Source organism: Grus americana, chromosome 1 (assembly GCF_028858705.1).
Source record: "Grus americana isolate bGruAme1 chromosome 1, bGruAme1.mat, whole genome shotgun sequence".
In the NCBI taxonomy this organism is placed as follows: Eukaryota; Metazoa; Chordata; class Aves; order Gruiformes; family Gruidae; genus Grus; species Grus americana.
Genome location: NC_072852.1, coordinates 107718101 through 108871533, shown reverse-complemented (window position 1 = coordinate 108871533; position 1153433 = coordinate 107718101). Strand labels below are relative to the sequence as shown.

The 1153433-nt window shown below is 38.4% G+C and overlaps 1 protein-coding gene across 17 annotated transcripts; it reads left to right on the top strand.

Moving 5' to 3' along the window:
- The first annotated feature begins 655459 nt into the window (after positions 1–655459).
- ROBO2 (roundabout guidance receptor 2) lies at positions 655460–1140911 on the top strand. Of its 17 annotated transcripts, none has more exons than XM_054847308.1 (31): positions 655461–656427; positions 706306–706632; positions 980137–980294; positions 981935–982055; positions 995318–995456; positions 1012843–1012970; positions 1016303–1016314; positions 1030768–1030892; positions 1035402–1035573; positions 1041958–1042163; positions 1046232–1046313; positions 1047019–1047184; positions 1048877–1049043; positions 1053266–1053387; positions 1060764–1060995; positions 1066675–1066799; positions 1069297–1069468; positions 1075492–1075674; positions 1077824–1077850; positions 1085036–1085078; positions 1086651–1086778; positions 1091075–1091356; positions 1091735–1091860; positions 1096335–1096491; positions 1102446–1102706; positions 1105932–1106146; positions 1115808–1115990; positions 1120634–1120804; positions 1128083–1128343; positions 1132841–1132942; positions 1134077–1140911. In XM_054847308.1, exons 1-31 carry the CDS (start codon positions 656373–656375, stop codon positions 1134079–1134081), a joined length of 4653 nt encoding a protein of 1550 aa, XP_054703283.1. In that variant the 5' UTR covers positions 655461–656372; the 3' UTR covers positions 1134082–1140911. The 17 variants fall into 17 exon arrangements, with proteins under 17 accessions (XP_054703331.1, XP_054703283.1, XP_054703265.1 ...); XM_054847290.1 differs by having other exon boundaries at positions 1132841–1133041; XM_054847356.1 differs by lacking the exon at positions 1128083–1128343 and having other exon boundaries at positions 655460–656427; positions 1132841–1133041.
- The last annotated feature ends 12522 nt before the right edge of the window (positions 1140912–1153433 follow it).

Here is a 1153433-nt window from a genome sequence, read left to right as displayed (position 1 = left end):
AGAGCCTAGAATCAGTGATATAAAATATTGGATGAACAATGGATTTAAGGTGACATGTTCTCAGGAAGCTTGGTCAGAATAAAGACCTGTTCGGCTCACAGACAGCAAGTGTCTGCCCTCAAAATTAGATGTTTCTAGCCCTGGTGGATCAGGTCTTTTAAATCACTAGATACAACATTGTTATGCATAGGAAAGTTATTCCAAGAATTTCTTGAGGATTTTAAAATTTACTAGCTATCATGCTTTTTATCCTATAGAAGCCCAGACAGCTAAACTCTGGAGAGATCCTTTAAGAGAGATGTAAGTGTAATTCTAATAAATATTAAAACCTGCTATACTACTCTCAAAACACTTTTTGGTAAATTATGCACTCTCTGAATATATGAAGGAATGATTACTGGCACGGGTGGAGCATTAACTATTTCATTCCCCTGGGGCTTATGGCTACTTGGATGTTACATACTCAACGTAACAAGAAAAAACCTAACCAACTGTTGCTATCTCTGTTGGTACTCTCACTCCACTTTTCCCATTCTTCAGAGTTATTCTGCCCTAGAATCTTTTTTTCAAGCCCATCAAGATTATTTTAGGTTAGGCAGGGGGGATTTACAAGAATCACTATGCCAGTATTCCTTGATAGTGGTAATAATGTAAAAAAAAAGTAGTATATAAACAACATTGTAATAATTTATTAAATCATGAACAGATCTCTTAACTATATACTATGTGATGCCTCACTGGAATGTATTCAGTAGGTCAACTTCCAGCTAATTCAGTTCTTCTAAACAGTCCTGTACAATATAATAATGTCCATTTGTAACTGAACAAAAAAGGAAAAGCAAATGCCGGTAGGGACTAAACTTGCTCTCAGGCACGTTTGGAAATCCTATGCATATCAAATAGCACAACTAGGATGTATTTATTCATATGCTGGCAGTTAGGAAAGGTGTAAGTTTTTGATGAACCTACTCAGACTTTACCGTCCTGCTTGTACGCACCTGAGCTGCTCCACAAATCAGACTGCCATCTCCCATCCCTTAGCTGCTCCCTATTCAGACTTGCGAGTCTGCTGACCGCTGCGAGAGACTGAGTAATTGATTTCTGCAGCCATGCTCCCGTGTTGGGAACGGTGCAGCACGGTTCTGCTTCCACGTTCCCGGGGGTGCACGGGGCTGCACGGGTTCCTCAGCAAGTTCTAGTGGCGATTGACCATTCCCATTTGTGTGTGACACATCCAGATATTTCAGAGTGGTTTCCAGTCATTAAATACACATTATGACACTCATGCAGATAGTTATTATGCCCGCTGTTATGATAGGAGTAGGGATTTTGTTTCCTTACTTTTATTGTTGAGTCAGAGCAAAGGGCACACTTTCCCCTAGTAAATTCCACCTCTGAAGAGAAGAAGTGAGGGTTAGAGCTTGTTAGCTGGGCCATAGTAACTGCCTTCACCCTCCTAGGCTGCAGGCTAAAATGTGTCAGCGTAAGCACGCTTGCACTGAAACGTCTTTCCATTGCTTTGGTCACCTGGAGGGTCTTGGAAGCCCCGCTTCCAGTCTCAGCAGACCAAAAGGCACCGGTGGAGGGTCTCTATGCTAACTTTGCTTCCTCTCTCCACCAAAAGAATTGAACAGATGCTTTACCCCAATGTTTAAGGACCCAGGGGGAAACAAATACGTTACATCAACCTCTGTATGCTTCTGACTGGTATTAGAGACAAACCAGACCACAGCAGCATGTCCAGGACGTGAGAGGCGGGCAGGTGATACACATCACTTTTTATTCCTTCCTTTTACAGAAATTTAATTATCTTATCTAGTGTAGTACCCCCCTTTCTCCTTCAAAGTGTAACAAAAGAAAATGCATCTTAAACCTCGCCACTTTCTAATGTAAATGTAGAGTAGGGAAAAGAAATCAGAATAATGGCTGTTTCAGAAAGGCACTTAGGTTTAAGCAGCGTGTTTTGTCCCTGCTCCTTTTTCTCTGCTCTTTGTTTGTTGTGGACCCTCACCTTAGATGTGAGTATTTCTCACAGTGCTTTTGTTCCAGCCTTTCCCTGCGTGTCTGAGATCAAAGTTGTTATCATCTGAATTTAATTTAGTACACCTTTCTCTGTGTGATGGGCTGCTATTTCAGAGGGTACAATGCCACTATTAATCATCATAAAGAAAATGCATGAAAACAGTCCAAAATACGTGTCAAGCGCTTCAGTGTGATGGATGCACAATAGATGGCACCATTATTATCACTCAGCAACTTGAAAACTTTTGGTCCTCACATTTTCTCCCTTGCAAACATCATTAACTTGTTCATGGGATCCAATACTTTGTGAAAAATATATTACTCTTCTACTCACTTTTTCCTCATCCTTCACACTGTATTGACAGAGCCAGTTATCTGAAATTTCTTAATGCATTGTAAGTTTACTTCTTAGTGTATGAGATAGCAAAGAAAAGCAAAACAAATGGTTTTATGGAACGAAAGTCAATTATATTGATTTTGATCTGTTAATGCACAAGCAGATTGTATGAATGATTGTAATTAGGTAACTTATGTTTATTGGTCACAGTTTTATTTACTCCTTGGTTTTGTTCTCTTTTATGAACCAGAAAAACTTAAAGACTAAAATATCGCAGTGTCAACTGAACATGGATAACCTTCTTCTTCTTTTAGGATTGTTACAAAAGTGATGCACTGTCCAGGTTCAGCAAAGCTTACGACGCTTGGAATAAACTGTATCCGATTTTGTGTGGTGGGGAGCATGTTGCCACTGATGAGAAATATTCTTATAGCCGCAAAACTAGATATGCTCGGGTGTGAACTTACAGCATTTCAAGTACCTGCTGGTAAATGGTGTTACCTGATGCTGTTGTCTCGTAATAGGTAATGATATGTGGGGGGTGGGGGGGATGCAGGGCTGGATGCGGTCTGGTGCAGAACGGGGAGGGCTGTGTGACTTTGGAGTCCTTCTCTCGTGTGCTGGGCAATACAAACCGTACCAGATGCCGATGATGGTGGAAGGAGGACCTGCTCTTTTTGTAAACAGTCTGGTATATTTAGCTCTAGGGTAAGTTGCATGAAGTTGCATGTATGTGGAAGGACAACGTAAGCAGGAGGCTTACCTTATGTGCTGGTAGCACAGCCACACTTGCTTTCTGCCCCTCTGGAAAGCCAGGCACCAGAGTCTTGCTGGAAGACCTATGAGCTGCCTGTTGCCTGTGTTGCAGCCCTAGAAAGACGCAGTGTTTCACTGCTACGACCGCGATACCACAGCTCCTTCCCAGCTCTGCAACCCGGTCTGCACAGGAACAGCAACTGTCTATCCCTGGTACGCCAATCTAGTGAGACAGACCACTGCAGACCGCAGATTTTTCCCCGTTCGCATGGTGTCTTCCAACCATAACCTGCAGGAGACTGTACATAGGGATGTGTTTTGAATGTGGAAATTGAGGATTGTAAATGAATAGGGTTGTGCGCAAGACTTCCGCAAGTTTGGTGTAGTTGGCTATTTCAAACTTATCCAAAGCCTGTTGGTATTGTGTAACTTGTTATGTACATAGGTTTGAAAGGATTTTTTTGTTATTGTTGTTCGTTTGTTTGGGAAAAAATAAAGGGAACTAAGTCAGATGTTCACGTTTCACCATGCTGCATTTCATTTTCTTGCGAGAAAGAACATACCTGATTTAAGAGGTTTCTTTTTGTTTCTTTATGAGATCTTTGATATTTTGTATTTTTTTTTCTAAAGTGTTGGTCTAAGGATAAATGCCTTGCCTAAGACCCTTGGTTTCTCAGATTGAATTTTGCTGCTGTTTTGTGAAAGGATTGAAACTGTGAACTCTGAAGTCAACAACATCACAAGACAAAGAAAAAATTGATTTTTATTTGGTCATTTGTGAAGTAAAACAATATTTTTGAGTGGTGGGTGGCAATAGAACTGCTTTCAACCACTTGTTATAGTTTCCAGAACTATCTTCTGCTCTCTGTAGTGATAGGGCCAATTCCTGTATCAGATACTATCATCTGAACAACTGTAAGAAAAATCTTAAAAGCTAAGTCATCCAATGATTAAACTTCCTGTTGCAAAGGAATTTTTTACATTTTTGACAAAAAACAAACCAAAACAAAACCCCTTTTCAGTCTTAATGAAATTGCCATGAAGGTCCATAGGGTTTCATAAAATTGAAATTGATAAGTTTCGACACACACAAAAGAACTGAAGAAACTATCTTTCTAAAGGCTAAATACCTAGGTTAAATCATATTGGCCTTCATTCAGGTACCATTAATTCACAGTTACAGTATGCCTGTAGGTAATTTTTATGTCTATTAGTACTACACATGTGTTGTTTTCTTTAGAGCATTAATTTGATATTAAAAAAAATAATTTTAAAAATAGTACAACTCTTACATTTTTCACTTTAAATTTTAATCAGAGAGTATGGAAGAATCAATAGTTACTTAAATTTTGAAAGGTTCTGAAAGCAAACCTGATTCTAAGTTAGTGAATTAATGATTTAGTACCTTACTGAATAATCAATAATTGCTAACTGATGCTCTGAATCACTCTTACTAAATATGTTTTGGAAAGTTTGTAATTACGCCACATAAGTTTCTGGCAGGCGTGCTTAACTGAAGAAATCATCCTGACATCCAGAGGCACGTGTCCCGATATCACCAGAAGCTACGGATGAAGGAACGTTCTCCAGTGGAGATACCTGTATGAGCATGACTACGCACCTTAGCCTGTTTTGTACTTCACCGGGAGGCAAGCTCTCTGACCTCCTCCAGTAGCCAGTGGAGGACACACGGTCGACTCTGTGGTGAATCCCAGCTGGAGTCTGATTTTGGTGCTCTACAGTGCCCTCCCAGGGGTCCTTTTTCTCTTCACCAGCTATCAAGGAGGCACAGGAAGACTTGTGTCCTAAATTAGGAGCCTAGCGTTGGTGGGAATATTTGCTCCAGCCTTCCGAGCCCCTTCAAAACGAAGTGTTCCCTCCTCTTCATGAATCTCTCGTAGCGTTAGGAAGGTGGAGAAAGCTTTTGCATGCCCTGCTATCTCACGTACTCCAAGTCCACTTTTGCAGAAAAGGAGGAAGGTGGCTTTCCCTCATGCCATAGCACAGTGCAGAAGGTGTGCCTGCAAGGTAGGTGGCTCGTGAACCCTTCTTGGTATCTAACTTGAGCCACAGCTGTCTCCAAATTGATGGGTATATCGGCTTATCTGTTCTGTTTTCCTTTACCTGGGCTCTTGGAGACCTCAGGTGGGAGTTCATGACTTCTCACCTTCTACACACAAAGGCACTGGCTGCCAGCTAGAAGTGAGGACCAGGCGTGCTCTGGCCCACCGGTAGCCGGAGTGAAAACCTCTGGCGTGGTATGGATCTTGTTATGCTGCTCTTGTATTGCTTCTGAGTTTAAATAGGAAAAATCTTATCATTACTGTTCATTACACTGCGTAAACAATCCTGATACTGCAGAGAGGTCCTCATCGGATAGTATCTGGTTCCACAGATGGCCCTCTGAGGGATCTTGCATTTATAATGTCTTTGGTAATGCACTAACAGAAATGAGGTTAAAAAATACAGTCTTTGTTACAGGCAAACTAAGACATCAGTGATAAATTCAATTATTTTAAATGCATCAGACCAGGTTCTGATTTCAGTTACGTGGATACAAACAGGCCTGCTGGTACCATAGGTTTTTGTGCATGTAAGGAAGATCAGAATCTGGCTTCAGGCACGTAGATTATAATTCAGTAAAATGCATCCAGTTTAGACTTTGCAGTCTGTATTGGCAAAAGGTTTAGTCTGCCCTTGGCATTTCCTTAGGCGTCAGTGATTCCCCATGACTATAACGTTCAAAATACTTTAAAGGATGTTTTGTGGTTTTGGGGTTTTGTTTGGTTTAGCTTTGTTGTGGGGTTTTTTCCTTTTATTTTTTGCCTGGCTATATAACTCCGACATTTCACATACCTGCTAAAACTCTTGTATCAGATTGCCATTTCAGAGAGATCCAGCTGATGGAACACGTGACCTAGCAATGATTTAATGACCTCCCCTGACAAAATACTAAATGGTGGGGTGTTTTGCTTTGTTTTTTTGTTTTGTTTTTTTTTTTTGTTTGTTTGTTTTGTTCTGTTCTTCCATCTATCTCAAATCTATTTAATAAAAGTTTAATATGATACATTCAACAACATCCTGAGTACCACATAAGCTTTTTTTTTTTGTTTTAGGTACATATTTACTATTACTGTCTTCCTTTTATTACCCACAGTTACAAATTTCAAATGTACAAGAGTTCTTGAAGGAGAGGTAGGAGTGGGATTACCTTCTAAACTAAAGCGCAAGAAATTCCAGTACGGCAAAATATAGGTTTCAACATCAAGCATATATGCGAGTCTTCAACTTTCGGACTGTGGTCTGAGCTAGGAATTACTATCCTACACGGTGTAGCAATTTGCTTCACTTTATCTGACATAACATTTTTCTGAAGACGACTGTTCAAAGAATGTATTTATAGCCGTACAAGCTATAGGCTGTAGTGTTAGCCACAGAGCGGTAGCAACAAGATGCAATGATTATTTCAGTATCTTTTAATAAATAAATAGATATCTTTTTTATGCATGAGTGAAAGGTATATACAGGGACGCTGGCTGTATTAACAATGGCCTGAGAAGCCATTTATCCCTTTCCACTATCTATACCAGGTATTTCATTGGTGCTGTCTGGAGAGGAAAACCGTACTTTAAATGTAGAGTTAAGTGACTAAATTCTACGTCATCTGCAACAGTCACTTTCACTTTTATGAGGCAATAGTGACATTCCCATGATCTACCAGAAAGCTGGCATATTTTTGCTTGTCATTTATTGAACATTTACCAAGTCTATACTTGCATAGACTAAATATTGTTTTTTAAAAATGTAACTTTGTAAAGAAATGTATAAATTAATTATACTAAAAAGGGTTCTTACGTCTACATAGTTGATATACTCAGTAATTCAGACAAGACAAAAGCATATAAAATAATCCAAGCAGTAACAGAAAGAAAGCAAAATAGATGGAAGTTACTGCCACCCCTAGATGAAATTCTGCAAAGCCCATGGATTTTAATGGATCATGCCACTGAGAGAGCAACAAATCTCTGGTAACGCAACTGAAAGCCTCCTAGCTTCCCATGCCAACACTACTGCAGCAAAAGTCTCATCTAAAACAAACTTCAAACTTTGTTACAGTCCTTTATATGACAGATTTATCCGTGTTAGCTGATTTCCTGCCAACTGACTGCTGCACCTGGTTCATTCTAAATTAGTTACAGCTAATTGTCAACAAATGGGGAGAAGGTCCCCTTGCCATTTTCTCTTGGCTGTGAAGCTGGCAAGTGTAGTTCTTGTAGCTGTTTTTCAGGTAGAGTATTGGTTTATGCATAAGTTTAGAGGAGGAAGAAAAAGAAAGAAAGAAAAAAAAAAGAGTAAATAGTGGTGTGGATTGATCTTTTCTCTGTAGTTTCTGGTGCAGGAACCGTGTGAGCACAGCTGCATTAGGTTGGCTTGAGGGGCTCGTTAATGCAGCTGAGCCCTGGCTGGGGACACTATATACAGGGTGTGGGGCGAGCAGTGGTTTTTTGTCCACCTGTGAAGGGAGGGTGTTTGATTTAGAAGAAGAAGCAGCAGCAGCAAGAGGGATGCTCTGGAGGTAAGATTTTATATCTCTGTTTGTCTGGAGTTTTTTTTCCCCTCTGATACTTTTCTTCTTCTAGCAGGTTTTGGGGGTGGGGGATAAAAACAGATTTTCCCTGGAGAGTTGGATAGAGTAATTAATGATGTTTTAGTCCCCTGGAGGATGTGGTTTGTATATCTTTTGGCTTTCTTTCAATAAGTCTTGCAACAACAAAAATTTAAGTATGCTTTTAAAATCTCTTTGGTTTTTTAATGTAGCCTCTTGTTACTTCATGAGATAACTAAAGGAAAAAGGGGGGGGGAAGCCTTTCTCTTCCCTTCTGCTTTTCCTGACCTGTTGCACCTGTTGTTCCTATTAATTCAGCATACTTATCACTTGATTCTGTCCTTGGTCATTTTATTCCTGTGTTAGAATGGCTGAAGCAGCACTGGTGTAAACCCAAATGATATAAAGATTGTCATAGACTTGGCAGTTAAGCTGTTTTACAGCAGTGTAGCCTCTCTTAGAACAATTGTTCTTTAATTAAGAAATGTGTTCACTTGAGATAAACCTGTTTCCCTGCACCTATTGTGTGGAAAGTGAGGCTCAGGATTCAGAGGAGGCTTATGTTTTGGGGTTTGAGTTGGCTTTCTGCTTCTATGATGACAGCCTCCTGTTGAGTTTTCCTTGACAAATGCAAGCTCTGGTTTGAACTTTCAGTTACATATGTGGCAAAGGCTTTTCTTTGCGGCTTTTCCTTTACAAATTGTCTCATAGAAGACAAGACATATGACAGAAATGGTTTCTTTCAGGCTTAGGTTCCCTCCCTCTCTTTGCAGTCCTGTGTCATTGCAAAGCATGCAGTTTCATCCCATCCCCTGCACCTCCTCCTGCTTTGTCTTTTTTTCCATGGATGGTTGCTGCAGTGTGAAGAAAGTGTCTCTTGGATCCAAAATAAAAAAATCACAATTTTTGTTTCTTCTGTTCTTGTTTCAACTGCTATGAACGATGACCTGTAGACTTCCTCCCAGTAAAGTGGTCATCATCTTCCTCTGTTCACTAGAAAGAAGGTGTTTTTGCTTGAAGGTTCATAACAAGTTAGATGCTTCCTTGTGGAGTTCAGATAAGGCATCTTAATGCTTTCTTAGTTGTGATATTTATATTACAGCTAGCAGGGTTGTAGATACAAATGCCAGATTTTTATGGAAGTCTAGTCTTCTGTAGATGCAGTGAAAACAAAAATTCTTAGTGATGTTAATTAATAGTAGTAAAGTAGGTAAATAACTAATTGAATACCATCTGTTTGCTTACACTGAGAATCAAAAATGTGTCTGTTAGTTTGGGGAAAGAATAGTCACGAAACAGACTATCTCTTTTCCAAGATACTGTTTTTACAAAACTATTTCTTTGACCTTGCAGTGGTAACATGTATATATTTTTAGGATGTTTATTCATATTCTATTGTTCTACACTTTTGCTTTGGGACTACAATTTTCAGTCATTTGCTTCTCCTCTCCTCTCGGGGTTAAACAGCCCGAAAAAGGCAAGGCAAAACAAACAGAGCCCTGTATCATCCCTTCCTCTCTTCCCTCCATATGCCTGTGTGAGAGGGGACGGGGAGGAACTGCTGAACGCTGGCTGGGGAGGATGCTGTTTTGCTGAAATAACAGCTGTTCTAGTGGAGCCTGAAACAACCTCTGAAGGAAAAAAATCAAGGTGTTTGCAATGCTGGGAGTTTTTCTGTGCTAGCTGTTCCAATTTGAGAATTGAGGACTGAGGTTTACTGAGTATAATTTCAGTTGAACCTTTGTTATGGATGGCTTCTGCATCCATAGGTTTGTAAAATACTTTTGGAGGTTTACTTTTTCAATGAAACTTACTACAATAGCACTATTAAAAGTATGCTTAATCAGCCAATGCATAAATATTCCCTTCTGTTAGCATTTTCCCTGTTTTTGTTTTTCTTAATTTTTTAAATTCCCACAACACTGTTCACAAGAATTTTATAGCAGTTTACAATGGAAAAACACAAGAGGTTTTTAGAATACCATCTCTTTAAAAACTACTTGAGCATATGTTGCAAGATATTCTACATACTGGATAAATTACTGAACTGTTCATGTACCAATTTCTGTGATATTTGCCTGTGCTTTAGGCTAGAGATTACAACTTAATTTTTTTAGCCAGAGTCCAGCCAGGCCTGTGTGATTAGTACAGTTCTGACAAACCATTATTTGATTAACCAGATCTTCTGAAGAAGCAGACCTGAGTCAGAGTGCTAAAAAAGGGGGGGTGGGAGGGAATAATAAATACATAACTGTTGCATATGTCAGTGATGTGGAAACTAACTGCTGGAAGATGTAGTTGGTCCGGGAAAACCCACAATTAAATGCAACTCAATGGTGTCAAAATCCTGACTCTCTTAGAAATTCAAGTTAAACACTGATTGAGGGACTTAGTGCAGAAAGTCTTCTGAGGCAATACAGCAAAACTTTTAAGTGGGTCAGAGGAGTGCTGCTTGTTCAGGACTCTTAAACCTGGCAGGATTGGAACCTGTCTTTTTGTAAAGTTCAGGACCTCTGCATGAAAGGTGAACTCAAGCATTTTCAAAGCAACTTACTTCCATGAGGCAGATCCTGAGTAAACAGTCAGGGAGGTTCTGAATGAAAAAGCATTTTTACCGGTGAGCATTTATTAAAATAGAGCAATAGATGTCTACTGAGGAAATTTGTGGGGATTTTGTTTGTTTTCCTCCACCCAAAGGTATATTTTCTGAGTTGTAACCAAAACATTCAATAATATTTCTTTGTATAGCATCCAATAATGCAATGGCTGAAAGACAAGGAAGTGGTGCGGTAACTGGATGGACACACTGGATATTAGCAGTAATTCTGGTGCTGTGGAGTCACCAGATTTGTGGACAAGGACAAGGTAAGTGCAGATCTTTTACTATGGTTTTCCATTTGCTCAATATTGCATAGCATTGGTTGGAGAAATGAGGGTGCATGATGAAGTGCTGAACCAATGTGAACTGCTGACAAGAAATAAGAATGAAGTACTTCAGTTGAGAAGCCAAATGCTGTTTGGAAAATGATGTCTCAATGCCTTGTGGGATTTTCCAGGTGCTTGAATCTGTGTTCTAGTGCTCTGTGATTGGAGTGCGTCTTGAAATAAATCTCCTGTTGTTGGCTCTCTAGGTGTGGAGAAGTAGTTGGTTAAGAGATTATAGGCATGGACACTTTGTATAATTTAGCTGTGATGTCTACAATGAACATGCGATATTCAGAAAAGCTTTTGTTGCAGTGCTATAAATATTTGCCATGTTGTGTTCCCATTTCATTGGTGGTGGTGCATAATAACAGCTGCAAGAATGCAGACAGGCAAAAAATAAGTCTAGCTTCTTGAGTTTTTAACTTTGAAAAATGAAGCGTTATTGCCTGGTTCTGATCTGGAGACTGTAACTAAGGGCTGGTAACAAGCGTGGTAATAACAGGCTATTGTATTTTTTTTAAATATATATTTAGTGTAAAAGATGCTTGCATGTTGTGCCAAACTGGGGGAAGCGGGAAACCTGTAAGTGATAATTGTGAGGCCTTGAAATTAAAGGGAAGTGGATAGACACTCCTTTTTGAGGTATATCAGGGTAACTTTAGGAATTATATGTTACAGGTGAGCTGAGATTTCCATGTCCTTCATTTACTCTGGCAAGTGGGGAAATGCTGTACTCTTTCCAACTACAGGCCACCTGCTCTATATTACTCCAGTTAATGACTACGAGCATGATGCTGGCTAGTGTATGTACCCTGTGCTAGGTCTGTTCCACTCTGCAGTTGGGGCAGAAGTAGTAGTTCTTGGCTGTTGGAATGATAATGGTGTTTACTCTTGCTTGGTGTGGTTGTAGGCGTAGAAATTGGATGTAACCTGTGTGCTACAATAAGTTCTGCAGAACTTAATGTTGCCTCGGCAGATACTAAAAGCCAGCCTCGGAGCCCATAGAGTGCTTCTGTCGGGTAAGGGTCATGAACACTTTGCAGCTAATCACCAGACATGCAGAAGAGTTTTTCTGTGATATAAACTGACTTTGTACAAAAAGGTGAGTTTTCTAAAGTATTCATTGTTTTTAAAGCTTCAATTCTGATATTGTAGTCTTTGACTTGAAAAACCAGATAATTTTGTAGTATTGTGCTAAAATGTATGCCTTCAAATATAACAGGTATGGTAAATTTCTGTGTTTGAGGAAATACTGGTGAATGTTGTTGGAAAGCATAGGATATTGGAAAGAAACACAGAGATAGTAGTTTGAAAGAGTTTGTTTTCAAAGTGGACAACGTGAGGGCACTTGTGCTGTGTGCTTTCCATAGTTCTAAACCTACTTTGAGTTTCTGGCTGATGAGAGGTATGGAAGATTGCAGTCTTCATCTGTGAGCTGATCTTTCAGTCATGTTGCTCTATATGTTTCTGTTTTCTAATAATTACCACAGTGTAACTTAGAAAAAGGAAACCTTAACAGTGTGACAAAATATGTTCTCTTTGAATGTAAAATGTCTTCCTAAAACTGGCAATAACTCTTATCGGAAAAGGGCTGTGAACTTTTTTCATCCTATTTTGTTTAATTTTAAATAATTATGCTAGGTTGCTATGCAGCTTGTGAATATTAAGAAATACATTTAAGCAGGCCCGGTGTAATAAAGCTGACTGTGTGTCAGTCTTGGTAGACTTTGTACTCTGCTGTGATGAAAGTTTAGTGTGGACTTTTGAGCATACTTACTGCAGTTGCTGCTGACTGCTTACACCTTCATTTGAGAAATGTGGTTTTTCAATTTTCTGACAATGAAGTAGTAAATTAAAAGCAAGGAACAAAAATTTTCTTAGTATAACTACATACACAGGGTATTTGGAAAATATGAAATCTCTTTTAAGTTGCCAGATCTATCCCTAATTTTATTGTGGATTTCTAGTAATGTTTTCCAAAGTAAAAAGCAAAGCCCTTTGGGCTTGACTTGCAGGAACCTGGAAATGTAAAGGAGAACTTGTGTAAAATTATAAAGTTTGAGTATTCATAGTCTATCAGGACAATAAAATGAAGACGTAGTTATTCTGTGTCTGGGCATTGAACCAAAAGGGGTTTAAAAGCCATATGGCTGCATTTAAAGAAAACAGCTTCTGAGTCACATAACTTCAGTGTGAGTGGGTTGCTATGGAAGTTAGAAAGAAACCAACAGTTGTTCCACTTCCATTTCTAATCTGAATAGTAAACTCAAATTAAAACACCTTTGTTTTTCAACAGCTATTCCTGTCTGTCTCTTTTTGCACATTAACCCAAGCCGTTCTCTGTCTTTGAGGTCCGTGGAGCTGCATCTTGCTCTATTTATGTATTGCTTACCATTAGTTGCTTCAGTCTACCCAGTGTGAGTATCAAGTGGAGACTGGAATACGGAAGAAACTGTCTCATTTAATTCTGAGCTCTTGCACATCTGTCAAATGTGTAATTTTTAGTTTTGCACCCATTCTGCTTTTCTAACTTACCTGAATATTACAGGTTTGCTCCTCTGTCTCCAAAACAACCCTGGCCTATATTTTATACTCATAAGTAACTTTAGAAAAATATTTTATATCTCTTAACATTGAACCATGAGTAATCTGAAGCATGTTTTGAAACAGTTACACTTGATTCTTTTTCTTGCAGACTTTGAGAAATCATAGTTGGAAGTCCTAAGTTACTTGAACAGTGAGCAGACAACTACTGTTCTGTGATATTCTCAGTGTTGATATTAATATTTAGTTTTAAGACAGAAGAATAATTAAGGAGTCCTGGAATCTAATAATTTTCAGACTTACAAAAGTGAATATTTCATAATATCTGGAACTTTATTGCTGTATAGAGTAAGCAGGTGCTCTCTTTGAAGCTCTGGAGATGCCGGATAAAACAGTACCTGCTCTCTGAAGAATGCAGCAGCAATGCTGGTGTTCTTGGATGCATGCTTCCTGCAAGAGAAGATCCTCTCAAATCTATTTTTTTCAGAGCTGTCAGTGCACAGTGTTGACAGGTTGCTTGCTTTAATGATCAAGCATAAAGGCTGTGCCATGTGCTACAGCCAAGAGGCTTCAGAGCTCAAACTGAATGTGCTAAAAAGCTGTGGGTGTTGCTGGCTGAGCTCTGACCCCCTGCCTGCAGAAACTTTCCCCCCCCCAACGCAGGCCTATTTGGAGAAAATAGTCTTAACTTTTGAATTGAAACAATGTTGTAGGGGATATTTTTGTTTTAGTTTTGCATTTGGTAACTTTAACCAATGATAAAGCAGGTTATGCTCAGCCAGCATTACAACTAACTTGGAATGTATATCAATATACCTTCAGAAACAGTAAAAGGGAGTTTTTGCTGGACTTGAGAGTCACAAGGTTGATGCTTAGAGCTGAAAACAAGCATTGAAATTACCTCACTTCCACCTTTTTTGTGCATGTGTTGCTGAGGAAAACCAAATGTGCTCCAAAACCAATGACTAACAAGTCTCTTCTCAGTCCTGAAACCCTTAGATTACCGTGGCTTGTTATTGATGGGAAAGAAGGCAGATTGAGGATACCTGAGATTTCTTCACAAACCTAACCTTCGTAACTAGTTTGAGTATGGATAGGATGCTGAAATATTGTGACAATTCTAACTACTTAGAAATTGAAAGACTAAGCTTTGGTATCTGTTTCTACCCACTGCATGTTGCTGTGGGCTAAAGCAGCTGTGTGTGCAAGTAGCTTCCTCTTGCTCAGCTGTTTGTTTGTCTGACAAGGTAAGGAAAGAAATGTTTTACGTATATGGAGTTGGGTATGTGTATACATATGTAGCTGTATAGCACTAAATTTATAAATGACTAGTGATTTTTTTTTAAAAAAACAAACCCAAAACACCAGAGAAATCAGATTTCCATAGAACTAGTTCCAGGGTCACACCTCAGCTAATCCTGATGCCGTACATTGGCACGGCGGTACCATGGCTTACCTCCAGCATGGCCGAATCTACCAAGTGCACATGTGTAACCTGGCTCGTGAGCCCCCATGTGAAGGTAAGCAGCTCCATGGTACACATGGAGTAGGACCCAGGTAGCATCGCTGGCTGGGGGAGAGATGCTGCCCAGACCAGCCTTGAGCACAGGGAGCTCAGCTAGCTACTGGGTCACCCAGCCCCCTGCCCCCAAAGCCTGTGCTGTAACCTGCCAGTATGTGATAGTTTTGCATGCTCAGAGGAAGAAACTTGATTTCTGTTCTGGGTGTCTGATGTGAGATGACTTGCAGGCTTTTGCTTATGTTAACTTCCACTATCTGAAAATCAGTCCTCTTGCATCAGTCTTTCAAGCTAGCCTTTTAAAAAAAAAATGTGTAAAGCCACAGGTAATCTATAAATGCTTTTTAAGGTGTATAATGTACATGTAATGCAGCTATCCAGATAAGGTCATGGATGTCTTGGTGGGCAGAGTCAGTAGCATGCCCTGGAGGTAATGAAAATGAACCACATCCTGTGTGGCTATAGCAGGCAGGCTGAGGGTAACGGCTGTGCTCCCATATTGGGCACTCGTGGGGCTGCATCTGGGATGCTGCGTTGAGTTTTGGGCCCCTCAGGATAAAAGTATATGTTGGCAAAGTGTGGTGAGTGCAGCTGTGGGCCACCTAGATCATTGGGGGCTGGAAAACAGATGTGTGGGAAGATGGAGCAAGGCTTTCCTCAAAGATGGAGAAGAGCAATGCTTGTGAGGTGCAGCAAGGAAAATCACAATCAGAGACAAGGAGAGGATTATTCACTCTGGTCAAGCACTGACTCGGGTTACCCAGAGAGGTTTAGGAATCATCCTTGGAGATATTTAGGACTTGATAGGACAAGGCCCTGGGCAACCTGATTGGAATTGGTCTAAAGTTGGCCCAGCTTTGAGCAGGAGGTTGGATTTGTATGCCTTCAGAGGTTCCTGCCAATCTGATCTTTTTCCATGACTATGACAATAGTTTATCTACAGAATAATTGCTCTTTTAAAAATAAGACAAATTACATGTTTCCTAACAAATCAGTAATATAATGCAACTCCCAGCAGCTACAAAGGTACTGATTTCAGTAAAATCTTAGCCCAGTAACTGTCTGGAAGAAGTGGTGGTCTGCTGATCTCCTTGGTAGTGCAGTGAGAAGGCAATGCCCTACTGTGGGCAAGATAAGGGGAAAGAAAGCTGTCTTGTGATTCTTTGTGAATCTCTGGATAGCCTCACTTCCTCTCATTAGAAGCAGCAAATACAACATAAACACCTTCACATTAAAAAAAAAAAGGGCAAAAAAAAAAAAGACTGAATAGGCTTGCAGGCTTCCTGGACTGGGTCAAGTTGAATTGCTGCTGTTCCTAGTTTGAGTCTCTGTATGCTTATGCTCTGAAATATAAAACTTCTCCTTTTGTCTGGCAATGTAAATGGGGGAAGCTGCAATTGTTCCTTAAATTATACATGCACTTGCAAACATATTATAACATGTCTTTTATGTATATGTAATATGTATTAGAAATTTATTGCATTTTGGAGAATACATGTGATTAATCTGGTATTAACGGGACTATCACAAGAAGAGAAAACTTGTGAGGCAAGTCAGTGCCCACAAAAGCCTCAACAAAGTGGGAGTCCTAACACTGTGTTCTGTGTTACTCATGCTGGAAACTTCTGTTCTGGAAAGCAAATACTTGGGATAGGAGAACTGGGGACAGAAGTATTGCCTAAAGGAACTCCCATAGCCATTTCTGAATCACTCTGTAGTACTAGCTTGCACCCCAAACTCTATTTCCTTTGAAGTTTTACAGTTTAAGTAATCACCTACAATTTGTATCTCACTTTTAGGTAAGTAGGTACTAATGATATACATATGTACTTTTAATGTCTCTAAAGATTATCAGAATGTATTGTAGAATAAATTAAATTGTTTTAAGGTGATTGGTTCATATCCTTTGAATGAAACTGAAACTCATTCCAGCAAAATAAAACTAATCTGTACTGCTCTCCTGTGATGCATCCTATTAGAGCTGGTCAGCATTCACTTGGGATTCTGCACTCTTTCATAGACCTGCTCTTTCATCCAAATTTAGATTAAACCCAGATGACAACCTTTAGTAATCTTTGCTTGTGCACTACCACCTGTTACATATTCAGATGATGTAGTAAGAATAGTTGGAGTTGTAACACAACATGCCCGGAGAGCTGTGGTTGTCCTATCGCAGCAGTTCCTTCTTTCCTACTGCTTCCTCGCTGTGGAGTTCTAGTAGATGTTTGAGTTAAGTTGTGATGATGGGGCTAGACCTGTCTTCTGTATCTTCATCGTGGGTGTGGAAAGGAGACATTAGGGTGGCTTTTGTAGAAATGATAAACCCAAAGCCTTTGTTCTTGAGACCAAGATGTACTGTGCTGGAAAGAATAGGTAGATGTGTGAATGATAAATCTAAATCTCACATTCTCAGTACTGCCTATGCTAATTCGATGTTACTTTTATAGGTGGAAGACAAAGGTGGTTTGTTTATATCTATGTATAAAAGAAAATTCTTGAACTGCAAAGATCAATCTTATCTCTGGTTCAGCAGTCTATACTGAAGGGGCGGGGGGAACTTAGCTTTAATGAAAGAAGCTTCAGTTTTCATACAAAGTGACTGCTGCATGTCTCATCATAAAGTTCTCAAAATACATTCGAAAACACGCTATCAGCATGTACCTTTACCCTGTCAAAGTACCAGTAGTTTTTTTAAAGCAATTGAACATGATTTAGTACTTAACCTTTATCTCTTGTGTATTATGCAGCTTTGTTAATGGATGACAACTCTATTCTGAAGGGAGGATTTGTTTTGTTTTATTTTTAATGGAATGGTTGATCTTAGCCACTTTAAAATTGGCAAGTAGCCTTTTTTTAAAAAAAATCCTGTTAACCAATAATATGTTACATTTTTGAAGTGAGGTCTGGTTGTTTTCATTTGTCTAGGCAACACCCTTTGCAGAAACTCTTGATGGAAGAAAAAACCACCAGAGTGTTTCTTTAAGGTATTATCTCCTTGTGTGTATTTCTGCCACAGGTATTGGCTAACTAAAAAGGGAAATGTTTGCTGCCTGCTTCAATTTAGCCACAATACTTTTTTAAAAAAAAGGCAATTGCACGTAATATCTTAGAATGCAGCTGAACTCCTATGAGCTGTGGAATTTAAATTTGATCAGAAAGCATCCTTTTCTTTCAATTATATTTCCATTTGTCATAAATCTTCCTCACAGGCAAAGACACTGCACGAAGTTAATGCAATCTACAAATATTGTATTTTTTCTTTAGAATTAATACTTTTTGTGGAAGTCAGTGAAGATATTAAGCATGCAGACATTCTACTTTGTGGCCAATAATCAGAAAATATTTAATGTCATGCCTATTTCAGATTCAAGATAAGTAAAAAAAAAAGGCAATTAAACATAACAAATATAATCAGATTCCACTACGTAATTTTCAGAAATCATACAACAGAATGTAAGAATGCTTTTAGCATTAAGTACAGGAGGAGATAACTTGAGCAGACTGCCTATTATTAATGAGGAAGCAGAAAATCGGTGGTAGCAGTTCATGAAACTAACAGGTGCTAAGTAGCTGAGGACAAAAGCATTCTTATTACCGAAGTGACAAAAACATGATGGTTTTGGTATGAGGTAATAAAAGGCCTCAAATTCTCATGAAAACTGGACTACCTAAGTGTAAATTTGCCTAAGTTTATTTGCAGGATGTGTTTTACAACTGGAAGAGTATCTATCTGCCTTTTCTGTGGACCGTGCTGTCTGTAGCTGTTTCCCTCAGGATTGCTAGTCTGCATCTCCGAGGGGTGAAAAACCTGCTTTCTGTGAAAGGGTTTTATGGGCAACAAGAAATGAATTGTTCCCTATTGGGCAGCAATATGTAGGAAATTAGACCTGCTGTAGGAAAGGAGACCTTTTATTTTTCAGGTATTGTGCCCATGTTCCATACACAGAGTGTGGGTATTTGATCTTTCATTTGCTAGACTAGGTGAACTGAAGACCAGCCAATGTAAGATGCCAGAGGTAAAGGCAGGCAGGTTTATTACATGAAAAATTAAGAGAAACTGAGACAATAACACTGCTAAACTCTTGAATTAATGGTCTACTACAATTAAGATCTAGGAATTCTTTTAATGTGAAGGATACTAAAAGGTTAGTTATGGGCTGTAAGTAGCTGTATAGGAAAAATGCTTCTGATAGCAGGTGTGCGGCTTGTGTGGGGTGGTTGGTTGGTTTCTTTTATAGAGAAGGTCATGTTCACAATCTGCAACAGGTTAAAGCCTCAAGAATTGATTTCTAAGAAGCTTTGGTTTTGAATAATGACAACTTTTTAATGAATGTATATGTAATTGAGAACCTCAGATGTTATCTCCTGGAAACAAGCTTTGATGCAGATAACTGTTGGTGCTGCTGTGGGACCCACTGCTCTAGGTGGACCAGAATATCCTACCACCACCTCACCATGCAGGAATGAAAAATGAACCTATGATCCTAGCACCAAATACAAAACAAGTTTTTGTTTTCCTTTACAAAAGGTAAATTTACTTATTAGAAAAAATATGAATAAAACCACAACTTGATTGCAACTTCTAAAAAGTTTCACTTGACAGCATTTAAATTAAATCTTTCATTTTTGAAAATATGGTGTTCTTGATGTTTTAACAGAATGTATGAGGTTTCAAAAATGTTCTTGGCAGTCACTGTGGTAGTAAGCATCATAAAAAATAATAAAAATTGGCAGTAAAGAGAATGATACAATGCATGTAGTATAAAACACTTAATCCTGGAACCTGTACAAGTACTAAGTGTCCTAATGTATATTTATTGAGATACAGCTTGGAGTTTTATTTATGTTGCATTTTAAATTAAAGTGTTCGGGGATTCAGTTGTCTTTGTCCCTTATATATACTTTATTTTAAAAAGTTGTCACACCCATAAACTTTCAGGTCTTAGTAATTTGAAATGAACATCTAAAAGGATATTCTGGCAAGAAGCTCATAATTCAAACAAGCTTGTTTAGTATGTTGGATAGCTGAAATAGACTTCTTTTTAAGCAAGATTTCTTTTACTTTTCAGCTGTTTTTTGGAGTTCACTTCTTCCAACATAAAAAAAAATAAACCCCCCAAACACACACAACAGCAAAGTAATTTTAGCCTCTTTAAAAACAGAACTCTGCATAAACAAATGCTATGAAAGCTTTATTAGAGTGAAAACGCCAAGCCCGGGTTCCAGCATTAATAGCGACTTCGCTACAAGTTCAACATTTGCCCATCTTAGCACTATCAGCTCCTGTGCTGACAGGGTGACGCTTGTGAAACAGATATTAATTCTCCCTTCTGCCACTTGCCATTCTAGGCGTAGTTCCTCACTCCTCCAGGAGGAACAGAGCCCAGCAAGGGCTTTGGAATGGCAATCCTCAACTGAAAAAAGCCAACGAAAATACCAATAGTCAAGACAACTCTTGAGATAACTGGAACACCAAATCTCAACTTCCAAAAGAAAAAAAATCTGGCGAATACTGTTAAAATGAATCTGCATAAATAATGGTCGATAACTAATGAATTGTGTGAAGATACAGAAGGGGCAGGGGGAGGGAGGAGAACTGGGAAGTGACATCCTTGGGATGAAAGGTGAAACAAGGTTAAAAGGTCATTGGGAGCCCTTCTAGCTCCACTTTGAGAGAAGGACCAAAGACTATTTAGCTGCAGGCATGTAGTAATATAAAGGCAGAGTGTCCCATGTGGTGTCTTGCATGTAAATCAGTTAATTGAAATTTGTGCTGAGTCCCACTTAGGCTATTTCTAGTGCTCGCTCTGGAGGTGAACTATTTCTTGAAGGCTTTGAATCTTTCTGTATCTCAACACTAGATATGGAATCCATCCAGTGATGGCCATCTAAGAAAGATTTTATTTTTTTAAAAGGAAAATTATATTGTTTGGTTATACTTATTAGGTGACATTTTATTGAAGTGAGGAGCTTCTCATTAACGCCCTGTTTAGGGAAAGTGGTCTTCAAAGGATTATCTCAAATGTATTAGATGAAAGTGTTCAATGATTTGCAATTTCACTACAGTCTTTCATTCACAGTTTAAAAATTGCCAGCAAATGCACAATTAATTACATAACAATTTAACTTTGACAGCTCATTTCTGGATCAGATAAAATAAGTCACAGCTTTCTCATCTGTTAAATTGATGTTTCAGTGCTTTGTGACTATGCTTCATAGTTGTAGGGTCATATCATTAAAAATACATGGGTAAGAATGTTGTTTCCATTATCCTAACATGTAGTAGAAAATGCAGATTATTCCTTGTCTGTTTAAATCTATTACTGTGAAAGTGAATGTTTTCAATTTTCTCAGTCTGCATTAAAGGTAGGGAATAAATAACATTACTAGACTTTTTGTTCATTGCTAAAGTTCAGGCAAATAGTTTCAGACATATGTCTTTCAACTATATAAGTTTCCAAAGAAAAGCTTATTGAGAAGAATTGAAGTTTTATTTTGCTGCTAAGAAATACTGCATTGTACCATTAAAGGCCAAAGCATGCTATCCTCCCTATGTTCTATGTGCAAGCCATGTTCCTTTCAAAAACTCTGGCATTGATCATCACCAGTAATAAATCCTATGAATTTTCTCTGTAATAGAGAAGTAGCCCAGGGGAATTTTTATTATGTATATTGTAATACTGCAGATACATATGTAGGTGTATGTGCCAAGCATTTCCCCTTACTGCCTGCTGGTTTGATTTGCTACAACATTTTATTATTTATTAATTTGAAATGAATGAATAATCCCATTTACATGAGATGTCTGTTCCTGAAGTGCACATTGGAAATTTGTCTTCAATAGTAACAGAGTCATAAATCACCTGGTATGAAATGCTTAGTCTTTTTGCTTTAGACTAGCATAAAATTCCCAAGGGAACTTCAAGAAATGTGAGGCTTCAAGTTTCACAATGTTTGTGTAGCACTGTCCACCTGAATTTAAAGGTTCAAGAGCATTGTGTGAAAGGTATTTTGCATTTTTTCCTTAATCTTAGTTGAAGCAGCAAAATGTGTAAGATGCGTAGTTGTGTATAGAAAGCAGTCAGGTGTTCTGACAATGGCTGAGGCTGGAAGGGACCTCTCAAGGTCATCTGTCCCAACCTCCCCACTCAACACGTGTTCAGCTAGCGCAGGCTGCCCAGGACTGTGCGCAGACACCTGTGCTATGCAAATATTTTGGACGTGTGGAATTATTATTGCTCTCTAGACTATCTTAAAAAGATGAGGGGGAGGGCATTTGCAATTCTAGATGTAATTTTGCATATTAATTTATGCATGTGTGTGACAGGCAAATTCAGTCTGTGGTGATTGTTTCACTGGGCTGTCCATCAACTGGAGAGTAAGTTTAGCAAATATGTTCACTCTTGTACGAATCAGAAAGCAGATGCTGTGCCTGAAGTGCCACTGTACGCAGCGTGAGCTTATACATGCCTGTTAAGAAAAACAAAAGTATGACAGGCTTTCATGTGAAACTGCTAATTTCATCTAGCAGGTCATGTTGTCATTATCTCCAACTTGAAATGCAATGGCAGCATTGTTATCCCCTCACTGCTCCAGATATTTCTCTTATAAACACTACGCGTTGGAGTAGAGTGCTTGTTGTTAGGAGTCCTTTGTTTTACCTTCCAACGTACTTAAACATGCTGACTTCATAGCACGTAGGGCCTGCCCCTCTTCAGCAAAGCAGGACGGTTAGTTGCTCAAGCTCTATTCAAATCTATGAAGGCTAATGCTTCTGCAATGCAGCGTTAGAATATTGGCACCTTATCTGATGGAGGTTTAGCTTGGTCAACAAAAGCTCTATAACCACAAACCAAAAAATCTAAATCGTATGCAAAAGGTCTTGTGTCTATTGCATGTGGCTTTTTAAGGGTTACTATATTTTGTGGCATAAGTATTAAATCCAGCTTCAATAGCCATTACCATTGGTGTGCAGTTGACACACCTATTTGTTCTATGGAAAATAACTTTATCGTTTTGGTTACTGGATTTGTCTTGTTATCTTTTTACATGAGAAATTCTGCTTTCCTTCATCCAAACCCTTTTAATTTCATGATTTTGTGGTTTTGAGTTGAGAATGAATGACAGGCAGGGTAAATGTGAGGGGGGGCATCGTGCACACAGGCCATGTGTAACTGAACGCCTGCAAGCTTTAGCTTTATGTGAGCTCTCAAGGTGGCCAGCCTCACTTGTATTAACAAAGCAAGCAAATAAATTCTAAACATTAAAAACTGGCTGCATGTCTGATAATATAATCCAACAGAAACATTTGACCACTTTTGACCCTTCTGTTACGTGCATGGTCTTTCTTCACGTCAGCTCTGAGTGAAAGTAGTGTTGTGATTTATGCTCTCTACCACAGCCAGCTCGTAAATCTTGCTGTTGTTGAATACTAATAGATTCTTTGGTCCTTTAGAAGGCCTGTGACTTTCTGATGACAGATTATATATATTTGAAATATTTTTTCTCCAAAAAAAGAAGAAACGCTGCACGTTCCTCAGTATTTTCTAGACCTGATATGTAGAGCACTGCCAGAATTAACATAAATTAGTAGTATTTAGCACATGTCTTCAGGAATGTCTATATTTTAAAGTGTATGTAACTTGGGATGTAGGGTTTTTCTGGCTAACCTGGATACAAATCATCTAAATACATTAATACTGTGAAAATGTTACTACACAGTTGTTAGAAGAGGCGGTTCTTGCTGAGGTGGTGCTGGGAAGTAATGCATTCTAATTAAATTCCACAGAAAAATCCAGAAAGCATTTCTGTGAGGATGCTTTACAAGCTTGCTGAAGACAGCAGTCTCCTCTCCCCACAAAAGCATGAAAACAAATGGTTCTAATTCTTCTTGTTTTCACAGTAATAACTGTCATAGGTTAAAATAGATATTTCCATTAAAGCACTTGGATTAGGTTAGCTTAGCTTATTGAGAGGTAATAATGACTTTCCTCCAAGGATGAAGAGGCGAAAAAAACCCCAAACCACAAATTGATATCAAAGAAAGCTGCAAGTACTTCAAGTAAACAGACAGAAGTTAGTCAAGTTTGTAGTAGAAACATGTATGTTAAGGATGGTGATTTTTTAAAAAACTTTCAACTTAACACCTTGAAACGTTCTTGTGGAAGAAGTACACAAGTTTCACATCCATAAATTCCTGTGTAGCTTAGATTATAAAGTTCATATAGATCATATAAAATGTATTAAAGTTAAAACCCTTTCCACTAATCTCTTGGAATTAATCTACATTTCTTTCTGATCTCCAGTGGGTACTTGCCCCTGGAGTTGAAAAGCACTGACCTAGATCATCTGACAGTGTCTTTGATTTTTCAGAGCTGATGATACTTTAATGTCTAGTATTTTCCTCTTTCAAGGCAGCAGTGAGAAGGCCTTGGGAGGGAGTGGGGCATGATATGGATTTATAAGCCTTCCATCAATAAGATACAACTCCAACCTTCCTCACTGGCTTGATGCCAACATACCCTAGGCTTTTTTTGTTCTGGACTGCTATATTGACTTTTCATTAAATCTACTATGATACCTACTAACCTATTTATGTGTAGGTGTGAGCAGATGGACACAACCACTGAGTTGTGCAAGCAGCTACCATCATTCCTACGTGCTGTGTAAGAAACTGCTTGGGGGTTTTCCTCCCATAGAGGGGAAAAGGAGTGTTCTGTAGCTATGGTAACACAAAGTTTAACACTATTTTCTTTGACTTCGGAGTAATGTTTGGATTATAAACTGAAATTTAGTGGCATATGCTGTTTGGAGACTGGCTGCTGTTCCCTTCTTCAGAGAAACTTTTCTTTGTATCATGCTGAGAAATCCCACATATAATAAAATGCTGTTCATTGTATTGCATTGCACACATGGTATAAATGGTATTGATAGGTCCAGGCAACAGGAAAAAATAATTATTTAAATAATCTTTATGGGAATTCTTAGTTTACTTATCTGTTTTCTTCTGTCAATGTGCAGGAATACAGTGGGGAGAATTTACTTGCTCTTCTAATGAAATGACATGCAAGTATATGTTGCTTTTATTCAGCAAGTTAGGGTAATAACAAAGAGTACTAGTAAGGATCTTGCTCGTGTTTCTGGGAAGACACTAAAAGCTGTGTCCCATCGTCCAAATGCAGAATAGAGACTAGAGAAATGCCATTGCCTAAGCAAGGCGGCAGCGCCTGGTGTAACAACTTGCCCAAGTTGTGAATAAGGCACAGCTTTTGTGTCCCCCAGGCTTTCAAACCAAATCAGTCTGGAAGCAGTGGCTCCTGGCCTTGGGTGCCGAGAACCATCTCCTTAAGCAGAAGCATCTTGCTTGTTGCCCTTCTGTGGTACCCAAGGCTGGGATGTCACCATTGCTCCCTGTGGCTGGCATCTCCAGCTGTTACGTGTGCCCCCCCTGCTTACCTGTCTGTGTGGGCTGCTTGTTCTTTTTGAGGGAATAGAGAGGTGCAAAGCTATTGAGGACTTTTTGCTCAACTACAGCAGCATCCCTCTGGCAGCAGCCTGGAGCTGCTGCCTTTCCCTGAGGAGACTAAAGCTGCATGGCTGGCTTAGCTCCAGCTGTAGCTGCCAGTGCATCCATCTTCCTGACAGGACGTCCGCATGTGCGTGGGTTTTCCCTGGGATAGCGCGGGGCTACCGGCACTGTGGGGTTGATGTGATGCTGTGCATCCGGCACCACCCCTGTGTCTCCACCCTGGAGCTTCCTAACCTCTCTCTTGCCCATACATGTCTTGAAAGTGTGTCTCGATGTTTAATTCATAACATGAAGCTTGTGATTAGGGGAAAGTAGCTGCATCGGATTTGGAGCTGGAGGATCTGCTATATCAATTTATATACTTAAGTTAGGCAGGGACTCACCATCAAGCGTTTTGGCAGGAGACCAGCTAAGCATTACTGTCGCATTTGATTCTTTATTAGGCACTGTAAATGGATACTGGAGTTCAGAGAAAATAAGATCTAGCATAAATACTGGCTTAATTTGTGTATGTTGAATGGGTTTACACCAAGCTTTGGCTTGTTTACTTTCAATTAGATACAGTATGGAAAAAGATTTATGTGATAATCCATACCAAAGGGCCAGTTACTAATGAAGACATTGGTAATTCTATGACTAATTAAATTTCATCTGAGCTAATTACTGAGGTATTCTAATTCTGAAGCCTCTAGCCACAGATATTGAAAATCCATTTATTTAACTCAGCTTTTACTTAGTTTGTCACAGTAGTTGATAATACATATTCAATTCTAAAGCATTTCCCTCGGGTCTCCTTTTCCCTTTCTTGCAGTGGGTGGGTGTCCACAGATAATTCCTTTCTATTTGAAGTACGGTAGAAAATGGTCTTCTAGATATCCAAGTCCACAATAAACAAAGCCAGAATCCAGTGGGTTTTTTGTCTTTGACTAGAATAAAAACTGTTTTTGAAGAGAACTGAATCTATATGTTGCAGATCTTGTGTTATTTTCCTAGTCATTCTTTCTACATGCACTATCTCCTGATGTGTCAAAGTAAATTTTGTTCTAGTAGCTATAACATGGTCTTATGTGACTAGAGCTGATAGCAGAACCTAATGGAAGAGGAATCTTGACTTATTTGTAATCAACTCAGAATTTGGTTAGAGTGAACTTAATGAAAAATTTTAGGCAGCTAAGGACCTGATTCTGCTTGCATTTTAGCAAAGCTTATAGAGATTTTATTATACTTCATGATGACATCATTAACATAACTTTTTTTCCCTGTATGCCTTTTGCAAAATAAGGCTTTACGTAGTCTTGGGAGCAAAATGGGCAATATAGCTTGTGTTGCTAACTTTTGTTCCCAGATAGAGCCTTACTTGAAATTCTTTCATAAGCTCTTTGTAAAGGGTTTTATTTACACAGGAGTACCTGCAACTGTTTTTCTGATCATTTCTTATTAGAATAGAGATTAAACTTTACGTTCTGACTGATTAAAAATTGGTTGCTATGTGTTTTATAAATGGCAGCGTCTTCTTACATGCAGTTCTGAGTTCTTTATCAGCATTGCCAAGGATACTTTATAGAGAATAGCTGTTCCCAGTTTAAAAAAAACCCAAAACTTTTACAGTGATTTCTCAATTGCCTGATACAATGTTTAAAAAGTAATATTTTTTAACCTTGGCAAAGTTGTTGTTTTAGTGTTCATCATTATTACTTTATCAAACTACTTCATAGACATTCTCTGATCAAATTTTGCCTTGAAAAAATCTACAGTTGACTCTTGACAAAACCAAAAGGGATTTTTGTAATCCACTTGCAAAGTAATATTGGCCTGAGCACATCCTCTTTTAACTATGCTCTCCCTTTTTCAGTTTATCAGGTAATTTATCTACTCTTTTGTCTTGCTACTATTTTCTTTATTTCTGCCTTCTCTGTATGGGGTAGTGTGTGCATATATATTTTTTTAGTACTGTATATATGATGAGCATCTATGCTGTCATGTTTCTGTCATTCCCGTAGCATTTTGTAGTCTGCAACAGTATTTCAGGTTTCACAATTTCATTACCTAAATATCAACAAATTTTAGTGAATTCCACTTCTGATAATCACTTATTTCCTAATTAATTTAGGCTCTATCTTTCTCTGCTGTCACCACACTATTGTTTTACTTACTATAGAACACTTATTTTTCTATATTTTTTTGGGCACTGTCTTTTTGCATTCAGAGGAGTATTTTTAGGGAGAGATTGCCTACTTTATTCTGGTACCTGTCTCATCAATTAGGTGATTTTTTTTTTAGATTGCTTTTATATCCTTGACAAGTATCTTAAGGACCTGACCATTAAATCAAAGGCAGCATGTTATTTTCCCTTTTATGAATTGTGACTAAATCTAGTTATTTTTCCCTGTGCTAAACAATCAAACTCAAAATTAAACACTTGTTTAAAACAAAATTAAATAAATCATACCAGTTTTAACTATCGACGTTCTTCATTTTTGGCTTTTCTTTCATTGGTTTTGCTACCACATTGTGAAACTGGCTATTTGGTCAGCCTGGCGGAGCGAGGACAGACCCTTTGGCAGCATGACTACGGGATGTATTGCTGCTGAGGAAGCAGAACGTACATGAAAATGTTTGACTATGTTTTGCTGGTATTGGATGATCTCTTATTTTGAAAAGCTATAAAAAGCTGCCAGGTCATTTTAGAAGTATGCCAAAGCTCAGAAGCTGGAGCTGAAGCATTGTTAAACGGAGTAAACAAAATGAGTACTAAACCAGTGAATAAAAACTTAAGTATTGAAACAAACCTTTTCTTTAATAAAGCACAGTGTTACACAGGATGTTGTTTTAAGCAAAGCCTGCGTTTTCTTCAAACTACTAATGGTATTTTCAGGTACTATGTTGCTTGAAAATGTTTTCCTATAAAGGTGATGCATAAGAAATATTACTACCTTGTCATGTGTCTAGTCCCAGTTAGAAGGAAATCAGTGTTTTCAGAAACTAGAAATTCTCAAGATCTGGTTTTTGAAACAGGTTGAAATCATTCTTAGCGTTACTGGTCCATGATTTCCATCAGCAGTGCAATTGGAGGCCCTGAAATCTCTGCTAGAAGCTCCTGCACCTAATGTAAACCCCCAAGGATCTCCAGGGCATCCATCTTCCCCAGTGGCCTGATACCTTTGGGGACCGACTCCTTTCGCAGCTGTGCAGCGAGGCATGTTCTTGTCTTGGTTGTAATGTGGGGGACCTCTGTCCCTGTCGGGGAACCGTACCCAACTCTAATGCCAAATGAAAGGATATCATTTTGTGATACGTATGGTATTTTGGCGATAGAGCTGTGGGAAGTCTGTGTGAGAAGTTGCTCTGATGGAAAAGTAGGCTTGAATTGTGAAAATTGCTGACAATGTTGATTTAGCAAGTTAAAAAGAAATGCTACTCAACTTTGTTTGCTATGCTACTTTTCATAAATAATTCAGAAATTGGAATTTCAATTTTCAGACTTCTCTAGCACATTTACCCATTTTTTCACCTTTCATCCCCTTTAAAAATCCAATCAGGCTAAGAGCATTTTAATGCACTTGTAATATGTGCATCACCCAGAATTTTAGATTAAAGTAGAAAATGGGTCCTTGTGACTGTAAGTGATGTTCAAGGGTTACTTTAGGAATGATAAAATTCATTCCATTTAGTGTGTGTTGTGATTGAAATACTTTCCAATTTAAAAACACATCCTCCAAAGATCACCTTCGGTGCTAGAAAGTTTATATACCATATGCTTTGACCTGCTCTGGAGACAGCAAGCCAAACCAAGCAGTTTTTCTGCTAGTAATCATGAGGACCACCCCTTGGTACCTTTGAACAGAAGGCTGGCTCATAATTCGTGCAGTGAATAGGGCCGTGTGGTCCCTGCAGTGCTCAGTAGTTGATGATTTACAGGTGGCAGGCGCTCAGATGCGGAAGTGCTGGGAAGACATTTAAGTTTGAATTAGTCCTTCTGTTTCAAACATACCTCTCTCCTCCTGACACTTGCTAATTGAGGGATGAAAATGGAAATGATCTGTAGCAGAGTGCTCAATGTTACGATGCACTGGTTGCCCCTGAAGTTGAATGAAGGTGGGGTTTCTTGCTCCTTTTGCAGCAGGAGGGAAAGCGTCAAAGATTCAGTGTTGACTGCCCAACTGCTAGTCTAGGTAATTTGGAAAGCAAGAAGTGATTGCAAGCATGAAAGGTTATCTGATGTGTTTGGATATTGAATTAGATTTGAACTTTAAACTGAAACTCTACAACTCTGGTTTCACTTTAAACTTTAATAAGGAGGGAGGGAAAAGGCTCCAATAACTGGCATGTAATATTATAGATTATTAGTTAAATATATTTCTCTTGAAGCTGACTCTTTGTGTATCCTGTAACTGGTGGCTGGAAAAGGCAATACCAGAACACATCTTTGTTTTACCTCATTTTTTTTTTGTCATAAGTATTACATGTGTGCAAGTGATTGGGAAGTACAAAAAATGTTATGCAAATGATCTATAACAAACTGGAAAAGTGGAGATCAACTTAACCAGCCATGTTTTCATGCTAAAATCTTTGTCTAAGTTTATTTTTTTAATTTTAACTTGATCATTTTTCATTTAGAGTATAGGCATAAAACTAATGGAGTGATTGATTGGATCATCTTCATTTTAAAGACCTGTTTGCTAAGGGGAAAAATAAGAGACAACCACTTTAAGATCCTAATGCTTCTGTCAGGCATGGAAACAGCCCATAACATTAAGGGGAAATTAAGAAAAAGCCCATGAAACTGGGGGGTGGGGGGGGTGTTGACTTCACTGGTACCTACTCTGTTAATATTAACTCTTACAGTTACTGTAAAATAAATATGGGGTTACCTTGGTTTGAAAAGCTTTTGCTAGGCTGTCACAATGGCTTCCCTTGCATTTAATGTATGTGATTTAGCATATGAAGACTTAGGATTTATCAGCATAAAATGAATTCAAGTCACGGGCTTATAAATGAAATAAAGCAAGTATAGCTTTCTGGTCAACCCAAGTCAGTGCTACTAAAACACATGCCCCTTAGTAGCATCAGCATTCCTTAGGTGTTGTGTCTTTTTACAGGGAAATTATATATTTTGTGGAATTAAAACCCACTTATTGGATGTCTCTTTCATACAGGAAAACATTATGTGAAGTATTTATATTTGACCTTCATACTTTTTGACCTGAGATACTACTTTAGGAATAAGAGGAATATTATAGTGCATTGGTCTTTGTGGAGATGTAGAGCTCTATTGCAGTACCTACTCCAGTTTAAGGTAGAAAGCAAGCTGCCATTTGCTAGCTGTAGAGAAAAGACTGTTCTTCAGTGCTTTTAAGCTTGTCTCCTACGTGTTTTTAATGTCTTCACAGCAGCTGGTGATTGTCAGATTTTTTCTTTCCCCTCCTAATGCAGAGCACTTCTGAAGAAATTTCAGCTTTTATTCAAGGAAGTTACAGTTGGGCTTGATACAGCTCTGTAGTGTCAGGTTGCATTCTGGTGATGTTCTCATGCTACTAGTTATTTTCCTAAAATGTTTGTAGCATTTCACAAAAGCCAGAGGGTGAGATAAGGCCCTTTTTCTACTTCATTAGTGAGTGTCTTGCTCTGCTTTTCTCTATGGGATGGGCAAAGTTGACAGTAGTATTAGAACAGACTCAATCATGGAAAATACTGCTACCACAGTCATTGCTACAACTGAAATATAGCAAAATTGTACTTCTGAACAGTAACATTAGTTATGTTGTCTGATATATTTAGTGTTATCCCTAAGATAGGTCTGTGCCTTCCAGGTAGGTAATTCAAATATGTAAATAATTGTATTGAACAGGAATACAGTAATATCCCTTTGGCTGCAATGCTTTTCATACACAAGGGTGACAAACGGTGAGCTACTAGAAGTATTTGAGTAGAACTGTCTTGTTATCAGAAATACCCGTTTTAGAGTCCAATTTTATTTGAAAATTTAGGTATTTCTATTTTGGTTCTTTAAAATGTACAGAGAATGGAAAATTTCATTGAAAGCAAAGCCTTTTGCCTGAATTAGTATCCATGAAAACTAGCAGATAGCTAATAAATATCAGATGAGTTGTAACAAGCTTTTTGGACAAAACTGAAAAGAAAATGCACCAGCATTGATTTAATTTTTTCCATCTGTCTCCATCTTATTCTATTGAACACATAGTTTGCAACTTCTAGTTTTTATTAAAATAGGTTTGAGATTTCAAGGTACATATTTTGTTTGCATATGTTGGTGTCATGGTTTAACCCAGCAGGCAGCTAAAAGCCACATAGCTCTTTGCCCACACACCCCTAATCCCCAGTGGGATGGGGGGAGGATTGAAAAGAAAAGGGTAAAACTCGTGGGCTGAGATATAGACAGTTTAATAGGACAGAAAAGGAAGAGAATAATAATGATAAAAATATACAAAACAAGGGATGCGCAATGCAATCGCTCACCACTTGGAAACAATGCTTGGCTAGTTCCTGAGCTGTGCTGCCTCCTGGCCAACTCCCCCACTTATATACTGAGCATGACATCACATGACATGGCATATCCTTTTGCCAGTTTGGGTCAGCTGTCCTGGCTGTGTCCCCTCCCAGCTTCGTGGATGCCCCCCCACCTTCTCGTTGGCAGGCTAGTATGAAAAGCTGAAAAGTCCTTGACTAGTTAGCAGCAACTAAAATATTAATGTGTTACAACACTTCTCATCCTAAATCCAAAACACAGCACTGTACCAGCTGCTAGTAAGAAAATTAACTCTGTCCCAGCTGAAACCAGGACACCTGAAGAAAATTAATTTTAACCTGTTGAATAAATATTTAATGTACACTTTTATTTCTCTGAGATAAGACTTCAGCTTCAGTCCACTTTGGTAAGGCAATTGGTAAGGTATTTCAATAGCATTTTATTTAAAGACTTTTTCAGATCAGATCTTTCTCCACTTCCACAAGCCAGTACTGTCTGGAGACTTCACATAGTGTGGTATTTACTTACTGTGAAAATAAACATGCCTAGCTATTAATACAGAAATCAGAATGTCCCCTACTATTTATGTATCTGGAGGATATTTGCAGATTGGTAAGGGTTGGAAGGGACCTCTGGAGATCATCTACTCCAACCCCCCTGCTAGAGCAGGTTGCACAGGATCACCTCCAGGTAGGTTTTGAAGATCTCCAGAGAAGGAGACTCCACAACCTCCCTGGGCAGCCTGTTCCTGTGCTCGGTCACCCTCACAGTGAAGAAGTTTTTCCTCATATTGAGATGGAACTTCCTGTGTTACAGTTTGTCCCTGTTGCCCCTTGTCACTGGGCACCATTGAGAAGAGTCTGTCCCCATCCTCTTGATACCTGCCCTTTAGATATTTATAAGTATTGATCAGATCCCCTCTCAGTCTTCTCTTCTCCAGGCTAAACAGACCCAGCTCTCTCAGCCTTTCCTTATAAGCGAGATGCTCCAGTCCCCTCATCATCCCTGTTGCCCTCCGCTGGACTCTCTCCAGTAGTTCCCTGTCTGTCTTGGATTGGGGAGCCCAGAACTGGACACAGAACTCTAGGTGTGGCCTCACCAGGGCAGAGCAGAGGGGGAGGATAACCTCCCTTGACCTGCTGGCCATGCTCTTCTTACAGCCCAGGATGCCATTGGCTGTCTTGGCCACGAGGGCACACTGCCGGTTCATGGAGAGCTTGTTGTCCACCAGGACTCCCAGGTCCTTCTCTGCAGAGCTGCTTCCCAGTAGGTCAACCCCTAACCTGTACTGGTGCTTGGGGTTATTCCTCCCTAGGTGCAGGACCTGACACTTGCCCTTGTTGAATTTCATTTGGTTCCTCTCTGCCCAACTCTCCAGCCTGTCCAGGTCTTGCTGAATGGTAGTGCAGCCTTCTGGTGTGTTGGACACTCCCCCTGGCTTAGTGTCATCAGCAAATTTGCTGAGGGTACACTCAGCTACTATTAGTTTTGCTGCTATTTAGTAGCAAAAAATCTACAAAATGAGTCCATCTTGACATGATAGAAAATATGCTCCTAAAATCAATGCTTTAGTGATCTTGGAACAAATTTGAGTCTCATGGTCCTTCTGCTGGGATGGCTGTGGGCAGTAAAGGCCTCTCATTGCCTCCCTCAACCCTCATGATTTAAAACATAACACTTAAACTGAAACTGCTTTGGTTCACCTTGAATGCTTGAGGTATGCAAGCAAATGTGAAAATGTAAGGGCTATTTTGAGCCATTTGTCCATTTGCTCAGCAAAGAGGGGGACAGCTGGGAGAATTCACCCCATCAATCATATCAACCACGTTGTCCCTGTTGGCAAGTGAGAGTCTTTGCTTTCCTTATATATTTAGTTTGTACAAATGTACAAGTCGCCACCATTCACAGCTCAAAAGAGGCCAAATAGTTAAGGATTCAGCTGCAATTAACCTTTGAGAACTGTCTAATTCCTGTTTATGTCTTTTTTAAAAGTCTCTATACAGCTCATTAATTTGGTTTAGTTGCTTCTATTAAAAATGATAAAAATGTATCTGAATACATGCCTCAAAATCTGTTGGACAGTTCTGTTTGCATGTGTTTTACAACCAGCCTACAATTTTCTATAAAAGTCACATAAATAAAATGAGAGCCTTATGAACACACAAGTCAATGTGCTCTGCTTGGATGGTGGGAGGATAATCATGTTGGTGAAGGCACTCATAAAATCTTTGCTTTTTTGTTCTGCTCTTCAAGATTTTTGTTTGACTTTCATCACTAATTCACAAAGATTAGTTGCAACAGGGATAAAGCTGCGAAAACAAAATACTTCCTCTGATATATTGCATTTATACAAAAATGTTTGGGTATTTACATTGCATGTATTACTAGAATAGCAGAATCTGTCACAGATCTCTAAGGTGTTTGTTTCACAAGACCCCAAGAAGATAACGAAGTGCAGTACGAACTGTTTTACAGAGGGGGGACTGCGAAACATAACTTATGTTTTTGAGTGTGTCTTTTTAGACAATGATGTGCTTCCATTTGACTCAAGGACTTTAAAGCAAGTTGTTGAAACCTGTTATGATTGTGCCATAGGTCTTAACTTGTTTTGCCTTTGAGGAGGTGTCTTGAGACTTTTAGAGACTTTCCCTTAGGCAATGCATTTGGAGATTTCCAAATACTGTTGGCACTACTAAGCCCAAAACTGAGCCCACTGACAAGCTCCTTTAGATACACTTTGGTCTTCTTGAGCCCCAAAGCCCCTTCTGTCATTATGTTAAGAAAGTCATCTTAGGAATGATGGGACTGTTTCAAAGTTGGATTCTGCTTTTTAATATTTAATTGCAAAAAAATCTTCCTACTGTAGAACCTGTTGCTTTATGCTACTAATTTGTTTGGTCTTCAAGTATAGAACCTGTGGTCTTTGAAAATTCTGTTTATGCATAATTTATGTACAGCTCATTTGCCTCAGTTTGACCCCAACTTACACAGGACAAGGGAGAACTGTGTTATTGCACAAATGTTTAGGAATATACTGAGAAGACCTTCAAAGAAATTACAGGGTTTTCCCTACATAAGGAGCTGCTTAGTTTGTTTGCAAAATTTCCTTTGTACTTCTAACGTCGTTTCCTGCCTTCAGATGTTCTGCAAGATCCTTTACTTACCAACTTAGACTGAAGCTGAGGTCTAAAGGTCTCACATGTAGTCCCAAGACAGAAAGCATGTGAGGATTTTTTAAATGTTTTTTTAAATAAATACTTGTGTGAAATAGACTCTCAATTGTAGTCAGTGAAGTCAGATGTTGACCTTTGGATTTGTTATGCTGCCAATAATCTGATTCTGTTTCTTTCTCCCCTTCCACTTGTGTGCCATCAATAGCACAAATGTGTCTTAAGTATACAATTTTGCTTCCATGCTAGGTATAATGTTGGGAGAAATATATAAGGATTTTTCCAGCCATGGTCCATATGAAAAATACACTATAGCTATTCATGTATTTTGTGCTAGGGACGCATTCAAACTTGTATAAAGGGAAGTGCAGCTTTCTATGCCAACACTTTGGAAGAAATAGATTTTTTTTTTATGAAATATCTTAACATTCCTTCTTTAAGGAACAGACACAAGCAATTTGAGATAGCTTTGCACTTGTCTGTAGAAAATACACAAGATTTATTTAAAAGAAAAAACCTGAAGAATTTATTTTGCACTAAAGTTTATTTATACATTACGTTACATGAAATGGACTTCAAATGGGAGAAATCAGATAAAATTCTGTAATCTGCTTTTTGTACTACACCATTTCAAATTATGTGTACATAATTGCTACTTTTTTGTATAAATTTCAATGGGTTTACAAAGCATCTACAATGAATCATTCCCTCTTGAATTTCAGATGGCATCCAAGCTTGGTAACAGAAGGTACAAGGGATTAATATTTCGCTGCAAAACAACAGTTTGAGCAGGTGGTACTTGATGCTATTACACATATAGGTCACTTGGGAGAGTGCTTAATCACTGAACTGAATATTAATTAGGACAGCTTTCTCAGCCAATTTTTTTAAAAAGGAATACTTCTTAAGGAGGAGGGGGAAAACCCACCAAACCTACGAAGTCTGGAGTCTTGAAAATTAAGTTTATTATTGTAAAAACTTGCTATACAACTTGGGATGCATTTTTTCAGATTGACTAATTTTGTGGTAAATAGGAGCCACTGTTAACTTCAAGTGTAATCTGGGGGTGAACCCAGCATTTCTTCTTAATTGCTCTTTCTGAACTTTTCTGTAGTTATCTGCCTGGATTATCAGACTGTCCTGTTGAAATGCCTGACCCAAAATGCTTGGTGACTTGCAGCTGTAGGTTTGCATTTGCATAGGTACAAAACAATACTTTAGAAACTTTTTGGCTTGAAATTCTGAAAAGAAATATGGGATTAACGTATCTGAGTCAAAAACCTAAACTGTTGGTGAAAGCAGAAGAGAGAAACAGCCGACTTCATTGTGTGAGTTGCAGAATGCAAAATCCACTTTCTCTGACTTGGTTTACTGTACCGAGTCATGCTTTAAATAACTTATTCTGGATCTTGTTTTAAAAGGTGTAAAGTAAGCTTGCAAGATGCTTATATGCTCTGAAACATAATATTAATCCCTTTTGGCCATGCCTGATGTTACTATGGATTAAGTCCCCTGAAATTCAGAGCTCCACCAGAAGAGCTGATGGAGTTTCCTGAAGGTGACACTTAGCTATTGCCTCCGCAGTGCCCCCAGTACAGCAGCTGGCACTGGTGCGCTGTATCAACGTGCTGTGCCTCTGCTGCGCTGTCTGAAGCTCCTTTAGGAGCTTTGGTTTTTCCCAGGGCCCTGTTTGGGAGCTGCTGGCTGTCACAGCTGCGTGACAGTGATGAGCAGCAGCATTTTCCCTGTGCCCCAGGCGTGGGCATGGGGACCACACAGCTGTCTCCTGGAGCAGGCACTTTGGAGGCTTTTCCACTTGTCAGGGGACAAGGCATTTCACTCAGAAAATGGGCTTAGAAATCGAGGGAGGAAGGCAGGAGCCCCTGGTGTGGGGCTGGGACCTCCTGGGAGGCAGCTGCCCTGCTCTGCTTCCCTGTGCCTCCCAGCGTACTGAAGAAAAATGTCCTTTCGGGAGAGACAACTTAACCTTCCTGCCCACTGCCTTCTGACTTCAGAACCCTATTTCTGTTCCCCCCTGCCCCTAGCTTTTAGCATTGGCCTTTCTATCCTTTAACAAGAGGTCCTGGCACAGTGTCTTGCACCTGTGTTTTCAGGCTGGTTCCTGTGCTCAGGCACTGCATGTGTGGGGCTGGATGTGCACATTAACTGCCTTGAAATGCTTTTCAGAAGGTCGGATGTTCAGTGAGAGTCATGCATGCCTGATGAGATACTGCATTTTATTTTTCTTTAATAGCATCTTCCTTCTGAGGCCTGGTTTAACTTCATGAAGTGAAGAAGTACTGTGAATACTGCTGCTCTGACATATTTCCAACTGCATTTGGAATGAAGTATAATGGCACTTTATGGTTACTACCATGCAAATGGGTGCTCATCTTTCCTGTATAGCAGGCCATTCCCTGAGTCTCAGCATTTGCTCATTGAAAGCTATCAGTGAAATTCAGGTTTTATGTGTATTGGTAATATAGTCCTGTGAATATGAACATATTTCCATTTTGAAAGCTTGTTGTCTTAAGTTTATTTTATATTCCTAAATATGTTTAGGAGGGGGGAACTTCCTTGTTTTTCAGTTCAAAGATGAAGTTAAATATTTTATTAAATATTGAAGATAAAAATTGGTTAACAGTTGACTTCAGTACTTAGCTGGAAGAGGTTTTTCTTTATTGTCTGCTGCTGTAAACACCTAGCAACCTTTGAGAGATCCTAAGCTGAATGCAGAGGAAACACAGATCTAGGGGAAGGAGAAGAAAAGCTGGGGTAGAAATGAGTTTGAAACTGACTCTGAATTGGACTCTACTTATACACAAAGAATGGCAGCCAGATGGGACCCTGTCAGAGATACCTGAGATAATAAGGTAATGCAGTGTCATAGGACTTGGGGAAAAGGGGAAATGAGTCTTAAGAGACTTCAGGGTAGGTCTGGATAAATGGGAACACTTGGGAGACTGAGGCTAGGAGCTTTGATTCTCAGAGGAAGCACCATAGTTAGCTGGTGCCTAGGAAAAAAGGATAGGTATTGCTGGAGATTAAGACAGTGGACTAGGTGGCTGGCCTGAGGAATGCAGCATAGAAGAAAGATGTGATGTAGGTCAAAAGAGTGGGACTGAGGTTAGATAGTCTAGAAGGGGATCCTGAGTTTTTAACACGAAGCAGAGAATTGGAAAATTGAGATTTGGGAAAGGGGGAGGAAAAAAGCAATATATGACTAATATAGATTTGAGTTATGGAGTAGAAGACAAAGTTTATGGGAGGGTGGGTTGAATGGTTTGGAAAGTCTGTTGCCAAAAAAGCATGTCTCCTTCCAGCACCCACAATGACACTACATGTTCTTGACTCTTGTATGCCAATGTGTGAAAACTTTCTGGCCGATTCTATCGCCCCAAACCCCCAGTGTAACAACTGCTACCACGTACTCCCCCAGCTCAAGGGGAAGAGGTCTGTTTGCTGTACATGAGTTTCAAACATTATTAACGGACAAAAAAGTAGTCACAAAAGATATGAGATTTGGTTTTAATTCTGAAGAAGCAAACAAGGAGGTTGTATGCAATTAAAAAAAATAAAAGAAAAAAAGAATTTAATTAAGTATGGTTAATGACTTTTGCAACAGAAGTTTGCCTCCAGTTGTGTGCTATACAGTTGTCCTTAATTATGTTATCCCATGCTATTTTTTCCAAAGCATTCTTGCCTTATTTGGTTTGTGAGATGGACAGGGTTTGTTTAATGAACAGATGTTCACTCTTTTGTACAATGTGTGGCCTCAGGCCTTATTTCCTGCATTTTATTCAGACCCTTACTCTGAAGTCAAAATGATTCTTTTCCTCAGGGACTTCATGATACTCATCACTGTAATATCTGAATAGCTTCTCCCAAAATTAATTTACCTTCATAACACCCTTGAGTTGTGCAAGTGTTATCTGTCTTTTACAAGCAAGCAATAAAGGCAGAATGAGATCGAGATCATTTCCTTTATTTTCAGACTGCTGAATCAGAGATACCCAAGATGCTGTCAAGACAGGCACTCTTTGTCACTTTCTTTTTGGGCACAAAACATTAAACTCTGGGCCTTTATTTCCAAATTTTAGTGCTTGTCAATTCATATCATGGGACATTAAATTGAGGAACCTGAAAAAGAGAAAATCAGATTTTTCTCATTGTCTCTCAACATGTGGTTTGCATGACTCCCTTAGCATCCTAAAGCAGCCTCTGCCAGGATTAGAATCTGGGCCTTAAAGCAGCAGTTACCCTGACGCAACTTGCTGCTGCTTCCTTTCTTTCATACTGTTAAATGTGTGCAAGAAGTTGGACAAGAGTCCCACAAACAAGTGTTCATCCTCAGTTTGCTCTCTGAGGTGGATTTGGATGGGTGCACCGAAGGAAGCATCTTCTAGGGAAGGAATCGTAAAGAACTACATCACTTATCTGCCCGCTTAAACAGCGTGAGGAGGCTGAACTCAGGGTAAGGTTATAGTCTTTGGTCCACTGTTGTTTAGGTTTATTAGCACTAGTCTTTGAAGCTTCAATGCTTTCCCTTGTATTGCAGAGTTTTTTGCAGTATATTTTCTTCCTTACAAAGATGGCAATCTAGAAAATGGACAACTATAAGGGAATAAAATTGAGTGCTCCCCTATACCTTAAGTAGATTACGAATGTGTAGATATTTATATTACAATGTATTTTAATACAGTATATTGTCAGTTTCTAATAATTTGTAGGCTGTTCACCCAAGTTTTGATATAAAACAAAAAAATCAGTGGAACCTGTAATTTCTCTTCAAAGCAGTTAAATTAAACAATTAAGGAATGCTTGCAAATATCAGTATGAACAAAAATTGACTTTCAGTGTGTGGTGGGTTGACCCTGGCTGGAGGCCAGGTGCCCACCAGAGCTGCTCTATCACTCCCCTCCTTCACTAGACAGGGGAGAAAAGGCATAACGAAATGCTTATAGGTCGAGATAAGGACAGGGAGAGATCATTCACTAATTATCGTCACGAGCAAAACAGACTGAACTGAGAGAGGGAATTCATCTAATTTATTACTAGGCAAAATAGAGTAGAGGAATGAGAAAATAAAATCAACTCTTAAAACACCTCCCCCCACCCCTCCCATCTTCCAGGGCTCAACTTCACTCCCGGCTTCCCCCCCTCAGCGGCACAGGGGGACGGGGAATGGGGGTTACGGTCAGTTCATCTCACGGTGTTTCTGCTGCTTCTTCATCCTCAGGGGGAGGACTCCTCTCATCCTTCCCCTGCTCCAGCATGGAGTCCCTCTCACAGGGTGCAGACCTTCAGGAGCAAACTGCTCCAGCGTGGGGTCCCCCACGGGGTCACAAGTCCTGCCAGCAAACCTGCCCTGGCGTGGGCTCCCCTCTGCATGGGTCCACAGGTCTGGCCAGGAACTTGCTCCAGTGTGGGCTTCCCACGGGCCGCAGCCTCCTTCAGGTGCCTCCACCTGCTCTGGTGTGGGGTCCTCCATGGGCTGCAGGTGGAATCTCTACACCCCCTCATCCTTCCTCCATGGGCTGCAGGGGGACAGCCTGCTTCACCATGGCCTTCACCACGGGCTGCAGGGGGATCTCTGCTCCAGCACCTGGAGCTCCTCCTCCCCCTCCTTCTGCACTGACCTTGGTGTCTGCAGAGTTTCTTACATCTTCTCACTCCTCTCTCCGGCTGCAAAAGCTCTAAGTGTTTTTCTTCTTCTTAAATATGTTATCACAGAGGCGCTGATTGGCTTGGCCTTGGCCAGCGGCGGGCCCGTCTTGGAGCCGGCTGGCATTGGCTCTGTCAGACACAGGGGGAGCTTCTAGCAGCTTCTCACAGAAGCCACCCCTGTAGCCCCCCCTGCTACCAAAACCTTGCCATGCAAACCCAACACACAGTGTCATAGAGTAACTGTCTAGAAGAAGGCCTGACTAGAGAAGAAGCATTTGTTACAAAAATGCTTTTCCTGATGCTGACAGGAGGATTTTGTTTTAATCTAAGGAAATGGAGAAATTAAATTTTGATGCTTTTTACTGAAAGGTTAACTACTCCAATCGCTGTATTCCAAGAGCATCTTAGAATACCTGCTCTGTTTTTGATAGGATAGTACCTTCCTGCACTATGTGAAGCTCATAGCCTGATAAATATGAGCTATCTTTTTGCCTCACAGTGCCAATTCATTACTAACCCATCAATCCAAGACATATTTGGAGGCTTTTGGGAAATAATCCCTTTATGCATCTATCAAAACACATGAAGTTACATTTAAAATGAAAATGTCAACATTTATATACAACATAAGTGGTTAAATTTCAGGCTTGGTTGACAGAAGGCTTATTGATTGTCTCCAGTCAACAGGAGCCCAGAGTTCACTTTGCCAATTTGTGTGCACCAAAAATAATACCTCTCATGGGATGTTGCTCCTGGAAGGCTCTAAGTACCCCATGTGTAGACCTCAAAGCTATTCTACTTCATAAAAAGGAGTTAAAAATATTCATTAGGCTGTGAGATTGAGTAAAGAGAATAAGCTGTGTGGCTTGCTGCTCTCTTTTGTTAGGAAATCTTGAGTTTCAGTCTGTTTTTCTAGGACTGTTTTGTTCACTTTTACTGTATTTTGTCCAGTGCCGGTAGTATTAGTTAACTTCCCTCTTACTCCTCACCTGGCTTATTTAAACACTTGACTTTTTTTAGCTTTTGAAGTAAGTGTTTATGTGCTTGATTTCAGAGAAAGGCCCATGGTTATGGTAAAGCTTCACTCCTGTAGGTCAGAGCTGCAGAAACAGGTGTGGTACTTAAGCAGGTTTTGACCTCTCCTTATGTTATCTTTTACTATAGATTCCTGTTAGGTATATGTGGTAGCATCCAGCTCAGGGTAGTGGTTGCTGAATCTATTGCTTTTTGACTGTCTCGTTTCAGGGCTGTGTATAGGCTGCGAGGTGCTCAAATACCAAGACTTGCCAATGCCAAGCATTTTAATGAATGTGCCTTTTGTAGATTTAGCTTTAACATCTGTGCCTAATACTCCACTTGGTAGCAATATTTCTGTTGTGTGTAGCTGTGAGATGGTAAGATGCCCAGATGCTAGCCTGGGGATGTGGCACGGAGAGATAAGAAATGCAAAGAGCGCTTGGGGAGTGAATGTGGTTCCTGCCATTTGCAGGGAAACCAGATCCCATATCCCAGAGCTGTGGCTGCCCCGGGGTGAACTGGAGAACAGGTTTGTGTTGTAGCAGCTCCTCCTACAGGGTTGCGCTGCTGGCAGGATAATCTAGGTCCCGAGGTGATCCTTCTTCAGGTCTGAAATTCAAGACAGTTTGTTTTTATTTTCCCCTCTGTTGTTAATAGGGCTTTGGATGCCTGGGGGCAGGGATAGCTTTTGTTTTTCTTCAAATCCTAGTCAAGCTGCTCACCCTGGAGAAGACAGTAATTAGTCATTTTTTTAAATGGTTTTTGTGGTACTATTTTGTTTCTTCAGCAGTTCAGCCTGCTCTCTCCATCTCCCTGCTGCACAAGCCTGCACTGATATGCTCCTCCCAGTGGCTGAACTTGGCAAATCTCTCAAATCAAAAAGTTGCACTGAACTTTAAGCAACCTTGATGGGTTTTTTTTCCGTACTTCGATCTGTTGTACTTCCTAGAGTAAAATATAGAATAGCAGCTAGCCTCTGGGACATAGTTTGCAGCTAGTGGCAGACTGTGATGTTCATTTGATGGTTATCTTCCGAAAGAAATAGTTGCAAATTTCTTATAAGCTGAGCAGAAGCTGTTGCTGCTCAGACAGTTGAACTGCTGGTATAAAAGCATCAGCGGTAGCACCGTTACATTCTTTGGGGAAACTTTGCTTGCTGATCTTTGAATAGGGAAGTGGCTTGTAAGGTTAGTGGCAGGGTTTATAGGGAGAAATGAGTGTGAAGAAAGCTTTATTCATAATTAACTCTGTGCTTGGATCTTATGGATTGCAACTCGAAATGGCACAAGAAAAGGGGAGGAGAGGCAGAAAAGATGAATGGCACCATATGGGTTGCCGGAATAGAGAAGAGCAGTCGTGGGTGGGAAGCATTATGCCTATTTAATAACAAAGACACTGTGTCTGTGCCAGTACATAGGGAACATGAAAATAGCAGTTCACATTCTGCTTTTTCCCTAACTGAAGCTCTTTTGAATGACAGGATTTGACAAGGTCATGATCCGTGTCTTGTGAATTTGACTGATCTTAATGACCTGAAACAGGGCAAGCAGAAACTGTCACTGTCAGAGGAAGGTTATCCAGAACACCAGAAAGAGTTAACTGCATCTAATATTTATGAATGCAGAGGCAAAAGTTGCTGACATGACATAAAAATGTGCAGCATGCTACCTGAGTCTGTAGAAGGTGGCACGGCTGCCATGCCTTGTCATCTGCTCCTGCTCTGCATTTCTAATTTGTGGGCAATTTGGTAAAATCCATTGGTTCTTTCTGTGACCACTGTCTGTGTATGTGTGTACATATAGGAAATACCCTTTCATTTAAGGTGCCCACTAGACTGCATTGATATATTGCTTTTTTCCAAATGCTGAGGGAACAGTGGGTCAGAGTGATGACTGAAAATGGGTATATATTTTTTCCCCAGTTGTATCTGTGCTACAGAAGTTGCTGTTAGTCATCTGTGACCAATACATCTGGAGTTGACACTGTCAGCTGAAACGTTTGGGGGACATAAGCAATGCTGGATGCGCCTAGAAGAGAGTCTCTTTGTCTGCTTTTGTATTTTTTAGCATAGTGAGCACTATATTGGATCCTCTGGATGCTGCATGTTAAAAAAAAAGGAAAGAGAAGACAGGTGTTTGAGAGTTATTTACAATATCACACTATGGAAGTATTAATTTGTGTACTAATTAGGACATTAAAATTTTTATTTTGTGTTATGATTTCAAAAGGCTAGTAACAGGTAGATGCGTTTTTCAATTATATTGTACAAAATAGAACGATATTTTATAATTGTGATCTGATCATACTAATATATTATTAAGCACTTACTGTGTGATTTCAGCAAGTTGCTTCTACTCTTTCCCATGCTGTTAGGTCATTTTTACAGTTAGTTCAGTGCAAAAATTTCGTTGTTTTACTTTCTGATCTTAGGTGTGCAATGCTGGAGATGACCACTGGATGGAACCATTACATTTTACTTCATACGGTGTTGCAAAACCTTGCTGTATGTGACTGAAATAAATGTTCCTTAGGAAAAAGCTTTTAATAATTGTTACCATTAATGTTTGATTTTTTTTATAAAAATGTAAAGAAAGGATATCTCTAGTACAACTATGAATTTGGAGTGATCAAGAGAGGATATTTTCTCTTTTGCAGAGTTCAGTTACTTATTTGGAATAATCAGAGTTGAAAAACAAACAACTTAAATTACACTTTTTTGAAGTCATGAGGGCTTATAAGAAAGATACTGTGTACACTATACAGTAGTATAAGCCAGCAGATTAGGCAGGCAGAAGTTTTTCAAGATTTAACGTTGTTTGGCAGATAGCAAAAATCTTCCACTGTGGGAGATGGTAGGCAAGAGGCTTTTAAGAAGTCATGCATCAATTATTCTGGTTAATTAAAAAGAAAGTCAGTCTGTAATTAAGGGAGTAGTCATTCCTTTTTTTTTTTTAAATGAAGTTCAAAGTTAATTTAGAGCTAAGATTATGGGGTTTATTCTCTCTTGCCTTTCACTCTGAGTGGATGAACATGATGGCTGCTGTCATAACACTGTGTGCTATATGTGGGACCTCCAGAGATGAACATTTGAGTTGATCAGCAGTTTGAATTTAAAGAACTAGCCCCTATATTTGGAAACTTTAACAGATTCATGTCACTTCAGATCCATACCAAGATATTCTTTGCATGATGATAAATATAATGGCACAAAAGCATTATAGTAGAAAGTGGTGTATGTGGTGGTAAAACAGACCCTTTCTTGCCCCCCTGGAAGATGAAAATATGGTAATAGCAACTCTCTGTGCCCTGAGCTCTATATACTCACATGAGAGGCCCAAAATCTTCATTTGTCTTGCATGAGTGTCAGGAGGTGTTATGGAGGGAGGCTGCATTCACAGCTGGTTAACAACATGCAGAGACTCTTTTTCTTCCTTTTCTGACCTATGTTGTAGTGGTGAGATTAGAAAAAAGGAACATAGCCTCTGAATGTCTGTAGTACTTTGTAAATCATGTGATATTTAGCTCTTTATTTAAGGAGGGAAACAGACACAAATATACCATATGAATATTTTACCTTTTTTTGAGTGTGTTTATACCTGCTCAATGAGGCTAAACAGCACTGGCAAAACTGACTGAAAATGCAAGAGTGCCCATACCCTTCCCAGCAGTGCAGTAAGAGGATTTAAAGAGCACAAAAAAGTTCAGATAAGTGCAGTCCTATTTAGTCTGAAAATCCTTTGCAGGTGGTGCTGGGGTTTGTTAGTACAGTGTCTCTAAGGACCTGCACGTGAACTACTGAAATTCTGATTGTGTTAAAGTTTGTAAAATGATACTGAAGGCAGGCTAAATATTTAAACCCATTATTACTTTTGAAAGAGGAAAAAGAGAGGCAGCCTTCATTTGTTAAGAATCTGGAGGAAATCTAGTCTTTATGGGGAAAATAAGACGTGTCTGAACTGCAGCATGAAGCAAAGCAATGATTAGTTAGAGAAAGCTACTTGCTTCAGTGTTTTTCCACCTTACTTTTCAGATTGTTAAAACCCAACAGAGAACTGTTTCCCAAGCTAGGGTAACTAAGCCTGCTGCTTTGTCTCCTTTGCTATGACTTGAGTGTGAAGTGGTGGTGGAGCTTTTTTCCTCCACTCACCCTAGTAGTTATCTTTAAAAAGAGAATAATTTCACAAGACTTCACAAACCAAAAATCACCTTGTATTTTGAATATTTGACAAATATGACTATTCAAGTCCTAAGTAAAACCAAAATTATCTTATTTTTCTAATAATTAGCCTTTTCATAATGTTTGTCACTTGAATTCATTTAGCCTTACTCTGACTTCTGCTGTAGAAACACATCCCACCTTAAACATGTCACTCTAGATACTTGTCATTTTGTGATATCTTCAGCTAGATAATTCTACCTACTTCTATTTCTGGTTGTGAAGAATTTTCTTACATGGCTGTTGCCTTAGATTGCTTGTTCTTTAGGTGGCTGTTGGCTTAATAAACATGACAAAACACAGAATAGAGCTGGGAGGGCTAACTCTGGGTGGAGCTTTCCTTTAAGGAAAAGGAAAATTAATTCTGTTGTATTGTTATCAGTCATAATGTTGGCATCTGCCCGTTGTTTCACAGCACCTCCCAGATGCTGATGTTTCTAATCTGCCCTGCTTCATAGCTCCTTACCTGCCTTGCTCCTTGCAACTAGACTACCACAGTGTAATTGAGAATTTCAGGCTGCACGAGCATCAGATGATGATGAGATTTTTTTGGTTTAAGCCTAATTAACTGTTAACTTATTAATTGGTGAAAATTCCTACATCAGAGATCAGAAGTTTGTGCTAATTATCATGATCTGGTATGTGAAATGGTGCTGGCAGTATTGGCAGACTGGAATAATTAGAAGTAGAGAGAAGCAAAAACAGAGTACTTGTAATCTAAATGACTTAATGGGATATTCAATTTTTCATTGTTCCCCCTGCCTCAACAATAATGAGAATAGTGTATGACCTGCTACATATATTGGAAGCTTGATTAGTATGAGTATATAATCAAGCTCTGTAACCAAATAGGCAATGTATGAATTAGTGTAAAAGACTCTCTTTTATATGAGAGTATATGTGAGTTTGCACAACATTTAAAAGGGGAGCCAGAGACTATTGGTTTTGAGTTTTGGCTGCTGGAGAGTTGCATGTCATGGTTGGGTCAGCATAGGAGTGTGGTGCTGCTTGTGTGGTGAGTGACAGCTGTGGTGGTGGCCCAGGCTGGTGCCTAGAGAGGCTGGAGCACCTTCCTGGTCAGAGGCAAGTCTCTTGGGGAGTGCCAGTAGTGTACAGTAAGAGAGCAAAATGTGTAACATAGAATAATGTTTAAAGACCCAGAGTTGTCATTAGCATGAGGTACTGCAGTAGCTTGGGTGGACATGTATTTGGTGTTATTGTGACCAAATTTTAAAATAGATAATCCAAAATGTTTTAGAACTATTCATTTCTACAAAAAAGTTTCTACTTTGCTTTTTGATACAGAGTTGAGGTAGTGATGTTTATTTTTCTTTAATATGAGGGGTTTTGTTTGGTTTTGCTTTAAGGTAGAAACGTCCTACTTGTAGGATAATATTGCTGAGCCTGATACCTCTCTCTATTTGTTGCCTTTCCATTTTGTTCTTTGTATTCACTATGGGTTTTTTCTTCTCTTTGTTTTCTTATGCTTTTTTTACTTGCTAATGTTGTGTATCTCCTTTGTGTTGCAAGTGATGGTGGGGAGAAATCTGCTCCTGCGGTCAGTTGCCTGCCCACGCAGTCCGGCACGGTGTGGCTGGGCACTTAGTGAGCGCAGTGGAAATGTCACACCAATGCTTTGCAGGACAGGGGTGTGTTGGCACCTCTGTGGTAGCCATGGTCTGTTTGGTCTTCTGTTAAGGAATATATAGAATTAGAGCTGAAGCTCAACAGACAAAGAAATGTTGGCTGGGTGTGCGCAGCGGTGGGTGAAATAAAAAGGGATGAAATAATATAAAGGAGGAACACAGAAAGGAAATGGAAGGTGTTGAAAGATGAGTTAACAGCAGCCCACAGGTGATGTGCGGCATAGAGCAATAAATACAGTATGAGTAGAAGGAGCAGGGGAAAAAAGGCCAAGGTGGATGAACAAGAAAGTACAAAATGCAATTGTAGATAAGAGGGAAAAAATTGAGTGGTATAGATCTAAGAAAAGGCTGGGAGGAATATAGAAAGAAGTCGAGGGAGTATAAAAATTGATGAGAACAGTAAAGGTGGGATATAAAAAGACGACTGTCCTTATTTTTAAAAGAAGAGTTTGAGATAAAATTACTTTTATCAAGGTAGAAAAGGTGCTCCTTTCACCAGAGAAATCCTGAAGTACTGGGAGAGAGAGAGGATGATGGTAGCAGATCTGCTTCAAATTGGTTCAGGAGGAGCTTAAAAACGAAGTGGTAGCTCCCCGTGCCAGCACTGCGGTGCCCTGCTGTGCCATGGGGGTGCCCGGCTGGCCAGGGCAGGACCAGGCCTTGTCAGCAGCAGGGCTGAGCTGGGCAGCCCCAGCCCCATTGCTGGGCTGAGGTGTGGGGTGCCTGAATGCGAGGCCGCAGCCAGGCTGAAGCGGGGCTGGGGTGTCTGGTGAGGCTGGCCCTGCCTGCCAGGGGAGGAAGCAGCCATGTCTGGCAGGGGTAGGAGCAGTGGGCCCCATCTCCCAGGTTCAGCTTCACCTCTCTGCTCTTCCCACTACTGCTACTGGGAAAACTTCTCTCCTCACTCTAGTTATCTGCCCCACCTTGCACTTAGCAGTATCTCACCATGGCTTGCTTTTTTCTTCAGTGAGCTGGAGTTGCTGCTTTGTCAGGAGTGTTGCCAGGCAGGCAGTATTTAGCCTCCTAGGAAAATGCAGTTGCTACTCTTCAAATGTTAGCCTCTGCTTAAAGAGGATTTTCTGCTTCCTTGGTAGAAAACAGCATGGTTTTTCTCCTTTCTTCTCTGGTGCTAAGCGTCCTCATAATTGTAAGTACTGGAGTTCTTCAGATTTGAAAACAGATGAAGTGTAGACCTGAGCTGAGTCTTTTGCCTCTCCTCAAGTCTCTGCAATGCCTGTGGGGTAAAACCCCAACAAAACCAGATCCTCCTAGCTCCTCCTGAGCCCATCCTTGCTTTAACATTCGAAAAATTTCCTGCAAATCCAAGAACCTAGTTCAAACACATGTACACCATCACCGCCTCATTCCCCCCAACCAGCTGAGTATTTAAAATTTGATAGAAAATACAGGGTTTTAGTAAGGAAAATTATTTTGGTATGAATGAAGGTGGTTTTTCTTTTTTTTTTTTTTTAAAAAAGACTATTTCCTCATCAGAATAAGTTAGTTTTTTCACAGAAAACATTTTTTGGGGAGAAGTACCTTACAACAGCCAATAGCTTGACCACTGTAGCACTGTGCCTCATGGCAGTGAGGTTGAAGTCCCTGCTTTGAACTGAAGTGTGTAGTTGTCTGGTGTGTGTGTTTGTTCTGCTTTCATGATGCTTTTAAAAAAAAAAAAAAAAAACACTACAAAGTTTTGGCTGACCCTAGGTCAGCTACACAGTTCTTGTTATAACACAAAGTATCATATCAAGGATCTACTTTGTATGAATTCTATTTTTAGCTGTTCCCTTTCAAAAATCTTTAGGACTTTATCTGTAAATACTTGAAAACTGCACACTGATGAAACAAAAAAAGCACCTAAACTATATGGAACATGAACCAGCCTGTCAGTCATCTGTCACTTGTTCAGAGTTTTTTCTCTTGGAGGCAGGGGAGGAGGTTATTTTTCAGTATGCACATTGGTAGCTTTGGCTGCATGCTTTATATTGCATGGATCTTAGTGCCCATGTGTTGTAGTAATGTGACCTGTAATTCTCAGACTTTAGGTCCCCAGGTAAATGACTGCCATGGATTGATGAACAAGGACATTTCAGTAACATCTTCCAAAGTTAAACTGACAGGTTAGAGTCATTCTGTGCGTTTACTGTCACGTAGCACCCAGAGAGCATGCAGGAGGGTCAAGCAATAGCTGAAGATGAACTAATCACAATGAAAGTCTGTACAAGCTTTACCTCATTTTTTTTGAGGAAGAGGCATGTTATTAGATTCTCACTTTCTATGTGGTTTTTTAATGGCCATAGTCCTGTGCTGCTAGAATTAGTTTGTTACACTGTTAAGTGGGGGGAGGGGCAGATTTGCTCTCTGCCTCCCCAGTTTGATTATAGCCTTGAATATATGTAGGTGACTATGCCAACGGTATCTCAGAAGAAATATGGTTTGGTTTTTTTAAGAGATCTAGGAAAGGAAAGTGCAGGAATCAGTGGGATTTCTACCAGCATATTACTATTAAGGTGTTGTTAGTATTAAGGTGTAAAACAAAATGTTGTAGTGGGCAATTCCAGAATAGCCTGCCTTAATTTCTTAAAATTATGAAAAGGTGGTTAATATTCTGGAATATAAACACGTGTCCTACAGTTTGATCTTAGTGAGTTTGCTGAGGAATCACTACTGTGGTGATGCTGGCTTAATCTGTTGCAACTTGTTTAGCCTCTATGTTCCTGCATGGGTCCAGTTCCTACAGAAAAGGGTCGCTGGTGCGTGATGTCAGAGATTGTGAGAAACCAAAGCAAAAAGCCCAAAACGTGACCATGAATGCTGCTTTCAGCTTCTCTTGAAGCTTAATATGTTCGTACCTTTAGCTGAAGGTGAGTTCTGATGGTGGCGTTGTTTAATCCATCAGATGCACTGACCATGTGACAGAGTACATAAAGCATAGCTACTTGATGTTTTAGTACAGAAATGAAATTTTAAAAGCTTCTTGAAAAATCACAGGTAGTATTTCTATAGTAACACAATGAAATTGCAAGCTAAAATTTGTGGAATTACCTAACACTTTAACCCACTTCATTGTGTGTGTGCAATAGAACAAATGAAGCAAACTTTCAATGTTTTCAAAGTATATTTTAAGTACTTTATAGCAAAGGTGAGAGACTAACACCGCATGTATTTTTTGAGTATTTCTATATATTTTGTCTGAAAACAGTAAAAGTATTTCTAATAAATAGAAGTCATAAAACAGCGTACTATAAAAGTGCAATTTATTTTACACTTGGTAATGCAGAATGCAGTATAGAAACACTAAATAAAATCTAATGCAGTGAATTTGGCAGGGTACTAACTGTACATTTAGATGATTGTGCTATTAACATCTTCCATATACCCCCCTTAGTCTGTGGGCTACCTTTATTACAGTAATAAGTGATAAGGACTACTATTAGCATTGAGACGAGTAGTGCACCCCTAATTCAATTTTCTTATCCAAACTGTTATGACAATGACACTCTCTATGATAAAATTAATTTTGGTTCAGAGGGCCAATATATAGCTTACGATTCCCTTAAGTCCTACTTAAGTGTTACTTTGTTGTATTTAGTATATCTTGTATAATGCTTAAGCTCAGACCAGAATACTGTATTATAGTTTTGCCCTGTTTGTTTTCTGAAGTCTCTTAGAGAAAGTTGTTCAAAGAACATTATATTTATATAGTTTGGTGGTCACAAGCCAGATGCAGCTGAAGGTGCCCATTGCATAGTCCTCAACTGTGCTCCTTCAGATATGTATATCAAGATCTAATCTTGAATTAGATAGTAATGCATTCTGTAATAAAACATTCTTGCTGTCTAAATAAACTTTTGTAGCATATGGCACAGAATGCATTTTAGCTTGTCAGTTTCATTAATAAAACTTCTTTTTAAACTTTATTGTTAGTTTTAGTCAGTCTGAATAGTGGTAGAATACTCAAAGCAAAACTTCAGATCTTGTGGAAAAAGTATTTTGTAAAAGAGAATCAAGCTTCACAAGGGTAAAACTTCAGCTTATGCTCACTTGTTACTAAAACCCACAGAATTTGCCAATAAAGATTTTATGAATGTACCAAACCCCAGGGAAGCTTTTAATTAGAGTTTGTACCTTATATAAGAAAGAATCTATTCCTCTGTGAAGGGTTCTCCTTGCTTTGATTTTCCAATAACTACTATGGGATGAGTTGATGCTAAAGAGTAAATAGATGTTAATGATTATGGAGACAAAGTGAATGTAACATGAACCATTTTATGAATCCATTGAAAGCTAGGCAGTGTTCACCTATAAGCTAATGCGTCTCCATGTGAGCACAAACTGTGGAAGTCTCTAATCCCATACTTACTTTCAGTAAACTTTTTCCTCCTTTCATATACCTGTGCCTTCATTTTCATGCATGAATAGCCTCTTTATCTTGGTTAGGTCAAGTTTAGATGTCTAATGAATTTTGATCACTTAAACACCTTTGGAAAAAATTGTGTCTGTTTCTGTGTTATTAGAGCTATAGGGGTCCAGCTTTTTTTGTATCTCTTCATGTTCAGTTCTGTGGACAGTGGAGCTAACGAAGTGTACTTTTCTCTGCAGTCTGTAAAGGAATAGGTACCTGCGAAAAGATAAAAATCCAAAAGGCAGCCATGTAAACTGAAAAAAGTCTGTGCTTTTGAAGGCAAGGATACTGGATAATGGTGTAGATCAAAATCCAAATTCCAAATGCATAACTTAGTCTTAGAAATTCATTTTAGGAAAATGTGGCACAGACTAATCCTAAATTCAGTCACAGGTCGCATGAGACTGTTCTGACATTTAGAATGGTCCTCAGCACGGCAAGCTTTCAGGGTGACATTTAGATGGAACTTTTTAGAAATATATCACGTTCTCAGGGAAGTGCTGTGGAGTAGAGCAGATTTATAGAGCGGGAAGCCTATTATGCAGAACTGTAGATCACTGCTGTCTACCAATAAGGCTAGCTTTTTTGCTAATATTCACCAAGTGTCCTTTGCCCTTCTCCTCTCCTTGTTGAAGTAACAATTCAATTTGATAGTGTTCTCTTAAAATATTTTTGCTGGGAACACTAAACTTCTATCTCTTGTCTAATCATCTGCTCAGTCCACGAGCTGCTTTTTCTTTAATGGTTTCTTCCATTTTGCTTTAAGCTGACTGTTTACTGCAGAGTAAGATCAACACATTGTACATACAATATAGCTGGATTCTTGATAGCTCATCCACCGTATTCTGTATGTATCATATGTACTGTATATATACAGTTACATTGGTAATAGATCAACAAAAAGTTATTTCTAGAATGCAGTGTTACTATGGAGTAGACTGTTACCCTGAGACAAATGTATTGTTCAGAGATGGGAAAAAGATTATTTAAAAAAAAAAAGGGAGATGGGGCAGAGGGACATAATTTGCCACCAGGTAACTGCAGTAATTTTTTGTGAAATGACTGTTATGGCACACTTTGAGTTCTGTAAATTACGTGACACTTTCTGCAACATAGATAAAAATGTTGCCTAGAAATCTCTGACCATAATGTTTCAAGAATGTCTATTACATGTCAATGGGGAGGACTGATGAAATAGGTAGAAATAACGAATGCAATGCACTAAATGAACTCTGAGGTCACATCTGAGTTTGAGTATCAGAATGCTGTTTACCAATGACATTAAAATTTCCATTGCTTATTTCTGTAGAGATGTGGTATTATAACAATGAGAGAAGGGTGGTTTTGTGTGGTTTTTATACTAATTCATAGTTAAAATCCTTTTTACAAGTCTACTGTCACATCTTTTTCTATGTCCTCATTTATATTGCTTCTATATTCTACTGCTATGGAAGTATATTCTAATTAACTAGTGTAATTGAAGTTACAGCTTGGTAAAGCTGAGGGTCAGTGCACCTTCATGATGACTGGGGGATTAGGAAGATATTTAAAAACTTACAGTTGATAAAAATGCATGAGAGGAGAGACAGTTATTAACCTGATTTCAGCTAAAAAGAAATCTGCTATTGCTTTCACGATGTTAAGAGTCCTTCCAATTTGTGAAAAGCTCCCTGCATTCTTCTTTCTATGCAAATTTCCTAAAATGATGTGAACTCTTGATGTTGAAAGATGGAGGGTGCTCAACAGGTCTAGCTATGCAGATGGAATTAGATATTTTTGTGTTAATGAAGAAAGGGAAGTATCTGACGTTCATTATTTCATTTAATAATCTACATCCTCAAAGAGATTTACAAATGAAATACCAAAGTGTATCATTCACTTCACTCTGTAGAACTTGTGGAGATAGAACTAGTGGAGACTATTAATGGAGAGCTTCTTTCAGGCTGTAATAATAATTCATTCTTCAGTTCAGCAGGTACACAGAAAACTTTAAAAATGATCAGGTCAAGCCAAGTGAAAATAAATGTGTTTGTGTACAGTATGTGAGTATCAGCTATCCTTTCCACATCCCTGAAAAGCATAGTCCTCAATTAGTGGTATTTGTTAATGAAAAGTTTCACATAAAAAGGAAACTAAGGCATAGATGAAAACGGCTTTTTTCCGTTTTGCTTGGCAAGGGAATAAAGTGTTTAGAGCACTCATGCAGGGATATGCATTGCAGGCTCAGTGGTCTCCTTGTCTGAATGTCCTCCCACCCTGTAGGGGTGAATGTCCTAATCCTTGGTCTGAAAGGTATTTTAGGCTTGCTTCTGCTTTTTGGGGGGAAACACAATCTTCCTATGCTTAGCAGGAGTGTACTGGCTATCAGGGTGCTCATTTTCTAAATGACCATGCTTTAAGAATGCTCCAAACCTACAAAAGAGCAAAATAAAATTATTGAAATCAGCTTTCTGCATTAGACTTTTTATAGAGATCAGGAAGGTAGATAGGATATTGCTGGTTTTATTTACTTCTGGTACCTACACACCTGTTGGAGCAAAATTTAGATGTCAGTTTTTGTGGTGTTTTTTTAACCTCCTTCCTGTTGTAATCAAGAATCTCAACAGTTGGAAACAAGTTTCTCAACAGTAAAACTTGCAAAATTAAGATAATCTGTAGTAATAGTAAATAGCTTTAGGGGAACTAATATAAAGATAAATGTTAATTGAGTAGGGGGTTTTGTGCCTAACAAAATAATGACTAGCTATAGCTCTTAAATGAAAACTTCTCCCTCATTTGTTTTTTACAAATATTGTATCATTTGACTGAGTTAGGAGTTGAGAGTTGTTTCATTTTGATGTATTTTTTTTAATTACTGAAAAAGGGAAAGAAGCATGATCATAGAGAATTCATGGCCAAAAGCATGCAGTATGGAATTTTACAGTTTGAAAGAGTGGAAGAAATTATAGATCAAGGTAGTTTCCTTTTTCTTAGGAGATGGCAGAAGTAGAATATGAAATTATTCATTTATACCTGTAAGGACAGTTGATGGCAAAACTGACACAAGATGATGAACTTCATGCTGGAGATAGTGTTCTTGTGAATTACTTATTGTGCTGTAGGTTCAGAGTGTTGCTGCAACTAAGATTAAGAAACAGAAGACTTGACTGAAGTCAACGCACAAGATTCCTACAGAACTATGGAAAATTAAATAGCTGTTCTGAAATTGTGGAACTGCCCACATAACTTTAGGTAAAGCTTTGTCTTCCAGACTTTTAAACTATAAAGAGTTGCTCTTTGAATTTGCAGCATATTTTCCCTAATATTTTTTGTGGAGAACAGTTTTGTCTTTGCCATGAATGACCACAGGGTGGCAACATTAAAAAAAGAAACCAGAAAGCATGAGCTGTTGTTAAATAGATGTATGGGTAAGGTGAGGGTTGGGTCTCATGCAGATTTCAGGCTGTGCCATGAGAGGGCAAGTACAAGTAGGTGTAAGCATGTCTCTGAGGATATGGCCCAACCTTAGGTTTTTGTATGAAGTTCAATAGCTTAAGAGCTCATGGTTACAACTACTAGCTTTGCTTAGGGATGTGGGAAGACAAACTTGATTCAGAATGAAACATTTTCAGTCTTTACTCTGGTCCAAAAAAATTTATGCAACAGAAGGTAATGTTTTATTCCAATAACCTGAAGTGAAGAATGACTGATCTGTTGAAAGCATTGAGGACAGGGCTGGCTAGCAGTTGGTGTGATGCACAAAAATATGCTGCGTTGTTACCATCATAAAGGAATAGGACAAAAGAGCCAACCTGCTGCTAATAATACTCATCTGAAATTTTAGAGTTAGTAAAATAATACATGCAGCAAATAAATTTATTTTAGAATTCTTGGTTGCATATTAAAATGCATATATTGTTTTGTCTTCTCTTTCTAGTTGTGGTTTAACCCTAGCCAGCAACTAAGCACTAGTGATGAACAGAGCTCGGTAGGCATGGGCCAGGCCCCAGCACATTGCAGCGATTTGTGTCTGTAATTACCGGGGTGACAGCATACTTTTTCCAAGTATTCTACTAGTTTTTCAGGATTCTGTACTTGTTCAGGAGTAAAGTTCCAAAACATTGGAGGTGCCCACTATCCTAGGTACTTGTCCGTACTGTCCCATGCACCCTGCCACTCATACTATCCAGCCTCAGGGCAGATCTCTGGGTCATATTCTTAAATAGTTGTTAAACCCTGAGCAAGACCTGAAACACATTCAGGAGACCTAGCAATGGAAATGTGCTGTTTGAATATCCCAAGGATATTTGAAATTCTGAAGAGCTATTGTAGCTGGCCTAGAGAAGGGGAAGGTGAAAGAGCTAGGGAAAGTGTCCCCCCCCCTTTGTCTTCCCCATAGATTGACAGTGTAAGGAGTGTAACAATTGTTTCTGTGAGATAGCTCTTGAAGCATGGAGATGATTGCAATGCTGAGTACAATACTAGATTAGTCTCAGCCACTTACATGATAATTTTATCATGTTGTAAGCCAGTGTTACACAGTACAACAAAATGGTAACCTTGATCCATCTTTTGGAGGTGCCAAACAGCACTGCAGGGAATATATACCGTGCAAGTGAGGTATTGCGTAACACAACCCTGAGAACAAATAACACAATGTTGTGACCAGCTACTATTAAACTTAGATAACAAATGCTTATAACAAATTTGTTTTAACATGCTCTGGTTAGATCTGTTGCTGGCTCAACCCTTAGTGCCCCATGTTGGGTGCCAAAAAAGACTGTTGTGGTTTAACCCTAGCCAGCAACTAAGCATCACACAGCCACTTGCTCGCTACTTCTTCTCTGCCCCCCTGCTGGATGGAGAAGAGAATCAGAAAAAGTAAAATTTGTGGGTTGAGATAAAGACTGTTTAATAGGACAGCAAAGGAAGAGAAAATAATAATAATGATAAATATACAAACCAAGCGATGCACGATGCAATTGCTCACCACTTGCCGACCGGTGCCCAGCCAATCCCCAAGCAGTGATTGCTGCCACCCAGTCAACTCCCTCCTTCCCTCCCCCCTGCCATTTATATGCTGAGGATGACATTGTATGGTATGGAATATCCCTCTAGCCAGTTTGGGTCAGCTGTCCTGCCTGTGTCCTCTCCCAGCTTCTTCTGCGCTTCCAGCCTTCTCACTGCCATGGCATGATGAGAAGCTGAAAAGTCCTTGATTTAGTGTAAGCACTGTTTAAGACACTGATGTTTTAGTTGTTATCAACATTATGCTCATCATAAATCCAAAATACAGCACTATACCAGTTACTAGGAAGAAAATTAATTCTATCCCAGCTGAAACCAGGACACTAGTATGATAGATTTATTTAAAATATTTTTTTAAAGGCATAATTTGCCTTGGTGCCGTTTCACAACTGGTTCATGGTTTTTCTGAATGCTTATTTTTTAAAAAATAGTCCTTGAGACTTCAAAGAGCTTATATCTTGAGGTATGTACAGTTAATACCTGTTTGTGTACTGCAATGTGCTTACAAATACATGTACTACATTTCATTCTAGAAATGGGTTTACAGAAGGCATAATAGTTTTCTGTTATAGTCTAATGACATAAAATGTGATGAGGTGAATTTAAGCCTTGTTGGTTAATTTACGAATGGATTGTAATCTGTTCAAAAAGAGTTTGGTTGGGGGGGATTGGGTCTCTAATCCACATGGTTTGCTTTCAGCTCCTTTATTGGGTTACATGACTTCTAATAAGCAGGAAGAGAAGTCTGAATCACTGAAACTTTGAACTTCTCTAGGAGACAACTAGGAGAATGTTTAACACTAAAAGAGTTAGTACTCAGGCTGAGTAATGGTAAGACCTACTAAATCTTCTCTTCCTTTTATAGAAAGTATTTCCGTAAACGTGAGGTGCAGTCTACCTTAGTTGCTCATAGAAAACTGAGAGGGGAAAAAATTACCAGCTGCATGTTAGACTTGATATCAACTTGTTAAGCATGTCTGCAGCAAGTAATTGTGTATTTACTTGTGTACACATCTACAAAAAGAGTAGCTAGCCCCATAAGCAGTTCCTACAACTGTCATCTAATAGTATACATATCAATAAAATTTATTTTCCAGACTTGTAAGTAAATGGTGTGGCATCGTTTTCTACACACTTTCCATGTTTTTTTTTCCTAGTCAAATTTTTCTTTTTTTACTTGTATGACAACAGGAAAACAGTGATTAGCTTTTTCCATAGGCTGTATTAGCTCTATCTGGCAGAAGAAAATTAAGGAAGCAATAGTACTACAAAATATTTTCCTCAAAAAATGGGTAAATTAGTAATTTGAAGCCTGTTAAGCTAAGAAGGAAATGCACCAAATAAATCTGTAAATATAGGTCTACCTTATACTGTTGAGTTTTCATATGTTTGATTTTCATGTTAAATGGCATCTGGGCAGGACTGGTTTGCATTACTAGAGGAAAGACTAGTGTGTAGCTAGACATATATGTTTAATATTTTCTCTTGCGCTTTTTCTGTCTAGTAGCTCCAAGTTGATATTTAGACTTTTGCTTTGTGCTAAGAGAATGTGCAGACTTTTCCTTTTAAGGTGGTGACAGCCACTGCAGATGTCACAATTTATCACTTGGCTTTAACGCAAATGTGACATGATCTCATTAAATTTCTGCCATGAGATTTTATTGCTTTAATAATTTGTTGCAATATTTATAGAATACTATGATGAATTGTATTGAATTTATCATATTATCCAATAAATAACATGACAGAACAATAAATCAATCACATTTCAAAAAGTGTTAAAATTGCATCATCTAAAATTCTAGATCCAAGCATAATGAGGGCTCCTCTGAAAATGAGAGAGGTTTATTAACTTGAAATCTTCCATAGTAAATTGATTAGTTTTGGTCTTGATCAAAAATGCCTTAAGCTATTGCCTGGTAGTTGGCAACTTAAATTTTTTAAATAGAGTACTTTGGCAATGAGTATTGTCTTCTGGAATAGGGACATAGACTGAATGCGGGAGCGGAGAATAAATGATCACTTGAGGCCTTCAGATGAAATGGTTCACGTCTTATCCTGACTTGTCTTTTAATTTCATTGAATAATAGTGATGCCATCAGTAGAACTGAAGGAGCAGGAAGGGAGAGTACATGAACAGAATTTGTAACAACTCTTTCTTTTTGTCTTAACCACCTTTTGACGGAATTAGAGTTGCTAATTCAAGATATCTATGATGCCCTAAGGAGAGCTGGGCTGTGTGAAATACAGCTATTCCTGGGTACCTGTAATTATACACCAATAGCTGTTAAGTAGTAAGAGTTAATGCCATATGCAGTAAAGGAAGGTGAAATAAAAAGCTTAAATGAATGACAAAAGCAGTCACAGGTTACTATTTCATCCTCCAGGTTACTGAGTTTTTTACTTAAAGTATGGTCTGTATATGTCCAGCCTTCCCCACTCCTATACATTATGATTCATTGTAAATTGACACTATGGTTATTTCTAAAATTGCAGTTATTACTTGTATGAACTCCTGCAATCCAAAGAATCCAAAACAGGGAGCAGGACACCGATGTGGTGAGAATTACATAGCTACATGCAGAAATGCTTCAACCACCACTGATGCAGGTCCTTGGCCTATGTTGTCTGCTAAGTATACAGTGAGAATAGGGAAGGATGCAGACAGATGAGGAAGTACAGAGAAATAATTAAACAACAATATCTATTTGACTCAGTCCATCAGCAGCCTTATCAAATTAAGGTTTTGTACAGACATAGAAGTAGATTTTTTTAAGGATCAGAAGAATTAAGATTGATTTTGTGAGTGCATATGGTATGTTATCTAAGCATGATACATAGTATTGTGCTTGTTTTCTAATACAAAAAAATACATAGACCCAGATCAAAATTGGAGTCTGTCTTAAAAAGGGGAGAAATTTGAGGCCAAACTATTAATTGGTTTTCTGTGGCAGCCTGGGTTTGAAAATCAAAGTATTATATTGAATTATGAAAGAAAAATACGTCTGCCTATTAACATAAACATTTTTCAATATTTTCAAATGAATCAAACTGTTTGCATTGTCCAAATGAAACGTTTCATCTTTTGCGTATGGAACTGAAAGGGAACCATGTTATTGTGATTTCGTTCTACTTTAAAATATCTCTACCTGTGGTATGAGTGCTGCTTTTTTCCTTTGCACTTTTGTTCTTGCATGTGTAGTATGTATGCTGTTATCAGTATGTGTGGGCATGTGACTTCCATAAAGTGCTGCTTTATGTATTTTGAACAGACATCATGGGAAATATAGCTAAACCTAGAAGCACAGCCTCAGCAGAATAGAGATGGGAAGTCTAACTGCCCCCTTCTAAAAACTAATGAAATACACAACGTGAAGTCAAAGTGATAGGGAGTTTCCAGAAAAACTACAAGACTTTTCATTTAGTGTGCTAATAGATTTTTTTCAACTTAGTTTTGTCCATCTTGAAAGGAAGTATCTTATTTTCCATTTCCTATGGTAAAAGTAAAATAACTCTGCCTTTTTTTTTTTTTACTCTGTCATTACTTTGTCACTTCGGGTAATACTTGAAAGTTTGGTGGAAAGCAAATTGGCAGTGTTAGGTCAAATAAGAGCTTTACATCAAAACATCCCAAGGGGTGTTACTGGGGTGATGTGGTGGGTTGAGCCTGGCTGGGGGCCAGGTGCCCACCAGAGCTGCTCTCTCACTCCCCTCATTCACTAAACAGGGGAGAAAAGGCATAACGAAATGCTTATAGGTCGAGATAAGGACAGGGAGAGATCACTCACTAATTATCGTCACAAGCAAAACAGACTGAACTGAGAGAGGGAATTCATCTAATTTATTACTAGGCAAAACAGAGTAGAGGAATGAGAAATAAAACCAAATGTTAAAACACCTCCCCCCACCCCTCCCATCTTCCTGGGCTCAACTTCACTCCCGGCTTCAACCTTCCCCCCCCCAGCGGCACAGGGGGACGGGGAATGGGGGTTACGGTCAGTTCAGCACACATTGTCTGCTGCTGCTTCATCCTCAGGGGGAGGACTCCTCTCATCCTTCCCCTGCTCCAGTATGGAGTCCGTCTCATGGGAGAGTCCTTCATGAACTTCTCCAATGTGAGTCTCTCCCATGGGGTGCAGACCTTCAGGAACAGACTGCTCCAGTGTGGGTCCCCCACGGGGTCACAAGTCCTGCCAGCAAACCTGCCCTGGCGTGGGCTCCCCTCTCCATGAGTCCACAGGTCCTGCCGGGAGCTTGCTCCAGTGTGGGCTTCCCATGGAGTCACAGCCTCCTTCAGGTGCCTCCACCTGCTCTGGTGTGGGGTCCTCCATGGGCTGCAGGTGGAATCTCTACACCCCCTCATCCTTCCTCCATGGGCTGCAGGGGGACAGCCTGCTTCACCATGGTCTTCACCATGGGCTGCAGGGGGATCTCTGCTCTGGTGCCTGGAGCTCTTCCTCCCCCTCCATCTGCACTGACCTTGGTGTCCGCAGAGTTTCTTACATCTTCTCATTCCTCTCTCTGGCTGCAAAAGCTCTCTGTTTTTTTCCCCTTCTTAAATATGTTATCACAGAGGTGCTGATTGGCTTGGCCTTGGCCAGTGTTGGGTCTGTCTTGGAGCCGGCTGGCATTGGCTCTGTCAGACACAGGGGGAGCTTCTGGCAGCTTCTCACAGAAGCCACCCCTGTAGCCCCCCTGCTACCACAACCTTGCCACGCAAACCCAACACAGGTGATTATCTGAACAATTGGAAGTTTTAGTTCCTGATCTGAATCCAGAGGAATGACTATGATGTTCGGTACCCCACATCATGGTATGGTACAGCTGAGTTGGTCTCTCTGGTGCAGTATTGGTATATTTCTGATGACTGCTTTTAAGTCTCCAGGATGTGTAATGAGCTTACAAACCATCCCCTGCCCCCAACAAACCCACAAATTATTCCAGACATCAGCAACTACGCTTTCTGGCATCATTGTATATGTCAGTCTTTATAAACTTACCTTGCCTCAAAAATCAAATAATGTCTTGATAGCTAGTTACTATTGCTTTAGAAATGGCCTTACTGAATTTGTACTCTTAGTTATATCAGGATATTAAATATTCTTACTGTGGAACTTGTCATAGTTCTTTACCTTTTTTCACTATTTTTAATATACTTTTTTAATAGTGTAACAACTTGGGGAAGCATCAGTTGTGAGATTTCTTTCCCAAGGTGCTGCATATTCCACTTTGGTCTGACTTTTAATTGCCCAGATTAAAAAAAAAGTTCAGGCATTTCTAAGGACAAAAGAAAGGAATATTAAGTGCTTAAGAGGGCATATTTAGTAGGACTTCAGGTGTGTGAGTTCCCCTATTTGCTTTCAGCTGCTGCTTTCCCTGGGCTGGTGTGGCTGGCTGCTGGCCCCAGGGGCACAGCTCTGGAGCTGAGCTTTCCTCTGCTGCCGTTCTCAGTCTTGGGAAGCAGGGGGGAAGAGTTGGCGTGACTGGAGTATGGAGGGCTGCTTCAAATGTACGTGATGGAGAATCAGCAGAGAAAACAAGCTGTCAACTTAGTTGATGGTCGAAAGATTTGGATGATTTTTCCTTAACAGTTTAGTGTTGTGTTTTGAAATACCTTGTTGTTTTTGAAAATCAATGAAATAGGACAGTGACAATTTGTGGTACTTTCATGGAAATATCTGGCAAAATAATGACTGATCAATCATTTAGAAAGAGCAGCAGAGCTAAAAGTTTGTTTGGACTTTGGATGTTTATGCTATGTAGCTACTATTATGAAACTGTATCATGCTCCTCCAAACTATGGATAAATTTTCTTCTTTAGGATGTACCTGGTTTCTTTTATCTTGGGCAAAGAAGGTTAGTAAGTTTGGTGCCTGTTGTTGCTGGTTTTTTCTTAAACTGTTATACATTCAGTCTTAAAGGTAAGGTTGCTTACAGTTAGTAATAATGTGTTTTATTTCCCTTACCATAGTTTTGGTTCTTTTGCTCCATTTTGAAGAGGAAATAGATAATAACTTGGTGGCTTCCTTCTAATGCAGTCAGCAATTGTGATTTCCACCCATTTTCTTAATGAGGATAAATGAGATGTGGTAGCACTAATTTAGAGGTATAGGAACTCCTGAGTTCTAAGATTTACCATCAGATAGTATTCTTTCTTTCTCTCTCCCCTCACATCCCCCTTCCCCAAGGCCTACATTCAGTGCTGCATGAGATAAACATGTTTTATGTATGGTTTTATATTTTGAGGAAATGATTCCACTGGAAACAATGACATTTGAATGAATAATATTGATGTGGTTCAAAGTGTCTTGGGTTTTTGTGATCATTTTTTCAGGTATGACTAAATTTCAGTTTCAGTAAGGATTTTTGATATTTCAAGTATTATATTTACAAAGGATGAAGGCAGTAGATCCCAAATGTGTCTGGTCTGCCTATGGAGCCAGTAGGTGGAATAGCGGTGCCAGTTTCATACCGTACCATTGCAAGCACTAAACCTGGAATTTGTATGTGCACATTTTGGTAATTGTCTGCTCATACCTTTCAAGGAAGACTTAGTGGTGTTACCAAGAACTGTAATAAGGAAGTAAGTTCTCTTGCATTAAACTAGGATCTACCTGGAAAGCCATTGGACATGCTTGAATATTTTGATTTTTTTTAAGAACAGTAAGTTTTACAAATACATTACTTAAGCAGTACTGATTTTTTGGTGTGATGAGATTTTTTAGTTTTCATAGTGGTCATTTTATAGACCAATGATTCCATAAGACCTTGAAAGAAAAAGGTTGCGTAATGCAGAATGTGCATCTGTACAATTTATACTCCAATTAATATCCTGAATCATGGCAGAAAACTGAGTTAAAAATCACTATAGTTTCATGCCAAAATCCATAACATAACATTCATTTTGCTCTGCATAATATAATTTTATTTGGAGAACATATTTGACTAGATGAAGACATCGGAGTGTCTTGGATGAGAGTCTGGCAGTAATCCCATATATTTGCCCTCATTATATTATACAGTTGTCACTGTATCTAGGATTGAAAAAAAAATCCTTTCCTTTTGGAAATCTTCCTTCACCTTCCTGTGGCTTTCCTGGGGAGAATTTAATAGTTCTGGAAGGATATAAATACAGTTACTTTTTTTCTTTTAAAAAAAACCCTATATACAAGTTTGGGAACTGTTCAGGCAGTTTCCTTAAGGATTTGATTTCTTTCAGACCGAGAAACCTTGGGGCTTCAAACAATTGGAGCTGGGTACAATGGACATAGCTTATGTAGGGAAGTGATGTGACTCTTGCAAACCTTTATCTTAAATTGTTGCTGAACAGTACAGCAATAATCAAGGCTTTTAATTTAACACATTGACTCTTCCCTTTTCAGATTATAAGAATGTTTTCCTGTAGCCTTAAAGTGTATACGTAATATGAAACATGGGAAGAAAAATTAATCATAAAAATGAGCAGTTTACATGATATTAAAAAGTAGCCATTTGAATTCCCTCTACATGTTGGTTTAAACAAGAGTTATGCCCTCAAATTATCAAAGGATTTCTGAAAATCTAATCCCAACTGCATAAGCTAACAGTATTTTATAAATCTTTCAACCTCTTAAAAAGGTGCCCAGTCTGATCAGTAGCTAATGCCTTTACCCTTGGGAATCTAGAGTATTGCTTTAAGTGATTAAGTAATGGGAAAAGAGCTTAATCTCTTACAGCTTGTCTACAAGTAAGAAAGATCAAAGACAGAGTGATCAGGTTTGCCAGTTTTGCTGCTCTTTTGAGACTAGGAAATTAAAACAGTTCCTCGTAAACTTAGATTTGTAGTCCTGTCCTGAACAAATACATTCATAAATATATGAGAACTTGAAGAGAATAATTTGTCATATCTTGAGAGAAAACTATTACCTTCTTTAAGAACTAACATATCAATTTACAAAAGGTCTGTCAGCTTGGTGAGATCAGCTCCAGGATAGCACCAGCTGGAATTTCTCACTGGGAGTAGTTCTGCTTGAGCGTTCGTAGCTGCTGAAGAGGCGGTGTGCAGACAGACTGTGCCACATGCTTCTGTGGCTCCGAGCCCACCTTGTAGCTTTGGGCAGTACGTTTGGAAATATCCCTCCTAGATGTGTGGTGGCTACCCAAGGAAACTGATACTCTTGTCGTGTTCAGTGGTGATGAAAGCGGATCTTTTCATGGGGTTTGCAGTTTCCCCAACTTTCTTCAGTGGTAGTTGATCTGACACCTGAAACAAATTTCCTTAGAAGTGAAATGTGAAATCAGGTTGGTGGGATCCTCACTCAAGGAGCCACGTAGCCATTTTTATGCTTGCTAATATATGTTTTACACTTTGCTTTTTCTTTTGTCTGCAATGCTTTTGCATCCACATTTGCTATTTATAGTGCATTTTCATGCATGTTAGATACTTGGGCTTGGTTTTCTTTGTTACCCTGGAAAACCAGTTCTGCCTAGCAAAAGTAAAACAAATTAGCTTTAGCGAGCTGATCAGTAGAGGAATTGCTATCTAAATTGAGTGGGGAAAAAAGCTCTATGCAAAAGAAGGCAAATTTAAATGCAGCAAACCTCAGGCAGGAGCCCTTGGGAGCACTGGGCGAAGCCTGTTACTAGCAGTGGTAATACTCAGTGTCAGAGTTGATGGTACTGGACAATTACAGAGTTTGTGTTACACAGTCTAAAGCATTTCATGTTTTTTGCACTATTTATTGTACAGATGTGAAATCCTACCTGGAGAAGTGCTAAAAGCAGTTGAACCTTGCAATGAGCTTAAACTGAAATTTGCCACAATAATTGTGAATGCTGATGCTGTTATGTTGATACCTGAAAATCCTGTTATGTGTTTTGTGCAGGGAGCTGACTAAATACACAAGTCCAGCCTATGCTGGTTTTGGAGAATACGGTGCTAGGTCAGGTATTGCAGTAGCGCACCTTGCTGTGCAGTGTACACATAGCTTAAAGGTAGGGAGAATACGCTGGTAGAGAAGAGCAGCCCAGGAATAAATCCCCCTTTTCTCAGGGGCAGGGGTGGTGACCGTGCCTGGGAGCAGAGCATCCTGGTCCTGACCCCCAGGCTCTGACCCAGTGCACCATGCAGAGCATCAGGAGAAAAACTGAATGCTAGCACAGTGTGGATGTTCACTAATAATCTGATCCAACCAAATCATTATGTGCTTCGCTGTAGCTATCACCGGGTGGTGCTGGTGTACGTAGCCGTTACGTTTTAATCTGAGTCATTTCTGATTCTTGGGGAGGCTTGCTATAATGGTGTTATCTTCAGGTGCTATGTTATTTTTGGTGTAATAAAAGGCAGGAGGTGTTGCTATGTGAAATGCAGGGCAGTTTCCTTCAGAGCCTGGAGCTGCTGGCCTCTATTTAAAATAGAGCCTCGAGGCAGACATGCTTCTTGAAAAGTACACACTGGGCAAAGGTTCTTGGAAATCTTGCAGATCTCTGGAGGGTATAATTTCCACAGGAATATATGTGAAACCAAGAAAAGTTGCATTTTAGTTAGGTTCATATTCATTTTATTGTCTTCCACTGGGAAGCTGACTTGCAAAATCTTGAAATGTTTTTGCTTGGAAAAGAGGTGGCAATGGCTTCAGAAAAAAAAGGGTGATGTGAGGTGATGTAGGAATTTTCAGTTAGTCCAAGGCCTCCCCGTTTTTGCTCATGGACATCTGTGTGCTCATATATGAATATTATTAACAGGAGAGTGAGTGTAATTAATCTGTTAATGTAGAGGTTGGTTGTGAACCTCTATCTTGCATACTTCAGAAATAGTTTCAAATGTTGCTGTTTTTGGAAACACTTGATGTTTATCATAATGGTTTAATGATATTAGCTATTTTAGTCACTAGCAAAAATAAATGCATTTGAAAAAGGAGAAGAAATTACAGAATTCTTGTGAGTCTAAAGGTGGATTTTTTCCTTAAACAGGAGAAAAGAGCGAGTATAATTTTACTATGGGCAAGAGAGAAATTCGTATACTTAGTCAAAAATCAAAATTTGCATTTCTAAGCGTAATTGAACAGCTTTAGCAAAAATGTATGGGGATTCAAACTATGTTTAATTTAAAAAAGAACTTTCTGTAGAGAAAGCTTGCAGATTATTAAAAATGCCCGAAATGCATTTTTCACTGTAAATCTTGCACCTGTGAAATTTAATTTGATGGATAAATTATTCTGGGCAAGGGACCAAAAGGAAGTAGCCAAATGACAGCAATTTGATAAGGGAATGAGAATGTATTGTAGCCAAAAGGATGTGGGTGCAGTTTTTTAAATCCTCTGAAAGAGTAACAATCTTGTTAGACTTATTAAATAGGATATTTATAAGCAATTTTTGAAACACCTGTTGAGTTTAAGCAATTTAATGAAATTAGATAGTACTGGTATTTTTCAAATGGCTAATAATATCTCTGCTGGCTGCTGCTACAGAGTTTTATTTCATTAGTTTGTAACTTGGTTATTTAGTTAGAATTTCAGAGCCAGTACCACAAACTTGTACATTTGACTTCAGCTGGCTTCTCTCAATTGTTTAAATCAAAGGAAGAAGAGCTCCAAAAAATGACTCTAATGTATTAAAAAAAAATTTGAAATAAAATACCTATTCCTAATACAAATTCACATTAGATATGTCAAAAGTAGTCAAGAATTTGAGACACTGTGAGGAAAATTTGCTACTTTTACATGACAGTTAAGTAATTATTTTCTAGTTCTAAGATAGTATGAATAGTTAAAGTGAGGAAAAGAAAAAAGGGGCTAACTGATTAAAAAATGCAGAAAGGGAATAAACCTAATAAACTTTTGCTCATTTGATGGTTGTTTGGGATATTTGTTGGGTATATTTTCTAGAACTAGATTTTTTCAGATAACTTTTATCCATTTGAGTAGGTCTTAGAGGACTCTTACTTATGTTCCACACTGTATTCTACTACCAGTGGATGTAAACACAGTATATATATATGAACATATGTATACAGACTTGTTTCTGTTCTCCCTCTTCCTCTCTCACATCTGCACTACAGGCTGAGCAGGATTTGGAGATCAGATGCCCAAATATCTTCACATTGGACAGGCCTCTTCTCTAACTAGTTTTTAAGGTTACTGTGCTTTCCCTTGTGCTATTTTCTCACATTCCCTGTACGGTGACAATGATTTTCTTTAAGTAGTGCCAAGTTAGCAACTTTTAATGTGATTTGACTGTGCTTGACATGAAAACCCGGAATCGCGTTACTGGCAATCATGCAAAGATGTTAGATCATTCATTCAGCTGCAACAAAATACACCTCCTGGATGCTGTAAAAGAAAAATGGGCTTTTTTAATGGCTGAAGTACACTTAGAAAGTACAATGAGGAACACTATAGAAGATGCTTATATCAACTTTTTCTGTCATGGAATATTATAAATTCACTTAGTTAATCTAACAATTTATTAAGTCTGAGGCTGTAAAAGGCAAGTATTTCCAAAGCTTCTCTTAATGAAAACAATTCTTTTCTCTATGTAGGAAGATATTTTTTGTTGACACAATCCAGTTCAGTTAAAATGAAGAGAACATAAAATGTCACATTTAATCTTACTTTGAAATATGGAACCACATTTAAGTTAGTATAGGAATATTGTTTTCATAAATCAATTGATTGAATAATATATATTGAGTTGTAGGCATAAAATGAAAAATATCCCAGAAAAAGTATATGTGTTGAATTAACCCATAAATCCATGGTTCAAGTCCCAGTGCCTATCATTATATTGTTCAATAGAATCTGACTTAGAGGTAAATTAATACTTGGTTATTATTTTGGAGGTTCAGGACCTGAATTAAAAAATAAAATCATTTAATCCTGGTTGAAACAAACTTTTCTGAAGGGAGAACCTTGGGGGGCGGGGGGGGGAGTATTTTAGCTTGTACAAACTAATGTTGTAAAGACTTTAAAAAGGGACTATGCACCATTTATTAAACTTAATTGTTGCAAGTCCTCTTAACAGCCATCCAAGGCATAGAGGACCCAGGGTTACATCTGCTTTTGAATGGAATGGAGAATTTATTAGTGTTGTATCACATTTCAGAAGAACTTTATAATTAGTGGAATAAAGTCATGCTAATGTTGTTGTTCATGTGAGCTGTGCCACTTCATGCTAAGTATACAAATATTACTGAAAAAATATGAGCGTTTTTAACAGCTGAAGGTTGCTACAGTAATCTGAGAGGTGATCTCTGAGCTACAACTTCTGCTACAGTGACAATTTGATATTATATCAAATAATATTTATATGAAACAGAACAGTATTTACAAATGCCAAAACATTTTCTACTTTATAATGTTATATACCAGGGTGCTCACACAGATTGTGGTGTCTCCATGCTTAAATATCCCAAACCCAACTGGACGTCGCCCTGAGCAACCAGGTCCACCCTCAAGCCCAGTTTCCACAGTCTGCGTAGCCTGGCAGCTGTCTGTCTTCTGCCTCCTTCACCTCAGCCTTCCTCGAGAGACTTTTATGTAGACTTTAGTACTGATGACCGCTTACTGTAGTAGTGTAACATATAGAAGGCATGCCGTAAAGAACTGTGAAGGCATTTCACAGTGTATGCATTCTTTTTATAGGGGAATACTCCACTTAAACATTCAGTTGAACAAAATTTAGGTAGTAATTAAAAGTGTTTAACCCACATAAAAAATTTTATGTGGGCTATACAATTAATTTTATTACAGAAATTGCATTTAACTTAAGAACTGATGACCTTATCTTAATGCACTAATGTATTTTTCATTAAAATGAAACATCCTGTTAGCCAGGCAATAACCAGCGAGAAAGGAAGAGATGGAAAAGGTCCACAATATACCATGTACAACATCTGTCTTAAAGAAAAAAATAGCCAGTAATGCAGCATTTTTCAATTTATTACTGTGTCAGATTGGAAAGTTTAAACTGTAATTAAATGGATGGGAACTACTAATACACTGTCATTTTACAACTTGGATGGCTTCTGCTGCTGAGCTGTCCTACCTCCTAGAGTAAATTACAGCTGTTGCTTGGTCTTTTATGCAGGCTTTTACATGTGGGATATATTAATCATCAAGGAAGATTATTGAATGCATTTCCAGACATGAGAACAGCCAATATTTCTTCTGTCAAATTCAGCTTCCACCTGTTTGCTACAATGCTATGTGTGTGTTTTTAGGAGTTTCTTGTATTTATGTTGTACACTGATAACAATGTGTCTTGCAGATGGTTATTTAAATGACTTAAGATAACTCTGGGGAATAGTGAATATGTGAATAACGCTGGTTTTGCTGTCATGAGATGGTGTCTGAAGTACAGCAAATCTAAGTATTATGATGTAAATGTTTCTTTTTAGGAACAAACAATGTTTTTAGCAGTGTTATACTATGACTAGTAGAGGAATTTTTTTATATGTAACAAGTCAGTAATGTTCATGGCTTGCATATAGAACCTTAATCAAGGCCATGTACTAGTAGGTCGTGTACATGCTCAGGCTAATGGGGTTAAGACTACATTTCTTTTTATCTCAGAGAAATCAGGTTGTTAAACTGGCTTTTATGGGAAGTGAAAGTATGTAACTTTTTTATCTGGTTTTTTTATCATGCTTTTAGATGTCAGGTTCTTGTAAACAGGTCAGGTTGGCTATAGCATGCTGCTTAAAAAAAATTCCTAAAGCTTGTTCATTCCTTCTTACTGTAAAGAAATACTGTTTTGGATCAGTGTGTAATGCTTATTAATATTAACATGTTGGTGGATCTGATTCCCACCCCCAAAAAAACCCCAAACAATCAGTCAAAAAAAACCCCAAGCAAAAAAATCAAAAACCAAGAATGAAGAAAAAAAACCCCACCAAGCAAACCTGAGAACATTAAGAATAGAGGTTCAAACCACGAACAGCTTTTTCTCTGGTTTTGAGTGACAAGACCACTTATTCCCTTTGGAGAAAGAAAAATTCTCCTTTGGCTAATTTTAGTTATTGTATCTGTTATAGAGGTGGCCTCAATAGATGAAGTTTCCAAGGATAGCGATGTACAGCAAGAATAGTCATCTTTATAGATGACTTGGTAGGCTTTATAGTTTCTTATGCTTAGCTGCTGGTAGTGTTCATACTTTAAGTGGGAAGAGAGAGTTCTTCTGTAAATGGATTTTCTTTTTGAGTTGGATCAAATACTATGATTGTAGAAAACTGAAAAAACATTTGCTGCTTCTGTTCAGAAGTTGTGAATATACTCTGTGCTTCTTATAGCTTTTCCAAAGTAAGAACCACTATTCTGTGTGAGTGACTGCTGGGGTAATCATGTTGGTGCAATTAGTTACATGAACTTTTTTGTTCAAAGAATTTATCTTTCAGATAAGATTTGAGAAATCTGAATGGAGTTTACCTTCATTTTAGCTAGAAGTTTGGATTTTTTGGTGTGGTGGTGTGTGTGCATGTACATTTGTTTTACTGTAGTTGATGAGTGTTGTCAGGATGGTAGAAAGAGGTAAACTGAGATAACCATTCTATGTGAGTTTGATTTTTGAGGCAGGAAGGCACCTATGGAGATCATCTAGTCTAACCCTCTGCTCAGAGAAAGCTGCTCAGGGCTGTGTCCAGTTGGGTTTTGAGCATCTCTAGGAATGGAGACTCGTCAGCCTCTCTGGGCAATGTGTTCCAGTCTCTGAGCACCTTCACAGTAGAAAAGCACTTATCTTTAGGTGGAATTTCCTGTATTTCAGTTGGTGCCCATCATCTCTTGTCCTGTTACTGGTCACCACTAGCAAGAGCCTGGCTCCTTTTTCTTTATTCCCCCCCCCATCAAGTATTTATACATATGGATTAGATTCCCAGAACCCTTTCTTCTCCAGGCTGGACAGTCCCAGCCTCTCCTCATGACAGATGCTCTGCTCCCTTAATTGTCTTTCTGGCCTTTCCCTGAATTCTCTCCGCTATGTCCCTGTCTCTCTTGTACTGGGGAGTCCAGCATGCCCAGGTATCTCTCACCAGTGCTGACCAGAGGGGAAGGATCACACACCCCACACCCCCCCCCCCCCCCCAGTGTGCTGGCTACCCTCAGCTTAATGCTGCTCAGGAGGCTGTTTGTCATTCTTTGCTCCAAGAGTGTGTTTCTTGAGCTGGTGTCTAACTTGGTGTCTACTAGGACCCCCAGGGCCTTTTCCACATATCTACTTTCCAGCTGGTCAGCCCCCAGCTTGTACAGGTGCATGGGGTTTTATTCCTCCCCAGGTGCAGGACTTTGCATTTTTCATTGTTGAAATTCATACAGCTCCTGTCAACCCATTTCTCTAGCCTTTTGAGGTCCTTCTGACTGGCAGCACAACCCTCTGGTGCATCAGCCACTCCCCTCAGTTTTGCGTCATCTGCAAAAATCTCATGCTTTGTGGGTAAAGATTAAACTTTTGTCTCCGTTGCAGAAATAATGAATACAGACAACCTTGAGGCTGAGACTGCTCAGCTCTTAGTTTTTAGAATGGCTGGATGCCAATTAAGTCTCTTTTTCACTAGACACTTAGCCATAAAAATGGCTAAGGTCTTGTGGTCAGGTACCCTGAGTTTCTTTGGTGTTTATTTGTTGATGTCCTATGGATGATGGTAATATAGTTAAACTGATTGTATTAGCTAAGTGTTTGGCATAGATGATGGTCCATTGTCCACATTAATGCTTCTAAATCAGATGTTTTCACTTTGATATTTATTATCATTAGTGTTACTGTATATAGGTTTTTATTTCAAAATTACTTAAGATAATTACAACATATTTGCATAGCAAATGGGATATACTTCCGATTTCTGCAAGAAATTCAGATACTGCAGTAGTTGAAATCCTACTGTTAAGGAATTGATGGATTCCCTTCAAGGAGCTTGATTTCTTGGGCTGGGGAGGGGGATTGGAACATAGATGAACTTATGGCTTTTGTTAATTTTTATGCCATCCAATAAAGTCAACCAGGCTGCAGGGAGCTAGGTACTCCCAGTAAATACAAGATAGATATTATTAAAGTTTGAAGCATTGTTATTTTTACCTCATTGTGAGTGAGCAAATGAAATTGCAATTGTAAACTACTTTCTGTTCAGTCTTCCCTTTAACAATACTGTTGAGGATCTAAAACTTTTTTAGTAGGTGCTCCTCTCTGTGCATGTGATGTGCTTGTCAGTGGTATTCCTGTAGTGCAGAAAGATCACTTGAGGGTTAATCAAGGCATGCAAAATGTCTTAGCAGTGTGTACCTCAGGCAGGACCACAAACTCAAGCAGAGCCCTAAGTTCTTGTCTCTTGCAGATATGATGTTGAAGATGGTTCAACTGTAAAAGACTTATCGAGTGGGAAGGAGTCTGTTTAGATACCTACTGTGAGACTGTGTGTGAAAGGGATTTACTGGCTGAGATGGCAGGTGACAAAGAAGAGTAATGGGTAAAAGCCTTGATGATAAAGTAAGGTTTTTGCACAGTAGGGCTTTGCAAGGCTCTGAGGTGTCAGAAGGATGCTTTATTTCTGGATGGAGCCCCAGAGGTATGTTGTTAGCTTGGTGGGCCATGACTTGGGGTTTAAAAGCCTCGGTATCCAACATATGGCAGATGCCTTAGCAAGGGGTAGTTGGTACTTGGGACAGGGCTGAGATTATATTGGTAGGGACTCTGTGTAGGTCTCCAACACATCGCTCCTGGTGCCAGCTGGGAAGGAAAGAGGAACTGAAGCAATCTACATTTCACCTCTCTGGTGCATCTCCAGTTTATTTTTTGGCTTCTCACTGAGATCCAGTAATCTGGTGTATGAGTACTTTTGAGCCCCTCCAGGGCAAAGCTAAGGAAGTTATTCTAAAGGCCTGATCTCTTTGTCGTTGCCCTGGGATCAACTAAAAGCATTCTCACCAGAGTGCATGCTATTGCTCACAGGAATCAGGAGCTGTTTCTTAAACACCTTTTTAGCTGTCTCTAACTGAGCATGTACTTTCAGTCCATCTCGGAGCAAAGGCCAACAACTGCGCTAAAGCCTGTCAGAAGGGGTCTAACCTGGTGTAAGTGACTTTGCTTTAAAGTGGAATTGGAAGCACTCACGCTGTAAAGGGCAGATGAGATGTGGATAAGGAAATGTTTTCTTCACTGTTTCTTGCAGTCTTCTGTCCCTCTGCACGTTCCTCACTGTGAGTGTAGCTGGTGTGACCACATGTGAATCTATTGCTTTTACTTACACACCTGGCATGGTAGTGAGATGAACTTGAAGTGCAGAGGTCAGGAACTTAAATGTGGATGGGAAACTCATCCCTCCAGAACAGCTAGGCTAAGGCAGGTTATTCTGCAGTCTGTTAAATTTCAGGCTGAGCTTTAGAAACATGGCTGCTCTTACTAGTCAGCCTGGCAGCAGAGCAAACACCTGGTTTAGACTGGCCAGATATTGTTTTTGGGGATCCTGGCCTGCAACAGACTTGGAGACTAGTGGGGTGGCAGGTATCTGCATAGAGAAGATAAAATTATGATGGGAGATACAAATAGCCTGTTATCTGCTTTGTGGAAACACAAATGCAAAAAATAAACTAGTGGGAAGAGAAAAAAAGGTATCTACTGCTTGTTAATTAAGACTGATGACATTAACAGAACATTAATGATAATAGGATGAAAGAAGAGTTCATCTGAAATGGTAATATGATCAAAGTTACTAAATATAAGTTCTGTATTTGATTAATGACTTTTTGTTGTATATTTTTGGATTATTTTTAGCTCAGAAAAAGGAATTGCGATTGGGCATCAGTAAGTAGTAATACTAACTGGAAGGCAGGTGATGCAACAGAGATTATGCAGGAATGGCTGCTCTTGGTTTTTTGTTTTACCATAAAGAAAGAAGAATTTAAAGCTGTTGTAATCAGACCAGGCAATGTTGGTTGCTAGATTGTAACTATAGAGGGAGCCTGTACTCCATCTAGGGAAATGTGCCCTGTTGTGCACTGAATTGAGAAGAAATATGTGTACTTCTACTGGCATGACAACCTGAACCCCCTGGGTGACATCCAAACTTATGTAATTGCAAGCCCTAGATGACATTAATCATTCAACCACAAATTGAGTTTCAAGCTAAAGAAGTATTCGTCTTTCAGCAAATACACTATTCCTGAATACATAATAATTTCAAATGTTTGGGCTTTGGGAGAAAAGGTGAGCACAAAGTAGAAGAATATACTGAGGGGAAAAAACCCACACCTGCCCAGTTCAATGTGTTCATTTTTAGTGAATAACAAATTTTTTCTGATTTAAAATTTTTTTTCCTTTGAGACTGCTCAACTTTAATGCTTTTCATGCTAACACACTTAGAAATCCCACAATAGATCTTTATTTAGCGAAGAGACCCTAATTTTTAACATTTTGCTTGAATTTAAGCATTAAAGACTATAGCACAAAAAGCTGTACGCAGTATGAAAGTAGAACTTCACCTGTGTGCTGTTCGAATTACATGTCTGTCTTCAAAAATGAGCAATGACCTTCTTGTACAACTGCCTGCCTGTCTGGAGTCATGTAACTGGAAGTATGAGAAACAGATGCCTATGATGAAGAGGATGTAAAAACTTTAAATACATGCTTATCTTGGAGGATTCAGCATTCTGTTAGAGGTACTGAGAAAGGGTGCTTTGATTGTGAATATTTCCTTAATAACATTGTGATGGGGTGGTACCTGGCATGAAAACTGTTCTGATAGTGGTGCAAGGTTACCTGTTTCCCCTGCAAGACAGCAAGCTCTTCCAGCTGAGATGGCTTTTTTTTATCCTACAGGTTGTGTGCCAATGCTCATTATATTTTTTTTTCTCAGTTCTGCAGATGAATTTAGAAATTTTGAAAGTAAAGCTTCCACTACTGTCAGAATAATTAAGAAAAATTTTGGGAGGGGAAACTTTAGGCTTAAGGTTTTAAGCAGCCTATAACTACTGACACCGTTTCCTGAAGTATCAAGGTACTACCTATTTTCATAATTTCTCTATAATCTCTGTTTGTTGGATAGGAATTATGATGTTCCTATTTGCTTCAAAGATGCCAAGATTCATGAGTAACAAACTAATAAAGTAGGGACCTGAATGTCGGTGGTGCCTGTACAGTAGCAGTTCTGAGCTTGTGCAGGGCTCTGTGGACTTTATTGTGAAACTGTTCAAATTGCAGTAATGTGCAGTAACTATGAGATTATATCTCTCCAACTGGCAACACTGATTAAATTTCTGAACTTTCATTTTTCCTTTAAGTGGTATATTTCATTATGTATACCAGATTGATTTTTGGATGGGCATTGGTATAATTTGATTCTAGGAACTTATCAGAGACCAAAACAAAGCACCTCATTTTATTATCTTTCCAGCCAACTGCCTGTCATGATGGCTATTCTTTATTTTCGGCTTCCTGAAATGGTAGTGGTTATGGAAAATACAACAGCCTGCTTTTGTTTTGGAGCTTGTTCTGATTATTTTTTTACATCATATAGGCTTACATATATTGCAGTCCTGTTCAAGATTGCCATGATCTTCTGTCTTTATTTAAAAACTGTTTTCCAATTTGAATTCCACAATTTTGCATAAATCTCTGGCAAACAGAAGTTTAGTGAGTGTGAAGTCTGTTAGTTTTGCATACAGATCTGGACTCCTGGTGAAGCTTTGTGAAACATCACAGGATTCTGCAGAACTTGTGAGTAAACATTTTTTGCAGGGTTAATAGAAAGTTTATGTACCAAAGTTGCTTGAATAATAAGTCTCGGAGAGAGTTATTGGCAGATACAGCTAAAGAGCAAGCTGTTTACTTAGATGGAAAGTATAGTAACAAATGTAATGTTTTAGTCCCTTGATAAAACAGTTAGCCCTTTGCTAGCCCTTAATTAAAATCTTACTTGGTAGGTGTAGAGATCGCAGAAGGGTATAGAAAAAGCTGCATCACCATTGTAAGAGGAATGCTCCGTGGGAGAGGTATTTTGAGTATAGACATTTGGAAGACAGTAGAGGACGTACTCTGAAACACATTAATTTAAATGTACTGCTTCTGCTGAAAAGACGATTGGGATTGAAATCAGCATGCCTATTCAACATACAAAAAAAATAAATTACAGGTGGTGTTATGTGCTGATTCAGGTCCATGTGTTAAAATAATTTGGGGGAGGAACTGACTCTCAGTGTTCTTTTCAAAAGGGATCCCAACTTCTTGACACTGCTATAGCTCAAATAGTAATTAAAAGAAGTCTTGAAGCAGGAAAGAGATGAAACGTGCAGTGCATTTTTGTTCTCTTGCTGGCATGCTTGTAAATCTCACTTCTCCAAGTTACTAGTAAAATCTCTCACTAGTAAGGCAGAGAACAAATGCACTATCTTGCAACTTCTTGTCAGACCATAGTGGTCTTACAAAAGATTTATTAGCTAAAACATTAAAATCTGCATGTGCTATGATGTTGTATGACCTCATTTAGTGAGAATCAAGCATAACAGTTTTTGATATAAAACGGAATAAAAAGCGTCAGTTATGTAGGTCTGCATCACTTAGCCACACAAGTTCTTAACAGGATTCTTGCTGGAGAGGAACAGGTTTTCCCTGCCTATTTTTCTGTCAAAAATACATCTAATCTCATAATGGATTAAATGCTAGTCAATTAGAGGGATCTGCTTAGGCCTGTTGATATCTTCGTACTGTCATTCACTTTGTGGGCTGCCATTCTAAGTATGAAAAGAGAAATCCTCTGTTGAAGGCTATTTTTTTACAGTTTGCTCTAGTGGGGGTGAGGAGCATGGCAAATTAAGAGCTAAAATGTCCCTGGAAGGTGAAATTACTAAAATATCAATGCATTAGTCAACTCTTGTGTGAAATTTTGAAGTCTAAGGAGTAGAAAGGTCTTTCTAGAGAGAAAGCAATGAAATAGATACTTTGTGTGCCACTTCACTGGCTCTTTGTTTAGCTGGAATAAATCTGTATGAAATGACATCATTTAAAGGACTACATAATCTGTGGGAGTCGAAGATGAATTTTTAATTTGAGAAAGACTGGCTTTTTACAAAATAAGCCTCATGATCTAAGATGTAATGACTACAAATTGCTGTTTCAAATGCCAAGGCTGTGGCTTCATTATTTTTTGCACATTAAATAATGATTTTAATAAAAGTCTAGAGTTCATGTTCTCTTCTGAAAGCTATTACCTCTCAGCTACTGGCATATACCTCTTTGTCTAGAGGGCAAAGTGAACAACATCTCATATTTTTCTTAGGCGCTATATGAAAGCATTAATTTCCTTCTGATGCTTTGATGGAACTCCAGTGCTGTGGGGCAAGTTAATGCAAAATGATCACATTTTAGCTCATGATCAATATAGCTGTATGACAGTGGGCATCTATTTTTCATTTCAGCATTCAGTAAAGCTGAATGATGTGTGGATTTTCTGCAAAAGGATCCTTTTGAAAAGCAGGGGTGGAAATAGTGTTTTTAGCAGGAGGCTGAGTCACTTGGTTATCACTGCAGTTGCCTCCCAGCAAAGAAAGATCTCGATGTGTTTCACATACCTTTTCCTGTATCGCTTACCTGTTGCATTTGAATAAATCAGATACTTGCCATTTTACTTAAATCAATAACTAGTTGTTTTGGTTTATTCTTGTTGAGGTTTTAGTGGAATTATTTTTCCATTTCAGCTGCTTTGATCTTTGTCATCTTACACTACGGTGATAGGAGCAAAAGCTACTGAAGACCCACGCAGGCCTTGTTTGTTATTGAGAGGAGAATGATGGAAGGAAAGAAATATGCGTTTTTAAGACAGAAATTTAAGTGAAAGCATCTGTTTGTGTGATTCTAAACTTTGTAAATGACCAGACATAGAAGTTTGAACAACTGCATGTTAATATAGAAAGTAGTTTATATATTAGAGAGCAAACTCATACTAGAAATGTGATATAATTTCTGCTGGTCCAGAGACAAAAAAATACATATTTAATTACTTGCATTATCAAGTGCTGTACTTCAGATGAAAACAAACTAAATTTAGCTTACTGTTAGTTTGAATACTACTCCACAGGTTTGCAGGGGGACTAAAAAAAAAAACCCAAACCCACACTTCAACCAGTAGTGTTCTCATGTGAGGTATTTTTAAACAACCTCCAGGCACAGGATGCTAGAGATAAAAACTATTTTGAAAAATAATTTAGTATTATGTTTGAAAAATATGAACAGACTAAAAAAAAAATCTCAATTTCCTGTGCCTTGGCCCCAATTACTAATATTTACTGATAATGTAGAAGATTGTTCTTAACAAGTGGTCAAGATTCAGAATGTGTTAACATGAAGGATGTCCCTGTCCATGGCAGGGATGTTGGAACTAGATGATCTTTGAGGTCCTGTCCAACCCAACCCATTCTGTGATTCTGTGATATTTTAATCCCTCAGGAGAACAAATAGAGGAAATATCTCTTCAAGGATAGAAAATATTAGCTCTTTGAGGGGATAGAGTAAGTTAAATTGAAGATGCTTAAAACTTCTTTCATAGACTTAAAATTAGAGGCAGTCAGTTGTAAAACTTCTGTTCCTATTTTGATTGGAAAATCTTCCTACAGATAACTTAATATGAATGGGAAGCTGAACTCCTGAAGTTCTGCTATCAAATATGTAATAGCAGGCATGTGAACAGAAAAATCCAAGTTTAAAAAATGAAAAAGGTGTTTGAGTTGTAAAAACTGTTACTATTTTTCCAATGGTTGTCAAGGATGTAGAACTTTAGCCTTAGCCTTAATTGGACTGCACTGATATGACAACCGGCCACCAAGAACAACAGTGAACTGATTGTGGTTTTTACCTCTTTTTGGCAGCAGTGATACTCACTAAAAGCCTCTTTTAGGTCTGTCAGAGTAGTCACTTTTTTAGAGTAGTACAATGATAGGCTGTCAAATTATTTTAGTAGAAGATAATTTTGTTTATTTCAGTAAAGAGTTATAAATGGAAAATATTGACCTAAATCTAGGAAGTCAAATAACAGCAGGTGTCAGAAATCATGTAATTATAATCCTCTGAGAACATTGTGAAATACATTATAGAAGATTAGCTTTGCTTTAAAAGTTCTTTTTCTGGCAAGAAACTGACAGTGCAAAATTCTCTGAATTCTTGTTTCTTCACAGCATTGGTGTATAAAATAATTCTAAATTACAGTATTATGCAAAGGTATCTGGGGGTGGGTAGCTGAGTGAAAAGGAAGACAACTTTGTTCAACTTTGGCTTTCTGGGAAAACTAGCCCACCGCTAGCTCATGTATAAAAGCGGGTATCAAGAAGCCCCTTTCTGTCTTGCTCTCTGTAATTGGGACCTTGAACTTTCCTTGAAGTGGATTGATACCTATCTGTGAGGTGGTTTCTCCTTCCACTACCTGGAGTTCTGAGCAGGTTTTATGGATTGTCCCAAATATGCTGCAGCTCGTTAGTCTCGAAACAATGTGTGTGATAATTTTGCCTTGTAAATGTGCTGTAGGATTTTAGTTACATGAATTTGTGTTGTCAGGAAGGGACCAAACTGAGATGGATCTGACAGGCACAGAGACGTACATTGCTTTACCAATGGACTGGCAGATGCTTTCACATGAAGTGGTGTTTGTAAATTCTGCCCCTTCTTCAGAATGCTTCCACCTGCCAAAACAGCATGACTCTCCTGTTATGTGGACTGTGTGTCAGCCAGCTGTCTCCTCTTCTGGCCTCTCTTTCTGCCGGAATAATGAAGCAGCTCCTTTTGAGACCAGAAAAAAAGGTCTTAAAAACTTGTTCTTGTCAGAATATTGATAGTTTTCTAGCCTATGTTATAATGTGCTGTTCATCTGTTTGCTTGTTTAACTAGTAGTGATGTGACAAGCTTTCAGTCTCATGAGATATGACAGATTAGGCACCCTCACATTTAAAAATAAATAAATAGATTTAAAAAATCTTGACAGCAAGATGTGTAATTGTTTTTTATTCTGCAGTATCTAGAGGTCTAGCACTCTTATCAAATGCAGATGACCGCTGATTTGTCATCTTGAAGGCATAATTATTCTTTGGGTGCCATCTGCAAGTATGGCTAAACCTTTCAATGTCTGTCAGACACATCGAACTCTTGTTAACTACATTTTGAAGAATATGAGATAACTTAGTTGTTAAAGGTTGCTTTCCATGTTCTAAATTATATTCCTTTTATTACTAGTTTCCTAAATTAAGGAGCCTGAAAGGAAGAAGCTGAAATACCATGCACTGGATTTTCTGGGAATTTCACCTTTTTCCTGTAACAGAGAAACCCTCCAGTCCAGTGTTCTCCCGAATCCAGCATGTAACAAAGAAAGCTTCTCTTTTTTTTTTTCCTAGAACCTATAAGTTGGGTGTTTTGAAATAGCAAAGGAAGTATCACAAGCTACTGTCACCAAGGAAGGACTGATTGTGAAAATCATGGAAGGAAATCTGGGTTGGTGAGAGGCTGATATCAAAAGCATGTTTTGAGCAATCATATACAGAATGAGTGGAGTCCAGGTGCTAAGGTACACACAAGCAATGTTATCTATGGAAAATCACTAGAAAATAGTCCTTATTCTGTGAGCTGGGCGCTGCCTTTGGGTTTTGAAGATCTGCACCATTGTTGAAAGCTATATTTTTCTTGCTGGATGGCTTTATCTTTGTTCCACAGAACTTTCAACCTTCTAATGGCCAGCGTTATCTGCCTGGGGTTAGGAGAGGGAAAAGGCCTTTGGTCAGTTGATACTGTTACTGCTCCTCCAAACACGCTTTCCAGCACAAGTGAACAGATGTGTTAAATACCGCCAGCGTTTGGTTTGTATTCCTACTGTGAAGAAGCTGCAGTTGTACTTCTGGTCCAACTGGGACTGTGCTGCTAGTCTTCATACATAAGTGGAAAATAAAATCACATTTGAGTCTGCTGGCTGATGTCTGGAATAATTAGATGTAGATGAATGAAGATATAGAGTGTAGATGAATTTTGCACGTCCTTCCACTTCAGTATGTGTGGTGTCTCTGTATGTGCTCCTGTTCTGTGTGCCCAGGATGGGCAGCCTCCTCAAGCTGGACAGAGGGTGGAATAGTAAGAGCCTTAGGCTCATGGCACAGGGCTTTTTGGTATTGCTATTAATCAATGGCTTAAGATACTGCTAATCGTACCTGCACTAACTTGAAGAGCTGAATTTTCAGTACCACTGTGATTCCTTGTATTATGTGTCTGTGCTATTGTCCTTGGTCTGTTGTGGTCAGCAATATTCCGCCTTATAGATGAGTAAATTTGGCAACTGTCTGTGGTAGCAGACTGCTGAGGATAGGGAAAAAATGCCTTGTCAGGAAAGAGCCTGGCCTGTGTTAGGGCCTGGTGTCAGATATATCTCCTGTTTGGTTGTTGAAGAACCAGAGCAATGAGCCAAGCTCTCCAGTGCTTTGTGAGCTCCTCTGCCAGCAGAGTTATTTTGGTCTCTGCTCTAGGTGATGCGTGGTTTAACTTTAACAATACTGATGAGTTTGCCCTGTGTTGCTTACAGTGGTGATGACTAATTCTGCAAGGTATGCTTTGCCTATTGTGAAGAAGGTAAATTTAACTTTTAATTTTCCTCTGGAAAAATGGTTGTCTTTACTCTGTGGCCTCTGTTGGGGCCACATGTTATATTGGTGGGTACCTATCTAGCTGCTCTGAGTGGAAACTGGGAAAGTAATTTCCTTACAACAGTAGTTTAACCCCTTTTCCACTAGATATCAATGTGCTTTGGTAGAAAAGATACAGGAGCTAGTTAGGGCCTCATTCTGGTTCTGCTCTGAAACACCAAGAAACTTTGAGGCACTCTGAGGTGAAGTTTCTTTAACTGTTAAATGAGGATAATATCAGTTGGAACTGATTCAAATTTATTAACGTGAATGTTGTTACTGTAAGAGAACTCTCGCATTACTGAATATATAGTAGCTGACAGGATTGCATTGGTGCGATGAAGCCTGTGAAAGCAGATGAAACTAACATTGTTAACATGTAGAAAAGCCTTAAGCATGCTCTTGATTCTGATACTGTTGTCCCCTACAGCTGCATTCATTAATGAACTTCACCTTAAAATCTATTGTGCTCTTCTCACTTCCTAATTTTTTTTATTCACACACATTTGCACACTGGTCATGATTTGAAACAGCTTTTTGGCATTTACTTGAGCTTTTGTCTTTTGGAGAGCTTAGAGGTCCTCCTTTGTTCTCTTTTTCAGTCTCCCTCTTTCTCTCTCCAGATCTCGCCTCCTTATTTCCAGTAATGAAGCCCCTCACCCTGCTTCCAGTTCTTTTGGACTAGTAACACTTTCATACCTGGGACTTGTATCCTATCTGTATCCTTCCTTACAGCCGTAAATCACGCTTTGAAAGTTTTATCCACCACTACCCACAGATCACTCTGTTCTGCAGTGTATTATTACTGAATCTGTAAATAAGGGAATAAATCATTGGTTTCTGACTGGCGAAGAATATGCCATGGCATATGAAAATATATCAATTTTTAATTCATTTCTGAAGGTGACCCAGAAGCAAATGATCACGATGCAAGTAAAATAGAAATACGCATATAATACAGTCCCTGATGAAGAATTATATTTTAGGAGCATCTGCAGGATTTATGATTTCATATTTATAATTTGCATATGTTCCATATTTGTTTTGAATTTAATATGCTATAATTTCATAGTCATGTAAATTCAGTGGGTATTGCTGCCATCTCCTGGTCAATATCTAAATTAAACACTGATATCAAAAATTAAATCTGATGTTTAAATGAGATTTTAAAGCTGAACTTAAAATTACCAGACACTTCAGCTTTCAGTACTGGGGGGGGGGGGGGGAGCAAATCTTGCCTAGATATTGGACAGACTGGTGTTTGTGGTCAGATTCACTTGAATTTAATAGGAAAGACTGGCACTACTTAATTATTTTTTAATGTCACATACTTTAGTAGAAATATTAAGTACATTACCTGTAAATATATGCAGTTATAGAATTTGGTTTGTTATTGTCCTTTATAATTGTGAAAATGAAGGCCATCTGGTGCCTGGTGGGACCCTTCCCAAGTGAGTTTGATCCCCATAGTACTTTTTCTTCTTTTTCATTCTTTTCCAACCAATGGCTTATTCCCTTTATTTCCTCCTACCAACATTTGTGCCTGAAAAAGGTGGTGAGGTAAGATCTATTTAATCACTGAGGTACAGGTTGAGGATGAGCTGGTTGATCTTCCTTGTTAATCTTTCCATCTTTACTGTTTGTGATAGTGACTTTACAGCCTTGTAGTGAATTCCACCACTCTAAAAAAGCCCACAGAAAGCTATTTCTTAGCTGTGGGCTTTCAAGTGTGCTTAAAACATGTTAAATCTCAGAAAACTAGTATCAAACAGGTGTGTGGTGTTTTTTCTCAAAGCCTATACTACAACATTGTGCAAAACTAAGACAATCTCCCCTTTTTCTTCTCCTTGTGTTTTTAGTAGGTTTACTTCAATTTGAATACAGAATGTGAAAACACCTCATAAAATAATTAAGTTACAGTTCTTATGCTAATTTCACTTACACATAGCCTGGCTTAAGCTGTGCTTCAAGCTGGTGGATGCGTGCAGTGTCTCAGAACTAGCACTGCTATCAATCTTTAATTTCTTGTTCCTGTGAACTTTAACAAGTTCATTTTTAACACTTATTGTTGCAGTGGTATTTACATCTTCCTTTACAACATAGTTAGGCTGACTAATTTTTAGTGTTAAGTGGTTTATTGACTCATGCATGAGATGAGAGGAAAAACTTTGAAACTTTGCCTTTGTAGTATCGCTTTCAAATTCAGGGGAGTCACTGTGCTATGTTTTGCTGGCAAGTTTATGTACAACGTTAAATTCTGTCTGGTCACTCTCTGAAATGCCTAAAAGACTTTGTGCACAGGGAGGAGTGACCTAGGGAAATACAAACTCCCTGGGTTGCTTTTCTAGGTGCTAGAGCAAAAGCACACAATGCAACCAATTTTTATGATTATATCTCATACAAAAGCTGAACACTATTTTAGCTTTTTAAGTTTAGTGGTATCACTAGGAAATTAACTGATATTATAAATAATAGGAAAAAAGTTAACTTCTCTGAAGGGAGGAGAAAAAGGAAAGACCAAACTGGTAAAAATCTATTAATGTGAATTTGATTAAATGCAGAACTGAACTTAATCTCATTGGCTTCTGTGCTTTGGCTTCAATATAGCAACAGTGATGCGACAGACCACAGCCTACATCATTGTTTTAAAACTCATCCAATTTTGAGTAGTAGGAACAACATGAAAGGTTAAAAGATAGTTACATAAATGTAGATGGAAAACACAGCTTTCTTCTCCATTTGCAAGATTCTGGAAGTGCTGTGGAGATTTTATTCATGGTCTCCATTTCTCCCTTTTTTGTGATGCCAGGCATATGAAAAAAACTTCCCACAGAGATTCACCCTCTTCAGAATAACTGAAGTGGTGTGCAGAATGGCAGGTATGCAGTCCCCCTCTGAGCAGCCCTTCAGAGTCAGGATTGTCTCACTACAGATTGAGAGAATTTTTATATATCTCTTCAGACACAAAAATAACAATGTGTGTGAATATTTTCTGACTCTCTGAACAAGCTGGATTTCTTGTTTAGTAGAGTCATCTGGAATGTTTTAGGTGGATCCAATAAGCTGCTGTCAACAGACTCTTTCTATTAGTTTTCAAAGAAATGAATTCATTTAGATATTGAAATCCTGGTAGCAAAGATTATCTTTTTTTGGTGAGATGGTGCACTGCTGGCTGTGATGTTTTGGATATTGCCAAACTCTGGTGTTCACCTGAAATTTGTGGAAAAAGTTCAGTTTTAGCTGAGGGAATGCAGGGTGTAGTGGCTAGCCATTGACCAGTTACAAATTATTTGCAGCATGACTCTTCCTTGTTTTTAATTGCTTTGAAGTTTGGCTTTAATTGCTTATTTTGACAGCCTGGAAGCCTCCTCTTTGGAGGTGAGATGCTGCCAAACCAGTTCCTTGAGTGAACCAGGAAGAAAAAAATGTTTGTAACTAAACTCATCAGACCCAATATAAATCCTTATTGAAAATTAGCATTTATTTGTGAAAGCTCATGAAGCATCGTCCTGAAACTACTACTTAAATAAGAAATAGAGGTGGATAGATAATTTTGAAAACAATGTGGGAAGACTGATTTAAGAACAGAAGTTGAGCATTGAAGCTCTGAAGTCAAAAGATGTACTGATGGGGAGGGGGTGGTGATTTGCAGTCATACTTCCTGAAGTGGTGGGGTGAGATGCAAGGAACACAAATTGGGCTGCCCCAGTATGCGCTCCTGCGTGCAGAGGTCCCATCTGGAAAATGGCCCTTTGCCTGTGATTGCGTTTGAGCATCATGACATACAACTTAAAATCTTCAATGAAGGAGAATGTTTTAAGGTGGGGGGGGGAGTAAAAAGTGGAGTCTAGAGAATGAGTTAGGGCAGAGGGGCCTTGTGATGTTTTGACCTTAATGCCAGTAAATAACTGTGGATGATTTCAGTGAGAACAGGAGAGAATTTGAGGAATAACTGAAGGGAGATTTTATAATAGGAGTTTTCCACAAACAGAGCTGTATTTCTCCAGACAAATTAAGACACACCAGTGTGGTGCCTAATGGATGGATAATGATTTATATTATGAAAGTATTGATGTAAACAGTTAAATGAAAAATGGAGAATGAGTATTGTCTCATTAGAGTTTAGACTTTCTGAACTAGTATCAACCTATGTCAGCTTAGTCATGTGAGTTTGTGTGTGGATGCAGCATCTTTCCCATGGAGCTGATGTTTTGATCACTTAGACACAAAAGATTTCACTGTTTTGTGAGGATGAAGACAATGGCATCAAGGCCAAATATGAAAAAGAGTCTAAATTCTGTAGTCTTATTTAGTTTCTAATCATACTTCACTTTCTTCCATCATCTCTCTTTGTGGTGCTGCTGTTCTGCCAAATGCAGCTTTTGGTTATGTTTTTTTTCTTCAGAGATTGATTGTATTTCCTTGCTTGTTGAGGTAGTTTATTCTTGCATGTAATGTGCTTCATGAAGCTCTCTACGTCCTTCCTGTTCACATGCTTTTAGGAGAGCGTGTCTGCTGGACTGTACTTGGGTAGGTGGTGTGCAAAGTACAGGTGTTGCCTTCTGAGAAGAGGTGTTATGGCAGGACACCTGCAACGGGGCATCCTGCCCAGGCCAGCACATAAGGAACAGGATGCAGAAATAAATAATTTGGCTGTGACAAAATTAGCTTCAGAAGCAGTATATCTGTATCAGTGTGAGGCTGTGCCAGAGCCAAGTGGCCTCGGATTTGGGCCCTGAGGGTAGTATTGCTTTGCCATGCTGCTACTGTCCTGCATAGCCATACCAACCTGCTCAGAATTGGACGAGCTATCCCTGCACTGCAGTTCTTTGGATCATATCAGCGTGCCCTTGAAATCCCCTCCTTGCCTTTTGGTGTTGATGTAATTGGTCAATTGGGGTCAGTAATTCATTTTACATAGTGGAATACAGCACTTCTAGTTAGTATAGCTATGCTGTGGAAAAGAAAAGTATCTTTACTTGCGTGCATAATGATTCTGAAATTTCATGTTGTAGTAACAAAACTCCTTTTAATTATTTCCTTTATCTAAAGATTTTAATTATACACCTCTAAACATGAGTTCTTAACTCTACTGGGTATCTTAATCTCTTTTCTGAAAGAAAACCCACTTTTCTCCAAAGAACTAGTATTGCACTGAAATGTTCAGCAGCTGAAGGAATAATTATTTAATCAAATGTACAGCTAAGGCTTCTATTGCCCAAACCCCCCAAACAATCTGTAGTTGAGGAGCTAATTGTGTTTACATTCTACAAACAGATCAGATCTGTAAGAAATGAAATTATTAAAAAGCTTAGAGGTAAGTGGGTAAATTTTTATTTCATTCCACTGGAGGACAATCCTATAATCTTAAGGGAATTTCATATATTTGTGACAAGCATGACTTTAACCCGTGGTTTTTTACTGCTCTTTACAGTAACACTTGAAGACATCTTGTATGATTGGAGTCTTGCATTTGCACGCCCTGTAGTGGTATGCATAATTGACTAATGATGTCTGTAATTTGCCTGTGTGATTAATTCATTTGAAGCTATAAATATTCTGTATTAAATTATGCAGAAAGTCAGCAAGTTTTTAACTGATTTATTGAAATAAAAAATAATTTCTGTTTCTCTTTTTTGTTCACTTAGCAAATGAAAAATTAAAAGAAATCAAATGGTATTTTCATGGGAAAAAAACCTATAGCAATAGTAAATCATAGAATCATTTTGGTTGGAAAAGACCTTTAAGATCATCAAGTCCAACCATTAACTTAGCGCTGCCAAATACAACCACTAAACCATGTCTCTAAGCACCACATCTATGCACCTTTTAAATATCTCCAGGGATGGTGACTCAATATAGGCACACAGTTTTCCTGTAATGTGAATAGAAGAAGGAAGTTTGCTTTTATTGCTGATTATTTTTAAAAGCTGATTCTATTAATATTTTTACAAAACCATCCCATTACTTATGTTGAAAACTGTAAACCCAGCAGAGAATGAGATTCTTGAGGAATGTATTTTGGGTGTTTTCCTGAGTTCTGTATGAAACAAGCAAGATAGGCTTTGTCTTTTCTTTTACTCTTACATAAAATTAAATATTTCTTTCTCAGAATGAAAAAATCTGAAAAATATTAATGAAATCCTCTGAATATTATTTCACAAAACAAATTTTTTCATTGTTTTAGTGGACTGATGCATTTTATTTTTGTCGGGTTTGATTTGAGCTTACTGAAGCGAACTACTACCAGGTAGAGGCTAAAGTTTAGTTGAATGACTTTTTTTTACGTTATATATATATATATATATATATATAGTGATTATAGGACACCTTGATGCCTAATCTAGCAAAATCAATGAATATTCCACACAAATTGGAGGGGGACGGGTGAAGGGGAGAAGGGAAGATTAAAATAATGGTTTATACATCTCTCTTTGTTAAATAAGTTAACAGTTGAGAAGACAAATCCTGTTGTGACAGCTTTGAAGAGATGCACAGATTAATGAACTAACATCAGGAAGAAAAAGGTGGCCTGCTTAAATCATAAGAAATATGTTCCTGTCTTTCCTCACTGTGTGCTCAGTCACACAGTGTATCATCCTTGAAGTGCACTAAGACAAGGGTCATTGATATTTGTGCTGACTTTCCTCCAGGAAATTTGAGGCTCTCTTGCTACTACAGCCCAAAGGGGACAATTCCTTAGTAATCTGTAATGTGAGCATCATTTCTGTACACTGGTACATGCAGATCATGGTCAGGACTCAAGAGCATGCTCTCATGTGTTTCAGTTCCTCTTAAATAACTTGAAGACCTCATGGTGTTGCAGGAATGAGTTTTCAGTAAGAATGAATGGCCTTTACCTTTTGTTAGCTAGACTCATGTTTTAATATTTGATATCTATTGGTCTGAATCTCCCAAAGGACAAAGAGGTGTGAAAGCAGTACTAAAGTTGAGAATGCAGATGTTTAGAGTGGCAATTCCCAGGTACTATGTGTGTCTGTGTGATGAAAAATCGTTGCCTTGCCCATGACCTTGGAGATGTTGCAGTGACCCAACCACAGAGATACTGGTGCTGACTGCCAGCAGGCTGTACAGCTGGAGGACCGATGACTTCAGACTAATAGCTGGAGGGCTAAGAAAAACAGTCTTCAGATGAGGCTGGCAACAAAATCGGGATTAAGCAGATATTTCTGATATCTGAAATATGAAGAAGTCAACAGCAACAATACAGATGTGAGTTCCCCCTTCCACCTGCTTGTGGTTTTGAGGTTTCAAACACACCAAAAAGTGGTGTTGAAGACATCTCTGCACTAACTGAAACTGTTCTGAGGTAGGCAGTGGGGAGGAGAGGAAATGAGTGTTGCTAGAATTGCTACAGAACTGCGTGGGAATTGCCTGTATTATGGCTGGATGTTGAAGGATAATTCAGCTGTGGAAGACTTCTGCCTGTATACTTAAGAGGCTATATTTGAACATGCAATTTATAAAAGGATTAGCTAATCTTCAAAAATACAAACTGGAAAAATTATACTCTGAACTATTTCAAAGCTCATGATGTTTGCCATAAAGCTTTCAGGTTAAGCCCATGTCCTACCTAACATGTTAAATGAATGGTGCTATTACAGTCTGCAACAGTATGATATTAGAAAAATTAGTGCTAATTGGCACTGCTTTTACAGACCTTAATATTGCTACTTTAACTTCTCATTGTTCGCTTAACAGTTACATTACAAATCTCCTGATGAATAGCTTTTTGTACAGGATTGTCAGATTCAGCTTTGACAATTCATTTAATTTAATGGGTGTGTAATTCAGGTTAACTCCAGAATGAAAGGGTCATCCTGAGAGTCTCTGCAACAGAAAACAAAGTAATTCCTTGCATCTTTTGACAAAATGGTTCAGAAGACTGTTCATATCTGTGGATGCTTCATCAAGAAAAACAGATGCAAACAGTAGGCTCTAGATCATACATATTGTTTGTTCAATAGAGAAATAACTTAAGATAGAAGTAGCCATGGTTACACAGTAAATTAAAAAGTAAATTGAAAGTAGATTAAAGTACGTAGTCTTAAAGAGTGCATTTCCAAAAAAATGGAAATTCTAGTTTAAATCTTGTTTTAATAGAGCAGATATTTGATTAACTAGTGCATAATTCATGTTGTATTCCTAATACTATATAACTTAATAAATGATGATGAAACTAAATCAGTAAATTAATCTGTGTGTTGAATGATAATATAGAGAGTGATCCCATCATAAACTAAAGCAAGAAAAATACTTTGAATGTCAAATCAACCTACTATGGAAAATCTATTTTTTCTTAATGACAGAGTAGCAATTTGTAAACTAACTACAGTAACCTCATTCTCTTTCCTAAAATGTAGCATTTAACAAATGTCTAACATAAAATATGGATATGATACTGCGGTGTATTGGAAAATGACTGGGAAGAGTTTGATGCTTTGAGGTGACAACAGGATGCTGGGTTAGCCCCCCCCAGGGTGCTCCCATGTGCTTGCAGGGGAAAGCATCCCCTCTTGCCATGTTCATGGTCCTCCTGACTGCAGAAATGGGTTTAGCCCCTGTGATATTGTCAGAACAGGTTTGGTTTATTGTCCTTGCTTAATCTGCAGTGATGGAGTACAGGGCTGCCACATGTAGTGCTAGACAACCCTGATTACAGGGACATTTATGCACCTTATCCTATTTCTTCACTCTCCTTTTATCACCCTTGTATTTCCCTGTCTGCCCCAGTCTTCTCCCAGATAACCTATCCATAATTATTTTTCCCCTATTGCTCCTGGTTTTACTAAATCCATACCCAAATTTGATATTTCTGACACACTTACCTAGGTAATCTTGGCCTTATGGTGTCACTGAAATGGTGACCTAGGTACTGTGGGCCGTGGATGACAACCTCCTAATACTCTCCAGCGCTCCCCTCTTTGGCTGTGCAGTTTGACTGTTTCTCATGTAAGAACCCCAGAACCAGCTGTAAAGGCCAGCAACCCCTTCTGTTGCTGTCTGCAGCTTTTGTCAGCGTCTCATGTTGTGAGCTGTCACATCCATTAATTTCTTATGCCATGTCCAGCAATTTCTCACACCCTGTCGGTTAGGCAAGGTCCCATCAGCAGCCTGGTCATCTCCATGCAGCCCTAATGTGATGTCTTGGCCAGCGTGACAATGCCATAAGACTTATGTAACCATAAGACCAGACCCGTGTATTCTGCATCTCAGAAACAATGAACTGATGGTTTTGCTGTCACTTAAGTGTGTGCATGCATAGGAATAGGTACTGGATTTTTAGGTTACAGGAGGTTTCGGATACATTTGAGTTTAATGGAATTTAAATTTTAGTTGATGATCTGCAATTTCTACACTGTCTTCGAGAGATCTCTTATGAAGTCTGAAAGGGAACATTGTTTCTGAGAAGTGCTGTCAGTTCAGAGTTCAGTGGGATTACAGAATCAGGTCATCACTAAAACTTACTATATATCATAAGAACAGGTTTTTGGTAACAATGCATCTTCAGAGGTACCAAAAGGTTCAGTGAATTCATCTTGCTTTTCTTCATTTAAGAAGGGAAAACTTGAAAGATGTTTTATTTTTTAATTGTGGTCCCTTTTGTCATGATTTGACTTTATACATATATGAATATACATACATGTAATGTTAAGTATGTCTGCTAGAAATATTAATAATGAAAATTAACAAGAAAATATGCAATAATGTCAGTATGTGGTCAAAACATAGAAAAGAGTTTTCTAAGACTAAGCAGATTAGAAAATGCTACTTCATTTTTTTTAAAGTGTAAAGAAGTTTCCTCAAGTTAGTGCAGCAAGGTTTATGGTATTGTAATTTTTGCTATTACCTCCTTACGCACTTGCATCAAGATAATTTTACTAAATAGTTCAAAAAAGTTGGTATATCAACACAATTTTTAAAGAATATTTTCCTGGTCATTTGTCATTAAGAAACAAAAATAACCAACAACAATAAACTGCCCACACAACCCCACTTTGGGGGGGGGGGGTAGGAATGCAGATTCTGTAGATAAAGATTAGGTGTTAGAAGTACTGTCAATAAAGATGATGGAAAGAGAAAGGGTTTTCATTCCCTGGAGACATTTCTGTCTATGCTAAAACCTAGAAATTCTGAGGGACTTAATTTTTTTTAAGGATGCTGTCTGTGTTGCTGTTAAAAGCATGGCATCCACCATGACAGCTTACCGGTTAAAACATCTGTATGAAACAAGGATACTGAAACCTAAATCTGAATGCCGTAAGAATTTCTCTGCATAAAGTCTGGTCAAACAGAAACAAGTACCTACTTCATGATGGTCACTTACATTCTGTTTTTTTAAAGCTTTGGTAACAAAAAGATGGGCGAGTTCTTGATTCCACTAATTGAGCCACTAAGGCTAATGGCATTTATTTATGGAAAAAATAAAAGTAACAGACATGTTTTAGAACTTTGGAGCCAAATTCTTATTTTTTTGATGTGGTACAGTGCACTACTGTATATATGAATATACTTAGTTTCTTAAGAATATAATTCAGATTTTAAGTGGTGCCTATTGGGAGAATTTATTTTCTGTTTGATTGTCTCTCTTAGAAAAAATAAACATGGATTTAAAGAAGTAAAACAAAAAAATACATGGAATTTCATGCAGGAGAGGGACATCTTTAGTTAATCTGAGAAAAAGGTGCCAACAGAGTTAAGGACAAGAGAGAAAAGTAGCAGTTTAAGTAATTTTAATGGTGTAAGTCCTTCTAAAGTCTTGTATATTAAAGTCAGAGAATTGAGAATTAATCCAAACTAAATGTGGCAAAACATGGAAATATAGGAATTTAACTGTACCCTTTACTAATGCTGTATGGTAACGCTACAGCTTGGTGTCTCTGATCTTAGACTGATTTAAGAAAAACACAACCAACTTTTTAAGATATCCCTCATGATCTGTCTTTTTACCTCATGTATTTTCTTATTGAAATAGCCTTCTAGACATTGAAGAAGTGCAAATAATACTAGCATTACTAAAATATGAGGCATAGAAAAGTCTGTCAAACAGTTAATTTTGTGCAAACTATAATTACAAGATTTTAACACTGATTGTAATTACTTGAACATATGGCAAGAAATAGGTAATAAAACTGTGTTTTAATTGTGGTATAATGAGTTTCTGGAAGATCTATACTATTTCCACTGGGACACCAAAATCTAAGAAGTGAGAATGAGAGAAAGAAAAGGGATACAAAAAACTTCTCTAGCTTGGAGATATTTATACCATTGAAATGAAAGAAAATAGAATTTAAGAATACTTTGTCATTTTTTTTTTAAAAAAATTTCAGATCGTCTTTAGGGCAATTCTTGTTGTATAGGTTGGGTATGTTTAGCCATTTGTTCATTTTTTCCTTAATATTTTGCAAGAAAGGTTATGTAAGATAGCAGTTCTTCTGTTTTGAATATATGTAAATATAGAGAGACTTTCTTGTGTTTGGCTCTGCTGATGAATTGTGCTATAGTTAAACCTCAGCTGAACTCATCATACTTCATACTTACGCAGTTTAAGCGTTGTCTAAGCCCATAACTATCCCAGTGAATAATTTCTAAAACCTTGTTACAGTCTTTCATGCTCTACAAAGACCTGTCTACTCCTGAAGTCAGTAACAATTACCCAACATTGTTACTGAATGGCTGTGATTGTATGGGCTCACAGCTGGTAGTTCTTTACAAAGGTTCAACATGTAGGAGAGAAATAGATCTTCTGCCTCAGCATAGCTCTTACATTTTTCTCTTATTTGTTTTGGAAGAATTAAGATCAGTTTTTCAGGTTTTTTGCCAAAATACGAAGGGACATAAAGGATACATAGATGTATGCTTCTTCCCAAACTCTCAAATTTCCTGGTGGCACTTATCTGAACTCTGGGATAGAAATCATCTTTGCTTTGCCTCTTCTGTATGAAATATGGAATGAAGAGAGTGACTGTGGTGGCCTGTGATGCTCTTCAGTTCCTTGCTCTGAACCTATATTGGCTTCTGTATCCAGCCAGTGCCTGGACCCTGAGGTGTAGAAGCTGAAATTCTGGTCAAGGGAATATTTTTCATTGTAGAGTTAGCAAACCATCACCTGCTCAACTCAACCTGTAATGTTCAAACAAATGGATTTTCTTTAAAATGATGTTTTGCACTTCCCTCCCTCCCCACCATGAAATCAGTATACTCACTAAGAAAAACCATTTAGTTCTAGACACATTTTTCTGAGACTCCACAAACCTATTCCATCATTTTGTTTATCATCTTTCCTAAAGATGGATTTTTTTCATCAACCTAACTAGGAATAATATTTCTTTAAAAATAAATATGTATTTTTAAAATAGAAAACTAAATTACTTTTTCTTTTACTGCATGTCCATAACCAGCTCTTTACGTTTCTAAATGGTTTGTCAACATATCACTGCCATGCTTGTCACAGCCTCTCTAAAGCTGTTAGAGTGAGTCAGAGAGATTTTTCTGCCAGAGGAGCCTGGCAGTGATTACAAGCCTAGTGATACTTCTGCTGTACAGAAAATTATTATTGATGATGGTAAGGATAAGCCTGATGAGGGAAAAGATGTTGGGTTGAGCAATGACAGAGGAAGTGGGGGTTTTGAGTTATCACTGAGCTGACTGTGGTCATGTCCAGTAAAATATACCTTTTTATAGGACACCTGGTACTAGAATCTACAGTCTTAATCCTGTCCTAATTTTTCCCCTACTATTTTCAATTATTATTCTGAACAGCCTATTCTAATTCTATTAGAGTATGTTAAGATGGTATCAGAGAGAAATGTCAAACTTGTATAGGGACAGGGTGTTTCCCAAAGACCATGAATGAGAGCCTTAATATAATGGGATAGTAAATACTTAAGATTAAAAATTCCTAATATTTTTCCATATGCATGTAGTCGACCAATGGTTTTCTTTTGTACTGAATGTAGTATTATGATTGTTTTTTAATTCCCTTTCAATGACAAAGAGCAGTAGAGGAGAAACCAAGAGTTATCTGTAGTGTGACCAGCTTCTCAAGTGCTAGCTTAATATTCATCTCTGTTTTCAGCAAAGTAGGCTCTAAAATTTCCATATATTCGATCTGTTATATGGGAGTATGGGTATGTCTAGTAGAAAATTAAAACCAACAGTTATTGTGAGGCTCAAATGTGTTGCTTCAAAGGATGTACTTGAAAGCAGCCATTGGTATGCTCTTAAATGTTGGTAGCAGCATTTGCTCAGTGGATTCCCGTAGCAGGGGAGTTGGAACTAGATGATCTTTAGGGTCCCTTCCAACCCAAACCATTCTATGAACTTGGTTCCTGAAATTATTGCTGAGTACTGTAGAAGCTTACAGTGTGTGGGTGAGTCCTCAGTGGTTTTCACTCCTGTGTAATACAAAAGCCTTGATCATGCTGCATATAAAAGCACCAGGTTCAGTCCCATTGTTTTCCCTTGATTTTGTACCAGCTCTCTGAACTATTTGGAATGAATTAAGTAAAACATGGAGGGAATTTAACTGGGTACTATTTAGCTGGGATATATGTAGCTCTTAATGTCAGGTCTTGAAGACAGCTGAAATGTGGAAAAAATTCTTAGATTTTTTTTAAAAGAGGAGGAGCAGGAAGGAAAAATAAAAGTGGTTTGTAGGGTGTTTTTAAAGTTTACCAAAATGAGATTTGCTGTTATGCAGGCACCAAGACTGTGTCTTCATTAGCAAACTAAGCAAGGTTAAAGTATAGTCTGAGCACTGGCATGTGATTTGCTCATTTTGTTAAATCGTTAGGATGATCCATGGGTATGACTTTGGTCCTAGCCTAGTTATGGTTTTCCAGAGACCACCCTGAGCATCCACTGGGGGATAGCAGAGCCTGGGGCTGCTCCCAGGGGCAGCGTGGCTGATGGTCCCATGCCTGCAGGCCATGGGGAGAGGAACAGGTCAGGGAGCTTTGCACAGTGGCCATGAGCCGTGCTGTGCGGGACCAGTTGACCTCGGGGCTGGGGAGCAGACCCCAAGCCTCTTGTATATGTTAGCTTGGGTGTAACCCAAATGCATTTAGTTTTGATCTTTTAGTGAAGTGTTGCCCTTCCGGATGCTGTGCAGTAACCCTGAGTGTCTGGAGACCTTCAGATGAAGTCATGGAACAAGTCAGAAGGAGCTCACATTTTTTTTAGGTTTTCAAAATAATTTTTCATGCTATCAAAATAATATTTCATGCTTACCTATGCTATCTGAATATCTGTTGAGGTGTGTCACTAGCATCAGATTAGGAGGTCATATCCTGATGTAAGGTTAGCTGCTCTGTTACAGCACCACATGAGAGGTGTTTGTGATTGCCCAGTTCCAACATTGTTATTAATCTCTAGTTCCATTAATCCTAAAAGTGTTCCTTAAAGTTACGCTAAATTTGGTAAATCTAGTATTGCCAAAGCAGCTGAAGTTTTTGCACATGGAAATTCTTCCCTTTTTGTTTAATAACAAGAAACCTCAAGCAAAAGCATAGCTAAGGAATAGCAGTGTTGGGGTGCATGATGTCAATCTGCTGTGTGATGGGCTCTTCCCATCCCATTTCACCTGCAGCTGTCTGTGTTAGTTCAGGGTGTGACCCGTCACCCCACAAAAGGCAGAAACAAGAATAAATGCTGACCTGTAATGCAACCTGTGCTCCTTTCACTCTGTCATGTCTTTTGACCTAGAATAAACTATTTCAGTTTGCCAAATGGGCAGAAAGCTAACCTAAACTAATGCTTTTCTGTTAGCCATTTGGCTTGGCAAATTGAAAGAGCTCATCACAGATGATAAGTGCTGGGAAGGGACAGAAAGGCAGGACTGCAGCGGTGGCTGTGAGCATGCCTGCGGCTGTCAAGGAGTCACAGCCTGGAAAGAGGCAGCAATGCCTTCCTTTCCCTGTCTATTAGCAAATCTGGTTCTTCACACTGTGTGTTACAATTTTATTTTTTTTAGTTATTCGTGGTATGTTTCTCAGTCCCATCTGCAGTGTATGTACACTGGAAAAATTTCTCCCACACACCTTAAGTGCATAAAAATGAGAATTTCAGTGACCCGGCTTCTAATCTTGCAGAGCATTTGGCAGCCAGTTATAAACTTGCTAGGTAAGAACAATATGTATTTAGTTGATATATAGGTATATACGTGCTCACTAGGCTGTGCTTTCTTGAAAGCATAGTGTGTAGATGAGAGACTGAGATTTTTTTAAATAAGATTCTTCTGCATCTCTCTCAGACAGTAAGTGATATAAACCATGTGAGTGATGTGAAACAAAGTGCTATTTAGGATTGCATCCATTGGAGATAATAGATAAATCTTTGCTCTCAGCCCCATGACATTATTTCAATTCTACAGTAAACATATTTTCAATTTCAGAATGAACTTAAGGGGAATATCTAGCAGATACAGTCTCTTAGCTGCTTGAAGGATCCAATCAACTAGATAGTGTCATGAAAAGCTGATTTGCAAACTTAGTCCTCCAGGAAGAGAGGGAGAACACTTATAAAGATATGAAAAACAACTATTTATGAAAAGTCTTTTTTATACCCTTTTAATGTCTCTGTGCCATCATTGCATTTTCAAATAGTTAAGCACCATAAATAAGCAGCCACCTAGCTCAGTGGCATAGCCATTGCTCTTCTGTTGATACCATGGCGGGGGGGAGGGAGTACTATAGGTCCTCTAGGAGGAAAATTACTGAAAAACCCACTTGCAAAATTTCTGGAGTGACTTAATCTGTTCATTAACAGTCACTAATCAAGCGTATACTGCAGTGTTTCTTTCATATCACATACAAGATACCTTGTGATCCAGTGTTCATGGATGTTTTTTGTGATAAATATGATCTTAGAAATTTAACTGTATGTTTCATGTAGAAGTTGACCTTGCTCCAGGTTTAGCAAAATCTAGTTGTGCAGGAAAAGTGACAGAGGTCTTTAAGTAGTTCTCACTTTTCCTCATTGGTCCTGATAGGAGGAAACTTGCCAAGAAAGTTCAAATATATTTGCAGACGTGTTTCTTTTTATCAGGTACAGAAAGTCATAGTAGAGTATACTATGTCATAGTTATGCTATAATATAGTATAGTATAACAGAGGAAGAATACTGGATTTGTGAGGATAACAGAAATGAAACTCAGATCTGATTAGCTTTGATTTCATTAGGCTTAATCTGATACTAAGGAAATACTCATATATATGCTAATGTATATTAAAAAGTCGTTGGTTTTATAATTTCTCTATCTTGCCTTGTCAAAACGACCTGTTACAAAAATAAATGTTTATCTGAGGAATGTTCACAGAAAAAGAAATTTCTCAGTTACTGTTTCATGAAAAAGGTCTGCAGGTGGAAGACATCTTAAAACTTGCCTTCCTCTGCCCTTACAAATTTTCAGTAGGAAGCTGGTCCATAGGATGGAGACAGCTATACCAGCTATACAGCTCAGCACCCCGGCTCTGGTTGTACCCCCCGCCAGCCTGTTAGTGGAGCTGACTGTGTGCCTGCTGCACTGCAGATTTCGGACTTGTAAGTTGCTCATGCAAGGGAATTAGGGCTAACTCTGGGTTTTGCACCCATGTAAGCAAGGCGTGCAATGTGCTCTCTTCCACTGGCTTATGCTGTGGGGGCAGCAACCTCTTGCAGAAAGGGGCGGGGGAATTACAGCTGAAGGTGATAATGTCTTTCGCTAGCACAGCTAAATTTGCAAGTTGTTGTTGTTCAGCACCCTGATTGCCAAGGTACGCCATGCATTTCATCACTCTGCCATGAAACAGCAGATCCCTTTTTGTACGAATAACAGGCTCCACAGACGCAGTCCAACAGCAAATATGGTCTTGGGGGACATTTGTGCTCATAATTTCGTACTTCTAATAGGAAGGAATAGCCTTGTTTCTGCTCTGTGAAATATTATCTAGAGTGTATTTCTCAGTTGTGGGAAATCAATTCTAACTTGAGTTGAAGAGTATTTTGCTTATTTTTGCTATAGTTTTCACATTACAAGAGGAAAAAATAAGTTGTGCAGAAGATGAAATCTGATTTTGATGGCTTTTAGATTGCATTGTTTCAGGAAGAACAATTGCTTCTTTGTATTTAAGTGCTTGTGGCTGAAGGTGCTGAGTGACGCGGACATCCAAAAAGGTGGTATTCTGGGGAAATTTTAAGAGTAACTTTGAAAAATCAATATTTATTAAAAAAACCATAACAACCTATGTAGTCTGAAATTATATTACAGGCCTTACTCAAATCTAAATTGAAATTAAGTTGAAATCTTTTGGCGTAAAGGATCTTTGTGTTTCAGTCTTTCTAAATAGAACAATGTGTTTGAAGGTAATCCTTTCAAACTTGACAGATGGAGGCAGAGTGGTGCATGCTGCTCCATCAGAGAGTGTTGCTTCAGCCTCAGTGAAGGAAAAATCAGTTGTTATTTGAAGTATAAGGTGACTTCCTCCTGACTCACCCTCAGGATGGTTTGGTGGAAGATTCTTTCCTGTTGAAAAGCTGGTTGTGAAAGATAGAAAATTTTTTTGACCTTTAAGGAATTTTAGGGATTTCAGTAGGGTGAAGGCAAACTCAATTTTAAACTTGGAAATTTTAAATTGCATTGTTTGTAACCTGGGTAGCCTTTAGAAATGGTCCAAGTAAATAAAAGGATTATTCCTAATGCTTCTAAATGTTTTTAGCTTGATTTTAACCTTTTCTGTTTAGTGTTTGCCATACATCTTAGATTATACTTCCAAATATAGTCTTATAAAATGAATAATCCTTTCAAATAACATATATTCAGTGATGGTTTTGTCTTTAGGGATTCACAACCTCTTTTGTTTTCTAGGATAAATATTTTCATTTCTAAATTTCATTCTTTATTCTGTGTAGGCTCAAAATTTAAAATAGAGCCAGGTGAAGATACCATACTTTTTTTGTTGTCTGCTACTTAACTTGGTTTTTACTTGAAATCAAATGGGCAATAACTCTTTAGGCAACTATGCCACAGAAACAGGTCTTGGGTTGTTATGGTTCCAAAAACTATGCAACAGAAACAACACTTTTTTGGTGGTTGTCTAGAGAGGTGGATCGCATCTGTGGCAGGCAACTGCTTTGCTTTTCTGGATTTGGTGAGGCCTCAGGTGAAATAACACATCTTGTTTTGAAAAAACAATGACAACAGAAAAATCAGCCCCCCACTGCCACCAAATAGGGTTATGAATGATTTGATGCAGGGAATGGTTGTATGTGCAACTCTGAGCACTTCTCCATCCTAGGTCCTCAAGCTAAAAAAGGAAAAAGCTTTTCTAGAAAAGCACAGCACAATTGATTCAACCCAGACACTAGCTTGTTGAAAGAAATTTTGGAGACTTAGGCTGAAAACATTGTTTAACAAACACTTTAACAGTAAGAATAATATAAAAATGCAAGACTACTGGGAGAAACCTTGCTGTTAAATGAAGAACCTCATTTGATGATTGAAGAGGTCATAAAACTCCTCAAAGAACACTTTATAGCTCTGATTAATATAATTCATTTTTAATTAAAAAATATAATAGTAAAGGCTATGGAAAAATACCTTGAAAAATAAACTGGTGCTGAAGAGTTCTCCAAAATGTTAGCAGGAAACATATTAAAGAACCCAGAGGTCTATAGGCTGGCAAATGAGTGTTACCAGGAGGTCTGTTCAGACTGCAGAAAAAGCTGAAAATAACAGGAAGTATCCTAATGCTGTGCCTGTTTTTCAGAAAGAGAAAAACTCATCCACAGTGAGGCCAGAATACCAGCCACAGCTATTTCTGAGACAACTGCTTCTAAAGGTTTCCTTCATTGCTGTTGGAGCTTTATTTTGTTCTGGTAGGTGTGTGAGGATGGATTTGGCGATCTAGTGTCCAATTCAGATCAGGAGGAAAACAAACCCCCCAAAACCCCAAACACAAAACCAAACACCACCACCACCCCGACCCCAACATATGTTTTGGTTTAATTTATTTTTAGTAAACCAAGTTTGAATAGGAAAAAATGTGATTCAAACTGTAGTACATGTAAAATGGTTGGGGTTTTAATTAAAGGAATTTTTCTTGGCACAGTAGCAGTTTCAGCTTGGTATACAAGAAGAGCAATTCACGAGCCTGCTGTGTCATTTCCCTTTCATGCAGTGGTCTGGAAATGAGCATGCTCACTGAGAACAGGAAAAAGCAAATTCCATCATCTCTGCTGCTGGGATCCTACATCCTTCTCTCTCTTAAAGAGGATACTGAAATGATCAGGCTATTTGTTATTCTGAATGCTTGTAGTTTTCCTTCGCATAGTAAGTTGAATATTCCAGCAATGGCTGGAATCCATTTTTCAGGTGACTATCCTGAAAATGCACTCTGAATAAACTAAATATTAGGGATTAGGAAATTCTTCTTGAATGTGTGATACCCAAGTTTTAAATGCACTTTGCCTCCATTAAAAGCAGGACTGTGAACAGACTTTTAAAACACTGTGAACAGCACCCTGACATGCGATATATTTCAACACATTGGTTTAGGCTTATTCTTGAGGAAAGGGAGCTTAGTTTTTGGATCTAAGTGTTAGACAAGCCCGTGACACCAGCTGAAGTTGAATTCACTAACCTGAATTTTATTTTCAGAGTATAGCAAATTATTTGCCCCATTCCTCCTTCACAGAGCAAAATAATTACTTAGCTCACCTCTTAATATCACTTGTGTGGGGAGTATAAAAGACATCTAACTATTATTTTTCTGCAACTTATGTTCTTATTAAAGTATGCTGGCAAAAATTCCCCGGCTAATGCTGGTTGTGGATGTTTCTTTTTCCAAAGACCCCAATGTTGCTAGCTCCCATATGTGCCTGTGTAACTTAATGGTGCAACTGAATCTTTAAATGTATTGGCATAAAAATCAGTAAATAAATAGAATATAATATAGAATCTAGACTGGAAAAATTCTTGTATCTAGACTAGAAACTGAAGATCCCTCTTTGTCACTATGAGTACAGGTACAGCCAAGGCAGGTTTATAGCACTTTGTCTGTTGGGTAGAAACTGGTTTATAAGATGTATTGGCTAAAGATGCACTAAAAATAATGAATTACTTCCTGGTGTCATAGTTGTAGAATTTCTTTTCAGCAGGCATGAGAATCTGAAAAATGGAGTTCCATTCTTACCTATGCTGCCTCTTGGTATAATGTAGGAGTTGGCACATGTCCATGGATCAGGAGGCTTGTATTATTTTCAAGTTTAGTACATATATCGTTTGATTGTACTCTGGAGCTCTGTGTTCAGTCCATTTACACTGCTAGTCCTTCTGCCTGCTAGCCTCCATTTAGAAATTTTTAAAAAAGAAAAGTTCCTTTGTAATTAATACTTATGAAACTTGGCGCTTTATAGAAAGAGGTTTGACTTTTAAATCCTTGACTGTAAAGATAACAGTATTTCCAATTTTATCCACATCAAAGGCCTAAATAGTGCCTTAGAACTTCATAATCTAGGGTTTTGGTGCAAAGTTCCACCTGTTCAGAAAAAATGATAGAAGTACAGAAAAAAAGAAAGGTGTTCCTAAGGGAATCCTTTAATTGATAAATAGCACTTTTCTTGTTATGCCTGGGTAAACAGATTTACTCATTCAGCTGGAATTATCATCACACATGAACCATGGGACAATGTTTTGGCAAGAAATGAGGCTTGTCATCTGATTTCCAATAAAGATTTGAGATGAAACATTGTATGATCGCTTAATCTTGTTAAACGTAGCACAAAACACTAAGTGTATTAGAGCGTGTATTTAAATGATAACAAATCCTGCTGTTAGACCAAATAGAAAACAGTCCTGTCTCCACTCGGCTGCTGCTCTTGGAAGGGATTCCTTTCCACTTTGGAGCTATTTACTCCGCCGTTTTGTTGTTGACTAGTGTCTTGATACATACTTTTAATAAATGCTTGCATTTATTTATCAGTGTATTTTTAAAATATAAATATTTATTAATTAGAAATATATATTACATTATTACACTATATAATATATAAAATGTGTATCATTACATAAAATGCATGTAGTAATATAAAATATACAATGCATATAGTTTTGTATTGTGTTTTATGATGTTCATAATCGATGCATACAACTCAGAGGTAATGTCACGAATAAAGTGTTTGAAATACCATGTTCATTATAGGGACAGTCTGCATCCCTTTTACTATTTTCAAGGGTAGTTTGGTTTTTTAAAATGTTTTACAAAGTAAAACATATGTGGTTATGAACTTCAATGAAAAGGGGTGATGAGCAAGGCCTAAAAAAAAAAAAGCACTGCAGTTATTCAGTAATCACAGCTAGCTCCTTGAATAGGTATTAATCTGTTTAAAAAGCAGTGCAATTTTCAGTTCTGTTTAAAACCTATTACAATAGCTTAGAATGAACTGCAGGGCCAATACAACACCTGTTATCTAATGACTGGTTTTTTTTCAGCCTTTCTTATAGTATGTCAGATCACTCTGTCACACATGCTCCAGCCCTGCAGTGGGCACACCCGTTGTGCCCCCAGCTGGCCTCTCTTACAGATGTTGGAGCTTGGTGTGATGTGCCAGAGCAGAACCACAAAAGTTATCCGTGCTTATAATCGTACTCAGTTTTTGTGCTCACTTGCTCTGCCTGGTTATTGGTACCTGGCACGAAGAAAAAGTGATGGTTATCCAGGTTGTGGTCTGAGCCAGGTCTGCACCACCAGCAGCTTGCTGTGCGTTAGCGCCAGGGTGCTTTCCTCACCTTGCTTATCTATGCTGTTTCCCAGTATTTGAGTGGGAAATGCAGCAAATGTAAAACACTTTCCTTGACACAGAAAGAGGTGACATTTCTTCAAGATGTACAGGAGATGTGTCTTTCTTCAGGACTAGAGACTAAGGAAAGCTTGTGCACTGAAACTCTGTGTATTTGTCATGGTTTCAGTAGATGGGTATAACTTCTACCCGCTGCTTAAAAATTACTACTTGGATTTGACAGAAGAGGTATCACTGAGGTATGAATTAAAGTTGGTATCTTCTAACCTGTGCTCTAGAATTAAATACTCAAATACAGATGTAAGGGACTGAAATAAAATTAACCTTTTATAACTCTGAATATCACACTGAAATTTGATACTGAAAAATTAATATAAAAATTTGGTTTTGTGCTCAGGTTTGAGTATTTTGGTTAAAGGTTTCACAGACTGAAACTTTTAGTGTTTACTTTTAAGCTGTAACTAAAATACACACATTTTATATCAGTGGACATTTCTGCAGCAAATTCTTGTAGTGAAGGCACATAAAATACAGAATTACAAAACTATGCACATCCCAGCTGCTGCATATTCTCTGGATACTATCGGTTGTCCTTGTTCATGTCAAGTAGCTCTGCGTGCACGCATCATCCCTGTAGTTTTCATCACATTAATGTGATTTGTTAGCTGTTTAGGAGGAAGAGACGTGTCAGATGTTGTAGGGTAAAAGTAGATTAACTTGAGGTTTTATTGAAAATGGAGAATTAGTGTTCTGCAAACTCCCCATGAAGGCGTTGCCTAGTGTGCGTATACAAAGTAAACACAAGTGATGGTGACTGATGGCAGAAGTGCCATAGCTGTGCACACACTTATCTTTCTCCAATACAAAATAAAATGTCTGGCAAATTATTTAAGTATCTGTAACTCCATCATATTTGCTGGTGTGATTGTAGCCTACGAGTCAAAGCACAGGACAGTGCTGTGCAGGGCAAATTCACATCCTGTTGTGCCCCTGGTCTGCGGATGCAAACCCAGAAGTGCAGGGAATGAGCTGCTGTATATATTGACATGTTTTACCTGCCTACATGCCATCTAGTCAGGCCAACTTCTTCCTAATGTGATTCTGAATGAAACTGCTTGAAGTAGTTTATGTCCATAAGGATAGTTGAGTGTCAAAAATGTGATAGCTATGAGTAAGGAAAAATCCCTGTAAAGGAAGGACTCACACTGGCAACCCAGTCTGTGTGGTGGTGGGAGGGGGGAAAAGAAAGAAAATAGGTTACAGTGTTTAATAATGTAATTACAAAAGGTGATTTGAATTTGATTGTCTCTGAGAAATGCTGATAAGGGTAAATCTCTGTGCACTTGGAGATCTGAATGCTGAGGACAGATCAAGTCTCTGCAGACTTGCATGGAAAAGCACAGCTATTTCATGACCTCCTTCTCTCTCCCACTAGGCTCACGCCTTGTAAAAGCAGGACAGATTTTGGATTGCATTTTATAAATGCAAAAATGACCAAGTACTTGTCCAGTATGACTGAAAAAAGTTAATTTACTTTTGTTCATTCTTTGTGAGAAGAGATTAAAAAAGAATAAAAACCTAGAGACTGCATCTAATGAAAGCAAATACAGTGAAGGTAAATACATGTGCCCCATTTAATTTTTGTTCTCATATAAACAACACAACAAGATCCTGTTTTGCTTCAATAGCAGGAAGAAGAAAAGTAAGTCTTTAAAAGCAAGAGAATAAGCTGTTGTCTGTAAAAAAAAAAAAAAAAACTTAATTTCTTAGACAGTCCAAAAGAAGCTGTAAACTCTGATCTTAATTCTTTAATATATACTTTATTATATTTTGTCTGTGAGAGCAGTTTGTGATTAATTTTGTGGCTTGTGAAGAGGCTTTTTTGTGTGTGGTTTTTTTCTATCTGCAGTAACATTTCTGATATGCCAGCAACAACCTTAAGTTGTATAAAACCAAATCACTTCGAGGTCTTCCATATAATCACAGTGCATTGGGCCTGACTCTCATGCTTTGTGGAATGGCATTGCTAACATGTGCTACCTTTTCAGCCTATGTTTATTTCAGCTTTTTGTAGGGGTTATTGCCTGATCTCAATTATAAGGCAAGTGCCTAGCAAACTGACTAACGGATGGTTTGCTCTCCTCTTCACCCCCCTCCTCCTTTATCTTCCCTACCTGTCCTTGGCACCTGTAATTCCAGTTTATCTTAATGATAGAAATACCTGGCCTCATGGCTAAATCTTCTCTAAACTCACATATTCATATGCCTTTGGAAAAGGAAGAGAACAGGTTATCTTATTTTATAAGAAGGTTTTTGTGACTTTCCATGCTCTAAAGGGACAACTGGAATAAAAAGCTCAGGGGTTTGGGTTTTTTGGTCACAGAGTGTGTGTGTGTGTGTGTACATATATATATACACACAAGATAGGTGAGGGATAGTAGTAGGAGATACTGGAGAATACATGGAATAATTTCTGGATTAGCAGTTTATATCTGCTCCTGCTAAAAGGCCAGGCTGATTCCTGCTCAGCACGCAGACCTACATAGAAAGAAGATATCCTATGCTGTACACACATTTCTGATGAATCCGATACAAAAACTTCTTGTAGCTCTTGCAGTGATCTCTCCACTCAGTAAGCAGAGAAAGGGGATGCTAGTGGCTGACTTGGAACAGTTTGTAATTCAAGTCCAAATTTATTCATAGCCACACACTGACTTCATTAAATTGCCTCCATGGAAGATACAGTGCAACCTCACCCATTTGCAACCATGTAAGTTACTAAGCTTAACTGTTGAGACCACTCTATCATCCTTCCATTGTTCCTTTTGGTATTTTCTTGAAGACGGTATATCTTTGATTTTAACCATTTCAGTTCTATATCTCTTGCTTTCCCTTGGTTTCCCTTTGTAAGAATTACTTCCTATTTGGATTATAGTGTATCTTTGGGCTGTTTCTGATTGGCTGCATGACATTTCTGTATCTTCTGGGACTCTTGGATATGCTTTTTAAAAACAAACAAACAATAAAAAAGTCAATTCTTCTAGTTGGAGTAGTTACTGTGTGTAGGAGTTAGGCTTTCTGGTGAAATACTGCTGTTCCCTGCTTGCTTCAGGTACTATGGCTTGCTTGTTGGTAAAGGCCTAGACCTGAAAGCTTTTCATCTACTTTGCTAATTGTGTAAAGCTGCTTTGTATTAACTTGTAAACACTGCTAGGTATATCCTGTAGTAAAACTCAGTGTTTACTGCAAATAATATCACATGAGAATACAACTTTAAAGCACACAGTTACTCAGTCTTGATATTAGAGAGAGCTTCTTAAGGCTTACTCAGCAGCATGACCTGTACTGCGGGGTTTTTTATTCCTGGCATTGACAACAACCATGATCAATCCTTATAAGGAAGTAATTTTCGAGTTGATTTTTTTCCAGAAAAAGTAGTTTGAGGATTGAACAATGTGGAAAACTTGCTGCCACATAGCAAAACATGAGGAATCTTACAGGATAGAAAAATACAACCAATACTAATAACAGCACTTAAGGAAACATCAGTAGATATGAGATGGAATATGTTTAAAAAGCTAAAAAAAAAAAAAAGCATGCTGTTCAAACCTTTCTTGTATACAGGATACTGAGTAAAATATACATTTTAATAAAAAGTATCTCCCACAAGTACATTCTATATGGCACAGAAGAAGTTTTTATCAAATATTAAAACTTGTCTTGGTAATAGGTTGGTAATAGTGAAATCAGAAATATAGGGAGACATGAAAAATGAAGTGGCTACTTTAGGAGCAATTTTTTTATTGGACTGTGTAAAACTTGTATCAGTTACACTAATAGGTTGAGCATCACAAAAATAGCTCTTTCGGAAAAAAATAATTGTGCTTTTGACATAGTTGCTGAAAGTGAGGTTAAAATAAAATCTCTAATAGATTTAACTTTCATTTGATTGCTAGTACATGTCAAAGCAAAAATATGAAAAGTGACGGATGTTCTTATTTTTATAGTGCCAGCCCTATGTGACATACACATCATTTAACTTTGCCTGCTTCTCTCATTAATTGTAATCTTGATTTTTTTATTTTTTTACTCTTTAACCAAATCCTTAATGAGCTGCACTTTATATTTCTTTTTACCTGTAAACCTATTATGCCTTGAACCATATGCAAATCCTAAATATTCAAGTGGGAGGAAAGCTTAGCTGTGTACTCCATGCAGACATCTTAATGGTGTGGACTACACTGGTCACTGAAATAGTGTGGCCAGTTTAAATTGGGTTATTCAGTCAGTAAGAGGATTGGTAGGAAGGCTGTATTCTGTCTAGATTTTTTTTGTTGTTGTTTTTGTTGGGAGTTTTCTGGTGATCTTTCAATTTGGCCCTTCTGTTATGTTCTGTAGGGCAAGGTTTCATAGCTCAAATACACCCAGCACGTGTAGTCTGGCTCTGTTTTGATTTCCAATGGTCCAGTTTTCCTTCCAGGAATAGGCTAAATAAAGTAACAATTAATGTGTTCAGAAATCAAATGGCTTATGTTTACTCAAAAGTAGCTATAGCTGGAACAAAGTGCAGGAGATATAGGCATATAACTTGCCATTCTGTGTCTACTGCGTATAGACAAACTTGAAGTTGCAAGGCTGTCGAGAGTGCTGCTCATGAGTAACAATTTAGATAAAATTAAATTAGAAATGGTTGTGCTGTTAGAAATCATTTGTGTTTCTTCTAAAACTTGTAGTATGATTGTTTTCAGAAGAGTATGCCTTAGTTGAAGATCTCTCCTTAGGTGTGTCTCCTATGTTATGATGGGTTATTTTTCAGATTCATAGGCTAATGCAACAGGGTAACCCTGCAGTGAAATGCTCTGTACTTCTTATGTTCTGCAGGTAATTAGCTATTGCACTTTAGTTCATTACTTCATAGGTGATAAATTACTTTGGGGAAAAATGCTTTTAAAGAGTTTGACAAGTTTAATTAATCTATTAAAACTTTGACTCTTGGATGAATTTACAAGAAACATCCTCCTGCTTCAAGGGCAGCTCAGCTACCACCATGTCAAAATGGCACTGAGTAAGGAGCACAAACAAGACTAGTGAGATAAAGGAAAAAGGTAGTCCTGTACTTGGACACCCAGAGTATAGGCAATTATGCTTTTGACTGAACGTACAGCAGAAGAAAATGCTGTCTTTGTACTGTCTGTGAAAAGTGGTGACAGATAATTAGTACCCAAAGCAAAAGAAATTCAGGTAGTCCGATTCCATGCCTTTTCTACTGGGAATGCTTTTATTAAATCACAAAATCAAGGAAAATAATATTAATATTATACTCAGAATGCAAATTTGAATACTCAAAAGGCAAAGAAAGACTTAAGACTTCCTTAAGTGTTTGCATTCTAATACATTTTAAAATATGTGTATTTTTTCTCTTTTACCTCATTTAAAGTACAAAATAGCTTTAAGAAGCAAATATTTGGCATTCTTGGGTTTTCTTTCTGGTTCCTTATGTTCATTTTTATTTCTAATCTGCTGTTCAAATCCTGCTCTGAAGGTGGAATTCCAAATTTCTTCAGCATTCTTTCTTTGATACTCTATCTGGTGCTTTAATATATGAACAGTTCAAAGAAATTAATTTATTTTTTACAGCAACTTTATAAATCAAAGTAATATGATTATTTGGTTTTTCGTGTCAGATATGTGAGACAAAAAGAGAGCGGTTACATAATTATGAGCACTGATTTTGAATCACTGAAAATGTGACCACATATCAGTGTACTTTGCATTGTGAAACACCCAGTATGTCAATCGGAAATCAGCTGGCATTAACACAACTTTCTGGTGAGAATGTTCAGCAGCCGGGCATCAAGGTTTTGTTTGGCCCCAAAGCAAATGAAGAAATAGTGGCCATTTTTTCTGCAGTTTTTCAGTGGCTTTCTTAACTTTACACAGAGGTGTCTAAGACAGAATAGAATCCAGTTCTTGAAAGCATTCTTCACTTGTTTTAACCGTAGTCATATTTTTCTTCCTTCTCTTCAATTTTACAAGTTCTTTTTGCTCGTAACCGTTATTTGCGACAGGAATAGCTATCGTTCTTAATAGGAAAGAAGGTAGTTGGTGTATGTCTTTATTGCTACGCAGTCCTGATTTATTCCAAGACAATTTTATTCCTATTGGAAAATGAGTCAGCCATTTAGAAAAAAAATTCTGTAATTGTATAATTAGACTGTAGCATCACAAGCACAGACAAGACACGGAACTGCAGAAAAAACCCTCTTTTACATACATGACAGCTGACAAACTTTCATTTCACAATCGAAGTGCGTTACTAACAGTAGATATGAAAATAGCCAAAACTGCAGTGGAATGTGTCCATTAATTTAATGTATATGCTTTATCAAATAGTTTTGTCTGTTTACAGGTTAAATAAGCTCAGCCAAGAGCTAAATTCCCATCTATTTTCACCTTCTTCCCCCTTGCATGGAGTTGGTGTGTACAGGTCAAGGTGAAATGTCTCTATCCATTGAACCTTATGCACCAACCTATGTATTGACAAGAGCGTTGAGGCTACCATCTAAATGGATTAACACATATAGGACACGTCTCGCTATTGATTGAAACTGGATACAAAATGGATAATGAACCACTTGGCAGTTAAGGGGTTCCTAATTGGTGACTGACTTCTAAAACCTTTTTGTATCAGGACAAATAATATTGACCTAGTCCTATAGTGTTATATGTGTGGACACAAATGCGTGCGCACATGGTGGGGCCTCAGCATGTAGTTTGCTAATTTGTTAGGAAGCATTTCCATCATATGGTACCATACTGCCACGAGCGCAGGTCGTCAGCAGTGTCAGGAGATCTCCGTCCGCTCCATGGACGTTTGTGGTTGTCACTCATGAAAGAGGTAGAACAGAAGAGAGCCTGTGAGGATTTCTTCTGTTTGCAATTCATAAAAGGCCATTTGCTCCAGTTTGAGGAATAAAGGATCTTTAGTAGTGACGTTGGTACTTGCATGCACCTCAAGGCAAAATGTTTTCTTAGACCTGTGTGTTCACTTTTAATTCTGACTATTAAAAATATGTAGCACTTCTTTTATAATGTGCTTCTGGATTAATTGTATGTTCTTGCAGAAAGGGTAACCCAGGCAACCTGACAGGCTAGCCCTTAGGCAGCCTACAGGCAGTCAGCCTTTACAGAATAATAATAATAATAAAAAGACCCCTCACAGTGCTAGCAGCAAATTCAACAGCATTTTTGAAAGGTGAAGGTCTGTACCCCTAAGGTAAAGCAGAGGGGAAAATGGGCAACATGACTAACTGCTAGCTCCGTTAGGCTCATGACAGTGCCCTCAAACATTAAAATATTCTAAACTATTATTAAGAAACAGACTGAACCGTGTAAGAACACTGTCCTGGGATATGAAGGGCCAGAGTGGGAACTGCAGGAGAAAGAAAATTCCGCGTGCTCTGTAGCAGCAGGGTGAGTTATTTATGCCTTGCTCTCTGCAGCAGCAGGCTGAAGGCAGCAGCCCTTTCCCGCTGTATGGCCTTAGTGGTGGGAGAGGCTGACTTGGTTGTGCAGCACCATCTATTTGCAGTCTTCAGCTTTTTCTTGCATCCCATGGAAAAGATGACTGCCTGGAGCAGCAGGCTGTGAACTAGATGGACAGCCCTTGACAGGCTCAGGCAGAGAATCCCTCCTCAGTAGGAGGACACTACTAATTTTGGTATCAATTTTTCCTGGACAAATTCAGATTCAGAGACTGAAAGGTTTCAACATTGTATGATGGATGGCATCTATTTTATCTGCTTAAGTTTCTGTTGCTACTTTAAGAAATGATTTGGCTGAATCACTGGAGAGTGATTTCCCAGGAGGAAGATGACTGTTCCTTGCCTTGGACAGTAGCCGAGCTAGCTCCAGGGAAAGAGGGACCATGGGGTGTAAGAGGCCAGGGGAGCAGGAGCCTAATGTGAAGGGCCAGATAAAGTGTGGAAAGGAGTGAGGAGCAGCCCCTCAGGCCACAGAGGAGATGGCAAGAGATTTGTATGGACCAGAGGGGTCTATGCCGAGTTTGTTAAAACTCAGAAAAGACGTGTTTAGAAACAAGGGTCTGCCCTGGTTCTGTGAGTTTTCCCGTGTTAAAATGGTAATGATTCTAATTAACAGTCCACTAAACCCTTGTTTGTTGTTTTATTTTTATTTTAAAAGCATTCAGATCTACTTTGGTTAGTTGAGTCTAGGAGAGACTCTAGAGATATTAAAGCTTTGGCCAGCTAGGGGTCCAGTCTTACCAGGCAGCTGCACGATGTACAGGACCTGGAATTGCAGAAGTGTTAAGAAAGTAATGGTTATGTCTTCATTTTGGCTGGATATACTTCTTCTAGGCTTACTGTATATTGTACATGGACGACTTGCAAATTGGAGTCAGGACCCTGTGATTGCAGGAGCACCTCTGTAGAAATGTTTTATTTTTGAGACATGAAACTTTACACAGTCTTGATATGTATAATCTACTGACTTTGAGTTAGAGTGATTTTGTTAGGAGCTTTGTAATTTGTATTCACGGCTTGTGATTCCTGTGTTGGGGAGTGTCCGTTCACTTCTTCCCTTAAGTTTTCTGATGCCATTCATTATATACAGCAAGTCAGTAGAGGAGCAATATAAATTATTCTTGGCTGTTGGGTTTTTAAAATTTATTTTGACTGTATTCAAGTTTTTGTCAAGACTTTCAGTTATTTCTTTTGTTATGGTAGACAGGATAGATGCTTGCTGTGAGATCAAAATGGATGAATGTGTGTGTTAGATACCTAAATAGAAGTAATGAGTTGCAACTATCCCACACCCCAAAGAGAAAAAAAATTAAAAAGCTTTATAAAAATTAATGTTAGGTGAATGGGGCAGATTACATTATTGGAGATATGCTGCTACACCATAATGCAATAACTTGTTCTAGGTTATCATTGCAACATGGGATCGATTTCACTCATCTGTTGGGGCAGAGGCCTTATGGAGATGGACTTAAATTGGCTTCTCTTTATTCAGGCTTCTATAGTTGCATTTTTAGTCTTGTTTTTCTCTTTATTGACAAACCTTACATCCAAGTTACAACAATATGTGCATATTCTTTATTTAGAATATCAGATTTTCATATATTGGGGGAGTGAGGTGAGTATAGTGAAACCAAACTGAAATCCCTGATCTGCACTACATGCAGACACATGTTATTTGCTTTTTATAATTTTTGTCCCTTACAATACGAAAGACATAGTCATTTGTGTGTCCACATCATCTGTAGTTTGTTACTCTTCCTACTTCTGGGGTGTTAAAATAAGTTTACATAACCTTGTCTTCAAGCTACTGATAAGAATGTTCAAAATCTAGAGATGTCAGCATGAGTGTTTATATGGGCATGGGCATGCACATGTGCATTGTATGCATGGGAAAGGGAAAAGATGGCATGTCTTAAGACATAAAATGAAATTTTAAGTTTGCAAGGTATATTCTTTTTGAAGTGTATGCATAGGTAATTTTTTTTTAAAAGGACGCTGTAGCGCGCATGCGTGCACAGGACTCAGTGGGAGCATTTCTTAGGGAACCTTGTAAAACAAAGAGCTCTTCGGACCCCTTAGTGGGACCATCAACTGTCTGTCCTAATCACTTAGTCTTTTATTATAATTGAAGTATGTAATAGCTCAAAGTTAATGAACTGTATCAGGCACGTTGTATTTTTTTTTTATGGTACATGTTTTTCTCTGCAAGAGATTTAACTACTTCAGCTAAATGTATAGCAAGTGTAAAACTATTTAGCTGTAATTCAGTACCCTAACTTACATTGGATGATTATTCTCCCTGTGATTTTTACCGGATAAACTAAATAGATGAAACTTGTATGAATGGTTGAAATGTGTGTTTATGAACTGGTATGTTATGTTTTTGGGTAGCTGAGATTTTCGAAATAAGTTAAGATTCATGACTCAAAGAGAAGATCAAATAAAGTGTTAAAATAGCTATGAAATCTGACTGAGAATGGTTGAGTGACATGGATTTCATCCCATCCCCTCCCTACTTTAAATTGATCTACATGACGAACAAATGTAAATTATTAAAAAAAAATCTGTGTAAAAAAAAAAAAAACCACCCCAAACTGCAATATCAACTGCAAATTGCAGGAGATGAAAATAACAAATCTGCATAGAAACAGGGTAGGATTTTTTCACTTAGAAAATACAGCTATTATCTATTCTTCCTGTCCAAAAAGCTGTTTGGAAAATGTGATTTCTTAAATAGTTATCTTAACACGTTGTGATATAGAGCTGTATTTAAGCAAAAGACAGAGGACATGTTGATTTTACTAGGAAAGCTGGACTAGACTCTTGCCTCCACTAGCTTGTTAGTAGTTCAAGACTCTACATTTCATATCCGACAATCTTTTCTGGCAGTATCTTGCAATTTGTTCTAGCCAAATAAGTCCTTTAGGATCACTTTTTCCAAAGGTGAACCTAATAGAACTGTATCAAGTATTTCCAGAAGTGAAGATCATCTAGTTCAGAGCAAAGTAGCCAAGTTCATGTGATAGAAACACATAAATGTAGGTAATAGTGTTCAGGAGCTCTATAAAGTGAAAATCGTAAGACACTAACAGGACTGTGAAATGTGGGAGTCTAAAATTATACGAAGCAAGGAGTTGAAAATGTCATTTATCTAAAGAGTGTGCTACCCTGGCAGCAGAAGAGACAGTTTAATACTAGTCTTAATAAAAATACTTTGGATGACTTTGTCTTGTCTCTTAGTTGAACTGCTGTTCCAATTAAGCACTGGAATGAGGGAAACTAATCAGTCTCCTCTAGAATGGCAGTAATATGTCCTATACTTTCCTTATGTATGCCACTGAATGGTTAAACTGAGTGTATGTGTTTAAGAATACTGCTCTTAGTAAATCAATTTGAATAATTTACAAATGAAAAAAAAACAAAACCCTGGAACCTGAATATTAAATTACTTGATTCCAAATTATTGACCCTTGTTCCTGAGCTTCTCACAAAACAAGAAAATCTGAGATCTTGCTTCTCTTGTCTTTTTCAAGTAAACTGAGGGACCAGAATTCAAGGCAGGTGTTCCTGGGGTCTGATGGTTACAAATCTGGATTTTTTTTTCGTAGTGTATACCAATTGACAGTTTTGTTATATCTTCAGACTTTTTATATGAAATAGTATGGTAGAACATAGCAATGTACTTCAAGCAGCATTCGAACTGCTTATCTGTGAGCACTCCTTTCCTTGTCACTGTGTGTGTGTGTGGGGGGTGGGTGTATTTTCAATTTGATTAGCTACTCACTTTTGCTGTGCAGTCACCTAAGTAGGAACCATCACAGCACAGCAAGGAGGTGGATAAAACTTCTTCCCAGAGCTGATGACATTTTGTGGATAACAAGCCTGTGGCTGAAAGCGCCTTTCTTTTATTTTGGATGCTTTCTACTCCTCTGTCAAACACAGAGAGGCAGAAGTTACCAAGCGCTTATTGCATTCCCATCTGGCCTCCACATCTCTAAGAACAAATATTTATCAGATTTCTTTATTTGAGATTAACACTGTTTGGAATAATGACATATGCAGACTTGCCATAAACTTCTATAACATACATTATAAATAATCTGAAATAAATTATTCATTATTAGCAACTTATTTAAATCTGATGGTTTAGCAGTCTAACATATCCTTGTAGAAAAATCAAGAAATAATACCTTATAAAATTTATTGTGGAAGTAAACACATATGCCTTGATACCACTGCTACAATTAACTGCACTGTCCCCTGCATGAAGAAACTGTGGTACAAAACCAACCATACCTTTGCGTGTGTGCCAGCATGTAAGGATAGGCCTATGTTTCTGTCAAATGCATCAATGCCAAGAGATGCTGAAAAAGAGGCAAATGGTTTTGAGGGAGTGATACTTAATCATCTTGAGAAGTAATGGCAGCCTCAGGTACACCCGATAACACCAAACTGTCTTTTGATGTTTCTATTGGTTAGGCATAGCCAGAAGTTTGCAGCATTGTATTGGTTGTAGGTTGCGCTGATTTTACGCTCACTGAGAATTCGTCTGTTCTTGATACAAAGGTGGCCTCTGGTGCAGAGCAGGACAAGGGAGGGCATCTGAAGCAGATCTGTATAAACAGCTGCCAAATTAGCTCTTGCGGTTAGAAAAGGCAGAGGTGAGAGATTAATAGTATATTGTCCAATCTAAAATTGCTGTCAGTGTGTTTTCAGCCAGTGCCTAGACGAAAAGCTAGGTATGCGAGCCTTCCCCTAAGATAATTCACTGCAAAATGTGCATAGTTGTACACAAATTGTTGAATATGGACTGAAAGAAAAATAGTTTAAGTATACAAACAGTCAAAACTTTTAGTGAGGTTACACAGAAGACTTAAATTCAGTCTTGTGGATATATCAGAAATCTTCTTTTACTGATGCTAAATGTGATGATTTAAAATTATGAAAGTTCAGGCCTGATACGTAGCAATGTGCTCAGATGATCTTGAAAAAGCTGTCAGTGAAGACCCTCAGAGATAAGTTCTTAATGAATAAATGAAAGACTAATTACAATTTGAGCTTGGCAGGACACTTGTGATGCTTCAGAATTCAAACAACAGTACAGTAACTACACAAGCCTTAGAAACAAGGGGTTATAAATTTAAAAGTTCACTGGTAAAGCTTAGATGTAGTAAGAATGCACAGGATAAAATAGCTGAGTAAATGCTGTAAATCAATATTAGATGCATTGTGAAAATTTTCAGGTTGCCACACTAATTGTAACTGTCCTTTTTCAATTCTCCCATCTTCTTGCCTGTCCCCCCCTTAATTTTTTCAGTAATAGAGACTAATTGTCCTAATGAGAGTTAGAAAGGCTATATAACTTAGATTCCCATAGACAGCTTCCAAGTGTCTTGTAGGCATGAGGTAGGAGTCATGAGGTGAAATGACAGATTTGAACTGTAGCGTGTTTAGGTTTTTGCCTCCTTTGCACTGAGTGCTATTGACCACTTTTGTCCTCTGGGGATATAGTTAGGTTTTCATGGTACATGGAAATCTTCTGGGTGATAACATAAAAACGTGTACGACTTTTTGGTGTGGACATTAAGGATCCAGAAGTGTTTACTCTTAAAAACAATACTCTATCTTAAACTACTTGTCCAGACAAACTTCCTGTGTATGTTGAGTGGGTTACCGGCCTGTCCAAACCTCCATTTTCGTTGTGTTTTAGCTGTCCTTTTGAGTTTCTGGACTTCTCCATGCTGCTCTTTCCTCACTTTCCCCTTGCACAAAAAGAGACTGATGGCTCTATTTGTCATCCAGCAAGAAGCACTGTTGTCACTGACAGGGAGCTTGTGCTGCTGGCCTCCAGACTGGCTGCTGCCTTTTGTGGAAGGAAATCACGGGGATCTTTGTCAGTAGAAATTTAAACCAAGAAATCCTGACAAATGTGCCTATTGTTGAGGAAGGTAATGTCTGCGGTTTTCTAACCAAGCTGCTCTAGCAAACAGTAAACTTACAATGAGCCAAATTTTACCTAAGGGCAAAGCTTAAGACATTTGCCCCTGTTTTGTAGATAAGTGTGAAAAAACAAAGAAATAAAACTTATGAATGCTCTTCAGGGCATGGATAATGTATTGGCTTTGCAGTGATGATATTTGAGAAGATACTGCCAACTATTCACCATGGATTCTTGTGCATACCTTTCAGTTTTCCACAAATATTAGATCCTGAAATTATCAGTATGAAAAGATAACTTTTTTGATGGAGATGATATAGGAAAGTAGACACATTTTTAATTTGGACTGTGCAGCGATCTGAGGATCAGTAGCTCCATGGACCATCAAACTGCCACAGTCAATGGAGCAGTGAACTGCAGCACGAGGATGTGCAGGGCAGGGGCTTGAACAGCAGCCTGCCCTACGAATGGATATGTGCTCTTCTCTGGCATCAGTACTGCTCCTGTGAGCCGTCAGCTCACACGGAACAATTCAGGCACTTCTGAGAGCTTGTCCTTTAAACAGCTTCTCTACTTTTGGATTTAAAGGGATAAATGCTGATCTAGAGCAAAAATCTCTGATGTTTCTATCGGCTGTAAATGCATTCTTAAGGCCTTCTTGTGAACTTCCAGCCCAAGTTCTTATAAAAGTATCACTTTATTTCTACCTGAGAGCTGAACTGTCTGAGACAGTTCGGTTGCTGCTGAGTTAGGATGCCCTTGGCCCCACGTGAGAGGTTTACTGTTTTGCTTGACTGTAAGCAAATGTGTTCATGCAACATAGACAAGTCAATAATAGAGGATTGTATCACCTCTGCTGTTACATACATGAAACTTGTGACACATAATGCTTGAACAGTTTGTCCTACAAACATGTTAGTGAGAATAAAGGATTTACCACTAACCATGGAAAGAAATCTGTAGGAAAATCAGTGGCTCAATTAGGTAACACTTTCCTCCTCCTAGAACTTGGTCAGTTCAGGACACGAAGTCTTAGAAGTCCTTTGTATTTCTTCTTTCTGAAAGACACAAAATAGTATAATGTGAATATTAACACAGAAATAGGCAGATACAATGGTTTGTCTGTTTTCTGTGGAAAATGTCAAAATATTCTGATTTTTGTAGAGCTGTCAGATTCTGTGGTGTAAATTACATTATTTCAATAATCTGATCTTCAAAAGAAATGGGCTAAAACTCTTATACACAGGGCAAAGGTTTGGTTTGGGTTTTTTTGCAAAGCCAGAATGTCACAAAAGTTAAAAGCAAGCCAGTATGAAAAAGAATCCTAATATAAGATTAAAATATCCTTCTTTAACCTTTTCTAAATATATCTGTCTGATCTGAAGTAATTTCTGAAAGAATTTATTGAAATTGTGTTATTTGGAGATGGAGAGTGTCTGAAAGTAATTAAGAAAACCCATAAATTTTCAAAAAAGTCGGTTATGACAGGTACTTAGATACAGGAAAATTCTGGATTACCAGTCACAAAATCTAGATATTGGAATTATTTTCACATTTACCATGTAAGGATAATGTGTCTAAATTACTCTGAAGAACTGTATTTCAACAGACTTCACAATTGTGTTAGATCATTCATATAGTTAGCTGAGTGCCTGTTACAGCAATAATTACTCTTTCTTTTTTCCTGTGCATCTTTCTGTATCTGTGTTCTCTTATCTTTTATATTGGTTCTTTCTTCCTTGTTCTACACTTGTATAACACCTAAAATTTTAGTCTTAATCTCTAATTGGGAATCTTAGGCCCAGTGGAAATATGCAAATAGCAGTCTATCTTGTTATCAATTTAGTTATGTGTTTGTGACACTTGCTGAAATCTTTGAAATGGTAGAAGATTCTTGACAAGCATTGTCTCACCAAAAAATTGTTCCCAGAAAAATAGACTAATATAAAACTGTTACAACAGATTGATATAAAACTGTTTCCAGAGAATAGTTATCAACAATTCAATTTTAAATTGAAGGAATTACAAGTTAGATTCATCTTGGTTATTTCTTGGATCTGGTGTTATTTGAGTAGCTTTGCTAACAGCTTGGGTAGTTGAATGGGATATATGGTTATTAAGTAAACAAATGGAATATGTAAAGATAGGCTGCATGCACTGTAAAAGAAAAGACTGGGATTTAAAATAATCTTGATAAAAATAATTTTTAAAAAATCTGTAAAATAAAGTAAGATTCAGCTAACGAGGATGCACAGTGTGCTGTACTCATGCTTCCTTTATGCTTCCTCTCGATCCAACTGCTTTGTTTCAAGAGTCTCTTTGCAGCTCTTTGGTTGCTGTTGTGGTGGGTTGACCCTGCCTGGGGGCCAGGTGCCCACCAGAGCTGCTCTCTCACTCCCCTCCTTCACCAGACAGGGGAGAAAAGGCATAACAAAAAGCTCATGGGTCGAGATAAGGACAGGGAGAGATCACTCACTAATTATCGTCACGAGCAAAACAGACCGAACTTAGAGAGGGAATTCATCTAATTTATTACTAGGCAAAACAGAGTAGAGGAATGAGAAATAAAACCAAATCTTAAAACACCTCCCCCCACCCCTCCCATCTTCCCGGGCTCAACTTCACTCCCAGCTTCAACCTCCCCCCCGCCCAGCGGCACAGGGGGACAGGGAATGGGGGTTACGGTCAGTTCAGCACACATTGTCTGCTGCTGCTTCATCCTCAGGGGGAGGACTCCTCTCATCCTTCCCCTGCTCCAGCATGGAGTCCCTCTCACGGGAGACAGTCCTTCACAAACTTCTCCAATGTGAGTCTCTCCCATGGGCTACAGTCCTTCACGAACTGCTCCAGCATGGGTCTCTCCCATGGGGCGCAGACCTTCAGGAGCAAACTGCTCCAGCATGGGTCCCCCATGGGGTCACAAGTCCTGCCAGCAAACCTGCCCTGGCATGGGCTCCCCTCTGCACGGGTCCACAGGTCCTGCCAGGAGCTTGCTCCAGCATGGGCTTCCCATGGAGTCATAGCCTCCTTCAGGTGCCTCCACCTGCTCTGGTGTGGGGTCCTCCACAGGCTGCAGGTGGAATCTCTACACCCCCTCATCCTTCCTCCATGGACTGCAGGGGGACAGCCTGCTTCACCATGGTCTTCACCACGGGCTGCAGGGGGATCTCTGCTCCGGCGCCTGGAGCACCTCCTCCCCCTCCATCTGCACTGACCTTGGTGTCTGCAGAGTTTCTTACATCTTCTCACTCCTCTCTCTGGCTGCAAAAGCTCTCTCTAAGTGTTTTTCTTCTTTTTAAATATGTTATCACAGGGGCACTGATTGGCTTGGCCTTGGCCAGTGGCGGGCCCGTCTTGGAGCTAGCTGGCATTGGCTCTGTCAGACACAGGGGAAGCTTCTGGCAGCTTCTTACAGAAGCCACCCCTGTAGCCCCCCACACTACCAAAAATCTTGCCACGCAAACCCAACACAGCTGCTTAACCTGGTTTGATGGTCAGCTTCCTCCTTAGTGTTGGCTTAGGGCATGCCACAGTTTGGGTATTTGATTTGTCCTTAGTATTTTTGTTCACTTTCCTGTCTTAATTGCTGTTACCCATGACATTTTGGCAATGGTGGGCTGTGGGAGCACCCTCACAAGCAATGCCACATGTGCAAAAATGTCACATCACTGTATAGAGGAACATGACTCGCATCTCACAAGAAGTAATTTCTTTACTCTGTTCAGTACTACTAAGCTGAAACAGTCTTGTGCCAGTTTTATATTCCTGTACCTGTGTAGACCATGGAGAGGTTTATGAAGAAATTCCAGTTTAGAAAACTGACTATAGGAAATACTGTAGCAAAAGAGCTTATTTTGATCTAGAGGGGTGATCGATGTGGAGTTATAACACTTGAAACATTTCCACTCCAATGGTTACAAAAGTGGAGGGAAGGAATTGTTCGTGGTTTTTTTTTTTATACTGAGCAAGGGGTAAGAAGTAATAAGTTTACAGCGAAGCAAAAAATATCCATATTAAACATCAGGAAATTATTTTTTACCACAAGGGCAGTAAAAAATTTGAGGAGATTGAAGAGTCTCCAGTATAGGGAGAATTTTAAGAAAAAGTTATGGTAGCAACTTTCAGGAATAGGTTAGGTGGAATTGCCTATTTCTTAAAGCAGAGAGATTGACCAGATAATTCAACAAGTTTTCTCCTCCTATTTTTTCCCCCCTTTGCTTAGGGGCTAATGTTCTGTTTTAAATTCAGAGCTTTAAAGTGGTAGCTCAATTGTAGTCTTTCATACAGTGTAGTTAAAGCACTTAATATCACCATTCAGTCTCCATTATGATTGGTGAGTTTTTCCTTTGGAAACATATACGTATATTTTATATGTGTGAATGTACATATATGAAATTGTCCATCTATATTTCCATTATGAAAGACCCCAAGAAGTAGTATAAAAGGGGTGGAACAACAATTCCTCCTTCTGCATTCAGTAATGTAGGAGAAAGCGACGTTTGTACCTAATGTTATGCTAAAAACCTTGAACTAGTTTTATAAAAAATTTTAAAGCTGAGGTTTTCTGGTGTGGGAAAAAAAAATCCTTCAAGAAATGAAGCAGTGTAACAATGAACTGCTTAAGAGGAAGTTTTAATTTGAAAGTATTGAAATGTATGATTTGGCAGTCCTAAAAGAAGGTGCTTTAAGAATGCTATAAATGGAAAGCAAAAGTCCATGCATGCTTGTTTTGGCTTTTGATACAAAAGATTGAACTTCCTGTTCAAAGCCAGTGATTTTGAAGAGCAGTTAGTTCAACTATGATCCAAATTGTCTGTTGCCAACAGAAGTATGTTTAACTGACATATCATAATTTTTGGTGGGGGGTTAGCTCCTTTGGCTTAGTTCTGCCAGAAATGACACTGCTTGAACACCTAATTTCCTAGTATGACTCTTAATCAAAAGGAATGGTTTGTGCGTACTTTATGTGCATAGTTTGACAGGATTATGCTGGAAGGTATATCGGTCCTATTAGCAAATAAAATAGCAGCTGGTTCTTTAACTGGATGTTAACATACTCTTTTAGCCAGCAGATCTCCTTCTGAAGTCTCAATGTATGGCAAAATCATTGTCCAATTTATCTGGCTACTTTCATCTGGGCAAGTAATTTCCATATTCCTTGGGTCCAACACTGTATTTTTATTGAGGTAGATTAATTTGATCAGTGCTAGGTTTTTTATGTCTTTGGCATGTGTTGCCTGTGATAGCTTTTTTTGATTCTTGTCATTCAGCCAGTTGCTTTTATTCAGTTGATTGGTTTCTAATTTTCTGCTCTCTGTTACCGTCTGTCGTGGATATTATTCCCTTTTCCCAAACTCTTGGGTGGCTACAGTGTACACCAGTGCATATGCCAGAGTTTGGATTCTGGAATGTTGGTGTGTAACTGGGGATCCCAGTCAAGCCAGAGAAGTGCTAAGGAAAGGCATATATTTGGTTAAAAATATATATATATGTATGTATATAAAAAGCTACATAAATTTTATCTATTTTATAGTATAAATGTCAAGTCACTATAATCAAAAGAACTGCCATATAAGTGTTAAAACTAATGATGAAAGAATATCAGCCTTGTGGCACAAAATCAGCCCCTGACGGACACAGGGTTGTGTGACAGGTGAACCCTTAGACTGACCAGATATGGCTTGTTTTGTGATTATATAACTACTTAGTTCCTTGCTAAGTATCAGCAAGAAACCTTATCACGTGTCTTTTGCAAATGGGAGTAGAATATATAATTTACTTTGTCCCTTTACTCATTGACTCCTCCAGAGAAATGGATTTGGAAAGCATGACTTTGCTTTGCAGAAGATACTTAGGCTCTTCCTTAATCTCAATCTACATTAGTTTATTTAGGGCATTCCTCATTCCTGGATCTTCCCTGAAGCCATTAAAAATTGCTAGATATTTGCCATCAAGGCAATTTAAGCAATAGGTTACTGATGGAATTAGTAGTTCAGATTTTATCCCTGAGTTTTTAGAACTTAGGTAAATAATGGTGATTAGTCACTGTCCAACCTGTCAGTTTGTTCTGCAAGTATTTGTACTGATGTTTTAATTTCAAACAGTTCATCCAACTAATTAATTGGTTTTTTTAAAAAAATAATTAGCATATAAGCAGTCTGCTTGAAAAATCCAGATATGAAAAAATCCTTTAGCATTTTTGCTGTGTTCTATCTTCACTGACTGTTCTTCTTTTTAATTTCATCATCTGATTGCCTTCTCTAGCAAGGTTGTGTTCCTGAGAAAAATGGTTGTTTACTCTTCATTTTTTTTGTCTTCAAGTTGCTTCTCAATCCCTTCGGACCAGCCTAGCGTTTACATTTAAGACGTCAACATTTATAGTCCTCCCTACTACTTGATTTGGGCATAACTACTTCTACAAAATAGCCTCCTTACTTGTAAAAGCTTTCTTCCCTGGCTTTGTAGAGAGAGTATCTTTTATTGTCTTTGTAGACCTTTGTGGACAGGTAAAATGCATTTCCATTGGGCCTACAGTACAGTGTCTATAAATAGACTCTGTGTCTGAATATTTTCATCTTTTAGATGGCATTTTATCTTTTGAAGAGAGCTCTTATTTTTGGTACTTTTTTTTTTTAGCACCGCTACGGTTTATTTTCTGGCTTGCTGCTCTTGTAAGCTGCAGACTCCAGGTGCATTATTGTTGCGGGTACTGAGTGGCTCTTCAGATGTGTGTTGAGTCAGGTCCAGAGGTGCTTCTCCTCTTGTGGTGTCCCAGACTGTGTCCTTTATGTAGTTCTCATCAACAGCAGCTAGAAATTCAGTCTCAGCATCACAACTGAATGTGATAATTGCACAGCCTGGACAAGGGGTAACTGAGGTTTCCCATTGCTGTTGTTTCCCCTGTTTTGTTAGAGCCCTTGATCTCTCACAGCATGCTGCAGTCGCTGCCACTTTCCTGTCTGGGCTGTTAGTAAGGCTCCTCTGCTACAGAAGGACTTACCTAACTTGAATATATACACATACTGGTATGTACGCATGTACATATGTACTTTGTGTATGTATAAATAGAACTATACGTACACACAATATCAGGCACAGAAATGAATCAATCAGAATTGTACTAGAGTTTGCTTCATATACTACAATTTCCTTTCATTTCTGAGAGCAAAACTGTATATCAGGTTATTGCTGAGAATTATCAGCAGGTCTAAAATTACTATTGCTATCAAATTCCTGTTCCTGGATTCCTGACTTTGTGAACAGCAGTGTCCTTGCTGTAATTTTAAAGAAGTGACCTTTCATGCTTTCAAGAAGAAAGAAGACAATACCTCAGAAAGAAACTGTATTTTATCTTCCTTGGATCTTTGATGGTTTGCTTCACATTTATCTTAGTATGCAAAAGAAGTATTTGTTTCTTGTATCGCTTTCCTGACAAATTTCCTATGCTCTGTTCTTTAAGATAGGAATCTTAGCTTTGTTAGAGAGAGATTTTGTTTGTTGGGTTTTTTGTTTGATTTGTTTTCATTTGTATAATACACTTTTAATTCCTTTAAAAACAATTGCGTGTCTGTCTGAGTTAATATTACTTTAAATGAGTGCCTCATCAGCTAACGATTTCCATGTGTTCAGCTGTTCCTACTATCATTCTAGTTTTGCTAGTGTTTGGAAAGATCTTGCACAACAGGGAATGATCAAAACCCAAAGTCGCTCCGTAAGAAATAGCACAACAAAGTAGAAATGTGCCAAATTACCCAGAAACAATTTGGATGGCTGGCAAACAGGGTAGCCTGCTGGTTTGTGAACAGTGTAGGTAATTTGCCACTCAACTCTCCTCTATTTGCTTCAATAAATTGTAGGGTACTTAGTACCCTACTATCTGTTATCTATCTGTCTATGTTTCTCTGCACTGTCAGTGTCTGACAGTAGTTCTGCTTCTTTTTATCTGTGTCTGTCTTTCACTCTCAGCTTGATGGAAGACCTTTAAAGGAGAGGTGTGTGGTGTTTGGGAGGCTGGGATCTGACAGTTTATACATCACAGTGCATCTATGTAGCCTAATCTAAACCCCGTAGTTGAAAAGGAATAAAAAAAAGATTGATCCACCTAAAATATAGCTCAGCAACACTATATGAAAATAAATCAACAATAAGTTCTCATAATGCAACTAGGAAGAGTGATCAAAGTAATGTAATTTTCAATCACCAGTTTTATAAACAAGACTTTATAAAATGTGAACCACATCTGTACAATACAAAGATTGTTTAAAAGTGCTGGTCAATCATTCTCTTTACACCAGAACTATAGAAGGGCAATAGTTGTTTGAGTTGTTTTTTTGCTGTTTGTGGAAAGGAGAATAGAAATCAATGATATGGTGGGTAAGTTGGAGGAAAAAAGGAAAGATAAATCCTTAGCTTTTTTAAAATGCATGTATATGGTCGTCCTTGTGTGATAACTTCATGTTGCTTTCCTTCTGTATTGGCGTTGTCAGAGTTCAGCATGGACCCCCCAGCAAAAAAGACTGACACTGCTGCTTACGCAGGCTCCTGAAAGGGAATGACATTTCTAGCAGAACAGATTATTGTGGTCAAGAATTTAAGTTAGAGCATTAGTGAAGAGTGAAATAAATCTGTTCTTATGATATTTGAATGTATTGATTTAAAGTCTGGACAGAATTTTCAGTATTGTGTTCTTAGAGAGTATTAACTATTAGTTACTTATTTTTTGTTGTCTGTTAGATAGCTGAGATGTACATTTATGACTTTTGTTTCTGTGGCATTCAAAAAGTAGTATGTAACTGAGGAATATTATGGCATAAATACATTAAACCCATATGTTTTTAATAGATATTTTATTGATTACTCGTTTAAAGTAAACTGAGTTAATGTGACTGCATATTTTACAGTACATTGAGGTTGTTGGGAATAATTCTTTGAGATATCTATAGACTTTGAATGAAAGGGGGTGTTACTTTTTTCCTTATCCACTTACACCCCGCCCCCCGTAAATGATGCTGTTAGATAAAAGAAATTATTTGTGTGAGAAACTAGAAAAATACTTTAACTGCTTGACTAAGAATTAGTTGTGTCAAGTGCAGCCAAGATGCTAAAAGTCTTCAGACAGGACATATCTAGTACAGTAACAGTAGAAAACCCTAGAAAAAACTATTATCTGCTTTCTTTCTAGAAAATGAATATATATAGCATTGTTTTATTCCAGTAAAAAATAGATGGTAAATACATGTGTGTTGGAAATGCACCAAAAAATGGCATTATATCAGGAAAACAACTTGTGTGATGTAAACTGTTTTTCTATGAAAGCTAGCTTAGGCTGTGACAAAATCGATAGGAGATGGAAAACAGCACATCTTAAAATAAGGAGCTCTGTAGTAAAGGGGAAAGGTTGCAGGAATCTGAAAGGGAACCTAAGTGTTACCCTAGTAGTACTTTTAGAAACTTTCATTGATATGGTTTGGTTATAAAAACAGTTGTTGTGACTACCTGATGTCATGACTGTGTCTCAGACAAGCAGTCAAAAATGGAAAAATTAAGTATCCCTTATCCAGGTTTATTTCACTAAGGTGATTAGAGCACAGGGCCCTGTTGGGGGTTGCAGTCTGTAGTTCAGAAATAGGGATTTTCTGTTCCGATTTATCGTCTCTGAGTGCAGTGCTGTAGACTCGGGAGGTAGTGTCTGGAAGTAGCCGCAGGTGTTGGCTTCCCCCGGCTGCGTGTCAGCTGCTGGTGGCTGTACGGCTGTGGGGAACACACAGTGTTTGCCAGGCAGGGCACCGGGCTGAGGGAGAGCTGAGGCGTGTATTTCTGCCCAGCAGCATGCCGGGCTGCTCTGATATTCCCTGATGTCAGGTCCACTGCAGGGCTTGGGTGTGTTTCTCGTGTTTATTCCAGCATCTGAACAGGGATGCCTTTCAGACAGCCGTACGCAAACAGCAGTGCTTCCTTTTCTCATCTTCTGCCTATGTCCTGTATTTAAATAAAAACACTGCCAGAACAAGAGATGTCTGACAGAAAGGCTCACAAACACCTGTGGTGTGCAGGAGAAGGCCTGTGCCGCTGGAGCCCTGCCTGCAGGGAGGACCAGGCCTCCTGGGGAGCTCCTACCCTGGGGCAGCAGACCCAGGCCCGACAGCTGGGGCAGGGCAGGCCTTTGTGTCCCTGCCCAGCTCAGAGCATGCAGGGGGGCCCTTGCGGGAGCCAGGGCCTCTGCTGAAGGTGATGTCCCCTGTGGGTAAGGCCCTGCAGGATACATATGCTACCCTGTACCCCAGTTACCCAGCCTGTCAGAGACTATGGCTCAGCCAGTCCAGCTCCTGAGGGAGGACTGGGCTGTGCAGGTTTCAGATGGCAGGGGCAGGAGGAGACATATCCATGTCTACAGGAGCTGGGCACAGGCAGGGGTCTGCATCCCTGTGGGGAGGGCAGCAGCCTGCACAGCACCAGGGTGGCATGGGGGAAGAGGGTGGGATCTCACTGCAAGACCGCTTTTGATGGTTTCTGAAAGGCTGTTGTGTTTGGGAGAGGTTTCTGAGGACTGGAAGATGGACTCCAAATTGACCATGAGCTAGCAATGTGGCCTTGTGGCAAAGTTCAACAGCCTCCTGAGCTGTATTAGGAGGACTGTTGACAGCAGGTCAAGGGAGGTGATGCTTCTGCTCTCCTCAGCCCTGGTGAAACACCTGGAGTGCTGGGTCCGGTGCTAAGCTCCCCAGTACGAGACAGGGACATAATGGAGAGAGTCCAGGGAAGGGCCACAAAGGTGATTAAGGAACTGAAGCGTTTGTCTTATGAGGAGAGGCTGAGACACCTGAGACTGTTCAGGCTGCAGCAGAGAAGGTTCAGGGGATCTGATCCGTGTGTACGAATACCTGAAGGTGGAGTAAAGAAGAGGAAGCCAGGCTCTTGTCAGTGGTGCCCAGTAACAGGATGAGAGGTGATGGGCACTGACTGAAATACAGGAAATTCCACCTAAATATAAGAGCATTTTTCTACTGTGAAGGTGGTTAGACACTGGTAGAGGCTGCCCAGAGAGGCTGTGGAGCCTCCATCCTTGGAGATAGTCAAAACCCAACTGGATACAGCCCTGTGCAACCTGCTGTGGTTGACCGTGGTCTGACCAGGTCGTCTCCTGTCTGAAAAATATATTTCATGTGGCTACATGAGTACTTGTTGCCTGTGAGTTATGAATAATAGTGGCTGTGAGATTTTTCCGCCTGATTTGTTCTAGCTGACATGGTCAACACCTAGGCAAAGTTACCTAGGTAAAGTTAGAAGGGGCGTGTCTTGAAGCTATTATTAGGTACATCAGTAGCTCATAAGTCATGGTCAGAAGAACAAAGATAAAGCAGATATGGAAAAGCTACATTGCAGTTTCAGTCTTTCTGGGACCTGGAAAGGCTTTAGGTCTTCAAACAACCTGTAGAAAATCTGATTTCCTTAAGATTGTATTGGGAAGCCTAAATTAGCACTGCTGACATTAAGCTAAAAATGTCATTGCAACAGTAGGCATGTGAAACTGTATGTCTGCACACTGACACTAGGATATTCTCTAATCACAGAAGGATAGGGATTGGAAGGGACGTCTGGAAGATCATCTAGTCCAACCTCCTTGCTAGAGCAGGTTCACCTAGAGCAGGTTGCACAGGATCACGTCCAGGCGGGTTTTGAAGATCTCCAGAGAAGGAGACTCCACAGCCTCTCTGGGCAGCCTGTTCCAGTGCTCGGTCACCCTCACACTGAAGAAGTTTTTCCTCGTATTGAGATGGAACTTCCTGTGTTCAGTTTGTCCCTGTAGCCCCTTGTCCTGTCACTGGGCACCACTGAGAAGAGTCTGGCCCCATCCTCTTGATACCTGCCCTTTAGATATTTATAAGTATTGATCAGATCCCCTCTCAGTCTTCTCCAGGCTAAACAGACCCAGCTCTCTCAGCCTTTCCTTATAAGCAAGATGCTCCAGTCCCCTCATCATCCCTGTTGCCCTCCACTGGACTCTCTCCAGTAGTTCCCTGTCTGTCTTGGATTGGGGAGCCCAGAACTGGACACAGAACTCTAGGTGTGGCCTCACCAGAGCAGAGGGGGAGGATAACCTCCCTTGACCTGCTGGCCATGCTCTCCTTACAGCCAAGGATGCCATTGGCCGTCTTGGCCATGAGGGCACGTTCCTGGCTCATGGACTCCCAGGTCCTTCTCTGCAGAGCTGCTTCCCAGTAGGTCAGCCCCTAACCTGGACTGGTGCCTGGGGTTATTCCTCCCTAGGTGCAGGACCTGACACTTGCCCTTGTTGAGTTTCATTTGGTTCCTCTCTGCCCAACTCTCTAGCCTGTCCAGGTCTTGCTGAATGGCAGCGCGGCCTAGTGGTGTCAGCCGCTCCTCCCAGTTTAGTGTCATCAGCAAACTTGCTGAGGGTACACTCTGTCCCTTCATGTAGGTATTAATATGTTGAATAAGACTGGACCCAGTACTGACCTGTGGGGCACACCACTAGCTACAGGCCTCCAACTAGACTCTCTGCCACTTATCACAACCCTCTGAACTCTGCCACTCAGCCAGTTCTCAATCCACCTCACTGTCTACTCATCTAATGCTCTATACAGCTGTCAGACCAAAAATACTGTGTAACTTTATGCTCAGTCATATTGCTTGCAAGAGTGACTGTGGACTTTGAATTTGTAGCCGGCACTTTGTGTGCGGTCAAATACACTCGCATGGACACCAGCAATTGCAAAAACTGCAGGACCAACACTTCTCCAGAGGGACATACTGCATGTGTGCAGATTGACCCTGTGTTGCATATGCTGTGGCTCAAACGCATCTGTGACAGGGTGAGTTCAGTCTGTGGACGCAGAAATATTTGCGAGCCTACAATGGCTAGATTTCTGGACACCCAGCAGCCAGGGTTTACGAAGGATACAGAAACTTTGCAGAAGTTGTTCCATGCGGGAAGGTGGTAGCGTCTAGCTAGAAGTGGTATGCTCTTACCAGGTTGAGTGGACAGGTCTGCAGATGTGATCTCAAAGAAAGATCTTTATGCACACAAAGACTATTGGGTGATTCTCACTGTTCGTGGGAAGGAGAATTTAACTTCATCAGTTAAGTCAGTTGTTTAACGCTGTGTAATGTTCTTTTAAACCCTGTGAACCCTGCATGTGTCAACAGACTAGTTGCTGCTTTGCTAAATACTGATGTTACTAGGAAATCCATATGACAAAAAAAAAAATTGTATGCCTTATGCTTTTCTCTATTTTTAATGATATATAAAACTCAAGAAGATGCTGTTGTCATGTTGTTAGGTGGGATTTTTGTATTTGCTTTTGGATAACGGACAGCAAATCATTAGTGAAAAGGACTGTCACAGGATAATTAGAAATAATTTTCTCTTTCAAATGGTGCTTCTGCTTCCCTTCAGTATTTCTGTGAGTAAGAGACCATTATTTCATCGCAGCATCCCATCTCATTGCTGGGTTCTCCTAATGAAACTGGAATTTCTGCAGGAATCCAGGGTATGACTAACAAGAGATTCACTGTGCAATAAGGCTTCCAATTTCTGAGTTCTGGACAGCTCTTCAAGGACTCTCTTGACAACTGTAAAATTTTTTAAAATAAATATTGACATACCAGTTTGAAAAGTAATGAAGTCTCTCTTCTTCCTGTAATATGGAGCAGTAAAAAAGATGTGTGGATTTTTTCAGTTACTTTAATGGCTGGAATTGAAGCTAAAACAGTAGGTAGTTTGATTATACAAGAATTTTAAAATGCATTACTCAGTTATTATTGGCAACTTGGAATCTAGGTTTGCAATTATCTAGAGCTGTAAATTATTTAAAATCAATATGTCGATACTTTGAGTGATATGTGTTTAACATGGGGCTAGACATTTATTTATGATGATACCTCCTTTTTATTAGTCTTCTAAATGTAGCTATTTAGAAGATATTTACAGATGATCATAACTTTAATAGCATATGTATATTACTGCAAGTTGTAGATGGCAGCAGCCCAGCATTCCATCTATTTCTTAAATCTTCTACACGTGTATATGCTGCAAAAGACTTGAACAGATTCTACTGTTGAATCATTTGTAGGCTCCCTTTGGTATGCAAAAGTGGTTTGGGTTTTTTTGGCTTTTTTTTTTTTTTTTTTTTTTTAGAAATTGATTATAAGAATGCACTTATTTGTGCCATGCCATTTATTTACAAATGTTGGTTTATTGTTCTCAAAATAGAAGGAACCTCAAAACATTTTTAAAATTTTCTCTTTAAAAGATTGTAACTTTGACAATTTTGAGTGTATCATCTGAAATACAGATGTCCAGATGTTTTGAACAGATTTTTAGTTTAATTGAAAACTCAGTTTTGCGCTGCAAAAATAAAACTGATGAGAAATTCCAGGGAAATCTTTTTCTTACTGTTTCCTACTACAGCTTTTTCTAGTATGTTGCTACAATTAGAGTACTGGACTCACATTTGAGTTTGTAGTTATAAAGGCTGTGCTCTTGCTTTATAAGGGGAGGAAATACTAGATGATAATGTGATCTTTTTCTATGTTGTTTTTTAGTAATAGAGGGATGCAGTTGACAGTGTTAGAATTTAGGTATATGAATACCACTCAGTGTGTATGACAAATATCTTTCTTTACAGCAGTTGCACAATTTCTGACTTTGCATCTATTATTTGAATTGCATCAGAGTGGAGGAGAGTGCTCTCCTACAAGTCTGGCAGTCGTATGCTCTCCTGACAGAGAACGCCTTCTCATTATTTTTTCAGATGGTAGCTTTTGCTTTTAGTGAAGCTTCTCAAATCTATTTTTGTTCTTCCTCAAGTAGAATAAACTTGAAATAAATGAAACTTCTTATCCTATTGCCTTCCTCTGGTTTGATCTTTCTTGCCCTAGTCCAGACACTTGTTTATTTAAAGTGATGGAGACATACAGATCTGGAAATAATAAATAAGCAATAGGAGTAGTTTACATTAAGTGTTTGTCCAATAAATTTGAGAACCACCTTACTGGTTCTTATTTTTGCTGGAATCTTTGTCTTAAATGAGTCCTTCAGCATTTTATTGTAGAGTGAGTTCAGTACCTCCATCCTTAAAACCTGAATGCTCTATCTATTGTAGAAAATAAAATCATGGCCAGGGATATATGGGTGAGGAAAGTAGAAATCTTTCTCTCTTTTTATATAGTAATTGAGAAATTACTTGAATACTTTATATGTGGAAATGTTTCTTTTTCTGTTTTTCATTTTTGATAGTGCATATGTTCTTAAGTTGGCAAAGGTATGCCAGGAGGTAGGGGTGGCTTTTCTTTTTTCAAGTGAAAGTAATTTTGGAAAGTAAGTATGTTGGTATATTTGTTGGTATAGGAATTTTACATATATAATCAACATTCCTATGTTTTTTCCTGTCTTTAAAAAAGGGAAGTTTCCTAAACTCTGTATTTTATCAAGGGATGTGCTTGCAATGGTTAATTCTGCTGTGATTCTATCTGATTTCTATATAAGGATTAGAAAATTGACAGGAATTGCACAAATGTGAGCACTGAATGCTTAAACTTCTAAATACTGTATTACTGTAAGTGTAATCATAGGTACGTACACATACTTGAAGTTATTAATCTCTCTGAAACTGTAAGAGGGCATTTGCCTTAAAAATTGGTGCTGTGATCTTAAATCCCCGCTTGTAGTCTAGTCATTTAAGAGTGTGATTCTACAGAATCATGTTAATTTTGGGAGCCAATATTGGCTTTTAGAGGGAATGACACAATGTGCAGAGGAGAGGGCCAGGTGTGAGGGTAACTGGGTTGGAAGATCTGTGTCTCAAGAGACTCTCAGTGCTTCTTTCAATCTTACAGGCATATACTGCATCTTTTCTATCCTACTGCAACAAGACTGCTTGATGGCAAAAGTGAGAAGTGCCGTGGCAGCAGTAATTTCCCCTAAAGACCGTGAAAGATGAGGAGAAAGTTTATTTCCTAGAAAAAGTCGGGGAAAAAACCTAAAACAGAGCTTTAATGGAGGACTGTTAATTCCCATGTACTAGTCAAAACTCTTGGAGAACTGGAGCAAATGTCCAGCTGTGTAGTATGGAAAAAAGAAGTATTTTCTGTTCATGTGGTAGCTCTGCTCTTCCTTTCAGTAGTTTTGCTGTTGAAGCACTAGTGCAGCTACTCATCATCATGATAGAGGGTTAGTGTTGGACTCAAGCAGTGGGCACTGACCCACCTGGAGACCACACCACCATTCTACCCAACAGTAAGTGCAACAACGTACTGATGTTTATGGACTTTCAAATAATGGAAAAAAATAAATATGCAAGGTTAGGTGTATTTCTGGTTCAAACTATTAACTTCCTGAAACGTTACAGGAATTGAGGGTGTGCTCAACTCCTAACAGATCATTGAAAAGCAGATGGGTAGTTTTATTGTTGCCTTGAAACTGGGCTCCTGCTCTGAACAGTCACCCCAAATCTGCCTTGTAATTTTTTTGAAGTTTCAAAACGGGACCACATTAATATTCAGTTCATAACTCTCCTAAGTATATAGCTTTTTTCATTAAATTGAATTTTTCTATTGAGGTACAATACAGTCCATTTCACTTTCGCTTTTCTCCAAGTAGAGCATACAGAATATAGCATGGGATGGTTTTATGAGTGGCACATTGAGAGCAATTAACGCTGGAATTGAATCTACATCAAGATAACAACAGGCGATTATACTATTTAACAACTGTTAAATGGTGTTAATGGCTAAGTGTAGACCACAAGCCCAACAGATTAGGACACAGTGAAATTTAGCAGGCATGTAAATTAACAAAAATGAAATGGATAATTTAGAAATATATTTGCCACTGAAAAGCTGCAAATTATTTTACAATGCACTAATTACCTAAATTTTTTGTAAGTGAAAACATTGGTAGGGTAAGGAAGGTCATTTTGCTGGAGGTTTTTTAAATTGAAAAAAAAAATCAATTTCATTAAAGTGTATTTGAGAGTGGTGTTTAGATGCATCATGTTCCTATTCTTTTTTTTTTTTTTTTTATGTCCCGGATTTCTGGGTTGATAACTGCTATTCTGATGTGTTACACAGAACTTAGAGGCTTAGCAGGACAAAGGAACCTACATGACGACAACAGGCAGTCAAGTACCCAAATGACAAATTTAGTGCCTGGAGTAGACACAGTTTGAGGTTCATAGTATTTTGGAAATAAAATACTTTCAGTTCAACAAATGAGAAAATGTGTTTAAGTTGACCTAGTTTAATAGAGGAAGTTGTATTTCCATTTTCCTGACAGAAAAGAATTTAAAATATATCTAAAAATTTGAAATTTTCTATGTAGAATGTTTGACTGCTGTAACAACCACTGTGAGCAAAATTTTAGGATAGTATTCAGGTTTGCCTTAATTTCAACCTATTCTATCAGCTGCTCCAATTTATTTACCATTTACATAGGCATCCAGAAAAGGCAAATCGATACTTCCCCAAATTCCTTTCTAAAAGCATCTTTTCTGAAAGTATTCTAATTCACTCTGTGGGAACAGGAAAAACTGACCTGGTCGTTTGGACTTCAGCTGTATGATGCAAGGACACGGTCCCAGTCTACACTGTCATACTATGGAAGAGATCCCACGTGGGTCTGGTGGGACTGGCCATATATATGCTTCTTGCCTCTGAGCTATACTGTCCTGTCACATCAGTCTTGGGCTTCTTGTGTGCTCCTGTCCTAATAATTAAAACTCTTCTAGCATTGAGGACTTTGTGCCATGGAAGCAGTGATAGATTCAGAAGAAAACACTGGAGCCTTTTGCAGCTTTTATTACAATGAAGATGTCTGCCTGTAGTTATTCTTATGATGCTGACAGGTTTGAAGATATTTGTTTCAGAAGTACAGTTGCAACATACTGACATATTAGGCTATTTAACAATATTTTTTCTTTGATATCCCCTCCCCATTTTGAGCTCCTGCTAAAATCTTTGTAGTAATGAGTTTTAGAATTTGACCACAGGGAATTAGATGGAATTGCCTACTTCAGGCAGCATTCTCGATAGTTAAGTATCCATTTAGTATGGGCCAAATCCTAAAAGATCTTCAATTGCCTTTGAAGGGCAAGTCCCATAAGGAGCAAATGAATGCTGGTGGGTTATCGGTCCAGATATATGGGAAACAGAATCATGGAGAATGTGAATGATTCATTAAAAATATCACTTTTTATGTTAACTCAATGCATGCAGTAACCTCCTCTGTCTAGGCCTCACTTTCCATCTGTTAATTCCATGTTATTAAGGTTTTGATTTCTTGAGAAAACAGATGGCTATCAATTTAAACAGGTGTTCAAATTGCACTTTTTAAAGTTTAAATGCTGAACAGGTATAACTTGAAGTTTGCTTTGGTACAAAGGGAATTAGTGCTTTGAAAGATGTGTGAGTAGAGAATAATTTTGGGGGAGGTGGGTCAAGTAATTTACTGGAAATACACCTACATAGATTTACCTATGGACCTTTGCTATTACAGAATGCAAGGAGAGATAACAGCAGGGAGATTTAAAGGAGCACAGTTTCTTCTGAACCCATGTCCTGTATCTCTTGTTGAGAACATACACCACAAAAATGTGACCTAAACGCACTGTAGTAAGTGAAAGAGGAGGAGGATGTAGGGAAGCATTTGCTGTTCAAGGATTCTTCCAGATGTTTTGTGTGGCTCAGCACCTCATTAGAATACAAACATACAAGACTAGACTGCCTCTGGATGAAATGAAATCTCGTTCAGATTTTGTAATTTGTTGCTCCAGTAAGCAATTGTAAAAATTCTCTAATTCTGGAAAAAAAAAGTTTGCTAAAATAAGATGGATGATGTCTAATAATTTGATTATAAAATAGCATAGTGTTTCCTGTGACAGTGAAGGCCTGGACTGTTTTCCAGTATAGCTTCTGTATAACCTCATTGTTCAGCCAGATTTGCATTGATAGTAATATAAAAAAGTATCAGTAAATAATGCAGCATGGTTGGGCTGTTCTCACGCATACAATTTTCTTCTACAGTTCTCATCAAAGATTCAGGAAGCCCCTGCTGTAGTGAGATCTCATTGTGAAGACCCTATTATTTTTATGAAATATATTTCAGCATATATATTAGTATTCAGTGAACAGGTAAATAATTTAAATTAACATAAACTGAACAAATGAACAAGATGGATTTGTATGAGGCAAAATCTTTGCTTGTTTTTTAATTTACTAATTAGCAGAAGCATCTATAGGCAAGTTCCAAAATATAAGCTGTAATAGCCAACCCTGATTTTCTGTCCTTTGTGGTCTCTGCCACCTTGTGGCAATCAGGAAGGGAAGAGGATCAGTAGGTTACAAAATCTTGGCCCCCCTCTTTCTTTTCATGTTGATGTGCTCTGAATGATTGAGAGGAGGGAGTAATTGAACAAAACCTTGACTTTCCTTTTAGAAGCACTTCTATAGTACAGGGTGACATTGCTTTGTACCTTTCGTGACCATCTGTATGTTCCCTTAAGAGCAGAGAGTGAAGCAGAATTGCTGACAAGGACATTATTTATCCATAAATACATGAGGCAGAGCCAAAGAGTGAGGTACTAAGGGTTGCTTCTTTCTAAGTTTGCGGTCTGTAAGGATGGGATGCTATTGAGCTTTTTGAGATGTCTCAACTGTGATCGGCATTGCAACTCTCACTGATGGTAGCCTGAATGTGCTCACCTTTATCAACCTACTGTGCGAAGAATAACACCTGGTTAGCTAAGCTACTAGTAAACGTGAAACAGTGAAAAGTTATTTTCAGTGTACTACTTCACATACAAAATCTTTTTTACCTTTTGAATGTGCATAGCTAAGAGTAAAGAAATATTGATATCTTAATATTAAGATCCAATAAGCTATTGAACATTTGTAGGATTGATCTACTATTAACACTTCTAGGCTTTTTAGCATCATAAAATATTAGATTTTAATCTATTCACTGGTGCACGAAGAGCCTGTCTGCATTGGCAGTTTGGCTTGCTGAAGAGTGCAGATTTGCTTTGCATCTGACCCTGGAGCCTTGCAGCCCTCAGCTGAGCACACTCTGAGTGCACTTGGAAGCATGTTTCCTTCAGGTGGAAAAAGGGTGAAAGTGCATGAATGCAGGGTCCTCCAGCAGCTAGTGCTCTGTGTGTGCTGATGGTTTGCAGCTGGTGCAGGCTTAATTTCCAGTAAAGACAAAGTGGGCCTGTGGTCTTGGAAGCGGGGCGTGTTGGAGGAAACTGAAGCTCTTTCCTTCCCCCTTTATACCAAAACATAGAAGTACAGTAGATGTGCTGACACACTCGCTCTGTGGACTTGGCCCAGTTCTGAGGACAGGGTTCCAAAATTATGTGTAGGAAAGAAATATTATATAGTATGTTTATGTTAAAGCCAAAAAACTTCTTCCCATGTGAAAAACTCCTTTAGTCTGTTGAAGAGGCTATAGAGAAATGTATTGCAGCCAAGGAACTAGAAGACTGCCAAGGATGTCCTTAGAAAATTCTGTGTGTAATTGCATGGATTCCACAGTTTGCATCTGGATTTCATTACAGTAGATATAATTTTTTGGGATTTGCTTGCTTGTTTTCTTTTGCTTTAAAAAGCAGGCTAAAAATGAATTAATATTGTAGATATTGCCATGTAGTGAAAAGATAGAGCTAAAGGAAAACAAAGGGGTTTGGAATTATTATGCTCTATTTATTTTCCAAATGAGTTGTTTTCTTGTGAGCTACCATAACAGTTAGATACTAGGGAAAGGAAACATAAGAAATCTATTACCCCTCTAGTCAACTGAACAATAGGATTATGTACACAGGAGCAAATGCCTTTCAGTTGTTGAGTGATGCAGTTGATGCTTCCTATTAAGAACAGAGAAGACTTAGTCTAAGAGGCCAGTTCACTGTTTTTATAGGTCAAAGGAAATTTCCCATAACAGAATCAAAGCAAAACCTATTTTAAAAGCACTTATGGTGTCATACAAAGAAAAGTATTCGTTGATGTGAACCAAGAATTATTGCCTTAGCTGACCAGTGACAGGGAGCGGGCTGGCTAATTCTGTATATGCTGAGTCAAATCCCCAGCTGGTGTAAATCAGGGCATCTCTACTGACATAACATTTCCCTTCTGACCTTCAGTGCTTGAGGATGTGGCCTACTGTGCTAGAAAGGCCCTCCTCCCTTCTGCTGCCAGGTGTCTGCTGTGTTAACATAGCTTCAAATGAATTTCCGATATGCTTTTAATCTGCCAGGGTGCTGAAGGATGTGAAAGATGATGTTTTGTTTTTTTTACTGTGTAAATTTTAGTGATAGAGCCAAATGTGCATATATACAGAACACTTTGATACAGTACTTTTTATTGTTGCACTAATGAGCAACACAGGGTGGATGTTAGTAAGATACTAACAGATGTTTCAGGGTCTGATTGTTTCTTGAATATAAGATTATATTTAGCTCTTACGTTGTCCCACAAGCATCATGCTTATGATGGCTACCATTACACATAATGCTGGGCACAGAGCTACCTAAAACAGATGAGTATTTGCAATGTTTGCCACCTGCCATGCTTGCTGCCCGCCCTCTCTGGATCTGAAGTGAGGGGGAGGAAGAACAGCCCAAGTGGGACACGGGGCTGGTTGAATGGATTGCACTTGTGGGCAGCTGGATCTCAGTGTCCTTTGGCACAGCAGGTGTGTGCAGCACCACCTCTGCAGCTGCTGACCTTGCCATGCTCTGCTTGTTTTCTCTCTTTTCAGAAATTTTAGGTATTTATTTGCATTCCATTTTGTGGTGATTTTTTTAAAAAATATTTTTTGTGCATTGCTTCAGCACTTGCTGAGAATTGCATAACAAGTGAACCAGAAATAAGTATTGATTTGCTTTTTAGATATTTGGGGGATTTATTAGGAGCAGTTGTGAAGCTAACCCTAGCTAAAAATTTGAAGGAATGGGGCTAAATCCAATCCTTGGCATAATGTTACCACTCTGCATGCAAACTGAAGTGCGTTTTGGCTGACTCAAGGCCAGAGTTCTGCGCTATGGTGATAGGAAACCGAAGAGAGAGAGGAAGTTAGAGAAGAAAGAGAGCAATCCTAAAAGACAGTTCAGTGCCCTAAACAACCACTGTACTTCACTCATGCTCAACAAATATAGTTAAACTTCACACCATATCCCAGTTTTATTATAATCTGAAATAATTTTTACAGTTTAGGTCTGTGATTACCCTTTATATACACTTTTTGCTCAGTAACATTATAAGTATGTATGAGAAATCTCTGCTCTCAAAATTAGAGATGGTCTGTAATTAACGTAATTTGTTTGACAGCTTCACAGTATGCCTGTCTTAAAATATATTGATGATTTTTATTTTTTTGCTGTTTAATTTTCACTCTGTTCCACTTAAGATACATGCTAAATCGACAGAAATGAAAATGCCTTTACATTAGACATTTTCATACTTGTCATGTATTGGTATAAAACCCTTGCACCATCAATCCAAAATTCGTTCAGGCATTGTAGGGGAAGGGGGCCACTTATCTTTTCCCCTTTTTCTCAGAAGCAAAGATTAAAATTAGGTGGCATACACAGAGAAAATTGCACATAGGAATGTGGAATCAAAGCAGTGTAAACACTAAAATGTTCCTGTTAATTATGTGAGTGGTTTCACTGAAACAAATGGAATTCACTGGCTTTTAAACATTTGTAGCATCAGGACTAAACTTTGTTGGAATAGTGCCATATATATTATCAAATGTATTGTTTCTGCAGTGAAGTGCTCTTACAAGTCCTTGACTAATGTTTTGCTTTTTTTTTTTTTTTTAATAAAATAAAACAGGGATTTAGTTTAGATGGTAAAGATAATGAATTGCCTTAAATAAATTGCCTTCATGCTAGGGGAAGTAGTGGGTTGGGGCTCCAACTATAAAAATGTAATATAGGTCAATTAATATGAGATTTTTTCCCCTACTGGACTTATTCATTCTTAAAGTAGAGTTTAGGAAGAAAAGAGTGTAATTTTTATTTCATATGTTCTGCTTCCAGTTAGTGTAACAAGCCAGTTCAGTTTTTTCTCCCTCTTTAGAAAACCAAATAATGATTTACATTCCCACTTCCTTATATTTTAATTAACTTGATACAACATTCTGTGATAGCAGCATAATAAAATACTTAGAACTATGTATTGATTTATTTTGTATCATTTCAAGTTTTAGTACCTCTCTAGATTACAGTAAAAAGAAGGAAATGGAAATAATACCCAAGGTTCATATAATGAGTCAAAGACTAAGGATAATAGGAAAATGATAAAAGTCTTGCTCTTGGAGATGTAACATCTTCAGTGTATATTGGAAGATTAGCGAGGATAAGAGAGCTGTCAATTTTAAGAAAGGTTTTTAAATACAATTTTATGTAGTAACTTTTTTCTATATCTTATACAGCATTTAAAGATTGGTGATTTAAAATACATGTATATTTCTAAGCTTTCACAGTACAGTTAAGAAGGCTAGACAAATTCAAAGGTGACCCAAATCTAAATGTGTAGGTAAATTTTACCAGCTCTGTATTTGAATGTGGAATTGATTCTGAAATGCAGTGCTTGACAAGAGAATCACATTTTTAGGAAGGCAGTTTGAAGATAACCCTTATAAATACTAAAGATGAGCATTCTTAAAAGGTAGAAGGAGGTGGTACCCTCCAATTTTTACAAGTAATGGGAACTAGCAAATCTTGGATTCTCCAGACAGATCTATACCATAAGCATATAGGAAGTCACAAGTTGCTTGTTAGCAACTCTGATTATCTCAGGAGCTAGGAGAAGGTAGGATGGGATAACACAAGCTTTTGCAGATATGCACAGATATTTAAATTTCAGACTTTGTGACTAGCTCTCTGAAAGCCACTGAGACTAGACTATGCTTAAATGTAAGCAATGATGTAAGTATATAGATATTACAAGACCTAGCATTGCAAGGTAAATAATATAAGTAATTTCCAAATATAAGTGTAGGATTCATCAGTTTTTGACACTTCTCTTTAAATAATGCTTGAGTTCTGGGTGAAACTAATACATTTTTTAAGTTTTATTTTTAAACAAAAATGTTAGTGTCAGATTTTGTCTACAAGTCTATCAAGATGTGATGTGGGATGCCTGATCATTTCTTAATTTATTCTTTAGTGGAAAGTAATGCAAAATGAGAGTGATGCCTTAAATCAGGCAGTTGATGGATATTCTTATTTTGCAAGCACTGCATATTTATACATTTATGAATAAAATAAAATTGTGTTTTGTTACTCGTTACGTGTAAGAAAGGCAAATATTATGACATAACTGCTAAAGCAAAATTTGAGACTTTTTCTGAAAGTACCCATTTCAGAAATACCTGCAATGAAGTTGGAAAAGGTTATGTCAAATTCCATGATCTGTTAAAAAACACCGACCGCTAGATCAAAAATGATATTCACTCTGTTAGAAATACAAGTTAATTGAATAATTACATTTTCTCTATATCAAGTTTATGTATATAAAATCAGTCTCCTTGATAACAAAACTGCTTTTTCAAAAGAACTTCAAGTTGTAGACCCTGATTTTTGGCTCAGTGTCCTGGTTTCAGCTGAGAGGGTTAATTTTCTTCCTAGTAGCTAGCATGGGGCTATGTTTTGGATTGGTGCTGGAAGCAGTGTTGACAATACAGAGATGTTTTTGTTCTATGGACCTGTTCCTGCTGAGCAGCGCTCACACAGAGCCAAGGCCTTTGCTGCTCCTCACACCGCCCTGCCAGCGGGATGCCTGGGGGTGCACAAGGGGCTGGGAGGGGGGACAGCCAGGACAGGTGACCCCAACTGACCAAAGGGACATTCCATAGCATTTGACATCGTGCTCAGTTTATAAGAGGCTTGGGGAAGAGGAGGGATTGGGGGGCGGTGGCGTTCAGAGTGATGGCGTTTGTCTTCCCCAGTAACCGTTACACGCGTGATGGAGCCCTGCGTTCCTGGGGATGGCTGAACCCCTGCCTGCCCATGGGAAGTGGGGAATGAATCCCTTGTTCTGCTTTGCTTGTGTGTGCAGCTTTTGCTTTGCCTGCTAAATTGTCTTTAACTCAGCCCATGAGTTTCTGCACTTTTGCCCTTCCAATTCTCTCCCCCATCCCGATGGGGGGCAGTGTGCGAGCGGCTGTGTGGGGCTCAGCTGCAGGCTGGGGCTAAACAATGACACTCGGGCTCAAGGCATTTAGATAGTGACGCTACAGAGTTGCATTAGTGTTGTCTTATATTAAAGCGATGCTGTAAGCCAGGAAACCTGTCAGTAAAGCTTATGTGACGTGCTAAACTGTCGTTTGCTGAGATGCCGTCGCAGACTTGACTCCAAAAGGTAATGATTTGGAATATTTTGTTGGGGATAAAAATGGAGAAAGAAAAGAACTAGCTACAACGCAAGAAAAACAGTAAAACTATACCACTAGTAAATAACTGGGAGCTTTGTAGTATAAGCAGTAAATATTTAAAGATGTTTAGGTTATGGTGTGTTTAAAAAACACCCAAAACCTCCCTAACTCTTTGTGTTTACACAAATGATCCCTGGATTTAGTCCTAATTAGTTAATAAAACAACAAAAATTAAATAAACACCTAAATTAGCAAAACAAGAAGTCAGTCATGCTTCTGCCTGATTTCCTGAGAGAATAAAATTACTAGCTTAGTCTTCTGCTTTACTAAATGCATATTTTCTGAAGATAGAATCACAGAATGGTTTGGGTTGGAAGGAACCTCAAAGACCATCTAGTTCCAACCCCCCTGCCATGGGCAGGGACACCCTCCACCAGACCAGGTTGCCCAAAGCCCCATCCAACCTGGCCTTGAACACTGCTAGGGAGGGGGCAGCCACAGCCTCTCTGGGCAAGATAAAACAAAGATATTCCCTATCTAAACTGTAATACTTTAGTAGAATAAGTGACAAAAACACAGCAACACAAGAACTGATACCCATCCATCGTAATTTCTCTACAGCAAAGTGGCAACAAATGCAAGAAATTATGATGATGTATGTATATTATTTATTCTTTAGACATCATAGTAAATATAAGACAAACCTCTATTGAAATCTTTCATGTTGAGACACTTAATGTACCTGCAAGAGCACTCTTATGAATGTCTATTTTGACCAGCTGTGTAACACTAGTGTCATGTAACTTTAATCACTGGATAATGTGGTACCCTTTTTGGTGAGATAGATTTTTTTTTTTTTTAACTTGTAGAAATTGCTCCCTGAGGAGCAATTGAAGTAACATACATTTTCTGAAGATCAGTGCTGAACAAATAAGTCTACAACAAGCAATAAATATGCAATTATTGTCCTGTCCCACGCCGCTGCCGCCCCCCCCCCCCCCCCCCCCCCCCAAAAAAAATCCTCTGAAGCTTTTTGGTAGAGTAGGTGAAAAAGCTTAGTTTCATATAATGAAGCTTACAGGTGAACTCTCTTTGGAGTTCCATATTGGAAAAAATAAAGTAGAATTATTTATCTCATTTTATGCTTTAGCTATGCTTTTCTAGCAGTTATAATCTAAAGCATTTATATTTCCAAAGTAGTGATTGTACTCTTAAGCAAATCCTTCACTATTTCCATTTTACTTCACCTTTATTCAAAATAAAGTGAGTTACCTGTATTATATTGAAGTTTAGAATTATAGTTATCTATTAAAGATAAAATGTATTTGTAATTTAATTATAATAATGAACTGCTGAGCATCTTTTCCGTCATTTTTCTTTCCTTATAAAAATGGCAAGAAAAAACAATGAACCGATGGGGAAGGAACTCTAATTCGTTGCCCTGGCTTCATGAACCTTTTATGCTACACTGATTGGAAGGAAGTAACTGTTTGTTCTATTATGTCATGCTTAACTCTACAGTTTAACAATCTACATTTGAATTTCCACTTTAATTAGCCCAGAGTATGAATGTCAGGAACATTGTATACTTACAAAAAAAAAAAAATCATAATTTTGCCCATTTTTAATACACATAAGACAGAAAATCAGAATAGAAATTGTGTAGATATAATAATGAATTACCCACCATTAGAAGAGTTTACCACTTAGATAAGCAATATTAATAATCAAATAATTTCACTCTACCTTATGCATGGAACTCATTTAAGTATATTGGTTTTTTAAATATGAATACAATCAATGGTTGCCTTTATAAATATAATAGTTACTTGTGGATTAACTGGAAATTAATTAGGGAGGAATTCTCAAAATCATGATAAAATTGCATGGGGTTTTATTTTTAATCTGCCCCACTAATAACAATGGAAACTAGCAAAAGCTAGGTCTTGCAGATGAATGCAAGGTCTTATCACTGAATTAGCTAACCAACTCTATCCTTTTTTGAATCATACACTTGGAATACTCAGTTATTTGACTTAGTCTTAAGAATTCCTATGGTATCTGTGTTTATTAGCCTAGCAATAGTATAAAAAAAAAATCAGGAAAGCTAGGGAGTTTGACTTTGAAGATGACTAGAATAATTGTTAAATATTGTTAATTGGTTGATGGGGGCAGGGGGGGAATCCCTCAGCATGCACCAAGAGAGTGAAATGTTTTTATTTTTCCAACATGGCGACTTTGCGTCTGCATAAGAGGCAGTGAAAAATATTGGCACTTATACTAGTATAACTTTTTTGCAGCAATATCCCTTGCAGCCTGCAGCCTTTCTTGCGGCCCTTCTGTCAGAAACAGCGTCTTATGGTGTTTTACAGCTGTCCCAAAGGCCCCGTGGGACTCTTGGCAGTGAGGTGACCTAAGTTTCCAGTATCCGTTGGGAATATAGTTTGATGCACAACAAACTCAAACAACGTGTTTAAGACCCATATGCATCCTATTAAGCTACACAAAGAGTTGGAAAGCAAAAATTGCCCTAAGGCTCTCAAAAATGAATCAAATACCACTATATTTTTTAAGTGGAAATGTGGTCGAGAGGCCTAACAAAATATGGTAAGAAGACATGCTTCCCAAAAGATTGCCAAACATTTAGAAAATATTGTACGTGAACAATTGGATGTTATTTTGTAATTTAAAGGTCTAGTCATTATTTACTTTCAGAACAACATACTTCTCTATGTAGAACTAAATCACAGAAACTAATGTATAATAAATGGGAATACTTAAAAAAATCCCTAGTCCCTTAACTGCTGATATAAAAGGGTTAACTTAAATATTGTGCTGCTTTAATATCTTCTCAAAGGAACTGTATTTATCCTGTTAATTGTGTAGCCTCATTAATATAGTTAATGAATTGATCTTACTGTTAAGATCCTCAATGCAACCTACAAATAACATTGTGAATATTTAATCAACCATTGATCTCAGTCAGCAGATCCAGACATCACTCAGATCAATCACCACAGTTTCTTTGCATGCTCTCAGTTACTTGTTGAATTAAAGATATATTGCTATTTCAAGAAATCAGACAGAGGGTCCTCTTCTGTAGGAGGAAGAGCTCCCAGCTCCACTCTTTGATACCACTGACATCCACATCTGCCTGTTCCTTTCAATCTACTTTTTCCCCCCTGAAGAGGAAGGAGCTGGGACCTCAGTTTTATAGATTTCCAGATTTCTCTGGCACGATGTTACTAGTCCTGCTGCTCCTGTAGTACAGGATCTATTAGAGGTTTGACTTGAGAATTACTCCTTCCAGTAGTTCAACAGTTCTGCCTGTGGTGAAATAAATTAATTCTGACACTTTCTCTGTCAGTCTACTGCATGTTTTTTTATCTTCCAGTCCAGAACACGTTATACTCCACAAGAGATGAGGTTTTTCATAGAATATGTTATCTGCTTGCTGCCTGATGGTAATGTTAATGACTCTGCTGATTCTTTGAATTTGGAGAACTGGAAAGCCAGGATCCCTTCAGATTCAGGTATTTCAACACAGCTGTTCTGTTCTTTCAAGGACCTGTCTTATGTCCCACAATTACACTTATTTGAAAAAGGAAAAAAACTGTTTCATACCAGATTCTCCAAATATGTAGTAGTAAGGTAACAGAAAAACAGTATCTCACCCCATTCATGAATAAGAGATCACAGAAAGCCAGACTTTCTATTTGAGTGAGATAGTCTTGCCCTATTCTGAAAAGTAAGATAATGTCATGAAACTTTTAACAGAACAACAGAAAACAAAATTCTGTGCATGACAATATTACTTGGAGACTTCTTTATAATATTGAAAGGAGCGGTGCTTGCTGAGGTGCATTCTTCAGCTCCTGGTGATTATGACTTACTAATTGGACAGATGGAGAGAAAGACATGTTTAGTCTAGTGGTTAAACTCACTGAATATGAAGTCTGATACGAAGATTTTTCATAAAACACAACAGGAGTAGTACTTGGGAACTTGTCATTGCACTGTAGTGTTATATGACTGAACAACACAGATGATGGTACCTCTACACTCACCTGAGAGACACAATTTTGTTTTAAGCTGTTACTCTAAGTAGGCAAAACCAGAATTTGATTCACTGCCCATATATTTTTAGTGAGTACCAAACCACAGTGTTACAGGGCCTTGGTGGCCTTTTTGTGAGTAGCCTTCCAGAGCCCTTGTGCCTGTCAAGGTAATTCATCCTAGAAATTCTTGAACATTGTTCATATTTTTTTTTCTGTTCATCTGAATCACTTAGTGAGTTGAACTGCACTTTTTCAGGAAATCAAATGGTCTTAAGGGTATGGCGAGAAATTGGTGAAAGGTGTTTTCTCACTATGAAAGTATTGTTGACTTCCAGCTTAGCCGTGTCCTGTTAAGCCCAGAAGTTTAATTTTGACCTTTAAATGAAGTTACTTTACCATTGTGTTCACCACCACTCAAATGCTATCGTACAAAAATGTCACAAGTCATGAACATTAAAAACAGCCGATGAAATTTAAAAGGGTAGTATCCAAGATTTTGACAGAAGCGATTTTGCTGACTAATGCTCAATAGTGCTAAGCTAATAAACATATAAATACTATCATATTTTTAACTCCCTTTACTGCTTAATGTTTTTTGCAGTATAGATCTAGTAGAGATACCGTTTTCTTACACTATAAATCTAAGAATACACTCTGCTCTAAAAATAGAGTGCAGAAACTTTGTTTGTCTAATAAAGATGTTTCTTTCATGGTAATTCTTTTTGCCTTTGTTTCGCTATCTCCCTGGAATTGAATAGGATAGACCCAAAAAAGTGGGGGACTTTTCCACTGAGGGCATGTATATGCCTTTCTCTCAGAAGGTCAGTAAACATCATCAAACCACTAGATTTCTGAAAGCTTGATCCACTGCAAATAGGTAATGAAACTACGTTAGTAACAATACTCTCTGCAAGGTGACTGAGGAGTTTGGCTCTAAACGATGACAGAGATTTGCCCTGTAGTATTTTCAGTGTGTTTCATGGAATTAGTTGGAGTTACACAATTGACCTTTCCAGCCATGAAAAGCTATACTTTTCTAGGAAAGTATCCATGCTTATATTCATGGATAAATCTACAACTGGAGTTTATTATTTTTTGGTTAAATGGAAATGGCTGGATTCTGTTTAAAATTTTAAACCAAGCTGGCTTAAAAATACTTTAGGGAAACAGATGTCTCTTCCTTCACGTTGTTCACATACTAATGTAACAAGTAGGTATCCAGCTCATTTTCTTTACCAGTTGACAGTTCTGATCAAACCACTAAAAACTGGTAAAAACAAAAAAATAGAAATCTGTTATTTATTCTCTTTAATGACATACAGATTGAGCATAAAATCAACCTAAATATTTTATATAGTCACAAATATCAAAACAAGTAATTTAATAATTAGTTTGTTTTGAATAATATTGAACTAGCCTTAAAAATTAAAGTAGGAAAAGATTTGCTTGTCTATAAAGTAACTGGGGTTATTTTAATTTTATTAGTCTTTAATTAGAGAGTATTTAAAATGTAATACTTTTCCTCAAAATATGTTTCATCGTGGTGAAATACACATAGTTTTGAGATTTGGGACTTTTTTGGGGGGGCTTTGTGTTATTGCTGTTTACCTTGAATGCAGCTTTTGCATCTAGCTTCTCTCTTTTCAGACCAAAATTAGTGCTAAATAAGCAGAATGGACATTGGACGATCATATACTTTTAAGAAAATGGCACTATTTTTCAAGCTATTTCAATGTAATGATAGAATAAATATTTTCATATGCCTCCTTTTTTGTAGTTCTAAATATTTTGAAGTATATTTCTGAGTGTTTTCTTCAGGAAGGGTGTAGAATTATACTTTTCTTGCAAAATACAAGACTGCAATTTGTCTGACCTTTCTGTTTTCCATCTGCATACATTAAATGAATGACTCTCTATTTTGCAGCTGAGGGAAGCACAACTTTGAATGAAAAATGTTGCCATTAAAAAAGAGGGAACAAATTGCATAAATTATAAATGACCTCCAGAAGCTGAAATGTACTGCCATGTTACCCTGATTATACATGCATGGGTTTTTTGTTGTTAATCCAACAAAATAGCATGGCAACCTAAGGAACTCATGGAGATACAGATCTTTTGGTAAAGAAACAGAACTCCAAATAGATTTAAATTTATAGCATTGCGTTATGCTTTATAAGGAGAGGAAGAAAAAGAAAAAAGGCTGACTCAATTCCTGAGTTTTTACTGTTAATTTTACACTTCCATATGGTTGGTTTTTGCTTTATACTTTCTAAAAGTTTGTATTTCAATGAAATATATAAAAAAGAATCAGTAATCAATGGTTCTGTTGATCTCTAAGCCAGCACTTCAGATTGCACTAGGTTATAAAGATTCCCATAGAAAAAAATGTTTACTGCAGCCTCGCTGTGTCAAAGAATTTGGTTAATCTTAGATTTATGAGTTTTTCAATGGTTCCTTGCATGCCTAGGCATTTCAGGATTTCAGATCACCGAATATTGATGCAACAATAAATCTCATGAATAGATTAACTCATAGTTATTATTAAGTACGCTTCATTTGTGAGTACTGTTAGGATTATTATTATAAGAACACAGACAATACTAGGTCAGGCCACAGATTTATCTGGCACAATTGTCCTGTTTCTAGTATTCTCTGGTAAGAGCAAGTATAAAAATTTCTTTCCAGAATTTTCTCACTATTTCTATCAATTTACAGCTCAGGAATTTAAATACCTATCTTTTGATGTATTCTTCTTCCAAGAATGTCTTCAGTTACTTTTTAAAATTATGTGAAATGCAGTAATACTGGTTAGCTACCGAAGGCATAGCTGAACTCTCCAGCGTACAAAGAATTCTACCTTTGGGTTTGAACTTGTTTTTTGCTATTTTTGTGTAATGCCCCCGATTCTTGTATTTGAAGGAAGGACTCAGTGAACAGTTGTTCTCCTCCTTGCCATTGGTGACTTAAGTTGACTACTGTCAACTCTATATCTTGTAATCTATTTTCCAGGCTAAAGATTCCCAGGGGATTTTGTCATTTTTCATACTCTAGTTGCTCAATCCATGAGGATTGGCTTTTGTCATCCACGTTGCCTTTTCTGTATGTTTTTTGTACATGCATCCTCTTAAGACGGAGAGAAAAGAAACAGGCCATGTATCTGAGATGTGGCTGCGTTCTGACTCAGGTAGGCTGGCACAACAGCAGCTCCTCTTTTGTCCTCTGTGCTTTCCTAACAAATCCTGACGTCGAAATGCTTGCTTTCCTCAAAGACTGCTTAAATGAACAAACCCAGGCTCCTCCACTGCTGAATGTTTTTCCCAAATGCCTAACTAAAGTTGGGCATTAATCTATGGCGATTATTATCTGCTACATTAATGCTGAGTCATCTGGGAACTTGGGAACTTTCTGTTGTGATTCACAGATAGCCCTTGACTGTACTGACTCTAAATATAATTAAGTAGCCATAGGTAACTTTGTAATCTCACTTTTATCCGTCTTCCAGGTAACTTTTTAATTTTTTCAACAGCATGTCAGCAGGCTTGTATGTACAAATCAGAGAATGTTATTGAACAGTTTTTTCATACAAAAGAACTTTTTTTGTCTTTTCACACTATATTTTAATAGATGAAGCATCTCACATTCTGTAAGTGATAGGCACTTTATGTTGTTTCAGGTCTATTTCTCAATAATAAATTAGTTAATCAGGGTGCTTGTAACCAGAAGCATTTTTGACTTGCTTCTGAATGCATTTCTTCTGGGAATGTCTCTATGAACATTTGAAAGTTGGAAAAAAAAAAATCTTTGCCTTTTAAAGTGATATTGCTGAGACCATTAAACTACGATATATTTCACACACCTCCAAATTCTTTGTCAGACCAGGATTTAAGAGTGCCTGAAAATGATGTTTGTTCACACATGTTCTTGAAATGTTAGGGCTCTCACTTTTCTAAAGAATAGCCTACTAGAGCTACTAGTCTAGTAGACTACTAGAACTTCTCTATTTTTAGTGATTCCTCTACTGTTCTCAAGCTTCAGGACAAAGGCATTTCTATTTCACATTAACAGAGCAGTAGCTCTGCAGCTCAAGTGTAACTGGAAGACATCAGGATTTTTCATAGTAGTTAGGTGGACAAAATTATTGTTTATAGGCCTGAAAAAGGCTTACAGTTTAAAACCTTAACCTTCTGTTATAACTTGAACTGCTTACGTTTACAGTACATTTTCAGTACCACCAGAGCTATGTGCTACTCTGATGTGTCAGTAGATTGGCATATGGTGACCTCGTGGTGGGTGGTATAAAGCTACCCTTGGATTTTTAATATTCTTAAATAACAGGTATCTCCATGTGCTTTTTTTTTTTAGTCCTTTTGTCGTATTAGAAGAAAATGAAGGTATTTAGGAAAGAGGCAAATTATGCAGCATGAAATCTGAGTTACTAATGAAAATGAAAAGGATGCAAAATATACTCCTGTGTTTGTGAACAATTTGAACACGTTCATGAAAAGTGAAGTGAAATTCGTCCAAGTGAACATGCTTAATTTTTACTTGGTATGTGAATGCAAGAGAGTTTTATTCCCCTGATGCCCTTTCCTGTATATGAAGAACCACCTTTGGAAGAAAAAAACCCAACAGAATCCACCCAAACTTGTGACTGGTAAATAGTGCCTGCTTTTAATTAGTGGTATGAATCTTAGATGCACTGAGTCCAGGTATCTCTTGGGAAATATGAGGAGAGCTAAAATCCTGTGTTCGTCACATAAAAAAAATCCTGAAATTACTTCTCTGTCATTTTAAACTTAGTACTGTGTCATTTTTCTTAAACTTTATTAAGGTAACATTTATAAAATAACATTATAACATTTTAAACTTCAAACATTTTCAAAGATAATGGTGGATTTTAATGAATTTTCTTAATTAAAGGAATGGTTAGTTGTGCCTGTTTTCAGTAAATTAATTAAACTTTTAGTCATTAAGCAAAAAGTTAATTCATTATTGAAGGATATAGGAAGTGTAAAAAAATCTGGCATTTGAGATGGTTACCGTACCCTAATCTATCACTGATATTATGGAATTACGTGCTTAAAAATGTTCTTGGTAGTGTAAAATATTATAGAAAGTGCCTGGTGACTAACTAGGGGTATTTAAAGTATTTTAGTTTGAATCATTACCTCTGATACAAGAATCTTATAACTAGCATTAAAAAAATGAATTATTTTCTGTATGAAATGTTAGTGGACGTCTTAAGAAGCTAGTGAAAATCACGATCTCATTTAACATTCACTGGTTCAGGATGACAAGATTATTTTCCTATGCAGAAGAAAACATCAGAGTATTAGCACTATACATATGCCAGGTTTTTTTGAACTGTACAAATGAGTAACTTGATTTCTTTTTTTTCTCTGCTGGATTTTCTCTGCCTAAGATCCTGTTTTGTCATAAAGTTGCTCTGTTTCTCTTAGCGTAACTCAGTATAAAATACCTTTGTCCAGACGTCTAAAAACGTAGCGCAGGGTGGCTCTGCAGAGGAATTCTTTACCCAATGTCCTACTCTATTAGAGAGGGAAGTGAATCTCCCATACTCTGTATTTTAATCTTAATAATCAGTAGAGCAGCTCTTAATTGATGTTCCCATTGCACCGAAGTTCTTAGTGTGGTATAAAAAACTAGGATTATTAGTGATACCGCAGTGTGATCATTTGCATGCTGTGCCTTATTTTCCTGCGTTAGAGAGAAACATATATAGATGCGAGCAGTGCCTAAATAAGTGGTTTTGACACGTAGGGTGAAACTTTTCCTTATTACACGGAGTATTACAGTGCCTTGGCCGGGTGTTACTGCCCGCGGCTGGCACCCTTGCACCTGCTCCTGGTCCTTGTGTTTGACTGCGAGAAGGAGGCACGAGGAGAGCGGGCTTCGCTCCTCTGCTGATGGCCGGCTGTGCGGCCGGAGTGCCTCAGCTTGGTCGTGGCAGTTTGAGAGCGTGTGTCAGGAGGGGAAATTCAGCTAACAGCTTGGAGACTGACATTAAGAATACCGTTATTTGGGTTTTTTTTTCTGATGGATGATTTGTCTTAGAAAACTGATGCAAATCAGCTTCTACTTACTGCATTGCATGGAATGAAAATCCCCTTTTTTCCCTCTGGAAATGTAAAGTCTCTACCCTTTCTTGAACTTGCCTAACACAAGGAGAAAATGTGTTTTCTCCTTAGCTGCAGGAAAGTGGAAAGTGCAGTGTGACAGTACAAACCCTGCATTGCTATCAGTGTTGTAACATCAGCAAATACTAATATGAAAGAATGCATATGCAGATATGAATGTGCACGTGCACAGTTATCTCCGTTAACGTAACCTTTTTCCCATTTGCTATTAATTATGTTCATGTAATGCTCCGTATTGGCTTTGATCAGGATATGAAAGTCGTTATCAAAACCTGGTAATCCAATTTATTGGTGTATTTTGCTTAAAGTGGCTGCATTGGTCAAAATACCACTTTTAAGGGGAGAAGGTTAGGTTTGAAATAAAAATAGAGACTTCTGTGGCCATTTTTTTGTGTACGTTTTGCAATTAAGATAAATACTGTGGCATGCTCATCAAAGAGGAACTTAACAAAGTGGTTTCTAGCATAAAATGCAGTGCACTGAATGGACCAAATTCTAAAGTTACCTGCTAATGTGTTTTCTGTGAGAGCAGATTCTCATAAGGTTGGACGTTTACATGATCAGCTACAATTTTAACCTCTGCGTTTTTGTTAACTGCATGATTCTACATGATGTGGCTGCTTTCTGTTCAATGCCAGATAGCTATATGAGTTAAAAATAATGATTAAATATCTCAGAGGAAAAAAATGATTGCCGGAATACCCATCTTATAAAATTTAATGGTTTTTCCTTTTACAATATTATATTATTGGCTGTAGTAGATTAGGACAACTTTGATAGGAGAATTGCACATAATTAAATTTTCATGTATGATTCAAAGTGCAAAAAGATTAGAAGGCTATTTAAGAGGTGCTGGAACTGTCACACCATATCACTAAAGTCTGTGAGATAGAAAGCACAAAAGTACTGATTTAGTGCAGCATGTCACATTATTACAGCAATAACTACGAGGAAGATTCCATGGATGGGTCGATGTCTATGCCTGTGAATACTTGTAAAGATATTGTAGAATTCATTTTTTTATCTTAAAATGGATAGGGAAAATGGATCCAGAAGGTGCATTCAAAAGTTGTGATTTAATCATCTGTTTATTTAAATAGGATACCAAGAAGCTTTTACATTACTTTTCTTTTTTCTAAGCATATTAAGACTTCTGTGTCATGGACGTTTATAAAATACTGATGCACTTTGGGAAATTTTACGTATTGGCGAGCTCTGACATGTTGGTTTGGGGCTGTATTTGCCAATTCAGTGATGAAGGGCAGGAGTCTGTGCAACTCCAGAAGCGCAGCATCGTTCCTCTTGGTTCCAGCCTAGGATTGACCGATAGTGGTTCAACTCACGGGAGCAAAGGCAGGCCCGTATTATGGCAGCTGTTTTTCTAGCACATATGGCTTATATTTCTTGTGCAGAGATCGGCTGATATTTAAAGATGGAACATTGATATGAACCTATTGAAAATTGCTTTATATTTTATTTTTGGGGTAGAAAGTCTTGTGATTCAGCTAAAGTGTGTTGTCTCTTCAAATATGATTTAACAGGACTGTTCTGTAGAAACAGAATTCTGATGTAGATCCTGTGCAGTATTTTCAGGAATGTATATAGTATGGGGAATAATCCAACTTGGTATCTAAGAGAATCAGTACCAAAAAAAAACAACCCCAAAAATTGATCCTTGAAAATAGTTACCAACTGTTTTCTTTTTGTGAAAGATTGGATTGCATCCAAGTGATGGGAAGGCAGACCATCAAAATATATTTTAGTAATAGCCCGCATATGTTGGAATAATCTGCGGCCAATCATAATGGGCAGATAGGCTTTTTCCAAAAGGTAGCATTGAGATTTGGCTGTCTGTCTCATGTTTGAGATCAGAGGCACACCTTCTAACAGCTGTGAAACAGCAAATGAAATATTGACCATGTTATTGTGTCATTTAATTTGTAATGATCTTGAATACTTTTGAAACATGGGACAAAACATGTGACAAAATCCAACTTTGTCATTCCTTGTAATCTTAGGAAATAAGACAAATTACAATATAATGAGAATATAAAAGGTTAATGTAGTTTTCCAAAACTAATGAACAAGCACATATTGTGCCACAAGACTCTTGTGTCTCATAGCCTAGTATTTTTTTGTGTGTAGCTGGAACTGATACGTATGTCCAGCATTAAATGATTTATGAGACTTTTATTACATTTTGCCTTTGTAGGATGGGTTAAACTTCATTTCAGAAACACATATCAAGTTATAAAAGTTATTAAAAACATCCAAAACAACTTGCCAGTAGGTTTGGACCCAGGTGTTTCTCCAACATGTAAACAATGTGGGTTCAAGGTCATGCTTTGGAATTTCATTTCCTTGGTCACAAATTCAAGTAGAAAGAGTAATCTTGTTGCACCGTTCAGCTCCCACCAAAACCAGTGGGAATTTTGCTATGTGACTTCAAGGGAATGGAAACAGGACTTTGCACAATAGCTGAATCAGAGAAGGATAAGGAAGAGAGGGAGTCACTCATCCATGTACCTAGCCCTGCTTGGGGGAAGGTTTTGCATTTTGTACGAAACAAAGTATTTGCCTGTGTTTCACTTCTTTAAATGCAGAGCAGAAACAACCACCAAAAAAAAAAAAAAAAAAAAAAAACCAAGAGAGGGTGGGAGAAATACCTTTTATTGCTTCCTCACCTCAAAGAACAGAGACATCCTGCTAGCATAGCCAGTTGTTTGGGGGTTTTTCTTCTTTGTTTCTTCTTTTTGGCATTTATATTAGGAAAACAGCAAAAGGCAATTCTGACTCAGAAACTATAGTATCAGGAGTAGAACCAGAATATGGAACAGTAAGAAACATGGAACTTAAAGTTGCAGGTTTGGGATTTAAGAGATTTTTTTGAAGTTTCTTGCCTGTGTCCTAGAAATCAAAGCTTGTTATGATTTCACATATTGCCTGGAAATGACCCTGAAGTAATTCCTGAAAAGAGAAAAGCAATACGGCCGTATAATATTAGTAATAACTTAGATGTCCATTTAAATATATTGTTTGGAAATGTTTTTTGATACAGGTTTTCTTACCAATAAATACAAAACTTTGAGGAAAATCTCATTAACGTAGAGTTAGATGATCATTTAGAATAGATTGGTGCGAAAGTTTTTAAATGACATTAGAGTATAAGCAGAGAGTCATCATATTTGAGTTTGATTTCTACCTCAACTGTAGACTGCCTGCCTATTGCATAGGAAAGACAACTGAACAGCTCATACTTAGGTTTTGCCCTGCATTTCTCACATGCAGCTTCTGAGAAGATGCCCACTATTGATTTGTAGTGTAGCAATATCCAGAAGCAGTCTAATTAATGCTGGGCCTTATCCTTTTATGTGCTGTATCAGCAGATAAGGTGGTGTAAGCATTAATGAATTAGGTCAGTAATGAAGCTTGCAATCCTGAGGCAGATTTTCTCATGGAGCACTTGCTCTGTAGAGACAGTTTACCTTATTTCACAGGGTTGAAGAGTCCCTGGCAGTAGTGTTCATCCCACTCAACTGTGGATGTCTATGGTGTGGATATCTGCATTTGAATCAGTCCGTGGGAAGAAATAAGTCCATGTGCACCAGTTGGGAGGGAGTTTTTCTTACTGGATGTTGATGTTCCTGTAGTTCCAGGCTCAGTTACGTTATCCTGAACTCCTCTTCCCTTCCTGTTAGGGAGAGTTTATTATTTTATGTGACTACTGTATATGAAGTCACCTTCGTGAACGCTCATGCACAGTCACTCTTGTTGCCACAGACAAGAGCACCTGACCCTCTCTAAGCATCTTCAGTGTTTCTAGTTTGTCACACCTAGTGGAAGCAATGGAAAGTTACTATTTCTCTTGGTGCATAATCTGGCAATTTAGGTTACAAGGTTGTAGTTTATATCATTTAAGTTCTCTTTGCTATTTGAAAATATAGCCTGTACATTTGTGTATCAATACTTAAGATGCTTCTATCCATACTTTCAGACACACCTGTAATAAATTGCAAAAGCAAGTAAAGCTTGGCAGCACACCAGAAGTTAAACCAAAGCTCGTTCCAGATTTCTTTTTCTTGAACCCAACCCAAAAAGTAAATGTAGGTTTTACCAGGTTGAAAGCCTACAAAAGGAGCGCTTACCTCCATTCTTCTCATTCATCTGTTTTCCCTGAGATAAAAGGCTTCACTGCCTGCTCTTCTTTCCCCTGAAAGGAAAAGCTTTTAAGAGATCTTTTCATGGGGCAGATGCCTGTTTGCTGTACCTTAACCTCCTGCTCTGGTTATCAAGTGGGGGACAGTGTGTGGAACCAGGACTTATCTGCTCCCTTGCTCACTGCAGAGAACATTTTTCGGACCCACAACCCCACTGAAAGCAGGAATTGCAGTTACCTTTCTGCCACTTGAACGGTGGCTTGTAGGGCGGTCGCGGCTTTCCTTCCCTCTCTCACCAATATAGTTTAATTAAAATTTTTTAGTCAAGGAGACTGGTATTTGAGTGTTTGTCATAAATGTAGTCCTTTTCTTCACTTTGAACTATACTGCTTGTCAAGGAACACATTGAACAGGCATCCTTTTTCTCTTACGGATATTATAAACTTTCCATAGGGACAGCAAAAGTGAACCACTCTCAGTACTAAAAACTGCTGCAAGTCAGTGCAATATTTCACTTTTCTACTATCTTTTCAAATACTTTACGTTGCTTGATGCAGTAACTGGTGGTGCATCCAGACCAGCCATTGGTTCTGATGACTTTTGGGTAATGAGGCCCCCTTACTCCAATGTTAGATTTGGCCCAAGGCTGACATTTAGGGTGTTTTTTTGTTGTCTGTTAGTTTTTTAAATAGTGAGACAGTTTCTTAATTTTCTGCAGTTTGAACCTTTGATACAAGAATGTGGTGAGACTGATGCAGCAGAACGTTCCCTTGATCCTTGGCAGTATGTCCCTGGAACATTGCATTTCCACAGGGAAAAGCTGCCAGGTGTTTTTATAGCTTTATGCAATGACGGGGTACTATGGCAACTAGTCTACCAATGATCCCCCCAATATCCATTACATTGTAGGCATGTTTCTTGGTCAATTTGGGACACTTATGTGATATAACAGAAATCTTTAACCTCATTCATTCACATTCATCAAGGAATTACATTTAGCTCAGATCCTGTTGTTTGGATTATAAAGTGTATGCCCGTGGTGAACAGCTCCATTGTATTGGTATAAATCTAAAATAAGTCTGAGATTTGCATTCTTTTTCCATCCTAGAGCACTTTGGATGGCTTCTAACATGGATTCATTCAGCACATTATTGTTGTTGTTACTGCTGCTGTTATATTAGCTCCCAGGCTATTTTTTGTATCCCTGCAGGCAGGCAGCCCTCTACTTCTCTGGGGCCAGATCTGTAACCTGTGTGAGGGAAGGAGCATCTAATCAGCAAGGAGAGCATGTGGCCAGCAGCAGTCAACTAGCAGAGAGGTCCATAGTTCCTGAGTAGAGAAAAATAAGGGTAATTTTCTGAGACCACAGCTAGCATGCTTGGTGGAGGAAAGCAGCCATGAGAGAACAAGGCAGTAGGCCAAAAGCAGCAGGTTGAAAGCAGGCTGCAGAGGGGTGATTGATTAGGAGCAAGCTGCCAAAAGGTGGTTACGTGCACCTCATCGCTGATGCTGCTACAACAACAGTAGCTGTAATATGAAGCATGTGTAAAGCAATGACCAGTGGTCGACACCATTACCTGTCAGGGGCAGAGCTGGGGCTCTGCTGGGTGAATGGGCGCTCTGCCTTGGCTAATACCAAGTGGTAGCAAATTGACATGGCTCGCTTAGGAGAAGCGCATGTACGTGGATGTGTGTGGAGTTACAAGGACGTAGCAAGGGCAGGGACCACACACTGCCTCTAGCATCAGCTGTGCTCTCTCCTAAACTTGTGTGACAGGGTGCGTAACCAGACGGCTAAGAACTGGCAGCAGACGTGCCGTAACAGGCGTTACTTCTAATCTCCTCTAACCTGGTCCAGCTTCTCTGACTCAAACAGCTGAAGTTTTAGGTTTCAGAAATTGAGCGCTGATCTTTTTCCAAAAAGTTAATTTTGAAATTGAGGATGCAATATGTATGCTGCTGACCTGAACATATGTTACAACCTGATAATAACAGAATCATCACTCAGCATCACTTCACAAATAAGTGTACTGCTTAATCTTTCTGTGCCAAACCATGGCTTCTTTAGGACTGCCTTATCACTCTGAGGCATTGCTTCTTCCTCTGTTACCGTTAACTGTCCTGGACGATTACATTCCCAGAAAAACAGCTACAGATTCACCTAGGTGAGAAGCTGAAGCTGGATGTGCGGGGGATTTGAATGGCTATGTGTATTGACACTTTTCCAGAGTAATTTTTAAGTAAATTTGCCATACTCCTCTCCAAGAGTCCTTCATGCAATGGCATAGCGGTAAGAAAGTAAAAGAATAATATAAAATCAAGCATAATTGTTTCTCCTGTGGGTGGGAGTGAAAGAGAGAGGGAGATTATTAGTATCATTTCTACTGCAAATGCTCATCAGGCACCTGGATATCAGTCACTCACACAAGAGTACAAGTAAATGTAATTTGGGTGATTTCAACTGCAGGAACAGAGAGCCATCCCATTCTGGTTTTGTGACTTTCTTTATGATATATTAATGATATTTATAAAAAAAATGATAGCTGAACTTTTAAATTGGTTTCCGATGCAAAGGCTTTCTATTTTAAGGGAAAATAACATTGCTCCAGTACAAATCACAGTCAGCAAAATCTGCACAGCCGTGTACGCAGGCACAGTGCTTCGTTAGCAGGACAGGAAAATTCCTAGTCTTAGGAATTGTGGGGATAGACCACCAGCTATAGAGGTACAAGCCCTTCCTAGCTGCTACCTCAACATGTCTACTGGGACAAGGACTAAGAGCCTAATCTAAAGCTCATCTCATTTAGCTGGACCCTTTCCCTTGTGCAGAAGCACCAAGTTGCTTGCACAGAAATATTTGGCAGTAGGGTTTAATTCATGTAGGTCTAATGGAATCTGTCCTGGTTGTTTTTTCAGCAAAGCTCCACTGCCAATATATTGGGGGGGCACTAACGTAGCTTGTTGCAGAGTCTGTCTTCAGTTGCAGTCATGGCAGTGACGGCAGCATATTTTAGAGATATCCAAAGCTAGCTTTAAATTTGCTAGCTCAGGTATAAATAGTAGTCTGTGGCAACAGTGCTCAGGACAGAAAAATCTCCCTACTTCTTGGGAAACAAATGCATTTTTCTAAAATGGTGATTAGCATCATACTGAATATGGTTTTTACCCCTAACAAGGATGGGAGTTACTTGTTCATTTCCCATGAACTTGCATGCAGCTTTGTACTCTGGCTAAGTAGCAACCATTTTCCTGGTTGATTCATAATTTATAATGTTGGATACTCCTCCAAGTTTAAATTTAGATGTATTTTTGAGGCTTTGATTTAAAATATACTAATTTACAAGTGTGGATTTTTATGAGGAAAAAATCCTGGATGTCGACTGGTGATGACTTAAATCTGTCAAACCACTAAGCCCCACATAATCTTAAGAGCAATAGCTCTGCATTCAGTTTGCTACTTCACAAGTCAGCATCTTCTCTGAGTATTTGAGAAGGAATTATTTTAATGTCAGCTAACATGGAATTGCTGTATGTGTAATCCCCAATCAGTAAAACCCACGCATCTACACATACATGCACAGCATACATTCGTTAGTGACAGATCTGAAGTTCACAAGATTTTTCAGCAGTATTCTAACAGGTTGTTATCGTCTTTGGATCATCCCGTTCTCACAATATCTATTAGATTGCCTAGTGCTCACCTTGTGATGCTCTATTAGTCAAAACATCTCTTTGCCTACGTATTCAAATGAACTGTAGAGGTTATTAACTTGCCCTTGGCAAAAAGATTTAGTTTTCTAGGGCAAATACTTTTATAAATTCTGTGTGTGACAGTTTTATTACATATTGTAAATAGAATACCCGCCAGATTTTTATGACAGCCATCACTAAGTCATTCAGACCTTATTACTTTTCAACCCTTCACATACCTTGAATTTTTTTTTTTTTTTTTGATCTTTAACAGGCCTTGCTTTGGTCAGGACACTTTTCTTACTTCTATAGCTAATGTTATTTACTAACATGACAATTTAAAATATTTTGTGTTAAGCCAAACATTTTATCTTGCAGAAAATTAAGGCTGTATTTTAATTTGGCTCAGACACATTAATTTGCGCATTCTGCATTTATAGTGATAGACTCATTTAAGCTTGCAGAGTCTCTGCTAGCAGTTAATGTAATAGGTCCTGTGCTCAGCTGCATTCCTATCCTGGGTTCCACTACCTCTAACTGAAGGAGTATTCTGCCAAAGGACTGCTGTTATTGACTTAATTTTACATTTTGTATTTCCAAACAATGTATGTCTTGTGAAAAGAAAAAGCACGTGAGCCATGCTGGTGTTAGGACCTACTCAGACATATCTAGTTATTTCATATTTTATCAACTCACTTCTGTGATCCTAAGGATGCTTTCAAAGAATGCAAAAGAGTCGTTGAAGAGATTTTATTTAGATATGTAGTTTATTAGCAATGGAAATCTCACATGTGCTAGGCTTTGTGAACACAGGCGATAAAAACAGCAGTTCCTATTTTAGTTTTGTTTCCCATTGAGATGACAAACGCAACGGGAGGAGGCATGAGACTGCCTTCGGTAAAGATATGGTAAGACAGTCATGATTTTCAAAAGTATGTAAGGAACATAAAAGACTAATTTCCTAAAAATTATAATCCCTTTGATACTCTGACATTTTTTTAAATGTTACCTTCTATAGTAATTCCAAATACAGCAAAGCTCAGTCACCAGTGAGTCCGCCGGCAAGGGGCCGAGCCGCCTGGTGAGGGGCGTTTTGCTGCCGGGGAGCGCAGCTGAGCTAGCAGCGCCGAGGCTGAGGAGCGCCGGAGCCCTTCGCCTCCCTCCCCGCTGCCCTCCGGCCATAGACCTTGGGAGAAAGCCTCTTCTCTCGTGCCCTCGTAAACCAAGCCTTAACCCTCCCTGAGGATTGGAGGCGTGGCTCATACAGTCATTAATTAGGTAAAAAATGATCGCGTTGATGGACCTTCCACTTCCTGAAGGCGGTAGGAAGGTGGTGTGGCGGGTTGTGAAAGTGAGAAGGATTCAAGTCCCTTCTGGTTTTCTGCTGCTGCCAGATAGGGCACGTCATCTGACAACCTGCAGTTCTGATGAATCAGAAAATAATTTCTTTTAATAGAGAATTTTGAATTGGCTATAACGAGGCCTCGTTTGGAAATTCACTGTGTGTCGCTCCTTTCTCATTATATTTCTGCAAGTATCTGAACTCAGATTCTTGTAAAGGAAAGAATCAGGTGATTTGCAGTTTTAAAGTTGTATGTTTTGCTGTCTAGGCAACTTACAGTAGTTAGGTCACGTTATGATAATTAGCCTATTTATAAGTTAGCTAATGGAGTTCTTTGTTTTAAGCACTATAAATTCTAAAATTAGTGAATAAAGCTAGAAGCCCATTTCCAGAACCATTTAGATGAAAGGTGCTATATAATTTTAAAGCTATTATAAATGATTGAAAGATGTTTTCACAACTGCTGCTAGATTGCATGGGAATGTGGAATAGCATTTCAAAAGATTTTCAAAATTAATGTGGCTGTGGGTGTGCTCTGGAGAACTGCTGAACCTTCACTACAGCTTCTTTTCTGCCTGCTGCTGACTGTGGCAGTGTTTCAGTAATCAGGTGCTCATTTTCATGCTAACTTGCTTCACTTTTGGTCCTGAATCTCCCAACCCCTCTATAAAGGCACTGAATATACAGGTTTTGTATGTATGGGGTTTGGTTGTGGTTTTTTTTTTTTCCCATTTGATAAAAATAGATTCTGGGTCATCTTTATGGCTAGGGATGGGAATCCAGGTGGATCTTTAAATGCAAGGCCCTCAAAATAATAGGGTTATAAAACTGCTGGCTTTTTTTCTTAAAAAAAAAAACCCCAAACAAACAACAAAACCTCAGCCAAAAAACCCAAAACCAGACTCGACCTCTCTATTGTTACATGTTGGGATATGATAGTTATATTGTCATGGTAAAGATTACATTGTCCTTCACATTAAAAACAGTGATTCAGGCTCTTTATTTATGCATGAACTATACAACATGTTCTTCTGATAATGGTGATATTTGATTTTTAAAAAAATGCTAAGGATGCATTTGCTAGTGAATCTCTTAATTATATTGACCTAACATTTACTTTTAAATAAGCGCTTTAAGAGTTTTTGCCATCTGTCAGACTTTTTTTAGTTGTTTTTGAAATGTTCTCACTCGTGGAGAGATGTAGGTTCTTTAATGTCTCCTCACAGTTAAAGCTAATGGAAATCTTGTATTTGTGCTTAATGCAAAGTACTGGCTTTAAATAATTAACTCTCTTTGGACATTGTGAAGGTGATAGATATCAGTTGCTTCTGCTTAGAAAGCTGCTTCAAAGCTGCTATAAAAGGAAAAGAGAGAGAAACTTTTGAAAGATACTCAAAGAGTAGGGAACAGATTTCAGCAAGAATTCTCCCTATAACAACCCAGGAGTCTCATTTATCAAAGAAATCTTATTCTTTAAAAAGGACACTCAAAACCAGTTATTAGCAGGGAAGTCTTCGATTTTCAAAATGTGTCTTGCACTCAGTCCTCCAGTTCTCATCAGCTTGTCTTTGTGGTGTGCCTGTCCTTCTCTTGGGCCTCTCTGCATCATTCTTATACCAAGGAAAGAATGGAGGAATGAGATCAAAGAATAACCACCAAGAAACAAAATTGTTACCTACACTTTGAAAGCTGGTTAACAGAAAGTTGCTTTTTTCTTTGAGTTTTATTTCACTGACTCTTCTGCTGAGTATATTTTTCTTTCCTTTACATGTTTCTAGCATTGTGATACCTCAGGGTGAACTCAATAGAATTGTTACATTGTTTAATATAATAGGATGTGACATGATGCGACTTGATATAGTGCATGAAAATAATAAGGTAAAGCATGTTGCAGAAGGCATTTGAAAATTCTGAGCACTGCAGGTAGAAAATAGCCAATTTGAAATCCGGTATGTGCATATCTTCATTTTTACTCTCTAATTATGCTATAAACAAACTTAATTCACTATAGCACTTTGAAGTCGTTGGCAATTATTCTTTTCAGACGAAAGCATTACCTTAGGCAACAAGAACTTCACTTCTTCATACATCAACATGTTATTGTGTTAATGTGCTTATTATGGTACCATTTTGATTGACAATGCTAATTATGATTGTTCTTGAACTTAATGTGATTTTCTGGCTGACAGTGACCATTTAATAAATGGGAACAACCTCACTACAAGAGCTATATAAGAATTTAAATGTGAACTACACTTTTTTAAAAAATCCAAACATTATTTCTCTGGAACAAAGTTGTGCTTCACAGTATCTTTAATGCCATTCTGGAGGGTGTGGTTATCCTCAAATAATCACACTGGTGGAGAATTAAAGGCAATCTGGCCAAAAAAATATTGAAGAAAATGGGAAAGTTTGTAAATAACAAGTCATTGGATACAGTTAAAACTCTTTCTTTGGAATCTGTCAATTTGAATGTTGTAGTTTAATTGCAGTAAGCATTGTGATTGAAAGTTGGGATAATTCATCCATAACTGAATCTTTTTATTCTGCTGAATTAAAAGTATTCACCATTTCAAATAAAAGGAGCAATTGATAATCTAACCTACCTGGAAACAAAACCAATGAGCATCTGTGTAAAATCAGTGTAGATAAGTAATATTTCTGCAAGAGAAGCATTGAGCTGTGTGAACAGATTTGCTGTTGCTATTTATAAAGTTGAATTTGTGCTTAGCCCATTGTTGAGAAAGTCGTCATTAATGTTTGTATTAATTATTTTACTATGGCAGATTAAATTATGGCATTTGACCTTTGCGAGGGTAGGAAGGGTCCTCTGGAGTTACGTTGTGCTGTTTGGAATAGGAGAGATACTGCCCTAATTAAACTCGCAGGAAGTCTCTTTCCAATCTCATTTAGCATTATTATTTCAGCGTCCCCTTTAACCCATAGGATAATTAATTAGCATTAGGAGCCATATGCTCGCATTGTTTCTTCAGCCCTCCCAACAATGCCTGTGCTTTTCTTGTAGGGCTTAGCAGCGTTTTATCATATCCTGGTGTCCAGAGAAACCGTGCTGGCCTCCTGCAGAGGGCCATGCCACCCCTCCAAAAGCCTGCGGCTCCACAGGGGGACATGGTGGGGGATGCCTGCAGAGGGGTGCAGCTTTCTGCTGGGGTAAATTGGTCTGGGGTAAATAATTGCAATGAGAAATACAGTTATTACCCCTTGTAGGTAAGAAAAGAAGAGGTAGGGAGGTAGAGGACGGAGAAACAGGGAAAATAACAACTTCAAGCTTTCATGGGTCTGGCGTTGGGGAGAGGGTGGCGAGCAAGGAGTTTTTGTCAGCAAACAGGGCTGAAAGGGTGGTGGGAGTTTGGGGACAAAAGGGAATGGTACGAATGGAGAGAAGGCAAAAAGCACGTGGTCCTGCAAAAAAAAAGCTTGGGAGCAGCGGCTGCCTCGTGATCACGGAGGCAAAGCAGAGAGCAGCTCGGCCTACTGGAGATCTGAGTGGTGCCCGAGTGGGGGTCCTCTCACCTTTCATTAGAAAAGGAAATTTGGGCTCTAGGGTCCTAATTTAGACCTCTCATGCAAATGATCAAAACTGCCAGGGTTTTGGGGTGGAGCCTTGCTCTTTTGGTTTTGCTGCTGCTTTGCACAATGTAGTACCAGTCTGGATTGCTACTGCTGTAAATGTAAATAATAATAATAATGATTTCTGCTGTTATTTAAAATATGTTGCAAACAAACTAAGGGTTCCAAGTTCTTCCTGGCAGGAAAATATGTGTGTTAAAGTAATCCCCTGCATAGGAATAGAAAACCAAACATATTTTTAAAAAAATAAATTAATCTATGTTTAAAATAAACCGTACTGTACCTTAGCAAGTTCTTGCTAACTTGCAGAAGCAAGATATCTGGACACTTGTGGGATATTTTTCATTTTCTTTTATTACAACTTTTCAGTTTAGTAATGGGTATCAGCACTAAATAAATGCAGTACCATTAGGTCTTGGTTATACTCATTATTAGCTGCATTTATTGCTACCGTCTTTTTCAGATTTGATTGTGAGTGGGTACCTCCTGGGACAGCTTGGTTATCAGCTAGCGCTGACTCCAGAGGAATTAAGGATTTCTAAGTCTAACCTGGTGAAAGCCTTTGCTTCGGCTTGCTTAAATTCCCTGCTCGTATTTTTGCCTGGGATTCTTGTCACGAGCGAGTGCTTAGATCAGTGGCCAGATCTCGCCCTCAGCACCTTCTCTGGTGGCCCCCGTGCTGTCACATCTGGTTGTGTGCTCTGCTTCTGCTGCCCAGGAGCGCAGCCCTGGTAGGGTCAACCGGGAGCACATCCAAGCCCGGTACGGCTCATTGCCCTCCGCACTGCTCGGCGGGAAGGGATGGAGGGGGACAGCTGTTAGCTTCCTTGTGTCACAGTATTCCCCTGAACTATCAAAGCCATAAAAAACACTTTTTCTTGCCTTTTAGCACACAAGATTAGCATCAAATTAGGCAATTAAAGGCCCGGTGTTCTTGTGGGCTTTTAAGGAATATTCACTTAGGTATGCATTAATTTTCAGACTTATAGTGAAGTCATTTTGCTATTATGTTTGAAAACGTAAATTTAACCTTTGATAAGTGAGAAAATTTTTAATATCTCAAAAATTTGCTAATTACCTAAGAAGACAACATGATTTTATGTATAATAAATGTATGAAGTAATACCTGATAGTTTTAATTAAAATATAGAAATATCTTTTGAAATTCCTCTACTTTAAATATGAATAAAAAACCCCCTTGACTGGATAGAACAGTTGGCACATGACAACAATTTATCTGACCTATCATATCTGTCTACTCCAAACTACGCCTTATATTTCAGCCTTGGACTACTATTTAAAGATCTACAGGGAGGTGATTGTGTCCATGCACTCTGTTGCAATTTCTTTCTGTGTTTTTTCTAGAGGCCCATCAACAATCATGTTCTCCTCCACACCGCTGTTTTGGGGAAGGTGATGGAAAACATTGATTTGCTTGGGAGGGGAGAGGTAGGGAAACACACGGGTGCGTGCAGTGATGCATGCCGCAGCTGGCTCAGTGATGGGATTACTCTGCCATCCTCTTAATTTCCTTCTGACTGTAAATTGCTATCATATGCAGTTTCAGACAATAAAATGGCACTGCATATGTGACCAGCTAGTGCTAAAGTTAAGCTCCGGGATAAAGCACAGAAGCAGTACCTGTAGCATGGCTTTCTACAGTCGTACTCTGCTACGCACCAGTGGATGTGGATGTGGCTGTATTAGTCGCAGTATGCACTCTCCCGTGTGTCCTGTCATATCCAAAGCCAAAACAAAAAGAGAACCGGCCTTAATAAACTTTCATGTTGCAATTTTCCCGTTCTAGGTGCTTTACTCTGAGATGCCAGCTTTGCCAGCCCAGTCGAATGCTTTTTAATCTAAAGATTTTTGCAGTGCTCTTTGAGATGGATCTAGACCAAGGGGAACTCAGATCTTTGTCTGACGGCAGCTGTGAAAATAGAACAATTCGGAAACTGATAAATGCAAGAAAGCATTTAAGTGATACTAAGCTTAGTCAAGAAGGCCTGTGACATTTTAAATGTTTACTTTTTAATTTACACTGGAGTGTTTCCTTGCTTAGATATTCTAGTAAGGAGCATGAGACTATAATTCTTATGAAACATAATAGGAAGTAAGAGAGCACTATTTTACAAATGGAGATCTTAGAAACAGCTTAGATTACTTTGTGTTCTACGAGAGAAGTTTAATTCGTAGTTGGAGGGATGGGAGGTTCGGTCTAGCGTGAAAGGACTAGTGTGCTGACACATACCCCCCAGCTAAATCTTAACCTGCTGTTTATGTAGAGGAGGGCTTCCTGAAGTTTCTAAAAAGCAGGGCCTTTCTGCTTTCTGGGTTGTGACGAGCCATAAGGTATTAAATTCAAAGGTGACCATTTGAGCGGGGCAGGGGGAGCGTGGCTCCGCGCCCCTGGGAAGAGGAGCTGCCCCCTCCCTGCAGCAGCCTGGCTGCTCGCACCCCCTCGCTGCCTCCTGCAGCCCTTTCTGGCAGGTCTTGGGGGGGGTTTCTGGAGACAGCCCCGATGCTGCACAGCTAACTGCAATAGCTGCCTTATGAGGGTTCCTGTGAAAGGAGGATAGAGAGGCAGAAAATGAGGCTTTACTTGCTTTAAGCTCCTAGTATAGCTGTAACTATGGGAGATTTTTTTCTGGTAAACCTAACTCCTTCTGTGTTATCTTAAATTTTTGAATTTACACAAAAGCAAATTCTAAAATGGAAAAATATATGAACTACAACTAAACCTCAGTATTTATACATTATTTTCTAGGAAACAGTTGAATCAAGTACCAGTTATGACCTTTCTCATGTGGCTGGTATTTCAAGCAAGAGGATCTACTCACAAATAACCACAACTGCTATCAGGGATGATTCTAAAAGTCCCTCTTGCTTTCAAATCTCTTCATTGGAATAATCAGCATATGGGCCCTTATAAGTCTGTAGGATTGCTGCAGCAATTTGCATATTTAAAAAATGTTGATAATGCGTACTGTAGTACAAAGATACCAAAGGCTTGGATTAACCATTTTAAAAGGTTTTGTATTGTTCAAACGCTGCAAGATTCTCTAAGTATTCCTGAAATTAGGGCGTACTGCTGTGTAGGATAAGGCGGCAACATCATTATATCTCGGGTTCTGGGCTGAGCTAAAGCGTGTATCCTAAAACAGGTCACCTCCAACAGTGAATATAAACGAACTCTTGAATTGTTCATTACAGACCTGACAGTCTGACTTGCGTTTATCATGTAGTTGTTAATCTGTGTTCTGAAATGAAAGCCGTCTATTGCTTTCAGTAAAATGTATTGCAGCTAATGAGGGGGATTGATTTCTAAAAATTGTCCTCTAAATCACGAGTTCAGCTACAAACTGCCCAAGTCTTAAGCTCAGTTTACGTCTCAGCTGCTTGTTTGTAAACTGCCCATTTTTCTTTCGCGTGTTGTGAGTACAAAGCCTTAAGGGATTAGAAATTGTGCAGGTACTTCGGTGATAAAAGCTATATAAGTATGTAGATAGATTAACATATGGAGTAAAACGACATCTGCTATGACAGCGATACGAGTTAAGAGCCAAAATCTGACAAGGTTTTTTTACTTATTGAAGTATTTCTATCATTATCTTAATGGAAGCCTACAGGAAACATCTGCTTACAGTTTGTTTTATTCAGTCTACATCATTCTTTGGTTTCTGAAGCAGCCACATGGTAGTTATTTTATTTACATATAGGTTATCCAGACTTTGTGTCTGGAAGTCTAATAGGTACAGCATAAGAGTTTGTTCATAATTATTTCAGACGGGTATGCAGTCTGCTCTACAATATGATGTGTGGGTTTGTTGTTTTGGGTTTTTTCCATGGAAAGTGGAATCATCATTTAAAAACTCGGTCATGTCATTTTATAGTGCTGTCCATACTGTGATGTATAGTAATAATCTCTTGTAAAGGATTATTGCTAATGCTGACAAGTTAGCAGAATGCCACACTGTCGCTATAAATCCTGGTTGGCACGAATATTGATCAAGGTTTCTGCTAATTTCACTCATGCTTGCTTTGAAAGGAGAAGTCAGGGGACTTGCCTAGAATTGCCTACTTGTTGTCTCATACTTGATCAGTAAAATCCTCTTTCTCACAGAAAATAGAAGTTTTAAGGGTTTTTATGCGTCATGAGGTGCACTGGAATGGAGATTGAAAATCTCATCTACAGCACGTAGGTCTTGGTTCAAGTAGATACTTCACAGGTCCCACCCATAGACATGTCTGAAACTGTGCCAAGCCACGGGTCTGACTGTTGGTGCAAGGGAACGTGTTTCTTTCTCCTCAGTCTAAGACTGACACCTGAATTCACTCCCACGTACGCGCCTGAGTTAGAAGTCCTTCCCTGCTCAGCAAACAGGTACTGTAGCAGTAGGAGCTCTCACCACATCTGGACTTCAGATTCTGCGAGGGCCCATTGATGAAGAAGCTTAAGATGATGTTAAAAACATTGCATCAAGAAATCCTGCGGAGCTGTGATCCGCTCATGAATAGTCCGCAGACCGGATAAATTCCAGTTATCCATTGCAATTCATGTTCTGAACTCTATTAATCATAAACTTAATTTCGGTTTATAATTTAATGATCTGATTTGCTCTAGATTATTAGGGTTTGAAGGTCAAGCCAGATGTCATTTGAAAGTAGTTTTCCCTTGATTTGCAGTCGGATTTTTAAATTGACCTGCACCCTTACTGACATATAATGTTAATGAACTACACATGGCTTGCATATAGAGAGATGCAAATATAGAGGTTTTTAGAATTTTGCTGGAATCAGTATTTTATCTTTAAGTCTTTTTGACATTTAACTTCAATGAGTCTTACACACGTGTACCTGTGGGTAAAATTAGATCTCTTCATTTATAAATATCTGTAATCATGGAACATCTCTCATTTGAGAAACTGACAAAATAGCAGAGGGATAAGTAAGCAACTGAACCAATGTAGGCCTGAGAAATGTTACCTGTATTTTCTTAGTCCTCTGCCAGCTGCTTGAGGTAGATAGCACTGCGTCTCTGTCATTTGACGTTGTTATAGTGAAGAAAGGTATTTTAGTGAGGAAATCCAGTGCAAGATTAGAAATGTTTAAGTACTCCGCCTACTTGTAGAAATACATTTAATAAATAGTTGCTTTAAAAAAAAAGTGTTACTGATGGATATCACAGGATCAGTTATGACATCATATAATCATTCAGGGAGCTGTAAAAGGAACCAAGGTTATCAAGGAACGCTATTATAATTCAGATGTAATCACAATGCATATGTGAATTCTCCAAGTCTATAAGTATATAAAGAATTATTGGCAAAGCTAATAATTGTTTCCTATAGTTCTTAAACTCTATTTTTCTACTTTTTAAAATTACTTAAAGTTGCAGAAGATGTGTTTAAAAAAAAAAAACACCCCACCCTCTGCCAGCTGCACAAAGAGGTCAGAAATAGTATATAATTATTGCTGAGTTAATTGGTGGGTGCTAACATACATACAGACATACAGTATTCAACTCAGACATTATCACAATAGTGGACAATTAGGGCAAATTCAGTGACAGATAAAATGCAAATAGAATTTTTAAGCATAGTACTCTACTGGCTTTTTAATTTTTTTAATAATCTTAGAAGAATTGTCACTTCTATCTTTAGCCTTACAGATGTATTCTAAAAGGGTGGCTAAGTCAGAATAACAGTTGCAAATTCCTTTTGAAAGACTATGCTTAAACTTGAAACTATTTATTTTAAAACTAGAGATTGTGTTTTCCTTCCAGTATTTCTGAAGGTATAAAATGAAGAGTAGGTCCCCAACAAATACACATTACAGACACAAAAATAACCCATGTAGCTGTAGCATATTTCTTGATATCAGCCTGGTTTAGTCCCCGCTGAATTTTATTGAATTAATCCACTTGCACTTTTTCATAAGTGTTTTTAGGCAAAGACAGTTTATTTTTCTTCTAATGTTTGGGGTTTTTTTGTGAAACATAAAGATGAGCTTAGAAATTAGAAGTTTGCTTTGGAGAATGTGTTCTGCTGTTTAGTTCCTGACTTCAAACTATGTTTCTGAAATACCAATTTTGCTAAAATATGGGACCCTTTAATAAAAATTACATCTCTTTATATTTTGGGGAAAGAAGATTAATTTCAGAATTATTTTTTCATGTTCAAATATCTTAAAAGACATAGGAGGATATATGAGAAGATAACATAAGTAGAAGAAATTTATAGCAACAGTCTGTGTACTTCACGAAGCTTAAGGATATGATGTCTCCTCTCAAACTTTAAAATTTTAATCGTAGCAACACAGCAATGGTATGAAATGTCGATAGCCTGACTGTACTTTTTATTTGTGACAGGTGTTAAAGAAATGTCAGGATGATGGAAAATCATTCTATGTGTATTTAGATACGGGTTTCTCATGGTCTCGTGTTCCAAAGGAACAAGAACTTGGAGTCAGAGCTTCAGGGTTTTTATGCAGGAGGAGCAACTGGCCAGTTCTACCTAAGTTTAAAAGAAATTACTGTTCTATAGGTACATTCTGTTTTGGGGATTAATCAAGCATATTGGAGTTTACTTAGAGCTTTAACTGCTTGCGAGTTTTTTGACTTTTAAAGTCATCCCAGCACTATCACTGTAGTGTGTGTGTGAGTGAGTATATTAAGGAGTAAGAAATCCTTTTCCTTCGTAGAGAGAAAAGAGAAAAGTCAGAAAAATAAAAGTTGAGGTCATATTTAAAAGTCAAAGATAGGTAAGGACAGACTTTGCTTCCTCAGGATGCATCTGCATGTGCATTTAAGCACAAGAACCTTACTGGGACCTATTTAAGGAGCCCTTTGATTGCATTAGCAGGCGCCACCCAACCCTTTACGAATGAGAGACAATACTTCTTAAAAGTCTTTTACAAACTTCTGATTGTTTTTCAAAGTTTATGATTTATTTTTCACTCAATACTGTGGATGTGATTTATTGCCTGTTTCACAGAGGGAATGAGACTTAAATTGCTAAAGGCAGATGTGGGGAAAGCTGGGAGCGAGCGTATGACGATTGATTTCAGGGGTATAGGGAAACTTTATGGGGGCCATATCTGATAAGCCTAACTCTACTTGGATGAGAAAAACTGCTGCTTTTTTTATCTCAATATGAGCTCAGATGGATGGACTTTGAATTGTTCAATTAGTAGTGAAAATGACACTGAGTTTTAAGCTGAAAGTTGTGGGATTGATCTCAATTTCATGGAAGTCAGCGAGTGTATGCCACTTATTTTCATAGATTTCATGTGGTTTTGAGGCTGTCAGCCAGGACAATGATTTGGGGCTCCCAGCAGGGGGGAAGGAAAGCCTAAAGAAACAAAATAAATAGGTGTAATTTGCCCAGCCTCTTAAAGGAAGAGCAAGGCCTCCTCCTCCTTAAATCTGACATCAGATCACCTGTACGGCTCTTGCCATTAAATGCTTATGTCTGTATGACCTGATGATTTTGACTGACGAGAACCTTTGAAGAGTTTCAGCTCAGCATTTCTGACTCTGTACGGCTGTTCGTAATACAACTAAAAAGGGAGAGGTGTGCCGGCATGCTACTGTAGGGTCCAGTACCAAATTAGAGCATCTTTTGCACCCTGTTGCAGGCCTGCACAAAGGAGAGTTCATACGGATGTCAGCTCGCAGCATAAAATCGCTCCAATTTACCTCCACGCGTGTGCGATGAAAGGTCTGATCGTGTGAGCGTCCGTGTGTGGGGGTGGCTGTCAGGACTGGCATGTACTGCAGGAGGCACAGGCTTTCGGTCATAACCTTGGTATTGTAACTTTTAGAGACCTCTGGTACTCAGGGACGGGCCTGTAGCAAAAGCTCGCGTCACAGATACTAGAAGACTGCTGGTCATGTGCACCGTACGTGTTAGGGCGCTGCATCTCTTACTTTTAAGGCTGGTTCTTCCCTTTAGGTATATCTGCAGCGTGTTGTTCGAGGCCAGAGCAACCATGTCAGCATAGGGCAGAATTTTCCATGCTGAGGGAAAGAGCAAAATTATTAGCTGGTAAACATATAGGTGATGACCGTATTAAAATCAGCGTACCGGGAAAAGGTACTGAAATGCATTGCATTTATTCACATAATTTAGGTGCCTTAAAACATTTACGTGTACGCAAAGTCCCAGTGGTTTCGTTCAACCTCTGATCAAGGTGTGTTCAGCATAGATTTGACACGCTCTGAGGTACGTGTGCAAATGTACGCACACTTGTTTGAACACCTGGGCCTTGGAGACCAACTGGTTCTGCTTCCTCGAGTGGTGGTCTGCTACAGTGCTGGCTTGTTTTACGAAGTTGCTATGCGTTACAGTGCCATGATAAATTATAGCCCTGGCTGATTATCCACTGTCATCTGGCCCCTGGTCACCGGAGTGAAACCAATGAATGATCACATTTCTTCCTGCTGTGATGCTATAATGCAAACTTATAACACTGTAGGCAAAAACCTTATTATAAATTATTTTATTCAGCCATGCTTATAATGCTACCTCTACTGAGCCTGCAGCACAGGACATCCAGGTAGAGAGGAATAACCCAACTTTAATTTTGTTCCATGTATTTGACCCTCTAACAGCAACAACTGTGTTTTGCCTCCCGGTTTGATTTTTTTTTAACGTGTGCTGGTTTTGTCCAACTCATCTGAAAGCCGCTTTCAGTCAAAGGTTTACGTAGTTGTTTAGTGATGCTAATTGTTTAAAGGGAAAATCGTTCTTATGTGCTGAATGAGAGTGGAAAACAGTTAACTATAATGACAAAAGACATCATAAGAAGAGATTATGTTTTTGTTCCAAAATCATGCTTGAAGTGTGGCCTCCGGTCCAAAGTGGGATACTCTGACAATGGTGTGAAAGGGTGGGGTTGGGGATAAGCTTATCTCAGAAGGACTTACATATAAATTTTTCTCAATTCATGAATAATAAGTAATATTTTCTAACATCAGGTGGAACAGACTGAGGCTAGGATTATAACCTTGCTAAGTTCTTCTGCCTTGTGAATCGGCATCATTAATAAAGATTTCTGTAGGGCAGATGATGCCCCCATTTACGCCTATGCAACATCATTGCGTGCACTCTCTGGCCTTGGTTGTAGTCCAGTGGGGTTGGCCCTGACATTGGAATGTCATTATCAAACAGCGCCTGGTGTGTCAGCTACATTCAAATGCACTCTGGTTTGTTTTGCTAGTGTTGGCTCAGCAGTGCTAATAAAAGTAAAAAAAAAAAAAAATTATAAAGTAATTGTATGAATGAGTTCAGGATTGCCACTGATGGCTGTGGCTATGTTTCACCTGTAAGCATATGATCCAGTTCTGCTGCCCGGTGCAGAAGGTCCCTACCTGACAGGCTGTCTCCCAACAAAAGCAAGACCGGACCCAACATGCATAGGTACCGGTGGATAGTCAGACAGTTTGGGCTTGTCTCCTATTGTAACACAGCTGGGCACGTGTAGCCTATGAATACTGAAGTGTAAACCTTTTACAACACCAGAACGCTATAAAAAAAGCTTTTTGGCCTTGTTTTACAGAACAGATGTATTTCTCAATATCTGTATCTGTAATAAAAATGGAAAAAGAAAGAATGAATGCAGAACTTGAAGGTATCCTTAATCAGCGATTGGTTTTGCACTATTGTAAACAAAAATAGTTTGAAAACATAAATTGCAATTAAACTGAAATGCATTTTAAATGCAACGGCAGATATTTGCTTAACAGGAGTCTGTATAGCATTTGTCTCAGTATTTCAGACAAATGCTGATTATACAACACTTGCTGTCTCTGAAAGACACTCATAGTTGGACACATCCTCTGGTTTGCCTTTATGTTCAGAAAATTTAACGAAGGATGAAAGCAGGTGTGTTACAGTTGCCATTTTCTTTTCTGTTAAATAGACGTTTGTTCAGAACTTGAACGTGGCAGAGCAAATAACCCAACCACGTCAGCCAAACCTCCTTCAGCCTTTTGCAAATGAATTGCAAATCTGGGGCTCTGCAGAAAAATTGCTCCAGTATTTAAAGCTGCAGGTGTACGAGCAGTGTGGCGTTTTGGCACGGCTCTCGTACTGACGCATTACACGCTTATCTGGTAATTGTTGGTACTTTTGATTTGTATCTGGAATCCCAGCTGACAAATGAGATTCTTCATGCGAGCGCTTCAGAAGTCGAAGGAAGAAGTGCAGAGTCACCGCTACATCTTTTGTCTTGAATGTGTCCTCAGGGAAACTTCAATACTGCATAAGAGGAAAAACAAGCTAATATCTTTAATAACTGCAATTAGTCAAGATTTCATTGTTGCAAGTCACCTGAAAGGTGACACCTTCAGCAACACTGGAGGCGTCCCAAACATAAAACCTGCTGGATCAATATTTGTTCAGGGACAGCAGATGTATCTCTTGTCACCAGCAGTGTTTCCTGAATGATCTCTGCTACATCTTGGTCCTCCTTTCTTTCTGATCTGAAATTTCAGATCCTATCTAATTCCATTTTCCAGATGCTGCCTTCTCCCAGCATCTTTATTATACGGAGATGCCAAATAGTCTATGATTTAGCTTGTCTTTTCCATGTTTAATTTCTGTAGATTACCTCCGGAGATACTTGACTGACTGATGTTAGTTGATTCTTCCTAATGGGGCTACTGGGCATTGCAGTGCCAAAGCGCTTCAAAAATTGATTGCAAGCAGGAGGAGAGGAACAGCTCAGTACTTGTGGCTTCAAAGTTGTGCATAGTAAAATTTAAAGTGAATAAATCTAAAATAATCCCAAAGAAGGTAAAAAACTGGGAAACGCACAAAATGCTTTGAGGCTCTCGGATTTGAAGATCTACTTTAAAACGAAATGTGAGCCTGACATTTTTTCCTGTGAGTGATAACCAAAATTTGTTTATTGACAAATCAAACCCTTTAAGTCATGGTAGGCAGGTTATGATTCCCATATGAATGAACTGGTACTTGTCAGCTTTGCTCTCTCATCTTCATAGCAGTTAGAAATAGACCTGGGGGGGTGGGTGGTGGTGGGGGAAGTTGTTTTGGTATCCTAGTCCAAGTATTTTCAAAGTATAACTATTGCTCCACTTACACTTTGTGCAAACGTATCCTGGTGTCTTCTCTACCTGCAAGTTGCTTTGCCCTCAATTATTCTATTTTCTTTTCCCCTCTCTTGTTGGATGGATAGTGTGTGCCAATTTTTCCAGATAATTTGGTAGTTGTGTTTCGGATAAATGTTCTGTTTCTGGATAGAAAATAGAACAAAATGGGATACAGTACAATAGCAATACATTAGGATTTTTCCATACTAGAAAAAAGGTAAATAAGGCCAGAATTGTTTGCTTTTTTCTTTCTCCCTTGTCAAAAACACAGAAATGTATTTTAACTGTGCAATACAGAACACAGTGAAATGTTTCATTAATGTTGTGTCCCCTTCTATTGTGATTTACGACTTCATACAGTATTTTTCTTACCAAAGCTGCTTCTTGATAAACAATGTGTATGTTGTTTAACAATTTATGTTATTGTTAAATATGTAATATTTATTGCATATTGTGACATATAATTCTATATATTTTAATGTATTTTTCTTTAACTGTATAGTTTGTTACATATGGATAGCAATAAAAATTAGATGCAGTTTAGAACTTGAATTTCAAAGTACTAGCATAGCACATTATCAGTGCTGAAAGAATTTAGGCTCTTTGTGTGTAATGTAGCGGATAAGGTTATTCAAGTTACTTATTAAAAATTTTGAAAAAATGAAAAGTTGGTTTTCTCACATTGTGTACCAAATATTTAAGCAGTTCATGGTTGCGTACAAACTCCATCAAGCAAATGTATATTTTTTTTGAACTCAAACAATGTATGATTAAAGGCTGGAATTATTGGTAAATTCAAAATGGAGTATTATAATTCTTATTATACTTAAATATAATTCTCAAGATAAATCCAAATTGATGAGTACAAAATAATATGAAATAACTTTTTTGTGCACTTCTTCATTCTACATAATATAATCTGCAGAATATCAGAAATACCTTAGAGCTCTAAGCATAAACAAGAAAAAAAAACCCCTTGCTGTAGAAAATTGAGTCGTGGACTTATTGTCCTTGCTACTGTACTAAAACTGGCATATTGCAAGCTTTCATGTTGTCTTATACACATAACAGAGCTACTCATTAGTTATGATGAAAAGAGAGACCCTCTTGTGGGTCTCTATTACCACTGAAAGCCAAAATGAACATAATACTTGGGGACTGGCGTGCAATGATTGTCAGGACTTCATCTTATTTGGTTATATTCATGGAGGGGAAATATAAATGGTTTTTCAGAATACCTGCAGTGGAAGTGCAGCTTGCCCTCTGGGCAAGCATTGGTTTCTTAATCCTTGGGAATCGCATGAACTGGAAGGAATTTCAAATAGATTTTTGATTTAAGAAGGCTATGTATTTGTTTGGCAATGTATTGTATTACAAGTATCCAAAAATGTTGTTCCCATTGGTGTCTGTGGCCAACAGAAATGCCTAGGAGGTTTCCACAGATATTTAGGATGCCTTAAGCTTAAAGTATTTTAAATCAAAACAATTTTCATGCCTAAAAATAACTGAACTAATTATGGTTTACAGCAACTTGGGCCTCTGTATATGCTGAGGTAGACAGTGGAAGAATATTCTTCATGCCTACAATGCAAGATGCAGTATTTCCATCTTGTAGTGTTTAGTGTTGATTATATTCCTTTTGCGAAGTTCACTTAGTCATGGGCATTTTCATGCTGCCAAATGCTGGCTTGTATGGGATCTTTGGGACAATAGAAGAGGAGAGGGGTAGGGTAAAATAAAATATTTGTAACTTCTTGGGGTAAGGGGATGGGCATTTCAGCTTGTTACTGTTCCTTCTCATCTTAATCGTGACTCTCTAAACAATCATATTTATCTTCTGCAATTTTTTGATTGTCCAGTTTTCTGAAATGGGAAGAGCGAAGGCTATGATTCTTCCTGAGCTTCTCCAAACGTTAAGACAATGCTCCAACTAAAAAGTGCTAGGAAATACAAGCATGAAAAATGCCCGCGCTGCTGAATGCTGGGTTTGATCCAAGTGTTACTTCTTGCAGTTACTGAAGGATCTTGTGAGAGTCTGTAACCTCCACCATAGCGAAATGGGATCCGGATGGCAAGTACAAAGGGCCAGAGAGCGTGTCAGCAAGTGAGCGGTGGAGGCTTCTGTCTATCCCTCCTGCGGTCTGCGAGCAGCAGGCTGCTCCAAGATGCCGCCCTTAAAAGAGCACGTTGCTTAGGGGCTCTGATATTTAAGCTTCCGTGAAGATATTGTTGCTATTTATTCAAGCTTGAGGTTTTTAACCAAGTACTTATACCAGTAGTCCTTTGTGCCAGATAGTGATTATTAAAAAGAAGGAAAATATGGAAAGGAAGGGTGACCGAATAACTGGATACAACAACTGGAGATTAAACTAATTTGGACATATTTTCTTCTGAGCATCTCACTGGTGGTTTGTTATTTAGGTTGCTAATGTATACTTCTACTGAGTAAACATCTTAAAATTCTGTTAATTAAAAAGAACCTCTGTATCCATTAATGTTGTAGGCATTTATAAACATAACTCCAGCTTAATGGTAGCTGCTGCCCTTTGGCTTCATGAGCAGAATGAGGGAGAGAATATGCAACTGATAATTCATCTTGAATACTGTAGGTTTTTCTTTTGACTTCATCTCATAAACACTAAATTAGAACTGGACATACTTAAGATGAAGGCAGAAAGGACATCTGTGAGTATGGAATGTCTTTGTTCTGAGAAAAGACTAGGGTAGAACTTTTCTTACTGCAATAAGTTGTATGATGGGGAGGGTACGTTGGAAAATCATGATATGAGGAAAAGTGAAGGGGAATATTTTTCTCCATGATTGAAGACCAAAATTATCTCAATAAAATTATCAAGTACATTTTTCAAAGAAACAAGTGGAAGTATGTTTTTCAGGCTGCAAGTAATTAAATCTGTAGAACTCATTGCTAGGAACTATGGGGGTGGAGAAAAGCATAAACGAATCAAAAAAGGAACAAGACAAAGTCAAGAAGTATAGGTCCATCGCTTTCTAATCAAACTCGGTAGCTGTGATAGAGTCTCTAGTTAAGAAGTCTCAAAGCCTTTCACAAGCAGCTGGGCAAATGGTAGGCTCTGCTAGTGCTTCTTGTACTTTTCCTATGAGCATCTGAGGTTGACCACTTCTGAAGATGTGATGCTAGACGAGACAGGCATTTGGTCTGTCTTATATATGAGTTCTTCTGTGCTTAGAAAGTTTTAAATAGTCTCATACTCATGGCTGGTGTGAGCTGTCGTGAAGGACCTTGGAGGGTGTGAGAGATCCTGGCAAGGACTGGTTGGGTGTCAGGGATATTTAGCTGTAATGGAATCGGTTTGCCTCTTGTAGCTCTCATAGGAGTTTTTCTTGTAACAGTAACAGGCATAAAGGTAGAAGACAGTGCTTACTTTTCTCACCGTTTCCACTATTACACATTCAAAGCATGAAATAGAATTACAAATCAGTTCTTTTACATCTCTAAAACATGATGTTGACTTCAAAATCATGGTACTTGAAGAAAAAATAAATGTTGGGTTTCTTTTATTTGTCTTTCTGATGCTTCAACCTATAACGTTTGTATAATCTTTCTTGAAACTATATCTTTTCTCTGGAGGCATTTCAACTCTGGAAAATTGAAATTCTTATGAACCTAGAAATGAGGACATTAAAAGCCCCACTAAGTTTCATAAGAAGTGACAATGCTTTTTCTGTGTTTCCCTCAAGGTCTGCCCGCTCATTCTTAATATATACAAAGTGGATTTAATAACTTACCTTTTGCAAAATAACACAGAAAACCATCAGCAGAATGGGGAAGTCTGGGCTCTTTAGGCATTAAACTGAACCAAACGTGCCCATGACCAAACAGCCATGATGGTTTCCCTTTTGCTCTTGTATTGGGTGGTCCTTCCCTTCTGCCACATCGCTTGAGCCGCTGCTCGAGCGGTACCTGCTCTGGCTGAGGCTGCTGGAGGCCCATGTCAGAGCTGGCAGAAAGCTGACAGAAACTCTTAAGACCTTCCCATAGCTGCTGCTTTCATTAATGCTGAAAATACAAGGTGTCCAGGCTGAAGAAGTTGAATTCTTCTGCAGTATGGGAACCAAGGAGGTATTTTTAAGGATGCCTGCCACCACTGGAAACAGGTTTCCCCACATCAGCTAGCTTCCACACGGTTAGGGTTGGAAACATGGTGGCAAGATTTTTTTGAAAGCAAGACAGACTGAAGAAAGGATGCGGGATGCAGAAGTGACATAAGGCTGCGGAGAGGGCCAAGAGAATGATCCTGTCGGGATTTCTGAAGCATGACTGATATTGTCACATGTGTTTGGACATTGGAGGTGTTTGCTTTCTGATTCAAAGCTCTTTAAGCTAGTGAATTTGCATAGTGGTACCTGAGGGTTGTGATGGTGGTGGTTGTTTTAGTTTAATGTCTTTTTATTATCTGGACATAAAAAGTTTGAAACCTAGCAATGTGAACTCATAATTTTTTTTGATGCTTCCACGTATTGGTATGGTGCTAGTTTCACAGGAGTTTTTCAGAGGCAATCAAAATGAATGCAAGTGTCTGCCTCGTTTTAGTAACAGTTGGGAGAGAAATAGAAGAAATGGTGTTTTAATTATTAGCAATGAGACTGGTGATTAAGAATGGCTTGATGGAGAAATTTAACATAAGAAGCTGCAGCTTAGCGACTGTAAGTGATAGATACTGACCTAATTTTTGGCAACTAAGAGCCATAAACATCAGCCTTGATATATCAGACCCAGCATCTGGTAAAATGTCTTATAACTTTTAAAAATTAATGCACAGAGGGATGAAAAACTACTGTACATCAGCATGCATTTGTTTTCTGTCTAAATGCAAATGTTACATCCTCTAACCAGCCCATAAATATATTTCAGAATTTAAAAAGAAGATAAAAGGTCTTTCAGAGTTGATGTGGTGGTGGAGTCCCAATATTTCCTTGTTTATGATGTTACATGCTGTTTGTTTAAAAAATCCCCGTACGTATATTAGATGTACGTGATTGTCTCCACCAGTCAAAATATCATTCTTTATTCAGATGAATAAGCAAAGCTTCAGATTTATTAATATCATCATCTTAATGTTGCACTGAAAAGGGCATCATGTCCCTGGTTGAAAATGTGATAACTTCAGGGAATTTGTGACCATTGTTGCTTTGTCATTCTAAGGACATTGATTTTTTTTTTTTTTTTTTTATTTATACAAATCTACAGCACAAGGTTTGTGGCTCATTGATTTGAGTACTGAATGATTATATGGAAACAACTAAATGCCAAACTATAAATGAATTTAAGGTACTGGGCATACTTAAGTAAGCTGTTTGAGCAGTCTGAATGTCATGAATCTCTCTCTGAGCACCCTTTGTGAAAATCCAAAATGTTGCACAGAAAGTCTTGTGTTTACTCATCCAGCTTCAGCATTCTTAAATTCATCCAGAGATGTATTAGCTATATTATTTCTGTGGCAGTAACTACTACTAAATGAAAAATTGTGACTGCAATCTATTATTTTGAAAATATCTGTACTTCTGAACGTCCCCTTTCTCTTTCCCTTCCTCTCCACCCTCTACCCCCGCCCCTCAGATTACAGGAGATCCTAAGGATAGACCGTGTGAAAAATATAAAAAGCATAGCTGCTCTGTGTAGTGAAAAGATTACTGCTGCTGCTAAGGATTTGTTCTTCCTGTTTGCTACTTTAAAAAAAAAAAAAAAAAGCGAAAGCATGCAGAATTTTTTCCCATACAATAATTACTTCAGAAATGCTATAAGTATTAGTGTGGTGAAGCTTGCATTTTAAAGTATGAACTAAAGCCTTAATAAAATGCAGTCAAAAGTCCTGAGCAGTTGCACACTGTAAAGCAGGAAATCTCCTCCACACAATAGAGATTAAATGCTCCCTGTGCATACTGTATTCTGCTCAGCCCTCTGCGTGCGGAGCTGGGACCGTGGCAGTCGTTATCTCTAGCAGGTTCCTTGGTGATTTTCAAGCCCTGCACTACCTACCCAAGTGGCAGTGACACCAGCTTTCACTGAAGCCTTATTACTCTTAAAAGAGCAATTTGGTTGGTTGCACGGCTATTAGGATCAGACAGTCAGGCTTAAAGCTGTCAGTACAACTGCTTCTCATCTTTTTTCACAATCCTGACATCTTTTCTCTTTTCTGCTGGACACAAGCATTACTGTTTTTATCATTTTCAATCAAGCTCACACTGCAAGCTGAGGAATATATTCCCACAGAAACCAAAGTGAGGAGCAGAAATTATTTTATAGCTACTGTAGTAGCAGCGGTGCTGGCTGCATGTTGTGTGGGAGAAACCGGATCAGTGAGAAATGTGGCTTTCCTCAGGGCTACATCATTGAGATATTACTTCAACATCTAAGGAGAGCAAAGCTACTCCTTGCTCTGATTTTTCAATCATTAATCACTCCTCCTTAAGCAAACAGAAAGGGGGGGGGGGGAAGATGTAAGATTTTTTTTTTTTTTTAATAACTTGTGGAAATGTTATCATCAGTGAAACGGGGGAAAATCACTATGCTTGAACTTCTTCTCATTTTGATGTTGCTCTTCTCTGGACCAACCCTCAGCAAGCTTAGCAGGACCAAAGGCAAACACTGGAAGGGGGGTAAGTGGAAAGAAAAAGTTTTGTAATGGATGTGTTTGGGTAAGATTCTAAAAAGCTGTGTTAAGGGTGATCTAAGGAGAGTACCTATGCTGTTCAGAGTGACTCAGATTTCAGGTTGCCATGTGGGCTTGCAATAGGATGCTGAAAAGAGAGCATAGAGTTTAATTTGTTTTCTTGTTAGTTTGCTTGACTGATGCTGTTAAGACACACATTCCTTGCAGGAATTCTACTTTGCATTGTATTATGAGCAGAATAATATTTAAGGCCTTTATAGAAATAAATGTATGCCATTTAGAAACCGGCGTTATTTTGGATTGTGAGAATTCAGATTGTTCTTTTCATTATGGAGACACTGGGACAGATGCTTGTGGCTTTATTGCAAGAGATGTTGCCCCTGTCATAGGGGGTTATAGTGTTGGAAAACAGGAGGAAGGAAGAAGAGAGAAAGCAAGCAAGCAGCCTATTTTGAGTGCAGAATTGTTAGTGTATGTGGTAAAAATGACTAGACAGACTTTTTTTTATACTACATGAATGCTGTGAAATGCACTGCCAGCAGCACTAATTGGCTGACTGGCTATGTCAGTGTTGATGTGTTAATAAAGATAAATTGCATTAACTTTATCGAAAAAAAAGCTGTGCTGAGAAAACACTTATGATTTTTGAAGGCAGCAATCCATTTTCCTCTTCTGTTAAAACCTGCTGAGAAGATTTACCCTATATGTGCTGTGAACAGTTCACTAAATGTGCCTTTTCATAAAGTTCACTTTGTTTTGCTTCCTTGCATGACATTTGTTTATGGAAAACATGGGTTATCGAGGTCTCATAATCAAATAGCTCAGTGAGCATAAATGGTATCTCATAAATATTTGGACTGAGGGACTGTGGATTGTAGATAGCTTGATATTTTCTCCCTGGTTGTTTCTGGATGTTACTGATTGGAGGCACCCCAGGATTTTTTTCTTTTTTTTTTTTTTTTTTTCTTACAAGTGTTGCCACAGCATGGTGTGTTTATCACAGCTTTAATAGCACTTTCAGTTTTCCTCTGCTGTCAGTATTGTGATCTGAGGTTAAGGAGTAGCATCAACATTAGAAAGAAGTTTTAATAATTTATCACAACATCTCAGCAGGAGACTCCTCCCTCCCTCCTCTATATTTCCTTTTGTTGCATTTAAACATATCACAAATCTTCCACCTACTGTACCTTCAAGGGAAAAGTTGCAGCCCACACTTTACCTGGACTGTTAATGCAGCACAGTATATCTGAAAATTTTTTCCCGGTCCTGTAAATCACATTATCGCATGTACCTCGTAGTGCTGCTGCTGGGTATCCTTGTTGCAAATTGCAAGCTGTTATTTACTCTGGGCAGCACGACCTCTTCTCAGAGGCACGTGAGTTAGGAATATATGTCATTGTGAAGTTCCTGGGATTTAAAAAATGCTGTTAACTTTTTTCCCTTTCTCCCATTTTCAGTTAAATCTGGTAAATGAGGGGTGTATTGCTTTAGTCTCTTACCTACTCTCTGACAGAGGCAGAGAACTCTACTGAAGATTTTTTTATCATGGGTAGAAAATAAACCCTGAATCTTACTGCTGGAAATAATACCTTAATATGGGGTTTTGCTTTTCTTAGAAGTGTTTTTTGCAGCCGAAACAAAATGTAAAGAAGGTACGTGTTTCAAGGAGACCAAGAAGCAATTTGTCTTGTTTATTCACAGCTATTCAATTAGCTAAAAACTAGGTATACCTGCTGTAGAGTAGTTTTTTTGTACATAGACATTATTGTGAGAGTTGTGTGACCTGAAGATCTATGCTTTCCACTGAAAGTTTCAAGTTCAGGATCTGTCAGAATCTATGTTGTGGCGTCACACAGTCTGAGTGTTTCTGACCTCCAAAACATACTATATGCACATCCCTCTCCATTAAACATTAAGGATCAGCTTTTGCTTATGTATCAATGATGGGATTTCTCTTTGTTGGTGTGCATGTGGAATTCGTGGTGTCGCTGGGTGAAATTTCGGCATGCGACCTTCTCAACTGGAGTAAACCGGAAAACCCATCCCAAAATGGAAACGGAGAACTTTTTTAAATTTTTTTTTTTTTTTTTAAGACGTTCAGGACAGCCAGGCACCTGCATACCAACTTCCAGCTACGTTGTTCAGACAGGAAAAGGACAGAAGCACACATCTGGAAATGCAGTGTATGAATCACAGTATAGCTGTACTGAAGTTAGTTTCTGTGGTTGACAGCAATAGCTGATTTAGACCATCCTCTAAAGCTTTTCTGTACCACATTTTGTTTCAAGATTGCTGCGAAGTATAAACACCTTTGAAAATGCTGCTGTTCGTGATCGGGGCCTATACAGACACAGATCAGTCCAATTGATTATTCTTCTGGTATAATTTAAAAAAAAAAAAAAAAAGCAACACAACAAAAAAACCCCAACTTTTTCGATGAAGTTATAAGCTCTGATAAATCATTTTCTGTGGTCTTGCTGTGTAGTTCTCTATATTATTCATAAGAAAAACAACTCTATTAACCTCTATTTTTCTCCTTGGAATTTACTCTAAAAAAAAATGGCCACCCACATACAACTAAAATAAATGGCATTATGGGTAGAAATCACCTCCTGATTTAGTTGCAATGTCAGGTGTCAGGGAGTGAAATGAGTCCCATACGTGGGCCTGGAGAAATGTAAAGATACCATTTTCTTTTGTAGCTGTTTTTAAGTCTGCACTCCAGAAAACCTTTCAAAATAATTCATTGGAATGCAGGCTTAATGTGCCTTAAACCAGGATTTATAAACTAATGATCAAGATAAACTGGAGTCTAAAAGCAGAACCTGAAAGTACAAATCAACTGGATTTTCTTTTTCCCTTTGAGCCAAAATAACACACCATGGTTCAAGTTTTTAAGAAGGATTTATAATATGGAGAACAAAAAACTGGGAAAAGAAGATTAAGTACTCTTTTGAGTTTACCTTAAATCGGAAAGCAGATTTCAAGCGTTGCTAATGCCTATCCCCTCCTGAATTTGTTTCTACAGTGTTTTTACTCCATCACGTATTACGGGGGCGGAGAGGAAATAAGTTTTGAGTGTATCCATCCGTATGCACGTGGATGTGCTTTGTGTCCGTTTAGCAGATGATGCAGAGACTGGGAAGAGAACTGTCCATTTGTGTCGTGCTTGGGAACCTTCCCAACACTTCGCTCACGCTGATAATGTGGTAGTAGTAATTCCTGACCAAGGAAAATTGTGGTGTGAGACTGGGGAACATGGTCGTCTGGGCTGTTGCTGAAGGACCCCTTGCTGCAGGACCTCAGGCTTGTTGAGGAGCTGGCAAGGGCAAGCTGGCACCCGAACACAGAAACCCCCATCTGTAGCGGCTGGGTGTTCCTTCAGCCAGCAAACAGAAAAACGCGTGGGCAGAAGAAAATCATGCACGGTCCTTGCCTTCTGGTAGATATCTGTGTATTTTATGACTCTGTGTGATGTGAGGAGAGGAGCGAGAGCATTAGGACAATTGCTGCGCTTGGCGGACGTTAACCCTTTACTCATCTTGGAAACAGCTCACGCCTTGGGTCTGGGGGAGAGCTGTGCTACTCCCAGGCCATCAGGAACTTTTGAAGAGCCTGACCCCTTACATGGTGGTCTCCATAACAGGACCAGGCCCATCTGATGGGCCAGCACCCAGCCTGGCCAAAAGGCTGCAGGCTGAGCCGCTGTGGGATGTTCCTCAGGGGTCAGAAGAACCTGGGTGAGGGAGCGCAGAGGGACTTTGTGTGTGTCCCAGGGCGTCTCAGCGTAACAGCAATACGCTAATAGTGCCGGCACCGTCTTGCAAGGGAAGAAAAGGCCTCCAGGGTTGGGGAGAGGAGTCAAAGGTGAAAAGACTTCAGATAGAAGGGACCAGACCTGGAGTTGGGAAATGCAAATTAAATATGCCTTTTCCCCAAAGGGGTGTTTGTTCAAGTCTCTCTTGTGCTTCACCAGAAGAATCTCCGTTTTCAGAACTAAAAGTGTGATTGGATTTACTTATGATCAAATTGGAGAAATAAAAATAAAATGCAACCACAGTGCAACGCCCTGCCAAACTAGATGAAGATGGTGCCTGTCCTTTCTGGCTACATGGAAGTGAAGCAATAATCTCTTTAATGGCTAAATCAAAGTTTATTATGCAAGTGATCCAGCCTTATATTTCAGTTCCAATTTCAGCTCTATGGCAGTTTAATCATTTTTATGGCAAAAGATACCAGTGTGAGAAATCTTAAGTGTCACTGGCTAGGTATTACTGGTACCGGTGATACAAAGGGGTGTGCTTGAGATTCAGCCTCCCTGCAGATTGATCAGCACGCATATTATTTAGGATGCATGTAATATATCAACACTAGTTTAGATGTTTTTAAAAGCATAATTCAAAGATTAGCTCTGAAAATGTCTATAAACTTCCTTCCATACAGAAAACAGCCACTCCTCAGACCTTCGAAATTTTGAGGTAAAGAATTAGATTATTATAGTAATGGCTAGAGTATTAGAGTTGGAGGTGTGTTACTGGGCTGCTGCTAGGTGCCTGGTAGCTCTGGATACCCAGACGTCTTGGGTACATGGACATTTGCTTGCAGAACAACAACTTTGCGGTGCGTACACACCGAATTTTGTGAAAATAGGGCCTTGAGATTTTTTGCATTTATAATGAAGAATCTCTGCACGGTCATGAAGTCCCACACATCAAGAGCTCTGTGAATTGTTATAGACATTTAGATGTTGTCTTGGCAGTTGCTCGACCATGCTATGCACTTCCCCCTTGAGGAAAGTCACAAAACTTTTTTCACCAGTAGGAACTTGTTTTTGTTGGCTTCATGGCTGCGGGGTGGTGAGGATAAAGGGATGGGGGCTGAGACCTTTGAAGAAGGGAAGGTGGAGAGGAGGCATTTACGTGGACCTGGGTAGCCTTGGCTGCAGCGCGAGTTATCATGAGGCATGAGGGGTTCACTTGGATGTGATGAGGTGGAGCCTTTGATGTGATGGTTGAGTTGCAACACTTGGAAAGCACAGTCAGTTGTGCTGATACGATTCACGGTGTAGTTCATGTGATTTTGGGAGTGACACTTTATATAGTTCGCCATTTATCTGAGGTAAGTAATTTATTTTATGGAATTTCAAGGATAAACTGCATGAATTCTTTTTGAATAAATTATCATATTGTATGATTAATGGTATTTCTTAAATCTTGAGACATTAAATATGCTGCTATGCAGTCATATGTTGGAAAAGCTTATGAAATGCTGACCAAAAGTTTCAAACTCAGGGTCGTAAAATTATTTCCCTACACTTCATAGAAGCAACCTGATTCTGAGTAGCAGTGAAAAGTCACAATTTTTTGTAACTTTAGAGGAAGCTCAATATATATGAGGAGGTGGCTTGTGCACAGATAAGGATCTAAAAACCTAATTTTAGAAACTGAGGACTGTAAGTGTGGATCTGCAGTTTTAGTCTGACTGCAAGTATAGAAAGTGTGTGACTACACACAGTATGTGACTTCATGTACTGAAGATGTTCTAATAGTTTTGCTTTGAATATACTTAAAAGGGAAAAGAATATTTATTTGGATACTGAGTGACTGTGAAATTAACTGGTTTTTATTCAGTCTTCTGTTTTCTTTAAAGTCTAGATGATAACTAGCAAATTTTTGCACCTTGTTTTACACCACCTTACTCAGAGTGAAATGTGAATTCAAAAGGATTCTGCTGATGTGCGAAGCTTCCCACAAATATTTTCTTGGAGCGTACGGCCTTCGCTTGTCTGTTGTTCATCTCTCTGAAGACATATCAAATACTGTATAGAAGTCTGGTAACCTGTGTTCAAACTCATACAGGCAGAGACAATAAAGATGAAGGCAATGGAAAACCATCTACTGGCACCCGCTCAGGGAGCTGATCCAGCTAGCAATTAGCTATATAAAAGAGAGGATAGCATTCATCTAGCTGATGGGATCCCTTAATTTGCACACTCTCAGGTCACAGGGGAACCTACTACACAAGGCTATGGCCACGAGGGAAGAAAAGAGGTCGCGATCATGGCTCGATTTAGGCTAGTTCAAGCTGATACATAACTTCAGCCTGCAGCTCTAGATTATCCAGAAGAAAAAGAAAAAATAAAAAAAAAAGAAAAAAAGAAAGATTTAATAAGGTGGCACCTTCCTTTGAATCCTATGTCCACATCCTGTACTTGGAGCCTTGCTTGAAATGTTTGCTATCATATTAAAAAGTACGTTGATCAAATAGTTATAAAACAGGAGGAATATTTAAAAACTCCTCACCCACACACACGCAAACACATCCCTCTCCTTTGGTTATTTGCATTTTTATTTTTTTTTTCTTAAAACAGATTTGGGAACCACCATAAAGCATCATTGACATTAGAAAGCTAGCAAGCACAAGCAAACCCTCTTACTTAGGTCCACAAATAAAATAAACTCATGTAATTGCCTGTTAGGTGTTGAAAGAGCACAGATCAGATGTGCACTTTCAAAATGATGAACAGGCTTAAATGCATATCAAAGTGTCTGAGAAAAAGTTGTTTTGGCTTTCCCTTTCTAGCAGTTTTGAAAGACAATGATGTTCATCAGTTGAATACTATTGATTATTTGCTTCAAAGCATGATCTAAAGAGTACTTAGAGTACATTACTTCTTTCAAGAACCATTACTATATACCTTCATGAAAACTTCTTTAGTACATTCAGAATTGGGGGGGGAGATATATGATGTTTTGGTAAATGATACTCAAGTTGCCAACAATGGAAAGCTTTTGGTGTTTAAGAGCTGCTGGTCGATAATGACAGCACCTCCAATAGAAATGACTCTTTTGGTCATTTATATCTGAATCATAAAATCTTGTTATCGGCTAAACCGTGTCATGTTAGCTCTCATCCTAGCACTGTTTCATCCTACTGGTTTTGAAACTTCTTCCTCTTATGCTAGCTGAATAATAAAACAAATTCATGGCTGCATATGTTTATTGTACAGAGAAGTGAACCACAGTAATTCAGAAACATCAAAAAGTTTTTCTTTTCTAAGGTTTTCCCTCAAAACCTGTGTTTTTCATTACTGGGTTTCCTTGCATAAAGGAAACTTAAATGAAGTAATAGAAAAAACCAAGAGAGGGGCAAAATCCAGTTTTGTTTCCAGAGGTGCTGATCACTCAGCTGAAGCTGCCAGAGATAAGGATTCTCATCCTTCACAAAAATCAAGGTTTTTATCTGAGTAAGTGTGTATCTCCTCTTTCCTCTTATGTCCTCTGAATACCAACTGCCTCCGCAGCCTCCCCGTTTCCTTTCAGGCATGGGCACGTGTGCCGTTCCTGTGCTTGCGTAATTTGCGATGAGACTTCACGGGTGCAATTCCTGCTGCCATTCCAAGTATGAGCATGGCTACCGTGGCGCAGAGAGGCGGCAAACCTTTTCTTCGCTGTCTTTCCCCACGCAGGTTGCTGGATAAGGACAGACGACAGCACTTGCTTTAACACCGCATGTCGCTTTTAGTTAACGATTAACTTTCCACCAGCTGGATTCTGTGTGTTTCTTCATAAGTGGATTCGGTCATTTTTGAAAGTTTAGAGAGAGAAAATCACAGGTTTACCCTGCTGCTCAAGATTGCTGCCTCTGGCTCAGTAATTTAACCTAGCTATAGGTCTATTTTGTACTGACAGTGGAAAAGCAGACAAAAAGGGTTCCTTAGCTCTGTAAATAGGAGTAAAGGAGCAAATGGTTTGCTCCCTGCATACTGCATTGTTGAGAGAGGAAATGGAAGAGTGTGTAATATTTGATGTAGAAAAATTGGAGGAAATGAAAAAAGCCACAAAACTATTCTGAAAACGGGAGAAAATGGTTTTGAGAGAGATTGATGGAGTTTAGTCTGCTCAATTACAGAAAATTTGAGACACAACTTTCATGCAATTTAAGCGTGTCACTGAATTTCTTCTCCTGTGAAGGTAAGGCCCTTAAAATTATTAGAGAAAGGTACTACAGGAATGAATGAGTGAAAAGCTCATGCCAGACACATCCCAATAAAGGTAATAAACAAGTTTAGGTTGAGTATTTCAAAAAGTATGCTTCAGTTACATTTTTAAATCTTACTGATAATGTTGGAAATTTGCGTTCCATTGTCATACCTAGTGTAATTAATGCTTACTTTGAGAAACCACAGATACTGTTCTATGTACCCTGAAAAGATGCTGGGAGAGTCTTTTCTTCAGTCATTACGTTCAGCATTCCTTCTGGAAAGCCGTTGGTATACCAAATCTGCCACTTCTGGTTTAAAAATTAGCATGCTACACAGAAGCCCTTGGGGAATGCCCCTGGTTAACAATCTTCTGCAAATGTAAGGCTGTGTCTTATTTCTTGTACTTGCTTGAGAAGAACTGCTGCATGGTGCTATGTATTGGGGTGCACCTGGTAGTAACTGGAATGTACTCAGCATCTTTCTTGTGTTTGTTATAGACAGGAGTAATTCCACTGAAATTTCTGAAATTATGCCTTTTCAAATGAGAGGAGAATCTACTTTTGAGTCTTAGCTGTAATATCATCTATTTGATGATCAATCACGGCAGTTCTCATCAGGTAATGCTTGTCTAATAACAGATCTAGGCAGCTGGGGAAAGACTGATCTGAAAATGAGAACATGGGAAAGTCCTGAGGCTGATGAAGACAGAGGAAAAATTGTGACGCAGAGTAGCTCTCACTAGTTAAGGCGGTTTCATACTGCTGGTGATTCTGGTAAAGCTTGAGAATTTGTCTACAGTCCTTATTTGCTATCCATCATTCTGCAATGGGTCTGAATGAGCGATTGTTATCTGTCTATTTGATTATCCATGGATTTGATATGGGTTCATACACTAGGCCAGAACATGTTTTAATGAATTACTGTCTGCTCCAGTGTCAAGAATCACTTAATTCAATAGTTTTCAATTTATGTGTAAAGTAATTTCAAAGATATCATAAAACTTAGATTAGTAATACATGTTTAATAAAAAAAGAACGAATACATACTTAAAATAATTTAAGGTTACAGAGCATGGTGAAGGGTAAAGAGTTCATTAAAAGTCTGGACAAGAGTCAGTTTTCATGTTTTCAATTTCTGGTTTTTTCCACTGCTGGACTCTTTGGTTTTTGCTTTTAAAAAAGTGACAGTCTTGAAATGTGAGTAATGTTCTTGCTGTTAGTAGTCACTGTGGAAAAAAATGAAGAATGACTCTGTGCTTTGCAGAAATTTTATTTCCTTTTTTTTTTTTTAAAGTCGGAAACTTCCTCAGCTTTGGTATGTTGAAGAGTAGCAGAAGGGAAATAGGAGGAGAAATAATGAAATCAACCTCACTTGATTAATTCCTTGATGCTGTTGAATTGTGTGTTTTGAAGGAAAAATAGCTTTAAAAGAGGGTTGTGGGAGTCGAAGAATGGAGTTGCAGTAGAGTTGCAAAAGGTAACTTGTCTAAAGTGCTGGTGGAGCCTCCTGGCGCAGTGTGTGAAGACAGAGGTGCTCCACAGTGTATCAGGGCACAGATGCAATTTTTTGTACTCTGAGAAAAAAGCCTCGTGGTTAATATTTACATAGAACTGAACTTCAACCTCTTTGTTTTAGGAGGAACATCTACTGTCTCTACTTGCATTTTTTTTTTTTAAATTAATTTGTTAATACATAGGTTTTATCATTGTGATCAGGAGAAATTATCTGTTTAACATGGTCTCACTTTTTCTACAACAGTCTGGCATAGGTTAAATTTCAAACTCCAGATTAATGGAATTTCACTCCTTGAGCTGTCTTGAGCCTGTTCTGCATTACGGCTCCTAGGCACCAGTGACCGGCATTTTTATATCTGCATGTTGGTTATGCTGTGTCTCATCTTCTTTGATCTTCATGTTCAGTGTACGGTTTCTTCTGCGTTATCTTCTCATTTTTAAAAGACCTTTTACAAATAGTCACCTACAGAGGTTATTTATCAGAGTTCTTAGTTTATTTCAATCAGCTTTAATAGCTTATTACTATTAACAAATGTTACCTTGAATTAGTCCTATAGAGATAGATACAGCATCACAGACCATGAGGAACATGTAGGCACGTTTTTGTTCCTGGCAACATGCTTTGCTTAATTTATATTCTTTGGGAAATATGGCTCCACATCTTGACTAATTCCCTTTCTGGTGCCCTTTGATGGTATAGTATTGCCCTTTAATTTGAACGGAATACAGTAATTGTTAAGAGTTTTTGTACCCTTCAAATTACAAAAGATGCATTGTCTTTTATGTATTCTCTGGTGTTTGTAGCTATGTCATAAACTTGCTTAAAGCCCAGTTTAAACAAAAGCAATGTTACAAAAGCTTGCACTTGCCCTAAAAAAGTACAGCTCATATAGAGAAAGTGAGATGTGTTAAGAACGCAGTATAATATAATGTATTATGCATGCATATTTACTTGATCTGTATTGGTCTTTTCAATTCCCTTTCCAAACAATGAACACGGTAATTTCATTTTACAGATAATGTAGTTTGAGGCCCTAAATCAGTTTAGCAGCACACATTTTTGATTCATGACAAGGGCAGTTGCTAGCTCTAAATGTATCTGTTCATAATCTCTTCAGCAGAAATACATCAATGACTGATATGTTTCATGCACTTACATTGTCTTTGTGTATTGGGAAAGATCACAAGATGATCTATATGATTAATTGATCATGAGAAAAGTTGTAGACAGTCACCACAGGCTGAAATTTTGCTATGCCTTTAGAAAGAAAAATAATTTGAAGAATCCTTTACTGGCATTCTGTGACCACAGTCTTCCATAGGTGTGATTTGGGGTTATGTTATTTTATCTTTATATTATTTTTTATGTGGGTATGTACACATGTATATGTTGGGTTCCAATTTTGCATTATGGTATAAACAATGGCTGGAAGAAAAAAGCTTCCTATGAACATTCTTGACTTATTCCTGTATTCCCCTGCACATGTAAGTTGCACGTAGACTGATGACCACCTTGAAGATTGGTCCTTTTTGCTGCTTGGTCTGCAGGGTGAATTTGCACCGATCTACACAACTGCTAATGAGCAGCTTGTCATCCTTTAGTAAATGATCCTTTCAGTTTTCAAAAACCCTGTAGATACAGACTTTTATAACAGCGTTAAAGGTGCAGCAAGAACTGTCAGTTAACTTGCTCAAAATGCAAAAGAGATGCCATTTGTATTGACTGCTATAGATTTTTGTCTTGTCTAATGGGATTTATGTTTTTTCTATGAACTTGTATTGAAAAAAGTGAAAACAAATAATGGTCAGAGCCAAGATGTTCTAAGTTCAAAAATCTCTTAAAACTTTAAATTTCTCATGCATGCCATTGCATCCCTGGTTTCTAAGGCATCCAATCATGTCTGTCTTTTTGCCAAGACGACGACACTAAAACGGACTGAAAACGGCATCCTTTCACTCTGCATTAAAGCACATGGACCAGCACTCAGCTTTGTGCATTTTGAACTCACTGCAATAAAAGTTTTAAGAGATAAGAAGCTTTTTCTATTTCAGGGTTGCCATTAGCCTGAATAATGCATAAACATGGGAAAAGGTCTGAAGTCCTTTTGAGGATCACAGTATAGCTTCAATTAAATTATACATCATTATCACAGCTGCCAAGCCTGGTGTGGGATTTTAGCCCCCTATCTCACTAAATGTTCTATGTAGCTGTCTTGTCCAATTCTTTCTTTTTTTTTTTTTTTTTTTCCTAAGCAACAATAGCACTCTTTGAAAAACCTAGTTTAAGAGGAATAAAGTGGAGGATGAGGTTTGGTTAATCAAGAAAGAACATTGAGATGTCAACAGTCAAGTACCGAGGGAGGAAGGAGGTCAACTCTCTAGCCTTAAAAAACACTAGGGAGAAATCAAACACTATTAAGTCATGACATATTATGTTCCTTTTGAACCAGGGCTGTGTGCGCTCCCTCTGTCTGCTGAGTGGTTTGCAGTGCAGCTCCAAGTTGATCATGAAACCCAGTGTTAAAGCAGAACTGCAATGCTTTCAGTAAATGTCCACGTAGCTGGCAATGACTTTGAAATGCAATCTGGACAGACAGATTCTTTGTCTGTTTGTCCGTCTATGGTTCTTTCAGGTTTTACAACCCAAAATTTTCACGATGGCTTGTCATATGGCACATGAGTGGGTTTTTTTGGATCTCAATATGATACAGAATTATTCAGTCATCATAATAGATGTCAGCTAGTTATTACTTCTGTGGTGGCTTTGGCATAAATCTAGGATATACAGAACTATTACCACATACTTAGGAAAATCATAATGGCTTGTCTTTTTTATTTATTCTTATTATATCCTCTAAAAGTGTTAGAAGTGTTTTGATTAATTAATTACACTATTCACACTCCTAATGCCACTGCACTTGCCATTAATTTTATCAGTTTGCTTGTCTTTGTACTAGTGTTATATTAATAAATATTCTGTCTTGAGTGGCCACATATGAAAGGCTGAAATCAAGGTGGCATTGCAGAGTTTTGTGTGTAGAATACTTATTTAGGATTATACCCTACCATTGATTTTTATGCTGAACATGCCATCGATTTCAACGCACGCTTAACATGCGGATCAATGACACATTATAGTGCTTAAATGATAACATTTGATATTTAAAACTGAATGGGCTGGGTATCACTGAGTTTCAAACAGGACTGAAAATATCTGATAAAAAATCCAAATTTCCTGAAAATTTCAGACAGTTACAAGACTTGGTTCCTGAGAAACAGCTGGCAAGGAACGCGTGAAGAATTGCATTTAAAATGCAAAATTAGAATTCATAGGAAGATGTCTGAGTTAAAAGTTGTTTGTAACATATATTTGTTGCACAATAGCACCCACACCGACTTAGCAAGCCTTTGCGTGTTGACTCGTAGCCTGCTGCAGCCTGTGCCGTTGCCTTGCCTGCAGCACAGCTACCTGCTGGCACGCATCTCTTACCGCTGTGTTGGCTTTGACGCGGTCTGTGGTGGTCTGCTTTCCTGGTACTGTAGCAGTTTGCAGAGTGGCAAAGGAGTATTTAGTGTATACTGGGGAGAAATCAGACCATGTAACTCGTTATCCTGGCATTCTGAATTTATGGAATGCAGTTGGAAATGCCTTAAGACTGTTTACATTAAACTTTATATGAACCATATACTTTCCAGTCCTGTTTGAGGGACAAGGAGAGATGTTTGACTAGGAAATGTATTATGGATTTTTACAAGTCCATTAAACAGCAAGACTCTAATGTATTAATCCCCTGCTCGGCCCAGTTTTGTTCTGACGCAGGTTTCTTAACAACTGGTTGAAATCCATGTAGATTCTCAACTTGATTGTATTTGCAGCTTTCAGACATTTTTCTTCAGCCCGATTTGTGATTTCTGCATCATTTGTACTGCTAGAAGGGCATCAAGTTGGAGGATGAAGCATTCATTTTTGGTGGTTTGCACTGTATTTGATTAATCCTCAGACTAGAAAATAAACTTTCTTCGGATATCAGATGTACTATGCTTTAGTACAGACCTTAAAGAGAAATGCAGAAGCTTTAAGCCTGTGCAGGCTGTCAGACCAAATACATAAAGAGTTAATTTTTTGCTGTTCTGTCGCAGAACTATTTTATAAGCATTTCTGCTGATATTGAAAGAGAAGTAGAAGCACCTTCCTCAATCACTTCTTCAAAATGACTTGAAAAAATCTGTTCTCCAGCATGTAACATATGCCCTTTAAAACTGCTACTGTGCTGCTGCCTTCTCTTATCAGTATGGGCCATAAATTTTGCATGGGTGTAGAGGGAACTGCAGCTTGAGTACTTGAAATAGTTAGCAAGATGCTGCTAAAGTATACAGACAAAGTACATTGGCAAATGGGATTTTGCAGACAGGTATCATTACCAGGATCCATGTGTGCCGGGTTGTGTAAGCCTGAGGAGCAGTAAAGGCCAGCGCTCGCAGGAACCTAATTTTGGGTGAATAGAGTCCTTAGATTCATTGTGATACCGCACGTAAATGAAAATACCAAATGTCATTGGCTTGTCAGTGAAAAAGTAGCCTAGGCTTTGTAACAAATGGATCAGCAATGTATATTTGGAAGCTCCGTGACATATTAAAGTAGTTTATGAGGCACAATTTGTTTTGGTGGTCTGCTCTGATTGATGGTGTGCTATCTGCCACCGCTTCAGATGTTGTGGTATATTTGTAATAAATGTTCGTTGTGAGACAGTGCTAAATGTGTTCCATCTAAATCATTCGTTACTTATAATAAGTTTCAGTGTATATGAATCAAAGGTTGTTTATACTTGCCTTTGAAAGAATTTATCATGTTGAAGCCGCTCTATCACCTCCGATGGGGCAACTGCATGCCTAAGCGCTCAGACCCTTTCAGCAGTGCCTACTGGAAACAATAGAGAAAGTTAAGCAGCAAGAACCGTTATGTTAAATACTACTTTTAAAAGTATGTCGTCTTTTCCAATCTAGCACTCCTGTTTGATTTTCTTTTTTCCTTTTTTTTGGTTTTGCAAAGGGAATATCAGAAATATCAGAAATAAGCACTGACGGGCCAGGAGTCAACCTTGGTGCGACAGCTGCGACATGTCAGAGGAAGCACATCAGTGGGTGGGATTTTTGCTGATGTTTTATGCCAGTGCATCACTAGTTCATCGGAAAACTATAAAAAATGTATGTGCTACCCTCAGGAGATTTTCTCTTGAAAGTGCAGAATGCACTGTCCTTAAGCAAACGGCATACTTTGTTTCCTCTTGATTGGTAGGAGATGGGACACTTTTTCCCCATGGGCCTTGTCTGTGTCCTTCCTCCAAAATTCAAGTGAAAGAGGAGAAAACCTAAGGACTAGCATTTCAGAGTGATCAGTGTAGAAATACTACTTCACTTTTTATTGTATAAACACTGATTTTCATTTCTATGTGGCATCTGAAAGGAAGAGAGCTTATTTTTTTTTCTTTCAATAGCCACTAGGAAGTAAGGTGCATAGAAAGATGTAGCCAAAGTAACACAGAGGTGTTCAAAATAACCTTGAATTCTTAACAGAACAAAAATTTGAGTACTTTGAGTACCTATTAATTTAAAATTTCCGTACTGTTGGATTTTGACTATTCTTTAAAGGCAATATTTTTTGTGTAAAATACCAACGTACGTTAAAATGTAGATGGAGAAAATAAGATACGACTTTTTAAATTACTTAAGCTATTAGCAGTTACCTTTGAATCATAACAAATATGCAAATCTTGAGATGATATGATTTCTACACTGTCTTTGGTCCCTTATAACATTGAAAGAAGCAGACTTCGGTACCAAACAGTTTGTAAAATAGAGAAACAAGTTTGACAAAGAATGGAAAGGCAAAACAGTAAAATGACTTACCCAAGCAGTCCAGTTTTGATGCAAGGAAAATATCTCTAACTTCCGCTAGTCAATTGGTTGTTTGGTTGGTTGGGTTTTTTTCATTTTGTGTGTAATACAGCAGAAAACACGCAAATGGCATTTGGAAAGAAGCATGTGGGTGTTTTTGTCGTAATTTTCAGAAAGAAAGAGAAAAGCACAGCATTGCAGATTTAAAGTGGCTGTAATGATGGGTTGAGGCTTTTCAGCTGCAGCAGCTTCAAACAGTGGAAGGCAACGGCATGGCATAAGGTAGTCTCTTCATTCCCCCAGCAGTCTGTATCCATGCCTGTATTAAGTTCATTGTAATTTTTTTAACATATAACCTTTTTAGCTGTGGATTGATCCTGTTTCTTTGTTTCTGTTAATGCTCTCTTTCCAGAGGTTCTTAGCATGTTAATAGCATCCTGTAAGCAGCACGTTCAGGAGTGTTTATCAAAACCTGGAAGTTTTATAACTAGCCCCTGAGGGAAAAAAAAGAGATCAATTACGGAAAAAAAACCCAGAAATTTGTAGCATCGGCAATTCATACGACAAATCAGTTCAACATTCACTGCTTCCTAAAGTTAATGAACAAATATTATGTGGCAACAGATGGAAATTAAATCTTCACTTTGTTTAAGATCTGTCTTATCTACCTCTAACCACTTTCCTGCCTTTTTAATTGCAAATCTTTGCCTCTGCATATTCACATTTCTTTCTCCTCTGTGGATATTATTTTCTTTATCACTTCATAAGCAAACGGTTGTTGAATTCTATAAAGTCTCTTATATAGGCTTGGTGGAAGATGTGGCCGCCTTGGTTATATTTCCTTTTAAAGCTTGATTATCCATCAGTTCAGAGAAACTATACCCATCCGTGGGTAAAACATGGCTTTTACAGATTGCCTACTTGTTTCTTACTTTGGTATGTGGAAAAATAACGTATGCTTATGTATGACATATATATGGCGTATATATGTCATGCATATGATATATATACAAGATCTGAGGTTCTAAATGTTTTTATATGTATGTCTTCTAACTCAAAAAATGACACATGCTCACCTTGGGGGGAAAAGCAACGGGGGAGGCGTTTGCACCATCTGATCAAATCATTGCTCAGACTTTAGCAATGTTAGCTGCTGCGCCTGCCTCCAGATGCCAGCAGCTGTGAAATCTGGTGGCGAGAGGCTTCCGTCTCTGTTTTCTTGCTTTCAGAAAGTAGCAAAGGTCTAAGAGGAAGGCAAGGTGCGGACCCCAAGTTGTCGTGGTGATTTTTGGTTTGCACCTTACCTTGTGCTTAGAATGAGGAGAGAGGAAAAAAAAGGAGGGAAAAGGAGGCGGGAGAATCGCCATGCTGTGGCTGTGAGCGCGCAGCCACTCAGCGTCAGGAGCGAGCGTGGCGCTCTCAAGACCCCTGCCTTGCACTGCTGCATGCGTGTGAGGCCTTAGTTACTGCGCCTTGTCATCCTGCTTCTTCCGTACCCACTATTTCCACTATTTCTCAGTTACAGAAAGTGTTGCAAAGTACAGCTGCTACCCCCGTTGGCAAGCCTGCTTGATTTTCAAGATTGCTGGCAATAGCTGGTGTTGCTGCATAACCAGCCATCTTTCTTTTATATTGTAACTTTCCACACAAGTTTTGCACTCAAGGATTTCATGAGTGGTACGGACACAGGGGATTTATGCTACCGAGACAAGGTCTTTTATTCAGGCTTTCTGACAATGATGCATAATACTCACCATGTCTGGGAGGAAGCAACACATTTGTCTTTTTATCCAGTTCAATAACCTCTACTGCCTGTGCTTACTACTACAGAGGAAAGACTAGGCTGAGGAGCAGGGCTTTAAATTTTAACTCCCACTTGCTGGTGAAATCTGTTCGACCATGCCTTTTATAAATTTAGCTTTGTCGAAAGGCAGCAAAACCCCACTGATCTGCAAACTTTTCTACCAGCTTTGATGGAACCTACTGTCTAGGCTCATCTGTGATATTTGTCACTTGTCCTACTAACCAGGGGGGTCTGCCCTTCCCAGCAGCGGTTGGTACAATCTTTTTCTTTCCCCCTCCTCTGCAAAAGTAAATTTAACCTCACAGGCCTCTTGCCAGGGGGGAGTTTTATCTAGTAACCACGTAGAGATCTGAGAAATACAGATATTAGATGATTTGCCAAATTTACTGCCTTCGTCTCTTACAGCACAATAATAAAAAGATCTCTCCTATAATGGCTCTTCATTGCCAATTCCCTAGCTGTTCTTCACCAAAGTACAATTAATTACTAAAGGGGCTTCCCATACATAAAATTGTTGATGGAGCATCTGAAAAAAAAGCAGTAGAGCATAAATCCCTGGAAACACGCTGCGGGGGGAGGGGGATGTATTTCCCACCCCAGGCTCTGCCTTTTGTTTCTCTCATTTGCGTTCTGTGGTTTTAGGGGTTCCCCCCGCCTCCAAACACACACACACTTCTTAATCTGTCTCTGTCTTGATACTTTGACTACTGACATTATCTGTTCTTCCTTTATGAAATTAAAAATGACGAAGGAGTTGCCTGCACATTCTGCTCTGTGGGTCTGCAGCGTTAGCTCCAGGCTCCCACTGCCCGCTTTGAAAATGACAGGTCTCCCTCCTCAGCTTACTCCAAAGGGCTGAATTTGCTTGCCAGTATAGATTTTTATTATTATTATGGTGCTTGAATTCAGAGATTAAGGATAAAATAAAGCGCTGAGCTTCTGAATGCTTAGGGATTGCTGAAAATAGGACTGAACTGCTGCTGTCCCTAATGGTTTATTAGGGAAAAGACGCAGTTTGCCAATATTTTCTTTAAATATATGTGAACTCAATCTTGCAGAAGTTGTAAAAATCAATTTCAATAGTAATTAGAATTATAGAATTTTCTGCCAGTAAATATGCTAAATATAAGGAGGCATTGGACTCCACAAGGTCAATATGTTTTTCTTCAAGAATATATCCTAATATCTGTTAATGTAATCCACCAATTAAAAAGTCTATAAATAAGTATTTACTCAATAGATTATAATGTCTCCAAAGGGAGCAATTAGGCTTTTAAGGAGAACTCTTAAACATTCCCATGAAAGTTTTAACATTTTCTTTAGCACTTTGTCTTGCACAAATGCATGTTTCAGAAATCATGTTTGAAAAACTAGTAACTTATGGTAAACTTGTACTTTGCGGCCTGATGATAAATGGTCCTAAAATGAGTGTTGATAATGTATGTATAATAAAATTTATTTTGGTATGTAAATGATAAAAATAAGTAAGCAGGTTTTCTTTCCTGCTGTAGTGTTGTATACCTTGCTACATACTGCAACCTTTGGTGTTATTAGCAATCAGGTAAGAACGTTTTTTGACCCACAAAGCCCTTTTAATATATTTCATGTACTGAAGATAAAGGGATTTAAAATACTGAGCCAGACTCTCGAATTGATGTAAATATCAGTGAGCTAGGCTGATTTAAATTAGCTGAGCATCTGGCCCATTCTCTTTGAAAACAGATAATCGGCTTCAGTAATTGACTGAGATTTGTGAGTTTCATTTCTTTCATTTTATATTTAATTGTATAAAATAGTGGCATGCAAATGTAGCAGAGATTATTAAAATTATTGATTACCGATGCTATCCAATCAGCTACAGTTATAAGCCATTAGTTTTAGGTTATATTAGAAATTCATCCAATTAGAAAAAATAATAATAATTAAAAGGATCAGGGATGTGTGTCAAAATATAATTGCACATTCCAGAGCTGGAAAATTATAATAGTAGGACTAGCAGTCATTCTTTATAAGAGAGGGCAAGGGCAAATGCTGAAAAATTCAAATATGAATGAAATGCCAGTAAATGTCATACTAATAACAGTATACATTACAACCTGCTGTGATTTTTCTCTCCCATGGGTCATATCTTTTTCCTTTTTTCTTTCAAGGTACTATGACCATGGAAGCAAGCTCTTTCTCAAATCTCTGGCCCCTTTTCTCAGTGCTTTTTTTTTTTCTTCACTTAATTGATCAAATTAATAGCTTCTATAATTAATCTACAACCTTCTGTAATATAAGAACTATGAATCATACACACAAAAATAAAATCCACTTAGTTTGAATTCACATTGTTTATGTTTTACAGAATTGCCTATAGAAAATATGGTTTACCCATAGCAGAACAAGATTCACCATGTTTTCCTCGCAAACCTTGAAAATAAAACTATACATGTTGTACAGTTAACAGTATAGTACGCTGTAAATTATATTGAGATACAGTAAGCAATGGCAAAAACGACAAGCAGTGGCTCACCTCAGTGAACATTACGAATATAAACCTGAGCTGATTAACAGAGAGATTTCAGTGTCTGAAAGAAAGGCAGTATCATCTGTGAGATGCCACTGAAAATGGCAACTTCTAGCAGTCACAGCTTGTTTTTTCTATCAGGGATCTTCTCATTTCCACAAGAGAATTTGTTTTCTTGTCCTTGGGAAATGTCAGCATTTTGCGTATTTTAGAGAACGCCTCAGATTCTCAATGGGATACTGAGTCTGGTATTTGCACAACTCTACTGAGTTTGTGCAATGCTTCACGCTCACCCACCACAAAGGCGATCTCTGCCTAAAAAGAAATTTCAGTGTTGACACACTGAGAAGTCCCTAAGTAATTTAAGATTGGTGGAAAATAAGCTACTACATTAAAGTTATTAAATAAATAAGAATAATGATTTTTTTTTTTTGGTGGCTGTTTTAAACATACAAGTAAAAACGGGTTGGAAAATTACTTTCCTAAGGTAACTGAGCTGCAGCTTCTCTAGTAGTTCTCTGGACAGGGACCACATGCACAACCAAAACCATTAGCAGAGCGTTTGGAAGAATTATAACAGCCAAAGAATGCCTTTTAATGCTGAGTACTCTCAATGACTGATATTACTGGAAAGTGTCCATTTCCCTTAAGTTATTTAAGTGCCCAAAGTGGCAAATGGGTGCAATTTTCAAAAGTATATAGATGAATAATTCTCATTGATCTGAATCCCAGAGAAATTACCAGGTTCACCTATGAAATCCCACTTCTCACACATCTACGTCTTTAGGTGTCTGCATATTGCAAATATTTCTTTTAGGCACCAAATCAAGAAACCATCTTTGTTTATTTAAACTCCTGCTTAACTGTGAGTATGTGCTTAAAATTGAGCATATGCTTGTGTGCTTTTCTCCATAAACATAAGCATGTGAGGGTCCTCCTGATCCAAAGTACGTGGCAGGGGTAGGCGTCATTGCTAGCTAGCGGTTGCATTGCTTCCTCCTAACTTCCACAGTTTTAAAACTTTGACGTTGTGAATTGAGATGTAGTATCTTTTTGTCCTGAACCCAAAGAGAATTTGAAATCTAATCTGCTCATGTGGAATAGAAAATAGATGGGGTAGAGGCTGAGGGTGCTCACTGGAAGAAGAAAATGAAGACTTAAAAAATAATCCTCATTTAAATCCCTTAGGCAGCATTTTGAAAATCTCTGCCTCGAGTATCAACTGTGCTAGGGATTGATACCAAACAATAGGGGAAAGAAAAAGTACTTTGCATAGTCGGAAAGTATTTGATTCTCAAATACATAAAAAGGGCCATAGACTGTTGCTTTAGTAGCTGTGCGTAGTTCTTTATTTTTAAGAAGACATATTCATTGAATAACAAAGATAAAAGATGCCAGACCCTCAAAAGGTTTTCAATGACAATGTACATTACTGAAGTCTTAATTCATGTAATTAAAGAAGAATAAGAAAGATATAATTTATAGCTTCTTCAAAAGAATTCAAGAAAAATGAGTGGACTGAGGATTTTCCCCAGTCTATCATTTATAAGAAGGCTCTTCAGCCTTAGTTAAGAAAAATTGACACTGCTGATCTATAAAATATACAAGCACATAAGAGGGCAGAATTAGTTATTAAATGAAATGCTTATTTGAGAGACATGTTTTTCTTCTATGGGAGAAGGGGAGAAAATGCTATTTTTGCACTATCCCATTTGGTTTGGAATTATAAATTTCCTAGTGTGTTTTGGCCACAAGAGAAACAGAAAGTCAAGTTGGAGGCTGTGGGAGAAAGCAGGAGTGGCCTCCAGGCGCTGTCTTGCTTCATTTCTGCTCCTCTTTCCCCAGCTGGGAAACATCAAGCTGGATCTCAAAAGGTGCTGCCCGCTGGGCTGGTGGATTTGCTGTTAGGTCGTCTTGGATGGTCCAAATCGGGAGTATTTGAGCAAAATGTTTGTGAAGGCAGGAAGGTAGTACAGACCCGGGGTTTCAGCCTGACTGGATTTTGGAGGAGGGGAAGGGGAGCAGGAGGCTGAGGGAGAGGGGGAGACAGGTAAGAGAACAGAGCTGCTCTTGGGCAGGTTTTGTTGGACAAATTAGGGAGGAGCTGTGATTTCTCATCAACAGTTCTACTGAGCTGGTCCAATCGGCCTCTAACGTCACCCTGGACGACCTGGGGGGTTTTCTATCTTTCTAGAAGTCTTGCCCATACGAGAGAGAAGAAAGAGTAGAAATAAGCTCTGGTGAGGAGGCGGAGGAGGACGGAGACACAAGCTCCTTGCAGGCTGAGGTGCCCTCTGGTCGTCTTTTCCGTGGCAGGAGCATCAGTTCTATTCAGAAATGAGCCCTGCAGTTAGTCCAAACACTATTTAATTTGAAATATTCATTGTGAACTGAGAGGCCGCTATCCTGTAAGTGGGTCTGGTTGGGTGTCTGCTAACTGGACAAACTTAGACCCACTGTGGGTTTTAAATCCTTCTCTGCATCTTCCCTTGGCCTATGTGTCCTAACCCCCAGCCTTTTGCTTTTTTACTGGTAATTATTGTACGACATTTTAAACTATCTTTGGCATAGCATCAAAACTGCAAGAGTCCAAAGACTCATATTTTGGCATGGTTCCTGAAGAGATAATAGGTCTTAATACGCTTTTACACTGCAAAGGAATGTTTATACACAGCAGTTACCTCTTACAGCAGGCAAAGGAAACGTAATTATTGGAAACTCAAGCTGAAGGATAAACTGAACATATTTCTAATGAAAGAAGAAATAGGATTGTACTTTTATGATAGAGTGGATGACCTTATGCTGAAGTACAATGCTTCCATGTTCACTTACTTAAGCAGAAGATTTCCTGCCTGAAAGCCAGCTATAATATCAGTTCTGCATTTCTTTGTTACTTGAGGCAAAAACTAAGTGGTATAAAATCACACCCACCATTTCAGCATATTTTTGTAAATATTTACCACTGCTTACAAATTACATATAATTATTTTGTGAAATGCCAGGTACTTCAGTCTATGTTTACAGATAAGATAAAATTTAGCAATCAAATTCTTAAATATCTTTATTTACTTATGCTACTAGATTCATTTATCTGTGGATATTTCCTGTAGGTTAGTAGGCTTGTGTCATTTCATAACTTTCAAAAGTGCAACTATACTACTCAATAGGAGAGTAAAAAATTAAATAAATTCAATGTATTATTTGGAATTGGTCCAACTTACCTAACTTCTCATGCTAAGGCTTATCGATCTAAATTAGCTAGCCATGTAGCAGTTTCTGCAAAGCATATGTTAGATTTGTTGCATGTACACCATCTATACTAAAGAACTTGATCCTAATAGCCTCATATTTTGAAACTTTTTTCAGGCTACTTTAACACAGCAGTCAGTGAGTCTAGTAATGATGCTTATTATAAACTGAAGCCTGAATAATGTAAGAATGCTCAATATAAATAAAATAACATTGTGTACGTGTGTTATACTTTAAACAATAATAAAAATCTTCCTTGTCCTCTATTTAGTCCTCTAAACAGAGGTGGCAGCCTGACTGCTTTTTACTGTGCTACCTATACATCACTGAAGTAGAGAAGTTATGTCAACTTAAGCATGAGGTTTCAGAGCAAGAAACCAGCCTTTAGTTAATCAGTCTGAAAAAACTGGAGTACAATTCATTTCCTCTAAGTAGCATAGCTTGCTTTGACATTGTTTTCCTATGGGATAACGTATTTCTTCATTAAATGTCTTATGTATATATTATATACCTTACTTGGTTCCACCACACACATGCTACAGTCAAGGACGTTATCCAGATCTGGAACAAGCCCGAAAGGATTTTCATCCCTTAAATAACAAGACTTTGTCAGTCTGCTCCATGTATAATCTTGCGTCCTTAAATTAAGAAGTATTCAACAGGAAACTTTCCAGATTTCTACATCGTTCTGAGCTTTAAAGAGCACATATCGGTCCAAGTAAGTATGGAAATTTGAGATATATTTTCATATTAATAGTCTAGTGTACAATTGGCAACCTGCCTGATTATTTTCAATCTATATATTATTATATACAGTGTATTTGTTTTCACAGTTGATGTTTGTGTTTCAGTAATAGAAAAGCAATCTGTCTGAGCATTTTTGTTAAACGTCCTCTCACTAAATAAATGGCAAGTCTAATATAAATACTATCATTTTAAACTAGGTTGTAAATTTATATCTCTGGGTCTCTCTGTGTAAGTTTTTCCTGCAGGGGGATTGACTTAGTTGGTAGCAGCAGAGTTTTTTTCCTAGTAAATCGATGCGGTTATTCTACAGCTCTGCAAATGGATGTTGCCTACTGTGTTCTGTCTTGCTGCTGCAAGATTAGAAGGCTGGCATCAAAGACGATGAAGTGAAAGATTTATTTATTGGTTTTAGCTTCAGTTTTGAAAGGCACGGTAGTAATGGGAAGTAGAAGATGTTCATGAAAAACTAATATGAAATTCAATTGGAATAAAAGGAAAATATTAATCTCAGAAAAAATAGAGTAGGAAAAGGTTACAGTTCTCTCTGTTATCAGTCCTTTTCAAGTCTATATTTCTGAGGTAAGAGCATTAGATGACAAATTTGTAAAATCTCAGTGGTATTGTGTATAAACATTGCCTCCTCTGAAGCTCCAGGAAGAGGCTGGAATTAGAGCCGCTGACTGTGCGGTGGGACGCAGCCTTCCTTTGCTCATGAGAGCAGCGGGTAAATAGTGTCGATGCTGGTGCTTGCGATTCTGTCTGCCTTTTGGTATGCATGTGTATGGGGCAGAGGTGGCACTTCCTCCTGACAGAATGCAGAAGTTGTGCAGGTTGGAAAGAGAATGTTTTTTTTTTTTCCTTTCTGCACGTTGTAATGGGTTTTAAATAACGTGTATCAGAAATATGCATGGTTTGAGATGGAGGATCCTCAGGTGAAAGGTTAAAATATCAACATTCTTAGAACCTTTGAGATCTGTGCCTCCTACTTGTAACTTAATAATAAAGAAGTCTGTAGCAGTCCTACCTCCAAAACGCTGAGTAACAGCAAAAGCAGATACACTTTCCAAAAAGCTCACTGGGAACTGCTCCTGAGTCTTTCGTTCCCGATTTCGGTGTGGCGTTGCCCCAGGACCGTTGCTTGAGCACCTTCTCTTATCCTGTGTTTCCCACTCATCAGAGTCCTTCAGTTTCCCAAAAAGGATGGGTTGATTATTGTATTTTCACAGTTAGAAGGTAGATATGTATTGTTGACAGTCAGGGTCTCTGTCCTGTGGATTAAACTCACAGGGAGAACGAGAGACTCTGTCACCTCCACAGAGCAGAAAAGATGAAACGTTGGCACGCTCGCCGCGGTCAGGTCATGTTCTGTGTTCTTTTGGTTGTATGAAAAAGTCCATGTAATATGGAAACCAATTTCTTCTGAATAACATGAAATAATAAAACAAGCTGTTGCCTGTTTAGTCTCACTCGTGTATACAGAAATGATTTAGTAGATCTAGTGCTGCATGATTGATGATGATGATGTGTTTAAAATTTCTGGTTCCGTTATTAAGTTTGTGGCTTGTGTACAATAAGATTAACTCCTTCAACATACGGTATCAATACTAAGTTAAAGAACAAAGTGGATTTTTTCTGTCTATGGCATCTTGAAAAATTCAGCTGCATACAGTTTAAATCTTTTAAAAATACACTTTTTTAGAGGAATAACACTTTATTACTTTTTATAAAGCATAGTTTAAATGGAAATAAAGTATTATAGAGAAATAGATAGCAATTATTTACTACATAAAGGGAGTTTATATTTTGGCTTTTGTTGATTTATTTTTAGAAAATTACCGTATGTTCAAGCCTGAATAGATTTATCTACACGCAAGCCTTAAATTTCCCATAGAAAGATTTGCATTTCAGGTAGGTTGATAGTGAGATAATAATGAATACTGGTGGAAAATACTTATGTATTTTTTTACAAATAATTGTAATTTGCTACCTACACAGTAGTGTTTCGAGTTTCTTGTGCTAGTATTCGTATAGGTAAAAACAAGTTTAAAAAGCTGAAAAAGTTAATCTTCCAGTATCTTTCTGCAGATTTCAGAAAATTGTTCACGTGATCTTGGTGTGGCAGAGTGATTGATATATCTGAGGTGGTTTCTGTAGAGCTAGCCTGGTTTTTCAAGCGGATGAGCAATGCGCTCCTGCATTCCTGCTGCTTTTTTTCCTCAGCTGGCTCATGTAGAGTCCAATTGCACGTTGCTGCAGAGCAAACTGCAAAAATAGCACGTAGATAAAGCTATGACAGCGCAGAAAAATTGAAAGGAGGGATTATCTGGTGTAATTATCTGTGTAAAACTCCAAGCTTCCTACTGGCAGACTGATCGTGGTGTTCTGTAATGGTGTTCGGCCCGTGCAAACACCCACTGAACCGAGCGCGGGGATTTGAGCGTTGGCTCAGCCTCTGGCCATCTGCAGCCAGGGCGATGGTCAGCCCTGCAGGTCGTGCTGCTGAGCCACGTCCCATTGACCGTGTTCAGTTTGGAAATCAGCGGCTCAGTTCTAACTTAAAAGATGGCAATAGCAGAGTTTGATCTAGAGTCAAGGAAACGTTTAGGTCTCAGAGCTTGCTATCTTGCATCGATTAATCTTTCAATGAAAAATACTTTAGCTGTGGTATCTTGTTACCTTTATGTTTCCTACAGAGCTTATTAATGTTAAGATATAAGATAAAATTATAGTTCTTAAGTTCTGGTAAAATGAATTAGGTGCATTCTTCTTCTTTTTATAAAGAATGTAATTTTGTTATACCTTAGACAGGCACACGTGATCTGAATGGTTAGATATTTCTATGCTGTCATTTAGGGTCCAGGTCTCTTAATACCATATTAGTCACTGGATCAGATTCTGATTCCCTTCTTCGCATTAAACATAGCTGTGAAGCCTGCTGGGCACGACAGGAGAGTTTCCTTTGTTAAGGTGCTACTCAGTGTAAAAGGAGGTAATGGAATCTCGTCCTTCATGAGTTAAGATGTCCCAGCTTGACGTTGCAAGAACAACGTTTTCTTTTAGCATTGCACTGAGGTGTGCTCTGCAGTCTTTACAGTCTAATTTACAAAGCTCTGTAGTATAATTTTGGTAATCGGTACTATTTACGTTTGATCAAGACTGGCCAGAAGGAAGGCTTCCGTATCGGAAAAAGCATGAAACAACTTGTACGGTTTCACTGTAAATAAAAAACCCTTATGTTTATGCAATTTAGAATCTGTAAAAGGCTTTTCTGTGAATAACAATGTCAGTTATTCTCATGTGAAAAATAGAACAAAGTTAAATGCATTTCTTTTAAATTTTTTGTAATCTCTTCTCTTACCATTGTATTTCTTTCCTACTTTTTTAACTTTTTCTATCTTCTAAGGTTCTTTAGACTTCATTCTTTGCAAACAGCTGTACTTTTTTATCTATATCCCTTTCAGCAATTTTTTTTGCTTTACTTTTTTCTGTTGTATCTTTTTAGATTTTCTCTCACTACGCTTTTTCCCGCTTTATTAATATTAGGAATGTATTTATAAACATAATTTATGGTGACCTTTCCTCTTCAGTGTAATCCACACTATTGTTTAGTATTGTTTTCAATTCTAGTGCAGATTGTTAAAATATCTTGCAGTAGAGATGGTATAGCAGAGACTGAGAAAACAAGTTGAAGAAAATCAGTGTTATTCAGAAAGAAATGACACACCAAGACTTAGGGAATCTTTTCACTTGCATAGCTGTTTGTGAATTTTTGTGCTTGCTCCTACATTTCATGATAGCGGTTCAGAACGTGGAATTCTGATTCTTCTTAACCACCCCGCGTCACCCTGCCCTTCCCCAAAAGAAAAACTCCATTTAAAATAATAAAAAAAAATAAAGTGTTGCCTGGGAGAAATTGAAGTCAGTAGTATCTCATAAACCATATACTGGCAAATTTTGAAGAATTTTCATGTTAATAGGGTGTTCTTTTATAGGAGATTTCAAAAGTGGCTAGGCAGGTCACTGGTCTAATTCTTTTCCAGCTTTCCATACTTTGCAGCACAAGAACCTATAGGTTTAGGCTGTGCCTGACAGGTCAGTTTGTTCTGAGCAGGAGGCTTCATTTTTCAGGTATAAAGGCATCCAGTTTGCAGGCAGTTTTATAACTTGCTGTAAGTTGCAAGTAGTTTGCTTTTATGAGTGTTGTATAAGAGCAACTCCAGAGACAGGAGCCTTCAAGTTTATGGGTCAAATTTTAATTCCCTAATTCCAATGAGGAGACAGGTTGTTTATTAAGGATAAACTTAAGACAATAACTCTATGACTTGTATTTCTACAGTGCGCTTCTGCAAGAAACACATAGAGGTACAAACAAGGCCATTTCAAAAGACATTGCAAGATGAATCTCTGTGTAAGGGCATTTGCCAAACATTACACTTTCCAGTATGGTCTATGATTATCTCCTAAATTTCTGCTATTACGTTCTAGATTGAGAACTGTTACTGTTCTTATTCTAAAGCATGTGTAGACAGTGATTGTATAGAAGTCCTTAAAATTTTAGTATTTGTCTGAAGGGTTTTCACAATGCTGTTACATAAGCGTATCTATTACTTGACTGGGCCAGCCACTTTAAGATGCTGCACAGTCTGAAAGATTTTTAAAAGCTTTAAGAATTGTTTCCTGCCAGGTCTCATAATTTTATCGTGTGCCATATTAATTCATTGAGAAAAATCCTCATTCTGTGGCCAAATATATTGGTTATTTCCATCTGCATGGATTTTTCAGCTGAATTGTTTTCTGATATATGTAGTGCCGAATATCTTAGGTGCAAATATTGGTGAAATAAAAGAGTGGGTTTGAGTTCATGTTTATTCAGAAGATTACAATTGCTGAATGTAATCTAGAAATGTTAATAAGAAGCATTGTCTCTTCATTCTTATCTAATCGACCACAATGCTATAGCTGTTACTAAAAGGCACATTGCTTTACCTGTTTCATACTGCAATCCTTCCTCTTTATTCTGTTTGTAAATACAAATTCAAACACCTAACTTTAGATATGTGGGATAGGATTTATCTTTTCTGCCTTTAGTATCTACACCAGAGGTGCCTACATCTGAACTCATAACCCTGGATTCCTTTTTGAGTCAAGGGGAAGCACTAGGTATTTTTACCACATTTGACAAAACAGATGGATGATTTGCACCTTTGAAATGCCTGTTCCCCTCTGACTGTAGTCTAAAGCTAAGTGAGATAAATTTCTACTGCAATTTTTAAAATCCTTAATATTCTCACAAGTATGGGCAGATATTTCAATTACTTGACATCTACCCAAATACTCAGGTTGAGCGTGAGACTCAGGATGAGAATTTGCAGGTTTGGACATTAGACTTTAGGAACTTCAGGAACAATGTGATGACATTCTTATAAAGTAGAAGGCAGAATAAATATCTTTTCAGGTTTTGTTTCCACAGTATTTTGTGGCTGTTTGTTCCTTCACATCTTGGGCCTGGGGTCACTTTGCAGAGCTCAAAATGTAATAAGGGCTACTAACATGTTATTGTTACCCTTCCCATATTCCCAAGACCTTTTATTTTAAGTGAAAACGTTTCCATTTTTTTTCCTGGTGGTTCTGCTTACATAGACGTTTGGGATATGGAAAATAACAAATGAAAAGATAAATTGGCATAGTATCTTGTAATTCTTTATTGCACTCGCTCATACTTCCTAATCGGCTGTCATCTCAACCTTTTGCATGAAGATTATTCTAGCACTGATAACGAAGGCTTTCTCTTAAAGTTGACCGAGCCTCGTACGTAAGCAGAGGCCCATACCCCAGGCCTCCCTTTGTCTGAGTGGCATTTCATCTGACCCTAGAATGGGTGAACTTTACTGACCCTGGTTGTGTTTTGCACTAACCAGACTGACGGTCTTCCGTGGCTGCTAGCTAACTGTGCCTGCCACTTTCTGCAGGGTGCAGGTGACAGGAGAAAAAAAAAGGCAAAACAAGGCAGCATGAGGTGATGTGCTTTAGGTCCTCCTGCTGTTCTGGGGAGTGGGCAGGGACCCCCTGTAAGCAAAACAGCCAGCCAATGCCCACCCATCCCTCTGGCTCCTTTGCAAGCACAGGCATTGAGGAAGAGAGGGGATGGTCCAAAGGTGGGGATATCACTGGTCCACTTTGCCGGTGCCCTATCATCACCCGGCCTAAATCTGAGCATCCATTTCCTTCTTTCTGAGCAATATTTAAAGGGATTGTGGTTTGTGGGTCATGGACCTAGATCTCCTCCCTGCTTCCTGGGGTTGTGGCTTATGCCCTCGTCTGGGAAACTACTTAAGCTTTGGTGTTTTTCAGAAAGGTACTACTTTATCCTGACACGAAATGACACTTTTAATGGATGTCTGGGCTGGGACAGAAACCACCAGTATAGAACAGGCTTCATTAATAAATTACATGTGCATTGACAAAGCTATGCACGTGTCTGAAAAACAGTATCGGTGCAGTACCTGTACACCACTTGGCCTATGCAGCAGACATTGTTATTACCAGAGGGCCTTACAATTATTTCCATCTTTGAAATGCATGTACTGTACAAAGTACCACTAAGCAATATGAAAATTACCTTTTTTTTTTTCTCCCCTTTCTTTCTCTTTTGGTATGCAATCTTCTCTTTACGGAGGTTTGAAAAGGAAATCCTGAATCTGTTCTTTAACATATAATTTTGGTATCTAAAAACAGCACTTGGGATTAGCAGGCTTGTCAGAAAAACAAGAATTTAGATGTTCAAAAAAACTCAACAATCCACCCCCAGCTTTTCAACTGTGTCAGGCATTATTTGGCTGTACACAGCTGCTGTAAGATGAAGAGAGAGGAAATGCAATGAAAAGAAAAGGTGTTATTTTAAGGACATGATCTGAAAATAATGGAATTACCCTAACCACTCCATATAAAGTGGTTTACATGCTCTGCAAAGAGATGAAAATACATGCTGATCTCACATTTGGGCAAGTGTTAATTATAGAGTCACTGACAACAAGATCAAGTCTCTTAGAATGTGTTTCTTTCTTTTGGCTTTCTCTAAAAAAACCAAAGAAACTATGAATCGTATTCATCTTCCTCTTCTCTCTGCATACAGATACTAGTCTGCTTTGTAAATCAGGAATGAAATGAGATACAGCCAGTTGACACTAATAAATGATTTTATGGAGGCACGGAGACTGCTATCATTATTCCTGACAATAGATAAAAAGTTGTCTTCTCTTGGACGCCATTCTTCCAAGCATTTCCGACTGCCCATATTTACTGGTCGTGTCAGAGGTAGCTCTTGGGTCAGACTATTTTGCTGTTTTCCTGCTCTGTTTCCTGTTCAATGTCTGGCAACGTATTGCTTGTACGAAGCTACAAAAGAAAGACTAGGTTTTTATAATCTGAAATGTTTTCTCATCATAGATTTACTTTAAGTACTTTGGTTGTGAGTGTCTCATAATGCCCTTTAATAATGCTGGCAGTTTTTCAAATACTCGCTTGTCATGAAGGCTTCATTTTAAAATATCTTAAGAAAAATAGCATACATAATAACAAAATGCAAAATTGACCTCTGGGTTTTGACAAAGTTTGAAGTATTACTTTAGTTTTCCAAACAAAATTTGCTCTTTGTTTTGCTTCTCCTCCTAGTTGTCTACTTGCTCTTTTAGTGTCACCAGTAGATTTTCCTTGTCTTTCATCGAGCTTTCATTGCAGGTTCCACAGGAGACCATTACTGCTTTTCTTCAGCCACAGTTTTCTTGGATACCCTCATCCTCCAGCCCAGGTTCACCCACAAACCCCGTAGGGTATCTCCCTACTCCAGGGCAGCTCCTGGAATCTCCTCAATGACAGGCGATCTTCATGTACGAGTAGCCATCAGCCCAGGCTCTAGAAGATAAATGATTCTTTTATACCTCCTAAACTCACTTCTTGTTTCTTCTGTGGGAACCACTTTTCTAACTTCCCTACCCTATCTGTTATTCTGATGTGTACAATACTACAAGACTGTTGTTCCCTTTCTTTCTTCATTTCTAGATGTACAGCTAAACTAGATATGAATGCACATAAATACAGACATTAACTGGAGTGATGTGGAGGATTATGGGAACAGAAACAAAAAGAATATTAGCCTCTGAAGTATATTTAAGTTTCAAAAAATGAACACTCAGGAGCTGAGTTGAAATTCAGTGCTTGTATATGTATCATCATTAAAAACCGTATTTTCCTACACTGCACCTGGGTTTGATTGTGTTTTCAGTATGAGACGTGGTTGGGAATTCAAAACAAGGATCATCCTTTCTTCTTCCCTTCTCTCCTCCACAAAGAAATAATATTATAAACATGGTAAGAAAACAAGTTAATCTTTCTATGATCACTCCACTCAAAACTTTCTACCACTTCATATATAAAAGCAAAATATTTTGTTAGGAGAGTGTCAGGGCTTCAAGTATACATGCTTTGCAAGCACCTGAAAGAGCTTGCCAGAGAATCTGGCACTCCCTCTTGTAAATGTGCTACAATACAACCTGCAGCTGACCCATCACTATATTCTTAATGAGAGGCCGCCATATTCAGTGAACGGTTCAGTTAATGATAGATGGCGTGAAGCGTAAATAATATTGTCTTAGGACGATATGTTAGGATTCCCTAACATGAGCAAATTAAGTCTCTACAGACCACACTACTTCTATCATCTCCTCGGTTTCTCTGGAACCCCCGCTATCTTTCTGTTGCTGTGTGTATCAGGTGGGAATTCACAAGGACATCTCATGCCCATGTAAGATACCACACCATGCAGTAGGAAAGCAGCAGTGACTCTCATATCTCTTTGCTAGCGTACTCTGCAAGAAAGTAGAAAAAAAAAATATGGGAAAATATAGCTTACCGAGAAGGAGTTTATAGTCCTTCAGGGAAAAAATTCCTTTTGTGAAACGTGCTCCTTGTGCCGTGGTGGCAACTGGGAGGAGGCAGGAGCCTCCCAAGCCCAGTACCACGCGCTTCAGCCCACTAGGCAGTCCCCAACGGTGTCGCTGTGGAGTACATTTTTAATCTTTATTTTGTCATGTTGAAAAAGATAATCTAATCTTTAAATGGCTGAAGTGAAAAGGGTTGCTAATACCTTCACATCTTTTTCTTGTTCTGAATAGAGCCAGTAGTCTAGGCATAATACTCAAATATTTATACAGAATCTCTGCATGTGATATAATAATGTTGTACGAATAAAACAATTCCAGTACATATACAGTAGCAAAATGTAATATTTGAATCTCAAAATTTCAAATTTGTCACTGAAACAATTGGTTAAAATTTGAAAGAAAGGCTGACACTTATTACTTAGTTTTTTACTATTCCAAAACGATGTTGTATATAAATAAATTATATAAATATCATTTTCATGACAGCAATCCTTTTCCTCAGATACTTTGCTGCTTGTATTTCTGTGAGTCTCATGCACTGTAACCACTCTGACACTGAAAATGTTCAGTAAGATACCAGAATTATTTTCTTCTACAAGAAAAGTGGTGTATTGGTATTTAAAAAAAAAATATAATTCACTCCAAAATTGAAAATTCTATCCACTCCCTTTCCAAATAAACACAAACAAATGGATGTTTGCAGTGTTTTGTTTATGAAAATGAGAAATATGCAAAATATGGAAGCAACAAAATGAAATCATGTGGTTTGGTATATTTGCATTTCCGTTTTCTGTGTGAAAATGCAAAATGCCTACATCATCTGCCTTAACTGCTTATAGATGCTTTTTTTTATCTGTTGCAAAAGTTGTCAAATACAAAAGAGAAGTACCCAAGTTTCTGGTGATGTTCACATTTTGATTAGTTCTTGACCTTTTGGAATTCGTGTGCGTCTGCTCTTCCTAGAGTGTTGTATTGGTGTCAAATACTACCTGAAACGTTACATATTTCAGAACTGCATTTATGTAGGGAGTAATAGCTGGTAAATTGCAGGCCTTCTTTCCCCTTGCAAACATCATGGGTTTTGCTCCCTGAATTTTAAAGCCTTTCCTTGCATCTGCAACATTGTTGAGCTAAGCATGTGCCGTAAGGACACCGCATGTTAGATTGCTGAGGTGTATTTATATAATCTGTGATGTTACAGATACGCATATAAATTGCAGCAACGCAGATGCCCGTACGCATCTACAAAATATGGAGGGAGACAGAAGCGTCATAAAATTTATAGTTTAAAAAACGTGAGTTGGTATTGTATCTTTGGAGACTGTCAGATGCTATTCCTTAATTCTGGAAGGGGAAGAATTAAAACATCCAACTACAAACTTTGTATTTTGACTTTAAAGTTTGGGATTAAATTTGTGAGGGGAACTAAGCAAAGGCATAGAGTAACATGAAAAAATGCAATATGGACTTACAAAAGTCAGGTAAAGGAAGTTTTTAAAAAAGAGAAGGACTTAGAAAATAAGTCATGATAAAGGAGTTGTGGGTTGTTTTTTTTAAGAAGGAGGCTTATGGGCTTGGATATTGAAAGATTCTATATATTCTTATTTCTCTTTCTTATCAGAGAAATTGTGCACTTTATTATGCTTTAACATGTTGGGTATGATGGGTATATTGTATCTGTGGTCTGACAGGTTTGTTCATCATCGTTCATTTCGCAGTTTGAGTGCGCCATTTGTTTTTCTCTCTATCCTTAGATGAAGCCGCTGACATACAGCGCAGGTATTATTTCAAGACAATGGCAGATGAAGCCATCCCAAGCATTATCTATTGCTAAAAACTATTGCTAAAGCAGGTTTGTGACCTGCTTGCTTTTTATGTGGTTTTACTTTATTTGAAAGCTGCTGGTGTGGGCTGGCTCAGAGAAAGCATAAGTATCCAGGACACATATGAAATTGCGGTGGTGTTACTGGGTGGTGTTACTGGTTGTGCAGGCAAGGCAGCAGCAGGGGAGCATGCGGGCTGGGGCTGTCCTCCCTCGGCTATGGACTAACCCTCCCCAGGGGAGCATGCAGTAGGGAGATCTCATTCCCAGCCATAACTCTTATTATTTTACGTTGTAGGCCCTACAGGAGCTCAGCGGTATGAAAAAGGCTGTGTGCAACTCTAGGCAAGGGCTTGTTCTAACTCTGGCAATGTTTGTTACAGCTTGGAAATGTATTGTCTTGCAATTGTTCTGAAAATTTTTGTAGTGTAAGCTATTCCAAATCCTATTGGATTGGAAAGCAACGGGTATATTTGTTCCTTCTGGTTTTATCATTTATTTTTCTTTGCAGTATTTCAGTCTACCATCTACAATGTGTGCAGCAATAAGAGAAGTGATTGGTTATCTCTCTGAATATATAAATCCCAAATGCAGGCAAGACTGCAACAGAAGATGGGAAATGCAGGTGATAAAATTTAAATAATCTCAAGAAGAATGTGTTCATATTTGGGTGATTGGAGATAACGTACTGCCTGGCAAAAAAAAAAAAAAGGGAATATGTAACAGTTGTTTGTGAAGTTATTTAATTTAGGTTCAACTGTACCTCTCCTGCCCTCAGAACAGTTGTATTTCCTAAAATGCAGTATCTCTTATGGATATTTGTGGGTGTAGCATTGCAGATAAAGGAATCTGCTCTTGAATAAAAAGTATTATAGTGATATTTGGAGCGTGTACATGCTTTCAAATTGGGCGTTACTGTGGACAGTCTTTGTGAGCTCTAGAGCGATTTCCAGAGATACACTTTTACTGTAGTAAGCATGACGTGGTGTGGCATAAAACAGGTAACTCAAGGAAGGGGCACAGCGATTTCTAATGGCGTTTTGGACGTTAGGTAAACCGTGCAGTTGTGAATACCAAGTTGCTGTCTTTCCAGTTCTTGCAAGACAGCAGGCAAATGCTTGTCACTGTTCAAAAGCTCCTCTGTAGAAGAGAAAAATCTTTAAGGCATGTTCCCGTGCATTTCTTTACTTGAGCAAACATTCCTTGAAATGGATAAGAAACGTACACAAGGGAATCTGTTCACGGCAATCCTCGGTAACTTCCTGTTGTTCATCAAACAGCTGCACGAGTGGTTTCAAGCGCAAAAGTTTCCTTGCTTGAAGCATTTTTTCATTTTACTCTTAATATTGGTGCTGTGACAATTGCTGGGGTTTTTTCCAGATGAATATCGTTTTCAGAGCTGGAGTGCTGCGGACATAGGGAGAGCGTAAAGCATCAAATGTATCAAATGACTATTGAACGCTATCTTGGGAAATTTAGCGCAATCTGAGAGGGATAATGAACTGAAGGGATATTAACGCTAGTTATTTTTGTTCGTAATCCCCTCTCTTCTCATCCTGTTGCTTCCCTAGCTTTTTTTGAAGTTCCTTTTATTTTATTTTTACACTAAAGTTTGTTCTTCTGGACCATAGCAGGGAAGAGATGAGCTAAGTCAAACATTTCTGTTGATTTTAATGGGATTTGGGTCAGGATCTATGTTTATTGTTATTAAAGAATCCCACCAGGATGCACAAATATATATCAAAGCTTAAACGATGAAACTCAGCGTGTCTGTAATTTACTAATATATCAACTTTGAGGGTGGTTGTGCATGTGCGCTCAGTTCTGAAGATGCTGAAATGTACTAATACACCACTGGTTACTGTTAGCTGCACGTGGTTTAGGATCCGCCAGCTGATGGGTTTCTGCAAGCCTCCGCGCCTGAATTGAGTAGCTGTTAATTCAAAGCTGCTTTTGATTTTATTTATGTTACAGCTAGAAAGATGGCAGAGTTGGAACAATAAGCCTGGCACAAATGACACCCAAGAAATGAGAGGGGAACTAGTACCACTCATGGAAGATGAAAGGAACGTGAAGTACAGAGATACATGTAAACTAAATTCCCCATGTGGATAGCTTAATATGTCTACTTCTTATTATAATTAATTCAGACTCACAACTATAAAAAAAAAAGTTGTATTACCACATTAAGAAATCTTTTCTTTTTCATGCAAACTTGCACAGAAGCTTAATTTAAAGACAGTTGAGTCCCCACGCTTAGGCATAGTATATAGCTGATCGCGGGAGCCACGCAGCCACCACTGTATGGCACTTTGAGCACTGGGTTGCAGTATGGTTTCTATAGTATGGTCCGTAGTGTAGTTTAGGATGTGTGTCTTTTAGGGTTACATTTTGCAAATGAGTCATATATTAAAAATTGATGGACTGTCAAATGGCTTTCTAATGCAATCTTGTGAAAATTGCAAACAGAAAATATCTATTTGATTAAAGAAAATAGGTGAAATGTTAGATGTAGGACTACACATTAGGCACATGTAATTCACAACAGTCTTCCAAGCAAAAGAAAAAACGTTGGACTAATATTGATATCTGCAGCAGAAAACTGAGCACATAAATGAAACTATCTTGTAATTACTATGTTTTAATTTTTAGAGGGTTTTTTTTAATGCTTCATGATTTTGAAAAATGGGAAAATTTTGGGTTAATATTTCACTTCAGATTTGAAGGATTTTTTCAATTATGCCAATAACTCAGAAAAAACCCCCTGATTTTTCACTGAACAAATCTCATCATTACTTTCAAAACCAGTGCTGCATGTCAATGACAGACATATCTTTTTTTTCTTAACTGTGATTGTAGAAGACACAAATATAACTATTTATAAATCTGTAGTGTATGATGCACCATACTAAAATTTCCCAAGCTAAATTATTCTACCTTAGTTCGTCTTTGTGGTTTTTACAGTAGCACAGATTATTGGTTACTGGTCCTTAAAAGACTGATTGTTTCATGCTGGGAACAGTTCTTGAGGAGGCTTGGTCATTTGTGACTCTCTGAAGAATCATGTGCAAAAAGCTCTGTTTATATAAGTTTACTGATGTTTATTTTGGCATTTTCCATTAAAGATGAATAAGTATTCTTGTATATCTCTAGTAATCCGATGCTAATAGCCCATGGGGAGTTGAATAACATTTCTGCCTGTATTTGATTCGTGCTAATTCTTGAAGGCTTATCAGTATAGTACAGCATCATATAACTTCAAATCTCAATATATTTTCTTTTTAGCTTTTAAACTATAAGATATTATATATAGATATATTTTATCTCATTTCAACCTAGTGTTCCCTGTAGAAAAGTCTACTGCTGATTGTAATTTTATAAACTTATCAGCTTGCTGAGTGCCTTCTACCAATTATTCAGTTGTTCTGTACCCAGTAAAGTTAGAGCAAAGCATCGGTGCAGAACGGTTCATAGGGTGAGACCTTAAAACACCTGTGCTCAACCAATATTTCAGTTTGGAGCTCTGCTTTGATGAGTAAATGAGTCTCCTAGGTGAGATGTGAGTGCTTTCTATATACATATGTCCTCATCTTTACCTATGTTTTTTTTGTTTTACTTCCTTTCAAGTTTTAGGTGAACATTTTAAATTTTGGGGTGTTTGAAGTTAGCACTTAAATCCTTCTTAAGGCATATATGAATGGATTTTTTTTCTGAGCACTTGAGCAATTGCAACTGCTGTTGACTGTGGCTGAAAGGGATTTTTCAGTCTGAAAGTCAGTTCACTTGTATTTTTGACGGCTATAAATACATATAACTACCTAACTTCAGGTAGTTGAGTTTGCACATATAGATTTTTGAGAACAATCTTTTTATGATGTATGTAAAGCCCCCAAACTTCTGTAATTTTTATACATCTTATGCACATAAATGACAATGATTATTTAACCTTGTGATAAAGGCTGTGCATGTTGTTCCTTGCTGAACCAACCTGAGTTCCCAGGATCTGGTCCTGCACCTTCACAATTCAATAGGCAAATCTTCCCTCCTGACTGCGGCAGCAGTTCATATCACCAACCTCTCAAGAGAGCGGTTTGGTCATTTGTTACGAGAAACTTGTACAGCACCAGAAACAAGTCTAGCAGTGAGTAAGAGCAATAACGTGAAGCGTTTAGTGTCAAGATTCCCTGTGTTGAAGGACCTTGGTTCAACAGCTTTTCATATTGAGGCCTATATAGGGGAGGATGTGTTTGTGTATATATATACACACACTTTTTCATTTTTTTTTTAAGTGTATGTGTACTTCCTCATCAGGACAAAGATCTTAGGATGGCTCTGTGCTACTATTTTACTTGAAACTAGGAATATGTTCTTACCACCCTCAGGTACAAGGTCCTTTGGCTGCTAGCACTCCACACACGTATGCTGCACACCTCAGCTCAGCTGTCAGTGCACACTTCACCGCTGTTTGAGGTGTGATGCGGACGTATTGTCCCAGCACCAAAGCACCATGTAGTAAAATTGAACCCCAGGCCAATAGTGTAAATTCACCTGAACTGGATTCCTTTTTGACGAAACTAAACTAAAATACCTATTACAGGAGCACAGGTCATCTTCTCTAGTCTTCTACTAGACTAGAGCTACTCTGGGTAAAACCCCCCAAACAAATATGATGTGGACATGGGAGCCTTAACATGAATTATCTGGATCTGCAGGTCAACTCCTACTAAAGTCTGCAATTTACTGATATAGATATAGTCTAAGTACTGTTTTACAGATGAGGATTTGGGGGATAGAGGGCTGAAGGTGCAATTTTGATAGGTCTCTGTTCCCCTAGCAAGCAAAAAATTAATTTCGATAATTTTCTCCTAAGTGATTTGGTCAAAGCTGCATGGGAATTCTCTGTGCACTTTCCCAAATCCATGCTGGACCCATTTTTTTTCTCTCAATACTGTAATAAATCAGAACTGCCCCCTCCTCACCACCCATCAACCCCTGAAAGCATAGGTTCAACTCTGATTAACCACCACAACATAATTCCTTTGGGTCTAACCCCTCCTTCTGTGTGTACATCCAGAGGATAAAATGCCCCACAACTTCAAAGCCCATTACTTTTAGTAACGAAGTTATTTTTATTGACCCGACCAGAGATGGTACACGCAGCCTCAGCCACCCTCCCGCACTGGGGAAGCGGCCGATGCCTGTACTGAAGGGCTGGTCCCAGCCGCCCGTGTTGAGCCCCAGAGAGAGAGAGGCGGCCAGCGGAGGAGGCGCGTTTCAGTAACCTCACGCTATGGGCAAGTTCACGGGCTCTCGTGGACCCGTTGTTGGAGCCACGCAACGGGATCTGTTGCTGTCGCATCTTTCCTCCTGGGAGAGAAATACAGTCCAAATACGTCAAATGCAGCAGATTGTTAAATCCTGCAGCAAATCTGTGTGGTTTTCTACCTATGATGGTCTTATTCCAACTTCATAACCCGTTCTCATTTTTTTTTTTTAAAATTGCTTTTCCTTTATAAGAACACTGAAAAGGTAAATGCTTTGCTTTTGAAGTGAATTAGGCTGCAATGCCTAATGTAAGAGATATCAAAAAGAGAATTTTGAGGACCAGTTTTCTACAAGGCCTTTTCATCTCTGTCATCCTCATTTAATTTTAAACACACCGAGTAATTACGTATTACTGATGTTTTGTTAATTGCTGATGTTTTGTGAGTCATAGCTTAAATTTCTGATACTCAGTTTAGTAGCCAAGCATCATGCCTTTCTTCAGTTTTGGCAAAGAAAATCTTTTTTTAGCGATGGAAAAGTTGCTCTGTAAACCCTCCTTCCTCTGTGTTGTGGTTCACAGCCCCTCATGCTCTGCAACTTATCATGGTTAAGACATCGCTTCTGCGGAGGTGATATATGAAAACACTGCTAGCATATGGCTTTTCTGATTTTGTACGTCTCAAACCACCTAAAGTATATAACTTAAAATAAAATCACTATGCGTACAGTTTTTTTGCATACTCGCTAATTGGATTTAAATTTAACGATGACATCACAAAATTAGTTTTGTAGTTTTGCTTTTAGTTTTGTGTTTGTCTGTGAGTCCAGGCATTTGCTGAGTGAATGATATTTAGGTCATTTGCCAGTATGTTCACTCCGGAAAAGCATAGTTATTCAAATCTGAGTTGGTGGAGGAAATGAAGAGTAGGACTTAACTGAGTACATTTGTTATAACCTGAATTAGCTGTGTTTACTGAAATCATGATTCATGACAGACATCACCAAGAAAGCAAGTTATTCTGCTTATAGAAATATTGCTAAAATAAAAGAGAGACTTATGCCGTAAATGAGAATAATTTATCCCCAAACTATGCTTTGTGTACTCTCTGTATACATTTTTACTGGAGAATATAAGTTTTCAGAACATGAAGGATTTTTTCTCTGGGCTATTCCCAGAAAAGACGGATTTAAACTTAAGCTTCATGTTGGTATTGACCATAGCAGACCTGGCAGATCCAAACACTTGATGAGCCAGGCCAGGCAGAACAGCAGGTAAGCATCAGTTTTAAGACACAGAACGATACTGATTTGTCTATAAACTTGTTAGAAATGGATCTTTCATGAATCTAATCCATGCACATACTTTCTCTATTTAGTGCATGCTGCCTTACATTCAGCTGCATTCAAGAAGAATGCATTCAAAGTCAAAAATTATTTCAGTTTTACTGATCAAGATTGTTAAAAGTCTGGTGAAATACAGTACAGTGTTTTTAAAAAAAAAAAAAAAAGGCCATAATAAACGCCCCCTCAGTTCAGCAGATATCTCTTTATTTTACTTTCTGGAAAACTACCTGATCTGTGCACAGTGCTTGCTTTGCTACTCAGGAAAATTGTATCTGCTCACTGGTTTACAAGGAGCATGTGAGACTCTGCTCAGCCCAGGGAAACCACATGCGCAAATCCTCGGGGAGCATCATGATGGCAGAACATACTTCCAGACTGAAAGGACTGAAAAGGCAAGCAAATATGAAATGTATGATAGATAATTGATGAAGACGAAATCTCTAAATGTAACGGGTTTCGTTCAATCATAATAAAGTAGTCGAGGGTGTGCAGGCATTGGAATTAAAGATACATGCACTCCATTCAGCAGACCAATATTTATTCTTCAGTCTAAGGCAGTAAGCATAAATTTGTATTTTTGCCTAAAATCAAGAGATTGATTTAAATCTCACAAATATTTAACAAAAAAAGCCAAAACCAGACCAGATTTCTGGCTCGGGTATCTTTCTTCACCTTTGTAAAAGAAGCAAGCTTCTAAAAGATTAGGAACAATTGTTCCAATTTTAAATAGATTACATCAATCACTTGGAAAATATTAAAAGGAAGGAAGGTTGCAAGATGCAGAACAGAGAAGGATGTTAGCTGCAGAACATATGCAAAGCTCGTAAACCTTAGCAATGCAAAGAAAGCTAATTGGTTTTCCCTGAGGTATTCTGGAATTTGTTGGGAGAAGGTTGTGATGAAAACTGCACTGTACCATCATCCCTTTTGAATTCATAGTGTCCAGAGGAGTTATGGATTTGCAAACTTTCCTGTGGGACCAAAGCCGACAGGTCGGAGAGCGCACACTTTTACTGAGAATGGTGCTGCCATGCACGGGTGTGGATTGAACCAAGGCTGCAACGTGCGAGATGTCTGACTGGCTCTGGATGCCTGTGCTTAGCCAACTAAATCCCACCTTGGATTTGTAGCTTGTTCTAGTACAGAGAGGTGTGGGTCTTTTTGAATTTCATCTGTGCATAACAGACTTTCAAGTGCCTGACGGTGCTTTGGCAGCCCAGCAGTGCACCTCTGCAGCATCCCTGGGTTTCTGTGGCTCGGCTTGGTGGGGAGGGGAAGAGGAGGGGAACCATCAAGAGAGTTGGAAAAGAGAACAGTCAAGTTTTGTATTTCTTACTCTGGTACGGTCTGCTGAAGTTTAGGAGATTGTTGGAAGGCTGGAAAGTTTCTTGTAAAGTGTGATGTTTCCAGAGAGACAGCGTTCATTTAGTGACTTTCTGCACAGGTTTCATTATGTGTGTGATGTGACCATCAGTGGCATATGGCCAGCGAAAACCTCCTTTTTATATTGTGCTGCGGGTGTTTGTGACATTGAGGTCATTCTGCCCAAGATGAAACTATTTCTTCAGTGAATGTCCTCACTAGATAAAAGTCTTTGGACTTTCTGGTGAAGAAAGTGCTTAACGCTCCTTCTAAAGGTAGAAGCACTAGTATCTGAGGCTGTTTTGTAATACAAACTCCTCCTATATTTGGAGTAGGTTGCTGGACATAAATGTGTCGCATAATGGTACTCAGTAATGTGCAACTTTTGCGATGAACATGTGGATTGTGTTAGCTGATATTAATGCAGTGCTTTTCCAAGGACAATGTAGTGAAGGGCGGCGGTTATTAAGTTTTGGGGGAAAACAGTGAGGAATTCCAAGTTTTGAACCTGGAAAGGAAGCGTGTGATATCTGTGTGTTTCAGCACTGTGTGGATCTGCAGTGGAGTTTCTTACTATTTCTTCTCTATTCTACCTCATGATATTGCTGGCATATTGCAGGGCGAACCTGCTACTTACACCTGTGCCCATGATATGGCAAAAGCAGTGGTTAGCTGAAGCGCTAAGCATGCTTCTCTGTCAAATTGAGTAACAAAACAATTATTGCCAATCAGTATTTAGCTTCAAGTTTGCTACATCTGTTTGTCATCAGAGGAAGGTCTGTGTAAACCAAAAAGCATCTGTGTTTTTTCCCATTTTAACATGAAATACGTTATTCCATCACATATAATATGATATTTTATATACTAGAGCATATTAGTTCTTTCTATAAACTGCTTAACTTTTATTTTTAACCATCAAATGAAAAAGGCCTTTGCTTCTGCAAAAACACCAAAGTGGGCAGGATGAAGTCAGTTAACGCAACTTGAGTATGACTATGGATAATAACTACACGTGTGGCCACAATGACTTTGTTCATTACATGTTGCAGGGTAATACTGTGAGCAATAGCTGAGGCTGGAATTTCCAAGTTAGGGATCAGAGTCATTTGGGACTTTGATTAATCAAAGTTGGTGAGAAGGAAATTTTGCTGTCTTCTGTAGAAAGTAGCAGCAGTGAGACCTGATATAGGCTCTATAATGAAGTATGTAAATGCTTACTACTTTTGAGGTAATGGTGTTTGTTCTGATGGGGAGCAAAAGTTTGGGGTTTTTTTAAGCATGGTATTTCCAGCATCTTTTTCCAAGTTTTGTTCAGCTAGCAAACACAATGATTAACTGGGCACGTATCAAATGGTGTAGCTTTCCAATGACATTTTCTTCCAACAGTGATAAAATGCGATATTTTTTTGTGCTTAGAAGTGGATATTAATATAACTGCAGAAAGATTGTATCACAGGCAATACTTACTCATTTATTAAGGTGTTGGTTTTTTTACCGTGATGTTTCTTACTATCTGTGCCATACATCCAATGTAGTTGCTTTTGCTTCTTCATTTTTTGTTACTGTAGATAAAATATAAGCCAATATCACTTTACTTTTCTTTGTATTCATCTTATTTACCAAAGTAATAAATTATTTTTTAAGTCAGGGGCATTTTCTGTTTTGAAGGCTCTGAAGACATGTACAAATAGAAATGTTAAAGCATTCTTTCAGAGAGAAGCCTGGTCGTTAATCTCTTTTTCCTTTCATCTCTGTCACTATATATTTGTATTAAAATAGATGTACTTAGACTGTATCAGGAGAATAAGAAACTGCATGCAAGATCTACTTTCATTTTGCATGGGTTTAAAGGTTAAAGGAAAATGTCCCCTATGCTTTAAAATGTTCTTTGTCTAAAGGATGCCTGGTGACGCTTGAGTTTTTGTGGTAGTTCTCTTAGTTCGTAGAAAATATTTCATTGCACAAATGGCTGTTTCCTGGAAATGCCACCAGCTTACTTTGGATCCTTCCACCGCTGGGGAGACCTCGCCTCTCTGGAGGAAGGACCGGTCAGGAGCCCTGGCCATAGTGTGCCGGACCGTTCTGCAAAATAGTCATACTCTGCCCCTCCCTGTGGCCGAAGGTATCTTGGATGTTATTCTGTATTGTGACACAATTTTAGGAAGGGTGGGCAGTGACTTTTCAGTGCTGCCCGGAGTGCTGGAGGTAGAGCAGTGTCTTACCAGGCTGGAGATGTGGCTTTGAGCCTGCTGAGAAGGGAGGAGAATGAGAGCCCAACTCTCTCACCCTCTGCTCTAGCCTCTAACGATGAGCGTGAAGGGCTAAGTGTTGTGACTGTCTGGATACCTACTTCAATCGTGTTGTGCTTCAGTCTAGCAAGTGGCTAAAATGGGCCACCACGTTCTGTTTGATTACTTAAGAAACAAACTAATTACCCATACACATCTGTGCGTACACAGATGTTGTGTACCTTTGTATGTACGTGGCTGTGTAATTTGGCTTGTGAATCTTCTCTCAAGCTCAGTAACCAGTTAAACTGGGTCTTTAGACAGGCAAAAAACTCTGAAGATTTCTATGTTCTTTAAGTAGGCTTTCCAGGGGGTTTATTCTATCAATTGAATTGAAAAAGTCGCACAAATTTTAAAATCCCATGTATGCTGAAATAGTTACCCACTCAGTAACTCAGTGAGTTCTTTGCTCATTTTTTTTCCTTACTCTGTTTTGGGGGATGGACCAAATGAGATGCTTTCTTAAAATTCTGCTCATTTAGGCTGCTTTCGTTTAACCTTCCAGTGGACAACTGCTTCCTGCATGTGTGCCTGTGCACATCCTTTGAAAAAGTTAATGAGGCATAATAAATCTCGGGGGGGGGGAGGAAGGGAAGGGGGAACTACGATTTCAAAGCATGTAAAGCTTTCCTTTTACCAAAAAACAAGGTTAAAGTTTCTTACATTTCAGCCCCTTTCAGTACCACCGAAATGGTGGTGCACTGGTAGATTTAAAATCTTGGGGTTTAACTCCGCAATTTGGTGTTTAGCTTAAGTAGGTCAAAGTGGGTAAATGCTAGAATGTCTGAGCCAAAGGTGGGTAAACTCTATTTGTTTGCATTCAGCATCAACTGAGAATGACATGAACCATGGTGAAGCAGATATGTTCCAGAAGAAATTGCAACACACTTTGTTTTTTAATGGACTAAGTTTTACTTCATTTGAAAGATACATTGTATTGAGCATAAGGTGGAAATTAAGCTCCCCAGTTCTACATAAGCCTGCAGCTGCATTCAGAAATCTGGTCAGTTTATAAATACTAACGATTAAAATTTACTGAGGCAGTCAGCTCAGCATTGCTTTTATCTATGGTTTTATTAGAAAGACTTAAAAATGACACCATTGTCATTAAACATTGTTGGGGGTTTTTAAAATCTGCATATATTTAGACATAATTTGCAAGAATATCCATTGCATTAATAATGCAAATCTTAATTACTTGTTAGAAAATTGATGTTACCCCTCCAAGCTACATTATTGCACAGGCTTTCTCCAGAGTAAGATTATTTGGATAACAGTCTCCTGAGGATCTCAGGTTTTGTCTTGTGTCAAATATTTTTGCAGCTATGTGGCTTACAAACTCATTTTTTTTGCACAGCAAGGGTGAATAATAATCTTGACTGGTTTATTAGTAATCCTGTTTAGACACCTGTACAAATCTTATTGTTTGGAAGAGTGATTGGGCTTATGTGTATTAATGAGGCTGGAAATACATTTCTTAACTATTATACATTGATGAACATTTCAGTTTCCCTTTCCTTTTCTCATTAAAAGTATAAGAAACGTGTCTGAGTATAAATTAACTGAGCATAAAAACTGTGAAAACCTTGCTGGTATTTTTAGAATTTTTTACTCTGAATTTTCTTGTGGCATTCTCAATTCAAAAGTATAAAACCTGTGAGAAATATTAGAAATAAACTATATTCTGATATTAATGGCTATTTTTAAGGTGTCTAACACAGTAGTATCTTGGAGCTTCTGTTATTAGTCTAAAAATACTTTATAGTGAAAGTACAAGGATAAAACTTCTTGAAAATAAAGCTTACACATGTTCTTGAGTTACTAGACCTGCCAACCTTCAATCTTTTTATTTTTAAAAGTTGATGTATTCTCCAACTTTCTTTATTCCTAAGTGAATATCAATAACACTATAAAGTGATATTAGATGTCTGAAACCAACAGTAATATTATTTCTGTTTGGAACATCATTACAATCGATGCCCATTAGCAGAATTTTGCCCAATTCTTGGTTGGTAAAGTGGCATTTAGTGATGGCATGAGCATACCATTGGGAATATTACGCTGCAGATTGGAAATGGGCCTCCTTGGGTTGTGAATGTATGTCAGCTCATTGAAAAATTTCTGATTAACTTTGAAAAATGCTTTCTGTCGGGAAGTGCTCCATAGTATCCCCAAAGACTGGAATGAAAGCAAACCTGAATTGGTTGAATTTCCTGCAGAACACACAGACCACATTTCTACCAGCTCCATGGACTTACTCTTGAACAGTTGATTACATAGTTCACTTCGTGTTCACTGCAGTCTTTTGTTTGCAAAAAAACCAAACCCAGCTTATCATTTATTTCACTCTTGATTCAAAATGCCATGTCAAAAATAATTTTAAATAAAACCCATTGTAGTATATTTCAGCAACCCAATTATTCATGATTTTGAGATTTACGTTTCAGAATATCATTAATTTCTGATGGCATGTAGGATATTCATTATGTCCTGATTATATGTAAATAATTCTAAGAATGTTGGTTTTTCCATGGAAACAGATTTTTTGAAGTTTACAGTTCATTTTCTTTTAATACGTACAAATTTGTGTCGTGTTAATTTTCATGTGAACACTCTCACTAAATACATTTTCTGATAATCATTGCTCAGTTTTTATTTCACAACTACCTCCAAAGGAATAGACAGATGTTATCTGTTTATGAGAATCCAGAAGAATACAGTAATTTGCTATACTTTTAGAAGGGGTGTGCAGTGTGGTGTTCAAGAATGTTTATCTTATTTATCTTCTTTATGCATATGCAGAGGAACCGCAGCTAGCTTTATCTAAATTTATTGTGCCTCATACGTTCTCACTATATGCCCACTTGCAGCCCAGAAAGCCAACCGTGTCCTGGGCTGCATCAAAAGAGGTGTGACCAGCAGGTCGAGGGAGGTGATCCTGCCCCTCTACTCCACTCTTGTGAGACCCCACCTGGAGTACTGCGTCCAGCTCTGGGGGCCTCAGTACAGGAGAGACATGGAGCTGTTGGAGCGAGTCCAGAGGAGGGCCATGAAGCTGATTGCAGGGCTGGAGCACCTCTCCTATGAGGACAGGCTGAGAGAGTTGGGGGTGTTCAGCCTGGAGAAGAGAAGGTTCTGGGGAGATCTCATTGCAGCCTTCCAGTACCTGAAGGGGCCTACAGGAAAGCTGGAGAGGGACTGTTTATCAGGGAGTGTAGTGACAGGACGAGGGGTAATGGGTTTAAGCTGAAAGAGGATCATTTTAGATTAGATGTTAGAAAGAAATTCTTTACTGTGAGAGTGGTGAGGCACTGGGACAGGTTGCCCAGAGAGGCTGTGGATGCCCCATCCCTGGAAGTGTTTAAGACCAGGCTGGATGAGGCTTTGGGCAACCTGGTCTAGTGGAGGGTGTCCCTGCCCATGGCAGGGGGGTTGGAACTAGATGATCTTCAAGGTCCCTTCCAACCCAAACTGTTCAATGATTCTATGTTTATGCTCACAACTCTTCCAAGTTGTCAGCAGTTGTAATGTTTTAATGCACTGGGATGGGGAGGCAGAATGATTGGCCTGGGGCCATATTGGAAGGATACCCACTTCAGCTTTCCACCTCCTTAGCTGCCATTCCCACCACGGCAACTGCTCTTGGGATTAACATGGCAGGAACTTGCTTGGAGGAAAGCAAGAGTCTTGGTAGCTACACTTTCCTGTGCATGGAAATGTTGGAGCTCAAAGACAAGATGCTTTCCAGTACACTGCCCTGTATCTGTAATAGCAACAACAAGGGATAGACGATGAGCTTTACGTGACAGAGTGAGCTTTTGCTAATAATTTAAACGAGGCTTTTGAAAAAAGATCTCTGTGTTGGCCTTCAAAGTACACTTCACTGGTAACACAATTAGTACAGTACTGAGCTAGGTCAAAAATTCAATGTAAATGCAAAAAATGTGGTGATGTTGTACTAATAAAGGAAAAGAAAGTAGAAACAAATAATCTGTGTTTGAGAAATTCCATTTTAAAGAAGCCATAAATGTCTTCAGTTTATTTCTGGTGTGGTGGAAACTTTTCTCCTGTTTGTCTGTCTCATCTTTAAAAGCCCCAGACACATTATATCATTGCACTGAGGTAATATGAGATAATCGTGATTTTCCTACTAGTGATGTAATAAAACTTTCGCTGGCAAAATGTCAAATCTCCATTTAACATGAACTACTGAAATATGTAAAGCTTAGAAATTTAAAACTACAAAAAATTCTTATTAGGAGAATATTGATTTAACCTAATTCAGTTTAATTCCTTTGTAATATTTTAAAACTTAGAAGTGATGAGTTTAGAAGATTGCAAAGTATTGTTCAGCAGTAAAAATACCAATTTTTTTTAAGGTAGACCTACTAATGTCACTCACTATTCATGACCTTAAGCTTCTGCTTCACTGTACTGTGTTTTTAGGGCTTTTATTTTTTCCTTTAATGCTATAGATTTTTTGAATCACAAGAGTATATTTGACAGACTTTATTTTCATCAAGGCAATAAAAGAAAATTATGTGGTAAAAAGCTGTTTAATGCTGTTACAGTCAGGGAACTAATAGCAAGAGAAATGATGTGACTGGATGACTAAACTGTTCTAAATAAAATTATGCTCCAACTTCTCTGCAGACAGCGTGGAAAGATACAGCTTTTGAAGGCTTGAATTTGGACTTGTACAAGCGTGGTCTGTTTCAGTGTCCTTGACTGAGTCTTTCTGAGTTTTAGTGAGATCACAATCAGCCCTCAGATGTAAAGGCCAGCAATTAATACATTAATAAATACTGGAAAATATGCATAATTCCTTCAATAGCTGATTAGAAAGAGGGGGGATAAAGTCAGATGTACGTTTTGTTTGCAGATCTTAAACTTTGTTGCATTTGTTTTATTAATCGGGGCGATGCACATTTAGATAAGCAGAGGGGGTAGCACTGGGTAGGCAAAAGTATCCTCACAGAGCAATGGGAAACAGTATTTTTTGGAGTATCTGTTCTGTTTACCGATCAAACCTGTATCGTTCAGATTTAAAGATTTTTAAATTTTTCAGTTTGCTACTTTAGAAAATGAACAATTTGGATTAGTTTAAAAGATTTGATGGTAAAGTGAAAATCACTACACAACTGGGGATATCCCATAGTTTTAGATCTTGGAATCTTGCATTTTTGGTATATTAGGTATATTGCATAGATTAGGTATATTGCATAGATTGATGAGATTTTGTCATTCAAGGCCCAATTATGGAAATTTGCATCCGGCTCTCTTAGATGGCTTTGGAAAATGTTGACTATCAAATGGAAAGAGTATGACATGAAACGCGGCTTTACAGAAGTGTTAAGTACTTTGGTAAAATTCTTTCCATTTCTGTTTGAGCAGAGCCCCAAAGCTGGCTCTACCGAGGACGCCAGATGTGTAGCAAACCTGTTCATCTCAGCCCCCAGCTTTGGTTCCCCTCTGCAAATGAGCAGACTCTCCTTTTTATTCCCTGCAGGAACCGCAGAAGGAACAGCCAGCCTCTCCCAAGCACGGTACCCGAATAAACTCAGCAACCTGCGGTGCTGAGCTAGATTCGAAAATGTGCTTGATCAAATTCTATGGAGATTTTTGGCTTTGTGGAGAGATCTCTGTAACAGATGTGTCAGGGCCTCAGCAGCTCAGAACTGCCATTTGCAGTTTGACACACTGCGTTTTTAGCTGAGGTTTTCTTGAGGGAGGACTTTGGTTTTAAATTGGTGCCTTTAGATCATCTGGAAGAAAATGGCAATTTTCTACTTTTTTTTTTTTTTCCTCCTCCTCCTTTTAGGAAAATAGATTTCATCCAAACACTATAATTCAACTTTTACACAGATGAATCTCCCTCTCTGGAGAAGTCCTGAAGGCAGAGAATTACCTACAGAAATCACTTTGAGGTCAAAGTCCTGGAACTACGGTTACCTTTTCCATAATAAGTGAAAATATATAACATCCCCCTGGGCATCCTCATAGCCTGAGGAGATATAGATAAATTAATTGCTCAATAGCGATATGCACAGAGCTTCGCTCCTTGCATTATGCCTCTGGTAGTCATGTGCACCTACGTTTGCAATTTGGGAGAACTGGGAAGAGCCAGAGTTTGAATTTTTTCACTGCCTGCCAGATGGCCGTATTAGCAATGGCTTTTTTCACATTACGTAGGCCAATAGCTACCTACCTCAACAGCTACCCTTGCGACACAGCTCCGCATCATACCTTGTTCTTTTACTTAGGTATGGATAGATGAAATAGCGTGTGATAGTTCTTCAAGAGCTGCTTCTCCTTTGTAGGCTAATTTCTGCTAAACCAGAAGAATAGCTTGGCCAGTAGTTTGGGGTTAGAGAGAAGAAGGATTATGAAACAATACCTGTACATCGAATCTTCCGCAGTCTCTGCCCACCTAAAACTGCGTCAGTCCATTCACTCTGTGTGTTGAAGGATCACATTGTTTTATATATAAAGCTTTGTCAGTGTGAGTGCAAGTTAGTAGATAAAAATGCATTAAAAATGGACTCACTCTGAAAAGTATTACAGTTTTTTACTTACAGTTGCATCCATGAAATGTATTCCAACTAAAAACTGAAGACTCTTTCTAAAAATTCTCCCGATCTGAGCTTATTGCATCAGGTTAAACCTTAAACATCAAAACAATTAAAATGTTGTCTGCAAGTAAAATGTACTGTGGCCAATAAAATTTTCTATATATAGCCCTCACTTGGAAGTGGTGAGCTCTTTCTAATAAATTAAGAATCCTGTGGTAATGTATTACCACATATTTTCTTCTCCACAAGTTTAAAATATGGGTAGCCCAGTGATTTCAATTAGGTTTGTACTTACTTCTTGCAAAGCTAAATATGGCCAGAGTCTGGCTTGCCATTTATTTTTCTTTCATCTTACAGTAAACTACTTTGTTCAAAGATTGAAAAAGTAATTATACTTCATTTTATCGTTGCTACAGGGAAGGAGTGAGGAAGTTGACAGAAATTGTAGAGCTGTTGTGATAGAGGGCTTCCAGGTTGCTGGACTCTGTTTTGAATGCTGTCGAGTAGGAGAGACCAGAAAGCAAGTGTTGCAATGTCTTGGAGGAAACCAACCCAAACTCCTCTCTGACTCGGCTTAGCGCATCTCAGGTGATTGTCTTGAGCTGCTGAGTCACTCGTGGATGCTGTGCTCCACAGGGTGCTGCCTCATCTGCCCAATGTAAACATTTTGCTCTGCATTCAGCTGCAGTCTTTTATTTGGGAGATGCTTGATGGGATCCTCTTCCTTATCCCCAGTGATTATCTTCCAAAATGCACGAGGGGTTTTTTCTTCTCTGCCACAGATATTTTTAAGCTGGTTCCATTGCAGAGGATATCTTTCTCTCCTTAAATCCTTCATGCAAAAACTCTGTCAGCTTGAGAGAGAAGTTTAGTTTGATAAACAATGTTCAGCCTTCCTGAACAATGATTTTAGCGGTTCACAGCCTATCAAGGGATGGCTGCGCAGAAGATACTCTGTTTCCCTCCTCCTCCATTTTGAGGAGACCTGCATCACACTCCTATTTTGTTGTAAGGTAATAAGGTAGTTTGTTTTCCTCTATACAGGAAAACAAAACACAGTGATGGGAAGATGGGAGGAAATGCCATAATACACATTTATGTATGAAATAGTAGCATCATCTCCTCTCCCAGTTTGATTTCAAATACAACCACCTGCTGATAGCTCAGATTGTGTCCTAAATAACTTGGCGTTTGGTACATAAAAGTGGTAAGAATTACTATATTCATTCTTGTGTGTTCTTAAAAAGTTTTATTAGTGAGAATAGTGAGTTTCTCAGAATTTGAAAAAGATTTTCTTATAATCCTCATAAGTCTAATCTAAGTCAGCTGAGTTTCAAGACTAGAGGATGGTTGATACCAGCTACGATTAACAATGTGATATTGCTTTTTTTTTTTTAATTTTGAAATGTGCTAGTGAGATTATTTCCGAAGACATTTCATCACTTTCTGAGAATCCTGTACAGCTGAAAGCCTGGGATTCAGTGTGCTGCTTTTATTTTTTTTTTTTTTAATTGAAGAATAAAAAATATAGCTCTATGCTCTATACACAGTTGACAATGATAGATGGTGGTGTCTCACATAGGAAGAATATCTTGTTGGGAGCTTTTATGAGTCACTCTGGTATCTCTGGTGAGTGCCTGGCACCAGGTAGATCCCCCAGGAGAGGAGAGGGCTGGGGTACTTTCAGTATTCACCTTTTGTTGAACAGTTTGCAGCTCGTAATATAGCCACTGCTAATGGAAACTTTGTGGGCTGTATTAGATCTGGGGATTAATATTTGGGTTTGTTTCCTGTTACATTAAGCATCAATTAAAAGTGCAACAGGCACTATTCAGTGAGGTGTATGACATATATGTGTTATGTGATATGTGTAAATTTGCCTTCTTGGGTGGTGGAGAGGAAGGGTGATCTTTTTAAAAAATAAATTCCCCACTTTGACATTTGCCTGCTAAAAGTGGAAATGTAGAAAACAATACTGCAAGTAATACTGCTACTCAGAATTTAGGAGGAAAGTAACAACTTCTATACCTGGCACAAAGTTTCTTTGTAGAAAAACAAAACTCTTATTTGGAAAATCTGATGCAAATGTTGGAGTACTGAGATTGCAGTAGGCAAATCTCGCATGGCACGTGCTATGAAATACATTTAACATCAGACCCCCATCAGCTAATGTACTTCTCTTCATTCTCTCCATCCCTCTTAGCTATTATAAATTTTTCTATGGGTCACGTCTTTTATTCCTCCCCCCCCACCCTTGGCTGAAGATGGGAGTATGTATTGAGAAATTATTTGGGGCTCATAAGAGACAGAGTATGGTGGCTGTGATGGTGGAGGTGAAGCAGTGCAATCGTCCCTTCCTTCCTTCCTTCCCGAGAGCATTAGGTGCTCTTGTGTGAGCCATCCCTGCATTGCCCTGGCAGAGCCACAGAGGGCTGCAGCAAGGAGAGCGTGTTCTGGGGGGGGCGGTGGGTGTATCATTATGGCCGGGTCTTTTTTTGTGGGCATTTATCACAGGCTGCTTTCCCAAAAGAAGACCCAGGACTACGGGTCTTTGTCTTGAGCCACTAGAGCTTATTTTTATATTCTATTTTATTATATTCTATTTTTATGCTAGAGTTTAGGAGCAATTCTTGATGGAGAGGAGATAAAAAGGGCTGAATCCTTTGCTGAGATGGTGTAACTTTGGAAATGTAGGCATTTCTGTGGTTTTAGATAAAGGATTATTAACACATTGCAACTCTCGCTGCTCGTGGTTCCTGGGTAAGGAGCAAGAACGACAAGCCCTGGCTCAATTCTGCATTCATGTTAGCTAAATAGCCTAAGGACGTAGAAAGCTGCCCTGCCCCTGGAAGGAGCTGTCCTGTCTCTCGTGACCAGGGTAGACTATGAAGAGGGCTGCTGGCCTCGGAGATCGGACGCTCTACCTTAGACGTGCTACACCAAAGGAAGAGGAGGCAAGAGACAGCAGAAGGGGTGGAGGGTCTGCTCGAGAATTACTTCTCAGAGTGATGCTTTGTTGCTGTCCTGCTCTGTGAGAGCTGCTGAACCGCAGTGTTTTAGACAGTGAGAGATAAGGTAGAGCGTCCTTGCTAAGTGGTGAAAGTTCAAGAGAGGCTTCTTTCGGCCTGGAGGATTCCACCAAGGACTGGCCAGTTTTGTCTTTGAAAGGGAAGTGTTTAACAGAATAGCAAAAATTTCTGTTTCAGGTAGTGCCTTCAACTCTGGCAGTATTTTTTTTTTTTTTTTGTCTTGTAATGCCAGAATCCCCATTAAATTGTGGCTATGCTATGGCATTGCTGAAAATAAATCCTATCCTGTTGTGTTAGCCTGCTTTTCGGACATTCGAACCTTGCAAGGTCATCTATGGGTAGTCATGAACAGCAAGCATTCCCCAGTGTGCGTGTTTGCTAGCGAATGAAATACAGAAATAAATTAGAAATTATACTTATTTCACAACATAGTGAAGTAAGGTTATAAATTGGATACAATGATATCATCTAACTGTTTCTTGGCAATTATCAGGGGATAATTTGTCTTCTCACAATTAAATTCAGGGATATCTTTTTTGGAGAAAAGGATGTTTTATTTCTCTGAAAAAGTATATATCTGTGTTCATGCTGTTAGCGTGTACTGTGTTAGGAATTACAGAAGCATAATTGAAATGCTTCAGTGGTTTTTTGCATAATTTGGCAATGTATAAGTTACAGGAACCCTGGGCAGCAGAGGCTCGATATGCATCATTATACATCGTTATTTTTCTTGGTAGAAAGTGAAGTTGTTTTATCAGGGATTTTGTAGTATTTTAATAATAGGTAACTTTTGATTACTGTTATAAGAAGAAATTTTTTAATCAAATTATCTATATTGTGTTGTATGGTTGCATTGTTACCAAACAATGACAGCATAAGAAGAGACGAGAAGTAGATTCTTCCAGTAGATATGAATATTGTGACTTGGAGCAACACCAGTGTCAATTATATCTAATCTAGGGAAGTGGTGTATCTTTGCAAAGAACTCTAGCATATGTCACGTAATACTTTTTCAGAGATGCGTTTGTATACCTAAGGTGCTTGTGAAAATAGTTTGACACTGAGCTCACTGGATTTTTACACAATGCAGGATTTTATTTTACACTTATGTTTAAGTAGCTTATTGCTACCAAAGGTGAACAAGCATGAACACAAAGATTCAAAACAGGCAATGGGATTAACTTAAGTCTGCCTCACACAGAGCCGCCCTTCAACCAGTTTCCTTTCATGAGGGGATACAGTGCTATGAATGTACACATCATGGAAAGCGTATTTGCTTCGTATTTTATTTTATAACCACGAGCCTTTGATGCTTTGTTGTAAGGCTGATGCCTGCTATTTTCATTAAAGCACTAGGCTGGTGGGTCTTGTCTCTGTGTAAGCACGTGAGAACGATGACCGTCCCTCATGGAGTCCGAGGTCCCACACTGTGTCTGGGAACAGGGACAAACCTGGGGAGCGTCCCCTGGGAATAAGCAGGGTGCGCTGATATTTTGCTTTAGAAGTCACTTAGCCTACTCCTGTTTTCCTGTCTATAACACATATTTTATATCCATATGTTCTTCTTTTTAATACAAGCAGCTAGTGAAAGCTTGGGCTCTGCAAAGTTATTTCTGTTAGGAGGGAAGATGTGACAAGCCGCGTGTACGTTTGATGCCAGCGTGTTTATTTTTAAGAAGGTACAAATTCGTGAGGAATCTGTCTTTCAATGGAGGAGGGACTGCCTCGAGGGGCAGCTTTCTGGCTCGTAGCCCTCTTGGTTTTGAAACAAAACTTCCTCAAAGTACTTTTCCCCTCCCTGATCGCTTACCAGTGCTTTTAGCCTGGACCGAAGCCCCCCCCAGCCACCTGGCTGTGGTGCCAGCCGCGGCGGCAGGGCTTCTCGCCGGCACGGGCACAGCCTCTGCCCCCAGCCTGTCGGCGTTTCTCGGTAGCCTTGCAGACGCTTCTGTTTGAAATTCATTACTAATTTCATTCATGCGGTTATTTTGGTTGACTGTCAGCTTTTTGATGAAATTTCTCCCAGCCTATTTGTATAAATATTTTAACACTGTGCATTTTTAATCTTGCCTGAGTTACTTCCAGGGGCGGAGGAATGTGTTTTACCATTTGTCTACAAATTACATGGATTAGTTTTGGGTTTCTGTTGTCTTGAATATCCAACATTAAAATTTCCTATAGAAGGAAAAAACATTTTCTAAGTGCTGCAATTTCAGACCAGCAATCCATGTTCTTTCTTCACCGTTTATTATTTAATGCCTTTTCATTGTGCCTCTCCACTTTAAAGGAAACTCCTTTCTAAGCAAAGCTAGCCCAGCTTTGTCATTTATTCCTTGTCAGAGAGCTCATGCATGCCCTGGGCTATTCGTGTTGCCTTCTCTCAGCCATTCTGCATCTGAGTGAGGCATGGAAGGGACCACGCTTTGCTCCAGTGAGACTCCCCTGGCTGATAGCACCTTGCAGTATTACCTCTGGTATTCACCACACGGACTTTTATACAAGTTTTTGCAACTTCATATTTAGCAGACCTTATCCTGATGTTCACCGGTGTGGAGATACTTCGCTCTCCTTCCCAGCTCAGTTAAACTCTTTTGAGGTGAACAAGGGTTTTCAGGCTTCTGCCTCCAAATACAGACTACTTTCCCTGTATGACCTTTTTTACATTAGAGGTTTACCTGATGTTCCTAGTAATCGGTCATCCTGATAAAGCTGCACAGCTCTGTAGTCTCTATAAATATTTCCACTGCTCATCAACAGTTCTTGATTTTTAGCTTAGATTTTAATGATTTATATTTGTGGCTAGGTGATATAATTACCATGTCTGCCATAGTAAGTGGAGACTTCAGTAACCAGCAACTTTTCACAACATATCGAGGAAGAGGTCTGACTCACAAGTTTCCCTATCACTCAAATCTCCCTTTTCAATTTGCATTAGAGAGAAAAGTCCATGAAGCCATAGTGAATGAAGACATTCTTTTAATCCTAGATAAATAAATTGTAAATTATAATAGTCATTGTTTTTTTCCAAACTGATTTTTTGGTTGTTATTTTATAGTGAAACATTAGTAAATATTAACTAAAAGACTAGCTGAAACTTTGTGAAATACAATAATATGTTTACCTTTATGTAGTAAAAATATATCTTTATATAGTAAAAATAAAAATATCCTTAAATAGTAAAAATAAAAAAAATATTTACTGTAAATAGTAAAATATCTTTAAATAGTAGGGGTTTTTTTTAAATGCAGTGTTTTCCTTTCTGACCGCTAAGCAGCTTTCGATTTCAGATAATTTGCTCTGTTCTCCAACTACTTAAATTTTCAGTGATCTTCTATGTGACACTTTGTCAAAAGGATTTGGAAGTCCAAATAAATTATGTCAACTGGTTCTCTTTTATCCATTTTATCCATTACCATGTGTGTGCAGTATGACCCACTTTGAGAAGTGTATCAGATGAGAAAGAGTTACATAAAGTGCTATAATACAGACCAAACCGCTGTCTAAATGTATCTTCAAGCACCATAACTGAAAGTGGGACTTTTTAGATCACTGTAAATTAAATTGATTAATAATACATCATGTTAAAATGAATTTTTCATGGTTTGGGAGCTAATGTTGTCAATTATTCAGCAATGCAAAATGTAGGAAACTTGCATATAAACAGCATGCAAGAGTTGATCCGTGAAATCTTTATTTAAAAAACAAAATAATTTTTTTTTAATATGCTAGAACATTTTTTACTTTTGGTGGCAAAAATGAAGTCTGAAATTAAATTGGCCATATACATACAGCATAAGTATCCTGTCTGTTACAGCAACAGCACACACTTTAAATTAATCATTGTATATTCACATTTGTCCCATATTTTACTTCTTCAATGTTATGAAATAAAACTCTTGTTCCATAGCTAATGTCATAGTTTCTGGAAGGCATTTGCAATGCTGAAATAGGAAGTTCTATTGTCTTTTCAAAAGCTTAGAAATTTTTGGGGCATTCAGAAATTGTAAATCTTTAAACATATGTCCAAAAAGGATATTTTTGTGTTTAGGAGGGTTGGTCAGTTGGTTGTTTTTAGCACATAACTTCAATTAGGATTAAAGTTTTTTCACAGATGTTCTAAATGTGATCAATTATACTGGAAAGCAATTGATATCAGTCCAGGTACTAATCTCAGTAATAACTGCATAATTTTGGAGTATCCCACCATGAAGTAGTAGCAGTAGAGTCCTCTGCATTGTGCTTTTGAGCATAATTTATTTTCACTCTTCATAGATGAGCACGTCTAGGAAAGGGCACTAATAATGCCGAGCACCCGTAATGTCCAAGTGCTCCAAGGCATTCGGTATTTCTCAGGATTTGGCCTGCTGAATTGAGAGATGGGAAACACTTGTGAGATTGTCTAAATCATCTCTATATCACTCATGGGCAGTTCCCTGGGGTGTATTTTTTTAAGAACAGATCACCTCCTGCGTGGAATAGCCTTTAACCTTGGCGGGGGGGAGTTAAAATGTAGAGTGATTGCAAGATTCAACCTGTGCTGTATCGAGTGTCATGTTAAGTGACCCAAGACAAGGGCCTCCGCCTACAGTAGTGATGGTGGCTAATGTTTCTAAATGGTTCTCTGTTCATACCTTGTGTGAAGTACGGGTCTTAATTCTCCTTTTCCACATTGCTAGATAAATTATGTAGCTGAGGTTGCGGGTATAGTGAGCTAGCACTCATTATCCTTAACTCTAAAAGCATGTTCTCCGTGGTGACATCTTTGCACCAGCAGAGTGTTCAGTTAAAGTCTGTGAAGCTACTCCTGGACAGCACCATGAGAGGTGCACTCATATGCATTATGTTATAAAAGGCGAAAGCAATGAATTGAAGGCATTGAAACAAAGGTGCTGTCTACACGAGTACTTCTCAACATAAACAAAATTCAGATAATTCTTCATTTTTTCCTTCTCCCTTGAAATTGCTGCTCTTGATTTCATTAAGATATTTGCTGTGCACTGGTGAGTTGTTTTGTCAACCAGGAACTATGATGTTCCTAGACACACATCACTATAATTGTCTAGAGTTTTTTTCCTTTGTTCAGTTGTTTTTTCCCCTCTGCGAATCATAGAATTGTTTACAGCAACTGGAGAAAAATCTACTTGAATTCTCGGAATCCTGCTTATGCTTTTCAGCATGCAAATGTAGAGATAGATGATATGGATTTGAGAAAAAAGTGTCTTTCTCTGAGAATAGACAGATAGGGAACTTATCCCGCATGACCCCCATTCAGCATCAAAGGTTGATGGAGAAATTATTGTTAATGGCATCATCTCTACTTTAGCAAATTAATGAATTTGCATCAGAAGAGCTCTATTGCATGTAACTAACCATCACCATGTGCCTGAGCACAGGATCATTACAGGCTGCATTCCTGGGTTTGCCATATGCTTCCTGCATGGCTGGAACGAATCACAGTAACTTTCTGTGTTTGTTTTCATCTTTACAAAAATGATCACCAACGTCTGGGGAAAAAAAAAAAGTCAGATTTCCCATGAGCATGAGTGATTTGTTTCCTGGAGAACCAAAGGTACGTACGTCCATTTCTTTAATGGTAGTTTCCTGTGTGCCAGGCTCTGAGGGGGAGACCTGGTACCTCTCCTGGCTCAGCCTGTTGGGATCTTTTTTAATGGACGCTCCGAATTACAAAATATTTTTAGTGCATAATGAGATATCAAACAATATAACTTTGACATGTGTTTATCCATCCCTCCAATCTATTCATGATGAAATAAAACTATTTCCCTATTTTGATGTACCTATTTGACAAACTAATTGCGGATGCATAGATAGATGGATGCCCAGATGTCTGGGCTGCAGTAGCCTGCCCCGTTCCACACAGGAGAATCTGTTCAGAAACAGCATTTCACCCACAACACTTAGGACTCAAATCCAGATACTGGATTGTTCTCAACCTTGCTATCATCAATCCTTCTATCAACGCTTCACTGTCAAATCCCTCTTCCCTCAGTATATTCCATTGCTATACTGTTACTAGAGCTGATTCTCCAGCGCAGATTTAAAATTGAGATTGCATGAGTGAGAACTAGCCACAGTATCCACTGATACCTATTTATCTTGGGCAAGATCTGCTAGCTCTGCAACATTTGTCAAAGCTGTGTTGGCAATGTAATCTAGAGCAATCGTTTCTCTTCTGTCACTACAAATTCTGCCTGGGAAACTGTAAACCTAAAGCAGACTTCTTGGAGAGCGATGCAGAGCGAAAACTGAAAGACTGGGAACTGCTGAACGTCAGCAAAGGTTATGCAGTCATTTCTCATGTCACTTTGACAGGCTTGCCACTCGCACGAGAGCCAGGAGCAAGGGAGAAGTGCAGAACGGGGATCCAAGGGTGTGTGGGGAGAGCAGGGAAATGCACCATTAATCAAGGGCGTGTGGGCAGCACATGGGAAAGCTCCGTGTTTCAAAGTGGGGTGACCTTTAGGAAATATCTAGTTAAGCAATGTGATTAATGTTCTATGTTCATTGCTTAATCAGTTGCATTATTTTTTGCAAAAGCGGGTACAAATAAATAAAAAAGTTAAAAGGAACGGCTTTTTAAAGGCAGCAGTGGAGTGGTTCTGTTCAGTTGCTAGTTCTGTTTGTCAGATTTAGGACAATTAATATCTACCTCACAGATCTTCAGAGCACGCTTTGTGATGGTGCTGATAGGCACTGTGTAGACAGCAAGATTATATTAAATTGCTCAAAAAGACAGTGATACATGTTATTGCCCTATTGAGTCACGAGATGTTTTATAGTATAAACTGTAAAATCACTGAACCTCAGGTTAAATATTCAGTGTGATTTGGGGTGCTTTAGTCATAGAAATCCTATTAGGAGAGAAAGGGATCATACAGCTAAACCGCTCTAAACGGCACTGAACAGTTACCTCTAGCGTCCTGTAATGATCTTAATAATGGAGAAGTTATTTGATATTCATTGTCGAGCCATTGATCATAATGGATTCATTCATTATTAATGTGGCTATAGCACAGTGTTGAAAGACCTGTTGCAAAGTGAGCAGGAAGATTACTTTTGCAGAGGAAATCTTGAGGTAGCTTGAGATCAATAGTCTTACCTGCTGTGCTGGCAGTATTGCTAGAGGGGAAGTTAAAGGATATCAGTGGTTGACTCTTCATTAAGTTCAGAGAGAAAAAAACTTGAAATTGCTAGGAGAAGATATTGAAGCTGTATCAGGAGCCTAAATTCTCTAGGCTCAAACGTTACCATCGTAAATTGACACAGTTTGGTACCTGTCATCGTTACTGGTTTGAAGAGCAAACACCAGCTTTAGTTCAACGAAAGCCCGCCAGCTGGAGGCAGCTAGACGAGAAGATACAAAAGAGTCTTTGGGGACAGAAAGTGATCCTTGCACCAGTTCTGCACATGCGGTTGTCAACCACTGTGATGCAAAAACTTTCCTTTTAACCTAAAGTGCCATTGCTCATTGAAAGCTCTACCTATGTATTCCAGATGATTTTCCTGTATCCCAATTACTAATTAAATCTGTTTTTCAAGTTTCTTCACTCTACTTAGCTTTATAATTATTCTTACCATTCTGTATCACCTTCAATATGCACAAAGAAATACTCAACCGTGCTACCTTCTGGAGTAACTATTTAACTTAAAGTACTTCCAAAAGAGTTGCAGGACGCAGTAAGTCAATGCTCCCTTTCTAGGCATCTCCCCTTGTGCTTCCCGCTTGTGTGATTGCTCCTTGCTTTGCCAGGGGGCAGAAAGGCGGATTTGGCTATTCAGGTGAGTGGCTAACAGGTTTTATCCCTCATGTTTTTCCCTGATGTAGCAAGAGCTCTGAAAAGGCTTTAAACAACAAATTCCATTGTGTCAGTTAACTAACTAAAAACGTCATTTTCTTATCAGTAGCTCATCTCCACTTTTTTTGTCTTTTCAGATGATTATTTATTTATTAACGCTATTGGGAGCAATCAGAGCTTGTTAAAAATAGCGATGGAAGATTATTTTCCAGCGCTTCAAAAGTCAAGTGGGAAGTTCCTCTTTGATGCACTTTGCTTAGTGTTCCTTTTAGGCATAGAGTTACTTTTGCCTTAGTGAGTCATTGCGGTGAGTTGTTAGAATGTTATTAAAGATTTCTGTGCCACATCTTTGACTGCTGTGAGCTAGCTAAAAGCTGAGCACCTGACTCTTATTTTCCTATTTCACTGAAGCCATACACACCAGGCGTTGCACTGACATTTTGTCTTTGTTTCCTCCATAAATGCCTTTTTTTCCCCCATATCCATTTTTACTCCTCAAGCAGGTGGATACTAATTAGTCAGGACTTATTGGTCACCTCCAGTTTTTGAGACAACTGAACTCCATTTTCTCAGCACTGAGGTCCAACCTTTGTATTTCTACCCGTGCTGTTGTAGGACCGCGTTGCCTTCACGTTCATCCTGTTCATCCTAGCGCTAAGGCCCATCTTCAGCTTTTGTAATGCCTGCAGCTTAGAAACGCAGAATATTGTTTAAGTTAAAGCATTAACGTCAGTCTTTGTGTGCAGTGGATGTAGATCTTTAGTAAGTTACGCAGAGTTCCCAAGAAATGGCGCCTGTTCGGCTGAAGTCAAACAAAACATCTCACCCCACGGCTGAGATGCTGTAAGGGCTCTTCAGAAGAATGTGCACAGGCATCTTCATAACTGTCTTCTCTGAATATACTTCTGACTTTTCAGCACTCAGATCTTATGTTACAGCAAGCATTATTCCTTTTAGCAACAACTTCTTTTCTGACCAAAGATATTGAGTAATTAAACCAGTCTTGATATGGTAAAAATACATGTTCTCAGGTCATTTCAGAGAAATAAGTGTTTTTATTTTCCCCTCCTTTGAGCAGAGATACTTTTATATCAGAGCAAATAAAGCATCTGTCTGTCTAGCAGGATTTTAAGGTTGTAGAACAGCAAAACAGTGGGCTGGAGAAGATTGCCAAAGGCAATTCATACCTTAAATATTAAAACAAATTATAACTTTCTTCATCCTGTGATAAAGAGTGGCTATCTTAATGCAGGTGTGCTGGGTGGGAGACAGTAAAGTCCTCTCTTGATTTGTCCCCTTACGTGTTTCAGGAATATACAGCAACATTTTATAGCACAGCACAAACAGAAAAAATATGATGTTTTTTAAGTAATGCTCAGCTCTGAAATGCTGTAAAAATCAGTGCAAATTCATTGATTCTCATGTAATACAGGTAGAAACCTAATGAATGGTATTTAAACATAAATGCTTTAAAATAATAAATGACAAATATAATAATAAAATAACAAAGTACAACTTCTCTTTCATTCAAATAAATATAAGTCTGTGAAATCTTTAAGTGGCTATCAAAATAACTAAAAATAAAAATGCCTTTCAAGAAATAAAATCCATACCCATTTAAGCAAGCTTGAAGTTAGGCTGGTAATGACATAGTTCTGTAAATGTAGGAGTTGAACTAATTCTCCAAAAGCTGCTGTTTCAACATTCCTGGACAGAAAACATGCCCATGCATCAATTCATAAACTTGTTCTCTTGCATGCCTGCACTTCTGCCATCTGTTAGAGTAGCATTTTGCCCACTCTAGGAACTATTGCTTTTTATTTTCTGCTATGTAAAAATACCAACTTGCTTTCTAGAGAAATCCTGAAAAAATACAGCTATTCTTTCTGTTGGTTTTGCTTTGTTTTGTTTTTGTTTTTTTTTTTTTTCTTCCCACACATTTCCTCTTTTCAAGCACTATGGCTGTATGCTTTCATTGGAAGCATCACGGGGTAGTACAGGTTTGATGGTATTGGCTGTTCAGGTGGTGTTTTCAGAGTTCAAACATAAAGCTTGGCTTATCTTTTACCTGGCCACAACAGGATGAGACACCACCACTGTCCCTGTGCTCCCTGAAAGTCAGCTGATGACCTGTCCATGCCAAAGTGCCCATCAACCTATCTGAAACAAAACGGTGTAGAAGCTCCTAGACAGATTCTTTATCTCAGGGATTACAATGATGAATATTCATGCTATTTTGCTGACCCCCTAACCTCCTAATTCAAATTCCTGATGTTGTAATGCCTGTGAAAGCTGAACGACCTGTTTTGTTCTCAACTCAGAACGTGTTCCTGCATTCTCCAAGTCACTGGCTCGCATTTGGTAGTAAATTGCGTGATTTCACGCGAAATGATTTCCAAAGCTCTCGTATCAAATTAAAAAAGGTGACAGCTAAACAGGTAACGTGCATATGGCTCACGTGAGGTCTCTCCATCACAGTGCTGAGCTTACACATGAATAAAGAAATGCCGAGAGGGACAGTAATGCCCCCTATAGAAAAATAAGACATGCAGGAATAATTGCCGGATGCGCGTCGTGCATGCCAAATGTGGGCAGTGGAACGGAGGTGTCACAAGTGCCTGAGAAGATCTGTGAGTGCAAGGGGAGCTGAGCGGCCCAGGCAGGAATGGGCTCACAGGGAAACGTCCGTCAGCCAAAGAGCAGCTTTTGTCGTGAATTTAAGTCTCAGTGGCATAATTTGCTTGTTTATTCCTGAGGATCAAATTTGACTGATGACTTATGGAGGTTTCCTTGAGATCACTGACAGGTATCTCTAATTAGAAGCAAAGATGCTGTGGAAGCTGAGCGAGGAGCCGCGAGTCCCTCTGCATCGGTGGGATTCCTCTCTTTATACCAGCTGCGTTGCACAAAGGGACTGTGGGAGGAATTGCGTTGGGGCAAGCTCCTGGCTGCACTGGAAGTTGCAGCCTCTTAGTTTTCGTGTCCGTTCCCAGGTAAATGTTACCAAGAATAGCGTCAAATAACAGGGACTTGAAAGAGTGGACTTAATTTTAAAATATTTTATGGGAACGGCTGTGGACCGAGGAGTTGGTTGCACATGGCAGACTAGTAAGAAGATGGGTCTGGTTTGGGGACTGGCTAGAGTAAAAGTTTACGCCTGAGAAAAGAAGGCTGCTAACTGGAGAAGCTAAGAGAGCGTCCTGGGACCGTGACCTCCTTGCAGGGTCTTCTCTCTCCTGCAGATCCTAGTGCTTCTTTCCCATGTTAAAGCTGCACGTCCGCTCCACCTGCCATCAGTCATCCTGCTACTCATGCTTGCTCTTGGTTTTTCCAGCTCCAGGCTCATTCTTTCCGTCATTCTCATACCAATTTGCCAGAGGTATAGCATGTGCACACAGGGAGATTCTCATTTGCAGTTATTAATACAAAAATGTAAAAAGAGAAGTTGGTTCAATAATATATGTAACAGAAGGGCCCTTTAAAATTGGCTGGTCGCTGTAGCTATTTACTTTGCACTACCTGTGGTAAACTCAATATGTAATTTATACCTGGTAAGAAGTTGGGCAAACAAGTGCAGATACTATATATTTATTATAGGTGTGACTGATAAATGTTTAGCAGCATCACAGTATCGTGTATATTTACATTTTAAGTTACATTGTATATATTTATATATGCATATATACTCTGTATGTAAACACACACATAAAAATGGCTTTGTGTTTCCTAAAGATACATAAACAATCTACAGAGAGTGTAAATCAGTTGATCCTGTACTGTGACCTTTTAAAATAACTGTAGCTGCACTTGGAGCAGCTTTTGGAAATGCATTTCACATAGAACACAATCTAAATATTTTTTGTTCCTTAAACAGAGCTATTTGGTATGTACTCATGTGTTTATGCATATACATGTGCATGCGTGTATGTATATATTTATAAGTGCATCATTAATTACGTCTGCCCTTCAAAAGAGGCTTCCCAGAACTAGGGTCCAAAACCCCTGTTAGTTTCCTTTTGCCATTCGGCAGGAGCACGCATTCATCCAAGACCGTTGTATATATGAAGGCAGTAAATAATGCTTATGACAATGGGAAGAAATAATTCTCCTTCAGAGTGCAAGGACAGACTCTTTCTTTTAGGAAACAGGTACTGTAGGTAAATTTTCAAAGGTCGTTTTTCTGGAGGTGACTCAAAGCAGCCATTCCAAACTGCCAGCCCCTCAATTTCACTTAGTGCACAGCTGCAATGGGAACTTGGCCGAGCAACGAGCAGGTCTTTCAAATACATCTGGTGGCCCAAACACACAGTTGCAGGCATCAAGTAATATCAGCTATTTGTTCCTCCCCTTCCAACTACACTTCCTTTAGATGAAAAAAAATCCTGCAAAAGAATACTGAGATTAGAGAAAATAGGTTCTTGAGATTGACTCTCTTCTCTTGTTTTGGTTTATATTCTGTCCACTGGGATTGTCAGTATTTAAAATGAAATCCTTACTTACCTGTCAATAAAACGTCACACTAGTGACTGTTATGCAAGTAAGAATAATGGTAATAAAGTGATAAAGTTCATGGACTGAGAAGACCATGAATTGAAAAATGACAGCTTGAGATGGAACGACGAGATAAAAGAGAAACGTGAGATGGACTGTGATGGGACTATCAGTCTACCATTAGTGTACCTAATGAAGAAGAATGATCAGATTTAGGAAGCAGGTAGAAGGCTACAGATGTAGGCAAATGAGTACTTTGAGTAGCTGCTGTGTGGAAAAAAAGGAATTTCCTAAATGGGCTGTAGTAGAGCTAGAAAATAATTTTCAGTTTGGATGACAATAACTCTCAGTACAGTTTATTTTAATGTGTCAGGGTGGCCACAATATAGAATTTTTTTCAGATAAGTTTTTATTATTTTGAGGTACAGAGCAAATAGAAAGCTGTCTTCATCCAAGTGAGTTGGAATCTATATATACCCATTTTGCTGTCTTGGCAACAGCGAAAGTTACTAACCCGTGTGCCAGTTGAGAGCTGTGGGTTTATTTCTGCTGCAAAAAGTTTTCATACAACTATGCAAGATAGAAAGTAAATTAATAATATTAATAATAAATTATTTTCATAAATGTGTCCTAAGAATGCTGGCTTTTTCTGGCATATGCAAAACAATAATTTAACAATTGCTATAGAAAATTATAATTATATCATATAAGCTATTAGAAAATGATTTCACATTGAATTTTCCTGTTAAACCACATGGCCCTCCGCATTCTGCTTTCAGCTGCAATGGTGCTATTATATTAATATAACTCTGAAAACCAAGAGAAAATTAGCAATATTTAACAAGGTATTATTGAGTAACAACTTTGAGTAGTTTTTCTGACAAAATTTAAAAAAAAATTCAAATCTTGTTAAAGTACATGGCTTTAAGAAATAGTTTGTCATATTACAATGGTATATTTTCAATCTTTGGATAGTATATGGAGATATGAAAATCAGTGGATTGACATGTATTTACATAGGATTTCTTTTGGAAGGGGACTTGTATCGCTCTTACTTGCTAAATGCGGTTTTGCAAAATCAAGATATCATTACTGAATATCTTTCAGCGTGGTCCCTTTGAAGTAAATACATGGTGATATTACATCATTTAAATATGTGGCCTTTATAATGTCCAAAGGAATAATAAACAAGAGTGTGTTACTGGCGTGCATTGTACACTGGTACAATGGCTTTAGAGAGCGAGCACAAAACTTTTCATATTGGAATAGTCAAGCATGCTGCCCAATGTGCTCATTAAAATACCTAAATTAGATCATTTTTCTAAAAAACAGTGTATATTCCAGCACAGAGTCTTTCCCTCTTTCATTAACCTAACAGTAATGATTTCATGATGTCCAGAATGTTGAAATATGTCACAGAAGACAATTAACAGAAAAATACATTCGCTAAAGAATTATTTGGAAAGAAAATCCCAAGATACGTCCAAAGAGGGGTTGTTATCTATTGCGAGAAAAATAATTGGTTATATGGTATGGAATCTCATTACAGCTAAAAATATTATGGTCTCTATTTCAGTGATTAAAAAATAATACATTTCATTTCATACAGCCAAAATACGTTAGGAAGTATGCATCTTGTAAGAATTTGCCTGATTTTTATGTAGAGAGGGATAGCTCTGAAGCCAGTGTAAAGGGTCTTCAGGTTGATTCCAAGAAAACACGGGACCAGTGAGAAGCTCTCTTCCACTTGGCCAGCAGATGTGGTTAGGCGTCCTTCCCATCAGCAGCCTTGCCTCTTGAAGGGGGAGCTGCCTTCGCTTCCAGGACTGGGGGGGAAGATGCGATGGGAAAGGTGTATCTAAATAGCTCGTGGTCCTCCTTAAATCTAGATTGCATTTAGACAATATAAACTGACTGTGTTTCTAAATATATTTGTTTATGCATTGATCAATATGTCTTTAAACCCAAGTATTTTCAGGGTTGATATTGACAGTGACCTTCTGGAGTTCAGGGTGCATAAGTAGCACTTTTAAAAAAAATCTGAAGCTGTATGTGCTAAGCTAATATATATTTAAAATAACCGTTTTAAAATTATACTCCCCTATTTTGGTAAACCAGATTTAACCTCAGAGGATTTATCTATAAAATGCTGCTAAATCTTTTTAGTTGGAGGAGTAGGACCATAAGAATACAACAAAACAAAAGAAGATTGGCAGGCTTTCAGCAGCAGCAATTTATTTCTCTTGTATAAACAGGAAATATTTTCCAAGTCCCACCGTTCCAGGTTTCAGGGTCATCAAGTAACATAGAGAGGTTTAACTCTGACCTCGAATGTTGCAAATCTTTTGCCGTTAGGATTTCATGGGCTCAAGCCTAGATGTCAACGGGTATTAGAGGAGTTTGTCAAGGTTTAGATAAGTATCTGAACGTCTGAAAGGTTACTGTATCCATACAGAATTCCAATGCATTTTTTCCCCTGGACAATATTAACAGCACATTATTACACAAGAAGCTTCATATAGAGTACTTTTTCAAACCATGCGTGGCATATCTAACATTGCAAACATTTTTGCGGTTTTCACTCAAGCCTTACTCCACAGAACTGCATTGGAGTTAATCTGTGAGTAAAAGCGTAGATGAAGACGGCAAGCGTTTTGACTTTAATGTACTCTTTTATCACCAATGTAATGGAATAAAACAAAGTCTCACGCTGTTGTACGCTAATTGCTAGAAAATGACTGAGCCCTTGTAACATTATAAAATTGCTTTTGTTTATATTTTTACTGCAGGGTTTTCGGTATCATTTTGTAAGGAAATGTGTATGTTAAACTGGCAGTATCTACGTAGCAAGAGTTTGCATGCCTTGACGTGCTTTAAGACATGAGCGTGAGTGTTCCCTGGGGCTTGAGGGGGGGACGACCCAGGATTATTCTTTCACTTGATACTTGTTGACTTTATTTTTAGAAGTAATGCACAATCTTTTTTGTTCATTTTTCGTTTTGTTTTCAATCTGATCTGATTTCAAGATGCCAGATGTCAGTACACCCAGTGGCAGTTAACTAGAAAAACAAGTTCCTCTGTTTAAGCTCTCTTGTACCTGAACTGGATGACCCAGAAAAAACGTTGGGTATAGATTGAATTATATTGACATTTATTTCAGTCAGAATTCTGAAATCACTATTTTCCCAGTAAATCAGTATTGATTAAATTTATACGATTGTAAATTTAATTATATTAAGAATTTATATAATTAAAAATCATAGTCAAGCTAATAACCTGTAATTATTTTCTCAATAATGGCATGCTGGGAATTTACATAATTCTGACATTGAATAACTGTCATCTTATGAAGTTCATATATGTTAGATTTTAAGCTCTCATTGTGTAGCATAAATTGAGTATTTTAATTATTTGTATGTACTGAGAGAGTCACTGTAGGTTTTTTCCCCCCGTCACCTTTATTTCCCTAATGACATGTTACTTTTGTTGTTCCAGTGGAAATTTTGTGATTTAATGCCATTGTACATAACTATAAATAAATCAGTACCCTTGCAAAGGAAAGCAGGAGTACTTTGAGGAGGAGCAATGTTCTTTGTAGAATAAAAAGACAGACTAAAAGCGGTATAAAGGGCATGGCTGGTAGAAGTCAGCACACTGCAAGCAAGGGCTGGGGCTCTGTAGAACACGGATCGTGACAGCCAGGTTGGACCCAAACACTGCAAAACTCATACCCTGTATCTGACTCTCAAAGCTCTCGGTCAAGGCAATGTTTTAACTAATTTTAATATTAGCTATAAAGTACAAATATCCTGGCACTGTCCTACAAACATCCACAAAAGATAAACTTGAAATAAACTAGCTTCTAAATATGCTTTGGTTGTAGATCTATTTGTAGTGCTTAGTGATGCTACTGAGACTTAATAGTCCAGGTGCTGTAATGACACAATGGGTTTTTTTTCATTTTCCCCCAAAACATCCACAATGAGTTAGTTAAGAGACTGCCCTGCTCTGAAAGATAATGACATATATCCATGTGCACACTTTCATTACAGAAATCAGCTGAACTATAACCGTGTCCAGCTGCATAGAAAACTTATCATTAAAACTTGGGAAAATTGTACACTTCAAACGAGCACAGAATATTGTAGCATATTATTTCAGCACCATGAGAACTTCAGACCCAGATTCTCCTACACAGACTTCACACTGAATATCAAATCAGGGCAGGGTACTCAATGCACTGGGTCCATGTTAAACGTCTTCTGAAGCTCCAGGGTAAACATCAACCCAAATTTCTGTGGTGCCAGACGGTGTCCATGGTAAGAATGAAATAATGTGGGCACAGAGTCTGTATTCTTTAGTGTGGCAGATAAACTGCAAATATGCAAGCTGCCCACGTCTGACAGAAATGTAAGCTCCTATGAAAACAAAATATTTTCTTCTATCTGGAGAAAGTAAAAAAAAATGACAGCTGTTAAAAATTGGTGTTTACAAGTGTTGTTTTAATTGCCCTCATAAGGTTTTTGGGTACTGTGGAAGGAACATAAAGACATCTATCCAAACCAGTTAGCAATTCCCCGTAATTTCTGAGGCACTTCAGGCAAATGAGTCATAAGTAGTGGTTTCTGTAGCGCACACAAATGGAAGCATACCTAAGAACTCTAGTTTTCCTTTAGTTGTCTTAGTTACGCTTTGTAGCCGTAGATCTTGGGAAGCATTTCTAAGGAGCGAGCATTTCAACGCATTGTTAATTTTATCACTGATATGTTAATGACGTATCATATAAACCAAAGCAGTGCTCAGTTTCTGCTATGATTAAGACGGGGTTTCCAGATAGCGTAGAAGATGCACAAAGCAAAAAGAAGCTTTCTGAATATTAACACTGGTTCATGCTGCACCATAAATAAGAATTTACAGTTATGAGTCAGAGAAATTAGACCATCAGATGGATTGGAAATGGGAGCAGAAATCCAATAAAGTACCATATCTTCCCCACTGTTTGATAAATTAGAAGTTAACGTTTCCACACATGAATGTAATCTGCCAAGTAAAATTACTTTAACTGCTGTCAGATATTTCTCTTATCTGTAAATACTGAGTTTTTCCATATATAACCTGTTAAATCTGGATTCTCTCAAGCTATTGAATATGTTTATTTTAGGCAGGTGCTTGCTGTGGAAACACATAATCTGGCTCAACTCAAACCTTGTCTACTACTTTCTGAACAAACTGTAAATTAAACCATGATATAGTAGCTCGTATTGATTGTAAACAACTCTAAAATGTACTTAAACGTTTTTTCTTAAGAAAGTAATTTTGCCTAGAGCAAAGTTTTCCAATATATTTTCAGCTTGTGGACTTTTAAACGTTGGTTCCTTGGTAGCTTGTTTGTTCCCATAGCAATAGGCATGTTTTTCTTAATTATTTCTGCAGATCCCTAAACCCAAAGACCCCAAGGAATGAAAAATACAGAGGAGAGCCCCATTAAGCTACCTACCTATTACTAATTTGTTGGGGTTTCTAATCGCCTGCCTTCAGAGGTCAGAGTGTTAGATGAGATGACTACCGGAGGTTTGGATGTGCACATTAATCCTTGTTCAGACTGGCAGATTTCCCTCCTCTCGCCTGAGGACCGAGAGACCAGGTGCATTGCGAGTGAGCTCCTCCTTACGGATTTGATCAGCACAAAAATGTCTGGTTCAGGGAACAACATTTTTTAGGATAGGTAATATCCGAATTACTTGTACGTGAGGCTTTGTCTCTGTTGTGGATCTTGTTTCTTCTTTTGTTTTTCAAAAGGACGCTACTTAGCTTCCCTGGTCGCTGTTTTCTGGCTTACTGTTTTATATAGCCCGAGCATATATCCCAAGCTCGGGGTGCACCAGAGTAGTATCCCGTATTCGAATAAGCCAAAAGAGGGACGCCTCCTTGAGCTTTACTTAGAAATGCCTTTCTCAGGGCACGTTTTAAAAATATTCTGTAGTGAACACGTTGTGTTTCATGTAGTGTGCGCATGGGGTTGGGTGTGCACGTAAAGTCAACTTGCATTTTCATGTCAGTAGCAGTGTCCTTAACTGTAGGATCGTAACTTCTAGGGATTTGCTAAATGCATAACAAATAGCATACACGAGATACACTTTTACAAAGCTACTTTTACCGATAGCTGCTCTTATCCACGTAGGTTTTTGAAGCTGAATAAGTAGTATCTATCACTTCTATTTATTTAGCAGTTTAGGTGGTAGCTCCAAATTATGCATGCAGCATTTCAGTCTCTGTATTCATATTAAAATGTATACAATTGGGATCTATTCGCTCTAGATCAAACTTTTTTAAAAAATAAATATTTTAGATCAAATATTTTAAAGTTTATTTTTTAATAAAAACTGAAATATGTCTCAGTCAAAAACTTCTGGACAGCTACAGCATTTGACTAATCCTGAATAGTAACACACACATGCTCTTTTATTAAGAACTTTTACATTTTGGTGTCAACGTGCAAATGATTATATGCAATCTCCCGTGACGTGCAGGTTTTGAATGTTATTGAGTTCAGTTGGCACTCATATGAAATAACTGGCGAGGCCACAGATTGCAACTGTGCCATTTCCCCTTTGGGCAGGTCCGGTTTCCTTTCTTTTCTTTTCATATTTTCCTCCAGCAAAACATACTTTTTTTAGCTTGTAAAAACCTTTGGAGCACGGCGTGAAACCACTTACTCATGGGGTGAAAGGTTTTTTTAATGGCCAGCAAAAGCTCACGGTGTGAGCATGGTGCTGGTCTGCCTCTTGAGTCATAAAAACAATGCAAACGATGCATAACTTTTTAATGAGTAAACCCAAAGAACAAACTTCTAATATTTGATGAGAAAGGCCAAATCTCGCTTATGCTTTCTATTTTATAGCAGTTATTTTCAGGATAGCAATTAAAGATGTTTCAAAATTGCAAAATGCGATTATGAGTTTAATTGTGTACGTAGACCACTCTAATGGTGTGCAAAATAAAACCTCGAACATCTCCCCTAAAAGGTTTTGTGTGTGTAAAGGATGTTTTTTGGAACAGTATTTCCAGTGAGATGTAACAGAACAAGCTAGCAAGCCTGAAATGAAGCCACAGGCCTCAGTCAAGTGATTTTCCCTATGTAATGCTCTATGCAATGTATGCTTTTAAGGCTTAAACGGAGCCAATTCCACCAAAGAAAATTGGAGAGCTTTAAGTCAGATGCTACATCTAAGAAGGATATGTTTTGAGTTTATAAAAAATATTTTTCTCATCTAAAAAGTTAGCGTCTTCCAGACCATTTTTAATACAGAAGAGAAATACTATAATCACAACTTTGAGAAATCATATTTCTGTTATCTATACTATTTTTCAGCAATAATTATTGAAAATGTGATTTTTTTTTTTAAAGAAGCCCATGTGTGAACACTTACACGCTACCCAAGATGATATATCCACATACATTTAGGTAAAGGCCATAGTACTAGGATATGTAAAGTAGCTTTTGTGTTTCAAAAAAAGTTCAGGGAAAAGTAAGAACACGTAATGAATGTAAAACCGTTTTGTATACCTGCCACACTATCTTGAAAGGGTATCATACCATGCAACATTTGAAAAGTTCTAACAAAAACGACAAAAGTAATGTTTTTAATTTGTTAACATTCAACTTGATGTGCTCAATATTAAGCTCTCAGAAAGCCAATGAGTAATGACTTTTTCTCTGGCTTATTGATGAGTTCACCTGGAATATTGCTAGGAAGGAGAGACCCAACTTGAAACACAAGATGGTGAGAGCATGTCTTGGACTTGAGAATATGGGTTAATGGATGGCTGCTACAGAGAAGGTGTAGTGGAGCTGTGGATTGTATCAGTAGTAATAGGTATTCCATTTGGAAATAAAGTCACAGTGTTCATCACTGTTTTGCAGATTCTCTTCTTGATTTAATCATAATCAAGTATTCAAGCGACTGAAGTCAAAAGCTGCTTTTCCAGCAATGTGCTGTGAAATACTCCTTGAGGTGTACTGTGCTTTATGCCAGATGACTTTTGCAGCTCGTGCATCACCCTTTGCAAAGGAAACATATCTGTATCAATTAACCAAGTGGACCCCTCAGTGCATCATTAATTCCTTGTGTTTGGGGGAGAGCAAGGAATTGTGAAAGGGTTTGCACCAAGTTTCTGAAATAATGCATATGCTTTCTATTTTACTGCATGTATAGAGTAGAGCTACGTTTCTGGCAGGTTAAGTTGTATCCTCTTTTAAATAAAATAAATTGTTCGGATGAATAATTACCATTTATGGAGAATTACGGAGAAATATGAAGAAAGGTTGCTAATAATTAACAAATAATTTCTTCAGATGAAACACCTCTTATGTAATTAAAAAACCCAGAAATTTAACTGGTTAGAATAAAAACATTTGAATGTATTGACAGATTCCAAAATGTTATGGCTACTTTAAGTGGGAATTTGTTAAATGTGATTTTTAAATAATGATTTAGAAACCATTGATTTTTAAATAATTATCCCAACTGTTTTTTAATTAATTATCTTAAGTGGTGCTAGCAATCCAAGGAAGATTTATGATGTGTGTAGCAGATGGCATCTGTTTTGCTTTCTTTATGTGCAGGGTACGGTGGTTGCATTTCATTAAGGGTGGCTGGCTGGCTGCAGAGCCGGGAGGAAAGCAGGTTACTTCCCTGGTCCTGGCTGGTTGGTGCTACATCAGGTGGATCATATGCAGGGAAAGGGATTTTTTTTCCCCTGTCCAGGGAGCCCCAAGGCACAGGAGAGAGCGCTCCAGAGCACAAGGCACTGGGGGGATGAGGGTGTGGGAACTCTCCAAGCAGTGCCCAGACCCGTACTCCTCAGAGGCAACAGGGCAAAGGAATCCAGATGAGCAGTTGCAAAGTAGGCATTTGTGACTTGCTGGACTAAGATGAAGCCCAGTTGAAATAATCTGTCCTGCACGACTGTGATAGGTAGGGAACATATGTATTTAGAAAACCTGTTATTTTTGTTCTTATTCTGAATTTTCTCTATTTTAGAAAGTTCTCTGTTGCAGTTTATATTCAAGTAAATCCTTGCATATGTTCTTAAAGCCTTTGAGTGTGTTTGGTTGAAAAACAGACACCTCTCAAAGCCCTGGTCAACTTGTGTCCCATCCTAGGTAGGCTTTCAAAGAACCTGCTCTCTTCACTCCTCAAATGGGAGATGAGGCTCTTGGGAGGCTGAGGGGCAACAAGGAGACAAATTTCAAAAAGCACGTAAGAAATATCTGTCATAGTTACTGCTTAAGTAACGCATATTTTACTATCGTGTTAATTCTTTTCCAAACAGCTGTGCTTAAGATGTCTGTTGGAGAAACAAACAGTTTCCAAATGAATTGAACAGGTAACTACAGACCGAGAGCAATTCAGAACCATTTGCTGTGGGACTGAGAAGCTGATGTATCACAGAAACCAATCGCTCACATGCACTGGGACATGCCATTTGGGACATACGGGCAGGTCCCCCCCCACTGATTAGTGATTAGCACAAGTTTACGCAACCCCGCTGTACGCTGATATTCAGATCTGCTTCTTTCCAAACTAACCCTTACACCTGATTGGAACAAAAAGTTACTGTACCTTAGAATTCTCTAGCCTGGTCTTGGCTTTCCAGCCTCACAAGTCCTGGACTTCGTTATTTTTCTTAAAGATTTGTTACCTCTGTGGAAGAAATAAGTCAAAGTGAAAAAGTTGTTTCTGTTGCAAAACTGAAATCATAATTACAAATTAAAAAAAATAAAAACCCAAAACCAAGTAGTAACTAACAAAGAATGGTGTTTCATACATGACTGGTATATACTGCTAAGCTTGAAGGATTTCAGGATTTCAGTGTTGCTCCGTTATGTAGCTAGGTTGTTAAGTTTGCCTTATTAAAATATTAAATAAAAAAAAAGCTGGACCATTCCAGCAATGCTTTTAATGAAGTTAAAAGTGCAAGAATATGCAGCATTGCGTTAACATTTGCTTTTATGTGCTGCAGTTTGACTCAAAAAAGAAACCTTAGACTAGGTCCCCTTTTTGGAAAAAACTTCCAAGTGGCTCTGAAATATTGGCTCTTTCTTACGCAAAGGCTTCCTAATCCCTGAAGTGTCTTGTTCTCATTAATCCGTTGCTTAAATAAATATCACAGCAGCTTTCTCCTCTAATGAATGATGTTAGCTGTTTGGACTGTAGGAAGCAATCCTGCTGCATCCTGCAGGCTTTTTCCTGTATCGAAAGGGTTTCTGCTGCATCCAAGTTCAAATGTCTTATTCCTAAAGCTTGTTATCAAAAAGATATTGACAAACTGAAAGATCACAGCAGTGTGACTGATGACAGAGCTGATGGGATTCCTTTTAAAGACAAAGGTTCAAAGAGCCTAAAGACACATTTTGGCCAAGATGTGACAAGGCTTGATAACAGCATACACCCGCCTGAAGAGTGCAAACACTAGAAAAGAGAGGAAATTTCAGGTTAGAGCGACTAGTTAATAGTAATAATGACATGAGATTAAGAAATTAAAACTCCCACCTGAATCTTAATAAGTACCTTTAGATAATTAGATTTAGCGACTTGTGGAGGTCCCTCTGAAGGGGAGTGCGGCCGGTGCTGCAAGGCTGACATTTGAAATCCGGCGGTGCCGGAGGCCGGCGGTTGTCGGAAGCCCTTTGCTGGCGGGGAGGTGGACAGGACAACCCACGTTCAGCTCTCCAACTCCAGCGCCGGGGAGCCTGTGCTTCTGTGGCGTTCGTGGCGGATACACAAGGGACAACTTCAGCCTATGTAATTTATTAAATAAATGCGTTTAAAAAGCCATGGGTGTTATATATGAGGAGGACAAAACGGGAGACAGTTTCAAAGTTCAGCTGTGCGCCTTCGTAAATCCATTGAGATGTATTTGTGTTTCTGTGTATTTAATATAGCAGATATGTGAGGTACATTGCATGCTATGCCAGCAGTTATGTGGGCTGACGGATGACTGACATTATTATTCGTTATGCACGTTATGGATGAGGTTGCTAGACAGAGTTTATTAATACAAGAAATTTTACAAAGCCTTTCTTGGAATGATCACTGTACAAGTTTTGTAAATCTGTTTATGGTACAAGGCCCTAGTCTTGTACCTATAGATAGCTGCAACTACAAAACCCCAAATTACTGGTTTCTGACATTCTCCCATTAGATTTCACAGGTTTTTGTGAAGGTGTGATATAGTGTTATCTTACTGAATTGCATAGTTGCAAAGTGATTGCCCCCATGTCTGTTAGGTTTTTCAAGGTTGGTGGTGAAGGTGGGGTTCACTAGATCGGTTGAACAGCCCTACCCATACAGCATATATAGGTTTTACTGGCAAATGTTGTACCCCAGTGGATTTCTGAATGAAAGTGGCTGACAGGAGGAGTTGCAGCAGGCTCTGGTCAGCTATTTAGTGTTATAGTGTATTATTATTTACTTAGCTTCAAGCAAAATCAGACCCTCACATAAGTAACTCTCACAAGCCCAGAACAGCCGTTAGCTCCTCCGTGCGCCAGGGTGTTGTCCCTGGGGAGAGCAGAGACGACGGAAAGGGGAGCAGAGACGGGATAGAGGTTCACGGGCTTGAAGCTCTGCGGCAGTCGGGATTAGGGTACATGTGGACCCACGGCATTCTTATTCCATTCAGAGGTTCAAATGTCTTATCTTTTCTGGTTTCACCAGCAGCTACTGTTGATGATGATGTTGATGCTGCCCAGCTGTGGATTTTGGGGGAGTTTGGGGCTTTTTTGTGGAAGCTTTTGTGACTGCATTTAATCTTTTACATCAGCAGTGAAGTGTACATCTCTGAGACTGAAATGAGAAAATAACAACAGAGAACAAAATTTAATTTGACTCTCAAATGTTAAAGGCAGCAGTTAAATTTTGCAATTACAGGTTGGATTGTGAGTCATCTTTCTAATTAAGAGATCTTAAGTACCCACATATTAAAGTGTCCTTCCATAGACTAGAAACCTTCACTGAGCAGACTGATTTTCCCTGAGCAAAACCATGTTCTCGAGTGTTTTTTGTCCACAAAGAGGAAAAATCCCTCTCACTATGTATCTTGTGCCAATTGTAAATTACTTGGGAACAGACACATAAACTTCCTGAGGTAAACATTTCTCAAAAATTGAGTGTAAAGTAGCTATTAATTTCTGCTCAAAATAGGAAAGCTGAATGTTTCTTGTCAGAGGTACAGTTTATTCTAATAAATGAATCAGTTTACCAAAAATAAAATACTGTAGCAGAGGATGCACAATTAACCACATTCTTTGGTTGATCAAAGATCGGGTCAAAGATAAGTAATTGAAATAAATAGAAGCAATATGGAGAACTTCCATAAAGCTATGAATAGTGACACGTGGCTTAATATTTTGGTAGAAGTACACAGTATTAGATAACCTGGAGATTTCAAATAGGGTATGTGCTTCAGACCTCCAAGACATCTTGTTTCTGCAGGATCTCAAGTACAGTGTTACTTCTACTACAGTGTCAGCGTAAGAGCAAAATTAGATCTGAATGAGTTACTTGACCTTGAGTGTGACAGTACCAGTGGGGAGCTACAGATCCCTTAGCGGGCTTAAAGGCACACTAAACCACAAACGCGACTTCTTGTCAGTTCAAATGTATCCTCGGTGACTGCCGGAATTCTTTTTTTTTTTTTTTAATTTTTTTTTTTTTTTTTTTTTTATTATTCTGCCATGGTGAAGATGGGTAGGAGTGCATTCCGGGTGGCAATAGTCAGTAATAAACTGAGCATGCATGATAATCACTGCTGCTTCTCCATGATCACTATATAGTTGATGAACAGCAATCTGCTGCTCCGTCAGGCAGCTGTTCACAGCTCTTGGCCCTTCTCCGTAGCTCACTGCAAAAGACCTCAACCGAGTGGAGAACATGGTGTTGAGGAGGTGTGCTGAATGGTGTAAGAGCTGAGAGCGAGCTTAGTCGTGTGTTATATAGAAGTAGGTTTGGTGGAAGAACCATGAGGTTTAAGAAGAGATGAGGAAAGCGGTTGTCAAGCAACTGAAGAGTAAGGTATGTGGCCTTACACAGAGCATCTTTGGTTATTGGTGTGTAGTCCGTACAGACCCCACATTTTTCCTGTTCAAACTGCTTTTTGCCCCAGTGTCTGTTGTTCTAAATTTCAGCAGCACAAAATTAAGTTAAATAGTAGTTTCTGGCAAGTAAAAATATTTCATGGCATTCAAACGCAAAATAGGTTAGCTTGTCTCTGGTATAGATATGCAATCTATTGCAGAGATTGTATTAAACACAATTACATAAAACTAAGTTTCAAAATAGAAGCATTTGCTTCTATTGATGCAACTCAACAACTGCCTTTCCAATGAAAATATTTGAATTTTAAGGTCTTTGAGTAGTACTAACTGAACCCCAGTGACAGCAGTGAAGTCAGAAGTGAGTCAAAACTGAAGGATTTCCGATATTGTGCTATTACTCGCATACAGTGTTTTGTTTACCGTTCCAATTAATACAAGGGCATGTCAAATGATGGGAAAGGATAAGAGAAGGCAAAGACAACTAGTGCTGATGCCTTTCAAGCAGTGCAGAAAAATCCAGGACCCAGTTTAATGATGCCATAAAGGTGGCATAAACTCAATGCATTCAATAATCACAGAAGTAAGTGTAGTGCATTATGATTTGGGCTTTCTTTTAATGGCAAATTTCTGTATAAGAGAATCAAGTTGGTCAAGAATATATGTCTTCCAACAAGTCTCTAATACTTGGCTTGCTGTAATATTATCCCCTCTTACAAATTGACTTGACTTTCTTTATCTAATCTGTATTAGGACTGCTGCTAGTTGTGGTTTGTAAGTGCGTGCTTTGCTAGATGTTGGAAGCTATAACGATGTAACGATGTTACTTTGTCTCTCTGGTCAAAGGAAAGCTAATGTTTCCTCAGATCAGAGGAAAGCTAATGTGCTTGAAACTTTGTCTAATTACACCAGATAAGGAGTTCTCAGAGGTCAGCCATTTATCTAGTTTATCAATCCAACTTGATCTACCATTTCATTGGTAATCTCAGCTGCTGGATCCCATGAATTAGCTTGCCTCTTTACAAGTATTGCATAGTAAATAAAACAAATTTGACTCTCCTAAGGTTTTAATTTACTCTGTAACCTGTTTGCATTTGGTGTGAGACTTCTATGGGAATATTACAAGTTGTTGGGGTTTTTTAAAGTGCTTTTTCTGTGGCAGACTTGTGGGCTAGTATAACTGTTGAAACTTTGTGATGCACTAAATGGAGCATGGTAAGAAATTGGTCTAGTTTGTCACTTCACCTCATTTTGAGAGCTGGAAATGAATTATTTAAGCAATGAGATAGGACAGACTTTGCAGCAATGCTGATTAACACCCATTCTGGATGTTTGCCTTGTTTTTCCATCATGTGTGAATGGTGCATTAATCAGTACTAATGCACAAGCTAATGTTTCTTATTAAGATTTCACATTGTTCTTTCTCTTGATAAAAATAGAATTTAAGGGTTTCTTCCACTAATAGTTCTTGGTGAGGGAAATGTTACATTCTAATTTCCAAGATATGCAATGGTAAAAATGCATTCAAACTCAAATGTTATTCAGTTGGGGTTTTTTAGGAATTTCCTTCCTTATCTTACTAATTACAGATCTAAAGCACTTTCATGGAATTAATGTTTGCAGTTCGAATTGTCTTTTTGCATTGACAGATTCATACAGCCTTGCATTGAGGCATAGCTAATGTGAATTTGTTTCTGGGACATCAGCTCCTGCTGCAGCACAGCAGAAATTCCTGCTTAGAAGAGTTCTAGATTGCATTCATCGGTGCAGCTACATTAGCATCTCAGTTTGGATCAGGAGTTTGCTTTTGAGTTAGGTTTTTTCCAGTATCTGACTTCCCTGTTTTTGATATGCATTGCACAGTTGTCTTTAGGGCAGGTTAACTAGATTCCTTTTGGAGGAAAACGAACTGGGCGATGCACTCCTGGAGCACACCTGGTTGTGCTCCAGTGACTAGGGGGCACTCAGATTGTGTGACCAGGCTAGAGCTAGTCTTACCGTGCCCAACTCTCAGCACCGCCCTGCAAACCTGCTCCCATTGCATTGCATCGCTTGCTGGTGTTGACATAGCCTGTGCTGCTCTGACAAGGCTGTAAGGTGTATCCACTTGTACATTTTTTCTAACAGAAGCATTTCAAAAACATTAAAAGAGCCTTTAAATTCTATGTTAAGATTTTACTTAATCACAAAATAAACCTGTGAATTTTTCACAGAGAAATCCAGATCTGGGTGAAACAGAATAAATGAAAATCAAAGCTTTTAGCAAACAAATTGCTTCCTGCTTGCTGTTTCCTTTCAGGGAAAATCCTTTCCTTCAGCTTTACTTGCAGTCCTGTAACCTCTAGTAGCTTTTTGGGTTCAAAAAGCCTCTTTGGTCTCCTCTGAATCCCTCAAAAAAGTCTTCCTTTTCATTGCCTCTGCAACATGTCTTTGTGTCTGCTTTTCCATTCCCCTAGATACGTATGGTCAGTAACTCCTAGGTAGGAGGAATTTTCCTAGGCAGCATGTAAAGGCAATTACATGGTTTAATATGCTAGAGCAGAAGAGAAATATGGTCAGTTGTCTGTCTCTCCGTAAGATAATGCATGTGCAATAAAACGTGGATATACAGATTGGTAAGTTATGCAAACTATCATAGTTGGGGAAAAAAAGGAATTTGTTAAATGTATTTAATTTCATGCATTAAAAAAAAGAAATGAAAAAGAAAAAAATATATGCTACAGTCTCTAGCAGCTCAGAAATGGCTTTGCTTTTACTGCTTCTCAATGTACTCCCGGTGGTGGTCAGAGAGGAAGAAAGGAAAGCATCATCTGAACTGGTTTAGAGCTGAAGGCACAGCACACACTTGTTCTGTATCACTCCTCTCGCGCTGTGTTTTGCAGTATAAAACCTTGTTATTTGTAAACACCCCAAGTACATTCAGTAGTTTAGGAACATCAGATCTTTTATGCAGTGGCCTTTGGGCTTACTTAATGGAGTGCTTTAAAAAGGCCTTATGTTATCACCATTAAATGAGGGCTAAACCACAATAAAAGTTTGGATTTACTTGAGGTGAGCAAAGGAAACAAAGCGTGACGTGCATCAGTCTAGGATCCCTGCAATCTGCGGGTGGTCCAGCCCTTGGGTATCAATACTCAACAGATCAGTTCCCTTTCACTTTCTCTTCCTTCTGGTCTTTGAAAATTAGCTATGGGTACTTCATGGCTCTTTTTTATACTGAAAGATACACAATTTTTGTTTAAGTAAAAATTGGTCCTTTCTGAGTGCGAAATCAATAATGAAGTAAAGCTAAGCAGTCTTATGACTGTTGTTCACTAGTAGCTTCAGCTAAAAAATTAGGTTTTTCTGCTTGCTTTGGCACAAACTCCCGTGAGTTTCCTCTCTTTTGTCCACAAGTGCTCTTATTCTTTTATATCTTTGCTGCTGAAATCTCAGCGTTTTTCACAGTAGATTATTTCATCTTCGGTACTTCAAACATTCTCCCTTCCTACACATCCAAAATGCTGACGTCATTATCAACTGCATTGATCTGATCACAGTTCCCTCCTTCCTAAATTATTGAGCAGGTTTTCCTCTTTCACATACGGTTCAAGTTTCTTCTTATGCTTTATATATTTATTCTAAACTGCTCTCTTGCTAATCCTCTCCACACTGCTCCCTTCTCTCCCCTCCTCCTTTCCCCCCTAGTGCTTGGAATATGTTGGTCTCTGTTAACCGTGCTAAGCACATCCACCCTCCTCTTTGGAAGCACTTTTAATAATCTATATATTTGGCAAAGCCCGCAAGTATAGGCACCCCTCGGAGAACCCATTTACAACATAAGATGGAGGTTTTACTCTGTTTCCCTTCAGCACCTGATGACAAAAGCACTTCTGTCATCTCTCAATGGTAGGTGCCTTCAGGGGAATGGAGCTGATGGGACTGTGAGCTCTGGGCCATGTGTTCGTATTCCTTTGAACTTTTAATGTCACAGTCTGCCTCAATTTCAGCTGATGGCCCAGGAAAAAAAAAAAGGGGGGGGGGCGGGGGGAAGCTGCTTCTACCTAGCTGTTAATACTACTTTTATTATGTTAATAAATATAATGTTTTATGATGTTAATACCACATATAGGCTACCTTCTTTTGAGAAATACTATGTAAAGTTTCTAAGTTCCTAGGTTTGTGTTACAGCTTTGAAGGTGGGTTTTTTTGATTGCATTTAATTTTAAAATTCATCTGAATGTTTCCTCAGTTGATTTCTTAGTCAACATTAGGACTGAACTGTCCTTTGGGCCACTTCCAGATAACAAATAATGTGAATGTCCTAGGCAATGTGGAGCTTGTCCGTTTGGAACTTACTCCTGCTATTGTGTCCAGCAGCAGCAATGTTTCTCTTTCTAACTTCCCACAAATATCCATGCTTAAAAGTGTTTCCTTCTGCAGTGGAATATTTTAGAGAGCTATTTTGAATAACAGGGGTTTCTTTTCTCCTAAGACCACCAGCTAATGCACTTCCTTGAAAATAACAATGATCATTTGTCTTGGCATTTAGTTGATTGCCAAAAACTTGATATTTTAGTAAAAGATTTTTAACTCCTGTTTGATCTATACATTCAAGTTTGGACCTTCACCTCAATTTCCATAATATGAGGAGCAGAGTCCTTAGGGATTTAATATAAGAATTTATCAGACAACTGGTGGAATGATGTTTTAATGTAGAAATTAGATAAAATGTTACCCTGAGTAAGCCTCTGCATTTAGAGAGAATAATTTCATTTTGATATATTTGGGAAGATGCAATTACATATTCAGGAGGAGGACAAAGTCGATTCTGTGTCATGTCTCAGTTACATATACGGAGAGCTCTAATGAGAGTGAAGATGCATTGGACAAACAAAATCCCAAGTAAAGTTTTCTCTCAGCAGCGCAACACCAAGGTTCCTTGAAGCACCTCAAAAATACTTGGGCTTTTTTGATAGTAGAAAAAGTTATCCTTAGGGAAGCAAAATAAACTTCTTATACTTGCTAATAGATCTTAAAATATTTCTGATTCCATTAAGTACAGAAAAACTGTGCAGAGGTTGGGATCTCAATTAAGACTATCTTGCAGCAACATTTTGTCCTTTAAGTATTAGAAGCTACATTTGGTAATAGCATTTATATTAAGAATGACAATCTTGCAAGGCAACTTACTGGACATAGGCTTTTTTGTTTACAGGCTGTGCTTGAACAACTGCAGCACTCCTGATGCAAGAATTCAAATTTTTCTTATTATGGGTTCTTATCTAAGCAGATCCTATAAATAAGCTATAGCAAACTTGGAAATAGAACAATATACACGTGAGCGTGTGTGCAGAGTTGTATAGCAGTTATCAAGACAATGTATAGACAGATGTTTCTAATATTAATGGTGCCTTTGAGCAAGTAACATTTCCACTGTTCATCAGTGAAGGGCCATCATTTTCATATAGTCTTCTGTACGCTATCACATTCTTTCCAATCCATTTCACAGGGAAATTGTCCATTGTTAGAAAGATATTGTTTGCATGGTTTGGTACATCACTGTCACACTATTAACCTTCAAATACTATGCACACAATTGACATACACTAAAAGAAGCAAATCAAGATGTTTTCACTTATTTTTGCTGTCTAGAGGACCCGCGTTAAAGAACGTGCTCTCAATTTGACTGACAACAGACCACGAACATGATACTTGTATATTACAGAAATAAACTGTACTGAGAATTTTAAAGATGTCATTGTTAGAAGTGTGGGGTTTTTCCCCTTTAAGTACCGTAACGAATGCCCACACTTGAGCACTGACCTGTATGCCAGCCAGCCTTCCACGGGGAGGAAAAGTATGTTCAGGTCTGCTGGCTGTGGTAGTAATCCACATCCAAGATCATCATTGTTTGCCTTTACAAACTCTACAGGCTAGGCTTTCTTATTTCCCTCTCATACTTTTATAATATAAATTAAATAAAAATTGAAGCACGAAATACATATTCAGCACTGGAAATATATTCAATATATTGAAAATAGTAGCTATTGTTATTGAGCTCACCAAACCTTTAAAGCGTATGTAGGTATCCTTTGTCTTAAAATAGAAGCCATATAAATCCCAGTCTACTGAAAGAATTGAGTCAATTGTTGTTTTGTATGAATTGAGATCTCTGAAGTCATTAGGGAAGAAATTCTGCATTGTTGAAACTAAAACATGCGTAAAACTCAAATACTTTCTTCCTGGGTGATTTACAAGAATTTAATCTCATCCTGAAGTGGAGGATGACTTTTTCTCTTCGTTTTCCAGTTATTTCAGAGGTTGCCTACATCTTAGAGGGCTAAATCTGCCACACAGTCTTCATGGTCCCATAGGAGACTTATTCCTTATTGTCCTGTGAGAATACGTGAACATGGTTATTCTCTTTTAAACTATTTTTCTGTCTTTCCACCCCCAGCAAAATGCTCTTCCTACAAATACCTGTCTCCCATGGACTTCCGCAAGTACTCTGAGGTCTGGTCTCACAGCAGGAAGGGGTTCTTCTACTCTTCCAAATTTGTGCAGGGAAAAAACCCAAAACAACCTTCTCTTTCTCTGCCCCTTTCTTATTGCCAGTGAACAGTGTTGGCTCCCTGCTTTAAGGCAGGTGGTTGTTTTGTGCTGTGCCCCACTTTGAATGTAGCTCAGGGGGCAAGGAAGTAGGAGATGGGAAGAAACCAGATCCGAAATGAAGCAGTCTCACCAGAAGCAGGTCCAGAGTGTTTATTCTACCCATATACCTCCACTCCATAAATCACCTTTTCAAGCCATTCTCAACAGAGTGCTTTTCCAAGGACTACCAAACATTTAGTATTTATTTTCCAAATAGTTGAAGAAAACTGTGCTGGTTTTCTTTTCACAAAGTGAGCATAATTTCTAACTGGAAAGTCACATCACATATTAGACAAAGCAGTTTCCTAGGCATATCTAAGTGATACTGAATGCCAACGTATTGTTTGGCAAGAAAAATACCTGCATGTGTTTTGTGCTCGTATAGTTTCACAGCAAGTCCTAGAGCGATTGGTTTCCTTTAAAATGTTTGTAGTTTTATGTGCACTGCTGGTCAGAGGGTGGAGGGCTAAGAAGGCTGAAAATGTTTTTACAGCAAAGCATTTTTAATGATATTCATTATTTAAATAAAATGTAAGGATACGCTCTAAATTAGGTGTCTGTTGTGCTGAAGTACTTTTACCATAACCTGAGATCACTGCCTCTGGGCTAATGGCACCACCTTATTCCAGTGAGTTGGTACCTGGTAGAGAAAATGACTGGGTTTGCTTTGCGGATTTTGTTTTAAAGACTAGCAGCCAGGAAAGTCTTTTATTTCAGAAATCCGTAACAGCTGTTTGTCAATATTTTGAAATAGGAACAGAGAAAGACATGAAATATTAAAAGTGTGCCAAATCCCATCCTTTCTGCAAGCATGCCTTTGATTTCAGTAGTTCTGTTTAGTCCGGGTTATTTATACCTTTCCAACGAGAAATAATTTAAACATTCATATTCCTAGATCTCAGTTAAATATTTATCTAAGTTTATAAAGCTGCTTCTGCTGATTAGTGAGCTACCTGTTATGGGAGAACAAAGAACCTCAAAAGGCAGCAAATTAAGGTCACAGGTCAGTGTTCAGGCAAAATAGAGCTGGGCTACCAAATGATTTCCCGTTATTAAGCCAATAAATCAGGCAGATGTTGATAGATGCAAGCACTGGGGCAGTGTGTCAGCCTCATGAAAAAATTGTTTAACAGATTCAGGTGATCAATGCTGTCAGAATCTTGCATGTGAAAAATAAGATGACAAATTAAGCTGTAAGGCTGTGACACCAGAGATTATTATGTGCCCCTTCCCCTACCCACCCCCCACCACTGCCACCATCGTTTTACATCTAGCCTAAAAGCAAAAGCACAACAAATAAATAAATAAAATTACGTGTCTATCCATTTGTGTCTCTTGGAAAGCCCACAAGTGAGGCGGAAGGCTAATGGATTTTCAAAGCGAATGCAACCTGCTGCATAAGCCCTGATTGAAGAGCTCTGAAGGGGAAGAAAATAGATAAAGGGGTTATTGAATTATTAATGGGCTCTATGATAGTGGTCTAATTAGAGCTAAAGAGGTATCACTTTTTGCTAATGGTATGATGAAAACAAAAATAACCCATCAGAAGTCATCATGGTAGAAATTATGTTAAAGTTGAATACCTTTTCATGGCAAAAAGCACTATATTGTATTTACTTTTAGGAGTTTCTGGGTTTTGCATATTACAAAATGTGTAGCAGAAAAATCTGCCATTCATTTTTCCTGAATGACACTAGCAGAGTAATCCAGTAATTGCTGTGGAAGGCTTGGGCCTTCTTGTTTCCTCAATTTGAAGACACTTAAAACTGACAAAAAAATTAGTCCCTATTAAAAAGAACATCTTTCCAGTCAATGTGTCTGCTATCATGAGCCACAGAGAGCTGAGTGCTGTGGTTTTTTCAGGGGTTTTCTTTTAAAGATAAAGGTATTTAATTAGATGTGCTTTTTGGAAACTTGAAAACTAGGGTCCAAGAGACCCTTAACGTGATTTTTCTGCGAAACTCGCTGCTGGGAAGCAGTGCCCCTCGCCTGGCCACAACAAGCTCTGGGCTCGCCAGCCCCCTCCGCTCCGCTGCCTGCCCTCCCTGCTGAAGCACCAGAGATCAAAGCTGTTGGCCGTGGCGAGGTGTGAGGGACTTGGCCCAGGAGGAAAATCTAAGCACGAGCTCTTTCCCCTTTCCCCGATGTGATGTGTGAGATAGGCTATTGCCTTTACAACAAGTGCCAAAAAAGCACATGTGCAACATGAAATACAAATTTTCGAGCATTAAGCTAATTTGTAAGCTGTTAAATATCATAAGGCTGCAAGAGCGATGACTTCATAGGGAAAGTTAGCGGAGGGAGACAACAAAAAGCATTCGTGCCTACCTTAGGAGATACCTGAAAGCTGACATGAACTGTCATCAGGTCATTTAAGATTTTTTTCAATAGTTACTCTGTCAGAGATATCAGATTACTGCTGTTACCTGTCTCATAGATGGACAGGAAAGTGCTGTGCATGTAAGTTTTTTGCTGACAAGCTCACCCAGAGAAAAAGAAATTGTTCTTTGAATGACACCAATTGCCTGTTTGTTTATCTGTCTCTGATTGCATTTTTTTTTCTTTTTTTAATGGTGTGTCCTATGCCCTGGCCTCAGCACACTCACATGGTGACTGGAGTCTCCTGGAGACAACCGTCTTTCTCAAAGTGAAATGAGGTTTTTGGATGGAAAATATATATATGCCAAAAGATATTTTTTCATAAATTCTCCCTCAGGTCTTTGGTTGAGTTCATAACGACAAGGTCGTGGTAAATGATAACTGGTAACGATTTGAAGGATGCTGATTTTCAGCATCAGGCCTTAGCGGTGCAGATAATCAGATGGAGGAGTTGCTGTGGGCGGTGTTGCCACCCTGGGCAAATAACCTCCCTGAGCCGGCGGGATCTGCGGGAAGGCTGTGTTCATCGAGAAGAGGCTGTGGGTGCGTGCCGCTCTGGGGGCACCTGTGATGGCTGCTGGGGCGGTCCCTCGCTACCAAACTCATCTTGCCCTCCTGGCTCAGGGGTTTAAGTGCTGACTCGTTAGTTCAGTTTATTCAAAGCTAACAGAACTACTGGTGTTCAGAAGTTTTAACTATTTATAATAGGCGAGCCAGCCTGGATTGTTTTAACTGACCCGGGTTAGAAGGAAACTACACAAGTCGGCGTCCTGCTGCTGTGAAGGGTCACCACCTCTGTTTCGGGGCTAGTGGGAAGGAGATTTTGTCATGTTCAGTTGCAGTAAGATCAGAACGGGCAAATGCAGCCCAGTTGTGGCAGATATACATGAAACTGCTGAACCTTACTGAAGGGTGCTTTTCTTTCTCTTCCGTATTTAGCACAGGCCCAACCAGCCACGCTTTTTAAGACTCTAAGCAATCACGGCTGAATGTGGATTGGCAGTGCATACCTTACTGAATGGTGTCAGGGATGAGGAAAAAAAAGAGAGCATTGGCAAACAGAAACACAAATGCTTGCCTCTGCTCATCACCCACGTGCACAATCACGCAGAACATTTTGCTGTCACTAAAACAGCGCTGCCATACGCAAGTGTCTGGATGATACAGCTGGCTTGCGGAGCAGTATTTGCCACAGCTTATTACAAATGTGCTGTCCCCAAACACCACCTTTTTATTCCTTGCATAGGCCACAGACGAAGATCTGCAAGCATTATTCACGCAAGTACCGTTGCAGAGGTGCTGGCACTGTCAGCAGCACACTTCTGGCCCCGTGATGTACAAGCTGCTCCATCACACAGCTGTCACACAACTGTCTCTTGTATCTCCTGGATGATGCTTTTGGGCTATTTCAGGCAGTTCTATTTCTTCTTGTTTTGTATAGAAAAAAAGCAATAAGAAGGGATAGAAAGCAACAATTTATTAATATCATACAGACTTGTAAAATATTGCTTCCTCTGCGATCCTGCAATAATGTATGAGCAACATAGATCAGTTTGTGAAGTTAATTTCTTTCAAGAAATTCTGTGTATTGCAGGAAACCGCATAAATACTCCATAACAGTGCCATTTGCTACACTGAAGCAATAACCATTTATTTTTGTGAGTTCCAGAGTTATAGTGTGAGGGTCTTTTATTATTAACCCCAGTGGTCTCTGCATAGGTTGCTTTCATCTTTGTGGAAATGTGCAAACCTTCTTTTATCAACTTTTAATTTTCATACATCGAGGGAATTGAAATGAGCCCGCTGGGTACCCTAGGGACCAAGACATCACATGTGATGTATATCGTCATTTTAACGGAGACACGTTAACAGCTTCTCAATACATAGTGTACTTACAGTGGGCCATTAAAAATTGCCTTGAAATTTGGGTTAAAAAAGAAAGATGTAAGTCCTTGGTTTATCATGTGCGTAACAAACTGTTAGAAGACTACATGTGGTTATATAATTAAAGGCCGCTGTTCTTCATGACAATGCTGTTAATGAGTCAACTCTATCGAGGGTCTCTTCTCAGATATAACTTAGGGTGCTATACACTATCATTTTAAAACAGCATGAGTACAATGGCAATTTATTAAAATACTGCTAACTCTCTCAATACGACCATGAGGCTAATTAAATATAACAAGTTTGCTTCTGGGATTGGCTCTGCCAGTCTGCAGGCTGTTCTTTCTCCAGATCCTTCGGGGTTTCCCATCTGTGTGGGAGACCAAGAGCAGCCCCATGCGACACGGTTTTCTGCACTTGGAGAGATTTGTAATTCCCTGTCAGAGAGGTGAAAATTACTTTTAGGTCTTGATTGCCTCCAAGATTTAGGGGCAAAAATTTTTGATCTAAAAATCTGCCTTAATGCTGTGAAAGTTTTTCTCTCTTAATAGCGAGGCTATGTTTGTACGGGTAAGTTAAACATGTCTGCAAACATGATGGCCCAGTTCCTGAGGCCAACTGATGAAAAACAGCCTGTATTCCTCCCTGGTTTAATCTTCTTTAGCTTCCACAAGAGGCTGACTGCGTACAAACTAACTATCGAGCTGTACCTGTCCCCTGTTAACTCCTGACTTGTACACAAGAGCAGTTGGGAGACTACTAGCTGGCCTGGGCCAAAATCACACCGGGGTGCTCTAATAATGAAGGGATGAAAACAGTCGTGTCCCAGATCCTGAGAGTTTCCCAAGGTACTGTTTAATTTCCTGGTAACCTGTGAGTGCTATCACAGGGAAAAATTGCTCAGTTAACGTACTTTTAATCAGAAGCAGTTTATTGTCTTATTAATGACGCATAATTAACCAGCAATCAGGAAACTGTAAGTATCAATATCACCAATGCAACCAGTGAACCACAAAGACATTCACACAATGTTAATTAACACCTACAAACTTCTAGGCATCCCTTCTATAGTTAGTCCCCAAAATCTCTCATCACGCTCACACCAAGTTAGGTGCTCCCCTCACTGGACATGCTTGTAGGAACTGTGAGTGCTCCAGATTTGTGCGTGTTTGTGCTGCTTCCGGCAACCCAGTGATGCACAGGACGGTGAGGAAGCATCCCCAAGGTGTGGGCACATGCACAGCCAAGGTGTGGGTCCTGCTGGTGTCCCCCGGATGGTCAGTCCTCCAGCTGGAGCACAGAGGCTGCTCCTTGCATTCAGAGTCTGATGGGGAGCCTGTGAAGCCTGGCCAAGGCAGAGGTCCCCAAGGTTGTGGATGGAGAAGGTCAGGGAGTGACTTCTGGCAGTATCAAACCCAGGCTTGACTCTGCTGTCTCCACTCCCAGGTCTCTTCCCAATAATTTTCCATGCCTCCTTTGTGCTTGTTTTCAAGCTGACTCCTCTGTTTCAAGAATCTCTTTGTAAAACCCCCAGTTACTGCTTATTCCAGCTGATTGTTGGCTTTCTCTTTAGCATTATCTGCAGATCCCCTTTTAGGCGGTTCTGGGTATTCAGATCAGTTATGCTGCTTACACTGTCATGCCTTTCTTAGCAGCTGCTGTCCAAGCCATTTTGCCAAGGGTCAGCAGTGGAAGCCATAGTAACTTCCGTCTTCTGTAGGCAGATGTATGTGTGTGCAATTGGACTACACAGCATGAAATGTACACAGACCTAACCTTTCTTTAAAAAACCCCTAGTAGTAATAATAACTCCAATATGATGGACTTGCATTTTAAATGTTTTTATTGCTAAGTAACAATAAACCCCCTCACTTTAAAAGGCTCTTGTTAGCCTTTCCTTCAACTTTGTTGTCTAAGAATTGAAGTACATCATCAAAAGGAGTGAATACATGCTACATTAACTTACGGGATTTGATTTGCACAAATGAGACTGTGGTCAGATAAAACCATATTGTTTTTATTTGCATATGTATTTTCTGTCTACTCCACTGACTGCTTAGAATTAGAACATTGTTTCCAGCAAAGCCATTGGAGTTTCAGCTTTTTTTTTGCCTTTTTTTAAATCCAGCTCCTTATCTCATATTTTCAAAGGCTGGAAATAATTGCTTTTCCTACAATCTGTTTTGTTAACATAAGAGACATTTCTAAATAATATAGCCTAAACCTTCAAGGTGGGCTTGACTGATGCTCCTTTTTTTATGACTCGTATTCCAGTGTCCGTCTAGATATTTTCCTGTAGGCTAAATCTGTGTGCAGCCTTCTAGCGATTATTCTTCTGTGATCTTTCTGCTTCAGACCTGAAATGTCTGTCTGCCTATCTGTAATGTGAGCTCTGGAAGCCCTGGTGAACCTTCCAGTTACATACCAACTACCAACCCGCAGCTTGATTTCTGCAGTATGTTCTGCCTTGTTTTCTTGTGCAAATCAAGATGGCGGACCATATTACAAAGCACACGCATCCACACTCTAGAGATAGTGGTAGGGTGTACTTCCCGAACTTGAAAGTTTTAGAAGGCCAGCTGTAAGCCAGCAATTTTTTTTATACGTGTTGTCAGGAGCACTTTTACCATAGAGGTGGCGTACTTAATCTAACACTATTATAGATAAAAAGATTGGGGTCTGAGAATTCTGGAAGAACTGTTATCTCTTGGACTATTTTTCTCTATCTCTGTTTCTAAATAGTAATAAAGGTGTGCCACACTTTTACGAATATTTTAAGCTTTGATCAAGGCATATGTATAATAAATAGCCAGTAAGTAGAGGGCACTAGCATAAATTGTGTGACTTCCCTTCAGATTACCCCATAATCTCTAGGCAGTGTTTCTTACTTTGAGTACTAATTATCCTGCAACTTAATTGAGCCGTGAATTACCCGTAATTATCTATTTTCCATGGTAAAACAAAACCATGTAATTATGCTCCCTTGAACGCCTTGAATTTACACATGGTATGAACAGAATTTAGGCCAATATGTACAGGGCTAACAGCGAAGAGTGGGCTTTATTCTTTTAGCCCTGAACTACTTCATAGCAATAAAATTTGATTTCAAGAGAGCCAGAGATGTCCTCCAGAGAAGAGACAATCTACTTTGGTAGAATGGTGAATGGTGAAGGTGTAGTCTAAAGCGTGTCTTTAATCATCCCGATCACTGCCACTTAAACTAGGATCAGGTTACGGTGTGTGGAGATGCATGGTCATAGCGCACTACAGCACTGCTATTCCCCACGTACTGCACCTTACAGAGATGTGAAATGCTTTTGCACTGCATTTGTTTACAGCAGGCAGACAGGGCCTTGAACAGCTCCAAGATGAAGTGACCTTTGAAGGTGCTTAAAGTTATCCATCTCTGTCTGAAGCATAGTAATTGAGACTCAAGTCCAGCTTTGCCTGAATTAAATCATTAGGTAACTAAAAACAAACCTAAGAGATTATTCCCTAGAGTGGAACAGATACAGATCTTTAGGATAATGCAGTCCTAAACCTTATATCCTGAGATTCGGCATCTCATTTTACAAAGGCCAGTAGATGACATGCTCTAAAACAAATATAATGCAGGAAAGTCAAAAACCAGATAAAAGGTTTTGAATCATGTCTTTCTCTGGTATGTATCTCTGTTATGTGTCCCATGATGGAGCACCTGCACCAAGGCTTTCTAGAAATGACATATCACAAAAAGGTCAGATATCATGCAATTCCTCTGCTGAAGCATCTGTCAAGTCATGTTTGCCGTCAAAACAAGGTAATGTCCTGAAAGAAAGCAGTATGTTTTGCAACAGTCTGTAGCATATGGCACTGGAAATGCATGTCAGTAAAGTAAAAGTCATGCCACGTACCTGCTTTTCAACTGTAACATGTTATTTGTCATAAAAAGCTGCAACTGTTTAATTTTTCATAAACAATTTCCATATTTTCACATATTGCTTCACGTACTGGATTAAAAGCAAAGAGCAGGAAGCCTCTTTGTTCAGTATGGAAATCTAAAATGTCAGAACATAATGTGCAATAAATACACCATTAGACAAAATATGAGGCTGATTCTCATTTACACAAAGGCCCGCTTTACTTAAATCATTCACTTGAAATTGAGAATCAGGCCCAAATACTTGAGTTTAATTCTAATTAACTAGGAGTATTCTTTTGAAAATCCTCTGTGAAAATCTCAAATATACGGTTACAGTTGCTTCTAAGGAGAAGGATGTATTGAGAGTAAGGTTATAGCTAGAACTAAATCATTCAGGCATGGTTTCAAAGCCATGCAATGTCCTTGAATGCTAATATTTGTGGTGAGGAGTGTACATGATTAAATGTGTTTTAAAACGTGCCTGGATACCACAGCAATAGTAGCACTAAAAATACATATATTGGATAAAAGATGAAAGGCTCAACTCCCTCCTTAGTGGCTCCACACAAAAGGAGTTGCTGCATTCTAGTTAAATAAAGGCTGAAGCACTTTCTCCCTTTAGCAGTTTTAAATAGTTGCCTGGCAGAAGGAATTTAACTTCTCTGCTGTGAGAAGATAAAATAAGAAATTATGTGGATTGTTTTATAGGTCAGTGCAACCAAAACTTGGCTTTAGGTCTGGCTGTGTTCACTGAGGGCACCTCTCGTGTGCTCCCAGCCCTAAGGCCTGAGAGCCAGGGAGAAAGAGGCTGAAGTCGAGGTCAAAGCTTATGTATGAGAAAGTCAAAGCCCTGAGGTACTCCTCCCTGGGCTAAGAAAACCCAGCTTGCTTACACCTTGGGGTGGTTCTTAAAGGTAATAAACAGGTAGGTACAATTTCTAGTGAGCATATCCTTTGAACACTAACTGTCTTGACTGGGGAAGATATCAGCTTGTAATTGCATCATATCGTGTATGCTTTTCTGTAATGCCTCGAGTGGCTACTGCTTTAGAAAAGATGTTGCACTAGACGGACCATTTGTTCTTATCATTTCATGCCTTTTTTCCTGTTTGGGAAATGAATAATTTGATTGCTGCATAGAAATAAAGCCATAAAGCTCCCAGTGACTGCAAACTTCTCTTCTTGCTTTTTTGCCAGTTCATTGCTATTCAGGATTATATTCTTATTACTGCAGTGTATTACTGCCTATGAATGAAGAGATCTGAGTCTGGTAGAAATAAGAACAGCCTGGCTTGCTGTATTACACTCATGTTTTTAATCAAAGTACATTTACATGTACTATTATGAATATGTGCATCAGAAAATATACAGTGAGATAAAGATTACTCAGTGCTTTATGACAGCAGAAAATGGAGGTACTGTGTCCCCATCTAGGTCTAAGGCTAGTGTGACCCCTAGAAATATTTAGGGCTAAGTGTTGAACCTACAAAATTTGTGAAATATGCAGCCTTGTTATGCATACGTGTCAATTTTTTTTTTTTTTTTTGCAAAGCACAGCAGTATGTCAAATCTGTGAACTTGGAAAATCTTTCCTATACGTAAGATCTGCTTAAAAAACCAGCAAACTTCATAACCCCAAATCCCTAGGAGTAAATTGAGGAAAGTTGTTATGTTACAGCTAATACAGGAAAAAAAAGATAGTTTCACTTAGCAACTTTAGAAACTATATTAAACAGCAGCTGTTGTCTTCTTTAAGAGGATTTTGTTTGGCTGGTCCTTCAAAGGTGGTAAAAGCATTTAAAATGAACTGCTGAAAATGTTAAAATCCTGATGAATTATGAATGCAGTGAGAAATCCATAAAGCTATTTACTTGGATAAATCTAGACAGAACATTTATTTTTGAGCCTTCACTTTAGCATTTATGCTGAAAATTGGCGACTCCAAACTTTACTTTGGTCCAAGTTCCCTTTGGAGTAAGAAACGGGCTTGGAGTTCACTAACTGCCTGGCCTTCTACCTTGGACATATAAGCAGAACTTTTAAGGTGATTTCTTTAAAGTTTACATTCTCAAGCCACGAATTCTCCATCATTTTGATTGATTTTTCTATAATTTCCTAGGCTTTATAGTCTTTTCAGTTTTTAAGACTCTTCTATCTGTAAAATACTTGATTTGGGAATATTTTAAACATACCTAATCATAGGAGATACAAGGCAATGGAAAATCAGCTGTGCTTTTCATAAGAGGTATTACATTGCAAGAACTATTTCCAAGACCCTTCATGTAGCAGTGTGAAAAAAATGGATCAATACACAGAATTAGCACGTCTGATATATGTCACTCCTATATGCTATCTGTTCAGATCCAGCACAGCAAAACTTTGGCAGCAGGGATGCATCTGTCTTCGAAGAACTTGACTCCGGTTTTGTTAAGGATTTGAAGAGTTTTTGCTCAAACCAGTGTCTGTGTGAGACTTGTTCTCGAGACCCCGCTTCCCTTTCCCCTGCCTGCCTGCCACAGCCTCAGCGCCACGTCGCTCTCGCCTTGTGCGATCGATTCCCCAGTGGCAGATGCCAGCCCTGCCTGATGCGCATCCACCATCAGTCGGTGTCTGGCATGAAGACCGATAGACTGAGGCGCCTTCAGGCTATATGGTGCTTCCACCAGCATGTGCTTCTCTCAGGAGAATACTGCTGGAAAAAACAACTCCAGGTGCAGAAACACAGCCATCCTTTGTACACAAGAGGGTACAGGTACCACGACCCACCGTGGCAGAGACCTGCTCCCATCAGATGACCTCATGCCTGAAGTCTTGTGCATTGGGCACCAGGCAGTTAAGAGGTCTGTAAGAAAGTTTGGTGTCAGCCATTAGTGTAACTGCATCACAGAAAACAAGACTAGATTGTGTATTTCTCATCAGCGTTACCTGTGGAATTGGTGAAAGGATTCTAAGTTTAGTCCTTATTCATCAACCTTCAAAAGAATTAAACACGCAGAAGCCCTGTGTTTCTCCTAAAAGCGTCTGCGAAATTAGCAGCCCCTACAGCAGGGGGGTTGGAACTAGATGATCTTTAAGGTCCCTTCCAATCCAAACCATTCTGTGATTCTATGATTCTATGAAATGAAAGGAAATGGTCCTCCTCTGACCTTGTTCCTCCGTCCATCCGGTGTCTTCTGCCCTTTCTTACCCAGGCTTTCCCCGAGGCACCACCATGGTGGCTGCGGGGCCCAGCCGTGCCCTGCGGTGGGTGGGTTGGAGCCGGCTGGAACTGGCTGTGCCCGGCACCGGGCAGCCCCGGCCCCTCCTCACAGAGGCCCCTGCAGCCCCTGGCAGACCCTGGCACCCGCACCTGGTGCAGCTACAGAATGCCATGCAGAGAAAATGGAGATATCTCCCACTCCCAGCCTAGTTTTCTGTCAGGTAATCTGTAACCATCTGCCCCACTGAAATCCCTTGATTCTTCTTATGATAGAAATGCAGCCACTTTTCTCAAAGTCTCCTTATACTGCATTTTCATCAGAGTTGACTTTAAGCTCCTTTTTTTTCCCTTCATAATTTCTGCATGATGGGGAGACAGAACATATCTTATAATTATAGAGAAATACAGCGATACAAAATAAACTTACCTTGTCTGTCACTGATAACTCATATTTCTAAATAGTTAATATGAGACAGAAGATACATCCGTAACATTCACAATTTTTTTTTTCTCTTTGATACCGCATAAGATGTCTAAGGGGATGAAAACTAAATTTCCTCATCAGCAAAGAATTGTTAATGGGATTTTAGAGCTCCCTGAATTGTTTATAAATCTTTTCATAATTTAATACTCAAAACCTTAAGAATTACCTGTTCCACTGGGATATTAAAAAAAATTGAACAGCTGCTTTTCTTCAGTTTCTGATCTTGAGACTGTTTGTAGATGCCAAAAATAGTTCTGTTACATTGCCTAACGTTGAGAAAATCTGATCTACATCAGAACAAATGCAATACAAGTGTCTTTTTCTATTGCATTCTTTTTCTATGGATATTAACCTCATCTAAATAGCCGGTTACATGACAAAATATCCATTCACCTGTGAGCCCCCAGGTACAGCGAGGATGTTATGGGCAGCACAAGAGGAATAGACGTTACGTGGGCTCCCAGGGCTTCCTGGCTGGTGTTTTCTGCAGCTGGATTTTCTCACTTCTCCAGAATTACACAGCCCACTACCAGTCTCCTAATACAGCCGTAGCCTGGGAACAACACTGGAGCCGCTCATCAGCACCAGACTGTCCAAGGGCCAAAGAACTGACTTGAAAAAAAAGGATGTATTTCAGGGAAAGTATTTGCTTTCTTTCCCTTTCTATAGTGTTCCTCCTAAAAATATTTTATTTTGTACTTAGAAATAAAAAAGTATTTTGGAAGTTAAAAGGCAACGTCTGTCTTTCTATTTTAAATTTATGACCAAAATTTAGCATATTCTGCTGAAGAATCTTCATGAAAATATTTTCACCCTTACACTCATTGAAGTATGCTGGTTGTAAGAGAGACAAGCCATCCTACAAGGGAGTGCACTTCTTATTTGCTTCAGTTCTTCAGTATGGGCAAGATAATCTTATCTCCTCCAGCTTTTTTTTTTTATTTTTTTCTTTTTTCTGACCTGTTTCTTTGTGACACACTGGTACTGCTTCTTTCACCTTTTCCAAACAGTTCTGTATGTAACTATGGGATGGGAAGACAAATGCCATCATGCTGAACATCCCTCTCTTCCTTCTTCTTCCACCAGCTTTAGATGCTGAGCAGGATATCATATGGAATATGCTTTTGGCCAGTTGGGGTCAGCTGTCCCAGCTGTCCCCCCTCCCAGCTCCTTGTGCACCCCCAGCCCGCTGGCTGGTGGGGTGGTGTGAGAAGCAGCAAAGGCCTTGGCTCTGTGTAAGCACTGCTCAGCAATAGTTGGTATTAAACCACGACAAATATGCACAGAATGATGAATTTAAATATACGCATTTTCAAAGCACAAGTTTTGAAATTACAATATTAATTACACTGCTTCTTTTAATGTCAATATTTTAATTAGTTTTATTCCATGTGTCTGTTTGACTCCATGATTCCTTTTAACACCTTTTAGTTTTGAGAAAACATCATTTGAATCAGGTCATCCAGTGAAAGTAAGATCTGGCTATATGTAGGAAACCACTATTAGATGGGTTAAACTTTAACTGCTATTTTATTACCTTCTGTTATTTCTTTTCTGTGTGACTACAGTCAGTTGTAAGGCAAAACATTCGGCTTAGCATATTTTAGAGTGATCAGTGATTTTTTTTCCTCAGCGTTTCTCTAGAATTCCTTGATTTGTCACATGGATCACGAGTCTCTGATATTCTGTGAAGATTTATAACCTTAACTTATAGCCTCTTTGGGGCATGGAGCTTGTCTTATGTTAGCTCATCAAGTTTACTGATTATAATAAATAGTGATTCAATAATGCTAACAATTATATTTCAAAATTAAAAAAAATACAAAATGTTTCAGATGAATAAACAGGATATTTTAAGCAGAAAGAGTAAGTTAAAAAGCCATCTTAAATGTGTAGGGACATACCATTATACTGCATTTTATTCATTGAAGGGGAAGCTGAAGATAGGATGTAAGCTGTATGTGCAAGCAGCAACAAGCTTCTTTTCTGTAATCAGTCTAAATGCAATTAAACAGCTTTATATTTTGGTACATATGAAAATATTACAATGTAAATATTTTCCCAGTAAATAGTACCTGTCCTATTATTAACTTGCTGAACCTGTACTGGACAGATACGATTTCCTGCTGTTCTCCCTAGTGTTTCACAGATTTCTCGTTATTCTGGTAGGCTAAATTCAGCCCTTAAATCTTGCCAGTGACCACTAAACTGTCGTCTTTCTTGCTTTTTGCCAGACCACGGGTGATCCATGTGATCTCTGGAGACTTCTCTGGTGGTCTGTGAATCTGCCTGGTGGTATAATTCTGATTCTTTAATTCCCAGCTTTAAATTTGATTAAAAAGAAGCTTAAAGTAGTTTAAATACCTTCTGTTATCTGTTTTCCAGATAATGAATTGCTGTGCTTGGTCATGTAATCAGTTACTAATGAGAAGAGAGGTGATCTGTGCGGAAAAGTACTTTGTTTCGCACAACAGTGTCTGAAAATGGTGTTTCACATGCTCAGGAGTCATAATTGCTTTGGCTGGGCTAGTCAGTTGCTTTCCTGAGACTTGGGATAATAATCTTATTCTTTATTTGGCATTGCTGTCTCTTATTGCAGAAGCCCTAAAACACAAAGCTAGATTTGTTTGGGATTGTCTCCGCACAATATCCTGGGGCAAAGTGAAAAAGCCCAGGAAAGGTGTGGTGGTAGTAGAGCAATCTCAATCCCCTGGGCAACATCCAGTGGGCAAGTTGCTCTCTGTGTAGCTGTTTAGTGTTGTTTTGCATTTCTGAGTTTCTCAGGAGCCAGCAAAACATTAGAATTAGTGGTAAAGCATACTTCAATTCATGTGCTTTGTAAATATTTTTCATTTGGTTGTGTAGATCATGTCATAGACTATGATTCTTTTTTTTTGGTTAAACTGGAAACCAGTATTGTGTAGTACTATTGCAGCTACTAAGTCACTAAACCTCATGCTCTGGATATAATATGCAGACATTCAGCTCTAAAATGCCAACTTCACTTCTTAAGGCATTCAGAGGATTTGGGGAGGAATTTTGCCATTATCTTTTTTTTACCTCTTCCCCCTCATTTGCTTTTGCAGTCCTGCCCGCTCTGAAATACTCTTCCATGTGGGAATGATCTTTGATGGATTTCTGCCTTATTTTGTTTATTATAGTCAAGAGCAATCAGTCTGAGAGGTATGGGTATGTCTTTCTAAGGGAGACCAAAGAACTGTGCAAAATATGTTGAGTTGGTATTCCGTACAAATGCATTTTAAGGCATTGCACGTTGTACAGTCTAATCCTAAAGGGGGCAAGGAAATCATCATACAGGCTTTTGATAGTTTAGTCAGTGGAAGAAAAATATCTGTAAACATGCTATCAAATTTACAGTTCATTGAAAGTGACAGAGAGATAAAAGAGCGGCTAAAATGATACAATAGAATATGGAACATTGCAAGAATGTATAGCATTTAATCTTGTATACACAAATGCATGTAACATTTCTGCACAGTTAATGATCCAGTGCTTAAGCTTGAGTGATAAATGCATCATTGCTAGGCACATCTACGAATGTAGAAGATAGCGCTAATTAGTTTTTCAGTGGCTTGATTTTTTTTTTTTTAATGTTGATATCGGTGATGAAAATCTTTTCTACCTCTTACTCTTTTTTAAAAATGTGGGTTTCACGATATTACATGCACCTAAATTTTTATTGCTGTTACATAAAACATTCTGCTTATTGCTCCTTTTATCTAGTTTCATAAATGTAGTAAGTATTTCTCTTCCCTTAATCCTTTTATCCCCCTTCCCCCTAAAAAAAAGATAGGAGCTGAAAGTATTGTGAAATTGACTTGAAAATTAAAATCTTTCAAATAACTGGTCCTGTCATTGACAAATCTTTTTCTTCCATTCTGATGCATTTCATGGTAATTTAGAACAAGTTTCAGAAATTTTAAAATAATAAATACAGTTCTGCTAAAAGCATACATTATACAAGCAATAATTTAAAACTGTTCATGACATCAATTATATTTTGTCACGGTGAAATATATAACACATTAGATTTTATCAGCACAATGAAGAGATACATTCCAGAATCATAAAGGTAGAAATCAAAATGGTTTTTCCTTTGCCTAATGGCTTTAATTGCAGGATACAATAGAACAAGGTTGCTCCTTTATTTAAAATTTCATTTTATCAACTGTCTATAACCTGTCACAGAATGCCCAGTGCATGACGGTTATACCATTCCATTCAGTTCCACCTCAACAGACTTGTGACAATATGCCAGCTGATTGTTTTCTTCTCTTTCTTCAGAAATGTGCAGATTCTGCATACTACAGATTTATTAAAATGCTGTCTAAGCTCCATTACGGATGAGTATTATCCGTTATCCACTAGCTGTCCATCTATAGACTCATCATCCATCCATCCATTCTCCACCATAACCATTTGTAATTATTTAGCAGAGTTCATAGAGTAAACAAAACTGTTGAAATGTAAGAATTATGATAGTCCTTTTTGGATGGTCTGGCAGGATAGTGTCTGTTTCTGTCGTAGTGCTGTGTCCATATAGATAAGCTTTACAATGGTTATTTTGAAAAAAATGCCTTTGTCAGAACTTCATTCCCTGCGTAGACTGAAGACAGGTTGACTGCATGAACATATGTAATTACTTTTGTAGCTGTGTCTGATGCATATAAATGAAGTATATATAGAAATCTAACTTAATTCAATAATGGGCCAAATTATCTGATAGCCATACTGACCAGAGGTGATCTGAAATAGGAAGTCGAACCCAGTGTTTTTCCTCCAGCACATGTATGCAATTAACAATAAAGGGAAGAATGCATCCACTGTATGAAATGCAAGGTACTAGTGTGCAAATTATAAAAAAGCTGCAGGGTTTCCTTTCCTTTTTCAAATGTTTCTTAATCAGTTAGGAGCAAAAAATCCCATTAAATTTTTAAAGTGAGAGCACTCAGTACCTTAAACACATGAACAAGGCTTTGGCCCGTGTGGCCTGCCTTTGGAGGTGTGGCAGGGATGTCCCAGACCGCAGACGGCTGGGGGGAGCCGTACCCTCCTAGTGCCGTCAGAGCTCCCACACGCTGCCTGGTGGCAATACGGCCTCCTCATTCTAACTTGCTCTGCTTTGGTGAGCAGGAACCTGTTAAAACTGTAAAACAAGGAAAAGCCTTACCATGTTAAAGATCCTTCCTGTCACAGAAATGCCTTGAATCTATTTAATTTACCAGTGTGGCTGCTTTAGCGTAGCCTTAGGAAAAAAAACCAAAATACTTTAAAGCAGTGTTTTTCATAGCAATATATATTCAGATATGTTTGAAATCTCTTACCAGTGGAATTTGTAGTTAAAATAGACCAAAAAGGGAGGAAAGAGGATGTTAAAATATAAAAAAGAGACAGACATGTTTTAATAAGGGAGCAGGCATCAAAAAACTATGCTTATTTTAGCTTTCCTGAAAAATCTATCTGTATTTAATAATATTTATGAACATTTAATTAGGACCAATATCACCTCTCTCAAGTGCTCCCCATAACCAAGATTCAGAGTAGCCTGTTCTTGTGGTACATTCATTTATCAGCTTTAGCCTTGGGGCTCTCAATGGCTCCATCACTTTCAGCACAGGGTATCATTAAGCTTTTTTTTCCAGAAATTAACCAGGTATTATCCAGGATGAGAGCACTGTATAGATATTTTTTGTTTGAAGGCTAGTACTGCAGCTGGAATAGAGCAATCCAACAAGACACAACGATGTAGTATGTAATAGAACAGAAGAAACCCCAAACACACACACAACGGACACATAGCAAGCAGTAAATAATTACCTTCTACAGAAGAAACAGTCAGTTCCCCTGTGGGACACATGATGGGACTAGGCAAAGGAAGACATTCATTGTCTATGTAGCTATGAATGAGTAAACAAGATAACAGTACAAACTTATCATCTGTGATCTTTGTTGTAAGGTACAGATAGCAGACATTTAAGAGAGCTGAAAGGGTAACTGAACAAATCTTTGAAAGATGGTGTTGCTCTTTGGACACAGTGGTGTATCCTGACATGATGGGGGAAATGAAATGCCAGCAGAGAAAAGTGCAATCAGCTTAGCTGGAACACAGATAATAGATTATACAAGATGAGAACTCTGGCAAGTATATGCCTCTGATTCCTCTCAGACACGAAGTTGTCAGGGTTTCACCTGTAGAACTGCAAAAAGAGGAAAAAATCCCTAGTAATTTCTATTTGTATGAATAGAAATAACAATTAATTACCAGGCCTTGTAATTACCTTTTTGAGTGAGAAGGAGCAGGTCCAACTACTTTGTAAAGAATGACTTCATTATAGCTTCACTCTAGTAAAGAAATTTGGTCAATCAGCCAAATTCCATGTAATCCAGATTGAAATTTTAGTCGGCAAGAATGTTGCATTTTCCTTGCATATCTGGGCAGGGAATAGTCTATGATGAACTTTAGTAGCACATTTGCTAGCAGAAATATATTGATTGAGCAGTAGATATTGTCTACCTGGACTTTAGGAAGCCCTTTGATGCTGCCTCCCATAAGATCCTCATAGACAAGATCTTGATGTATGGGCTGGATGAGCAATAAGGTGGATTGAAAACTGGCTGAATGGCTGGGCCCAGAGAGTGGTGATCAGCGGCACAGTCTAGTTGGAGGCTGCTAACTAATGGTGTACCCCAGGGGTCAGTACTGGGTTCAGTCCTGTTTACCATCTTCATTAATGATCTGGATGATGGGGCAGAGTGTACTCTCAGCAAGTTCGCTGATGACACAAAACTGGGAGGAGTGGCTGATATGCCAGAGGGTCGTGCTGCCATCCAGGGGGACCTCAACAGGCTGGAGAAATGTGCTGACAGGAACCTCATGAAGTTCAACAAAGGGAAGTGTCAAGTCCTGCACCTGGAGAGGGCACAACCCCATGCACCAGTATGTGCTGGGGGCCTCCCGGCTAGAAAGCAGCTTTGCAGAAAAGGCCTTGGGGTTTCTAGTGGACACCAAGTTGAACGTGAGCCAGAAATGTGCCCTTGCTGCAAAGAAGGGTAATGGTATCCTGGGCTGCATTAGGCAAAGTATTGCCGGCAAGTCAAAGGATGTGATCATCCCCTCTCTAATACTGGTGAGGCCACATCTGGAGTGCTGTGTTCAGTTCTGGGCTCCCCAGTACAAGAGAGACATGGACATACTGGAGAGAGCCCAATGAAAGGCATCTAAGAGGATTTAGGGAGTGGAACATCTGTCATATGAGGAAAGGCTGAGAGAGCTGGGACCATCCAGCTTAGAGAAGACGATGTTCGGGGAGAATCTTACTAATGTATATGTGTGTAAAGAGGACAGAGCCAGGCTCTTTTCAGTGGTGCCCAGTGAGAAGACCAGAGGCAGTAGGCACAAACTGAAACACAGGAGGTTCCCTCTGAGCATCAGGGAACGCTTTTTCTCTGCGAGAGTGACAGAGCATTGGCACAGGTTGCCCAGAGAGGTTGTGGAGTCTCCGTCCTTGGAAATATTCAAAAGCCATCTAGACACTGTCCTGGCCAACTGGCTATAGGTGGCCCTGCTTGAACAGGGGAGTTGGATGAGATGACCTCTAGAGATCGCTTCCAATATCAACCATTCTGTGATCCTGATTTATGGTTAGGAAAATTGCAGTGATAAATCAATCCTCCTTTTTTTCCCCTTACAACTTTGAAAAAGTGGACATTTTGGTTGATTTCAGATCCATGAGAACTGAAAAAAATCTCTTTTTTTTTTTTTTTTTTTTTTTTTTGGTGAATTTAACTTGTGGTCCCAATTCTACACTTAGCAGTTTTGAATTTTTGAATGTAGTATATTTGAACGGTATATTAATCTTTTTGAAGGTTTAGTAAAAATGTTAATGCGTGATTTAATAAACTAATACTCCGAATATTCATGTTATAAAGAGTTCTAGCTAATCATACATTAGCAATAATGTTTTGTACCAATCTGTAATACATGCTACTCATATCTGTAACACTCTTATTACATGTATAAGTGATCTTCTTATGCTTTATAAATCATTTCTAAATGTGACCATTAAGTGTTATCAAATTTTGTGTCTTGGGCCCAGAATAAAGTGAAGAAATTCTGTCTTCATCTGCTATACTTCAGAAACCAAATTTCATGTTGACAAATCAGTATCTTGATATATAGTACCTCAATGGTGTTCAGGGTTAGGCCACAAAAGTAAGAAAATAGTGCCATTAATACTCCGAAATGCCATAACTGCTGCACCAATTACTTGTAAAGACAAAAGACCAATCTTATAGGGAAGCCTATTGACTGCAATAGTATAAAAAGAAGAAAATCGGGACTTGTCACTTTTGTCTTGGCACCATGTTCCAGAACAAGACTCTCTCAGAAGTTTTTGTGATGGCTGCTAGATAAAGTCTATAGTGATCAACAGTATTCTAGAATAAAAAGTAGATTTTTTTTTTTAATGTGCTTTAAGATGACTCCTTCAGAGGATGATTGTTTATTATTGAGTAATTTTTTTTCATACATTATTTAATTTTTATTTGCTGTTGCTTTTGACAATAGCCAAATGAGTTTGGGGAGATAACCTACCTTTTTCTTATTTTATGGCTGCTAAAAAATGGTGACATCGCTAACTCTGTATCTGTATTAACATTTTTACTGATTACATTCTACCAGAATTACACTCATCCTTGACAGGAAAACGGGCATAATTCAAGATAAAATCCAGGTCTGAAACAGAGAGAGAGAGAGAGATTGTCTGTCCGGTGGCTATTTGCCTGCTGTGTTATAATTCCTTCTAGAAGTCTCATTCAAATACCATTTGCAAATTCTCAAACTGACTTCTATGCTATTTCAAATAGCATATACTGAGCACGAGAGTGTCACTGGTCAGGAGAAGATGAGGGGTATAAGCGATGCTCTCTCTGTTTGGGGAACACTTTATGCTAAACTTTCTTTGACTGGGGCAGATGAAGACACTAAGAGCACTTAATACCTCACAGGCTTATTATGCCTTTCTCAGAAGTTTTGCCAGAGAAAAGAGGTCTCAGTCCATTATTTTTATTTTCATTAAATTGTAAAGTAAATACAGTCCTTGTGAGATTGATAGCACTGAAAAGTGAAGTCCTCTATGTAGGTGCATCATATCAACACTTCTATCCGAAGCTATAAATGTGCCAGCATTTTGACACAGAGGAATTATTGTAGAAAAGAGAGAGATGAATCTCTGTGCTTTGCCTGAAATTGGCCAGAGTAATTGAACTGCTTGCGTACGATTTGAGACCACATCTTATATATTTCAAAGGAAGTGGCTTCTCCAGGAAGGGTATGTTTAAAAGATGCTAGCAGTAGGACTTCTTGTGCTACATGGGACTAAGTGTTACCAAGCTTGCAATGTTATGGTATTATAATAATAAGTATATGAGCTAGGACAAAGAAAAGAGAGACAGGAATTTTTTTCCCCCCAGGATAGTAACACCAAAAACCATTGCCATGGTATAGATCACGTGGAGATAATTATTATATTCCTACCTGTTTCAATGAGTTATGGTTAAATAAGCTCCTACATGTTACTGACTCTCCACTGTGCTATCAAACAAAGCAAATTGAAAACAGAAGTTAAGAATATTTGGGGCACCCCCTTATTTATAAGAAATGTACACAAACGAAACCTTTTTTTGTGATCTCAATCTAAGCAAGCAATAGATACAAGTCTCCTTTTTCAGAAACTTCAAGTCTACCTTCTCCAGCAATTCTGGTGTTGCAAGAAGCTTTATCTCTTCCTCCTGTAAGCCACTCCCAGCTTCTGCCTCTCTCTCTTTCTTGGCATCCTGCTGTGAAGGTACCGATTGTGTAGAGGTTTTTTCTAGGTGGAAAGCCAGCATAAACCAGCATCCTGTCTCTCTCTGGATGCACCCTCAGACTAGGCAGTTCACCGCTTCCTTAATTGTGCCAATTCACAATCTGAAATGATCTGTATAAAAATAATCCTCCAGAATCCATATATGTGTATGTGTGTATATATACGTAAGTTAAAAGATATCTACTCATTGTTCAGTTTAGTGGTCAGCACTGCAAATGGTTAGACACAACTGAAAGGACGATGAATTACAATCCTAGAATGGGAATGAAACAAGACTGGAAAGACCATGGATAGCAGCAGCCTCTTAAATTGGGATTACCTCCCAGAAGCAGATGGTGTATCAGTACCCTCAGACATCCACAGTGTGCCCAATAACCTGCTGACCCTGCAGTTCAGGGGGTGTAACTTAGCATCATAGAATCATAGAATGGTTTGGGTTGGAAGGAACCTCAAAGACCATCTAGTTCCAACCCCCGTGCCATGGGCAGGGACACCCTCCACTAGACCAGGTTGCCCAAAGCCCCATCCAACCTGGCCTTGCCCACTTTTGGGGAGGGGGCTTCCACAACTTCTCTGGGCAACCCATTCCAGTGTCTCACCACCCTCATAGTGAATAATTTCTTCCTTGTATCTAAAACATCTGATGAAGCTCCAATGTCTGGTCTTTTACTTTGATTTGTTGTTTGCATCTATCAGCACCTGCATAGAGGAGGGGTGCGTCCCAGGGCCCTGCAGGCAGGGTCCAGCAAGCCCAGCCCCCATCTTCCCTCACAGCCCCGCTGAGCTGGGCCAGGGCTGCAGGTGGAGGCTGGGACTGCCTCTGCTCCTTCACTGCCTTTGACTTTATCAGGATGAATTCTGTCTCTTATGAATGAAACAATTTGTATCATTTGCAATACAGATCAGCTGGCACTCTGACTTGCGGGCGGCACTCTTGAGTGACATGAAAATGCAGTTACTTGGAGTGATGCCCAGGTGGGCAGATATTATAGAGAGGTCTGTGAGTCCCAGCAGATAATTTGCTGGCTGGCTCATTCCTGAATCAATGTCAAATCCAAATTCTGCATCACTACTTCTGAAATACGATGGCGCAGTAATGAGTTCTAATAGAAATAGAGGAGCAAAATGGCAAGAGTGGCTTTATATGCTAATTATTCTGAATCCTGTACATTCTGCAGCAAGCCTACTAAATATACTCTACCCTGAAAATTGGTGATGCTAATTCTATTTAAATATTATGAATTGTCAATGTCAATTTAGGGAATGGGCATATATTCTCCATATTTATAAGAAGAGTTACCTAACCATGGCAAAATAAATATTGACAGTCTCGTAGAAATAGTACCAAAGAAAGTGCTAGACCAATAACAAACTATGTGTCAAAAAGGTTTTACAAAAATAGTCCTAGATGGATTACAAATTATGAGGATGATTTCTGACATCTTGTCAAGACATTGTGGAATATCAAATTGCAATGGTCAAAACATTTGCACCTTTTCCTGTGCTGTAGCTCAAGCACAAAATGAAAATCTGTTACTATCTGAAGAGGAAGAAAGTGTATTTGAGAAATAGATCTATAAAGATGGCAAAAGAGGAACAGCTTTTGCAGTTTTGCAGTTTATCAAAGACTCATTTTGAGTTGATAAGGATTGTTCAAAGAACACTTCTTTTGAATACTCAATGTGAATAAATCTGTAAGATGCTAAACAGATGCATTGTTTTTCAGTGTTAAATCAAGGCTGATGCAATACAATTTCTGCAGGATATTGGAACATTTTTCATTATTATTTAGAATAATAACATGTTTTAGAGCTTTCTGTCTTCAAAAGGCTTTGTATTCAAAATGTTCTAAAAGCTTTAATTAATACTTGTAACACATCCTCTGTAAGACTTTCTGTGCTTTACCCAAGGGGTCGCTATCGTGATCACCAAGACTGAGAACAAAAATATGCATCCATCTTTATTGTCCTCCTCAGAACTGCTACTTTTCTGGTTCTTCCCCTGTTGCATGTTGTTATACTGTTAGGTCACGACTCTTTGGATGTGGAGATTGCCTTTGTGTCTGGCAGTCTTGAACCTGTCAGGTGCATGACCATCATTTTCTTAGGCCCTGCCTGTATTTTCCCTAAAATGTATAATGTTGCAAACATTCACATAGCTGTCTGAAATGGCAGAGTGGGAACAGTAGGATCAGTAAAGAAAATGTACAAAACAGGAAACCATAGTCTATTTCCACAGTAAATAGATACCATCAGTGGCAGACGTATTCTTCCCTCCCCTTCCCTTTCTCTTTGCCCTTCCCCTGCACATATCTGAAATTTATTGCACTAGTTTTAAGCAATGGTTAAATTTAAGAATGATTCAGTAATTTACCTTCAAGCAAGTGCTGGCAAACTTGTAGATAAAACATTTAGCTGTAGCCATGAAACTCTAACTGACCTAGCTTCAGGCAGCACAGTTGCTTTCAGAAGATTATGTTTTTCTCTCTCTTGATTTTGGAACCAAAGTCTCAGTTCATCCTGATGACTGAGCCAGTGAAAACTTCAGGGAACCTTTTGTAAAAGGAGGAGACTAACAAGGACTATTATCCTGAAAATAACACTTTAAGTGCTGAGTATGGACATAGTAAATAAGATACAGTTGTTACCAAAGTCTGAAGAGAAACGGAGCTTACAAAAGATATATTTGAATGATAGAGGGACAGGTTGGGTTTTGCTAGTGATCCCATCAGTACTTCAGCAGTACGCTGAAATCTCTTGTCACTTCCTCTCACAGTTAACTTGCAAACTAAAAAAGTAGCTGAAGGCTCCAAGTACCTGCAGAATAGGAAGTTTCTAGGTTTGTGTTCTTTCTGATATCAACTCAGTCCTCAGCTGGCTGAAAATAAGTGCGTTGAAATGGTAAGCCATCAGAGTGTATCATGTGGAAGAAAAAAACAATACATTTTAAACTGTGCTTTCATTGAACATGTTCCTTTTCTACGCTTTTCAATTATTTCTGTTAGATGCTCGCAACCTTCTGAAAGAGGCTTGCTTTATAATTTTCTCTGTACGCTATATTATTTATTTATATATCCCTGGATGGCCATTGGCTTGGTGAAGATGAGGTTTTTACCTAGTTCCAGCAATAATTGTATTTATTTCTTGCAGAGGATGTAAATCGCTTTATACGCATCTGGAATTGTTAGCACAGTATGTGATGATAATTAAGTTGGCCTTACCTATTGTTTTACATTTGCTGTGATTACTTAACTGCAGGAATTGAACTGGTTTGTGATCTGTTGTCATAAGTTGTACACCAGGGACGAAGACCTCACGCAAACTTAGGTAAGGCGCTACACTTCAAGAAATGTCACCAACTGTAATGATGCCAGGCAACCTTCATGCGGTCGCGCTCCTCTTCTTCTGTAATTCTGACAGCAAGCAAAGATCATGCACCTGAGAATTTTCCCTTCTCATATCTACCCTATGTAGTTAAAGGTGACTCCTGTTCCTGGTGGATACAGACTTTTAAAAGCCAAGCTCTTGACTGCACTATGATGCAAACTGGTGGGGAGAAGGTCTGCAGAGAAGGACGGAGCAGGTGTGTAAATGCAGGGGTCTTCATACAATTGATCTTTCATTTTAGATATCTTTGAGAATCAAGCAGGGGCAATCCATAAACACAGACAAGCAAAGGCCAGTGCTATCATGCAGACATTTTAACTTGAACAACATTAGGACTAGAGCCCAAGTCTGAAGTATGTGTGGACTTTACCTGAATTAATTTTACTTACATTTTTTCAAGAGATTTTCTTATTCCTTCTCTTTCTCTGCCCCTGCTGAAATGCTTCAGAAAAGTCAAAGTATGCAGTCCCTGACTTGTATAAGCCAGTGGGAAGTTCTTTATGCTTAAACACTCAGCTGCGAGCACTATTTATTGCAAGCAGTTAGGCCAAATTAATCCCTTACCTAGTTTTAAGCATTTTATTGAGTTGCCTTGAGTGGAGCATAGTCACCTTAGATTTCTTCTGTGGTCTGTGGAGATAAAGAGGCACGAATAGCTGCTACAGGAAAATCTGCATCACCCTTGGAAATCTAATGGGTATAAACATGGCCCAGCAATTTCCCTCTTAACTTGTGCACCAGAGTTAAATGCATAGAGTTAGTCAAGATGAATCTAGACTTTCCTGTTCAGTCTGCCCTTCATCCCTGTATTCTTAAACTCTTCAGCCCGCTCTTTCAGATTAACGTCTGTGTGTTGATCCATGTTTATACAGAGCCCAGCTGGCTTTGACAGGACACAGAGTAGCCCAGTACAGGACTGATTACAGGGCCAGGAGATATATATATATATATATATGTATGTATGTATGTATGTATGTATATACATATATGCTTCTGCACAGCAGAACTCATGCAAGTATCTGGTTATATAAATGGTGTAAATAAGGATCGAGTCCTGTGCTAGAAGGTGCTTCCAGTGTTTTTCTAGCTAATTTGTTCTTCCTGTCTCTGCTATTTTAAGAACTTGCTGTAGGAGCACTTGATTTCTCTTATCTCTTCTATACAGGCTATAATTAGGATTAGCAGAAGTGTTTTACTTAATGTTGCAGTAGTTCTTGTGTACAGCACTCATATCTTAAGTATAATTAACACTGTATAGCTCCCATTAGTGTTTTTAAGCACTTAAAATGTACCATAATGGCCAAAGCTAAAGTTGTCATTAAAGGGCCATTGCTATTTATTATGCTCATAAAGTAGACACTTTGCTACAGAAAAATATATCGTTGGGTTCCATTTAGAAAGCAGTAACAGACAGCAGCATTAGTGATGGCACCCTTGGGATTAAAGGACTGCTTTAAATTGATCCCATTCTTATTCCACACAGGAGTCAATAGGGAAATCTAAAAGCAGGTGACAAATCATTGCATTGCACAGCATAACTCTGATTAGCTGAGTTATGCTGGGGGGCAGGTTTGCTGGTTTTTATGAACGCTCCTTTCTGTAAATGCTTGGCATTTTTCTTGCAATCTGTATTTTCCTCATAATTGCATGTATATTTCATAGTTCAGTTTTATTACATTTCAGCTTACATGCTGCATTGTTTTAAGCAATTATAAAAAGGAAAAAGTTTTATACCCTCTTCATTATATTTTGGGAAAGGGGCCAGGTACGTTATTAACATAAAGATCTTGCAAAATTCTAACACTCTTGATCAGATGCACATAGCTAGATGCAGGTTCGGTTTCTTATTGCCACTGCTTCATTTGGTCCACTTGGTGACTGAATTACAGAGTTTATATAAGTCATATTTTCTCATGTGCAATAATAAGATGCTCCCCTTCTTTCATAGCTCCTTCTCTCTGAAGAAGTTAATCTTCTCTGCCAACACTGCTCTGAGGATACATTTTAGTCACAGTCCAACTGTTGGAACAAAATATGAACCATTTATAGCAGTAAACAATTATCACTGAAATGAGATAACAATTTAATGGTCTTGCATGATTAATGTCCTACATAAATTCTTTATGACATAGAATTGAAAGATGATGTTATGAATGTATAATAGAAAGTCACGAGAACATGTCACCTTTTGGTTAGTTTCTAAGGAAACAGGCCATGCAATCAGTGTTTCCATAATAATCAGAGGTTCATAACAAACCCATCATATATTGTCCCTACTAAATTAAATTTCCAAAGGTGCAGTTGTTGGCTTTTTTGGCCTTAGTGCCAATTATGCACACAAGAGGTCAATTCAGTTAATGGTATCCCTAGAGTCTTTTTCATGTTTGTGATCCAGGGCCAACATTTTCAAATGTTGGTACCTACATTTAATTTAAATTGCCATCTATTTCTAGGCATATAAATAAATGGTCTGTTTTTCATAAATGCTGTTACAGCTGATTCTGACTTTGCCCTCTCGCTCCAAGGTGAATAAAAATGTGTTTAGTATCTTTAAAAATCAGGACAACAAACTTGGGAAGTCCAAATATGATTTTGAGGCAAAGGTTTTTCAAAATGGGAAGTCTAGTATTACACCCCTAAGTTATATTCGTGTAACTTAAAGAATGTCTAAAATATGGAAAAAACAATTTCATTAAAAATTGGTAAAAGCTGTGAGGCATCTAACATGTTTTAAGATCAAAGCTTTTTTTTTTTTTCCTGTTTAATGCATTTGTGAGATTAAGTTTACACTTATATTAAAGCAAAATACAGTCATCTATCAGTAGCATCCAAAATCATTGGCTTTACTTCATAATTTTGAATATTTCTCTTCCTCCTCCTCTACACACACACACACATAAAATAAACTGTGACTACAGTAACAAATTAAAAAAAGAAAGTTTGTGTGACCATCTTGCGTTTGTCATCTACTGAGGCAATGGAGAGCCCTCTGCTGACTTTACTGGAGGTTTCCCTCTGTCATATATGGGGGGAGCAAGGACAGTTTGTCTTTCATTTCACTGAAAATTCTTGCTTGGACCAAGGGATGCTCAGAGTTGAGAGGAAATCATGTGGTTGTCCTTCTGTCATGCTGACATTGGAAAGAGGGAGGGAAAAGTATAATTTCCTCTCCTGATTTTTTTCAACCATGGTGCCTGCTAAACACATGAAAATTGCCTCTATCAGTTTTATGTTTATTTATCTATAAAACATATTCCCCAACTCTTGTCCCTACTGTTTCATCCGACATGTGATGTCTTAAGATAGCCAGAAGATTGGTTTAACTCTCTTGTTGATGATTCCTTAATCATTAGGTAGGAGGTCCTTGGGTGAAAGGACAAAAGGAGGCAGAGCCAGAGTGTTCCAGTGCAGGTATTCTCAGGATCTGAAATGGACATTTAGGGCCATAGCCAGAAGGTAAATGTGGAGTTGGTACTCTGAAGTTAAGGAAGATGAAAACCACAGTGTAATACGAATGAGAAAATGATATAATCCTATTAAGAGGATAAGTAATAGACACCTGGAGTGACAGGGAGAAAAAAAAAGAAAAATAAGGAAACATTTCATTTGTTCCTAGACCTTGAGTGAGTGAGTCTAGTAAAATATATTCTGCAATTTTCAACTGGAGTTAGTCCAGCAAGGTATGTTCCCAGAGCTGATGTCATTTGATAGATAGATAGATGAACGGTCATTTTCCTTTGGCATTTACACAGTTCAGGTCCTAAATTAACTAAACAAATCAGTATGATTGGTTTGATACTTTAATACTTTTGCAGGCTTAAAGAGATATGTAATTAATATGTTACAAATCTGAAAGTAGCCACAGTGCTAGTGTAGGTAGTAATTTATTTTTGATGACTCTGCTTGGCTATTTCCTAGTGATTTCTCAAACTTAAGTTAGCAACCAGTAAATAAAGAGGCTGATTGATCATTTATAATCACAGCCATGTGAAGCTGTCCTTCCTCAAAGAAGAGGATGAATAGGAATACCTACTACTGTAGTTACAGTCTATCACTAGGAAATAAAACTCATCAATGAACTTTGTTCTATACTCCGAGTAGAAACTGGGACTGTATAAAGAGGTCAGTAGCACACATATCCAGTAGGATGCAGCTCTATATCCGTGGTGAAAAAAAAGTGAGACATAATATTTTATAGTTTTACTTATTATGTCATTAGTAAAGCTAATCAGAACTTGTGTTTTTCTACCGTGGAGATGTGGTTTCCTTTTTAAGTTGATACTTGCTGTGGAAAAATGTCAATTTTGACATGATTGGTTTGTTTTCTTTTGCGTGAACTGAAGTTGAAAGTTCTGAGTCAGTTTCACTTGCAATTGCTACTTGGAGCTGCCAGAGTGTCTCCAGTGAGCTGCGATTTAGGAGCCTCATGTCCATATGATTCTGCATAAGGTTTCTGGCTATGCTACATCTGTCCTCTGGCTGAGGGAAATTAATCTGCCGTAAGATGATGCAGCATAGGAGATGTTGTTTGATCAAAGAGCCTACCATATGAAGAAACATATGAGCACCAAACTCTTGATTTTCAATAAGTGGTGCTAAACTGATTCAGAACAAAGTATTGTGACATACAAGCTTTCTGTACTATTAATTTTTTAACAAAGACATTCTGTTGGAACTTTATGTCCCAAATTGGGAGTGTGAGAGAAATTCCTAACTTTGGCCGGTTCTTTAAGCAAAATATAGAATAGTCCAGTTATCTTGGAGCTAGAGGATGAAAGTGAGGCTACATGACATAGTGTTTGGTTAGCAATTTATTATTTTTGACAAATAGGAAGATGATACCTCATTACTGCATAAAAAGTTCACACAATGTTGCAGTAAGGATCTATGCAAACAAACTATGCATTTCGAGTTTTCTTAAATTCATGATGGGTCATATTACATATAACATGTAAAAATTACTTAGTCCAACTCAACCATTTTGTTTGGGAAAGAGTGTTGGGCTCCACCCGATCTGAAATGAGGTTAAGATACTAGAAGCTGTTGTGTATATTGGTTACTCTGTACTTTTTAAAAAAATGTGTTTGCGTTTCTTATTGGTTAATTAACAGTTAGTTAGTTTACTGCATACTATCAAGCATAAGAGGATTTCATATACAGGCTTTCCCTCATTCAATCTCCTTCTCCTTACATCTCTGTTGCAGATGCGGAGTAGTAAGGGACCCACCTGATCACCACTCGTCCCTGTCAGCAAAGGAGTGAGCGGTGAGCAGGCCCGGCTTTGCTGCAGCATGAGTGCTTTCTTCCTTTGGGAACCAGAAATTTCTAGAAGCTTTCATAGTTTTTAGATGTCCCTCAAGCCCTTATAAAACTGATTTTTGCCCATCTCGTGGTATGCTGGTAAAAAACCTACTTTATGCAAACAGTTCTCTTTTTAGTCAGTAACAGATTATCACAGTGTTAATGAGCTCTCTGATAAAAGTGATAATGCCACCTCACACCCCCTGCCCATGCTCAATGACCTCCACAGGGCTTCACTTCTGGGCTTCCTAGAATCATAGAATGGTTTGGGTTGGAAGGGACCTCGAAGACCATCTAGTTCCAGCCCCCTGCCGTGGGCAGGGACACCCTCCACTAGGCCACGTTGCCCAAAGCCCCATCCAACCAGGATGGATCCCTTCCAGGGATGGGGCCTCCACAACCTCTCTGGGCAACCTGTTCCAGTGCCTCACCACTCTCACAGTAAAGAATTTCTTCCTAACATCTAATCTAAATCGACCCTCCTTCAGCTTAAACCCATTACCCCTTGTCCTGTCACTACACTCCCTGATAAACAGTCCCTCTCCATCTTTCCTGTAGGCCCCTTCAGATACTGGAAGGCCACAATTAGATCTCCCCAGAACCTTCTCTTCTCCAGGCTGAACAACCCCAACTCTCTCAGCCTGTCCTCATAGGAGAGGTGCTCCAGCCCTCCGATCAGCATCGTGGCCCTTCTCTGGACTCGCTCCAACAGCTCCATGTCTCTCCTGTACTGGGGCCCCCAGAGCTGGACGCAGTACTCCAGGTGGGGTCTCACAAGAGCAGAGTAGAGGGGCAGGATCACTTCCCTCGACCTGCTGGTCCTAGACATCACTGGCCTGTGTTAATGAGGTTGTCCCTGAGTCCTTGCCTGTGGGAGTCCTTCCTTTCCTAGCTGTCCCTGGATACTTGCTCCTGGGCAGGTGACTGTGTCGTACCTGAACCTGGGTGACAGGGAGAATCAGAAGCTGACCCTCAGTGGGGCAGACCAATTTCTTTCTCCCCCTTAATGAGCATCTTTCCCTTGAGGAGCATCGTTGAATTTTAAATGTGAGTCACGATGTTTTTTCCCTAGGCTTTGATTTCTTTTTCCTAAAAATGTGTTTTCCCAATAGTTTCAGGTATAATTCTCCTTTTCAGCAGCAGTTTCTCCTCTGCTACTTAGCAGTTTTATCAGTCTTTTTCTGGCAGAGTGTGGTAAGAGTTTTTTGCAGTCAAACAGCCAGTAGTGAAATATTCCTGAAGTGGTTTTCATTATTCTTCTCATCACATTCCTCCCTGTGACAGTTTTATTCAGATTCCCTGAGCTTGCCTGAAGTCCCTGTCTGTAGAGAGACCAAAGGTAAAACAGATTCTAAATCAACCATTCAAATATTTCTCCTTCTCCTTCTATGTTGTTTTTCCCTATATGAAAAAAAACCCAAACCAACAAACAAATATAAGTGTGAAAAAAGTAACATGTCTGCTTTCTTAAATCATTCCATTCAGTAAAATCTCCAGTCTCCAATACTCTCTGCCCTGATTTTCTCAGACTGTCCTGAAGAAAGCAGTGAATAAGTAGGATAACTGGAGTTTCCTTATATTTGTCTCATTATTTCCCTCAACGTAAATGGACTACAGTAGAACTCATTTTGTTTCTGCTGAAGTCAGTGGCAAAGTTCCCATTGCGTGTTATGTGAGGCCAGGGTTTTGTTCCCTGCGTGTTGTGAGATGGTGTAAGCAGTGTATTTTTCAAAGGTTTGATCTAACTATCTTCTCCTGAAGTCACCTAGTCAGGCCACTGCTGAATCTTTTAGAAAATGCTGTCCAAAGACTATATTAGTTATTTTTCACTTTTCTATTACCATATGAAATAGAATTCTAATGAGAACTGTGTTTTCCATTATCTCAAATATTCTTACAATGGCTTAATGTTAATATTGCTGGAAAATTAAAAATCCAGTTGCTCCAATTCTAAGGATGATTTTTTTTTCTTTAATTCAAAGATCCTAAAGATGTAGGAAAACTTGTTGACCCTTTCTTGTTCACCTTCAAATCCATATATATATGGGTATACATTTAGTAGGTTTTGTTAATGGGTGAGTGGAATCCGCAAGGTTCTTATGTTGTACTGTGTCTTTTTTGACAATAATGTCAAAAAAATGTAGGAAAGAGTTCATAAAGAATTCTTCAATTGGGCAACTCTTTAAAAAAATCCACAGAGAGTCAGAGAGAATGTGTGTTTATAAAAATCATAGAATCATAGAATGGTTTGAGTTGGAAGAGACCTTAAAGAACACCTAGTTCCAAACCCCCTGGCATGGGCAGGGACACCCTCCACTAGGCCACGTTGCCCAAAGCCCCATCCAGCCTGGCCTTGAACACTTCCAGGGAGGGGGCATCCACAGCCTCTCTGGGCAAGCTGTTCCAGTGCCTCACCACCTTCACAGTAAAGAATTTCTTCCTAACATCTAATCTGAATCTATCTTCTTTCAGCTTAAGGCTGTTACCCTTTGTCCTATCACTACATGCCCTTGTAAATAGTCCCTCTCCAGATTTCTTGTGGGCCCCTTTCAGGTACTGGAAGGCCGCAATGAGATCTCCCCAGAGCCTTCTCTTCTCCAGGCTGAACAACCTCACCTCTGTCAGCCTGTCCTCATAGGAGAGGTGCTCCAGCCCTCTGATCAGCTTCGTGGCCTTCCTCTGGACTCGCTCCAACAGCTCCATGTCCCTCTTATGTTGGGGCCCCCAGAGCTGGATGCAGTACTCCAGGTGGGGTGTCATGAGAGCAGAGTAGAGGGGCAGAATCACTTCCCTCGACCTGCTGGTCACACTTCTTTTGATGCAGCCCAGGATACGTTTGGCTTTCTGGGCTGCAAGTGCACACTGCCGGCTCATGTTGAGCTTTTCATCAACCCACATCCCCAAATCCTTCTCCTCGGGGCTGCTCTCAATCCATTCCCCACCCAGCCTGTAGTTGTGCTTGGGATTGCCCCTATCCATGTGCAGGACCTTGTACTTGGCCGTGTTGAAGTCCATGCATTTTGCACAGGCCCACCTCTGAGCCTGTCAAGGTCCCTCTGGATGGCATCCCTTCCCTCCAGTCTGTTGACTGCACCACACAGCTCAGTGTCGTCGGCTGACTTGCTGAGGGTGCACTCATTCCCATTGTCCATGTCACCAACAAAGATGTTAAACAATGCCAATCCCAGTACCGACCCCTGAAGAACACTACTCGTCACCATTCTCCACTTGGACATCAAGCCATTGACCACAACTCTTTGAGTGGGACCATTCAGCCAATTCCTTATCCACTGAGTGTATCCATCAAATCCATGTCTCTCCAATTTAGAGACAAGGATGTTGTGTGGGACAGTGTCAAATGCTTCACAGAAGTCCAGGTAGATGATGTCAGTTGCTCTTCCTTTATCCACCAATGCTGTAACCCCATCATAGAAGGCCACCAAGTTTGTCAGGCACAATTTGCCCTTAGTGGAGCCATGTTGGCTGTCACCAATCACCTCCTTATTTTCCATGTGACTTACCATAGTTTCCAGGAGGATCTGCTCCATGGTCTTGCCAGGCACAGAGGTGACACTGACTGGCCTGTAGTTCTCTGGATCTTCCCTTTTTCCCTTTTTAAAAACAGGGGTTATGTTTCCCCTTTTCCAGTCAGTGGGAACTTCACCAGACTGCCATGACTTCTAAATACGATGGAGAGTGGCTTAGCAACCCCATCTGCCAGTTCCTCAGGACCTGCGGATGCATCTCATCAGGTCCATGGACTTGTGCACCTTCAGGTTTCTTAGATATTCTCGAACCTGATCCTCTCCTACAGTGGGTGGTTCTTCATTGTCCCAGTCCCTGCCTTTGCCTTCGGTTACTTGGACGGTGTGGCTAGAGCACTTGCTGGTGAAAACTGAGGCAAAAAAGTCATTGATACACATAGATCCTAAATACTATGGGTAAATACATTGCCGTTAAGTACTGAAAAGCAAATAAGGGATATATGGTAGGGGGTTCATATGACTTGTTTGAGTATGCTTGAAAAATTATTTTCTTCTTGAGATAATTATTAATAAAAAACATGGAAAAAGTTTTTGGGGTTTGGTTATCAAGAATGATAATAAAAAAGGATTTCCAACATAAAATAAACTTTTTTTTTCAATGAATAATCGTTTAAAAGTAAAATTTTATTCTTGTCTTACAAATGGCCTATAATTTGCTGAACCATCTCGTATAGCCCTTGTTTTGTCCACACTGGCATATCAAAGTAAAATAATTCAAGCGTTTTAGAGACCTAGTTATTTGTTCCTTTGATAATCTCATCATCTGCCTTCCTGGTTGATTTTCTTTAAGAAAGGAAGTTAGTCTTAGAAATTGAGATTCTCTTTTGATCACTGCATCTGTAGAAAAGTGGAGCTAAAGAAACACATGTGCTGGGGCTCCCATTAGGGATAAAATTAACATTCTGGCATGTACTTAGTAACTGCTGTCATTTGTTGATGGTGGGAAAGGCTGGAGAGCATAAGGATCTTATACTGTGCTCTTCTTCTTCTGACAGCAATTCCAACATCTGCAGAAAGGAGTTTAGCAAGAACTAGAAAAGTGGAATAAAGTTATACATATGGTGTGAAGGTGACACAGACAAATGTATTTTCAGCTCTAGCTGTACTATTTCTGACCCATCCTTTTGCTGACTAACTTCAGTGACAAGATACTGAGCAATAGCATATGTGATTATTATGCATCATGTGGGGTTCAGAAGAAAGCATAAATAATTGCCATGCAATATCAATTTGTTTGATCTAGGAATAAAATCTTCACCAGATTTTCTAGCGCTGAGTGTGACTTTGAACGGTTTTATTAGTACATATTAACTAAAAAAGCCTCATCTGTCTGAAAGATTAGCCTTGGGTAGTGCAAAGCTGATGCAGTAAAGCCTACTGCAGGAAGCAGCAGCATGTAGAAGTGATTTGGCTAGTATTTTTAAAGACGGAGGCTTGTAAAATGAGGCTGAGGCTATTCCTTTTATATTTCATCTCTCTTACTGTAATGATCAGAAACTTCTACCCTCTCAGTATGAATTACTCCCCTTTTTAGGAAAGGGTTTGTAAGATGCACTTAAATTGAAATGATTCCCTGTATATAGAAGCTTCTGAGATTCTGTCTTCTGTTGTATGTATTTATTGAAAATTGTACTAGCTGTCTTGACAAATTATCTACTTTGGTCGCTGGATACTCTTGACAGATTTTTTACCACCCATTTCATCTGTATCAGGATCAACAATTTACCAGCCTGTGTAACTTTCGTGGTGGTAAGAAAAACATAAAAGGAAACCTGACTGGTTAATTTTCATCATCAGTTCTATCAGTGCAAAATTGCTGTCTATGGTTTCCTGTCCTATTTTTTCACCTACATTTACTCGTGTCCTACTTTTTCACCTACATTTACTTTTCTCTCAGTCTGCTGACATCAATGCGTACAGAGATGTTTTCTCATACAGACCATCTTTTGCAAACGCTAATGCTTCTCAAGTATTGACCTGTCAGCAGTTCACTGACCACCCGGCAAAAACCAGTTCCAGTATCAGACTCACTGAGAATATACACACAAATTAGAGATGACTTTTCCAAAATTTCTTTTTGTTTAATAATCTGTGCCTTGTCACTAGCATTTGTTTGGGGCACAGGCATATTTTCCAGGACACAATAGTCTCAGGAAGGACTTGACAATAAAATCTCCACTGAAAGTACTGAGCATGGCTTCATATAGCATTCACTTGAAATACAAGTCTGCCTGAAGCCAAAGTAAACATACATTCACGTTCTTCTCACAAAATTTATTTACTGTGTCAGTCATGGCAAATCTCTCATTCCTGTCAAATTAGGCAGTCCCTCTGGCAGGTCACAATAGCCATGGTGGCATTATCAATATTTTTAAAAGGTCATCTATCAGAGAATGCACGTTGTAGGTAATGAACAAGGAGGGAAAGAAGACTGCTTTGTATGCTCAGGGAAGTAAAAATGCTACAAAAAGCTGATATACCTTAAGAACAAGAATTTTATTTGCTTGCATTTTACAAGCCATATCAATATCTGCACAATTCTAATCTTGTCAGATAAGACAGTTATTCTTTATCTTATTTAGATCCAGGCCCCGTTCAGAGTTACAAGACATTTTGCCACAGTCTCTGTGGGACTGGAATTGGTCCCCACATGCGGGAAGAAGGAGTTCAAATCATTGGAAGCATTTATTAAAACAAACAAACGAACAAACCCAACTATTTTGTTTTTAAAAAGCGTTTCATTCAAATGTGTGTGTCTCGTTTTGAGAACATGCACTTTGTTATCAGGAAGCAATTCAGTTATTCTTGCTTTCATTTGTCTAAAGCTGATAGGGGGAAAAAAACCTAACAAAACAAACCCATTCTTGTAAGTCCTCCAAAAGATCCCATTGCTGCTTTGGTGTTTATAGAACATGGGAAGTATGTCTGGTGCTTTACAGATAATATGTGGTCAGTTCTTGGATCCAAGGAGCTTACAGTTTAAATCTCAGAGCTTGGCTTTATGTATCAAATATGTGATCTTTTACTTGTATGTATTAAGAATCAAAACTGAACTTTTGAAATGTTCCTTTTAAGGTGAATAATTATTCTAGTAGATATAAATGTGTGTTTGGGCTTTTTTTCCCCCCCTAGGAAATGGAAGATAAGCCAGATAAAGCCAAAAGTTTTTTTCATTTTTCCAGGGAATATCCAGGGAATGGAATCTAATTGAAACCTGTGATTTTTTTTTTTTTCCAGTACATGAAAACAGTGAAACCTTATCTAAATTTCAGTCCAGAAATTTTAGACATTTTTAAGAAATAAAAAAAGGTATAGTCCTTTTAATTGAAAAATCCACATCTGATATCAGCAGTTGTTATCAGCCCCGTACATGATCGCTGTCAAGGCGCATGGGGTGTTCCATGGGGTCATGAAGAAAATGCGGAATGCTGTGGTTAATTTCTTTACGATGGTGCAAAATCTCACCGTCAACCACTTTAATGCAGAAAAGATTCCTAGCTGTGATACGTTTGAATGAAAAACCCCTTACCCTCTGGTGATGCTCTAATGGTGGAGAATTTGGTTTGTTGAGACTCCTTGCATGACCCAGAAAGACTGGACACAGAGAAAAAGTGGTTTCAAATGTGCCATGGCTCTGCGGCATGGGCTTCAGTGGTTTCAATAGTCTGTTGGCACAGCAGGAGGAGAGCATGACGGGGGGCTTTGGCTGGCAGTGCAGGTTTACTCAGGCGGCAGCTCCGGGGCGTTGCTGCCGATGGTGTAATTTCACTACAGAAGTTTGTGTTTTAAGCTACAGAGACGGTTCGTTAGCAACAAATAACTCCAGCTCACAGTGTGCCTCTTGCTTTCTCAATAGCTAGAATATAAAAAGACTTTGGCACTGCTTTCTTATACCGAGATTCCCTACTGACAATCAAAATGCTGCTGTCCCCGTTTTCTGTCATTGTCACTGGTGCATATTTAGGTGTTGACTTAATGTCCACTAAAGTTTATGGAGAGGCTCCACAGCATTCACTTGGCTTTACATCAGAGAAAGGAGAGCCAACACTGGATCTTCATGAGCTAACAGAAAATCAATTTTAATTCCACAGGATGGAATTATTGGGGTAGAAATAGAAGTCATTAAATAGCCTCGCTTGCTCCAAGGCTAGTGACATGGAAGAAGAACCAAAAAGAAAAAAATTAACTTTGGATTGCCATAATTGTTATACTCCCCTACCTTTTATTGGACTCCCTTGTTAACCTAATAGCAAGCTGGTATTTCTAAGTATCTATATTTCCTCATGGAAAAAAATGTAACTATTACTCTGGTAGACAAATGATGCTGCTACTTTCCTTTTCTAATTAAAACTAGTTGCCATAAAAGAAGGCAGTAGGGTACCACAGTACCATCTTTTAAAAGCTACTGTGAAATACAGGCCTCTAAACTTTATGTAGTAGCAATAAATGCATGTAAAATAAACACTAAAATATAATTATAAGGCAGGAAAGAAAAAGCCGGGAAGGCAGCGCAGAGGCTGGGCTAGGGTAGAGGATAGAGCCCAGCTCAGCTGGGCCCAGGGCATAGGCCGGGCCCCGACAGCCTTCCCAGACTGGGGTCACCCCAGCCATGGTTTTGTAGCAGGGCTGCCTAGGGGTGCCTCCACACAGGCTCCTTCCAGCTCTTTCTCCAGGAGCTCCAGGCCTGGGAGGTGCCTCCAATGGTCCTTCCTCACCACCACACTTACCAGAGAGTGGCCAGTGTGCTGCAGGACCTGACCAAAAACAAATACCAAATAAAAAAAAGAGAAAGAAAAAGCTAGATCAATTTATGATGGTTAAAGGGACACATGAACAAATTTGGGCTTAATTCTAGATAATCTTTTATTGCCTTGCGCCTATCTGTGTACCTTGGATTTCAGTATTTGAGACTGTTCTGAATTTGGGCTCCAAGAGTCTTTCTCATATTTCTACTATCGATACCCTTGCCGAATATCTTCAGATACTTACTTCTTATGTAAAGATATATTCATTTATGCAAAGACTTCTCATTATAAAATTTTCAGTAGAGCTCAAAAGTTTTTAACTCAAGGAGTAACAAGCACCTTGTGCAACAGTTCATACTCTGCTCTTCCAAACTGACGACTTCTCGCTGTAAAAGTTCAGCTCAAATCTGAAGACTTGTGCTAGACTGAAGTCCCACAGGGTTGTACCTTAGCGCTTGTACTGTGTGGATCTCACCAAAGGAAACTAATAGACACTTTTGGTCTTATTTTACTATCATTTAAGAGAAGTGAACTATTAAAATATGATGTATGTTTTTAGATACCATGTCAGCTTCCTACCTTTTAAATTGTTCAATTTGTGTACACACTCTAAATTAACCACAGTGGGTTATGAAAGGGCAGTAATCAATAAGACAGCTCATTATCTATGATACTTATAATTATCCTGATGCTAGGACTGATGTCTTGGTTTAACCAAAGCATATTAAAAAAAATGTCCTAACAGGACATCTCATTATCACCCTTATTTTTGCTGTGGAGTTTTATTAGAAAATCATGCTACTCATCTGAACTGCCACAACAACAGTATTATCCCTAGGGCGTTTCTTCATATCAAGGTTAATTTAAAGTGATTAGCATAAGCGCTACAGATGTTGCTATGGGGATAGGAACCTCACATCTACTATGATGGACATCACATGATTGCTGTTACAGCTCCAGTATGATTGGATTATTTGTTTTAATGTCATGCGAAATAAGTCACATGATGAAGATCAGAATCTCCTTAATAGCATTTCATATTCTGGAAATCAATCACCTTTTCTCCATTTCTCAGTGTTAAAAGTGCCTGAAGTGAACATAAAACAGATGTCTTTGGTTTACTGCTACTTGTATCTGACTGTTTGTCTGGTAAAATCTACCACTAGTGACTAAAATATATACCTATTTGAAAATTGATGAAACAATTAATTATATTTTATGATAATTACAAGTGTTTTTTAATAACCTGGAATAAAATCCTAGCATTAATGCAATTAGATCACATTTTATAATAAACCTCCATGCTGAATGCATGCAAAGTCACATATTGATGGATGATCCCAATGCCATTAAAGTCAGTGAGAAGCGCTTTACCTCTGTAGGTGCCTTTGAGTTGTCCTCTCTCAATTCAGTCACAGGAATATGTTAATATATAGTATTGCAGTAGGGAGAAAGAGAAAAATATTTCTTAGGGACTCAAGGAGGACAATAATTAACGTATAGAATGTGGAATATTTAAAACATTAATTTTAACGCATTTCTTAATAACACCTTACCCTCAAAACCGTGGACAAAAGACTATGATTAATAGAGTCTTTAGCAATATCACTTTGGTGAAACAGGATGGCTTTGTCATCTACAGGACGATACTTTAGGGTCTACCGGGTGCTGTGTAATGCCTCTTGGGGACACTTTTCTCTCACCAGTGACCGTATAGGCAATGAAAGCTCCTAAATTTGGTCTTCTGAATTACATCTAGAACACACTCTAAAGTAACTTCAAATACAGCTTATTAACCTTTCATCTACTTTCCTCTCTTGTGATTATTGCTGTGACTAATGTTTGGATTTTATATCTACAGTTTTCTTATTTCTAATAAAGTAGAAGCAGTTAATTGGGAAACTACTCTGAATGCTGGCTTTACTTTCTTAGATGATTTTATGTCTTTATTATGTGATTTGATTTTAAGCATGCTAATGTTATTCTATACAGTATGGCATTATACTGAAAATTAATAAGAAAAGGGAACAAGAGGATTTTTGAACATACTGAGAATAACAAAGTATATCTTAAGCTCATACTTCATTTGCTTGAACATTGACTTACAGAACTCTCACTTCTACTTTTAAGGTGGAATAAATTTGTGGTTTAGATAACACCTTTCATCCCTCTGAGAGTGTCAGAAAGTAATTAGAGATTGATATTATACTCTGATGGTGGGTGATAGGTAATCATGACACTAGCGGTTCTTCAACCCCAAGCTAACAATAGCACTGGTTCATGGGATTGGATTTGTTTGTCACGTTAGCTGAAATTCTGTGGTATCACTGCCCTCTGTTCACAAGAGATATTCTGATCTTTAATTTCCAAAGAATAGTCACCTGGGAGGGGCAAGGGTTCGGTTTTGTGATCAGTGGAAGGACAGAAACAGCAGCAGCTCAGTACTCAGAACCACCCTCAGCAGTTGAATAGAACAGAAATTTGCCAATGGATTTAAAAGTTCTTATCACTGCAAAAGTGTTGTGTCTGCCGAGCAGTTCAGTTCTCTGTTGAACAAGCCATACAATATTTGGCTACACAGAGAGCGAGTACACTATAAAGAGAAAGGTAGACAAATGGATGGGTTTCTTCACAGTTCTAGCCTCACTCACACCTGTGCAGGGAGACTTAATACTCAGTTCTTCACTCATACGGATATTACTATTAGGTTTTCAAGTGTGAATGAACACACTATACAGTAATCTTCTTAAGAGATGAGGAAGTTGTGACTGTAACTGTAGTAAAGCAAAACAGTTGTTCCTGACTGGAATATGAAACAACTTCTGCTCTGCCTGGAAAACAGAGGAATGACTTTGGGCCTTTTTATCCACGTAGCCACATACAATCCCACTCCTGTGCAGACAAGTGGTAAGGGTGTGGGTCCAAGCTCTTCCCCATTAGTAAACATTGCTGAAGTATCTGAAGTAGCTGGAAACAATCAAGAAATGCTAGCACATGCAAGCCATTTTATTTTGCTGAATGCTACAGCAGAGCTGTAAATGAACTCCACCTCCTTATTTCTCCTCAAAAGTTTGATGTCCTTGATGCACAGGACTCCAGTGTTGTATTCCTTATGTGATGGTCGGTATTAGTGCATTAATACTACCACACTAGAACTAAATAATGCAGAAGTAATACAGAGGCTTCTGTTCAGCTCCTTTATTTCCAAGTTGTTCGTTCTGACAATATTCTTCTAGTAATATAGAATATAAGGCAGGATTTTTAAGCACTTTTAACAATAATCATGATTTTTTAAATGGAAAATAATTTCAGAATGGTTTGCCCTGATGTTACTCTGATCATTTTCAACAGCAATGATGATATAGTGCTGTAAAACTATGGTTACTAAAATGATAGATCACACCGAAAGTATTTCTGATTAAAAATTAGTAATTATTTTTAAAAAATAAGCTCATCCCTTTAGGCAAGGATAGGCACTTAAGATGGTAATTTTCATTTATACCAAAGGCATTCCAGAAAATTTCTAAAGAAGAAATTTGAAGAGATTCAAAAATGTTATTCAGTATTCAAAGGCATTAACAGTTTTATCACTGAGATGTTTAGTGAATAAAAACGAGCCCAACTTTTTACATTTAAAAAAATATTATTTTTTTTGTATTTTGGATGTTTCTATACTTCCAGCTACATACAGGGAATATATATGTTATAAAAAATTAATGGTTAAGAAGGCTACTCCTGAATCATCTCACACTCTCCAGATTAAGCAGAAGAGGAAATTGTATAAGAATTTCAACCTCTTGTGCAGACAAAAGACTTCAGGAAATGTGTTATGATCTTTGACTAAGCTTTTAGATTTACTGTATATTCTAACCGAGTTTCCAGCAATTCACCTGTCAGTACTTAGAGCTGCAGTATATGTTGACAACAATAGCCCTAAACATCCCACTCTCTCTCCTGCAGTTCAATTTCCTATGCTCCACTTTATTGCCCTACATACGTTTTGCATCTACGAACAAGTGCTTTTTTTCAGTACAGATATGCAAGTACAGGATTTCACCCCCGGACTTTCTATGCAAATGCTTTGACGTTTTTTTCTTTTTTTTTTTTGTTGTAATTATGTAACAACCTACTAAACTAAGATTAGTTCTCCTCCTATGTTAACAAAAGTAACATGTTCAAAGATTAATGGTTGGTTTATAACACCAAGGACCATTTTGCACTGAATATGATGGTCCCCTAAAACTGGGCAGTTTATTACTGGTAATTTCTGTTGCTCTTTTTAAACATTCAATTATATCCTAACTCTATTAAGAAGGATCTCTGGAAACATTGTAATACAGAAATGTCATATTCTGACACATTTTAAAGCATTTTTATAAGATCATGAACTTGCAAATGTAAGGTCAATACTTTCCCAGAGCTCGCATGTGGTCCCACTTTAATTTTAGCACTACCAGTGAGATGCAGTTGTTGTTACCAGAGATCTCCCTGTGTAACTCTTACAACCAGAAAATGCCAGTCCCCCAGCTGTTGTGAATCAGCATAGCTCTGATGAGGTCAGAATTTTAAATATATGCCAGGAAAGACTAGGAACTGGCATTTGGCACTTATTTAGCATCATCTTTCTCAAATGAGAGGGCTTACAGCTTCACTTGTTTTCGGTGTAGTTAAGTTTGCGTGAGTGACATGATTGTACTCTGATAGAACACAGCTTCACGAAATTCTTATGTTCAAGCATCCAGAATCAATTTGTGAATGGGTTTTGTAAAAACCCTCAGTGTTGGACTGTGTTCATATTAAAGAAATGGGAACCAGAGTGTTAATGTCCATGGGAGGAGACTTCGGGTTCTACTCAGACCCACTCTAAACATATAATTGCCAGTCAATAAGCTTACAATTTATAAAGTCCAACACCTCCTTGTAGGAGGTCTGCGTTTTCTTAATCTATTATTGCGATGTGCATCCATTACTCAGGAGTTTGGAGTTCAAACTGGAATAATAAAAAAAATTGTAAGGATACAAGCCTCTGATTCTTTCTATGTTAAGAAATATTGAGGGGTGGAGGTTATGGAAATGATTACAAATTTTGTGTATCACAGGTTGCGTAGGTTTACAAAGCTGAAGGAAGGGAAGGACAGGTTTATAGGTTTCCTGTTCCAATGATGTATGGTCAGGCAGAATTCTTCTGTTATATCCCACATATTATGTAGTGGGATACTGCCTTTCTTGCTCATAGGTTTGATTCTCAAAGACTAACTGCGCGGTTTTCCTCTTTAAGTGTCGTCCAAGCTTGTGAGAAAACAACGAATTAATTCCTCACGCTCCCTAGTTAGCATGAGAAGAAAGGGCAAGGTTAGGACAGGAGTTTGGACTCTGTGTTCTTTTTATTCGTTACCTGTAACAGTTTTTCAGCCGTAATGGGAGCTTCTACATAAAAAGAGGAGAAGTAGTTTACTTCTGCAAGGAGAGGGAGAGGACGGGGATGCAGTGAAATGCTGGAAGAGGACAGCTGAGCACACACACTCCTCTACCTCAGCTTTCTGTGAGTGGTCAAACTTTGTCAGGACTTGTAAGAGTAAAGGCACCAGGATTTAAGGTCACAGTTCTGCTTGTGAATATTAACCTCCCACAAGAAGCTTTTAGTGGCCTATTTCATCCCACTTGTGAAAGAGATGAGAATTTATTAAGAGCTGTCTCTCTCTCTAAATTTCCCATTACTAAATTAAGCATGGAAGTGTGGTTTCCTTTTTCCTCAGATACCATTTGTTTCCCAAAAGTAATTACAATATCAGCTTGATAAAGGCTGCTAGTAATTTGGTTAAGAAATTTTCTGAAAAAGAGCAGGGAAACGTAACAACCTAAGAGAATTGCCTGTGGAATGGGGTGGGCTCGGGAGACACCCCCCCACGCACCATTAGGAATTCTAACCACTGTAATTAGCAGCAAATTTCCCTATCTCTGTATGTTAAGCAGGGAATTCATCTTCGGTTTGTTTCAGGCCGGGGCAGGGAGAGACCGAAGGCAGGGAAACGTAGGCACGTGCCGGCGGGCGTGGGTTCCGCAGCCGTAGCTGCGCCGGAAGGAAGCAAATCCGCAAATGGCACCGGCCTCTGATTTGTAACCTGTGCAACCCTGTCAAAGTCAAGGGTCTGTCTTCGGTTACGATCCAGAGAAAAATGCAAGTGCATAGGTAGCTAGGAAACACCCAGGTAGAGAAATTATGGGGTTATAGGCGAGGTTGTTTAAAAACTAATGAATAAAAGATGAACGTTTCCGTTGTAGAGTTACTGCGCTGAGAAAACTAGTAACTTTTTGTGAGCTCCTTTACTGCCTATGCAGTATCCAGCCTTGTATGAGGAAATGTTTTCTGTGCCAGAACGGTGAGAAATAGGGAAGGTGATGACTATGTGACAAGACTGATAATGTCTTGTATTGTCAGTCAGTCATCCTGTGTGACTCTTGCCCGGCTGCTTGTTGCTGAACAGTAATCTTACAAGGAAAAGAGGGCTGAAAAAAATAAAAGACAAATACATTGGTATAATGAATAACAAAGCTAGATACTAATAAAAAATAACAAGCTGCCTTGCCTTATGCATTATATTTCATTATTTGTTTATCTATCAACGTTATGAATGTTCACGCAATTGCTGGTTTAGATGCTACCTTGGAGCATCCCCCACAAATGGCACTTAAGTAAATGGTCACTAATCTGTGCTCATAATACTCCTAAAGTGTGCACAAAAGCCAACAGAAAGACTTCCTAATGTTCTTCTAGGGATCTTAAAGTATTTTATGTAATTATTTCCAGTGGATAAAGAAGGTAGGTCACAAAGTTGATTGTTTTGTTTCATAAACAAATGTTTTGTTAGAAATATTTACACAAACTGATGACACAATATGATGTATATTTTAAAGTAGACCTGGGTGTGAATTTTATGATTTGCTTCTGTTTCTCTGGTTGTCATAAGCTAATTGTGAGCGCTGAGTCTTTCTTTAAACAAAAGGAACCAGTGATAAACTTTGCAGTTTAGATTCTTTTCTACTTTTCTGGTTCGATCACTACTGAAGATAAAAACTGAGCTAAATTGCATTTTGAATTAATTTCAAACGTACAGTCTTTCCTCCCTGATGCTTGCAGGAATGACAGAATAGAGAATGAAAAATGACCAGTGAATTACACAGCAAACTGTCATAGGTACCATTTAGAGTACTGTATTTTTAAATCTGGGACAAATAAAAGACGACTACTTTAGATTTGGCTTTGCACTTCCACATTTTTTTTAAAAAAATAATAATAAATTACCTTGATGTCAAAAGCTTTGCTATACCAAACTAATTTGCATACTTTTTGTTGTTCACCTAAGGTAATTTTGTATTGTGTTAAAACACTTATCTAAAAAGACCTTGACTGTCTTTAGAGAAAAGAACAGATTATAAAAACGTAATCAGGGCTTTTTCTTGGATTCACAAGAGGAAAACTGAACTATCTGATCTTCAGTAAAATGTTCCTTGGATGTCAGTTTCCCAGATGACCTTTTTTTTCCCTATTATTTTTTCCTGTTATTTATGCTACTTACACATTTTAAAATTACACTTCAGTCAAGCCATCAAGGCATAGCTAAAACAACTGTTAATAACTCTTATGAAAAAAACAGCTAAAAAAATACAGTGCTTTGAAAAAAAAAACATTATGAGAAATAAATTTGATTATATACTGAGATTTAAAATTCTTTTTATTACCATCTTGACATTATCATAGCTATTCTTCCAATGCAAGTATTATCACAAATGCTAAATTTCTGACTGAAGTCTATTTGATTCATCAGTGGAACAGGCTGAGTACCTAGTGAGGCTGGGTGGAGTTTACTGCATGGGATTTTTGTCTCTGTGTTGTCTTGTTAGGAAGTAGTGGCAATCTGACTGCTTTGCGGGAAGCTAGACCTCACCTGCAGTGCACTTTTTGTGCCATTAATAGATTGTGTTAATTACATGCTTCAGAGGCTTCTTCTGGTCACCTCTAGAAGCCAGAAAAGCAATTTCTTTTCCCTTATGGTATATGACAAATAGTAGAGGGAAGAACGAAACGGGGAAGAAGTGAAGAGTTGAAACAGCTGAGTTGCACTTGGAGCTGGAGACAGCATGCATTGCTGCTAAAAATTCTCTATTTTTGTTAGACAGTTAGGGTTAAACTGAATGATGCCAAATGATATTTATCTCCTTTTAATTGAGTATAATGTTATTTATCCACTGCTTATGTTAACAGTTTTCTTCCCTGTACACAAATACTGTAGAATTTTAAAGCCACTGCAGTCCATGCCAGATGATCCCACGAGAGACTGGACCTCCTCCTGCTGGGAGAGACGGAGCCTGCCCGTTGCAGGAGGATCCCATTGCAGGAGTGTCCAGGGATGTCCTGAGCGAGGATGATAGCAATGATGGGCCAAATACTCGCCCTTGACAAGCTAAGGAAGCTAAAAACATTGACGCTATGGCATGGGTGTTCAGTTTCTTATAAAACATCAGTGCAATATATTTGTCATGACACAGAGGGAAGGTCAAGAAAAGGGTCTGTGTGACAGATGGTGTAGAAAAATCTGGAGTGTACTTTTCAACTTTATGACTTTTTGGTATTGGCAGCAGAGAAATGTCTCAGGAGATTGTTAGTGTGGAAGAGAAATCACGTTCAGGAAAGAAACATCTTCTGTTTCTCTAAAGTCATAACTGATATAACTGCTAAGTTATTATGCCCTGCTAAATCCTTTGGCAAGGGATATATTTTTCCTGTAGAATTTAAAACAAGTACATAAGAATATGATATTTGTATGTTTGCACACACATCTAGAATTATTTATTTGATATAAATAAACATGGCTGTCATAAAATCATTAAATACAGAGAGTTTAGACTACACTTAGAATCATCCCATAATGTTTGCATGCCTCTATATGAATAATATTTATCACTATCTGGTCTTGAGTATTTCATCATGATTTTACATTTTAATATAATTGCATCCATTATTTACAAAAAAACCCCAAAACAAGTGGAATCAACAAAAGCATGACGACTGAACTCTAGTGATGCAGTTAATTGCTGCTTGTATCTCAAACTGCAACTCAATTTATGGCTTGGATTTCTAGATAGCCATCATCCAACTGTAAATACATACAAGTGTCTTAGATTTGATTGTTGGAAGAAGATCCGAATAAACAGTAACTTGATTTTGAATGCGAAGCCATGTATGATTAAATCTCTATATTTTTTCTCAGGAAAAATTCCATTGTAGGATTTTTCTGTCAAGGTTTTGGTTTATAGTCTCCTCTGATATTTTACATTATCTTAGAATATTGGAAAAAAATAGTGACAGTACTCAAATAGATTTCTTTCTTTTTTTCTTCTTTTTATCTGCTCGGTTATAGTTCTTCATGGACTCTCTGTTACAGATTTCAATTTTTAAATGCTGGTGGAGCATGGATGCAGACTGCCAACATCAGTTAGCTCATCACTAGAGTATGTTGTCTGTAGATCAGCTTGAACATAAATATTATATACCTAAGCTCCCATACTATCTGTTTTCCCACATGAATGGCTTTATTTTCACCACAGAAAGAACTGTAATGAGGACGTTAAGTGACACAGAACATACTCCTGTTTAGTCAAAAGGAAGCATACAACTCTCTGTGCTACCTTTATGTATTTTATTCTGAATGTACACAAATCTGAGAACTTGAGATAAAAATATTCAGGGACACCATACCTTTTTATTTTTCTCTTCTTTTCTTATAATATTTTAAAAGCATTTCTCCTGTGCCACCTTACAGAAGTCATTAATTTCTGTGTAGAATACTTGAGGCACCCTTGCTTCTCTCTCCAGGATACTCATGGAAGCTAATTGTTCGTAGACATGTTAAAGTCAAGAAGCTATGATTATGTATCCCAGATGGGTATCTGACTTGTATCTATTTTGTTCATAGCACTATTGTCATTGAAAGTGTTGTTTGCTGTGGGTATTTCTGAGTGGTGACTGAACATCTGCTACATGGACCTGGTTGACTAAGAGATTTTGCCTAGACCACTAAAAAGCTTTCAGACCTGAATTGCTTGCTTTCCTACTCTAAGCATGTAAATCCCCATTGAAACAGGACTTAGATTTCTATATACTTCTTTGTGTCAGTCTTTTATTGATCTAGATGTACATAACACTCCAATAGGTAGAAACAGCAAAAAACCCTTACAAAAATCATAACTAGACATAGATATAGATATTCTGATGTGAAAAGCTTTATTTCTGAGAGAATGACTGTATTTCCCAGTTGAAATTTATTTCTAAGCTCTGAACAGCTTAGAATCAAAGCAATCAAACCAACCAGGCTACACTATTTCCTCATATTTTCACGAAATAAATCCTTAGTGTGCCAAATGTGTATCTTCAGGGCAGCAATATGAGGGGAAAAAATTGATTCCAGCACTTCTGAAAATATTTGACTAAAGTACTTGGCATCTTCCACAGCAGGTAGAAAATCATGAAACATTTAAACCCAACTATCTTAATACCAATTTATTAAAGCAGTTGTATCTTCAGACATACCAAAGGGAAAATTAAATCAACCTACCTTTATAAAATATATTAAACTAATTTATTTTACTGCACCTCAGCAGGAGGAAAAAAATAAAATGAGGACAAGCCTGCTAGCAGTAATGAATAAAAAACACTCCACAGCAGGAAAGAAAAGAAACAGAAGGATAAAAACCCTCAAAACCTAAGATTGAAGGCAGTTCATCATAAAGAGTACCACGTGCAACACGAAAGCTGTGGTCAAAGTAAGTGCCCCTTTTTAGCTACATGCTGATGTTCATTCAGATATGACAATCTCATGTCATTATTAACATTGTCTTACAAAATTTCTCTTTGTGTGCATTAAAAGAAGCTAAAAAGTGGCCCACCAAGATAGCTTACAGAAGTTAGAAATAATTAAAATACCCATACCAAACAGCACCATATCTTCTGTTCAGTGTAACAATGTTGATTTCCATGAAGCTGTAATACAGGGAAAATACAGCCATATTGGAAACACTCTCCTCCAGGACTCTGAGGGTGATATTGTCTCTCTTTGGGTCATATCCCAACTGTTTTCAGAAAGGGATTTGCCTTGCTACGCTGCCAGTCTGAGCCTCCGATGTATCTGCTACAGCATTCCCAAATGGTCTGAGAGGTCATTCAGCAGAGGGTGCACAGCAGCCCATCAGTTTCTTGTTTCTGGAAAATTTTTCTCTTTGAGAGATAAGAAAAAGGGAGTAGCAGATCCACACAACTATTAACAGAATGTTCTTTAAAATGTTGAAAATGTGTTTGAATATGTCTGTGAGCAGAGATCTTCTTTAACTGCACTAAACTGAATATAGAAAGGTTAAATGTGTATTTCAACAATTTTTTTCCTGTAATCATACTAATTTCATCAGTTTCCAGATATTTCACATGTCTCTGTTGTGCCTAGAAGTACATATTTACTGACTTACTGATTTCATTAAAGCAATTTTTGCTAAAATGTTATCAGCCGTCACAGGTTAATGTAACATTAAAGGTGTAACACGGACAATATGCGTGTGCATGTACCACACAGCCGCGGAGGTGTGTATTCCTGTTCCACAGGAAGACAACTGGCAGCGGATGCTAGAAATGTTACTGTAGTATCGCGGGTGAAGAGCGAGCATCTGGATAAGAGCGGTGACACAGATGCAGACCACTGGTAGCACATTTAGCCTTGTTTGGGGTAGAAGAAAACTAACATGAAAACCCTGGGTAACTGAGAGGAATAAGCCTGGATGGAAGCTTCACTAAGGCCTTTTTTAACAGTATTTGGGCCATATGGGCTGACAGGATGGATTCAAGCCGCAAGAGCAAGGTGTATTTGGGTGATCATCCCTTGATGTCCAGGGAAAAGAGTGTGGGGGTTTTTATGGTGGTGGTTTTAAATGTAAAATGACCCATCAGTTTCATGTCATCCAGTGTCAAGCTCACCTGTGGATAGTTACATATATTCCACCTTTTCCATCTCTGATAACTTTCCCTCTGTCCTAGAACCCAACGTGGAACCTGGTCCAGCTTTCCAACCTCCTCTTGTCTTCAAGAGTGTTTAAATACTGCTTTCATTGCTGTCAGTCCAGTACACTGAAATGGCTAAAGCTGAGGCAGTTTTGTGGCCAGCAAAAAAAGGTTCACCAAGTGTCAAAATAAAATTTAAGTGAGAGGTCTATGTCATCTTACTTCTAAAAATACTAACCTTAGAAATGTCCATTTGCCATAAGTGTAGAAAGAGGGAGCTGATGATAAAGCCTCAAGGCTACCTAAGAGAGGTGCAATAATAAAACTGTATGAAATCCATTCTGTGCCAAAATAAATTCTGCCAAAATTAAGATGTTTTTTAAAGATGGCTGATTTTTTTTTTTTTTTTTTTTTGCTTAATATGTAATTCTGTAATGGCTGTGGGCTTTGCATGAAGTGGTCATAATATTTTTGATGCACCTCTGGAAGCTATCTCATGGCAAAATGGTGACAGAGTAACATTAAACTCTCTTATTGGAAGGTCAACATCCATGGAGAAGGAGCAAAGTTGCAGATTGCTATTAATTAATTTCCAAAGAATTGTTCTTGCACGCAGCTGCTGTTCTTCTAAAATAAGCCAATATGAATTGCTTCCATATGACAGAATACTTGTAGCCACATGCAGTCCTACTGACTTCAGAAGATTTCCATGTAGATATAAAGATTTTGGAATTAGAGCTAAATGCTACCAGATAGATAAATAAATAAATAATCAAGCCCTTTTTCTTATTGCTAGAAATACTCTCTAACATTTTTCAAGAAAGGAATTCCCTGCTAAGAGATTAAAGATGCATGTAACAAACAACTGAGAATAATTTCTGGTCTTTTTGAGATGAGGTGTGACTAAAAAGGAATCTGTTGGCTGTTTTACTTAGATTCAGTGTTGAAAAAAAAAATTAAAATTATTTGTGATGGAAAAGATGTAAAAGGGGAGACTGTCAGTCTTCCCACCAAAAAAAGCTATTTTTAATTTCCATTGTATTTCAGAGTTTGCAGATGACAATATTTGTGTCTTCCCAAGGAATCCTCAGCAGTACCTAAGGAAGTAAGGATGCTAGGAAGCCATTTTAGAATTGAAGTGAAAGAAAAGGAAACCAAAAAAGGTCCTTGGCAAAAAGGAGGCAGAGTGTTACGATTAATGTAACGTTCTCAAATAAGAAAAAAAATTAATGGCCGAACTGCAGAGATTAGTTTTAGGGCCACTATCTTTTCTTATAAGTGACTCATAAGATGGGATGAAAAACAGAATATGAATTTGCTTGTGTCATAAAATGAATTTAAGATCAAACAATCCAAATGACATTGATAGAATTCAATAGGTTTTGTACAGATTAGAGAGTAAGGACATAAGGGGTAGAGAGACAAAAAAAAAATGGCTACACAATGGAAATGCAATACATGACATTGATGTATTTTATCACTTCAGGTCCAAATAGCACAGCTTATAAAGTGGTGTCGTAGTCCCACATAGAATCTATTTTTTCCAATAAAATTTATATATCTTTATAGCCCCTTAAGCTTGCAAAGCTGAACTACATAACAGTTTTTGTCTTTAATATAGTTGCTCCATAATTCAATGCGTTTAGATAATTAGAAGGTGGAATTTATGAAATGCATCGTGCTGGGAGAATTGCAGCATTCTACCCCATGTCATTCTTAAGGTATGCAAACAGGAATCTGCTCCCCAAAAGCTGTCACCCATTAATACTCTGCTGCAGAGAGCGATAAAAAATTAAACAGGTCTCACAGGGCCAGCTTGACGTGGGCCCAGTCAGCCATGGTGAAGGACATGAAAGTAGTGCTGGGGGGAGGACCAGTGATTTTTGGTTTTGAGGAACTGGAAAGCAGTCCTGTTCCTTCTTTTCCTTTATGTAGATGTTATTAAAGTCTTCAGAAAGCATCTGCTGGCATTTGCTGATCAGGAGATGATGAAGAACCTACTTCTTTAAACATGGTGAAAATCTTTCTTGTCTCCCTTTTCAAGGAAGCCCTCACTGCTAGGCATGACTTTGGCAGAAGGACTGCTCTGTGGTCCCTCACTCTGTTTTCATGGCAGAACATTTGGCAGTCATGGTAGAAAAGCTTTTCATGCTATTGCACAGAATATTTACCAACTTTGTGGTCTTCATCTTGTATTTTTTTCAAACCAGAGCAATTCTAGGTTGTAATAATTGCACGGTACATGTCAGAAAGCGCTTGGAAGTCATTTAAAAGCAGGACATGGTAAGGACCTGGTTCTACCAATACTTCCAAAATCAGTGTTCACTGTGTGAAGTTAAGTGCATGCATACATTTTACTAGGATAAAAACACTGAGGAGAAATTAGAAATTGAATTAGAATTAAATTAGAAATGACTTGGAAACTGCCATCTCGTCTCTTCTTGCTATTGTTTAAGAAATTTGGTTAGGGATTTTTGTTTGGTTTTTTTTTTTTTATTTTTGATGTTGACCTTCTTTCTTGAACTTCCAAAGGCAAGAGAGCACACATCCTTTCAAGACCATCCTTTTACTAAAGATTCTAAACTTTTTTCCTTTCTCTCACCTCACCTAATTTTGTTTCTCCTGTGATTTTCTCACTTGGTCTTTTCTAGGTCAGTGGTCTGAGTGCAAGGGTGGAAGAGCTAATGATGCATAGGCAAAATTAATATGGAGTCTGTTGTATGCTTAAAATGTTTAATTTACAGGCTTTCCTGAATCCATGAAAAGCCTGTAAATGGGTATTATTGGATGACAGCAACCTAGCTATGGTCCTGTTGATAAGGAATTAGTGTATGTGCTATTTTTTCTAAGGTATGCAGATATATGTTGAAAAGATGGATTAACTCTGAGTCAATCACTGTGTAAAACATGATTCGGTGGATAAAAGCTTAGTTCTCTGGCTCTAAGTGCAGGAGTAGTACGACTTGAAAGAAAGAAGTTACGTGAGATATGACATATGAACACTTAGACTGTTCTGAAATCCTGACTTTTTCTAATACAGAGCAAGAAGCAAGCAGGCAATGTGGTGCCTGCAATTATCTTAGAGAACTTCTCTCTGTGTAAAAGGAGCTGTGAGTATATCTTGAGACTATGTGCCAATTTGTAGAGTTTATAGCACTCCCATTCCCTTTGTGCTTCCTGAGTATTTCTAGGTTGCCAAGTTGCCTACATGATCTGATATAAAGTCATCTGAGCCCTGCTTACTCCTTTGACATTTTGAAGGTGGGTTATTATATTCCACTTTTGTTTTCTTGCTATTCATGCACTTTCTGTTCTGTGGAGTATTTGATGCTTGTAGCCTCTCCTGCCCCCGCTTCTCTGCTGATGCTCTTCGTGTCGGTCTTTCTTAAGCAAGAGGCAGTCCATGATATTCCCTTAGAGGTGCCGCAGGAGCAGGGCCGAAGCCTCTAGATCTGTTAAAAATCTGTTTGCTCAACGCCTGCAGGCTGTGCACATGGCAGCCAAACAGCTCACCAGCTGCAAGAGGGTGAGAAAGAAGCATAGGGTCACACTGAATGTTTTGGTCTTTTGCTCGGGGCGATGGTAAATGCCTGCACTCACAGTTTATTTAGTTCTGTATGAACTGGTTCGCTATTTCTAGTCTTTGTTTTTAACTGGAGCAGAGAAGCAGGGCATATTGTATGAAGGAGCTGGAGCCCTGAGGCCAAGATAAGGACCATGGATATACCAGGCAACAGAACTGCTGCCTGTCATTGCGCCTCGAGAATGAACCCAAAATGAGAACCAAATAAAACCTCTAGTATCAGGAGGAATACAGATCCATTAGAGTTGTATATGAAGGGTAGGGAGATACATGTTCATTAGTTACTTTGCACTGATACTGACATCACACGATACTTGCTCTTCTCTTACAAAGCTATACAAAAAGTACAGTGATCATGTTTCACATTTAACGTACACAAAATGTATCTGAGTGAAGGAATGATTTATCTCTGCTAAAAATCTGTTAATGCAAGATAAAAGCCAAAAGATTCAAGGATGTGATCACACATACTCTTGAAATGTAATTGAAATATCAGTTTTAATCTCATTTTAGCAGCTATCTGAAGCATCTCTGCATATTGCTTCAGAAAGCATGCAGTATAAATATGGGTATGTGCTGGAGTTTTATTAGAATGTATTTTCATATGTAGTTATGAAAGGTGAAGTCAAGATGAATCAGTTTTACTATGGTGCCATGTGATGCTCTGCCATGAGTCTCATAAAACCCTGAAGCAGTTTTTATGTTCAGGTTTTTATTGAAGATTAGAAGGAGAGAGGAGGATTTTCATTAACAGCAAAGTGATGAGATGTTTCTCTTTGTGTTTGTTTTTCTTATTGAGATAGATGTTGCACAGGCTTCTCCGCTTATGTAACTCAGTTGTGGTATCTGATCTACAAAATGAATTAGTTCATTCCATCTAAGTGGAAAAAATACGTGGATTAATTTAAATCTCATAACAATATGCTTTATAAATAACCAAAAGCAAGAAAAGCGATTAATGCTTTTTAAAGTTAGAGGTAAGCCACAAGATTCATAACAAAGTTCCTAATCTATTGTAAATTTACTGTCAGATTACATCTGTACTCAGACATGAAAAATAGCATTCTGAACATCGTTTTGCCTGAGAAATATCCAACTTTTTTGCATTTAAGAGGAAAACTCTCTTTGTCTAGTTTGGGGAGGGCAGAGTGTCCTCTCCAGACACATCATCTCAAAATGCACCAAATATCACTACACCGCATGCTCTTTCTGGAGAGCGGAGTTGGCCAGGCAGCAGCAGCCGGATGCTCAGCTGACAGAAGGGCCCATGGAGTCAGGCTGGTGAACATCTACTTGTGATGGCCTCAACTGTGCCTTACTGGCAGCAAACTAAAGGGTATTTTCTAGGAGCCAGAGTCATGCTTACTTCATTGGCTGAAAATTCTTCAGCATTGTCCTAAAATATTTGAGAACTAGGTTTTCAGTAACAACAGGGTCACTTTAATGTCAGTTTTTGCTTGCAGGGCTTCTAGAATGAAAATTATTGAGCTTTCCAGATCCACCTTTTGTTTGTTTGTTTCTGTGTAATAGCACAACTATGTAAGGGGGTAAATTTGCTTTAAAACTTAGCTGACAAGAGTAATGAAAAATTAATTATTTGGGAAAACAGCTTTAAATGGAGTAGGCTTGCGTAGCCAGCCCAAGTTGGAGGCTCGATAGCACCCTTTGAAACTTGTTGGAAATGTGAAATCAAGTCTCGATGAGGTTGAAGATCTAATCTGAGAAAAGCTACTCTTTACTTGATGTATACAACTAATAGTCCCCTCTTCTGATGAAAAGATTTTTAAAAGCAATCAAAATCCAAAATGCTTATAGTTTTGAAACATGTCTGAGCTTGTTCATCATGCTGGGAAAAACTGGGAAACTAGTAGTGCTTTGGGGGGAGTATTATATATTATTGGAGGGTAATGTATTACTGTATATTTTAGACACTGTAAGCAATAACCAGAACATTATTTTTCAGGGGTCTGCAGGGGTAAACAAATACAGAGTCAAAAGGTAGCCTGTGTCCTTAGCAGGGTTGAAAGAAAAAGTAAGACAACGAATAAAGGAATTAATCAAAGAGGAAACCAAGGCAAATAATGGAATAATATTAGTCAAGATGATAGGCAGTTGTATCAGTGGCCATGCCGTTTTCATGGCAAGAGAGTATAAGGGAGAATTTTAATGAAGCAATCAAGAGGTTTATGGGAAGCTCCTCCCACAGACAATGAAAGAGCCCCTGAAAGTCAACAGGAAGAATTATTTCCTTAATCTTTTTTTTTGTTGTTGTTGTTCTTTTTTCTCCCTTCTCATTTTACAATTTCAGTTAATCTGCAGAATATGCAACCTGACCCACCAGCTACAGCAGGCTACATGTTGACCCAGACATCTTGTATGTGCATTTGGCGTGGTCTGTGGAGGTTTTTTGCATCATATTAAAAATACAATTCAAAAAGAAAAAACATCTTCCTTGTTTTTCTAGCACCATTATGTAATATCACAATGGTTCAGCCCTTTTCTGTGTCTGCTTTGGAAAGCAGTTGATAAAGATGATTGAGGGAACAATTTTTCCTGCCAGTGCTAACACTCCTTGGAATGATAAGCTCTGGCTAGTGAGACTAAGTGGGTAACTTTAATGGAATCACTGTTACATTACTGTAGAGAACAATCTTGCACTAGAAAATGAGTGAGCTAAATGATCTAATAAGTATTTTCCATCTGTAATTTCTTGCATATTAAGTACTCTTTCCAGGCTTTTCCTTCCTTTTCCAGCCAAGTTGAAAATCTCATGTTCATAAAAGAAACCAGCAGTAAACTTCATTTTCCTGAAGGTGAAAAGTTCTTTCCTGCACAGAGTAAATCTCAACTGTAGCTTTCTTGGGAGAGGTTTTTTCTGAGGAGAGAAAGCTGCTACATGCTGCCTGCTATGGCAGCTGGATGTATGGGAGGAATGGAATTGGCAACACTGATTCAAGCCCTGCAGGAAAAAGTTTTCCCTTTTCCAGGATATAAACACTCATAGCAGGTTTTGTGTCGTCTGGGATTCAATTTCTTTTCTAAATCAAGTAAACTGTTCTACAACAGTTCAGAGTCAGTTAAAAGTATTCTCTCAGGTCAATTTTGGCCCTGATTGCAAAATTCTAACAAGTGTTTCTATTAGTCTTTACTGTTTCTGAGGATATTTTCTCTTCTCAGGCTATCCTTTTGTGATTTTTTTACAGCTAATTTTCTAAGGGGAAAATGGAACTACTTTGAATTCAGTTTAAAAAGAAAAAGGGGTAAATTTTCTTACCTTCCTTTCACTAGTTCCATGTAAAGGATAACAGCTCCAAGGTGTAAATCTGCAGAGGGCACCTGGGGAATCCATAGTAGGACTTTTCCATGGCCTTGCCACTTTCTTAAATATACTTTGCAGCTGCAAAGGGAGTTCCTTTTATTGCTTTTCCCAAGGCTGGAAGATAGCAGAGGTCATTGGTGCTATTATATTGCTTCTAATGTATTTTCTTTACCTGCTTTCTCATAGGTGTGTACCAGAAAACATATTGCACTGGTATAAAGTAAATTGAGTGTGCAAATATCCCAGTCAGAGGTGTTTAAAAATGCTTTTGGGAACAATATTCAGTAAAATAAATAAACAACAAAGTGATAAATCTAATCCAGTCCATTTATTGACAAGTGTAGTTAGTCTTTCACATTTCTGTGCAGAGAGTAAGTAACCGTCAACGTAACAGTTTGTCGTGGTGTAGGTCCAGCCAACAGCTAAGCATGACGCAGCCGCTCGTTCACTCCTCGCCCCCTTTCCCGCCCAGTGGGATGGGGAGGAGGATCGTAAGAAAATAAGAAAAAGGTAAAACTCATGGTTTTGGATAAGGACAGTTTACTAGGACAGCAAAGGAAGAGGAAAATAACAACTATGAGTATGTTTAACAGAATATACAAAATGGGTGATATACAATGCAATTTGTTCACCCAGTGACCTGGCTTCTCCCTAACTAGCCCCCATTATATGCTGAGCATGACGTCATATGTTATGGAATATCCCTTTGGCTAGTTTGGGTCATCTGTCCTGGCTGTGTCCCCTCCCAACTTCTTGTGAAAATTAACTCTATCCTAGCTGGAAAACAGGACATTATCCACCCCTTATTCTATACCATCTATGTCATGCCCAGATCCTACACTTTCCAATTAAGCACCACCACTTTCCCTGTCTTTTATATATACACACACACACACACATAGATAGATATCATTTCCTTAGTCTATAGGCCATCCCTCTAAATATTTGTTGAGTTCATTTAGTCCATGACTTTGGGGTTCATCTGTCATAACAGTCTCTCAGGTCAGGAGAGACGGTGTGCAATGTTGGATTGTTGCACGCTGCATCTGGAGCTCATGGCTGGTGTATCTGGTGCAGTCCATGCTCGTGGTCTGCGGGTTGAAGATGTCGATTTCAAGGAAGTGGCTGGGTGCCAATTGCTGAAGCCAGTTCTAGTTCCATCATCACTGCACTTCGCACAGTTTCATCAAAGTTCATCCTTCGTTAATTTGGGTGATTCTTATGGTAATACCATTGATACAGCATATAGTAATTGTAGCAACGATGACATACAATGGCAGGGTTATTTAGCAATTAACATCATACAATGGAATTTATTGGCTATTCTCACCCAAAATCAAATCCCCTTGAGGTACACATCGGACTTCCCCATCCTTCTGCATCACCCACCAAGTGCACCCAGATCCTTGAGCAAAAGCAATCCCATGGATGGGTTTGCCTTTGCCTGAAGAAGGCATAACTCAGACTGTATGTTTCCAGCCATCCAGTGGTGGCTTCCACCATTGTAAGCACAAGGTGCTTGCCTTCGCAGGTTTATGGGAGTCTGATGTAATCGATCTGCCAGGCCTCCCCATATTTATATTTCAGCCATCATCCTCCATACCACAGAAGCTTTAGCCACTTGGCTTGCTTGATTGCAGCACATGTTTCACATTCATGGATGACCTGTGCAATAGTGTCCGTGGTCAAGTCGACCCCTCGATCACGAGCTCATCTATATGTTGCATCTCTTCCTTGATGGCCTGAGGTGTCATGGGCCTACTGAGCTATAAATAAATCAGCCTTATGTTGCCAGTCCAGATCCACTTGTGCCACTTCAGTCTTAGCAGTCTGATCCACCTGCTTGTTGTTTTGGTGTTCCTCAGTGGCCCAACTCTTAGGCATGTGGGCATAGAATCATAGAATAGAATCACAGAATGGTTTGGGTTGGAAGGGACCTTGAAGATCATCTAGTTCCAACCCCCCTGCCATGGGCAGGGACACCCTCCACTAGACCATGTTGCCCAAAGCCCCATCCAACCTGGCCTTAAACACTTCCAGGGATGGGGCAGCCACAGCTTCTCTGAGCAACCTGTTCCAGTGCCTCACCACCCCCACAGTAAAGAATTTCTTTCTAACATCTAATCTAAATCGACCCTCCTTCAGCTTAAACCCATTACCCCTTGTCCTGTCACTACACCCCTTATAAACAGTCCCTCACCATCTTTTCCCCCTTCAGATACTGGAAGGCTGCAATGAGATCTCCCCGGAGCCTTCTCTTCTCCAGGCTGAACAGCCCCAACTCTGTCAGCTTGTCCTCATGGGAGAGGTGCTCCAGCCCTCTGATCAGCTTCGTGGCCCTCCTCTGGACTCGCTCCAACAGCCTCATGTCTCTCTTGTTCTGGGGCCCCCAGAGCTGGATGCAGTACTCCAGGTGGGGTCTCACAAGAGCGGAGTAGAGGGGCAGGATCACCTCCCTCGACCTGCTGGTCACACCTCCTTTGATGCAGCCCAGGACACGGTTGGCTTTCTGGGCTGCAAGCGCACACTGCTGGCTCATGTTGAGCTTCTCATCAATCAATACCCCCAAGTCCTTCTTCTCAGGGCTGCTTTCAATCCATTCCTCGCCCAGCCTATAGTCATGCTTGGGATTGTGCCGACCCCCGTGCAGGACCTTGCACTTGGCCTTGTTGAACTTTGTGTGGTTCGCACGGGCCCACCTCTCCAGCATGTCAAGGTCCCTCTGGATGGCATCCCTTCCCTCTAGCATGTCAACCATCTATGTGATGTACTTTTATAACCAGCTTCTCTAGCTGGGCAGCAATATCTTGCCACACTGGGGCAGCCCAGATGGGTTAGCCTCTGCGTTGCCAATTGCTCTGCTGCCATTGCTGTAAGCACCCCCACAGGGCATTTGCTACCATCCATGAGTCAGTATAGAGGTAGAGTGTTGGCCACTTTTCTCTTTCAGCCATGCCTAAAGCCAACTGGATGGCTTTCACCTCTGCAAACTGGCTCGATTCACCTTGTCCTTCAGCAGCTTCTGCGACTCGTCGTGTAGGACTCCACACAGCAGCCTTCCACCTCCGATGCTTTCCCACGATGTGACAGGACCCATCAGTGAACAGGGCATATTGCTTCTAATTTTCTGGCAGTTTATTATATGGTGGGGCTTCTTCAGCATGTGTCACCTCCTCTTCTGGTGACATTCCAAAATCTTTCCCTTCTAGCCAGTCTGGGATCACTTCCAGAATTCCTGGAAGACTGGGGCTTCCTATTCGAGCCCACTGTGTAATCAGTGCGACCCACTTACTCCACGTAGCATCAGTTGCATGATGTGTAGAAGGAGCCCTCTCTTTGAACATCCAGCCCAGCACCAGCAGTCAGGGTGCCAGGAGGAGCTGTGCTTCAGTGCCAATCACCTCTGAAGCAGCTCGAACCCCTTCATAGGCTGCCAATATCTCCTTTTCAGTTGGAGTGTAGCGGGCCTCAGATCCTCTGTATCCCCGACTCCAAAACCCCAGGGGCTGACCTTGAGTCTCCCCTGGTGCTTTCTGCCAGAGACTCCAGGTAGGGCCATTCTCCCCGGCTGCGGTGTACAGCACATTTTTTACATCTGGTCCTGCCCGGACTGGCCCAAGGGCTACTGCATGAATTATTTCCTGTTTAATTTGGTCAAAGGCTTGTCATTGCTCAGGGCCCCATTTGAAATCATTCTTCTTCCTGGTCAATTTTTTGTTTATTGGTGGAGACGTGGCTGCTGTTTTGTTGATCACATCCATTGGGATCTGTCGACACCCATCTTGCCATTTTACTCCTAAAAACTGGATCTACTGTGCAGGTCTCTTGACCTTACTTCATTTTATGGCAAAACCAGCTTTCAGAACGATTTGGATTATTTTCTTTCATTTCTCAAAAACTTCTTCTACTGTGTTGCCCAATATGATGATGTCATCAATGTATTGCAGGTGTTCTGGAGCCTCACTCTGTTTCAGTGCAGTCTGGATCAGCACATAGCAAATGGTGGGGCTGTGTTTTCAGTCCTACGGCAGTTGATCCCAGGTGCACTGGATGCCCCTCCAGGTGAAAGCAAACTGTGGCCTGCACTCTGCCACCAAAAAGATTGAGAAAAATGCATTAGCGATGTCAGTTGTGGTGTACCACTTGGCTGCCTTGGACTCCAGGTCATATTGAAGTTCCAGCAGCACTCATGGGTGGCATGACTTCATTCAGGCCACGATAGTCTACTGTCAGACTCCACTCTCCATTAGAGTTTTGCACTGCTCATATGGGACTGTTAAAGGGTGAGTGGGTTCTGCTGAGCACTCCCTGACTCTCCAGTTGATGAATCAGCTTATGGATGGGAATCAGGGAGTCTCGGCTGGTGCGGTATTGCCACCGGTGCACCATTGTGGTAGCGACTGGCACCTGTTGTTCTTCGACCCTGAGCAGCTCCACAACAGAAGAGTCCTCTGAGAGAGCAGGCAAAGTAGACAGCTGTTTAATTTCCTCTGTCTCCAAAGCAGCTATGCCAAAAACCCACCAGTACCTTTTTGGGTCCTTCAAATACCCTCTCCTGAAGTAGTCCGTGCCAAGGATGCACGGAGCCTCTGGGCTGGTCAAAGTGGTGTGTTTTTCCCAGTGATTCCCAGTTAGGCTCACTTTGGCCTCCAGTACAGTCAGCTGTTGGGATCCCCCGTCACTCCAGAAATACAGATGGGTTCTGCCCATTTATAGCTTGATGGCATTAGGGTATACTGTGCACAGGTGTCCACTAGAGCCTTGTACTCTTGTGGATCTGACGTGCCAGGCCATCAGATCTGCACAGTCCAGGAAACCCGGTTGTCCCTTTCCTCCACCTGATCATCATATTTGTTACTCACCTTTTGCAAAAATAATGTAGAAGTCCCTTCAAGGGGATCCTAGGTATGATTAGGCCTTCTATATGGTCTGGGGAACTGCCCACCGGAAACCGGAGTGGCATTTTTCCTGAAAGAATCCCCTTTTGTGATTGTTTTTCCTTGCAGCTCATGTACTCGTGCCTGTAGGGTTGAGGTAGGTTTTCCATCCCACTTCCTCATGTCCTACATGTGGTCATGTAGGTAAAACCATAGGGTGTCTCATGGTGTGTACCCTCTATATCCTCTCTCTTGAGCAGAGGAACGCTTACTCCTAATAGCTGAGCTACTGATCCATACAGGTGAAGAACAGGACATGTTCTTTTTGGGTTGCTGGGCCTTCTGGGACAGTTTCTCAACAGCGTATAACAATGGTGCACTCTGTACAAACCTCCACCACATGAGTGCGATTATTACTCAATTCTGAGAGATGTCATCCGAGGTACAGGCATGACAGCAGTGCCACATACAAATACCAGCTTAACCTCATGACCAGTGATGTTATCATAAGTTGATATTACACGGTACAGCAAAATGAGAATCCTGATCTCTCTCCCAGAGGTGATAAACAGCGCTGCACGGAATACATACAGCAAGTAAGGATTTACATAACACAACCATGTGAACAAACAAAATACCATTGTGACCAGGTACTATTTACCTAATATAATAAATGTATACAACAACTTTTGTTTTAACACGCTCTGGACAGATCTGTCATTATGTCAACCCTTTGTGCCCCACATTGGGCACCAAAAAGGACTGTGGTGGTTTAGCCCCAGCCGGCAGCTGAGCACCACATGGCTGCTCGCTCACAATGCCCTCATCTCCAGTGGGATGGGGAGGAAAATCAGAAGAAAAAGGTAAAACTTGTGGGTTGGTATAAGGACAGTTTATTAGGACAGCAAAGGAAGAGGAAGATAACAACAGCAGCACTTAGAATATACAAAACAGGTGATGTACAATGCAATTTGCTCACCCAACAACCAGACACTCACCCTGTCCTGGAGCCACCACTCTTCCCCACCTAGTCCCTTTTATATACTGAACATGACATCATATGGTATGGAATACCCCTTTGGCTAGTTTGGGTCAGCTGTCCTGGCTGTGTCCCCTCACAGCTTCTTGTGAAAATTAGCCGAAATCCAGCACATGGTCTTTTGAGATATGCTTACTGACAAACATTATCCCAGTTGTAAAAATGAAAGAAACCAATGGAAAAACACAGATCAGGCACAGATCCATTAATACAATAAAACTATCTTTCTGCTTCACACTCAAGGCTACCTCCTGCATATGTGTGTATGTGTGTATATACCTGTGTGTGTACATATATAAGCACAAAAATATGTGGATGCTTTTTCCCCATATGAAAAAGGTACATTCTCCCTGTTGTTCTTGATAAATCTGAATGTGAGAGAAAATCCTGACAATTAGATACTCACAGCAGCTGTGAAGCCTCTGGCTATTGGAGACAGCTTTAACCCCTGATTTACCTGCAGCTGCATAGGTCTCATCCACTTCAAGACTGTTGAATTGGTTTATTTATTTTCCCACTAGCACTCTTTCCTTGGTGCATGAGGCAAGACCTCATGTGAAGTCCCATTCATCTTTCTTCAAAGCTATTCAGTTCAGGTCCAGTACGTGGGTGCTGAGAGGTCAGGTTTTATTCCATGAAGTAACTTCCCATGTGTGTAGTTAGGCAGGTTTTGTCTTTTCATATACCACTAGGGTTCCAGCCCTGTTTAAATTCCTCTTCCACTGCAGTCATTGCTTTTATTTCACACTTGTGCAATGAGATTTATCTTTTTTTTTTTTTCATATCTGGGAACAAAAAGGTCAAAACAGGATCTTAATTGTTAATGTGCAGTGAAACAGAAGCCTACAACCTGCAGGGGTTATGAACAGGGGACAAAGTAAAGACAATCATTGATGCGTAGTCAAACAAGAACTTACATCAAGCTGGTTATAATCTGTTCTGTCAAAATGGTAACAAAAATGTGGAGCAGGAAGAGCACCTTGACATCATGATGGCTGTTGTGATGATTCACTCACCTGTTTATGGTATGGTCATGTGCTGGGTACTTCCAGATGTTCAGAATGATATAGATGCCACCTGTTTCTCCAAGGACAAAGGAAGACTAAGTTTAGGACTACAAGAAATCAAGCATTTTTATAAACGTCTTCTAGATGAATGGGAAATGAACTCAAGCAGATGGTAATATGTGTGAAGGTTGTGTCATGAAAGAAGGCACAGTAAGGTTGTGCAAGGAGCTAACAGATTGATAGACCCTGGAGGGGGTAACACTGGTAACAAAAAACAAATGCAATGGAATAGAGCAAACACAAGTAGTGAGGCAACCTCATGTGGAAGGGGTAGCATGGCTATTAGACAGACCACCTGCTGCAGAAAAATTACAAATAAGCTGTGCTCTGTGTTAACCTGAGATTCATGTGTTTGCTTAGGATTTGGTATGGGGTACAGAGGTTGAATAGGTGCAGGAGGCAAATAAGAGTGGTTGTGTGTTATCAAAGAGTAGAAGATGAAAGGGTTATAGAGTTGATGTGCTGCAGCAACGACTATATATGAACATTGGATAACTTTCTGTGTAATAAGCTAGGCATAATTCAGGTCTTTGCTCTTAGTTTTTTAACTGTGTCAGCTCATTCAATCATTCACAGGTCATTTATGATGGGCTATATATGCTGCTTGTTTGTGGCTCTTTGTGGAATTAGTTTGTGTGGAATTGGTTTGTGAGAAGCTTTCCCATATGTTTGCTGCTTCAGTTTTGATTAATCCTCTGATTTTAGATGAGACATGATTCAAATGGACCCTAAATAAATCTCTTGGATTAGAGAACTTCCTATGCTAGAAGAACTTCAGTTCACATCCAGCCCCTCAAAGTCAGAATAACTCTTCCTGAGACCCATTGACAGTGCTTAGTCTGAAAAACTTTCCAATTTATTGAAGTTCAGATCCAAGTCCAAACAGATTTCTCGAGGCTACCTCTGGTATACACCTAGATCCAGAGTCATCCTCAAAACATCAAGGATTTTTTCATCACCCAGATATTTTGAATTAGTTCATGTTTTGCTAGAAAAGCATCTTGGATTTTCAGTGAGAGAAACTCCTTTTATTCCCTTCTGGGGCAATTATTATTTCATCATGCAGATTACTTTGGCAATACATTGTACTTAAGTTTCCCTTAGGCCTAGTTTCTCTTTCTCTCCTTCCACTGTCCTGTGGATCTACACAAAGATTGTTGATTCATTGCTAGTAAGATAGGAAACACATTAGAATTTTTTTCTGCTGCCCAATTGCTTGTTAGAAGATAAAATTCAAGAAACAGGGCCAAATGTAGAACTGATTTAGTTCAGAGTGGCTCTTGTGCCAGTGGGGCTCAGCTGACTTAGTTCAGAGTAAGCTCTGACCCATGATTTGTAAGGAATAGTGGAAAACTGCCACAGGAAGGAAAATACCATTTTTACTGTACTGGATTTTAATTTTGGACATAAATGAGGAAGTGATTCTCATCAATAATGTAAATTCCAATTTGCTTTCAGAAATTAAGTGGAACTCGAATACTAAGTTTTATTTAGGACTTTGTGTTCTTGAGAGCTACTAGACAAAGGAAAGCCCTTCAAGTCAAGTGAAGTATGCATGTTTTTTAATAAAGGGACCTAATCTCTGTTCGTTGCTTACCCAGGGTAACTGCTGACTGGCTCTTTTGGATTAGAATCTGATTGTGTCTGTTCATTTCCTATAAAAATTAAGTATGTTTAGTACCTGCCTAAAATGACCTCCTGCAATATTTCGGGATGTTTGTTAACATCAGAATAGCAAGCAATTTTTTTATGGCTTTAAATTTATTTTTTACTCTCTTAAAAGTTTGCAGATACTTCTTTCCCTACCAATTTTTCCCTTTCTATTTACCAAGTAGTTGACTTTTTATAGTTTCCCCTATCTTTCTAAATGGGATTTTTGCTGCCTTTTCTTTTTGTCCACATACCTCCGCAACTGATAACTGGGAATAATAGTCAGGTTTGTACTCTTTCCATACCAAATTCTACCTGTTACGTACAAGAATTATAAAGTAATCAGAAGTTAAAATCTAATTCATTTAAACATTGATTTCGTCTGCTGGGTACAGTTTGAGTTTAGCTGCTGTATCTGCACATACTGATTTTCATTTATCTAAAGAAATTTCATTTACTTAGCCAAAGCTATTTGCCTGCCGTATATACATGTGTGTATGTATACATATACGGATATATTAATGTATACATAAACATTTAGTCAAAGTGTTCTGTAAGTGTATGAAGCGCTTGACAGACACGTGATATGCACAGGTTGAGGGTTCTGGTTTGAATCTCTGGCTGCTGGCGTGGGAGAGGTCTCCATCCCTTACTGCAACACCAGCCTGGGAACAGGATGTGTGGCTTTCTGCTGCCCTCCTTTGCGTCCCAATGGCACTGCCTGGGGCCCACAGGGTACAGGGGCTGCCTATCCCAATTTCTGGCAATGCTAAAAGCCCATCCATAACCACTGAGTATAAATTGGAGTAGGACTCCAGCTCCCTGAAAATCTAGGAACTCAGAGCTAGTGTTATTCTCTGCCCTTCCAAACTGTTCTTTTCAGAGTTGTGTCTCTTGTGGCTTTTTTATCTCAAAGAGCTGAAATAGTCCAGTAGAGTTCAATAGTCAACAGAGATTCATTCCAAAGTGCCCATTGCATGAGAGGAAGCACGAGGATCAGTTGGAGTCACAGAAGATGGAGCATTTCAGAAAAACAGTCCAGGAATTTTTCATCTTGACTGGCTTCCCAATGATCACAAACACTTTAGTGGTTTTTTTTTCTGGAACTATTTCTAGAGTAACTTAAAAAAAAAATCGGCACTCTGAATAATCTGTGTATGTGTGTTTAAATTTTTTCTTCTAACTTTTCAGTTCCAAAAAGAACTTTTCTAGAGAACGATAGTTATCAAAAATGTAAAATAATCATCCAAAATTGCAAACTGGTAAAAAACAGACATGGAAGAAAATACCGCGCTGCCCTCTCTGCCTAATCTCATGCGCACTCCCCAAGCTGATTGTATAATATGGTAAATATTTTGCAAATTCCTCAATTCATTGGCCGCAGACTTGGCTGGCTCTGGTTTGCATATATATATATAAGTGGTTACGGTTATGAGCAGGAGTGTTAGCAGGCAGACACACGTGGAATTCCTGTACTATCTTTTCAGTAGAAAATAGCATTTAGAAATCTTCCTAGTGTGAAGGGGCACAGTGGGCAGCGACCCACAGTCACGCTAGTAGTCATATACTGGGGAGGTGGGCATCGGTCTGTCAGCTATACATATTCGGCTTTTACTTCTGAGTCTGTTCCCGGTGGTGAGGTTCCAATGAAGTAAATTAGGCATACAGGTAAGTGGTATGATTATTATTCCTATCCAGAAGAGAAGTCCTAAGGAAAGCTATGAAAACTGACTGAAAATATATTCCTGTCGTACAATCCGTGAGAAGTAGGACTGTTACAGTGATCTCATTGTACTACCAGTGACTACAGGAGTACTCAAGTAAAACTTAATTTTATACAGCTAGAAAACAGTAGGCAAGGAATAACAGCACATTCAATAGTGGTTGGACAAAACTACAGTCTGACTAGTTGCTTGAATCTTTTGTGTGATTTACAGAAAACCTGGGCAAGATTCTTCACCTCCTTGCGTGTTAAGCGGTGGTTTGTGTCTCTGTGGTTGAGGGGCATGACCAGCCCATCAAGGATCAATAACCCTTTTAGGTGGTGTTTCCAGCAGGTCTGTCTTCAAGTTTGCCTGTTCCTTTGGCGGTTCTAAATAATAACCTCTGTACAATAAAACTAGAGATGGAAGAATTTCCTGGTTACAGCACTACCTTTTAGAGCTTGTTATTGGTCAAAACATCGTTGAAAGGTATCCTCAGGCAGGGGAGGTCGGGCACAGCTTGGTGAGAACGGCTCTGGTGGACTGCTTCTAACCTGGCGCTTTGGCACATTGCAAAGAGATCCTTTAGATGCAGAAACTTTACCTTAAATTACTTCTGCCCTTCTATAGTAGATCTTGCAGATGGCTCTGCAAGTGTAAGCCACCTTGGTCAGAACATGTGAAGTGACACACAGGCCAAAATTCAAAAAGCAGGGCCAAATCTGGAACTAGTATAATTTAGCATAGTTCTTGTGGCTGTAGGGCTTAGCCGATTTAATTCAGCGGTGTACAGTATAGCCATGGTGCAAGTGCATGATGGCATTTGATGTAGTAATTATGAGTGATTATTACCAGATGACAATAGGTGGTAACATTTGCTTTGTTTTAATTCATTAACGTATCCTGTCTAACAGTATAATCCAACCAAGGAATTAGCAAACTAATGACAAAAAAAAGGAAGGGAAAACAGCGTGGATGAGACATTATATTGTCTGCTTAAGCAGCAGTAGAGAGAGTTCTGTGCTTTCCAGAGTTTCCCAATGCACGGGATAACTAAATAACGGTTTAGGCAACTATGTGAAGACACTTCAGAGGGCTCCTGTCAAGAAGGAAAAGGAGGTGAATCTGCTTCATTGACTACCATGCTTTTCCCTCAGGGTCACACAAAGTAAACAATCCTCTCTGTTTTTCTAAAAGGGTCATTTATAAACTGAAGGTACCAAAAAGAAAGTTTCTTGTGCTTCCCTGGTACTTTCCTACTAGAGCGAGTTGCTGAGAGTCTGGAAGTAATGCAGAATTTCTTCCCACTTGGTTGCTGTTTTGTAACACAGCGTATGTGGCCATTATATTTTAAAATATAATTTACCTTCCCTTTACAGGCTATGTTTTATGTTGCTTTCCATATGATATATTTTTCTTCTGTTTCCTTGCATAATAATTTATCCTCCTTAAATTGAATTATTCTCGTTACCTACGAGTTGTCTTAAAACAAATGAAGATGAAACTAAGGCATTGGTAGCAGTGGCAAAAAAAGGGGGCTAAAAACGTGTTTTTTGTAGTGAATAATGTAAAAATTTGTTTCAATGGAATTCTAAAGGATATTGTAAGGCAAAATCAGAATGCTGTCTGGGTACAAGCATTTTATATAAATATGCAATTAGGATATGTAGAACACTGCTCAAGCATTTTGACTGCAGAGGATATATAATTTTTAACTCTGAGATTAATAACCATATTATTACTTATATTAAGCCTGGTTTGTATTATTATTTCCAGTGGCCAGGCTGATTTACTCAAAGTGAAAATTTAATCACTTAATTTCTCTGTGTCTGAGTTATTAAGTTTTAAAATTAAAACAATAATTTCGCATACCTGCTGCTTCTACCACTTTCGTTGCGTCCTGCTGCTTTTGAAAGTGGATGTCCAGTTGTTTAGCAGCGGTATCTGTCAGACATTCGGAAATTCCAAACAAACTTTAAATTGCATCTGCGTAGGCTGACTCTGCTTTGCCTGTGCGGTGCATCTAAAGCATCCCAGGCACTGAACTAATTGATGAAAATGAAAATGTTGGCAGGTGTTTGTCCAATTCTTTGTCTACCTTGTCTGTTTAAACTAGAAGTTTTCCATGGCTGCCACTTATTATGTGTTTGTACAACATCTACCGCATTGGGGCCTTTAGACACCACTGAAGTAAAGCTTCAGTAAATAGTAATACAGTGGAGGTTTTCCTCCCTAGCTGGAAAGCATTCGTTTCCAGGCATATCACTTGAGAGGAGCTTTGTGAGATAAGGAGTACCTTGAAGAAAGTTGCAATAAACCAGAGAAAATGGTTCTCCAGTTCTTTGATGGTTGTAATATAAATGCCACCGGTGCAGTATTTACTAGAAGTAATTATCTTTTGAGTTGCTGCCTTCTTCCCTCTGAAAATATAGCGTGAGTCTGGACAGATCAGCCAACATCAAAGCTTTTCTGAATCTTAAGCATGATGTCTGGTTGCAGATTATAGGTACGAGCTGCGTAGAAATGGAAACTGGAACCTCTCCAGCCATCAACCTCATGCAAAATCCTGAACCTTTTGAATCCCTAGCGGATATTATATACTCACATGCTATCCAGGTACTGAGTTTGACAGAGCTAATAATACTATTTATATGTATAATTATTGAAATTACCCATACTCTTTTGGTTTAATGGTGTTCAGTAAATTGGCATGCATAATTTATACATCATTGCTGTCAACCATCAATCCAAATGTGAGACAGTAACATATAAACTGAATGACAGAATAAAGTGTTTATGAGTTTATTCAGGACAAGATCACCATAAACTGTGACACAGAAATTTTAATATAATTTTTTTTCCGTATTTGTGTGAAATAGGATACTGTCTATGGGATTTCATTTGTTGCATTACTATAAAACCTCTTCAATAAACAATTTAGGAGACAACAACTACAGTGCTCTTCAAAAAGACCTTGGGGACAGGATTTATTCTGGAAGTCAGTGTTACCACTTTTGTTTCAATTTTTACTATGGCTTAATAGTTCAGCCTCTTATTGAAATGTCAGTCATTTAATAATGAAATGGAATCCTAAAAATTTACAAATGGATACACCTTTGAGGCTCAATCAAGAGATACACTAAGCAAACCAAATTCAACTATTATCATGCTAATTTAGAATGATAATTAAGACTTTCCAACTATACATTTAAGCAAGAAATGCTTAAAATAACACTTGTCTTGACACATCTGAATATGCATCTATGTGCACGTATTGCCATAGCTTGAAATTACTTTAACATTCATGATATTTATCAAAATGGCAAGGTACATTACAGATGATTCAAATGCCCCAATCTCATTACACAGGACTTCCTACACAGTGATATTGGTATTTTTATTTTGGGAATGCAATAAACAACTAATAATTCGAGATGTTATAAATTTCTTTTGCAAGGTGCCAAGTGCTGAAAGAAGTGATTAACGTGAAATGAGGAAATCTATTAATAGAAGCAAAAGAGAAACTGCTGAGTTATTTTTGGCACTCTCTAATGAACAAATGGATTATTTTCAATGTTCTGTCAATGAATAAAGCAAATTAAAATGCACTGTAAGTTGAAACATACTGCCTCACTTTCACTTGTTTTGAACCAAGTCTATTAGAACAAATAACAACCACAAATCTTCTAAAGAATTAAGAAAAAAATAGATTTAATGCTCATATTCTCATAGATGATAAAATTCATGCTTCTCATTGTACTTCTCAGTTAAACAGATTTTCACTAAAATACGTTTTGATCTTATAAGTGAATTTCTGTGACTGAACACTAGGTCATAGCTAGTGGCTAGTGGCTACTTATCAAGTTAAACATTAGTAGAACTTTTTCATGACTTTAAAGTAGCTCTTTGGCCGCAAGTTATGCCAGCAAAATAGCTTTTCTTTGATGACTGTTGATTTACATCACTGAGAGATCATCTGGAATGGCTAGTAACCTGAGGAAAGGCATTCAAAAGGTGTCTAAAAAGTAAAGATATCAGTCCAAATGTGAAAGCAATCATGCTACAAATGCATTAGTATCAAGGTTGTGATGACACATCCAGTAAGTATGGTGAGGATAATGCTTATTTACTAAGTAAGCCAGGTAAAACATTATATTTCACATCAGTGCTAGCAGCCTGCTTTGAACAGCAGTTTGGAATACGAGACTTCCTGAAGTCCCTTCCACCCTGAGTTATCCTAGGATCCTAACGTTGAAAAGTATAAATGCAGTTCATGAGTTATAAATGACAATACGTAATGACTAGCACATTATGAATGTTTTTCAGAAGCTTACTAGGTCTAGTTTATTAAGTCTTGCCATTCTTACTGATAAAATTTAATTTGCTGGACCATGTCAGATGTCCAAAAGAAAAAAAAAAAAAAGAGGATAGTACTTAAATAATGACAAGGGAGATCAGATTTTTTGGTTGTATTTCTGTGGTGGGTTGAGCTGATGCCAGGTGCCCACCAAGCTACTCTATTGTTCCTTTCCCCAGCAGGATGGGGGAAGGTAGAGGTGGGGAAGAGAAAAAAAGATGGAAAAAACCTCAGGGTCAAGATAAAGGCAGTTTAATAAAGCAAAAGCAAAGGTCGCACACAGAAGCAAAGGAAAAACAAAAGATTTATTATCTACTTCCTATCAGCAGGTGATGTCCTGCAGGGCTTCAGTATGCATAGCAATCGCTCTGGAAGACAAATGTTGTAAATAATGAATGCCCTCCCTTCCTTCTCCTTTCGCTTAGCTTTTATTGCTAAGCAGACGTCATGTGGTAGGGAATATCCCTTTGGTCAGTTTGGGTCAGCTGCCCTGGCTGTGCCCCTTCCCAAGATCTTGCCCACCCCCAGCCTGCTGGTGAGGGGGGATGTTGGAGAGAGACAGCCTTGATTCTGTGCAAGTGCTGCTCAGCAGCAGCCAAAACACTGGTGTGTTACCAACACCTTGCTGGCTACCAATGCACAGCACAGCGCTGTGAGGGCTGCTATGGGGAAAATTAACTCCATCTCAGCTAGTGCCAATACAATTTCTAGTATTTTTCAGAGCTTTTTTGCTTCTCAGGACCTCAGAGTATCTAAGTGGGTCGGTACAGTTTTCTGCTCAGCTTTTTGGCACTTGTTTGTGTTTGTTTTGTTTTAAATAATAAATCTGATCATGGGTGAAAAGTTGTTCATAATGTTTACTGTTAGTATTGGAGGGCAAAATAAATAAAAAAGAGAGCACAGGTCTTCCACTAGAGGAATTCTTGGCCTTTCTTCCACTTCTCATCCCACGCTGTTTTCCTCCATAGCACTCTAAGGCAGGATTTTGGAAATTTATAAATCCTTGCAGAAAAACGGCTGTAACTCTATAGACAGTATTGCTTCTCCATGGTATGCCGATACCTCCGACAGAAGCTATGCCTTGACAGGGTTTTAACGTCTGCATAAAAATGAGACTGAATTGGAGTACGAGTATAATATGTTTCATTTTCGACTACTTTCCTCTGCCCTTTCAGTCGTAGTTACCCTCCTCTCAGCAGCCACTAGTGTCAATGTCGAAGCCTCAAGGACAAGACCTCTAGTCCCTGTTGCCCTTCAAAGGGTAAAGGGTTCACCCACTGTGTGGCACATGACGCATGGGTTCCCTTCCCTATATTCGGCAAAGCAAGAAATTTTCTTGTCCTTTGAAATTTGTTTTGTTACTAATTTTTCCTCTCTCAGGTAATGGCAGCATCATGCCCGTCTAGAGTATCTCTAAGTAACCAAAGGGAGCACTGCCCTCTAAAGGTTGAAGGTGAGATAGAAGGCAGCTTTCTATGTACCTTCGTAGGTCTTGTCAGAGATATCTTTGTAAAGGTGGTTTAGGGCATAGCCAGCACTTAAACATGAAGTCTGAATACCTCGTATCAGCATGGTAAAGAGTATTGGTGTAGTCTTGCCAGGTTTATGATCAGGATGAGTAATAATAATACAAAAATAATACACAAATGTAGTAGTGTTAGAAACCTGATGTAGCTTTAAGCCTCTAATCTTCAGGCACATTAAGGTGTTTTAAAAAAAAAAAAAAAAAAGAAAAGAAAAGACCCAAGTGATATTTTCCATAGCTGCTGCGCCGATGTTGGAGGTTTTTTTAATCAATGTCTATCTGCAATTTTAGATCTTCAAAAAGATCTAGGTTACAACAAGCAAATGCAGGGGGTAAAAGTCAAAATGGATTAGTAAGACACTGGGAGGTTAGCATATGACATTGAAGTAAAAAAATTATCTGAGACCCTGAAATTTGAACTGCTACATTTTTAATGTATCAATAACAATTCATAGTAAGACAGGTAGGCCTGCAAGGCTTCCCTACCTTTCTGTAAGGTATTATGCACTGGAAAGTCTTATTCTAAATAATCCAATGAAAGATAGGGTTTTGGTATTTCAGCTTTAAAGTTAGAAAAAAGTTGCTCTGAGTTCAAATCACCTGCCCAAAAGATAAACCTACATTTTCTAGGAAAACATTTTCATTCTTAAACTATGGATATAGTCTTGAATGTGAACCGGGTCACCTGAGCAAAAGAAATTGCATAGAATCTCAAATTGCTTTGGAACGATGGGCTCAGTAAAATATAAATATAATAAAGAAAAAAATGAATATAGCAATAGTGGAAGACAACTGATAATGTTTCCAAGTCCTGCTTACATACCTGGAATAAATACAAAGCAGACTCCTCATGTGATAAAAATAAGAGCTATTTGGCTTGTTTGCTGGGTGAAATTCAGATTGTATAAGACATAACTGGAGAATTTAAAAAAGAAAGGTAAAAAAGTTCTTGCTTGCACTGTTCTGGGGCCACTGATCTTTAGCATTAAAGCTGCACTAATTTTCACACTTCTCCAACACGCCTTTCTCTCACCATATTCCCCTGCTAGTCCTAACCTGGACTAGAAAAATCTTCCAGGAGCTACCAGCCCTCAGGAAATTCATATGTATGCAAGGCTCTGCTCCTGACACCGTGCTGGGAGCAAGAAGGGGCAGGGAAAGGAGCAGAGCATGCCTTCTGCCATGGAGGTAACACTGCCCAAAATGTGGGGAGGGCATATTTGCCGCAGAAAGAGAAGTAGCGGAGAAAGATGGTTTGTTTGGTCTGCAGCTAGGCCAGGCAGAGCGGTGAACGAGACCAGTGTCACCAATGCAGGACACAATGGTAGCACCAGCATCCACTAGTATTTTCTCAGTTGGTATTGGTATGATTTAGAAATTTAGAAATTAGTATGATTTAGAGATCATAGTGTGACCATGGTGTTGGTATGATGGATGTGACTAGGAGAGTAACTCATCTGCCGATTTCTCTGGAGAGGAAGCTCCCATGGCGAGTCAAAATGGATTTGGAGCAAGCATGTGCTGCCAGAATATCATAAAACCGTCTCAATACCAAGAAGGATCAGGTCCAAAGGATCACATTCTCCTTGGGTACTGCCTTGTGGAAGACCCAGCAAATGCTGCTTAGGTCGATTGATTGATAAATGAGGGATGAATTAGTTTTTTTCTGTGAGGAAAGTAAGGTCATAGCAGCCAAGGTCTTGTCAGAGTTAGACTCATCTGCACTGAACTTCTCATACAGCCCTCAGGCTGAACACCAGAGTAGTAGAGCTGAGATTTTTCTCCCACACTGAAGACAGTTTTTGAGGATGCCAGAGGTTTTCACACCTATCCACATTACTTCAGTATATGAAACTATCAGGCCTCAATTTTCTGCCTGTAAAGGAAGTATTTAAAATCATATTTGAAATGAAGCCATGTGCAGTTCATTAATGTTCGCCCCGACAGCCCTGTGCCCTGCTCGCTCTAAATGGCCAAGTGTCATTTTGAGCCAGCGGTTTAAAGGGTGATCTTTAGTTGCAGCTGCTACGTACATGGAGAGGGAAAATATTATATTTGTAATTTGATTTCTTTTGAAAAAGGCTGTGTATACTGTCTGAAAAGGACTCTGCAATGAGAAAAGGAGTAATTTGTAGGGATATTACAGCAGATAAGAGGTTATGTATGGCGACTGCTGGGATATAGGGATATTTTTTTATTTTCACCAATTTACTATTAGTCAATATTTGCTATTACTGATTATTTGCTATTATTTGCAAATTATTTCCTATTAGTAAATATTGCTGATCCTTGTTTTGCCTTTTTTTAGCTTATAGGCTATTTATTTCTATTACTTTTTTTAACTATGAGAAACAAATACATATTCTGTGGTACTGTACATAGAAAATCTATCTTCAAGTAAAATTAATGAGTTGAGACAACCATCAGTAAGAGAGTCAAACAAAAGTTCTGAATTATTAACTGTATTCCTAGTGTATGTGGCACTTAGGTTTTTCAACCTCTATGAAACCTAACAATCTTCCTTTTTAATCTTCCCTCAAACTTTTACAGAAAAAGGAAAAAAAAAAAAAACCAAAAAAAAACCTCATAAAAACATGGTAAGATTGGTGGAAATTTTGGAATATTTTCTCTACAGAACATTTTTAAAGTAATAAGCCTGTGAGGTAGGATGGAAGTAATTTCTGCCCTTATCTGTCTGCTCTGTGTGGTATTTGCATCCTCATAGAGTGTACATTGTCTGCTGAACTACCCATAGTTTCTAAAATATGAAGTCTGGCTCTATAGTAGTGTTCTGCACTGCATTAAATTTAATAAATAAGGGTAGAATGGTGGAGCACAGATTTCCTGGCAGCTATATGCAAGAAAACAGGGATTTGAGATAATCCCTGAGAAATATTTAACACAGAAATCCGGTTCTCATTTGAGGAATAGTGATAGTAAGGCAGGGCTTTCTGTCATTTTGGTTTGTGTAAAGAATATTCCTTTCAGTAACCTTAATCAAATTTCATTTGACTTGCATATTAATAACACATTCATAACCTCACACACTTGCTCACACGTCTTCCTGGAAAGGAAGCTCGTCATTGTGGCAAAGATCTTCAAATGGTGTAAGTTCACATAGCTTCACTAAAATCAATAGAATCACGCTGTCAATGGAGCTACCTTTTTTCAAATTTTCAAAATACTGTTTAGTTTTCTTTAGTGGTCTTGGGAATATCTATTTGACTGTAGGACCTTGCTCTGCCTGAGTGATTTACAGTGATTTTCCTATAGTATGCAATGATTTTTAGGAGCCTGCCTGAAGCTAATTTTAATGAGAACTGTGGCTAAATCAATGTGCTGTGTTTCAAATATGCATATCCACTGAGTCTTTCAATGTATTCTGGATTTTTTTGATATGGCTTTCTATCAATATGAAATGTGTATCTTCATTAACTACACTCTGATTATGTTTAAAGCAGGATAAATGCCAGAAAATCAAAGGTTATTTCTATTTTCAGTCTAAGAGCCAATTACTTAATCTAAAGACCAGCACAATAAAGAGTCTACCAGGTAATCTTGTGTAGACCAGATGTTGTTCTGGAATTTGAGATACTGGACCAGAAATACTTATTATACCTCTTCCTTAGCTTTTATCGAAGCATGCTTACTGTATACCGCTGTATCCTTTAAGTAATTTCAAAGACTTACAGAAATCTGCATGTGAAGAAGGGTTGGATTATCTGCTTTTTCAGTTAATGTGGTTGCACATGAAACAACTAAAAGCAGAAATTTAAAATACAGTTGTGCAAATACTTCTAAAAATTTAAGCAAACACATTTTCAGTCCTGATGCAATATTGGATCACATTCTGCTAGTCAGCAGTTTGACAGCTGTCTTAGAAACAGTCACAAAATTACAGTTCCTACTGTTGAAGCTTTGCATGTTTAGCTGACTATACTGGTGCACTACCCCAGATTGTGCTTGGTCTATTACTTTGTTGTTTTAAAGGAACATATTTATAGCCCTTCTGGCAATGGAATATTCCTTTTTCTTCTGTTGTAAAACTCATGTCTTGTTCATTCATACTATTATTACTTTTTCTCAAATAAAAAATTGAACTTAGTGAACAAAAATCTCCCCACTGCCATATAATTCGGTATTTTTTTATTGAGTAAAGTAACTGTGTACTATTTCTATAACTGATATATCTTCAAAGAAAACCAATTTTTTCCTGGCTCAGAGACTGTACAATTTCCCAGTGTAAGTACTTTTGTTTGTTTTAAATAGAACTAAATATATTTAATAATCACAGTAGCAAATGGTTTATATGCAATAAACTCACTGTGTACATTCCTCAGCTTATGCCTGCAGTTACCCATTTCATTTTTCTTCATTTGTTATACTTGAATTTAATATCCTCTGTAAGCTTAATGTGATATGAGAAATTCCTTCTCCTTGTCCCAGTGTGACGAGAAAATACGGCCAAAACTTTGAGAACAGGATATTAATTTTGAAGGCCTCTTTTTTTTTTTTTTTTTTTTTAATGCCCATAATACCACCAAATCAGGCTTGACCTCCCTATCTGGCCCCAGCTGAACCAGAAGTTTCGTATCTTTTTTCCCACACAGTTGTCCAGCTTCAGCATGAAACATGATGGGTATCCAGACCTAGAACATCAGGTAGGCTTGTGGATTAGGGTCAAAGGCAGTAGGTGTGGAATTTAATCCTTTCAGGAAGATAAAAGCAAACCAACTGAAAACTAACATTCCCTGAGCAGCTGTGGCAAGCCCAGGGCTGTCGGACGTTACTGGGCAGCACCACGATGCCAAGGAAGCAGGAGGGCTTCCATTACGGTCAGTGCTCCATGCCTCAGCTTCTTTCCTCTGCTCCCCCCGCCCACTGAATGTAGGCAGTGTTTGATCACCCTGTCCACGGTGATTAAGTCAACCTTTAGTGTTTAAAGAATTTACATGCTTGACTTTGCATTTGTAGAGTTTTCTTTGGCCGCAAAAGCCAAAATAACACACACCACAGTCCCTAGCTTCTAGGAAGATAGTATTTCTGCTATGAATATACAGTAATTTGCCTCTTCTCTAACCCCTGTTTCAAAGGCTTAATCTTCATCTCTCCCTGAAAAGTCATGAGGTCACTAACTGTCTTCATTTCTGGCTGAATCCTGTGGGGATGAATCATTCTCAGCATTTTGCAGGTCTTGGTTCTTAATGAGTGGGCATTTACAGAGACTGAGCCTGCTCTGGCTGAAAACTGGCGAAATTCGAGTCAAATAATGATGTGGAATGAAACCAAAGAGATACTCCTTTCTCCATTCATGACTTTCTACACTCTAATTGCTGCAGAGGTCATTTTGCTTGTTACTACATTCTTTTTCCCATTGTAAGACAGATGCCATAATAGCTAATGTGGTCTTTGGTTTATTAGCTCCCATGAGACTTTTTTTTTTCTTTACACTTTAATTCTCTCTTATTGTTTACTTGAAGAAAAGACTAGCAAGGAGGCAAGACCCCAGTAATTTTTCTTCCATGCTTTTCCACTTTCTCTATGCAAAAGGTTTGTTAAAGATATTTATTAGCTACCCTAAATAACATTCTAAGCAGGCATTTGGATAATTTCAGTAACTAATGTTTATTTTTATAAGCAATAGTTTAATTTGACACTTTGCATAATGCATGCAATAAGTGTGCCATGTTTGATGGATAAATGCCTAGAAAAAAATCATATTGCCTAATAAATAATGTTGGATTTAGATATCCCACTCATTTGGAGCAAACTTGTAATGGTTTATTAACTGTACTAACTAGCGGCTTGTCTATATCTGTGCATAAATAATATGAAGCGTTTTTGAAATATGCCCCTTTGAAACTACACAATATTACCCCGTTGTTGTCATAGATTATTGATGTGCCCTCTATGGTGGGCAAGTTGCCAGTGCAGCTTAAGCATGTATTAGAACACATCTTCATACACTGAACCTTTGCCTTGTCTCCTGGGATGAAAATTATTGAGGCTGAGGGGGTTCTGTGTAGTAAGAGAATTAGTAGAGCAGCACGTTTGTAAAGATGTGAATCTGAATTTACGTAGATGGTACGCCTGCTCTCAGGGTTATCCAGGTAGCAATGACTTTGAACTTGCTTGTGTCTCCGCACTGCCTCCCGCACGCCGCATGGGATCACACGATCTGTTCTTCCACACGGTGTCTGGGACTGGGTGCTAATCAGGATTGCATCAGCAGGCTTAATTTATAGTGAACACCTGCCTTACTGTTCTCTCTGTGACCAGCAGTTAATACCTTGCTTTACCAAAGGTTATTTGGGCACTATACTATTTATTTAGACAAAGCGTTCCTTTAATAATATGTGTTTAAGAAAGACTGTGCACCTGGGATACTGGTAGTGGTGAGCCACATGTGGTTTAATTGTCTTCCCACCTCTCAAAAGCTGTTAATATTTGGGTGACACAGTTTGTTCATAAAACTGTCCACCTATCCCTATTTCAGGCAGCATATCTGTTACAGTTTTTTTCCCTCCCCACTCCTCCCCACCTCTTTTATTTCTTAGCTGGCTTCAGGCTGAACTTAGCTGTAGGCTTTGCAATTACCCTTTGGTGTTTAGTGGGAAGTTGCTTGTCTAGGTTCAACGTGACGCTTCACTGCTTCGTTTTCCACAATTGTCTTTCAAATCTAGGCTTACTAGACCGTCCTTAGGGCAACAGATCAGTATAACCAGGCTGTGACTTATCCTCACTAATGAAAACGCGCTTCTTAACAGAGCTGTGTTCTTAATCGTGTCTTTGTTACCCTATATCTAACGATCTCAGTTTGCATATATACAGAATTCAGCAAAAGGTTTTTAAAGTCTTCATTGTTTGGGTTTACCACCTTTACTATGTTAAATTCAGCATTTCCCTCTTTCAGATTCTTTCATTTGTTCCCTCTTTTTTTCATTTCCCCTACATACTGTTCCTCATCCACTTCAGACCGTGTGTCTCATATTTCTGTCCTCCTTTCTTCTAATCTTCCTTTTAACTTCAAGCTGGGTCTGTTTTGTATTCACTCTGTAGCCCATTAACATTGCTACCTGCTTCAGGTATTCTATTCAAATGAGAGTATCGTGCTACCTCCTACACTGCTTTCTTCCCCGTATCTGCCTTCAACATCCACTCCTATGCAAAGGGCACAGGCCTTAGCATAATCATGATTATAGCAACGTGGCTAGAATGGCGTGTTATATAGCTCTGCTCAATGAGCCACTTTAATTGATAGCTTTTTCTTGCAATGATTTAGTTAGATTCTGTAGACGATGGGAAAAGCAAGGGAATGGGTATTTGGAAGAGTTCTGATGAATAGAAGGGTGTGTCTACCATCTATCTGAAACCTTCTCAGCGGGGAAGATATTAGTGCCTTGAGACAAAAAAGGAATTGCTGAGTTTTGGGACTCTGCTGGAGTGGAAGACATTGTGTCGATAGCACACAGGACAGCTGGGAAACCGTTTGCTTTCTCAGCCTCAGTTCCACAACTTGAACTATTGGTGCAAAAGTTTAGTTATCATTATTCACTCACTGCCTGTAGTGGCTAGATTTCCCACTGCCCTGCAGACTACCCCAAAAATACACTTCTTCCTGCATTCACAGGGACAGTATATAGTAAAAAGGTAAACACATGTTCCGTTTTCCTGTGGTCTACAACCCATGGTAGGGTTTGTTTTGTATTGCTGCTGTTGCTCTAGGTTAATTATTTCCCACTCTGGGTAACTCCTTCAGATTATATCTTTATGCAGCATTGTGTATTTACACCCTCGTTATGTTTTTAATAATGCATTTCATTACAGTTGGCAATTGATGGTTTTCATTACTGAACAAACTGTTAATTTACTGCTAACGCTGTTTTAATTGTTGGCTTAGTTTGATTTCCTTGGTTTAATTCTTTCCATCTGTGAGGGAAAGAGTCTTCATCTGTATTTGTGGAACTGCAAATTTTAGATTAAAATTTTAAATTTTTCTCAGGGGGCTTTTGAGAAAATTATTGCTAATTTTCTATGTAATAAGATTCTGACCTGCTCTTTTTTTAGCCTGTATTCATCTGTCTGAAATAGCTCGTTGCTCACCGAAGACCTCAAGATAGGGCAGCAGAGCTGGTAACACTATGTGACCATAAACATAGAGTTTCAAACATTACTCCTACCCTGTGTACAGGTCTAACTTGAAGACACTGAATGTGATGCCCGTATAGTATCTACTGTAGGGTTCATCTTTCTGAAAAGGTAAAAGTTCATAGAGACTATGTAGTATTTGCCATAAAATATAGTGTCTCCAGTAATTTATTTTTTTTATTATAAAGAACATGTGCAAATGCAATATCTTTTTTGTAGTCCTGTCTTCCGTGGGTTTTATTGAGGGGAAACTGGAAGAGACAAAGTTAATTTAGATCGCCTTTCAGAACTGTTCTGGTGGCCAGACTTTTAAGATGCATGGTGGAGTTTTGTAGAGGATGCAATCAGTTGTTCTACACATGATGTAAAGGGGCTGCAACAAGATGAATTCTAAATTTGCACTTCCTTAACCCTGAAAGGCTGCAATATTCGGACATAGCTGAAACTGTTGATTTAGTTTGGAACCTGCTTCTAGTCTATTGGATGGTAACTCATGCCTGTTCATAGGATTTGATTTTCCAGTGCTCTATGCCAATTTTATGTGAGTTTATTTGTGTTGATTTCTGGCAAGTTGCATCTGTTTTATTCCTGTCAGTCACATGGTGTGAAACAAAAATATCAAGAATAAAATTACAGCACATATAGCAGAAAAAAGAGGAAAAGCAGTTTTCCACCAGTGTGAGGCAAGGGTCTGTTCTTGTATTTGGGAGGAAGCAGCTTCTCTCCATGTTTGTGTAGTGACACTTAATCCCAATGGAGAGTCGTGGGAGAGAATTTATTGTTTCCTCTCAACTTTTAATGGGATCTAATCAAACTTGAGGGTAAACCAGGTGTCCTGGTTTCAGCTGAGAGGGTTAATTTTCTTCCTAGTAGCTAGCATGGGGCTATGTTTTGGATTGGTGCTGGAAGCAGTGTTGACAATACAGAGATGTTTTTGTTCTATGGACCTGTTCCTGCTGAGCAGCGCTTACGCAGAGCCAAGGCCTTTGCTGCTTCTCACACCGCCCTGCCAGCGGGATGCCCGGGGGTGCACAAGGGGCTGGGAGGGGGGACAGCCAGGACAGGTGACCCCAACTGACCAAAGGGACATTCCATAGCATTTGACATCGTGCTCACTTTATAAGAGGCTTGGGGAAGAGGAGGGACTGGGGGGGAGGCATGGCAGCGTTCAGAGTGATGGCGTTTGTCTTCCCCAGTAACTGTTAACGCACGTGATGGAGCCCTGCGTTCCTGGGGATGGCTGAACCTTTGTCTGCCCATGGGAAGTGGGGAATGAATTCCTTGTTCTGCTTTGCTTGCACATGTAGTTTTTGCTTTACTTATTAAACCATCTTTATCTTAACCCAGGAGTTTTCTCACTTTAGCTTTTCCAATTCTCTCCCCCATCCTGATGGGGGGCAGTGAGCGAGCGGCTGCGTGGGGTAAAACCGCGACACCAGGAAAGCACAAGCCTGTCTAGAAATAAATAGTAATTCCTAGTTACTCTAAGGAGGGTAGGCACCCTGAGGTGGGCGTAATAGTGGAAGGGAGCTTAAAGAACCACTTTTGCAATACCTAACCCAGGAAGGGATATGTGGAGTTAAAAAGGGAGGTGCTGTCTAAGACTTGAGAAGAAATTGTCTAGGTTGGGAACATCTGTGGACCAAAGCCTTGATCTGTATTACACAGATATTTATTGGCTCCAGGATCTAAACAGTGATGTTGTAATGACTCTACTGTGTGGAGGTGTTTTGGCATGATATAAACATAAAGCAATATATAAAAATAAGGGGGAATTAAAAGAGTAATGACAATCCTTACTAAAAAATTTATAAAGCATTATACCTGGTTCCATTAGAAATGAATATACATGAAATAAATGTCCTTACATAAATTTATTCAAAATTTAGTTTAGTCTTAACGTGAATAGGTTATATGTAACCATTGTAAGTGTGCTAACACAATCAGACATGTATTTCCAGCAGCCCTGATGGCCTGCAAATATAAAGGCATATCAGAACCATCATCTAGGCTTATGTGCTGCCAAACAACTAATTTTGCCCTACCTTTTCAGTCCCACTCTATATAACCTGCCTTAGCTTTCCCAGCTCAGTGCTGTTCCTCTGCCTCGCTTGGCTTGCCGCAGAAGGTCATTTGTCCCACGGTATCAGGATGATGAAGCAGTGCTTTACTGGAAAATCCTCTTGGAGTCCTTCTGACTAGCAGGACGAAATGTGAAAGCTAAGTTATTCACGGGGTAGGAAGTGGAAGTAGATCCATCCTGAAACAGAAAGGCTCTTTCTGCCCTACCTTCCCTTGCTGTGACTATGTTCCATCCAGAGAAGTTCTAGAAGTGCTGTCTGCTACCCTACTTGGCTGACCGCCCATCTCCAGGGCTAGGAACCATCAGCTAGTGACCTTCATGTGCCTGCAGAGTCCGACAGGAGCGGCAGTCCTGTGACAGCAGGAGGGAAGAGAGCTTCTTGGACTTCCTGCAGCAGCCTTGGCCAGCTGCTCTTTCTGTAGAAGTGGGCAAGCAAGGAGAGCATGTGGGCACAGGCTCCCCTCACCCTCCCATGAGCATTAAAAATATTCACCTCTCAGTGACGCAACTTGCTCGCTGGAAAAGCTAATTGCCACCACCCTGTAAAGGCATCCTTTAAACGGTACTTTTTTCACTGGTGTTAATAACTGTTATTACTGCTGTATGGATGTCTTTCTAATCTTAAAACTATGTGTAAAGCCACTATGCCCTTCATATCCTTGAGCACATATTGACTCTGACCTGATGGAGAGAAAGACTGAAGCTCTGTTCTGCTCAAGAAACACTGAAAGTATTTTGAGACACCGATTATGTTTCAGAGAGCATCAAAGCAACATTGGAATTTTGCAAAATGTAGCTCCCTCTGGTGATGTGCATTAAAATAGGTACTAGGAGGCAACAGGATAAGACAAAATTCTTACTCTACCAATCTCTAATTTAGAACCTATCTGCTTACAGCTATGAAGGCTCATTTTGAAGTGCAAGAAGTGTGATTATTTGATGCAGAACTGCTTGTAATGTCTCTTAAAATCTCCAAAATCTGTCAAAATTAGTTGACATTAAATCACAGCAGTGACAGTTCTTCAAAATTAACATGTAGTTTAGAAACCTGATAGCTCATCCACTGATTAGGGCATTTTGTTAAATTTTAGAAAATAAGCCATCTTGATAATGAAATCCCCTTTAGAGTGCTTTTCCTGAGTCATTTACAGTGATTATTGGAGAATATCTCTGATAGAGCGATGTGATTATACAAAAGATAGACCAAAAGCAGGAGAAAAGAAATAGTTAAGACAGATTTTATTTGCTTCTGTGGCTGTCTAAATAAAAGTTTCTACATTACAGCAATACTGAACTTTTCGAATAAATAATGCTGGATTTGTTACACTGGGCTGATATTTCATTGGCATCAGCTGTGCAAAATGGTATAGTTTCATTCTTGGCATCATAATTGAAATCATGTTATTAAATTGTGAAGTGAATATGTAGAAATTAAATGATATGCAGCTATTATTTATCAGTAATTCCTGATTGAATTTGTGAAGTTTACAAGTAATGCTACGGTTTTTCTAACTGTCAAATCTACAGTCTTGAGGCAGTCTTAAGGTCATATTTAGCTGGGGCTTCATTCCCAAGTCTATTTGAAAATTTTAGGGGAAGTTGCATGAAGAGGACTTCTCTACACAGAAGTTTTTAGCCTCTCACTTGATTTTATGTATTAACAGGAAAGAAAGTGAAGCCTCAAGTGAATTTCTTGTGAATAAAAGAGATGAACTTTAAAAAGAGTGAAAATATCCATTTTTTCCTGGGTGGGGTTTGTTGTGGGTTTTTTTCTGACATGTTTGCTGTATTTAACTAGTTGTATATGCTATGGACTGTCTTTTAACTACAGAAAGATTAAACAGATAAAAAAAGAAGGATAAATATAAGTAAGGATGGGATTGATGTTGATGAAACTTGAAGTTTAAGGAGATATCCAAAGAAAGGCAAGTTTCAAGTGAAAAAAATGAGACACCATAGGATAAAAATAAGTGCAGGACATTTCAGGAAAATAAAGCTGGAGTATCTAGATGATATTTGAAGGGAAAAAAAGTCAATCTGGGATTCCTTCTTCATAGTTTTTAACACCAACTTTAATCTTATTACGGGTGTGATGCCAGACTCTGGGGAAAACAGGTAAGGCTTTATGATCTCTCCAGAAACCGGGTTTTGCACATTCTTTGTTTGTTCCAAGGGAAACTCCTGCATTTTCTCTCCTAATGAGTTAAATAGATATTTGTAAATCACTTAGAAAATGAAAATTACCAGGTATTTGTGATGTGATTCCCCTTTCTTTCTGCTTGGCTATGTGATCAAGCATGCAACTGCATTGTGTTTATCATTTAAGGACTTGTGTAGTCCCAACACAGACATCTCAGATATATCAAATGGTGCATATTTCTCTCCATCAGGGAACTAAGGATGACTAGTTCAGGTGTAGATGTTTATGGTGCATATGTCTAAATTTAAGAGAAATCAATTCTATCCAGTAAGCAATGTCCAAACTTACAGGGACGGATTTACACGGAATATGGAACAGATGTTCACTGATGCCCAATTTATTATGGTTTTGCCTGAAAATTTCTTAAAGTAGCTAGGTTAGTGATTGCGTCTTTGCCCACTTCATTGGTTTCTAGTGCCTGTCTTTTTAGTTTCTAATTAAAGCATGGTACAGTATCTATTTTAATATCTATTTATTTTAATATCTATTTTTATTTTTAAGGGAGACATGTATTTTCTTTTCTCATATGAAAATAATTGGTGGTACATTTTCTGTACAGTAAAATGCAAAAGCATGTCTTTTCTAATAAGGAGACGTAGTGTTTACTTTGAATAAGCAGATAAGTTATTTAAAATATGAAAAACATGTCCACATTGTACTACTCTCTTGATTCAACTATGGGATTTATTAGCTTACCTGTATAATTTCCATTGACTTTTATGCATATTGAAGAAGTCATTGGTATATCCTTGTAAGACAAATATCATGGAACTGAAATAATGCATGGTTAGTGACTACACTATTTCTGAATTGTGACAAAGCCAAGAATTAAGGTCACTTCTTATGTTCTTCAGATCATTTGTTGTAAGTACAATTTCCAGTTTTTTTCCTGTATGTGGTTGGGACAGAAATGCTGTGAAACAATCGTTCAGGCACTATAATAATTAATTGTTCAGGTTACTATCAGAGGGAAGACATCTCTACAAACATTAGAAGATAAAAGTTTGGGTATAGGGGTAACTTGGGTACATTTCATTCTTAAAGTTGAAGTTGCCTTTTAGGAAAAGCTCAATTGCAAGACTTTTTATTTTGTCTAGTTAACAGTTCTGACTTGAATAGGGTTTTTTTGTCTGTAGGTTATGTTTGGGGTTTTTTGTCCTTGAGCTGGATTTTCTTTTTATTCGTTTGGAAGATAATGATAGGACAGGCATCATGTCAAATTAAACACACTTGGAAGTTGTTGTGGACTACACAATCTATCTTACTATCATACGGGCTAACAGTTCTGCTAATTACAATTATTTTGTGCATTTTGAGGCTAGGAATCTACAAAAAGTACTAGGAACTATTGAGCCTTGCTCCCACATATGGCCAAAATGTTCACTGAGCAAGGGAGGAGAGAAATCAGCACAAAAGTTCTCTTGTGTTACTTTATGATTTTCCAGCAAATAAAAGGTCAAGTTTTCTGTGAGGCTCATATCAATTTGCTCTCATCTCCCAGCTGCACAATCTAATGTGTTGCTGTTGGGGGAAAAAAAAAAAAAAAAAAAAAAAAAGAAAAAAAGTGAAGATTCCTTAAATACTTTTTGAGGAAGAACAAGCAAGCATTGTGGAGGAGAAACAGGGTGTCCTATACATATACGTATACATATACAGATACGTGCATCTTTCTTCTGTCGAATATTTTCCCCATCATCTTGGAAGACTTATACCCTCTCACTTTAATTTTATTTTTCTGTTTGAAGGCTCTTTCTGCCTTCTGATGACTACCCGCTGACTAATGGGCTGCTAACAGAGGTCATGGACAAGAGTTGTAATGTTTTGAGTATAGCTTCCTCAGTGGGGTTGTGATATTAAAGTTATAGTCTATCTCCAAAAGACCATTATCATTATAAAGTAACATCATTAAAGAGGAGCTCCATGAAGACCATTATCATTATGTGGTAACACATCATTAGACAGTATCTTTAGCTGCACAGCCCATTGAGGAGGGTACAGTCATAACATGACAGCTCTCTAGAGTGACATAAGTCAGTCTGGCCATTTATTTCAGCAGGGGTTACTTACGTCTCGGTGATTCTTCTTGGCATCCTTTCTTAGCTACCAGTTGTTAAATAGAAGGAGTTGCTCTTGGATAAGTCCCAGGGGTCTTTGAAAACAAAAATTCCCACTGGAGTTGGAGTACTCCTTTCAGCAGCATCCCTGCTTGGTTGCAAAGGGTTCAGACCCCTCATCTCTGTGCCAAAGTGACCATCCGGAAAGGGAAGTACCTTAGGTGCCGGCACATTGCATATGGATTTTACAAGGGGCATGCACTATGATGGACACCAGGTAGGCAGTGAACATATGAACCTGCAGCTACAAAGCAAGTCTGTTACTCAATGCAAGAGATACACCTGGCTGTCTCATTTATGCCATCAGGTAATGAAAGTAGCACAGTTATCCAAATTTACAATAGACTGCGGAGAAAACTAGACCCACACTACCTGTACAAATTGTGTAGTCATGCTGAAATAGGAAAGTGTAGAAAGGTCACACGTGTATTTCAGGAATCAAATTTAGATGCTCCAACACACTTTTCTCTTTTGACTGTATAATCCTGTCCTCCTCATTAGGTATACTGAATAAAGCTAAGTTTGTTGCCTATCATAGATACAGAAGGCATTTCTCTTTTCCATCTATATTCATGGCCATTGTCGTTATGTTATAATAAGTTATATTTTATGTATTATTTTGCACCAATATCCTGTTCTTCATTAAAACAATATGCTTTATACTCTTAAAATACATTCTTCTGTTTTGTCTCCTTTCAGAAATTCTAGTATGTAAAAGATCTTTAACTACTGTTTCACAAGAAAACATTTTTATAAGTGAAATCATTAATTTTCTGCCTCCTTTCTGGATAAGGAATTAAAAGACTTTAAGAATTAAATACGCATATTTGCAGAGAAGAAAATTTAGAAAAGTTCCAAAAACATAATATGCTTTTGAAAGCCAGTAGAGGGTGCATTTTCCACAGTGTTTTCCACAGCACAGTTTAATTGGAATTCTAATTAAGTATGTGAATAGAACAAGTTTGTAATAAATATATTAATTTAGAATTAACTTTCAGGACTTGGAGGTGTTGGTTGATGAAAAACTCAACATGAACTGGCAATGTGTGCTTGCAGCCCAGAAAGCCAACTGTGTCCTGGGCTGCATCAAAGGAGGTGTGACCAGCAGGTCGAGGGAGGTGATCCTGCCCCTCTACTCCGCTCTTGTGAGACCCCACCTGGGGTACTGCCTCCAGCTCTGGGGGCCCCAGTACAGGAGAGACATGGGGCTGTTGGAGCGAGTCCAGAGGAGGGCCACGAAGCTGATCAGAGGGCTGGAGCACCTCTCCTATGAGGACAGGATGAGGGAGTTGGGATTGTTCAGCCTGGAGAAGAGAAGGCTCCGGGGAGACCTTATAGCAGACTTCCAACACCTGAAAGGGGCCCACAAGAAATCTGGAGAGGGACTTTTTACAACAGCATGTAGTGATAGGACAAAGGGTAACAGCCTTAAGCTGAAAGAAGGTAGATTTCATTAGCTGTTAGGAAGAAATTCTTTACTATGAGGGTGGTGAGACACTGGAACAGGTTGCCCAGAGAGGTTGTGGCTGCCCCTTCCCTGGAAGTGTTTAAGGCCAGGTTGGATGAGGCTTTGGGCAACCTGGTCTGGTGGAGGGTGTCCCTGCCCATGGCAGGGGGGTTGGAACTAGATGGTCTTTGAGGTCCCTTCCAACCCAAACCATTCTGTGGTTCTATGAAAGCAGAGCAACATCTATTCATAAGATGATCAGGCCATCCCTTTTTAATCATTCCATCTTAATTTTACAATAATAAAACACCAGTTGAGATATTTGATGTTCTTCCATTATTCTTTCTGCACACAGCAGTGTAAAATGGCTTCCACTTATAACATGGCCTGAATAGTCGAGCATGACATTCGTAACATCATTACTTTAGCAACTTTGCAGTATATATGAATATTGAATGGGACAGAGTAAATGCCTTCCCTATTTAACAAGAATCACTTAGTAACAATTGATGTGCAGATTAAACCACAAATGTCTCAGTCAGCTTTAAAGATAATGTGACATTTTTCCTCCCCTTTAGATTGTCAAAATTGAGAAACAATTCAGAATCCGAATGTGGTAGGTATGCTGCAACATGTATTGTGATATGGAAGAATCTCTGAAAACATACAAGCTACATGATCTTCATACCAACCCCAAATACCACAGTGAACAGAGAACCTGTGATGGCAAGCCTAGTGAGGGACAAATCTCTTCATATATCCGGTTATTTATTCCTGACTACGGTTTTACCTCTTGGGAGCAGTATGGTCTATGGAGCTACTGTTCATTTTTGAAATATATCAAGCAAACAGGTTTCAGCATCAAATTCCAGATTTCCTTTCCATTTTTTTCCAACCTGCTTTTCACATTTTGCATGATTATAGGCAATATTTAGTACTCGTATTTCTCTGTGTCTTCCAAGATAGTAGCATACTTCAAGAGTTGGTATACTTATTCCTCTCTCATAGCAGATTAAAATAAGTTATATTAGCTGCACGGCATAGTGTGTGTCCCTCCACAAATCCTGGGGCCTGGAAACATCTTTAAATGAGACAGTTCTTAAACAGCTCACTTTTCTTTCCTCAAAAGATACTTAGCAGAATAACTTTCCATCACTTGAATTAGTGCTGCTAAGGAACCCCTGAGAAGGTCGGTGAAAAGCTGGTGCAAGCAATGAGGCTGTCTTTTCGGAAGCCATTCTCGCCTCCATACACTAAATGAGAGGTCCTTGCTGCACTCAGCAAAGTTGAGGCACGTTTACTCTGCATGGGAGATCTTCTCACCTCTGAAGCTATAAATACGGGTGTAGTATTAGCAACTAATATGCATCTGTCTCACTGTATGTGTAATGTCTTTCTGTAATGGTTCCATTTTCTAGATGACATTTACTTAACTTTACTTTGAGTAGCAAACATACTCCAGAGGTCATTCGGAAAGTAACTTTCAGAGACGGTCACTCCTAATATGTTTTCTTCTGAAGATATACTTCTAACATATTTCTGAGCTTGCTATTTCTTCTTACTCGCTTGAGAGTTTTTAAGAACGTAATCTTTTGATGTTACTATTTTTTTCAACATAGAAATATGAAGTTTAGGACTCCCAATGTCATTTAAAACAATTTGTAATATAATTAATTCTTGCTGGTAAATCCCAATGGCACTATATTCTCTTACAAGATAGTTCTCTTAATCTCTGATTAAACTGATAATTTCTGATGGATGTCTAAAGATTTAGCATTACTTCCAAATTCTGTGATGTTGATAAGAAGAGCTTTAATTTAAGGAATGAGAGGGGAAATTCAGCGGTGACTGCATAATCTCTTCATCTAGTTTAGGATACAAGAAGAGAAAATGAGTGTAAGATAGATAAAATACAAAGAAAGTGCTAAATTTACTAGATCAGTAGCTGGCTAAATAAAATAGAGAGTTGAAGTGTTCTACCTAGTTCCTCTAGAAAACTGGGTCAGAAAAACTTACCAGAAATATGTTCTGATCAAAGCCTGGAAAAAACCAAAAGGCCAAAACTTGAACTTAGGATGCAGAATTTCATGTGGGATCAGAAGGGTGAGGTCGACTTGGTGTTGAAGGACTGTTATGTGCATACCCCGAGTGAACGAGGGAATGGGATGTGCTGGGTCTTCCTAGTTTACCTGTGCCCTTCTGGCTCCCGTAATTTTTAGTTGGTTTCTGGTCCTCAGGAGGTAGGCAATAAGGTAAGGGAAGCAAAGTAAAAGGCAAAAATCCGTAAGTAATGAGGCTTCATTAATTCTGCTGCTCAGGGGGCGACTTTTTTAGTAAAAAACAACCAAGTGTTGTTGTCTAGCTGACTTGTGTTCATAAGTGACCCAAGATGAGATTTCAGCTCTGAAGCCCAGAAAAAGTCAGATTTGCCCCAATCATGCTATGTGGTAGGGATATCTTTAGGGAAAATGAACATATGGTACATAATGTGCTGTTAAGGAAGAGAGAAATAACGTGTTGGAGTAAAAATTTAAATTATTACTGATTGTGGAGTAGTGGGAAGGATGAATAAAACAGAATCTCTTTAACATCAAGATTGCTTTGGGGAAGCATAGCAGGAGGAAAGTTTTTGGTGTTTCTCACAGGACGGATCTGAATACAGACCCGAATCATGTGTAGTGTTATTACTAAGACCAATATTGGGAACTGTTTCATTCCAATACATCAGTGAAATATCTTGATTTTCCTGAAATATATTGTGTACTGCTACTGTTAAAAGTAATGGTAACCCAGTTATGCTTGCAAATGGCAGCCAAGAGAGTTTTTCACTAAATTGTCAATCAGTTCTATAGGTTTTATTTTTTAAATATTTTATTTTCTATGACTGTTGCCACGGTAGTATCTAATTGAGAAGTCATTAATTCATTCAGCCAAAATTAAATGGAAGGATAAATATTTTCAGAGAGTCAAAATTTGAAAAATGAAGGAAATTAACTTCTGTGAGCAGATGTCCCGTGAAGAGCCAAGACCTCAATAGGAGAGATGTGAAAGTAAACAGGCCTGCTGGTTGTATTTCAATACAGTTAAGGTCCTGGAACAAATATAGCTTAAAAATATGAAATAGAAAACATTAAGAGGAAAAGATGATAAAAGTTATGTTGATGTATTGTATGAAATGATTTTATAAATGGGTTCGATTGCATGCTGGCATCCTTTATTTGGACTCGGTAAAGCATTTGATATAACATAATTAGTGAAGCACGAGAAGACAGGGATTTAGCAGAGCAATCGTAAAGCAGTTAGAAACTGAATGAAAAGCAAATATTAATGGGTAAATTAGAAGAATCATACATTCATTAGTGGGGTTCTTCAGGAATTAGGATCAGCGTTATTTAATATTTTAATATTTTCAGTATTAAAAATAGGAATGTACTGGCAAAATTTGCTGTTGACAAAGCTATTACATGGAAACACCTGCATGATCTGTGATAAGAAGGAAGTATCTGAGGAAGAGAAGTCTCTGGTTCCTCTGAGCAACACCAGGATACTTGTGCTACCAGTAGGATGTAGACCTGAGAATTGGAAATGTGACCCTAGGATGTGACTAGGTATCATGTTAGTAGAGAGGTATTTCGGCCATTGTACAGGGCGCTGGTAGGCTCTCACTGGAACATGCTGTACGCTCCTCTTCACCCAGTTTCAAAAACAAGGAAACTCAGACTAGGAATGATGCATAGTGACTAGGGATAGAGAATATTATAAGAGAGGAAAATGAAGGATATTGTCTTAGACAGAATGGGGGAAAAAATAAGGCTTTAGTATTGCTGTCTATAACTGCCACAGCAGGAAAAACAAAATGGGAAAAGAGTTAAGGGAAAATATTACTAAAGAAGTAGTTAGGTATAAGATGTCTGCAGATAAACATTTTGAAAATGAAGAAGTGTTTAACTGGCAGGCACGAGATGCTGGAAGATAGAGTCTCCTGCTGGGAGTTACGGGGGCAAAAAGTTAATTAGTTTTAAGATGGAGATTAATCCTATTTTTGAACAGATTCTATGATATGGCCACCTGAACTAACAGGGGATTGGACTTTGTTCTGCAAGTTTCTTTTACAAGCCAGGTTCCAGTGGTTCTGTCACAAGCCTTGCAGAACCTGCTATTTTCCTGAAATCTCTGAGGGCTTGTAGCAATGTGAAAATCTATTCTTTCAGTAGCTACCTATTTCTAATGATTACAATGAACTTGAAAATGTCAACTTCAAGGGTGCAATACCTACAAAGAAAATAAGGCCACATTTACATATATTTTAATACTTGCAAGATTTATTGCACTAATATCTATGAGCTGGAGACAGTGAATTGCGGAATCTGAATGCTAGTCCTTTATTGACTATCAAATATTGTCTATGACATCTTTGTATTTCAATTCGTATATATACTTCGGGCTGGGTATTTCAGAGTTTGACCTTCATTAGCTGCCTTCTGTTTTTTACGTGGACTCATCCTTAATCTTAAATCCCTGTCAAAAAGGAAATGTATCCTTCTGCAAACTATTTACACCTTGATCTTGTTCCTGCAAAAAATTACATGGGTCATGTCTAGTGTATGCTAGTGAAAAATCAGTCTATGAATAATCGATTATTTCAATAGGGTTGCTGACAGGAAAATTAATTAGCACTTATGCATGTGTATGCAGAATTATGACCCTGATTTGGGAGCTTGTGTGAGCTCCAGGTGATGTGCAGGGGAAGAACCTTTCATGAAGGATGGAACCATTCCAAGGGGATGGCTGTGAATCAGATCAATGATCCTCTTTCTCCCAGCTGAAAACTGTAGTTGCATGTGCAGTGACATACTTTTCTACAGTCCGTAAGATATATTCTTGGCTTGCTAAATGGGAAATGCTGTGCTCTGGTGCATTTCAAGCCTCATAAGTGAAGTGCAATGGTAACATATGGAAATACCTTTTAAAAATCCAATCAAAATAAGTGATTTTTCATTGACAGGGCTCAGTTTGTCATTGAGTTGCATTCCTCACAAACCCCTCAGAAATGTAGCCTGCCAATAAAATATGCAGAATAATTACAAAACCACCAGTTTTGATTATGATGTTTGTTTTTGCAGCCTTATGTTGAAATGTTTTATTTTTTTCCAAGACTGAAGTGCCAAGGAAGAATGTTATTTTATTCTGTAGCGGCCCACTAAACCCCCAAAAATGCATGGGTAAAATTCCAGGCTTTAGTGTATACCCTTTTCTAACTATGACTCATCTACAAATAATAAAAAAAAGATTAAAACATCTTACTAGGCAGATGTATTATAACAGAACATGTATTATTATACAAATCCAACTTTATAATAAAATTTAGAAATAACATTTATATTTTTAAATATAAACAGATTTAAGGTAAACTAGTAATTGCACTTTCAGTGGCTTCAGCAGAATGTCTTTGGTTTGGATTTTGTTGTGGTTTTTTTTTTTAAGACTGTTTCAGCTTTATAAGAGAGAAATGCAGAAGAGTAACAGACGTTTTGTGTATACTAAGGAATGGATACATAGCAGATGAAAATCAGTGTAGCTCCACTGAAACCAAGGGGGCTTTTCAAGCTCCAAAAATCAGACAGAACCAAAATTTGGCCTATTATTTTTATGTTTTTTTTAAATGGGCTTTCATAGACAGCTCAGTTTTCCCTCTGTTTTTTTCAATAGCCCCCATCAATTCACAGATGGTTGGCAGACCTGCTAGATAATAAAAGAAGTGTATTTTTTATTAAGTAAGTGTGGCTATAATAATGGTATTCACTGTGATTTTACCACTGAATGCTTAAGTCTTACAGTCTGAACCAGCCAGCAGTGAACACTCTTGCACATCACTTTGCTTAGAGCCCTCATGATTTTGGTGGTCTCAAAACAGACACATGAGATTCTGTTGTGTGGGCCTAGTTGCAAGATTAATGCCAAATATTAAAACATTTTATTAAAACACTTAACTACCATTTTCTGAATCATGAGCATCCACAGTTGGTTGTTTACTTGTTATCAAAATCTGATTTTTTCATTCACATGAAATACATATATCTACAGAGGGTACTAGAAGTGTGACCGAAGCGTCCGTATGCTTTGTGGTGTGAATGGACTGGCACCAATTCACCATGATAATTAATTGTATTGCATGTGGATTTTTATAAATTTAAATCAGAAAAATGAGAGTTCAGTCCCATTACAGTACATTGTTTTTAGATTTAGCATTTATTTGCCTGCTCTTTGATACAGGAGGAGTATTTTAGGAGGTTTTTTATAATTGCTAGGTTTGAATACTTGTTCTTTGTTCTCTTAAAAAAAAAAAACAAACAAGGAAAGAATACTAATGAATTATTTAAGACAATGAAACAGATTTAATCTTAACTGCAAAGTAGATTGAAATATACGGTGACATATATAAACTCAAGCCAGTGATAATTTTCTACCTCTTTTAAAATCAGCTGAAGTTAACTAGATTTCAGGCTCAGGCTTAACTCTGGATGTGGTGGGACCAGTGAAGTCACAGGCATAAGAATATGACTGTAAACAGCCGAATCTCTGAGTAGAGACAGAAAAATAAATGTTATGGATAGAGGTTTGAATTATTTTTCATCTTAAATGCTGGATCTGAGTTTTTTAATCAGAAATTAGTTTGGCACAGAGCAGAGGTCACCACTAGATTTCTAAAAAGTGATTAAAAACCTGTGATGCCAGAGCCAAATCCTGAGTTCAGTGACGTGATTAGTCCCCGAGGCGTTAGGTGTGTCCCAGGTTGAGCTGTGACCCATGCGGTTACCGCGCGTCCTCTCCTTCACCTGTTTAAGAGAGGGTGGCACTCAGCACACAGGTTATCTTTTAGTTCTTCCTGCCACAACTGTTTTGGTTTTGTTCTGAAATGCTCTGAAAGCTGAAGAACAAAAGCCGAATTTGAGTCTAGGGAGAGCACCAGGGTTTGTAAGATTTTAATCATCCACCTCACTAGCATGTGTTCCAGTGAAAGAACATACAAATGGAGCTTGCTGAGTAACGTCTAGGATCAGCTGCCCTTTTCCAGCAGGAATTGACTTAACGTGCAGAAGGATGAATTTTCAACATAAAGTTTACAGTCACACTGACAATATCATTGTCATTTTGCTTCATTCTTTCGTCTCTTATCTTTTTTCAGTTGATAAAAACGCAAGGAAGAGAAGGTAGAGAATTTACTGAAGAATTATAGCTAGAAAAAAAATGATTGAATCAAGTTACAGAAGGATTGTGTATCCCATGGGACAGTCCTCCTCCTGCCTGGTTGTATTAATTACTTCCTCTGTAAGGAATGCTAAACAATGACTATAAAACCAAAATCAGTCCCTCTATTTTGATTGGGAAGTGGCAAACCTAGCAGGATGTTGTCATACCTATCTTTTATTTGTAAAAGCTGGCAGTCATTCCAGACATTGCCAGTATAGTACACAAACACATGCAGGAATTGCTGTTAGATATTAACCGTGTGTATTGAATGCTTCATTGCATATGTTTAAGAGTCTCATGAGAAAAATCTCAGCGTATGCACAGAAATGACATGTGTTGCCACCACAGCTGCTACAGTATTTTCGCACTTTAGCGTGCTGTCTCATGGCAATCGGGAAACTATTATTTTGTATAAGAAATAAAGAAAACTTGAAATGGCGGGTTTTGTTAGCCCTCTGCACTTTGTAAAAAAGCAAACCCCACACCCTAATCCCTGCAGTCTTCCTCCAGAAAAATCAGCCAGCTATGCATTCTCCGCCGTCTGTCTCCCAGCATATCATTCCTTCTCACTTGACAAAAACACTGCCTTTGGCTTTTCATAAGAGCGGAGCGTAAGATGTTGTGAAATCTGGGATCCAAATGATATGGAACCAGATTTGCCAGTGCAATGCCAAGTTATCACATTTAACGTACATGCTTAGAATATGTTTTCACAAATAAACTTAAAGAAATATCCAAGCAAAAGGTCCTTTAACTGTTTTTCAATTGCAAGTAGGTGGCCCGATATCACAAAGAAGGACCGACACGATGATGTTGCTAAGATTCTTTTACCTCCCTCTAAATGCATTATAGTGTATTTGCATATTTAAGTTTCAGAAGAATAAGCACCATAAATGCATGTATCCAACAGTATTTTTACAGTATACTTAAAAAAAAATAATTAAAAAAAAAATCTATGTTGCTTTAGAATCTGATAATAGGCTCATTTCATAGCCCAAAACTCAGATCCAGTCACAGGAATAAAAACCGAGCCGATATGGAACAGGATCCTCTCCATAAAGCAGTGACAAAATTTCCCTGCATTACTTCTTTTCAGTATGGTGGGATCATAGCTGTTAAACTGTACCTGGCAGCTTCCCAGGTTGGAAGCTAACTGCATCTGTGCTCCCACCCCTATTCCCAAAGCATTGCTAGGGTCTTGGCGCAGAGATCCCGGTACGCGTGTGCAGCAGCAGCCCTCCTGTCGCTTCTCTCCACAGTTAGAGCTGCTCTTGGTTGGAAGCTGATTCTCCTTCAGCCTCCAAAAGCACCCGGAAAGGGTTTGGGATTTCCCTCATTGTAACGAGCTATGAATTTTCTGTGTGAATCTTGAAAAAGTCTGCCTAGTATTCTGCTGCGCAAAGCATCAATAAACCACACTTAGGTCGACGGAGGTCTGCAACTGCTTACATGATTAGTGAGCACACTATGGTGCAGCTATTGGTGTGGACTAGAAAAGGCCGTGAAACTTGCCATGTAAGAGTTAAGAAGGAATGGAAAATGATCACTGCCTCTGGGTAGACAGAAGACAAGTTACAAACAACATATTTTTACCCAGAAGAAAGTAGCAGATGTTCCTGGGACAGCACAGAGAGCGTCTGGAGTGCCTGTAGTGATAGTAGTGCAGGTTCTGCAGATCTGACTTCATCTTAGGTGGTTTAGCGTAAAGAGTTAAAATCTTGGCATGACTTTCATCAATGAGAAAGAGATAAAGCTGCATTTTTAACAAGCTGTCTTTAAACAAAAGGTTGCAAAGCTTTAGATTTTTGTCTTGGAAAATGTTTGGAAGATGCTGCTCTTCCTCTCCAAACTTTTCTACCTATAACAAGAAATGTCTCCATTACCAAAATGGAAATACTAATGCCCAGAGAGTTTATGGTTTTCAGATTTTGTGCAAAAATGTGTCCACAGTCAACTAATAGAATATCGGGACCATTTCCTATTTCTTTTCCTTTATTGTTTAAAGACATAGAGCTTGATCCACCACTGCATTGTTTGTGTATTGTCTCTCCACTGAAATCAAAGGGGTGACACGTGGGTTTTGGCGAGCGTGAGTCAGCCCCGCACACCCAAAGCAGACATTGCGTTGCTCTCCAATGTCAGCACTGCTCTGAGCTGTGGCCGTATTTCAGTTCCCCGTGACGAACACCAAGAAGGACAGCGCGACTAGGAACGAGTGAAACCAGCAAGGGCAGGAGGCAGCCGGTGGCCATACCAGCTGGGCTCCGCCGCGCCAGCGGGCAGGAGCAGAAGGGCGTGCTGAGCCCGGAGGCTGCTGCTGGCCCCGGAGCGCAGCTCGTCAGGGGGAGGTTTCCTTCCCGTAACGCCGTGTGGCCACTTCACCGTGGGAAGGGGCTCAGGCTGCCTCCTGCTCCGGCGGGAAGGGGTGCCCCATCAGCCTCAGCCAGGTGGTCTGGAGTCACGGGAGGGCAGGCAGCTACACCAGCACGGTTAATTACCCTGCAGAACCAGTAACAAAGCACTCAAGTAAGAAATATATACTGCTCCCTGTACAGATGGTTGAGCGTGAGCAAAGAGAAGTTTATACCAAGGAACGGGGAAGAAGAAAGGTACAGGATATTCCACATATCCTACCAATATTCCCAGTCTTACTTACAATTTACAGGTTGGAATGATGTAGTAAACAGTTTCAAGGTCTGTTGTTTCAGCATTTTGACAAAATGAGGTGACAGCTTAACTTTTTCAGGGAGATGGTTCTCACTGTAATGGAAAGGGTTAAAATTATCCAGCCATACATGCTGCATAGACTATTAGAAAAGCAGAATCACAAACGATACTGTGATATTACTCTATGAATATGAGTGAGAAAAAAACAACAGAGAAGGCAGAGTATGAATGATAGGGTGTTGTACATCTTCATTTTGAGAGAAGTTTGGATCTTCAACAGATGTTTATTCCAGGAACTTTGAGGAAACATAGATACGAGGCTTTTGCAAAGTAAATGCATACAGCTTTTGTTAACACACACAAAACATTCAAATCCTATTGAAGATTTCTTAGCTAATTTTCCAGCAGATTTCTGTCTTCCATTGATCTGCTCTATCCCTGTGAAGGCCTCTGGTTTTTATAATATCTTTTAAAATGAATATATTTAATATTACAGAGAAATCACCTTCCCTTATTCAAGCAGCAGTTCTTACACTGAGACAGGAGAGAAAACATAACTCTTTTCCATCACCAGTGTTCATGCATTGGGAAAGAGATCCAACAATATTTTGTTGTTTTTCAGCTGCTTTGCTCATTGCAGGTGGTAATAAGAAGATGGAGGTTTTACACAAAGTCACAGCCCCCCGTGTCTGTCAAGACTCCTCCTACAGGTGCAAACTCCTTTTCATGGCATATTCTGCAACAGATTTAGAGGAACTTTAAGACGTTGCCATCAGCAGTAGAGGTGGGGGACGCGGGAGACTCAGAGTGATATAGATGAGGTCTGACGAGGCTGCGTTGCAGCATCTGACTTCCCGTAGCCTTATGCTAATGTCCTTTGTCTTCATCTATCCAGTACAGCATTATTACTGTGATGCTGTATGATTGAACCAACAGAAACTTTAATTAAAGAATAAGAAACCCACCGATCATTTCACCCATTACAGTGGTACTAGATTTAGTAGGTATAAGCAACTTATTACTGCTGCTGCTGCTTCTTATTCTTGGTATTTTTCCTAAAAATATTATCAGGAAAAAATTATTTTCCATGTACATTGCACCGTGACAGTTTTTGTTTGGTAAATTCACATCCCTAGCAGCTACCTACTGACTTAGTATCCAATTATGTGGAATCATGTGAAATCATTGCACTATTGGCAAAACTCAACCAACTGCTTTTAAGTTTTAGTATTTCTATTCCACTAGCTTGTAAACATAGGGTAGAAGTGCTTTTGTGATTATAGCAGAGGAATCATTGATGATTTATCAAGGAGAAGCTTATTATTAGTCTTGTCAAGATGACAACTTCATTAATTATCCAGTGGTTTTGTTGATCATTTCATTTCTTCATATGAATAATTTAAAACTTTGATACATACAGTAATTTTCATGAAAGGCCTTCATATTGGTCAGCTTGTCAGCTGCACATAGAAGACTTAAATCCCAAATTAAATATCTAGTGTCCTTTGCAATCTCAGTGAAGTTAATTGAAACACTGTTGCTTTCACCATTTCTAATCCTGCTGTAACAGTCTAAAAGAAATTACCAAAATAAAATGTCTTATCATCATAAGCAAAATTTTAATTAGTTTTATATTCCATTGCTACTAAATATTTGTGACATAAATAATGTTTCCATATGCTATTTCTCATCTATTCCTTATGGCAAAGCAAGTTGAAGTATTAAGAGCAAGGCACTAAGAGATAAGTAATAGATGAGATAATAAAGCGTTAACTATTGGAAAGTAGATCTATATTCCCAGTCCTTAAAAAAGAAACAGGGATAAGTCCAATATCATTTTATTGCTATGTCTATGATATGGTATTTCTGAGGACCAGTCCTAAATGAAGTATCAAACATGAGCTACAGTTTTGAGTTATTGCCTTTGAACAGCATTATGTATCTGTTGCTTTTATTTTTGTGTTGGGTACTGATATGTTCCTCACTACCACAGCATCCAAAGATGGAGACACCAGTACATATAAATACATCTCCATTCCACCTTTCCAATACTTGTCTTTGAAGCTTTTTTTTTTTTTTTTTTTTTGTGAGGGATAGTGCACCTTAGTCCCATATCACGGACGCAGAACTGAGTAAAAGCAACAATTTTTGTCTTGCTAAATTTGCAGTGTATTTATGACCAGAGATTGTTTTGAAAATCTGATAAATAGAAACAGAATTTTCCAAATATGCCTCTTAGCCAAATTAAGCACAATAAATATTTAGCCTAGGAAATAATGAGATGCACCCAGACTGTCCATTCAGAATATAAATGAATATTCACATGCTAAGCATACAAATTGAATGTTTTCCACAAAACTGTTTCCTTAAACAGTTATAGATCTGATAGAGTACCTAAAACAGATTGATCAGATGCTTCATGTTTAAGTCCTGCATTATCTCTCTGTGTAGGAACAGGCAGCCAAGGTTTATGGTGAGTATCTTTTAACTAACAAGGGAAAGATTTTCAGATGTTATAAATAAGAAGCAAAAATTTACAATGCAAAAATCAGTTAGTTTTCTTTTAAGAATGAAAATTTATATTTCTATGGAAATGAGTCAAAAATGTGGTAATGAAATTAAGTCATCTAGAAATGCAACATCCAGAAACAGCAGTTAAAAAAATTTGTCATATGTTACAATTGCCTATGGTATCACAGGTGGAGAAAGGCCTGCTCAGCACTTCATTAGAATAAGCTTTGAGATCCTGGACTTGGTTGCCTTCCAATGCAAGGTCACATTGATTTCTCTCATGGTCTCAGAGAATTAAGTCTGTTTTGAAAGAGATCAGTATTTTAAGGGGCACCCCACAGACACACACATACTTAGGATGTTTGAAGTCAGATCATTTCTGAAGTTGTTCTACATGATTAGGGGAACACCATTTAAATGCACCAGAGAGGCTTTGAGATTTTATTTCTAGTTGCTGTTTTCAATGTACTTTTAATACCAATCTTCATCAGACACGAATAACCTCTGGATCCGTCTATATTTACTATAATGCAAAATTACCTCAGATCCCCTATAGAGAGAGGAAAGGTAAACCTTGCTTACCTACACCCAGCTAGACTGATCAACATGCACTCAGAGAAGATCAGCAAGTTCAATAGCCAAACCCAGCAAAGTACACATTCCTGATTAGGAGCAACAGATAATCTTCATGTAACATTTCTTAAAGTAGCACTTTTCTTCACAGATCATCCATACTAATAGGATGGGTTATATACTACTCAGGGGAGAGTTAGCCTTTACTTAATGGAGCTGTGGGCACGCCCTGCTGGTTAACATCACCTGTGGTTTTCACAGGAATCATATTTAGGCCTTTGTGCTTTGGGCCTTTATGTATGTCAGTGGGATTGGGACTTGTGCCAGGCTCAACTCACCTCCAGAAGTAAGTACAAAGCTCTACTAGCTCTGTGTGCTTAATTCAGTAAATATTTTTGGTATTGAGATTATTGATTGACTGGTGAGGCTTATGTGGTCAGATCAATTTCTTCCCTGGGAAAGAGACTTCGGAATTTGAATTTGCCTTTTCAGTTGCTGAAAGATCTGACAGTGTGTTTAATGTTTTGCCCTTTTTCATTTTGTTCTTTTTCTTCCAAAATCTACACTGCCAGGGTCACTTGCCAATTTATTCTCTCTGATGTGTAACTTCCATGACTAGTACTGGAGGTGCATGGAAAAACATGCCTGTTGGCCTTGTCTTCTCCTTTCAGGTGATGCATGGTTCAAAATGCTTTCATGTCTAGCCTAACAAAAAAGTCTGGTGCCTTTAGTAATGCCATTCACTATCCAGTGAAGCAGTCTGATGACAATCTTTATGCTTCCTCTTGCTTCATCAATCCCTAATGCTTGGATCACAGGAAAACCACTGCTGTCCCTCTTAAAGAATTCAGTGCAGCTGTGCCATTTTTCTAGGGTGGGATTTCATCATGAGTTATCCAGGTGCTAATTACTTTAATTTTTAATGTCCTGGTACATATGCAGAAGAGTGTTAGGGTGTTTGTTGATAATTACTTTGAGCAAGACAAGGTGCAAAAGGAAATGGCTTCTACCAGTGTGAAATATGTTATTGAAGCACATCCAGTTACATACACCTGTAGGGATGTTACGGATGTGATGTGTCACTTCATACAATATGCTCTCTGACATGAGATTCAAAATAATCCTTTCCAAGGCTACAGAAATACAGCAAACTCATACTTTAGTTTTTTCAAGTTTCAGACTTTTTGCTAATATGCACAGCATCTTACATTGTTCATGAGATTGAAGAAGCAGAATTATACTCAGCATACCATGCGCATAGGACGATTTGTTTACAAGTAAAATCAACTTTCCTACATCTTTTATTTTAATGGAAAAGAGATTAAAACTTTTCAATTATGGACGTCAGATACAGTTTCAATGGAAACTCTCATACCACCTTTGTCTCTGAGTAGTTTTTGGTTTTTCTAATTAAACTATAGAGATGCAGCTAGATAGTAGGAACCATGCAATTTAGCTGATCAAGATTAGGTAATGAATAAACAAAGAAATAATCCAAGCAAACGGTTTATAAACAGAAGAAAACCAGTGATTATAAAAAGGTAAAAGTGTACTTAGTGAAGTAAATGTTTCACTGCAAGAAACTTCCAATGATTTCTTTATTCTGTTGCTTAAAACTTTCTAAACTGTAAAAGAGAATTCAAGAGAAAACTGAAAATATGTTACCTAATTAAAAATAGGTAAAAAGACTAAAACAAAAAACTGAGGCCTAAAGATTCTGAAAAGATTTGTTTAAAATATTCAGGAAATAAAATTATATAAAACTGACATGTTTTGGTATTTCCAAATATAAATACTTTAATTAAAAACACAAAAACCCAGCAACCTAAGTGTATGTAAGAAAGCGTTTTCCTCTTCTATTTGTAATCAACTGAAAAAGGAAAAAAATATTTTGTGAAATTCTTTCATTTAACTTTTTATACACTGTAACAACAGCATAACTTGCTTTTAAAGTATCCTGGGATGCATCAAGCAGGCCATTGCTAGCCGGTCTAGGGAAGTGATTGTCCCACTCTACACCATGCTGGTGCGGCCACACCTCGAGTACTGTGTGCAGTTTTGGGCACCACAGTACAAAAAGGACATAAAACTGTTGGAGAGTGTCCAAAGGAGGCAACAAAGATCGTGAAGGGTCTAGAGGGGAAGGCGTATGAGGAGAGGCTGAAGTCCCTTGGTTTGTTCAGCCTAGAGAAGAGGAGACTGAGGGGAGACCTCATCGCGGCCTACAGCTCCCTCATGAGGGGGAGTGAAGGGGCAGGCGCTGTTCTCCTCCCTCTGGTGACCAGTGATAGAACCCGAGGGAACGGCGTGAAGCTGCAACGGGGGAGGTTTAGGTTGGATATCGGGAAAAGTTTCTTCACCGAGAGGGTGGCTGGGCACTGGAACAGGCTCCCCAGGGAAGTGGTCACAGCCCCGAGCTTGACTGAGTTCAAGAAGCGTCTGGGCAATGCTGTCAGTCATATGCTCTGATTTGGCTGGTCCTCTGTGGAGCCAGGAGTTGGACTCGATGATCCTCATGGGTCCCTTCCAAGTCAGGATATCCTATGATCCTATTGGTGAGTGAGAAGAATTTTGCTTTCAACAGCAAAATTTTTTTCTAGAGTTTCCAATTTTCAGAAGAGTATTACTAGTAAACATCAAATTCAGAATTTGTGCAGAATTTGTAATGAACGCAATATATTTCTCTTCTGGCATTTAGAACTTGACTTGTTTAGATGTATGTATGTATGTATAGATGCATATATATATTTATATTTGTAGCATGAATAGCTTCTTCAGAAAACCCCAGGAGAGGAGAGATTTGTTCATCAATTTGTTTGTACACAGACCCACTCTGAACTCCCATAAAAAATCCAAAACCTTAACACCAAATGGCATTCTGCAATCCCAGGCAGCCGAAGCAAAGATGCAACATAATGAAAACATAATTGCATAAGTTCACAAGGGGAGAATGAACTCCCTAGACCAAGTGCTAGATAACAAATACATTTGCAGAAAAAAAAAGAAGGCAAGAAAACCACTGTGACAAACAGCTGTTAAAGCGATAATGCTGTCAGAATGAAACAAAAATTTCAGTACGTTAGCATCAAGCTAGGCAGCTCTAAAATGTATGATAAATATACTTGACATAAATAGTAGACTGGACAGCTGTAAGAAAATGGTCAATTTTTTTTAAACATTTGTTTAAGAAACAGATTTCCTGAAAATACCAGACTATGAATTGTCAGTATCCAAGTTCAAAGATGGCTTGCAAGTAGAATTACCTAGCAGAATTGGGCCTAAATATTAAGGGTATCATTTTGCCAAATTGAATTAGGATTATTTTTGCATAACTTGAAAACACTGTGGCCTTGAGTCATACTGTATAGGCTGGAGTTGCAAAATGTCAAGAACAATATGACAAACCAATAGATACAAACATAAGACATATGGAAGTGTGGGGAGAGTTTGGGTGGCTGGGGAAGAGGTGTTTGTTCTACCCATTCTTAATAAATTAATCACGTCAACCACAAAAAGTGATCTCGGAAAGCTGCTAATTGCCAATCCTTCTTCACGTGCCTCACCCCTGATTTCCTTTCACACGGTCCCTTCACGCATTTCCACCTACTCTTCACTCCTGAACGCAGGACTTCGGACCTCCCTGCACTCGGTGGTGCATTTATTTCTCCCTTGCACGTGCCTGGTGTCCCACTCCTGCTCCGCCTAGCTGACTTCTTCATCTCTTTGTTTTCTCATGTCAAAATTTTGATATGCCACAGGGGTGACTCCCCTGATGCTGCTTTTATCTGAATGGTTTGTAGAGGGGAAAAAAAAAAAGCAGTTCTTTACTATAAATCATTACCATGGTTCTTCCTTCGGGAGGACTTCCTTTGTTGCCTGTTATTGATTGTAATGTTGTGTCTAAACTTGAGCACTAATCCTGAAAACACTTATTTGCCTGCCTGGCTACTCGCCTCAGTGATCCCATTGACTCAAACAGCAGTTTCGTGTATTAAGAGTAGTGGAATTTGGCGTTTCATCTTTGTCTGTTAAATACAAAAGAAAATCCTTCTAGTTGTACAACACTTTCAGGAAGCTAACAGAGGAAAAACATCTAGCAGCAAAAATTTCTGATCTACCAGTTTAAAAATAGTAAATAAAATTTATTGCCATCTAGGCCTGATTAAGCTTCAATTTGAACTTGTCCTGACCAGAAAAAAAAATGGCCTATGGAGTCTGGATTTTTGCCTACTTGAAAAAGCTTGTGTGTGTGAATGTATGCATGTGTGTAGAAATATGATTTATGAAAGTATTGATTTTTTTGTTAAATAATGAATTAGATGTCCTACCACAATATTATTTATCAAACTTTTTTGTCATATAATTAAATTGTCATATAATGGATTGCAGCCATATAGATTCATTAAATATTAAAACCTACATATGACACAGTTCACTTTTCCTTTGGCTAACAACACGTTTCCTCTGTTCTTTTCCATTAAGGTCAACAGTAGCTGTTCTTCAACCTTATCATAGAAGTTGCAGTATCTGTTTTCTAAAGTTAGAAAATAGATGGCAAGCAAAGCTGTGAGGCTTGTAAGTTTACTTATTTTCAGTTTGGAAGCTAATTCTTGGTGATCCTAAGTCTGCTCAGCAAACTTTAATTGTAATAGCTAATGAAGCTTTTAGCCACAGAGACAGTTATTCCATCAGTTGTCTCCAGGTGTGAAATGAGCAAGTCTGCTGAACGGTAATAGAGTGCTTAGAGTCAGATCTGAGTTCTCATTCTGGAGAGAAATATTTATTGAGGTCTGGGTATGACTAAATTCTCAGCCTGTAAGCAGGGGGCAAGAAAAGAACTCAAGAGATATGTTTTCTCTCACAGTACAGTATTCGAATATTATAAGGTGAAGAGGAGAAAAGCAATGCTCATCACCATCTCAAATGGATCTCTTAATGGAATTTAAAATATATGAAAATTGAAATGTTTTAATCCACACTGGAAGAGAAGTATGTAGATAAACTGTCAAGCAACAGTAACTAAAATTTGTGTTTGAGAAAGAGAAGTAGTGAATCGGATATCAAATATAATTGCATCCAATGAAAGGCACTAAGACCCCTTTCAAGAATGAGTTCTTATTCAAAAAAGGACTAAAGAAGCTCTAACTCAAGAGAATTTTTTGAGAATATGTTCTTTGCAGATATAAAGTATAATACATTACTGCACTTGAGTGCAGAATTATCTTCAACTAAAGGTAACTCTGTTGATCTCCCATCTGGCAATATTGCTGACTTGCCAATAGTGTTTCTGAGTAATCATTAAAAAAACCCCAAAACCCAAAAAACCCCAACACTCAAACTAGAAAAAAAAAAAAAAGAAACCCCACTCTAGCCATTTGTTAATAAGAACTCCTACCCAAGATATTTTGTAATAATAAAGAAATTATCTGTTTTGGGGGAGTAGTGCATTGCACTGTCCAGGTGTAGTCATTATGTTGAGGTCATATTTCTGTGTCCTGTTTGTTCAGTGCTGTATGATGTGAGAATTAAAAACACAGCTTTGTTCTCTTCTCCTCCCCCAAAAAATAGTTTGGCATGTTTCAGTTTTTTGAACCCCTGATGCCACACTACGCCCTATTTTTTTTCTATTCCATGTCATAAATTTTACAAGCAGTCTGACTATCGCATTCTCAATATTACTTAATTTTCTTCTGCCTTCCAAGTTCATTATCATTTATGAGATTATAACGTGAACTTTAATTACGTGTAACTGGAGTCTCACTAGGGATTTAAAACAAACTAATTTTGCACTCTACCTTTAGGGAAAGGAGCATGACCAAACTTTAATATACACTGTGGAGTAGAAAATGTATATGGTAAAGCTGTCTATATCTAAGTGTCTTAGGTGGGATTCCTCTTACCTACTTTTACAAGTTTATAACCTGGATGTCTATGTCTGAGCTAGTTACTTTAAGTTTGCTTCTAGTCAATAGGGATAAATAGGCACTTCTGGAGGCACAAGATCAACTTACTTTCCCTCTTTTAAATGCCTCTATTGATTTTTTTTTTTTTTAAAGTCTAAACTACTATGTACACATAAGCATTTTGTAATAATGGATAACAGTTTCCTCTATATCACCCATATCATCTGTTGTGGGAGACAATATACTGCACTGACCCGGTGAAGCAATTGTCGCACTGATGGTCTAGATGTGTCTGTACATTGCTTGTTAAATGCTGGACAGTGCAACGTACACAGATACTTCCTTTATATACCTAACACACTCGTTACGTAGAGAGGATCCTTTACTTGGCATGCATACAAGTATGAGCATGTGAGCATGCATGTACTGGTACACCCAATGAAACATGAGATCATAACAGCATTGTCCGAGACCAAATACACGTGCTTTATGGTTTCATTGTAGGTCTGCCATCTTAGCCAAAATAAAACCAGTTTTAGAATAGAAGACTGAGGCAGATGTGACAATCCAGTCTCGTACCACTTTGGTGCAAAATCTAAGGGTCTGATAAATGACGATTTTAAGTCCCCGAACTTAAAATATAAGAGATTACTAGACCATGTAAGTGTTGGGTGTTTTGGTGGTTGTTGTTTTGGTTGGTTGATTGTTTTTTTCTGAAAATCCACGACAGATTTTTCACGACTTGTATGATTCTCCCCAAAGGGGTATGAAAATAGCTATTGCCACCTGAGTAGAAATCACGTGCTTTTGTAGGGGTGTCTATTTTGAATGTCTGTGGCTTAGGTCATGTAAAGGCCAGTACTTTGTGGCAAAAGTTAGAGTTCACAAGGCTTTTCTTAGCTGTAACAGTGAGATCTGTATCATCTTCTTTCTTAATCTGTTTTGCTGAGTGTGTTTTGTTGTTTTTTGTAAGGAAGTGACTATTATATATAGGCTATTTTCAGAGTATAAGAGTATGTATAAGATATAACAGTCATTGAAATCTCGTGATGCACAGAAACTAAAAAACCTAAATATTCTGATATTTCAAATCTGTACTTGCTCTTACATATTTCTCAGCAAAATACTTCAAGTAAGTGGCCTTACTGAGAACAGGACATGTGTTTTCCAGTTTTCTTTGTGGGTTTTTTTTTTTAACGCTTGAATGCTTGTATTCTACATGACCTATTCTCAGTAAGCTTCTGGAAAATCTTGAATCAAGGCTGACAGTTTTCCAGTAAATGACTATTCAGATGAGATATAGTCAGTCTTAAATATAAAGAGCTAACATTTTTCAGAAAGATTTCACAGTTCTCTTTCTTTTCAGTCAGCAATTTAGAGGATATTGCTGCTGCCCATCCTGGTGTGACTACAAAAGTCTTATGTGTGTTTTATTCTGTCTCTTTTTTCTCATCATATAACATTCACAATTAAACACCAGAGCAGATGCCCGTATGTGACAACCATGGTGAATTTTTTCAGCTGCTAGATGTGAACCTTTTCACCTATGTCTTTGGTGGTAGCTGGTTCTTTCCTTGGGAAATAACTGAACAGGAATGGACAAACTGCTGGAAAAATAAAGTCTCCTGAACCATCATTCTTGCTTTAAACCGTGTTTTCAGATAAAGACTTTTTTTCCCCAGCTATTTCTAGTCTTCAAACACTGTGATTCCTTTTCACCTCCAGTCCCTCTAACTTCTGACCTAGTCTGTGCTATCCTCAAAACACTGCTGAATATTTTTTCTAGCTTTGCAGTGATTCTCATTTTTACAAAAGGATTACTAGCACCTGCAGCAACTTTTCTCCTACAAAATGTACAATTATGCAGAATACGAAGCTCATGCTGCTTTATGAGATTTATACGCCAGCACAGGTGAAACTTGAATTTTCTGGGATGAGTGCCTTAGAGAATGAAGTCATCAGAGGAGATAGGGCGCAACCGGAAGCTTAGTTAAGGCAGTGCAGGAGGGGTTGCAGGAGGAGTTTAAAAGCATACTAAAGGCTCAGCTCCCCCTGGTCTCGGTGCCACAGCCCTAAGGAGGGTGGTGCTGGGCCTCAGCGGGCACTGGAAGTGAAAAGAGGGAGGCCAAGGGCAGGCGGCTGGGGCGGCCATGATGCCTTCAGACCTGCCTGTGGCCAGAGCGTGGGTTTCCTCCAACCCACCTCGAGCGGAAGCCTCGAGCTGCTCGCTGACCCCTGTGAATCCAGAGGAGGGCCACAAAGCTGATCGGAGGGCTGGAGCACCTCTCCTGTGAGGACAGGCTGAGAGAGTTGGGGTTGTTCAGCCTGGAGAAGAGAAGGCTCCGGGGAGATCTAAGTGCGGCCTGCCAGTACCTGAAGGGGCCTACAGGAAAGCTGGAGAGGGACTGTTTATCAGGGAGTGTAGTGACAAGACAAGGGGTAACGGGTTTAAGCTGAAGGAGGGTCGATTTAGATTAGATGTTAGGAAGAAATTCTTTACTGTTAGAATGGTGAGGCACTGGAACAGGTTGCCCAGAGAAGCTGTGGATGCCCCATCCCTGGAAGTGTTTAAGGCCAGGTTGGATGGGGCTTTGGGTAGCATGGTCAAGTGGAGGGTGTCCCTGCCCATGGCAGGGGGGTTGGAACTGGATGATCTTTGAGGTCCCTTCCAACCCAAACCATTCTATGATTCTATCATTCCTTGTCGTGCTTGTGAAAACTAGCGCCCGCTGCCTCGTGGCAAATCAGCCAAGCCGTTGAACTGTGAACTGTAATTAGTAAATGCTCTTCCAGGAAAGCAGGATCAGAAATGGGGTTAAAGAAGCATTATAATCTGTTGTGGGGCCTCTTAAGAGTAAATGAATTTTCCCAATTTATACACAGGACACTGATGTGTGGAACATGTTCTCAACTTTTAATTTACTATTTAATTTTAAACTTGGTTTCTTTCTGTTCTCTTGAAATAGCCTGCTCAAAAATAAAGTGTGGTTTTGAGTATATTTTTCATGATATTGTACTGTCAGCCGTTCCTTTGGTAAATGAGTGTTAGAACTGGCTTTTTGATATGTTTACTGCTAAATCTTTAAATATCACACCTCACCTATTAGATACCTGGCAAGCATGGTATTGGGTAAATGTAAACAGACAAGATTATTTTCCATTCTCATTAGAGTCTAAAACCAGTCTGCATCTATTGCTTCACTGAAGTTGCTGTAGTAGGTGATGGGGTAGATATTTTTATCCTTTTTCTTTGGACTTCTTTATCCTGTCACTTTCAATTGATGCTAAGTAGTATGAAGAGCATAACCACCAATTCCTAATACATCAGAAAGAACCCAAAGTCTAAATTGCACAAGGAGCAAAATTATTAACTTTCTTGCATCTTATGCTACACTTTATACTTTTTTTTTTTTTAATTTTACAGAATGCTGCTAAGTATGGTTTTGGAGATATTCTTTGCATGCTGCTTATTATCTAGTGATATTAAATGATGTGGAACAAACATTTGTTACACATCTAAGAATTACTCTAGAAGGTTTCCTAGACTATAAAATTTTTGCCCTTGTCTTATTGTTTGAAAAATGATGCAAAAACATATGGACATGTATCAGTATGTGCATGGATAATTTCAAGTGTTGCTTCACACTTGAAGTGTGAGTCAATCTATTATGCAAAAAAATTGACACTTTTGATGAGGCCAGAAATGCCAGTGGGAGATTAGTGATATTTTATTAATCATTCTTTTTTTTTTGTAACTATTCCTGTGATAAAACATTTTCAGACAACATGAAAAAATAATCTGTGAAAGATAATCTTATCCAGAAAATCTTGGGTGCATAAGAGTAGGATTCATTTATGATACGTAATTTTAAAACAGTTTCAGAAGTAGTATGAGAAACCGAAAAGCTTGAGTACTTAAATACTATTTAAATAGCATAAGTGTTATACATACATAATTTCCACACCCTGCTGTGCCCATATCCCCCTGTAAGTTTTTTTTTTTGTTATTATTTATTTAACTGAAACCAGTAAAACAACCTACACTGCATTCAGATAAAGATAACAAGCAAAGTTCATTTTTTAGTGAGAAGAGAAAGTTTTGTGTGTGGGAACTATTGGATAAAGGTATTTAAGTCACACCTTTTCCAGAGTTTCTCTTTATTTTGGTGCTTCAATTATTAGATGCCAAGCTTCAGATAACACAAGCATGATTTCCAGGTGTCTCAACAGTCATTAGAAACTTAAAATACAGGAATATAAGACTACATTCTGAATACTGCAGATTTCTGTTCTGTTTCTCTGTTTTTCTTCCCTTCCTTATATTTTTAGTTTAATTTTGGAATCCTTTTGTTTATAAACAATTTACTAGATCCCATAATGATTTCTAACTTGATAATTGGCAGGATAGAGAACCTACCAAAATCCTCACTGTGAGATGGAGGTAGGCAGAAGGTACTCAGTCCATCGCTTTCTCAGAGAAAAGATTCTATTTTTACTATGGACACATAGAATCACAGACTGGTTTGGGTTGGAAGGGACCTTAAAGAACACCTAGTTCCAACCCCCCTGCCATGGGCAGGGACACCCTCCACTAGACCAGGTTGCCCAAAGCCCCATCCAGCCTGGCCTTGAACACTTCCAGGGAGGGGGCATCCACAGCTTCTCTGGGCAACCTGTTCCAGTACCTCACCACCCTCACAGTAAAGAATTTCTTCCTAACATCTAATCTAAATCGACCCTCCTTCAGCTTAAACCCATTACCCTTCATAATACATGCCCTTGTAAACAGTCCCTCTCCATCTTTCCTGTGGGCCCCCTTCAGGTATTGGATCACACACAGAGCAGCATGGGATCTGGAATCTTGCCTTCTGAGTAGGCTTCTCGTTTCTGATTTAAGTCTAGTGAAATAATAAATTATCAAGATAATTATGGTCTGTATTTTGCTTTGAGTTCTCTGTAAGAAGCAATACATTCCTGCACCACCCTCAGAAATGCACAGTGTAAAAGAGCATGCCCCGGAGTTGAGTTTCTTTTGTTGTTGGGGTTTTTTTGTTTGTTTTGGTTTTTTATTTTGTTTTGTGGGGGGTTTTTTTCATCTGCCACATTTGTCCCATCTGCTGAGACATATCCTGGCTGGCTTTTTGAGGTGGAAGAGGATATGTCTGATCTGGTCATATTCAAAATGAGTTTTGTGGGTTTGGGGACAGTTACCACATCTTTTTTTTTATAGACAATTAAGAACACTTATGTCTGTAGAGATACATTATAAATAAGACTCAAGTAATCTATGTGCAGCAGCAGCATTTAGACTTTATGTTGAATTGCACAACTAATTGAGAAGATAAAAGAATATAGCTAGAAAAAAAGATTAAGATTATGTGGAGGCTACTCACAGGCATGTGTTTCTTCCATCACGGGTCTTTTCATGACTGCACAGTTCCATCATTATGTGAGCACAACCACATATGTGCAGGATTCCTTACATCACATTATACCAGCTCATAGGTATTTTGGCTATTATTTTATTGCTATTCTCACAGTTACTCTTATCATTTTCATTCATCTTTATTAGTTTAATTGATAACACATTATTTTGTTTCACCTGATTTTCATCTAATTTCTCTTCCTGAACTTCATAAGGTATTCACATAAACATCAATGGATTTTGAAGATTATAGTTTGGTTGTGTTACCAAGGACTGTGTGGGGGTGGGGAGGCGGGGAATGCACTATCTGGATTTAATTAAAGCCATTATGGTACCAATATATTGAAATCAGGGAAATCTCCAAATGTTGTGACTAAGATCTACGTGAGTGGGATAGTTTCAAGTGGGCATTTCACAAAAATTAAAAATGTTCTATTATTCTGTAGGATCCGGAAGTTATTAAGTTATTCCTTTTGAGAACATAGGAAAAATATGTTATTGACTGTATCCTGGAATTTTTGTCAAAGAAATATGTGAAAGGGAGACAACTTGTCTAGTTGGGAGGGTGAAAGGGGGGTCTTTTGCAGATGTGGGGAACAGAGCGATTATATGTTCCTCACAAAGACATTGTACCAGGACAAGAGTAGTTCATGATAACTTAGTAAATCTGAGGCCACCTCAAATTTTTCAGAAGTGATTCTAAATTTACCTCAGTATAAATGACTAGCTCTTGCACTATGATGAGTTGGTATTAGCATTTATGCAGTCATATGGGTGGCAAATATTTTAAAAGTCCTGATCTTTAAATTGGGTAGGAATATTGCTCTCAGCCCCATAGTTTTATTGTCATTAAGGGTGGAAAAAATCTTTCCAATGTATATGGTAAATCCCATTACAAATCTACTATAACTATAAATTTTGCATACCAGCACAAGTTCTCCAGCTATACTTTAAACAGATCTGAGTTCATAGTCCCTAGAAATTGAAGCTGTTGCAGAACTGAGCCTTGAATTTCATACTTTTTAAATTGACCATTGAATAAAAAAAAAAAACCCCAAACAACAAAACCCCACACACATTAAAGTTATTTAGGAAGCTAAATTGGAATGACTTCATTATCTATGCCATTTCTAATAATGGAAATTGGATTCCTAAATCATGTGATTTCTGTTGAAAATTTTGCCAGAGTCATTCAATAGCTGAAGGGGTGTGGGGGAAAGTTGGGTGGTGAGACATCTAATTGCCACTGCCTTTGAGATGGTTTTGGTAGCAATCTCTACATTTTGCATCACCACTCTGCTGCATTCTGAGAAAAGGAAAACTAGTTTTGTGCTGCTTTTGCAGGGGAACAGAATCTGTAGCTTTCATGACAAGGGTGCTCTTGGGTCTTTTGCCAGATTGAAGTACAACCAGAGTACAAGGCTATACATTCTTTAGTCCATCAGGATATAAATACATTAACTTCATAGTTGGTATTTCTAACTGTGTACACAAATGTTCTCTTTTTTTTTTTTCCCTAACAGTATATTTTTTTTTCCTTTTCTATAAATAATTTTATTATTCTCATAAAACTACTGTAGGATTCTTGAGTGATATTAGAATCCCACTTGTATATGTTGGTGACTTTTTCAGGGAATCATCTGATTTTTATTAGTAAGAAGCAAATTATATTTTTTAAAATATGCTTAAATATACACAGAGTGGAGTCCTGGTTGCTTGCTATTTGTTGGTGTCTGTTTTCAGAATAATGAGGTCAAAATAGCTAACCAGAATTTTAAGAGTTCACTAACATGATTTGTTTTCTAACCTAATCAAATGAAACAACAGTACAAGTAAAAAAAATAATTGTATTGCTGATCTGGTAAAGTGACTAAAGATATTTCTCTATTATTTCAAGGCAGCTGTAGAATGACACTACTTCTAATTGCTAGTGGCATAGAGGAAGAAAAATACACATCAGCAATTTTCTTCCTGAACTGTATGGATTTCTAATGTGTCACAGAGATGATCAGTGAAAATGCTGGTGTTCAGTAATTATATTCAGCACTTCAAGGGTTTGCACAGATATGTTAATAATCCCATTAATCTTCTTCCTTTATATGTAAATCTGTAGCCCAGATGTTGCATCATTTGCAAATCTTGCAATTAAAACATTTTATAACTTGCAGTTATGCAAAGGGGCAGTAGACTGGAAAATGGGTAAAATTGCTTGGCTAGGACATTACCATGGCAACACACTGACCTCCGTTCAATTAGTTACAACTGAAGATCCAGCTATTAATTATAATGGTCAGAAAAGGATATAATCTGAATCTCCTTTTACCTTTTTAATATGGACATTTCTCACTCGCCATAAATCTCTGACTTTAAGAGACAAAGCTCCAGACCTGAAGCATTAAAAGTGATAGTGCTTAAATACTGATGGAAAGTGTAGGACAGTAAAGGAATCTCATTTATCAGCTATATTTGCGGTACTTCTTTAACTTTTTGTAGTCTAAGCACTCTGTCAGGCAAGCTTCAAAGTGAATATTCATTATTGCTCACTTTAGCTATTGAAATCTACATTATGTGTGCCAGCAATTCTCTCTCGTTTTAGAAAGCTACTGTTAATTAGGGCCAAACTAATCATCACGGGACTTGTAGAAACAGATAGATGCCTCTCTTTGTCAGAGTTTTACATTCTGCTGTAGCAAAGTTATTATTTTCTTGGCGTGTTATCAAAGAAAAGTTATCTGTTAATTATAGGAGACACTCCACTTTCTGACACTGGAGCAGTGCCACCATAGTTGTACAGCAGCGCTCTGGCTGGAGAGTGAATACTCTGGTGGAGGTGCGGGGTCATTTTTTGGGAGGTTGTGCAAGGTACGCTGCCTCACGACATCCCTTTGCATTCACTCAAAAAAAAAAAAAAAAAAAGGAAATCTTGATCCCGTGACGTATTGAAATTCTCAAGATTTTAGTGTCCTCTTTGTTTGTTTGTTTTTATTTTCTGGCTAGCTCCACATCACGCTAATCAGTAACCAGGAGAAGACCAGGTACTCGGCACAGTGACAACTTCTCTCTTGAAGGACAATATATTCAATATTCATGTAATCAATGCTGATATGTATTTATACTCTGTAGCTTATTCTTAGGACGTGGGGGTTGCGGGGTTTTTGCTGGTGGTGGTTGGTCGTATTTTGGGGGTTTGTATTTTTAGAGGTTTTTGTTTGTTTGTTTTAAAAAAAACCAAATGAAACAAAACACTTTGCCTAGATAATTGCTGATGAAAGGCAGGCAGTGAACAGAATGGCCTGACTGGGAATAGAGTCTCAAAATCACTGGACTGGGCAAAAGTTTAGCTAAACACAAGGGCCTGGTAAAATAAATGATTACTCTGTAACTGACTTCCAGCGGTTTTGAATTAGACCTATATAGATTAAAGTGCACATTTAAATATGTATCTCTTATGTAATAACTGCCAAGAAATCTCACCCCAGAAGGTGTTTGTGCATTTTTTGTGATAGTCATACCCTGCACAGATGGCAAGTGTATAAATTGTATCCTGGTTTTAGCAGCCCTGTGCAGGACTCTGATATGAAACAAGCAGCACAGAGCAGTGTGATACCAAATATTCACTGAAATTATTTTGAGGTGATCCCTATGCAAGATGCAAATTTGCACCTCTTAGACCAGAAAAATGCCAGTGAAATCTTCTTAGCAATCATAATTACATTGCACCAAGTGATGGACAATTACAGCAAGTTCAGAACTCGTTTTAGCATATTGATTCTACAGCTGTAACTGTTTACTGTTGTGATTCTTTCCCTCTCTGCCTCTGAGGCCACTTACCGCAAGCCTGCAAGGAATTTACCGGTGCAAGTAACCTCACTGCCTAAGTCTACTTTGCAGTTATTTAAGGAAGCATATCAAACCTGTAGCTTGAAGATAGAGCGGGATAAATTACCTTGTTTATCATAGGGGTTCCCCTATGCATATAACAGCCTGCGGTCATTGAACAGTAGATGCTTCAAAGATGTAAATCCAGCATAATTCATTTCTAAACAATCTTCAGATTATTTCTGGTCCAGGATTGAATACAGAAACTGTAACTGCCCATCTTTTTTTTTTTTTTTTTCTTCTCCCCACCAAGGAGATTTTCCACTATATTTTGTTGGGGTTTGTTTTGGTTTGGTATTTTTTCCCCTTTGTAAACCACATTTAACTCCCTCTTCTCCATCAAAAGGTGATGTGTACCCTATATCAGTCAGGGTATCTGATCAAAACTCTCTCTTTGAGCTTCTTAGACTTATTTTGATAACATGCTCTCTCTCTTTTTTTTTTTTTTTAATGAAAGCAAATAATAAACAAAGAAATAGTAAATTTGAGGAAGAATTTGCAGTTACTCTGAGGGAAAGATACATACCTATTCCAAAATGTAAGTTAGCCAGATATCTGAGGCATTCACATAGAAGAATATATTTAGACAGTTCAATGAAGTAGATAGGGGGAAGAAAGGTTGAGAACAGAAAGAATATAATTGTAAAAAACCTCTCTTTTGAACCCCAGAAAAGGCCACTTCTCTGCTTTCCAGCATAATCCTCAGCTTTTCTTTGTAAAAGTACATCTGTACAATTTTCTTCACACTGTCTAGGCTTCTTACCATTGCCATTTGACTGCACATGCAGAAGAATTTATGTTCTGGATCAGAGCACTAGATTTCAGAGGGTGATGTCTGGCAGTAGGCAAATTTACTATTATTAAATTCCACCGAGTCAGCAAATTTCCCATGTCACATAGGTTATTTCTGCCTACTTCTACTTGAATTGAGTTTCATGTTTCCCACTCTTTCCATGAGATATATATTCTGATTGAATTTTTTTCCCTATGTTCCCTAAAAAATTAGTCTGGGCTATCTGAACACTTCAAAAGTATCTGGTCTACATTTAATCAATATCCTTTTGAGCATTTAAATGTTTTCATGATGTCCCTTTTAACCATCTGTTCAAAGTCAATAAACCAACTCGATTGTTTCTTTTTCAGTGGGTCATTTTGTAAGTCTCGCCTTATACAGGATACTAGCTGAGCCATGTGAGATTCAGAACCAGAGCATCAAAATAAGGTACATTTGGGATCCAGGAGAAAAATAATGGCTAGACCCTGTAACTTTCTCACATATCTGCTTCTTATTTACTTCCTTTGGCATGGTTATATGAGCACTCACTTGATTAACTGTTTCAAATATTGTATTTATAAGGAGGCAGATTGTTGTACTGCTGAATCTTCATATTCTTCATACTTTTACTGTAAGTGCTTTGTCAGAGCCTGGAAGGTAGACCTCAGAAGCTATGTCTATTATAGCACATAGATGGAGCAAATCCTGTCATCTGGCCCTGCAGATAAAAGGCATAGCACAGCTTTTTGCATATGGTTAATTTCCCTCCTGTCCTCTCTTGTCCCCTTCCTCCCAAAACAGGGTGGCTTGGTCTCTTCTGCCTGCTGAGAGTGGTTCTTGACCCCTGATAGTCCTTCACGTTATCCCTAAGTATTTTCTGAATGAAACTAGTTGGTGCAGGCCAAACGTGTGTCAAGAGAGTGCCAGCAATGTGTATCATCACATCCTAGTGCTGGCCCGTTTGGTTTGCCGTCATGGGTGTAACTAAACAATTTTATGATCTGTATCCATATGGGAGACTGCAAGTAGACACAACCTCAGCTCTAGCCACAGATGAAGTGGCAGGACACTCTCAAAGCTGTGTGGCAATCCCGGTGCAGCCAAAATGGATATATTCTGAATATCCAGAAGGCTTATTATTTCAAGTTCAGGATTGCACTTATATTTTCACAAGACTTCTGGTTTCAAGTTGGCTTATGTTCTGTTAGCTGAGGAGGCATAGCTCTCTTGCGTCTGCCTGGAGAATACCATCTGCTGCTATCTTTTCATTAGCAGACCTAATAACAATAGCCATGTGTGGTTTTACACAGAGTGAAATCCTCACCCCAAAACTTCTTTTTGGAGTACCCGATAAATTTGGTGCCAGCACAGGTGAATGAGTGTCGGAGGCTGAGTTTCATTAATCAGTGGAAATACGTCATGAAGTAATAAACTGATTTTTTTCTTTAGCTTTTATCACAAATATATAGTAAAAAATGCTTGCAAACAGTGTGATTACATGTATATGCATATGCAAGCGCACGTGCCTACAAACGCATGTGCGTATAAATGTAAGAGATGTATACTGTAGATAGTATATATTTTAGAAATCCAGACTGTATTATTTGCAGAAAAATTAGTTGATGAGGAGAGTGGTGAAATCACTTTGCCCTGAAGAGAGGGTTTTGGAAGGAACAGAATTCCTTGTGGCATATGGTGGGTGGGCTTTGTAATATCTACAAGGATAATATAGATTATATAGAGATATATATAATATAGATTATATATACCCATATTGCATTATTCATTAGCACACAGAAGATACGAGTGTTGACCCATTTCTCAGAAATATGCCAGAATGATTTCTGCTTCCTCTGTCAAAGAAACCTGACCAAGAATGTGAGCTTCCATTTTAACATCTTGTTGCAAGCCTGTCTTATGTTGCAGTGGTGGGGTGGATTCTGTAAGTCTGCAGTTTCAAGTCATTTCTATCCATAGTTGAGCAGTACACTGAACATATGCATACAGAATCAGCCATAGATAGAGAGGGAAAAAGCTGTTATTAAATTATACAGTATATAATGCTATACTACATGGATGCTCTCAGTGGTTTTATTTTTTTTTTCCTCCCCCAAAGAATCTCAACATATGATCTAAAACTTATGTTATGACAAAGCTAAAATCAGGTGAAAGAAGTCCAGCTTTGTTAGGAAAGGTTGACACACTGTGACCCAAATGTCTGACCTGATATTGCTCTCATTGCTAGTAGTCACCCTACAGGCATTATCAAAGTAATTTAGACTACTGTACATTTAATTCACAGTGACATAATTGGAACATTAGTAAACTTGGCTATCTAGTCATTGCAAGTCATCGTTTGTGTACATGATGAAGTTATAGCAGGATGAAGGCTCTGACACTTTATGGAGTGACAAACTGCAAGTTAATTTTTTAGAACATTGCAACATACAAAACCCCCTTCTCCTTTCTTTTTTTTAAAAACATGTGCTGCAGACATCCCTACAGTAAGATCCCAAGTTTGCCGAAGCTTTGACATTGAAGCATTGTAAAGTGAACCAAAAAGACAACACAGAGAAGAGAGTTGTGTTTGGCATACAAAATAGCCCCCTTGCTAGATCAAACTGCCACACGTCTTTCCCTGAACATCAGTAGACATAGCTTAGTCCCATCAATAGTTTACTGACCTGTGCTGTGATAACATTTCCATCTCTGGAGTGCGCAGTATGTGACATTTTGCAAGTACATTTAATGGGGAACGGGGGAAGGGGAGATGACACTTATCCTGCTTGTCGGTGCGTACTGGATGGGGCCAGGGGTATCGATTGGGCAGAAAACTCTCCTCCACTGACTGATTGCCACCCCTCGTGTGTGTACGGTCTTTGAACTTTGTCGTAACTAGATAAATGGAACAGTTCCAGTGAGATCGACTGATCGGCTGAGGTCTCAGCAAAACAAACATCAGCCGAATTGAACAACAACAACAAAAAAAACCAAAAAACCCCAAACCAACAACCCACGCCCTTGACATTGCTTCAGTGCACTAGATAGCCAGAGACAGGTTTAATTCTGTTGCAGGCTATTTGACTAAGAAAGTGACTGTTTGAGACAATAAAAAATTTAAGATCTTGTCGCACACTTACTTCCAGAACGACTGTCCTTCCTGTTAGCCTCAGGTCAGCACTAAAAGTGAAAGGTCAGAATACCAATTAACTTATCTTCCCGACAAAAAACTGCTCAGTTCAGGGGTATTATCTAGCTCAATATTTTATTAATGTAGGATGGCTTTGATCTGCATTTACTTTTTGAACTGATACTGATTTTTTTAATTATTTTATTAATTATTCATATAATTGGAAATAAACCATAAGTTTGAATTGAAGATTTTTGAACTTGCTTTGTATTTATTTTGCCACATCTTCATTTTTGTGTAAAAAGTGAACCAAAATATTATTAACTGTTAGCCATTAAAGTCAGTCTGCTTCTTTTTTTTTCTTTTGATTTGGTGGCTGAAAAATGATTGTAATAATGTACATTAACATATTCTGAGAATAACTTTCCTAATTAACAGTAATTTACAAGTTCCCTAAAAAGTTAGTGGGGATGCTAAAGAACTAGGGGTGTGCAAAACCACAGCTTGGTTTTATGAAAATAAAGAGTGTGAATTTTCTCTGCCCCTCAGCTGGAAGTTTTCCAGAGGCTCCTAAAAGAACCTTGCACATAATATCCAAAATTATTCTTCCGAGGTTTTCCTTACTCTCCACCTTTTCCTGTATGTTCTTCTGTCCCATATGGACATCCAAGGCCTGCTGGAGGTCCCTGCCTTAGACTATGAAATCAGTAACTTGCACTCTTAAGCCATTTACATTCTTGGACATATTCCTGATTTTGGGGGGATTTTTTTTTTTTTTTTGGTGCTTATTGGCTAACTTTTTCAGGAATAAGAAATGCATTAACCACAATCACTTCATATTTTACACTGAAATAGTGCTGACAGAAAAGATTTTTCCTGGTTCTCTTCCATGCAGCACAGGATACCCACACCCATCTTGCTGCAAACCTACAGCTTTGCTGGTATTGAAGTGCTACGTCGCCCCTTTCTGCCTCCTCTGGCAGAAAGGAGTACCTGGACACGCTCTATATAGATGACCACCCTTCCTAATAAGCATTATCCAGTACTCTGCTCAGCATGGCAGCCTTAGAGTCTTAACTTCTTTCCTTAAATAGGGGTTTTTTTTTCTGTATGGATTTTGTTGTTCTTGTGGATAAACCAACAGCCAAGATGCAGCTGAAGCTGATGGTCCTAGGCTGCTCTACATTAGTGTGGTGGTTTAACCTTGATTGGAGGCCGGGTGCCCCCCAAAGCTGCTCTATCACTGCCCTCAGCTGCACAGGGGAGAGAAAATATTACAAAAGGCTCCTGGGTCGAGATAAGGACAGGGAGAGATCACTCACCGGTGATCATGCCCATCATGGGCAAAACAGACTCGACTTGGAAAAAACTAGTTTAATTTATTACTAACCAAATAAGAGTAGAGTAATAAGAAATAAAACCAAATCTAATACACCTTCCCCCCCACCCCTCCCTTCCTCCCAGACTCAACTTCACTCCAGATTTCTCTCCTTCCTCCCTGCCAGCAGCACAGGGGGATGGGGAATGGGGGTTGTGGTCAGTTCATCACACGTTGTCTCTGCCGCCCCTTCCTCCTCAGGAGGAGGGGACTCCTCACGCTCTTCCCCTGCTCCAGTGAGGGGTCCCTCCCCCAGGATACAGTCCTCCACCAACTTCTCTAGCATCCTTCACATGGGCTGAAGTTCTTCATGAACTGCTCCAGCGTGGGTCCCTTCCACGGGGTGCAGTCCTTCAGGAGCAGACTGCTCCAGCATGGGTCCCTCATGGGGTCACAAGTCCTGCCAGCAAACCTGCTCTGGCGTGTGCTGCTCTCTCCATGGGGCCACGGGTCCTGTCAGGAGCCTGCTCCAGCATGGGCTTCCCACGGGGTCACCACCTCCTTTGGGTGCCTCCACCTGCTCTGGTGTGGGGTCCTCCAAGGGCTGCAGGTTGATATCTGTTCCACCATCAACTTCCATGGGCTGCAGGGGGACAGCCTGCTTCACCATGGTCTTCTCCATGGGCTGCAGGGGAATCTCTGCTCCAGCACCTGGAGCACCTCCTCCCCCTACTTCTTGACTGACCTTGGTGTCTGCAGAGTTTCTTACATCTTCTCACTCCTCTCTCTGGCTGCAAAAACTGCTCCTCAGTTTTTTTTCCTCCTTCTTAACTATGTTATCCCAGAGGTGCTCCCACCATTGCTGATGGGCTCGGCCTTGGCCAGCGGCAGGCCCATCTTGGAGCCATCTGGCATTGGCTATATTGGACATGGGGGAAGCTTCTATCACCTTCTCACAGAAGCCACCCCTGTGCCCCCCACCACTACCAAAACCTTGCCATGCAAACCCGATACATTCAGCTTCTCAGACCTGGTCATTTGACTATGTGTAAGGACTGAAGTACAAAACAGATCTTAACCACAGAGGAAGAAAGAAAAAGGCTAAAACTTTTAGAAGGATGTTGCTCTTTATTCTCTTCATCCGTTTTTAGACTGTGTCTTCTACCCTACCTCAGAAGACACAAGTGCAAGGGGCATTCCCTGGCTTGCACATAAGCTGTTTTGTAATGTCTTGTGGGGAGGAATATGTAGGCAAACTCTCCACTTGATTCCTTATGGCCACATACTCGGCAAAGCTCATCCATGTTTTGCCATGGCAGCTTCTCAACTACAAGCTGTTTCTTGGCCCTCCGACAAGATAGCTTAACAGTGTGACCTTTTTTGGAACTTAAACTGTTTTGATGAGAACGGTAAAGCTTTTGGGGAAGGGCTTTAAATAGTGTAACAGAAATTACTGTTACACAAACAAGCTGTGTCCAGATAAATATTTGAACTAAGATACCAAGGCTGAAATGGCTGAGCTGGAATCCAAGAATCCCCCCCCGCCCCCCGCCAAAAGAGGCAGCTCCATATCATGCAAAGCAGAATTTCATTGCTCGAGTCTGTCTCTCATTTGAATGAGCTGTCCCTGCTACTGAGATACTGCTACAAAGAAATGAAATGCTATTGTTCTCTATTTAGAGAACCCTTGAACTACTTGAGACTTTTAACCTGATGTTTAAGAGTGTAGGATTGTGTTGGAATATCAAATGAAGTTCAACTCCATTTAACAGAAACATTCATGTTTAATTAAAGTTCACAGATAGCTAGAAACATGCAAATATTAACTATCCACAATGGTCAAAGTGTTAGGGAATTAAGGCTGGGTTTAATCCTGTTTGAACCTCATGCAGTCGTCTTTGTCAGCAAAATAAGTAATGCTGTCTTTTTGTTTGTTCATTCTCTAAAAAGTATCTTTGTACATCTAGTGTTAGATCATATTTTATCATAACTGATTTTGTAACATCATACACCAATGTAGATAAAGTTGGTTTGTGAGAGTTTATATGATCGAAACAGGCAAGAACAAACGCATAGTGTTTTGCCTCATTAGTGAAACGTAATGTGTTCTTTGCCCTTCTAGTGGAATTGGTTACTGTTATATAGCTTGCAATTTTCCTCCCTTTATTTTATTTTTTGATCAAACTGTGACATTTATTAACAAAGAATTTGGCTTCATCTCTCTACAGCTTGCTTTCTAGGGAATTCACACTATTCTTTAAACTCTGTTTTCAAGAAGATATAAAATATGCATACATTCCCTGGCAAAGCAGTGTTCAATTGCAAAAGCTATCTTAGTAACCAAGTGATGGATTAGTTCCATGAAAGAACCAAATCAGATAAAATGACAAGAACTCATGCAAATTTGTTAAAAATAAAGGGGCTTTTTTGAAATAATAATAAAAAATCTTTATCTGAAAATATGATGTGCCTTTAGGACATGATATTGGATATTGCTACATGAATTAAATTTCAGAATGACAGGATAATTAATATAATAACTCCTTCCTCATAAACAGCTCCGAAGGTATGAGGAGGCGTTTATAGGAGAAATGTATTTCCATCAGCTTTATTCCTGTAGGGCAAAACCAGGGTTAATATATTTAGGAAGAATTTCTTTTCTTTCCTGCCACCAAAAATATAGTACACTAATTACTAGCATTTCCTTATTATTTGTAATAAGAGCTACACTTGTCGACACAGTCGAACAGCATTATTTACAAAAAAAAAAAGTTGAAACTTATTTTAGTGTTCTGGCTCAGTTGTGTTTAATTATAACATGTCCTAGACCCAGAGTAATCAGTGAGGCCCCTAGACTGCTGTACTTAGTGCTCTGCAATATCTACAGCAACATCAGAACCTGTTTTATGGTTGTTTGGCTTAAGCAAGCACCCTCCACCTCTGGAGCAGAGGAAGGCAATTCACTTACTAAACGGGGAATAGTTTCTGGTTTGGAAAAGTGAGTGAGGCAAACGTGCCTTCCAGCTCTGGCTGAATTCATTGAGTACTGTATGTAGTCAATAGATGGAAAAGGATAGAAAAAAACATGCAACACACTGAATTTAACTCTTCGTTAGATGAAACTTCTGAGTTTTTTGTTTATTTGCTTGCTCCAAATTAGCTCTTGAAAATAATCAAAATGCAATTTCCCCACCTTCAAAAAGCGAGGTCAACAGAAAAGGTGCAAATTCAGATATGTTTGCCTCATTTGCCTTTGAAATAAAATCTTGAGTGCTGTACTGATAGGAGTAGTCTGTATTCCCAAATTCAAGTAGAAGTAAGCAGACTTGAGTTGTGGGTGTGCATTCTGGTGTTTTTTGAGTTGTTTTCCCTTTTTAAAATTGGATTCAGGCTTTTAAAATACTTTCCCAATATAAACTTCTTAGCAAGTCCAAAAAACAGCAAGGTGGAAACTCGTATTCCCACACGGGTGTCTGCAACTGCCGCTGCTCACGTTCCGCCTGCCTGAGTGCAAACTCTGGTTTTAAGGTTTTTAAGGGCTCCGCCACCTGGGATTGCACAGATGCAGCACGAGCAATGCACACCCCTGGTAGCACAGGTGTGACTGACTCCTGCTAGCGGGGAAGGCAGAGCCTGCTGCATCGGACATTGCGGTACGACGACTATTACCAGCTGCCAACGCGCTGGAGCCCGGCAGAAGCTGGCAACCCAGATATGAGCAAAAAAGTAGATTTCTCTATGCCTCGATGAGAGGAAGGAGGAATTTCAAATTCCAGCTAGAGCTTCTGGGGTGGCTGGCTGCCTAGAAAATGAACTAAATCAGTGGCATATGTCGTGTGCTTTGGCCTGGCCTTCTCTCTGGATGCCCCGCTAAGCTCTCGCGGGTCCAGAGTGGATGTGACAGATGGTTTAGACTGTACCCAACTCACTCCAGGCAAACCTGCCTTGCCAAAGGCCAGTAAGCTCAGTTCTCCAGGTAGCTACTGCCTGTCTTTGGAAACACGTAAGGAATTCGTAAATTAGGAAACTGAATATAATAGCTGCAGCAGGCTTGCAAAATTTTTCATTTTTTAAATTTTAATTTACAGATTATGCCAATAAGCATCAGATAAAATATTGCAGTTTATACAAGACATTAATTCTACTCTCTTAAGATGTTGTTTGTTCAAGAAAGCTCAAAGTGGATGCAGCAGCATCTGTTTTTCAGTTCTGCTTTCATCTAATTTTACAGCTGGATTGTCTGAGCCACAAAAAGGTCAAATGATTTGCCCTGACTCTGCCTATGAATTTATGGCATATGTTTGACAATCAGAGCCCATATGCTTGCCAGAAGTGTGTTACACATTTTAAATGTATGGTTTAAAATAATGCTTTTTTTTTCCTTGGAAAAAGTATTGCTATTAAAGTGATTTTATTTTGTTGTGTTAAATTAACAAGAATAAACTGATAACACTAATTTGTTGCTAGACTTTTATTGACAGTAAATATTTTACTGATATTGTTTCTTTCTACTGTAATCTCAGGGAAAAAATCTGTATTATCATTTATGGTAAATGGCAAATTTTACTGCACAGTGCAAAAAAGCCCCATCAATTTACTTAAATTTAACTGTTGTATTTTGATTCCAAACCCAATATTTTTCAACGTGGAGAAAACAACCATGAAATATTTCATATTTCATAGCCTTGCTTTTGGGGACCTTCTAACACACCCACAAAAGAGACAAGGTGGCAGAATGTTTCTTTTTCTCTCTCTTTTTTTTTTAATTTTTTTTTCCCCCAACTGGGGAAGAAGACTAGGAAAGTGTAGAAAAGTGTTTCAAGCTATCGAATTTAGTTTGAGAATTAATTCATCCGCGGTGGTTTCGCATTTCAGGATTACATAAACCTTATAAACTGAGCATGGGGAGAGCCTTGCTGCTTACCTGGGGTCACTACGCTGGTCGGGCAACCCGAGGGCTGTGGGGCCGGCAGTCCCATCCTTAGGTGGGGAGCTGAGGAGCAGCGATGTGCGGGCTCTCCAGCAGCCACTCCCAGGGTTACCTTGTCCACAGTGGATGATCCGGTGCCAACTGGGAATAACTTCAACCTAACATCCTCTCATCCTGACCACGTGGGACTTGGATTAGGTGAGCTGACTTGTTCTGAGCAGCTATTTATAATCACAGGAATTGCTGTGACAGTTAGTACTGGTGCTAAGTTTTACCTTTCCATAGGCATAATTCACTCATATCTTTATAGTCACATAGGAATACATATGTATTTGAAATTACTGGAGAACTATTCAATTGGTTGTTCTTTCTTTAAGATTTTTTTCCCCATCGTTTTCAAAAATGTTTCTCAAACCAGCTGAACATGGTTTTGTCTTCAGAACAACTTGTTTTGCAGCAAGTACAATGAGACAAGCTCACCAGCGTTCAGCAGACGTCAGTTCTAGCCGTTCTAGACCATTTCCCTCTGACCTGAAGAGCGGTAGCTTTGGAAGGGTATTTTGAAGTGCGCTCACTGTGTTTGGTACCATGGAGAACTGGTTCACTGTATCCCAACTCAGGTAAACTAGCTGGGTCAATGGTGAACCAACTTTCACTCACAAAAAAAACCAACCAAAAAAACCCGAGTTCCCCCTGTATATATCATAGAGGAATATTTCCTGTCTCCCAAATGATTACTACTGTTGGAATTCGGAAGGTCTTACTGCTGTCAACTCTACACCTTAAACTGTACGCTGCTGTGTTGGGATTGAAGGTGTCATCAGACTGTTAACACCTATACCAATATCACAGATATAGTGTATCACAGTAAATCTTCCTCTGCTCTGTGCTTTTTGTCTGGCTGCGAATCGATGTGCAAGGTGGTTCGACTCAAAGATCATCTGTTTAGCTTGTTGTCTTATATTTGTCTTTGTGGAGGTGACTGGCATTTGTTGGCACACCTGGTAATTTTAAATTTATCTCAACACATATAAGTACATGCAAAGCAGCTCCCAAATACTCAGTAAACTGTGGCCCTAAAGCTGCAAAAGACATTGAAGCAGTAGCTACCCGGAGGTGTGCAGGGACTGGAGCTCCTCTTGATGGAGCTCTTTAGGAGGGCCTTTGCTGTAAACAGGCACGCCTCACTGAAAAACACAAAACTCTTAAACTTCTAGTTAGAAGTATAAAACCAAAATATTCTTTGTGTTGGGACCCTCACATGGTGAATTTTATTTTATTTTTTTTAAATAGGAATTGAGACTTTAACTTCAGTCCTTTTGTTGCTCAAAATGGGCATGTTATTTTTCAACAGATGAATGTTATTCTAAAACAATTATTATGTAAGTTTACATATATTTTCTTTTTCCTTCAGGCAAGCTGTCACCTAGTATATACTTCAGAGACCCTCAAATTTCCTCTAAGTACTGGATACTCAGTTTGATACTTTGCTATTTAATGGAGATGTCATACTTTCTCCTTAATTAATAAGAACACTGTCACTCAGAAAATTCAGTATTTCACCTTGTGCCATTATCATATGTTTAGTTCCCATTTAAGTGGTGATTTAAAAAAATCTGACTAGAGAAAACTTTCTTGTTTTGCTTTCAAGTATATTAGCATGCTTGGAAAACTTAAAATCTCTATTTATTTATTTTTTAAATGAAGCTTTTCAGTAAAAACAGTGAAGTAAAATCCTATTACATGTTGGACTAGGCATATTCTATTGAACTCTGCTAAATGTAAATGTAACTGCAAATCCTTTGAAGTGCCGTACATAGGCTGGTCTTTCAAAGGAAGCTGTTGAAGTTGCTGAGAGCATATTTTTAAAAGCTCTCCAGGAAGAGCATCTTATGGTAATCTTACAAAAAAATTCTGTTTGAAGGTGATTTTGGGTCACTTGGTGAGACTGGAGCTATTTTCAGATATTTGCTTTTTAGCCTGCTTGATGTGAAGATGTGGAGCGTGGCATTGCTTTGATATCAGGGCAGAAGAATTTCTCCGTAATACCTGCTGATCTCTCGCTGTTCCCCTCAGCTATCTCTATGTGTTTAAAATACAGTGTTATTCAAAGATCAAGCTTTATTTCTTACTAAAATCTACCCTATGATTTAAAAAATAGTTATATCACACAACAGATATAGTAATTTTTTATATATGTCCTCATGGACTCTTGAAATTATATACAAGACTGATATTGGAGGTTTCAAGCAGTTTAGATAAAATTTTCACTAATGTGTTGTATGCTTAATTTCAGATCACATTATGAAAGAAAGGGCTGTGTTACTATTTTTAAATTATAATTTTAAGTATTATAAACTTAAGTATTTTAAGCAAATTAAATGGTTTGGATTTTGAGATGAGGGAAGAGCTTATCACAGGAGCTGCAGTTCTTTAATTCCAAAAGCCAGAGCAATTGAGATGTAGGCTCCATTTAATTAGAAATTATGAGATGGATAAAATGAGAAGAATAGGAGGATTTCCTTTCCACTTATCCATTTCTAATAAATACATGTTTTGACAGCAATAATACTGTCTTAAATAGTTAATGTTACATGAAACTTCCATCTTATTTATGTGAGCTGTTCCCCCTACACTGAGGAGCCTCTGAAATGTCAGATAGAACAAGGGTCTATGCTGGATCCAACCAAGATGGAAATGGAAAATTCATTTTAATATTCTTGTTAGAAAATCCGTAACAGTGTTCTTCCCCATCAACCCCCATGAGTTTTCCTTCAAACTTTTCTCCTGCCAATTCATCAAATGTTTTCTCTGGAAGACCCACAGTGGTAGTCTCCAACCAGAGATCTCCCACCTCGCTTATCCTGGCAAACTTCGCCGTTCATTTTGCTGCTTTGCAAGGGGCTACTCCCCTGAGCAATACAAAGGAGTTCTGTAGGAAAGCTATGCAAGATTTCTGACGTTGGAAATTATATTTTTTTCTGGAAATGCAATTTCTAGTTTGCTTCCTAAAATATACCCAGTGCATTTAGACTGTGCCTGAGCACTGTCTAAACCTGCCAACTTCTCTCCAGTATCAGTGCAGCGAATACCCCCTGTAACAGAGCGATCGGCACCTGTGGGTGTACTATAAGAGCCTGTAAGACACTTAATCCAGCAGATCGTATGCCTGCATGACTACGTACATGTCACAAAGAAAACTTGTGTGCCAGAAAAAGCTCTGCAAGAATCCAAGATGCACAAAGTGCTCTCAGCTGCCAGTAGCGAATGTCTCTGCTAAATCATCTTTTATCTCTTGTTTGTGATCCTCAAGGAAAACCTAAAAAACTCCTTCACTGGGAATTTACAACACAATGCCTAAAAATTGTGGATTCAATGATAGAGGTTTCTTTTTCTTTTTTTTTTCTTTTTCCTTTTCCTTTTTTCTTTTTCTTTTTTTTTCTTTTTCTTTTACTATCATATTAAAAGCTTTTACTTCTTTCCTTCCCAAACATTATTTGACTTTTTTTCCTTTCCTTTGCCTTACCAACCTCCTCCTCGCCTGTTCCTTGCCAAATCCCTTCTGTAAAACACCTTTCTTCCATCGGACCACCCACCTTTTTTCTTTCAAGGATGGGATAACCAACACCCACTTAACTGAATGCTAAGCAGTTGCTGTCAGAGGAAACCCCTTTATCTTAAGGATACTGCACCAGCGAAGGCCTGAAAAATCTGCTGTTGGATGCTACCCCAGCCGTGAAGAGTGTTTCTAGCGCATGCAGGCTTGCACAGGTGGCAGAGATTTCTTTAAAAAAATCCACAGATTAGCACAGACCATCTGATTTGAGAGGATGATGTGATGAACATGTGCATTCAATATGATTTTACTGCAGAAGGAATGAACAGTTTTATTTTTATTCTTGCTTATGAGGCACTAAGGAATAGTCCCATAGGTAAACTCTTCAGCTCTTAAAAAGTGGTGTGGGAAGGGATATCCCGAATACGTGCATTGAAGGGACATCTGCCCTGCCACAGAAATCCACCGCAGAACAACTCATTTCAAGCTCAGAGAAATTAGTTACAAATACACAAACCAAAATATATTCACGATGATATGAAGTCCCCTTTCAGCCAAAAAGTTCGTCATTGCCTTTGCACCACAGCTGCTTGAATTTCACTGGTGCTACCACCCGACTTCTTCACATAAACCATAATGATGTGCCTATTTTCCCAAGGAGAAGGCAAAGAAACATATTCCAGGGCTCTTTAATGAGTCTCGGTGACTTATTTTCAGAACACTTTAATACCTCTGCCTTGACAGTCTCTGAAAATGAGTGGTAATTAGCCTTCTGGGTTGGCAGGAAATTTCCCTATTGATCATCTGTGGAAACATTGTATATAGAAAGGAAGAGAAATCCATAGAAATAAATGTTTATGTGCGTTGTTGGGGTTTTGGGGGGTCTATTTTCTGTTTTTTAGCTTGAAGAATTATTAACGTTGGGGCAAACACAGATGAACAAAATGGATTGCTACTGATTTAGACATTTAGAAATAGCTTTTACTACCACTAGTGCAAATCCAATAAAATCTCCTGAAAGAATCTAAGACTGCTTTTAAGTAAGACCACTTAAGGCTTGGCTGTAAAGGAAATATTGCTCTTTAAAAATGTAAAACAAATCCTCCTAACAGGACTTCTCATGTTAAGCTATCTCTAAATAAAAGATGATGAGATATTTAAAGAGTTTCTGAGTTCACATTAAATGCATAATTCAGGACTGAACGTTGAAAAGGGAGTAAAAATGTAACAGGCTTCAGCAGTATATCTCTGCGGTTCTATATGGTTTGTCTGGAAGGTTTAATCGGCGCACAGAAGCTGAAATGTAACCGGGGAAATAGTTTGGATTATACTGATTTTAAGGTCTTAAAAAATTGCCAACTCTTCAAAAATGCTTCCAGTATAGAACAGCCCCTATTTCAGGATTTTCTGCCTTGTGCTATGTAAGAAAGATTATAGTAGCATGAGCTAAAGCAGCTGATGCTTTGCAATGGCCATTCCTGGTGTAATTGCCTAATTCCATGAGCCTGACTTAGTGATGACTTTTAAAAATCAAATAACATCCTGGATGTCTTCCAGGCTTATGTTGCATATATACCCATATCAGTCTTTGAAATACAAGCATATATTGAGGAATACCTTGTAAAAAAAAAAAAAAAAAAAAATTGGAGCCTTGCTTTGTGATTAATGGTGGGATTTATCTAGATGTCTGAGACCAGAACCGGGCCCACCATTCCTAATATTTTGGACCATGAGGGCACAAAACATGTAAATTTTTAGCAGCTGTCACTTGAATGCAGTACTCTTATAATGAGGGAAATGAAAACTCTCATATCTTGAGAAAGAGCAGGAAAGAATAAAAAAAAAATTAAATTAGTATTTTTATAATCTAAAGTTGTTTTTCTGAACATCTCAATAATTATTTTTAATAGGGTGAGCCTTTAGTCAGTATGTTCTTTTTAGGGTATGAGATATGTGATACACAAACATCTTAAAAGGATATGTTTTGCTTCTACAGAACTGCAGTGAACGCAATTTGTGTTGCACTCTTTTGCTGTGGCTGTGGAAAGCCTCGGAACCTCATAAAGGACACTGGCCATTTGGACTGCAGTTCTGTAAATTTGCTTAGATATTACACTTTGCTGGAAAAATCCCATCTTTGTATACAGACTGCATCACAATGGGAATCCTGCTCTGTATTTTATGCTGACCAGGCTGTGGTCCTACTCTTCCTCCTAATAAGGAAAAAAATATTTTTGTGATTTCAGAGAATTACGTGAAGCAGCCTGCTGTTAGTGTTTTTCTCCTGTGGACTGTGCTATTTTGTGTTTTCCTGGTTGCATGAAGCTACATCTGTCACCGTATCTACTGCTGTTCTGCAGTTTTTGTGTTGTTACCAAATCTTTTGCTTCCTTGGTTGGGCCAAACTAAGCAAAACCAGAGTAAAGTCTCAGTAAACGTAAGATAAAGCAATTTCCATGTTACTGGGCATTAATGGCCAGCTACTTTGAGGCGTAATTGCACTGACACCAGAATATTTAGCAGATACTTTAATCTTCAATTTGAACACATATTTGAATATATAATTTTCAAAATATTTTGATGCTTTGTAGTGTCAATAATATTTCAAGTATCAACACACAGAAGTCATTAGATAAAAGTGTAGTGATTTTAGGTGTCCCTGGAAAGGATGGACATTATTATCTAAATGGTATGTAGGAGACGCTTTTTCTGAGAAATCATGAAATTTTAATACAAATGCTGTGTTATAGTGGTGTATTATAAAACTCACTATGATACAGGAGGGAGATGGGAGGACTTTATCTGTTATGAATGTAGTGAAAATTGCTTCATTATGGAAAATTAATGAGACCCCCTGTAGCCAAAAAATTGGGACTTAGTACGGTTTAACCTTCCTTTCAGCTTCTACAAAGATAAATTGTTCTTCGACTTGTGTAGTTCTAAATTATGGTTACTTTTGAGCGTATGCTTTAGCCCTTTTCTGAGCTGTTTTATAACAGAACAGTATAAATGCAGCCAAGAATTCAGCGATTTGTGTTAAAGAGGTAACTTAGTCTTCGAAAACTTGGAATGAAAACGTGGGTGGGAAAGAACAATCCATGAGATGCCCTTCCTCCGAGAGGAGTGCAGGGACGGACGCCTTCACCTACAAGGGGAAGAAATCTGACACACACTGGGGGCGGTGGAGGTGATGTGGACTGTGCCTTTTTAAAAAGGGGACATGAATTAATCATTAAGGTTCTTGATTAATTGAATTGATGACAGTTTTTCTATAGCTGGAACTCTCCCCATCCTAGAAATACTATAGTAAGTTTTTCCTTAAGGTTTTGGAGCGTGGGTTGGCGTTTGTTTTAGTCCTGTTGCTCTTGTCCTTGGAAGTCTTCTCTAGTCCTATTAATTTCATGTGATGAAACAGTATTTAATTGCTCACCTAAATTAAATATTCCTAATATCTATTCTTGTTGTTAGAAGGCTGGAACTCACTGTATATCACGTTTTGCAAGGCTCTCTGTTAGAAAACTGTAAACTGTCTAACAACCATTGTTATGTTCTGGAACAAAAATTTTGCAAAAACCAGCGGCAGACCTGTTAAACGGATTTTTCAGAGGATGTAAAGGATTAAGAAATTGAAGTTTATGGTACATTTATGGATGTGCATATTATGCCATGTGTGGATTACTGATTTCCCCCCCCCCTCCATCTTTGAGCTCTGCAGATTAAAACTGCCTGTATAATAGCACATTTCAAAGATTCATATGAAAATAAGCTTCCATGGAATTCAGTGCTAAAGGCTCAGATCTAAATTTGGAAAGAATTAGCTTTTGTTGCTATGGGAACATATACTTCATTTAGTCCTGAAAGAAAAAGAATATACAAATTTATGATAAAAAATAACACTAGTAGTCCACTTGGTGGGGCAGGAGGCACTAGAAATAACTGTGTAATCTGGGCATATAATATCTCCCTGCTGTGTACAGCATGATTACACTGAAAAAAATCTCCCTGTCAGTTTATTGCTCCATCATAATCTTTTTTTCTATAAGTTTACATTTGTTTGCATTGTAAAATCACAAACTGCACATAAATAAGTGGTTTAGTCATTATTTGCCTTTGTAAGGCATCACTAGGGATGTCTATTAATTCTCAGATGATTATCTTTATTTCTTTGCCTTTCATAAAGTTTTGTATGAAGCCTAGATCTCAGCATGTTTTTATTCAGCTACCAAAGAGTAAAGGAGAGAAATTTGATGTTGCAATTGAATTTATTCCAAGACACTATTAATATGAATATGAAAGTGAGTTCTGCTGCTGACTCCTGGGTTTGCTTCTTTGCTTGAGAGAGAAATTTTGCTGACTGTGAAGGAAGTGGTGGCAAATGTCTCGCAATTAGACTTTCTTTCCTTAGAGAGTGATAGGACTGTGGAGAGGTTTTTCCACACTCTTTGCTCCTGTCTTCCCAAATTGTTTTGCAAATCTCTATTATTTCCCGGATGGCGTCATCTTGAAAATTTATTGGTGGAGCATTATCCAGAAAAATACTCTGGTTTTTAAGCCCAAAAAAGTTCTGAAATGAAATTAAATGCACTTTTTGTATGAAAGTTATGACACAATTTTTTTCTTATGATTTTAGGTGTTATGACCACCATCTTGTCCTCTGTGTGCCACAGTACTCACGTGAACTTACTTGCAAATGCAAGTGATGCAAATTCATCTTGCCTTTCATGTGCAGCGGCTGTGCAGTTTTATGCAGATATTTATTCTCTTGTTTCTCTAAAATTTGATTTCATTTTCAGGTTCAAACGAACATACAAATGTAAAGTGAAATACAATAGAAACTGCAACTATCATGTGATCTCCCAGTGAAATCCTCCAGAGGTGCACTTTTTATGAAATTTTGATGTAAAAATACCCTCTAACAATAACGTGGCTGCTTCAGGCATGCTGTTATTAATGCTGGGAACATCTACCTTTTAACAAATCCCAAATAACATCTGCCCTTTCAAGGAGATCTGTATAAAAAAAGAGAGCAAGAAACAGCAAAATCAGTAAGAGATGCAGACAAAAATTAACATAACAGTGGGAAGACACAAAGGCTAAGTGATCTCTCACTTCATCGCTGTGATGGAGAGGAAGTATGAGCAAAATGCTTTTCATCTTTTGGGAACTCCTAGCATGATCCAGCACGATCTCCACATCTCTCACATGACTTCTGCTTTTGCTATAAGTAGGTAATGTTGCTTTTGTTGAAATGCTGCCATTATCATTTAATCATCAACTATATAAAGTGCCGTGCCCACTCAGCACAGAGATATCATTCCTTGGCCTAGAGACAAACCGTTTAAGCAGTGGCTATGTTTCATTCAAATAAAATCCTTTTCCAAGAAATGAACTGGTGAAATGTTTCAGTTAAGAAAAACTCCCACAGCATTTTATTTTGCTGCGGATTGCATGAAAATGGCCCTGAAACGTCAAATGTTTTTCCAAGTAATATTAACGCATTCTACTTCTGTTGCCTTTCCGAAAGCTCACCTACTGAACCACTGTGCTCAGGTTGCACTCAACGCTTCACCAAAGGAAAAAGCAATAGTTTAGAATTCTACAGTGAGGTATGTTCAAATTGCATTTTGTAAGCATTGTGTCAACTAAATATACGTGATTGAAATGGAAAGAATGTGGCAATGGCTGTTTGAGAAACCTGTAAGCTAACTCCATCATCGTTGTGGGAGAGAGATGAGCATCTGCTATTTCTCTTCCATGCACAATCCGGAATACAGTGCTGTGTGCCTGCAGTAGCATTTTAGTTAACAGCAGAAGCTTCCTCTTGGAAGAAAGTCTCCCCGTTGCCTTGATTACTGTCTTTCAGCTCACTTTTTGCAAAGCAGTCTTGGAGCACATGAGCTGCTTTCAGGAGTCCCAGAAGGTCCCCAGGACCAGACTAGAGCTCATCTAAGGAAAATGCCCTGAAATGCTCGTGGCGTGCGTGTTGGGGCCTTGGCAACGACCGCTTTGTCGCACAAATCCTTTCCTGCTGACCACCCTGCTTGCTATTGTGGGCATGCCTTATGTCCTCTGAGATCTACCACAGCCTTCATCTCCCCATTGCTCTGTATACCTTTTATACCTAATTTTTACTGGTTTTAGGTTTACCTCCTTTTTCCTTAAGCTATTCCGTAGCTACTTTGTAGAGTGTCTGTGCGCGCATGCATAAATACATGAGCACACGGACACGCGGGCAGTCTTACTAGTGGGGAATCATACACAGACATTGTCTTTCGCAGTTCATGGGTGCAATACACCCTTTCCGTTGGCATTTTCCAGAGTCTCAATTCATATCTACGGAGGGGAAAGGGCTGCAGATACCTCTCTACTTACTCATTTCTAGACAAATGCTTGCTCCCTGACGGTTCTTACCTACCGGTATCAAAGACTAAAGTTCTCACTATTTTACTGCTTGTGTTTGTATTCCTTATTTTAGCTCTTGGATAGAAACACTCTGCCAAAACGTAGAGTGAGATAGATGTAGAGAGATGGCACAGCTGGCAATGGGAGAGACTAAAGTGGTAAATACAGTTAGTTTCTGGTACTTCTCTATTAAAGAAACTGTTATTTTAGCAAAATCTCCAGAACTACTACCATCGCCTGGCAATACCTAGGTGTACTTAAAGGAAATCTTTGCTCTTTTAATAAGTAAGGTGGGTTTTTTGCCTAAACTCAAGTAGATTTTTCACTTCGGAAGCTCATTTTTGTCTGATATTCAGTTGATTGTTTTAGTAAACCTTACTTTATTCATCTCAACAGGAGAAATTTCATGTTTATGTCACAGGAGTTATGAAACTACCTATAGGCATTTGCAAATGGAATGAAGCCTATCATTTTGGAAAAGTACTTGTATAGTGGTTTTTTTTTTTTTAATGTATCAGGGATGGAGAACTTTACAATTAAGCAAGTGAAACAGCTTTTAAGTTCTGGCCTGATTCAAATGGTCAAATGACTGCTTCTTACAAAGTCAGCTTTAATAGTGTATGTTGTGGTTTTACCCCAGCCTGCAGCTGAGCCCCACGCAGCCGCTCGCTCACTGTCCCCCATCGGGATGGGGGAGAGAATTGGAAAAGCTAAAGTGAGAAAACTCGTAGGTTGAGATAAAGACGGTTTAATAGGGAAAGCAAAAGCTGCACACACAAGCAAAGCAGAACAAGGAATTCATTCCCCACTTCCCATGGGCAGGCAGGGGTTCAGCCATCCCCAGGAGCGCAGGGCTCCATCACGCGTGTAACAGTTACTGGGGAAGACAAACGCCATCACTCTGAACGCTGCCATGCCCCCGCCCCCAGTCCCTCCTCTTCCCCAAGCCTCTTATAAACTGAGCACGATGTCAAATGCTATGGAATGTCCCTTTGGTCAGTTGGGGTCACCTGTCCTGGCTGTCCCCCCTCCCAGCCCCTTGTGCACCCCCAGCCATCCCGCTGGCAGGGCGGTGTGAGGAGCAGCAAAGGCCTTGGCTCTGCGTAAGCGCTGCTCAGCAGGAACAGGTCCATAGAACAAAAACATCTCTGTATTGTCAACATTGCTTCCAGCACCAATCCAAAACATAGCCCCATGCTAGCTACTAGGAAGAAAATTAACCCTCTCAGCTGAAACCAGGACAGAGTATTTTTTAATTAATCTCCCATGTCTGTGTATGTATAGAAAAAAAAAAAGACCAAACCCAAACATTTATGGAGTAATGATTTCCGCATGGTGTTATCCCCAACTTTGAAATCTGAATGCCCATGTCCATTTACATTATTCATGGTCCACTGAGTGAACAGTGTTCCTGGCCTTGCTTTTGGGATGCTCATAAATATGAGGAAGTTTCATTTTAGCCTAGTCCAATGGTTTAATGGAACCCGTGCTTCACAACTTCATTCAGTCACCTGCATGGGCCAGGAAGAAATCTCTTTTCAGTAACTGGCTGTTTGTAGACTATTTTCATTTCTTCATAAATATCAGAAATTTTCTTCAGGCAGAAGTGGTGTTTCATCAGAATGAACACCACCAAAAACTGTCTTTCTGAAGTACCTGAGTACCTCCAGGTGTCATATACTTCCTGATGTCCTCAGAAGCACTGCAAGTCATGGCAAACATCCCTCCCCTCAGAAGCAGTGACTTGCCTACATTGCAATTCATTTTATAAAGGTTTTAACCTCCCTAAAGCATTTAGTTACACAGTGGCATTTAGCATTTATTTATATCTTGTCAACTCCAAGGGATGGTGTAGGGAAGAAGACAATGGAGAAGGAAAGAGTCATCAGATACTTGGGTAAGTAAGTCACGTTCAGGTCCCTGTGAGTACCTAACTTGAAGTATGAACCTGAACCTCATCTTTTGTATGTCAGATTGGAGGAATCTATCACCAGCAGGCTATAGGCTGTGCTGTGCCTTTTCTGGTGGGTGGCAAAGCGGAATAATCTTACTGACTCTAGCTCTGTGATGGAGAGAAGTACTGTAAAAAAGGGAGTAGGGGAGCTTAAACTTTGTTTTCCTACATCTGTGGCTGATCAAGCAAATATTTTAAATTGTTTGCCTTGCTTTATAGATCTCAGGCCTTACTAGACAGTTATGGAACCAGGGAATGGAAGGGAAGGAGGAACAGCAGTGGCAGTATTTTTATTCTTTTTTATTCTAAAGGACATCTTAGACCTGAAAAATCCTACCAATTCAAGTGAAACTTTCTGGGGAAAAAAAAAAAAGTTATATCAAAATAAGTGAAATAATTCTATCTAGGTGTTTCACTTAGGAGTCTATAACTCTTTCAGAGTAACTTCAGATGAAGTGTGTACCTGTACATGCATACATTTCTTTACACACACATATATGTAATCAACTATATACAAATATAAAACATATAACTAACTATACGCATGTATAAAAATGTTAACTATCAATGTATCTGTCTGGAAATATAATTTCCAGCCCATCTGATAATATGAGTGTCAACAAATGAGTTCTAAGAAACACTATGTCCTATAAAACTATAGCGGTTACCCGTCACTGGCCAACGGATGGGACTACCTGAATGGGAACAGGTCCCCCTTTCAAACTAAACTGTGACCAAAGAATATCTACAGATTTTTGCTTTGTGGCACGTGGTTCCTCAGACTTCACAAGTTACTGTGGGCATAAAGTTGTGCTAGTGCTGCTGTCAGATAGCAACATCTTTGTTGATATAATCAGAACAGGGGTTTTGCCAACAGTAGCTATTGTAATATTAATTTAAATCAAGAGCCATTTTGACTATCTTTATTATTATAAAAATAATAACATGGGGAAGAATATTTGTATCCCTTTTCCTATATATATGCTACATAACAATAATGAAGAAAACTCAGTTTTCATCTTTGAGAAGTCTGTTCTTGTATCAAATGGGTAAAAAGTACCAGGATGGAACTGCATTCCTAAATGTTTCTTTGCAGTAGTAATTCAATTTATTTTCCTGGAAATGTTTTGGGTTTTTCTTTTTAATTTGATCTTTATCCTGCAAAAAATATTGAACACGTGTATGGCTAGTCAAAGCATTCAGGATTACAATAGTAAGAATAAAGAACCAAAGATCACTGTGGTGTCCTTTGCTCCTCCTTTTTGCTGAGCTGAGCAAAACTTTGTCTTTATCAACAATTACAATTCCTGTTGGTTTGATTTGTTTTATTTTTTTTTTCTTTGCCTTTTCCTGTGAGTCCACTATCACTGGCTACTATTTGGAGTCCAGACCACTGGGTAGGTTCAGGAGTTTCTGATCTATCCAAGGCATTTCTAGGACTCAGTGAAGATAATGATCAAGGGAATTGAAGAAATCTTAATTATGATGGCATCAGCTAATACAATATAGAAATTAATTGAGCAAAGATTTGGCTTAGTTTATAATAGAAGAGAGCATGTTTGATTAGCAACAACACAAATAAAACCATGGGTGTAGAATTAAGTTATATAAATCAATCAGCTTTTTTTTCTTCGGAGGTCATAAAATCTGAGGAAATTTTTTCATGTTCAAAATGTTTGTCTTCAGTTTTTTTCATGCACCCAAGAACAACATTTCCAGCCAAGCCTCTAAAGATAAAATATCCTAGATTTTACATATGCTTTGCTTGCAATAATAAATAATCTCTTCTCAGTACTGAGACATAACTTCAGATGGTTTAAATCAACACAGACTTCAATAAAACTGTGTTGATTTAGGTTTTTTACTATTAGATATTTATGTAGAGGAAGCCAAGAAAAATTACTGGCCTGCAGAAATGTAACACATTACCAAGTTACCAATATGTCAGAGTATTTCTTTGGAGCAGATCCCTCTGATTAGCAATAGGATCTAATTAATTTTGGGGTTTCATTTTGTGGTAAATAAAGTGAAAATGACCACTTATTATAACACTTCTCGAAACCATTTTATGTGACTAACACATCGAAGAGAAGTCATGCAATGACAAGATTTTTATTCAATCCTGGTGTGTATTTATATAAGGGATATGCCAATACAATCTAAGATTTTGTTTATTTAAAATTTGCATTGATGGTCTTACTCTCCTAAAATTAGTCATTATTTTTTGTGTTCTGCTTCTTCACACCATGCATGGTCTTTTGCGGTCAACAAATGTGAAACTTCCTTATGAAAGGGTGGGTTGGTTTCTCTGAGAAAAGAAAGAGATCATCACTGTCTTAGAAGTATATTAAACAGTATCAAAATGGGTGGGATCTTAATATTCTTAATATGTTTCACAGGAAGAGAAATATAAGCTTTTGAATTCTCTCACTGAGTTCTTCAGGTGCATGAGATCACGTATATGTGGTCCAAGTGTAGCTACTGAGCACAGTGGAGCAGGTGTACAGCCTTTCATGTTGCAGTAAATGTTTGACTTAATTCACGCTTTATTTGTACTTACTGCTCTGTGGGGTTTTAGCCATTTCAATTTTATTTATGCCCTTATTTTCAAGCTTAAAATTTTCTCTTGCTTAGAAATTGAAGCATTAGCAGGGCTATTATGGCTGATACTGCTGTTTTAATCATTCTGCACGGGCATTCAGGAGGCCTGTGCTATTTTCTGCCTTTGCCACAAGCATCCTGTGTAAATCTAAGGAGGTCTTTTAGTTGATTTGCTTTGGTGATAAAAATGTCTGTCTTTATATCTCTGTTCCTTAGACCTTACAGTCTTTCATTATATGTATGTATAACATGGCTGTGAAATTAGTTGTTTCCTAAATGCTACTTTAATTTAAATAAAGAATAAAAGATAAATGAATAAATGACAACAGCCACTGGACACGTACCAATAATGACTGGGAAGCTGCTAAGACTAAAGAAGGTGTGTCAAAAGGGTTAAAATGGATAGGAGAAATAAAACCATACATAATATCAACCTTATAAACCTAAACAGCTGAACGAATTATTTCTTATTTCATCTGTTTCTTTAATGAATCAATTTTTTTTTTTTTTTTTTTATCTAGACAGAAAAGTAGTCTCCTGCAAGAAAGACAGACAAAATACTAGTCGGAGGTGGCATTATTTATTCATTGATATGAGTGTGGGAAATCTTGCTTTTTAAAATTTCTCCGCTGTATGTTACTTCCTCAAGTAGTTTCATAACCAGTGTTAAAACCTCTGCATGTAAAATGATTTCCTTGTCTTTTCACCACAGAAATGCTGTTCCACTTCATGTAGGAACGCTCAGGTACTTAGCAAAGGAGGCTATCTTTCCCCTCACCCCACCGCTGCCCCGAAACAATTAGGTTTTAGGGAAAATAAGGTATGCCAAGAGACCTGTAATTACAGAAGCTGGAATCTGGCCAGGTCACTCAGATTAACATGCCTAAACAGCCTCAGAGATCATAAGTGGCCATTCGTTTAGTTTTTCTTCTTATCTGAAAGACAGAGCCTCCTATAGCACAGTGCCCTCTGCTATCAAACTCCATGTTTAGTCTAAATTTTGTCCTATCTCTTTGTGGTCTAAATAGAAGTTTGTTTTATGAACCAGTTTTGAATTATTTATCTTAAAATGTCACTAATTACATAACTATTACTAATGTTTTCTCGTATGGAAGATGATGTTTAGTGAAGTCTATAGAAAAGAATGTTGGCAAACTTCAGATATTTCCTGTTTAAAAAGCTCTCTCTGCAAAAGAGCTCATTCAGTTCTCCTTCTTTCTTCCCAGGATTATATTAAACAGGCAACGGAACGTTTTTTAGAGTTGACTTCAAGACCAATTCAAAATAGTAATAATTGTAGATTTCACTTATCTGGGCAGTGTCATGTAGTTGAGATCAAATGTTTTCTGCTAAGAACTGCAAGTTGACAAATGCGGTATTTCTCTGAAATTGAGTTGGAGGGGTTTTTCTGCTTCCTTTCATTTTCCTAATGTCTGGGGTTCGGACTGAATTCATGTCACTTCATTTTTCCTGTTGCTGCAACTTTGCCGTCCCAAATGGGGAACTCTACATCTTCAACCTGCGTGTGGTTTGTGAAGGGATTGTAAATGCGCTGGACTACGTTGACCTTTTCAATACACCATCCGCTGATTGGTTAGCCGGTCCACCTCTCCCCCACAGGTTAATGAAGCTGTAAATAGGAAGAACTGAAATGGCAAGCCAATCAAAAAGGTCAAAGTAGTATAGCACACCACTACAGCTGACAAAATATATGAGGCATTAAAATTTGGATACTTCATTCTTAGTGACAAAGATTGTAATGAGAGCCGAAAAGAAAGCTCCATGAATCCCTTCACATCACACAGAATGTAATGTGGATGGGAAACGATGCAAGCCTGTCACAGTTGTATTCCAAGATGAACGTTTTAAATGTCTTGATCTATTTCAGGGACCATATCATAGCAAAGTTACGTTAAAAACCATATTCTGCAATGTAGGAATACACTCTTTAATGCTCTTCCTATTGTATGCACGAAATCTGCAAATACACTTGCTCACACTAGTATTATTTTTCAAAGGAGGATATAGAGTGGGAGGGGTGTGGAAGAGAAAAAGTGTTTATTAGAAAGAATATATGAACATGAAAATATCAAAGTAGACTCAATCGTATGAAATAACTAAATAAGCTCCTTTCTACTTTGTTGATACGGTATCATATTTCTCCAATAACTTTTATAACTATTTTAAATTAATAAAAATCTTATAAAACACACAAGGATACTGCATGTAACTGCTGCTTAGCTGAAGGGCTTGCTGTAGTTAAATTTAAACCATTGTTTAAAAAATACTCTCTCAAATTTTGTCCCTGCAAGGTAACAAACGACGACGAAGTCAGCAAAGAGATGATGATGGTTGAAAATTTCATTTCTTTCAATCACCAAACCATTTTCTGAACATTGCTATTATTTATTCATATCTGATATGGAGACATCTCATGCTGGCGTGTTACCCAAGTACTGTATTCCCCTTGTTTTGAAACATTTCCCTGTAACGCTGGCTACCCATATCACTTCAGGAGTGTAAACTGTTAAGCGTATTTCTCAGGTAGTTTAAAGCACATCCATACAAAATTCATGCTCTGTGGTGTAAAGTAAGTGTAGCTGGTGAGAGTGCTAGTTAAAAGGGTATGAATTGCAACTATGTCTGTGGATTGTAATGCGGCTCTTGGTTTGTGAAACTTTCTTTTCTCTACAGTGACAGAGTATTTGCCCACGGGGGAGTGACTTACAGTAGCTTGGCCCGGTCCTGTGAGTTATTGATGTTAGATACATTGCTGTGCGCTTGCAGTATAAGCACGTGTAGTTAAATGCAGCTTTGACAAACGGCACGGTTTCTCCGGACGCGGAAGGAGCCTCCAGCCCCAGCCTGGCGGACCCCTCTCCTCCGCTGGATTTCCAGGCTGGCGGGATGAGTTGCAGGGACCTGTGCCAAGAGGTGCCTTCTGCTGCACTTTATCACTGACTCTAATCCAGCTGTCTGAAATGGTGCCAAGCTAATTAGCTAGTTCAGTGCCTGTTATATCAAGAGCCCAAATAAGCCCAGAGAGGTCACGTTTCGAACGGGAGAGAAGCCTTTTCAGTTGTCTCTGTTCGTGCGGGCCCGAGACGACTCCCATATGGGACAAATCCCAATTAATGTCTCCTATTTAAACTTGTCCTGACATATTTTAGAATGTTCACCAATTAACAGTAGCATTAAGTTATGAATTACTTTAGGTGAGGGTGCTAGCGGAGACAAAGAGCCCTTGTTTTTGTGAGGAACGTCTAATCTTAGCTTGATTGGGCTAATACAGAAAACCAAAGAAAAGATCTACAGAAACTGCATCACAGCATTATTAAGCTGTAGGACTTACCGTTGCCCAAACTCACTGGATATAAACACAGTCTCTGTCCTAAGGCATCCTCTACCTTCTAATCCCAAGTGCAACCAGCGAGGCTACAAGCAGGCAGGAAAGAAAAATGATAATTATGATGATAAATACAAGGAAAAAGAACAGTGAAAATAAATATTATTATATGTGAATAGCTGCTTTCTCAGTTATGTAAGCTTAACCTCGATAGCAAGGCGGCTGGCTCACACACATTAAACTGTAGATAATGGAATTACAATGTCTGTCAAGATTTCCATAATATCTGCCTTAAATAACTGCAAGAATGAAAACCACGGCATGATATTTTTAGTGTTCTCATTTCATGAAGTTAGATCTTTACTTGACTATGAAAGCCAAGTCCATTTCTTCAGTTGCTTCAAATTAGTTTTCTTCTGCCAGTGTACTTCGTGTAATTCAAATCTTTCATAAAATTACCAAGGAAGAGCAGTCAGGCTGATCCCGGATCTTTATCCTGTCGATGAAGCAAAGGAAACTCAAAGAGTAATGATATTCACAGACGTATGCGTTACCAATGGTCTCATTTAAAGAGTTATATTCTTTCAGGAGCATGCTACTGAAGAATGAGTACAAAAGAAAATCAGGACAGTTTCTGTTTATTTTGAGTACGGGCCTTTTAACCCCACAGAGCCAATTTTATCAGAACACCATATTATTAGCTGTCTCTTAGAATGACAATGTAAGTGGTCATTTTAACTTTGGGTGTTGTCACTGTAATACCTACATAAAATCTGTGTAACAATAAACCGCAGCGATGGAGCAAAGCTTGGCAAGACATCAGACAGGTGTGGTAATTAAAGCAATTCAGAATATTGACTGAAAGAATGCAAAATGTATACACATGTGAGATTTTTTTCTCTTCTTGTTGAGAATACCATGGATCATTTAGATTGACAATTTTACCAGGGTAATCTGTTTTTTGTTAATACATGCTTATTTCAGTGCACAGACAGGTGGACAGGTTTGGTGAGAACAGACAACTGGAGCTTCCTAAAGCTTTTTCGGGGCGGGGGGGAAGGGAAGAGGGGAGGGGGAAAGAAGTGATTTGAGACATAGCTAAATAATAGGAAATGAAATAGCAAAAAACTCTGACCCATAAATCTTTCAAAATTTTGCATTTCTCTATTTTTTGCATAAATACTTGAATTTGTATGGGTTTGATTATCAGCTTTTCCTTTTGAAATGTTAAAACTTTAAATGCAGCCACTGTGACTTGTTTCATACCAATACTCTGGCTTAAGGTTATTGCAATTGGTTTCAACATACTCATGTTTTAGCAAAAGTGTTAGTTTGGATACCTTGCATCAATTTCTGAATACGCAGTAGATTTAGCAGTAATGCAGGTGGGACAAAGCAGCCTATTCCTGGCATCTCAGAGCAAAAGTCATGATAGGAGACATTAAGAAGGCAGTGCTTTCAGTTAATGAGCCAGTGTTTTTAGTGAGTAAAGTACTGAATTGAGAACTAAAATGATGAAGACATGAATAAACGGCATTCTCAATTCTGCCACTAGTTGTTCCTGAGCAAGTCACTTGAAATGGCTTGCATGACAAGCTGTGCATTACTTTCCTTGTATGACAAGCAGAGTAATGACACCTTAATAAACTGTGTTTATCAGCCATGCATAAGAACCAAGACAAAGTAACAGTGTAATAGCTTATGCAAAATCTGTCGAAGTCAGTGGAGATGTTTAAAAGGCCTGATGTTTGTTTTTTTTTTTTTTTCTGAACACAACATGCACTATGGTCTATTATTTGTAGTGGATAGCTGAAAGTGCTGCTCAGATGCTCTGAAAGAAAGAGGGAGTGAGAAATTCTGATCAAGGAGTAGGTTTTGCTGTGCCTGCAGCTGCTGCTGTGCTCTGCCCTTCCTGCTCCTCTCTCCCTAGGAGCTCTGAGTGCTCGTTTCCTATCTGGGTGCACTTGACTGGCAATGAGAGTGTTTCTTCTAAGGTTGGACTCATCTTCCTTCTTTTCCAAATCTTGAGTGAGCCTAAGGTCTCTTATTTAACTTTGGGAATAAATATTTTTTAAAAGTATATGCCCATAATTAATGAGTTTTATGAGAGGAGGAACACTAGCATGAGCATATTGGTCCCTATGCTGATATGCAATACAGTGCTGCGTTCCCAGCTCAGAAGAGCTTTGGGGGCCTAAGATAGATGTAACTAAATGTCACCAGTTTCACCTGTATGGCAAAAACTGGTGAACTGACTACAAAAACTGTGACTTAACCAAATAATAGGTAGCTGCTTTAAAAGAATCAATTGCCACATGTAAGTTTGGAAATACAGCAGAAGAAATTATTAGATATCAGAACTCAGATGAAACAATTTCTTCCATCCCTGCAGAGGGTTTACTGCTTCAGTCAGGCATAATATTACAGAAGGTTATCACTACAGCTAGTCGACCTGGACTGAGTCAGCGATCCACAAAGGAAAAAAAAAATATATAAATCAGAGCACTGTGGGCATTGCTGAAGCCACATAAGCACAAACATAGCTTTGACCACAACCACAGAAAAGCTTTAATATTGCAAACACAAGGCCATGAGGTCAAACTGAAACTCCGCCATCAGAGAACATGGCAGGATGCAAATTATTGCAGACTTCACTGAGATTCTTTTGCAAGCTAGCTGAGGAAAATGAACCTTTTCCCCAGGGCTCTAGCAATGCTCCATGTAAACGATTGGAACCTGAAGTTACTTTCCCAGAGCAGCTCGTTTTGCCTGCGGACGAGATAGTTTTGCCTGCGGATGAGAACACAGTGAGCTTGCAAAAATTTACACGATTTCTATTTCTGATACACCAGCAGAACAGCCAAATACCATTAAATTGGACAGGGGTTCTACAACCCCAATGTTAACTGTATCTGTTGATTTTGAATCTTTTAGAGATTTTTCTTTTACTGAGCCCAAGCTACATCTAGTGAGCTAGTTAGAGGAAACATGTATTTGTCATTGCCTATATGCAAGTATGTATATGATTATCTTGCATATATGTTGAGATCTGTATTGTGACTATCACTGCTTTTGCAGGCATCAGTATAATTCTGCTGCAATAAACATGCATAGACGTAAAGGGTGCACTACTTTTGCACCATCGGTGGTTACTACAAGGCAACCCCTCATTTCAGCTATTGCAAGAGATGCAGTCAAGGAACTATTTGATTCAGTAAAAAGGTTTGACCACAAGATTAAAATTTGACTTCATACAACAGAACTTACTCTATCTATCACTTTCATTGTGAAATGCTTCAAAACCACAGTTTAGAGAAGTACTTTACAATTAAATTAGTGAAGACACTGAATGACTTCATGGGTCTAATGCAAGTAATGACAATGCTGATAAAAGTAATTTTTAACTGAACTTAAGGAAGCAAAAGAACATCACAGCAGTTAAAAGATATGCACTTACATGTCTAAATATTTGTAGAACTTTAAGGTAAAAAAGCTTTTTCTACTGATAATAGACACGTTCAATTAAAAGTTATATTAATAAGGGACACAGAAGCCTAACAGATGTCAGTTAATGATAAGCTCTTACACTTGAACTTGTCCTATGGGGAGTCACACCCACTTGTTGTTTTGGAAGAGCAGTGTTCATCGTTCTTCAGTAACCAGAGGTTATCCAAACAGTGATGCTATGTTTTAGATAGCTCACCAGGTATATTTGATATGGCCAGCAGAAAGCAGGAAAGATGTTATTTTCTCGTCACATAAGCTTTCTAGCAGGTTTAAGGTCTGATCCACTGGGTCAATTCAATTACCAAAATCTTTACCCAAGGAGTTCTTAGAATTATGCAGGGTTTTTTTCTCATCATGGTGCAGAAAATATGTTCCTAGCTAAGCATGATCTGTGTAACTTCTGGATTTAATTACTTCATCCACGTGGAGATTGTGAAACCCCAGATGCTGGTAGTTTGGAAGCTAGTTAGAGCTTTCCCATACACTCATGGACCCTCTGTTACCAATGGTGGTTATTAATAGCTCAGGCTTGGAGTCCTATCACCCCAAGTCTTTGGAGAAGCAATTTGCACTGTATTGGCATCAAGCACACCTATTGAAACTAAGAGAAAAAGAATTATTTGCTTCTGTACAAATTTCAAGTGGAACGGAGAACTTATTGGTGCAGGTTTATATATGTATCACCACCATCTAACACTGTTATGGAAGGATTTGGATGAGTGGGAATGCAAATGCCTAGGGTTATATAGAATAATTTTCTTTTATGTATGGAAATGAGTACAAAGTGCACCCTGAAAGCATGATAGTTGACAAGTCGGTCTTCTCACTAGATGCCCACGTGGAGGCAGCTGAACAGGTCACAAGCACTGTACTTTAAATGCAAAAAATGTGAGGGTGCTCATGTCTATATCTTATTAAATAAATAAATAAATAATAAGTTGCTTTGTTTCCTGACAGCCTGAAAATCCAAACACCGTGTTCAGTCAGCTAACAGATTTTTAGGCTAATACCATATATTATTAACCATACCCAGCAATCTATTATGACAGAGGAACCGCAAATTAAAAACAAGTGCTTCGCTCACAGTAAACATCAAGGACATCATGCTGGTGACCAAGACTGAATGTTAAAGCTGAAGGTGCCCCATATGTTTTTTATAGCTTTCCAGGTTTGCAGTACAGCAACATTGTCTCATCAATCGCAATACAGTCTGTCCATTTACTGCCTTCATCACGAGAAAAGCTTAGCATTGACAGTCTTGTCCACCCGTGCTGGACCGTTACTATGCTTAGTGCTCTGATACCTTACTTCCTCTATCATATGGGTAAAAATAACACTTAGGAATTTTTTTAAATTCTACAAAAGTCAATTTCCTGATGAAGAGAAATTTTCTGTGTGTAAGTTCATCAGTACAATACCCATAAGCTCACATAACAAGCAGTAAAAGAAACAGCAAAAATATAACACACTCAGTTAAAGGTGATCCTAGATTTGAGTGTGACTCACCCGTAAGGAGAAAACAAAACTTGTAATTTTTCAAAAAGGACACTCAAGAGTCCATATTGTATTCTGCAAATGTACATATAAGGTCCTTTTGCTATCTTATGGACTATTATAAAACACCTCCTGTATTGAACCTACTTACCAAGGGCAATATGAGCTTTCTTCTAGATTAGTTAGCTATGATAGAGTAATAATTACTTTTGGCCTCACATTCTTCAACGTGTGGCTTGAGAATAGAGTGTGACATCACTGGATCCATCATACTCCTGGATCCAACTGTTACAAAAGTGCTTGATTAGGCTTTAGTATAATTTAATTGTGCTGAACCATTAGTTTACTTGCTGCCTTTTTACTAATTATATAAATAGAGTACCTATAAAGCACCCTTTACTGTTGTGCCCTTGTAACAGTGTGATTTATTTATTTGTTTGTTTCTTTAAGGGTGGGGGATAATGCAATATTGGTGCTGGGTGGCAGTTCTGGTGCTCATGTTCTGAGGCAAACAGAGAAGCAGAGACCTTCTGCTGAGATGGTCTTTCTTTGGTTTTGCCCTGATGCTTTTCTGTGCTGCAACCACGGCTGATTTTTTAGACTTAAAGAATACATTTCTCAACTGGTGAAAATATAGCACTAGTCAAAGCTGGAAAGGGAACCATGTTATTTCAAATATGCCTTTAAAAATGTCAGAGGGAAGTTTGAACTTACTTAACCTGTAGCCGCTGAGACACTCCGTTCCTCTGAGCTTCCCCATGCTGATCTCCAGGAGGGTTCTACATACACACGGTATGAAGCTGAACATCTGCTAGGGCAGGCATCAAAAAGCTACTAAAGGTGATACAAATATAATCAAAACAGAACTCACATTGCTGCTGAAGAATATGTAGATTTATGAGTGTGCCTTGAATTTTTCCCTAGGTGTGGGGGGTGACACGCAACCACATAGCCTTTACCTCCTTGTCACCTTGTCTCCATGGTTTTTGGCCACATCGACAGCTGACTTGCTGTGCATGAGGGAGCTTGAGAGGAAATATGAGGGGGAGGTGGGTAGGCAGGACTTGAGGGTGATTTAGTTTCAGGCTGGCTTAAACTGATCCTGAAACTACCCTCAACCCTTTCTGACAAATTTTTGTGAGAAATATCTCAAAGGAAATCTTTACTATTCAATTTTGAGTGATGGATTTCAAAGAGACTCATAGATCAGTTCTTGCTATGTGTGCTGTGCGTGTATGGTTGCGTGCCCGTTCAGTAGATTATCTTTCCAGTCATGGGAGAACAAAGATAGCTAGTCAACACAGCTATTAAGAGACGTGAAGTTGTAGCTTACATACCCTAATGTCTACAAAATTAAGAGAAATGCAGCTCTGTTAATTAAGAATTCAGAGTGAAACATATGTGTTTTGTGGTATCTCTGCTTCGTATGGGTTGGGGATTTTTCTTCTTTTTAGCAATATTATTTAAGTTTTATAGAAGCTTGACTCTGTACTGAGTCAAAAGCACACTAATTTGGTTATTAGCATGTGTATCAAGCGATCTCACTCCACTCATTCAGAAAATAGGAATTAAGATGATTTGACAGCCCTCCAATTTTGCTTTCAATGCTATCGATTCCTTTCATCAAGGCTGCGCTGTTCTGTGCTTGCTCTTGCAAAAGGGACTGATGGCACACTTGCTCTAATCACATTTCATTGTAGATTCACTGCATGTAGTAATAAATTTGGCTATCCAGATCAATTTTGGCCCAATTTCCTCTCATAGGATGCAATTCAATGATTGCTTTTTTATTTTTCTTTTAAGGACCATTGTTTGATCCGTATAGGTGGGGTTTTTTAATCCCGAAAATATTGACTAAAATAAGCTTCAGTGGTATTCCATACTTTTGTTTACAATCACTTTGGGAAAAAGCCTATGCTTGATTTTGATAGGTCTCAGGTTACTACATGGTATATAATGAGAGTGATTTTCATAATGGCTTTCAAAGCACTTAGTATGTTCATAGAGCCTTCTTGAGTGAACTGTTTAAATACAAATACTTCCATATAGTGTACTGTTCAATGTAACTTGCAAACGCAAAGAGCTTATTGCATAATTTTGTAAGCAGTATCGCAAGGTATCTCAATATTTTCTGTAATGACCTTATAACAGGATCATTATTTGACAGAGAACATTGTAGATGAGGTTAATGTACTTTTTGTATTTTTTTCCCATAGAAATTAGAGATGAAAAAAAGATCTCGGGTCAACTAGTCCATTCTCTGCTGGTGATTTTATTATGCCTATTCATCAGTTGGAAAGGCCGCATTACTGTTGCAAATCTGTGTTAAGGAAAAGGCAATACTGGACTTGCCTATTAGTAGATTTTGCTGGTGAATGTGTGGTGACCAATAAAACTTTCACTGACTTGTGGTGAAAAAAAAAGCATCTGAAGTCCCTTGGAAGTGAGGAGGGAGAATAATTAAAGGCAAAGTACTGTTAGGTCTGTAGACAGATCTCAGGTTGATCCTAACAGAAAGTAATGCAAACACCACCTCTGCAGAGCTGGAAGAGTTGATCTTGGATTAAAGATCCGAGGTTTACAACTAAGCTTCATTTAACATATAATGAAATAACAGTTACATGATGCACAAATGTTTAGTAACTAAGTCCATTAATACAGTCGTTAACTGAAATCCAATTATGCATATGGATTGTAAATACATGAGTATGGGAAGGGAATCTCTTAAGGCAGCTGTTCTCAGTGCATTATATTACATCTAAAGCCCAGTTAACTAGGATTGGAAAAATATGATTGTAAATGCGCACAGTGGCATACACAAAGATTCATACAACCCGTGGTCTTATTTTCCCTCGAGTATAAATCATTATGATGTGATAGAGAAAAATAACAGTGGAATCAGACAACGTGCTTCCTTAGTTCCACTTAGGCCTGAATAAAGTTCAGCAAAAATAAATATATCCAGCATGATACAAAATCTTACATGCAGACATCCTGAAGCTTTGGAGGTGTTATGTTTTCTTCTGTAGAATTAGAACTGAAGGTCTTTAAGTCAGTTCTCATCACAAATGTGATAGGCAGAAATGGGAGGTTTCCTTTTTTAATGTCAATTTTTAATAATTTGTTTGTTAAAATAGAAAAAAAAAAGCTAATACACAATTTAAACGTGTCATGGTCTTTGTTTTAATTTTTCTCCTTTCCTGTAAGAAAATATTTGTTAAATATTCCTTTAAGTTTTAACCTTCTATATTTCAATCAATGCCTTTTTTTCTAGTTACGCTATAAAATTGATTTGGTCTTCTGGCTTGAACAAGAGTTAGTTAACTAATAGAACATACTTCAAATAAGTAGGTAAGAAACTAAAAGAATACATTTTAAATAAGTAGGTAGAAAAAAATTGTAATTATATTTTTAAGACAGTCTTCTGATTTTGATTTTTAGATTTTCTTCTCAAAGAAACTTAGACATTATAATTATTTGGTCTAGAAATTAAAAAAGTTGTCACTTAAGTTGCAGAAAGGCCTTCCAGGATATGTGTCCCCAGTGATGCATATGAATTATGATTCTGTAGAGCAACATTATCAGCACCATGAGAACTTGAAAGATGCATACTTCTCTGCCCTCAAAATGCAAGAAAAAAATGCTGCTTTATAAATGAAACACCTTAAAAAATAATCTGTCTTTTTATTATGGCTGGACAGAAAAGGTATAAATTAAAAAAGCTCCTAGATATTTGAATTAGAAAATACACTTTAAGAAAACTTGAACTTTTTATTATAGTACCTGTATTTTTTACACAAAAAAATCCCAGTAAACAAGTTCAAGTATTAGCGGTGGCACCTTAGGGTTTTGCAGTGCTACTTGTCTGGAAAAGTAAGTTTATTTTGACAGAATACTTAACAGCATTCACTAAGCTACAATGAAAGCTATAAGCTATAATGAAACAGGCTTGGCAAGTCTGTCTGAGGATGAGCTTCCTTCCCTGGGCTTAACTCTATTTCAGCGTTCTCATTTATCTCTCCAGTGAATGCAGGCACCCTTCATGGTCTGACAGATATTCTGTCCTTGCCAGGTAGCTGCTGCTTTTAGGCATTAGCTGCCAAAACAATTCAGAGATTAATGGGAAAACATCCATAAATTATAGTACAACCTCTCCACTTTCACGGAAAATGTAAGATCTTTGGGATGTTTAAATGCTGTAAAATGTCTTAATTTGTTCAGACACTTGCACAATTATTAATACAGACAGATGCGGAATACACAGACAGCAAGCATCTAAATTAGCTTTGAGGGGAATTAATACAAGAAGCTAGCAAAATATTCCCAGCAAATAAATTAGTGTGACGTTTTATTGTGATTTCAACACAAGATTACCAAACGCATATCTTAAACGTTGGTCTCAAAAAACCTGCAGAAGAAAGCTAATATCAAGTGATGCAGCAAGGGAAAGCTGAAAAGAAAGCTACACCTATTAGGCCCACAGACATTCCCAAGGTAATGCAACACTTGTCACCCTGAATAAGCCATTAAATGCATTGTTTTTCCCAAGTCTTTAATTACAGTTGGCATTCCCGAGTCAGCGCTGGAGGCAGCCATCCTGTTGAAGAACAATAACCTTTGTGACACTGAAGTGGGAGAAAACAGCAGCAGAGACCACAGTTTATTTTCCAGAGTGCTTTTAAAACACATTAGTAGGACATGCATTTTTAATGGTGCATGATTTACACATCTAGGTCCAGCCTCAGCTGAACATGATGCTCTGTGGGCTCCTAACAACCCCAGATCCACAGTGTCTGTGGGGTTCAGCTTGGCTCCTGTCACCATCACCTAGTAGCACAACAGACCGCTGCAAAACTGGCTGTGTGCGGCTCAAACGCAAATTTCCTGATAACGTAGCTCCTTAGCCAAACGGATGACAATAACAGTTGCCCGGACAGTCACATCTGGTGACTCCAGTACAGCCATACAAGCTAGTAATGTCCTGCCAGCCCCTAAGACTTGATTGCGGTCACGGAGGCTTGATTTCATAGCTTGCTGCTACTAAAACGAGAAGTGCTGGTTTCCCCCTTACTTCTACCTCTTCAGCTCTTCCTTCAGCATGTGCTCAAATCTCCCCGTGTTTCTTCTGCCCCTGCACTCACCAATTCCCTTTACCTTTGTCGCTGGCTTTTGGCAGGCACTTGAGCTACCTTATCTTACCAAACAGAAGAAAACCAGGAAACTGTAACACATTTTTGACACCAGTGGATGATGAAATACACTAGATCTTATTTGAATTTTTGTGGTTAAGCCTCTTCTCTGGTTGAAACTTGCCACAGTTCCCTTCAAAGACTGAATTAGTTCATGCTCAAGCACGTTAATACCCAAAGCGACTTGCTTACCACCTCGTCTGCACTCAGACAGCAGCTGCTGTCTTTAATGCCAGCCATGCGACTGTGTAACATCTGTAATTTGTACATACTTGTGTAGAAGCTCAGGGTTGTGATGTGAAAAATGCCTGGTTTGGAAGCGTAAGCCCTGTGTGGCCTCTTCAGCCGGTCCCTCAGCCTCAGAACAGGCAAGCTGGTCCCAGCCTGGGCAAACCCGGCTTAGCATCCAGTTCCTCCTTCTCTCTGGGCAGGTGGTGGTCCACACTTTTCCAAAAGAGCCAGCCACTGGTGGGGTGAGAGGAGAGCTCAGGTCTCTTCCTGGATGATAAAGGAGAGAGATCAGAACATAGGGGAATAGTGGAAAGGAGCGATGCAAGGAGATCTGGACCTGAGAGGAAACCATGGGGAATCCCAAGAAGGGTGGGCATATAAAATCTGTCATAGCAGCGTTGGTAAAAAATGTTGTCCTCTGTGAGTTCAGCTTGTGGAAAAGGGTATGCTATGTGTCTGAGTCCCATACTAAGTGGGTTAAATAAGTGATATAGGTTAATGGCTGGAATATAAAGATTAAAAGGGTGACCTTCTGGGTTTTAGGCTGGAATTAAGCATCATTTTCTTTCCTTTGTCATCTCTGTCTTAACAGACACCAAAAGACATCATAATTGTATTGTTTCTATGTTTTATTTTGTTTAAAAGAAAACAATAGTACCTTATTTTTGGTTTTGCCTTCAACCTAGTTTGTTAAGCGTGTTTTAGATTGAACAAGGTGTGTGACCCTTACAAAGGAATTGAGGGGAGCATTTGAGCAATGCCCAACATCCCGATACCTTTTCTTCAGAATATACAAAAGCAAATGGCGTACTTCTAGTGAGTTGTATTGTCCAGTTTTGAAAGTTACAAGAAAGGCATATATATGTCACATGTGCCCAGTATCAGTAGGATTTTTGAATCAGTTCCTGCCAAGATGCTTCTGGGAGCATTGCATGCCTGCTGACAGTCTGCTGACCCAGGCTAAGGTCACTACGTAAAGCAACAGTGTGATTTGGCTTGCAGTGGTAGCAGCCAAGCTAAAATCTGGTACAGCTAGCTGGTCCTTAGGGTGAAGCTCTCCTTCACGCAGCCTGGAACGCGGCGTACAGTCCCTTCCCTCGCACTGGCAACAGCATCTCTTTTCACGGTGATGAATCCAAAATGCCGTTTAGCCATGCAGTTCTCAACTTTAGCTCATTTAGCTAAATATTGAAAAAGTCAGTGGAGTTGTCAAAAGACTAGAGTGCTTCGAAGACCAAAAAAAAAAAAAAATAGTGTATCTTATTACCTTGTTGAATACTCCAGCACTTCTGTAGGAGAAATACATTTTGAAAGCAGATTCATATACAGCAGGACAAAACACAGTCAGAGTTGTGGGGGTTTTAACATTCAGGCTTCCACCTCCAGTTCATTTTAAATGAGAAGTGTTTCACCGAAGATTGTAGCTTTATTTTTATCAAATAATATCTTAGCAAAATTAATTGATACGATGCATTTTAGTGCGATTCTTAATCTATAAGAATGTCTGTCCTTGTCCCTTGCTCAATTTTTTTTTTTATGGCATACTTAATTTTAGATCCATGACCTATGATCTTTAATAGACTTTCTGACAATAATGATTAGGATAGTGGATGCGCAGTATCAAATTATCGATAACCTCCTTCCCTGAGATAACACTAATGAATCATCATCCAATAGGGATATTCTGCTTAAAACATTGATCATTAACTGAGTCATATTTTATACAATAAAACCTACACTTGTCTTTCTGCCATTTTTCTAGAAAATATTTTAAAATATATACTGTTGCTTGGTTTTTAGCTTGGGCGGGGGGAGGCTAATGGGGTTTTGTTTGTTTGCTTTTTTCTGAAAGCTACAACTGAATATCCTTTAGCTTGCACGTCCCTTATTTCTTCTGTACGCTTCCTTAGAACCAAAAACTTCATATGAAGCATTTAAAATGTAGCTTAAATAAGCATAAATGAAATCCCTATAATGAACTCTGCCTGGAAATGCATGCGATTTGTACAATTCTCATTATATTCTGGGAACAAATGGACCTTAAGATCACATTGAAAACCTTGATTAAAGAAGTGTGACTAAGATAGGCTCCTAAAGGATTATTGACGTTTAATTTGGCATTTGATATTAACTATCTAAACCCACATCAGGAGAAACCAAATATTGCTTTACTCTAAGTAGTTTTCAGGGAAAGAGGAGATTTCACAATTGAAACTTTTGTCATTCTGAATGTCTCAATTAGCATATTTTAAGTGTCTTTTAAACCTTGAAACATAATCGAAATTGTAATAAAATATTCTGCTTTGAGTGCTGAAGGAAATACCTGCAAACCCATTTTAATTTCATTGTCTTTACCACTATCACAGATTTGAGAAAGTCTCGTTTTAAACAAATTTATTCTCTGCTTCAAACCTGCACAGGATGCATATTAGGGATACTAACTTTCTGCAAGAAAAGACCAAGATAAGCACATTCCCTGCTGGCATTTTCTTAAACCTTTCATTTGTTGAAGCAAGATAGTGTCTGTAGAAATTCTGTTCTTGCAGATTTAGGGGCCAAAAGCTTTGCCTGCAAATCGTATATGAGTTTACTAGACCAAATTCCCTCTTTTTTGGCTGAACATTTCTTTCCGCATGTTTTGCAGGGCTGTGCATCCACATGCTTTCTTTGAAAACATCTCAATATATCACCACTTCCTTTATGGCTAAGAATTTAATGAGTACCACAAAATAATTACTGTCATTTGCCTCCCATTTGTGCTTCCCATTGAAGTACTGTTACTAAAATATGTCATGTGGCGAGCCTGGAGTCAAGAAGAACAAAGGAAGAGAGCTGATGCGCTCGTGGCTCCTTCTGCTGCCAGTGATCCCGTCATAAAAAGTCCTTTATAAACCCCAGCAAAACTGTTGGATGGCGATTCATCAATGTTATCACAAAGAAGATTACCGATAATCTTGCTGGCCTGACGCGCTTGCCCTCGTCTCCCAGGAACAGAGCTGTATGGAGGGGAATCAAGCAACACTTCTTCCGCCGTGAGACTGGGAGCAAATGCTCCGTAGGGTGGCTCACCTCCTAAATCCTCCCCTAAGGGAATGGATTTGTTTCTGTTACTGACTAGAAAGATTCACGGAGCCCTACTCGAACCCATGCTCAATGCAAAACACGTATCTTCCTTAAGGTTTAGAGCAGAAACGTCTCTAGGTCTGTATCAGAAAAAGCTAACTAGATAGAAACTTCAGAAACAAATCGCTTGCCCTTTCTCAGGCCATGTTCAGTGTCAGTTTGACGCTATATCCTCAGCACGGCAAGGAGGGGTGTCGCCCCAGAAAGTGAGAGCCTTTATATAAGTCAGTTTTCCTTAAAAAAAACTTCTTTAGAAACTACGACTTTAAAACAAGATATTCTCAAGTGGCATATTGGGAAGTACAAAGATAACAGTTTATTCTCCAAGCCATATGGAAGGGTTTTCAATCCGTGTACGCAGCTGAGGATGGGAAATCGTGTAGAAGACTCTGACAGGCTAAGTAAAGCAAACTAAATCCCTTGCACTTAAACACTATTGGAGAACACTTGATGCTAGATCACCAGTTTGAGGTGCGAAGGTGGGCTGCATGCTGTCATAAGTAATAGATGGAACAAAGCATTTTATGAGTGATGAGATTAATAATGTAATAGCTGACTTCAGAAGGCTTACCGGCTTTACCTGAGGGGATACTTGTTCCAGATATTGAACCAAGTCAGCATTGGCGAATCCATTATTTTTATCATTATTTATATTATTGAAAGAAGCCTTTGTTAAGGCAAATCCATGTTTACAGAGGAGAGATTGGTTTTAACTAGAAAGGTACTTACATTTTCTCTTAAGTTCATCCCAGCGTGTGAGAGGGTGAGATCTGTGGGCTTGGTTATCCACTCTGAAAGGGTGGAAACCATCTCTAGCATATTGGTTCTATTTAAATAGCATTTTGCCCCATTAGCCAAAAAAAGAGAAATGAAATAGTTTGCTGCATTCCCTTTATATTGCCTACAATCAAATCATATATGCAGTAAAAACACTCTTTTTCTCTGTAGTTTCCAGTCTGAAAATCCAACACCGTATAAACTGAACAAATAGAAGGCAACAGTTTAGCTCCTCCTTTTTTTGCACCTTCCTTCCCACCAAGGGACTGCCAAGTAATATTAACCTCCAGAACCCAAGCCTCAGCTATCAACCATTATAGATATCAACCTCTTCTCTAGTTTTGGCCTGATACAGGATTCTTTTTAAGCTAATGGTTTCCAGCAAGTCACTGCACTTGTGAAGAAAATGTACAGAATGTGTACAAGATGAATTTCAATTATAAAATGAGATTTTTGTCAGATTTAGGTAAATATTTAATTTCAGGTTAAGCAAAATTGCAAGGTAATCAAATATTACAAGGAAACATGTCATGAAAACACAAAGAAAAATTCCCAAATGATCACTTAATAATAACACTTCACTTTTTATAGTGGGCCTACATTCCAAGTATAATTTTAAATAAGTAAGAAATAGCTTTCAATGTAACTAAGAAACTAAAAAGCCAAACTGCACAGCCATTGTTAGACACATAGAGTATTCCTGAGAGATGTGTATATGTGTGCACAGCTGCACAGACACAGAGACCATATGTCTGTGTATAAACAGTAGATATCTGTACATGTGTGTATGCGCATGTGAATATTTTATAACCACATTGGCAGGTATGCAGGAAAACCTGAATATAAATTAGACTTTTTCCTAGCTCTCTTTATACTGGCAGAACAGCTCTGTGGTTTGGATTAGAAATGAAATAAGGCAGTTTGGGTCTTGTCTTAGAAAAAAGTGGATTAAAGTTGAGTCTTAAACTAAAGCAGGTTCAGAGTAGCTTTTTCCAAAATTAAATAAGGCAGTTTGGGTCTTGTCTTAGAAACAAGTGGATTAAAGTTGAGTCTTAAACTACAGTAGGTTCAGAGTAGCTTTTTCCAAACTGCAGTCTCTGCCTACGAGACAGATTGCTACTGAACATGCCAAGCTGACCTCATTTTCTACTATGCTGTTCAGACTTAAATATTCTGATTTTATAGCAGAAGTCCTCATCTAGATGAAGGATTACATCTTTCCAGGACATCAGTTTTGTATGATTCAAGCTTGTTTTATATTTTTCTCTATTAGTCTCCAAAATAGTTGAAAAGTCCATTAAAAATTGTTGTCCTGTCCTTCTTTCCCTTTGCCTTCCCTTCAGTTTCCTATTGCAATTAATTTCTTCTTTTTTTTGCAGTTTTAGAAACTTGTTACTTCTTGAAGGGCCATTGTTTGCCTAGCCGTATTCTTCTTTGCTATAACCATTTCTACACCCTCAATTTATGTCACATGGCTAACCTATGTCATTCAAGTAGATCTTTAGTAAAGCTCTTTAATTCATTCCCCAGGTACCTCCTTCAGAAGTGAGGGAAGCTCTCACGTAGGGCAGGAATTGCTTATTAAGCAGCGTGCTACAATAGGAGATGGCTCCCAATCTGGGAATCACAGGCAACAGGCACATAGAGAATGTCTGGGTAAAGCATTGGCTGCCTGAAACCAGGAGTAAGGGCGACCATCAAAGCCACCTGAAAAGTTCAAGAAGTTGAATTACTGATTTTCATTGTTTTCAGAGTGTCCATGTTATAATTTTATCTGTATTGTAGAAGTGTGGAGAGGTCCCTGTGAGAGTACTACTCCTACTTGGAAGGGCTAATTCAAACAAACACATAAAAAAAGAATAATCCTTACCCTTAATTTCAAATTCTGCCTGGTTTTTAATGGCAATGCCCTGCTGCAAGAAAGTATGGAAAACTTTTGGACTAAACACAAAACATTTTTCCTCCCCGTGTCACCTGTGGTTCCTACTCAAGATTGTCCAGAGAGCGCCTGTGCATCTCAGTACCCTCCTGGCGCAGGCAGGTGCTGCTGCTGACGAGAGCACGGCTGGGAAGGAGCAGAGCAGCCCCAACCTCCGCCCGTGCTGAGGAACTCCTGGAAGCGTGGCGAGGAGCGTGGGAGGCTGGTGGCACGTTAACAACCAGTTCAGTAGGCTGTGGTTTGAGAAGTCAGTTCGGCCAAAGCAAAGAACATTTGCTCCAGCATAGCGCTCAGCTGAGTTCTGAAAAGGTGGAACTAAGTATCAGAGCATTGTCTGATAGAAGTTTTATTTATTACGAACTTGAAAATGCAAGAGACTATCTTCTAAACTGATGTTTATCTGAATTAAATTAGAAACTTCTGTCAAACCTGTGAATGACTATTAGATTATGAACCTTTAATTTTATGCTTTAGAAATCTATGAATTTGAATATAATCCTTCAAGGAATATTTTATTACTGATTTTTAATAAGAACTTTTTATTTTATGATAATTATTTGTGAAATTGAATTCATTTTTTGTTCTTCAAGTACTTATAATTTTATTGGACTGAAAAGAAAGATAACCATGTATTTCAAAACATAACTAGGACAAAACGAGGTGATGCTCAAGGTCCCTCCCAACCCAAACCATTCTATGATTCTATGAAATAAAGGAGGGTAAATTTCATTAAACCACCTCTAATGTATGCTACCCAAAACATCTTCATAGGAATTCTGGCAAAACGTGTTGCTCACTTGTAACAAGACAAAGTGAAAGTTTGTTTTCCAGCTGTATCTCGAGAGATGACCCGTTTAAGTCACTTCCCTTGAGGTAAGAATCCTGGTTTCTAGGTGAGATCATGTAACTCTAGGATTATTATCTCAAGTCAATCAACCCTTTGTTTTCTTCTTTAATGGGTATCTGAGATTTACATCCGTAGTGCAACTGCCATCCTTGAACTGAAACAGTTGTTGAGCTGTTTCTGTGGGTTGGGCTAATGTGCCGTTGTGGTCAAATGAGGTTCTGAGTAATTCAAAATCTTTCATCTCATGAAAATTTAGCTCTGTTTCCAGGTAGGATTTGTTTCTATAGCATTTATGGTAAATAGTTACTGCTCTTCTGCTTAGCTAGGAATTATCCTTGTTATCTTAGCCATGGTTTTCTTGTGGTTACTACTTTACTGATCATCCATGTGCAGGTCTCTGTCTCCATATACGTTTTGGTGATGCTCTGAAGGGGCTGCTACCTTCTCCTCCAAACACAGCCATAGAAACTGATTTTCTTCCTTCACTGCACCTCAAAATGCAACATCCCAGCCAGTGTAGTACCAGCTGCATAACTGGGTCGGATGCTTTCAGGAACTTGTCGCTAAGGTCACTTCGTTATTGACAAAGCTTAACGGTGAATAGTTTAAAACAACCTCTATTCCTCTGACCTGAAGCTGCAGTCACTCTTGACAACAGACAGAATATTTTCCTTCTCTGCAAAAAAGATTTTTTTATATTCCTCCAGTGCGAACCCTCTGACACTGGAGTGAACCCCTGGATAACTAAAATATGCAAACAAGGACACCTGTATGCCAGATAAGCAGAGCTCTGGGTGTGCAGCTGCTGGTTTGTTTCCAAAGCAAGTTGGCAGGTTGATTAAGCTGGGGTGAATTAGGAGGACAATCTGTTACAGAAAGTGGACACAACATAATTAAGAAACATTTTTTTTTCTCCGCACTATCTCTTCTCTTACGCTTATTTCTGCATTTCAGTTCCATGCTGTATGTCTGGTTTGAATGAGAAATGTTTGGTCCACCTGGTGCTGTCAGATGCGAGTAATGTCTGTTTACTATGTGCATTAAATTAGGCAATTAACTGTTTGAATGTGTTTGTACAGATAGTCAAGTAAAATTTTATTATAATACCTGGGTGGCTCTAAAAGGACTTGATTTACTTGGATTAAGGTTGCTCCAACTCTATACAACCATCATCCTGCATCTGCTGATAAGCAAGTCTCTTGGGGAAAAAAAAAAAACAAACCAAAAAACATGTTGTGGATTGGAGAGCTATTAGAGGAATGTTTATGGGAGATCGTAAAGCAAAGCTCATAGAACCCCCCTAAGTGCTTGCTTCTAATGCTTCTGGCTTCGTAATCTTCGTTATAGATTTGAGAATCGCGCAAATTAATCTACAGGCAGCTATAAGAAACTGAAACCTCGTGTAACTTAAATCTGCAAGCATTTAAGAACAGGTAATAAGGCTAAAGTCAGGCGAGTCTGGCTGTGTTAATCATTTCTAACTTACAAGTTGCTTGTTACGCTCAGCCGGTGCCAGAACTAGAGAGACACACGATGTGGAGGAGGATGAAACCAAACGCAAGGCTCTTCTCAAGAAACACTCTGGGCCAGATTTGCTGCTGTCACAAGTGGCAGCTTTCCCTTAGCCTCAGCTCCCTTAGAAAGCAGGGGGGGACGAGTCTGTCTCAAGACACTTCACAAGACTGGGTAAAATCTGCCATGGCACAAGGGACATTGACTTCATTGTGTTATAATCAAAGCTATTATATTTATATCTCCCGAATAACTTAAAATACACGCCTCTTGAAACTTTAAAGTGCTTGGCAGAGGGAGATTTCTATTTCTAATTCTTCCCTGGAAACTGGAAAGATAACTCTCTAATAATTAAACATTTTCAGAAATTAACTGGTAATATAACTTTAATGATATGGTTAATTTTTAAATAGAGCAGATGTGTTCTGACATTCACTGGAACCATTGTACTTTTGCAGAGCATTTTGTTATTAACAGCAATTTACCTATGATTTGCGCATGCAAGTGCCAACATTTTTATGTTTCCAAAGAAAGAAAATCACACCTGAATCTCAGCACATACTTCATATTTTGTAGGATTTTTTTTCCTTTTTTTCTATTTTGGATTTTATGATTTTTAGTTAAACATTTCCAGGAGGCCTTTAAATATTTCAGCATTTTTAATGAGTTTCCCTTAGAAAAAAAAGAAAAAAAAAAAAAAGAAAAAATTCTGGAGAAGCAGGAAGGTGGTTTTGCCAGAATCAGACCCTTGTGAACAAGCCACTTCCTCATCTGAGTTCACAGCCAATTACTTAGCATTATGAGGGCTGAATTTTGGTCCTGCTTCCAGCTGTGAGCAGTAGAGTGCAATAGCTTTGCTTTTGTGCTGTTTAACAAAGCTCCAGGCTGGACGCTGAAGCAGCATCTCCATCCTCTCCAAACACAATGCTGACTCGGAAGCCAGCATTCAGGTATACCTATTCCTGGTAATCAGGTCGTCCTTTCCACCCCCTCAGCAAAAAATTGAGACCAGTGCAAAAAAATACAGCTATCCATTAAAAAATCAAAGGAAAACAATGTTAGATATTCGGCAATGAACGATTCAATGATCAGTGAGGCCAGTCAGTGGCAGTGCTGATATTTCGTATGTTGATATTGACACTGATTTTTGTTCCTAAACCCTTCAAAGATTCTTGACACCCTTTTCCTGGATATAGTTGTCTTTTACAACTAAGGAGTTTTCTTACTCGTGTTGTAGATCGAGCCAATTGCTTCCTGACTTCCTCCTTGTGAATATGGAAAACAATTTTAGTTGTTTCAGGATTGTTATGTTTTTCCTCTAAATGTACTGTTTCCTAGACTAAACAAACCCAATCTTTCAGCCTTTTTGTGTGTCATGTTTTCTAAACATTTTATCATTTTTATTGCTGTTCTCTGGACTATCTCCAGTTTGCCTAGGGTAACGCTGGAAACTAAACACAGTTCTCTTGCTGAGGTCTCACCAATAGAATCACACTACTTGTGCATCTTCCCAAAACCACTCCTATCGATACGTCCTAACATAAGATCTGACTTTTTTCCCCAAAACATTACATTGTGGGTTCCTAATGGATCTGCCATTTGTCCAGATTTTTTTCTGCAACAATGCTCCCAGCTCCCATTCTACTCCTGTTGTGTTTGTGCATTTAATTTCATCTTTTCTAAGAGAAGGACTTGATGCATTTGCTATTATTGAATGCCACCTTATTGATTTCAGTTATCCAGAGTGCTTGTGACCTAGGGATATTCACAAATCTCTCAATTGTAAAGGAAAATATAGAATAGATCTGCATCCAGGACAGATATCTGTGGAATCCCAGTTGAATTTACTGGGATTATTTTATTTCCAATAAAATAAAGAGAAATCTTCCTAAAATATGATTTTGGTTGTAAGTTCATATATTTTTCTAATTTGCTATCATTGAAAATGAAAAATATGGAACTCAGTAACATGATTTTTGTATCTGAAATGAAGGATTGATTGATATCTCAGCACTGTACAGTTAGAGTAAAATCATTGTTGCATTCTTTAAGTTAAAATTCCTTGGCTTTTTGAGTGTTGCTTCCCCTGATAAGACTCAGAATCTTTTAGCAGATTTTAAAACTTCATATACCACTGCCCACAGTGCCTACAGGATTTCAGGATTAATAAAAGCAGATGTGATTAGTAATGCAAGACAAATGCAGTTTCTTGGTTTAGAAAACTTGATAGACTGAAATTTGAGCTGGTTTGATGATTATTTTCACTGCTGTGTCAAACAGATTGAGCTCTTAGTCTGCGTAGCCCATGAGATTAGTGTTGGGATACAGATCTTTTCACTTTTAGGTTCGACAATTCAGATGTCACCCAAATATGTAATGACAAACACTTAACTGCACTAAAGCTGCAAAAGAAATTAGTTTACTTCTTGGGAACTTGGACATTCTTGAACTGGTTTTAAAAGCAGCTTCCTACACAGTCCTCCGAAAGTTTAGGAATTCTCCTCCAGCTGTGTGGTGTAACTTGTCTGAGCCAGTCCTTTACTTTTTCCTCTTTCTTTCAGTCTTGAAATTTTCATTTGATTCTGCAATGTGGAGCATAGCAAGCTGAGTGTTGAGGGATAGGTATCTGTAGCTCTACTTTGTCAAATAAGAAAACATGACAAATAAAAGGATTGCAAGATGTAGTTCTATTGGGACATTAGACCACAAAATACCAATTTAAGAAAGGGTATTTCATCACATTACAGGCCCCTATTGACTTTTCCCTCTTTTTTTTGCAGTTTCCTTGGTTGCAGCCATTTTTATAGTCCATTAAACCCAATTTGGTCAAAGGTACCCTGATTTCTTACTCTCTTACATAAATTACAACCCATGCACAACCCTCACCCCCAGCAGTGAGGCTACCCCTAATCAGCTACGCACAGAGGTACCCGGAATCCCCAAGCGCAGCACAGGACGGGGAGTCTCCGTGCTTTTGGCATTCTCGTATTTCCCCCACATATGCACACACTGTCTGCTAATCTCTCCTATTTGTGGAGAACCAATTTGAAATGGACATCATTAGTTAGCTTCTTCGTTCCAAGCACTCTGGGGTGGGGTTCGTAACTGAAGAGACATCAGGCATTTTCATTGAATTACTCCTGTCTATGAACCCACTGAAACTGACTCCATTTTCTGTTAACAAACCATGTGTAATAAGATTATTTGGTGTCCTAAGAGCAGAGCAAATAAGAAGAATGTAAAAAAATATTATTGCTAGAGCCTATGCAGTTTGAATATATACTAAAATCAAACGACTGCAAATTCAACACAGAAAAATTCCAGTATGATAAGTAAATTAGTTTATTGTCTGTAATGAGGTCAGAAATTCCAGAAAACTTTTAAGTACATCATAATGTTTTTCTCCATAGCTTGATCTGTCAGAATGTGGCAGATATTCTCAAAATGGCTGTTGTCATTTCTTTTATTCTCATTGAAGAAAGTACTGCTTTTAAAAAATGAATGAATGTGTTTATTCAGTGTTTCCACTCAACAATACAAGAGGAAGATTTGAAGATGCTTTTTGCCAGGAGACTGCCTGCCTTGGGAGTTTGTAGACTCTGGCAAAGAATCTGAAAGACCCATCAGTGATACCCACCCCCAAGACTAAAATCAGTTGTTATTACTTTGATTGCTTTGTTCAGCTCACACTTATCCACGACTCTTTCCTTCTTACGTACTCCTTTCTAAAACTTACAGACTTGCAATCTAGGATGGCAGTTACTGACTTGGGTTTTTCCCCATGTTTACTAGCTTTTGAAGGTGGCTATGGTTTGAACAGTGCTTGCTCCTCGTCTTCCTGTTTATTTCTGCTTGAATTCCACTTTGCAGTCTTGAAGTGCTGAATCTGCGGCAGTCATTTTAATGGCCAGATAGATGTCAGAAACACAGGAGTTTAGCTTTTTGACAGGATGAAACCAAATGAAACGCTTGCCTGTAATGAAAAAGCCATATTATTCAAACACAATCTCTTGCAGTGACAGCAAAAGAATAAAGCAAGCTAGCTGGGATTTCCATTTGGAGTAGTATAAGAGGATTGTTGAAATTAATGACACTGAATTAATAGGTTACAGCAAAGACTTACTGCAACTTTGTGAAAAACTCCCTTACTATTAAGTATGTTGCTGCTTTCTCCTCTTGTAAGGGCAAGTTGCTAGAGCAGTTAAGGTGTCTTCTTACAAGAGCAGTGAAGTCAGTTTAACTCACCTAAAGGATGAGTCAGCCAGCTGATATTTTGGGCTGTGGCACAGCTACATTGCTGGTTCCTGTGATGGGTTTTCCCCCTGCTAGTAGCTAAGCACCCACACAACCACTCACTCACTCCCCTCTCCTGTTGGGACATGGGAGAAAATAGGAGGAATGAAAGCAAGAAAACTTGCGGGTCAAAATAAAGACTAGGAAATCACCTACAAAGTACTGCAGCAGGCAAAACAGAATTGACTTGGGGAATTTAACTTAATTTTTTGCCGATTAGCATAAATATTTAATTACTGATTTGGGTATTGGGAAAAAAAGAAGACAAACATTGAATCACCTTTCCTTCCACTTTCACAGGCTCAACTTCACTCCAGACTCCTTCCAACTTCCTTTCTAGTCTCCACTTTGCTACTTCACTCCAAGTACCTCTCCTCTCACCTTATTAATGCCAGAGATTACTCTCAGTCCCTCCAGTGAGGCTACAAGCAGTGCAGAAGGTCTGGGTCAGTGTGCAGTGATTTCTCTCTACTGCTCCTCATTTCTCACTCTTTTCCCGTGATCTGCTGTGGGTCCTCCACATGCTGCAGTCCCTGTGGGGTGTGCCTGCTCCAGCATGGTCTCATCCACAGGCTGCAGTCCCTACATGGAAGTACCCGCTTCAGCATGGCTTCTTTATGGGCCACAGCCCCTTCGGGGGTATGGCACACCTCCTAATCCCCCACCTTGCTATTCCCTAATTCCCCCTGTCAGTCCCTCAGTTCCCTTCTCCACTCTCTCCGCCCTTTCTTAAACACTTTTTCCTGGAGGTGCCACCAGCATCACTGATGGTGTCAGCTGTGTCCAGTGGGTCTGTTGTGGAGCTGGCTGGAACCAGCTGTGTCTGGCATGGTGCAGCCCCTCGCCTCTTCCCACAGAGGTCACCCCAGCAGCCTCCCTGCTGCCAAAACCTTTACAGGTAAAGCCAGCAGATTTCCCTTGTAAGAAGCTGCTACAGGACTTTATATTCCTCATCCTTCCTCATCTGATGTGGCCGTGAGGCTCTGGACCCATCTCTGATCTTATTCCCAACCTTCCACTGGTAACATATTGAAGGCAGTTCATACCTTTTCAGGCCAATGTTAAGAAATCAAATCATATGATGGGATATTAACTGTTGAAAAGTCATGACTATAAGTGTTTGCCTTTCATTTTGTTTCACAGGGAATATTTCAAACATAGTACTTATACTAGCAATTTTATATTTTGAGGGCAAAGCCCGGATGTCTGTAGTGCTGTAGTTGACACTTGAAATGCCGGATCCGAGACATTCTCTTGTACTGCAAACCAATCATTAGTGCTTGGTGTGATATTCCTACTGCAGTGAACAGAAGGGACTCAAGCTGTTTGTCTCTACTTAGTATGTAAGAACTGGGTTTCTTTCTATTTCCAGGACAGTTTTCTTCATCTTCCCTTTCCAGGTTTCTCATTCAACATCTTCTTTGTTTAACTGCCACTTTGCTGGATTCAACAATTGATAGGTGGGGTGATATGGAAGAATTCTGTTTCTGCATTTGAGTTAGAAACATTTTAAATTTATGCCCAATTTTTATGAAAGAGGGGGAAGGGAAACACAACATCTAAATCCGTGTGGGTTTGTAGAAATCTGATCGGCAATTGCAGCCTCCTGCTTCTGGCCGGAGCAAGCTTGTCCTTCCCACATTGTTTTTCTCATCAGAAGCCACGGTATGTTCTTGGAGACAAGCTTGTGTATTTGTGCTCCTTTATTATTTCTGTGTAAGAGATTTCTCTCGTGTGAGAAATTACTTTTTCTCTGAAGGTTTTCTTGCATCCTAGGTGAGCGTACGGGAGCTCATGTCTCTGTCCTCGGTCCTCTGCAAAAGGCAACTTGTTCTCTGTCAGGTAATCCTGTATCTCCTGCTCTCCTCTTACAGACATAGTTACATTTCAGGGTTGATACTACGTGGTTTGTGTATTATTTAGGGAGACTTTGAGATGTAGGCTTGATTCAGCCTGCAGCCAAATACTAACTTTAAGACTAGGGTGACATAGTAAAAAATTCCTAATAAAAGACTTTGAGGTATAATAACAATTAGAAATATTACCTTCTCTGTTAGAAAGGATTTTGTTTTTCTTCAGTTTTACTTGGCATCCTATAACTTCTGAGTCTTACATTTGCTTGAATTTCCAGTGAAGCTGATGACTTTTCTCTTTAGTAAAGAAAAACATTTGGAGCTAAATTTTCTCCCAAATAACTCCATTGACTTGCAGACCAAAGACAGCGAGGATTTGACTCTTTAAGAACCTCTTCGTTCATTGGCAAAGACCTAGGTACTTGCCATGGATTCATTGGCAACATGAAGAACACTTCCTTATCTCATACAGCTAGTCATCTTTGAGCCTACATAGTCTAAAAGGTAACTGGAGATCAAACCTCAGCTTATTAAAGCATCCTACCAGGTCTTTACTGAATCTTTGGCCAACTCCATTTCTAAGAAAGTAACCTGCTAGCCAGCTGGTACCCAGGCTTTGTTACAGTTGGGGGGGGGGGGGGGACACACCAACCCAGAGAGAGAGGGGGAGAGGAAGGGAGGAAAGCAAAGGAAGGAAAAAAAAAAAAGTTGATCCTATTATTATCATAAAATTCAATGGGTTGTTCACATCCAAACAGTAGGAGGTGGACAGATTAAAGTTTTAGAACTGTAACAACATCTCTCTTTGTGCTGTCTAGTTCAGCAAAGTGAACCTTGTAACACTTGACATCCATCACAACATTTCCTGCAGTTACCACTCTGTTACTTAGACCAAATCCCCAGTTCTGGCTTGCAGGCTATAATTTGGAGACATTAAATGACTGTAATGTGGAAAGTATCTGATGATGTATTGTGCTTTAGAATAATAAAACTACTAAAATTGCAGCTTGGAGAACTAAATCAAATATATAATTATCTGTGTTTGTAGGATTTCCTCTAAGAATGTTATGTTGTTTAAGCCATGCCTGCCTTCCTTTTTTGTTAATAACTCGTGTTCTTAGAAAGAGGATCATGCATTTAAAGATGTTCTTGGCACTTAGCCCTACTCCCACCTCCTTTCCTTCCTTCTTGGTGACCCATAACAAATCTTCTGCTTTGATTTCACTTCACATTCAAAAGCAACGACAGAGGCCTTAATGAAAAACTTAATCCAAGTGCTCCATTTTATTAGCCGCAATTCTCACACTTGGAGAGTGTCTTAGTGCCAAAATTCTTTCCTTTTGTTTTTCCTTAGTCTTTATTTTCAGATGAGTGCTATCTGGAATAAGCATAGTGATTGAATGGTCAGAAGCTAGTGACTTTAGGGAGCTTGCCAACATACAGTATGCAGTTTCTTTTATTATTTTTTCCTTACCACCAAAAGAAGGATTTTACATGCAGTTATTTTCTACTCTAAAGACATTTTATCCCTCCTTTTCATCACCCTCAACTCACTGTCATAATGTATTGGTTGCTTCCCTAGCACATCCCAAAGAGTATTTCTTCAGTATTGCAAATAGTTCTCCCTTGCTCTCCCTTAGTTTTTAAGGTTGACTTCCCTGCCTGTGCTCTCTCCAGGCAAGGATCCTTGGAGACCAGTGATGAATGAACCCTGAAGGCCTGAAAGCTTGTATGTACCTGAGGTCGTCGGTCAGCGCTATTTTCTGAATTTAGTCATTCTGTAAAATTGTCCTGGAAATCTCAGGAGGTGACATTTAGGTATAAACATTCTGGAGGTGCTTCTCCCAACCTCTCTTGGGAAGGAAGAAGAGATACTGCATTGTATCTTCCAGGCCCTGATGACTACCCCAAAATTCAAAGGAACAATATAGGGCTAGGAGAATTTAGACTGAATCTCAACAAAAGCTATTATCTTTTGCTTTCTCACATATACAAAGTGAGGAGAGATTTGAATGAGGTGAGTGATCTTATTTTATCCATCCCAGTTTACGTGTAGACATGACAAAAATTGAAGCCATGTGGATAAATTAACACACAAAATCAATGTCTGCAGTCAGCCAGGCTGGTCTAACATTAATTCATCTTTTGCCAGAAGCTATTTGGTGCTAAATTCTTTTGAATGTGGCTTTTTTTTTTTTTCCTTTCAGAAAAAAAGCACGTAGGTTTGTGGATTTGTTTTTGCCATGTAACATTCAGTGATCTACAAAAAGTATTAAGAACTCAGTAAGAATATATTTGCATCTTTTTCAGTGTTGTGTTAAAAAAAGAAAAAACACAGCAACTAGGTAAAGTCTATATTGCTCAACATCAGAAATGGATATATCAATTTCTGCTTACATGGTACAAGTATTTGGTATCTCTTAGGTAGAGGAGAGGAAGGTTGATCAATGTGCTGCAAGAGATACTATTTTGGGTAACATCAAACGGAAACAAAATTTAGGCTGGCAGGTATACCCCCAAAGCGACAAAAATCATACTGTACACTCCAGCTTTACCTAAGAGCTAAAAGAGACTACCTAGCACATTTTATTCATTTTTAATCAAACATATATATCCTATCATCAGACTGCTTGGACAGATATCTATTTTTATATGATACTAAATAGAATATTTGACTTAACTCCAGAGGACTCAGCCACGCATGATCACATTCCTGGAATATCATGAAATAACTCTGCAACCAGTTGTAGAAATGTGAAAAGACAGTCTACATTTTCTTATATATTTTTGTTATCACAATAAGGATCAAAACAACCAGTAGTTGAAAAGGCTGATATTCTTTATTGTCTTTTTTATTGTTTAACATTTTTTACATGAACTATCACAAGTGTGTGTGAGACGATGGTAATATTGAATTTGCTCCTTGACCATAGCCAGAATGAATTTAAGAAAAACCAAGGAAAATCTCATTCCAGGAAAAGCTTGCCATAGCCTGAGAAAGAAAAACTGAAAAGCTTAACATCATAGAGAAAACTGTGGATATCATTATGCAAATTTCACTTTTGCTCAGTGACAGGCAAATATTACAGTGATGAACAGTTGTCTGTGTTCATTTTTTTTATCGTTTATGATTTTTTCCAAATACCCAGTATGAATTTTAACATGGAATCCATGACAACTCTGAACAAATGTGCATTAAAGTGCATTTATCCATTTCCACTGCTATAAAATTATATTTTACAGTTACATTGGAGTGTTTGAGTACTACAGATGAAATCACGGGTGTGAGGGGAAAGCATTGTGTAGCACTCTAAAAGTATTCCTACGGTTGCCCTTTAGCTGGTCTATCCTCTTTCCAAGGGGGAGGAAGACTAACAATCATCATTTCTCTTTTGTAGTTGGCAACTGCTCCTGCAGCTAGAGGGAATGGTGAGGCAGTTGCCTCTCGGCTTCTGGGAAATGTATGCCAATACGCTGCTTCAGAGACTTACAGCCTTACTTTTTTTGCTATATGGAAACATATTGGTTGTTCTAAGTTTGTGCCTCAAAAACGTGAGGGAGACAAAATGGCCACCGTAGTGCAATAGAATTCTTCTAGCCTGGTTACTTAGCTTTGGCCTTAATATTTTTTCTTTTTTTAATAAAAATAATTGACTTTACAGAGTTGATCCAAGTTCAATATGTTTTTCTCCTCATACTGGGAGGTTTGCTCTAACAAGTAGATCCTCCATGTTGAAGGTGCATTTCTAAAGGAGGAAAGTAACTCAGGTTCACCAAAACTTAGCATCTGGTAGGACAGAGATCTCCTCTCTGTGAGAAAATGCCATTAAATTATGATAGACTCTTTTATATGCTTTTACAGTGCCTGATACAAAAGTGTCCCAGTCCCACACAAAAATCTATCCTATAGTTTGGTTCAAACTGTTTCCAATTAGATTTTTAGGCCAGCTTGCAATAAAAATAATAATAAAAAAAATCAATATGGCAGTACTATAGTTTCTCTGTTATCAACTTCAAAAACAATTGTCAGAATATTACAGCGGTTGATAGTTACTCACAAGCAGTTAAGCAGGCTATTGCCTACAGCACTATAGACGAAAATAACAATTAATTTATCCTCCTCTCTTCCAGCCAGTTATTATTACCTTGTATACAGGCATTAAACCTCTCTCTTCTGTAGACCTGTAATGCAGGCGCTCAAAGATCTTGCTGATCTATGTCATTTCAGACTATTAGTTAGGTTCAAGGCCAAAGTCATATATCATTTTGCATCCAAACCCTTGTGCCATTTTGCTGGTGAGATGTAGCCTATTCAACTAAACATGTAAAGAACAGATATTTTCAGGATCAGACGAAAATAAACACAAAACGTAAGTTCAGCTGATAGTGTTCGAGTTTGCAGCTTGTTAATGAACACTCTCTGTAGCACGCTGGTAGCACAGAGAAGCTGAGGATACAGTTATTTCCTGGTAAATGAGAGGCTGGGTCCTTAACTGTTCAGGGGCAGGTTATACCCCCTTGCTGGTAGTAAAATTCTTGGAAATACTTATGTAGTAAGAGAGCTCAGGGTGAGTATAAAGGAATCTAGCCCTAAATTTTCATCATGCATAATTGCATTCTTTCTCATTAAAATCCCACTCTGATTCTAATTAAATTCATAATTGTTCTGCATTTGATGCTATAAACTGTTGTGTAGTGTTGCTGGGTGCTATTTAACAGATGTCATCCTCCCCCCAAGAGGCAGTGGTATTTCATTGCTGTGTGAATTGATCCTTCAATGTGAAATCTGAACAGGTCCCCAGATAGCCAAGCGGGAAGGGGGACGTCGTGAACTAGCAAGAATGAATAAATGAGGTAACTGAAGAGTGTCTCTCAGAATGTACAAAATGTAATTCCTTGTACTTCAATGTATTTTAGAAGAGTAATCCAATTTTCTCTTTCTATCTTCTATTCATAATAAAGTTACAAATTCATACTGATACTTCAACACGCAGATCTCAAGCTTAGGCTTACAGACAGAGACTGGATTTTAGCGGTTTGCATTAATTTTCTTTTTTTCCAGTACAGGTCTTCGGAATTAGCTACAACCAGTTTGACTCTTACACACACATACACAGAGCTGAGGAACGTAGTCTTCTTGGCTTTTTTGAGAACATCGCTTTTTTCAAGTGTGCCGATTTCATTCACCACCACTTCCCCTTCATCTCTGGCAGATACATATGGGGTCCTAATGCTCTTCATACTCTTTGTTTCAAAATAGTTGTTCGACTGTTTCTGAATTTATTCTACCTGGTTTTCCTGCCATTGTGCTCAGTGGCTACCTGGGGGCTCACCCACATCCATCTCTGATCAGTTTCTTCCGGTACAAATTCCCAGTTTAGCAAGTCCCACAGAAGCATGTTGATCTTCAATCAGATCAGAGTTGCTTATTTCCTAATTTATACAGCTCAGACTCAGTATTATTAAGCTGAGTAGGACCTTATATAAGTTTAAGGAGTAAAACACTGAAGTACACTGGATAGTCTAGTGTAACGCTACTATGAGGAAAAACAAGATTAAGAAACTAAGAGAGAGCAGCAGGGTGTCAGTGGGTCAACATAATTTCTAGTTCTTTTTGCATAGCAATAAGTTGAGTCTGAAGATGCTTTTAAATTGCTTTAAGATCCTCAGAGATAGTTGTATTATAAAATGCGTGTTATTATTTACCATACAAACTATCACAACAATCATCTCTTCATTCATATGCAAATTCTGGGGGAATTGCAATAGGAGAATAAGGTTGAGAATGCTCTATTCTAAACATGGACTTCTTCTTAAACATTAAACTTGTTCTATATTCCTTGTTCACATTAGTCAAAATCAGATATACCAGAGAAAATCTTTCCAAATGGTACATAGAATTGACTCAAAAAACTTGAGATAAAATTCTTATTCATAGGCTGCTCATCATGAGTGGTGGGTATTAGAGGTTACTAATATTATTCAGCATTCTCACCTCATTATGAATTATGAATACTGTCTATGGGGGCTGCCATGGTTATTCTTTCAATAATGTGAAATGTCTTTTTTTAAAAACAAAGGGAATACATGAAGGCTGAGGTCTCCTTGCCTTTTTTTGAGAGTGCCTCTAACGAGCTGCTAATTTTAATGGCTGTCTCCTGAAATTCCTATTCCTCTCTCAAATTTGGCTAACAGAGACGGATGGACAGGTGATTTTGAGATGCAGTGGAGATACACATATCTTGTTTGCTTATAGGAAACCAGGCAAAAATGCTTGGTAAACAATGGAAGGTTAGTGCTGGTTTACTTTACTTAGCCAGGCAAATACAAAGGTGTGCAGTGGATGACTAACTCCTCCTTTACTGTCACTTTTCGAGTAACTAGCCCTGCTAGCTGACCCACGCTCTGTTTCTGCTGGCAGCCTGGAGAGCTAGAAGTAATCACAGGGACGGTTCCGTCCCATGTGCACCACACGCAGAGTCAGGCTAGTGGGCTCATCTGAACTGAAGGCTTGTCCTAGCTAGTGGCTGGTACAATATAGAAACATTTGCAGACTTGCGAGACAGGAATTCATCACACAGCTGCCATTTCTTCCCTGTTCTTCATGGAACTGCAGAGCTCGCTGCGTTTCCTCCTAACTAGGACTCTATAGGTTAAATGCCACAAGTGGGTAAAATGATGATGGGAATTCTGATACAGTGGTGGTCTGTGTGATTCGTGTCTGTATGTAGTACAGAGTTCTGCTTTTCAGGATTATTTTTAATATTTTTTCCTTAGGGACACCAGAAGTTAATATCTTATATTCGGATTTGATGACTAGGGTTCTCTGCTGCCACATTTTAGTCAATGAGCCATTCTTGGAAATTTTCCTTAAGCTCTAAAAGAAAGTATTGTACCATTGTGAAGTTGCATAAAATAGGAATAATGAGTTGGAATAAAACCAGAATATTATTTATACAAAAAAGTTTCCATGTGTTGCCTGCCCCCAGATATTTTGAAGTCCATATAATTGAGTAGCAGAAACATACATGCCACAATAAATTACAGAATTGACAGTGGCAAGAGTGAAATAATCAATAAATAAATATCCTTGCTTCGAAAAGATCTTGTCGTTATACAAGACATGTATGACAGTAACATTAAAATAGCTTGTCAAAACATCAAAATGCAGACAGTTCTGATTCACTGGAACAATTATCTACTTTGTGCCTGATAAACAACTTTAGAAGAGAAGCCCAGTCACACACAATGAGGAATATAGGATAAGAGATGACGTTAGTCTGTGATAAATTACTCTAGTTAAAATTCTTTGCATGTCTGAAATGACCACCTGGGGAATCAATGTACCTTCAGGAACTTATAGTTGAAAGCATTGCTGTCATTAGTTTAAAAAAAGAGAGAGAGAAAGAAAGAAAGAAAGAGAAAAAAAATGAAAAAAAAGAAAAACTAAGATGACAACAATAGCTAAACTAGCAGTTCATGTGGCTTTAAGGTAGTCCCCAAATCTAGAAGGAAAAATGTCTGGACAGCTAGAACATTTTGACAAAAAAGCGTAATCCAAATCTTAACGTGATAATCCAGAAACAGCAGAATATGCTAACTCAGGTGGTTAAATGAAAGGTTAGTAAATAAATGTCATTTTGTTCTTGCCCACTTGGAATATTTCAGGCATATGTTCTAAACTCATACTTTCTCTGCTTAAAATGGATTGAGAATCACAGAATAAATCAGAATGGACAGGACCTCTGGAGGGGTCCAAACCCTGCTCAAAGTAGACCAAGGCCAGGTTGCTCAAGGCCTTATCCACTGATTTCATGAGTGAACAGAGACTCTGCAGCTGCTCTGGGTACTGGTCCCAGTGTCTTCTACCCTCATTATGAATATTTTCTTTCTGTAATATCTAATTGGAACCTCCTTTGATTCAACTTGAGTCCGCTGCCTCTTATCGTGTCGCTGTGCACAGTGGCTCCATGTGTATAGCTACCTGATGGCAGGGAGTAGAGAAGACAGAGCCAGACCCTTCTGTGTGGTGCCCAGTGACAGGACAAGATGCGATGGGTGCAAAGTGAAATGCAGGGAATTCCATTAAAATTTAAGAAATACTTTTTTAGTGTGAGTGTGATTTAATACTGGAATATGTGGCCCACAGAGGCTGTGGTCTACATTCTTAGGAACATTGAAAACCCAACCTGACATGGCCCTGAGCAACCTGCTGTAGCTGGTCTCCAGAGATGCCTTCTGCCTCAGCCATTCTGTGTGAGTGTGATTTTAAAATCAGTCTGTTACTGTACAAACAAATTTGACAGTTACTGGAACCTGATAATGATTATCAGCTGGGCTAGGGGGATCAAATTTTCTCACTTGTGTTCATCCTGTGGAATGCCACTAATGGCGACATTCCCTCCTCATGTTTTTAATTGCATTTACATATCTAAGGCTTAAATGCCCAGACTAAGCTTTCCTAAAGTATCTGTCTCAGGCAATTTGTTTGGTGGAATTCAAGCAAGCATACTTAAATAATTAGAAAACTAAAATTTCACGAATGTTATGCAATGATGCAACTGTGATACATGCTGTGAAACAAGTGGCTGAAGTCTGGTTAAGGGTTGGCTCTGATTGCAAATATATCACTGTTGTGTTATCCTGGTTTGTGCCATGGGGAAAATAACAACTGCCTTTGACAAGCTAAAGCTTGAGCAATGATGGTTTGGATATGCTCAGCAGAAACACATTGAAAACCACAGTTTAGCGGTTATGTCATAGAAAGATACACGTATTTAATATAGGTGTCTTTTCTGCTGAGCATGCTCTGGACCAAAGGCTTGGGCAGGTTATCCAGAGCACTCTTTGAAGCTAGTGCTGCAGACTGAGGTGGCACATGCGCAAATAAACTGAGTAAGAATATTTCTGCTGTCCTTTCCATACTTTCATTCAGCAAATCTGGAGGATGAGGAAGCAGCAGCTTGAGAGAGGTGACCTTGTTCCTTGTGCCTAGCTAAGATGACAGTTCTTGTAGTTTTCATTGTTTCTGTGTAATTTATCCTTATGTCACAATAAAGATTGTCCTCCTTGAGGTAAACATCCCTCCATGTCATGTCTTCAGCCCTAGCTCCTATAATTATCATCTCAGTTTTGTCAATACAGTTTTTATTTGAAAAGTTGTCCGAAAAACTTTTGGTTATTCTCTTTATTTCTTTGCTACAGGTTTTCCTAGGTCATTTTGAAAAGTGTAACTTTTCTTGTCTTCATTCTGAGCGGGTGAAACCACAGCAAAAGCCCCTGTCTGATCGTTTTCTTTTCTCAGAACTGATGCTCAAACATGTTCTAGCAAAGTTAAAGGCTTTTCCCCCACATACTACAAATAGTACCCTGTGTTAGAACCCACAGTTCATATCAGAACATGGCAAATACCCACATGGCAAATAGCAGGGTGCACTTCTGTGGCCCTTGGCCACTCTACTATGGATCTGCAAAGGAGTGCAATATTCAGACGACTCAGGAAATGGATCTCTTTTCTGGACAAAATTTCTGATGTAAAAAATTCTCAAGCCAGCTGCTAAAAATTCCTTTATTCACCCATTCTCTTCCTTCCTTATCTATTCACTTGGGCAGAGTACTGAGGCAAATCTGCCCTACCAGGAGTAGCTTTCTTCTCCTTAAAATTGTGGTGGTATGTCCTGGTCCTCCATGCTGGGTTGCTCTGGGCAGCACACAAAAAAAGCACCACTGTGACCCCTGTTTCTTTTTGAAATTTAAGCTCTATCTAATTTTATCTAACTCTTCTTTTTTTTTTTTTTTTTTTTACCCCAAAGTACAAGATTGCCTAAATCTTGCCTATTTTCTATGTTTTTTAGGAAAAGAAAGAAAATTGACCTATGCTACTCAGATTGAGTCATCTTATTTTGGCAATTCCAGATGGGGAATATTACAGGTGTTTTCCTATTCTTTGCAGAAAATTCATGTTTGCATGAAGATTTCATCTTCATGTGTTAAATTATCTCTCAGCTTTTCCAAGAGTTACTGGGTAAGACCACCTTAACTGAGGAATGCCACAGCTAGATATTCCTAGTTTGTGCCGGGGGCATCCAACTTACCCAGTGACAAGAAAATATAATTCTTGATTGTAAAATAAAAGTTAGATGAAGACAAGTATAAAACTCTGAGGTTGAGACCCCAGTTCTAGAGTGTGTGACTGGTTTCTTGTACTTGCATGAAGTTTTTTAACTGCGTTAGACTTTGTCGTGACACATAACTTTACAGACTTTGTGGTTTGTAAAACTAGGGAGCTTATTTTCTATTTTCAAGGTGGGGGTCACTTTCCATTTTTGAATTTTGATTTTCATTTTTAAATTTTGATTTTCTACTCTGCTCTTGTGAGACCCCACCTGGAGTACTGCGTCCAGCTCTGGGGGCCCCAGTACAGGAGAGACATGGAGCTGTTGGAGCGAGTCCAGAGGAGGGCCACGAAGCTGATCAGAGGGCTGGAGCACCTCTCCTGTGAGGACAGGCTGAGAGAGTTGGGGTTGTTCAGCCTGGAGAAGAGAAGGCTCCGGGGAGATCTCATTGCGGCCTTCCAGTACCTGAAGGGGCCTACAGAAAAGCTGGAGAGGGACTGTTTATCAGGGAGTGTAGTGATAGGACAAGGGGTAATGGGTTTAAGCTGAAGGAGGGTAGATTTAGATTAGATATAAGGAAGAAATGTTTTATGATGAGAGTGGTGAGGCACAGGAACAGGTTGCCCAGAGAAGCTGTGGCTGCCCCCTCCCTGGCAGTGTTCAAGGCCAGGTTGGATGGGGCTTTGGGCAACCTGGTCTAGTGGAGGGTGTCCCTGCCCAAGGCAGGGGGGTTGGAACTAGATGGTCTTTGAGGTCCCTTCCTACCCAAACCATTCTATGATTCTATGCTTCTATGATTTTGAGACCCAGGACAAGGAGCAGCCACATTTGAACCATAACATCAAAGTTTAATTTTCAGAATTCATTATGTATTTTCTCAGTATAGGATGCTAATTCATTTCTTAATTTCTTTTCCTAGTACTCGCCTGATGATTATGGTGTTTTGCTAAAAGAAAGTTTCCCTAGATTCCATAAGATACTTCCTCATTATTTTCTCTTTTGACCCTTTGGCAGCACTTTCTCATTCCTAATATTCCATAAAGTACATAGACACAGAAGAAAAAACTCATCAAATGTATTTCATCTTAGTGCTCATCATTAATCATAAGTGGTGCAGGCAGGTAAATCTTGATTTCCTTGCTCTTTTATATTTCTTATATTTTATGATACACAGAGCTGTGTGATACCAGCGCAACAGAGTCATCATAATAATACATTCATGTGCATTGAACTGTCTTTGCTGTCTATTAATCTTCTAAATGCTCAGCCTTCCTGCATTTGATTAAATCCTTTTTCCATTATTTACTGTTAAATATCCTCTTCATTTGATTAGCATAGAATTTGCTGTCTTGCTGTCTTCTTTCTTTTATTTTTTGAAGCAAATCTCCGAGGGTACTTTAACTATCATAGTGTAAGTTATGAACGTTAGTTTCAGATAGGAAATCTTGTTTTCAAAAACTTGAGTTAAAGTTTATCATGCACAACTATTTGGGGGGCTTTGATTGGTTTGGGTTTTTCTTTACTCTCTGCTTGCATTTAAGAACATGATTGATGATAAGAAGAGTAAAAAATGGGTGCTGAAATTAATTTCTGTCTTGTAGCAACCCAGCAAGATCTGCCTTTTATCTTTCTAAGGGGATTTATTTGGAACAAGCATTTTTTGAGTACACCTTTGGAGGTTCTTTATGCAAAAAAAAAGTGCGATACTGTTTTGCCTTTTAAAAAAAGGCAAGTAGAAGAGTTATTTCTTCAACAGGGAGTCCCTAGAAACAGTAATTTTTAGTTTGTGCAGAAATTTAATTCAAATACCAAAGACAACTCCTTTGAAATCCACATTTATGCATCCAATGAAAAGAAGATGGATTTCTTTCTGGGATGTCTACCAGTTGAAGTAAAATGCTGCAAGTTACCATTTGAGGAAGCCATAGCTTTCTGCACTGAAGGTCAGTCGAGCGTATTAAGGTTAATAATACCTACCAACAATTAAGACTTGATCAGAAATAAAATCAAGGGATTATGAAGTGAGGTAAGCAAAGCATCTCTCTGGTGAGCAAAAGGCTTCGTGTCTGAGGCACATTTCAAGCAAGGTTGTAGGGGCAGGCTCTGGTTTAGGAGCCCACCCCTGGTATGGCCAGCGAAGCAGCGGCAAGCTGCACTGTTCCCTGCCGCTGCTGCCCAGGGACCAGCCACGCTGGAGGAGATACACCCCGTCCTCACATTCCAGACAGCAACACCCCCCAAAGGAGCCTGCCGGGGACTGAGAAAAGAGAATACGAGCTCCTAACAAAGGCGAACGAAAGCCGGGGCAATGATCTCATAACTTCAGTAGCTGTCTTGGGAATATAAAAGCAACCGTAGCTTGTTTCTTAGCCAGAGCAGTGATCATGCTGCCCTTTTCGCCAGCAATTATTTTCTCCTTCCCTCACTCATATTCATACCCTAAAAGTCAGTTCCCCCAAAAAATAGAAGCTATTATTAGGCTTCCATGTTATAGCACCAAGTTAAGCTTTAACTTTTCCTGTTTGAATCAGTGAACTGTCTTACATTTGCCACAGTATTTCAATGATGGTAAAAGTATTTCAGTAAAACCATTTAGCTGAGCAGGGTACCCATTGCTGCTTATCACAGTAGAATTTAAATTATAAAGCATTGCGACTCCTTGCAGAAGGATCCCTGAAGATGCGTATTCATCAACGCAGATTCCCAATGACTTCTGAGTATCTAGCAGGGCTGGCACTTAATATGGAGATACATTGAACCGTATTAGAATTAAATAGTCATTGAATCAGGATGATAGATATGAAGTAAAATCTGGTATTCCATAATATTTCAGGAACTCTGAGCTGCTCTGCTGATTCTATACCACATATATATTCATATATATATGTATACAGTTCAATTTAGAAAGGTACAAATGCTGAACGGATGTTGTCAGATAATTCATCATGCCAGACAAACTCCTAGATGCAAATTTTTATCTTATGGAACATATTCTCAGCTGATGTAAACAGATCTTTTCATTCCACAGAGTATTGACCCAAATAATGTAAAACCCAGAAGGAGCAGAAACATTCAGTTTTCCAGCTCTCTGTAATACTCTACAACTAGTGCTGTTTTTTTTCAAAATGAAGAAAAGTGCAGAAAGAAGAAACTATATAATCAGACTATCTAGCTGAAAAAATTTCACTCTGTTTATATTTTTAAATAAATTGTTTGTCATATTTTGCATTATTTTCTACTATACACACGACTTCATTGTAGTTTATTTTTCAAAAATAGATTGACTATTTGATGAGTTTCATAAATTATTTTGTACACAAGACTAGACAATTTTTCTTAGTCACCCTGTTCCAATGAGCACATTAGGAAGTGATGTTGTCAGGGTTGTGAACATTGTAACATAGGAAAAATGGCTACTGACACAATGCCTAGATGCATATATTGCAAATGTTCTTGTGTCGCTGTCCTCTAATTAAATACAGTCCTCGGGTCAGAATATGATTAGTTATCAAGTGACAATTATAGAGGCTAGAAGTACATGTTTGAGCTGAAACTGGAGCAGGAGTTCTTTAGCATTATTTGTAGTGCATGAGTAGTGTTTTTAATGACTTTTTGACAAGACTTTTGCTGTAATTCAACAACAACATTGCTGTATATAATGTCAGAAAATTCATAATGCAGATTTAGCGTGTTATAAATTTGGTTTTAGTTTATTGAAACAGAAAATCTCACATGAATACATGCATTGCCAAAGTACCCACAGAAAAAACAGATAAGGATAATAAAAGGATAACTAAAATTACCAGGAACCACTGGAGGTATGTAATTTTGCCTTGCTTGTGTAACACAGAACTTGATGAAAGCAGGAAAAAAAACCAAAACAGTTTGTTATTTGTGTTGTTGGAGGATTTTTTTCATATGACAAAGCTGTGTCTTGTCTTCTCTAAAAGAGTTATACATCTTGGTTTTGTGTTGGTTTTTCCTTTAAAAAGTGCTTTCATTACAAAGACGACTATGACACTAATTTTAAAGAAAACAAACACACCTCTGAGGTCTAGTGACCTTTTCTTTTAGAGGAATCCATTGTGTTACTTTTGTATGATCCAGGTTTAGCCAGGCTGAAATTTACAGTGTAATGTTAAACCAGGTTATATGCTATAACTGTGTGACACAAAATCCCTCGGTGCAGATTTCTGTTGATTAGGTAGTATCAAGGCATTGACAGGACTACACAAACAAAGTTACAGACAGGAAAATTTGTTGCTGAATGTTTTTTCAGCCCTGAAATGGATTGTTTTACATCAAGTATGTACATAATACTTTTTCTTGTGGAGTGAATATAAACGTCTCACAAGGTGTATGAATGATATTTCTTTTTTACATGGTTTCCTGAGACGTTTTATGACCGTTACAGAGTTAATCAATATCAACAACTAGATAAAAATTATGTTTTCCTCTGACCTGCAGGAATATATGCTTTACTGGTTTGTTTTCTGCACAACATGAGAGATTGTCCTTGCACCATTTTTAAAATCCCACTCCAGAGATTTTTGAAATTTTAAGGGTTTTTTTCAATTATTGTCAAGAAAAAAAGAACTTGACATTTGAGAGACTTTTGTGTAACTTCATCCTGAAAGTAAAACAGTATGAGCTCTCAAATACAGAGGAATCTATTCCAATTTATAGATTACAATAATTATTAGGTAAATCTTCAATTTGCATAGCCATAGTATGCAGAACCAGGAGCTCCATCAGGGCCATTTTATGTGTATATACACAAGAATTCTCATATCAAGTTTCTTTACATGGTCAGGATCATGAAGGCGAGAGGCAAAAACCTTTGAAGCCTTCCTAAGGTAATATGAAAAAGTATTTTAATTCTAAGCTTTGTGGACAAGTTTGTCAGGTGTCAGTGGAGAGACTGAGAATGACAGCATCTCCAAGACCTTACGTCTCTGCCATGCTCTTCTCATCCAGATGTGAAACTTTGCCCTCAGGACAAGAGCTGCTGTGCAAAGTAGACGAGAGCTGGGGTGCCCCTTCTGTCTCCGCTACCCCCTCAGGACTCCTAAGCCCCCACAGTCATGCTCACACAGGCACAGACAGAGACCAGCTCTGCTGCATTGAGATACACTGAAGAGGACAGGAGGAATGGCAGGATACCAGTCTACTTTCAAATTCTTCTCCTGCTCCCTTTGGCCAGACAGAGAAGCCTTACTCTTATCTGGAGAGAAGGCAAGGCATTAGGGTGCAGGGACACGAAGGGACTCTGCCAAGCAATAAAATATGTTATGAAATACTGACTATACCAAAGAGGTGTGAGCACCCACCTTTTTGCTATACGGTTATGATTACATTAATTTACAGTTATGTTTCACTCGTAATACTGGAATTGTGCTTGCTAACAGGCTATAGTAAATTTAAAATGAAACCCTGAAATCTAGAATACTTTCTTCTACATTTTTCCCTTAGTACATTATACACAAGAAAAAAAAAGTACAGGAATCACCAGCTTTATGGTTGGAATGGCTACTCATGACAGGAGCTTTTGACAGTTCTGATAAACAGTTTAAGCTAGACATGAAAATATTTTTACACCAAGGTTGTTTAAAATTTATGCATTTTTGTTTAAAGTACAAAGTCCCTGGTCTGTGAGGGAGGAAAAACCAGTATGTTTGTATCCAGTGATTGCTATTTGGATATGTTCATTTCTCAGTTTCAAATATAGTTAGAGTTTCCCCTTTTTTAAATTGAGTTGATCTCTCCATTATCTGTGATATCTTTCAGACTGAATGAGTTTAATGAGCTTCCATATGCCAAGAGCTGTTTAGCAGATTCAGGACTACAATAACAGCTGAATAACCTTCTCACTTTACTGGGGACAAGATGATACATGCTTGTGTTCCCCAAGGATATTCTCTGGCCTGACTCCCTATCTAAAAGGTGTTTACAGCAGAGAAAGGGCACTCAGGCTTTGGGCAGAGGTTGTACCAGAAATGATGCTAATGCCTAACTCTGACTACGTTGTCACCACCACAGGGTTAGCCGGGGAGAGCGGGAGCGGGTCTTCTTCAAGTTGGAGTCAAGAAGTATGCCAAGAAGGGTGTTTAAGAAGCCAGTGTTGTTTTACAGGAGCTAGATGTGTGTCCTATATTTGTAGAAGGTTTATTTGCAAAACTCAGCTGAGGTTCCAGCTTTCCCAAACCTCAGGGCTTGGGCTGTGTCTAGGAATGTTTCTGCCAATCAATCATAGAAACGGAGTTTTCAATTTATTTTTCTTTTTCCTCCATCTGTAGCTGTAGAAATTAGGTGTGCCAGAGGAACTATTGTGTTCAGAGATCCTGAAAGTCATAGAGAATTTTTTATTCATTCCATGTCATACTGATTGCATCTTCAATTCATTTATGAATCTGGATATATTTTTATATATATGCAAGCAGAGATAAAATAATATCTGAAAGATTAAAGAGAGAAGGAGAGTAGAGAGATGAGATGATGTATTATTTACCATATAGGATGAATTTGTAGAATAAGAATTCAATCCTTAGTACTTCATAGTGGCGTATTATTCAACAGTGCTTCTAGACAGTAAAGGCTAATCTAAAATCTGTGAGGCAGAAACAAGCAGTAATATTTCACAGTTACAGCCCACTACATCCTTGCTTTATGTGCTTTTCCAGACCTGTATGTACCAACTTGCTGGATATGAGTGGGATTCTGAATGTTGCTGAGGAATAATAGTTCAACAATTTATCTGATCAATAGTCATATATCAAGATTTCATACAGTCCTAATTAAAACTACTATTCACATTTTATATATGGAATATGTGTAACCAGATTTTATAAACTGAATTGGGATTATACATCAGAAAAAAGATTTTCCATGTCTAAAGAGCAGCATTTGAGACATTGCACAATTATTTTCTTATTTCATAACAACAGATATGTAGGATTGTCTCATCAACTGAAGTATAGTGCACTAGCTTCATGGCAGTAAACTGAAGCAGTGCCATTTTTAAATCAGGGAGTATCAGGCCCAGCATACATTCTTTCTTTTCCTGTAACTTATAAAGAGAATGAAGTTCTTAATCCATCATTCAGCATGGAGAAGAGAAAAATGGAATATAGTATTACCTTGACCTTTATAGCACTCTGGTAATATAATTTCCTGAGCACTCATCTTCTTTCAGGAGTTCAGCAACCTGCTTGATAGCAGAGAATGGGGCCAGACCCTCAAACCACAGCGTGTTCAAAGACGACAGCATACGTAACATCATCTAGTGTACCACACTGGCACTTCTGGAATTAACGCTTGTGAGTTTTCATTACCCTCATAGCCATAACAAATACAGGGTATGGCACAGTATTCATCTGTTCTCATGGACCTAACAGGAAATGGAAATGGTAAAACTTAAACCTTATTATTGGTTTGTATTGAGGTTTGACCCAAAATGCAGAAAAGTTGCCCTGTTGTTTTGCAGCGGAGAAAGAAATACCTGCCTGCACGCTCAGTTGAAACAATCTTGCTTGTAGAAATCTTAAAATGCACGCCTTCAGAGGTGCTCTATATTGTAATATTTTTGGTGCTGTCTGCCACTTCAGGGGGTTTAGATATGTTTTTCAAAAGGTCAGTATGAATTATTTTCAAAATGATACTCACATGGCAAAGTTTAGTAATTAGCATGCTGGCTGTATTGGAATGGCCAGGAGGCCAGTCAAGAGTTACGATGAGCTGTGTTTGGTGCTGTACAAACACTCCAGCAGGAATAAGAAAGACTTAGGACCTTCAGCTGGGGATATTAAATGTATGGTTACAAGACACATCTGACCTCTAAATGCTTTTCCACTTGGTTACTCCCGAACTTAGAAAGTATCCTCCATAGTGTAACTGATTTGGTCACTCAAAAGTCAGAAAGACTAGGGCTTAGGTGGAACTAAGGAATAATTTGGGGGTATTAATATTCTGATGTAGAAAAATAGCTGACCTAAAAAATTAGCAAATAAGGGAAACTGTTTTATCTGGGCATCAGTGTAGGGTGCTTCCCATCATCCACTCCCCACCCTGTGCATGCTGAATCTGCAGAGCCAGTCACAGCTCTTTAATGGGTTCTTACCTCTTTTACACTAGTGAAATAAAATGTTCCATTTTTAGTACAAAACCACTTCTATGTGTTGCTTATGTAAAAATAAGATACAGAATTTCTCAGTCCATTTTAGATGCTTTACAACTTGAGAATGAAAAAGTCTAGGTAGCCTTAACTAAAGATCATGAATATTTCAAAATAAAGATGCTTGTGAAATTGCCAGTTGCTGTCCTTCCTGGGAAGCTGCTATAAACTGTCATAGCTCTGCTGAAGTCAGTCGGTGCCCTGAATTTTCTGCCTAACAATGCACGGAATATGCCTTGAAGCACCTGAATGGAAGAGTGGCAAGTGACTCGCGCTCAAAGTTTATTTCTTTATCTCAGACATAAATTTAAAGGCTTATTTCCCCTTGGAGTTTACTGAGGAAATATTTAATCATGGAAAAACAGGGAGAACAAAAGCCAGTTAAGATGCCTGACATCTATTTCATAAAATATTTAGACAAAGTACATTAAGGAGCAGATGACTTTGAAATGAATGGGAGCAGTGCACTAATGCAGTTGACTGCCTTTAACAGAGTATGTTCACCGAGGATATTCCGAGAAGAAACTGCAGTGCAATGCAGTTCGGTTGCATATAGAGTATCACATATGGTTCTGCAGATAAAGGAACAGGATCTAATTTTAATGTTAGGGTATTTACATGCTGGCAAATGGAATATACAGTATTCCGTATTATATATACTGAGTTGAAACTTTCGAGTAAATGAGCAGAAAAATGCTGAACACCTTTAATAAAAAGGGAGTGTAGTTTAGCTTGAAAAAAAATGCATATTGAATGGTCTGTATGTCGACATGTATAGTATTTTGACAAATTAATGCACCTCAATATTTCATTTGAATTCCCAGAGCTACTAATGGAGCTTGATTTTTCTGGTAAGATTAACTAAAGCAAAAGAAAACCCAGAACCTTAGAGAAATCACAAATAGCTAATGCTGCAACATTAACCAGAATTTAAAGATATAAGAACAAAACCAGAATTTAAAGATTTAAAAACAAAAGCAAAAGTCATTGTCATATCCTAAATATATCCTAGGAATGCTAAATCAATTATATGACTTTGTACTTAGCTGCCTGTTGACCTCAGCTGGGGTTCTACATTTTTGTTTGCTTATTAGGATCTTAAACATAGATTTAGTTTACCTTTTGGCTCTCTGGATTTATTCACTTATGGTTTAAGTTTGATTTGAATCCATGACAAAAAGGATTGCAATAATCAGAACTGCCTAATATTGTTACTGATACTAATTGCAAAACAGGATAGGAACAGACAATGTTAAAAAATAAAAAATAAAAAAAATACCATGGATATGGGGAATGCCAGCATGGATATAGAGAATGCTAGTAAATATGATTACCAAGGTGAAAAGATAAAACCACAAAATATTTAATAAACTAAATTAGACTGAGCCAAAAGACCAGCTTTTTGAAGATTCAACCAGACCTTGACTGGAAGAGAAATGGATGAAAAAAAAGTTGCACGACCCTAAGAAAGATGTGAGATTATGGTCAAGTACAACATGTATTTTAAAACTCAAAAAATCTAATACTTGATAAAACATGCAATAAAGCCATCTTGTCCTTTTTTGGGATACAATCTAATCTAGATATCAGTTTTTACTCTCAGCAGTATTCCATGATTAACAAGCAGAATTTAGTTCTGTTGACTGTTTCAGGTGCAAGACTGAAGTCCTGTCCGCAGTAATCTTTGTTATTTTCATTTGTGATGCAGACTTGGAATATGTCACCCACACTCTGGTTTACTACATTTCATTATGTGGGGTTTTTTAGTTTGATTCCTTTTTTTTTTTTGTTTGAGTTTGCTTGGTTTTTTTTACTTGAGGGATTTTTTATTGTTGTGTTTTTTAGTGGTTTCAGTAATCAGAGGAGCTCAGTATTTCAAGCTCAAATCAGATTGCATTTAATTTCTTCTAAACATAGGTTTTGCTTTGATTTATCCTTACTAATTCTGGTATTTTGTTACTGTAAATGACAGTGAGTCTTAAATAATTCAGTAAAGGGATTTCCGAAATTCAGAAAAAATAGTATGTATACAACTAAGAATTGTCAGTTGTTTCTAAGCTGTTCAACAGAGAAAGCGCAAAATTATAGGACTATATTTTAAATTCAAATAAGTCATCTTGAAATATTTTCAAACCTTAGATTACCCTCACTTATAATTCCAACTACCACGGAGAAGTCAAAGGTTCTTATTCACCTCTGGTTTGAATAGTGTTATATCAGTGTGTTTCCATGGGATAGAAAAGAAGTTTTAATGAAAATACATGAGTATATTCTTTAATGACTCAGGACTTAAGTGTATTAAATGAAGATTTTTCACAAGCCCTTCATGAACAAAACTCCTTGTTTTTCATACATGTATTCTACTGTACATTAAAATTTCATGCTTGACCAGTTTGGTAAACTTCTATGATGAAATGACTGACCTTCTAGATGAGAGGAGAGCAGTGGATATTGTCTACCTGGACTTTAGGAAGGCCTTTGATGCTGCCTCCCATAAGATCCTCATAGACAAGATCTTGATGTATGCAGTGAGGTGGATTGAAAACTGGCTGTAAGGCAAGCCCAGAGAGTGATGGCACAAAGTATAGTTAGAGGCCGCTAACTAATGGTGTACCCTAGGGGTCAGTACTGGGTCCAGTCCTGTTTACCATCTTCATTAATGATCTGGATGATGGGGCAGAGTGTACTCTCAGCAAGTTCGCTGATGACACAAAACTGGGAGGAGTGGCTGATATGCCAGAGGGTCGTGCTGCCATCCAGGGGGACCTCAACAGGCTGGAGAAATGTGCTGACAGGAACCTCATGAAGTTCAACAAAGGGAAGTGTCAAGTCCTGCACCTGGAGAGGGCACAACCCCATGCACCAGTATGTGCTGGGGGCCTCCCGGCTAGAAAGCAGCTTTGCAGAAAAGGCCTTGGGGTTTCTGGTGGACACCAAGTTGAACGTGAGCCAGAAATGTGCCCTTGCTGCAAAGAAGGGTAATGGTATCCTGGGCTGCATTAGGAGGAGTGTTGCCAGCAGGTGGAGGGAGGTGATCCTTCCCCTCTGCTCAGCGCTGGTGAGACACGCCTGGAGTGCTGGGTCCCTCTCCAGCACAAGACAGGGACATACTGGAGTGAGTTCAGGGAAGGGCCACAAAGATGATTAAGACTGGAACATCTGTCTTATGAGGAAGGGCTAAGAGAGTTGGGACTGTTCAGCTCATGGAGGACCTTATCAATGTATGTAAGTACTTGAAGGGAGGATGCAAGGAGGACAGGCCCAGGCTCTTTTCAGTGGTGCCCAATGACACGACCAGAGGCACTGAGCACAAGCTGAAACACAGGAGATTTCCTTGAGCGTCAGGAAACACTACTTTACTGTGAGGGTGACAGAGCACTGCCACAGGCTGCCTGGAGGGGTTGTGGAGTCTCTGTCCTTGAAGATATTCCAAAGCCATCTGGACATAGTCCTGGGCAACCAGCTCCGGGTGTCCTTGCTTGAGCCGGAGGGTTGGTCTACATAACCCTCAGAGGTCCAACCATTCTGTGATTGTGTGATTGTGTGAAGATTTTGTTTCAAATTATTTTTATAATTGAGGAGAGAAGAATGAGACAGTGTCATTCCTTTTTTAGTTCAGGAGATACAGTATGGTGTCTTGTGTGAACAGCACACTGGTCATCCTAAACCAGAAATTTTCTCACAGGAGTAGCAGGAATATAATCAAACACACTGGCATGATTTTGAATCTTGCTTGATTTTCTTCAATTTACCTCTTGTTTTTCCCCCTCCACATTTTACATGATACTCGTAACAGAAACAGGATACAGCCCCCCTATTTCTAGGCAGGGAAAGAGTTTGCTGAAACCAAAATATTCCTCTCCTTCAGCCCTTCGGCTGTCAAGGATGGGGAGGAGTGGACCCAGGTATTTCAGAGCTGAGTGCCTCCATGTAGACATGTGTATGGTAAGGGACAGTCTTTTCCTATTAGTACCCAATCTACCTTCTTCCACATGGAAAGAGTAGCTGCTCGTCCAAAGGCTGTGCTACTATAGCTGCTGGTTAATTTTCCCTTTCTACAGGTGGGGATTTTGTCAATCACTTTTCCAGACAGTAATTGATGCCTTAACACAGTTTTCAGATTTAAAAATCCCAACAACGCATTTGGCTTGAGATGTGGGAATAACGGCATTTTATAAGATTCAAACCTGTTTGAAGAGGGAGTCAAACTCATACATAGCTCTAATGTGTAGGTACGGCAGTTTAGGGCATCAGTGCCCTAAGCAGTGTTCTCAGCCTTTATGCGCAAAATGATTCAGAAATGTTGAGCACCCACAATGCTTATTACAGTCCCCATCAGACAAGGGTTCAGCTCTTTTGAAATTCCTTGGAAACCCAAGAGCTAATTTGAATATATTGTCTGCAAATGTTTTCCAAAATAGACTGGATGGTTAAAAAGGTTGCTTGTTCTTAATGTTTGCTGTATATTGCAATGCAATTTTTTTCCTTATGTCTGAAGTTTAAAAAAAATACAGAATCTTTCAAAGCCCTCTCCAAATTTCCCTCCCTTCCTTCTCTACCATGCCCTCTCACCATCTTTTTTTTTCTTTTTTTTTTTTTCCCTTTCAGCCTTAATTGACATTTATGAATTTGATGGTCAACTGACAAGGTTTTTGAAAAAGACTAGCTACTCAGCTAACAGGAGGATCATGTTTCTGCACAAATCACTGCTTCAGCATACTCCCGTCATTTTAATGAGACACATTCTTTTGAGCTGGCAAGTTGCAATTCCACCACCCAGAGCCTCACTCTGAGGTATTTTTATAATGTCACAGTTTTTTGTTATAATCCTTGCTAGTTGGCACCATTTGGCACATGCTTCCCTGCAGGCTATTTCTAATCCCATTACTGTGGAAGTGACTCAGTTTGTAGCTTTTTTAGCACATTTGAGGGAACATCTTAGAGACACTTTGGTCTCCATCAGAAATGTCTGCGTTTATCTAGAGTTTCCAGCTGTGTTTAGCTGAAATCCAGTGAGAAAATGCTGCTTTAAAGGTAAAGAGTAGATAAAGCAAATTTAACATGTTCACCTTGATAATTAGGAATGCAATAATGGATGGAAAGCTTCCAGAAGAGTTTCATAGTTTTCAGATAGAAGTATAGATCAGAATTAATCAATTACTTGGCTTTTTAAATTCCCACTTGTTCCTCAGGAAAAAAAATGGACTGCAATTTACATCTAACATACCCCGCTGCTACTAATTGAAGGTTTTGTTTTCTTCTTTAGAAATACATAAAGTATGCTTGTTACCACAGAATTGTGATTATTCTTTATTCTCTGCAGTCTTCAAGCTAATTCATAATGAACTATCTTAATGAGAACTTTGGGATGTTACAGGATTTCGAACTTTAGGGAAATGATTAATTTCTAATTTTAAAGAATACATGAACAGCTGTACTGGCTCAAGCTGAAGTCCAGTTAGACTGGCCCTCTGTTTTGCACGTGGCCATTAGCAGATGGTTAGGAAAAGAGTATAAAAACAGAATTATGTTTCCTGTGCTATAACCTTCTGACTTTGGTAGTTACAGTCTTTCCTGAAGCGGAGGTTCATATTTGAAGTGGAGGTACTCATATTTGTGTTTTATACTATTCACAAACCTTTCCGTAAATTCCTTTAACTGCTTTTGAACACATTAAGATTCTGACATCCCATACATCCTGTGGTAAAAGGCTCTACAGCTTAATTATCCATCCTGTGGAAAAAGTACTGTCCTTTCTTTTTCCTTTTTTTTTTTTTCCCGAACAGCTCTGTGATAACTTAATTTGATGCCCCTAGTTGTTGTATTCTGAAGAAGATACAATCTTTAATATTAACTCACCATATAAATTTTATCAGTTTCTTTGAAATTATGCCAGTACAGCCAGACATCTCTTGCTCTTTTCCCAAAAGTTATCTGTTTCCCAAAAAGTTAAAAGACTTAAACTTTGTAAGTTCTTTATCCTTGTATTTAGCCCTTCTTTCTATTTCATGTATTACTTCTATGACCTTTTTTTTGAATTGGGCTATCAGAGCAATATGATAAGTATGGACAAATATCCACAAGATCTTCAAAACCTCTTTTCTGGGAGGTAGAAGCTGGGTTGGTTTTCCTGCACGTCTATTACAATTACCATTTTATTACCTAGGCATTTTGTGACTTGATAGTCCATTTTAGTTTTGACCCATTATTAATAAGTGCTAGTTTGTTCATCTCCCTATCCACTCTCCTTTCCAGATTATTTATGGACATGCTGAACATCTATGCAATCATAGAATCATAGAATGACCTCAAAGACCATCTAGTTCCAACCCCCCTGCCATGGGCAGGGACACCCTCCACTAGACCAGGCAGCCCAAAGCCCCATCCAACCTGGCCTTGAATGCTTCCAGGGATGGGGCATCCACAGCTTCTCTGGTGCCTCACCACCCTCACAGTTAAGAATTTCTTCCTAATATCTAATCTAAATCTACCCTCTTTCAGTTTAAAGCCATTTAAGATGCCTTTACCTAAGAGCTCTGCAGGGCACTTCCAGCAGTAAATTTCTCCTTACAGTAAATACTGGCTATATTGTTTCTTATGTTTAAACCTCTATTAATTCATGACCTGGCCATACCTCTTGTCTCTTTTGTAGCTTATTTTCTACAGAAATTTTTAGTGAGGGACTTTGTCAAAAGTGACATGGAAATCCATGTGCTCTATATTGCCCTCATCACACTTGTCTATCCACAGTTACTTTCCCCGAAGAATTCCACTAGATTTTTTAAGATTTATTTCCTTTCCATAAAAGCTGATGGTTATTGCTTCCCTAATATATTAAATTTATCTTTTCATCCAGTAAGTCTAATCTTTTATAATGCTTTTTATTGATTTCCCTGGTATGGAAGTAGGACATGTACTTCCACAGATGTTGCTGAAGCCCTCCTCAAGATCTGCTGTCAGTTCCCCATTCTTCCTGACACTAGTACAGAGGCTAAGTTTGTTCATCTCCCTATCCACTCTCCTTTCCAGATTATTTATGGACATGCTGAACATCTATCCAATCATAGAATCATAGAATGACTTCTAAGTTCATCTAGTTCCAAGCCCCCTGCCATGGGCAGGGACACCCTCCACTAGACCAGGCTGCCCAAAGCCCCATCCAGCCTGGCCTTGAACACTTCCAGGGAGGGGGCATCCGCAGCTGTGGAAGGAGGGCACAATGCCGGAGGTGATAAGGAGACAGACTGGGTCTTCTCTGAGTCTCCACACAGAAGGGGAGCCTCAGTCCCTGGGTGTACCAATTTGTGCTTAGGGCTACGCCTAAAGGGCAGCTGATCTTGACAGCAGGGATTTGACCTTAGTGACCATCGGACCTTCTTTAAGGCTCAAGGACCGGGAGAAGGGGAAATCATGCCTTGCCAACCTGATAGCTTTCTACAGTGAGGTAACTAACTTAGAGAAGGAGCAGAGAAATGGATATTGTTTATCTTGACTTTACTAAGGCCTTTGACACAGTCTTTTGTAGCATCCTCATACACAAACTGATGAAATATGGAGTAGGTAAGTGGCCAGTGAGGTGGACTGATCCCATACAACTAGGTACAAGTTTTGTTCATTTTATCTAAAACCACTTCTATTGACACTTCCATTTGAGACCATTTCTTCAACTTTTCCTATATAAAGAAAGTTGCAATTGGGCAAATTTAACTGTTTTTCTGTGGTGATGACCACAAAGAGGTTTTTTTAACTTTTTTCCTGTCATCTTCCAACCTTACAGACCCTTGCCTGGTTCCTCCTTCTAATGTCTTAGAACAGGGTTTTATAGGCATTTTTTATGAGCTTAGCAAATTATTTCTCAAAACCTTTTTGGTCTGCCCATGATTTTAAATCTAACTTGCCACATACTATGCATTCTCTGTTTTCTTTGCTTTTGATTTCCATACTCTTAATTCAGAAGGATTTCTTTCTCCTTTTATTAGGCACTGTGTTTATTTATTCTAGGTTTTCCTTTAGTTGGCTTTTGGGTTTTGATTTTTTGTGATGTGTTTTTGAAGACTGGTTTTTGTAGTTTATACATGGCATACCCTGAACCTATAATGTGCTGTTTCCAGATAGGCTCCATGCCCTTTACAGTGGTCTCATCTAATTGCCTCTTTTCAATTTACTTTTAACAAGATTCCTTATTCTTATGTTCTTCCCTTCTTTGAATTTTAATATACTATAGTGGATTTTTTGCTCACTTGCTTCTTTGAAGATAACAGTATTTCAGAGTATTTCTTCAATAACTTCATCTTGAACCAGAGGCACTGTACTTTGTTCAGAACTCATGAAGAGTTGTTTTTCCCCTTGTGGTTTCTTTGACCGGTTACTCTTAGAAGTAATCACCTGGTCTAAAATTTTAGGTTCTATGTCATCACCTCTTGTGACGATTATCAGTTTCTGTGGGGTGATTTTCTCAATATTGCCATGAGACTGAGGCACGGTCATACACATGGTCCCACATGTGTTAGTAGAAGCAGGGTCAGAGAATGTTAGCATGCATGTCCAAACAGCTACCATCTTACTTAACAGCTCAGATGCTGCCTTCCTGTAAAACTAATGCAAATTTTAAAGCCTGATAAAAGATATCTTTTCACCTTAAAATTATGGAGAATGTTCTTACTTTTAATGAGCTCTAGTTTACACCAGATTGTGGATCATCCCTTTAATTCTGCCATCACATTACTTGAGCAGAGACAAGTGCTGCTTTGAAGTGTCATTGTGCTATGGAAAATCTGACATTCAGATCTGAATGCAAGATGTAGCACTAAGAAAGTGGAAGATGTAGACTCCCAGACAAGGACGTTTCTCTGAATTTTAATACACACCTGTATGTATTCTTCCAGTCCTTCTGATTCAAACATCACAGTATCTGTTTTGCATCAGAGAAATTAAGTCTTCTTTCATTTACAGGTTACACAAGAAAAGTCAAAAGTAGGTTAGGAGAGAGCATAATGTTATGTTGTTTTTCTTTCCCCAGTAAAATGGAGTGAGAGAACCACCTTTTATCATCAATATGGTGCCGTTCCCTTTTGTGCTAAAAGCTGTCTGTTGCACACTGTGACGACTCTGCACAGCATGTTCAGTTACTTTAAAAAAACCAAAACTTTAATTACTGGATGGAGAACTTGAGAGGTTACCAAGACATGCTTTATTTGGGACACATTTGAGGATGGAAGGCAAAGAAGTGAAAGTTGTTTTAAAGAAAGAGTAAGAGTAAACAGACATTTAGGTCATGCTTGGGCCACGATACATTAATTCTCTATTGTATACTAATAAATAATGCAGAGACATCAAATGAATCGAGGGGAAATGACTTTCTATTTGCACTGACTATTAAATGACCTTAAAAGAATAATTAAAAAACCCAATGCCATTGCAATAGACAACTCGCTGCGTAAGAAAATTTGTTTGTACCTAATACAAGCTAAAGAGGGACATTGTTGAAAAACAATTAAACCTAATTGTTAAAACTCAGGAGTCTGGCAAAGTGAGGGTTATAGTGTTACTATGATTTATAGAGCCTTTTAATTAAAGTAATTGAAGGAATTGTACACCTTTGCAAAAGTTACCAACTGGAGAGGAACAGTACAGGTTTGCAGTAGCATTTTCCTGGCATGGTCATTTGCAGCATTTGGGCACGAATCAGAATGAGAGGGTCAGAATTTGCAAACTGAGATTATTGATTAGTGCATACCTTTTTCTCATGGGGCCCTTAAAAAAAGACTCCCAAAGTTTCAGTTTAAGCTCGAGCAATCTGAATGATATTACAGAGAAGAATGAGGTATTTGCAGGAAGTGTGAGATTTCTCTCTTCCCTTAGAGATTATCCAGTTCTGCACTGGCTGCAATTTTGGCATCTTTTTTAATTGTTCTCCTGATAAATATATCATAGTTTTAAAAATATATTGCAATACAGCCGTCACTTTCATTTAGAAAGACAGTAAGTATGGTAATTTACAGCTGCAGGATCCCTGCATCCTCAATTGCCATGCAGAGTTTTTAAGACAAAATAAAAGCCATTATCATACCACACTCTCTGTCAGAAAATGGAGAACATAATATTAATTTTCATTTATTCTGAGAATTTATGTAGACAGCATGGAAGGGTCCGTTGTCTAACCACAGACCTGGTCTTTCACTGGTATTAATTATTCCATGTATGTCATTATCATTTTTTAATCTAAACTTGATATCTAATGGCACATATCGTCAGTACTTAGGAGTTTAAATTTGATATTTAATGGCAGCAAGATCCAAATTTGGGGAAGTTAATTCCACCTCCTAATTCATAAACTTGGCAGTTGTCACTATGATTTGTGGCACTTGGTGATGCCAATTATGGAGACCTAAAGCTCCCTTCTCCCTCTGGAAATCCATGCGTGACTACCCTAGCCCATCTCTCTTGTGTTTGTAAGTAACAACTGGAACTGCCTTCACAGGACTCCTTTATTGACTCAGGGAGCATTAGATTAATTCCTCCTTCTGTTTTCTTAAATCCTTATCTGTGTTTGTGTAAATTATTTTGGGGAATATTAAATTATTGACATAAGGAGTAATGTGCATTAATATAGTTTACCTAATGACTGGAGTTAACTGACATTAGGTAAAAACCCATTTACTTAATGGTGCTTTGTTTTTATTTTTATTTTAGTATTGTTGTCTAGAAAATAGCTTTTTAAATTATTATCCTGAAGTACTTAACATGTGTAGAGACTGAAGTGCATAAGCATTCTGGGGAGAAACCTATTGGTAATTAAGACACTTCATAGCTTAGAATTTTCCTTTCTGAGACACTTAGCCTAATGACTATAGGGATCAGGCAAAAAATGTACTGCGACTTTCCACTGTCTTCTGGTTTGCGTTTTAGACTGTTTACCTACGTATAGTGAGCTACAGGCTGAGGTGACATTGTGTTCCAAGCCAAATATAGATGTGTGGCAATGTATATCTTTTAATGTTAGCACTGCCTTTTATCAATCTCATCTGCAGAAAATAGAACGAGAGTTGTCTCCAGCAAACAAAGTGTCTGGCTCCCAAATAGAAGTTTCTGTACATGTGATGTGGCCAGGTCTCTTACCTGTAAAATAAAATTAAAAAAAAAAAAATATTAAAAAATCACCTTCCTTCTATTCTGAAAATTGTGGCTTCAAATACACTGCTGTCCTTCAGATATGTTTGTCTTCAGCAATCATACTCTTTATATTTACAGTAGAAAAATGTGATTTTTTTGTTTTATATATTAAAATAAAAAATACCCTATTTTAATAGGAAGTATTTTATAAATCACACATTGATAGTTATATTTGATGCATTTGATTTGTTTAGATTTTTTCGAGAATGACAGACATGAAACGCTGTTGTACTTTGTTCATCATCAGGTAGGGCTTGAGAAACAAAAATTTAACTGAAAAAATGTTCACAATCCCTAAGGAGGAATGCTTCAGGAGGCTCTTCTGTCATTATTGCACAGGCTTCAGTTCAGGGGTCTGTCTGTGTTGTGAACAATGACGGAAGCACAAATATTCATGCTACCTCAGTTACCAAAGGTGCTGGCAATTTATCTGGCCCAGAGTTATTTTCCACTACATTCATTTTAGATTTATAAATCTTAAATCCTGTTTGCTTTAAAAATGTATTTTGTGATATTTTCAGAAAGTGAGGTCACTATGCCTGACATTAAAATTTGGGAAATATGACTGACATTTCTACATTATCAGGAGATTATTTCTACAAGACCCTTGAAACAGAGGGTTAGTGGAAAAGGTGCAAAATGAATTTCAGCTGTGAATATGCTGATGAATGTTGTTTACAGGTTTACAAGCTTATCACAAGTACATGCAGAGATAACTTGGATTTAATATGAATTGCTGAAAGCATGCGTGACCCAGTGCACATTAACGTAAGCAGGAAGATGTATTCAGACTTTCTGCTTGTAGGAAAATATTGCAAGAGGTGAGGACTTTACTCTTCCATTTTGGAAATAAGTATGTGAAAACTTGCCAATCAATATTACACCCAACTCAGACATTGATAAAACTCCTCCAAAGATTATAATTCAACTTCATAGCTCTCTCCCAAATGATATTAATTTTATTTACTTTACCCATTTAAGATTTCTAAACAAGTCTGTTTTCCTTTGCCCTCCAACTTTGGCTTCTGTGATGACTGTTGCAGCAAGGAGGAAGGGATATTATTAAAAAAACCCCAAACGGAAACATTTTTAACGGGTGTGATTCCTCTTGTTCATGCCTCAAAAATGTTCTAAGAGTGAGACTGTAGAAAACAATGAGTTAAGAATCCTGAGAGTGACTAATTTTTATTAAAAACATCCATTCCCAGTGCATAAACATGTGTTGATATGTAGTTTACCAAAAATATAAATAAAGCTGCGTGCAAAATACAGTTCACATATGTTATTCTCAAGAAAAATAATAGATGCAAAAATGTGTATTTTATACCATATGTAGCATATTAATTATTAATGTGACCTGAATATATAATATGTTAGTTTGATATAATGACAGATGATATTAGTCTTTTTGCCTAAAGTCTCATGCTATGAAAATGCAAGAAAGGTTTTCAAGATGTTTGTTGCTTAACTTTTACTTGGGGAAGCCTGGGGCTGTCATTACCACATGGTTTGTCACTGCAACAGAAAGGAAAACTCCCTGAGCTAAGAATCATAGCAGGTTTTTGAAACCCAGGTTTTCAGGAATCAATAAAGAATAATTTCACCATCGACTTAAACAGGTGTGAGGAAATATTCTGAAATATTACATTGTGTACAAGAACAGACTCTGCAGTACTCTGTTCATTATCAGAGGAGAGCAAGGAAATGTAAACAGTTATATTGGAAACATGAGCTGGGGATACGACATCTGAAGTAAAAATTTTGGTCCAAAAAATCTGCTCAGATGTTGAGACAAAATGTTTAGAGATGTCTAATCTTGCTAAGAAGCTCTCTTTTAAGTTTCTTTTAAGTCCTTTCCCGTTAATAAGTTAAATATTATGTGGCAAGCTTAGAACTGACCTAGTGCCTGTTTCTGCAAAACTAAATCAGAAACTACACAGATTCATACCTCAATACCCATCCAATATGTAAACTCTGAACATTTCTGGAAAGTGTCAGATGAAAATGGTTTCTTAGAAAATGCCTTTTTTTTAAAAAAAAATAGATTTTAGGTATATTGTTTTAAAATTATGCTTAAATGTTTTTAAAGTAAAGCCACTGTTAATAGCCATTAAGTTCTATATCAGTAGCTAAATTGTTATGCTATTTTACTAGGATCACCAAGGTTTAATTTTTCTTTCAGTCAAAAGCCTTGTCTCTAGCTTCTGAAGATGTTCTCTAGCCAGAGTAATAAGGTTTTCAAGGTTAAATAAGGTAGAAAAAAAGGGCTCTCAGAAGTCACATGCCCTGAAGGAAATCGAGTGAAAGGGAAGTGATTCTTTAGCTTAACAGATATTTCATGTTCATGAGAGGTTCTGGTTTTGAGTCCTAGGTCTCAAGATCACTTCTGTTTTCACCAATTTAAAATTTTTAGAAGACTAGAAAGTAAGTGCTGGAGGCAGGTCTCTCCTCCTGGTCATTTACCATAACCAGCAGGTAGATAATGTTGCCTTTGTTTTAGAAAGTCCAAAACGTTCATGTTTTGGGACAAAGGAGGGAGATGCTTGATAAGGTCCACGCTCAGGATTATCACAGAGGACAGAGTTCCTCAAACTTTGGAGAAGGGTGGGATTGCCAGCCATAGACCATAGCGCTGTGGTTCTGCCGGTAGCTCTTTGATTCTTCTTCCTGAGGTGTCCCCTCCCCACAGTGTCCATGATGGGGTGCCTGAAGCCAACCACAATGAGGAGAGAAAGGAAAGCACTCAGCAGTTCAGCCCTGCCTAATCACAGGAGAATACACGCCCATGCAATGAATCAAACTTACAGGGATGTCACAGGCTCCTGAGTTTTCCAGGTAAATCTGTGCCTCGCATACAGTGTCTGGATACCTAACCCTAAGATTTAACTTTTCATTTAGTTGCAGGCACTTAAAATTTTGCTTGTTGCAGCTACCTAAATCTTGATTTATTGAAGAGCAGCTGTCAACACTACGTAGAGCTATGATTACCAACTACAGTCTGCTGAGACCAGGTGAAGTGTTCTGACAAGTAGGTTACCCCATTTACTGTTACTGTGTTATGGTTTAGAGTCTGTATTTCCAATTCTGTGTGACCACATCTTGACTTTGTACAGAAATTATATGTCTTAAATTTTTCCTGTAGTAGATGCAATCGTTTCCCTTTGCTGACTATTTAAGGAATAGAGCTGTCCTGGATATGTCTTAAGTAGGGGACTGGTACAGTAAGTAGGGGAAATACAATGCAGCCACTGCCAATTTGAGAGATCCTAATGTCAGACAAGAAGGAGTTAATGTGGACTTAAATATATCTGAAAGCAAACACACTTAATGATAATGACAAGTACTTATGCAAATGAACTGCTAATACTCATCCAGCCAGAGGTGATTAAGTCTTTTAGGCCAACTGGAGATTTCACCCAGCAGGGACTATTTGGAAGCTGGTAAAAGACAAAGGCTTAAATAACTTCAGGGGTTATAGCTCTAGTGCTCCACTTAAGCTACATTTCTCTGAATTATCCTTTCTTTCATGCCCCTTCCCTTCCCCCAAGAAGGAGGTCACAACTTCAGTTACCTTGTAAATCTTTTAACCTATACATTTTAAGGCCTATAAGAGCACAGTAACCTATCCCAGAGTGATATGCTGGTATTAAATAGACTGGAATAATGAGCGAACCTAAGGGATTGTCTAGTCTGATACTTAATTATGTAGACTAGGATCAAGGGGGGAAATGGAGGAATTACATCTGTCTCTAACTCCTATAGCGTATGTCCACAGAAAACAGTTATCAGTAATTTTTTATGAAAAGCCTTGCTTCGATGAAAGAAGGCAATATAGGCATGAGTGAAATTTAGGTCTATGCAAAATGGTGAAAAGAGATCTTTAAACAAAATTACCCACCCTGTCTGAAGCAGAGAAAAGGAAAATTATTAGCTACTAGAATGGTATTGTAATCGTTCATTTTTTATTCCCAATACTTCACTCGGTGTATAATTTTTATGTGCTGTTATGACATAGTTGGATGCTATTGGAAGCCAGTGCGGTTTCAAATTGCTCATTTTTCCTTTGTCCTGTATTTCATTGGTGAAAAAAGCTGTCCTTCCCTGAAGGGGAAGGCACCAAGACGTCCATAATGCAAACCAGCACATAAGTAAATAAGTAGATGAGGTTGGTTTAAGGAAAGAGGTTGAATATTTTTGCAGATATGGAAGACACAATAGGTTTCTAACAACCACATATCCTCTTCAGATGTATATGTGTATATGTACAGATACGTACTGTATTAGAACAAATCATCCAAGTTCTACCTCTCATGTTCAAAGCTACTTTCCTAAATATATTTTCCAGTCAAGCAGAAATTGGGTGTTTGATACATACAGCTAATTAAAAAGAAAATTGTTACTCAGAATTATTATTATCTGTTTTGTGCTGTTGTGACTAGTATTTCAGAAAAAATAGTTGTACAGGCTTCTGACTCAAGAGCTTCAGGAAAAAGCCAGTAGTTAACAGGTGTTATCAATCACTCCTCAAGCTGGTCTTCGTAGCTGGGAGAAGAGGATCCAGCTGTCTGAGGTTTTCTGATTAAAAATTCCTTCTTAATAATCTCCCAGTCTTTTGCTTGTGCCCACACATGTTTTATACTTTTCTGTGGGCTTGGGGAAATGAATGGATTAGTAGTATCATGCCTCTGAGTCAGTAAGTTAATTAAAGGCTGCATGTATAAAATGGAACAATGAATTATTTAGTGGATAACAAACATGATCTAAAATTCCATTTACTCACATTTCAAGTCAATTTTTGGTTTCAGAATTCATATACCAAAACCCTAATATTTTTGCATATTGCTAAACGTAAATGTTTGCAAACAACATGTTTGCTAAAGTTTCAGCTGGAAGTCTCCTGAGTGCTTTGTGACTTTACATTTGGGATGTTTGGTTTCCTTTGTATTCCCTGTCCCCATGGAAATTTCAGGCAGTGATGGGAAGATACAGAATTGTTTGTTTGAAGGTCAGTACTAAATATAACGGGTGGTGTAGATTGGGACCCAAATTACATAGCCTGTCTTGTTTGGAAAATCTGTTCAGATTTTGGTATGACTTTATAATGAGCCATCTGAAACTTCAGAGATCAAAACCTTCGAAATCAGGATCTGAGTTTTACAACACAAAATACATTTACACTCACTCACCATATCCATGTGCTTGTTTTTCATACATCTAATTAAGGCAACCTTTTTTTTTCTGTTGAGTTCAGTGGACATTTGTAAGCCCAGACAGAATATTTTCCTACAAAAGGGTTTTATTTCTTGCCATTTAAAAAGCACTGTTGACTGTCTTTACTGTAACATATACTTTTCTGCACCTTCATCATCGCTCTCGGTATGGAAGGCCCTGTAAATCTGCAAGACTGACTGTCAGCAGTACATTTAACTTATGGTGTCCTAATTAGAAACAACTCCAGAATGTTTCTTTCATTTAGAGCCAAAAGAGGCCGTTGATCTATTGTTCGTAATGACTGACATCCATTTGGCATAGGAGAATGAAATGTCTACTTTCTGAATCTGGTTTATGCGATGTAGTATTTATTTTAATAACTGAAATCAGTGGTAAATATTTATAAAGTATCTCACTGATGTAAGCACTAAACTCCTGCAGATTTTCAATGAGAGCTGGGACTGAGCCCCCTTTGGCTGAAGAGGGGGCCATGTATTCCTGCTGCACTACAGATGCTGTCATTCACCCCCTGAGCCCATACCATCCAAACCAAAGACTTAGATATTATGTAGTCCTCTCACGAGAATCAAGACTGACCAGTCCTCCTCTTTTTTTTTTTTAATAATTATTAAAAATTAAAATTAAAAAAAAGATAAAAGAAACTCATCCATCACCACTTTGTAAGAACATGACTTTTGCTAAGCTTTTGGAAAGGGTATTGGAGAGGGTCTGTTCTCAGATGGGAGCTGCAGCTGGCAAGCACCAGTTCAGGCTCCCCCAGGCTCAGTGTTTTTTACAGTCACAGAGAGGTATTCTGAAATTAAAACTTTCTTTGCTCATCATAATCACATTCTCATTCTGATCTCAGTGTGAGGCACCAAACAATCCTTTATGAAATGTGCTCTGTAACAGTCATAAATGTTCTATGTGTAATTTGGGAGTCTACATTCTTCAGCTATTTTCCGAAAATATCTTGAATTGCCAAAGATTGGGGAGACCACAATATTTTTTTCTTGTTTCCCACAGATTTTTCTAAGGATTGAGAAAGTTTTGCCAGGCTTTCTGAATGTTTTGAGTTTCTATGTCTAAAAGCTTTACTTCAAGAATTTTCAAGCTCTGCACTCACTTCTTACTTCTGAATCTTTCCTACTCAAGTTCCTACCCAAGAATGGCAAAAGACTGCAGAGCTCTGGAAAACAGTTAGACCTTCAAAGCAGCCTTTTTTTTTTTTTTTTGGTGAAGAGTCCTTGAATGATTTTGCACAACAACTCGTACCATTATTTTCTGTTGTGATGTGAGAGGCGATCCATTACAAGTTGGAAATACCCAATCCTCTTATTATTCTTACACATTTAAATGTATGACATCCTTTTCAGTATGTACCTTCAGACATTGCCTGCTGATCCTGATGCGCATCAGTTCTTGGAAAAACCTGAACAGGGAGTTAATCTCATTTTTCTGCTTGGATCTAAGAGGTTTCAATAAATAGAGAGAATTGAAACATATGTATAAAGTGCACACTCTGTAGCCATACAGTCCTTTTCCTAAAGAAAGCAAAGACAAAAACATTCATTTCGGAAGAGAAGGGTAAGTACTTTGTTAACCAGCAAACAATAGCATGACTATGACATTGGTACTTTCAATGTTATAAAATGCTTTATTTAATGATATAACTTTTCAGCAGAATATAGTTGTGCCCAGGTTGAGTAAAGTTCAGAATTCTTAATTAACTACCTTTTTTTTTCAGAAGCAGCATTCCACTTAAAAGGTACATATTTGTAGGTTATTAAGGGCTTCCACCCTTTCCCGCACCCCATTCCCTTTAGTGCTGTGAGAATCTACACTGTATTGAACTGGCAGTATTAGCTGCATGGTTTTATATGAGTACATCTAGAGTACACATGGAGTGTCTTCTGTGCTTAGGCATGCATGTCAACCATACATACAGGTCCAAGGCCAAACCCAAAATTTCGTTATGTTTACATCGTTATTATATCCTTGCTGTAAGGGATCTAGTAAAATGTGATTCAGAATTCAGTTTTTAATCCCAAATGAGAATGCCATGCAAATTAATGCGCATCTTCCTTATTTTTTCTGTCCTAATAATGATATATCAACTGTGGACAGAAAATGATAAAATCCTACATCTTTATCATTTGACACTGAAAAAAAAGTGAAATATAAAATATTCTTTCAAGTTTAGTGGTATCTTCTTTCCTTCCACTATTTCCTCTCCTAATCCATTCTAGAAATGGATCATTTTTGACTAAACTGGTAATTTCCCAGATTTTGGGTTTTATTGTTTATGATCAACCATCATTGACTCTTATAACTATCATACTGTGAAAACAGTTCAAAACCCTCTTAACAGTGATAGTAAGCATGAAAAGCCGTTATTCTTTTAAATTCAAACTGTTTCTGTAAATTTATTCAAGCTGCTGTAATAACAGAGACTACTAGTTCATAGGTAATGAACATATGCATCTCAAGCCTTTTTTTTTTTTTTAACAATTTGTATGCCTCGTCATGCAGGAAAAATGAGTGTAGGCTAAGTCGAACTTTCATAAGAAGGTGGAGTTTTTGTCAGCTTTTATTCCTCCAGAGGAAGTATCTGGGGAAAATGGATAATTACAATGCCAATTTTTATTATCAAAATAATGTGCAAAATTTATGACCTGATAAATCTGTCCTTGGATGGAGATTCTCATTTTGATAATCCCCCTAAAATGAGTAATAAAGCACCTCTGATAGTAATAAACCATTTTTCTTTGACATTTCATGATAAGTGTAACAACAAATAAAGAAGGAACTTCAAAGACTGCTTACTTCAAAAGCTCTATAAAGTCCATTTGAATAAAATCCATGACTTTCATAAAAGTGGTGTTGAAAATGTCATGAATTAAATTAATGGTCTACATCTCTTTGCTTCATATTGTCTGTATTTTAATCATAATTTATTCTTCAGCACATCCTGCATGTTGTTGATTGAAGGAAATATTAAATCCAGCTGAGCTTTAAGCAATTTTAAAAGGAATGAATGAATATAATTATACATGTTAATAGTCCTGAATCTGCTTTTTTATTTGCTGCTGTCTGTCATATAACAGATCAGTAGGCTTTGCTTTTTATAACTATCATTAATCTTTCACAAAGATTCAAAAAATATCCATTCTATAGCTGTGTTGTTTTAGTTTTCTTACTATAGTCTTGCTTTAATGTTCTTACTGTGACAGGAAAGTGAACAACTGATGATCTGATCAACTTCTGGGAAAAAAAAAAACCAACAAACTAACGTTTCCTAATTAAAAAAAATGAAGTTTTAAATGTTCCAGTTACAAGGAAAGTCTCAGTTGTGAATAGGTAGAATGGACTGTGAAACCAATCTTTTGAGAAGATAGTATTACTTATTTGATAGTTATGGGGAGTAATAGCAATACAGACTGCAGTATTCAGTTCGTTAATGTTCTTTTATACTAAATCATTCATGTATGATGGGCCTGTTTTGGTAGAGTTTGTTACACTCAGAGGAAGAATAAGGTAGCTTGAGCTCTATCCTTAGTCTGACCCTGGTCAACACGAACTCTGAAAAGACATACTCTAAGGTCATTTGTATTACTTTTATTACATTACCCTTTGGCATAAAGGAACAGATAATTCTATCATTGATGCTAAATAAGAACGAGGGTAACTGAAACAGTTAATACTTCTTAAGAATTGCACAACAGAAGAATACTTCTTGAGTACTTTAAGGTTGTACAAGAAGTACAGATGTTCTCTAGACTAATTTATATGCTTATAAGAGCGCGTATGGTTATAGTATGGTTATATTTTCTCTGCAAAAACTATGTTCTCCAATGGAATATACTCTAAAACTTTTCTGCTTACATCCAGAAACAAGTTCATGAGCACAGCTGATCAGGTTTGCATATTTTTTCCCCTGAATAATGCATCACATCTAAGACTAGAAACAAAATAGGAAGCGTCCTTTTCCTTGATATTTACCATTGCAGATACAGATTGTAGGCAACAGTTTGAAGAAGATAAGACTCTCAGATCTTCAAATCATATTTCTCCATCCTTGATTGTTTCAAGACTGAGTGGAGCTAGTCTTCTGTGAATGAAAACTGTATTTAAGAGTAAACCCTTACCTTGAGGAGAGGTTGTGTGGTATTTAGAGGAGGTGTGTAAGTTCCCCAACTTTACTGCCAAGTTCATATCTTTGTTTTTGTGAATTTTTACTTCTTTCTGTGCTCCTCCACTGTGGAGAAATTTCTTCTTTGTTAGATTGAGCCTAGGGTGACTATAAAGATATGTGTTGGTATGAATCAGAACCACGCACATAAGGTCCTTTAGTGTAGATATCCTCATCACCAAAGGTATGTCTTTCCTTCCAATCTATGAATGTCTTGCTTTCTATTCTGGGTCACTCTTGCACTATGTTGCAGGAAATGCAGTATTGACAATCATGGAAACAGATTTAAAGTGAGTCCCACTGTATTGTTGCATTATACACAGCACAGGCTGCAAAATTTGCCTTAAAAAGCAGCCTGCCTTAGTGACTTATTACTAACACTAGTCTGCTTGCAGGTGCCTAAGCTAACTGTCTAATGATAGCTGATATATAAATATATAGAGATATATGTGAATCAATGGGACAGTTTCTCTCTGTTGTGATTTCAGCAAAGACAAGGCTTTGTCTGTTTCCTCTGCTCAATTCTAGCTGGCACTAGCTTTCCAGCAAGACACCATCACCCCTTCTGCATGCTTATCTGTCCCAAATTGTGTGCCATCCTCCCTATTGTTTCTCTTAATTCTTTTAAGCCTGTTTCCCAAGGAAAGATTCTTATTCAGCCTGTCTATCAGAATGCAGTCCCTCCTCTCTATCCCTGTCCAGGTCCTATAAATTTGGAATTCCAGTCCAATTTGACAGAAGGAGAAAAATCTTTAAGAAGTATGTGTCTTGAAATTCAGTGCATTCATATGTATCAGTGTGGTCAAAACCATATCTAAATAAAGAAATGTATTTCTGAAAGAAAGCATCTGAGCAGAGGACAGACGCCAGTGAAGAGGGAAAATAATGGAGTGCTTGTTCATTGGTCACCTGGGGAAAAAAGGGATCAAGCATGCCCTTCCTGGGCAGGAACCCTTTCTGTGGAGTACTTGCTCTGTCACACATTGGTTAATCTCATCATGAACCGCGATTGCCAGGGAACCAGTCTTCTCCAGCTGTCCGACTTCAAGTTCCTCCAGCATTTTCACCGATCATGAAATTGTCTCTACCTTTCTGTGAGAGTAACAGCTAGAGGCACAAAAGAGCCGAGAGGTCCCAGTGAGCTCCACCGGGATGTAGGAGCGAACGATAGCAGGACAAGCAGGGAGGTGGAGTGACCACCTCTTGGCCGAAGTGGGTGAACCACCAGGATGACTCGCTGAATCACCAGGATCGCTCTTTTGCTGCTGCTAATGAAAAGCAGATTTGCTGATGCTGTTGTGAATGGTGCTACGTGACTTTCTGGAGCTGGGGTACCACTGACTGTGTTAGCTTCTGGGTGATATACGAGAGATGTGCCTTATACTCCACTATATACCAAGCATAATAAAAAAGCAAATCCTTTTTTTGTTTTGTTTGTGTAGGATATACAAGCCTAAGCAGGATTCAGGATCTATTGCTGTACATACCACTGTCATTCATAATCTTACTCCCTCCCAGTCTATCCTCTTGTTTTCCATGTATTTTTTTTCTTGTGTGTCATCTCTAGTAGTGATGGTGTTTTTCTTTGTCAAGTCTTAATTTTATCTAAAGTGATAAAAATGGAAAGAAAACATCAATTGCATAAGAATGCTAGGTTACAATGCATCAAAACTAGTGCCGCGTTATTTTTCAATAGCAGATAAATTTTCTCACTAAGACCGACCTTGTAATTTATCCACTCGGGAGCTAGATAATACAACTGCACCCTTTGAGATGGTAATTATTGCTGAAGTAATGTTGGACAGATATTTATCTGTGAACATTTATGTTAAGTAGCTTGATATTATTGGCCTTTCCCAGAAGGAATTGATATTTTAATATAGTATTCCCAGGCTATATTTCAGTTAACAATATTAACTTTACACAAATTGCTGCCGAAGTTATATTAAGCAACAAAAATTCCCTTAAGAAACCCCGGGCATGTAAATATGGTAACTGAATCCTTGCGTAGTTGAGCTACAGAGTAACAATATACCAATGCCTGAATGTTTCTTTGAGATCACATTGGTTTCCTCCTGGGATAGCTGAAAAAGGTCAAGAAGCATAAAGTCAAAAAAGGAATAACAATTAAGGAAGCTGATCCCGTATGTCACCAAATAACCTTTCCTATTCTTGTGTGACTCCTTTAAATTAACATGGTCAGATGTGAACATAAACATGCCCGTGCTTTTCTAGTAAGACTGGCAACTTATAATAAGGTTTGTAACACTACAGGTACCCTTTTTTGTCTGTGAACTCAGTCAGTACTAAATATTGCTTTGTCTGCCATTGAAAAATGCTGTCAGCCTTTTTGTTTAGCCTAAACTCCATTCCAAACATATTCTGGATGAGATGCAGGGGGAAGAATGGAGTGAAGGATGGTGGTTTACAGCATGGATACATACACAATAAGGAAGTTTCAGGTTTCCGAGGCAGTTCTTGACAAATGTCTCAAACAATATCTCTCACAAAACCTTAGAAACATGATAACCTAAAGAGAACAATTCAGTTTAGATAATATCAATGCCACAAAGCTCTACATATTGTCATTTTTGGTCTTTTTTTTTTTTTTTTGAAAGATAATGTCTGTTATGATTTCTCCCTTAATTTTCATGGTACGGTTTGTCTTCACAAATTTAATTTGTTTGTAGTTTGCACAAAGCACGTGGGTGTAAATGTGAAGCATAGACTCTTAAATGAAAAAGGGCTTGTAAAGGCAATTCCCAAGATATTTTTATGTTTTTCATTTTACATTTATATTTGTGTTATGTAGATGCAAGGAACCTTTATGAGAAAAGTAAGGTATTTTGTACAGTCAGATGTTTCAAGTTAAAGATGTTGCTAGTTGATGTAATGTAAGCATCCTACTTCATATTATTCTGCCACCATCATTTTGTATTTGATGGTCCTTTAAAAAATCACTTGAGGAAACACTGAAATCAGCTAATGAAGAGTATGCTTTAAAGTGTCAAGGGTGTCTTTTTAATAGACATCTGTGTTACATAATGCAGACTTTTGTACCATACATTGACTCTGACATTTTATAAAGCAGAAAGGAATTATGAAATGGTGAATTTATTTTCATACTTCATTGTTCAAAATTAGGCATATTTTAGATGACTGACATTGGTTTTTCAAGTCTGAAACTTTGGCTCATGTTTACTTTTTATGGGCTCTGAATGGAGAGAAAATGAGAAGAAATATGTACTCTTTCACTTACAATTTATAAAGAGATACATGCCAAAAAAACAAAGGGGAAAAGTGTGATGTGCATAAAAACAAAGAATCCAGAAAAGGAGGGATGGCACTTGAGTAAAAGTTGCACGAGAAGTGCATTCTTGAATCTCAGACTATTACAGATAGGCAAATCTTGATTTTTGAAACTTCTGCTATTGTAAGGATGAGTGTTGAACTCTTAAATAGCATAGAATGACTTGTGATGTTTAAATTATATTAGAAAGTTTTATTCTTCTTTTCTCGTATAACTGAAATGTAAGGAGAAATCTCAGCCTGAATTGATGTAAATTGTGTGTGAGTAAGCAAAACCAAGAGGCTCTTTTAGATTCAAGTTTTTACAAGCTGAATAGCCTAAATATGAGCCAGATTAATACTGCGTGTTGAGCCATCTCTGCAAAATGTACAGCAAAGCTGAAATACATTCTTGTCAGACAGCAATAGTTCAATCCCCAAAATGGATCTTAAAATACTATTAGCCACAGTTAAGTAGTGTATACCATCATCTGTAAGACCCTTCTGCTTATGAGTAAATGTCTATCTAAATACAGTAATTAAAACTTCCTTAGCTTAGAGCTATGTTGTCACTATTACCTTTACTTAGCTGTAGGAATTGGTGTAAAAATATTGCCTTATTAGGTGATGATAAATACAATTTTGCATGCCTCTCCCAGTTTCTATACCACTAAATGCCTATCAAAGTCAACAAGGATTGTAAGAAAATGTTCTATCAAATGATGAAGGCTTAATTATTTTAGACAGAAATAATATCCCTATTATGATATGTCTCGAAGTATTAACTATTCTAGACTTTTAATAATAAGACTTAAGAACTAGAAAGACATTACAATAATTGAATAAAATATTAAATCTTAGATGGAACTGTGTTTGACAGTGGACAGAAAAGAGAAATAGGCACAGAAATGAAACAGGTGGAAGGGTAGCAAGGGGAATGGGTACCCAAGTGGCCTGCAGGGGTAGGAGACATGCTTTGATGGCCCCGGGAACCTCCTCCATCCCTGCACTGCTGTGTCACCTCCCACACATGCTTCAGAGCTGTACAGTTACACAGCCATCTGGATGATAATTCATACATGGAGCTATACTTCTTAGAGATTTCATGGGAGATCACAGTAAACAGCTGAGGAGGAGATGCTTAACGCACCTGTAATGCCCAAGGATTTGTAGTTCTACGTAAAAGAAAAATGTTATTTTGTGATATTCAAAGAATGGAAGAGCAGAGGGCAGTAACAAAACCTGGTATGACATATTGCATACAAAGTGAGCATGATGGATGCATATGCAGTATATTCATTTAATTACCAGTACACAAATATAGCATGTGTTGGAATGTTACACTTTTAAACTGAAATCATAGTGAGAAACTGAAACAGATAAAGGAAAGATCTTTGTTAGAGATATAAGGCTAAATTTGATTTGCTCAGGAGGGATAAAATTCACACATCCTCTTGCTTAAGTTGATTTTTCCACCTTCTCTCTTTCCTTTTAACTGAGCTAAAATACTGACTTTTGCTAGATCCAAAATACATTGTTTAATTTTTTTTTTTTTAAAAATTAATTCCCAAATAACAATTTATAGAAATGAAAGCCTGGCCCCATGAAGTTGAGATTCTGAGAGTATGGTTTCAGCTGCCATTTTTGTGTTTTAAACCTGAAGCAAGGCACTATGGCTATATGTATATATATAGGAAGACAAGGAACAAATCCCTTGTCCCAGTGCTGAACATACTGGCTGGTTTGTATTCACACTGCCAAAGACGAGGCCCCTGTTAAAATACCTTCCCAAATTAAAAAAAAAAAAAAAAAAAAGATTTGTTTTGGACAGAAAAATCTTGGGCGACCCAAACTAAGCTCGTGAGTAACTTAACCAATGTGGGTAATCAGGGACTCAGACGTTGACCTCCCCCCCAGCCCTCTTTCGTTTAGCGGTATAGACACGATGCAAAATGTAACCTGCTGTGCTCTGTGCTTTGCGTGTTGCACCCACATCTATTGCAAGGTTTACAGTCGCTTAAATGTGACAGTATTTCTGCACAATTGTTCTTCTGAGTATGCAATCACTGAATTTTCCACAGGAGTTAGAGGCCTGTTTACGTGACTTAGACCAGGAAGAAATGTTGTAGAGAATAGTCTTGAAATAACACTGCGTGCAGGCAAACAGTAATATTGGTATAGCTCTGCTACACACACTTCCTTGAAGAAAAATTATGTACTTTTTTTTTTTTTTTGGCATATGGTAACCATATCTAAAGACAAAAGCCATTGTGTGTTACCCAGGAGGAAAGCAGGCCTGAAGATGAGGGTAAAATACAAAGCCAAAGACCATTTTAGATTTCTTTTGCTTTGTGATTGTCACTGTGTGTTTTTAGGTTGCATATTTTTAATTTATTGTTTAACATTGGCCAGACTTTAAAGTTTCTTTTGATTTTTCACAGTTTTAAATCCTGCATGAACGTTAAAGCCTAAGTACTTTTACTCAGCTTTGCAATTTAATTCTTCACAACCCCAGGCAAACCCTGAGCGTGTTAGATCTCTGACAGAGCAAGCTCTTTGTTGCCATTTAAGTAGATTTTTACCATCTAGAGTTAGGCATAAAGCTTAGGACCTCAGAGTCATACCCTGATGGCAGCTTTGTCTTCCCTACATCAAGATATTATATTCCTCACTTCACGCTTGGAATTACACTTCTAGCAAATGCAAAGCAATTTAAAGTCTTTGACAATCTACTCTTAGATCTAATTGCAAGATCAGTGTGTCCAGTATTCCCTCAGGTATGCTTTTTTTTTTTCTTTACAAGTGAGTGCAGGTTTACTGCTGCTTGCACCTACTGAGATGCGATCAGTAGGTTGTCACGGGTGAAAGGAGGTACGAGGGTTTCAGATCTCAGAAGGGACCGGCTGACCATAAAAGCAGGACCCAGTGAGGTGACCTGATACCCAGGCAAGCAGATTTTGTGCAATGCAGCCCTTTGAACTGACTCTTTTTCATGATAAATTAAAAAAAAATAAAATATTTTCAAATCCACTGTCCTGTGGCATCCCCTTTCTGCTAACAGAACAGCTATCATTTTGACTAGTCCCTTTTTTCTGTGTCTTATTCGATACAAGCATCTCCCCCCAAACCACTGTGCTCGGCTTCCCTGTTAGAAATACAATAGATCCGCTTTCTTTTACAAATGACATAACTAATCAGATTCTGAGGGGAAAAAATTGAGACAGCTAACACATATTCATTACCGTGAGTGTAGTGCAGGCTGCATTTTTTTTCCTCACAAGATTGATTAATTAAATATTTATGAAAGAGAAACACCTGGCACACTTCCATAAACAAATAGGTCTCCTGTGGGTTTGCAACAGCTGAGGAGAGTTTTGAGGGACCACAGGGATCTCAGGGTAAAGACTTCCTCACAGCTTGAGTTCTTACACATTGCTGTTTCTCATAAATATGCACCAACACACAAATAATTTCTATTTTGAAGGCAGAAAGTGCAATATCAACACATGAAATCCAAAAGACAGCCAAAGAGAAAGGTAAAGATTAAGCAGAAGTACTGTATAAGGGGAAAATGGCCCGTTTTTATTTCTCTATAAAAGGTCTAATGCTTAGGATGCTCAAGCAACTGAGGCCCCTTTTTAAGTCTAGGGCTGCTAGTTAAACAGGGAAAGCCTTAGACTGAAGAGATCTGTTGAAATCTAAGGGCAAGGGTTAAGAAATTATGCAAGACACCTAAAAGTGGGAAATTCATTCTGTTCACTACTTCAGCTGCTCTTCCAGATGGATCTGCTTTATAGACACTTCCCTGACTCTTCATCTTCAGTGGAATGTTTTCACTGGTATGTCACTGCTTTAAAAATAAAAATAATTGTGCCACTGACTTCAGCTACAATTTAGCTGGCATGATTGCTTTTATCGACCACTGCTTTACTGTGGCCAGTTTCCTACAACTGATTGTTTTAGTTCTTGGGAGTGGAAGTAATGTAGCTGTTAGTGTCAAATTCTAGTGCAATATCTTTTACATGCGCTTACATGCCATGTGCTTTCTGTACGTTGTATTATACTTCATCAGTCTCCAGCTATGATTTTTTTGTTGGGGAAACCTTAGAAACTGGCCAGCTGCACTGAAAGTTCAGCCTATATGGGAAATGATCAGGATGTATTAACTGTCTTGTATTTCTGAGACCAAACTCTAAAATTAGTTGTTCTGATGAGAGTTTCTGATATTAGTCACATGTTAATTTATTTCTCAAGTTCAGACACAGTAAAACATATAGATTTGGAAATTTTTAAAATGCCATTTAAAAAAATAAAATTGAATTTGATCATATTCTTTACCAAAGCTGGACAAATACTAGAAAAAAATAATCCTTTGTTATTTGGCACTGCTAGATTCTGAAACAGAAAATCTTGTTTGTAAAAGAAAAAGGTGTTTCTGAAAGTTCAAATGATTAATCATTGAACTAATACAAATCAAACTTTTTAGATGTTTTGGGGTTTTGTGAGGATTTTTTTTTTTTTTTTGGTCAAGAGATTTTCTTCCAGTCAATACATCAACATATTGTGTTTGAGCTGTGAATTGTTTTAAGTATTAAAATTGAGAGGATCATAAATGTGTCAGTCTATTTAGGAAAAGCAAAGTGGAGGTTCTGTGATAAAGTTTTGCAAACACAACTGGTTTGTAGTGATAAAGTCCAGTGATGCGTATAATAACGAGGAGATAAAGCGTCATTGTGTTTAGTATTAAAAGTAGGTAAAACTTTGTCTTATAGGTAACCTCCATAAAGTGAAATGGTATTGTTGCTAATCCCATTAAATTTGGCAAAAAAGGTTAAGGAAATAAATAGATGCTTTTTCATGAGCTGCAATATATCAGAGATGAGGTTTTACATGCTTTTACTCGTATTGTGCATACTTTTACTGTATGAGGTTTTGGGGAAGGTTTACTTGTACAGAATGCAGAATCACCTTTTATGTCACCACTTTTTTACCATGTTAACCTCTTTTTTTTTTTTTTTAACTAGTTTCACATGCTTTTCCAGATATCATAAGCATTAATATGCAGTATATCTCAATGTAATACATTTTCAAAGTGTGGTTACAAAGGCTTATTTAATCTTGAGCAGACGTCTTGCATACCTGCAGTTTCCTTTGGCTTTCCCTAGGCATCTATAAAAACAGTATAATGCATTCCAGGTTTAACCTGTTTCTTTAATGAAGGTATTGAGCCTACATTCTGTAAAAATCTAAAATCACTCTTGGAAATTAATGTGAATACTAGATGTCCGAGGATTGGAGAATTCAATCCCTAACCATCAAGAATGTATTGTAATTGTATATGGTGAAGGTCTTAAATGTCCTGAATAGAAAGAATATTAATACTGAATGGTCGCAGATGGATCTTGATTTAATAAAATGTCTTTATTTCCTTCTAACCGAAAATGATCACAGGATTGTTTAAAAAGGATGAACCATTGAAATCACCTTGTTAGATATAAATACTTAATAGCATCCATTATAATGAGATAAAAAGTGATGGTTGTAAGGTCAAGTGTGAGAAGGAGAGAGTTCAAAGACAGTGTAGACCCTTCAACATAATATAACCTAGCTTTAAAAGGGAGAGAGGAAATGCATCGCTTGATGAGAAGAAAAGCCTCATGTAAGCTTGATAAATATTCAGGGTTTGTGTGTAATGAGAAATGGAATCTGATGAATGAAATGTCATGGTAAAATCATTTTAATCAATAATGGAATGTGACATTATTCAGACCATAGTAATATGTCTTCTTTTTATTCCTTCCCTGTGGTATGCTTTCCTTCCATTTTCTTTTTTTAAATAGTTTTGGGGTTGGATGGTTTTGGATTTTTTTGGTTAACTTGAGATTGGTTATGCTAATGTAATATTGTTGCAACCTTTCTTCTGCAGCTAAAATATTGAAAGTGTAATGTCACAATTCTAGACATAAAACTAGGAAAACCAATGTAGTATATGAAAGCACAGCATTTTCTGGAAATATTTATGCATTTTGCCTTTTCCCCTCCCCCTCAATTGATATTTTTAAATATAAAATTGGGACTGGATTACAGTAGATGTTGTGTGTGTAGGGAGTGCTTGTTCAGACTCTTGGGTAATGTAATAATGACCCCAGTGTAAATAACTCTGGATAAATTATGTACTATTGCATGCTAGTAGTCATTTAGTTTGTTGCAATGTTTACCTTAGCATGATAAAATGAGATCTTTATTTTTCATTATTGAGATCTTGTGTTATGGCAGTAAAAATGATGATTTTTATAATGCCTGCTGATGATAATGCTTTATCATCCTTATGGACCCCTTTATCTGAAAATGAAGTTAATTTTGAACATTAAGCAGATAGTCTGTCAGTTTACCCTCATAATTTCATGGAGAAAGTAATTGAGAGATATCACTGTAACTCAAGGTTTGTTTTTGGCAAAACCAGCACTAAGTTCTCTTGACTCCTACTTTTGGTTCCAAGACCACCTTACTGTGGACCTTTGTGGACCTCCCAGCTTAGATTTTGGAGTCTGCAGGAGATACAAATCTGCATATCACATTCCTTTTCAACTATTGTAAGCTTTCTGAAAATCTTGGTGATGAGCAAAAGCAGCCAACCAGGAAGCACTGTAGAGTGAATGAGCCTAATGGAAAAAATTGTTTCTTAATAATGAAAACTTACTACGCCTCTAGAACATCTTAGATGTTGATTTTAAAAATAGATTTAGACAAAATCTTTCAAGGACTTTTAACTGTTGTCATATGACAAGTGTGTTGGGTTTGCGTGGCAAGGTTTTGGTAGCGGGGGGGTGCTACAGGGGTGACTTCTGTGAGAAGCTGCTAGAAGCTCCCCCTGTGTCTGACAGAGCCAATGCCAGCTGGCTCCAAGACGGGCCCGCTGCTGGCCAGGGCCAAGCCAATCAGCGCCTCTGTGATAACATATTTAAGAAGAAGAAAAAACACTTAGAGAGAGCTTTTGCAGCCGGAGAGAGGAGTGAGAAGATGTAAGAAACTCTGCAGACACCAAGGTCAGTGCAGATGGAGGGGGAGGAGGTGCTCCAGACGTCGGAGCAGAGATCCCCCTGCAGCCCGTGGTGAAGGCCATGGTGAAGCAGGCTGTCCCCCTGCAGCCCATGGAGGAAGGATGAGGGGGTGTAGTGATTCCACCTGCAGCCTGTGGAGGACCCCACGCCGGAGCAGGTGGAGGCACCTGAAGGAGGCTGTGACTCCATGGGAAGCCCACGCTGGAGCAAGTTCCAGGCCGGACCGGTGGACCCGTGCAGAGGGGAGCCCACGCCAGGGCAGGTTTGCTGGCAGGACTTGTGACCCCGTGGGGGACCCACGCTGGAGCAGTTTGCTCCTGAAGGTCTGCACCCCGTGAGAGGGACTCCATGCTGGAGCAGGGGAACGATGAGAGGAGTCCTCCCCCGAGGATGAAGAAGCGGCAGAGACAACGTGTGATGAACTGACCATAACCCCCATTCCCTGCCCCCTTGTGCCGCTGAGGGGGGGAAGGTTGAAGCCGGGAGTGAAGTTGAGCCCGGGAAGATGGGAGGGGTGGGGGGAAGTGTTTTAAGAGTTGATTTTATTTTCTCATTCCTCTACTCTGTTTTGCCTAGTAATAAATTAGATGAATTCCCTCTCTAAGTTTGGTCTGTTTTGCTCGTGACGATAATTAGTGAGTGATCTCTCCCTGTCCTTATCTCGACCTATAAGCATTTCGTTGTGCCTTTTCTCCCCTGTCTAGTGAAGGAGGGGAGTGAGAGAGCAGCTCTGGTGGGCACCTGGCCTCCAGCCAGGGTCAACCCACCACAACAAGTCATATTTATGCTGAAACCAGACAAGGGGAAGTAATACACAAAACTTCTAAAGCAGGACAGGGAAAACCTTATCCTCCTGTTACTGTGTCAGGGGTTTTAAAATTTATCTTCCTATGCTTGTTCTATGAATGTCACCTACCTTTTTCTTAGATTTTGAAAAAAAAAAAATTATAATCTTTCTGCATGGTATTTCACCAAAGCAAAACAGTTGATAAAGGTCATCTTACACATATTTATCTATCTTTGTTTGTTTGACTGTTAGTAGCGTATTATTTGGCAATGCTTGAATCCGTCTTTTTCCTTTACTAAGCAACAGCATGGACTGAATATAGTCCATATATTAGTATCAGGTGTTTATTTTTGTTTGGATCAATTTGGCTTAATGTCATTCATATCATTAACATTTTACAGAAATAATATTGATGGAAGTTATTGATCCCTCTGGCAGAAGCCATTGTATCAGTTGTGCTGAAGGCCTACAATTGCTTGATCCTACATTAGCCGCAACGACTGTTTGATATAGTCCATAGGCTCAACACAGCCAAACCCAAGTAATTGTTGATTGAGACATTGGGGAACAAAACCCAGATCCAGGAATGAATTTTAAAACACTGGGCTTCAGTAAGCAGGCTGCTGACCTCCTCGGGCACTGTACCTCTTTTCTACGCAGATTTTGCTGTAGAGGGCACGAAAAGATAACATTAGCCTGGCTCCACACTGGAAATGATGGCTTTTACCTTTGTACAAACGCTTCTCTCTTCCTTGGGTTTTGGAAATGGCAGCACAGGAAGCACGGTTCCCCTCCCCCTTCTCTTTCTGTCCTTTCCAGGCTCAATTAATTTCCTACACCGCAGCGTCTGGAAAGAGGGTCAGTGATGGCAGAGCGTTTCAGTGGGAGGGAGGGAGGGAGGGGAGAACAGGACGGCCGTGCCTCCCTTCTCTGGCGCTGCCCGGCCGGAGGGCTCTGAAGAAGAGGAGCACCCTTCTCCTGGCTGCCTCCCCACGTGCCGCCTGGGCTCTGGGCGCCAGACCCAAAGGAAGGAGGACATTCCAGAGCTGACCTCCTTCCCCACCTTCAGCAGTTCCTTTCAGATTGCAAAGACGGGTCCTTCCTGTTCCTACCTGGTAAAACAGTTCTCTTTTGCTGCCCATGTGCTGGCACTGGGACAGTTGCATTTGCACGTGTACATATTTTTTATGTTTCCTGAATACATAATTTGATGTAAACACACAAACACAAGAAAAGTAAAATTCCACTTTTACAGGTGTACCACACTGCACAGTGCCCCAAAGGGATACAATAATATTGTTAGGTGGCTAGCACAGAAATTGTGATGTCTATACTGTGGCAAATTAACATGTTATTCATGCCTATTCATGTCCAATACAGCCCACTAACATTTTGATTTGTATTTTCTGACTTTGGACAAATATCTTAAAGATATTTATAACTGCATATCTGTAATGCTTCTATTAAGAGAATCTAGTGACATTTTTTAAGGTTAGAGATTAAAAGCCAGATAGCTTGAAGATTCCTATCACAAAACAGGTAGAGCAAAAAATATTAATGTAGGATTCCTCGTGCTATTTTGCAACAGGGATATTTAAAAATCAATGAGCCTTGATGAAGGTCTCAGTATTCCAGAAAATCAGTTATTGGTGATTCTTAAGTCAAACAGAGTACATATTGTCATGATATAACAATACCTATTGCTCAATGTTCGTATTAATTTTTTTACTGTCTTATAGGTGGGTAGGCCAGAAAGAAATGAAATAAATTTTCATTGTTGGGAGGCAAGTATGATTTCTTCAAGTTCTTTTATTTTCATTACATGTATGTTCCTTTGTGATGTACTAGAAGGATGAAAGTCTAACTTTAAAATGAAATTCATTAAACTTTAAATTACTTATCATATTTTGCATGGCTTTCCTGTTTCAGATGTAGTAGTTTTAGGGAGCATTGCAAAAAAAAAAAAAAACAACCAAACAACAAAATAGTAATTACAGGTTAAGACTTTAAACAAAAGTTAGTCTGTACAAAAGCTATAAAGTATTTGGGAAGAGTGGCTGTACAATATAAATACAGCTTCTAAACAATACTTTGTGTAGGCATTGAGGAGTACTATTTTTTCCTTTTTTTTATTTGGTCAAAACTTTTATAAAGGTGCCTGCATAAACATAAATAAGTACATGTAGTAAAAAGAAGGGAAAAATATATTATGTGTCTATGTACTTCAATGCAGAATGTTAGGCGTGTAATCTAGTATAATTAGAATTTTCTCCCCACTGTCTAACCAAAACAAATCCTTTCTTAAAACTGTGAATGAGTTTAGATAGTGTGCTCACAACTGAACAGCAGCTGTCAGCTGCTAAAGTTTACAGAACTGTTTTATTCTAAAAGTTGCTCGCCTTATTCAAGGTACATCGTCCCCTCAGCTTCTCTGTTGTAATTAAGCATCTTCTAGCCTTACGAAAATACTCGAACTGGAAAGGTATATTGTAATTCTGTTCTTTTTTTGAAGCAAATGCAAAGATAAGTTAGTGTGGTATTGGGACTTCTAATGGAAATTTATGGCAGTTTTAGCATAAAATAACAAAAGTACGTTGAGCAATGTGAACAGGATTCGAATGTGTGTTTAACTGCTGGATGTTAGTTTCAATGAGTTACCTTATAAGGGATATAGTAGTTATTATATGCAGGAACTGAAAACTGTCTTCAAATTCATTATGCAACTTCCCATCTGCTATCAAAAGACCACTGACTTAGGGGATATTACAGAGTGCAATAATTGCTAACCAAGGCTATTATAAATATTTTTGAGATAAGTAATAACTCTAACCCTTAATCCCTGTATGAACTGGATTAATTTTAAAATACTGGTGTACATATAGTTACTTTTTGATGACTGAGTCGAACTCTGTGACCATTAGCTTCCTTGACATCAAGAATATTCCGATAGATATCCCCAGTAGTTAACGTCCATTCGAGAAAGCTAGTCTGAATTAGTCCTGGGAAGAGCCTCTTATTTTTCCTGTTGATGACAGTTATATCTTGCAAATACCTCTCTGTACTTGCTTCAGCCTTTAAAGAGCATGGAGGCAGAAATGCTTGAGTCAATTTCCCTTTCTTCAACTAGATGTTGAGTTAGAGAAGCGGCTTACTTGAGAAATGTGAATGCGCTTGAAGTTTTGAGGATTGACTGGAATAGTATGATATGTTTGAAAAAAGAAACTTTTTTTTTTCCTCCAATAGCAATTTCTGTGTTAAAATTGGGGGGTTTATCTTAGTTCTTTAGAACACAAATTACATAGAAGGTGATGTGATAACACAGACTGGCTGTCCTGAAATAGAAACCTACATCTGGCTTCACAGGACTGTGTCAGAGCAGCTCCTCACCTAAAGATGACCAACTGTTAATCAGACGTTCTCAGTGACAATATAGTAATATAAGAGCCCATTTTAGTTTCTTTCATTTTGCAGTGTGTTCGTGTTGGGATTAAAATATTGAAGATGGGCCAACAAGTGTCAGTGTCTAAGGTACTAAAAGCAGTGCTAAAGCATGATGGATATCTAGTAACACGTTATTGCTCTCTATTATCTGCTCTTGGCTAGATGAGTGATTTGTTCTTGGCTTCAAAATAAATAATGCAGAGGATCCAAAGAGGCCATCTCACAGTTCCTGTATCTAACTTGAAACTGTGATGAACACAGATATTACTAGTTGTTGTTGTTCTTTTTAAAGTAACAAAAAAATAGGGCAGTAATACAATTTGGTGCCTCTTTTTGTTGAAAGTGGAGCAGTTCAGGGAATAAAGATTAGTTCCACCAAGTTCCTCACCATGAGTACTAAAAAAAGCAGAGCTAATTAAGGTATTTTTTCAGATTGAATGTTATTATTATATTTCAAACCTCAAAATAACTCCTTTCAAACTTTCTATTATTTTTAAAAATGAACAATAAAAACATCGCTTTAAACAGAATATAGTTTCTTCTCATGCGACTACTAAAAATCTGTTATTTGCACTGTTCTACGTGACTTTTTTTTCCTCTTGTAGTCCTGAACATTATAAGGTCTTTTCTGATTTATACGCTTAGTTAATATTGGTGATATGAGAGAAACTTTCAGACAAGTTTTACTATTTTGTTCTCCAACCCACAAACTGATGGCATATGATAATGCCTACCTTTGAGACAGCTTTTTGATTAAGAATTAGCAGATAAAATAGGCTGCTAATTCAAAGACTAACCAGACTCTTTAGATAAAATCAAGGTGCTCAGTTTCTTTGTCTTGCCTGTCCTTTGATATTTGTTTACAGATGGGCAAGTAAATTACTATACCATAGGTTAAGGAAAGAACATAAAACCCAAAAAATTACTGTGGTACACACACCTCAAAATTTTTTTTCCTGTTTTTGGCCAACTATCTTTCTGCTCAAAATATTTGTTTTTCTTTTTGAAGGGGATTTTAAGGAATAGAAGGGCACTTTTGTTTAAAGAGCAGCAAAATACTTCATCCAATAATTTCCAGAGAAAATTTCTGATGCCAAGCAATTTTTAGAAATATATGTCCCTTTTTGGTTATGAATGTGTATCTTTTAGAAGGGTCAAATCATTTAGTATCTTAATGACACCCCAAATTACCCTTCAGAGGCTAGAAAGGAGGTCCAGCTTAGCTAAAACTATGCGTCTGAATACTTAAAATAAATAAAAGCTATTCATTGAGATTAAGAAGTCGGTGCCTGTTAGGAGTTAAAACCAAGGGACATTAATGTACAAAAGAAATCCATTATATCTAGCACAAACAATGCAGGCAATTTCAGGCCAGGTAACTCTTCTTGCATATTAGTTAGTGGTAATATGTTCTCTATAGAACTGAACAGTCCAATATCAGGAGACCTCTTTATATACAGGATGTAGCATAGACAAAAGCATGCTATCCACTTTTTTGACTTGTAACGTCAGATTTATCTGTATTACATATGTAAAAGAAACAGAACTGTTGTAACTAGTACACTAAGAGTCTGATAAAACTAGGCTGGTATGAAAGCTTCTTTGCTGTTTTTTCTGAACGAAATCCCAAATTCATGAGAATTTAGAGAGAATTTATGATTGAGACGAGAACATGGTCCAGGAGCAACCTGTACTTCAAAATAACTCTGTAAAAATAGTATTGGATGCTTGTCATGATTAATAGGAGGGATAAGGGGTTATCATGTCATGCAACTCTGAGAATCTTGCACCAGTCTTTAGAAAATGTTACTTCTCTTAGAATTTTTTTTGAAGTTAATGCCCTAAAACCTTTCAGCCATTTTCCATATGAAACATACATGTTCCTTTTGTGTTCACTTTGAAAAATGAATTTGAAGCTGCATCCACTAAGCTTACATGAGCTTGCACACATATGAAGCTGTTGAAATGAAACATCACTTTCTGAATGAGATTGACATGTTCTGAAATATTTTGGAGTTTGGAAGAGAGTCAGAAGCTGGCAATAGATTTACAGGAAGTAAGTAAAGGATGTAGAAATAATAATATAAAAAAACCACCAACAATTTCAGTTTGGGTAGTGCTTGAATTAAAGTGCACAGAAGACAGTATAGGTCAAGATGCTTTCTGAAGCCCTCCCACACCCCAACCGTAAAAGTGATACTGGTATGTGACCACCACCTCCCTACTGCCTTACCTGTGGTGGTTATTGTAATATCTACGAGTGAAGATTCTTGGTTCATGGGAAATGTCTGATTCCTCATCAACACGGTTTTTAGACTGATTTCTCTTTACAGGAGAAACTTGAAAGCAGTTCATCTTCCTTTAATCTCAGTAAACTTTATTATTGGTGTAATGGTATGTAAATTCTGTATTTTCAGAGGGCATATGTACACAAAATCAGGCCCTGAAGAGGGATATTTTTTTTTTTTGGTAATATTGCAAGTAGATATGCAAAGTGAATCATTCCCACTGCCTAATTTCTTCTCGCTCTTTCTCCCAATTGGTGGAACTTTCAAATACAGAATAATTCTTACCACAAATATTTTACAAATCCATATGGTTAACTTCACATTTTCAAAAAAAAGAAAGTAGTCAGGACCATAGAATCAGTTCTCTCTCTCTCTCTGCTCTTCAAGAAATTTGGTAGATTTAATTTTCATACTTGTATCCTGTTTCCTTTGTTGACAAACTTTATAGAAGTGTATCTTATGTGAATAATTGACTGAAATAAAATTATCCTGTTCAGCACAGCTCCCAAGATTCAATATGAATTTTGATTTAAATGGGTGGAATGCTGGATTCCCACAGATTCCTTTGTCAGGGGAAAGATTGAAACCCCATTAAGGGTAGAGTTGTGGGTGGCCCTGCCCCCCGACACACCATGCTGCTTATGTGGAGTCCTTATCCCAAAATGATGGCAATAGCAGGGATAACGTTCCCTGCGTTCAGAGGAAATAGGTTGTGCAATCTGTCTGTTGGCTGATTTCCTTGCTTACAACATGGTGATGAAAACTCTTGCTTTCGTTATAGCAGAACTTTTAAATGGAGTATTTTACACCACAGTGCAAAGTAAGAGAAAATCTGTTCCTCATAAAACTCAGAAAAATACAAGCGACTTAGCTGAACAGTTTTTGTGGAACTGTAGATTTATTATTCATGTCAGAGTGAACAATTTGATAATGTTGACAACTTCCTGCAATGCAGAGGCTATATAATTTCACAGAGAAATGTTTTCATCAGGCCAATAACTTCCTGTGTAGTCCAAGTATATCCACCAGAAGATAACGACTCTGGGGATTTCAGTTGCCATTGTGCCCCTAGGAAATTGTTTACTGTGATTTTAACTGTTTTAGAAACTGAGCTTATCTAATTTTTTCAGCTTGCAGCCGTTGGATCTCTGCTAACTTTGTATTTCAGATTGAAAACCTTTGCACTGTCAGAAAAACTGTATTCTGTGTACCCACCAGTATAACGGAGAAAGAATGAGTCAGGATTTAGGGACTGAATCTGTTCCATCAGTGTGGAGATCAGGAAGGACTGCTTAATAAGGACGAGTGATTTGTTAAACTTGCATACCTTTAGTATACATTTGATTCTTTGTCAGGGAATGGGCGATATGCATTTTTTTACTGGTATGCTTATAAAAGATTTTCAAAGATTTGCTGAATGGATACTCTTTGTAAACAGTAGCATCTGGAAAGGATAGGTAGATGGTATGAGAGGGTTTGTTAGTGTGCGTTAATGACTCAAAATTAATTACCATTTTCTAATACATAGGCAATAGAGAAATATCCTGCCTGAAAATTAGAACAAAATTTGGCTGCTGGTCTATTATAACCACTTAATACCACCAGAGAACAGTAATGGTGCAAGAATTACTGATGTTTCTACCTTCTCTGAAGGTAAAGCAAGTATTTTCCCCCAAATTAGGTCAATAATGTTCATAATGACAACAGAGAACTTGTGCTGCAGCCATTATTCTAATAACATCCATCTGTAAAGTTGTGTCTCTGTTGTTATAGCCATGTCTTGGCTCAGAAGTTTGCAAAAATCACACACTCAAAATAAGTAATAAGGTTATCAGAAGATGGGAGGAGATGCTGCTTGGAAGGAAACGCTTAGAGGAGCTAATCCAATGCCAATGCATCTGTTAAAATGCTGTTAATTTTAGGACAACACTTATAGGAAAACAAAGAAAATAATTCCAGCAGGTGGTATAAGATTTTTTTTTTTTTCAGCACTTTTGTCAAAGCTTTGTTATATTTTGTTAGGGAAGGGCATCCTTCAAATTAGTACTCTAGGGCTTTACCTCTATATAAATATTCCTGAATAAGAAAAAGTCAGAATGAATGTAATTTGCAAGCAATAATCATTTCAGCAGAGTACAAAAATGCATGCCTCCATGTGTTATTTTGGAAACTGCCCTGCTTTATTCCTATGTTCTTGATGATATCTATGAAGGCCAATCAACAATTTTTCAGCTGTGGACAAAGTGGATCTGCAAGGATGATTGCAGGCAGCCGCTCCTTCACTTCTCTCACGAGCTGCGTTTCAGCGCTGAACTGTGCAGATTTACACCAGACCTGGCTGTCTTCCCAGACTGGTGCAGTGAGCTCTCTAAAGGAAAACCTGGCCGCAGTATTCACAGGAGTACATATACTCAAGAGCTTGAATGTATGCATGAGCATATGTTTTTGCAAGCTTTCGTGGGTTACATGGAAGCAAGGGCTTTTTTTTCTCATTTTTACAGGTGAGGTAAAAGATGTACATCTACCTTAGAAGGTGAGGTGGTCAGACATTTACCTTGCCCATGCTACAGGCTTTCATAGAAGTCTGTATCCGTCCATGAAGGTCTGCCCCAAATACACAGAAGTTTAGACCCGCTCCCAAGAGAATACAAATAATTTATTTCATAGCCAGGAACAGATCCAAGATATCTTAATTTCTATTCTGTATTATTAATGTCTTGCAGATATCTGTCATGTCAAACTTTCCAGGAAGCCCAGGAGTTGAGTTTGGTTTTTAATAGCAGCTATTACTCTGATTTCTTAGAATTAGCTTTAATCATTTTAGAAGAGCTGTACAGCAATCTAAAATGTCATCCTAATGCAATATTTTGATATAGCTCTCTTATGGCATATATGTTAACTCTTAGTTGCAGACGCAAGTGAGAACAGTCCTAAAAAAAAAAAAAAAAAGAAAAGAAAAAAGTGAGAAGAGTGAGGGAACAATAAAAAGTGTTTATGTTATTTCTCATAGTACTAATTTCAGCTTTGTTTCTTGCGTGTTTTCAGTTAATTTCTCTCCTGTTTTGATTTCCAGGAATAAACGATGAGAACTCTCAGTGCACTCTTTAGTAGTGTATTTGACTCCTGAGAACAAAGGATATTGCCTTTCTTAGTTTCCCACAAGCATTTAGCATCTCTTCAAATCATGTTTAAGTAATGGAGAATTATTAATATAATGTAAAAGGTTTGAAGGCTAAAAGCATATGCATCTTTATTTTACTATGATTTAATCTACCCTGACTCCAAACATTGAAATTGTGCCTTTGAGCTTATTTCTAATTCAAAATTAAAAAAAAAAATAAAAATATCATAATCTTGAATGAACTTTCTATGTCAGGTGGCAAGCACACTTGTAAAATGGTACATACACATGTGCCATGAGAAAACAGTGGACAACCAGATACAAATGAAAAAACAAGATACATTCACTCTTGCATGGAGCAATACATGTAGCTTAATGAGCATCTTGCATTTATTCTGAAATGCATTTGGTCACTCAAAACACTGAATTAAAACTCATCAACAAGCTTGATAAGTACATTCATATCATATTGTAAGAACTTTTATCAGAGTAGCAAATGTCTAAGCACATACAAGTAAGGGAAAGTAAAATGCATTGCAAAATTAATTTCCTTTATGTGGGAGGTATGCAGTTGGGCCAATAAAAACAGGGTTTTTTGAGTTATCTAGCTCATTTCTCCAGTGAAGGCTGGGAAGACACCTTTTATCTGCTATGAAAACTGATTGATTTCTACTTTTTTGTTCTCTGCACCACAGGCTTCTGCTGAAAATTAGTTCTCACTTGTAATGTTTTCAGCCCCAACTGTGTTTGCCCTTGAAATCAGCCTACTGTATACAAGTATTTTGGATTGAAATACATACATTTTGTCTTTCAATTTAATGAAAAATTTCAGCCCTCTTGGTTTATTGATAGACCATCATGCAGGCTTCACAGCTCTGCTCATTGATAAGAACACCTACTGATAAATTTTATTAACCTCCCACTTTGAATTTTTATTAAATAATTAAAATAGATTACAAAAGGTTATAAAAATGTGTATTTTAAACTGTTCTCTTATTTCCTGCTGATGCTGATTTCATTGCTGCTTTTAGTGATTATTGTATGTGTAGTACTTTGTCCAAGTCTGCTTGGACAGGCCACTGCTTGAGTCCTGAACACAGCCTTCTGCACATAGTCTCACAGTAGCTGTTAGCTTTGTCTGTAGTCTTCTGAGGACATAATTAATTCAGGATTCAGTAGAAAGTATTCATGACTCAATAGGCATTCTTTTGTATTAATTATTTGTCAGTTCAGACCAAATATTTTCTCTCTCTGTTGCACTGGCACAAAGACAAGAGTATTGCAGTCTTGGTCATTCATAAAAATGAAACTGGGCTGGGTAAGATATCTGGGTTTAGACTTTAATTAATGGAATTGACCTGTCTGGAATTTTTCTTAGTTTATGTAGTTTTCAAACTTGCATTGCAAGATTATATACTATGACATTAATCTCTGCTTCTGTAAAAGGCAAAGAACTGAACTTGCTCTCAGGCAGCTTTTGGGTCCAAAGGAGCTAGGAATGAAAGACCATTCCTTTTATTTGGAAATATAGTGAATCTGGGCTTCAGTCTGTTCAGATATTTTGCTATCAGTTAGAGAAATAGGAATATTTACTCTTATCTCCTTAGATTACAGGTGGCTAGGAATTTAAAATGTTGTTGGAAATAATGTTAAGCTTTGTCATTATGGCTTGGAACAACTGCTCTACAACAGGAGAAACATGTATTAGTATTGCACAAAAAAAGAGTGAACAGCACATATATTACCTGCTCTTTACTTGCTAGATATATCAAATTATGTACCTCTTACAAATACATACCTATTATTTGGCCTTTTTTATGTAAAATTCTAATCTCAGTTGCATTATGCACGAGAGATGTTTGACCTAATCACAACATATTTTTCTTAAAATTGATTCCTTAAAACACATCCTCTGATGTAGTATTTCTTTGGAAGGAGCCAAGCTTCAAATAAATTACTGCTAAAATATCATGGAATATGTGAGATTAAGCTAGTGTGGAGCACAGGTAGGTGCCTTGAGTTATTTAGAAAACAATGACGTGAATATTAAGTGCCGCATAATAGCATACAGAGAACTTGACAGTGTGTATATTCTCAAACTTTTCTTTGAAATAATCTTTTTCATCTTTGAGCAGGGTTTTCAAAGGCTTGGATATAAAAATCTTTAATCACTAAGCTTTTATATGGAGTCTAAGGGCCATGAATTCAGGTAAATGGATATGTTGGATAGAATATATTGAGAATACTTTTCTTAAAACATCCTTGATATCTCCTCTGTCAACCTTAGTTTATTTTTTATTTTGAGACTAGCTACCATAGTTTAAACTAATCTCACTTCCAGTTTGTTTTCAAAAAGCAAGTCAGTCTTCCAAAAATAATATGATAAAAAGGGTCTGGGGAAAAAAGGTCCATCTCATCTCCATATCTATATATGCATACACAAAATGTTTGGAGATGTAAAGGGGGAAATAATATTTTTCCAACTCCGCTTAAAATAAAATATTGCTCTTGGGCTCAGGTTTGGTTTGCTAACTTCTAACCTAGAGCTCATTTTTATTTTTAGCTTATAAACCCATGAAATCAGGGACTGGGAATGAAAATGATAAGACACTTTACTGTAGCAGCACAACCAGACACCACTGTAATATTTTATTATGATAACCCATGCAGAGAATTCACTGTTAACTTGGGACCATACATAATAAAATACAAACACAGATAATGACTTTAACTCCTTTGCTTTATAGGGTGGAGATTATAGTAGCAAAGAAAGAGCAGACTGGACTGATTGTCGGAAAAGCGTTCTTTCCAAATGACCTGGTGACCCATCAATTTAATTTTATTTTGTTTAAATTATATGTATTGAGATTCCAGCCATGAAATTGATTGCTTAATGGCACTCCCCCTGAGCCCGGGGGAGTCCTACTGAAGCAGGGATGCTGGAATATGCCCAGGCTTTTGTGGGTTTGGAACCATAAATACTAGCGGAGCTCACAGCAGTCCCTGCTGCCAAGGAATTTCTGCATCTTGTTCGTACATCTCGGGTTATTTATTGATATTTTATTTCTGGGGATTGCATCTTAAGAAGCATGGATCTCAGTCAGAAATTATCTTTAAGGTAGAATAGGCCAGGTCCAGTGAGCCTTTATTGATTTAGTGCTTATTGGGGGGGGTAATATAGCATCCGGTGTCATCAGGTGATGAGATAGAAAGGCTGTGTGCATCTAAGTAATGAGCTGTAACAAACTACAGCTCTTTCTAAGTCTCCTTTCATCTTCTCATGTGTTATAATGCAGTACTCAAGTACAGAGAGAATAAGTACATGGATTAGATTGACTGAGTCCACAGTCATTAGAGAAGTATATATTCCGTTGGCCCATTAGCAGGTGGAAGAACAATAGATAATAAGTATGTGGGATTTAATGTTGTCCATCTTCTATATCCTCTTATCCTGATCTATATTTGAATCATAGCATCATAAAATGGTCTGGATTGGAAGGGACTTTAAAGATCATCTAGTTCCAACCCCCCTGCCATGGGCAGGGACACCCTCCACTAGACCAGGTTGCCCAAAGCCCCATCCAACCTGGCCTTGAACACTTCCAGGGATGGGGCATCCACAACTTCTCTGGCCAACCTGTTCCAATGCCTCTCCACCCTCGCAGGGAAGAATTTCTTCCTAACATCTCATCTAAATCTACCTTCTTTCAGCTTAAACCCATTACCCCTTGTCCCATCACTCCATGCCCTTGCAAACAGTCCCTCTCCAGCTTTCTTGTAGGCCCCCTTCAGGTAGTGGAAGGCTGCTATAAGGTCTGCCTGGAGCCTTCTCTTCTCCAGGCTGAACAATCCCAGCTCTCTCAGCCTGCCTTCACAGGAGAGGTGCTCCATCCCTCTGATCAGCTTTGTGGCCCTCCTCTGGACTTGCTCCAACAGATCCTTGCCCTTCTTATGTTGGGGGCCTCAGAGCTGGACACAGTAGTCCAGGTGGGGTGTCACGAGAGAGGGGCAGAATCACCTCCCTCGATCTGCTGGTCACGCTTCTTTTGATACAGCCCAGGATACAGTTGCCTTTCTGGGCTGCAAGCACACATTGTGGGCTCATGTTGAGCTTCTCACCAACATTCCCAAGTCCTTCTCCTCGGGGCTGCTCTCAATCCATTCTCTGCCCAGCTTGTAGTTGTGCTTGGGATTGCCCCAACCCCATGTGCAGGATGTGCAGGACCTTGCACTTGGCCTTGGTGAACTTAGAATGATAGAATTGTTTTGGTTGAAAAAGACCTTTAAGATCATCAAGTCCAACTGTTAACCTAGCACTGCCAGTCCAGCCACTAAACCATGTCCCTAAGCATCACATCTACACGTCTTTTAAATACTTGCAGGGACAGTGACTCAAGCACTTCCCTGGGCAGCCTATTCCAGTGATTGATAACCTTTTCAGTGAAAATTTTTTTCTAATATCCAGTCTAACCTCATAACCTCAACTTCATGAGGTTTGCATGGGCACACGTCTCAAGCCTGTGAAGGTTCCTCTAGATGGCATCCCTTCCCTCCAGCGTGTTGACTGCACCACGCAGCTTGGTGTCATCAGCAAACTTGCTGAGGGTGCGCTCAATCCCACTGTCCACGTCACCGACAAAGATGTTAAACAGTGCCAGTCCTGATACCAATCCCTGAAGAGCACCACTTGTCACTGGTCTCTGCTTGGACATTGAGCTGTGGACCGCAACTCTTTGAGTGTGACCATCCAGTCAATTCCTTATCCAGCCGGCTGTCCATCTGTCAAGTCCATGTCTCTGCAATTTAGAGACAAGGATGTCATGTGGATGGTGTCAAATGCTTTGCACAAGTCCAGGTAGATGAAGTCATTTGCTCTTCCTGTATCCACCAATGCTGTAACCCCATCATAGAAGGCCAACAGCTTTGTCAGGCACAATTTGCCCTTAGTGAAGCCATGTTGGCTGTCAATGATCACCTCCTTATTTTCCATGTGCCTTAGCATAGTCTCCAGGAGGATCTGCTCCATGATCTTGCCGGGCACAGAGGTGAAACTGAGCAGCTTGTAGTTTCCCAGTCTTCCTTTTTCATCTTTTTAAAAAAGGGGGTTATGTTTTCCCTTTTCCAGTTGGTGGGAACTTCTCAAATAGGATGGAGAGTGGCTTAGCAACTCCATTTGCCAGTTGCCTCAGGACCTGCAGATGCATCTCATCACGTCCCAAGGACTTGTGCACCTTCAGGTTCCTTAGATGGTCTTGAACTTCATCTTCTCCTACAGTGGGTGGTTCTTCATTGTCCCAGTCCCCGCCTTTGCCTTCTGCAACTTTTGGACCTCCTCAGCTAGAGAAACTAATTATAAAAGTACATCGTGTAGATGCTCATGCACCCAAGACTCGGGCCACTGAGGAACATCAAAACAACCAGCAGGTGCATCAGACTGCTCAGATTGAAGTGTCTCAGGTGGATCTGGACTGGCAATATGAGTAAATTGTTTATAGCTCAGTGGGCCCATGACACCTCAGGTCAACAAGGAAGGGATGCAATATATAGATTGGCTCATGATTGAGGTGAGGACCTGACCATGGGTGCTATTGCACAGGTCATCCATGAATGCGAAATATGTGCTACAATCAAACAAGCTAAGCAGTTAAAGCTTCAATAGTATGGAGGATGATGGCTGAAATATAAATATGGTGAGGCCTGACAGATCCCACAAACCCACCAGGGCAAGCGCTACGTACTTACAACGCTTGAAGCAACCACTGGAGGGGTGGAAACATATTCCGTGCCCCATTCCACTGTGAGATTTTGTGATTAATTGGACTTTTCCTCTCTGCATGCTTTTCTTTCATGTGTTTTGAATATGAAAACCTATCAAATCTGTATTACTTCTGTGTCGCTCTCCAGGTGAAGTAGCAAAGTCTATCTGAATAGATAGGAAAAGGTATTTTTTTCCCATTCATTGCAATATATATTTTCCCACCTTGTCTTTAACAAAGCAAACATTTGTCATATGGCAGGAAAGGAGACTAGGAGTGGTTTCAGGGATTTCTTCACAGAGCAAGGCTACAAAGTTTGATTAACAGCAACACTGATGGCCTTTAAACAAAGATATGCAGTGTACTTTTTTAAACTTGCAGATAAAGCTTGATGCTTTCCAGCTGTCCAGGAAGATTCTCAGACAAGAGGATGAGCAGCTTCTTCTCAATGAGACTGCTCAAACTAGGTGGCTCCAGTGATTAGTAAGATTTATCTAGGTCATTAGTTCAAATCTGATTCATGTTGTCCTCTTAAAGCTCTTTTGGGCTGTGTTAGATTAAATGAAGTAGAAGCCTATGTAGTTCCTACTGGAAAAACTGCTCATATCATCAAAAAACCCCCAACGTTGAATGTTGTTTGCATGAGAAAATTCAACGAGCCTTTAAACTCAGATCTCAATTTTCCCCCTCATCCCCTTTCTCATTGCTGTTTGAATCATTTTTCTGGTATTCTCTCTGTCTTCCAGAACAGTGCCCAATAAAACTGGTGTTGAAATGCGTTTTGATAATATACTGCTTTACCTTTCAGTAAAGCCTAGGCAAGACTGTTAGATAAAACCTAATAAAAAATAAAAAAAAAAAAACAATTGAAAGGCCTTAAGGTCATTGGAAATTATCATACTAATTTTAAAGGTGAAATTACTGAGAAACAGGAGGTGAAGTATAGGCAGTTTCTGGTTTTTTTTTAGTTTGGGTTTGGAATTGGGGTTTTTATTGTTCTGTTTTTTATAGTATATCTCTGCTATGTAGTGTCGGAAATAGGTGTTATTCCCACGATCACAAGAAGAGTGAAGAAAGTGCCCAGTATCTGCTTGGGAATCAGTGTCACACTGGTTGCCTTTATCCATCAATTCAAGGGTGAGCAAAATGCTGTAGCAGAAGAATGAACTTACCTGAGATGAGTACTGAGGAAACGAAGCCCTGTTGCTCTGTACCACTTTGTGTGGTGTTCAGTGACGACTTCGAGCCAGAGTCTGACAGGAACATTTTCTTTCAGTGTCAGCGGTCTAACTGATGAGGATTTTCTGCTGCAACCATTTCCCTTTCCTTTTAACTTCCGTATCAGTTCCTTTGTTTTCCACTAATTTAGTCTGGTGAATCAGAACTTCTGTGAAGGATTTTAGCAACACAGTCGTTGAGCTACTCAGTCTAGCTTTTTGGCATCCATTGAAAATAAAACTGAAAAATACTCTTCTGACTTGACACAGTACAAATGCACAGACCATATGGCATCTTGTTGAAGTAAGTAGATTTGTTTTAGTTTGCAAATACTAATTTGAGTATTAAATGCCAGCATTTCTCTAATGCAACTGTACTTTGGTGATGAGGAAAAAAGAATAAAATTCTCCCTTCTGCATAATAGGCTTCCTTTTGATCCCCAATAGGCTGCAAAATGGGTAAAATCTCAACTTTGCTCAGTTTGTCCCATGCTGGGGAGCAGATTCATCTGGCTTTCCCTTCCTTCTTTCCCTTCAAAAGAACTTCCAGTTTCCTGGAAAATTATATATAGAGAGAGATTTTTCTATTTGATTTGGACTGGCATCAATTTTAATTGATATTTTAAATTTAAATAGGAAAAAAAGTAGTGAAATGAAGAAATCTTGATTCTAGGCCAGTTTGTAAGTCATAGTTGAATATGAAACAGTCACAGTGGATCTTTTAATACATATGGTTGATCACCTAATTTTTATGCTATCTTTTTTTCTTATTCCTGGATAGCCTAAGGTATCAGAGGAGGAAGGAACTGTGTTTTCCAGCCAACTACACAGTTATTACCACAGTTAAGGCCACAGTTATTAAGGTATTCCTTGTGAAAAATAGAAAACCTACTATATGGAGTAATTCTGCACAGAACTATTTTAGCACTGTGTGGCTACAAGTAATTGTATTCATTTTTCTTTCCAGTAGTACTCTTAAGGATGTGTTGTCTCATGCTCAAAACTGTACAGCTGTAGTTTGTTGGACGTCATGATACAGTTTGGTGCTCGAGTAGTTGTAGATATTTCATCTGGCAATCCATAAAGCAAACTAATAAATTTTCTTATTATTAGCCTAGCTTTTTTTTCAATTTTTACTAATTTCTTAAAAATATTAGCATACATAAGAAATTTGAGGAGCCAGTTGAGTGAAAGATGCCCAACTCTGAAAAACATACTGTCAATGCTCTGTTGGCATTTGCAGAGATTCAGTTAGGGCTGAAACTTTAAAAATCCCAGATTTAAACATAAATGCCAATGTAATATTGGTGACTGATCTCCCAATACTAGTTTAGTTTGAATTCTAAAGCTCACTTTTAGGTGGCCAGGCATTAGTATGAAAAGAATCTAAATTTTCTCTCTCACATACCCGTTTCAAAAATTATTGTAATGAGCTGCTGGTGAGAAGGAATAACTTCTCTTGTTCCTGATATTTCTGTGTATCAAAATGATTAGAATCTTTTAGGGCCTTTTTCAATGATAAACCTTCGAAGAGAATATCCACAGCTTCCTATTATGCATGCAAGCCTGTGAGTCCTGACCATCTTATCCCAAGTTGCCTATTTACAATCTTGATGAAACACTGATTAGCTCTGATTAGCTAATGGATCTCTGATTAAAACGTCTAATTAAGAAAGTAAGTTATTTTATTCATGCAGTCAAATTAACTTCCTCCCACAAAACCAACATGAAATAGTTGTACATGCTGTGTAAGTACTTGATTCTGAAAGGTGCATAGTGTTTCCCAAGCAGTGAGAATGTGGAGTATCTAAGTTCATTTCATTAGGTATTGCAAGTTATGCAAGCTTATACCATTTTAATGAAAAGTATTTGTGCAAATAATGTTTTCTTGAAAACACTGTTTTATGTTATAAAGCAATGAATATCTTGTTACTGCTGTTTTAATCATGAATTTATGTCGTATACAAATTTAACCAAGTTGAAAAGATATATCATTGGGTATTAACTGACAGAGTAGCTTTACTTCAGAATTTTTATTGCCAAAGTAGAAATTTAGTAATATTTCTCAAGTGATTATTCAGTAACTCTTACAAATAATGATTTTTGAATGGTCTGCTTACCTTTCGTGATGATACAATGTGATGAATAGAAATGCACAGATTTCCATAGTTTTTAATGCTTTTTTATAAACTTTAATTTGACTGGCTGAGCAGTAATAGTGAATAAAGTGGATTGATTATGCTGTCGCAGTTGAAACAAATTAATCTAGGGCAGGATTTAATAACTCAGTGGGATAGGTCTGTCCAGAAACTGATGTGTCCAACAACTAAGTCAGTATGTCATAAAGCTTGCTCTGCATCAGCTAGGCCAAACTAGGATCTGTATCCAGCTATAGAAATTTTCTTTATTTAATGCTCTGTAGTGATACAGATGGAGTGCAAAAGTTAGAAACAAAAAATTTCCAATTCCCAAAAATTGGATATGCTTTTAAACAGATTTCTGGAGATCTATCCTCATGTCTACAAGGACGATGGGAAATAATGGGGTCTATGGGAGACGGAAACAAATCAACTACTTTTCTTAAGAAATGCACAGTTAATTGCACTTAAGAAATGGACTGTGCAAATTTAATGAAGGCTTTAAGGATCTGGATTTACTGTGCAAGTGTGGCAGCCAAATTATCTATCCATGGATTTAGGAGTCCCTTAATACTCATAGAGGTGATAGACCATAATAGCTCTGAGGAACTATTAAATCCATCAGGTCAAAAGCAACTTCACATGACAAATTTTACACGTACTTAAAAACTGTCAGATGTTCCTCCAACATCCTTGCTGCCAGAACAGTTGCTTTTCTTGCTAGTTGAACTGCAACATTCAGAAACTGTGCTTTTGCTCAATTTTTGACATATTCTTCATTGTTTGACTTTGAATAAAAATATTGTCCAATATAATGATAAAAGAATTCATTGGAAGTTCTCTAATCCACTGAAAACTTTGATTTGACATTGTGGAAGAGAAAATAAAATGGAGGAGGAAAAATTATAAGGCTATTAGGAGTCAAGTTCCCTGAAAAGAAGTTGGAGTCTAAGGAAAAATAAACCTGATAACCATGGCACAATAAATTTCCAATGTCTAAAATTTCTTCTGGAAATGAGGAGAAAGAAATGAAAATTCCTGTTACAACACCATCCTCGCTTTTTTCTATTATGTACCTACTATATATCACTCCTTAGAGACCCATCTACTCCTACTTCATCTGTCTTTCTAGTAACCCTTGTGCAGAGTAATGTCACAGAAAGAAATAAAGGGGCCAAGTGGAACACCACTGATAGCGCTGCCCAGGGGTAATTTAGTGGGCCATGACAATGTTCTTAAAAGTAATATATGGATGCCTATTGTGGCAAGGGTATAGAGAGAAACAAATCACTTCTGCATGAGCTGTTGGTGTGGGAAGCTTCCAATTCTCCCTCATTACATATGTTATTAGAAAGCTGAGGCAGGCTCATAATGATCCTCAGCCTTGTTTTGGATGTTAGTCAAATCATTTAACCTTGTCACCTCCCTTTAACCTTCCATCTCAACCCAAGAGCGTTGACAAGATCAAGGGACATAAAACACTTCATATCCTCTTGATGGTGGAATGTGATACAGCAACAAAAGAATAGCTTTTGCTTTAACTCAGTCCTTTTGTTTCAACTGGGTACAATATAATTAGCAACTCGTAAGGGGTTGAAAAAAACCCATAACAAATTAAAACTGTTCTAAGATTATGAAACAAGGAAAGATGTGTAGTCATGTATGGGAATAGCTGCTATTGAAAGAATGGGAAATATCTACCAAGTAGTGAAAAACCCAATAACGATAACAAAACCAACTTGTGATCAATTGCTAAAGTGCTTCCATGGAGGAGGGGACGCTAAATAAACAGAAGAAAATCTAAAAGAGAAGAAAATACCAAATTAAGGAGAAAGAGAGACTATTGAGATCATATGATTTAAGAAACCAGGTTTACAGACACAGTCTTTCACTGGACAGAGTGTACCAAGTGTGAGAGGAAGTTTTTACTGGCACTGTAAAATATCCATAAGACTCTTCCAAATCACATTGGTTAAAGAGGCTGGAAACAGAGAGTCATGTAGGACTTGTTTCTAGGAGACTCCTGTTTTAGTGCTGCAAATCTAGCAGGCACTCTTGTGTCAGAGAAAAATACTGAATTAGCATTGACTTTGTTCATCAGTTGGAAGTGCCTGCTCATACTGTGGATGATACCCATCACAAACTTCCATTATACAACTTGTATAATTTCTTATGGGAGATAAAGTTTCATCTTTGTTCCACAAATTGAACCTTCCTTGATGCTTCCAAAAAAAAAAAAAATATGGATTATGATTCTTTGTAAGCAGTAATTCTTAATGTGCTGAGGAGTTCATGCAAATTGTATGGTATAGTTTACTGTTAACACACTTTTACAGTTCTTGCTAGAGTGTTAGAAGTAGGTAAAAAAAAAAAAATTGTTAGGGACTGTCTACTAAATGACAAGTTGGGATTTTGGCAGGGAAGGGGTGTTTCTTTTTTTAATTACATTGATATTCTTCTAGGATTCATCTCCTAGACATAGTGTTTGGAGGACTTGAACATGTAGAACTGAAAATAAAATGAAAACATTTGACAAAACTGAATTGAAGTTAGCTCTTTTGGCAAATACTGTGAGTTACAATTTAGCTTATTTATGCCTTCTCTCTCCCATAGAACTTTGGTTCCCACTGATTCACAGCATTTAGAAACTTTTATGAATACACTACAAGAGCTCAAAAAAAAAAAACAAAAAGAAAAGGTAGATCATATATAAGCAGGATTTGTTAATTTTTCAGTGTTACCACTTCAAGGTGGTGGTTTAACACTGAGCAACCACATTTTTCTGCAGACTGACACTGTTTTCTCTATATGAAAATGTATTTACCTGCAAAATCACCAGGGCCTTTTGGATGCTGGGTAATACATTTTATCATGAGCCTTTATTGCAGCATGGCCAGGACTGCGTTCCCTCAGTTGTAGCTGCTGCTGCAGTGTACATACCCTCGTAATGCTTCTTAGCAGCATCGCGTCTCAGAGGGCAGATGCTCTCAGTGTCTCCACTAAAACTGGTGTTGTGAATGATAAGTCACCTCTAGCAGCTGCTGTAGAAGCAACTACTGAGGATATTTTGCTATTGAAGATAGCATGAGGATAAGGGAAATTCCTCACCCAGAGATGCATGTGATTTTTCAGGAAGGCTCGTTCACCTCTGCTATCAGTTTGCCTGTTAAATAAGGGATGGAAGGAAAAAAATAGGTAGATAGTTGGGTTTTGGGTTTTTTTTTTTTTTTGGTTGGGTTTTTTTTTTTGCTAGTTGAAATTTCCATGTTTTCTCTCTTATATAAGCATGTCTATTTTAGGAATGTGTATCCTTAAAAGGTGAATAAGGACTGTTTAAGTATTATCGTAATTTGATTTTGATAAGCCTTCAATTAAATCAGTGACTGGAAAGCAAGAGCTCTACCAATATCAGCAATATCTCCTTTTTTTATCTTGTCCTCCTTCATATCCAGTGTTATATTTTGTCCTTTGCTGTCAAAATAACCTACCACTCCTCTTGCAGAAGAATTTTACAATCTGTTGAGCAAAACCAAAAGAGAAAAAATGATGCTCAATGGGTAATAAATCCTCCAGGAAAACATATTTATTAGATACTCATGTTGCAGAACTGTGTCTCGGAAAGATCTGCAAGTAGTACTTTAACTGTGTTGTATTGCAAGCCAAAAAAACAATCTGCATCAGCTTTTTCCACTTTGCATTAGCGGTGCAAAGAAAGTCAATATTTAAAAGCTAAATACCACCGCAGGCTTCATATCTCTTTTTGTAATCACTTAACCACACAGGTAATGACCCATAAGAAAAAAATCTATCATGATATTTACCACTTCAACTGGGTACAATTAAATTATATAAGTTAATGAGTTTTCTTAGTGACTGAGACTACAAAAATAATTCCTTTTTTCTTTGGTTTTCTTGAGCAAGGAATATGATTACTTTTTCCCCTCTCTTCTCGTTTGATGGTTCTTTGTACAATCACTGCCCTGAAAATGTCAGCTTTGATTTAAAAGGAATACAGATGTTAAGTCTCCTTCCCTCAGTGGAAGTACAGATATGTTTTCCTCCACTTTGGAATCGAGGTACAGATCTCTGTTCCCTTCTAGTGATGCTTTGTGATGTTGTTAATTCCTGCTTCTTGAGATCCTCCGGAACAGCTAGATAATGTCCAGCACATCTTAGAGGGCAAAATATATATGGAATGTTTATTTAAAATAGATTAAACTTTTTTAAATTCAGTATATTTGTCATAATCTGAGAGCAACAGAGAGGCATTAAGGAGTTAGGAGCTGTTAAAACCCAGCTGAGACAGTTTTAAATAAGCCCTGGTGCTTTGCTGTGTTCTGCTGTAAACTGGTCCTTTTTCCTCTTCCTCTCCACCTGCCCCAAGCGCTTCCCGTTGCCATCACAGAGCTTCCTTGGAAGCAAGATTATCGGAGCCCAAGCTCTAGGGCTCCGTCTGCCTGCCTGCTTTGCAAATCTAGGCACACACTATCTTTACAAAATGGAGTTGTGCTGCAGACAGACAATTGCCTTTTCATGATGGTGAAATATGGACAAAGGCCTGATGTTTAATGATAAAGGTATATGGAAATAGTATTGCAGCTTTGATATCTTTGAATCAAAATCTTCCTCAAACTGAAAGAAAAGCAGGACCCTGGTACTCACTAGCCATTTAGTTAAATGAATAAATCTAAGGAGCTTGGGGGGGGGGAACGTCTTTAGTAAAATCTCATCAATCTACTGTTGCCTCTGTTATTACACAAGCAGGGAGGAAACACTTGTGCTTTGCAAGAGCTTTGCTGCGCCTGTTGTATAGAACATAATCAGACTGCAGGAGCACAGGGTTCGGCCTTTGCATTTTTAATTGGCAAATTCTGAGTCCTGTCTATACGCTCCCTCTCTCTCCCCTTTTAGGAAATGTGGAAGATGAGCCCCAATGACAGGCAGTATGTTTTGCAAATATGTACTGAGAGAGATGCTGTTTCTCTGTGTGTGACTTTGTGTAATTATGGAAGTTCAAATGCCTTCTGGGCAGGTGCAGAACCTCCAAAGAGAGGGGTTTTTTAATTATTATTTTACCTATTAACCTCCTTCTCACAAAGTGAGATGGATGAGGCCAAAACACCATAAAACTTTAAAGGATGGTTTAGCCCCAGCCTGCAGCTGAGCCCCACGCAGCCGCTCCCTCACTGCCCCCCATTGGGATGGGGGAGAGAATTGGAAAAGCTAAAGTGAGAATACTCACGTGTTGAGATAAAGACGGTTTAATAGTTAAAGCAAAAGCTGCACACACAAGCAAAGCAGAACAAGGAATTCATTCCCCACTTCCCATGGGCAGGCAGGGGTTCAGCCATCCCCAGGAACGCAGGGCTCCATCACGCGTGTAGCGGTTACTGGGGAAGACAAACGCCATCACTCCGAACACTGCCCCCCCCGCCCCCCCCCTTCCCCCAAGCCTCTTATAAACTGAGCACGATGTCAAATGCTATGGAATGTCCCTTTGGTCAGTTGGGGTCACCTGTCCTGGCTGTCCCCCCTCCCAGCCCCTTGTGCACCCCCAGGCATCCCGCTGGCAGGGCGGTGTGAGGAGCAGCAAAGGCCTTGGCTCTGCGTAAGCGCTGCTCAGCAGGAACAGGTCCATAGAACAAAAACATCTCTGTATTGTCAACACTGCTTCCAGCACCAATCCAAAACATAGCCCCATGCTAGCTACTAGGAAGAAAATTAACCCTCTCAGCTGAAACCAGGACAGATGCTCTATAACATCAGTGCATTTCTCAGAAAACAGCAGTAATGCATCTGGACTGTATTATATTTTACCAGGTTTGTTCAGCTACATTTAAGCAACGACAGAAAAAAGAAAAGAGTACTCTGCCTTGAAAATATATTCAGAAGAAGGCAACCTGAAGTGCCTGGAGACTGGTGTATGTCTAACTGTGACTATGTCCTGAACAGGTCTTAAATAGTTGGGTTTTCCATAACTTTTCTCTCATGGGACTTTTGTTGAATTAAGAGCTTCTCGAGGAGAACTGCACATGAGAAATGTGTCTTGTGGTCTGCTTGTTAATAGAAATGTTTTGGTAAAATACTGTAAATTATTAGCTTCAGATTTGCTGTTGGAGATTATCAAACTGTTTATAGAGGTTAATCTTGGATTCATTGCAAAGAAAAGAAGGAAGCAATAACAATGCTGTGGTATTAATGGTTAGCTTTCAAAATTGGAAGGCAATGAGATCTGAGGCTTTTAAACTCGGCGTCACAACTGAAACGGCAAACTAAGTCCATCTATCTTACAGTTTTGGATGTTAAAGGATGGATAAAATACTTTCTGTGGAAACCCGTGGGTTATGGACTCATAGCAGAAATAATTGGGTGTGTTTAAAAGTTTGTAGAGGCATTCGACTTTCCTGTTCTACCGGCCTTCCAGCATGAAAACACGTTGCAACCCTCACTCGGGAGTTTTCTTTAGCTTCAGTATTAGTTTCAAGTGTCAGCTGAATTTTGCTTTTTGACTTTATTTGAGGCTATTTTCTTACCTGGTTTATTTAATTCTCTTATTTCTTCACCAAGAACTTCACCATTACTTTTTTTTCCTCTCACCTTGGACCTTCTCCAAAACTTATTAGAATCAATAGATTTATTTATGCCTGCTATTAAATGAATTCATTTTAAAGACAACTGAAAAACTGTCACAACATTATATCAGCTTTACATATTTATGAAGGGACAGTAAACTTATTATGCATGATAGCTTGTATTCAGTGGAGATCTGTATTGTAAATGAGTTCAACTACAGTTTATTAGCACTGAACAGTTATTACTGGTCTTTACTCTGTCTTTGGGGATAGCAAACCATGCTCAGAATTATTATTCTTGCTCTCCAGCTTGAGTTTTTTGCATGTAATATCATCCTTTCTGGAATTATTTAATTGGATTTTATATGATTGTGAAGCTTGAGTAGTATGGTGGAGGTTAAACAAAGCTAGAAGTTACATTTCAGGACAGTAACAGTTGTGTGGTATCTGTTTTAAGCTGATGGATTTTTACTAATGAAATCTTTCTGGGCAAAGCATGCTACATCTTGTAAACTTTAATGCTTTAAAATGCACAGCAAATTTCATGACAATAGATAACAGAAACATATAGAATAATAATGTGAAATATTAAGCCTATTCTGGAAACTAAAAACTATGAAGCTAATAGATGAAAATTTTGTCTGTGTGTACAAAGATAATTTTTCCAATTTGTACAGGGTAGGAGCAGACTGGTAGATGCTCACCAGGAGGTAGGAAATGTCCCCTGGGCATTCAGTGTCGTCTCTGGGGGGAACCAAAGACCTTCTGCTTCAGCCCCCCTCACTGTGCTTCTCCACCAACTCTCTCATATTCTAGCCCATCTTTTTCAAATTGCATCAACATCCGAAATGTTGCACTTGATCCTGTTTGACTTGACCTGATGTCGAGTAGTGTTACATATCTGTGGTTTTGCCTAGTAGAGGTTCATGCTAAGTCATTGAGTACTCTGGGCATAAGTGCATTTGTAACACCTAAATTTCACCTGGAGACTTGAGTCAACTGTACACTTTGAGTTAAGAGCTTTCCTCTGAGATGGAGTAATTTCTGAAGCTCAGAAGCTCTCAGCAAACACTTATTCTAAAATGAGAGGAGGCTTCCTTTGTTTGTGGGCCTTCTCATCAAGGACTGTTGGTTAGACTCTCTATTAGAAATGGAAATATCCCAAGTTTGTCATGAAACCCATGATTTAAATGTGACCACATCTATTCGGTTTTCTATGCCTGGACTATCTACAGCACAAGATTTTAAGATAATTTAAGTAGTAACACATCAGTGTTACTTCTTACTTCAAGACAGCTTTGTGCTAAAAAATTTCAGATTTCATAACAAATGGACAGGAGCAACAAGAGAAACAGCATATTTTCCCCCCTCATTTCTAATCTTCCACCCTATTAATGAAATGATTATATAATTAATTTTGCCAGAGAAACGTTACATTTGTGTCCAGCCCCCCCCCAATATAATGTGGTTCTAGACTTATTGCCATGTAGTAAATTCAAATTTAAGAGTTAGAAATCCCATCATTTAGTCTTTTCATAATCGTAGCCACAGATCTGTATTTGCTAATCTGTATTTGAATGCCTTGCATAGATAGAGGTGACTATATATCATTCTCCCCTATCTGTTTAATACCTTATTAGTTTTAAATTAGTCTTAAATACAGCCTTCTGCAATTACTTTTATAATTCACTTTTACAATTAATCTGGAGACCCTGAAGTATGTATTTTGCTAGTCCATAGACTCGATTGTTTAGCAGTGATAATGACTTCGCAACAAGATGTGCCTGCATATTTAAAATTTACATCAGTTAAAAATCTTTTAAGGGGTTTTAATCACTGTTCAGCACTTTCCTAACCTCAGCCTAAGGTCAAGAGGAAAATGCAGTCATATTCTTCCACACATGGTGCTGTTCACTGTGAGACTTGCAAAGATCTGGTCCTGACTGACACAATCTCACTGCATCTAAAATTAATTTAAACTCAATCAATCCTCTACTTCAGAATACTTATCTGTATCTAATCCATTCTCTTCTTTTCATGCATGCACATGCATGTACAGTTTCTGCGAGCACAAGGGAGTGAAACAGATGGCTTTAACAGCAAGATTTTCCACTGACTTCTATTTAGTATAATATTTTCACAGGAAAATAATCCCTCACATGATTTATTAGGTATTTCTTGAACAGGAAACCTAGTACGTATCCAAGTCATCTTCATTTCTTCCCCAAATATGTGTTATGTCATCCAAATACAACACTTAGTAATTTTCTGAAGAAATAACCTTTTTTCTGTAGTTGTCGCCTTAATAAGCATATTGCTTTTACTTTTTAACTGCTTCTTTGGGAGTTTACCATAGGCATGTAAAACAGAAATCAGTTGTATATTGCACAGAACAGTGGTTTAGTCTAACTAGAAAGAGTCTGCCTACAGCAAGCAGTTTCAAAAGGGCAGCGTTCATTGAGGATGAACCCACTCTAATGCCAGTTTTTCTTCTTCCACATATAGTTGTGCAGAAGTGAAGGAATGACTGAGCACATATGATTTATAATACTGGTTATATTAAGAAGCATGGAGTATGCACTGCTAAGTCCTGCTAATGGCTTTATAAAGCTGCAGTTCTGGCATGTGCTTTCATTGATTTAAGACAAACTAATCCCAGTATTCTCATCTTTGCTTTTACGGGTGGTAGAAGAAGCCAACACCATTAAGACCCCGTCTTACATGTTAAAAGAGAAGCCCTGTGGAAACTCCTCTCCCAGAGGACCGAAGAGGCTTGGCACATGCAGTTGATGGAGGCAGGTCTAGAGATTAGCGCAAGTGTTACTCTGAAGAATCACTCTTTCTGGCATGTTTCTGTAGTCTCCCAAAGGAAATGCAGTCAAATGTTTGACCAAAGTTAATCCCTTCCCCAATTACCATTGCACAGCTGAAGCCGTAGCAGACAGCAAATAACAGCAGAGCGGTTCCCTTACTCCAGTCCGTAGAGAAAGAGGCTTGACATACGGCATATAGAAATCTCAGCAGTTCTGAAACTTCTATTTACTTTCAAAGTGCTATTATCCGTGATGTGAAAATGTCGTTCTCCTTTCCAACAGCAGCAGGAAGAATCACAACTTACTTTGTGTGTGTGCGCGATAAAGCATTTTAATGATAAAAGCTAATGGAAAACACTATTTATAGGACAAAGTTTCGCCAGGATAACTCACTTGGAATAGTCCGAGTCATACTGGTAATATCACCGTTGAGAATAATATGCATATAAGAATTGAACACCTAAGTTTTGGGCTGATTTTGTTAGACTGAAAGGGCATTGCAGTGGCATTTTTGAAGGGACCTGTGATCTCTAGCATTTGTTTTGTGTTTTTTTTCCTTATCTCATGTGAATTGAAATAAGAACCTAGAATAAGCACTGTTTAATTTTAATGACTTAGTTAAACAAATGCATTTTATCATTTCATCAGGCTTATGGATTTTTTTTTCCTCCATCATTGAGCTGTACAATACAAATATTGGTTTTGCAGATAAGGAATTCAATTAGCATTTCAAAGGGGTCAGATTCACTCCCTCTCATAGCAAGTTCTTATTACCTTATTTGGGATGATTTTGAGCCTTGATGAAATTAGATAGCCTAACAAAATTAAGGGACATACATAAGGAAAGAGAGGGTAATGTTTTATTTTGATATAATACAAAAACCTTTCCTAAAAATCATTCCAGAAGCTTTTGAAAATTTGGGGAACAGAGTATTCATAAACATCAGCAGTAGTACCATACCTAATGGAGGTAAGCGAATGCATTGATATCTGGAATTTTCAGATTTTAGGTCAACTTTTAAGCCTGGAAAAGTATCTGTATAGGCTTTAACTTTTATGCTTCTCATTAAAATTAGAATTTCATTTGCAGTGCATTTATTTCTTGCAGGAGAGTTAAATTTGCAAAAATGGAACTTAACGCTGTTTCAAATATGGCATGTTTGGAGATGTCTGGGAGACAATCTTCTGAGCTTTGTTTAACTGTGGTTATTCCCGACCATATTTTTAAAGTAGTAAAAAGATATGAGGGAAATGGCATGGCAAGAGTTTACCCGAAGAACTGCCGTGCTTTCCAGAGGCTTGGCATGCCCTGCGCAAAGGATCAGCACGGCCCTGCTGTATCTTCTAGCCCAAAGATCTTTGTGGCCTTTGGCCACCCTGCCGATGGAGGAGTGTCGAGAGTGTAGGCTGGTTGAGGGGCCAGTAAAACAGGGTGCTGCGGTAGCGATCTGTCCCAGGAGAGAGATGCAGATGCGTTGAATGTCCCCTAGCACACGCTGACAGGCGATGCGCAACTTCCACTGCGCTCATCTGCCCTCTAACTCCCGGCTGGGAATACGAGTGGCACCAGAGCACAGGGAGGTTGGCCCTCCTCCTTCTAGCAAGACATAGGCTTGAAACAGCCAGCATTGGGACTTCTACATGGTGCAGCAGAACAAGCTTCCAGTTCTTCTATTCTGCCAGAAAAATAGAGGGGAACCAAAAGTGCCATCTTAAAGTGGGTGAAGCTGCACCCTAAGGAGTGAATCCGTTCTAGCAGAAAAGGCAAATTTGGCTTTTTTTTTTTTTTTTATAAAGATGTTCTGTTTGTTCATTTTAAAGCTGCTTTTTTATACAAGGAGTATAAGGAGGGGAGGAGAAGGGATACTGTTCCTGCAGAAGTTTCTGAAAAGCTGAATATAAATAAAAATGAGCCATAGTACTACTCAGAGTAGCACACACTAATACAGGGGGCAAATAGGTGCGGTGGCCGGACAGCAAACTCAAGCACTTGTAACAATTTGCCTGTCCAGGTGGAGATTAGAAACCATGTCAGCGCAGGCAATTCTCCCAATGCTCTTTCCCAATTTGTCGTCTTATTTTCAAATGCATATGTGGCATGTAGTTAATAGATGTCTGACTTCTTCCCCACTCTGCCCTCAGTAATACGAATTGATATTTTGTAAAACATCTCACGCAACTCTGATGTCCCTGTCTAAGACATCTTTCAATCACCTCTCAGTATTATCTGCTAAATGAGAACCTTCTCCTAAGGGAAAAAAAAAAAAAAAAAAGTGTGAATCTTTGTGATTTTTACTGATTTTCAGGGATTTTGACTTTGCATATTTTGCACTGATTTTCAGCAGAACTGCTAGCTGGCACAAAGGTTTATGTAAGCACTACTTACCTTAGCATGTGTGAGGTTTGGCTTCATTTGGCTTTTGCCTCAGTGGCGACCTACCTTCCTAGCTGCACGTTTAGTTAGTAACAGCGTGATAACCCTGTTAAAACGCAAAATATTGCAGCCTGTCTTTGATGCTGACTTCAGGTTAAATTCAACTGCTGTGTAGGAAGATACAACTCTTACGGACTACAAAGCAAATGTCGTCCTACTGGTTCTCGACTGCTCTATAATAGGAGCTAATGTCCCAAGTTTGCTTCAGAAGTTCTGCCTTGAAGACAGCAGATGTGTTGCTAAAGCCATCTGGCTCTTTTTTTGAATATAATTTGTATGCCTATAAATAATCACCATGCATATGGGCTGCATTTCAACCGTGTGTTCCTCAAACTATGTAAGTTGAGATAATTTATTTCTTCTAGTCTTACAAAGAGCTTCTGCCATACATTCCTGTCCTCTTGTTAATATTCTTGCAAACTATCAGAGTAAAAAAGCAACTTATGTGTACTAAGAAGCCAGAAAAGTTGATTAGAGAAGGAAAACTAAAACACCCCTTTAGGCTTAAGCAATCACTGACTTTTTTTCAGTATTTTCCAGTATTTGAAGTAGCAATTTAGAGTCCCAGAGCTGATTCCAATCTCAAGCCTGCACATGTGTGGCATTAAGAAGAAAAGTGTTAGAGAAGGGATGCAAACAACCTCAGTCAGAGATATTATTCTTCTGAAAATATTTCTGCAGAGTCTGCAAAAACCTGATGTGTGAACTCTTGCTCACCTTTCCATTCGGGATTCTCTTACTGATCAGCTGCATAGTTATGACTCATATGCATAGAAGTTTTCCTAAGCCAGCACTAAATTTGGCTTTGCTCTATGCAGAAAAAAAAATCTCAAAACCTTATAAAATAAATATTTAAATCAACCCCCATAACTTGTGCTCTCCTTTATGAGCTAGTGTAATTTTGGCTATAGAACTTTCCAGTCTATATTCTTTAGCAAAAAAAGTAATTCGAATATCATTTGTTCATATATAGGATTACCTTTCTGAGTATCACAAATAAGGAAATAAAAATGAATGTCATTGCATCTCAAGTGAAAGGAAACTCATTTTTTGCACTTGATAGCATCAGCAGAATAAAGAATTCACACAACCTTTTTAGAAAACAGTTTGAAAATGCCTGTTATTTATTGGAAAATAGAAAAGACATTGTTACATGACTACTTCTGAATACACAAATGATTAATAGACTGCTTAGCTAACTTTAATCTACAACTAATTCCGTTAACAAAATGAATATTTTTTTCCTACTTCTGATATGGTGAACGATACACCTAGCATTGCAGACCTGCTTAGGTACTCTGTGAGGAAGGGACAGGAGATTCCTGTTATTGTAGAGCACAAGGGTCTTCAATAAGTTATGGGACTCCAGCTCAGCATTGATTTATGTGCATTCTTAAACGAAGTACGTGAGCAGCCTTTTGATTTTGAAAAAAATGCATTTACAAACTCAAAGCATCACTTAGATATAAGAATTTTGTGGAAATGGAAATGCAATACTCAGTATTTTAGAGACGGTTTCGATGTTTAGCTCAAGAACTTCAACTACGTTGTTATTTTGGTTTGCTTAGGTATGGTAACTAAGAATGTCTTGCAAGTCAACTCAGATTTAGAAAGTTAAATGAAAACTGTTTTTTAAATGAGTGCTATGTAAATATACACTTAAAGCTCATACATGTAATGCAAAAGAATGTAGTATTCCACTTACCGTTTCACTTTGTCTTATGACATACTGGTTTTGATCAATTAAGGCTGGTTAGAGTCTTCTGAACAGCTGCTTACAAACTGACAAATGATTCAGTCGAAGGGAAACACTTTTGTGTGTGTCAGTATAAATTTGTTTCTCTGTGTAAGGCTTTTGAAAGGAAAAAATTCTGAAATGTATGATGGTACTGTTCTTGGTAACCATTTAAAGACTTTCCTGGTCATGAGCTTTGGTTTCCTACAGTGGTGCTGGGATTGTTGGACTTCTGGTCACCCTAAAGTGCTTCTGCTGTCAAAGGAACACTTTATCTAATGAATTTACCTACGGTACCTTGACATTCATCACCTAAGGACTCATGCATGCTGCTTTTTTTAGTCCTCCAATCTTGCAAATAACTGTGTGGGATAATAGCCCTACTGATGTGGCATTAGGCCATGAGACAGTCTTATACCTTCTTAAGCTTACATGTCATCTTATTCCCTGTAGACTGAAAATTAGAAGATGCTAAATAAAATTTTCATCCATTTTGAACGGTGAATTGTATTTCACAGTTCTTGTCAGTAATTGGCATCAATATGTATAAATTGCTGTGGAAGATAGTTAAAAGAAGGACGTTTGGGTTGAAGATGGGGGGAAATAAGCCAAAACCTTAAAATACTCGAGGCATTTTAAATTTTTTTTAAAAGTTTCTGAAATTCTACTTGTGCAGAATTTAATTCTGATAAATGATAAAGACTGTCATTTACAAGCTTGCTGTGTTACCAACTTTGCCAGTTTCCCATGTTATATAGGTGGACAGGGAAGCCATGGAAAACTTTCCTACCATCATCCACAGTTTGGATACGGCTCTTGGGAGTTGAGCTGGGAGGCTGATCTGCTGCTCTGCAGAGAGAGTGACCACTCAAAGAGCAGAGACAGACATCACTGCTGGGACAGTGCATGACACGTGCAAGTTACTGCTGTGGTCAAGGCTTGGAGTATCTCAGCAAAGTGGTCTTTCCTTTTGGCCTCTGTGGAGCTTTCCGCAGCCTGCCTTAGGTACTGGTACCATAAAGAAGCAGGTCTGGAACAATGTGTATACAGGTATAGATAGATTTTTTTTTAAAAAATACAATCTTCAAGAATTTTTACCTGTGATTGAAATACCAGAAAGAGTTGTACAGTGCAGTGTGGTGCAGTTAAAGGTCTAAAAGGATTCTGGAGTTGCTTGTTTAAGGTTTTCACCTCTCGCTTGGATGTTGAATCCTGACAGAGAGGCAATATTCGAGTGCCATGTATTCATTCACAATATCCATGATTTTCTCCATGGCTTGTTCTCTGTCTATCTCATAAATATGATGCCTGCATCCTGGGAGCCATATGAAGGATGGGGCCTCCAATTAAACTGGAATGGCTAGACTGCTCAAAAAGGTAAAGGTAGAGCACAGACGGGGTGTGAATTTGACCTTCTAATGACCTGTAGAACACGTTGATCAGTAAGTAAAAAAAAAAAAATAAAATAAAAAAAAAGATAAAAGACACAAATGCATGGTAGAACCTGGTACTAATACCTTTATCCTTAACATAAAATGCATATGAACAAATCTTCACAAAAATAGAATCTTTCTGATCAAAGTTATGTACAGGAGCTTTCAAAACTTTTTCCTGCAATCTTTGTTATTTATTTCCAATAAAAATTTTGGGTTGTCAGGAAAAAGAAAATCAGATGTAAGTGATGAAAATTGTGTAACGAAATTAAACATAAATACTCTGCGATGCTAAAAGCAAAACTTGTAAAGAGGAGTGATTGGATGGTTCTGTCAATGCTGCAGCTGATCATTTTATGTATACATTTTAACTAAGAGGATAAAGTGTAACAGGATGGAATTTTTTTGTTTCTGTTTGAATATTTTGTTTGTTTGTGAGATGGGGGGGGGGGGGAGGGGAAGGTCGGTCTGATATCCTGTAGGATTTCTGGGAGGTTTGTCCAACCTTCAGACCTACTTTTAGGATACTATGCAAACAAAAGGCAACTAAGCACTTAATCTTAAGTCTCAAAGTCTTGCGAAGCCTGAGCTCCTGTCTGAACGCACCGCTGCCTGCCTTTGCGCAAAGGGTGGAGGCAGCGAGGGGTGGTGGTACATCTATTAAATGGCGCTTTCCAAATGTCCAGTGAAATTGAAAATAGCTGTTTCCTTGATACTAGCTTCATGATCAAAGCTAGAATTCCCATCTCCTTCCACTTTCTTCCCATGACTATAAACTGCCTGAAAATGTTTGTTTGATTAGGCTTTGTGGTTTCGTTTACTAAACATCTGTACAACACTTGTGTCTAAAATCCTTTGAAACCTTGTCTCCCTCTCAAATTCTTTCTTACTTGCATTGCCTTGATTTTGTTGTGTTGGTAATTTCTGTTTGGAGCAAATAGAAATAAGGGTTTTGAAAACCAAAAAACAGTGGATAAGAGTGTGACCATATTTTTAACCACATGTCTCATCTTCCACCTCTGTCACTCTGGATATAACTGTGGTGAAATTGGGACTACCAATACAGTACAGCATTGTACTGTAAAACATCACTGAGACAATAGCTAGTGATGCTAACAGGGAGAATGAGCGTATATCCCAGGAAACAAGGAAGGACTCTAACGAGAACATGTGTCATGTAGCTGCAGTATTACTTTCCTCTAGCTCAGAGTGCTTTCTCCTAGTTTTCTTAGGCCCCTCTGGATTGTGATCACAGAGCTACCGCTCCAGTGAAAATACAAATCTGGCTGGGCCGATGATGGAAATACTCTTCAGGATGCTTATGTTCACTGTCAATACTGTTTTGCTGCCTCTTCCTTCCTTCCTTCAGCTTCTGTCCTCCCTATGGCTGCACATTTCCACACATCCTTTCAGGAGACTGAATGCCATTATGCGGACCTGTGCTTGCTTTGGTCTTTTCAAATTGATTGACATCATAATTGTGGGGATCTATAGTATAGTAAAAAAAAATTAAAAAATTTACAGAACATATAGAATACTTGCATCCTATATTAATTAGTTCATATTAGGCACGGTTCAAGAAGCTGGTGCTTAAAACACAGCCCCAAGTTGGAGAAATACAGAGCGTGTGAATGAATGGTACTTTTACTGTGATGCACAGCAGACTGACCATCTGAGTCTTGCTTTGGATTAAATTAGCAATTAAATTTCCTTAAAGAACTCAAAATCTTATTTCATGTAAAAGCAGCATTTCTAAGTTCAATTCAAAAGTAACATAACTTAAGCTATGCCCTTCTTCTGGTTTTCTCTGCTCTGTTACCATCTAAAATATCTCACTGCACTACTTAGCTAGGAAATACAAAGCAAATTTCATAGAACCTCGCGATCCTTGTAAGGACTTAACAGCGCGGAAAGTCTATATCTTGGTGTTTGTCGCGACTTGCAGCAGTTACCGCAAGGTAAGTGGTAGAGACTTATCACATCACCTTGAACCTTGCAGGTCGCTGCATTAATCCCTAGGGCTGTGCTGGCGCGCGCACTTCGCCTCTCATCCGTGAGATGGGATTCCTGTGACGGGAGGAGTGGAGCTGTTGTTTCGGAGTGTATAAATCCACAGAGCCCATTAGGACTGTGGCCAGTTTGTGGTTTACCTCCTGATGTTTTCAGTCACTGGAATGGCCATACTATAACCTCAATTTCATTTCCTAGTTGAAAGTCCTCTGTTACTTTCCTATTTTAAATGCTTTTTCGGTTGGTTTTGATTCAGCCCCTCTTATTCCTGTCACTTCCCAGTTCAGCGAACACTTAAAAGGTTGTTCTCCTCATTGAAGGAGGCCACACAAAGCTCTTTCTATGTGGCACAAGCTTATTTTTTCAAACTGTAAGGTAGCATCTTTTTTTTGCTTAAGTTACAGGACAAAGTCGAGAATCAGAAAGTTCGGGTAAAGGAATTAAAATTATGAGCCTTCATAGTGCACCGAGTTCAGTAACTGATCTTTTTGTCTTCACAACTTCAGGAGCTTAGTAACACATTTTAATAATCATAAGAGATCTATAAGCCAGCTTGTGAAGTGACATTAGCACAAAGACCATATGGATGATTGTGAAATATCTTGTTGAATTTTTAGGAGTGTGAATTTGTCTAGAGTCATGTCTCCCTGAATACAAAAATAATTCCTCTTCTGTTCACTGTGAAGACTTAGTTTCTAACAACACAAAGCTTTGCAAACTCTGTTTTGTAGATTTTTAATTCTCGCAAGATCAACTTTAATTATCACATATAGATCTTTCTGTAAAGGATCTGAATATCCATAGTAATCTACGTGCTGGATGTTTTATTCATGGGTGGAAAAAAAAGTAATAAATTAATCAAAATATAAGGTCTTTGCAACAGAGTAGATATCAAAGAGCAACTGTTTCAGTTGCTGTTTCTAAAGTAATTTTATCTGCAGTCCAACCATCTACCTTTCAGACTTTCTTTAGAAGCACACAAATTTCCACTTTTATGTACACATGCCCTTTTCACTGTGTGCCATTTTCAGCTGTTGATGAATTATTGATTTCTCCTGTCACAATTCTCTTGAGTTACAGGAACAAGATTCATTATTTTATTTTTTTGAAATGTGTTTCAGTCTGTTTAGGTTTTCTTATTTTTGTGTAAGGCTATGTGAAAGGGGTGTTGAAATGACCACAAGGATAGGACATCAACCTGCACCCAAATGGGACGGATCTTTGAAAATATCAAATAAATTGATGAAGATAGCAACAGAGTTCAGGAGTAAATGTTTCTGTCCAAAGTCAGTTCTTCTTGTCACTGGGGGAGGAATAAGACACTAAATGTTTACTAAGAAGATAATTTTCCTGGTTTTACCGTGGGTTTTCAGTCAGCCTTTTGAAGCATAATCATGTTTTATAAACCTGCTGTGAGCTAAGTTGGTGAGTTTACCTTTCTTTTACAGTTAGCGTACCTTTTATTGAAGCGGAGAGTTTAAGAAAACAAGCCAAAAAATTAAAAAAAGAAAAAAAGAACAGGATAGTGGTTTAAACTTGCATTATTAAATATTGGTGGTTTGATTTAGACTTCCAAGACCAAGGGTTTTGGCTTAAGTAAGTTTCCGTTTGTTATTGTGGGTTTATTCATCACGTACAGTCATTGCCTGCTCTTGGACCAGTGCTTCTGCTTAGGAACTCCAGCCAAGAGCAGGGCCAGAGGTGGCTGCATCGCTGCCAGCCGCGTGCCGGCACTGGGAGCACGGCTCGAGGTCGGCTCTGCCGCCCGCTCCCTTTAGCTTCCTGGTTTGACAGAGGCCAGAAGTAGACAGGTCGGAGAAATATGTGAGATCTTCCCAGCATGCAAGTGTGAGATGTGTTTGGTCTTTTACTGTATTTGTTAGAAGCCGGCGTAAGACCTAAAGCATGTAATTTAATTTAAACTCTGCATTTGTACTATCAGTACTATAGAGTGGATGCTTGATATCCAAGCACTGTTTCTTAAATGCTTACGTCTTGCCTCAAATACTCTGCATCACGGAGCTCCATGGTCTATTTGCAGGCTGGGGAGAAACACAATTATTTTTTATCAGTTTTGTCACTTTAAGTGGAGTTGAATGTTCACTGGTTCCTCTGACTGTGAAGTTTTGGTGAAAAAGAGTTTTTTAAAGAATTTCATGGTTTGCTTTAAGTCTATGTTGATTCATATCAATACTAGACAAAGTAAATATACATTTCCTAACAGGAGTAATATAATGCAAACAACTATAATGTGTGCTGATAAATGGATTGAATGATGGATACATTCAAAAACAAAGGAATACATTGATTATTATATGTGAATCAACTTTCAGTCCAGAAACATTTTTTGACAAAATTTTAAAGATCTTGTTTCCAGGTGATAGTAGATGCCATGTAATATCTGCAGTAGAATACAATTTTGCTCTGCACTTAACTTCATAAACATCTTGTCAGAGAAGTAAATTGTTTGGCAATCAAATGCAGGATGTGTGGGAGACTTTAGTCCAAGTTTATTGTTGTTTATTCAATCTGCAAATCAAATGATAGCTGGCATAATAGAGGAAGAAACTTCAGTAAAAATCACTATTATGAGCAGATGACATATGTTTGTGTTAGTAACCATGTACCCTTGCAGATTATCTTCAAAAGAATTCAGTTTTCTGAACAATGCAATAAAAGATAGTGGCATACTTCTTTCCCTCTTGTCTGAATCAAACTCAAATTTATCATGATGTAGGAAACGTTTCCATTTCTTGTTCTTAAACCATTTCTATCACTCTAGTGCAAAGGCTATTTTGCAATAATATTCAGGTTTTTATACTTTAAGATACATAGAAAATAGGACCTCAAGAGAAAGGAAGTTGCTAGTCCTTCCCTTGTCCCAAAACAGTCATGACTGTTTGTTAAATCCATTCTTAAAAATTTCTCTGGGAAATTTATTCCAGTGCTTAACTGTTCTTTCAACTAGAAAGATTTTTCTACCTTAAATGTTTTTCCTACCTTAAATTTACCACACTTCAATTTAACTCTATTGCTTCTGATATTGTCTGCTATAAATCTTAAAAGCAGTATAAACATCCTCTTGAATTTTAAGCCTGTTTTTCAAAGAGCGTATTAACCCCTTGCAGCCTGATACAAATTTAAAGCTGGTTTTCCCTTCTATCATTCTGGTCTTCTGTGAATTATCAAACAGTGCAAGATTGAGGTGGACTCTAATGAAGGTCAGCTTGATACTGTTTCTTTCTAATTTAAAGTAAACCCTTGAGAATTACTCACTGGAGTAGATTTTTACCAGAAAGCTGGTCTAGTCCCCATTTTCCGTAGCCTTGTTTTGTTGTGCAATATTTCATAGTAGTTTCATCTAGACCAGGTTCTGTAGCTTGTTTATGAGATAGGCATGTAAGATACTGCTTTACTAAACTCAAGACATATGGAGTTTACTGCTTCTTCCTCAAGGAAAGCATATTATTGTGTCATAAAGGGAAAAGGGATTGTCTTTGACAAAACTCACTCTTGACAAATACCTGTTGGCTGTTGTTCAGTTAATTTCTTATTTTGCAGATCATCTTTTCACTAGTGCAGGCAATTTCTTTCTCAAATTATGTGAAAGGATATAAATAACATTTTATGTTATTGTTTCAAAGATGGTTTCACATCCAGCCGCAGGAATGACATATACAAAATAATCGCATTCCCAGAGTTTTAGGGAAACTCAGTATGCAGTTTGAAAAGGATAGTTAACGCTGAAGTTGAGCCCTTTTCACTTGATGAGCCAGATGTTGTGCGTTTGGACTCAAAAGTCCCATCCTAGGTATGCTGGGTTCAGGCAGGGGGTGTTTATATTGGCCATCTCCTGGAAGCATTTTAAACACAAGCTTTGTTTAATTTAGGTCCACCAGGAATCTGTCCCTCTTCAGTTATTTATTTTCTCCTCTATGCAGGGCTTTCTAGAATCCTTGATTCTGGGCTGAGTTGGGCAGATTCTCTGGCCTACTTTTCATACCAGCTGATTCATTTTTCTTTGCTGATGGTTTCTGGAAATATCACCTGAATTTGATAGGTTGCAAGCCATGAAAATGGATGAATGAAAAACACAAACCCATGGCTTCTGTGTAAGATAGTCTTCCTTTTTTTGTGATTTTTTTTTTTTTTTTGGGGGGGGGGACGGACAGTGTTTGTACTTAAATAATTTTTAAATAAAAGGATATGGCCGATTTTGGGTATTGAGATTATTTGATCCAAAGATCACTTGCTAAGAATGTAACTTATTTCCACAAATATTTTTTATCCAGTCCTAAACAAAAGTGCAATGAGGCTCAGGCCTCCATCTTTGCTTGGACAACAGCTCTTTTATCTCTCCTTCCTTCTCATAGAAGAAAAATGAACATTTTTCTTTTCATTCTTCCTACTTTTCTCTTACCATTCCCAATCCCAGTGCCTTGAATGTGTTACAGTAGGAAACAGTGGGATATCCTCATCGAAAATCATCATAAATATTGATCTGGTTATTCTTTGTCAAATTAGAATAGCACTTACGCTGTTCAGTTGATGCTATTTTTCACTTGGACTCCTCTCTGACTATGAATAATAGATGTACGTGTAGTGATTTGAGGGGTATTTCTCAACCAAATTGTTCTAAGGCAATACCATTTTGTTTGAATTTACTTCCTAACCCCTCCAACTTTAACCCATTCTTCCCTAAGTAGTTGTCCTTCACCTGTAGCCTGAAATGTCTGTCAAATCTGGAGATGAGGTTTGTGGAAACAGCTCCAAAACCAGCAGGAAGGACAGAGCAGGCAGCCAGTGCAAAGGAAACTATTGCAGCTCCTCTTCCTCTTCATCCCGCTTCTCAGAGCTTCTCTGCACATGTGCCTCTGATGTCCCTGCAGTCACAGCAAGCGCAGAGAGATGCGACGCTCATGAGGGAGTTGTTACAGTGACAACTTTGCAAACGTCATTGTAGTATTCGTTTTATTATAAATGGTGCTGTAGTCCATATGTGGTTTACTGTATGGATATTTTACCTAAAACACACTGAATATAATCTGAAACTGATACAATTGGGGTTTTTCTTTCACTCATGTTAGGCTAAACCACTGTACACTGAGGTGTTTTTACTTATTGTTCCAGTCAAGAGCTTTCTTACCACAAGCTCAGCTGCAATTACCAACTAGATAGTTTCAGCCTTTCTTTAAAGGAGAAATTGTTGGGTGCTATATAAGAATAGCTTTGATATACATGTTTTTGTTGTTGTTACAGGAGGAAAAAAATATACAAGGATTCACCTTTTCCCCCGATTTGTTCATGTAGTCATTTATGCTCAAGAATATGTACAAAGACCAGTAGCGAGTCTTAAAATTATGCCTTCAAAGGTTTTTTTCAATTTTTTATCAGTCTTCCAATATTTAAAAGATGTTTTGTTGTCCACTGTTTATGAAATAGCATTTTGTACTGGCATATAATATTGACATTTTATCAGTATGTAACCAAATTTGTAATCAAACCAGCCAAAAATGGAGGCATTTTTTTTCTTTCTTCTAAAAGATTTTTTTTTTCCCAGAAAAATGTTAAGCCTGCGGTTAAAAATACAATGTTTACTTACAGTTTACTTTTAAGTTTTCCATGGCAAGAATTATTTATGGAAGTAATGAGGGGGAGATTTTTGTCCCTCCTTAGGTTTCTTGCCAGTCTGTGGTCATGTTCACTTGTCCCTTATGTCTTCGCATCATTTTCTTTGTATTTATTTGATGTGCGTCGTATGAATTTTACTTTGAAAACAACAATGTTTTGTTATACAATAAGTGAGTTTCTTTGTCTAAGAATGTCAGAGACAGGTTTTCTGTTGCTGAATATTTTCATGACATCAATCCCCTTCCTCCTCCTTTCTCCAGCTATGCAACTTAAATTTTCAGGCTTTGTTCACTTAATCACAAGGGAACCGTTTCCTTCCCTTTCTCCCCGTATAATTACTATTTTTGTCTGTGCTCAGGTTCCAGCCTCACTGCAACTGCAGGCAGGAGCGGTGGCAGCTGTGGCAGGTGCCTCTTTGAAGCCTGGGAAGCAAATACACCTAATGAAAGGGCTTGAATACCCTCTCTAAAGGTGTTTGTGGATCGATTTCTAACAATTTCATATCTTTCCCATCCCTGCGCTACCCAGTGTTTCTCTTAAGCTTAGTTTGACTTCGTGGCAGAACTTCCTTTCCTCAAGAGATACTGGCTCATGCAGAGGTCAAAGGCATCCTTTATGAGAGGACTGTTTCAGACCTACGATGCGCGCTGTTTGATTTTTGACAGGCTTCAAATGCAACCTCTCTGGAACAACACTCACTTTCTGGCGAGTGGCCTAACATCAGAGCTTTCCCAGATAATGGGAATGGTAGAAATTGCAAGTTTGTTTGCCAAGCTGTATTACAATTGGTGATTTTATTTTTCTTTCCACTGTGATTTATGGATTTTAAATTTCTTTGAATGAGTGAGGTACATACGTTAAGGGTCTAGAAAAACTGAAGCCACCATTGCCGGTGACTTGTTTGCAAACAGGATTTATTAATTATTTCTATATAGCTCTTATCATCGCACAATCAACGTTGGTCAAAATAAAGAGCACCTTGGCCCCGCCGCGTGTCTTGGTCCATTTCACTCTGTTCACTGCTCTCTATGGCGGGTTCAGTCTGATGGCAGCTGAAGCTGCGAGAAGCCTTGGGCCCATTTGCAGCCGGTTTTTGGTCCTTTCAGGGCCTTCATAGGTTCAGTTAGCTCTTTGCAGCTCACAGCAACAGCTCAGCTCATAATTATTTATGCATCCCATCTCTTCTTGAGGGGTGGGAATTACAATCTCCATTTGGTAAATGGGAAATTGAGCTTGTATTAAGTTTTTTGTTTAAGGTAGCAAGGAAAACAGGCAAGTCGAGAACAGCCAAAGAGAAAGCACACTTCTTACATTATTTTTTTTTTATTTTGGACAGTGTATAAACTACTGCTACTTCCTCTCTACCATGCCTGAAGTGTGAGCTTCATATCTGTTGATGGTCTTTTTTTTTCTATTTGGATATTTGTGAGTGTAAGGAAAATAATGCTTAAAATTACATCTACTTTTCATTCTCTTGCTGTCTGTCTTGTATAATGAAGCATAAAAATCATCAAACATCTTCTTTAATACTTAATTGTCTTTATCATTAGTCATTGCAAGTATGCCATGTCTTTGCCCTCTTATCTCAGATTATTTATTTTTGTGTGTGTTTTTGCATTCTAGAGATTTCTGAAAGGTTTTTAACTCAGTATCCCTATTGCATCCCTGAGATTACAGCAGTTATCCTCAAAATTACTACGTAATGCATTTTCTTCGTGTCTAGTGCATGTGTTTGTGTGTATATATATTAACCGAAAATATTTTGATGTTCACCTTCAGGTAATTAGCTGTTACCTCTGAAGAGGGGATTATTTTAAGTTCAGCATCTTTTGGCTTTCATTCTCGGTTTGATCTTAAAATAGTTTGAAAAAACCCCCACAAAAATATCCAACCATACTGGCTGTAGTACTGTATACTCTATAGCAGTGTTACTGCATTGACTAATTTTATTGGAGTGACTACATTCCACCTGTGGGTAGTTTCACAACAGCTCTGAGAGCAGCATGCAGAGTGCCAGCACAAGCTCAGTTGAGAGGGAGAGAGACGGGGGAGAGTGTTTTACCCAGAAGGGCACTTTTGTTACCTACTTGGTGCAGGTGTTTTTATCGCTATTAGCAATACGCCTAGCTAATTCCAGAGCTAAATACTTCATTTTCCTCTTATCTAACTTTAATTTATCATGATTGTGGGTAGTTAGTCAGACTCGCTCCGTTTATACTCTTGTATTTATTGACAACACACCCACAACAGGTAAATAGGAGGTGGGATGCAAAAGGCGAGAAAGTGCAGGTTGCAATGTATAATGAAGCATATTAAGCCATTTCCCAGGGAGTAAATGAGAGGATTTCAGAAATGCTGCCAAAGACCTTTTTGGCAGAATAATACACTTGATACAACACGAGGAAATGCATTCTTACTGAAATAGACGAAGTCATCTTATGAAACCGGGAGAAACCTATGTCAGATGAAGCAGTGACAAAGACTATGCCTCAGCTTCTCAGTTGGGTAAATATAGTAAATCATTTCCTAGCAGAGTCAAACAGGCACATGACCTGTGAACAAAAGAACATTTTTTTCCCTGAGCTAGATTGCTTTGCTCAATGAGGACTTATTCAAGCTGTGAAACCAGGTGAAAGTGACTTCTGGTGAACTTGGCAAATTCTTTAATATTGTGAGGATTGCTTCAGCCTTTTGAGGAACTCAGGAGAAAAATGTAACTTGTCAAATTTGATCTATCACTAAGGAACCCAGAAACATCAGCGCCCTGAGCCTCAAAAGCTAATGCAAACAGCAAAATACTTTAGGATATAGTTGCAATACAATTAAAGCAAGCCCCTATTGATGAAGATGTAGTCTGAAATAAAGCTGGCTTTAAGTATTTCAGTTGATTTGTATCAAAACTTTTATATAGGCTTGCAACGATTGAAACTGAACCTAGAAGTTCAGAAAAGGATATAAATGTAATAAATCCTATTCATTCTAGTCATTTATAAATATGTCTAGTAAAAAAATACTGAATTTATTTGTATTTAACCAGTTTGCTGGAGCTAAGCAGAACCTGTAGGTAGCAACTGGATTACTTCTGCATAAATTGGACAAAAAGCTTTCTTCTTCTTTTGAGATAGATTTATGTTTCATGCATAGGAATGTAGAATGAGGAAATCATGTTCCCCAGAAAACACAAATCTTTTATATATTCTTTCTGTGTTACTTGGCTTTAGCCTGGAAGGCCAGGCCACATATGCTGTGGAGAAAATATGCTATTTTAAAAAGCTTTAAAGATTTTTAAAATCTATATATCAGGCCTTTTAAAATATTTTTAGGTTCTTTTATAATAAGATGCATGCTTGAGGCAATCAAAACGTGTAAGTATTAAAGTGTATGTCATGCAATATCATAGTAGTGATATGCAAAGTGCATATCATGATAGTGTAGCCTTGGATAATGCACACTCTAAAATATATTCTGCATGTTTACAGACTTAAATTCTGAAAACACACAGAAAGGGATTTTCACTTCTATCCCTTCTTTTCACAGATAATTGCAAATTATTATCTGTATCTGCGTAAGAGGTTTGTGAAATGAGGTTAGGGTTAGAAGTAGAAAGGGAGTCCTATCACCTCAGAAATAATGGTTTCTCATTGGTTACACAATGCACATATTGGTAATCTGGTGTTCATTTAATCTGCCTTTTATAAATTTTCTGTTCCCGTACATTAAAGACTTGCTGCATTATAAGCCATGGGAATTACCTTGCCTTTATTTTTTAGTGAGATACTCATATACTTAGGTAGCCATTTTTCTGCTCTAACCCTCTAATATGAAATCTATATACATGGTAAAAAGCAGTACTTTAAGATAACTTTCACTCACAAAAATACTTGGGGGAAAAAAAAAAACAAACCAACATTAACAAAAGATTTTTGATTGCTTCTTCATTGAAGGAAAATAGTGCTGAACCAGAAAAACAGCTGAAGTATATGATTAACACCTGGCAATACCAGTTTCATCTACTCTCTTCAGAAGGATTGCATTTAAAATACTGTTGACTGATTAAAGAAATGTATAAATCTACTAGTCACGCTCCAAAATACTGTCCAACAGGAACAAACCAGATAGTGTTATCAGAACAATCAATTCTATGTTGCGTCTAAAATACACTTTTCAGTTTCTTTTATGATACCCAAAATGTAAGTCATCTGGATTTCATCCCAGAGAGAAAAATGGAAACACCATTTACATTGCAATAAGTTGCTACATTACTTTTTTTCCATGGAATAATTGTAAGGGTCTTGTGCTTATACGCCATCACATTTGGTCACTTAATAAGGTAGCGTGTTTCTCCTCTAGACTGAGACTTGTTTCAAGACTACAAAGGAGAGAAAGGAAGTGTTGGATTATAATGATCAGATTGAAAATGCTAGCCTAGTTTAAATGTAAGTGGTATCTTTCAAGTGCGTAGGGTTATAAAGTCCCAAGAATGTTTCCTGAATTCTCGTCTATTAGTGAAAGTATTTCAGTGCTCAAAAATTCCCTCAAAAATCCATTTTTCCCTCAACTTTTCCTCTGTCAGAAGTTTTAGCAGGATCTCTGAAAGACTTTTGTCCAACAGCCAATAATTGAATCTGCTATTAAGACAATCATGCTTTTCCGATACGTTACAGGCACCATGATTTGAGATGCTCTAATATTGCTTTTTTAATTTATAAAATTATTCTTATTTACTTTTATGATTCCATTTTAGAATCTCTACCTTTCTTTGTTATAAGATTTAAAAGTACGTATGAGAAGTATGTACCTCATATACGTAGGACACATATACTTTGGTCTGTATTGTTCCTATTCAGAAAATCGCATCTTGTCCCTTAGTTGTGGGATCTGGATCTCCAGGACACCATGCTGTGTTTAGATTGGATTTCGTAGTAACTGTCACTAGATTCTTCAGCTGACTAATCAGACTGATTACTTGTCTGAAATGAAAATGACTGCATCTGAGAATGAGATAGATGGTTCTCACGTTTTAGCATACAACTAGAAGCATAATACAAAAATGTAAAAAAAGTTTAAATTATTACTTGAAAGTTCTGTCCACGGCATAGAGACAGAATTTATGCACACAGTAGCCTATTTATATATGTGAGTCACAACAAAATATTTTTGAGAAAGGATGAACAACTGCTTTTTCTATCTAAGATAGGGAATAAGTATTTTGTTTCATCCACACTCAGACTTGACTTCCAGCGTCTAAGAGTATCTTTTCTATTTCCAGGCAAAGCTTTTCCTTTCATCCAAATGTTACCTATTTTTATAATGCCTTAAGCTCAGAAAAAGCTGTTGCCATTGTACCAACAGAAATACAGTTTTCAAATATAACTACTGTATAAGGTATGTCTGACAATCTGTGCCCTGCATAGTTTTACATTCGGTTCTTTCCCCCTTAAGAATGAGATCATACAAGTTTGTTAAATATTTTTGTCTCCCCTATTGAAAATCTACATGAAGACAGTGATAGCACCTTCCCGTCAATTTTCACTGCATCTAACTCCTTGCCCCTTACCATTGATGTCACGATTGTGAAGCAACTCCAGTCATTGCAAGGCAAAATGTAATGCTTAGTGACTGTGATCATAAGATGATACATGAAAGTCGAGCCAAAATTTTGAAGTGCTGCTAGGTGGTATTTTCATTGAAAAATGCACACATTTAGAAACAGCAGATAACAATGACTTGTAGCAAATGTCCATTTCTAATAATCCCCTTTTTTGTACAAATTTAGTGCTTTTTACTAGGTATGAAAAGGCTTTAACAATGTAATAGTACAAAATTCATATTCATATTCCAAGCTAATCAACATATTTGTTGTGCTTGTATCTTTGCATGAATAAAAAGGATGTTGGCAAGGCTGGTTCATGGAGACATCACACAGGAGGGAAGAAAAAAAATATAAATATATTGAGCATTTTTGGTATCCTGCACAGCTCAAAGGTATACAACTCCAACATCTGATATGAAAGACTGAGGATGGGTAAGAAGATCAAAACAAGCACGGCATCAAAGCACAGCCAAAGCGGTAGCAGCTAATTGCTGCTTGTTCCCCACACCTTGCAATTAGCTGCAGCAGCAGCAGCAGTGGCAGCAGCAGTGGCTCTCCCCACCAGCCTCCAGCCTCATCACACTTAAGCGATGCAACCCATCACACAGCCGAGGTAGAACAGGGGGGGAGGAAGGCATAGGACAAGGCTCTTGCGGGAAACTGTGGTTCTTAGGGGATTATTTGTGCTTCCTAAACAATTCTAGTTCGTTATTTTGGCACATCCACAGTAGGGTGTAGATGCTAAATGCAAATCTGTGTCTACAGCTGCTGCTTTTGTTTTGCAAGCTTCAGAGTGATATTTCCATATGGTAGTTGCAGTTGAAAATGGCATTATTCAGACATTTCTTGCCACAGCCTTTACCTTTGCAATGCTAAATATTGCTCTTTACCACCCAGGGAAAAGTGTGTTTTTAGAGATTAGTGTGGATATTTATTCATGTAATTTAGATTGACCCTAGTGGGAGCCTTCTGGAAATGGCCAGTGTTTCCAAAGCTAATTTTTCTCTTTGCCTGCTACCAGGAGTAGGTAACGATAGCAACGTTTGCTACCGCAACTTTTGAAAATGAGTGTCCAGAGGTATCACTTGTAAGTCATTTGCAATGTACCCAAAGAAAGCATCCCAGGAGGTCTCCTCAACCATCCTTCGCAGCAGCAGCGTTTCACCCCTCCTATGGCAGTCCGGCCCTGTGTCTGCGTTGGGGTGGGCCAGGGCTGGTGCTGGCGGGCGGTTGTGGGGCAGCCCCCTCCTGAATTCCCTGCGGGAGACCCCAGCAGCTCCCCCACCCCGGGTCTCCCTGCAGGGAGGGTGGTAAGAAGTTGCAAAGGTTCGTTTCCTCTTCTGAGCGTGGCCATGGCGTCATCGCCCTGCCCAACACCTCCTGCTGCCCTGCACCGCTCAGAGGTTAGAATGACTCGCACGGAAAGTACCGGCAGCAGTGCTTAATCTGGAGGTGACGACGCAGAAGTGCCGGGGCCCTGCCGTGCCCAGCTCAGCTCACCCCCAGGGAGTGAGGATTAGCCAAGAGCTACGTGTGAATTCGAGGAGCCATTTGCAGTGCAGGGAAGGTCTCCTCGGGTCTGAACAGGCGTGGTACATCTATGTGGAGTCCTGAGCACCATTTCCTGGCCCGCTCAAGAGGCGCTATAGGTATAGAAATATATTTCTTTTATAGAACCCTTTAAAATGTATGGGCAGGGTATGCCTCTGAAAGAAACTATTCTTTAGAAAAAGGCAGCCTTAGGTTTTCAAGTGGATTGTGGGCACGTGCTCTCCTAGTCAGTTAAAAATAGTAATAATTAAAAAAAGCCAACAGTGTTATTAGCTCCTACCTGCTGCAGCTTTGGGCATCTGCAGCCAGTTCTTTGAACAAATGAAAACAGCCCTTGCCCCTCTCCCCTACATCTTAGATTTTTATCTCTGCTGTCTCTGTTGTGTTTCTACACTTATTAGTAGCAGCAGTTAGGATCCTGCTTGTAGGAGGGAAACAGTCTCGCAATTTTTGCTCGTGTAAATTATGCCACTAGCTCAAGGATTACTGCAGTAAATGCTGAAGACAGGATCAGACCCAAGCAAACGTGATGTGCGTATGTGGGAATGTGAAGGCCTTTTCCTGATCGATACCGGCAGCCAGTTGGTCAGGCAAAATCACCTATATGCTGCGGTGTCACCTGCACTATCTTCAGCATAGCAGATGCTATAAATTTAAATAACTGGTACAGGCAGAACACTATTTGACAAACCGAAATGACTTTTTGTTGAGAAATGGGAAGCTGCATATTTGGCATGTTAAGGTAACAAAGCAGCAGTTCAAATCCATCACCCTTACAGCAACACGCTCTCTTTGGCAGAAAGCTCCATTACACTGCAAGTATTTATGTATATTTTAATGTTATTCTTGGACTGCAGATATCAATTCTGCTCCTGTGCGTGGATAATCTCTTGAATCCTCCAAATTAATCCTATGGCAACAGCTGAGAGAACCATAGTGCATCAAGATTGCTATCACTCCAAACAGCTTGTTTGTGTGACCCTTGACTTCTCCAAATATGTCATCGCTATGGCTAGCCACATCCCTCTCAAACATTACGGAATCCGTGCAGAATCTGTACCTCTTAGGACTAGCTTGTCAAATCAATCCCATAGCTTTTTACGCTCTCCGGTATCTCTTTATACTAGTGTAATGACCATTCTCTAATCTTTTGTTATTGCTTTAAGAACTTAATTTATTTTATTACTTCACAGTTGGAGGCAAAATATACTACATTTTAAGACATATAATGATTTCACATTAAAGAAAGAGTGTTATTTTGAATATATGCTATTACAACAACTTTATATGTTTGGTAAACAGTAGTACACTAGAATATCTTTGCTGACTCAAAAGTTGGCTAGTATCCTCCTTAGAAGAACATGTTAAAGCATATTTTAGTTAAAGTGTGTCTCGGTGAAATGTGTTAGAATTTCAAAAATAATGGGACTAATACTCCAAATAGATGTAAACAGTGCTCTGCTAGACCTCTCCCAGATACGGGTTTTCTGCAACATTCTCCATTTGACAGAACGGAAGCCATAAGACACAAGAAGATTGTATCAAAGGCAAGGTAGACCCTGGGCCTTTTGAGTGTCAGCGATGTACTTTATTTACAAGACTATCTTGCTTCAAAAGCAGCATGTTCATTATTGTCATCTCTGCAAGTATTCACACCTACTTGGTTGCTCATCATATGTTGTTCTTGACTGAATATATATTTTAACATTCTCTCTGATGCGCTGATTAACAAGTAGTGAAAGATTTCTGCATGGTATTTCTTAAGAAAGTCATGTGATCATTTGCTTAACAGATAAATATTTGGACTGAGTACAATCTAAAAAAAAGTTATATTGATATCATGTAAGTACTGCGTCCAGCTATGTGATTACAATTCTTTTACCTCTGACATGGAAGTTATATGCAATGAAGTATCTTATAAGAAAATGGGAAAAGAATTAATTTTAAAAACAAATAACAAATATTTATTTTGCTCCTCCCCCATTATATAATTGAATATTCTCTCAAAATAGAGTAGAAGTAACTGTATGTTTATAATGAAAAATATAAAACGTTAACATCAGACTTATTCAGCTGAATTGTGGAGGAGACACAAGAGGACAGTTTCCTCTTCTCTGTAGCTACCTTGGGAACTTCTAGGTGTATATAGCATTATACTCAGACGTTTTCACTACCATTGGGAAGAGAATAATGCTCTCCACTGCTTATATATTTATTGTTCACTGATTAGCTGCTATAGAAATAACAGTGACACTGAACATGTTCATTTAGAACAATTTCCCTGGAGCCTTTTGCTCCATGCTTTATATTCCCCAACTTTACCTCCATCTGCAAATACTTTCCTTGATGATCAACATATCTTTGCATGCATTCTTGCCTTCACTGTAATCTTTCTTCTTTTCTGTAATGAAGTAGGTCATCATTCAGAAAAAATAACTATTCCTTTTCCCTATCTTGATTCGTTTCAAGTTGCTCTGAACTTGCAAGGAAATTTCTGCTTTTATAAATAAATTCTGTTTAAAATGTAGATTTATTGTGGGGGGAAAAAATCACTAGGTTTTTTTTTATATATATATAGAAAGGAAAAGCCTTTAAAATCAGAATGTTAAGGCACCTTTTTGTGAATAAATGAAAACTGGGGGGGGTGGGGGCAGGATAAGTTTGCTTTTGCTTTCAGAATATATGAAGACAAATTTCCATCTATGTTTCTCATGGAAACAAAGCAAATTGGAATCAACTGCTATGGCTGTAAGAATGTAGTCGGTCTGTTCTCATTATTCAATGACTGTTCTGCTTTTCTGTTTTCCTTTAACCATAATGTAGTCTGTGAGCAAGTGGTTCTTTAATGCACTTATTTTATTGAGCTAAGATATGAGCTTACTCGTTTTTCATCTATTGTGTGACATCATTTCATAATGTTAAAATCCTAACATAGGTGATATAAATTTGATTGTGTATGTATGGATCGATTTTATTACTAATAAAATACATTGCAAACTTTCTGAAAGCTATACAACCATAGGAACTTGTAAGAATGTGATGTGCTTTGACTTTTTAAAGTTAACTTGTAGAAAGTGTAGGTGGTGTTAGAGCTTTCTAGGAAGCCTTTTTCCATGAGGGCATGCCAGATACATACTGACACATTATGTAGATTTGTCACTGTGATTTACACTCTTTAATGACCTCAAGATGCTCCAGACTTACTTTTAGATGCACATAGACAATAAATGAAGAACAGTAAGATGGATGAAATTAGGCCAAAAAGTCAAGATATGTCAAAGCAATATGAGTGGCAAATATGAAACAGTCAGGGAACATCATTCTTCCTAGATGTCCAGCTATGCTGAACCAATATAAATATTTGATGTGATAGAAAAAAAAAACCAAAAAAAAGCCCAGCAGCAGCAGTATTTTCCTTAAGGAGGTAAAGTCCAGCTGTTATTTCCCCTTGTCTCCCAAGCATAGTTTGCAATGGATTGGTGCAGTCTGGATGAAAGAAAGCACTAAAGTGTCCAGAATGGAGAGAAAAGAAGGGAGACATTTCATCCCACTAAAATAAGAACTTTGTTATCTCATTTTTATACTGTGATCAGAATAACTTGCTCTTTCAGATTTAAATAGCATACGTATTCTATCTGTAATGACCATCACTCAGATGGTCCTAGGGTAGGAGACAACTTCTGAATCTCATGGATATCAAATAATTTTCTGACTATCATGCTTTTACTAATGTTATGTTTTTAAATGGCTATGAATGGAGATTTTGTGATAAAACCTCTGTAACAGTATTTGGGAAGGTTAACAAAATGTTGGAGAAGGGCTTGTTATGCCTAATACTAACAAAAAATCAGCTGATCTGAAGCAAAATGTTCTTGAAGTCAAGGGCTACTTTTAATGTCAAGTCTTTTGAAGTAGAAGATAGTTGCCCATTAGATGGGATCTTTTTGTTAAATCAGGTAGTTCAGGTGGAAGTTACGGCTGTAGTTTTACCACCGGAATGAGAAAGCCCTGGAGTCTGGACCATGCTCAGGTCCTGTTGAGGTGAACTGGAGTTGGATCATAACTTGGAGGAGGGACAGTGAGAGAAAGTACCCTCGGTTCAAGAGCCTTTCATGTTCACCTGAGCAGAAATTTTCCATTTCCAAGTAGCTATTATACAAACAGAAATTCAAACTAGAAGGTCAGGACTGTAAATGACTGTAGTAATTGATCTTTGCTTTTTCTGTAATTGTTCCTCCAGATCTGAATTGACATATTAGCAGAGCAACATGAGGAAGCTGCTATCTATATAGCATCTGTTTTCTGGCTAGAAAACGTCAGTTCTCACAGTTAACCATCAAGTACCTTTTGGCAACTCTAGGTTCACTTGGGATTCCTCGTTAAGCTTCACTTCAAACGCAAAGGTTCCCTGATATTCTGCGAGCCTGGGACTGTCCTTACATAAATGAGTGAACCAAGACTGAGTTTCAAGATATGAAGCAGGAGCTGACACAGTAGCTCTGTTTTCATTTCTATTCTATAGATGTGAGCATTAACCGCAATGTAGCAACAAAACCCTATTGCTACTTGCTCAGTCCTCTAAAGGGGCTGTGGAAATACAATTACATCATTTCATTTCTACTACAGTCCTCAAAATAGGACCTCTGCCACTTTCTCTGAATAGCCTCAAGTTTGGTCTCCCATTTTAGAACTGATTCCCCTTGGTCAGGTCAAGAAAAAGATTGTTAGTCTCTCTTTTGATCTCTCTATCCATATGGATATGCATGATAGAGGAACTGATAACTCATGAGGTAAAATTATTACTGCCAATAGAAGGATAAGGGCAAGTTTGTCTAGACTTTTTGTGGTGGTATCAGTAGCGTATTTGCTTGTGTTGTGGTTTAACCCAGCAGGCAGCTAAAACAACCACAGCTCTTTGCTCACAGCCCCGCACAGTGGGATGGAGAAGAGAATTGAAAAAAGGGGAAACTTATGGGTTGAGATAAAAACAGTTTAATAGTACACAAAAGGAAGATGATGATGATGATGACAACAATAATATACAAAACAAGTGATGCACAGCACAATTGCTCACCAGCCACTGACCAATGCCCAGCTAGTTCCCATGCTATGGCTCTCCCTGCCTAACTCCCCCCAGCTTATATACTGAGCATGATGTCATATGCTGTGGAATATACCTTTGGCCAGTTTGGGTCAGCTGTCCTGGCTGTGCACCCTCCCAGCTTCTTCTGCACCTCCTGTGGAAGGCTCATGCTTCCTCACTGGCAGGGCCTGGGAAGCTGAAAAGTCCAATTGGTAGATTCCCTACTGTTGACTAACGAGGTGGCCTCTGCTGAATGTGTATCCCAATGTTTGAAGGACCCACCATCTATTGCTCTCAGTGTAGTCCATTGTATCGTTCAGTTTTCCTGGACGCTGGTGCGTGATGGGGGGATGTGATACACCACTCACTGCCATGCTCTTTGGCCCAGGTGTCTATGAGGTTGTTTGAGAAATGAATCATGTTGTCCAACTCAATTCTTTCTGAGATGCAATGTCACCACAGGACTTGCTTTTCAAGGCCAAGAATAGTTTTCCAAGCGGTGGCATGGGGCACAGGATATGTTTCCAGCCATCTGGTGGTGGCTTCCACCATTGTAAGTACATAGCGCTTGCCTTGGTGAGTTTGTGGGAGTGTGATGTAATCAATCTGCCAGGCCTGCCCATATTTATATTTTAGCCATCGTCCTCCATAACACAGAGGCTTTAACTGCTTGGCTGGCTTGATTGCAGCGCATGTTTCACAATCACGGATGACCTGTGCAATAGTGTCCATGATCAAGTCAACCCTTGATCACAAGCCCATCTGTATGTTGCATCTCTTCCTCGATGGCCTGAAGTGTCATGGGCCCACTGAGACCACATGAGTTGGCATATGCTGGTGGCGTGCTCTGTACAAACCTCCGCCACATGGGTCATGTGCATTGGACTTCATCTGGATCTGCGGGTAAATGCACATTGTCCAGGTCATAATAAACCACCTCCCGCACAGCTAATTCCCTCAGGTTCTGGATACCTCTCTCCATGGTGGTCCACTTGCCTGGGTGACATACAACATCTTCTTTGAAGGGATACCTTTCCCTCATGCCTGACAAGAGTCACCTCCAGAGGCTGAGGGCTTGTGTCTTCCAATTGCCCTGTCAGTGTCCCCTTCCCTGGACAGGGATCCCAGCTGCTTGGCTTCCCTACTCTTTAATTCCAGGCTACTGGCCCAGCTATCCCAGCATTGGAGCAGCCAGGTGACAAGTTGCTCGCCTGGACAACAGCTGAAATCTTTTTGCATATCTCACAGCTCACTCAGGAATAGGGATCAAGTGGTTATCTCTGGTTCTGCCTCTTCCTCCTGTTCTCGTAACGGCCCTGCTTTGTCATCCTTTACTAAATGAGCCGACTTTCATGTCTGTTTCTTCTTGTGTATAGGGGCAACTGATGCCAACATGGGTTGGTTCTCTGGTTCAGCTGGAGAGAATTAATTTTTCTTTTGAGTTCCTGGTGGTCATTTTTTGGATTTGGGAAATGGCATGAAGTAAAAGAATAATAAAATAGTTTTCCAAAGAAAAGAATACAAAAGTGGAAGATAAGTTGCAGGTTTAAAAACTTCATAAGAGTGATAGTTATTTCACAGTATATATAAGTCAGTAGGTTACATGGCTAGTGTGTAACGGGTTTATGGTGGCCGCAGAACCTGATTCAGCAGTGGCTCCACAGGGTTCTGTGGGCCTTGATTCAGCGGCATGTTAAACTCAAATCCAACACTTTTTCTGTTACCTGTGCTGAAGTTGTTACCAATTCTGTGTTCTGTTTTGTTTATTGTTTCTCTCAGTCTTAATTCAATGAAAATCATCTTGCTCATTTTCAACAGCACTTCAAACAGCTTGTGTCAATATTCATTTTCCTTTATAAAGGCCAATTCACAATTTGATTTGTTTACTGAAATATTTAGCAAGCTTTCATCTGAACCCGTTGCCTTCTCCCTCTTTAGCAGCCACTTCTCCGATGCATGATTTCCTTTCATCCACTTTCCATCCTTTTTTTGTGGAAAGTGGCTGTACGCTTATGAAGAAAGAGCAGTATGCCCACCCGTCCCCCCTCAGCTGCCTCAGTGTGGGAATAGGGTTTAATGTTTAAATATGCTGGACTTCGGTGCAGACCGTGCACAGTTTATGGGCTCTGTAGTCCAATCTCTGCCCTTACGTGTGTGTGTGTGTGTGTAAGGTCAAAGCAGTCAGACGGACTGTTACTGGGGATTATTTTTATCACATAATATGATGAAAAGGAAGAGGGAACCTGGTAGAAAACAATGATCTAGATCATGGTTTACTGAGGTATCAAAACAATTCCTTTTGGGAACTGCTGTAGAAAATGGTGAGAAAATAATGTTTGAGATTCCTGAGTCGTTATAGCTGTCATGCCAGAACAGTTCTAAGCAATAGAAATAAATATGATTTTTGTTTGTTTGTTTATTTGTTTGTAATGCTATTCATCACTAGGCAAGTAACTTATTTGGGAGAGGTGAATGATTTATCATATCTTGAATCAGCAGCGTTTCAAGCATATTTTTTAATTTACATATCCATCTATAACAATACATCTGAAAATCATCAAGATTGAATGGTATGGAAAATAGACCTTTAATGAGATGTGTCAGAGCTGTTATCACGTAGCTTGTTTAGAAAATGAGCACATTCAGCATACATACAGTTACACACCATATTGTTCTGTAGTAATACTTCATCCACGTGTCTCTGCATGATAGCGTTTTGGCTGTGAAAAAAAGTTCCAGGAATGATATCCTGTTTCTTTTTTAAATCCATCAAGTGGGTGTTTGTTGTACTGTGGGAGAAGGCAGGAGAGCTTAAAGAAAAAAAATCTTAATAGTGAGATTTTTTTGAAGTAAATTCATTTAGCTGTATTAAACAAAAAGGCCTAAATATGTACGAACTTCCACACTATGACTTAAACAGAACACATTTCATGCTAAAAGCTATTGGCTATTTTAATAAACTCTGGTCTCTTAATAAAGGTAATAGAGTGAGAGATTGTTCTGCTGATCTGTCTATGAGGGTTTTATTTAATTATTTTTATTAGAGAGCATCGGGGATAGGCTGGGATGTGTGAGAACTGAGTTTAATTTCTGGCTTTTTGACAGTCTTGAATAATAATGGGAAAAATAATTAGAACAAGAACCTAAAGTCAATGAAAATATTGCCAGTGATTATAATGGGATCAGAATTCCTTCTTTAAACTTTCTATCAGTCTGTTTCCCTTTTACAAAATGAAGATATAATAGTGCTTACCAATCTCATGTGGGAGTCCTAAGAATGAAAACATTACAGTAAAAATAATTTGGGTCAAGTTATTGCTAAGGAAATATATAATAGGTGCCTAGTTATGACTGAGAGATTCAATGATCAGATCAGGTTACCAAAATCTTTTTTACAGGAATGAAATTATGGAAATCTTTAGGTTTTTCCCTCAAAATATAATTTAAAAATTGTGGACAACAAGAGCTCATTCAGCATCAAAACATAGTAACAAAAGAAACTCACTGACTACTGCAAAATCACAGTGTGAATGCAGTACAAGCCCTTGCATTCAAATTTTGGTCGTGAAAGGCAAGGAAAATGATTTCTTTTTTTCTTCTTTCTTCAGAACTGATATTCCTTTAGCATTCTCAAGTAATACAAAAGGTTTGTCTCTCTTTTCCATACACACTACTTAAATTTCCTGTATGTAAGAAACCAAGTAAATATTAGCCCTCTACCATGGTTTTTTGATTAAAACTCCAAAGACAAAAACTGACTTCGTGACCCAGATTAAATAGTTCTTCTTCAAATTAATGTGAAAGGAGAAAGAAAACATTAACATTGTTAATTTGGAGAAACAAAATATGAATACGAATGCTTCTACCACAACTGCCTTTTGTTGGGGGGGAAGGGGGGGGTAATGACATCTGGAACTAAATGTTTTAAATTAGAGTGGATTGGAGTCTACAGTCAAACTGAATTCAATAATATGTAAAACAGGTTTCACGACAGCATAAATGAGTGAAAGGGAGCAATCTCAATCTGAAAAGTATAGGATATGGCAAAGCCAATCATTCATAAACCAGTTAGGAACAAAAGTAATATTCATGCAGTCTGTGAAGAAGTTTTAATAATGGCATACTATTAAGAATGTTTAGGTGCATTTTGCACACCCTGAGTATGTTTTCTTTTTAAGTTACCATGGTGTTCCCTTATGTTTTTGCAGGAATTATTGTAATTCTTACGTTAATTCCTAATTAGAGAGGAAGCAACTGTTTTTATTTCTGTAGTTCCTTTTTAAAAGCCTATGTATATACTGCCTGCAGGAAACATATATGGAGAACATGGATAGACTAGAATTCTACCACAGTGATTTTTAAATATGCCTACAGAAATATTTAAAAAAACACCACAAACAAATTTTCCTCTCCCAACTCATATCCTCTTAAGGGGATAGATTTTATGACTTATTTGGTTTCATCTTGTTTTTCCTTTCAAATGCAAATTCAGTGAATTTATCATAAGATTGAAGTAAGATTTATTTAAATATTTACATAAAATTTACGGAATGGCAAATGAAATAAGAATTGTTGTCCAGACTTTAAGTTTTTTGCCAATACTTGACAATTTCAGGTATGTGTTATCCCAGTTCTTCCGTATTTTCTAATTCTGTAGCTGAAGAATATAATTGCAGGCATTATTTCTGGCTTCCTCAGAATGAAAATGTAGTTTTACAAGGTTGGCTGTATTTTCTGTAGTTTACAAATCTCGTAAACTACTGTGTGTTACTGGACAGATGAGATCATACTAAGCCTCTCTGACTTCAGTGGGAAGCCACCTTGGAGTAAGGGTCCCTCCTAAAAAGCAGCTTGAAAGGTCAGTACGGAAAAGGTACAGAATAATAAGTTGATCTTGCTCATAACATCTTGGAGACACCTGGTTAAATTACCAAGCAGCATGTTTAAAACAGAAGGAAGTTCTTTTCTTACTTCTATTACTTAAATTATATAAAGTATTGCTGGAGGATGTTGTTGATGCTGAATGTATAAATGGGCTCAAAAAGGGATTAGTGAGAAAAAAACTTATGGAAGGTAGAGCCTTAGGGTACAGCTTGAATTTCTGATTGCCAAAAAATGCAACGAGTACTTTAAGATGACACCACATTTGGCTTGTATGAACACTACGTAAGATTGCACGTAGTTTCCACAGTTTAAAAGCTGGGCAGCATATTTTGATCCCTTTTTAGTCCCTCTGAGTACATCTTTCCAGCAAATGTCTTATATTTCTTCCAATGAGCAAATAGATCATTCAGAGGAAAAGGAAGCGTACTTCATCCTTTTTCTGTTAGCCAGGCAGGTCAACTTCTCTGGTCTGACTCTCTTTGACAGCTTTTTTTTTTTTTTTTTCTCCAAGAGAACAATAGACCAGCAAGCTAGAAAAACATCTTAATAAAATGAGCCTCTTCAAGACAGTGCAGTCTTTCTATTCACCCACAGATATGGATAAATATTTGAAGCAAGAAATAACTTTTCTGAAAATTTATTCTCAGGCAAGACTGAACCTTCCTTTACGAATCTTGCATTCTTTCCATCTCTGCTCCACTATTTGGTCCCTGTTTGTATGGCTTTTTTTTTGTTTGCTTTTTTTTTGCCAGTCTCAAATATGATTCTTGTTAAGATACTCCTTCAAACTTCCTTCTTGCTTAAACTAATTCATTTTTTAATATTAGATTTATTTCTGTTTCAGGGATGGGTAAACCTTGCCACTGCAGCAAGGCTGGGTTATTCCCCGTTAGTAGCTTCCCCTTTGTTGTTGCATTAAGAACTGTTGTTATGATCCCTTATCTCTTCTTCTACTTTGTTTCCTTCTGATTTTATCTTTATGAAGCTATGTCATATAGTATCACACAAATCCACTGCGGTGAGCGTGGTATTTATAGATGTTGAAACAAACACTTGCTTAACTGCCTGCATCAGCTTATTAAAATAATCTGAATTTTGGCATAATTCACTTATGTTTGCAATAAACAATTGAAATGAAGGCTGCGGAGTCAAATTTGCAAAATTTAAGAGAGCAATGCAAAGAATGCACAACAAAGTCCTCTATGATGCAAATGGCAAAGCAAGCATGTACTTTTTTTAGATACCTTTTAACAAGCTTCAGATCATGATGCTTCTCCATCATAAATCATTAAAATAGTGCTTTAACTCACAGAAATTGTTTAATCCATCAGTAAAATAGTGAATTAATTTATTTGCCTCTAACCTGTGTGTTTTGTTTTGGTTTTAAATTGAACTAATCAGTTATCCTCTGTATTCATCAGTTTCCTCATCTATAAAGTGGGGCTAATGCTTTCCTCTTAAAAATCCTGAGACTTAATATATTAAAAACCATTTCAGATCCTCAGGCTGAAAGCACTCTAGCAGTGCTATGCATTTTTATTATTAGAATATTTATAATCAAACCCTTTATCTGGGGCGACAAAATGCTCCTCTCTTAATGGAGATTTCCTCTTTTGTTAAAACGGTTTAGGGAAAATAGCAGTCAGCATAGCAGTCAAAATCCTCAAAGAATTACCCTTGCATGTGTTTCTGCCACAAGGTGGTGATTAGATAGCTGCGCACATCACTTCACAGAAACTGGGAATACTGTTTGGAGAACATAGTGTGATGATAGGGACTTAAATGCTAAGACCTTGACAATCTGCATATATAAAACAAATGTTTTCATAATATGAAAAATAAAACCATTCTTTTCTTGCAAGATTGCATAATTCCAAGATGATCATCCATCTGTGTATATACTTTTTTTTTTTTCTTTTCGCTTACTTTAATAGCTTTATTTTGCAACTTAATGTTTTTCCACCAGCAGGTGAAAGCATTCATAAATCTGTCACGAACAGTTGCCAATGAATATTCATATCTGAACTGTCTGATTGCAGTACTTTGACATTTTTATTTGATTCTAGCAGGAGAGCAAACTTAGACATGCTTCTTATTTTCTAATGTATTCTAATTGATACCTCAGCATTGTACTGCTGAGTAAGTTAATGTAATTTGTGACATCAAACTACTAATTTGGAATATACACATACATGAAACAGACGGTTTAAAAATAAAATAAAGCGCCTGACTACATGATAAAGGGGAGCTACAAAATTTTATTCTCATAGGATTTCTACATTTGGCAAATATCTGGGGCCTTTTAAAGCCAAAAGCTCCTACTGTTCAGTCACAATACTTACCCAATTATTCGACTGTTTATCTGTAACATAGAAGGGGGAAGAAGAGAGGCAGTCAAATATTTCCATTCAGTTTGTCTCAATTGTCATTCTAATATTTTTTTATTCTCCATTGGCTTTGTTGTTTAGTCATCAGAGGAAAAGTGAGTGGATTGTAGTAGCTCCTTATAAACCACTATTTTGGCTCCTGTGTTTAGGAAGCAGCACTTTTGTCCTTAAAATTTACTGTGCCACTGACCTAGTATGTTGGCTTTGCTTTCTACAGCCAATGTTCTTCTTCCTATGAGCTCAGTCACGTACGACAAGAAAAGTGTGTGCTATATTGTTTTTGTTTCCCCTCCCCCGGCAACAATCTTTAATCTATGCTTACTTAGAAGGAAGTAAGAATCTTAATTTTTCAGCCTTTCCTCTCTGGTTAGTTTACACACTAATGCCATTTCCACTTTTTTCCCTGATCAAACTTTAGGCTGGTAGTCAAGGGAGAATCTTGGGAAAGTTGCATACATAAATCCCATAGAAATCAATGATATTTGAACACGTACCTTCTAGTAGATGTCTTTGGAAATCTAAGCTTCCAGACTTTCTCTTAATTAGGAAGAAAACCAAAGTCACTGTAAAGGTAGGCAAGAAAAATATTCTACTGCTGTTTTTCTTCAAGCAGACATGTAAAATAGCCATAAAAATATGTACTGCCATTAATCTATGGAGAGATAAGATCAAAATAAATGCTTTAGCACAGGTGAGTGAAAGACCAAGTTTGTAAATAGTTGTGTTTGAGTGTGGTTTGAGTTCCTCACAGAGAAAACATTGTGTAGCCTGGGCCATAGCATTTACATCATTGATGAAAACGAAGGGTACAAATTAGTCTTTTAGTAGTAACAGTACCTTCCACAGTAGAAACGGTTGGCAGTCTAGTGTGATCTTTAGTTGTGAGTTACTACTGCAAAGCCATGAAATACTTTGCACTCTGAAGCTGATGCAATACGAGTAACGATTGTATCGTTCAAGGAAGTCTCCCAACTGTTTCACAGGATGTGCTAGCCCTAGTTAAAGAGGTGTGGGATGACTTACACCTCGAATATTCAAGTATCACCAGCCAAATCTCAGAATTTACCAGTCATAGGCAATTTAGAGATTATGAATCATTTATTTGCTTTAACACAATATGAGTGATATAAAACAACCCTTACCTTAGCTTTAAATAAGCTTGAAATTAAAAAAGAAAATTTTCTTTCTGGATCACTGGCAGTTCCTCATCAACTTGAAGAACCTGGCAGGTGGTGAATGAAACTGTTATTCATTAGCTGTTTGGAAGGCTAAGTCAGTTTTAAAAACAGGATTACAGCTACTGGGTCACTTAGGCATCCCTGAAAATTAGGTCTAAAATTAGATATGTAAAATCAAAAATACATTCAAGAAACATGAAAATGGGATTCAAAAGCTTCCAGTGCCAGGAAGAAGCAAATGATCTTTAAGGTCCCTTCCAACCCAAACCATTCTATGATTCTATGAAATCAATCCAGCTGACGTTGCATCACTGCTTAGTACTGGTTTGGCAGAAGTTGACTGTGAACACACACGTGTATATGTGTATGCATTATATTTTGGGTTTCAGTCATGAAGAATAACAATGTGTTTCCTAGAATCAGGGTTATGAATGAATGAAAAATATGCAGTTCTGGTTATGCATAACGTGGCAAATATTTAGCTTACACAGAACTGGAAACACAAGGTTACTGGAAACTAACTGACACCAACATCTGATTTGATTAATCTTTTTTGATCAGTCAGGTGAGCTACTTATATACTAAGGCCCAGAATCATAGGAAAAGTCAAGAAGTTTAGGAATAGTTTATCTGAATGACAGATTTTAAGGTTTTAAGGTCGATTTACAAATAAATGTAATTTGATCCTAACTGAGCACTGTGTGCTGGTGACAAAGTTATTCACTGCAGAAGGGTTTCTCGGAGGTGTATTAATAGATTGCAATGGAAAATGGTATTTTAGGAGGGGTATGATCTTTGTTTTTTTCCATACAGCTTTGGAAGGCAATTGGAAGTGTGTATTATCTCAGTGAAATAAGACTGCTTTTTCTTTTTTAAAAAAATCAAGGTTTTGCCATCAGCAAGATGGAATTTTATTTCTAAATAGTCACAAACAAAAGGAGGGCCAATTTTTCTCAGAAAAAGGTTTGGGTCAAGCTGCATTAGCAATTAATTCTGTTTTTCCAAGTAGCCTATGAGAATCTCGGATCTGGTTCTTCACATCCTTGTTCTCTCCAGTAGACCCAGTTAGAAGTTATCTCCTGAGACTCATGGAATACCTCCTCCTTTATCACTATTTTCTATAGAATTAAAGCATATTTCGTTGACTTTCACATTTACTTTGTGAAAGCAGAACTGTACTGATCATTTGATGAGTCATTAATTTTTCAGGAGCAATGGACCAAATTAATGCTTTCTATGTCACAATGTAAAAGTCTATTTGAGGCCATTTTTTCCTTTATAAACTACAGTTCTTAGTTTGAAAATAATACTTTTGTTGTTATTAAATTTCCCTTATATGAAAAGTTGGGATGCCACTCTTGATTAGATAATTGCTAGTCTTATATTAACTCCATTTTTCTGTAACAAAATAATCAGAGTGTGGTAAACACAAAAAATGATGAGGGAATATTTGTATAAATAAGTTTCTAGGGTTTTTCTCTTGCGTAGCTATTTGGAACTGTGCAATTTCATTCAACAAAGAGTTTCTGAATCCTAAAAGCTTATTGAATGATTATCCATCTAGAGCAGCAAAACTCTAGGAAATTAGAGATGATAAAAATGAAATTAGAGGAGAGATATCAAAGTCATGAAAATACTTAATTCATAAGGAATACATGCACAGAAGTCAGAACTTGTTTATTAACCAAAACAAGGTATGGATTGAACATAGAATTCTATTCTGATGAACAATTTAAACAGATCTACTCCTTTTTTAATTAAAAACAAACAAACAAAATTTAAAAAAAAACCCTACAAAACCAAAAACCCCAAACATTTTGAGTCAAACCCAAGGTAGTGTTATGCACAATGCAAGGCTAGATCTAATCCCAGAGCAGTTTCTTAGCCAAATGTACGGATCTTGAACCTTACCAATGCTAGTAAAGAATGTATTTTTCAGTAACAACATTTGAATCAAGCCTACAAATGTACTATAATTTCAGTTTTGCTACCTTTTTCTCTTCTATGTGGTCTGCAAAATACACAATAACTTTTGAGCAGATCCGTTCTGTTAGGCTTCACCAAGCAAATTGTGCTGTAATAGCATCTATTTGATCTTTCAGTACCTAAAAACTGCCTAGAGGCTACATGTTTCACTTCATTTCATTGGATCAAAGAGAGGGAAGTCTAGGGTTTTCAAAGCACATCCAGACTCCAAGTGGTGAAAAGTGTTCTTTTGATTTCAGCCATCCAGAACAAGCAGCACAGATTCAGTATGAACCCCATTAGTCACCGCACTCTCTTCAATTTAATACTGAATGATTTTTTTACAAAGTAGCATGGTTATAAATTTGTCACAGACAGTTCACTATTTCACTCTGTAGATGTTTAACAAGGTTCATATAAATATAGGTTCAAACAGATTTGATTTTAATTACAGCCTGGGTTTATGCACAATTTTTTCCTAGTGAACAAACAGACTTCAGTATGTGGAAGATGTATTCATGATGTACTCTCTTCCTGATGTTGTTAATTTGAGACACTCATTTGTGATTTTCAATCCAGTAAAAGTCCAGCTTGAATATTATCACAGAACACCATTCTGCAATAGCAGTGAAGGTAGTAGTGAGTACCCTCTTTTCTCTAGTGTCTATGCATATCTTTAGAAATCATGCTTGGGAGAGGTCTAACAACTGTGGCAACTCTAGGATTCATGATTTGAATCTGATTCTGAAAGAAAAGAGGCTTTTTTAACCCAATATCATTTTTTTGAATGAGCAGCCTTAAGATGCCTAAAAGAAGAATGTAAGAAAACAATGCAGAAAATGGACTTTCCTCTATTTTACTCCAACCTTCTAAGAAATTTTTTCATTTAATAGGTGGCTTTTCAGTTGTAAGCAGCTATGGTGATTTTCAAACTATCATACTGTTTCCAATTGTAACTATCTACTGAAAAGTTCGGCTAACAATATTGGATTTAGATTCTAGGACAAAATGAATGTTCAGATACCTTCCTTTAAATAACTGACCAAATCATGAGAAATTAAACTCCAGGAAACAACTCTGCTTTGTCAGAAAGATGACCTGGATGATCTAATATATCTCTGATTCCAGCACAATTACGTCTACTGCTCTTCATCTTTGAGTACATTCAGTTGACCTTTTACAGTTACTGTATCATGCATTACTTTTTAGCTGCTTAAACTGCATGATATCCAAAACTGACATATAGCTTTTAGGAAAATAAATATCCCATAAATCTTTATGAGAGAGGTCACGGAAATATTAATACAATGTTGCAAACATCAGTAGGCTTTCGTTCAAATAAATTTGAAATGACTGCTGACTTTCGTTTTTGCTTTGAATATTTGCAAATTGCATCTTTGACACAGCTGTTTTGAGCTATATGCTACATTTCCTTTATGAGTTTAATCTGTAGCTATTCAACAGGTATTTGGGGCACACATGCAGTGTAACCCTTACAACAGTATACTCTGGAAAATGAGTCATGTATAAGAAAAGTAACAGAATTTCGCATATGTAATTAGATTGAATTAAATAGCTGCCAGAAGAGGATAATTTCCAGAAACTGAGTAGTAGCACCTGCACATCTGAACAACTACTCTTCATCCCATGAATTTCTCAAGAGTCTGATCTGGTTCAGTCATTTAGCAAATGAGTTAATCAGCCATTCCTACTGGTTTTACAAGAGAGGATGACTTAAATGACCTCAACTATGTAGCTAGAGCAACATCTCATTAACAACTTGTTTCTTTGTGAACTGTGTTCCCTTTGCTTCCTTTACATCCATCACTCCAACACTCTGAATTCTCTAGGACTTACAAACGGCTGCTAACAATCATAAAATAATACATTTGAATAAAATTATTTATTTGAAAAAAAAATCTGTGCTTCGCTATCTTACATTTCATCTTAGCTGACTCTCCCTGAAGTGCAGCTATGGTACCACGTGATGTGTAGACACAAGGTGGTAGTCTCTAATTCAGGCATGGAATTCAGATAAAATCTGCCCCATTGATTTTCTAGTTTCATGTATGCTCAGGTCTATTCCTCTTGTGCTAGTACATATCCATTTACATATTTGAACACTGTATTATGTACTTGCTGGACATTTATATATAATAAAATGCCCCCATAATGTATGTCAGCAGATGTTAAAGCTCTAAGTACAATGTTCAGGTGACCTAATATCAGCTGAGACAGAGTTAAGTTTCTTTCTAGTAGCTGGTGTAGTGCTGTGTTTTGGATTTAGGATGAGAATAACATTGATAGCACACTGATGTTTTCAGTTGTTGCTAGGCAGTTGTAGTGCCTACACTAAGCAAGGACTTTTCAGCTTCTCACCGTGCCCTGCCAGGTGCACCAGAAGCTGGGGGAGCACGGCCAGGACGGCTGGCCCAGGCTGGCCACAGGGACATTCCCTGCCATGGAACGGCATGCTCCGGGTACAACTGGGGAAGCGAGCCGGGAGGTGGGATCGCTGCTCGGAAACAGACTGGGCATCAGGCTGTTTGGGTTTTTTCCTTCCGCATGTGAGGAGCAATTGCATTTGTGCATCACTTGTTTTATATTATTATTGTTGTTGTCGTTGCTGTTGTTACTATTATTATTATTCTCTTCCTTTGTTATCCTATTAAACTGTCTTTATCTCAACCCACGAGGGTTTTTTTCCCATTCTCCTCTCCATCCCCTTGGTGTTGGGGGAGAAGGGTGAGCAAGTGGCTGCATGGTTCTTAGTTACCAGCTGGGGTTAAACCACGACATCAGGTTTAAATAGTTCATGGATGCCCTCGTCTGAGCTTCAGACCTTTTTTTTTTTTTCCCTGTAGATGCTCAGAGTGACTTACCTGAGGTGTTAAAAATCTGGGAGGTAAAGAGTTGAGCTTCAGTGTTCATTCTTTGCAGGCTGCCTGGCTTAATATAAAATGCTACTGGAATTTTTTCTTGGCATAGACTAAATAATTTGCTTCTGCCCCCTACCCCACCTGAAATATGAACACTGAAATAAAAATAATGTTGATTTTTTTTTTTTTCTGACTGCATCCAGGACACCTTTCTTGACGTCTGTTTTCTAATAGTTTCATCAGCTGGATATGTGTTACAGCAGCCTGCCTTTACTAAAGCAACCATATACAAAAAGCTATAAAGGTTAAAAGAAACACACACACACACACACAAAGATAATATTGGATTTCAAGAAAACGAGTGTGAAAGGTAATATCTCTCTATCACACTTCAGACGAGTGTGAAAGGTAATATCTCTCTATCACACTTCAGTCTCATGTTAAATGAAAGCAGATGTACTCTCATAGTCTAATCTGAAGATCAGTAAGGTCAGTAGGGTCTTTGGCAGTTTCTGTGAGCTTTTGTTCATAGTCTCTCAATTAGACTGTCTCTAATGTGCTAAGTCTACGGACTTGAAAAAATTTTGGACCAGAGAATTAGCAAATATATTTTATACCACAAATTACAAACAAATTGTGCAGTTGTTTAACTATCCAGCCCCGCAGTTGTAGAGCCATTTAAGCAAGTACTCTCGCCATCACCATGGGACTCAGCCAGCAACCACTGAGGCTGTGCAGGTCTGCTGCTCCTCCTGATCTTAGATCCCAACATCTCATTCAAACATTCTGACCTACACTTATAACAAATTACCTCATATCCAAAAAGCTTATATTGTAATTAGAGTTAGGGTCTGTGACAGGTGAGGAGTTCCACAAATCAATGCGATACATTATTCTGTCAAACTTTACACACTTTTTTAATAATCATTATACATTTAATTACCTGAAGGAATTATCTTTTCAGTTTCAGCTGTGTTCCATAACTAATTAGCCAAGTCAATGACAAGTCAGTAGCTTTTAAGTCTTTATGGTACTTTCTTTGATTCCTTTATTTTGATCTCCTGGGCAAAGAGTGTTTGTGTTCTGGAGAAACAGTATGTGTCTATATGGGCTTCTTTATGTATTCAGCCTTGAGCTTGCTACCTATCCTCTCCTTCTCTTTTCAAGGCTATCACCCCTTTAGTCTCTTAGAAGTTTCCATTAGGTATGTTTAAGAGTGTATAATTTTGGATTGTTAGGTCAGTGTGGATGAGAATAGCAAACAAATCTTAGAAAACAGCAATAGAGGGATGGGGCTCCAGAGGACTGGACATGCCACACGGACCTGGGAAATAACGGTAACTGGAGACAGGATTAGAAAAGAGAAATAGTATAGTCAAAGTTTCAGCTAACAGCAAATATTTTCAGCACTGAAAATCTGAAAGAGGAGGAGATGCTATGCAGTATAAGCCAGTGACAGAGATTTTTTTTTAAGGCATTGCAACACATAATTTATAGAACAAATCTTGATAAAAGATTCACATGTTTATGAAGATCAATTTGATCTTAGTATTAACTCACAAAATAAGTTTAGGTTTTATTTTATCAAATTCCATTCAGAAAATGAGGATTATATTGTTGTTATAATTATCTATATGGATTGATAATACACAGTTTTCGTTTACTTTCGTTTTGTTCTTACCTTGGTTTACTTAACTGCATTTAGTCAGGTATATTACTTCGAATTGCTTTTGTTAACCCGGGGGTGATAATCTCTTCCAGTGAAAATGTTTGTGAGTAGTGACATAAGATTTCTGACAGTCATTTTCCATCAAAACATGTGAAAGTAGAGTTCAACTGCATGTTTTCCACAGAACTGATTAGCAATAAATTCTAAGAGATATATGTGTATTTTGACAGAAGTGGTAAATACTCCTCTGAAACACAGAGCAACTCCCAGGACTGATACATATAACATTAAAAAAAAAAAAAAATCTCTCAACACTATTTTATTTTTATTTGACAAATAATCTGCACAAAAAGAAGATACAAGTTGATTTTACAGATGTTCCATATATAAAGAATATAATTTGAAAAATAGCTTGGAGTTTGGAAACAGAGAGAAAAGAGTTTTGAAACATTTTGTATTAAGAGATTAGTGCAACAAAAGTGAAGCCAGGTATAGTGACTGTAGGAACCTCAGCATGGGCGTATTTATTACAGAAAAATGGATACACAGCAGAGGTTTCTTCTTATTACAAAGCTGGATATGAAATTCAACTTCTTGGTGAGGCATGATGATGATGGGTACATGAAAGGTGAATTCCAATATTACAATATGCAGTTTTGTTGCATTTAAGATATATGTGTTGGCTTTCAAAATGATGACCATGAGTTAAGAAAATCTGTTTAAAAATTGTCTCAATTTTAAATCTAAGAAGAACTAACTACATATTATCACAACCTAGAACTGTATATGAGGATAAGCATAATGAAAAGGTAAGTCCACAACCCAGCCATATATTACATGTTTTAAAGTTAATTATTTAATAACTGAGATTCAATCTTTCATTCTAGATAGTAAGATTGCAGTCATATTTTTATATTTTTATCATAGGCATTGCATCCCTATCAGCATCCCATAAAGCAAAAGAAGCTTTATAATTTTTTCAGCAGATTGCAGATGCAGATTAACAGGTTACTTACATAATTAGCACACAGGTTATTTCATGAGTGTATAAATGACCAACCTACTTGGTCCAAGAACCCCATGCAAATAATACAGTAGAGCAACGTCATGCCATAAATCTACCCATTAATTTTATGGCCGCAATCTGGTTTTGCTTCCAGCATTAGGTATACGTACCATTGTTAGCTAAAAATATGTAATGACATTCAAAATTCTAAATCATGAAAAGTTACAGAAAATATTAGATTTATTAAAAAAGTATATTAACTTTGTCTTTTTAAATTTCCTCTATTTTCTTTCCTTTCTTGACCATTTACCGAAGGGCACCATCTTCATACCTTGCAGTAATTACAATAGATAAGTGGGTTTGGAATCTTTGCAGCTTCAGGAGTGTGTTCCCTTTAACGTTAAAGTGAGAAGCACCAAGGTGCACTGTACATCACCATGCCATATTATATTAATAGTACCATACCATTACCATCCTTCAGTAGTATAGGCCTGATAAGCCATAGAAACATCATAAACATCCAGAAAATGCTTACAGGAGTGCAGTATTCAACAAAAAAATCTTGCAGTCCTCATTAAGCATTACAATGGCTAATTAATATCCATTGGTGATGGGTCATTTAATAAATGTTAAGCCTCTGCTGAGACTAAGTTTGTGTATCCCAAGACAATGAAAAACACTTTATAAATATTTTGCCTTTCCTAAAGACTTGCTCCAATCTAAAAAATGTTCAGGTTTGAACCAAAAGGATGCAGCTGGGCTTCAAGAAATAGTTAAGTATTATTACTTTACTGAACCTTCCTGTAGTTTTTAAACTTGGAAGGGGAAATGTGTGACAAAGCTTACTTTATGATTTGGATGTATTCTCTAGAGACCTATGGTACTGGCTTATTGAGAAATATATAGGTTATTCAAACAGATATGCGTACTCTGAAGTTACTTTTCTTGCCAACATCGGTTTCTAGGGTTCTATAAAATTTAATTTTTAAATCTCTAGCCCAGATACTGTTATTAGCAATAAGTACTCTATTCTTTCAAGTTTAAGATGTCTGGTTTATAATCTCTTTACAGATTACACATTCTCAGCACAAATAGGTTACAATGATTGTTATTATATTGTTAAATGTCCAATAAGATCACTTTCCATTTTTTTTATTTTTGTTTGTCGAAATTGGACTTGATGTAGGACAGCAAAGCAAAGCCGTGCTAAAACACTAAGGCAGATATAAATCTGTATATCCTTTGTACACAGCAAGAGAGATTTGGTTTAGTGTTTCCTCTGTTAATGTGTATCGTGTGTTAGGGCAGAGGCTCTGCACTTTTCCCAATCTTTTTGTTGAGATCTTTATGGTTCAGACTGAGGGAGAGGTCCTGAGGAAAGCGATCTCGGAGATGTATGTCTAATGCAGTTAATACTGGTGGCAATCACAGTGAGAATTCTTGAAAAAGCAGTCATCTTTAAATCTCTCGGGTCCCAATAAATTACCCCAGCAGCTTTCATGTAATACTTAAACAATATCCCATTGTAACATGAAAACAAATAAATCAGAGAGATATCGTGAGGAGTGTGAGCAATTCCCAATCAAATCACTTAGAGGAGACACTTCTTTGAGAAAGCATCCAGATGTCTTTTACATTTTTAATGTTTCTGTGTTACATTTATCCCCAAATTAAAGGAAATTCCTAGCCACCTTGGGCTGAGGACTAATACCCCATTCAAATCTTGTTCCGCGTGTGTAGTCCTGGACAAACCAGTTCGTCTCCACTTGTCACCCGTAACACAACTTCTCATCAGGTTAGGATTGTAAGAGGATTGGAAATAAAGAATTTAGGTACTGAAGTTTTTGGTAAAATAGACATATAAAAGCATTTGCTGGAAAACTTCACAGTTCCACCACCGCATGGAGCAATTTGTACCACCTAGCCCTTTTGTGTGTTTAAACAAAGCCAAATGGCAGAGCTCAACTGAGACTGGAAAAATCTCTGCTACAGACTATAATCATCCATCATCCCTGAGAGAGGTAGGAGAAAAAATCCCACCCCCACGAATGTCACCACATCATTTCCTATCCTTCAATCCCTTCAGCGGGGGGGAGGCGCATGTGAATGCACTTATGCAGGCCACTGGCCTCATTTAACTTACCCCAACCTTGTGACCCTAATAAAAGTCAGATTTTTGGGTTCAAGAGATCATTATTCCTACCTTCTCTGTCATAGTATTCATAGAGTTTTATTAGCTAAGTATGTATCTGTAGTGTTCTACTTTCTCAGCAACGTCTGCATTTAAGTGAGGATTACATTTACCTGTATAAACCCGAAAAGCCTATAGACTAGGTAACAAACAAATTGCCTTTTTTTTTTTTTAACGAAACTATTGCTTCTTTCTCTCCTAAACACCTATTAGGAAGTCTTGAAGCTCCTTTGAGTCTACCTTGATTTAGATTACTTACATCACTGTAAGTAGGAATGATACTGTTTATTAATAAGCACTGTGAAGAAATTTGTGGAGAAAAATTATTTTGTCAAGGGGACGTTTAGGGAAGAATACAGACAGGCCTTAACTGCCATTTCTGGTTCACATTTTGCTTGTCTCTGGATGAATTCATATGTCCTTTTTCTCTTTGTTTATAGCTTTGTTTTACATGGAAAATGCTTACACTGGGGGACATTTATATATAAATTATGCTGCTTATGTTTTGACTTTCTGTAAACACAAAAATTACTTCTAGAATTAGTAATTCCACTCCGGAATACACAATGCAGATACATTGCACGCAAGAATGTTGCTTATTAAATTAACATTAAAGGCAATTATCTCTGGTATTTCTCTGAAGATTTTGGAACACAGTGTAATAATAGCTTATCTTCTCCGTTAAATTCAGTGTGGCCCACTTAATCTGACAATGTAAAGATCAAAAATAAGCAAGTTATGTGAAAAAAAATTATTGTCCTCCTTCTCAGAGAGACCTTTTTGCCACGTCCTGATTGCATTTGAGCATATCATCATGCTAGAAAGTGTTAGCTAAAATGTTCTGGAAATTTAGTTCAAGAAAGCTGGGATAGGTTTACGGTCAGCTAACAGGATTAAATTGAAAGCTGGAAACAGGTCTCCTCTCTTCTTTCCAGTATTTTAGAATATGTTTCTAATTAGATTCATTTTAATCTTAATCAAGAAAATATACATTGAGCTGGGAGAATGCAGATTGCTGTGGTATATTTTGTAAGAAGCAAGAAAGATGTATATGGCTGCATATGGCCTGGCAGTTCAGGGAGACATACCTGGCAGGGCTTCTTACTGCTTGGAAAACTGTCGTCTTTGCATAGGCATCTGCTCCGTGCCTTTATTCTGACTTATTTCAGAGCTGAAGTACTGGCCAGCATGTGGGCAGGGCAGCTGGGGCACCTGAGGTTGTTTTTTTGTTTTGGTTTGTTTTTTTAATCTTAATATGGTTTACCCATTAATTCAGACCCTCTTCAGCCCCCAAATACGAATGCACTCTACAGAGTCTTCTTCTGACCAGAAAATCGGAGAAGTATTAGGTAACTTGGATGCCTGTTTTCAGGTCAAAATCAGCTGAGGGATGTGAATACATAGGAAGATTGAAGCAAGTTATTTATTCATTGGAAGTCAAGGAAAAGCAACAGGAATAGTTCTTAAACTGAATCACTTAAGGGCAAATTTTGTATGTTTTCCAGGGACCCTTATGCCTATAAATAATTCATGACCTTCTATTTCTATAATGTTTTTTATTTCTTTCTCTGAAAATGTTTTTTATGACCATGTCACATGGTCAGAGTTATCCTTTAATGTCCTTTAATGTATTTTTTCACTTTATCATTTTTCCATTTTGCCGAGGAATACATTAGCCTTTGCTACTTACCCTTGAAACATCTATTTTAACAGCAGGCTTTGAAGAGAAAATGAATAGTGAAACATTGGTTGCATCATACATAGTTGTAGGATAAATTTTACCTGAAAGATTGAAAATGTCCAGGAAAAAAAATGTCTCTTCTGGCTTACATGCAATTTCTTAAAATGCCAACTACGTTAACTTTATATATTAAAATCAGAGTTCAGACGTCTTCTAAAGATTCGAATATCAGCTTTTTTTTTTTTTAACAGGTGTTTGTGCTCAAGCTGCTAGAAAAGGAATTCTAGATTTGAGAATGTAGCAGGGCAGCATAGTGTTACAGTGGCCACCAAATAGGACCCTTCAAGCTCCTTCCTGTTCATCTACAAATCTTAACCCTTCCAGTAAGTGAGACATCTCAGATCTTTCATATTTTTGTGGATTCAGGCTTGTAAAACTGTTCTTCAATAGTTTCTCCCATGTCTGAGTTTTGGACATATTTCTTATACCATGTAACAAGGCATAAAAATTCCTCTGAAATTAATATGAAGTTTCCACAGGGAAGATTCAAAGTCATGGGCCCATAATAGTACATTCCAAAAACAAATTTCAGACTGTCCCAAAATATATATCCAAATCGAACACTTTAACTTTTCAGGCTACTAAAGTTTTGAAAACAGATCAGTCTTTTTTCCAGCCATTTTTCTGGGACAAGACTCCTATTAACATTGAAAGATGCCTCAGTGATGACTTCTTGGTCCTTCTAGAAGGCCAGACTATTCAGAGGAACTGGAAGTACTCCCTTTCATGTATACATACATATGCATTTATTTATTTATTTATTTAAACAGTGCTGCCTTTCCAACCTCAGGAGAGTTTTCCTATATTAATTGCCTCTGTGCTTAGATGCCTCCAATTATTAACCTGCAGGTGTCTCTAATCACTGCATATTCCCGTTGGGTTTAGACTGAGGGCTATTAGCTATGGTGGTTAAATACAACACACGTTATGTGGGTTTTGTTTACTGTTTTATCCCTGAATTTGATTTCAAAGACTCCAGAACACGGTCATCGGCAATCACTTCTTTTCATTAACTGCAGTGCCTTGGACCACATTTTTCTCCTTCCCTTCATTCTCAGGGAAATATTTAAAGACAGTACGTAGGCTAAAGCAGGAAGAGTTGTGCAAGCACTATTCCGCAGAATTGAACTTGGAACAGAGTTTAGCCATCCGACACTTCTGCTATCCAAAGCCATAAAAATCCCACTTGGGAAACATACGTATTTTTACTAAAACTGCAGGGCTGGGATATTTGAAAATACAAGGAAACAGTGGACTCTTTTGTCTTCATTTGTATGGGGTTATCATGGCTTACTCAGCAGTAAAATTGTATCTAATTATGTTGGTACTAGACTGAATCTCTTTTAATTGATTAATTATAATTCACATGTAGATTAACAGCTTTTAAAGGTCAAAACCTTTCAAATTGCACTGAGTACTTGTTTATCTCTCCCTGTGCTGTGTAAACCTGGTATTCTGTTGCAGTCTGAAAACGACACCATAATTACAGATTTGGAGGACGATAAAAATTGATTAGCAACCAAGGCTGGTTAGGAACAAAGGAACTGGGTCTGGTTATCCTTCTGTTGTCCCTCCTGAAAAGCATGAGCTTTGACTGTATTTTAGAGCATGTGATTTTGACAGGCTAAGGTGCTTCAGAAGTGAGTAAGCACTGTTAAAATGAAAGGTATAATTGACTATGAAGCTGGCACATTGCAATCAAATATATTTTTTTTTCTTTCAATTCTGAATAGCATGAGATGCTGGTATTGTTACTTTTTAAACAAGGGGCATACTGACGCTAAATTAGTGAAACAATGTTTAATCCAATACTCCATTGTACTTTGTTCTTCCTCTCGCTCAGGTGGTAACGCAGAACACTATTTTTCGTGTGTGTCACAACAAGGGCCTCAAAGTGGTTGAATAAAACATGTTATTTTCACCTGCTGGAAATGTCCTCAATGTTTTCTGTACTCTACAAGCAGCATGTGATTGTTATCACATTTTTAAAGTGCTCTAAGTGACAGACAATAATGAAAAATATCAAAGTTTTCATTTGTGGTGGAAATCAAAATACCTTTTTTTCACACTATGAAATTTGCCCTTACTTCTAAGAGAAGGACTACTTATTCTTTTCGCCTCTGAGGTATGATATAGGAAAACAGTGGCTTGTTGCTAGCTATTTAACATGTGATAAAATTAGCATTCTACATTTTTGAGTGATCGCTTTTGTGACCCCTGATATTCTGTCGAAATAGAGAAAATTTAAAGCTGGAGAATGTTATTCTCTTTAAACAACATGAAATACCTCTTTGGAGCACTATTTCTTGTTCGCTAATTTGCCAGCAGAAACTGAATAATATCCATTCCTGAAATAGCCTATTTGGCACAGAAGAAGAAATTAAAGAGACAGTGAAAGTCATTTGATTTTGGGTGTGCAATTAAGAGGACAATGCAGTTTCTCAGAGAAAAGAGAAAGCAGAGACCAAACTGGCAGCGCAGCTGATGGGAGAGGGAAGAGCTGTCTGCTAAGTCTGAAGCACCATTTTCTGAGTAATGTTTGAATCCGAGATGGCTGGATCCTTGCAAAGGGGATGATGCAGTGCAAATTCCCTGAGAAACCAGTTTTGTCAATCCCTGTCTTTCTCCAAAGAGTGTGCTCCTATCCTACACTAAAGCAGAGCCATAGTTAGTCAAACACAACAGTGTAAAAAAGACAATCAATGTTATTTACGATTGCATACATGTCTTGTTTGTCTTTATTCAGTCGGGTTCTTTCCATGCCACTTTTATAGGCCGAACACTACTGAACTCAGTCTATAAGGTTGTCCTATTCTGTTTTGGAAGTGATTATGAGTATGGCACACCTTAAATATAGATATACATATATATGTGTTTTTATATATAAATATACACTCTCTCTGTGAGTCAAGAAAAATACTTAATGACAGGACTTGAAAGGCATCAAGATTCATCCCTGGTGCGTTGGGTTTATTACAGACAGCTGTCCTTTCCGCAGCTCAGATTCTAGTGCTAAAAACCCATCTTTTGATGAAATCTTATCCTCACTGAACTTGCTGTCAATTTTTGTGAGAACTGGATTTCACCCTTTAAAAAAAAAAAATCAGAAGGAGCAATATAAGTAAGTATAAATACATCTTGCAAGAGCAAGGAGTAGGAGAGGCTGGGCAACAACACAATAGCTGTGAAGTCCACTTAGAGCTATTTGAATAGTTTTTCAGGGCAGGATGTATCGTGAATACTCCCATCACTCAGAAATTAAGAGAAGATAAAGTATTAAAACCAAAGGAAGTGATAAAATTCAAAGGCAATTTTGACATGGTTAGTAAATTTAACAGTCAGAAGGATGTTACTTGGAAGATATTTGTAAACAGTAGAAAAATATTTATAAAAATAAACTTTACATGTTTGCATCCACTTCACAGAGAGAGCAAAAGACACATATGAACCATGAGTCACTCACAAGTTTGCACTCCATTTATTTCTGGGTGTGCATTGTCAGCCCACATTTTGCAGGGAGGACAAGACAGCCAACTCAACAACAACAGCAACAACAACCACCCACCAAAAACCAAACAAAAACAAAACAAAAAAAAGAGACTGGGGTGTCCAGTGAAGGGAAAGCTCCTACCTTGCCCACGGCCCCGACTTCAGCAGCGGTGCCAGGGCAGCCGCCACGGCCCCAGCTCTCCCTGCAAGCCCCGCTGCTGCTCCCCAGCGCTTGCAAGGTGCTTTCCCTGATGCTTCCCCTCCGTGAGCAAGGCATTGATCACGGTGCTCCGTAAACTCTGAATTTTTACAAACATTTCAGACCCCTTCCTGTCATCCAGTGCTAAAGGCTGCGTTGCTTTCTGAATGGACTGAATTAAATTCCCATCCTGCCTGCAAATATCATACATTGAGGTGTGGTACAAAGTATATACTGAGGGAAAGAAGACACCATTATTTCTGATAGTGGTGCTGATTATATAGCATATAAATTTAATTTTCATTCATCTGGCTGTGATATCAATGAAATCAATTTAAAAGTCACAATTGTCAGCAACTTGGCAGAACAAGGGTAAACATCTAAGCAAGATTGGCAAGGGAACTTTGAGATATTATGAAAATGTGCATTTAAACAACATTAATCCTCACTTTCTTTATAAGCTCTTCCCCTTCTAGGCTCCTTGGAATTTAATTTGGCTCTTGCTCAAAGGAGTTATGAATGGAAGTAATTTAAAGATGGATGGATGTTAATTTAAAGATGCTGTCTTTTTCAGACAGAGCTGGGTACTGAAGTGTAAGAAAATGTATAAAGAAGATAGTGTGTAATCAGCAAATGCCAGTCAGGCAACAATTTGATAAGTTGATGAGAAAGAGACATGATGTTTCTGATAGCCTTTAGTTTCTACCAAATACAACACATTCAATGAGCTAATTTCTGCTATGGTACACAAAGCAGATTTCCTAAGTTGTATTACACAATTGTGTATGTTTATACCATAAATGGAGATTATTTTTTTTAAATAAGAGTAATATCAATATTACTTCCACTAAGCAGTAATGTAAATTGTTTAATATATAAACATTAGCGTGAATTGGAAAATTAATTAAAAGAACAAGTCACTATAATTATGATAAATAAAGCTTATCTTTATTGCTAGCATGCTTCTCCAAGCAATCTGTCTAAATGAGAGGAAATTATATACCATCAACTTTCCCAAGAGCTAAAGTCTCATTTTAAGAATCAGGTATGCTACACTGAAATAAGAAAAATAGCTGCTTACTCAATATCGTGTTTTAAGGAGGATTATACAGAGAGGCTGAACCTGTTTTGCCACCTGTTTGGCACATACAGACTACAATTCTTGTCCCATTTAGGTCAGTCACTTTTGTCACTGAATTTCACTCGCTGTGGCTAATTTAGTCAGATTTCTATGCCAGGGAAGCTAGTCATTATACTCTAATGATAATGTAGATGTAACCATTAAATATGCAACACTTTTCAAATTGGGCTATTTGAATTTGTTTGCTGCTGTGGTATTTTTTAACCCTAGCATTCTCAAATAACATCTAGTATATTTTCATGTTCACCAGACTCTAGTCACCACTTTGAGAGAAAAAAAGAAGTCAACAGAATGTTCTTACAACTTTGCTGAGCTATTAGAAAATATATCTATCTGTTCACCCTTTTCTGGCTGGTCTTGAATGTCTTTTCTCAATAATGTGTTTACTCAATGTATTGAGAGACAATGAAATATTATTATTATTATTATTATTGAACAAAGAAACATTGTGTTGAAATACACATGCTATATATTGTTGAGTTCTTCATTGTGGCTTTAACTCAGTGACTCTGGTGATCACGTTTTACAACTTTCAAAAACGATGCTCTGCGTTCAGGTGTAAAGAAAAATGAAGTAGATCAGAAGACGTTTGGGGATGTGTGGAGTTAGAAGAGATGAAACTGAAGCAAGCAAGGCAAATCTCTGGCCTCTTTTTGGTACTGTGCAAGTCTGGTGCAGCCATTGGCAACTTCTCCTCCACATTGGGCCAGTCTGGGTGTGCTTGGTCAGGATCTCAATCTGTTACGCTGGTCTGACATGGTGGTACACAATTATGCCGCTGGGGAAATTAGAAGTATATGCAAATGAGATTCAGGTCATTACTTCTTACATCATCTCAGTTGCATAATCATAAAGTGAAATTACATGTTAAGTTGAACTAGAACTTGTGCTTGCAGTTATTGTTCCATACCAGAACTGTTGCATTAGCTGGGACGTGGTTGAATTTTCCAAATGACATCATGCTCTCTATAGTTTATAAATCTCCATCTGGACACCGCCCCCCCTAGAAAAATGGCTTTGTCTCATGTTGCTGGGAAAAACTTGGCTACAAGTTTTAATCAGTGCCATAAACAGAGGAGGATGCTGATTTATTAGTTAATTGTCTAGCGTAGATGTTCACACATGCACATGTGGCGTGTTGAAAATCTGGCTTTTGCTGATTGTTGAATCCCTTCAAGCTCATTTTTTCCAAAGTTCGACTTCTCACAATACTTAAAAAAAACCCCACATTAATTGGAAGATATATTCCCAACCAGCTTTAATGAGAAAAGTGTGAACTTCCTCCTAAAACCACTTGCAGACCATACACTATAAAATTAATTGTGTACATTTTAGTTCTTGCCTCATTTCACTATACAAATGAGATACCGAACGTATACAAAATTCTTGTATTAGTGTCTGCAAAGATTTCTTTGACAGAGGTTGCGCTACTGGTTTAAAAGAGACCTCTCTCTCTTAGTCATCTTTGCAGCAGCACTGAAGTTGGTTAGCCAAGATTTGCAAATTATCTGTCTGAAACCCACCATGCTTAAATTGATAAGGTGCCACAGTGTTAAGGATCTCTGTATCTAAGAGAATTTTTATCACTTACTGGATCTATTCTGACTTCTGCTAATTGCAGTATTCCCACTAAAAATAGAAAAGACAGCATCTCTCTCTACAAAAATATTTACTATAAATAAATTCTAATTAGTAAGCAAAGTTTTTATACAGGATGCTTACTGTATTCGACCTATTTATTCTCTCTCTTCCCTTTGACTTTTTTGGATTTTGTTTGGGTTTCTTTAAGTTCTGGAGGAGAATTTTAAAAAGCAGATTATTTTGAATTTTCCTACAGAAATTAATAAACCTCTGTGAGACTTGTGTCATTTTTTTTTAATTCACTTCATCGGTAAGACATGTTTGGTTTAATTGGTTCTTGCAATGAATTCCCAGTAAAACTTTCAGGAAAAATATTTGTTTACCACCAACTTCTATGCATAAGTGTTGCGATTCTGTTAAGTTAATGAAATAAAAACCAAAGGCCAAATTCCCACCTGAACTAATAAAAAATCAGCCTCTCACCATATTCTTCCACTGGGGAACCAATCCTTTAAAGGGGACATGAAATCTGAGATCCTCATAAAATTTGTGGTCATTTAAAAATCTTGCATGTGCCAAGTTAAAGGTGTTAGCCCTAGTGTCTTGGTGAAATTCCAAATTAAATATTTATATTCTGCATGCCTGAGATCTCTGTCTAATTTCATTTAAATATTATTTCTTTCCCTAATGGCACCCATCCAGTGTAGTTGCTGTATTTCACTGCTGCTTTCATGCTTCATGATAGCAGTCTAAAATTTTGTGAACATAACAGAATGTGTAAGTACAGTGCATTTAAGGAAATTAAGAAATTTCTATCTATCTCCTTTGGCAAGTTCTTTGCATCCAGTTAAATGGTTACATAAAGGAATAAAGAGGAGTCAAAAAGGAGATAAGAACTGTGATGATATTTCATGGAGCAGCAGCTATCTATATGGCCTCCTTGGAAGTACTACCACCATCGTGGACAGTCTGGCAGCAGGTCAGAACCGTTCATTAAGATTTCTTGGGAAAAATTCCTAAGATTCGGGCTGTGTCCCAGCTAGCTGACAGGAATGAACCTCATTATGAAATGTGGGATTTTTGCCACACCCCACCAGATAAGCAGGGAAGGTGCCCAGTGGCAGGTTTTGCCGGGCACAGGGACCATATGGGTTGGGAGGTACGGGAGAAAAATGTAGCATGCTACATTTCCACTGATGCACAGGTTTTGTCATATTCCCCCAGAGACTAATGGTCAGTTTAAGCTCTGGTGGATGAACATTTCCACCATCTGTATGTTTTGAGACTCTCGGATCAAACGCTGGAAGCCTGCAGCTGCACTGCAGGCAATGAGCAACAGGGCTGGGAGAGAGCGGTTTCACATCCTGATGCCAGCCCCAGCGGCAGCTCTTGGCAACGTCATCGGATGGGTTATTTAGGTATCTACTCTTGGATTTACTACCTTCAAAATAAGCGTAATAATACTTACCTTCCTTCACAAAGAACAATATAAAGCCTAGTACCCAGTGCCCATGGCACTGTGGTTATTTCTGTGTTAATTCAGTGATGCTGATTTACTGAACTAAAACTGGTTTTATCTCGTTTCAAACTTGGAAATAACTTGAATATGAAACTCTGGTATGAAAACCAGTACATGCAAGTATTCATATGTCCAAGAATTATGTTTTCCAGTTGTGGTTGCAATTGGGACTGTCTGAGTAGTGATAGTAAAAAAAAAAAATCTGCATATATAACATTTAAGAATCATTTCTCTAGGCTAACCATAGCAAACACCAAAATGCTTTATCTTTTCAAAGCACGTGCCTAAACCAATACATCCTGGACTGTTCCCTCCTAGCATTAAGTGGAGAACTGCTTCCCTTGCTCCCAAATGCCCCAGCCAGTGAACATAAATGAACTTCCAAAGTGGGATGGAGAGAGATGGGAAGCAAAGAAGGATGAAGGCAATTATATTTTTACTCCAAAGCTCAAAACAATTCTCTGCTTCCCCAATTTTTCTACAGGTCACATAGAAGCAGTCAGTCAGAAGCTGTTATAGCTGGCCACCTCCTTGTTTTCTTTTTGTGCTGAAGCAAATCTGCTAAAATGCTAACACTGAAAGAAATACCGTAACTTTAGATTTACACCAGTTTATCTATGAGGAAAGGTTTTATGCTGTTCACACAACTCAGTCATCTGAGCAGCTAAGTAAATAGTAAATATAGACATAGACTTTGTAAAAATAATCTATCTGTTTTCATAATGAGAAACTCATCGGGGGGAATATTTCCTTTCTATATAGGAACATAGTGCTGGGTTATCGTGGCTCAATGTAAAACAGAGAGCAATGAGACAGAGGGGTAAAAATAATAATTGTTACACTGAAAAGCCAGTTTCTAATTATACAGTGTCTGGAATATGGAGGTTTATTATTTTGAATTATATTTAGTAGTACAAATATATACGGGTCGGCCAATATATCTGGTAATTAATCTCAATAAATTAATCATTTTGAATGGGAGGAGACTTCAAAAATTTTTTAGATGAAAATGTGCAGAAGTACAATTCATTCTGGAATATGATTTAATCAAAATATTACAATTTTGTATTTCTCTGTATTTTAGATGTAATTTTTTTCAAATTATCTAGCAGAGAAGCAGTCTCTAATACTCACAGGCTGCTGTCTATACTGTCCTACAAATATGGACATGAGAGTAGGAAAGACACAGACCTCAGTGCTTCCCATCCTCTGCTCTGAATTTCTGAGCATGCTGATGTGGCTCATCTGCAACAGGGAGCAATGTGATCTCGGTGGTCTAGAAACAACCTGAGACTGAGGATTGGAGGGAAGAGGAGATCTAGGATCTAACAATGAAAAACAGCTAAAATGAGAAAAAATGAGAAAGATGCCTTTTCAGATTTTTTTTTTTTAGTTGATTAAAAGTTCAATTTGAAATAGTCATAATTACTTTCTTTACGTGTTAGTGGTTCTTCTCTGCACTGGCCATTCTATGCAGTGTTTGTAAGGTATATAGCCGAAATGTGATGCAGGCCCTACCACACTTTAAGTAGCAAAAGATTCTTTGGGAGAGTGTTATTGCACGTAATTCGTGGATTTGTGCCAGGAACCGTGGAAACTTTAGAACAGCGCCTTTTGCCTTCATGTGTTATTTCCGCTGCCTAGAAGAACACAATTCATAGTAATTCTAAAAAGGGCAACAGGGATAATTGGGTTCCTGCTGCTACACATGTTTATCAGTGCGCTACTGCCAGATGTAGGACATATGCTACAAATGGTCTTCCTATCCCCAGATGGAGGAAAAAAACCCCACCCAAACCAAAACCCCTTAGCTTTCCCCACCTCCTTGCAGACATATTAGTACAGCACTGGGACTAAAGCCAGGAAAGTTTTTTTAGCTTTGATACCCAGACCTCCTAGATTAATGCTTTTATTCAACTGATGGTTGCAGATGAGAGATTGCGTTAATTTTGAACATGGAATAAAAAGTCATAGCTCTGCATGAGAAATTTAGAGACTGCGTGTGTGGTGTTTAGAAGTGTACATAAAAGTTTATGCAGCTCATGCTTTGCATGTGGCTAGTGAAGATTGGATTACAGTTCAGATTTCAGTATTAGATTTTTTTTTTACATTGGGAGGTGTTGTTTGACCGGAGCTTTTGCTCAACATGCAAAAACCAAAGCTTAATTTCCACTTTGCTTGAAAAGAGAAAAAATTATGTTTCATTCAGAATTTTATGAGTAAAGAATTTCACTGGACTCCGATGAAAAAGAAAAGGTTCTTTTTTTTTTTTTTTTTAAACTGCATTTCAGGAAACTTTCAAATTAAATTTAAGTTTTAAATTATTAAAAATGAGTGAAATGCTTCAATTCTTTTAAAAAATTTTAAGTCAGTCACTAAGTTGGAACCAAGAATCTCTGTCTGCCAATCCAGCTACACTTTAATTTTATTGTGCGACTGTGCCAAAATCATTTAATCTTACCACGTGCCTTTCTTCTTCATCTGCAGAAGCAAACATCTTGTTGTGCTGTGAAGTTAGTGAAGTAGTCTGATATTATTACAAGACTTTCACAACAGATACAAAACACACGATGGGAAACAGGAAATTGAGAGCTTCATGTATGTGGAATAGCATGAGCCCTGCTAGGTTTTCTCCCTGTTAATAGACTGTAGACAGTACTCAACCATCATCTGAAAAACCAATGGATAATATTAATTTGTGTAGTATAGGTCTCTGAACAGCCTCAGGGATGAAGCTAAACTTGTGTGGCAAACAAAAACTGCATTCCAGACATAGAAATACTTGCAGTTTGTGGAATAAATTGGATTGAGGAGTGATACATAGGTAAAAGCTGAAGTAAAAGTACTCAATGGTGATTAGGAAGCAAAGGATGAGTGTTTTCAAAAAATATGAACAACTAAAAAGGAATATAAGTGGGAAGGATAATGCTGTAATAAAACGGAGCAGTTGGAGGTCAGGAGATAGTGGGAGATAGACCCTACATTGCTCCAGGGCAGTGGGATAATGCAACAAGAAATGTTGCTTCATTTTTTGTTTCGTTATTATTTCCCTCTAGATAACATTCTGTATAGACAGTTTGTGATTCAAGTGCACCGAGATATTTTTGTTAATAAAAATGTTAGACAAAATAATGTTTTGAAAATGTCAAGCAAGTTTAAAAAGGCACATACTGTATAGACAAAATTTATTTCTCAAAATGCATGCAATTGGCAAATATGGATCTAATTGAGATATATTTATCAAGAGGCCAATAAGGTTTTGTTGTGGTTTAGCCTCAGCTGGCAACTAAGCACCATGCAGCCACTCACTCACTCCTGCCCCGCCGGTGGGATGAGGATGAGAATCAGAAGAAAAAGGTAAAACTCATGGGTTGGGATAAGGACAGTTTAATAGGACAGAAAAGGAAGAGGAAAATAACAATAACAATACTAATAAAAGAATATACAAAGCAGGTGATGCACAGTGCAATTTGCTCATCACCCAGAACCAGATGCCCAGCCCGTCCCCCAGGCAGCGACCCCTCCTACCCGGCCAGCTCCCTCCCTTATATACTGAGCATGACATCATATGGTATGGCATATCCCTTTGGCTAGTTTGGGTCAGCTGTCCTGGCCGTGTCCCCTCCCAGCTTCTTGTGAAACTTAACTCTATCCCAGCCGAAAACTAAGACAGATTTTCTTTAAAGACCAAATGAAGCTTATTTGCCTTTTTATACAATACAGCATCTGTACAATAATGGATTTATGTTTGCTTTACATTTACTATTTTAGAATATTGTCTTTAAAACAATGTAAAGAATTTGTTGTCTAAGTAAATAATAACGTACCTTCGTCACTCTGTGGTGAATGTCACCTGAAGGAACAGAAATGTTTATCAAATGAAACTGAGGATAAAAATGTTGAAAACCCAAAAAGCAACATTTTTCCACAGGAGCCTATTTTGATGATGGTTGCATATCTATTATTTTTAATGTAAGAAAGAGTCTTGGGAAAGTGCTTTAAAGCTCTGAAGTCATAGAATTAATTTGACTACAAAGGGAAAATAATTTTAGTATCAGGATCGTTCCCCTTTAATTTTCCTTCTGCCAAGATGTACGACTGGAGCTATAGGGACACCTTGTCAACAGCTTGAACTGTGTCCAGAAGAGACTAGGAAGTAGAGTGTTGTTCCTGGAAAAATGATACATCCTGCAGGTAACATCACTCGCCAAGCAGAAAAAAATGCACCTGGCATAAAGTAATGGCTTCTTTTCTTTTGGGCAAACAGTGTCTGAATGAATGTCCTGGATTTTTGTAGGTATTTCAGCACATGAGTTCTAGCCGTTGGTTGGAAATCGAGAAGAGCAAGGCATGCATATGCTTCAGAAAACCCATCCCAGGGTCTTCTAGGTCTTCAAAAACATGACATGAAGTCACATCACTGTAGTGTTAAGATAAAACATCAGTGGCACGTAACAAATTTATAATTAGTTCAGACAAAGTTATTGGCTGTAATTTGTCATTATCGTGCATGGGTAGTGGATCTTGCATTATGCTCAGGATTCTCCTCCTTATCCTTGGTATGTAGTTTCTACGTTGTCAGAATTATTCACATTCAGATTATTATGTTGTATTTGTTGGATTGTTTCCCTGGTGTCCCTCTCTGGAATATGTATTCCTTTATAGACAAGTCTCATTATTTCTGTAAGAATAAAAGAAAAAGATTTTTTAAAAAAAAAAAAAAAGAAGAAGCTGAGGCACAGCAGCTGAGACCTATATGTAATCTGCATCTAATCCGGAAACTAAATTTAAACCTTGGATTTCTAGTCTGTTATTTTGAGGCCATAGAGGGCAATGAGGCCATTCTCACTGCTTCTCCAGGAAGATTAGATAAGACTCCCTCAAAAGAAAAGCAAAGGCATTCTATGGATCTGGTGAAGATAAGACAAGGCAAAATGCTCTGTGTATAGGTAGCAGTTCTCTTTTGTTCTATCCAAAATCATCAGTAATGAGAGAGTATATACATTACTAGCAGTGATAAAAATTCTTTGAGGAAAGAGCACTTTGCACAAATGCCCCAAAGGTTCAATTCATAGCAGATTATCTGAGCCTCTTTGATTCTGGGAAACTTTATATCAAGAACTTTAGAGAAGGAGCTGATGAGGTCAGGAAAACAAACCTAAATATAAAGATTGGGTTTTCACCAAGTGGCGAATTGTGCATTTCACTATACGCTGCTAGTTACAAGGTCTTTCTACAGGCTGGCCCTAGAACTTGTAGTTACTTTTTCTCATCAGCATATTTAGTATGACATGAATATTTTGCTATTTATTATCTATACAAAAGTTGTGATCATCTTGACACAAAGCACCAAATGGCATTTTTGGAAGAAAAAAATTATATTTCTTGTGAGGCTGAGTAAAATTTTTTTAGAGGAGTATAAGCAGAAAATTCTATTTGAAGTTAATTGTATTTTGAGAACAGGTTATACAATTTAAGACCGAGAAATAATGTGCAGTTTCCTCCTTGGAACGTGTCATAATTCCATATTTTGAGTCTTAAAAGAAATGGCTAATAAGTACATTTACTATTCTACCTTTGAGTTAATTCTGGAGCACTGCTTTTGATTTTTGATCCCTGTTGCTCTATTGATGACCCCTTTTCAGCTGCCCAGAAAGGACCACCCTGCCTAAAATGCAAGACAGTTGCTGGAATCCACATCAGTTATCTCCTCTTGCTCCCTCTGAGCAGAAATTGCCAGCTGAGCAGGACTATAATGAATTCTTATGTGTTTTGTAGTGTGAACTGCCATCAATTAGGAACTAAGCTGAGACCATCAAACTCATTTTAATTAGAACCTCTGATTGGATTTATGCCAAGATCCCAAAGGTAAAAAACTAGTACAGACATTTACCATCTTTTCCAAGTGAAAATTTTAATTCTAGTCAACCCTCCTTCTTCAGTATCGCATTTCCTTTCTTGGTGTGAGTGTGTGCGTGTGTATGAGGTTAAACTTTATTTTCTTCGGCGGCTAGTGGAGATGTTCATACACAGACTACTGGGCTGAGAGGGTCCCATAATTCCATTCCTGTCATATACCTTTCCATTTATACTGGCAGGCAGAAAAGCAATTTTATCTCTCACATTCTCATTCTATATATTTAATTTCTAATGAGATTCAGGGATGTTCCATTCCCAAGGCACATCATCTTCCATTATTACCACAATAGAATATAATGTATAAAATAATAATAGAGAATAATAATAATAACTAATGTGTAATCATCAAGCTCATTCTGTCTTGAATCTTTTGTTACAAAGTCTGACAATTGTATCCTAGTAATAGCAAGACCTAACCTCTGGATGTTACAGCTTGGAAAGATAATTTCTTATTAGGTTTTATTATTATTATTAATTTAACCTTCACAATCTGTAACTTGAAATTCATGCTTAGAGTTCAGTTAGCCATAACCAGTTCTCTGAAATGCAAAATGGTTTCCCGTATGGCTGGAAAAATACACAAATACGCTTTTCCTGATGCCGAATATGTCTGTGCATTGCATGCATTTGTATGTATAGAAAATTCCACACATAATGTTCTCCAGTATAGCCTTCATATTCAATAGCTTTGAGATCAGTGAACCTTACAAAGAGAATGATAGCTGAGGGATAGTTTTAGAGTTCACACACAAAAAATCTATAGGATCCTATGTAAATAGCTGGAGGCTAGAGGAATTAGACAGAGAAAAATTGTGTCTGCTCAGGGAATAGACAATTCAGACCATGTTGTTGACCCATAAAGTCACCTATGATAGTACTGAGACAGAAGCCAGGGGACTTTAGTTCAATCCTCAATTAGGTCATCCAATCAAAACGTATTTAGGAATGTATCTAACCAGACGAGTTGCAGGATGTCTCAACTCCTGCCCTTTCTGTATCCCATGGCTAAATCTCAGTCAACTACATCAGGAACAAAATAAAGATGAAACCACTGCTACATCAACAGCTTGCAGATGCACTAAAAACATCACTTAGGTATAAATATACATTCAGATTGATGTCTTTTTTCAGGAGCCTTTGTTGAGATTTAGATGTATTTACAACTCAATGAGTATAAAGAGTTATTGAAACAGTATTATACACATAATTCATTTCTCCATGGCTTAACTTTTTGTTGATGTTTAGGCCAGGCTCCAATTTTAAAAATATTTTAGGGAAGAGGTTCCAAAGTTAGACATCATGACCTGGGCAAGCCAAATCCTGAAAAACAAGAATTAATAGTTCTCAATGACATTTCAAGGAGATTCAGAGGGTGTCACAATATTGAAAACATTTCAAGATAACTAACCATCTTCATACAGTTCAGAAACACTTTTAAAATATTCATTGAATTCTGTCTTGTAAAAAATCTGATAGTTGAACAAGTAATTTTTTATCCATTACATGCATAATCTGATAACCTGGTAGGTCCGGGTTCTTAAAAAAGCAAATCACTTTACAGGTACAAAATGTCCAGTGCAAAAATGAAGAAGGGAGAGCTTGGACTTCAGAATTCTCTTTTGGGCTTATGTTTAGAAATAAACTAAAAAAATGAGACATCTTGTTTCCTAAAGTGTTTCCAGGTATTGCCATCACGATCTCTATGGATATTATGAGTTCCTTTTCTAGGGAAGGGTGCCTTGTAACCTTTGGGTATGACTACTTACCTTGAAGTACATTGTGATAGCTGCTTAGGCAAAATAATTCACCTGCAGTTTCTATTATTTAAAATTATGCTTATATAGGTTTTATTTCCTTGTGTTTTCCTTTATATTGTGGTCATAATTTTTGATCATCAGGTGAAACCCAATAACAATTCAAATGGGCATTGAATAGTCACAGATACAAACATTAATAACTTGATTTACTAAAATAACACCATATTCTTCCTGAATCAAATGTTCTGTGCACAGCCTGCTTTTTCTTAATTAGATGTGTACTTATAGCAAAGTTTTCAATTATAATAAAAAAGGTAAAACTCTTATATGTCTGGGCATAAACAAGACAGTAGACTCAGTGGACTGTGATTCCCACTCAGGATTAGCCATCCCTTATGTGCCAAATTTGCAGAGGGAAAGAGCTGCTAACTGGAAGCCTCGTCATCCAACTATACTGATTCTTTTAGACAAAATTTTAGAACAATGCAGAGCAAAAAGCTCTCGGGCAAAGCAACACTTCTCTGAAGAGCAAATCCTCTTACTGTTGCAGCCTATATTCAGCGGAAGCATTTTCCCCCACTCCGGCTTGTGAATCTTCAACTGAGTCAAGCAAATAATATGATGTTCAGCAGACTCCAGTCAACTAAGATTACATTCTTTGTACCATGAGAGTAAGGGAAAAAAACACATTTGTTGAGACCAAAGGGCGCACAGAGGCAGCCCCTGAGTAATTCAAATATAAACAGGAAAGAAACTTGATAGAAAAGCCTGGCACTGGTCCATGTCAAGGCTAATTACTGCCACTTTTTTCATGCAAAGTTCTGAATTAATAAGGTAGAAGAAATGGGGAACAGAGAGTGTGCACTTCTCTTCAAGGGCACAGCTTCACCTTTAGAATCCTTTGCTTGCTCTTGAATTTAGAAAAATCTGTAAGAACTGTTTCACAAAAATGTGTTGGTTGAAAAACACTGTTCAAAAAAAAAAGCAGTTCTGATTTTATTGACATTAGAATAAAACTGTTAGGTAGAATTTCACAGTTGTTGTGGTCTTGTATTTCTTTAGTCAGAAACAGTGGCAGATTTGTTTTACAGTAGGTCAATCTTATCTGTCTAGCATTATGTAACTAAGCAGTCTATTTGTTTTCTCTTATAAATATCAGTACTTTTGAAGTGCATTTTTAAGATATGGTGAATGAAATAATTTTTTAAGTAAAATGACAGCTGTAGGATTTAAATGGATAAGGTAGAAGATGTTCCATTATTTAAGATAATCGTGGATATAAATCAATCTTCCTCTTCTGAAGTTTTGGGATGACTCTGAAAATCCTGCTGCAAAGTGTAAGTCCCTAACCTTGTAAACAGTCCATCTGGAGGCAGTGGACTAGCCGCGGGGGTGATGGATTCTAAGAGGAAAGAGAGGGAAAGAAAAAAAGATTTAAATAATAATAATAATAACAACAACAACAACAAAACCCCATACAAAACCTCTTTTAGTAAACTAAAATTCCCAAAGTGGAATCAGTGGCAGAATGTCATTGATTTAACAGCAGATGAAAGGAAGAAAGACTTCCAACGGTTGCAAAGTCTTCAAGGTTTTTTTTTTTAGAAATGGAAGTCCTCCGTTTCCATTTGATGTGTTAGAGGACTTTGTCACTGGAGTGAAAAACAGTGAAGCTGGCTGAGCAAATGGCCAAGTTCCTTTCCCCCTGAGATTTTTCACAAAATGGAGACAAAATTCGTGTTCCATACCAAACAGCTTTCTCATGAGTGGAGTCCAAAATAAGCTGTTTCTAATAAGTCTATTCCTGTAATACTCTAAAATGGAGATATATGTGTATATGTGCACACACACATATTTACTCTGGAAAAAAAAAAAAAAAAAAGGCTTGGAAACTGACAGACCATTGATAATCATTATCTGTTTATTTTTTCCTTGAACTTAATGCCAAACAAGAAAGGGTTCATGTTTTTCAAATACCACTTTGATGTTTTATTGATTGCTTTTGTCAAAGTGAAATGTTTGAAAACCAGAAAGTTGCAATAATTTTGTATAGGGTGTGTGATACCACTTTCTGCTGTTTGTAGTCAAAGACATAGATTGTTTACTAATGGCTTGAGATAACTAGAAGCTGATTTTTTTTGTGTGCAGCCTTGCCATCCCTACGTATCTGTGGTCAGTGCCAAGTGTTAAGAGTTCTCAGAGTTCAAAAATATCTGTAGCTTGGACGTGTTGCTCAAGTGACATCATTCAAGCAATTTTAGCACATTTTATGGAGGCAATATGAATACCACATTTTAAATTTGCCCAGGCCTTCTTGCCATTTTTATGTCAAGAGCTGGAAAATACTCGAAATTAGATCCTTTAGTTTCATTCCTGCTTACTCTTCTGCATGCATGGAAAAATGTGGTTACTCTACAAACTGTACTTTTCAGTATGTGCGCAAGCTTGTGTTCTCAAGGCCAAGAGCATTTGATACTTCCAGGCAGATTAAGAGCAATTCTAACAGCATAAATGCAGGACACAGTATGAAGGCAAAGACAAATCTACTGTTTCGCTGAAGGCCATTAAAAACTGTGATTTTTGGCAAACCTATCCATTACTGTGTTAAACTATAACAGAGATACGTTCAGAGGGGAAACAGTATCCCCTTTGTTGAGCCAGAAAAAAAAAAAAATCCTGTTTCCAAGCTGCCCTTATAAATTCTTACTGAACCCTTTCAAGTAGCTTGCCAAAACATTAGGCAGTTTAAGGAGAACACTGGGGTGCAGATTAATTCTTAATAAATTGATTGATATCCCTACAAGTAAGCAAGCAAGCTGTGTGCTCAAATGCCATTTAGGTCCTGTGTATCTGACAGTTTCTTCTATAAATTACGGTTTAATTCTTTAAAAGACCAGTGTGCCATCTGTAATAAAAGTCTTCAAGTGCTTACAGTTGTTTCACATTATAGCTTATTGTATTACAGTTCTGGTATATTCTTTCTATAAGTAATCTTGTGGGAGCTAAGGAAATAGGAGCCCTTCAGAGTGCAACGGCAATGACTTTTCCATGTTTCCGTTCTGCACTGTGGTAATGGGGGAGCAATTTGAAGAAACTAATGGAAGTTTCCTAGGCATCTAGGTTTCTTAAAATTTTATTCCATTTTCAATAGTTTTTTGATTTTCTTTTTAAAGTGGGATCTGGGGAAGGCTGGTGACTCCTCACAGGCAGTAAGTACTCACTGCATCTTGAGTTGAAAGAGGCTGAAAAAAGTTGTCAGGGAAGAATAGAGAGGTGTGTAACGTACATTTCCTTGCACAATTGGGACCAACTATAATCATTGATAATGGATATATTTTGGACAGGCACCGACAGAGCTGCTTTTTTTCTCACTTCCCTCCATGTTTGTGTGAATCCTAAAAAGGTATGAGTGCACTTCCCGGGCCCCTCTTCAAGTTCTCACGGACGGGTGACACAAAGATGCTACCTGGCTTGTTCAGCTCCTCGGTCGTGTTCCCCGCGTATTGCTCGTTACTCCCAATACCCCAATCAGGGCTTCGGTCCTGGGTTGTCTTCTGCGGGTGGCATTACTTTGGAGGCACAGGCAGCCTGCCGTCCCCGTCCTAGTGGGGAGTTTGTCAGAGGGCCACCACCGTTCTGAACCTGGCAAGGACCCCCAAGTGCCCTGTGAGCTACTGCTGGTACCAATCCTACCCATTTCCACCCTGCACCGGTCTGGTCGGACAGCGGCCCACGGCAAAATGAACAGGTGGGGACTCCCAGCAATTCTGACATATAATTTCTGGAGAATGAGTTGTGTGCTTATCAGCAAACATTAACTCCCAGAAATGTAAAACTCAATTCCAGTTGGTCTGGTTGGGTCTGAATGGTGATGGTGACTGACCAGCACCCCCAAAGAGACAGAGGGAAAAAAAAAGGAATGAAAAACTACTTCAGGGGTAAAATTATCCTACAGGGAAAAATGTATTTTCATATGCATTTCCAATGGGAAAGTGTGAAGGAACTATATGTAAACGTCAATAGCAATAATTTAATTCCTGCAAAATTTGTCACAGATATTTGATTAGGAACTCTAAGGAAAATGGTATTTTATTTGTTTCAGCCATGCTTTTCTTAGGAATAAGTGTATTTTTCTACAGTAAATATGACACAAGGAGTCACTGAATTTTGACTGGGCAGGTGGCTGGTTTTTATAATCCATGTGATCTTTTCCCAGTTGTCAACCTATAATTTTTGACACACATGGAACAGATGAATGATCAAATGAATGCCTTGTATTTCTTGTTTCCTAAACTAAGTCTAAGCAGATACATAGTTAAACATACAGTTAATTTAAAGATAAATACCCTGTAGACACCATTAGAAACCATATTAGAAACAGTATTTTCTTAGAAAATGAAACTACCATACATTAAAAATGAGACCAAAGATTGCACTGAACATTTTGTGGTGGGTGGACCCTGGCTGGAGGCCAGGTGCCCCCCAAAGCCGCTCTATCACTGCCCTCCTCAGCTGCACAGGGGAGAGAAAATGTAACAAAAGGCTCCTGGGTCGAGATAAGAACAGGGAGAGATCACTCAGTAATTAGTCACAGGCAAAACAGACTTGACTTGGGGAAAAAATTAATTTATTACCAATCACTTCAGAGTAGGATAATGAGAAATAAAAACTAAGTCTTAAGACACCTTCCTCCCTTCCTTCCCTTCTTCCCGGGCTTAACTTTAATCCCGATTTCTCTACTTCCTCCCCACCAGAGGTGCAGGGGGATGGAGAATGGAGGTTGTGATCAGTTCATCACACGTTGTCCCTGCTGCTCCTTCCTCCTCAGGGGGAGGACTCCTCACACTCTTCCCCTGCTCCAGCGTGGGGTCCCCTCCACAAGAGGCAGTCCTCCACCAACTTCTCCAATGTGAGTCCTTCCCACGGGCTGCAGTTCTTCACCAACTGCTCCAGCGTGGGTCTCCCATGGGGTCCTAAGTCCTGTCAACAGACCTGCTCTGGTGTGGGCTCCTCTCTCCATGGGGTCACAGGTCCTGCTAGGAGCCTGCTCCAGCACAGGCTTCCCATAAAGTCACAGCCTTCTTTGGGTGACTCTACCTGCTCTGGTGTGGGGTCCTCCATGGGCTGCAGGTGGATATCTGCTCCACAGTCAGCCTCCATGGTCTGCAGGGGGACAGCCTGCCTCACCATGGTCTTCTCCATGGGCTGCAGGAGAATCTCTGCTCTGGTGCCTGGAGCACCTCCTCCCCCTCCTTCTTTATTGACCTTGGTGTCTGCAGAGTTGTTCCTCTCACATATTCTCACTCCTCTTTCCAGCTGCAATTGCTCTTGGTGGGTTTTTTTCCTCTTATTACCTATGTTATCCCAGAGGCACCACCACCATCGCTGATGGGCTTGGCCTTGGCCAGTAGCGGGTCCATCTTGGAGCCGGCTGGCATTGGCTATATTGGACATGGGGGAAGCTTCTAGCAGCTTCTCACAGAAGCCACCCTTGTAGCCTCCCCGCTACCAAAACCTTGCCATGGAAACCCAATACACATTTCTTAGATTTATTTTTTTTAAACTGTATTTTTATATCATCCCATTTCTGTCCTTTAATTTTCTGTGCATAACTATTTTCATGGTTATTTTTCATCCTTTCATGTTACCTTTTGGAGACATTGGATGCACTTATAATTTCCATTTTCCAAGGAAATGCTAATTGCCTAGGTTAACACATACTTTGCTTGTGAAAATGAGGTTCCTGGAAAACATTTCCCAGTTATTTGGGATGAGAGAGTGTAAATTGTTCTACATTGGCAAAGTCTATGCATTTCAGACAAAGTTAGATGCACCCAGAATTGCTTCATTTAATCTTCTCTGCTAATTTTTCTTCTAAGCCAAATCTCAAACCTATATGTAATAAGGAAATGGTAGACTATCCAGGGATGCCAGTGATTAGCACCCACATATATGTGACTGAATTCACACCTGAGTTTTATTTTGCAGCTTACCTGGTTTAACCTGGCCAGCTAAGCACCACCCAGCCACTCGCTCGCTCACTCACTCACCCCATGGCAGGATGGGGGAGAGAATCGGAAGAATAGAAGCGAGAAAACTCATGGGTTGAGATAAAGACAGTTTAATAGGGAAAGCAGAAGCTGCACATGCAAGCAAAGCAAAGCAAGGAATTAATTCACCACTCCCCATGGGCAGGCAGGTGTTCAGCCATCCCCAGGAAAGCTCATGCGTAACGGATACTGAGGAAGACAAACACCATAACCTCAAGAGTCCCCTCTCTTTCTTCTTCTTCCCCCAGCTTTTTATGCCAAACATGACGTCACATGGTATGGAATACCCCTGTGGTCAGTTGGGGTCAGCTGTCCTGGCTGTCCCCCATCCCAACCCCTTGTGCACCCCCAGCCCACAGGCTGGTGGGGTGGTGTGAGGAGCAGAAGAGGCCTTGGCTCTGTGTGAGCGCTGCTCAGCAATAGCTAAAACATCCCTGTGTTAGCAACGCTGTTTTCAGCACGAATCCAAAACCCAGCCCCATACCAGCTACTGTGAAGAAAATTAACTCTGTCCCAGTGAAAACCAGCATGCTGGTCAGTAAGGGGCTGGAATAATGGCAAAGGCAAAGCAGAAGCAGAAGCACTACATTCCAGCGTCATCTGAGTATGTAGCAACAAGTTTCTGGAAACCTGAGACCATATCTGATATCTTAATGTACTCTAGCATCTGAAACAAGCTCCTTATTTCTTTGGAGAGGAGAAGTGAGCTTCTGAAAAGCATGATACTCAAATCTTGAAAACAGCTGACATGAGTGGGCAGGGAAGGACTGTTACTGAACAGAAAGACATTAAGCATTCCCTTTATTAAAACAAATCTTTGAAAATATCCTACAAATAAGATTCCGCAGAAAAGGCACAAATGCTGTTATAATATACAAACACTTCACTGGATGTTTTGAATTATTTCTTATGCATCTATGCTGTTAGAACTACTAAATTTGCTCTTAAATATTCTGAAATTACCGCTTTTTGCTCAGTAGATAACATTTATTCTTGCACGTGTACACTTTATCTGTTTCCTTTAGATTTTTAACCTTTCTCCAGGTAAAAAATCTAAAAATCTATTGTGGCACACACATAATCATACCTCATATATTCACATACAGTATTCATGTACACTGTAAGAACACTAGAACACTGTGCTAGCATCTAGCCAACTCAAAACCATGAGCATTGTTGCACCATATTGACCTTTTCTAGCCTGTTAAAATGTACTAGCCTGTTGAAATATATCTTTCTTATGTATAGAATCCAAATAATTTATAAATGAACTTTTTTTTTCCCTTTTGTTTAATAGGACCTTATAATATGGATGGGATACCATAGGGGCTATTTTATTGTCTTGTTAGAATGCAGTACATTGATCCCTACTGCTAAATCATTTTTATGGCACATTAACAGTATCATGACATCAGGAAACATATCTTTCAGCTTGAGGGACCTTTTTCCAAACCAAATACATCCCACATGAACACTGAAAACAAATCATAGCAGTCTATTCCATAGTGGACTAATATAGACCGTTTTCAGTCTTAAAGTGTTTGCTCAAATCAGTCTTTGCTCAGACCTGGGATGACATTTAAAGGTTTGGAAATACCTGAGGTGTTCTTTAAGATTTGTGTTACTTCCTTAGCTTAAAAATGTGTGCTTTTTGTTTTGGTTTGGTTTGGTTTTTTTCTTCCTTTTCGTGTAATGCATTGGGTTATTTAATCAGATATTGATGAAAAGAACATCCATTCTGAAGTAAATTTGCTACCACTTGTTACTATTTGATATCACTGTGAAGAATAGGAAGATTAAGCAAGCTGTGGATGGTTTGGCCTTCTTGTATTTCAAAACATGTATCATTCTCTTAATCAGACCATTGGTGTGGGGAAAAAAGTATTGCACTAACTACATTTTGACTGTATCACAAATACTCGGTAGCAAACATAATTTCTCAAGTGGGAAAGTCAAGCATCTGATTCTGATGTCAGATTTGCAGCATACTTCGCATTGAGAAAGGTTTTCTACTTAGCATGTACACATGTATCAACCTTTCAAAGAACGAGCTTTGCCTGTTTATCTTTCTTTTTCCTTTATTCATCCTTCCACTGTTTGTTAATAGTGATAGTTTCCCTCTATTTCAGAAATCAAAACAGTAACTACTGAAACAGCAAACATTTGCAGCCTTCGTTATTGCCTCCAGCCTTCCTTTGACATGCAGTCTGTTTCCAAATTAGCAAATGAATGTGAAATTGGCTGGGATGGGCAAGGCTGAAGGAAATAATCTGAATGTAGTTTTAATATGTTCTCTTACGCTACATTAAATCAGAGCTGATACCACCTTTGTAAAAGCGAAATGAATCCTAAGAACTCTGAGCCAGAGAACGTAATCCAAATTTTTTTTCTAAGAAAAACATCAGGCATCTGCTCAGAAAGAACAGTGCCTGCAAATACCCAAATTTATCTTCCATTTCCAACAGGGCTCGTCATCAAAAACTTACCCCCTCCTTTTATCTAACAGAAATACTTGGGCAAGTTCTGTAGTTGTTGTTAACTATCAAAGTTTATATGAACCAATGCTATTAAGTAAATCCTGAGGATCTTCTACTTTTAACTTACTATTTTTCTAGGGAGAAAAAGGTCTCCTTCACTCTTCAAATAACTTCATTATTAGGAGGATGAATACTAATTTCTTAGCTGTTTCCTATTCTCTAGGGATAAGCTGGCACCTGTGCAAAAGAAAGAAAGAGAAATGATTGTGTTTCCAACTTGTTCTCCCAGACCCCTGGTTCTCCATATCTCTTCTCACGTGTTTGATGGGGAAGTGTAGTGGTCATCCCGTTGAATTAGAGATTCAAAGGTTAACTTTTCAGTAATGTTTATGGTATCTTAAATTACGTGAAAATAGTCTGATAAGTAGTTAACAATTCAGTAGAGACAATTATTTTTGTTTCTTTCTTTCTGTTCTCTGAGAAAAAAAAAAGGCAGTATTACTATAGCACTCGAAGAAATGAAGACTATATACATGCCAACAATATATGAAGGCAAGTATATATGATATCTGTATGACTCATTGCCTTAGTATCCTACCCAGAGGTATATACAATGGCAAAACATATCTTTGCTGAGAAAAATACAAAGTATATATATTTTGGCAGCTGACTTATACACAATTTTTAAAGGGATTTTGTAGTAGTGTCTGGGGTTTTTTTTAAATCTTAGTCACAGTGATAGAGCATGGCTTTCCTCAAGTGTTTGTCTAGTATGATTGTAAAACACTGAAAAAATAAAATATGTAGTACCTGCCTAAAAGAGTAAGGGGAGTGCTTGACTCATCCCATGCACAACCTCCCCTCGCCCACATAAACGCATACACATATGCACCCAACTTCTATTTCTCTCTCTTTCTTTTAACAGCTTCTGCATGCAAAATGAATTCTGTGCTGTCAACCTTTTTAATTTATTGAGGGCTAGGTTTTGCTCTTTGTACCTAACTGTGGGAAAGAAGTGATTAGCACTTAATCAGTCCTGGAGATGTTGGCCCCAAAGAGACACTCCTCTTGTACTGGCAGGAAAAGGTTTACTTTATCTTCTCCTATGTGCGTCGTCTTCTTCAGTAGCTTTGAACATGCACAGCTCAGAAAGATGGTAAGGAAAGCAAAGTTTCATTTCTCTGTTTCATGGGATAAGCATCACATAGTTCTGGTTGCTCATCTACATATTCAGTCTGGAAGAAGGAGGGTATCTTACAAGTGAACATAACTCTGATCCAGAACAAAGGAAGCCTGGGCAAAACTGCATGTAAATTTTTCAAAGGTCCCTGAGCAAAGACTCTGAAAATAAAGGGGTTCATTTTTCGTTCCCATTAGACTCAGAGGCTCCCCAGAGGACTGACGTTTCCGTGTTGTTTGTGTGTTACTTTGGTGTTGACCATCCATCTGCTGGGAATATAACTGAGGCAGGCATTTGATTTCCTGTCAGCTACAAGATATCAATCAGATATCCATCAAACATTGTTGCTCTCTGAGCCATCCTCTTGGTACAGATTAAGACTACAAGCCCTCTGCACAGTGCTACTTGGTCTTCTCCACAGTCCTCAGTCTTTTTATGGAAAGTTTTTGCCAAGTACAGCCTTGAGATTTCAGATAGGACTCGTGTCCTGCAAGAAATCAGTACCTTAGAGTTTCTTTATTTCTTTATCAGACCTATGACCAGAGACGTATATTGTACAGTGGGATCTCATTGCAATATATGCTCTCTGCATATATAGCTGCATTATTGAGTGGAATTTACCTTCCAGGAAAAGAAGAATTTTAAGAGCCCAGCACTGCACTAATAGCAATGAAACCTTTATGAGCATCAGTGAGTAGGAATACTTATTATCCCCCGATTTTCAAGGTTTTTGGGTTGTTTTAAAGTGTATATTGGTATTTTTAGAATTCAGCACAAAGCCACACTATAACTCTCATCATCCAAGGCATTACGTATGGAGAGAAGTAATTGATTGCTAGTTAGTTGTAGCTGTGACTTGGGTTTCGATTAGAATAACAACTTAAAAAACTCTAACAGAAAGCAGCTATTTTGCACATTGCTAAAAAGCATTTGTGTAAGTTTGGTGTGTTTGACTCATACATAATGTATACTCCTTAATGACCTGCATAGCCAAAGGATGGCACTTTAAATTGATGAGTGTGATATATTCATACATAGAACAAATTAGTTTAAGGACAGATGAAGAATAGATGTGCAGTCTAGCTAGCATGAACTGTTACAATTATAGAGATTATTACAACCACAGCCTAATACCTTCCAGACATCAGAAATCATTAACTGTCAGAGTTACATAGATCTACAAGCTAGTTTTATCACAAAAATATTATTGTATTACGGCAGTTTCAATTGTGCCACTATATTTGAAATTAGAATAATATTTCTACTGAAAATATTTATTTTCACAGGTTTCTAACTTAACCTTAGAAACATACTCAAGAACCAGCATGATAAAAAATATCCCCAAGTGAAAAGGAGAGGAATACAGTGTGGTAAATTTTGTTTTGGAGCATTTTGTTTCCAATACACAAGAAGAACTTGTTGTTTTAAGTCAACAGAAGTCAGGATGAAACTGTTGATCTGAGCAAAGCCTGGCCCTCAGACAAGTGTGGGACTGAAAGGAGCTCACTTGCTTGAGGCCAACTTTGAAAATAAGTAATTTGGTCATATCTATTATAAGAATCTGTAAAATATTGTAATATCTAAACTCACTTCAGGCTGCACTTAGGTTTAAAAGTGAGCTTGAACCAGACCGATAAATCCTAATATCCACAGGTCTGCAGGTGTACTTTGAGTTGAATATGGTTAAATTTCATGACTTGGACTACTCCCAAAATTTACACTGAAAAAAATAACTAGAGAGCAAAATTGATTAGATGTGACATTTTTCCTGTTGCAAACACTGTGAAAGAATGACATGCCTACTTATCAGATTCTTCATTACTCTTAATCCTGCCATTTGCAGTTTCACTGGTAATAAGTTCTTCACTCACAAGGACTTTGGTTTTTACCTCCACGAGATAAAACAGGCATGCACACATGATAGTACCCCGACTGTCATGGCAATGTTCAGGAAATAATTTTTTATTCCCCAAAAGAAAGTCAATGAAAATAAGGGTCACTGGCATATTTTTTTTGTTAGTGTTTTGTTGTTAATGTCATAAATTCTAGTGGGTTGGTATTTGAAAATCAATATTTCTTCTTTATAAAAGGAGTTCTATTAAAATGTAATTTCCTACATAACCCCATATATTTTAAAAAAGTATATATATCCTTTGCCCAAATCATACTTTACTCCCTTACTGACATGCTGAGCAAATACTATGTGCAGAAGCAGCTATGGTGTGAGTACTGATGGTTAAATTTCTGTGTTGTTGTTAAGGTCTGGTATTTGTATTATGAGGCCTATGGAAAATTTTAGAAATGCCATTAGCTGGATGAGGAAGTGGTAAGGCTGTCCAGCTGTTAGGGCACTGACCTACCTTGTGGAGCTGTTGTGACAATAAATACATCAAAGATGTTTAGAGTCAAATGCAACAATTACTTAGTGACCTCATATTTAAGCCCTGTGCTACTAAAATTTAGGTACCTAACCTCAGAATGCACCAAGGGTGCTTACAGAAATGTGGTCTGGCTTGTCTTCAGATCTACGGAGGTGTGCCTTCTGCTTACCCGGTATTTAGGTACCTTAGCACTTTAAAAATGAAACTCAGAATAAACAACCAGAGGCAGCCTTATTATCCCCAAATTAGCGTACTCAGAGCGAGCTGACTTGGGACCACATGATGAGAAGCACTGAATCTAAAAGGGAGGATGCTAACGCCAGTCCATCCGCTATCTTCACCAAAGCTGGAAGGCTGCAAAAGTCTCGAACCTTCTCCCTACTACTGCATCTCTTTATTCTTAACATTAAATAGTGACAGGCACAAAAACACTCATGCACGCAAGCAAGGAATAGAAATGAGGTTCAGAAAGTTAAACAATTCCCAGCTCTCATCCTACCCTGGTAAAACGTGAATCAACATGAGACTCCCATAGAATAGGGGAAATCACCCTCCTCCACCCCTCACCAGGCACCCTCACGTGCTCTTTTAAGACTCTCACATGTCTTAAGACATGAGAACTGAAATTCTTTTCAAGACAAAGAGGTAAGATAATGTGGGGTTTTTTTCCAGCAAGCCAACCATTGATATGTTTATGCATGTCAGCAAAATGCTATGAATTTTCACTGTAGAAGTTTCTTGGTTATAATGAGGTTTATATCTGAATATTTTTGGTCAGCTGCTGCATCTGCTCTAGATTAGACCACATATGGAATGCAAAAAAGTGAAACTAGAAGCAAGGAGGACAGCATTTTGAGGTTAAATTGACAAGGAGTGGGTATTTTCTGGATATATGCATCTAAATTCTAAGTTTTAAAAAAACAGTTCACCGAGGTGATTAAGCAGCTAACTGCAGTTTGACTGCAATGGACATTAGGCTTTGAAATTCCTCTGAAGATCTGGCCGCTGAAATTGTTTTTTCATACTACCTATCAAATACTGCCCAGTATGGAATCACATAAGTATTCCAAACAGAGGGATAACAACAAAAATGTGCTCATGCTGAAACTGATGCAATTCAAATTCAGATGGTAAGGCAAACAAAAGAATGAGGGAATAGAAATCATCTTTTCTGGTCCTACAATCTTTCAGGAAAATCTTACACGTGTTCTGCTTATAACAGGGTACATTATTACTCAAACCCTCACAAACAAGGCCACACTATTCATGAATTAATAGATAGAAGACCAGAAGCTTTGCAATTTAGATAAACTGATGTGGAAAACCAATGTGAATTCAGAGGAAGGCAGGTGTGTGGTTTTGGTTTTGTTTTTTTTTTTTTCCAAAAAAAGGATTCCCGCTATAAAGAAAACATTTAGAGTGAAACCATGAATGATCCTTAACGAAGACAGATTTAAATCTTTCATATATAGCTCCACACTTGTGTAGTTGTAGTTCTAACTTATAGTCTGTATATTTACTTTACATGTAAATTGCTGAAATAATCCTCAAAAATATGAAAATTTTGGCTGAAAGAGCAAATGGAACTTTACATAATAAAGAACCATGACAAGATTTCAATTTTAATAAAATATAGTATCTAATTTCAGGAAATTTCCACAATCTGTGCCACTTACTAAGGTCTTGACCCGTGCCATACTTAAAATGTACCTGTTTTTTTCTGCAGGAAGTTATTATTTGCCATGAATTAAAAAAAAATTTAAAAAATTATCCAGGCAGCAACTTGTTGATCCCAAGTTTGTTATACAGCTACAGTCAGGTCGCCTGAGGGGAAGTATCTGAAGGTGTGACGTGCGCTGTGCACAATTTGAACCCTCAAGAGAAGTTTCCCTTCCAGGTGCAAAGTAGATTCCACAGTGGCAGCCATGGCCAGATGTCTTAACTTCCTTGGTCCTTGATGCACAAGACTTAATTTTGTGTGGGTGCTGCTCATGCACGCAGGCTCTCGTGCCCGGTTCATTGGAGCGTACGAAGGAGGGAGGCCCCAGCTGTGAGCTGATGCTGGCAGGAGCCCTTTAGCATAGGGCCCTAGCAGAGATCGTGCCTTCCTCCCCGCTATTACTGTGCCTTACCATTACAAGAAGAGGTGCTGATTCGGTTTTGGCATGTTAGGTTATGGAGTAGGAAGAAAATGCAGCAGTGCACCACCGAAATAAGACCCACAAACAGTATGAAAGGAGAGCATAAATTAGTTTGAAAACTAATGTGTGAACTGAGTCTTTACAGTGTTTGTTAAACAAAGTTCAACACACCAGTGCCGTGGCAGCTGAGCCGCTACACAAGTGCACGTTCTTGTTCCTTGGGGGAGTTCTGCAGCCCACGCCCGGTTCCATGCTGCTGCGGTTTCATGACTAATAATAGCTTTAAAAGAGCTATGGCTATAGTAACGCACAAAAGTGGCTGAAGTAAATGTATCCCAATTATGTATTGACTGGTGCACAAAAAGGGTGGAAATAGTTTCTCCCATAGCTGAAGTTGGTTCTAGTGCGCTGACAGGACCACGGATTTGGCAGAAACTTTTTTTTTATTATTTAATCTGACTGTACAAAGCCCAGAAGACCAGAGTAATAAGTAACTTTTTCCACTGCTACCCTACACTAAAGAGCAAATCCTGTATCCAAACTATCTCCAACAGAGGTAGAAATTAAAATGTAAACAGTAAGCCTGACTTCAGGCTTTTTTTTAAAAAAAAAAAAACCCACATCCTGTCAATAACTTATTAATGCTATTCCCAGCTATTTAGTTAGAAATTCCCCAGGAAGTCAGAAAGGTCTGTACTGTTAAGTGCTGCTTTGGTGTCATGGGATCCATGTTCAGGGGATTCTTTTGCAGAACGTTGTAACCTCCTTATCTCAAGTTGACATTGCACACCACTCATCACTATCTGTGGCAGAAGCTTTATCAGCATCTATAGCAAGAAGCACCACTCTCTAGTTGGAAAAAAATCTGTGTTTACAGTTAGAACCGTCAATCATTTTGTCCTGTATTCTCATTATTACTTACTGCCTTGCCTGTCAGTGAATAGCAATCTTCCTGGCTTTACCAAAAAACTTACATACACTGAAAAAAAGGAGCAAGAAACAGGCTACCACAGTGCAGGATGTAGATTTTTTATTTCAAAAAACTAGTTCGCAAAAGGAATCTACCAAGCTGTTGACATTTTTTTGTTGTTTAAGTCCCTTATCACTTCAGAAAATCTTAGGTAGTATACCGTAATAAACTATGCAGGTAGTTTCGAGATATTTAGGCTAAACTTTTGACTGCGGATTGGGACACACTTATACAATTGTAATGTATATCTTTACTAATGTCAAATGTATTCATACCTTTGCAATGCCCATCAACAGCACCTGTGCATTCCTCCTACGTGCCAAAATATCATGTAAGCTTAGTCCACTGGCTACATCCCTGGGTCATCCACATTTTCAATGATATGCGTAGTTCTTAGTGTATGTTTAAGTTGCACACAAATCACCGTTAAATAATTCACTCAAGGTCAAACAGTGCAGGACCTGATTTCACTGGCAAGGAAAAGCCATTACGGAAAACTTAAGAACACCACAGAATCCTTTTGCACAGGGTGTGGCACTCACTGACATCAGTGGGAAGAATCCTTAGCAAGCTAGAGAACCTGGTTGTGCGGCTTCAGAAAACTACTTATTTTCTCCTCCAGTCATTTGTAAGCTCTCAAAGAAAGCAGAAAGTCTGTGCTCATATGCCTAGCTAATCCAATATTTCTTATTCCTCTGGGTCAAGGTCACCCAGTTCTGTCAGATGGGATATAAGTTTTCTGTAAGGCATTGACATTTGGGGGCTAGAAGGTCAGATATAGGACTGTTGCTTTGTTGTGGTCATTTTGTTCTGTGTAAAGTATGTAATGTGACATCCTAAAGAACTCACTTATACTGACATTTAGCCCATTTCCAAGTCATACTTGCAAAGTTTGCCCTCACTTCCCAAGTAGTAAGGATATACATACCATATATTGTATACCATATACCTCCTATGTACCAATGCCTTCTCTGTCAATGATCACAAGTTTTGTTTCTCTGCTTTTTTCAGCAAACGCATCACAGTATTCCATTGGGTTGTCACTCGCTATTTAATTTGTGTGGTGGCAGATTGTTTTCCTCCTACAGTTTTTACCAATTTTACAGGTCATTACTAGTTGACTAAAATTGGTGCAATTGCCTCTGCCAGCTGATGTTTAATAATAACTGTCATTCCTGCCAAGACCGTGCATCAGTAATTTCTGACGGTACGTAACACATAGCACATATGTGGATTGACTATGTTGCATTCTTCTGACAAGCCATTTAATTGACTGATAAAAATCAAAGAATGAGTGGATGAACCTTGAGAGGAAGTTAATTTGTGTGTTTATGGGGAATTTGATACTACATTGGCCTCTTGTAATTATCAAAGTTTTGTGCTGCACATAGGTTGTTTCAAAGGTAACACTAGGAAATTGGTTAGCTTTACCCCTTTACTAGTAGTACTAGTTCTATAGCACCAAAGACCTGAAGCAGCGTGCGTTGAATGTCAAGCCATAGAAAAAGTGAGATGTGGTGGGGCTTTCCTGACCGTGAAACCAAGGGCAGTTACTTTATTAGCAAACTGTTTAAATCTACTTGCATGCAACTTTAAATGAGGAACTGCCGAGATTTATGGTTCCTTACGGGGCCCTAGGTGCTGCATATAGTGAAAAAGTTGGAGTGAAAACATGTCTTTTACTTCCCCTGGAGAAGAAGTATTGCGTGGAGGTAGGCCAGAGAGCCATGTCTGGCTCATTGCTGACTTAATATGTGACCTGGACAAGTTATATAAGCCCATTGTTTCTGCTTTCTCAAGTGTAAAATAGGTAAAATATTTCAGAGGCTACTTGTGTACTTTAATTGGTTGACTGTTTCCTATATATTGGATAAAAGGAGATTACTGCATGTTTAAGCATCACATTTCCCTTTTATATTTTGTTTTAACCAGCACAAGATTTTCTCATTCTTCCTCTAACACTTAGCTTACTTGTGTGCCTGACAGTTCTTTTTACTGCCATTCCTCTTTTCCTGTTTTTCCTCTCTCTGTGCCTTTGTTCTCCCTTTCTTACCTATTTTATTCTGCTTCTCTTTCTTCCTGCTCTGTTTCACCATATTCGTGACATAAATAATTTTTATCTTAGAGTCGCACTGAATATTCAATACACTAAGGCACATTTTTGCTGCTTGCTGTGTACACACTCGGTAGAGCATCGGTCCCGGTAGGATGCATGGGTATGCACTTCTTATTCTCAAATACTTCTGCCTTCTACGTGCAAATGCTTCAGGGTCTTCTGGAGTCAAACCCACCCTGAGAAGCTCAGGGTTACAAAAAGTACAGCTACCATCTCAGTTTTTCTCCTGTGATTCTGGTCTGGAGTCTCCCAAGGAACTTTACCAAGACAAAAAAAAAAAAAAAAGGTATTGCTGAGTCATAGCCACTGACTTGGAGGGGCCTGAGAAGCAAATCCGTGACCCAACTATTGACTGGACTGTCATTTAGTCATATATAGTAAATACCCAGAGGCACTGGAAGGAAAAGAGGAAGAAAGAGGTTTGCCAGGCCAGAAAAGGAGGGGAGTAGGCTTGAGGGACTCGGGGGGCTGAGTTACCTTAGAAGGGCCCTGTGCCAAAGGGACAAAAATTTACAGTAACAGTCATTCAATCTGAATGCTTATATTGTTACTATAGAAATTATTTTAAGGTAGTAAAGCTTTGTTGTATGACAGTGGAGATGCTTCCTCAGTCCAGACAACGCAAAGTGATACATAGACATCCCAGCACATCTGGCTACAGCACCACAGTGGTACATTTGCATCTTCATGGTATAGCAAATAAAAATTTCTACAGGGAAGTGAAGGCAGTCTTTGAAACAGTTAATCATTGTCCTTTTTAGCTGTCTAGTCTCTTTCATTTTACTCTTTGCTCTTTAGCTGTCAAAACACTCATTTCTACGCAGAGCGAGCCAGAACTGACTGCTGTCCTTGGTCATCACAAAACCAGATAAGGTTAGGATATTGGCTTACAGCAGGTCCTTACTGCCACTGCCCTCCACAAACCCCAGAGTTTTACTGTACCCTCCTAGTTATGCACTGGTTTCTTTTTTTTTTTTTTTTTCCTTTCTTTTTCTTCCGTGGGTTTATAAAGACTATAATTGATGCATCTATAAAAAGTATACCTGATGGCCTACATGGGAACTCAAGGATGTCAAAAGGAATATTAAGGAGGGTTTGTCATAGAACGAAATTTGAAAATGGTGCTATGTTTCTTTTCCATTGCATTTTCACACAGATAACAATATCTAAAGGAAGCATCCATTGCATGCTGGCATATTCTAGCCCTCACGAATCATGTATCCCCTGAAACTTTACTGGCAGGTTGTTATTCGCTTTAATTTCTAGTAATTTATCTGTTGAATTGTGTATTCTGTGCATTTTAGTCTCGTGCTAGGTACACACATACGGGTTGTCTCGCCCCCACCCTCTCAGAAGACCCAGGTGCAGAAAGAAAGGGCTGGTCATTGGGTGCAGGTGTGAAGACTGCACAAGGCACCTCCACTAACAGATGGGGGGAGTGCAGAGGGGAGGGATCAGAATGAGAGATATAGAGGAGCAAAGTAACTGGTTTTGAATATGTATTGAGTGGGTTTATCTTTATTGTAGCAGGGACTGCCCGAATATAAATATTCCGGTGTGTAGGTTTTTTGTTTTGTTTGATTTTTTTTTTTTTTAAACACTAGAATGTTTTGGTCTAATACAGCCAAACCAGAATATTCTTGGGTAGCTCTTCCTCATTATCATGAAAAAACCAAACTAATCTTCTTGACTTATATTTCTAGCAGATTCTTTACATTTCTCTAGCTTTTCCATTGAGAAAATGAAAAACACATTTATTAAATGACCTTTAGTTTTTGCCATCTAGTCAAGCGTTCTTTGCACTGGCACAGTAATACCATTATCTTGACCTTTGTCTCCCTCATACAGTTTCTCTTCATGCCTGTCACTAGCACTGGCTCAGCTAGTAAGAAGGAGAAAAAAATGATAAAAAGGAAAAAACCACAATTTGATTCAAATTGTTAGGCAATGTAAGCCTCTGGAGATGTTTGTTCCAGCTATGCTTGCTTTCTTTCAGTTTATTTTTACCTTCTCAGCTGGCGTTTTCTATTTCTTGCCTAGATTTTTTTTATTCCAGGTATGTACATGTGGAGAAACAAAGTTTAGTACAAATTTAATGTGAGATTTTTTTTTTTTTGGTCTGAGTCATAGTTGTGGTTTGCCTTGATGTAAAACCTTACACAATAGCATGCTGTTGCACTTCCACATGCAAAACAGTTGTATTTCTTTGAAGTTAAAATAAAAGGGCTTCACTGTTTTCTCTGACTTCAACGTAATCAAGCAGCAAGCGTCTATGCCTAAATCCTACGTTTAACTTTCAATCTGACCTTGGATTAATCTCTTTACCTCACCATGCTTCTGTTTCCTTTCCTGCCCCGGATCAGCATGCAGGCAGTGGAGTGAGAGTTGGGGAGCTCAGTCTTAATTCTTTAATACAGCTGGAAAAAATCCCTCAAGACATAAGCTAACAGATTTCAAGCCATGCTTGTTGGCTACTTTCCAGTCTGAGTGAAGTGCAGAGCTACAGGAGGACTAATATGGCTTGAAAATATCACTTGAAAGCCTTTATCTCGATGGTGTTTTGACTAATGCATAACTTGCAGAAAGACGTTCAGTTTCTATCTGAAAACATCAAGAGATTTACAGTGTGCCAGTTCTTTCCGTAATTTTGTCCTTTGTTGTGTGATTTATTTCCAAGCACATTGCACGCTGTTGTAACATAAATTTAATAAGAAATGTAATCTGCTCTGTTTCCTTCCTTTCCTGATACGTAGGGGAGAACTATGGAGAATATACATTTAAGGACAAGCGACAGGGCTTCACTCTTTTCCAGTGACAAGGACTCCTGAAACGGGGCTGATGTGCATACAGATAGATGATTTCCTGTTGTTTGTTTCTAGTCTAATCAAGCTGATTGGGATGAATGATAATGGTGATGTCTTTAGCACATACCAGAAATTTTCTTTGCTTGAGAGCTGGAAACCATTTGCAGTTTGCAGCAGCAATAGTAGACTTAAGATGGGATATTTGATCATTACCCTCGTAATGGGAGTCACTGTTTTTTCACATATATGGCTGCTTACAAGCTTAGAAAATAGCAGCATGCTTCATCCATCGATCTGAAAAAGCTCTTTGTAAAAAGGGTCAGCGCTGTTATTCCCATCGACCAAATGATGAAATGGATGAGCAGACAGAGAGAAAAACTAGCTCAAGGTGACGAGCAGAACGCCAGCAGAGGCGGCGGAGGACTCGGGTCCTTCCGTGGTTCGAGCGCCAAAGGCCCTGCGACTCCCCGCCTGAAAAGCCTGAGCCAATTTACAGCTGCTAGACTCCTCAGAAATTCAGAATCGTGGTGATCCCAAGAATGGACTGTTCCCCAAATAATCCATGGCCAGACTTGCATGAAGTCTATTTCTGTTCCAGTTCTTTAAGTTCATTAGGGCTTCATAGTTCAAAACCTATCATTATTTGTATCTACTCTCATGGTCAGCTTCAATCCTCAGAACCAAAACACAACAAAGAAAACATTAATAATACAAACCCATGAGCTCTTTGAAAGGGGAATATAAATATGTGAGCAAGTCTTGGGTAGGGATGCTTTTTGCACATGGGCTTTGTGGAAAAGGAAAAGCATTGTAATTTTGGACAGTACTGCCATCTACCTGGGTGCAGACAGGGTGCTATGTGTCCACAAAGCTAACTGGACGCATTCCACATGAAAATAAAAGGAAGTGCTAATTACGGTATAACATACAGCATCCAAGATTCGTGCATAATTTTTTAACTTCCTATTACCTTTTTGTTATCTTCCTATTCATTGACTTAATTGATATACTACCTAGCCTCTTTTGTGCCAAATACATTTGTTTTCTTCCTTCTAGGTCACAGTTTTACAATTATCACCATAGCAACATTCCAGCTATAATAAGAAGATACATCTTCTGAATGGCTGGTGATACAACATTAACTGTTAGAACATAACATTTTTCATGCTGGAAACATCTGGAGTTCACAACCAGCAAAGATCTGTAAAAATGTCTGTAGCTCTTTAATAATCACCCAAGGCTGCACTTGCAAGCTTTATTAGGATGCATTTACAAACACTCCTTATTCACCAAGCACGGAATGTGATAAAAATAAGCTTTATTCCAACACAAAAAATTAAAATATAAAGTTCAGTTTACAAGTCATGTGGCTTAAAAGCAAAAATACAGAATTTGAATTGGCCTTTGTGTCAAGGCCTTTATTTTAGAGAGTTGGGCCATACTCCATTCCTCTGCTGTTCCCAGCCTATTACCTACAGCACTAATATTGCTATTTACTGGCTGATTATATCCTCTGGCAAGGTTCGGACTGTGTCTACTTCCCTGCTGCAAACTAATCAGTTTTCAAAATTAGTTATTGATCTCAGGCTCATTGTGGAGGACAAATTTAGTGGCTGGTTCATTGAGTATCAACAGTGCCCCTCTTTGTGTGAGCTGCATAGAAGTGAAAACAAACAAGATATTCAGGCTCACGTACATATATAATCATCTAATATAAGGAGATACAAGACAACTATAAATGCGTTGACAAATGAAATAGTTTTTTTATGAGAAAGATAACCTAAAGAAATCCAAGACTATTCCTCTGTTAAGGTACACATATAATACTATCTACTGTGGAGTGTTTATCTGAGAGAGAACATGTGCATCAGCACTATTACTAGAAAACATTACTGTTACTTAATTTGAAGTGTTCTGGGGGTTGGGTTTGTTTGGTTTTGTTGCGTTTTTTTTTTTTAAGGAAGGAAATGAGGTGTTATTTTGTTGGTTTGTTTTTTGTTTTGATTTTTTTTTTAAGATAGACCATTCCTGAGGTTTCAAGTTGCAAATGTATTAGATGAAGTCAGAAAGATTTTCAAATAATAAGTACTCGAAGTTGGGATTTGTGTTTTAGTCACTAACAGTCTGCTGCCATTATCCATTGCCTAGCTTTATCAAACTACATTAAATCTTTTCAGTGTTTATTTTGTCAGTCCTTTGGTTGTAATGGGAACTTATCAGATGCAAGACATTTTAATTGGGAAAGTTTCCCTATTAAACGTTGAGAAAGATATAGTAAATAATGTAACATTTTTCCTGGAGGTGAAAGGCCCATGCCCAAGTTGTTTCTCTACCTGAACGGAAGTACATGAACACTAGGTTGCATGTTTATAAATTTCATCCCCAGGAAGACCTATAAAAATTTTGAAACCTAATTCGTTTTCTGAGAAAAGAGATTCCTATACAGGTTCAGCTGGAAGAATGCATTTCCTAGTCCCTTTAGGACAAGTCTTAGTCTATAGAAGCATATTTAAAATATTGAAAATGTCCAAAATATTTTTAATAACAGTCTACTCCCATCCCACTGCAATAATTTAATTATTTATGAAAAAATTCAATGCTAGAAATGTTTTTCTCTTTCTTAAACTTTATTCTCAGTCTTTGTACTGGAGGAAAAACCCTATCTTCTAAATATTTCACTGTTGAAACAGCATACAGAATATCTGCCAAGTGTGTGTGTGTATAAATATATATTTGAAAATTAATTTAAGATGTTCAGTAACTCATTTTATTATGAGCTCCTTGAATTTTATTTCAAGGTTAGTATTTTAAAAGTGTCCAAAAATGAGAATGTCAAAACCATTATTTACATAGAGTTTTCATTAAAAACTATAATTTTCCAAAATTCACTCAAAACTTGGCCCAAATTTCCCGAAAGGTTTATGAACCTGGACTCTATTTCTGATTTATGAGGAAACCACAAACCAGACCCTTGGCTTTGCTTGAGTTTTGAGACTTTCATGGTGCGGTTTATTTTTGATATTCAGAAAAGCTGAAGCCTTGATGAATAGTTGGTGGTCTGTGATTATGTTCATTATTTCAGTGATACACACACACAAAAATTTCCAGAACAAAAGTTTTTGATTTGTGTTGATGCAAATTAGAAATTGCTAAGGGTTTTATTACAAGGTTCATTTTAAGTTGAAAGTTTGACCCTACATTCCTGTATGCTTAAAATTTCCATAAAACCCAGTAAGAGCTAGAGTATGCAAATAGTACAAATCCTCAGTATCGTGGGAACTGGATCTTAGAAAGGAAATAATGAGACAGTAGAGTTACCTGCTTTGCTGTGTATTTCACAATTCGTTTCTGTTACACTGCGATGCATTTGAAACATGCTACTTGTTTTCCGCAGTTCTTGAATGAAGCCAGTGTGTTAGAACAGCCTTCTCACTTTTACCTGCTCAACTTCTTAAGATTTGCATATGAATCCATATATTTCACTACAAAATCTGGGTTGAAACCTTTCATGGTTAACATGTACTTTGAACCAAACACCCCTTAGTGCTCTAGATTCCTACATTAATGTATCTGAAATATTTCAGATTTAAATCTGGATTTTGCTTTAGTCTTCTTTAGCAATAGTTGATATATCCCCTATTTATTTTCACCTGGTATGCTGCTACAGAGAGTAGAAATTATGTATGCTAGAACATCACTTCTTATTTCTGTAAATATAGTCCTCTTCTTTCCTCAGATTATTGAAGGTGCAGAGTTATTTTCTCCAGAAAATGACATCTGGAGTAAGGTAGTTTATCTATTAATTTGGATAGAATTTTGCTCTGATATAATACTAAGGAGTTGGATCCATTCTTTTATTTTTAAAAAAATTCTGTACAAGGAAAGGCACTACAGAACTTTTTCTTTCAGTTGCATTGTATGATTTGAATAGATCTCCTTAGTGACTGCTGAGGCCGTAAGAAACTTCTGTGAAGTTTTTTGTTAGGTCTGCTCCATTTTTTAAATCCAATTGCATTTACAAAGCAAAAAAGTATCTTAAGAGATATGAATTAATTAAATAAGTAACCAATTTAATTTAAGATGGGCACCAAAGTCTAAAAAAACCCAACATTTACTTGTTTCAGTGAAGTAGTCAGTGAACAAAGAACTTTGTATACAATTGATCTATAAATATAAGTAAATCAATAAAATATTTTAGACCTCCATTTCTTAGCCTGTCGAGGTCATTGAAATGCTCTATCCCCAAGGGAATTAAAGAAATTAAAAACAGTATTATTTTTTTATTTGGGCATCCTCTGTCTGCCTGCAATTTCTCTGCTTTCAGATCTAGAGTGAATGCTTCCACTAGTATCTACGTTGACAGAGGTAACACAACCATCTTTTGTCCTAGATTTTTATTAGGCTAAAACTGCACTGAAGAGCAATATGCTTAAAAATGCTTTGGCACACTCAAAGATAGGACTGAGCAACTAAAAAAAAAAAAAAGCTAAAATGAACATGTAAAGGTTTGTACGTAAGATACATTTTTCAAAGAAACAATCTATCATATGGAACTTAAGCTATATTTTAATGAGCTTTAATTAAGAAAAAGATGGGAAAATTCAAGTTCTGAAAAGCTCAGAAGTGAAGGTGTACTACTAGCATACTGGATGCCAGTACTGAGGTATAATTGATAAAATTTTTGAAATGGAAATCAAAAGAGAATTACTTGTGTCACTGAGATGATGTTACCCTAAAATGGAGTAAGTGTTGGATTTGTATTTAGTTCTGATTCTTTTTGGAATTGGTCTTCTTCCAAGTTTTTTTTAGCAACTTTGTGTCATTGTATACCAATTGAAAATGTTTGACTATCTTTTAATTATTTTTCTTCTTATGAAAATTATGGTAATTTTATAGGTTTTTATGTTTTCATAGTAGAAAATTTGTTTCCTACATTGCTTATCTCATATGCCAAACCTCTTGATAAACAATTAATATCTGTGAATGGAATAAGAGATTCCTGGTTCAGGTATTTTTAAGATTTTTGAACCCTGAGTACTGCTTTGAAATTTTTGACAGCTTATTTTTTATACCATGTATATATATATATATATGTATATATATATATACACACTATCTTTGCAAAATGTGTTATTTCAGTGGAATGCTTTCAAGGCTGGAATTTAATTCTTTGGGAATTATTTCTTCATGTTCAGTAAGATAATGAAAAAGGAATAAGGCAGATCTTTTCTCCATAGACAATTCATCAAAGGAATTTTATGTTGGCATGGCTCAGCTGGAATCCTATTGTTTTTCAGAACAGTTTTCTTGAATAATTTCAGCTAACCAGATACTTTGAAAGAGATCTGTACTTCAGCTCCCTAGATATTGCCAGAGTATGAAATAAATGGACCTTTTCTCTGTACACAAGACGAGTATCTGAGTCATAGTTTTGAAGTACGAGGATCTTACCTTTTTGAGTCTGTTGGATATGGGGAGATTTCCATATCCATACCAAAAATAGAGCACCGCGTACCAAAGTCTCCCTGGACGCCAGCCCAGCTGTGTATGTCCAACGGGGAGTCAGAGCAAGGGGGTGGCCAGGTCTTTGTACCTTGGCACTTTGGGCTGCAATAAATGAGGCCAAGTATGAGCCATCAATTTCAATATTTTTGGTGGCTGCCTGTTCTCCCGCATCAGAGGAGACAGTCAGTCAGCCTTCTGCATGTAGCAATTACAGATATTGCCATGGGTAAGACCATCTCAGTAGCAACTCCCAAACATGCCAAAAACGGTGGAAGCCGCCATCTGAGGGTCAGCTTTCACATGACAGCTAGGCTGGTTTTATAGGCAGCTGTGACTGAGAAGGACAGGCAATTGATTGGGGACTTTTCTCCTGCGCCTGGGATACGTGAGCGTGCAGCTGGGGAGCAGTGGAGGTGAGTCAGGAGGGATCCCCCCCCTTTTGGACACAACTAACACTTAGGTCACCTTACTCTAATTTGTACCAAGAACAGGATAGCTAAGCATAGCCAAACATGGATCCTTTTCTAAATGAAGTATCTGCTCTCTTATTAGTTTACCCACACAGAAAAAATATTTCCAAAATTAACTAGGTATACAGAATAGTCTAAGAACATCCACTCTGCAGCTGGATCAAGAAAAAAGAAGTCCTCCATAGTGTGTGTAATAGGACTTGTCGTGTTACTGACAGCTGATGAAACCACAGAGTTTGTATTATACTAGGACATAATAACACCATTTCAGTAATGTTTGTCCTACTAAATTCATACCTACCTCCTAACCAAGAGTAACACAACTAAAAGCAATCTACTGAGAGGCGCTGAGCATTCCCAGATTAACGTGATCTTAAAAGAAGAAGCAAAGTGCATCTGCATCCTCCCCTTGAGTCTGATGACAAACTAGGCCATCAGCTGTGACTACAGCTACATCTCTATTGTTACTCAATTGTAAAAGAAAAAAAAAAGAAAAAGAAAAAAAGCAACAATGAATGGTTTAATATAATTTCCACCTATCAGTGGTGCCACAAATCAGGATTAATGGAATATAATAATTTATATTAAAGTAATTGAAAACATGACATCTCTATTCCCACACCCAGAGTACATTCATCATTCAACAGCAAGATAAGTTACAGACATAAAATCTAAGTTAGAAGAAGTCCCTGTGATTTTGTGTGGTTTGAATTGTTGGTGGTTGGGTGGGTTTGTTGTCCATTCTAAATCAGTAGCTGCTAATAAAGCTAACCAAATTACTACAGATTTAGTATCTAATATAAATGAATTTATCATTTGTGAAATGCAAGGTGACTGCGTTTGGAGTACATTTGAAGATGCTTAGCAACGCACAAACTACCCCCATGCAAGAGTGGTAATGGCACTCACAACAAATAGCAGTTTTGTATTTTAAATTTGTGATGTGGCTTTTCAGTCCAGACGTAACTCGTCCTTTCTTAGACTTGATCCAGGCATGATTGCACCAAAGCTTTTATGGCCGATCAGAGTAGAAACACTGTTACATCTTTGGCATAGCACTATTTTCTTTTATATAGGTTTTCTTCCAGTAGAAAGTGAAGGTCTTAAAATGTGCAACCCAGGTTAAGTCAATCCCAAGCACTACTGAAATAAAGAAATCCAAATAGTGTGAAGCAGGTTGATATCATGCAGCACTTGACTAGATTCCTCCTATCTAAAATATTCAGGTTTGCTTATACACTGCCATTGAAGTTCAAGGCACAGTATTTGGTTCATTTAACAACCGCAGACACTCCATTAGCCTTTCTCACTACCAACTTCACATCCCATATGCCTGCCTGATCCATCTGTCACGTTTTGTGAAATGTAAGCGCTCTCAGGGAGCAGCCATGATTTTACAGTGCATTGCAAAATGGGACTCCAACCTGAATACCCACTGAACCACAGACTAAAATTTTAATAATAGAAGAGTAAATGGGAACCTCTGTAATCACGAGGACTATGAGCAAGAAGAAATGGTTGCATTAATGTCAATATGTGGTGGGCAATAAGATATGTAAATCTTCACTGAATGGATAACATAAGGACAGTAATATCAGGTTAGCTTATACAGTCAGTATTCTGCCTTTGAAAGTACCCAATAAAAGATGCTGAGAAGAAAGCTAAATAGGCCAAGTACTCAGAATCCTTTCCTGGTGCTTACCTCCTTGGCTCGAAACAAAAAGAGCACACAAAAAGCTATGGATTTGGGGTTTTAGAGTAGAAATGGATGCTACGCAATTAATTGCAATCTAAATACATATACCTCAACAATCTGGCCACTGACATTTCCATACATCAATTAATATGCAGCATGGTTCCTGTGATGATAGGATGCTAAAAAAATTGTAATTCCAAACAGGAGGAGGAGGAGCTGGTTTAGTATGTTATTGTCAAGATTTATGTATTTATATGCATATAAATCCCTCTTTCTCTCTCTGCCCATGCGCTCATACATTCACACACACATATATATATAAAAAGAATGTACAGCTATAGCAGAAATCTATTACACTGACTTCTTACTGTCCTGCTGACAGAAATGATAACTTATATTGAGTATAAAATATCTAATTTTATAGCAACAGCAATATCATGGTCCAAATAACTTCCCTGTCTATAAGAACCATAAGAACTATCTTTTTTTTTAAATATTCTTGCACACAAATTGTAAGGTAATCTCCTTGAAAATAAGTCACAAGTCTTTCCCTGTAAAATAATAAGAAAATTAATATAATTATGGTACTGAAATTTTAGCACAGAAGAGACAACTCTTTTGCCACTTGAGTTATTTAGACTGTATACATATCAAGCTAGTGCATAATGATATAAGAACAGCTGTACTAGTTAAGCTATATAGTCACTATCCTCCTTGGAGAGTAGTCAGTAAAAGTGCTTAGGAAAAGAGTTTCATAAAAGGCTAACTATCGAGCATTTTCTTAGTATATTCTCTCATTTTCAGACAATCTGTGGCATCGAGATTTCCTGAGCCAGAGGCTGCATGCACATCTTTGTGCTTAATGGCCCTTAATGGATTTCTTTTTTTCTAATCATTTGCCTAATTATTTTTTTAACTCATTTATCCCTTTGGCCTTCGCAACATCCTGTGGCCATGAGTTCCACAATTTAATTATGTGTTATGTGAATAAGTACTTCCTTTTGACCCTGGATGCATTAAGAATACTTTATCTGTATTTCTTCTTTTCTTTTTCTTTCTTTTTTTTTTTTGCTGATGCCTATGCAGCAGGAGCTAACTGCTTGGAAACTTTGTTCTTTAGACCTTACCTCACTGTTCTTTGAATGTGAAATGGCCCTTTTGATGTTGGCACAAGCAAGCATATGGACTATAAACTGTACATAAAAGCTGGCTATAGCTTGACGCATACAAGAAATATGTTTCCAGTCCAGCTCTTTTTTCATTTACTAGAATGTTCTCTTTCCTTTAATTTTAGACACCGTGGGTCCCTGATAAACTTTTGTGGTCTTACCTTTTATGAATCCAAACCTCTAGGGACTGTGAAGAATGAAGGAATTTTAAAAAACAAACAGAAACACCTTCCCCTCCCCAAAGATACTATAAGCTTGAATGAAAAAGCTACAAAAATGCGAGATTTGGCCTGAACAGTATGTGAGAAACAGGACGTTAGTCTTCATGTTTCCTAAGTTTGATAAATTCACTTATGGCTGCTGGCAGATCCGGCTTTATTCTGTAAATGAAGGGAGTTGCTCTTGCATCTGTATTGGTGAATTTGACCCAAAGAAATGAGGCAGAATTGAATATCAAGAGTTGATCATTAAAAATAAGGAAGTCAACTTTTTATGGAAGAAGTGGAAGCAAAAAGGAGTTTTGAATGAGTGTAACACCATTCACAATCAAGTTATTTTTCACTAAATAACTAAATGTGGATTTATGGTCATACCTGAGGTGCTGTGGTCTAAAAATGTCAGCTTTACAACTTTTGATTTAGTCTGATAGAGGTAGAAGAATTAAAGTGAAGAATAAGTCTGACGAAATCTCTGCAGCTAAGGTTTTATTTCAGGCTAACTTAAAGAATCGCTTTTGTGGACAACGTACTTTATTTTAATCTGACTGCTAGCTTTTTTGTGCCAGTTTTATTTTAAATTTTTTCTTCATAGTTCTCAACCAAATATTATTCTGATGGCCTTGAGTCAGCCACTGCTGTCCAGAAGACAATAAATAATGGTACATAATGTGGATAATATCCTTCCTAAAGAGATTACCAGGAATTATTTTGCACCCTATTGAGCATATCATGACTCCTGTTGTGTTGCTTGGCAGTTCACTGCCCTCCAAAATGCACTGTTTGGTCATTTCCTATATCCTGCAGTTTCTGACTTTGTCATGTAGATTATCTCTCCTCTTGTTTTGTCATCAGCATGGATATAAAACTCTATTTGTAATACTGAAGCTACTAAGTGATATTTCAGAACCTTAAGTGTAAATGTACAAACAGTCTTCGTGTAAGCTGTTTAATACATTTTCCTGTAAATTCTTAAATTGGCAACATCCCATCTTGGCTCTTCAACTACATGTAAGTTCAATACTTTTATAATATAGCAACTGAAAACGTAAGATGTGCTTTAATAGGAAAGGTAATACAGCTTGATTATCTGATACAGATATGAGATTGTTATGCGGCTGTTTTTCAGCTAGCTAAGCCTGGTCGTAAAACATGTCTTCTTTTTTAATTAAAGAAATACACAATAGCGGTAGGAGAATATTTATCATATCAGATGCCTCTCATGGTAAATGGTGACAATCGGTGTGATTTGAGTCTTGCTGTCTCATCACCATGTTTTGAAAGGACAGCTGAATCAGCTGGTGAATCTGATGACTCTTCAAAACAAAAAAAGTATGTATCAATATGAAAATAAATATCGTACCTGATTTGATATCACTAATAGGCCAGCAACAATAAAGATCTGTTTCCTGGAATCGAAGGGTCCCTGGACTCATGCCACATAAGAAGTCAAAGGGTAGGTGAAGTCATCTGCCTGCTTGCTTCCTCTTGCATGACCAGGGTTTCACAGCTCAGTCTTCCATTTCCTGGACATTTTCCTCCTTATTTTTAGCATTTTGGAACATTGGCATGCACAAGAATTCAGAATTAAAACCAAGGCAGCCTCAAGACATAGCTGACTGAAATGTTTATATGCCTCACGATGTATCCTGTCATCATAGCCAAACTTCAAGGAACAGATGATTTCTGCTTGAGAAAACTACATTGTGAAAATCTGGAAGGGGCTCAGTGCTATGAGTTGTTCAAACTTCATAAGTTGCATTGTTTAGCCTCAGACATGAGGATACTGTTCCTTTTCTAGGAAATAACTAACAGCTTGCTATTTCAAACCAAGGGTGGTTCAAACAAGACAACAATAAAAACAGTGACAAATTTTCCATTTACAATTCCCGCTATAACGGACCTTTCCAGTTTCTACAGGGAAAAGTTAAGCAACATTGTCTTGCTTAGCCTTTAATATTTTAGTTTGTGACTGATTTTAAATGCCTGTTAAATACAAAATAATTCTCATCTAAATATTTTATTCAGCTAAGAAATAATTTATTCAGGTTTGTCTTTTGGAGTTCAGAAGTTTTGTAGAGTTTGTAGAGCTGATCTCTACCTTTTCTTTGCAACCACAATACTATGCCAAACAATTTCTACACCCACGCTTTGAGGGAGGCCAGGCTTTCACCAAAGGAGTCTATTGTCTAGGGCTTGTTAAAAAAATGGAAATATTAATCTGTATTGTTTTGTATTATTTGTACAAGTAGCAGTGGTTGTCACCACAGTATGTAAGAAAAAGAGAAAAAAAGCCTGTGGAGAGTATCAGAAAGATAGGGCCTTCTCACACAGGGGGTCTCGGGTTCCAGTGAGCTCTGCCAACACTCCAACTTGGTTAGTTTTAGGGAAGGAAAGCTGTCGGTAGCTGCTCTGGCCTGCAGTGTTTGAGGATTAGCTTTCCCCTGGGGTACAAAAACACGTGTAAACATACATATGTATACACGCACACATACATTAATATATAATATATATATATGTATGCATATATATATATGGGTCTGTGTGTGTATATATTTATGAATGGGCAACTGCTACCTTGTAAGCTAAATGGAAAAATAAGTCTTTTTCTTACCATCTGGAAAGAAATTAATTTCTGGTCTCATCTTGTTCTTTCTCACAATTTCTCTTCTTCTCCCTTTTAATCATCTTGATGTCATAGTTCAATCCTACTATCTCAAATCTTTATATTTTTGCCTCTGCTAATAGTTAGATGTGTCTTACACTATACAGAGCTGACATAAAACATATGGTAGATTGCTGAGCACAGAAGTATTAGCTAGGATTTCTACAGAGAAGCTATCCATGCTATCACTAAGGGTATCACTAAAACTAAAATAGGTGATGAATATTTAGTTAAATACTAAAATCAATTGTTCTCCCAAAAAACTACTAAAGCCTAAAAGTCAAATATTATTGCCAGAGTTTCAATGCTTCATTGCTTCTTTTTCTTAGAAGAACTAAAAAGCAACAAGATTTACGTAATCAGTACTTTCTCTTAAGGGCTTTTATTGATGCTGGATGTTTGATGTTTGAATATAAACATTTTAGTTTGGTCTAACAAACATTGCTTGATGGATAAGTAAAAACATTCTATGCATATCTAGAAATATTCTAGCAATACTTAAGTATCAGAAATAGTGTGGCCAGCAGGACTAGGGAAGTGATCGTCCCCCTGTACTCGGCACTGGTGAGGCTGCACCTCCAGTGCTGTGTTCAGTTTTGGGCCCCTCGCTACAAGAAGGACATTGAGGTGCTGGAGCGTGTCCAGAGAAGGGCAACGAAGCTGGTGAAGGGTCTAGAGAGCAGATCTTATGAGGAGTGGCTGAGGGAAATGGTGGTATGTAGTCTGGAGAAAAGGAGGCTGAGGGGAGACCTTATCGCTCTGTACAACTACCTGAAAGGAGGTTGTAGTGAGGTGGCTGTTGGTCTCTTCTCCCAAGTAACAAGTGATAGGACGAGAGAAAATGGCTAGGGGAGGTTTAAATTGGATATTAGGAAATATTTCTTCACCAAAAGGGTTGTCAAGCACTGGAACAGGCTGCCCAGGGAAGCGATTGAGTCACCATCCGTGCAAGTATTTAAAGGACATGTAGATGTGGCACTTAGGGACATGGTTTAGTGGTTGGACTTGGTAATGTTAGGTTAATGGTTGATGATCTTGAGGGTCTTTTCCAACCTAAATGATTCTATGAACTGAAATTAAGAAAGAACTGAAAATTTCTATGGAAATGTCTATTCAATCAAATCTGGGGAAATGAAGTGAATACTTTTGTTCAGTATTTTGCATATTCTGTGCGGTATTTTGAGGGTTGCATCCTTACTTCAGAGTTAGCATTATAAATGCAGTAAAAGTCAGGACTGGGCTCTGCTAGGTTATGGTGCCTTCTACTACTACTACTCTCATCCAGTCATGTATCCTGACCTCCTTGGAGCAGAAATGAGGGTCCACAGATGGGACCTTGGTAGTTGCTTGCTACTTGAATAACACTGAGCTGGGACACAGAGCTCACCTTCAGACTTGGTAGCACAGAAGCTTTCCACTACCTTCTGAGACCCTTCGGATTTCAGACCACCCCTTGTTCAAACATGCCTTGGGCACCTGGGCACAATGCGCTTCTCTGGGCTGTCATCAGTGTCTTCTCCACCACAGACCAAACAACTCAGAAGGGGCAGAAAAGCAAGCAATGACTTCTAGATGTATTTGCCTGTAATTGGTGCTTTTCCCACAGATTACACTTGAGTAAGCTCACAAACATAGCTAGTGAAAACTGTGAACATATACTCAGCCATCAATCTTTAGGAAAAATTAGAATCTAGGTCTAGACTCAATCCTGTTTTACTCTGGTATACACTTAAATAAAAGTCGAATCCATCCCACACTTTTCAAACAATTCATAGTACAAAGACATACTTGTTTGTTTTATTTTTGAAGTAATCACTTACTGCATTTATGCAAAACTTCGACCCCACTTCTCCCTTAGAACATCACTGTCATGGGATGCAAGATCAGCTAGAATTTCAGGCACAGGAAAGGGTCAAATAGCATAACTAATTGCACTTTCATAAAAGACAACAGAACACAAGTTCACCAATTTAAGCCTGAATACAACCACATTTAAATGAACCACAACCCATTATTCCCCATACACCTTAAAAATCTAAGCATAAAAATTCCCCAGAGACATGCACAGCACAATCAGCACTTTTTCTGCTGTGTTTCCCCCACATTTTAAACTTAGTACAAGTAAAATATGTAAGTAATTTGATGATTTCTAAGGTGTTAGCATTGTTTGTGGTTCAGAATGGACTTTTTTGTCTTTTTAACTGTTTATCTATAGGTCTTCTAAAAGAGCATTTCTTCATTCTTCCCCGGTGTTCTCAGTCAGTTCAGTCTTTATGTAACTCCTCTTCAGTTGTTCTCCAGTTCTCCATTATCAGTGTTTATAGCTGGCTGAATCTCATAATATGTAACCAGAAAATCTGATGTTTCCGAACTGTTTAGAATAGGTATTTTACAATAAAACTTTGTTTGCCCCCTCCTTATGCTGAAGAATACTAAATGAGGCTTCTCCTAGTCTATAGGTCTGTTCAAAGTTATTCAAGATACTCTTAAAATTTCACCTTTTAAATGCTAAATTTGATAGTCCGTGGCAGCTAAGGAGATTTAGGTTTTCTATCTTTGTTTTTTATAACTGTGTCACTCCATGAAAATACAGATTCTTAGAAAAATATCTTAGATATCTTAGATTTTTGAATTGGTACATAATATATATTTTCAGGAGATTATAGAAATACAAGTTTGATTTTGGCAGTCTTGGAAATTTTCCGCGTTCTCTGTTATCAGTAGGTGCACTAGAGTAAACAAAAAACCCCAAAACCAAACCCATGTGATTTGCATTGGTGGTATATGATGCCGGGAGAAATCATAGTACTCACTGTCCTGCCTGAGTTCCCTGATCTGACATCAATCTTAAGAATTGGAGGAAATTCACATTAAAAGATACGGAGCTATTGATGCACTACAAAGAACTGAAAGCTAGATGGTAACATTTACTGGGTGAAAATATGATCAGCAAAACTGCAGCCACAACCAGCTCTTTCATATTCTTTTTCAAAATATGACAACGGTTAGGCGGTGTGGGATAGCTAAATGTCCAGTTGTCATTTCAGCTCACTTAAATCCACTTGATCAAACTAGGAGAACTAAATGCAAACTGGCAGTCTCTCTTCCTTCTAGGAAGCAAGTCGATATTTGGTCCATGTGCAGCAGATGCATAGCTAATGCAATAAATATGGTTCTTAAATTTTCTATACATAAAAATCAAGAGTGCACATATTTTTATTTTTTTTTTCTATTTTGCAAAGAGGATTTGTCCTGTATTCCACATTCGAAAGGCAGACAACTGCTGTAAGTGATTCTGAATATTTTTGGACACTTGTTTATCAGCATAAAAGATTAAAGCTTTGTGAATAAATATAAGAATTCTGCAATTCAGAAAAGCACAGCTTTCTAACTTCAGAAATCTTCTTGTGATAGCTTCTTGAACTAATATATTTATAATCTATACATTGAAGGCTTTCAGCAGACTTATAATGTTTTATAAATACCAGTAAACATATTAATCAGCAAGCTTTTGTGATTTCTTTCAAATCAAGTCCACTAGGATTCCTCCCACTTTGTAAAGTCAATCTTTTTTTTTTTCTTTTTTTTCTTTTCCCCCATGGTGTTTTAGGGGGTGTCTACTTAGTTAATTTCTCCAGGTCTTTATATCATCCTCCTCCACTGCTTATAAGCAACAAAGAAAAGACAACAGAGATTGAGGAAAAACAGAATGCATGATGGGTGCTCAAAAATACCGTAGCAGTTCCAGTCAGATCTTTTGTAGCAGAATGGAATATCTTGTTCCACATAAACTGGATTACTCAGCACTTGTGTAAACTAACCTTATACCCCTTCCTTCACGTTTATCCAGACATTGGCCATACCTCAGTTTAATTAGGGTGAGGGTTTCTATGTAACGTGATGCGACATAATATTAAGTGCACACAAATATTTGCCTAGACAAACATCTGCATTTTTACTTCTGAAATCAATCACTGTCTGAAAAATATTGGAAATGAATGAACCAATGTATACAAGCAAAGTTTCCACAGTCATTTAATGAACAGTGCCCGCTTTGTTAGGTACGGACTGAATATTCACTCAGATAAATAGGAGCTTAGGCTAAAGGGTATCTAACCCTCTCACATCTTTCTGTTATTTACCACTTGGTAGAGTAACACCTTTCTCAGCAGACATTCCTTGTTAAAGACGACAAGTTTCTTGGTGCTAGAAAATGATTAATTGCCTGAAGTCATTAGGGAAAATCTGAAGTATCAGTGAAAAGTTGCCCTGTAAGTTCTAAAAGCACATGGAGAAGCACCAGTGAGGGGCAAGCATAGCCCCAATAATTACCAAACAGCCGGGATACTTATGGCTAAAGGATTTTACTTTCTCTTCCTTTCTCTCCTTTCATATGAAAAGTTTCATTTTGTAGCAGGTGTGATATGACTGCACCTATCTCAGAAGCTAGTCAGCGGCACTGATGTTCACAGGTTGCTTCCCACACTAACGTTCTCTCGCCAGGCTGAACTGGTATCTCTGTCGGACGTGTATGGTTTAGCCAAACACTGGACGCTCTAACGTACTCAGGTCCTTTTGCCTGTGCCCTTTTTATTTGGGTTAGCTCACTACTGCATGTTCTTTATTATCTCCGCAAACTGATATTCAGAGAGTTTTTTTTCTTCCCTTGTAAGGCATCCTAGGATTTTCTCTCTCAAAAGGCTGCCCCTGATTAGCTCAATGGATGTGAAATAAGACTGTTTTGCTGTTTTCTCTAAATGTTGTCACAGCAAACCCAACTGAAGTAAAAGCACTTGTCAGCTTGGTGCATTGTATGTATTTTGCAACTAATAGGAACAGTCTAGCTTTTTTTTCCTCTTTTGAAAAATCCAGGAGACCTTGATTCTGCACATAAAAGCTCTGGCAACAAGCCCACAGATCTCTCTTCTAAGTGTATGCCAAGAGTTTGAGTTAAAAATTTAAACAGAAAAGATTTGGGGCAATATGGTTAAAAATTCTGTCATCTCTTTTCACCAACTTTAAAACGCTTTCTCTTTATGGTATCATAATCTCTAAAATATATGCAATATTCTTCAAAGCTTGCCTTCGCTTCAGCAGCTGCTCTTGGTAACAAAACAAAGGAAGATAAAAGAGCTCTTTGGAAAATCCTTCTCTCTTAGCAAAAAAATAAATGTTTCCCTGCTCCCCTTTAAAGACCATGTGTTCGATATCTAATTCTATTTACACGGGTCACTAATCATTACGGTTTCGTATTGTACTGTCCAGTTCCTGCGGTAGGTCTCAAAGCAGTTAGCCATCGCGGCGAGGTGGTGTGCCGTTCGCCTGGCGGTGCTTCCCTTTGTTTCGGGAACAGCAGCGCTTACAGTGCTGCACCAGCCGCCGTCGCCCCCCGAAACCATCCCTTCCCTTCTTAGGTTTGCGGCTAACAGTTGCAACTACCGTGCAGAGGTTTTAATTAAAGAGACGATGGATGGGATTGGAAATCAGCTTCAAATGTGGCCAGTGGGTAATGTGAAGGATTACAAAGAGATGTTGCCTGTTTAAAGGCAGGAGGGAAAAGGAGTTGATATCTGGGCGCCTTATAGATAAGCTTTACAGGGTGAAAGTTCAGCAAATTTTCCTCAGAAACTTAATTATTGGAAAGAAAGTAGGGTTTTCTCTGTATAATTTTCTCATTTAAAAGTCAGTTTCTTCACTCTTGGCTTTCACTTTTACAAATGCCTTAATTATACAGGTGGGGTTATTTCTTCTCCTTGCTGTATTTGAATATATAGTCATGTTCCTAGCTGAGAATTTTCTTCTTAGTTGTAATTAGTGTATAATACTATTTCCCAGGTGGATGGTAGAGAGCAGTTCCTCTACACTCAGGGAGAATAATGTGTGTAGAATCACATGGAAACACACGCGTTTTGTGCTAGTTTATGTAGAGGTGTAGTGCTCAATATTATTAATGGCGTATTTTTGTTTAATAGACAATGCTGCTATGTTTTAACACTTCAATATGTTCAAAAGTAGATCCTGAAAAAAAAATAGAAATCGTTTACTTAAATAGCTTACATGGCAGGCAAGTATATGAGAGTCAATGGAAATCAATACAAAAAGAGACATTTCTACTGCCAGGCTTTTGGAAGAAATGTATAGACAAGATTGTTAATTGGTTTTCAATGGAATAATTTTCAGTGAAGTTCATAATTATTCAGTTGTATGTATTCTCAGTCCACTGTAATTTCCCTCTAACTTCCAAACCGTCCACTTTCTATGGAGCATTTATGAAAGAATGACATTAATTTGCAACTTTCTGGCATTTCGTGTTCTGTAAGCTTGATTTCCCTAGTATCAAATGGCTTTATGTTTTAGTGTCACTTGAATTGCCCTATTTTTTTCCAAGCAATAAGTTGCAAACAAATGTTGAGAAGTAATTGATAATTTCTATTCTCCAGCTCAAAATATTTTAACAGTCTTAATTTTTCAGGCTAGTTTTCAATACACTGCCTCTGAAGCTGTTGCCTGCTTCCTTTTTAAAAATACCCTGGGAATAAGCCCTGATATGTGTGTGTCTCTCCTTGTGCCTGTTCCTCCCCAATCAAAGTTAATTATAATTAAACGCTGACTATAAAAAGGAAAAGACATCTGTCCGAGGACATCATCACAATTTTCTGAAGTTTGGTCAACATTTGCTGCACATACAACTCACTAGCTGGATTTGGTAATGTTCTGCTTAGACAGGGAACTAAATTACCACGGAATATAACACACTTTGATTGTGCTACAGGGGTTATGCCTGCTTTGAACACAGTTTAAATTAAGTGGCAGAACAGTGTAGGGATGCCTAAAATATATCTGCCAACTCTAGGCATGTCAGTTCAACCTCCATTACCCTGACAACCTTGTGCATGCTATATATAACCACAGTGTGGGATAGCGAGTCCTGCGGCAGGGGAAAGATTTTCACTGGAAAAAATTCTGTGAAAGCTTTCAGGAAGGCAAGCTGGGAACAGCCCTAGATAGAAGCAAGGCTGAATAAAAGCCAAGTTAGAAGCCAGAAAAGATACCCAAACTTGGAAGAATGCCTCATCCCTCAAATAATGTGGTGCAAAGACCCTATACGTTTCAGATGACAGAATAATTTTAGTCTATGAACAACCCATCACACCCCAATTTTGGGTACATAGAAGAAGGTTTTGGGTGCTATCTTGAACAACATCTAGCCCACTTACAAATAGGTGAAATTAATCTTTTTCAATAACAATACATGAAGACAATAAAGTAAACAATAATTGAAATACTGTGACAATATCAACTTAAAACTGTGTTTGTTCAGACGTTGAATATTAAGAAAATAGGAGTGGGGCGTTAGATCCAATTGCCTTTCTGAGTTGGAAGACTCATTTAGCCCAGTGTCCTCCCTCTGGCAGTAACCGATCAAGGTACTTCCAGAAACAGTTTAAAAGCAAGTCATACTTAGATCTTTTGCCAGCATACCCTTCCAACAGTCAGCAGCATCAGAACTGCCTACTCTGGATCGTAATCTGGATGGTCATGTTTAACTGTCATCGGTATATGTGTTCTTGATGAAGTGTGTTGTGGTTTTTTGCATTTTGAACATTGTATGGCCATCCGTTTCACATTGCTGTGCAAAAAAAAAATCGTTTCCTTTTATTTGCTTTTAAAACTATTATCTCATTTTTTAACTTGGCCTCTTAATTATTGTATTGTGAACAACGGTTCTCGAATGATTTGCTTTACACCATTTATGATTTTCTTTTTCTTAATTTCAAGTACCCTTCCAGTTGCCTCTCTATGAATTGGAGACTGTCTAGTCTCTTTTCTTTGCAGGACTTACTCCGTACCCACTGCTCACACTTGTTCAGCCTTCTATGTTTTTATTACTTGTACCATGCAGTTCTTTCAGACGGCATAGCCAGAACTGCACACAGTAATTACAGTGTGGGCACACCAAAAATCTACAAGCAGTTTAATATATCTTTGTTTATAGTCAGACTCCTTTCCCAATAACTCCCAACAATCTGTTTGCCATCCTGACTGCTATTGGTAACAAGTAAATCAAATCCAGCATTGTATATGTTTGAGGGAGGGTTTATTAGCCTTAATTAATATTTATTGATAGTGAATTGTAATTGCTATCTTAGCTATCCCTGGCTAATTTCATTTGATCTTTTTGGACTATTCTTCAGGTTTTTATATATAGTTTCAACTTTACCATGATGAATGATTTTGTATCATTTGCATACTTTGGCATCCTCCTGCTAGTTATTTTCTCATGGCACATGAATGGAATGGAATAAAGCATATGGAATGAAATGAATGAGACAGATAACCACAACAAGGAGAAAGTGATGGCTATTAGACGTGAGCACTTTTTTCTGAAGCAGTCAAATTACCACTTGCAAAGCCCATTAGCACACTGCATTTTCTTGTCTGTGTTTAAGAGGAATGTAGTTCTGAGGAGTTACTTATCGTGGGAATAGGGGCTTTGCAGAATTAGATTCTAAGCTTTTTTTTTTTTTCAGCTTGAAAATGTGGCATAAGAGAAACTGCTACCTAGAAAAACAGAGAATCAAGACTGTAATGGATGATCTTAAAATAGTGGTATATCCTATAGATCACTCAGGATTGCTGTTTATGTTATGCCGCTCCCGGGGATTATTTTGGTTTATGATCATCCCTTTGTTACCCCATAAAGGTATACGATCATACCTGAATGTGGTCATACCTATGTGAGGCTATGCTAGAAAACATATGGTGATGTATGCTGAAGTACAGTGACAATAATATTTAAACATGGGGGTTTTTTTTTCCCCCGTATCAGAAATATTAACAACCCAATTGTTTGCTAATATCTCAAGCTTAGGCTTCACCCCATTGCCTCCTTCTCATTTTTATTTGCTTATTTAAATAATTTTAAACCTATGAGGAACAACAATCTTTGCTGCCCAAGACTTCAGAAAAATTCAATTTGTTTAATTCTTGGGAAGTTTCTATGAAAAGTTTGATATGTAATTTCTAGATCTTTGGCTAGCATAAATAAGAGTATTTTTGTGCTGTGCTAAGGTATAAGAAAAAAGAACCTGGAATGGATGAATTTTTGTCTTCAGGTGTGATAGATCGTATTTCTTCTATTTATCAATTCCCTTTCAAAGAAGTTTGCACTGTTCAATTAATGACCTTTCCTAATGTGATCCTTATACGTCCACCCTTTTAGATGGTTTTATTTACTTTTGCAAATGGGGCTTCTATGTTCAGTTATTATTTTAGGAACACAATATCTTTCCAGGAATTGCATCTCTCCCCAAAAGGTGTGGTTGTGTTCTTTCAGGGTGCATGGTAAGAAGCGATGACTTCATTTCTTCAGATAGTTCTGCACAAGAGTATAGGAATAGTAATACTGGCTCAGACCCAAGTTCCTTCTCTTCTGGCAATACCCTATGTAAAATACTTTTAAGAAAGATTATAATAACCTAACAGATGGCTTGTGTAGGATAATCAGACACTGATCGCTTATACTTAAAGGTTGTTTTAAACCCAGAAGTGTAATTCATTTCCATGTTTTTATTACTATTATTTATCGTAACCAAATATTATTTTCTGCATAGATGTCTCTGAATCTTGTATTCCTGATGTCAGCAGCAGTCAGTTCGTCAGTCAGACAATATGTCTTTATGAAAAAACATTCTATTTTCTTAATTTTTTTTATTTTATTCTCATGCTGCCATGTGAGAAACTTTATACGTGGTCATTATTTCGTACACGATTACTGTGACAGCTGTTATTCCTCTTTCCTCAGCAGTAAACAATCTCACACCTTTTCAATCTTGACATATCTTCCAGATTCATGATCATTCTTATAATTTTTCTCTACTTTCATAATCTATCCCTAAATATCTGATTTCAAAAAGTTTCCAGATTAATTTTAACTACTACTGGTAAATATAAAATTGCTTTTCTGTCCTCCATATTCACATTATTTTTCTATCCCTGGCACACCTCTAAGCAATGTTAAATGAAGCTGAATGAGTGTGGAAAAGAATAGCTGTTGGGAATTAGGAGGCCTAAATTTGATTACTTCCTGTTGATCAAATCATTAACTCTCCCATATCCCTACCTGCAAAATGGGGACATTAGTAGTTCCTCGCTCACAGAATATTGAATATAGGCAGAAGAACTCAAATTATCTAAATACCTCAGGAAACGTTCTCAAATATATAATGCTACAGAAGTGCAGGTTATCTGTATTCAGGCAGCCCAGTGGCTTGAATCTAATTGTTTCCTGAGAAAATACAAAATATAATAGATTTTGGCATGTAAAAATTCAAAGTACATGACTACATTCCCTTCATTACAGGCATATACGAAAACCCCCTTCTTTGAAGTTAAAATAGGAGAAATTATAATTCCACCTGTCAAGACTAGCTGAAGCCTTAAGATTATGACAGGAAGATTAACTAGACAATAAAATACAATACTGGCCTCTTTCTTACTTCATAGGAGCTTCTTCAAAAGGAAGTCATAGATAATAAAGTTATAAACAGGAGCTTTTGTTGTGATGAGCTTTTGGTTTAAAAAGCCAAAAAAACCCCCTTTATTCATTGTTCAGGTAATCCCTAGACAATGTTGTTTAATCTTCCCAGGGATTTCAAGGGTGCTTCACACTTTCTCTTAAGTGTATCTCTGGGCCACACAGCAATGCTGGCTCTGGAATTGCCTCTGAGTATTCATTAGTTGGCCATTTTTTGACCAGCTCTTAGTCCGTGATCTTGTTATCCTTTGTGAAACAGGGTTAAGGAAAAATGCATGAAGATGTGTAGGCTACGACTTAGACAAAATAAAAATATCATGGTTTTTCTTGCAGCTGTACAGCACACCTGGAAAGACAGAAGGGTTCCTCTGCAGCAATCATAACTGATATGTCTTACATGATTGGTTTTATATTAATCAGACAATATTGGTTTAATTATAGCACCTACTTACCATATAGAAAAAGTGTCTTCTGTGGTTGGTTTGTTTGTGGTGGTAGTTGTTTTTTCATGGATGGCCAGATTATATTTTATAATTTTTCCTTCCTTTAATATGGGATTTTAATTGTCATCCTCTGTCTTGGTCACTCTGCATAACTTACCCTGGTTCTTTGTGAACTAGAAATGTCACAGCACTCAGAAGAGTGGTTATTGTCTTAAGCTCTAAAACAAACTCATCATCTCATACCTGTGCACAGGCTTTCATCTCATCTTCAGATGTAGTTCAAAATCTCAGCAACAGTCTTCAGACTTGCGTTATCCAAATCCGAAAAGCTGTTTCTCTTGGCTTGTAAGAAGCTGTGTCCATTAATGTCAAGCAGATGCAACGGATGCTACATGTTTCAGAAACATCAGCAAAGATTTCACAATGCCGGCTCCTTTATCTCTCCAGTGCTTTCTCCTTTGCTCTTCCCTTTATAGTAGCTGAGTCTAAGTTACGCTTGGTGAAAGTTGGCCAGCCTGCAGGAGAAAAATGCACTTTTGGCTAGATCTCAGTGGTAGGGTGACTTAATCTGCAGACAGAGGAAACAGAAGTTTGGATATGTCTTTGTGATGCCCATGAATTCTCCTTAGCTTTGGGATCTGGTGGATTAGATTTACCGGTTTGCCTTTTGTTTCCTTATTAAGCCTTCACAAACGTTCCTGCACTGAACAGCATTTTAATTAATTCTAATCTTGTTTTCAAAGTAATGGGCGTGGTTATCAATAAAAATGAGCTCTCTAAGGTAGTTGTTTTTAACACTTCAACAACGCAGAGCTTCTACCAGTTACAGGTAAGCCTAAAAGACTAATGTTTGAAAGTTACAAGCAGCTGAAAAAAAAAAGGCCTTTATATTAGAATTACTTATCCAGGCTTAACTATAGCTTGTATTGTGTGACTCAGCTATAATTCTATTAGCAATAAGACACTGCAGGGAGTATATTTCCAAGCAATTATTATACTTGGGTGATTAAAGTAATTCTGGATATGACCTTGTCCCATATAACACCGCCAGAGGCATGTTATAATCTTACAGAAGTGAATTGCTTGTCTCATCTCATTGCTTAATTATAAAATGTACACAGTAAATATTCTGTAGATAGGAAATGGAAACTCATGGAACCGATACTAAAAAAACCTCAGGTATTATATTATAAAGTGTAAAGTATGACTCTATTTTTCTACAAAATCATCTTCAATTTTATAACAAGCAAATAAGTAATTGTAATCATAGATCTACTTATTTTGGAGCCACACAAGATGGAAATATCATTATATCAGATAAAAATACACATTTTCTCTCTTTTTACCACTTTCTTAATGCGTTACTGGAAGCTTTTCATATTAATGTAAAGCAGTTCAATCAATAACCTGTGGTCTTCCTCAAAGATTTTTTTTCTCCTTCTAGCAAAACTTAAATCTGATTCAGAACAGGTACATTAAATTCACCTCTATTTCCTTCTAGGCTTTTTCTGACATGCACAGAACTGAGATTCAAACTAATTCTCTAAAAGAAAAACAAAAAAAAGAAGGTTTATGTAGCCATAAATAGGATAGTCTTGTTACTGGGTTTTTTCATTCTGAGGATAAGAATATTATCAAAATTCAATGCTTGGAAAAAAAGAAAAAGAACTGAATCCCAATGGAAACACATGAACTGATAATCTCTTCTGCTTTCGTAGGAAATCTGTATGCAAGAAATTTCAATTATGACATAACCAAATCTATAGTCATAGAAGTATTTATTGAGCCTAACCAAAAACTGACTGGAATAAACAGAGCTACCATGAGTTAGTTCAGTTCAAACACAAAATATTGTGAGTTTATTTAGCAATATAAACATATAAATTACCACTATTTTTTTAATGTGGCATTTTACAAGATTTGGAATCTATACATCTATTTCCTAAAAAAAATTGTTGAATAAGGCAAGAATTTGTGTACACAGAACTTAGACATTAATAATTGACGTACAGGGCATTTTCTAGGGATTAATAACCAGCTGGGAGAGCTGATGGCCTGAGGCAAAGCCAAGGGCCATTACCCCCTGGCTGGTTATTAAATCCCCAGGAAATTCCCAATGCCAAGGTCATGATTGCTATTACAATCCTTTTTTTTTTTTCCCCAAAGTAAAAAAAAACCCTTGCTTTATTTTTTTCATCCTTTTCAATAATTTATTTTAAAATATTGTATGTAAAATTAATTCAATGACATTGCTGTTTGGACATTTCTAGGGATCTAACACAAACCCCATCAATATCAACAGAAACTCTCCTATTTTTTCTGATAGCCTGTGGATCAGGCCCTGCCTGCCTGTTTACAGGCAACAATCAAAGTGCTTTTTGAGTATGTAGTACATTGTCAAGGTTACTTCATACTAAAAACCCAAACAACTTTCATTTTAAGTTAGTTAGGAAGAAAAATGGCAAACCCCAATATTGCTTGGAAAAATGGTAGATAAGCAAGAAGTGTTAAATTGTATCATTTCTATTGTAAAATGATAGGCAATATGTTATAGTCAAATGTCAGTTCAGGCCATTGCTGTACCTTGTGTGCAAAATGATACATTTAATTGTAGCTGGATGTGATCTACGGTACAGCACACAGCAATAAAGTATAAGATAGTCAGAAAGAGAATGCAATCAGTACCCTCTATGCAAATACCAGCGTGCTATTAAGAAAATCAGCTACTTGGTAAAACAAGTCTGGCATCAGAGAAGGAAGGGGGAAACAGTCATATTTTATTGTCAATAGAAATCATGAAAGCATGCATATTAGATTAGAACCAACCTAATTGGAAATATGGGTGGTTTGCAGTACAGTAGCTGGAACAGGCGTTAATTTGTGTCATGCTACGCCATGTCACCACCACTTGAAATTCCATTGGGCAATATTAATTCAAACAGAGGTCTAGGCTGCTAATAAATGAGGTAAATTGAGTCAATTACTAATTTCATGCTTTTCTGATTTTTGGTTTGGATAGATAATATCCACAATTTAATGCACTGTCCTCTAGAGATCTTTGCCACTTATGAAGAACATGTGTTCATAGAATTATTTATACTATTCGTTTTGATAAACATTACTCCTGTACCCAGAGCAACAGGACAAAGGATAGGAAAGGAGCCAGGTTCTGCCTGCCTTTTCCTCTTGATTGAAATCTTTCATTATTTGTCATACAGCTTTCTTGCCTTCAGGCAGATCTTCACTTTCTCCTTGTCCTTTGTCTCTTTACCATTCAGTGGCACAACAAAGTCTTCATTCATGTGACTCCATTGACACTTCCCTATCAATATCTTATCACTGCTTTAAGTAGTTGGGAAGAATGTTTTGTACCAGTGAAGGCAGACAGCAGTGGCTTTTACACCCCTCCTTTGCAGGAGGGACCCCAAAGCTGGTCCTGAAGCCCATCATCAAACATACATTTTCTTGATTGCTCCCTTTTTTTGAGACAGAGCTTTTAATAAAGCACTGGCTCTACCGCTAAGCTCTTGCTCCACTCCAACCGGTGGCTGATAAGGCAGGAACCATACTGTCAGCTCCAGCAGCTCACCTGCTACACAGCCCAGGGAGCACTCTCTGATCCACCAGCTCGCTTTCAAGTATTGGATGCACTCCCAGAAAACCCACTTCTAATAGAATGTCTCCTACTGTATCAGCGTAATGTAAAACGCGATACCTCTGTTCAGGAGAGACGAAGCAGAATAAGCATGATGGAGGGATTTTGAGCTCTCTGGCAGAATTCTTTGTCTGCTCTGCTATATCTTCTTACTGAAATGGCTTGTTATTTATTCTTGCTAACTGAACTCACCACCTTTTAGTTCAAGATGTGTATCACCTACGGTAACTTCTTTCCTTTTCTCATAAATGCATGTCAATCACTTATAAAAGTTAAAATAAATGACAAGGACATAAAGAAACACTCCCCCCAAAGAAAGAAGAAACCCTGACATAAACGACTTAACATAGAATGGTATTGGGGAGAAATAACAGTATAGAAAATACATGTCCAGAGGAGGGCCACAAAGCTGACCAGAGGGCTGGAGCACCTCTCCTATGAGGACAGGCTGAGAGAGCTGGGATTGTTCAGCCTGGAGAAGAGAAGGCTCTGGGGAGATCTAATTGCGGCCTGCCAGTACCTGAAGGGGCCTACAGGAAAGCTGGAGAGGGACTGTTTATCAGGGAGTGTAGTGACAGGACAAGGGGTAATGGGTTTAAGCTGAAGGAAGGTTGATTTAGATTAGATGTTAGAAAGAAATTCTTTACTGTGAGGGTGGTGAGGTACTGGAACAGGTTGCCCAGAGAGGCTGTGGATGCCCCATCCCTGGAAGTGTTTAAGACCAGGTTGGATGAGGCTTTGGGCAACCTGGTCTAGTGGAGGGCGTCCCTGCCCATGGCAGGGGGGTTGGAACTAGATGATCTTCAAGGTCCCTTCCAACCCAAACCATTCTATGATTCTATGTATCAAGACAATCTTCCTTCTTGCTTCTATGGAGCAAGCTCAGCATCTCTCCTTCCATTTTACCTTACCATATTTTCAATTTAAATTTAAATCTAAACTTACTTAACTGACTTCAAAAAGATTATTTTACAGGTTGATCTTTGCCTATTGTTACATCTTCCTCCATAGGGTATGTCTTAAACTGGTTTTAGCGTGTACAGAAGTTCATTCCCTGTCTTTCAAAAGCTTTGATGTCCTAAGCAGAGAATGAATTGTGAGAGATAATGAGGGTAAATTAGACCTTCTATACATACACAAATATTGTGGTAATCAGACTGATGGAAAAGGAAAACCAGAAAAATGCAGAGGCAGCTAAATGACAGTTAAATGATCTGAAGCCACAGTCCCATCTTTCATGGTTCAGTACAGGTCATTGGGTGAATTTTATTTTTCACACTACCCTTTGTCTGGAGTTGTAAAATGAGTATTCATGACTACATCTTGAGGAGAGGTTTAAGTTCCTACATCTTATGGACATAAATACAGCTATCAAAGCTACGTATCTATTCCTTTCAACCAGAACTTAAGTTTGTTTAATGTTGCCATTTCATGACTGCAGACTTATTCTGATGGAGCTTTTCATCTTTATTTTTCAGTAAAGGAGTAATAAAGAATTGCTTCCTAGAATACTGGCTTTATTCTAACTATAATGGAGAAATGCATAGGTTATTCAATTGCTATCAATATTTGGTATTGTGTCTCATTTTCAGTAATGAGTCTTTCCAGTAGCAGTCTTTTCCCTCAAACTGCTTCCACAGAATTCAAACCCACTATTTCAAACCAGTGTCTATTAATTTATTTAGAACTATCATTTGCTGTACGACTTACTAAAGCACATTGTATAAAAACATATTTTTGCATAATGGCACAGGACTGTTTTTACACTGGGGTTTTTTAATGCATTTTTCGATGCAGTAATTGAAAGTAAGGGAGAAAAAAAATCACCTGACTTTTGGGTGAAATATTAGTCTTCAAATCCAGATAAAAATGAACATGGCAACTTATTAATATTAATACTAACCTATTAGTATGTATAACATGAATATCTCAACAACTACTCATTCTGTAAGTTGATAAACCACCAATGAATGTATCATTCTGCAAACCACTGTAAGCCTTTAAGTGCAGGGGAGAGAGACTGGAACTGAATTATGAAACAGATTGGTTCTCTGCTAGATTTGTACTTTGCATGTTTGTGAGGATATTAACCTCGGGATAGGAGTTGCGTGCCCCCTAATTACACACTCAGGTTATTTTGAAAAGCTTTTAATCGGACTTTCACATAACAGTGAACATGAAAAACATACAGATAAAAAGGGGCCATGCCTTTGAATTTACATGGGCAAATAGTACTTTCAAGCCTTCAGCAGTAATTTTTTCTGTTGACATTGTAGATGTGAGGTTTATGCCATCTGGGTCAATAACCTCCTTGTTTCAAGAAAAATGGCTTCTTTTTCTGGAATGTTTAACAGACAGTGGAGGAGATTAAACAGAAGCTCTTACATAATCTTTTCATTTGTATGTTAAGAAGAGATGGACAGGATGCATATAGAATGGTATTTGTGGAATTTTTACCAGAACTATAATGGCAATAGAAACCTGAAAATAAATTACTTTTCCATTACCATCATTCACAATTTTTTTTTTTTTTCAAGTTTAGCAGGGTAAAGTGTTGGCTTAAGCCATTTCAATGAATTAAAAGCATTAAGGAGGAGATAAATACAATAGGTGCAAATCCATTTTACTGCTGCAATCATGGTCTTACTAGCTCAGTAGGAAATACTCTCCTGCCATAGCTGCAGGACTCCTCAGAAGAAATTCTGGTTCCACTGAAATTAAGAGAAAAACTCCCTTTGATATCAGTGGGGACAGGATTGCATCCTGGTGTTTGCCACCATGGATGCTGATGTTAACCCTCAGGAGAAATGTATTCACCAGTGTCCTCAAAGCAGAGCTTTGCAGTATTTATTATACACTGTCTGCTCTCCAAGACAGGACTACTTTTTTTTCCTGCCAATTCTGACTGCAAATAAATAAAATCTAGGTGAGGAATCATGAAGTCTGTCTTCTCCTGTACCTTTAGTAGAAAACTATTTTTGCTAGGTGGCCAGTTTTTGTCAGACACTGAGCATTTTTATAAAATAAGATCCACAATAAGATATCACAGTTACTGGAATTCTAAGAAAGTAAACTTGTCACCTATTCAAGAAAAAAAACCAAATAGGCATGACCACCAAATAGATGTCATTTTTATTTGAGAAGTGTTAGACTTATAACCAACAATTTGCTGATTTGAAGTGCAAATGTATCTTTAATAGCACATCTTAAGAGGTAGGAATTTAGAAGTGCAACTCTTGGTAGACATATAGTAGCTGGTGCATGGTTATTTGCTGCAGTCTAAAATAAGGCTTTTGTCTCTACAGTAAGAGATATTGAAACTCTAGCAATGGTATATCAACAACTGTTGCCATCAGGCTTCTGGTGGAGTTTTCACAAAGGAGTACAACTGCAACATTTAGTGAATAGTGACTTGAAAAGATACCTATTTAACTGCTTTAATTTGCAAGCCACTGTGTTAGAAAAATAGAAAAGTTTCTCTTAAATTTAACATAAATGTGTGTAATACATTCTGTCCATCTACAATTTTCTTGCCTTGGAAAGTACGTCTCTTTGCCCTGGAGGAGCACTGGTCTGCCCAGCAAATGTATTAAGGACTAAACTTTTAAAATATCATAGAATGGTTTGGGTTGGAAGAGACCTTCAAAGATCATCTAGTCCAACCCCCCTGCCATGGGCGGGGACACCCTCCACTAGACCAGGTTGCTCATGTTGGCTTGTACTTGCGATGGAGATGTTGATGAATGTAACACGTAAAGTATGTGTGCAGATGCCCTTCTCTGACCAGAATAAGGATGAAAAAAGCTGTATAAAATAATAGATAAATAAAATATTATTAGCAGTATTGGCTGTTCCTCTTGTTTTAGTCTGTACTTTGGACATAAATAGTCTCTAAATTTTACCAAAGCCCTTAGGAGTGAAGAGACAACTTTCCTCTCTTCTACCGATTAAAAGACAACCATTTGTCCAGTAGATTTAGTGATATGACTCATGACTTTAACTGAGGCAGTTTTGTGGACAGCCTGGCTATGCAGATGGCCCTGGCATATGATTGTGAAAGTGATGTAAATCATTTCTCATCGAATCGTAGCATCCCAAGCTGTTGCCATTTAATTGTTCAGTTTATACAAAAGTAAATGCCAGTAGAAAAATTTGAACTACTGGCATGATTATTCTGTGAGGTGCTGCTTGTTTATCAGCTGCAGATTGTTTCAACAGTTAACTTCTGTTCCAGAAGGTCACATACTGTTTCACCACCTCATTTGACGTGTTTCTGTCAGTTTTGGTGTCTTCACAGCTTTTTGGTTTGTATTATTCTCTTTATCTCTCTGACCCAAAGCCAATAAAATGTTTAAACTTCCTGCTTCATACTAAAATAATGTTTATTTTACTTAATTGGGCCTCTGTACTTTCTTAGAATGGCAGGTCAAAATAATTTCCTAACACTCTCTACCCAATACATTTAGGCAGGTTTGAAATTTTCTGTTTGTCTACAAGCTAGGAGTCGTTCTATAAAGTAAGAGAAAAAATATTAGTAATATCTTATTTCCACAGCAAAGGCGAGGTAAATAGGCTTGTTTGTGCAGACAGGTAAGTCTTCATGTTTTGTACTGTGAACTAAAAAATTACCTTTTCCAGAAAACATATGGTCGTATGCTTATATCCCATTCTGGTTGTGCTTTCTCTCTTAGAGTAGAATGTTCTTTTCAGATTGGGAAGAAGGCCATATTTTCCTGTGTGTTTGTACCATGCATATTCTACACATTATAGATGTAATCCAGCTACACTATGATCTATGTCTTTGTATTAAGTGACACAAAAAAATGCATTTGCTTAACTGTAAGTCACACAACTGGATCATAAGGAATATGCTGGCTAACATGCCTTTAGTGTGCAGCAAACATAAAAGTATATGATGCAATTAATTAGGAACATATTGGAAATATCTTTGTGACTCGTGGATTTAAATGGCAATGAAAAGATTAGCTCCTTGGTCAAGCATCTTAACTTAATGACAAATGTTGCAATGGGACAGTATTAAATACTGTGACAAGCGTGCTTATTCAGCCCGGTAGTGCTAGAATAATGCTTTAGATGCATTTAAAAAATACAGTGGTTGGGCTGCAGGAAAGTGAGGCCTGACAGATACAGAGCACAAGGAAATATAAGTAAAAATGAAGTGATGTATTACCTTTTCCATTTGACTTCTGCTGCAAGAGGAAGAGGCAGCACTACTGATAGTATAGTTCAGATAGCATAGTACAGATAGCCTTTAACTGGCTGAATTTTAAAAATGGAATTAAAGTCCAGATTATTCTGTTTAAAGCAATATAGGAAAGCATTACAAAACAGAACACTACATCAGCACTTTGGCTTTGCCATTTCATATTTCCTCTCACAGTTCTGTCATCTCCTTTGGTCTATTTGTAGATATCTTTATTTCCAGGCTTTCTTGGGCCGCTAGCCTGATACCTACAAGAATCATAGCTTTAACTGAGGAGATAGGAATTTGATTATGATAGGATTCACAAACTTCAGATTAAAAATGCTTAAAACTATCATGAAACTGTGTATCAAACAAGAAGGAGGAGGGGAACATACCTTTCAGGATACATAGTCACATCAAACGTGCAAATACAGTACAAAGGAATGGGGAAAAGGACATATCAGCAAAGAATTCAGGGTTCAGGGATGGAGACAATTGCTGAGTCAAGCTGAATAAGGTCTTGCAAAGGATGTAAAAAGAAACAGAAAAATTACTTCAGTCATATAAGTGAAAGGAGAAAGTGAAAAAAGTCACTGTGCACTGGTGATTCAGTGCACTTCAGAACTAAATAACTACTTCACCTCAGTTTTTAAACAGGAAGATGACTTTGACCATGGCAGTAATGGTATAGTGGACAATGAGGGCATGAGAAATGTACATAGTTGAAATGGAAAACAATTTAGAAGTACTAATTGCTCTTTACCAAGGGATCAGGAGAGTCTTCATCTCAGGATTATAACAAACCTGAGCCACAGGCCACATGACAAGTGATTCTGAACAATTAGACATGGTGGTACAGGTAATTTAGATAAAATGCAAAGGTACACCATGCCAGACTATAATGGTAGTTTTATTTCCAGACAAATGTTTCAGACCTTAGGTAGACCACGGTAAAACATTCTAATACCACCATATGGACAAGTGTTACTTAAAATGGAGAAGGTCAGAGTTAGCAGAAAAAAAATGTGTGGATGTGTGAGGAACTGGATAAACAGCAAACAGCAGAGAGAAGTATCGAGAAACTAAGTATCAGACAAATCGGAGCTTAACCATTCATTTCCGAAATGATTAGTCTCAGGACTGTTAAAAAGGGGATGATTTCAACAGGATTTGCCAATGAGAAATGGTTAGACAGTATTATTAATAGAGAAGAGAATTGAGATACCATATAGGAAGATCTGGATGTAACAGAAACGATACAAAATTCGGTAATGCAAAAGGCGAGAGTTTCTGTCTGCTACATGACACTTGTTATCCAGAAATACCTGAGGATCAAAAGAAAAGGAGTCCAGTAAGTGACCTTGGGATATGGCAGGCCACTATCTGTCAACGGCCTCAGTCATGAATAAAGCGAAAGTGATCCGAGAATACATCTGGGAAAATATTTTTAGCAGAAATACAAAATCATTAGTACTATCACCAGACCTCAGTAGACTAGGATGTACAGTGCTGGCTGCCCATGTGCAGGAAGGGTGAACTGGCACATGTACAGCCATGTATGGCTTGTTCAGTCTACCAAAGTAAAGGCTGAGAAGAATTACAATCCCTGTCTATAAATACCTTAAGGGGTAAAAGTCAAAAAGAGTAAAGAGCTGTTTAAGCTCTTTAAAGATTGGCAGAACACGTGGACAAAAATATGGCTGGGCATAAATGTGGAACATCTCTAAACATTAAAGCACTGAAATTCTGGGGACTGTGTTGCAATCCAACTACATCTAAAATGGAGCTTGAGAAGTTTATGAAAGGGATTTGTGATGTGATTGTGATATTAAATCAGTGATGCTGAAGAGACGTATATTCTAATAACTGCCTACCTTGACAATAGTTAGAAACATACCTTGTGATTCTCATTCAATTGCATATTTCTTAAGACACAAGACCCTAGTGTGAAGAAAATTAAGGAAAAAAAGTAGAGTTAAAATTTAGAATAGAACTTCTTTCTCCATAAGAAATCCAGATTGGAATGTTGGACAATGCCAGTAGTAACAGAGCTCTGGCTGCAAAACACTCAATTTATTGACTCATTAACAGTTCATAAAATTTAGTGCATTCCTCTGTTTCTTGTCACTGGTAAACATATGCTCTGAATTTACAGTGGGATCTGCAGTACCATTCCATAAATATTAAAAATAGTTTTGTGATCATTACAATGAATGTGTTTCAAACCACACTGGAATTCTGATTGTAATTTGCAAATTGTGTCAGACAAGTTCACATGATTCATGACCTATTGAACTCACTGAAACAATTCAGTGTGCAACTCACTGAAAACCTTCAAGAACGTGGGGTTTGTTGTTTGTTTTTTTTTTTCCCCCAGAATCTAAAAGCAATTTCTGATCATAAACATAATTCTAGAAGTGTGGATTAAATATGCTGTTGCTCACTCTAGTGTATCAGAAATGCAGCCAGTGAAAGGGCATTCCCAGGATACTGATGAACCAATATGATGATTATAGATCTTTTCAGTACAAAATTGAGGTAAGACATAAACACCATTTTATCTAGTATTAAATAAATTCTGGTATATCTGTTCCTGCCAGATTCTTGTAATTTACTCATGTAAGTGGTATCTACTTTGAGTAAGGGAATTAGAATTTGACACACAAGTTTTAAAAGTCTGTCATAAGTACATTTTGACAAAGGACTTCATTAGCAGACTAACTCATTACTGTGATATTTCTGTTCTTGTTATATACAAAATTCTAGCAAAATATATAAGAATGGCTCAACAATTAACAAAAGAAGCAGATATATTCTGTAATGTGAGCTTTTACTTTCTCTTTTCAGCATAAATGTGGTATGGAAATTGTTGACCACAGAAAAAGAGAATGTCCTTTTTTCCCCACTTCTTGTGAACTTGACTTGTTCAACTGTATGACTCCTGTTTGCAACACTCTTTGGCTGGTAGAGTCTTCAACAATTTCTAGAATAGCATCAAATGTAGCCAACAGTAGACTCCTACATGTAAAAATATGGGTTATTTTCTCAGTTGGAAGTATTTATTTTAGCTGTCCAGCTTAAAGTTGATTTGACTTGATGAGGTTAAAAAGGCAGAAAAAGTCATACTTTTTATATGTAGACATGATACTAAATTATCAAATCAATTGTCCTGCAGTAGTAATGAACATATACTTTCATAGAAATGAAGCAGTTGTTTTCCCCTGCAAGACATAAAATGGATTATTATTTTTATATGTAAAATTGGATTGTTCAGTGGACAATTAACTACAAACACCTGCATTTCTAGAATACAGTGCATGTGATATGGAGAAAGAGATCCTACCTCATTGACTGCATATCATATGAAGCATTACAATTTTTGCTGCTGTTCAGTAAGTAACTTTATATGAAAGAACATACTTATTTCTGCTTTAAAAAGTCAACCTAAGACATAGAAGTAACAAAACTATCACCAAAAAGGGTACAAAAAAGAATGTAATTTTTTCAGCCTCGAGTAAAGTGGGAGTTGGCTGTGTAAGCATGCACCTTCCATCTTGTCCTTATGCATGTCCATTCAGCTAGCTATTTTATAGGCTTTGAATAACTGAAAGCATATGTGTTGTGGTTTCACCCGGCTGGCAACTAAAATAACCACACAGCCATTCGCTCACTCCCCCTGCCAACAGTGGGATAAGGAAGAAAATTGAAAAGGAAAAAAAGTAAAATTCATGGGTTGAGATAAAGACATTTTAATAGGCCACAAATGGAAGATAATAATAACACTACTACTAATAATAATAACAATAATGATAAAAGAATATACAAAACAAATTATGAACAGCACAATTTCTTACCACCCACAGCCAGTTTTCAGCTAGTTCCCGAGCCAACCCCACCACCCAGCCAACCACCCACTTATATACTGAGCATGACATCATACAGTATGGAATATCTCTTTGGCCCATTTGGGTCAGCTGTCCTGGCTGTGTCCCCTCTCAGCTTCTTGGGTGCCCCTCGCCTTCTTGTTGGCAGGCCAGTACAAGAGGCTGAAAAGTCCTTGACTGCTTGATAACAACTGAAAACATCAGTGTGTTATCAACATTATTCTCATCCTAAATCCAAAACACAGCACTATACCAGCTGCTAGGAAGAAAATTAACTCTGTCCCTGCTGAAACCAGGACAATAGGCAAGCAATGAGAGAGGCAAGATCACCATGATTGAGATTTGTTCCATAGCACGCTTGCTGCTTTCACTCAGAGTTTTCATGGGAGGCAGCGCACTAAATATGAGATTGCACATATTGGCAATCAAGATACATATATTCTAAACAGCTAATGCATCTAACGCTTTCTGTGTGTAATGGAATAACACAGTCCAAATTCCCTTTCACCTAACAGGCAACTTTCATAAACTCAGAGAACTGAAGCCCAGATGAAGCCCAGATAAAGTTGCCTATTCTGACCTTCTGAAATGAACCAGATTATCTTCCAATAACCCAACCCCTGCAGCCAGTTTCTATGATTTTTTTCTGATCTGATGAGATGTCCCATAGAAGAACATTCAATCTCAGTTCTAAATAATGGGAAATAACCTACATTGTTGGGTAATATCTGAGTGTTTGATACTTACTTTTTAACAAATGTAGTAGAAGCATAACACAACAACTTTTCTTCAGCTCGAGCATACAAACAATTATAAATTAATACTGATCTTTAAATTTTTGTTAAAATCTTTATAGTGAAGTTTTCTAAATTATTTCCTGAAGACCTGTTATCTTAACTTCAAAATATCTGGCAAGTCTCCTCTGAATCCTTCCTAGTTAGAAGTGCAGAAACTAAAACTTGATGCAGTAGTCTACAGTCTGACACCAGATGAAACAGTGTTCTCATCCTTGATTCTGTATCTTTACAGGCACCTGTGATCTTTATGAGTGATCATGAAACTAATGTGTCATTCTTAGACCACATATTTAAAAAAAGCAAAAAACACCTCTGTAATTTCCTGCCTCTGCAGTGCTTTGATTTGCCAGTTTAACTGGTTGTTTAAGTGTAAGAATTGATCACATGGACCACTAAGGCATAATATATATGTGAGGTATTATGTTATTAGGTGGTATATAATTAAATATTATATAAGTAGATAATTAAAGTCAGAATGGTCTAATACATAATTGGGCACATAAAAACATTTTTAATTATTTTGTTTATAGTGTTTAGATCTGTTTGATTACAGTATAGTAGCACTGAGAATATGGCTTTGACTAAGACCTGAAATGATCAAAGCTGTTAGCATATCTGACAGCCTCTTGATGGTGAAATAAATCTTATTAAAATCTAGTAATTGGCATTGATCCCAGCAAGTTCAATAAAAGGGAGGGTGTTCAAAAATACAGGTGCAGAGTAAGTCTTGGCAATGCTATTGGTACTGGTCAACAACAGGCAGTCTTACACACTAGGTATGTAATAGTGCCTAACAAATTAAATCAAGGGTATTTACCAGGTCCTTCGAATATATTGCCACATATTAGCGATAGCTCCTCTTCTAAAAGTGTTTTACACAGGACAGATTGTAATAATAAACAACTGCATAAATTTGTGCCTTGGTATCACATAACAAATAATAACTCAGTATATGGTAATACTTTTATGTTCATTCAAACATGCTGCCTGAAAAGCTACTGAGCATGTAACTGACATCTCATTCGTTTTCCTCCCACTTTCACATCTCAGCTCGCAGCTTCCAGCCTTACATAGGCACTGTCTGGTGTTAACCATATGTAGTGTTAGTACTCAAAAACTACAGCTCTTTTATTTCAAAAAGCTGTACTGAGTTTTGAGATAAAACAAAAACTCTATTAGAAACCAGAAATCAACTTAATTAAAGCAATCTTATGTCTTTGCTTTGATTTTTCTTTTCTAATACTGTGAAAAAAAAAGGAAAGATATCCTTTCGGTGTTTTTGATGATTTTAATACCATCTTAATATCATCCATGTTACAACCAGGAGTATCTGAACAGTCTATATCTAGCACTGGCTTCTGAATAAATAAATATCTTATTATGCATCACATATAAACAGTTTGTTTTAACTTGTCATACTATATTTATCAGCTTTGTATTACACACTAGTGTCATTCGTAGCAGCAATACTAAAGAGTCAGCCTTTATTGAAATATATCTATAAACACAGAGGTAAAAAATAACAATAGAAAAAAATTATAAGATCATATATTTACAATTAGAGTGTAATTGTAGTTTCTATTCCCTCAGTGACATCTAGGACTAACTTTAAAGTTCTCTTTTCCACTTTTAGATCAGTAGTTAGTCACATGCCAGGCCAGTTCTGGGCATTCATTAAAGAAGCATGACTGACCCACAGATATTCTCCGTGGGGTCAACAGACTGTTCTGCAGCCAGGAATTGCCAGTGTCCAGGTGCACGCTCTCTCTCTGCTCCCATTATAGTGAGTAAACCTGAAATAGGAGGTTCTGTGGCACTTCTGAAAATATGCCTGTAAAGTAATTCAAACAAGTGCAAGAACACAGACCACTACTATGTGCTGTTTGTATCCCACATCGTTTTTCAACTGGTCAACAAATCTCTTATCTCACATAATAGGGTACACGCATAGCCAACAAAGAATTATCTGTTACCTATACCATAACAGGCTTATTTTTAGTTCACAGGCAGTAAAGGATTGATACACTTGTTCAAGCAGTATAAACCCAGCCTTTATACAGGAATATGATCTCAGATTTCCTTAGGTTGGTTGGTTTGGTTTTTTTGGGTGTTTTTTTTTTTTTTTTTTGTGCAGTGAAAAGGACTGCCTGTTCATTCAGGTTGCAAGACTTGTAAGGTAACATGTTCTATCAGTCAAGAGCAGGAAAAATACCTTGTGGGAGAGGGTCAGTTTGTTCAAAAGAAAGAGGGGTGAGAAAGGGGAGAAAGCTTACCTGGACATACTTTATAAGCAAGTACACCTTTTGATTGGTGTTTTGTATCTTACAGTTCATGCCCTTCAAATAAATAAAGACTAGGATTTGAAAATTATGCTAATTAACCCAGTGGTATATTTAAAGTAGTTTCTCGAGTGAATACTACCTTTCAAAAATTGTCCTTTAGGGAAGTTTAATGTAAAAGTACTTTCAGATAGATAAAGTAACAAACTCAACAAGAGTCTAGAAAAAATGTGGTACAATGGAATCTGAAAAGGAGAGGATCCGGCACGGCAAGGCAAGGCAAGGGAAGGCAAGGGAAGAGGTGTTTATTAGCTGTTGGGTGTTTCTCTTAGAAACTCAGCAGAAGAGTTTCAGGTCATTCTGATAAACTACAAGAACACTTGCAAAGCTGCTACCTGTTTCCTCATACCTCAAGCACCCTACTTTGGAGCTCAATATTATTCCGTATCTACAAACCACATTCCTGCCACATTGTGTTTCACTATCAGTGAAGTATGTGTTCAATTTATTTATTTTTTTTTTATTTCCTCCACCACTGTTATTGATTGGTCACTTGTGCTTGAGGGAACCTACAAGGTGTTAAAAGTTCCCTCAAGCATAGTACATATTTCTAAGGATAGTTCTTACCCATTCACTTAGCGCTGATATTGAGAGAAAAAAGCCCAAATTAATAGAAAGACTAGCTGCACTAGCAAGTAGAGCTGAGACTAGAGCAGTGGGAGGTAACAATAGCACACACAACAGGTTGAGTATCAAATAGTTACAACACAATCAGTGATAGTTCAAGTTGTCCATCTCTTTCATATTTACATCAACTGTACACTAAACATCACAGTTAGGTGAAATTAATTCCTTCTTCAAAATATGCTTTGCCAAAACTCATCTATTCTTGAAATCATCTACAGGCAATGAAAGCTGTTTGATTTTCTATCATGCATATATGCTTTTTTGTGAATTTATATTTTTAATATAAAATGTAAGATTATCATGTGAACATATACACTTGCCATTTTATTTTTAAAAGTAATTTTTCCCCATTTTATCATTGACTTCTATACTGAACCCAGCAGAATGGATGATCCTGGAATTCCTTCATGGTTTATATAGTTTTAATACTTTGTAATTTTTGCTGTTACTGTGACTTTCTCAAACTTGAAAAGTTTGAAAAAGTGCCAGTTATAAAATTAAACTACAATATAAGAAAATTGTTATGTACTTCCAAACCTGGGACAGTTTCGAAGAGGCATAGGACAGTAAAAAGAGAAATTCACAAAACTCTTAATGTTTCTATGTGATAGAAAATGTGGATGTTATTCACCTTCATTGCACTTACTGAAAATATGGAAGTCATAGGGAAAACAGGTTTTCTGAAAAAAATATGTTATTCCCCCAAATGTACAATTGAAGAAAAGGCTTATCGAAGTTAAAACAAGGGCAAAAAAGAAAAAAAAAAAAAAAAAAAGGAAAAAAATTGTTTAATCAGTTGTCTATGGTGCATAGACACAAACGCTTCTGTCAGTGAAGGAGGAGAGCAGGATAAAGATGGAGTGAAGCTGAGATTGCTGCTTCAGAAGGCTTTACCAACTTAGGCTGGTTTGAGATGTATGTGAGTGACAGCTTTACAGGGCAGCTTCGGCTAGCAATCTTCATACATCTTCCTTCCCTTTCCCTTTACCGCTACTTTCCTTGGCCCTCTGCAAGCCTGCTTAATTCACTAAAATAACAGAAAATAACCACAAAGAAACAAAAGTTGCTTCTTCCCCCCCCCTCCCTCAGATTTTACTGAATTAGATTTGTTCAGTGAAAGGGAGGAAGCAAGGCTGTGTAGTTAGAAGAAAGGAAGGGAGAAATGATGAGAAGTTAAGAAGTCCTGGGATGGGGAAAGGAAGGCTGCTAGACTTTTCTCTGTAGCAACAAGATGTTATATCCACTCTGTGTCCTGTGGATGGTAGGCTCAAGGTGGATGAGGTGATGTGACTTCAGCTGATATAAGAGCTTCCCATCACTGAGAGGAGATAAGCTTTCTCTGCTCACATGACCTCATCCTCTCCCTTCTCCTGTTTTGCTGTTGGCACTCATTGGATTTGTACAGAATTGGTTCATATTGCTAAGTTCCAAAAAATTAATCCAGACTAAAAATATGTGCCTTGGAGCTAGGTAAGGAAAGCTGGGCACTGCATGGGCAGGATCATGTTCAGGGAAGACAAAGGACTGGGAAAGAGTAGGGGGATCCTTCACTTGCAGTAGTAATAAGGTGGCAGATCAGCTCAATCATAACATGTAACGTCACCCTCAAAGTGACAAATGAATTCTAAATAAATAGAGACAACAACAGATTCTTAGTTGAATAGCTCTGAGCATGTGACCATTGCATTGCACTTTAATATATATATTCTCTTATATATTCTTTTGTAAAGCCAGTTATTCATATAGCATGAGAAGTTAACTGTTCTCCAGTTTCAAAATGCAAACGAGGACACTTTCATGAAAAACCTTTTTAGACACATAACAGATTACACAGGGATTTAAAAAATAATTTAAATATTTATTGATGCTACTCTCAGCATTTTGTAACTGAGCAAGTAAAGGACAGTTTATACATATTTCCTAAATGCAGGGTTTTTTCCTCCAGCGTTCTAGTCTTTTAAATGCGTTTATCATGAAGCACAGGATAAATGTCATTAGCATTCACATTCAACAAAGAAGTGACTTAGTTCTTGTCTACATTCATTTCTTATATCACTCCAAGCAGAGACTGCACCACACTGATTCCTAGTAGACACAGAACAATTTCTCCATACTAAGGAAGTGTTTTGCCCTGAAGAAATTATGTGTGGCTATTAACAAAAAAAAAAAAAAAAAAAAAAAAAAAAAGTCTTGATGTTGATCTTTAGAGCAGCAATCTTCATACAGAAAAGGAAAACTCCTTCTGGAGTGACAGAGTAACTACTTGCTGTGAAGAACATTCCTTTACAGTCTCCTAAGTCCAGTTAGAGAATGGGAAGACTAAGTGTTCATAGGCTCTGAGAACTATCCTGAAATAGGAACTAATTATCTCACAGACCTAAAAAAAATTAAAATAATTTAAAAACAGTATCTGGGATAAAGACATGATTCTACTACATTACTTTACAGCAACAATCCTTTGGAAGAACATCTGTGAGTTCTTACATATTTGTTATACATTACAGCTTATTTTTTAGATCATGTAGAACGCTTTTTTGCAGCATCCTCAGAAAACACAGAGAAAGAAAAAACAATAGAAAAAAAAGCATCAGGTGTTCTACTGAAATCTATCAATATCACCATAGCTTTCTTAAAAATATCATTTTCACTGGTAATTTCTTTACTCTGTCTGACCTAGATGTCAGATATTCTGGGGCAGCTAGACAGAGAGGGAAGCTTTGGGGCAGTTCAAAATATGCAACTAAGACATTACTTTTGCTTTCAATGGGAATTAGGTACTTTAATTCTACTGCATTTTTAGCAGGCTAGATTTTATTTTTAAATTGGTCATAAGAGTATGCAAGCAAAATAAATGAGTTTCTTAAGTACATCACAGAAAAAATTAGCCAAGGCATACACTTCTTTTTTTTCTTCCAGTTCAGCTGACCATGAACATTCTGAGGAAATAACTTTTAAAATAAATGAACCAGGACATCCAAAATCAATTTACAAGGTGTGGCTATTATTTTACCACAAGCATGTGGTTTTCAGTTTAGCCATTTAGGTAAGGATTTTAAATATATACATACATACATATATATATACACATACAAAGAGTGAGGGATAACAACACCAGTAATAGAGTATAACTAATTTCTAATTTCTAATATAGGGACTTTTGTGTGTTTGTCTCAAATTTATTATGAGATGCACACACAGATGTATTAGAGATTACATCTCTCCATTGTCTGTGCGTGATATATTAACAGTACACTCCATTTTCATTCACAGTCTCCTTGGAACATCTCAAAGGTTACTGTAGGATCATACAATATTAAAGTTTTCCTTCTAAATGTGAATCAAAGGCAGACTATGTAAATTTTGGGGTTTGGGTCCATCTCACAGTCAGATGATAATATATTTATGAGATATAAGACTCATTTTTAGCTGGATATTTCATGTTAGGGTATTATAGAGAACAAAGCACACTTAAGTTAGAGGACAGTATTCAAACCTTTGGAACCCAAGTAACAGTTTTCCCATGACTTTTCCTTCTTGCTAAGTAGACTAACAGGCTTGTCTCACTTGCTAGACTAGGCTAGACATTTTCAACCAGATTTTAATTTTTCTTCAACAGTATGACTTGGTATCATTTAAATTCAATTACACTTTTGGTAGAAAACGTAAAATGATCTGTGTTAAAAACTTACTCACTGCCATGATGACTATGTTTTAATTCATATTACAGTCAATGTTTGGACTTTACCACTGCTTTCAGTGAGATATAACACAAGGCTTAACAACGATCTATCTTCCTTTTATGTGAAATGGGAGTTACTGCAGTTTTGAGGTATACTTCAGGGCAAGTTTTCAAGTAATGTCATGTGGCTGTAATGCTATCTGTGGACTGTTAAATGTTCTATATTTTAAAATATTTTTTAACACACAGTGAGTGCTTTGCTTTATGCAGACTATCCTGGCCAAGAGTTACTTCGCTTAATTCTCTTGAGGTAGTTGCTTCTTGTTGAGAACAAGATGAGTCATACCTGGTGGTGCTAGAGTTTATATCTGTTAAAACTAAATGGTTTATGTCTTTTAGTCAGCTTATCAAATTACACAGACCTTTTCTTAAGTCAGCAATGTTCACCTTCAACAGTCAGGGAGGAAAATTAGAAACTGATCTATCAGGTAGCTGCCCCTCTTCTAGAGCAAAATTGGAAATTTATCTCCTAATATATAGATGCCCCCCTTGGAGTCTTGGTTTCTTTTGATTCTTTCAAAAGATATATCCTTTCTGGGAACTAAAAAGGAAGAAGTTAAATGGAAGCAGAAAGGAGCTTATATGAAAACAAGAGATGACTCTATAGTAATGGAATTAATCAAACATGGTGATAAGATAGACATATCTAATTTCAGAAGCTACAGAAAGAATATCTTATCACAATTGTTTCAGTGACCTCACTTTTTAACTTTCAGAGGAAATGCCTTCCATATGCAACCTTACACTGAGGAAAAAGAGCCAAAATAAGTAGACAGAACAATATTATTGAGATTGCCAATGGATTTTTTAACAGAACATTTTGGTTTGGGGTTTTTTGTTTGGTTGGTTGGTTGGTTTGGTGGTTTTTTACTGTCTTTGCCTCTTATACAAACAAATCCAAATCACCAGTTAGAGGAATTCTAGACTAATTTTATTGAAAAAAAATTGTATGGATCTACATAAGTCATATATGGCTATGAGTTTCAGTTCAGAAACCTGTTTGTAAGAGAAATGGCAGCATTGTGTCCGAACTCCTACATGGTACACAAGAAGGCAAACATACAATTGTGTGTGCTTGTATAAATAAAAATGGCATCATAACCCTTTTTATATGCAATATTCAAGGAAACAAGTTTTGACAAGAATATAATAACAGTAGGATATTCTATCTTGAAGTCCTTTAGTAGTCTCAACTAAACATATGGGCAACCTCCAAGCAGTACAGTGATTCAGCTGAACTCTACTCTCTATTACAGCTGGATCTCAACTGGGAAAGAAAGGGAGAAAGAGAAAGAAAAAACAGCTCAGTTGTTGTAGGAACAGCATGTTTTTGTGGCAGTGGGATTTAATGTGGCAGTGAGATTTAATTATTATTTATATTATAATTTTTACTTCTATATAACTAGGGAAACAAAAGGTGAAGGTAATCATCTACAAATAGACTCTTTGAACAGACTCTAGAATCATACTTCCTGAGGAAAAAAACAGAAAAAACAGAATGGTTTTATCAGCTGCTGCTGTAACCCAAGACTAGATTTTAGTGTAAAGATCTGATATTCTGATAAAATATTTGCCAAAATTCCTGATTTTTTTCTCGCGTTATTGCAAATACAAAAGAACAACGTGGGGCCAATAGTTTGATTTCGTGACTTACATTTTGTGACTTTTTTTCTTTAGGGGGTGACGTTGAAGCAGGTTCAATCCTTCCTGACTTCTTTAAAGATTATATGCCATTCCTTTTCTGTGAAAACAACAAAAATAGCATTGTCTGTTAACCTAACTTTGTGTTCCTAAATTTCCCCTGGAAATGCCTTTCTGCTCCTGTTTATGGCAGTTCTTATTCATTACAATTTTATTCACTGTCTTCTGGCCTTTGTCTTGGCTTTCTCCATCAGTAATTATTTCAGTGCACATGACATAACTTCTGACCAAGCCTAGCCATGCAGCTTGATGAATCCTGGGGTAATTCCGATTAATACCAGGTATCTCACTACTTGAAAGAGTTGTAATTGCACTTTTTATTCAATCTGAAAGAAGAGTACTTAGCACTTCAACCTCCCTTTAAACAGTCTTTAATTTATTTTCCAAATCTCCAGATCAAAGACTGCATTATGGAAGATTTCATACATTGCCAGAATAATGATATTTAGATAGGTACGTGCTAAGAACCTTCAAAAGAAACCAATTGCTAGAAACTTAACTCACACTGACTTGCAACACTAGTGAGGCTTCCACACAAATGCTATCAGCACTGTGAAGCACCTCTAAATAATTTTGAAAAATCTGGCCTTGGATAAACATTTTTCTGCAAAATTGTTTCTCTCTTAACATTGAATAAAATTTGGTAGGTAATTTTTGAATGTATTAAAATCATATAGACCAAATGGGAGTTACTATACAATGTCACCAGTCTGAACACCTATAGCTACAGTAGATGATTCTTTAATATTGACAGGCATAAATTAATAGAGATTATGAGTTGATTAAAAATGAGTAACTATTATACCAAAGCTGTTGCACACAACACTCTTTTGCTTAAATAGTTTAGAATGTAAGAGACAACCAAAATATCATCAGAGTTGAGATGTCAAACATAATTACTATATGTAAACACTATATTTCCCCTCAAAGAAAAGAAATATAGTTGCAGGTTTAATGATAAAGATTTGTCTTTAAACAATTGGAATGAAAAATAGAAAAGTTCCTACTGTAAGTGCCTGAAGTGCATAGGACAGCAATCCTACTGTTCTGCTTAATGAGCCAGTCAGTCCAGAATATTAAGCAGTTTGATTTAAGCATCTTAAATATGATCTAGACCTAAAATGTTAATGGTAAGCAAGAGTTTGGAAAATGCAATAGGGGACATTTTTCCTATATAAAAATATCTATCTATCATCGACTATTTGCCTAGATTATGAAATGTGCTTATTAATTATTATAGCTTTGATTTCTAGGGACTAAAAGAATTCACATCCAAAATTTCCACTGTATTTTAAGATGTTTCAAGATGTTCTTATAGGAATCCAGTGGTCCTTCACATTTGCTTGCTGTCACTCAGCCCTCATTTCATTTTTTTGCTCATTTGGACAGTCTTTTAAGGAATACTTCCCTCAATTGTTTGATCCACCATTGTGATTTAACTCAGCAGTCTTCTGATTAAGTTACTGCTTACAAATCCAGGATTTAGCAGTTCAGATGCCCTAACCTTCCTGTGCCACTCTGGCATCCGTAATCTTATTTCTGGCAGAAGAGACATCTCTGCACGTATCAGACATCCAGCTCCAGAGTCATTGCTCCCTTCTTTTTATTGTGTTGGTGTTAGAGAACGCTATATCAGTTTTTCTATCAAAGACATGACTTAAGCAACTCTAAGCTTGTATGCAGGGACCAAAAAAAACATGTTTCTGCAAATATTCTGATCACTGACACGTTCAGGTATCCACAGGATTTTAGAAATATAATTCTCGGTATTTTTATGTTAAGTAGTTTAAGGGTAGACACTGTGAATTTTTGATGACTAAAAAGCAAGCTCCTTCTTGACTCAGAAGATGTTGTACATTTCATTTGAGCAATGTAGATTTATGGCCATTTGAAAATTAACAGATTCAAACTTGTTCTAACTGAGCATATGTTGAATCACTAACCAACTTCCAGGTTATGTGACAGAAAAATTCAATGACTTTACAAGGGAAAAAGGAAGGAAAAAAAATTTTGTACTCAGAATTCTATGTCAGGACTACTATGATTAGAAGATCAGCATTATCCTATGTCCCTGCAAAACCACTAAAGAACAGTGGTGGATGATAATAAAGTACCTCAGAATTTAAGCCAATTTTCTTTGAAATCTAGATCACTTGAAAATATCTCTATGACTCCCAGAGGAAAAATTTCCCAGGTGGCCTGCTGCATTATTTCAATGATTTGAATCAGATGTACTATTTCTTACAAAGGATACTGGAAAAGACTTCTAGTGTCTTTTTATGTGAAGATTTAAGTCCTGTAAGCACACACGGAAATTTCTCAAGTAAATTCTGTGCAAATTTAGATGAGAATACGTCTTTCCTTCTATTCTTTAGAATGGACTGTTGTTTGTTTGTTTGTTTGTTTGTTTGTTTTAAATACCAACAAAATAATAAAACTAGCTCACATCTTCACTATTTCATGCCACCTACACATCTATAGGCATTACTATAGTATTTTGAATTTCATACATAGGGGTATTTACTCTTTTTTACTTAAAAATTATCTTGTGGTTTTACTCCATACATTGGCTCATTTACTTTAAATCTGACATTTACGCTTACATTTAAATCTGACATTTCACTCACAGATTAAAGAGCTAGTATATATTCTTTTTTTTTTCTTGGGAAATGATAAAAAGTTAATTTTTACATAACTTTTTGCCAGAATCATGGAAGACACATTTCCTTTAGAAAATCTTTCAGCAGGTAATGCGGCAGTGGGATTTAATTGCTATTTATATTACAGAAGTCCATAGATACACAGTCTTGGTTACAGGATCTCATTGTGGTAGATGCTGTTGAAACCCAATTCTTTCTTCATTCTCAAGATAAGTACTTTCTGGGCCATGGCAGTGCAAAATTCCCTATTCTTCTCAAGGTTGTCCTAGAAGGCTGAACTATTGCTGATTGTCTGGGTAAGATAAGCTTACAATGTGTTTCTCTTGTCTACAGAAACCTGACTCTAAAATAATTTAAGTTGGGAATCAAGTAATAACTTTTGGTCACCAAAACTGATGACTTAGATTGAAACATGCTAAATTCCACCATCAGCCACAGTATTGCAAGTTGTACAATGAAAAGAAAAAAAAAAAGAGATTTTCTGTTGTGTGGGTAGTGTGCTTTAAATGTGAAAGAGTCTTCCTAGCTGTGGCAGTAAGCAGCTTTGAGGTAATTGCTATTTTGTGTTTCAGTTCAGAGTCAGACGTTAAAATGAGTCATTGGCTTCTGTTTCTGTGTTCTGAACTGGCCTCTTCACATCTACACTTTTATTGGTTTTAAAGGGACCGTGTACTAGCACAGCTGCTCCCAGTAGGATAGGATATGCAGCATAAAGGACAAACATTCCCACATGTTTTCCTGGTAAAAGTTTGGTGATTTTGTATACAATTTAAGCAATTAAATCCTCTAATAGCTTTAACTGCAAAATATACAAAATACAATAGTTCCTCTAGTGATTATACAGGATACTTGATGTTTACATTTGTACTTACTTATTTGTAATTTTGATTAAATGTATACTTTTTAAGGAGAAGTCTTGCTCTGAGGTTTCAGGATTTTTTTGGGTTTTTTTTCAATTTACTTTTGAAATTTATGTCAATCTTAACCACTCTTTTAGTCTGCCCTGCAAGGGAGAGGTTTTAGGCCAAAATTTTCTGTGGGAACTCTGTGCTTCAGCTGCCTTTAATAGGATCACACTTTTAAAAAATAAGTCATATACTCATATAGAAATTTAGATAGAAAACTAAATTACATCAGCAGTGAAAAATCATATGACTGAAACATCAATTCTAATTTAAAAGCATTTCTTGAGACAATGCAAAATGTAATTCTATTTTTGAAGTGAGGCAAGGCTGTTCTGGGACAAAACTAATATAGAAGTCTGACAAATATTGTTAATAATCCACTGATATGTATAACTGATGAGAACAGTGTTGACAGCACCATATTGCAAACAAGAATCATAGCCTGATGGGAATGTTACAACCCACTGGTAGAAACATGCAAGAGTCTCTAATGCTGTTAGGGTTGCCACCATAGCAATGGACCAGATTCTCAGGAGCTGACATCTTCATAAATCAGAAGCTCTGTGGTACCACAACAGGTCCTTGGTTTGACTAATATATGATTCCAACTGAGGACTGTAGTACAGCAGAAATCATGCCAAGCAATAACCTGTCCGTGCCGTTGACACTTTGGAGGCCAGACTCAGTAAGTCTGGCTTTGTCTTCTACAAAACAATAACTATGAAATCCAGCTAAATTCAAAAGCCATTTAAGATTGGAAAACAATACTGTATCTGTCTATTAGAATTTTCAAGTGAATTGACTTGTTAATGACATAATAAATCTTGTTTCCTATTACTTCCTATTGTAAAGAATATTTGCCCACCTACAAATGGGTATCTACATAATGGACATATGGATCTCCTTGTATGAATTTCTGCCCCATTAACAACTTATGTACATATATAGTTACATATTTCCATTTTAAAAGCTGTAATTAAAGTGTAAATATTTTTGGCTAATATAGTTGGCTGTCAATATGCACTTGTTATGGAAAATGTGACATGTCATTTAATAAGAGAGCATAACATGTTATTTATGATATAATTATGCAGGAATATGGTGTATGACTTATTTGTGTAGAGTTGTGTACAGTTATAAATGTTGTGTTGCTGTATAGCTTGATTTTCGGATCCTTGGAAGTCAGGGTGCAGTAGCTACACTTATTTTCATATGAATCAGTCTGATCGCACTATGATGAAATACATTTTTCTAGTGAGAATTTCACCTTTGCATCTGTCATGTAGGCAGGGTAAGATTTTATCCTCTTCCAGTTCTTCATTTTAAATGCTTGTTCTTTCTTTGAATGATACAATGACTACCTTATGCCCTCGGAAACCTAAACTGTCTTTTGCAATTAAGATTAACTTGTCACTTAAGGAATGGTTTGTTGTTTGGTTTTTTTGGTGTTTTTTTTTTGTTTTGGTTTGGTTTTGGTTTTTTAATGTAAATTAGGGCAGAGTGCATTTTTGTTAATTTTTATTAAAAATGAATCTCTGGATAGAGGACTACATTATCAAAGGAATAAACAAAATTACTCTTGGAGTCTTATTTTATTTGTAGTTGGTAGAATATTCCTTTGATGTCCTTATTTACGTAGATTAGCACTTTATTCCATAATTGGTGCCTTCATCTTATTAAGTAATTGACTCTTCCTTCATTAGACAAAGAAATGCGTAACTTACGCGGAGTCCTGCATAGAAGAGAAGGGAACAGAAGTTCCTGATGTTGCAGACAGGAACACTCACAACCCTTACAAATGGGAGATGTACAGGCATACCAATATGATGAAAATATTAGTGTATAAGAGGAAATTCCTGACATGGAGAAGGCTTAGCTAGACGTAGTCTGTGGAAAGACTGGAAGGGATGCAGTGTGTTCTGTTGCCGATAATGAACTCATGCTACGGTTTACAATGTGGAGACAACCATAAGCTTGATATCCAACTTACCACTCTTGGTAGAAAGGCAATTAATTTTAGATACTGCAGTTGTGAAGGGAAGCATTTACAATCATAAGAGAGCAAGGAATGCTCTTCTATTCCTGAGATATTCACTGTTCAGTCTACATAGGAGCCACTCAACAAAGGCTTAAATTTGAGGAAAATGAAGCAATTACTTTATTTATAGCTTGTGTGTGCAGTTTTATGTAATTTTATAACAGAATTTTATAACAGAAGTGAGTACTGCTGAACACTTTAGTACATAATTCTCTACTAAGCAACCTTGGTGTTCAGTGTCAAAGGAAGTACACTGATGTGCTCAGAACTTTGCCAGTATTGCCAGCCATAGACCTCTGGAGATCATCTAGTCCAACTCAAAGCAGGTTCACCTTCAATGTCTAGGACATTGTCGAATTAAATTTTGAATATCTCCAGCGACAGCGATTCCACAGCCCCCTTGGGCACCTGTTTGACTGCCCTCATGGTAAAAAAGTTTCCTGACATCTAACTAGAACCCTCCCACATTGCAACAGGAGTCCATTGCCTCTTGTCCCATTCCTGTGCACCTCTGAAAAGAGTTGGGTTCCACCTGCTCTATGCAAGTCTATACAAGTCGATACAAAGCCCAGTAGTTTTGAAACAACTTTAGTGCTTATGATTTTGACAGGCACTGTGCTCTTCACACTACAGGTTTTGAGTTTCAGCCACTACTACAGTAAGTCACAGATGTATTTCTAGTATGAGCTATTCTTACCCCTTTAGTATAAAGGTGCTGTTGCTTTTTACAATGCCAGCTCCAGCTACCTCAAAGGATGGTGTGCTGTCATCTTTTAATCAGCAGGAAAACACAGTCCTGTGTTTCACACAGCAGTAAACTTATCGATTCTTTTGTGAATGCCACAACTAGAAGCTTTCTTTCACCTCCACCTTCTGCCCCTAGAAAAGAGAAATCTGGCCTTGGTTTTACATATAATCCATTTGCAAATTGTTTTTTAACTAAGAATTATTTCTCTGCTTCCTTGAATTTTTGACCAAGCTGCAAAGCATGAAAGACACTGTATCTTTTTTTATGTGCGGTAAAAAGTACATCCATAGAACAAATGGAAAGTAGGATCTACAAAATCTTTACATGGTAACATTATATCTATCCTATAAATATTTGTGCTTATTGCCTACTCTGAATCTCAGTTAAAAGTAAAAGAATCAAGTAGAATTTATTTTAGGTGAGGTTGTTTTAAAAATTGTCAAGAAACTGTATCATCTTTCTGTTACAAGTTTTTGCACATTTAATGAGCTGTGGATGCAAAACCTAAATTGAGCATATGATGTATATCAAAAAACTTGCAATAATTTAATTTACCAAATATTTATCTTACCAACAGTATAGATCATTCTTATAACTGTGGTAAGCGCTGTAGCTGTACTAGTAATTAAAAACAGTGCAGACATACTAACACAGTCTAGCAATGTAAGGACATTTCAAAACAGGGTTCTTAGTGTTGCTTGATCGGTATTTCCATAGGAATACTTGAAGTCAGATGCCACAACTCAGGAATTTTTAATGTTGAAGCAGAAGGTGACCCTCTGGGCTTGTGCTGCAAGTAAGAGGCACCTGTAAGACAGAGAAATACATGCGTCTGGCACCCCTCTTTTTTATTTTTTTCTTCCAATCCACAAAAGTGGTTCTAGGAAAGTAGATTAGTCAAAATTGTGGTAGCCAGGGACGGCAGAAAAACTAATTTTCAGAGGCCTTCACAAGAGAGATCTAACCACAGTGCTTACACTGTTTCTAGCAACATGTTTTCTTTTCCCAGACTGAGTTCCTGATTTACCTCTCAGTGTCCGATCTTCCTGTGGAAGACCCTATTGATTGCAGCAGGAATAATAATCATGCTTCAGCATTTATAATGATTAAATCCTATAAATTCTGTTCTCTCATCATGTATTGAATAGTCAGATGACATCAGAACCCGATGACCTGGAACAGAATAGCACAGATGAAGTCAAGACTATGTTCTCTGGGAAAGTCCATGCTTACTGTGGCATTTTTTTCCTTTTTATGTTTCTGAGGCTGCCTAACATTACATGTTCTGAATCATCCTCTGGATCCACTTTTTGGTGTACTCCAGAGTCTAGAAAGACCAGCCTCCTAATTTAAATACTTAAATTAGTTGCCTACATTTAAATTATATGGCCATCACATTGCATGTATATTTTTGGATATTAAAGATCTCTAGTCACTCTCAGCAATTCCCTGGATGAGCAGCTGTAGTATCCAGAATAAATTCTATATGATCCACCTCAACTCAACCTCTCCTCTTTGAGAAGAGGAGGTTTTTATGGCAACCAGGAAATAGAATATATTATATACATTTGTAACGCCAGAAATGATAATGTTGGTTTAGAAGAAAAATGCTGTGAATGGTAGAGCTCACCTGAAAAGAGGGCTAGTCTTAGAACACTCATACTTTAAACACTGGATCTGATGTTTCATATACTAAATATATATTTTAATGCAGATATCTAAATGTTGGAATCAAAGATATGAAATACCAGACTGGGGAAGCAATGAAACCTTTACTTGTACCACTGACATACGTCTGATCTTAACTGCTGTTTTACAAAATTAGTCCTGCCTCATTTGATGACTGACCTTAGTATGAATCGGGGCAATCTTACTGCGCCATTTCCCTGTCCAAAAGCCCCAGCTCAACAACACTCTTTGAACTGAAGCTTTATGTGCACCAATACTGACATGTCTTTTCCTCATCCTGCTCACACAAGGATTTCATCAGGTGGCATATTGCTCATAGCCAAACAAATAGTTGGCACATTCAGTTCGTCTGTATAGACCTTGCTATTCAAACAAAGAACATCTGTCTTGTTGGCCGTGTTCATAGGAGGTTACTGAAAGACTGGAGAGACAAGCATACGGGTATTTATGCTAGTGTTTGGACTGCATCTTGTAATGGAAGCAAACACTGTTCCAAGCAAGCTCTGTTCATAGGCAGTGACTCTGATCTATGACATGTCCTGTGCTTGTAAGCCATCACACATGAACCTCTACTGTAATGTTCCAGCACATCTCTAGATGACCGTGTTTGTTTGGTTTTTGACCTTTTTGTTTTTGTCTTTGTTTGTATACTAGCCAAAGTTAGCCGAGATTTTGGAATTTGTGTGAACAGCACCAATACAAAAGCCAGTTTCCCAACGCTCTCAGACTCTGCTAGCTATTTTGGAGGACTGTTAACTCTTCTCAAAGAAAAAAAATCACTGAAATATATATGGGCAAAATTTATGCATGAAAATTCTTGATTAAATTTGGCTGAAACTTTGCAGTTTTGCAATGTGTTTAATAGTTGAAAAGCTATATTCTGTGGAAATGAATGAATAAAACAGTAGCAGCTATAATGAATAACCCATTGATTTAACTGAGAATGTTTATATGAGTCATTATACCCTTTTACAGGTACCTCTGTACCTAAGGGTTTCGAAGACTGTATATATCCACAAAGTGTTCTGGTCTACTTCACCTATTATTAAATTTAACTTAAATTTATTTGAGAAGCAGAAAAAGAACTGTACAATGTATAGCTATTTCCAATTTAAAACTTTGTAATAAACTAGTCAGCATTTTCACTAACACTGTGTCCTTGAAATGCCCACTACAATAGGAAATATTCTTTAATATTTCATGTCTTGTTACACATACGGCCGTCAGGTACGTGATTTATGGTTTTCTGGTTTTGCCAATTCACAAGCACGCTGACAAAGAATACCATTTTGATCACCTTACCCTAGTTAGCCTTAATTATAGCCTTCTTCACAAGGTAGTATTTAGATGTATTAATATATATTTATCCGCAGAGCATATTGTGAGTATAGGAGGACATTGTTCCCTGATTTGCATAAAAAGGCTTTGGAGTTGTCATCTGGCTTTGTATGGAATAGCAATAATCTTCTCAGACATGTAAAAAAACCACAAACACCTCACACTGTCACATTTGGCAACAGTAAAATATTTGTCAGTAATTGCACACAAGAATCAAGTAAGAAATAACTTGCAGACCATTTATTTGAGTATGTGGGCAGTGTATAGTTTGCAGAAATATGGTTCAGATCCTTTATGGGAATAACTTACTAAAAGAATAAATTTCTAGCATATGCAAAATTAAAAAAAAACAAGACTTGATAAGAGAAAAATATTTGGATTAGCTAGTTAACGTGTAAGAAGGTAAGTCCTTTCTGTTTAAATAGCCCTGCTCATCCTAGTGCATCAAAGCATGACTCCCACGTTTTTATTCACCAGTTAATTTTTACCTAGCATCATTGTGCTCAAACGATCCTCAACTTCAATGTCCCTCTAAAAACTAAAAATATGAGCCAGTCAAATATGCTACCAACATATTTGAACAGGTTTCTTTGAAAAAGTTATGCATAATACTACTTGTTTCGGGTTCTCTGGTGGAGAAAAGACTTCTCGCCTACTGAAACAGCTCCGTGGTCTCCGGTGGCTCCTGAATTTCAGTCATTCCTGTCACAACACCCGCTCCCTTCACCCGGCCGGCCCTGCAGGAGGCTGCCCGGGGCCGCCGGGGTACACTGGCACCCGCCGCCGCAGCCGTTAGGCGCTCCCGCGCGCCGGGGGAGGGCGGGGGCCGCCGAGGGGCCACCCCCCCACACACCCCTCCAGCCGCGCGCGGCGGGCTCCGCCGCAACAAAAGGCGAAGCTGGGCACGAGGTGGCGGCCGCTGCTCGCTAACTGCCAGTAGGGGGCGCTCGAGCTTCACCGTGCGGTGCCTCTCCTGGCCCGGGGACGGCGCGCGGCTGCAACGGACGGCCTAACCGTCACCTCGGGGCCGCCGCTGGCCTCTCACCGGCCGCTCCGCTCGCCCTGCTCTCGGTGTGTCTCTGCCGGTCATCCCCTGCCCTGTTCTGACACCGGTCACTTTTAAATTCCGGTTTCCTTCACGTTGCTCCTTCCTTCGTGTTCCTGGCTCTTTTTTCTGTGGTGGTTTGGGGTTTATTCTGCCGTTTGACAGCCTCTGCCGTGCGTGTAGGGGAGACGGGCTGTTCTCCCTTGTTCCTTGGGGTTGACGCGGCCCCTTCTCTCGTCTCCCCTCTTCACCGCCCCCTCCGCCAGCCTGCGGGGATTGCGGTCGTTTCCGCGAAACTTTCCCGCTGAGGAGAGTTGCGCTGGAGCCGAGGGGCCTGGGGGAGGGCAGGGAAGGGCGCGGGAGACGCGAGGCGGGAGGTTGCTCGTTCCTGGATTTCGGCTGAGCGAACCCGCCGGTCCTACAGACTTTGTAGGTCACGCGTGATCCATTTTATTTTATTTACCGCTTTGCCTTTTTCCACTGAGCGGGTCAGCAAAGAAATCTCTGGGGAAGATCCTTTCAAGGGTCTCAGTCCCAAGTGTCTGCGTATGTGCGAGAGGGAATTAATAATTAGAGAACAGTTCCATGAAATCACTTACCGAAAAATTAGCTGCCCATTAAATGGGAAGCGGTGAGGAGCAATCATGTAAATTCTACCTATACCCAACTGGGGGTGTGGGGGGGTACTGCCTGCAGCAAGGCTGATTGCCAGTCCTGTGGCTGTCTTATATCGCCATCCCCATCTCCCTACCCCGGGAGGAGAGGGACGCGTGGGTGTGGAGCACAGTGGTTTAGTCCACACCCCGCAGCCTCCCTTCCCCAGGCAGCCTCGGGAGCCGCGCTCATTCTCCTCCCTCTCCTTGCCAGCCGGTGTGTCCGCGGCGGCAGGAGGCGGAGGCGGCGGGAGGGGAGAGGAGAGGAGAGCGGAGCGGAGCGGCGGACGCCGGGCTGCCGCGGCCGCCCGGGAGAGCTGCGGCAGCGGGAGGCCCCCGCACCCCCTGCCGCACGCACCCCGCTGCCGCCGCCACAACTGCACGGCAGCAGCCCGCCGCCGCTCCCGCCCGCAGCGGCATCGCGCTGGAGTTACTGCCCTCAAGCAGTTTCCGCTCCGGTTTTCAGTGAGGAGGGAGGTGTAGGGGACAGGGCTTTACTTTGAGGGGATGCTAGGAAAGCCGTTCCCCTCCTGTAGCACGTTGCCTAGGCGTTCCTATTATGGAAGTTAAGTGAGAAACTCTGCAGCTTGAACTGATTTGGGAGAGAAAGAGAGAGAAAGGGTTAGGGGGAGGGCGAGAGGAAAGCAAAATAGCCAAACTAAGCCAATGATTTTCCTGCAAAGTGCCGGGAAGTTTGTGGAGCACTTTCTAGGAATCAGGTCCTTTCTCAGAGTCTCTCCTTGTCTTCCGAAGAAAGACCTTGCTTTTGGATTGCCATGGAGCCTAAAGAGACTCTTAGACACACTTGAATAATTCCTCCGCTTGGGCTGGATTGGTGGGAATTTAGGAAGGAGCGTGTGTGCAAAGCAGAAGCCTTCGGAGCTCGCTCGCTGCTCTAATCTGTATGGATCTAAAAGTGTCACATTCAAGACCTTTCCATCTGCAGCTTTTGATTTCAAGATTTCCCTTTCCACTTTAAGTAGCTGCTAGGAAACTGAAAACTTTTGGACCTACCTCTTACTGGCTTTGGATACTTTTTTTTGGATCTCTGTGGAATTGGTCTCGCAGGCGATCGGGATTGCTTTTAATATGTCAAAATGGGTCTGCTGACGCCACTCCTGCTCTTTGGATTTGCATTTTTTCAAGTCTATGGTAAGTTCGCTCATTTTAGATATGCCATTTCTGTGCAGAATTCCCCTTCAGCTGAATCTGATTTGGGACAGCACATGGACGGCATTATAAGCTTTAACATTACACAGCCTTAAGCTTGTTTCTGGTATAAAAATGGTATTTCGGGGGGGGGGGGGGGGAGGAAATACATGTTTCCAATAAGCAGTCCTTCCCGTCTGCTAACTTAATGGAAAAGCAGCTTATGAATGGAAGAATGTCAGCTTGAGGTAGCGAGGAAAGAGTGAAAAACTACCGTGCTAAATCTTTTATTTCGGGGGGGGAGGGGGGGAAGCGGGAAGGAGAAAGGGAAGGCAGACAGCTGTTGTAGCTGGTATTACTTTGCCTTGTTCTATTGTTAAACTTTCCACCGGGAGAGCCAGCTGATGAAATAAATAGGTTAGTTCTGCCTCGGCTCCAGGTGAGGCGAATTGGCGGATTTCCAGGGTCCCTCATCGCCTCCTTTGGCGCTGGCGAGCGGCAGACCAGGCAGGCAGGGCGCGCGGGGCGGCGGGCAGCACAGGGGGCAGCACGGCACCAACCACCCCGCTTCACCTCCACCCACCCTCCGAGGGGCCGGGCAGGTGCGGCGTGGCCGGCCCGCCAGCCACCGTGGGGCTCCGTTCGGGGGTGGGGCGGGAGGGTCTTCCCATCATCTTCCCCCTCGTTACGGGCTTTCCGGAGGGAGTGGTGTCACGAAGCTTAGGAACGTTTGGGAAAAGGGTGGATTTTTTTTTTTTTCTTCTCTTCTTCCTCCCCCCTCCTCCGCACTCCCCCCTTTGGGTCTGCTCGACAACACTTCTTGCGGTTTTCAAGTTTAAGTAATGGATGGGGAGCTATAAATTAGCATCTTGGGGAAGTACGCTTTAGTAGGGCGGAAACTTCAGTGCAAGGGTGAATTGTCTTTCAAAGTAGGGGTTGGCGCTGTACTGCAGTAGAGACGTTAGAGGCATTACAGTAGTTCAAGCACACAGCTAGGAAGCGAGCATCTGTAACAGCATACGGTTCTACATGAGTGTGTGCTGGGACCAAATGCTCGGCATTCCTCCTAGTATCGAGTATTTGCATCTCTAAACAGTCGTATAGACTTTAGGTGAATTTAATGTCTGGGACCCTGGCTGGTTTTGCCTGTCTGTTAGAGCAAACTTTGTTCCAGGAAGCTATTGCTTACAGCATTTACTGTATCAGTCCTGAAGCAAGGACTCTAGGTTTATTGTTTGCAGTCACAGGCTGCTTTGGGTATTTCTTCCCCTCCTCTCATCTTCCCCCACCCTCTAGCAAGAAAGGAAGCAAAATAGACGAGGGAGACATTCAAGTACAGTTTTACATTGATTTCATAATATGCTATGCAGTTTAATGTTCAGTTTGGTGTACTGGTAAGAAAATTTCTGTATAATGTATGTACATGCTAAACAGTAGGAAGTTTTAACTGTGAAAGGATTTAATGAAAAATTTGCGTCTATCACATGGCCATAGTTTTGTGGGGATTTTTTTTCTGTTTGCTTTATTTCTCCTACTGTAACATATTTTGATCCTTAACTTTAGGACCCCCAGTACTGGACATATCTTTGTATACAAACTGAAAACATCAGGCTGTAGAAGTGTAATTATTAATAAGTGTTATTGTATATAGCTAGAAGGAATACAATTAAAGTGCTCACTGGAAGTGACAAAGTGAATCAGAGGAGCTTGGTGTTACAGAATGTAATTAATGTACCAGGCTGTTTGGAGATATATGAAACAAATGCAATTAACCAGCTTGCTGGAACAACAGGAGCAAGACATAATTTATTCTGGTTTTGTCACGGGTAACACAAGTAGAACCTTTGTTCTGGTTTAGCCTTATAGGATGAGGGTGGGGGGTGCAGGTGAAGCACATAGCTAATTTAGAGCTGGACTATTAGAAAAAAAAATGCCAATAAACTGCCCAGAATAGATGGGATCCTCCCCTTTTGTGGGAAGATATTGCTGAGACTGTCAAGTTTGCCTACATTAACAACTCTCTGAAATAAATAAATAGCAAGCCTTGTGGATAGCACATCATGACCAAGTAGAGAGAAGCTGTTATTGTTGAAATGACTAACAAGTAGCTTTGAAGAAATACTGGTGTGAAAACCTGGCATGCGGTACTTCTGTCTCTTTAGGAGCATAGTAATTACGATTACACCTTAGGGTGACATATACAACCAGTTGCTTTGAGAAGATATTTATCAACATTAGCACTATTTATGATGCTTTAATTTAAGAAAAAAGGCAAAACCCAACAGACCACTTGTTTAATAGGTCCTCGGTTTGTTTCATATGTTTGGAAGTTAACTCATAGTGCATTCCTGTTTTGGAGGGCTTTTGGTTGTTGGGTTGAGGGTTTTTTTTTTTTTGTTCTCTTGGCATCAGATTCAGACAGAGACATTGTAGTATTTGAGGCATGTTAGACATCCTTATCCCTGTGACATTAGTTTTGTTTAGTGATTCAAAAGTGATATTACACAGTGTACAGTGGTATAGATCAAAATGATAATTTTTTCTTCTAAGATTATTTTCTCTGTCCCTGCTTTTATGACACTTGAAAATTGCAAAGCTTAATGGAAATGGCAGAAAGCATATATATGTATATATTATTATTATGCTTATGATTTTCCTGTAGCCCTGCCCATAGTCTTGCAGTCTGTTCAGGGAATAACTGTAATTCTCTTTTTCTTTAGCTGTCAATCTTGGTTACTGTTCTTGAAAAAGCAAACAAACAAAAATCAAACACAACAAAAAAAAAAAACCCAAACAAAAACCTACCTCACTAGACAGAGTCTGTACCATAAAATAAAACACTAGCTATTGGGGGTAAAACAGCTGATTACCTTTTTTTAATAATGTTCAATTGATTTTTCTTTCATTGTTATGTGGTTGGGTTTTTTTTATCTTTCTTCCAATCATTAGTAAAGCTTGGAAGAACCAATACGAACAGAAAAGTTCATAACTACTGTGAACACAAGTGTGTAGATGTTACCCCAGACACTAGTTTTAGTAGGCCAAACTCTGACCTGGTAGGACTCATAGTGTTTTCAATGAAAATGACAACCTTTTATGTCAGGGCTGGTTTCTAGGCATTGTCCCTTGAAAATTGCAAGTGTCATGCTCTTGACTCTGTGATGGTGTTAAAGATATGTGAGAATAATTCTGCAAAAGCAGCATTTTATCTCTGTATTAGTATATTTCAAAAACACCTATTTTTTAATGAAAAGTATAAATCTGAAATGGTGGGGTGGCTCAAGCATTCTATTTTTTTTAATTAATTTTATTTCTTCATACCAGTAAGCTACACATCTGTGGCCTTGTGCAGATCTCGGTTGCCTATCAGAGAACATGGCTTACATATAAAGCTAGAGTGTATTCTTCCAGTGAGCATTTGAGCTGACAGGGTCTTGATCTCTCATGTGAGAGTTGCTGTTGATGGATAACCTTTGCTTCTGTGGAATGTGTGCATTTTAATGCATTAAGAGTAAAATTCTGAGGTGGAGAGTTTGCACTTTTGTTTCCTTTAGCTTGTTCTTCCATAAGACCCAATTCTGGAAAACATTTAAGAGTGTGCTTCCATCACTTATCCAGAATCTCACTGAAGTTAATAAGGATATAAACATGTGTTCCAAGTTAATAACATGCTTTAAAACTTTGCTGAGTAGGGATGAATGTATGCCCGTGATGAAACAGTTTGCTGAATTAGTCTTAATATTTTGCTTTCTTTACTTCTTGTCTGGTAAGTCGTTATTGCAACAGCATATATTTACGTGCAAAAGATAGGCAATGAGAAAATCCTATCATTGCACTTCCAGAGATGGTTATGTTTGAAAATTAATGTAATCCAAATAATGTGTTTTGCTCCTTTGCTAATTTGGGACTCTGCAAAAGGTCTGATACCCCATGATTCTTTCAGAAAAGGTGGAATAGGAGTTTTAAAAGTCTTTTGTGAGTTGCACTTATTGTAATAATCCTTCCATTAGGAACTTTCTGGAATGATGAGATCGACGTTGGTTAAGGAAAATAAGTTTTACCACTACAGGCTAAGGATATGTAACCTTAAAAGTAGATAAAACGATTTAAGGAAATTTTTAAGGATGCTTAAAAAGCATCAAGAAGATGTGCCAAAAAATTCAATGAGAGCAAATGGCGGCTTTGGCTAGTCTGTCCAGTCAACTCTGTTTCCAGGGGTTGCTACATAGCAACGCTATGTAGGCTCTCATAGCACTGAATTCAAGACATGCTCTGTCCGCTGCTGAACTGTTTAGTGGAAATTACTAAAGAGTATGCAATGGCTCTTTAGCCATTTGCTACCCTTGAATTGCTATTCAAATATTGATCTCAGCTAAATAGATTGCTAACAGGTTCTGTATGTTCTGTTTCAGCCACCTAAGAGGAACAGTGCTGTCAGGTTTTATCTGTTATCTCAGGTGGCATGGCAGAGGTTGCTCTTCCTGTGGCTGCCATCTGGCTCACCACCTCTCATACCAACCTTGTGGAGGATACTTAGTAATCATATTGATGCTGTCTCTTGCCAAGAGGCTGGGTTTACTGGTGCTCTTTTCTAGATTTCTATAGCGATCTCTTTATTTTGAGTGCAGTAGAAAGTAAGTATTCAGTCTTGCCAACGACTGAACAGACATTTCTTACATGTAACTGCTGAATTTTTACGGAACACTTACTGTTATCCAAACTTTCTTGCACTTACATTTTTATATTATGCATGCCTTGTACATTCTAAAAAATTCCTTTAAATTTTGGTATCTGGAAGGATACAGAGTCTGATCTTAAATCACTACTTCAGGGAGTGTTGAGGATACCTTTTATGTAGGGTTAGTCATGTAGACTGTTAGTTATATTAGTTAGATCTTTGAATGCAAAATAATTGCACAGAAATAAAGATTTGTGGATGTAGGTTTTAGTCTTACCATCTTTACTCTCAGATCTGGCTTCTACTGTAAAATGTAAACCATGGACTCTCTGCCCTTGAAGTTATGTGCCCAGAAGTAAGTTTGTGTTGTCGTCTCCTCAAACTCTTTCCGTAACAAAATCACTGTTAATCACCTATGGTTAACAGTTTTTATTGTTATAGTGAATAATTAAACAAGGCCTCATTAATTTAGGACCTGATTCTGCACCACTGAAATCTATAACACTTTTGCTACAGAGTCCTTTGTGTGAAAGACCTTGAAAGCTGGTGGTGATATCTTGGCTTACTGTAATTAAAGGCTTGCATCTTAATACATGTAACGTAATCTTATTATAAGATGAAGTTGGCTTGTTGCTACATCCTTCCACGGGGATAACTTCCAAATGTTAGAGGCTACCAGTGCATATTGCTGCTTCAGTCCTGCTTACTGCTTGCTTGTTCCTATATTGCTCTCTTTACAAGTACAGAGCATCCCTTTGTAATCAGAAAGCTGCTTCTTGTGCTGTGATGTGGATGTAATGATATGCATTCTTAATATTTTTTTCAAGCCAAAAGTTCATGAAATAAGAAATGGCTTTTTAATTCCATCTCTGCAGCTTATCTTGGCTTTGCTGCTATGGAAGAGATCCAAGATGTGCTCTTAATTTTATTAAAATAATAACCTTCAACAATAAATACATGAACAACAATAGACAAACTAACCAGTAGTACCCATGTAATAACCTGCTGATACCTATATTGAACCTCTGTGCTCTAGTGGCCGAGCCTAATTGAGATTCATCTTCGTATTATGGACAAACGTGATGTGAAGATATTAACTTCAAAAGTGTTCTGGCAGAAGTAGCTTGTGCATATGCATTGAACTTGCAGTCTTTACCATTCTACCTCAACTCACTAAATAATGGTTATTATCTGCAGATCTCTGTGAGTTACAATTTACTTAGCCAAAAAAAATAGCTGAACTCATCCGTTTAACTGGGTTTTGAGCTAACTTTCTGATTATGTTCTAGATAGATTTGCAAGCATTCTTCCCTGTGCTTAGTTGCACTACAAAACCATGTCAGTAAAAACCGCACGGCTTTGTTTTGCTTAATGATAAAGTTACTTTTTTTGTCCTGATAATTCTACCAGGCAACAATGTATCTTTGGCTTGCTGATAACTGAAAGCCACCAATTTTCTAGTGATTCTGGTGTATATTTTGGAACCAATTGAGGATTGCAATAGAACCTGGATGCACACAATCTTTTTATGCTATTTATCTGTCCTGCTTATGGAGATACTTATTCAGCTCTATCAACCTATATGAATGATAACTGGAAGAACACGAAGCATTTTCAAATCCATTCCTCATCATTTTCAGGTACTCATTGCATAAGACACCATTCCAAGCTTGATTTGGAGCAACCTTAATGGTATGTGATGTTTGCTTGCAGAATTACCCTTCTTGTCACTGAGTCTTCATTGTACTCCTCCAGTTCCAGCAGAATTCTTCAGTCTGACTACAGTGAAAGACAGTAGCCTGCCATTATGCTATTTTATGCTTTGCTATAATTTACTTTTATTTTCTCTTATTGCTTTTTCTCAGATTAATTGGGAGAACAGTTTATTTGGTCTGATACATGGAAATGAACTGGTAGTGTAAGTGGAATGCCAGGAGTTGAAGTATGATCGAAGTCATTAGCGTTTACCTAGATGATTATGCCACACTGCCTGTTGCAGCATATGGTCTTTTAGTTTGTATTTGTGCATTCCCTACATAGCTTCAGTGTAGTGTGCCAAGGCGAGAAGAGTCTCTCTGTAATGTGCTTGTCATAAATGCAGATTGGACAAATACGTAAGGAACAAATGGCCAGCAGCAAGTTGTAAAACACAGTAAACTCTGTAGTTCATGCCTGTTAATCACTTGCCATTGATTGCAAGAGAAGCTGAGTGGAAAAAATTTAACCTTTTAAAACCAAAATGTCAGGTAACTAACATCAGTCAACTCTTTCCTCATTCATAGTGAATGGAGGAACTGTTCATGCTAGGGTACCAGAGATACTTTTTTTACTGCTGTGCAAATGTCAAGAGTTAAGAAGCAGTTATGAGAAGTATTTTAATGCTGCATGAGCCCCATAATCATGGTTTCTCAAGCTGTCATTCTGCGCAGTTTTCAAAGTCCGTGTGCCCTGTAGCCCAGATTACTTCAGCCTGGCAAAAGGACTGGTCAATTTTAACAGTTTATGTTGTATCCTAAAGAGAACTCTGTGACTAAGGGATGGGCAATAGTTTCTTTCATATCACTATTATGAAGAATTCAAATGCCATAGCAATGCTGTTGGACTAGGAGCTAGTTCGAAAAGGTGCGTTTTCTTCACCTGGATTTCCTTTCCCAAGTCAGCTTGATCTTCTCTTAGGGATTGTCACTCCATAGTGGAGACAGCAGAAAAAGCACCTGTGGGCACATCCTCCTTCTGACTTTCCAGAGGTGAAATACTGTGGTCAATGCATTATGTTACCTTCAAGACCTGGAGACCCTTATTGGTCCTGCATGTACGTGTACACTAGCACTGTCCTGCTCTGATGCTTTTCTGCGGAGAGAAGTAACACTGTAGGCGAGGAGGAGTGGGATAGTAGCCTGATTCCAGGTCTGTGGCATTTTGAAGCAATGAATGAGAGGAGAGAGAGAATAGCAGGGGAGCTGGGCTGCAGAGCAGGGGGCTGGGTCAGGCAGCATAGGGAGTGAAAAGGGGAGCAAAACACTACTGTCATGCTTAATGCAATAGTGCTGATGCCTAATAACTTCAGCGTTGTCTTATACACAGTATGTTTAGGCTTTTATCATCGCTATGCCATTTGTACATCACTTATCCATGAAGTGAATAAACCTCTCTGTTAAATTGTTTGAGTCCAGATTTGTTTGGAGTGGCTGCAAGAAAACGTTAAATTGCAATTTGATGCAGTGAACTAAGGTCTTTGCTGACTTTAACTTGATGTACTGAAGTGCTGTGATAGAGTGGCTGGATTTTTGTGTATATGTTTTTACGATATGCAAGAGAAATTCAGTGGGCTAACTAAAATAGTTTACGTCAAGGCAACAGCTATTAAACAAAGGACTTTCAGTGGAAAAGAATAACTATCAGAAATACTGCAAGCTGTATTTTACCCTTGATCTATTACATCTGTTTTGTTGTCCAATTGGATTTTAAAAAAATAATGCTTTGGTTTTTTTAAGCTAGTCAATGTGTTCTGTCTATTCAGATGTATGCCTGAATTATAAACTTTTGTGTTTATCTTTTTTCTTCTCCATGAATTTAATTCATCATCTTAAACTGTGCAATGCGATGTTTACCTAATGAGACCAGACAGCTTGTTCTGTAAGATCAAGTCTCATGAGGTAAAATCCCAGCTCTTGGAAAAGGAGGATCCGATGATAAAATTGTCTTTCAGTACTGTTGTCTTTAAACCTCTAAGAATGGTTAGCTGCGTGTGTACATCTATATTTAAAAAAAAAAAAAAAAAAACAAAACCAAAACAAACAAACAAAAAAAACCAGAAAAAGGTTTTTATCTATGTAGAAGTACAATTATATCTCAACACACTTATAATGAAAGAAAATAACTTTAGAAACTGTAAGAAATAGAATTTATGTCCCCAAAGGCAAAACTGTGAACAATGGTAGGAACTATTAGAATGCTGAATTAAAAGAAAATGAAATGTGTGACAAGTAGACAAACAGATATTTAATTAAATATGAATCAGTGTAAAACAGAACTGTTTATTATTATTTCCTGAATCCTTTTTGACAACTGCTTAGTTCAGGATAAAATGCAAAAAAACATATGTCTGGCTTTGTATGACCCCAAATTTCTCTGTTCTCCCTTTCAGCAGACAACATGCCCTTTTTCCCTAAGTGATTTTTGGTTGCTAGGAGAAGTGCAGTAGTCTGCCCTGCTCTTATCCAGCAGTAAAACCGAAGAGTGTATTGAGGTAAAGAGAGGGGCAAAGCACAGTATAGGCCATGAATCACAAGTTTGTTCCCACTTTTTCTTTGAAAACTTTTGTTTTTACTAATGGTGTTTCTTTTCAGCTGATCTCTCAAAGCCATTCAGAGAGTGAAAAAAAAATTGTGCTATTAAGAGTCCACTTAGAGGAACAAAAAAAGGAGGGGGAGACTTTGAGACTTATTCATGGGGCCACAGTGGTAGCAATGCGCAACTCAATGAATAGCTTCAGTCAGCTGCTGTTAAAACTGGATGATTGATACCTTCTCGTTTTTGCTAGGACTGGAAAGTACACAGTCTTCATAGTGATCCTGCCAGTTTTAATGCAAGATACTGAAGTTGTTTACAAACTATCTATCTTCAAACCTCAGTATATGCAGTATTCCTGAAGCATCTCTGGAGAATTCAAATAGTAATGTTGCATGCATTTGTTAAAATTAGGAGGAGAGAATTGTTAATAATCATGCTACTTTTGCTCTAGTTTGTGAAACCCTTTATTCCCTCTCTAAATTGTGTATTAAGTGTGTACTGTGGCAAGAGTCACTTGACTGTCACCTTCTATAATGATCTGAAAGTGTCCAAATTTCATTGGCTACTTTTAAACCTTTGCAATTGAAAATGATTTTATATGGCTAGGTATTGTAACAAGTATAAGTGATTAGATATATTGTCTATATTAATAGACCATTGAAATCACAAAAATTATGGTGGATTTTGCTTGAAATTGATTGCAGGATGAATGTATAGACAATACATTTCCTTAAGTGCTTAGTGAAACTTAGAGCAGTCTTAAAACAATTATTATATCCCTCAAGAAAGATTGCTGAAGAGGTCATGTGAGTCAGTCCCATTGATGAGGAAGAACATGTGACTACAGAGAACTGTGATTTGTGCTGTAGAAACAGATGACTGCTTGTGAACAGAGCAGGCTTCTGTATCATTCCTTAACAGGAATAAGTGGTGAATGGCTAAGGGTCTCATTACCAATTTAGAGTATCTTATTGACTCGATTTAGTGACATGCAGATAATAGAGAAATTCAATGATGATGTAATTGGAAAAATAGTGCAGTAACTTGTACCGATTTGTTATTCCCGTTTGAACAAAATAGGTTTCACCCATATTTGTGAGGGTATTGGGTGACCTGGCAGTACTGGATTCAGTCCCAGTGCAATTTAATGGAATCTGTGTCTGTTTAGGTCAGGGCTGAATTTGCCCCCAGGGAAAGATGAAGATGGAAGAGTTGTAAGTTAAATTACAGGGAGCTGGCTCTATCTTACAGTCTGCTGATGGCGAATGGGAGTGTGTGTGTGGTGGTTCTATGTGTGGTGGTTTTTTTTCTTTTTCTTCCTGATCCACACAGACTTTAGGAGTAACTTCAATACCAACTACAGTACGACTGAGTTTTCAGTTACTTCCGTGAAAGCTGCAAGTGCTGAGACCAAAGGTTTTCCCTCATAAATTACAGCAGATGTTGCCTCAGTCATTCTTCAGTGTTAGCCCAGAAGTGCTGTTGTCCTTTTTCCTGCTGAGAACTGTGTGGGAAAAGACACACATTTTGTCACTGCATGTGGATATTGGTTAGCAAAATTGGATTGACTGTTAGTATGTTAATATAAAGGATGTGCCCAGTGTTACTCAGGAACTCCATGGCAGAAGGGAGAATGAGATCTGGTCTCTCAGAACACAGTTGATGGTGGAGGAGGTGTGCTAGTGTTAAAGGTGAAGGAAGAAGGGGTAACTTGAACTGATGTTGCTGCTGCATCTCTTTACTTGGCATTTAAAGCAAGGCAGCTTTTGAGGCTCCAGGAGGATGAGAATTCACGGACTGTGAATCTGTCCTCTAGTAACGGTTTTCCTTCCTGTTACTTGATAGTCCTACTGCATTGCATTATGAAAGAGAAAAGGGGTAGAGGGTGATTCAGCACTGCTGGATTTGGGACAGGGGCTCGGGGGGAGCCGACACTGCTGCAGTGGAACACTGAGCTATGCTTGTCCTTCCGGATCTTTTCCCTCTGTCCTCAGCTATGTGTTTCTGGGAGTCTAAATATGCTAGAGGAAAGAGTCAGGAAAGAAGTGGTAGCTCAGGACCTGGACCTGTTTGAAACTGACGGAAACCTATTGCTGCATGGTGACATTCAGCTGTCTGACATTCCTGTTCTCGCTTTTGCCTTTTCATTCAACTTAATGTGCCAAATGAAGCATCATTTCTTCAGAGAACTCATCTGTCCCTCAGAGCCCGATTTATTTGTAGAATAAACTTATTTCAGGCTAAGTAGTATACATCTATTTAAGTAAGGACCAGCTATAACTACAATATTGAAGTGGAGAAGTAAGGAATGAAGGCAGGTTTAAATACACTCTTCCTGTCATATGATATGGAACAAATCTGTGGCCATTTCTTATTCTTTCTCTTTTTCTCCCCTCCTGTTAAATCTATTTCCTAGATTTTTGCTGTAATGAAAGGTGTGTAGCTTGCTTGGCAAGTTTCAAATATGAAATCTCCTCACTGTTGATGCTTTACGTTGTAATTGGAGAACATTTTCCTCTGCATAGGCCAGAAAATGAGAGATGCTTTAGTTTACTACATGGAAATCACTGAAGTTGAAGTTTCTAGGTTTATTCTAGGTCATGGAGAAAAATATGCTCTTGTTTACAGATTTTCATTCCTTGTGCTGCTTGTCTGCTACTTCTGTCCATGTTCCATTCATGTAGCTTCCTCCTTATATTTCATAGTTTTGTTTATCTTGTTTTCTTGTCAATTGCTTTAGTTTCTTTTCCAACTTTTTTCTGTTCATCTCATTCTTCTGGTTGGTTTAGGTTGCTGTTTTCTAACCATGTTGCTTGAATATCAAGAATAAAAGGACTGAAATAACAGGAAAAGTTGGGGAGAAGGCAGTGTCAGTGAGGGAGGAACAATTATAAAAAACTTTGGTCTTTGGCAGGATTACTTGGTGATTTTTTTTGTGCATAGATGAAGTTCTGTGGAAGCAGAATCTTCTGCCAGCCCTAACAAGTAACTTGAGTAAATAATAATAATAATAAAAGTTTACAGCTGTAAGCCAAATTTTGTGTGAAGTTGGAAGGAAGTACCTTCCTGAACACTTAACCATGTCTCAAGTCTACCTTTAGTTTTGAAGCACGTAAGTCTCTACCCTATCATGGAGAATCCTCTCCAGTAATCTGGAGAGAATTACATATAATTATGTTTATAAGTGATTTGTTAGGTTTCCTATTCTTACAAATAGTTGAACTTCATCCATTTATAAAATATCAGTACATAGGTGGGCAATCAACTTTAAATATCTAAACTGATTTTTTTTTTTTTTGTCTACAAAGTTATAAACAGCATCAGTGGGGCCACAGTTTTGTTTTGGAGTGTTTGGCAATGTAGGAGGCTAATGCAGTGAAAGAAGTTGGGTTTTTTTGTTGTTTGGTGGTGGGTTTTTTTTTAATAATTACACAAAGCTTAAGAGATTGACTCAAAACTAAACATAGAGCTGTAATCAGGAGGTTAACAGATGCAAGAAGCTTCACCTGTGCTCTGTTAGATAGCTGGTGGGAACCCAAGATAATGATGCACGATGCATCCAGTAGTAAGAAGTGTAGTCAACAGCTTGAGGAAAGGAGTCTGTAACACCATGAAAACTACATTAATTCATCTTCAAATGAAGGCTGGCTGTTGACCAATGGAGACCACTTTCAGCTGTATCTGCCCTGAGGACTGCAACTTTCTCTATTAGGGAAGCCACAAATCTATTTTAAAACCAATTTGTAATAAATTTGCAAAGTAGGAAGGCAGATACATTATTTGGCAACGAATTTCTTCCATACCTCTTAGCATTTGTGACCAGGTATCTTACCAGGCTGCTTGGTGTTTCCAGAGCAGTGATGAGGATGAAATAAATTCTGGCACTCTTTGGATGAAGAAAGATACAGAAATTATCGGTTGTTTGAAGGGGATGGAGAATAACTCTATGCAAGGCTTGGTCTCTTCTGCTATCTGCAGTGGTACTTTTGGCATCTTTTGAGATGGTCTCAGCATGTACTGTGAGGGCCCTGATCTGTATCTTACCATATATACTATCATCAAAGTCTAAGCTGGTCATTGTTAAAGGCTACATCACGTGAATCTCATGGTATTACTGTTAATGTAGTGTGCAGGTATTTTTGTCCTATGGGAAATCACCAAGAAAGTTTCATGAGACTGTGGCAGTGCCTCCTGGGCTTGTCTTCTAATCAGAGTGAAGGAATAATTTGTGACCACTTGATATGTTTTGCTATCATGCCCAGATAAGCATATAGAGGGAAAAGGGTAGAGCATGAAGGAGCAGAGTTGGAGCCATGTCTTAGTGTGCTTCTTGTGTATCACTTGCACTGTGAAACTTTTGCAGCTGCAACAACTAGAATAAAGCACAGTGTTTTTCCTGGATGCCCAGAATACCCTTATGCCAATTCAGGATTTGGGGTGTTGGGAGAAAGAATTCTAAGGTCATTTTTAGAGGAAGATGGATTCTTGAGAGTTTGAATCTTCTGAAGACAGATATCCATGTAGTCATAGATGCAATATTTCTACTTTTTTTTTTCTTTTTCAGTGCTTCAGACTTTTGTTTAACACTTCGAATAGACAGACAGCATTCTTTCATCTAACAAGTGTGATATATTAAGCTGGGGAGAGAAAATGTAGAGGATTTTAGTTTTAATATGGACTCAGCTGGAGGCATGCTACTTAATGAATCACTAATACCACATCCTGCAGTGTTATAAGTGGTAGTGGTCTCCTGTCCAAATACAGTTCTTGTCCAACTTCCTCCACTTACAAGCCTCACAGGGTCATAATTCTTACATCTAGTTTAGAAAGAAGATAGGTTTCAAATTGCACTAGCTGAGATGGAGAATTTTGAACAAGTTTCTTTGGAAGTGAGACTTCAGTGGAGAAATTGAAATGTAGAAAATAATAGTGCTATGCAGGAGCAAAAGTATTCAGCCTGTACACTGAATACCTGGAAAGGAAATAGATTCTGTAATATTCTATGCTGAATGTTCAGAAGGTGCTTCCGAATGTAGTTTACTTGCATACATTAAAGCTTTTTTATAACTTGGTATGAATTGGTTGCATATGCATGTGATATAAATAAAACCTAACTGGATGTTGTAAGCCAAAGAAATAAATCAGCCAATGATTCTGTTGCATATATTCTTGTTACAGCTGTCTTGGGGAGCTATAAATAGATATTGCTTATTACTTTTGCTTGCATTTATTTTTACTTTAAATGGCAAATAAAATTATTGTTAGCAGACCTTAAAATCACTTGGAGGATATTTACTTAGATAATTTTTAGGAAAAGCATGAATGTCTCTGTTAAAATATTTGTTAATAGTGTCTGAATGATGGGACGAGTAGATAAATTGTAGTACAAATGCCTAAAGATTTTTCTTTTATGTCTTCAAGAAAGAAATTATGTAGAGGGTTTATAAGCACTTTTCCAAGCGCTTATACTATGAGCTACCTTTTCCTGGAAAAATCTGGATCCAAGTGGGGGGCGGGGGAGGGGGAAAGAAAGAAAGAAAAAAAGAATAAAAACTGGAGTAGCAGTTTTGGTAAGTATCAATTGGCCTAAACCAACTTGAAGTAAAAGAAACAGTAGAAAAATAAATACCCATCTCACAGACATATCATTACCTTCTTTTGCTCCTTTCTAAATATGTCAAAATCAGCAAAAATATTGCTATAGTTTCTGTAATATCTTCTTTAAAAGTAGGTCTTGCTGGCTTTGTTTCTCTTTTCCAGTAATGGAAGAGCTTTTGCTTTGTAAGAATTTTTGGAGGCTTTGCTCACTGCCAGTAAATATAGCAAAAATAGGGTAGAAGATCAGTCTACTAAAGTGTTTGAGTGTTCACGGAACATATACCTAATATAATGTAAATGTCACTGGCTCTTGTTCCCCTGCCTCCTCACGGGGGGGGGGGGGGGGAAATCGATACATATGCTTCAGAATACTTCCCATGACAAAATGAGATAGACAATGATGATAGATCTGGCTAACTGTCTGGCAGCATGCCTGTCTCTTTGATAAACCCAATATTTGGAACTTTTAGAGAAATATTGTTAGAACACAATATTCCTGCCATCTGGCATTTCTTGCTCACTTCAGTGAGATCCTTTGGAGGTAAGTGAGAAGTGCTTCTTAAGAAGTTCAATATGACAGAATTCAGAATATTGAGATGTGGTGAGATTCCTTTATTATATCAACAGTTAATAAAAATAGTAAGGGGAGGAGCGGAACAGTTACTGACTTCTTGTGCTATAGAGTTTTAACTTTTGGTTGCATAAGGAAGCATTAATGAAAAAATTGTTCTGCTAAGTGATGTTTCATCTCAGCCTACGTCTAACTAGGTATATAAAGCTTTTCCTTTCAAGCAGAGAAGTTCTTTATTTATTTCCACCATAGATTTTACAATGTAAGATACAACTTCATATTTACAGATCCAAGTAAGAACACAGGCAAACCAAGTAAACCTCCTCAGACAGAGAATAGAATTCATAATCCGTTTAAAAAAATATTGTATTTCATGTTTGCAAATAATGTATCTTTGATTTTCTTAAAAACTTATAGGGAGTGGAATGGAGTTTATGTAAAATGTGTCTTAACTGCAATTTTGAGAGCTGTTACATACCCAAGACAAAGAATCTTTTGAGCCTCAGATAAACTAGGCAATACAAAAATGAAAATTCCCTGATTTTTTTTTTTTTTTTTTAATACTGAGAATTAGAGGGTGCAAGTCTTGACATTTTATAGCAAAACTAGCCTCGTGCCTAGGCACACAAATATAGCCTTGTTCGTTTGCTGGACACTAGCATATAGTAATGTTAAAACACAAAGTGCTAAAAAGGAATTGTTGTTGTATCTCAAAATCAGTACTGAAAATACCAAATAAAAGAAGATAAATCTCAACTCTATTTGCACTCCATTTATTGAAAGGCTCCTGAGGATAAAGATATAGGTGACTATTAGATGACATTAATCTATATTCTCCATGAACTGTTGGGTCCCCAGTTATGATAAAATACTGGTAAGTCTACTTAAGTTGGTTTATTATGGCCCATATATTGATGACATACCTTAATAGGCTAATACTGCTCTCGACATATCTTGTCACATTAATTTGCTTTGTGCAAAGATTGATAGACAGTGAATTACACCAGCTCTTGTATTGTGAGAGGATGCCATACATGAAGAAGGCAATTGTCCACTTCTGCACTGAGGTAAGTTTATGATGGCTGCATGCCACAAGTCAGGTCAGACTTTGGCACCTTTTGCATTCTTCTTAATTAGTAGCTCTTGGTGAAAACTATGAGGAATATTGTGGGCTCTAAACTGACAGAACTGTGTGATGTTCTTGCACAGGGTTTGCCTGAAGGCTGAATGCCACACTGGTGGGGTTCATACAGCACAAATGCTGATTTCATAGATTTGGGGGCATTTTCAAACCTTTATATAATGGAGAACTCTTGTCTGTTGGAATATTTTGAAAAATTTAATTTCACTAATCTGTGTTCATTTATTATTTTATTCTAATGTGTGTATTTCAAAATGCCTTTCAATTCAAGCAGCACTGGAGATGATAGTGGAAATCTGATGTTGCTTATTAGTGTTATTTGTAAGCTAGAAGTGATCTCTTAATTTGAGGAATTTCAATCAATTATCATCATACCTCACAGATTACGTTGTTATTTTAGGACAACTGGCCATATTTTCAAACCATTTGGTTTGAAAGTCTGATTTGGACTGTTGAAACTTAGCCACTGATAAAATGACACTAACCCTTTTTTTCCTGTATGACATGGAAGCACACAGTTTTGGGGGTAAAAATGTAGTCTGAAAGATATTTTAAAAATGACAGAGGGCGATTTATATTTATTGTAAATAAGAGTTATTGGTGAATTGTTGGATGAAGTGATAGCCTTTCACCTCCAAGGCACCATTTTAAATTAATCCCTTGATCCTAATTGAGATAAATGGTTTTAGTTTTGTCCCTGGTGTAAAGTAGCCCATATTACAAAATCGCCATACATCTATTTTTGCAAACTTGGCATAATTGGCATTGTCTTAAGACTGAATTGGCATTGAAAGTGTACTATTTCTTATTGCTTAGGAAGGTGTTCTCTCTAGGTCAGGGTAAATGTCATTGTTGGGTCTGTGAAGGAAATCTGCTCATGCCTCTGTTGTTAATCCATAGCTGAAAGATTTGTCAAAAATGTTTAAAATGCTATAGCTGTTCTTTGAAGTTGGGGTTTTTTTGTTGGGGTTTTTTTTTTTTTTCATTTAAAGAGTAAAGAAAGTAAATCAATATGAGACAGGGACCTTATTTTCTTACATCTGATAGGAATTCAAATGCTCAGAGACATGAAAATTGCCTAACTTACCATTGCTCATGACAGGTAGCCTAACACTTCAATGATGGTCTTATGAACTTTAGGAAAGATGGACATGTGGAAAGAAATATAAATTATTGTAGAATACATTATTGTGTACTAAGGATTAGGTTGAACCTGAGTGAAGGAAAGTGTGTGGCTTTCCTTCCCCACTTTCCCTGAAGGATCTCCAGGAACTGCAATTCCTTCTCTTTACTGTGAGGGTGGTGAGGCACTGGAACAGGTTACCCAGAGCAGCTGTGGCTGCCCCCTCCCTGGAAGTGTTCAAGGCCAGGCTGGATGGGGCTTTGGGCAACCTGGTCTAGTGGAGGGTGTCCCTGCCCATGGCAGGGGGGTTGGAACTAGATGGTCTTGGAGGTCTCTTCCAACTCAAACGATTTTATGATGCTATTACCTGTAGATGTGGCACATAGAGACATTGTTTAGGGGTAGACTTGGCAGTGTTAGGTTTACGGTTGGACTCAATCTTAAAGGCCTTTTCTAACATAAATGGTTCTGTGATTCTACCCTTCTTCCAAGGGAAAAACAATATGTATGGTACTGCTCTTGGCTGGAGAGTTTGCGTGCATTTGTTTTCCTGCTCTTGCTCTTATGTCTGCTGGACTGAATCTTTGGAGCTACAGTCCTTTACCTCAATTTTTCAGCTGGCAGAAGATCTGGAGGAGTGAAGGATCAAATATGCAACTTTTAACCCCTAGCATGAACTGAAATGCCAGGAGATTATAAAGGAAGCTGTGTCTGCATTTTGACCAGTGTATTCTGTTTGGTGTTATACAAGGCAGTGTTCCAGATGAGGGCTTAGTGTGTCTTAGCACAGGTGGAGAACATGCTTTCTGAAAAATCTTTACACTTAGACAACAAAAGGATCACAAAAAGTATTTATGTAGGACAGGATTTGGGGAAAAATGTCCAGGAAGACAATGGGTCATATTCACTAAGTTTGGTTTGTTCTCTTCTGGTACCAAGAAGAAAAGAAACTTCAAAAGGGAACACTGTCAAATTGTGTATGTTTATATACATTTCTTAGCTAATTAGGGAACAATTTTCTTAAATTCAGGGAAGATTACAGCATTTTTTCATGCTGATTTGCTTATGTTCCTGTTTGAAAGCAGAACATTTTATTTGTTTTGCATATAAAAAATAATAGTTTTTTTAAAAAATTCTGATTTACAAATAGTTTTATCAGATGTCTTTTTATATTAAGAACTTGAAGAATATTTTACATAGTAGTGTCTGATTCATTTTTATAAAGTATACAGGCATGCATTTATAAAGGAATTGGAGAAACTGCCTCATATGTGTCCGTAGCAGGATTTGACATAACAAGTTGACATAGATGCCTTAAATCTGAATAAAATTTGGGCTACATATTAGAGCTACATATTATGTCAAATTTAATTAAATATTTGAAGGTGTGCACTTTTTTGTTGGTTTTTTTTGTTTGTTTGGGGTTTTTTTTTTGTTTGGGTTTTTTTTTTTTTTTAAATAGGTATCTGGGTGAATGGGAGGAGAGAGAAAGGGGTTCTCCAATTGTCATACTCTCAAAAAAAGTGTGGAATAAACTATCTTATATGATTCATGCTAGCTAGTTACTGTGATTTCTAGTGGTAGTAGGTAGATAGAATTTTGTGATGAGCAGTTTTAATAAAACACACATGTCGTAGTCTTTTGCTGTTTTGTGTAGAACTTATTGGCAGGAATGGCAGATGTGAGCTGTTCTAAGCCTTAAGTAGCTAAAAGGGATTAACTTTACACAGAGGATTTACTAATGAAGACATTGCACTTAGACATGCAGAAGGAAAGTGAATTGTTGATCAAGACATCATTTTATCTAGTTGTCCTAAACACTTTCTTTCCCTCTTTTTTTTATGCTACTTATAAATGTAGCATATTGTATAAATGCAATTGGATACTATTCTCATATTTTTTCTTCATCCCTTTATAGTAGTTTCACAGTATCTGGCAGTTAGAGTAAGATATAATCTATGGACAGATAGACAAGACAGTCAAACTGTAGGCTGTGATGGCAACCTGTGTAGTATTTGTTCTTAAGATAATTCATTTTCATATGCTTAGGGGTAGATTCTACTACTTGAACCAGTAAATAATTGGTTTTTGAAGGCATGATGCAGGTAATTCTAATCTTCTCTGGGATTTGTTTTAAAAAAACACAAACAAGCAAAAAAAAAATTTTTTTTTTTGTTGAATACTCCTGCTTTGCTTCTCTTCTGTAAACCAGTTAGCTTCATAGCTGGAGGCCAGGTAAGCATCAATAAGGTTTAAAAAGCAAACAAAAAATCAAAGCCCAAATAAGGAAAAGAAGTTTCTCCACTGAAACATGGGAAGACTTGGTGACAACTGGCTTCATAGTCAGCCTGTCTCTGAGTGATGACTTGTGTAATTTTTAGTTGGGAAGGGCAGGAGGAGGTGCACATGGCTGGGTAACCTCCTTTATTAGAAAAAAAACAAAACAAAACCTTTTTTTTTTCTAAAAGATTTGTGATCTTGTCAGAACACATTAACTTTGTAGGCAGAGATCAAGCAGGTATTAAAAAGTTAAGAAATATGCCTGTTGCCTCTGATTCCTTCCCTTGCTTTCTTATCATATCAACTGCAGGTTCTGTTGTGAGACAGACCACCTTGATCTGTATTTCAAACGTATCTTTGCAGCAAAGGGTTGCAGCAGATTTTAACGTATTTTAGACTTACCATCCCAAGTGGAGCAGTCCAGGTTTTGGCTAATAGAGCATGAGGTAAATTTTTGTGCTTTTTATTTTAAACTGTTGTTGATATTTGCTTTAATATATGTTTATACGTATATATGTCCACATTGTGCTGGTTTTGGCTGCAGTAGAGTTTAATTTTCTTCACAGTAGCTAGTATGGGGCTGTGTTTTGGATTCGTGCTGGAACCAGCATTGCTAACACAGGGATGGTTTGGTTCCTGCTGAGCAGCACTCACACAGAGCCAAGGCCTCTTCTGCTCCTCACACCACCCCACCAGCCTGTGGGCTGGGGGTGCACAAGGAGCTGGGAGGGGGGACAGCTGGGACAGCTGATCCCAACTGACCACAGGGATGTTCCATACCATATGGTGTCATGCTCAGCATATAAAGCTGGGGGAAGAAGAAGGAAGAGGGGGGAATGTTTGGAGTGATGGTGTTTGTCTTCCCCAGTAATGGTTATGTGTGGTGGAGCCCTGCGTTCCTGGAGATGGCTGAACCCCTGCCTAGCCATGGGAAGTGGTGAATGAATTCCTTGGTTTGCTTTGCTTGCACACACGGCTTTTGCTTTCCCTATGAAACTGTCTTTATCTCAACCCACGAGTTTTCTCACTTTTATTCTTCCAATTCTCTCTCCCCCATCCCACCATGGGGGAGTGAGTGACTGGGTGGTGCTTAGCTGCCAGCTGGGGTTAAACCACGACACACACATATAATTGTAATTATTAAAATAGATGTTGTAAAATAGATGTCCTATTTTACTTGTAGGGAAATATAAAGATGTTATTTGCAACAAAAAATACTGGTTTAATTCGATCCAATATAAAAGTGAACAGTCATTCAGGAAGTAGTTTTCAAATAAGGAATGGTAAAGCTATTGCTCTGGCAACCAAAGTATGATATTTAAAACCGTGTAAGCTACTAAGAACTAGTCAGAGTGTATGTCATTCAAAAGGAAGTTTATTTTAGCTTTCCAGTATATACTGGGCATGTACTGTGACTTTGGTCTCACAAATTGTTAATGCTGTTCTTATACAACATATATAGAAAAATAGATGTGATATGCATTTCCTTTTATAGATTATTTCTCTTATAGATTATTGCTATTACTTCAAGTTAATAAAAGTTCTCAGCTATTACTATATATGATTATGTTTTAAAAAAAATCATTAAGATGTGGCTGAGTCACGCTAAGCTATCCTCTTTTGTCTCATGGTAGATAAACAATGCATTTTGAAAAAATGGGGCAAGCACTTTGAGTCATTCCCAGCTTCTAAGTGTTTGTGGCTTATTAACTTCTCGAGGTGCTGTTTTTGTGGTTAACTTCTTTTGTGAATTTAGCCAGATATTTGTTTGTTTTGTTGTGGTTTTTTTTTTTTTAACTCAACACTTATTCACTCTTTGCTTTTTAAGGTCTTTGAGTAGAAGTAACAATCATTCCAGCAAACTATTCACTGTAGTATTAGCTGGTATCTATCCATAGATCAATTCTCTTACCCAGTGTTATTAAAGAGTACTGACAGAACAGAAGGGATTGCTACAGGCATGTTTTTTTTCTTGTTACGGTCAAATGAAAGAATATTAAATAACAAACATAGACTTGGCACCTGTAGATCAGAGCACCAAAATAAGTTTTAGAATGCTGGCAATTCTGAAGTTTTTTGCACCACTGTAGTGATTTTGCCTGCGAGGTTAGTGATATAATCATTTGAGGTTGTTGCATTTGATATTGATGTTAACCTTTAGGATAGCTGATAAACTGACTTTCTTCTGGCAGGCATCATTAATAGGAGGCTCTGTGCTGTCCTGAATAATTTTCCTCACAATTAGCAGCATTGATCTTGTAGGTGCAGCAGCAGCTGAAGTTCCTTGAGGCAATCAGTGAATGCAATGGGTTGAAACTCACACTTGAACTGCAAGCTGACTGTTCCCATTTGACCATCACAGCAATCACAGTTTTCTAGTTCTTGTTTGTTGATTCTTGAAAGCAGTTTATTCCTCATGCTTAGATATATTTCTCACATACGCTTCCAAGGCAAGAAGTGAAAGCCTGGATTTACCAAGCTGTTCTCTGTAGGATCAGTTCTACTTGGTAAGTCATTCTGGATGTGAAGATAATCTGTAAATTACTTTTGTACAGAGATGCAGTGTCCTGATATCTCAAATATGATGAAAGCTGTGGGGTTTTTGTTGGGGGGGTGGGGGGAGAAGTTGAAATAATTTCTAGTTGAAAAGCCACCTTTATCTGATTATAAATATTGATTAATACTAATGGAGTGGGCTCCAGGAGAGACTTTACATACCTCTTATGCCTACTAATAAGGTCTCATCTCAGATGCACAAAAGCTCTTGAGGAAGTGGGTCATTTGCATGGAAGTTAGAAAAATCACCCTATGCTTTTGTAGTGAGGACATCTTGCCTATTGCTTCAAAGAAAAGCTTGACACGGACGTGGGGGAATAGACTGGGAGCTGTAGAGCTGCTGAGGAGCATAGAAGGAGTGTAGGGCTGGGGGGCGGGGATGATGGGCAGGGAGAGAGTGCTGTGTGAGTAATGTGTTAAATGCAGATCTTGATCTGATTGTGGAGGTGAGCCTTCCTTCATTAGTTTTATTACCTAGTCTGAGAGTTGATGACAGTTCATTTCGACAAAAATCCAATCTTGAGTTCTGGTAAAAAACAGCATCTTAAAACACATTTGAACTAGTATCCCAGCTTTCTGTTGGCTACAACATTCTGTCAAATGGTTATCTTCACTGTTATTACTAAGAAGGGATTCATCAAGTGAGCAGTGCTTTTCTTAAACTTCTATGGGCTATGCTAGAGCAATATGGAAGTTAGAGAAGGGCTAAAACCATACAAAAAGTACACAAATGGGAAAAAATAGTTATTGATACTCTTGAGGGTTACAGATACTGAGTGCCTGGGAGACTGTGTGCTAGGACTTGCGCTCTGTTATGAGGAGGAGTGCTGGAAGAAGTGCTGATTAGGAAAGCAGTCTTTCAGTGCATAGCACTTGCTGGGCTTTATTTGCCTTTAAGGGGTCATCTGATGACAGCAGATTCTATGTGTCTTTTTTTTAATCAACTTGTTTAATGTCAAGGATGCTTGAAACTTAATTAGATGACTACTTTTTGTTTGAGAAATAGCATGCAGGTAGTAAAGCATCATTTGACTTTTCAGAAAAAGATGATAGGAACACAATGTGTAGCCCTATAAGTAACTACAAATTACAGAGTTTCCATAAATGCTTCATTATCAATAGTGCTTTTGAACTTACTAGTACTTCCTGCGTTCTGAGGTGTTGTGGTATGAGACACTGCAATTGCAGAGCAAATCTTAAATTGCAGTGCAAATCTGCAAATCTTAGATTGCTAGTTTTTTACCAAGCTACAATGCAACGTGAAGTGACATTGTTTGGCAATCCTGTCTTATTGAAATCAGTTGTAAAACCTATACATTGAGTCAAGGACAAGAAAAGGGCAAGTCTTTCCAGAGAAACTGTATCAGTAGATAAAATAACTGGTGATGCTGTCAGTGTATCAGTTATTCTATGTGACAAAAATTGTTGCATTATCCCTATAGGTTATGTGGGATATGGATATATAACACACAAATACTGATGGAATGCTAAGTTAATTTGGGGTATGAACCCTGCTCTGAAACATGGAGGATCTTAATTTCTGATATCAGCCTATGTGTCTTTGCTGCATCAATATTATCAATATTCTTCCAGACTTATCATGCAATTTTTTAATTGTTTTTTTTTTAAGCAAATACACTGTTTTTCTTTTGGCATTTTAGGAAACAGACAAGCTTGCTAATCCATTGAGGAAATTTGTGTGTTTATATATCTATATGCACATATATAATATAAAAAATTAAGATAATGAGTAGGTATAGTCCTTGTATGGGCTTTTTACATCTCCAAAGGTATAAATTGGTTAAGGTACTGAGGTAATAAAAACTAATACTCTGGGAATTTCCAAGTAATATATACAGAATTAGTTTGAAATTATGAAACAGTTTCATTTTGTGAGTAACATTAGAAACTTAAAGCCTGGCAAAGTGAAATTGCTTCTCAATGGCTCTAGAAACCTGGAGCTTGCAGACATTGCAAGAGGATTGAGAGTAAAGCTCAAACACAGTACATCAAGAACTTGCAGGTAAATCTTGCCTAAGACTGTGCAGCAGCATAGCAGGAGGAGAGTGGTATTGGCCACACATTATTGTAAGCCATCTGTGCATGCAGGGTATAGGTCAGAAAGACACTTTAGTAAGCTGACAATACTGTTTGTTGCCTGGAGTTTTCATCAGTGAATCTCAAAATGTTTCACAAAGGAGTTGTGTGAACATCTGCATTTTAAAAACAGAAAAATGGAGGTAAAGGATGGTGAAATATCTGCCATGTAGCAGAATGATGCTAGCGTCTGGAGTGGAACTCATGTTGTGTGTTCAGGAGCACACGTGACTGTACGTCAGTGCTGGAGTGGCATACGTACCCTGACAAAATTTGGTTTGGAAAAAATTCCATCAGTGTAGAACCCAAGCAAAATGTATTGCCATCCACAGGGAGAACAAAGGGATGACAGAAATAGAAAACACTATTTTGTAGCTCCCACTGTGTTTAGCTGTCCTTATATATGATATCCTGTCTTAAAGTGACAGAATACCTTGTTACTTTGATTCATAGGATGAAAATCTGTGTGTATGGTGGATATGGTGCTATGTAACAAACATCAAAATTTGGTGCTATTCTATTTCAACACTCTTTCTGTGGAGAAACGTCCAACTCAGTTGAACAAAAATAAGATTAATGAAAACAGTATGTAATGCCAGTTTAAGTTTGAAAACACTTCCAGGGGAAAACTTGAAAGCAAAATTATATATATGATGCTCAAGGACGTTAGCCTTTCTATAACAGCAGAAAAATGAAGATCCAGTCTATGTTCCTCAGTACCTGCGCTTTTTTTTTTTTTTTGGTAGGGAGAGAATCACATGTGCAATTTTAGGGCACAATTTTACCTGTTCTGTTACATTTTAATGTAGCCTTTGAAAATCATCACAGTTATCAGTTTTGCTTTGAAAGAGCACATTCTGCAGGCTGTGATAATATCACTTCCTTTAGGTAGCAGCAGCAGGAAGAAGTAAAGACTAATGTTAGATATGTGTGAATTTAGTCTGGATGAAAATGTTCGTGTTAAAGATAATCTTAAATGGAGAATTTTACGGTAAAATAGGCAAGAAAATGATGATTTAGGCTTTCAGATCTGAAGTGAGTGAAGTTACACAGTTACTAATACAAAGCGACCTCAGGAAGTTTGTAATATGGTTAAGAAAGAAAATGGATTGTAATCCAAAAAAATTCAATAGTCAAATCATATGCATCAAGGAATAAGATAATTGCCAGAGACCTCTGAAAGGCATTTTTATACTCATCTTTAGTACAGTGTACCCTCGTAAGTTTAGGAATGTGTGTTAAGTTAGCCACTGCAAGACAGAGGATACTCAGCATGAGAGATCAGTGGTGTGGCTTAGTAGAGCATTGCATTTTTAGGAGTGACAAGCTATTACATCAGCTTTGCAAGAGAACGGAGTGAAGCTGAAACTTTGATTGAATGTAAACTTTGTGCCAGCTTTCTGCAGATGGGAGAATTTAGCTTTTTAACATGTGCTGTTCTAGGTCTCTTGATTTAAAATCATGTTAGCAAACTAGAGAAAACTCAAAGGTGATGACAAGAGATTAGTGAGAACTGGGAAGAAGTTTTATGAGCAACTGAAAGGGAGTGTGCCAGAGGAGATAAAAAAAACAGTGGACTGTTACTGTTGTGAATTGTGTAATTTTTTTTTGCTTCATCTTTTACATGTTTCTTTATCTTCTCAGATGAAATAGTTAAGATGAGGGTTAAAATTTAAAGTATGTCTATATCTTACAAAAAACATGATGCAGTGTTGCACCTAATTTAACTCAACCTTGAAATTTAAGATTGGAGGTTCTAATGAAATTGAAATGTAGTAAGGCATGGAAATGCATAGTTAAATGTTAAAATGATGAGCTGTAATCATTACAAGTCTTTCAGAAGTGTAACAGAATGTGGCTCAACTGGATATAATGTGCTGGCATTATGCACATGCCATTTTATTCTTGTATTCAGTGTGGAAGCCTCTTTCTAGTAAGATAATGGAAAGTACTTGCAATTTAAGTCATTTTAAAGTGGACTGAACAAAGCTAGAGATCACTCTGTAGCTGATGGATGAAAATGCTTAATAGATAGTAAGAGAAAACATGCTGATTTCTGTAATCATCCTCAATTGGTTATGTGCAGACAAATCCACAACATCCAAAAACATTATTTTAGGCATGATGTTTTAGGCATTTAATATGGAGAAAAACGTTGTGTCATACTGTAGTGATTGTTAGGCTGATAGACTCTGAGGAAGATGCAGATCATGAAAAGGGCTGCTCAAGGCATGAGAAACAGGGAAAGGTTTACAAAGCGTTGGTTAGGTCTGTTCTGATTATTTTGAGAGAGGAGGAGGAAGGGAGTAGGTTTATTTTGTTTGTTTTTTCCTCCCTGTCTGCCTCCCAATAAGACTGGATGATTTTCTAACCATGAAGGCCATCTGTAGCTACACAAATAAAATATGGAATGCTTAATCAAAGTGTGTACTTTGAGGTGTAACCTGATCACCTGCAGCTGGTTTTGCCCAGGTACAACGTTGCACAACTGCAACAGGTTTGTTGTTTTCCACTCTCTTTAAGCGTGATCATAAGGTAGGTGATGTTTTTAGGGTCTGATGTGGCGGGGCAAGTTTTACACGGCTAAAATTTCGAAATTACCTGACTCCGTTAAGTAGTTCTATATGCTGTGCTAATTAATGTGCCACTCACTACAGGTAAAAACAGCATTTTAATATAATTTGTTTTATATCTGTAATTGAAAAGTCAAATCTAGTACTTCATAACGTATGGGGGAAAAAGTTTGGAGGAGGGCACAGAAAGGGAAGAGTCAAGGGGAAAATAAGAATTTTCATTAAAAAATGATTCTAGAACAACTGCATTAAGACATTAATATGTTACTGGTACACAATGATTTGTATTTTTACTTTATAATAGTAATTATAAAAGCTGCATATTGTAATTGTTTTAATTTTTACACCATTTTTTCCATGTGCTAAGTAACCAGAGTGATGATTTTTTTTAACCATTAAATTGTGTAACATAAGACATGACTTGAAATTAACATAAATATGACACAATTTAAGAGACAGAATAGTGCACAGTGGCACTGCAACACTGTAACTGAGAGGTGAAAATCCTAGGTGATGCCCTTTCAATAGAGACCATTTTTCCCCAGTAGAATTGAAATCTAATTAAACAGATTTCTTTATCCCACATGAATTATATTTAAAACAAAAAAAAAAAGGGGGGGGAGAATAAAAAAAAAAAGATTCAGAACACATTCAGGCATGGAAAGACGAAGGGAGCTGCATGATTAATCTGAAGTAGAAGTAAAGAAGTCTTTCATTATTCATCAGTTAATGACAGTTAGGAGCAAGCTGCAATGTTTCGATAAATAAGAGATGTAAAATGCTAGTGTGAAGCAGCCGTCTTCCTCTCAAAGTAGAACACAAGACTCAACCAAGCTCCTCAATGAAAATGCTAATTCCACATGATTAATCCTTTCTTCTTTTCTGTCAACATGAATATTAAGTAACTTCCTTTCCAGGGTCACTGGTAACTTGTAACTGTTTTACTTCAGGCTTCCCTACCCCAAAACATACGGCCTGACCTTAGCACTTAAAATGACCCTTATTGTTTGTTTCTGCCCCTTTGAACCATCGTTCTTATTCTGCAGGAGGGAGGCCAACAGCGGAACAAGCACTCAGTGGCAATAGATAGAACAGGAACAGGTTTTTGTCAACTGCTTTGCTGACTTGGGAACGGTTCCCTATGGGCAGTGTGATCTTGATCTCACCTTCCTTTAAGTCAGGCACTAGCTCTAGTGAGGCTAATGGTGTTAAGTCAGCATTGGCTGTTTTTTCTCTGGATGTTTGAGTGGCTATGAGTATTTCATTTGTCATGTTTGTGTGATTTACAGTAAATGCTTATTCTTGAAAACTTGTCATTAGAGGCCTAATTCTCTGAAGTATTGTACTGCCAAGTGTGGTGCAACCGTACTTTCACATGGATGTTCTCTCTCCATTCCATTTCAGCTTTATGTATATGCTAATACAGGCTTAGAGGTAAAAGACCCAGTATATTAGTTGTCATGTACACAAAGGCATATTAGTCACTTTGATTTAAAAGTTGAATTTCATTTTTATGGTGTTCATATTATTTTACCCAAAGACTTGTAATTGAAAGACTTGATGTCTGAGTGACAGATGTTTCCCTTTTCATATGAAATAAAGCTAATAAAGCACTATAAAATATAATATGTCCTATCTTGAAAGCCTTCAATCTTTCCTTACCTTGTGTAAGGAAAAGAAACAAGACCTGGTTTCACAACTCAATCTTTGATGTGGTTCTTCATGGTGTGCTGACTAAATCTGTAGCATAAAGTTATTATTAAATCAATACAGGCATGACTATTATAAAAACTGATTTAAAAGATGGCTGTGCGCTGTGGATGCATTCCAGATAATAACTTGACCCTCTCTTTCCTTTATACTATCCCTCAGTGACCTCTGCCACCTGCATACACTTTTGTTAGATTCCTCTCCGCTCTTAATAGTGCATTAACACCAACTGTTTCTTTGGTGTGGAGGAGCTAGCAGATGTGGCACTGGTGCTTTGTAGGTTCTTTGACTTCTGTTAATGGTTAGATACACTTCCCTTCTTCTTTTTGTGAATACCTGCAATATCTCCAGATTGAGCCGGTTTAGCTAGTGTGAAGCGATGTTTGTTCTGGAGAGTGGAAGTCCCTTATGGTATGGCACAGGTCACCAGTCTCTGTTTTTGGTTTTGGGTTTTTTTTTTTGTTTTGTTTTTTTTTCATGTTTATTGTAAGACACAAGCTGTTTAAAAATATGGTAACTTTCACTCAGTGGAAGTTAGGTGTGCTTGTTTCACTTTTCAAATAGATCATACACACCTGAGTTCTGAAAATAAGTGGCAGTTTGCACTGTTTGAGTAATCTGAAAAAGAATAAAAATTTCTGCTTGTACCTCACTGATTGTTGAGTGGATTCAATCCCCCTGAGACAGGCCATGTAAAATTAGGTCTCTAATCTAAGGCTGTCAGTTAGGTTCCTTCTGTAGTCATTGGAGAGGCTTGTGCTAATGGTTCATCCTATTCCTACTGACCTTAAAAACTATGTTAGGATGGTATGAATCTCTGGAGCTGAATTCTTTCCTCTATTTAGTATCAAACAAGCCTATATGTGTAGGTTAGATAGCTGAACTGAGATCTCTGTTTAAGACCTCATTTCAGCGGAAATGGTTGTTGGGAAAGGGCTGTTCAGGAGAAGAAAATACATAATTTTAAGAATATACTTCTAAATCTTGAGTCATGTTACAATTAAACTCATTCTTGTGCTCACTTATTTACTGATAATGCAAGTCTTGAGTGTAAGTATGTGGTCTTGTGCTTTCTAAGTGGGTAAAGGAAAAAATACTATTGTTCAGTCAAGAGTTTACAGATGCTTTTTGTTATGAAATTGAACTTTGTAAAAATTTCATCTGGATTTTATAAAGCAATTATGCAGAGAAGCAATGGTATTTAGCGTAGATCTATTTGTGAACAAACTGGAGAATTATATTAGCATGCAAAAATTACTGTTTCCGTTATTTTTCTAAGCATTCTCTTAGTGGTATGTACACTCTTCTAGGTTTCTATTTAGTACTATATCACTTGAAACAAGTCTTTCAAGTAAATTATGTTACTATTCGACTGTTTGTGAAAGCACATAGTATGATAGCGTGGTATGGAGCGTTATGGTTAAGAGCTGCCAAGAAGTGGGAGACAGTGCCACTGGTCAGTAAGAGGAGGTTGTGTACTTCTGCTTAAGAGCTGAGTTTCAATTTAACTTCAGTGTAAGCTGAATTTATAGACTGAAGTTTATTTTAGTCTCTGCTTAGGCTATTTACACTGTCGGAATATAGCTTGTATATCCATGTTGTTGTGTAAGTAACCATTGGTTCACATCTGTAAATAAAGGGTTACAATAGATAGCAATAAACTGACTTAAAGAAAGGCATCAATTGGTTTGCCACAGGGATCTTTTTATTTGGGTTGTGTCTTGTTTAACATCTTCGTTAATAATCTGAACGAGTGGGTAAACTGCATGCTAATTAAATTCACAGATGATACTAAGCGGGGAGGTGTTGCAAACATAGGGTGGCCAGATTTTCTAAGTGAAAATCTGGACCACCTGTCATGGCAGGCACAGAGAGGAAGGTTTTTAGCAGGGATGAGGAAGGGGGTGTGCACAGAAGGACTTGACAGCTTGTGGGAGGGGAAGAAAGACTGCCCACTCCACCCCCTCCTTAACCAAGCACACCCTTCCTTTCCTTCTCTAGCATCCTCTGGCTTGGATCCATTGTATTTATACTGTTCGCTATCCTCAGGTCATGAAAAATTTAGTAGGTACCTATTAGCTGAAAAGTGAAACCTCTTAATCAAGGGTAGATGTGAAAGATTGAGAGGAGAGGAGGAAGAAGTAGCAAACTCCACGCAAATCAGCCCAGTAAGCTCATCTTCCAGCTACTGAAAATTTGGATGACACGAGTATTTTTTTAATTTTTTAAGATGAAGATCAGAAGCTGACCCTTCCATGTTAGTCTGATTTATATTGTCCTGACAGATGTGGAGCTACATATTCTATATAAATCTGTAATAGCAAAAGAGCACTATGCCTCCCTGTGAATCTGTAGACTGTTGTTTAATAGCTGATCTTGCGTAAGTGGTTGTGGCCCAACAAGAATGTAGCTCATAATGCAAGGTGTACTGAGTGCCAAGTGGAAATCTTTTTTTCTCCTCTTTTTCTTGCTTATGTGTGATAAAAAGGCTACTCTTGTGCCTGCTCCACTGGCCCAGCCTGTTATTTCTTGTGCTTTCCTCATTATTTACTAAGTACCTGTTGTGTTTTTATAATTTCTTTTCACTAAACATTGCTTGGGAAACATAAGCAGCACGTTTAATACTTTCAGTTCTGTCTTCCCAGGATTCTGAATAACAGGTTTGAAAAAAACATTTTTCTATAGTTTTGGCAGTCCATGATCATGTGAACACTTGAATAATGATATACACTTTGTGCTGAACTTACCTTCAGCTTTCTGGAGATGATGTAGCATTGATCGAGGGGAAAGACATTTGTATTCTTTGAGGCAACCAGTTTTAAAGGAGTGCTACTACTCTTTCTGCTTTTTACTTTAGGTTCAGAATTTTTAACTGTCCTTGGCTGAGAAGGTTAGCTTCATTCTTAATTTTTTTTTTCCTCATCCTGCTAATGATGTATTGGATAGGTTGTGGCCCTTACTGTCTCAGACGCAGTTTGGGGGAAACTTGAAGGTAGTCACAAAGTGTGACTCTATTTGCATATGTAGTTGTAGCTGTGTAAAACCTAATTTACTTGAGAAAGAGGGATTGAAGTTTTGGCATCTGGTAAAACAATGTGCTTTCTAATTTTCTCAGTATTGTGCATTTTTCTCGGAATTTGGTTTGGACAGCCCCCTTGCTCTCTGCAAGTTCGATGGCAGCAATGCTGAAATCATGCAATCCAATATTGCATGTAGATATTTGTTATGTATTTAGCTGTAATCCAGTTCTGTGTTTGTTACCTCAAACAATAGATGGTTCAAAGTGTAATGGCCATGTGACAAACAATGAGCATGTCATGCTGCCTTCTTGAAGCTTTTTACTCTTGGCTTTTGTTTCCTAGGCATCTTTCCCTGGCAGTGTTATGCAAATTAACCAATTAATGACAGACAAAATGGCCTTCCTGCATCGCCATGTTTGTAATAAGAAGGGCAATGCTGTAAGTCACGTACCTATTCAGCGTGCTCTGTAGGCCACTGCGAGGGCATGATTAGCCTGACTGTGGAAGACAATTGCAGAGGCATCTGCTCGGTTAATTTTGAGAGAAAATTTACCAGATGGAGGCTGAAGATTTAAGTGATTAGAAGGTAGTAGATTGGAATACAAATTGGATTAAAAGAAATTAGATTGATATAAATCGAATTGAGTCACAACAGTTTGTGTTGTTTGTACCAAGGGGCAATGGATTATGGGAGAAGCAGATGCTCCAATGAGATAGGAATTAATGTGGCTTTGACGGTCCATCTGGGAAGGCCTGAATATCGAGTACATCCCTAATCTCTCTCTCCATTTATCAATGCCATAATGTTAATTAGTACTTCATTCATTAAGTTACTTACAGAGGAAAAAATCTCACCCCTAGCCCCTCTCTGCTTGAGGATTTGTTGCTGTGCCAAGAAATGGAAATCTCTCTTTAGCTGAGCTAGTTACAGTTGACTGTTATGCTAGACCTGCGTCATTTTCCTCAAGCCTGCTGCTGCTTTTGGCATAAATGAAATTTATTGGGCTTTGTTTTGCACTAAACTTTTCTTCATAAATCCAGCAGCATAGTTTTTGAAGTCCAGTCTTGATCCCTACAGCACACCAATCCCTGGCTACCAGTAATAACCCTCCTTCTCACAGTTTTAATAAGGTATTATATATTCTGTTTTATGCAGTTGCATAGCATTTTGGTTTATGACGAAGCTATAGCCATGACATTAACAGTGAGAGGCAGATCTAATTTGGGAGAAAAACATGAAAGTTTGCAAGTGTGTGTGCATGTGTGAGATCTCTGTTAAAAAAAGTTGTGGGGAAGAAAAGTGCTCTACCTGAAACACCTGATGTGGGGCTTGTCCGCAGGTCTGCAAAACTGGTGATTACAGAACTGCTGGCTTTTGAGTGTGTTTCTCTTACTCAAGCTGTATTCTAGAAGATAAATATTTGGGGTTTTTAAACTCTGAAATGTGACATGAAATCTACAAAAGTGGAAAAACCACTATAAAATAGTTAACAAATATACCAGGTTGTGAAGGCACTGAGTTTAATTCTCTTTCTAGCCACAGTCTTCTGGAAATGAAAGCAAGACAATAAAGTAGAAGTATGTGTAGCGAAAACACAGAGAAGACTGACTTCTCTCTTTCCTTACCCAAGTACACACATAGGTATGATGTAGTAGGTTGTATTAAGATATTCACATACAGTGCAAACACTGGCAAATATTGGTCTTCATGCAAGTATTTTTGTAGTGTCAACCTTAGACTTTTCTTTATATTTTTCCATAGATATTTTATTTGTTTTCCTAGATGGCAAGGAAACTTTGATTCCACTTCACATAGAAAGCTAACTGCAGCTGCAGTCCTTTAGTTATTAATCACAAAAAGTATTAAGTATAAAAGCATGTTGCTGCTCTACTGATGGAATGTAAAATGTCAAAGATATCTACAAGAATGTCTCACATTATACCCATCTGTTCTGGAGGAAGTAGGTTCACCACAAAATAGTTTCACAGAAGAAAAGATTTCTTTATCGTATTTGAGTGGTTTTTATCTGTTGAAAAAAGCAATAAAAACCCCAAACTTGTCTCCTGAAAAATTTAGATTTTTAGCTCTAAACTACTCTAAACAGCTCTAGCTGAGTCAAATTGATCAAAGGGATATTCCATGCCATATGACATCATGCTCAGCAATAAAAACTCATGGAAAGGAAGATAAAGGGGGCACATTTGTGGTTATGGCATTTGTGTTCTCAAGTAACAGTTATGCGTGCTGAGGCCCTGCTTGCCAGGCAGTGGCTGGACATCTGCTTGCTGATGGGAAGTAGTGAATGAATTGCTCTATTCCCCCCCCCCCCCCTTTTTTTTTTTTTTGCTTTGCTTATACACATAGCTTTTTATTTCCCTTTTAGCTGCCATTATCTCAATCCATGAGTCTCTTGCCTTCCTTCTACTTTCTCCCCATTCCATGGGAGATGGTGGTGAATGAGCAGCTGGGTGGGTGTTTGGCTGTCAACTGGGGCCAACCCACCACTGTTTAAAGATGGAATTTTATTTCATTAGCTTGTCTAGACAGCATTCATTATATTTACTGAAGACAGTGATTTAAAACTCAAAGGTTACAACTTGAGATGGTGTAATCTACTTCCTCTATATTTTTTTTGTTTACTTCCTCTACTGCTATTTTCACAAACTTACTTGCTTACAGTAACCAGTTTGAGAACTGCCTAGGAGTTTTTTGTTTGTTTCACCTACTGTGGCTCCAACCCTCTTATTCCTGTGCCTTTGCGTAGTGCAGTTTGCTCTAGAACAACATGGATTAAATAAATTATACACTGGAAAGAAGCTGTTCGAAGGTTATGTTGCAGCAGTACCCTTGCCATTCCACAGCTCTGAGAGGCGGTTGTTTATCAGTAATACGTGCTCCATTAGTAGAATCAATAGAGATCCCTATAAAGATAGGGTAGACAACATAGATTTCTGAGTTGGTGTCTCCAACTTTACTGTTTCAGAAAATCTCCCTATTTTTAATGTATAAAGGCTGAAATAATGCTGCAGAAAGATAATCTGAAATGTGCATCCCTTGAAAAGCAAGATTCTTCCTAGCTGGGACTGCCACTAGCAACAGCAGGGTTACATATGTAAGGCTGGGTCAGAAATTGGTTCAAGAAATCCACTTGCTGGATTGGTGCCTTCAGTCCAAAGTACTAAGAGAGGCTCTTTTGCTGTGTGCCAGCTTTGGGTGTAAATACATGAAACAGAAGAGGTGAGAGAAAAATCAATGAGGGCTGCTTAAAAAAAGATCCAAGAGTTGACACAGTTACTGGGAGTGTTTGTGCTCTGTCACCAGACCCAAGAACATTAAGTCCAACTTTAGCTGCAGAAGATGCAGAATTATATTTTGTAATCTAATGGGACAGATAACTTCTGAATGAGAGAAGGACAGTAAGAGATTCACCTTGTAAATAGAGTTGGTGAACTGTTTTGGATAAAGAAATATGCCTTTTTATTAGCTACAGGTATAATGGTAGCAAGGTTAGAAAGGTGACAAATTAAAATATGCATGATGAGGTATGTAAGGCATTTGTGAAACGTGTATGGAGGGCAAAAAGAAAGGAAAGAGCACAAGGAAAGAAGTGTGGGTTGGTTTGGGTGTTTTTTTCAGGGGGACAGATGATATGTGAAAGAGGATGTTGGGGACAGGAACTCCAAATATTCTCTTAACAAAAGAAGTTCTCTCAGGTGATATATCTATTAAAAAACATATATAATTGTGCTATAAATGCACCAAGAGAAACTAGACTTAATACAATAAGATATTTGCACACAAATTTAAATGATGTGTTCAGTTTCTAATTATTAGTGGTGAGAACTTCCTTGTTGTTACAAAAGGAGTTGATAATATGACCTCAGATATCAGTACAATAACGATTGTAAATCTTGTGACATTTTGGTGATCAAACCATGCAGTACACAAAAAAGATGCAGTATTTGCAGTAAAATATTTATTTTTAAAAACTCAACACACACACACACACAGAGACAGCAAACTTCTAAATATGTAAAGGAACAAATGCATACCATAAAGTACCAGTATAAAAATTGTGGTGATCTTTTGTGTTTGGGATATAAGTTGTTTTATAAACATGATTTATATAGACAGAAATAGCGTGGGACTGAATTTTCTTTAAAACTTGTTTGTTTTCAAACATAGAGTGTTTGAATAAGTCTTTAAAATGCAAGCTAGCAAAAGGTGAAATGAAGGGGCATTTGCAAATGTCTCCCTCAGTCTTATATTGCCTGTGCTTATTCACCTGATTGTTCTACACTGACACATGTAGCAGAGTCACAGTTGTGAGGAAGTTTATACTGATTCCAAAAGTCTTCCACTTTTGAGCATATGAAGTTGTATTTACTCAATATGGGGTTAAAAAAAGTCAGATTAGAAGCTTTCTTCTAATTAGAGCTTGATCTATGTTTTTCATCCTTGGATAGGCGGAAAAACTTTTCTATAACTAGCTGAAGCTTCCAAAGGGAAACTATTTGACAAATGGCCAAGGTGTAATCTGTAGATTTCTAAACCCAGAGATTCCAATGGGCTTTTGATATCTGTTATATTACTTTCAATTTTATTTTGAGCTTTGCTGCTAAATTAATATTGATTGGCTGATAGTTACGTAAAACTTTACAAAAGCTTATTTTAGGATGTTTGAGTCAAGTTTTTAAAGAAAGTATCGATATTGCCTACTTGGAATTCCCTAGATATCCACAACTGGTGTGGTTCAGAGGAATGAACAAGGTGGGAGTATTTGTTGCCAGTGTCAGCAGTGAACACAGAGGCTGCAGGGTGAAATTTAGAATACTGAAGTTAAATGCCTGCTGTGCTTACAGTAAGAATCCCCCACCTTCCTCAAAATATTACTTCAAGACTGCTTCAGATGGGTGAAATTATACTGATTTGTCACTGTTGTCTAATTTTTTTGGTAATAATTAATAGACCTGATTTCCATGGCATGCAAAATATATAATTGTTTAAGTCTGCTAACTTGAGTAGGATTTTTCTAGGTTGCAGTATGTGAGGATAGCTTTGTTGACATCTGAGTGGACCAAACTATATTGCTTCTGATTTGCAAAACTCATATTACCTTAACTACCTTGAGGTATGCCTATCAATTTGCCACTTCACGGTTTTTGTCTAGCTGTGAGATATCAGACTTTTTATTTTCAGGTTTTAGGATTGTTAGCGTCACCAGAGAGGTTTTCATGAGTGTGAAGATGAAGGAAGAGATAAGAAAGTTTCCTTGACTGAAGTAGCTCTCTGTATATAGTCTTCTGTAAAAGTCAGGGTGTCAAACTGTCAAATTTACCTAAAAATATTGTTAAAATTTATATTACAATTGTGTTGTGGAGTAAAGTTGAGTTATAAATCAGAACTAAAATACAGATAAGATTCATAATTGTTTCTAATGGTGCAACACTCCGAAAATTTTGACTTCCTATGATGATAATATGCTAGTTGTATAATAAGTTATTGTGCTGTCTCTAAAAAAATGTCTGTTGTTTTTCCTTCCATCATTGACCTGAAAAAGAGCTAAGATGTTTGGCAGAGTCAGGCACACACTTTGCTTCACTTTGCTAAATTCCAGAGTGGTTTTGAAAGGCTCCCAAGGGAAAAGCTGTTGTGCTTGAACCCTACTGGAAGAAGAGAGAGAGAAAAAAATGCTTGCTCTGATGCTTTTGTTACATGCTGTATACACATCATAGAATAATTTGGATTAGAAGGGACCTTTGGAGGTCATCTGGCACATATATGTACATTTATATATATAAATATAGATGTGTTATGTGTCTACACACAGCATATAAATACAAAGACATATACACATAAACCTTTTCAATTTGTTCTGCTTTTCATAGCTGGAAGTGTTTTCTTCTCTCCCTATTATTTTAATTTTTTAAGTCATTCTTATCCATTGTTTAGAGTCAGTGAACATTAATGAAGCCCACACTTGAATTGGAACAGCTATTTTAATTTCAAAAGCCAGAGCTATTTTTAGAAAGAAAAATTTTAAGTAAGGGTGGCTCAGGTTTGTTTTTTGTTGTTTGGTGAGGTTTTTTGTGTGTATGTGGGTTGGTGTGTTATTAAGTATTGGTGTGTTATTAAGCAAATAGTTGTCTCTTATCTGCTTCCAGGGAACATACCTATGGTAGTTACTTTACTTTGCAACTAAACTCTAAACCATGCTGCTTTGCAACAAACAAACCGATGTAACTTTCTCATTGAAGCGGTCACTTGTATTTATAACATCACTTTTCACCTGGGAAAAATTTATTTATTTACCTATGAATCTGTATACCAGTTTTCAGGGATATCATGCTGCTACTCACTCCTCCTCCTCTTATAAATGTACCCCTAATATGCTATGTTCCTTCCATCACAACCAGTGTGTGGGATTGCAGCAATTTCTGTGGAGTGGTAAGACTGTGCAAAAAAAGTTACAAAGCAGAGAGAGCACAAGCATTGAGATCAAGCGTTGACATGTAAGGTGAAAGAATGTATCTAACCTATTTGCAATATGAGCGGTACTGATGCACTTCTGAGAAGTGCTGTATGAAAAGGAAGGGAGGTAGATTTTTCTTTCATATTATGTGAGAAATGATCCATTAGCAAACTTTTTAATTGATGCAATTTACACTATTAAAATCACCACAGAACTGTTCTACTCTGTGCTGGCTATTCTGATTTTTAGCCTGTCATGCAGATCAGGGAGTTTTTTTATTATTATTGTTTCCCTCACACACCCCAAAATTGAAGTGTGACACTTGAATGTTGGTGTGTGAGGAGAAAAAAAAAAAAAAAAAAAAAAAAGAAGAAAAGTGAATTAGAATAAATTTCCCTTAAGGTTTTTATGGCAATTTTGAAATGCTTCCCCTGAAGTAATTTCATACAAGGAATAGGGTGTTTATACTGTGGCACTGGATTATTGTCCACAGTAAAAACAAAAACAAACAAAAAATTGGAATTTTATGTTTGCAGTGTTTCTTTACGATTAAAGTTGATTACACCTTGCTTAGCAAAGTCACAATTTTATACAAGAGAAACTTAATAGAATTGGCCTTCCAATAAGATTTGATCAAATATTTTTAATGACAGTTATTGATCTTCCTTGTCAGCATTGCCTGCTAGCCCTTCTTGGCAGATGTGCACTATGGGAAAGGTGGCTTATCTGCAGATACATGTCCTGAGGAAGTTAGAATATGTTGCTTAATGGATTAATTTTGCTCGAGGAAAAGCTTTCCGAGGACCTTGTCATAGCTGATGCAGCTTTGAACAAAAACCGTACCTTGGAAACAGTCGTATCACTGGAGTCTCTTCCCATCTGCCAAATCTCAGGGGAGGGGGAGAGACTGTAAAGTATAAATTTTCGAAATGTAATCTTTACCATGTCACTTTGCCTAGAGGAATGTGTCTAGGATAATCAGCCTGATGCCAGTGCATCAGCCTGTACTCCAGTTGAGTTTTCTCATTATCTTGAATTTTTTGTACATTATCTTTTGTTCGAACTAGGATGTGACTGACTGGATCTCTATTTGAGATCTCTGCTTGCTTTCAGTCAATTCTATGGTTAAAAGGGTAGTGAAAGCAACATACTTATTCATTATATCTAACAGATATGTGTAATAAGTGTTTCTGATAAGTACTTCCTAAGTGGAACAAGGCATATGAAGAAGCAGGAAAATGAACAGTAACCGTGACTGTCTTTCAGTAGATTTAACTAAGTAACTGCAGGAGCGTCTTTTTTCAAGCTTAATGTTATCTCATTCAGAAGTGTTAAGAGTCTGCATAAGGGAAAAAAGAACCCAAGCCTGGCCACGTGACAGATCCTACATAGCCAGAAAAGATTCTGCAGAGACCGTTGTAGCTATCCATCCTGTCCTTAAAGCATATTATTCTTTTAATTCTGATTTTTAATACCTTAATTTCAGATATTTGTTTCCTTTATGCAGTGAAAATAACCCGAGATTCTAGCACAAAAGAAGATTCTTTGGCATTGAAATATATCTTTGGAGCTGCCCTCTAAGTAAAATCATATGTATTCAGGCATCCTTCCTTTATTTATTACTTTGTTACAGGAAATATTTTTCTTTTCTATGACAGTTTTGCTGTTTCTTTTCCTGATAAACAGGACTTTTGCACTGTCTGTGGGAGAACATGTGTTGTTGGCAAAACTCATATAAGGAATGCATTCAAAATGCTATCAAAAGCACAGAACAAGCTAATAATCTCTCAGACAGAATATTGATTGCTTTCACTTGTAGCAGGCATAAGCTTTGAAATGTCAGTGTGACTTTTTTTAGTTGATGTTTCTTTATTCTACTACTGTCATAGTAAAGCATATATTATCAACTGTCTTTCAAGTATGGTTGTCTTTCAGGCATTACTTTTTTTCTGAACTAAATATATATAATACACCGGTTAAGCATGATCTGAAAATGTTTCAAATGTATAACACAATGGAATACATCACATCATATTTTAAACTTTCCTTTGCATAGCAATAAAATGAGAACAGTATGGGGGATGGGATAGAATAGTAAGTGGCAGCTCTGTAGCAGGGATCATGGCTGGTATGGATAGTGTAAAACGGTTGTTAGTCCTGTTACAGAAAATCTAGGCCTGGCTTTTTTTTTTTTTTTTTAATCCAAGTATATTAAAGCTATGTAAGTATATTAAAGCTGTGTCTTTGGAATGTTAGAGATTAACTTAGGAAGAGCTTTTCTGTATGTAGAAAGTCAGGTAGGAAAAAGCTGGAAAAGAGGTGGAGAGATGCAAATAAATGGTGGTCAGATAGCTGAGTCACTGGTGGAAAGTGGTGATAGGTAGAGATAAAGTCAGAAAGGAAGAGAGAGTATTGAGGAGATTCTTAAAGGCAGTTCTGAGATCTGTATTATGAAATACCGTATCACAATATTAACATTTAAACTGATCCAATATTGTTTTTTCTTTAAAATTGCTCAGTAGTTATAATAAGATCACTAGCCTTTCTATTACCCACCAGTTGCCACAAAGGTTTTGATGACTTAAGAAATGAATGAAATGGCTATGAATTTAGTCTGTACCATTGCTTTTCTTGTATGACAGACCATTGGCTTTGTAGCTGCGCAGATAAAGAGTAGGCTTAGTAGATGAAATCGACTCTTGGTCTTGATGTGAAGCTAATAAATTAAAACTGGAGGACCGTGAAGTACAATAAATGAAAAGTCTTTTCCTTGAAATTTGAAAGATTGTGGCCTAGGAGGACTAGTAGGCGAATTGCCAAATGCCTTTTTCTGTGAAGATATGTGTATATATTACATACATGTGTACACACACACACACACACACAGAGAGCACGTTACCCCTGGGGTAGGGATTGCATAGTGGCTTTGTGGAAATGTAGTGGAAAAGAATAGAATAATGACTCTTAGTTTCCTTTTCTTCTTGCTGCTGTGTCTCTATAGCAAATCTATTTCTCTGATTTAATAAAAATTCTTGCATCTCATTATTTTTTGGTTTAGGGTTTTTTGGCTATCGGATCAACCAGACTAAATTGAAACCAGTTACTCTGTTTATATGCTATCGGTGTAGCTGTAGCTATATGGTAAATTAGATCTTTGAGGAAACTTATGAGGAAGCCTGAGCATATTACAGCAAATCCATGAGGCCTGTGGGTAATTGTGAGAAACAGTCCAACTTAGAACACTGATGGTGCTGAACTGGTCAAAATGAGTAAGTGAGTGTCATCTTTTACAATTTCCAAACGAGTAGTCTTGAAGCTGATTCTCAGGGAATGTCTCGTCCAACACATCTAAATTGAATTACAACAGGGGAAGTGGAAGAGCAGAATGTTTTCTGACACCTAAAGTACAATATGCAATCCAGATTTCTTTCTACTTCTGTCAACTTTGCTCACTTCTTACTTTCTTTCACTCCTTTGATTAGGAAGTATGTAAGTACACAAATTCATAAGACAGGAAGGGGAGTATAAGAGTAGGTGGCGAATATATTTCAATGCATTTACTGCATCTGGACATCTAAATAACTGGAGCTTCCTCTTGCCTTTTTGTGGCAATCTGTTTCCTGTAGCAGCTTCCTCTTTCTTGGCTCTGGTATGAGGCCCGGCTTCACATGTTCAGCATCCTGACCTCCATAGACACTAGCAATGACTGATGCAGGAATGATTCACATAAAGGTAGATATGAATGCAAGAGTGTTCATTACCTGTGAAGTGACAGTTTATCACAAATCTATAAAGTTGCCAATTATTATTACAAGAACTACAGCATTTCCCATTAGTCAACATTTATGAGGTCAGCAATTATCAGTAGTTAGCAGGCTTTGGTATCTGAAAACGAAAGCTGTTTGTTAGAGTGACAAAACATTGTCTTGCAGTATCTTACACAATGCAAGTTGATAACTCGACGTTCACTCGAAAATGAAGATGACTTTATTCACAAGTAAACATGCAACAGAATAGCATTAAAGCTTAGTGAACAACTTAATAGAGGATTTCATTATCCATGTTTTAGTTTTCATTAACTGTAGACTGCAATTTATATTTTTACCATGGGAATTTCAGCTACGTTCTTTATGAAATACAGAAAAATTCTGCATTTAAGTAGAAGTGCTAGTATCTACCAGTAGAAGCAAAAAATAAATAATAGTATAAAAGCTAGACTTAGCTTATTCAATTTTACTCTTTATTTACTCCAAGCAGTGATTAGAAAATTTCATGGAACTTTTCACTGAAATAAATGTTGCTATTGGCTAGGTAGCTTTGAATGTGATTTTTTTTTTAATATTTAGTTTTATAATCTTTTTCTTTTAATCAGTGCTGGCTGGTAAAGGTGAACAACAGCAAATAATTAGCAGTATAGTCTTACTTTTCTGTTTACCTGGGAAGAAACTAGTGAAAATTATTTTAATTTGTTAAGGTGAAAAATTAACATGTCAGATAAAGCAGCGCATTAATACTGTTCTATCACTTGTCTCCTGCTACTTGGCAGTAGTTCTGACTTACCCACTGAGGACTTCTTTGTCTCTGTCTTCACTGGCAAATACTTGAGCCACACTGCCCAGGTCACAGAAGGCAAGGACTGGGAGAATGCAGACCCGCCCACTGTAGGAGAAGATCGGGTTCGAGAATATCTAAGGAACCTGAAGGTGCACAAGTCCATGGGACCCGATGACTTGCATCCACGGGTCTTGAGGGAACTGGCGGATGAAGTGGCCAGGCCACCCGACATCATATTTCAGAAGTCCTGGCAGTCCGGCGAAGTTCCCACCAACTGGAAGAGGGGGAACATAACCCCTGTTTTTAAGAAGGGTAAAAAGGAAGACCCAGGGAACTACAGGCCGGTTGGTCTCACCTCTGTGCCTGGCAAGATTATGGAGCAGATCCTCTTGGAGACTATGCTCAGGCACATGGAAAATAGGGAGGTGATCAGTGACAGCCAACACGGCTTCACTAAGGGCAAATCGTGCCTGACAAACTTGGTGGCCTTCTATGACGCGGTTACAGCATGAGTTGATAAGGGAAGAGCCACTGACGTCATCTACCTGGACTTGTGCAAGGCATTTGACACTGCCCCACATAACATCTTGTCTCTAAATTGGAGAGACATGAATTCGATGGATGGACCACGCAGTGGATAAGGAATTGGCTGGATGGTCGCACTCAAAGAGTTGTGGTCAACGGCTCAATGTCCAAGTGGAGAACGGTGACAAGTGGTGTTCCTCAGGGGTCGGTACTGGGACTGGCACTGTTCAACATATTTGTCGGCAACATGGACAGTGGGATCAAGTGCACCCTCAGCAAGTTTGCCGACGACACCACTCTGTGTGGTGTGGTTGACATGCTGGAGGGAAGGGATGCCATCCAGAGGGACCTTGACAGGCTGGAGAGGTGGGCCCATGTGAACCGCATGGAGTTCAACAAGGCCAAGTGCTAGGTCCTGCACATGAGTCGGCGCAATCCCAAGCACAACTACAGGCTGGGCGAGGAATGGATTGAAAGCAGCCCTGAGGAGAGGGACTTGGGGGTATTGATTGATGAGAAGCTCAGCATGAGCCAGCAGTGTGCGCTTGCAGCCCAGAAAGCCAGCCGTGTCCTGGGCTGCATCAAAAGAGGTGTGACCAGCAGGTCGAGGGAGGTGATCCTGCCCCTCTCTCATGAGACCCCACCTGGAGTACTGCATCCAGCTCTGGGGGCCCCAGAACAAGAGAGACATGGAGCTGTTGGAGCGAGTCCAGAGGAGGGCCACGAAGCTGATCAGAGGGCTGGAGCACCTCTCCTATGAGGACAGGCTGAGAGAGTTGGGGTTGTTCAGCCTGGAGAAGAGAAGGCTCCAGGGAGATCTGATTGTGGCCTTCCAGTACCTTTAAGGGGGCCTACAGGAAAGCTGGAGAGGGACTGTTTATCAGGGAGTGTAGTGACAGGACAAGGAGTAATGGGTTTAAGCTGAAGGAGGGTCGATTTAGGTTAGATGTTAGAAAGAAATTCTTTACTGTGACGGTGTTGAGGCACTGGAACAGGTTGCCCAGAGAAGCTGTGGATGCCCCCTCCCTGGCAGTGTTCAAGGCCAGGTTGGATGAGGCTTTGGGCAACCTGGTCTAGTGGAGGGTGTCCCTGCCCATGGCAGGGGGGTTGGAACTGGATGATCTTTAAGGTCCCTTCCAACCCAAACGATTCTATGACTCTATGACTGTTGAACTTAGTAACCTAAGTTACTAATGAAATATTGCCTGAGCACCTCGCCTATGTTAGGTTTTCTAGCTCTGGTAGCATCCGCTCTACTACGATATTTACATCAGTTCACATCTATCCCAAAGCCATTTTTTCTGAAAGAGCCCAAATTATTTCTACTAATAGGTTTCTAATCAGTAGATATCAGAAGCCGTCCTGCAGATGCTGCTTCCTTCCTTCTTTGCCTTATCGTCATAAAAAAAAAAAAAAAAAAAGCTGTTTGAAGGAGAAAACATTGAGCTATCTAGTAAAGTAGTATAAACAGATGCGGTGGTTTTGACTACAGCACCGTCTTAATAAAACTTTATCGGGAACTTCAGCAGCATTAAGGCAGAATGATCCTTCTTTATTTCCACCCCTCAAGGCTATTATATTGAACTAATGTTGAAATCCAAAGACTGTAAGATTGTTTATACCTTTACCACATACTGAAAACCATCCTCATCCATCTTTTTCTAGCTTAGATTTTCACACACAAAACTAACAATCACACACATATTGCTAGGGTGTGTGATTAGCAGTGTTTCAGATGATGCTGAGGTTATGCTGAATGCTGTACTTATTTTCTGTACTTGTTGTGCTTTGCCTGACAGCATCAAGACAGAATGTCATTATATCTAATTCTTTTATAATTTCACCTGTTAGGGTTTTTTTTCCTTGTTTTTGTATTAGTACTAATGTAGGAGTATCTCATGTTGTGGCAGATGCTAGGAGTGCAATAGAATCACTGCTCTTTTTTGCTTTTGTATGAGTTAATATTTTTTACTGCTGAATTATGTTCAGTAATGAATTGTAATTGTGAGTTACTCAGTTTGTGGCAGAAATATTTGTAAAATATAAGACGAGGTTTTAAAGATACACCAGGATAAAGGCATAGAGAGGTAAGTTGAAGAGATGGCTTATGTCTTCACTGTTGTTCGAGTAATCTTAGTAACTTTTTATTTAATGTGGCAGTATGAACAAGAAAATGTTAATAGTAAAGGTAAGATACTATATTAGACTTGCACATTATCTTTTTTTGTGTGTGTGTTTTTTAGGTTTTTTGTTTTGTGAACAGTGGTTTTAATTATTCTGTGAAGTAATAAGCAAAAAAGGTGAGCCTAAAACTTTCTCTGTAAATTAGATGATGAGGCATATATGAAATTAATCTTCTCGATATGCGTGATAACCAGTCATCTGCAATAGCTATGTGAACCTTAATGTACAGTAAGTATTAGAGTACTCTGAGTATGTATTCAAGTAAGTGTTAATGCTCTCTTTCTCACATGTGCAGCTTCATAGCAGCTTTAAGTTAGTCATGATATTGTAGGATTTTTTCTAAAGGTGTGTTTTTGCCCATCAGCATGTAACAGCTAATTTGAAGTCATTGCAGTCCATCATGGTAATGACTACTTAGGGACTCTTAAACTCAGGGATTGTTCACATGCGGTATGCACACATGAGATATTCTTGTACTGGAAATTCTTGAGGGAAGAATGGAGAAGAAAGCTGCATGGGCAGTCCAGGATACACCACCAGCTGCCTGCTTTTGTGCAGCCACTTATCTTGAGTATATCATGGTTCCATCACATTCTCCAGTAAAAGGAAAAGTATCATCTTCTGCCCAGTTATCTCAGGGGGTCAATAATTTTTATGTTCCTTCTAAATTAGGTTGTATTCGTAGGAGTATTGGGATGTGGGGGAGCCATAGTGGAAGAATCAAAACTCAACTAGGAAAATGCCATTTGAGGGTGTCACTTTCTAGCACATAAACAGTGTCTGTCAGAAAAGAGGCGATGGAGTCAAGTTTTTGGTTTTGCTTGCTCTTTCTAAACCAGAGTATACTCCTGGAATAGCTGTAGGTGCTCAGTTCAGTTTTGAAGGAGGGATTCTGCTGTGCTCTGATTTCTGCTGTCTTTTGCTTCCCTTCTCTTAAGTGCACATTGAAGGGAAATAACTTGCAGCAGGAGATAGCTGAAGATACACTCAGCCATCACAGGAATGCCTGCTATGAGCCCCCCTCAGAACACAGCCCTAGCCTGTCTCCTTGCTGATTGGCATGGTCTCTGCTGCCCATATCTCAACCCTTTCCTGAGCACAAATTGCTTAATTAGGATAGAGTGAAGTAAACATGAGTTTTGTCACAAACTTCGGTACTGAAGAGGAAGAATTAGTCCTATTGTGACCTGAGGAGGGGGTTTGAATTGGGCTGTAGAAGGTGGAAGGTTTAACTATTTATGGGAGGGAGAAAGCCCTGTTCAAAGGATTTAACATGGCCTGTAATTCTCTGCAGAATGTACTACTTTGACTTTTGAACATTATCAACAAACCTTTGTGTATAAGAAAACTAATATTCTGGATTTGCATTTTGCATTTTTTTTGCTACTAATTTTGTTACACTCTGCTAACCATTTATCAAAATTTAGTCATATCTGTTCTCTGACTTAAGTCCCTCTAAAGTTTCAGAAACACTTCAGCTTTGGTGTTCTTACTGATACTGTTAGTATGAATTTCTCAACATTACTGAGGTTTTGTTTGTTTTGAGAATAAGCAACAAAATTGGTAGACTTGTGTGGAGAGTATTATATATGTCTCTAGTCAATGTATGAAGTTTACTTTTTAGTCCCATGTACTGTGAAATTTTTAATCTTTTACTTTAATGGTGATTTCAGCATTTTTCAATGTTGTATATGGGGTCATGGTCTAGAGATACATTTTAACCACAAATTCTGTTAGATTTTTAAATGTGTATTTGTCAATAGAAGGGAGAATAAAATGCATCTTTCTGTCCTAAATGTGCTGGAATTTTATCTGTGCTTAGGTGTATATTGTCTATGTTTATTCTTGTACTGGCAGCACAGATTATGGATACCTTTGCTATACTGGTAGTAGAATCTGGTAGGCACTGAAAGAGTCCATTTGTGCAGCAGTGGTAAACACCTTATTGCTATGGTGAGCCTCAGTTTAATGACCTGAGTGTTACTAAAACAGAAGTCCAAACATGAATTCACTCCATGGAATGGATCCTTATTCCTTTCCTCATAACTTTTGGAGTAAATGATGCATAGACAATATTTTTAAATATGTAGTGCCTGGAATGTAATTAAGATACTGATGTTGAATTGCTTTTCTATGACTCAGCAAAACTGCTGATCAGAAAATTGAGACAAATGTTTCACTAACTTGCAGAAGCTGATATACCTTGTATTTAAGAAGTGCAGTCCAATTGTACTAGCATGGCAGCTCCACTCAAAGGATTTTCAGGATCCATGCTAGAAAAGATGATTTGTGCTAGCAATTAAAGGGGCAAACTTTTTAGTAGGGCCTGCTGCAATAGGGCAAGGGGTAATGGTTTTAAACTAAGAGAGGGCAGATTTAGACTAGATATAAGGTCAGGCTGGATGGGGCTCTGAGCAACCTGATCTAGTTGAAGATGTCCCTGCCCATGGCAGGGAGGTTGGATGAGGTGACCTTTAAATGTCCCTTCCAACCCATTCTATGATTTTATGAATTAGGAGAGCTGACTTCGCTTTTACGAGAAGCAATGTAGAGGCACAAACTACTGTGGTGTGTTTGTTGCAGAAAAACTGTTTTTCAGGCTAATAGTCTAATTAAATATGCAGTAATGAATTATATCTGAATAACTAATGCTGAAGTTAGAAGTGCTAGACTTTCATTTTCTGTTGGGTGACGCTCTTCTTGCATTTACTCATCTCTACAATTTGTCTGTTAATAGCTGTAATGAGGAGCATAACAAATGAGACAGAACTTATTTATTTTTTTAGAAGGGTCTTGCAAAATTTGGTTAGTGTTGTGATGCTGTTGAATTTTTTTTTTTTTTTTTTTATGAGTTCAGTGGAGATTTGGGATGCTGTGACTTGTCTTAGTGAAATTGCACTACACAGTAAAGGCTGTAATGGAAAGTTGGCACTGGGATTTTCTCCAGGCTGGTGAACTCAACGCGAATCTCTTCCACATAACTCACCTCTATGGTTCTCCCTTCCGCCAGCACCTCTCTTCCTTATTCCAGGACTTGAGAGACAGGGTAAGGCTTCGTTGAAGAAGGTGTTGGACAGTGGTCAGGCTCTGCTGCTTCCCTGCCCCAGGCAGTGGGAAGGCAACTGACTGTAAAGGAAATACAGAAGGGCAGAGCAGTGTGCTGAAGTGGCTGCACAGAAAAGTACAGGGCAAGGCACAAATTTGCTATTGTAGAGAGCACAAAATTAGTGGTGTAGAAACTTCAGTATTATCAATACTTAGTAGTCTCAAATAGTTGTGAAGGTTTAATGATGGCATATTCATCATCAGTATTGTAAAGTGAAAAGTAATATTCTGGTGGGCAATTGAAAGAAGGTGGTGCTTTGGTTTGTATTACTTTCCAGTGATAGAGGGATTCACTTTTTTACTTAAACCTTAGTACTTTAAAACTGTAAGTGGAAGAAGTATAACCACATTCCTTCCAAGATATTTTGCATTCATATCGAGCCCCTGGAGCGCACTTGGGGATAATCCAGGGTTTCAGACCCCTGGTTAGATACGCTGTGTAGAAATGCTGGAGCTGTTCAGCTCTCAGTAACCATGTAACCAGGGTTGTGATGCAGTGTTGGTAGGAATTTAGGGATACTGCAAAGGGGTTAGAAAGTACATTTGCAGATAAAAGATGATGGACACCAAAAAGCAAAGTGAAGGAAAGGATGAATGCAGAGAGAAGGGAAATGGACCTGTAATGATTTCTCAGACATTGGTGTTTGCAATGCACTTTCAGCTATGCGTCTGCCTGTATTGTATTTGTGTGTGTGTGTGTGTGTGTATGCATGCAATCCACTGAAAATTTCTACAGTGCAGTTAACATTTGAGATTTCCAAATAAAAATAGAGCTCATGAATGACTTCACATACTTTGAACAGTTAGTCGCCAACTGTTGTACTAGAAATTTATGAAGGAAGGAATACTTTTCAGGTTTCTGTTGAGTTTTTGTTTGGTTTGGAATTGTTTTCTTCTGTTTCCATACCTGGGCTGTTTGTGGAAAAGAGATACAAAGCATACATACAAAACTACAAAGAACTGTTAACCAATGGGTGGTAAGACACAGTGCTTTTGGATGTCCATCTATTGAGTCTGGCAGATGAAAGGAAGGGAAATGGTAGCCATGGGGGGAATCCAAAAGCACACAGGGATCTAGAAGCAAATGTAAATAGAAAGGTTATTGGAACAAGGAAAAGATTGTCATGCATGTATGTGTAAGAGAGCCTCCTTTAATCCCAGTCTGCATGCGGTATGGATTTGATAATGCCTTAGAGGTGCATATCTGTAGCCCAAACTCAGTTTTTTAGCTTTGATACAGTCTCTGATATCAGACAAAACAATATCAGGTGTGTACAGATTTTCATATTTTCTTTTCTTTGAAAAAATTTGTGTCATTAAAAGAGTAACTTGTGAGAACTCTTTGTGAAGCCTAAAATTAAAATAAATTGTTCTTTCCTCCCTCTCTCCTGTTTCTCTAGGATCCCGTCTCCGCCAGGAGGACTTTCCACCACGGATTGTTGAGCATCCTTCAGATGTGATAGTCTCTAAGGGAGAGCCAACAACTCTGAACTGTAAAGCTGAAGGACGGCCAACTCCTACTATTGAGTGGTACAAGGATGGAGAGCGAGTGGAAACGGACAAGGATGATCCGCGCTCCCACCGCATGCTCCTGCCCAGCGGATCTTTATTTTTCTTACGTATCGTGCATGGACGCAGGAGTAAACCTGATGAAGGAAGTTATGTTTGCGTAGCAAGGAACTATCTTGGAGAAGCTGTGAGTCGCAATGCATCTCTGGAAGTGGCATGTAAGTAGTTTTATATGATTAGCACTGTGTAAAACTTTATAGCTGCTTTTATGCTGTCATCCAGCACTTGCACACAGTCAGCAGTCTGGGAGATAACAAATGTAGATAAGTATGACATTTTGTCATTAGCTATAGCTCTTAGTCAAGGCATTTCTACATGCGTTTATACAGTAGCAGTGACCGTACAGAATATGTGATTTATACTGAAGCAAGGTTCTAGCCAGCATATAATCATGATTGGCACAAACATGGACAAAGGCTAATCTTCCTCTAAAGAATAATCTAATTTTTAAATTATGACTAAAGTTGGTTATAGTGAAACTAATGTGGAAAAATACCTATCATTTAATATAAGGTGCACTGTCTGTTTCTCTTTATCTAGTCATCTGTTACCTCAACAGAAACAGACAGCTTCTTGGTGACTCATGTTCTGTACTGCTGGAAACCTCAGTATGTGCTCCTCTATCATAAACTTGATACGGACCTCATTCATTATGTGAATGGCAAGTGAAATTGTTGGCCATTTCTCATATCATTCAGAGCAGTCTTATTCTTTATCGATTCTCTTTTAAGACAAAGAGAAGTCATCATGGCTCTTTCAGAGACCACCTGGCATGCACGATCTGCTTCCAGTAGAGTTAGCAGAGATATTAATTATGTTCACATAGCAAACAAGCTCATCATACATAAAATATAATAAGTTGTATATTATTTTTCGCTGCTTAGTTATTCAGAATATCAACTAAGGTTAGCTGTGTATCTTCACATTAAGGTGTATTTTAGTAGGTTTATGAATGTTCTTCTCTTGCTGGACTTCAGTTTTTCCCCCACAGTTCTTTATATGGCAGTAGTTTCACTAAAATGTGTTTGACAGAAGGTAGGGCTTTAGCACCAACTTGTATTGCTTAGTTGATAAAGAATGGATTTAAGTACACATTAAAAGGTATGTTGGTTTAAGGAAGTGGGGGGAAGCACAAAAGAGAAATCTTTATTCCTGATGCAGTCTGCAGACTTTTATAGCTAATGTTATTGATCTTGAGGCTTCAGCCATCTTGGAAATTGAGGAAAATGCCATTTTTTAAATATTTAGATGGTGGTATAGGCCAGGTAGAACAGACTTGTTCACTGCCTTTCACTTGACATAACCTCGATTCAGAACTGTTTCAAACAAATGAAAACAGTTTTGGCACACATTCAAGGCACAAGTAAATGTGTATTGGCCAATAAAGGCATCACAGGATGTTGTTCCGTTTCGGTGGGTACATAGGAATCGAGAAGACGACCACCTTAAGGAAAGCTGAAATCTGGGTGAGTATGACGCTAGACAGATTTACTGGATTATATCTGTCTTTTTACATGTGGCTTTTAAACTGTTGCAAAATCCTATGAGAGAGGCATAAACACTTTGAAACCTTTATTGCAATCTTGTTGATTGGGACATCTGTGTTGAAGTTCAGAAGATTGTTCAAGTTATACCTGGAGTCACCTAATTTAAGTGACTGATTATTTTGAAATTTAAAGATGCTTTATATTTTGTCAGCTTTCACTGATCCCTATTTCAGTGACTCCTGAGAGACTTTTGTTACAATATCCCCAGTTTCTGGAGTTACTGTTTTAACCACTGTAGCTGGCGACAGGTCATGCATGAACTGTGTGTGAGATAGAAGACTTGAAAAAAAATAAAAGCGTGTTTCATTGTCAGAGGTATTTTAGAGCAGGATCATAGAATGTGAAACCTGAGATCTGAAACCATAGCTAAAGTTTTTGCAATAGCAACGTGCACCTGACACGAGATTATTTTACTGTTTTCATAGCTTTGAAATTTAACTGACTGAATTCCCCAATTAAATGGTTTAGCGGTCTAAAGCAGGCACTCCTCTTCCTCTTCAACAGTGCTTTGTCTTTCCTTGAGCCATACTGTGGCTGTGATTACAGGAAGGTCTTAAAGAAAAAAAAAGTGCAAATAATATGTACATTACTTGTTAATTTTTAGAAATTCTACTGGTTTTACGTTCACTGGTTTTAAAAGCACATGGTGATGCTCGACATGTGTATCAAAGGCATCCTCTGGAGGATGATAACAAAACTACCCAGTTTCCCTTAGTTTTGAGACACTTTTAAATATGATTGTTGGTTCTAACTCAAGTGACTTTCAGAGAACAGTTATTTTAAGGCTTTTAACTGGTTTTTTCTAATGTCAGCATTTCTGGACTGAAGAAGCTGGGCAGGTCTGTAGCAGTCCATTTGCCCGCTAGGGAAATGAGTTGTTGCTGACAGCCTGTTGTCAGCAGTGACTCCTCATTCACCTGTTCTCAGCTGCTGCTGAAAACTGTTGAGTTGCCTGGATATTGCAGCCCTGTCCACGGGAGCCGGGACAGCCACGTGCAATCGGGTCCTCCTTGTGCTATCTGTAACGGTGTTGAAAATTGTTCTTTCCACACTAAGCCAAGCTGTTTTCATCATCAGAAAAAAGAACGATTGTCCTTTGCTGACAACATGGTTTTGGATTATTATCTGACTGTAGGTGGCCTCAAATTGTGCCATTAGAGACAAACTGATGCTTTTTACAGGTTTAAAATGATTGAGTCTGCTATTTTAGTGAAAGAATCAGTAATTGTTTTACTTATTAAACCATTACTTGCTGATAATGTTCACTCGCAACTTTTGAATGGTTTATGAAGAAAAATTTATTGGTTTTATGCATCTAAGTGTGTTCATGCTTATGTATTCAGATGATAAACAGTGTTAATTGTGGTTCATTCTATTCTATTTCCTCCCACCATGGGCACCTGCCACAAAACCACTGGGATTGAAAATCTTCTGATGCATCCATATTTATGTGTAAAGACAGAAGAAACAGCTCTTAACTAAAATTCAGTTGGGGCATACAGTGATTCAGAGCATAGTGTGGCCCATCTTGAATGCAATAATTTTGCCCCTTGTGAGTGTTTTTTGGGGGTTGAGTGATTTTTTTTTTTTTTCCAAGTTACTGACTTCCCTAAGCTCTTTTTGATCTAGTAGCAGTTAACACCTTTCCCAAAGATGACGAATTTAGGTACCAGCCCACCCAAAGCATTTAAGTATGCTTTTAAATCCATGCATATTCAGAGCGTGTGCATACAATCAAGGGCAGATACTTTTGTCCTGATGTATGTCCTCAGAAAAAATTTCTCTGTGCCAGTGAAACTGTGAAGAACTGTGACTTGGGAAGTTACTTAAAAACCATCATTAACATACAGAATGTGCTTTTAGAATTTTTTTGCCTTTAATTTAGAAAGCCTTTATTCCTGAAGACATTTAGGAAGAAATAGGAGTTGGTATTTGAAGGCACAGTTTAGGATTGATATGATTTATTCTATTTCATTCTTCTTTTAATCTGTTAACCCATGGTGTGCTTTGTGCGGGTTACTTTTTTCAGTAGGAGCTTCCTCAGAAGGAAAAAATAATGCTAACAGCAGAACACTGGGTATGTGGCAAATTCTGATGTAATATTTAGATGTTTTATGGTTAAATCCTTAAAAATAAATGTTCTAGTCCTAAAACAACTACAAAGAATTGTATTCAAAAGAGTAAAACAGCTTTCTTTTGATTTTATGTATTAGAATTTTTTATTGAAATTGAACAAGGATTGGTGTTATTAGAAATGTGTTGATGATCAGATTTTCTTGGGAGGATTTTAGAAAGGCAAGTAGGCTTGAAATGGTTTGATCTTTTATGAAACTGCTTTCATATTTGAAAGCCAGAAGTTTAAAAACAAAAGCACGGTTTTTCCCAATGTACGACTTGACACGACTGAACCTATGTGGCTGAGTTTTCCAGTGGGAATATGAGGAGACACATTTGCAGTAGCGGCTGTAGGTAGGATTTCAGTTGCAAGCACTGGGGCACCACATGTAAGCAAGAGAAAGAGCATGAGGGTCCCCGCACTGACTCAGGCTGCCTCTGATCTAGCCTGAGTCAGCGGCAGCCCCCAGAGATAGCAGCTGTAGCCCCAGGTGTTAAATATGTGACAGCAGCTTGATCTATCGACCACTGTAAGAGGGGGCTCTGGCCTAAATGAAAATTCATGAAAAATTGATGAAGTCCCCAGATTATTTTTTTTTTCCCCTTTTCCTTTTCCAGTGCGGTGCCAATGCAGCGAGGAGAGATTAAATGAGGTGTTGAACGCTTTAGTGGCAAGGAGGTGGTGGTTCAAAGGTCAGGGGTCAAGGGAGGGAAAAAAAGACCAATTTTCTACCTTACTTTCCTTTAAAAGAAAACATGAGGCTTTTCAGATTGCTGCCATTTTAATATAAGAATAAAGCTCAGGAATATTTACAAATAAGATTCTTTTCTGCATGGGTTGGCAAAGGGTAGGAGTGTGTGAGTTGGTGCTAATAGAAAACAGTGGAAGACTGAGTCATAATTCAATTGGAGAACCAGAAATAGATTGAATTTTGTAATGGCAGTATAAATTTGGGCTTCCATCTTTCTGAGTCTGTGCTTGAACTGAAGTCATTTGGAGAAAGAAGAGGTCTTGCATTATTTATATGTCACAGATTGCTTGAATAGCAGGCTTTGGAACACTCTCCAAACATAATGATCCTGTTTATGTTAGATCCAAAACTGAATTATGTTTTTATCTGTAACAAGAGAGGTTATAGTAGCACACTGCGTTTAGTGTGAAAAGTCACAGGTGTATTCCAAAGCAAGCATAAGCCAGATCTTAAACACAGGCGACAGTAATTTTACAAATAAAACAGATATGTTTTAATACTCAATGAATAAGGGCTAAGAGGTATAAAATACATGCTATGTAATCATCTATGTACCATAATGCTAATGACTATTTGCTGGAGCATATGAAAAAGGCTGCAATATGTTCATAATAATGAAGTCATTAATTTGATTTGAGATATTCAGAGTAAGGACGACCTGTAAAATAGGATAAAAAAGAGCACAATGTACAGGACTGTAAAATGGGTGGATGATTCTTTTTCACCTAGTTTCTGTCCAACATATGACTTAAATATAAAAATTTTTATTAATTCCGTTACTGGTATTTCAAAGTCTGATTTGCTTTGGGGTTACTTTCACATGTGGAGACTACATCCTGTTTATTTACTTACACCCCTCCTGCCCTCATCCTTCTCAACAGTGTGAAAAGCTTCCTGTCTGAGCTGGCAGTCTTTTGCTCTCGTCAAGACAGAAGTAATTATTGTAGAAATTAAAATGCTGGAGACTGTGGTCCTGTGGATGAGCTGTGCCAGGACACTGAAAAGCATCATGCTTTTTCTTACTCTACATTTCTCTGAGAAGAAATATAACAAACCGTGACTATTATCACAGCATACTTCATGAAAATAAAATTCCCATCATAGAAGAAAATAAATGAAATTGTATCTGATTACATAATCAGGGAAAAGGCAGATTTCATAAGATGGGGGGAACACTTCAAACCTTGGATGTACTTCTGAAGCTTGCAACAAGCAATTTCTGTTGATTAGGATGAAGCCATTCAGAATACCACTGTTAGAAACCATTACATAATACAGCATATCTGTATAGGACATAATTTAATTCTTACAGTCACTATTGGAAAATAAAGAGGTTAACAAATACCAGTGAGTGAAGCCATATCAGATAAATCAAGACCTGACTGACTGACATCGCCAAGTTTCCTTTTAAGCCAAAAAAATTAGTTCTGATTATTTACTTCATTAGTTTAGCTTTTAGCTGAGTGTTTCTACTGCTTCTGAATTCACCTGGGATGAGAAACCTAGATATTTGTGTGGGTGTGGTGTGTGGTGTTTTGGTTTTGGGTTTTGTTTTCTACCAGTAGCTAGAGTGAGCTAGAATTTTTATGACAGAGGTGCTTTTCATCAGGATAAATTAAACTGTGTCACCTGTCATTAACACACTTCTCACAAACTGTTTAAGATTGTGCTTCAGCATTGATGCCTTCAGTGTGGACAAAACCAGTATTTCCCATCATCATTCACTAGGATTTAGACATGTGACTGCATTGTTACATTTTCATTTCTTATCCTTTGAGCTCCACTTGGACATGCAGATTTAAATGTTTAGTTCAAGGCTAAAAATGCTAATGACTCCGTACATTTAAGAGCTGTCACACTGATGGTAGATCCAAAGATATTTAACATGATTTCAGTCATAATATCAAGGTGTACAGTGCCTGTAGGTTTCTCCAAACCTTGTTCTTGTTCTCAATTTTCTTTTTCTTGCTCTTTCTATAGTGTGGTCATCTTACAATAGGCTTTTTTGGTAGGTGTTCACAGAATCGTAGAATGGTTTGAGTTGGAAGGGACCTTAAAGATCATCTAGTTCCAACCCCCCTGCCATGGGCAGGAACACCCTCTGCTAGACCAGGTTGCCCAAAGCTCCATCCAACCTGGCCTTGAACACTTCCAGGGAGGGGGCATCCACAGCCTCTCTGGGCAACCTGTTCCAGTGCCTCAACACCCTCACAGTAAAGAATTTCTTCTTAATATCTAATCTAAATCGACCCTCCTTCAGCTTAAACCTGTTACTCCTTGTCCTGTCACTACACTCCCTGATAAACAGTCTCTCTCCAGCTTTCCTGTAGGCCCCTTCAGGTACTGGAAGGCCGCAATTAGGTCTCCCCGGAGCTGTCTTTTCTCCAGGCAGAACAATCCCAACTCTGTCAGCTTGTCCTCATGGGAGAGGTGCTCCAGCCCTCCGATCAGCTTCATAGCCCTCTGATCAGCTTTGTGGCCCTCCTCTGGACTCGCTCCAACAGCTCCATGTCTGTCTTGTACTGGGGCCCCCAGAGCTGGACGCAGTACTCCAGGTGGGCTCTCATGAGAGAGGGGCAGGATCACCTCCCTCGACCTGCTGGTCACACCTCTTTTGATGCAGCCCAGGACACGGTTGGCTTTCTGGGCTGCAAGCACACACTGCCAGCTCATGTCAAGCTTCTCTCATGAACCAACACCCCCAAGTCCTTCTCCCCAGGGCTGCTTTCAATCCATTCTCCTTCCAGCCTGTAGTTGTGCTTGGGATGGCACCGACCCACGTGCAGGACCTTGCACTTGGCCCTGTTGAACTTCATGCGGTTCACATGGGCCCACCTCTCCAGCCTGTCAAGGTCCCTCTGGATGGCATTCCTTCCCTCCAGCGTGTTGACCACACCACACAGCGTGGTGTCGTCGGCAAACTTGCTGAGGGTGCACTTGATCCCACTGTCCATGTTGCCGACAAAGATGTTGAACAGTGCCAGTCCCAGTACCCACCCCTGAGGAACGCCACTTGTCACCGTTCTCCACTTGGACATTGAGCCGTTGACCACAACTCTTTGAGTGCGACCAGCCAGCCAGTTCCTTATCCACTGCGTGGTCCATCCATCGAATCCATGTCTCTCCAATTTAGAGACAAGGATGTTATGTGGGGCAGTGTCAAATGCCTTGCACAAGTCCAGGTAGATGACGTCAGTGGCTCTTCCCTTATCCACTCATGCTGTAACCGCGTCATAGAAGGCCACCAAGTTTGTCAGGCACGATTTGCCCTTAGTGAAGCCGTGTTGGCTGTCACTGATCACCTGCTTATTTTCCATGTGCCTGTGCCTAGGTTCCAGGACGGTCTGCTCCATGATCTTGCCAGGCATGGAGGTGAGACTTGACTGGTCTATAGTTCCCCGGTCTTCGTTTTTTCCCTTTTTAAAAACAGGGGTTATGTTTCCCCTTTTCCAGTCAGTGGGAACTTCACCAGAATGCCAGGACTTCTCAAATATGATGGAGAGCGGCTTAGCAACTTATTCCACCAGTTCACTCAGGATCTGTGGATGCATCTCATGAGGTCCCATATGCGCTTGTGCCCCTTCAGGTTCCTTAGATATTCTCGAACCTGATCTTTTCCTACAGTGGGCGGTTCTTCGTTCTCCCAGTCCCTGCCTTTGCCTTCTGTGACCTGGGCAGTGTGGCTAGAGCTCTTGCTGGTGAAGACTGAGGCAAGAAAAATTCATTGACTACCTCAGCCTTCTCCATATCCTGGGTAACCAGATTTCCCATTACATTCCAGAGGGGGCCCACATTTGCCCTCGTCTTTCCTTTTTTCACTGACATACCTATAGAAGCTTGTCGTCCTTGACATCCCTGGCCAGAAACAGCAAAATGAGCTCTAAAGAGAGATATAGAGGTTCTCACAAAACAAGCAGGCTTCAATACCAGAAGAATGTTTGTTGTGAGCACTTAAGCTCAGCTGGTTATGTGTGCTGAGAAGGATACACCAGCCCAGTAAAAATTTTCCTTAACAGCTGGAAGTTGGTTCCACTATGTGAATTCCTTCTGAACTGGTCAGTATGTCTTTGCAACGTGCTCTCTTGCACTATGTAGTCAGTCTAGTATCATACCCAGCGTTGCTGTAGTAGAAATAGCGTCTCACATCCAAAAATGGTTAGAGAAGCTTTCTGTAGGATCTCTAATTTATTCCTTGATTTCTTCTCCCAGGATCTACTCTTTTTCCCCACCTAAAAGAGAACTTTCAATGTTAGATTTTTAGAAGCTATTTGCAATACGCTCAATCTGATTCTGTTTCTAATAATTTCTTGCACACTTCCTCATTTGATTTTCATCAACTTCCTTCTTGCCCTTGCCTTTGATTCTATTTTATTTTTTTAATCAAATCCTGCTGTTTATATATCTTTGTTCTAACTGATAAAATGTTGAAAGCTAAGGAACTACTGATGACTTTACAGAAACCTTGAAAGAGATCAGCTATTAGCTGATCTGTTAGTGTGTGCATCATCATGTACTGATATTTTTTTTGGGGGGGGGTTGAAATTTCTCTGATTTTTAGTTCATCTGGAAAATAAAGGTGAACAAGATAACATTGCATTTTTACAATTCTGTTCCCTTTGCTCAGGAGCCTATAACCATTACTTGATTGTTAACTGAAATATTAGCTGTTGTTGGCATATGCTTCAGACATACTATTCTGCGATGTCACATAGGTTTTAAAAAAAAAAGTACTTCAGACCATTCCTTTGCAAATGTTGCATGATCTCAATTGTACCAAAGTTCATTATTATGGTAATTAACAGTAATTATTAGTGTGAGGTAGGTGGATGTATTATATATACACACATATATATGTATGTCTATTTTTTTTATTCTGATAATCATTACATTTGTTTGAGGACACCAGAATCTTATCCTTTTTTTTTTTTTCTCTTTTTGTTCAGATATGTTCTTCCCAATGTTCCCTGTTCCAGCTCTTAAAGGACTAAAATTTAATCATGGCTTTGGTGATACTTCCACTTCAAATGCTCTCACAGATGTTATACTTTGAATAAGTTTCTAATATTTGGGATTTATGTGGGAAGTGAAGTGGTGGTTTTGTTCCACTCCTCTTGCTTGAATTTTTCAAGTGGCAGTGATGTGAATGTATACTGATACTTTGGAAATTGCTTCATCATGTTAAGAGGAGAGAGGCATACACAGTCAGTTTCTGCTGTATCATAGATCTGTCTGCCACTGTACAAAGGGATGTAGAGATGTAAAGAACTGGATCAGAGTCTCCTGTGTTCTACACAGCTGTATTTTGTAATTCCATTCAGAATCATTTCAAGCTGCACTTTGAAAAGCAGTTTGATTGCTTTCCCATTCATCCCTGAGCTCACCTCGTTCCCCGTTTCTGTTGGAAGCCTGTCTCAGAACTTTAGTCTTCCATTGGTGAGAAGAAAAATAGTTCTAATGTTTCCAATGTAAACATAAACATGCTTTACTTAGGCTTCTTCTTGTGATCTGATTTTTCTTTAGTTTAGTTGTTTTCTCTCCTTTGTATTTATAGACCACCGTGGTATCACTTCTCATCTCTGCTATTGCTGAGTTAAACAAGATAAGCTCATGTCTTCTCTTGGAAAATATTTGCTTGATCCTAGTAGTCATTCTTCACCTGTTCTAGTCTGCATCCATTTTCTGAGACGTGGGTGGGTAGACTGCATGTAACATTTCAAGACTGTCATGCTGTGCGTTATGAACTAATGTTAATAACTACCTTCACTGTTCCCTTATCTATCAGTCCTGTGATCGTGTTTTACTTTTTTTAAAGCGTTTGGTAGCTCATAGTCATTCTGTAGTAATCTGATGCAGATCTTTTTCTTCCTCTATAATTTGTAACAGATGAGCTTCTACTTTATTGTAAACTTCCCTGTGATCAGTTCGAAAGCATATGACCTTGCACTTTCTATTATTCCACTTCATCTAGTGTCTCCTACACTAATCTTCAATGTCATCCAGTTCTTCCAGTTTAATGTGATCCTCCTGTTTTGGTCCTGCTGGGCTTGTTACCTAATCTTGTATGCCAAAGTAAAAAGTGGCCTTGGTGTTCAAATTCGGCAATTTTTTAATTCACCTATATCTTGCTGGAGGACTTTTGCTTCTACTAATTGGACTTGAACCTGCCTCTTGCCCACCCCTTATGCAAAATCATTTGTTGAAATAAATAGGAAAGCAACAATTTTCTGCCAGCCTATGAACAAAATACCAACCCAGCAAGGTTGAGCCACGTGAATATTGCTTGTGGGAAGGGAATGGTTTACTGACTCTCATTCTGCTTCTGTTACAATCTCAAAACACCAATCCATACATGAGAATCAGAGGAAAAATATCCCCAGTTTAAGCAGATGAGTAGCAGTCTTGCAAAGGAATAGCAATCTTGCAAAATAATTTACACTGGTTAATCTTTTGAATTATTTTTCAGATCATAATGTATGCAAGAAGTTCCCCGTCTGCTGTATGCATGCACACACACACAAGTATAATTTAGGAGAACGTAGGTATGGAAAAAGAACAAAAGACTTCAATCCAACCTTCTGACTTCAACTTTTGGAATTAATTATTCAGTGCTACACGTAGTGCACTTGGTGACAACAGTATTATAAACCCCTAAAGCTGACAAATAATTGGACAATCACTTTATATTTTAGCAGAGACAGATATTAAATGGAACACTAGGTATGGTTAGAATGTAGGAATTCCTGTGTTTTGTCCAGAAGAGCACCATTGAGGAAGTTATATAAATTTTCTTAGTTTTTATTTTATATGGAAGAAAGAAATTAGTGATGATGAAAGAAATGAAAGAAACTAGCGTCCTCAGGACAGCTTTGAATTTTTTTCCACGATAGATGCAAATTCTTCACAGGTTTTACATGCACTTACAGCCTTTAGGATATGTAGATTATCAGCTGTTAGTATGAAGAAACATTTTGGTTGCAATATGGTTACAGAGCAATTTTCAGAGTGATATATTTTTATTGTTTCTCAGTTTTGAAAATGGGGACTATGATCTCAGCTTTCAGGAGACCTTTCCTCTTTTACATCAGAGGCAGTGGCATAAAGCCCTACTGGGTCACACCAGTTGGTCCATCTAGCCCAATGATCTATATTGGGTAATGACAAAGATGCTGTTTAGAAGGACACGTGAGCTTAAACACTTTCAGTGGTTCATTCCCCTCATAGCTTCTGTGGAAATACAATTATTTTTCTTGGTTAAGAATCAGAAAAAGGCACAGGTAGCAGAAAATCTGTAGGTGTTGAAAGCATCTGGTATGGGGGAAACACTGTCACCTTAGTCATGAAGATATTTGTTATCTTTACTGCAAGATTGTCTTTATGAAAGAGATGTGTATGTAGAATTAAGAGTTTTCTTTCTTTGCACCTCATTTTTCTCTTGAAGTATAGAATATTTAGAATGTTTTTAAATTAAGTTGATAACAAAGCCCATATGTGGGAGCACAGTTTGGGTATAAATTAGAAGTTACTAAAGCAAACTGGAAAGTTAAATGAACCTTTTCAAGGTATGTCAGGATGGGTTTTTCTTCTAGCAAAGCATCTTGGTTACTGAAAAGTAAATGACAAAAAAATTTAACTTGAAATTATTTTTGGAAAGTATTTGCTTTTGTGTTCCATCTATGTAGTTTCTAATTCTGTCTTCTCATTTTTATATATTTCTTTTATATTTCAAATTTAGGATCAGCAACTAGAAATCACGTCTTCCTCAACTAGTCTAATTCTTGGGTTGGTTAAATTACATTGACTCTTTGGCTTGTTGGAGGGGGAGATAAGTAGCCTGCAGTTTGGACACCCAGCTGGGAAATGTGATTTAAGCCACTCTAGGTAGTAAAGATACATACGTTAGAGCCCCTATTCATTCAATTAGCATATATACAATTCTTATTCTACTATAGAAGCAACTTAATTACCTTATTCAAACCTGTAAATTCCACTCCTTGAGATGCATGCCTAAAAGTCAGTGGTGGCAATACTGAACATCAGTCATGTTTTCTTTGAGATGGAGCCATCTGTTCAAGGTCATGTATCATGATGATTGCAGAACCACAAGCAGAAGCCAAATCTTTTGATTGGTAGTATTATATCTTAAGAATTTGAGAGATGTTCTTCATTTTGTTTGCCTCCCTCTGCCTCCTGTAAAACACAAGTGACTTCATCTTTCTTCATGCTTTTGTTCAGATTGTGTTCCCATTTGAGCAACCTCTGATTCTGAGTGTATTGGTTCCTGTAAATTTTGGACTTTTTATAGATCTTATACGTATTATGTAAACTTTAATTCTATCCATCTCATCGAAAAAGGAGGAAACACCCCACCCCCTGGGGAGCACTTAATATAAATCAACTTTTCAGAAAGTGGGCCATAGGGAAAGAAATTGCAGAAATCCAAACAAAAATGTTTCCTTTGTCTCTAAGAAATTGACATCTTACAAAAAGCAATCCAACCACCAACCAAAATAAACCAAACCTCAACACCCAAACCACCAAACATCACCACACCACCCACCCCCCAAAAAAAGGGCAAACAACCAACAAAAACATGGGGAGGGTGGTGTGGTACAGTTTGATCTGCAAATTGTTATAGAATTACTTCTCTCCCTACCAGTGTCATTAGTCTAAATGATAGCTCTACTGAAGCCCATGCTTTTATATTTGTTGTGAAATTGGAAGTGGGGAGTTTGTGAGAGAGCCCTGGATTTTTTTTAATCTGGATTTTCTTATCAAATAACTTGGTCAAATTGTAAGGACTTGTTTTCACTTGCTAGAATAAAAGCTTGTCTTTGACTATTCTTTGTATAATTCACTTGCTAATTTTGCCATTCATCAAAATATTTTGACTGGTTATTGTAAATATACTGTATATATGTGCAGATGTAGGTTTATATGTCACTTTTCTCATTATGCACCTGCATACTGAACAAATGCGAACTTGGTTTCTGTTGTATTAAACCCCTGTCACAGTTGTTTTATTCCAGTGCTGCAGATGTGCTTGAAGATAGTTTAATAATACTAATTTTCATCTCCCTTGGAAATGATTTCACTTTTGCAGAATGGTTCATTACAAGGAATGTATGTAAAAAGTAGAAGTTAAGATCTATGAGAAAGGAACAGTTTTGTATCAGCATACCATCAAGTTCCTAACAAATGAACAAACAGGATATAGTGTACAATATGTTTTTTAGTAACTTATTTATTTGCTGAAGTCATGGGAATATGAACTCAAGTTATAATGAAATATTATTGGCAATATTATTTAGAACCTGTACAGTATACAACTATTTAATTATCATATATATTTTATATCTATTATAATGTGATATGTCTGTAAAAATGTGTGTATATGTGTAAAATAAATATACAGTTTAAACACATATTTTTAAAAGTGGGGTCTACCGTTGATGTGCATTAAAATACCTAAGTAATGGGCAGTGTAGGGGTTTTAGTGTCATCTGTCGCTGTCTGTGCTTTAAAGTAACTTCTTTGTCAGGCACACAGTGTGCACAATATAACTGCAGTATAAAATGTATGTGTTTCCATGCATTCTCACTGTATATCAGAACCAGTCTATGACATTATGTACTCTTTTTGCTCCCTTTCCACTAGTCCAGTACAGATGCAAATAATTACAGAAGAAATACTAAATTGATATTTTTTTCTGATTTTTAGTGGTCTTCTCTTCAACCTTCATCCTTTTGTTGTGTTATTATGGGATAGTTGTAAAAAACCCTTTTTTTTCCTCTTTTTCTAACCAAGTAGACTAAAAACAACCCTAGGAACTCAAGGAGCAGTGTAAATAAAGATCTTGACTTGTTTCCATACGTAGCATCAACTGCAGGGAATATGTGTACACTTGCGCCAGCCATTTTTCCATCGTCTATCCCAAGCTCCTCAGTTGAGGTGACCTCTGAAGTGCCTGCTACAGTGAGTGATGGAGTTAATGAGATCCAGCGACACCATGACCCTGACCCCCTCGTGGCCTTGGTTGCACTCATCCATCTTCCTAGCCCCACAGGCTGCGATGTGCTGTGTGGAGACAGGATTAAACAAGTGTGAATAAACAAGTTCAAAGCTTTCTGTCATGGCTGCCAACACAGAACATCAGGAAAATGAGGCATTAATAACCCAATGCTGGGGACGCATGTTGTTTTGCCGTAGGAACACCTGGGGAAAGTACCATTTTCTATGCGATCAGTCTTTTGCATGCCAGGAAAAGTTTGCTTAAGACTTTTGTGAAGGGTGCAAGATTTGGCCTGCCATTCTTCTTAGTCATGAAGCTGGCAGCAGTCAGACCAGAGGTAGAATACATCATCCAGAAATGTGCTGAAAAACCTGCTATGAAGACCCCTTGGTTATATCGTGTGTTATTTGGGCTTTGATTCATCAGAAATGATTGGAGAGGATTTTGTGGTTTTAACTTAATCTATTTACAAAAAAAAAAAAAACCAAACAAACTAACAAAGCAGTCTGAGATGTATTGCCAAGATTATTCTCTTAAGGAAAATCTCACAAGAGGATTTTCGTACTTTGTCATAAACAAGATTTTTTTGCTATACTATGATTTTTCTGTAATTGTGATTCTATGGTTTCAGGTTGAATCTATATCTGTGGGTAAGATGCTGAGATAAGATATGCTTTTCTTTTGGTTGTGCCATTGATTTAGGTAGTGTCTGTCGTCTTTTGAAGACACTCTCCTTACCCGGTGGAGCTTTCCGATCAGTTGACTAGTCAGCGATTAAATACATTCATTTAGTTCAATGGGTCAGAGCTGCTGTGGTGGGTAGAAAATTACTGATGGATTATCAGTTTCATCATCTCTGACATCCGGCCTTAGCATAGTTCATCATCTGAGAATTCATAACACATTTGCCTGCAATAACATGCTCAGCTACCTGTGTGGTCATGGATCTAGGTACTGGGAATGTTGTGTTCAGGATTGATAGGACAGATGTCACAGAAATTAGAAGGGCATCGTGTTTTTCGGTGATAAAAACACCCATTTGTACCAACTACTGAAGAGTGTCCTAGGGTCAGTAGCAAGTTTAGTAAGTTACAAAGCTGTAATTCATTGATATTTGTCTTTTCCTGGAGTGTTTCAAGAAATAAAAGTGCTTTTCAGAATTGGAGGAGCTTTGGATTTAGAGTAACTGGACACTTATGAGACAGAAAATAGGTAATGATTTTTAAAGTATAAAACTATCAAATTCATACTGAAACAGGTACCTTTTTTATTCCTCTTACAAAGTAAATCTTAGGTTTTTTCCTAGAGTCCAATCCTGAAATTAGTGTGAGTAAGCCCAGTTGGAGACGGCACATTACTGTACTTCTCATACGGAAATTTGTGACAAAACAAAAGGATGCCTGAGAGATCTAGTGAATGAAGAGGAAGGACCATTGTCCTGAGCATTGTCAAGGTTAGCAAACCTTGGCTGTCATGGTGGGGAAGTTATTCCTCTAATATTTGAGAGCCATCTCTTCAGTCGTTTCTGTTGTTGTTCTTATAATTTTGATTTATATCTTATTAAAGAGATTTCTGTTCTTCCTCTTGTGGGAGTATGACTCTGCTGGTTTGTCTACTTGATCACTGAACAGATGATGCCTCAAATATCTCTGACTTCATAAAGATTCAAGAAGCGCTCATGCATTCTGTATTCGAATCTTTAGAATATGAATTGCTAGTTTTTCTACTTCTTTCTCCATGGTTTCTTGTAGCATTGTCTATCCCCATAGCATCTTCCCACCATATTTCTACAAATCCCTTTTCAAGTGGGAGGCATAGAGTGTTAAACATAAAGCTAGTTTGAGATTGCATATGTATTCAATAACCAGATACCAAACAGTTCTTTTATCAGTTAATTTCTTTTCTTCCACAGAAAAATTTTGCTACAATGTGGGAATAGCTAGTCAAACTAACTCCTGCACTTTAGCTTGTGATTTTGCTGAATAATTCTTGCGTTTCTCATTTGAGTTATGCACTTCACAAAGGGAGTTGATTTTTCTACTAGGTGTGCTACCTGTTGTGTACAAATAATGAGGAGGAAGATGAGGAGAGAAAAAATGGTAAATGACTGAAATGAAAAAGAAAGGGCAAAGACTTGTTAAGAAAAGTATTTTTTATTCTTCAGCAATTAAGACCCTATGGTAAGGTTTTTCTTCTTCTGGCTTTATTGGAGCATCTTATGATTTATTTTTCTTTTTATCATTTCAGAGAGAAAAACAACTAAAGTTGTTATTTCCTCCTGATGGCATATCCTTATTTTCAGTAAACACTCAAAATATAAAACAAGATTAGAAGCCCTGGATAAAAAGGAGATACCCTCTGCTGTTATTGAAATAACTTAATATATGGAGCTATGTTGGAAGACAGCAGTTATAGAACATCTGCTATATTCTTCTTGTTCGTTATGTATCATAGTTCACTGGAGAGACACTTGCAATGTAGTTATATTTATTTACCTTAATTTAAGGATGCTGCTATCCTGTAGCTTTGAGTTTACTAGCTTTCCGTGATAATGTGTACAGCTTGAACATTAAGCGATACTTAAATGTCACTTTATAGTTTGAATAGTTATCTCTTCCTTAAGGCATATTTTGTAGCCTTGATAATGAAAGGATAAGAGAGAGAGTTTTTCAGAACATGTCATGATGTGTGATGATCTTCCATAACGAACTGGACTTCAACTTTGGCTAAAGTTACTGCTGCTGAAGTGAAACCCAGTAGGCATTTTAACAGTTGCACAAAGGGGTGTAATATAAGTGCTATATCAAATATAGCATTTGCTTTGGGGAAATACTTTAAAATGATATATATTCAGCATGGCTTAGGTGACTTGCAGAGAAATGTCATTAAAACAGCTGAAAAATGTATATTGCACCTTAAGTCCACTTAGAGATTGTTGCGTTGCTGGTGCTCCTATCCAAAGGTCTTTATTTTCACAAAGTTGTTCATACCTACAAAGACTAATCTTGGTGTCAGAAAGTGTCATACAAAGCCCAGTCCTTCCATCAGATGCTTCATTTAAAGCAGGTGAAAATGTGCAAGTGATTTTGATCTAATTTCAGTAAGAACTTTATTAAGAACAAGTATCAAACATGCTTCGCTACCCTCTCATGGCACTCCTATGTTTCTGTGTTGTGAGTGACTTGCAAAGCAAATTTATCCAATACTTTTTTGGGACATTGACATCAAAGATACAATTGAGCATAATGATATATGTAGTAGTGAAGTGAAATCTAACATTACTGAAGAAATTTCAAGTTTATTTGTCATTATTCTTCATCTTGCAAAGTGGTCCACACAACGCAGCAAGAATGAGGTTTCATTGTATGTGGCTTTGAGCAAATATGACTTTAAATATATAACAAATTGGACTTCATAAAAGATGATGAGAGGGAGTTTTTAGAGAAGTGTTACTTTCATCATTTAAAGTGTAATAAAGTTTCTACATTGGCATTATACCAGCTATTAACAACTTTATAGAAGCTTTATAGAAGCAAAATTGTTTGTTTTACTTCAGTAGTGGGCTAATAGTCATGTTTAAGGTTAAAGGAGTCATAACTCTTAATTCTTACAGTTCTTAATCTAGTGGGTTTTATTTCTGGGAGGCTTAAGAACCTATTTCTTTTCCTTTCCACTTTTTTAGGTTTTTCAAGTACCTAATTCTTATCCTTCTTTTAAATCATACCAGTTCCATAGAGACATCTTTTAATTCCTAATAGTTTACAAGTATGACATTTGAAACCTTTAATGTCATGTTCAGCCAAAGGGGAAAGATGCTTTGAGAGGAGGCAAAATGATTGATTCCCCCCCCCAAGAGGATTAAACTACCGTTTTATTACTGGTACTAAAATAAAAGTCAGACCCGAACCTTACAGTCAGTGCTTGTATCAGTTAACCAATGAATGGATCTTGTTCAAGCTCTTAAATTCTTTCACGGGCTCAAAATGCTGTCACTATGAAAATAAAGCTAATAAAGCTGAGTTAAAGCTTTGTAGAAACAGACTGCCAAAACAAAATTTCTGGTTTTTATTCAGTTTCTAATGTCCATTGTAAAAAGTATTCAATAGTATAGATTTTGATTTCTTCCTTTTACCTAATATTCCTTCCAGATTTTGATTAGAATGGATGAGGAAGTGCTATGGTTTCAGTACTTTCTTCTGCTACAGACTTCTATATATTACCACCCCTATTTTACAAATTGTTAACCAATATTTCTTTATCTCAAAAGAGTTTGTGAAGTTAAGTATACTGCTGATGTGACATGCTAAAATAACGCTAGTACGTTAGGTAGCTGTGAGATATTCTGTTCCTGTAGATAGAAGAGCACTGTTTACCTGCTGGATATGATCAGTTTTTAACCACACGCACAGCTTTGTACTCAAGTTGTTCTTCTAGCCCAGAGAGGCTTCAGGTGCATATGGCTGCTTATTTTCTTACGTGTCTGCAAAGGTACCTTAGTTTCAACTGCCTACTTGATTTTTCTTTTGATAAGTTTTTTGAATATATTGAGAAGGGGGAAATGATAGGAAAGTATTAATCTAGAGGGGATTATCCCAAAGCGTGGAAGAAATATATGCACTACTTGAAATGACTTTTAACCCAAGTTTGACATTTGACTTGCTTTAGAGTTGATAATATCCTTTTGAGATCTCTGCCTTATAATCAACCTCATTAATTCTTGTGACTTCTCTTGTTTCTTTTTATTGACACATAAGATGTATTATTTTAGAAAATGAATTCCAGTTCTTTGTCACAATTCCCCGTTCCAAAATGAAGTAAGGTTAAACTACACATACGCTTATAATATGACAATAGTTCTGCTCTTTCACTGGGGGAAGCATGCAGGAATTATCAAGTTAGACCCTAGAATTTGCATCAATTGTTGTGGTGTCAAAGCTGCCATATTAATATTCTTAGTTTTCCATTTCAGTGGTTAAGTATAATACAGATCAATCTAATGAGGTTTTAGGTACACTAAGTACTTCTTGCTTTTAAAGCTGTATAGTCTTGAGTTAAAAATAAGCTTTTTAAAACATATAGTCATAACTGATAAAAACTTGTAGTTTTAAATAAAAGAGGAGTTTAATCAGGAAGGAAATTTAAGTACATAAGATTTGTCTGATTTTTTTCTTAAAACTGAACATACTATCTTTGTATTGAGAAATAGTGTTTAAATCTTTATAAATTTATAGAGTTTGTTTTGATCAAGTTTTTAGGTGGCCTTATGTGGGCGTAAGAATGAAAACTCTTGTTGCAAAAGAGAACCATATTTAACAGTTATTGTGGTTTATGATGCTCTTTGCTTTAAGATCTGGGTGTATTAGTGTATTTCCCCACCTAAATACTGAGAGGAAACCGGCTGTTTCTGACTCGTGGTTGGCACACATGTTTGAGAGGCGCTCCTGGCTCCTGTCACGCCAGATCTAGGTTGCTCGTAGAAATATCAAGTCCTGATTTGTTTGCTGGGGTGCTGAAGTATGCTTGGGTGTCTTAGGTTGCAAGCCATTGTTTGAATAGCCTGGGTTAGCAGAAGCAAAAGCAGGGCAGCTTTGTTTGTTATGTAACAATGCTGATCTTTTCTTACTTCAGGTATGGCAGAGGCACATTTGCCTCTGTAATGCGCTTGTTTTGGACAATGTAAAATGAAGCGTTCAGTTATGTCTGTGCAGGTGTGTGTTTTATCATATATATTTATGTAGATAAAAGGTGGCCTGTCAAACATTAATTCTGCTTTGTTATAGCGGTGTGTAATTGCATGACCACGTACATCATTTTCTGATGGAACACGGTCTGAGTCAGTGCCCAAAACAGATGGTGCTTGGGTTTTTTTGTACCTTACTTGTTCAATGTTTTGCTCGCACTTCAGTTGCTGTGTATTGCTGAAGTCTTAATTATGTGGGGTGTTATTTTTTCCTCTTTAAAATTTTTAGTGCTTATCTTGAGTACAAGAAGTAGCACTAGAAATGTTTCACAGACACAGAACAAAGACAGGGCTAGCTTGTGACTTAAGCAGTACTGAGCAAATAGGCCATGGCAAATGTAGAACTTGGGTGCTTCAGACCAACAGGAATATTCTTCGCCCTTCTGTGACTCTCACGTGACTTCTGACTTGTCCAGAGAATAGAAGTCTGGCTTGATGTTATGATCGTTTAATGTATGAAGCAAAGACTGAAGGGGAACAGTGAAATTTGAACAGCTTACTAATTCTGTCAATAAGCTCTGACTTATTTTGTCAAATTCTCAGACTAGCCAGAGGACAGGTCAGTAAATTTTCATTCATTTGAAAGGAACTTTGCCACAGATTCTAAAGACTAAAGGTCCTGTAGGACATAAGTAGGTGGTCACCACTTGGTGGGACCATATCATAGTACAATTATACAAAAAAATTATACAAGTAGTAAAAAACTATTTCCTTTCTATAATAATTTACTTAGCGTAGGTTTCTTTCTCTTTTCCAGCAAAATTTTCTGTGTTTGTAAGGAAGAAATAAAATCTAAACTGATAACTCCATAGCTTTCTAACAAGTAGGCTAATGGATTTTTTTTTTTCCCATATAATGTAAGTATGAGCTGAAGTACTTTGTTAGACCATGGCCTCCCTGTACATGCGCTTTTTGCTTGTTAGACACCTATCACCTACCTCACCAAGTACAAACAGTAGTGGACTACCTGTTATTTGTATTTCTGTTTACATTTACACACACAGAGCCAGTGAATACTGATAAGTTATCCATAGATCACACCAGAGAATCCAATGCATGTTAACAGCCTTGCAGAACTTTGGCAACTCCCATTTAACAATAAGCAAAACACAAAGGAATGCATGGATATTTCTGAGCCTTCATCTTATGAAGGTTCTCATTTTCACTTGAACTCCTGATCTTTTTCAGTCTTCAGGTAGGAAAGTGGCTTTAGCTTCAGCTTCCCTAAAATAGCTATTGTTATTGAATTTTATCTTTAATTTTTTTTTCCAAATTACAAATTTTAGACTTAATGGATGAAACGTGAAAAAGTTCCTCAAAACAAAAATGCAACTTAAGCAGTACCTTGAGCACCCCTCCTGGGGGGTGTGAGTGTATGTGTGCCTATGTATTTAACATGAATGCATTTGTGTTGGTATACCAGTGTATTCAATTTAAAACGCTGAAGTATATTCATCTAAATCAGCTGCTCAGGTTCTTTCCTTTTCTTAACCATAATGTGTGCTGTTTGGAATTGTTATAGTTCAGCAAAGAAAACACACAGTACTAGTATAATAATGAAACAAATACGTAAAAATTTTTAGGAAACTAATGCCATTTGCTTTTTTCCTGCCTGATGAATCAAGATACAGATGTATGAAGCCACATTTGTGAAGATCACTGAATATCACTTGATATTCATGCCCTGTGTAGAGATTTGATCCCTGGCCTGGATTTCAGCAGCTCTGAATCAAAACGAAAGAAGACATAAAACCCTTTGAAAACTTACCCAGTGGCAAATTACTCTTTATGAAGCCTTATCAGGGCCATAAAAGTGGAAGTATGGCCCTTGTGTGTCATGAAGAAACTTGGTCACATTTAGCCAAGTGGCATACCATCATTCAACCTCATCACAGCAAGCAAAGTATTCCTTTAAAAATTTGGCTGTAGTCTCTGAAGAAGAGAAATTCTGGAGACTACCATGAAGTTGAAGTAAGGCTTCCTATTGTGTATGCAGCTTCCAGCCATTGTACACATTTGACCCCCAAATGACAAAATAAATGAAAGCTGCTCTTCAAAGTAATGCAATCAGTTCAAAAATATTGTGCTAATAAAGTTATAAATTCTAATTGAAAGATTTATGGCAATCCATTTAGTTGTTACTAGGTTATTTGTGACAGACAGATGCAGAGTAACCTGATTAGAGTCAGCATTGTGATGACTTGTAACTGCAGAGGGGAATAAAGCTTTAAACCATTGTTGTAGCCCATTCTCTGAGCATCTCTGAGATGCATTTGGAAGCTGATTTAAAAGAAAGTATATGACCATTAACTGTAGGTTTGCAGCTGCCTCAGATAGGTTGGGCTCCAAGAAAGTGCTAAAATGACTGGCAAGTCTTTCATTACCTAAGTTTTAATTCGTAACTCAATTTTGCAGATGTATTTAGAAGACATTCTATTGAAACACTCTTTTTAATATAAAAAGAATTTTTCCATTAATTTTATATTTACTATCACATGTTAGGAAAAATAATCTTAATTCAGTTAATAACAAAAATGCTGTTAAGGAGTTTATTCTTTTCAGTTTGACAAAAAAACTTTATGAAAATATGCTACCTATATGCACATACCCTTGAAAAATGTAAAAGCAGTGCTCTTATTCACATAAATCTGTATAACTTCAATTGGAGGAGCTTTGCTTTATTGGAATGAAATAATAGTTTCATGAGAATAGTTTCAGAGAAGGAAGCTAGGTGTTGTCTGGTACACATTCCTAGATTTAATACTTAAAAAGTGGACATGGTTTTCATATTTTCTTTAAGATATAATATATTCTTCTTCAAATCATCCTCAATGTGAGAATTAATTCAGTTTTGTATTTATTATAAGCAGTATTAATTGGTGAAAGGATACAGTTTTGTATAATCAGGAATAAAATGTATCAAGCTTTTCGCTAATGCTGTAGTACTGTGTATTGCAAAGTGGTTCCTAGTCCTAACCTCAGTGCATTTGAATGCTCTGGCACAATAAAGCAATAACATGATCCAAGCTCAGGCTTATTGGCAAGTGCTGGTCTTAGCCTTTCTGATTAATACAGGTCTTTTCCTGTACTATGTCAATTTATATTATATTCAAAGTTATAATCCAAATAGATGTAGTAGTTACAGCTGTCAAAGGGGACTATTTTGACAGAACTGCTTTTGTATTGAGAGTTAAGTGATTCTTATGGCTCTAACCTTATAGAATAGTATGCTTTACTTGCTGGCATTCATTTAATCAACTCTTTCTGCAATGCTATAGGAGGAAATACTAATTTACCAGAACATCTGAAAACAGAGGGTGAACTGTAAATCTGATCGAGGAATGGATTATTAAATTCTGAGTTTACTACTCCCTATAGAGTAGGGAGATTTCTTTGGCAAGTTGTAATACTGATTAATTTCCTGTTACTATTGACTAGTAAGTGTATTAAAGTAGTGGGAAATATCAAACAGAAAGAAGTGTAAAGTGTGTATGTATTGATATATTTTTGTAAATATTTTTATGTTTGTGTGTGGTACATATGTATTTATTATGTTCCAGATTATTAGTGTCATCTTTAGATTGTCTACTCTTTTTTCCAAGGTAAGACTACTTTCTGTTGTCTATCACTTTACCAAGTTGTGATCACTTCATTTGAAGAGGCCATGTTTGACTGCCTTCAGGATAACTTGTTGTGAGTGCTGTGATGGGGAATGCAAAGGGAAGAAACAGGGTAGAAACTTTGCCTCTTTCTAAACATCAGCTTTTTGTGAACCAAGATCCTTTTAATATCTCCTGCTAATGTCCTTCCTAAACTCTGGAAGGATTTTGGAACAGGTTACAGTATCTAGATACTTAGGACTAGGGACCTCTCTATCAGAAACTTTCCTTTCACCTTGCCATCAAAATCCACTGAAGAAATTACTGTTTGCAGGTGTGAATTACCGGCTTCTGAGATCCTAAGCAGTTAGGTACCCTGAAGATTTCATCAGTGTTATGTGTGTTTAAGCCCGGGTGAACAAGATATTCCGAGCAATTGTAACTTCTGTAACTTTTTTCAAATGGTGTTCCTTTGAAGCTCAGGGGCCTGGAGTGGTTGAATAATTCCCGAAGTGATGGATTAGCATGCAGACAGCAGTTGAGGTGAACAAAGGTGCATGATAAATGTAATTCATCACATAGATATTACCGCTGTGTCTCTGGGGCTTCTAGGGGACTAGAATAAACACATTTTGGAAACTGGCAGAACTTCTATTTTTAATTTACGAGTCCTTATTTTTAAATATTTCTTTAATCTTAAGTAGCAAAATCATTGTGATTAAAGCTACCAGTACACCTTTGCATAAAATATTAGAACTGTTTTTCTACTATCTAGGAATACTAATGTTAGCTACAAACTATTGTGGTATAGGAGCAAAAGAAGACCCAGAGCTTGTAATCTCTTTTCAGTTAACTTTTATTCAGCTGGAATATGACCCTTGCACAAAACTGAAAACTCCAAATAAACCATATCAAGAACTGTAATAATTAAATTTTATATTTTCCAAGGCTTTTCCACTTTGGAATTTGTAGTGAAGCACAGAATTGTGATAATATGGAATAAATACCTAGACTCTTTAAAATTCTTTGGTCTTAGTAAGTTAGGAAAGCTGTTGAAATAGTTTTAAGATTAGTGAATGAGACCATGAGCTGATGTGCATGGACTCTATATCATTTACTTCACTTACATTTTGCCTGTATGCATGCACCTCTGATGACCTGGCCTAATATCACTAATGAAATATATGGTGCAACTTCACTGCATCTGTAGCAGTCAAGGTGATCCTGGAAGGTGCTAGTACACAGCTTCCATTAATTCCAGTGATTCTTGCTTTGAAAAGTGAAACCAAGCATCTTTTCTATGCATATTTTCCCCCAGTTTACACAACCCCCCCAACTCCTGGGTTCCCTATTAGGGTTGGTTAAATCTAATTCTAAATCTAATATTTCAGTCAGCGGTATACTTAAAATGCAGGATAACCATGTGCTATTTTAACTGAAAAGAGAAACTATGTTTTGCCAGTTCTCATCTTAAATGTTTTTTTTCCATGTCTATCTTTACTTCCTTGCTTCCTAATCTATTAAGTGGTGTTTGTAAAGACTCATGTTGGATTCACTGATATTGATGATTCTAAAATCAGGAAAACATTTCTTAAATGAAGAAAGATTTGTTGCAAACTGGATTTTGTGTCAGTTTTAATTCGTCGTTGCGGTATGTCACAATCTAAGTTGTCCATGGTCAATCAGCAAAGTGGCTGAGGTACTGCTAAACTGAAGACAGTTGTTCTGGAAAGACTCGAGTGTTTGTCTCAGGTAAGTGCCATTGCTGTGCTGTTTCAATCAAGAATCAGAAATGCTACAATGGGCATATTGTGTTTGTTCACATCCCTGTCTGTCAACACTTCAGGAACCTTTTCAGTACCCTTTTCCCTACTGCTTTCCCTGATCAAAGCATGACTTGCTTACTAAGATTCTCATAAGATAATCATTTAAAGCAACTCTGAGCCAGAAGACAAAAGGAAAGATAGTTCAAGAGCTCATTGCTAATTTCTCTCCCAGCATAATCAAATCAGTACAGCTCTCCAGCCAGGACTTATAACCCTTAATAAGTCACTCTATTCGATTAAGAGGAATTGATTTTCTTCTACTGTGGATCATAGTGATTATGACAAATACTGTATGTGCTGCTCACTTCCCTATCTTCCCTGCTAGTGTCCATTTGTTTGCAGGGTCGGCAGGTAAACGAGCCAGAGAGATGACGCGGTGTCATTAACTGCCGTTGGTGTCAGCACTCTGACAGCTGTGGAATTGAGTGGTTCCATAGATCAGAGCAGATGCCAGTTGTGAGGGTCTTGCACAGCAATTACGTACTTCTGACAACTCTACTGACAGCCTTAAATGCAGGAAATGATGGGGCAGTAATTTGTAATTGCAACTAGGAGAGCAACTTGCAATCAGTGGTGTTGTGGTGGCAGCATACAGGCCGTAGTTTAGAGGTTAGTCAACATTAAAGTGGGTAGGACAGGAGAAAAGAAGAGCTGTCAAGCTGCCGTGTTTCAAAAGTAAAGCCGTGTTGACCTTCTCTTCAATCAGAGGTTACTGATGGAAACATTTCTAGACAAGGTTGCGTATTTGTTTGCTTTCCCTAAGCTTGTTGGGAGTAGAAAATTTAATTGACTTGAATTAATTTAATTTTTTGGGAGGCAGGGGGTGTAGAGGTGGGAGTTAGGTAAATGTCATTGACGTTCAAGATAATTTTGGGAATGGTCACATAAAGGCACATAAATGTGTGTTTATACATGTTTAATTCTTTGGGCTATCAGAAGTACAGTAAAACAGAAAAGCATATCTGTCTGGGAATTTTTCTTTCCTCATTGTGGTAATAGCAGCCTATACCTGGACAGCTTCTCCTCAAGCTGTAGACCACATTGCAGGTGCAGGTGAACTTTGGGAAGAAGTGAGCCAGTCACATGGTCTCCATCTCTGCCCATCCCCGCCCCCCCCCCCCCCCCCCCCCCCCCCCCCGGCAAAGTGTAGCCTAACCCATATCTAGGCATCTATGATAGAATCATAGAATGGTTTGGGTTGGAAGGGACCTTAAAGATCATCTAGTTCCAACCCCCCTGCCACAGGCAGGGACACCCTCCACTAGACCACGTTGCCCAAAGCCCCATCCAGCCTGGTCTTAAACACTTCCAGGGATGGGGCAGCCACAACTTCTCTGGGCAACCTGTTCCAGTACCTCACCACCCTCACAGTAAAGAATTTCTTCCTAACATCTAATCTAAATTGACCCTCCTTCAGCTTAAACCCATTAGCCCTTGTCCTGTCACTACATGCCCTTGTAAACTGTCCCTCTCCAGCTTTCCTGTAGGCCCCTTCAGGTACTGGAAGGCCGCAATTAGATCTCCCCGGAGCCTTCTTTTCTCCAGGCTGAACAACCCCAACTCTCTCAGCCTGTCCTCATAGGAGAGGTGCTCCAGCCCTCCGATCAGCTTCATGGCCCTCCTCTGGACTTGCTCCAACAGCTCCATGTCCTTCTTATGTTGGGGACCCTATAGCTGGATGCAGTACTCCAGGTGGGGTCTCACAAGAGCTTGTACTTAAGAAGTTTTACTTTCAGAACTATTTAATTAGCTTCTTACTGAATAAGGAAAACTAAATGCTGAATTATATAATCTGAATAAATTAAGGCAAAGTTTTCAAAATCAATATGATCATGTAGTTTAACATCCTGCATAACCCAAGCCACAACTTCTGTAGTAGGACCACTAATCTGTGGCTGAAAAGATGTATGCTTTTGTTTTAGGGCCTGAATTTGGTCCATTTTATCCTGAATAAATATTGAAACCCTGTGTAGAGTTAAAAAGATTTCAAGTGAGGGAAATCACGTCCCCTGTAAACTGTTTTAATATTGAGGTGACTTGAAGATAAAACTACTACTTCATGAGTTTTAGTTGTTCTTGTTCTGACTAGGCTTCAGTTAATGTTTCTTTTTAAATTTATACAAACTGAATATTCTACAGAGGAAAAAGTTTTGATGTCCATACCATGTGGTATTTCTGAGATGTCGTAAGTCTTTTAAATATTGCAGCTGTTTCATGCAGTTGACATTTACTTTCCTTGCGTAGCTATGTGGAATGGTGGTAAAATGGGATTCAAATTGCCAGGTGCTATCTCATACTGTATAAGTACAGCTTTCAAGCACTGATTAGATGGCAGTCTGATGGTTTTGGAGTGCCTGAAATCTACAGTCTTTGGATCCAGAGACAGTTTTGAGGGAAGCAAGACAGAGGGATTACAATTTTTCAGGTTTCAGAACACTTTGAGAAACTTGCTTCATTAACACACATAAACTCAAAAAATCCAGTTATTTCAATTTCAGTAACTTGTTCCCTTCATTAGCTTTATTTGTAATTTGGATTTTCCTAGATCCAACCTTCAACCATGAAATACTGAAATCCTGAAGTGGGAATGTCACCCTAAGGAAAAAGCCTTGAAAAATTGCAGCTTGCATAAATACTTACTACCTATGCCTTCTCTTAAAAAAACCTTCAAGATATTAGATCTAAGTATCACATTCTAAGTTGTGGGTTTTTTCAAGCTTCAAAATATTCTTATGTCCCTTTTGTGAAAGCTGTCGGGTTTTTTAGTGTACTTTAAAAGTGTGAACATTAATAGTGGGCAAAATACCACAGGAATAGCCCAATCATTGGCAGTTACACAATGGGTAAACATCTTTGCTGCTATTCTCTTACATCAAGAGATCATTTTAGTAATTTTTAGCTGCATTGTTAAATCAGGAGCTTGTTCCCTTGGTTATTTCCATTTTCCTCTAGGATATAATCTTCTGTTCTGTCACTGTGAGTTTTTGTTTGTTTTGAAATCTAATTTTACTATAAATCTTGAACTGTGCCCAGTTTACCAAGCAATGCCTATTAGTATAGATTGCTTACCACTTCATTATGCAGTAATATGTGTTGTCTGAAAATTGGATTAGTAGTGACCTTATATTTTCTTCTCAATTACTGACAGATATTGAATTGTTTTGAAGATGCAAACCAATGCCAGCATGACTCCACTAGGAACTTGGTTTTTTAATCGGTGATTCCCCAGTGATCTCTCTTTTTCTGGATTTATCAATTACCAGTTTCAAATCCACTTAGTATGTGCCAGGTTTAATTTGTATGGTGCTAATTTTCTAATGCAAATATAATGCAGTCAGATGCCTCACTGCCTATATAACCTCTTTTCTATGAAAATGTGTCGATCATAATATAGTGAGATGTGATATAGTCATCAGCCTCCTTCTGAACAGCAGATTCAAAGCTTTTATTCTGGATTATTGGACCATTTGGTTTCTTTTTTTAAAAAAGCAGTCTTGGCTGTGTAGTGCAACTTTGGCTTGAAGGGTGTTCCCTGTTGGTGTTGCTTTTGAGTGTGCAGTGCTGCTTATGCTGTGAGAGAAGCAAGACAGTCTGCTGAACTATATCAATGCTGTTTGCATTATGATGCTGGCTTAAATGCATATGAAACTTGGTTATTGTGGACTAGAAAGTGGAATAATCAGCTATGAGAATAAGATGTTTCCTGATTTAAAAAGGAAGAAAAATCTTCAGCAACTTATGGCTTTATCTGATTGTATTTATTTTGTGATTTTAGTAGCAATGGTTGCTGGAAATAAAGATTTGAGATATAAATTACTATTTTGACCTTAAATTATCTACTTAAATAAAACCTTCTTATGGACAGCTCCTTTCTCTTTAAGGCCTATAAAACGTTCTTGTTCAGGTTGTCTGTATGTTGTTTTGACTTAGGCAATTTGGAGATCTTGGAATGTATTTAGGGCCCTGGGGAACCCAAGGTTAGAGTAATATAGAGGAGGCTCTTGTTCTGTCCTGGGTTGACTCTACCTCTCTGAACAGTGCTTAGAGGATACAGAATATCCCTGGGCCAAATTCCATCTAGGAAATCTGCCAATGACAATGTATGACCTCAGTTGTCACCTACTTTTTATATATTACAGTCTTCTTGCTTGGTATATTCCTCCTTATCATCACTTGAGCCTTAAAGTTTTCTGATATAAACAGAATGAGCATATGGTTTACTTGTTAGAGTTTCTGTAATAATGAATGGTTAAGAACACTTGATAGTATAGACATTATTGCATTACCAATACCTTACTTAAATAAACACTTTTTTCTGAAAATGTTAGCTAAAACATAAGCCTCATCTAAGAGTGAAAATTCCAGTGTGTTTTGGTAGAATTAGTCTTGGGTTACTCTCTTAATACTTAGTCCTGGTTTTATATTGCAGGTCTTGTAGAGTCTAATAGTTCACTGATAATCTTTCCCCCTTTGTTCAGAAATGGAGTAGCCAACTAGAATGAGTATCAACAGTTAACATTCCTCCCTCCGCCCATGATATTCCACCAGGAGGACAGCAGTGTCTGTAAGCATCATGGAAGATATTGCTAGGAGGCACTGATTTTGCTTTTCAAGAGAGAACGCTCTAATCCCCTAGAGCCCAAGAGTATGCTAAAGAATAGTGAATGCCTCCATTTTAGTACATGTGCAAAAATTCTTTTGTAGAAAGTTGTATTTCTGTCAGAAAACAATTTCACATATATGAATGCTAAAAATGATAAACGGTATAAGACTACAAAAAGCAGTAGAGCAGTAGCTCTAGCATATCCTTGACTTTTAGGTTTTTTGGTTGTCTTTTGTTTTTTTTTCTCTAGTCTAATGTGAATCAAGGTTGAGAATTTCTTTGCTACTTGATGGTCCTACACAAAACACTGTGGTTGAGTTGCAAGCCCTTGAACAATGACCTCAGAATGGTAATGTGCTCTTCAGTCTAATGTAAAAAATGCTGCTATTAAAATAAGTCATGTGCTTAAGAGAATAACAAAGAAGTTGAAGGAATGGCTGAAGAACATAACTAGGTGGTGGAAATCAACAAAGATTGGACTTTGCTGTTTGCTGGCTGCTTTCTATGAGCTCATCTCATACTGTAAGTCAAGCGTAGAAGTCTCAGTGGACATTTGATGATTGTTCATGATACTACATCATTAGAATTTTGAATAGAAACAGTTGAGGATATAATTAATTAGTTTATGTTAGTAAAGTGCTCTGTAAATACTAGCTATTATAAAATAAACTGACAGTATAGTCTGGAAAAATGGTACAAGCATCCTCATTACTGTAAATCATTATGTTTGCTAACAGAGTTCTGCTTATTATTAAAGAGAATTTATAACTGATGAAGGGTTCAAAAGTGACCTGGAGCTTTGAGTCCTTAATTTATCACAGGAGCAGGACATTGCTGACAGGGGAAAAAAAAAAAAAATAAAATGCTGCGGTGCTTCCAATGTACTCTAACCTTGACCTAGAGGAGACATCTCTGGGTATGATCGGGTAATTCCTGCTCCATGCCCTGTAATTCATGACCTTTCTGTTATGATTACCAATAAGGATATCCATTACTCTCTGCTGAAAGTTGGACTTTATTAGTATTACCTGTAATTTATATTATACTAAGGCCTAGAGAAATGGCTTCCCAACATTGTAAACAATGTAAAGGCGCAACAAAAAGACCGTTTCTGCCCCAGAGAACTTACATTTGAACTCTTGTGCTGTGGACACTGGCACTTTTACAGATGACTGTCAATCAGACCTCCTTGTGAGGCACTCAGGTTATTGTGGGTTGACTTCTTTATTCATAAGACTTGGGTGCTATGGGTAGTGTGGTTTTTACAATTTTTTTCCCCTCTTTTTAAAGCAGATTTTACTCATATTTCAGTTTAAATTATTACTGCACAGCAAGTCACTAATATAATGTAAATACAAAAATCTGTAGCTGGTAGTGTCCATGTGCAAACACAGGGCAAAGCTTTCTTAGGCATTCCTCTTGCTCTGATGGGTTTAAAAATCTTTGCAGTTTTCTTACTTCCTCATAAAGTTTGACAGCAACAGCGGCCTTTCTCAGATAACTTTTCTTTGACTGTTTTTATAATTATGAACAAAGGCCAATTACTTTACCATTAAGGCAGATTCTGACAGCCTCTTATGTGAGTGAATAAAACTATAGTTGATGTGCTTGTCAACATTTAAAATAACAAAATTCCAGAGTACATCTTTACTTGCTCATGACCAGATGAAAGTCCAAACCAAACAGAAAACAGTTGGGAAGGGGGGAATGGTTCAAATACATTGCCTTTGTCAGCTACATATATATTATGTTGTGAAATACTTCTCAGTTTAAGTTTCAGAAATGCACAGTAATATCCAGCCTATTAAATGTGTACTTTCAGTACGTTTTGCATTCTAGAAGAGTGCAAATGCCCCAGTTAAAACAAGTCCTTGTAGATGTGTCTGCTTGAATGCTGTTAGATAAAATGCATACCTAAATCAGAAGCTAGTTCTGATTTAAAAACAAACAAAAAAAATCTTAGAAAAAATATGGAAGACAGAGGGGAAAAAAATCACTAAAAATAGTCTTCTGCTTCTCAGTTCTTCATTTTAAGTGAAGAGTAAGTGCCATTGTGGTGGTGTTGCTTAAATAGAGTAATATCAGACCGCAAAACATGCAGTATTTATTTTTTGAAAAAGTAAGAGGCTAGAGTTTCATGTAAAAATGTGCTGTCTAGCGGTTAAATACCACATCTACTTTTCTTTACAAGCTACTGAGATCCAGCTTGAGCTAGCAATAAATCCAAATGCAAGAATATATTCAAGTCTCTGTTATGTGATGTACCATTGTGCAAAAATAGCCATGTTGTCTACTGAATGGGCTTGCTCAATAACTGTAGGCAATATATGTTCCATAGTGAATAAATAGGATTAATTAGGGCAGGTGTGAAAAGTCAATTATGGCTGTTACTGATTTTGGAATACAATGGATGTTGTCGTATTGGAAAAGCAGTTTGTTTGGGCTAAGTCTGTCAGTGTGTCTCCAACTTTGCTTTGGAGGCTTATTTCCAGAGTCACTAGGTTACCTCCATACTCTGCTTTCATTGATATATTGATTATGAATATCTGGAATCCTGAATAGTTGCATAGTAATTTAAGTAAAAAAGCCCTCCATCAAATGAAGGGGAGAAGGAATAAACTGATGGGTGGGGGAAAAGAAAAAAAGCTGAAGTGATTGTAAATTTAGGTTTTCACTTATGTTTAGATGTTGAAGCTCTAATATAGATATTCTGGAAGGGGGTAAAGTAGTAAGACTTTGCAGTGCTTTGTAAAGACTTGAGACTTTGCTCCATATTCCTTTTCCCCTACTTGGACCCCTCCCACATGTAGACCAATGAAGCTGGCAGTGTGGTGGGAGAAAGTGAGGGATTCTTAGAGGAATTCTTAAACCTACTCAGTTCTTTCATCTGCTTATCCTCTTCAGAGCATTACTTTGTGATCCTGTATATAAATCAATATAGTCTCTGTACACAGCTGTTGAGGGACTTAATGCATGGTGTTTCCAGGTGATTTTTTAATAAGTGGAGGCTTCAGTAACAAAGATGTGCTGCTTTCTGTATCTGGAATGGACAACTCTGAAAATGCACTTTGTCAAAATAGGGAACTGAATGAAATCCTGGAAGCACAAAGAACATAAAAATGTGGTCTTTATTTAATGCTTTTCAGTCTCAGTGTTCCTAGGCTGTATTTACTACATCATTACTCTTTCAACTGGATCATACACTACAGTATTTCTCAAGTTATCAGTGACATATGGAAAAACTTTTTACAAAAATCAGTATTAGAAATATATGGATATGTGTATGGGTTGCATTTATGGATTGGTGTACCTGAATCAGAAGACTGAAAGCAAATTCTTCTTTCAAGTTCTGAGCTTGATTAAATTAATTGATAAAAGACTACCTGTGTCATTCTTAATAAGTTTCAAAGACACTGAAACAGAAAAAAAGGCTGTAGATGTTGGTATATTAATGATAGCAATCCTCACAAATCATCTTGAAAATACACCTTTGGAGACTTAAAGAAAAAGAGCAGAGAAGCCTGTGTTTGTAGAAATGTATACAATATCAGGTTTTGTATAAAATACAAAGTGTTATTGGATTTGATGGTCTTTGATTTCCATAATTTCTGTAATTATAAGTAACACTTTCAGTCATTCACCTGCTCTAGTATATGGATAAATACAGTCAAACACTTGCCTGGCAATACACAGGTATCTTTTGACGCTTTTTTTCCATGTGAGTTATTCATTATGGTAATGGTACTTTGTGATGTGCAATTTCTGGATTTATGACCCATTCTCGATAAGCGTGAATCCAGCCTGCATGTGCATCTTTGATAAGGTTCTAATTGGATAGCAGTGACCTTTCTGAATGTAATTCTAGGAGGAAGATTAAAAAGCAGTCCAGAAAGTGACAGGTTTGGGACAATAACATATGAATTCAGCTCTGCTGGCAGGCATGAGATGTAAGCCATGATAAATTAGAGGCAGGCCAAGCAGGCTTGCTGAATGATTGCTCATTTCTGCTGCATCCTTGGGTAAAATCCCATGAGTAGTGCCAATGGTGCCACGTTTTCCCTCTACTCCAAATTCAGTGTTTACTGATTATACATGCTACAAAATTCATAGAGCTAGTAAAGTTTCAGAAGACACTGAGGAGAGCCAGCTGAGCATTACACATCTGAGTAATACTGTCCCTTCGTGTGCTCAGGGAGTCACGTATTTGTTGTCCTCATTCAACTGCTTGGTAATAGCCTGCTTCTGCTTGCTGCTTCTGCTTGCTGCTTCTGATGGCTTTCTGCTCTAATTAAACTACTTTTTACATAGCGATCAGCTTCATCTAGTGTCTGATTCAATAGCTTACAAACTGAAACCAAAATTAGTCAGCTTGAGTCCTCATACATCTATGTTTTTTCCCCTTTGAAAATAAGACAACTGTGAAGTTGAGTTACAGAACTTGTTCTATATGCACGATTACTGTAGGAATGCACTAGAAATGAAAACTTAAAAAAAAAAAAAAAGAGGTTGTAAATTTTTATCACAAGTTCACTTCAATAAAAATTTGATAGTTTGGTTAACTTGGCAATTATCCAGAAGAGTCACCAGTTGCTTCCTGTATTGAAAGACACCTTTTATTTCTGGGTGAAATTTTGGGTATATTTTAGATATCTTTTTACATCTGCATTATTACTTGTACATAATGTTTGTGGAGGAAATCTTGGCAATATAAGGCAGTGAAAGAAAGCAACAGAAACCTGTATATCAAGTTCTATGTTGATTTTTCAGGTTTTATAGATATACAACTTAAAGGCTGTTTTTACTAGTGTTCTTAGTACCAGTTTTTGCATTGTGACAAAAAAAAAAAGTTTGAAGTCACTTTGTACCATATGAGCTTGCTCTGCTGTATGAAATCTGAGATCACCAAACTGAAGGGAAAAATATTTGTCACTGCAGTAAAGCTAACTATGAATAACCTGGTTTCAAAGCTTTGTAAGCCATCGCTTATTCAGCCTCCCAACTGCACAGTGGAGAGTTCAAATGGACATTAGCTTTAGCTTTTGAAGTAAAAGGGAAGTGAAAGGAGAAAGAGGTTTTGATTGTAAACAGGGTTCCAGGTAACTATGCGAGTATCATAGAGGTTACTGGAGTTGTAAACAAGGATTTGTAGTTTTAGTTAAGTTTATAAGTTTAACCATATAGAAAATAAAACCTGATTTTGTAGTCTGATGCTTAATCTTATGACAAACATTTAAATCAGATCCCTTAAACTAGTGATATTTGTGAGAGAAGGATGTAATTATTTATTAATGCCTTGGTTTATTGGAGCATGCTGATAAAAATGAGCTGTTGTAACCTCTCTGATTGTTTTGTTTTACCTTAATCTGTCTTGAAGCATTTAGAAAATGGGTCATGGTAAGAAACTGTCAGAGATTGCAGCACATAGTTGTCATTTAAATCTTAACAGTCTGCCTAATGAAGATATGTAATAGCAGATAGAAAATGAAATATTCTTTGCTTTAATAATTTGACAACTGAAATTTGGCAGAAAAGTTTTTAAAGTGAAAGGCCACATTTTGGTTAATCTGGAAGAAGTGTTTTAGAGAAAGGTTCATAAGGGGAGGAATTTCCACTGTTTGTGTACCGTGCTAGCACACTGTCCATGAATCAGTCAGAATCTGATTGCTTGCACTTAGGAATTCAACTGAGAGAGAGAAGCAAACTGTTCATGTGAGAGAGACAGGGCTAAAAATGTTCCTAGAATCAGCAGCAACCCCACTGGGCGTGCGTTTCTATAGTGTTTCCATGCCATTTCAGGCCACATGGCAGGTAATTTAGGGTTCATGTCACAGGTGAGGTGAGAATTGTTCAACATGGGAAGAAGTGTTATGCCTTCTGAAGGCAGAATTGTCAAATCAGGTTGCTTAAAGTTAAATAAGGTTCAGCACATAAATATCACAATCTTATCTACTTGATTTTCAGAAGTTCTTTGCTGCTGCTAAATTCACTGATTCTAAGCATGGAGCAGTCTGGGTGCTTTTGCATCATGATATGTACCAAACAGTTGGGCTTTTTGTGTCATGTGAGGTACGCATGTTTATTTTGTTTTTTAAAGTTTTAAATATTTTAATTAAGTGGTCCTGGTGTTTACAATTTCTGAGAATGGACAGTTCGAACTAATTGGGTGCAGTAGTCAAGGACTGTCATTCCCTACCTAGGTAGTTCAACTCTGCATCTTTACTGTTCTTAAACTGATATTTTCAAATATAACTGGAATATGTGGTATGATGTCATGTAAAGTTTGGTAACTGTTTCATAGTAATTCAGAGCAATGAGTTAAAAGTGGCTGACACTTCCTGAATATGTGACTAAAAAAAAAAAAAAAAAGATTAAAACCAAGCAGCTTTGCAAAAAAAAAAAAAAAAAAAAGGTGGTACTTCTTGCTGTTGTAAATTGATGCTGTTTCACTGAAGCTGGTGAGCTTGGTGCAGTTTCTGTAGTGATTTTAGTATTTTAGTTCAGGCCTTTCAGCTAACTTTCTTTGTTATCATACCATACCAATTGTTTTGTTTGTCTTGGTTTTTTTGTTTGTTTGGGGTTTGTTTTGTTTTGGTTTGTTTTTTTAAATCTGAATGAAATTGCCATCTTACTAGGTAACAACTCTGAAAGTGGGCATGTGCTTTGAGATGGAGATAATGCTGGCTCACTGACCAGCATCTAAACATAATCAAGACATCTGAGACAGCAGAACCTTGAGTGTTTGTTGAAGTGGTTTGAAATGTCTGAAGTCCAAATCTAGTAGGATGAGAAAAAGCAAAAAGAAATTAAAAAGCTTTTAAAAAGCAGTAACAGCATGTGGTGATAAGGTAAGGTTATAGTTGAAATCTCTTTCTGATGGAACAAGTCCATTTATACGCTTTGTTACTGGAGGATCTCATTTTATATGGAAAACTCATTAATACACACAGAGCTATTTGTTTTATTACAAAGTTTTCACGGTTAATCATCTCTTCACAAGCAGACGACAAGGCTTGTGGGTGAATGCATCCTTATTTGCATTAGCAATTTTCCTGATAAGATACAGAGTCCGTGTTCCAGATGCTTGTTGGTTTCCCAGCCCCAGTGCTTTAATGTTCTGTGTGGCAAGGCAGTGTTTGTCCCCCATAGGCAAACTCCCATGCTGCTGTTCTGTAGAGAGCCAGGAAAATCAAAGAGCCACCTACTGACCCTACCTATTGTCTGGCCTTGTCGCCTTCTATCAGTAGCATGCCACAATCAGCAAGCTACATGTGTACCTCGCGCTTGCTTGGGGTTTGGCAGACCTTGTCCCTTGCACCTGTTTGCTTATGTATGAGCTGTGCGTGTTTGAATCCAAATAGCTGACGGAGAAGGAAGGCGAAGGGGGAGGGAGGGAAGTCACCGTCAGGGGCTTTTCATTAGACTGCTTGGAGGAGCCGAGGCACAATGATGCTGTGGAGGCAAGGGAAGCATTGGCAGGGTCCACCAGCGTACTAAAAAATTGGGGATTTTAATAGATGTGGACAGTTGATTGTGGCACACTGGTAAATAAACTGAGGAAAGGCATCTGATTTTTCTACTTATTTTAATTATCAGCTTTGATGTCTGATGAGAAAGGATTGTGTAATTTGTGGATAATAGGAGAATCAGTACTTTTCTGGAACAGAACCTTCCTTTATTGTAAGAGCTGATAAAAGTGCTATTCAGTGTGAGTAAGGAGGACAGAATCTAGCTTGTTACCTGCTAACAAATCTAATTTATCCAGTCTGCTGGGTCTTGCTGGCATATGTTTACAATTGTTACAGAGGAAAGTCGTCTTGATTTTTTTCACTGCTGTGAGTAGGAGTCACATTTAACCTTGTTCACTAAATGTTTTTTAATTTTTTGTTAAATATTTCTTATACAGAATCTTCTATATGAGTGTGTGGGAGCAGAAGCACAAGAAAACAGATTCCACATGCTACTGTATATTTCTTGTCTTTTCAGTGCTTTGAGAAAAGTACAGGAGAAGCTTGTTCCACTTCAACTCAGTAAAAGTGGGTGCAGGGCCATATTCTTGCTTTCTTATTCATAGCTGTCCAGAGAGAATGAACTGTGCTCCCCTAAGCACACAGACCAAATACCTTCTCTCAGGTCCAACCTTTTTGGTGCTGCTTCTACGCATTTCTTTCCTCCTTGCTTTGGACTGTGCTTTAAAAATAATGCTTTGCCTCAAAACACTGTATATAGATAAGGTTTAATTTGGCTCCTGTTACTCATGATATAGCTTGCTTTTTTTTTTTTTTGTTCCCAGATCATGCATTTCCTATGCATATATAGGCTTTGTTAATGCCAAATGGACTTAAATTCCTAAAGCTTAAGTCTTTTATGTGTAGTCCCTCACAAGGAGATAGGCATCTAAATAGCTTTGAGAACATAGATCCTATGTGATTATTGCCTTTGAAAGTAGATTTTGGGATCCAGGGATACTTTTGCAATGTTGCTTTCACTCAAAGGACACATGGTTACACAAAACTACAGAAGATTAGGTGAAAGTGGAAGTTGTCAAATTGGAATTTTCAACCAACTGTAATTACAAGTGTTATACTGATCACTCTTTTCTCTTCCCCTCTTCTTTTTAATGCTTTCTTTATATCTTGATGAGAACCAATACAAATTTAAGATGACAAAGTTTTATGCTCCTATCAAATAGGAATGTTTGCTGCTTTTATACGGAGATGGGTCCTAAATGTGATTTCCAAAATGAACTCCTGTTAATAAATTCATATTGTTACTTCAGGTATTCCTGTAAAACCTTTTCTTTCATAAGGTAAATTTTTCATGCTATAAAATGTAATTTCAGTAAGTACTTTAGTGTATTAGAGTGGATTTATTTTATAGAATTCATTATTGTATCAGAGAAGTTCCTGTACTTTTCTCTAGTGAGAATTGAGCCAGTGCTTCTAATAAGCTTCTTCCAGTGTGTTTCACCTCTAGTCTTTTGTCTCATACAGCTGTTATCTGACAAAATGGGAAATAAAAAGAAAGAACAGGATGCATTCCTGTGGTCTATTTTGCACATTCAGCTATGGTAGAAAAAATGTGGTCCGTCCTGTAGTAAGTAGAGTTGCATTTGCAATTGAATATGTATAATGAATTCCCGGAAGACTCCACCTCTTATTTGTGTTGCCCAAGTCTTAGAGCTGTTGTCTCTCCGTACCCCACACAGTCTGAACAAATGAACACTTGAACATTGCATACAGAGTTTCAGTGCTTGGGCAGAAGGTAGTACATCTGCAGGCCCTTGCATGACTAATTTCATGTCAGCAACAGATTTTACTGCCATTTAAATAAGAATTTATAATAATAGCTGTAAAGTTGCCAGATGGTTAGACTGGTAAGTTTTAAGGCTTAAAAATATTGAGGGTTTTTTTTTCATTTGCCTGTCTTCCTTGATCACAAACACACTTTCATTTTTTTTCAATCACTATTTACCACAATATTTTTTTTGGTTCCTCATGTAACCCATTTACTGTAATACAGTTGCCTTTCAGTAGATTTTTTTTCTTTTTCTTTAACAGCTATTTTGATCAGATTGACTGTATACTTAAGGAGTAGCAATACAATAACTCAACTCAAAGGCATGGGTATAGAAGTCCCTTTGAATTCAATGGTAACAATGGGGATTATTATTACCATATTGTGACCCCTTCCCAGAGGAATCACTACATACAAAACCAGTTATTTCCCTTTGGGAGTTCATGCAGCATTTAAATCCTGACAGGTTTAAAATTTCCAGAGCTAACTTTTGCCGTCTTTACAACCTTTATGAACTTATGCAATATGCCTCAGAGGGCTACGTGTTTGTCCTCTGTGGTACCCTTACCAGTGCTGCCATCGACTGTGGGAGCTGTTGCAGATAGTTTTATCTATGAAGTTATCCATGAATTTCCACTAGTCTGAACAGTGTAAGTTCAATAAGCTTCAGAATTCGAGAATCACTGTATCCCTGACCTATCTTTTCTTCTGCTTTAGGGGTACAATTGCAAAGGATATGGCAGTTATAGACTCAAAGACCAAATCAGACTTCAGGTTTTGAAGATACAGTGTAATACTGTATGAGTTTGTTTTAAAACATTCTTCCACCTGTTTTTGGTTTGGTTTTCTGTTTTAAATCCAAATTAATTTAGGTAAAGATTTTTTTTCTTTTTCCTAGCCAGGATACTTTGAGCTCACTTAACCAATTTATATAAGTTTAAATTCTTTTCTTTGTTTTACATATCATAAAATGTAAATAACCGTATCTTTGAAAGTTTTACTGATAGCTAACGTTCAGGTGTATGTCTAGCTATCAAGAAGTATTGCTTAGATACACAGGAGCTACAAAGACTGATACGTCTTGTTACTCTTGCTAGGGAGCAAATGCAACTCTTCAATGATATATACAACTGGTTAGGACTTTAGCTTCTGTGGTCTGGCATTTTTAGGTTTGGTTTTGGTTTGTTTTTTTTTTTTTTATGGTTACTTTAATATGTATCTAAAAGAAGATTCAATTTAATGGTAATAGAGAATTGCAAAAGGAGCACAGCCTGTTTTTGTGTTCTAGTAATGGTTGTATTATTCAAACACAGTTTTTAAAGAAGTTAAGCAGTAAAGACTTTCGACTTTTCTATAGGCCCTGACGAATTTTTTATTTTTCTGTATGTTTTGGGGTTTTTCTTCAAGTTTTGTAAATGATATTAAACTTATTTCCTCTCTTTGACACTGAAACTTTGTTTATCAACTTGATTTTGAAAGCTTCTTTAAACAGTCACATCTTAATTTTTAGATAGATTTTGCCTGTTCAGCTACCGCGTAACTGTGGGCTTGCTGTCTCAAGAACATAAGATCACAAAGTAGCCAAGCATGCAAATAAAGTGATCAGAAGCCCTGTAAATTTTACGGATCTTACAAACACCTTTTGTGTAGATAGTACTATTTACTATAGATTAGCTATAGGGTCTTCGTGGATTACTTTTCCTGTGAGCTTTTATAGTATTTATTACCATGTTCAAAATGTAGAGAGATGCAGTGATGATCTCCAGTGTAAGACAATGTGTTTATCAAGAGTCCAGTACTGGTCATGGTGTACATATTCCCACAGGTCACTGTTGTTTTATACATCTTTCAACAGATTTAGGTCCTTTACTGCCATTACTTAGCCTCTAACATCCCTCCCATCCAATTCACAGCTTGAACTTCCTCACCCACCAATATATGTGCTTGCTGCCTAAAAAACAAACTGTTGAAGGAATGCTTTAAAAAGGATAGATTATTGGCTTAGTTACATTCATCTTTGTCACAGACATGATCTGTATAAAATATTTTGGTGACAGAATCTTTCATTTCTAGTTTATCTCTTCACTTCTCTTGTTGTTTCGACTGTCAATTAGTGTTCTCTTTTCTCATTTTTTTCTTTACATTCTGCCTATTTTCTTTTTTAGCTTAATCACATCTAACTATGGTTATAGATAATTTGTGAAATAACAGGGAACCACATAAAAAGCAGGAAAGCAAAGGGAAAATGCTTTCCCAGGAAAATGTCAAAATTGGATAATTCCTTTTCTCTCTCTCATCTGTCTGGTTTTTTTTCCCTCCCCCCTTCACTGGATGTATAATTACCTCATTGTTTCAGTAATGTGAAACAAAAATTAGATGCAAGAGAAAAATCTAAATAGAAGGACTCTAAATGCTTTTTTCAAAATGAAGAATTTAACTAAACCACTCTAAAGTCCCCTGCTGGGCTCAGGCAAGCTGAAATTAATTCAAGAAAGCAGATAAAAATTTTAACCAGCCCGAGTGGAGATGACGGATGTGACAGCTCTCAGTTAAAATGTCTTTTAGTGGCAAATGCATGCATATTAGTCAAGTGATGTGACATAACTGTCCTGGGTGAGAGAAAATGAACCAATGACCATTTGCATTGAGAACAAAAGAAAATTTAGAAGATTACAATATAGAACAGAAGAAAAAAATAAGTTAACATTCTCTTTCTATCTGTAAACCTATACATATGTGTATGTATACGTACGTGTGTGTGAAAGAGGTAGCTTAAGAAATCTTGTGGGTGATGGGAAGTAATTTTATGATTTTTGAGTTTGCTTTTTACAGAAGAATTCAAAAACAACTGTAGACTTGTTTGAATGGGATCCATGAAAACTAGTAGGTTTTCCTTTTTTCTGTGCATAATTAAAAAAAAATGAAGTGCATGTTATTAATAGATATACACTGAATTTTAGAAGTCTTTCTCTTTTGAAAGATGTTTTCAGTTCCTTCAATGCATTCTCAGACTGAGCAGATGTACAGATCTAATGTGAGTGGAATTTATTCAAGGATTGTCCAAGGATACAACGGAATTAAATAACAACAGGAATGGACTTTTAAGAAAAAAATTGCCTGCAAAAAGAATACTTTAAGAAATCATGGCCAGTTCACCACGTGAAAATTTTTTTTAAGGCTATGATTTAGGAGCATATGCTACCAAGTCACAGTAGCTCCCAGTTAGAGCTGCCCAGGTAATTGAATTTCAGTTTTATTCTTATTTTTCCCCACTATAATCAGATTGTATTATCATAATTTTGTTATTTGGATACACCTCTTACTGTGTACCTCAATGACGTTCAAGGCCGCATCTGGAACTTACTGTTCTTAAGTGCTATAGGAGTAGGGGCACCAGAATATCTTTCTAATAACACTTGGTTGTAAAATAAGATGTACTCCCAACCACTGTTATAAAGGGAATTCTACCAAAAGGTTAATGATTGAAATCTGAAAACTAATTGGGCATTTGGGATGGCTACTTTTGGTATATTTCTGTGTGACAATGTGCATAAATTAATCCTCAACATCTTAATTTTAATATCCAGTCTAAAAAGGTTTATTTTGTTTCCAGTTGTGACATTTTTAAATATGTCCTTGTGCAGTGTGCTTCATTATAGTATTTCACTTAAAAGAAGCAGTATTCATTAAAACAGTTTCAACTATTGAACCAAGTACTCTAAAACAGGGTCAGAGGGGTAGGGACTATAAAACGCTGACCTGTTCAGAAATAAACTGCAATTCAGCAAGCCTATGGCAAGCTACTCATTAACATTTTAACAAGGGTAGCTAATAGCACAACAACCTTAATACAGCAATGTGTCTGTATACGTTTGCTCTGCAGATTTTTTTTATACCTCTTCTTTGCGGTTTCTTTGAAAATAATGTTTATAATGTTTAGAAGTTGATCTGAGCTATTATAATCTATTTTCTAGAGAGACTTAGTCAAAAGAGGGACATTTGCTTCATTTATTTTAATTAAAAACAAGCAAACAAACATGTTACAGGTTATTGTTTTTTCTTTATTCTGATATCCAGTGCAGGCATTGTACCTTGAAAAGATCAGAGTGTAAATCAGCTCCTTTTCTAAATCTACAAATGTACAGGTTTTCTCAGTGTCTTCATGAAGGTCTGTCTTGTCACAGTTTGGCTAGGTTCTAGTTTGCAAACGGACATAATTTCAGTCGCCTGCTCTGTCAGCTATCCCCTGACCTTGAGCAAGCCTTCTGTAGCCTTTTTGTGCTTCAGTAACCAATCTGTAAGATGAAGACATTAACTTTTCCCAGCACACAGGGACACTAAATATTAACTACTTTTTTTGAGTTATAATGTGAATATAGTTAATGTACACCTTTATGGACAGTATACAGCTTTTCTGGGGAAAGAGACCAAGGTAATTTCTATAGGCTTGTGTCTGAGAGCTCAGAGTTTTCCAGTATGTATCTGGAGATGACTGAAGTCAGGAACCCAGGAAAGACATCTGCAAGAATCTCACGGCTTCGAGTTCCTATCTCATTCAGTAAACTAAATAGTGAAGAATGAGTATAAAATAAAATACATGGAGTAAATTACACCAGAATAAACCCCGTATCTAGAGTTTGATTGCTTCATTCAGTCACTCTTACTCACTGTGCTTATCATGTTACCTACAAGGATATTGTCTGCCTGCCTGCTAGGGAATATATTCCCATTTCGGCAGAAGGGATGTTGCCCGCCGAGGAGATAGCTGTTTGCCTGGCTTTCCAAATTACTTCTAGTTGAGGAGTATGTAGTTTATTTCTCTGTCCTCAGCATAGGGCTATTTCAAACACTAAAAATTATTTTATATGATTATTTGGTATATTTAAAATCCAAATGATACATTCAAGTGAGTTAGTCTTTATCAAGATTAAAAAAAAAATACAATTTTAAGACCTTTAAGGCATATATACCTGTTGAAGACAACAGTGCTGCTTCAAGTGTTACATGCACTTGTATTTGGATTCTACCTCCAAAAAATGTAAGAGATGCTGCTAGGGTATCTTCTATAAATAAATAAAAAGAAAGCGGACCAAAAAAAGAGAAAGAAAACACAGCTATTCTAAAAGAATACAGGATGCTTGTCATGACTCTGGTGGCTTCAGGAAGGCTGAGGAGTCTACCGGAATATAGTGAACTTGCTGGTTAGCAACAGGTGACTTTGGATGCTGAATCTTTTCCACTTGTTCTTGTGGGACTTCTAGTTGAGGCTGACCATCCTGTAATGTGCTTGTCAGATACAACGGGACGGGCTTGTGTATCTAGAAATAGTGAAAATCAGTAACACTGGCAGTCATACTGAGAACAAGAACTTCTCTGCAGCAATACTTTGAAGCCTATTGTGTAAATGTCTCTTCTTTCATGGTTTGTACAGTTATTTCTGGTTTCTCTGTGTCAGTTGTTTGTTGGTGAATTAGAATGTTATGTTTTTCTCCTAACATTACTAATATGCTTCAGGGTTTGAATAAATCACATTTATATGAATGAGAAGTCTGGTCTTACAGTAGTTTGAGGCTTGGAAGATATGCTAATATATAGAGTTAACTTCTATATAGAAGTATATAGAGTTAACTATTTTCTACCCTTGTTTCTAACAAAGTGATCATTTAAAAACTTCTAAGCTAGGATGACTTGGTGTGGGGGTTGGGAAGAGAAGTTGTTTTTAACCATTCATATAGTTTTATTCCCTGTGGGTGAATCCCCTTTGATATATTAGTACTCAGTCACAAAAAACATGACTCTGAAATACAGAATTCATGTAAATGGTTTAAACTTTCATTTGGTCTAAGTAAAACCTCAGCCTCCCACAGTCTCAGTGTAGGGTTTTGTAGCAAGCTCTACCTAACTATATACCTTCTATTACTTCTTTATATATAGATCTTAACTAATTTGTAATAAATAAGGCATTGAAAAGATTGCGCAGGCTCTTAAGACCTGTGCAGCATATTTGAACCTATATAGATCAACAGGCCTGCCTGAAGATGACTATTTTCAGAGACAACTGCCTAACTGAAAAAGAGAGGAACTCATGGCTGGTAGAAGATAAAGAACGTAAAGCCGAGCCAACTTCTCAAGAAATGAGTATGAAAACAGTGTCAATGCTGTATTAGGCTGAATTCAGATTTTTCACTATTCTATTGTCAGTTAGTTAGTGATTGGCTGGAATCTAAACCAGGTCAATTTAATTTTCTCTCTACTTGTAGCTTAATTATGAAAGTGACTTACCTTTAGGGATCAGATTTGGACTGTTGTGGAGATGCATTTACTTTCACATAAGGCTTCCAATGTACTTGTAAAGTACATATTAAGATAATGGAGGAAAAATAGTATAGTTAAACTCAGTGCAAGGTCTTCTGGAAGGAGAAGGTGATATTTATTTACCAAATGTTTAAGCAAGTTGTTTGTATGCACTCATACTTCAAAGCTATGTGCTCAAATGAACCAAGATGTTTGTGTCTGTGTAGTCTGATCATGATCACTTGTGCGTGACACACAAGACAAGGGGTGCCAGTTCCTCTTGACTGACAACAACAGACTGGTCTTTGGACAGATCTTTTGTGTCAACATAAACATCATGTTCCCCAACCTTATTCCTGGGAGCAGTGTCCTGGGAATAATGTCCTTCACTGTCAATATAGGCTATTCTTTTAAATCTTTGTTCTGCTTTTATTCTGGTGCTAACACACAAAGATTTCCGTTTATATTTTGTTCATACCAGTCTTCATTTTTATTTTTTTTTCCAGTGCAAACCTGTACAATAACCTATTAGGAAGGGTGTACACTGTTCTCTCCACAGTAGCTCTAATTTTAACTTATTGCAGACCATGGGAAACATTATATTCTGTAATGTTGGGCTACATACACATCTCAGCTAGAAATGTCTTGAAGTTATGATGATAAGTAGAAGACATTCAAGTGAAACGATGAAGTGGCTGTAATTCGGTGTTCCTTTATCAGAAAGAGTCATTTCAGGTATGAAGAATTTCTCAGGATTTTTAACACCTAACCTGAAGTTGAATTTGCTGTTTGGCTTGGTAATAATAATAATAAGTGAAATATTAAAGATCCTTCTGCCTCTGATGCTTTTAGTTCTAATTTTTGTTTGTTTCTCAGATGATACGGGTTACTTTGTTAGAAGTGACGTGCTGCTATTATCTCCCTGTTCACTGGATTAAAAAATTGGGGGGTTAAGGAAGAGATGGATGCTCTAGATCACTCTTCTAATCTATTTACTCTGTTTTGGACCTGACTGAAACTCTTAATTAAGTTAATGAATTTTTCTTTTCATCTCAATGACAGCAGGCTCATCTTTAATTATTTAGCAATTTTGTTTTGCAACGTAGGATATTTCTAAGTTACATTTTTCTATACTGCGGACATAAGCTTTTTTAACCCAGATACTGATACTTATCCATCCCATGTGAAAGTGTGAGATGTTAATTGAGGCTGGTGTTGAAAGACCTCATGGGAAGAAACTCAGGGATGGCTGCCCTGCAACAAAGACTTGTGCTTATCGGAAGAATGTTTATTGAAGCAAATGAAACTACCAAACAAACAGCAGATCAAAAGATCACTGTTCAAGATCTATTTTTAATAGTTTGGGTTTTGGGGTTTTTGTGTTTTGTTTGGGTTTGGGGGGGGGTGTGTTAGTGGTTTTTTTCTAAAAAAGTTGGACTAAACCTTATGGTTTAAAGAGACCCATAAATTTGACTCTTCTGTTTGTGGGGTACAGCACCTCTGATCTCAGTTGTGCTAACTGAAATGATTGTCATGTCACAGTGAGAAACTGTGGAAGTCTGTATGTCATTTTGGTAAAATCTGGAGTGACATCTCCATTTATCTTTTTTGGCGTTACATTTGCCAAAAGCGTTACTTGTGAAGGTATTTGTGACAGACTGCAAGCAAAATTCTGTGTATTGTTGAACATTCACCAAGTGAGTAATCTCATGAATGGAATACTTGCAAAGTTTATTCAAGCTTTTATTTTTGTGAAATAAAATATTTCAATTGTCGTACAGAGGCACAGATGGCTTTATAGTCATTGAATGCATTGTCAGGTATTCATTCTTCATTATAGAAGGTTTAAAATTTTGATTACATCTTTGCTATATTCCATTATTTCACTAGTCCCATATGGTGAAAAGAAATTTGACAAAGTAAACCTTGGGTTTATGTTTCTTGGGTTTGGGGGAGATCAAAATGATAGATTTCAGTTTTAAAGTGTAGCGAGCCTTCAACTGTTGTCCTTATAGCTCTTTACTAAAATACAAGAACAAAAAGCAAGTTCTAACATTACATGTGACATAACTTATAAAGCTATAATTTTGTCAAAATTGTTCATTCACGGAGTACTAATAGTATTATAATCATAGGAGTGAATACATTATATTCACTCTCGTGATTTCCTTTTTACATCTGTTGAGTGGGACATTCGCATAAGGTTATTCTATAATGTTTGCTAATTTTTCAGTCATCTGAGGGTACCTTGCAGTTGTGCTTTCTAGTTGTGCTCAATTTTATTAATAGGGAACTGAAGTACAGGGACTTAATCATCATCCAGCTGCTTACAAAATAAGAATAGAGGCAATATTGATGTGTGGTGCAGCATGAAAGGTAGAACAGATGGTTTTAAAAAATCATATCTGTTATGCCTTTTGGGTTCTGACATTCAGCTCTTCGTGTAACTTAGAGCACTTGCTGTCTTGTTCATACTGTAAACTTGTTCGTGCTGTAAGCCTCATTGACCATCTTGAATTGAATCTCAACTTCACAATTTGGGGGATAAGCAGGTTCTTCAGACTCCGGCATTATTTCACTGTTATCCTCTTAACTGAGGTGCAACCCACCAGTAAAGCACTTAAGCAGATGCCATTAATCTTTGCAGTCAATTATTGGATTATTAAAGATACAAATAAGAATTTTTAAGTATTAGAATGTTCTGAATGTTGAAATATTGGCAGTCATTAGGGAAAGCAGTGCTTGTGTATAGTGCTGAGAGTTTTTGTGTTCTATGACAATTTCTGCTTTTTGTTATTGAGTTCTGAATGCATTTATTAATACTACCTTCAGACAGCATTAAAATACTGACTGCTTATTTGTCAGTGTAAGGAGAATTTTATTTTAAGACAATGAAATTGAAAAGAATGAAGTTTTTGTTTCAAAGGTTGTTTGACATTGATATAACATATGTCTGTGTTTTTAATAAACTCCTATTACCCATAAAACCCACTCAACAATGCTTTTACTCTTTTCTAAAAATATTACTTGGCACGAATGTGTCTGGTTACTATTTTTCCTTCCCAAGGGAATAGTCATTGAGGTGATTCTGGTTTATGGGGACCAAATGTCAATTGTTTAGGTGGTTAGGAAGTTAAAGAAAAAAAAATACTATCAGAAGATATTTTGGAGAAAATGGCACCTATAGTAACTGTTCAAATTGTTGGTAGTATTGGCATATGCTGGAAATGTGTTAATGGAAGATCAATCAGATGACATAAGAGTGCCAGTGTTAAACAAATAGTTGACTGACCTGTCTGGCTGTGAGGGAAGCAATACACAATAGTGTGCTAGATGTGCTGCTAGGAGAAGTCCAATTAGCAGAAGTTTGAGGTGTGACAGCCATACTTTTGTAGTCTTAGATCAGTTTCTTGTATTTATTCAGTTGTTCTAGAACAGATTCTGAGCCCTTAATATCAGTATTCCAACAATCTAAATAGATTTATTCAAAATTCTGTTAGTTTTAATAAAAACAAAATTGATAGCAATATGTGGTTTTGCCTTTAATTTTTTTATGGCTTAATATGAAGTTATTGAGTGGTATGCAGAGACATGAGCCCACAGTGACTTCATGGAATGGTAAATTCTCTCCCATGCTCCTCTTCATTTTCTCCTTATGATGATGGCCTATTACCACTCTGAAAGAAAAGCAATATGCTGTCTTATTTAAACACTCTTAAATAAAAGCTAAATCTTATTCCTATAGATGTTTGCAGCAAATCTCTTCTATTTTTCCACAAGAGTACAGTCAAATATTTTGTAAATCTTGAAGCAAACTGGAAAGAAAAAAAAATACCCCTGGACAGCAGATTATATCACAGTGACTTTAAGAACATTTAAAAATATAGATTATTAACTAAAAATGTTATTAAATGATTTTGAATTGTGGATTATTGATCCAACAGATTGTGTTCCCTTTGCAGCCATTCTGTTAGGTTCAGAAAATCTCTCCTACTGTAGGTTGCAAATTATTGATCCAGTATCACAAGCTACTGGCCTGCGATCATTCCTATGTTTCAATAAATTCTTTCTTTGTAATATACAACTGTAGAGATAATTGCTTAATGAATTCATCCTATAGAAGTTCATAATCTGTGTCTCATTGTCACAGAATGTGTATAGTAGTTATGTCATATGTTGTCATTGGTTATTTAGATATCTTTAACAAACACTGTGGTGGGTTAACCTTGGCTAAAGGGCCAGATGCCCACCCAGCCCCTCTCTCAATTCCCCTCCTCAATCCCCTCCAGGACAGGGGGTGACAAATAGGATGGAAAAGCTCATGGATGGGGACAAAGACAGGGAGATCGCTTAGCAATTACCATCATGGGCAAACCAGACTCAACTTGCAGAAAATTAATTTAACTTATGCCAATTAAAACAGATTTAAGTAGTGAGAAAGAGACAAACCATTGCAATAACACCTTCCCCTTACCTCCCTTTCCAGGCTCAACATTGTTGCATTCCCAACTCCTCTACCTTCCCCCATCTGCAGTGCAGGGGATAAGGGGGATGGGGACTGTAGTCAGTTCATAACGGCTGCTGCTCCTTTCTCCTCATGCTTTTCCTTTGCTCCAACGTGGTTCCTTCCCATGGTCTGCAGTCCTTCAGGACAAACCTGCTCCTGCATGGTCTCTGCACCGGCTGCAGTTCCTTCAGGACATAGCCACTTGCTTTACCATGATCCCTTCCGTGGGCTGAAGGGGAATCTCTGCTCTGGCACCAGGAGCATCTCCTCCCCCTCTTCTTCCTCTCCCCTCAGTGCTCGCAGGGCTGTTTCTCATACTTTACTCCTTACTGCTAGGCAGGATTTTCTGCCCTTTCTTACACACCCCCTCATGCTTTGCAACCATCCTCTGTCAGGCCTATATGCAACTTACCTATATACAGCTGGTAGAACAACATGATTTTTCAAACCGATGATAATGTACTCTTTTATGAATGTTATTATTTATAGTAATTTGCTCTTATTTTTATTAATTTTGTCAGCAGTTACTGCTTTAACAAGTGTCCTGGTTTTCATCTGGGGTAGAGTTAATTTTCATAAGAAGCTGTGAGGGGACACAGCCAGGACAGCTGACCCAAACTAGCCAAAGGGATATTCCATACCATATGACAACACGCTCTGTATATAAGGGGTGAAGCTAGCCAGGGAGGAGGGGTTGCTGCTTGAGGATGGGCTGGGCATTGGGCTTTCGGGTAGTGAGCAAATTACATTGCATATCATTAGCTTTATATATTCTTCTATAAGTATTCTTGTTGTTTTCTTCTTCCTTTGCTGTCCTATTACACCATCCTTATGCCACTCCATAAGTTTTACCTTTTTCTTCTGATTCTCCTCCTAATCCCACTGGGGCGGAAGGGATGAGCAAGTGGCTACATGGTGCTTAGCTGCCAGCTGGGGTTAAACCATGACACAAGCAATAAATGCTGATGCCTCAGTTCTGAGCTCCCTCTTTTAAAAGGCTTGGAGGAGCTGGGCATGTACCCCATGGGTCTCAGTAGGGTCTCTAATAAGGTAACACTGTAATTTATGGAATTTGTAGCTGCTTTTGTTGAACCCATCCAAGCACTTGGAATAACTCTCTGCCATGCATTTTTTTTTTTCTTCCACAATCTGTTCTCTCTTCTCTCACTGTAATTTTGGCACTGTGCTATACTAGGCGGTTCCATGCTGCAGAATGTGTTAAGGGAGGATGTTTTGCACCTCAAGGGGAAAATTCTCCCAGGCCTTTGAAGTATTTTCCAGAAGGATGATACACTAAGTGTCTTATTCCCGAGTGTTTGTAGATGAAATGCCTCAAGGCTATGGTTTTGCATTTATTATTAGTGGATCTGTATTCAGAGTATAAGATGAGAGCTCTATGCCATTTGGGGGGGAGGCAGATGGTATCAATTTGATGAGTTGTTACTGGTTCGGCACTAAAGTTGTGTAATTGTTATCTATGTCTTGCTTCATGATTCTGTGCCCTTATATGAAATGTACTCCTATTATGGAGCCACTACTGGAATTTGCCTCAAAAATCTTAACATATTGATTAAGATTATAATAACAAGCAAGACTGGTTCCCACAGGGGGGATTTGTGGAAGTTAGAAGGAAGGTGGAAATTAAAATCTTGTAGTCACTGGGATGGACTGCACTGGCGTAATTGTGCTAATTTTGAAACTCTTATTGGTATGTAACATTTCATATCTTCCAAACTATTTTGGTGTACAGAGATTTAAGCCTTATTTTTCCCAAAGTCTATAAACCAGCATAAACAGCCAAAGATGTCTCATCTTGTCTCCTCCTCATTCCCTGTCATGTCTCCGCTGACCTACATGGATCCCCTCTAATGTCAGAAAAACTGTATAGCCAGAGAGTTCCCCCAGACTGGGGAACTAATCTAGGTTAAAAATCCTCTTTGTCAGGTGCATGCATGTGTGTGTTTAGCCAAATTTAGAAGTTTGGCCAGATCACTCTCAAACTGGATTACTTCCCAGGCTGGTTCTGAACAGGTCACAGAAGTGCTTGTATTAGTCCAAGAGAGGGGAGGATGTGGGGCTGAGAAACTGGAGGGTGCAGGGCAGAGACTAGGACTGAGGTGAGCAAAACCTGCATTTGGCAGTAAGTTTAACTCAGGTGTTGATAAAATCCTGCCCTTAGGCAGGAACTTGCAAAAAGGAGCTCAGAGAGGAGTTTCTTAGCATAAAGAGGTGCCCAGTTTGGCCTGAGGGATGGGCACACAAAGGATGCTGTAGTGCTAAATATGACTTATGTATTTGATAGGTTAATAAAAGAAGATGAAGTAATAATTAGTATGTTATGGATGATCTGTATGTTGGGGAGGGGAGGAATGACCTTCTGAAAAATGTTACAAACTATTTATATATTTAATCAAAGGTTTAGTGCTGGTTCATCACCGTTTTCCACCTGCCGCTTATTCACAGCTTACCTTTTGTCGGGTCCTATAAATGTCATGAATTCATCAACTTCCCTGTTAAGCCTTTTAAATGCCAGGGAATGGCAGTAGGTATTACCATGGGGCTTTGGTTAGGAAAGCCCTTTCTTCTCTCCTTCTCACTCATCTTTACATTTTCATTCATCTCTGAATTTCTTTCTGCTTCCCAATACTTTTGCTATTTATCATTACTTAGTAGTCACTATTGCTATAATGACTGTGTTGTTGAAGCGCTGCTCAGCCCCGTCTTTACACAGCCTCCTGGCAAATGGGGGAGCATTCTTGCAACTCCCAACACCAAAGTCTTAGCCTGTCCCCTTGGTGATGAAATCAAGTCTTGGTAAACAGGAATTTATAGATGTAATTGCTTAGATACCAAAATAAGATGTCCTGATGTTAAGTAAAAACCTACAGAATAATTTATGCCAGAGTTTTTCTTGAGATTACTGTTGGTAGCAGTTGCAGGAATGTACTCTGCCAGAAAGTTATTTGTGTTGATATGTAATAAATCTGCCTTTTAATGTTATTCTTAAGCTTCTTTGTTTATGTTGTGGTAATACAGGTCTACAATACCTACAAGAATCATAACCTCCTGTGTACTGTTTCAACACAGAGCACTACATAAAATGTGCTCTCTAGTCCCTAATGTTAGTGTATTCCTAATTTCTTTTACAACTTATAATAATTATTCCTTTCAAAACCTCGACACTCACTGGTTTTATTACAGGTGCTGTTAAGCAGTTAGATAGCATCATAAATATAAATAATGCTTAACAAAACATAAAAAGCTCATACAATACTTTGCATGAAAATATTGTATTATACAATATATAATACAATATATCATACTATTTTACAGTATTTATACTTATATAATAAAAAAGCACGTTACAGAAAAGAGAGACTGGTTAGATATCACTGGAGAGGACCTAAAGTGGGACTAATGAGAGCAGTTGATTTTAAAGAAGGATTTGAATAGGAAAAAAAGCATGTGGTTGGCAGAAATAAAGTGGGGGATATATCAAACTCTTTTTCTTTTAAGCTTTCAGGAGTAGCATTCTAAAGGATATATTGCAGGTAGTCAGCTCTAAAAATGGAAGTTCCATTTCTGTGAAAAATCATTTAGAACCCATCTGTTTATATTTCACAGAAGCGGCGAGCGCAAGACGTATAAATGATTGAAGATTGTGTGACTTGCAAAGGGCAAAAGTGTGAATGAGACTGTCTGTTTTAATTCTTTTAGAAAGAGAGTTGCATTTTATAACGCTATGCCTAAAACTGCTTCATCTGCTGCCAAAAAATTAATTAGAATTAACACACACGCTCACACACACTCACTCTAGAGGTGGGATTTTTAAAGCAGCTTAGGGGAAATAGGGAGAATCTTCATTTCAAAATGGAAGTTGGGTGCTAAGGCCTTTGAGCTCTTAAAAGTATGTAGTTTTAAATGCAGAGGACTGGGGATATTGTTTTCCTAGTGTGCCTAATACAGAAAGAAGGGGAATGCAGAAGGAGAAGGTGCTCTGTAATCCACTGGTTAGGGACTGCATAAGGCCCACCAAAGGAGCTAGGCAAGAAACAAGAATATATGTGTAAAAATGCCACTTCATAATTGTTCATCAGCAGAAAAGAACTGTGTATGGTCCATTTCTTAGCCACACTAGGTTGCATTTAGAATACTTTTTTTAGGCACCAAATGCTTGCTGTGTCATTATAGCAAGTGGCTATAGAAACTCAGCTTCTTAAAGAAGCAAATAAATGATAGAGTGTATTGGGTTTGCGCGGCAAGGTTTTGGTAAGGGGGAGGCTACAGAGGTGGCTTCTGTAAGAAGCTGCTAGAAGCTTCCCCCATGTCTGACAGAGCCAATGCCAGCCGGCTCCAAGACAGACCCACCGCTGGCCAAGCCCAAGCCCATCAGTGATGGTGGTAGTGCCTCTGGGATAACACAGTTCAGATGGGGGGAAAAAAATTGCTGTGCAACTGCAATTGCATCCAGAGGAGGAGGGAGGGCATTCATTATGATGATGTTTGTCTTCTGGAGCAACCACTACGTGTTCTGAAACTCTGCTTCCTGGGAAGTGGCCAGACATCGCCTGCTGATGGGAAGTAGAGAATAAACCTCTTGTTTTCCTTTGCTTTCACGTCCAGCCTTTGCTTTTGCTTTTATCTTAACTACCTTTATCTTGACCCACGAGTTTTTTCCATCATATTTTCTTCCCACCACCCTACCCCCCCCCCCCCCAATCCCATCCTGCTGAAGAAGGGAGTGATAGAGCAGTTTGGTGGGCACCTGGGGTCTAGCCAAGGTCAACCCACCACACAGGGTCAGACTGATGGCTTTTGTAACTCTGAGCAGGTACATTGACTCTATTCTGATTTATGTTTGGTCTATAATGTTCTATGAGACTGTGTACCTGGTAGTTACCTACAGCACAACATGGTACTCTGTCAAAAAAGCAAAGGATTTGGTCTGACAAATCATGTGACATGTCCAATAGGTCTGAGAGGGCATCACTGTGTAAACAAGTATCCCTGAACTTATGGAAGGTTTCTCATGTAGTTTAGCAGTACTCTCACTTAAGATGTTTAAAGGGGCTTCCTCATGTAACAAAAATCTACCTGAAGACCAAGGCTAAAAACCCGTGCAGCATTTTCTTCCTCCTAGGCCTTTGTGTTTCACTGTTGTTTTAAAGAAGTCTTGCACTGAGCTGATTTTTACTTAGTGCCATCCCATAAGGAGTGGATACTAACTCATCTTTCCTGCTGCACGGGAGCCAAGGTGTGACTGGCTGCGGGGAGTGGAGGGAAGGAACGGGACAACTGGAGAATCTGGAAACTTGGGGAACCTCCTAGGATTGACTGTTTGGGAAGTTTATGTGTGTTTATTCTGATTCTGTTGAGTGACAAGCATCAACCCCTTGAAGGAAAGAACCCTACCTGACCTATTCTTTTTTCTTTTGAGTCACATGTGCGTGTTTCTGGCAAAACCAGCTTAAATGACTTTTTATATATATCTGAAGAGTCGTTTTTAAAAAAACCCAAACACACACAAACCAAACACAATACTAATACTAAAGTTTATCCAACTTTACTGCATCAGCTTATATTCTGATGGTTTTATAGACTCATTTTTATCTATTTTAGTGGAGAGAATAAATTTTTAATGTTATTTTAAAAAAACCCTTACAACACGAAACCAACAACATCATCTTAGAATTGCATATAGTTAGATAAAGAAATTTCTGTGATTTCCCATAAAACTGTCTGCTGTATTATTTTTTTATTATTATTTATTAATTGTTGCTGTTCAAATGCCTCAGCAGAAATATGCTTTAAATGTGACCTTTCTAATAAGAACTGATAAAGCAGGATGACATTGCTATAACCTACCTACACTTACAATGTTCCAATTAATTGCCTGCAATGAAGAGGAGATGCAATGAAAAGGAGATTCTGGCCATATCATCACTGTTGCCTATCTTGGCTAAGAACTAATTAAGGAAAAGGAATGTTTCCTGTGTGAAAATTTAACTTTTTCAACAGTTGTTCATAGTTTAAAGGTCATGTAAACTTTAATGGCAGGTTTTTAGAAGACTTTATGGACAAGCCAAGAGTATTGTTAAGAGAACAGATGTTCGAAAAAGATGCCATAGATTTGTGTGTTTAGCAATACTGCTTTCTGAGCTGTGGTTCTTCTCTACACCACTATATCATAAATAATGTGTTGCCTCTTAATCCTTTTGCTGTTTCACTGCAAGCCAGGCTGTATTAGAGTCCAGTAAAATGCATCATCACATCCCAGGACCAAGAAGGTTAAAGTGGAGACACTCGCATATCCACTGATAATTTCTAAAATTCCGTCATTTCATGGTGTGGCTGCAAGCTTATTTCTGAAAGATTGGAATTGGAGGGAGGAGGAGGAGGATTTTTTTATTTTTGTTTCTGGGCTCAATCTTACCTCAGTCTATTCAAAGGGAGTGTTACAGTGGTTTAATATGACAAAATAGCTTTCTCGATGGGTTTTTCATTCAGCTGACTGGGTGGAAACCTGGGTGAAATTCCAAGGAAATCTACAGGAATTCCAACAGAGATGATGATTTTTAGCTTTTTATTTCAATTTAATAAAAAATTATTAAAGAAAGGCAGATTTGTTTATAAACAATCTCAGTTAATTCAATCACAGAATGAACAGAAACCTTTTTAAGGATTAACTAACACTTGTAGAATATTAAACTCAACGTGCCAAAGTTGACTTTCTTAATGTTGATTCTTTTCTATTATGTCTTTCCCTTTGCCTCTTTTTTTTCTATTGTAGATGTTGGTTTGTATGGACTCATAACATATATATATATCAAAGTTTTATTGATTTAACTTAAAGCAGTTTTAAAAGTAATTTAAGGTAAATAGATACTCCTGTTTAGATTTAAGAACATTTTATTTGGTTTACCTCAATGCCTGGTAGACTAATACCAACCACAATAAGCCTCTTCTACTGAAATGACAGATGTATTCTTTCATGTATTCAGGTAAAATAAAAAGGGTACCATATTATTTCAGGAAAAAAAGGAGTATCTCTTCAAATACATAAATCTTGACATTTATGCTATTCTTGATTTTGCCAAAGAGGATTAAATATAATACCGAAAACCAGCTTTAAACTAAGGATTTTTGCTCACAAACGTGCAAACACATAAATACATAAGCTGAAATAAAAACCCAGTTTGCGAGTGATGATGTGCAGGTCGACTTTGGAAGGTGGAATTCGGTATTTATTTTTGAGCTATTATGTGCATGGATTTGTATATGAATTCAAAGTGGAAATCCAAATCTATAATTAGAACAGCATGCTATGGATTTACAGCTGGAAAGACTTTAGTTATGGAGTCTCTAGGCTGGAAGCACCTGCATTTCTAGATGTTTTTATCTGCGCCCCTGGTACATCTTACTGATGAAAAGGTATTTGATATAGCATGTCTTAGTTTTGAGATCTCTTTACATGGCATGTGATACATGCCAAAAAAGTAAGATTCTGGGAGAATATGATTAGTAAAACGATATCTGAGTTGCTCTGAGGTGGAAGGGTACTCAATTTTTTAGCTTAATTTGTAATGATTCCCTCAATTTATGAGCAAGCTTACTGCTTATATTTACTTGCTGTGTAATGGTGGTTCTCAGAGTGGAAAATAATGATTTTTGATAACATACTTGTTCCTATGGCTGAGTGTTACCTCTTGTCGAGCCGCAATCAAGTGAAGTTCTCTCTAACCAATGCTTGAATGAACACTCCAGACCCGGGGTTTTAATATGATAAAATATTTATTTTAATTCCCCTGGAACAGGAAATTCAGGATGTTTTATACTCCATCTATCTTCTACCTAAGTAGCAGATATGGTAGCTACTTTGTGAGGCCAGCCATGATTTGACTTCAGTATTTGGATGCATGTAATGTCAGTAAACCTGTTAACAGTGTGCTGAATTTATTTGCTATTATTAATGGACCTTCAGCACATATTCTGACTGCTGTAGATGTATAGAAACAATAGTCCTTGTTTTGATATTATGGATCCATAACACTAAATTCTCAAAAACTCTATAGAAAAAATAATTATTCTCTATACATCTAAATACTCTTAGTTTGGAATTCAGCTTTATAGCCAGTACTTTTTGAAGACTGCCTAGCATAAGGGACTCATCTGCAGTAGAAAATAATAAACATTTGTCCATTAGAAGAAGACTGGAAATGCTGCATAATGGAAGAGGGAAGCCAAAGAGTACAGTAAAAGTCTGTAGCTGTGAAACTGTCAGTAAAGCCTATCGATAAACTCTAGGAGTAATCAACAGATTGTGTTTGTGTTGCCTCCCAAAATGAAGGTAGAAAAGCCAATCACGAAAAAGATAAAGATAGTTTCCAGAGCGTTCATCTTTGCGTCGCCCTATTTGCATGGAAATACTGTTAACAGCAGACATCACGTGGCCCTAATGAGAGCAGGTGTGTTCCCTCATGGATCCAAGCCAGTTGTGGGTGGTAATGAAACCAATCTGTAAATGAGATTTTAAAGGGTGCAATACTTCATCACTGGCACTGTTGTCAACGTGCAGACAGCCCTTCCCTCTATTTAGAGTGGAATGCGATTAGTTGTAGATTAAGAGTGATGACAGAATAGAGTTCAAAGCACACCCTCCATAGTGTCAACAGGCCTTAATGATAACATAGTGCAGCTTCTCTTAGAGAGTTTCATGTCTTATTCAATGTAAATGGTAAAAATGTGGCATTTTAGAACCAATGATGTGTTTTTCTATTGATGCTGTCATAGTACACAGCTGCTGAAAGAGGAGCTGTTTGTCAGATCCCATTTTCCTCAGTGATTCATCAAAGAGTGTCAGTTCATGCATGGAGTATCAGAATGGGAATAAATAACTTGCAGCCATACATTGAACAGTGTAGTGTTTTATTAATCTCCCACCTACTCTGATGCCACTCAAGGTGTCAGAGATTTTGGGGAGATTCATCCAAGTATGTGGTCAGTATTTTGCAAGTTGCATGACTATTTTGTAGGAGCTGGACTTATGAAATAGGGATATTAATGAGTTAATGGATGAGAAAAGCAGAACTGTGCATTCCCGTTCTTCCTGCTGTAGGAGTTTTATACTCCCCAGAAGTGGCATCAATGCAGCCTTTCCTCTTACTTTTACATTCTGTATTTTGGCAAATTATAGTCATTCTTAGAGGGGGTAAATCCATTTAGTAACTCTTTGATAAAGCAAAATTCAAAAATAATTCAAATTTAATTTACTAGCATAGCACCTACTATCACCTATAGCATGCAAATGCATGATTTGACATAGTGGTAATAAAATAAGTGTTTCTGTTTCAGAAGGGTATTGGTACTAACAAAACATGAGTACACAAGAAGTTCTGTGCCTTTCCAGCTGTCATAATATGACCTGGATGGAAATCCAGATCTTGAATGTCTTTTAGCTGCCATCTTGGGAGAGCGGTGTGTGACTTCAAGTTTTAAAATATCTGAGGATTAGTTTTAAGTATTGTGTGTCTTTGATGGTTTTGGATTTGATGTGAAATGATTAGAAAAGGGGAGAGAGAGGAAAGCCTAGTAAAAAGCCTGGCACATCATAGACTTCTCTTTTGAAAGGTAGATGTTGACCGGTGTTATGGGAGTTGGGCAGATTTTCTAATGGGAAATATTGTGAAAGTTTCATATAATCTGTCTTTGGGCACCTGAGTTAATACCTAGACTATGTAATCAGTCTTAGATTCCTCTAGAATCTGTCTGCCTAGAAAGGGGAGGGTAATATTGTAGTTTACATGCAAAGTGTACACCCCAGCTTTATGTATGGATTTTTCAATAAGAGAAAATATCAATCTGTAGCTCACTACTTGGGGTGAAATTTAATTTTCCATTAAAATTCTACTTCATATGCTGAGTTCAAGAGACACTGGCAAGTTCTTCAGTGTGAAATGTAATCTCCAGGGTCTGCTGGAAGGGTAGACAAAAAGAGAATTTCTTGTCTTTTGAATTCCTCTTTGTCTACAGTAGCTAACACTCACAGAAGTTGTTCTAGGGAGCAGTCTTTACCTGGTCTTAAAGGATAAAAAGCTTCTCAAGTACAGTTTAATGGGAATTTAATTGGCATAATGATGATAGTTTGCAGTAGATATTTTTGTAATCATTTGCTTAGTTGCTTCATATTCCACTCTTTCAGCTCACCTAACTGAAAGATCAGTTGGATGACACAGTTTGCCACAATGTTCTGCTACTTTCTTCAGCCAAAACACAGGAGAAACATCAAAAAAATCTGCTCAGCATAGTCCGGAGGGCACAGTGGTTGAACTCTCCTGTGACAAAGATGACAGTATCCAGCAAGACTCTTTCTCTCTCTAGAGCTGTATAAATTAACATAATATATATGTATATATACAGAGTATAGCTGACATAAGACCATTATTAATTAATTTTAAAAACAATTATACAGACATACATGTGTGTAATCATAATTTTCATGCATATGTGCCATTTGTATGTACCAACACATGTAGACACACGCCCCCAGAGCATACATTACTGACCGTGCTAGGACAATATATGAGTAATTTTTCATGTGTTTGGTTCAGTGCGGTCAGGATTTCTTCCATTCCTTTTCACCTGAGACCTCATTTACACATCAGTTGGAGAAACACGGGGAACTGTGATATTCTTTTCAGTGTGGCGTTAGTAACTGCTTTCATTAAAAAATTGCTGGTAGTTTTCTGTTACATTTTGTCATGTTTTTATCATAATCCTCAGCAGTGTTCCGCTCTTGAGCGTCCTTCTAATATGACTAGTGGGCCAGAAAATGTCACTACATTTAAGATAATGATTTATCAGTTCATGAACAGAATTAATGGGATGTGTCTGTGAGCATGAGAAACCAAAGTCCAGTATGCTTAGAGGGTTTACTCTTATATTGCTGATCTCATTAGACATCTTTATCATTGCCTTTAGTAGAAAAAGGGTCAAAGCAAACGCATCAGCAATTTATCCAATACTGAGAGAAATAGGTAATATAGAGAAAGTTTGGAGCTGCTAGGTAGGTCATCACAGGATGTAGAGAAAGTAGCTTGCTGGTTAGAGTGTAGCAGAAGTATACTGAAAATGAAACATGGGATCCTTTGTCTTCCTAACTACAACTCTGGCTTGTAGATAGTTATGTGTGGTGTGTACTGTATCAACACAAATTCACAAGAATTTCCATGTGAGACTCCTCCCAGAATAAATCTTCCAGTATTCCCATTTGAGAGACATCAAGGGCAGAAGTTCTAAGAAATTAATGTATAAAGAATACATTTTCAGAAATGTGAAATGAATACTCTTTGCAGGCATTTATCATGTAGATGCACAGCAGTAACATGTTAGAAATGTGACTAAATAAAAAGTGCAAGTTGCACCTAACTCTCCTCTGGGCTGACATCACTATACTATAGACTTTCTTTTCTCAGCAGATGATGAAATATATGGTATTGTGATTTAACCCCAGCTGGTAACTAAGCACCACACAGCCGCTCGCTCACCCCTCCCCCTACAAGGGAATGGGCAGGAGAATGGGGGGAAAAAAAACCAAACCCAACAACTTGTGAGTGGAGATAAAGACAGTTTAATGGTATAACAAAGGAAGAGAATAATAATAGTAACAACAATAATAAATAAAACAAGTGATGCACGAGTGCAATTGCTCATCACATGCAGAAGGGAAAAAAAAACAAACCCCAATGCCCAGTCTCTTTCTGAGCAGTGATCCTGCCTCCTAGCTAGCTTCCCCAGTTATATCCAGAGCATGACATTGTACGGTAGGGAAATATCCCTTTGGCCAGCCTGGGCCAGCCGTCCTGGCGGTGCTCTCCCAGCTTCTGGTGCACCTGGCAGGGCGTGAGAAGCTGAAAAGTCCTTGACTGAGTGTAAGCACAACAACTGCCTAGCAACAACTAAAACCATCAGTGTGTTATCAATGTTATTCTCATCCTAAATCCAAAACCCAGCACTATACCAGCTACTAGAAAGAAAATCAACTCTGTCTCAGCTGAAGCCAGGACAGTATCCACCCCTTATTCCATACCATCTGTGTCATGCCCAGATCCCTTACTTCCCAATCCATACCAATTAATCACCATCACTTTTCCTGTCTTTTGATATGTACACACAGGTATCGTTCCCTTAGTCTATAGGACATCCCTCTGAAATGTCTGTTGGGTTCATTTAGTCCATGACTTTTGGGTTCCATCTGTCATAACAGTCTCTCAGTGCAGGGGAGATGGTGTGCGATGTTGGATTGTTGCATGCTGCATCCAGAGCTTGTAGCTGATGTATCTGGCACAAGTATCCATGCTCACGGTCTGCGGGTTGAAGATGTCAGTCTTGAGGAAGTTGCTGGGTGCTCATTGCTGAAGCCAGTTCTGGTTTCATCACCTCTGCACCTTGCTCAATTTCATCCAAGTCCACTCTTCATTAATCTCAGTGATTCTTACTGTAATACCATTGATATGGCATATAGCAATCATAGTAGTGATGACATGCAATATTATGTAGCAATCAACCTCATACAATTTAAATCATTGGCTGTTCTCACTCAAAATCAAATCCCCTTGAGGTACACATCAGACTTCCCCATCCTTCCACATCACCTGTATTAAATTGTAAGCCAAGTGGTTAAAGCCCCTGTGGAGTGGAAGATGATGGCTGAAATGTAAATACGGGGACGCCTGGCAGATTGAGTACATCACACTCCCACAAACCTGCCAAGGTAAGTGCCATGTCCTTAGAATGATGGAAGCCACCACCGGATGGCTGGAAACATATCCCATGCCCCGTGCCACTGCTCGGAACACTGTCCTGGGCCTTGAAAAGGAAGTCCTGTGGCAACGTGGCGCCTCAGAAAAAATTGAGTCAGACAATAGGACTCATTTATGAAACAACCTTATAGACACCTGGGACAAAGCATGGCAGTGAGCGGGTCTATCACATCCCCCGTCATGCAGCAGCCTCTGGGGAAATCAAACGATACAATGGACTGCTAAAGACTAGACTGAGAGCAAGGGGTGCTGGGACCCTCAAACGTTGGGATACACATTTAGGAAAGGCCACCTGGTTAGTCAACACTAGGGAGTCTACTAATCGAGCTGGCCCTACTGAATCAAAACTTTTACATACTGTAGAAGGAGATAAAGTCCCCGTAGTGCACATGAAGAATATGTTGGGGAAGACAGTCTGGGTTATTCCTGCCTTGAGCAAAGGCAAAACCATCTGTGGGAATGCTTTTGCTCAAGGATCTGGGTGCAGGTTGGCTTCAGAAAGCCAGTTGAAGCATGACTGTATAGGGAATGTAGGTTCCAGAGGCTTTGAGCTGTTTATTTAGGATTTGAGAAAAAAATGCAACCACAACACATGATGGTCATAATAATAATAATGTATTTTGAATTGGATTTTTGTATTTATATCACAGAGTTGTTCCTTGCATGAAAGTGCAAACCCAGCATAATTTTATAATGGTTCATTTGCCAACAGAGCAATGTAAAACAACTTAAATATAGACACGCAATTGACAGGGAATGCTATTACAGTTAATTTAACAAATATGTTAAGCTTATAAATGCAGTCTTAAATAGAAAATTCATAGTTTACTACACATGCCCTTCCCCACCCCTCGATCTCAGTTAACACATCGAATGTATCTGATGATTTGGGGATGTTTTAAGAGTCAGTATTTTCCTCTTTTCTCCAGAGAAGAAAGAATATACCTGGGTTCTTGTCCAGTTCTGGCCTTGAACTCTGTTTCGAAAGCTCAACTGGGCCAGTAAAATGCCTATGTGTTTTGCCATGTAACTCAAATCAGTACTGCACACCTCGGTATACTGGGCAGTGAAAGGAGGATCATGTACTTTGCTTTGTTGGAACCACTTGTTGAGTAGGTTACGTGCTACCATGAATTTTTCTTTCATAATGTTTCTAACTTAATTGATAATTACTGAAGAGATTTACTACTGAAGGCTTTGGCCTTTTCATGGGGAGCTGGGAGCAATAGCATAAAAAGTCTATGCAGATTTAAAAAAAAAAGTCACAAGCAATTCAGAAGGAGTATTGTTTCTGGTGTGTGGTTGTTTGTTTAAAAGAACAAAAAATACATTACCTGGACAATAATGAAATATTCACTTATTTCTGAAAATAATCTTGTATGATTCTTCGTATAATATCTTGCTCATGATATTTTTGTTGTAGATTTTTTTTTTTTATTTTATAATGGATTCTAGACAGAAAACACAACACCCTTGGTCAGTTACTATAGTTTTTCTCTTGAAGCTTAAATCTTTTCTAAATCCTATTGGAAAAAAAAGTTCAACATAAGTTCTTTATCATGAAGGTTTTTCAATTATTTCTTTTGGTCAAACAAATCCTTCATATGGTGTTGTACCTGTAAATATTTACATTAGTAATTATATTAATTTAGACTTTCTTTAGTGAAGGTGATAATTTTTAGTGTATCTTTAATGGAAGGAAAGAGGAGGATTTGCAAAGGCAGAGTGGAAATATTACTTCTACATCTTGCTAGTTATAACTTTGATGCAAATGTATGTCTGATATGTTGTATTCTTCCATATGAAAAGAAGGCAGCTCACCTAAGCAGTCCTCCTGAAATGCATACGTATAGCTATATATGGGTAGGAGAACATTGGGTAATGTTATAGGTAGGTAACTATTCAAACTTACAGTGCATATCCTTTTAATCTTTGTCCTCTCCATTCCCTTTATTTGTGTTACACATGTTAGCTTCATCTTAATTCTTTTAAAGGCGTCCAGCTGTTTCCTCTGTCTTCAAAGTGACTCTCTGGGAATGAAGAACCTGCACAAAAGCCTGCAAATGTAACTCCCCATTAAAAATCAAACACCCATGAATATTATATGAGTGAGAATTGACCATTCCCACTAGTCAGAAAATATAATAAAACCAGCTGAGGTCTTGGGAAGAGGATTTTTATCACTTATTCATCCACCAACTTGAAATATAAAGTGTAACAGACTTATATTGCAGTGTAATGCCCTATGCTCTGTATTTTATAATGCCATATTTTTAAAAAATCTATAATCAATTAGCAAAGGTCATTTATTCCTACTGAAATTCTGATTTTGAAGAGTATCCAGTCCCATGCACACTAATTTCCACTGACATTTGTATGTCCCTCTGTCTTTTCCCCTATACCTCCATGCATCTGTGTTAAGGGAGCCAAAGTTTATTAGTCACAATAGGAAATGATCTTAAATAACCCTTGCTTTGAATTTAAATGGGGCCAGTCTGGCTACTTTGAAATTAAAATTAAATTCAAAATTAGTACCCTTGATTATGAAAGAGAGTGTGAGAGAGCAGTCAAGTGTGATTTTTTTGAACAAATTAACCTTCCTCGATACTGCTATATACAATATTTGGTAGTTACACTGGACTAGGTTGTGACAGGTCCTTTATACATGTGGACACGTGCGAAAAGGACCTGTTTCCTATCAACCCTCAACACAGGCTGCCTGAAAGTCACCATACTTAACCTCAGAAGACACTAACAGATTCTCCATTGATGTTTGGGAAAGGAGTTTTACATATGCTCTTTGGATGTATGAGGCACCAAGAAGAGAGAACTACGAGTTTGATTGTAAGAGGGTCCCTCTTACTAGTTCAAAAACTCTGATGCCACATGACAGAAAAGTGCAGATGAGGTATAAATTTATGCTGCTAATTCAGATTTATCCAAACATTTTTTGATAGTTGAATGTGACAGCAGCAGGCATTATGCCATATCGTCAGTCTTCCCACAGTTGGCATGAAAGCCCATGGCCAGCACAGACTTCATATTGTGTGCTGCAGCGGAGCTAGCAGCAATCTGCCTGTGTGTGTCCGTGCTGGTCTGGAGCAAATGCATACTGTGAGCAGGAACATGGGTCTGCTATTACTAAGTACAGAATTGTAGCCTCAGCGACAGTATTGAAAGAGTTAGAGAATTACTGAGGTATTTGGAGAGATACTGTTGTAGCTGCTATTAGTTTAACATAATTGAATGTCATTTTGTTATGGCACAGCCTTGAAGAGGAATGTGTATGCTTACTGAGATGAGAAATGAATGCTGGAATTTAACGGTATTTTGTATTTGCTACTTCTGAAGGAAAACCAAAAACGTGAGAGTTACCTCTAAGTTAAGTGCCTGGATATCACTCCTGTTGTTATTTCTATTTCTTTGACAAACTCTGAGTAAGATTTTATTATCTATTATTCTTTTAATAACTCCTGAATCCATAAATGGTTCTGTGCACGGAGTTTGCCCAGATTTATTCTTTAATAAGTGAATTCAAGGTGAAAAACACCCACGTTTGGATATTTTGGTTTTTAACTGAAATATGTTAATGCATTCTCAAAACTCTTTTAAACTTTCTTGGAAGAGGTGTGCTGTGCCTTAGTGCATAACCCTATATTTTATCTGAACTGATGAAGTTAGAAAGAAGTTTTGGTAAGATACAATTCTCTTCCAAGGTTTTATTGACTTTCCTAAGTACAATATCATAAAATTAGAGAAGTGGTTCATTTAAACTTTAAACCTTTCTAAAAGGTTGTAATTAGCAATTTAATGATCAATGCGAAGGAGAATGGGGCTGTGTTTGCTCATTAAATGAAATTAAATTAAATAACACATTTTGGTTTTGTAGAGTGTGCTCTTGTTGTGACAAGCATGAATATGTTTCTAGGAGGGTTGATTAGCCTTTTGGCCTCTCTGCTTAATATTTTTGTCATTCTTCTATGGAAGTTCCTGTGTGCCTCCCATCAGGATTATTGAAATTTGGAACCTTATCTATAATTGTCTACCAATAGGGGTGACATGATGTCTCTCCGCTGCATTAACTTTATCGTTCCCTGTAAAACATTAACACAGCAAAAATCGGAGCTTGTAAATGAGAGCCATGTCTTCATCTTGATCAGAGAAATGAAATTTGTAATTCAAATGAGAAAAGTTAATGAACTTAATGCACAGGCTGGAAAAAATGTTGCAATGTGCAAATTTGGTCTGCCTATGGATGCTTCCAAACATTCCCATTAAGGTATTGATTGTGTCCATTTAGCAAAGTGAAGGGGACAGTGAACTCCCTAATGGTTTACACATTACACCGGTAGTCTCTGGACCCCCAAACAAAGGAAGCCTATCATGATAAGCCTTAAATTTCCTTAAAAAAATTGAATTTAAGAATGTAGCTATTAATGCTAATATGCTTCTTTAGAAGGCCAAAAGCTGTTGCCGACAGAATAAGCAGCCTTTTGTGTTCATCAATATTTATGCAGAATTTAATGTTCCCAAGTACAAATAATGGTGAGGGGTCTTAGCACTACAAATAACAATGAAGGTCTCCCATTACATAAATGATCGTTGGAGTTTTATAGCAACGTTTTACCTGCAGACATAATACTGTGATCATTATGATAGTTTGGAAATTCAAATTCTACTCCTTGTACTTTCAGAAAAATTTTTTTCTGCACTGGTTACCAACAGTTGTCATTTTATCTGCTGTCAGTAGTTGGTGGTGATGGTGCACGAAGGATGTTCAGGCACGCTTATGTGCACAAAGCTTTGTTTGTGGGGTCTGCAGCTGATGGCATGCATCTACTTCCAGGTTATCTTAGGGGCAGAAAAAAACTACAAAAAAAACCCCAAAACCCACCCCAACAAACCAAGGAGATAAAAAGAGGGACAGAGAAGGAGAAGGAAAGACCTCTTCCTTGTGGCTACTTGGGAAGAGAAGTAAAGTGTGTCTTTAGACAAGTGTCCTCTGTGATGCACCAGGTGGTTTCCTCAAGCACTTTTCTCACAGTAAGCATATGGGCACCCACTCAGACTCCTGAGTGGGTGTTCCTGCTTGTGATACTGATAGGAGCAGTGAGAGCAGGTGCAGGGCTTGCATGTTGGTTGGTGGCTAAGCTTTGTGTGCGTGAACACGATAGGAACCTGCCCATCGGATTTGTGACTCATCTCTGCTACGCTATCTACAGCGTGCTAAAGCTCTAAGCTAAAAGACATGAGAGGAACGGTGAAGACACCTTTGCTTGGACTTGCAGGCTAAAAACCAAGAGGCAGAGAGACATTCCGGTATCTGTGCCAGTCACAAGAAACCACCATGACAGTGGTCAGAATCTGCTCGCGCAAGGCTGTGAGGAGAAGAGCACTTGGGATGGTAGGAAAAGCACTGTCACAGTATCCTTGGGGTGTGTGCTGATGAAAAGTCACAAGGTTACAAGTGAGAGTCAAGCTACAAAATTAGAAATGGCAGGCCTCTGGCTTTACGAATGTTAAGACAGTGGGCAGAATAGTCTCACCTCCCGTGGTACATGTAGGAGATTTGGTACTGTAATAGCCCTAACTGATTTCTAGATGACTTGTCTATAGAAGGTATAGAAGAGATGTTTATGAATGAGACAGCAACAGCTGCTAACTTAACACCTCATGTCAAGTAATAGAGTGAAGTACTAATCTACAACTGCATTTGCAGATTTACAATTTTTTTGCAAGCTGTGAAGTAAGCCTCTTGACCACTATTTTCTTCTTCTCGTGTTGAGAAATTTTATCTTGGAAGATTCATGTCCCACGAGTTGTGAATAACTGGTTTTCTTATCTTGAAAGATTGTATGTGCCAGCTTGCAATCATTTTACTGTTTTACCAGGCTAATTGTCTACAGTTTTAGGTTACTGGGTGATGTATAAATGGTTGTGGACTTCATGTTTAACAAAGTGTTCTGATCGCCAGACAGCATTTTCAGTATGTAAACACATTGTAGTTCATTTTAAATAAGGCCAGTTTTAACACAGTATGCATAAATTTCCTCTAAAGCATGGCTATATATAAATGCAAGTCTACAAGGCATAAGTAGCAAAAAAAAAAGAGTAGTGTTTTTACATACCGTGACTTAATTTCACTGTTAAAGAAAATAACATTTAATGAAGAAAATTAATCTTCTAAACCTCCTGTGAACTGAAGTAAATATGCCAAATGGACAGGAGTAAGATATTTTACATGAAAATAGAGGACTTTACAAAGGCCCCAAAAGCTGCTTCCTACATTTAAGTTTGAAAGACCTGGAAAGTGTTTGAAAGGTAGCCTGTGCTAAATGCGGACCTTGAGCAGCAGCACGCTTGAACGTAGAACGAGTCAGCATACTATTGATTGGAGTATGGTGGGATAAATGTGTGGCTTCTGCCCTTAATGGAAGCTGATTGTTCAGGGACGTGCCGGCAAGGCTGGTCGATTCTTTAGCTGTTGTTTACTGGGGAGGACGATATCAATTTTCCAGAGGGATGATTGGTGGGATGTCAAGGCTGTCACCCTTTTCTTCTCATCACTGACAGACAGCTGAGTGACAATTACAGTGATGGGACATTGTCTGCATTGGCATATACACCAGAGGATAACTGGCAAACAAAAAAAGGCAGCAGCGCTTTAAAAAAGATATAATCAGCACTTGTCAGGACTAGTTACATATATGATGTCTGAATAACAAGGCCAGAGTGTCCCGCCTCAGACACTGACATGTACTGTACTGTGTATTCCTCAGCCCACATAGAAATTAGCCCTGGGAAAGTTATTGACTGTTGCTAGAAGTCACTGGTAATCTCATTGGGAATTAAGCTTCAAGGGACTGTATTTTCACGTGGTTCTCCCTGAAAAGAAGAGAGCTTTTCTGCAGAACTTCAAAATAGTGGAGCTACGTACCAAATCTATAAGCTAAAAAGTCTGTTGAAGTGTATGCCTAGCTCCTTCTGGGAGTCCTGTGTTGGAATTTCTTCTGAATACTACCCTAACAATTAATCAGGCAGCAAACGGTGAGTGTGTACTTTGTGCTTGTGTTAGGTATTTAACCTGCCAGTCCAGAACACACAGACTCAGCTAAACTTTAGATCTTGAAAGCCTTATTTTACACTACATAGATGTATACTGGGTGTACATACATGCTTCTTGTGAATTAATATCTTGTAATAGCTACAAGTCATTATGCAAAAGACACTGTCCTGCTCCTATGAAATCCCAGGTAAAACTTCTTTGATTTCAGTGGTGCGTACTGAGCGCCAGTGAATCTAGTTGTGCATTACATTAAGAGCTGTCACTTCCTCTTGCTTCTGGAAGCTGAGGTGAGAACGAGGCTAGAGGAAAAAAGGACACCCAAGGAATGACTTAGACATAGACGTAAGTGTTAGATCTGTGGTGCAAAGCACATCTGGCTTCTCTCCAATCAACTGTATTCTCCTCTCTACCGCTTTTCTTGCCACTACTCCTGGAAGCTCTAGATTGAGTGGACCTCTTCAAAGGGTGTTTTAGCCTCAGTTACTATTTTGACAGTACACTTATGTTTATTTTGAACTTTTACCTGAAATATGCGCCCTGCTGAGACTTTTCTCTGGTCTGTTTCTTAAGATCTCCTGCAGCAAGCACAGGCAGAGCACTCAGCTCCCTGCGTGCCACTTACTCTGAAACAAGGAGAGGTAATGGCGACAGCGCTTTTAGGAATAATCATGTTCTTTTACCACAGACCGATATCTCTGGTCCTGCTTACAATGGATTAACAAAAAAATGTAGTAGTGGTCAGTAGTTCAGCAAAACTGTGCATCTCCAAAGACAAACGTATGAATACACTACTGGAATATGGACGTTGCCTCTCAGACCTACAGTGCAAAAATGGTACAGAGAGGCATTGCAATGAGGAATTGCAAGTCTGAGTGGTACAACTCCATGAAACCCATTGCAGTAGTGTTTGGATAGCTTCCATGCCTACTGAAATTCTAAGTGCTGGTTATTGTCTGTACTTTGTACAATATACGTTTAGACAGTTATAGGTAGTATATGATAGGAAGCCCACACATAAGTTAATTTTCCTCAGTTTAGGTCCTTTTTCTCCTTTTTTTCAGTTTTTAATCTCTTTTCATGTGGTAACTAACTTGCTTTAATATATTAATTCCTTTCTCTTGTCTATTCTTCCACATCTGCCATTTAATTTTTTTTCTACACATTTTATATACATGCACGTTTTTTCTAGTTTTCATTGTGTAGTGAAAATTAGAGATTAGATACACTTCCAATTCTCTTGTCCAATTAGATCTCTCAAACAACAGAGTCCAAACTTTAGCAAAATTATTTTGCTCATCCTTTCAGGCATGTTTCATCCCTTGAATTCTAGATCCCTGATGGCAGCAGGCCAAGTAGGAGTTAGGAGACACTGGTACGAAGCACGACTCTTTCTGTTGTGCGTTCTGGATCTCAGTGGAGCAATTCCCAATGCACGAGTTTTTCTGCTGCTGCTAGCTCATGATGGAGTATGTTGAGCCACTGGGACTGTTACAGTAGGATTTTAAAGCTGCTCTCCAATGATAGCGTACAGGTATAGTGGCAACATTGTGAGAGCAAGTAATCAATCCAGCATAGCTTCTCTCATGCATATTAAGAGAGATGTAGTTTTTGCTTTCCTGATACAATGAGTCTATATTAAACTTAAATTAATTTGTTTGCTACCTGAATTTTTCTCTCCCACTGTCGATACTTTTGCATTACCTAATGACACTGCCGTTTGTGGAAGTTCAAGTTTCTTTTGTTTTCTTGATTCTTGAACCTCTAGTGTTCCTCCCCATCAAGATAGGGTTGCATTGGTGATCTTAGAGGAATCTTCACAAGTAGAGGTCATGATTTGAGACCTATTAGTTTCCAGGTACAAGGAAAATTTCATAACAAATTGCACTTTGGGAAGAATTGCCTGCTGCAGTAGAGATATAATAATATGACAGATGAAGTTGGCTGTCTCCCAACTGAATGGCATTAGAGAATTACATCAGACACTTATCTTCTCTTTTCCTGTTCTTTCTGAAATTGTATTTTCCTTGAGTGCTTTTTTTGGCTATGCTATAGCATTTTTCAGGTTGGTGATGTGAAAGACTAGGATACAGCGATATAGGGAATATTTTTTTTTGTATTTTTATTTTAAAGAAATGGTTCTTTAGCCTGCAGAAAAATACCAATGCATGTGATCAATATGGAAGGTTATTTTTGACGGGTCTCATGAAAACGCCAAATAAATGTGATTATTAATTTCTTTTTCGAAGCCACCAGCTAATTGATTTTGCACTGTGCTCATTAAAAATAGATACTTTGCCTTTCAGAGGACTGTCTGGGAAACCTAAGGCAGGGCACGACTCCTCTGGGACACCATCAACTGACCATTCCATCAGGCAGGGAGAGAGTGGTCATGGTGCTTGTCAGAGCTGAAGTATATTTACCTCATCTCCCTGCAGATAAACATTTGCAAGGCAAATAATAAATTAGCCATTAATCAGGAGAGGGGCTGTGTTTGATGAACCCTGAATAGAGTGGAGATGTCAGGTAACGAGACAGAGTAAACTGACATTGTGGACTGAGCTGTGTGGAGATGGCTGCCAGCAGTTTTGAAAGCTTCTTTGCTGTGTTTTCAAGAGATTTGCAAGGTTAAAGTGAAAAAAAGACCGAAGATATGAGGCAACCAGCAGTTACTAGTTTTCAAAATGATAGTATTATGCAGGCTTTCTCCTCAATTAGATCTGAGGCACTATTCCAGTGCACGGCTATGTGTGATACAGAAAAAAGATGATTTTACAGAAATGGTACAGAATGCCCTATTATTACCAAATTATTCAAGGCATACATTTGTTCAGAGTTAATGATCTCAATACATTTTCAGGTGAAAGTTCAGATTTCTGATTGACAGTGTTTCTTAAATATTAATTTCTGTTACATTAAGGAGATTTTTTTTTTTTTTACAGCATTTACAGTGTAAATAAGTGTTTTTCTCAAACCATGTTTGGAAAACAGTGGGGAAATTCTACTCTGTTATTATCCAGGCAATTTTATTAAAGATTGAGTGTGCTTTAATGGCCATACTTGTAAACAGAACTGAAAATAATGGCAGAGTTTGGTAATTGCCATTTGTGGATGCTTAATTTGAGCATCATGCTAGAATTGCTAAATAGTCTAGGGAGACTTTAGATGGTCAAACTACTGAAAATTGGGCAATTGGTGTCTCAAAAGGATTAGTCCAAATGTTTTTCTTCATATGGTGTAAGTGGAGCTTATAAATAATATGAAAAGTAAAATAAGTAGGGATTCTGTAAGATTTCCTGAACTGAAATAAGGCTGGTAATATTTTTCTTAACTGACAGGCAAAATTGCTATCCCTACAAATTGTACATCAATTGCTTAGTCACACGGTACTATCTTTACATTGGACATGCTCTCAACCTTCAGGTGTCACAAAACACACTCTAAACCATAGATCTGCACCTTTTTTCTTGAATGCATTTTTTCTAAAATAGATTACAAATACAGTTGCGAGTTTTTAAAGTAATCAGAATGTTCAAGATTTTCATCTCCACTCATTCAGCGCAGTGTAGCTCCTAGAAATTCATTTCCAGGCTCTTAAAGGAACATCTTTGATTTCTAAGATCAGCTGTGTTGTTGTTCCTCTCAGTGCTTGCTTTGGTTCTTGAAATCCTTTAAATCATTAATTCTGAATTAACACTTGTTCAGTTCATTATCAGGAATTCAGGCAAACACTTTAAGGAAAAAAAAGTAACCTATTGTATGTAACTAATTGCTTTCTCACAAAAGTAATAGATTTGAAAGTAAAAGATTACTGATTACCTGTTTGTTGCTTGTTCATTGCATATGCTGATTACCTGATGAGACTCTGGTTACAAATTCCTGTTTGAGAGAGGATTATTTTTTTCTTAGTAGTCATTTAGCTGACTTCAGAAAGATCTGCATCATTTTTTCTATTTGGTTTGGAAAGTAAGGATATACATTTCTACAGGGGTGGGGGGGTTTGTTGGTTTTTGTTTGTTGTTTTTAAGTATCCAGTTATGTTAACAGCCCAAGATCATCTCTGTCTCTAAAAGGCTTATGTTGTCACCTCTCCCATGTATTAGGAAGCATCATTTTACTACTCCTGGAAATTCTGCTGCAGGTGAATGTCTCAGCGGGAGAAAGGTTTTCTTCCTACAATTCCAATTCTCTTGAAAATTGAAAATAGAGACTTTATGAGAAAGAAATCTCTGAGCAAGAAAGGTTGCTAACCTGTGCATATATAGTAAAAGTAAATTTAAGGGTTTTAGCTATCAGAAAAACGAGGGAACAAAAATTTAATAAAAATGTTTTTCCATCCACATCACCTGGGATAGCTACTGAAAGGCTTGCTTTTTTTTTTTTTTTTTTGAAGTTAACTGTTGTTTAATAATATACTTGCCTTGAGTTCTCTTGTCGTTTTTGTAGGTCACAGAAGATCTTTCTCTTTTTCAATCTATCTGTATATAGAAAAGAAAACCCACAGAGAGAGAAAGTGAGAGGAATTATTCTTAAATGTAGATGTTTTCTCTTATCTCTTGTGATCACAGCAAATCTCAACAGTCATTTATACCATAATAACATACTATTCACTTTTAGTCAGCAGTATGATTCCAAAATTAATGGTGACCCTTCAGATTTCAATTTTTTCTGGGTTAGCCAGGTTCTTAACCAAGCCTCAGAATGTGAAGCCAGCCTTTAATACCTGTTTTCAAGTACAGAATACTAGTGAGTAAAAGAGATGTGTACATATAATAATGTAAGCATGGCTTTGGAGTCAAATGGTGCTTCCAATATTTTTCATAACTCTGTTTTGATATAAAGTATATTTTTTCACAGTGTGTTGTAGCTAACACATCTGTAATTTGGATGGAAATAGCTGAGGCCCCAGAATGTGTATAAGAAGGTCCTCATCAGATAACTGTCAAAAAACTGACCTCGAAAAGATGTCTGTAGATGAGTGGTTGGAAGACTCTTAACTGGGGTATTTTGGGCTCTCTGGCATTTTGTCTTTGGGAAGGATTTGAGTTCTGTCATATCCAGACAGGGAGATTAAATGTTATCTGTTGTAACACTGTATTATTATGTATTGATATCGAAATAAGTGGTGTTGATTGCATCAGGGTTTCTCAAAGGGTTCTCAGGGTTGAACTTCCCTGAGTGGACAAAGACAGAGGGTGCAGGACCGAACGCATAGGTTTTGCATTGCCCCCTGGCTGGCTTTAGGCATCTGCAGAATGGTTTTGCTTTCGTGCAGCTGCTTGCCTTGGTCCCTACCCTGTCTGTACGCTGTAAAAAGAGAATAGGGTGCTGGACTGCACAGTATCAATCAGCTATCTAGGAGGCAGATTTGGAGAGGGATGGCCTTTAAAATGTTTAAGATCTTGACTGCTTCTAACTCCTCAAGAATCTGTATCTCTATGAAAACAGCAACTTAAGAATATATTTCACTTAAACTTGTTAACAGTTTTGACTTTGGATTTCTGCCTCAAAAACACGAATGGCTTTGATGGCAGTAGAGGGACGTTATGTTCCAGCAACTCTTGTTCTGATTACTATCTCCAGTTTGTAAGCATATCAAAACCTTTCCGTTATTTAAATTATTTTTGGAGACTCCAGTTATTTTACAAAGTAATTATTCTTTAGCTGGTTATTATATTGTAGTTTGTAGTTTGGTTGTTTTAAATGGATGTTGCTTTTGTTCTGAACTCTTCAACTTAGTTAGCCCTTATGTATTTTAGGCTTTTGTGGAAGACTGCTGACTGTTTATTATGCAATATTTTAAATAAAGGAGCTTCATAAATAGTAGATCTTGTAACTATTTTACTTGAGGCTTTTTGTGAAAAATAATCTGGTGCTTAAAAAAAAAAAAGAAAAAGTAAAAGTGATTCTCTTACTTTGGTCCGGTTTATTTTTGATGCTTTATATTTTGGTAGTAGCAGTCCTCAGGAGACTGATTTTAAAAAGGACTTGCCTTGCATGTGCAGTTTAAAAAGTATTTGGAGATAACTTCTTCCTGTGGCTTTTTTTTGTTGGTGTTGTTGATTTTATCAATTACTTGGTAATGGTTTAGACACTAAATGGAATGGAAGTTTCAGGCTCTTTTAGCTGAATTTTGAATTCTATCCTAAATTAACAGCAGCAGCCTTGCACTTAGCTTTCTACAAACCCTTATACTCAACAGAACAGTGAAGTGTATTCATATGTAGATAACATGCCATGTATTTGTGACTGACTTGGTTAGGTTTCTGAAAATGGCCTTTAGCTTTTCTATTGTTCAGCTGATTAGCAAAGTTTAATAGAGGTTTATGTCAGAGACATCTGACCGAATGGTCTTAGTCTCGTTCTTTATAGAAAGATCTTTTAATGCTTGGCTGATCAGAAATTTGTCACTAAATGGAAAAGCAAGATTTTAAAAATTATAATAGCATGACAAAACCAGTATGTACATTATGCAGCAAAATAGGCTTAGCCTTAGTTTGTGTATTTGCAATAAAAGTCTGTTGGGGGAAGTGTTTTGCTTAGCTACTCAAGGATACACGACTGTTTCTTGCTCTCAAGATACTTTGCACTGATATTAATGTCTCAGGATCACTAGCTTATATATATCAGGCAACAAGGGTGTCTGAATTTCAGTTCCTTAATTTATTTCAGATTTTTTGGTAATTCTCAGGCTTTGACTTTGTCACTCGCATATTGTGATTCCATAACGTTAAAACGGAGATTATAATTTTTCCCTATCCAATGAGTAGAGGAAAGGGACTATATTGGTCTGCATGGTACTTTGAAATAAGGTGAGAGAGAAGAAAGTGTCTCTTTCTTTTAATTTCTGTCAGCAATTTTGCTGGTAAATAGGAGAGAATTATGATAATGAAGAATATCCTTTTATTAAGTCCTGGTTATTCAAGTAGCAGGGAACTGGGCTGATGCTAATCATCTCATGCGATCTCCTGGCCATGACAGTAGAAAAGAATAGTATAAATGTAGACAGGTCAATTATACAGTTACTTTGCTATCAGTATCACAATTTTTTTCATACGACAGTATAAACAGGAACTACCTTATTTGCCATAGAGATCTCAGTGTGAGACTGACTGGGCACATCATAAAGTCTGTTTGACCTAGCAGTGGATGTACTGCGGCGGTTCTGGAAGCTTGGACTCTGTACATGCTGTCACCATCTGTGATTTACCTTTAGTCTTTTCTTAGCTCTGATCCTTTGCTTGTAAATAAACGTCCTGGTGAGTTGAAGGTCTTCTAAGTTTGTTATCTTCCTTTTTTCTTATTCGTGTTGCAAGTGTAGTAGCACAGAATGCACCTTAGGGGGATATTACATTGTCTAAAAAGCTAACCTAACAGCACACTAACATTGGAGAAAGGCAGACGTTGAGGCTACTGTGCTTTCCAAATAACAAATCAAGGTATCTGTTCTTCTGCTTTTTTTATTTCTGGTCAGCTTTAGGAGAAGACAGGTCACCACATCTTTGGGCTGAATTTGTTGAAATCATAATTCGGCAAATAAACTTCACTTCACAGGTTCACTGATTTTATTAGGAAATCTCCACAGCCAATACTACTTTCTTAGTTTGTTAAAATACTGGCTCATAATATTTAGGAAGTAATTTCTATTTTGGCTTTTCATCAACTAATCTGTAAGTTTTCGTAATGTTTCAAAAGGAAGACAAAGATAGTATAGAACTTTCCGCGTTAATTCAGATGGCTTTTTAAAATCTATTTTTCCTGATTAGCCAGTGACATGGCATAATTACACATATTGCTAACAAGGGGTCTGTAGGACAAACACAGTAGCATTTAAAAGTTTTTCTGATAATTCACCATGATTTCACTCTCCCAGCAGTGAATTTTCATAAGGCCCAGTAAGATGAGTGGAAAATGTACATGTCAGTTGGAAGAGTCATCATACCGTTTCTTCTCATTTTATCCCTGTTCTGTCTGCTTTTTCACTTGTGTGCTCTCATATGAGCACTTTCCTTTGTAACTGTCACCATTACATGTAGAAAAGGTCAGTAAAGCTTGTTAGTTGCTGAATTACATTTTCATTTTCAAAGTTGTCTGATTAGACATTTCAGTTAAAATTGTCCAGCTACCTTTAACACTTTCAAAATTGTTAGCCTTTTAACCAATGTTGGCTTTCCTACAGAAAAGTTCTTAGCTTCATCACTAGTTTTTGGTCTTTCCTCTTTACATTAAGGACTCCTGAATCACCCAGACTGTAACGTGTTGAGGGCAAAAATAAGGAACTAGAACAAAGATCTTCCCCCTCTCTTCTCACTTCTAGGTGAGGGTCTGACCCAGCTGTGGGCAGACAGGCAAGTTCTTACATCTCCTCTGCAGCTCAGCTGCAGGTTGGAAATGTCTCTTCAGGGGCTCTTCAAACAGAGGAGTCCGGTCTCCCATGTGAAAACTCCAAACATGAGCTCTGTCAGCTTAAGCTGGGATGAGTTACTGTGTTGGGTTTGCGTGGCAAGGTTTTGGTAGCAGGGGGGGCTACAGGGGTGGCTTCTGTGAGAAGCTGCTAGAAGCTCCCCCTGTGTCTGATAGAGCCAATGCCAGCCGCCTCTAAGACGGGCCCGCCGCTGGCCAAGGCCAAGCCAATCAGCGCCTCTGTGATAACATATTTAAGAAGAAGAGAAACACTTAGAGAGCAAGCTTTTGCAGCCGGAGAGACGAGTGAGAAGATGTAAGAAACTCTGCAGACACCAAGGTCAGTGCAGATGGAGGGGGAGGAGGTGCTCCAGGCGCCGGAGCAGAGATCCCCCTGCAGCCCGTGGTGAAGGCCATGGTGAGGCAGGCTGTCCCCCTGCAGCCCATGGAGGAAGGATGAGGGGGTGTAGAGATTCCACCTGCAGCCCGTGGAGGACCCCACGCCGGAGCAGGTGGAGGCACCTGAAGGAGGCTGTGACTCCATGGGAAGCCCACGCTGGAGCAAGTTCCAGGCCAGACCGGTGGACCCGTGCAGAGGGGAGCCCACGCCAGGGCAGGTTTGCTGGCAGGACTTGTGACCCCGTGGGGGACCCCACACTGGAGCAGTTTGCTCCTGAAGGTCTGCACCCCGTGAGAGGGACTCCATGCTGGAGCAGGGGAAGGATGAGAGGAGTCCTCCCCCTGAGGATGAAGAAGCAGCAGAAACACCGTGAGATGAACTGACCGTAACCCCCATTCCCCGTCCCCCTGTGCCGCTGAGGGGGGGAAGGTAGAAGCCGGGAGCGAAGTTGAGCCCTGGAAGATGGGAGGGGTGGGGGGAAGTGTTTTCAGATTTGATTTTATTTCTCATTCCTCTACTCTGTTTTGCCTAGTAATAAATTAGATGAATTTCCTCTCTAAGTTTGGTCTGTTTTGCTCGTGACAATAATTAGTGAGTGATCTCTCCCTGTCCTTATCTCGACCTGCAAGCATTTCGTTATGCCTTTTCTCCCCTGTCTAGTGAATGAGGGGAGTGAGAGAGCGGCTCTGGTGGGCACCTGGCCCCCAGGCAGGCTCAACCCGCCACAGTTACTCATCTCACTCTTGTAAACACATTTGTTTCTCTTGCTGGTTGTGTGGAGGGGGGATCAGTTTTTCAAACCTTAGTCAAAGAAATGCTCAGCACTATGATACTTTTTTCCACCTTTTAATCTCAGCCTTATTTGAAATCAAATTTAGGCTGTACCATATGAGACATGCTTCCTTGGCTGGGAGGCAGCTCAAAATACAGCATTTTATATAAGGCAATTCTGCCTGCTGGCTTTACCCCTACCATAGAGCAGTTATAAAGTAGACCAAAATGTATACCTTGCTAGTTTGCTCTCTTTCAACTTCTGTAAACTGGTATCTCCTTTGCTTATAATTTGTATGAACTGTTCATCTGCGGGATGTTTCCAGAGCTTCTGAAACTGTTATTTTTCCCTTGCTGTAACTGAAGTGGTGGTTTTGAATTACTGTGTATTTTGCACAAAAATAGAGATTGCCAAAGGAGTAGCGGAAGGGAATTTTTAGAAGGAGCAGGCTCTGACAGCTGTGGAACAGCAGTATGTGTGGGTCAATCTGTGCTAAAAGTTGCAGCTGAGGTGGACTGGGCTAAGGAGATAGAGTTGCTCTAACTGCAGTCCATTTGTAATTAGATAAGGAATACTGACAGGAACAGTGAGTTAGTGGCTCCCCTCCAACAAGAGCTATTGACTGAACATTAGGTTTTGCATGAGATGGTGATGCAGTCGATAAAAGCATCAGGCCTCGTTTGGAGTAACACTGCCGATTACTCTCTCTAATTTGCCACCTGGAAGTGAGCCACAGACATTTCAGCCTTGTGTTTAGGGTTGATGAGATCTAGAGCGAACATTTAATCTTATGTTTACTAGCAAACCACTTGTAACGAGGAGGCAGCACTACAAAAGGGTAACTCTCTGATGGCTTTCCAGCGGTAAAGCTTTGTTTTAGCTGTAACCTAGTTCAAAACTACAACTCGATAAGGATTGTTCATTTTGTAAGCTGCAGCTCAAGGCAATCTGTTCAGCCTTTGATGGGTAATTTTATTTTTTTTAAAGATACATATGATGTTTACCTTGTGACTAAAACACAGTATTCATTTTCCAAATTACTGCAATGTCTCAGTTCTTCAAAGCACTCTAGATGGAAAGGGACACCTATTCGCGTGTGTAGTCTCACTGCTGGGGTTCCACATGGCTACAGTTGTCTGCCAACGGCAAGCAGTTTGCAGGACCGGAGCTCTTCTGCCAGCCTCCTTCTCTTTGCTTTGACAGATTTCCTATCAATAACGCTTCACCAATGCTGTTAGCTTTTTAGATTATTCATACTGTGATTTAATTTGAAGATATACTTTCTTTCTTTTTTTGTCTAGAAAGTTATTGAGCATGTATGTGGTGATATGTGATTTGTCTTATATCAGGACCACAGGCTAACAATGTTTAGCTGAAATATAACTTCAAGTGTAAGCCAGCAAATGTGAAAGAAAAAAAAAAAAAACCAACACAGGAGAGAAGGGAGAACTGTAACTCTGAAGTGACTTTAAAAAAAATGTTTCAGGAATACATTTGTGTGACTTCACTGTGGTTCTATTTCCAGGAAATTGGTTAATTTAAGCACCTAAAAGAGAAATCGCATCTGATTCTATGGCCAATGGAACTAAATACATAGAAGAGACTTGGTACAAAAATAGGTTATCTTAGGAGATAGGGAATATAAGTTTTTTAACTTCTTGGCTTTTCATACATTCACATCAATATATTTTTGCTACCCAGTGATGGTTTGGATCCTCTGTGCAATGAAATATTCAAACTGTATGTAATTAAAGTAGGAAAGAATGATACCACAGGCAAAGCAGAGTTCCCCAAATCATCATTAACCCTAACTCTGGTTTAAATGCTTCAGAATAGATCAAGTGGCATCCGTTCAAGAACCTTACCAGTTTCATTACAGTTGACCGGTCTCCCTAAAGATGTCCTCCCTTAGGATCAGGCATGTGAGGAGGTGCTTTCTCCCATATTGTAATTCCTGTTGCATGAGAATGAATCAAGTTTCTACTCTTGTTCCATGGGGAAGTTGTACAACCTATCTGTGTACAACCTATGAATTCTGATTAACCGTAAAGATTCCTTAGCGCTACGGGATTTGGTCAGGCTTCTTTGTGGGTGCATATCTGGCACTGCTGACAATGGTGGCAGAGCCAGCACGCTCATCAGGTGTTGCACTTAAGAACTGGTGTATTAGAGTGAAACCAGCTTGGGGCAATCACTTAGGTGAAGCTCAGGAAAACAACATATGTAGGAAGAAGATTTGGTGCGATAAGTTTTGAAAGGCAGACTAAGCTGTTAGAAAAGAGATTGTTGGAGCTTTGTCAGGAGTCCTTGAAGTTCAGGCATTCTCCATAGGCTTGCTGTATGTCAAAAGAGCTGACACAAATGATAATAAAAATAGCTCTTGCTTGCATCTTGTATTACTGGCATCCAAACCGGTCCATAAAATTTATTGGAAGTCTTGGGTAGACTTGAATGCAGGATTCAAATTCTGGGCACAGAGTCTCAGAGCCTTATGAACTCCTTTCTCATGTGTTATTGCTCCAAAAGAAGGGAAACAAATTATTTTGTATAATCCAAATATTAATGACACGTGACTGGGTTTAGAGATGGGAATAATTAATATGTAGTTTGGATCACTTCTGTGCTAGAAACTCCCATCACTCTGGCAGCAAGGTGGCAGAAGGTTGGCCCAGTTTTGCAGTTGGGCTTCAGGCTTAAGGAAAATCTTTGTGGTTTGATACTGCTTTAGCTAAAGGCAATCTGGATTGAAAATATTTGTAACATTACATAGCCACTCTAGAGGTTTTGTTCAGGCTTAAACTACCCTATCCACTCAGTGAGGTCGTTCATGAGGATATCAGTTTTCTCAGCCCTGCTGTAGGTCTGCTGATAGCCTCTGTCTGCCTTTAAAAATGCTCAAGCCCTTTCAGCATGGGAAAAGAGTCATCCTCTGTCCAATTCATCAGCATAACTTCTTAATGATTGTTCCTGTATTTATCTAAAGCTTGAAAAAAGAAAAAAAAGTTTGTATAACATATGAGCCTTTGGTTTGTAATTTTTGTATACATTGAAACCATTCAATCACTGTGACAGTCATGTTTCATGAAGCATGATGTTTATTTTCATGTTTTGGGTGAATTATGACTAACATGGGCTTTTCAGAGTTACTTTGGAAGAGATACGTAAACTGGGAGAGCCTCCCAGAACCTCTGGGTAGAGCAGAATACAAAGAACAAAATGACACAACTTCAAAGTAGGAGGCTTGTTTAGGTTGTAAGGCTAGGAACACTCATCAGAGGTGGAGAACTGGAAAGGACACATTTTAAAGTCCAGAAACTTGTGAGCAAAAATCCTGAACTGTTCTGGAGACACTGATGTAGGAAAAGGAATGTTTCAAGGGAACAAGAAAGAAAACTAATATAAGGGAATATATGCAAGTCTTATTTTGTCTGCTTCTGGGGGTACTTCCTTATGTGAAGGCAAGAACAATAGTTTTTTAAAATTATCTGTATCTGCCTGTCTGTCTGTATAAGCTAGCATAAACTACAACCTCGCCCTTATGAAGCCCATCCCCAGATGGGATTTCGGGGAGAAATTGCATTTAATTTTGCCATTTACTGTAGAGGCTCATCTAAGTCTGGACATCATTACTACTGTTCTGGTAGCTTGATAGGTGGGTTGTATATGACCTTATTTCTGTTGACAGCTAGTCTAAGAGAGGGCCTATGCACAGTGATACGCCAGAGAAGCCAGGGACTAAAATAGCACTGTTATGATGGAGGGAAACTTGAAATATGCTGGGCCTGCTTGGCTGGGTACCAACAGAGAAGTTTTGTGAACACAGGGAGGAGGAGCTTGAACAGGCTGATGGTGTCTGAAACCTGAAACCATCTTTGAAAACCCTCAAATTAGTGTTAGAGCCACAGCCCACTAGAGTCAGCTGGGAGAAGAAAAAGCATTGATTTTATCAGGCTTTGAACTGACTTACTAAAAATGCATATGTTTATAAAATTGTAGCAGATTATTTTCCTTAAAAAGTAATTTGTCCTGACAATTTCTGATTGCTCTTTTTTCCTTTTAATTTAGTCCTTACTGTGTTTCCCAAAGTGGTAACAAAACCAAACCAAACCAAACCAAAAAAAAAAAAAAACCACCAAAAAGAACACCCCAAACAAACGAAAACACCCTTTTCTCACACATAATGCTTTCAGCTAAGGTAATGAAAGCTCGTGGCTATTGCTTCTACTAAAATCATTTTACTAAAACTATTAATGAACAGATTAATTTTATTTATTATACTGTGTGTAAAGGTCATGAGAAGGTACAGAGGAGTAAAGAGAGATATTAGATGTAAACAGTGTCCCACTGGAGAGAAGAGACTTTTGCAGACAAAATTAGGTTGTGACAGAGGCACAAGAGTAGGTTGAAGCTATGAACAAACTAAATCAGAAAAGGACTAATTTGGAGATTTAAAGGCTGGAGAAGCCATGCTGCTGGTGAGATTAACAGTGATACTGTTCTCCGTTTTGCTGGAGGGTAATGTTTTCCTCAAAACAGAATATCCCTAAGCTAGTGTGGGGGATATTAAACTCATGCAGATATATTCAGGCTCTTATAGCTGCTCAGTGTAATGATTTAATTAAATTAATTAAGCCAGAACAGTACTTGAGCACTGAATAATTTATCAAAATAGATTTAAGGGAAGAATCAAAACAGTATGTCTCCCCAGATTTTGTCTTGCATGCGGGAAACCTCTTTGTCCTGCTGTGATCATCCTCTGTAAAAATCTGGGCATTGCACAAAAGTCCTGAAAGCAGTTGAGGTGGACTTCACTGAAACCTCTGCTGCATACATGTAACGTGGAATTGGACTTAGAGGTAGGCTTCTAGGCCAAGACTGCTGTAATGAGTGATAATATGAGAGTGTACGTAAAGAGATGTGACACCACGTAGGGGGATGGATAACTTGCCCTGGTTGAGTTTTCTCATGAGTAAATGATATATAAAGTTGTATTCAGAAGCCTGTGTCTGTGGTCTGGGAGAAAGTAAGGGAACGCTGGCTGTAGTGCACTCGGAGAAGATTGGCAACATCACCTGATAAAGTGCCACTGAGGGTGGGCAGGGGTGACTGGTCTTTGTTAACCTTTTCAGGCCACTGTCAGCATGAGTGATGTGTGATGGACCACTGATTTCCTTGATGCTCAAAAGTCACAGACTAAAACATCACTTTAGATGAAGATTTTTCTTCTAGCTTGCTGTACTTTGCTGGTATAAGATTTTTCATTTTATCAACGGGGTCATTTTTATGTACTTCACAGCAGTTGATGTTTGTAATAAGACTTAATTGAATGGCTAATCATTAATTACATGCACAGTTGATCAACTGTATCTTGATAGGGCCTATAGGAAAGTGGAGAAGAGTTGAAGTCCTGCAGGAGACCTTCATATTTTTCTCATAATAGATTGCAGCTCAGGTTTTTGTCATAAGCATCTTAAACTTAGTGTCCTTATGCTGCTTCTGATGTTTTCTGCTTTTGCTGTTTTGTGTGTGTTTATTTCTCGTTATTTTCCTGAGAGACTGGAAGAAATTGTCTGTGCTTGTGGATTAAAAGTTGGTACCATCACCACATTGCCATAGTGTACTCTGGTTAGTATCCTGCTTTTTTCTGGAAAAAACTTCAACTGTCATGTTTAAACTATACGCTTGCTTGTGTTTCAACAAATATATACTTATCAAGGGATATACACACTAAATAAAACCTGCCAGTTCATCTGAAGGTCTCATCAGTAAATAATGTACAGAAGAAATGTATAACTAGACAGTTTTATTATTAAAGCACATGTACTTTTTTTTCTCCATTTTTCACAACATTTACTTTATGAAAGACTCTTACTAGTCACTAAAATTCAGTTGCCACTGACATACAGCTGCCTTCAAGGTGAAAAATAGCTCTGTAATAGCACCTATACAGGAAGTAAGTATGTGTACTTAATAGATCGAACCTATAGGAGATTATTTAGGTAGGCAGTATGTAATTGGGTAAATTGGAATTTGGTCTGGATCCTGAGAATGAATGCTATGAGGTATTAAATAACAAGAGGACTTCATAAAAAACCCCCCAGGGCTCCTAGAAATGCAGTGCTGCCTCACTCCAGCCCTGAGGTGTAGACTGAATACCACATTGTCTCTGAGTCAGTCTCTGTTGAAGTTCATAGGGGAAAAAAATCCCCTGTTTTTAATGGGCTTTGGATCTCTCCCTTGGAGGGAATTATGTCAGCTTTGAATCATCAGACTGTTTCCTGGTGCACCTGTGTTTTCCTTGGAGGACTCCCATCCAAACAGGGGAGACGTGATCTTGCTCAAACCTGTGAGATCTGAGAAGATCAAAGCCCAGGGCAGGACGGCTCTAGCGGCAGGAGCTGAACAGAACCAGCCACATTGCAATGGCTGTGCAGAGGGATTTCCTTTGGGAAAACTCGTCAGTCCTCCAGAGGTGATGGCCATGAGGAAAACCACAGCCAAGGAAAGAACTCCAGTAGTACTGGGCTGGATGCGGCCGTGCTGTGGGAAAGGATGCACAGCTGTGTTCATGCCCCTTGGGCTGCAAAACTAGAAGCTTGCAGATTGGACTGGATTGACAGGGTTAGCAGAAAGTGCAGCCTCCGCACTTTCCTCCCTTTCCCCTCTCCCCTGTAAATCAGCACCTCTGAAACACTGCTTTTTGTGGTGGATTGCGTGAAGAAAGATTAATAGGATTAGTGAGCTTCTACAAGTAACTGTAGAGTAAGAAATCTTCCTAAAACTTCAGATTCATATAAAACACTCTTTCAAATCTAATCGCTATAAAGGTGACTACTCAATATCAATCTCTAGGAAAGGGACTGTCAATTTTCTTTTAATCTTGTATGACTGAGGCTTTATTCATGATATGAAGATAACTGATGTTCTTACAGGGCTACTTTCTGCAACCTTGTGATAGTGAACTGTATTAAATCTTTCTAAACAACCTGTGCCCAGAATGCCTATAGGTAATTAGGATCCCATTTGTTAAGTTCGGTGTAAAGAATAATTACTCTAGAGGCATCCATATTACTGGACAAGACACCTGCATCTGAAGAGACAATGGCATTAATTGTAAACTGTGTGTGTTTTTCTCCCTGCACAGCTTACATCAGCCTACTTAGCAATATCTAAAATCAGCAACCAATTTAGCTTTCTTTCAGTGCTTTGTAGACTCAAAACTGTGAGGATTTTAATTTCCTTAAATGGCTAAAATAATCCCCCAAAAAACAGCCATCGATGTGCACTCGAAAGCTAGTTAAGTGTAGAAGTGTGTTCACTGGTCATACTAGTTTGTTCTTGTCCTGTATCCATCCTGTAGTAATTTTTTGGTATTAGTTTGCATAATTCATACCAGCTGGCATATTTGTTGCAATATCCATTGGATTTTATAGTGCATTAATTTGAAATATCTTATCAATAAGTACTGAACTGTTGCATTTTGTTCACCAGTGAAGCCTTTTGATATAGAGGGGGGAAAATGACCTGTGTCATCATCATCTCCAGTATGACCATATTGTGAGAATTTTCATGTGAAAGAGTATAAAAATGCTATCAGAGATGCTTGTAATGTTGGTTACAGTACTAAATCATAAACCTGGAAATGTATGGTTGTACAATATTTCAAAGAGTTCTTTTTTCTTAATCCCTCCAGGGCCCTGCTTTAATAAAGAGGTGTATATAATGATTTGTTTTGTTTACGATGCATGAAGGTAGTATTGCATATTATTCTGATGCGTATAAAGTTAGGAGCACATTAACTGTTTAAAATCCGTTTGAGAATATGATCTACAAATGAAGACTTTTCACATTTTGTGCAACCTGCCTTTTGTACTGAGAGTGTCAACTAGATAATTCACCTGGAAGTCCCTATACTGCAGACACTTATTGGTATGAAGTGAGCCTGCAGATGGAGTGACTTTGTATTCACAATTTTAATAGTTTTCTTTAATTAACAATTAAGTACATAGTTCAAATAGCAAAGCCTCCAGCATCGCAATTGTTTCTAGCTGTAATGAGTGCACAAAGGACTAAAATTGAAACTGTATTATAACTTTATTCTTTTATAGTTTACTGGGAAGACCAAAAGCCAACTGAAGCTTAATTGTCAAAACTCTCCAAATTTTTATTCCCCCCCTCGAGCTCGACTATAGGATTAATAATAAACAGGTAGAGCCACTGGTATTGGAAACATACTTCTGACTTCCCCTGATCATGAATGTGTGATATAATTTTCTTTCATACACAGAATGACATTTTGGAATAGTGCCATTCTGTGAACACTTCCCCCCAAAATCGTGAGGCAATATAATTCTGAAGATGAAATTACATCACTAACTTGATTTGCTTGAAAGGAGAAAAGCTGTTCCATGCCATTGTAGTACTTTGTTGCAGAATGAGTTCTTACAGTAGTCTGTAAGATTTCATTAAATAAGAGGTTTGTAGAATTTACAGTAATAACAAATAAACCTTTAATGAAAAACAATAAATAATGATATTGTAGATTGTCAATGACTTTAATGAGGCCAACATGAAAATAGTATATTTAGAATGCAAGGGTTTGGCTAGTAAAATTGTGAGCTAGATTGCTTGTCATAAGCTACAGTAAGACATTGTAGCTGTTTTAAAGACTTTTCAGTATAAGAAGATATCAGACTATCTAAAGTTAAATGAATGTAAATCACTTCACTGTTGCAAAAGTTTAAAAACATACTTACGAACACCTGCTAAAGTAGTATAACATATACCTTTGTCATAAATTCTTGTGTGTCCAAGCCATAAAACCTTGTCTACCCATAAATTTTTTCAGTGATTTTAATTTTACCTGCTGCATCGCAGTGTTGATCCTCTGGAGGCATAGTTCTCTTGTGTAGATTTAGGTTAATTTATGTGTAATCACTTCTGTCAAGTCCAAATAAATTTTGTTCAATGTGATCTAAGTGTGTCCACATGAGCTTTTTAATTCTTTTAAGTATGCACAATTATCATACCTTTGGATACTTCTGTTGAAAAGAGAAAGAAAAAGAAGAAGAAGGAAAAGAAAAAAAAGATAAAGTTTAGCAGTCTGGATATTAAGATATCAGATTGGGTAGCAGTACTGAACATCTCTTGCCCTGCACTCTTTGAATATTACTAGTTGTTTTTATTATCTTTGACCATAAAAAGTCAAGAATATTTAACTTATTACTACTACTACTACTACTTTTACTATTATTAATTTTTGTCTCTAGGAAAAATCTTGGCCCCACTAAAGTAGGTAGAATTTGTTGCCAGTGATTTCAGCGCAGCTTGGATTTCACATTTAATTGTGTTGGATCCCTTGCACTTGATGTGATTTAAAGCTTCCTCTGGTGAAAAAGATTTCACGCTTTCCTATCCAGGACACTTAGTCTTCTCAAAAGACAACTTAGCCACAAGTGCCCTTACCTTTATTTTCCACAGGCTGAAATTGTGCGGATGGAGACAACTGACTGAAAATGATGCAGCTGGCAGCAAGTGCATCTCCAACATTGAGCTGGCAGGACACCTCTCTTGCCAACATGGCCACCCCCTCGGGCGCTCATGTGGGCTGGAGCTGCTGCCTTCACAGCCCTCAAACTCCATGTGCACTTCTTCCCTGGGGGCTCTTGGTCAGGATGATCAATCCAATGGCACTTTGGCCAATGTCCACGTTAAAATCTAAAGCCTTCCAAACAAAGCTGTGACAGATGTGAAGAGTTTTAATAGTTGGTGAGTGAGCGGCATGGAGGAAGGTTCCTCATTTGCTTTGTCCTGGCTGCTATGCCATTGCCTGTGTGGCAGCTTTCTAGATAAGGGGCTGTTGCTCCTTCCCAAAAACATGCTGCAGGAGGTCTGAGGGGAGGGAGGGAGAAAGGTGTTGGGTGCCTGTTGGGCAGCAGAAAGGCAGCGAGTGAAAGGCCAGGACCTCAGGCTGGGAGGTGGCATAAGGCCAGATCTCAGGAGTCATGGACAGCAAAAGGCTGTCTAAAAAGGGTTTGCCCTACTGCTAGGTGTAGAGTTTACTGCAACTCAGGCAGTCATTGAGCTGTGGGTGCAGGGCAAACATAAAGAAAATGACCTGCTGGTAAAGGCACAGTTGATAGGGGATGCTGCTTGAAACCTCCATTTAGGTATAGTCTGCTTACTTAGTCATCAAGTTTTGGCTGGTTTTTAAAAATTACCTGTTCTGGTATCAAATCCAATGAAACTTGGAATTTGGTTTTATAAGCCCTCTTGGTATTTTCACTGAGGTTTCTGTAAGAAAAAAATAAAAATGCAGGCAGTGCTTCTTCAAAGCCCTGGCAGAGACAGGGTCCCATTGCAAGACAGCTTTTCACATAATGGATCTTATCAACAGTATGTTAAAAAATAATAAAATAATCCCATACAATTCATGTTACTATTTTTTTTGAGGAGCTGTGAAAAGGGAGGTGTGGCTGTGTTGCAAGCCTTGGGCTTTGCATTTTCTACTTTTCACGGTTTTAGAAATCCCTCTTAGCTATAGGCATTTTCTCCATTTTGTTGTTCTCTTTCTTGTAAAAAAAATATTATATTTTTTTTTTAAGATCCCATAGACCAGCAGCACAAAGAGGCACCAGTATTACTGTTGCTGCAAGTAATTCCATGATCTTTGCTATTAGATCAGCAAGTGACCTTATACACAGAAAAAGGTTGCTCAGAGGCTGTTTCCTTCTATTACTACAAGGCTTCAGGGCTGCTTGTCACCAGTATTTCTTGCTGGATGTGCCAATTGTTTCAGAAAGCCAATAACTGTCATAAGAAAATGCAAAATTCTTCTATGCAGTGTGAATTTTTCAGGATTTTGTTTCTCCATTTCTTGATTTACTTACTTGTTTGTTATAAAATAGCTACAATTAATAGTTCAAATATGTTCTCCAGGTAGGCACAACATGTTTTCAAGGGCTGGTGACTCCAAGTATTTTGAATATGAGAATATGTATTCAAAGTTATTATTGATTTGTCCATTTTGCCAACTGTTCCTCACAATCTTTCCAAAAGAGTTTTGTAACAAAATCAGACCATGAAATACAAAGCTTGCATAAAGGATCTCTAAGCTGTTATCTTTCATTTATATTATAGAAAACACTTTCCACGTTTCCTACGAAGTAGTATAAATGCAAAAGTTTAGTAATTTAGCACGGATGCACTTTTATGATAAACTTAAAATGGAATGAAACTGGAGAAGGATGTCATTGTATAGATCTGAAAGCTACTTTATGTTTCATTCGTAGCAGGTGAAGTTACATGTTAAGGAGCGTGACTACCCAGCCATATAATGCTTCCCTTATAGAGCTGTGATTTGTAGCTTATTCAACCAGAAATTTCTTAAGACAAGGATAATCATTCTGAAAGCTAAGTACACAAAACCTGACCTACTAGCCTCTTTTTTTTTCTTTAAGCTTTTATCTTGCGATTCATCCGGAGGTGGGGGTGGGAAGAAGTCTATCTACCTCTCAGACAGACTGTCATAATTTCTACTCAGAGTGCAGCAGGTATACGCTGCTACGTTTGCTATAGCACACAAGGCCATCCGCACGGGGCACAAATCTGAATAGAAAGAGCGAGCGTTGTTGTCAGGCACGCTTTGGTCTTTGACCCACCTGAAACCTATTGGAAAGAATCATGGGAGACAGAAGACAATTTTCACTTTTTCCTGGAAACAGTCACGTCCGTTTCCAGCAGTTACATAGACACTGTGCTGCAGGGGTAAGTTGAGGAGGGATAAGAGAGAATTGACAATGAGCAGTTAATTTTATTTTGCCACTGTTTCTGGCATATCCGTTCTCCTGCAAATATCCAGAAGCTGTAAGGTGGTCCTGCTCAGAGGTGTATGGTATTTATTGTCAAAAAAGTAGTGCTTCATTCCTCAGATATATTGATCTCCTGGAAAAGATAGCTCTTACTGTGAATGAGAACAGCTCTTCTTTGCCTGCTCCAGGGTAAAGTTAATTTTAGAAATGTTTCAGTCTCTTTGTGAAGGGTGGGGGGAAAAAAAATGGATCCCATTTTAAGTTGGAAGCTAAGGATGTATTCTTTGCAGAGACATGTAACTACAGTGCTTATCCCTTACCTCATTGGTAGGTGTAGGTGAGATGAGGAATAAATTTCATTTTTATTCCTGGAACAAGTATAGGTTAGGTGCTGAGTTACAACAGTGAGTTAGTCTTCACCACTCCTTTCTAGAAAGCACATTTCTTTTTTGTGCATGTCAGCTTGACACTGTTCATAGCATTGTAACCCTGATAATTAGAATATGTATGAAGAAAAAAACTGGGGAATAGAAGGAATTAGAATGAAAGCAATAATGTGGGACATATCTGGATTCACGGTCCCATATGCTAAACCAGGTAAGATTATTTTTTTCTTTTTAGTATCAGACAAAACAATATCTTTCATCCTTGGAAAAAGCATAGGCTTTTCCTTATTGCTCCTCTGCTCTCTCAGCATCTCCTGTCTATTTCTGCAGCCACAACTCATTGTCAGGTCCCTTGCCAGAACTGACTTGTATGCTCGGATTCTGACCCTCCTGGCCATCGCGCATCTTTTAGTTGGCTGAGTCCGGTCATGTCGCAGGCTGAGGCTCTTTCGGAGTGTTGAGAGGTCCATTTGTGAAGAGAAACTACACAACGTGGTTTGCGCTTTCCCAGGGCTCTTCCCCAGTGTTCTTTCATCAGAGCTGATAAATCCAAAGCCTTGATTCTTTTCATTTGAGATTCAAGACTTCACTTAGCACTTTTTCTGGTGTAGTTATGTTAGTTAAGGATGCCCTTTACACAGTGGTACTAACTCCTGATACACTTGGAGGTTTACTGGAGAAAAAACCCTACCATTTGATCAGGGAATAAGAATGTTGACAAAATCATTCTTTTGCTGGGAAGAAATAAGCAAGTTTGCAGTGGAATAAACTTAATCACTGTAAACTGTAATAGCCAAAATAGAAAAGCAGGTTTTGATCAGAACCATTGTATTTTGCCATAAAGCAAAACTGTGCTTTTCAGCTGAAAATGCCCTGTTTTCAGCATTGTGCATACCACTTCATATTTTTCTATTAAAAAAAAAATATTTTTTTTTAATTGTAAAGTGGACACTGAAGGAAGATGCTACCTTTATTAACTTCAGTAGTGCCAGAAGTTTAACCAGCCGTACTGCAAAAAAAAAAAAAAAAAAAAAAAAGAGTTCCAGAAAATGAAAGCATTTGCAATGCAACTTTACTATGTTGATTTCTGTATAAGAAATAGAGTTGTAATATAATTTCACAAGTTTGGATGATGATTTTATTGAGGAAGTGTATTATTTGCTTCTTTCCTTACAAAAGTATGTAATAAGCATAAAAAGTCTATGCAATAAAAAAGAGCATATCAATTACCGCAAAATGGTTCAGCTCATGCACCTTAGTCCTGACTTGTAAACTACCATATTTCAATCCTGGGTCTCAACTTCGGCAGCAATTGCTAATTGTATAGTTGGTTCATGATGTGGCTAAATGTCCACTAGGGATTAAGGTGAGATCACAAATCTCTTAACTCATGACCTCAGACAGACATGAACGTTGGCCTCCAGAGACAAAAGGCTAATAGACAGCCCCGCTACTGCTGTCTCCCCATCGTGATCTTGTCCTCAGTAAAATCAAAGATTATCAGTGCTTTGTTGTTTGGGTTCTTTTAATTAGTTATGTGTGAATACAGAGTAACTACATGGCAAAGAAAAATAAGAAAAAGTGGACCAAATAAACTGAGACAAGGAACAGGGAAAATTTATAAAGCTCGGTTATGGAAACACAGAAATTTTGCATGTTTCTGACAATTCCATATGCTCAGATGAATCTCAGGAGATCCAGGCAATGACCAGTTCCTTTTACAGTTAACAAACAAAAAGTACCTGAGCAAACCCAAAAATTCTGTCAGCGAGACTTTAATACTGAGCTTTTGAAACAAACAGAAAAAGTATGTTGTGGGGGTGTTTTTAAGAATCTTCCTTCTTGATAGTAGGAATTACAGTAGATCTTTAAATTTCTTGCAGTGTGATATCAGTAAGGCTGGTAAAATGTGCTAAATGGAGACAGTAAAAGTTATAAATGACATTCCCTTTGTGAAAGGTGATGACCTGATGAATCAAAGCACAGCCACAGAAATGACTAAGATCTTTGCTTAAATGGAGATGATGCTAATGACCTTAGCAATGACTTGAACAAAAAATTTAGGAATTTTCACAGCTGACATACACTTTGCTAACTTTGCTAAATTTATTGTGTAAGATTTGAGAACAAATTTTATAGTATGAAATGAACACTAAATTCAATCAGAAATGGACAGAGGAGAGAAAATTTTAGTTGGTACATTTAATTTTTCAGTAAATTTATTCTGTTTCCTCTTTTATGAAATAATAATTTTAAAATATTTTAGCTTATATGTTCCACGCAGAATTGATGCCTGCATTAATTTTGAAAATGATTATTCTTCATTTTAAAATGCACAGTGAGCTAAATAAAAAGGATGATTTACCAGGACTGTTGGATTGGAGGTGATGTAATGGTTTGTGAGGAATTATACTCAGTATCAAATATATATAATACTCAAATATATCGAATCTACCAAAGCGTTTCCACGCAGCATGTGTTTTCCGTGGTGTGGAGGTACTACACAAGACCCTTCTTGTATTTGCACGTCAAGGTGTGGCTGCCCTGGAAGGGGAGGCCAAGAGAGAGCGATTGTTGAAATGACCCTGATCTGATCCCAGGTCTGATCCCATTGCGGCGTGGGGGGAAATTGCTCCTTGTTTGGCATGAGGTAAGGCTGCAATTTAAACCAAAACAATGGGCATGTCTCTCTCATTTTTGTATTTAGAATGGCTGTCATGAGAAAGACTGCTGTGAACAGTAGAGGAGGTTTAAGGTAGCTATTAAAGATTTTGATGTTGTTAGGTTGAACGAGCTCTTTTGTAATTTAATAATGTTACTAATCTTGCAAGTCACTTTTTTAAAATAAGCATGATTAGCAATTTGAACCTTAATTTATGATTTAGGAATTTACTGTATCTCTCGTAGTAGCAGAGAAAATAACTTCATTAAAGATGAAGAGATCTTCTTGAAATATTCAAAACATAATGACTGTGTTTCTAGGGTCTTTAGGACATTTGCCAAACCAAAGCACTTCATCAGATCTGATTGCCATGGAAAGCAAGATTACAGACATTTCATATTTAATGTGCAGGCTTTTGTATAATTTTTAAATATAACTTTTTTTATTAAAAAGTCAATTGAGATAATTTTGTTTTCCTGTCAGGCACTGAAAACTGTCTGAATGGATGGTAAATTCCTTACAAGGAAACCTTGCTTTGTTTTCCCAAGGCTGTATGTTCCCTTAAAGTTATGAATTTTCAAAGAAATCCCATATGGTTACGCTTACGTTTTCTTACTAGAGGACGGAGCCATGATTTCCTTGTAAAAATGAGATGAGCCTTGAGCAAGCTTGTTAGTTGCGCTAACAAGTCCATTTTGGGTTGGTTTTTTTTTTTTTGACAGAACATTCTCTGAATGTTGTGAAAATAAATCGATGCAGAATGGATAGAGACGTATCAGGCCTCAACAGGAAAGCATTTAACCACATGATTAAGTCTGGTTTTACATACTAGAACATTACCCATCCACCCCCTGCTTAATTTCAGGTCTATGATTTAATCTTTTAAAGTTCAGCATATGGTTATTCTTCCTAATTGGGTCTCTAGCTGAAACTTCTGATGTATATATTTTGGCAATGTTTCATTTCCCTGTGATGCTATGTCTCTGAAAATGCACGCGTTTTGCCAGCACCTCTACGGTTTGTGCCTACTGTGTTCGCAAATCCCACCGCCCTTTGTATGCTCTTTACTTTGTATGACAACTGAAAGGATAACTTTTGAGGCAGCATTCACGTGGTGACTGGAGCTTCAGCATGCATCTTTATTTTAACGTGAGTTACGCTATTGCGTACCATAGACAGCCCTTTGTAACATCAGAAGTTTAGAGAAAGACGTTTATGAGGTATGATGCAGGTTCCGTTATTTTAATGAGATACTACTCCTCTGCTATGTAAAATTGACATGAATATTTATGAACCAGACACAAAATCTACTTGCCCACCTTTCATTATGTTGATGAAATTGTAATAAGATTTCACTCACCTGTCAAAAAGTTGCTTCCCTTGGATGAATTAGCAAAGGGAAATTTTGCAGCACAGTTTTGCACACACGGCTTATTGTCTGGGTTTTCTACCTCAATAAGAAACTCTCTGCTTTCCAGCTGTGACTTTAGGAATATTTTGTAGTTGCAAAGATTCACTGTAGCTGCTGGACACTGCAAGACCGGTGCTAAGAAGGAAAGACGTGTCAGACTGTGTTTAACCGCAGGATACAAATGCCGTAAGAGCGGTGCGCTCCGGCCTCCTCCTCTCAGCTCATTAAGCCGGGATCGTAGGGCAGGCGCCCGCTCTTTAATGCAGGGTGGGTGTTGTCCTGATGAGTCAGGGGCAGCCCATCACTCCACAGACCCAGTGGGTGATAAATGTCCAAAGCCCTCCAGGCTGACTACACATTTTTCATCATTAATCCGTCCTATTGTGAGCTGGTCACTCACATTGATTCCAACTAGAGGGCATCATCTGCCGTTAAGAGGGTGATGACTCGCTAAAAATGAAGGCCTGAAACTAATCAAATATAGTTAGAGCCTTTGCTGGCAGCTTGCTTGGATAGCTCTAGGGCACTAATAGGAAAGCGGCAGACATGTGGGCATATCCCTTCAGGCGCTGTGTGGCTTTGTATAGGAATGCGATGGTTTCCTTTGACAGCGTGTCGTGTTATTACAGCTATTATTGAGTCAAACGCTGTTAGGAGAAATTCTTCTGTCTCTTTTTGCAATTTTTTTCCCCATGTTTTGCAATAAAGCAAGCCAAAAAGGGGTGAATTTGGAACCATAATGTAACACCCGTCCTGTCAAGTCAAGATGGTGTTAAATGATCGTGCTACAAAGGGAAAAGAATTCCCTCTGCAGAGATCTTTGTCTGCCTATTGAAATCATCTGCCCATCTTTCTTTCTTTCTATTTAGCTACTTATTTATCTATTTATCTAAAGGCTACATTTCTTTTGTTTAAAAGTAGCACATATGCCCAGCTTGATGCCTTATTCAGTGTTTGTCTTTGAATAGTTATAATTTGTTTGTATGGAATAAGTCCAGCTGAGAAGTAAAGGCTGAAGATCTGTGTAAATTATAGCCTCAAATGAAATTACAGATTTTACAGAAATTATAGAAATTACAGAGTTAGTGTGTTTGTAAGCAACTTCTCCCCATTGCAAAGCAGTGAGGTTTTCCCCCACGGTTTTTCCTCTTCACCTCACCGAGCGTGTCCCTCTTCTAAAAGTTCACATCACTAGAGGTTCCCCTTGGAGGAATTTAATGCTGCTGGAAGAGAGCCTTTTCCAAGAATGTAGCCATTGTTGGCAGGAGGTTTTCCAACAGTCCACGCTGCTGGCGGGGGGGGGGGGCCCACTCCTCCCCTCCCCAACCCCTCCCCTCCTGGGATTGTTTTCTGGGCTTCTCCTACTGAGAGTTCATGTTGGAGAAAGTCAGCACGTTTAATTGGTGGCTCATAAAGCTCTCTTGTTAAATGCTTTGCCCACAGTAAAAGGTTCATAAATACGTCGGGCAGTGTTCTACTTTGTTTTTATTACAAGATGTGCAAATGATGCCTAGTGGCAACTTTGCAGAATGTGAAGCTGTTGCTCATTTTGAGCATTGATTTAGGCCTCTTGTAAACAAGTTCAGCTTCCAGGTCGCGTTTTCTTAGAAAGCTATTTGTACTACAGGAATAACCACTTTATGTTGGGAAGAATTGCTGAGAGTGCCAGTCTCGGCCATTCATTTAGGCATAATGCATTGATGAAGTGGTCTTCTGAAAAAAACCCAAACAAGAAAAAGCCCCCCCAAAAAACACCAACACAAAACAAAACCCATGGCTGGTTGCCTCAAAAACCGGGACAGCTGTCGATTGGAACTGAGGGGCGAGAGGAAATTCCCTGCTGCAGACATTCTTAGCCTCAAACAATCTCATTGAAAGCAAGCTAATTGAGGAGCACCAAACTGCTTTGTGACTGGAATCGGTGCATGCTGGGGAGGAGCCGTCAGGGAATTTGCTTCACAAATGCTCCACTGCTCTAAACACAAATATAGATGCAGCCTAAGGGTCAGAATATTTGAAAAGATAAGATGGACTTAGATAACCAGCTCCCCCTGAACTCATCTAGCTGCAAACTTTTTCTGCTAACCCAGAAGTTTCAGTGCCTTTACCTGTGCTGCTGCTGTGGCAACTGTCCTCACAGATCTGAGGCTGTATAGGGTGCAAATGAGGGCTCTACTGTGGTTATGGATTTTACCCGGGAAAACGCAACAGAATTCAATTATTTATGGAACTGTTCACGTTTTTAAAAGCACATTCTTCTGTACTTCTTTGGATCATTTAGTTTTGTGTCATGGCCATTCAGGGAACCCCACATTTGAATAAGACGGTAAGAATACTTGGCTTTTAGATACTATTTTGGTGCTACATTTCTTTTCAGAATCCCAGACATACCTTTTATGGAAATATTTGTTGTTTGCATAACAGGTATCCTGATAAACTATATAAAGAATTTCCCAGATTTTCCAGGCTATTATTTCATTTTCCTCTGTCAAATCCAAATATTGTTTGTTAGTCCAGAACAAAGAATATTCATATTTTACACTGTTGGGTTTCTTGAACCACTCTCTTTGGTTTTGCTTCTTGTTTATATTGTTCTAGCATTATAGATGGCTGAGTATTTTTTAGCATAGTTTATGACATCTTGGTAATTTAATTTAGAGAACGTTATATGTATTTCTTGTCTGTTCAGCATCTTCAATAAAGTGAGCTATTTTAATTTCTCCTACTCACAAGTAAATGAGCGAAATATTACTTTGCTCACACATTCAGAGGCCAAGGAAAGATTTTACAAATAATATCAAAGAGGAGAGAAGTCAGCCAACTGTGAAATTACTGATCATCTGGATTTTCCCTCTAGTTTTGACTACATATAGTGAACTGGAATAAATGCATTTTCTGCAGTATACAGCACTTCTACCTTATAGTAATTTATTCCAATTTGCTTCTGTTGATTACATGTCCATCTTACTAGAGCAGAAGTAGTGTAGTGGATGGTTTGTAGCATATTTTCTAGTGAAACTTCAGGAGAGATTGTATGGGACAGGAGAGGGGAAAAGCCTTGTTAATGTGTATTTGCCCTTAATGTCCTTAAGAAAAATACTCTGAGGAAAGATTTCCCTTCTAAAAATGGAAATACCCTTTCTTCGTAGTGTTTTAATATAAATAGACACTATGAAATAACTGATGCGTAATAATCCTTTCACACTTACAGTAGTGTATAATGAAATGAAATGATCTTTTGTTGAGTGTTCAGGAGTACGCTGCGTGGATTAAACCTTAACTTCAGTTGCCGGTTGGCAAGGAATGAGCTCAGTCACCTAACAAAGTCTGCAGTCCTGCTTGTCGATCAGATAAGCAGAGCTAAGCCTTTCTTAGGAGCCCGGCTTTAGGAAGTTATAAATAAGGGAGCCTCAAGACGGATCTGTTATCATGCTCATGGCAGTTTTTGGCTGCCCTGCATTACATATGGAGAGGGTGATTGACTAGGTATATGATGAAAGGGAAGTTTATCAAAATATCAGTGACTTTATGACAACAAATACTTCAAGGCTAATTTTAGAGTGAGTGTGGTATGTTTATAATAAAATGGGTGAGATACTGTGCTGTGGTGTCAGTCTAGTCCTTGAAAAAAACAAACACAAAACCCCCCAAAACTTCCCTTAAGCAGAGGTTAACATTTTGGATTCATTGTATATAGAGACTGCACTGTTTCCTTAGTGGTAAATCTGCTTTAAAAAACCCCTGTTGCTGATGGCTAAAAGAATGTAGCGTGGGGCTTATCGGTTTGGTTGGTTGCTTTTTGCTGGATTCTTTCAGCTGTTCAGAGCACAGCTTCACTGTGTGCCCAAACAGCTCCCCTGGCAAAACTGGGGGAGCCAGGAAACTGCAGCATGGGTGACAGGAGGACATTGCTGGGAGAAGGTGTAATGAGAACTTTGGAATCTAGCATTGTGTGCAGAGAAAATACAAGGTCAAATTACACTCTGGTACACTCGAAGTTAAGTATGCGTGCAAATATTTTGCTGTTCTGGAGCCTGTATTGAGTTCCCTTTGTATGTGTTGCTGCTTGAAGCAGTAAAGAACTCATGAACGCGGTGCCACACCCCTTTAGTTTTTAATGCTGTCTTTGTTTTGGAGCATGTTTAGATTTAAATTTGTACTTTAAATTGGGTTAAATGTTAGCCGATTTGATGTATTATAACCTCTTTAAGCAAGCTCTAGCTTTCTGTGCCTCCTTTCCATTTCTGTGACACACGGCGAGTTCTCCCTAGGCCCTCTGCAGCATTCTGCACTCATTATTTGTTTTACGTGGATAAAGGGAGGTTGTACAAACACCAAGGATACTCTTGCGTGCTCGTATAAAGCAGTCGTGTCTGGTTCTGTGACGCTGGTGGCCCATTCTTTTGTTGAGGAGTGAGGTGTGATTTCGCAGCACCCCAGTGACACTCTGAGGCTGTGGCAGGATCTGGGGGCTTTGCCCACACGTTCTTTCCTCCTGCAGTGCCCACAGCAGATTGCCCCAGCTGCCCCATGGTAACTCCTCATGAGGAGGTCTCCGTTAGCTTGGATCTCCTGGTGGAACTGATTCTGTGACCATGTGCTAGCCTGCCTGAGGCAAAATGAGCTGCCTTAGCTTGAACCGTTTAGGTCTTTGGTAGGCTGGCTTAGTTGGACTGAAACGTCTTCGAGAACTGTGACACAGTCTGTACCACCACAATCAGAAAATTCAACCTGATAGCAGGGTGCAAGCTGGTCACAATTGCGTATTTTGGCCCACACAGCCATTGGCAGGAAAGAATGAGAGAATGGCATCCTTAAGTGCTGTTCACTGCATCGGAAGTGTCAGACATTAGAGAGAATTTCTTTTGCATTCTTTTGTTCTAAAACATCAATATTTTGTGGTGAAAAAATAACTTTTTTTCCCATGGTAGAGCAAGGGTATAGCTTTCGTCATGTGTTTTTTGCCTGCTGAACCACACCTTTCATTCCTTTGCATAAGCAGGACTTTAGCCCAATTGCAAGTGTTGCGAAGTATCGAGGACACATCAGCCACAGTGTCCAGCTGAAATTATCTTTCCAGAAGAGATCACATAACATCTAGGTAGCCTAATTAGTCAGTGGGCATGAAGGTGGGGATGTGCCAGGACCTCATGCCAGCAGTTGTTGCCTCATGTGGTCTTAAACCAGCTTCATAATCCGCATGATTAGAGGAAGCATTTTACCGGTCTGTGGGGTGTAGACAGAAAGGTGCGCTGTGGCTGTATTAGACGTGGTAGCTCTAGAGGAAATGGCAGATTTCTCCCTGGCTGTACACATACATCATATTATATGATATTTGGAACAGGTAGATTTCCTCAGAAAGTTGCTTTTCAGAGACCTAGGCAATTTGGCACCAGAAAAAAAAATATTACCTTTTGTCCCCTGTATCATCCACATGCTGATGCTTGGAGTTTGAGAAGTCCCATTTGCGCATAACACATTAATATGTCATGCAAATTCGTTGTGTTTTAATCTATTCTGGTGTGTTTGCAGTAGAACAAGAAAAGCTGGTAATGGGATGCAGTGATTCCTAACACAGTGAGTGATAGTATATAGTAATTTTCCATTGTGTCAGCAAACATTGTGTCATAACAGATGTTTTAATTATGTTTTTAGATGTTCAGTAGGTAGATATTGGTTTTGTTAAAACTGTTATCTTTCAAGCTGTGGCTTTATATGACCATAACACTCGGTATCTGGATGTAGGCCCAAGGCCATGCGTCTTGTAAAGTTTATGTGTGTCTTGACTGTGAAGAATGAAAGGTCAATACACACTTGGAACTTTTTAGTATGCATCTAGTGTGGCTGCTGGAGCCAAAATGTTGGTGTTATACAGGAAATCTTGTTAAGATGGTCACACTGAAAAAGAAAATATGGGTGGCAAAGGTATGTTCGGGCTGTGTGACGAGCAGTACGTTTTGCAGGTGAAGAACTGAGGAATCCTGCCATCTTTGGCACACAGGCACCTGAGGTGGAAGGGTGATGCAGCTTCCCGCCAGCTTAGAAGACTTCTCCACGCTGTCTGTTCAGTTTTCGTGTTGAACAGGAACACACCAGGATTGTGTAAAGTTGTGTGCCATACAAACTGCCTTTTTCAAGTGATTGTTTTTATGTTGTGGTTTTGATTAACGATCATGCTTACTTGGAAGCTCTAAGGAAAGGGAGAGCCTCAGCATCTTGCAAGATTTACATGTTTAGTCTTTCTGTTGTTCCCCCCGATTAGATTATCAAAACTTTTATGCCCTTTGCATTATTGAAATGGCTCAAATGTACCATATTCCCGGGAGGAACTCAGTTTGTGCACATGAGCCTGAGGATCAGCACCTGCATCTTCATATCCTTCCTGGTCTTGAGCCGTGCCAAGCATTGAAAGGTAACTTGAAGGCAGGCAAGTGGTGGTGCAGGGTGAAAGGTACAATTTAGTCAGTTGTGTATAGGCAATAATGAAATGTTTCCTTCACCAATCAAAAGCACTGGTAAATTAAAAATAAAAAAGATTCCCAATATGAGCCATGAAATCCTGTTTTTCTTGCCAACAGTTGAAATTGATCCCTCTATGAAAAGCCCACCCTTGGCCTCTGCCGTACTTTCCTTCCACTTGAACGCTATTTTGAGATTTCAAGTGGAACTTAAGTGGTAGGGATGCATTGGGCAATCCTTCTGCACAGTTTTGCTTTTAATAGTAGCAACAGAAAGAGTTTCATAACATAGCGCAAGAATAGAAATTTAGTCCATGGAGCCTGTGTTATCTTTTGCGAGCAATAGAAATAAGAAAAGAAATATGAATGCAGAGTGCTTTTCCAAATACTATTATGTTCAGACACGTGCGAATGCCCTGTGATGAAAACGATTAAATGAGAGGTTTAAATTCTCTCCACTGATGAGAATAAAGCAGTAATAAAATGATTTTTAATGCACCCCAGTATTATCGCATACTTGCGTCAAGATATTTGTTTACAAATAAAGCCCACATACTCTTTGTATGACTGCTTTTTAAATTTGCAGCGAAAGAAATCTGTTTCCTGTTGATCAGAATGTGTTACCATGCAATTAGAAAAAATTTGAACTTGATCTTTGTGCAATAAGTGTTCTCCTTAATTGGATACATGTCCACGTTACAAGCTGTACTGCCCAGGGAACGTCTGGCGTGGTAACAGATGACAGGCCAAGCAATGAATGAATCCATGTGAAGAGTGAGCTATGAGCGTCCTTTCTTCCTCTGAGGGGGCTCTTAGCAGGACAAGCTGGAAAGACCAAATCTATGGTCCCCGGTTCCTCCAGCCGCAATGCCCCAGCCTGACGTTCTCAGCTGAAACCGCTCTCTGGCTGGAATTGGAAGCATTTTTATTAAAGCTATTTTATTTAAAATAGGATTTCTGTGTTTCACATATTGTCCGAGTAGTCAAATAGTCTGACCAGTTTTTAGCAATCTGAGTGAGGTGCACAGTTACAGTGGTAGAGACATGTGCAATGTGCCTGCAAACTTCAATATACGGCGAATTGTTTACCACCTTTTCATTGCCTCTGACCTGCTAAACAGTCCACTCATGAGAGCCTATTAGTCTTGACCTAATTAATATTAATGGACTGAAGCTACTTATAATTCGGGTTTAAATGGGCAATCAATCTTACATTTGCTTGTGAATGGTGTGGGCCTCACTGCTTTGTGCCCTGCCCTATGTCAGTATCTTCAGTCATCTGGAATTATTGTTATATTTAAAAATAAACACCTGCCATGTTTGCCAGTACATAATTTTAGCACTATGTAGAAGTTTGTAACAGCATTGAAAACGAATAACATCTATACATGTAAAGGAGGTTCAAAATGCATGCCCGTTTTTCCAAATCTGGCACTTCTGAAGTTTGACAGCAAAGTAATCAAGTTGTAATATTTTGGGGTAGCGATGCCATTTTGCAGCAGTTGTCTTCATCTTTTGGCTTGGACAGTCACTTAGGTCTTCCTTTTCAGCTTTGAAAGTTTGTGGTTAGTGCCTGATCCAGTAGATAATCAAATGTTTAGTTTTGAATGAGAACTGGATAACTGAGAAGCCATGCAGTAGCAAGTCAAGAAAAGAAATAAATTATGCTATTTTACATTCTGGTCAATGTCGTGCAACCAATTCCTAATTGATAACAATTGTGTAAGCAATATCTGTTGTACACACCGTTGCCTTCTAATGATTATTTTTACATTTCACATGAAGAACAGAGGTTAGAATTTCTGCAGCTCCAAAAAGCCAATGGAAGCTGACTCTCCCCCACCTGAAATTCCCATCACGACAGTCTCTTTGCAATCCAGCCACTAGAGGACATAAACTGTTGTTCAATCTCATACAGTCGAATAGAATGAAAGAATGAGGATTATTTAGTGGCCAAAAATTCCTAAATGTTGGTTAATGTAGGAGAATTCTTTTATTCCATATTCTTTTATTACATTAAAAAAATATAGAAGTTGTTCAATTGATTGTGCTTAGGGTGCTTGATAATAGAGTACATCTTCAAACTTTTCAAAGTTCTGCACTTTTTTTTTCCAGGAGATGTTTATAATTCTGATAAGGGACTAAAATTTTCATTTCTGCTCCCTTCGGACATCACAGTGAAAGCTGAATTAGTAGAAAAAGCATTTGAATTAATAAACAGTAATAAAATGATAGTTTAGAGATATTTTTAATGTGATCATTCCTTAAATGGGGTAGTGTTTTAACTTACTATAGAGAATATTCTAACCCTATGGGGTTTTTGTTTTTCTTTAAATATATTATGTTTTAAAAGCATCTTACTCCATTATCATGTTCTTTTAAATATAATTTAGCTCTTGTGTAATGCATTGTATCATCAGATATTCTTCATGGTATTCTGGAGTGTATGCTATTTATGTACTGCAACCATTTATTCATGTAGGAGATGCATTAGAATGATTTTCTTGAATACAATGCATGATTAAAGGACAATGTCAAAGTAATTTTTCAAATGATTTTCCCCTTTCCCTGTTGTTTATAATAGCTTTTTGGAAGAGTAATACTTCAGGCATATTCATTTGAAATCAAATAATGTCTCAGAACGTTTTCTAACTTGCCTTGGCTAATTTTGGTGAGCTAATGAAGAGAGATTAATATCTGTTTCACTATTAAGACATTAATGAATTTTAAGTCCTGGTCACCCAACTTAGCCATTCATCTTTCCTAAGAGATAAATTATTGCATAACTTTCAATAATGCTCCAGAGGTTTATTACATCTATAATGAGAATACTTGTTTAAACAGCAGCATTTTTATTTTAAATGACTAAGGGGCATAATCCGGTTGAAGTATAAATAACTCTGCAGCTTGAGTGATGAGGAAGTTCTTAACATATTTCGACTAATAAATGTCTTCAGTCACATTCAGAGCAACAGCCTACCTATACTTTGGCTTGCCAGAAAGGGTGCATGTACAAATACTTTTCAGTTATGCTTTGAGGAGTTTCACTCACTTCCCATGGTTTTTATCTGTTTTTATATCTACTGCTACCCTTTTATAAAATGCTGAACTGCTATCCCAAAATGAAAAGTGTGTTCGTCAAAGGTTTCTTCGCTCTGGATTGCTGGACTTTTTGCTCTCTCCGGCCTCTAAATAGCACACCTTCTATCGTCATTTTGCTACCAGGGATACTGTTAAGCGGTTACACTCCTCAGAGATATTCATGTATCTTCAAGATGTCATAGCTGAGTAATCGTAAAGAGATTGGAGCCAGAGTGAGCTTTATGTTTTATGCATGTGTGTAGTCCCTTGCATGAGGGATCTTGATCCTTGATGGATGCCTCCAAGCTGTTGCCACAGTAGTAGTAAGTTGTTCCTGCAGATTCTGTAGAAACACTCATTGAATTTCTCTGTGAGCTGGGGAAAGCTATCGGGACCTGCCTGGATCTCCTTCTCTCTTCTAACATTCCCAGTGACAAGGTGGGGTGAGGGGGTTACGCAGGATATTGGATTAGGTGTAGAGGGATTCGTGTGACTTGGATTATATAGTTGGTGTCTGTATTTTGTCCCTTTTGCCGAGATCCTTGGTCTCAGGCTTTTCTCTTTCTGCACACCAATTGTGTGTGGCTCAGGGTTTCTTTGTGTGGTTTGGAGAAGTTTTAATAAAGAAAAAGATAATATGGATTCTCCATCTCTTTCTGTAATGTAGTTTATCAGCATTATTTTGCTGTGGTCACTGATTTTCTTCGTGTTTAATTTTTTTTCTTTTCGTTCTTATCTAGCCGGGTGTTGCAGAACTCAAGTGCACTACGATCAAAACTTAATCTGTTGTAGAATTGGCACTGATCTCATCGTTAAGTCAGTTGAGTCCCAATTTATTTTCTTTTTCGGAATATGAAGGTCCATTGCACTGCAGACATCTGGTGTTTTGGGCACTTAAAGCTGCAGATTCCAGACAATTCTGTTATTTCTGTTGAAATATGCATGAACTGTTGTTTAGGTAATCCGCCCTGTCAAAATAGCATCAAGTGTAATATATCGCTGACCTTTTTTGCATATTGGAGAGGACTGGAAAAGTCTACTTATACATGCAGCTACATTGGGGGTGTTGCACTTTTTATATATTCAAATCTTTGGAAGTGGAAAGATTATAGAGTATGTAACATTTGTAGTAGGTATCTTCATTTATTCATACATTGTATTTATTTGGCCCTAAACAGGATATGACATTAATCTTTTACAATGCAGTCTTGGTCTTAGGGATAAGAGAACATGATGAGGTAACTTGGCAAGCTACAGCCCTTACTGTGCAGCGTGTGCAAAATACACCATGAAGGCAGTACCTGGACCCCCTCCTGACCTTCAGTCTGGAGGGCTGTAAGAGCCTGAAGTCTCTGTAGACGTAATTTGGCTTCTGGTGTTGGAGGAGTGGGCTTAGCATCACCGTGCCTTCAGAGGCCCCTGGAGATCATTTTGACAGCAATAGTCGGAGCAGCACTTCACTCGCATACTTTCTCCTCAGCCAAGAGAGTCTGCAAGCGCGTGGCAAGTGGCTAGCACTGCCAGCTGTGCCGTGCTCGGAGATTATCCTCGGTCAGCCAGCTAAAGCAGTTTAGTGATTGAATTGCTGCTGGACTCCCATGGAACAGAAGCCTCTTGGGATGGCATTGCACGCAATTTGTATTTCATGCAAAATAGGCTCTGGGTTTACAGTCAAGCTGTGGCAGTTTACCTGCCGTGTTAACATACCCCTTTCAGTGGAAATTACAGCCTGTGTCAAATAAAATGAATAATGTCTTTTGATTTGATCCGGTTTTTTTTCTTGTGGACAAGCTAAAGTGGAAAGTAGTTTCTAAAGGGTCTTTTGAAATCACTCATTTGCCATCTCTGCGAGTATTTTGAGTTAGCAGAATTGGCCTTGCCTAGTCTTCCTATGTTTATGGGTTTCTCTGCCATAATTATGGGAGTGACACCCCTTGCAGGATCTGTAAAATTAAAATTCTGTATAAGCTTTGCAATTTGGTTTTCTAAGGCTGAAATAAGATTGACTATACTCATTCTGTTGTTTTTTGTTTGTTCTTAACTTTACAATGGGAAGTATTGCTATAATGACAGGTGTGATTTAAAAGGTACAGGCTTGTCTTCCTGCTGATAAATGTATTTTTTTAATAGGCACTTAATCCTTGTGAAAGGTGCTGGATTGTGACAGCACTTGAAGATAAATTCCTGTATTTTTCTGCAGAAGTTGTACAGCAGGAGACAGTGGCAGGCCATGCTTGTCTTACAAATATGTCTGAACCCTGACCTAGAGAGATCACCTTTAGGCATGAGTGTCCGTGCCCATTCAATCCTTGACCTCCTTGCCGAGACTCTATCAAGGTTCCCATTTTATGATGTGGACCTTGGACTTGAGTGTACCAGCTCATTTCGGGTTGACTACCAAACCAGTTGTGAATGATGGCAACTTGATAATGACCCGGAGGTGGTTTCAAGCCAGTGGTCACTCGGAAAAGGCTCCCATGCTGTTACAGATCTTTTGAGCTATCTAGCTCGCAAAGCAGGTGCTCTTCCTTGTCAAGAGGTACTTTGTCCATATTCTGTGTTTATTTTCATGAGGTCTTTAATGCAATGTTTTTACATATCTGGGGGAAAAAAAAAAAGAGTAAAAATTGTAGGCATTGCTTTTAAATCAGGACTTTGCAAATTTAGCGTGTGTGTACAAAAATCACAGGAAGGAGCTGTATCTAGGTATGGCAGATGCACCAGCCTCTTTTTTTTCTGGCTGAACCTCACCGTGTGAGCAGTGAGCTTCCACATGTGCACTTTTTCCTGTCCTTGTGGATGTGGCAACGATGGCAGTGGCAGCTCCCCCCAGTCAGTAGCAGGTCATGCACGAACTGAATGATGCCCTGAAAAATGCTCCCCATCACCTCCAAGGAAAAGATTGCAGATCTTTTTCTTTCTTTTTTTTTTTTTTTTTTAAACTGGGGAAAATGAAATATGTATGTTAATATGCAGCTATATATATGTGTGTGTGCATGTGTATTATATATATGTGCACATATTTAGACATCTTGATTTAAAATATTCTGCAAATAATTTATGAAATACTCACTATAGATTGATAGTCTGTATTCTGAATCTTTGCTAGGCTTTATCCTACACTTACTAGGTAACAGGAAAACTCTCATTGTCGCATTTATTCAGTCCCTTGTCCTTGTTAATATTTTCAGTAAGTTTCTTAGGCATGCAGAAATACTTTGGAACTTTGGAGTGATTATTCAGCCTATCTTTCTTGTTTTATTATTATTATTATTCTCCTTTACATTAGGAGGAATAAGAGCCAACTAATGCATTTGGTGAGATTTTTCTCTGCCTTATCTTTCCTTTAATAATTGATTCAAACCCAGCCTTTTTTTTTTTTGTACAAACCATAATGGTGTCAGAGCCCTTTTCCTCTTTCCCGTTCTGAAGCATTTGAATAACATTGCTCATTTGGACCTGTCTTAACCTCAGCAATATGCTTGGGCTATTTGAATTCTTGTTCTCTTCTTCCTCTTTGTTATTCACTGTACAATTTGTTTAATGCTGCTGTAGCCATGCATTACCAGTCAACCTTATATATAAATTCCGTAATAAATTAAATAAAGCTCTGTATGGGTCAGCTTAGACTAGCCCGATTAAAAAATGATTTACTAAAGAGATAGAGGTAGCAGGATGGTAGAACGTGCTTCTAAATCAATTATGAGTCCATTCACTGTTGGCCTATTGTACGTAATAGTGTATTAAAATGCATTCTATATTGTTAAAAAAAATTGACTCTTTCATTGAAACTGAATTAACATTTGCAAGCGCATAATAGTGTTTGGAAAGCTATAAACATTTAAATTCAATCCCTCATTGCAGGCTAAGTGTATACAGCTAGAATTGTAATATCCAGATAAGCCTTTATGTTGTGCTCATTTCATTATTATAGCAAGATGTTCACCATACTAAAGGTAAGATTAGGTCAACACTTGTATTTGTTAGTCCATAATTAAAAGGAGAAAGCAGTACCACTGGACTGTAAAAGCGAAGTTCATTTTGAACTGAAAATTAGTGCCCGCATGTACATATATTTGTGCGTGTATAAAGACACACATCTAAAAAACCATATAATACTCATTGCTAAATTTTTGAAAAAATCTGCTTAGAGGAAGTGTTTCATTCTGCGTGCATTGGATGGTCCTATAAAACAACATCTGCTAGCCCTTGTGACAGAAGATCCACAGTCCTTACCCTCAGGCTCAAAATCTTCCTTCTCCCACCTGTATCCCAAGATCGTACTGGGGCGCATCTTTACTTCCACCTTGCCCCCAACGAAGCCTCTTCCTCCTCTTTTCCTTGTGAAGGAGGAGAGGCAAGGTGCAATCAAACCGGCTGTCTGGTTTTGACGAGCTGGAAACAAAGGCTGCGCCCATGCTTGCAGCTTGGCACAGACCCCGTCTCATCCGAGAGCCGCTTTCTTCCTTCCCCCGGGTATTGCAGAAGGTCTCGGCTCTCTCCAGGGACTGCCTCCAAAGAATTGCCACGGCATGAGGTGACCCGGAGGCACCTACGTAGTGAATTCACGTGCAGCAGCCCTGCGTCCTGGTACGCCCCATGCTAGCACTGAGACTGGCAAGGGATGCCCTGGAGTTCTGTTCCTCCAGAGCATTCCTCTGCTGGGACTAATACTGTCTTTAGTGGGATTTGCTTACTTCAGATTCAGCTAATTAATTTTTATGGAATAAATTCAGATGGAGCTGAAACTACAGCTTTCGTTTCAGTTTTACTTACACTTGTACTTGCTTCTGTGTTTCCAACGTGCCAGAATGAAATGAGAAGTTCTACAGGAAACAGACCAAGCAATGTCATCTGTGAGTTTGAGAGATTTAAAGAAGATATATTTGGTTTTCTTTCACAGAGTATAAATACTGGGGCTGGTGTTTAGCCCTTTTGTCATCTTTGGAAACCGAATTTGCTTCCTTTGTGTATTAACTTAGGTCTTTGAATGAACACCTCCCTGAACACACACACACACACACACACACACACACACACACACTTAAGTGTGTAAATCCATAACAAGCAGCTGTTTGTATCTGAAGCAGATCGCTTTAAAACAGCACCGCTTTTTCTGTCCACACTGATCTGTGGTAGCTCCCAGTGCAAGAACTGAGCCTGTACGGTTATAAAACATGAGGTGAAGATGCACAAGCAATAGATGATAATCTTTTGTGACTTTGAAAGCAGGTAGTGAGCATCTTGCATAAGGTTTGATGGTGTCGTGTGTTCATACCAGAGTTTCCAGAAGTGCATGACCAATTCTTTGGGTCTTTGGAGTTTGCTGAAATGTGTTGTTCTGAAAGAGCATGTGTAATTCGGGTTGACATGTAGGACGTTTGCAGAAACCTGTGAGAGTTGCCTAAGCATTTTTGTAACACCCATGAGGGACATAGGCCTGAACTAGCATAAAGACTGATTTATTTCTCATCCCTGAAGAAACTTAGCCCTTCAGTTCAATGAAATGATCAGTTGGACCATAAATTTGCCAGCATTTATTTCTAAAGCAGAGAGAAACATACCTGGCTTTAGATGTTGTGCTTTTCAAGAAAAATACAATTCTGCAAGTACCATTGTGGCTGACCCTCCATTTGAAATATAGATAAATGCTGGCTGTGCATCTAGGTGTAAATGGATTTTGCAATATTTTCTTAGGATTGGGAGAAATTTATGTAAAGAGGAATATTACAGTCTACCAGTGGCTTCATACCATGGAAAACTATGTTAAGGTTTCATGCTGTTTTTCTATCATTTTATGGTAAGCATGATGTGGTTTAATCTTGTTATAAATTTACAGGATTATTTTTAAAAATAATTTAATTTTTTTGTGTTATACATTTATACATTGCTTTTTCCCTATAAGAAAAAATAAAGTTACTACAGATTTTGGTACCTTAGTTACTACCCGATACTCAAAAAAATGTGTAAATGTTTAACCTCACTTCAACCTCTAGGTTCATAGTGCGATGCGGGGGCTATCCAAATGAAATAATTGCTTTGTCTGGCAAATAGATTGTCTCATAAGAGGACTGAACTGTATTAAGTGATTTTTCCCCTGGTGATTGGAAGTATCTCTCTCCACTGGTTCAGGTAATTCTAAGGTTGTGCCTTCACTCTTTCATGCTAGACTGCTTTTCCAATAAAATAAAAAATGTAGAACCCGCTACACAAATGTAATGTTAACCTAGATTTCTCTGAGGACAAAGGTGAATGCTATAGGGCTTGCCAAACGCAAAGAGGGAAATGATATTAAAAGGATATTAGAGATAGAATTGGGACTGTACAAAGCTGAAAGGTGCAGACTGGGGTGTATGAATTTTATATTAGTTTATGTTTCTATGAGACTCCTTGAGGCAAATCCTAACAGACTTTTTAAATACTTGAATACTACTTTCTTTTCCCTACCAGATATAAATCCCAGATAATGGGTTTCTGGGGTAAAAAAAATAGAGTCATAGGCAGAAGAGGAAGAACTAATCATGGAAAAAGAAAAGCATAAAGATTGCCCTAGAACAAGCTTACACATTTCTATGCATTGTTTTAGGTCAATACATGAGCAGGGCTGTGGCTGTCCAAACTATGCATGTCCAGTGAACGAAATGAAAAGAAGTGGGTGTTTTGGTGCAATGAGAAACTCACTTTTTGGTTTAAATCCTGAAGTAAGTGACCTGTCAGGCCCTGCAGTTTTTGACGTGGAACAACCAGGAACGCCCAAAAGCACAGCTGGATTCTTCTATATTACTGTATGTATGTTGAAATTATATATGTAAATGTTGCAATGCATTTCATGCCTAGCAAACCATCGTATTCAGCAGAGAAGCTGCTTTCATTGCAGCTAAATGGGGTGCAATCTGGATGTATATTCGCTGCTGTAGTGGAATAAATGTACACATCTGGAGAGATGTTAGGGTAGAGTACTGGTGGGAGGAGAGAGTGCATCAGTATCTATTTTATGAATATCTCATTCATGTGCAATTATGCAACTTGTGTTCAGTTGCCTTGCAAGCTTGCCTGTGATCTGTTACTGGTGAATATTTGGTGCTTCATTTTCTACGGGGACCTTGAGTGCCATAGAACTGTGGGGTCCCTGTTACACAAAGGTGCCCAAAAATCTATACCTCATTACATTGTGCATGAGTACTTAAAAAAAAATAAAGCTTAATTCAAATAATTCTAAATAGAAAATAGCATTACAAGCGTGTACTTTGAAACTGTCATGGAAAATGTTTTGAAAGGGGGAGAGAGGAACAATTATTGCTGCAGTATACCATATAAAATAGATTCTCTCTGTAAATTTGGTATTATATTTGAGCTCAAAGATAACAGCTAGATAAGAATTTAATAATGAAAAATATTCAGTACTTCTGGGACCCCTGTTCATTCTCAGTCCTTAGAAGAGCAAGCTCATTTTGTGTTGTTCTAAACAAGAAGAAAATCATACGCTTATGTGACTACGTAGTGCAGCTTCTTTAGGCCTAATGATTGAAAGTCAGAGGTGGGCAAAGACAAAAGGGCTGTTCAGATGATACCACTGCTTTACAGATGATAAAGCCAGATCTAGCAATGGCAGTTGGGATTAGGCTTTTGGGAAATAATTAGCCTTTGGGGAAATAATTTTTGCCTTGATGGTTTCTCTGTGTCAGAAGAGCTGACCTGGCTCCGCCACCGATCAGCTGTTGACCCATCAGACAGGTCCAATTTGGAGAAAAGCTGTATCTTTCCCTCTTTCCCACTCCTATACGCGCATCCACCCAGTAAGCAAAAGGGAGCCCACCTACTCAGAGCTCCCCTTCTCAGGCGCATTGATCCAGGCACACAAAGAAGATGCGGCCACTCGCCACTCATGTGACACCAAACATGTAAGTCCTGTTTGCCTGAGTTACTGTTGCTGTCAAGAAAATCTTGAAGTCTTTTTCAGATAGTAGGTGAACATTCCTGAAATAATAATCTCCCAAATTCCAGTAGGGAGAACATTTTAAATCTTTTGGCAAGGTAAACATAAAGGAAATTCCAGAGCAACTTCCAGGATATAACACATTTCAGAGTTTTTAGTCAGCTGTTAGCTAGTGCCATGGCCCATGTTGCACACAGAGCAACTCTTAACAGTGTTTGGTGGGAGCAGCCTGCAGCCCAAGGAATAAATGGTGAAAATTATTTTCCTTTATGGCCACACTCCTTTTTATTTGACTGAAGACCTTAATGATAGCTACGGTATCTGGTGGAGTGGGCATCAGTATAAGAGCATGCTAGTTGCATTGCCTTTTGCCGGTTATCTTGGCACACCAGTTACTTTCAGAAACTGGATCATCCTATTAGCAGCACAATCAATTTCCACTCTGCCAGGCAGCTGTGGTCCAAGGATGATTTCAAACAAATGCCTGTAAATTCCGGTGGTCCCCACCATGCAGCCCTTCCCCTCAGTTCCGGTGGCTGGGCGAGCAGGGCAAGCACGCAGGTCGTCAGCGCGTGGGGTGCTTGGAGGAGGCGGGGTACTTGCCTCGCACAGCATTGTGTCCTCGGGACTGCTACGGCGGAGAATTAGTGGCTTTGGAGAAATGCCTGTCTGGACTCTGACAGTAAGGAGTGTGATCGTAGGACAGAGCCTGCAAGGAAGAAATGAAGAGGGAGGTGGAAAAGGCCTGAAAAAGTCATCTTGTTGAGGCTTATGCAGAAATGCAGACTTCCTCTCTCTCGGCAGCTGCGTGTCCTTTTTGTGTATGTACCAAAGGGCCTGCAGTCATCTTAATATTTATGCTTCAGTATGTTTCTTGTGTTGCAAATGATGATCAGGCATTGATGTTACGGGCCAGCTGTAACATTGTCCTTGTTACCAGAATACATAGAAGTGCTGTTCTAGCTGTATAGGATAGAAGAAAGTTTTGTAAATTGGCGATAGATTTTAGTAGACTGCCTAAGATGGCTGGGACAAACATACAAGCTTTACAGGCATAAAATCAGCAAAAAATACCAGCTCTGTGAACCAGGAACATGAGCATTCTCATTTTCTCTAAACAACTTTCAGTATTTTAGTGCACAGAAACTTGTTTATTGAAAGCTTCTATCTATCCACCTGCTGTGGGAGGGAAGACTTTCTGGCTTGTAGGCTGCTGTTCAGCATCACAGATGATGTTGTTGCTCAGCAGCCATTAATATAGCTTTATCTGTAATTAGTGAGGGTCTAAAACCTTTCTGGCCATATGGAAAATGATAAGTTAGCTCCTGTCATAACAGGAAAATAATTATTGGATAAAGTATAAATATCAAAACATGATAAATAATGGTTACCTCAGCAAACCTCAGCTGGATAAAAGTAGCATCTGCCTTCACTTTCTGAATATCACACATGATTAATCTGGAGACAGCGAGGCACTCTCTCCGCTGCGCTGTGTCCGCTGGGCAAGCCTGGCCAGGCAGGCAGTCCCATGAAGGCAGTGCAGGCAAGAAGAGTCTGAAGCCTTCTCTTACCCTTAAGCTCTGCAGGGGCATTTTTGAATCAAAAGTTTTCATCCAGATGTTTTTTAAGGAAAAATGGGAAATAGGGGTCAGGTGAGGTGAAAATGTAGCATTGGCTGAATGTATTCAGTTTGCTCTTACAATTTTGTTTGTGGAAAATGCATCTAAACAAACTTTTGTTTTATTCTTCTCAGAATTTCTACAGTACTTCTTACGGGAAAATTTCTGCCAGCCCTCTTGCGTCACTGACCTTGCCTCCCATTCACTGTCAGGTCACCCATACAGGCACTCTCAACCTCTGGTTTCAGAGACAAGAACTGACAAAACTGTTCAAATCTGAGTTGAAATTCCAAAGCTGATGGTGGGTGTTAGGCGCTGGGCAGTTTGTGTTGAATGGAACCCCTGATGGATGATGGTGTTGCTACTACACCAGCAATGCTCCAAAACATGAAGCTTTATGGCTATTTATTTGATGATAACACAAAGGAGAAAATAAAGATCTTTGTATGAGTGTGCATTTAATGGGACACAAACAGAGGAATTGCCACCAATCCTGAGGGAAATTCACTGATAAAGATGGAGAACCGAAGTTCTCCTTTCACTACTCCTGTGAAGGCTTTTGAATAAAGCCAGCTGGCAGTCTCTGGTTTTCTTAAAACGGTGAAATATATGTGAAAGCCTTATTCCTATTTGAAATGAAAGGCAATAGCATAATGCTCCAGAGTGCGCTGAAATTACTCCTGTAAGCTTAGTGCTATCTGTTAATCCACCCTGACTTGAGAGACTAAAGGAGGAGAATGCCAGTGGAGAATTAGGACTGATTTTCATATTTGTTAATTTCATATAATCTCAAATATCTGTACACGGATATAATTTCTTAGTAAAGTATCTTTTCTTTCCCTCCTACTAAAACCTTTGAGTTTGCTGTAGATTCTGCATGGGTATTTACTACTTAAAATCAGCTTATCTAGCTTGAGGTCCATTAGCTTCCTTAGAGCTCTGGGACTTCGCCCTTTGCCTCTGGAAATTAAATATTTAATATTGCTTTGTCTGTGCTTACTTTGAAAAGCATTCATCCTTCATTTGGGTACCACGTCAGGATTCATTGGGAAGCAACAGCTAGTGTTGCCAGCTGAAATCAAACCTGACCCTCTCATTCCCTTTCTGCCCTGAGGGGCTCTGTTAGTGTTACCATCTCAGGAACCCCTGGGGTCGCTCATGATAAAATGAAGTGAAATTAGGACCCTGGTAGAAAGCAGCCTGATATCCTAAGTAGTCATGTAGAAAAGGACCCCTTATATTAGTTTGCTGGCAGCGAGATCCTTCTTGCTCGAACAATTACTGCAGGATAATATAATGTGTATATGACTAAAAGGTATATAGCAGGTGAGTCAGTTGGACTAAATATATACAAAGCATTTTTCTTAAGAGGTTTGCTTGAAATGAACAATGCACATACATAGAGTTTATCTTGCCAGTTAAAAATGTGTTTCTTCCAAGAAGAATATGAGATGATGTGACATAGAAACAGATAGAATGTGTGTGATTTTAATATTGCATTTTACATTATGGGTTTTTTGCTATCTTTCTGTCTTTCTCTTTAGTTTTTGTGGTAACCTACCTGAGTGCTTTGTCCATGAAGCATACTTCCTGGGATTAAATGTAGTGAATTTATTTCAAAAGATGCACAGTCAGTGGACAACTTGCACATAATATGGTAAAGATTCAATTCACATCAACACTGAGCATACCTTGTAATCTGTAGGGCTTTAAATTGAGAATGGTTTGAACAGGCTATCAGTGCGATATCAGCATTGGCATAAACAGCACAGTCATCCCAGTTTTTAGCTCTTTCATCTCGTTAAAGTCTTGTTCAGAGATTTTACCAGTGCAAGTTACCTATCTCTGGAAACAGAAGCTTACATTTTATGAGACTTGTTGTAAGTTATTAAATAAAATACTGGGGTTTTTATTTTTTTCTCAGTTTGGTAGTTGAAAAATGCTTTAGACATTCAATGAGTATGTGCACATTTGTTTTAGAATTAAAGAAAAAAACAACAGTGAAGCAAAACACTTCCTACTGTTTTGTTCTGTAAGAATTATGTTACTGATTGCTTAAATTTAATTGGTGTATGCGTCAACTTCTGTATTTCATAAATATGAAAGAACATTTTTTCTGTAGCACTAAAGGAGTACATACTGATATAATGCTAGTATTTTCTCAAAGCTCATAATGAGGTTTTAACAAGTATTTTCTATGACATAAAGCACTCCTGGGGAAAAAAGGAGGTAATGTTGTGTGATTACAGGTGGACACTGTGCAGTTCTGTGGTTTCAGATTAGTTCAGGTCCCTCTGAGTTAGCGTGTGATGAGTGCTGTTATTTAAGAGAGTAGGAGTATTTTAAAGCTTTTAGGTTGGTTGTTTTTTTTTTATTTTTAAATTCATTTATTATACACATCTACATTGTTAGAAACTCTTTTTTTATGTGTGTGTTTTACTAGTTCACCAGGACACATGTTTCATGTAAAATTATGTCAGTATTTAATAGTGGAAGGATAAGATTTCTTTCAAAGAATTTGCTACAGGAAGGGCTATTGGATGTCCTCATCCATGGCTGCAAAAGTAGCTAAAAGGTGCAAGGAGATTTTCTTCCCTTTAGTATTTTCAGTACAATGGAAAACTTTGCCTGATGATAGAGGTGCCACAAGGACTGAGAGCTTCTTGTGCCCTCTGGGGATGACCAGAGTGCAGCCGAGGGCCCCTCTGACTTCCGTCCTCACCAACAAAAACTGGAGAGTGGAAGCACAGGCCACAATTTTTGATAGTCTCACAGGTTTTTCAGCTTATGTCCCTGCAGTATTTTGACCATTTCAGGAAAAAGGCTCTGTGAGCGTTCACTTGTGCGTGGTCCATCTATTCATGTTGTCCTACCCTTTCTGTCTCAGGCAAGTTGTAATGGCCTGTTTGCAGATTAAAACTTCTTAGACATTACATATTTTTTCCATGGTTGAAAATTTTATCTGTTTTGCATGATTCATCTTTAACAACAAGGAAAAGTTAATTGATTCAGAAACACCCGCAGCAATTGCCCTTGAAGGTGAAATCTTTGTTTTGTCTTCCTGTGAAAATGAAAGTATTTTATGGTACGCTAAAACTTAGCATTGCTAGTGCAAGCTGCTTAGGTACTTAAATCCTTCTCTTGAAAGGTAGTCTTTGCAATAGTCTTTGCAATGCTGTTTTCATATAGCCTATTATAATGTCTCCCGTAGCTGGTGATAAGTACTGGTCCATTGGTATGGAATGACGCATTCGGTGGAAACATGTCCAAGGTCCAAGATCACCTGGCTGAAGACTTTTCTGTAAGGGCACAACCTTTTCTCAGGGACCCAGAAATCTGGGCAGATGATAGCGGAGGTTTGGAAGGGATGGTCCCAGTGGTGCGCTGAATCTATTACAGCAGTTTTTCCAGAGGCAAGGGCAGCTTTCACCTTTGCTTCTGGAAACTCTGTGGGCACAGGACTTGGTCTCACCAGCAGCTGGACTTTTACTGAGCAGCTAGCAAATATCAGGTCATTCAGTTTAGATGCCTGGTCTTCTAAATGGTGGTGGCTCCCCATTATGCCCTTCTGCTTCATTTCTCATTACTTATTCATATTTGGTTTTGATGTGCAATTGAAATATTCGCCCCATCATCTTAAACAAGCTTGTAGTTGATTACATGTAACCCTTGTCAGTTATGACACTGAACTGCAATATGAACCCATTGTGGCAAAGTGGAATAAGAAATAGGAATGGTAACTTATATTTTTGGGGAAGAGTTGTCTTACTCATAGTGAATTTGGTTTGGTGAATTATTGTAGTACTTTCCACTCAAGTAAGAAAAAACTAAGTAGCAAAATTAGTAAGTGAACAAGAACACCCTATTTCCTTCTCAAAAAGTGCTTCAAGATAAATTTGGGGAAAATGAGATCATGACTTTAAGCAGCATAATGTTTCTAGTTTATTAATATGCCAAGTAACATGTCAAAACAAGAAATCAAATGCAATTTGCCAATTTCTTCCTACAAAAACCAAAATACAGTACTCCACACAATGTAGTAGGAATTTTAATTTGATCTTGCCCCTCTAGATTGAAGTTAGCCATCAAGTTTCCAAGTAAATTTAATACCCTATAAATGTGATTGATTGCTGATGTGGTAATCCAGTTAGCTGCTGGAATGTTTAATAGCTGGAGAGTCCATTTAGAGAAGAATAAGGATCTCGAAGCTAAGATACTGGAGTATTTTCAAGAGGTCTAATTTCAGTTCTTAGCTTTGACATGAATTTGGGATAAATGCCCTTCTCTGTGCCTCTTTATGAGATGGGGATTTCCATCTCCTCCTCTACCTCGTGGGCATGAACATGAGTATGAATGATATGGTCCCATCAACATAGATATAAGACATCAGGTTCTATAATAGGATTTTCCTTATATGTTAGAAAGATCAAGCAGGCAAATGTTACATGCAGCTTGTGTGTTATTTTAAAATTTTTCAGCCAATTGAGGAGAAAAAGGAAATGAGAAACTCTTCCCAGCTTGATCTCTCAGCTCACATATCTGTCTGTTCAGGATGATGATAATTGTAATTTTGAGTCCAGTCAGAGGTTTAACAGCTTTTGGTACTGCTATTTTCACACTTAAGTTACAGCATCTCATTAGTATTTCACTCCCTCAGTAACAACGTATCTTTACATTTAAAATGTTCTTTTGCTTGTACTCACACATACAGGAGACTAATGATTTTAGCTTTTGTCCTTTTCCTCTGAAAAGGGTGAATGTCAAATGATTTCTGTGACAATTTATGTCAGACTTGTGCCTTTCTTTTTTCCCATTAGACAAATCCATCCCACTTATCATTATCTATGTAAAAAAAAAAAAAAAAAAAAAAGCAGCTTATATGTAGTGTGATGTGAGTGCATAAAAGCATGCAAAGACAATGCTGGTGTGACAGCTAATTAAAGCCAGGTACTTTAATGCTGAGAAACAAACAAAAAAATCTTTAAAGTAATGGAAAACTGAAGTGTTGAGAAGACAAAACAGAGTTGCAGAAGTCTTGTTCAAGGGACAGCTCAAAAGATTTATGGAGTACAAAGGAATATGAATGATTTCCTGGAGGAAAGCTGTATTATTATGGCTCCCAAATGACAAGTCATTGCTGCCTTGGTGCTGGGAGACTTGCTATAGTTGCAAAGCAACTATAGGTGACTTTTCAGTTTACGGTACTAGATACCAACAAACCAGAGTATTTTGGATCAGTCAGATACTCCAAATTCCTTTGCAGATGATCTTTCAGTCTGATCAGTTGGATAAGTCCTTCAAACTACTGTTTAGCCTCATCAGACAACTGTGGTATCATTCATGTTTACATGTGGAAAAATGAACGGTAATGTCTAATTTTTATTTAAGGGTTCTTTTGGCCCTAATGCAAATGTTAATAGCCAAGGAAAAGTAGTGTTTGGAAGAGATTGTACATTTAGATTGCTTATTTGGTCTGATCTGAATGCAGATTTTAACTATATGTTTTTCGGTACGGATGTATTAATCTAAAGCCTTCGCATACTGCTAAGCTACCTTCCTTTATTACCAGGAAATCTTATGATAAACACAGATACTTTACAAAGCCCTGTCATATACCTTGGAGTGATTTTCAGAGTTGTTTCACTTAATATTTTAAACATAAGCCTTTTCATCTAAGTTCATTTTTTGATCCTCTCAACACTTTTGCTTTATGAGTGTGTGTGTGTATACACATGCTGGGGTCCTGTTTCAGTGAAGCCTGAGCACGTGCTAGACTATAGAACAAGAGTATAGTGGGCAGGCTGAGGGAGATAATTATTACCCACTGCTGCTCATCCTTGAGAGGAGACGACTAAGGGGGAAGCTAATTGTGTCTTTGCCTGGTGGATGACTGCAGAGAAGGCAGTCCCGCTCTCCTTTGAGGTGTGCAGCAGCAGGGCTGGAGGCAATGGCCACAGATTGCATGCAGCAAGGAACGCTCCAGCTGATAAGGGAAAATATCCTTCACGGCGAGAGTGGTGATTTGTGTCACGGGCACTGATGCCCAGAGGGGTGGTGGAATCTCCATTCCTGGGGTAGTCAAAACCCATCTGGAAAACATCTTGAGCAAAATGACTCCTACTTTGAAGTTATCCCTGCTTTGAGAAAAGAGTCTCACCAGGTCACCTCCAGAAGGCCTTGCAACAGAAATTTTTCTATCATTCTGTGAGATGTGTATACATATCTATATATGTATATATTAGTGATGGAGTATGTATTGCCTTGTGGTTTGCTATTGACACAGCCTCTCACAGGTTAAGTAGAATTTGGAAGAAGTGGCATTTGCTTTAGGAAAAGATAAAAGTAACATCATACAAGGAACTAAAGAAATGCTTTGAAGTGGCAGCAAGATGTCATGTGTTTGGCAGTTAGAGATAACAACATTTAGGCCTTGTGGGAATAGATTCCCTTTCCCCCTCCTCCTGCTCTGTTTTGCTTCTAGAGCATGCTTTTGGCAATAGAAAATGTCATTCTATGTATCATGTAACACTTTGGTTACAGTTCCTAAAATAGGATTCAGATGAGGGTACAGTCAGCATTTGAAACCAACTACAGTGCACGGAGCAGGCATAAAAGACTTGCACTGAAAAAGATGAGCCCATTGCTGTTTCATTTTCAGAGCGTGTTGGCAAGAGTTGCGATCGCTGACATTTTGGGGGCAGTTCCTGAGAAGCGCAGAACTCAGTTGTCTTGCTCTGTTATTGCCACATCAACATTGACACAGTTTGTTTGTGCAAATGTGTTGTCAAAATGAAAGCATTTGTTTTAAATCAGTCCCGTTTTATTTCAAAAGTGAAAGAAGACTTTGGCATGTTTTTTGCAAAGCCATAGGAATTAATGTCGAGGAGGCAAAGTGGCAGAAAAAGGGGGGTATAGTGTGTCGCAGACGTGAAGAAACTGTTTGTACAATACATAAAAAAGCCTGAGAGTGAATAGAGAGTCTCTTGTCAGTAAGTTCATGACCATCTAAACCTCACTTGACTTTAAAAATCAAGCATGGCACAAACTAGAACAGAGACCATGTTCACTACAGGCATCTATTTGTCCAGTTTTAAAGAAGGAAGCAAGATGTGACTTTGGCATGAATATCATGGGTTTTTTTTGTTTTGTTTTGTTTTGTTTTGTTTTTTTTTTAGAGGTTGAAGGAGGTGGAATATTGAGATACAGAAAATGATGGTGCAGGAGGTTTAGTTAGGCATGTATGAGCTTTCTCTGGATATCTGTAGAGGAATGTAAACCCTAGGAAGGAAACAAAATCTCCCAAGTGAGGATGGCTCAGCTATGTACAGCTTCAGCTTGAATCCTACAAACATTTCAAGAAATGCATGGCTTGAGCTACTTGAAAACATGCTACATTTCTGATGAAATTGTCTCACCACTCATAAGCTTATTATGAGCATTCAGACAGTATACCTTGTACCTATCCTGGTAGGAGCAATCCTTATAGTCTCATGTGTTATTTAAGAAATATATATAAGACTATAAGGAAAATGCTAATTTTGTTGACCTTCGAGGCAAAATCTGATTGATTTTACAGCACCCGGGATTCCACCTTATGTTAGGGAATTTCAAAGCAACCCATATGATTTACAGGTCTGAATTTTAGTGTGGTTCAGTGGAAGCTGCCCTAATATGCCTTCATAATCCTATCCCATATCCTAATTTGTATATATTACGGGTTGCGGTTAAATTTGAAATTAAAATACTAAATGGTGTCTCTACCTGTGAGTACTTTAAGTGTGCTTTCTCAACAGTCTTTCCATTCAACTTGGAAGATTTTTAAATGAGATTAGCTTTGATTCCCTGTTTTATATAGTTGGAGAACATAGTATGTATAGACCAGTCCCCATGCTTGTTCAAAAATCTTCCTGACTTAGTGATGCTCCTGTCTAACAGGATAGTTAGCTTCCATGCCTTCTGTGTGGATTGAGATCAATAATAATGCAACGCAAGCACTGAACATAGAACGGTGAATAGAAATCCTAGCTTTTATTTTCATAAAAATAACCAAAATAGCTGTGCAACGCCCATAAAGACTTTTAAGGACTTTGAAATATAAGGCATGACATGTTGTTTTAATTTATATACCAACAAACACCACATTTCTAAAGTTGCTATTTGGGTTTTTTAAACGATGAAACTCATGATAGCTAAAATGAAATGAAGTAAGTTTTATGCATGTTGCATTTTAACAAGTCTGCTGTCTCATTGGAATGCACTGCCTTCTTGTGCTACATTTTATTTTTGGAATTTAATAAGGCGCCTGTCATATCTGCCTCAAGGCTAAAGAATATCATGAGGGAGAAATCCAAAGTACTGTCATGTTTGACTGACAGGGGGCCAATTTTAATTTTTTTATGGGAGGTGGCTGATATTAACAGGCTGTAGTGCTGAAGATGCATTGCTCTACCATCTGCTTTAAACACCCTGCGTTGATGAGCCAGTAATGACGTTGCTCAGTGACATTTATCAGGTGAATTTGGCTCTGACACTCAGTAGAGGATTTTCATTAAAAAATTAATTCTGTGCATTTTACAGTGAAGCCTATTGTGATGATAGATTCTGGTACAGTGCCATGTATCTCCAGAAGCTGCTCTAATTACCTGAGAAACTTGGGAAAGCAATAAACTACTACTTTCCATTTCTTGTGTGTACTCCCTTAGCATATAATTAACACACTGACTCACTCAGCTTAAATCTCTGAAGATCTATGTCTATGTGATGATTACTAGCTCTTCAAAGTAATAAGCAAATGCACCTCAGTGGCTCAGTGGTTGGATGGCGGTGGGATCGGCAGCCTCTGTGAAGTGCAGTCTGATGGTGGCATTCCCTAATGTTCGCCAGAAAAGTAAGGTACAGCAATAGTGGAAATGCTACAACTTAGGCAAACATTTAAAAAAACCCGCAAAACAAACTAACTCCCAAAGGGAGATCTAATCAAATATTCCATCAACCTCTTCAATCCAATGGGAGAAAAAAGGTTTCTATTCACCAAGTCAGGATTGTGAGGCCTGGGCATTGCCTGAACTGGAGACTCTGTGGACACCTGATATGGATATGAATTAGAAGTCTCCTCTTTCAGTATTTGTTGTGAAGTTCATTCATCTTCCTTAACTTTATTTCTCATTAGCTTACCATTAAAAAAAATAATCTTGTCTAAGAAATTAACGCAAATTCCTTAAGAAGCAGAATCCCTTAATTAAGTTTGGCATTTAATCTAGCACCTTTTCCTGTTCTTAGACATGTCAGATCTGCATGTATTCTTCTCCACTTCAGAATGACTTTCAGGTGACCTGAAAGGAACAAGCCCCTACAGGTGCACCTGGCAGGTAGTGGCACTTCCACTGACAGTCTTAGTAGAAAGAGTTAAGGCTTAATAAAACATAGTAACTGAGGTTATGGTTCAGTGTTCATTAATACTCATCTCTGTTAAGCTAGATTATTTTGCAGTGCCTATTTGATTTGAACCAAGGCTGAGCATAAATCCTACGGAATTTATGATAGCACATGATAAGGGGTTTGTGCCAAATTTATGCAGCTAACTAGAAGAAATGATGCTTCCTCCAGCCTACAGTTAAAGCAACATATACAGAGCATTTCAGATACAGTATGAAGCCTACTAAGGCCGGATTTACTGTATCATAGAATATGAAGATTTCACCTCAAATGATCGGGGATATGATACCTAAGCAGAGCAGCTGAAGGAACAACTGCACTTTTTTGTGGATTGAGAAAACACACCAGGCAGATTGCATAGCATTATGCTGCCAATCATCAAAATACTTAAGAACAGCTTAATGTAAACCAGGTGAGTTTCCCATTAATGTCTCTGGAGATGATTTGATTAGCCATTTCATCTAGTCAGATAATTTTGGATGACAGACATTCTGTTTAAAATATTAGGACTATTTTTTTAACTCATCTCTTGGGTTTTGTTGTGGTCAGAGAAGTTTATTATTTAAAAACAAACCATAAATATTCTTATCAGCATTTTCACAGAAAGTTTAAAAGTAGTTTTCAGACAGCTTTGTTGGCCTTTGTTGGGGAGGGGGGAGGGGAGTGGATTAATTCTCTGACATTCTTCAGCATTTCTCCTTCCTTGGGTGACACAGGAATATTTCTTCATTGTCTGGTTTAGTAACGTGAATACTTACAAGTGTATTTGGCTCAGCAAATCATTTGCTGCAGAATTGATGATAGCCTACACCTGGCTTGGGAGTCATATGTTAGTAAGGGATGGGAAAACCAGTACTCGCTTAATGGGAGTCATGGAAGAAGTAAGTTTGTGACCTTTTCGGAAAGGATCTGTTTTCATAGCAGGCAAGTACCATGTGCATTCATCACCTTAATGTGTACCTGCCTGCTTGACCTATCCTACAGAGGTCATCTGGGTCAGGTCTGCAAGCAGCTTTTCTAATCGGGGACCCTTGGTAAGCATCTGCTCGATGTGCCCCTGGCTGCTATACGATCCCCACTTTCCCTCTGTGCCGTGGCTCCCTTGCTCTCCGAAGGGAATGCCAGCCAACGGAAAAACGCTGTATGGCTGGGAGATGGGGTGAGGCACAAGGGGCTTGCTCAAATGCAGTTTTCTCCCTCAGAGATATCTAGTTTCTAAACCCTCCTTTCTGTGCCCTTCTCAAGTGGAAATGTTTCCAGCTGACTGCCTTGTCCAGGTGTTAGTCCTCCTGTTACCTTTGAACCTTTGTAGTGTGCTGGACCTCCTGCTGGTGGTCAAGTCAGAGTTAAATAACCGTATGGCTGCCTGCTGCTGAGCTCAGTTAGCTCGTCACTCACAACCTGAGCAGATGGTTGTGCTGCTCAGCCTAGAGAGGCAGTCTCTTTCTCTTCTAAGAGCAAATTAGCCCATGGCTGGAGACTCATGGAAGTGTTTTTGTTGCTTGCTTTTTGTTTCTTGCTTGTTTTCCCACATAAGGAAAGATCTGTGGGGCCTAAACATGAGCCTGTCAGAAGCGGCATAAAAACCAGCAAAATAACAGATGACCGTCACAACAGGTCATCTATTAATTTAAATATTAGTATAAAGCCTAAGCAAACCTGAGAATTTTTTTTCTTTACAAATGTTCATTTTCAGCTATTGCATGTTCATTTACACACCTGCCTCTGAAGGCTCAGTCTGATTGTTTCAAGTTTGTGGCACATTGGCGTGAATGTCATCATTCTTCTTTACAGGGAAGCAGGTTTGAAGCCATAAGGTTTTTTAATCACCAGCTGCTGGTCATGAGTGACAAAGCATGACACAGAATATGTCTTGTTTGCCTGGGCCTTTCATTTAGAAAGGAAAGAAAAAAACCCCACCTCTGCCGATGGAATGATTTCTGTCCTTTTTTCCTCTTTCCTTGCAAAAGAAGTAGCTTGTTCTGGATATCCTAAACCTTTTTGACAAAATGGTAATTCACCACTGTTCATTTCAGCCACACTTCTGTAATCATTTCATACTTCTAGCTACAGAAAGGTAGATTAGGTCCATCCCTAGTCTTGTGCAATTGGAATTAGGGGCAAGAGGAAAATTACTTTCCTGAAGGGAAAAAGTGTAAAGGGGATGCCTTCCTCCTCCTCTCCCCCAACTCCCCCTCTTTTTCTTCTCCCTGCTTATTTTCTCTGTGAGTATACAGCACCAGCAGCTGGCTGAGGCCAGATCTTCAAAAGAACAGGGATTCTGAGGAGAAGAAAGGGCCGGAGAAATAGAAGAGGAGATACATTTTCCTTTGACCAGAAGACAGCATATCTGAGTTAGCAGAAAGCCTTCTATGGACATCAGCAGGTTCATGAAAGAACTAAGGATTTTATGATAGTCATAGTTGAAGCAGTGGTGTTGTAGTCATTATAGTATAAGCATTTAAAATAAAGTGTTTTTAATTATTTTCATCAGGTCAGGACTATGTGTTTGTGCGTGTCTATTTTTCCAGCATTTTCAGCTGTTGAAGGATGCTTCCTTCCCCTTCCAGCTATGTTTCTCTTATGATCTTCAACTTCTAAAAAAATGTTGCAAGTAGCTTAAAACCTAGTATTAGTGCAATAAAATCAACAAATTATTAGGTCCTCTGCTGAAGTTTTGTATCCCTTACTTGGTAGGCCATTATAATGGTATCATAGGATACAAATAGATATGAAGAGAAGCAGAAAAAAGTCCTGCTTTACTCCAAAGGTAAGCATGCCATTGTAAAGACATCACAGGAGAATGGGAAGTGTGCCCTTAAATGCTTGTGGAGCAGCAGGTTCCAGAAGAATTCCCTGTGCAGCTGTCTGCTACATTGTGGAAACAACTTGCATGAAGTAGAGGAATTGTACGAGAAAAAAAGATTTTATTAGCATGGCAAGGAAGTGATGTAGGCTTTGAAGCTTGGCATGGTTGCTCCTACAATTTGTGGGATGAGGCATCCAGAGCATTTGGAGTTGGAAGCACCTAGATAAATGTTAGTTTGTGTTTGGACACTGTGGAAAGAGCTTTCTTGTGTGTATTGAGTTCCTCAGTGTTTGTCTTCTATGATTAAAGTACTTTCTGATTCCGTCCTTTTTTCCTGTAGGATGCAGAAGAATAGATGTTTGTTAGCAGAGATTACTAAGACACATAGTGAATCTTCAGTAGTACTGGAAAGAGTGCACTCAATAAACAAAGACTGGTTTAGATGCTAAGAAAGCTGTGTAAAAAATTGTAATATTCTCACTGAAATGAGGTTTCTCTCTAAGGGAAAAGCAGGCAGACTAACCAGATGCATTTATCAGACACTGCTGCCCAACAATTTGCCTGTTTTCTTTATTCCAAGTGCTAAAAGTTTTAATTATTTAGGGATACCACCAATTCTCTGACATGTATTTAGGGATACCAATTCTAACTGACATGTATCCTTTTCTCTTTTTTTTTTCTCTTTTTTTCTTCCCACAGTTTCATTTACTGCTGCTGTTTCTCAGTTCCAGTTGTGTAACTTTATTGATCTAGAAATCAAACCACAACCTTTCCCTTTCAATAAAGGGATGGGAAATAAAGGGAAGGGGCCTGAGTAGGCAAATATTTGACAAGATAAACCAACCGGGTTTTAGCATGAAAGAAGTTGTTAGGTTACAGCCCTCTCCTAACAGCATGAACACAGAAAATGTTGACATAAAGTAGCATCTTCTTGACATTTGCAGCAGAGAAGCTAAAGTCACACTGGTGCCTCAACATTCACTTCTCTACGCGGGAAATCTTTCCAGGCTGGACTCTGTGGACTGAGAGATCTGACTGGTATAAGGGATAGCACCTCTAATGCGTTCATGGCCTTTTTTTTTGCCATGAACAGGTGTTGATCTACCGACTTTTGGGAATGTTTTCTACATTAGAACTAAAGTTAGGGGATAAAAAAATCACAGAGATGTTTTCATAATACCACAAATGTTAATGGCTTTTGCTGCCTTTCCCATTAAATTCCTAATGCTGTCAGGAAGGGGAGTAGCACTACTACCTTAGTTATGGTAGCTTGGCATTACACCCTTATAAATGCATCAGGATGAACAACTCATAGATATGGACCATACATATACAAGTTAGTAAAAGGCATATTAGCTCTTTTGTACTATATGCCATATGAGATCACTGTCCTGTGAAGAAGTTCTGGTACATGATTATTGATTCTTATGTTCCTGAGCGGAATTAAAAAAAATATTCTGCCCTTTTTAAAGTACCATTTTCAGCAACTCCTAATGAAGAACTGTTTCAAACTTAAGCCAATTTTCAACTGTTTTTCTGGCATGACAATAATTTACATATGTCAATTTAAAAACTCAAAAAGTTTAGTATATTTAATGTGAGGGCACTTATGTAATAGTATCCTGATGTTACTAAAATTCGTAAGCAACTAATAAGTACTTCGATCAACTAGGGAGACTTGAGTCCCATAGGAAATAAGCTTTACTGAGTTTTTATAAAACTGACAATTTCAGAGACTAGAAGGGATAATAAATTACCTGAAATAAAAAGAGATCTTCTCTTTTCTGTATAAGAAGGCTTGCTTGCCTCTCTCATTTGTCCAGTTTCAGAACCCAAACCTGCCTTGGGCTTCTGATTCTTCTTTTCCGTTAAAGTCACACTGTATTTTCAACAGATTAAATTTATCCCATAACTGCCCAGAGCTGGAGTGTAATAATGAATATATTGCAAGAAGGAATAAATGTAGTCAGCTGAGAAGATAGGATCTACTAAAGTATTCCTCCAGTTTCCTGAACATTGTATAAGTGATTGTACTGGAATGAGAGGATCTGCTGGAAGCTGCAGATATTTCAGTCTGCATAACAGGACACCAGCCTTTTGAAGTCTATCAGCTGACTCCAGTTGACATGGTCTTCAAATTTCTTTTGCACTTTGATTTTTAAATGGGATGTAGTTTCAGTAGACATAGCTTCTATCACAGAAAATGTAGTATTGTTGTAAGAGTAGACTGAAATCTCCAAGAGTCTGAACTTTCCCGGTAACAGCTGTGGGCCCTGTTGAATTTTTAATTTCTATTGTGTGATTTTTTTTTTTTAAATTTTTTTTTTAAGCAAAATTCCTCTGGAGCCACACTGCAATAATGCAAAGTGTCAAAATGAAGTTAAATTCAATTTACAATCATTTACTCTTGCAGTGCTAGTGTAATTTCAAACATGGAATATGATCTAATGATTGAATCAGCATTTTTCTATTTTTCTAGAAAGAATTTTGAAACCGTTATTTGTAATATCTATCAGATTATAAACATCTGTGTATTTTCCTTCTGTTTTCTGTTACCTCATTTGTTCCATTTTTTGTACATAAGGAAAGATGCCAGTAAATTTTGGAATATAGCTGAGAAGAAAAGCGGAGGTGGTGAGGTAAAACTGAAAATATTCTGAACTCGGTCAATGTTGTATTTCCCTTCTTTAAAAAGAATGAGCCTGACTTAGAACTTTTAAGGTCTGCAAATATTTTGTCTGATAAATTTGCTGCTATCTTTTATGCATAGCACGTAGAAATGTACACCTACATATATGGATTGCGCATGTGTTTTTACATATAAAAACCAATGAATTTTGATCATGACAAAAAGATTAAATCTTTGGTTTACTTCTCTTTGCCTTTGCCTACCCCAGTTCTGCTGTTAAGCAGCACTCTGGTGTGGCCTGTCACCTGTTCAGTTGTGTCACATATGATCTTTCCTCTCTTCAATTCATTTGCCTTTGTCACAAGACTTGGAGTAAGGTGTGTTTTTCAGATTGAGAAGGGATCACTAGCCTACTTGCTTGCAAATGCCTAGGTATTGGCAGGCAAACCCCGTACAATATTGTCATTTATTTAAGAAGCTAGAGGATCATAGAAGGGTAGGGGTTGGAAGGGACCTCTGGAGATCATCTAGTCCAACCCTTCTGCTAGAGCAGGATCTCCTAGAGCAGGTTGCACAGGATGGCATCCAGTTGGGTTTTGAATATCTCCAGAGAAGGAGACTCCACAACCTCCCTGGGCAGCCTGTCCCAGTGCTCAGTCACCCTCACAGTGAAAAAGTTTTTCCTCATATTGAGATGGAACTTCCTGTGTTCCAGTTTGTGCCTGTTGCCCCTTGTCCTGTCACTGGGCACCACTGAGAAGAGTCTGGCCCCATCCTCTTGGCACCCGCCCTTTAGATGTTTATAAGCGTTGATGAGATCCTCTCTCAGTCTTCTCTTCTCCAGGCCAAACAGACCCAGCTCTCTCAGCCTTTCCTCCTAAGAGAGATGCCCTGGTCCCCTCATCTTTGTTGGCCTCTGCTGGACTCTCTCCAGTAGTTCCCTGTCTCTCTTGAACTGGGGAGCCCAGAACTGGCTGGATGACTGGCAGGATGTGACTTCCTGCTTGGAAAGCATACACAAAACTTTAAATGTAATTTGTTTCCTTTATTCCTTTTTCTTTTTTTTCTTAATGGTACTTTTGGAAATGAAGAGTCTTCCTCTGCAAAAATAGGATCTTGGGTTTGCAAGTGAGTAGGTGAATTTATCTATCCAGTGTTAATAAATTGGATGGCACTCTCTTCATGGAAATCTGTTACTCCGTGCTTAATTTGGGCATCACTCTTTTGAGGGGCAAAGGCATTTCTGTTTGACCTCTGCCTCAGACCGTTCCAGAGCGAGCACTTAGGCCACACGTGGGGTGGCAGCTGGTGGCTGCAAAATCCAGGTGCTGGTGTTGGGAATGTATTTTTACAGTTGTGCCATCTGGGTCTTTAGATATTTTCTTTTATTGTGTCTTAGCTGTCTTCACTTCTGCCTTTGCTGGGCAATGGAACAGCCTGTGGGATGTACACTGGGTCAAACTGTTTATGATAGTCCCTTGTCATCCGTGATGCCATTTGCATTGAATCACTCTTAAGTGAGAGCTATTTAACTCCATTTATGCATCATTTGAAAGAAACAGAACAGTTGGTCTTGAAATTCAGGAAGGCCACTGGGTGTGTTAAATATTACATAAACATGATCTGCTGTAGATTTTTTGCTCTGAAGATCATTTATAGGTCAGAAATAAAATCACCACCCTCTTGTCTCGAAGCACTTCATATAATTGTATTATTTTATCTCTTTCTGATTTGATAGTATCTCTGAAGCTTTTCCCAGAGCAGGTGGCAGTGTTTCCTTAGCACCAAGTGTTTGATCAAAAGAATAAAGGCATACTGGATTGTTAATGAAAAGTAATGTTTAAAAACATTTTTCTAATATAATAAAAAGAAATATTCTTCAGTTTGTTCATCGATAAGGTTCTACAAAAAATATCCAACAAGGGTAAATTAGGATTTTCTGTGGGTTTAATTGCTTTCTGTTTCCCCCCACTATGCTGAGGGATGTAGTTGTAAGGGATGTAGTTGTAATGTAAATACACTGCTTCAGAATTAAATAGGCTTCTATGGCACGGAATTATAAAATGTCCAAAAATTCAGTGTTATAGTGCAAGTGTTCGCTGCCAAGAAAATATGTAATTGTGAGACCAATTTGACAATTAAAAGTGATAGAGAACTTTTCTCAGAGCTCTCTTTTAAAGTACTGGAAAACTGCCTTTATAATGTAAGGTAATACAAAATTACGTGTCGGTGAGCTATCCAGACCAAGACCCTCTTGTAAACTTTATGCTGCACTATAAAAAAATGCCAAAGCTGGCAGTGAGTAGCAGCATGGGTCGTACTCGGGCCCTGCACTGAATCCCAGTGACGGGAAGGCAAAAGCCACCTCTCACAGAGACCAGGATGAAGGCAACTGCGCTTTGTAATGACAGGGAGAGCAGCTGAGCAAGCCCCTCTACACCCTGCTTCCACCCTGACCTGCAGGACACTTCCTCGGGGTGAAGAAGAGGTCAGTTCATTTTGCAAACTCAACAAGCCATTCAATCCTCAACTTGTGCACTGGGGCTGCCAGGGTGCCAATTAGCAGCAGCTGTATTGGTGGGGTTTGGGATGTGGACAGCTGGCTGCTAGGAGCTGAACCCAGACAACCCTCTCCTTCCACATGGACACAAAAACTAAAAGGGAGGACAGTGACGTACTTTTTTCTTTCTGGGTGATTAATTTATTTTCATTTTGGTATCTTTTTTTTTTTTTTTTTTTTTTTTTTACATTTCTCTGTTTATTGGCATTGTATCTATGTGGCATGCCTTCCAATGGAGCGACATTGGTTGTGATATGTACTTCAGCATAGCATTCAAGATCGTCTTGTCTAGCCAGAGCACGCTCATTATCTAAGATGATGTGAAAATGGGCTAGATTAAGGAAGAAACCAGCCCCAGTAAAGCATGAGGAAAAACTTCGTTAAAAACTTTTGAACGTATTTTTTGAAGTGTAAGCTGAACCAATATTTCAGTTCAGATCCTACCGGCAGACCAAAAAGTACAATTAAAATATCTGAAACTGTCTTAACACTCAGAAGAGAGGGCAAAGGCTGTAAGATGAACTACCCTCCTGTCCTTAGACAAAGTCTGTCTGGGTCATGTTTAGGAGGCTACTGTGGAGAGGTTTCTTTTACTGTCTCCCTTCTCTAAGTTGGAATTGCTTTATCGTTTCCTGTACTAAGAAATGGAAAGTCTGATGTATAAAAAGGCGCCGGAGCCCTAATGACACAGATTTTTCCTGAAATCTTTGCATTTCGGATTTCAAAAGATTTAAAAAAAAAAATCTTTGAAGCGCTCTGAAGGTGTTCTTTTTTCAAAAGAATCCTTGACAGAAGAAAGTAGTACACCATCACAAAGCTGTCTGTTTTCTCAAGTAATGAGTAAAGGGAACCGGATTGTCAGACTTGTTTTAGGCTCTACAGCAACATCGCTTAAGTAGAAACAGTGAAAATACTTCTTTTTGGAACTTGGCAACCACACAGAAAAAAGGAATAAGTAAAAGTACATATTACCTCATCTATAGGAAACCTTATAAACTGTATCAGCTCCTTTAGGTTGTTCTGATGCCAAAGAACACATTTCAGACTTCATCTTGTATATGAGCAAGATTTGCAAAGAGTTTACTGTTATTCAGTAAAATACCATTTCTCTGACTGGCTTCATCTCAGCCCTACTGAAATATAATGCCTTGAGGCTGCCTATGTGGTAATTTTCACTGCTTCAATTTTGTACAGTCTGTCTTTAGTTGGAAAAATATATATCTTGAAAAGCTGTTAGGGTTACATTCACTAACTTTTGTAATGCATGCAGCAGCTCTGTCATGGAAACAAATCTTGCATCAGTAAGAGTGGCACCAAGCAGATGACCTTTTCATGACTGCTTCAGCCTTCCGTAGTGCCTGTGTTCAGGACTCAAAGGGAAGATCCTGTGGGTGTAGTATCATCCAGAAAGCATTCTCTGTGTATGTGTGTGTATATGAATATGTTTCCATCTAGAGACAGGGGCATTAAGAAATCTGAATTTACATCCATAATCCTAACAAAAAGGGAGTTACAAATCCAGGTGCTTCAACTGGTCAGAGCGTGAGTGGCTGCCACATAATGTACTCACTGGGATACACAATGGTTCCCTGCACTGTTCTTCAACAAAATGCTCTTCTTCATATCCAGGCGTGTATGATACAGCATCCTCTTCTCACTCATCACCTCACTTCTCTCTTATATTGTCTTCTCCATACTGATGGTAATTTGAAGTCTTTGGTCCAAGTTCTATATGGATTTATGATTGGACCTTGCAAGACCTTAGCAACTTTTTCAACATGATGAGTCTCCAAGAAAAATGAGCCTGTTATCTGGGGACTTGAAGGCAATAATAGCTCAAAGGTCTACCTCCTGGCACCTCATCGTCACCTCACTGGTGGAGCTGAAGTTCATCTCTGTTTTAGAAATACTGCCTATCCCAGAAAACTTAAATATTTTGCTGGAAAAAAAAAAATAGTTTAATTTATGATAGCACTTGATTCTCTTTTTTTTCCCCCATATCTGTCAATTTTTGCTCACATCTGTCAATTCACATACACATATTGTCTATTTTAACTACGGAAGGGTTTGCCTTCCCATTTTTTTATTATGTGGGACACTGTCACACTTCTGCAGTTAAAATTAACGTACAATTTCTATTGCTTGTTCTTCGAAGACTGTATATAGCATAGCAGCAGTGTTTAACCAGTGTTCATGTGATTATTTTAAGGAAACTAAGAAAGTTACATCTGTTGTCAATAGGTGTCAATTTGCTAAGGAGGGGCCTGCAGATCCATTTCAGAGGGAAAAGTTAAATGTCAATAAATCAAAGAACTCTGAAAACCACTGTGTTAGGATAGTGCAACTACTTTTCCATTGTCTTCTGCATTCAGGGTGGGAACTGGAGCAAAGGAAGGACAGGAAAAATGCTTGCAGCAAGAGGACTTTGGAAAGTGAAGCCTTTGAGTAGGAGTATTGTAAAGTATTTCATTTTCTACTTTATTTGGTTAATGGTTGAAGTAATTTCATTTTCTTTTTGATTAAGGATTTACTGTAGGTAAGTTAAGTATTTTGCTTATTCTTGGTGTTGGTTCTGTATAGTCTCAAACTGTCCACAGAGGTTATTTTCTGGGTTTATTCAGTCTATGGTATTCTTCTTGGTATAGTGTGGCAATTAATACTAGGTGTCATGGTGAACGTTTTGTCCTGTAGAAAGCTGCTTATTGAGAATCTGACTGAAAATAGTGATTTGTTTCATATAGTTCACCAAGCAGGAGTTATTAAAAGCTCTGTTTATATAATTTGGTTAGATAAAAAGATGTAAAAGTTAATACTTGTGTGTTCAGTGCTGCATCCATCTCTCTTTGTAGTAATATGAAATCAAATTATCTGAAAGTATAAAAATGCAAATGCATGCTAAATTTTGATCCAATATGACTCATAAAAGCTGAAACAAATTAATAAATCTGAAGAGGCACAACATTTATTTTAAGCATTATCTGTAGTCCCCCTTGAGAGTAACAGGTACGCTATGCCTGTTAGATAGGTACTACCTGTAGGTAGTTGAGAAAGTGGTATAACGGCAGCAAAGGGATAATTTTGATGATCCAAATTAAGATCTTCTGTATAGCTGATGAAACCCAAAAGTCTACTGATGTATGTGTTGTCATCTAACACATACAAAGTTGGGCTGTGATGTAAGTGGAAGTGCGAAAGTTAGAATTGACAAGGTCTGCTCTTCAGCAAAACATACCTTCTGCAGGCAGTAGTTGCAACATTGTTGGCTGATGATATAGGATCGTGGCCTGGGCACCTGTACAAATGCACAAATGAAAGATAAGACTATTAAAGCCCACTTCTGAAATTCACATGTTTTCAACTTCTGACTTGATACATCTCATCCGTTGTACCTGATAGGAGACTGTATTTGCTTAGGAAGGAAATAAGACAGGCAGTAGAAGCTGAGGTTTGTTTGTTAGTACATCCGTTTGAAAAAAAATCCCATTGTGGAAGGACTGGGTCAGTGTGCATGGAAGAAGTTGTGGTGGTTGTTGTTGTTGATGATGATGATAATAATAATAATAATAAGTTTATTTGTAAGTGGGATGGTCCCTTCAGCTCATGCATTAGTGCTTGTGCTACAGAAGACTAGTAATTTATTGATGCAGATGGCTATGTAAAGTGCATGCAATTTGTGAGGGGGCTTGACCCTTGACTGATGGGCCATATGTTGCAAAGCCCCAGAGGCATAATTTGACTGAGTTCTCTTCCTCTCTCTGTCTCTGCACCTATGGTCCTTGTTCAATCACCACATATTGAACTATAGACTTACTAACTCCCCCAATAAATCTCCAACTAATGGCTCACGAAGCCTATAACTTAACCCTTTACATACAAAAGAGCACATAATTTTGCATTGAATTTTTCACACTCATTGAAATAAATATTACATGACCTAGCTAGTCATCAAGGAGCAAGATGTCATAAAATACGACCACCTGCAGGCTTGTCATTGTCTGCATAAACCAAATTCACTTGAAGCAATCTCAAACTTTATTGTGTATGTGATTTTATTGAGAGCTGTACCCTAAATGCACACTTGGTTGTACATTACTGTTGAGTCACATTACTAAAATACCACTAGCGAAACACAGTGGAGTACCTAATGTGTCTAATTTACTGCCTTATCTTGTCTGCTACTCTTTTTATATTCTAGTATGGCTAATAGTAAGTTCTTCATGACCTAGGCATATGTCTTCAGTTGCATTGAGATTTGACAGACACTTATCCCACTAGACAATCTTCCATAATCTATTAAAATGTAGCAACATTTTTTCTGCTACAAACCCCTTTCCTAAGAACAATTAATGTATTCATGTGCAGTAAAATTACCGCTGCAATTTCATATGCAATCCTTAAACTGTATGATGCTACAAGTTGCTCCTCAGCTTGGCTGGCAAGTGGGGTTCTGCATTGCTGTCTGCAGTAGGAGCTGCAGGCTGCTACATAACAAAGCAGCTCCATAAGAAAGTTGCTTGTTGCCATTAAGCTATTTTTATATAAGAAGCTGAACAAGCTACACAAAGCAAGACACAGTGGTAAAGTCTGTATAAGATTAGTACTGCTATAGCTCTTTTAAATATTAAGAAGTAACCCCATACATACTAAATTCTAAAACTTGACTTGAAACAAGACAGGTTGAAATTTTTCAGTAAGTTCAAAAAGCAGAGGAAGAAAACTGTTCCAGGTAGATAATGACTACTCTCCTTTCACAGCAAAGTAGTGTGAGGTGATGGTTTAGCTAGGTGGAAGTCGGTGGGAGTTTTAGCATTGACTGCCAGGTCATGGCTTTACCTAGAGAGAGATGAGGCATTTGTAGGTAAAGGGACACTATTTTTTTACACTGTTAAAGCCTTGTGTAGTAGTTTCATGTGAGAAGCTTTATCTAATTGTCCCAGGTTTATTCTGGCAAAACTCTGATTAATAATGGGCAGTAATCAGTTAAGTTTTTATATATTTTTATGCTTAGAAAAGGTATGAAGACTTTAATTCACTTAGGTAGCCATTGTTCTGTACTTTGAAGTCTGTGTACAGGTGATGTTTTTCTTTTCTGTGTGATTCTTTGGAGGTAGAAATGGGGAAAAAATCAGCAATTTGGAGTTCTTCAATAAATCTGAACTAGTTATTATGGTATGAAAAAAGTGAGCTCATGGCAAACCGATGTAAATTAATAAATTCATAACTTCCTCTCTGAAAACTGCTTCCTTAGCAGTTTGTGATGTAGTCAGAAAGTGAGGTTATTTCAGCACAAATCACATGCATTAATCATGCACAATTTTGTTTTCGGTCATCTGTATTAAGGCCCATAGGTTTGGCGGTTTTATTCATATGGATCCTCTTTCTGTACTGGAGGCTCTGCACCATTATTTTATTACAAGTCTTCAGGCTTGAAGTATTTCATGTAACCAGAAGCCACTGATAAGCGTTCCCTCCTGAGGTTATTATTTCACAATTAAAGTGATGATATTGAAAACATCAATGGCAGTGGGATTTACAAGGGCAGAGGTTTTTACCATTGCCTAGAATACCAGAAGCAGTTGAAAACATGAGTTTTCAAATTTCCTACATACATTAGTCCCCATGGAAGGCCTGTATATGGGTTTCAGTATATGTTCTGAATGAGTTGGGCTAGCCTCTAATTTAATGTGCATTTTGTGTAGCTTTGGTCAGAATTTGATCTGCATTTCAACTCAGGTACCCCAGGTGCGATTGTATACTGCACCCAGTTATGTTTCTGCAGTGACTACCTTTGTTCAGATTGAGTAGGTTTTGCTTCCTTAGCGTAGCCGCTCAAATCCTTCGGAGTGCCATTCAAGATAGACAAGCAGGGTAGAACAATATAAGGAACTTATTTAGTGTTTCCCAGCTAAAACAAACCGGACAAAGCTGTAGGAAAGCGTTCCAGTATTATGCAGCCAGATCATCTATCCGCGTCAGTGTCAACAAAAAGTCTAGAACTGGCAGATGTGAAATGTTAGAAGGCAGAGAAAGACATTTGTTCCCTCTGTTCATGAAAGAAGTTCGAAAGCTGTCCAGAAGAAATTGTTTCAGTGAGCGGGCACACTGCTGAAAGTCATTACCTTCCTGAGTTCCAGGTGGCAGTTTGTGTATTATTACTGCTGTACTACATGTAGTGAAATGCACTGTCCTTGATGAGTTTGGGGTTTTTGAGAGGCAATAACAGATTATCTTTTCCATCAGTCACTTTTCTATCAACTGCTATTTGGTTTTATGAGCCTTAGGTTGGGTATTAGAAATACTGGTTGAAAATTATTGTGGTTTTACTCTTTTTTTTTTTTTTTAATATTGGAAGTTTTATTTAGAATAGGTGGCTTTATTGCATGGTCTTTCCAGGCAAATGGAAATTAAGAAAACAAAAAAGATGAAATTAATTCTGGTTTAAGGCGCTACAGTTTTCGATGGCTACAGCACAGCTTCTCCAGGTTAGGTGTCATGTGCAGCATTTGAATTGATATATACCAGTGGCTTGGACCACAGTCTGAAAATGTGCTGCTTGTACTTATCTGAAGGAGATAAAAAAAAATAAAAAGAAGATTTAAAGTTTGCACCAAATTGGGCACCAAGAATTCTGAATTTGCATCCTACTTATGTCATGGTATGCTATATAATCTTGAGAAATTTGCTGCTCTTGAGCATGAGTGAGTTTTTAATCTGAAATAGTTTGACTGTCTTGGTTTGTTGAAGTCTATTACCTACCTCCCACCTCCTAACCAGCCGTATAAGCTAACAAAAAAATCCCTGCATAATTCCAACATAGTAAAGTGTAGGTCTGGAAATTAAGCTTATTGCTAGGAATATCTTGAAACATGGTAAGCCTGATACACGTAAAAATTTAGTCTTACCTGGTAGAATAAAGCTTCACTTGAAAGTTTTGTGGTTTGTGGGGTGTTTTTTGTCTTTGGACAAGGTAAGGAGAATAGGTCAAACTGTTCTGTGCTGCAGCTTGAACCACTTTTAAAATCAGGTTAGCTGAACAATTGAAAAAAAATTTAAAAAATCCTCCAGCCAAATTAGAGAATTGTCAGTTATGTCATTTTACATTTCGAGCAATTTTATTGATGCCATCAGAATCATACTGTCTAAAACCCGATGCAGCTATCATCAAATTTTATGAGTTTTAAGGGAAAGAGACCTTGTGAACAGATTTTGGAGCTGCAGAAAACAGACCATAAAATCAAAGGCTGCACCAGGCCCTTTTGTTTAAGGGACTTTTTCAGTCAGAGTCAAAATTTTTTGTATGAAAATATTTTGGGGTTTTTTTTAGTAAAAGTGGTACACCAAGAATAGCAGAAAGATCTCAGTCTTACGGAACTATGATTTATTTTTGTTCTTCTTCATCTCCCATTATAGTTTATTCACAGCAAGCTTTTATCCTGAAGAAACAGTAATTGAATTGGTGTTGAAGAGAAAGTTAACACACATAAATAATAAAAAGGACAGCTTATGTCTCTGTATGTTTCAGATGCATTTTCATTGTGACCGAAGGCTCTAAAGACACAAAGAGTAAATTTCAGCTACTTCCTTCAAGATTTATTTATTATGCCATAATCATTGTTTATGATGCAGGCAGAATAGCTAAGTAATATCAAATAAATCAGAGTCTTTTACCATTATAACCTGAAGCACTTTATCGTATTGTATTTTCTCTCCCTCCATGAAATTGTAAGCACACAATTTAGTACACTTGAGATACACATAATGAAAATGAGACTTCTGTATTGCTAATGAAAGCTAAGAAAATCAAGTATTTACTTCGTTTACTGAAGAGATTATAATAATTGTTTGGGGTTATTCTAACTCTGGTAATGATACCACATGATTTCTTTCTGAAAAAGTCATCTTCACATATATAGACAAATTACCAGCACCGTCACCTGTGTTTTGTATTTGCTGACTCATGAGCTATTAAGTGCACTTAATGGGGTGGATGTCAGGAAGACAGCAGTATGACCACTGCTAAGGCATTAACTATGGGGTTGTTTTTTTGTTAATCCTTTTGTGTATAGGCTTTATTTTAATTCAGCACACAAAGCCTGATCCTGCTTGCCTTTTATTTCAAGAGGAGTATGACTGAGACCCTTCGTCATCTCTTTCTCTGATTTCAGAGTTCCCTTTTTGCTGATTAGTGCACAGATTTTAATCTGCAATTTTATGTACAACAGTCAGTGCAGTCTCAGTGGAGTAAGGGAAGCTCAGGGGGACTAAGCAGGTTCTGCAAAGTTGTTGTTTGGTGCTGCGTATACTTCAACCTGCACTACAGCTAGCTTTTTCGTTAAAATACTGAAAAAACATAAACCAGCTAGTGCTATACTCATCAATACTGTGATACTTGTCACAGTATAAATAAGGAGAAATTTGTTTTCCTTCATGATTAAGTCAGCTCCCAGTATATTTTTCTTGGGTGAAATATAAAAGAAGGGCCCTATGTGTATTTGTTTGTGTGTCGGTTTCAAAACAGAGCCTTATCCCTAGATAGAAATTAATGTGTCAGGCATTACCCAGAAGAGTATTTATAAGAAGCAGCTGAAGAATTAAGGGAACAGCAGAGTTGTGTAAAGCAAACAAAGGTACGCTGTATGATTAAATCACTGCTCAATGTGTTATTCTTAGGCAGTTTGTTTGCCACAGAAATCCACCCATTATCTTCCTATTTTTTTGTGTTGGTCTGATTTTAGTGTTCCCGTGAAAATCTGATGACTTTAATAAATAGTGGAAACCAACACAATAGGAAGGCAGAATAGAGAATTCATTATCTATATGTCAAAAGCTGTTTCATGGATGTGGGTGGTTTCTATATCAAGTAGTGGAAGCTCAGGCTTATAGGATAATGTCATAGCAAAAATGTTGTTTCCCCCATTACTTTCCCAGTACAATTTCTCATTGTTTCTTCATAGAATGAATATATTCATGCAATCCTCTACCCAGGTTTGGGGGGGACCTTTTTTGCCTTCTGAATGCCTTTATTAGGTAATGTAATGCAAGGCCGCAGTATTATTTTCTATGACCTTTTAGTCTGTAGTTCTGGGCTTTAGTCCTTTATTTTTTCTCATTTAGTGAACTCATACATTTCCCTGCAGATAGCTTAAGGGAGCATTTAATTTTAAGCATTTATTTGGTTGATAACAGCACTGCTATAGGAGAAGGAGTAGGTGACTATGATTTTACTCTGAGTGAAAATGTTCTGTTTCTGCAAAATGTTCTGCGTTATCAACTTATGCTATCATCTAAGTACTTTTAAAACACTTTTTAGGCTGGGAGGGAAGGAAATGAAGGACAACTCCTGAGAAAAGATTTATTTTTTTCCTCCTCCAGAATATTACCAATTTTTCTTCAGAGGAATAAAGTGTTGTCATAACAAAGACCAGGATCCGTTGTCTTTTCTTATGTGTAGAAAAGATGGAAGGAAAAGTAGGAAAACTGTTTAATGTTTCTATTGGGTTGGTATCCAGATGATCTGTGCTTTGGGAAAAGACATGAAGGTTTCAGTTGTGGTTCTGCAATTGCTTTTACTTTACTGTGTTTTCAAGACCTCAAAAGAGTGACCTGTAAAACCATTTGAAAGTCATAGCTGGAGGCAACATACAACCTCACGATAAAATGAAACAGAACATTCCCTTGCCAGTGTTGTTGTTTGCCTGATGGCTTGGCTGATAGAAGATGGGGCCATTCTGGGTTTCATGCTTTAAGTGACCTTGAGGAAGCTATGAAAGTTATGCTTTAAGGTGCTGAAATGATGTTGAGTTTGTGTGTGTTCTTTCTCCTGAAATGAATAGAGGAGTGCATTTCCAGATTGGTTATAAATTCCCTTTCTACATATGAGTAAACTGAGGCACAAAGAAATTTACCTGCCTGTTTGTCAAGGGGAGGGGAAAAACCCTCAAAAACGAATTAGAGAATCTCGATCCTCTGGCTTCTCTGTGTAAGCAGTAGATAGGCCGCATTTAATGAAAGATTAAAGCTTTCTTAATCCATGAGTTAAGACTGGCCATGCAGTTTGTGCATAGTAAAGTGATTGACATAAGTTGTTTCATTGGTGACAATTTGCTTGCTGCACTTAAAACAATCCTTTATAATTTACCAAAAAGAAAAAAGTTCCAATATACTTATTCATCAGTTTCCAAGTCTGTTTGCTTACCTAAGCACATATCCAAAAGCATTTAGTTTTGATATTAATTTGGAAATCTGAGAAGAATAAACTTCTCTGTGGGTATTTCTGATTTCATTTACATTCAAAATGAGCTGACTATCGTGCTGTGGAGAATCACTCTTTTCTCTTCCTGTCTCAACTGGATTTTATGTGGGAGTTCTTCAGAAGTTAAAACAGAATTTTATAATTAGCATGTTAGTGTAGCCCTAAAAGCAAAGCTTTTATTTTAGCTGAAGACATTTATTTCTGGGCTCTGAAAAGGGAATTCTGTCTTATTTTTGCGGTGCTGCAAAATACGAAGATTTGCATTTAGGATAATCCATAGGGAAAAGTACATTATTTTTGTATTGATATTAATGCAGAACAAATGGTCTTACTAACCAACAGGATTACTAGTGAAAGCAAAAAATTGGCCTTCCTCACCAAAGAAAAAAAAAAGTTAAAAAAAAAAAATACTTTACAAAGAATACTTGGCCAGAAAACAACCCCTGCCAAATTGTCCCTCAAATCTGAGCTGCTTAGTCTCATGTCTCATTTGTAGCTCAGGAGGTGTTTCCTCAACGTTGTGCTCAAGTGTGTATGTGCCATTGATGTTGTAAGCACCGGACTACCACTTGATGTTTAAGACTTTATGATTAACCAAAAGTGTAAATTATGTAAATGGTTCATTCCTGAACATCCATTATTCTTGTAACTCAGCCATCTAATTAATTTTGGTGAACAAAGAAAACAATGGGACTGTGTCTGAAATTGTACTGAACTAGTGGAAATGAGATATACTGTAGCATCTTGGAAGAAAGCTAAAACAGCTTGAGAGAGGAAAAAAATGGTGAAAAGCAGCCGCTTTAGATGGCGATTCAGCTGAGAAAGCAGAATCAGAAAATGGCAATTGATTCACTAACCATCACAGCATCAGTCCATTCGAGAGGCTCATGAAGATCCCATTGCAGGTCTGGATCAAAGGAGCTAAATTAAAGCAGGCTTCCTGGAAAGGACTGAAAGAGAAAAGTAGCATTAGGGAAAGTAGGAGGGCATCTGAGTCTAAGAGCAGCATTGATTCTGAATTTTTCATCAGTCACGTGAATTTAAAATCAAATTACATGCCGATTGTGGCATTGTAATTCTGCATATTCCTTTACGACTCTCTTTCAAAATTACAACATTCTCTTGCTGAATATGCTATGTACCCAATTTATCATTTCTTCTCTGAAAATTGCAGGTAGTCCCTTATTCTAAGTAAAGCAGTTTACAGAGGTTGCTCTCCAGTAACAATACTGCCCAATTACATCAAATGTATCATCTGCTGTCCCAAGAAAAGAGAAATATCATGGTATCATGAATATCAATTATGTCATAACACTTGGTAAATGGCAAATTTTTAATGGGAGCCACATTATGCCTTAATGTGAGCCAATTTTACAGTGCATATAACTGTAAAATCTTTTCCCTCTTTCCAGATAAATTGTCTCTTCTGTTTCATGAATACCAGTGTGATAATAGCTCTTGCAGTGCAGATGCCAAAAGTGCAATTTCATATAGAATAAATATATGTCTTAGGATTCTTTGAGAAGCTACATTTTATTTACATTTATACGTTGTACTTTCCCAGACTATGCGTATGCATAATAGAAAGTGACCAGCAGGTCGAGGGAGGTGATCCTGCCCCTCTACTCCACTCTTGTGAGACCCCACCTGGAGTACTGCATCCAGCTCTGGGGGCCCCAACATAAGACATGGAGCTGTTGGAGCAAGTCCAGAGGAGGGCCACGAAGCTGATCAGAGGGCTGGAGCACCTCTCCTATGAGGACAGGCTGAGAGAGTTGGGGTTGTTCAGCCTGGAGAAAAGAAGGCTCCGGGGAGATCTAATTGCGGCCTTCCAGTACCTGAAGGGGCCTACAGGAAAGCTGGAGAGGGACTGTTTATCAGGGAGTGTAGTGACAGGACAAGGGGTAATGGGTTTAAGCTGAAGGAGGGTCGATTTAGATTAGATGTTAGAAAGAAATTCTTTACTGTGAGGGTGGTGAGGCACTGGAACAGGTTGCCCAGAGAGGTTGTGGCTGCCCCATCCCTGGAAGTGTTCAAGGCCAGGTTGGATGGGGCTTTGGTCAACCTGGTCTAGTGGAGGGTGTCCCTGCCCATGGTAGGGGGGTTGGAACTAGATGGTCTTTGAGGTCCCTTCCAACCCAAACCATTCTATGATTCTATGCTTCTAAGTGTTTATAATGAAGAGATAAAACATTTTTATGCTGAGCTAGGCAAACTATGCAAACCGTTGAACTTAAGCTATACAGCCATTTTATGAAAAATGTAAACTTACTAAGGCTAAATAATTGTTTTGCTCACCTTACTGATATAACTGATTGAATTCTGTGTTTGAAAAGTCCTTGTCAAGTCCATAAAATAAGAATATATTTTAAAATTCTGTGAAATGTAGTAAGGCATAACTGGCAGATCTTCTTACCTATTAAGTTGCAAGACTTCAATGGAGAGCAAACCAGTGAAGCTTTCATTTTTGTGAATAACCACCAGTAATCAATTTTTGAAGAAATGGGAATTTACTTCCTTTTCTTGTTTGACTTTTAACATACAGAGCAAATATTGTTCTGAAATTTCACAATCATTAAGTGTTTTAAATTGTTTAAAAAACAAATAAATAAAACCCGGCAATGTTGGTCAAAATGTTGCAAAAATTAATTGCATCACTTTTCCTGATATTTTGTGATTTGTTGTTTGTTTGGAATAGCCATTTTTAAGCATACTTGCTTCTCATAGTGTGTCATAGAGTATCTTTTGCAATTGCTCGGTAAAGAAAAACATGGATAGCTGAATAAGCTAAAGCACACAATAAAGCCATGCAATTGAATAAAAGGAGATAAAATTGGATGAATAAAAGAGAAACCCATCCACACAGCTATATAGGCTGATAAAATGAATTTAGATCCTTTGGGACTACTTGGAGAGCTACCAAGAGGCTTCAGAGAAACATTGATTTTGATTTGGGCTCTGACAGAAATACTCAGAAGTGGTGTCTCCTGAGTTGTGTGATGGGTTAACAGGAGTAGTTTCTGTGTCCAGATGTGTTATGGCATAATTTTTTGCAGTAGCACCAATCAGCAATGTCACTCCATACATTATATGCTGTTCCTGATTTGAAAACTTGTTCTATAATTCTGAGCCTGCCTGAAATCAGAGGGGTCAGAATTTTACCATGAGAGTATCCTCAAGGATAGCTGAAGAAAAAAGAAGCTGAAGGTTTGGGGGAAGTGGGGTGTAAAAATCTCAAACCCCTGAAATGAAAAGGAAAAAAAAAACAAAGCTGTTTTGGTAGAGTGGGATTTTATTCCTGAACTGTAAAACAAATTGAAGAATGAAATAGGAAGTTTAATATAGAATAATATTGGGTTGGGAAAGGAGACGATGCTAAATCAGCAAGTAGCACATCCACCAATTGGTACATACTAAGCATACTTAATCTTTTCATTTTCTGGGCACACAACACACAGTATCTTCTTTTGTTAAAAAAATAATCTTCTTTTAAAGGTTAATATGCAGTCCCCTGCAAAATGAAAACAAGAAATACTTTTGGGGAAAAAAAATGGGAAAAATAGTTGGAGAAGTCAAATAAAGAGCATAGAAAAGATTCATTGCCTGTGAAAAGAAAATTGTTTATTATTGTTAGCAGTGCTATGAGTCATCTGAAATGGTTATACCTGTACAGTGCTTCTTTTCTGGGTTTTTTTTTTTCTTCTTCCCCCCCGCTAGCTCCCTTTTGCTTTCGCTGTGAGAGATTATCACACTGGTGGCTTACTAGGGCTTGTTTTCTTTGCTTTACTTTCAAATTTTTCTTCATTACCATCTAGCCGCCTTAAAAAAATATGAGTCCAAACAGGATATGCATGATTAAGCGTAATTTTATAAAGTAGATAATTAATATGCACAATCACTATATGTAACCAGATCTACTATTCAATACACCACATTCTTACAAGCCGTATATGTATAGCAAATGGTAGCATTTGGCTCTGTTCTCTGGTTGAACCATATCACGGTTGCCAATGTTTCTTGTAAATCAAGATGCACTGTGATTAAATTACTTGACTCATTCTTAATCCAATAACTCAACCACTCTGATCCTGTCAAAACTGGCACTTGATTCTTGCCTAAGTTGTAAATCAGATTCCACAAGCATGAGGAGATTGCTATGACTATGCAAGAGATTAATACTGGGATTCAGTTTTGTAAATTAAATTTTTTATGTGGATAAAAATGCAGTTTTCCAAACTGCAAAATTCCACTGTCTTTGTCTGCCACTTTCTTGCTGTTTGGTTGTAGGCTTTGAGTCAGGTAAAAGGTGAATGTTGCATTACAGGAAAGGACCATAGAACGTAAAAAGTATGTATTCAACGCAACTGCCTAAAACCTCCTTAAATGCCTATAAATTTAACTAAATTCCATTTGTGGTTCAGTATCAGTGTGCTGTGTGGAAGTATTGCCTTGTAAACCCTGGTTTACAGTCTTCTTCATTGTCTTCCTCAATCCCATTTTCTCTTAGCATTAATGTCCTTCTTTGAACCTTTGATGATATGGGTGGATGTTACTTACTTTCTACCCTTGAGCGAAGAGTTGATTTTACAGAGAGAAGTCCATGATCACCTTTGGCAAATGGATTTAGCTTCATGTGATATGCTGGGATCCAATGAAACTTTCCTGAGGTCCCTTAGTTAGGAAATAGTCGCATATTTCCTGGCCATATACTTCATAATGCAAGAGTATTAGGGAATCCTTGAGGACTTTGTCTGTTACCTTATTTCCTACGGAATCCTGACTGCATCTAAGCACATTACAGAGGAGCTGTATTAACAGAGGAGAAGTTCAAATTTTGACTGCTGTCTTCCACAAAAGAACCTTAAATTTGGTGAGGACGGTAAGTGCCCTTGCTAGCGTCTTCATTGTACTTGAACATAGCACCAGTAGAGATTGCATGAACCAAGTAGCCTTGAGAGCCCAGGAAAAGTCAAGGGCATGGAGTGTGATTGATTGCATGGCCTTCATGAGGGCAGGAGTCCTGAACCTTGCTGCAGCTAGTGGGAACGCCGTAGCCCCAGTCTTTATCTAGACAGAAAAGTTTCCTGGCAAGGGCTTAAAGGTGGCAAGAAGCCTGGATTTTGTGAGTAAACTGCAGACATTAGTTTATCTGGGTTCTGGTTTAATGCAGTGTATGGAGCCACTGAAGCAACAAACGTTGCTGGAGAACTGATAGTCTCAGTGTCTTTACCACAGATTTGCCTGAAGGTATAGCAGTTTTATTCCCACAGTTAACTGGGGGTGGGGGGGTGGGGGGGAAATCCAGGCGCAAAAACCAACCACAAAATAAGCTTCTAATATACCTGGGCAAGTGTAAGCAGAGTAACAGGTTCTGCTGAGGGATTCTTGCATGCAAGGTAGATTGATGTGGGTGTTGAGGCATGACTGCCAGTCATCCTCTCTTGATGTAGTGAAGTTAAATCTGGGACAGGAAGAGCATGGCCACTTTCAAGTTAACTTGTAGAGTTGTTTCATAGCACTTTCTTAGCAAAATTAATGGCTGTTTCAGTTTTTCATCTGTGAACGTGTAACAGAGGATGAGGGTGGTGAGGCACTGGAACAGGTTGCCCAGAGAGGTTGTGGATGCCCCCTCCCTGGAAGTGTTTAAGGCCAGGCTGGATGGGACTTTGGGTAACCTGGTCTAGTGGAGGGTGTCCTTGTCCATGGCAGGGGGGTTGGAACTAGATGGTCTTTAAGGTTCCTTCCACCCCAAACCAGTCTGTGATTCTGGCTGTGATTTCTGTGAAAAATATTCAAAGCCTTCGGATGGAACAAATAATACCACATTTGAGAACACCTGTGGTTATTTCAGTGCCCTCTATCTGTCATTTCTATCATACTGATTTGGACTGAGGATATATTTAGGCAGTGTACCTTTGTGCATGGAAGTCCTCTTGTATATCCAGTCACAGTTGAAAAAACAGTGGAGGTTAAGAAAAACACAAGAACCAAAAGCAATGAAAGAAAATTTTAAAACTTAAAATGGACTGGCATTATGAGGCAACCATGTACAGCAGGTTTATTCTTTGTAATTTAAAGTCCATCTGTCCAGAATTTGGTTTGCACAACTGTCATACTAAAGAGCACATTCCCACTTGCTTGCTTTCCACCAGACCACCCAGGGATTTCCAGTTATTTTTAAAGAGGAGTTGCTGTGAAATTGACAGTGGGAAGAATGCAGGGATGCTATTCTTTTCATCCCCTTCGCCCTTCCCCTCCCCACCACCAAACCAAAGACAATAGTTTCACTGTGGACCACTCATTGAGTTGTCTTAAATTTGCACAGAGCACAAATGCAGGCATTCAGAAGCTTCTGAAAGCTTTCAATTGTTCTTGGTCTCTCCTTTAGTTATAAAATTTACTTTTTATTGTGATGAGATGCTCCAACATATATTTAAAAAAAAAAAATAAACAAAACCTGCTGATCAAACGCTGTCAGGATGAATGCATAGAATTACTCATGCAACATATGCACAGCCACTAATGTTTGACAGTTTTTTGGGATGTTTTCTAGGACCATCACTGTACCAGACAGAGCACTGACCCTGCTCTTCAAGAAATAGCTGTCATTTGAGCTGTTGGAGAATCTTTATTAGTTGCATAAACCCTGCAAGAAAGAGTTAGGTGGGTCTAATTCCAGCTGTGAGAGAAGAGTCAAACACATATCCAATAGCTAGCTTATTATAGAACAGTGTGAAACATAAAGCTTATTTCAGGATCTTACTGAGTTTTGTAGTTTATTTGTTACACAGTTAGGGTCATGGGGTTTTTTTCTTATTCGTTTATTCCATTTTTATTTCTGGAGCACTGCAGCATCTACAATTTAATCTTTTATTTGTTTGAACTGTCATCCTGATCATTCTAAGATGTAGTTGGATTGCATTCAGTAGCTCTATATTAAAACATGTAACGCATATATTTATTGAAAGAAATATGAAAATGTATGAAAATATCTAATTGTGTATACTGTTTGGATGGAAAATTAAAGATGATAACCCTTTTTCACCATTCAACAGAGCATGAAAGAGCAAGAGAGATTCAAAAACTTCATTAATTGCTGTAACATGACGTTACAAGCCACCTGCACTTCAAAGAATTTACAGTGAAGCACATGGATTGATGAATATGCTATCAAAGATTTTGAGAATGTTTTAAAAATAAACTGCTTCCTAAGTCATTGACAATCAAAGCATACAATTTACAAAAATGTCGCTGCTCTTTTTTTCTTGTATCCCGCATACTTTTAAAAACATATCCTTGCCTTTGAGAGTGGGGTTCAGAGACAGTGTTTTCATAAGCAGTGACTGCAGTAGATTTGAAACAATCTGTGTGTCATAAGTTTTATAACCCCTTTATGTTTCATGCATGTCTGATAACTGAGGGCAGGAGTGGAGTGTTAGTGGGGTTTTAATTTGGCTGTGTGGGCCCGGGCCTCATGGAGATCCAGTAGCGTGGCAGGATGCTGTATGAGCGTAGCTAACATAATAATAATCTACACTGACAATTTTATGAAAAATCTTAGGTTTTATTCACTTTTCAACAGAAAGGATGGAAATTTGTGCCACAGTAAATGGCTTTATGATTAGTACAGTCTTACTCATCAGAGGGCCCAGGAAACAGAAGTCTTGTACTGAAGTAACCTTACTGTAGAGTTGTGGTTGACATCCTAAGTCCAGCCCTTCCAATAAAAAAGCATTATTATTTGTATGAGGTCAGGGAGATGTTATTGTTCAGAACTAAATATCAGATATCGGGGGCATAGCAGAAGAAAAATAGACACATTTCCCCTCTTTTGGGTGTTGACAGTGCTACATGTTCTTTTTCTTCTAGAATAGATTGACTCATCAAAACTTCTTCTCATGGTTAAATATGGATTATATCAGAAACTTGTTGTTGAGTTACTTTTGGACTGACGCAGTGTAAATTTCACTTTCATCATCTTCATTTCCTAAAACCATTATAAACAGAAAAACTCTGCTAATTTTTTAGTCTATTTTAGTACCACATTATAGTTACTGCTAGATGAGTTCTTCTAAGAACTGAGATGCACATTCCACATTCCTACTTTTAAAAAATAATTTCTAACTCTGCAGCTTGATTAGATGTTGATTGCTTCATAAAGTCCTTTCCTTGTAGAGGGAGAGTGAATGAATATCTCAACTTCAGTTAAAGTAGAAGTAAGCTTATTTCTTCATTGTGAAAAATATCTGAATGTGAAAAATAGTGAAAATTATCTAAATCTACTAGAAAGAACAAAAAATTGAAAAGGAAATTAGGGAAAACCCTAATTATGGTCACTTTTATTTAAAACATTTTCTGTGCAGATGCTTGGAACATTTGAAAACTGAAATCAAAGGAAGAAAACAGTGGAGAAGGGCATGAAAAAACAGCACTTAAATTTAAATCTTTATTAATATTTACTATGAGATGCATTAAGAACATCAGTCAGTCTGTCTTTTTTGCAATCAGGTACTGGTATGCTTGTCTAGATCTCCACTTTGGTAAAGAACATTCAGGTGTAAAAGGATTGACGTGTCTGCAGATAGCAGGGCAATTTAGTCTACAGACTGAGTCACTTTCTCGCTTTAGGAAGAAAGAGAAAAATGAAAGACAAAGATTCAAAGAAGATGAGGCAAATGGAAATACAGCCGTGTTGTGTCAGATTTGAGTTCTCCAAAGTTTAAAATGTATGATTTCACTGTGTCCTTCCAAATGGTTTCATTTGACCTTCGTACGTGGAACTCTGAGCATAATAGACTAAATATTTACTGAAGTCTTCAGTGATGAGTATTTGAACAATGCTGCTTATTTTTTTTCTCGCAATACCAAAGAATAGGAATACCAAAGAAGAAGAAATAGCGCATTAAATACTGGCAGTGTATATCAAATACTGAAGAGTGTATGAAGTGTCAGAGAAAATGTTCTTTCTTTTGTTTGTGGGTTTTTTTCATTGTTGTACATTTTATCACTCTAGTTGGAAGGGGGGAGGGGAAAATGAAATACAGAAGAAAACCTGAATAGCTTAGAGATCTTTAAATGCAGGAAAAAGCAAGTAGATTCATAAGGTTAACATCTGCTAAGCAGGGAGTTGCACCTTCACTGGAAAAGAAAATGAAGGCCTCTACAAATCAAAAAGAAAGATTGAAAACGATTCCTTTCATTAAAGGCAGAATTGTTTGTAAGTCTTCACTGTTCAGAGCCATCCTTGTCCTCGAGAGACTGGTGGGACTGTTAGATGGTAGATGTACAACAAAGTGTTTGTACCTGGTGTTTAGCCATACCCTGGCCACGTCAGCCTGTGACATAACTGTACCTTCAGAAGTGATTCCTTATTTCTTGCATGACCTACTCCTACCTTCTAGGATACTAGGTGGAGTGCTAACTGTAGTAAAAGATTGTTTTTCTACTTTAATGGGAAATATTTGCCATTTTACAATTTACAACTCTCCTCCTTAAGCTACAATCTCCCTTGCTGTTTTTACTTGTTCTCCTAAGGGCAAGAAGATAAAATAAGCTTTAGTGAACTGTTACTGCCTTTCCATCTTCCTTTATATGAAAAGTGATTGAGATGTAATCACTGGGTAATTGATTGCTTTTATAATGGGTAAAATTTGTCATTTGCATTTGGCTAGGTTTCATTAGTATTATTCAGTGTATATCAAAGTAGATGTTAAGATGATGTATGTATTTTAAATATCTGAGATACACATAATTTGGTGAAATAACCATCTTTAAATAGGATTGCACTTCTGTTTTCCCCTGATTCTTAGTATCTGAAGTAATAATACAAATTAAAGCATGCCTCTATGCAGTTGGAGGGAATCTGAGATTCTAAACAACAACAAAAGCCCTTTGTGATGCAGACATGATTGGAGTGGTTGGAAGGCACAAAACACGGGGCGGGGGGGGGGGGGGGGGGGGGGGAGTGTGTTATTTTCCTCTTGAGAAAGAAGGATTTGCAGTCTTTCAGATAGCAACTTGCCCAGATTTCACTATCCTGTCAGTACTTTGGAGTGTCATTCTAAAAGATGACTGCAGTTCAGATGTGGTAACTAAGTGCTTTGATGTCTCTGTTCATCCTTTGCAGATCATAATCCATTTTCCTCCTCAGATCACCTCAGACTGTGATGTAAATCAGCATAATTTATATTCACTCTTTAGAAGAGACACTGGGTGATATCATAAATGTAATGGAATCTGCTTAAGTAATGTGTGATCTTTTTATTTTACATTTATTTCAAAGGCTTGTTTGGAAGCATGTAAAGTTTTTTGGGGAAGGTATTGTCATTTCAACAGTTTATCAGAATGGGATTAAAAGTACTATTAATATTTTGGGGTTTGGTGGCTACGCTTTGTGACAAACCGTTAGCTTCTGTTGAATTCAGTTGTGTTTTAGTGCATAAAAACCCTTTTAGTTTGTTTTTCCTGCTGATTTTTTTTTCTTATAATACTGAGATCAAATATATGACTAAAAAACTGGTCAAGCATGAAATTGTTTCTCAGTATTGTGGGAGATGGTTCAAATGGCAGCAAAACCATGAGAATTGTGAAGATTTTTTTTAAGTGATGCTCAGAAACATAAGAGCACTAAATCATAAAGATAACATACAAATGTATGTTATGCTTGCTTGCTAAACTGTTAATATTAATAAACACTGCCTAATCGGGGCCTATGTTTAGCTTTGGCAATACCTGTAGCCATTGCCACAGGTGCAAGAACTGGTGTAGATCTTATGCCTTATGGCAACTGCCACTGACAAGCAATTAGAGTTCATTATGACTGTGCTTATGCTATACTAATTAACATTCCTGTTGTGCTGTTTTCCTTGTTTGACCGTGTGACAGCCACAGGCCTGATGGCCTCTGTGAATAATCAGCTGAGGAATCACTAGCTGCGGTAGAAGTTGAACAAAATGCTTTCTAACATAGATGTGATCCTATCTTCTTGCACATAGTATAAGCAAGACTGAACTTCCACAGGACTTCCTGTGAAAGAGCAGTAGTAAATGCACAGGAGGGCTAAAAGAGAATACTCTTGAACTTGCTCATGCCCATAACAATTTGCTGCATTTCTGTCTACAAAGACAAGTTGTAGTGATCAGATTGCAAACCAGTATATGATTGGATATGTGATAAGAGTTGTTTATAGCTTAGTGTGCTAAGCAAGCTTTCCAAGTCGTAGACCTTCCAGTCTCCTCTTTAGACTAGAAGAAAAGTGCTGTTAAACTAAATGCTTGGTCTCAAATAAGCCAAAAAGAAATTGACTTTCCTGTTTTGGGACTTGACGCTTCCAGTTTGGAATGGGAACCTTGCAAGTCGTAAAACTGTCCCCACGAGCACAGTGGCTACGGTCAGACTGTGCCCCAGCTCTTCTCTAACAAATCCCTGGCAACGTAGCACTTCTGCATCTTGTAAAGGTCTGGAAGAAGACAGTGTTTAAGGCTTGGGAGATGAAAATGAGATGAATGAACAGAGCAGATAGATGGACAAAGTTTGAGTAATTTATTCTCAAGTGTTATGTTTTTATACATTTAATGAAATAGAACTGGGTTTTGGTAAACATTTTACAAGTTTTGGGGTTTTTTTCCCCACTGAGAGTTTGGTGAAATGCAGCAGTGTTTGCTGTGGCCAGAGAGCAAGGAAGGGACAGGTGGCATGACTCAGTCATGATACAGTCAGATGGTGGACAATTACCTCATTGTGCTGATGTCCAGAGGCAGAAGCTCTTGGATGTGTGAGGCATTTCCCGAGCAGGGTAATGCGTTGCCTGTTGGCCATGACAGATAGTTTGGCAGTTTTATGGCCAGTATCAAATTGAATACATTAGGTCTTGAAAACACATTTTCATTTGAGTTCCTGCAAAGGCAAAAGATATTGAATGGTTCTGACAGAGAACAAAAGGCCCATTATATTAGGATATTATTTGCCTCATATATTGCCTTTCTTCATTATTCATGTTTGCATTAGAGACAAATATGTCAAGGTGGAAGTTACCTGTCTTTATTTTACTTTTTGTTCCGTTGCTAAGTGCCAGGTCTCTGGCAAAGGACAGTATCATGAATAATGTATGAGAAACAACCTGAATATGAGGATGTTATCCTTTGAAACAACTGTAGTGGGAAGGGTTGTGGATCATTCAGAATGCAATATCTTTGGCATGCGAAGCCCCAAGTAGTTTATTGCGTATGTAATTAGGGAGGGGAAGGAATTCTTTAATGCATCTGCTATCCTGGCAAAGTAATGGAGAAAGCAAGGACTACGCAAAATGCCAGTGATAGCATGCACTTTCCTCTGCCACCTTCTCTCTGACTTCTCTCTGTAAATTGCAAGTAGAGTTAGTTGGGAATATTCTGGAAGAACAGTTTTTATTCAGAGAATGCACAAGCATTTTGATTTCAAGAAACTTTCACTGCAATACAAGTGAGATTCTGGCCTAGTGTCCTACCATTTTGCCTAGGGCCTGCTGAGGAACCCAAATCACTGTATCCGAGGCCCTGAGGTATCTCTGCTGCACGGCTAGCTTGTGTATCAGCCAGCAGCTTCTTCCAGGAGCCTGGAAGCCTGGAGGGCCTTGTGACAGGCACTATCAAGTCGCACAGTTTGCAGCAGACAGCTCATACACATTTGAAAATCCAGACTCAAAAGTTGGGGCAGTCTGTGTTTCTGGAGTCTTGACTTGGTGAGCTGATGTTTGGAGGCAGGGGGAAATGCCAGCACATTCCCAGAGTCCCTGGGAGCAGGAACATCAACAACTCTCTTTTGGAAAAATGAAATCTTTTGATTTAATACCAATAGGAGCTTAAAATATCAGAACTTCCAGAGAAAGAAGATGGACTTTGCCTTGCATTATTCGTTTGCGCTGTGCTAGCTGTGTTACCAGATTCTGTGGTCTTCTCATGAGCTTTGAGGCACTTTGAGAAATATCCTTTATGCTTTTGGATGATCTTTCCAGATTCCCCATAATTTCTGGGGAAAATGAATCTGAGCAATGACTGTTTTCTATTAGTTGTTTCCCTATCCTGCAAGTGGTGTTGGCATCACCATCCAACTCCTGTTTTTCTGGGAAACTGATATTAGGTGCTTTGTATGAAAATTTACCAACATCAGATAATTTGGGAATTACATAGAACTGTCTGCAGAGGAAATGAAATGTAAGAAATGGAAAAATACTGAGTGTTTGAGTGAAAATAACATAAGTGACAACAGAGAGAAGATTTAAAATAATGAAAGAGATGAGAAGCTATAATGGTGCAGAGAATTCAAGAATAGCCTGTGCACAGGAGAGCGGAGAAAGGAAGGAGTAAGCATAAAGATAAAGGAGACTGCAAGGTAGAAGATAGAGGTTAAGGAAAGGATAAGCAGAGGAAAATAAGAGCAAGAAAAAAAGAAAGAGCAGTAGAGAGCTAAATGTAGGGTAGGAGGAAATACAAAGAAGGAGAAAATTAACAAAAAGGCAAGGGGGGAGTATTAAGAAGGGAAATGACAAACATAGTACTGAGAAGCCTATTCCTTCTGTCTATAAGGAATAGATAAAGCCTCTTTTTTCTTTTGGTCTGTGACTGCAAAGAGAGGAGGTTTCCACAACCTTTGAGGAAGGAGGATGCTGAGGCAGGAAATCTGAGAGCTCTGCGAGGAGAGGGCTCACCAGAGGCCTTGGGAGGCTACTGAGGACTTTGCTGCCACAAGAACTGTAGGAACTGATTTACAGTATGAATTTTTCTTTTGTAGAGAGGACCAAGTGCAATCCATCTGGTGACTGCACAGGGCTTGGGATCCTGCTGGATTCCCCCAAGTGTATATGCAGAGGACATTGCCACTTAGTAGTGGAGAAAATACTTAAACAATACTGTCTTTGCAATTGGGAAGATTAATTTTATGATATTCCTTGGCTAAAAGTGACAATGAATGTACATATTTCATAGGGGGGACATAGGGGAGGTTTCAGGGAAGGACGGAAGTCATGCAATTAGTATTACTGTAGTGAGAAATACTCTTGAAGTTAAAACTTCATCAAGTTATTATAACTGAAAGGAAGTCTCCTCTCCAGGTTTGTTGGAGACCTGGTGTGGCCACCACCTTATTGCCACATCCAACTCACATAGCAGACTGGAGCAAGATCTCAGCATTGCACAGCTGCAAACACTTTTTAAAAATTGAAACTCCTTTCTGTGTTATGAGGTAAACAAGAATTTACACTTGCTAGAGATTAGGGCACCTGGTGTTTTGAAAGCTTAAGTGTGTTTTGATATTGTGTTTTATATCAGTTAAAAGGAGGAGCTTCAGGAATGTCATTTTAGCTCTTAAAATACATTCAATTTTTTGGGAATAAGTATGGATGGTCAAAAATATTCAGGTATGCTTTTAACTTAAGCATCTGTAAAGTGTAGGACTATGGCATACAGGAAATATTTAGCCAGTTGTCATAACAATTCTATACAGAAAATTGACGTTACCGGTTTACTTAGATAAATATTGGTACAAAAAAAAAATATTGATGGTCTGAAAGAAATTTCTTTTAGATATTGAAAGACCAAAACTGAAAGATATCATGCAGTATCTGCAGAATACATGAGACAACCAGGAGCATATGTATTTAACTCCTACCTGATAGGCTTTTGCGCCAAATGAAGGAAACTTTATTTGAATTGAATTGAAATGCTATCTTGGTAGGTAATAATATAACCATCTAACCTTGAATACATCACAAATTTTACAGCAGAATACCTTACAACCTTCTTATGATGCCATTCAATATGGGAGATGGTTTGTATCTTTAGACCTCAAGTTTAAAGTTAAAAAAAAAAAACCAAACCACACAAGAAAACCTTCACAGTTCACAGCACAGAGCAATTAATAAATTTATGAAATGGTCAGCTACATAAGGTAGATAGTTGAGTCATTGCCAAGAAAACATTTAGATAAATCTGCTTTAATCTCCTTAGATAATTCAGGTATAGATGTATGAATTAAATGAGGATTTATAATACATTTTGATCTTGCTTATGACACAGTATTTGTCCAGGTGAATGATTGCTGAAAAAGGGAAAAAATATGCAGTGCCTGCTTTATCCCTTCACACTCCTTCCTTGTCCAAGTTTAAATAATGTTTCTCCAGTTAGACCCATAAATTGTGTACCTCATTAGGCATAGGAACCAACAATGCACATATGCCACTAGTGTCCACTTTCCTTCAGAGATTTAGGGTGATGAGAAGATAAAAGGTCTGCCTACCAGATGGAGCTTGTCAGATTAGCAATTGGAGCAGCGTAAAGAGCACTGTCATATTGTTTTTTTCCTTTCCTTTTTTTTTTTCTTGAGACACAAAGCAATCCTTTTATAACACATGTGCATATTTTACGGGGTGGGTTTTTTGTTTGGTTTTTGGGGTTTTTTGGGGGGTTTTTTTTAGGAAAAAGAGCAGGAAAAAAGGCCTCAGCAGAAGGTTGCTGGTGGTTGTACCACTAGCAGAGTAGCCATTGCCTTCGGGCACTTTCCTGCTTTCTTCATAATAAGGAACATTAGCAACCAGTGGCTCAGGAAAGGCAGAGTCAAATAAGTCTCCTGGGGACAAGTAGGCCACATGAAGTGAGAGCCATTAGACAAAGCAATGAGATTACTGCTCCAGAAAGGATTTACCACATATATTACCACATAGATTTTACAGGGCTACCAGCTCACTCAACTTACAAATGTCAAACATGATTTAAAAGGTGATTATACTATCAAGAGAGAAAGAGGATGATTTTCTATCACTGAAATTTCTATTTCATTCTATTGCACATCCTACATCTTGCAGAGGCCAGTATAGCCAAATAACCTGCTTTTATGGCCCTCAAATTGGAAAAAAACTTTTTCACTTTATTTATATTAGAAAATTTATCTCCTCTTATCACATAACGGTGTGATAAATATTGCATATAAGTCAGGTATTGAGAATTTGAAAACTTGTTATGGTAAACGGGGTTACATCAGGCTGGCAGCCAGTCACTAGTGGGGTTCCCCAGGGCTCCATTTTAGGCCCAGTTCTTTTTAATGTTTTCATAAACGACTTGGATGCAGGACTAGAAGGTTTGCAGATGACACCAAATTGGGAGGAGCTGTTGATTTCATCAAGGGCGGAGAGGCCTTGCAGAGAGACCTGGACAGATTGGAGAACTGGGCAATCACCAACTGCATGAGGTTTAACAAGGGCAAGTGCCGGATTCTGCACCTGGGAAGGGGCAACCCTGGCTACACATACAGACTGGGCAATGAGATGCTGGAGACCAGCCATGCTGAAAGGGACTTTGTGGTCTTGGTCGACAGCAAGTTGAACATGAGTCAACAGTGTGCCCAGGCTGCCAGGAAGGCCAAGCGTATCCTGGGGTGCATCAAGCACGGCATTGCTAGCCGGTCTAGGGAAGTGATTGTCCCACTCTATGCCGCACTGGTGTGGCCACACCTCGAGTACTGCGTGCAGTTTTGGGCACCACAGTACAAAAAGGACGTAAAACTGTTGGAGAGTGTCCAAAGGAGGGCAACAAAGATCGTGAAGGGTCTAGAGGGGAAGGCATATGAGGAGAGGCTGAAGTCCCTTGGTTTGTTCAGCCTAGAGAAGAGGAGACTGAGGGGAGACCTCATCGCGGCCTACAGCTCCCTCACGAGGGGGAGTGAAGGGGCAGGCACTGTTCTCCTCCCTCTGGTGACCAGTGATAGAACCCGAGGCAATGGCATGAAGCTGCGACAGGGGAGGTTTAGGTTGGATATCAGGAAAAGTTTCTTCACCGAGAGGGTGGCTGGGCACTGGAACAGGCTCCCCAGGGAAGTGGTCACAGCCCCGAGCTTGACTGAGTTCAAGAAGCATCTGGACAATGCTGTCAGTCATATGCTCTGATTTGGCTGGTCCTGTGTGGAGCCAGGAGTTGGACTCGATGATCCTCATGGGTCCCTTCCAACTCAGGATATCCTATGATTCTATGATTGCCTTTTGGACTGATTGTATTTGAATGCTGTATGTTGAAAAGGGCACATATCCTTAATTACTGTGAAGTTGGAGTGGTATGTTTTAAAAGCCATATGTGCTTTCCCAATACACTGTACAGCAGTAGGGCTCTTTAAATAGATTCAGAAACTTAGATACACTTGTCCCTAAGTTTAGTAAATTATATGAAGGTTTTATTGTAACTGGTCTTTAATGCGAAACTGAGAAAAAAATATTTTCTCATTTTATACAAGTGGGTATTTTTTTCTAGCTTAACAGAGACCTCTGTTGGGGTCTGTGTTTAATTGTATTTTATAGCCAGACATCATTTCTAAGCAGTTGCTTTAGTACTAGCTACCCTGGTATCATATTTTGCTTCCCAATCAGAATTAAAATTGAAACTTATTAAGTACTGGCTGTTTTGTACCTAGTTACTTTATGGCTTCCAGCAGAGTTGCTAAATTACACAATACAATGCATCCTTACTTCAATTTTTTTACCCACCTAGACTCCACTGCAATATGGAGCAAAAGCTGATTTGTGTGACCTGGATATTTAAAAGGAAATCTTCTCCTCTTCTCCTTTCTCCTTCTAAGACGTCTTATTTAAGGTTCTGTAAAATAATAATGATTTCTTCAGACTTGCTTTCCACATGTACAAATCACCTCCATTCCCACAGTGAATGGGAATTTGTATTTATTTTTACAAATCTGTAAAATCTAATATTGCTAACTTCTAATCTTTGGCTGACTTTGACATTGGAGCTTGTAAAGAATGGTGGCATTCACTGGAGTTTGGGGTAGCAGGTTTTAGTCTTTGATATTCAGATAATACAGACTTTTTTTTTTCTTTTGCCTTAGTCCTAAAGCATTAAATTTAATACTCTGAATTCACACAGGTACATATGTATCAAGATTAAATTAAAATATTTGGAAAAAGCTTACTGCTGAATCTCTTCCTGAAAAGCAGCGCTGCATTGTTCCAAAATCAGTATGTCTGTTATCTTCATCTGTCACTGGAAGTTTGAGAATCTTCATGTTACAGTGGGCAAAGTGCCTAAGTTAGAAAGGAAGCAATCTTGAAAGAAATAAGGAAAAAATCACCAAATTGCCCATAGAAGTAGCTTAAGAAAGAGTAACAATTTATCTTTCCTATCACTGTTTTTCTACTAAAGTTATAAAAAATATGTATCAGATTTTAAAAATATTTTTTCAGACCTCTGGAGAGAAGTATGTTTTCTTTATGAACAAAATGTTTTACATTATATGGAGTGTCAGTCAGCTGGAAAAATCCATGTTCTTCTTTCTTGTTAGAACTTGATATGAAAACAAAAAACAGCAAGATGAAAATAAATTAGGACCGCAGGAATGAGCTAAGTGCTCTATTTTATCCTGCTCCATTGATGTTGAATTCAAGTGGCATAAACATGAAAACCTATTTAAAAGATTGCTTGCAAGATATAAATTGCCTGCTTCATTTTGCTTGGGTGCGGAGGACATAACTAGTTGAATAATAATCATATTTTTGCACTTTTTGTTCGAGTATTTCAAAGCACATTGTAAACATTGCCACATGAACTTTGTCAGCCTGTAAATAAGATCTCAGCTTTACGAACGGCAATAGCAAGACAAAGAAGGAAAGTGCCAATTTTGTTTTGTGGCAGAGCTTGAGAAGGAACCCAGGAATCCTGATCCTCAGAGTCCTGCTGCTGAACCGTTAGAAATTACACAGGTTATAACTGTCTTTAACAACACAGGGCCCCCATGTGATTCCGAGGTAGGCATTATGTCTGAAGCATAAAGGGAAACACTCTTCAGAAAGTTTCAGGGCTTCTAGTGTTGTTTAGATTTACCAACTTATAAGTGGATGTATTTCTCAAACTACGTTGTTAAACATCTTGTTGTTTCAAGGGAAAGTACTGAATAAATAATTTAAATATTCTCAGAAGACCAAAAGATGTCTTACGATTTTTTTCTCTGGGAAAAGAGCACAGCAAAACCCACCTGGCTTATAAAACTAGCTCATAGAGGGTTTAAGTGAGGAAAATTCTTAATTCTTTTACAGAGCAACCATGTTTAATGAGAACTTGCTTATTGATAGAAAAAAATGAAGTCATTTATGCAAACTTAGTATAAAAAAAAAGGCTTGATAATTTATACTTCCTTTGTATACACCAAATCATTCTCCCAGACTAAGGGAGAGAGCAACAGGGTTGTCTCAGTGGTGGTGACACAGACTCTGCGCAGAGACTCCCTGAGCCCTCTCGAGGCAACCTTTGTGTGCAATTCCACTGGAAGGAGAAATAGCAAAAGTAAGAACACGCATTTGTTGTGATGGACCTTGTTGCATTTTAGATCGTTTCACTGACTTGACAGCCGTCTGATAGCCTCATTTGTTGCTTTTTCCTTTTCCTACCTCTCTACTTCCTTCCATGCTGCTTTTTATGTATCTGTATCAAATTAGAGCTCACAAAAAAAGCTTGGAAGGTTGGAAGAGGTGAGAGGGTAGCATATTTCTCTTGCGTACGTGGCAGAATGACAGGGGACACAGTTAAAACTGTCAGCAGATCAACAGTAATTTGTTAAGTTGCTGTGATTCAGCTGTTACCTGCACTCAACGTTTCTCCCTAAATGTTGAACTCCAGCATGCGGGGCTTTACAAAGACAATAAATTCAGAGGAATGCAGGAGTGGTAGCGCTGCATTAGGAGGCAGAGAGTGTGAAATACACCCAAATATGCAAAATCATCAAAATCAGAATGAACGTGGTCTGTTTGAGTAGCGAAAAAAATTACTAAATGAGCCAAAGTCTAAGATCCTAAGAACAGTTAACTTTTTCTGCATTGTAGTAAGCTCATCTCTGGAACCAAGCAAGTAATAACAGTAGAATCCGAGTTTCACAGCTGCTATGCCCATCAGATTTCAGTTGCCTTACATAGCTCCCCATGTGGTCTCTTCTTCTGCCCTAGATTTGCTGAGCACATGCAGGGGGCTTCAAATCTTTTTGCAATCTTGGCTGAGTTACTTTTGGAAAGTTCCAGTAAGCTCTCATAACTACCTCATTTGTTGTTTGTAGTCAATGCATTGATGTTATCGCTTCATGTTTTCTAGCTAAAGAAATGAGGTCCCATGATGCAATCTAATGGCATTCATACATATCTTACATATATTTTAATACATAAGTACCTAAACCAGTAAATATAAAGATATGCTCTAATTATAAATTATTCATGTGTGCATTTGAAAAATGTCAAACCGTTATGAAGTAGTTTCTTTGAACTCTTTTCTCATGTCAAGCATAGGGCAAGATAGCAAAATATCAAATTTGTCTATAATGGGCCCTAGGAAACACTTTTATAAAGTACAGTATGTGCTTGAATTGATAAAGAAGATGGAAGAAAAAAAAATCCAGCTTTTGGCACAGCCAAGTGACGGATTCTGTTACAGGGTTCTGTTCCTTCTGTTACATGCAACAAAGGGGTTTTAAATAGGCCTTACTGGCAAAGAGAAACAGCAGGGTGAAGGAAAGCTATAAAAAACTCTGGCTTCCTTTAGCTGAAAGAAGATAAAATTCATAGAAAGTTGAGCTATAATACTTGACCACCTAAACTATATCTGGAAAATGGGCATGGTTTCTCCCTGTGTGCACAGGTGGTGTGCATTACAAGGGCAGAATTAGGCAGTCTTGCTGCATAAACTCGTTTAGATGAAAATTCAGCTTTGGTCAAAAATAAAACAGGTGCCTTTTTAGATTTTACAAGCTTCTTTTGGATGCTGAACTTTCAAAATGTGCCTTTAAACTATGTGCAGCAAGAGATAAAGTCAACCGAGCTTTCGCTCATGAAACTTCATTAACCAGTTCTAAATCGTGTCAGCTGAAGGGTAAAGCGAGCAGTTAGACGGCGAGATCGTAGGTCTGCACAGCACTGCAGGCTGCTCTCTGTGTCCTCCTCCTAGCTTTTCTGCCCGCTGGATAGGAAAGCAGTAGTGAAATACTTCACTGTTTATAATGATGAAGTGCTTGCCCATGTCTCAGCAGGTTGCCAGAAAAAAAGCAGCAGCACAGGCCGGTGTGATAGGAGAGCTTGTCCAAGCATTCTCAGCCAGAAATTCAGAAGTTATGATGTATGTGACACCTCTGAGGTGGCATTGACAGATGAGTTGTAAAGGAAGAAGTACAATTGGTCATTAAGGTGCTAGGTGGTAGATCGAATGCAGCTCAAGCAGGAGTAGAAAGTGGAGCTACTTTTGTAAATAAATCATCATATTTTGTTTAGACACCGTATATTCTCTCATGGTTACTCCTTGAGTAAGCAATTTCTGCTAGGCGACCATAGTAGAAGGACCCACTAGATTTTAATTCTCTACTTGGAATCAAAGAATAATACCCAGATTTCAGTTGTATATAACATAATGATTTCCCTTGACAGAAAGCATTGCACTGCTTTCCTTTTTTGAACATCAACTATTCTAGGTTAGCAAGACTTATTACAGATACAGAATAAGTCTGGTTTTATGTGTGGTTTTCATGGATTTTGACAAAGGAAAGCAGAGAGGCAGGATTAGTTGACTCCCTGACCCATGTGTCACAGTTTGTTGTGGGCAGGGTTGAGAACTAAAAGGACTATTGATGTAAGGAAGAATTGTAAAGATCAACACCCATTCTTAGTTTATGCATGAACATAAGTCTGTGTTGAAACAGACTTATTGTGAGTAAGTCAGCCTTGTGAGTAAGACAGCCAGTATGGAAACTCTTTTCCTTGAACAGAAGGTATGTCAAATACTGTCCCTGAAGAAGGCGTTTGCTTGTAACTGATGGTTTGACACTACATCGAACTAGCTGTAATATTTCTTCACAAGCAGCACATCCCATCCTCTGCCCATCAAACCAAAAAGAAAGAAAAAACCATTTCTGTTTGGGTGATAATCTTATTTATTGAAGTAGAAGAGTGAGGTGGAAAACTTATTAAGTTGAAAAAGTGACTAATGTAGGATCATAATACCTGGCGTCTACAACTACTTATAACTGGCCAAGAGCAGGTCTTTGTTTCAGACCACTGGGAAGTACTTTTCCATTTAAATAACCATCTGCAATTTCTATGTATAGAGCTTCAGTGGAAGAATATGAGGTTTCGTTCAACACTACTGTGAATTTTATGTGTGTTAGCTGGCCAAAATGCTTGCTGAAGTTCAAAAGAGAAGAACGTAATGTTAAGGAAGCAACCATTATATATGTTAAGCCACTTCTAAAGATGATAACAAAGTGATCTTTTCCAAGTCAGGGAAGGACAGCACAATGTGTATCTTATCTCTTTTGTGGACAAAGAATTTTACTTTTAAGCAATATCAGTGTTCAGATCATTGTTATTAAAACAATTAAATAGATCTTTATTACTGAAACAATAGTATCATTTTTATTGTTATTAATTCAATTATAAGAAGGAGCATGTTTATCAAATAAGTAATTTTAAATTTTCAGACATATGCAATTATAGGGTAGGTGTTGTTTCTGCTGAGATACTTTTGGAACATGACATCATGACAGAGGTCTGAGATGGCCAATTTTATTTGGGCAGTGTCTTGATTTTGGTACCAAAACATACTGTCATACCAATTGGTTTCTTGCTATGTAAATTGCAGAGGCCAGGCATCATGAGCTGAATCATTACAGAATTGCAAAAACAAATGTTCATGTAAAGAAACTGCACATGTTTTTACAGTAAAATGGCCACATAATAGGTTAGACTATTTCTTGAGCTTATTCCCTGGCATGCATTCACTTAGTTGCCAAGGAATTTTTTAAGTGAATTTAACGAACTTTTATTGGACAACATACAGGTCTGAATCTACCTACATGCTTATTTTATATATTGTATTTTGGAAACCAGCATTGCTTGAAAATATATTAGAAAGGATATAGAAATTTGTATTTATGTCTTTTATCAGGAGTTAAGGCATGAGTTTGTCTCCCACTACCTGCATGCAATTGTATCTATGTCAGAATTTAATTCTGATTTTAAGTCTACCTGTTTATCTGAGACCTCTCCAGAAATGTGAATCTGACACAGAATATAGAACATTTCACCTTACAATAGTCTTTAGGGTTATGACACATAAGCAGTAAGCTTTTTGGGATAGAAAACTGGGACAGATAGAAGGGAGAAGCTGATCTGGGGCTGTCTATGCCATACCTTATGTTTGTTCGGATAAAATCTCAGTTTCTTCTTCAGGTATTAAAATTCACTTGCGTAATGTAAAGAATAGAAATGGAGTGGTGCTTTAAATTGATGTGTTTTACAAAATACATCTCTTCATCTAAGCAAAGGAGATATTACAGATTACTTAGAGGAAAAGGTAATTTAAAAAGTTTAAGAAACTCTTAAATGCCAATATATTGCGTGTGGGATCATTCTCTAGATGACAAAATTTCCCAGATCTTTAAAATTGCTTCAATATCTATTATTATCCCAAATTTAATTATAACAACAATAACAACAACAACAATAATATTTTCAGTGGTTAAAGATGTTTTTAAGTGTACATATACACATATATGTAAACGTGTGCATATGCCTACACGTATAAATGATATATATGGCATTTATAAATCCAGTTGTTTGCTAGGTGTGGTATTTACTGTTCTGCTGGTTTCCAGCTAAAATTGTTGTGGGAAGCACTACATCACCAAAGTTACAACTTGAGTTTGCCAAGGCACCCTTTCATAGATGGATTCTCTCTGGGTTTTACAGACCCTGGGAAGCGCGGGAGGGGAGAGAGGTAGTGGCTGTTCCCATACAAGCCAGCCTTCTGTCTCCTCCTGTCCCTATTTCTGTGTCTCATACACACTGTTCCTGTTGAGTTTCTCACTTTTTCAGCTGTCAGAAGCTTGCTGAGTTCTGGCATTTCTGCAGGGTTTTCCCGCACACCATGAAGCACACTTCTTTTTTGACCCTGAGCTTACGTTAATGGCAATCAGGATGGCATTGCTGAGGGTGAGTTGCTGACTTGGAATAAGACAGGAGCCACTTTAGGAGGAGGAGGGTTCAGGGGACGAATGCTTTACAGGAGAGCAACTGCCGTATGCTTTCATTAGACAATGTTATACAGCCATATGGAACTATAAGCAGAGAAAGACACAGCTTTGAAATTAAATTGGCTTGAGTCTTCTGTCACTATTTAAAATGCAAGCTTTCCTTTCTCCTTTCCATTTCTTTCAAATCTTTAATTTTCTGCTGACCATAGTCCATCATGACAGTATCTTAATGGCTTTTCATGTACAGGTGATACCAGCGGAGGAGTCCCAAGGCATCTGTTTGTATCCAAAGACTGGCTCTTATTGGAATTCAGAGCTTTTCTTGGATGACGATGTTTTGTTTTCAGACAGTTTCAGCTTTCTTCTTGGGGCTTTGTTGGCTCTGAGTTGTGGCAGTTTTTTGAAAGCCTCTATTTGGTAGGAAAATCTGAATAAGATAAATGAGTTTTCTCAGGAGTCTGTTGAATAATTTGATCTCAGTGTTGTGGACAAGCACATTAGGAAAACAGGATGGAGTTGCAGTGCTTGAGATCAAAAATATCGCATTCACGTGAAGTTCCTTCCAGCCTGTGTTGGGTTTGCATGGTAAGGTTTTGGTAGCGGGGGGGCTACAGGGGTGGCTTCTGTGAGAAGCTGCTAGAAGCTCCCCCTGTGTCTGATAGAGCCAATGCCAGCCGGCTCTAAGACGGGCCCGCCGCTGGCCAAGGCCAAGCCAATCAGCGCCTCTGTGATAACATATTTAAGAAGGGAAAAAAAACCAAGCTAGAGAGAGCTTTTGCAGCTGGAGAGAGGAGTGAGAAGATGTAAGAAACTCTGCAGACACCAAGGTCAGTGCAGAAGGAGGGGCAGGAGGTGCTCCAGGCGCCGGAGCAGAGATCCCCCTGCAGCCCGTGGTGAAGGCCATGGTGAAGCAGGCTGTCCCCCTGCAGCCCATGGAGGAAGGATGAGGGGGTGTAGAGATTCCACCTGCAGCCCGTGGAGGACCCCACGCCGGAGCAGGTGGAGGCACCTGAAGGAGGCTGTGGCCCATGGGAAGCCCACGCTGGAGCAAGCTCCTGGCCGGGCCGGTGGACCTGTGGAGAGGGGAGCCCATGCCAGGGCAGGTTTGCTGGCAGGACTTGTGACCCCATGGGGGACCCACACTGGAGCAGTTTGCTCCTGAAGGTCTGCGCCCCATTGAAGAGACCATGTTGGAGCAGTTCGTGAAGGACTGTCTCCCGTGAGAGGGACTCCATGCTGGAGCAGGGGAAGGATGAGAGGAGTCCTCCCCCTGAGGATGAAGAAGCGGCAGAAACACTGTGTGATGAACTGACCGTAACCCCCATTCCCCGTCCCCCTGTGCTGCTGGGGGGGGGGCAGAGGTTGAAGCCGGGAGTGAAGTTGAGCCCAGGAAGATGGGAGGGGTGGGGGGAGGTGTTTTAAGATTTGGTTTTATTTCTCATTCCTCTACTCTGTTTTGCTTAGTAATAAATTAGATGAATTTCCTCTCTTAAGTTCAGTCTGTTTTGCTTGTGACGATAATTAGTGAGTGATCTCTCCCTGTCCTTATCTCGACCCACAAGCGTTTTGTCGTACCTTTTCTCCCCTGTCTAGTGAAGGAGGGGAGTGAGAGAGCGGCTCTGGTGGGCACCTGGCCTCCAGCCAGGGTCAACCCACAACACAGCCTGGGAATCCAGGATAGCAATGCCAGCATCCCTGGATGAGACACAGTTGGTTCTGGTCTTTCTGTTGCATTTAGTGGACTTTAAATCAGGTTTTCTTGGTTACAGATGTTCATGATTGCAGAAATTCATTCAGTTCCTGAAAGAGAAGAGGGAGATCTCAGGCAATATTCCTCTTCAGAATTAGCGGCTGAACTAAGCCTCACGATGTTAAGATTCAAGCACCATGTTCTGTTTTGATTATGATGCTAATTTTCATAACCTTTTAATAGTGGTCCTAAAATAGCATTTCATTTTTTCTTAGCAGAATCTCAAAGAGGGCAAACCAGCTACCTGATAGTTGCTTGGTTTTTCTCTTGCAAACAGGACAACAAGAAATCCATGAGTTTATGTTCTGAAGTCAGAAATGCTGAATTTTCCATTAAAAAAAGTCATCTTAAAATACTGGCAGAATAAATTATTATTGCAGGCATAAATGCATCTGATTGATTTCTGTTGCTATGCTGTGGTTTATTTTTTTTCAGTGTTATGGGGTATAGCATACTTTACTTGGCAAAAACCAAAGTGAAGTGGAAAATAAATTAAAAAAATAGTAAAACAAATCAAACCCAGTATGATGGCCTTTCTCCTTAACTACGTGTGCATCTCTTAAGGGTTTAGTATTAGCTCCAACAAGCTACCACTGGGACCAATAGTGCTGAACCTTTGTCCTGCTGTATTGAGGGTTTATTAAGAGCTTTGCCCGTTTTATTTGGCTTTTTGATGTTTATATGTAGCTTGATTCAGGATTCCACCTTTCTCCAGTGCTCATTAGTTGCAGTGGCCTTTCTAAACCAGGTCTTTTGGGACTGACAGTGATTGTGACAGATGGTAGAGGAACAGAATTGCTCTGGGACGCTGCTTCTCGTTCTGTCTTGCTCTTGCCTTCTTTCCTCTTATTTCAGTGCTGATGTTGGATTCCCATGCATTTGCCCCTGGAGAGACACAAATTGCAGTAGTTACTTTTGCAGCACTTCACAGAGTACTTCTAAGAATAAACTCTCATGCTTCTCTTTGTCAAATAGAAATCAATTATGTTTTTATTTTTTTACAGTTGGATTTCTCTTTTCTTTCTTGTAAAAGGTAATGCATTGAGAGTATTGGAGCCAAAAGACACATCTTTGTAGAAAAGCACGTTACGGTTGAGCCAAAGCATTCTTCAGCTGCTTTTCTGCAGTTATTTGTAATTAGACATGCTCTGATGGAGAAAAGTGGTATTTTAATTCTGGCCTCTAAAGAGCCAAGATTACTTACAGCAATACTCTCCCAATTTGTATGATCAATATATCCTCCATATTTGTCCAGTACAAATGGGAAAGGCATGTCACTGTCATCTAAGCTGCAGAAAAACAGTGTTTTGCTTTTTTGAAGCAAAGCAAAACTGAGAGAAATTTTCAGCTGGGGAAAAAGGAAGAAAATGAGAGGGAAAAAAAAAGTCAAGATGGTGGGAAGCAAGGAAGAAACAGAAGAGACATTGAGCTTTATTATTTATGTCCTTTTTGTGTCGCCTGATTGGTAAGGTAAAACTTCAGCTTTTTCAGTTAGACATGATGTGTGAGTTTTTCTCAAAACATTGTAAAGAGCACAAAATCCCAAGACTTAGCATGGGAATGGCACCCCTTAATATTTTTGTAAATTCAAATACATGTTGGAAAAACCGCTTGGACATATCAGGAATGTAATGTAGAAACACTTACAATACAATGTCACAAATGTTTGTGACAGATTTTAAACCTAAATGCGTTTCTTTTCTCTCTAGCCTCTCTAGTACAAAAGGCCAGCTTTCTTTTTCTTTATTTAAAATAAAAATGAAATACAGAGAGTACTGTACTGTCTCCAGTCTTGCCGAGGTGACAGGAATCTTCCTCCTCTTCTCTGTGTCTTTGCAAAGATTAATTGCCTCTTCAAACCCATGTGCGTTTTGCCTTCAGAGCATTCTTCCTTTGATCCCTCTCCTCCTCAGCTGCCCATCAGTGCTGGACTCGTACAAGGGGAAGCCTAAACTAGATTTGCTTGTATATTTGTGAAATTCACTGTGTGAAAGGGTACAGCTTGCACGTTCTCCATTGCTCACGGATTGTTATTGGATTAACGCTAATCATGAGCGGCAGCGTATCCTGAGGGGACCTTGGAAAAATGGGAATAGTTCTGCAGTTTCAGGGTCAGCACTCCACCTGTCTTGGTGTTCTCTTTTCTTAGTTGGGAAATAAAGCCCGCTTTTGTGGTCTCTTTCATTTTAGGAGGGGATCTCCTAAATAAAATCTATTTTAATCAGTACACAGTACTACAGTGGATAATCATAAATTCATTATAGTGAATATTGCATGTAAATAAACTGTGGGAAAGAAGGTAAGTGAATTACAAATACTTAATTGTAGGTACCTACTGGAAAATGCAGTGCACTCTATTTGTCGTCTTGCTTTGTATAACCTTGGGAATTAATCTTAAAGTGTTACTGTCTGTAGTTGAAATAAGATTGCAATACATATTTTCATATACTTAACTGTAGAGAAAATCCTGCCTTCTGCTGCAGATATAACCCTTTTTTTCAAACTAAATAAAAAGAAGCATCCATTATAATTCTTAAGGTCTTAAGGTCTTGCTTCATCTACTGAAAAGACTGGAAAATGAAATTTTACTGCAGTACGACTGAACTCAAATCTGCCTCCTTTTTTCTGTAGTAGGTTTTCCGATTTGTTTTGTGTTGCAAGATGTTTCAAAAGTTATTTGAGTGGAAGCAGGCATGTGCTCTGTACGCCACAGCATACAATTTTAATTTCATGGGGGGCAATGGTTTTTTTGTTCTTTGCCAGGCCTTTTATGAACATGCTGCTAGATCCCCTGTCTAATAGCACCTGCTGTGCTAGTGATGGGGATATGTATAATGGTATGTCTACCTTGGGAGATTATGGGTATGGTGAGGGCAGGGGACCACAGGGAGGCCAATGTGTGTGTATACTTTCCAAATTGCTAGCTACGCCCCTGGCTAGATTGCACCGTTAAAAGTAGCATGCTGTTAACACTGGAATATAGAAAGCGAGGATTAAAAAATAATGTGTATCTGCATGTTAATGACTCTGTATTCTCTGTGCTTGCTAGCAGAAGCAGCAGAATAATAACCTCTCTGAGGCAGAGCTGTAGAGCCCAGTCTTTCAGACTGGCAACCATACCTTGAACTTGGAAAGCAATGTTATCTGTTCTAGCCTCTGTCACCTTAGGTTTCAGGCAATACGATGGTAGCTTTATGAATTTCACCTTATAGGGAACTAGTTATTAGGGCAGATGCAACCAGGGAGTTGACAACCTCCTACGCACATTGACTGGACTGACATTTGCTTAGCGGTAACAAGCTGCCATAGTATGGTGCCATGGGGGCCCTTGGGCTTGATTTAAGAGTGCTGACACCAATTGCTTGTTATTTCATATTTTAGAGCTGTCAAGGAGGCAACTGATGTCAGCATAAAATTATTTGATAGCTCTAAATCATGAGTAAAGTATGAATCTATTGACAGCAATAAGCTAGAAATCAAATTGTTGAACCCCTCAATAGGGAGAAAATTGACAACTGAATGATGTGCGTGCACACCCGTATGCATGGGTAGAATACCTGGCTGTAGCCCTTTCTGTGCCTTCCCTCTGAAATCCATGTGTATGATTCTGTCTTTTAACATCCTAGTGTAACTGCTGCTGCTATTGCCCAGCAGGTTTTCTAGGAAAATACTGCATTGCAGTTTCCATTGTGCTCCCATTGAACTTTTATCTGGCAAATTTGGTAATGGTAACGTTCTCATCTTAGATTGTGCATATAATCGCAATTACGTCTATCTTCACTAATGGCCTTCTTGAAAATGTTGTGTTGAGAGGAGGCTTTGGAAGTAAGAAGATAATAGTCGGCTGTTAGGCTCACTGTGAATATTTATGAAGTGTATTGCATTCCAGCCCCAAATGCTGTATCAGTTGCTTTACCTACGTCCCACTTCATTTTCTTAGATTTATTCTGGTGTAACGCCATTACCGTACAGTAAATCAAACTTGTAAGTTTCAATTGTGGAGTATCAAAAAAGATTATTTTATTTATTTTTGTTTTTTACCTCTACAGTGTTTCTCTTTTTTCTTTTCTATCCCCCCGCCCTAAGCCCATCACATGGATTTTGGGAGCTTCTGATTCTCTAATTCTGTCCCAGTATATACCAATTGAAAGCATTTAGTTGTGATTAAAGCAGATTGAATGAGATAATCCCTCTGAGTGAGCAGCTTCAAAAAGCTCAAACACAGATCTTTGGGGACATGAACTAACTCAACACAAGCTAATTCCTGCGGCATCTCCCATGTGATGTGTTAGGCACACCGCTTACTTGTTTTGTTTACCAGATCCCATTAGAATTTTTTTGTTTAAGAACTGAATTTTTAAGTAAGTTTTAGCAGTCATACAGCATGGAATCATACAGTTTAGAATTCTTTAAACAGTGCAATAAAATGAATATTTCTACATTAGAAATCAGAGCAAAGATGTTTCTAATGGAAGCAGCGATGCATTGAGTGATGACCTGCGGAGGACGGGTAATAATATGCAAAGCACGGGAAATAGGATTGCTTCACTTTCAGCAATATAATGCTTGGGTTAGACAGTATCACACTCTCCAAGCCCCACTGCCTGGCCTCATGTTTAATACTTTGCACTTTTTCCAAGTAACATTAGAATGCTAGCCAAGATTTCGAATCTGAGGCCTTGTAAGTGCAGCTGGAGTTAAGAATGTGGTAATGTTGATAGCTTTTTCCAGTAAAGTATTTTTAGATGAGATTATAGCAGTTGCTATTTGTTTATATTTAAATTCCTTTCCTCAAATGTGTTATAACCATTATTTAAGGGGATGTAAAACTTAAGTCTACAACCTCTGTAGGTATTAAACTATCTGAAATTTTTCATTTCACATTTGAAATATTGGAAGGGGCTTTTTTTTTTTCCCCTCTACTGTTCACTGTGGAGGACAGACTCAAAATTAAAATGTTTGGGAATATGAAATAATTTACTACATGTATGTGAACCAAATTCAGTCTTTGCTGGTCAGTGGAGTTCAGTCCTAAAAACCAATGAAGTAGTTGCTTCCTTCTTGTCTTCTCAAAATTTCTGTAAGAACATTATTACGCTTTATTTTTAATTAATTGATTTCCCACTTTTTTTTAAGACTCGTGTGTACTGATTTCTCTGCTTTTTCTTTCATCTGAATGCAGTCTTGCCATGTAAACACTGGTAGAAACAAGGAAGCTGGTATTCAGAAATCTTACCTGGTTGGTTCTACTCTGAGTCAGGTGTAGAAAGTCAGTCTGTCATCTGAGGAGGAATGAAAGGGTGCATCTACTTCAGCCTTTTCGTGTAGATCAGGAGTGTGCTGTTCTTCAAAAGTGAATCTTGTGACTAGCCCCTATTGCTGGCCTTTGGCTCCTGTTACGGAGGGATGTTGGGGCATGGGAGCTATGCTCCTTTCAGAAGGAATTAAATCAAAACGTGTGTTTCAGGAGAAACTCTAATGTGTTCCAGCAGCCTGTGGACATTCAAAGTATGGGAGCAGACTAGGTCTAGTTTAAAATGGCTCTACCAAAATCACGTACTGTGGATATTGAGTTCGTGGTGCCAAGCCTTTTATTCTACAGATCTACTCCTGTTACACTACAGTTCTTACTAGCGGGGATATGACATAGGTTAAGGTGGCATGTAACTTTGAAAGGGGAAATGAGGTGACAGTATTAGCTTTTTTCAACACATCCAGGTTTTTGAGTTCTCAATAAAACCACAACCATTGTGATAATTATATATATATATATATAAATATATATATATATAAAAATGATTCTGCTGTGGCAAAAATATTTGTGATTGAAATCTGAAACTTGATCTCTACATAGTCTCTAACAACAACTACTTTACCCTGCTAAATTTGGATTGGGGAGAAATTATAAGGTAAAGTTCGAAGCAATTGGAGAGATCCTGGGCACATGCCCAGTTGGTGGGTGTTCATATGTGGTGTTAGCTCAGCTCAGTCCCCAGCCTTACAGCAGAGGTGGCTGCTGAGTCTGGGACAACTTGCACATGTGGCTGATTGTAAACATCTTGGCCGAGCGCCACCTACCTCAATCTTTTTACAGAAGAAAAACTAATGCATTAGTGATGAGGCAAATTCTGCTGTATTTTGCTCACCAACAAAGGAAAAACAAGGGATTAGCTTGAAAAGTTGCGTAACTGAAAGTGAACAGACTTTGATGTGCCTGAGTAAAAGCAATCTTGTATACTAATTGAAGGGGTTCCAGTCATGTGTTAAGTGCACTGTTCATCTAAAGTATAACTTGCCAATTCATACCACCTGCAGTTGCAACTAAATGTATTAGTGACACTTGGTTCTGAATCTGGGGCTGATCTTCTGGACCTGTTTTCATGGAGATTATGCCCTAGAACAGAGGTGACTCAAACCTTCTGTCACCTATGGAAAATGAAATTTTGCCAAGCAGGGAAGGAGATGTTGAGACTTAACTGATACCAAGCTTCCTTTGCAACAGGAAAGGGAAGAATCAGAAGCAGGGACAGACTTTTTTCTTCCAGTGATGCAGGAAGTGAGAAGCAGAGCAGTAGTAGCCACTTTAGCAAACCTGGCTTGTCAAGATTAAGGCACAGGAAATGTTATTCCTGACAATGTTGTCTGAACTTGAAGTCAGCTCTGACTCAGTACACATATCTGTACTTCACGGTTTTGAAAGAAATGTGGGAGGCAGGAATAACGAATAAGAGAGGGAAAAGGGTCATTTGAAAGGGAAAAGTACCTTTGCTATAGCACTTATCATCAAACCTTGATAATCATTTCCATTATATGGCTGAACTAGTCGTGAGGAAGGAGTGAGGGAGGGAATGACTGGTTTAAACCATTTTCCTCTTTTTCACTTAAAAAGCAGTACTTATTCCCTGTCTTTATATTTGGAATATTGTAGAGTCCCTACAGATTGGAATTACTCGTCAATTGAAATTATCCAGGACTATCCAAGTATGACTGACGATGATCGCCATTTCAAACAGACATTAACACTTACACATTGGAATTTGTCAGTGACATTATCACAGGTCAGATGAATAGATACATGGAGCAGGAGAGGAAATACCGGTGGGACTGAGGGGAATGGGCAGACAAAAGAGAAGGACAGTACTTGTTTGGACATGAAACAGTTATCCACGTAACTCCATGTATGACAGTTTCATTTTTACCCTTGGGCTTTGAAAAGAGTCATATTTGTCTTAATACCAAAATACAAATGTACTTTTTTTTTTTTTTTTTAATCAGTTACCAGACTGCCTAAAAATTATCTATCCTTGGCCTAGCCCTGCTGATTTCAGTGACTATTTAAATTAATCCCATACACATGCACCATTCATCTTCAAGAAGCAAGAACACTTCCGAAGTCTAAGGGAAAATGAGGTTACCTTACTAAAGTTTCTTTTTCTTGCCAATATTTTATCTCTTCATGTAGTCCAGATACTCTAGAAAGGTAGAAAACCAGGTATACTGATTGTGGTGTTTTCCTGAGAGACAGAATCATTCTCATTTGTCTCAGTTGGAGGACTGAAGTCATAAATCTCCTATCAGATTGTTTTTATCATTTTAATACTACAAGCAAATGAGATGGGGATCAGAAGTCACTAGTTTTCACCAAGCTGAGAGCCCTTCACTTTGTAGGAGGAATCTAGTACTGCTTGTAGTCCCATGGGACACGTGAACAAAGTCAATTTGATTGGGGTGGGGTGGGACAGAGTGTTTGGGTTTTGTTTTTAAGAGTTTTATGTTGCCCTCTGATGAAGTACCATACATGAAATAAGCCAACTTTAGGCCTTCAACATATTTTTCCATAATATTATAGAATACGGAAGGTGGGCTGCTGTTCTGGACCAGCCTCTCCCAGCGCCTCTCTTTCTCTGCAGGTTATAATGGGGCTTCTGGAAGACAAGCATTTTGTTTAGGTGTCTGTACTGAGGCATGGTTATATCACCTCCTTAGTTTTCCAAGTTGGCGTTTTGTTTTGACAGACATATTTATGAAATAGAAAGGAAGGAACCTCTCTCCTCCATCGCCACAAATTTTTTAAGGTGATGTATGAAGAGAGAATTACAGTTGTGGGAGTTCAATTAGTTGAATCTATTGAATACCATTAGGTAACTGCTCATTGAATTTTTATCAATAAGTGGACTGTAATATTACATACATTTACCTGTAATATCTATCCTTGTAAAACTGAATTTTTTATTATGATTTTTATTGTGTCAAGTTTCTTGTCTGACAGATCTTGATAAAGGCTCTACATGCATTGTTTAGGGACAGGTTCTGTTTGGGGCTCCATTAATAATGGATATCATCCATCTGTCTCTCAAAAATGAATTTTCATGATCTCATTGTTTTGAATGTTATGGCTAAAGCTCACAGTTGTCATATGTAGGAAGAAGAATTTGCCTTAGTAGATTAGACCATTGGTCCATGAAATCAGGAATCCTGCCTGCACCAGCAGCCAGTTCGTCACTCTACATATTAAGGACACTATTCTGATCACTCAGTATACAGAATTTTCTCTAATTTAAATGAAAAAGCAGCATGATAGGGCTCTTTCATTTCCCTCCAGGATATTAGGGCATATTCGTGGAAACGAGTCAAGGACAATACCACATGCTGTGCATATCCTAAAGGGGGAAGGAGAAATTTGTAGAAGAGCAGTAGTGAACAGTACAGACTGTCATGTTGTACTGATGTTTTTCTTCATATTTCTTTGAAATCTTTTAATAACTGACTAAGTGGCTGAAGCCTTTGGGCAGCTTTAACTTTCGTGGCAACAGTTCGGTGGTAGAACAGCCTGTGCATTAGTGACCTTGGCAGGATTACATAAACCATATTTTCACCTGCATAAAATGTTCTTCAACAACTTTTCTTTTGCTTTAGGCATAAATAGTGTTTTCTCCAATGTCACATTGGCATGCTAGATTTCGATTTCTGTGATGCTGATTATGAGGAAACTTCTCTGTTCTCTAGCCATGATAGGCGTGCCATCGTCTGTTTTTTGTATTGTTGAAGGGCTGACGTAGAATGCCTTGTACTGTTATCTCCCTTCTCTCATTTTGGATGACATCACTTGGAAGATTTTGCAGAAGTCACTTCATATTCTCAAACCTTCACTCCGCTGAAGTCAGCAAAATCTTTATCATTTGCATTTGCAGGGCTAAGTAAGGAAACTGGGAATTTTATCCCCTAAAGCAGGTTATTTCTGATGATTTAACTTAAGAATCATCCCCCAACAAAACAGGACCTGACAGATCTCACCAGAATTTCTATAGCTAAACTTCCTCTGGAGGCTGCAGATATTTTGCTCTTTCTGGCTGATAGCTGGCACGATAGGTAGCTCTGTGGGTGGCTTCTGAGGTGAAAGTTTGACAGATGCTTTCCCCTTCTTCTCTTAACTTACATGCAATGATGAAGAAAGAATAGTCACAAAATATCAATGGAGAGAAAAAAAGTTGAAAACACTCATGCATGTGTATATTTGCATAGCTGTTCCTAAAGGAAACATTCATATAGGAAACCTGTTGGATTTAAAAAGCCTTCAAGTAGAGACCCTAAAAGATACTGTGTGACTTGTATAAATAAATACCTACCACAAGCAGTGAATTACAAAGGTCAAAGAAACCTGCCAGAGAAACTGTCAAATTGAAAAGTCTGTGTAACTTACGCATGTTCAGATAGGTGTGATCTAAACATTAATTTCAAATAAAGGAATGTTGAGGGAGGAAGAATGATCCATGGTTAAACAGTGAGCATGGGCAGTTTCTTTTTATATCTTGCCATCCTAGTAAAATGGCAACAATTGTATTTCTTAGATCAGAGAAATATTTTGTAAATAAAGATTATGAGGCTGTCCAGCACTAGGGTGACAGTGCCTATGCATGTACTTTGATGAACAGATAATTCACACAAATGAAATGGGACTGAATTAATTGGAAATGCTTTTCTTTCTGAATATTTTGTTTTGTGCTGTTGTTGGCTGTCCCATTCCATTTGTATGTTTCATTTCAAGAACATTTTTAGACACAACCAGAACTCTGTGATAATTTCTCCTTTTTGATGGATTTAGTAGGTCAGTAATGTTATCCCAAACCAGTACTTGGAAATTTCTTAGAAAAAGATGTTAGACAGAAAGACAAGAGAAAGATATTGCTTTTGTAAAGAATCAGTTAAGGACAGTCTTCCTTTTCCTCCCCTCATTGGACTCAAAAAGTAGGTTTCTTGGATTAGGACATCAGGTGACGTATACCATCAGGTTTACCTGTACTGACTGCAGGAAAAAGAATTTACAGGGGCCAATGGTCTTGCTACTGAAATCTTTGCAAAGATCACCTTCCAAATGTCATCCCTGTCTTGTGATCTATACTTAATCTGCCTTTTTGGATTTTTGGCCAAGTTGTAGTGGACTAGTTAAGCGTATACATTAAAAAACAACAACAATGGAAGAAAGGCATTTTATACTAAGACGTGCTGTCTTTGGAAGCATAGAAATAATTTTCAACATTTCAGTTCACAACATGTGATAACTTGGTGATTAGTGTCCAAAGGTTTCAGAAAAATAAACTTAGCAATGTAATATAAATACAATTACAAAACAGCCAGTGCTTCATCAAGTAACATCAGATCTCACATTGATGGAGTTTCCAGTAGCAAATAAATCCTCCTGTGGAACATTTGTGTGTGCATTTGAACTATTAAAACGAGAGATACTACTTGCTTTGGATCAGAGGCGATGTTGAGCCCTGGGACTGCACTGGCTTTTATATATGGGGTTGTGTTAGGAAATAACAGTGCAATATGATATTCCCATACCTAGAACTGGAGCTTGTTGTCTTGGTGCAGCAAATTGGCTTAACATTGAAAACTACATCTACTTCATAATCACTTGTCAATTCACTAGGTAGCTTGAAGTTCCTGTTTACAGTTGATTTTGTCTGGTTTTGAGATATAAACATATTGTAAAAAATAAAAACAATGGAGCCATTACACACTTTTAAAATGAGAATTTTTATAAAAAAGATGATTTGTAATGCTATTATTTCCTTTCAAGAGCTGCATTTTTTTTTTTCCTTCTCAACATCGTTTTTGCAGCTCTCTGTAGGTCTGTTGTTTCTGATGGATCTTATTCTAGTTCACTCCAGAGAAGGATGAACAGATTTTAGCTTATCAGTTAGAAGCTGTCTTTTGTTTGCCTAATGTTTTTTAGCAAGGTAATGATTTTGTTTTCTTAACTGCTCTGCACAGCATAGAGGTTACTGGTTTTAACCAGTAGATAGCACGCAATCTCTTTGAAAGAAAGGGGAAATGACCAAGTCAGGTACGCTCTGAGACTGGGTCGCTGTCATTCATTGTCAAAAGCGAGCGACGTGGGCCATCACGCCGGTCCTTGCTGGCAGAAGTGACAGGTGAACGGCCCCGGGGGCTTCGGCGGGAGCAGCCCGCCAATCATTGTCCAAGGGTGCTCACTCAGCACTGGAAAAACTAACCAGATGATTAAATAAACATAATTTCCCCCCGTTGTTCTCAACTGACCAGTAATTAAATACACTTGTAATGTATGGAAATATATATTTAATAAAGAGACAGTGAAGTTACCATACCTAGGTGGGCCAAATGTGTAAATAAGGTAGTACGCAATTTCAGTTTGTGGTCTCTTGCCTTAGGGAGTGTCTTTTAATGACTTGATGTGATGCCTTTTACAGTTTATCGCTGATGACATTTTGAGGACACACACAGTCCGTAGAACAAAGAACAATAAAACTAGGGTATTTTCCTGAATGTGGTTTATCGGCCCTCCAAGTTATAAGCCTGTTCCAGCAAACAGAAGTAAAGGGCTACTCTATATTATTCTTCCTGATGGTAAGAAAAAACCCCTCCTTTCTTAAGGAGAATAACGTTAGCTATGTGACAATAAACTGGTAGTAACCTGATGCAAGTTCATTTTAATAAATAAAATATTATTTTATTATTTATATTATTTATTTTCATTTTTTATGATTTTATTTTATCCCTATTTCTATCCCTTATTTTATTTTTTCTGATCTTTAAAATATCTGAATGTTTCCAAATTACCTATATATCCTTTATATATAGAGATATATACACACACGTATGTATGTTTACTTCTGTATTAGAGAATCACACTGTGCTCACATGTGCAGTGGTCCTAACTTGGAGCTCCAAGTAATCCTAGATGCACTCAACCCTCAGGTTAGTGAATGCCTGGAGAGAACAGACAAAGATCTTGAACTTGGCCTATTTGCCTGTTTAAGGAACGAGAATCCCAGCTGCTTTGGGGGGTTGCTCTGGTATTCTCAGCTAGTCTGGATTTCCTCAGGACTTGATTCTCAGTCATGTCATTTGTATGTCTCAATCTTTGAAAAGGAAAGCTTTTTTATCATCTCTGTGCAGAAGAAATGGGAATACAGCTGAAATATATGTGCAAGTGTGTGTATACAAATAGACATGATTTCTATGCATGAATCTTCACAGGATAATATATTTATATTAAATTATCTGTAGAAACAGTTTTAATAGAGGTACAGCAAACATTCTGACAGATATTACCTAAATAAACTCCGTAATCACATTTGAGTCATATCACACCTGATACATTGTGTGATATGTTCAAAGACTATTTGGACAGTCCTGATCTTTTAAAACTCTTTCGTATTGTGTTACTTTGCATACAACTTCAGAGTTGCCTCCCACTTGTGCTTGTATTATAGCAGGCTTACCAGTATTTATTCCAAAGACATTTCTCTTTCTTTGTGATGGGTAGAAAAGAAGGAAAATGAAACCTAAATTATCCTTCTGGTCTCGGTGTGACCAGGAATTGATGGTGGCAATAGGCAACTACTGGAGGAGCAATTTCCAGCTTTGTCTGACACAGTCACAGCAGTGATGCTTAATCGCCAGAAGTGAGATTAATGTAGAATCCATTCAATACAGTCATTGAATACTTGGCCAAAATCTATTTGTGTTAATGAAGGTTACAAATAGATATCAAAACGTACCTCTGGTAACCTTCACAGTTACCAAGTATGTGTTGTTATTAGTCAGACAGGTATAAATATTCTGCTGTCCAAAACATGAATGTCTGGTCTGGAAAAAAAAAAAAAAAATCTTTCCTTAATTCATAAAGCAATTTAAAGTAAAAAAGTGTACTCATACTAGTACTAATGTTTGCCTTCAGAAATTTTGGAATCTACCTTAGCCAAAGCCAATGGCTCTCTGAATCAGCTACAGTAAACAGGAAGCTTACTGCTGGACGTATGTTCTCCATAATGGTTTCACAAATCCTGGTGCTATTCCACCCTTGTTTTTCCAACTGAATAGGTGATGAATTAGTTAGGAGTGACAGAACAAACTGAGTATTGCCTTGCAAATTTTATTTAATTAGCCTTACAGTAATTGTTACTAGTTAGTATTTTGTCTTGGGTTTTCTGCACATGTGGCTGCAGCCCCCGGTAATGTTCAGTGTCAGGACAGGGTTTCAGGAGCTGGCAGCTGCCACCGGCTTTATGCTCTTCTTCAGGAGGCGCTCTTTGCTAGCCAGTGCCCTGGTGCCACTCAGAGAAAACCGGCAGGAGGAGACATTACTTTCTTTTTTTAACTTCAGTGCAGTTGTTAAACCAGAAAAGCTTGCCAAAGCTATAGAGACTATCGGTGGATATACTGGCCACATTTCCATTCTGAAAGTTTCCGTTCTTTCATTAAGTCTGACATTTTGGAAACAGCTCTGTTGCAGACCAGCAGCCGATGGCAGTGAGTTGAGGATCTGGGGTTTCAGTTCCATGCTGAATGTAAAAGCACAAAATAAATGCGTGATACCAGAAAAGTGTTAATGAGGAGCTAGTTGTGAAGAGTGTTAGCATAGCCTCCATATCATAACTGAATGTAGAATAATAGGATTAAAAGAAATAGGCACATATTTTAATTTGCCTATGAAAGCCATAAATGCATAAGGAAGGAATCAAAACATTTGTATTCCTCTTTATGTTGGATTGGGATGCAACGTCATATATCTGATACTACCATATTTTAGAAGGAATCTGCTGATTAATTTTGTCAGCATCTTTGGACAAACTAAGCAGCCAATAAAAATAGCAGCAGTCATAAACTCCATGTGTTGCATCAGCTGCATTTCCAGATCTCCAAGCTCCGTAAGAGAGTAATGAATTTTCTCACTGGAAGATGGGGTACTGCATCAATCCCCTTTCAGTAAGTGTTAATCAAAAGTGGTCATTTTGTGTGGTTTGTTATAGTTTATTGCTCCACTTTTCTTTAAGATGGCATGGTGACAGGACCTTGAAATAAGTAGTGCAACAAGTTTTGCTACTTCCCTCCACAAGCAGATTTGCTGATCCTTCTGGTCTCAGCTTCACGTTTTAGAGGATCCTGCAACTTTTGTGTTTCCACTCTTTTCTACCTTTTGTCCCTGTGTGATAATTTTTATTTTAGTTTTACTTTATTTTCATTTTATTTTCACTCAGGTCCTAGTGTGTTCTCTTTGTGAAATTCCTCTTATTCCTCAAAATCTTTTTAGTCCCAAACCTTACGGAATCTGATTAGGTCAGACAGAGGCAGGGAACCTTTCCTGGTGGAAATCTCAAGTGCTGATGCTGCCCCATCAATGGAATAACTTGAATCAGAATGGCACTGCATGGAAAATGTGTAGGTAGACATGTTACCATTGACCTACCTGGGAATTTCAGTTGAGTGGAAAAGAAAAGCTGGCCAGTGATGGGCTAGTGGAAGGACTGCTCCAAAAATTAAAGGCTTAAGTCCATAAGGCACAGAACACGATGCAGTGACTTTGAGATGAATCTAGGATGAATTAGGAACTTCGATTGCTCCTTTCTTCCATGTATTCCTGTACCTGGCATAGCACTTGGAGCACCACAGCTGTCAATTCCCAGTGCTGTTGTATCGATAGTTTTGCCCCCACCAACAGTTCAGTTCCTGGGTGTAATACAACATCAGTGATGAAGAGTGATGATGCACTGTTTGATAAGCTGTCATTAGTCTCTGTACAGATTTTTAATTTGCTTAACAAATAATATTCCTGCCACTGCAAAGTTGAGGGGAGGGTGGAAAGGACTAAGAGAAGTAATTTATAGCTGCACATGACCAAAACAAGGATTTTTACCTGTCTTGTAGTGCAAATCAAGTTAAATTAGTTGAGTGGCTGTTTCCATGCCAGCAAAGGCTGGCTGAGTCCTAGCCTTGGAGCGTACATCCCAACAAATCAAATGGTTTGCATTATGCAATAAATCTATAGGTATTTGTTGAAATCTAATTCCACTGTCCTTGAAATGCTCCACTGAACTTTTAAGATTTTAATAACCTCTCATTATTAGGAATATTAATGTCTCAGCTTAGATGGTGGACTGTGGAGGGTTAATTTCTATCCAGGTCAAAGATCAAGGGTTCAGTCAACTGTCATGAGAATGTGAAAGAGAACAGTAGAGACCTCTGAATGACCCCCTTTAAAGCAGATAAACTTGCAAAAATGTTTAAGACAGTAATTTTCTGTCCAAAAATAAAAAAGATAATGTAATTTCTGCCTGCAAAAAATGACAGCACCATTGGTTTCTCTGTGCATTTCTCCCTGCTACTTAATCCTCACTGAGTTATGGTACAGGTTATCAGAGAAATGGACGTACAAAGACAGTGTTCTTTGGAAACGAATGCCCTTGATTGTACTTTAAATGTGCACACAATAGCCAGTAAGCTGGCAGTTTCATATATCTTCCAGTCCTCAGTTTTCTGAATATCTGGGCTGTGATAGGCAGAATAATGTCCATAACAAACAGTTCCAGTGTCATGTACATGACTGGAGGGCGGCTGAAGCCTTTCCACTGACTTCAGCTGAGCTGTGTCTTTTTACACAAATCGGGGAACTGGCCAGAAAATCAAAAGTCCACAAAATATGGTGCTTTTTTAGCTATCTGTGAACATTGCAGGAAGAGAGAGGAAAAAATACTGCCAAAAGATTCTAGGGAAAAGATTAATTTACTTTTTTCTTTTTAGAGTGGCACAGAACTTCATAGCAAGAATAATCAGAAATATCACTTAAACCATGGGAGATAGGGAGCAGTAAGTGTTAAGACTTTTTGTGGGAGATAAGTGTTTTCTTATTAAATTGTTTGGGGCTTTTTGTTATATAATGATAGTGTTTTCTTATTTATGTCATTATAAATAGAAGTGGTATAGATAAAGTTGTCTTTTTCTCATTCTGTTTTTCAAATAAGTGGGAGGTTATGAAAGCAAGTTTTGTTGCCTTGTTTATTTTCTTTTTTAAAAATGAAGTTTATTAAAACTATATTTTTCTGAGCATCAGTGTGTTATCATAGCAATTCTTCACTTTTGTAAAGCAGCTGAGCATATGCATTGATGAATCATGGCATGAATAGATTAGAATAGGATAGAAAAATCCACAATCCATAAAACAAATAGAATATAACATTTTCCCATCTCTACTTCAGTGCTATCCTTGAATTGTGAGATTAGCGAAGGAAATTCTCTTTACCTGACCCTTCCGGATAAGGTTAACCCCTCAGCTTCAAGGTTGTATGCTCATATTTGGCACATTAATAGGTATGGAAGAGCAAAGCACATTTCACGTAATAATGCCTTCTGTTTGTATTGCCCATGTTAGTAAAGACCAAACTGAACACAAACAATGCAACAATACGAATACAAGGGCTCTCCCTTGATTTTCCCAATTAAATGAATTGAAGCAGCCTATATCTGTGTGACACATCCAAAGGGATTACCATGCGTCTGGGCTTAGAAGCCTCTGGGTAGGCTGAGTGTTTGAAATACATAAGCTGCAAAGGAGCTAAACCACTGTCATGTAAAAGGAATCTTCAAGAAGTGAAGTAACTTCTTATCACAGGTGCTGTTTTAAGGTCCAGATTCGCATGCAGAATAAACTCAGATAGTTTGTTCATCTCGCTTTCCAGTACTTGAGGATTTATATATTCCTCCAGTCTTGTGAATAAATTTTGACTTGTGTGAATGAATAATAAGGGTTTATTTAATGGTGATGTTGCTGTCTTTTTAAAATCACTTACTATGGGCAGAATGACTTAGAGCAGGTGCTTTCTCTTTCATATATAGGCTTGGCATGACTCTGGCAAAGTCAGCTATTTGAAAAATGCCAAAGCTCATTCAAGATTTGGGTTTTCTAAATGACAGCTCTACTATAGGAAACAGCTCGTTAGCATATTTATCTATGAGAGGAAATCTAATTTGACAAATCTACAGATCAGGCCACATCTTGGAAGAGATCGGGGACTGATGTAGTCACTATAGCTTCCTTGCAGCCCAGCAAATATCTTGGAAAATCTTCTGAAGAGATGTTCTTTCCAAATCTTTGTCCTTTCCAGGTTCGATGTGGAACCAAAATATTTATGTAGGCATAGAAAAAGATGACTCAGGGATGAAGTTTGTTGCTTGGGATCATTATACCATGTCAACAAGATGGCGTTAAAGGAAAAGGTGCGCCAGTATAGTTTCTTGTTGGTTTGATTTCAACTGAGTATACATGGCCTAGTTTGAGCATCTTTTTATGGCAATACCATCCTTTATTTCTTCTGTTGAGAAACCATTTCTTTTAGCTCATACTGCTGTGGCTCTATTTTACACCAGAGAACAGCTTTCCTTTTTGTAGTTGCACATCATGAATAACGGCTATATTTGGTGCCAAATGAGATGCCCTGATTTGTGAGCTTTCCATAAACATATCCGAATTGTTCAATTTCCTTCTCATTGCATAATTTCCATCTTGGCCTTCTGCCTGCTGATATTCAGATAAAGAGTGCATTCAAGTCATTTACAAAAATGCTGTGAAACTGTTTGAATGTAGCCTGCTATCAAACATAACAGGATTGTTCGATTTTTATTTATGTGTAATGTAAGTACTATTCACCATTTTCTTTTAACAACCGTCTTGCTGTAATGAATGGTAACAGGAAAAAAGAGCATTAGAAGTTACCTGCTTAAATGAATATATTCCATGTTCATGGCAAAATATAGCATTGATTGTTATTTATAGGGTTTTTTTAATGCTTTTCATTATTATTATTTGAGGAAATAGGCAAGATAGCTTACTGTTTTCTTTTTTCTTCCTTTTCTTTCATGTCCTTTGAACATGGTGATGGATTCCTAACATGGATATCTAAACTGCTGTGCAAATGGCTTGGCTTTGATATAACTTCAATAGGTAAGTGAATAATACCATATTACTACAGTACTTTTGGTGCAATGTATTTATCTAAAAATTAGAGTATAAAAGAATTAAAATTAATTTCCAAAACAGCAGTGAGAACTTGTTTTGTATTGAGTCCAGCAAACAGCAGACTGGGTTGATAAAGGTGAAATCAGCCTAATTCTTCCTTTCCCCAGGGAAAATGTATCTCACCATATTGTGGCCTCAATGTCAGGATAAATTTAGCACCTGCTCAACTAATTGCATGGTAGCATTTATTTAATCTTCATGGTTAAACCTGAAGAAAGAGTTACAATGGAAAAGGAATTCTTTGTCTTTGTCTTTGTCTGAGTATATTCCATACTCAAGGAATGGGAAGAAAAAGGGTAAGAAAAGAAACCTACTCTTCAGTCATTAAATTACTGGAGTTTTGCATTATCAATGCTGTTTATATATATTGAGTTAGGAAGCTCTCGGTGATGATGATTGAGAAAGGGCAGCAAAGCAAGGTACATGAATGTGAAAAACTGTTTTCTGAAGTCACTCTATTCAGTGTGTAAATGTCCATTGGATACCATAGTTATAGCATCTATTGATGATTATTTTACAGTAGTAAATATGAAAATATAGATGATATCAAAATGGTCTTCCGGAGGATGTAAACACTTAAAAAGATTACTCCATGTCCAGACAATTCTTGTGGCAGTCTTTCCCATGTGTATAGCTGAATGATGAGAATATATATTAAAAAAAATAAATGCTGTACTTCATACCACAACCAACCGATGGAAGATTTCAAGCTATAGTGTTTAGTGTTATATTGTGTATCAATCTGGCAAGGCTTTTTTTGTAGATATGGACTTTCCGTGTATTTGTGTAGTTTTATTTTGTCTCTTGTAGAGGCAGGGAAAGACTGCTGAGGGTATCTGTACATTTAAGTTGGCCTTTGAACCCGAATTTGCACTGACATCCTCACCCTCAAGCCCAGGCTATGTCCCAACCTTGCCAGATAGGAGCTGGCTCTGCCCTGGCAAGAAGGATCAGGAGAGGACCCTGGTAGACACTGGAAGGGTGACCTGCAGGAAGAGCATGTGCTTGCTTAGTTATAACTGAAAAATGCTTAAAACTGTATTTCTTTAACATTTCTTTGCTGTTGCTGCCACTTCACAGCTAAGATGAAGGATTGTAATTCAAACACAGGAGCAGTAGCTCTGGAGGTTCCCTCATTTGTATGTTCTCCAAACATACAGTGCAGGATGTGTCCCCATGATGGCAGTTAGAGCAACATGACTCTGGGCAACATTTCTGCAGCTGCACGCAACCAGCTGCACTATAATGCTGTGCGATACAGATATTGTAACAGTCTCTTGAATTTTTTAGACTACGGCAATGAGAAAGATGGGAAAACCGAGCAATCCTCTTGTTGAGATTGTGGTCTCAAAATATCAGTGTTTGTTGTTGTTGCCAAGAGCAAAATTTGGCCTGTGATGTTGCTAGGGTCTCTCAATTAGCACACTTATTGCATAATATTTGCTTTGCCCGTTTTCACTAGGTAGCCAGCATTTGGCAGAACAGCTATGTCAGTTTGCATAATTACAACAGGCGTTTACGAGAGATGTTAGGAAGGAAAGGATATACTTTAGAATACTATGAAAGGGAAAGCCAAGAAACTATGTAAAACCTTCTAGCTGTTAAGCAGATATATTATTTTGTGGATTTATACCAGTCAGATGTACAACTTCTTTCTGTGTATTTGATACATGTAGACAGGAAGAACAAAGAGCCGAGTGTATTGTACTTGTCCAGGTACAATACAATTTCTCAACTTTTTTTTTCTTGAATAACCTGACACTACTGTACTTCAGACTGGAGTTGCAGGGTTCACCAGGGAAAGAACAGCTGGCTTCTTTATTAGTTTTTATGTTGTACATAAGGACACCATGTTTCCCATTGTCAGAATGTAAAAGAAAATGAAAGCTCTGGGCATCATTAAAATCTTGGAAGTGTAGTATGTGTCAGTTCCATTCCCACAACACCTGGATCAAAAGCTTAGTGTGAGGCCACTTAGCAAGCAAAACCAGAGCGTTTTCCACACTTCAGATTTTTTGCATTAAGTTTCCAGTAACTTTCTATTTAAACTATGTTCAGGAATATTGTCTTGGGAATTGTTGTACTTCTGGAGGGTACTGAAAAGGGAAAGTAGGCCACTGTAGAAAACAACTTTTGTATGTTCTTCTGAATATCTTTTCTTCTACACATTGTGAATTAATACCAGCAAAAAATTGAATTAGAAAAATATGTGCTTTGATCCAAAGTGCTAAGAGAGAGATGTCTCTGGGTTTGTTATTTTACATTTCTGCATTTTTACATCTTCTAGAATGCAATACAAGTTACAGGTCTTGAGAGACACAGTTCCACCCTCACCATGATGTTTCCTGAACTAGGTGGTTTAATAAAAAGAGGGAGAGAACTGATTTGTTCTTCTTTTGAATCTAGTAGTTCTGAATGTCTACACGTTACAGAGTAGAAAGAAGTCAGACTAACTTTTAGTGGGTTTTGTGCAAGATGATGACACGGGTTGTTATGCCAAGATTGAAAACAGATACATGGTAATCTGAATGTTTTGGGAGAAATCAATGACTTCCATCAGTGTTCAAAATGCTCAATGAGTGTATGTTATATAACATAGTTTCCAAAATTGTCTATAGTTCCTATCAACACGACAAATTAGCCATGTAACTAGACAAACTGTTAGCAAAAACAGGAAAGTGTTGTTGTCTTTCTATATCTTAGAATCATATTTAAGATCTGGGGTGCTTTTTGTGAAAAATGTACTATTGCGAAGAATGGTTAGGCAAAGAAAAATGAGGCTTATACTTTAGAAGGCTTCATAAAACAGTATTGAAATAAGTAATTTGTTCAAAAGGGAAGTTGCAGGGGAACAGATAATTGCAAAAGAAATCATTACTGGTTTATTGTGGATATCAGAGGCATCATTCTGATAAAATAATAAATAGGAGAGAAAAGGAAAATTGGAAAAAATTATAGAATTCATAAATTAGATTATTTATTTTTATTCTTCCAATGTCACAAGAGGACTGTTTGTCTTGGAAAACTGATTGAACAGAAAGAGAAGGCAAGTCAGAAGTGATGTTAGGACTGATGTTTGGAGAGAATTTGTGGAGCCAGCTGAAATAAGCTGGGGAAGTGTTCAAAATGTTTGATGTTTATTGACATGAATTTTTTCAAGCAAACATTTTTAACTTCTGTATTCCTCTTAACATTATACAACACAAATGAAAGGAATTATTGTTGTTGTTATTATTACTACTACTACTACTACTTCTTCTTCTTCAAGTAAGAGCAGTCTGAGAATTTGCATCTTTCTCCTCATACTGCTCACATCACGGCCCAGCAGTTCAGTCCCATAACAACTTTGTAGCTGGAGCAGAACTTGTGAGCTAATAGCATTCACGTGCTGCTTTTTGATTCCTGGGTCATTAACATCAGATAAGATACAATTTCTTTCTGGTTATTCCTCTTGTTTCCTGTGGCTTAAAGTTCTACTGGATGTGATCGTACACACTGGAATTTCTGTAATTCACTACTTTTATTTATATGCGTGTATATACATATAGATATGTGTGTGTGTACATATATATGTTTGCTTTAGTTGCAAAGTGTATTATACTTTATGTCAGGAACGTGTTACGGAGAGACAGTGAAATATTAAGAATCATGTAGCATTGAATACCAAGACATCACCTGTTGTTTTTACCTTACAGCTGAGTCTCCTCTCTCTTTTTCTTTCTGCACACATAATTTTATTTTGTTTTCTAAATAGCATTTTAGATAGGTTACTTCCTAGCAGACTGACTACTTGCTGCTTAGTAACTGTAGTCTTAATAATTTATGAGATGGCAAAATAGTTATGAGTAAGACAAAGAAACCCATTGCCTTCCTGCAGCAGTCTTAAATGCTGTTTCTTTCCAGAGCCACCCATGATTAACACCATGACAATTTAGTGAGGAACATGTAATCATCCGCTTGAAAGATCAGTGTCAGATTTCCAAAAGTTTGGGCAACGTTGTACCTTGTACAAATGTAGAGAACATTTGCTGTCCTCAGATGAGAAGTCATGATACTGAGACTGTGTTTAATATGAGAGATTTCATCTGGATCAGCACTGATATACAGCAGTTTTACCTGGCAAGTTAGAGCAATAGTAGAAGGAGTAAATAATGGATTAGTCTTCAGGTTTGGATACACGTGTGCATCTACATGAAGATACTTTCCAACCATTTCCCTCCAGTCATGTCTGTATGCACATTTGTGTTCATCATAGGAAAGAGCTACCAGAAGTGCTGTAAAGTCTTCAATTTCTGATTAAGGAAGTATTTGTTTGCAATAAGCCATACCAGCATTTACACACACCAACTAACCCACAGTAATATCTACCACTGACCCTCATGCTATTTTGAACACATGACCCGTGGCACGAGGAAGCTTACTTGATTTCACCAGCCTGAGTGTAGCATGTGCAGTCATGGAGTCGGTGTGGAGTCGCTAGTGAGTTGTAAATTCACAGCCAAGTCTTCTGGGGTATAATGTCTTCATTTAGAAAAGCTCTTTATCAGAAATGGGGAGGCTTTATGAATTATTTTGATCAATCTCTCCTATCAGGGTTTTCTCTGGTCCGTTTCTCATTAATGGTCTATTACAACTTATATCAGCATAGTAGATCTCTGCAAACTCCCACTATCTGCCATTATTTGTCATGTATTTTATTGACATCTATATTTAAACACTTAATGCTCTTCATTATGCTCTCAGGATCAGTAACAGCAGGCCATCAACGTAAAGCAGCTCAGTGCCATTAAAACTAAGCTACTAACTTATGTCGATCTAAAATAGACTTGAAGATGCAGATGTTGCTGTTGTTTTACCCTCTCTGTATTGCTTTTCATTCTGTTTCTTCTGAACAGTGCATGTTTCTAAAAGCAGATGAATTAAAGCTCGGAGACTTTATTAAACATAAGCTGTTAGAGTGGGCTTAAATGTCTGGTTAAAATTGTCATATGGAAAGCTGACTTTTCTGAAGTACTTTCTTTAAAAGGAAATGAAATTATTGCCTTGATATTAGGTGAGATGAAATTTAGGAAAATATGAAGCATCTACATAGTAAAACAATACTAAATGACAAGCAACACTAGGGTGTCTCAAAATGTATAAACATAATCTGAATTTTGGTCTGTTTTATGTTGAAATGAAACGCATTCTGTTTAAAGAAAACAGAGACAAAAAAAAAATCTGGAAAGTTTTGACTGACTCAGAATGTGAATTTGAAAGAGAAATACATTTTCATGTCACTTTTTTGAGAACTATTATACTGTGGTCGAAGTAGGGCATAGAGAGACTTAAGGACAAAGGCTGTTTCAGAAAATAGAAATAGCAGGAAATGAGTTTGCACCTGCTTCCTAATAAAAGGTGTATATTTTTCAAACAAACTATGGGAAGTGCTCCTGAAATGTACGGTATGACCATTGCAGCATGCACTGCATACATACTGTACTGGTGTTAACTTCTTTAGAAGATGGCCTTTTCCCTGAAATATTTTTTTCTGTGTATAAAATGAGCATGTAATTAGCAAATGACTATATGCACTTGCGTTAAAAAACAGCAATGAGCCGTCCATACTCTTTTTATAGACACTCTGTAGACACTTGAAGAATAAGCCATTTAATTTCTTCAGTGAAAGTCAGGTTGGTATGGAGGGGAAACACTGTGTTACATAAAGCATACATAAGCATACCAAGAAAATAGGTTTAGACTTGGAAACATTAAAAAAACCTGATCGCCATTGTTTCAGCTTTGGGATATTCTTCTGGGTTTAAATAGTAGGGAGAGAGGTAATATAATATATTGAGGAATGCTCTTTGTTACGTTTCTAGGCATAATTGTGCTCAGCAACAGAGGCTGTAGCATGGCAGAACAACATAGTTCTGCCTTGTTTGTGTCTGCTATGTGTCATCTTGCAGCTAAATTAGTTATTTTTCTTGCCCTGCCCTGAAGTGCTTAAAATGTGGGGAAATCTGGGCTTTTGAACTTCCTAATGTGGATCCAGTGGCCTGGTAGCCCTAGCACTACAGGGGACTTCTATGGAATACATTATTCTGTAAAATAATGGATTTTATATATTTATTATTTTTTCTGTAAATAAAATCATTAACTTTTAGATTTTTTTCCATTCTATTAGAAGTGAGCACTTACATTAATATCATCCTTCCATTTTACCGCAATATTTTTCCCTTTAAAAATTTCTTACCTTTCACCATCTATAGAAGTTACTGAGAATGTAATCAGTCATTAGAATAGGTGTTTTCATCTCACTGATTTTTAGGACGACTTGACATTTGCATTCAATTTGATCACACCAAATTAGGTGTATATATAGGCTCTTGGACTGATGGCATCCTGTAGCAGAAACCTCTTTCAGCTCCTCCCAAGCTTTTCTGAAAGAAAAGAGGGATGGGCTGATATATATAGCAGTGCGTAAAGCAAATAGTTGGAGAATGGAAGCACCATATTTTAAAAGAAGTAATAAACTGGTATGGACTAATAAGTAATACCTGAGACTTTGGCACCTTTCTTAGACGAGCAATAAAAAGAACATTCAACATGAAAAATTAAAGGTGTTATGGAGATGTTGAAAGTGATTTTCTGTTTCTTACTGAGGGATTATGAGAGAGATGAAGGATTCCAGTCTTTGAGAACCGGAGATAGTAATTTCTCTAGCTCTATGGGACATGCTACGCTTAGGAACGAAACTGTGTCTAATAAAATCTGAGGCTGAAATATTACCTCTGGCTTCCAAAACTTTATTCCTTTTATCCTCTCAAAGGAATGCTACATTCCAGTTAACCATCGGAGTACCAGGGTTCACCGGTGCTTGACAGTTATTTGCGATATATCATCTGTGTATTTCTGAGTGTGTATGTATGTATCTCTGCAGGATTTTTCTGAGAGCAGGGATGGAGAGGGAGAAATGTTTCTTCTCAGTAAAGTTGAATGATAATCTAATGAATATCTTGCAACACGGAAAAGCCTTGCTGTATGTGTTAACCTTTTTTTCCTCCCCAACATTTGGTTAATGAGACTATTAAACCATTGATGAGTAGTAGTATACTACTTGCATGTACACGTATTAAAGGATCATGTGAATGTCAGAGAATAATACTCCAGCTTGTGTACCCAAACTATTTCTAATAGAGATACGCGAATTTTAACCTCCCATGTTGACAGAAAAGCAGGAATCCTGCAGAGGTGACATCAAGAACATAGAAAGACCATTAAGGCTGTAGACTATTTACTCGGTATATGTTCTTCCTGGCTTTACCTGCTTTGTGTAAAATGTCTTGCAAAGGACATATTCTAGTACTGAGCCATCTAAAATGTGAAAATAATTGTTTAATTTTGAGACAATGAAATACATTTATTCTCAGCCTGCAGTCTTTTCCCTTTGGTTCCCTACATTTCCTTTATAATTTTCTTTCTTTTCTGAAATGTGGTTAGAAATAACTTGCCTGACTTTTTAGTGTCATGCATTTTTAAGGTAAGTTTATTGGGATGATTTTACAATTGGAGCGCCTTTCTCTGTAAACATTTTAGAAAGTGTCTTGCCTGTGGAATTACTGAACTGTATTATCACCATCTCTCCAGGATTACAAATACATCTGAACTACACTCCTTATTTTTGGAGCCTCATCCAAATCTCATTAAACTCAACTGAAATGTATGCTTGTAGGTCAGTTTCCCTGAGGCCGGTTGCTTAAGGCAATCTTAGCTAAGGACACACTTATGAGAATTGCAAAATCATGACCCCGTCAGTGAAGTGCTTCTGATTCTGCCATTTCTTCCGTGAAGACTTGTTCCTTAAATAGATTATGAGTAAGTCAAGAATATAAACTGAAGCAGACATATGGAGATAGAAAGAAAAGTAGGGATGGAATCTTTAAAGCAAAATACATAGACTTTAAACAGTTCCTGGTCTGGTTTAATCATTATTTTGAGGTCAGTAGCCGTAATTCGCTTTCCTTTGGAGTACTCTGCATAAAATACACAGAGAACCGGTTCCGTTGCTTGAGGTGCTGCTCTAAAATCGTTACATTCTTTGCTTGTGTTTGGATTCTCTTCTGCTTCAGATTCATTTGTCTCCATGAAATGCATAAAAAAAGACAATGGCACTCAGTAACCATTTTGCACTCGCTTTTCCCAGTTGAAAATGCTTTTTAACATGACAATGGCAGTAAATAATCGAGCCTTCCTTAACTACTTATTTTGCAACCCCGATAGTGTATGTGACCGGCCTTTGTTTCTGAGCCTGCCCGCCTTAGGATTTAGAGATGAGGAAGACAAGGTACAACATTTAGTCAATAGTCCTAAATGCAGAAGTGGGATTTTTTGTAGGTGAATTTAAAATTTCCGGATGGAAGACAGCAGCTTCTTATTTTACTACTTCCTTCTTTCCTGGAGTTGTAGACTTTGCTTTAAGGACTCTTTAGCTACGTTTTTCTTTTCCTTTAGCCAGCTAAGTGGATATTTTTTTATTCCATGAAGGAAAGATCCCTTCTTAAAAAAAAAAAAAAAAAAAAAGAAAAATCTTGTAGGGGTTCCTAATTTGTGGTAGTGTTTTGAGAAAGGAAGGGGAAGAAATGGTGGAGAAGGTCTGAGCTTATTTTTCTTTAAAAATTAGAAGTAAGGACAAGTGTCTCACTCCATAGTTCACTGACAAAGAAGTTTATTTTAAAAAGGTGAAAGCTCTGTAAGTTTTTGTTAGTGTCCTGAATAAATACCACTTATATTTAGAAACTGACTAAATTAAGAAAGACTTTGTTACACCTCCTTGACGCTTAAATGCAATGGAGATTTTTTTTTTGTGCAGTAATTCTATATATTTATTGTATCATGTCTAAATCATGAGTCAGATGTGGCATTTTGTTGGAGTAAGTGCATAATTAAAGTGCAATGTGTAATAAACCTAGAACTTTTTCAGTAGAAAAAAAATAATCCACAGATTTGTCTTAATTATAAGAAAGAGCTGAACACAGCAAACTCTCTTAATTAGACCTTTCCAATGCTCTTTTACCATTTTTTTTTAATAAACATGCACAAACTACTGACTTATTTCTTTAACCCTTCATTTTACACTTTTATATTATAGAAATTGCTTCTCCCTCGACAGAAATAATAATCATGTGGGACACCATCATTATGGAACTTTATAATTCAGTTACGGATCTCTTGATTAGAGCTTTTATAGAGTTTAATAGGTATTAAACGCTGACAGTTACTTTATTTATTGACAGCTTTAAGAGCAAAATTGCAGGGAAGTATAAAGGGTATTTTGCAAATGAATTATATCCTTACTGTTCAACCTGGAGAAAGGGAGTATCTGCGAGATGTGTGTTTTGATGGAGTAAGCTGCAAAAATTATAGCTTCGAGCAGTGTCACTGCAGGGAAAAATTGGCAGCCAGGGAGGAAGCAGAGGTGACCTGGTTCACCCCTGCCCAGCTGAACTCCTTCAGGGCAGCCGGGAGGCCCCGTCTCCGGGAGGGGTCAGTGCACACCAGGTACAGCCTCTGCGGTCCGAGCTGGAAGCAGAGACAGCCACCTCCAGAACAGCCAAGTGTATTGCCATTTGCAATACCTTCTGCCTGTATCGTGATAATGTCCTTATCAATTTCACAATGAGGAGGGAGAGTATGTATTTAATCAAGTCGAAGGCTTGGTTATGGCTTTCTGATGCACGTGCATGGTCTCTGTGCGGAGAGACACTTGGGGGAGGCTCAGATTAAGATAAGCTAGGCATCATAATTCCTTTTGCAGTCAATAAAGCCAATGGAGCCAGGAAAACATCTTAAAGCAGACATCTCCTGGATGGCTTACTGAATATTTCTAGACCCCTTTGTTGACTATACTGACTAGATCTCGGTTGAGTATCACGGGACCTTGCACACCAGTCTCACACGCAGAGCTCAATTTTTAGCTGTCGACATTTTGTGCTGAATCCCTTCAGGTGACTTTCACAGCAGGACTCAGTTGCCTCAGCACAGGCTATTTTTTGTTAGCAGTACTATTTTAGAAGCCATTGCATATTCACCTTTTCCACAGCTTCCACCTTCCTAGAGGTGGATTTCCCTTAAATCATATCTGCCAGCCCTACGCAGATGTCTTAGATACCCCCAGGCATCTAAAATGGTACTAGACACCCATATGTTGGGGAATTGTATGCCAGCCTTGTTCCTTTACCAGTAGTTGCAAAGAGGAAGCAGTAGCAAAGTAAAAGCTAACTTGCCATTTGCATTTTTGTAAGTTACAAATGCAAGTCCATCACTGTTCTTTCACTGAAGATACTGGGTCTTTTATATAAGACAGGTAACTTAAGTTGTAGGTATATGAATTTCAAGGAAGACTAATGTACCATTACTAAAATAGTCCATATAAACAATTAAAAGATATCATAGGAAATATTAATTCACAGACAAAACTATTCTTAACTTGGCTAGCTGTCAAACAAGTAACCGAGAAACCAGAGCAGCATTAATTACCTGTATTGTCCTACAGCATCCTTAATCAGCAATGAAAATGTTACAATCATCATTTCTCCTAAACAAAGACTAATGGCATTCTAGGTTAAATCATAAAATGTTACAATCAGGACAATAGGAAAAATTACAGTAGGTTTCCCTCTCCCACAGGTGGCTGTCCCAAATGGTATGTTAAGCCTGCTTTTGTGTCCATGTGGATAGTTCCATAATTCAATGTAAAGGCAATAGTGGCTCTGCCTCAAAATGGGCCATAGGCAGTATATCACTATTACGTGCAGCCCTGGTCAGTGCATACGTGCAGTTCTGAACAACTTGTAGCTATAAAGAAGTACAAATCAGGCAAGTGTTTGCAGAATTATGGAAATAGTGAATTGCTTTGTGTATGCAGGGACTTAGCTCTGTGGGAAGGATGAAGCTTTAAGCTCACAGTATGTTTGAATGGGATGAGGCTGCAGATGTATTTTTTCACAGTGAATAGATATGTAAAAAGGCATCTTAAAGTCATTTATGTCAGCTCTGTTGGAGCTAAACAAGAACAAGGAATTATATGAGCACTGAATCGGTTACATGGAGGCCTGTTTTTCCCCTCCTCAAAGGATAATACAAATTTGGAAATCAAATTCTGGTAGCACTCAGGAGGAAACTCCTGCCAACTGTTTGGACTCCTGTAACAACTTGATAGACATCATAGGGTTAGGTGTCTAGACATTCTTCATGTATTTTACTTACATTGAGGTAGGTTGATGAAAAAGTACAAGACAACTGGTTGGGTTTTTTTTTATTTAAGACATACTTGTAGTACTGACTTTTCACCTTTTTCTGGAGCACCACAAAGGATTGATTTTGTGTTGATGCCACTATTAGACAAATTTTCTGAACTTGCACAGGTTCTGGCATTTCTCTATACCTTTAATGGTGTTTTTTAACACAGTACTATGCATAAAGGACCTTCTGTTCTCCTGCAGATCTTTTCAAAAGCCTTCTTTTCAGCTTTAGCATGACTGTTTCGTAGATGGAGAGAGACTTAAATAGTCGTTCTGATGCCGAATACTCATTTAACATGTTGCAGCTGATCCTGGTGGAGTGCTGTGTACAACTTAAGTATCAACAGTGGGGTTTCAACAGAGCTCAGAGTTGCTGCAAATTTCAGTTCTTGGCAAGAATGTCAATTTTGTATGTGCCAAGTGTCTGTTATTTAACCAAGCAGAGGATATTGAGTTACTGTAGCAGAAGCAAGATGTATGATTCATGTTTGCATATCCTTCTTCAAAACAGAAACAAAGAGATCTCACTTTTAACACGTCATGCTTCTCTCTCTACCTTTTCCCATTCACTTTGCCATAATTTGGCAACAAAAATACAAGCATTAAGTATTTATTCACTTATTTAGTGAGAAGGGTAGCAGAGCGTGCTGTCAGGTACTAAACCAAACTAGGTAGGAACAAAAACTGCAGCAGCATAGTATGCTTTTGAAAGTTCAAAAGTGATAGTGTGTGTTGTTAAAATTCTGCCACTATCAAATACAGTTTATTTTTAATAATAGTTAAAAAAATCATATTTACAAAGCAATAATGATTTTAAATCAAAAGTTTTATTTTAGACACTTATGCTGGTATTGGCGGTGAAAAGTTTTGCTTTCCTTAGGGTTCTTTCTTTTTTGATAATTCCTCCTCCTATTGCTTTTGAAAAGATTGCTTTTTCAAAAGATGTATTTGGGGGCAATTTGGATTTGATGCTGTTCCTTTAACGTTTTGTCTTAAGTCTGCAGTCACTGTCAGAACAGATCAGATCAGCGTCCTGTTTAGCCCAGTCCTGTCAGCGTGCCACTGCCCAGCACTGACTGCAGCCGTAAGCAGGGCAGCGTCTGCTCCATCTGTGTCAGCTCCCTGCGAGAAACTCAACGATTCACCTGGCTGCTGCTGCCCGCCAGCTCTGCTTGCCAGCGACTGTTGGTCGGATGGTGTTAACAAGCTGCTTAGGACTTCCGATGAAGTTTTCTACAGCAATGCTAACCTGATTTTCCTGATTCAGCTCTCCTAGCTGAGGATGGTTGTTAAGGCCGTTCAGCATATAATGAAGTGGGTATACGGATAGTTAACTTTAGGACGGAGATTATTTTTTCTGTAAGAAAACACAGCTGAAAGGAAACTTTAGAGTATGTTTCGTTTTCAGTTCCAGATTAATTTTCAGGGCTGGTAACTGACATGAATTCAACCTAAGTTATCTCCGGATAAAAGGATGGACTGTAACAGCACGACCTGTCCTGTCTGCTCTGTGGCCTCTCCTCACTTGCGGGGTGTGCATGCAGAAATAGCTGTGACCCTGGCCTTGGATCCCTGGTAGCTTTGTGTGATCAGAGAATCATGCAGTTATCTGCACTGCCTCGGTAGGTGCCGGTACGTGTCGTACACACATAGGTCCTGGACAGGTGACCTGTGGATAAGTGATGCTGCCATCGACCACAGAAGCATATTAAAAAGTAACATGTACAGTCTCTTGAGTTCATTCATTTTTACTACTTTGAATTAAGATACCCAAGATATTTGAAGGATTATTGGTGGTTCAACAAGGTGAAAAGTGTGGTCATCTTAGGTCTGTGTCATAGTATTTCCAGTACTTTATCTAGCACACCTTTTGGGGCGGGGGGCAGAGCTTGGGTTTGGTGGGGTTTTTTGTTTGTTTGTTTTTTTTTAAAGAAACAATTCTGAATAATTTGAAACTCCTAGATAATTGTAAAGGTGACATGACTTAAAATGAATACAACGCTGGTGACCAAATAACAGCACTTATTTTGCATTTTGTCAAAACTTTGCAGTATTTAATGTAGGATTTCATAGTTCACCTTGCCTTCTAGTTAGCAGGAGGCTTTGGCTCCAAAAATGTTTGTTGCTGACCGTTGGGTCTAAAAAATAGGACAGGAAACATAATGAAAAACGGTTTAACACAGTTTTCATATTCTGTTTCAGGTGGGATTGCCTGGTGACAAACTAGGAGAGGGCAGCTGAGGTGGAGAGGTTAGATTTTATCAGCCACACTGCACGGTTTATGGGAATCAAGTGTCCACTCTGGTAAAATGGGCAGCATTTTGCTTTCTGTATAGTTTCCAAATTAGGATGTCATGAGTTTGCACAAAAGGTTCTTACTAATTTCTCCATACCCAAAGATTTAGGCTAAAATACTCTATTAGTTGATGTTACTCTTATAGGGTAAAACAACCAAAATGGTTAAAGGCTTTCTGAAGGAATTGAGAGGCAGTATTCTGTATTTCAAAATTGGAAAAGGCATATCCAGAGGTAGAACAACTGTGGGCATTCATTTTTCATGAAGCTTCCCAATTATTTTTTGTCAATTTACTTTAAAGCTTTGTTGAACTATTTTGTTACTAATATGCAAAACTCAACTTTTATTTTTAACTTCTTGATATTGTTTGAAATAAAGATTATATCTGTGCTTATCTTCTGGGATTGTGGAGAGCAATTACAAATAGATAAAGCAAAAAAAAAAAAAAGTTCTGGCTTATTATATACACGGATGTACATTGAGTGGATCATGGTAGGGCACAAGTGAAGGAAGTCAGGTAAAAAGACCAGGAAGCCTGCATGGATGAAGAAGGAGCTCCTGGACAAACTCAAACACGAAAAGGAAGCCTACAGAGAGTGGAAGCAAGGACAGGTAGCCTGGGAGGAATACAGAGAAACCGTCTGAGCAGCCAGGGATCAGGTTAGGAAAGCTAAAGCCCTGATAGAATTAAATCTGGCCAGGGACATCAAGGGCAACAAGAAAAGCTTCTATAGGTATGTCAGTGATAAAAGGAAGATGATGGAAAATGTGGGCCTCCTCTGGAAGGAAACAGGAGACCTGGTTACCCAGTATATGGAGAAGGCTGAGGTAGTCAATGAATTTTTTGTCTTGGTCTTCACCAGCAAGTGCTCTAGCCACACCACCCAAGTCACAGAAGGCAAAGGCAGGGACTGGGAGAACGAAGAGCCACCCACTGTAGGAGAAGACCAGGTTCGAGACCGTCTAGGGAGCCTGAAGGTGCACAAGTCCATGGGATCTGATGAGATGCATTTGCAGGTCCTGAGGGAAGTGGTGGATTAAGTTGCTAAGCCACTCTCCATCCTATTTGAGAAGTCCTGGCAGTCCGGCAAAGTTCCCACTGACCAGAAAAGGGAAAACATAACCCCCATTTTTAAGAAGGGAAGAAATGAAGACTTGCAGAACTACAGGCCGGTCAGTCTCACCTCTGTGCCTGGCAAGATCATGGAGCAGATCCTCCTGGAAACTATGCTGAGGCACATGGAAAATAAGGAGGTGATCAGTGACAGCCAACACGGCTTCACTAAGGGCAAATCGTGCCTGACAAGTTTGGTGACCTTCTATGATGGGGTTACAGCATGAGTGGATAAGGGAAGAGTAACTGATGTCATCTATCTGGATTTGTGCAAAGCATTTGACACTGCCCCACATAACATCCTTGTCTCTAAACTGGAGAGACATGGATTCGATGGATGGACCACTCGGTGGATAAGGAATTGGCTGGCTGGTCGCACTCAAAGAGTTGTGGTCAACGGCTCAATGTCCACGTAGAGACCAGTGACGAGTGGCGTTCCTCAGGGGTCGGTACTGGGACCGGCACTGTTCAACATCTTTGTCGGCGACATGGACAGTGGGATCAAGTGCACCCTCAGCAAGTTTGCTGACAGCACCAAGCTGTGTGGTGCAGTCCACAGGTGGGAGGGAACGGTTGCCATCCAGAGGGACCTTGACAGGCTCAGAGGTGGGCCCGTGCAAACCCTGTGAAGTTCAAGAAGGCCAAGTGCAAGGTCCTGCACATGGGTCCTGCACACGGTGCCTGTCTCAAGCACAGCTACAGGCTGGGCGGAGAATGGATTCAGAGCAGCCCTGAGGAGAAGGACTTGGGAGTGTTTGTTGATAAGAAGACCAGGTTGGATGGGGCTTTCGGCAGCCTGATCTAGTGGAGGGTGTCCCTGCCCATGTCAGGGGAGGTGGAACTAGATGATCTTTAAGGTCCCTTACATCTCGACCCTTTCTATGAATGGGAAATTTTGCATTCTGGTAATGCCAAAGAAAATGATAATAGGCTTTGTTGTCTAACTAGGATACATATGTTCTTTTTTCTTGCATTCCCCTTGTGAGAAGTTTTCTTATCAAGCTTGTCCTTTTTTTTTTTTTTCCTTTTAGGGGTCTTTTCCAGGTTCTATACCATTTTATCGTAATATTCAGGCTCCTAAAATAATTTCTGAGGTTAGATTTTTTTTGTGAGCATCATCTGCCAAGGTCCTGATTTGAATGTGTCCTTGATTCTGTCATGAAATTGAGGCTATAACATAATTGTATTTTTCCTGAATATTTCATTCTAGGGGAAAAACAACTAATTGTATATGTCATAGTACTGAGTTGTTTGGATTTGGGTTCTTTTAGAGGAGGAAAAGGTATCATTTTGGTGATCAGAGCTGCAGAAGTAAAGAGAAAAGTAAGGGAAAAATGGTTTCAGTAATGCATAAAATTGAGGAACTGAAAAGGAAGGAACACAAAGGAGACAAGAGTTGAAAGAAAAAAAATGTTAAAGAAAATGAGCAGATGGGGATTTTGGGGAAACCAAAGAAGTAACAGAAATAACCGTGCTTTGTTTTCATGTACTGCTTGGCCTTAAAGCTGTGTTAGGCTAAAGTGTCCTTTTTATCAGAGCAGTGGGTGTTGCAGAGATTATTTCAGTGGCGAGTCTGTGCAAAGATGAATGTGCTTCTGTTTCCCTCTGCTGATTAGCACAGTCCCAAATGGCAAGTGTGATAAACCCTGGTCTTTTGATGCCCTTTTTTTCCCTTCAACTCAAAGACTTTGAGATCACAGGGTAATTTTTTTTCCCTAACCGGTGTTTTCTCCTGAATTCTTCATAAATCAGACATTTAAAATACTTAAGACGGTGTCCTTACATTTCCTGTTTCCATGGAATCTATAGGATGTTTAAAGTATTCCAGGATGCCCTGCCAGCCCTTAAAGCCATTATCAGATTTTCAGTCTCTTGTGTCTCACTTAGATCTTCTGAGGTATATTGCATAGCTGTTTTCAGTTGAGCAACTCTGCGTGAGGAGCTCTTAAATGATGCCTTCTAAACTTCCTGTATTCCTTTGATTTCACACTGGGTCTATTTTTTGCATCTTACTGACATTTGTCATTCCCTTGAGGCAAGTACTACAGCATATACAACACCCACTGCTAGATAATCACAAGCTTGGACCTGTGACTACTTAAAGTGAAATCTTTTTAAAGAAAAAAAACTGAAGAAAGTGTTCTTGTAGTTAGTGCACTGAGTTAGCATCAGAGGGAAGGCAGCTGTACAGCCACTTTACATAAGAACTGTCTTTCCGAAACCCCCGTTTCCCCATTTTTGTTTTTAGATACCTTCTTTTAAGCCCACCTGCGCAAACCTTTTCCTCAACTTACCTGGAGTCGCTGTGGTGCAGCATGCAAACCAGGGACTGCTCATTAGTACACCTGATAGCTCTGCTCTCTTGCCATGCACGAAGACTAAACATGGTCATGTTTAAGGCAGGACTTGTGCCATTTTTTTTCGGTGGAACCAGGCTTTGGACCTGAGGGCAGACAAGTCAGCAATCATGGCTTGCTGGCTGGGCATAGCAAGGCAGCACAGCTCAATAGGATAAGCCTTCTGGCCAAGGAGAATATAGTGAACTTCAAATCTTTACTGTAATGCTGATGGTCTTGTTGGGTTTTTTATGTGCCACCTTTGAATGTAATTACTGAAAGGTTTTTGCTGTTAAGAATCGTTTTCTGCAGCATATATTTCAAGCGTTCCCTTGTGAGCTGTAAGTTGAGCAACCAGTAAGTTGCGTGATTGTTATGCAGTACTAAAGCATGACATAGCTTCTGTGCACTAACGTAATTGTTCTGTTTATTTCATTTAAAATGTTCATTTAAAATTTAAAAGGAGGATAAAGCATAGCAAATAAAAGAATGTAGGAGACCAGAGCATAAGAAAGAGGTGATTAGATAACTGTAGGACTACAGAATGGAGATTTGACTTCTAGAAGAGCAGGCAGATTACAGTTCTGGGCAGTGGTACTACAGAAAGAGCTATGACAAAGGCAGTTTGTCATGAAATATGGAAAGGCTATGCTAGACAGCCTGTAATTATGAGCAAGTTTCCATGTTTGGCAGTAGTACCCACTGAGAATATTGCTGCATCCATCGTTTCTTGCCAGGCTATGGCACACCGGCTCCCTCAGGTGTGCTGGCAGACGTGTTCGTGGCCCCACGCTGTGAACCATGGTTCAGTTCCACCGAGCAGTCACTCAGCATATTTTTTAGGAAGGATGCAAGAGGACATTTGGTAGAGGTCTGGTTGTATGAGCAAGTACAAATTTGCAAAGAGAAAAATTCAGGTTCCCACCTCTTCCATCTTCTGCTCCCACCCACTCGCTCCTTTCCTTCCGCCATGCCAGGGCCCGCGTTCGGGGCTGGGCCATGCGGGCAGCAGGGTGAGGGCTGCTGCGGCGTTGCAGGGCCTGGCACCGGGCCCTGACAGCTTCTTCTTGATGTGTTTTGGATGCTTCTCTTGCTGCCTTTGTAGCATGCTGCCTCCATATGGTATATAAGGGATCTGAAATCCGATTGTATCTGTATATGAAGTTTTTTAGTCAGCGTCATTACTGACGCTTCACCAGGATAACCCTGTACATGCTGTTAAAAACAAGGCATAAAGGCATTGAATACGACCCCGCATTGGGCAGGAAACCTCTGAAGAGCGTGCAACAATTTGCTGGTGTGCTTTTGGAAATCTGCTGAGCAGCGCTCACGGATTTTGTCAGATGAGGGGTTTTGCTGCTAAGTAACGCTCTCTGGAAAAGGACAAATAATCATATGATAAGGTCCTTTTGCACTAAATACTCATCAAGCAGTAATTCACTGTTATTCACGTGCCTACCAAGTATGAAAAAAAGTTCTACTAGTCTTCACTGGAATCAATCCTGATTTGCACTGAAGCAAATGAGAGCAAAGCTGAAGCAAAACCAGGGCCAGGGCTGTTCGAGAAAATCCATAAACTTGAAGAACAGTAAGAAAGACCCAGAACAGAAAAAGGATAACTGTAATTAAATAGTGTTAAAACATCATTAAATATTTATCTTCTTTTTGTCTTACACTATGATAGGCTTCACAGGTAGGTAGAGCCCTTTTAAACATGGAATGTTAAAGGAATAAGAAATACCGTTCACTTATTGTGGATGAAATCCAACCCTGTTGGAGTCAGTGGAAGTTCAGTTATTTAATTCAGTGGGTTTCTACTGTTTATAATGACCTACCGTATGTTTGGACACCCTTTCAGTAAAGGAATTAGCTTCCACTACTTAAATATTTTTAATGCTTGTGAAGATCAAGTGTAGTCATTCTACAGCTCTTTGTATGTGCAGAATGATCATTTTATGTCCTAAATTATGTTATTTTCTGGTATGCAGCTAGTGAAGACAGCATGGGATAAACTAAGTCAAAGCAACAATGTAACTGTCTCCAGCACAGGTTTTCTCTGGTTTATATTTTATAAGGAAGAAATAGGGCTGTTTTGCAAAACTGCAGGAGGAAAGCTGGGTTTCTTTCAGTTTTGTGGAAGATACTTGTCTATGGATAATCTTTCTTACTGTGTTGAGCATGAATGCCAAATTCCAGTTTGAGCTGGGACGTTAGCACAGCTCTTCACTTTATGTCCTTTTACAGCCAGCCTTTTACAACAAATTGACTGTAAATCAGAAAAAAAGCTCTCTCAGTATACCAAATGGAAACTGTAAAAATCTTTGTGAAGGAGTAAAATTCCTGAAAAGTAACTCTTAAATGGAAGGGGGATTTAGCAGTTTTAGGTCAGCATTAAAACAATGGAATTGCATGTCGATTGCATGTATAGAAGCCTGCCAAAGAGTTAGCTATTGGCAGAATTATGCCTTGCGGGGTTTAAAGTCCACTACCCGATGATCTCGTCTGCATTTGTCATTAACTTGGGCTTTCTCACTGTCAAATCCCTCAGTGATGCGTTTCATTTCCTTCATACTAATTTTCCAATTTTGATTTTTTTTTTGTCAAGTGAGCAGTTTTACAGCATCTCAGATGCAATTTCTACACATATTCTGTGAATTGCCAACTTTAATTTCACTTGACTGTCTCTTTGATAGAATTTTCCCTACACCACAATTGTTTTTATAATTCCAGATGGGTAATTATGGGCTAGATGGTAATGCTTTGGAGGAGGCAGAAGTAGGTAGTATGCATAGTGAGAAGGGATTTGAAAAATGCTATTGGGATCGGCAGGGAAATGGAGAAAGGCAGAATCTTGTGAGAAGTTTCTATCCCTTTAATTTAGCTTTAATTCAAATATATGAATCCCTATATGTTGTTCTTATAATGTGATATAGTACAGCTAAAAATAGAGCAGTGATGTGTACAAGAGGAAGAGAAAAAGGCCTAGCTTTTCCTGAGGGATATAAAGACTCTTAAGTCTTCCCATTTTCCTGGATTCTTGTCATCTGTGCACTCCAAATTAAATTGGAATAATAAATAAAAAATCCACTGTATAGCAGGGCAAAGGTTTCTTCTGTAGATCTGTCTTGTTAGCAAGTGTTATACTTTTCTGTGGAGATGCTTACTGATTCCTGCTGATTCATTATGGCAGGAGTGGCTCGTTAACTCTTGCCAGAAAGACGAGTGACAAGTGTGGCTTTCTGGTGAAAAAGAGCAGAAGGGCTACGCCTGACCTCAATGCAGCAAGTACAGAGTTTGTTCAGAGCAATGTGGGACGCTGACACGGGAAGTAGGTTTGGATTTTATCAAGCCAAAATTGTGTTTCTAAAAACTTTTCAAGCAGCTGCTCAAACATCCTGATCTAATGAGATCCAGGCAGACAAACTGCCAGTTCAGCTAGCACAGGGAGAGGGCTTGAGCGCAAAACTTGGAACAGGGCTTCCTGCTCCGTGAAACGTTTGTCCTCCTTTTGGCAGCTTGCGTGATGGCATCGTTTGACTTCATATATCATGGTGATTTATATGGGCTAGATCCGTGGCACAAGGCTTGACTGTATGGAAACTTTGTGAGGGAGCATAATTTGATCTTGCAGAGCAGGCGACCAATTTGTAAGGTAAATTGTGGTAGCAGTTCCAGCTTTTGTAGTTCATTGATTTACTTACATAAATGTGTGTGTTTATATATTTATATATATAAATTTACATATAAAAATATATCAGTATATACATGTTTATGTTATAGTATACATATATGTTTTTAGTGTATACTTATATATAAATTTTAATATATATAAAAAAATATATATAGTATACACATATATATATATTAGTGTATATGTGTTTATATTATAGTGTATACATGTGTATATATATGAAGGCCACACTTCTCACTTTTAGTCTGCTGTTCCTTCTGCAGATTTTATTACAGTTGTGTGTGTGATGCACAATGAAAATGTATTCTGAAAGGGTACAAAGAAACCTCTCAGTGCTGAGTTTGTGTCTTGTTCCCATGCTTGGAGTTTGAAAGGAATTTCTCCTGCAACAAAAGGGAAGTTTCTGGTTCTCTTGACAGTGTGAACATTGGCTTGCTTTCATGGACTCATCAAGGTACATTTCAACTCATAAGTTTACTGGCTTTTCAAGTACCCACATATACTCTAGCCTTCTGCTGTCTGTCTGTAGCACACACTTTGAATGCTTCAATGGCTGAAATATTTTAAGTAACATCTGTAAGTCTATGCAGTATAGGAGGATTTTTTTCTGGTCCTGCGATATAAAGATAAAGAAGGCCAAACTAGATGGCATAGCACAAGTCCCTTTCGTAGACAGCCACATAAAGATGATACCAGCAAAGTGTAAATGAAATAAAAATTAAATCAAACCAGGGTATTTGAACTTTCAAAGTTGTAGTTCCATAGCCTGCTTATTGAGACAGGAAGTAGGGCAGCTATTTATTTCAGGGATAAAATTGAACTGCTTTCTTAAAGTTTCGACATAGCTTTCAGATGTCATGGCGCATCCTGCTATGTTCTAATAGTGCCTGAATAGGCAAGATTCTTACAGTGCAAAAGCATTGGCTATTGCTGCTCCTGTGCGGAGGTGGAGAAGACGACATACAGTGGTTGCTTCAACACTTATCTGATGGCTATTACTATTATTAAAGGATTGCTATTAGTCCAGCAAATTGTAATTTTCCTCTCTCATGCTTTCCATGGTCTATTTAATGATGAAATAGACTATCAACGGATAGGCTGTTGAGAGAATGTGATTCAGCTTTCAATTACCCTGCATGTTGTAACATCACCTAGGAATTAGTTAAGGTTTCTATTAAAGTTCATGTAAAGTATTTGTTTAGCTACATCTAAATACCTAATTAGCACTATGCTACATGGTTTATTTCTTTTCTAACTACTGCAGTATACCCTGAAAATTATTCTTTTCCTTTAGTATGTTGCTTATTTCAGAGCACCTTTTGCACATGTGCCTTTCCAGTTACAATAATTAATACATTTTGTACACAGTTTTAATCACTTGAAAGTCTGAATTAGTCTTTTAATTATTAATAAGGTGAAATCCATTGATTTTCTCCAGTTGTTCAAACATGAGTCTGGCCTAATCCTGCCTCAGGCTTGAGGGGCACTGAGATGAACAGCAAATCCTTGAGCTAAACATTCATTTCATGGGATTTAAAGTGTGTGTGGTGGGGGGGAGGCATCTCTCTTTTTTTCTCTTATGACCTTTTCTTTTAGCTTTTTCCATTTTCTCATATGCAAACATATATTTGAAAGCTATTATTTTGTGATGACAAAAAAAAGGTGAAAACAGAGTAGTTGGAAAAAATTGTTCAAAAGCAAGGTTATTGCTTACTTAAGTCTAAGCAATTTATGTGACTGTCTGCGCAACTGATGAAAGTAGACCTGTGGTGCAGAAAGCTTTACTATTGAGAGTAAGAAGTCATATAGCTCATAAGTGAACCTGCGAGTGTTCCGGCACATAAAAGTGCATAAGATAATGCAGGACTTGTGTGCTGTGTTAATGCACAATAGTACGTGAGGTTTATCCTATGATTAGTGTCAGATTTTCCCTTTTGTGTGAAGGACTCTTTTCACTAAAGCCTCTGGCTCAGCTGCAGATCGGTGGTTTGATGCAATTTTGTCACAGTTTATTTCTTTAATTGATCTGATCCTCCTTGTTCTTTACATATGACCCTAATTACTAAAACCTGGCATCCATCCATCTACAGGAGTCAAATAATTTGTTTTGCTCCTTTATCTTTTATCAGTTTAGTTTTGCTTCACCTCAGACTCCCTCATGTTTTATTGCCATAAGAAGTCTCTTCTATGAGATCTGAATCCAAGCTAAAGTGGCTTTAAAAGAGGGAGGGGGGAATAAAATTCAGCAAGCACAGAATGTGGTTTAAAACCCCCACGATTTATTAATTTAAAAATATGTAATTTGAAGCTATCCTTGATGCTTTCCTGGAAATCAGTGCCAAACTTCTGAGCTTTACACCATTGTTTTCAGAATTTTTAGCCTCTGAACAGATCCTTTTCAACTGCTCAGACTCCCTGATCTTGGGGACTTAATTCCCAAAATGATATAAGCATTTCAGAAAGCATCCATGAATATAACAAGTTCAAAGTGGCAAGTATCAGTACCTCAGTTGTGCACAGGAAGATGGTATCCATCTTCTCTGAAGAGAAATAGTGTTTTTCACTGCTGCCACTAAAGGGAAGCCTCCTCTGGGACCTTGTTAGATGCTTTCATGTGAGGACCATTTGACCCACTTCTGACTAGTGAGCAGGCTTAGAAGGCAGTAGTTGTTGGGGGTATGCCTTTGGCTGATCTCCTCCCCCTCTTTGCAGTGAGAGAAAACCCTCAGTGGAATATATTAGGGATAATAACGGGGTAAAAATGTCAGTTAAAGAAGGGTGACGGATGGAGGTCCTAGCCAAAAATAATAATAATAATAAAAAAAATCTTCAAAAGGTGTCTCTACCACAAAGACAGCATCAGGATAACAGCAAATGTCACTTTTAAAACAAACACATGAAAAAGGAATACTTGTAGAACTAATATTTGTTTTTAACAGTAAAATAGTATTAGTTACTGAATGTCACTTAACGGGGGCTTTTAAATTAAGCCCAAGTTTTCCTTTAACATGATGAAATCAATTTAATGAAATTGAAACATACATTGTTTGGAAGAAAATGGATTGTTTTTTGACTGCCTGTTACCAACAAAGAAAAGAGAAGGATTGTTTATGAAGAGCGTATGTATAAGCTATCTGAGAACAAGGTGGTATAGAAAGCTGACAGTAGGGAAACCATCAGCAAAATAATTCAGAATATGTACCTGTAACGGATCCTTTTTATCTGGTATCTAAGACAAAAGAAAAAAAAAAAAACAAACCAAAACAAAACAAAACCAACTTTCAGCCATAATGACATTTCTTAACCAAAACAAAAAATACCTGTTATTTTTCCATCTCGACGAGTGGATTCCTTAGCCAAATACAGTAATTTTGGTGTTTTTCAGTAGGATAACTCCATTGTGAAGCAGCCAGTTTGAAACAGGTAACATCTGGGGTTTTTTTAAGATATTGAAGATCTACAAAGCCTTTTTAGTTTTTTGCATGTTACAACAGGCCTTCATGTAGGTACCAATGCTTTCTGGATTATGAAATTGTTGTATTCGTGTCCCTGGGAAAGCTAGTTTTGATGTATGATTTCCTCCTCAATCACCTCTAAAGATGCAAGAGTGGGTCTACAGCAGTGCACATGGAAGAGATCAGAAATAAGTAACTTTTGAAAAAATTATTTATGTTAAGCCATGTATAACTACATGAAATATGAAATATTCTCCTTTCCTGCCACTGGGGTTCCTCATAAATAATCTGTCTGACTCTGTACAGAACAAAGTAATAACTGTATCAAGAGAGAAGCGAGAGAAACCAATTAAATTGTTGTGGCAAGTAGAAAAAAGAGAGAGCACTCTTTATAAAAACAGAAGAATTCTGCTATTGCTTTGTACTCGGAAGTCCACTTAAACATCTTCAGATCATTTTTCAAGGTTTTATTTGTATCGTTGAAAAGAAACTGGAAACCAACAGATGAATGTCCGTAAGAAGAATTCTTCCTCGGCGTCTTTTGAATGTTTGTCAGTACCTTTCAAATACGGGTATGACTGAAAAACCAACCCAAAGGGATAAAACCAGACTGCAGAGGCAATGTTAGGCCTGAGGAATCCAACAGGATGTAAGATGAAGACATCTGTAGCTGAATAAAGACGCCGCCTTTAGGAGATTATCCTGAAAATGATTGCAGCTGCCACCAGAGAGCAGAAGTGCCAGATGCTGCCATAGCCCCCGGGGAACCGGCTGTGTGTGATGAGTTGTCGGAGACAGGAGGGTTGGAGGAACAGGCATCCTTCTCCAGATCTTACAATAAGAAATCAGACTGTGACAGCCCTACCCTTAGCCTTTGTCACCAGTAAGGGGAAATTCGCTATGGGCCTCTTGCCATCAATTCTCTTATTTTGGCATTTGAGATGTGACTTGTGGGAAATAACTATGATGGTACTTTGTATGGATGGTAAAGGCTCTTTGCATAGGCTTTGAACTGAAAATGTGTGTTACTCCGTAAAGCGTTAGGATTTTTAATTAGTTAATTATATATATCATATCTTTGAAAGCAAAGTAGCAGCATTTTTATAATAGAGGTGGAGTATCATGGCAGGAAAATTAAATATTTTTGTTTCATTAATTAAGTATAGCGCTGTTCACTTTATATACAGGAAGCAAGTATGAAGCTGTATCTGCTCTGTGAAGCATTAGAAGTAAAATCAGGGAAAGCTGAAGAAGCTCTTCAGCAGCTGGAGAAACTGAGAAGCTAAAGATAGCTTCTACATGCAGGAACAATCTGCTGAGAGCAAAGTTACTGCGATTCCAGGTTTGTTCCAGCAAAGTTTTGTCCATGTTTTCAAATGAGATTTTTCTGCATCTGCAGATATCTCACACTCATCCTTTCATTTTGAATGCAACAATTAGCATGGTAGCAAGTTAGCCCAATATCTCTAATCAATTTATTAACAACATTCCGGAAACCCTCTGAAAATTATTGCTACTATGAAGAAACAGATGATTTTTCTGATTACTTCCTCAGATCTTTGAAGGAAATGATAGCCTTTGCCTTTATGTAAATATCTTTTTCATCTCTTTCCTAGCTAGCACCAAGAAACTGTAGCTTTATGTTTGTCTCTTAGGGGAGGTACTAGAGTAATGAATTTTGTGCCTTTAAAGCAGTTTGACCACCTTTTCTTGTTCAATGTTAAGTCTTTAAAAACAAGCAAACAAGCAAACAAACAAAAATCCAAACACCCATAACTGTGAAGAAGAGCTTGAAAATGTGAACTGAGAGGCATAGAAAATACAATGTTTTTTTAATTCTTACCTATGTCATGTGTGGAACTTTTATATATAATGTCTAATTCCACAATTTTCAAGCAAATTCTGTGATTTTGGCATGAGTTTCCTGATTTTGGAATGCTCACATTGACAGTGAAGTGCTGGTTAGTGAAGAGGGCTTTCTTGCCTAACTTGAAGAACCAAAATGTTCAAAATTATTTTAGTAATAGTTCTTAAATCTGAATTTCTTAGAATCATAGAATACCAGGATTGAACGGACCTCAAGGATCATCTGGTCCAGCTTTGCAGTAACTGTAAATCATTCTTGGCCATAAGAATGGTACTAGTAAAAGCCTAAGCATCTTATTTTTAAGTCGATTATTTGATTAATATAAGGAATCTTTCACACAGAGTGACAAAACATATTCTGTCCCTATACGTATATTTGGTTTTCCTCTCTGTGAGTTTGTAGGTAGTTACATGTATTTCCTCATTGCTGTGTATTTATGTTCCCATGTGAATGGCTCCTAAAATGATTCAACCTTCCTTAAACATTTTTGACACCACAGTGTCCTTTATCATCTGTACATAACTGAGGAGTTTAGAACCAACAAGTGTGAATTAGTGCTTTCAGATTTATACCAGCAATTCTTTAATTGCAGAGCAACTGAAAGGATTTTTAGGATAATGTCATTTAGAAATTCCAAAGGATGCCAAAATGATTCAGGTCTCTGTGTCTCTAGGCTGATTTTATTAAAGGGGAAGTTTACATATACATTAAAATTTCTGTTAATTCTTAATTTTTCTTTTTCATCTGTTGTCTGCCCTCTATATTGGTATCAAACCTTGTTTCTAGTGTTACCAATTCCCTCTCTATTACTGTGCTCACATCAATTATTTTACCACACAGGCACTTAATTATGCTATAAGTAACTCTGCTTGCTTGTTCAACCCACTCAGCATGTTTGAGCTCCTGATTTTAATATCTATCTCAGAGTTCACCACATGTCATATGTCTTATAGACAGAGTTTATAGAAGATAACCCAAATGTCAGATAATAACATCACCATCCTATCCTGTTGACCTCACCCTTTGACCCCACGATGGATAGATTGCTGTCTTGCACAGTCACAGTTGCTAAAGTGTTCTGTCCACCGCCAATTAGGATGGATGTCCTGAATTTTCCAACATATACAAAATACTTTAACCAATCAGCGGTAGGCTATTGTGCCATTTGTCTTCATCTTGCCAACTTCATTTTATGTTGTGAGGCAACCAAGGAAAATGGAAGCACTTTTCTGGTCAGAGCCATGTTGTAATGCTGTGGGAGCTAAAGGATGAAGATTTACTTCTCTGTTCTATGAGTGGTAATTAGTTCAACATAATGATGGCAGATTTCAACCACCAGGCTTCAAAGTGACGAAAATGAGAAGCAAGTTTGTGTGTCAATCATTTTCACCTAAATGCAGTCTAGAAATTGTAAACAGGAAAAATTGTAACTCAGTGTTATTTGCACAGAGTTTGAGAAAGGCTCCGTGGTTCTTAGGTGTTATACTTTTTTCATAACATTGGCGTTAATCACATAGATTGTATTTCGTTCGATGATACATAGATCATATTCTGTTCGTTGATGTACAAATTTGAACTCAGTTTCTGGGTTGATATACATAGCCACAGAAAGCCAAGAAGGAAGTGTGTATACTTTCTGCAGGCTGATTTTATTAGACATTTTGGAAGAAGAAATATCATGTTTAACTCCTCAGACAAAAGAGCTGTCTAGTTCCCAAGTGAAAATATCTATGGAAACATTTTATAAATGATGCTGGCCTTAAATTATTTTATAATTATCCTGGCATCCATCCCAGAAGCAAATGAGATGATAATGCAGTTCACCTGTAGGTTCACTAGGTCCTCACCAGTTTTTAGCAGTTTTTGTCCACAGCCTTGTTCATGATCTGAAGCTTCTGAATGAACTTTTAAGAACAATTTTGAAAAGACTGCACTGCAGCAGAGAGTATTTGAGCTGACAGAAATTTGAATTTGCTGTGATTAGACTCTGTCGCTGAAGAAAAGCTAAAGTTTCTTTGCAAAGAGCAGATGAAGACAGCATTTTAAATGACAGCAAGCCTAAGTTTCCTGCTGCCGTTATCAAACAACATCTGTTCGCTGTTTTCTGGGCTTCAGATTTGTTCCATTCACGTGTGTTTCTCAGCTAATTACTGCCAAAGTCTGCCAATACCCTCTTGAGGCAATTCTGGACTCTGGAGTTACATTTCTATGTAGGATGAAGTCTTTGACTTGCCACCTACTATGGCTTTATAGGACTGTCTGTATCAGAGCTGCCAAAAAGGAATGTAGACTTGTTATCTCTAAGTTTAATGTGTTGTTAATCTAAACTCATCTCAGCCTCAGTCGTCTCCTTTAAGCCTTGGTAGGTGTGTCAGGATGCTGTATCAGGAGACGCTGTGAGAGGGCGAGCGGCTATGTCACAGCTCAATCTGCCTGTTCTCTCTCACGTGAGTCAGCAGTAGTTCACGAGTATTTGCATCAGAAACTGATAGCTCTCATAAACTCATGGGCATCTGACCTGTATTGATCTTTAGAAAGAGATCATTGACCAACGATAAAAATGTTGTCTCTGTGGAGAGATGTGCAAGTAAAATCTTGCCACAGATGCAAACCCCAGCTAATCCCCGTGCAGATAAGCGCTTCTACGTAACTGTAATCTTTTTGATATGTCTCCCCACCCCCTCTCCAGCATTCCTAACTAAGCAATGATTTAGATCAATTTCTGGGGACAACACTAAGTGGTATGGAATCAATGGTAGGAAGTAAGGGCAGAAGAAAAAAACCTCTGTCGGCTTGCTCCCCATCTCATTACCTCTGAAGGATTGTTCCCTATTGTATATTTTCTAGTGATTTGTCCATTGTGCTCTTAAAAGTTGCAGGGCCTGGGTTTCTACTGCATCCCCTGAGAGACCAGTCTAATGTATCTTCCTGTCAGGAATTTTGATCGGTGTTCTTTCTTCTTCTTAAGATTTTTTTTTTCCTTCATTTTTGTTTCCCTGTTACCCTTAGTTACGTTACAATAAGTGTAATTACTATTTGAACATGTTTTATAATGAACAGATGAGCTTTTCATTTATAGCATATATTTAGAGTTTTATTTGTATTTGCAGCTTCTAAATCAGGATTTTAAAAATATCTTTAAAACTCTTTTACAGCCCCCAAATAATCTGTGTCATATTTATCAAGTTTATCAGTATTTTTTCCTAAAAATGGTTCAGAAAATAAGGTAGGTTTGTTAGTGGTGCCCCAGCACAGCAGTATGGAGAGGATTTATAACCATCTGGCTTTGCCACTTGGCACATCGTAGTGTAACAAAAACTATGTTAGACTTTCTGTAGGCATTTCGACAAATGTATGTCTAACTCTTTTTTGGTCTTTATAAAGCCACGCTGTGGGTTTAGCTGTTATTTAAGTTTTGCATTCTGTGGTTTAAAATTGATCAACAAAATTCGATTTCCATGATTTCTCTTGCTTCATCCATTTCAATATGTACAGTGGTAGTAATATTACCCTGTCAGTAATATTACGGGGGTTCTACTCCAGAAACCAATTTGAAGTCATACATCTCCATTTTGCTTATCCAATGTATATATATATATATCAGTGAAATTTGAATATTGGCTGGATATTGGGTGCTGCAAATCATGTCCAATTTCCCAAAATTCATTACTGCATATACAATCAAATTGTTGGTAATCTCAGCACTGCAGGTTTTGCATCAGTTAACAGCCAGGAAAACATAATTTCAATTAACATGAAGTTGTTTGTAGAGACGAGACATACTTAAATATTACATCTCCAATCCACAAAAGTGGAAATCCAAGATCTGACTTTCCTAAACCTAATTTCATGTAAAGAAGGAAGAACTGGCCAATATAATTGAGTCTGATTATATTACTCTACAGTTAGTATTTTCCCACGGTCTAAATATTTCCTCGGACCCACTTACACCTTTGCTGTAGCTATTGCCGTAGGAGAGCCCTGTGGGCATGCCTATGGCCAATGAGGTGATGAAAAGTCCGTGCTTGGATGCCTTGGACCGCTCACTAACACAGAGAAAATGTGTTTTCAATGGTGCACTGTGTAAACTTAATCTGATGGAGGAACAAGCCTAATTGTGCATAGAGGAGTAATTTGCATTTTGAACTGAGATACAAATTCTGCTTTCCTCACAAGCTGAGATACTGGCAAAGTAAGAACGTTTGCGAAGGTTGAACACAAAGTAACAAAATGCACAGTATCTGTCCCATCTTGCCAATCTTATTTTCCTGCAGGTCCTTCAGAAAAGGTTATTTGTACAAAAATAGCACATTTTAAGAAAAAAACTCCAATACAGCATCTGGAGGGAAACCTGTGTCTTACTGCTATTTCAAGTCTCTTTTGTTTATTTTCTCCTAATTTTCTATCACTAACTAGCAAAGTGGCATCATTCAAAGTGAGACCAGAACACCGAAAGCTGAAAGGCACAACGAAGGTTCCTTGTAGAGTTCTGCCATTGACTTCAATAGGAGTGAAAGAGGCCATAAAACCTTAATTTGAATTCACCGGAGGCTTATAAAAGCCTCTCGGATTTTAAATGGCTTGATTCAATTTGCTAGTGCAATTTGGTTTTTTGGTTCTGACCATTTGTTCACGTGTATCCTGGTAAAAGTCAGGTGTTATTTTCTTGGGGTCTGTTAACGTACACATCTGTGTCACTGTACGGTAGAGAATCTAATTCATTGTGCCAGAGGCATTCCTAGTTTCATACTTAAAGGTGAATTTCTATCCTTTGGTTAATGAAAATCACTTTTTTCCTTTGTGAATTTCCTTATTTTGTTTTTTAACTCTGAGCTGATCCTTTCCAAATGTCATTGTGCTATGTGAAGATCCTGGATTCATTAAAAATGTTCCATTGAGAACTGGTGGATATTTTACAAATGTTCCACTTGTTTCCGGGTGACCGAGAAACCTAGGCAGGCAGCTTATCAGCAGTCAGCTTTTCCTAAAACAGTCAGCCAGGCAGTCTTTAGTAAAAAAGCATTTTAAATAGTTATGGGGTTTTTTTTCTTCCCCTTTGTTAAAGTATTTTCACTTCAATAGTAAAGCAGTGCGTTGGGGAAAAGAAGGAAAAATAATGATAAACAAACCCTCTGGTCTATCAGAAAATACAGTTGCATTTCCAAGATGTGCTCTTTGACTTAGTATATGCATAGATTGTATTAACAAGTGGTTTATTTTCTTACAAATAACACCTTTTGCAAATAGTAGTTGACCCACAAAATATACAGCTCTGCTTGCCTTAGCAAAGATTAGAACTGCAAAGAGATTTCGCCAAAGCAGTTACCTCAAATCTCTGCAAGAACACAAAAATTGAAAGGGCGTTCAATTTAGGAAATACTTAATTTCTCCAAATCCACATAGTGAGATCATTAGTTTGTCTTTCATTTGTACAAATGACCCTCCAGTGGCATATGGGCATCATTGTGGGGCACTGGGTCAGTATTACTGCCAAAGGAAAATATTCAGCAACTAAACCGCCGCCTTCCATAGCTGTGGTGCCCTGAGGGTGCTTTGAGAGATTTCACATTGAAGTATTTTCTTAGCCCCTCCCTGCTGAGTGTGTGAGAGCTGATGAGATCACAGCTTGATATCAGATAACTGCAGGCCAAATATTCTCTAAGAAGATAAATAACCCAGCTATATAGGTCGCTGGAAGAAAGCCCGACTTCTCTAAATCCAATGAAGGCGAGGTTTCACCTTATAGGTATGCAAGTAATCAATTCACTGTCAAGATCTATTTACAAAAAAAAAGGTTGTTTTATTTAAAAATGTGCTTACTTTTCCCTACTTGCTGATGAAACTTTGCTTTAACATTTTCAAACAAGTTTTTAATGTGCTAAAAGCATGCAGGATTGCAATTAAGCTCAATAATTAGTCTAGTAATAAATATTCAAAGAGCAGACCATCATAAAGGCCTGATTAGGCTATGCATAAATATATATGATAAAACTACAGCCCTTCTGACTTTTTATACAAAATAAGATACCTGCATTCAGATAAACAGAATGCTTTGCATTTTTTAACACATGAACAAACAAAACAAATCGCATAGGAAAAATGCAGTATTTTATAGAGATATGTATGGAACTTTTAACATATAGATTGAAAACATCTTGAGGCTGTCATTTGGAGAAAGCGTAATCTTCCACTGTGTTCATTTACAATAAAAAACTAGGACTTTTTTTCCATTCACTGCATGTCTTGCGATATTAATTTTTTTAAGACTTGAACTGCTTTATGGTTTGATTAAAAAATCAATTACAGTAGGACACCCTATGTGAATAGATTCAACTTTTTAATTATTTTTTTTATTTTTCCTTGCACTGTCATCTCTGACCAGCAAACACAAATGTGTCCAAAGTCCTGAAAGTCCCTCAGAGCAATTACAATTTAAATATATTAAAAAAAAAAAAAAAGTAGAAGCAACTGTTTGCAGCCTTTATCTCAGTATTAGCCTTCTGCAAAGTGAAGGGCTTTGTCAAACAGCCGTGACAAACTGTCATTATGTATTCAATTTTTTATTTAAATGTTTTCCAAAACCTTATCAGTCAAGGAAGCAGTTACAAATTTTTCCTCAGAGCATAAGATGACACCACAAGTGAAACGAAGCAGCGATCTGGAATAGGCACCAGCCACCGGTGAAATTACACTGTCCTGCCCTGAACAGCAGTTTTTCATCCGTGCAAAGAAAGTGAGATCCCAGGGAAAGTTCTTAGTTCTTCAGCCACCTCCAATGAGTAGCAAGTGGTCTGTGAGCCTTTTCAAACAGGTAGTGTGCATTTCCTTGCTATTGTAAGCGTTAAATGAAGCAGTAAATAAAAAAAGGACGTTAAGGAACCAGGAAAACTCTGTGGGATGTCTCTTAAGGAGGCAGGGCAACCCTGGATGTTTGTTAAGGACGCAAATGTAGTAAAATGCTGTGTAGCAAAAAGGCCATGCCACAAGTAGTTCTATGGAAACTTGATTTTTTATTATATGCCCTTCCATCCTTAAGGTTACAGTAAAACTCTTACACTAACAACGTTATATTATAAATTTAATTGACACTTGCAGTCCAGATAAAATCTCAGGTCTTGAACTTTAAGGCTGAGTTAAGACCTCAGTGGATGCATTTGATTTAAGGCTCCAGGGTTTTGACATAAATATTTCCTAATCCTTTATGCAGCACTATAATTTGTTGCCAAGTTTTGTTTTGATCAGTTTATGTGTTACATTAAATCAAGGTTACCTTCCTAAGGAAATTTATTCCTAATTTTTCAAATGTGTTTCAGGTCAGAGGAGCTTTGAAAGCACGTGCTTTTATTAATAAAGCATAGAGCAACTGAAAAGGCGTATTTTTAATTGGTTTCTCTGCCAGCAGTCAGGGTAGCAGCACACGGCGGAGAACTTTTTTCCTTGGTTTGACTATTATGTTTTATACAGAGTCTGTAATCAGCTTGTGCTTAGATTTGTACAAAATCTGACGATCCGGTAATCTTCAAGGCCTGCCAAGAGCAGATGAGAACTGATAAACCAGAAAAAGAAAGCAGAGTCTGAATAATGAAGAGTGTATGGGACAAGAAACAAGACAACCTTGTGATCTATTTTTAAAATTTATATTATATTCTGTCTGCTTTATTGCTGCTCCCCCTCTGCTCCCAATTTGCTTGCGCTCTGAGCAGGGTTGCATGCGGGAGGGGATTACCTCTCACAATAGAGGAGCACAATGGTGTCTACTAGAAGAGAGTGAAGATCCTTTTTTGCATTTTTCTTCCTCCATTCAGGTTACCAAAGGCTGGGGTTTTTTTTCTTCTTCTTCATGATTGATGTTGTCATAACCAAAGTTAAATGTTGATCCTTTGACAATCGGCTACTAAAGAATGTGCCTCTAAAAATGTTAGACTGCATGTGTGGAGCACACATGAAAATTACATCGTATCTAGTTAGCATTGCTAATCAATATGTAATGCATATCCTTCAGCTAATCTTTTTGAGCAATTAAAGCAAATTCAAAAGAGAGATTATCATGTGTAAACAATGACGGCTTAGATATCTTGCCTACTGGCCTAAGGTCTCGCCACAGATCCTGCAGAGTTTACCTTCTGTATCAGTAGTTAATTAAGGTGAAACATGAGGTAATTAGGGCTAATCCCAGTGCTATCCTGCTGGCCTATTGCCTCTCAGGCCATGCCCTAAACCAAAGCATTTTCACAGCTTGTGAAATGTTGCCATTTTCAGAGCAGATTTTAAAAATTGATGCCCGTGAATACAGTCCAAGTGGAAAGAAGGAAAGGATGGCTTCATTTATTTTTCCATGGGTTTGAAAACTGCACTGTTGATACAACTTTACGCTAGGACGTTCCTTGTAATTGACAAGGGATTAGGGGGATTAAATTTGTACTCAACACTTGTTTCCAACTGCTTGTGTGGAGCTTCTATTTTTTTTTTTTTAATGCTTTACATTTGTCGACACAGGAGAGGGATGCACACTCTTAGAAGGTGAGTTTGTGCACAGACATGCCAGGGTGATGTAAATTAAAAGATGTATAGTGGTACCTGGAAGAACTGCCTCAGAACATAGGGGTGTTTTTCCTCAGGAACAGTTTGGTCTTCATGAAGCAGCAGAGAAGCCCTGCTGAGTTATGTCTGATCTCTGTCCTTCAGGATACATAGTCCATTTGCATGAGGAATATTTGAGATGCTAGAGATGATTTTATTATTGAAAGAATGGGTTTAGCTGCTCATTAGATATGTCTAACTACACAGAAATGCTTACCCTTTTCATAGAAAACACAACAGATTTCTTTTAAACCAATGATAAAGTAAATATTTGCACCAGAAGGCATTTTGTTAGGCTTTTAAATTTTTTGCCTAGTTGTATGATCTTGAGTCACATGTCAGATAAAATGACTTAGTTTTCTAATTAGCTGCAAGTTAGCATGAGTACACTGTCAACCAATGACTCTTGTTTCTTTTGTACTTTCCGGGTGTAGCAACCTGATCCAGTGTTTCTGAGTTCTAGTAGAAGAATTTAGGTCCCTGTACTCCTGTACTGGAGTTGTCTTCAGTAGGCTTGGTTCCATGCAACTCCCAAAGAAGAAAAAATAAATTTAAAAAAAAATGGGAAGAAGTAGTCAAAATGTAACATTCAAAATTTATGGAAGAGTATTTTTGCTCTCGGTTGACATGTATTTGTCTAATTCTAAAACTGACATAGATGTTGATGATTACGCTTTGGTCATTCATGCCTGCTTTTCCAAGGGTAGTATCTTGCTCAACTCTGCCAGACAGTTTCAAGTGTCTGACAGTGCCTTTAATGAGTCGAAGAGCTGCTGCCGCGCTTTGATTCTGTATTAACAACTTGTTTACTTGGTTCTTTAATACTACCTTCCCCAGTTCTCAGCAGTCAGGGAAAGAGACTGTCAGTCTTCAATTTGCTATCACTTCTCTGACTACTGGGGGTTTTTAAGTGCCAGAGAGTGGATGGATAAATTTCTTCAATTCCTTGTCATCCATTTTGTTTTTCTAGTTGGAATCTTTATCTTTCTGAGTGTCATAATCCTTACAGTTTAGAAGAATAGGTATTAAAGTCACTGGCATAAGAATAAAAGGTTCTCTCTTAGATTTATTGTTCTTTAGACATTTAATACGCTTTTTAGTTGATTTCAGCTTCCAAAACTGGAGGAGGGTCCTTTCCTTCTGCATAAATGCAAAGAGGATTTGCAGCATGACATTTAGAAGTATATTGTGTGAGGTTTGCTATTGATCCCTCTGGTGGGGATGAGTGCTCAGAGGGAATAAATGGGCTGCTTTTATGAGGCTCCCTGTCATCATGGATTTAGCTGTTTCATTTGCAGATTCCTGTAAATGTTTGCCTGATTTATGGCCACTAATTTTCGTTGGAGAAGGAATCGACATATCGTCAGCAAATGACTGCGTGTCGTTAATACTTTCAAGTGGCATCTGAAAATGTTCATGCACTTGCATTGATCCAGACTGCTTCCCACTTTACAGCTCCAAATGTTTTAGTGTTTTGTTAATATTGCATACATGAGGCTTGGGACGTGTTTCATTAGTGGGGTGTGGGAAAGTGTTAGAAGAATAAATCATAATTCAGATTCATTGCGTTGAGCGAATTTTAGCAAAAAAAGGAATAGACTCAACTTCAGTATGTAGCAGTTCCACCTGGTAGCCTGAAATTAATTTTGTAGTATTTAACTGACACAGGCGGTTGCTGGAGGTACTTTCCTGGTTAAATGTAAAACAGTGGCCCAAGTCATAAAGACTCAGTAAAACTTTTCTAGGTTTAAGCATTTTCAACTAGCGTTCTTGGTCAGCTTCAAAGCCGATTGATTATATTCTAATTCTTTAACTTGTTCTTACAACATTTTATTCTTTGCATCTTGTTACTACTTGCAGTTAATCAGCCGAAGCATCCTTTAACTAAGGTTAGTGCTTTGGTGCACAAACTCACATGACTATGGGAGTTGGGGTTTTTTATAATAGTCCATGAAAAAAATTACTGAGTTTTACAGCTGATATTAAGAAAATGTGAAGCCTAAATGTGTCTCTGTTCTTACTTTGAGTCCTCTGTACGTGTGATATCTAAGTGTGAAAATACCAGCTTTGAGTCTTTACGCTTACAGTGAGATTTGTTCTTCAGGGAGGCATTCTTATTAGCATAATGGCACTAATTTATTTTTTTAATCTACTGGTGACATCCATTATTTTTATTTGCTGGTAATGCCACAGTAGTTGTTGGGCACTGGATTGTTATTTAATTTATTCTGTATGTTCAACGCTAGTAAGCTAGCGGACGTGCTAGTACTGTGGTCACTAGCTACACAGAGAGCAGTGTACATTATTTGTTTCGGTACAGCCCGGGCTATGTCTGCTTGCTGTAGCCATTCATTCCCGAAAGATCTGAACTCCAGGGCAAGTGTACTTTACACTGTGTGTTTAAAGGTGCCAGCTACTTAGCTTGCTGGCATAGAGCTGTAATACTGTTTCCTATTTTGGATAATCTCTAGGGTCTCTAATACCAGTGCAGAACTGTGAAGTACTTAATATTAAACATTGAGATATCAAGTACAAAAAAGGCTTCATAGAAGCCTGTGTAAAAGTGTGAATGGATACTACTGTAACATAACTAATAACGATATAGGCATCTATTTCTTTGGGAATTCCTGTATCGGCCTCACTGTGCACATACATGTTTAAATATGAAGTTCTTGCAGTGCTTCCAGAATAAAAGACAGCATCTAAATTCACCTTCCTTTTTGTCATTATAATTGAATATGCATGGAGTAAGACCGAAATTAATAGCCATGAGAACAAATGTTAGAGAAGGATACATCAGGTGGATCACAGCTTTTTCTGAAGTAGAGTTGCTCCCAAGCTTGGCTGTACTATTTGTCATAAAAGTTATTTGTAATATCAAAAGCAAGATAAGGAGAAAGCAGGTTACTCAAGTAGTCTTTCACTTCCAGGTTATCTGCTTAAATCCAATTCAGCATCAAGGTCATTACAAAACTAAGCCTTCAACAAGAGGCATCTGTCTTGTTACTGGGACACAAGTATGCACAATTTTTTTCTGAAGACACTGATGTAGTCTCCACTTTGTGGTGATCCCAGGAGGTGCCATAGGATGAATAAGAAGAAACAGGGAGGTAGGCTCTCTTTTCTAGAACTGGTCGTCCAAGTCAGAGCCTACTTGTCATTCTTGGAAGGATCATGTTACCTGAGTAACTTGTAGGTGTTAATATTACTAGTTGATGGTTTTCCCTGAGCAGGTAGCATGCTTTCCTTATTGCAGCCAAACCAGCTTTTCTTTCTGCTTTTTATGGCCACTTTAAGTTGCCCTTTATTTAGCCTCAGAAATAACAGTTTCGCTTAGAACATGGGTAAATGAAATGATATCTGGCAACTAAGTGGTAGTTAAGAGGTATTTTTATTATTGCGAATTTGAAGGCAAACGTATCTTGTTCGTTCTTCTGTTCAAGTATTCCTCTTGTATAGCCAATGCTCCTGTGGAGATATCACTTAATTAGTCAGAAATTTGCTGCATGTTGCCTTTATTATTCCACGCCGTGACTGCTCCACCTCTTTCTCACCACCAGCCTTCAGCAAAACAAACCCCCTAGAAAGATGAGCTGCGGGAAGCAGAGGAGAGGATTATTCATTATTAGCAATTGTTATACAGAGAAAATGTGATCTGTTTCAAGCCAGCCAGCTGCCTTGTACGTTAAGAACTCTGTTTAAGAATATTTTAACCTGTCTTTAAAAAACCAAGCAAGAATGTTAAATTTTCAAAATAAAAGTAACAGTTACTATGCAGATGAAATTGTGACCAAAGTCTGTGTATTTCTCTAACAAAGTATTCCTTCTATTTGCACAATGAAAGTGTTGTATGAGAATATGTTCGTTTCCAAACAGTGACTCTCCAAACACTTTACAAGAAGTTGGTATCTTTTTTCTATTTTAGTAACAGGAATCCTGAAGCATAGGTAAATACATCTTTCCAGTGCCCTATCAGCAGGTGAGCTGGCAGAAACAACCTAACATCCACAGCTCCTCATTCACAGTCTACCCATTTCCTCTTGTAATGTAAAAAAAAAAAAAAAAAGAAAGATAAAATATACTAATAATATTTTATACTTTACCAGGTATTGGAGGATCTCAAAGTTCTTTGGTATTGTTAATGAAACAATGCCCATGCCAGTATGTGGATCTGGGTGGACTGTGAAATTGTTTTTCCAGATGCAGCCAGCTATACTATTTCCTTTATGTTTATTAGTAAACTAAATGAAACAATGGTAATATCCGAAGCAGCTTATCTTCTTGTTTCTTTTTCAATATCTTTTACAATCTTAATTATGTGAAGATACATCTTTAATTTTTAGGGCCAAATCTGTACTACGGCAGAGCTTTTATTAATGCCTGATGAAAATATAAAAAAGGAGCGTAATTAAGCTATGCTGAGTTATTGCTGATATCAGGATCTTATGTTTATATTCTCTCTAATTAAGGTTTTGACTTTGCTGTCACTCATAATTTCTGCTAATGTATGAAATAAATCCTGTGCCACTTTAAAAATGGAAGACAAAAAAAAAAAAGGTAGTTTTATTACAGTTATTTCTGCTTTTTAATCCTTCAGTGGGGATGGGAATGTTAACTTGGTGAAGTGGATATATCAGTGGTGCTTTAAAAAATAATTGGCGTGAATGACTTTGAATATACTGGAATTACAAATTTCAGAAGAAAAGTGAATGAATGTATGAATGTAAGGATTTTTTAATGTTAGGTTTCTGAGAAAACTTGAGATTTGAGCAAGCCTGTTCTGTTTTATTCAAATAAAAAGCGTGTGTCTTAATTAGAAGTCTAAGTTGAACTGGTGTAAATAGTAGACAGCAGAAGTTTATAAACCATTCAAAAAATGTAGCAGTGTAGACTGTTGGTTTCCAGTGCTCAGGAATATTCCTTGGCCCTGGTTAATATAGTAGCACAGGCAGAAGTTGTCAGTGTCACTTTGCCGTAGAAGGATTGCTTTGGGGTTTATGACGTTGGAGAAGGATTGCTTTGGGGATTGTGCAGCTGAAGCAAGCGCAGAGTATTCTTGAACGCTGGAGGAAAGTTAACTCTGACTTCAGTACATAAACCCAAGTAAAACGTGGTGGAGGTGAAATGGTTAAGCTGTACTGCTGACATACGTACAGGGAGGTAATGCAGCTTATTCAAATCCCGCCTGTCCTGGGCAGTAGCAGTCATCACGAATAAGCACTAAACCAGGTTAATATTTCAACCAATATGTCTCAACCATACTACAGAAAGCTTATGTTTTTGCAATATCAGTAGTTAGGTCCTTTTTAGTAACTAAGTAGCTAATCTTTGGGGCAGCAATTCATGATGATTCATTTTTTAATAATAATTTTGGAGTGTCTCTTTGGGGTCACCTCTGGTCCAGAATAGCCTGTTTCAGAAGTTAGGAAGTCCTTTTAGGGGAGAAGGCACTTTTGGAAACGTGGCACAGGTCTGAGCAAAGTTGTTAGAAACTTCATTTGAAGTCTAAGCCTGGAAATAATACCAAGGTATTGGGGCTTTATCTGCTGCATTAACCCAAAACTACTGCAATTACTTTCTGGAGAGAGGACCTTGGATTACTCTAAATCTTCAATTCACGTTTCTTCTATTTGTCTCATTTTTCTGTCTGTCCCTGCCTATTTCAGCACCTCCTACAGGCTGATTAATGAAACCCCACTGCTGGCAGTCATGAAATACGTTGCATATAGCATCCTCCCGGCAGGAGGAAATGTTGCTTGTTGACGGTTGGCTGCACGTGAGGGAAAGCAGCTACCCAAGGCTGAAACTGTGGACGTTTCCTGCAGATACAAGCTGGATGGCGAGTACCAGCAAAAAGAAGAACAGACAAAAAAGCACAGCGGGTTTTTGGATCCATAAAACACTTGCTCCCCAACTGTCACACTTGCAGATTCTGCATCTGGCGTTCTGTTGACTCATTTCACCTGAATCAGCCAGCCAGCTGATATTCGCTTCAGTTTTCAGTTTTAATACATAACGTGAAATCTTTTTCCTGAATACATCTGTACTGCACCCAATTCATAATTTTAATAGACCAAAGAAATGATTTTGCTTTCTCTATGTAACAAATCTACACATATGAATTCCAGATTTTATCTTTTTGTTGGTGATCAGCATTTACTTTTGAGCAGACAGCAGAACCCTTTGGCACCTTTAACTCCTTTAGGTATTTTTTAAATAGTAAAAAAATATGAGTTGCTTAAACTATTCTTTGTGCTGTTTGTGTCTTATATTTCTCAAGAATTATTATTATGTATGGTTGCAATGACTAGTCTTATAACATTGGAAGATTCTTACAGTCTTGTTTTGTAACAGTGACTAAAACATAAAGGAGGAAAATCTAACTGAAAGATTTAAGAAGGAAACATTTCTTGGCTTCTCTTTTCACTTTTTTTTAAATTTCTTTTTACATTTTCTTTTAACGGGCAGAAGCTTGAATCTTTTGAGAGTCTGGTAGTATTAGAGGTCACTCCAGTGGGAATAAACGTAATAAAAGGAGGACTGGTGAAGACAAAATTGTGTGCGTACATGTGCTCGGTTACCCATGCCTTTATTGAACCAAGGACAATGTCTCTACGCTCATCCCTGTGGAAGACAGACAACTTGCAGAATCTGCCCTCAAACACTCCATAAGGCACATTGGATTATTGTGCTGTGGCTGGCCAAAACTACCTTGTGGTTATTTAGGCAGCTCTGGTACCACCACTGCGCCCAACCACTCTGGACTAAATGGCATTAAATACAGAGGAGGAAATACAAAGAGAGGAGAGAGAGTGGAAAGAGCACCTTCATCGCTCAGACAGGTACCGCCACCAAACACTGTCATGAGGGAGAGGGTTGGGTGGAGCTGCCCTTGTCTCAGACTGTGTTCCTCGTGGAGCTTCTTGCTCCATGCAGAGCTGCCCCATGGGCATGGCGTGGTCCCTACCAAGTGAGCAGGTTGACAGATAAAGGTAGAGAAGGATGCGATCAGTATCAGGCACTGATGGGGTCTTGGCTTTGTATTTTGCTAAAAATACATGATGCATTTGACTGGATTAGAGTTAATAGTGCTTCACAAGAGAACTGTGCTGTGGAAGTGCATACATGTAATGCATAAAGTAGCATATGCAGTTCAGATTTCCTTTCTGTGTAGCTGGAAGCTTTGGAGCTTATGTTATAGTCTCGGATGTTGACAAGTTAAGCTGAATGTTGATTAGACACAGAGAAAGGAGGAGAAAAGATGGGGTTATACAGGGAATAAACATTCTTACATTCACAGAGTCATACTTTTTGGATTTAGAATGAAATGGAAGAATTGCTGTACTGTGCTGCCTGCCTTTCTTTAAATCTAGGACTTCACATGGATGTGTGGGTACGCGTCCCTACATACATCGTCATTTTCACAGGGGAGAATTAAAAATGAACCACTTCCAAAGACATCTAGTTCGATGTCTTTCAAGTTCTCTGGCAGCATGAAAAGCAGTACCAAGTAGGATTAAATGAAACCAAGAGTATTTCACACATGGCACATTTCAGGATCATATTTCTATTATTTCCAAATCTAAATTGTAGTAAAAATCAAAACATAAAATAATTTTTTGCAATTTGTGACAGAAAGTCATTAGAAGAAAAGGAAAATGTGTTTCAGAATATTGTGGAAGAGGTAAAAGTGATTCTGGACAGAGATACAAAATTAAAAAATCAGTTTATCTCTCCAGGTCCAGGTATGGTTTTTCATGCACAGATGCGTACAGTTTAAGTCTCATTTCTTTTTTTTTTTTTCTTTTTTTCTTTTTTCCTCCCCTCTTCCAACCAAAAGATTAGAGATAAAATCAATGGAGTCATTTCCACTGATGCATGGAACTTTCAAAACATAACACTGAATGATAAAAAGCAGGTTGTCTATATTTGATCTATTGTTGTGGTGCATGGACTGTCTGTAACCAAAAGAAAAGGGAACAGTAACTCTGAGAAATGTGTTGGGTTTTGCTCATGCTGTGAAAAGTATGAATTTGTAAAACCTATATGTTTGAATCACACTGTGGAAGAGATTTTTTTTTTAATTAATAATTTTTAGACATAGAAATACTTTGAAACATATAAAGGCAACCTCAAATTTTTAAGGTTCCAGAGTGGAAAAGACTTGGCAGGATACTTACAATTTTCAAATTGTTTATTAGAACAGTGTTCTCAACTAAAATATGCTTTCAGCGATTCTGCTGATCTTTTTCTTACTCTCCCTAAGTATCAACTTGCTTTCACAATCTCCTGGAGCTTGCACAGACAAGGTTATTTCAAATTACTGCAGGTCTGCATGCTCTTGTCCCCCAGAAAATTTCACAGAAAAGAACAACCCCAAACCAAAATTTTGCAGCTCCTTAGAGAGTAATGGAGCTCGGGCATTCTTCCACACCAAGGGGTGAGGTCTCCAAGGGCCTTTGCGAAAGAGCATCAGGAGGTCTGAGCAAGAACCGTTCTTGACAAGGAAGCATCGCCGGATTTGAACAAGTTGCTTTAAATTTCAAAATCGGCATAGCTGTGGTGGTAAAAGTCATGTCCTGACTCCTTGGCTGATGACCTGCCTCTCAGGGCCCGTGCAGTTGGGCTGTTTCTGGTACGGGAGCTAACTTCTCCACATGTCCACGTGTGGGCCCCATCGCAAGCCCCGAGGCCCCATGGAGGGACGGTGATTTGCAGCTCTGCTGCTCCCGAGACTGCTGGCCCTCGCCATCTGCGTGAGAGCAGCATATGCTATTCAGAGCAGCGTGCGGCACAGCGGGACCTGCAGCCATGCCGCTGCTGACTGCTCACCTTCAGACATCTGTTACTTCCTACCCGGGAATTGGATACCCTTGTTCCACCGCGTACAGCCTTGCCACACGGCTAGTTTCCCTCAAAGCTAGTAGGAATACCCATGAAGTAAGATGTCATTCACTCTAAGTTTGCATAATTGAATCTAGATGAAAAATCAGTGTGCAACTATCTCTCTTATGTATATCCTTTAACTGATAAAAAGAGGCAACCTTTTTTTTTTTTTTTTGTAGTTCTTCCCTTCAATTTGTAATGTTTTATTTAAAGGGAAAAAAAAGTGGAGTTGCTGTTCTACCTGTGATTTTTTTTTTCTCCAGGACTCTTATCGTCTATATTCAGGTTGTCTTTCAGACCCAAGCAGGCACTTCTTTTTAATAAGATGAAGCTTATGCTTTCCTTCCTTCCTCATAACTTAGAGTTATGCTTTTCAATGAGAGCAGAGGGTCTGATGTAATTACATGACTAACAGATTAGCATTTTACTACATTCTCTGTGCCTCTTATACAGCCTTTCCTAGACTTGAGTAAACATTGCGGGCTTGGGACCTGAATTAATGTGATACTTAAAGATGAGTTCATAATGATGGGTGGTAGGAAAGGACAAAGACAATCTGTTTAAGACATCTCTTGGGTCAGCAGTGCTCTCACACTAAATGAGAATATATGTAATTTTCAATAGTGAGCAGTGGTGGGGTGCATTTCTTCTTCTGGGGACTGTAGATGTTGTGTTTGAGTGGGTCTGTTACTGTGGAGCTGCTGAGCCTGACATCTCTCCATAAAATATCTCAAGTCAGGCTCCTCAAACCAATAGTCTCTGGAGAGCAGGGCCACGGGCTTAAGAGAAGGAACCTGGGAAAGAACAAAGTGGAGGAATAACATAGTCAGGGGTAAGGAAATTAGAGGTTTCAAGTGATGTTTAAAGGATGCTCCCAGGTAAGCATAGGAGCAGGACACCAGGGAAGCACTCAGCAGAATAGCTTTGACCAAGTGAGAGAGGGAAATACAAAAAAGGAGACAAGACAGGGTAAGAGATAGGAAGAAGTGGAGAATAACGCCAGTGCCCAAACAGAATTCTGTCTCATTGAACTCAGAGCAGGTTTTGCCTGAATAACAGTTCTGTAACAAAAACTTCCAATAACTCACAGCAGGCCTAAAGGTTTTGGACACAATGCTTGTAACTGAGAGCTGTCGTGCATGATGAGTGGCAAAGGATTTGTGGCTGTGCTGATTCTCTGCTCTTTCAGTGAGGATCTTGATCTGAAAAAGTAATTCTCCAGAAAGAAAACGTAGGGTTTTGTTGCTTTTCTGTTGTTCTTTTTAAAACGCACACAAATCCATGTGAACGTCATGAAGTTCACCAAGGCCAAGTGCACATGGCTCAGGGCAATCCCAAACACAACTACAGGCTGGATGGAGAATGGATTGAGAGCAGCCCCGAGGAGAAGGACTTGGGGGTGTTGGTGGATTAGAGAAGCTCAACGTGAGCCAGCAATGTGCGCTTGCAGCCCAGAAAGCCAACCGTGTCCTGGGCTGCATCAAAGGAGGCGTGACCAGCTGGTCGAGGGAGGTGATCCTGCCCCTCTCTGTGAGACCCCACCTGGAGTACTGCATCCAGCTCTGGGGGCCCCAGTACAGGAGAGACATGGAGCTGTTGGAGTGAGTCCAGAGAAGGGCCACGAAGCTGATCAGAGGGCTGGAGCACCTCTCCTCTGAAGACAGGCTGACAGAGTTGGGATTGTTCAGCCTGGAGAAGAGAAGGCTCTGGGAAGATCTTATAGCAGCCTTCCAGTACCTGAAAGGGGCCCACAAGAAATCTGGAGAGGGACTTTTTACAAGGGCATGTAGTGATAGGACAAGGGGTAATGGGTTTAAGCTGAAGGAGGGTCGATTTAGATGAGATATTAGAAAGAAATTCTTTACTGTGAGAGTGGTGAGGCACTGGAACAGGTTGCCCAGAGAGGCTGTGGAAGCCCCATCCCTGGAAGTGTTTAAGACCAGGTTGGATGAGGCTTTGGGCAACCTGGTCTAGTGGAGGGTGTCCCTGCCCATGGTAGGGGGGTTGGAACTAGATGATCTTTAAGGTCCCTTCCAACCCAAACCATTCTATGATTCTAAATACTACTTCTCAGCAGCTTCTCTGTCTATGATTTAGTGATGCTGATAGATTTTAGCAGATCTGCTTTTCTGTAAATGACTGTGGTGGTAGATAATCTTAATTTTATTTTAGCCAGGTTAGAATTAGTGTATTGCAATTAAAATTTTACACTGGATGGTATCAAACACATCAGATTCATAATTGCTAAGTGGTGATGTCTTCAGAAACTTAAGAGTTATTATATGGTCTTAACCATATTTGAAATCTTAGCATAAAATTATTACTCAAAATTATCATCTTAACCTAAATTGAAGAAGAGGAGGGTTTTAGCTGTATTCATTGGTCACACTAAGGCTAGATGTTTTAATTTTATTATGTCTTTCATTTTAATCACTGTGTCTTTTCATTGTCAACACAAAGTGAAAATTTTCTATGTAACCATTGGGGGCATGATATTTGTGGAGTCTATTGTCTCCTGAATTTCTTTAAAATAGCCACCTACTCGCAGTTGAAGAGAGTTTGAAATCTTCTGTTTAACTAAAAAAGTCTGCATAATATTTTAGCAGCTTGTTAACAGGCCTGCAGACAGGTACTAATTACACCCCAATTTACAATACATCGGTTTAGCACTATTGATCTGTTAAAAAAATGAAAGTAAACTGAGCAAAAGCCAGTCTTGTTGCTGAAGGAATGATGTATTGATTCCATCTGACAGTGCTTTGTCTACAGATCAATGTAGATGTGCAGTATAGACCAGAAGAATGAGGCAGGGTCACCAAAGGTCAGTAGAAGAACAGGGTGTCCCAGATTATTGGAGACAATGAAATGAACATATCATAAAGTAGACCTGATTGGTATTTGTAAAGGAATCCACCAGTAACAGGTTTTATCATGTAAGATAGGAATAATATATTCTATTTTACAATTAGCTTTAGCTGCTATCCATTTATGAGAGTTAAGAAGGATTCAATGTCTAGTCAGTGACTTGCTGACTGCGAGAAATCTTACAAGACTGAAATAATAAACTGCTTCCAGCTCTACATGTTTGTAAAAAGTGAAAGCTATGCGGCTGAGAGATGTTAGTCTTTGTCCAACATAACAGAACATTTTAAAATTCAAATATTCAGAAATTCTTAGTCCCTTAAAAATTTCAGCCATTTATATTGATCGTCATAATTGCTGGTTTTGCAGTGCACGGAGATTCTAGTTCTACTACATTTCAGCTTTCCACATTGAAAAATGTAAGTAGGTGTGTGCTGGTTTAATTCGACAACAGCACTGAAGTGTACTTGTACCACAGTGTGTTATTCATTCATGTATTTCTTGTGTCCTTGATGTCCTCTGAGACGAAGGGCTTTATATTTTAAATAAGCAGGAACACTACAATAATATGATTAATCCCTTACAGCTTTCATGCCTTCTAAATCCTTCCTCATTCTGCTTTAGAAATTTAACTTTTACGATGGGAGGGATGTCTGCTCCACACAAGTATTATAATTTAGGGCTTAATCCCCAAAATTAATGTTTAATCTGCATTGCTGCCTTGTTTTAAGAGCTACTGAATAGGTGTCGTTCAAAAAAATTGCTTCCAGATCTTTCTAATCCACTTTTTTACATCAATGCTATGATTTCCTTAGGTTTTACCATATTTTGCAGCTAAGTGTCTAACACTGGGTGATGAAAGGTTGAGGGTACATGTTCTTCTAACATAATCACAGAGGAACAATTCACCACACTGCCACTTTAGCCTCCCCTCCAAGGAATCAGATTTAGCACAGTTTAGAGATATAGATGCATAGTCACTGTATCCCTTCAAAGCATATAAGCTGGTTTGGGTCAGAGTGGCTTTGTGGCATGGGAAACAATATCTGCACCTTTTATCTCAGTCCTCCATTTTTGTCTTCTGGGACAAGATACCTTTTATGGAAGATATGCTACACCAGCATTTAGTACAACTGCTTTTAAGAATAAAATTGGTTATAATATGAATTATTCACAACAGATTACCTTGGGGACTTGAGGTCTTTAAGATGGTCAGATGTGAACTGTCAAGACAATGCAAAGGGAATGTTTAAGTTTTAACCGAAAATGTTTTCTGGGACGGTGCTAGATTCCAACAGTGACAATCTAGCTGAACTAAAAATTACTTAATTTAATGCACATATTTATGGCCAAAATTCCTGTTCCTAGAATGTATCCTACCTCTGCCTTAAATAGATATTGAAACAATAGGTGAGTTCTTCAAAGAGCTGTTAGTTTTGTTTTGCAGTTTTCAGCCTAGTCGTAATTGGGAAATCAGTTCTCATTCTTTCAAAATCCTGCAGAAGTTTTCAGAAAAGGAGATAAAGATGCTGAAATCACTTCTTTGCGTGTTGGTCAATTTTGAAGTTCACTTCCTATGCGAAGTCAGGCATAGTGCCTATTCTTTGTTTTACTGATGTACTCTATTTGCCTTTGGAATAAACAGTGAATTTCAATTTTTTGGTATGATTAATCCTTTGCCATTTGTATGCACGGTGTTCATCACAATTTGTCCAAGCATATAAGGTAGGCCAGAAATATCCATTCATTTGTCTCTTTTATGAACATTACCTTATTAACCATGTTGGAAATATCCCAAATAATGCATTCATTAGAGGTACACACTGTCTGAGACAATCATTTCAAAATCTGGCTCCCCAGGGGTTTGGATTTATACATACTGAGTTAAATGATTAATGAAACTACGGCACATTAAGTGTTCGGTATTTCAAGTTACAGGGAAGTGTTCATCAACATTAAGAAGATTTTGATTTAAAACATCACAGTCAAAATTTCTCTGTTTTCATTTGGAATTTCCTCTTTCATTTCATTGCAGTCACAATCTACAATATTAACTGAATTCCATTTTGCAAGGTGCTGACCCTCCTAAAAATCACTGCCTTTCTTAGGAGTTGATGGTTTTATTAATTTCACAGGAAAACTTGGTAACTTTCACTGAGATCAAGAGCAAGTTGCCTAGATAGCACAAAAGTAGGAGTGCATTTTTGAATATTGTTTCTGATGTAGGACTTAAGAAATCTAATCTCTCCTGTATAAAATAACAGACTTTTTTTTTTTAAATAATATTTTTATCTCTTCCTGTGAGGTGAAAACAATTATTCTGGAGGTTTTGCCTTTTAAGTTTCACAGCAAATTTCCAAGACTGTAAGAGAAAGAAAGAACAGGGGCTTGACTTCACTGTGAATGTGCACTGGAGGTGCTAACAGATATATATTGGACAAAAATGGTATAATGGTATACATGCTCTGATACAGCTTTAAGCCTTATGCCGCACTGATGTTTCTGTAGGTCTTGGACTTCTGTGCCACAGTGAAGGTTTCTGAGAGTTTTTGAGAACCCAACGTCAAAACACCAAATTCCCCTAAGCACTTACCTACATATGTAAAATGTGAGTGGCTTAAAGCCTTAGTGAAGTCATGTTGGCTGTCACCAATCACCTCCTTATTTTCCATGTGCCTGAGCATAGTTTCCAGGAGGATCTGGTGGTGAGACTGACCGGCCTGTAGTTCCGCAGGCCTTCCTGTTTTCTCTTTTTAAAAATGGGGGTTATATTTCCCATTTTCCTGTCAGTGGGAACTTGACTGGACTGCCACAACTTCTCAAATAGGAAGGATAGGCTTAGCAACCTCATCCACCAGTTCCCTCAGGATCTGCAAATGCATCTCATCAGGTCCCATGGACTTGTGCACCTTCAGGTTCCTTAGATGGTCTTGAACCTGGTCTTCTCCTACAGTGGGCAGTTCTTCATTCTCCCAGTCCCTGCCTTTGCCTTCTGTGACTTGGGTGGTGTGGCTAGAGCTCTTGCTGGTGAAGACCGAGGCAAAAAATTCATTGAGTACCTCAGCCTTCTCCATATACTGGGTAACCAGGTCTCACGTTTCCTTCCAGAGAGGGCCTACATATTACCTAGTCTTCCTTTTATCACTGACATACCTATAGAAGCTTTTCTTGTTGCCCTTGATGTCCCTGGCCAGATTTAATTCTATCAGGGCTTTAGCTTTCCTAACCTGATCCCTGGCTGCTCAGACAGTTTTTCTGTATTCCTCCCAGGCTACCTGCCTTTGATTCCAGCCTCTCTCTGTAGGCTTCCTTTTTGTGTTTGAGTTTGCCCAGGAGCTCCTTGTTCATCCATGCAGGCCTCCTGGCATTTTTGTGTGACTTCCTCTTTGTTAGGATGCATTGTTCCTGAGCTTGGAGGAGGTGATCCTTGAATGCTAACCAGCTGTCTTCCCTCCAGGGCTTTGCCCCATGGTACTCTACCAAGCAGATCCCTGAAGAAGCAAAAGCCTGCTCTCCTGAAGTCTAGGGTAGTGAGCTTGCTGTGTGTCCTCCTTGCTGCCCTGAGGATTTTGAACTCCACCATTTCATGGTCACTGCAGCCAAGGCTGCCCTTGAGCTTCACTTTCCCCACCAGCCCCTCCTCGTTGGCTCCTCTGTCACTTGGAGAAGGAAGTTATCATCAATGCATTCCAGGAACCTCCTGGATTGCTTATGCCCTGCTGTCAGCTCCTCATCCATCTCCAGGCAGAGCTCCACACACTCCAGCTGGTCATTGGCATAGAGGGTGACACCCCCTCCTCGTCTCCCCTGCTTGTCCTTCCTAAAAAGCCTGTATCCTTCCATCCCAACACTTCAGTCATAGGGGCCATCCCACCACGTCTCTGTGATGCCAGTAAGATCACAGCCCTGCAGGTGTGCGCATATGTCCAACTCCTTTTGTTTGTTGCCCGTGCCACATGTGTTTGCATAAAGGCATTTCAGTTGGGCCATCGATGAAGCTGAGTGACTGGCTGGAATTCCTTCATGTGGCCTTTCAGGTGCTCTCCTGCTGACCTGTGATCTTTCTCCAGGCTCTGGGCATCTGTTGCTGGCACTGGCATCAAACTGGTAGGAGTGGGAAGGATTGAGGTTCTGCTTCCCCAGCAACGCTACTGTTCGCAAAGAAGGGAGGGAAGGAGCCCAGTCTCTGTATAGAAATCTGTAGAATTAATTGTTGTTTTTAAAGGATGGAAATCAGACAATGTGGGAACAGCCAATCCCAAGCAGTGTCCTGCTGAAACTGCGGAGAAGATCTGGTGAGCAAATTCCCAAGCCCTCATATTATCCTGATGAAATTAATCAGCTAATGTGATACATGTTACCAAAACAAGACCAATATTCTCATGGCATTACTTTGGCTATTCCTGTTACTCCCTCAGAGAATGCTCTCAAGTGGTTTGGGTAGAAAAAGACATTTAGGAACGCGGGCCCTGTACATACATTATGTGTAAATGAAGAAGAATACCTTATACTAGGTACAGCTGGCTGAGAACCATTTACTTTAATAATGACAAATTAGTCAAATCTTGTGAATCATTAACAAGCAGTTAACTAACTTTCTAGTGTTTCAGCAGACGAGGCTGATCTTATCACTATAACTGCCTAGGAACTTTATCTACCTCCCAAAGCAGCTACCTCTGTTAGATGCCAATATGTGATAAAGGGCTTTGATATGTCACAGATGTCTTGGAAAAGGAGACTGATACACAAATTGGCCTTTTCACCTGCTCCTGAGATCCTCTAGAACTGTTGTTGCCTTCTCTCTCAAATGCAAGTCTATTGGTACAAATAAATTTGTGCAACTTCAGTGGGAGCAGTACAATCAATGCCATGTATTTGTCCAGTGCAGTGTATTCCCAGACAGGGAGGACAGCTATACTTCATACTTCATTTTCTACCAGTATAAAAAGCATCTGCAGCAGACAGGCTACTAATATAGTATGACATTTTTACATACAGACCTGGACTGTATTATATCTTGCATAAGAGAAAATATGATTTTTCATAAAAATTTTTCAAAGCTTGTTACCTAAAAGTAAGCTCCTACATCTCCTTTAGTTGCGATGAGTTTAAAAAGTGCTAGTCAACGGTACAAAGGATTCAAATGTTTATTTAGACGTGCTGTGAGTATGGATTTACTTGATTACTTCTAGACTCCTGTTCTTTAAACTCTTGGCTTATATAATTTCATGGATCAAAAAACTAAGCCTCCTTCCGCTGAAAGTCATCATTTAAAAAACCCTACTATTATAAGTTAATTACTGAGTTGTATGTAAAATGAATATGTGACATAAAATTCCTTTATTTAGAGAGTTATGTATGTCCCTAATTGTTTAGCTATTTAAAGAAAAATAATCTTTAAAAATAGTAGTAGGTACAGGTGAATCTTTTCTGAAATATGCTTTCAAAGATAAAGTTGAAATAGTTCTCTTTTCTAGAAACCAAGTGGCAGCTAAGCTTTTTTCTGCATCGAGAATTACTATATGCTGTCACTTGTATTAAAATGTTTGTTTTGTTATAACTTTTTAATTAGGTTGCCCTTCCTATGAGAGACTCCCACTACAGTATTAAGAAAATGTTATCAATCTTGGCATAATTTCTAACTTCTGCCACAGTCTTGGGATTCAAAATCCCTACAATGCAAATTAAATTAGGAACGCCTCTCCCAGAGAAGATACATAACCTTTCCGAAGCATGAGACAGACAAACATGCAACATTGTTCTCTGCTTTATCTTACCGGGGCGGTCTAATCCAGCCCAGGTCTAAGGTGTCAAGCCTCTACTGTGCCTAACAACCACCTCGGAACAATTTCTCTGAAGAAAATAAATGGGTTTCTTGTCAAGGCCATTGTAACAGAAGAGCTGGGGGCATTGATACTGAAGGAGTCATTTTTTTCCTGTTGTACACTAATTTGAGGGTGACATGTTGTAAATGTTGCAGTTTCATAAGTTGCATGAGACATCACTTTGTCTTTTCCCTTCCAGATATTTTCTAAATGTGTCATCATCAGTCATGTATAAAGCATATAATCTTTTATCATCACTATGCACATTCTGACACTGTGGTGATTTAGTCTTAATACCATCCCTATTACTCTGTAAATGAAAATCCCATATTGTATTAGACACCCAGTATCTTGTTTTCCTGCCTAATCATTTTCACTGTTTCTCTTCTCCATCATCTAGTGTCGCTTGCTTCTGTGTACCGAGGCTTGTTGCTAAGCTGTTTCAAGGAGTAATTTGGGACGTTAATTTAACTGAAACCAACGTTACCTCAGTGAAAGTACTACGGGCAAAAAAAAGAGATCGGCCAGTGGTTTTCCCACAGAACAGAGTTGTGGCTGGTAACTGTTCTCTAGAGAAGCCGTTGAGAACCAGTGAAAGAATCGGACAGCCTTTACAGAGCTAGATCCTCAGGGTATTACTCGAGCAAAGTAACTATTGAAATATCAGGCCCCGAGGCTGAAACCTTATGTGTGTATGTAGCTTTATGCACTGTGAGTATTCCTGTTGACTTCAGTGGGATTACTGACAACGAGTATAGTTAAACATGTGCATAAATCTTTGGGGCATACAGGTCTTTAGAGTTTTCCCTGTTTATGACTGAGCAAGGTTTATTTCGTGTAGAAACTCAGGAGAAGCTCATTTATACTCTTTGTTTGAGACTTCCAGACAAATCGGGAGCACAGTGATTTGTGTTTCCAATTTCAACAGTTTTTTTAAATAGTTAAGAGAATATTTATTTTGCAAATGTAGCTGTAACAATTAACGTGTGATTTTAGCATTCATATGAAATATAGGCAGTTCCTGATGGCTTAACTGGCATTTTGAGAGGGAAAAAAAATAATGCCATGTAATTACTGAATTTGGCTTTAAAAATGTACAGATACACCCAGGTATATATTCACACACAGGCACGCATGCACACAGGTGCAATATTTATATCATTTCCTTGGGAAGATGGGAGATTTTTTTAACATACTGATTTTTACCTTTTCCCACATTTACTAAATGGACTAAGTAAATACAAGTAAAATGTCAATTACCAGTACTTCTGTGTTCTTTTAAAACTTTGGATGAAACAAGGTCACTGTACAGCCATATTTAGGCAAAAGAGTTTTTTGAGAATGCAAGTGTGAATTACCATAAAAGTGGTTTTGCCTAAATACTAAAGGTGACTTTTAACTGAAAAACTATAAAGTACTTTGCTTCAATACTAAAGATAGCTTTTAATTGAAAAGTATAAGTGAACCTACAAAGCAAGGTTAACGCTTAGTGGTATAATTTTATACATGCACTTTGGCAGTCACAATGGCTTTGATTCAACCTTGACTTCCTACAAGATCATAAAAAGGCACAGAATAATTTGTTATAACAGAAATGAGAAGCAGAGTACAAATACGAGTTGCATAACAAATTCTGAAGATGAAATGGTAGCGTTCAAAGGAAATGTAGCATTTTATGCCAGTGCCATAATTCTCAGACAATGTTACAAAGAAAGAAGTATGGCCTGCAATTCGACCTTCCTCCTCCCCGCTGCAGCTCCATAATGATGTTTAGAACTTTATAGCTGGGTTGAAAAAAGTTTTAAAGAAACACAGTGTCCTGTACCCTTCTACAGGGTACTGAATTCCTAATGACTTTAAATGCTCTGAATAATCGTGCCTGCTTCTTGCCAAGGGAGGCTGGTAAGCAATTGGTACTTTCATCTTCACTTGTAGAGGAGCCCCACACGAGTTGCTTTTTGGGTAATCTTACATGCCAAGCAGCCTAAGGTGATTCCCCACATCCAGTCCTGCCCCTATTCATTTCTGCATGCAGCCACTGAAGTACTGGAAAGCCTTTAGTGAGTGCAGCACAGCAGAAGATACTGCTCCGGTTAACGGCTTGCTGAAGGCCGCAGGCTGGGCTTCTCCTTTTCGTTCATAGGCTGAAATAACCAGGCACTACTGTTTTATTCTCGCTTGATATTACACTGCCAAGAAATAGATAACATCTGCACAATCAGGACATTCTTTGAATTTAAAAAACCCAGAGGATCTAATCCAAAGAGTGTAACATCTACATAAGTTATAGAATTCCTGAGTATAACCCAGAGTAACCAGGTTTCTAACTCAGTTACCCCAAGGTATTTTCTGTGGAGATGTGTCTTGATTCATCAAGGTGGTGAGATAAGCTTTTTATTAATTTAGATCTAAGGGATCTTTGTTTGAACTGAAAGATATCATAGTCTTTCTTTCTGAAGACCAAAAAGAGATCACTGAACTATTTGCTAATTGTGAGAAAAATTTATATTGATTTTTCTCTGTGTGTGTGTGTGTGTGTGTCTGGCAGTAGGCCACTAGCTATTTCTCAGTAGCATTTAGTGCTGAGGAATCTCTTGGGAAGACCAAAAAAAAATTAAAAAAAAGTGGAAGTTAAAGCCAAAAAAAAAACCCCATTATGTGGTGACACACAACTGGCAGACTGCATGTTTTGATGGCTCTAGTAAAGGGTTGTCAGGGAGGAAGTAATATATATTAGCTCACAGTAATAGCCTAAACTGAAGCCAAATTAATCTCTTACCTGCATTGCATGTGCTTGTATCATTTATTGTGACTTTTATTCCTATATCTAAGGAAAATTTTAGCTTATGGCCTGGAAATTTAAGGAAATTTCATGTTTCTTTGGAAAAAAAAGCAAGTGGTAGCATCTTAAGAATATATGATATACACAAAGTACAATGTGTTTCTGTAACAGTAGGGTATGTTATTTACTACTGCATTTAAAGATTTGTCCCTGAAATGCCATATTAGTTTCAAGATTTTAAAAGTTTTAAGTTTCAGTTAATTATAGTAATTACTTCCATTTGTAGCTAAGCTTTTCTTAATGTTATTTCACATGGAAAGTCACATTTACGTGTATATGAGTTTTAGGTTTGGGTTTTTTGTCTGTTTTACTTCGGAAGCAGAAGTGATTGCTGTTGACAAATGGCTATGTCCAAACTTGTGGTGGTTGTAAAGTTGCGGCAGATTCACTCTTGTAATCTGACTGGTACTGCAACAATGAAGTGCTTTCAGAAAATAATACATGAGCAGCAGTGCATTTGTAAACAACAGTGCCTCAATAATTTTGAGGAAATTTAGGGGGATATAAATATGGGAAAGAATGGAGACAGATCCTGCTGGATGACTGCTACGGAGTTTTTATACAGGGAAAAAACCTATTCCCATATGTCCCCAAACAGGCATTAAAACCAATGTACCTCTTCTTTGACATCTGTTAGAACAGAATGAGTCCATTTGAAATCCCCCAAACACTCACATAGTGACAAAGTGTAGTAAATGAAGCAAAATGGTTTGGGGAAATGAAGATGTGTAAACAAGGCAGTCAGATGTAATTTACTTTCTTGGATCACTTTGGTATTTTTTTCAGGTCTGGCTGTATTAAGTCTTTGTGCACAAAGCTGTATTTATTGCACTGAACATAGATTTTCCACCTTAAAGGACAAGGCTGTTTAAATCACGGCTGTTTGGAGCGGGTTCTCTCAGTTGTGTTTGATTTGCAATAGGCAGCGCACCCACTTAACAAAACCAAGTAAGTAAGGTTTTTTACTGTTGTCATTAGTGACCAGGCTATTAGTGGGGGCCTCTTTATGTATGCTCTAAAAATATTTGCTGTTCTCTGTTAGCACACACCAGTTCACTGCATCTACGTCAGGAGCTCATCACTTTTTTTTTTTTTTTTTTTTTTGCTTCGGATGCTTAGTAATGGCGTTTGTATCACTTTTTGTTCATATGCCTTCTGACGGCGGCATAGCTCAAGGTGCCAGAAAAATTCCAAATAAGAACATACATAATGCTGTTTGGTAAAGTCTTGCTATTTGTAATAATTGAGGACCTTCCTCTATATTTAGAGTATTGATTTATTATGCAGTAGCGCTCCCCTTTGTTTTGAGGAAGATGTGGGGGAAACAGCTTTACTCAGTGGTAGATCTATTTTTATCTCTTTTCAGCACATTCTTGCCCATATTGTAGTTTATATTTTGGAGGACATTGGCTAGGAAAAGAGTCAGATATTGTGACATTTACAAACTAGTTTGTCTCCAAAATGAATTAAACTGTCACTCTGCAGAACCTGTGACTAGTCTGTTGTTGCATAGCCTTAGCTCACAGTGGAGTTTGAGGGTCAATCAGTAGAATGCAATTTACCTCTGACTTAAGTGAAGAAAAGAGTTGCACCAAATTTTGTGAACATTTTTTCTTTTCTAATCTCTTCCCTCTCATACATTAACGCAACATGAATTGGGATGCATTAGGGGAGGAAACAGCCAGTATTTATACACATAACTCTTCCCCAAATTTATATGGAATACTTTATGGTTTTAAGGAAAGTGTCTTCATATTGGTGATTTCACATATATTTACAGTTGTCATCGATGTTTTCAGCATGCTTTGAACTTCTCTGACAGCATACCATTTTTTAAATGTATAGACACTTCTGGAAAGCTCTAGATATGCTTTTTCATTTCTCCTGGAGAGCTGATGCTTTTTTAACAACATAGGATGCAGGAAGCAGCATCAAAATCCAGTTCTGTCTGATATCATTTTCCTCTGCATTATCCGCTTCAAGCAACTGCTACTTTTCTTTCCTGTAGAGTCATTACTAATGAACTGTATGTGTGCATCTGAACTTAAAATCTTTAAAAAAACCCCAAACACAAAACCCCAAGCGCAGAAACAATGTCTTAAAGTTTATATTTCCGCTCAGCTAAATTTTCTCCCATCATCCACATTTTAAGCTTTTTTTAATATAACCTGTGACCCAGAACAGTTACAAGCACAGAAACAAAGGATGTAACAGTAAAAGGATAAAATTATCATACAGGTTCCTCAGTAAGGAATGGTTCAAAGATAGCTTTTCTTTAGCATTCTGAACTTTGATTTTAACTTAGGGCTTGATAGAACCATGATCGTGTTAATTGTATTGTACTCATTGTTTCCATTGAAATCATGGTACCGCTTGCAAGGAAAGTATTTCTGAACACGACTTAAAGCTGAGGATTCTGACTGCTTGGTACCTTTAAAGCATACTAGAGGAAAACAGTAGAGTTAGTAGAATGAGAAGGTGGGCTCAGGCTCTGAGGATGGATCTGCCATTCATGCTGGGCAACCATCGACAAGTGATTTAATCTTGCAGTGAGCCTACTTTTCTTTTATGGAAAAGCAGAAGAGTGAACTCAGGGAAGAGATGTGAAATGGTTTAAATACTTGGGCTTCACTGTGAAAAGGATACTGATAATGATATCAACATTAATGTAACTTGCTCATTTTATTAGCCGACAGCAATAGTAACCAGTTTTACCAATCCCTATCCAAAAATGGACTGCATTTTGATTTAATCAGTTTACTTTGGAATATTGCTTAAGGGTATATCTAACAATCCAACATGAAAAGTCTCATATGAATGATTTCCTTTGCACAAACCTATACTAATTTCCGTGAACGGACTACTGCTAAGATGGTCTTTTGTGGTTTCAGGATGAAATGTAACAATTTAATGTCCTGTTCATATTAAATATCCTAAGAGTTGGTAACTGTTGAGTTTAAAATATTTCAAAATATAATTTTTGTTTTGTAATGATACTTTAAAAACACAATAACTTTGCCAAAAGGACATTTGATTCTAAAGCATGGGACAATGGGAAGCTGAGAGATCCTTAAAAAATTCAACCCTTAGGAGTTTTGTAATCAACGAGAACTGAAGACAGTAACACGTTATGTCTGTAGGCTCTTACTAATATGTGTTTTCGAGAGACATGTGTGATAAGGAATATGCATATGTTTTAATTACTAAAATACATATAATAAGAAAAATAATGTATTGACTAGGAAGTTTGTCTATGTAGGCTCAGGATATGTTCTGCAAATGGCTTTATAAAAGGTACTTTTACCCCCCAGTTGGGAACTGACCTTTCTACAAATCAGGTTCGGAGTGGGAAATTGGGTATTTTAGCCATCTGGCAAAGATCCGTTGAAAATTGTACAATACGTATGTATTTTTTAAAATATTTCTCTTTAATGGTAAGTCTATATCTTTTATTAAAACTGTGGTTTAATCACATGTTTATCCCAGCTGAGTGAGAAGTCTTATAAAACTACCTTGCTGGTACCTTTTAACACTAACAGCCTTGCAATTTTTTGGTTGTATTAAATTTCAAATGCTTATAACCTTTGATTGTAAGTGTTTAATACAGCATCCATGTGCTTAGCTTGCAATTTATTTTTATAAAGTTATTGCTGTGAAAAAAATGGTGAATATTTGTAGTCCAATGACTAGCTAGCCTCTCAGACAAGAAAAGTAAGACTGCTGGTAAACTAGCCATCTCCTTCAGTATTAAAAAGATGCAGTCAGGTTCCTTGAGACAGTGGCAACATTAAGTTGAATTAAAGGTGCTTTATTTTGCTTTCTCTGATGGCTTCACTCTTGTATTGAAAATGATTTTAGGAAAATAGGATTGAGACCCAATTCTGGATCAATAAATCTATTCTCCAGCTATTCAGGACATGACATTATATCATCTCTTTCACAAAGTTATTGAGTGAGCTCCATCTGAAAATCTGTTTTATTCCTCCACTATGCTTGTTAGAAAGTAATTTCAGGATCTGATAGTTCTAATAGTTATAGGCTTTCTGGTCTCCAACATAAACTTATTTATGGCCAGCCTATGACTCTCCCCTCCAATATAGGTCCTAGTTTAAGTAGGTTTTTTCCTCCCTATTTTTTTTTACAGGGACAGTTACAGATTTTGTACTATAACAAACACAACACTCCAAATTATGTCTTGAAGACCATCTCATATAATAAAGTAAGAGCTATAGTTAATTTAAATCCCAGAAAAAACCTGTCCACAAACTTCACATCCTTATTACTTTTAGAAGTAATTTGTAGAAGAATTTTTAAAAGAAATATAGAATATTCCTTTTCCATTTCGCTGAAAGGAAGTCCTACTGCAGAGCATGGCATTGCTGCAAGGGATTGAGCAAAACTCAGCTTGAATCTGATTCTGCTTCTGGAAAACTTCCATTAGCTTCAATGTGGCATTATCAAGCCTCATGTTATTAGATAAGCCTATAACGATAAGAGAAGCCAATATTTTGGCTAGGTACTGTGGCTCATGCAGTGATAGGAGCAGAGGCGGCAACAAATATATGCCTCGTATGGTGACCCTGCATTTAGCACAGAAGGAACAAACTCATAGAAACAGGTGGTGATGTATACATTTTCTGCATTTATAGCTGTTACAGAGGGTCAGAAAGCTGTTAGAGGAGAAAATGGAGAGAAGTACCATGAGATTGAGACATACAAAAGACTTAAGTGCCACTCAATTGCCTTAAGGCATCCCCATTAAACATAATTACCCTACTTACTAAGCACCAATCATAGCTATTAAGTATCATCGGGTTTAAATTAGTTCCCTGGGAGACATCCCGTTTAAGCGGATTTCCCAGTTAAGCACAGGAAACTTCTTTTTTTAATCAGTCCTTCCTCTTCTCCTCCTCCTCATTTTACCTGCTGTAGAGTTGGCTGTTTCATAACTATTTGAACAAAAGAATTCCTGATGTGTTTATTAGGTGCTCTAAGGCAAGATAAATACAGTGCTTGGCTTACAAGTCCAAATTAAAGAGCAGAAGGATCAATTCCTTCCATGGTCAGTGAGGGCACTGCTGTGTTAGTGACTAGAAGTGTTTAGGCTGGCCTTGCTCCTCTATGTCCGTTTTTCCTATGTTTGTTCTCTTCGTGTTTTAAACGCTCTATGGGATGGCAGTGTCTACCCAGAGTGCTTATTCCTTTGAAGTATCTATGGATTATTATCACATATATTCTCCTAGAAGTTCATCAAACGCGGTTATTCTGATTTGTCTGTCCTCATATAAGTCAATTCTTCCAAAAGACACTCACGGCATAACTGAGGCTGGAGGGGACCTTCAGAGCTCGCGAGCCCAGCCCCCTGCTCGAAGCAGGTCTAAATAGGTCAAGTTGCTCAGGGCCGTGTCTGGCTGAATCTTAAAGTCCTCCAAGGATGGAGATCACACAGAATCTCTGGGCAACTTGTGTTTGACCATCCTCATAGGCAGAATTTTTTCCTAATTGCTTATCATTATTTCTCACATTCCAACTTACGTCTGTTGCCTCTTGTCCTATTGCCATACACTTCCAAGAAGAAGAACAGTCTGGCTCTGTCTTCTCTGTATCCTCTGGTCAGACAGTTATAGATAGCAATGAGGTGTCCCCTGAGCCTTCTCTTCTCCAGGCTGAAGAGGCCCAGCTCCCTCAGCCTCTCCTCCTATCTCCTGTATCCCAGGCTCTGTCCTCTCACCGGGTCAGTGGCCTTTGCTGGACTCATTCCAGAAGTTCCCTGTCTGGGCAAGTTCTGGAGAGCCCAGAACTGGACAGGGTGCTCCAGCTGCAGCCTCAGCAGTGCCAAACAGAGGGGAAGGATCACTTCCTTCAACCTGTTGGCTGCTCTCTTGCTGACACAGCGCGGGACATGTTGGGGCAAGGGAGCACTTCAGCCTCACGTTGCCTGTATGAGGCTGCGCTCAGGTTGTTCTTTTGTCTGCCGCCCCTGAACGTATGTATGTGTATTAAGTTCATAGGGTAAAGATTACAGGACAAAAGTTGTGCGGAATATGATGCTGATTTAATGTTTAATCTGTGCTTGGATTTTATTAACTTCTTCACACCTTAGAATCATCACCTGCTAACAATTGGTGTTAGCTATTGCAGTAGCTGAATCTTTGCCTTTGGTGGTCAAGATAAGGATGACTTAGATCATAAACTTCTAATTCTAAAATAGGAAGGCATTTAGTACCTGTTGAAGTTAGGGACAGCATTTCTAATAACCTAAGCTTAAACAGCCATATATGAAATAAATTATTTTAGTTGGAAGATCAAGAAGAGTTGTTCCTTCTTGTATTTAAACTGCATATATTTTAATAAAGAAAACTTTGCAATTTACCTTGAAATTGAAAATAACAGAACCAAAAAAATCTAGATGCTTCTCATTCCTTTTTGTCTTATACATGCAGTGATTTTTCATAAAATCAGTCTTTTTTCTCCTCTTTCTTACATAAAGACTACTGCAACTGCTCTATCATCTTGTTTCTCTTCTGATTGGTGTTTTTGGAAACCATTAAATTTAATTTTCTTGGATTTTTTTTGCCAGTAGAGTTGGGTTTTTTTGTTTTCCAGCTGAAGAATATGACTTCTTCAATATTTTTGTTAAGCTTTCTTATGCTCTTCTGGGTTTATTCTTCTTTAACATCATGCTATAAAAGGCTGCATTGGAATGATAGCTGCTACAGTGTCTGCTAAATCTGTTCATGTCTTAGAGCAACACAAAATCTGGAGGGGCTTGTCTGCCAAAGTGCTATTGTCTAGCTAGCAGTTTGCTGCAATTCTAGATTTCCCTTTTCAACTCTTCCTTGTGGATGCACAATAGATAGTTTAAACAGCAAGTCTCAAGGGAGTACTTTAATTTAAAGAGCTTATCTTCACTGGAAACTATTTTATATGCCATTTTTTTCCCCCCATAGTAATGAAAATTAAGCAAAAACAGTGGTTATTTTATGCCTGCCATGTTGGATACGTTACTGATTCAGATATGGATTAAACCCTTATCTGTTTAGTGCCTATACTACTTAAATATTAGGGGGAAGTTGACTAGTATGACTCTCATTAAAGTTATTAGAACATAACTGCTTTCTAATTATGATGTGATTATAGTTTCTGAATGATTCACCATATATATGTGCCAGCATTTCTGGTTTACATCCAGGAATGGGTTTCAGGTGCAAGCTACAGAAGGGATATTAAGGTGAGAGTTGAGGAAAAAAGGGCTGAGTTTCAGAACTGGGAAAGCAGACAACCTCTCTGAAACACTGCCATACCCTAGGATATCTGGGGTACATTCTGACAGGCCTCTGCAGCATCTTAGGACAACTGGTATTGTGTTTAGAACAAAATGTGAGATACTGTGACTATCAGTGATACTGTTATTGGAACAATCTTGGGGAACGATGGTCCTTAACTCGGTACTAATAAAGTAACTTAAATAGTAACCGAAAGATAACAAAATGCCCAAACAAGCATGTGTACGTGACAGATCATCATGACTTCTCTTGAGGAAAGCCCTGCCTCTCTAATCTACTGTTGAGTGGCAGGGCAAAATTCAAAAACCATTTTGTGGTCGGCTTTTGAACTATGCGTATTGCCTTGGGGTGAAAGACAAAATATTGTCCTGGAGTACAAACTAGGAAAAAGAACCAAAACTAAGATTAGAAATAAGGAATTATTTTTCATCACAGTGACAAGATTGAAAATGAATTGCCTTTAGTTGCATACTAGTTCCAGTGATATTTAACATACATATTAAAGACTTGGGAAGGAGGACGAGGAGTAGGGGAAAAATAATAATCTTGCAAAAGATTTGGGTGCTTGAAAGGTGAAAAAGACTAATGAACTTTAGGAAAACATAACTGGATGAAAGGCAGTTCTTCACTATTGCAAAGATCTTACAATAGATGTTTCCAAACTTTTTTTTTAGCTCCAAGTGTTTATGAATTTTCCAGAGTAGATGAAGATCTATACATGGTAAATTTAAGTCTACTGATGTATGTTAGTTGAGTACACTCAAAAAGCACAAACTTAAGATCCTGTAAATAACCTGAAATCACTCTAATAGTAGGAAATGTATGACTTAAAGGGGAAAAACGGAATGATGATATAGCGCTCTTGTTAGCAAGATAATGCCTTTAGGTAGAGGTATCACAATTTTTGTGGATAAGAAGGATGGTCTCTGGCCTAGCAGTTGTAGAGGTTCTGAGGTACATTTGATATGCCTTTTGTCCCACATCAAATAATTCACAAGTAGTTTGTCCCTTCTACAAACACAGCCTTGTGATGTAAAAAGAATCAGTCTAACTTATGGGCCATGCACTTGCTTAGCTACTGGACTTACCTGCTCTTCTTTCAGCTTTCACCTTCCTCACTCCCACTTTTGATCATTTTCTGTTCCTGCCTTGTCTTGCTCTTCTGTTGTCTAAATCACAAGGGAATATAATAGCTGTCAAAGTGGGTAGTTGAACACTCCCTAGCAGAGTGTTTCTTGCCCCGACTACGTGTCTCCAGATCCAGCCAGCTATTTCCAAGTTAGAAATGTGAAGTGATGAAATGGAGGGAGCACGGTAGCAGTTTGGACAGTGCTTCCACTTTACCTAGGATCTGTAGGGTGGACTGAACTCTGAGAAAAAGGGAGAAAGAAGGAAAGAAAATAAAAGAAGGAAAATCTGTATTTATTTAATAGGTTTCTTTCAAGAGGCTGGCAGGTCTAAGATGCACGTACACCTACAGGCTCAGTGTATCAGGAGTTACGATATGGGGCAGGGGACCATCTTTTATAGAGGTGGAGAAAACAGACATCTCAAATCCCTCAGTGGGGTGGCAGTTGGCAAAGAATAAATTTTTAATTTTTCTCTGGATGTGTTCAGTCAACCAGCAATGTGTTTTTTTCTTCACATTTGTTTTGTGTCTCTGATGTTCTCTTTTCAGGTGCGCTGATGACTAGAGAAGACAGGTTTTCAAGTTCTCTTATTCAATGGAGATTACATTATTTTCCATGAACAGCAGAACTTTATTTCATGTGTGGCCTAATATGCAGAACATTTCTGTCTGAGTAGTACTGCAGTACTACATACCAGGGCAAAGCACACATGCAAAGCTCCTGTGCCCTGTGCTCCTTTGCACTTGTATCCATTTTACAAATAGTTGCTCCTCTGATTTCAATATAATACTATTTTATTTCACTTTAGTAAGAGGGAAATTTTGTCCCTTTTCCAGTAAATAAATTGTTGTTAGTCTATTATACATTGTCTTCACTACCTGGATGACCCCTTCCAATGATAAACATCAACACATACATCAGTATATGGTTGGTTGGTTGAACACAGCAAGGTTTTAGTACAACACTGGTGTTCAGTCCTGCAAAATGAGCACGAAAGCGAATAAATCCAATATACTTCCTCATATCTGTACGTGCTAAAAAGCTTTTCTATACTTATAGCATCTATTTAACAATTTTATAATTATTAGGGACAAAATAGTAATTACACCACTGTTTCCTTGGCCATGGGGAAACACCCCCAGTTAAAAAGAGTGCTTTGGAGGATAACAGATGTTTTACCTCTTGGCCTCTGACTTCAAAGGAAAACAGTTATCTGGGAGGCGGGAAAAAAGGCAGTAATCAATTGTACTGTCATATTTTGTGAGCATGGCAATTGCTGACTCAGCTGCTTATTACAAAGCGTCTGAGACTACCTGTTTGGGCAGGCTTAAAATCTTTCAAGTAATGGCAAGATGCTTGAAATGAAATGCTACAATTAATCAGTTCGTAGTTTTTAATTTATTTTTTTAAAGCAAACTCCTTTCTACTGTTTATGACTTCTCAAAAGTAGAGAATGAATGCCTCTCACAGTGAATTTGAGAATACTGGCTTATCATACAAAAAACGTGTTTCTTTCCAGCAGAGCATTTAATTAAATGGGTCTTAACAGGTAGATAAAAAAAAAATTGAAATGTTGATGTAAAGCAGAGCTGAGGGGTTTCTTCTCTTTATTTCAAGTTTTGGTAAGTGTCAGATCACCTCTTTCCTACCCCAAAAATCCACAATAGCTTTTTATCCTTTCATTACTGTTGTTCTTTTCCCCGGAGATTTCTTCAAGGGCAAAGTGGGTATTATGATATTTGAATGCTTATACTAAATATGGAGAAAGAATATAATTCTCACTTAGTACAAGAGACAGTCTGTAGTCTATGGTCAAATGCCCTTGTGAAATAAGAATAAGACACAAAGAGCTTACACTTGAACACTTGTCAAATTTTTCTATGGCAGATACAGGTTATTGGTTGCTAAATACTAAGTTAAAAGAAAGTGTGTTACTTTTTTACATTTCTCTACTGAAAGAAAACAAACAACTCAATTCTGTGTTTCTTTAAAGTGACCTGGAAGATTGTACAATTAACAAATAATATTCACACAGTCATTCATTCAATTGAAACAGTTAAATAGTAGAAAGAAAAAAAATTAATTTCAAGCTCCATTGGTAACCAGGAAAACAGCATTTGCTAAATCATATAGGACAAAATGGTATTAACATATTTTATTACAATACTTTTTAAAAAATACTAAGAAAGTGATGTGTTGAGCTAATTAAAATATTCTGTAAAAACACACATGCTGATACTTCTTTGTTGTGTAACCGGATCACCCCAGAGCTGCAAATGCTTCTGTTCACACTGTGTTTAGATGTGAACCTAGACAAAACCAGGACTGATTTTCTCTACTTTCACATAGTCATTTGCTCATTAAATCCGCCTTTTCAAAAAAGGTTGAAGAACATACCCTGTTGAGGAGTCTATCATCTCCTTTGCTTCTCTTCTCAGCCCATCGTCTCTCTGTTTTCCTTCCCCTTTCTCACCTAGTTCTTTGTGGTACCTACATGAACAATATAGCATCCACTTTGAACCCTTGGGGATGCAGTGAGCTCAAACCTGGATCTTTACACTGTGGCTGCCTCTTCTTCAGCATGGCCACCCTTCTCCACAGGCAACGGCAAGTGGAGATGACATGGCACTGCAAGAGCGCAGCCACAGTTTGACCTCGTGGGGAAACCCAATGAGTTCGCTGCAGGCAAGCAGGTAATGGCCTAGGATGCAAGTTGATGGGAGGGTGAGGCTGGGGACCACTTTTCTGGAATAGTTGTAGGGTTAGACTGCAGTTCAGGTTGGAGCATGGAGTTATGCCATCAGGCGTACTTGCAAATGGGGCAGTGGGAAGGCAGAGGTCACGGAGCACTGTGCTACCAGAGGTATACCAGAGGAATTTAGGGTAACCTAAATGAATGGAGAATTGCAGAATTTTTATTTTCATTGAAACATGTACAGCTGGGTGTTTAATTTCTGGAGGGGAATTTGGGAAAGAACTGAAAAGAAATAATTTTTTGCATATGGTTTATCCTGAGTCTTACTTCAGTGCTCCATGTGAAGTAGGCAGCTGGAAGGCATCTGCAGTCTTGCTTTAGGAAGAGCTCTGCTTTTTTTAGATAACTTCCTTGGGCCCTTTAGGCAAGCAGTTTTCTTTCCATCTTGCATTACCATCTCTGATCAGCACACCCAGCCTAACTCAAATCCCTTCTCAGTCTTTCCGAACTCTTATTTTAAGATTACTGGATGGGTAGGTGTACTGTCAATATTACTTGAATGACTATAAAGACGTGCAGTGGAGAAATAATTCATATATTATGGTTTAAAGAATAGCAGTACCATTTCTTTCATGACTTACTATTTAATGTGGAGAGTGTAATGTATTTTGGGAGAAGGGTAGATAAAAATCTGATCAGTTTAAGCATAGTCATCACTCCAAGTAGCCATAAAACTGAAATGTTAATCAAATGAGTTATTCAGATTGCTAGCTGGATGTGTTCTGTGCATTTGGTGCTGTAACTTCATTAACTGTCTACACTAATTTTTAAACAATCAGCCTCAGTCCAGCTGTCCTCTTTGGGTATGTCTGCATGACAAAGGCTTTAGTCTATGGTAGCAACATGATGTAAACTCTCCCAGGACTCCTCGCAAATAATCCAGAGTTGCTACTGAGTACTAAAACTCATGCCGCTCATCTTGACTGTATAGTTGACTGGGTCAGCTAGATTAGGCTAATGTAAATACATATTACGCTTAGTTCTTAATGCATCTCTGTGGCTGTGCCCTGTAATTGCAGCTGGTATATGATAGGTTCTTTGTTTGCACTGTGCTTTATTCTTTTTATATTTGAATTCAAGGCAGGAGGCAGAAGTACATGTTTTTGGAATCAAATTTGAAAAGCACTTCTAACAGATGTTGATAATTGTATGGTACTTTTGGCACTGTTAGAGGAAAGGATGAACACAGCTGGTTGAACTGTATTTACTGAAAATAAAATGCTGTGAAAAGTTCTGCTTATTTTAGTATAGTGATTAGGCTGAGACAATGCATAAGTATTTGAACAAAAAACAATTGGAAGTTAGGATGTCGATTGTAAAATACTATTTTGGAGTTCAGAAATAATCTAAATTGACTGCAAGTCATATCGCGTTGTTTTTGGAACCTCATTGCTTTTATCTTTCCTGACTTTTTCACCCTTTTATCTCCAGTTAGACTGTTATTCCAGAACTAGTTGGAGCACAGAGATGACCTTCAGTAATCCTCCCAGATGTGTATACTTTCATCCTTACATAAAACAAAATGTTGCCTGCTATTTCAGTAGCAATATCCCAATTTGAATGAATCCTTGTGGCATATCTCAGTCATATTTATCCTTTGGAAAATAGTTATGTTGTTCACTGATTCTCCTTTACTTTCAGTGTATTTCAGCTTTGAACCCATTAATATATGTATTGAAGACCTGTCCTGCTTCAGATCCCTGAGGTACCCAACTCTTAACTTCTCTCCACTTGGAGAAGCAGCCATTAATTATCACTCTTTGTTTCGTATCACTTAGCTAATTTTTAATCCACAACAAGAATTTACCTCTTACCCTATGGTTATTTATTTTCCTTAATAGTTTCTTGTCAAGGATCTTATCACAGGCTTTTGTTAAGCAAGTAAGTTATATCTACCAAATCTTCCCCCACCCCCCTTCTCCCTGTTTCATTAACAACGTCCAACAATTCAAATAAGGCAGAGGCAGTATTTTCCATTCAGGGAGGTCCAGCTTTACCAATGTGTGTTGCAGAAATGCTTCATTGTTCTGATCTTAAAGGTATGCTGTCAGCTACTCTACAGCTAAATAGAGACATCATGCCCACAATGTCTTTACTTTCTTTTTCTTAAAGTTTAACATTTGCTGCTTTTTTTCCCCCCTAAATATATAGATAGATAGATATGTGTGACAGCACCTTTCCTGCCTTTTTATGTAGATGCATTCTTTAACACTCATGAATCACTACCTTCACAATGGGACAATCAAGTTGAAATCAGAGCTGATTTTCTGTTTTTCCTGATGTTTCTTGAGAATACTTTTTAAATGTTGTTTTTCAAAATGTTTTAATTATTAAATGTATTTTAGGAATACCTATGGGATAAAAATATGCCTGTAGCTTTCCGTAGTGAAAATTAACGTAAAGATATTTCTCTTCTCTGCAGTCAAGATACTCCCTCTGATCAGCACCGCTGCATTGTGCAGAGAGCACAAGCGCTTATTCTGCCCTAATTCTGTTACCTCTTATGCATTGTTGCTACAGGTACAGTATGATAGGAAGGGTGGAATTTGCCAGAGCAGAAAAGGATAGGGGACATGTAGCCTGGTTGCTTTATGGCACTCCTCAGGGCTATTTGCAGGTTTTGCATTGCACGATGCAGCAGCATCTTCATGGCTGCGTCACTCCCTTCCACATGGTAACTGCATGGGTCTCTGCCAATTTGGTCTTCATTTCCCTACAAGGCTTCAAATCACGCAATAGCTTTTTACACTATCAAATTTCCCATTGCAACATGTATTAGCTTCATTGCATTTCTTATTCTAGACTCTCAAGTAGTATTTCTGCATGCCTTCAAACACGCTTTGAACCATTTCATTTTAGGGAGGAGTGAAGTAACACTTATATATCTCTTTTTTCTTCCCAGAAGTCAGTGAGGCTCATTCAGAATTTGTGAACTGTTTCAGAGTCTCAAGTATGAAAACATTTTAGATTTCCAAAGATCAGTTTACCATTGTCATTAAGTTAGTAAAAAATATGATGATGTTTAAGTGTCTTACTGAAGTTATTGGAGAAATGCTGATAGAAAACAAATCTTAAAAGCTACCTCTCTCTATAACCCCCATTGTATATCTCTCTGTGAAGCATTCAATCACAGATAAAAATTAGAAGCCCACATTTCTAGGTGATAGACTTATTCCTTTAATTATTGAATGTCACACTCTTTAAAATATCACTCTGTTGTGCCAGAAGTTCCATAACAGTGAAGTTAGGAGACTCCATGGTTGGGTACCAGCTTTATCTTCGTTTTCCACCTCCCTTCCATCTGGGGAAGAACACTTTCTAATTACTTGTTGTTTTTCAGATCACTCCTGGTCTTTGCTCCCATGCTGAGTGGAGATTACACTCTCCTATTAGCCCTTTTAAGGTCCAAGGAATGCCAGCCATGCCATGTGTGAGCAATCTGCAGGCACCATTAGCACTGCTTGAGTAGGTCTTGATAACACTCACTATGAAGTCAATTAAAGACTTCAGGGGGTGGGCTGGACTGCTTCTTTTTACTAACAACTCTCATTAGGGGGTGGAGGATGGGGAGCTTGAACAGGTGATTTTTTGTATTTTACATAAGAAATGGCAAAAATACCCAGACTAGCTTTCTCCTTTCTTTGCCATTCATTCCTTTCTCTTTCCTTCCCTTACCTATTTCTAAAAAAAGTCGCTGACAGATATGCCATTTTACAAAGTCTGAAAGAAGCAATAACTATAAATCTCAACAAAAGAAATCTAGACAGACGGTTAAGACAACAGAAACCAGATTAGTGTTTCATAAGTGAAAGGAAGTCTTGAGCAGTCATTTTTCAGAGCATACTCTGATCACGGACAGCCCCTCTTGTCATGATTTGGGCTGAGTTGAGAACATTCTCCCTTTTATAGAAATTTTAGTACTGTGCAGCTTGGGAAACTTGAGAGTTTATAAATATTCAGGAATATGAAGACATTTAAAGAATTAGGTAGAATGTGATGTAATTGTCCCTGTGTTTTTAGATAAGCTTCTAGCAGCTGTGAAACAGTATATCACCAGGGAGTACAGCAGTGGAGCTGCTGTGTAGCCTTGAGCATACTTGTTTTCAGAGGTGATGCTGCATACCGCTGGCAGTTAACTACTAAGGTGTAAGAATAGGTGCTTCATAAAAGAAATGTAAAATATAGTGAGGTACATATAAGCTGTAGTAATTAAAAAAAACAAAATACGGTTCATATTTTTGCATGTGTTTTGAAATAAAATCTGAGGGCAAGTATTGTCACTCACCAATGAACCTCATTTTACAACTACCACACAGAAATATTAGGAAAAGAGAAATGTAAAAATAGTTTTGTTTTTCATACCAAGAAATCCAGTTTGACATTCTTTCTGCTCTTTTGGTTTTGGGGGGTTTTTTTGAGGTTTTTTCTTTTCTTTCTGCCATGTGTTATTTTTTTTCATTATTATTTTACAGATTTTTCCAGTGGGATATGGGAGCACACAGTTCAGCTTTCCTCTTCCAAGGTTTTGCTTGGAGTAAAGACAGTGAAAGCCTGAGTCTTAAACTGAGTCAGGATATGTATTTCCACTCTAGGAACCATCATATGATTGAGATTAATTCCAAGCAGGCAATGGAAAGACTTGCAGTGTTTTTGAACAAATGTTATTTCCTGATATGGAGCTTGTATCACTCAAGTGTCTTTAGTCTTGACACGGTGTAAAAATGAAAACAAAATCCCTAATCAAGTCTTCCGTTTTCCCTATATGACCTGCAAGGTATTCAGGTGTCCTTCTGAGAAATAATTTCATTAGGCTAAAAGCCATCATACATTTGGAAACAGCAACATGTAGTATGACCTCAGCAGGGAGGCACTACGTAAGAATGCATTCCGCAGTGTTTTAACACAAAAAGATGTGATGCGTTTTGAAGTGACCATCGTATCATACAACAAGAGAGTACAAAACACCGCTTGTACCTGGCACTTGTTTTGCTACGAGTTAAAAAATAATCTGAAATCGTTAGTTTAAATTCTTCAAGCATTTTCAGTTCACAGCAGCACATCACTTGCGCTAAAGCTCCCATTCTGTCCTGCTGGTGAGCGTGTCTCGTCTCACTACGGCTTCTCTCTCCCTGCAGCAGCAGGGGGATGGAGTGAACAAAATGACTCAGGCAGCAAGAAAGCACTGTTTCTCTGCGGTTCTCTTTTTAAGATTATTATATCAGCTCTGAATTAAAATGATATCATTTTGTTTGTTTATGTGTTCATAAAATTAACATAATAGAAGAGTTTCTGGTTTTGAGGTTTTGCAAATCTTACACTAACATCAGTTGTGCTTACATATTTCTGCTAAAAATTGGATTTAATAGACTAGCCATCCCTCCCATATGTAGCAATTGTAAACTGAGACTAATACTTTTTTTTTCCTTTTTTATAGCCTTTCTTGCTGGTTGTTCAATTTACACAGTGCTTATGTAGGGAACAACTAGTAAATATAATAGGTAATTACTTCTTTTTTTTTCCTTTTTTTTTTTTCTCAGTGTACCATCTATCTTCTCTTTTATATTTATGGTATCTCATTTAATTTTACTTAGTCAATACAAGGAAATACAATGGAGAGGGTTTTCAACATTAATACTTGTTATGCCAGTTACTTATTTTCAGAATTATTTATTTCCAGCCATCTTGCTGAGAGTTTGAGAGATATGACAACTTATCTGCTAGTGTGTGCAATAAAGATAAAATGAGAGATTGTTTACTCGGCTAAAAAGACACATTATTTGTTTTCTTTTGAAATAGCTGAGAAAATGACATATAAATTAGTGTAGAAACAGCAATGTGCATCTCCATCAGAAGGGCTTGATTTGTTAAAGGAGTATCAAAAGCAAATTTAGATATATGATCTGACTTATTGCATTAAACAACAATTTTCAGCCTACACACTGATATCTCAGTAACTGTTCTGGATTTATTTTTATAAATTTTGTTGAGATATGCATTATAGAAATGTGATTTGGACCACTGTGCCGGAAACTATACAAAGTACGTCAAAGAGATTGCAAAAATCTATGAGACTGATTTATTTAAATAATGAAAAAAGTGAGCAAAAGGAGTCTGATCATTCATTTACATCTGGGAACTGAGATCAGTTAATTGTCTGGACTCAGCCAGGAAAACTATGGTAAACCTTATAACTTGATTTCATTTTGTACCAGCCCGGCACCATAAGAATGCTGTCCTATTACATATAAGTGGATTTTTTTGCTTGTTTGGGGAGGCAATAATTGTTGATTCACTCAGCAGCTGCTGAAAATGTTAAATCTGGTTAGTACTTCACCTTTTTTCTTTAGATTATTTTTGTTCTAGTCTCTTATTCCCTACTAATGGTACAGAGGTTGAAAGAGCACAGACCACTTATCTCTGTTCTTCTCCTTACACTGACATGTCTAACCTGCTGCATCCATATTGAAGTTTAATTGTGTCTTTGGCATGCTAGTCAACTTTCGCAACAAGTTGGGAAAATCCATATTGGGCGCATTGCAAATCCATGTATGTTAAAAAAAGGGTATCTATTTTATAGAAGTGGAAATAATATTTGAAAGCCAAAGAAAAGAGTAGTGATTGGTATTAAAATAATACTTCAAGGAATCTTAAATGGTATCAGATTAGACAGTTCCTTGAATGACTCAAGGCTTCAAAATTGTATTTTTCCCATCTGAGAGTTGAGACTGCATACCCTGGCAAGATATGTCAGTTTTTCAAGTAACCCTTCTTTGGCAGTTAAAATGAAAGTGAGCAAAATATCTTCCACACTAATGCCATATGGCAAATAATGGACACTGGACACTCTTAGTGCTGAGGTTACTGAGAAGATATAACTTTTATCTCTAGCTTTTCACTGTTTTGTTAATACATTTTTACTTGCTACTGTGAGGAGATATATTGAAAACAAGCCCGGACCTTTAACTTTCACATTGAATTTCTCTAAAGCAGCAGTGCAATTTATTCCAATATAAATTGTTAAAATAAATGCGGCCAGACTTATACGTTAAGTATAAATCTATTAATCACATAACCATAATAATATCCACTATTATAATGCACATGAATCCTACTCCTGATGCACATAGTTGGCCAGAATTTTATTATCGGTACTCTCAACCTTGTGCTGGCAGTGAAATGCAAGAAGATGGCATGCAGTTAGCAGGACTGTGCAAGGGAAGTCCTTTTGCCTTAGAGCTAGGAGAGCCCCTGTCAAGTGGGAAAGCAGCAGAGCAGGGGTGAAGCTAAACTTTGCTGCCTAACCAGGACCCCGGTGTGAGGGCTTCTGCCTCGGAACGTGAGTTAGGGCAGATTCATAGTTACTCTGACATCCTCTAAAGCCACGTCTAGGTCCCAGCTGACCTCTGCTCAGGTGTTCTATCATGTGCAAGCATATAGTAACAGTAAATGATGAAAATTATATATAAGGCTTTGGACTTGAAAGGCCCCTGCATAATTCCTGTTTGTCCCTGGTGTTGAAAAAATGATTGGAGGGATATTATATGACTGTGTTAGAAAGTCTGCCTTGTAAAATATATGGGTGGCAATTTTAATTTATTCTTTTGAAACAGAAATTTGCCAAGGGCTTAGACTGTTATATCTTTTAATGTCAATGCAGGTATCACTGTTGCTCAGTTCTGCAAACTGTATCGACATGAACGCTTCTCCCAATTGAAAAAAACAACAGGGAGTAAGCAATAACATAAAATTATTTTTAGAAAATGCATTTTTAATTACTGAACTGCTTAATTATTGAGTACTACTGAAAATATCCTGTGAACCTCATCACTATGCAAATGTATTCAGTTTTGGAAACAATTAAATGATAATAAAGCATTCTTTTTTCTTTTACAACATATTACTGTAATGAAGCTGTTACCTCTCAGTGTGCATTTTAATGACTTTTAAGTAACATTTTAATGAGCTCAACATTACCATAAACCCAAGGATTAGACAAAATTGAATTTACTGGTAAAAAGGAAGGGTTCATTAAGAGTTAATTATATAGTTTAAGAAGAAATATAATTCATTTTATAATGTCCCATCAACCTAGAATCCAGCAGTAGATCTATACTTATTAATAGGTGTAGAAATGCCATTATTATATTGACTTAAAAACATGGGTTTGCACATTACTGCTTGGGTTTCCAATGAAAGTTTCTGTATTGAAATCCCTGGGTCAGCTTCATTCTTATCCAGCTCATTATTACATCTGAGGAGAAAAAATACCAAGCTTTGTATTACTGGTTTGTAATTCAACCTACAATTTTTATAAACATTGTGGACGGTGAAAGTAAAGTTTAATGGATTTACCATTGCCAGTAGGATCTGAAGGCAGGTTATGAATAAATGTCTTGGATTTATTATTTTTAAAAGAGAAAAATAAATAAACAACTTGGTAGAGATTGAGTCCAAACTGCCAGCACTACTGATGTGCCCACTCTAACCATGATCTGTTGAATATCTGCAGTCCAGGCTCCTGGACGTCCAGAAATGGTGGGTAAATTACCACACTCTGTGCACACAACAGCTATAAGTTGGCTGTACTGTACATTCAGATGTACATTCAGATGTTCAGGCCCTTCACAATGCCCAGTTAAACTGCTTGTGCTCAGTAAGTTCAGCTAGACTTCAGATTTACTGCTTTGCATCTGCCAATGTTGGCATTTCTGTTTAACCATTTGAAAAAGTATGTAGGGATGTAGCTCAGTGCCCTGAGATGTCTAGTTAGAAAAGAACACAAAACAAATTTTAAAGTCTTAAGCAAATTATTAGTTGTGCTGAATTAGTATAGTGCTCTCTTGTTCATATGATAGCCCTGTGACCTGCTATTTTTTTGTAAAAAATATGCATTTTGTGGATGTCACGGCCTTTTAGTGGAGTGAGGAAAACCTCTGGGGGATTTAAAGCTTTCATGAGTTTCAGTAAAATGGAGTTGATCTCCAGTACCCCACTGTTGTGGGGAAAAGAGCATTCTAGCAAATGTCTGTTTGAGAGAGGAAAATCATGAGCTGTGCTCAGCAATTAGATCCTTTGGAGTTCCATCGCTTCTGCGTGTGCCAGACCCAAAAGTGTGCCCCGAGAGTGGCCATTCTGATTGCTGAACTTCAAAATGCTAAGGTGAATCTGCAGACCTGCGCTGGAAGGATGATTCATTACAACAGAAGTCAGGGTACTGGTGGCATTCGCAAAGGAAGTCTAATTAGTACCTTGGATTGAATAGGTGCTTAAAAGGAAGTGCAACAAAGAGCTATTAAGCAGGTCATAAATTCTTCATATGACAGAAAGAAAGCAAAGTGCCACTGAATGTGTAATTATGAGGCACATTGTACTAAACTTCCATTTGTTCAGCAGCAGAAGTGTTTCCATCTCTTCTGAGTTGGTTCCAGCTGATCCATCTGTTGCTAAGTATGGAAGCCCCGATGAACAGAATTAAATTGTAAAAATCAAACACGTACCAGCCATTGGCTGAGCATTGTTTGGCACCCCATGTTTTCTCCCCCAGAAGCTCACCTCTTTATATGAATGTGGCAGCACAGCCAGGCACGTGGAAGTCTTCAGAGAGAAATTGAAAATGTTCTGCACCTACATCTGGAATTGTTCAGAAAAGGAGGAGCAGAGCTACAGAGGTCCTCCTCAAGGGAGAGTTTAATTCAATTTGCCTTAATTGAAGCTGCACAAGCAAACTACAGAATGTTTCCAGTTCTCCTGGTCTCAGAGAAATCCCACAGCATGCACTGGTTATATGAGCTATTGTATTTTATATATTCCTTGTTCTAAATATAGGGAAGTATAATGCATAGTTTAACAATGCGTTTTCCTTGGTGGAAAATCTGGTTTAAGTAGTACTATTCTCTCCTGGCCACTTACTTCCTCCACTTGTAATAGCTTATCATTCTCTCAGTTGCTTATAGATCCGGGCTGTGAATTGGGTCAGTAGAGTGATCTGGGTGAAAAATCCTCCAAACAGGAGATTTTTTTTTTTTTTTCTATAGACTTGGTCTATCATATGGTGCTTGAATACTTTATCTTGTCAGTATGGCCTCTTGTATTCTAATGCAACTGAAGAATGACAGTAACTATATAAATGTACACAAATTAAATCTTTTGGGGGAGCTACAGTCACAGGTACTATGTGTCTAGTTAAACTCCATGCTAAGGAGGAGTGAAATGAATGACTTAAAATGTGCTGGGAGGTTCCCGTTTAAAATAATACCTATTCCAATATTACTCATAAAATGTGCCTGTGCTGGGATAGATACTTTGTTACACTAGTAGTTTATGTACAAAAAGCCAAAGGAAGAGGACAGATTGTAAAATGATTTAATGTTCTACTGTGGGATTAACAGAGGTCTTCCAGACACTGCAGGGGAATGTGAGCCCTTCATCCAAAGGCTGCTCCAGCTGTTGAGTAACACACCCATTACAGGCTGGTTTACAGGCACATCTCAGATTGTTTCTTCCTGTAGTCTGGGGTAAACAGCAATTTGAGTTGTGCGGGTTGCCAGTTTTCTCTTATTTTAAAGCCATCAGCAGAGGCATAGTTACCCCGATTTTCTCTTGTACTGAACTGCAGGAGGAATATTCAGCACCAAGGGTTTAGAAGGATGTGTGGCATGCGGGGGATTTATTTTATTCTAGTTTTATTGTACTATTCATTTTTCTATTATGCAAAATTTGTTGTACATGAAATAGCACTTTGGGAAAGAGGCATTAGTTAGAAAAAAAGGATTGTTTCACCTTTACTGCAGTTCAAAACATTATGCTACTACGTTTTCAACAGTATGCCTGGGAGCTGGTGTAACCACTCAGCTGAAGGTTGTTTGGAGTCTCAGGCACAGCGTAGTGTGACTGGAGGGTGAAGCTGGACACCCCGGTTCTGGTCTCCCTCTGGGTGCTGAAGCTCCCCTTTCAAAACTGTTGCTTCAGGCTATTATGGTTGGTCTTTGCTCCTGCTTCTTTAATTTTTTTCTTTCCTCTTGCTCAACGTAGTGAATAATAATGAGGGCAATGTGAACTCTTACATTCTTTTTCTCTTTTGAAAATAAGTGGGAGAGTTATCTTTCATATTGTATGGAAGTAATTCCTTATACTATTTGAGCCGATCAAAACTGCAAAAGATTTCCTGCAAATTCTTGTCTTTTATTTGTTTTGCATAAAATCACAAATCTTGGGCTTCTTTTCTGTGTTTAGACTGTACAAAACTACTGTTTTATCTAGTTGTTTGTGGATAATTTCCTAGTTTTTAGCACGTTGACAGAACTCAAATTACTCTCTCCTAAGAGCATTTAATACAGGGTCTACATATCATATTGCTGCTTCATTTCTTTAGAGCTCTGGAAACTTAAATTCGTTTTGCAGAATGATATGATGACAAGTGACAGATAAATTATTTTGCAGTCTTCAAGATAATCCAGAAAAAATGTCATCTAACATTTTTGGTCAGTTGTTAAATTTGCAAGGAGCCTTTTATGAAGGAAGAATTCAATGATGAGACTTCAAAAAAACCTAACAATTGAATACTGGAGAAAAAAAATATTCTTACTGTCCTCAGAGAATGTGGAGTTGGAGTTTTAATGAACAATGTCTGGACCATGCATCCTTGCTTTTTTAATTTATTGTAGAGTGTTAAAAGAGCATTGAATTAAAATAATATGCAATCATAAGTGGTAGAGGAGTTTTGGGGGGTGGGGTTTTGTTGTAAATTCTTGGAGAAGGGATGCCAAATATGGCTGGAGCGGTGAGCACACATACCGGTGACTCGTAGCCTTCTGCTGCCCCACTACCTGTATACACACACGGTTCTTCCTTCATACGGCTCTTATTTTCCACTAGCTTCAAATGACTGGGCATGTCTCAGTGGCAGCCGTGCAAACCTGTGTTTTATGCAGTTTCCAGTCTTGATTTGCAGGGACAAACTCTAAAAAAAAAAAAAGTGGTAACAGTGGAACCCTTCAGAAGGTTAAGGATTAAAGAAGGCACACTGGACTCAGGTCCAGCAGGAAATGCCACTGCTGAGCCTGTCCCGATTACGGGACAGAGGACATGAGGCCAGCCAGGCCTGTAGAGCAGGCCCGTTTAGATGGCGTCTGGCAAGCACCCCAGAATGGCCTATTGACTTGAGGACAGTTTGCAGGGTGGGAAATGAGGTATTCAAGAAGCAGCAGACAGCTCCCACTGGTTCTGTGCACCAGCTGTGGATGCATCTCATGCTCCATACCTGATGAAGTGTAGCTGCACAGTCCCCTCGCAATGGAGTTATGAAAGCTTATCAAGAAATACCTGCCTTGCTATGTCTGCTCAAATATCTGGATTTCAGTACTGACTTCTGAAGGGAGCAACACAAAAGCCCTGACAAAAAAAAAAAAGAAGTCCTGCTCACTAAAAACTGAATAGATGAGTTTAGCTTATGATTAACAGATAAAGCTTGATAGAGACGAGGGTTAGGGGGGAGGTCAGGGGATGGAAGGGAGAGAATTCCTATGTTGGGCAACAGCCTATTTTGTTTGATGCTTTGCCTAATGTGGCTAAAGTATAGCAGTTATGTGGCAGTGACCCCCTGCCAAGATGGGAAAGCATCCCAGCTGTTGTGTATGTGTTGTGCATGTGTACACAAGAAGTTTATTAGAGGCTATTCACACTTCAGTGGAGCTCGGAGATTGCAGTCTGTATTATATTGGTTAAATGAAGCATATAACGTTCTATATTTCTCACACAAGAAATATTCATTCATTTGTATTCTTTTTCATGATCCTCATCTGTTCTTATTCCTTTGTTTTACTCAGGGCACATGTACATTTTAGGTGTTTTGGCTGAGCTTGAACTGTAAGCAGCTAAAGTGGTTGCAGGAGAACCAACTTCAGTCTGGAAACAGAAAAAAATAGAATTGTTCAATGCTGCGTCAAACTCTAGGTAGTATCCATTAGGTCGAGCGTAGTGCTGCAGGTATCTGGCAGCGCTAGTTTTGTACTCACAGCAGTAAACCTGCATGCTATTATACTGTGGTTTCTGAATGTACTAATTAAATCTGTACTTTCTGGGGAATCTCTGTGCTGTACTCTGTACGTACAGTGCAGTCCCTGTGTGCTCTTCTGAAGACCTCCATGAAAAGCTCCCACCCGAGTTTCATTCGTATATCTCTGATGGTAACATTTGGGGGTTTTTGGATGCCATTGCTTTTGGTTATATATTTCTAATTCCTTTAGGTTTGGGGCAGTTTATTTCTTTTTTTTTTTTAAATTTTGCTTATTAGAACCTGAGAATGGCTGTACTGCAGGAGAGCAAAGGTCTATGTAGTCCGGTCTATCCTTTCTCTGACAGTAGCCTACGAGGGATTCTGGAGGGTTCCCTCTTTTACCAAACATGATCCTCACTACTACATTGCTGGGAGAGAAGCATAGTTGATGTGATTTGAAGAGTCTCTACTGCTTTTGGTGAAACTAGTCCCATATTCTTGCTGCAAAAACATGCTGGCATACAAGTGACAGTGCAAGTACCCTACTTCAGTTGTGATGTGGTGTTTTTTGAAGCTGTGCTTGGTTCCACATCTGATATTCACATTAGTTGGGAAAAAACCAAATTACTTTCCCATGATTTTCTGAATATGTAGTCCGTTAAATGTGAAGAGCATGTAAAAGCTAACGTCAGACTTGAGTTTAAAGGATTATTAAAAAACTATTCTAGTAAACTGCTAAGTGTCTGATCCTTGTTAAATCTTAAGACTTACAAGAGTTTTCAGAATTCTTTGTCTGTAATTGTGGTACCAGTTCTTCTAGAAAGTCTCTGAACTTTTAAGCAAGTAATAGAGTTTTTAGTTTCAATGAAATAAAACTCTGGATATCAGGTCTCTTGTTACCATTAGCAATCAGTGCAGTGCATTCATCAAGAGTGATTATGCTTTAAGAATAAGAAAAAAGAAATCTGCTTTGTAGCCTAAAGAAAATTTTTCAACATATTAGGTTGTATAGCTTTAGATTTCTGAAATTACTTAAATGTGGTCTTCAGGATATTTGTGTTCTCAAAGAATACTTGGTTATGATTATTGCTTCCCTTTGCCTTTCTTGACTGTCAAAACACAGTGATGCTTTTGAAGATCTATGGCAGATGGGTAATGAGATTGCTGACTGTTAACTGCAGCATTCAGAATTTGTTGGTGGAAGGAGGTAGGAGTTTAAAAAAGAGAGAAGGCTATTGGGCCTTCATTGCAATGAAGACAGGTTATAGAACTTTATTTTCAATCAGGAAGCTTAAACATAAATATGTTATGTTCCAAATTAGAAAAATCTCCACTCTTCATGCCATCTAGTAGTCAAATAAAATCTTTCAGAAAAAACTATCGAGATGTCAGATTGCATTCAAGTAGAGCACAATGAATCACAAGAAAGGCAAGGACATTATACAGTTTTTCAGTAAATGTGTTCAGGCTGTATTGTATATGTTTAATTCAGCACAAATAGCAGCCTTTAAAAATCAGAAACAAATCATAAGCTAATATCTGCAATAACTATCACTTGCATATCTGTGTAACTGTAAAAGGGAAAATAGGTCGGCAGTGCCCTTAATTGGGTTAACTGTTGATGAAAGATTTCAAAGTTTGACTCTTGTAGTGTGTGCTGTAAATAAGAAAGGAAAAATCCTATCTTCTTTCCTGACATTTCTGCAATCAGCTAGTTGGGGTCCACCTCAGACTGAAATTTAGTGGAGAGAAAAAAACCAACTATCTCCCACTGACTCCATTTGGAATCTGTCTACTTACTTGTCAGTGTCAGTTCTTGCACCTGATTTCTAAGGCTGTAATTCTCTGGTCACCTGGTTTAATAGAGTCTGTGTTTAGAAGCAAGGGTCTTTCACTTTTTGAAATTAATGCTCATCATAAAGTCCAAATTCTATAAATGTCTATATCTGTATGTATGAGGTGTTAGAAGTTTTAGAGGATGTGTCAGAATGGAGCATTTTTTTCCCCATTGTTCGGGTCTTTCCTGAGGCCTGAGAATAAAGAGCACACTACCTTTAACTATAAGTACTGAGTAGGTTACTGAGCTCAGAAGCACATGAAATACTGAGTAAGAAAAGAGGATGAAGCCAAAGAAAGTTGCCGAATCTGCAAGGAAGATTCTCCTTCTTTTGTTTCTTGATGCACGTATCTCCCTGCTGCTCTCTTCCTCACTTTGATTTCAAGGGACCTTACTAATCAAACATTGTTGAAGCTACTGGACTCTTTGAAAATACCCTAACACCTCCAAAAATGAATCTCACGGGTTTGGGGCCTCATTTTAAAGTAAAGTCTGAACATTTTGAGTCATGGTAAATTAGCTAGCATTCATGTCTCCTAGGTAATATCTGTATAAGGAGATAGGCGAAGGATGGGAAAAACAACAGGAGGAAAAAAGCGTCTAGTTCCTTATCATCTTTTTTTAAAAAAAAGGTGGCAGCTTTTCCCAGGCTGTGCACATGCAGAGGGAGCTCAGGAACTCACTGGGAGTCTTGCTTAGGACTATTGCCTAGGTTGTGATTTTTATTTTTTTTTTTAAATTTTCCTTATGAAATGTGACAGAAGTCCCTGCTGAGGTAGAGCAACAGCATCCTCAAAGAAAGTGTATTATTATTCTTCACAAGGAAGGTTGTTTGTGACCCCTTGTTTTTTCTGTCACTCTGTTTCAGCAGGTAGTGCCAGCTTGCTCAGGGACCATTTCAGTAGATCATATGCATTAACCAAGTTCTAAAATACCCCCCTGCACCATACACTGCCTAAAGTATAATAATCCTTTTATCTGTCCACTGCATGACATCTGGGCATTTATTTGACATAATAATTCCTGTTGATTGTCTGTATCAGTATGTATTGGAGGAGAGAAGTGCCAAAACAGTGGTGGAGAGATGAGGATTTAGGCAAATGCCTGTGGGGCAGTGCCTGGGATCAGAGGAGACCTACCTGTGTGTGGCAGTGACCAACCTGCCACCGATGTGGCTGTGTAAAATCTTTATATGAAAAGAATATTATCCTGAGATAAGCACAACACAGAATAGGAGGGGGAAGATAAACTACCAGGACCCAAGCTACAGAAGCACATTAATATTTACTGGATATGTCTTTATACCCTCTAGTCAGCGTGACAGATGTAGCTGTGTTTTAAGACATTATCATTCATTGAAAAAGGCAAAAAAGATAGTCTTTCCCTCCCTCCCATCCCCGGTAATCTCAGATGTTCGCCGTGCATGCCGGGGGGAGGAGGTGGAGAGCCGAGCGCTGGTGGGAGAAGAATGCAATTATCCCAAAGCCTCCTGACGGGCATCCGCTTCTTCCTTCCAGCTTAGCTGCTCTGACCACAGACTGGGGGCTCGTGGGACATGGACCAGATTGAAAAAGTGGAAGCAGACAGATGGTTATTTGTAATCATCATGTAAATGTAAATCCTATAAAAATGTTTTCTTTCTAAGGGCCTGAAAGCTGTTGTAGTGGAAAGCAGGATTAAGGCATGGATATCTAGCCTAGAATAATTTTGACCCTGCCACCTTCCCTCCTACCCCATAAACGCGGTGGCTTTATCTCCGCTTCCTTTAAACAAATCGCCGGAGCCTCAGTCGAGGAAATTAATTCGGTTTCCAAGTAATTCCCTGAGTTTATGAGCATCAGTTTGACCGAGGCCTGGATTTGGGCCTAAGCTGGCAGGTGCTGGTAAGCAGTTGCCTTGGTAGCGGGGACTTCTTTCTTCTCTCTGCCTCGCTCCCGCGGGCAGGCGGCCTGTGCCTGCTCAGGGCAGCGCTGCCCTCGCTGGGTGCACTTGCTTCCCGCCCTTATGCTCGCAGGTACCCGCATGCAGCCGCGCAGGACCCTGCGTGCCTTACAGACCGACGTGGCAGCTCGCGGACATCTGTCATGTTTCAGCAGCATCGGGTTGTTTGAGCCACAAAGAGACCGGTTAAACTTTAATTAACTTTTGTCCGCAGCACTATTGTAGCCTGTGTGTACGATTTAGCTGCCCTTTCTAGCTCTCCCGCCCCCCTGTGCCTTTCCGGACAGCGAGGTGTAGCCATCCAGAAGCTTTTGCCCTTCTGCCTCTTGAAACACGAGGGTGTTTGCGCTGCCGTCGGGCCCCTCTGTGTCGCCGTCGCTGCCGCTGGGGCTGGGCAGCAGCCTCCGGGGTCCGGCTCTCCCAGGAGACAGCTGCACCGCGGCCCCAGCGTGGGCCGGCAGGGCAGGGTGCCGGCCACCTTTCTCTTTGGGATCCCTTGTTAACGGTAGGGTAACACCCGTGCTAGCACAAAGGGAGCTATGGAACTTACATTAAAATTGGAATAAAGCAAAGTAAGAACACGGGATGAGGAAGCACAGCCTGATGGCAACGTTTCAGCGCTTGTGTTGAATTTTTAAAAAGCGAGTATTTGTGCCCTGCCAAGAGGGCTCTGAGGGGGGCTGGCTTCTCAAGTGAAAAAAAGCCTTTTGCCAGTGTGTGGAGAGGGTGATCTTCTCAGGCACACTAATAGTTATTTGGAAGTACCCAGCAATTGTGGATAATTGGCTGAGGAATATTCTGCAGCTCTCAACCATTTTTCTGTTTTCACAGATGATTGTGCCATTAGATATGGTGAATGCCCTAAGCTGTGCTGCAACTTTTCCATTTACTGTGCTAATAAGTGTGAACTCAACTTCCAGTTGACGTTCCTTTCCTCTGCAGCTCTCTGTGTGGCTGGAGCGGGGCAGCGGAGCTGGCCACCTCGCGCTCTGGTCTCCTCCGCACGCGCCCTTCCTCTGCCCGCATCCTGCTCTCTCGGGGCGGTGTTTGGATGTGCTGGGATGGCCGTGCTGATCAGATTAACGTCTGAGCTTTGTATTGTGGTTGTTACATTACATTAAAAGCATTGAATCACAGGAATGGCAGCCTGTGCCCTCTGCTCTTTACCTTGTTTTTCTCTCTGCTTTTATTCTTACTCTTTTTCGTCCTTTACCTGGCTTTTTGTTTTCACTCTCTCTAAATTTACAGTGTTCTCCCTCTTCCTTTTCTGAGTTGTTTTCTCTCTTTAATTTATATTCCACTCATTTTTCTCTTATCTTTGTCTTTCTGTCCCTGCTTTATTTTTTCCCTATTTCATTTTTGTCCAACCATTTTTTGTTTTTCTCCAAAACATAGAATGCTTTAGATGGAAATGGTGAGATACATCTATTCAAGATTCACATATGTGCAGAGGTACACAGTAAGATTAAGTAAACCCTGTAGCATCAATTTTGTCTTCCATTCAAGCCAGATTTGCAGTAAGACTTGGGTAAAGGAATGTGATAAAATCAAATCACCTCTTAGCCTCATATTCTGAAGCTGATCGGAACCTTACACAGTTGCTGGGATGATTCAGAGAAAGTTAATGTAATTTACTGTGTACCACCCCAAGAAACTGTATTTGTCAGCTTCATATAGCAGTGTGAAATGTTCAAGGAAAATGCTTTCCTTAATATTGCTGCCAGGAGTTAGGAGTCAGGAGTATAAAGTCATTATGTTGTGGGATCTGCTGATTTGCTAGGGGTTTTCCACTAATGGATTTGCACTGAGGTTCTGTAATTGTACAAAAAATCAAGCCAATAAAACTTAATATTTATTTTATGTGTACTAATAATGGAAGAAGTTGATGTTTATCCATTTGCCAGTTATATGAAAGAGGGCATGGCATTGCCTAGAAGTATTTTTTCTTCCTGTGTATCATAGTGATGACAGAGACACATGAAGATGCTTCCTAAAATAGGTGATTTCATAAGACTTTTTTTTCTGGTTCTTTCTCTGAAATTGCTGTGGATTTAGCTTTCTTGTCTTTGCAAATTGTAATGCCAAGTAGTCAGCAGCCCATGATCTTCAACATACTGTTTCTGTGCTGTGCATTGCATAAGTCATTCCTTCCATTTGATCTTGAAGCTCTACAAATTCCATTTCTGTCCATTTGATTCTTGTGAATCAAAAGTGTATGAGTGATTTGTATTAATCAGAAATATAGTTAAGGTTGACTCTTTTGTTATCTGTTGGGAAAAAATGTATCAATTGGGTGTGTCACCTAGGAAGACTATGGGTTCTTGCCAGAGCTGCATTTGTTGCCAACTACATCCTGTCACTTTTATTCTATGCTTCAAGAGCAAGACCTAAATAATCACTCTTTTTTGTGTTAGAAAAGGAATTAACTTCCAATTAATTCCCTCCTTCCTCTGGGATCTACCTGTCTATCCCAAAATGGGGAATGAAAGTTACCTCATATGTCATTTTGAGTGCCACATATATACAGCCTGCTCACCTTAGCCCATTCAGAGACCAGTTCTTGTATGTATTAATCATATTTTCTTCTGGCTTATTACAGAACAGAAAAATATTTGGTTCCAAATGTTAAAATGGGGCACGTTTTATTAACATTGAAAGCAGTAAATTATCTCTGCTTATGAAATGAGACTGAGCAATTTCTGCTGAACTCTTCCTGACTTGCCCCTTCACTAGGATACAGTGTTTTCTAATTTCTCAGAGGGCCCTGGTTCCATTAAGGGCGAGAACTGTTTTAAAGCTGTAATGAAAGCCAAACGTAGCTGAAATTCAAGGAGGGGAAATGCCCTAAATTCTATTTCAGTAGCTCATCTAGAGCTATTTTCAGTTTTATGTTTATAAGAATGTCAATTAACCTAGAGACTAGGACACACATGGAAGAATAACGATGAAGTGGATATCATTTTAACACACTGAAGCCAGCTAGTTGGACCTAATCCTTCTTTATAGAAGCTTGACTTACATTAGAAGCTGTCCTGTGTTGCCTAATTTAGTTCTCAAACAGCTTGGTGATTTAATTGCTCTTTCCTTTCAATGTTGTGGGACAGCACTGGTCAAAGTTGCAGAAATATTAAAACTAAAAAGAAAAATAAAAGGAAGAAATAAATATGCTGGAAGCACACTACCATCATCTTGATTTCTCTGACACCTTTCAGAACTGGTGATCACTTCGGCATGTATTTGGTGATAACAATAATAACAATAATAACAATACCCTTAATCAAGGTGTAACTCTGCAATTCAGTGTCAGTTGTGTCTCTTCTTTACCTAGCTTATGCTGAAGTTGGAGATCCAGGCAAGCCAGATATTCAGCATGTTGTTTTCTGTTATGAAAAGAACTCAACATCAGACCAGCAATGTTACTTTTGCAAGGATGGGAAGTGACCCTGTCAGGGTTAAAAAGAGTAATGCGTGCTACGGGTCTTTCTTATTTAAATGCAGAGCAGCGTTCTTATCTGGAGAAAAAACAAGGAAAAACCCCACACATATGTGAAATCTGCCTCCATTGGACAAAAGGTCACACCTCACCAACTTCCTTTACCAGATCTTTTATAGTAAATATAAGATGCAAAGTCATCACCTAGTAATGGTTGAGACTTTGTTTGTTTGTTTGTTTGTTTAATATTTATGTGTCTGCATATATATTTTTTCTGCCAACTTACAATATCATTGCTTCTGGTAATTTTTTTTCTTCTTTCCCTCATTTATTGCATTAGTGCTACGGGATGACTTCCGCCAAAACCCTACAGATGTTGTGGTAGCAGCTGGAGAGCCTGCCATATTGGAGTGCCAGCCACCTCGTGGACACCCCGAGCCTACCATCTTCTGGAAGAAAGATAAAGTCCGTATTGATGACAAGGAAGAGCGAATCAGTGTGAGTACAACTCAGGTGGTTGTCTATAGGCACAGGGCCTGCACTGAAGCCCCACAGCTGAGTGCAGCAGAACTTGACATCTTTATAGCCTTTCCCATAGATACTCATCATTACTCATGGCAGTTTACCTCTCTGAGCTTTCCCAAATGAAGGGGGGAATGTTGTTTATTCCTTCTGGTGTGGGTATCCAACATGAACTTCTTGAGGCTTGATTTGTATAACCAGTGTAACAGAGGTCCATTAGAGCTGTAGATTTGGTCATGTAAGGTGCTCTGTTATATGGGGGACTCAGTGCATGTCTCTGACCAATTTGGCCTTACCATTTCTAGATCTCAGTTCACTGAAATGAGATCTGACTTCAGTGAAATGAGAATATCAGACCTTATATCAGAGGGGTGTTTTAAAGATAAAATCAGTCACATCTATGAGGTACACAAGTACTCTGTGAGAAAAAAACAACAGCTTAGGATGATATTGGTAATGTTGTATTTAGTGTAGTAATTTGGATGTGTATTCTAAATGAAGTCTGAAGTTATACTCTAAAGAGTTGATTGTTCCTGAATAGGAATATATATTGAGTAAATGAGTAACACCGGTTGAATTCTGTGACAGCTGATTCCATGTACTGAATGGAAAGGATCCAGCAGAAATACCTAACTTAAAGTGATTAGAAGTTATGTCATGGTATGTGCAAGCAAATGGGATAAATTAAAGGTGCGGGGACATATTTCATTCCTAATTTTTAAATGCTTAGCTTTTCACTATTAATATTCCTTTAGTAAAGTTTTATGTTGTATGTAATGATATATAACTCATTCAGTGCTGACCTTATTCAATATGGAAGCACTATTAGAAAGCTTGTTTGTTGCTTTGAATGCCTAAGGAAGTATTTCAAGCTAAACAATCTTAGCTGCTATTTGTGGGCCAGGTTGTCTTTGCTAGGGTCTACTCAAGAGTAGAGGAAGGAAGAGTGGCAGGGAACTGGTTATCATTCCCTGACTCTCAAGTTTATTTGGCTATATTCCTGGCTTATTCTGAAGCACTTTTGACACTGCCAATTTTTTTACTTTATTTCTTTCAACTACCCCTCTCTTTCACTCTATAAGCATGCTTTGTAGCCAGGAAAATGTTAAGTCTTATGGCAGTCAGGTGAATTCTCAGTTTGGGCTAGATTCAGTCTGTTTGCATCAAGGAAAACAGAAAACCTGTCTTAATCAGTGAACAAGGAAAGTGTTCAGACATCAGTAAAATAAAATGAACTAAATAAAACTAAGTAAAATTGCCTTTTTTTTGAGAGAGATGTCAAGAGTGCTTTATATATCATCATGCAAGAAATACAAGCACTCTGCATTGCCAAAGAGGCAGGAAGAAATGTAATCTTTGAAATGTAAAGCATCTAATGAAAATCGAAGAAAAAAAACCTGAAATGCAGTTAAAAACAGTCAGTAGGACAAAATGTGTTCTAGAACAGCTTAAAGATATTTAAGCATCTAGGATTATAATTTTAAAGCTATGTATATATTTACATAACAAAACTTTTAAATGCCTTAGTTGTGGAACTTGCTGCCTGAGAAGGTAGCTTTTTATCTGATACCTTTTGTTTATCCGAAGATAAAAATATATTCCTTGTTTTGAAACAGATACGTGGTGGGAAGCTGATGATCTCCAATACAAGAAAAAGTGATGCCGGCATGTACACTTGTGTTGGAACCAACATGGTGGGGGAGCGAGACAGCGACCCAGCAGAGCTGACTGTCTTTGGTAAAGCGACTCAGGCTTTTGTTTCCTTTTTGCTACGAATGTCATAGACTCAATTGACCTGGGTGACTCATCAAAATATGAGAAAAAACAAGGCTAACAAAACATAATAGTACTGCTTAAGCTGCATTTCACAGTTTCTGAAGAAGACCAGGTTTCAGAGGCTGCAATTTATATTTATGGAGCCATGATGGCTCAACATTTTCCTTCTAAGAGCATAGTTTCAATCTAATTGGAGGTCCTTAGCGATATGCGTACACTTAGAAACAGTAATGCAGGACATAATGCTCTCCCTCACAAAACTGCCAAATGTAATTAAGCTACTTCTAATACAGTTGACAATGCCTGCTTAACAGAGATTTGGACCAGCATTGCCTATTTAAATAATTCCTTATTCCTGTGGGGCTGTGAAATCAAACCTTTGTAGGAGAACACAAAAGAGCTCAACTGATCAGTAAAAAGTCATTGGAGAAAATCCCAAGATCAGCTCTTTCAATATATAGAGATACTTTTGTCATTTGTTTTTTAAAAGGCATGAAACAGCTTTTCATCCTGTAAGACAGGGCATCATTTAGGTTTATGGTGTTACTGAATGATTCAAAAATGAATAGGTTTCCTGTGTGAAAGAGCTTCCAGATCTGATGGGCAAGGCAAGAATTTGTTAGGAACATTTGCCCTGTGGTTAGGGTCTAGAGCAAGAACAGAGTAATACTGCACCTAGAGCTGGATCCATCCTGCTAACAACTGGATAAGAAGCAAAGCTGCAAAATCCTGCTGTGGTACATCCTGCAGTCATGACATTTCTATTTACCATTAGCTGTGGTTTTGTAGGAATTAGTCAAGAGGTCTTAAGCAAACAAAAGAAAATCGTTAAGAAAAAAACCCACTCATTGCTAAAGAAAACACATGCATGCATATAAAAGAGAAAGACAAATAGTGTTAATGTTCCCTCCTGCTACACCTTTTTGATATCCTTGATACAATACCAAAATTCCAAATAAGAATGCTTGTAATTCCAGTAGGTCTTTTCATAGAAATCCTAAGGTCCTTTCTGAAGCAGGTGCTCCTAATTTTGTCACCTTCTGCTTATTACGGTGCACTGGAAAACCCAGTCACACATATTGCCATCTGTATTTGCATGTATGTGCAAGTGAACATTTGTTTGTCCAGTTTAAAAAAACATATTATGGGATTCACAAAAGGCATAGAAAAGTTTTTGCTAGACAAGATCCATGAGTGTCTGAAGATTTGCTGCTTTCCAGCATTACAAGACTTAAAGGCTTCCACTCCACTTAGTTTGTTGAGGATTCACGGAAGCATATGACTTTTAATGGCAGAACTAGTATACTTTAAAAAAAACCCACAGAAAGGATCTCTATCAAATTATTATGTCCTTTGCAGCCAATCTGTTGAAGTTGTGCCTTTATACAGATGTAAAAGAGACATGACATATCTTCTTCATCGGTTTAAGTACTGATAATCTCTGGTAATACTCCCCGTGGATAGCAAGCAGATTGCAGTCCTAAACTACAAAGCCTTAAGAAATCCTTACGAAAATAATTTGTTAAAAAGCATTGAACTGTAGGAATAAAAACTGAAATATGCATCTAATTTCATATCCTGCAGAGCTATGAAAAGTATTAGGTTTGTCTTGGTATGTAAAATATTACACAGCCAATTACAATATTGTGATTTTTTTTTTTACAGGATTTAATCATAGCAATCCACTCATAAAATACAATCTAAGCCTATTTTGTGAATACTGAACAAAATCAGCAATAAATTAAATTAGATATTTTAGTTCTTGATAATTGTGTTAGACAATTTAAAATTCCTTTCCTATCTGGGTATCTTCCTATCTAAAATTTCCCTTCTATGTAGGTATTGCCTTCCTATCTTCCTTTTTGCTGTACAAGAATATCATGCAGGAAGCAGGTGGTCAGGTTATGATCTGCTGTTTGACAAGACGATTTGATTGTCCTGTGCCTGTTTCCTGGCTGCCTCCTGGCCCTGAAGCTCTATGTTGGTGTATCAGGCTCACTGTATAGACGTGTCCAGGTTACTCCTGGTCCGCTCCATACAAAAGGAGGTGGCTTGGCTTTGCCTTTGACCAGCAGAACAGTTGTGTTCCATTGCTGGACTCCAGGCAGCAGCTCATGTGTGGGTGGGTGCGTGCATAGTGCACTGGAGAGCATTATCCGTGATGTTTCCAGGAAGCAATGTATCTTCTGGACAGCCCAATCAGTCTAAGCATGCACAATAAATCCAATAAATCCAGCAACTCTGGGAAACGTCAGATTGGCTGTGCATGTTCAGATTGACTTTACTGAGCACAGGCAAAACCACAGGTCATCTGTTAAGTCCACAGCCTTCCTCTAATATGACTCACAGGTTTGAGGAACATGGGAATAGTGCAAATGTTGAGAAAAATATGCTAAAAATATCATAATACTTATATATCATTAATGTGCCCAACTTTAACTGTTTTGAACATATTTGAGTATGGGCTTTGTAATTAAAATGAAGATATCTAAGCTAAGAGATTTAGAGAATTTAATAAAGTGGCTGGCAAGCCTACAGGTGGTGCTGATTCTGGAGAGGAATTTGTATTAATTAGCTGATTATTAATGTCACTATTCTTTTTCCAAATAACAAACCCCCAAACCCTTTCCGTAGTGTGAAGGGTGCCTTAGGAAACACACTGCTCTGTAGGAAAAGGAACTGTTTCATACCAGTTCTCAAAGCTTTCCAGGAATCAGCCACTTATTACTTTTGGCTTTGCAAGTTTTTCTGTAGTACCTGAAGTTAATTTCTGCATGTGACTCGTGGCAGATCTCTGGCTCCCTGTACAGTAAATTTAGCTTGAGGCATTGCCTCTGGAAAAACTGAGTCAGTGTGGTGGTAACTGGTGGCCCGAGGGGAACAGCATGGAAGTCTAGCCTAAAAGATTACACCTTTCCTGAGTTTAAAAAAAAAAAAAAAGGGGGGGGGGCAATAAGAACCTTGGAAAAACGTAGGAGGAGAAAATGATAGTTTCCCATATGCAGAATGTATCCACTTGGCTGGGCACTCATTCAATAACCTTTGCTGAGAGATAGTTGTGGATAATACATGTAGAACTTTCACAAAACAAGTAATTTTTTTTTTTTCAACCCTGTGTCATGGTTTAACCCCAGCTGGTTACTAAGCCCCATGCAGCTGCTTGCTTACCCCCCCCTACCCCCCAAGGGGTTGGGGAGGAAAATGGAAAAAAACTCATGGGTTGAGATAAAGATAGATTAAAAGGATAACAAAGGAAAATAATAATAATAATAATAATAATAATAATAATAATAATAATAATAATAATAATAGTGATGTCAAATGCAATTGGCTCTACACTGTGCACCAGTGTCTACTAGAGCCTTATACTTCTGGGGTTCTGATGTTCCAGGCCATCGAATCCACACACTCCAGTAAACCTGGTTCTCGCTTTCCTCCACCTACTCCTGGTCATCGTATTCATTACCAATGAATGGATTTGTGTGGTGCACATGGGTTCAAATCCCATCATTGTTACTCATTTCTTGTAAATACAAATCTGAAGCTCCTTCCATAAGATCAGAAGTAAGATCAGTGCTACTCTGGGGAACTGCCCATTGGAGACTAGAGTAGCAATTTTCCTGGAAGAATCCCCATTTGAGATTGTTTTGACTTGCAATTCACATACCCATGCGTCTAGGGTTGAAGTAGGTTTTCCATCCCACTTCCTCATGTCCTCTCCATGGTCACAGAGGTAAAACCACAGGGTGCCTCATGGTGTGCACCCTCTACATCCTCTCTCTTGAGCAGAGGAACTCTCGATCCTAACAGCTGAGATACTGGTCTGTACAAGTGGGGAATTGGACACATGCTCTTTGAGTTGCCAGACCTCCTGGGACAGTTTCTCAAACAGGTTTACAGATTTTTCAGTCTTTCCACAGCTGAGACACAGGCCCGTAGGGAGGAAGAGAGATTTTCTTCGTATTGTCAGAGTTGGCCAGCCACTTCATCCACCGTTGGTCCCTCTTCATCCTTCTAGGCCAGTACTACCAATAAGTTTGCATATGCTGGTGGTGCACTCTGTACAAACCTCCGCCACACGGGTCATGTGCATTGGACTTCATCTGGATCTGCGGGTAAATGCACATTGTCCAGGTCATAATAAACCACCTCCCGCACAGCTAATTCCCTCAGGTACTGGATACCTCTCTCCATGGTGGTCCACTTGCCTGGGTGACATACAGCATCTTCTTTGAAGGGATACCTTTCCCTCATGCCTGACAAGAGTCACCTCCAGAGGCTGAGGGCTTGTGTCTTCCAATTGCCCTGTCAGTGTTCCCTTCCCTGGACAGGGATCCCAGTTGCTTGGCTTCCCTACTCTTTAATTCCAGGCTACTGGCCCAGCTATCCCAGCATTGGAGCAGCCAGGTGACAAGCTGCTCGCCTGGACAACGGCTGAAATCTTTTTGCATATCTCACAGCTCACTCAGGAATAGGGATCCTGTTATCTCTGGTTCTGCCTCTTCCTCCTGTTCTCGTAACGGCCCTGCTTTGTCATCCTTTACTAAATGAGCCGACTTTCATGTCTGTTTCTTCTTGTGTATAGGGGCAACTGATGCCAACATGGGTTGGTTCTCTGGTTCAGCTGCATTGCTTATCACCAGGGTTTGAGTAGCCACAGTGCATGTCACCAGGGTTGATCTCCAGGTAGTATTCTTAAATAGTTGTTTGACCCTAAACAAGACCTGTACCACATTCAGGAGACCTAGCAATAGAAGCATGCTGGTCTGTACATCTCAAGGATGTTCAACATTCTCAACAGCTGTTGTAATTAGCCTGGAGAAGAAGGGGAAGGTGAAAGAAGGTGTCTCCCTCACATATTGGCTCTCTGACGAGAAAAAGTAAAAAGTGTAATTATCAACAGCTTCCCACAGATGGCTCCCGAAGTATGGAGATGAAACCGTCGCTATCGCTCCGCTGCCACCGAATACAGATTCAGATGCCTCTGAATACAAATACAAAACTGGTCTGACTATCAATGATTTTATCATAAGCCAGTAGTACACTGAACAGCAGAGCAATAACCGTAATGCAATACTCAGAGGTGACAAACCACACACAAACACCAGTATATATGACAAGTAAGATGTTACATGACACAACTCTGAGAACAACTCTGTGAACAAAGAAAACAACGTTGTGACCAGTGGACCAGTGATGATTAAACTGATATAATGCATGCTTATAACAAATTTGTTTTAATACGCTCTGGTTAGATCGGTCGTTATCTCAACCCTTCATGCCTCACGTTGGGCACCAAAAAGGACTGTCGTGGTTTAGCCTCAGCCAGCAACTGAGCACCACACAGCTGCTCGCTCACTCCTCCTCCCCGTGAGGGGATGGGGAGAAGAATGGAAAAGCAACCCATGGGTTGAGATAACGATAGTTTAATAGGATAACAAAGGAATAATAATAATATTAATATTAATAATAATAATAATAATAATAATAATAATAAAGTGCTGCTCAAATGCAATTGCTCACCACATGCAAAAAAACCCTGATGCCCAGTCTGTTTCCAAGCAGCAAATCTGCCTCCTGGCTAGCTTCCGCAGATATATACGGAGTATGATGTCATATGGTATGGAATATCCCTTTAGTCAGTTAGGGTCAGCTGTCCCGGCTGTCCCCCCTCCCAACCCCTTGTGCACCCCCAGCCCACTGGCTGGTGGGGTGGTGTGAGGAGCAGAAGAGGCCTTGGCTCTGTGTGAGCGCTGCTCAGCAGGAACCAAACCATCCCTGTGTTAGCAACACTGGTTCCAGCACAAACCCAAAACACAGCCCCATACCAGCTACTGTGAAGAAAATTAACTCTGTCCCAGCCAAAACCAGCACATCAGTGCAAATTGCATTTCATGTTCCCAAGTCATGATTCTTCTACTAGCAGAAAATTGCCAAACTTTCACAGTAAAATATCATAAAGCAAACTGATTGTACAAGCAGTGCTTCCCAAAATTATTCCTGTTTTGAATAGTGACAATGATGCGTTACTTTTTTTTGGTCTTCTCTTTCAAGCACTACTGCTTGTTTTTTGCCTTTATGAGGCTCCAAGGTGTAATCTTGGCATAAAGCAAGAAGGCAGGGTCTGTCACAGAGCGTGAGTTGGCCTTTAAAGAAAGTTAATAACTAATCCATCAATCTTAACATTCACAAAAAGAGGCAGCACAGTACTTTGTTATGATGGATGCAGTATTCTAAAGGCCAAATTCAGAAGTGTAAATGATAGAAATTAGGCAGCTTTGCTTGTGTTTGGGCTCCTAGCCTTTGGCTGAACAGACTTAAAGCAAGATGCGAAACAGAAACAGTTTCATTCCAATTTGTAAGAAAACTCAGTTTGTAGATACATAACATGGAGCCAGAAATGAAATAAAGAATTAGTCTTTAAGTTAACCTTTTATCATTTTGTCATACTACTGTACTGTTCTTAGATAAGTCTTCAAGTTGTTTTAACTATTTCAGCCTCCTTTTTGTTCCTTTGGACTTAAAATGGTATGTTTGAAGAGAATGTACAAAGGTATATCTTGTATATTGATTCTGAAGCTCAGTGAAATCAATGAATGCCTTAATATATCAACTTCAAGAGGCTGGCATCAAGCAATGGAAAAAGATATATTTAGAGAAGCCTTAGAAGAATACAAAGCATAACTAAGAAAAGTACAAAAATGTCTTAAAAGATATGTCAATTCAGACATATTAAAGATTGTTTTGGATTAATCTTTGATTTTAGCTTTGGTACCTGAACCTTTTTTCAGCTAATAAGGTCCTGTGGGATGAAGAGGTATTTTTGTCTGATGCTTGAAGAAGTATTTGTGTTTGATGTTCTCTAGACATTGCCAGGCTGAAAGAGATACCACAGTTCCAGAAAGAGTATACTATGATGACATGATGTTAGAGGAAAAAAATCCAAAAACCCCTTAATGAAGACATTGTGACCCATTTTACTTTCCTGAGCTCTGACTATGTGGAAGGCCTTAGCAGAGAGTCTTATCCCGTCATATCCTGGAGATTAGTCCCAGAAGCTTTCCCAGCCATATGGAAAATCTACCAAAATCAGGTGTAAATTCACAGTTCAGGACAGAGATATTGGCAGTGTCTCTTTTTTTCTTCAGAGCAAAGCTCCTCCTGTTTTTCTTCAAGTACTTGTATTTCCTGCTTGCAATTATTTGTGGCAGTTTGCAAAGAGCCAGTGTGGCTTTGTAATATTTGTTAGCCACACATACTGACAAGTTGTAATAGGATAAGGATACTGCTGTGAGAAAGGATCTGATTTGCTCTCCAAAGTGCGTACCTAATGCTCAGTAAAAACTGAAATTAATACAGTTGTAGATGTATATAAAAGCAAAAAAGCACTAACAATTAATAAAAATAATTCTACTTTATTTGCATGTGTCTCTTAACAGTGCTACGTGCCTTTACGGTGCAAGCTCATCGTGTCTCGGGTACTGCTTAGAGTGTAGAAGTTTGCAATGTCTACACCAGTGCCTATTTCTCAAATGAAAAATGGAAGAGTGCCTAAAAAGAGGCAGTGGAAGAATGTCTTTAAATATAAAACCATCTGCTTTTGCAATTGTATTTTCATTTATTTGGCCAACATAGGTAAATTTAGTGTGATACTGATATCCTGTCTTCTTCCACATCTTCATTTTTGGCAGAGAGCTTTACTTTATCCAGATCATGTTGCAGTTAATGAAATATCTACGCTATTGACAGCATTCTGAAGTGAAAGGTATTTCCAACGATCTAATGTTTCTTTTTTTCCCCTTTACATCAGAATGCCAAAGTGAAAAAGCTTTTATTTTTAAACTATTTGCTATTAAATCCCTCCCCAAAGCCTTTTAATTCATGTTTTAATACTTCTTTCCAAGAAGTTGAAAACATTTTTTAAAAAATGATGCCTTCTCCCCAGCAAAGACAGAGAAAACAGTTCTAAATCAGATTGAGCCTCTATATTATGGGGACCATCAAATCCTTCACTCTAGCAGTCGCCTCAGCAGAGAAAATATATTAAGGTAGTTAGAATCATTTTAATTAGATTGAGGTCCCATATATGGCTGTCTAACTTTTTGAGGAACAGAGAAAGGGCAATAATACATCTGAAGGTCATTGGAGTCTCTCTAATAGACTGTGATACTCAGACCAATTGTTAAATAGAGGAAAAATTGAGTTCTGGGGTTAACGTGTGTCAGCACCCAAAGCAAGGACAGGATTTTCCTGTTTCTGGTTAGGATCAGTTCCGTAGGTTTTCCTGCAGTGCATATCTCAAGCACTGCAACAGATTGTAGGTGTGTGTCCATTGCATTAGCAATCCCCTTTTATAACTGCAAGCAAAGTTTATTCTGAAGTTATAAAGGTCACCCTAGTAATAGCACGACTGGTTGACATGACATATAACCATGACCTATTTTATAGTTCTCTTCAAAGGTTTTTAATATTCATCAGAGAAAGTATGGGAAGTGGGTACTTTATTTACTCAGTGAAAGCTTATAAAATAGCTATATTAAATTTTTTATATAGGTCTATGATTTTAATTTATTACCCTTTGTTGTTGTTTCTCAAATATATTGTGTTCTGAATGCTGTTGACAGAATAACAACATTTAATTATACCATAAGGCTTTGTTTATGGGCAAACCATTTGAAAAGAAAAAAAAATTAAAACATTTTTTTCCTCAAGTTTAGCTCTGAAACTAAATTTGACCTGGCTGCATGAAGAAACCTTTATTTAGCATGCTCAGGCAAGCAGCTCTCTGTCTCCTGAGAGATTAGCATTGTAAGCAAGTTATGCAGGTGACTCAAATCCAGTTAATCTCAGATAGAGAATGTTAATTGCATTGGCAATGGCATTCACTCTGATCACTTTATAGCTGTATAATTAGGTATTGGACATATTCAAGGGGTTGTCTGAGTGATACAAATACAGGAAACAACATGAGCGATAACTTGTTCTTTCCTGATTCACGCTGTGCAAAATGCAGAGATGATGAAAAATGGAAATAGCAGTTATTGGTATTTGCATGTCCTTGCTAACTGGGATCTGCACTTGCATAGCTATTTATTTTGTAGCAAATTCTAAACTGTTTTGGAAAATACACAATTTCGAGAAGCTGATCTGAAACGACCATGTATGTATACTCCTAAATTGCTTTGATGTGGAATCAAGTGATTTACCTAATGACCTTGAGCCATTTAATGTCTTGTCAGCTGGGTTCTTCTCAAAATATGATAGGAATTTATTTTCCCATTTCCTATATAAGAAGCTTTACGGCCACAGGTAGGTAGCTGTTTCATAAATATGCATAGCTTCGTTTCTTAGCTGTTTACAGACAGCTTTGATAAACGTATTCTAAAATAGTTTTTGTATGCAGACCAAGCCAACATACAGGCACATGCAGAAGTATTTAAATTCAAGGGTCTCTAAATCACCTATGAGGATGCTGATCTGGATCTAGATTTCTTGGTTTAGGATTATCTTTTGAAAAACAAATGCCATAATGTAGAGTGTAGTGTGTATGAGCTCAGAGCAGGGTTTGACCATAGCCAGCAACTAAGCACCATGCAGCTGCTTGCTCACTCCCCCCTGCCCCGATGGGATGGGGAGGAGAATGGAAAAAAAGTAAAACTCATGGGTTGAGATAAAGACAGTTGAATAGGACAGAAAAGGAAGAGAAAATAATAATAACAGAATATACGAAACAAGTGATGCACAATGCAATTGCTCACCACCTGCTGAAAATGCCCAGCCTGTCCCTTAGCAGCTATCGCGGTCCCCTGGTCACCTCCCTCCAGCTTATTACTGAGCATGACATCATGCGGTACGGAATATCCCTTTAGCCAGTTGGGGTCAGCTGTCCTGGCTGTGCCCCCTCCCAGCTTCTTGTGCACCTCCTGCAGAAGGCTTGTGCCTCCTCGCTGGCAGGGTCTGGGAAGCTGAAAAGTCCTTGACTTAATTGTAAGCACTGCTTAGCAACAACTAAAACATCAGTGTGTTATCAACATTATTCTCATCCTAAATCCAAAACACAGCACTATACCAGCTACTAGGAAGAAAATTCACTCTATCCCAGATGAAACCAGGACACAGGGGTTGGACTAAGCTCTTTTTAGGAGAGAAGTTGTGAGTAAGATACTGTTGCAACTTAGAGAAAGTTTAATTAAGATATTCCCTTCTAGATCCATATAATTACAGACAGGCCAAGTGCATTGCTTAGCATTAAGGTTAACAACTAATGCTTTGTTACTTTGTCCTGTTTTAACAAGTCTGTCAAACCAAAAGGCTTTATCCAAAATCTTCCATGCCTGGTGTCTGCTTCAACTGATTACTTTTTTAAAAATTCCCAATATAATTCATTCTTTCTTAAGAATGTTGAAGTTCCTGCAGTTTGGAGGTGAAAGGGGTAATTATGGGAAATGGGGAAGGATTTGAAGGAGAGGAATGGAGGAAGCTTTTTGTCCTGAGAAATGCAAGTCCCTCGTATTGAATAACAGGGACATAAAATTTGATGGGAAATAACTACACGATGCCAGGGATATAGTATTTTGCTTGCTTTATTTAATTTTCAACAAATTTAGCCAATTATGCACCTCTCAAAACAAAAAAACAAACAAACAAACAAAAAAAACCAAAAAAACCCCCAACCCATCAATTCATACACCAGAGGCACCAGGTAGAATGCAGGTCTGAACAGCATTTTCCTGCAACTGCAGTTTAATGCTGCTGTCACACTCCTGGGCTGATACTTGGTTACACTAACTGAATTTTCTTTTGTTAATGTTTTGGATGGGCTGTATCTAGGTGGCACAGAGAAAAGAAGCTCCAGTTCAAGTGTAGTTCAAATACATAGTGGAGAAGAGTCAGTTTGCTCTCAGGTACAAAGAAGTGAGAGGCATGGATAGTTGGAAGGGAGACGACTTGGACACTTGCTGGGTTCCAGCTGTGAACAACAATATTCTGGGCTAGGAGGAGACAAATTGGCGAAGGAAGCAGTCTGCAGCTGGAAACAGCTGGCACAGCCAGTGGCTGGAACGGAGAAAGAGACTTGAGGCACTGTCACAGGCTGGCCAGGACACGTAGGTGAGGGTAGGAGAAAACCTAGCTGGAGATGGGGAAGGGTCAGGAGACTACATGTACAGGGAAGGAAAAATCTGATGAAGCACACACAGGACAAGGAGCTGTAGTGAAGGTAATGTATGACTGGTACACAGACTTGAAATACAGAATAAAGACTGAGATTTCAATGTGTGGGGACAGACTAGAACTGAATTTATGTGCCCAAATGCTGCTGGAACCTGCAGATCTTGGTCACGACTAGGAATGGGACAAAAGCAATGGCTTGGGAGAAATGAGGAGAAGAATCTCTGTGTGTTAGACATGTTTTTATCTGTAGCATCTAGAAAAGTGTTATAGATTTTTGAACACGTCTGTTCTTCTGCTGACAAAATAAGTTTTTCCCTGCCAGTAGGTCCCCCTGCTAGTATCATGGAATTCCTATGTGATGCTGTCGCTCATTTACATAATTATTAACAGGTGGTTTTGTGTTCCATATTTTCTGACTTAATAATCTGATTTGTAAAAGTGGTGAACATTTTATCAGCTGCAACTGAACTCAATGGAAGCTGAGCTTTGAACACAGAAAATTAATGCTAAATAAAAAAAAAAAATTGGCAGTTTTGTGTCTCAGGTTGAGCATCAAAATTTAGCAGGTATTTTTTACCTTGCTTTCTTAGATCTCCATCGCACTTCAGAGATGAGCTATGAAAACAAATGAATTGTTTATGAAGCATTAAGATAGGTGTAATGGAGGTCATGAGGAAATTAATAATTCTGTCTTTGAAGTGAATTTTGAGTAGTATGACAGGAGGCCACCCACTAAATGGTACAACTAAAGCAAAATATTAAACACCTGCTTATTAAATGAATACCAACAATCTGGAGATGTTTTGGGAAAAAATAGTATGTGATCATATAATTGCAACCAGTCCCAAAAGGCATAAACAGAAAGGGAGTGATTAAAGAGCATGCAGACAGTCTTGGTTCTGGCACTTCTGGCACTGAGGTGCTGCATGCTTGGTTTTGCAACCTTATTAATGTTCTTTTAATGTTTTTTTAATTATTATTTGGATATAATAAACATGGATAACCAACCCATAAACTCAGTTCTGTAGTTATCAAGACAAACTGAGTCAGTATCTGGTATTGCTTCCATCTGTGTGAATTTTGAATAATTTTTTAAATGACATCATAGCCTTCAACTCACTGAGAATGAAATGCAAAATGTAGTACGTAACCAGTTTTAAATGTCTTTATAATAAATCCATGTCTTGAGTGGAAATACTGCTTCATACAAACCCAGTCTTATAATGGTTTGACTCTAGCACAAATAATTTATGGCAATAAAAGTGTGGTATGGCTAGGAGAGGACAGAACAAAATTTATGCAATCCAAAGGCAACTTGGAAACTAACCCCAGTGACATCCTTTCAAATGAAATTACCGGTACTTTGAGTTTGTACCAGTATAACTGAGATCAGATTGTGGCTCTCCATCTGGATTTTAAGCAGGCCTGTACAACATTATGATGATTAATAATATTTGTAGCCGTGCAGGCTAACATAACAAGGGTAAACAGAACTTATCATTCAGACCTTAATTTAGTTTTCCATGGTGAAGTTAGCAATGGGGACTAGGGAAGCTCTGACCTCTGTGCAATAGTCCACAATTGCCCGAGATGCATAACACGAAGTTTACATTTTCCTCCGAAGCATCAAGATATTGATTATTGCCAAAGGCAGGCTACCTCCATTAGCAGCTCCTATATCACTATAGCAGGTGTGAGCTTTTAGATCATGCTCTGTATGCAGTGGTGCAGAGCCAAAATGTTCACACGGAAGGGCACGGTCTTGGAGCCTTCTCCACTGGCGTGGGAGGTGGGCAGTCCGTGCTAGCACAGGCTTCCTTCTGGTGGCACTCAGCTCTTGCATGAGGGCCGGATGCGACAGCCACTGCCTCTCCAGCCTGGCAGTCGTCTTCCCGGCTCTTTATGCACATCATCAGTTCCGCTTGTCTGAATTTGTGGAGCTCAGCCTCCTTTCTTCGTTCTGTGAATCGGTAAACAAAAAGATGCTGAAAAGTCAAAAGTGTTCATTTCAACCCTCTGACTCACTAAGGAATTTTAATGTCTCTTTCAAGAACGGCCCACGTTTCTCAGGAGACCGATTAACCAAGTGGTGCTGGAGGAGGAGGCCGTGGATTTCCGGTGCCAGGTGCAGGGGGATCCCACACCCACAGTCCGGTGGAAGAAAGATGATGCAGACTTACCGAGAGGAAGGTGAGAGCAACATTCCTGTTCCCCACACTTGCAAATTTCAGTTGTTGAGTAATACTGGAATCACTTCCTACTACTTATTGTTTGTTATTTGACATTATGGGCAAGATTTATTTCCCGTATTGCTGGTCTTTGGCATTACAAAACCTGTTCCAGAGCCAGCTGAGCAGGGAAGCCCATTCTGGATTGAATTGTCCAAGGTAATGGATTCCTGTGGAAGGAAGAAAAATGATGCGTAGTTTTGTGAACACATGGTTATTCACTGAATTTGCTGGACAAAAGTAAAGATGTTTTAGGAATGTACTGGTGATAGTAGCCTTCTAATAACATACTGATACCAAAGGGGAGAAACTTGGCTGGAGAGTTGCAGAGCCGCTCCATTGCACTAGCAGGATGAATCAGAAGCAGAGGGCTGTCGTGGGCCTTGCTGGCTCCTTGGCTAATGTCTGCTAGGTCTCAGAGGGGAGCCTTCCTCTTGAGGAAACAAAAGAACAAACTAGCAGAAGTGGAAAACAAAGTTGAAATTTGGAACAGGTCCCTTGTATTCAGAAAAGATTCACTGAATCTGGAACAAACGCAGAGAAAATTCCATAGTGGTCAGGGAATGAGAGTCTGCCTTATAAAAGGACATTAAATTAGTTTGGCTCCTTTCAGCTAGCAGAACAGAGTTTGGTCCTCACTTTCTGAAACTCTTTCTAGTTTTGGTGCTGAATCATTATTAGGTTAAAAAACCTTTAACACAGAAATAGGTCTGGGAATAGAAATGAGAACCCAGGTCTCCATAACCCAATCAGTCTTCTGGCCCTGTGAATCCCAATTCATTTTTGTACAGTGCTTTTAAATTCAAGAGCAGACATGAATACTGCCTTTTTTTTCCCCCACCACACTTGATTGTTCTTTCCCATCAGTGTTCCCAGTGTTATTCCTGGGAAGTTGCTGATGGAATTTGAAGAAAGTAAAAAAAAAACAAAAAAAACCCAACAAAACCCCTCTAGATCTTCCATTCTTCAAACAAGTGCTTTAATCACTGGACTTATGTAGGCTGGTTGCCAGTGTTATTTCTGCTTCTCCAATCATGATCTTAAAAAAAGAGCAGCTGCAATGGTGTTTGTGGCTAGTTTGTGTCAGTATATACTAAGTGCGCTGTGAGGAGACTACTAGACTGGGCCTAACTAAAACAAGTTGGACATTGCTGTCTACTTTCTTTATCACAGCATGTCTTACATCTTTACCCAAACAAGGTGAAAAACGTGTTAAGACTGTTATCTGGCAGTCTTCATCCACTTGCTAAATATGGTGCTTAGTGTCACATATGCTTTCATGAAAATCGATGGCAAAATTCCTGAGAGTCACGCAGCACTTAGTCATATTTGTGTCTTGGGTTAATATCTTTTGTTTCTCAGTTTCTAAATCTTTGACAAAATCCTAAAACTCAAATTGGAGAATACCTGTTTTAGTTTCCACACCCTCAACTCTATAACATGTCGTATGTGAGCATGCAATTCTTCAGTTAAATATATTAATGTAATGATGCATAATCTAGAAAAAACATTTCTATATAAGTAGAGATATGCATGTACATATATAGAAATACTTACATTTTAAAATTAATTTACTTGCAATTTAAAACAAATTAAAAAATCACATAGCTTTTTTGCTAATTATATTGATAGATGTGTATGCATGTAATACATAAAATATTATTTTGAAGAGCAGACTTTTGGATCCAGGATGAATTTTTCTCTTTGCTTGCTATTTAACTATGTATTGCAGAGTAGTCCATAGTAAATACATTGTGCTTCTGTGATTTATTCTTACTATTGTGCTGCTTCTGTTATTTCAAATCATGTCTACTTCTAGGTCTCATAAGACAAAGTAACAGATGATGAATCAACACTGCCTCTGGTTAGGTTGCACTTTTATTTGGGTTTTTTCAGTGACAATGTTCCTTCTTTTTCTTTTATATCTTACTGTGAAAAACACAGTAATATGTGCTTTGAGGTAATTTTTTCTGTTCATTCATGATATATTTCTAAGGAAGAAGAAATGAATTAGGAACCTTAGAAAGAGTTTTCACTGGGCTTTTAACTAAAAGTAGAGGAGGCTCATCAGATACATTCTGATCATAATCAAGTTCAGGCTCAGAAACTACTCACAGTGTTTGCAGTGTTTTTACGCTGCTGTTTAACATTTCATTAACTGTGTTTTGGAGTCTTAAAATAGAAAGTGGAGGTATGTCTTCATTTATGTCAACTTCCCAGAACATTACAGGGATGGGTGAGGGAAGGGGCAAGGTTGCAGAACCCCATGCTGGAGACCACCTTGAGTGACAGGGGACTACCACTGCTGCTGCCCATGTAGCACCGACTGAGCCACATGGACTGTGGTCATCTAGTAGAGCCCAACATCTACACTTCAAAACCAAATACCTTTGATGATCAGGACTGTATCTTTTCTCTTCTAAAATGTATCATTTGCATAGCAACATACGTGAGCAGAGTCTTCACTGTCCAAAAAGTGGAAATTTCCAAACCATGCTGCATGATGCTTAATCAAGGAAGATAAACTTGGAACATCTAAAGGAAAAGCTATTGTTTTTCCTGGATTTTTTAATGCAAGAAAAGAAATTTGCTCAGGTATAGTCAAAATGAATATGGATGAGAAAATTATAATATAGCAATTTTATAAATTATGAGGAAGATTTCTGGTTTTCCTCCTTAATGAAATGGGAATTTTTTTTTTCTTTCTTGAGGTAAAACCAAAATTAGCTTTCAGCTTCTGAGCTCCTGTATTTTAAACATTTTAACATCTACAGTGAAACATGAAACTCTCAAGGAATTCCCTTTGTTATTCTTCCTATGTACATAAATCCTTCTTCCGAGCAGATATGTGCAGCTATTTGTCTTATAGCTTTCAATATCAATTTCCTGTTTTTGCAGCTAACAACCTTCTTTGCACATCTGTCTGGTCCTGTTTTTTCAGTAATTGCCTTTTGCCTTCATCCCTAGATTGCAACACAGTTATAGCAGGTACCTGTTTCAACAATTCTTGCAAATTTTTAAATTTGACTATTGTTAGTTCAACTTTCAAAAGTGTCTAGTTTAGTGATAGCAAAGTGGGATAAACTGAATTAGTATGCATTTTGTTTCTGTAATTTGCTCCTGGTGAATGCCAGAATCAGACATATTGGATCTGTAGTCTTTCAGAAATCCTCCTCTGTTCTTCCATCTTACTTCCTTTTAGCTTTTTAGTGACACATTTGAAAGCAAAGAGAAAAGTAATCACAGTAATTTCTACTGACAAATATAAACAGCATTGCTGCAACGATTGGTGTGTTGAGTAATAATTGGAAAATAATTTCAGCTTGTTACAGTTTTAATTATAAGGGTCCCTGGTGAACTTTAAGCATCTTCAGTTGCAATTGGATTGAATGAGAAAAAAAAACCCCAAAACTTCTAAAGAACTTAGTATGTTGGAAAATATGACTATTTAAAAAAAATTGCATTTGGCCATTTTGTTGAATTGTCTATGTAATTACCCAGAAATTTATGAATAATCATCATATAAAACTGAGAACAGATGGACATAAGTTTATTCTGAGGGTGCAAGGCTTCATTGCAAATCTTAACTACTTTGAATTGATGATCTAAACCAACTATGATAGTCTATATTTTGAATTTTAAAACTTAAAGTGGTTCTTATACTGGAAGTTTTCAAAATGCCTATGAAATATAGGTCTCACTAACAGTCAAAGGACATTACTTTTCCAAAATCCTGTACAGGATCTACAGGATTTGACCTGACTTGAGATATCAAATACCTTGGTACATTTCATGGAACTCTTCTGTGTATGCTTGGGCAGGAATTACGAAAGCTATAAGAAGGACCAGGTGGAAACAGTGTTGTGGTTTATGTATGCTAACTGTTTACATAGTTCTTTTACATTATTGTGATAATGAATTAAATTCTTCAGACTTGAAAATTCTATTTAGAGCCTAAACCAATCCCAACAAATTAACAGCTTGCTATTAAAAATGTTGATACTGTACCAACAAGGAGAGATAAAGTATAATGTGAAATCTGGGGTGTGTAAAGTTTTTTTTCCAGAAGCTGTTCATTTCGAATCAGTGACCCAAGACTGAAATGCATTATGAATCAAGGGTAGAGGTGCATGGTGTATATTTTATTTTAATTGCTCTAAAAACTCAGCATCCCACCATAGCTTCCACAGTACACAAGGGCTAGGGAAAATTTATCAAGTATGACTCGTGTCAAACTACTGCAGGTGAACAGGAAACTATGCTAAGGCACAAGGAAAATAAGGAGGTGATCAGTGACAGCTAACATGGCTTCAGTAAAGGCAAATCATGCCTGACAAATTTGGTGGCCTTCTATGATGGCATTACAGCATTGGCGGATAAGGGAAGAGCAACTGACATCATCTGCCTGGACTTGTGCAAAGCATTTGACGCTGTCCCACACAACATCCTTGTCTCTAAGTTGGAGAGACATTGATAAATGGACCACTCAGTGGATAAGGAATTGGGTAGATGGTCACACTGAAATTGTTGTGGTCAACAGCTTGATGTCCAAGTGGAGACCAGTGACGAGTGGTGTTCCTCAGGGGGTGGTATTGGGACCAGCACTGCTTAACGTCTTTGTCGGCAACATGGACAGTGGGATCGAGTGCACCCTCAGCAAGTTTGCTGACGACACCAAGCTGTGTAGTGCGGTTAACATGCAGGAGGGAAGGGGTGCCATCCAGAGGGACCTTGACAGGCTGGAGAGGTGGGCCCGTGCGAACCCTGTGAAGTTCAAGAAGGCCAAGTGCAAGGTCCTGCACATGGGTTGGGACAAACCCAAGCACAGCTACAGGCTGGAAGGAGAATGGATTGAGAGCAGCCCTGAGGAGGAGGACTTGGGGGTGTTGGTGGATGAGAGAAGCTCAACATGAGCCAGCAATGCGTGCTGGCAGCCCAGAAAGCCAACTGTATCCTGGGCTGCTTCAAAAAAAGTGTGACCAGCAGGTCAAGGGAGGTGACTCTGCTCCTCTACTCCGCTCTCATGACACCCCACCTGGAGTACTGCGTCCCGCTCTGGGGGCCCCACATAAGAAGGACATGGACCTGTTGCAGCAAGGCCAGAGGAGGGCCACGAAGCTGATCAGAGGGCTGGAGCACCTCTCCTATGAGGACAGGCTGAGAGAGTTGGGGTTGTTCAGCCTGGAGAAGAGAAGGCTCCGGGGAGATCTCATTGCGGCCTTCCAGTACCTGAAGGGGGCCCACAAGAAATCTGGAGAGGGACTTTTTACAACAGCATGTAATGATAGCTGAAGGAGGGTAGATTTAGATGAGATGTTAGGAAGAAATTCTTTACTGTGAGGGTGGTGAGGCACTGGAACAGGTTGCCCAGAGAGGCTGTGGCTGCCCCCTTGTTCAAGGCCAGGTTGGATGGGGCTTTGGGCAATGTGGTCTAGCAGAGGGTGTTCCTGCCCATGGCAGGGGGGTTGGAACTAGATGGTCTTTAATGTCACTTCCAACCCAAACCATTCTATAATTCTATGATATCATGGGTCACCAGTCTTATGCCTTTGGATGAAACATTAGGTTCTATATTTGACAAATAGAGGGTTTTTCTCATTATAAGTGGCACAAAGAAATGGCACAAAATTTGTCTTAAAGCGACTCAGACAATTGTGGCCATGCCGAATGACCAGCACCTATTGAAAATTCAATAAAAAATGTCTTTATACATGAAGTCTTTTTCCATCCACATGTTCAGGTAGCTTTAACTTTGTCTGCTTGGCCAAAATAGAGATTATACTTTCCTGCTAAGAAGCTGAAGGTCTCCTGTGTGGTGAAGGACTCAATACGGCCTGGATCAACTTTTGATTCATCTGCTTTTTAGTCCTGGTAACAGGAAGAATGTGATACTATTTGAGAGCCTCCAGTATGAGAGTGGCAAATCTATGACTAGCAATTTAATAAAATTTGAATAAGGTTTGTACAGTGTTTCATGTCTTCAAATTTTCTAGTGAAGCCAAAGAGAGCAGCTGCATAGTCTGTAATTACATAGCAAGTAATACAGATTTTTTTTTTTTTTTTTTTTTTTAGGAAGTGAAGAGATTTTCAATTACAAGTTAAAATTTATGACACACCATAATAACTGTTTAAACCTTTTACACAGAAGAAGCTAGCAGTGCCAGCTCTTCGGGAGAGTGAGGTTAGCTCAGCAAATGTATTTTTCAGTTGCCTTAAAAATGATTGAGTAGCAATCACATGGGCTTTTTTTTGCATTCCAGCCCAGAACAGCTGGTTTCGCTCAGTAAATACATCTTTAATGAAATTACAACCTGCTCTTGTAAGTTGCATTTACAGGCACTGTCTGATTAGATGAATATTGTACTAGAGATGAAAAGTGGCAACTGCACCAGCAGGAAGAGGTATTTGTTTTACGTCACCCATGCAATGGGAGTGTAGGCAGAAAAAAGCAAGAGTGATGCTTCAGAAAGAAAGTGGTGAGTAGTTTACACAAAGTATATTGCTAAGTGTTAAGAGATTGTAGGTTATTAAACGAAACAGAGCAGTGTCACACAGCAATGAAAATCATAAACAGCACAGTAAGCTTTCTTAGTTGCTAAAGATTAGGAATATTCATTAAAAATTATTTAGGAGGATGCATTCTTTTCTGTTGTTGAAAATTACACATATATTTAAATTAAAATATATTTAATTGTCATTATTTGCTGAGAACCACAGATTTTATATTTATTTTGATTAACTGCTGTGACAGACTGAGGTTTAACTGTAACTGCAGGTGAGAGTTTAGACTTAACTTGTTCTAAGATATATGTTTGCTCCAGCAACAAAAGTCTGTGTAGATGTTAGTCTTGCTACGTTTGGCCTCTTTGTGCCTGAAAAGTAATTGCGTACGCATAGTCCGAGCATAAATACTGTCTGTCACACTTGTGATACATGTGTGTTTTCAGTGTCTTCCAGGTGCAAATGGATTTAAATGCAACTGACAGCAAACCTTATCCCAATAAACTCAGAAAAGTTAGATTTTTTAAGAGGAGATCCAGAAAGGGCCTGATGATAGCCAGAGATGTCCTGCATTTACATTTCTCTGTGATCACAGAATAAGGCCCTGTAAGCCACAGAGACAGTATTTTTTAAGAATAAACACAGTGCTACATAGTTCTATTTATATTCTGTGGATGGGATAGTGAGATATTTAACTGCAGCCTCCTCTAGATACAACCAAGGGGAGAATGACCTTTCAATGAAATATGAGTTAATAACACTACAGCGCTGTGTGCTTTGGTCGAGTTAATCTCTGTGCAGATTGTAACAAAATGCAGTCTAATATGTATTGAAAATTAATTAAAGAATGTGTTTTAGTAGTGTAATGGATATAATCTTTGGTTACATCAGCAAATTTGTGTTGCAATTAATAACAATTAATGGTTTTAAATAAAGGGTCAGGGAAAAAGGATGTTTTTCATATTAGCTGTATCACGTGTACTATTTATCACCTCTGGTTAGATCCAGTATGATTTGCATGCCCATCTTTTGTTTCCTAAGCTAAAGCATCAAGGAGAGATTAAGTCCCTTTATGAGGAGCATAGGGGAGAAGATTGGATGTTCTTAACAGCTTGTCAAAAGGAGACAGTGAAAGGAAGAGGTTTAATATGCTATTTGTATTCTTACATACATCTGGAGGGAGAAGAGGTGCTTTGCAGAGGATGTTGTTATCTTGGGTTTAATACAGCACACGGCTGGCACAGAGCAAGCTGCAGTGCAACTTGCAGAGAGTCCATGTAGCCTAACTGAACACAGGCAGATTTCAGTGGAGTGCAATGTAAGCATTTTTTTAGCTGTTGTGTTGCATCATTTGAGAAAACTCCTCCTGCAAAGCCAGAGGTATCATTTTGAGATGGAGAGGTGATGAGGGGTAAAAGGGAGGCAGGGGTTGGTTTATTTTTGTTCATATAGCATCAAGATGTTGTACCCCAGTGCTGATGGGGTACCCCCTGCTGTTAGTTCTTTTGGTTAAGAATCCTTCTTCTCTGATTGATATTTTGCCTGTCAGCGATCCCTTCCTGTTCTGCAAGTTGAAAAACATTCCTTACAGTGTTCTGAGGAATACATGGCCAAGTGAAAGTGTAAATTAGAGTATTTTTTGACATTTAAAATCCCTGAAGGCACGGCACTGAATAATGTCCTGTAAACACATCATCCCACAGTCACCCCAGAGGTCTATAGTCTAACCCAGTAGTTATCTGCCATTCAATTTGTATGAAATATTAAATGCTGTGAGCAAAAGTGTTAGATGTGTGGCTCTGCTAGACTGATCAGCAGAGAAACGGTTAATAACATTGACATTTAAATTGGCTTCATGTTAAGTGTCAGTTCTCACCACAGAGCTGAAGAAGAGCTATTGTTTCAGGCAGTCTGTTTGTGGATGCATGAAAACAGTCTCCAGTTGCTTACATAAGGGTCAAGGTTGGGAAAATAGCTTTACAACTCCACGGACAGCAACCATAAAGGAATTGTGTCAACTAGCAGTCCTGCCTACATGTTTTCTCTTTGTGCTATGTGAACCATTGGTGATCTACGAAGTGATCACTGGCAGTGCACTTGAAATAGGATTGTCACGAGAGAACTGTTTGGTTTTTATTTTCTCTTATTTAACATCCTAAAATTGTTACATTTCAGAGAATTAATGAAGTCACTAGCAGAGTTCTGAAACAAAATTTAATGCCAGTAGTAGTAGCCTCAAACATTAATTTCTCTGAATTTTCCACTCACGGAAGACTGCAGTAAATAAATGGTCTTGCAGGAAGGAGACCTAAGAAAACTTAATGTAGAATTTCACTCAAAATACCCATTCTATTGCTCAAATCTTTCCTTAGTATCAGAAAAGCAGAATATACTAAGTAAAAACTTAGTAATTACATAGTTTATACATTGTATTTATAAGTTTCAGAATATTGAGGTAGCCTCCTTTCTTGAAAAGTATAAGGATATCAAACAGTTTAAGCTCATTATTATCAGTTTATTAACTATTAAAATTATAGAATGAAAAAATATAGTTAACTATGCAGTTTTTCAGTAAAACCCTCAGGAGAGCAGGGAGAGGGAAGCTGGTAGTTACATTCAAATGGGAGTAAGATTCAACAGATCTGACCACATCGTAGGCACTACTGGAATGACTGGTCTGCAGGGATTTCTTCTGCTTTAACACATTTCATCTCTGCATGGGGTGCAAAAGTTGTCATCTCAGTTAAAAACAAACAAACAAAAACTGTCAGTGAAAATACTGCAAGGTTAAAGTTTTAACCCTAAGAACTACTTTCCAGTTCCTATTTGTAAGTCCTATGTTGAGAATTACTTAACATTAGCAAAATGTACTTTTTAATAATATGACTTCTGGCTCAACTGTAATGTAGAAGCGCTTCCATTAAAACATTAACATGACTTCATCTTTAATTACCTCTTCAAGGTTGGTTACTGATTCAAAATACAGATTAGAAAATATTTCAGTTAGTTCTTTAACAAGTTTATCATAATCATTCATCATGCTTAAGGCAAATAATAATAGACAGGCCAACACAAATTCTGTTTATTTCAAACTACTTGTAATCTATGTGCTCATGTTAAAAAAAAAAAAAAATGCATCAAGCCATATTTAGGGAGTGCAAGATGCCAGTCTGGGCTCAGATCTTCTTATTGTGTTCCAGTTCTTGCAGTATCATTTCAATTTCTTAAAAACCAAAATGGACAAAATCAGTATTTTCTGTTTCCTTAAAATTAATTTCAGTGGCATGTGCTGAGCAGATAACCCTAAGAATCAAGGGTGCTTTTCTGATGAATTTATGACATGGGCATTAATAATATAGATCTCTCCAAGTGCCTGACAAATGTGTCTCATCTGTGAGGGAAAGGACTACTTCTGGTGACAGGAGGATAGGTCTCCATGCCAAGTCATTACATGGTCTCTTAGCTCATACTTCCACCGACGTTCCAGTTTTTGAAATGTGGAGCTCTGTCTGGAACTAAAATCAAATCAGAAGCCCATTTTGGGTAATTATCATGTGGTAATTCCTTATGAGTACTTCTCAGTGCAAACAGAGATGTAGAGGTAAAAAATGGAGCCTGCATCACTTTAGATAGAGTTTACCGAGTCACTGATTCCCAAACATAGGATTTGTTCTTAACTTCCGTGTGTTTCCAAATTATTTCAATGCAAATAAAAAAGCAGTCTCATTTTTCTTTCTTGGGTCTCCTCTGAGCACATGGCTACTGTTTTTGCGAGGCACTAGTTATGTGTATTTGCATATGTATGTTTGTATGTAAAAGTAGTACTGTATACTGTAATGCTTCCAGAGAAGCTGGAAAACACCATTTCCTTGGACATAGGTATGGTTTTAAAATTTTGGTCCAACGACTGTAACTGTTAGATACAGCTTTTATGAGATTTAGGCCATTTTATCGAAAGCCTCGGTTTAAGGAACAGTGCAGTGTGAATTTGTGTTTTATGTTATTGCAATTGAAAGCATCCACCATAAAAAATTACAAATAATCTCCTGATAACAACCCATAAAAGATTTTGGACTAAAGCAGAACCTGCTGTCAGTATATTTTAAGAAAATCAAAATGGTGAATAGTAACCTGTGTTCATAGAATCATAGAATTTTAGAATCGTAGAATGGTTTGGGTTGGAAGGGACCTTAAAGATCATCTAGTTCCAACCCCCCTGCCATGGGCAGGGACACCCTCCACTAGACCAGGTTGCCCAAAGCCCCATCCAACCTGGCCTTGAACACTGCCAGGGAGGGGGCAGCCTGTTCCAGTGCCTCACCACCCTCATAGTAAAGAATTTCTTCCTAACATCTCATCTAAATCTACCCTCCTTCAGTTTAAGGCCATTACCCTTTGTCCTATCTCTACATGCTGTTGTAAAAAGTCCCTCTCCAGATTTCTTGTGGGCCCCTTTCAGGTACTGGAAGGCTACAACAAAATCTCCCCGGAGCCTTCTCTTCTCCAGGCTGAACAATTCCAACTTTCTCAGCCTGTCTTCATGAGAGAGGTGCTCCAGCCCTCCGATCAGCTTCGTGGCCCTCCTCTGGACTCGCTCCAACAGGTCCATGTCCTTCTTATGTGGGGCCCCCAGAGCTGGACGCAGTACTCCAGGTGGGGTGTCATGAGAGCAGAGCAGAGGGGGAGAATCCCTTGACCTGCTGGTCACAATTTTTTTGAAGCAGCCCAGGACACGGTTGGCTTTCTGGGCTGCCAGCACGCATTGCTGGCTCATGTTGAGCTTCTCTCATCCACCAACACCCCCAAGTCCTCCTCCTCAGGGCTGCTCTCAATCCATTCTCCTTCCAGCCTGTAGCTGTGCTTGGGTTTGTCCCAACCCATGTGCAGGACCTTGCACTTGGCCTTCTTGAACTTCACAGGGTTCACATGGGCCCACCTCTCCAGCCTGTCAAGGTCCCTCTGGATGGCATCCCTTCCCTCCTGCATGTTAACCGCACTACACAGCTTGGTGTCGTCATCAAACTTGCTGAGGGTGCACTCAATCCCACTGTCCATGTCACTGACAAAGATGTTAAACAGTGCTGGTCCCAATACTGACACCTGAGGAACATCATGGAGCACTAAGCTGTTACTTAACTCTTTTTCTGGTTTGTTGGAATAAGCCCAATGAACCATTTTATGTGACTGCTTGCATATATGCCTCGCACTAAGAAATTCAAAGTAATGTCACGTTGAAGGTAATGTTGCATTGCCTTATACCTTTCTCTGGTATGAATGGCGTAGCCAATGAATAAATGGGAATCTGGACACATAGATGTGAGTGGCAGCCGTACCGTCAGCTCCTTGGGGATAGTTCCCTAGTAGTTCAATTTATCATAGCTGTAAGCCATGTCTTAGAGCCACCCAGCAACAAACAGCCTTGATTTCAGGAGTGCAGTAGAGTAATGTGACACCAGTGCACACAAATGTATAAATTAATGCTCTCTCTGTTGCTCATTCAGGTTTTGCTAGAGAAAAAGAAATCAGAGACTCCTTTACCTGTCCCTCAGAAAGCTGTCTCTCACATAGGTTTGTGCTTCTTTCTTCTTCCACTTATCAATGCATGAGGTGGAAGTGAAAAAAGCCCAACATTTCTTGTAAGGGAGATGGCAGTCGGGGTGGCGGCATCACTGATGGGAATGGAGGCTCTTCATTCTGCTTCTGGATCATGCAAGGCTGAATGAGGTAACTAGCTCATGCTTCCTATCTCACAGCAGCTTCTCTCTGGCTCCCTCCATCTGGCACAGACAGTCTAGGAGCCAGTGAAAAGCTGTGGCACTATTCTGGGAGCTGAAGTGCCAGCGCCACAAAATAGAAGTGGAGACAGAAGCTTAAGCCTCCTTAACTACCTCCTGTTTACTCGGGTTTTGGCCAGTAGCATCTCTCTATTTGGGCTCCCTAATCATTGACGTCGTCAGTAATCTTGAAGCTTTGTGTGTGATTTGCAAAATAGCCTGGCAAACAGGCAAAAGAAAAGAGACCAAAGTAATTTTTGTGCCATCTCTAAAAAAAAGGAAAGCCTACAAAGCCTATGTACAAAGATTCTGTTATTTTTTTTATTTATTTCTTTATTTACAGTAATGGTTTAGAAGAAAATAAGTGCCTAGTATAAATGGTTGTAAATTTTTTGAGGCCAGTGGCATCAGTTCACAACAGTTAAGATGTGTCTTTTTCTTTTGCAAACTCCCTTTAGCAAGAAATATGTCTTTTTGAGTTGGATTTGTTGAATTCAGTAATGCATTGTCACAACTTTAAAATACACAGCTGCAGCAAGTGCATCCTTGTAATACCAGTTAGATCCACTTGGATCTCTAGAAATTTAATGACTCCAGCTGCACAGTTTTGCTACCTGTGCATGCAAAAGACAAAGAGGTGCATATATTTTTGTGCATAGCGCATGCACTTTTTTTAAAAATCTGGAAATCCAGGGGTTCTGTGAAGCACTCGGTAAAATGTATATCAAATGGAAAAAAACCATATTGCTAAATCTCTCTAAGTTCAGTAAATTCTCTCTCTTTTTATTTGATAACCATGGAAGATTGGTGGCTGAGTATGGACAGATAGACATTTGGATGTGGGGAAAAAAATGATAACTGTGACAAACCCAGTTTAATTCAAGATTATTCTTAGATGCTTAAACTGATGCATGAATCTAACCTCAGTATATTAATTTGTGATACTTAAAAACAGTTAAAGTGTTTTGTTTTATTTGTTATTTGGTTGAGCAGATGGTAATGGTTTTGACACAATTCAGTTTTTTATTTTTCTTCTTTTCTTTTCTTGAAAAAGACAAGGCTCTTTTTCCCACTTTGTCACAGCTGGTTACCAATCAATCTCAATTCACGGTACAGTGATGATAGCACATGTTGTTCAGGGGCCAAATCTGATTGGGTTGCATTTTCAGCAGTGTTTCATATCAAAAAAACCCCATGTCTGTATGGCAGTGACTGTCAGCACACTATTGTACAACTGTCATTAATCAAAACTAGCAACAATGAATGCATTCATATGTGCCAGAGACTGCCAGATTTCACTCAAAATCACCCAATTTCTATTAGAATTTCCTCACCAGCAGTGTTTTCTCATCTGCTTGTTGTTTCTCTGTTTCTTTCTTCCTTTCCAGTCCCCCCCGCCCCCCCTTCCTTCTCGTGAATTAAAGACAGACTTGCTCTAACTATTACTTGTAGGAGAGACATTATGTAACGTGGTGCCCCAAAGTGGCTGGTTTATATCTAGGCACAGGCTGACTAGCTGTTTAAAAGACCTCTCCCAGCTCAGTCTGGTGGCTGAACTCTAAGCTGCACTGAAAGGTTAAGCACCTCCAAATGTTTAACAAAGAGAAGTGCTTAAAATCAATTAGATGGCCATAAACATGTGAAACTGATGTCTGACGCCCTGTGTTTTTAGCTGAATGTTGGCATTAGTTGGCTGGGAGTCAGCAATATTTGGGCAATATGTCAGAAGGTGTTTCCTGACACTGCACATGTTTTGAAGGCACTGGCAATGTTAAGGACCAAGTTAACCAGTACGCTCTGGTTTTCCGCCACTCTGTCATCAACCCAGGAGTCTGGTAACCTCTCTCTGTGAATGGTATTAGCAGTCAGAGAGACCCTGATCCCGATTCCTAAGTGTTCAGTGGCACTAATCCAGATGAGAGTGAACTTCTCCAGAAGCTAAGGGGGAAACATCTTGCTGTGGGGATATGAGGCTCTGGAACTGAGAGGAGAGAAGACACGGTTCAAGACTGTGCAAGTGGATGCCTGAAAAACTGAAAACATTTTCAGGCTTCACTCCGTGTTACTTCACGTCCCTTTCTCACGCAAGCTCCTTGTGGTGCTGTGGATCAGGCTAAAAGCCAGTTTTCTTCCTTTCTCCTTCCTGCCTCCTTCATCTGTCAAAGCTCTTCACTGAACCGTGGTGACTTCTGAGGACAATGTGGGTGGAACAGATGACTGAGGGGCAGCGTATCAGTACTTCAGGACAGCAGATGGTTATAATGTCCCATGGGTCCATCTATGTATGAATCTAATTGCTAGATGGCACGTTCTGTCAGGGTGGTCCAGAAACCCAGTATGGCCTTGTTGGAGAAGCAGACTGGGGGAGCTGGACCCATCCTTCAAGTAATTGATAACTGGGCCATGCTAGCGACATGTTTACGCCACCCTCCGTTTCACGACCCAAGTGGGAGAGGAGGGCTGTACCCTCGCTCTGCGTCCTGGCATGCCATGCAGCTGGCTCGTTCCCCCAGCAGCCTTTGCACAATTTGCATGATTGGCAGGTGCAAGCATAAAGACTGCCGAAGCCTCCAAGGCAGCTGGCTGGCATGCCGGCACCAGCACATCGGTGAGATGAAGAAGGGCGAGTCAGCTGCAGCCCACAGCAGACTGGAGGGCCCTGTCCCAGGCTGCCTGCATCCCAGTTCAAGCAGCCACTCAGTCAGATGCAGTCCTGCTGCCTGTCTGTTTTTATCTCGGCAGCAGTAAGTGAACCACAAGGATGTTATTTGTCCGGAAAAAAAAAAAAAAAAAAAAAAAGTGCAGTGAAATAAATGGCTAATTGTTGCCTGGCTTTATAACTGTGATTCCTATATCCAACTCATATTTATATTACAACTGATCTTAGTTTTCTCGTCTTACAGGAGCTGAATACAACTTTATATTTTTAGTCCCCTAGGGCTGGCCTCATGTCAAGAAAATAAGCATTTTCTCTTGTCTGCAACTCTGTGGTTGCCAAAGACAAATAACTGCTCCATCGTTGTGGGATACTGTTATCATATTCTTGAGATTTTTAAGGGAGAAAATTTGCCTTTTCTCTCTTAGGAAAACAGTGATTTCTATTTGCCATTGACTAGTGCAGCGCAGCATGCAAAATGACATAATTTGTGAGCAGTCAGGAAGAAATGTACCTCAACTGCATATTGCTGTTGAATGTAGTTGCAATAGATCTGTACTGCTCCAGAAACTGCATATTAAGTTCTGCAGCATCATAACTTTTTTTCCCTCCCCCAAAGGTAGTACACTAGCAAAACAAATGTCCCTAAAAGTTTCTGAAGTTTGCCATGGCATCTACTTGGCATATTGGTTATTCATTAGTTAAACCTGAGGTACTGCATATGCATATAATTAAGTGTAACTCCTAACAAAAGGGGTATTATATGTGTTTATGTTTATCTCTGACAGAATGGTTGGCCTCAATTTGGTTGTCTTTAATTTATTTTTCGCTAATGAATAGAATGGACTTACTGAATATAGAGTGAAGCTGTATTGTATTGTGGTGAGTGTGAAACGATGTCTTGACTTCTCTTTATTCTTGGAATTGCTAATAATGCTCTAATTGATGTTGTGAGCTTTAAATGTTTCAACATATAGGATCTTTTGAGTTAAGATGCTTTAAAGTCTGTCAACACACAGTTCTCTCTCTACAAATCTATACGAAAGGAACGAATAGCAATGTATATTATGGACACGGAAATTAATGTTTCAGAATACCAAAGCATTTAAAAATACTCACAGAGCCTCAGAACATTCCTGTAACTAATTGCATTACATTCTTATTCATCAAAACATTTAAGGGTGCTCTTCCATATGATTTCAATATGTTTGAAGAGCAAGTCTACAAGGTCTTTACTGTATAACAAAGAGAAGGTAAAGTAGTTGTTCTGAAGTTATGGCATGAGTGTGTATACAGTGAGAAAGGGTACTCACATCTCCTGAAGTCTCGATCTTTCTTTAGTTTCATGTTCCTATTTCACTGCTTGATAAGTGGGAATCTGAAGCTAACTCTACATTCAAGGTAACGTAATTAAGGTGTCATGGACTTATTATGTCTAGAAGAAATGTTGTTGAAAATAACTTACAAAAGAGTATTTCAAGAGTAAAATATCCATGCTGAAAACCAGGGTTTTCCTGATTTGGGAGCCAAAGAAATTTCATACAAGATAAAGTCTCCTGTTGACTTTAATGGGCTTTGGATCAGAGCCTAAAATAGTTTTTTAAGCTTGACTTCTGCAGGATAATAACAATTTAACTGAAAATATTTTTCTAGATGTAAGCACTCTAAATGCTTTGAGAATGAATGTTCACTACGTGCTGAAGTACTTTGTGTTATTTCAAGTTTTATACATCCTCATAATTTTAGAATTATTACAACAGTAGAAATAAAGAAATAGTCAAAGCATAATTGAATTGTTTCTGATTTCTTTTAAGAAAGAGAAAATGTTATTGTCCACCCCTAATGAATCATTTGGTAGTATTGCTGTGAAATTGATAAATCTCCTTTAATGTGCCTCTTCAATAAATGTCACCTTCCAGGGCTTAAATATATTTTTTATTGTTTGTAATTGTGTAGTGTCAAATCCTACCAACATGCTCACAATTTCCCTAAGGGGTTGCTGCTGTAGAGAAAAACTATATATAAAGGGAAATCTCCAAATCAGCAAAAGGTAGAATGTATAGCTCACATAGTTAAAGGCATGATAAACCTGAGCTGTCATGTATTGATAACTGATGTCTGATAGCTTAATTTTATCTTATTGCTCTAGATCAAGGACAAAGTGAATGATATTATTAATAAAGCCCTAATACTGACTGAACATAGCAATACTAATTTTATGTAAAGTTTCTAACTAATGCAGAGTGCAATAAAAATGTCATGAAGATTAATGCTTGGTGGAATTATCTAATGCTAGATAATAATTTATCTTCCAAAGTTGGCTCCAAGATAGATTCAGACTGGCATACTCCAGGTAAGAGTTTTCGTTCATTTCTGTTGTCTACAGAAAGAGTTTTCATTCTTTTTCTGTCACACAGGTACGACATCAAAGATGACTACACTTTGCGCATTAAGAAAGCCATGAGCACAGATGAAGGAACATACACATGCATAGCTGAGAATCGAGTTGGAAAAGTGGAAGCTTCTGCTACCCTCACTGTGCGAGGTGAGTGTTCCCATGGAGGGAGGGCCTGTGTCCTATATGGATAAAATGCTTTCTGCTGAAATGGGCCACATCCTTACTTGGATTGTTTGAGTTTCACATACCCTTTGCAATTGCAAGTGCTGCACTGATTTACAACAGAAGTGAAATCCTGGTCCTGTTGATATCTCAGGCAAAATTTTAATTGACTCCAATAGGATAGGATCTCCCTGCAGTTAAAGACCTGTTCCAGTGGTTTTTTTTATTAAAGAACAGATGCATATATATGCATAAGCAAGCACTACATAACCGTGGGCATAAACTTTAATAGCCATCAGTTTAGGCTGTTATTCACATTCCTTTCTCTCATAAGTATAAGGAGTATAGTAAGTAACTATGCTTGTTAATGCCAAACGTAATGCAGATATTATTATTATGTGATTAGCTCTGCCATAATTAAACTCTCTACCATTACTCTTTATCTGAAAGATAAACCCCAACCAAAGGAAAAAGAAAATCCTAATTAAATTTTGTAAGTATTACAAGGCAAAGACTAACATATTCTCTCCTAAAATATTCTTGGTCTCGAGTATCCACTCAGTGTTTATGTGCTGCTGTTTGATGTGGTAAGGAGGTTTTGAGACCGGTAGAATAATGAGTTGCCAAAATGTCTTTTATGACAGTAGATATAGACATGCTAAAGATTATGGGGAGAGAAAAAGTTTTTAGGCTAATATTTCCCTATGAGTAAATAGAATATAATAGTTATTACTTCATTCCAAAAGATAAGCAGCAATTTGGCACAATGGATATCATGCAGACACTATTTCACAGTTTAGTGGTGCATGCTGACGGTTTTCAGTAGAGCTGTGAAAGGTTAATAAAAACATTTTTAGCTTTATCTGTTCTTCTCTTTTCATACACATTAAATCAAATGTTCAAAGTCTCAATGGATTGCTTTATTAGAACCGGGGTCAACTGACCCAAGAGGCCAGCTTCCATTTCCATCCATTTAATGCATGGACACAGTTCAGTTTAATTTGCTGAATTCAAAGGGAAAAAAAAGCACCGAGTGGCTTTGTAGTGGGGGGGAGATGTTAGTATATAACAAAGAAAAGAGAGTATTGTGATAATCCATCTACTGAAATATTACCTCAGTGTTCACTTCAGACAATAAGTGATAATGCAGCTCTTCCCATTTTAAGCTGAAGAAATAGATTTACCTGCTACATGCTTGTGTATGCGATTATTCTTCTGTTTTGTAACGTGTGAAAAATAGTCACTACAGCGAACTCCCAGAAATACTCTCACTCTGTTCCTTTGTCACAGGCAGAATCATGGTATCCAATAAATCTGGCAACCAATTCGATAGCTTTTAAACACTCGTAGAACTATGTCCACTCTATACATTACTGGGCAAGCCTTTCAAATTTGCTACCCAGACTTGTGATATAAACAATAGCCAGAACCAAGCAAAAAATCCTTTGAAATCACTGAAGCTTGAACCTGATGAAATTAAGGTGAAAAAAACCCAAGGAAATATATAATTTAATCGATTTTCCTACAGTAAAAGCAGGTTTTCATTATCTTGGATATTTTTCCCCCCTGGGTCTGTCATTTATAGTCAAATTCATAGTGTTTATCCAACACAAAGGAAGCCACGATACTATAAGCATATTAAATGTTCAGGATATGACAGAAAATGAGAAAAGCCAAGAAATTCAATGGTGAAGGTTATTACTCTGAATTTTCTGAAAACAAAGGACTGGGCGCACACCCATTGACTTTAAAGGGACAATGAACAATGGTCGTTTTAATTAAGGAAGCCTCAATTCTGAATTCTTAAACTTTTGCTAGTTTTGTCTGAAACTAAGTTTACCATAACCACTCATCATGTAGCGGATCAAAACCACATAGCACTTCAAAATTCACCCTTATAAAGGGTGCCTTGGTCCTTGCAGGTGTTGTGCAGTTACAGCTGCAAACCTGACAACAGCAGCATTATCCTTAGCTCCCTCATTCATGGCTCCATCTTCTCCAAGCAGGGGACGAGGATGCAGCCAGGGAGTTTGCAGTACGCTGTCACAAAAAATAACAGAATTTTAATTCTGTGGCTCAGCCTTCATGCCCTCTCTTGGAAAGGTGCACATCACTCTTATTCCTTATCTCTCTGCAGAAGAAGAAATATGTCCGTAATACTAGAAGTCAGAAAGTCTTCAAATAGATGATGGATGAGAAAGAGCAGCAGGTTTGAAAGGATTAAATGAAATGGGTATGCCAAAGTAAGGATAAAGCCATAGGCAGATTGAGAACTAAGAACGTCCTTCCATGCTGTGTTAACTCTGAATCTGCATATTTTACATTTGACCCTAGCCTGCACGTAAATATATAGAACTGGTTAACTTCTTAAAAAGAAGAAAGAAAAAAATATTAAAAAAATATGCTGTTGCTCAGAAATGTGCAACTACTGCTGCTAAAATAAGGGAAGTTTCACCTACCCAGATGCAACCTGGAGTCAATTTTATGTCCAACTTCTCAGCTCTTATGAAAGGGGATTTCTATATTTTAATAACAGAGGGACTGACAGCCCTCTTCCCCAGCACAAGTATAATGAAGGGCTGTTGCTATAATCAAGAAATCACTTGTTGCAACAGCAGCTTTCAATCTTGATATCAACCTGAAAGAGTATTAACCCGTCGATCATTCAGCAGCAATTTTTTTTAGGAAGTAGAAGTTATCTAAGCAGTAATTTGGGAGGTTCTGGGTTGAAATCCCTGTGGCCATTTCAGCCTACTTGTTATATTTTCATCAGCACTGTCAGTGAGGAAAAAGCAGTGTGCTCTAAGCTTTCATGCCTGTTATTGAATGAGAAAAACTGTCCTGGGCTTTCTGTAGCCCTTACTGCAGTACTGACTGGCCATGCTTAAAATTCAATTGGTGTTTGACTCAGAAAGCAAACTCCTTGCATCTACTGGCTTGACATTTGGCAGGCTGCGGCTTAAATTGATGTGTTCATTGGGATCTAAAAGTTTTGTGCTAATGCAATGCAATTTTTCTTTTATCAGGCATTAACAATGATACTTGATGATGGCATGCGAAGATAATAAAAATGTTTCTCAGAGAATGGTTCCAGTCAGCTTGTTCAGATGCTATGCTCAAGTAAATGTGATAATAGTGGCACGTGACTAAACAGTAACAACAGTAAACATTTTACTTAGGCTGTCATTTGAGGGGTTAGAAATCATGGTAGTATCCATAGTGGAAGGTAACATTACACGTCATGCATTCTGACAGATATTCTTTTCTTTTTTTAATTTCTTTTTTATGTTCTCACTACACCATTGTAATGTCAACAGCTCGCCCCGTTGGTAAGTAACCATCCTTCTATCCATTTTAGCATGGCTTCATGCAATGCTTCATCTTTCATTTGCAACAGCATTTAACGGGCTGAAATTAGCAGCCAGTGCTTAATAGTTTTAACTGTCTAACACCAGGCAAGTGATTTTGACTGACAAAGTGCTATTTCTGAACTTTGTACTTTCTGCCGTGTCATGTATAAACGCATTTGCCAAATCACCAACAAATACCAATCAGCGAAACAGGGTGGGCGTGGTGATACTGAGCCAAAATCACTCATTCAGACGTTTTTAACAGTCTATTTAAGGGCCTGGTATAAAAGCCATTGAAATCAACAGAAAAGATTGTATTGACTTCGGTGAGCTTCTATCAGGCCCTAAACGATCAGCTCATTATGCTTTTATTGCATAGCAGTAAAAGCACAGGCTTTGCATGTCCTGTCTTTCTTGTATCTTTCAAAGAGTTTGGAAATTAAGTAGTCCTGAAATTGAAGAGGGGATGGAGTAGATTTCCGTGCTTGTTAAGAAAGTTCATCATTGATTTTTGCCCTTGGGTCATCTTGGAGTGCATTTTGGAATGCACTGTATAGGATGCAGACTGTTCTGAATAGCAAGTCCAGAGGAAGACAACCTCTGGACTCTGAATTCCCACACTGAAAAATTGATTCCTTCCTATACTTTTGAAATTACTTCTGAAAATTTATAAAAATAACTGAGTATAATGGAAAAATTGCAACTGTCAGTAGCTGAAATTCACTTTTGGTATTCAGAAATATCCTGAACATATTATTGCATTTTCATTCACGGATGTTTACTCTGTGCCTATATGGATTTTCTAAATAATTTAACCAGTTGCACTGCTCCTCTGATTTTTGTAGTTTGTGTTTAGATGTATCTTTTAGAATAATAATATGGTTACTTTGATTTTTTGGATTAGTGTGAAAAGTATGTACGGGTGTTTATGGAGGTTGCTGAGGGGTTTGGTCTGCCTTTACATAGTCAAAATTTATGTTACATATGCATTTGACTAAAGTTTGTGAGTTTGACCTTGTCTCAGCTCTTCACTGTTACGAGCTGTAGGAAGAGAGGTTGGAATAATTTCAAGATAAAATGCAGGTTAGGCCTCTGTTTCCAGAACTAAGGTGATCCCATGCTTATTAGCTTGCTTGAACTAGCATATGTAGAGCCGAGCCAAGTACCTCCGCAGTCACGGCATGGCTTATCCATACCCGGTAGATTCCCTGTGCAGAATGGAAATTCACTGTTCTCCATTTGGGATTTCGATAGCAAGCTTTTACCCCCGGTCTCTACTCTATTACTTTGGCATTACTCTAGTTCTCAAGAAATTAATTCCCAGGAGTTCTAACAGTGTAAAACTGGAGTAAACTTGTAAGAAAATTTTCCTTTGCTTAGAAAACATAGTATGAATTTAGTATGCTTCTAATGTAAATCTCTCATGTTAGAGAGGATTGTGGCTAGTAATGAAATCTCCTTCTTCATTCACTAAGAACATGCTATAAGATTAAAATCATATTACTTCTAGATATTTTTCTCACTTTGCTCACTCTTAAAAGAAAGGCAATACAAAAAAAAATCACAAAGTACAGACTGTTTCAGGCTCTGTGAAAGCCACATAAAATAAATGACTGGAGATTCACAAGAAAATGATAGGTTTCAGCAGTGTTGGTGGTGTCTCATTTCAGAACACTGATTCTTTTTTAAGACTTTTCAGGCTGTTGAGTCATCCATGATTCCATCTCCAAAGCTTATAAAGAAGCTCTTGGTCTCAAGTTACTTTATGTCCAGGTATATGATCCCCTCGTGTGACCATGCTGTGGTCAATTTGTCATATTCTCTACCTATGCTATTTTATTTTGTTACAAGTGAACATCTGGTACAAAGAAAATTCTTCTTTTACATTATTTATTCAGGAAACATAAATTAGAATGGTTGACTTGAAAAGAATTATTATATGGTCATATGGTCTTTATCAAATTCTTTAGTTTAGTTATTATCTTTGGGAATTGTGAAAAGATTGTTAAGTAAATAAGCCCAACCTCAAAAATATATAACATACAGAACTCCCATACAAGTGTGTATGTAGTGATTGCTGTGTATAAACAGGTCACTTTCTTTAGATCACTTTTATCCCATCCTGTACTTGTAGAAAAGGCAATGCTGTCTTTATGATAATGTCTGCCTTAATTGGTTTTTTGCTTACGGTCCTGAAATGAAACTGATTTCTACAGTTCGTATCTCTGTTTCAGTCGAGAGTAGGCAAAACAGGTGGCTACCTATCATTTTTTTTGAAAATTTAAACCCCAGTAAAGCAAAACAAAGTACCTTCCCTCTCCACCACCAGTTCCCTACCAAGAAGCCCCAAATGATCTTCTGTAAAAATTGTCATTTGACAAGAATGGTGAGTCAAATCTTGCAGCATTTTTTTTTTGTTCAGGAAGTTAACTGGAATGCAGGGCAAAAATACCTCTCCTTACAGAAACGAAGCTAAAGCAAACACTACTTAATGTTATTAAGCTCACAGCTCTTTAGGAGGATGACATTTTAACAGAAGCATATTTATATATTTATGTATATGTTAAACTGCAGGGGAGCCATTTAAAAGTTTATATTCTTTCATGACACCTGAGAATTATCTATGTACTTCTACCTTTCATCACTACCTCCAATTCAAAGCAGACCTGTTTTGTCTTCATTGTGTTTTAAAGAAGACCAAACCATTTTCTTTCAATGCCTTGTCACTGAAGAACAGAGGAATGTTTTTTTCATGTTCCAGGATTGCAACTCTTGTTGCAAACTGAATCATTTTCATTTTCTATTCAGATTTTGCCTAATTCAAATATTTAGTCTGTTAGTTGTGGTATTTTTATTTAAATTTCAGCTTGAGTGGAAAATTCAGGAGTGGGATTACCAATGACCATGTTTTGTTCAAGCAGTTATTAACACATGGTATATACTACATAGACAAAACGAGGTATGGTTCTGCCCGAGGTGGATGGCAGCTGGTGAATTTAACAGCTCTATGCCAGATTGCTCATCATGTTTGGATTTGCTGCTAGGAATAAATGTGTTGCCCATTTCTAAAATAGATGTTCTCTTATTTATAACCTTTTGAAAAGATTTCTAACAGGATTTACAACAGATGAGTTTAGGAAACAAGATATTTATCCCTATTTAGAACATTTCTGTTGTTATTTCACCATTAGATGGATTTTCCAGTTGAGCAAGTTAATATTTTCTCACTTTTACATTCTGCTGTATTTCTTATGGCAGTTGGGAAGGAGAATAGCTGTTAAAAGAAGTACAAAAGTTGGGAGGAGCCCAACCCTTTTTTCAAAAGCAGTTGCTATTCTGCCTTGAGACGGAAGATCTAAAGTTCAAATAGAAGATCTGTGAAGATCTGTCTGATGTTTCAGTTATCTTTTTACTAATCATCCAAAAAGTCATTCAGATGACAGACTACTCAATTTTCAAATGAATTTCAACATCCAAATGAAAATACAGTTCTTTGCATTTCAGTTGCCTTGCTATAAGTCAAGTTTACTTAATTTATTGTTATATGCTATGACTCATCTTCCCAGAAAGACACGACATGCAGCAAATAGCTAGATACTTTTGTCACCTGAATAGAAACTAAGTATTTGGAATTAACTAAGGAAGTAAGGGGAGGCCAACCAAGTTACAAAAACTTCAATTCCCTACCATGTTGGAGAAGAAATAAACAGATAAGAAACCTGCCACGAATTTTTCAAATTTCATATTAAGTAAATACAGTCTATTCACATTTAAGTGCAATGTGACTGTATGATGCATTTCACTCTACTCTGGGAAGTTTTCATGACATAAATCAGCCTGGCATGACTTAATGGTCTGTTAAGATTGGTGCAGCATGAAACATAAAATAGAAAGGGCTGTATTTTAAACTAAGTTGTATTAGGTATTGTGGCTAGAAATTATATTGTTCAGATGGTTCAGATTGGTAAGTGAGAAAGATCTCTCTTTATTCTTCTCCATTCTGAGTCTTCCAGGATAGGATGAATACATTTTAGTGTATTCATGAAAATATCACCTTCACTTGAGACATGAGGATTTATAAAATATCAGTAAAGGCAATTGTTGTGTGACAGAGGAGATGAGGTCATGCTTGGCACTGCAGTGCCATCTTTCAGTGGCAGGAATCTCAAATGTATATCCAAGTGTGGTAAGTTGCCTGTCTGCCTGCTGCTACCACCTATAGAAATTTTCAGAAGGACACTAGTGGACATTAGGCTTTTGGGCTTTGTTTCTTCCTGAAGTGAAAGAATAAGGCATCATTCTTGTTTGAAAATAGGCAAATTCTTCAGATTAAAGAGAAAAGGTTGCCATAGAATGAAATTAAGATTTCTTTGTATACTAGTAAGAAATTAAAATATGGAGCTGACTTGTTCTGACATTTCTTCACCTTTTATAGAACAGTCTACAAATCCTGAAGTCCTTAGCATTTCTACTTTGTCAAAACTCTACTAGCTGAACTTATACTTGAATCCTGTAGTGACTTCAGATATCATAGAAATACAACATTTGCAATGTATGGGCCAGAATAGCTCTGCAAGTGGACACTGAGCACATTAACAACCAAGCATTTAAGTGCTGGTCCATAAAACTTGGCTTCATTTCCAGCTGCTCCAAGTCTTCTTGGGTATGCCAGATAGTGGTCAGAACAAAAATATGGAAGATCTGGTAGAGGATTCTTCTTCAATGATATGTGTGAAAGATGGCAGTGTATGCACTTGAAGTTTTAGCATGACATACTGTGATGTCCTGGCTCATTCCACGATGGTACCAAGTATGTGCCAGTACTCATAATTTTTCTCTTAGAGAAAACAGAGTTACAGCAAGTGCAGGAAGTGATCAAGGACCTTCTCTTTATTTTTTTTTTAATTGCTGAACTCTAGCTTGGGAAAGTTTTGAGAAGTTTAATGTGTAAATCTTTTCTAACCTTCCTGAAGTTTGCTCAAATCAGTGAGTCTCTCCATAAGTCTTTGAGGATTAGTGTATGAAACAGTCTTTTGATGTGTGTTGCTCCCTCCAAATTTTTCCCTTCCTTTTTCTAAAAGGAGAAATTGCTTATTTTCCCTTCAAGAGGAGCGTGGAAATCAATACATTAATCCATTCACTTTTCCCTTTACCTTCTTCACTCAATTGCTGTTAGCCATATTACAGTTTGGGTATGAGCTCGGTATTATTCAACAGCACAACTACCGTATGTTCCATTCCATGAATGCTAGCATTGTCAATCAGCATAAATAGTCTTTTTTCTTCCTCACTTGTTTTCTTCTCTTCACTTTACAGTGGCCCAAATTGAGCAGAATATCTCCTCTCAGCCTTCTATATTCTTAAGGGTAAACAAACCAGGAACTTGTCATTTTTCTCACTATAGATGTAGCCTATTAGTCTACCTAGGCTCTTTACTCTTCTGATCATCTCCTTAGCTCTTCTCTTCAGTGTGTGAATTCATGTCTTTTTGAAGGAGATTACCAGATTACACTCATTATTTTGATGAAATCTTACTATATCAGCAAGGAGTATGCTCTTCTTTTTTACACACATTACCAGCAAACTGTCTTGCTATCTCCCATGACAAAAGGAATCATGGTAGATTACATGTCTTTTTGTTGGCATAATTTGTTTTGTTGAGTAGATTCACAGAAGGTATAGTAGCACAAGCCATCCTCTGTTGGTACAGTTTACATTAGCAAGGGGGCTAAAGTGCTAAGATTTCAGGAAATCACATCTTTTCTATCTGATCTGAGCCGAAGGTATAACCTTAATCTCAGACACTTGAGGGGGGGAAAAAAAATCATTGTCTAGAGTAGAGAAAGTCCTGAGTAATGTAAGTTATTGGGCAGACTGAATCAGTGCTACCTCTCTTTATATGCATCAAAACTAAATGAAAAACTTTCTAAAAGGGATTTTCCAGGAGCATCTGTCAGGTGCAGGGGCTACCTAAAAGAGATGATTGGACACGATATACTAAAATAGAGATGTAGGATTAAATGACAGCAGGCTACAGTCTAATGTTGAGATGAAATTCAGACCAGATATTCAAACTTAATGTTTAAATGTACTGTAAAATAAAGAGAAGGGGATCAGGAAAGGTGCTGCTGCAGAACGCAGTGGGTGGGTTGCAGAGTAGATGCCTTTTTTTTCTGCTACGTAGGAAACAGAGTTGGATTTTTTTGTAATTATTCTCATAGTTTTGTTTTACTGACATTAGTAGTAGGTAGAAAGGAAGAACAGCTCCTTGGTAGTGTCTTTTTGTTGTTGTTTTTTTTGTTTCACTTCAACTTTTGTTATAAAAATTATAAAGGCAGATTTTGCAGTTATGTTAATTGAAACTGGCAGGAAAATTTTGAATATAAACCAAAACTGCTTTTTCATTATTCTTTATATCTCTTTTTTTCACCATGCAGATTTAGCCCACTTCTTTCTTTTAGGTCACCCAGGGATAAAAGAGAGATTTAATGTGTCAAAATATATAGGACAGTTAGCGTTTTTTTATTTATTGATTCTCTAGACTTCTTTCACCTCTTCCAAAGAAAGAAAAAAATGCTTATGCTTTCACACTTCTAGAGATTATCTGCTTCAGTGTTTCAGAAAAACTGAAGGATAAAAATGTTGTTATATGTGAAATTCAGAACCTGAATTTAAATTTGAGATGAGAACAATTAATCCAGGTATGAAGGAAGGTTTAGCATTCTCCAATGACTGAAGTGTGATCTTTTCACACTGTTGTGTTTTTACATGGCTCATCTGAAAACAGCAAACAAGGCAAAACAAAACAAAAGGAATTTCTCACTTTCCATGAGACAAGAGCTGCGTGAAGAACACTTAAAGCAGAACTGGTCCTGGTAATAATCTTGCTGAGACCTCGCTTCCCCCTGCTCTCTGCCTCTGCCCCATTGTAGCCTGAGTCCTTTCCCCCAGTGCTTCCTTTCACTCAACCCGCTAAAAGTTCTCCCCGCTTGCCTCCTGTTCTAGTTTTGTGTATTTGATCTATTGGTGCAAGACATATGACAATTAATTTTGAAGTAGTGTCAATGTTAAGGATGGTATCTGAGCTATGGATTATAAATACTCCCCTAGGTTATGGGAAGCTGTTTTTCAGAAGAATCCAAAGCAAGTACCTGCTTTGCCACCTCCACCTGTGTCATTTTAAAATAATATCACGGGTCTAGTGAGGGGCTTCATGAGTCACTTGTTATCCCCACAGTGTACCCATTCCTCATTTTATTGACAGAACCATCCACCTGAAGGAGAAATCATGGAAGAAAGAGAATACTAAATGAATAAGGAAGAGAACATAGTTTAAAAATAACCCAAAATGTCCACAAAATGAGATCTACACACTTATTTCAAAGTCCAACTGCACTCATACAGACTCAGGAATAGTTACAGATTCCTATGCTAACATGATATTCATGGTAGAGAAAAAAAAGGAAACTCATTTCCTAGGCAACTCAATTGTAACTAACATGCTAAAAAGTTACTTTCTTCCCAGTCTGTGAACACACCTAATTACTGGAGCACACCACCAGATTGAGAAGTCTTTTCACTTGAAAGAAAATGACCATCCTAAACTTCCATTAGTTTATCCCTGATAAGAACTATCTGAATTAGTAATAGGCCTAAGTTGTCATCCTCTCAAGCTTCTGTAATGGCTCCTGTGTCAGAGGCTACATCGTCATCATTAGTCTTAGCTAATAGTGCACTAATAACTTTGTGTGCTAAGACCCATGCATCACTTTTGGTACCCATTAAGATCATCTGAACTTCTGACGAAAGAACTGCTGGCTCAGCCCAGGTTTCTGATGTTTGAGACTGGAAATATTGTCTGTTTTTCTCTATTTACTCCATCAGCAATAGCAGCCTTGCAAACCATCTTTCAAAACTCCTAGACTTTCATATCTGCACTTTTTGGCAGCTCATGCCATGCAAAGGGCAAATGTTGCTACAGCAAGGTATATAAGCAGGCTCTTACAGTTTTCTTTTACATTTGTATCACAAAAGCATCCAAAAGTCCAATATCTACCAGACCTTCTAGACAAATTTAAGCAATGACACGCAAAGGTGGGGGATCATTATTTTCTTTCAAGAATACATGTACTGCCTTCACCTGTAGATGATGTCAAGGGTTACCTCCCTTTTCAAAATACGTAATACTTCGGCTGGAGCCCTGGGGGTGTCTGCTATCCTCCATGTAAACATCTTACAGGCAAGTCTTGATCTGTATTTGGTAAGACTGGAACTAGGTTTGATTTCTTAAAGTATCAACACGTATTGAGGATCAGCTGAAGTGGCCATACGAATATTGTCACTGTGGTAAGGGTTTGAGACGAGCATTGAGATATCCAGTTACAAGTCTTTGAGGGCTTTGCAAAAGAAGATTGTGATGTTGATGGGGTTCCAGATGTCAGAAGACAATTTGGGGAAGGCACCATTATCTTATCGCCCTAACTGACTCTCTTACTTCCAGGCAGAGGCACTGAGTATTGTACCAGCTGTAATTTTGATTATTCAAAGGATTAGTATGAAATTAATTTATTGCTGCAAATGTACAGCGCTGAAAAAGACTGTAGGTGGGAATATTAGGTTGGTCTGCTGCCTCTTCCCTGCTGGAAGCAGAGCCGAATCTTAAAGAATCTTGGTGCTTTACCAGCCAGTGTGTTTCTGCTTGTTCCTCAAAGCTTTTTCCCCTATCAGTGAGCATTATCTGAGTATTGCTTAGAACATTTACAAGTCAGCATCTTTCCCCTTTCCCCCTTTGAACCAGTCACAGAAATATGTTTATGGATAATAAACAATTCCAGTTTAAAATGAAGCACTCATTTTCATCACTTTAGCTTGCCTAAGTAATCTTCACAGTGAATTTCATTTGCAGTTCACTATCAGCTGAAATTAATTGCAATTAAAGATTGTCATACCTGTAATTTAAGCCCTTTAATATTTGTTGCTTCACTCTTTTCCTGTAATATATTATTTTTTCAATGGGTCTTATCCAAAGACCACATATGCCAGTAGGAGAATTTCTACCAACTTCACTGAGCTTTGAATAAAGCCTCATATGCCATGGTATGTGAGGACATTTTATCTAAGTACATGTAATTAAAAGATTACTGAAGTTTTCATTATCTGAAAATTGTTTGGATTATGTAAAATGAGTTTGGTCTCATAGTGGCGGCCTTAGGTAATTGAGGATGTTTGGAAAAAAACCAAACAACAACAACAAAAATCCCAGTGATATTAGTTGCTGTGGTTACAATTCCATTTCTGCTTGCAGTAGCAATACTGGACTAAACCTTGCTACAATATCTACTTTTAATTAAAATCACAGCAATATAATGTACGCACCCCAGGGCATGTGGCTGAGGGAGGTGCTGAGAGCAAGTCATGATAATAAAATTCCCTTAGGATCATTGAATTCAATGTGAACCACAAATTACTGTATCAGCTTAGAAAACCATGTCACTGGAAGAAAATGTTGCTAGTACTTGATATGGGAGCAGTGTACTTTTTGCTACAAATTCACATTTTCCTGTGGTAATTTTCCTCTCCTCTTCTGAGTCTTCTGCCACATTCCTTATCAAGTGACCAGAGTTCACCTAGGAGGGATGAACTCGCTGTCTCAGTCAAGCTTCTCTACATCAGCAGCTTTATCAGCTCCTGGTGACTCAGCGTAACCTTTAGTATTCAGTAATGCTACTGGGAAAGAAATGAATGCAATCCATCCCATCAGATCAGAGATTCTGCTAACTATGAAGATTGAAGAAGAGTTGAGAAACCCCTTTGAAAGAAATTGGAGTATTTGTTTCTTCTTTTTTTTTTTTCCTTCCCTAAAGCTCTTTAACACTTGAGCAGAGGCTACCTTCATATACATTTATTAATAGAATAAAAGATCCATTCAGTCATGCATAAACTGGCATCTAGAAAGAGTGCAACAGAATGCACTCTTCTCGTTTTGAATAACATAACTAGTGCTCATGCTTTTCTGTCTCCATTTTAATTCTTGCAGTAGAATACTGTTCTGTGCTGTAAAAACAGTTCTGAACATGATGTGATTAACCTTAGGGTCCCCCCATCCCCTCATCTCAAAGCCCCCTCGTACATGGCCTATGCTTTCTATTCATGTTCAACCATCTGATTTCCATATCATCCCGCTCAGCCTCACGAGCAGCTATTAGCATAACATAGCTTTAGTGTGACATTGATTGAAGCCAGCGCTTGCTGAATGCAGTATCAAAGCATAATTTGCCAGAAATCAAATCTAATTTACTGTGTACTATTTAAATTTCTAAAAAAAAAAAAAAAAAAGAAAAGTTTCAATAGAAGTATACTAGGTCTGTAGTCTTAATTGTTCTTTTTTCATATTTTTGTCTAGTCTCCTGGAGTCCAAACAATATATTTGCTTTTAGAGCCATTGTCTTTGACTTTCAAATGTCAGTTAAGCAAGAGTTTTTCCTCTCTGTTTATTCCAATCCAGTTAATGTTATATCTGAAACAGTAAAGGATAATAGTTTGATAGGCACAACACTCAGTTTGCTGCTTCATAACATTTTTTTCAACAGATTCTTCTAATGACCTTAATGTTAACTTGAATTAAGCATTACAGTACCACATAACTTTAACAGCTGAAGCATATCAAGCCTGATGTTATTTCTCTAATTGTACCTTTTCAGAATGCTTTAAAAATTTACCTACTTTGGGAGAAGCAATAATGTCTTGAATTAGGTTTTGTTCAATGTTCCGCTGAAGCTGGGCTTTGAGGAAGTCATGATCTCAGTTAACCTTTCTGCAAAATAGAAGTAATAATGTTTATCTATCTTTACAAACAGCATCTATAGATGAAGATAATGAGCTCTATTTTTAGGAAAATTGAAGAGCCCAAGTGCTTATTCTGTCAAAGAAGTCTTACTGTCCCTGAGCGGGGCTATGTTGCATTCTCTGGGGATAAAGGCAGTCTTACTGCTTTGGTAGTTATACTTGACCAAGAATTACTCCTGCAATTAACTGTTACTTTCAGTTGTGAATTTGCATTATTCAACTGGAAATTGATAGATAAAACTGATATGATGAAAACATTGTTTAAATGCTGTAAACAAAGTCATTTTTATCAGAGGCTGTCTCTAAACAGAGCTATACCTAAAGATGACAACAAACTGGAACAAAATGAGGGTTTCCTTCATTATAGAACCCCGTCTTTGGGTAGATTAAAAAAAACACGTACACGGTTTTATTTTTCCAAAATGACGTTTTTCATGTTCTTTAAAATTATGATATTAAATAGTTTGGCTGAAGGAATTAGTTTTGTGCTCTAATTAACATAGTGACCAATAAAAGTCAGCTCCTTGTGAGATCAAGTGATTATATTTAAATAAAAGCTCTGATTAATTAATTTATTTTTATAGTGAATTGTAATAATTATGGCTGCAGAGAAAAGCTAGAAAAGATATCCTTGCATAACCATACATCATTATTTACTGAAGTCTTTAGAAAGTTTAAACCAGTAGCTATGTGGCCACGGATCCTCGTCATTTGGATTATCTGGACTGAGCTACAGCCTTAATTCCTGCTTCTTTTCCTTGTCTCTTTTTGCAAAAGAAAGGATCAGTTTTCTTCTCTTAGGAAAGTGAGAGATATGCGAAGTTAGGGGTAGGTAAAAACTAGAAACTAGCTAGAAACTAGATGCTTATCTCTCATTGTTCTTTGACTACCAAATTACCTTAATTCGATCCTTGGAAAGTCTGCTACAGCAACAAGTTCAGTGCTATTTCATCTGCTCAGAGCTTTGAATTAGTGACTTACAGTACAGCCTTGTATGTGTGAGAATATTTCAGATGAACTCTTAAACTTACCTACCTTGCATTTATTCAGTTATGTGATTTGAAAGATAGTCTCATGGAAATGCCATGCCCTTCTTCCTTCTGTTGAGCTGTCTCAGAGCACCATCTACATAACATACCCCCAAGTGCACCAAGCATGCCTACGAAGTGATCTTGGGCATTGATCATGCTGAGGTATGATCTATGGGATGGTCTCCTGACACCAGGTTTTTAACGTCACGATAGAAAGATTATGGTCTTGAGGCCACCCATAACACAGCGCAGATATAGGACTCATGCATAGTTCCTGTCAAATGCAGATATAACACCTGTAGAGGTTAGAGGTCTTCTGCTCTCCCTTCTGCCTGAGCTTGCTATTGATTCTATGTTAATATCCTGGGCGATGAACTTCTATGGTTGAGCAGCAAACACTAAACTAATTCAGTGACCTTTATTAAGTGGGTGGTCAGAACTGTAGAGATACCTTAGTGTAAGGTATGCCTATAGGAACGGAGGTTTCTAATTCACAACTTGAAGGTCTTTCTCTCCCTTCCCATATGATTGAACAAACAAACACATGCGCTGATTACCACATTACTGCTTTCAGACACCTGTAGGGATTGCATACAGATATGCTAGGTAAAACAAGGTGAGGGAAAACCAAATAACTTGCTGCAGTCCAGCACGTTAGGAATAGTACAGGGTGAGTTCAGATCCTAGAGCATGTGTAGCAACATCTATGCTCTTATAGATACCTCAAAACATATGGGTATAAACGGGCAGCACCAGGGCACCTAGCCCTTCATCCCTGCTCTTTCAGAAATACCTGCTGTGGCCCTGGGAAGAGGTGGACACTTCTCTCTGCAGAGTGGCCAAAACCTGTGCTTAGGAGTGTGAGACAGAAGGAAGACTCCTCGTGTTGTCCTCACCCTCCACCTTCTAAACTGATGGTGATTCATGTTTATTAAGTGCTTTGCAGTTCTTGTTTTAAGAATGCATTAAACCAGTGCTATTCAACTGGTGCTCTTTAGACTCCTGCTGATCTGCAAAGCCTGTGGAAGTACCTCATGAAATAACTGTAAAGTGTATTTAAAAAAATCAGATCTGCATACATTTCTGTGCAGTTAGCAGATTTGCATCTGTGCTGTCAGCAGGTGTAATCGGAAGCTGGGTCTTGATTGCTCTTCGTGCCTAATTAAATAGTTTGTAATTATAATGGTGAAAATATGGTTTTCTAAAACACTTAAATTCTGTTTACCTAAAAGCTTAGTGTTCCTAAACCACCCCTCTCCACAACCACCAAACCAATAGTGGAATAGAATAAAATTAATGTGGGGGGTTTTATTACTGTTTTGTCCCCTTCTTCAGCCTGCCCCAAAAGTTAGCTAGTGTTTCGATGACAATATTTGGAGACACTGTTTACGTTTTTAAGATATGCCAAATAGTAGAAATCCAATTCCAGTGAATTCCAATGTTGAACTAAGACTGGAAGGTTTGCATGTCATGCACATAAAAGTCATTTGCTTTATCATATCATACTCAACAGCCACTGATGTCAAGTTTCTTTCTCTCAAAACCTCCAACACTGCTTCTTCTCCACTTTCCTTCTGCACATTAACACCTTTTCTCTCCCTTCTTATTCCCACTAAATATTGACTCTCTATTCTCCATCAATACCCCCAGACAAGTAAAACTACACCTCTGTCATAAATTGTTCACTTCTGACTGTGCTTCCTGGTCCACTGTGTTTGAACACTGTTAATGCCATCTACTAGCCAGTTCTGCTGCTTCTTTCTCGTTTTAGCTCCACTTTCTCCTTTTTTCTTTTCCTTGTTTCTTCTTGATCTCCTGGAATACCTATTCCTTCTTACTCACCACTCACTGCTGCCCACTAACTCTTCAAGTCTTGCTTCTTTCTTGTCTTTACACAAGCTGAAATCTGGATCTCCCAAGTTTGTGTAGTTTTAGCAACTGTTCTTATAGACCAAGTCCTTCCCACTGCATTCTTGACCACACTACACCTCAGAGAAGTGAGGGAGCTCTTGAACTTCTGTCCTGCTGCTGTCATCCAGACTTTCCTCTCCTTTCTCAATTATTTTTAAAAGTCTAGAGGGGCAGACTGCAAAAGGCAGTGTGTATATCCTAATTCATACCTTGCAATACATGATAGCTCCAGCACAAGAACAAGCTCTGTGAAGCGTAGGGGGTATGAGAGTGCTGATAGCTACCCAAAGGAAATGTAAAATACATCCAGAGCTGGCATCATAAACACTTGACTGCTGCTCCTTAGCATTTATTGTCATCAGAATTTATACTAGCATGTATGGTTGTAATGTTTCTTAATGTTTCTTTTTTTTTTTTTTTTTTTTTTTTACAACTGGGGATATCACATATTGATATTGCTGCTCTTTTTGTTGCTGTTGTTGTTTTTGTTTATATATTAGTTCTGTCTATACTAATCAATGTTTCTGGTGTTATGTCCTCTGGCATAAAACAAGTCTCCATAATGTTGTCTCTTTCCTTCAATATTCCTCATCTCCTCCTTGCAAAATATCCTAAATTGACACCATGTTTTTTCTTACATTGTAGCTCCCCCACAGTTTGTGGTGAGACCACGAGACCAGATTGTAGCCCAGGGTCGAACGGTGACTTTTCCTTGTGAAACTAAAGGAAATCCCCAGCCAGCTGTTTTCTGGCAAAAAGAAGGAAGCCAGGTAAGTTATAAGCACCCTATAAGTCTTTCGAGCCTTTCTGAATAGTTATATTGTTAAATTTTTAGAAATACTAGTTTTATTACCTTTCACAGATTCTTTTAATCTTTCACAGGAATTTGTCTTTTCAGCTATTACTATTCTCTACAGACATTTTTGTTGCTGGTTTTTGAAATATTAATATTGTGAAGAACTCAAAGGATATTTAAGTTGATGAAACTTGTGCTAGGTGCTGTATAAACATATAGAAAGCAACAGTATATATCTTAAAGACTTTTCATTCTGAAGCCCCCAACAAACAGATGGGTGAGACAAACATAGTGGATAAAAAAGGTATGACTCAATTTTTAACTAATCAGAGTCAGTAATTACAGTTCACAACCTGTCTAGACATGATCAAACAGATATATACCTAGCAAGCTGATTTGCATTGGCATATTCTCATAGTGCATACAGATACAGGTTTTGAACACGCAGATGCTTTCTTCAGTAAAATTGTTTCAGGGAATTTCTGAATCTGGTTTTGGAAATACTTCATGCCATAACATTTTTTTTTTTACTGCTGTTGCTGTACTGGCACTGTAGCAGAAGTCAGGCCTTCTCACTTCCAAGGTGCAGTTCATGTTAGTATGTTAAATTTGAACACTGTAAACTATGTGCCGTATTCTCTTTTGCACCTGAGAAAAGATTAAAAGGGACAAATGGATGCCCAAGGACAGTGCCTTCTGCAGCTCCCTGATGAAGACTGTCATGGCTACGTCTGTCTATGTATCTGTACTGCATACCCTTCCCCATTGGCTAAATTAGTCTTTTCAGAGTATGCTACTTTTCCCCATGTGGCGATATGTGAATTAACTCAAGTATCCACACAGTGCTGTGCAGTATAGTTGTGCCTTTTGTCTAATCTGGAGGCACGGTGTGTTGTACCAGCTCAGTTTAATAAGAACTGAACCGCAGATCTCCTGCTCTGCCCCACCTACTTTTGCCTCACCTTCTCACGAGGTCAGATAACTGGTCCGGAATGACAGGACCAAGGCTGACAACATTTTGTGCTCTGTTGCATTTGTGGCTTACAAAGATACAACACTATTACTTTATGAGTGTAAGCTTGGATGAGTGTAAGCTCAGTCTTCAGCATGCTTCTTTTGGCATATTAGCCGGAGAACTTTAGATCTAGCCTCCATGGATCACATCCTGGAAATGTACAGTATTCTGAGTGTCACTAAGGTGAAAATTGTTCCAAGGGGAAAGTAGAATAGCATATTGAAATTAAAGTGGGAAGTACCGATGTGCTAGGAAATGTTTCAAAACCCTTCCTTGTAGAGCATTTTAATAACATGGTAATGTTTATGTGAAGTGAGCTTATAGTGTCACACTTGAATCTAATAAAGTGGACATCCATCATGCTGTAATAAAGAGAAGAGCTTCTAATTAAAGTAGGACATCATTTGCAGGATTAAAGTCATTTAGCGTAATTGAAAAGTGTTAATACTCTATTTTATCCTCTTCCATTGGTATCACTTCAAGGGTAAAAACATTTTAAGGTGAAAATGCATCTTGTGTCTTTAATTGAATGTTATTACCTACTGATTGTACCACGTTGAAGCTGTTTAATTACAAACCTGGAAAATTAATTACCATATTGAGAACCAGATCCCTGAGGGTTAGAATGGTCTTTTTTGGCAAATAAATGCAACATAAAAATTGATACCTACATGGTTTATAATCAAACCTTGAAACATAGCTCAATGTGATTCACTACACCCTCATGTTAATCTTAATTGAGCATCAGTGAAGTACCACAGGTTAGCATTACCATCTGAATATGCAACTTGCCAGATTTCTCAATGAGACGCCATCGAATAGCTGAGTTTCCACATACTGTATATCATCGTACAAATTTGAAGGACAGTATTTTGGCCAAATTAGGCATTGTCCACTGAACACACATGACTTTTCACCTTTGCGTGCCCAGCTGTAAGTTGTTGCTTGGCTTTACAACACTTGTTATTTTTTGCTTTTATTCGGGGAACTGCAGCACCACCGTTAGTGTTCAGAGTAATGTTATGTAGTCATGTTAGCCCACTCCAGTAATTGCAGGGCATTTTTCATTGTGAATCCATTTCTGATCCTGTGTTTCTGAGCACAACCAGCTGGAAGGGAGGGGAGCTGTTCCCTCCTGAGTCATTTTTTGTGCCATCTTGTGCATAAACAGCCAGTCCTTTGTACTCGGTAGCCTTTTCCCCAGAGCCTAACAGCCACCCAGCAGTGACATGCACCAGGGCAGGGTGTGTGTAACCTTTAGACTCTCTAGATTAAATTCTTCCTTGAGATAAATTTAGTGGTATTATAGCAGGGATGATTCTGGTGCCCATGTTTACAACCCAGCATACCACCATTGTGCCCAGATGAGCAACCTGACAGCTAATGAAAACCAGTGAAATTGTAAAAAACATTTAAAACAGGGTTGTACTGTAAATTAGGACAAGTTATAATTCATAGTTATCTGGTCTTTGAAGAGAGGAGTCATGATACTGATGAGCTCCTCCAGAAGTGTAGAATATTCATTGGGATGTGATACCTCTCAAGAACAGATAAGCCCATGCTGAAGATAAAAAGAAGGGTACCTTGCCCTTTCTAATGCAGTGATGAGGATTCTGGATCTTTTTCCTCCTAATAATTAAGAGCTTGATCCTTGCTCTGTCTTTTATGTTGTGTTTCTTTTTACACTTTGCATAATGAATGATAAATGGAGTCAAGCTCAGCCTATCAAAATTCTCTATTTTCTCACAAAATTTAGTGGGGTTTTCATAATACCCTCATTCGTAGGTATCTGTTCCAAGCAGAGATTATTCTGAAAGTTTCAAGGCAATTCAGAAAACAGGGCAATTTTTCAAGACCCACTTAGGTCTGTAGCCTAAAATTGTTTCAGAATTTTCACACTTTTTTTCTTATTGGATCTGACATGTTTACTGGGTGCATATTGATTTTTGAGGAAAATTTTGCTGTGAAAAGTTTCTTGAACATTGACATTGAAAGGGGATAAGGGGAAAAACTCACCCTAGGGTGACAAGTAGCCTAGCAAGTTAATACAATTATAAGATACTTGGAGTGTCGGATCTTATTTAAAGCACATCTCTCTCCTCTTATTGCCAAAACCAGAGCTGTGAGTTTTACTTCAAAGCAGATTTTTTTAAATTGAAGTTTGTTGCTTGTCAGTTAGAAATAATTTTTCATAAACTTTAAGGTCTGCTGCAGAAGAAGCAGGTCTACAGAAAATTCATCTAATACCTTACTCTATACTTTTAGATTTTCTTTTTAGCCCATATAGACAAGCTTAAAAGTTAGTAGGGAGTCATCATTAGAAAGCACAGCAGAGCTATACAGAGCTGCAGTAATGACTGGAAGCTTATCACAGCGTGGTAACAGTGTGTTGGGATATTCCTGATACAAACAATTGTATTTTTCTGAGAGGCTTGTTGGGTTGACATAAAAGCCAGAGTGGAATTACTCTTGTTTAATTATTGTTTAATCTGTTCCCCTTTCTGTTTCATTGGGCAATGCTGCTGACCTTTCTGTTCACATTGCCTCCCTTTTCCTGTTCTTTTCTATTCACATCAAGAGCTGTGCCAGACGGTATAACTTTTTCCTTGAAAACACAGCCCTCACCACTAAAAGCTAGTCCGTCCTTTTCTGTATTATTGATTCATTCAGTCCTTCATCATATGCAATGACTGCTACATCCATTCCAGTTATTCTTATGGACATCTCTCTTTTCTCCAATCCAGCCCAAAGGCAAAAGCTAATCTCCCTGTTTTGTGCTAACCGATGTCTTATCCTACATGAAATTATTTTTTCTCTCTGATGATTTCCACATCTGATTTATATCCTTTCCCTTCACCCTCAAGGCTCCATGCTGCTTTTTCCTTTGGTATATCTCAGTTTTTATTTCCTTTTACTTCTCCTTTAAGATCTTATGCTCTGCCAGCTTCTCCTACTTTATGACCTGTTCGTATCTTCCTCACAGCTTTCCTTCTGTGCCACACTCTTACTTTCTCCTTTGCCCAGTACATATTCACAGCCAAACAATAGTGCTATCCTCCCTCAAGTCTCCAGGATGCAATTCTTTCTGCTAGTTTTCTAATGTTTACTGCAGTTTTATGCCCTTCTGGTTTGACAGCCATTAAGTATATTATTACAATTAAATTCAGAATGAAGATGAATGTGTCACAAGTACGAAACACTCAAGTGCGATTGCTGGAAAATTTCTCCTCGCCTAGATCCCCAGCCAGAGCACACCACTGTGTGCTGTCAAAGGGCTGTTTCTAATTTAAACTGCAAGTTGCCTAAGGCAGGGAAAGCTAGCTCTATGTGTTCATAAAGTCATAACCACACTTACTTTTTCTTCTAGTTTATATACAATACTTTTATGGAAAAATCATTGTCTCTCTAGCTGAGGCAAAAGTGGTGCTTTTGTGTTTTGAATTGATGTGAGGTGAATTGTCTTTGCAGAATCTACTCTTCCCAAACCAGCCTCTACAACCCAACAGCAGGTATTCAGTGTCACCAACCGGAGACCTCACTATTGCCAACATTCAGCGGTCTGATGCAGGCTACTACATTTGTCAAGCACTGACGGTTGCTGGAAGCATTTTAGCAAAGGCTCAGCTGGAGGTTACTGATGGTGAGCTATAGAAATTCCTATTGTTTTTTCCTGTCAAAAGTATTTTGAAAGTAATGTCAAGGCAGGCATATGAGATTACAAAATTCATACAACTAAACAGACACATTTCTGCAGAAAATACAATGAAAAATGGTCTCTGTGCAATTCTGTATGGTATCAAAAAGACATTGAGGTCTAGTTTGCCTTTTTCTTGCTTTCTGGAGGTTCCTTAATAATGCAAGCAAGGTACAAACCAGCTTAGAATAGGGTTGGTGAGAAAGCAAGCTTCCGGTTCACTAAACCTAAGACAGGACTGCAAAAACTATTGTGAAGAATGAATAGGTTGGTGATTAAAGCAGTGAACTAGTGTGCAGAAAAAACAGGCTCAAGTCCCACCTCAATCCAAGCCTTCAGTATTATCTTAGGCAGCTAGTTTGGGGATGTGCCCTTAGCTCAATTAAATTAACACAGTTGCCTTGAACTTACTGGAGCACTGTTGGTTTAGAACAGGTAGAACATGTAGCACTTTAGTCCCTGTGGCAATAAGGCACCAAGATATTTCCTTACCTCAGAACTGTGTTCTAAGAACATCTCAGTATGGTTAGATGTTAAAAGAGACATGTAAATATGTAGGTAGGTTTTTCAGGAAAAGAAAAGAAAAGCAAAGCAGTACATGATATGTCTTGATGCTTTCCATTTCAAAATTTTGGGTTTGAAAGTTATCCTGCCTTGAAGCTTACCTTACTCCATTTACAAACATGAATCCTTTTCATATGTCGGGAATCCTGTTGATATCCCTCTTCATCCCATTGTGGATAGAAGGCAGTTTGCATCCTTTAGTGTCAGTGAAGAAAACAACAGAATTCCTCTTATATTTCTCTCCTCTAGGAGACTGTGGCATTCCCCGGCATCATTATTCCTTATCTTAACTGACTCATTAAATATCTCCTGACAGACTTTGATGAATTTTTGCCATTAAAACTGTTGTTATATGCAGAGGTCTACTTTTACTGTTCCCTTAGAGACCTGCCTGCACCATGAAAGTTTGAAAAGATGTCTAATTCTGAATAATCTGGCTTTTCACAAGAGCATATTCATCACAAGTGACAGGTGGAGAAGTTTAGGCTCATGTTACAGAGGTTTGAGCATTAATTTGATGCCTTTTCTTTGTTTTCCAAAAGCTGTCTATATTTTTATGACAAGGGGTGATAATTTCTGCCTTATCTTTGCATCTTTACAAGCACATTGCTTTTCTGTAAAGTAGTTGCTGGAGACTAAAGGCTAACCTTCACTCTGCAGTCTCTTCAAGCCCTTTCTCTCATGGTCTATGACAAAATGATGCATTTTCATTCAATTCAAATTTAAATGTAGATTAAAAGGTCATTTAAAATTAATGGAAAGGCAGTATTTTTTAATATCTGTCCATAGTGCTGCCTGACTTAGTGCCGTGACTGTGATTGGAATAAATAGGACACACAAACATTGGCTAAGAGGACATTGAGCTGTTAATGGTTGCACCTGCTGATGCTGTACAGATTTACTGCAACAGGGGCCGAGAGGATCAAATCAGGTTCAAGGATTTTAGTGATGAGAAATTCTTCCTTTTGACAGACAAGGCCTGTGGTCCATCTTTATCTATTTCTTGCCGGGGGGGGGGGGGGGGGTGTAAAAATAATAAATCCTAATGACCTCTTTGGAATTTTTGTTAGTTTATTTAACAAGTCAACAGAAAGCTCACAAAGGTGTCCCTGCTAAAATACAAACGCAACTACAATTAATTCTAATTAAAGGCGGTGTGCATTCCACATTGCTAGTGAAAGCATTAGCTGGTGGCTCTGCTGCTCAAGGAATGCAAGGCCTGCGTTCTTCAAACGCTTTCCAGATCCCACTGTCAGCAGGATCATTATGAAATAATACGAGGTTGCTTTATAGAAATACCATTTCATCCATGAGTCAAAGGGCAGGTGAGGTCAGGAGAAAAGTGCCAGAACAATATTGTGGAACTGAGATTATATAAATAAATGTACCATTAGATCACAGATATTTCTTTAATTGCTTTCAGTTAGGAAGTTAACCATAAATGTCTAAATAATCTGTTTTGGTTGATGCTGAGCAGAAGTTATGGAAGCTAATGATTTTTATCAGTAGGGAAATCTAATTTAATGGTTTTAAAAATATAATAAAAGATAAACACTGTGCATGCTAGCTATATACTTAAGCATTAGTGTTCTAGTATTTGGCTGGTGATTTCAGTTTTACTTCATAGCCCAGAATTTTTCTGTTTGGTTAATGATTTAATAATAGTGGCGAGCCATCTTTTTCATTTTGAACACATTTTTGTTTGATCCAGAGTAATTTAGATCCAATTGAAGTTCCAATACAGAATGAAAACATATGTCATGTGCAGAAAAACAAGTGCTTAATTATACCATATATAGCAGTGTTTCAGTTGTTACATTTTTGCACTTACAAGTCTTTACTGGAAATATTTTTAACTCGAGTGTTCACATGAGAAGAGATTACTAGCTGTGATGAAATGTGCTGAGTTGAGTGATAATTTTGCTGATTATGGACTGTGCTAAGAACCTTCAGTGTATTTGAAATTCAAATCTTGTATTTTCTTGAAAGGCTATCATATAATCCACCGTCTAACGCACATCTGGAAAAGCAAAATAATTTTAAAAATTGAGACAATCTTAGCAACCCTTTCAAACTTAAGAGATGAATATGCAGCTCACAATCTTAAAATGACAGATCATGCAAATAAACCAAATGCTTCCATCTTAGTCTGTGCTCAAGATAAAAAGAATATTTTACAATTAGTAATTTATTCCATAAATTTATTGATCATGCACAGAGTATTTTTGAGAAGATCTCAGTTTCTCCTATTCTAGTCATCATTTATATTTATTAACAAAAATTTTGACCACTGCATGCTCAACTGTAGGATCAGCTTGCCAATGCTAGTTTACCCAGCAGTTGCAGGTTAGGATGAGTATTGGAATGGAGAAGCAAGCTTAACCTCCCCCAGTGGATGGCAACATAAGAATGAAATGGTTTAGAATATTCAGTTAATTAAAAAGATCACATTTCTGGGCATTTGAATGAAAGCAAAAGGCTGGACCTGTAAGGAGAATTCAGAACAGATGTAAAAAATAAAAATTAAAAAAAAGAGAGCGAAGGACTTGGCAGCATACCTCAACAGCTCCCTCTCCACTGATTTGAAAGAGATACTTAAGGCATTTTTCCCAGACTCCTCTGCAATTTTTTTACTATGGGTCTATTGAATATTCTGGGATATGTCTCTCTCAAATCCTTCTGGAAGAATTTAATATCACTCACAGTTTACTCATCTGCAAATCTGGCCACCATGATTCCTGTCCCTGATGAAATGTATATTACATGTTTTATAGCAAGTGTGACAGTTTCAAACAGGAGAGATTCAGAAGAACTTCATAGCCTCCTGTGAAGCTCTTCTGCAAAAAGTCAGAGGAAAGATTGGTCTCTGCTTTTCCACTTCTCAAGAGAGCACCCCACCCTATCTTACTGGTGTTCATCATGAGAATTTCATGACCTGTGTCTGATTTTCCCCATTAATTCACCAGGAAAACTTTTGAAATGTTGATTTTGGAAGTGCCAAAGTACAGATTTAATTTTGTCATGCTCTTATTTTAGTTTCCTGCTGTAATTTGATTTAATTCCACCCAAATTTAAACATGTTTTCAGTTGATCCAAATTGCATTTGTAGTGAGTAAACTGTTCATTAACAAATAGAATCTGTTCTTTTCTGATACTCTGCTCAAAATTTAAGCTGCATTTTATCACAAAAGGAATCTGATAATTTTTCAGTTACCAGAATATGTGACTATATGGTTGTTGACAAATAGTTTCATTTTTTAAAAATTAAATTAATTTTGAAATCAACTTCTCTTTTACTATGCAAATACATTTTAGCTACACAAAATGTTTCTGTAGAATGGGTACAAATAATTCCTGTTAGGGGAAAACAACGTAAAATTTAAATAAAAAAATAAAATGTTGTAAAAGAAACCAACAACCCCCCCAGCCTTTTTGTGGATATTTGTCATTATCTCTCTGTTCTTCAGAATGCTTATATCTTTTTTAACCTCGAACTGAGTTTTGGATCCTTGTACAGGAGACCTATGTAGTAAGAATACAAGCACTTATACACATTTTAGAGAAGATTTACAAGTCATAGTTGTGAAGACAATACAGTCGTTCACAGATCAGTGGAAACCCTAAGTGTTCATTTAACCTTTAGCCTTAGTGTCATGGAAACCTGTAGTGGTCTTTCACCCATAACACCCTTGAAAATGAAGATTCCTTCTGGCCAGGAGACTTTCAATTACACTATTGATCAGAGCTATTTAAAGGATTATGAGCTCCTCATTCACGCTGTAAAAAAACTAATTACAAGCCAAAGAACAATATCTGTAATGCAGTAGGTTTTGAAAATACCTACATTGCTACACATATGAAAGGCAATTAGAGGCAGCAAATAACTGCAATGGAATAGTTAGCAACTTAAGTAATTCTTTTTCCTTAATTTTTAGCTACCTAGAAAACGGGAATTTGCTGTTTTACATTAAATCTAAATGAAAACTTACACAGCTAAGTTTTCATTTGAATACATTCGTGCTGCAGGTATGATGATAGTACATATGAGCTGGGATTAATTTTTATTTCACCAAATTGCTGAACTGTCATAAGGAACCTCAATGAGAAAAAAATTCCTATCAAGGTGAAAATGCATTACGTTTTCTCTTTTCTTGTAATACAGTGTTTCTTCTCCTATCTCTGCATTCAGTGGGTGATATTTCAGAATTTCCAAAATAGCTTTCACGTTCCCGGTGTTAAAAAATAATCAGTACTGACTTTCTGTTTTCAGTTTCAATTTCAAGAAATGTGATGAACTCACACTCCAAGGTGCTACTAATACTAATGATTCTATCCTTTACGTATGTTGTTAACAAAAGAAGGTAGTTAGTATTTTTGCAATGTTACAATTTCAGAAACAATTATTGTAGGCATAAAATGTACCACTAATATCTCTCTAATATTTTTCATTTATTAAATAGTATAATGAAAGCTCTTTGGATCTGTTGAAGGTTCGAGAGGTTTGCATCTCAAACAGCTCGAAGGCAACAGAAATCATATTGCTTCACAGTAATTTATTTTCATTTCATTGTTAGAGTGAGGTGTTGTGTGTGGACTACAATGAACCAGATTCTCAGCTATAATAAATGATTCAAACTCACTTGACATCAGTGGAGGCAGGCTAACTTACACTGGTTTAGTAGCTAATCATGCCTGTTACAATGTTTAATACCAATCATATAATTGTTCAGTTGCTCAAAGATTTAAAACAGCAGCAGTGTGGCAGGTAAATATATAAAAAAGAATTCTTGGTTCTGTTATACTGATTTTATGCAGGAGTCATAGCCTTGTTTATATTCAAGCATTTCACATTCATTTTGTATAAACATATTCTTTAGAAAAAAAGACTTGTATTTTACTGCTTAATAGATGACTCAGAGAATAGGTTCAACAGCAGAATTAGTTATGAAAAATTGGTCTTTCAAGAAAAGCAAAGTGAGCATTTTACCTCATCTTCAAGATATCCCACTGGTCATGAAATGAGGTTTATGCACGGTCATGGGCTCGCTCACTGGTTACAGAGTCCTTTAAGCAGCATTTCAAGTATGCAAATGTAAATTATTAGGGGAAAAAAATAAGAGACTACATGGCTTTAAAAGGTGATGAAATTATTTGATAAGTAAGCTGTTAAATGGCTTGATTGAGTTTGAACTTTTCTCCACTGGAAAGAATGGTAGAGTCATTTAGATCACTGAGATTATGAAAATGTTTTGTATTATTGTCAGATATTTTTGTTCATGAAAATTTGCAAGTTGAGCGTGAATGGGGGATGTGGTTGGTACTCATGCTAGAATGGCTACAGTGTTTCACTTTGAACTACATCAGGTAAGCAATTAAGCACATTTTGATGTGACATTAGACATGTCCTTTAAGTACTTTCCTAAATTGGAAGAAATAAGAGATGTAGCTCAGTTCTTTTTTGGATCAAGGTCTTTATTTTCATCCTGTCTTAATCAAATGAGTCTGATGATCTTTGCTAACAGAAGTTTATATATCTAGGAGTTATCTCGCAGTAATGAAATAAAATTCTTACAAAAAGGTTTTTCAAATATACCAGTTAATGTTAACCAGTTAACATGTATCTATGGGTCTTCCAAAAACAATGTTTTTAGTCTTTTAGAGGCTACTGAAATCAGTCTGTTAAAATTGGTACTGTGTCAAGGAAAGGGCTAACTGCAGCAGAGGACCTTTAAAGGTGTGGATGTCAATGCATCTGTCACTGTTCAGTCTTGACAGATAGGCCTCCGCCCATCATCCTCCAGGGACCGGTCAATCAGACACTGGCGGTGGATGGGACAGCTTTGCTGAAGTGCAAGGCAACCGGTGACCCCCTTCCTGTCATCAGCTGGTTAAAAGAAGGATTCACCTTCCTGGGCAGAGACCCTCGAACATCCATACAGGATCAGGGGACACTTCAGATTAAAACTCTGCGGGTGAGTAGCGATAACAGAACAAGTGCTGTAAGTGGTACATGGCTAGTCTTGAGCTGTTGGTGTGCGCCTCAAGCAGCTCTGCTGTCTTGCTGTCTGTCTTCAAAATCAACTTAGTTGTCTCTTTTACTATGAACTTCTCACCAAGTCCACATCCTATTTCATTCTTAGACATTGTGTAGGGAAGGGGGGGCGGGGGAAAGAAGAGCCAAACCAGCATCAGATATTTCTATTAGAATTCCCTAAAAACAGAATTGATACATAAAATCTTACGTTTGTTACAATAAAGCACATGAGCTGGGGATGGTTAGACATGTAAAAGGACAGGCTTTCCTTATCTTTTCAATTGGTATTACCATGACACCATTGGTCTGTTGTCTCTGTTAAAACTTAGAGCAGTTCATTTTCAACACCTGATCATAATTTTCCAAGGAGCTATTGTGCTAGCAAGTGATTCTGGAGTTCATCAGGGTTTGGCCATGCAGTTTCTCCATCAATGAGTCTTGGCAGTCTTGAGCTGGCTGATTTATTCCAATGTTACGCTTGCTGGAGATGTTCCAAAAGGCTGCGGATGGGAGAAGACAACTAATACTGTAACATACATGCAGTCATATGCAGAGGGATTTCTATTCAAAATGAAATGCCTATCATAATATTTACATTTTGACACATGAGATAACACGATATCTTAAAAGTACAAAGAAATCTTATAATATTCCAACTAGTATAATGTCAGATTTTGTTGAGAAACATTGCATCACTAATCTTTGCTTGAGCTTTCAATTTTTCCCTGTTCAAAGATAAAAATGAGTATTTGTTTGTGTGTTTGTGGACAAGCATGTATAAAAAAATAGTAAGGGAAATGTAATTATTTGTCAAGAACTGAAAGACAGTTTCAGAAACCACTTAATTTCATCAGCAGTAATTTCTGCACTTAGCTTTACCATCCAAAAAAATGTCAGTAAACATAGCTACTGAGGACAAGACATAAAGAGCAGTTTTATTTTCTGATACCATCTCATCAGTAATCGTAGATGAATTGTTAACTTCCTTGGAACAAAATGGAATTTATTAAAAAATTTATGCTAGCTTTCTTTGAGTAAACAATTTATCCTTCCTCCCTGGGCTGAAGGCAGGTTTAGGCCACGAAGGTTAATGCATTTTTCCTGTAGAGCTGGATTAAAGAGTGCGCTTGAATAGTCAAGATTCCCCAGTAGTGTTGGAAAGCAGCAATTAAAGGTGGAAGCTTAGTGATTTCAAACAAACTTTCAGGCATCAGTGATGGGCTTCTGTGGAGTGTCCATGAGGCAGAAGCTCCTGGGATACCTGTCTGCATGCAGCTATGCAAACAATGAAATTGGTTCTGAATCGTGCCAGTGCATTAATCTCGCTGTTAGAGGCACAAGGTCTGTAAACAAAAGGAAAAAAAAATTGCTTGCAAGGGGAGAAGAAAACAGTATTAGTAGTGAGTGTGGTTTTGAAAGACACAAAGCTTTTATTGATCCTTAAGTGGCTCATTCACTACTAACCATTTTTTCCTAAAGGCTCAGAAAGACATTTTTTATAAACCCCTCAATTGCAGTAATGTGCACTGTTTGACTCAGACTTAAGAACAAAAACCACACACAACCATAAAAAAACAGATTTCTCCTGTACCATTCAATTTTTAAGAATTAAATATAGATTTAAATCTGGAATGTTTAACATTTGTCTCAGGTCTACCTGAGCAAGGACTAGCAACACTTCCTAAGCAAAAAATGGCCACAAAGTATGTCCAAGCAGACTTACATACCCAAGTTTGAAACAAATTAATATTTATCACCCACATGTCCTCAGTCTTCTACTCCCCTCACAATTAATAATCACTATTGCAATCATAAAATATTTCAAGATATGGGTAAAGATGAGCCACTACTATTTAAACCTTTGAGGCCATCCTCTTCTGCTATGTAATTCTCTTTCTGTGTATGAATCAAATTATTCAGGAGTCTGCAGCAGTCACAGTGAACCATGGGCCACAGTCATAAACATGAACCTAGAGATTGTACTGATGAGCCAATCTTTCCAGTTGCTGTGAAGAAGACAACCAAAAACTCACATACATCACTCACTCAGGACTCTTTCAGACAGGTCACCACTGAAGGAAAACTCCCTCTTGCTCTGTAAAAGTGTACCATGCTGTATTTAGACACCCGGAATAACTGAGGAAGAAAACTGTTTATTTTACTGGATAGCAAAGATTTTCCATTCACCTCCCCTGTTGTTTTTACCATAGCACAAAAAAAAAAATTATGAATAATTGAATTATCAATACACTATGACTGTATCTAATCCATCTACAATCTGGTAGTTAGATAATTCACCATAACTTGCAAGAGGCAGCATATCTCCAGCTTGCTTTGCATGTTGAGGTTGCCTTCTGCAAGTTACACTGTTGTGTATACCACATCATTGAGTATGCCCTATGCCATCTGTCACGGTAGTACACAAATGAAGTTGAGAACCATAGCCTTGAGAAATATTCTCCATTATCACATAATGAAGAATTATATATTTAATAAAAGCTCGGAGGAAGCAAAATAAAAAAACTACTTCAGAATACTATAAGGCGCTCTCCTCTGGAAAATCTGTCTCCTTTCAAGAGTCTTTCTTATTTCATTAGCAGTACCTCTGTATTTTGAGTCTCTGAGCCATTGTCAGAGGATTTTAATTATTGCTTGTATTTCACGGAAAAAGCGCCTCCTAAAATGCAAGTTATGCTCATTCAGACAATTGAACCAGCATTAATCAGTTGCTACCTGCCCCTAAGAAGAGTATGTTGCACTCCCAGTGTATCTGAAGAAAATACCAACAAAATTCAAACGTGACAAAGTTAAAAATCAATTAAATTATATATCAACAAGTAATTTAAAGAGCATCTCACTTATTTGCCTTGCCATTCTTCTTGAAGAGTGAGGTATAAGCACATTTGCTATAGTGCCAATCTGCATTTAGCAGAAGACCCATTACAATTCCTTGAAGTTCAATAAAGCTTCTTGGATGCTGTCCTATTTCCGTCAAGTCATCTGATGGTGAATATAATTCTCCTTTATCACTAGAGTCAGCACTCTCCTTCTTCTGCTTCCATCTCCAGATTACCATGCTTTATACATAGTGGTAGGAGGGCTTCTCTGCATATTTTGTGTTTTGTAAAGTTAACGTTTTCCATCCATCTCTGTAGTCTTCACTAGTTCCTGTGTCAGAAATTTTTACTTTAAATTTAAGTAAGGAATAGCAAAACCCTTGGCAAGTTTTCCAGTAGGACAATTTATACAGCAATGAGATTAATATTGACAATATAATTCAAAATGGTTTCCCCAAATAAATTTGAAATATATGAACTGACAAGGGAATCACACCAGTTTTATACAAATGGGGTTTTTTTGCTGCCAAAGTGCCTTGCAAGCCTGAAGTAAAATCCCATGTGAAACAGAAGAAAGGTAAGCATGGTATAGGATCTCATTTAACTTTGCCATTTGAAAATTGCTTGGAGGACTGTCTGTGTAGAGAGAACCACTATTAAATCTCAGCCACAGTATTTGTACGTGTGGTGTCCTGTATAGCAATGACTTCATCAGTCATAAGAGTCTAAGATGATGTCACAGCCTTCCTGGCACTGGAAACTGTATCTCTGGGTCATGGGATAATGACTGGTGAGATTTTATCCTCTACAAAGTTAATTGCTCTTACACTGTTACCTGATTTCACCTGCATTTGTTGTAACCAATGTAAAGATTGACACTGTCTAAAACATCCAATCTGTAGCATTTGCATGCTGTACTGGTACCATTAGCAATATGAAAATTAGAATTAGAAAAGTATTAGAAGCAAGTAATCTTATTATAGTTCTCTAAAAGTAAGCCACCATTAAATGACTGTTTGAAAATGTCCAGTGCCCTCTAGTCTGGTGTAAAATGTAGGCTAAGTCCTTCTTACTAAGAAACATTTAGAAAAAAAAAAAATTAGAGTAAACTCTGTCAGCTGATTCTAAAACATTGTTAAAACTGCCTTTAACTGTTTTTTTATGTCTAGCTGTCCGATACTGGGACTTACACTTGCGTTGCTACAAGTTCCAGTGGGGAGACATCCTGGAGTGCTGTGCTGGAGGTGACAGGTAAGCGATGTCCAACTGTTTTTCTGTTGGCATAAAATGGAAGTGTAGACTATATTAGAGCAGTCTGAGTCAAATAATCAGTTCTAGAAGTTCTGGGATTGAGATGGAGAAGTTTTAGGCGGGAAGGCTGGGTTCCTTCATACACTGTGCATTTCATTGCTATTATCTTTAAATGCCCATTGACATTGCAACAATTTGTATTTGTCTCCGGTGACAGCGGTATACTATAACTCTTCTAAACAGGAGTATTAATAAACTGTGGATTCATCCAGTAATTGGCTTGGACAAGAAAACTATTATGCCTACACAAAGTCCTGTCAAAGTCCAATGTGCTCTCTGTGAGTACTGGAGTTGATCTGGATATAGGAACTTTATCAGCCTTTTAGTAGCTGAGGTTTTGATATTTTATGTAAACTTCAGCAAAGCTGGGCTTTTTTGGTTTTCTTTCTTTTCTTTTTTATATATTTATATATAACCTTTTGAGCCTTGTAGGTTTTTTCTTTCAGTATGTACCTAAAGAATGATAGCTCTTCATCCAAAAATATACATGGTAATGCATTTGTTGACTTAGTTCTTTACAGATCAAGAACATTAGTTATGCTGATTTTGCAGATGTTTGGCACATTTTTGCTTTTAATCTTCTACTTTGATCAAATTTACACAATCAAGGATAAAAAGTAATTGGTTTGTATTTGCCCCTTACAGAATCCGGTGGAGCAACAGTCAGTAAAAATTACGATATAAATGACCTCCCTGGGCCACCATCCAAACCTCAGGTCACTGATGTTACTAAGAACAGTGTCACCCTGTCCTGGCAACCAGGGACCCCTGGAAGCCTACCAGCTAGTGCATATATCATTGAGGCTTTTAGGTATGTGAATTATTCCACTTTTAATCTTCCTTTCTAATTTTGCTTAAACCCTGGTACCAGCTGTTCTCCTGGTATTGTGGTGTTCTTTTGGACTCCACACGTATCATTAGAAGTTCATTAAAAGACTCAACTCGTATGGCAGGCATTGATTTTTATTTTTTAAATTGATTTTTTTTTCAATTTATCACTTTTTTCTAAGTGTTTAATTGAGGAGCATCTAACTATTTCTTCAGGTCAACAGTAATATAACAGGACAATGCAGTCATTATTTGTTACTTTTTCCTTAGCATTAACAATCAATGTGAAAATGTTGCAGGTGAAATCATTTGGGCCAGTGTTATGACTATCATAGTACAAATAACCTGAAAATAATCCTGAAGCGTCTCTGCATATTTTATTTCCTGTTCTTGTTAAAGCAGCACCTCTTAAAGAGTGGTAGCACTTCACATTTCTATTTTTTACTGTTTTAGATAGATTAAAACTTTTAACTGAGAAGGCTAGTGTTGGTAATTTAGGATTTCATCCTGCAGCCTGAGGTTGAAGAGAATCCAGCTGCTCCCTTCCACACAGCAGCACTTAATACATGGTAGAAAAGAACTCCTGGGCCCCAGTTCAGCAAATTTGTTTAAGCATGGGCCATACCTGTCACGTGTATCGGCAATATATGCTTCCACTTAAATATGTGCACATTCTTAAATGTTTTCCTTAATCAAGATGTGCATCAAATGATAAATAATATAGTTCATCTTTTAATTAAAAATCATGAAAGAATTTGTCAAAATCATATGCATGCAAATTTAAGAAGTTACAGTGATAATGCTTCAACCTGCTATATTGATATGCAAAGAACATTACTGTATGTACAAACTGTTGGTTTTGTCCTGGAACTTGTACTATCCTTTATGCACTACATGAATGAAACAATTGAAACAATATGAAACATAGCTTTCCATTTTCTTTTTCCTTTTAATATATTTAAAGGTTTTTTTAATCAATGCTATACAACATAGCACAATAAAATCAAAATTTCTCTTTAAACTTTTGTGATATTTCACCCTAGATAAGCTTTAATGGCATCCCATCAAGAACTGTAACAAAAGCCAGGCATTTTCATTAAAAGCTGTTTTAACAATCACACTTGAAATCTTTTCACGCAGTGGATTGTAATCTAATTATAATAATGTCCAGTGGAAAATGTAGTGACAGAAAAAATAATCATATACTTTCCTTCATTTACAAGCATGTTTTCAGACCTTTTTTTTGTAACTTTGAGTATGGCTTTAGTTCAAGGAGAATACTTTCCTTCCAATGGCAATTCATTGACATAATTTACTTAGCAGTATAGAAAATTATCTTTTAACAGGATTTTCTTCGCTAAGGTTTATGTTCAAGAGTGGCCTATTTATCATTGAAATTTATTTTACAGCTTTTCACACTTTCCTTTTGCAGATATTTATTTTAGAGAGATAGCAAAAGCTTTTGCTTCTCTTGAAAGGAGAAATACTTTTGACAGCTGTGTTATTTTTTATCCCATCTTGATGAGTTAACTGAAACAAATTTTGGGTTTTTTACCCTGCTTTTACTAATTTTTCCTGTGCTTAGACTCGATATAGGGTTACAAGAGTAGGTCCTTTCACTTCTTTATTTTTCTTTTGCATTAGTCTATAATATTCAATCCTCTTCTCATTGCAGTCAATCTGTAAGCAATAGTTGGCAAACAGTGGCTAACCATGTGAAGACCACTCTCTACACTGTGAGAGGACTGCGCCCCAATACAATCTACCTGTTTATGGTGAGAGCTATCAATTCACAAGGTCTGAGTGATCCCAGCCCTATGTCAGATCCTGTCCGAACACAAGGTAACAGTAATTATTAAGGCTTATGTGCTTGAGTTAAAATAGAAAGAAGGAACTCAGAATTGATCAATAGGTCAGTCTGGCCATTTGGCTTTAGCACTCTGACTGAAGGAATCATGAATTGAGCTTAACCAATAAAGATAAAAAATAGTCCAATGTTTGCTGTATCAATCTGGAGCTTAGGAGATATACGTTAGCTCTTTAATCCTTGGTACGTTTTAGACCTTTTGGTTTGCAGTCCACTTAGGCTTAGTGTGCCCCTTGATGCCTGATTTGTATTGAAAGTACTGGGAGTTATCAACGCTATTCTGAAAATTGCTCTGAATACCATGATCTCCTCAGTATCTTTTCTCTCCACGTCCTTACTTCTTCTCCGTTATTATATATCTCTCTCAATAGAGATATACTATAACAACAAGTGCTTATGACAGGCATACACTGTGTTTAGCATTAGTTTTAATCAAAAGAATTACAGAAAATATCTGTAACATACTGATTAATCTGGTCCAACATTTAGGCAGAGAATTCATGTAAACTAAGGCGTCTGCATGCTAAGAATATTTTGAAGTTATTGTGAGAAAAGTATGGGTCTTCTATTTATATACCTAGATTTCTGAATTCTTTATATTAATCCACTGCACAAACCAAGAGGGAAGGCTGAAGTGAAATCCATCATTTATAGGGTGGTGATACCACTGATAGCTGTGATCCTCCATTGTTATTGAATTGACTATTGAATTCTGTTCACATTATATCAAGCTCTAATGGTGTATAACTATCACAAACAAATTCCTCTTCACAGCATGGATTTTTTTGTCTTTGACAGCATGCTGCTCAAATACTTCATTAAAGAGTGTAATTCTGTGTTAAACAGGTTGGAATATAGGAATTAATAATTTTTTGTAATCATATTTTTTTCGAGTCCGAAGTAATAGCTCCTCTCACAGTTAATTTAGAATGAGATTGCCTCCATTTATGGAAGTTATAAAAGTGTACATGGAGAGTGCATCCTGTGTCAGCCTCCAGCACGTGTAAGTGGTTTGGGTCCTTTGCTGGTCCTAGATGGAAAGAGAGAAACAAGAGTAGGGTGGTATTTCTTTATCATATAACCGTGATATCTAGCCTCTCTCATCCCAGTCTATTCCTAAATAAGTCTGTCCTTAATAATTATCCCCTCAAAATAGTAATCATTGCTGTAAAAGGAGAAACAGAGCTGCTTTCTGAAAAGCTGAAGGAGTTGGGCAGGGATTTCATAGCTCGACTACCCACAGAGTATCACAAGTTTTCTTCTTTTTCTTACTCTCCCATTATTACAGGGTGACTCATGTTTTTCATTGCACCAGGCTTTTAGTCTGCATAACTTATCACCTAGTTAAAAAAACAACTTTGTTTGGCATTTGAGTGTCAAGTATAGACTTTTTATCTGACATACTGACAAGCAATTTGATTTCAGTAAAAACATGTCTTTTAATTAGCTACAGCATGTGTTGCAGCTTCCATTTCCAGAAGCTGTTTAGCAGTCAAGCACACTGAGACATGTACAGGATTTATAGCTTCTTTGCAAGCCTGCAGTTTAATAGAATTAAATCATAAAATCAATTGAAAATTAACATAATGTTTTGATGTGATTTCTAATTACGCCTGAATCCAATTCAGGCTCACAGAAGAAGCTGACACACAGTAGAAAGCCTATTCACAGTGGCCATGGAGGAAGAAAAAAGCAGCTATAACAGTGCTATATAATACTAATTTGCAACAGGTGTCTGTGGTAACTTTAATAGCTGAGCATTTAATTTCCTGGTGTTAAGTATAGCAAGTGCAAGTAAAAGGATTTTATGCATATTTTCACCAGTGGACTACAAGTAGACAATCAGGCACTTTCAAAAGGTTTACCTTGGATGACTTACATCAAATAAGGACAGAGAAATCAGTAATTACTCTAAGAAAAGAGTTGATTTCTTGTTTGGATTATTAACAGACCAAACCATTAAGAAACACTTTAAAGAAACTCTGTATAATCCTATGGCTGGAATTTAAATTGCTAGCAACTAATAGTGAGTTCACTGGAAGTTGTTAAAAGAGAGGTTAGAGAAAAAATATAACCAATTTAATTTTAAAGACATCTTAACTGTGATCAGAATATAACGTCTTGAGCTAGTTTTACCTGAGTCATGATTTTATTATTCCAGTACTTGACAATATCCTTTTCCACCAGGAGTCTCCTAGTAATGTGAAAATGACATTATAAGACACTACACTATGAGCATCACATGCATATTTTTCCAAGTGTACATACCAGAAAACAGAATTCCACATGTATATCTTGATAATAATTTCTTACTGTTATTAGCCCATGTTATTCCCTTACTTCTGGACATATGTCCCTTTAAAATGATGAAATGCAGTGCATACAAACACACTATGTAGTAATGTCTTTTTCCCTGAGGGAATATAGGTACTTTGTTGGTTGTAAACCACAGAATAACTTAAGCTAAAATGTATCCATAGGTAGCTATAGGTATTTTGTACAAAGGACCATAGCTTTTTGTGGACAGCAGCATAAATTATTGTCCTGTAAACCAGTCTGAGTTGATGTCTTACAGATTTATTTTATTATATTTCTCAGTTTCATGATCACTTTGAATAGGCATAATTTGCTAGATAAACTCCTTCACTGACATCATTTTTGGATTATATTCCCCGTGGAGACCCATGGAGCCATTTTCATTTGAATATCAGTAGAAGCCTGTGGTAATATTGTTTATTGGTGGTTCAGAACCCATAACAATCCAGAATTATGAAGCTGAAATATTGATGATCAAAACCTACTTTATTTCAAAATCTAGAGGCAGGTGATTCAAACTCAGTTGTTATATTTAATTTTTTCATTTTTAAGAGCGCTATTATTTCTTCTTAATAATATTTAGAAGATAAAAAGAAATTACATGTTGCATACTCCCATATCTAAAACCGCCAGAGGGGGAAAAAACCCTTTTATGTATGTATTCTCTTCACAAGGACATGTGATGTTGACCCAGAAAGAGGGAAAGCATCTTTGGCTAGTGAATCCCGTGGGAAAACCAAACAGAATTCACGGATGCCTAGACAGGCATGACCATAATGTATCGGGTCTTTTTGAATATAATCTGTGTTTGTGTTTCAATTCTTCTCTTCTGGAAAAATTACAAGCAAATTGCAGCAGAAATAATCAATATATGTATTTCTAACAGGCATTATGCAATCCACATAGGCAATTGACATAGTGAGGGCATCTGTAACTGTTGACCAAGAATCATGTTGTAAGATTCTTGAAGGATCCATTGAAGGGATCCAGACTTCACTGGCTCCTAGAAAGTACCTTCCAACAAACTCCTTTTGGTGTAATGTAACAGAATATGATGATTTCCAGGAACTGTCACCAAAAAGACACATTGCACAGCTCCTTCTCCATTTTCTGACACATATTGACATGTTGTGCTGGAGATGGAGTCACAGTTTTCCATAGATGTATACTAAATGATCAAATTCCTTCAGGTTTTGACTAGAAGAAATAATTTCCCCGCAAACTTTGAAGGAATCTTTGACATAATCTTGAAGAAAAAATTTTTGTGGTAGAGTGTTTTTGTTGGCCTTTTATTAGATCAGAAATTCTTTTTTTCATATTTGCACTAGATTTCCTATATTTCCTAGATTATCTGTAGTTGTAAAGGGAAAATTTGCTTTGCAGAAGAAAATGATTATTTTTAGTGTTTGGTTTCTTGTGTGCATGGTATGTGGGGAGAAGAAGCTTAGTGAAAGTTTGGAAACATATAATGACTTAGTGTCATGTATGATCTAAGAAAATAAAAAAAAAAAGCATGTTCATTTTCTTCAATTATACTAACCAATTTGGTTCCAGACATCTGGGCAACATTATTATTATCTGAGTATTTTGGAACTAGTGAATATATCTGAGAAAACTTTGCCATCGAGTCCAAATGCTCATTTAAACATCTTTATATTTCATTATTTCCTAAGCAGCTAAAGGTGAAAAGGTGAATGGTTCGTTTGCGTTACTTGATATGCTTTGGAGTTCATATTTAAACCTTAGTACCGTATTGTTTTAAAAACAGTACTGTAAAGGGTGTATAAGTCAGGTCATTAAGCTATTCAGTAACTCTTATTGATGCCTTATACAACTCTTTTCATTAAAATAATGCTTTCATGTGTGTGCCTGGCCTGGCAGATATCAGCCCACCAGCACAAGGTGTGGATCACAGGCAGGTACAGAAAGAACTGGGAGACGTCATTGTACGACTGCATAATCCTGTTGTGCTAACACCCACGACGGTTCAAGTCACCTGGACGGTAAGGCTTCTGTTATTATTACCTTAATAGTACTTGAATTTTGCCTATTTATCCCTGCAGCTTTTTACTACCCTGAAAAGCTCCAGTCTTGACTTCAAACATTTTACAGGCATATATATGTGGTAATAAAATGGTCTTTTTATTTTCTTTTTCAAGTCAGGCAGGTTCAAAGTCTTCAGCTCAAAGCAAGCTAGCTGTCTGACTAGAAAAATGTTATAAAAATGAATATGCTTAACACCATAATCTAAAGGATAATTGATCTGTGGACTCATTACTGTGCACGTCAAAAAATAATCAAAGTTAAATATCAACATGAAATTGCTGTATGAAAAAGCACTTTCCACTTCAAGACATAGGGACCTGTGACAATACCTTATTGTTTGGTGACCCTAAAATGCAAAAATAACTTTCCAATAGGGCACTTGTAGTGAAGTCAGAAGCACGTGGTGCTGATGCCTGGTCCACTATGTAACATCTGGTTTTCTAACATAAGCCTTACCCGCAATCAGTGGGTATCCTTTCATTATAGAAGACCAGAATCTTTCTGGCAATACTTAACAACATTTCTATTTGAGAGGTCAAACTGCCGGGTAGAATTTCTAATATAGTGTTTGCCTTTCAAAATCTTATGTTTCCATTCCTGAGGTTTGAAGGAAAGGATTTGTAACTGTAGAAGGAGAGAGCACGTTCCTAGGGCACTGCGCACCAGAAAAGAGTGCTTTGCTCTTGGGGCATCTGCCCCAGAGGAAGGAGAGCCATGGGTGAAAGAGTGAGAGAAGTAGTACTGCCGCGCACGTCACTGAAACAGTTGTGTTACATAGGATGAATTCTGCTAAAGGGTTATTCACAATACTCAGGGTTTTTCTTCTACACGTAATATTGCTAAAAAGTTAATGTCTACGGGGGATTATACAATAGGAGATAAGAAGTGTGGTGATAGATCGTGTGTTATAGGGATTACTGTTGTTTTCGCACAACTCAGCCATATTTATGGGGGCTTATGCACCATCCTTGTTCTGACAGATTTCAATGGTCGGGGGGCAGATTAGCATAAATAGAGAAACCCTCAAATTTGTCTTTCTTAGAAGATTATTTAGAAAATGTGTCATTGCATTTTGCCATTGATGTCACCACTCAGCTTGCCTTTCTAAAAATACTGTTTCAGGTACATAACTCCAGGACAGGCTGACTTTCTCGCTTAGGCACCTTTGCAGCAAACCCTTTTGCCCAAGCAGATGTTTGCCCAAGCAGATGTGTCAGTAGTTTAGAAACTTTGGATGTTCACAGACAGTAATTGTAAACCAGGATCGCACCCATGTGGTGCTCCTTCAAGTCCTTTCTTGGGTGTGACAGCTATCAGAATTTCATAGGTTTACCCTTGCTTTACCATATACTACAAAAGGAAGCCTCAGTATAACCAGAATTCAGTTTTATGCAGTCTAACCCATTTCCTTATATTATAATGAAATAAATATATGTATATATGTGTGTGTGTATATGTGTGTGTGTGTACATATATATGTGTGTGTATATATATATGTATCGCGGAATCACAGAATGGTAGGGGTTGGAAGGGACCTCTGGAAGATCCTCTACTCCAACCTCCTTGCTAAAGCAGGATCACCCAGAGCAGGTTGCACAGGATGGTGCCCAGGTGGGTTTTGCATATCTCCGGAGAAGGAGACTCCACAAACTCCCTGGGCAGCCTGTTCCTGTGCTTGGTCACCCTCACAGTGAAGAAGTTTTTCCTCATATTGAGATGGAACTTCCTGTGTTCCAGTTTGTGCCTGTTTTCCTTTGTCCTGTCACTGGGCACCACTGAAAAGAGTCTGGACCCATCCTCTTGACATCCACCCTTTAGATGTTTATAAGCGTTGATGAGATCCCCTCTCAGTCTTCTCCAGACTAAACAGACCCAGCTCTCTCAGTGTTTCCTTATACAAGAGATGCTCCAGTCCCCTAATCATGCTCATAGCCCTCCACTGGACCCTCTACAGTAGTTTCCTGTCTCTTGAACTGGGGAGCCCGGAACTCCAGGTGTGGCCTCACCAGGGCAGAGTAGAGGGGGAGGATAACCTCCCTTGACCTGCTGGTCACGCTCTTCCTAACGCACCCCACGATACCATTGGCCTTCTTGGCCACAAGGCATGCTGCTTGGTCATGCTATGTATGAAAGAGTCTCTTGGTGCCCCTACTGAACAAGTAATGAGTGAAGAAAACATGGTAAAATAAAGGTAAATTGTTAGGGATGGTGTGGATATATCACCTTATTGGGAAGATCCCTCAAAGCAGTGACCCTATGCCACCTGACAAGCATACAGGCCCCTGTAGAGACATTTTGGAAGTGCCCAAGGGAAGGCACACAAAAAAAATATCTTTGGAACAGCTAATTAGAAACTTTCCAGCAACCAGAACAAAACCAATTAATTAATCATAGTCTCTAGGAAAAAAGCCACTCTATCCAGAGAATGAAGTCCACACTATTAATATAAAATGGTTAGATAGTGTAGCTATCATACAAAAGGACAGAAGTGCCATGAGAGTCATAAGACTCTTTGTGTTGTGCTTTCTGCAATTCAAAGAGTGAATGCCAAGGAACATCCTTGATTCCTCGATTACTGAGTTTCTGGTATCCTGAGTCCCAGAAAATTAACACCCATGTTCCCCTGCTTTCTGAGATTGTTTTGGGTTTGTTTTCTTTTTTTTTTCCCCCCAAATTTGAGTTTAAAGTTTCAGAAAGAGTTCTCTGCTACTCAGTTGCAATTTTAAAATATACACATACATATATACACATATTTTACCTGTTTTAAAAGAAAGTCAGGCTTATAAAGTCAGTGCTAAAAAAAAAGAGGAATGTCAGAAGTTAGGCTTTCACTGCCACTGAAATTTACCCCTCTCGTGCATACGTATTAAAGTATAACTCCAATTATCTGGTCACATACAGGTTCTCTTCTTCATGGAGGTGTTCAACATTTCCTTTTATCTTCTTTATTCACTGTGTGGTGCCAGGTCTTATTAAATTCATAGCATTGAAACCTTACATTGAATAAAAAATTATTAGTTTGTCTCACACACTTCCTTATCTGCCATGCTCTGAACTGTAACATTTGGGTGCTTCACAAGTAATACTGAATTTAACATCACAATGGAAAAAAATGTGTCTGTATCCTAACTTTACACATAGAGAGGTGAGGTGCGGAGATATTTATTGCTGATGAGACTTACAGAATCAGATATGCCCACTGTTATCAAATGGCTAATTTTAAACCTGGGGCTTGATTTATCTTTACATTTATCAAAGCATTTTGCCTTGCAACAACATATTGTGTACTCCAAGCACTTTTTTAGCTGACGTCAACTATAGTCCAGCACTTCTAGCGTCACTGGACACTAAACTGAGAGTTTCATTAGTGGCCAAATGTGAAAAGTTTCCTAGCATTATAAAGGAGCCCTGTGGCACAAGCAGCAAGAAAAATCAGTTCTTCAATATGGCAAAATAATTGTTGCTTTGAAATCCTGACCGCCTTCTAGGAGGCTACCAGGCAGAAGGATAGTTTATTTACCTCTGTCTTTTAATTTGACATTGATTTTAAATGAATGCACTTCACTGGAAGCTTCAAGAGTCAAGTCTTTTAGACAGTCTTCCAGTGTATTGTCACCCTTTGTCTTGTTCCTGTAGGATAGATAAATACTAGTGCTGTTTGAATTTCCAGAGATTACTGCGAGTCTGTTACCAGTGAGTTCAGCACAGTGTGTAAGGTATTCTGCCCAGATGGAGAATTGCTGTGGGTATTGATGTGGGAGCAGAGTATTGCTTAGGATATTTTAGGGTAGAAATTTACATACTAAAGAGCATATTGCAAAATGTCTTTAGGGTGCAGATTAGCAGGTTTGCCTGAAAGCGTATGTTTGCGGCATAAGCTGCATTGCGAGTTTCTTGCCATCTTTTTAACAGCCTAATAGCCTAACTGAATGATCTAATAGCCATTGAACCTCTCTCATGTTCAGCTGCAATATGGGCAGATTTGAACACGCAGGGAAAATGAGTTTCCCGTTCTGCAGAAATGGAGAGTTGTCATCAATTATGTAGATACGTCCTGCACTACGTGTTCATCGTAACAGAGTGTGAGAAGGGGCATGCAGGACCGCTTATGATTGTAGGTCGCCTTAAAGCATTAGGTCACCGCTGAGCAGAATCTACCCCATAATTGCTCTCTTCTGTTTTAAAGGAGCATCTGCATTTTCTGTCAACTGTCTTTTGAGGGAGAAAGTGTATCTTTAGACCAGCAACTATTGCAGCTCTTTTGAGTGGATGTCACTGCGGCTTGCATAAATTCAAGAGCAGTTAAGAGTGTCACAGGAAGACTAGAAATTTTCTCTGATCCCAGTATTCAGTGCAGAGAATTCCTGCTATCTCTATAATAATGCTAAGTACTTTGTATGAGGAAGTGCCAACCATTTACAAAAAAAAAAAAAAAGAGAGAGAGAGAGAAGGGAGAATACCTAGAAATTATTACATTCTTTCATCAAACCGCAGTGCATGTCTCTGCAACTCTGCCTATGTGTGAATGTGTACCAAACCTATAGAGCTGTATGATGCTTAGCACAGCTGAATGCAGTTCTTTAATGCTAAGCATATTTTTAGTGGCCTGCTGGTGGTGTGACACATAATTACCACATAACAAATGGAGAAATGATGAAGTCACAGGTTTTGTTGTATATAAGACTGTGTGTGCATGTATATGTAGACACATACACATATGTATGTATATGTGTATACATACATATGCATGTACACATATAAATGTATGTGTAAGTGTACGTGAAATATAGCTGTCCTATACCTCACAAATATCTCTGGTTAATCCGTGTAATTATCCAAGAGTAGTTTTTTACTAATCAGAAAACTCAAAACAAAAAATCCACCTTTCTCAGTAAGTGAAGTGCCCTCTGAATAGTTTCCCATCATTCTGACCACATGAAAGGCCCTGTTCTTTCAGACTAGCTTTAAGTGGGTGTGAGAAATGGTTTCACGTCCTCTCCTTGATACTGAATGCAACTGGATGTTTATGGAAAACATTAAAAATGCATAGTATTTTCTTTCCTAAGTACCATCCCAGATCCTGAACAATGTAATCACTGTCAGTAACCTGAAATTCAGGCAGATTAATCAGCCCTGTTGCAATCAAACTTCTAATTGAAAGCTCTGTGAAACTTGTGTGAGCCCCAAATCACGGCAGCTTATAGCACCTATTTACATGACAACCTGGTTGTACTACTGCGTTCCGTTTTCATATTCCTTGTATTGTTTAGTCCTTTAGGTTAGGAACTTAGCAGTCTAGGAGGAAAACAGGTGTGTGAATAATTTGTATATTACCTATATGTAAGTAGACACACAGAAGTGTGATAGACTCAAAATTAGTATACTATAGGTCTATTATACGGGTCCAGTTCTTCTCAGGCAGTTGGTGGGTGCGTTTGTGTTTGTACCATGCCATACAAAGCAGTTTCCATAGTGTTTTGTAGCAGCACACCGTGACAGTTCAGCCTAGTCAATTCTGAATTTTCAGATACTCTCCACTAGGCAGCAGTCAGTAGAGCTTAAAAGCATAGCAAAGACAAAATGGAAAGTTCTAACAAAGTTATGCTGTCTTTCAGTGCAGCTTGTAACTCAGAAGTTAGGCAGGAATCAAACTCAGCGTTTGATTATTAAACATCATAGCTTTATTTTGTAATTTAGTTTGAGAATCTGTATTACAAAGTGCATGAAAGCGTTACTCTTGCTGAATTTTGTGGTAAACATGAGGTTCATAAAGTCTTTATGTCCGTAAAACATTTAATTAATGAAAGTCAAACATGGGTAAAAACAATTTACTCTGATTTACAGACTCCCTTCATCTGGAAACAGCTGCTTAATGTTCTTCTTAAAAACACAGCTTGATTCTTTCGGTATTAACAAGCTATTATTGTGAGTTATATCCCTCTTTCAGTGCATAAATTCACTTAAAGTGAATGTAGAGAAGTTTATAAAATGCAAGCTTAATGTTGTTGTAACATATGTTGCAAGGTTTTTAACAGTGACAGTTTTGATGAAAGACATTTCTGCTTTGCTCTCATAAATAAAGCTTTCTTCTTGCTTGCCCTGCTTTTTAATGTCTTAAGAATCTGTGTCCCTTCTGAATGCCTCGATAAACTGTAACAAGATTATAGGAGAAGTGTAATAGATCCCGGTTTTGTGTTTTCAGCCTTAAATTCATTTATTCTTAAGACAAGTCAAACAAATGTATCTAATTCTGAAATATCTTTGAGCTAGCAAATTGTCAAGAGCAGAAGAGGAATCCTACTTGTTGAATCTTAGTTATAACCAAGAAATTTACTGAACAGCTAGTCTTGTTATTTGTGCTCCACTTTCTTTGGCTCTTTATTTGATGGCTACAGAATCAGCTGGGTTTGGTTTGATTTTATCCATCAAATTGTTTTGACTGTTTTTTTCAGGCAAAATTCTAGCAAACATCGTAATAGCTTGAATCATTGTTTCATGCCTTTTTTTCCCCCAAGAGAAAAAATGCATGCAACCTCTCCAAGATAAAACACATTTTATGTTTTTTTCTTTAAATAAAAATCCTATTTGTAGCTATGATAGGTTAGAATTGTTAAGCTTCCATGTATGGTCCAATCTTGAATTGTGCTTGCCTAGCAACATATAAAACATCATCAGCTAAAACCAACATTCTGTCTCCATATGGTGGCCTGAGAGCATCACAACTCCAGGATGCAAAGAGGCTGCTTAGACTGTGAATGCAAGAAACAGCACGTGTCCTTGGAAATTGTTTTCTCTGCATCTGTCTTATGTTTATTTTACTTTCCTGAGCATCTCATGAAACGATGAGCTGTGAGCCAAGTAATGGACTAACTGAAAGCATGTAGGGTATCTTCAAAGACTTATCCTTTTCTGAAAAGAATTTGTTTTTCTTTTCCTCTCATATTTCAGCACAGCAGTAGCCAAGATGGGCTTAATAAGTTTACATGCAGTAAGCATTATGCCAAAGTTCTCTTTTTATGATTTGTTGCAGGGGTGGGGCCTTATTTTATCATTTAAGGTGGTATTTGTCATAATATATAGAGCTGAAGAAAGTAAAATAGAAAGAAATGTTCTGTAACAAGTAATGTGAGAAAAATGTTCTTTATAGACAATTAATCAACAGTGACTTACAAGAAAGCAGTTTGATTTTTAAATTCAGCAGCTTAAATGACTACTAATGTTCTCTTTTTCATGAGGACAAAAGTGTTCTAAGCAAATGTTTTGTTTTCTTTTTAACGTAACAGTTCCGTTGCTTTAATATGTTTATTGGTGTATTATTTAATGCCATTTCTAGGTCGACCGCCAATCCCAGTTTATTCAGGGCTACCGAGTAATGTATCGCCAAACGTCTGGCCTACCTTCTCCAGCTGTGTGGCAGAATTTGGAAGTCAAAGTCCCAACTGAGCGCAGTGCTGTCCTCGTCAGCTTGAAAAAGGGAGTCACTTACGAAATTAAAGTTCGACCTTATTTCAATGAATTCCAAGGAATGGACAGTGAATCAAAGTCTGCTCGTACCACAGAGGAAGGTTAGTAAAATGGTCAGAAAAGCAATAAGCTTCCATACCTAGCACTGGAGGTGAAATCAAGAATGATCATTTTGGTTATTGTGTGTATGTGTATGTTTGGCTTTATTTCTTCCACATGATTTCTGTTTGTTAGATACAGGGTTGGCATTGGAATTCAACATAATATTCAGTTTTGTGCTGTAAGTAAGTATTCCAGGAGAAAGCACTGGGCCAGTCCTATATTCTGGCTGATACGTCCTTCTAATGTGCAAATGGCTTTGGGTCTTCCAAAAAGTGTGCACAGCAGCCATTCTTTTGTAACCAGTCTTGCTGCAATAAAAGACTTTGGCCTGCACTTTGAAAATGAAAGTAATAAATGAAACCTTTTGCAGATGATTTTTTTGATGGTAAGCATATCTTTCTGAATGGGTAATAATGTAGATGAACAGTTTGTTTGGGAAATGGGGACTAGTGAAGGACAGATATTTAACTAGTCTGAAGGAACTCCAGTCTCAAGGGCATGCCACTTTATTGTTTCTGTTAGCACAACATTAATGGAACTGCCCTAGTTAGTCCTTCAGAGTTTCCTTAAGTATTTTTCAAGCCTACGTGAACCATGCAGGATGCATAGTAAACAGTTTACTGAAATGCAGAAGCATTTATAGCTATAGCATGTAGTGTGGTATATAGTTTTGCTAAGACATAGTTACTCCAGGACTGCATTTTTGTTGAAAAGTAAAGGAACTGAGGTGAAATATAAGTAATTTTGATCTTTTTCTCTTAGAAGTGTACAAGAAACCTACCTTTCTACCTATAATGCAACCTTTGCCTAGAGAATCTCTCCTGTAAAAGTAGAAGGATGATCATAACAATGATGGTTCATTTTGTTTCTGTTTCATTGATGCTTTTCAAAGCAAGGGAAAGAAATACTGGTGAAGTTTCAAAATGCTCTTACGGTTTCGGTGGGTTTTGAGCGCACTCTTTGCTTCCTATTGAAGATGCATCTTAATCATTTACAGTACTCTCCCGAGGTTTAATTTAGTGCTGATTGCCAAGTACTTTTTAATTCTAGAACGGACTCGCTTATTACTCACTTTTCTCTTTGATTTGTTATGATTATTGCCCAACAAGTAAGTAATCCTGAGAATAACTTGGTTGTAATCCCTGCTCTATAGATGAGGAAATTCAGTGTCCTGCAACATGTAGAAGAGTGTGTAGGAAGGCATTTTTCAAGTTTTAGAATTTGGAACTTCATAGTTCCCATTTCTTTGTTCAGACTATAAAGCCTAAATCAGTCAGTAAAGACACTCTGAACAAAGCTTTCAAAAAAAAAAAAAAAAAAGGAAAAGAAAATTGAAAAAAGCTTTATACAGATGAATTTGCTTTTCTAGAGTTAAAATGTACGATTTGCCCCCCCCCCACTATTGTCCAATTTAAATTGATTATTGTTGTTTATTTAGTTCATCTAACAGTCTCCTGCTAAAGGTAAATTAAGAACTACTGAAAGAGAGAAGATTTTGTACCTCCTGTCTATTTCTATAAAATACTTGAGGAATGACATTTTCTTTTATAAACCTCATCTCCCAGCAGAGCCTGTCAGGTAATTTCCTACTTTAAAGGCCACTTTGTTCATGTGAAATAACTTTCCACGTAGTGAAGATTTAAAAAACTTTTCTTGCCTACAGATATGTATAATTCACAGCCTAAGATCTGCTTTGTAGATTAATATAACCTTCAAGGAGTCTGTTTACAAGTGTCTCTCTCAAAAAAACATCAGCCTATAACACATAGTATTATCACCAGACAAATGTCAGCCCCTGTAAATAATTCTTCCTCTTGCTTGGGTGATAAAGTTAAGCACTTCCATGAGAAAATTAAGACATTCAGTAGAGAGTGTTCTCAGATATTTCCTTTAATTCCTCACCTTATCTTTGTAATTATATTGGTGTTCATATATTTAAAAAATAACATCAACTAAATGTTTAATGACAGTGGTTTGCTTCTCATCCGATGAAGAAAGATGGCAGTCTATTTAAAGGTATCCCACTTGCTGTGTCGCCTGTGATTCCATTTCGAAAATGAGCTTTTTTAGACTTGACTTTTAAAAAATGTCAGGTATACTATTTTTAGAAAATAATTTGAAAGAGTGATACGCGTGTTGGAAGTTTTTTGTGACATCAAAACTAATAGTCCTGGTAAAGGCAAAGTACGACCAAGAGGTAGTGGCAGCTTTCTGCTGGATTGAATTTTACATGCAATGTTACTTCTGAGGCCTACCTCCAAAAATCAATTTTGCTGCAGTTAGACTTTTCCTCTAGATCAGACATTTGTCACAGTTCAGTATCCATCCATCTCCTGCCTCTTTGGCCTTGTGAAGGTAACAAATGGAATTCTGTTTGGCTGCATCTGGAAAAGATGAGCAGCGATTTGGGTTCTTTCATATCTGTAAGAAGAAGCTGAGCACTGGAATAATTGACCTGTCAAGAAGCAGGCAAGGTGTTCTCCACAAGCCAGCAGCAAGGGAAATGAGAAAATGGTTTTAAAAATGTTATTTTTCAATGTGGTCTATTTAATAACTGCAGCAGTGTCAGACAAGTGGCTTAATTTATATCATGGTGCCAGCTTACAGAGTGATATTATCAGACAGAGGAAGCAGAACTGTTATATACATGTATGTGTATACATATATGAAAAGGAGCTAAATAAAGTATTTTTTAATATAATTTTCACTATTTCTTTCACACTTGCTCTGAAGATAGATGATTTCTTTTTCAATTACATCCACTGCTTTAAGTCTTTTTTTGGAATAACTTTGTGGAGTAGTATTTGTTCTGCATATTGTTTGTCACCACAAAAATATGACCATCAGTAATGGAAGTCTCCTTAGTTTTTATCAGCTGCTGCCTGTCAATTCCTTCCTACTTTAGTACAGCTCTTAAAATGATACTTTTAGCTGCATTCATCAGCTGCAATTTTAATTTTACTTCAAACTTACCATATATCCTCTAAAAAAAATAGACAGACACTGGTAGAATATTAACTAGAATATTCATGCAGTTTACATGCAAAGATAAATGAATACGTAAGTTTTCCTTAGAGTTAGAGTACAGTGTTCATTTTACATTTCTTTAGCATTTACTCTCCTCTCTCTCTGTGTTCCCAGGTATGTGTATATAAGAAATTATATTTCTGAATGCCCGTTGTGTTTGAGGATGAAAGTAAATGCATCTCAGCAAGTTGTTCCACTGTACTTAAAAACAAAAATGTGTTATACAGTGTTAAGCTTTGCCATTTTTATGATTATTATTTCCATATAAAATGTTGTTTTAATTAATATTGCACACATACATTTATTCATGGTTTTGTTGTTATTGAATAACTTGAAGACTTTTAAAATGCTAATTTTTTTTACTGTGTGGCAAATTATTTCACTTGCCATAAAATACACAATGCAACTATTAACTTCACCAGTTTTATGCTTTGCACGATTGCAAGTAGCCCAAGGCTACCTTTCCGTGCTTCACTTGAGCAGTCTAAGAGTCAAATTGTCTACAATACAGCTCCGTTCCTCCCCTCTACTACGCTGTTTCTCTACGTCATTCAAGGTCACAAGGACTCTACCTAGCACCATTCGCTTTGCAGCTGGACCAGGATCTGAAAATGTAGTTGTCAAAATGTGCAGCCTCACAGGACAGTCCTATATGTGTCATTTTTCCTCTGAATATTTTTTTCTGATGTAACCTTGCATGGCCCCTTTTCCCCAGCTCTGATACCCTAGTTTGAAGTTGTATGATTCCTGCGACAGCCTACTCCCACTCTTCAGGGTTATCAGGGTAAGGATTTGAGCTCAGTTCCTTGAGCCTGTGCCAAGTCAAGCACTGAGGAGCATCTGAAGTGGGAACATAGCCAGTCTCAAAGAGGCCACAGGGAAAAATAAGGAAATTTGGATTGGCTCAGGAAACTCGAATACTCCTGATATCTGTGGCTGGTTTTAGTTGTGTTAAACCTGCCAGACTTTAATACAAAGATGACAGTGGCTCTTTGCTTTTCCAAGAAGCGTGGTCCAGGTATGTTCACGTAGTCAGGAATAACTGTTAAAGGTAAGACTAGAGTCCTCTTGCCATAGAGCTTAGCAGTGAAGGAGTAGTCTCTGGATAGGAATATTCTAGAGCAGGGGACTGGAGTCAGGGAGCCATGACACATGATGTAGGATGCCTAAAACCAGAGGACTATCTAGATTTGAAATCGGTGCAGGGAGGAGTGATAAATATTTTAGGTTCTGGTACAAAGTGTACTATCATTCTTCAAAATAAGCCTCCAAATTTCATATTAAATGTTTTAAGATCATATTAAAGGCAATGACAAATATGTGGAAGAAAAATTCCTTAAGGAGTTATTAAACACAAAGACATCACCCTGGAACAGAAAGTCTCTGAGCAACAGGCTTTTGTGAAGTCGAAAATTGTCCTGGAGAGGTATCGCTACATGCTCACTTTATTAGTCCACACTTTCCTAGTCTCTTTCTATTAGTTTTGTGGCAGACTGGATAGATAGACTGGGATAGATGGACTACCATGGATCCTAGGACCAGTTCAGTGCAGCTGTTATCAATACCTTTTTTCCCCCAGGGACTAGACCTTAGCATAATACACTCGGCTTTGGTGACTTAGCTTGCCACTGCAGTGGAGTTTCAACGCTTGCCTAGAAGTAAGGGAGGGGAGAGGGGGGCTGCAAGTGGCTGAGGAAGGGACATATGCCACAGCCCTCTGCCGTGGCAGCTATAGCTATGATGGGAGAGCCCCCGCGTGGAGATGCAGCAGATGCTCACAGAGGGGACTTGACCGCAGCGGAGCTGCTGTGCCACTTCCCAAACAACATGTCCTGAGCCAACAAAAGCACCCTGCTGCTGATGTAGCTGCAAGAGGGGCTTTGCCAGCACAGCTCTGATCACTAACAGCTATGATTTTTTTTTCCACGCTTCTAGCCAACGTGGCAGGGCTGGCGAGCAATTGTCTTGTAGATATGGCCTTGGTACGCAGTGACCAGCCAAACAGCTGTGAATGGTTGAACTGAACAGGACTCTGAAGAGAAAACAATTTGCCTAGGGAAAAGAGGACACAAGTATATATCTGACCTAACTTAGCACCCCCCCGTTCACTGGCATTTGACGTAAAGCCCTGAGCACTTTTACCCTTTTCTACCTAGGAGTTGCAAGGCTTTATGTTCAAACCTGTTAAGTTAATGTCTTCCTGGAGAACAAATAGGAAACAAAAAAAGATCCTTAAACGTCTAGACCATGTGGGGAAAGAAGAATCAAAACACTCTTCAGGCCAGGTGAAGCACCCTTACATTATGACTTAGTTGATATATTCACAGCTACCCATGCATATTATGGAAAAGAAACGCAAGTGTGGAAAGAATTCCAATTCAAACTTAAGAAGTGCTAAATATAAATAAATGAGGAGTGATTTGTATTGATTCTCCATTGCCATAAATTCCACATTGTCATTCAGCACTATGCTTCTCTTCAGAACGGCATTTTTCAAAATTGTCAGTGCCTAACAAAATGTGCATACCTAGGCCTGCTGAGAGTGTGAACTTGGTATACTTTCTGCATGCTCTTACACTATTTCAGCAAAATTCGTGCTCTAGCAAATGGATTAATGTCTTGCTTCTGTTTGTTCTCTCTCCTTGGTGTAGCTCCAAGTGCCCCTCCTCAGTCTGTTACTGTCCTGACAGTTGGAAACCACAACAGCACAAGCATCAGCATCTCCTGGGATCCTCCCCCTCCAGATCACCAAAATGGAGTCATCCAGGAGTATAAGGTAGAAACGATGAGTAATGGGAGGGTTGTGTGTTTAAGGAAACAGCCTGCTTGAATTACAGAACAATAGCACTGTTTATGGATTTAGATTCTGACAGCATTTACAGCCGCCCATATAATTATATGGAGAAAGAGGACTGACTGCTTATGGATTTTTATTTTTTTTTAAGCAGTACTACTGTTATATTAAAAGTAAAAATATCATGAGCTAGATCTGGAACAGACCTGTAGTTGCCAGCCAGTTTACAGTGCTTCTCTTTCTTGCTTTTCCATGCTGTGGAACAAGAAGAAGGGGTTTTTTTGTTAAGGGCTTCTGCACTCTCAAGACAGGTGGTGAAGTCCCTCTCTTAGAGTGCCTTCAATCTGACAGAAAAGCTGCCAGGAAAGATACTTTTTCTTTCCCCTGCAAAAATGCTAATCCTGACACTTCAAGGTCAAAGTCAAGGACTGTGGCTCTGGAAGAATACAAGACTTCTTCCGAGTACTATCTCTGTCAAGATTCACAACTTAAAGTGCTAGGTTGTTTGTTCTGAGGAACAGGTTGAACACCACTACTCTGTCCAGAGCCTGTTATATGAGAGTTGCCCACATTGATTGTATTTTCTCCTTTGTTGCTATGATGGCACAAAGTATCCACTCCTTTCCACTCATTTAAGTATCATCTTAAATTTTGTTGTAGTCTGTAATTGCCCACTAAGCTCACTTTTGCACAAGCATATTTTCACAACTTGGAAAAAGTGCAGTGTGTTATTGGGGTGGAGGACTATGGAGAAAATGATGGGGCAAGGTTCAGCATTGTCACAGGCTTGTGGCAATCGAACACACTGTTAAATAATTTTGCTGTGGCTGGCTTGCATACCTAGTGGGAAATTTTTAATTGAAATAAAGCAAGGCAGCTTTCTTGACAGTCCCACAAAGGGTGCAAGTGGTGGATGCAGCTTATTTCACACAAAAAGATGTAATTTTTTTCCCTGCTGTATCTTGAGGGAACACAGCATCAGGAAGGGAGAAAGTGCTTGACTTTTAAATCAACTAATGGTTCAACCTCTTCCAGTTTATCGCTTGGTCAGAGGGATGCAATAAATGCTTGCAATATTTATGTTTAGTATAGCACTTCTTTTGTTTTGCTTTTAGTCAATATCAAGATTTATTAATCCCAGTATTTTATTGATCTCATTTACATATCAATTAATAATTATCTTTTGGCTTAATTAATCTTGATACTGACTCCAGTATAAGTCAATATTAACCATCAAGGTCTTACAGGCAAATAAGTAAAGCACACTCCTAAACTACAAAATGTGTCGAAATGAAGCAAAGTGGGCTGATGGTTAATAAAAGCCATGTTCCAGGTGAGTGCTCAGACCTCTAGGCTGTTTATAAAAGCAGCTGGAGTCACTACCTATTACATCCCTTCTGTGTTAGGTTAGGTGCCTGCCTGATTAGTGAGCTGGCTACAGTGAATACAGTGCAAACAGTCTCATAGTTCCTGGAGTATAAAATAACCTCTGAGGTTTCACAGTTCGTTTCCTAACAAACTGAATGTAGATCTGTTGATTCCACTTTCGACATCAGAGTGCCTGTAAATTCATTTATGAATTAAATGCCTTTAATTAGGGGCATCTCATAGCTGCTGTAATCTAAGATCAGGACAGACAAGGAGTGCAAGAATGAATGCAATGGTTTCTCACCCTAATGTGTTGTGGCCTGCAAATAAGATCTACTTGAGCTTAGGAGAACAAGGGTTTCTTATGCCCTCCAAATCTTCCTCAGTGTTTCACAGAAAAAAGATAAGGTGTGATAAAACATGGATAAGGGTCAAAAATAAGGGTAAAGAGAGCATTGGTGTTGCTTAGACACATCGGTTGCTGGGAGTGGTTCCACTACTTCTGCTTTCTTCTGCTATTATAATTAAAGATATTGCAATATCTTTATGCATTTATTTTCTTAATGGTAGTAAATGCTTTCTTTAATAATACAGAAGCAGTGTATGCAGATAACATTAACTGAAGAAGAATCTCTAAAAGGTCTTAGTTTTGAAACTTCCTGGGAAAAGTGTTTCAACATGTACTTGTATTATTTGGTGTCCTTTTGCTATTCAGTGGGAAATTAAGAATGAAAAAAATGTGGGTTTTTTTAAGGAAAGGTTTGGTGGTAATCATATTACTGAACAAGATTTCAGTTAATGTATAATGCCTCTTTTTCACTTGGATGATTCTGTTCTCTGCTTCTAAGAAGTGTAACCACAGAATTTGTACTCCATGGAGAGTCCAGAGAGGTATTTGCAAGCAGTCTTTACAGCTGGCTTCATCCTATGCTAATCTGGGATAGCTTGCTGAGCTGAATTATCCCAATTCCAGCTACTCCTGGACAGTAACATTGTTTGGAAGTCCAAAATAAGAGATTGTCCTACATTACCTTGATATGTCATATCTATGCGCGATTGTTTCTGAGTATGAAGAATTTCATATTTTTTAACATGTCAACTTTTGTCCCAGATCTGGTGCCTAGGTAATGAGACTCGATTTCATATCAACAAAACAGTAGATGCAGCCATTCGGTCTGTAGTAATAGGTGGCCTATATCCAGGTATTCAGTACCGCGTGGAAGTTGCTGCAAGCACCAGTGCAGGTGTGGGAGTAAAAAGTGAGCCACAACCCATAATAATCGGTAAGTGATTGTCCGTTCTGTTGTTTTGGTTTGCCTGTTTGGACTTTCAGAAACACTTTCATAAATCACTTCTGGAAGCATAAAAATCCATGGAGGAAAAGATGAGATTGGAATAGAGCTACTTAGTTAGCTTTTAACGTCCCACTGCGTGCTGATGTCGTGTCTTCTTGTTGTGCAGAGTTCTCGCAGCCAATGGAGGGAAATATGTTCCCAACTCATACGAAAACATATAGATTACCTAGTGAAACTGGTTTATTTTTTTAAAAAATAGAATTTACCACTTCTGCAGGTTGACAGATTTATAGAACTAACAGCTTAAGCTCCCTTTTCCTCCTGTTCAGATGACTGTAATATTGCCTTACTTGTGACATCGTTGCCTAAGGCACTATTTACAGTTGGTTTTCTGAACATTTCAAGTCAGTGTTTCTCAGGTATCCCAAGCAGACGAGCTTCCTCTGTCAAAGAATGAGTGGCCTCTAGTCCAAATAGAGAGCAAAGGTAGTGTTATCATCCCTGCCTTTGAAAGGACTCTTTCTTAGTAGTGGTTTCCACGCTGAATTAATTTCCTGACCCGAGGGACACACAGATACTGTTTCTTCTGAAATTCTTCTCAAGTATAAAATACAAAGGCAGGAACAATATGGGAAGGGTAAGAATAGGAGAAGTAACCATATTTAGCAAAACTCAATTAAGCTGTGCAGAGCAGCACCTCTTTTGAGTGCGTAATATGGGATTTTCGTTGCTTTTAACTGTATGATCTAATTGCTTAAAACGGGCTTTTGTTTGCTTGTGTGTCTTTTGTTACTAAATATTTTCTTTCTAGAAAATGTTTTCAGCACAATGTCCCGCACATGTTCTATTCTATTTTGTGTTGACCTTTAGAAAAGGCCATCCCCTAAGTATTGCTTAAATGTTTAATGATATTCAGGTTCCCTAAGGATCAAAACAGAAATTGGGGTACATCAGCTTTGAATACCTTGTCACTGGAGAAGGAAATATTAGAGAGGAGGTGAAGGTAGCACTGGTTTTAGAAAAAGGCAGCCACAGAAACACCAAAGAGGGGAAAAAACTTTTCTAGAACTGAAAGCAAGAAATTGATTTTTGAAAATGCAAGAAACATATCATCTAATAGGCCTGAATTTTGGACCTCTGTGTAAATAATTGATGTTGTGAGACTAGTCTGTCATTGCATTTGCTTTGAGCAGGGCTTTTCATTTCACTAGGGAGTCCATCTGGCTAGGCACTAAATACATTGGGCTTGTTCCTGCAAAACACTTAAGTGTGTTGCATTTTAAGCACGTGAATAGCCTCGTGTCACTTAACATGTTGTGAGTTAAACTTGCACTAAAGTGCTTTGCTGGATGATTCCCAGAATGCTCAGCCCCACATCTGGGTACAGCCCTTCATCCTGACTTTTTCCTTACAAAAATTATTAGTATAATCAAATCAAGAGTTAAACGTGGAGAGATCTGTATTGTTGCAAGGAGGAGGAAAGGGATATTAGGATGCAAATAAAGTATGAAAAAAAGAAAAAACATTTTGGCATTTAGAGACTTATTTTTGCATCGTTAAACTTACAGTGATATTTATTTATTCTGAAATGATCCCAGAATGTCTACTTCAACAAGTCTGTCTGGTGGCATCTTTGCACATTTAAGAGTCCTTTGCATTAAAAGTAAAGGAGAGTCTTTTCTGTTTGTGTTGTGTTTCTGTTCTCGTTTCTTTTTTCCCATTTGGGAGCCCAAAGCTGGATGTGCTTATTACTTGTATGGTCTGTATCTCCATTTTCTTTCGGTCCCATTTTTCTAATGCTTATGAATTGCTGGAAGTTATTTCTCAGACTATAAATTTGCTTGATAAAGGTAACAGTGTTTAAGTGATACCATTTCTGGAAAATTTGAGTTTGTACCACTTGATGTTTGACTGAGAATCAAGAACATTAATTAAGAAAATTATTTTTTTACGTAAATTTAAAAAAAAAACAAAAACACAGCTACATGGATTAAAAATGAGCTCATGAATAAGCCTCAAAACATCATCGTGAATGGGAAAACATTGAGTGATTATATTATAATGTAGTCCCATATGGCCTGGTGCTTAGCTATACTATTTAGCAACTTGCAAGCAGAATAAACAACTGCAGAAATGCTGAATTCTTGAGAGGGCAGGTCAGTGATGCAGAAGAGTTAAGCCATGTTGCTAAACAGTACGACTTTCATTGTCATGAAATAGAGTCCAGTGTATAAAAAGAAAGGTGTTATTCTTAAATATAGGGTGTTTTCTTCTAAGAAGAAGTCGTTTATTTCTGAAAATAACTCATTTTCATGGTGGATATTCAATTACTGACTTCTCAGACCAATTCTAGAGAACAGGCCCATAACAATCCAGAACGTAAAACCAGGATAATATGGAGCAGTAGGAAGTATATTATTTCTTTAGTTAGAAATTGTGTCACTGTTATAGGAATCCTGTTACCGTACTTCAAGAATGATGTTGAAAAATTTTATGGAAGACTCAAACAGAATCAAGAATAAAATTTTTATGATCTCTATTGATATGGTAAAAATTTTCACTTGGAAAATCAGAAATAAAATTGGAGATAACGGAAATGTTGGTTAATGGTATAGCTATTATTTTTCTTCATCAGTTGGCCTGTTCGCTCTTACATTCCATCATTGGCATAATAATATGAGGAACAGCTGCAAACTTTCACAGTAATAGGTACAATTGAATCTGATGTGTCTAATTAATTTTTGGTCCAACAAATTAGTTTTGTTCTTCATTACTCTCCAATGGGAGGAAGACATTATATTTCATTATGTTTTTGTCTTCAGGAACAATGGAGCGTTACAGGTCGCACACTTCCCTTGTCTGTGTTCTAATTAGTTGAACTGACAGCATTGTTACAGAAACACCTGCAGTATATGAAATAGTACACTAGTACCTTGGAGTACATATTTATTACTTCTGCTTAAATATTATATAAAGAAATACAAAATTAATGCCGTTTGTTTCCCCAAACCCCAACGATTGTATTAATTTTATCAAACATCGGTGGGTAACATTCTTCTGTATCCATTTATTTTTCAGTCACTGAATTCACAAAGCATATGTTATTTTGACATTTAAATGAATTATTACTTTTGCAGTTGTAATTACTAGGCACTGAAGGGTTGAGCAAACAGCCAGACTGCCAACTTTAGAAGGTAATTTGGCGACAGATTGCACCTTCCCCTAGAAGAGAGGGAGAGGATAAAGCCCACTGAAAGTTCTCCTCGGGCTCTCTGCAGTTTGTTCTCACATCCTCCAATCTTGAAAGACTGGTTTCTGATCTTAGAGAAGAAAACGGGATCATCAGACTTTCTGGAGGCTTCAGCAGGAAGCAGTTGTTCTTTTCTTGAGTCCAGGAGCGTCCGCTCCCAAAGCCAGTGTCTCCAAAGTGCTTTCCTGCCCTCTCTTCTCCATGGCAGCACAGCTCCGAAGCAGGCATTACCTGTTTCCTCACCGTCTCACTGCTTTTACCTCTCCTCCAAAGGGCACAGAAATTAACTGAAAGTTAACGGCAATTAGAGCAACATCAACTCCCGTGCTGATGTCTACCAGCAAATCAAAATGCCTGGAAGAGCATGCTGTAGAGTGCCTCTTTCTATTAGTTTTACTCTCAGCGCTTCCTCTTTCAGCACTGGGGTGCACCTATGGATTGGTTCCATGGAAAAAAAAAAAAAGGGGAAAATCTGATAAAGGAGTCACTGTGGCCTCCCTGCTTTTCCTTGTCATAGGTGCTCACTGAGTTTTATTCACACTGACTGCATCAGGACTGGAAACTACCGGGCCTTTGGCAGTGGCAAGACAAAATAGGAAAGTATAGGAAAGGACAGCTGCAGCTACCAAGCACTGATGCTAGTAAAGCTTACCAGCACGGCCAGTATAGACTGGTACACGATACCAGTACTGGTGCACTGCTTTTTGATACATTAGCAGGCGTAGTCTGTCAGCATCCTTTTGTGGGACCTATTTTGTTTGCAGGAAGCCTGTTTTGTTTCTTGCACACAACTAGTGAAAGCAAGCCAAGCTCCAGCACGGTTTCAACAGCCTGTTTGCAAAAGCAGACGGTCATCATTACTAAATATTGACATGGTGCTGAAAGAGAGAAAGCTTAATAAAATCACCGAGATCATTAACAGTGTGATAGCAATGTAATGCAGTGCGTCGCGTTTCTTCCTGAGCAGCTCCAGTCCAGCTCTGAACACAACTCAGGGCCTGAAGCTGCACCTTGGCTGGGGCAGCGCCAGGGCAGAGCCAGTCCCCGCGGCAGGGGTGCAGGCTGGGGCAGGGAAGACGCGCTCAGCCCGACCGGCCCTCTGGCATGCATCCTCAGTCGCAACTCGACCGGAGAAAACTCTGGGTCTCCTGCAAAGAGGTGTCTGTGGAAATAAAACTGGAAGTGTCAGGCTTCTTGCATCTGCTTTAGCCACAACATTATTTGTTTGGTTTAGGCTGAAGCCAGCGTGCTGACACGGCGGCTGTTCACTTGAAAGAAGCGCACGGTGAATTTAACCACTGCTGAATTATAGAAGAGCAATATGTACATTTTCACAGCAAGGCATAATGCTACAATACTTTTAATAATTTCCTCTGAATGACCATTTCAATGTTTTATTGCCATATTCTACTACCTTTACATGTGTACGAGACTCTCATAATTGAGAATCATAGTATTTGCATCTTTTTTTTTGTCTCAGTAGAGTAGCTACTCTTGCAGCTCGAAATCTTTCTTCAGCATGCATACAGCCATCTGATAATATTGCATAAACATTTCAAGGATAGAGCTATATAAATGCTTTTACTGAGATGATGGATAATTCTTTCACCAATTTCAAAACTGCAGATGTGGGCAGTTTATATCAAATATACATATAATCAATATTAATATTTTTTGGAGAAAAATATGTTACGCATTTCCTGATTTTAAAACTAAACATTTTTGACAAGGTAAGATTTGAAGTAGAAAAGTGCTGGCCCTAGAACTATACGCTTTAGCATTTCCTGAATTTCCATTCACATTTTTTATGAGCATTTGTTTTCAAGTGAGACACCAAAATTTTCCTTTTAGAAAAGTTGTCTTTTAGAGAAAGAGAGGGAAAAATCCAATGGGAGCATCTATTAAAATTTACGGTTTTCTAATGTAATATACACAATTTAAGGTCCTATATAGTAATTTTTGATGCATGTGACTTTAATTGGTATTCCACATCATAATTGTTTCTTACAGGTTGATGTTAAGAATTTTTCGTGCCTATTCTAGGTGAAAAAAATAGCATCTGCTGCTGTGATTGTTTAGAGTTTGCAGTTAACTACATGATTTTTCTGCTTTGTGCCAAAGTTGGTGCACTTAGAATTTATGTGGATTGTTTTCCTCATGAAATAATTGCTGGAAAATGCATCTTGCCCCATTTGAAAATACATATTTTTTATTTTTTATTTTAAATTTGGAAACTCTAGCATACAGGAAAAAAAAAAAGTTAAGAAATTTTGGCATTCTGACAACAATGAGAGAAGGAACCGTCTTTTGATGTTATAGCATATTTTGTATTTAGATTTCTCATTTGAAAAAGGCTATTTATTGATTACTCGATTTATTTTTTCTATTGGTTTCCTATGATCCATTTTCTCATCATGTTCTGTCTATAATTATGTAAAAGTAAACCAACAAACATGTATACTCTTAACAAAATGACTCTGGACTGTCATCTGTTAGATTACTTGGGAGAGTCCTATGGAACTATCTTTCAAATATATGTTTGCAAAATCACAATGGATTATGGATTTACTTTCTAAAAGCATTGGTTTTCAGGTGTGTTTTGGTACTCCTTTAAGTAAGGAGTACCAATAAAAGCTCTCCTATTGTGGATAATTCTTCTGAGGTGCATTACTGGGTTTTTTAATATTATTTGCAGTACTTGATTCCTCTTTGTATTACAGAATGCATAATAACAACTTTCTGTCAAATTTCTTTTGTGCAGGAGGTCGTAATGAAGTTGTCATCACTGAAAATAACAACAGCATAACTGAGCAAATCACTGATGTTGTCAAACAGCCTGCCTTTATAGCTGGCATCGGTGGTGCATGTTGGGTAATACTGATGGGTTTCAGCATCTGGCTGTACTGGCGCAGGAAGAAGAGGAAGGGGCTCAGCAATTATGCTGGTAAGAACAGTAACTTTTTATTACCATCTCATCAAGTTCTATCATGAAGAGAACAGGTGCTGTTAAACCTACTTAAAAAGATGTTGAACTTACAGCAAAGGTGGCCTGGGTGAATTTTGTATGCTTGTTTTAAATGTATGCTGTGAAAATGCTAGTGTATGAGAAGCTTTAAATGCATTGCTCGGTACCACATTTCATCATTATCATAAGACAGTCTTTATTTTTACATCTCCAGCGCATCTAGCATAAAAAAAGTACAAAGAGGATTAACTGTACCTCTTGCTCCTTGCTCAGAAGGCACTCTGTTAGCAGTCTGGCTCCATTTATGTGCTCATATGTGAATTAGACTAGACCCTTACAAGGAAGGTTAGAAAGCGTATTTGGTCGTCGTCTTCTTCATTCCCATGCATTTGCATGTCTTTGAAGCCATGTGCGTGGGAAATTAATGGAGGTACTTAATCAGTGACTCCATACTGATAGCTTGTGGAGAAGAGGGTGATGTATTAGAGAAGCGTGGTCAAAATTTACCTATGGCAGAAGCCATAAAAAGTTTGGTCTTGGAGGTAGAACACCTTCAAACACCCTCACAGTGTGATCCCTCTTGCACCAAATGTGTTGCTCCGGATACAAATTAGTTTTTGAAAACTACATTTGCAAAAATACATTGCCCAAATGAAAATGTTTTCTTCCTCCCCCCCAACCTGTTTGTTTTGTGTACTATTCCATGCTTCAGGATTCTTACGGATTTTTAGGAAGTCAGGTGAATTACCATAAAATGAGTCACTTTGAAGCCTAATTTAACACACAAAAAAGCTGTTCTTCAAATATTGGAGTAGGTTCTCTTATAGTGCTTATTACGTAATACATTTAAAAAGAGAAAACATTTCCTTTTTGAGCAAGATTTGCACAGTTGAGGACACAGCATATTTAATGTTGACATTATATCACACTACAGTTACGCTAGTGCTCTTCTATTTACAAGTTACCACATGCAAACCTGAGGACACAGGTTTCCTAAGCGGCTGAGCGTCTTTAACTACCTGCCAAAACCCAGCATTCATTACCTGCTCCCAGCCAAACAGTCCTACGCCTTCTCACCTTGGCGTTAGCCATCATCAGACTCCTCAGTGCCCTGACTGGGCTCACTAAACCGGAAGAAAACTATTCCATGTCATTTTTCAGTCCTTCCTGCTGGCTTAGTTATCCACTGGTTTAGAGAAAGGAAGCAGCCCGAGAAGAAATCAGACGGGCACCACAGCCAGCACAGTGGAAGCAGAGGGAGCAGAGACCCTTTCGGTGGCTCTTGGACAGACTCGGTTTCTGTGGAACCTCACCTCGCGTCACCACGTGGCCTGTATCACTCATAGGTTGTGCTTTTTGCCGAGGTGTTTCTTCCTTTCCTTTAACAGCAATGACCTTTACTCTCCGAGAGGTGGGGTGGTGTTAATTGAGAAACTAATATATATCACACACACTTACAGATGTGTTTATATAAAATATCAATCTAGATCCCGAGATTTTTCATATCAAGAGACAGCTGTACTGTTGCTCCTCTTACGAAACAGTCCTATACATAAACTTTGGACACAAGCTAAGACTACTCTTTTTTAAAAAAGCAGAATTATTAGCCCAGTTATGTGAGCTGGCATGTTGGGGGGTGGGGGAGAGATTGAGAGCAAAGTCTTTTATGCTTTAAAATGCATAGCTGTAAATAATTATAATAGTCATTATAAACAGTGTGTCTCCTGCAACTCATTCCTTCTCATGATGTTTGCTGCATCTAAGTGTGATGTGAACATTGCATCATGACACAGAATTCCCATTATCAGAATTATTAAATAGTGTATGCTTTCAGCAAGGAAAGTTCATTACAGATCATGCTTCAAAAATCATTCTAATGTTTACAATTTGGAGAACAGCATGTCCACACAAAAAGTCTTCAAACGTGACTGTAAGAATTCACTACTCACCTTTCCAACCATCATTTCTCATTGGCTGCTGGCTGGTTAGTGCTTTAAGCTCAACTGTTATGTCCTGCTTATGATATTCAACCACAACTGAGTAAATTCCAGAGGAAACTCGTGCCCTGCAATTAGCGCTTGTTATCAGGGTGTGTAACTCACAATGTGTTTGCTTTCTTGTTTTGCAGTTCAGTCCTTCACCTTCACCCCTGCAGGTACTGTCCATTAGTCTGTCTCTTACCTCACCAACACATCATTGCAAACATTACCTATTTAAGTGTTTATCAACATCTGAGGTATGCAGAATTAAAAGCAACTACAAGGAGAACCACTTCTGCTACCTAGCTGTGATAAAAATGTAGCATTTTTTCTCATAGTGATTCCAGGGGAACATAAAATCTACCACCATTAATGTCTCTGTCATTATAATTCTGCATACTTCTTACTCATCTAACTGCTTGAAATAATGCAGTTTTGAAAGTAATTTGCAGGACAAGATGCTTGAACTAACTTAACATAAACAAGCATTAGTCATATATAACTGAATTTTTATTTTAAAGCTCAAAAATGTTTCTCAAACATTTTTGGTTTCTCGAGGTTTAGTTTCTCAAACATTTTTGAAGATCTAACTGCAGAAATGGAACTCACTCCCACTTTAGCTGTCAGTTGTGTATACTTTGGCCTTACTGTGAGGTGTTCAGATCTGCAAGCGATCTAGTGATCAACCTATGCACGCACTGCCTTTGCAGTGTGTTTGAAATTGAAGCATTTGCTTTTTTTCCACCTAACAAATTCAAAGTTGATATCCTAATTTTCATATCTTTAATAAACATAGCATACGGTAGACCATTATCGTAAGCGTGATTAAAGATATGTGAAGAATAAACAAAGTGTGGCTGAGACAGCAGGTTGCAAACAGCTTAGTCAACATATGGATAGCCAGGAAAAATAGAGTATACAATTAATAGTAATAATTAATACACATAATTAGCTTCTGCTCTCATACCTAAGCTTGAGTTCAAAAACTCAAAAATAATTATATCTCAGTGTTACAGTGTAAAAGGCTGATAAATCTTAGCATTTTCCAGCAGAAGTCTGTAAGGTTTTTTGTGTGTATCTTGGCCCCTCAGTTGCAGTTACCAAAGCTGTGTCTTCTTCTGTCCCCTCTGCCATCCATGTGGTAGAGGCCGGTCTTCCTACTGCACTGCCAAACTGGTCCTCATGCTCAGCTGCTGCTTTCTCGCTCTTGCCTATCTTCAGCCACAGCTTGAGTGTTTGGCTTAGCAGGAAAGAGCAGATGACTCTCGAGGCAGATGAGCGAAGGTGGTGGTGTCTGCCCCAGGGGCCTGTGACATTGCGAAGGAAAAGCGTCCCTGTGGAGAAGCTCTGGGGGCTCGGGAAGTGCTCCTTTGGCTTCCAGGCATATTTGTTCAAGTTAGCGTAAGTTGTGGCGCAACACATCCCACCCTGAATGCTTTACTTGCTTTTCTTTGTGACACAACATTGGATTTTTTTCCAAAATGAAAGAGTACATCTTTGCATGATGATGCCACTGTCAGCAGTCTGTAACTGTGGTAAGTTTTCTTCATCGTCTTTGTAGCGTACATCGGCATGACACAGGGTTGTGCTGGAGCCACAGTGACTGAGCGTGATTCAGTGCAGTTCATCCACATGTGCTGGGCAACTAGGATATGTCAGAGGCACTGATAACAATTTACTTTTTTAAAAATAGTTTTGACATCTCATACGTAGCCCTGCTGCTTGGTCTCTAATCGTTTCTGGAGGCACTGAGACCCTAAGTCATCCAGTAGTCAAGTCCAAAACAGTCATTAACTTAGAGAAAATTATCGCAGTACACAGTCCATAGTTTTTATCTTTATATCTAGGTTACCCTAAAAACCATCTTTATTTCTCTAATATTTGAATTTACCATTGGTAAAATCATTTAGACAAACCTACCTATGCTTGTGGAGGTTTGATGACACAAATGTATGTTGTTCCCTTCAAAGTTATGATTCATAAACAGTTTGGTTTCAAATCTAAATATGTAGACACTGGTATGTAGCTTTCAGAATGTCATCAGAGACAGCTGTCAAGAAAGTTTTACTAAAGATTAATTTATCCTAATATACTCTTTAGAAGGTGCACACTTTTTGGTCAGACATCTGCTTTAAACTCTTCCTTCAGAAAGCTGCAGAATGTGCAGATTTGACTGTGTAATAAAGAGAATTGAAAGTATCAGTGGAACATTCATATTCTTACTCTATTTCAGACACAAACCCCCTATTTTTTTCAGTTATTTCTGATGTAAATGTTTTTGGGGTTGGGTTTTTTTTTCCAGTTTTATTAGCATATGTGTAGAACTTTAAACACTAAAAATAGCTGTTCAAAAGTCTGGATTCTGCAGTTACATAATTACTTGCTAAAAATGTTCTTTTGGGTCATTTTCTGATTATGGGTCATTCACTGGGATTATTTGTTATTTGTATTTAATTTCTGCATATGATTAAACTACTGTAACATTTTGTGTAGGAGAAGAGGAAACAGCAAATATCATGCTATTGGTAAAGATTTGTACCAGAGAAGAATAATCGACTAGATTAAATTCATCAAGCTTTCTGTCTTTGTGAACATTTTCATAAGCACTGATCAACTGCTCAGATGGTCACAAATAAAATGTGACACTGAAAATCATAGCTAAATCTTTTTACTTATTTTCAGTTGAACTGGCTCTGGTAGTTACTGAGCCACAATTCTGTACATCACTATTCTTCCACTTCTCTTTCCCCCGTTGTGACTCACCAGGCATTGATTCTGGGTAATACCAGTACTAAAAAACATATGGGTTTTGACTATGTTTGTTAGATTACTACTGGTAAGTAGTAGTGTCATCATCTGCAGCTGCACAAGAAGCGTACATTTTTGGGACCATGACAGACTATCAGCAAAACCAAATCTGGCACAGAGACTACATACAAATGTTACTCCTTTTCAGTGATCTGTTCTGTGATATAAAGAATGGGTTGGTCTTACTTTTGTGAGTCTCTGCAAAAGCTAAAGTACTGCTGCCCTGATTTTTTCTATTTTTACAGTTACCCTTTACTCAGATTGCTTGGCTATAAACACACACCGTGGGTTTCTATGTAATACAAGAAGAGATAGATGGCACAGAAGAGATATCTGACCACTTCTTGTGTAACAGATGAATTGTTTCGTTCCAGCATTACAATGACAGAACTGACTTTGTTTATTTTGTGCTGGAAGTTGCTACTCTCTTTTCACATTTTGGTATAAGGACTTATAGAACAAAGGCTCAGAATCCATTTGTAGAAATAAGAGAAATTTCATTTGTCTGCTTATCTTTCCCATGCCCTCAAACTCATTGTTGTGCCAGTACCCACTCGCTTGAATACTCAGGTGTTTTCAAGTGTCTAGGCCATCAGTCATGCGAAGAAAGTAAATATGTATTTTCACTTACGAGTAGGTAAGCTTATTTAGTGACTAGTGCTCCTTGGGATTAAAGATTTCATGAAACTGAGAAAACAAAAACAAATTAAAAATAGGTAGAGAATTACAGAATGCTACACATTTTATGCACGACTCCTGAAAGTGTTAAATGAGGATAAATTATTTGACAGAATCATCCAAAGGTAGACATAAGATTTGATGGAATTTTTATATGCTGATTATCTGTTCTGAGTTAATGCTTATTAAAAGAGGATTAATCTACATTCGTATTTGAGGAACAGCTTATCAGAAAAAGGAATGAGACTTGGCTGGCAACATTAAAGTTTTCATTTGCAGTAGGAAAATGTGGCCTACTAGAGATAGGCATACAGAAAGCTTTCTAAAGCTTTCTTGCCTCAGAATGTCAACTTACTATACATTCATATTTTTCCATTTCTAGCAGGCATGAAGATTAAGTTTAACCTTGTCAGATAATATTAGTAAATGGTATGGGTACCTCCTTATATATTTAATAAAAAGCATGTGAAAAGCTCCTTAACGTATGCTGTTCTTCGTACAAATATATACAATATAATTTCCTTACATATTTATGCATTTAAAATGCACTTTGGATTATACTTCTGCATTTTTACAGCCATTGAAGTATAAGCTGGTGGGGATTCCTTCAAAATCTCTGTATGCAGAGGTTATTTTTTCATCTTCTTTTGAAAACCAATCTCATCCCTGCAGGTCTTCAGCCTTTCTAAGAACATATATCAGATGCAAAGAGTGCTGAAAGAGCTTTTTTGCTTCCTCGGTGATAAAAGGCAAGGGAGATGGGTGGGTCAGTGATAGGGACATCCTTCCCTTCCTCCTCTTACATTGCCCCTTGAAATTGCTCTGCTTCTTTTTAAAGTGGAGACAGGATGAATAAAGCCAGCTGTCTGTGTGTTTTATTTTTACAGTGACATCTACAAGCCTGCATTGCATTAAGTATGCTCCCATTCAGGCGTTTAGACTTGTTTTGTAATTGCAGAAATCAAACTGCAGGCAAAAATGCTGACAAAACGTACGGCAGGAATGATAAACATAGTGCTTGTGTTGGCAGCCTGACCATATCTTCTGTTGTTAGCTGTCTTTCCTTTCACAATATTGATGCTAAAAGAAAGGCACCTTCTCTCTCCAGCCTCAGGTAGTCCATTTATGGATGGCATTAGGAATATGAATTTTTTTCTGTAACATTCTGGTGACATGTCCTCACTTCAAGAGGAATTTTGGCTAGCTTAGTTGATATTCCGGAGCCTTTTCCACCAAGAATAGTAACTAAAATACTTTCTTGTTTATTTTCTCATGAAGATTATAACCATCCGTGCATTGGTATACAGGGTGGAGGGTAAACGGAAGAACCTGTATTCCTTCCCAGTTCCATACACATCACATAAGCCAGGCACAGCCTTCCCTGGGAAAAAGCAATGTCACTGCAAGACAAGCTCTTTTTTTAATAAACTAAGCTGAAACTTTCTTCTAAGAACAGTGTTTATACTGGGAGGGTGTAAGAATATTTAACGTAGGAAAAAAACGAGGACATAGTTACTACCACCAGGATACACAGATAGAAGAAAAAAGACCAAATGCTGTGATAGCTGCGTCTTCTCAACAAGCTCATATACCACAGCCAATCTGCAGCAGCTATGGCTCTAGCGAAGAGGTTTCGATGTCATGTCTTCTTGATATGTTCTCACAGCATGCCTTGGAGTTTTTTCCATACCTCACTACACGGAAAATAAAATGTGTTTGGCAAACATTGCTGCAATCTCCTACTAGCTACCCCCATTTTAGCTTCCTTTTATAAAGTTACACAAGGGATATAAATATTTGAAGACCACAAGTATTGATTTTTTTCCCCATATGACATGTATAGTTAAACTCTCACACACCTGTACGTGCTATACAATTGGTGACAATGTTACTTTAAAATTATTTCTGGTAGATGATAGTCTAAACAAGAGTATTAATCCCAAGAAGTCTTCAGAAAATATGTTTCACTGGAATTCCCTTAAATCTGTAAACTACTTATAAGGGTTGTTACCAAATGCACCTTTGTTTCTCATTTGCCTTATTTCTTGTCGCTTTGACAAATGCAGAAAGTTGGAGAAATGAAGGATTAATTTTGAAGGGGAGGAGGAGAAAGGAAACCACACCTATTCTACTTTTGACCAACGGACCTTGAGACATAGCCAGACAGTACCCACCTCTTTGCATATTCACACATGATATCCACAGCACTTCAGATTATTCACTTTTAAGCAACGAGTGATACAGTCATTTGACAGCCTGTTAGAAACAACGTGAATGAAAGTAGCATCAGCTCTAAAATTAATTAGCTGCAATGTTTTACCATGTCTTGCTTTTCAAAGCAGACTTTTATTTAATACTTCCCATACTTGCATTTTGATTTTCTTTTCATTAATTGGTTTGATTATATCCTTTCAAAATCCAGCTATTAACCATTTTGATGTGACATATGACTGCAGTGATTTTCTGATATTGATATTCGTCTGTTCTGCAGTGAAGGGTAATTAATCACCCTACCCAAGCACTCTTCCAGCAGGGCTTCCAGAGGGGCCAGTATTGTCCCCTTTGCTGAATGTAGACTGTGAAATTATCCTAGGAGTTAATAAAGTGACAAGAATTCTATAAGGTATCAGAAGTATTTTCCCAGTGGATTTACGTCATTGCCAATTTTTTTAATGATCACAGCATTTCTATTGGGTGTAGTAATTTTGTCTGATTAGAGTGGCGTATAATAAAAAGTCTAATCTTGAATTAGGGTAGTTTGGATTAATATCTGGAAAATCTTACGAATACTCTGGGAGCTATAGTTTCATGGTGGGAATGTCCGTCTTACAAAGGTAGATAGTATTTCCAAACCAAAGCCTATTTTAAATGAAACTGGCCACAGACTCTTCCATTCGTCTCTGAAATTTGAACCCTCATCTTGTCTGAGGCTTGTAAGGATGCAGGTGTCCAGGACATTGATATAATTTAATAGTCTGCCTTATCTATGCCTGACAATAAATAATGGGATATTGCCACTGAGAACCAGAGTAGTCTGTTGGCCTTGATTCAAAATATTTGCCAGTGCTTCAAAAAGGAGCATCAAATGTTGTCAATTAGCATCTCACCAGTAATGTGGGTTTACCTATATTGCCCTGAAATGTAATCCTGTTAATAAGATAGATAAGGGATAGGCTGGTTTTTGTCAAAGACTCATGAATGGAGCCTTGAAACCAATTATCTCCCTCTGAACGTATCCCTAGCATGCCCCATGGCAAGACTGGAGACATGTTTTCTTCCCAGTGATGGTGGCGTGTATGCATTTATGCGTGGGTGCTGGTTCTTATACTGTACTTCTAATGGAGACGGTGCAGCTGTATGCTTTTTTCCAGCCCTTCAGCTCTAATAAAGCTGCCACCTCTTTGTATTTGTCCTGGGAAATGGCATATTTGTGTGGTGACATTATATTACTGCATTACGACATGATGTTATTAACTCACTGGCGCAATGTCATTATGTACTGAAGCAAAAGCATGCCAAGAAAACAATTTCATCACATGGCACAGTCTTGCAACGCAAAGTCATATGAAGGGGCTTGTGGTAAATTCAGGCCTTTTGCCCAGGCGGCTGGTTTGCCTCGCAAGCTACAGAGTGAATTGATGTTAATCAATAACGTGCACTGAAATCCTAAAGAAATTGTAACTCTGATGTGTTTGATCCTTTTCTTATAATTTCTGTACTTTATTATGTGATGATGCCAAGAGGCCTCCCATCTTGGACACTGAGCAGTTTGAATTGTTACTTCTAATTATTACTAATTGATTTTTCCCTGTCTTATATGTGTGTGTGCGTGTGTGTGTATGTTTGTTTGTTTTGTTTTTCCTCCCAAAACACAGTCACTTTCCAAAGAGGAGATGGAGGACTAATGAGCAATGGAAGGTATGTTTCTTTGTATAAAGGTCTTTCCGTCGTGTTTATTTTTAAAATTCGGAATCTGAAAAACGCTGTATGCGACGCACTTGGGTAATAACCGATCATTGGGAAGACTGACAATGCTAGGAGGAGTTAAGTAGCTTACCACAAGGTTTAATGACCTATCTGTTGTGCACTTTGGAGGAATCAAGCCCAGATGTTTCATATCTCCCAGATGCCCTGGAAGAAATGAGTAGTAAATATCACAAGGAATGTGTTCATTTGTTACCGGGATGTTTATTGCATTAATTAGACATTAGCAAATGAAGTTGCTGTTGTTTAAGACTCCTTATTGGCTCCCCCTAAATTGCTGTGAGTGAACAATTACACTTAATCGATCACGAAATAAATGATTCATGGATGATGAATAGGCTGTAGATTGATAGGACTGGATTCCACAACTTTGGCTACTCAATTGAAATTGATAAAAGCTGATAACGGGCCCATATATCCTCATCTATTTTCCCTTTGCCAATATGGAGATTGTAATTAGGCCCTGGTAATAACTTCCAATCTCCCGTTTAATCAATATTTTAGCAAAAAGAGATTAGGCCTAATGAGAGCGAGTAGATGTGGCAAGAAAGCGGTGGGGTCTTCTTATTGCCGTTGCCATAGAAACCGATGTTTCTCTTAGGGATTGTACCAGGCGGGGGTCTATAACGTACAATGATCGGAGATGTTGCTCCAACTTCAGGAGTGCATTAATAACCTAGAAAAGCTGCAGAACTGCGGATGGTTTTTTGTTTTCGTTTGGGGGAAGGGGGCGTCTGCAGGAAACGATTTGTTTTCCCTGTTAGATGCAAGTACAAATACAAACAATCCGCCTGCCTTGCAAAATTTCTGGCTGTTTATCCTGGGGTGCGAGAGACATGGTGTCTGATGGCCTGAGCGTACCTTCTCTTTCAACATACTCACTGTTTAATACTGCTTTCAAAGCTGGGAATTACAGGGATATAAAAGCCATACAGCAGTGGCAGATAAAGATAGCTGTGGACTTTCCATTAATCCTACTCAAACCTGTTTGCCTCCAAACCATCCAAGAGGGCTCAAAGAAAGAGTTACCAGCCTGTAGATGACAGGCGTGCATTTCGGATGCAAAGGAAGGAAGAAATAGTAGCCCAAAGTCCTGGAAATGGCTGATACGGAGCAATCAGTTTGAGTGATGGCTCCCTTGAGGTGGTAATTTATCATGCAGCCCGGGTGTAGGATCCCGTGATGGTGCTGCCTAACCCCTGTTTCACACAGACAACGGAGTTCATTTGGATTCTGGCAGAATCACAACGGATGCCTAGTCCCACTTCTACTGACAAAGTTGATTTGTATATATCCTTAATTAACTGCTCAAGGTCTTTAAATCATCAAAGGCTACACAATTTTAATTTGAAATAAATTGAAGTCTCCTAAACTGTTTGTTACCTACAGTGTTAGGAGAACGGTGATATTGTCTCTTCAATCACTAGTTGTCTCACAGATATTTTAATTTTGTAAAAATATATATATATATTTGTTTGTATATCTTTTTTTCTTATTCTGCTTCAGTCGACCAGGTCTGTTGAATGCAAGTGACCCCAGTTATCCTTGGCTTGCAGACTCTTGGCCTGCCACAAGTCTGCCGGTAAACAACAGCACTAGTGGACCAAATGATCTCGGCAATTTCGGTCGTGGAGGTAGGTTTCATTTTATTTTGTCACTATATAGTATACAATAGGCTTCTGTTAGCTAACATCCATGATAACCACTGTGTATTATTTTTATCATTATGATTCTTTCTATGTTTGACTCAAGATTTGATTTAAAATTGACTTTAAGATGTTCATTTCGCTTTATCTCTTTCTACTTCTTTAGAATGTAGGTCTAGTTTGTAATTTACCCCGCAGTGGTGAGACAGGGTTTGCTTATCATCTCAAGAGAAATGTATTTGTTGCTCAAACTCATTCTCTTTTGTGTGGAGATGAGCAATCTGCTGTGCAGGGCAATGTAGCCAGGGATAGAAGTTGTCCATAAAAGCAGAGAACTCAAGGGATGCAGGAAGGATGTTTCTTTAGCAGAAGAAGGACAGAAGAACATTGTTGCTGTCACCTTACCCATCCCCTTCCTGCTAAGGAACTGCTCTCAGTCTCAACCATAATCCATGAAGAAGGCCTCAAAGCTCTTGGGAAATTTTCCTTCTTAATGGAGGAAGGAACACATAAAAGGGAACTTTTTAGATTTTTTAGGGCTTTATTTGCATTTTGAATTGAGGGAAGCCCTTTGGGGAGATGAGGTAATGATTTATAATTATTATGATGAATCTTTAGAGGGGTTACTTTCTTTCAAACATTTTACTGAAATGGGAATTTCAAGATGTATGACTGGGATTTTTAAAAGTCGTAGTAATACCCACATCTCTTTGCTACTTCCTTGGTTTCTGTGATAACACAGCTAGTTCTGCATAGTAGTGATCAGAACAAGACTTCCTAATGTAAATGAGTATATAAATATTTTCAGACAATAATAAATAAACAAAAATCAAGACAACTTTATATATAAAAATACATTAACATGCAAAAAATCTGTAAACCCATCAAACTGATAAATGTGAAAAGAATTCAGTTTTGAACTGTGCCAGAATCTATTTCTGAAAACCATCCCTCACATCAGTTATACATTCCCATGCAAAACTGCTGGCCTGTGGTATGACCACTGTGACTTTAAATTACAACAAAATACTTTAGTTTTATTTTCCATATAAAAATGTTGTAAAGCTCTTGTCTTACAAAAATATTGTAAAGTAAGCAAACTTTTGATAATATTTAGAAGGCAACTGAGTATCTGCCAGCTTCTTTGTTGTGAATATCTTGAAAATAAAACCCTTCAGTATTTTTCCATCTTTCTGTAAGCTCACATAATACAGAAAAATTACCATTTTCTTTTAGAATTTGGCTCTATATGACTGAAATTGGAAGCATGTTTTAAAGCTTTTGGCTTCGATGTGGATGAGGCATGGGTCCAAAATTGTCCAAGAGATGCAACAGTTATATTTGGAATTTAAGCAGTTTAATTCCACCCATGATCTTTACAGTTGAGCTCACACTTTTATTCTGGCTGTTTTGGGAAAACTTATCCTTATCTGTTTCAGCAGTTGAGTTTGGATGCTTCTGCATTAAAGATAGATTAGAAGTCAGATGTCTTTTAACATGAATTAGGTGTATAAATAGAACTTGGGCCTCTTCTACTGGTTAAAAGGACTGTGATAATATAAAAGGTCTGTAAGAATTTTGAAAACAGTAAGGTGGCAACCAGTCACTCTGGAAACTCAGAAGCTGAGGCAGGCAGTTCTAACATCGCCTTTAAGAGGGAAATCCACATTATGTCCTCAATAGGCATTTGAGAGCAAGGCTGTGGGTGGGGAGCACAGGTTAGGTCACGTAAGGCCACGAAATGGTACTGCATCTCCTGAGGCAGCAAGAAAGAGCGTACCTCAGGAAGTACTTCAGCACTATGTCATTTATCTCAAGAGTTACAAAACAAGTTGGATTTTGGAGAGTTTTCGGGAAGGCGTCCAGTGGGAAAAGTGTGTTCATCTTTGGTCTGAAATGTACAGTGTGGTTTTTATGCTATGACAGCGTGGTGGGAAAATCACGCTTGATTTTTACTAGGTGATTATGGCACTTTGTAAAATGGCACTTTAATAGCTCTTTGAGTGCTTAGTGTATACATCTCATTGAGGTCAAAAAAGTAATCTGTGGTTGTACTGAAAATTGCCAGAATATCTGGAGAACCTCAGCTTATTAGTAAGAATGACTGAAAATTCTTGGCTGGTGGGAAGCTATGCAACTTTCAAGTGTGTGCAAATGTATAGTCCTCCATTTTAAAATGACTGTGTAGAGATGATAGCTCTTCAGTTGCCAGAAACGTGCTCTAAAAGATAGGTGTCTGAGATGTCTGAGTACTCGAGAGATGAGCATTTTGCTAGTTTTTACTTCTGTGAGTCTGCAAATCCAACACAGACAGGTTGAGCTGGACTTACTTCATTTTATACATCAACAACAGAATTTATTTACTAAACTTCAATCCATTATACTTTGATGAAATCAATTGTGGAAAGCAAAAAATCTTCATATTGTGGATGAAATACAGGAAAGATAGGACTCCGCTTGTCTCTCACATCTCATGCTGTATTTGCACATAGATGCTTTTATGATTGTGTACTGACCCTAGAAAGCACATTGGATATGGGCAGATAGATAGTAATAACCTGATTTTGAAATATGACCTGTAGTTTGCATTAATTCTATTTTTTTTGCACTTATAATTTATCTGCAGATATAAGTTAATACAATTAAATCATTTTAAATACTTGATTGTGCCCATTTCCCTGTTGTTGTTGTCTGCAAAAACAGATCATACTGATAGACCCAAATTCAATCTCTGTTTCTGCAGTCTCTCTACTGAGCACTTGTTATTGCCATATTTATTGTTAATATTATGTTGTTGCCCTGAGACTGCAGATGTTATTAGGGTCCATATTAAAATGTTCACTGTTGCACAAATGAATGCAGTAGAAAATAGTTCTGTGGTCTAAACAATCATCCCAGGAAAAAAACAAAAACAAAACCCCCAAAACCCAAAACAAAACAACAACAACAACAAAAAACAGTGGGAGGATGCCATGGTATCATATCTCATTGCTGTAAAAGTCTTGAGATAGTGAGAGAACAACTGTATTCCCTGAAGTTGCACTAAACCCATGTCTAAGTCTGGAACTGAGCCTAAACCCTTGTCTAAGAGCAAGAATAATTTCTCTTTGGGGCTTAAGATATATAAAAATGTATGTGATACCTACAATGGGATCTGAACATCCTCACTAGAGGGTTACACATTATCTCAAGTACAGTCTAGCAGTTGGAATCCATGTCTGCCATCCAGCTATATACAGCAAATGACATGCAAAGAATGCATTTTTCTAACAAATAAATTCCAAAATGAATTCAACTTTTCACAGTCTAAAGAAATTGTAAAAATAGTACCATTTGATATATTGATCTCTGAAGCAGCAGGAAGAGAGTTATCTGCTTAGCTGTGGTTCTCCTTGGGACATCATGCCAGTCATCATTAGATTCTTCACACTTCAGTACTCTCAGCTTCTAAATCCTAAATTCCACCAGCAAAGGTCACTACAATGTTTAGTAAGGAGAGAGATTGCCAATCTAACTGATTAAAGGTACAAATTGCAGTGTGTGATAGGATTCAAAAGATGTAGAAAAGTCAACAGATATTTAGCTAAATATGCTGTACTGTTTTTCAGGTAAATGTACGGAGTATTGGAACAAGTTGTTCTCCATTATCACCACTGCTTTGCCATTTTAAGAGACTGATCACTTAAATCCCCTCAGAATAACAGATTTTCTTTTGCATATCAGGAACAACTTGGCTTTGTCAGGTTTTTCTTTTGTTGAAAAGGAGAAATGTACTAGCTAATGTCAAAAAGAAAATTAGAGAAGCTGATGCATAAAACTTCAAGGCAGTCAAGGTGATGCCCTTAAAAAATTACTTTGAGAGCTTTGGCATCCATTTAAGAGTTTTGCTACATATTTGCTGGGAAAGTTTCATCTGTGATTTGTAGATTCACTCCTTTCATCATTTCCCTGAAGCCCAGACAGTTTCATCGGTTCTGACATAGAGTGAACAATTGAAAACATTCTTCAGTAAAGAAATATTCCAAACTTCACTTACACAGTTGAAGGTATGGAAAAAAAAAGATGGTTTTAGGCAGTGAGACGTGAAGGACAAGTGGTAGGCCTGTCACAGATGCTGATAGTTTGGCGATGGTTGTACATCATCTTCCCTTCGTTGGCTCGTGGACCTGTCTCAGCTGAAATGCAAACGTGCAAAATGACACATTTATTTTTCATCTTAAACCTTGATACTTTCAGGCTTCCTGTGCATCAATGATTTGTTTCATTCCCCTATGTTCACCACAGATGTGCTGCCACCAGTGCCAGGGCAAGGAGATAAAACCGCTACTATGCTTTCTGATGGAGCCATTTACAGCAGCATTGACTTCACCACAAAAACTAGTTACAACAGTTCCAGCCAAATAACACAAGCCACGCCATATGCCACCACCCAGATACTGCATTCCAACAGCATCCATGAGTTGGCTGTCGACTTACCTGATCCTCAGTGGAAAAGCTCAATTCAGCAAAAGAATGACCTGATGGGATTCGGTTACTCTCTCCCAGACCAAGGCAAAGGCAACAATGGTAATTACAGCTCTAATTTTCCAGAGCCCTCGGCTTTAAACTGTATCATCTATGCATGAATTAGAAAAATCCTTTTAGTATGTGAGACACTGCTGATATTTACCGTAACTAATGCTTACACACCTTGCGTGCATGCTGAACCTCACACGATCACAAAATATATTGTTCCGTGCTTTTAGTCCTCTTTGTCCTGTGCTAATCACCAAGCCATCTGTGTTCCATTAGGCTAGGATAGGTATACATTTAAAAAAAAAAAGAAAATTAAAACTCGCTGCCCCACCCCATCGGCTGTTGACTTGCTAACTGCATGTATTGCATGTGCTTGTGCTGTCAACTAATCACACGATGCCACTGTGACCTTTGCCCTTTAACCCTTAGCCTTGCTTTACATCCCTGACTACCGCGTGGCTGAGGGATTGGCTAATAGATTGCCACACAACCAGTCACAGGATTTCAGCACCACCAGCTCCCACAACAGCTCCGAAAGGAGTGGCAGCCTCTCAGGTTGGTTCCACCGCCGTGGGTGGGTGAGGGACGGAGGGGTGTTGGTGAGCAGCTCGCCAGGGAGGCGGAGAACCTCCCAGGGGCACTTTGCGGATAGGTATGAGGGTGCCTGCCCACTGGAACGTCAGCGAACAGCATCATGTTGGCCTCTACTGAAAAAATAATAAGCCTTTTGTAGAACCTATTTGGAGAGAATGCCTATTTGGGCAACCTGGTCTAGTGGACGGTGTCCCTGCCCATGGCAGGGGGGTTGGAACTAGATGGGCTTTGAGGTCCCTTCCAACCCAACCCGTTCTATGATTCTGTGACTTTACAATCGGAGAATCCTCCCAACCAGCGCTTGTCATCGCAGTTGGCAAAACCTTGGCTTGTCACATCCTTTCCCTGACAGCACAGTTCATGGAGCAAATATATTTAGGCATCAGTCCTCACTTTATAGGTCTCCCCACACTGAGCTTCATGAGGAGATTAATATTTTTGTTGAGTTGTTAACAGATTCCCCACTCCCACAAGCTGTTTCTAAATGCTGTTTTTCAGTGAAGCAGCTCAGAAATAAATGTAGGGCCCTGCAAAGATGACCGGAGTTTCAGAAATTGTGCCAAGTCTGCATAAAAACAGAATGTAAATTTTATGTGTGTGCTGCATGTTTTATTGGAAACATGACACATTTTCATTGGATGAAAATGATTGTAGTACATGTGGTTGTGTATTATATTTCAACACACCTTTTTCTTGATTTCTTTAATTTTGCTTACTTGTTGCTTATGTTATGTATGTCATTTTTTTCCAAGACAAAACCAGAAAAGCCAGCAATAAAAATGAAAGTCTGCTATTTCACTTAACTGAAATATGAGAGAACTGAAGGGACTTAAATTTCAAATTTATACTATATCCGTAGCCTTTTGAATTTCCACTATAAGTTGGAGTAATTGCAACAGTAACAGATCAACCCTAGAAATGGCTTCTTTATGTTAATTTAAATGACTATTCAAATTGAATGTTGAGATTAGAAGCCTACAATCATTGGCCCATAACTCAAATAGCCAAATGTATTTGCAAGTCTTGTGTTTTCATGGGGAATATTAGCTGATTTGAGTGAGACAGAAAAATAGGCTTATGGTATTGACAGAGAGGTATCTGGGAGCTAAGTTCATATGATACTTCAAGAAAGGTTCTTGTTCCTTGTATGCGAGGTGTATTGGCAAGTAGCTTAGGAAATTGACTTGCTCCTCTGGCTGCATGAAAATGCAGAAATTGATATGCTGAGGTACATATGTGCCAGTTATCAGAGGGCAGTATCACACTTTAAATGTGTTGACAGCTACAGCTGCCTAAGAAATTTCTCAGAAAATACGAAGTTTCACTGGAAAATGCCAGTTGATCAAAAGCTGGACTTTGAACAAGTATTTCAAGTGAAACATATTTTGTGTAGTGTTTCTCAGTTTGAAGTAAATTTTCTGATGACACATGGGAACTTCAGGGTAGCCCGTCTTTCTATAGCCAGGGCACTCCTGTTGTGATCAAAGCAGCTCACACCTGGATGCCCCAGTGCTCAGATGAGTGTCAGACTATTGGACTGCAGAATCAGTATTTTGCTCTCCTTTGCCCAGTAATTATATCTTTAATAACAGCTAATTATGTCTGTAATACATGAGAAACTGGGGGAAACCTTCAAATAGTCTGATAATTAGAGCATCACTGGAGTCGGACACCAGCTTTGATTATGTAGTCCCCATCAGGGTGAGCAGGAACTTGTTCTCTCACTTCCCTGGTTAGTACTTTAAGTACTACTTGTTATTCTGAGTTTCTGTCTCTGTCAGATGAATATCGTGAGAAATCCTATCCCACTGTGGAATGGAAAATAGTTAAAAACTCAGCTTTGTGAAGCAGGGAAATTTTGTGGCTGTACTTTGCACAGCTCCCAGCTCATGTCAGTACTATGATCATCAGCCCAACTGGCAAATTCTTTTTCCAGGACCTGATTCATCTAGAGATTTAAACAATATAATTGAATTCCAGTGTGAGGAGACATTGAAACATCAAGCATCATTGCTATGGGGAAACAAGGCTTTGGTGCAACAGTTTTCAAACACACATCTGGCATTATGCATTAGGTGTCTGTTCCACTAGTCTGACAGTGGAGTAACTGTGCCCATGGGGACAGGAGAGAAATCTCCTGCCCAACTGTACGGTGTAGGCTGCTTTCCTTACCAATAATGACCTTGGAGTTTCTTTCTTTTATTTCTTCATCTGAACAGTTCCTCAGCTCTCTGCTTCACTCTTTCTAATAGCTCTGTTATCTTTGACCTTTCTCTCCAAACACCCCCAAATCCAAGTGGCTCCATACTAGCACCCCACACATCCAACCTCCATTTTACCGGTCTCCTAAGATTACCAGGATGTTACACTTCCAAAATCTTCCTCTTCACCTCAACTAATCTCTAAGCTGAAGTTCTTTTCTGCATTTCTCTTCTCTCAGTATTCCTAGTTTAAATCCCCCTGCAAGACACACACACACACACACACACTTATGCATGTGCTTTCCTCCCAAAGCAGCCCCTCCTACCTTAACTTTTGTTCACTCCTACTCCTGCTGACTTTTCAAAAATTCCCCTATGTCCCACAAATTAAAATTAACGTCCTTTCTTTGTAATGTTCTGTGACCCTATTTCTAACTCTGCTTTCTGCCATACCTGTGCTTTGAAAGCTTCATTTTCCCTCCATAAGGTTCATGTATTTGTTCCTCCATTGCCACCATGACTGGGGTTTCTTTTCTGTTGATCAAAACGTTCTTTCCCTTTTCAAGAAAGCATCTCTCTCTGCCAGGCTACAAAAGGAGGGAAGAACCTGTCTTGCATCCCAATAGATGAAATATCATCTCAATTCACACATAGTGAATGACAGGTTCTTGGCTGGACTTACTATAAATACTCCAAGACAAAGAAGGAAGAGCTCTGGTCTGGAATTGAGTAGTGGAAACCAAAGTCTTGTTTGCAACATGCTGCCAGCCAGACTGATCAGAAACCTTGCCGGACTTGTTGCCTGTCTCTAGCAGCTGCAACAGGAGGTGAAAAGAGAAGACTTGGCTACTTCTGAATCATGGAATGACCTTGTTTCTTCCCCCTCTATTTGCTCCTGTTTTGGTCCAGCTGACATTTGGAGATAACGGGAGAAAGCCGCTGTCTCTCAGACGAAAGGCCCCGTGACACGTGCTTGTCTCTATTGCTAGAATTGCACATCCTTCTGGATGTCTCTACGCCTAAAGCTAGAGCCATGGTGCCTGCCAGTGCACACTGTGCCACCCTGCCTTGCAAGTCAGTTGTGATTTTTTTGATTCTGATGAGAAGTTTTTACATGGGTTTTCAGTTTTGGCTGATCTTATAAATCAGCAAGAGACATCAGTGGGTAAGGGGGATTAGACTGTGCTTTCTGCAACAGGCAAGGGATGAGTGACTGCCACCTGGGCAGCCCACTGAAAAAGCATATGGCAAACCATTCTTCCACCCAACAACAAAAGCCACAACAAAATAGCAATAAATAAACGGGTCTCCAAGCAGTCAAAGGATTTGAAATCTTGTGCCATTCTTCCTCTTAATGAATTCCTGACAAGAAAAAGGAGTCAGGGCAAAATAAAAGAAGCTAAGCAAGTGGGAAGAGAGCTAGTTCTGTAAGATCACTTTCCCACAAATGGAAGTGTCTCAACTGGAGCAGTGGGTACAAGGACAATAAGAAAAGAGAGCTTAAGCAAAATGCATTGCTCACCTCATTTCTACTAGCCTCCCCCATTAGAGCTGTACGTCAGAAATAGAACCTCTTCTCCGTAGTGGCACAAGATCTTTGAATCCTGTGAAACAGCCAGTACTAAAACATTGCAGATGACTTCCTGATGTTTTAAAAAATGTAACTTAGTAAATTCCTATCAGCAAAACCCTGTTTCTTTTTGTTTTGACAACTTACTCTTGTCATTCTCGTTGAAAGATATTGAGTCTAATGACAATTTTTTTTAGATCGTGTCCTTAACCTCTGTGTTTTCCACAGGAAGAGATTATGCAAAACAGTATTATAAGCACATTGGATTCTGACATTTGAAATAATTTGCTATGGTCTATTATATTTTTATCTAACAGTGAATTCAAGAAGTCATAAAGCAGACATGAATAAATCAGTAAATAAATTTCTGATATAGCAAAACATGTCTTTCCTTGGTTGTGCACTACTGTGGGGCAAATGTATGGACTTTGAAAAAGAAGTGATTTTTAGCAATTATTCTGAATATTTTTCCATTCCATTCTATTATTATTTATAACCTTGTAACAGCATTAGCACGTTGATGCTGATTCTGCTGAGATATAAATACATCTTCTTTTTTGGGGCACGCCATCTGGAATCAGAATTCTTTCAAAGAAATGTAAATAGCTAGCTTTTTTCCCTACATTATCTCTCTAACATTTTATTTTTCTTTTTGGATTTGCAGGTGGCAAAGGAGGGAAAAAGAAGAAGAACAAAAATACTGCCAAGCCCCAGAAAAATAATGGTTCAAACTGGGCCAGTGTTCCTCTCCCACCCCCTCCCGTGCAGCCACTTCCAGGCACAGAGCTGGAACACTATGGGGTGGATCAGCAAGAAGCAGGGTAATTTTTTTCTTTTTCTTCTGAAGAAAAATCTGTGGTTTGCAGAGATGAGGCTTTTTTGAAAAAAAAAAAAAAGAAAATCTGCTTAGTGATGATATTATTCTGTTTTGTTTAAAAAAAAAAAAGAGAGCACCTGATCCTCTAGACTTATGCAAGGCTATGGAGAAGGAAGGTTTGAATAGCTTCTCTTGATAGTGACTGAAGATGGAAATAAAAGTGACCTTGCTTCATCATCATGTAGGGCTTCTCTGTTTACTCATGCTGAGAAGTATCTCGCTTCATAGGTAGCTTAATTGAATTCCATTGGGACAGCTTGCAAATGATGGGACTCAAAGTGAGTAAGGGTGACATAATCTGGCTCCTTGTATTTTTTCACTGCTTTGATGTTTAAAAATATTAGAGCCAACAGAACAAAAAACCTCACACTAAATTGGATTAATTTTAGAAGATCAACCAGTGGATAATAATCTTCTCGTCAGCTTTTAGAAGAAATTTCACAGTTGAGGAAGGCATTCTATTTATAGGCATTTTTTATTATTTAAACAACTCTTGAATTTCTGGAACCTTACGCTCATTTTTGGATAGCTTAAACTTGTTCTCAAGGACACAAAATCACACAAAAAGCACTAAATGAGACAAAAGAGACATTTCCTGCACAGGGAAGAATTATGGAATGCTTTTTAAAAAGTGAAATTATATGAAATACCAGGTTATAAAATTCTAGAGGAAAATTAGCATATATAGAAAAATAGTTTACTGTGGTCAGCTTTGCTGGAGCCTTTGAGAATCATTGTTCTGTTAGGGACAAATTTCTACCTGTTAAAATACATGGATTAATCAATATTTCCTAAGGATGAAATACATGTATTAAAAATTGTAATAGCTTTACTGAATAAAAAATATTTCAAGTGTTCTCTCTTTTTTAACCATGAATTGATCATCCCTACTTTTATAATGAAAATTAGAGGAATCAAATATTAAAATTTGAGTTTATACAAAGTCCTTCAACTCTTAAAATGAATAATAACTAACTGTGTAAGTCAATGCAGTTCCTTTTAAAAAGAAGGTCCATTCAGGCTATATTAGAGTTAGAATTTCAAAGCAAATGCAAGGAAAAATGAATAACCTTACTGATTGGAATTTTTGTTTAAAAGTCAAGGCAAAAAGTACACATAATCGTTATGTTCTGTATTCTGTTATAAAAAACTAAAGTAAATTTAAGATGGTTTCACCATATAATATTTGTCTTTATCAGTTTCTATCCTTAAAACACATGTGCACCCATTTCACTAAAATAATTATGCTATAGAGGGGAAACAACATGGATTTTCTTTCAGGACAATGAAATAGCATAAAAGGTAGATGGAAATTCCTTCTAGAGAAATCCCTTGTGACACAGGGCTTGACTCCTCACTTGCATAAAGTATCTGTTACTGAGCTGGAAGGAATGATGTTGGTCACCAAGACAACACTGGTTATTTAAGGATAAGGTATTCACCAGCCTGCCAAGTTCTGAAAAATTCAACTTAGTTTTTCCTCCGATTATCTTCTCAATTACTCTTCTCAGTTTTTATGTAATATCTTATTAATGGTGCTTGTAGCAAGACCTTCTAATGTGTATTTTACCAAACACAAAAAAACCCTTGAAGATTACACTTACAGTATCAGTTGTGAGCTACAGTAATTTACAACCAACTTTGCTGAACCCAATAAATCTGCAATGGCCATACTTCCTGAGGGTGTATCCAATGCTACTGGTCATTCTGTACTCAGGGGTTGATCTTGTTTCCGTGGTTTTCAACATGGTAAAATGGAATGAATCACAGACTGCGCTCCTTATGTTGCCTTTAATATTGACATATTCGGTAAAAAAAAAGGCAACAATTTTTTTAAACTGTTTTGTTTTTCTTGATTTGCTTTGATGTATACTATGTATGACGAGTTCAATGTGTTTTAATTTTAGAATTAATTACATGCAGATGTAATTATATTGTGAATTACAATTGAAAAATGCACTTCCAGTCAGAAAACCTGAAAACTTTATTAAAGATCTCACAATGTGATATGAAAGGCGAACATTTAGAGCAATAAAATAAGGAAGCTGGCATCTAAACAGAGACTGATTTTTCTGTGCATTTCTTCCTACAGCTCTTGAATTCAAGTCTGAGCTTCCTTGGCATGAGTATCCCAAATAAACTAAACAATTTTGACACCTTATTTTGCTTACTAGACATTAAAACTAGTGGTCTACTGGCTTATAAATTGTAAAAGAAAATCCACAATAGCAGCAAGTAAAAAAAAAAAAAGTCACCTAACTTAGTCGTAGATAGGGATGAAAAAAAAAATACACTCTTTGTTCTCTCTACCATCTTCTCCCCAGAACAACTGAGGTTTGCTTTCACCTCCGTTCTTCCACGAACTGCAATAAACATGTTAACCTAAACAGCCGTTTTGTATAATGTGGTAGCTTTATGGTAGCTATACTGTTGTTTCCCTAGTAATCTCTTTCCTGTGAAACTTTCCCCTTTTCTGTGGTTTTCTACAAATTCTGTGCTTGCTCCTTGCTGTCCTCCTTAATTTTCTCTGGTATATACCACAGTCTGTGAAGTTTCTCTTTTCCTGCAGTAGCTCTCAATCGAGCATGTTCCCTTTCCCACCCTGCTCAGAGAAGATGCTTTTGCTTGGTTTTATCTCATAAACTTGACAGTAAGGAACTGCTTATTACATATTCATCATCATCTATTTATATTTTTTCACCAATAATATGCATGATCTGAGCCAACCCCAGTAAAGGCAGTCTTCATATTATTATCATTGGTTATTTTTATTTCGTACTATTGATTCCACCTTAAAATGGAATATTAGCCACTGGATATCAATATATGTGACAGTCATTTTCTGTTTTTTAAAAGAGTAAAGAAGGTAATACCCTTTACATCAAAAAATCCTTTCTGGCAAGACCTAGAGAGGGAAGCTTTTTTGTAGCAACAATGTGTGTAATGAAACAGAATTGTTATAAAATGTGTCCCTTACCTATCACCTCTATTTTGTACTTTGAAGGAAAAATCTATCCATGTAATGAACTAAGCTTTTTAATAGCAAAAGATTACTACAGAATAAAAGTGCTGAGAATAGAATAAAAATTATTAGAGAGAGTCATGTTTGTTAACCAGAAATTATTTAGGGATTTAATTATCATGAAATTACAATCAGAGGTTGTTAGTGAAGTTAAGGTGCTTAGATTTTAATAAGAAGTACTGGAAAAAAGGTTAAAAGTTGCATGCATTTTCACCGAGTTGTATTTAGTCAGAAAACTAAAAAGAACATGGATGTGATCAATATTCACTACACTAGTTCCAGAAGTTTCGATGACTGTATCATTTGTATAAGGTGTAGTTACTACGTAGTCCACTAGGTTTATTAGCTTTTTCTCGCAGAAGCTTTTCTTTTTTTTTCTTTTTTCTTTTTTTTCTCTTTTTTTTCTTTTTTTTTCTCTTTTTTTTTCTTTTTTTTTTTTTCTTTTTTAATATGCAGGGTAGAACTGGTGGCTTTTTGGACATCTTACATTATGAAGACAAAGGTTCTTGTACCTGAAATCTTGAACCTCAATGTTCTGAACTTCAGGCTTAGGCTCCTTTCCATTTCAAACAAAATCTAGGTAAAGATACAGCACTTGTGCAGAATCTTTTTACTAAGAAATCTTTTTACTATCAAGCTGAACATTTGGAGATTTGAAGCAAGTAGGGTCAAAAGGTGAGCACATCCAAAGCTCATTTATGCATTACTGAAAAGTCACTAAGGAGTATCTTTCTGCCCTGTCCCTTTTATAGAAGAAGCCATTATACCAAAGCATGAGGCTGAGAGAGTAAAAGCAAGTGACAGAGCTGTTGCACTGTACCTTTTTAGCAGCATGAGTTAGGATGGTCCCTTCACCCTTGGGTGGCAATGTCATGAGTGCATGCTGCAAGGAAAGACAAATTAGAGCTACTCATATCTTAATTGTCTCCTAAGGAATTGAATATGTATCATATAAATTTTCTCAAATCTCTGTGTTATGAAAATGGTGATGATCCTTCATTCAAAAGCTCCTAAATGCCAAGTGTTAAGATGCAGCATTTATTTGCACCTCTGTACATGAACGTATGTTTATGTATCTATGTACGGTTATAGCTAGGTATAGATTTAAAGTGATACCAGCCCTAATTACAAAATATGTCTTCCACAGACTTTTGGATGATTAAGTCAGGTGGTTTTAGCTATCCTGAATCTGTACTTTTAAATATAGACTTTTGAATAAAGAAAAAGTAGTTTAGTTAATTTTAGATACCTTGGGATTTTGCTTTCAAGTAAACGTTCTGTTCATAAGTCAGGTTTTGAAACTTCTCTGTGTCAGTGTTCCCAGCCTTTTTGTAACCCAGCTTCACACTTGAGAAAACTGGCAGTGATGCATTGTTCTCTTGGAAATTGTTAATTCCTTCCTTCCAAATCAGGAGTCTTAAAGGAGTATTTTAAACTGGTGTGAGCAATTAATTGTCTAACACAATGCATTGCCTGCCTGCATTGCTAACACAAGGGGTGTACCTTGTCAGCAGTCCTTGAAGGTGGAAAGAAGACAAAGTGCCTGAGATGATGCTTGGGGAATGGCCTTTAGAGTGTGAGATGGTTTGACAGTGAAGGAGCTGTGAGAGCTTTTGGTTGTCTGATTGCCTTTTGAAAAGAGCCGTCTAACCTGAGGTTATTTTGGAATATACTGGGAGTTAAGAAATGTGTGCAGATGCCCAAGAGATTGCAGACTGACTGGATGTTTTGAAGATGGGAAGAGTAGACAGTGTTGAGATTTGAGTGGTGTGGTCGTCAGCAGAGCTGTGCACAACCGAAGTTGTGTTCAGATTAGGGAATTACTCTGGGGAGATAATGTACATCAGTCACTAGGGCCTATGTGTCTTGGTGATGCTAGTGTCTCTAAGGACAGGATCCTGGGATGAATCTGTAATACAACGCTGAATTGGATGACGTGCTGTGATGAGGACAGAGACAGAAGAGGATTGAATTGCTGGCAAAGCTTACAGAAGAAGTGGTAATAGAATATAAAGCTGCTGGTTCTAGCCCTGATCAGATGTAGCATCACCTCTTACACCTTTGGTATAAGACTAAAAATTGAACCGCAAAAACCTATCAGAATATCTCATACGTGCAGAGAGAAGAATTTGCTGTTGAAGAATATTGATAGCTGTTAATCTTTTAATTTACTTTGGGCAGGTGTGATTAAAGTGTTCAGAAATTTAGCACTGTCTAGGTAAGTCCCAGTAAATATTGGTTAGGAGGCGGGGTGCTGGCAGAGCGGTCAACGTGTGCTAATGTATCTCATCAGCTGGCGCTGTGACGTAGCATATGCTTAGGGTCAGTGCTGCTACAACATGAATGTGTTGCAGATCATAGTAGATACCTATAGGCAGTGTGGGAAGACCAGAATTTATGTGGAAAGTGTAGCTTTTTAAGCTACAAAATAAAAACAAATAGTAAATTTATAAACTAATAAAGGGCAGGATCGGAGTAAGGAAGTGCCTAAGTGCAACTATGTAAAGCTTGCTCTACCTCTTAAGAATGCTGCTATTTTCATGTCTAGGTCAATCTTCAGCACGTTCGCCTAGGTTAATGATCCAGGAAGCAAGTTAGTTCATTTTTGTTGTTGATTGTGGTGTAACATTATCTAATCACCATTAACAAACGTGATAATGGATCAGTAATTTTTTTGTTGCACAGCTTGTTCAAGTTGCTTAGCTGTTGTGGGCAAAATGAAACAGATTCAGTAAGGAGAATTTAAGCAATTATGACCCTATTTTCAATAAATGTTAAAGCTCACACTGCGTGCAAGGGTTCAAACTGTAGCAGAAATCCTGTATACCCTCTACTGACATCTGATATATACTAATTTTGCTTGGGTTTTATTTTAGATATGACAGTGATGGTTGGTGTCCACCTTTGCCAGTTCAGACCTACCTACATCAGGGCATGGAGGATGAGCTTGAAGAAGACGATGATCGTGTTCCCACACCTCCTGTCCGAGGAGTAGCTTCATCACCTGCGATCTCCTTTGGGCAACAGTCAACTGCAACCCTCACACCTTCTCCACGAGAGGAGATGCAGCCAATGCTTCAAGCCCACCTCGATGAATTAACTAGGGCTTACCAGTTTGATATAGCAAAGCAGACATGGTAAATGTTTGAAGGGGGCACCTGCGGTCTGGGAAATGAAAGCATAACAATAATTTATTCCTTGATGACATAAATATCGACTGCGTTCAGCAACATTTCAGTAATGTTTCCAAAGCAGTGAAATGAAAGAAGAAATAGCAAAACTGTATCTACAGTGTGAAGGCCTTAAACATTAGTAGGTGCTTTTTAAACCATAATGCTTCGTCATATGTTAAATCTTGGCTAAAAACATGTAAAAAGAATATTCCTCTGGAGTTTTACATATATTCAACTAAGTAGTTAACACTCACCTACCGACAACTCTTATACGGTTCAGAGTACTCTCTTTCCAGGCTAGCAAAAGCTATGAATTTTTTAGCCTTTTAAAAAATATTGAGGTTCTAAATTCCTGATTAAAAATAATGCTAGTCACCTGAAATAGCAGTGTAGGAGCTTTTCCCCTGTGTCACATGAGAACGAAGCATTTGCATCACTGACTGTAGTTTGAAATACCATGAAAATTTCTGATTCGGAGGGAAAAACCCAGAAATAGCAGGAAGGAAGTTGTTAGAATTTACAAAATGGATCTAGCATTTGAGAGTGCTTTATGCCTATTTAAAGGAAGAGCAAGCAAATACCACAGTAACATTTCCCCTGCAAAACAAACAGAAGCAATCTCTTCAGGGACAGAAAAAGAACTTGTCAACTGCACCAGGCTGGGGATACGGTGAAGGTCAGTTGCTTTCTGGATGTTCCCTAAGCGGCAGTTGTCCTTTTACAACTTTTCTATCCAGACAAAGCCCACGAATCTCGGAGGAGAGGAGCAGAGCTAGTTACTGAATGGCGTGCTGCCAGCAGAGGAGCAGCCTTTCTTCGCTGGTAAATAAAGCCGCAAAGTTATTCAGCTTGAGCTACCATAAATAGATCAGGCAGGTAGGCAGACGGTGCCAAATCAAAGCCAGCTGTTTTCCCTGGACACCGTCGAAGCCTCGAGGCTTGTCTGCAATCTGCACTCAATCAACAGGGTACTCTGGTCCCTCTGCAGTGCCACGCTGCCAAGCACGGACCCCGGCCTGCCTGTGGGACAGACCCAAATCCCAGGCAGCAGCTAGACCTGGCCTATTGAAGGTAGCTGACTTCTGAGCCAGCACACAGATGCATACCCTGTCTGTACAGTCAATCGCTGCTGCATTTTGCAGCTGTTACCCTTGCTACGCCCTGTGAACCACGGGTGCCAGTCTGGGAGCAGATAACGTAGCAGGACTCTGTAGCAAAGCCTCTTGCAGCTGACGGGAAAGGTCTTGCTCCCTTTTTGGAGAAATGAAAATTGTTTGGGAACTTTCATAATGTGCTTAGGAATACACAGATTTTCACATCGCTCTTGTGTAAGGTCACAGTAATTGAGCATGAAACTCTGAAAAACATAGAAGAGAGAAACTGTGTTTTCATTCTAGGACCTTATAGCAGGTATTGGGGTAAATATCGAGGGTGGCAAATACAAATGATTTCTGCAGTAGTTATGACATGGAATTGTTTAATATTTTGATAATGTTTGGCAGGATGCATATCATGCTGTTCAGCAAATGCTGTTCAAAGTCAGTGGAAAGTCCTCCATTGTCTTAAGTGGGAAGGAAGAGTTCTTAGTCGTCTTTTCACAAAGTTAACCTGTACAGATAGGTTACTGTAGGAGTAATAGAAGAGAAATATAGAGACAAGACAACTAGAAATTTAAGAAAGAGCACTTTAGAGATTACTGGAAAAGTACATAATCATTATGGCCTTGATCCAGCAAATCACTTAAGTATATGCTTAACTACAAGTACATGAGAAATTGACTTCAATTGTTCTATCATATGCTTAACATTAAGCATATACTTAAGTATTATGCTTGATTGGGAGCTAATCACACTGTTTATTGAGGGTTAGTTAGATGGTATTGCCCTTTAGCGCAGTGTTTTGAACACTGCATAGCTAAGAACCTAGTGTCCAGATAGAAAAGTATTCAAGAACTGCTGATCAGAAGGGGGTTGTATATCAGAAGGGAAGCATTTGCTCTGCAAATAAGCTTCAGAATAAGCAATAATTTAAAACCTACACCAAGGTGGAGAGAGATTTCAGTGGTACATAACATTTATGGTGACATTCTCAGATCCGATAGATTTACATTATGAAAAAGAAAAAGCTGTTTGAATAAAGAGAATTACTGCACTTATCAAGTGTGGGCAATAATACAGCACAAAGTTTGCATTGAAAATATATTAGAGCTAGGAAACCAAACAGGTGACAGTCGTAATTTTTTCTGTTATGCTGATGTCCAAGCAAGAGACCAGCAGAATCCTGGATCCTGTCCAGAGCGCTGCCGATTTGAATCAGGTCACAGCACCTCATGAACAGCCACCCAAGGATTCCCACATGCCTAAGTTAGCGATTTCAGGCGTGGTACATGCTCTTATGCCAAGGCCGGTCATGCCTGGGTCCCTTGGCACAGCTTGCTCTGTACCGGTAGTGCTGCATTGAGAGCTGATGGTTGTTCTTTTCCTCTCTGGCCTCTCAGAGACCACGCAAATGAAACTCCAAGTCCTGTGCTTGCCTTTGGCCATTTAGCTATCCTGTGGGTGGTTTTTATCTTTGTTTTTCTTATTTTAATTGTGATAGCTGCATGTAGTAATTTCACACATGCATGCCTTAATACTGCTGCAATTAAATCAATTAAACCACTCGGAATAAAGCAAAATAAAAAGGCCTCACTGATAATAGGTTCACTGGACTTGAAAAATTCTTCTGTCCTACTGGTCATTTCCTCCTCTTTAGGGTAAGTTCTGCTTAAGGGCACCGAGTCTGTTTAAGCAGAAGGAGTGAAATTTAATTTTAGCTCAACGTATGATTTGCAAGGTGGAATATTGGGTGAGACACTTATATGGTAGGTTGGGATTCAGATTTGTGCTTTTCCATACACTTCCTGCCTGATGTATGTAGCCTCTGCGTACATTGTTCCTCACCTGTAAAAGGACAACCTTGACCTTCCCCATCTTACAGGAGGGGAAATATATTGAAGACTGGAAAGCACGCAGTTACTCTGGTATTAGAAGCTATGATGAATAACTGAACTGACTTTTCTTGAGTTTGACCTAACAAGCACATTTTGTAAATCTCCTTCAGGACTTATTGAAAGACTTATCAGTTCTATTGACTGTGGGGTACAAAGTCTCGTCCATTCTGATGGTGTTTTCCTGTTTGTTTTTGTAGGCATATCCAAAGCAATACACAACCTCCTCAGGCTCCAGTTCCGCCCCTAGGATATGTATCTGGAAACCTTATTTCAGATTTGGAAACAGATGTTCCAGATGATGATGATGATGAGGATGATATTGAAGAAGAAACTGTAGAAATCAGTAGGCCGCTAAGAGGTCTAGAGCATACTCCAGGCTCCAGTATGGACAATCTAGACAGCTCTGTGACAGGTAACCAAACACAGCTAACAGTGACAACAACTTGTTCCTAACAGTAAAATACATCATCAATCAAACACTTTCTGAGTGAAAATTTATTCCACTCTATTTCTGTAACATTTAAAATGTGTTAATATTAAACACTAAAGTTAAAGAAGGATTTGAAAATACTTTGCTTTGCTGCAAAATGATAAGAAAATTCATGAATTTTAAAAAGCTTTAAAGACTTGAAAGAAAACTCAATTATATCCTAGCTTTCATGAAAAGTTCAGTCTACTGGAGAAGCAAGCCAGTTACATAAAAAGGAGGGGGAAGACCTTGGCTTAGGAATATGTAGTTCATAAATCAGGAGCAGCATAAAAATGTTATCTTAAAGCACTTTCAGATATTTTGCTGGGTAAATGCTTTCACGGATGAACACAGGGAAGTTCAAAGACTTCAGAATAAGTGTAGTTAGATCAGCACAACATTTATTTGTAGAGTAAATACAACATTTATGTAGGAAAATGTGTATTTCGAACCTATTTTGTATTGCTGAATTTAGTAATTGTTCATTTTCAGTGAAGACATTTAATTATACTGACAGTCCTTTCTTCACTGCTTCCTGCCCCTTTGCATGCCTTGGGAAGTTACAACAGGGTTCACCAAAGGGCACCTGGAAAGGCATGCTAAACTAATGTACAGAATCCGAATGAATAAAATCGTTGTTGATGAAATGCAGGCAGTGAAGGATATTTTTTGAAAAATACAGATTTTTATATGGACATAATGAACTTTTTGTAGACACCAGTATATTTCCCTTTAGGTTAAACTTGGGCCTCTATATACTATACTGTATCCATAATGTACAGCTTTATTTGAGACCCAGATGTACATAACATCCATAGTTCATAAGAGCTAGCGGGTGCTTCTTCAGTCTTTGGTCTCTGCAGAAGAACACTGATTGTTAGCTGTACTTTAAGGGAGATGTGCTTGGTACAACTGACTACCATAGTGCTGCTGAATTTCATCTCATTGTTCCGGACCTTTGAAATTCCAAAGATTTTGCACCCTTACTTAAACATTGCTATTCTGAAGACACTGCAGGAATATGACAGTGATGGAGCATCAATACCTGTAATTTTCTTCTTTTTCCCTTGTTGAATTAAATAGTGTGTAGCTTAATCCTACTTTCCAGGTTTTCCTTTACCCTAGGGCCAGACTGCTTGCCAATCTAATTAAGATTTAAGAATTGTATCTCTGCTGCTGCGATTTGAAATCCAGATCCAACTGAAGGCCATAGAGTTAAAGTTTAAATCCTTGAATTGAGAAGGTTAACTTATTAGTGCATGAGTATGTTAAGTCACTTCGCTTGAATTTCTAGTCTAATCTCCTTCAGGCTATAATTCTGCATATTTTTGCATATCTCACTAATGGCTCAGAAGCCTTTCCATTAGGAATGCAGTAATGGGTTTGCACTGGTAATACAGAAATAAATAAAAAAATAAATCGGGTGGCTATATATTTTCCGGTTGGTATGGATTAATATGTCAACGTTGAAATATCTCTAAATCAGAAAATGAATGTTTTTCACATTTGCATTTTCACGTAATATTTTGGACCACCCCACCTAGGGCGAAGTAAGGCATAGCTGCGTTTCTGCTCCGATTCATAGACTTCTGTGCCTGTTACAATTTATCCTTTTATGAATAGCATTCAAGCTTGTTCTAATAGTTATAAATCTTGTTTAATTATTGGAGTGTTAAATATTTAACTATTGTAGTGTTAAAAACTTCCTGATGTAGTTTTTTGGAGGAAATTGGACAGAAGCTGGTAACGTAGACTGGGAGTGTACTTGAGGTAGTCTAAATGCACTCCCACTCTTTTCCACCACTATCTTGATGTGACCTCATCCAGCTGAAAATTAAGGTTTTTCTTTGCTTTTTCTTGTTTAATTACTACCTGGATCTGTTCCTTGGTCTGGTTCACCACTTGGCAAGACGTTTGCCAGGACTGCAGGAAGGGAATGTGCAGCTGGAAGGGAAGCAAAATGACAGGCTGCCCCTATAGAGAGTATAGCCAACACTGCGACTGGCTGAAAACAATTATGGAACTATAGCCTTACAAAAATACGGTGTTAGTCTAAATGATCGGTAAAATGGCAAACTCTCCGAATAACAAAACTACTTCTGTTTTTCTCAGTTACTATAAGGGTGAAACCTCAATTTTCTGAGGGCTTGTTTTGGATTTGTTTGTTTGTTTCTAGGGGTGGAAGGAAATTGCATATTATACTTGGGCGAATTGTTTCAAAAGAGAATTTTAATTTTTGTGTATCTGTTTCTGTTAACTCTTCCAGGCTGCACTTACTGGTGTTAAGGAGGGTATATAAGAAATTGCATTCATTGTTTCTAAGCTGTTTCTCATTCTTTAATTTGATGATTGCATTTAGACTACTGTAGAACAACTAAATTGTCCTTTCTTGCACTGAGAATATATAAGCTCCTTCTTTTCACAGGCTTTTTGGTGACTTAAACCAGCATTTTCCTAGGAATTTATATATACCTCATTTTCACTTCTTTAAACATGATATTAAGAAATGGAGGTAAATGAGAACAACTGACCCAGATGAAGCAACATTTCTGTTCATTTTGAAGCGCGCCCTGTGAGTTCAGAGTTCGTAAGAAATCTAAATTGACATCCCTCAGTCCAGACTTCCTCCGACCAGAGTTGCCGTACGGTGAGCAGGGCGAGTTTCCTCCCCCTGTACTGTCAGCACGCCTCAGCGATGCTTGAAAATACCCGCTCTCGGAGCGAAGTGGTACTTTGTTCTTTATGGCTGAGCTGAGATCGAGGTTTTCATCCAACGCCAAATGTGGGATTCTCTGAGGAGAAACACTGGCGCTGCGTGAGCCGAGCTCAAACTGCTAAATTCCTCGGAAACCACAGTGTTGCTCCTTTAAACTCTTTAAAAGTCAGGTTGTCTTGCAGGCCCTGGAGTTTTAGTTACAGCTAACTGAAGATTCAGACAAGGATTTAATCTGCGCTGTTAAGCTTTTCTCTTTGCAGGTGGCAGAGACATAATGTGGACGTGTGTAATAAAGTAAAAGGAAAGGAGGAGTGCACAGTAACTATATCTTAACATTTTCCAGATATTGCAAAGAAAACTCAAGGAGGGAGGTTTAGATTTTAATGTTTGTGGGATGGAATATGAAATTAAAGCCAAAGTTTTGCTTCATTCCCAGCATGGTTTGTTAAGATACCTGATTCTAATTTAAGGGGGGAAAAAAAAAAAGGAAAAAAAAAAAAAAGAAATAACTGAAAAGCAGCTGTAAAACTTCTGCTCACTTGACTTTTAATTCACAATTATTTAAGGTTGTTTTTGCTTTCAAAGATACATTGAAATATGTTTTTTCTTTTGCTTATTTTGAATGTTTTCCTTTGTAATGAATGTCTATGCAGAGTTATGGCATGAATGGTCATGAAGAGTCTGTTATATTATTCTACTTTAATAGACTTAATTAATTGCATATGATGACCGTATAAGAAATTAATTCTCTTCTCACTGAAATCTCTAAGAACAACACTAGGTTTTGTTAGATCCAAGTGTTATGGTTTGGGGGTTTTCTTTACCCTCTCCTTACCTTCGCCTCCCCCCAGCACCACCAGTGAAGCTGGTAGTGAGAGAGCTGTTACGTCTTCAGTCCTGGTGCATTTTGACCGGGGGGAGAGACACAGCCGTTAACTAGCATGGAAATTAGAACAAGCCCTTTTCTGCCTAACTGATACAAACTGATATAAGCAGAGAGATATTCTTGTAAACAGTGCCATTGCAAATGGACAACAAAATTATATTTTCATTGAATAGTATTATATAGATCTGAAATTATAAACATCTCCATAGGCTGTATAGGTCAGCAAGGAAGAAAATCCGTCATTTGGTATGTTTTGGTCTTGATTAACGAATCACTGATCACTGTCTGTGTGGTAAAAGCTGTTCATTCATTGTATCTGAGCACAAATGGAATAATTCTTGAAAATTGCACGAAATCATTTTCACGAACCATATTTTACCATGGCAGAGTTCAATATTTATATTGATTTGCTTAGGGATACCTATTGCAAAAGATTCTATTTTATAAGCAGTTAGACAGATTGCATTTAGTAGGAAGAATGTGTTTCATGGATTAAATATGTGCTCAGAAAATAGGAAACTGCTACTTTTTGTATCTCATAAAAATGGTAATGCAACAATTAGCAGGGTCATATTATAAAGCACAGACTTTACTCTAGCTTAATGGATCTAGGGATATGCATTCATCAGCAACGATGGATTTAGCATAAAACGACATGTAAATGAATTGATGACTGATCATAAATTAATTTTAGTGCTGAAGAAGTAATAGAGACACAGCAAGATGCCACTTTATCATAGTATTTTACTGCTCAGCAACATTTGAGCAACTACTTAATGTTCTGTGTGCATTTCTTTTCTAACAGCTTGAATAAATTTGAGAAATTTTTGTGCCTTTCAGCAATATGGAAACCAAAAAATCTAGAAAGATTGAAAATGCAAACACAAATAAATTTGGCTAAGTGGCATAAATTCATTTTTCATTAAATGTTTATGAAGGACATTAATTACGGTTGGACCTGCGAAGTGCCAAATATGTATGTATGACATTTACCTCCTTTTGTTTAATGTTTCCTGCCCCAAAATAAAAATTTTAAAAGTTAAGAGTTTATTTCAGGGGTATACATTTAGATAGTTGGGCATTTATGGCAAAGTATAATGCAAAGTATAAGACCAGGTCTATTTTTTGCAGTGTGATCGTATTTATATTCGGCATTCAGCCCCTTCTATTACTCTTTCTTATTTTAATGGTACAATGACTATCGCCCCTTTTATTCCATGACTTCCATCAAAATCAATGGACATGCTTTCTTGTCAGTCATGACAGTAGTCAGATATATGCAAAAGAGGATGTCTTTCTCCTGTAGAAAGGCTAAAGGAATTCTGTAACTGATTTCAGCAGAAGTAGCATCAGTCTCCAAGGACTTCATCCGTACTTCACAAACCTAAGCAGTCTAGTCCTGTTCCATCAAAAAACCTGCAGAGGAATGGGGGCTTAATATCAGCATGTGCTTAATGGTCTTGGGAAGGAAAGCACATAAGCATACACATACAAGTCTGAGTGACATCATTTGTTAACTTTAAGCATGCACATAGAGTTTGGTACATACAGAAAAGTATCTAGTAGAATTTTCAAAAGTGTTGGGTTTGTTGCGAGCAGCTTTTACTTCACAAGTGCATTAGATTTTTTTTTTTTTAAAGTAAAGCAAGAGTACATTTTACAAAGAAAAATAGCATTTTTATTGCCTGCAAAATGCCACTAAAACCAGTAGCATGCAGTCTACAAGAAGCCAGCACCTCTATTCCCCTCACCTTTCCCTGAGAGCAAAGCAGCTTTCTGTTTGCATTAGCACCAAGAGATATTTTATGGAGCAAGAAAACAGAGTTCAACTTTTCACAGAGTTGATTTTGTTCTGCATAAAGCATTTACTGCTGCTGTCAGCAAGAGTAAAATTTACAGTTGCCAGAAAGCGTAAAAACTCAAATGTGCTCTTGGAGAACACATAGTGAGCTGCATGTAAAGGAGACACTAAAAGCCTGTTTCATTCCATTTCAAAATGCACAGTTGATCTGAAAGGGACGTCAGCATCTCTTATTCTGCCTTTATTCACAGAGAAACAAATGTGCATTTGATTTGGAAAACAAGAGGCCAGTGGATGCCTTTAAACAAGCAGTCACCACGCGTGCCATGTTAATGCAGCTGCCTGGTGGCCTGAGGTGCCCGGGCTGGGCTCCAGCGCTCCCATGCCGTCTGGGCAACGTCCACACCTCCGGAGGGCAAAGCAAGCCGGGGTTTTACTGCTGCAGGTTTTGGTGGGGAAAAAAATATTTATGCAGGGAAACCAAATAGCTCAGGAACCAGTAGAAATAATGTAGAGATTTCACCTTTAGCTACCTGGTCACATACAGCTGTGGGTGCTGTATATGTCTCATGGTAGCTTGCTGACTTCTGCAGTTACAGAGAGTTTTGCCTCTGCTTCCAGCAACAAGAAGTATCATAGAATCATAGAATCATAGAATGGTTTGAGTTGGAAGCGACCTTAAAATGTCATCTATTTCCAACCCCCCTGCCACGGGCAGGGACACCCTCCACTAGACCACGTTGCCCAAAGCCCCATCCAGCCTGGTCTTAAACACTGCCAGGGATGGGGCATCCACAGCCTCTCTGGGCAACCTGTTCCAGTGCCTCAGCATGCTCACTGTAAAAAACTTTCTTCCTTGTATCCAATCTAAACCTACCCTCTTTCAGCTTAAAACTGTTGCACCTTGTTCTGTCGCTACAGGACTTTGTAAATCTCTCTCCATCTTTCCTATAAGCCCTTTTTATGTAAGGAAAGGCCACAGTAAGGTCTCCCCAGAGCCTTCTCCAGGCTGAACAGCCCCAACTCCCTCAGCCTGTCCTCATAGGAGAGGGGCTCCAGCCCTCTGATCAGCTTCTCGGCCCTCCTCTGGACTCACTCAAACAGGTCCGTGTCTGTCTTGTGCTGGGCCCCCCAAAGCTGGACGCAGTACTCCGGTGGGGTCAGCTGTGTTGACATCCCAGCAAAGCTCACATCCCTACGAGAACTGAGCTATGCTTCCAGCCTGAGAGGCAGTCCCTCCTAACGCAGCCGCTGGAGGAGAGGGGAAGGGGAAGCGGTCCATGGGCCGAGCGCGCTGTTCCTAACCTTGCTAATGCTTTCTGTCCATGGGAATGCAGAGGAGCTCAGGAACAGGGCTTTCCTATAGCATTAGCCTGAAAAAATGGCAGTCTGATAACAGCACTCTGCTGATAACTAAAATTTAGCTATTTTTAGGAAAATCTGGCGTGTCTATGAGTGTGTAGAATGATAGGTGTATGCACACATGTTGGAGGGAGCATTATGGGCTTTTGCAGAGTTTTAGTATATTTCACGCTTATAACGTGGATTATGTTTTTGGACTGGATGAACTTCAGTCCAGCCCTTCAAAGAGTAGATGAAAAATAGCAACTGTTCCTAGTCATACCCCAAAAGCGTCCCATCCAAATTTTCATGTGTATTCTATGTTATGTGACCAGTTAGCAAACGGACACAGCAATGCGAGCAAATGGAAATTCCAACCTAAGTTCCTTTAAAACATCCATAGTCTTATGCCTATGATACTGAAAACCATACCTGTTCTGCACAGTATATGTTTTTATATATCTCTGTGTAGAGTAGAATGTGTCATACAAAACCCTTGGGCCCTGAAACTAACAAGATGCATGTTAAATTTTTAGCACCCAAGTATCGTCCTTTGATATCTGTAGGTCTAGTTATATTTTTATGTTTCAGCTTGTGCTTACATATTCTGCAGAATATGTCGATAAGCAATTGTTTGAAAATGTCCTCAGCTATAGCATTTCATTTTCTTACGTCTTCATGAAGTGTTTTATCTGTAGTATCTCTTTTCATACATCATCAATAACTGTTGCTGAGCCTTTTTACTCTCCATTCTCTATGATGTCCTATCGCACTTTGATTGTTAGTTCAGAAACTGTCTTCTCAGAGGAAATTCAGTTTTAGCCTTCCCTTGCTGTTATCCAGGCTTCCTTACATCTGTCTGCATCAGGTCGAGTCTGTTTGGAAAATAACAATTTTATGTGTGCTCTTGGCAAGCAGAATCAAACTCTGTCACTCTCTGTTGCACTTAACACATTTTCTGCCTGTCAGACCTCCGTAGACCTCTTCGGGTTCTTTTCTTGTATCTTAGGAGTGCATGGACTTTTGTTATTATAGCCTGCCACTTTGCTGACATTAAAAAGTTTGGCCACTGCGGCATCACAAAATAATCCATTGTTCTTGGGCTTTGTGGTGTAGCATGCTACTGACTAAATTCCAGTATTCATTTATTGTGCTCATGACTTATTTGTGTGGGATATTTTTAATATTTGATGCCACTGTTAGTTAATTAGCCTATCAATTTCATACTAATAAGCAGGTCATTATTGATTTACCAGTTAACAATTTTGAACAAAATAATACTTTCTTGGACATGGATTAAAAAAGGCTTTGAAGAGCATGGCTGACACTGCTACATATCTTATGTACATTTACATAAATTCAGCTGCGCTAACTGAATAGCTAAGTCAGGATCATGATGTATCTCTCCACATGTGTCTTCATATCTTTGAAAGCCAGTTCTCTGCAGATTCTCATGGGTTCACTGGGCTTTTTTTTTTTTTTTTTCCCCAACATATGCACGCCACTGTTTTTAAAAAGCAGATTTCAGGAATTTCAAGATAGGTGCCTGTGCTATCTCAGAACCATGCACTATGTCTACACAGCCCCATGCAATGCCATGCACCAGCTCAGGTCCCAAAAGCCGGCTGGCAGCTCTGCACCTCAGCCGGGCTTGGCAACTAATTAGCATGGCTGTCCTGCTCCGGGAGCAAAGCTAGGCACTTGGTGCTAGCTAAGTTGCCTTCGCCTCCTGCTCCACTGCACAGAGTAGAATTACCCTGTGACATTTACCCATGCTTTTTAGAAGTACAGAACACCATCAACTCCGTCTGAAGCTTCAAAGGAAACAGAATTTCAGTACTTTGAAAAAAATCTGAACTGAGCGACAGCTTTTGGAAATATACTGTACTGCCACATTGGGTGGCTGATAGATGCTACATGAAGTGGAAAAAATAAAAGAAAGTATACATGAAGAGCAATTAAGATGAACCCTTCTTTCACTGTTTTGCTCTTTACATTTTAGTTATGTCAAGATTTCTATATTTCTTTCATGTGCTTTTTCTGGTATCTGGTTTTCTGACTGCATTTATATGATGATATTATCACTTTCCTCTCCTGCAGTGGTGGTACTCCATAGCTAGAAGGTACCATGAGGCCAGCATTGGCTTAGTGACTGACTCGGTATTAAATCTGCGTATATATTTGCTCTGCTCTTGAATGTTAATTATTTCTTACCTTTTAAAGAAGTAACTTTAAGCCACTAGAATGAACTGCTTTCGGTCAGCTTTCTTCAGGCCGTTAAAACTGCTCAGCTATTTTAAGGTTTTGATAGAGAAAATGACATAATGCCAGTCTTGTTCAGGATCGCTCTTGAAGCCCATGTCTGACTTCAGCCATATCCACCGAGACTTACACTCGTGCTGTCCTAAATTAAGACTTCATTTTGCAAATATCAAACTAGATACTGATTTATAATGTCAAGTAAAAAAAGAAAAATCACATTCATTTCAATCCCAGGGAAAATCTATTAACTTTCAGAAGAATTTATTATGGAGCCCTCATATTTGTAGAGAATATGTATCGTTTTGTTTACAGGATGAAAGCAACGTGGAGCAAGCTGTGAATGAGATCCCACTTAGCTTTCATAGTGCTCTTTTGTACCAAGCTCTGTCAGATAAACTTTGGGTTTCCTGTTGTAAAAGGACGTATTAAGTGGGTCTTTAAGCTTTAGATGAATACTGCTCTTTCGTACCAAACTCTGTCAAATGAATTTTGGGGTTCCTGTTGTTGAGAAAGGACATATTAAGTGGGTCTTTAAGCTTTAGATGATCAAAAAATATCAAACGTGCACAACTCACTAGACCCCTACATTTGTTTTTAGGTTCAATGGTAAATGGATGGGGTTCTGCGTCTGATGAGGACCGTAACTTTTCTAGTCATAGATCTAGTGTAGGTAGCTCCTCAGATGACTCGATCTTTACCAGCGGCAGTTTTGCACAAGCACTGGTTGCAGCAGCAGATAAAGCTGGTTTTAGGCTGGATGGAACCAGCCTGACGAGAACAGGTTTGTAGACTCAAAATTGATGCTTTCTGCATGAAGGGTGTCTCTGCCTATTCTTCTCTTACTTTCAGTGAACCTGCGTCTCACACTTGTCTAACATGCATGGAACAAGGTGGATGGAGATATTTTTATCAGTATATTTTAAATGAAACCTTCCTTGCATTATGTTTCATTTTTAGTGATTTGAAGTAGTGAATAGCACAAGCTTTTAATCCGCACCTTCCGTCTGCTGCAGTTTCCCTCTGTGCTGACTCTGCTATAGATTTACTGATATATGCTCTGTTTACTGTTTCGGTGAAGAGATCACTAATTCTGCCATGCAGTCTTTGATGATTTCAGTTTTTGTAAAATCTCCTCACAATCATTCACATTTCTAGTGATGAACATCCTGTTTAAACTGTTATCTCCATCCCTGCTCTTCTGTTGCATCTCTTCTTGCAAAAACGTATTTTTCTGTGAAGTTTTTCTAAGCATGGGGTGAATCGATGTGCTTTTATTGTTAGTAATACAAACTGTTTAAAAGCCTTATTAATAAGATTTTTAAAAAACCAATTCAATAAATTAATATGTTTTGATAAAATCGAATTTTAATTATGCCAACTGAATCTGCCAAGTTAAATGTAATACAGGTAAAACGACTATTGCTTTTGAAAAAACAACCAATCTTCTAAAATGAATTAATGAAAAGTAAACGTAACTTAGTTCATGTTTTTAAAGCTCCATATGCTTTATTTCTAGCAAAATGATAAGCAAAAATGGTTTGTATATATTCTGGAAAAAAGAATGTATTTGCATTTGCTTAGTCTTATCAAAATAGCAAAAGTAACTAATTGTTTAAATCCACAAATCTAATAGCAAAGTACAAACCTGGGTCACGTTTTTGTTATGCTTTTCTCAGCTGATTCCTGCCCATAGGTCCTATAATGTTCCTATCATTTACAATATTTTACTATTAGTCTGGTATGAAGTCTATCCTTCAGTAAAATGTGTGCATTTATGAGAAATGTCTCCACATGTTAGGGCTGAAAACCGCAGGCTTTCTGCATGCAGTGACTTCATGGCAAACACTGTCTTTTAGGAATGCTAGGAATGAAGAAAAAATTGATGGCAAAGTCCCGTATCACCAGCAAACTACAGGGTGAACAGATACAGCTTTTCTCAAATCACTGGGACTTTTGCCATTGCCTTTGGTCAGACTTAATCATCATTAAAAGATAGTTATTTCACCATTAAAAGTAGTTAAAACCTTCACTTGCTTCCTGCACTAGTGGAAAATGGACGGAATAAATCTGTTTCATCGTTTTACAAAAACACTGCAAAACAAAACCTGATGTAGACCTCACTCATCTAAACTATAATTTAAAATGTCTGTTTTGCTTGAAGAGTCTCCTAAACAGTCTGGAATGAAAGGAGCAAATCCTTCCCAACCTTTTTTTTCTTTTTTTTTTTTTGGTGTTGTTCTTGGCCTCAGTAAAAGCTAATGCAAAGATTCACCCAAAGTTAATGTCATTTGTATGAGGCCATTGAGAAGTAGAGTCCGCCACAAACACACACATAACAAAAGTAAATGGACACACAAACACATAGACACTTTTAAATAAATATAATTTCTTATTGTAGCTATGTCAATGGAAAGTACAAGGAAAGGATGAGAGCCCTCTTGTCAGTTATAGTTTCCTAGCTTAATTAGGTTACAAATGCACTTCAGTACTTGCGTGTAATCCCTCAGACATGCTATTAGACTTTAGGGTACAACAACGAATCCAATGGTTGTGGTAGACACTTTATGATGATTACCTTCTTACTCTTTTAATGATCCAGCAGGCGAAACGGAAAACAAACAGCCCTCCCCTCTTTTTTTCTTTTTTTTTTCTTTTTTTTTTTTTTCTTCCCCCCCCCCCCAAAAAAAAAACCCTCAGCAAATGGGAATAACTCCCCCGTGCTTACTGCCGTTTCATTACGACACGATACCTCCGAGGGCAGCGTGGATCAATCAGACGTGCCTATTACCGACCTCCTGCACCACAGCAAACCCTACTTTGTGTAAAATGGTGTCTAGAGGTGGAGAAGCAGCAGTACTATTTCTGTTCATTGCTCTGGAGGGAGTCTGGAGGTCCTCACTCTTTACTCCTTTGCAGTCTGGACAGTTATTTTCACCCATTCAGAACAGCTGTGAAATATTCTCACTGGTGTGAAAGGAGAAGTCCAGCTTGATAGCCTCACGTGGGTGTGTTTGATTGCCAAGCATAAGAGGCACTGGTAAATCCTGCCAGACACTTTGATTGCAGTTTCCAGAAGCCATCGTGTGATTTGCCATGAAGTTCAGATAGTTTCCTTTTTAACACCCTTGGGAAATTAAATCAAGAATTAGTGGATTCATCCTTGTCTCCACTTATACACACACTAAATCTACTACAGAGTGTCTGACACTGCTCGGCAGTTCTTACTGGAAGGGCTGCATGCAAATACAAGATGTTGTAATCAGTTATTAGGTGCATTGAAAAATGTGTTTTGGGAGCCTGCACATCATTTGTGTTTGCCCCATGTCAGATTTAGGTCAGTGCTATTTATTTCCTCTCATTTTCATGGAGGGATAAAAGAGAGAATGTTTGGTGTCTGTTTCTTTTTCAAACCAACATTCTGAATGAATAATCACATTTCTTTAGTCAAGAAAATAAGTGTGCAGAATCCTCGTCCTGCACTCACCAGTTGCACTTGCACGTTGCGAGTTTATTTTTGCAAAACATCTGTGCAATGTGCTGTGAGCTAGGATGGAATTTCAAGCTCATATCTCAATTTCTTTGCATTAGTGATCTTTTTTTAATTTTTAAATGAAATTTTAATATTTTGTCTGTTCATCTGCTTTTTTATCCTTATCTATGAAACAAGGGCTTGATCACTTGTCTTTGTCTGGCTGCAGCTGTGCCAGCTATAGAGGTTAATGTTTTCAGCCTTCCCCCAAGTGCTTATTGCTGCTTTCTCCCAGTTCCAGAATTAGCTGCTTGGGTGGGCGTGCTGTAACTCATTTCAGTTAAAATGAGCCAGGTTAGCCGGCATACTTTTCATACCGTTTAAGTTCAACCGGGCTTATTTTGGTAGGGGAGAGTTAGGGAACGTCCACGTGAGGGGTTCAAATGTGGTAGGCTCCAACAGCTGGCAGTGACATGGGAGACAAGCCTGCCTAAGAGCAGTGTCCTTCTCAGGGTGCACGTCGGTCAGAAGGTAGACGATCAAGCCTGAGACAGTCAGGAAATCTCTGAAGTCAAATGCTGAGATGTTACTCTAACATGTATGTATTCATGTGAAACACCATGTTAGAGAGATTATGGTTAATTTTTTCACTTTGCCTTCTTTGCACTGAGAATATTTTAAATAGTGTAGCAGGTAGCGTACTACTCCTGATTAGGCCCATCTAGATCAGGTCGTAGGAGATGGCATGTTAGAAGTAAGCATATCTCTTGAAGGGTTTTACTAGAAGACAACTCACAGCAGGGTAGACCCTGGTCTAAGTTAACCAGAACATAAAAAAGCTCCTTACTAGCTTGCATTCAGTTCACCAGAAAAATAAGAAACTGCCATTTTGCCACTTCCCATCAACTCTTCCAACATTTTAGCCTACAGTAGCACTGAAAGAGAAAAAGTTCTGACTGGCTTATACATTTTCCACTGCAGATAGGATTAAAACAAGTAACAATTTTAAGTGCCAGTTCTAAACAAGTTAAAATGTTAACATCCCCAAGATACTCGGTAAGAATGACATACAGATGAAAAAAAGAAAGTAAAAGAGGGTGATCTTTAGTTTTCATCAGTTGTTATTAAACAATAAGCCTAGTTATGTTAACTGAATAAATATATCAAAATAAGAAGGAGTGAATGTAGTAAATGAACTGTGGTTCTATGGTTCCTGCCATGATGCTTTTAATAATCTACTCCATAGAACAGCATCAAAGATGTTATTTTTTAATAGAAATCATGTAGCTTGATTAGTGTATATATATATTAGTGTGTGCGTGTATATATATACACTCAAATCTGAGTAAGAAATTCAGTTGGAATACATCAGTTTTTTAACATAAAAATACTGAAAATGAACAGGAAAATTTTAGCATTTAAATATACCCCCTTTTTTATTTCTCAAGAAAAGAGAGCCCTTAAGTATACAAACCTACACTGCTACATAGCTTGCAAAATCTGTTATGTTTATCTCACTGGAGTTACTCCAGATATACAGTGCATATGGGAGCCCCTAAAATGCAAATCTGGCTCGGCAAACATGAAGGTGGAAGGCAGGAGGAGATAAATTTGATATGATTGCAGAACTGTTTTCCTTCCCTGCTCAAGGCTGAGGAGTTGTTATGACACATCTGTTCAGCACACAGGGCAGGTAGGAGTTACATGGCATACAGTAGTTTTATCACAACAGATGGAATGATTTTAATTATAAAAGTTAAAGACAAAAGAATGCCAAGTTTCTCACTTCGCTTGTTGTGGTGTGTCTTAAAGCAGTTGTCATCAGTGGGTACCTCGAGGGGACACTTGCTTGCCTCTGAGAATTAGACCAGATTTAATGTTTTGGAACAGACATTAATAGAACAGCCCGTTTCAAGGCAATAACATTTTTTCATCTGGTTTCTCTTTTTTTTTAGGCAAAGCATATCCTTCCTCTCAGAGACCTCGGCCGAGCAGTCCTTTTTCTACTGACAGCAACACCAGTGCAGCTGTCAATCAGAGTCAGAGGCCGAGGCCCACTAAAAAACACAAGGGAGGACGGTTGGACCAACCCCCCTTGCCTCATCGTAGGGAGGGAATAACAGACGGTAAGTGTTGGGGTGACGTCCCTGATGATAACCTGCAACAAGCAGGTGTGCAGAGTGGGAGAACATAGGGCAATCTTTTAAAGAATATACATTATGGTGAATTATTTGTTTGGTGAAGTAGGGTCCCCAGGTTGCCATGTGAGCAATGTTGCAACGCTAGCAGTGTGCAGCTTGGCAAAGAGTCTTCAAGGAGCCTTTCTTAGTTTCAGCTCTGAACATGTTAGCATCTCTTAGGTTTTCTCAGATCTCAGTATATTTCTTACCCAAAAATGACTGCGTTGCACATGAGTTGACATTAAAAAATGGCCTGTGGGTAATTTTACATTAAATGAAAGTAGCCACCACCAGCAGTAGCAGTACGCCATGAATTCCTAAGGAGAAGTGAAGCGTAGAGCTAGTCCCACAACGCTCTGTTTGGTTTGTGCTGATTTTGACAGCCACCCAACAGCTACAGCAATACGTGCCACACTTTTCTCATGATTCTGCCTCATGTCTTGTCCATGCTGCTTCATTCCTGACTTCCACTGACCACAGTGACTTTGTTTCCCTCTCTGACATCTCCACTTCTCTCAGACCACTGCTTCCCATCAGGCATGTCTGTTCTGCTCTTCTAATGACTAAGATCAGCTCAGTCTTCCGTTATCTTTGTCTACCCCCTCTTGAACTTGACAAAAGATGCAATTGCTGCCTGTTACTCTTTGAGAAGGATCAGATATGAAGGTGTCTGGCTGGCTACCTCCCCCTCATTTCTTCTGATCTCTGGCCTGGCCCCTGTAGGTGTTGAAATGATCAGAGGGGAGAAGCAGGCAAATGGAAAAACAGCATTAAAAGAACCACTAAGGATATCTGTAATGCCAGGCAGATGGAGACGTGATCACTTTCCTCATGCTGACCTCTCTTTCAGTGTTCAAGGCGGGGCAATTCTGAAAGCTAGACTGTCCCATCTGTCTCAGTGGCTCTCGTGACACTCTCTGGACCATGGGAGTGGGTGTGATGCCAGTGAGTCTATCTCTTAATCTTAAGTACACTTTGACAAATCTTCCAGTGTATGGGGAAGGTGTAAAAATTAAAAAACAAAAAAAAACCAAAACCAAAACAAAAACCCAACACTTTAGATTTTAGTATAAACATCCTCCTTATTCTAGTAAAAATTACTTGAGAATCATAGAATATCTTGAATTGGAAGGGACCCATAAGGATCATCAAGTCCAACTCCATTATCTTCTTCGGAGAGGTAACATAATAAATAGATTTGATAGAGAATATGTTTGTTTTGATTTATTTATAATGTGCCATTTATTATGCCAGGTACATGTATTAAATATATTAACAGCTTGCAAGGTGGACTGTGGCCACTTAAAACCACCAGAGCTCTCCTCTCAGTCATGTTATCAGGTGTACAGATACAATTTTGCAGTATGCTCTGACAGAATCCTGGTTCATCAGACCACAAAGGTGGAGAACAGATTCCAGAAGTGAAAGTGTTCTCCGAAGGGGTTATCGTTACGTCTCGTGCTCTATGGCACAGCCTCACTACCATATTATTTGGGGAAACAGCTTAAAGTAGCTTAGACTCCACTCGTATGGATCTGAATTGGTTTAAACATTAATTCTCTCCCCTTCTGGATATATTCCAGAGGCCTCCCTGCTACACAGATCCATTAAATAGATGTGTCTACGAGAATAGTAACTGGAAATTGTGTTTGTTGCTTGTGGTGCTGGCAATAGTGTTTCTGTGCATACGTTGTCATCCCTTCCGTGTGGCGTATCCCGTCACCCTGAACTGTTCAGCTTTTGGGCCACAAATTCTCTGTACATGTGAGTTTGTAGTGCACTCAGTATTGCGGGACCTTAATCCTCCTGCTTTTGAGTACAATTGCTATAGAAATGTTTAACAGTAATGTAGGTACCAGAAAATTAATGGGAATCCAGTTCAGGTCATAAGACAGATGGAAGTGTGACTCCTCAGGGAGTGACTCCATCATAAAATCTGGCATTGTTTTAAATTAGTGAAAGAGATCAGATTTTAAAATTTATTTAAAAAGAAGATTGTCCTATTGTCTTTTATTTCTTCTTTACAAAATGTTAATCTTACTGGAGTTTCTTTCATATATTTGAGTCAGAATACCAATGATATACTATTTCCTTCAACAATCCACCTCTCAGACACAGGCAGTAACCGTAACAGCTTTCAGACCCCATTAGCCTGTTATAAACCTTGTCTGTTTATAATTTTTATATAATAATTTACAATTATACAGTAATAATTGGTCTGTTATAAACCTAGTCGAAGTGCTTACTATATGTTCAAAAAATTTATGAAGTCCTCGAGTAATAAAGGATCCTTTCCCATCCTCTCTTACCACAGGAACAAACAAACACAAATTGTACAGTATTTCCCCTTCAACTCTTACTGAATATGAGTCATTAATGTGTAACGGCAAGTCTGAGTCATAGCTAAATTTGCAAAAGAGCATTTGTCAATTAAGGAAGCTAAAGATTGCTGCTGCCACCTGTGCGTATGTAAACAAACTGAATTTAGGAACCTCTAGTATATAGAAATTGAAAATGGTAACTGGATGTTTTGTGTGGAATATTGCAATGAACTTTACAAAGACTGACAATACCACTATGCTTAAGCTGTGGTTAGAAAAAGCAAGTAGGAGAATCTGGGACAGATCCAGCAATACTGAGCCCTAATCCAGTCCGGTCCATTCAACCCTGGGCTGTCCTGTTTCAGCAGGAAGCATCACTATGCATTTTCTCCTGGTTTTGAGATGTCTCCAATCCATTCCCTTACAACTGCTTCCTCTTGGATTTGTCATATGGGAACATACTTGGTTTGTCAGTCATCTTCAAATTCCCAAGCTGGCTGAGTCCTAGCATCCTGTGTTTAAGTCTCATCACGTACTGGATATCTGTCATTTTAAATTTTCATTGACCAGCTAAGCTCCAGCCATGTCCTTTCTCTGCCCTTTCCCGTACACATCCTGAGCACTTCCTCCTTGTTAACTGTAACTATGTGGGACAGTGCAAAAGATGTAAGAAACTGTAATATTTAACGCATAGCATACAGATCCCAGGCTATGTAAGCATATGAGGGTACAACTTCATGATTATTTTTGACAGCAATCCACACAAATTCCCTAAAAGCCTACTTCTTCATTTTCTTCGGTCTCAGGTCAGAATCCTCTAGATACTGACTGTAGATTGAGTCTTCATATTTGTCTTGCTGTACAACTTGCTTTTTAACTTTTGCATCCTAAAAGATCATGGAGACAACAGCAAATCCACAGAGGAAGAATACCTTATGAATTCCTCAGGTGATGAAAACCTTCATTCTGAACTCACAGTCCACCATAAAAAGGAAATAGGAGATTTTTAGTTCTAGTGCTCAAGGAAAAAATTATTTTCCTGGAAACAATATAGTCATGAATTGCAAAACAGTGGAATCTGTCATATAGGTGATGGCATGGTAACTGAATGACTGAAGTTAAAAGCTCTTCCTTAGGTGAGCATGATGTTTAAAAAAACCAAAGAGGAGGCAGAAGGGAAAAATGGTTAGGGATTAAAAAGGAGAACTGGAACTTAAGACTTTTATTAGCTTTGCTACTGACTTGCTATCGTGTATTAAAAATCAGTATTTGCTAAGGTAGATCACTGTAGAGAAGATACTTACCTTCTGATGCTAGAAAAATGATTCAGAGTCTTATTAAATATCGCAGTAATTATCACCCTTAGGAAAACCAAATCACTGGCACAGGTAGGAAGGGATGTCCTTATACTTGTAGGTTGTGCAGCTTGCTGCTTTTTCCAGTTAATAGTGAGAGGCTGTGCCAAAGCTTGGCTAGTGCCTGAATCATTTGGCCAATGCTCTGCCTTCTAAAGGACGGCTGGAGTAATCCCAGGCCAAACATCCATCTGCCTCTTATCAGGCACCCTGATATCCTACAGCTTCTCAAGCACAATCCCTCCATTACTAAATCAATAAGACCATCACCTCCCCACCAATGCACTTATCAATTGCCTTGCAGATTTGATAATCCTGCCGTTAGAGGCTGCAAGTGGTAGTCTGGATGACATCCCACTGGCCTAGTAAATTACTAGCTCAATGTAGGTTTCCAGGTGTTTTACCTGGCACCTGGAAGATAAATGTCATTTAGACAGAAGTACAGTGATAATCAGTGATACTGCTCTGGGTATCCTCACTGAAAATCCTACTAAGTCCCTACATTTCTAGATTCAAAACTTCTCTGCAGTGATTGACATGATGGAATTGCCTCTATGTGGTAATAAGTCGACCTGTTAGGGACTGAAACTACTAACTTGTGTTTCCCCTTTACTAGCTGTCAAAATGCCAACCACTAAACATCATGTATGCGCACGCTTGCAAGTGTGTGTGGAGACACGTGCACGGTCACATATGGACATGTTTGGCTGGGAAGTGACAAGGAGAGGAGAGGAGAGGAGAGGAGAGGAGAGGAGAGACTGTTCTCTGTGACACTGGCGGAAGAAACTCATGACACCAGATACACGGGGTCTTTATGCCCAGGCAAGATAACAGAGCATATTTAGTAATTTACCCAAAGCAGATGATTTACACTACAAGATTTAAGTTGTAGAGCAAATAAAAAGCCACATTGCCAAATGAAGCTCTCTTCCAGCTTCTTTTATTAAAAAGGAAAGGTAGGTGTTACTGTGACAATCACCCTGAGTAAGAAGGTGAAAAAGCAAACAGTTTAGTCAGGTGATGCTTGGCTAGAATTAGTAACCGTTCTTACAGATCTTCTCAGACATGTCTAACACAGTTCAGTAAGTCTGTACTCAGGCTGGAGCCAGCTTGTATTAATTCCGTAGTACCTGTAATTCTTCTAGAATTGTGTGAAGCTTCAGTAGATAAATTTTATTTTTCATTTCAACTCATCCACAGATCTAGAACACCCAAAGAACTTTACAAACATGGTTTGTCATTTCACTTCTATGCATAAGGCAATCGTTATGCCCATTTTGCGGAGCAGTAAAAGCAAGAATCAGGTTAGCAATACGTCAGCAGCATAAGTCTACAGTAATTCCAGGAGTTGCAGCTAGCTCTAGAACATGCAGTACAGTCAGTTTATGTACAAAACTCCTTTCCTTCTCGGTATCTAATTAGTGACAACTATTAGACAGCCATTTCTGGAGAAGGGTGCTGTATGTTAAGAAGTTTAACACTGCAATAATTTTTTTTTTTTTTTGCTATGATACTACTTAAAAATTTGTTTATATTGAATGGTAAATATTTTATCTTGGAAAATTGCCTTGTCAGTTGTCATGTTATGACTGTGTTTATTGGATTCAATGCATCTCCATAAAGTGCTTATAAATCACAACTTCAGTAATCTCTATTTCAGATTGCATAAGCAGATGCCAGTGTTGTGGTTCTGTACATTAACTGGTTATGATCGCAATAAAATCAATTATAAGAAATGCCATTTTGGAAGCCAACACTATAAAGCAATTTTAACATTGGCAAGCTCCCATACCCTCCTGCTTCCACCTACAGTAACTCAAGTATAGTCATTGTCATGAAAGGTCACATCTATATTCATAACTAAAAATTTTTCAAATAAATTAGTGCTGAACATAAAGCATACACCAAGCTCACTGACAGATTATTATAAGGCTGTTCTAGCCAGAAGATAGATAACTTAATCTGGGGTATAGCACTTCAGCTGTGAACAAGGTACGGGAGCAACATCAGATACAAATTCTTTCCCTTGTAGTCACAGATAACCCACAAGTCCTCATTTTTATCCATAAGAGGCAACATTGCCTGGAATGACATCTCAGCAACTTTGGAAGCATTTCTGCCCCGTATATGAGGTATAAGTATCACCTTTAACAGCAAGGACATGAAAAAAAGTCTGTGTAGCATTATATAAAGCCGGATTACAGACTTCGAAATAAATTCCCTCCAAAGGTCTCCTCACCAATTGATAAAATGAATTTTAGTTTCACTAGATTATAAACATCAGACTCTCCCGCAGACAAAGCAGAGGTTTACTTTTCCATGCCTGTTATCGAGTGAAGTTCAAATCCTTGATAAACCTTCACAACACTAAGATACAAAAGACTAGAAAGCAGGACAGACCCATATCTAGTGTAAACTAACATAGGTTTAGTGAAGTTGGTGGGGCTGCACAGATTTATTTGGGCTATGCATTGCCCAAAACCAGGACTATCAACAAGTGTTCTATGTATAAAATAGGTATCTGATATGGGAGAGTTTTCATTACAATACTAACGGTGCTTCCCTTTTCCATTTTTGGTTGTTGGTTTGTTGGGGTTTTTTAAAACAATCTGAGGCTTTTCTGGACTATTATAAGTCTATCATATAGTTTACTGAAAATCTTACATTTAGAATTATAATTATCCAGATTCTGTAATACCTTGGGTCAAGAACTAATAAACAAAGTGTACTTTTGCCTCCACAAATGTGATAAGAAGCTTGATCTTCAATTCTACAAGCAACTTAGTAGTCCAAGTGATAAACTTGGAAAGGACAGGAGCTGTTAGAGACCAGGCAAGAGTCTTTCAGTGTTCAGCTGAAATTGTATTTTGATGGGTTATATTTGCAAGAATGCTAAACTTAAGAGTGGCCATCCTCTTTGTGAAGAGTCTAGCTCTCGGCTGAACTTTCAAATAGTACTTGAATAAAATGCTCATCCATTTTTTGGTGGTTCCATTTAAACATGCATTTATCACAGATGTGTTGATGCTTTTTCAATGACAGTAGGTTTTGTGAATAATTTTTCCCCAAATTTTTATGGAATTTTATTCATTTTGATAAAGTTGTGTATTTAGATTTTTGAGTTTAAACCTCAAGCTGATAGTGTAGCCCAAAAATGGGGGTGATGAAGCAAGCCCCAGTATGATGGGGGGAATCGTCAACTGGCAGAGATGAGTTTTTCATAGCCTTTCTCAACTGCTTGCTGTTACTGAAAGAGCCAGCTGGAGTACACCCCACAGAAAATAAATCCCATGCTTAAAAATGTAAGTCAGGGCTCGGAATGTATTGATTTTTGTGGACGTTAGAAAGAACTAGCAACACAGTAGCCTGAATAAAAAGCTAGCGGAAGTTAGCAACGCATTTCTCGTTAACATGAAATTTCCTCCTTTTAAAATCAGCAAATGAAGTTATTCGTGCCATTTGCAAGGGACTTTTCTTTTCAGCGTCAAGTAGACCTTCTGTTTCAATTAAAAAACTTAGTTCATCTAAATCTTATTCACGTTTTTTAGATCTTCCACCACCACCCGACCCGCCCCCTGGTCAGGGTTTAAGGCAGCAAATAGTCCCCGGCCAGCGCGGAGGCTCGGCAGAGAGGAAAGGAAGCTCTCTTGAGAGGCAGCATGCACCGAACGTAGATGAAACAAAGAGCTCCCTGGACCGGCAAGCTAGGACGTCACTAGAGTGGCAGCGGCAAACCCAGGAGTGGATAAGCTCTACAGACCGCCAAGAGGATTTCAGGAAAGCCCAACACAAACAAGCCTTCGGATCAGGTGTGTGTGTGCTGCACCAGCCGAGGCAACGCAGACGGCTCTTTGCCGCTTCTCAGCTGAGGGTTTCTGTACCTGGCAGGAGGCTAGGACCACTGCACGCCCCTCTGTGCCAGCACTGGTGGGGCTCAGGCTGGACAATAAGAAAAGGCAAAGTGAAATAAGAGCTTGTGATCCCAGTATTTTCCCTCCTGCAATAATGACATCGCGTTAGCACCTGACTCGGTGCGTTCTTCACAGTGTTTTGGCAATTCATAATGATGTCTAGCATAGCCGTGGAAAAAACAGGAGCAGTTTCAGGCAGGCAGGGAAGGAGAAACAGATTTTTAGAGTCTTTTCTGTTAGATGTATTTATTTACACATATAGGGCCATATTTTCTAGTTCTTTCAACCTGCTTCTAAATTGGCAGCGGTTGTTTTTGCACGTCTGCAAGAAGGCCAGTCCTTCTGAGCTACTGACATTCCTTCCAGCTGTATTTAAAACACTGTCTTCTCCTTATTCAAGGATATGACAAAACAACATTCGTCTCGTAGGCCCAGCAAGACGACAGCGCAGGCTTTCACCTTTATACAGGACCTGCTCGTTGCCGAGTGCTGACTTCATCTCCTGAATGGATTTCCAGAAGTCTGTAAAAATGTGCGCAGGAGGCAATGCTGAGCTGGAGTTGTAGTTCTAAAATAGTCGCAGATTCCTTCTCTCAGCCTGACCTCAAGTAAAAGCTGCTGTTTCAGGTCCCCTTACTAGGGCATTTTCTTTAACCCACTAATCATGTGTTATCCCAGTGCTGGTTAAAGAAGTGATACAAAAGGACAATTAAGAAGATTAAAAAAAAAAAAAATTATACTGTACGTGGAGCTTTCTGTAGGGCTACGCTGTTTCTTCAAGTATGTATGTAGCTCCCACAGTAATACTAGAGGTACTCATATTATCCATCTTTTTCTTGATTTTGTTCTACCACTAATCTCCTTGTTAGTCTAGCACGCTAATATCGATGGCATTCTAAAAAAAAAAAAAAAAGTAGTATGCAGGCAAACCTGTCATGGGGTCAGGATTTACTGAATAAAGTCCTCCTAGGAAATAGTGCTACCCATATTTAAAATGTAAATATTTTAAATACAATCCATATTTTGAAATATAGCAATAAAGGCACCCTTAAAACCCATAATCTTTCAGCTGCGTAAACAAGTGAGTGGTGTTCATGTTGTAAAATGCTGATGTGAAGACGCAGTTTAAAAATAGTGCGTGAAATTCATGCTACTTGGTGAAATGGCAATTTGAATTACAACATACAAGATGTACAAACACATAGAAAATAGCCCGAACATACTTTATACATCTTATTTCTTTGTAAATTATTATTAAGGATGCTTCTCTAACTGGGTTAGCAAGAAGCCCCCTCCTTTTCCTCTGCTTCATTAGTGTACAAATAAAAGCTGTCAGTTATTCTGCGATACAGAGGGTATACAGTAGTAAAATTCCCATCCTGCAGGACTTGCATTTGTCTGTCCTTAAATAAAAAGAACTTGATCTTGACACTTCTAGTGCCCTACCTGAGCATTGAATTTAGGGCTGGAGTTATTACAGGCATCTTGTTCTTGTCAAATTCAGGATGAGCAGAGCAATTGCATATCCTTTATGCATGACAAAGGATTCCTCCAGGAGATATTATGGTTTTACCTTGGTAGAAGGGGTTCATAAAGTTTGTGCACAGGGTGACCCAGAGCTTCATACCTGTCTGTCTGTCTGCTCATCCCAGCTTCTCGTACTACAGCTTTCTTGCTCTGTATTCTTTTCTCTCGTAGATTTAAAAAAGGCTACTCTTGTGTGTGATGCTTGTTTATGTTACTAAGTTTCAGGGGTTTAATAATATTAATGGTGCTTCTTCCCTTTTCCTTTATTAATGACAAAAATCTCTGGAAATCTGTTCTGTTTCATTTTTCAATACTTTTCCAAGAGGAGTTATTAACAGATATCAGCTTCCAGAAAATAGCTATTTTGCAGCTTAGAGAGCTTCATTCAGACATTACCAAGCTGTGAGTGAAATTTGAAAGCAAGACCTTTCATTTGAAGTTGCATAGAATAAAAGTACCTAATTCTGGGAACTGTGTTTCCACTGGTTGCTTTCAGTATAAACAAGATCACCGAGTTCCTGCCAATGGCTTCACTGTGCAACAGCAGTTACAGCACATCAAACGCGACATTCTCAGCTACCCCTCTAAAGAAAGTAGTGCTAGATCAAGTTACAATAGTTTCGATAATATTAAAGACCTTTTGGTTATCTTATGGGGTATAGAAACATTGTTACACACGTATGTCCTGATTTCACAGGGACTAGAATTATGTCTTCAAATTAACGGCTCAGTATTTCAAAGTGAAAAGCATTGGCAAAGTCTCCCCACATTCTTTGCAGGCCTGGGGCATGGGGCACAGGTTTGAGTGTTTAATAAATGTGAGCCCCTTCGAAGGACTTGAGACAACTACCTTTCATGCGCTAGAGTGCTGTGAAAAACGTAGCCTTTCTTTTATGTCACAATTGCTTATTTTATGGATTGCATTTATTTCTGAGAGCACAACAGATAATTTAACACACCATATGCTCTATAATGATAATGCACTTTATATTTATTCACGGTCATTTTTTCTCAATATTTCATTGAACACGAATGAGGCCTTATCCTTAGTCCACAAACTAGAAAAACAAATCAATTGACCATATATGTCATCTTCAAACTCTTTTGCAGTGCTAGTGACTTTTCTTTCCATCCTTTAAAAATGTATCCAGCTTTCTGCTAAACTGATTTATGCTGCTTGCTTTATTGCTGCCTTAATGCAAGCTGTTCCATATTTTAGCCAGCCTTTGGAAACCAGGTTTGCATCTGATTCTATTGTCAGGGCTTGATATATAAAGAACAGGTAACATAATTTCAGAGGCTATGGCTGTTAAATGCCATTTTACCATGTCTTTTAAGCATTTCTTTGGATTTCAGGAAGGACAGCACATGGTCATAGCACAAAACACTATGCCCTTACGTCCTGCAGCGCAAATATTTTGGTCCCTTGGGCAGGGCCAGAGGGACATACTCTGGCAGAGAAAGAAGTCAGCTGCCCGCCCTCTTCTGCGACAGATTTACCTTCCAAACGGGTTCTGTTCAATAGCAGATCACACAGGGAATTCCTGTGTCCTACTCGCTTGTGGCAGTAGGCACAAAGAATGAAATCCTGGGTTTCTTCCACAAATTTGTTCTCATTTAGCATTTCCCTAAGTTAATTGTGCCTCTGCCGCAGCCTTTGCAAAGGCTTCAAGGTGGTGAATAAAAGCATTTCTATCTCCTCTTTCTTTCCAACCATCCCCACCTACTTTTCCTTCTGAGTTCCTGCCCTCTGTCAAAGAAAGTCTGTTTCTCCTCACCAGATTGTTTAAGAGCGAAGACAATGGGAAAGGAAAATAAAAACCCCCCACCTTTCAGCCCAGATTCACTTTAAAAAAATACAAGATTCAAGCAGGCGATATCCCACTGATTTCAGAAGGGGCAGTTTCTGTGTTTGAGGTTACTCATATTCTTTCTTGAATCAAACTATATTTAGCAAGGTCTCTTTCTTCAGCTTCTGAGACAGCAAAAGTGGATCATACACAGCAAAGAAAATGCTGCTTCTATTTCAGTGTTAAATCAGTGCTGCTACTTTGCTTCTTAGGTTAGGATTATTACAACAATATCTCCTGGAAACTCTAATCAGATGTGATGTCTTGTTTTAGTTCATGCTATATGAAGACGTGCGATCTCTATTGGGTATTAATCCTGCTCTAGCAAGCAGTTCATTATTACGGGTCTTCACAAAGGAAGAGGCCAAGTGAGCAAAAGTAAGCCGTTTGCTCATAATGGAACATGAAACAAGCTGCAGGAAGATTTACTCACCCCAAATATTATAACTACTAGTATTATGTATAATATAATATTTTCCAATGTAATTCACAACCAGTTAAAAAAATCTTCAGTGTACTTTGCATCGTTAGAAATTACTGAGCTGCTGGAAGCTAATTAAATTAACTGATATTGTAGTTCTTTATCTAAATTGATTGAAGTAATGTTGCCGTAATTTAAGCTAAAGAAAAGGAAAAAGCACATTCATGTAGCCTTGAAGCAAAAATCTAATCATAGCTGCATTGTTTTGGAAATTGTACGTGCATCTATTTTTATTAATGTATCTGTGATTCATGATCTATTACTTCATAATGAATTTAGACTTTTTATAATTAATACAAACTAATTTACGAGTTTACATGAAAGCAAGATTAAATTCATGCCAATTTCTTTGTCTGAAGGATACAACACTGAGTTGTGTATTTTCTTAGGTAAAATTGCCATGCTATCAAGCAAGACGAAAGACAGATATCTGAGGGCAGGAATGAATATGACGTCCATATAAGAATAGCTTGTTTATTCCTATTTATAGGAATATATTTGGTATTAATTTTGCTTTGTTTTGTTTTCCTTTTCTAGAAGAGGCACTTGTACCATATAGTAAACCCAACTTCCCATCCCCTGGTGGCCACAGCTCTTCAGGAACAGCTTCTTCTAAAGGATCGACCGGACCTAGAAAAGGTGAAGTCTTGCGAGGAGGTCACCAACGCAATGCCAGTGACCTTCTTGATGTAGGCTATGTGGGATCAAACAGTCAAGGACAGTTTACTGGTGAATTATGTAAGTTTATCTCTAGTTACAGTTCAAACTCTCAAAAAGACAAAAAGAGAAAAAATATAAATGTGTTCTGAAGAGAGGAGGAAGTTGAGTGTGATAATCAGATTGAATTTTACCTGGATCTTTTTGCCTTCTGAGGTGTTTTGCCTGTGATGATGAGCAAATGAAATTCTTCTGTTCTTTGGTTTGCACCAGTTCAAATCTGTGTAAGCCATGCCAATGTTACCTACGTAGTACACCTTTCAGCGTGCAATGCTAATGAAACACTGGGAAATTTGAAAAGAAATTCTAGTAATTTAGAATTTTCTTGGCAAAGTGGAGTGTGCTTGTCTCGGAAATGCCATTGGCAGTTTCTCTCAGAGGAGTGAATGAAAAGGGTGCTCAATTCGTTGGACATGGCAAGCTTGTGATGCCTTCTCCTTAACTTTCTGTTGCTTGATGAGCAGTATTCTGCTCTTTTTGACCTTAGATGGAGGTCCTCTTTTTTCAACTGTGTAGCCCAGTTTTTCAGTTGTATATCCCAACTCTTTCCTCGACTTCCCAGGCCAGGGTAATTATTTTCCAAACTTTTTTCTATTATCACTCAATATCTGTTAAACCTGGTATAAAGCCATGTTAATGCTCTGTACGAGATGGTAGTACTAGATGCCAAAAGGCTTGACTCTGTTGTTTGAAGTAGCGCATCGATATCCCAGCTAGCTCAGGCATACTGGTATGTTTACTAGTAAAAGGAACGTAGCTGTTGGCATGTCTGCCTCCCGTTTGCTGCAGTCGAACCCTCAATACCTCCCAACAGTTACTGCCCAGTCGCTTGTCAGAGAGCTAATGGTGATCCACAAACCCTGATATGTGCTGTCTCAGATATGGTGTTGGTAAGTGCTGAATTTTAGCATCCATCGCTTTTCAACTTAGAAGCAATCAGCTCTCTTCTAACGTATTGAATATTCATCCTGTGGTGCAGTAATATTGCCATAGGCTTTGTTTTGTGTTTTTTCTCCTTATTACAACCTCTTTCTCTCTCTTTGTTTCTCTCTATAGAGTAGTTGAGAAGACACATTGCAAGCTGCTCTGATGGACCATCAGGTCTGAACTCATGGAAGTGATGACACTAAACAGTGCAATGAACATTTTCTTTATTTATGTACTATTAAAAGAACTGTAAATGCAATGTAAAGACACACAGCCACACATATCCCACAGATACTTTACTTGTGTTCTTCTCTTTAATACACCATCCACCTTAAACTATTCCTTGTCAGGAGTATATAGAAAAGAAAGAAAAAAAAAAAAAATCACCCTCCAGGATGAAAAGGATTTCCTTCTGTATATAATTTCTTTTGTTGCATTGCTATGCAAGCTCACCTTCTTTTTAGCTATGTTCATATTCATGTCTGTTTTTATTGGTCTGTTGTACTATATGTGAATTAATAGGCTGTGGTGCCATATATTAACTTTTAATTGTGTAACTTTTATGTTTAAAGTTTGCACTGCAATTTTATTTGGTGATAAGCACAAAACTCTACTCCTCATGACATGAAGAAAAAAAGAGACTGAATGTGTGAAGAAGGTTTACGTACTGTAAGCTACTTTGGATAATGCTGGATGTAAAGGAGTATGTTAGGTGGTTTTCCATTGGGGTGTAGAAATGAGAAAGTGACAGGCAAAACTGATGTCAGTGAAGACATTAGAGACAGATTTAGATCTTTTAAAAGCAAGCAACATAGTTGCTCTTCCTATTTAAGAAGGGGTCAGAAGTTGGAAGTGTGAGATTAAAGAGTGAATATGAAAATTAAAGGTAGCATGAGATGGCCTAGACCCTTTCACTAGAATGATGCCCTTAGTATCTGTTTTTAGCCATCCCATGCCACTAAGTAAAGGGGAAGAAAAACAAACCTTGCTACAAACAAAAGAACTTAAGGTGTTTCACTAAAGCTGTTTTTATATTGCAGTTTTAAAAGAATTATTACCATTAATTTCTCCAACCCAAAATATAAGATGGAGATTTCCCTGGAGAAACAAACAATATAAACTCAAGGAATACCTACTAAGTAGTTAAGGATGCAATTTATTATTAAGACATATTCAGGCTGCTTCCAAAAAATTGAAATGTCAGAGTATCTTATTTCATCTTTCCAATACATGTACAGTACAATAGATAGAGCTGCACCACTGAAATTCATGACATTAATTGTTTTGATGCAGTCTAAACAAACCTTTGTGTTCTGTTACCTGAAGTCTGTGAGAGCTGAAGCTGGATCCACTAAATTTGTAGGAAAATGTTTAGTATTTGGAAGGAAAGCAACGGTCAAATTATTTTCAGCTTGCATTAAGTCCATTTCTGGCAATACAATACATCCAAAAAGTTGGATATAAGCGAAGAAAATCTTTGACCTGTGTTTTAGTGAGTGGCTTCAAACCCTACTATGATGAGGAAATAACGCATGTTTATACACTTTTTGAATAAACCAAACTCTGTAAGTGGACATTAATGACAGCATCCTGTCTCTTCATTAGTTTTCATGACTTTGTTCAAATCTTCTGTACCTCTCAAATCTCAATGAGTAAATTGTCAAACTTTTTGTAGAATATTGTATGTGGATAGCCCACTCATTTGATGCTTAATTTAAATATTGCATCCTACAGCTTATTTCTGCTAGTTATCTGACCATGAACACAAGTTTCCATTTGAATACCCTTTTCGTATAACCAGTCTATGTTGTTTTATATATTGCCTTGGAGCTCACCAGTATTAAGAACACTTTTAGTAATGGCAGAATTTTAGAGAAGTAAATTACAATGCTAAATATGTGTTGCTTTTCATTTCATTAACTTGTTCCATGATAAGATAAAACACTACGGCCATCAACTATAACTCAGCACTACTGAATATTAAAAAAATGCTAGTTAACTTCCTTAAGGTCAAGACTGTTATTTAGCAGGTTACAAACCAAAAAAGTTGAGAAAAAATTGTATGCATTTATTTTATATATGTGACCAATGAATATATGTAATTTTCCCGCTTGTTAAACCATTATCATTAAAAGCATTACTTAAAAATGTGCAAAAACGTTCAAGCAAGATAAAGAAGGCATCATATTTACATATGGATGTTTTTCATTCTGGTATTATCGTATGAAGAGAAGACTATTCAGAGTACGATTCAAATTTAATTCTCTGGAAAATGTTTAACTCAGTAACTGTTAGATATTTTTTTTTTTCCCTTTTAATGCAAAAGCTTGTGCTGAGCTTTGGTGGAACACCTTACTCACTAGATTCTATTCAAAATTCAGTATCATTAGACGTTGATAAAGCCATCCCAATTACTTTCAAATACGTGTTTTATCTCTTCCACTGGAAAGTAAATGTGTGTCAGTATTAAAGCTGTGCAGTACCATGATATTCACTAACTTGTCCATCTGCTTCTGTACATTTTTGTTCATTAATAATTTGCTTACAATATTACATAAGATGTTGTTGTGTATCGCAAAGTGTCTCCATTATCTTACAGGTGATGTCTCTTCTTCTTTTTTCTCTCTCTCTTTTCTATACAGTGTACTTCCAATGAACCACAGTACATATTTTTTAAAATGCCATTTAATTTACTATTTTAAAAGAAGTATTCTTCTTTTTTTTAAAAAAAAATTGAAAACATTTATTGTGAATAATGTGTTTAAAGAAAAGGGATGTTGTGGCAGCACTTAGAATTGTTTTTTAATTTGTTTTTTTAAAAAACCTGTTTATTGGCTACAGTTTGTTCACGAAAAAGTATGACCTCTTAATGTGTTTCATTGGTATTGTTAGTGCAGCAAAGTTTAATTGGCATAAAAAGTTGGTTAATAGTACTGTTGAAGTGTGTATTGTATATTTACTGGGGAAAAAAATAAAACATATTCACATTTCAAATCTATGTTAAAAGACCTTGAGTAAGGAGTCAATATGTGAAAACCCAAACTGGGAAAATCAGGCAATAATAACATAGACTGAGCTATAATCATCACTGTCCACTTACAGGTAACAAGGAACATTTTATACGCTGGTTTTTGAACTAAGCTAAGAGCTGTCTTACAAATAGGCCAGTGGTAAACATCGCCTGTCACAGGGATTTCTGTTGAAGGTCCTGTCTATACTGGGAATAGTTGTACCAGTGTAACTACACTGATAGAGCTATTCTAGTGATACGTCCTCCGTTTGTAGACATACTGTCTCAATGTACAGTAAGGACCGCAAGTGCCCAGCTTACTTTGCTTAAAGCTCATAAAGTAGTGGACGTGTAAAACCTGCGTTCAGTGGGTCTGAACCCTTGGACTTGGGGTTTTGTACTGGTGGAGCTACTGCCAACCCAGTGCAGAATATCCTCAGAACCTACAGACAGATACTAAGTCAATTTTTCTCAATCTTTGCACTGAATATATGCTCAATTTGAAACGCAGGAGGGCTGAAGGACCAAATAATAATTTGTTACATGTGCTTCAGTGGTGTATTGCTGTATGGGCAGCCATTTCAGTGATGCAAACAACAGATATTTCTTTTTTGTTATTTATTATTTCTCAAGTCCTTATCCAAGTCAGTAAACCTTTTGTATAATTTTTGGTTGTCACCTGAAATACAACAGAAACACCGTTCCTGGGGAAAGGCACAGAAGAAAAGGAACATAGAGCGTTTTAAATATATTGATTTAACTATACACCAGTGCAAAAGGAAGACATGACTGTTTGAAATAATGATATGCTGGTTTATGCTTGCCTCAGCCCATACATTGCCAGCCAGGAGAAAAGGTGTGTACTAAGGCTGAGAAAGAGTCCTCACAACTGACAGAGGAAAGGTAATTGGGTTGGGGGAGATTCTGGCAGGAACTTTTAAAAAAAAAAAAAATACAGGCGGCTCCTTTGGCTTTTCTACGATTTATGCAGTTTGGGTTTTTTATGATTAATGGCCTTCTGAAAATTTAGCAGGAGAACTAGAAAGAAAAAAGTTGGCCTTCTTTTGTAAAGATTGGGGGGAACTTGTTTGCTGAGGGGAGGATTTTTTAATTTCATTTTTATTTTTTTAACACATGTTTTGTGTTCCATCTATCTGGAACACGTTAGCTAAAAATAAATTATTTTTGAAAACCATGTGGGCAATGGACAATTCATTTAGGAGGTACATTCAGATAGCAGGAAAGATGGCAAAGAGTAATACTAAAAAAAAGAATATATACACTGCCTTAGAATCAGCCAAGTCCCTTACGGTTTCACATGTGACTCTGAACCGTTGATAATACAGATAAACTTCATTGCTTTTGGTTTCCATACCAAAATAAAGTACCAAAAATCCATAGGAGATCTAGATCCTCGGGACACTAGATCTGGTACTTTACTTTAAATACATAGTTGATCCAAGCTGGTGGGACTGGAGCATGCTCCGGGTGTACAAGCCCCCAGCCCTGGCTGCTCGCACCCCGGCAGTCTCCAGCTGGGAAGCAGATGTGGCTTCAGGCGTGGATCCCTTTGCTAGGCACCTTGTCAGGCATCACCTGTGTAGAGGCAGGGTACTTCACCAGGGATGGAGTTTTTCAAGGCAGGGAAGGTGTCTGATGAGGCAGACATTGTGGTGGTTCATACTGGGACCTCTTAGGTAAGTCTCATGTTTTGGGACTACCCTCCCCAATCCTTGTCTCGGTGCTGTCCTGCTGTTGTCTGTGTACTCAGTGCTGCTGCTGTCCCCTGGATCTGGGGTGCCCGGCATGGTGGGGTGCAAGAGAAGAGGTGCAGTGGTGCTGGGGGGCACGTAATGCATTGGGTGGCTGGATATATGTCCTATCAGTTAAGAGGGGACCAGGGAACGCAGTAGAGCAGTGGTCCCAAACATTTGCTCTGCTGTTTCTAGCTCGTTCCCTGCTTCTGCTTCAGACTGACCTCTTGCCCTGCCAACCGCTCCTCCACCCAAAATAACAGGTACGACTTAGAGACATCTCATGGGACCCAGAGGAGATGTAGGGCCATGCCTACATGCTGTGAATGTGGACTGGGGGTTTGGGGATAGCTAGCTCTGAACTCTAGCGTTGGTGTGAGGACTAGATTGCTCTCTAGCCTGCCATTATTTAACTGTGTAGCTACATCCAGGAAGACCCCAGCAGAAAACAAGTTCCTAGAGCGCACCTCAGCATTGCAGCATCTCTTCTGGCATGCGACCCCTCATTCAGTCTGTCATAGACCAACCTGAGTTCAATGCTGGCTTCTCACCACATCCCAAGGGCTGAAATTGCTTATGCTGACATTTAGGCAAGTGAGGTTGTCCTCTCTCTGCAGCAGCATGGAAAAAAAAAAAAAAACCAACAAAAAAATCAAACCTGACACTTAAGTACAAACCTTTTAAAACATTCCTCAAAAATCCCAGAAAAGGCGGCATTTCAGATTTACATGTTTGGGGATTATTTTTTTTCCTTTTCTTGGTATTTTGTCTTAGCTACCATTGAACAGGTCTATGTATTTTTTCAGAGCTGCTACGCTCTCCCCCTGCCCCTCCCGTTCTCCAGCACTTATCTTTCAGCTGTAAAGAAGTTGAGGTAGAGAATAATTACATTTGTGTGCTTCCTGTGTTACAACTTTCAACAGCAAGGTGCACAGTTGCATTCAGTTCAATTGATCAAAGCCAGATGGGGATGAAATGTTTGTGGGGTTTTTTTCTAAAAAGGCCTGCTACTATTTGTGCTGATATTTGCTCCCCATTTATGCTGATCAGTGCATCTTTTGCCTTCAAGGATGCCATTAGTAATTCTCGTTTGTGTTCAAAAGCAGGAATCCATTGGAGAGCCACTCGGATGCAGGTAAAGAATATAACAGCTTGAGCAAGTGCTAATTAGAACCAATTAAACTTAATTGACCTCCTTTGGCAGTAAAACGCATAATAGAACTTGCTCTGTCCTTGCAAAATGGAGATCTTGCCTCCTAGCATAAGAGTGAAGCATGGTTTCACGTATCAGCCTGTAGCAATTAGGTGGCTGTAACAACCGGGAAGCGGCTTGCTCCAATTTGTTCTAATAACTGAGCTCTACTGTATCAGGGCAGCGCAATAAAAGTGAGAGTTCTGGTTCAGTCTAGTTAAAAACCTAATTTTTACAGAGCAAATGAGCATCCCAAGATACCAATGCTAATCTCTAGGAATGAGTTGGCAGAAAAATACAGAGCCTCTTTTATAGGTAAGTGATGGTGTGAGCATAAAAAAAGGCAGTTTTACGCCTGCAGGTTGGAAATGGCTCTGATGCTCAGAGGCTGTGTCTACTGGGAGGAGTAGGCGTAAGCTCTGGTGTACCTGGACTGGTGCCTTGTCCAGGTGAACGTTCTGCCTACGGTTTAGCATGGCTCCCCACTGCACCTTGCAATGAGGTTGCCTTCTGCAAACTGCTGCTCAAAAAGGGGCGCTGGCATCCATCCACGTGAGGTTTGCGGTGCCGTGGGACTGGGGCACAGACAGCGCCCGTGCGCCGCTGCCATGGCCGCCAATTTAGACATAGCCGGAGGTATCAAAATAAAAGTACAGAGAGATAGGGGAGGGGAGAGAATGAAGAGTAAGAAATGTAAAATTGTATGAATTCAAAAGCATCAGTGGTGGGGGTTAAACTACTCATCCCTGCGAAAAGCTGAAGCGCCATTCGTATTAATAAACCAGAATTGATCTGCTTTCAATGACCATGCTTTGCTGACTTTTTCCTTAGCAGGAACTGAATGCGACTGATTTTGCTGCTAACTTGGCCTTACTATGAACAGCAATAAAGGTGTTAGTCAGGTGGGAACTTTGATGTGACCAATAACATCACTCTCCCTTCAGGGAATGTTCTTGTGCTGGCTTGTTAATGAATTTCTTTCCTAATGAGTATCATTAAAAACCCTTTGATTAGCTATTTGTGTGAATGCCCTTCCTTTTTCCTCTAAGCTGCTACTTGCACTAGTGGCAGCAGGATTTTGCCCAAGGCAGAAAGCTTACAGCTGTATTCCTTACCTCATGAATACAAGTCTGAGGATGACCGCAATAGGAAAGAGAGAAAAAGAAAAAAAAAAAGAAAAAAAGAAAAAAAAGGAAAAAAAAAAAGGACCTCGCGGATGAGTTGAAGTTGTTTTCTACAACCTGAGCAGGCAGTAGCATTCAGATGAGAATGTCATTAGGGGAAATGAAGAGCAATAGGTAGTGATGGTGAAGCATGTAACAATAATTTACATACACCTCGAGTGCCAACAGCAAAGAAACAAATAAAGCTATAACCTGGGGAAAGGGAATGCCAGGGAATAAATGGACCGCAACAAGCAAACAAAAAATGCCATGTCATAAAATGTAGCAAAAAACCTGGAAAACAAAATTAAAAACAAAGCAAGGCATTTCACATCCCAGGCCCCTTAATGAGATATTGATGGCATAGAAATTGCCTACTCCTATGCAAGACAAAAGGAAGACTGAGAAACACAAAAACAATTAGGAAACAGATTTGGCTATCTAAGGTTTAATAGAAAGAGATGTGGCATAGCAGAGTGCAATTAATCACCAATCGCCTGAAACACTTTCTTCTCCTGAGCCACTGCAGACCTGTCTCCCCCCCGCTCCCAATCTCAAAATGACAGCTACCGGATCCAGTTTGTATTTAAAATAAATCTCTCCCTGCTGTTCCTTCCCCAGTCCCCCAAATCTCCCGGTGAATCACAGATACTGATAAACAAAGCTTGTGCATTTACTCTGGTGTCATAGGCTTCAAAGGGGCCTCAGCCTACCCACCCCCTTCTTCCTGCTCTTCTTTTTCCCCATCAGGCACACGATTCATCTACATATTTCCTACCTTGTTGTTAGGCATGTAATGAGGCTTTTCTATTTTTGTCCTTCTTTACCCAGAAATCTGTCTTAGATGCATCACGCTTAAAGATGTAGACAAGTTCACTTTTACGTTTGATCTATGTGGAATATGAGGTTTAAGTTTCAATTAGGTCACCGGGTGCCTTTAGAGCATTTGTAAGTAAGGGAGAGGCACGGAGGAGTCTCGATTTGAGTGTTTCAGCCCTGTACTCAGAGCCTGAGAAACTCAGGGTGAATGAACACTGTTGCAGGAGCGTTAAAGCCGTGTGTCGCAACCCGTGTCTACTGTGCCACGCGTGATTCTCTGAGTCAATGTGCACGTATTAATAGCAGCAGCGGAATGTACCTTAAAACATCTGCAATAGTAACTCTAAATAGCGACAACCCGAGAGTGAATCTTGGGTCTGGTGAAAGCTGTGGTAAGGCTTTAGCCTTGTCTTTAATCAAGATAAAGTATTAGAGTTTCCCGGGTAATCTCTGCAGTGTAGTAGCAGATTTTTGCCCGTCAAAAGACTGCCTACCTATTCAGTGTTACCTTACAGCCATGAGATATTCAAATACATTCTGATTTTCTGTTTGTGAATGTTCGTGTACATAAAAACCTGTTTCTGAGCATGGAGCTTTGAATTTCCTTCTATCATAGTCCATATGTGCTTTTGGATCTTTTGGGAGTTACTCAAATCCCAAGTGTTTTTACAAGTACTTTTTGCTTACTAAGAATATTCAAAGAACCCTTTCCATATTTTCATATTCTTTACTGTCTTGTGTGGGCCCATGAAAGAGAACAGATACCAATTTCAGCTTTTGGTTGCTGTTGTGTTACACTTCTGATTTCACTGAGGGATTTAGGAGACATGATTTTCATGCCAATTAAGTAATTAGAAACTAATGGTAAAAGTACTAGACGTCTGAGATCCAGTAAGTACCCTTGTACTTAGCTGAGGGTAAAACCTTTCAGTACTCGTGCAGCTACTTTTTTTTTTTTAATTAATTGGATGACAGAGTTACAGCATTTGGTAATATTCCCAGTAGAGCTGTCTGGGTAAAGAAACTTCACTTTGAAACTGAGTTGCTCTGATCAGAAACTCCTGCTTGGACCAATATATGGACTTTTGCAGGACAAGTAAATCTTACATGCCTTTCTGGCACGTAGCAGCACTGTTGCAAAAAAAAAAAAAAAAAGTTAGCAAAAGCCAGGTAAACTCAGTGTCTTTTAGTGAGCACTTGAGGTTTCCTCTGCTTTGGCCCCTGTTTGGCATAAGCCGGGAAATGTTTGGTGCAGGGATGTCTTTGTGCCTGCTGACATCCCTGGCACCTCTCGCCTCACCGATCACACTCAGAGCTGGAGCAGCCACGGGAGTTGAGGGCAAGGAGAAGAAAAGGAAAAAGAGGAGAGAATAAGAAGACATAGAGTATGTCAATAACAGTTTTCATGACAAAAAAGGATTCTTCTCTTTTTTTCCAGCTAGTTCTGTAGCACATTGTGGATCAGGTACACAGAGATACTCCTTTTGCCCACCGTCCATTTTTTACTTTAGATTTGGATAAATGTAAATAGCTGTCTCAGAAAAGGAAATCTCAGAAAAAAACCCAATGTAACTGCCAGAACAATGTGGGGCTGTCCTCAGTGCAGGCCCCTGCCCATCAATATTAGGACGTGTCAGTAAATTGATTATCGTTCGTACACTGTTCCTAGTGCTGACAATAATAATGACAGAATGCTCTTAATTGGTCCCAGGGAACAAAAATGAGACAGAAAATTCTCCCCCTCTTTTTATGGTGAACAGTTGCTTTTTGTTTTTCTCAAGCAATCACTATTATCATGGTAGTCTTATGGGTGTTCTGAGGCATCTTATGCTCTTCACTTTCTTAAATCCATTTATTAAATTGAATGCTGTTGAGCACGAGGCTGACATTTGGTGATTCTCACGCAGTTTCTAATAGCTGCAGGGTGCTCATTTTTGGAAGCAGTTTTATGATGCTACAAAATGTCTTCTCTGCTTTTGCTGGCACATATCATGCCATATAGCTGAAGCAGAGCTGTCAGGACAGCATGTCTCTATTTAGCAGGCCATTGTTTGTCATCGAACTGATATTCTTGGAGTTTTTTCAGCTATAGCATTGTTGCCAATGGTTAAAATTTCAAAGCTTCATAAATGACTGTGCACAGGAAGATTAATCCAGCTGGCAATCTTTGTACTTTTAAGATTTTTGTAAAAGTCATCAACAGGGGAGCCAATAATTTTCACTTTCTGATGAAGTCTTCATTATGGAGCATCTGAAACCTTGTTATAATGTGAATGACTTTGACGTTATATCTGCAGTTATGTGCTTGCACTTCTAATAGCACTCATACAAAGGGAACTGAGCACCACAAAGAGCCTCTGAAAGTAGGGTAACTTAATTTTCTTCTGCTTTCATACGATGTACAGGTTTAGTAAGGGTCTCTCATGTTATTTACAATGTCTTTGTTTGTCAGATTCTTCTTATTTTAATTCCCTGGTATATAAAACCTGGCAAATGTCGGCACTTGTAACTATCAGCTTTCAATAAACACAGTCTACAGGGATGTGAGTCGTGTAGCACACGAAAGAGTAGGTCACTCCATAATGAGCAACTGCGAAGGGAGGACAAGTTAGCTCAAAACACTTTCTGTGTTTGTCAGATTTAATTTGAGGTTTTGACTGTGCACAGATTCAGAAACACTTGTCACAGGTGGTCAAGACATGCTAGGAAGAACTACAGTGAATAATAAGGCTATTGTGCTATAATGGTATCATAACACCTGAAGCAGCCATGGTAGCTGTTGTTTCATCATTCTTCAGCATTGATTTTATTATTCCGAAATGAAATCATTGCAACTTTGACCTGCTAGTGGATTCTGTGATATTGAGGAAACGCTAGTAACATATTTTTTTGTCTCTGTTCCTCTTCTTTTTTTTTTTTTCTTTTACCCCCCCCTGCCCCACCTCCAACTCCTCCACCCCCTGCAATAGACTCAAGATCATCTTACTTGAGGTGTAGCCAATTATCAGCATAACCCTTCTGATAAAGCACTCCTGGATGGCTGCATTAGAAAAAAAACCCAAACCAAACAAAACCAAAACCAAACAAAAAAACCCAACAAAAAAAATCAACCCCACAACAAAACCAATTGGCCACTGCTGCTAAAAGAAGCTATATTTCCTTTTCCTCTTTATAAAAGTTTTGTTAATCTTCACAGCTCTCCAGAAAGAATTTTCTTTTTCAGAAAAACAAATTAAAGTTTCCTTCAGCAAAACAGTTCGATAGAGGCATTAATTCACTGCCAGACAGGTCCTGATTCTTATCCTTACATACACATTAAGCACCATCCTACCTACAGCAGTCCCAAACAAGAAGTGGTGTTACTCAGAGCGTGACATCTATGCCATGCTCCTCATACAAGCCACTTGGACATTCCTTATTCATATCACTCATTTTTCACACAGCTACTCTTAAATGTCTTGTGTCCTACAGTCTGGACTCTAACATTTCTAATGCATCCTTATTTTAGTACTAGCTTCACCATACTTAATTTTCTTAACCTTAGGTTTCCTTCATTTTTTTTCTCAAAGATATGATTTTGTTCTTTGAGCTCCTTCTACAGATTGTACGTGGCTTTTTCGCTGTTTGGATAAGAGAAATCAGAGTCGAAGCGTTCACCCCGTGTGAGCAGAATCATTTACAGATTGCCCATACTTGCGCCCATATTAATAAAGCTGTTGCTGCTTTTACAGGCGTATCTTGAGTACGTGTTCAGATGTTCCATCCTTTGGTACCTTGTGTGACAGCAAAAAAAATGGCCAAATAAAATTTCAACTTTGAGATTTTTCACATCTCCAGGCAATCCTATCTTCCTCTGTGACGTGTTACATTTACTAAAGTGTGATGCTGCTTTGAACAGTTTCATATTTTCTCTTCCAAAAAATTTTCCTTCAACTGCAGAAGTTATTGATGCTGATTACATCTGGAAATTCAATAAACAACTTCAGCGTCTCAGATCCTGCATCCACGTAGCCAGCTAGCGATTTGGAATGGCTTCAGTTCAACAGAGCTAGTTAGGGAGAGACAGAACTTAGCCGGCATCCTTGCTCGGCTATAGTCATAAATCATCATACAACCTGGCATTGACAAATTGGTCTTGGCCTAGAGCATCCGGGAGCTTTGTGAGAAACCTGGCCAGGGTAGGGCTGAAACATTAACAGCAGGCATCCTGGGATATGCTTTCAAACTTCTGGATAGAGGTGGATATGTAAACAATATGCTTTGTGGGCAAATTTCCAGGAAAATCTATTGAAATTTTTAATTTGTCTTCAATTACTTTTCCTGGAATTTTCTTTCAGTTCAGTTGCTATCTTTGTTGTCCAAATGAGCATGGGCAAGGTGGATCTAGGGTGATAATCGGGCTCATCTGTCAGCAGTGATATGAGAAAAATAGCAAGCCAGTTGCAATGTAGCGCACAAAACGTCACTGTTAAAGGGTAACCAGTTCATCAAACTTTGCTGAAAATGATGAGGTTTTCCAGTAGTAATTTAGACTAGAAGCTGGACAACAGTTCTAATCGGACTCCAAGGCTGAGTAGCTGTCACATATGGTAAATCTCCACAGAGACTGAAAATAGGCTGAGAATTAATGAGCTTCTAATTTCAAGACTGATATCTCTTGAATATGTCTCCTTTTTTCTCAGAGATTTTCCCCTTATCCCTCCTCTCCCCCTCCCTAGTCTTACCCTTTCCTTTACACAAATTCCTTATCTCATAAGCAGTCATTGAAGCACTTTTCTGTGCATGTGCCTACGTACGTATAATAGAGCTTAAGCTGAATGGTATAAACAGGCGTTTCGGTATCTTAATCTACCAGCAAGTGATTGGCACAACTGGAAGAGCGGGGAGACAACGGCTCCAGTAAGTTATTCCATGAAAAAATGGCATCAACTTTTTAAGCAATAACAGTTTTCTTATTAATCAGTGTCAATGAAATGCTGCTATCCGAACATTTTAATGTTTCTATTAGCTGCTAATCTTCGTCTTTTCACTTTAGCTTTTGCTCAGATTCTTTACTCCATCTTCCAGTCTTTTCTTCTGTCTCAGTTTTTCATTCTTTTTCCTAACTTATGTCTTTCTGCTTTTCCCATTCTGCCTCCTCTCTAACACCCTTTTTCTATGCTTTGTCTAGGATTTCCAACTCTCATGCTACTCTCCAACACCAGTCTTTCCACCCTCTAATTTTCCAAGATCATTCTTTCCTCCATCTGCATTGCTAATGTGAAATTCACTACTTCTTTAAATATGTCATTCCAACACGTGAATAGCTAAGTCTCTGAGCATGCATATTGCAAACTAGATGTCTCTAGAAAAATGAATAGAATCAAATTCAGTTGACTGCTAAAGTGACTGATAGCCCTGTTTTATCATGTACCTGATTTCTGATTGTTACAAAATTTTAAAGGATTTTTCTACACCTGTATGTAGGAGTATAACCATCAGAGAGGATTTAATGATTTGCTACAAATATAGTAGCTCTTTAAGAAGATCTTGCAGGAAAACATAAATCCTTTTGAGAAGTGGGGGGCAGAGGAAGCTGGCAATGCCTATTTCTTTTTTGTAATCTCCATGGCACTGTTACAGAAAGATTTAGAACTGCTTACAGGCTTATTGGCTGGGTAGTGTAAGATGTGAGTACAGTAAAATATTGTTCTTTTTCCTCATTAAAGTATTATGAGTCCACTTTGATGTAAATTTCCATAAAACATATGGATTTGGTGAACTCTGAATCATTAATAACACAATGGCTTGTTTGTGAAGTAAATATAAGGGAAAGATGAACTGGAAATTAAATGTAATTGAAAAGGACGTGATTTTTTACAAAGATAATAGACCTTACAAGTATACTTTAGTCTACTGTTTTAACTGTAAAGAGCAGATTAGGATCATATTTTAATCCAGGTGATTTCAAGTGCAGCTGAAAGTGGTGTTCTCATCTCCTGGGTTTTTTTTTTTTGTTTGTTTGTTTGTTTTTTTTCCCAGAATCACTGGCGAAATCATCTTCATTTTAGGGCACAGCTTTTATTTTGGCTGGTGACCACATGACAGTCAGGTCCATGACAGTACCACGACTATGAGCAGGGCCACACAAGGAGCCGAGGTGTTATGCGGGCAACCTACAGGGCTTTGGGTGTGCTCCTATATACTGACTGATCTTTTGCCTCTCTCGAGGAGGGAGGAAGCCAGTCTGAGCTTCCCTGTGTCCTGCATGACACGGAGACAACAAATGCCGTGTTTTGGGTTTGTTTTGTTTTAATGCTACACCATGCTGAGGATTTGGAGAGTTGCTGTGGTTTCTCTGGAAAAAAAAAGCAGCTTCTGCAGGTCCCTATCAACTTCTTTGGTGTCTTTTGCCTCTATCTGTAACGCTTGATATTGTGGAGAAACCTCAAAGCAGCTTTTCCCTTCCGTCTCACTGCTGGCAGAAAGGCAGCCGGGGTAAGCCGGCAGAACAAGGAGGGAAAGAAGGTACTGGCTTTTGGGGGTCTGGGAGACAGTCAGGTGTTTGGAAGCAAGGAAACTGGTTAGATCTCCTCCTCTTTGTCCTATGTGCCATATCTTTCTTCGCCCCCTGCCTCCCCTTCCTGATTCTGTGGGTTTTGTGTTGATTTCTGTAAGTTGTGGAAATGTTTCATCTTTTGAATTTCATTGGTTGGATGCTGAAAGGTAAGCCTCCTTCCTGGTGCAAAGATTAACAAAATAAATCTTAGTATAGAGTTGCCATACTCTCATTTTCCCTTTTCAAGCATGAGATTATGGTTTCTGCATCGACTGGAACCACAAAATTGCACTGACAGTCTCTGAGTGCTCTTGTCCTCTGGCACTGCTGGCTAGGAACGTACAGATTTCACAAGAAAATCTCTGTTTCCATGAAGTATTTAAATAATCTGCTGAAACTTTATATATACGTAGGTAGAGGGATTCTTTGTCCGTTTGTTTTCTAGAGAGCTGCACTAGCTGAAGACTAGATGGATTTGTTGCTGGTATTAGTTGTTACACCAATTCTCTCATTCCAACCCTTCTGAAAAGTCCAAACAACTCTTCATATGTGTGTATCGCAAATTGCTTGGCAAGTGTTTTCTATTGACATCAAACTAGTGAAATGACAGGTAAATCGTTTCATCGTGTAGATTACAGGCTGGCAGCATTGCATGCAAGGCTAGCAAAGTTGAAGTAGCCGGCTGATATTCGCAGCATTACTTACCAATAATAGAACATTAATCATCAAAATGGAGACATCAGGGGTTTATTATAGTGTGTAAAATGACCTTTGGCATCTATGCTTGTTTGGTTTTAAACATCTCATGACCAAGCACGGACAATTACATCAAACTACACTGGTGTTGAGGATTATACTGGGTCTCTCAAACCCATTTCAGTCAAGATATAGCATGAGTTTATACCAAATCACGAAGATAAAGGAAGATGTGACATTGTTCTACATTACTAAAATAGTTGTATTACTCATTAAAAAAATATTCATTCTAATACATATAAAGTCTGAATAATATAATTTATGAATACACCAGCATCTTACAAAGATTCGCAGGCAGATGGATAAAGTTAGCAATAAATGCTGTTCCTCTCTGTTACTGTGTTGTCAAGATTATAACTAAAAAAAGCATGTTGAAAAGAGTCCTTACAGCCTGAGTAAGATTTATATTTTGTCAAAGGAATGCTCACAGAAGTAGGTTTCACGAACCAATAAAGCAATTCCATGGGTGTGTGAATTATAGAATTACCTATTAAATGAAAAAAATAAATGCCAGACCTTTTGGGGACATTGTCTTTGGTGTCATTGTCTGATAAATTTGTTTTAAAATGTAAAAGGATTAAAAATTATCATTACCTAGGCTAGGATTAGTAATAAATAAGCAAAAGCTTTTTTTGCTAAACCCATAGGTGAACAATGGCACTTGAAAATGAAACACTGGCAAAATGCCCATCTCCTCTGGGAAAAGCCCAAAAGCCAGCAGTTTCTCTTTGTAAGCAAACAGCCTACGGAACACAAGCGTCTTCCTGGTGCATTAAGAGCATCTCAACGGGGCACAATTTTTGTGTGTTTTTGTGATTACTTGTTTAATCGTAAGTAATGGTTAAATTCACAGAGGCAAATACAAGGATGGTACATTTTTTCCGTCTGCTCTTTGAGGGTCATATGTTTACATCTAAACTCATTTTTCCCTCATCTGTGTGTATGTGGTTTTGTTTTTTTAATTTCCTCTCCAAATGTGTCTCGTAAGAATGAGAAGACTGAAATGTGACCACAGACTTTAAGAACTGATTTTTCTCACACGTGTTTTTAATTTTTTTTAATATATGTCTTACTGGAAGCAGACACATTCCAGCACGCACGCACACACAGCAGAATTTTCCTACTGCAGTAGTTCTGGCATGAGATGCTTGCACAGTTCCTCATAATGATCTACCTGTGTGAATGGGGTGGGGAGGGTTCACACGTCAAAATAAATACAATGCTAAATTCAGCATTTCATGTATGAAATGGAGAAAAGTCGATCGTTCCATGTTGTTTGGCAAAACATAACTTGGATTGTGACTTGCATCCATAGTTGCAGGTTAGGTTTTTGTTCAGAGGTGAGTTCTATAAAATCATGTACTTAATTCTTTATGAAAATGGCTAAAAGGCTGTTTCATCCCCCTTTTTAAAAGATCGGTGCCACAGTAGCATGTACAAACGTGGCAACAAGTTTCTAGAGGGTTCCCACATGGCAGTATGAACAGCACCATTTCACCAATATATGCCAGTGGCATTTAAAAAACTTAATTAAAGGCATCAATTGCACCCATCCCCCTGGTACTGTTTAAAACCCCCCTGCATTTGAGAATTTAAAAATCAGGTGCAGGGTCCCTCTGGGAGCTGAAGTCCAGAGGAAGGAGCCACCTTACCTCATAGCTGCCATTGCCCGCCCCACGCCGCAGGCCCCCGAGGGCCCAGGGCTGCTGATTGCACACATTTTTTTTGGCAGCCACAGGTGACGTGCCACGCAGGACCATTGGGCCAGGCCGAACTAGAAGCAGCAGCAGGAGGAGCTTGCTTGACCATCTCTGAGAGCTGCCAAGGCAGGAGGAGCTGGCTTAGCATTGCACAGCTAAGCCATTGCCCTGGGGCAAGAACCACTGGGTCACTGTGCTCAGGCCAGGACTGAGAGTCGGGGGGAAAGACCCCCACGACCACAGCAGCACATGGCGGGGCTGCCACACAGAGCGCGATGGCGGAAGCCTCTGGTTCTTTGCAGAGCAGGTGCTGGAATATAGAAGTGAGCTGTCTGGTTTCTTATGTGGAAATGTGAGTCAGAATTTTTCAAACTTGTTGGGCTTCTCAAAAAAAAAAAAAAAGTGGTTTTGTTTCCAGCTCCTGCAGGATGCTGAGCACCTGCTACTGCTGAAAAACCACCTATGGAGGAATCGGTGAGGTCTTGCTTTAATGCTTAGGATCTGCTTTGGGGAAAGGCTGCATTTATTTCTTAAAAAAAAAAAAAAGGCCTCTTGGGAGGCACATGCTTGTGACTTGCATGCCAAAGGGGTAAGCCACCTTGGTTTGTGCTGGGGCTGGGGCACGTCAGCACGGTAACTGCATGCGGGACCAGCGGTTCCCTGCCCGCGGGGCCCGGCGACACAGAGCAGTTGTGCCCGTGCAGCCCCAGCCTCCACGGAACCTGATGGCCGCCCCGCACCGCGGGCGTTTGGTTCCCACCACCTCACGCCTTCCCCTGGTATCCCCACAGTGCTGAAACATAATGGTTTTCTGCAGGCTGCTGCTCGAGTTTAAAATGTCTGAAACAAAGTGAGGACAGTGCTGCAAGGTGAACGTCTCTGCAGCACAAAGCTGAGGTACGTCATGGGAGCCATGGCACGTAGGAGGGAGCAGAAGTACTTGGGGCAGTGATGAGGATGTGGATTTGTTTCAGAGTGAGTTTTGTTGGTATCGCTTAACCTTGAAATGGAACACAGTAGCAATATATTTAGATTATCCCTATAGCAAAAATAACAATTTAAAACCTCCCTGAAGTCGAAATATGTCTTTTCCTAAACTTGTGTTGGCAGACAAGATGCTGCACTAACCTTCTGGCTGTGAGCGGGCCTCAGAGGAGTGTCCAGCAGCTCTGCATTAATAGTCTGAATGCAACAGTGCTTCAGCCGCATGTGCTCCTGCTTCCCAAAATTGCTCCTATTTTAAGCCGTCAATTTCCAGGCTTAAAACATGCTGACTGTGTAATGGATACAGATAGTCCCCAAACAGATAATGTTTTCAGATAGATCTCATCAAGTTTCTGAGCCCTGCACACCTGGGTAACATCGACAGGCCAACACATAACGACAGATTTCAGATGAGATCTAAATCTGGGTTTTACCCAGGAATAGCTTCTTTGTAACTGGGTGCTTAAGCTACCCCAAGACAAGCAACAAGCACAATTCTTTCTGCATTCAAAGAAATTTGGTGGATATCTCTTTTTTTTTTTTTTTTTGGTGGCACATTTGTAGTTTCTAAGGAACAACTCAGTGGGACGCTGCCATTATGCTCAAGGAAATTAATTTAGATTTTTCCAAATGGCTCTGGCCCTGGATTAAGAGAAGATTTTAACATATTGCTTATTGTTTCTGTTCAATTCAAATAGTTAGATGTTTTTTGTTTGGGTTTTTGGGTTTTTTTGTTTTTTTGGGTTTTTTGGTTTTTTAATGGAACAGAGTAATTTCCATGTTTATCTTCTATATTTTATATCTAATGCTTTTGGTGCTAAGTATGCATTCTGTGTGTGTTTTACAATGCCTGTCCCCAACGCACACACTCCACATATGTTTCCTCTCCCAATTTGAATAGAAATCTAACACTGCAAGCGAAGAATGCTGAACTACTGTTTCACAAGCTGTCATTTAAGTGATAGATGGTAAATTGGAATTTTGCCATGCAAATTAGTTAATGCTCAGTTGAAGACAGTGTTTAACTATTCAAATAAGATCTCATTCTTGATCAGCTGTTTCAGCTTATATCTCCAGTGAAGCAGACAACTAGCTTTCAACTGGAGCAGACAACTAGAACTCCACAAAACCATCAACTGTGTTCACTTAGTGCCATCTCAGTAGATCAAATGATGTTCAAACAGCACTGATCTGTAGCTATCAGCTGGAAACAGCCATGGATGCTGATCCTTCAGGCAAAAAAATTGTGATAGTAGTATTTTGAAAGAATTTACATCTCTGGAATCCACTACATCCAGAAATGTAAAAATCCAACAAACTCACAGTATGACCTTTCTTTTAAGAAAAACATACGCAAATTCCACACACAAAGAATGATATATTTAGAATCTTAGTGGGAAACAGGAGTGACTCCTATAGCAAAGTTCCCTAAGCCTACACTTTAAATGTGTATAACCTTTTTCTTTAAGTCAGCTTGCTATCGCTTTTGTTCACAGGAGACCTTTGAAATCTGGGAGGAAGAAAGCCCCTTGGCTATACAGAATGCCCTGTCTTTACCTGATAAAACTCT

Coding starts and splice junctions, on each gene's coding strand:
- ROBO2 (XM_054847290.1), top strand. CDS start 656,373: ATGGGTCTGCTGACGCCACTCCTGCTCTTTGGATTTGCATTTTTTCAA. Junction 982,056..995,317: donor AGCAGAGCTGACTGTCTTTG/GTAAAGCGACTC, acceptor GTCTCTTTCAAG/AACGGCCCACGTTTCTCAGG. Junction 1,120,805..1,128,082: donor TAGGGAGGGAATAACAGACG/GTAAGTGTTGGG, acceptor CACGTTTTTTAG/ATCTTCCACCACCACCCGAC.